The following is a 1,153,433-nucleotide window of genomic DNA, read 5'->3' as shown; positions in this document are numbered from 1 at the left end:
CAAGGTCCCGGTGAAACTTCTTCACATTTTAGATATAGTTGGTATCAGACTTTTATATTTAAAGGCTCTGGATTCTGTGCATTTCTTTTGTTGATGTCAGGCTGATGTGGAGCATCCTCTAGTTTCAGCATATCATTAAATGCAGAGCGATCTGCCCTGTATGCAGACTGTTGCTGAGTCGCCTGGGTGTTGGGAGTACTCTTTGGAGTAAGTCAATGCCAAAACAGTGGTAGGTCTTCTCTGGTAGAGGCTTGGATCCTGGGAATGTTAAAGACAATTGTGGTTGTTTCCATAGTTCAGGTGTGTGTGGGCGATGCCCATTCTTCTGAGGCCTGAGCCAAATCATTATGCCAATGTTCAGGGTAAAAGGCCTAATGCATGATACCGGAATCAGCTTCAGCATAACCCCTAGTTCAAGGACAATATAGGGTTCTGTAATGTCGCAAAACATGTCTCAGACTCAACTATCACTTGTCTTCAAAACATAAAAGGGTCACATGTATCTCTTTTGTATATCTCAGATGTATTCCCTTAACATCTATAACTCTTTTCAAATATCCTCATTTGTGACAATTTTGCCCACTAGTTAGTTATTTGATTGTTTGATTCTCCCCCTGTGAGATCTGTTTTATAAGCAATACTGGTAGAAGAGTAACTCTGTATAGATTTCACGTTTATACCAAGTTATGGGAAATGTTGGACTTCATTCGTTGGCCCCCAGATGCACCAACAATATCTTGTGGCATTGCTTCTCTTTTGCATAGGCACATTAAAATGGGAAAATAATACATATGCAAACAAGTTCTTATCTATTAGAGATGGGAACACAAATCTGAAAGTAGTTTCTTAAAAGTAAAAACACTGATTTCAAGGATCAAACTTTAAATCCAATGTAAAGAAAAAATACGCTAATACTGTAATTTTTTTTTAGACCACAGACATATGTGGATCACATGGATGGATCTTACTCACTTTCTGCCTTGCCCTTTAGTCAGATGAGTGAGCTTCTGACTAGAGCTGAGGAAAGGGTCTTAGTCAGACCACATGAACCACCTCCCCCTCCACCAATGCATGGAGCAGGAGATGCAAAACCCATTCCCACCTGTATCAGGTATGTCAGAATAAGAATTTGATGTTTTATCTTAACAGTTAGTAAATGCTTCCTTTAAAGCTCCAAATAAGCATTTTAGGCCATGAGTATCTAGCTTCTGTCATTGTTGAATGACGCAGCATTAACTACACATAAACCATTGAATATGTTTCTCTTTCAATAAAACTTCATTTACAGAGCCAAGGAGTAAGTTACATTTGAACTATGGGTCAAAATTTACCACTCTGTTAAGAACTGACATTCTCATAGAACAATCTAATAAGAATTTAAAGATTAAAATATGTTTAATTGTGTTAGAGTTTTATCAAATACATGATAAGTAGTATATTAATAAGTAGTAGGAATTTTAAATGGATTAAAATCTAAGTTGATATGAAGGGAAATACTCTTAAGAATTTAAGAGATTGGCTGGGGCCTGTGAGGTGGCACTAGAGGTAAGGTGTCTGCCTTGCAAGTACTAGCCAAGGAGGGACCATGGTTCGATCCCCCGGCGTCCCATATGGTCCCCCCAAGCCAGGGGCAATTTCTGAGCGCTTAGCCAGGAGTAACCCCTGAGCATCAAACGGGTGTGGCCCCCAAAAAAAAAAACCAACAAAAGATTTTAAGAGATGGCAGTTTCAAGTTTGCCAAGTAAAAGCTTACTTTGAAATTTAAATTTTTTGTTACTATTGTACATATTTTAATAGAGATTAGCTTTACATTTTTTGTTTCAAAAATCTACCTTATGTCACTAACTCATTTATTGTTTTTCTTCTCAGTAAAGAGGTTATAAAGTCATTTTGTGGTTTGTAATTTGCTGCCGTTGATTAAACTGAAATCTTAAAAGCCTCAATGAAACTACATCATTGCTTTGGTCACAGATTTTGCTGCAAATATTATAACATGATAAATGTTGAGCATTACAAATAGTCATCACAGTGTAGAATTAGAATTTTAGTTATCAAAGTAAGCATAGTATGTTTGCATGAATATGTTACACAAGAGGATAAGACTTTTGAATAGAATATTAGAAACAAAAGTACCTCCTATTCATTTTCTTTAAGTTCTCATTTTTTTCTCAATATCAGTGAATAATTTTTGTTTATAGGACGATGTTAGTGAATCTATCATGATAACCGTTACTGATAGTCATTTGTATTTTGAGTAGCTACTGTTTTCTCCTTTTAGTAACTTGCTAGAATCTCTTTCTCATTTCAGTTCTACTACAGGTTTGATAGAAAATCGCCCTCAGTCACCAGCTACAGGCAGGACACCTGTGTTTGTGAGCCCTACCCCTCCACCTCCTCCACCACCTCTTCCATCTGCCTTGTCAACTTCTTCCTTAAGAGCATCGATGACTTCAACTCCTCCCCCACCGGTACCACCCCCACCTCCACCTCCAGCCACTGCTTTGCAAGCTCCAGCAGTACCACCACCTCCAGCTCCTCTTCAGATTGCCCCTGGAGTTCTTCATCCAGCTCCTCCTCCAATTGCACCTCCGCTAGTGCAGCCCTCTCCACCAGTAGCTAGAGCTGCCCCAGTATGTGAGACTGTACCAGTTCATCCAATCCCACAGGGAGAAATGCAGGGGCTACCTCCACCCCCACCACCACCTCCTCTGCCTCCACCTGGCATTCGACCATCATCACCTGTCACAGTTGCAGCTCTTGCTCATCCTCCCTCTGGGCTACATCCAGCTCCATCTACTGCCCCTGGCCCCCATGTTCCATTAATGCCACCATCTCCTCCATCACAAGTTATTCCTGTATCTGAGCCAAAGCGTCATCCATCAACCCTACCTGTAATCAGTGATGCCAGGAGTGTACTTCTGGAAGCAATACGAAAAGGTAATTTTTTCAGGACTATTAAAAGCATTGTTGTTGTAACTTTAGAAGAATATTCAATGTTTAGGACAGTGAAGTTTTCCTTATTTATAAAATTTCAGATGATCATGTTTTATAGAAATAGTATTTGGAAAATAAAACTGTTTAACATAATATTTTAAATTATTTTCAAGGGCCTGAGAGCTAGCACAGCTGATAAGGCACTTGTCTTACACACAGCTGACTTAATTTTCAGTTCCCTGAGCCCTGCCAGATGTGATCTCTGAGCAGAGTCAAGAATGAACCCTGCCTGAGCACTGTTTTGGGTGTGGCCAAAATAAAAAATTACATATATTATTTTGAAAAAGTCATATCACAATAATTTTATTTTCATATTTAAGGAATTATTAAAATATTTATTAAATGAATGAAATATTTGAAGTATGGGATTTAAGTTTAAACTCCTTTATGTTTACTTTTTGGTTTTTGGGTCACACCCAGCAGTGCTCAGGGGTTACTCCTGGCTGTCTGCTCAGAAATAACTCCTGGCAGGCATGGTGACCATATGGGACACCGGGATTCGAACCAGCCGCCTTTGGTCCTGGATTGGCTGCTTGCAAGGCAAACGCCGCTGTGCTATCACTCCGTATGTTGACTTTTTTAAGGCCAGAGAGTTATTTCAGCAGGCTGAGCACATGCTTTGTATGCAGGATACTATGTTCTATCCCCAGTACTTCGTGATCCCCTTAGCACATCTGGCAATTGTCAAAATGCTACCAGGTGTGACCCCAAAGCCACAAAAAAAATCTTTGTTTAAATTTTAAAGCTATTTTCTTCAGTGTTAATATTACTTAAATGTTTCACTGACTTTTTCCTTTACTAGATTACTTTAAAAGATTGAGATTCCTCTCTTTAAAAGCGAAGTTTGCAAAGAAAAAAGCTGTCATATTGAACAAACATTAATTTATTTAGCCAACATTATTTTTTTTTTTTTTTTTTTTTGGTTTTTGGGTCACACCTGGCAGTGCTCAGGGGTTATTCCTGGCTCCAGGCTCAGAAATTGCTCCTGGCAGGCACGGGGGACCATATGGGGCGCGGGGATTCGAACCGATGACCTCCTGCATGAAAGGCAAACGCCTTACCTCCATGCTATCTCTCCGGCCCCTAGCCAACATTATTTAAGCACCCACTCTATCTCTAGATTTTAACAATGTAGAATGAATAATACTCCCTATACCTCAACTTTGGGGGAAAATAAAACCACAAAAATATATTCAATTATGTTAATTCGTTTAGTTGTTATAGGTAACAAGAATTATTATCACCTCGTTAACACCTTAGGACAGTGGACAACAGTTTAGGACAGTGGACGACAACCTGCGGCTCTCCGAGCCACATGTGGCTCTTTACACACTCTTCTGTGTGCCGGGCAGCCAGCAGCTCTAAGAGTCAGGACTCTGCTCGAGCCTTTGTCTGTGCGCACCCTGTGTGGCTCTCAAAATAAATTTCAATCGTGGTTTTGGCAAGATTTGGCTCAGTAGAAAAAAAAGGTTGCCGACCACTGCTTTAGGAGGTAAGGAGAGTAATGAGAAGCCAATAGATCAGTGACTAAATTATGTATTCGTAGGAATATCTGCTAAATTTCACCAAGTAATAGCACAAATGATATCACAATGAAAGAATGAAATATTAGAACACAACCTAACTTTTTTTCTAATTCTTTTTAATGTATCTTATCTTGATTTTTATTTTCATATATATGGCTTTTCATGTGTACTTGATTTTATTCCAGAAAGATTGATAATGTGTAGTATATGTAGTACTTAGTATTTTGGTTTACAATGAATGGTTTGGATTTACTATATCAGGTATTCAGCTACGCAAAGTAGAAGAGCAGCGTGAACAGGAAGCTAAACATGAACGCATTGAAAATGATGTTGCCACCATCCTGTCTCGTCGTATTGCTGTGGAATATAGTGATTCAGAAGATGACTCAGAATTTGATGAAGTAGATTGGTTGGAGTAAGGAAAAATGTCGCGTTCATAATTACTACAAAACTGAATGCAGATGTCCTTTGTGGTGCTTGTTCTTTGAAAATGTTTGGTCATTCCAAGTGTTTGGCTTTCTTTTTTCACACAATAAATAATCTTTTCTTCCATAATTTTTGATTTTTAGGAAAAAGATTAGCATACATTTCAAACTAAATGTTTTACAGTGACTTTATCTTTATTTTTTTCCTAAAAGATATAATTTGTTCAAATAAACCACTAAGTATTAAGCATGGACAGCTATTAGAATAGCAGATTCCGTTTTTTGCTATATCTTAATTGTGCACTTTGTGAATTTTAATTTAAAGAAAGCAACTAAGATTGAAATCTTGAGGGCAGCTGTGTCTATTAATGAGCCTTATTCCACTTTTTGATGTTTCAATAGAAGAAACACTGCCTCAGTTATATGAATATGCCCAGGAAGTACATTTAGCTTGTAGTTTTGGATTCTCTAAAGGAATGCTTGAATTTTTTTAATTATTGTTTTATTGGTTTAAATACTTGTCTTATTTGAATGTTTAGCAGTATTCCCTCCCCACTTATATATTGTGTGGTACAATTTTGCTTGCCTATAAGAGTTAAAGAAATAATTCCCACGTTAAATACTATGACATAAACATACATGTAACTTACAAAACTGTTAAGAGTAACAGTCTGATTTAATAAATGGTTCATTTAAAGGTTTGTGGGTGTTGTTCTTTGAACAAAACTTTCTGATAATTTATAATAGGAAATAGTCTTCGAATGACATTGATAATAATGTAACTTTAAATTTTAAAACCATATTTCAAAACCATGTATGTCATTTCCTCAACTCCTAAGATTTATATTACATAGGATATAAGGTAGCTTTTGCAGCATTTTCCCCGTAAGGTTATATATTCAGTATTTTTAAATTGTTACACTCTTGCATTAAAAGTCTATTTGCTTTCTGATTTCAGCACACCTTAATAACAGTTAATGGCATTCTTAAAATTATATTTTGAAAAAATAAAATGAGTTGGGCTTGTTCTTTAAGCCCATGTTCTTTCTTGAACACTTAATTCACTTTCTTGTTTCTATGTCTCTTTGCCTGTTTATTCCACTCTGGGAGAAGCCCTTATAAACACATACTTTCTCTCTTTTTCTCCTCTCACATCTTTCTTAAACAAGTTTCATTCAATAAAAACTTTTTTCTGTATTAAAAATAAATAAAATGAGTTGTCATTTTTAACACAATTCAAATTGGACAGTGGAAGTAACATTAGTATCAAATTACTTGAGTTGAATGTGAAATATGTAGTGATTGTAGTTTGAAAAGTGACAGCAGTTTCATCTTTACCTCTTGTTACCGCTTTTGCAGTGCAATTTCTGCCTCTTTCCATGATGAGATAGCCTCTACTCCCATCTCCTTGCATCTGAAACATTTTTTGGTCAAATTGCATGTAAGCTCTGGCTGCTAACCTGCTGAAAAATAGAAACCTCAAGCAGAGAGCTACCCAAGTGAGGGCATCTTAGACCAGCCAAAGACAGAAAAACACACTGCTGGCAAACTTTAGACAGATGAACAAACCTAGCTAAGACTGACACAGTCGAGAACTGCCTACCTTACCTATAAATTTATGATCAAAGAATAAACGTGTATCTTATTATACCTAAATTTTAAGGTAGCTTCTTTTCATACAGTATTAATGTAGGCAAGGGCAACTGATAAATGAAGTCACTGGTAACTTAATAATTTTGGAATTGTCAGATGCAAATGATAAATCTTTATAGTCTATAGTGAAGTAATAGTTTTATTTTAGCAAAACAGTTGACATAATATATATAAAATCTTGTTCATCCTGACTGAAACAAGCTTTCTTTGTTTCACCTTAACAAGAAGTAGAGTATTAAATTTAACTTAAGAAAATATACATTGGACCAGAGAGATAGTACAGAGATCAAGATGCTTGCTTTGTTGTAGTCAATCCAGGTTCAGTCCCTGGCCTCCGGATATTAGGTACACTCTGAGTGTCATGAGGGTGACCTCAGGGGAATCTGAGCCAGGAGTAAGCCTTGAGCACATCTGGCTATTCCAGCCCTCCCCCACCAAAGTAATAATAAAAGTGAATCAATTGTAAAGATTAGCGGTGTGTTTCCTAAATATTTTATGATGAATATTTTGTTGTCATTTTTCAGAACATTTCTGGATAAGAAAGTGCTCATGGAAAATATAAATAACCTCTTAGTGTAAGCATTAAATTTAACTTTCTGAGTGGTCAATTTTAATGCCTTTATGAATAGAGTCAAAGTTGTGGGATAGTGCCCGTCTTCCTATTAAATGATGTATCTGTTCCACAAGTTATTCATGAATATAGAATCAGAAAAAGGATTGTGGAGCCGGAGCAGTGGTGCAACGGTAGGGTGTTACCTTGCAACCGGCTGACCTAGGATGGACTGTGGTTCGATCCTCAGTGTCCCATATTGTTCCTCAAGTCAGGAGTGATTTCTGAGCACTGAGCCAGAAGTAACCCCTCAGCATCACCGGATGTGGCCAAAAAAACAAAAAAAAAAAAGAATAAAGGATTGTATATCACAATTGTTTTCTAGTTTTGATTTGACGTCTCCGTTTTTTCTCCATATTTCCAAACTCGGTTTATACTTTTTAGTCTTTAATTCATTACATTTTGTGTCTATTATGCTGCCTTGAATCTATCAATCCCTCTGGCAGTGTTTGTGATGCTGTTTTTCCTTTCCCTGTATGATGAAAGAAAGGGAATTAAATATCTAGGTGGAGTTTGTGAGAAATTTCAGTCATCATTGGAGGGGAAGTAGAATATTCATTGCAGAATTATAAACATTTTAAGCTATAATCACTTTCACAACTTGTTTGGCAAATGAGATGACATCTGAAGCATTTTTTTATATTATACATAATAAAAAGTGTTCACTTGGGTTATGCTCTACAAATTTTGAGAAATGCCTTCTATTATTTCCACTTTCAAGAAGCCCTACCCTTTCTTCCCACAACTATTTCATATCCAAGTATTCATAAAGTCTCTTAGTACCACACTGGGGTTTTTATAAAACATTTTCAGTTTTTCTAATTTTTATTTAATGCTATTTGAGTTTTACCATTTCGTGTATGAACAAGTAACTGAGCATGCCAGGTTAATAAGCAATCACAACTTATTAATAGTCTTATAATTGCCCCTTTTTTCTCTGTCCTCTAGGATCTATAAATCTTTTATTGTTCCTGCTTTTTAGGGAGTTTGCCTTGCATATGGCCAATCCAGAACGGACTCGCATTCGATTCCTGGAATCCCATATGGTTTTGAGTGCAGAATCAGGAGTAACTCCTGAGCACTGCTGGATGTGGCCCCGAAACAAACAAACCAAAATGAGATATAGCTCAGTGCTGGGGTCTTGTACACACACACACACACACACACACAAATTTTCCTTACTAATCTCAGTAATATACAGTTGACCTGCAACTAGTTGTGACTTCATGAAAACTATATGTTAAGAAAAATAATAGGATTGACTCCTGTAACCAAAAATAGAAGTCACTGATACTTTAAAGTAACATTTTTTTATTTTATTTATTTATTTATTTATTTACTTATTTATTTATTTATTTATTTATTTTGGTTTTTGGGTCACACCCTGCAGTGCTCAGGGGTTACTCCTGGCTCTATGCTCAGAAATCGCTCCTGGCAGGCTCGGGGACCATATGGGAAGCTGGGATTCAAACCACCGTCTTGCATGCAAGGCAAATAAATGCCTTGCCTCCATGCTATCTCTCCGGCCCCAGTCATTTCTTTTTTAATTTTTTTTTATTTGGGTCACAACAGGAAGTACTCAGGAGTTCCTCTTGGCTGTGCGCTCAGAAATTGCTTCTGGCAGGCATGGGGGACCATATGGAATGCTGGGATTCCAACTACCATCCATTCAAATCAGCTGCATACAAGGCAAACACCCTACTGCTCTGCTATCTCTCTGGCCCCTACAGTAATTTTTTTAATAATATCTTTATTTAAACACCTTGATTACAAACATGATTGTGATTGGGTTTCAGTCATGTAAAGAACACCCCCCTTTACCAGTGCAAGATTCCCATCACCAATGTCCCAAATCTCCCTCCTCCCTACCCCACCCCCTACAGTAATTTTTTACGACATAGAGCAAAATGGATAACATTTTAGTTTAAGGAACATTCTTCTTTTTTTCCCTAATTTAATAATTTTATATATTTTATTTAAACAGCTTGATTGCATACATGATTGTGTTTGGGTTTCACTCATGTAAAGAACACTACCCATCACTAGTGCAACATTCCCATCACCAATGTCCCAAATCTCCCTCCTCCCCACCCGACCCCCGCCTGTACTCTAGACAGGCTTTCTATAACCCTCATACGTTCTCATTAGAATAGTTCAAAATGTAGTTATTTCTCTAACTAAACTCATCCCTGTTTATGGTGAGCTTCATGAGGTGAGCCGTAACTTCCAGCTCTTTTCTCTTTTGTGTCTGAAAATTATTATTGCAAGAATGTCTTTCATTTTTCTTAAAACCCATAGATGAGTGAGACCATTCTGCGTTTCTCTCTCTCTCTCTCTCTCTCTCTCTCTCTCTCTCTCTCTCTCTCTGACTTATTTCATTCAGCATAATAGATTCCAGGTACATCCATGTATAGGAAAATTTCATGACTTCATCTCTCCTGACAGCTGCATAATATTCCATTGTGTATATGTACCACAGTTTCTTTAGCCATTTGTCTGTTGAAGGGCATCTTGGTTGTTTCCAGAGTCTTGCTATGGTAAATAGTGCTGCAATGACTATAGGTGTAAGGAAGAGATTTTTGTACTGTACTTTTGTGTTCCTAGGGTATATTCCTAGGAGTGGTATAGCTGGGTCGTATGGGAGCTCGATTTCCAGTTTTTGGAGGAATCTCCATATCGCTTTCCATAAAGGTTGAACTAAACGGCATTCCCACCAGCAGTGGATAAGAGTTCCTTTCTCTCCACATCCCCGCCAACACTGTTGGTTCTCATTCTTTGTGATGTGTGCCAGTCTCTGTGGTGTGAAGTGGTACCTCATAGTTGTTTTTATTTGCATCTCCCTGATGATTAGTGATGTGGAGCATTTTTTCATGTGTCTTTTGGCCATTTGTATTTCTTCTTTGTCAAAGTGTCTGTCCATTTCTTCTCCCCATTTTTTGATGGGATTAGATATATTTTTCTTGTAAAGTTCTGTCAATGCCTTGTATATTTTGGAGATTAGCCCCTTATCTGATGGTTATTGGGTTAAGGAACATTCTTATTTTCAAAATCATTGAAGCACACTGTTGAATGTTTTTGTTTTCAGTAGGCTATATTCACTTTGACCCCAGATAAAATATTTAAAACACCTAAGTTGCTCAAGAAGTTACTTTTCTAGTTTATTATGATCTGCATTATCTTCTTAATTAAAAATGCAAATCAACTAATGCAAGATACTAGTCATGTAGAATCATGACTTAAAGCTTCATTGAACTAATGAAAGTGAAATACCAAATTATGATTTTCTAAGTAGTATCATAATTGTAATTAACAGAAAGCAGCATGCTTGAGCTAAACAAAATACATAACTAGCTCCCTTGTAGTATGAAGAATGTGTCTTTTACTCCTTTTATTTACAGCTATACTAAGATCACATTTATGTTCTTCATGATGGACATAGAATGCATCAGCAATTTCTATTGCTTTTCATGCTTCTTAACAGGCTTTGAATAAAGAATGAATACCAGCCTTGAATGAACATTTCAGGCACTTTTTTTTTTTTAACAAACTAGTTATCAATACCTTTTCTAAGTATTGAAAGGCCAGCTGCTCTGATGTTTTCTTTAGAAAAGGGTATTTCTTTTTTAAATTAACTGAGCATTACTGAAGTCATCTTTATACTTATAGAGAATATTTATAGTTATTTGTAGAAACTAGATATAGTTTCTCTGTCCTAAACATTTAGTGACAATGATTTTGAATATTTTAAAGTATCTACTAACAGACCTTTGTTTAAATTTCTCATCTATCCATCCTAATACTGTTCTTGATACTCGTCTCCAAGAGTAATAAAAATTTACTCCCCACTTACTGGACCAGAGAAAATAACACAACAGATAGAAGATACATTGAAACACAGTATGTCTTCTATTTCATAAGCTTGTAATACCTATTTCATCTTCTGACAATAACCATGAAGTGTCCCACTCATAGCTTTAGAGAAAATTTATAGGAAAGATTTATCAAAATGATTCCAGGGAGCATGTCCCTTATTATCAGTTTATTTTTATTTTTAAATATTCCTTTTATTGAATATAAAATAACTGCCTGTCGAGTTAATTCTGCTGGGTATTGGGACCACAACAGTGAATTGACAGAGCCCTACTCTCTGAGCATGCAAATAAATTAACAAAGAACAAGGAATGTTGTGTGAGGGAGCTCAGAGAGGAGAAACTAAACGTAGCTTGTATAGGAAGTCAGAAAAGCTTCCAGAAGGAAATGGCATTTATTATTTGAGGTGGAATCAGACAGATAAATGTTGAAATAAGGGTGGACAGGCTCCCAGGCAAAGGAAATGGATGTGTGGGTGTTTGTAAATGCTTATTGTAGGTAGTGGAGTAATTATAAATAATTAGGAAAACAGGAACATTATGAGAGGGTTTTAGGAGCACATTAAGGAATTTGTATTTGTTTTATGGGTATTAAAATGAAGACAGCATTTTGGAAAGAATTGGTGAGCTGCAAAAAATGAAACTCAATTAGCATCTGAAGCTTGGTGGACAAGATATCAGGCTGCTGCTTACAGGAGGTGACAGGTTATTAGGGATGGTGGTAATAGGAAATTAATGAGAAAATATTTAGGATGTGGGGCACTGTGGACTTGATAATTAGAGAGGAAAGAGTCAAAAGTAAGGACCTATGGAAATTGGAGAAGAGGGGGGGATGTGGTCACCTAAGGCAGGGACAGGGTTTTCTGCAGAGTTGAAGAGAGGAATGTGGAAGGAGAAAAGGATGGATGTGTAAGCAGTTAAATTTGTAGGTGTGCCCAGAATTGTATGACATTCCTTTTTAGGGTATAAAGGCATCATTTCTCATCAAAGTGGATTACAGCAGTGATTAGGGAACAGGAGGTGTACCAGTGATTTTAAAGAAAGTAGAAGTTTGAAGGAACTATTGTGAAAAATGAAAGCAGTTTCCAAGAAAATAGAAATTTTTTCTTGGAAAAACTGTATAGTGATTCTAGGCTGCAGCCCATGATTCCTAGCCAGAAGACTGTTTCCACAGGGATGGTTGTGATAGCTTCCGCATCCCATACAGATGTAGAAAGACAATCTGTAGGAAAGATAAACCTATCTCCTAAATACCTTCAGACTTATTAAGCTCCCATTTTGAAGTTCTTATGTGCTTTGCCATGATGCTGGTGTGGTCTCATTTTGTGCATACTTTGGTCCTTGTGGATTGTGGTGAAGTCTTCCTTTGTTATGAAGGTCTTTTGTGCTCTGTTATGCATACCTTATTCTCTTAGCAGGCTCTGCTACGTTTTATTCTGGTATCTTTCTAATCTAGAGATCACATCTGAAGATTCATTCTGTCAAGGATAACTGCCATGAAATTTATGCAATTCAAAACAAAAAGCCAGCAGTGGCTCTTTGGAACATGACTTTTATTTTTTTCACGTGTGAGTTAGCTCACCTTTATTTACTTGGTCTGGAAAAATCCATTTTCTTTTGAAGACACCTCCCTTATTTCAAAAAAAAAACATAATATGCTTTATTAATTTTCCTTTTGAAAGTATATAAATATGTCACAATGGAACATTTTGGGGCCTTTGTCACAATTAAATGATAGTATGATTGTGGATCTAATCTTCCTCATAAGTTAATTTATGTAAAGACCAAGTATTATATAGTTGTTCCTAACATATTTATCCAAGATCAATCCTTCCACCAATTTAAAATTCCCTCCACAATTGTCTCCACATTCCCACTTATTCTCAAGCTCATGGCAGGCACAAAATAATACATTTTATATTGCTTCTTTATAGGTAAGTGGAAATGAAATTATTTTATCAAGTCAGTAATAGAATTTGTCAAAATTAATTTATCTTACAATGAAGTCATCAAATTGTCAGGTTTGCTAAGTGACTTGTTTTTAGTTGATTTTCTGTTGTTTTGTTTCTGAATATTAGGTGGCTTTGAATCTACATGGATGCCTATATTAGTGTGTTAGTATGGGTGGGGTAATGGAGTTGTGTAGCTTGTATTCCAAGCACTGTGGTTGATGTTGCTGCTTCTGTGCGGTATGGTTTCAGCTGCCTGGGCTTCTGGAAGTACAAGAAGTTGAGATGGTAATGGGAGGAGCAGGCAAGTTCTGGGGATGTTAGCCCAAATACTAGCATAACTGGATTTCTGGTCTGTATGGCGTCTGCAGAGCTCTATGGTTGAGTGATGAAGCTGGGCCATTGTTGAAGAGGTGGTTGTGGATATTTGGTGACACTGGCAAGACTTCAGCAAGATATGGACTTGACTCACCTTCTTTTCCTGAGATTGCTATTTTTCAGCTGCATGGCTGTGTATTCATGGTTTTTCATGGATTGGTATTCAAGAATAGAGTGAGTCTGTGGAGTTGACCAAATGCAGACATGTGACTGTGTTTGCCTTGTGAATCTATTTCTGAATCTATTTCTTAATAGACTATCCTCTAGTAGTACCATAGAGTTTGAGATACTGGTGAGTTAGCTATTTTAAAACTTACATTAGTACTTACTTATGATTAGATATTCTATGCCCTTTATATTCTGAGAATATTCTTGTCAGTTGGATGTTAATTTTGTTTTCTAGGAGCCTTGACTGGAATTCTGTAGAATCTGCAGTCAGTTTGGATGAGAATTGACCTAATAACACTATCATCTTTTCTATGAAGCGTCACTATCTAAATCATCTTCAGTTCTTAGCAGGGTTTTGTAGTTTTCAGTGTAGTATGTTTTAAGTTTCCTTTTGAATTTATTCTGAAGTATTTTATATTTTGACCATATTCAACATTTTTACTTCACCATCCATTTTTTTTGCTTTGTATACAGAATTCCAATCTTTTACGTACTCTTTGTGTCTTTCAAACTTTCTCACGTCACCTCACTCATTCTAACAGTTATTCTTGAATCCATAAACGTTATTAGATAAGCAGACTTCTGTGGGTTTAAAGATTTTTTGTTTGTTTGTTTTGTTTTTGGGCCACACCAGGCAGTGCTCAGGGATTACTCCTGGCTGTCTGCTCAGAAATAGCTCCTGGCAGGCACAGGGGAGCATATGGGACACCGGGATTCGAACCAACCACCTTTGGTCCTGGATTGGCTGCTTGCAAGGCAAACGCCGCTGTGCTATCTCTCCGGGCCCGGGTTTAAAGATTTTTGACTTGTATGATTTTCATTTCTTTTTTTTTTTTTTTTTTTTTGGTTTTTGGGCCACGCCCATTTGACACTCGGGTTACTTCTGGCTATGCGCTCAGAAATCGCCCCTGGCTTGGGGGACCATATGGGACGCCGGGGGATTGAACCTACGCTAGCACTTGCAAGGCAGACACCTTACCTCTAGTGCCACCTTCCCGGCCTTCATTTCTTTTTCTTATTTCACTTCACTGTCTAGAACTTTCAGTGAAGTGGTAAGAGCAGATATCCTGGCTTTGGTGTTACCTTCAGAAGGAAAGTATTCATTAGCTTGTGCTACCCTTAAGTATGAGATTGACTACATTTTGTAAATGCCTTTATCTTTTAAACTGATAGGATTTTTCTTCACTCTTCTATTTATTTGATAAATTTTATTTTCAAACTTTAAATCAATTCTGCTAGACTAAGTATTTAATTATGACCTTTTAAAAATACATTGCTGGATTTGATTAATGTTTTTTGTTAAACAATTGTTATTACTGTTCAGAAGATTTAATACTTTAAAAATATTGTATTGAGTACCATGATTTGGGCACTGGAGTTTGTAAACTGTTATTAGTAAGAACTATTCCAGCACCATCCCCTACACCCAGGTATCTGCTTCCCTCCATAATTGTTCCAGAGACCTTGATATACCCTTCCCACTCCCATACCACTCCCAGATAATCTTCCTGCTGAAGACAAGTTCTCAGTTTCTGTTTCCTTTGGGCATTTGCTATTTCTATTTTGTTTTTTTATGTGCTGCATATGGTAGAGATTCTGTATCTCTCCTCCTAACTTCACTCAGTATGATACTCTTCAGATCAATCCACAAAGCAGCAAATTGCATGATTTGTGTTTTTTAATAGTTGAATTGCGGGGCCACAGGGATAGCATGGAGGTAGGGCATTTGCCCTGCATACTGAAGGACAGTGGTTCAAATCCTGATGTCCCATATGGCCCCCCGAGCCTGCCAGCAGTGATTTCTGAGCATAGAGCTAAGAGTAACCCCTGAGCGCTGCCGGGTGTGACCCAAAAACAAAACAAAACAAAAAGTTAATAGTTGAATTGCATTTCATCGTGTATATGTACCAGTTTTTTTATCCAGTCATTTATTCTTAGACACTTGGGTTACTTTCAGATTTTGAGTATTGTGCTGCAATGAAAATAAAAGTGCAAATGTCTTTTCTAAATTGATTTTGTGGACCCTTGGGGTAGATGCCCAGAATTGGCATTGCTCGGTCATATGGAAACTTAATTCCTAGTTGTTGTTTTTTTTAAAAGGTTGAACTAGTTGACATTTTCACCAATAATCAGTGAGGTTTCCTTTTACCAAAATACATGCCATACTATTTGTTTTTGTTCTTTGTGATATGTGCCAGTCTTTGTGGTGTGTGATGCTATCTCATTGTTGTTTTTATTTGCATTTCCCTGATAACTGATAGAGAATTTTTTTCATATACTTTCTAGCCATCTGTATATCTTCTTTAAGTAAGTTTATATCTTTGCCCTGTTTTATTATTATGTGTGTGTGTGTATTTAGAGTTTAAAACTAGTACTTTAAATATTATGGATATTAACCCTATTAACCCTTTATTTGAAGACTGGTGGGCAAATAAACTCTCAGTGGAGTTTCCTTTTTTCTGGCTATCACTTCCTTTGTAATGCAGCAGCCTTTTAGTTTTATTTAGTCTCATTTGTCTATCCTTGTTTTTGTTTACATGATCAGTGGGTTCAAATCTTCAAATTGAAGATACCTCTAAGTCCAGTGCCATGAAGTATCCTGCCTCTGTTTTCCTTGATGTAATTTTTGGATTCAAATCTTTAATCTGTTTTTATTTAACTTTGTGCATGGTGTTATAATGGAATCTGAGGTGGGTTTTTTGTTTTGGCATGTGTCTGACTAGTTTTCCCAGCAGTGTTTCAGATTATTTTTTACTTGTTTCACTTTATATTTGTTTATTCCTTTATCAAAGATTAACTGTCTATATGCCTGCAGTTCTATCTCTGGGCTTTTAATTTTATTTCACTGATCTGAAAGTCTATCTTTATTTCATTACCACATTATTTTAATTATTAGTTTTTTATTACAGTTTAAAATTGAGGAAGGAGAGGCCCTTTCCATTCTCTTCTGCCTCTTGTCATAATTTCTTTTACTTAGTCACTGAAATAACAAAGCAAGTCATGATGGGTTTGGGGCATACAATGTATCACCAAGAATCCCTTCACCAGTGTCCACTTTCCTTCATCAAGTCCCTCACCTTCCCCCATTTGCCTTCTACCCACCAGTCTGCTTAAACAAGAGGTGCTTTCTTTTTTTCTGCAGTTTATGCACTGTAGTTTACAGTACTGTTGTTGATAGGGTTTCATACATAATGATTTACCATCTTTCAGCAGTTCCGCCTCCAAGTTGAATGTGCTTTTCTTCACCTCCTTAGTCATTGCCTCTCCCTGTCCTATCCCTTCCTGAGCCCCTTCAAGTAGCATGTTTCCTACTGAATACCAGTTCTTACGTGCCTTGTTTTCATTGTCTTTGTTTTAACCAATATTTTTATGTCTTTACCATAATTTTTATGGTTTTTATCTCCTTGAAATTAGTCAGGATAATTGCTTTATAATCTGTATATGAAGTTTCTCTATCTTGATGAATCAAATGTTTCTGTTTCTAATGTCTGTTATTTCTGTTGGTTTTCTTTTCTTAGAAATGTTATTTCTGCTGTGCTCTTTCCTTAGGGGGAAAATTATTTTTTTAAATGAGCCTAGAAGTAATTTGAAGCTTAGCTTTCTTTTTTATTACATTTTCCTGGGAGGATTTACTTTAACTATTTCCGGGTCTCACAACCAATATAAGATTCTCTCAATTCAGTATGAGGAGTTTGGTATATCCAAGCTAAATTGCAGTCCTTGTAGATTTATCTTAAGGTGGTCCAGGAGTGCTGTTCTTTACAGCTCTAATCTAAATGGGGGAGGGGCTCTCATCTGCCTTTCCTTAGTGACCAGTTCCAGGCTCCCACCTATTCTGCTCCCTGGAGCTGTCAGAACTGCTCAGGCAGACCTCCAGAAATCATTAGACATAGCCAAGAGAAAAGCAATTAGGTTTCAAACTCCTCCACTTCAATGATTAGTTTTTATCAGACGGTTTCAAAAGTAAATCTTTAGTATTTTGTCCAGCTTTCACATCATCCTTTGGAGGTAGAGCCAGATGGCCTCCTCTATCCTTACCAGAGAAGATGTGTCAGCCCAGAAGCAGCAGCATTCTAGCAACAAAGCAGAATCTAATATTAAGTCTACTTGTGTTTCATATGGTCAGTTCAACTAATAAAGCAGTCCTTTTCTATCTTGGACCTATGTAACACAAAATGCATACACTCCACATTTTAAGGGAATTTTTAAACTTAAAATGTTTCTGTGAAACTGCATGCAGTTGCATTTAAAGATATAGAACCAAAAAAAAGTGGGGGTGGGGGTGGTGAACAATCCCAGCTATTTTTAAATAACAAAGGAAAGTGCTCTAAAGTACAGATACAGAAGCTTACATAAGTAGAGTGGAGCATCCTAGAGTTTTTTGAAGAATAAAAAAAAATAAGTTATAGACTTGTAGACTTGTCAAATGGCTCCCATTTTCCTTCTTGGCGGATTTACAGAATGCTGTTTGAAGTTGTATAACTTGTTAAAAAATAAAAAGGCTTAATCATAAATCAGAAGTCCTTCCTAGCTCTTTTCCTTTGAAGTATTCTTGCCTAAGGGAGGGCAAGTCCATCTGAAGCCTTTATTTATACCTCAAGTCTTGTACTTCCATCTCACTTCATGGTGACTGCCTGTTCTTGGTTTGATGATCAGGGACACCCTAACAGTTATTATCCTCTGCTAAAGAAAAGAGACTGTCTCTTATCTTTCTACTCCAAATTCATGATCTAATGTATGTTTATTAAAATATTTAGAATCTCTGAAAAAATTATAGATAAATCTGTCCAGATAATTGAGCGTTAAAATTAACATGAAGGATTACTGTTAATGTCATTAGAAGACATTTCTTGTTAAGAAATTTCTAACACATTTCTTATTAGAAGTATTTCTTGTTAAGCAAATAGTGTTCTCTTTTTTGGGGGGGGTTCTGGAGTACACCCAATAGAATGATGCTGGGGTTACTCCTTGCTCTGTGCTTAGAAATCACTTCTAGCAGACTCTGAGAACTATATAGAATGCTGGGGATTGAACCCTTGTCGACTGCATGCAAGGCAAATGCCCTACCCTCTGTTCTATTGCTCTGGCCGCACAATTGGCATTCTTAACTCAATTTAGCAATGTGATGAGAGAAGAATTGTTATATCCCTGTTTTGAAGGCTAAGGATGTTTTTGGAGCTAAGGATCAGTGCTCTGGGATGGCCTTATCTTTATTTATTATAGATCATATTGAAACCTTCATTTCAGAGCTTAAGTCCTTCATCATGATTACTGAAAGGTAACTATGAATTTTTCTACTATTTAAAAAATACTCTGGTGGTGACAGGGATAGACAGTTAGTACAGGGGTTAAGGCACTTACCTTGTTTGTAGCCCACCACAGTTTGGTCCCCAGCACCACATACATTCTTCTAAAATGCTGCACCATCAAATATAGATAAAAAACTGAAGTAATAATAATAATAATAATAATATAAAATTACGTGGCTATCTGTTGTATTAATTATTAAGAGTCCTAGTAGTATGAATGGATGGATGGATGGATGGATGGATGGATGGATGGATGGAGAGGCTTTTTGGCACCTTCAGCCCACAGATCTGTAGGTTCAGGATAAAGGCGAAGAAATATTCCACAGCAGTCAGATGAAGTTCCAGGAGAAATCCAGCTTGATTACAAGGCCCTAACTGCCATGTGCATATTCCTCACATGGCCTCTAAGCTAAGCAGCCTCTCTGCATCCCTCCTATCTGCCCTCTCTCCTTGCTGTGTCTGCCCTGTCCCCTCGCTGCATCTGCTTCTCCCACTTCCCCCCAGGCCACTCTTAATTACCAACCACAGACCCCTCCCAGCTGTGAGAGGGTCTCACCATGCAGGTAAGATTAGCTTTTGGCTTTGGGGAGGGGTATTTTAAAGAATAAAATATAAGTAATTTTTATAAGTAATTTTTCTATCCTAAAATTAGACTCTTGAGAATCATGAAAACTATATCCAGTTCATTTTTTGTCCCCAGCTCTTAGTCTAGGGCCAACCTCCAAAAACAGATTCTATAAAATGTTGGTTAAATGAAGGAAGGGGGCAGTAGTACAGTTGGTAGGACATTTGTGCTGCACACAACTAATCCAGGTTTTATTCTTGGAATCCTATATGATCCTCTAATCCCTACCAATGGTGATCCCTCAGCATAGAGCCAGGAGTAAGCTCTGAGCACTGCTAAGTGTGGCACTAAAACCAGAAGGAAGGGAGGGAAGGAGGAAGGAAGAAACACATGAATTTTTGGCATTATGATGAGTATGCTCCTTTGAGGTGCTAAAAAAAAAAGGCAGACGCAGGTATCGATGGAGAGTCTGGAAAATGAAGTGAGCTTTGCATCCTTTGAGAATTACAGTGTTTTCCTTTTGTTTATTTTTTTCATTCAACTAATATTTACTCATGGTTATTTATGCTGGACACCTATGACTAACATGAACTTCTCATAAAGCAATGGGACTAGTGTTAATGGTCTCTCTTTTAGAAAATGTAAGATGGTTTGCTTTTCCCCCAGCAAAATTTATTTGAAATCCGAGACTGAAATATCTTTCCACAGAGAATTTTCTGGCTCTAAATAAAATCATCTTCCTTCCTGTTCTATTATGTTGGCTTGTCAGCATGATTGATGCCTCATTAACACAGTAAATAAGCTTCCATCCATTCTTCCTGTTCATTTGTATTGTTTATAGAATGAGGAAGGATTGCCTGTCGTTTAGGCAGCGATTACTGAGCTTGTTTGGTCATTAGGATTGTCTATGGAAATTTCACTATTCCATCAAATACTTCTTGTTTTTCTTTTATAGTTCTTTTTTTTTTCTCTTCTAGAATTCTAAGTGAATTACTTTTACTTTTGTTGTTGTTGTTATCCTAGAGCTCTTTCATGAGTTTTTCTTTCATGAGCTCTTCTGTTGAGTTGTTTTGTGGGGCTTTTTTTTTTTTGGTTTTTGGCCCACACCCGGTGACACTCAGGGGTTACTCCTGGCTATGAATAGCTCAGAAATCACTCCTGGCTTGGGGGACCATATGGGATGCCAGGGGCTTGAACTGCAGTCTGTGCTAGGCTAGTTCGGGCAAGGCAGCCGCCTTACCTCTTGCACCACTGCTCCAGCCCCTTGTGGGGCCTTTTTGAGGGGAATTACATTGGCCACATTCAGCAGCATTTAGGGGCTACCTTTGGTGGTGCTCAGGGTGCTGCAGAATTGAACCAGGGTTGATCATATACAAGTCAAGTGCCTTTCCTCCTGTACTATTTGGTCCTCTCTTTTGTTTAGTTTTTTAACCTGGCTCACATTTTTTTTTTTTCATTCTGTTTCAGTTTTGGTAATTTTTTTACTCCATCTTTGAAGTTCATTTGTTTTTTTATTTTGGCCACACCAATCTACTAATATTAAAATGTTTTATAATTCTGTTTTCAGACTTTTTATTTCTAGCATATTCACTTTGTTCTTTCTTACCATATCATCACTTTGCTGATATTCCTCTGCTTATGCATGTTGCCTACCTTTTTCACAGAGCTTTTTTAAAAATTTTATTTATTTATTGGACATACTTCACGGTACTTAAGGATTACTCCTAGCTCTGCACTCAGGGATTCCTTCCTGGTAGGGCTCGGGGTCCAATGACGTGACAATATTCTAACCTGGGTTGGCTGTGTGCAAGGCAAATTTCTATTTTTTGTACTCCATGTTTATATAGAAGTTTTATATTTAATGTATAACCTAATTTGTTATTCTTTTATAGTTTTAATTTTGTGTTTGGTTAATGACATCTTTCTGCATCCCAGCTAATAAAGGTATTTTCATTTAAGTTATTTAAAAGTTTAAAAGGTTGCTTTTTCACATTAGGGTTTTAGCCACTTGGAATTTATATTTGTTGTGCTATGAGATGTAGAATATGATATAATTTGTGAATTAAAGAAAAGCACTCACCACTGACATGTTATGTTTCCATTCTCATCTATCAGAGTTCTGTATGTGAATGTTTCTCTCAAACAAGTCACTTCCCTAATTACTGTAGATTTCTAATTCTAGTTTTGTTTAGGGAAAATTTCTTTCTATTATTCTTCAGTAAAATAAGAGTTTTATAAGATTTTTATTGAAATCCATATATTACTCTTTATTTATAGCCTGCAGAGATAGAATATGAGTCAAATTTCCAGGGAATGGACTCTCTTTCGATATTCAACCATGGTGAAGGTTAGTCTACATTTTGCAATTCAGTCAGCAAAATAAACACAGTTCTAATATTGCCATTTTGTCAAATTGTCTGGGACTTGCATGCAACTGGAATTGAATTATTCCTTTTCTGCAGTCAGCCTCTGCGTTATTCTAGTAATATTATAGATTTGGCATATTTTAGGAACCTACCTTCAATACAAAGATGTAAAACCAAAGCCAGAAAGGAACCCTTTCTTCCCTTAAAACATGGCCATTGAAATCGTTTTTTTCTCTGATTAGCAAAGATGAGAGCCAGTATCAGAAATGGAACTTAGAGCTGGAGTGGTAGCACAGCGGGTAGGGCATTTGTTAGCCCTGCAAGTGGCCAACCTGGGTTTGATTTCTGGCATCCTATATGGTCCCACAAGTCTGCCAGGAGTGATTTCTGAGTGCAGAGCCAGGAGTAACCTCTGAATGCTGCTTGGTGTGGCCCAAAAACAAACACAAAAAATGTAATGGAATTTATTATGGACTCTAGACTTAAGGGGAGTTCTGTCTACTTGACTGGGACCATAATCTCTGCCCCTGCTTTCCTCCTTCCCTTCTCATCCCTCAATCCCCAAATAGATCATTAATATTTTAAAATGTGGAAATACAATTTTATAGAAAAATACAAGAATAAAAACAGGATTTTTAAAACGCTAACTCACCCATTTTAATATTTTCCAATTTTCCTTTATTTTTCCCTACTCTTTTTCTCTCTCTTTACATCTCTCGGTGTGTATTTCTTCCTTCTTAATGAACCATCTGAAAGAAATTTCCATATATTCAGGCTATTTGTTTTCATCTAAAAGTTTACACTTAAGAGCCACCTTTCCCCAAATTCCATTCCATTGTAAATAATGTTTAGATGAAGTTCTGAGTTGCAGTACTCAGAATACTTTTATTATCCTGAGAATTTAATAAGGAACTTGATGGTTCAAGTAATTCTCCGATAAAATTACTATTTTCACTCTTCAGAAATACTGTATTTTATATCTTAATTTCACATATATATAATACTATGTTATTATCTTCAAAGCGTGTTCTTTACAGCTACCCACTAAATATTTTTTTTATCAATTCCTTATGACAAATTAATGGTCCCTGGTTTCTACAGCTATTTGTAATGCATGATTTTAAACTTTTTACCTAATAATGTTCTCAAAGACTATATGTATTGGCAATATGACTTGTACTAGCATTGTACAACCAAGGAATTTTGAGGATCTCATTTAAAACTATTCAAAATTCTATACAAATATCAACTAATACATGCAATGACTCCATTAGCCTTATGTAAAAGAAGTGACTTAAACACTGTAGAAGTGACAGTTTATTTGTTTTTTGGGTTTGGGGTCACACCTAGCAGCGCTCAGGGGTTACTCCTGGCTCTATGCTCAGAAATCACTCCTGGCAGGCTCAGGGGACCATGTGGGATGCTGGGATTCGAACCACCGTCCTGTATGCAAGGCAAACACCTTACCTCCATGCAAGAATTGACAGTTTTATTGAGAATTCTGTGCATATATATACTTTGCCAAGTATGGAGGCAAAGACATCTGAATAGTTAATGAAAATTGGATAAATTCAGCAATAATATTAATAGTAAAAATGATAGCTATCCTTATTAAAATATTCTTTTATAATTGAGCTACACTGATTTAGAACACTGAAACCTGAAAAGAAATGAGCAGTAATCAGCCAATTTGCTCATCCCAATTTGGAGCTGGTGCCAACTCCATATTAATTCCACAGTTAATTTTTGGAAAGACAGGATCTAGTTTTAATTAGGATTGAAGTTTCCTACTGTGATTTGAGCTTAAAACATGAGAAAAAATGTCACATTAACTTAAGATGACATTGGAGCTATCTTTCCAAGAAAAGAACCTGCAACTTCTTACTAGAATTTACCTGCGGAAAGGCAAATAATATATTATGCTAGCAAAATGTCAGCTAACATTAGTCAAATAGCTGAGTTATCTTGTTGCTCTAAAGGCTATAAGCCATTTTCTTTTTATTTGTAATGCAATAAAAATTTATAAGACATGTAATGAACTCTCCTATATCATCTGTTCATCTTCAGAAACATACACTAAACAATACTTATTTCCTCCTACACATTGTAACTATGGACATGAATTTAGTGTTTTTTATGTGTTATATTTATCTTACATATATTTATACTTGTATTTCTTAGATATTTATCTGGGAAGGTATATACTCAGTAATTCTGAATATAATACCCAAATGTATATGTAAATTCCAAAAAATATATACCATTATGCATAGCTTTAAAACATGATATCAATGGTATACTATACACATTCTTCAACTTGCTTTATTAAACTGCAACAATGTCTGTGTGATTCATCTTCGATGATATATGGGACTCTGGCTTCTTCATTCTATTGTCAGTGATGTTCCAAGGTAAAAACAGATTAAAACTGGTTTATTTATTCTTCTGTTGATGACATTTGTTAGGTTGAACCATATGAGATGTCTGCTTACCTAGGAAAAGATGATTATTTTTCTAACATGCAAATTAATCTGTGAACAGTGTGTTCATGAAAAATGACCTTCCTGGATATGATTTAGGTATTTCAAGGCCAGGGACAAAGTATGGAGAAACAAGGAGGATTTTTAGAGAAGATCCAGGTAGAGATAAGCTCTCCTAGGCACTGGAGTATGGTCATTCTGAATAGCCTCAGCTCACTAATACCAGAACCCTATATAGCTAGAAAACATTTAAATACTGGTACTTTTAATAGGCATACTCCTATTTAGGCAAATATAAACACATAGAACACTAGAGGAAAGTTGTCAAAGACAATTCTAGATCATAAGATTATAATTTCTCTAATAGGTAGTCTCTAAAAGGTTTTGAAATATTTTTAAATTTAGAATCTTATTTTTTTTTTTTTGGTTTTTGGGTCACACCTGGCAGTGCTCAGGGGTTACTCCTGGCTCCACACTCAGAAATCCTTCCTGGCAGGCACGGGGGACCATATGGGATGCCAGGATTCGAACCAATAACCTCCTGCATGAAAGGCAAACACCCCACCTCCATGCTATCTCTCCGGCCCCTAAATTTAGAATCTTAATATCTACAGCAATTCATTCAAAAAATGTTGTGTTAGCATCACAAGCTAGGACCAGTCGGGTAGGAGAGATGGAAAGCTACAGGCACACGGGCGCACATGCGTGTGTACCTGCATTTGCAATTATTTGCTTTTAGTGCCTCCATTCTCCTTCCAGAATAAATTTCCCACTTTACTTACAAGTTCTCTTTCCTCCCTTTCATCTCATCCCACATTTATATTCTCTTCCCGACAACTGTGTTCAAGGGCTGCTCCTGACTGTTTGAGGACATCACTCCTGATGTGATGCTCAGGGATATAAGAGTCTGGGAATCACATCTGGACTTCCTATATGCAGACATGAGCTCAACCCTTTAAGCCTCATGAATGCCTTTCAAAAAACACCTGAGCCCTGACTAGCTGAATGTGTGGCCCATGGTGTCTTGATTATTTTGAGAGTTTGATACTGAGTGAGTTATCAAATGCAGCTTTAGATAAGGAACACTGCACTGCATTGAGCCAGGGCCAGCGGAACTCTCCTGGTACTTGACCTTCAACTTTCTTTGGTAAAACTTGCATTATCCTCGTTGTGGCCTTTTTGAGTTCTTTGGATGAATTGAATTGAATTGTGTCAAGTATCCTGCTCTCCAGAATGAAATCTAGTCTTTCTAGAAATAGGACAGGGAATAAAAAGTTAGATAGTATAAGAATAGAATAATGGGGGCCAGATAAATGCCTTACAGTAGGTAAGGCATTTACTGACCTGGATTCAATTTTCAGTACCACATATGGTCCACAAACCTGTCAAGAGTGATCTCTGAGAGAGTGAAGTAAAATGCCTGCCCCAGAGGCAGGTGGGGGATAGTGAGTTGTTGGGAAGAGGGCATCAGGGGTCATTGGTGGTGGGAAATGCACACTGGTGAAAGTTGTACATGTATGACTAACTCAATTATGAACAACTTTATCTGTAAAACTATATTATGAACAACTTTGTAGCTACGGTGCTTAAAAAGAATTTAAAAAAATAGTGATGTCTGAGCATAGAGCCAGAAGTGAAACCTAATCACTGCCAGTGTGGCCAAAAATCAATAAAAATAAAAGTACCATTGGGGGGGGGACACATCTGGTGACGCTCCTGGCTATGCACTCAGAAGTCGTTCGTGGCTTGGGGGACCATATGGGACGCCAGGGGATCGAACCACAGTCTGTCCTAGACTAGCACACACAAGGCAGACATCTTACACCTTGCGCTTCTGCTCCAGCCCCCAAAAGTACCATTTATAATCAATAATGCATTTTTATTGAGCTAATAAAACAAATACAATTTGTTGTCAAGCAATAAATTGGCAAACAAACATGACTGTAAGAATCACATTGAAAAGTACCATTTTAAAAGAGAATTGGTTAAAGAAAGCTGAGGCACTTGCCTTGCACGCACTTAATCCCCATTTAATTCCCTGCACTGCATAGTCCTCCAAGCACCTTTTTAAGCAATTCCCAAGCACAGCACCAGGAGTAGACTCCAAGAATTGTCTGTTTTGGTCCCCCCACTGGAAAACAAAGATAAAATGAATATGGAATAGAGCTATATCTCTAGTGGTTTAAAATATTTTATTCTGTTTCCTGGACAGCTGATTGAAGGAAGAAAGTATGCATTATGTATGAATGTAAATTTATTTAATATATTCTAGTATGAACTACCTTTTAGACATTCTACAAGCTTCTGTAATTCATCAAGATATATTATTCTAATAATGATGGTATTTGATTCAGCTTTATATTTTTAGCAAGAAATGACTTCTTTTTTGTAAACTTTATTTCTTTATTAATTGATTGCTTTTGGGGCCACACTCAACAGCACTAGGGGTTACTCCTGGCTCTGCAGAAATCGCCCCCGCAGGCTGGGGGACTATATGGGATGATGGGAATCAAACCAGGCCCCTCCCAGGTAGGCCGTGTGCAAGGCAAATGCCCTACTGCTGTGCTATCTCTCCAGCCTCATGATTTGTCTTCTTAAAGAAAATGTGCAATTTCTCAAATATGCTCCATTTTCATACCTAAAAGTAATGCTACCTAAGTAATTTTTTATTTGGGGCCATACCCAGTAATGATCAGGAGCTTCTTCTGAGGTCACTCCTGGCAGTGTTCAAGGTGCATTTGCAGTGCCAGTGACCAACCTCTGCTTCCAGCATACAAAGCATATGCTCAGCCTTGAGCCATGTCCCCCAATATGACTTTTTATGGCTTTAAGTTGGTATTTGTTAGCTAAGCTAGAAAGTTAACTTTTTTTTTCGTTTAAAGCAAGCATTTATTTAAGAATGCTAAAATAAAAGACATTCCCCCACACAAATGCAGGTAGTGGACTATCCACTGGGGAAAAAAAAAAGTCTTATTATTTTTTCCATTTGTGATATAAGGGATCAGAGCCAGGGCCTCCCACATGCATAGCAAGCTGTCTATAATTGAGTTACATACTGACAATAGAGGTAAAAGTGGTTTTGGGGGGTGACTTGTTTTCTGGACCACTCTGCACTCAGAAATCACTTATGGTTAACTCTGAGGACCATATGGGATATCAGAGGATCAAGTCTGAATTTAGGCACATGGTAGACAAGGACCCTACCTGCTGTACTATTGCTACAGCCCAAAAGGTAAAAGTGTTTAACTCACTATTGTTTCTCTACTGGAAATCCACTGAACCCTACAAAAATAGAAATTCTTAAAAACAAGATGAAATAGAAACGTTTTCCCTTTATGGTATTTCAAAAAATACTATCTTAGTTAAATGTCAAATTTCAGAGATATAGTTAAGTAAATGGTAATGCTTTAAAATTAAGCATTATCTATAACTGAATGTAAATGCTTGATAATACTTTTTGTTTGTTTTGGTTTTTGGGTCACACCCAGCAGCACTCGAGTTACTCCTGGTTCTACGCTCAGAAATTGCTCCTGGCAGGCTCGGGGGACCATATGGGATGCTGGGATTCGAACCACCGTCCATCTGCAGGCAAGGCAAATGCCTTACCTCCATGCTGTCTCTCTGGCCCCCTTAAGATTACTTTTAACTGAGCCATAAACATGAATTAACAATTATGTGATAGGCACTTTCTATCCAGGAATAGCACTTAAATAAATATTCAATACATATTTGGTTAGTTCACAGTGCAACAGCAACTGGAACATTGAGACCAAAAATAAAAAAAAATAAAAAAATAAAAAAGAAGACCCATTCATTCGCTGTCTCAAATGTTACCTAAGTCCCTTAAGGTGTTGGTTTTCTCTAAAACCAGACCTATCACAGATCTTCCTTTTCTGAAGGAATTTTTAGCTGAAACTTGCATTTCCTTTAACTGAGGAAACTAGTTTTAGGATGCCATTGCTTTATAATCTCACCCTAGCAAATACATTTTTGGGGTGGTGGTGGCTGTGGTTTGGAACATACTGGTGGTACTCTGGGACTACTCCTGGCTCTGTATTTGGATGGTGATCAGAGTACAATACAATGCTGGAGACCAAATCAGGGTTGGCCTAGATACAAGGCAAATGCCTTAACCCTTAAATTCGCACTCTGGGCCAATCACTATTTTAAAAGACATAAATAATGTTTTGTCCCAGGATGATTTAGTGACAAAAGCACCTGCTTATATGACTGTCCACAGGTGCCAAGTGCTGTCCCAGCAGCTCTGCTGTTTGGGTGGTGTCAGCACTACCATCGACTGTGATCTGATAGCACTTCCTGGTGTGTGTGAGAACCACAACTATGTGTACCCAGGAAGTGCCACTACCAAGCTGTATGTATCCTCAGTCAGCGCAACAGCAGTGAAGGGAAGGGACTGGGGGAAAGGTTCAAATGGGGAATTTTATTTGTTGTGCTAATTTAAATATACTGGGGTCTACTCTTTACTCTGCTGTGAGGGACATATGCTGGGATCAGCTGCTTACAAACCAAGAATTTTAACCTTTGTACTGTCTTTTAACTGCCTGCATTTAATGTCAGTGGTGCAGGCTGGAAAATTAAGTGAGGCTGGGTAAGTTGAATAAAATCAGAATGGCTTGTCAGGAGATATTTATAAGGATATAGTAGTAACTCAAAATGGACCCATGTCATTGCTGCCACTTTGTAGGTAGCGCATATTCTTTGCTATATTCTGGGACAAAAGAGAACCTAGAAGTGCAAGGCGAATGAGAAAAAGCAGTGGTGAACAGATAGGTTGGAAGTGTGGTTCAGCAGTAAAGCACTTGCTTTGTATATATGAGACTCTAGTTTGATCCTCAGCATTTCAGAAAAAAAAAAAGGAAGTGAAAAATAAAGCCTAGATACTGCATTTTAATAAGCAAAAACAAGTTGCAAAACTGCCTGCCAAACCTGTAGTATGAAATGTGTCACCTGCAAAACCTGTAGTATGAAATGTGTCATTTGTTAGATAAAATTATGAACTGCAAAAACATGGCATTAACGTTGAGCCACACATAGTTCTAAGTGCTGGGCATACAGTGAGTCATTTCATCTTTACAACTCCCAGTAGAGTTGGAATTCATGTAGGTATTTCACAAACTCCAGGGCACTGCAGGTCAAATAAATATCCTGATTTCACTTAAGTAGAGAAGGGCATTTGAACCCAAATAGCCTGGCTACTGGTTCCTCTTTCCATTCCATGCTTCTACAGTGTGAGCATTTCCCATGTGTGATGTTTGCAGCTGGAGGAAGAGAACATCAATGTCAGTCAGCGTCCTCCTGCAAAGCAGCTGCATCAGGCTGTTACACACACACATCACTGAGTCCCTGGCGCTGGTCCCCTGTGCATGGCCTTGATACATATACCAGCTATTTTGATGGTATTTCTCAGAGACTCTTTAGATGTACTCTGTGTCCTTCAAGTTTTGGGTGTAGTGATGAAGTGGACTCTTCTTCAACATATGAAATGATAGAGTCCCAGTGAGGGAAACACTACCCTGGGTAAAGAAAATTCTACCAGAACAGATTATCAGGAAGTATAGGAAAAACTTATTCAACCCTTGTTGTCATTTAAAATAAATAAATGGATGGCTTGAAAGTCACTTTGTACCCCCTACAAGTAAGTAATGGCTCTAATGCCCCATCAGCAGGCATCTGTTTGTTAAGGCAGTAAAGCTCTGAAATTAGTGGTTGTTATAGAAAGGAATTAACCTTGTGATTAGCCAGTGTTATCAGAGAACTGCCAGCTCATCTGAAAAAAAAATTAACACTAGAACCTATTAATGCTTTTCTAGATGTGTTCTTTGTTCTTTGTGAATATCCTCTAAAACTGTAGCTACCCAGGCTCCATTTCTGACCTTTATCAGCTAGCACATGAGACTGTTCCTCACTTCAGTAGGGCTGGGATGACAGGCTCCAAATGGAAGAACAGCTTCTGGCATTGGGCAGAACAGTGAGGCAGAGCAGAGTCAAAGATAAAGTCTATTGCTTCATGGATTTTCCCATACTGGGTCTGCTTCTGAAATTTGATGAGTACAGTATTTAACAAAGGGGGGAAAACGAGGCTTTGAAAGCCTTTTACAATGAAGGTCTTGTTTAACCCACCATTTTTCTTGCTGCTTGAACTTAAAAATCTTAGAGTCTAAAGCCTAGGAATTGTTCACTCCCTTCTCTGCTTTCCCCCCAACCCAGTTTATTATCAAGTCATATCACATTTCTCTTTGCACTGCTTCTTCTATTCATGTCTTCCTTTGAATTACAACTTTGACCATCAGTGCTCAGCCTGTGCCACTCGCTGAAACTACAAAGTAAAGGTTGCTCAAGGTGGCCATGGGAGATCAATACCTCTGGGATGTCCAATTTCTACATGAGGTATAAAAGTCTTGAGTTGGCCAGAGAGATAGTGCTGAGGTAAAGATGCTTCTCCTGGATGCAGCCAACCCAAGGTCAATCTCCAATGCCCCATATGGTCCCCAGAGCATCCTAGGAGTTCCCAGTAAGCACAGAGCTGAGAGTAATCCCTGAGCCATCTAGGAGTGGCCTAAAAACCAGTGAAAAGACAAATGAAGTTCTGGAGTGCCACAGTGTTTTCACCTGAAGTGTCAATTCAAAAGTGCTTCTAGTGGGAAGCACTTTCATGAAGGAATGATGGCAATGGGGAGGTTGCTGAGTGGGTTAATCGACAGTAGAGGTAGCAAGCAGTTAGATTTGAGGAGTTTCACCCTCCGATCTAGAAGAGAAGTATAGAGAACAGGAAAGTACTGAGCTAATAACCACAAAGCTTGATTCTGTGAAGATTTAAGCTTGTGATTCTTCCTTTGGAAGCCTTGTATTGCCCTTTTCATTCACCTTTTTATAAAAGTAAATTTATTTAAAGAAAATGAATGATAGTTCACTTAACTAATCATAATACATTTGTTTCAGTATGACAGAAAGCAGTTATCAAAAAATATAAAAGCTAAAATAAAAGAATTGGAAAAAAGAAAAGGAGACTTCATTAGCAGTTATATTCATAAAAATTATTGTATCACCAATAAAGTCATCAATACAATAGCAGAAGCTTTAGTATGCTTTTTTTTAAGATAGTAGATGCACTAAAAAAAAGAAAGGTGTTTGTGTGTGTGTGTGTGTGTGTGTGTGTGTGTGTGTGTGTGTGTGTGTGTGGCAATTGTTGTTTGCATAGGTGCAGAAAAATATGGGAGAAATTGGAAGCAAAAATCTTTGGCCTAAAAACAGGGAGACCTCACCTCTTAAGTATTTTGTCATAAGACCAACTCCAGGCTCAAGGCCTTCTAGGTTGTCCAACCCTTTAAACATTCTCTGTGGTCCCAGAAACAGCTCATCACCATCACAATTGTTGCTGTCGGGTTTCTGTAGTTATAGATCCTGGTTTCTGTACAGGTCTGATGTCAAAGGCCGGGAGGTATATAGCATCTTCTGGTTTCGTCTCACCATTAGGTAGCATTGTAGAGAATCCTGCCCTAAAAGCAGACTATTGCTGTTCCTAGGTTGTCAGGGTTTCATGAGAACCATGTTTGGAGTAAGTCAGTGCCATGGCTGTAGTGAGAGCCTCAAGAAGTGTCTGTGGCTAGAGAGATCTACAACTTGTAAGGCACTTGCCTTGTATACAGCCAACCAGTTCAATTCCTGGCATCCCATATGGTCCTACAGCACTGTCAGGAATGATTCCTGAACTCAGAGCCAGGAATAACTCTGGAGTATCATTGGGTACAGCAGAAAAACAAACACATTTTTAAAAATGTGCCTTTATTTTAAAACAATAAAAAGTAGGGCAGAGCAAGTTATTGAACATATTTATCAGGTTTTCATAGGAGGTACATTCATGGGCATAATATTAGCTTGTATGTGCATAAGTTATCTCTGTAAAGACATCTTTAGAACTGAAAGTAAGTGGCCAGAGGGTAAACAGCCTGAGAGAAGGTAATACGGGGGAATTCATTATTGCACTGTATTGTATGTGCCTATTGAGTGTTGTCACATGAATAAAATGTTTTTCCAAAATGAAGAGTATAGTAGGGAGAAAGCAGTATAAAGATATTCCTCCACAAAAATGGGTCCCATGATTCAGGATCAAACCTTAACTTCCAGAACAGGAGGCTTATACATTTGAAGACCTGAATAACTTCAGGGGCCGGAGCCATTTGCTTGGAACACCCCCATTTGATCATTGGCACCACATGCATTTCCAGAACTTCATCAAGAGTGATCCTTGAGGGGCCGGAGAGATAGCATGGAGGTAAGGCGTTTGCCTTTCATGCAGGAGGTCATCGGTTCGAATCCCGGCGTCCCATATGGTCCCCCGTGCCTGCCAGGAACAATTTCTGAGCCTGGAGCCAGGAATAATCTCTGAGCACTGCCGGGTGTGACCCAAAAAAACCACAAAAAAAAAAAAAAAAAAAAAAAAAGAGTGATCCCTGAGAACAGTTCCTGGGAGTAAGCCTTGAGAAGATCAAGCCATCAAAAGAAAACAAAAATAAATGCTATGAAACTTTATTAAGGTATATAGCAACCCAGTCAACATGTCTAAAATGTACCTTGCTCTAAGTTCCTCTGACAAGCCTAATGTATATTAGAGTCACCCAAACCTAGCAGTAGTCACAAAGTCAAAGATCTGTGGATGATGTGAAGGAGAGCATGGATGGGTTTAAGGACTTAGCACCTGAGAGAAGATACAGGCACTTCAGGTTCAATGCATCTCTGCCAGCCACAGACCATCTTCTGTGTGATTTGTGGAGAATATATCTGCATAGAATGCCACATTGACCAATATCTGTGTGAAACTAGAGTTGAAATACACATTCCAAATCAAAGTTTACTTTCAAATAAATCAACAAACAGAGCCAGGCTTATATTTATTGTGAAAAATGAATAGATCGAATACAAGGGATATGCACATAAACTGCAGAAACCAAGCCAAGAAATTTCACTTGTAATTTGTATGTGAAGGGAAGGCAGCACAAAGCTATGCATTAAATCTGGAGCTTTAAAAGATCCTGCTGTTTGTGTCAGAATGTGAAAAGGATGGATTGCTTGCCCTGTACACGGTCTAGCTAACCAAGATTTCGTTTCTGGCATCCCATATGTATCCTAGAACCCATCCGGAGTGATTGCTGAGTTGCAGAGCCAGGAATAACCCCTGAGCACCACTGAGTGTGGCCCCCAAACAACAAATTCATAATAATAATAAATTAAAATGTCGTGCTGGCATTGCATCATTACAATCAATAGCTAAGTGGAATCACCTAGAAATTCAACAGATGAGTATATTATGAAGAAATACTATATATGTATCCAATGAATACCACAAAGCTCTAATGCAATCATGCATTTGCTGCAACCTAGATTAGAGCTGGAAGATATCATGTTTAAAGACTTAAGCCAGAGGAAAGATAAACACAGAATGGCATCACTTATATATGATATTTAGAATAATTGCATGAGGGAATGCAATGGTTTAAATGAGGATGTCTAGATCACCCTAAGTTCCAGAGTAGAGTGATAAGAATAGAAATAGAGTAGAAGTGGAGAAAGACATGTGAATGTGAAATAGTGAGGGATACGGGTCAAAGGGATTCAGGAACATCAGTGGTATTAAGGAAGGACAGAACTAAATACCCCCACTACGGAGTCAATAATGAAATCAGAGACCAAAACTTTAACAACCAAACTTAAAAACGGTGCCTGTCCAAGATGGCAAGCTGGGAGAGAATGATGATGAGCAAAAGCTGAGAAGCCTGGGAGCCATTGGCACAGTGCAGGAGAGAAAGGACAGTTGTTGGGGCCCAGATTGAGTGAACCTATCGATAGTGTATAGGCGAGCCAACTCTCAGCTAAGGAAAGCTGCAGCAAGCTTCATGTCTGATGCATGCCAAGTACCCATGTGAACAGAGTCCTGAGTCCAAGAGATGCAGAGATACATAAAAGGGTCACCAGTATGCACATTAGAATCTTGGTTAAGTAGAATCACACATGGAATAAGGCTTAAGAGTATCTCAGGCCTTGGTCACAGAGTTGAGGAAGACAGGGAAGGTATTAGAAATGAAGACAGCAGGAGTGGCCGAGGTCTGAGAAAAATAGGAGTTCCAGTTTTCTGGAAGTGAAGTGGAGGAAATAGTTCAGGCCCAGAGCAGCAATCCACTATGTTAAACTCCATGGTGAGGGCTAAATTGAGCCTGGGTAACAGGCAGCGCCTCTGTCTGCTCAATTCAGTTCAAGGGATATGCCTCTCGCCCACTCCCGGAGGTTTCTTTACTAAGGATTACTGGGGTGCCCTGCTGGAGAAGCCTTGGTCTAATCATACTTGAAAAAGTATTCCTTTTTCTCCCGCCTCTAGGGTTCCTACAAAAAATTCCTACAAAGTATTGGATGAGGAAAAAAAATGAGATCGCTTATGAACGAACTATAGTTGACGAAAGGCTAGCTGAACAATAATGAAAAAAATGTATTCCTGCTGCATCACCAAAAATCTAACATATGGTGGTCTTCTAATTAACACTGGTCCTCCTTTCTCCACAAGATGATAGAAAACACACTGGCTTTTTCCTGTGTCCTGCTCATGGTCTCAGTCCCATTTCCTGAAACCAGCAATCCAGGGTCCCCTGCCAGTTTTCAATAGAAGGATCATCTCTGGCATCTTGAATTCTGTACAAAAGATGCTCTTGTTGTTTGCAAGAGAGCAAAAACCACAGAGCAGGTTGACCTTTCATACACTGAAATGTCAACTCACCCTTGTCCTGAATTTGCCCCTTCATGGTCTAACAGGGTCAGAAGCTTCAGGAGGTAGCTTGCTCTTTTGCATGGCCAGCCCGCTGCTTCTTCTGAATGGCTTCTCTCTCCCTGTGGTGCCACACCAGGAGGGCTGAGAGGGCCCACCTGCTTTTTGGCAGGGAGAGAGCAACTTCTAAAGCCAGTTGCTATAGTTACCAAGTCCTCCCCAGGCTGATCAGGCACTGACTCCACACTACTTTTTTGTGTTCCTCTATCCAACATTCTTGGGCACAGCAGCACAGGGGGCGGTTGTTTCATCATTTCATGCCCACTTATGCGTGGGCTCCACAGAGTGAGGAGCACAGCGACTCTATTATGGGGAGCACACATAAACCCACACAGCGTGCATGAATATTCCAAGTTTGCCATGCCATAAATTACAGAGGTTTTTCAATTAGGCTCTTGAATCCTATATCTATTTCCAAAGGTCCTCCTCGGTGATAACAGATTGTCTCTGAAATCATTTCTGCGAGTTCCTGAGAAATGTTTGTTTCTGTTTCTGAACACAAATTAGACGTGCAGAAAACTTCCCCTAATTCTTTTTCTTGGCAATTATCTATTTTCTATCTCCAGGAAGGAAAAAATAAATACAATAGTAGTTGATTGTCGACGAAATGGTTCCTTTATGCACATTTTAGAAAGTTAATTTTCAAATCGGATCCATTGTGGAGTTTCTTTTCATTGTGTGCGCCTATGGGAATTACTAGAAAATCTGAAATGGAGCCTAGAGGAGCTCCTCACTTCTCTGACAGGCATGGATATTCTCAGGAATAGTTCAGAAAACGAAGAGTGACTGATAAACATTCCCTTGCCTTTCTCCTCACCTAGCTGCCAGGGAAAACACTCGGAGGCCCAGGGCTGAGTTGGAACTGGTTCAACAGCACAACAGCGTGGCTACAGAGTACATTCTTCTCTCCATCCCAGGGCCTCAGCTCACCCCTCTCTGCTCCTGCCCAGCACAGGCATTGCTGTGAGGAAATGAGCCTGTAGCCTATTCTTGGAGATGACTTTCTGGGTGGGGATGTTTCACCTTATTTCATAACATATGCACACACACACTCATGCTCACATACATTCATACACCCACATACACCTGTGACATTGTTGCCATGGGGCTATTAAGGCAACCCTACCTCATTGGTTCCCTTGATGCTGTCTAGGGTCACTCTTTTTTGAGGAGAGAGTGTTTAGGCTAAATCTCGTGGTGCTCAGGGCTTACTCCTGGTCCATGATCAGGAATCACTCCTGGAAATACCCAGGGGTCCAATATGTGGTACCACGAATTGGCTAGGGTTGGCTGAATGCACGACAAATATATTACTCACACATAAGCCTATCTCTCCAGCATTTCTTTGGGCAGCTCAACGGGGGGAACTTCTGTTGTAGGGAGGTATTGATTCCATGAAAGAACTGAAGCCTGAGGCCAGAGAGATACTTAACTACAGCAGTTGAAGTGCTTATCTTGCATGTGATGACTCCAATTTGATCCTAGGCACTATATATGGTGCCCAGAAAAGTACCAGGAGTGAACCCTCAGTGTAGAGCTGAGAATAAGCCCTGGAAAGCAACCATCTCTGGATGGGGCCCAAACTACCTTACTCAGCCCTCCCACCCCCACAAACAAGCAAACAAACAAAAGAGACTGAGAAATGAAGCTAGAGAAAGGAAATGAGTCTTTGTCTGTGCCTTCCTCTGAAATTGGCCAGGCTGAGCCACCCCAAGGAAGGTCAGCAAGGGGGCCGCTGACTAGGTGGAAGTGACTTGGAGGCTAAAATTTCCCTAGAATTGTCAGCAGACTCTCCCACTGATCTGGTCTTCTGTCAGCGGTTTTCTCATGGAAACATCTTGAGCACAGATGTGACACTGAGTTTCCAGATGAGCTTCTCCAAAGCTAGCCCAGAAGAGAGTGATCCTGGGGGGTGGCTTTGAAAAACCACAGGACAGGATCTGCTTCTCACCCAGCTACTCCCCACCTGGAGAGACCAACCCTATCTTCTAGAATCTTCCAGCAGAACCAGATGCTTCCTCATGATCTTCACCTGCTCCCCGAGTTCTTGTATCAAGTTCCAGACTCTTCCATGGGCCTCTGGCCTCTATCTCCACAAAAAAGCCCAGCGTGAGAGTTGGGTCTCAAAGCACTTCAGGCAAAAGAGGGGGGAGTGACTAATGGACTCTTCCCATTCTCAGGCCTAGAAAGACTATGATGCTTTTTCTCTGCATGGCCATTCCAGCAGGTAGGTTTGCCCCAGGCACAACTCATCTCACTCTTACACTCCTCTCAGGCTCTCAGGATCACTATCTCTAACTGATTGCTCTTCCATATCTAAAAACAAATTTTAGTTTCTTTGATTGTTTTTTCCACATGAGCTTGTGCTCAGAGGTCACCCCCGGTAGGATTCAGGTGATCACAGGGGTGCCTGGGATGAATTTGGGCTGACCAAATGCAAAGCCTGCTGTACTTTCTCCCCAGTAAAAGAAGTAAATAGAAAAGAAAATTGATTATCAAAAAATGGTGGGGCCGGAGAGATAGTATGGAGGTAAGGCGTTTGCCTTTCATGCAGGAGGTCATCGGTTCGAATCCCGGCATCCCATATGGTCTCCCATGCCTGCCAGGAGCAATTTCTGAGCCTGGAGCCAGGAATAACCCCTGAGCACTGCTAGGTGTGACCCAAAAACCACACAAAAAAATAGTTCTTTAATATGCATCTTAGAAAGTTAATTTTCTGTCCAGACCCCTGAAAACCATTTTTTTTAACTTTATTTAAACACTGTGGCTTACCAAGTTGTTCATAATACAATGGTTTCTGGTATTCAGTGTTCCAACTTCAATCCCATCACCAGTGTAATATTCCCTCCACCATTGTCCCTGGTTTCCCACCTATCCCTGCCTCCTTGGCAGGCACACAATTATTTATTTTACATTGCTTGTTATATCTAAATGATAATGGAATTATAGAAAAAGCGTTAGTATAAAACATTTGTGAAAATTGTTATTTCTCACAATGGAGTCATAAGTCTAAGCTTTTTACTGTTACTTGAGCATTCTGTGTTGTAACTTTTATTTGTTGATTTTGCTTTTATGTTACTTTTCCATCTAACTTGTTCTCCTACTGGGGTGTCAGTATGAGGAATTTAGAGTTGATGTGTATGTGATTACATACCCCAAGAACTCCAGAATCTGTGTAGCTGGGCTGATGACTTTCCATGGTGACAGACTTGTGGCTGCTGGGGCTTTTGGCAACATGGGGTTGGGGCTATGGGAGGAGGCTATATGAGGGGTGGCTGCTTGTCTCCATCCCAAGAGGACTCCAGAATTTTCAGCTTTCAAACCAGTGTACCAGGGTTGATGTCTGCAGAGATTAGTCGTGCACTTGAGCTTTTTTCAGGACTGTGACGGTGGGTTGTGGATGTAGGGGCTGGACTTCAGCAGGGTGGAAACTTTACCTGAGGGCACTCCAGAGTTGAGTTTTTCAGTTATATACAAATCTTGTCTGCTTGAGTAGATATTTAGAGAAATTGTATTGTGGAGATGGGTTTCGTCTGGTTCCTGTCATTCCATGGTGAGTAGGAACCATGACCTTTTGGGAAGTGTAGTCTTTGATGTGAGATTTTTGGTCAAATGTTCTCCACTCTTGTCTTCAGATCTCCAGACAGTGATCCTGGTCTACTGGGCAGGCTCTTCTCCCACTGTGGACTGATGGGGTTCTTCCACCCTCTTCTTTGCCCCTTCCTTTCTACTCCATCCCCAAAACCCTTGTCTTGCCCTGAGCTCTGGTAATCTGTGACCCTTCACATCCCATCTCCAGCTGAGTGTTTGTCACAGAGAGCTGGCTGCCTTCCATTGCACAGCTTAAATGTCTCAAAGTACCTCAGCACTCTATTTAGAATTGGCCCCTTCTCACTAGATGATCAGTTAAGAAGTCAGAGCCACATGTCTTCTCAAATACCTTCCTCTTCTGATCCCCAAGGCAAAAAAACTCCTCCCAGTCTTGCAGTTTGAGTCCCAATTTTGTATACTCTTGCCGTTTTGTAGAATCTTCTTCAAAAAGAAGGGACTGAAGAATTAGTACAGGGGTTAGGGCGCTTGTCTTGCAAGAGCCTGATCCTGAATAAATCACTGACACTTCATATGGCCCCCTGAAAACCGCCAGGAGTAAGTTCTGAGCATATCTAGGGAAAATAAGGAAGGAAGGAAGGAAGGAAGGAAGGAAGGAAGGAAGGAAGGAAGGAAGGAAGGAAGGAAGGAAGGAAGGAAGGAAGGAAGGAGGGATGGAGGGAGGAAAGAGAAGAGAGAAAAGAAGAGAGGAAGGGTAGACAGGAGGGAGGGAGGAAGAAAGAGAGAGGAAGGAAGGAGGAAGGAAGGAAGAAAGGAAGGAAGGAAGAAGAAAGAAAGGAAAGAAGGAAGGAAAGAAGGAAGGAAGGAAGGAAGGCTGTCCTTTGGAGCAGCCAAGATCTATTGATTGCAATTTGACATATAGATTTTTTTTTAATTTCCTGGGACAGCCTTAACTACCCTAAAGATTTTTTCACTGTTTTGCCCCTAGACCTTTTGCAGCCACAGCTCATGGCACATCCTTCTTAGTAGGCATCTCCCTACCCCTCTGGATTCTTTCAGTCCTCATGTTCTGGCCTGCATAGTCACTGCCTTCTCCTGTGCTGCTCCTCTGGCAGACACCACTTCTTTAGGGAATTGGTTCAAGTCACAGAACCTGTCTGATTTCTCCAACTCTGTATTCGGTGGTTAAGAAGTCCTGGGATGGGTTTTTCAATGATTATTGCCCCAGCTCTGATGGAGGACTTGGCTCAAGCTTGGAACTCAAAGGAACACTGGAGAGCCAAACTATGAATGGGGGCAGGGGGAAGGATTGGTGACTACAGCAGCTGGAAGAGGTCTTTAGAGCTGGGCATAGAGGAGAGTGAAGGAATCGTAGCTGTTACACCAAGAAGAGGCAACATAAACCAAGGTCATCATCCTGGTCATCATACCTACCAGGGTATCATCCTGGAGATGATACCCCCAATATCATCAAACCATGACCTTGAATGATGCTTGGAGGATGTATGATTCTGAGGATTGAACCTAGTCGGGAACATGCAAGATATAAACCCAAGGGGCTGGAGTGACAGTGCTGTAGTAGGTTGTTTGCTTTGCATGAGGCTGACCCAGGACGGACCTTGGTTTGATTCCCAGTGTCCTATATGGCCTCCCAAGCCAGAAGTGATTTCTGAGTGCATAACCAGGAATAACCCTCTGAGTGTCACTGGGTGTAGCCCCAAACCAAAAACAAACATATAAACCCTAATTCCTGTGTTATCTCCTAATATTTTTTTTATGGTGACCACTCTTGATTTTTTTTTTACTTCTAAGATATATATTGGCTTTGGGGTCACCCCTAGTAAGTTTGGGGAACCATGCAGTGCCAGAGATTGAACTTGGGACTGCAAAATGAGTTTCAGTCCTATAACTATTTCCCTAATTTCTTAATAAAACTTCCCTACAAATAAGCAGGACAACTTACAGAGCAAAAGAGGCTGCAGCACTAAGCTGGGACACATGCATGGCATGTAGAACAGAAGGCTGTGTCACCATATTGGACCCTGAGCCTCTGTCCAGCAACTTAATCGATCCAGATCCTTTGGCTACGTGTCCCTTGGGAGCAATAGAAGTCTCTTGCATACCACGTGTGCACCTGGGCCTTCATCAGTAGGACACTTCCTGGTAGGGGATCCTGGTAGGATCTACACCAGATCTGGGAAACTTGGAGTATTTTGTTTCCCCAATGAAATGAGCGACATACGTATGTGTGGATGAAGACCTTTCTAGACAAGGAGCTGGCAGGCCTCTCTAATTTGCCTCATTTCAGCAACATGGCACCAAAGCCTGGCTGTGCATATGTGACCCCAGATATCAGTGTACCCTTCTGATGAAAGCCAGGCCCGGGACAGGGGAGGGTCCTGCTGTAGTATGTATAGAATAATCTTTCAATGGGCTTGACCAGAAACTACCATGCAGGCTCTTTAGGTATAGTGGTGGGTTATATTGAGAGTCAGCTGGTTGTGGTGGGGGTGAGTTTGCAGGAAGTCCAATGGGGGAAATCATTTAATTCAAAAGGAACTGGCACTGCTCTGAAGAGAAATCAGTAATGCTGGCGATCTTTTGCGGGAGGTGGGATACAGATGGCAAGTGCCTTCTGGAAATGATTCCTGGAGTTCCCCCCACGCACACACACAGAAGTTCAGCAGAGGAATATAAAAAGTGTTCTGAAGCCCATGTCAAAGCATCTGAAGCCATCATAAGGGTGTCCAGCCTGAAGCATCTAGACCTCAGAGAATTATTTATTTTTATTTATTTATTTATTTATTTATTTATTTATTTATTTATTTAGGTATCAGGGTGAAGGCGAAGAAATGATCCACAACAGTCAGATGAAGTTTCAGGAGTCATCCAGCTTTCTTACAAGGCTCTAAGAGCCTTGTACATATTCCTCTCACATGGCCTCTAAACTAACTAGCCTCTCTAGCCTCTCTGCACCCAACCTGTGTCTTTTCTCTACTTGCTGTATCTTCCTTACAGCTGCTTCTCTCTTACCCCTCCCCCAGGCCACTCTAATTACCAATCACAGACCCCTCCCAGCAGTGGGAGGGTCTCCCCTTAGGTGAGATTGGAAGAAAGTTGGGGGAGAGGCTTTGGGACCTGAGATCCGGGCCTCAGAGGGCCACCAGGGACAAAGGGAGAAAGAGCTCGGATGTGCACAAAGCAAAGAAGAAATGATGTCACTGCCCTCCTTTATTGTCTTCACAGTTGTAACCTCAAGCACCTCAAGAAGTGAAACAGCTCTAAGGCTTTTTTTTAATAATATTTTTTTATTTAAAAACAGAAACAAAAACAAAAACAAACCTTCACCAGTACAACATTCCCATCACCAATGTCCCAAGTGTCCCTCCTCCCTACCCCACCCCAGAGAATTCTTGACATAGTGATCCAAATACTTTGTGTCTGTGTATCTTTGTCTCTTTACCTTTGTGTATCTGGGTGTGTGCCTCTGTGTTTGTGTGTGAGTATGTGTATCAATGTGCAACTGTATGTGTGTGTTTCTGTGCATATCTGTGCATGATTGCATGTATCTGTGCATATCTATATGTAATGCAGCTGTTGGTTTGGGGCACAAAAACCTGGGAGTGAGTGTTATTCCTCTATAGTCCTGTGGCAGAGGCTTCCAGACTGAAAAGATAGCTGGAAGCTCTGCAGACTTTGAGTTAAGCTTCCCACTTGACTAAGGAATTGTACTCCCAGAGATTTTCTTTTTTTTATTGTTAAATTATCTTTATTTAAACACCGTGATTACAAATACGATTGTAGTTGTATGATTACAATCATGTAAAGAACACCCCCCCTTCACCAGTGCAAGATTCCCACCACCAATTTCCCAGATCTCCCTCCTCCCCCCAGCACCCACACCTGTACTTGAGACAGGCTTTCTACTTCCCTTATTCATTCACATTGTTATGATAGTTCTCAGTGTATTTATCTAACTACACTCATCACTCTATGTGGTGAGCTTCATGTCATGAATGATTCATGTCAGAATGATTCAGGATCGGGCCCGGAGAGATAGCACAGCGGCGTTTGCCTTGCAAGCAGCCAATCCAGGACCAAAGTGGTTGGTTCGAATCCCGGTGTCCCATATGGTCCCCCGTGCCTGCCAGGAGCTATTTCTGAGCAGACAGCCAGGAGTGACCCCTGAACACCGCCGGGTGTGGCCCAAAAACAACAACAACAACAACAAAAGAATGATTCAGGATCATTCTGCACAATGTCCCTTTCCCAACCCCAGGCCTTACTAGAGGGCTACTTTCTTTTGAGCCTGTCTTCCCACACACATTTAAAGGTAAAAACTTGAGCAGGGGGTTGCCTGCTGGATGGGTAATGGCCTGCGGGATCTGCTGTGATCTCATGGTCCCTGCATTCTTTCTTCCTTTAACTTTAAACACTGCACTGGTTTAGTCTAGGATCTTTGACCTTTCTCCTACGTGTTTGACAGAGTTCAATAGGAGAACTCCTTCCAAATAAACTGATATAAGAGACCCAAATCTCATAGGATAAAAAAATAACTAAACACAGTCACTGAAAATATACACACATACACACATGTATAAATATATACAAGCATACATATATGTAAATTGTACAATATGTGTGAAGTATTTCAGCAGATTTATCAAAAAGTTAAGATATGGGTTGTTAGTGGTAGGGCGCTGAACAGTAGGAGCTGCAGCAAAAGGCAGCGGTAGCTGAAAGTCAGGCAAACAGTTTCTCCTGCAATCAGGCAGTGACCCTCCAGCAGGAACAGTCTGGCAGAGCAGCAGCAGCAGCAGCGTCTCCTAGTCCCCCCAACCCCTTCAGCCAGCCCAGGGCTCTATATACACACAATCTTCCCCTACCCAACTGTTATCCTCGGGCATTTATCAGGGGCTTGCTTCTGCTAACTGATATCTTCATTCTTAAAAGGACAGTAACACTCTTTTGGCTGACCAGGGGCCCAAAGTGTCTCTATTTCCTTATAATGGTTCACAAATACACCTAAGGAATACATGAAGATATTAATAAAAAATACAAAAGCCAACAAGAACCAAGTAAAAACATTTGGGAATGAACAATGTAGCGGCAGAGAACTGAGCACAGGGAATAAGTAGTAGAATTGCTAAAGAGCAGTCGAAATAAAAAGTTTTCTCAAATATTTTTAAGGAAAACGATAGAGTGAGAAAAACCAGTTATTTAAAAAAATTAAGCAGAGAAACAAAAGATAGTCTGTCTACATGCACAGTGTTCAAAAAAAGATAAAAACCAAGAAAAGGTAATACAATCATATAATTATATTGTGAAGCAAATAGTTTTTATTGAGGGAACCTTTCTTAGAAATAAAGAGTGAGGGTAGAGAAGGAGAGGAAGTACATGTTTAAGAGAGAACACAGGCTTTTCAAGAGTGGAAAAGAATGAGCAAAGGTACATAGAGGTAAGCAAGGATGATAGGTGTTTAAGGGGGAACATGGACTTGAAACAAAAAGCTGAGAAGATAATATTTGAGGAAACAGGAGAAATAAATTTCTTGATAAAAAGAACACTAGTAATCTGTTAACCCAATTTAAGAGCATAATAAAAATAATTTATAGCACAGAAAGTTTGCAAAGTGGTCTACATGAAATTACTTTCAGAAGTTGCATTTAAATAATCAGAAAAATGGGAGCCAAGAGATAATAAGTAGGTAATGTGCTTGCCTTTCATGCAGCCAACTAGAGTTTGATCTCCATATGGTCACCAGAGTACTCTAGGAGTGATTCCTGAGTGCAGAGACAGAAGTAAGCCCTGAGCATTGCCAGATGTGGTCTCAAAACAAAACCAAACAAAATGGAAGTAAATAACCAGAAAAATAAATCTATACAAAGAAAGAAGGAATGGAAAAGTGGGAGAAAATATTTTCAAAGACTTAACTAGCTCTAGGATTAAAATATAGGCTATGTGAGAACCTTCTACAAATAAAAAATAAACACTGAAGCCCAATAGAAAAATGGGCAAAAGGTGAAGACGGGCAATTTTTTACCATTTCAGAAGGGAATTCAACAACACAATGTTATACTTGTGAAGCAATGCTTAAAATAATCAGCAATCAGACAATGTGAATTAAAACAACCTCGAGATATTAATTTACACTAATTAGCCTGGCAAAAACATGAAATTAGATAATGCTAAGTGGTTAGACACATTCTGGAATCTTTAATGCACATTTTAGAGAAAAGAGTGAACTGGAAAGAGCAGAAAGAATTTGTGATTGTAGAAAAATGTCATCTCTGTACTTTCTATGGCCCATCTCATAGGACTCTCCTGTGGAAAAAAAAATGCTGACCAGATCCGTAGGTGATTGTACACTGTGGTTTTGTTCATATGGCAGAATTGGAAAAGATCTTGGCATCTCTCATAGGAGAAAAGGAGTAAATGGGGCAGGCAGAGATGAGCATTTTATAGCTGTTGTACCCATCTAAGCTGCTAGCAACACCAACTGGCTGGGTACTGGAAGCAGCAGAGTGGAAGGAGAACAGTCAGAGTGATCAAGCTACAGAACACAGCCCCATTCATATGTTTAACACTTGAGTATATCAACATCAGTCTTTTGTTTTTAAAATAATTTTTATTGAGACCCAATACCACCAGTGTTGACCTCCCTTTGCCCCTGTTCCCAGCATGCATCCATACTCCCCGCCCCCTTTACCCCTAGGACTGCTATTGTAATAGTCCCCTTTGTATATAACTTGTAGGTCTTGATTCTGTTGTCTTTGACTTTGGGTTTGGTATTTAGGCCTTGATCATTATTTATTTTCACTTAATGTTAATGTGACTGTTTGCTCCTTGTACCACCCCCCCCCCCTTAATTTAAGTGGCAGAACAAAATGATTCAAGTTCTGTGGTTTTGTTGGGAAAAAAAAATAGAAAAAAAAAGAAGCTGGGAGGAATCCATCTAGGAGCTATCAATATCAATTTAAAAGAAGAAAAAGGGGGAATAAAAGAGAAAAAAATGAAGAAGCAACGACTAAATACTGAAAATAGCCACAATAAACAACGATTAAACAACAACCCCCCAAAAAAGAGAGAGAGAAAGTAAAAAAAGAGGGCTGGTGTGGTGAGGTTTTGTGCTCTTTAACATCAGTCTTACAGGAACACAGACAAGGAAAATACCCACCAGACATTTCCAGTTAGGGCATGAGGGTAAAAGATTGTGAGGTAAGAGGATAAAAGAATCAATTTTTATTTGTTTTTGTTTTGGGGGGTTGGGGTCAAGCCTGGCTGTGCTCAGTTCTGGTGGGACTTGGGGAACTAACTACACAGGGTACGAGGGCTCAAACCTGAATTATTGCATGTAAGGCAAGGGTCCTTCTACCTGTTGTATTGTCTAGTTCAAAGAATCAGCTTTTAGATGTGAATGAGCAAACAAACAAAGAGAAAGGTTATTTTCTTTTACATCTGTATGTCTGTGTGAATCGCAAGCAGTGCTCCGGGGGCTTGGGTTCCTCTTAAGGATTCTCTGGCAACTGGGCCAGTCATTTTAATGTGAGGTTGACAATACGGTGCTGCTCAGGTTCTATAGTGTCCTAATATTAGGGGACCTCTAGCACCACACCTAGAGGTGCTTGAGGGCCAGGTGATACTTGAGAAACCATGAAGTACTGGGGATTAAACTTGGGTCAGTCTACCTAAAGCACACTTCACCCCTATGTTCTCTAGAAAAGTCATTTTTAAAATGTTGGGAACAGAGCAATAACGGTAGGATATTTGCCTTGCACATGGCCAACACAGGTTTGATCCCCAGGTTTGATTTCCAGAATCCTATATGATCCTTTGAGCCTGCCAGGAGAGATTTCTGAGTGCAGAGACAGGAGTAAACCTGAGCACCATTGGTGCCGCCCCAAACCCCTTCCCCACAAAGTGCATGTTGAGAGAGAGGGGGGGGGAGGGAGGGAGGGAGAGAGGAGGGAGGGAGAGTGGGAGGGAGAGATGAGGGAGGGAGAGAGATGCAGAGATAGAGGCAGAGACAAAGAGAGGGAAGGCAGTGAATTGAGCATGCTCTGCATGAGGAAAGACTGGATATGGTTCTATACTGTTACTAAGTGAGATACTCTCACTTAGATTATCGTGTCAAGCTGGGGCCTCCAGGGCCGCAGCACAAACCACTGGCTCCCACCTGCCTTCCTGGACTGCTGATCTCTGCCAGGCTTTTCTGTCCCTGCAGCTCCATTACTAACATGCAGATCACCTGCTGCGGGGGATTCTGCCCAGAAGCAGAGTGGGCAATACTCCAGGCTGAAAGAATAGTGGGGAAGGCAGCCAGCAGCTGAAAAATGCAGGGAGGCAGCAGGAGCTGCAGAGTACACACAGAGCAGTGAAACCTGTGTTCTCACCCTGGTCCTTTCTGAGATCTGTTGCCTCCCGCTGAGGGATAACATCCGAGTGTGAAGATTTTTGTGAGTGACCACTTGCTCGGGTCATTTGAGTAAATGAAGCTCATCTTTTCTTGATTCTTTCTCAGGTTCTCCAAGGTGGATTTCCGTGCCCTGGCGACTGACAGATCACATTAAGGATTCTATACAATCTTCTCTGCACTTATTTACTCCCTGGTCTTCCTTCCCAGCCTTTTCCCCTCTCACTTTTCCTCTCTCACTTTCGATGCTCACCTTTTCATTTTATTTTGAGACTAGGTGACTCCCCTGCCAGGAATGATCCCTGAACACAGAGCCAGGAATAAGCCTAAAGACAGCCAACGGTGGCCTCAAAACCAAAATAAAAATAAAAAGGGGACTCCCCTTTTTCCTATGCTATCGATTGTGGGATGATAGAGATTCTCCCTAGGAATTCTCAGATGTGTGTGTATCTTGATATCATTTTTTTTGCAAATTATTTAAAAGTTTCATATTCTATTCAAACATTGTTATATTCTGCATTTACAACTATAGCAGAAATAGGTGCGCCTCTCAGATTTCACCATTTTGAGGACTGGACAGATAGTTCAAAGGTTCAAAGGTCGGAGCCTTTGCTTGCAAACCCAGGGCTGAAAATTTGATTCCTGCACGGCTTCTCTACCTTCTCTCCAGCACTACCAGGTAGTCCTGTGACTGCAGCACTGCTGGGAAGCCCCGCAACAAACAAAATCCAGAATCCATCCGTTTTAAATGTGAATTAGTTTTGCAGAGATCTGCTGGGACTGGCATTTGCCAGAAGTGAGCTTCTCTTCCAAACTGTGGTCATCACAGCAATTTGGGTTGGCTGAGGCTTGAGTATTTTCACCAGGGACATTTACATCAAACAATGGCCATACAGCAGGGCCTCCTGTCCACCAGAGGGCGCCGTTTCAAGGGAGTCAGAGTCCATTGCTTTGAGAACTGCAGGAACTAAAAGGGACTTGTGAAAACAAAGCAAATATTATAGAAAAGATACCATATTCTTTGAAAATATATCTTGAATTTTCAAGTCACAGGACAGCATATCTTTGCTGGGTAAAGATATTTGCTATGGGCAAGGGTGGCTGACAAAGCAGAGTCAGCAGTGAGCAGTGTTCTAATTTTTAGAGTACATTTGAGAATGAGTTAGGTAAGTGAGAAAACACATTTAAAAATAACTGGTGTGGGGCCAGAGATATAGTACAAGGTGTTTGCTTTGCATGCATTTGGCCGTATTCCCAGCACTGCATATGGTCTCCAAACATCACCAGGAGTAATCCCCTGAACACAGTGCCTGAACACTGCCAAAACAAACACAACACTTAATATTTAATGATAATAGTCATCTTTAACATTTAAATATTGGGAATTTACAATAGATACTACTGAAACTTTTTACAATGAACTTGTAACATTTTTATTTGTGTGTGTGTGTGCGTGTGTGTGTGCGCGTATGTATGTATGTGCACACGCTTGTGTGATGGGAATACACAGTAGTGCTCAGAGCTTACTCCTGGCTCTTTGCTCACAGATCATTCCTGGCAGTACCCCAAGGATGCCATAAAGCATGCCAGAGACAGAACTAGGATTAACTGCATACAAGGCAAGCATCTTACCCACTGTTCTGTCTCTCAAAACAATATTTTATGTTATTCTTAGTCAAATAATTCACTCCTACTGTCTTGCCATTCTCTGCTTTTAAGTACCAGATCTATAGAGCACATGGCAGTCTCTTCTTCCCTATCTATCAAAGGGCCTGTAAGATGACTACAAATAACCACAGCTAGTTAGTGATCATGAAAGGTATGAGTCTACACTTTCAGGCTACAAATTCAAGACTTCATTGTTCTTTTGACCCCCCACTTGGCTTTCACCTCTACATGTACCTTGGCCCTGGCTTTTTCAGAGATGACTTTGGGAATAAAAAAACCACAATGTTTTATAAGAAATAATTTAAGTATAGTTCCTAGATATATGAATTAAATGGACACATTGGATGAAAATAAGGTATATTAAAATTTCTATACACCCAGCATAAAAAAGAAGAGGCTGGATTCGTTTGTAAGATGTGTAGGAGAACTAAGTGTGGTTTCAACTAGGCAAGCATGTTGTCTGGTCAACAGGTGGCGCTGTTACCCTGCCTTCTGGATTCTTGCTCACTAGGGGAGAGGTGCCATTCCCAGGAGGGTAACAGGCCTCTGGGTAAAACTCACTAAAACACTTTTTTTGTGTGTGTGGCTACAACTAGGAGTGTTCAGGGATTTCTCCTAATTCTATACTCAGAAATCACTCCTGATGTTGCTTTAAGGCACTAGACGGGATGCTAGGGATAGAACTTGGGTTTACTCTGTGCAAGGCAAGCGCCACCTCTCTGGTCCCATTTAGTTATACTCTTAATATAAAACTGTAACACATTCTATATAGTATTGTTTAATAAAAACAAGAGTAACTGGGTTTGCTCTCTCCTTTTATTGCACTACCTGGATGGTCAGTTCTCACTTGAGGGGTGGGAGGGTCCCTTTTTCTCTCCCACAGAAACTGTCAGTGCTATTACCAATTCAATTTAAGGAAAGTGGCTTTGTGGCATGTCTTGCACCTTCGAGTTGCATGCCTTGCAACTGTGAGACTCTGGTTTTGAGTTATGACACCACAAATAAAACAAAACATACACAAAAACAAATAAAAGAAAGATACTAATTTCTGGGGTAGTATTTCTTACGGAGGGACCTTTTTTGGAAATCTGAGATGAATTTGTGTCCAGTGTGTCACTGTTCTTCACATTTATTCTTCTTGGTCCATTAAGCAGGACACAAACTTATCTTCTCTCCCCACTGGCCATGATTAGGGGATCTATAGGATGTGGGCGATGGGAATCAAACCCTGGTTGGCTGCTTGCAAGACCGAATGCTAGTCTTGCCTGCTGTACTATCACTCTGGTCCCCAAGACACTATTTTTGGGTGGGGAGGTGTCGGAGTGGGGCCACCTCTGGATATGCTTAGGACTTATTACTGATTGTGATTATATGGGGCTGGAAGCACCATATGTGGTACTAGGCTGCCTGTCTACAAGGCAAATGCTTTATCTGCAGTACTATTTGTCTGGCCTCCTAGGACCTATCTATTTGTTTAAAAAGAAAAGAGAGATCCTGTTAGGCTGAGCAGATGATCTAGTGTGTCCCTGTACCCTCTGGCCTCCTGACCCTGTTGCTACCCCCAAGAGAGGGTTATTTTCCTCCAGAAAGACCTACCTTCATCTCTCAGAGGAAGAACTGAGAATCAAGAAAAGCAGCATTGACCAGGCTGGGATGAATGGAATCCCTTTGGGTTTAATTGAGGAAATTCTTTGATGTATTTATTTTTTTTCTTTGTGTTTCATGGGAAGAACATAGTCGGCATGCAGGAGATTTGAGGAGGCAATCCCTATGGAACTGGTGGCAGGGGTGGGCCTGACTAGGGTCCAGAATGGAGTCTGCTGTGTGACCTAGAAGCAAGACGAAGCACAGTTGTATCCGGCTACACTAACAGCTGTAGCAGTCCATGTTTATTGTGACCTTTCCATGTGCCAGTTGTTGTGAATTTTTCACTCTTCTGTTGCCTCAGTTTTTGTGTTTTATTTATTTATTTATTTTTAAGATGGGAGAGACACTCACTGGGTAGATTCAGGGCTTACTCCTGGCTTTGTCTTCAGGATTACTCCTGGAGGAGCTCAGGAGACCATATGTGATGCTGGGATCAAACCAGGACCAGCCGTTTACAAGATAAATGCCTTTTTCCTGTTTGTGGATTGATGGTGTCCATTTGATAGTTGAGGAAGTACAGCTCCAGAGAGGAAAGCCTGCCCCCTATCTGCTAGTGGAGCTAGAATGGGAACCTAGGACACTGTTTATCTTTTGCTGGTGCTACTGTCTCCAGCAGGGGGACTTTTGGCCTGTGGAATAGACTCTGGAAAAGATACTGCTGGCCCCAAACATTTAAAAATATACCGGGGGTGATAAGGATGGGGATGAAATATCTGGCTTTCATATTAGAGGCCTTGGATTCTATTCCTGGCACCATCAATTTAAATAAATGATATAGAAAATACTTATCACTTTGGGTTTTCAAGGCCTTGCTAAAACCTCAGTCCAGTCCAGTGCCAGCATGCACTAGGGCCACCCTCTCAATCCGTAGGCTGTGTGGCTAATGACTTGATTTCTTGATTTCCATGCCATCAACTAACTTGCAAAGAGAGTAGGAGACTTGAGACCTGGAAATATAGGCTGTCAGCAGGTGACTATATGTTCAGCAGAATGGGAGAATGGAGTGTAAGAGGAGAATCTTCTCTGCCTTTGATGGAGGTCAGCCTCTGTTTATTCTTTCTAGATCATCTTAGAGACTAGTCATAAGTCCCTACTTTTCTCCTATTATCCCACCTCAACTCACCAGCTCACCTGATGCAGAACTACAGGCAAAAAATTTTTGACTTTGGTTTCTCACTTGTCCTTTAAGGTCTTGATTCACAACTCACACAGCCTCTGTGCGCAGATTAACATGTGTCCTCTGTCTGAAGGGAGAAAACATCATTTAGGAACCCACAGTGCTCAGCTCAGCTGCCTCTTATAGGTAATCGTTGTTTGGGCTGTAGCAGGCAGATCCATCTTTTCTGTCATTACATGGTCGACTTCTTTCTGATGGGTTTATATTATTGCTGTAGTGACTTCCTACTAGGGCTGTCTGCAGGTTCTTGGGAGCCTGACGTTTGCATAATTTAGGGGGATGTTGGGTCATTCCTGGCAGAGCTCTGAGCTTATTCCTGGCTCTATTCAAGACTCATATTTCATGGTGCTCAGGAAACCATATATGGTTTTGGGGGTGCAACTAGGGTTTGCTGCTTGAAAGGCAAGCACTCTACATGCTGTGATATTTATGTGGCCCCAAGTTTGCATAGTTTTTTAAAATCTTCTTCAAAATAAAAGCACACATTACAAAATTAGATTTAAAAGTCAAATTTGTTTAGAATTTTAAAGGTTCAAAGTCAGAACAATACAACCGAAATAAAAACAACTCTTTCCATTAACTATGTAACACTCCTATAACACTTTCTTCCCATTTTTTGTTAGCATATATACTTTATTTAAAATTTTTTATTATGAGGGAAAAGTTTGGCTACATCAGGCAGTGTTTAAGGGCAATTCCTGACTCTTCTCAGGAATCACTTCTGGTGGTACTTTGTGGTATCAGAATCAAACTGAAGTAGTCTACATGCAAGGCAAATCCTTAATCTTATATCATCTCTCATATATGTCATATATTATCTTGCATATATGTGTTAACAAAGTTTTTTCTAGCTTCACAATGGTTATGCCATAGAAATGTTCATGTGAAGTTTCTAATATTTATAAACTTACCAGGTTTTTTTCTATAAGGATTGTAGAAACTAGATGACTTGTCTCCAGACATGCTTCTGGCTACCTACCTTCCCTATCAAGATATACCTTCAGTACCCCATTTTCCCTCTTGCCCATGCCTGGTTTCCCCAAAGTACCAGAACTTGAGCACATTGTGTCAATAGGGATGAAGGAAAGCATCCAGAAGGTATCAGGTGGCGGAAGAGGACCTGGAGGCCATTCCTCAAGAGGTCTTGAACTGATTTAACCACACACAGAAAGAACTGCAGACCACATGAAAAAAGGGGAAGCATCATTGAGGTTAAGTGGTTAAAAGGTCTTACAGCTTAAAAACAGAACCAAAACAAAACTCTATTGCAATGATTTTTAGAACAAACACAGCCAGAGATGGCATAGCAGGCTTCTGTCTTAGTGGCAGAAAAATTGTGTTTGTTTGTTTTGTTTTGGGCCACACTCGGTGATGCTCAGGGGTTATTCATGGCTATGAGCTCAGAAATCTCTCCTGGCTTGGAGGACCATATGGAACGCTGGGGATCGAACTGAGGTTCGTCCTGGGTCAGCCGCATGCAAGGCAAACGTCATATAGCTGAGCTATCACTCCAGCCCCAGTGGCAGAAAAATTGTAAGCAAACCTGATGTGAATGTGAGTGCAAAAAACCAAAATTCCAATGCCTTGCCGTATTCCTAAGGAATAACTGAAGATGAAATAAGATTTCTTTCACCAACAAGTTTATAAAAGCATGTGACATGTGGACACATTCCAGGCCTTCCCAGCACCTAGAGGGAAGTTCCTGGTCTGAAATCCACTGTCAATCCCCTCTGCACTCAGGGACTTGAAGCAGGGCCTCTACTTGCCTTGGTTTCCTGGTTGCTACCAGGCAGGAAACTCACCTACAGCAGGGTCAGGCCTCCACCTGGCTCACTATGAGCCCAAACAATCTTATTTTTATTTTTAAGTCTTAGGTCCCAGAACCGTGAAGACCTTTTATTCCTGTTCTTTTGCTGCTGATTTCTAACTATAAAAACAACTCCGTGATCCAGAAAGATTGCTCAGTGACTTGAGCATGTAGAAAAGTGACCTCCAAACACTGAGCTGGGAGTAGTGTTACTCCCTCACCCTCCCCTCAACCCCAGTACTTCAAGGTATTGGCCCCAAACCAAAGCACGAAACTAAAAGCAACTTTGAAAGCTGCTCATTCTGGTGGTGTCAGCCCCAAGCCAAGCTCCTCTTCTGATGATCTGAGGGAGTGGGGGTGGGCATTTCAGGGAAAAAGCAGAGAGTGTCCTGGTGGGATAGGCAGGGTCCACCAGGGCCCCAGTCAGAAGGCTCTGGCTTTGTGGAAAACCCTGTGTCAAGAAATGACTTTTTGTCAAGTTGGAGTTGATCACTTCCCTGGCATAGTACCAGGGAACCAAGTAAACAATAAGATTTGTGTGTGTGTGTGTGTGTGTGTGTGTGTGTGTGTGTGTGTGTGTGTGTTGGGGGTGGGGAACTACTGCCAGCTACTACTGCTCAGGAGCTATTCTAGGTTCTGTCCTTAGGAGTGACCCCTGGCAGGCTAGGGAATTATATCACATACAAGGTAAGTGCCTTCTCTCCTGTCTATCTTTTCCTGTCCCAAAAGCAATGAGATGAACAAATAATTTCTTCCTTTGTTTCTGCCAAGCCAAAAATATAGGTCAAAATAAGTACAAGGCTTGTTTTATAGGGAATTTACAGTAATAGCAAAGTGCCATTCTGGCTAGGGCTTTGCTTATTTTTTAAATGTGCTTGTAGGTTACAAATCTGTCATTGGAGTTGAGTTGGTCTCTCTGGAAGGTCCTATCTAGTACTGACTTTCCCTAGTTCAGGCCTTTTAAAGTCCAGCCCTTGGAGGACAAAGTCCTCTGGGAGGTTCACAGACCATACAACTGTATTTATTTACACAACATCAGTGAATCCTGTAGACCAAATGTCTGAGATGATTCAGAAGATCAACCTTGGAAACTATTAAGGGAAGCATCAGGAAAACAGCCCCAAACGCTGCTATGAATGAGGCCCCGAGTTCAACCCTCAGTACCACACAGCTCCTTGAGCCCTACTAGGGTGTAGCTCCATGACAAGAGAGAGGGGAAATAGTGTGCAGGAGCTCTGAGTTCCTATGCAGCCTGTGAACAACAAGAGGGTCTGGCATGAAACATGCCAAGACCAAGACCAAGGAGTCTAAACATGCATGGGTGAAGGAAAGTTATTGAGGGGAAATCTCAGTGCTTCAATGGCCTGTCTAGAATGGCCTGGACTCTGCAATAACAGGGTGGCTGCAGCTCTTACAAAGCATATTGAAGGACAGATGTGGTCCCAAAAACTGTTGCCACAAGAGCCAGAATGACAGTAGTGTGGAATGTGTTTGCATTGCATACTCATCGAATCCAGAATTGATCCCTGGTATCCCCAGAGCACCACTAGGAATGCTTCCTGTATGTAGAGCCAGGAATAACCCCTGAGTTATTTCTAGGTGTGTTAAAAATAAAAATAAAAACAAACAAAAAAGCAAACAAATCAGCCCCTAAATTAAAAAAAAATAAGAAAAGAGGCAATGTTAAAAGCTGGTACCACAAAAAGTGACTTTGCACTCTGCACTCACAGATCTAGTCCCTTTGTAGCACTCAACATTGGGACTCTCCGTGCTTCAGAAATGGCATTAAAAACTATCATGTCGATGGTAATGAGTGAGAGAACTATAATGCCTATGTCGAATACAGGCAGGGGTGGGGGAGGAGAGAGATGGGAGTCATTAGTGGTGGGAATGCTACACTAGTAAAGGGGGTGTTCTTTTTATGATTGAATCACAAATGTTGTATTAATTATTAATTATATTGTTCTTGTAGTGGATGGTGGAGTTGGATGGATGGTGCCTTTCTCGGCTCGTCGCCTGCAATCCCTTTTAGTCTGGCGGGTCTGTAGGTATCAGGGTAATGGTGAGGAAATGACCCACAGGCAGTCAGTAGAAGTCAGGAGACATATAGCTTTATTTAGGCCCTAATCTCCATGTACATATCTCACATGGCTTCTAAGCTAAACAGCCTCTGCATCCATGCTGTCTCTGATCTCTCTCTCTCTCTCTCTCTCTCTCTCTCTCTCTCTCTCTCTCTCTCTCTCTCTCTCATTTCCTGCTCTTTCTGTCTTTTTCCTCTCCTCCAGGCCTTAATTACAACATCAGGTAAGATTACCATTTTGCCCTAGGGAGGGGTAACACCTAACTACAAACATGTTCGTAATCATGGTGCTTAAATAAAGATATTATTAAAAAGAACAACTCCCATCTCTCTTTTATCCTCCCTCCCTCCATCCTATTTTCTTCTAGGTACCACTAAATTTTTATGGGAAAAAAATCATGAGGCTCACAGACCGATCACTCTCTAGCATGTTCCATACCATACTAGATGTGGGTTTTGTACCTATAGCATCTCTGCACATCAATCTTCTTAGTCTTATTTCCCAACAAGAAGATCAGATGCAAAGCAGTGTTCGCAAGCTGACAATTGTTCTGTAGACTGATGGGAATGAACAAGCCAGCTAGTGAATGCAAGACATAAAGGCAATAAAGATTTAAGGATTCCAAAGTAGAGTTTAGAAAAAGAAAAAAGATTTAAGGACTGAATCCCAGACTGCACTGTTCATCAGTGCTGGACTGTCCCTGCTATGTGGGATGGAAGTTACTTATCTTGATTCTGGAACAAACACAGAAGTTTCTCTCTGCTGAGCTGACTGATGGTTTTTGGCTTATGCTGTTGCTTCTGTTTTCTTCTTTTCTTTCCTTTGGTCAGTGGGAGATGGGGTTAGGCTAAACCCTGCAAACTCAGGGACCATTCCAGGCTATTGTGAGACAATGTAACCCCCCACCCCCAATCTAGAATAAAGTCAGAACTCCTGGCCGGGAGCCAAAATTGGAGACACCTGAACCTAAGTTGGACATGATATATGTCACAAGTCTTTAGGATATCCCACTGCCATGCATTGCTTACTTCGTGTGTTCAGGAGCAGCATAACTAGGTCCAGTGAAAAGTTTAGAGAGGGGGAGCAGGATATGGTAACAAAGAATAGCCTCAAATGGACACTTCCCAATGGGCTGTAAAGGAAGATAAAAAAAAAATAAAACTTCAGGAGCAATTACTACAAGAACAGAAGGGAGAATGGGCTCTCCCACAAGACTAATAGCCCTCTGGAGCATGAGAATAGGGGAGGAAAAACTCATAAACTGGGTAAGTGTCAAAAAGCTCACCAGGATGTCTCTCACCAGGTACACTAACCTCGTTTTCTTTTTCTGTAACCCCACCTTCCATCAATGAGGTCCTTATCTTCTTCTTTGTGCTTTTGTGTAAGAAAAGTATAAAATGTGTGGTAAAAGACTACTTAGGGCTCATGGTGTCTCTGGCCCGGGAGTCCTCAGCACTGAGCTGTATTAAACTCTATTTTTTTTAAATAATTTTTATTTTGACTAAAGTGAATTACAAATCTTTCACAGTAATATTTTAGGCACATAGTGACATTGAATCAGGGGCATTCCCACCACCAGTGTTGTCCTTCCTCAATCCCTGTTCCCAACATTCATCCTCTATCCCCCTCTTTCCCCCCCACCCACTCCCGACTGTTAGAATAAGTGGCCCCCTCTGTGTCTAGCTTGTTGTAGATTGGGTATTGATTCTGTTGTCATTGGCTTTGGATTTGGTGTTTAAGTCTGGTAATTTTTTAATTTTTACTCAATGTTCATATGCCTGTTTGGTCTTGGTACCATCCATTATTCCCCCTCAATTTATGAGGCAGAACAAGATGATTTAAGTTATGTGGTTCTGTTTGAATGAAAGAAAAAAAGGGGGGGGCAAAAATCCAACAAACAAAAAAACTAAATACAAAAATAAAAAAAAAGTCCAGACAAACAAGAAAACAAAGCGGACAGGGAAAAAACAGACAAAAACCCAGCAACGGGGCCGGCGAGGTGGCGCTAGAGGTAAGGTGTCTGCCTTGCAAACACTAGCCAAGGAAGGACGGCAGTTCGATCTCCGTGCATCCCATATGGTGTCCCCCAAGCCAGGGGCAATTTCTGAGCGCTTAGCCAGGAGTAACCCCTGAGCATCAAATGGGTGTGGTCTCAAAAACCAAAAAAAAAAAAAAAAAAAAAAAAAACAAACCAAACAAAAAACCAAACAAACAAAAAAAAAACAACACAAAAAACCCCAGCAACAACAAAACATGAAAAAAATTGAACAAAAAAACCCCCAAAAAGCATCACAGCTATAAAGACAACAACCAAACAATAACCACAATCTGAATAAAAATAAAATTGAAAAAAATAACAAAAACAAAAACAAAACAAAACTCTATTCTTTATCTATCTCTGGTGTCTTTGTGGGTCCAGCCTAATAGCTATGTGCAGCTATGTTGAGTTCAGTGGCTTCCTGCAGCAGCCCCCAATCTTATTGACTTTGGTCCCTTTCCTCTGTACAGCTATGTTGAGTTCAGTGGCTTCAGATTCATGTGGCCTGGACCTTGGATGCTCTGTGCCTTAAACACTGGACACTTTTGGGGGGTGGTTTAAGGGCACACTCAGTTGTGTTTAGAGTTTACTTCTGGCACTGTTCTAAAGATCACTCCTGGCAGTGCTCAGAGGACCAACAGTGCCAGGGATCAAATGAGGGATCAAACTTGTACACTGAGCCATGTACAAGCCAAGTGCCTTTTAGACACTAAACTCTGGAATGTGTCCTGAATCACTACCAACTGACTTGCTTCTTTTATCCCCACAGCCAACTATGACTGAAAACCCTTTAAAAAGCAGTAACACACTATTGTGTGTTTCTCTTAGCTAACTTTTATGTTCATTTTTTTTTTGGTCACGGGCCACACCCAGCAGTGTTTAGGCATTACTCCTGGATCTGCACAGAAATTATTCCTAACAAGCACAGGGGACCATATGGGATGCCAGGGTCAGGTCCTGGTCTGCCATATTCAAGGCAAAGGCCCTACCTACTGTGCTATCTCTACAACTCAACTTTCCCATTTTTACATCAAAGTGTATGGAGGAATATGGTTTACTATCTGCCCTTCCCTGTTCTCCATGAATAAGGCCACCTGCAAAGGGACTAAAGTTACAGAGTGTCTGCTCTCCTGTCTTAAGTCCTCCATCTCCTTCAGTTGGTTCTCCAAACGCTGTACCCTTTGGAGGCTTCAAGGCTATCATTTGCTGGAGTCCAGTGAAGATTAAGTAAACAAAACATATATAATAGAGAAAAGTATGGGGTTAGGGAGTTCCCAGCATCCTCGTGGACTGAAAGCCCTGACTGCCTTTCATCTATAATATTTATTGCCTATGAACAATAAACATGGGAGCCTGCAATCAAGCTAATCAAGCCTAAGTGGGTCATCTTTACATTTCAAAGAAAGAGGAAGCTATGGTAAAATATCTGAAGATTGTCTTCCTCTTGAAGACAGTTAAAAAGCTGAATACAGGACTCCACTCACCCTGCAGGCGCAGGTAATTGAGAAATTAAGAGCTTTCAGGTCTTTTCCTGCCCCTCTCCTCAGACTATCTACTCTCTAGCTAAACTTTGTTTATTTTTTGGAAGTCTTCATATCCATTGGTAACTAGGGAACAAAAGCCATTGGTAACAAGGGAACAGGTTGTGAGAAAGCTTCAGAATGCCTTTTATTTAATCACTGAACCAGAACTTACTAAATGTAATTGGGCATGGATGAAGAAAACTATCAGGCATTAGAATTCAGGTGCTAAGGCACTGGTTAAGTGCTGCCTCTTTCAGACAGCCTACTAGTCTAACAGTGTTATTCGTCCTCTCTCCAATCTGCTCTCAGAATGTTTTTCCTGCTCCCTTATGCTAGTACTTACCAGGAATCTGTTATAGCCTGTCTTTGTAAGACTCTTAAAAGTGAGGTCTTTGGACAGAAGTGTACAATAGTGGGAGACTGAGTTTTGCTAAAATTGAATTAATTTAAAATTCCAGGGCCAGAGATGGTACAGGGGCTAGTCCAGGGGCTATATTACCATCCATTTAGTGCCTCCAGGATTGATCCTTGAACACAAGGCTAGTAAGCCCTGAAAACCTAAAGGAATTTCCCGCAGATGTTTATCATTTCAGACACTCTTCCCATTTGCTTCTTAGTTGTGTCTGTACTAGGTTCCAAATGGCTCAGGTTAAGGGTGGAGAAGACCTGTGCAGTTAGTACGAAGGAGTAGATGCTGATATGTCGGCATATGTGAGGGGGATTTGGCTGGCCTCTGGGTCTTCATTTCTTTTTATTGTTTGTTTTTGGGCCACACCCAGTGATGCTCAGGGGTTACTCTTGGTTATGCGCTCAAAAATCGCTCCTGGCTTGGGGGACCATATGGGACACCGGGGGATAGAACCATGGTCCGTCCGAGGTTAGTGCATGCAAGGCAAACACCCTACTGCTTGCGCCACTGCTCTGGCCCTTGAGTCTTCATTTCTTAGAGGCCATCTAGAGCACTCTGGTCCAGGTCTCTGGTGTCCCTGGGAACTCGTTCTCATTTTTCTCTCCTCCAGCTCTTGTTGAGACCAGTGTTTTTAGTTCTTGTCCTTTCCAGCTGCTGCCACGTGCCCTTGAGGGATGTGGCCTCACAGGTTCTGTTTTTAGAATTTGCACTTCACGTGTGCTCAGGGGACTTAATAATCTCCCTGTAGGGGCAGCTTTCTTGAGACTGTTGCTAAGGGCCAGTTAGCGTGTTGTGATGGAAACGTGATGAGATGCTGATCCCTGCTCAGCAGAACTGCCGAGTGTCTGCATGGAGTGGCCTCTTCTGTGGGACCCACAAGACCTGCACAAGACTGTGCTGCCTATGGTGTCAGCAGACAGACAGAGGATGACCAGAAGTTGGGAGGTTGGTTATGGGGGAGACTTATTAGTTCTTATAATTGTGAGCCCATGTCTACTGCAGCCTTATAGCCTAAAGAGCCTACAGGGGAAGGCATCAAAGAAGCAGGACCCATGAGGCCCCTGACCTCCCAGAGCATGAGAGTGCTTGGGGAAGTACATGGGTGGAAGAATTCGTGGCCCAGCCTAAGTGCATGTCAGAGGATCCAAACGAACATGAGACTCTGTGTGTGTGTGTGTGTGTATGTGTGTGTGTGCACTCATATGCTTGGCCAGTTTCTGTGGGCTGCAGTGCTCAGGAAAACAAGGGTGCTTGATTGTGGGGCTCCATCATATCAGGAAGAAGGAGCAGGAATCAAGGCTGGAGCAGGAGGGAAGCTCCCAGCCAGCCAGGTGTGGTAATGATCATTGTCTCTTGCCAATCTCTTTAGTGCTTTCTCTTTCTAGCCTCTCAACTCTCCCATAAAATTCATGCTATTTTTCTGAATTTTCACTGTGACAGAGAGATTCTATCTACTGTCCACTATTACACAGCTGGTCTTGGTCTCATCAGCTTAAGTGATTAATTTCAGGATGTTTATATTCTAAAATACCTGCCAGGGGCTATAGAGATAGTACAGGGGTTTAGATGCTTGCCTTTCTTGTGGCCAATCTTAATTTTAATTTGTAGCACTACTTATGATTGTTCTGGTTTACTCCTAAGCAGAGAGCTAGAAATAGCCCCTGAGCAACTCTTGGTGTGGACCTAAATAAAAAGCAGATCAGCCAAGCAAACAGCTAAGGCACATGCTTGACTGGAAGGAAGGGTGGGTGAATTCATGGGCAAAGGGAGAGTTCTGGGCTGGGGAAAGAAGGTAGCTAGTCTCAGGGCAAAGAATCCAGCATATGCAAGACAGGACAGATCCTTAGGGCCTTGGGTTGTGGGGGTGAATATCTGGAAGGGAGTGACATGACTCATGAACCACACACAGGACCCTTGTGGATAACACCAGAGTGTATTTACATTTGTACCATGTAATACTGTGCCAGTACTGTGCATTATATAATTCACAGAGTACCAAAAGTATAGTGTGTTAAAGAATGAAATAAGATACAACACTCTCGTGTGTGTTCATAGACAACTCCTTACAGTGGAATTATTTTTTATGTTATAACTTTATTGAGGAAAGATGATGAAATTACAAAGTGTAAATTGCTTATGTATTTTGAAAACTCAATGTTACCCAACACCATGGTGCCAGTAAACCTCCACCATGGTCATTAGATTTTTCTTATGGTGGATACTTAAGGTAGCCATGTTACTTTGTTTATATGATATATAAAATAATTCATTTATGTATATGATAGTTCACACATTATATACTGTGGGTACATGGCCATAAAAGGGAGACACAGCAACAGTGGGAAGAAGGAAGTTCTCCAAGAGACAGATCAGAAGGCTATGTCAATACACTTCTGCTGGAGCCCTCATAACCACAGCCCCCAAGCCTGTTTTGTGCTTTCTACCTTATATGATTTACCAGACACACACTGTACCAAATGCCCCCTTTTGTTCTATAGTCTGCTTTTCTAAGGTGCTCTCTTTAATCTAAGACATATTTACCTAAGAATGAACTCATTCCCTCCTCTGCAGTGCATAGCTTTTTTTCCTCACTAGTATAAGAGAAACTTGCTTCCCAATAAAGATTTGTCAGTTTCATGATAGACAACTGTCCATGTCCTTTTTTCAGAGGGTTGCTTCTAGATCTCAGGAGATAACTCCCACATATACTGTATGGATATTAGAAATATATTCATCTACATGCATCATATATCTTCTTATATATACCATATGAAGTAAAATATTAGAAATATATATGGTGTGAACAAGTATATACTAATGAGTTGGACAAGCTATTAAAAAGAACAACTTTTTAGAACATAAATCATTCCAGGACTATATCAGGATAAAATATGAAACATGAACAGACCCATCAGGACTAATGAAAAAAAGCTGAAACTCAATGGCTTCACTAATAAATCCTCCAAATTGTTCAAAAAAGGAATAGGTATTTTCCAAATATATCTGTTGGAGTTGACATAGCCTTGATTCTAAAACCAGACAAAGACATCACACAAAATAGAAAACAATAGGGATATTTTACAGGTCAGGGCCCATATTTTTCATGTCCCTCCTTGACTTGGGTTCTATTTCTAGCACCACATGGATCCTTGAACATCACCAGATGCAGCCTGGGAGATGCTGATCAACATCCAGGTGGGTCAGTGATCCTTGGCACCAAAGGACTCAAACAGCACAACAGACTGGAACTGCTGGACAAGTTGTATAAGCATTACTTATGGAGCCCTGGGTCTCCTTAGGAACCTCTCCACCCCCAAAGTAAAATACAGACCAAATACTGATGAATAAAGATTCAAAAAACTCAACACTATACTATCACATCAAATTCAACAATATATTAAGATATACCATTATCAAATAGTATTTATTCTAGGTATGCAAGAATGATTCAATGGGAGCCAGAGCAATAGTACAGTTGGTAAGATTCTTGCTTTGCATGCAGATGACTTGGGTTCCATCTCTAGCACTTCATTTGGTTCCCTAAGCCTGCCAGAAGTGATGACTGAGCACAAAGCCAGGAGTAACCCCTGAGCACCACTGGGTGTGGCCTAAAACAAAAAGATAAAAGGACAAAAGAGTTAAATACATGCTTTTTCAAAGAGGTTACACAGAGACCAATGAAAACATTTTCACCATCTTCTTAGGTAAATGCAAATCAAAAAATGAAAAGGCATATCACATATGTGAGAAAAGATAAGAAACAACCAGTGTTGGAGAGCATGAGCATGTGGAGAGTGGGGAAACTTTGTATACTGTTGGGAATTATATTGATGAAAATCATGAAAATCTACAGGAGATTCTTCAAAATAAGAAAAAGAAATTCCACACCATCCAATTCTCCCATTTCTGGGTATTTACCCTCAAATACAAAATCACTACTCTCTCTCTCTCTCTCTCTCTCTCTCTCTCTCTCTCTCTCTCTGTGTGTGTGTGTGTGTGTGTGTGTGTGTGTGTGTGTACCATACTTGGCAGTTATCCAGGACTATTCCTGCCTCTATGCTCAGGAGTGCACCCTGAACTGGAGGGGAATTCTATGTGACTGAACAGGGACTGAGGCTGTTTACAAAAAGTGCTACATGTACTCTACTTCTTGTAGTCTCTCCCACTGGTCTACAAAATTTCATTAATTTAAAGATGTATATATATTTCATATATGAAATTTTCCTATACATGGATGTACACGGAATCTATTATGCTGAGTGAAATAAGTCAGAGAGAGAGAGAAAAACGCAGAATGGTCTCACACATTTATGGGTTTTAAGAAAAATGAAAGACATTCTTGCAATAATAACTTTCAGACACAAAAGAGAAAAGAGCTGGAAGTTCCAGCTCACCTCAGGAAGCTCATCACAAAGAGTGATGAGTTTAGTTGGATAAATAACTACATTTTGAACTGTCCTAATAATGAGAATGTATGAGGGAAATTGAGAACCTGTTTAGAGTACAGGCGGGGGTCGGGTGGGGAGGAGGGAGACTTGAGACATTGGTGATGGGAATATTGCACTGGTGATGGGTGGTGTTAAAAAAAAAAAAGAAAAAGTATAAAAGATGCACTACAATTTAGGATTAACTGGAAAAAAAAAGAAATTAAAAAAAAAGATGTATATATATTTCAATGTTTATTTCAGTCTTTTGTATAATAGCCAGCAACTGGAAACAACCTAAACACTCATTAACTGGGTAAAGATGATGTGGTCTACATATACAACGAAATGCCACTCAGCTATAAATCCTGTCATCTTTAGCCACGTGGACAGACCTAGAGACTATTCTATTTGGTAAAATATGTTAGCCAAAGAAAAAAGCTTGTATTGTCATTTTTATTGATATAAAAAGAAAAATATTAATTAATTAAAAAACAATAAACTTATGGAAAAGTATGTAATAGAAAAGAAGTATTCTATTTCATTCTTTTTATTTTTAAAATTTTATTGAGACCATTGTGAATTACATTTCTTTTATTTATTTATTTAAATATCTTCATTTAAACACCTCAATTACAAAAATGATTGTGGTTGATTTTCAGTCATGTAAAGAACACCCCCCTTCACCAGTGCAACATTCCCATCACCAATGCCCCTAATCTCCCTCCTCCCCACCCCTGCTTGTACTCTGGACAGACTTTCTACTTCCCTCATTCATTCATATTGTTATGATAGTTCTCAATGTAGTTATTTCTCTCACTGCACTCACCACTCTTTGTGGTGAGCTTCATGTAGTGGGCTGGAACTTCTAGCCCTCCTCTCTTTTGTCTCTAAAAATTATTGCAAGAACGTCTTTTATTTTTCTTAAAACCCATAGATGAGTGAGACTATTCTGCATCTATCTCTCTCCCTCTGACTTATTTTAGTCAGCATAATAGATTCCATGTACATCCATGTAGAGAAAAATTTCATGACTTCATCTCTCCTGACGGCTGCATAATATTCCATTGTGTATATGTACCACAGTTTCTTTAGCCATTCATCTGTTGAAGGGCATCTTGGTTGTTTCCAGAATCTGGCTATTGTAAATAGTGCTACAATGAATATAGGTGTGAGGAAGAGATTTTTGAATTGTATTTTTGTGTTCCTTGAGTATATCCCTAGGAATGGTATAGCTGGATTGTATGGGAGTTCAATTTCCAGTTTTTGGAGGAATCTCCATATCACTTTCCATAAAGGTTGGACTAGGCTGCATTCCCACCAGCAGTGAATAAGAGTTTCTTTCTCTCCACACCCCAGCCAGCACTGATTGTTCTCATTCTTTGTGATGTGCGCCAATCTCTGTGGCGTGAGATGGTGCCTCATAATTGTTTTGATTTGCATCTCCCTGATGATTAGTGATGTGGAGTATTTTTTCATGTGCCTTTGGGCATTTGTATTTCTTCTTTGTCCAAGTGTCTTCATTTCTTCTCCCCATTTTTTGATGCGATTAGATGTATTTTTCTGGGGCCGGAGAGATAGCATGGGGGTAAAGCGTTTGCCTTTCATGCAGGAGGTCATCGGTTCGAATCCCGGCGTCCCATATGGTCCCCCGTGCCTGCCAGGAGCAATTTCTGAGCCTGGAGCCAGGAATAACCCCTGAGCACTGCCGGGTGTGACCCAAAAAAAAACCACACACACAAAAAAAAGATGTATTTTTCTTATAAAGTTCTGTCAGTGCCTTGTATATTTTAGATATTAGCCCCTTATCTGATGGGTATTGGGTGAATAGTTTCTCCCAGTCAGTGGGTAGCTCTTGTATCCCGGGCACTGTTTCCTTTGAAGTGAAGAAGCTTCTGAGCTTGATATATTTCCATCTGTTGCAATAAACGTTTTTTTGTTTTTGTTTTGTTTTGGTTTTTGGTTTTTGGGCCACACCTGGCAGTGCTCAGGGGTTACTCCTGGCTGTCTGCTCAGAAATAGCTCCTGGCAGGCACGGGGGACCATATGGGACACCAGGATTCAAACCAACCATCTTTGATCCTGGATCTGCTGCTTGCAAGGCAAATGCAGCTGTGCTATCTCTCCGGGCCCCAATAAACATTTTTAAATGCTCAAAATTATTGTTTATCTAGGAAATGCAAGTTAGCACCACATATATAAAACCATAAATGCACCAAAATTGCTAATACTGAAATGTTAACAGGTATTTGAGACTGCTGGTACTTTTAACATTGCTGAAGGGAATGCAAAATGGCATAGCCCCCTTAGAGAACAGGTTGGAAGCTTCTCTTTTGCTTTTGTGGGGACACATCTAACTGTGCACAGGGGTAACTCCTGGATATGCACTCAGGAATTACTCCAAGAAGTCTCAGGAATGGAATACTGTAGATCTAACCTGGTCTAGTCATTTGCAAGGCAAATGCCCTACTCTCTGTGCTATCACTCTGGCCCAAGATTGGCAGTTTATTATTAAATTAATATATCCTTGCCATGTGACCCAGGTATTTTAGTCTTGAATATTTTCTGAGTTTAATGGAAAAATTATTCTGATGAAAAAATTTATTTATTCTTATAGTAACTTGATTTATAAGAGCCCAAATGTAGAAATAGTCCAATTACATGTCAGAAGATCAATAAATAAACATGATATGGAGTATCCATATAATCATCAAGGAAAAAACGAAACTACTGACACATGCAACACTGAGGAATCTTAAAAATACTAATTTTAAACCAAAGATTTCAGCACAGACTAAGTATATTTTAAGAAGCTATTTGTGCGAAACTCCACAAGAGGAAACATGTGAGTTTATGGAGATTGGAAATATGTGGTGATTGGGGATTGGGTTTGGATAAATAAAGCACAAAGAAACTTTGGTAGTGTAGAAAACTGCACCACCACTGTTGGGGTGATTGATACATTTGCCAAAACTTACAAGTCTAAATCTAAAGCTAGTACAAAAAGTTGGGTCTTTAAAGTGTTAATTCCACTTTCTAAAAAAAAAGACTAAAAAAAATTAGTAACTTTGCATGGGAACAATTTTAGAGTTCAAATAAGAGATGATTTTGAAATTGAATTTTGTAGAACACTTCTTTCCAGGGTGCATATGCAGAGGGAATGGCAGATCTAAGAGGAGCAGAGTTAAGAACTCTGGAAATAGGTATCATTCAATACTTGCCCTAATCTGTATACTTGCTCCTTCCCAAAATAGATTGGGATCAGCTTATACACCATAACAGGATGAAAGATAAATAGTTGAGAAAAGAGAAACAAAGTAAAAGTGATAAAGGAAAAGATGATATACTTGAGGTGAAAAGAAAATGTTGAGATAACTATCAACCATGAAGTCCTATGTAACAGCAAAACAACAACAACAACAACAACAACAACAAAACCCAAAACCAAAATGCTGCAAAATGAACTTTGAGCTTCCTGGCAACCAAAGCAAAAAAAAAAAAAAAAAAAAGACATGATCACATACATGTTAATCACAGTGACCATAAAATAAATAAATAAGCCTATAGGTTAAAATGGAAGATTTATTGCATCAACTCCGATGAGAAGACTCATCGGACAGAAAGGAGACTCTTAGGAAATCAAATGATATTACTGTTACTGATTTTGGCTTTGCCTCTGTCCTTGCCTGGTGTGAACTGGAAATTCCATGACTACTGAATATTCCTGTCCTTTCAGCTCATGACCAAACTGAAAATCATAAATGTTCCAGTGAATATTGTATCCAGCCTATATTCTCTTTTTCCTTTGTAGTCATTTTTTTATTGATGATTACTTTTATACTTTGGCAACTTTTTTACTTCGTTAAGCCACCACAATTATGATAATGATTTAGTTTTGATTTTGCTGTGCTTTGTAAAAAATGTTTAGATCTTTAACATACATAGAGATTTATTTTCAGTGTAAGGTATGAAGGGTTAATGTATTTTTCCCGAAATGGTTGAACCATTACCTCAAGAATATTTGTGATAGTTTCTTTATTGCATGCTAAATTGTCACTTTAGAATTTTTTGCATTTTTTATTCTCTAATTAAATATATACCTTTTGGTTAGTAGCATGTTACTTTTATCCCTTATTTTAAATCATACTTAAATATCTTCTAGAGGGGGCTGGAGAGATAGTACACAAGGTAAGGAATCAGTTCAGCAGATAAGGCATTTGTCTTGCATGGGGCCAACCTGGGTTCAATCCCTGGCATTCCATCCTCTGAGCACTCACTGAGTGCAGAGCCAGGAGTAACCCCAGAACACGGTGGCTCCCAAATAAAACAAATATCTAATAGAACTCATTTGATGGTGTACACCCACCTATCAAATGCAATGCTAAAATTTCCTTTTATGCCATTCTATTTCATTTTTGTCCCAAGTCCCATAAAGTAGAATATTGTAATCCATAATGAGAGAACAATTGGAGTTTTAGTCATTATTTATGTCTTTCCAGAATGTAATTTTATATTAAAGGGTCTTCTTCAGGAAGCATTTTTGATGCCTTGTGAGGTGTAAGATGTGAAATGTGAAATTGATTGCTAAGCACATTCTCTTGTTTCTATTGTCAGGGGAGTTCTTCCTGTGGTGACCACATCACAGTGTTTCTTTGATTATGAGCACCCTGTATGTTAAAATGTGCCAAAATAAGTCAGGCTTATGGCAGGGTCAGGATCTGCATCTTTATAACTCATACTTTTTTTACAGCCAGGACACACTTTTTTTTGTATTGACATAGATATGAACACAGATTATGCTCCTTCCCCAAGATCTCATCTTAATAGAAAAGCAGGTTTTCAGGCCAGCCTGACTACAAAAATGGGAGGGACATGGCTGTGGTGTGGGAGAGAGAAGATTTCTCACCATTCATACATGCCCACATAGACCTCCTGTTTAAGCAAAGAAAACAGAATGAGGGAGTGCTGGGTGTGTTTTGTGCACTTTTCCCCTTGCTGGTGTTAGGTTTCTACAGAAAGAATTATGTTAGCAACATTTATCCATCTCCCCATTCTGGAATCCTTTGGAACCACAACACAAGAGCAGGTACTGCTCTTCCTCCAAAGGAATGGAAGCCAGTGAGACTCCTTTGCTTTCTCTCTCAAAGTACAGAATGAATCTTAATGAAGCACAAACAGCTCTTTAAAGAATTTCCAAGAAGTCTCTTCAAATAATGAGTACTTTTGAAATAAAGTAACATAAGTGCTGGAGGTATAAGAATTTAAGCATATTCTCAGCTTATAAAACTCATAAAAATCATTATATTTTTACACTGATATTGAATAATGCTACTTAAAATGACATCAGATCACTCTGGACAAAAAAGAAGAATGGTTCCGGGACCACCACCGCCAACAACAAACAATCTCTAGCCTAGCTAGAAGACTCTATCCCAGGCTCCATCCTAGGAGCAGCATAATGACCAAGACCATCAACTACAGAAGATGGATTAAAACGACACTGAAGAAGCAGAACTGCTAGAACCACAAAGAAAGACTTCATCATAAGCTCCATTCCTTGAGCTGTACAGACACCAAGATCTCTAGATACAGAGGCCTGATTTTACCATCCATGATGAAGCAGTAGTCTTCCATACATCACAAAAGCACCGAGGGGAGAGTAAATGATGGTGCAAGGAGTCTATAGTTAATCCCATGACAGTATACTTCAGGGGTGGAGAAACCCTGTATCTCCTAGGCCAAGAGAATTCCCTCTATAATATCCCCAATAGTTACACTGACTATGCAGGGAGAAAAAAAGGCACAAAATAATCATTTTATCCACATATATATGTATATATTTATTGATGGATTTTTTGACTTCTTTATTTTGATGTAGATATTGAAGTTGATGTCTCCAATTTTATTTTATTTTATCTTTTTCTTTTTTGCACTCCGGCATGGCTTGATTTCAGGACCAAGACTATTGGTGGTGTTTGTCTTTATTACTGTAGTGCTCACTGGATATTTAATTTGATATTTCTTTCTGTATTGTTGTGGTGTTTCAATTACCTTTTTCATGTCCTCTCTCAAACTGCAGTTGAAAGCTTCTAGAAGGACTCTGCCCATTTTCAGCTTATTCTATTTATTTATTTATTTATTTATTTATTTATTTATTTATTGCCCCATTCTATTGCTTTTCTTTCCTTCAAACAAAACCATATAATTCTAATTATCTAGCTCCGCCTCTCAAATAGAGGGGGGAAAACAAGGGAGCGTACCAGGACCAAACAGATATATGATCACTAATAGTAAGCTAGACAAAGAGGGGACCACCTACTCTAGCAGCCCGAGGGGTGATGGTGGGGGATATAGGTTGCAGGAAGGGAGTGGGGATGGGGGGAGGACAAATTTGGTGATGGGTATTCCCCTGATTTAATGTTAATATGTACCTAAAATACTACTGTGAAAGATATGTAAGCCAATATGATCAAAATAAAAATTAAAAAAAAGAATGGTAAGGAAGTAAAGTGATATGCATGATACCCCTTCAGTAACATTATTGCAAACCACAGTGCCTAAAAAGAAAAGGAAGTGGGATGAGAGAAAGAAAGAAAGAAAGAAAGAAAGAAAGAAAGAAAGAAAGAAAGAAAGAAAGAAAGAAAGAAAGAAAGAGAGAGAGAGAGAGAGAGAAAGAAAGAAAGAAAGAAAGAAAGAAAGAAAGAAAGAAAAAAGAGAGAAAGAGAAAGAGAGAAAGAAAAGAAAGAAAAACGGCAAGAAAGAAAGAAGGACGACAAAGAAAGACGGAAAGAAAGAAGAAAGAAACAGAGAAACAAGAGAGAGAAAGGAAGAAGAAAAAATGTCTGCCACAGAGACTGGCTGGGTGTGTGGGTGTGGGGTAGGAGGGAAATTGGAGAAATTGGTGATGGGAAATAAAAGCTGGTGAAAGGACATGTTTTGGAACATTGACTGAAACAACTATCACTCTATATATCTAACTATATTTCATGGTAATTTAACTAAAACTGGCATCAATGTATAAAATACTTAGGGATAAATTTAGCAAAATCTGTGCATTATCTGTGCAATAGAAATGATAAAATATTACTTGTAAAATATTAAAGCAGACTAAAGTAAATGGAGATATATTCCATAATTTTTGATGGAATGATTGTTTTTAAGTGACCACTTTCCCTAAAATAAGCTATATGTTCAATGCATTTCCAATAAAAATTCTGAGAATATTTTAGAAAATGGCAAGATGATTATAAAATAATAGAGAAATAAGAGAACAGACAAAAATTCTGAATAAATAATTAATTTGAATTAGTTACATCAAAATTGGGGTTCAGTACATGACATTACTTTGTACAGAGCTGGCAGAACAGTGCAAACAAACATACTGACAACTTACTGTGTAGTTCTGACCACTTGGATACTCAGTATGCAAAAGAAAGGAAACCTGTGGAGGCTGAAGCAGAGAAATCTTCATGGATACAAAAGGATAGGAAATCATAGGAAACTCATTTTATATTTGCACTTTATATATAAATATAAATATGGTTTGGAGGCTAAAAAAATTCTAAAACCTTCAGTGGACAAGTTGAAGAGAGATAATATTAAAGTTCTAGTCTGAATTTGAATATCAAGAATCATAAGTTTTAGTTCACGGCTGAGTTTGGAGGCATGAGGAAAACTGATGTCTCAGTTCAAAGACAATTAAGCAGGGTCTAAAGAGCAAATGGTTTCTTTGTTTGGCCTTTTCTGTTTTGTTCAACTCCTCAATAGACTAAATGAGTCCCAACATAGGGGAGAATGGGATATGCTTATTACTCACTATGCATCAATATTCAAATATTAATTCCATTCAGAAGTTCTCTACATGCACCACAGTATACTGTTTAATCAGACAACTAGTTGCATAAAATGAATCATCGTGGGAAGCTTTGGTTCCACCTTGAAAGATTCGGATTCTTTGGGTCTGTAATGGGTTCAAAGAACTATATTTTTAATCAATTTAAAAAGTGATTGTGATATGCAACTCTGGTTATTAAGCAGGGTGTTTGAGGATGATGAGAAGTCAGTGCTGTGAGGAAAGGTTCAGACACCTCAGGGAGCTAGTGAGTTCCCACTGATCAAAGTATTCCCTTGGAGAGCTGGGAAGAGGAAATGAGAAATGCAGGGAGGGATGTCAGATGTGTTTGTTAATCATGTTTGCTTTCTGTATTTTGAAATGATGCTCTTACATCTTGAAACCTTGTTAATTCTGAAGAACTCTCCCTTCCAGAGCCAGTGAATTCCTAGAAATAGTCAACAACTTGTAATGAGTACATCTTTCATTAACAAACCAACCAAACCAAACCAAACCAAACCAAGGTAAAACACCAAAATAACAAAGTACAGTCCAACTACAGCAAAGAGATGTCCCCCAACCTTCTCTTTCACCTAAGTCCCACCATGCCCATATTACCCAGTCCTAAATCATCCCAGAAAAGGCATCCAAGAATCTGCTGAAAGTGTTCACTAACCAGTACTAAAATGATCTACTTTGCCTTGCCCATTCCTTTCTGAGAAGACCAGAAAAAAGGTTTTATGTCTGTTTTCCCTCACTCCTGTGTCTCTGCACACCCCTGATGGGCATGATCCTAGGTAGCACTTCAGATCAGTGAGTAAAAATTCCTTTTGTAAGCAATTTCCTTGGTGGATATCTTTTCAGGTCTGATTCAATCACAAGAGTACTATTTGTTTTGGGGTCACACCTGGTGATGCTCAGGGGTCACTCCTAACTCTGCACCTAGGAATCACTCCTGGTGGGCTCAGAAACCATATGGATGCCGGTGATTTAAGCATATCAGCTGCTTGCCAGGCAAGTAAGTGTCTTGCCTGTTGTACCGGAGAAGGTATCTTTAAAGCAGAAAGACAGTGGAGATCTTTGGTGGTGGTGAAGGTGCAGTTACTTTGTACATCCAAATCACAGATGTTCACTCTATGGTAACCAGGTTACCTACACAACAATAAAAATAGAAAACAGACAAAGCAAAAGAAAGACTTACACAAGAAGAGGGATGGGGCTTACTGTGAACTTGTCCATTTGATTTTGGTAGATAAAGAAGGAATACTTCCAATAGAGTGGCCAGGATCTCAGAACTAGCCTTGGAGCAGGTACATCAGAAAAAACCATGGCTTTGATGTCAGTGTGTGTTGTCTTGCTGGATCCTGCACATATCTCCCCAGACAGGTCCCTTGTTAGCTTTGTTAATGTTATAATGTAGGCTCTAAATCTGGGATTGGGTTTGAGAGAAGCAGTGCACAGTTCTATAAGCATTGCAGGGGTTTGTGACTGCCCTGAATGACCAGAGATAGATGCTTCCGTAACAAGAGCTAAAGATAGAAGGAAAATATAGTCCTGGAGCCAGTCTCATTAAGTGGCCAATTTAGGAAAATATGTAGTATTATTTCGGTGCTTTTGTGATAATGAGTGAATTAGGCTTAGAGGTGTTGCTTCAGAAACAATTATTTCTGAAGTCTGAAGAGGAAGGTGGAGGGATTGTTTGTATGTAGGGAAAACACTTACATGTTCTAGATGGGATATTGTTCAGGATCACAAAGATGATGATTTTTTCCCCATCTCTTTTCTCCTGTTTTATTTTAAAAACACTTTGAATTGATATTAAGTAAATTTAATGTGTATCTATCTATATTTTGTTTTTATAGCTTAATTATTTTGAAAAGCCAATTGCATTTGTTCTTTCCAGTCTGTTTGGGTTGTGTGTATAAGTCATTGCAACTTGTATGAGAAATGTTTCCTTATAGGCAAAGAGCTCTAAAAATACACAATGCTTGGAAGTGAGCAATGTGTAGATTGGGGGTAGATGGAGAAATTTAGGTGGAAGCTGTAGATAGTGAATTGAAAGTTTTCCTAAGTTCCAAGACAAATAGTCATTTAAGAAGGTCTAAAAGATATGCAATATTTTTTATCGGGATTAATAATCACATCCCAATCTTTGTTTCCAGAAAACACACACATAACACACACAATGTTATTTATTAGCTTGATTCACTTCAAGCTTCATATTTTGTAACTTTCCTTGCTGCTGAGTTCCACTTGCTAGCATTGATTTACCTCCTTCCAAACTCAGATCTTTATATTATTTATTTAATGTTTTTCATTATATATATATATATATATATATATATATATATATATATATATATATATACATATTGTTTTTGGCCACAGCCAATAGTGCTCAGGGGTTATACATGGCTCTGCACTCAGAAATCACTCCTGGAAGACTCCTGGGATCATATGGAATGCCAGGGATTGAATGCAGGTCAGCAAATGCTGACCTACCCATTGTGTTATCACGTCAGCCCCTATTTTTTCATATTCTTTTTTAAAAATATAAATTACTTTGCTTAGAGATCATGCATTACATAGTTGACATAGCTTATCATAATACATTTGTTTCTAGGTAAGCAGGAGTGGAATTATTAGAAAGTAAAGTGAAAAAGAAAAAGAGTACAGCAACAAGAAAATTTGTAAAAATTATTGTATCTGGCAATGAGGTGATTAGGTCATTGTCAGAAGGTTTAGGAAGCTCTTGTTGTTAGTTGATCTTTCTATTACTTCTTTTGTTTATGACCATTGGTGGCTTCAGTTGCACATTGGTGTCTAAATTGGTGTGTTCCTACAGGAATGATAGTATTAAAAAAATTGGAGTTGTGGTATGAATCAGGAATTCCAAACAAAATTGTTGACACTGCAGATTTTATAGGGTGTGTTTTCAGCTTTCAGGGCTTCCTAAAGTAAGAGAAGGAGGGAAAGGGCGCCTCCACTCACTCCAATAAAGTCCTGGTGATGTCAGTCCAAATACTGGCATACCTAGAATTTTTGTAAGGTTAGTGTCTCTGCAAAGAGCCATAGATGAGAGATGAAGCAGGGCCATTAGCAAAGCAGTAATTGTGGGTGATGGGTGCAACAGGCATGGCTTCATCATGGCAGAGATTTGGTGTGCCCTCTCCTACTGAGATTTCCAGCTATCAGCTAGATGGCCAGTGTACCCATAATTTTTCACAACTTGGTTTATATCTCTTTTAAGGACAGAATGAGTCTGTGAAGCTAGCCAAATGCAGAAATGGCTAGTGCATTTTCATTTTCCTTCCTTCCTTCCTTCCTTCCTTCCTTCCTTCCTTCCTTCCTTCCTTTCTTCCTTCCTTCCTTCCTTCCTTCCTTCCTTCCTTCCTTCCTTCCTTCCTTCCTTCCTTCCTTCCTTCCTTCCTTCATTTTTTGCTTCATTTCTTTGTTTGAGCATACCTGGTGGTGTTTAGGGATTGGTTACTCCTGGCTCTATGCTCAGGAATCACTCTTGGCATACTCAGAGAGCCATATGGAATGTTGAGAGTTGAACCCAGGTTAGACACATACAAAGCATGCACTCTACCTGATGTACTATGGCTCTGGCCTCCAGTTCTTAATTTGAATGTCTTCATTTGAATATACATATTTAATAGTAATTCTCTAATTTGGAGTAACTAAGGGAACTAATGACTACCAAAGACATTTTTGGGGCAAAAGTTGGGGTCTTGCTCCAGGAAGGACTCGGGGAAAGACAAAATTTGGCCTTTGACTAAGCTCAGAACATTATAGTCTTCTTGGTCCTATAAATAAGGAAACACCAGTAATACCATCCAGATAGGAACTCAGGGATTCAGTGAGAAGGCTGATTGACTTGCGAAGATATAAAAAGTGGGGAGGGGCTAGAAGGACTGGCTTACTATATGAAGCTCATCACAAAGAGTGGTGAGTGCAGTCAGAAAAAAACTACACTGACAAGTATGGTGACAATGTCAATGAGTGAGAGAAGTAGAATGCCTGTTTTGAATACAGGTGGTGTGTATGTGTGTGGGAGATTGGGGACATTGATGATGGGAATGTTGCACTGGTGAAAGGGGGTGTTCTTTCTATGACTTGAAAACTCAACTACAATCATATTTGTATTCAAGGTGCTTAAATAAAGATAATATTAAAAAGAGAGAGAAAAAAGAAAAAAAAGAAACACCATGGTTACAAGGTTAATAAAAAAAAGGATCAGACTCACAGATTTTATAAAAACAGAAATGGGCTGAAGGTAAGTGACTCCAGAGACAGGGTGGTGCTTCATATCTAGAGAGCTAGGCATAGAGAAGGCTGGCACTGTGATTCTTTGGAGGCAGCAGATAGTAACTGTGTTTCAGATAAACTCCACAGTACTAAATATCAGGTGTGGGATAGAAAAGGGTATAGGGTCTCATTGCCCCAAATGCAATTCACAGAATGCACTTATGTGAGGTAGGCCTGCAGTAAAAACTTTTTTAAATCAAATACACTTTAAGGGAAATAGGCAAATAAAGTTCAATAGATTTCTTTTTTTTGGAAGGGTGGGGAGTGGAGTTGAATTTTTGACTCACAATCTCAGGAACTATTTCTGGTTCTGTGGCAGTGCTCAAACTATATATGGTGATAGGGACCCAGATATTCAAACTAGTGTTTGCTACATGCAAGAAAAATGTACTATCTTTTTGACCCTAAATAAATTTCTTTATTGGGGGGATGGGTGGTTTGAGGCTATGCCTGGCAGTACTAACAGTTTTCTTCTGTGTTTATGCTCAAGGAACACTAATAGTGAGGTTCAGGGGACTATACAGGATGCTTGGGATCAAACCTGGTTTTGCTACATAAGACAAGCATCTTACTGCTGTACAATTTCTCCAGTTCCTCAATAATTTCTTGATTGCGAGTATTCACAGCTCTTTTTTTCCAATTAATTATATACATTGGAAAGGAGGAGCAATAAACAGTGTTTTTCAGGCACCACAGTTCTGTAGTCAAAATAACAATCTCCCTCTTTCTCTTAAAAGGCTATATGCAATGCTTGGAGTATATAAAAACTCTGTCCACTATCTAGATTTTGAGTGTAGAATCTGCTTCCATAATATTAAACAAAATCAAGACAGTGACCCAAATAAAGAACTGTGTGACGTATGTAGTGGAGTGCTTGAAGCCGAATGGCCCAAGGCTGGGAGCAAGTGTTATTCAGCACACATGCAGCCAGGATGTTTGATGAGCAGAAGGCTCTCCTCTGAGGTCTGGTAAGAGATTCTGGAAGGACTCAGTAAATAACACAGAAATCTAGAGGATAAGTTTTCATTTTTCAGGCTACCAAGTCTCCAGTAACTTTCAGTAACTTTGAGTCAGTGATGCAACTTTTTAGGACTTTTTCCTAGAAAGATAAAGAAATTCTTTAGATTTGAGAGAGCAGTGTATAGTCTCTGTCTCACTCCCTCAAAGCTGGGAAGTCTTCAGCAGTCTCTGGAGGGAGAGCAGTCATCTGTTCTTTATGAAGACCTGTTGTGCAACAAGGCCGGTGCCTGCATCCTTGTATGAATGTTATCACTTTAATCCATTTGGATTTTACCTTCGTACATGATGTTAATTGGGGGTCTAAGTTCAATTTTTTGCAAGTGGCTAGCCAGTTGTGCCAACACCACTTGTTGAAGAGGCTTTCTTTGCTTCATTTAGGATTTCTTGCTCCTTTATCAAAAATTAGGTGATTGTATGTCTGGGGAACATTCTCTGAGTATTTGAGCCTATTCCACTGATCTGAGGGCCTGTCTTTATTCCAATACCATGCTTTTGATAACTATTGCTTTGTGGTAAAGTTTAAAGTTGGGGAAACTAATGCCTCCCATATTCTTTTTCTCAATGATTGCTTTAGCTATTCTAGGGTCCAAAAGCACCATTTCAGCTCAGGAAGACAGCAAGTAACCAGTCCGTGGAGGGTAGCATGCAGGGGGAGATGCAGAGGAGGGCTGGCAAGCTTCTGGGTTAAAGTCTTTGAATCTCTCTTTGTGTGTCACTCACTAGAGAAGATCACTGGATGTCCTCACAGGAGAAAATAGGGCTCAGAGATACTCAGACAGCTTTCTGTCCTTGGTATATGCAACCTTTTTCCAGACATAATTCAGTCAACCTCCAAGTCCACATTACCAGATAAGGCTGCAGGACTCGGTTACGAGGTGCACTATCTGGAGTACTGTAGCAGGGTGAGATGTAGTTTTGCAACTTGAGTAAATCTTCAGAAGTCATCACTGGGCCCCAGCATAAAGTGTGAATTTAGCAGAAATGTGTGGTTCTAATTGATTCCCAGCCAATACTGATTCTTTGCTCCATGACAAGACTTAGAGAATCACCGCCTTGGCCTGAAAGATCTATAATTTCCAGAAGTCCGTACTTCTCAAGCTAAAGATTCAGGCTTTCTGCATGTCCTTGTTCCTTTCCTGAAACCTCCAGAAACCTTGTTTCTTTTTTTTTTTTTTTATGCTTATTTGAGTTGTTTATTTTAAAAGATTATTTAGTTTTTCTAAGATATCTAATGTCTTTTTTCTTTAATAATATCTTTATTTAAACACCTTGATTACAAACATGATTGTGGTTAGGTTTCAGTCATGTAAAGAACACCACCCTTCACCAGTGCAACATTCCCACCACCAATGTCCCAGATCTCCCTCCTCCCCGACCCAACCCCCGCCTGTGCTCTAGACAGGCTTTCTAATTCCCTCATTCATTCACATTGTTAGGATTGTTCTCAATGTAGTTATTTCTCTAACTGCACTCACCACTCTTTGTGGTGAGCTTCAGGAAGTAAGCAGGAAGTTCCAGCCCTCCTCTCTTTGTCTCTGAAGATTGTTGCAAAAATGTCTTTTATTTTTCTTAAAACCCATAGATGAGGGAGACTATTCTGCATCTATCTCTCTCCCTCTGACTTATTTCACTCAGCATGATAGATTCCATGTACATCCATGTATAGGAAAATTTCATGACTTCATCTTTCCTGAAGGCTGCATAATATTCCATTGTGTATATATTCCACAGTTTCTTTAGCCATTCATCTGTTGAAGGGCATCTTGGTTGTGAGACCTTGTTTGTAATGGGTACTTGGATCTGCACAATGCCTTTAGTGGGGTTAGAGAAAATTCTAGTGGCCAGTAGATCCCAAATCCCTTGTCTGATGATATATCTACTTTCTAGCATTTTCCTTGAAGAGTCAAAGGTTGATGATGAATTAAAAGATAGGAGCACATGTTCTGCATGCGAGGTCTCTCCTTGGCACTACAGCACTTCCTTCTCATACAACCAGCACAGTTAGATATGCCCGCCTCTGAAGTTAAAACTTTAAACATTTTATTATTATTGTTATTGTTATTGTTTTTTGTTTGGGTGCCACATCTGGCAGTGCCCAGGGCTTATTACTGGCTCTGTGTTCAGAGATCACTCTTGGTAGTGCTCAGGGAACCATCTCTGGTGCTGGGGATTGAACTAGGATCAGTGGCATGCAAGGCAATGCCTTACTCACACTTCTATTTCTCTAGATTCTCAAGAGGTTTTTTTTTTTTCCTTGAAGGATGCATGCAACTATTTTATAGTTCGGAACATTAGTCAAGGTCTATCTCCAGGTGCTGCACTTTTGGGCTTGGTTGATTGGGATCTTGCATCTGTGGGCTGAGCAACTTTCCTTGTTCTGTGTGCTAACGTGTCTTAAAGGTCCTTCGGCCAGCAGATGGCCTGTGCATGTGAATCTAGTAATGGTTTCTTGTTTCCTCTTCCAAGCTGCCCAGGTTCCTCTCAGCAAAGTGTCAAGTTCCCTGTCAATGTTTGCTTTCTCCTCAATACAGCTGTCCTAGCCACTTCACCAGCTCTAGGGACCAGGCCATTGCCAGATACCTTGTTTTCATATTTCATATCGCTTGAATGCCAAGCCAGCAACCAGGTTGCTTCTCATGTTAACATCTCCTTCCCTCATTTCTTGACTTTTCTGGACACTTGTATTCTTCAGTATGGATTGTATCCTGGTTTGTGGCAGTTACATTTGTATTAAATAATAATTGTTTTGGGGGCCATACCTGGGGATGCTCAGGGCTTACTTCTGGCTCTAAGCTCAGGGATCACTCATGGAGGGCTCAGAAGAACCAAAAGGGGTGTTGGGGATTGAACCTGGGTCAGCCATGTACATTGTAAATGCCCTAACACTATACAATCATTATATGTCCTAAAATAATAATAAAATAATAATAATAATAATCTGTCTAATAAAGGTGTTCTTGGTCTAACACCATAGAAATTTTTTACATTGAAAATGTAGCAACTTAGGTTTATGTATTTTCATTGATTTTTTCTAAGACACCTTGATCAATGTATAATTCACTTACCACACAATTCATTTAGTGGGTTCTACTGTTTTCAGATAGCAGTAAAATCTCCACAAGAGTCAACTAGTCTTTACCTCAAAAAGGTGATGAACGGTCCTGTCTTCAGATCTCATCTCCTTGTCTTCACCTCTAGTACTATTTTTAGTTCTATTTCTTTCCAGGTTTGCTTGTTCTGGGAATGTAACTATACAATAGTTTATTTCACAAATTTAATGTGTTTAAGATTTATTAACATGTAGTAGATTTTCTATTATTTTGAAAAGTTTTGGGAGGCATAACCAGTGGTCACAGGGGCAATTCCTGGCTCTGTGCTTAAGGCTCACTTTTTTTTTTTAAATTGTAAGGCTCACTTTTGACAGTGACTTTATGTGGTACTGGAGATGGAGACAGCATTGGCTGCATGCGAAGTATCTCTCTGGTCAGAAACTTTATTTCTTTCAGAGTCAATAACCTTTCATTATGTGGACAGGAAATATTTGTTTATCTACTCAGCAATGGATAGACATTTGGGCTGTTTTTACCTTGGCTTTTAAATTTGTATGGATTTTAGGAAGCTGAGACTAAACTGGAAATTTGAGACTGGTACTCTCAGCTCATTTGTTAATAGAGGCTCTGAGATATAACTCATCCATATTTATTGGCACAATGCCATGACAATATAAATAGAACCTAAATGTTTGCTTCCAGATATGATTATGCATGTGTGTGTGTGTGTGTGTGTGTGTGTGTGTGTGTGTGTAAAATCCATGTGATTTTCTTTTGTCATTTTGTAGGAACAAACCTATTAGAGTAATTGGAAAAAATTTTTTAGGACTTTCCAAAGCAACTTTGCCTTCATAACTGTTTTAGGTCCCCCACACCTTATAATAGTCATCAGGAACTGCTGCAAGCCAGGAAGAAGAACTATCTCAGCAGTCAAGTTTTGCCATGCATATCTAAGACCTAGAATTCTATTCCTTGCCATGCTAAAAAGTACCCTCACAAGAAATATAAAATTTAAGTGGTCATAAGCAGTTAGAATTTGTTTGTTTGCTTGTTTGTTTTGTTTGTCACCCAGTGACACTCAGGGGTTACTCCTGGCTATGCGTTCAGAAATTGCTCCTGGCTTGGGGGACCATATGGGACACTGGGATAGAACCGAGGTCTGTTCTAGATCGGCTGTGTGCAAGGCAAGTGCCCTAGTGCTATGCTATCGCTCCAGCCCCCAGCAATTAGAACTTTTGATAGGTATTATTTATTGACATTGTAATTTGTTACATTAATATAGCAAGCATCTGTGCAGTAACTTAAGGTTCTGTGAGAAATAGAATTAGTGTTGTGGAGAGACCTTTTATTAGCATGCAAGTTTCTTCATTTCTTTGCATTACTTTAAGAATGTATGGAAATGGTTTATAGAAACAGATGATGTCTACAATAGTCAGTTCACTGCCTGGTTCTACAGATCCCATGTCTGTCTCTCTCATTTGGGCTTTTTAGGATCTTTTTCCACCTGCTGTGGTCTATACTATTTGCTTCTCTTTTTTTTTAATTATAAATATTTTATTTAAACACCTTGATTACAAACATGATTGTGTTTGGGTTTCAGTCATATAAAGAACACCGCCCATTACCAGTGCAACATTCCCATCACCAGTGTCCCAAATCTCCCTCCTCCCCAACCCACCCCTGCCTGTACTCTAGACAGGCTTTCTATTTCCCTCATACATTCTCATTATTAGGATAGTTCACAATGTCATTATTTTTCTAAACTCCTCACTCTTTATGGTGAGCTTCATGAGGTGAGCTGTAACTTCCAGCCCTCCTCTCTTTTGTCTCTGAAAATTATTATTGCAACAATGTCTTTCATTTTTCTTAAAACCCATAGATGAGTGAGACCATTCTGCATTTTTCTCTCTCTCTTTGACTTATTTAACTTAGCATAATAGATTTCATATACATCTATAGGATGTATATGAAAGTTTATATAGGAAAATTTCTTGACTTCATATCTCCTGACAGCTGCATAATATTCCATTGTGTATATGTACCACAGTTTCTTTAGCCATTCATCTGTTGAAGGGCATCTTGGTTGTTTCCAGAGTCTTGCTATGGTAAATAGTGTTGCAATGAATATAGGCGTAAGAAAGGGATTTTTGTATTGTATTTTTGTGTTTCTAGGGTATATTCCTAGGAGTGGTATAGCTGGATTGTATGGGAGCTTGATTTCCAGTTTTTGGAGGAATCTCCATATAGCTTTCCATAAAGGTTGAACTAGATGGCATTCCCACCAGCAGTGGATGAGTTCCTTTCTCTCCACATCCCCGCCAACACTGCTTGTTCTCATTCTTTGTGATGTGTGGTGTGAAGTGGTACCTCATAGTTGTTTTGATTTGCATTTCCCTGATGATTAGTGATGTGGAGCATTTTTTTCATGTGCCTTTTGGCCATTTGTATTTCTTCTTTGTCAAAGTGTCTGTCCATTTCTTCTCCCCATTTTTTGATGGGATTAGATGTTTTTTTCTTGTAAAGTTCTGTCAGTGCCTTATATATTTTGGAGATTAGTCCCTTATCTGATGGGTATTGGGTGAATAGTTTCTCCCACTTAGTGGGTGGCTCCTGTATCCTGGGCACTGATTCCTTTGAGGTGCAGAAGCTTAACTCATGACATTCCTGATCCCTCCAGGACAGCTCAAGGATTTAGAGGTAGAAGAGTTCCTTTTCTCTCACAGAGGGTCAGGAAGTATGACTTTAACAGTAATATTTTCCACAAGGAAGGAACAATTAATTAAAGATGAGAAGCAAGCTGTTTGTTGAGGGGAAATTGCACTAGTAATTTTCCTCTTTTTTCTCCTAGCTTTGAGAAAGTCAGAGCAGTGAGACACAAAATTGACCCAGATTATACTGAGGACTGAAGGACACCAGGTCAGGGAGCCCCCACCAACCTGTCATTGTGAAATTTTGTGGTTTCAGGAACAAGAGCCATTCACACAGTGACCCCAAAATGACTAGAAAGAAATTGAAAGTTATCAGTAGTATTTTTATGTGAGGGAAAGAGTGATAATGGAATCAGACTTTTGCAAGCGCTGGGGAAGCTCTTTATTTCAACAAGCTCTGTGCAGTCATCCTTCTATGCTTTTATTTCAAAGGGATCTTATCAGGGTTTGTGAGATAGCACAGGGATAAGGTGTTTTGTCTTGCACACAGCTGACTTGGGTTCAATTCCTAATATCGCATATGGTCCCCCTAACTCTGCCAATAGAGATCTCTGAGCATAGCTGGATATGGTTCTCAACCCCCCCCAACAGGAACAAAAACAAATCAAAGTGGTTGCATTGCATGTGAAGCAATTTTCAAAGATCTGTTGTGAGAATGTTCATAGCAGAATCACCACCAATTAGAATAATGTAATCATCTCTGCTTGAATTTACCCTTTGGATAAAGAGGCTGTTTGGATAATACTAGCAAAAAAGATCAAAGAGGAGAAATACAGAGTATAGTGCTGTTGTCTCACTCAGTCCTCTCAGGCTGTCAGCACCTGCATTGCCATGGCAATCTGGGAACCAGGAGTTGCACCTATTGATTCATCTCTATTCTTATTTCCTCCAGCCTTTTCCTCTCAACATGGAAAGTGGGAATTGAACAAGGATAGTGGTAAGAGGAGAAGACATCTTTTGTTTTTTACTTCTAGTTCAGTGGATGCTTCCTTTCTCTAACCAAATACACTAGGAAAGAATGCATTGAAAGAATTTGCTCAGGGAAGATTCAGAAGTCTCAGTTTTTAGTTAAATCTTATGACAAGGAAAAGGAAACAGGAGAACCCATAAAATGAATATTTTCCTCTTTTGGTCCAAGAGATCTTAAGAATATGAGTTTACAGCAGTGTTTTTGGTATAGTCCTCTTAGAGAGGGGTTTCTTTTATTTGGAAGGGTTGGGGTTTGTTTTGGGGAACCATATATACAGGGATTATGCTTAGATATATGCTTAAGATCACTCCTGATAGTGCTTGGGGAGTCATATGCAGTGTCAGAAATTGATACAGAGTGGCTTTCTTACAAGATAAGCCCTTTAGACACTGTATTATCTCTCCACTCCCATCCTTTTTTTTTTTTTTTTTTTGGTTTTTGGGCCACACCTGGCGGTGCGCAGGGCTAACTCCTGGCTCTCTGCTCAGAAATAGCTCCTGGCAGGCTCGGGGAACCATATGGGATGCTGGGATTCGAACCAACCACCTTAGGTCCTGGGTCGGCTGTTTGCAAGGCGAACACCTCTGTGCTATCTCTCTGGCCCCACCCCATCCTTTTTTTTTCTTTAATTTAAAACTTTATGGAAAGAATGCTAAAGCCTCCAATTGATGTATATTCTTGTCTGAAAGAGACAACTCTCCAAGAAAACTTTGATTTGAGGGTTCCTAGGGTTCACTGTCTCAGTTTTCCCCCCTCTCAGTTGCTGCAAGCAAGCATGAGCATTCACCTTTGCAGAAAGCTGAGGCGGGGGAGGCTTTGTTGGGGATGCAGCTGTCACATCCTATTAGTGCATGGGTGGGTCTCTCTGGGTACAGGAGGTATGTCATTTATAGACAGAAATTGTATAATTAGTTCTGATAGAATTTTGACGCTTTCTTGGCAGGGTAATTTGTTCATCAAGTGAAAAACCTTAGGAAATGGGTCACATGGAATCTGAAACTCCAGAGTTCAAGACCATATGTTCTGGCTTTAGTTTCTTCCTATTTATTTTCATTAAAATGTGTGTGTGTGTGTGTGTGTGTGTGTGTGTGTGTGTGTGTGTGTGTGTAATAATGCCCAGAGACAATAGAGATGAGGGTCAGAAGGACTGGCTCACAATATGAAACTCACCACAAAGAGTAGTGACTGCAAGTAGGAAAATAACTACACTAACAATATCATGACTATCTTAATGAGTGAGAAAAATAGAATGCCTGTTTTCAAATACAGGCAAGGGTTGGGAAGGAGGGTGGCGGGCATTGGTGGTGGGAATGTTGTACTGGTGAAAGGGGATGTTCTTTTAATGACTGAAACTGAACTATAATCATGCTTGTAAACATGGTGATTAAATAAAAGTTTTTTATAAAAAATAAAGTGTGTGTACACATTTAATTCTCACATAGAAAAAGTGCACTGTGTGTAAAATACATGGTCCAGGAAAGAACTGCCAAGGAACACCCGTGTATCTACCATTGGTCCAGACATTTGAGCTTTCTTTTTTGGCTTCTTTTATGTTTGTTTATTTGTTTGTGTGCCACACCTGAGGTGTTCAAAGCTTACTTCTGGCTCTGCAATCAGTAATCACTGCTGGCAGGGCTTTAGGGACCATGTGGGAAGTCAGGGATTGAATCCTTCTCAGCTGCATGCAAGGCAAATGCTCTATCCAATGTGCTATTACTTTGACCTCTCTGAACCTCCTTTCATAAGAGAACTCAAGTTAAGATAAAATTTTTACTACTCCTAGGGATATACCGTAGGAACACAAAAATACAATACAAAAATCCCTTCATCACACCTATATTCATTGCAGCATTATTTACAATAGCCAGACTCTGGAAACAACCAAGATTTCCTTCAACAGATGAATGGCTAAAGAAACTGTGGTACATATACACAGTGGAATATCATGCAGCCATCAGAAAAGATGAAGTCATGAAATTTTTCTATACATGGATGTACATGGAATCTATTATGCTGAGTAAAGTAAGTCAGAGGAGAGAGATAGATGCAGAATTGTCTCACTCATCTATGGGTTTTAAGAAAAATAAAAGATGTTCTTGCAATAATTTTCAGAGACAGACGAAAGGAGAGCTAGAAGTTCCAGCTCACTACATGAAGCTCATCACAAAGAGTGGTGAGTGCAGTTAGAGAAATAACTACATTGAGAACTGTCATAACAATGTGAATGAATGAGGAAAGAAGAAAGCCTGTCTAGAGTACAGGTGGGGGTGAGGTGGGGAGGAGGGAGGTTTGGGATATTGGTGATGGGAATGCTGCTTTGGTGAAGGGGGGGTGTTCATTACATGACTGAAACCCAACCACAATCATGTTTGTAATCAAGGTGTTTAAATAAAGATATTAATAAAAAATTTTGTGTGTGTTTGGGTGCCAGAAAGGTGGCACTAGAGGTAAGGCGTCTGCCTTGCTGGAACTAGCCTAAGATGGACCGCAGTTTTATACCCAGGCGTCCATATGGTCCCCCAAGCCAGGAGCGATTTCTGTGCGCATAGCCAGGAGTAACCCCTAAGCGTCACTGGGTGTGGCCCAAAAAACAAAACAAAATAAAACCCCAAAACAAAACAAAATAAAAAACAACAATTTTTTTTGTGTGTCTGGTCTCTTTTATCCCACACTAGGTGAAATTCCTCTCAGTTGTTGTCTGAAGCAACTTTTCGGTTTCACTTTTTTGTTGTCTGTAGTAACTTTCTGGTTATATAAAATTTTATTGTAATCTCAACTTACCCTTTTTTCTACTGGGAGTCTTGATGGATGCTTTCACTTAGGAAATAAAGTGTGAGGGTTGTCATACCTGATGGTGCTTAGGATATAATTTAAGGCTCTGCTTAAAGACCAAGTTTCTGGTGTTCAGGAAACCATATGCAGTGATGGTGATTGAAGCAGCTACATGTAAGGCAATCACCTAAGCACAATAGATCTCTGGCCCTGTTTTTACATTTTTGATAATTTTAGGTACTGCTGCTGTGAACCTTCTTACATGTGTCTACATATCTGCCACAATCCCCAATACCTGAGATTCATCTTTTTTTAATATATTTTATTTAAACACCTTGATTACATACATGATTGTGTTTGGGTTTCAGTCATGTAAAGAACACCGCCCATCACCAGTGCAACATTCCCATCACCAATGTCCCAAATCTCCCTCCTCCCCAACCCACCCCTGCCTGTACTCTAGACAGGCTTTCTATTTCCCTCATACATTCTCATTGTTAGGATAGTTCACAATGTCGTTATTTCTCTAAACTCCTCACTCTTTATGGTGAGCTTCATGAGGTGAGTTGTAACTTCCAGCCCTCCTCTCTTTTGTCTCTGAAAATTATTATTGCATTTTTCTTAAAACCCAGAGATGAGTGAGACTATTCTGTGTTTTTCTCACTCTCTGACTTATTTCACTCAGCATAATAGATTCCATGTACATCCATGTATAGGAAAATTTCTTGACTTCATCTCTCCTGACAGCTGCATAATATTCTATTGTGTATATGTACCACAGTTTCTTTAGCCATTCGTCTATTGAAGGGCATCTTGGTTGTTTCCAGAGTCTTGCTATGGTAAATAGTGCTGCAATGAATATAGGTGTAAGGAAGAGATTTTTGTATTGTATTTTTGTGTTCCTAGGGCAGATTCCTAGAAGTGGTCTGAGATTCATCTTGGAAGATTTTAGTTCTTTAAATATAGAAATGGTTGAGGAACAGAAGATTTATGACCATTATGACCAATCTGATGCAAAACTGTTTTCCAAAGGAATTTTAATAATGAATCATTATTTTAAGTAGTATATTAAGCTCCTGATGCATTTTATTGCAAGGCATGTTCTCCACTACTCATGACACCTAATAATCTTTCTCAAAGTTTTTTTGGAGAACAACAGACCCAGGATAGAAAAGGCATACATTTCTGGAAACCTGGTATTCTGTAAACACACGATGGGACATTCCACTGGACCTTTTTATTTCTTTTTATTTGATTAACTTTTGATTAACACCATGCTTTCCAAGTTGCTATTAATGCAGTTGGTTTTAGATATTAAATATTCCAGCACCAATTCCACCACCAGTGTGACCTTCCTTTTATCACTAACCCTAGTTTCTCACCACCACCCTAGACTGGCCCCTTGCAGGCACAACATTTTTACTTTATTTTGTTTGTGACAAAATAAAGATAAATGGGATAATAAAAATTTAGATCCAAAAAGGATCAAATCATTGACAACAATTTATCATCAAATTGAAATAATTGTTATATTTTCCCACTGTGTTACTAAAGTTACTAAGGATTTACTGGGCTGTGATTATTGCTAGTTGCTAGTCTTACTGTTTGTGCTCACTGAGCTTGGAGGTCTTATTTGTAAGTTTCCCATTAGATTTGCCGTGATCTTACTGGACTAATACTACTATGAAATTCTGGAGTGTCATACAGCCACAGCTGGCTATGCGATCCAGGATCTCTAGATCTAAAACGAATTTGGTGACTTGGCAGTTTGACAAATTTGAGTCGTGGAGCTGGGCCATTTCTGTCTGAGAGTGTCCAGTGTGGCTGTGAGCTGCTGTGTTTTCAAGCAGAAAGGGGAATCTGCCTGCACTCATTCTAAGAAGGCCCCAGAGTTTTCCACCCAGATGAGACTTTCTGGGAAGAATCAGCACCCAACACTTTGTATTGAAATTTAGTAGAGGAACTGGGCTGTTTCTTTGCTGGAGATGGGTGTGTGTGGTAGGAGTCTTGGGCCCTTTCATTTTATTCATTCACTCATTCATTTGGAGGCTTCTCAAGCAGTGCTCAGGAGTTCAAGTAACTCTCAGCCAATAAACTGTCAGTTCAGTGCCAGGATCTAAGGATAAGATGCTTCCAGAAACTTGCCGAGTCACCTTGGCCAGAAGGCTGCATTTGCTGATGCTTGGAAAACTGGTATTGGGAATCCAAATCAAGTTGGACACATGCTAGGCATGTGCTTATCTACTCTCTGTATCTCATCCTCAGTGGATCCTTTTAGACATTTTTCTGTACAATTTATCAGAACGGTTTTTATGATAAAGACCATAGAGCTGAGCAAACCTGGCTTCTGGGTGGTCTGTCACTGGTGTAGGGAAACAAAGGCAGGGGCTCTAGTCTCCCTTGGCTACTTGCCTAACACCAGATGTTGATATTGGCCTGGATAGACTTATTCACCATTCTGTGCAGTGACTGGAAGATTCACCCTTCTTTGCAGATACACTGCAAAGCCACTGATCATTCTGGTTATTGCATACTGGCGCCAAAAATCCCACAAAAATCAAAACCACTTCTGAGTATTCATGGAAATGGTGGACATATTTGCCTCTGTAGCATTTGTGGTGAGAAAGATTCAGGAGGTGCTGCTTGGGCTCTTGGCCTGCTGCCAGTGATTTCTCAGTTAGAAGCATTTCCTACATGCACGTGAGCTCTGGGCACGTGTCTGTGTGTGCCAGTCTTCCAGCTGGCATCTTAATTTGAGACTTTATTTCAGCCAATGTTGGGAAGAAATCCAATCCAACAGGCAGCTGATGGAGAATGAGGAGAAAGTGGAGAATTAGAATAGGGGTATATGAATTTTCAGCAAAACTCCTCTGTTCCCTCAGAGCTGTGTGAGATGTCAGTGGGAACTGGGCCTGTGCTGGGAACCTGGGAGGTGATTAGGGGTTAAAAACCTCCTCATGTTTGCATCAACCATACTATTGTAGTTAATTGAACTCCCAAATTCTCAAAGAAAGCTAATAGAATTAGCTTGCCAAGCTAAAGAATGCCTTTCCAGTATTTAAATTTTGCAAACTCTGTTTGTGTTCTGATGGTGAGAAATGTAATCAAATGTTCGTGCCCGGTATCAGCCTCAAGACAGCAACCACTGGTCTGGACAATGCAGTAAACAATCTCATTCCTCTCCCCTAGCTTGCCTGGCTTACAGTGCTTAATGACTTTCAGTATTGGTTTCCTGAATGATAGTCTGATTTATAGGTTTGTTGTGGGGTTAAAGGGATAAAATAAGGTTATTGCCCATGTTTGCTTAATTAAGATCAATTGTAAATAGCTTATATGAGTACCAGGACACAGTTCCACTCAGGAGGAATTGACCATTATCTGGACCCATGTTAATATGGAACGACTAAACTCTGATGACTGTTACACTACCAATGACAGAGAGAGAGAGAGAGAGAGAGAGAGAGAGAGAGAGAGAGAGAGAAGAGAGAGAGAAAGATAGTATGGGTTTCTGGTATATTATTAAGATACCCCCAAATAAATGCCCAGAAGTTCCCAGGTTTATTTTCATGTGATAGGGAACCACTGAAATATAGTCTACATTTCTGCCCACATATTGAGTGAGCCACTGATCCGGCCTATTTTTCTAGGAACCTATTAATGTTCTCTTCATCCCTTCCAATTGGCATCTCTTTAAGTGCTCAGATTTCACATCGTCCCTTTTGCTTTACTATGGTTCGTTACTTATTCAATAACTTCAAAATGTGTGTTGGTGGGTTGAGGATGTCCTGCATGTATTAGGGCCCTGGTTGGCTCTCAGGTAATGTCAGCATCAGCAGAAGTGATTCACAATGCAAAAAGTGTGGACAACAGCTATTGTCCAAATCCAATAATATGTATTGAGAAGATCTGAGTGGACTTAGCATTTTTATAAAGGACACCAATAAGCTAGTAGACAAATAAATAAAATATTAATCAATGGTAAGAGGCATCAGTAAAAGTGCTGGAGAGATAGTAAAGTAGGCTATTTGCCATGCACATGTCCAACCTGGTTTAGATTCCTGGCAATCCATATGGTCTTCTGAGTTTACCAGGAGTAACCTCTGAATACTGATCTAGGAGTAAGACCTGTAAACCACTGGGTATGGCTCAAGAAACAAAAACAAAACAAAACAAAACAATAAAAACATAAAAGAAACATCAGCCAATAAAGGAAGCCAGCAAGTGGAGGAGGAGAGGGCGAAGGCAATGGGGTTATGGTAACAGAAGAGAGAAAGGAGGGGAGGGGTGCTAATTCAGACTAGATGATCACTAAAAACCCTTTCAGAAAAGGAGCTGGTGCCCAGCTACCTGCAACAGAGACAAAAAAAATCTGTGAGAAGTAGGTCTGGGGGTGGGGGAGAACCCTCCAAGCATAGAGGTTCCAGGAGAAGTCCCTGAAGTGGGAACAAGATTGGAACAGAGGAAGAGAGACCAGACAGCATGGGGAATGTGGTTGTAAAAGTGGAACCTCTGTGGGTCCTCAGAACCCTATAAAGCAGAGACACCTGGTGCCTGAGAGGTAACAGGGAGAAACATACTTGCCTTGCATGGGACTGCAGACTCAAGTCCTCTGAACATCCCTAATAGTCACTCTTGAACACAGTGCCAGGAAAAACCTGTGAGTACTTCCAGGGTCAAAATCCTTTAAAAAAGAGAAGAGGGGATACATCTATTATTCCTTTTTTCCTTTGTTTTGTTGTTTTTTTTTGGGGGGGTTACACCTGGCCACACTCAGGGATTACTCCTGGCTCTGCTCTCAAAAATCACTCCTGGCAGGAACGGGGTGTGTGTGGGGGCATATGGGATGCCAAGTTTTGAACCACTGTCAGTCCTGAATCAGCTTCATGCAAGGCAAACTCCCTATTACTGTGCTATCTCTCTGGCCCCGATACATCTATTTTTTTGTGCAGTTAGCCTTCTGGCGGAAACATTTGCTATTCTCTTCATATATCCTGAGTTTCAATTCCCAACTAAAATGGAGCCGGTCACCCAGCCTCTTGCCATAGATGGTTCTGACACTGTACTGAATATGGTATAGTTTTCAAGAGTTTGGACCTAATACAAGGATGCTTAAACTTCTTCCACTTACAAAGTCTTTTCACTAAAGAACCCACTTCTGATGCAAAAAACCATCTTAGATTCATGATGTGGCTGATTGTGAATTAATTTTTGATCATTGCAGCTTTGAAAAATGTTTATTGTTATAATTATATTTGCTGCCCCACATTCAATTATATGTTCCATTGTGAGTTTCTGGTCCACTGTATATGAATTAAAGAAATAGTAAAGCGGATAAAACACTTGCATGCAGCTAAAATCCCCAACACCACATATATTCCCCTGAGTGCTTCCAGGAGTGATTGCTGAGTAAAGCAGAAGTAAGCCCTGAGCTCTGCTGGGTATGGCCCTTACTCCCCCCAAAAAAAACTAATGTCTAGATTAAAGAGTGAATTAGATCAAAAACACAGAAAATGAGAGTTGGAAATGTTCTTTGCGAATAATCCATTTTTGCATTTGATTTTATCCCTGGAAAATTCTTTTTCCTAAAGGCAAATACTGGATCTTGTCTAGTGCAGCGGTGAACTCCTGAGAGAGCTTGTGCAGATTAAATTCTATCTCACACAGAATAGCAGTCCAGATATAGAAGAAACATAACTTTGATTCACTTTCTGTAATAGATGCCTATTATGAAATGTGAGTAATGAGTCTTCCTTCTGTTCAGGTACAATTTTGTATTTTTTGCTCACGATCAATGCATGACCTGGGCCCATTGCCCTTGGCTTCCCTGGGGCCCCATTGCTTGCTAATATCCTTCCCTGTTGGTGGCCCTCAGTGACTGGGAATAGGAGGAAATTGCTTCTCTAATAGCAAAACACTGGTAGTGAGAAGTGAGTTTTATCATTGTGGGGAAAGACAATTAGGTGTTTGCACTTTTTTTTGGTAGGTAAAGGGGGTTTGAGTTTCACCCAGCAATGCTCAAGGATCTATGCTCCTGGCAGTGTTTGGGGGTTGATATGTGTTTCTGGAGAATGAACCCTAGTGGGTCTTATGTAAGGCAAGCAGTTTTCTTATGGTTTATCTCTCTGACCCAGGGCAGCTAGGTTTTCAAAATTTTTGTATAAGTCACAGTCCATTTTTTAGAGCCCCAGTCTCCACAATAGGCACAGGGCCTATTGTGCTAGAAAATGCTGGACATTGGCACATTTCCTGTGGGGTGTGTTTCCTCGAATTCAGAGTATAGCACCACTTGACAAAACCAGCTTCATCCTGACATTACATCTTGACATTACAGCACCTTGTAATAGGCACAATGCTTAGACCCAGAGGCAGTCTTGCTATTTGTCCCCCACCAGAAGTGCCATGCTCTTGCCTATTCTGTTGTCACAATACCACTGATGACTTAGGGTCATCACTGATGACTTGTGTCTCATGAAAGAAAGTGATAACACCAACTCCAGGGTTACAAGTTCAGTGGTCATCAAGAGACAGTAGAAATATAGAGTCACCAGGTGTTAGTAGAGCCAATGGCCTGATAACATGTAATGTTGATTCCAGAGGACTTACCTACAGCTGGGATGCACTTTTCTGGAGTTACGCTTTGATGTGCTATGTCTAAAAGCTGCTCCTTTTTCTGCTACAGGATCAATGCTGGACATTTGGAGTCCATGGTGCCAGTAGAAATTGGTTCCTGTTTGGGAGCTGAGGAAATAGAAAGAGTCCAAGAAGTGCATTACCAGGACTGGTTACACTCAGTCTGAAACCAAGAAGGTTCTAGTTGCTGTGGGCCAGACTTAGAGTGGCCCCTTGTCTATTAGGGAAGGACCTTGCTGAAGCTACATATGATAGCTCCAGTCCACAGTAGCAACCAGAAATATTCTCATAAAGAGACCAGCTGTAATCACACCCAAAAATACAGTTGCTGTGATAGAACCAGGCCAGCTCCATAGACTCAATAGTAATTCAAATGAAATGTAAACTGAGCCATGAAATATTATGGCTACACTGACTCATACTGCACAGAATGTCTATCTCTGGAAGAGTAGGTGGGGGACTAAAGTCACTTGATGCCTTCATCACTCAGAAACACTGTTTCCCTGATGGCCCACCTCATCACTGACTGTCTAAAATTTCCTGCGGGGACACTGATCTGACCATACTTCAAGTATGTCAGTTGTTGGGCTGATATAACCAGGGCTTTTTTTTGGAGTGAGTGTGGGCACTCTTCCCCATATCTTCCTTCTTCCAGAAAACCTGGCAGCTGCAACAACACTCACAAATGCAGTTGCCATGTTCAAACTGGGCCTTCTTCCAGGAGGCCATGCAGCTGAGTTTATGCCCCTAAAGTTCATAGTATCATAGATTTAAATTTATGGGCAATTTCATTTGTTTTATACAGTCATCCCTAAAGAAACAATCCAGTTTAACAGAATGGACATATAACAAGAGCTTATTAAGCCTTTTGCTATTGTATTAATGGTGATGCAATAATTTTCACAAATTAGTTTGCTACTATACTTTTTCTATATTTTCTTTTCTTTTCTCATATGTTCCATTTATTTTTATTTTTTCTTTCCATTTTTCAATAACTTTGCTTTTACTTATCTGGAAACAAATGTATTATGCTCAACTATGTCAACATTTTCTTTAAATAAAACACATAAAATTTGGGAGAAAAGGTCTCCCTTACAGTGCTCAGGTAGCTCTATAGGTCCTCCAGCAATCTTTATCCAATCAGACCAGTGGTTTGGCTTGAGTGCCTCATAATGTAGTGCTACTCATTCCCTGTGGGACCCACATCTCTCATACTGCTGCTGATCACATTTTAAATGTTAAAAAATTTTGTGGTTTGCAATATTGTTAATGAAGGTATGCCATGCATGTTCCTTTTATAGTGGAAACTTTACTACTCTAACTGCACTCCTGTTCTTTGTGGCAGGCAAGTTCTCCTAATCCTCATCTGTATTGTATTTGGTAATCATTCTCACAGTGTCTTTTATTTATATCCCACAATTGAGGGAGATTATTCTATGTTTATCCTCTCCATCTGACTCATTTAACTCAGCATAATATTCTCTAAGTCCATCATGTATAAGCAAATTTCATGACTTAATTTTTTCCTAAAAGTCACATAGTGTTCTATTATGCAGACATACCACAGTTTTATGAGACACTCATCTGTCTTTTATAACCTTTTTATTTTTTATTGTTTAGCATTATATATATTTAAAAAACCCTTCACTAGTGCAATATTCCCATCACCAATATCCCAAGTGTCCCTCCTCCCCAGCCCATCCCAGCCTGTACTCTAGACAGACTTTCAACTTCCCTCATTCAGTCACATTTTGTTATGATGGTTCTCAGTGTAATTATTTCTGTGACTGTGCCCATCACTCTCTGTGATGAGCTTCATGTCATGAGCTGGACCTTCCAGTCCTCCTCTATTTTGTCTCTGAGAAACATTACACAATTGTCTTTTATTTTTCTCAAAACCCATAGATGAGTGAGACCATTTTGTGTTTATCTCTCTCCCTCTGACTTATTTCACTCAGCATAATAGATTCCATATGCATACATGTATAGGAAAATTTCATGACTTCATTTCTTTAACATCTCTTTAACACTTATTTAAATGTTAAATATTAATACTGTTCCCAAGACATATGAACATTTATTTGAACTAATTAACCATACATTTAGCTTACAAAATTTGAAAAATTTATTTATAATAATATAATTGATTTATTCAAAATATCATTAAAATTATTTTACTAGATAATAAGCACATCACTGAAGATAATGCAACATATTTTATTATATTAATTTATTTGAGGTGATGTGTGTTAATTTTATCATTCCAAGGGGACATGTGCCCTCTAAAAAATATACTCCCATACTAATGTAGAATAAAAATATTAAATTTATTTCCAAAGACAAAATTATACATAGATCTCAGATCACAAGACATTAATATTAGAAGTGAACTACAAAGGGTAACAGATGAAAACTTTAACACCTGGGAATTAAACAGCACACTGCTGAACAACCAGTGGGTGAGAGATGAAATCAAAGAGGAAATCAAAACATTTCTGGAAACAAATGACAATGAAGACACAAACTATCAGAATTTATGGGACACAGCAAAAGCAGTACTAGAGAAAAATTCATAACTTTACAAGCACACATCAGAAAGGAAGAAGGGGCCTACACAAATAGCTTAATGACACAACTTTTAAAATTATAAAATGACCAACAAATGGAGCCAAAAATAGGTATGCAGAAGGAAATAAAGCTTGGAGCAGAAATCAATGAAATGGAAATAAAAAAAATTAAAAAGATCAATGAAAGCAAAAGTTGGTTCTTTGAAAAAATAAACCAGATTGATAAACCACTAGCAAAACTCACAAAGATACGGAGAGAGAGAAACTTAAAAAAAAAAGGATTAGAAATGAAAAGGGTGAGATCACTACAGATACTGCAGAGATTTGAAAGGTAATCAGACTAGGTTGAGAAACTATGCCACGAAACACGAAAACCTGAAAGAAATGGATAAATTTTGAACACCTACAGCCTTCCATGGTTAAACCAGGATGATCTAGCATATCTAAATAGACCCAATACTAATGAGAAAATTAAAATAGTAATCAAAATTCTTCTAAAAACAAAAGCCCAGGCCCAGATGGATTCACTAATGAATTATTTCAAATCTTTCTAGATGAGCTACTACCAACTCTTTTCAGGCTTTTTAATGATATTGAAGAATCAGGAACACATCCAAATAGTTTTTACAAAGTTAACATCGTCCTGATACCAAAACCAGAGATGTTGCAAGAAAAAAAAAAACTACAGACCAGTATCTCTGATGAACACAGATGCAAAGGTCCTCAACAAAATTTTGGCAAATAGGATCCAATGCCTCATCAAGAAAGTCACCCATCAGGATCAATTAGAATTCATTCCAGGATTGCAAGGATGGTTTAATGCAAGGATGATCACATATGTAAATAAATCAACATAATAAACCATATCAACAAAAAGAAAAATAAAAACCATCTGATCATATCAATAGGTGCAGATAAAGCATTCTATAAGGTTAAATACCCATTCTTTTTAAAATTAATATCTTTATTTAAACACATTGATTACAAACATTCAACACCCATTCTTGATAAAAAAAACTTTCTCAATATAGTCAAGGCCATTTACCACAAGCCAATGGCAAATATTATTCTTTTTTTTTTTTTTTTTTTGGTGGTTTTTGGGTCACACCCGGCAAATGCTCAGGGGTTACTCCTGGCTCCATGCTCAGAAATTGCTCCTGGCAGGCACGAGGGACCATATGGGAGGCCGGGATTCGAACCGATGACCTTCTGCATGAAAGGCAAATGCCTTACCTCCATGCTATGTCTCTGGCCCCCAAATATTATTCTTAATGGATATAAACTAAAAGTCTTTCCTCTAAAATCAGGTATAAGACAAGGCTGCCCTCTCTCACAACTCCTATTCAACATAGTGCTGGAAATTCTCACCATAGAGATTAGGGAAGAAAAAGATATCAAGGGTATCCAGATAGGAAAGGAAGAAGTCAAGCTCCCACCATTTGCAGATGACTTGATAATGTATCTAAAAAACCCTAAAGACTCTACCAAAAAGCTTCTAGAAACAATAGACTTATATAGCAAAGTGGCAGGCTACAAAATTAGCAGAAATCAATGACCTTCTTGTACACTAATAATGATAGAGAAGAAATGGACATTAAGAAAACAACTCTGGGGCTGGAGAGATAGCATGGAGGTAAGGCATTTACCTTGCATGTAGAAGGTCGGTGGTTTGAATCCCAGCGTCCCATATGGTCCCCTGAGCCTGCCAGGAGCAATTTCTGAGTGTGGAGTCAGGAGTGACCCCTGAGTGCTGCCGGGTGTGACCCCAAAAAACAAACAAACAAAAAAGAAAACAACTCCATTCACATTAGTATCACACAAACTTAAATATCTTGGAGTCAACTAAAGACGTGAAGGACCTATACAAAGAAAACTACAAAACCCTGTTTTTAGAAATAAGAGAGGACACAAGGAAATGGAGACACATGCCCTGCCCATGAATTGGCAAGATTAACATCATTAAAATGGCAACATGCCCCAAAGCATTGTTGAGATTTAATGCAATCCCTCTAAGGATACCAATGACATTCTTGAAAAAAATGGATCAAACACTCCTGAAATTCCTTTGGAACAATAGACACCTACGAATAGCTAGAACAAACCTTGGGAAAAGGAGCATGGGAGGTATCACCTTCCCCAACTTTCAATTGTATTACAAAGCTATAGTCATTAAAACAGCATGGTATTGGAATAAAGACAGAGCCTCAGATCAGTGGAATAGACTTGAGTATTCAGAAAATGTTCCCCAGGCATACACTCAATTAATCTTTGATACAGGGGCAAGAAATGCAAAATGTAGCAAGGAAAGACTCATCAACAAGTGGTATTGGGGCAATTGGACACCTGCTTGTGGAAAAGTGAACTCAGACCTCCATCTAACACCATACACAAAGGTCAAATCCAAATGGATTAAGTAGCTGAATATCAGACCTGAAACCATAAGCTATATTGAACAACACATAGGGAAATATTCCATGACATTGAGACTAAAGGCAACTTTAAGGTGGAAACAGCACTCTCCATACAAGTGGAAACAGATGAACAGATGGGACTATACTAAGCTATGAAACTTCTGCACCTCATAGGAAATAGTGCCTAGGATATAAAATCCACCCACAGAATGGGAGAAACTATTCACCCAATACCCATCAGACAAGGGGATAATATCTATAATAATATAATATTCTATATATTATATAATATATAAGTTACTGACAGAACTTAACAAGAAAAAAATCAAATCTCATCAAAAAATGGGGAGAAGAAATGAACAATTTCTCAAAAAAATACAAATGGCCAAAATGCACATGAAAAAATGTTCCACATCACTAATTATCAGGGAGATGCAAATCAAAACAAAAATGAGGTACCATCTCACATCACAAAGACCAAGAACAATAAGTGCTGATGAGGATGTGGGGAGAAAAAAACTCTTATTCACTGCTGGTGGTAATGATATCTAGTCCAGCTCTTATGGAAAACAGTATGGAGATTCCTCAAAAAACTGGAAATTGAACTCCCATATGATCCAACTATACCATTCCTAGGGATATACCCTAGCAACACAAAAATCCAATAAAAAGCCTTTCTCACACCTATATTCATTGCAACACTATTTACAATAGCCAGACTCTGGAAACAACCAGATGCCCTTCAACAGATGAATGGCTAAAGAAACTGTGGTACTTATACACAATGGAACATTATGCAGCAGTCAGGGGAGATGAAGTCATGAAATTTTCCCATATATGGATAGACATGAAAACTATTATGCTGAGTGAAATAAGCCAGAGGGAGAGAGAGGCACACACAGAATAGTCTCCCCTATCTATAGGTTTTAAAAAAAAATTAAAGACATTGTTGTGATAATGCCCAGAGATGAGGGCCGGAAGGAATGGCTCACAATATGTAATTCACCTCACAGAGGGGTGAGTGCAGTTGGAGAATACACCAAAAATTCTCATGGCAATGTTAATGAATGTTAGAGGTAGAATGCCTGTCTCAAATACAGGCAGGGGATGTGGGAAGAGGGAAATGAGGGGCATTGGTGATGGAAATGTTGCACTGGTGAAGGGGGGGGGTGTTCTTTTGGTGACTGAAGCCCAGCTATAGATCTGTTTGTAATTATTGTGTTTAAATAAAATTTAAAAAGAGAAAAAATAAAGTCATCACTTAAAGAAAAAAAAACAAAATTACACAAAGAAAAATATGATATGGTATTTATTGAATTGTATCCTGTATACCATATCACTTAAGTATGAAGAGGCAGTCACTGCAAAAACAAGAATTAAAATGAGTCTTTGCTACTATGCAATAGTTGTCAGTTTGTTTCTTTAAATTTTTAACTTTAATTATTTAGATGTTAGTTTATTTTTTTTAAAAAAGGGGGCCTTAGTGGCTGAAGCGATAGCACAACAGCAGGGCTTTTTCCTTGCATGTGGCCAACCCGGGACGAGCCCAGATTCTGATCTCAGCATCCCATATGGAATCCTTAGTCTGCTAGGAGCTATTTCTGAGCACATAGCCAGAATAAGTTTATACTAATTTGCATATGGAAATTAAACTTTTTTCTTCATAATAAAAAAAGCAAGTGTGCACTTCTCTCTCCTTAGTGGTGCCCTGATGACCTGGAGTGGAGAGGAGAACCTGAGGTTGCTAAGGGAAGTGCACTTCCAGTGGCCAGTGGCCAGACTGGCCTGCAGCCCACAAGTTCATGTATATTCAGCTCGTCAGATCTGCTGAACTGAAGTTTTCTGAGGCTCTCCTTAGCCTTTCATGAAAAGGGGAACTCGCCCAGACTCCAGGCCTCTGCCTACCTCATGAATTGGTGAGTAGTGTTTGTATTCACCAATTCCATGGCTCTTTCCAGCCCACAGTCAATAGACAACAATTTAAAAGGATAAATGTTTACTGTGGACCTACACACATGAAAATAAATAAATCGATATTGTCGACTTTTTTTTTCTTTTACTATTTATCAGTGAAGGAAAAGATATTCAGGTTAATCTATAAGCCAATGGTCACTTGGACATCTTGCACTCAGTTTCTTCTTCTTCTTCTTTTTAACCCCACCCCGCACTCAGTTTCTAATGTTCAGGTTAGCTTCTGGTTGAGAGCTTTCATAGGTAGGCACCATGTCTATGAGCATGCTGGTCTGAGATAGTCTTGTCTCACTTTTAGTATTTTGGTACAAGCATGGGCACACAATACTTAGAGTATTTCTTTTTAATTTTTATTGTGACCAATGTGAATTACAAGTCTTTCACAATTATATTTAAGGTACATAGTGACAGTGAATTAGGGCCATTCCCACCACCAGTGTTGTCCAGCCTCAGCCCCTGTTCCCAGCATGCATCCCATACCTCCCTCCTTTTCCCCTGGACTGCTAGTGTAACAGATCCCCTTTGTATATAACTTGTTGTATCTTGATTCTGTTGTCGTTGACTTTGTGTTTGGTGTTTAGGCATGATCATTTTTTAATTTTACTCAAAGTTTATGTGACTGTTTGCTCCTGGTACCATCCACTTTTGTTTCCCCCTCAACTTATGAGACAGAACAAGATGATTCAAGTTCTGTGATTCCTTTGGGGAAGAAAGAGAGAGAGAAAAAAAGGAAAGCTGGAAGGAGTCCATCTAGGAGCTATCAATATCAATTTAAAAGAAGAAAGGGGGAGAAAAGCAACAACAAAACACATAACAGCCACAAGAAACAACTACTAAACAACAACAACAACAAGAAAGAAAAAAGATGAGGGCCAGAGAGATAGCATGGAAGTAAGGCATTTGCCTTTTATGCAGGATGGTGGTTCGAATCCTGGCAACCCATATGGTCTCCCATGCCTGCCAGGGGCAATTTCTGAGCATAGTGCCAGGAGTAGCCCCTGAATGCTGCCGGTTGTGACCCCCCCTAAAAAATAAGAAAGAAAAAAGAAGCAACAAAAAAGAAAGGAGGACTGGTGTGGCAAGATTTTGAGGGTTTTGTTTTTGTTTTTGTTTTGTTTTGCATAGGCATAGTAATTATTAGGGAAATTAGAAAGGAAATTCCCTTGGACTAAGAGATTCAGGGTTTTTCCACCCTTGAAGCATACTGTTGTGGGAACAAAAACAGGCTCTGGACATGCTCATTATTGCGCCCCAAGGTCTTTTTATGGTGCCAAGAAATGTTCTGCACAGTTGTGGTTGACAAAATCAGTCCTCTGTAATTAGAGATCTTGGTATTTGCACAGGTCATAGGACGAAGTCTAGGATAGAATCTTTCTTTATGGTTCTACGAGTTCTGCTCCATCACGATTGTTGTAGTTAGTTTTTTGTAATTAGTGATCTTGGTTTTTTGCACAGATCAGACAGTGGTCACCTTCTAATCTTATTTTCTTCCTGTGCCCCCCTCAGTCTACAAGTTTACCCCTCATATTGTGCCATGGCTCCCCATGGACACAATTTTCCTTGATGGCCACCTTGAAATATTCAGGAAGCACATGGGCGTACCTTATGGCTCCAGTTTGAGAAGCACTGGAATGGGAAGGTTGGATCTAACAAAGCACCTCATTGCCTGCTGCCTGGCCCCGGCCTGCCTTGCTCAAATCAATTTTCCTGGAATGTAGACCACTTTTTGAGAATTTGTACCTCTAAATACTTTCTAGGGAGAATAGAATTTTTCTTTCATGGAAATTATCTTTGTTTCTCAGGATGAATTTTTCTTCTAGGGAAATAGTACCTACCCATTATACCCTAACTGTATGTCTGGAGATGCCATTAGCCCACTGTCAGTGACAGCACAAGGGTGTCATCATAGCCAAAAGGGAGTATGTCATAGCCCAATGATGAAAATGTCTGGACTCCTCTGTTTGATGAAAAATTGCTTTCCCAGGCTCTCTTCATTGGCATCCTGCCTCCAGCTGTCAGGCTGGTAAAAACATGTCATTGAATTATGGTACATAAGATTCATCAGACATGCTTTCCTTAAATAATGAATAAAAGTTCTGGTACCACATTAGTTTGTGAATCAGATCAACTTAGTTTAAGGGACTAGCAGTAAATAATATTTTGTCTAAGTGTATTTTTTCCTTGAGAAAATAAGCATGGAATCACCCATTCTGTGAGAATACTTTAAATATTACATATGATTGCATATCTGAAGTATAGACTTTTCATTTGGGGTGCATATGGTAAATATCATGGGTTTTTTTTGAAAATGTCTAAAGATAGCCTTACATAAAGCTGACCCCTATTCAACCCCTGGTACCACATACAATCTCTTGAGTATTTCCAGGAGTGACCCCTGAAGACAGAGTCATGAATAAGCCCTGAATATGGCTGGTTTTGTTTCAAACCCTCCTCCTCATTGCCTCTCAAAGAAAAATATGAATCCTTGATAACCCATCCTATAAAAGCTAATTTAATTGATTGTGAGGTGTGGGAAATGTCTCAAGGAGCTTGGATGCTTGCTTTGCATGCCAAAGCCCTGAGTTTGACTTCTGGCACCACATGGTCCTCTGAACACTGCTAGGTGTCCTTTCCTCAAAACATTGATGAGTCTTGACTTGAGCATTTGGAGTTTTAAGAGATCTCTAGGGGCAGATGAGAACCAGACACATCTGGTTAGTACCTGATCTATTAAGTAAACAATACAGAAAGGTCTTAAGGATGGACTTGGGAGGCAGATTAATTTTCAATTTTCTACAAATAATGTGGAAAATTACCTCTGATTTGCCTGCTTAAAGCCAATGTTCTAGCCTGTTCCAAAGGACTCTTAGGGGCTCTTTGTTCTTTTACAAACCTTTCATGCTCCTTGTTGGTCAATCAATTAAATGTCCCGTAGCTTCTGTAATGATAAATGACTTTAGCAATAAGACATATGTCAGGTCTCAGGAGCAGAGTAAAGGTGAAGACCAGGATATAGACATCCTTGAATTTTTAACACAATGTCAAGTACTGTGGGGAAATGTGATTAAAATTCTCTGCTCCAGATTCCCTTGGTTAGAAATGGTCCTCCCTGATTCACATTTCTAGGTGCCTTGGGCTGGAGTGGCTGTGCTGGAGATTGCTCTACTCCTTTACTCAGGCAGGTCAAGCTCCAATTACCTGCAAACTATCAGGAGAGTTTCAGCCTGGTGGGATTCAGTCTACTCCCTGATTCTAAGTGGGGTAATAGCCCTGCTTAAGCTATTTGAGCAAAACATTTTCCACCCAGTTTTTTTTAGCCTTTGAACAGTCAAAGTAATCTTTGCAGATTTTGTTCCATTAGCTCTACTTCAGCAAGGAAATTGTTTCCTACTTTTTCATTCTGAGGCTTACCCTCCTTCTCATGTCTTGTGTGGTTGAAATAATGGTGGGTTGGCAGAGGTGGGGGTGGGCAGCATGTTCACTTAGTTGTGGTGCTCTTACACTCCTAGTAGCAGTGCTCGCCATTTATGGTACATGCACACATCTGACTCTGTGCTAGAGACCACATGTTCTGTAGTGTTTCTGGGAGTTCAGATAGCCAAATGCTCTGTCTGTACTGTGTGTGTGGCCGAGGAAAGGCTAGGGGGGCAATAATACTAAGGGATCAATTTCATGGCTTCATGTTTGCAAGGCAGCATGATTCATGCTTAAGCTATCCTTAATCTTTGAGGTTCCCAATTTGGAGAGACTTTAGTTTTGGGGAATTACCTGGCTGTGCTTAAAGGTTGTTCCTAGTTTCATGCTTAGGGGATACTTCTAGTGCTTGGGATCTGGGAACAACAAACCTGGTCCTCTTGCATGCAAAGCATATACTGTCTCCTCAGTTCTTCCTGATTCTGAAACTTTTGTTGATGATGGGTGATAAGATGATAGAGCAGAATGGAGTATAAGCTGCAGCAGAAAACATTTTTTATACAAGAGACATTAGCACTTTTTGAGGTACGGACCTCTATTTCCATAACCGAAGCAATCTGAAGAAGCATGAATTGAAAATTTGAAGTAGATGTCACTGAGGAAAACCACCATTCTTAGCAGGGTAAACTTTTCTGATCTTCATCACACTTTAATCACAAGGAAATCTAATGCTCTGCATATAAATGAGAAAGTTTCCTATCAAGAGCTTGAGTGATGTGAGCAAATGGAACAATAATGTCTCATGACAAGGTGTTTGCCTTTTTTATGCAAATATAAGATAAATATTCATGGAGCTATATTTTAGTGAGAGGCATTTTAAATGGCAAAACTAATTTAAATTTTATTTTACATGTGCACAAATCCCTTTGGGAACAAGGGAAGTGTCTAATGATAGATTTTTAAATGTTCAAGTGTAGATGTGCATGTACATTTTCAGTGTCCATGCATACATTCATTTTCAGTGAGAAGCAGGTTATTAAATCATGCTCATGTTCAACCAAGGAGGAGCCAGATAACTTGAAAAAAATCACAAAATTATTATTATACAGAAATATCAGAGTGGTCTCCTAGGAATTCTTTAGGTCTAATTACTTCCATCTTCGATTATCTTGGCATGGCCTGGTAGCTATAGGAACAAAGATCACCAATGTTCTGTAGATGGATTACCCAGGCTAGCCCATTCTGTTCTGAATTGGACTGACTAAACCATGTGTATGTATCTAGAAGTGTAGACAGTGAAGTTGTCATTAGAAAAAGAGGTTATTTGACCACAATGTAGCCTCGGATTTTCTTTCTCGATGCTAATAGAGTTATGAGTTTTGATCCCCCCCCACTGTTTTTAACATAAATATTGTGTGTGTAAAATATCAATATAAAACAAATAAAAGCAAGAGTATGGCAAGTGCCTTACCATACTTATTACCTCCCCCATTCAGTGATATCAACTTATGACCCATCATTTTCATCCACAACAATATATTTCCACTCCTGGATGAATACAAAGAGAATGCCAGATACAATAATGCATGTAGGTTTTGTTTTTAAAAAACCAACCTTCAAATAACCATTGACATTATAAGCATTAAGGATTATTTAGCTACATACTGTGAATTATTCAAATCCCATTGTTGAGATAAAACAAAATAACTGACAGTTTAATTTCTTTATCCTGAATTGTGTAGCCTGATACACTACTGCATATAAATTCTTCCAAATAAAATGCAATATCCTAAATCAGCTATGAATTAGGTAGGATCTGTTCTGTTCTAGCGCTGCCTTTCTAAGTGCTCCTCTGAGGCTTCAATCTGCATCTCTGTGATCTGTGAGCATCTCCAGGCCTTAGGTTATCTTATGAAAAGCATACAAATTTCTCCCATATTTATGTTATGCTTTTTTTTTTTACCACAGTGATTGTGATTTACAGAGTAGGAACATTGTTTCCCAGTATTTCAAAATAAGAATAAGGGAGAAACATTGGTAAATATTTGTGAAGCTTTTGTAAATGTCGTGGGAGTTGATATGCAATATTGAAGTGCATTTCCCCATGTAAAATGGTTTTGATTCTTTCAAATTAATAAAGAAAGTTGTAAATGCAATTTATTTATTTTAATCATAAACAACGACTATGTTTAAAAAAGCATTTTTATTGTACTTAACTTTCAAATTATTTGCTCACGTGGATTTAATCATAATATATAATTCACAAGAGAAAAGAAGAAAAATTCTCATGAACTTGGACAAACTATGGCCAACAATCTGAATTTTAAATATATTGAAAGAAAGGTAATTTTCGGGGTCAGAGACAAAGTGCAGCAGTAAGTGCACGGCATGATTTCCAGTGATCACTGGGAGTGAAGCCCTAAGCACAGAACTTGGACTGTTGGTACTGTTTGGAATGCAATCCTCCCCCAAAGTAGAGAAATGAAACTTTAAAACCTACAGTAACAAAACTGAAGGTGATCTCCAGATATTTTCCCTTTAATAGCAATGGACAGAAAAGACACCTTTGAACTATTGCTATGTGCACAAAAACATTTCAATTTTTGCATAAATAGACTAAACATGCTTCTTTAAAGTTTTCTTTATGTTACTAATTTGATTGAAAATCTTTCTTTGTAGAGTATTGAGAGGAACATTTTTGTCACTTCAGGTGGAAACATTATCAAAATTTCTGAGGGAGTAGAACACAAATTAACCAAAAAATGGATTTAAACAATTTTATCACTTTCTGGACACCAGAGAGTAATCATTTAGGGAGCCTAGTTTTCTGTGTAAGTTGAAGTTTTCAAATAAATTCAGGATGGTTGTGCAGGTGGTGGGAGATCTTAATTTTAACTATTTTTTCCCCTAAAATAACCAATAAACTCCATGCTTCTGAATGAGAGCTGACGCTAGAAATAGCCTATGACTTTTTTTTTGTTTTGTTTTGTTTTGTTTTTGGGCCACACCTGGCGATGCTCAGAGGTTACTCCTGGCTGTCTGCTCAGAAATAGCTCCTGGCAGGCATGGGGACCATATGGGACACCGGGATTCGAACCAACCACCTTTGGTCCTGGATCAGCTGCTTGCAAGGCAAAGGCCGCTGTGCTATCTCTCCTGGCCCGACTTTTTTTTTTTTTTTTTTTTTTTTTTTTTGTTTTTGGGCCACACCCGGCGATGCTCAGAGGTTACTCCTGGCTGTCTGCTCAGAAATAGCTCCTGGCAGGTACGGGGGACCATATGGGACACCGGGATTCGATCCAACCACCTCTGGTCCTGGATCAGCTGCTTGCAAGGCAAAGGCCGCTGTGCTATCTCTCCTGGCCCGACTTTTTTTTTTTTTTTTTTTTTTTTTTTTTGAGTGATTCAGACCTCAGTCTGTGAACCACAGCTGTTTGTTGATATTCTGAGTACTTGGCTTGTTCTTTATCTGTTGGGCCAAATCTCCAGAAGCTCCTCAGGGGTCCTGCTCCCAAGGACCCTCTCTGATGCTGGGGTCATGGTGACCATCTAGCAAAATGCTCCACGTCACGTGCTCCACCTTCCTTTTAGATCCTTCTGAAACGTTCATGAGCTGCCTTGGGAAACCTGTTATCGCAAGGAGTAGAAAGCCATTTGCTAGAAGAGCAGTGTGGTTCCTAAGAGGGGATAGGGCTGGCCTGTAAATGGCAGGCAAGATGCCTGGCGGTGGTGATGTCTCCAGTTTAGATGGCTCAGGGATATCTTCTGCTCACCTTTGTTCTTAATTTGGTCCTAGGAGGAAAGCACAAAGGCTGCAGGACTTAAAGCCCCAGAGGGATTCTTGTTTTTTGTTTGTTTGTTTTGTTTGAGAGTCACACCCTGAAGTGCTCAGGGATTACTCCTGGCTCTGTGCTCAGAAATTACTCCTGGCAGTCTTGGGGAACCATATGGGATGCCAGGGATCAAGGTCGATCAGATCGATCAGGTCGGCCATGCATAATGCAAAAGCCCTATCAGCTGTGCTATCGCTCTACACCCCATCCCCACCCCAGGTTTTCCTGCGTGTGCCATTTTGCAATTCCTCTTCAGATGAACAGAAAGGATTCCAGTTAGTAGCTTTCCAATAAACCACAAGTAGGATAGCAAAGCTGGAGAAGGATGAAGAGATAGTATCCTCTGAATAAAATTAGGGGGGCAACCAGTAGGATTATGGGGGTAGCACAAGAAGGAAACAATGTTGGAAGGGACCACAGTCGGAAAAACAATAGAAAATCATTGTCTGCTATTCCAGGAGAGACTTTTTTTTTTTTTTTTTTTGGTTTTTGGGCCACACCCAGTAACGCTCAGGGGTTACTCCTGGCTATGTGCTCAGAAGTTGCTCCTGGCTTGGGGGACCATATGGGACACGGGGGGATCGAACCGCGGTCCGTCCAAGGTTAGCGCAGGCAAGGCAGGCACCTTACCTTTAGCGCCACCGCCCGGCCCCCAGGAGAGACTTTTTAAGTGAAAGGTGATTGGATGATCTGATTAACCCCATCTAATCATAAGAACTCTGAAGAGGGAGCAGAGGATTGGAGTCAGACAAAGTCATGCCATGAGATAAGCAGAGAGAGAAAGAGGATGTGTTGGAGTTGAGGAGTGAGGACAACAAAGCAAAAGACCAGAAAGACAAAGATTGGATTCTTCCCTGGGCCTCAGGAGGCCCTTAACTTTAGGAAATGCAAAAGAAGCCATTTGGGCTGTTTTAAAAAGCACCAGGTGGAACTGGATTGATAGTACAGCGGAGAGGGTGCTTGATTGGGACATGGCCAACTTGGGTTCAATCACTGGCATCCCATATGGACTCCTGATCACTGCCAGGATTAATTTCTGAGTGCAGAGTGAGGAATAACCCCTGAGTGTGTCTGGATGTGACACCAAAACAAAGCAAGTGAACAACAACAACAACAACAACAACAACAACTCTCTAGATTTGTATTGACTTGTTAGAGTATCATAAGAAAGTTATCTACACAAAAAACTCCCCAAAGACCTCCTATTTGGGAATAAATCATTTACTGGACACTAGAATTATGTACTTTGTTTTTTTTCTCCTTCACTCTGTTTATTCCTAAACAGACTGGCAAGCCCAAGTTTTCTTACCATTTTTCAGTTCCCAAATGAATTCTTAAATTAGAATTAATTAACCTAGAATAAAATGTTCTTAAGCCTTTTAAATCCTCTCGAGATAACAGCTAGTCTTTCCCTTCCCAGGACCCCATGTACTATTTTCCCTATTTCCCTATTTTCTGGTATGACTTTCTGTGAAACTGCCAGCAAGTATATTTTTGAATGATTCATCCTTAGTTCTAAAATGTGTTGCCAAGTGGTTTTTCTTACCGAGAGATGATTGCTGCGAGCCCACGCCATTCTAACTCTCACTATGATGATTAAGAGTTGATTAAGACTTGACCTTGCTACTGTGTTTAGAGCATCCAGGCAGGAAATTGAACAAGAAATTTGGAACAAGAAGTCAGGTCAAACATGTGTAACTTTTGTAAGAAGGTTACAATGCCATATTATCTTTAATGCTAATTACTATATCTCTCAATTTATATTACATTGTTTAGGGCTTAATTTTCTGTCATTAAAATTACATGCCATATCATAACAAATTTAGAGAATAGAGAAAATAAAAAGAACACAAATATTCTGTTTTAAAATAACCACTTGACATTTAGTGCATTTTATTTTTTATTTATTTGAAGAAAAATTCTTTAGCCATAACAAGCAGGAGTCCAAAGACTCCTGGTGATGTAAATATGATGGGACCATATATGTTGCTGGGAATTGAAATGGAGTTGGCTGTATGCAAGACAAGCATCTTACCTTGTAAAACACAAACATCTTATCCTTTGCTTTTTGGCCCTTAATTTTTTACTTAAAATTTTACTCTCTGAAAAAAAATGACTGTTTTTCTTTAACTCAAATACTATCCATGTACCTACAATCTTGCACCTTTAGTTTTTAGAAGTAGGGGCCACATTAGTAATGATAGTAGAGGGGGCTGGATCTACTTTTCTTTATAGACACAATTCTATACCATATATATGAAATAGTGATAACTTTAAATTTAAAATATATTCAAATATGTATCTGAAGATATTTTAAGACTCTTTAATGGCTAACAACACAACATCATGCTTTGTAGAGGTACTAAAAAGCTCACATAAGGAACAAGAAAATAGATGCAGGAGAGATTAACCAGGGATCTGAGTACAGAGGCAGTAGAAAGTACTCTGCCTTTCCTTTTCAACACTTTCCCTGGAGAAACGCGATTTGTTTTTTATCCTAAGGCCCTGTACTCAAGTCAGCTCTTGAGAAAGAGAATCTGGTAGAGTCAGTGTGGATCCATTTGCCTGATTCTTGGGCTATGGACATCAAGAGGCCATGAGAATAGAGAATGGGAGCTAGTGGCCACACAAAAGAATGACCAGGTCAGAGAATAGCTATGCAGAGGGAAGATGCACTTCACTGTTCTCCATGGTCAAATCAGTTGACCATAGAATCTGTATGGAATACAGACCCTCTTGAGTAATTGAGTTCTGCTATTTAATAAAAGGAATATTTAAAAATGACCACTATTTTGGAATAGGTAGTTTGCCTTGTTTTCTTTCAGGAAATTTTATTTTATTTTATTTTGTTATTATTTTCTATATAAGGAAACTTCTGACCACACTAAAGAAAAAAATATCCAATTATTCTAGTTTTAGTAGCTTCTTCTAAAAATGAAGGGACTTGGTTGCCATGTTTACTTATATAAACATTGTAAATGTGTAAATAGTGTAAATGAACACTTTGACTAGTTCTAGGAGTATCTATTGTACATGAAAATTAGAAGAATCTGGAGCAATAAAAAAACTTTTCCAGACTTCTCAGCTTCTCAGTCCTCTTAGTTGCTCTTTACCTTGACTACTTCAATCTCTCCAAGAAAATGTGATTCTTTATGCCCATGGTATAACATTAGAGGATGCAGTAGGGTCAGGAAGACAAAAGCTTCCAATTCTGAGCCCATTGAAAATGAACTTTGACTTTGAAAATTAACTTTAATTAATGGACAAGAAATTATAGAAAAATGTGTTGACTGTTTCTTTTGGTTAAAAATGAATTATCTTTATTTTGGATTTCTAACTTGCCATTTGATCATCTGAGCCATATTTGTTCTGTATAGGTATCAGACATTCATATTCTAACAGAACCTCTAGTCACTTCTGCAGTCCTCAATCTACAAAGCAGCTCTCTATCACTCAGTTCAGCTTCTAAAATTCCTTAATTTGGGTTTGAAGCTAATTGTCAGGACAATGCCAAAGAAGAAGGGACTTTATCATCAGGAAGAATTACAATATTTGTTCTTTGTCCTCATACACACTTATTTGTGCTTAGAAAGATTTTTATATGCATGGTTTCTAACAAAACTTGAAATATGGTGGTGACCGGAGGCCGGAGGAGTGGCGCAGTGGTAGGGCATTTGCCTTGCATGCAGCTGACCTAGGACAGACTACAGTTTGATCCCCTGGCATCCATATGGTCCCCCAAGCCAGGAGAGATTTCTGAGTGCATAGCCAGGAGTAACCACTGAGCATCACCTGGTGTGGCCCAAAAAACCAAAAACCAAAAAAAAAAAAAAAAAAAGAAAAAGAAAAGAAGTAGAAAGCCTGGCTAGAGCACATGCGGGGGTGGGGTGGGGAGGCGGAAGATTTGGGACATTGGGGATGGGAATGTTTCACTGGTGAAGGGGGGTGTTCTTTACATGACTGAAACCCAACCACAATCATGTTTGTAATCAAGGTGTTTAAAGATATTTTTAATATAATTTTTATTTTGATCATAGTGGCTTACATATTGTTGACAATAATATTTTAGGTAAATATTTACATAAAATCAGGGGGGATTCCCATCACCAAATTGTCCTCCCTACACCTCCGGTTTTGTACTACCTCCCATATCCTCTTCCCTCACCCCCAGGGCTGCTAGAATATGTGGTCCCCTATGTACCTATCCTACTACATAGTAGTCTTGCACCTGTTTGGTCTTGGTGCCTCCCTTATTTCCCCCTCTAATTGGGAGGCAGGATTAGCTAGTTCAAGTTGCGTGGTTTTGTTTGAAGAAGAGAAAAGTAATAAACTGGGGTAAAAGTCTAATACTCCGAAAATGGGCGGAATCCTTCTAGAGGCTCTCATCATTGATTTGAGAGACGAAGGAGAAAAAGAAGATGAAACACTCCACCAGTACAAAAAGAAGTGTCAAATATCCAGTGAGAACTCCAACAATAACGATAAGCACCACAAAAACAAAAACGCCATGGTCTTGAGATAAGAAACATGGGATAGAACATAAAGAAAGAAAAGAAAAGAAGAGAAAAAAAATAGGTATAACTGGGGACAACAGCTTCAAAACCACACCCAAACAGAGAAATCAACCAAAAATAGATAGGTAAATAAAAATAATAATAATAATAATAAATGAAGATAAAAATAATATATAAATATAAACAATGTTTCGTGCTGTTTGCTTTTTTGTTTTTTCCCTCCTGCCCTGGCACAGTAAATATTGGGGTCATTCGAAAGGAATTCACTTGGCCTAAGAGATATGGGATTTCTCCGTCCTTAGAGTATATTGTCATGGGATTAACTATAGACTCTGTTCAGGTTCATTTACTCTCCCCTATATGGTAGGGACAAATAGACAGACAGGGTTCCTTGTACCTAAAAGTCTAACAAGGTAAGTCAATTTGGATAAAAAATTTCCAGAAAGAACAGAAAAAAAAAAAAAAAAGAACAGAGAATAATAAGCAGGGGAGAACAATTCCCCTGAATAACACACTTCGAAACCCTAGCTGGGCTCAGATGGTGGGGCAATGACTTCTACATTCAAGCATCTCTCCAATGAACTTCCCATGCAAGTAGCAACCATATTTCAACCAAAATTTTCATTGTCTTTACCAAATTCTTGGTAGAAAATATCTTATTAACTCTGACTGTCCTAGATGTCTACTCTTGTTCAATTAACTGTAGCTGGGAAGGACATAGTTAATGAGTAAAACCAAGGATACCAGAAAGTAAATGTGTGGGGATAAGACTTAAAAATGAGAATCACTATGTATTTGTTTTGCTCTATAAGAAATTCTAAAAAAAATTTCCCTACACATCACTCTGAAATATCTTATCACTCTGTGTATCACTCTGACAATCAATCCAGAGATGAAGCACTTTTTTTTTCAATAATATGCTACTTATTAAGTCAAATTCAGCAATTTTTGACTCAGGATTTCTGGTTCAATTGATATGGACATTCTGTTTCTTTGTATATATGTAGTTCAGAGAACTTATCAGACTGGTCAATAAAGGCCTATCTTTGGGAATAATAATTTTCATACTCAGTATGGTTTTAGAGAGCTGGAGACATTTTGGTATTATTGGGGAATTGGAATGTGAGGGAAAGGCAGTGATTTACAGTCTACATGACTGCAAGGAGTGTTTGAAAGTGTGGTGTTGATAGAAAATTTTAAAGCATAAGGTGGTCTCACACAGCACACCACCACTAATGTCCACTTAAAAGATGTGTGTAGTGGAGCTTGCACACCACTGGCCCAGGACGAACCGTGGTTCCATCCTCCTGGCATCCCATATGGTCCCCTAAGCCAGGGGAAATTTCTGAGCACATAACCAGGAGTAACCCTGAGCGTCACCTGGGGTGGCCCAAAATAAAAAAAAAAATGTGTGTAGACAACACATTTGCAGAAAGATACAAAAGAGACTCAAAAACATATTGTGTACTTCTGTGATGATCTAGCTTATAACAAACCAGTATTCCCACTAAAAACAATTATAAATGCTAAATAACAAATATGAGTAAATGTAATTTGATTTAGAAAAAAGTGTTAGAATGTGATTGAATTTAGAAAAATGCCACAAAGGATTTGAGTCTATGAGATCATCCTGGATGATCAGGGTAGTCCCTAAATGCAGTGTTAAAGTACTGTTATGAAAAGGACACAGAGAGGAGAAAGGCATGTAACATTGAAGGCAGTATGAGGGGCAGGATAACCGCCAATGTAGGGAGATCTGGAACCACTGGCAGCTGGAAAGGTGAGAAAAGATTCCCCCATAGAACCTTCAGAGGGTGTGGCTCTGCTATAATATGGATTTCAGTCTTTGGCCCTCTAGAACTGTGAGTCATGAGTATTATTGTTTCAAACCATTTTCAGTGTTTGTCATAGTAGCTCCTGTTAATTGATAGAACACTGTTACTATTTCTCAAATAATTCAGATTTCATTAATTTCCCCACCAATATATTTTTAAAAATTATTTTAATTATTTATTTGTTTTGCTTTTGGGGTCACTCCCGGTGATACTCAGGGGTTACTCCTGGCTAAGCACTCAGAAATTGCTCCTGTCTTGGGGAACCATATGGAAAGCCGGAGAATTGAACCTCGGTTCGTCCTAGATTAGCACGAGCAAGGCAAACACCTTACTGCTTGTGCCACCGCTCTGGCCCCTATTTTTAACTTATGAATATTCATTTGTAGTCCACACTATGATTTATAGTGTTACATTTTACTTCTACATATAATTCGAGTCCAATATACTATTATTTTTTCTTTTATTTAATTCAATTACTGATGCTTTCACTTAACACACATGACTTCACTTAACACACATTGATGAAAGAGCATCCTATTTTAATTCTATTTTCATTCATGTACCTCACATAATATAATTAAATACTTAATTTAAAAAATCAAAAAGTATTTACCTTCCTTTGTAAAATGCCTTTTATATGTGGGTCAAATTTTCTTTTTTTTTTTTTTTAGTATTTTGAATAATTTGTAAAAATATTCTACATGTTTTAGAGAACATTACTATATATATTTTTATTTTCTATTTTATTTTAAAAGTTTTCCTTTTATTTAAACACCATAATTACAAAGTTGTTTATGATTGTTTATGATTTAGTCTTGCAATGTACAACACCATTCATCAATGTGCATTTTCTGCCAGCTATGTCCCAAGCTTTCCTCCCGTCCTCCCTCCTGACTGCTCCTGGGCAAACATTTTACTTTTCTCTCTCTCTCTCTCTCTCTCTCTCTCTCTCTCTCTCTCTCTCTCTCTCTCTCTCTCTTATTTTTTTCCTTTTAGAAACTGTAGTTTGCACTATGGTTAATGAACGGGTACTATGTATATCAGTTTACCTCTATTTAGTCAAAGGTCTTATCCAGAGTGATCAATTCCAACTATCATTGTCATAGTGGTCTCTTCCTTACCCTAAGAGCATTACTTCACAATTTGTGGCAGGCGTCCTATCATGGACTGGTCCTCATCTCTATTATTTCTGGCTAGTATTACCATATTATCTTTTTTATTTTGTCCAACAAATGAGTGAAATTATTTTTGTCTATCCCTCTCCCTCTGACTCATTTTACTCAGCATAATATTCTCCATATTCATTCATGTATAAGCAAATTTCATGGCTTTATTTTCCTTATCAGCTGTGCAATAGTTTATTGCGTAGATGTACCACAGTTTCTTTAGCCACTCATCTGTTGTCAGACACTTGGGTTGTTACCAGATTCTAACTATTATAAACAGTGCTGTGATGAACATACAAGTGCAGAGTGCTTTTCTGTATTGTGTTTTTGCATTCCTAGGGTATGTCACTAGTAGTGATATTTCTGGGATATGGAAGATCAAATTCTAGTTTTTCGAGAAATAACAGTGTTTTTCAAAAAGGCTGGACCAGTCTGCATTCCCACCAGCAGTGAATGAGACTCCCTTTCTCCCCACATTCATGCCAGCACTGGTTGTTCTTATCCTTAGTGATGTGTACCAGTCTGTGTGGTATGAGATGATATATCATAGTTGCTTGATTTGTATATCCCTGATAATTAGCAATGTGGAGCATTTTTTATGTGTCTCATGGTCATTTGTATTTTTTCTTTGAGAAAATATCTGTTCATTTTTTTCTCCCCATTTTTTGATGGGGTTAGATTTTTTTTTTGCTAAGTTCTATAAGTGCCTTGTATATCTTATATATTAATCCCTTATCAGATGGGTATTTGTTGAATTGTTTCTCCCATTTGTGGGTAGTCTTTGTATCTTAGTCACTGCTTCCTTTAAGGTGCAAAAGCTGCTCAGTTTAATGTAGTTCCATTTTTCATTTTTGCTTCCAATTGATTGAAAAATGCTGTTTTTTCTTTGTAGATGCCTTTAGATTCAATGTCATAGAGTGTTCTGCATATATTTTATATGTACCTTATATTTTTCAAGTCTGATATAATCATCTTTAATCCTTTTGATTTAACCTTTGTGCACAGCAATAGAGGCCTGAGTTCACTTATTTTTGCATGTAGCTGAACAGTTTTCCCAGCATCACTTGTTGAAGAGGCTTTCTTTGCTACAAAGCTTATTTTTGTGCCTTTACTAAAAATTAAGTGATTGTATACCTATGGGTCAGTCTCAGAATATTCAAGTCTATTTCACTGGTCTAAGGGTCTGTCAGTATTCCAGTGCCATGCTGTTTTAGTGACTACTGATTTGTAGTACAGTTTAAAGTTGGCAAAAGTAATGCCTCTCATCTTCTTTTCCCCAAAGATTGTGTTAGCTATTCATGGACATTTATTGTGCTCTATGAATTTCTATAGTATTTGATCCACTTCTTTGGAAAACTGTCATGGTGTGTAGGGATGGCATTAAATCTATACAAGCTTTGGGAATTGTTGCCATTTTAATGATGTTAATCCTCCCAATACATGAGCATGGTATATGTGTCCATATCCTTATGTCCTCTTTTATTTCTTGAAGCAGTGTTTTGTAGTTTTCTTGGTATAGAACCTCTTTAGTTAGGTTGACTCCAAGGTACTTTGATTTTCTGAGGTACAATTATTAATAGGATTTTTTAAAGTGTCTCTTTCTTCTCTTTCATTATTTGTATATAAAAAAGCCATGGACTTTATGCATTAATTATGTAACCTACCACTTTACTATACAAATTTTTTGTCTTTAGAAGCATTTTTGTGGAGTCTTTAGGACTTTTTAAATATAACATCATGTCATTGCAAACAGTGGGAGCTTGAATGATTTATTTTCCGACTGGATGCTGTTGATATCTTTTTTTTTTTTTTTTTGCCTAATTGCTATAGCAGATTCTTCCAAGTATATTCAAAAGAAATGATGACAGGGGGCAAACTTGTCTTGTGCCAGATCTTACAGGACTGTCCTCCTAGACTCTGATTTTGAGTCTTTGTTTTCTCTGAATATTCAGATATGTTTCTTACAGGCAGCAAAATGTTGAATTCATTTGTTTGATCCATTTTACTAATCTGTCTTTTAATTAGTGCATTTCATCTGTTGATATAGAGATAGATTATTGGCATAGGATTTTATGCCATCTTTTTTTGTAGAAGTTTAGTGTGTTTGTGGGTCTTTCTTGCCATAAAGAAGACTTCTTCTTCTTCTTCTTCTTCTTCTTCTTCTTCTTCTTCTTCTTCTTCTTCTTCTTCTTCTTCTTCTTCTTCTTCTTCTTCTTCTTCTTCTTCTTCTTCTTCTTCTTCTTCTTCCTCCTCTTCCTCTTCCTCCTCCTTCTTCTTCCTTCTTCTTCTTCTTCCTCTTCTTCTTCTTCCTCCTCCTCCTTCTTCTTCTGCTTCTTCCTCCTCCTCATTCTTCTTCACCTTTTTCTTCCTCTTCTTCTTCTTCCTCCTCTTTCTTCTTTCTCCTCCTCCTTTTTTTGTAGAAGTTTAGTGTGTTTGTGGGTCTTTCTTTTTTTTGTAGAAGTTTAGTGTGTTTGTGGGTCTTTCTTGCCATAAAGAAGACTTCTTCTTCTTCTTCTTCTTCTTCTTCTTCTTCTTCTTCTTCTTCTTCTTCTTCTTCTTCTTCTTCTTCTTCTTCTTCCTCTTCCTCTTCCTCCTCCTCCTTCTTCCTTCTTCTTCTTTTTCTTCTTCCTCCTCTTCTTCTTCCTCCTCCTTCTTCTGATTCTTCCTCCTCCTTCTTCTTCACCTTTTTCTTCCTCTTCTTCTTCTTCCTCCTCCTTCTTCTTTCTCCTCCTCCTTCTTTTTTTGTAGAAGTTTAGTGTGTTTGTGGGTCTTTTTTTTGTAGAAATTTAGTGTGTTTGTGGGTCTTTCTTGCCATAAAGAAGACTTCTTCTTCTTCTTCTTCCTCCTCCTCTTCCTCCTCCTCCTCCTTCTTCTTCCTTCTTCTTCTTCTTCCTCTTCTTCTTCTTCCTCCTCCTCCTTCTTCTTCTGCTTCTTCCTCCTCCTCATTCTTCTTCACCTTTTTCTTCCTCTTCTTCTTCTTCCTCCTCTTTCTTCTTTCTCCTCCTCCTTTTTTTGTAGAAGTTTAGTGTGTTTGTGGGTCTTTCTTTTTTTTTGTAGAAGTTTAGTGTGTTTGTGGGTCTTTCTTGCCATAAAGACTACTTCTTCTTCTTCTTCTTCTTCTTCTTCTTCTTCTTCTTCTTCTTCTTCTTCTTCTTCTTCTTCTTCTTCTTCTTCTTCTTCTTCTTCTTCTCCTTCCTCCTCCTCCTCCTCCTTCTCCTTCTTCCTCTTCCTCCTCCTCCTTCTCCTTTTTCTTCCTCCTCTTCTTCTTCCTCCTCCTCCTTCTTCCTTCTTCCTCCTCCTCCTCTTTCTTCTCCTTCTCCTCCTTCTTCTTTCTCTTCTTCTTCCTCCTCCTCCTTCTCCTTCTGCTTCCTCTTCTTCCTCCTCCTTCTTCCTTCTTCTTCTTCTTCTTCTCTTTCTCCTTCTTCCTTCTCTTCTTCTTCTTCCTCCTCCTCCTTCTTCCTTCTTTCTTCTTCTTCCTCCTCCTCCTTCTTCTCCTTCTCTTTTTTCTTCTCCTTCTTCCTCCTCCTCTTCTTCTTCCTTCCCTTCTTCTTCCTTCTTCTTTCTCCTCCTTCTTCCTTCTTCTTCTTCCTCCTCCTTCTACCTCCTCTTCCTCCTCTTCCTCCTTCCTTCTTCTGCTTCTTCTTCCTCCTCCTTCCCTCTTCTGCTTCTTCTTCCTCCTCCTCTTCCTCCTCCTTCCTTCTTCCTTCTCCTCCTCCACCTTCTTCCTCTTCTTCTTCTTCCTCCTCCTCCTCCTCCTTTTTCGTTTTTGGGCCACACTCGGCAGTGCTCAGGTGTTAGTCCTGGGTCTTTGCTCAGAAATCACTCCTGTTAGACTCGGGGGCCATATGGGATGCTGGTGATAGAATCTGGGTCCATCCAGGTTCATAGCATGCAAGGCAAATGTCCTACCACTCTGTTATAGCTCCAGCTCCAAGACTCTTGTTCTTTTAAGGTTGGTTTTGAGTCTAAAGTTCCTGAGCTATTGTTTATACATGAAACTGTGTTTTCTTCCTTCAATCCTGAATGAAAATCTTGCTAGGTGAAGTATTCATTTCAAGGTATTCATTTTGTCGAGTTTTGTCACTATATTCCACCACTACATCCAGTATTGGAGAGCTGCTTGTGATAAATCTGATCTAAATCTTAAGAATACTCTTTTATATGTAATTTTAATTTTTTTATCTTACTACTTTCACTATGTCTCTATATCTGGTTTTCATCTTTGTGACTAGTACAGTCCTTGGGGTGCTTTTATTTAGGTCTCTTATTACTCATTCTTCTGTGCATTGATGATGTGGCTGCATGCACTTTTCATCTGTGGCAACTTCTTAGCAATGATGTCCCCGACTTTTGTTTCTTCATAGATGTTTTCTTCCTGTCTCTCTATGGCTCCAATAATTCTAATATTGTTTCTGTTGAATTTATCCCAAAGGTCTGTTGTCATCTGTTCATTTATTTTGAGCCTGTCTTGAAGATACGCAGGGGAGAGGGATGAGGGAAATGGTGGTCATCAGTAGTGGGAAAGTTTCACCAGTGAAGGGGAGGGCCAGCATTTTATGGCTGAAACCCAATTAGGAATATGTTTGTAGCCATGGTGGTTAAAATAAAGAAATTATTTAAAACATGTAATGAAACAAATGTTTGCCTGTTTTATTGCCATTATTTTCATAAGCTCTTTTGTGCAAAATATTTGTAGGATATGAACTTAACATGTTTCTATCAAAAGTAAAAGTAATGTTTCTTGCTCGTTTACTGTATGTTTACATAATAATGGTAATAAAAACACCAAGGAAGCAATTATCTTCTTTTATGTACAAGACTCATTTTATGGCTCTAGAAATACTCAGACACTGTCATTGTTTCTGGATTTGATTATATTATAACTTAACTTGCTGCACACCAAGAAACATCCAGGAAGAGTGTCACTTGCTCACTGTAACACAAGGACCCATTCCCCCCCCCCCCCCCCAGTCAGTGTGCCTGGACTGATGATTAATACTCAGAGAAATCTCACAGTAACTTTCCATTTCCCCCTACCCTCTAGTCCTCTTTCTATTTTTATGTCTGTATTAAATGTGTTATTCTAGCTAGTACTCTGGAATGGAATATTAACTCTGAATATCAAAACCTCTGTAGCTGACCCCAGCAATTACTTCTTATGTCTGTGTTTTTTAATACATTTTTCAGAGGATTTTTGAATACTGCTATTTACATGCAATGGTGTATTGTGTTAAAGAGAACAAGAATGTTTGTGTATGTGTGTGCTTGCTGGTTTATTTCTTATTCTTTGGCAATGTTGACAATAGAGTTAGTGTTATTCCAATTTTAAAGATCAATATTTAATATAAAATTTAAAACTCAATTTAAGTTTTTCAGGGATGAAAGGGTATGGATAGAAAAACTGATTTAAATGCTGTTCTGGGTATAAACCTTAATTATTATCAAAAATGTTAGAGTAATACCAGGGAGATAGTATAGTGAGTAATGCATTCAGCTGATCCCTTTTGATCCCCAGCATTAAATATGACCCTCAGAGCACTGCCAGATGTGGCCCCAGCCCTATCCCCCCCCAAAAGAAATAAATGAAGACAACTCATACAAAAAATGTCATAATAATATGTATTGTATCTCTATTATTTTTAGTAACAGTAACAAATACTGAAAAGGCAATTTTTGAGATTACTGGGAAAGGTAATATATAAAAACTGCTTTATGAGAACAATAAAAAAAAAAACTTGAAAAAGCAAAGTGCACCTAAGCTGCAATCTTGCTTATGTAAAATTTAACATTCATAATGCTATCTTAACAATAGCAGCAGAAGTAGTGAAACTAGTTAAAGTATCTATGTCACTATGTACCAAGCACTATTAACATTATATCTATAATTTATATTATCATAATAAGATCCCTCAGAGATAATGACCGCTGTTATTCCCATTGTACCAATGAGTTGTAGGGCAAAGTTCTTTACAGCTAGTTAGGAGGCCAGAGGACTGCACAATGGAAGAGTCTCTCTGTTTCTGTCAGTGCCTCTCTTTTTTTCTCCATCTTTCTCATCACTCCACCTTGAAATGGCAGAGAACTGATAAGTGGTCCTTATTCTCATTACAACTATAAGTAGTGTAAGGAACAGAACTGCTTGAAGCCTGGATGCTGAACATCTCCGCTGGGATCTCTTTCAAGAAGTAGGAAAAACTGACCATTGGACATCTCTCCCCACTGTCTTTCTTATCTCTTCCTATTTCTTTCTAATTCTGCTCTCAAGGTCTGGAAGTTTAATACTGTGCTGTTTTGTAACTACTAATAGCAAGATCTAAGAGTTAAATTTGAGAGTTGAGAACTAAATTGGGCATTACAAATCAAGCTTAGGACAAAAGCTTTTTATATCTGTTTATCTAAAAAAAAATACAGTTTTTGTCACTTATCTTTGCTTCCAAAAATGCTCTGTTTTTAGATTATATATGCTAAAGCCACAGCTCCTAGTCCAAGAGAACTCCCTCTCACCATCTCCTCCTTCAAAAACTATGAATTTTACTTGATTTGTCTTTCCCAGTTATACCAAAAGACTTGGTAAGATTAGAATGGAATTCAGATAGTTCTGGATCCTCTGATCAACCACTTAGAAATCTTTATGTAATATGCATATCACAAAATCTCAACAAATACAATTAACATTCTTCCTGCTGTGCGACCAAGGCAAAGTTTGGCTGACGTTAGAGACTGGGTTCCTCTTTGAAACATCACTTCCTTTATGCTCACCTTAAGATTAAGTATTTTTGTACTGTGTTCTACTAAATTTGAGGTGAGAAAACTCTATTCTGAAGAGGGACATTTGGATAGTTATAGCATAATTTGTGAGCCACACAATATAAGCAGATAAGTCACAGGCAGCCAAAATGTCCTGTCATTGACAAAGCCAGACCATGTGTTTATAAAACCTCCAGGTGTTTTATAAAAGAACCACACCATTATGACTTAAATTCTATTTAAATGCATGAGTTTGAATCTTAAAAATATTTTATCTACAACTGGAGGTTAAATTTGGATTGGTAAAAACAATAAATTTATTCTCAAAGTCATAACTGGTAATATTTTCTTGAATTTATTCATCTGATTCATTTTCCATTTGTTTAACTCAAGACTGTTACATTTTAAACCCTTTTGCAGTATGGTAGGACTCTGTGATCATTCTTGTTGCAAGGCTGGTATAAGTGTCACTTGTTGGTGGCTGGAGAGATTGTATAGCAGGTCATGTGCTGAGCCTGCCTGGAATGATTTTTGAGTGCAGAACTAGGATTAAGTTCAGAACACAGCTAATGTGGAAGAAGAAAGAAGAAGAATAAGGAGGAGGAGGAAGAGGAGTAGGAGGAGAAGAAGAAAGAAGAAAAATAAGAAGAATGAGAAGAAGAAGGACAAGGAGAAGGAGAAGAAAAGGAGAAAAAGGAGGAGAAGAAGAAGAAAGAGGAGGAGGAGGAGAAGAAGGAGGAGGAGGAGAAGAAGAAAAAGAAATAAGAGGAAGAAGAAAGAAGAGGAATAAGAAGAGGAAGAACAAACAAAAAGAAGATAAAGAGGAGGAGTAAGAAGAGATGGACGTGGAAGAGGAATGAAGAATAAAGACGTCATTTGTGACAATTATCTTATTGCTGGTCTGAGACCTTCATGCTCCTTCCCCTTTCCCAGAGACTCTATTGAATGCCTCTTGTTGACAGGAGGATATTGATATGAAGGAGCTAGTCGAAAGAAACAAGCCTGCTTCACCGCATGTATAGAGTATTGACTTGGCAGTGCAGTTAGTGTTCAAGTAAGGAATCTTCACTGTTTTTATCCTCTTTGATTTGGGAGTCAACTAACTCTAAGATGGCTTGCTAAAGAAGCTTTTCTTATTTCCATATAGTATAATTTATAATTATATGTTATTTTGCTGAAAATCTTTCTCTAATTCTTAAGTTATTGTTACATATTGAGATATTATTCGCCATTAATATTTAAACATAACTTTTGAGTTTATATATATGTATATTATGATCACATTTAAAATAATAAATTTATCCTTCATCTCAAATGTTTCTCTGTGCTTCTTGCAATACCTGCCTTTTTTCTCTTTCCCATCTTTATCTCCTAGTCTCAACCATTGATCTGGTTTTGGTAACTATACATTTTCAAGATCTTTCCATAAACAAACTCTTAGCTGTACTCTTGTTTTGGCTGACTTGTTTCACTCATTAATTATTTGAGATTCATTCATGTTGTACATATAACAGTAGTACATTTCTTTAATTTAGTAGTATTATTCTAATACATAAACATACTATAATTTGTTTACTTAGTTATCTATTGATGAAAAATTTTTTTTAACTTTTGGGCTAGACCCACAGGGTCTAGGCTCAGAGTTCAGGGATCATCCCTAGTAGGCTCAGGGAGCCACAAAGGATGTAAGGGATTGAGTCCAAGTCATCTACATGCAAGGCAAGCTCCTTACCTGCCCCATTGATGAAGATTTTAGTTGGTCCCAATATTAGGTGATTACAAATAAATTTGGTATGAATAGTCATGTAAAAGTCTTTAAAAAAACATTTTCCTTAATTTCTCTGAGTTAAGTTAGAACTTGGATGTCAGTGCTATAATGAAGGGGTATATTTCCTTCTTGAGAAATGACCAGGTTCCCCCAAATTTTACCATTTTATACCCCTATGACCAGTATATAAAAATTGCAATTGCTCCATATTTTTCCAATGCATTGTCTGACTTTTGACTTTGAATATATTATTCCAAGTTCGTGGCTTTGTTCCCAATATTGCTAACTTAAGGTTCTGGATATATCTTGCAAGTCTCTTAATTGACACTCCTCCCTCACAAAAAAGTTGAGGCTGTTAAATAGGAACTCTGTGAACTTCCTCCCACTGCCTATAAACTTAGCTTGCTCAGCTCCATTCTTCCCACCCTTCTGTCAGCACAGACAATGTCTCCTCCTCCTTGGACTCCTCTCCCGCAACCAACACTATGCCCTGGACTCCAAATGAAGCCTTACTCAAAAAAGCGGTTTTTTTCCTTGTTATCTTCAGCTTTCTCAATAATGCGCTATTTGGCCCAGTTTTATAATATAGTAAATCCATCTTTAGAAAAACCAATCCTCCCCCAAAGCCAAGTAAAGATAATCTAGTGACTTTATATGACCTTCTATCTACCACTTTTTTATTCAGTTCAATTTCTTGGTAAAAATGGCTTTTTCCTCCTCTTCCCACTGTGGTCTAACTTTCATCCATGCTCCTCTGAAGTGGCCCTCACCAAGGACACCAGTGTACTCTGAATTGTTAAATCTAACACTTTCTAAAAATCTCACAGAAACTTTTACACACGTTGTCACTTTCTTCTTAAAACTTTTTTCCTTAGGGCCGGAGAGATAGCATGGAGGTAAGGTATTTTTTGCCTTGCATGCAGAAGGTCTGTGGTTCAAATCCCGGCATACCATATGGTCCTCTGAGCCTGCCAGCAGCGATTTTTGAGCATAGAGCCAGGAGTAAACCCTGAGCGCTGCCGGGTGTGACTCCAAAAAAAACAAACCAAAAAATCCCCACTTTTTTTCCTCTTGGATATCTTAAGACCTTCTTTGATGCTCCTCCTCACCCTCCTTTCCTCTGATCCCTTTCATTATGCACTATATGATATTGTGTATTATTAAATACAGATGACCATCTTGACCTCTTTTTAATACCTCCCTTGACTTCAGTTTCATCTTAAAAAGAAATGGCTACCCAAACAATGTCTCCCTCTTCATTTCAGTCAACTGTGTAGATTTAAAGGCAACAGGCTCTGCTATCTTCACTGGAATGGCACACAGATCCTGGAATATGATACATAGAAAAATTGATTCACTTCCTACTTCCTCAAATTAGCCCCTCTCGGCCGGAGCAATAGCAAATGGCAGATCCAGGCAGATCCAAGACAGAACTGGTTCGATCCCCAGCGTCCCATATGGTCCCTCTAGCCTGGAGCGATTTCTGAGCGCATAGCCAGGAGTAACCCCTGAGCGTCACCGGTGTGCCCCCCCAAAAAAACAAAAACAAAAACAAATTTGCTCCTCTCCCCATATTTTCATCCTAATGAACTCTCCAGTTGAAAGGTCTTGACTCTTAAACTGTTTCTCAACCTCTGTAACTATTCACTTAATCAGACTTACTTTACTTATAAAGGTCTCTTTCCTCTCTTTTCTGACCTCATCTAATTGTCAGAGCTGAGCCTGCCATCACCTCTCAGTTGTATTGCTACAACCAGTCTCCCAGATGGTCCTTTTATTTTCAGTATTTCCACTTGCCTTCCATTTATTCCCAACACTGATCTTTATGATCCAACGCCTGCCTACCTCTCCAGGCTCACCTATTGCTGATTACTCTGTAGGCTCTAAATCTAACACACTCCTGTCACTGAATGTCTTGCATTTCTTGGACTGTACCATGCTTTTGTGCTTTGTGTTATTTGCTTGGTCTGAAATATCGACACTCAATGCTCCTTTGCCCTACTAACTTATTTTCTTCTTCTAAATGCAACTCAATGTTGTGTCCATATTGGGGGTATTCATAGAAATTCCCGTTCTTCCTATGGGATCCTTACCACTGTGTGTAACTTTATTGCTATGATTCTAATAAGCGCTCTGTACTCTTGCTTTATATGGAAAAAGTGACTTTGTAGATGAAGTTAAATGAAGAACCTTGTGATGGGAAGGTTATCACGCTTTATCTAGACAGTTTCTGAATAAAACTTAAATATTTTTATACAAGGGAAGCAGAGAGATTTAACTACAGGAGAATGAGGCAATGTGATCATTAGATTTTAAAGTTAGAGAGAGGAAACATAAGCTGAGAACTACTCTAAAAGCTGGAAAAGACCAGGAAACAACATTTTCCCTCACATAACCTCTGGAGGTAGTACAACATTGCTCCATCTCAATTTAACACAGTTCAACTTCTGAACCCCAGAGGCTGGAGAAACAGTACAGCATACAGGGCACTTGCCTTGCATCCAGTGTACCCTGGGTTTGATCCCAGCAACACCAACAGTCCGCTAAACCATGTCAGGAGTGATCTCTGAGCACAGAGCCAGAAATAAGGCCTGAAAACAGATGGATGTGCCCCCCCAAACAAAAATAGACTTCTGAGACTCATAATATAAAAAAATAAATATGTGATTTTAGGTTACCAAGTTTGTGACCATTTGTTACAAAAGTAATAGAAATTTTAATACTTGAGTCAAATGGAGCCTTGCATTAGACCTCATACTTTAAAGGCCCCTGCTCTCAACATCTCCAGTTGTACGTATTCTCTTGAGTTTATGTCCTCATTTGTTTATTTGTTTATTTTTGTTTCATTTGGTTTGGTTTTCAGGTGACACTGGCAGTACTCAAAGTTTTTCCTGGCTCTTTATTCAGGAGTGACCCCTGGCGGTGCTCAGGGGCTGCATATTTTCACTTCAAGCCCACATATCAGGTCTATAATTTTTTAATTTCTATTTCCAGGACCTGAATACTCCTTTGCTAAGTCTGTCCTTTTCAGAGAAATTGATCTGCAGATAGGTTTATGCTTGTATCTGAGGGATATACAAAGGAGTCGCTGTTTATGGGACTGAACCATTATATAAACAATAGACTGAAGAGACCAAAAATTGAAGCCAGAATAGCAAAGAGAATGCCACTAATGTAATTCAGAAAAGAGATGATGATAGTAGGGGAAATGGTGAGAAGTTGTTAAACTCTGTTTATCTTATGAAAGCAAAAATAAGCTTAAATGACACATTGGCTTGACTGTGAAAAGAAGAAGGAAGGAAGGCAAGAAAGAAAGAAAGAAAGAAAGAAAGAAAGAAAGAAAGAAAGAAAGAAAGAAAGAAAGAAAGAAAGAAAGAAAGAAAGAAAGAAAGAAAGTAAGAAAGAAAGAAAGAAAGAAAGAAAGAAAGAAAGAAAGAAAGAAGAAAAAAAGAAAGAGAAAAAAGAAAAAAGAAAGAGAAAAAGAGAAAGAAAGAAAGAAAGAAGAAGAAAGGAAGAAAGAAGAAAGAAAGAAAGAAAGAAAGAAAGAAAGAGAGAGAAAAAAGAAAGAGAAAAAAGAAAAAAGAAAGAGAAAGAAAAAAGAAAGAAAGAAAGAAAGAAAGAAAGGAGGAAGGAAGGAAAAAAGAAAAAGAAAGAAAGGAAGAAAGGAATGAAGAAAGAAAGAAAAAGGGAAGACAAATAGAAAGAAAGGGAAGACAAAGGAGGGAAGGAAGAAAGGAAGGAGGGAAGGAAGGAGGAAAGGAGGAAAGGGAGGAAAGGAACGAGGGAGGGAAGTAGGGAAGGAAGAAGGAAAGGAAGGAAGAAGTAAATATGATTCCAAGTTTTCTGGCTAAATTTTTTTTAATGATGACACGGCCATTTTCATAAATGATAAAGAAGGAAGAAACTACATTTTTAAGTGTTCTAGTTTAAAATGCATCACTGAGGGTGTTTATTAGACAGTTAAGTGGGTAGATGGTTCTTGGTTTGAATAAATCTCTCATTTTTCAGATTTTATTCTTCTGCAGTTAACAGAGGGTCTTGCATCAAGTGATTCTTACTATTTCATCAGCTAAATGAATACATGATATTCATCCATAGAAATGTTTCAGGTTTTACCCAAGATTCTAACTTGCATCTTCAGATTGGTCAATAATAAACCTATTGATATTATAGATTGGTCATCTTCATAAGCCATGATATTAACAAGCTGTTTATTTTATATTTTCTTGTTCTCATGACCATTTTGATTAGGACTTGAACTGATAATGAATATTAATACCAAATTAATTAAGCTTATATCCATGAGTTGTCTTATTATTCTAATGTTGAACTTTCTTTACTTGCAAAAAGTATTTCTTAGTAATTATAAAATGTATAATAACATTGACATTTTTGTTCCATCTTTGAAATTATACTGTTTTCCTCCACTACATATCTAGAAAACTTACAATTAAAATTCTTGTTGTTGATTTTTTTAATGTCTTTCAGATACAAAAAAGACCAGAAAGAATATCTCTCTTTACTGATGTTGGTGGCTTATATAGGTTAGTTCTATAGAAAAGGATGATTTGATTAATGGGCAGTATTAATATTCTCGCTTTTTAATTTATAGACACTAAAACTATGTGTCTATTAAACTCAGTGTGGAGAGCTTGGGGGTTAAATTGTTCATGCATTTTCTCTTGTACTTTCTTTGTTAGAATTTGCCTTTTCCTTCATCCCTTGCTCACTCTTCTAAACTTTCTCTCATCATGTTTACCAACATTTACACTGTGAAATCTATAACCATTGGTTTTAACTCTCATCTTTTTGGGGGGTTGGGCCATATCCGGTGACACTCAGGGGTTACTCCTGGCTATGCACTCAGAAATCTCTCCTGGCTTAGGAAATCATATGGGATGCCAGGGGATCGAATTTTGATTCATTCTAGGTTAGCGTGTGCAAGGCAAATGCCCTTTTGCTTTCGCCACTACTCTGGCCTCTTTAACCCTCATCTTAATTATTCTCCCAGCAAAGTTTGAGACCCTGTTTAAACACTTGTCACCTTTACATTGATCATGATGCTATCTTGGTGTAGTGGTTAATTCATATGTCAAATCAACTGGATCAAAGGGTGCTCAGGCATTTGGTCAAGTATTATTCTGGGTGTGCACAAGAGAGTGCTCCGGGATGAGATGAACATTGATTTTTTAGACTAAGTCAAGAAGCTAGTCCTCATTACTGTAGGTCAGCTTCATTCAACCAGTGAAAGAGCACATCAGAACAAAGGAACTTGGACAAAACTACTTGAATGACTTTAACTTGAACATCAATCATTTCCAGCCTATGTTCTAGAATTGAAACTTCAGCTTTTATTGAATCTTGAGCCTGTGGTTTTCAGATTTTTGGACTAACTCAAACTAAAATTGCACCATAAGTTTCTTGGGTGTCTAGTTTGCCAAGCATAGATTTTGGGACTTTACCTACTTAAATGCATAGAGTCTTTGTAAATAAATCTTTCTACATATATTTATTTACTTGTCTTCTAGCTTCTTCACTCAAATGTAGCACTATGAACACAGAGGTAATATTTTTAATTTCTATATTTATAGTTCTGCAATTGTGGTTAGCAGAAACTAGTTATTTAATAAATACCATAAACTTGGGTGCCCCATGATGGATAAATAAATCATGAAGATATGGTATACATACATAATGGAATACTGTGCAGCTGTAAGGAATTTCTTGCAACATGAATGGAATTGGAATAAATGTTAATTGGAGTAAATCAGAAGAAAGACAAACATAGAATAATTTCAATTATAAGTGGTATATAGAAAAATTGGATTGGAAAATGCATGTTTGAAAGGGGGTATGTTTAAATCACCCTTGTCCCCAGATAATAGAAGGAAAGAAATCAGGAGGTGGGGAGAACTAGATAAAAAGTAATGGGGAGAGCAGGTCAAGGGGGTCTGGGAAAACTGATGGTATAGCTAAACCCAAATCACAGAATAGATAACTCTGAAAACAAGAGACCCAGACTTCAACAGCCAAACACATTCTTAAATGTGCCTGTCAAGTGTCCAGAGTCAGTATAGGAGGGAGAAAGTGCTCTGCATGTAGCCAACCTGGGTTCAGCATCCCATATGATGGTACCTTGAGCTCCACCAGGAGTAATTCCTGAATTCAGAGCCAGGAATAATTCCTGAGCATCTCTGGGTGTGACTGAAACCACTTCCCCAAAAGTTGTCTGTCAAAGTGGCAAGCTGTAGATGAGGCTATGGGTGGAATGGAATCTGAGAACCCTGGTAAAGGGAAGAAGCTATCAGTGGTGTGACTGGTGCTGGAACATAGCATATTTAAAACCCAAATATAGATTACTTTGTAAATCATTGTGCTTAATAAAACTAAAAATAAAATAAAGTAAGTAAATAAATAACTTATGGGATTTATGAAGAAATCTACTTCTGTGTATTTCCAAAAAATATAACCAATAACGATTTGTGCTTGTGTGTGTATTTCCTTGAAGCATTTGGGTCACATTGTTAACTTATTTCTTATTACATCATCCTATAGGAAAGGAAAGGGGAAGCTATATAACTGACTCACTCACTGAAGAAATGTGAATAATTAATTGCCGAGGATCTCAAGGCTCTGGCAATATTTTTTAAATGAGTTTCTGTAACTTACAGTATGTTACAGCACTGTCCATAATTTCAACACCACACTCTTCACTATACCCCTCTGTGCCAATCTTCTACTGCCAAGGACCCCATGCCCTTTCCTTTCAGACACATCCCTCCAATAAACTCAGGTGTGTAGATCAGTTCTGCAATGCTGCCTTTGGCCTTTTGTTGTTATCTTACTGTGTATCTATGTCTTATATATAAGAGAGGTTTCTGTATATGTCCCTTTCCTTCTAAATGACTTAACTGAGCATGACATTCTAAAGGATATTAATCCATCCATCCATCCATCCATCCACCCATCCATTCATCCATGTTGTGACAAATTGCATGATTATATTTTTTATTAGATAAATGCTCTATGCTTTTAAACAATAAGTCAAGAAGGCCGCTGGCATTGTTCTTTTACCTCATGAGCACAAAATACCTTAGAATCTTGTGTAATAGAATGTATTACTTTTATAAGACTGTACATTTTCTAAAAGACCCAGCAGCTGTATACTCACTCAATATAATTTATCAACATTTAGAATCCTTTCCAGACTGAACAAACCACTACTAAAAGCTGTAGCTTTAGGGTTCAGAAGTGCACGTGTGCAATGTACTCACTTATCCTCTGTGGCTTGCCTTCCAAATAGTAATCCAATGTGAGAGTAGTTTTCTCTGATAATAGTAATAGCTCTAGTGTTCAGTAAAAACTGTTATATGAATATATTATTCTCTTTTCCCTTATAGTCATGGCTGAATTAGGTATTTCACATTCATTTAAGAACAATATGCAGGGGCTGGAGGGATAGCATAGTGGGTAGTGTTTGCCTTGCATGGGCTGACTTGGTTATATCCCTGGCATCCCATATGGTCCCCCAAGCCTACCAGGTGTGATTTCTTAGTGCAAGGACAAAAATGACCATTGACCACCACTGGGTGGGAACAACAACAACAACAACAAAATAGCAATATGCTGGGGATGAGTGATAAAACATTGTATCATTATATTACTGAAACTCAAGATCAGCAATCCTTGAACTGCATCATATGGCGATTTAATACAAAATTTTAAAATAGGAATAATGTTCATATATTGAAGAACTAGTACAGCAGGCAACGCACTTGCCTTTCATGCACCTGAGCCTGGTTTGACCCCCAGCACTGCATATGGTCCCCGAGACCTGCCAGGAATTGTCTGTGAGTGTAGACAGGAGCAAGCTTAGGTTATGGTTGAGTATGGCCAAAACTCCATATAACAAACAGAAAATCCAATGTGCAAATGCACGATCCTTTTCTACTAAGATTTTCACAGGTGGAAACTGATCAATACAGAACACACCTTTAAGTAAATATACTAATAATTTAGCTCTTAAATAGTATCTCTGTAATAAGTCCCACACTCCAACTTACATTTTAGAATGTTTATTTGCATACAAAATATGTTGAATTTACTGATGCATATGCAGCAAAATAGTCTATCACATACAACAAAAATACACATTTGTTCCCTCTCCCCTGCCCTTTAAAATGGCAACACTGTTTTGGCAATTCAGCAGCTAAAAATAAAGTGCTATAATTAAGCCATATTGGAACGTCTTCACTTGACAAATGTGATGTATGATTGAGTTTACAACCACATCTTTATTGTTTTTATTTCCCCAAAAACAGGAACTTCCAAATCTTGAACACCTCCAGAAAATACAAATATTTGTATATATATATGTACACGTGTATACACTGTATATGTAATGTACCAACAAGCTTCATTGTCCTTATGAGTTTGTTGCTTTCTATTTCTTCTTTCTTTCCAATATCACAATCACATGGCTGGGATCTCACAGTTCGTCAGCAGGCACTGAGAGGCTCACCAAAGGCTGGCTTGTTGGGGGTGTGGGTGTGGGTGGGCGTGGTGAGAGAGGGTTGAGCCTTCAGACCTCACTGGGGGACCTAGAGCGAAAGGGCACTTTGGACTGGAAACAGCCACAGAACAGAAGCCACAAGGCCCGCTGGATCTCCTGGTTGCGGAATGCATAGATGATAGGATTTATCATGGAGTTGTAAGTGGCAGGCAGCAAGGTGGCATAGGTGTAGACTGCCGGGTCCTCGGGACTGCCCACCACGCAGTAGATGGCAAAGGGCAGCCAGCTGGCGCCAAAGGTGCCCAGCACTACTGCCAGCGTGCCCACCCCTTTGCGAGTGGCAGCGAGGTGCGGCGGCGCCAGGCAGTGCTGTTGCAGCGCGATCTGGTGCGCGTGGCGCCAAACCACCTGGCAGATGCGTACACACAGGTGCAGCATGGTGCCGAAGACCACAAAGAAGGCGGCGGAGAGCAGCGCCATGTGGCTGCGTGCCAGTGGGCGCACCACGCTGCAGGAGGCGCGCTCGGACAGGCAGTTCCAGCCCAGCACGGGCAACAGCCCGAGGCCCAGGGACAGGGTCCAGGTGGTGGCGAGGAGGAGATGCACGCCCTGCAGGGTCCGGCGCGAATAGTAGGTGAGCGCGTGGTAGAGCGACAGGTAGCGGTCCACCGTGATGGCCAGTAAGCTGCCGACCGAGGCCGCGAAGGAGGCCACGAGGAAACCCACCGTGAGCAGACTCAGCGTCTCGGAGGGCACCACGTACCGGAACACGAAGTGCAGGATGAGCCCGCAGCCCGCCAGCAGGTCCGCCGTGGCCAGACTGCCCACCAGCACGAACATGGGCGTGCGCAGCGCCGGCGTGGAAGCGATGAGCGCCACGACCAGCGCGTTCTCGCCGGCGATCACGGTCCCGGACACGCACAGGAGCACGTCCCACGGATTCACCGCCGACAGCAGCAGCCCCGGAGCCCCGACGGGCAGCTGCGAGGACAGCTCTAGGGAAGCGTTAGTCCCGCCGCCGCCGCCCCCCAGCGCCGCCGTGGCAGGGGACCCCCATTCGCCGGTGTCCTGCGCGCCACCCGCGGTCGCTGCTCGCTCGGCCGCCGCGGCCACTACCTGGGACTCGTTGAGCGGGGAGGCGCTCGCGTTCATCGCGGCCCGACGCTGCTGCACCTTGCGGGGGGGGGGGGGGGAAGAGAGAGAGAGAGAGAGGAAAGATCAGGTGTGTGCGGGTGAAGGCGCCCGGGGAAAACTTGTCCCCGCGCACTGGCACCACTCGTAGGGGTCACCCCACTCTGCTCCCACTCTGCTGCGACCCAGAGCGGAGCGACCCAGTCTAGGAAGAAATGAGAGTCCCCCAAAGAGATAAAAACCTGTTGAGTGAGCTAGTTGGTGAGGGAAATGCACCCCGATGCGCTCCGGAAAGCGGCTATGTTGTGTGTGTGTGTGTGTGTGTGTGTGTGTGTGTGTGTGTGTGTGTGTGTGTGTGTGTGCACAGATGCACTATATGGATAGCAAGCACTTGTGTGCACGACCCACAGCCCCCCAAGTCTGCACCAGTGTACACCCAGCAAACAGTAGAGGGGTGCATGCCCCAGGAAGGGACGGTCCCAGCTAGATCGCCATGGGCCCGCTGTCCGCGGTGCTGAAAAGAAGCGTATGCGCTCTTGCTCCCTAGGGAGCCCTAGAGATCACAGAGCACCCCAAAAATGAGAGGAGAGATGAAGCCAAGGTGTGTGTGTGTGTGTAAGTAGGAGGGTATAGGGTCGCGCTGGGTTCCCTTCCTCCCGCTCCGGTTTGGAGAAGAACTTCTCTCCTTAGTGTCCTTCCCCAGTCCCCCTTCGCACACCCCCCTGAAAACCCCTCTGCTCACCTGCCGAGTCAGGGCTTCCGAAAACGACTGCTCATGAATACTGTGGCGGGCGCGCCGGGCTGCGCTTCCCGCTGCGCGCCGGAGGCCGAGGGAGAGAGAGTGCGGGGCGCCCGTCGCGGTGCAGGCGCCGCAAGTGTGAGCCGCACGGACCGTGGCGTCTGCGAAGGCGGCTCGGAGCAGCGCGCGAGCCGGCAGCGACAGGCGGGGCACGCTGACGTCAGGCTCCCCGCAGCAAGTGGCTTGCCGGGTGCCCGAGCTTCACTCCCGCAGATCTCCACCATGCTCCAACCCCGCCAGCCCCTCCAACTTCCCTACCCACTTCCCTACCCCAAAGGCCATCTCAGAGGGTTGGGGAGGTAGGAGAGGCCATCGGAGAGGCAGTCCTCTGTCCAGATCCTCCTAAGAGCTGGATTAGGAAAAGATCGAGGAGAGGAAGTAGGGGATGCCCCCCAACACCGGGATCAGGCAGTTGTGGGGGCTAAGGGTCGCTGAGGGAGACAGGGCAGGAGAAGAGGACTAGAAAAGACAGGAGGGCTGACTGAGAGATGGGGCAGAGAAAAACTTGCCTTGTTGGAAGCTGGTGCAGCGATGAAGTTTCAAATTCCTGCTACCACATACGTATCCCCGAGCACAGATCCAGGTGTGGTCCTGGGCACTGCTGAGTCCCTGGCACCTGATTAAAAAAAATTGTGAGTACTGCTTGAGAAATAGGGAAGAACAACACAGGAGAATGCACTTCTGTGAAAGGGTATTAGGGGAGTGAAGAGAAAGACAGTGTACAGAGGTTAAGGTGCATCTGTATACAGCCACTCTAGTTAATTAATGAATCAACTAATTAAAATATGTTTGAGATACAAGATAGTAAAGCCAGGGGAGAAGTTCTGTTGTAGGAAATAGACAGCTAAAGGCTTCCTTGAAAATGATGGCTCCTTAAAAAATTACCTGTACAGTTTCTCTTCCACCCTCTCTCCTTTCCTTCCTTTTTCTCGCATTGTTTTGCATTGACCTCTACAACAGGATTCACCATGGCACTTCCCAGCCAAATGCGGCCCAATTTCAGTAGCTGCTAGTGCTCTTGAAACTTGCTCCTTAATTAAAGGCCAGGTCTGTATCTTGTTAGGAAAGAAAACAGCAAAATGTGATTTACTTTCCTGGCAACAGACTTTGCCTTGTTAATTAGTACCCTATAAAACAAATTACAGGTTGAAAATAGTGATAACTCAGCTGGCCCAGACTCCAGTAGGCAGAAGTTTTATTTTCAGCCCTGATAAATCATCTTTTTGATTCAAAGGTGTTTTGTTTGTTAGTTAAATACAAGAATTTCTTCTATTTTTTAATCAGTCATAATCTCTAATAACCATACTTCAGTAAAAGCTAACAGTTGACGCCATCTAGGACTCTAAAATTTAAGGTTGTACATGATGATATTAAATTCAGACCACTTTCATGATTTCCACAACTTGCTCTGGGCAATTTGAAAACAGGTAGTATTTATTATTGGTGCTTTCCATGCTCCCCATGCTCCCCCTTCCTCTTCTTGATTTGAATCAGCCCTATTTCTAGGGGCCTGTATACAGGCAGGCTTAGGGATACACTGAGCCCTGGCTTTAAAATATGGCCTCTAAGTACAGGTTACTTTTGCCAACATCCTCCATTGCAGTTGAACTTAACTAGTGGAAAGACGAAAAACTCCAGGAGTGCTCAATTTTCTGCAATAGCCAGTGTTGAATCATAAAACCCATAACTTACATATGTGAGTTTATAAAGTTCTCATACCACTATTCCCATCAGCCTTAAACTGATTGAAGTTCTTTTTTTTTTTGTTTTGTTTTGAAGTTCTTAATAATGAAAGAGTCATTTTGAGTTTTAGTAAAAGTCAGCCCTTAAATAACCAAAATGTTTTTCAAGAGAACTGCCAAACCAATTAGAACATGTTAATCACAAGCTTTCTAAATGATCAGATAAAGGAGAATCCTTTTTTTTTTTTTTTGGTTTTTGGGTCACACCCGGCAGTGCTCAGGGGTTACTCCTGGCTGTTTGCTCAGAAATAGCTCCTGGCAGGCACGGGGGATCATATGGGACACCAGGATTCCAACCAACCACCTTTGGTCCTGGATCGGCTGCTTGCAAGGCAAACACCGCTGTGCTATCTCTCCGGGCCCAGGAGAATCCTTCTTAATGCCTAATTGCACTACATTTTTTTTTTTTGCAATGACTAATGCTTCAGAAAGTATAGAATTAAATAGATATCCTGTATTTGGGATATCCGTAGTCTCTGCCATTACTAAGAATGAACTTCCAGTGAATTCCGGAGGAAGGAAAAAAAGAAGTATCATGCTCTGAGTTAAATGCTTGTTGAAAGTTTGTAGTCTGTATTTGTATTGTATCATGCCAGTTTATCACAACTTCTTTCAGATGCTAGATTGGATCCTAGAAGCATAATAGAAGCATAAAGGGCCAATAAATCAGCTCCTTCATATCATCTCCTGCTCACCCAGCTCCTGGGAAGTGAGAGATGGAAAAGAAGAAAAGTGATACATTGGTTATGTATAGGCAGTAGAGGTAACTTCATTACCCCATATACTATTTTGTCAATGGTGTCTCATAATTACCATCCCTTCCTATGGTGTCTTAGAATGTTCAATCCATGAATCATATGGCATTTCTCTAGCCTAGCTATTTGGAGGAGAACCTACCCCAGGACTAGACCAAAACAGGCACCTTTTGTGGCTCTGGTGACCAGATTCCCTTTTCTAAAAATCTGAACTAAGATATATAATAGGTATGGTCAAAGTTGGATTCTAGAACTGAAAAAAAATCCTGGTAAGTTAGTGAGAAACATTTATATTGAGCCTTGTCTGAAATAAGTGATGGGCCAGAGAGATAGTAATTGGCTTAAGGCACTTGCTTTGTATGCGACCCAACCTGATTCAAATCTCAAGCACTCATAGGATCCACCAGTCATTAACAGGAGTCACTCTGAGCACTGATCCTGGGGTAACCTCTGAGCACTACTGAGTGTGGCCTGACATTTATTTAAATGAGCAATAAGAATAAGCCAATTACAATGGAAAAATTAAACAGAAATGCAGAGTGAAGAGAGATAAAGGCAAATGAGGGCAATAATCTCAGGTTCTGAATGTCTGGATGTCTAGATCCCTGGATACTTTGAAATTGTCTCTGATCTTTACCACTTTTCTTCCTAACTTACCTTGAGTGGGTTTCTATTCTTTTAATATATGAGCATAGAATTAAATCAATCTGCCAGCATGTTTGGTATAGTTGGAGCTTTAAGAGGTAAGCTTCTAGCTTGTAATCATAGGTTAAACTCACTGTTATCAATCTGATCACATACACAACATATTCTTTTTTTTCTTTTACTTTTTTTTAAGAACACCACCCATCACCAGTGCAACATTCCCATCACCAATGTCCCAAGTCTCCCTCCTCCCCACCCAACCCCCGCCTGTACTCTAGACAGGCTTTCCATTTCCCTCATACATTCTCATTATTAGGACAGTTCAAAATGTAGTTATTTCTCTAACTAAACTCATCACTCTTTGTGGTGAGCTTCCTGAGGTGAGCTGGAACTTCCAGCTCTTTTATCTTTTGTGTCTGAAAATTATTATTGCAAGAATGTCTTTCATTTTTCTTAAAACCCATAGATGAGTGAGACCATTCTGCATTTTTCTCTCTCTCTCTGACTTATTTCACTCAGCATAATAGATTCTTTGTACATCCATGTATAGGAAAATTTCATGACTTCATCTCTCCTGACAGCTGCATAATATTCCATTGTGTATATGTACCTAGTTTCTTTAGCCATTCATCTCTTGAAGGGCATCTTGGTTGTTTCCAGAGTCTTGCTTTGGTAAATAGTGCTGCAATGAATATAGGTGTAAGGAAGGGGTTTTTGTATTGTATTTTTGTGTTCCTAGGGTATATTCCTAGGAGTGGTATAGCTGGATCGTATGGGAGCTCGATTTCCAGTTTTTGGAGGAATCTCCATATTGCTTTCCATAAGGTTGAACTAGACGGCATTCCCACCAGCAGTGGATAAGAGTTCCTTTCTCTCCACATCCCCGCCAACACTGCTTGTTCTCATTCTTTGTGATGTGTGCCAATCTCTGTGGTGTGAGGTGGTACCTCATTGTTGTTTTGATTTGCATCTCCCTGATGATTAGCGATGTGGAGCATTTTTTCATGTGTCTTTTGGCCATATGTATTTCTTCTTTGTCAAAGTGTCTGTCCATTTCTTCTCCCCATTTTTCTGATGGGATTAGATGTTTTTTTCTTGTAAAGTTCTGTCAGTGCCTTGTATATTTTGGAGATTAGCCCCTTATCTGATGGGTATTGGGTGAATAGTTTCTCCCACTCAGTGGGTGGCTCTTGACATACACAACATAGTCTAAGGTACCTTTTATATTCCAGGAAATACAAGTATCATGTTTCCTTGTCTGACATTATGTTCAGGAATCAAACCCTCTCAATTGCAGTCTTTTCTCTGGTTTCCATTCTGCACTGCATTAGAATTACCTAGAATATGTATGGGTTCTTTTATTCTTTACTGAATCTTTTATCCAGTGATTGACTAATTTAGTCTGAGTGAGAACCAGGCATTAGACCTTCTATAGATTTTCAACGAAAAGGCAGGATTGAGAATACTCATTGAAAAATAAACTCTTCTTGTTAGTTTAGCATACTGCAAACTCTTAAACTGTAAATTGGAGTTTGCAATCATTGCAATAAAGGAATTTTACTAATAATTTAACTTTAGTCACATACTGTAATTTCATATTCACTAATAAGACTTGCTCTTTAACATTCTATATTTCTTTAACACTCTATATTCATGACTCATGAGGAATTCATGAATCCCTCTTGTCCCTGATTAACTTAATGATTGCTTAACAAAGCTCTAAACTCTATACCCCTAATTTTACTGCAGATTTTGGGATACCTTTGCTTCTGTGCCCTTGCTGTTCTGGGCACCCAGGCTTTTCCCAGGTGTGTCCTCTCCTGAACAAATCAATTCTGTTTTTACCTAATCAGAGCTACAGCCAGCCAAGTTGTCTAGATTTTATTTATTTATTTATTTATTTATTTATTTATTTTTAAAATTGCATAGACAAATACTGGCAATTCTTGCCTGTCTGGGCATCAGCAATCTATCTCTTTCTCCACCCCTCCCCTCTCCTTCTACTCTTCTTCCTTCACCCCTTTTTGTTCTCCTTTCTCTTTTCCCTCTCCCTTTATTCACTCATTAGCTTCATTTTCCCCTCTTCCTCTCTCAGCACATGCCCTGGGCTTGAGAACAATACCAAGTGTTTATTTTCCTTGCATTTTTATTTCTTTTCTTTTTGCAGTTTATTTTATTCATTCTACATTTGTTTAAGTTTATGTATAGTGTTCCTTGTAGCTCTCATTATTCACAGTTGCTGGTAACCTTTTCTTTCTTTCTTTCTTTCTTTCTTTCTTTCTTTCTTTCTTTCTTTCTTTCTTTCTTTCTTTCTTTCTTTCTTTCTTTCTTTCTTTCTTTCTTTCCTTCTTTCTTTCTTTCTTTCTTTCTTCTTTCCTTCCTTCCTTCCTCTTTCTTTCTTTCTTTCTTTCTTTCTTTCTTTCTTTCTTTCTTTCTTTCTTTCTTTCTTTCTTTCTTTCTTTCTTTCTTTCTTTCTTTCTTTCTTTCTTTCTTTCTTTCTTTCTTTCTTTCTTTCTTTCTTTCTTTCTTTCTTTCTTCTTTTTCTTTTCTTCTTCCTCCTGCCCAAGGTACCCAAGAGCAGTTGATAGGGGAAGATTTTTTCTATGCTTTTATAAAGACTGATAAAAATGTGCTCAGATGTTAGAGTAATATAAACTAAGTATATGTAAGCAAACTAAAATTTCAAAACAGATTCCAATGGAGTCAGAGCTATTTGTGCTCAGTCGTGCTCAGGGGACTGTATGCTGTACCAGGGATTGAGCCTACTAGCTGCATTTTCTTCAGTTTACATCTTCTTCTAGATTAGATAACAGTGGCAGCATTAATTTATTTCAGGTGAACTAGAGAATGAATTCCAAAAAATCTGTAAAGGATCAAAGATTTCACTATAGAAATGTATTATTTCAATATAGTGGGATTCATATTAGAGGCTGAACTGTAGATATGAAATGCTATTGTACTAGTACTATGTTGGAAAGTAGCCACTTTCCAACAAAAAGACAGTGACAGAAAATTAGGAGAACAGAGGGTTGGGGAAATATTACAGAGGATGGAATGAGAGTCTTGAAAGAAAAAATTCTAGCCTAATTTAAGGATATTCAGCCACCAGGAGAATTTTTATTATGCCATTGTATCAAGAGCTAAGCAGACACAGATTTGAAAATTAGAGCTCAGAGAATGCTTTGTTTGTGAGAAGTGTGTAGAACAAAGTGCTATGTAACATGCAGGAAATTTGGGGGTATGCATGAAATAGAACTGCATTTGGAAGCAAAATATAAGGAGGAAGCTAAATCCATGGTCAGCATTGTTTTAAACCAGAGGCCTGGGCATGGGTTAGGGTTAGTATAAGATTAAGTGCAGATAGCATTAGAATTTGGGTTAGGGGAGCTGGAGAGGTGGCGCAAGGGGTAAGGCATCTACCTTGCACATGCTAACCTAGGAAGGACTGCGGTTCAATCCCCTGGCATCCCATATGGTTCCCCAAGCCAGGAGCATTTTCTGAGTGCATAGCCAGGAGTAACCCCTAAGCATTACCAGGTGTGGCCCATAAAACCAAAAAAAAAAATTTTGGGTTAGAATTACATATGTCTTGGATTTACATGTAAGTTTGCCCATGATCAAAAGTAAAAATAAATTCATAATATGGGTATTTTTTTAAATTTAAGCTAATTATTTGCTTTTGGAAGTGGCTGTGGTCAGGCTTTATTCAAAGAAATGCCTGATTCTTTAAAAGATTTCAGAAGTGGCAAAAAAAAAATCTAAAGGGAAAAATGTATCAGGCTTATAATGACTACAATAGATCATTTAGTCGAAACTCTAAGAGTTCAGGCAGAAAATAGTGAAGATCAGCAACTTGGAAGTGAAGCTTTACATTTTGGTTCTTAAGCACAGATTTCTACTTGGAAATTTAAATCTATTCAATGGTTCACAGACACTTCTGTTAGACACAAATTTCTACTAGGAAATTTAAGCCTATTTGGTGGTTTATAGATACTTCTGCTGATATCTCAGGAGAAAGCAGATGCTTCGTGAGAGACATTAAGCTGCTATTAAGAAAGATTGTTGCTGAAAGAGGCATAATCACAAAAGGATACTGAACACTCTATTGTTTGTCCAGACCCAGGATGTAAGATGAAGTATAATCTTTTGGAGTATTCATGCTGAGGTACCTAAATGATATTAAGCTTATCTCTTTTATTTTCTGTTTTCACTTATCCCCAGCCCACTTCTATTCCCCAGCATTGGTTTATGTCATTATATCCAAGAAACCTACTTTTATCCAAATTCATCAAGGTTGTTCCTACTTCATGCTTGTGAACAGTATTTACCTCAGAGGAATGTTAGCCAAGGAGACTAGTATTACCTGATATTCCCAGTGAATTCAGGAAAACAGCAGATCATTTTTATCACTAGTGCTTGTCCACAAGATGCAGAATGCTGTGAAATTGAAAGGTTTATTTACTTATTCATTTAATTTCACTGGTGTGTAACAATTTTGGCATAAGAAACAAATAAGAATAAATCATGAACTTTTAGAACAAAAGCCATTTTCAATAAAGAGAAACACTGATTTTGTGTTTCATAAAGAAATAAAGTAATGTACAGTCTCACCATTTAGGTAATTAACTTCCTGACCATGAGAATGAGAAAGTTGGTCCTTTTGCTCTATTTGAGAAGTAATCAAATAGAGTCAAAACACTCTTCTAATCTGCCATGCCCTACATTTTCAGAGTGCTTGGATGTTTACTTGGTGGGTTCATTCTCATTATCTCATTTGGTTTTCTCAAACAGTTTCATGGAGTTTGGAATTATTTTCTCTGCAGTAGTAGGAGTCATTGAAGTTCAGAAAGGTGAAGTGGGTTTTCTGGAAGCACACAGGGGCATACAGGACATGAGCAAGAGACCCGAGCCTCTTTTTCTTCAGGGCTATATTTCTGGAGGGTCTTTGTGTTCTGGTCAGTGACAGGTCTTGAGGTGGAGTAGAAGGATCGGATGAGTCTCTTCCCTCTCCACCCTGTCTTCATCCCAGTGGCCATCGGTTGCAGGTTCTCTCCTCTCTTTTTTGCTTTGGTGTGAAATTACCTACCATTGGGAGGTGCCCTCTTATTACCTCTTCTGGGCATTTTGCTGGATGGGGAGTGTTCTTGAGGGGGTCAAATGATTCCCTTTTCACAGTTTTTCTTTCTCAGTTGCCTCAAAGAGCAAGTAAATCAAAAGATTAGGGATGAGTGATTCAAAACATCTTTTTCCCTGCAACCAGTATAAGCCCTCTCGAGTGCCTCTTACCACCATGTTTCTACTTTGTCTGAGAAGAAAGTTGTCCTTTATTTATATATTTTTTAAAAATTTTATTGAAACCATTGTGATTTACAAAGTCATTCAGAGTTGGGTTTTAGACATAAAATGAATCAGAGCCAATCCTACCAACAATGTCCACCTCCATCCACCAATGTTCCTCAAGTGCATCTATCCCCTACCACTCCCCTTCTCTCCCAGCCTGCCAATAGAATAGGCCAATTTTAAGTTTAAATTGTTAAAGTTTGATTCTCTTGATTCCATTGTTGTTGCCTTTGGATTGGATATTTAGTTCTGTCTTTTTTTAAACACTAACAATGCACCCGAGATTGCTTGGCTCCTGGCCCCCATCCTTTCATATTTGTGTTTCTCCTCTTCCACTCAGTTTCTTTCTTTCTCCTCACCATACTCTGGGGCCAAGGGTGTTTGAGACAACTCCCATTTAGATCAGTGCATTTATTCATGCAGTTATTCTAAATACCACATATAAATGATATCAATTTGTTTTTATCCTTCTTCTCTAGCTTACTTCATTTAGCATTATATCTTCCAGTTCCATCCATGTTGCTTTAGATTGCATGAGTGCATCATTGCTTAAATCTATGTAGTATTCCATTGCATATATATATCACGTCTTCATGATCCACTCATATGTTGTTGGACATCTAGGTTGATTCAAAGTCTTGACTATTGTACCGGGTGCTGTAATAAATAGTGGTGTGCACACATCCTTTTGGGTGAATGTTTTTCTGTCCTGTGAATAGATATCCAAAAAGAAGAATTGATGGGTATATGGCAGCTCAATTTTGAGTTTATTGAGAAAATCCATACTGTTTTCCATAAGGGTTGGACCAGGCAGCATTCTTACCAGAACTGACTGAGAGTTAAAAAAAAAAACCCTTTCCTTTATACTAGATGGTAAAATGAGAACACTCTGGAATATCTATCTCTTGTTCAGTTGGAGAACCTCTTCTTGCCCAAGAATTTGTCAATCTCCAAGCAAATGCTTCCATATATAAAAATCTTAGTAGATCTAAATTCTTAGAGGCATTATTTTAGATAGGAGTATCCAAATTGCTGTGAGAACAATTGATAGGTTACCCATTTTCTGCTTTGTAAACGGTTTTGGGACTTCTGAGAGAGCACAGGACTCTCTAAGAAGTTTGGTTTTGGAGGAAGGAGTTTCATTTTGGAGGAATAGGGTACTTGCTTGGTAAAAGGTATAGCTTCTAGAATGCTTTTTCTTAAAAGTTGATGAAATTTGAAGGGAAATGACTGAGAGGCCAAAGCTGATTTTGTAGTGTTTATCTTAAGAGCTGTGATGGTGGGGAACAGAAAGAGAGAAGACAAATAAGATGAATCTGAAAATAGGACAGAGGCAAGAGATTTCGGAGAACAATTGCTACCATACATGGGATATTTAAGAGGGGACAGGAAAGCAATAGGTTAGAAAATATAACTACTGGTGAAATTTGGGAAGAAAGATATCAACTGATAGTGAGATGGAAACAGAAGATTCTTTATAGTTAACATTTTGGTGGCAAAACAATATTATATTGAGGGCATAAAGCGATGTCTAATCATCATTTTTTTCTACTATTATACATTTGGGTTGTTTGTATGTTTGCTATTATAGGGAAGCCCACAAAGATTACTTTCATGTACATACTTATTTTAATTTTGTAAAATTATCTTGACATGAAAATTCTCTTGGAAGAAATTTTCATAGCTATTGATATTCACTGCCAAATTGCTTTCCAAATAACACTATATTGCTTTACAATGGAATAGCACTCTGAGAATATCCTGGATGCTCTGCAACATTTTTATAACATTGGGTTTTAGCATTTATTTATTTTTTTGGTGGTTTTTGGGTCACACCCGGCAGTGCTCAGGGGTTATTCCTGGCTCCAGGCTCAGAAATTGCTCCTGGCAGGCACGGGGGACCATATGGGGCGCCGGGATTTGAACCGATGACCTCCTGCATGAAAGGCAAACGCCTTACCTCCATGCTATCTCTCCGGCCCCTTAGCATTTATTTTAATATGCTCTTTTTAATATGTTCTTTCAACTTAGAGGGCATCAGTAGTACTTCATTAACACTTAATTATTTTATTTGGATATTATTTACTAGCCTCATTTAGATTGAGTGATCTTTCTGTTTTTAGAAACATGCTAAGGACTAGAGAGATAGATAGGGGTTCAGATGAAGGCCTTGCATGTGTCCAAGCTCTGTTTGATTCCCAGCATAACATTGTACTTCAAATATACTACATATAGTTTTGTAGGGCCCTGAACACTGATAGGTGTAACACTGGTGGAGCTGTCCAAGCACCATGGCTTTCAAGTAGCACCATAATCTTAGTCTAGTTGACCAAAAACCTATGGAAGTAGCCTGAGTCCACCGAACACTTCTTGGAATTTCTCTCCACCAAATATAAACTTTATTTTATTGAAATTAGCCATTTGTAACATCTATCTGCCATGACTTAATGCTGCCTTTATGTAGCTAGTGAGTGCTACACCAGTAGATTTTTTTTAAATATATTTATTTAAACACCTTGATTACAAATACGATTGTAGTTGGGTTTCAGTCATGTAAAGAACACCCCCCTTCACCAGTGCAACATTTCCATCACCAATGTCCCAATTCTCCCTTCTCTCCACCCCACCCCCACCTGTACTTGAGACAGGCTTTCTACTTTCCTCATTAATTTGTATTGTTAGGATAGTTCTCATTGTAGTTATTTCTCTAACTGTACTCATCACTCTTTTTGGTGAGCTTCGTGTTGTGAGCTGGACCTTCCAGCCCTCCTCACTTTTGTCTCTGGGAATTGTTGTAAAAATGTCTTTTATTTTTCTTAAAACCCATAGATGAGGGAGACTATTCTGCATCTATCTCTCTCTCTCTGACTTATTTCACTCAGCATAATAGATTCCATATACATTCATGTATAAGAAAATTTCATGACTTCATCTCCCCGGACAGCTGCATAATATTCCATTAGATTTTAATCCTTTGCCTGTCAAACTTGAAGTAAAAATTTCCATTTCCTTTTAAAACTTGAGTTTGATGACTTAGAAATACTGTATTTTTATAAAGTTAGATCTGAAGAATACTGTGCCCTCAGATATCTGGGATAGGAAGCTCTCAAGCATGATTTTTGAAGACAAGTTTTCTGTTGTTTGTCGGGAATGAGAGGGCAGATCTGAGCAGAAAAAGTTCCAGCAGAGGCTATACCTTGAGATGTACTGGAGACATTATCTCTGAGATTGAAAAGGCTGGCTGATTCTCAGTGCAGGGCTTGAACCCATAGTATATTAGCACGTGAGGCCAATAAAGGTGCAATTTCTCAGTTCTAATACTTGGGAAATCAGCATTTAGGACTTTGGCTGCAAGACGGGTCAGATGGCTCCCTGCCATGCAACCAGCCAGCCCCTGGTGAGCCAAGTACACATAAGTTCAAAAAAAAAAAAGTATAGAGCTAGGGGCCAGAGAGATAGCGCAGTGGTAGGGTGTCTGCCTTTCACGCGGCTGATCCAGTACAAACCTCGGTTCAATCCCCGGCGTCCATAGGGTTCCCCCAAGCCAGGAGCAATTTCTGAGCGCAGAGCCAGGAGTAACCTCTGAGCGTCACCCGATGTGGCCACCAAAACCAGCAAAACAAAACAAGACAACAAAACCATAGAGAGCTAGAACAGAGCCTACTGCAAACTCTGATTCACGTAGTCCTTCACCGATGGCACAATTCAAAAATCTTTGTCCACAAATCTCATTTACCCACCCCTAACTTATGGGGGTCCATTTTTATTTTTGTCATTTAATTTGCACAAAAACAGAAATTCAAAGGAGTTTCAAAATTTTCTAGTGCACAGCTTTTAAGAGATAGAGGTCATTTGGTTCTCAAAGACTCACTTCTTTTATTTGTCATCTTTAAAAATAAACAATTTAATTGAATCACTATCACAAAGTTGTTCATGACTGAGTTTCAGTCATACAATACACTTATCTTTACACCAGTGCACATTTCCTGCCACTTATGTCCTCAGTTTTTCTTCCTCCCTTCCCCTGTTCTCTTCCCTGCCTGCCTTTGTGGCAGACATTTCTCCATTTCTCTCTCTTTCTCTCCCTTTTTTTCTATTTTAGATGCTGTGGTTTGCAATATTGTTACTTAAGGGGTATCCTGCATAACACTTTACCTCCTTTCAGCACCCAGTTCTTGTCCAGAGTGATCATTTCCAGCTATCATTGACATAGTGGTCTCTTCTCTGCCCTTACTACATTCTCTTACTATTTGTGGCAAGCTTCCTACCATGGATTGGTCCTCTTCTTCTCTATTACCTCTGTCTCTTCTCTATTTCCTCTGTATATTAATACCATACTATCTTTTTTTTTTATAAATACCACAAATGGAGACTCAATTTCTTGAAAACAAATTCAGAGCTCTGGAGAGGAGTGAGTTTTCTGTGTGTGATTAGAGAGATTAGGCAGTGTGTGGGAACAGAGAGCAGATTGATGTTGCTCTATGTCAATTAGAGGAATTTGGATTAGATACAAGATGAAACAGGGACCCCCTGCAGAATGGGAGGTTGGTTCTAAGTAGAGTTGGCTTGCATCCATACTTAAGAAGAGAGCAGAGAGTGGAGGGCAGAAGTAGGCTGATTCTCTGTGATAAACTCTGTGGGCACCAGGCAAATAAAGAAGGTCTACTAAATGAGGGCAAGTGTGAACTGATAGTGCTGAACTGCTGTAAAGATACCGCACCACTCTGGAAGCTTATCTGAAATATAATCCTCTCATTTTCTGAGAAGGGCTCTAAGGGCCTAGAAAGAAGTTACTAAGGGAATAAAGCTTTAAGTATCATAAACAACCAAATCCAAAAAATAATTTCTCAAAATATCATGAGCTTAATTACCCAGCCAACAGCATTTGAGAATCTCGTTGGAGTTGAGTCAGGATCAATCTCTCACCTCTCTCCAGAATTCCTTCCTATGTTCAGAGATAAACCCCCACCCAGTCCTTCCTTTTTATTTTAATTGCACTCTGATATATCTATATGTCTCCTACCTGCTTCTTCAGCCAGGTGCATACTCAAATCCTCCCAGTTTTGTGTGTTTGTGTGTGGGAGGGAGAGAGTACAACTCCAGTAGTGCTTGGGAGCCACTCCTAGCTCTGTGCTTGAAGTTCACTTCTGGAAGTGCTGAAGAAAGGGCATGCCATGCTCTAGATTAATCCTGGGAATCCTTAAAGCAGAATGTGCTTTCAGCTCTTTAAGCCATTCCTTGAGTTAGATCTTTATAAAATTTACCTAATACACATTTACCTCCACACTCTCTCAAAATAAATGTTTCATGCAAGAATATTTATTTCAGTGAATTGTGTTGCCTACTGATTTTATTAGGTAAACATAAATTCAGTAATTATTTTGAATTATTGAATGAATAATGAATAACGAATTATAATGAATCAATGAGAGGATAAGCAGGGGTGCCTGATGATATGGAGTAACCACTTCAGTCTTAAACACTCTATTTATATAGAAAATTTTTTCCTCTTCTGTCTTTTTAAAACTACTATTTTAAAATTTCTTTCACTTGAAAATTGAACCAAATCTTACATAAAACATTTCTCTGTATTTCAAAGTCATGAAATGCTTAACAATATGCTGAAAATTCAAGTTGAAAATCTGTACATGAGTTTTGAGCAGAATTTTTTTATTGTGGGGCTGGTTAAATAACACAAAAGGCTGGAGCACATGTCTTGCTTGAGACTCTGAGTTTGATTTCTGGCTCTTTATGGATCCAGAATACCAGAGGGCATAACCATGGTTATCCCCAAAACCACTGGGCCCAAACATCACCAAGCATTAAACATATTCAGTCTAGCTGTTTGGTTAACATGACAGACAACTCTGAAACCCCTAAGCACTGGTTGGAACATTCCTCCAAATTTTTATTGAAATCTCTTGTCCCAAATTTTGTTTGTATCTTAGCTAATATTCTCTTCAAATAAATAGCATCTATTTGGCACTTAACACTATTCTTTATTTTCTTTAATAGAAAAGATATAGGTAGTCCAAATCTAGTTTGTGTAAGACTTGATCTTGATTAAAAAAAACTTGACAATATTTTTCCTAGGAATAAGGTCTTCATATTTCTCCATCTAAATAGTTTGGGGAATAGTTATAGTATTTGAGATTCACAGTTAAGGTGGCTTGGGCAGCCCTAGAAACCTGCTTTTATCAGCAAGACTGAAGTCTGTGAAGGTCAAAAAGAAGGTGAAGAATGTGCTTGTGTGCACGTGTGTGTGTATGAAAAATATAGAGAGATTCTTGTCTTCCAAGAACATATGGTGTTTGAGTGCTCTCTGGTATTGATGTGGGAGTGATTCACTCATGGTTTGTGCACACTTTGTGCACTCTTGTGGATTTGGGGACCTGTGTTTGTTGGGCCTATGTATTGTGTAGGGGTTGTATGTGGGGAGGCATTTTGTTGATATGTGCAGTAAAGGTGTGTGTGCAGTTATATATTGTTTAAGTATGTTACAAATTTTTGGTGTGTGCATGTTAGTACACTCCCAGGGGTTGTTACAGAAAAAAACTACCAAAACAAAAACAAAAACAAAAAACAAACAAACAAACAAAAAACCTTGTATAGATAATAAGGTTATACCCTGAGAAGGTTGCAGTTGATTTAAAAACTAGAATCATTTATGTGCAAAACTTTCCCCTATCAGGTTTTCCTCAGCTATTTTTATTTCTTAGGCATCTCCATTTTTATTCCTAATAATAATGAAATGCTTATATTATCTTTGGTTATTGAAACTGTGGTGAGAACCCAAAATTCAATTTTTAGTTGGCTTCAGTTCAGTTGGTATTTTTGCATTTGCTGCTCCAAATGACTAATATTCCATTATTATTTTGTTTGTTTGTTTTTGGACCACACCCAGTGATGCTCAGGGATTACTCCTGGCTATGCGCCCAGAAATCACTCCTGGTTTGGGGACCATATGGGATGCCAGGGGATAGAACCATGGTCCATCGTAGGCAGACGCCTTACCACTTGTGCTACCAATCTAGCCCCTCATTTTTAAGTTCTTATTACCCCCAAGCATTTGCTTTTACTGTGGAGGAAAAATTATCCTGAAACAAACTAGTTTTCAATGAAATTTAATGTTGGCATCTCAGCAACTCTCAAACATTTGGTGTAGAAAATACTTTTTTGATATCCCTCACACTTTCTCCACAGACTAGATATTCTGGATTATGTTTCTCTAACTATGGGATCTGTCATGCCTGAGTTCACAAGAACCCTCTATAATAGAAAGAACATTCCTGTATGGAGACTAACAGATAACATCTCTACATGTGTGGAGGTTCTCTCCTCCACAACATCCTCATATTTTTCCTTCCTAAAAGAAGAGACACTTGACTTACCATCCAGAAAAAAAATACTCCAGAACTGCCTTTTTCTTTTGGTGCTATTATTGAGAGGTGAACTTGCTAAAACTGGTGGTAAGAAAGAAGTGGGAACCACAGCGTTTGGAGTTTTTTAGACCTGATGTTCCTTCTGTCTAGTTTTGGGCTCATCCAAGAATGTACTTACCTGTGAGTAATGGGATTGTGTTTTTGTTTATGCTTTAGTTTTTTATTTGTTTTGGGGCCACACCCAGTGATGCTCAGGGGTTACTCCTGGCTATGCACTCAGAAATCACTCTTGGTTTGCGGGACCATATGGGGATCCCCAAAAGGGGATTGAACCCAGGTCTGTCCTGGGCAACTGCATGCAAGGAAAATGCTCTACCACTGTACTAGCACTCCAGCCCCTAATGGGATCATTAATATGGTCATAATGCATGGAATCCTATGAGGCACAGACTATTATTCATATTATTTATTTCATTTGCTTAGTTTGGTTTTGGGTCCACAACTGATAGTGCTCAGGAATTACTCCTGGCTCTGCATTCAGGGCTCACTACTGGCAATGCTCAGGACCAAGGATGCCAAGGATCTAACCCAGGTTGACTATGTGCAAGACAAGTGCCCTTTCACATTGCACCCTGTAATTACTAATTTTAAATAGAGATTAAAAGTATCTTATTCAAGGTTATACATGTGACTTTGTATTTGTGCTAGAATTTGAACCCAAGTAGTTTTGTTCCAGAGTCCTGCTCTTACCTACTGTTTCCTTTTAAACCCTGGCAACAAAGAACACGCAGAAGCAAGGGATGGGCATGTTGTGCCATCTTGGTGTAATACTATTGTTTCCCTTATTGAGAATAATCTGTTGGAGTGAAGATAAATCTCATTTTCTGGAAAGCATATGCATATATTGTTCATGAGATAGAGAGAGAAGCAAGATTCGTTAGAGAGAATTCTCTCTTCTCTCACAGTCAGTAGAAGACTTTATCTGGACTTCTTTTGGGCTTTACTTCCCAAAGAGAAGCAGAAACTGACCACTACACATATCTACTCCTCTCTACTCACTACTCATTTGACAATCCTTCAGCACTCTTGTTTTGTCTGGACACTGCAGTCAGAAAGGAGCAACAGGAAGTGAAAAGCTTTTGTGCTTTCTCTGCACCAAAGTCTCAGAGACCCTCAAGCAGGTTCTGAATGGTTTGCCCTCCCATGTGTTCCACTCTGAATGTTTCCCAGTTCCCACGCTCCACTCCAGTGCCCAAGGACTTGTTTTTGTCCAACTCTCCAGACATACTCCACACAGAAAGCCTTTGCACTGGCTTCTCCTCTGTCCAGAGAGTACTTTCCAGATACACAATGACCAAGTTCCTCCCTTCCTTTAAGCCACTTTTCTCAAAGTTACTTCTATTGCAAATTGCACCCACCTCTAACTTTCTGCTTTTCTTTTCCTCATAGATTTTACTAGCATTTCACATAAAACACAATTTATTGTTCCACTGTTATGGTTTATTTATTTATTTATTTATTTATTTATTTATTTATTTATTTATTTATTGGGTTTTGGGACCACACCCAAACCATACCCAGCAGTGGTCAGAGATTACTCTTAGTTCTACTTTCAAAAATCGCCCGGGCAGGTTTGAGAGGCCATATAGGATTCTGGGAATCGAACCGACTCCGTCCCTGGTCGGCACGTGCAAGGCAAACACCCTAATGCTGTGCTATCACTCTGACCCCTTTACTTTTCATTGTTTATGGTCTCCCCCTTCCCTGCACTTGTTTGTACAAATGCAAGAATCAAGCTCCTTAAGGTCATGGATCCCTGTGATGCTCTGCTGGATTCTAAGTGCTCAGTATAGTACCTGATTGGCTACAGCTGAGCAGATGTTTATTGGGTGGATCAGAAGAAAGTCTGAAGCTTGCACACATCCTCTTCTATGAAGATTTCTGGAAGTCTGGCAAGATTTAGAGGACTGTCTACTTTCAGAACTTTGATGAGGAATTGAGGGAGTTCTATGTGCTCCATGGAGAGGGCAAGATCTGGCTGTATCCTCCTCTCATCTATGCAGAAGCAAAGGGCCTTATTCTAGCCCCACATTACATATGGGCATGTTTTGAAATCAGTGTTGTATGAACAAGCTACTATTAGCAAAAAACTTTTTGTTTTATTTATGCAAACTGCTTAAGATAAAGCAATATAGGTTAAATGTATAGCATCTTGCTTTGCATTTTATTCCATAAAGACCAGTTATTTTTGGATATATAACTAAAGCAAGACTGTAAACTGCTATGATATTTTTTGATTTTAGATGTCCCAAAGCAGCTTATCTTCAAAAACTATGCTTGGGCTCAACTCTCAAGGGCTGTCTAGGACACCTGGAAGTCTATATACATCAAAGAACATTTATATCTGTCAAAGGAGACACTTGTGGCTATCAGACAAACCTAGTAAAGACCACCATCTCTTCCTGAACCTAAGTAAATTCACATCAGTGAAAAGAACACTCAATAACTTTCTAACAAACCAAGGGACCTAAGAAAAATCAGGGGCATTTCTTTAGCAATAATAAATCCCACTATTCAAAAATATCTCTTACTTTATGCCATCTGTATATGTATTAGACCAAATGTTCCTCCTTGAACTTTTCTCCATTGTCTGCTTCGCACAGGTTCATCTTGGGATACCAGAAATAGAATATTCTATTTCCATAATGTTTTCTGTTTATAGCATTGAAGGAGCAATTTAAATAACATAAACTTATTACCCTGTCCTTCATTAGGTCAGAAGTCCCACAGTGATCTTACTAAGCTACAGCCAAAGCATTGGCATGGCCATGATCTATTTTAGAGGTGCTAGGGAATAATTCATTACCATGCCTATTTCACTTAAGAGGATTTCTCTGGTTTCTCCATCAAGAAGGAGAAAAAAAAAACAAGAGAAAGTTGAATTCGTTAATCATTGTGATACTCCAAGCACAAAATAAGTATCTACATTAGGATAATAGCTGTGAACCCAGAGACCCAAAATATATAGTTGGAAAAAATGCCAAGAGAATTGTATGTAGAAGACTAAAGATTTGCAAGTCTGGAAGGTAGATACACCTTTAGGAGTAATCATTCTGTAGAAAATAAAGGCCTAGAACCACTCAAGACCATTAATAGGTGAGTGGATATAGAGAGAATGAGTACAGGCCTGATGGTTGCAGCTCTCTTGTAGTAAAAGATGAAGATAAGCAAGAGAGACAGAGAAAAAGAGAGAAAAGTGGAAGCTTGCTATGGAATTAAAGTCAAACAAATGTTTCATGGGGAAACATATAACTATACAAACTGTTGATGAGTTATCTAAGACATAGACTGAGACATGACTGCCAAGAGTTCACCTGATCCTGGAAACAGGTCTCCAAGGTGTAACCAGAGGAGTAGAGGTCAGATCCAGTGACAAAGACCATATGCAGTTTCAGTGACAGCAATTACATTACACTCCATGTGTTAATCAGCAGCTGTTCATATAGGGCTTCAGAACTACATTTTGTTAAACAACAGCTCTAAGCAAACACTTTATATGTTCAAACTCCTCTAATGTGTGTGGGACATTCCAATACAGAGAGGTGGGTTTTGTCTACAAACAAGTCTGCATTAAACCTCATACAAATGAAGATGCTGGCACAGTTCTAATTGGTGGAAAGTTTATCAAGAGGTGATTGGTCAAATTTCAGTTCTGGACAGTCTTTGACTCTTCAACACGGATTCAATGTCTTTCTTCTCTAGGACTCTCAACTGTATCTTGACTTGGTTTAGTTCTTAACCTAGTCTGGGAATGGCTCCATTTTTGTTTTTAATTTTCTGTCATTTATCATTGGGTTGCAGGTAACCTTTAGTTCTCTGTACCCCTCATGGGCTAATCATTCTCTACTTCTTGAGAAAGGGTAGCCACTAACCTCTGCTTCTAGCGCCCTCTGTTGAGATCTGTACTTTTCACCAGGTTGCCAGGAAGATAGCTTACAACCAAGCTCTTTAAATTGTGGTCAGAATACACTAAAAGTATTGCAAACATGTGCTGCATTTGAAGTCTCTCATTGAAACACAAAATTAAATCTCAATTAAAGAATCTCAAGTCTAATAATGTTTATTCTCGTGAAAATTATACTGCTCAAATATTTCTGAATTATAAAATATATTTTAAGGTTTATTTGTGGTTTAAACAAAAAGTTTGTATTTTTAAAATGTAACCACTAGAAAATTTAGAATGGTTCTTGTGACTTGAGTTGCATTTTAATAGATAGATGGTTGCATTTTTAATAGATAGACTACTTTCCACACAACTCTTTAAAGAACAAATGGAATATGCCACTGCCATGCTGATCACTGTCAATAACTTTACTTCAAAGATTAAGAGTTTTTTTTTTTTAGCAAAGCAAGGGAAGTTCAGCCACATCTGGATCCAGAATCTGTGCCCAGGAGTCACTGTTGATGGTAGTTAGGGGTCTCTTTGAGGTCACAGGAATCTATTTTGAACTGACCACATGCAAGTCATGCACCTTAATCCCTATGCTATCTCTCCCACTTTAAATAAAATAAATCCCTATGAACATTGAGGGCTTAGGTTTGCTCTGGCCTCCCTGCAGACCCTCATTTGAACCAGGCCTCTAGAGGCTCTGGGCCACAGTACTTCTTCAGGGTGTCTTGCTCACACAGTTCTCTTGTTAGAGCCCTCTTCTGGTTCTATATATTGGCAACACCCCCAATATCTTCCAGGATCCACCTAAGTGTCACTTTCTAAAAAAATCTTTTCTTGGACCCTGTATTGATCAATATCTCCCCACTCAAATGTTCAGATAATCTTTTCCCAAGATGTCTATAGTTGGTTTTATCTGATACATGTTACCTTGCTTTAGGTTTGCAGCAAAATTAAAATGAAAGACAGGTATTTCATACAATCAACATCCTGAATCAGAGAGAAGCATTAGTCAAGATTAGAGAGTCTATAAGCACTCATCAATGATATACTCATCAACATGTCATGATCAGTTAATTGGAGACCCAATATTAAAGTCTATGAGCATTCATCATTCTCATCAAAGTGCAATGAACAATGGATTGGATACCCAAGACTGGAAAATCTATGAGCATTCATCAGGGATCACACTAATCAAAGTGAAAATTTTACATTTAAGTTAACTCTTGGTAGTGTATGTTTCTTGGATTAGGACAGTTATATTAAGGCATATATTCATCAGTTTAGTCTCAGACAAACTATTCTTACTGCCCTAAAAGTTTCCTGAGTTCAATTAACCACCTCTCCCTCTCTAATCTCTTGGCAACTGCTGATCATTTTTCTGTTTCCATAATTTTACCTTTGTATAATGTTACATATTTGAAATTATATAGAAATTTTGTACCTTTTCCAAAATTTTCCCTTAGCAATGTGTTTGAAATGTTTAAGACTTTTTGCAACTTCATAGCTCATTTTCTTTTAGCACTGAATGATATTCCCTTGAACCCATGAACGACAATTTATTTATCTATCTACTTATGGAAGGACTTTTGGTTACTCTCAAGTTTTTGCATTTATAAATAAAGTTTCTGTGAGTATCTGTGTATAGGTTTTCATGCGGGCATCTATTTTATAAATCCTTTTGGGTAAATTGAAAAACTATTAAGTTGGAAAGAATTGCTTGTTGGTTTGCTTTGTTTTGGGTTTCCCTAAAAAAGATTTTGAAGAAGTTCTTTTTAGAAACCAAACATTTAAAACACCAAAGTAAAGTTTACAAGAGGAAAGTGTTATTAAAGTTATTAAGAGTTGTCTTTTGATAAATTATCACTGGAGATTTCTATTATCCCTAGGAAAGTTCTTTCAGCCCCAATTATAACCAGTTCCTTACCTCAAATACAACCCATGTTTCCACCACAGTTTCTTTTTTTTTCCTTTTTTCCAAACTCCACCACAGTTTCTATGACCATGAATTATACCTTTATAAACACATTTATAAACATCTTATAAATAGAATTTATATGTTCAGTTTGTACTTTGATGTTTCTGGCTTCTCTCAGGAGACTTTTCATTGAAATTCATTAACATATCTGCTTGAATCACTAGCATATATCTTTATATTTAGTTGTATACTTGACTGGAGAGATTACAATTTTTCTGTTTACTACTTCATAGACTTTTGGAGGGCCTATAGCAGTGCCCAGAAGGTTAAGGAGCCACTTTTAGTGATACTTGACCAGACTGTGACATTCTGGTGGTTCAACACTTGGTCCCAAAATATGAAGCTGCTCAGACCCAACAGTGCTGGAGGATAGCTGAGTCATATCCAATAGTTCTTGGGGGTCCATATGGTGCTAAAAATGGAACATGGCTTTATGTAGGCCAAACATGTGCTCTAGCTCTTTAAGGCACCTCTCCAGCTCACTTCATTGAAGTTGGTTATGTGAAGTTTGGAATAAGTTTGCATTCTGTGGTAAGCCCTATGTATATGTGAATAATATTCTGTGTAGGTCAGACAGAGCTTTTTTTTTTTTTTTTTTGGTTTTTGGGCCACACCCGGCAGTGCTCAGAGGTCACTCCTGGCTGTCTGCTCAGAAATAGCTTCTGGCAGGCACGGGGGACCATATGGGACACCGGGATTCAAACCAACCACCTTTGGTCCTGGATCGGCTGCTTGCAAGGCAAACGCCGCTGTGCTAACTCTCCGGGCCCAGGCAGAGCTTTTCTAAGCATGGGGTTCAGGTTTCCTTTGGAAATGAGCCTAGAGATTTCCAATCTTTCTGCTGTTCTATTCTCATAGGGAGCACTGTGGGAAGCTGAATGGGTGTCATCTTTTACATCCTTCCTCAGGTTTCTAGACTTCTTTATATGGGCTCTGTTTCTGCCCCTTGGCTCTGCGGTGGAATTTAACGTATCTTCACCAGAGAGTATAATTCTACACACCACCTCTCTCCAAAATTTTCTTCTCTCCAAGAAGAATCAGCGCTTGCTCCCGAAGGGCTTTATCTTCCAATGTTACCATTTCATTATCAACTTTTCTTTCCTGTTGTTACTGCTTTTGTGAAAGCTAGGGTTCACATACGCTCAGTTACTGAGTGCTCACTCTTGGTTGTGGAGCTCATTGGAAGTGATGTATTTTAGCGGTGGTGTTTGCATATGTGCTCACCTAGAATAGTCCTGATTAACTCATGATGCTAGTCTGAATTCTGGTCTCAGTGCTTGTGGAAGAGACACTCCTGGCTGCCATGCTGCACATGTGTGTAGTTAGGAATGACTCTGTATCAGGAGGTCATGGTTTCTGCACCCTTTTTGTTTATTAAAATTTTTCTACTAAGGCACCATATTTTACAAGTTATTTATAGTTGAATTTCAGACATAAGTTTATTCAACATCAGTTATACAACCAGTCAACATCCTTCCAATGTCCTCAGTTTCCTTTCCACTCCCATAACCCCAGCCTGCCTCCCTGACAGAGTTTGTAGTAGTTCTTATCTCATATTTATTTTGTTTGTAGTAGTTTTTATCTCATAATTTTTTGTTAGTTTTTGATTCAAGAATATAGATATATCACACCTCTATATTGCCAATGTATCTAAAGTCCCTGCCTTCTATCCTTATTACCTTCCACCTGACTCTCCTTACTACCCACCCCAATGAAGTTTCTTTCCTTCCTTATCCTCAGATCTATAATCTAGGGACCAGAGTAATCTAGGTAATTCCTTTCTGATACTTTGCATTTTCTTGCACTGTTGCTCTATATACCATAGATAAGTAAGATCATCCAATATTTGTCTTTCTTATTCTGACTTAATTAGCTTAACATGATATTCGCCAGTTCTATCTAAATTGCTTTATCTGTTAGACACTATGTTGATTCCATATTCTATTTATTGTCTTCACCCTCTTTGGATATGTCTCCATATCCATGGTTAAGTAAAATAAAGACTTGTTCATTTGGTTTTAACAAGAATAAGTATTTTTAAGCTCCCTCAAATCTTTTTTTCTTAGTTTACTTTTTTCTACCCCTTTATATGCTTTTGGATGGTATGTAGGGCTCCAACTTCTAATAACCTTAACACATATTTAGCACTGCTTTCCTTCCTCTTACTAATGTGCCACTTGGCAGTTTTATTTCTAACACTCCAACTAGAGAAACTGGGAAGGTAAAAGAACAACCTGTTTCCCTCCCTTCCAGAGAAGAAATGCAGTATTGATTGTGTGTGGAAGGTAATACATATTGTACAGCATTGATTGGGGAGGTCCTCAGGTCTATAGTCAAAGATGAATAGGTTAAAGAATTAAGAAGCAATTTTTTTTTGCTTATGGCTCATCCATAGAGCATATGTTTCATGTGAAGTTTTTGCTTCCATCCAGTACCAAAAAAATTAGTAAAACAAAATATAAACTGCACCCCAGTCTTTCCACCCTTCATACAAAGGAGGTATGACAACTCTTTTCCCTTCAGATAGAGCCTTCAGGGACTACTCAGGGCTCAAACACTCTCCATTAGTTAATTTTTCTCAGTGATCTCTGTCCCTCTAGATTCCAATCTTGAGCTCTGATGAAACTCATAGTGATACAACTTTAAAAAAATATCAATCAACTCAGAAGTTGTTTTAAAGCAACGTTTTGGAAACAACTGGAAGATCTTTAGTGCTTATGCATCTTTTCTGGCTGAGTTTCATCTGATGCTGCTCCCCAACTTGATGCTATCCCCGAAGAATAACATCCTGAAATTCCTGCCATCCCTCTTCTCTCCCTGACAGGGGAATTCTCTCCCTTTGTATTCTTTGTCTTCTTCTGAAAGACCTGTCCTCTAGGCCAGAGCGGTGGTGCAAGTGGTAAGGCATTTGCCTTGCAGGCGCTAGCCTAGGACTGACCAGCGTTCCATATGGTCCCCCAAGCCAAGAGCAATTTCTGAGCACATAGCCAGGAGTAACCCCTGAGCGTTACCAGGTGTGCTCCCCTCCCCCTCAAAAAGACCTGTCCTGATGGTCTAAAGAGTGGAGAGACAAGGAGAAAAGATCTAGTACTTATGAACTAGATCCTTGTGGAGCTCCTGCTGGAGCACTAGGCTGAGACTTCCTTGGATCTTTGCATGAAATATTTACAATAATTCTAAAACTAAAATTCTGTTTTAGAAACGAGGAAGCTAAAGGAGATGAAGATATTTGATCCCCATTATACAGCTGGCAACCACCCTTACACCCCTCCATTGACTTTCCTGTTCTCAGCTAATTCTCTGCACAAAGAGTAACATCCGAAGAAACACAGGACCCGGCTAATCCTCACAGCCACTGATGACAATCTCCGTGACTGGAAACCAAAAGAAATTGTAAGTGATGGGTGGGACTTCAAGTCCAGGTGCTAACACCTGCAGTGAGCTGGCAAACAAATCAGAACTCACCAGGTATCCCAGAATAAATTGGAGGCTAAAGAGGAACAAGTAGATTTGCAGTCTCCTCTGCATCTTGGATTTGAGGTGGGAAGGTAAGTGGCATTTGGCGATAAATTTAAAAATGCAGCCTTACCTGGCCAGTCAGGAGGAGGCTGGCTATGTTTTCTGAACTGGCTGATCTGAAAGATAAGTGGAGGTTAAAGGACACTAAATATAATCATTTTCCTTTACAAGGAGACCCAAAATCTAGAGGGAGAACTTCCCTGCTGCATTTGGTAGAACAGTAGACTTGAACTGTCACCTCTTTGTTGCTATAGGAACCATACACAGTTCACAAAGCATACAAACCTAAGGATGTGCTTTCATTATCAGTGCAGATATTTCTACTAGTTCAGTAGGAAAAAGGAAGGCCAGGTGATCCCCTATCAAAGACAGAACTTACTTACAAATACATGGCCCATCCCATTTCTAATCTAAGGGGGAATCTACAGATTGTGTCCTATGGTGCCTTTGTATTTTTCCTTTGGCTTGTTTCCCAGATGAAGGATGTACAGGTGGCTCAGTTCAAGGAATATACCTGGTGCCTCTGATGCATCCTCTGAGCCTGGTTCATACAAGTGCAAAGGAATGAAGAGGAGGAAGAGGAGAGGTGGATAGAAAAAAGTGCCTATACACTCATTCCTCTACATATACACACAACCCCCAATTTGTTTCTTGTTGCATTCTTCTACAATACCTTCTTGGAACTCATGTTGCATATGCTTAGCCAAAATCCCTGAGCAAGAAAATGGGTTGGGGTGGCCTTCTCTCTCCTTTAAGACCTACCATACACATACCATTATTTTATTGTTGTTTAACTTACTTTATTTAAACACCATGGTAACAAGGTTGTTAATAAATAGTTGTTTATTTTTTTAGTTACAAAGTTGTTCATGATTGAGTTTCAGTCATACAATGTACAACACCATTAACAAATGCATATTTCTCACCACCAATGCCCCCAGTTTCCCTCTCATCCACTCCCTGTTTATTTGTTTTTTGGGGAGGCATATACATAATGATGCTCAAAGGTTACTCCTTGCTGTGCTCAGGGGACCATAGAGGATTCTGGGGAGTGAACATAGGTGGGCCATGTGCAAAGCAAGAATCTTACCCACTGTACTGTCATTATTTTGGATTAATATACCAAACTTTGAATGTTTTATTTCAAGGTAGAATTCTTCATGCAGATTTAGTAAATGGGAAGGAAACAAAAGCACACTCAGCAGATTTACTATCTTTTGGCAAGGAGACTTGGAGTTAAATTATCTGTTTAAGTGGATAACGTTTTCCCCTTCTAGAGAAAAATGGATTAGGCCTCTGAAAAAGCTTGGTTGATCCCAAAAGTGAATTGACTAATAGCGTGACTTCTTTTAAGCAGTGCTACCAGGTTCATGATTGATGGTAACTTTATTCTGGAAATGAAGTCTGAAGTTATTACTGAGTTATTACTGTATCAGAATTATTTCTGAAGCACTATTGTATTCATAAAGCCACAACTAGGTAATTACTCTGGATAAAACAAAGAAGCATACTACTGGATTCTGGGATGAAGCCCATTACCAGGTGGGTGGGTGTGAACCATCTCTCTGGCCAAAAAAAACAATCCACCGTCTCAACTTGAGACTCCCTGTATGAAAGTTACCTCCTAATGAGTTTCTATAAGAATTCCATTGATCTCTCTCTGGACTCAAATTACTTGCTCAGCTTGAGGAAATATATTTGTTTCTTCAGTAATACAAATAGTTATCCAGGACTTGGAGAATTGAAAATATGAGCCTAAATTTGAATATATCTAGAAGTGATGTGTATGGAAAAGTACTTTGAAGATTAGGGGGTGCTCTTGGAGCAAATTCCAATAAATCATGTGTACAGAAGACATGGAGAGCTTTTTACCAATTCCACATACCTGAACCTCAGCCCATGACCAATAGAGCCTAACTCTTTGGGAGTTTGAAAAAGTCCTTCATAAAGCCTGCATTAAGAGCCAACATTTTTCACTCACCTTACTTATTGTGTTATTATTGTTAGCATTATTTCCATAGCCTACTCCCAAGCATATTGTGTCCATTAACCCTTTTCACAGATATCTTTTGAACATTTCTGTGGGAGGGCTGTTTATGCTCTGATCACCAGATACACCAATCATGTTCAGTGTCCTTACTGAGAAATCTCACATAAAAGCATGCTTTTGCTTTGTCCAAATACCCTCAGGTCTCTGGAATTAATAATGAAGAGTTTATAATAATGCTATCAATGGAGACTGATTTACACAAATCATGGGTTTCTGTGGGCTTTGAAGAGAAAATGGGCAGGTAACAAAAAAGCCCAATGTGTTCTCCCCAGGGTCTTGTGACTCAGTTGAGGGCTTGCTCATTATTCTCCTTTTCATCCTTCCGTCCTGGTCAGTTCTTTTGTTTTACAGTTCTTTTATTTCAATGACTATGGTTTCAGTGAGAAGAGGTGACTAGGTGGGCATGAGGAAAAATTCTTTTTAAATTTTCCCAAGAACAGATGAGTGTATAAAGAAACTATAGTATATTTATGCAATAGAGTACTATGCAGCTTTTAGGAAAAAACGTAGTCATGAAATTTGCTTCTACATGGATGGATATGAAGACTGTTTATGCTGAGTGAAATGAGCCAGAGGGAGAGAGATAGACATAGAATGATCTCACTCATTTGTGAAATATAAAGAAAAAGATAGTAGGACAGTTGGAGCAATGACACAGTGAGTAGGGTATTTACCTATCAATGTGGTTGACCTGGGTTTGTTTCCCTGAGCCTCCAGGAGTAAGTTCTGAGCATATAGCCAAGAGTAACCCCCAAGTGCCACCGGGTGTAGCCCCCCCAAAAAAAACAAAAAATAAGTTTTCATAAGGGCTTTTTTGATTTAAAATTAAGATTTTTAAAAGTAATTAATAAATATCTGACAACTACTTCTTCGGTGGCTGCTGAGATTCTGAGGAAATTATTATGAAAACATTATTATGTTGATTACCTCACCAATAGTCAAATGGTCTTCTTCTCACAGTCACACACCTGGATATTGTTCAGAAGGACTGTCACGGGAGTTTGCTCTGCTGTGATATCTTTATTAATGAGCAAGAAACAGAGGTAAATATTGTGCTAATTAAATCTACTGTGGATACTAATTTAGAAGGCACCTGCTAGCTTGGGGGAAGCACAGATGCCACACTAATTAATTCTGAGATTTTTAGGACATGAAATGAAAATTAAAAGAGTTTTAACAAGAGATATGAGGGGAAAACATCCTAGATGTGCAGATTATTGTAAAGAGAATAAGAAGAAAATACCAATCATTACTATTTCAATTAACTAAGAGAACTAAAGTTGAGTTACCCTATCAATAAAACAATTTCTGCAGGATACTAGAATAGTACAAAAATTCATTTTCAAGGATAGAAAAAAAATAGACCAGGTGGTTTGAGATCATGTTCAGAGACTAGGAGAGGCTAAGGTCTAGTTGGGTAGCTTTTACTATAGGTGGAGGTTAGTTGAAATAGCCAATTTTAGTGTGTAAAGTGTGGAGGGAATCAAAGGAAAAGAGTTGATGGAGAGTTGATGGAATTCTTTCATCTGGGCTTCTGAGGACAGTTGGTCATGAGAATGCTGTTGGTCAGGGTTAAGTCATATACTATGATTATGCCCAAGAATGAATGGGCAGATGTACCATCTTTGTGACATAGGCTACTTGCAATCTTTTCCTCTTATTCCCAAGCTCATGCTCTCTTGAGTATTATTTTCCTCTTCTTAGAATCTTTGGCATGACCTCAATAATGAATGCAAAGAAAAGTTACAGAATTCTTAAAAAATGAACCTCTTGGGGCCGGGCGGTGGCGCTGGAGGTAAGGTGCCTGCCTTACCTGCGCTAGCCTAGGAGACGGACCGCGGTTCGATCCCCCGGCGTCCCATATGGTCCTCCAAGCCAGGAGCGACTTCTGAGCGCATAGCCAGGAGTAACCCCTGAGCGTCACCGGGTGTGGCCCAAAAACAAAAAAAAAAAAAAATGAACCTCTTACAAATTAACAGCATATCCTAGTCCAAGGAGAGAGACAGGTAGAGATTTTGTGGGAAATGTGAGCTACAGTTCTGACATGGATCACTGCATCCAACTCCTTTTATTAGAACATCTGCCTAGCAATGGGGCCTATAGCCCAAAGACTCCACAACTCCAGGAAAGGATCCATTCATACACCCAGAGTGATTATCCTCAGTTTCAGGGCAGCTACTATGACTAGGGTCAGGTGAATGACATAAGGTAGCATAAAGGTAGCATAAGAAATATATACCTTTATAAACTCTGTCAACAAGGGAATTATGGATCATAAACTCATTCTGACCATGAAACAGGAGAGGAAGAAATGAGTATCTCATCTAGGCTGAGGACATAGAAGCTTTGAATGATGTACTTCAGAACTGATTCTTTCCTGGGAAAAACTCAGAGCATTGTACTGTGAGCATAGAATCAAAAGTCCAAGCTAGATTGGATCTTGGAGCATGCAAAAAAAAAAAAAAGCCTACATGTTTTTGAATTGCATAAAAATGCAAATAAATTAATAAATTTCAGGAATGTTAATTTAAGAGATTTGAGGAGTTATTTATTTCTACAATGTATGTTTTTTTTCTGGGGGTAGGGGCACACCTGATTATGTTCTGGGAATTACTCCTGGCAGTGCTCAGGGGACCATATGAGGTGCTAGGGATGGAATCCAAATCAACCAAATGTAAAGTCTTAATGCCTGTACTATCTACCTGACCACACGTCACTTCTAGGTGCCTACTTCAAATATCCCTGAGAAAAACACTAAATGATGTGTGTTTTAATTATTAACTCAGGGGCCAGAGAGATAGCATGGAGGTAGGGCGTTTGCCTTGCATGTGAAAGGATAGTGGTTCGAATCCCGACATCCCATATGATCCCCTGAGCCTGCCAGGAGCGATTTCTGAGCATAGAGCCAGGAGAAACTCCTTAGTGTTGCCGGATGTGACCCAAAAACCAAAAAAAAAATTATTAACTCAGTACAACATGAAATATAAAAACACTGGAGAAAAACCAAATGTCTAAAATAAATTGGTTGACTAGTCAATGGTAATTTGAGACACTACGAAGCTGTAAAAGAGAATGAAAAGATGTCCATAAACTGCTATGAAGTCACATTCAGAATATAGATCTTACACACATATGTACATGTATACACAAATATGTAAATATATGACTATATATAGACATATTACTTTAGAAAAAAGAAATAAAAAAAACAGAAGAAAAAAGACCTCTCTGAATGCACTATTTAATTTTGTAATTAGTAAAAATTTTATTTTGATTAAATAAAAGAATTTCATCTATAAACAGACAACAAATGAAACAAAAACCAAACACCTAGTTGAATATATAGTTGGCATGCCCACCTAGAGCAGGCTTATTTCTTTTTTTATTTATTTTGGGGGGTCACACCTGGTGATATTCAGGGGTTACTCCTGACTCTGCGCTCAGAAATCGCTCTTGGCAGGCTTGGGGGACCATATAAGATGTGGAGATTGAAACTGGGTCCCTCCCAATTCAGCTGCATGCAAGGCAAATGCATTACTGCTCTGCTATCATTCTAGCCCCCCCCAAGCAGACTTATTTCTAATAACCATAACTTAAAGCAATTTCACTCCACACAGCCAGCAGGATTTATCCCAGGCATAAAAGGGAAGCACAAAAATGCCAAGAATCCTTATTCTGCTCCCAGTAGTCTTGTGAGAGGTGGTAACATTTACACTGGTCACATAAAATTAAATTAAACAAATATATTTGTTCTAAACTTACTTGGAAGGAATGAATATTTTTCAGTATAAGGAGATAAAACATATAAATAATAATCAGAATACTTAGAAAATCCTGTAATTCTCCTAATTGAAAATCTTAGCATTAACTCTGAACATTTTTTTCTCTAAAGGTCTGATATGCCCTAGTGTGTCAACTGAAAATATTTAGAAGAAATGACAACTCAATAGCAACAACACCCTTAGGTCCCAGATTAGAGTCTATCTATGGATGCCATTTCCTGCTCAAAGGAACAAGTGCTCTTTGAACTGGAACATCTTGTCATGCCTGAGAGCAAGGCAACTATCAAAGATTAATATAATCACAGCAAATTACATAGAAGCCAACTTGGAGAGGCTCCAAAGACAAGATAATTTGAACATTAAAAAATAAGGTGAACGAGAAAATATGTAAAAGTCTTTGGACTAACAATGATACTCCTTACCTACCCCCCACACACACACACTAACTACTCCACACACACATAACTATTATTGTCACAAAAGATAAGACCTCCTAAATCATCTTTGGAAGGTGACAAAGTACCAACTTGTTCTGAACTTTGGCAAATAGTGGAAAAGATTCAAGCAGTTTAACTGCCTTTTCTAAATATACCTCATGTTACCTAATATTGCTATGGGGAGAAATTCTTTATGAAAGATACACAATAAATTAGTACAGTAAAATGATTTAACAATTTGGGGACTTGGTAATTTTTAAATCCTTACAAATTATTGGCCACTAATGGTTACTAAAGCTATTAGACTAAAGGATTAGAGGACCCTATAATGTATAAAACCAATTGACATCATCTAAAACCAAAGATCAAGGTGAAATGAACCAGGGTTTGTGTACATTCTAATGCAGTGCAACAGGAAATGTGTAACTCACTTACGAAGCATTATTATTCTCCTTCTGCTTCACCCTCTCTTCCTCCTCCTCCTCCTCCTCCCACAAACAAAGACCTATATATAATCAAACTCTGGATCTAACCCATGGTTCTCAGGAAATATGGGACACAGAGGAAAGCATCAAATGATACTATTTAGCAATTCAGAGAGAAATATTAAGTATGTAAGAAATTCTTCAGGTTAAATGCCTTAGTTTTATCGAGGAAAAAAAGACATATGAAAAAGTGAACTATAACAGTGCTAGAAAAAGATTCTGAGATTGTTTTTATTCATTCTGCCTTGCCTTCACTCTGCTGATGTTGTGATGACTGGGGTTCTCACACAGGCTTGCCTATGGTGCTCCTGGAGAGTGCACTCAGATTGGGGATGTTTATACATTGCGACACAGTGATCATCAGAGGCCAAATTCCTTTCATGGTGGTTTTGCATCTAGCTCTTGAGGATCATGCTTTTGATCTTTGAGCTATCATATCTTTTCAATTGTGGGGTGTTCTGCTTGAATCATAGCATTCCCACAATCCTGGATGTGGAGTATTCAGAAGATATTTGGTGATCCCCAGAGTTCAGAAGAAGCAAAATATGTGTCTGTTTGCCAGGAACAAAAATATTGGGTTGTCAGGGGCCAAAACAATAGCACAGCAGGGAGGGCTTTTTTTCTTGCATGCAGCCAACCAGGGTTTAATCCCCAGCATCCTATATGGTCCTCTAGCACTGCCAGGGAAGATTGCTGTACACAAAGCCAGAAGTAAACCCTGATCATTGCCAAGTGTGGACCATAAATAGAAAAACCTGGGATGTGAATTAGAAATGAAAAGGAGGAGGTTACTACAGATATTGCAGAAATTTAAAGGATAATCAGAGCCTTCTTTGAAAAACGTTATGTCACAAAACAATAGAACCTGGAAGAAATTGATAAATTATTTGACTCTTCTAACTTCCCAAGGTTGAACCAAGATGATCTGGCATATCTATTACTAGAGGAAAATTGAAATGGAATCAAAAGGCTTCCCCCAAACAAAAGCCCAGGTCCAGATGGATTCACTAGTGAATTCTTTCAAACCTTTAAAGAGGACCTACTGACAATTTTTTCTTTTTTTAAAAAAAATTTTATTTAAACACCTTGGTTATAAACATAATTGTGGTTGGGTTTCAGTCATATAAAAGGACACCCCTCCCCATCACCAGTGCAACATTCCCATCACCAATGTCCCAAATATCCCTCCTCCCCAGTACTCTAGACAGGCTTTCTATTTCCCTCATATATTCTTATTGTTAGGATAGTTTGCAATGTAGTTATTTCTATAACTAAACTCATCACTCTTTGTGGTGAGGTTCATGAAGTGGGCTATAACTTCCAGCCCTCCTCTCTTTTGTCTAAAAATTATTGCAAGAATGTCCCAAACTTAGTCTTAATACTTGTTCAGAAAATGAACAAAATGTGGTGAAGAAACAGGTTTTAATTCATACCTTTCTAGAGCCTTTCATAGCTCAGCACCAATACCCTGGACTCAAGTTTAGAGACTGGACTATGGAGTCAAACATTCCATATTTTAAAGAATTATTGGGGGCTGGAGAGATAGCACAGCGGTTGGGCATTTGCCCTGCATGTGGCCAGGAGAGGGACCTGGTTTCCGGTTCGATTCCTGGCATCCCATATGGTCCCCTAGCCTGCCAGGGGAGATTTCTGAGTGCAGAGCCAGGAATAATCCCTGAGCAGCTCCAGGTGTGGTCCAAAACCAATCAATATATCAATAAAGTTAAAAAAATGGAAAAAATATAAAGAATGATTGATTTCAGTTCTCAGCTTATCCTTGTATAAGTATTTACTTTCTTTGAATTTCTGATTACTTATCTGAATATATATAATAATGAGATATAACTCATGAGGTTGTTGTGAAGATTAATAAGATATTACATTTAAAGGGCTTAGCCTAGCACCTGTTTTTGATAATGATAAGCAAATTCTGCACAATCAGGAGCTGTTTTTTTGCTATCTTTCTTGCCTTTCCAAATTTTTTTAAACACCTTGATTACAAACATAATTGTGGTTGGGTTTCTGTCATGGAAAAAACACCCCCCATCACCATTGCAGCATTCCCATCCTCAATATCCCAATTCTGCCTCCTCTTCACTCCACCCCTGCCTATACTCTACACAGGCTTTCTATTTCTCTCATACATTCTCATTATTAGGATAGTTCTCAATGTAGTTATTTCTCTAACTAAGCTCATCACTATTTATGGTGAGCTTCATAAGGTGAGCTGGAACTTCCAGCCCTCCTCTCTTTAGTACTGACAGTTTTTTTACCAGACCTTCCAGGAAACTGAAGAAACAAAAACACTTCCAAATAATTTATCTGAAGCTAACATCATCCTAATACCAAAAAACAGAGATACTACAAAAAAGAGAACTAAAGGCCAATATCTTTGATAAACACAGATGCAAAGGTCCTCAACAAAATTCTAGCAAATAGGATCCACCAGCTCATCAAGAAGGTCATGCACCATGATCAAGTAGGATTCATTCCAGAGAGGCAAGGATGATTTAACATCTGTAGGTCAATCAACATAATATACCATACAAACAAAAGGAAAAATAAAAACCACATGATCATATTAACATATGAGAGAAAACATTTGACAAAGTCCAACACTCATTTATGATAAAAAAAAAACCTCTTACAAGATGGGAATGGAAGAAACTTTTCTCAATATAGTCAAGATCATTTACCAAATCCCATTTACTATAAGCCATTTATTAAAAAAATGATTGATTGATTGATTGATTGTTTTAGGGCCACACCCAGTGGTGCTCAGGGGTTACTCCTGGCTCAGCACTCATAAATTGCCCCTGGTTGGCTGGGGGACCATATGGGATGCTGGTAATCTAACCAAGTCCGTCTCGGGTTGGCTGCATGCAAGGCAAATGCCCTACCACTGTGCTATCTCTTAAGCTCCTACTACAAGCCATTTACCACATGGCAAACATTATGATCAATGGGAAAAACAAAAACCCTTTCCTCTCAGATCTAGCACAAGAGAAGAAGCCTTGTTTCACGGCTTCTATTCATCATAGTGTTTGAAGTACTTGCCTTAATAATAAAGCAAGAAAAGATATAAAGGGCATCCAGATAGAAAATAAGTCAAGCTCTCACTTTTTGTAGAAGACATGATACTATATTTAGAAAATCCTAAATACTTTATAAAAAACCTTCTAGAAACAATTGATTTGTATAGTAAAGTGGCAGGCTACAACATTAACACTCAAAAATTTATGGCTTTTAAATATACAAATAATGAAAGCGACATTAAAAAACCCATTCACAATTGTGCCTCAGAAAATAAAGTATCTTGGAGTCAACTTAACTAAGGAGGTGAAAGACCTATATCAAAAAACCTCAAAACACTGAAATAGAAGAGGACACAAGAAGTATACCCATATACCTAGCTCATAGATTGGGAGGATTAACATAATTAAAATGGCAATACTTCCCAAAGCATTGTACAGATTAAATGAAATCTCTCTAAGAATACCCATGATGTTCTCCAAAGAAGTGGATCAAACACTCCTGAAATTCATTTGGAACAATAAATGTTCATGAATAGCTAAAGCAATCCTTAAAAAAAAGAAGATGGGAGGCATCACTTTCCCCAACTTTAAATTGTACTACAAAGCAATAGTCATTAAAACAGCATGGTATTGGATGGGGGCCAGAGAGATAGCGTGGAGGTAGGGCATTTGTCTTGCATGCATAAGAATGGTGGATCGAATCCTGGCATTCCATATGGTCTTCCAAGCCTATCAGGGGCATTCTGAGCATAGAGCCAGGAGTAACCCCTGAGTGCTGCCGGGTGTGACCCCAAAACAAACAAACAAGAAACCAGTATGGTAGTGGAATAAAGACAGATCCTGAGAGCAATGGAATCAACTTGAATATTCTGAAACTGATTTTCAGATATACAACCAGATATACAAATATATTTATATACAGATATTTATCTTTGATAAAGGGGCAACAAATACAACATGGAGCAAGGAACCTTTTCAATAAGTGGTGTTGGGACATCTGGTCAGCCACATGCAAAAGAGTGAACTCAGACCTCCCTTAACACCATGCACAAAAGTCAAATCAAAATGAATTAAAGACCTTTATATCAGACTTGAAACTATAAGGTGCATAGAGGAAAACATAGGCAGATCATGACATTGAAACTAAAGGTATCTTCAAAGAGGAAACAACATTGTCCAAGCAACTGGAAGCAGAGGTAAATAAATGAGACTACAACTTAGAAGCTTCTGCACTTCAAGGGAAACAGTGATTCTGATACAAAGGCTACCCATGGAATGGGAGAACTATTCACCCAATACCCATCTGATATAAGATTAATATCTAAGATATCTGGTAAAACTTAAGCAAAAACCATCTAACCCCATCAAAAATGGGGAAAAGAAATAAACGGACATTTCCTCAAAGAAGATACAGATGGCCAAATGGCACATGAAAAAATGCTCTACATTGCTAGTCATCAGGAGATGCAAATATAAACAATAATAAAGTATCTCACACCACAAAGAATAGCACACATCACAAAGAACAAAGAGGAATCAGCACTGGCATGGATGTGGGGAAAAGGAATTCTCATTCACTGATAGTGAAAATGCTGTTTAGTCCAGCCTTTCTGGAAAACAATATGGATATTCCTTAAAAAAACTATAAATTGATCTTCCTTATGATTTAGCAAAAATTTTCCTAGGGATATACCCTAAGGATACAATACAAAGTATCCTCTGTCCCATGTTCATTGTAGTACTATTTACAATAACCAGAATCTTGAAATAATCCAGGTGTCTGATAGCAGATGAAAGTGATATATCTACACAATGGAATACTATGCAGCTATTAGAAAAATGGGGTCATAAAATTTGCTTATACACAGATGAACATCATTGTGCTGAATAAAATGAGTCAGAGTGAGAGGCATAAACATAGAATAATCTCACTTACCTGTGAGTTATAAGGGAAATAAAAGATATTATGGGGATGATATCCAGAGATAATAGAAATCAGTATTAGGAGGACCAGTCCATGATAGGAAGCTTGTCACAAAGAGCAGAGAGTGTAGTTAGAGAAGGGTCTACTATAAAAGGAACATGCCTGGCACCCTTATATTAACAGCAGTCTACACTGTAATGTCAAGAAAGAAAAGAGAAAGAGAGAGGGTTAAGTAAAATGCCTGCCCCAGAGGAAGGTGGGGAAGGATGGAAGGGAAAGAAGAGGGCATTAGGTAGGGTGAGAGGGAAACTGTTGACACTGGTGGTGAGAAACACACACTGATAAAGGTTGTTATACATTGTATTACTGTATATCAATAATGAAAAAATTTATCTGTAAAAAAACTTTTATGAACAATCTTGTAAGCATGATGTTTAAATTTAAAAAGAAAAAGAAGAACTATAATGCTAAGGAAAAATTGGGTTCTTATGATACACTTTGTGCATGTGATGGCACCAGGGCTGGAGCTCAGTGTCTTACAGCTACAGAACCATCCCATGATGGTTCTGCCCCCGAACCATCTTCCCCCCCCCCCCCCATTTTAATGCATTTTGAAATTTCTATAGGTTTGTAGTCCTTTCAGCTTTTAAAAAGAACCGAGACTTCTAATACAGAGGTCTGATTTTATCACCCAGGACAGAGCAGAAGCCTTCATACACCACAAAAGCACCAAGGGGAGAGTAAATGAACCTAAAAGGAGTCTATAGTTAATCCCCATGACAATATACTTCAAAGGTGGAGAAACCCTGTATTTCTTAGGCAAAGGAAATTCCTTTTCAAATGACCCCAATATTTACTGTGCATCTGCAGGAGGGGGAAAAAAAGCACAAAACTATTTTACTATTATTATTATTATTATTATTATTATTATTATTATTATTTAGTTATCTATTTTTTGTTGATTTCATTGTTGTGGTTTGACTATTGAAGTGAATGTCTCCATTTATATTTATTTATTTATTTTCTTCTTTTCATATGTGCTCTGCCACATTTTTTTTATCTCAATACCATGGCCTTTATATGGTGCATACCCCCCTTTTTTTTGGAATGCTCACTGGATATTTTATCTGACAGTTTTTTTATGTACTATTGTGGTGTTTCACCTTCTTTTTCCCCTTCGTCTCTCAAACCAAGGATGAAAGCCTCTAGAAGGACTCCACCCATTTCCATCCTTTTTTTCTTTTTTTTCCTCCAGGTTATTATTTTTCTCTTCTTCAAACAAAACCACATAACTTGAACTATCTAGTCCTGCCTCCCAATTGGGGTGGGAATAAGAGAGGTACCAAGATCAAACAGGAGTAAGACCACTAAGTAGTAAGCTAGGCACAGAGGGGACCACTTACTCTAACAGCCCCGGGGGGGAGGGAAGTGGATATGGGAAGTAGAACGGGAACGGAGGTGGAGGGAGGACGATTCGGTGATGGGAATTCCCCTAATTTTGTGTTAATATGTACCTAAAGTATTATTGTCAACGATATGTAAGGCATTATGATTAAAATAAAAATTATATTAAAGAAATAAAGTAACCGAAGGCAACAGAATAAAGAAAGCTTTGGAAGAAAAAAAAAAGAATCAAAACAAATACAAGTCCTCATTGTCAAATGATAATGTCTGGCTCTCATTTCAATGTTGATTAGAACAAGCTGATTTAAAAAGTAATATGTGAGTCATTTCAAGGACATAGAAAAATACTACTAAAGTTTATACAGAATCACAAACACTACTGAATAGCCAAAAAATGAATAAAAAGATTATAGGAGGCATTGCATTCCCAATTTAAATCATACTATAAAGTTATAGTAGTAAAACTAAAACACACACACTGAGGAATCTAGAAATAAAGGCAGACTCTCAGAGCAATGTAACAGAGTGGAGATACCATAGATAAATGTTGAGTAGTTAATTTATAATGAAGGAGGCAAGAACATAAAAGGAAGGGAAGAAAGTCTACCTATTAAGTAGTGCTGGGAAAACTGAGTAGTCACATAAATAAGATTAAAATTGGACCACTATTTCACACCATGCACAACAGTTAATTAAAAATAGATTAAAGATTTAGATGTTAGACCTGAATTAAAAAATACATTGAAGGAGATGTAGACAAAACACTACATGTTAGCTTCAATGGCATCTTCACTGATTCAATTGCAGTGGAAAGAAAGACAAAACAAAAACAGGAAAAAATAGGATTACATCAATCTAAAAAGCTTCTTCAGTATAAAAGAAACTAACACTAAAACAAAAAGTTATCTTAATGGATTAAAATATAGCATATCATGCTTTGGACAGACGACTAATATCTATGGCATATGAAGTATCTACAAAACTCAATGTCAACTGCATTTTTAATGGGGAGAAAGATAAACAGACACTTATTCAATGAAGACATACATATAACCAACAAATTTGTAAAAAAAAAAAAACCCACTCATCATCATTGCTTATCAGGGAAATGCAAATCCAAATAGCAGCAAGATATCACTTCATATTGAGAATGACCTATATTAAAAAGAACAGAATTAACAAGTGTTGGCTGGGACGTAGAGAAAAATGAATCCCAATTCACTGCTGAATGGATTGTCATTTGGCTCAGCTTCTACAAAAGAAAGCATGGAGATATTTTTAAAAATATAAAACTACTATGATTTTCAACTTTTGGGTATCTTTCCAAGAACACAAAACACTTATTTGGGTGCCGGAGCAATAGCACAGCGGCAGGGTGTTCGCCTTGCACCGAAGGTGGTTCGAATCCCAGCATTCCATATGGTCCCCAAAGCCACAAGTGGTTTCTGAGCACATAGGCAGGAGTAAACCCTGAGCATCACTGGGTGTGGCCCCCCAAAACCAACCAACCAACCAACCAAACAAACAAACCAAAAAACCAAATTAAAAAACAAACCCATTTACTTGGTAAGATTTCTGTATTTCTTTTTTTTTTTTTGGTTTTTGGGCCACACCCTGTGCCGCTCAGGGGTTACTCCTGGCTATGCGCTCAGAAGTTGCTCCTGGCTTCTTGGGGGACCATATGGGACACCGGGGGATCGAACCGCGGTCCGTCCTAGGCTAGCGCAGGCAAGGCAGGCACCTTACCTCCAGCGCCACCGCCCGGCCCCAGATTTCTGTATTTCTGTGTTCACTACAGAACTTTTCACAATAGCCAAGATCTGGAAACAGGTCAAGTGCTCAAAAATAGATACATGCATAAAGTGTGTTTTATACACACATACACATATATTATATATATATATATAAGCAATGAAACAATTGTTTTACATACAAGAAAAATGTGAACTCTTATTTTTGCTGCTACATGGATGGAGCCAGAGGGTGTCATACTAAGTAAAATAAGTCAGAAGGAGAAAGACAAATACCAGATTATCTTATTTGACAATAGACTGAAGCTATCTAAAGAAACAAAAAAGTGAGAACAGACACTGTCCAATGAAAATTAAATTTTAGACTTTGACAACAGAACTGAAGGTATCTAAGGAGGTGGAAGTAGAAGGATTTTATAAATGCAACATAGAATCATGACACTTAGGTGTTGGGTTTAGTATGATAATACTCTACTAAAACATAGAAACATATGCACTCTTGGAACAATTAATATATTAATAATGAAATAATTAAAATTAACTCAGTAGAAGAAATATTAAAGACAACCAGAAATGGAGCATGTGCTTATTTTTAATTATTATTACTTAACTGATGTGATAATTAAATTTTGGTTATATTTAAAAAGTCATTATATACTGAAATATACAATTGAATAGTAATAAAGTCATGTGAAAATGAGATGATAAAATCATATCAACAAAATAAGGCCATAAGTTTCCAGAAAAAGAATACACTGAAAGTTCTAGAAATGTTGCAATGTTCTAGAGCTAGGATTGGCACTCAAACCCTTGTCTCTTTATAGCTAACTCTTTATAGTTCTATTTGGGGGGTGGAGGGTGGCAACACCTGGTGATGCTCAGGGCTTACTCTTGACTCTTCTTTCAGAGATCACACCTGGCGGTGCTTGGGGGACGAATGTGGTCAAACTAATGCCTGTAACATGCAAGGTAAGTGCCCTATTTAAGTGCCTATTTGCTTTGTCCACAAAATATACTTTCTTAACTTCATTTCCTATAAAACACCATCTACCTTTCAGATTATGCAAATGAAATGAAATAATGTCTAGGATCATGTCTATCACATAGATAATATTCAGCATCCCTTTTTAAAATGAATCACATTTAACCAATGTCAGTATACTACCTGTCAGCGACAATTCATAAATTGAAATGTTTTTTCCTCAGCTTAGGAACGATGACTTGGCTCTTAATTCACAGATACTATTCTGCTCTTATTTGGGCACAAGCCATTTTGAGTTTCTTTTTGTTTTGTTTTGTTTTGTTTTGCGGCCACACCTAGCAGCAGCACTCAGGGCTACACCTGGCTGTACTCTCAGAAATCGCTCCCAGCAAGTTCGGGGGACCATATGTGCTCTCTCTCCAGGCCCTCTTTCTTCTTTCTATAGTACAGCAGGAAAGCCACTTGCCTTGCATGCAGCTAATTCAGGTTCTTTTTTTTTTTTTTAGCATTTTGAGTATGTTTATATTTAGGCATAGACTGTTGACATTCATGGAAACTTTAGACATTATCAAAAACTTTAGAGAAAGAAATGTACTTATATGTGCATTGGTAGATGCCCAATTGACAAATAAATAGATATTAATAACAGGTATTATGAGAGGACTAGCCATAGAAAATGACAAGGAGGGTCTAAGACCATCCGGCAATTCATATCCCTGCTGAAAAGAAAAACATTTACTTATTTGTTGAATAAAATATGTTAGCCCAGAATGTTTATAAAATACAAAATATTGGTTGTATAAAATCTCTAACATTTAAAATTTTAATTAAACAATTAAAATGAGAAATAATGGATCAAGGAAGGGAACTGGACAATGAATCTTTGTACATAATGAAAATATAATGAGTTAAGAATATTAGGAACAAAGATAATTTGGTAATCACCATTGAATTAACCTATGGAGGGCAACAATTTCAAATTCCTTCTCTGTGCAATATCTTGTTAGATGATTAAAAGACAATCAAACAAAGAAAATTATAGTGCATCTTTTCAATGTCAAGGCATAAAATTTATGTTACACATATTAGAAATAAACTTGCTACATTAACAATGACCCTGGATTTTATAGTATATGTTGTGATGTCTGCCTTTTCATTTCTTTTTTTTTATTTTTTTTTTTTATTTAAACACCTTGATTACATACATGATTGTGTTTGGGTTTCAGTCATGTAAAGAACACCACCCATCACCAGTGCAACATTCCCATCACCAATGTCCCAAGTCTCCCTCCTCCCCGCCTGACCCCCGCCTATACTCTAAACAGGCTCTCCATTTCCCTCATACATTCTCATTATTAGGACAGTTCAAAATGTAGTTATTTCTCTAACTAAACTCATCACTCTTTGTGGTGAGCTTCCTGAGGTGAGCTGGAACTTCCAGCTCTTTTCTCTTTTGTGTCTGAAAATTATTATTGCAAGAATGTCTTTCATTTTTCTTAAAACTCATAGATGAGTGAGACAATTCTGCGTTTTTCTCTCTCTCTCTCTGACTTATTTCACTCAGCATAATAGATTCCGTGTACATCCATGTATAGGAAAATTTCATGACTTCATCTCTCCTGACAGCTGCATAATATTCCTGGAAATCGAGCTCCCATACGATCCAGCTATACCACTCCTAGGAATATACCCTAGGAACACAAAAATACAATACAAAAACCCCTTCCTTACACCTATATTCATTGCAGCACTATTTACCATAGCAAGACTCTGGAAACAACCAAGATGCCCTTCAACAGACGAATGGCTAATTCAGGTTCTATCCTCAGAACTCCTTATGTTTTCCTGAGCCTCATTAGGAGTGATTTCTAAGTGCATAGCCAAAAGTGAGCACTAAACACTGCCAGATATGCACTCCCCTCCCCACAAAACGTAACTTAAAGAATATGAGAAAAGGAGCAGGAGGAGCATATATAAAAGAGGGATGGCTGAAGAGCAAGATTCTTTGAGCATCTGAATCCTCTTTGAAAGGTCTGTTTTCCTGCTTGTATTCTCCAAGCTGGATCTCTCCCTGGTGGCTACTCTCTGGCTGGGGGTAGTTAGGATTTTTAGAAAGGGTGTCTTTACAAAAGATTAGACTCTTTTCTCATGGATTACTAGTAGCAGTTCTTGACCACTCCTATTTCTGCCCTCCTACCACACACCTCTCTACACTTAACATTGGAAGAGTTAGAGGACAACTTTATCCTACAAGTTTGGGGAGTGCTTCTGGGCCACGCATAGGTTTTTCATGCTTCATACCCCAGTCATTCCATAGCAAAGCTTTTGTTTCATAACCAGTGTCATCTAGGCTGTGATGTTCTGGGGAGCCTTCGTGTTCTCTGTGCAGACTGCCCAGTAAACAGAGCAGGCACAGTAGGGTATAACCATTGTTCAGGAAGTACCGAGAGAAAAAAATGTGGGCGTTTGCACCTCTTTTCCTTTTTGAAGGACAATAGGTAATCAGGTGTCTTGTAGGGTTCTTTGCTTGGTAAAAACTTTTTTCCAAGCCCTGTTCCCTTAGCAATTGTTTGTTTAAGATGATTTCTTCAGAATTGCCTGTTTATGCCTCTGGAAAACAGTGCTTTGTGTTTTCTGTACAAGGTGTCCTCTTCAGGAGACAGGAAGGAACCACTGCTCATCAGGACACTGCACATCTTGTTGTTCTAATCACAATGTGTGTGTGTGCATGAGAGAGAGAGAGAGAGAGAGAGAGAGAGAGAGAGAGAGAGAGAGAGAGAGAGAGAGAGAGAGAGAGAGAGAGAGAGAGAGAGAGAGAGAGAGAGAGAGAGAAAAGAAAGCACTCTGAATCAGGGCATTTTAGTCTTGATTAGTTAGGGAATAGTAGCCATGTAAGCAGTAATGATTGTGCCTTTTAAATTCTGACTATGTCTGTCTATTGTATCTGAGGAAAATTGAAGGGAGGGACTACAGGCTACAGACAGGCCCCCTCATCCACCTTCTTTCATACAGAAAGGAGGCATGGTCACTCAGCATGGCCAGAAACAGGGCACATTAAACTGAAAGTGGTGCCCCTTTCTCTTTCTGGGAGTTTTTAAAATCTAGTTCTAGTAAAGTCCTTTAAAAATAAAAGCATGATTTCAACAGAGAGTCTTTAAGATGTTCATAATTAGTGATGTATTTCAACAGTCCTGTGTGCCCCAGTACTGGAATAGGAGTCAAAGCAACAAAATGGTGCATAAACAGAAACTGAATCTCAGGTTTATTTGGGTTCCTGAGGAGAGAACACAGCTCCAATATTTTGGAACCCTGCATCTTTAATTGTTTAATTTCACTGTTTTAACTTCCATTGAATCACCTTGCTCTTAAGACATTAACTGGGCATTTGTGTAATCTTTTATCAAAAAATATGTGGAGGAAGAAACAAAGCATGAAGTCAGTTCAGGACCATGTGGATGACTAAGGTAGGGGTGGGATATATAGGGATAGTCACTTTCCCCCTTAAGAGACACACATTGATGTAGAGGTCTCAGAAAGCTGCTGATAAGGCAGACAAGAATCCAAATAGCACTGATGGTGTTCCTCAGTCATTGCCAAGTGCCCTTCCACCAGCATCTGAGAATGGCCCTGGGCAGGCTTGCAGTGAACATCTAGTATTTATTTGATCTAGTGACAGGGAGCCATTAGAACTATTGACACAGCATGTTTATATGCCTGTAGGCAGAGGTCGAGGGAAGGTGGCACTATCCAGGCACCCAGGCACCAAGCATTTGGGTATTGAAAGGGCTGAGCAGGAAGAACTGGGAAGAAGCGTTCTGGTTAACTTTATGGCAAAAAGGATATTTTTCAAGAGCATTGGCAGAGAAAGGTGGTGAAAAGAGAAAGAGCTTCCTGGTCACATATCCTTGTGTGTAGTTCAGAGGAGCATGGGAAGTTTCCTAAGCAGGCATGGGAGGCCTGATGATGACTATCTTGGGGAACAAGATAGTTCTAGATGGTAACAGAGATGGCCAAAGTACTCTCCATTCCTACTTCTTTTTTTCTTTTTGATATAATTTTTATTTTGACCAAAGTGGCTTACATATCTTTCACAGTAATATTTTAGGTACATATTAACAATGTGTCAGGGGAATTCCCATCACCAAAGTTGTCCTCCCTCAACCCCCGTTCCCATCTTGTATCCCATATTCCTCACCCTCACCCCCTGAGCTGCTAGTATAAGTGGTCCTCTCTGTGTCTAGCTTACTACTTAGTGATCATACAACTGTTTGGTCTTGATACCCTCCATTCTTTCCCCTTCTATTTGAGAGGCAGTAGTAGATAGTTCAAGTTATGTGGTTTTGTTTGAAGAAAAGAAGAGCAATAAAAAGGGGTAAAAATCAAATAAGCTGAAAATGGGCGGAGTGCTTTTAGAGGCTCTTGACCTTATTTGAGAGAGAAAAGGGAAAAAGGAAGTGAAACATCACGATCTCACATAAAAAAATTCAGTGAGCACTACAGCAATAAAGACAAGCACCACGTAATAACCACGGTCCTGAAATGACATAACAGCGCCAAAAGGAAAAAGGGAGATGGCCAAAGTACTCTCACCCACGAAGTGCTGTTATCTCTGTTTGAAGTCCGGATCTGCTGCAAATTGAATATGTCTTGCAAATTGTAAAGGGCAGTGTAGCTGTTCTGAGCTAAGTTTAAGTTATTTGTTTTCTTTAGAAGCCACCAAAGAACAGGGCCAGTCATTTCTTTATACCACTAAATTAAGGAAACTTTGTTCCAGTCTATCTTCTACTTCACCCTTGGAGCCAGGAATGAAATTTACTAAAACGAATAAGTTTGCTCCCTACCCCTGCAAAACCTTTAAATATTTTAATACATTTCCCCAAAATGATACCAAAGGATAGATTCTATAAACTTCATATGAACTTGTGTCTATTTCTAAAACTATTTCTGCGGCTTGTTAGGCAGGAGGTGCACTGCCTTTCTCTAAACACTGTGATCAGGTAGGGATTCAAGTGGGAGTTAAAACAAATAACAGTCAGGCCCAGGGAGATATAGTTCAGAGGCTTGAAGTGTGTGCGAGGTGTGCACAAGTTTCTGAGCTCAATTCCTGGCCAACAAGCACCATGGTGGCCCTCAACAATGCTTGACCCAAACACTGAATTGCCTAGTTGTATTGGCTGAGTATTACTGAGTGGCCTTTGCACACCAGAAACATGGCCTGGGAATTGTTCCTAAAATATATGACCACCCTATTGGCATAGTGGAGAAACTTCTCTTCACCTCTCCATATAAAAATTGTGATAAAAATGCCCACCTAAAAGAGTTGTGTAAATTAAATCAGTGAATGCATATAGAAATCAGAAGAATTGGTAGCAAAAATAAGTGACCTGAATATAGGAGTTATTACTAAACCAGTCTTAGGAGAAGGAGGCAAGGTGCCTATTCAAGCCACCAATCTGGAATCAGAATAGAGTCCTGATCCATTTAACAAGGTAATAGCATACATGCTAATGCTTTTTAAAGCATGTTATAAAAGTTTCATTACATAATGAATTCAACTTTGGGGGAAATGTCAGCCTCTTACACAAAGAGAAGTCATACTTTTGCCAAATTCATACTTTGACATCCTAACCCACAGATACTCTTATATAATTATATTTGGAGGTAAGTTCTGTAGAGAAATATTAAGTTGATGTGTGTTATTTAGGATAGTCCCCACGTCAGTATGACTGGAAGAGGAAATTGGACACAGATATGCACCACTTGGAGGAATGTACCCTCACTACTAGAGAACCCAGAGAACAGATGAAACACGGAAAACGTTTAAAAAGAAGTCAAACCTGTCCAGACATATTAAAGGTCCTGCACCACATATCGTGAGCCTCTCCTTGCTGATGCAACCCTCCCATGTGAGGTTAATCTTTGAATGACACAATTGACCCTACTCCAAACAGGAGGCAGACCCTTCCCTTCTGCACTCAATTTCTGCTGTATTAATGAGCCAACACCATAGCTCCTGATGTGTGCAGCAGCAACCTTGATCTACTATTAGTAGTAAATTTTATCTATTCAGAAAATTTCACACTGTTCACTTTTATACTTCCTGTAACTGTGAAAACAGGCAGAGAAGGGAAAGAGCAACCTCCAGTCTAATATTTCAGAATCTCCCAGAAGGTCTGACTACAAGGACTCACTCTCAGCACAACAGAAACACTAGAAACCTACTGGGAAAAAACACATAGAAGCCCACCAAATATATGAAAAAAAAAACCAAATAACTCAGAAGTTACAATATAGATGACCAACTTTGTAAATACTCAGGAAATTACTTTAATGATACCATAATGAAGACATTTAATGAGTCCAAAGAAATGTCACAGTCAGAAAAGCATAATAAAATATGAGAGCTGAAATGAGAAAAGTTCATGGAAAAATTAAGAGTATGGTAGGTGATATAAAAACACTCATCAGAATCTCTTAACAGATGTATAAGAGCAGTTAAGGAAAAGAAGTTCCAAGATGAGATGGAGGAAATCTCTAGAAAACAACAGAGGATGGAAAAAAAGTCTTAAAAAGTGAACAGCACACCAGAGAACTATGGGAGGAGCTCAAGAGGTATAACATAAGAATCATTGGTGTCCCAGAAGACAAAGAAGGTGAATTTGATAAAATATGCATAGTGAAATAAATTGTTAAGATTTCCCCTAATTGAGAAATATAGACAACATAATATAATATACTCAAAATTCCCAGTGAAAATAGAATCAACTAGGAAAACTCCAGGATACATTGTGCTTAGAATGACAAAAACTAAGACAGAGACAAAAATATTAAAAGGTGTACAATAAATAAAGGACTTTACATAGGAAAGAATATTCATAATATTCACAGCAGATCAAATGAGATTCTGTGAGTTAGAAGAGAATGGATAGATATAACTTAATGAAATGAACATATCAACTATATCCAGCCAGATTGTCATTCAATCTGAAGGAACAATATAGAGCTTCATAGTCAAGCAACTGTTTAGAAAATTTATAACTTAACACCCAGTTTTGCAAGAAGCATTAGAGAACATGCTTCTTTAGAAGGCAGGACAAACTTCCCAGCATGTGGCACTTGAGTATGACATGAAGTCATAGAGTTTATGTTTTTCCTCCACTAGATTAAGAAAGGTATGTTTAGGTGGGATTGAGATGCAGTGGACCAAAAAACAGATTTTTAAACCAGATCGCGTGTAAATGGCCCCTTCTTCAACCTGTCTCCAGCTGCCGTGGGTCAGAAGCCCCCTTCCTTCTGGCAAAGCTATGTTACTATTATATCATAATGCCTTTCCTTTCAGGAAAGGAACCTTGATGCACAAGATATGGTGGATGATACTACATAGGGTAGACTCCTCTTACAGTGCTCACTACCATATTGCTTAGTACTCTAGATGTGAACATTATGTTTATTCTAAAATGCTCCATGCACATCCTAACCCCAAAAGCTTCATTTAGCCAAGTTCACCTCTGCTATTGACAATGTGCCTAGAAATTGGAAAACCTTTCCCTCTGATGTACTGGCCCAATTTATTTATTTTTCTGTATTATTTTTCACTTCTTTTTTAAAATTTATTTATTTTTTCTTAATTCAACTATTTATTATTTTTTCACTTTTTAAAATTTATTTATTTTTTCTTAATTCAACTATTTATTAAGCACTCTGATCCATCCCATAAGGGTCAGACCTCCAACTACAATCTATGAATAGATCTCTAATGTCTGTCTATAAGTGGGTGTAAATTTGTATGCAGTGCACTACTCTATGTTTGCCTAATCTATATTGTAAACAATCCATGACTATATTGTATATAGTCTCTCTTACATATTATCTCTCTTCCCCTCCATTCAGAACTGCTTCTATCCTCTCACCCCCTCAATCCTGATCCATTATCTCTCCCTATTTAATCCTCTTTACTTTCAGTTCTTAACTCATTAGGAACCGAGACCAACCCTCTGCCCCAATAAGCTGCCACCCTGCTCCCAAAGCCCCAAAGTGAAAGGATACCGTCTCAGCCCCACATCTCTCACTGCGGCAGGAAGCTGCAACCACTACTCCTGATCATACATTTCTATGAGGCCCTTTTTCTTACACACACCTTCAATGTAGACTGTAGATTCCCTTACCATTTCTCAGACTCAATAAGATCACAGTATGAGATGAAAATGTATCTTGAATCTCATCTCCCCCCACCCCCAAAGACTCTCTCAGAAGACTTGACGGGGATATCTGTATTTTCTTTGTATGTTTAATTCCTTAATATTTATGCCTCATAGTGTGTTTATTTCCAAATGTAAAGATAACCTCCTCCATCCCTCCCTCTTTTGCTTATATTTTGCTTGTTTTTTTTGTTGGTATTTGTTGTTTTTTGTTGTTGTTTTTTGTTGTTGTTATGCTTAGTATGAAATTCTAGTAGAAAAGTCTTGCTTGGTCAAAACCAGGGCACAGAGGTTGTATAGCCTGTCATTTTTACCCACAAATGCACCAACAATATAATATGGCATCATTCTTTTTTAGTGCATAGGCACACTAAAATGGGGAAATCTTATGTATAGAAACAAGTTCTTATCTACTAGGGATAAGAACCCATAAAGTTTATAATACAGGTGCACATCCAGCCCTGAACATTTGTCATGACCTCATGTTATCAGACATCAACATTCCAACCCTCGAACCCTGGATCCCAACCTTAGAACTGACACAATTCCCTTCAACAACACCAGGAATTAACTCCCCCCCTCCCAGGAGTCCCTAATAACGCTCTGGCACTAACTTGCCCAGAGCAGGTTCATAGACATCCTGATGATGAGGAAACAGCAACAACTTGATCTAAGGGCAGGTTACCCTACCTCATCACTTAACGGTGAGATTAAATAAAATGATACTCCATCCTTTAATCTGTGCAAAACCCAAGATCACTAATTATAGAAGACTGACTACAACAACCATGACTAAGCAGAACTTCTGGAACCATAAAGAAAGACTCTGTCCTAGACTTCATCCTAGGATCTATGCAAAATCTGAAATCTCTAATTACAGAGGACTGACTTTGACAACCACAACTGAGCAGAACATTTCCTGGTACTGTAAAAGGCCCAAGAATAAACAATGAACATGTCTGGAGCCTATAGTTGCTCCCACGGCAGTATGCTTCAAGGGTAGAGAAACCCTGTATCTCTTAGGCTAAGGGAATTTCTTTTCTAATTCCCCGAATACTTACTGTGCCTATACAAAAACAAAACAAAGAAACAACCAAAAAATAATCTTGCCACATCAGTCCCCTCCCTTCTTTTTTTCCTCTTTTGCTTTTTTGTTCTTTTTTTGTTTTTTAAAATTTATATTTATAACTTCTTGACAGGGTTTCCCACCTGCTTTCCTTTTTTTTAACAGAGCCATAGAACATTAATCATCTTGTTCTGTCTCATATTTCTATGTCTTCCTACACATTGAGAAAATAAAAGTGGATGGTACCAGGGGCAAGCAGAATCATGAGTACTTTTTTCCTAACTTTGTTGTATTTTCAGTATATATGTGTTGCGTTAAATAATTAACGATGGTGGTGGATGGTGAAGGATGGAGGCCTTTGTCCTTAAACCCCAACCACGTGGCTTCATCCCCCATCAACTGTCGGGTCTGGGGTCCAGGAAAGCGACGGGTATTGAACTCACTCACAGGCAGGCATCAGGAAGCATCAGCTTTATTCATGCCCTATTCACCACATGTGTGTGGCCTATCTCATAACCTTTCAAGCACAGCCATTCTTAGCCCTGCATCTTAACTCCTTTCAGCCATCTTCCCTTTTAGCTCCATGCCAGCCAAAAGTGAGAGAGCCCAGCAGGGCAGAAGGGCCCTAATCCCCTGGGTCAAAGGCCTTATCTACCTTTTCCAAGACCCCTCCCAGGAATGGGCGGGGTCTTGCAGGTAAGGTCAAGTTACCTAGGAAATATGGGTGGGGGATGAGGCTTCATATATGGATCATTCTCCATGATTGACTACATGCTGGGCTACAAAGAAAACTTATGTAAAATTGAGAAAATAGAAATGGGATCAAGTACCCTCTCATCACAATATTTTAATTATGGAAATGAACCACAAACCGAAACCGGGAAAAGCTTAAACACTTAAAACTTAATAATACATTATTAAGCAACCACTGGGTCAAAGAGGAAAGCAAAAGAGAAATTAAAAAATTTCAGGATAGAAATAAAAATGAAAAATAAAAGCAAGCTACCAGAACCTATAGAAATAATAAATATGGTACTTAGAAGGATGTTCATTGTACTAGAGGCTTTCATTAGAAAAAAATAGCAGGTACAAATAAATGACCTTACCTCAAATATCAAGAAACTATCAAAAGAACAATTGATGCCCAAAGTAAGTTGATGAAGGGAAATAATATAAATCACTATGCTAAAGATGAATGAAACCAAGAGTTTGATTTTTGAGAGAATCAACAAGATTAAAATGTCCCTAACTAAACTCAGGAAGGAATAAAAAGTAAAACTGATAAAAAAAAAATCAGAAATGGAAAGAAAGAAATTACAATTAAACCCATGGAATAAAAAAGAAAATACAAGATTACTACAAATACCTCTATGACACTAAATTGGAAATTGGAAGAAATGGATCAATTTAAATCATCCCCAAGAACAAAAGCCAGGGGCCAGATGAGTTCAACAGTAAGTTTTGACTCATAAATACTCACAAGAAAATGACAACCAACCATTGGAGGAGGGGGAGAGATAAACAAAACTTTCACAAAAATTACTTACAGATATGTATTTCAAGAGTACATGAAAAAAAAATGAAAAAAAATTTGTATCACTTAACACTAGGGAAATGTTAATCAAGACAACAAGGTGACACCACCTCACACCAGAGTCTAGACACATCAAAAAGAATCAGTGTTGGCATGGATGTGGGGGGAAAGAAACCCTCATGCAAAAAACTAAAATTGAGCTTTTATATGAGCCAGCACTGTCACTTCCTGGCATTTATTCCAAGAGCCCAAAAACTCTATTCAGTAAAGACATTTGCTCCCCTGTGTTCAATGCAACCCTATTCACAATATCCAACATCTGTCTGAGACTAGATAACTGGATAAAGAAACTATGCATAAAGAAAGTATTTTTGTCATTTTTATAATTATATAAAATTATAGATTCTTACAGTTTTATATCATTTATATAATTATAAAAATGACAAAATAATTCAATTTGGTTCTACATAAGTGGAATTGTAGGGCATACGAGTAGTTCAAGCATTTGCACATGTTCTTAGAGAAACAGTAATACTACAATCTTGGAGAAAATCATAGCTACAGGACATTATTTTTTCCTCTACTACTTTAGACTAACAAGACTCCATGAATCTTTTGCTCTGAAACTATCCCCACATTTTAGTGGCTATCTGGGAAAATATTCAGCACTGCTATAGAGACAAGAAGTGGCTCTTATAAGAATGTTTGGTTTCTATTGCATACCAAGAGCATCACTTCTGTGATGCACTCTAACCCAAAACAGCCTGCTCCTAGAAGGCAGCATTGGCAACTCTGACTTCTCCTGGAAACTTGGTGTCTTGGTGTTTTCCCCTTTTTTATGTGCAAGAGACAAATTAGTACTGTATTGCCTAGTTCTTTTTCCCCTAGTATCATTGGTATCAGGCAGAAGGGCTGTAATTGTGTTTTGTCACTTAGGAGAGAGCTTGGGTAAATGAGGACTCTAAGTGGACATGTGAATCAATGACTTCCCAAGAAATTAAGACTGAGCTTTGGAGAGGAACTGGAGGGCAATGTAGTTGTGTAATCCATATGAGATGCGTAGGTTTTGAGTTTCCAACCCCAAGTACAGCTTACTCCCCAGGCATCCAGGTTAGCTAGTCAACTTGTAGTGTCAAACCTCAGGTAAGAACAAACAGAAGGAGACATGAACTTTTCCCCTGAAACACAGCAAACTTTTCTCAACCTCAAAGACTAATTTTTAAAGAGTCTGAGCAGATTGATTCTTCTCCTACCTCCACATTTTTAGTTAATTAGTACTAGATGCAGAAGTAGAACTACTGTTTAATGCCTTTTCTCCTATTCTCCTGTATTTTTGTGTTTAATAGCTTTATATTCATTAGTTGAATTTTTTGCTAAGAAGAGAACCTTAGAAGAGAATCAAGAAAGTTGATTCTATCTGATTGAAACTGATAAGCAGACCAGAGTATGAATGTAGCCTTCTGAGAATCATGTGCACACCTTAACCAATGAGATATTTCTATGTCAGGGTCTATACTTAGCATTAAAAAAATGGAATATGAAAAATTAACTCTACCCTCAAGACATTCAAAGCCAATGAGAAGAAAACTAAAGAAGTGACCTCAGTTATCATTTTTCAATACTTTACTTTTATTTCTATGAAATTCTATTTTTTGGATTTTTAGATTGAGTTTTCTTTATTTGAAGCCATTAGATGGATGGGGCATTATAGAGGGCCAATTAATAATTGCATGGGAGATATGTTACATGGCAGAGAGAAAAAAGAGTCCCTTTCATTTGGGAATGAACCAAGGAATTGGCAGCCTTGTGGAGTGGGGCATGGGTGTGTGTGTGTGTGTGTGTGTGTGTGTGTGTGTGTGTGTGTGTGAGTGATATTCCTTAGGGAAGCTAACATCCAGGGGTGCGTGCTACTGATAATCAGAAGTTATATGTGGAGCAAGGTTAAACATTCTGTGTGTGAGAGAGAGTTCAGAGACATCTTTGCAATTAAGCTTCTCAAGTCTCCAAAGTTTTCAAATTTGTGATAAAAGGAAGTCAAGAACCAACAATTTTAAGATATAAAACCAGAAATGTTTTAAACATTGATGAAGCAGATGAAAATGTGAATTTATTCTTTATATTGGGAAAATCTCTAAAAAGTTAAGTTTTGCCTTTCTGTTATTTGCTGAAACAACCAGGAAGGAAGAAGTGAAGATTATTTTCTTCCTAAGCAAATATTAATGATATAATGCATATTACCACTAATAAATATATGCAAATGTTATTCATAGTTACTTTTAAAATTTTTATTTAAAGCATTCTGATTTACTAAATTATTCATAGTTGAGTTTTAGACATACAGTGTTTCAGCACCAATCCTACCATCTCCCTTCACCAATTTCCCAGAATCCATCCCAAACCTCCCCACACTCCCAGCCCTGCCATCTTAATAGACACCTTTTAAAGTTTGGGTCTCTTAATTTCAGTAATGTTGACTCTGTGGTTTGGATATTTAGTTCTGTCTTTCCTTATCACCACCAAAGTAGCATGACCCCTGTCCCCATTCTTTCATATCTGTCTTTCATAGTCTCTTTATATCAGATACTCTCTTTATTATTTTATTTAATAAGAGTTGCAAATAAAATTTGCAAATAAGGTTAATAAATAAATAAGACCTTCACTCCTCATCCAAATTTTATATAAGGTGTTAAAGTTCTAAATATTGACTTCTGTAGGATATTTTAGTAATTGTGAAAAGTGATGAAAAATTGAGAGGCTGCACAAACTCATGTTTCTGTGCTCAGGAATGACCCCTGGCAGGGCTCAGGGACCATACATGATACCTGCATTTCAAACTAGAGTTAGCTGTATGCAAGGAAAGCGCCTTGCATCCTGTACAATCTGTCTGGCTTTTGGAGAGAATCTTCATTGATTTGTGGATCATACCTGGCAGTGCTTGGTGCTAGTCCTGGTAGTGGGCAGGGAACCAAACTTGGTACCAGGGATTCAATCCAAGTGTCGGCCACATATAAGGCAAGTACTATTTCTCCAACCTTTGGAGAAAGCGTTATGTTTATTACCAGTGGAAAACAAAAGTCAAGACCATGTTATCCTGAGGACTCCAAGAATATCATCTCAAGGAACTGATTTTTTAAATGTGATATTAAAAATGAGAAAATTGGGAGATGATCATGCTAAGTAGAACAAGTCAGGAAGAGAAGGAAAATTACTCAGTGGTTTCATGTACATAAAACTTAAATAACTAAGCAAGATTATATTAAAACTATGGTGATTACTGTTAGAAAGTTTGAAGGGAAGTGGTTCAGGGTTTTTGGGGGAGTGGAACAGCACTGAAACTCTAATGGTTAGTGCTGTGAATCTTCTACATGTAGAGAGGTATAAAGTTATACCTTTAAAAATTTTATAGTATTGTTAGCCTGTGATAAATTATGACCAAAAAAGATGAAATGACATTAGCTAGGTGATTAAAAGGAGACATCCTGGCTCTTTGTATACCAGGTCCTTCTCATGATCTCAGAAGGCCCTTCTGCCTTTATCTATCTTTATAATTTAAGTGAGCTAGATAGGAAGGTTAAAGACTAGCACTTCATTTATATAACCTCATTTGAATGAATTAAATTTTTAAAAGCTGAGTTTACATGTGGAGTAATTGAGGCCCTAAGAAGCTAAACAAATTGCCTAAGATTATGAAAGTAGTAAATTCTAGGGCCAAGATATCTCCCAGATTTTCTAATGTACAAGCACATATCCTGTCAATGTTTTTAAGGCATAGCTTACAGATAGACTCAATAATGACGAAATGATTCAAAATATAATACTGGGAACTATTTTAAAATGGAAAAGTTTAATTTTTGAAATCTTAAAAATATATTTTGACGTAAATGATTCCAATAAATGACAGCAAACAAGGCAAATAAGGAGAAACAGGGCCAATGTCAGCATTAGACATTGCGGGTAATAATAGTTGAACCAACTTTTGCCAACCAGCAAGGAAAAGTAAAGAAAGCATAAGAAATCAATAACATAATTTTAGTGTTAGCTGCATTTAAGTGAGACAGCTCTGACTCATTCAACATGTGATGTCAGGCCAAGCAGCTTATAAGGGGCAATAATGTATCTTGGGGACAAAATGGAAAAGGAATGATAAATGTGATTATGTCACATCTTGCTGATATTTCTCTGTGGGTGAGGATAAAAACCATCAAAAGGTATCATCTTATAACCCTAAAGAATCTTTCTTAAACCTTTGAACAGGACTGAGCATGCATTATCCTATCAAAGAGGTCAAGGCAAATTAATGATAGCTAACAGGAGGTAAATTCTGGGCATCAAGAAATGGGAAAAACTTAGGGACTAAAACAATAAGAGTAATCTACAACTATATAAAGAAAGAAGGAAGTAACTAATTGCCAAGAAACAAAGAGATTCTCTAATGGTTTTAGACTTCTGCTCATATTGTAATATTTAGAAAGGGCCTTCTGTTGTATCAGTTTAATCCTGTGTTGTATGCTCTCTCTATCTCTGTTTGTATATACACATATATACACCTATTCTGATCTTGGGTTCATTCTTTTTTTTTATTTCATTCTTAAACTTCTTGATCTAATATCTATGCAAGACTTGTTTGGCGCTGCTATTGGGAGAGAAGACCAAGTGTTTATTTGGTCACATAATTGACCTTGCTAGTCTCCAAAAGACAAAGTTTGACCCAACTGTCCCCAAACCATGCAATAAAAATTGGATAGAATTTTTTTTTTACTATCTTCTTGCATTTGTCATTATCTTTATTGAAAAGCCTGCTTCCTCCAACACTACTGAGTGCTTTCCCTATAGGATAAAATTTCTGTTATTTCCATTACTTTTCTGACTACCAATTCTCTCTGCAGAATTGCACAAAACTTGGATAAGAGAAAAGGCATCTTATGAAACTGGCCATTTAAGCACCTTCTCTGTCTGGGTAACAACATGGGTTCTTGGCCCTGAGAATTCAAGTTCTTAAGGCATCTGGGCTGAGAGACCAGAACAGAAGGGAGCTGTTACTATGGCCCAACTCCTTATTGTCTAAGTCTCTTAGACTTCTTCCTTCTCCCGTCCTCTTCTCAAGTAAATGGGGCCATAGAGGCTTATTAAATAAACAATTTTCTTTGAAAATTTAGTCTTTTTACCATGAATGGGGTAAACTCATCTACACTTACAGCTCAAACTCTCAGGAGACTGGGAGCACTTCATTTCTACTGAAAGATTAAGTATGTTACAGGATATAAAATAATATTATTCAACAAGAAAGCCCCTAGATGATTGATTCTCTTTTGCTTTATTGAATTATTTTAATAGCAAAGTTATTCATGCTTGTTATTATAAATAAGAATGAGCCTTTGAGAAGCTTTTATTGGTCTCCAACTCCTCAGTACACCCATTCATTGCCACTAGAAAAGTCCATCCCAGTGTGGCATGTGTCCTTTTAAGCCTTTCTAGTGTACCTAGATATTTTAGCAAAAGTTAAATTTTATTTATTTAATATAGCTTTATATACTTCATAATATATATTTGTATATGTTTTGGCAAAGGTCCACTTCCAAGCTCTTGAAGTGAGTGGCGTAGGTTGAAGAGGAATCCCCAACCTCTCCAATTTGAAATAAAGATTTTAGTATTCCCTTCATCCTATGCATTTCCTGGGATCAGTGTTTCTCACATTACCCTGGCCATCTGCTGCAGAAACAAGATGAGAAGAGCAGAGAAGACATAGTTTGGGAATAGGTTCCCTAGAACCTCTCTGTTTCCTGCTTCATGCTCTCTGCTTCCCAAGAAGTCAAAGATCAAGTCAGTGGCATCCTTGAATCCCTCTTTGGTCTGAGCTTGTTGAAGACATGAGGATAGATTTAAAAAGACAACTGTGTGAACACTGATTTAAAGCAGAACCTGGATATTTCTAACCAAGCAGAAGAAGCTGCGGAGAAGATTGTTCTCCTTTGACAGTTGGTTCTGGAATATTCTACAACTGATGACTGAGCATGAGTGGATTATTCAGGACTCTTATTCTCCTCTACCTCCTGCTGAGGACAGTGTCAGGGCTCATTAGCACCTCCACTAGAGGCCAGCCCTTGCTGTGAGCAGAGGTGAGAGCAGTCAATTTTGCAACTCATTAGCAACTCTGGGCAGAGAGTGGTGGGAAGATTGAACCTATTGGTAAAAAGTGAGACTGCTTCTCCAGGGACTCATTTCTCAGTGTTAGTGCTTTTGCCATCAGTCACCCAGAGTTATCTGCTGGTCTCACAGAGCACTGGGAGAGAAGCTAATTTTAATTCTTTTAAAAATATTTTTTATTTGTGAGCCAGAGCACAGTGAGTCGGGTGCTTGCCTTGCATGCAACCTATGAGAGTTAGGCCCCCCCCCACCAAATCCTATATGGTCCCCAGAGCCCATCAGGAGTGATTTCTGAGTGCAGAGCCAGGAGTAACCTCTGTGCTCTGCTGGGTGTGGCCCAAAAAACAAAACCAAAAAAAAGTTTTACTTGCAGCACTGGGATTTGTTGTTAATGGTTGGGTTTCATGCATGCCCAGTTCCAGTACTATACTCTCCAAAATAGTGTTTGTATCTTTTACCTTGTCTCAGGGACTCCTCTACCCCTACTCCAGTCACTGCCCCTGGCCTTGGAAAGCTCAGATTTATAGACCAGTTCTCTTGTTCTGTTGTCTTTGACCAGTTGTTCCCATACTATGCTTCTTCATATTCCACATATGAGGGAGATTATTTGTATCTGTCTCCTTCTTCCTCCTGACTAACTTCACTCAGCATGATGCCCTCCAGCTTCATGCATATGCAGCAAATTGCAAATTGTGTTATTTCATCATTTCTTTTGGCTCAGTAGTATGAAGGAGGAAGCAGCAAAAGCCCGAGAGAGAGGGGCAGCAGAAAACTTAGCAGAAAAGCACATGTGAGGAAAAATACTCATGGTGGAGAAAAGCCATAAGGGAATAAAGCAAGCTGACCCTGATGAAACTTTAACTGACTACTTGTGAATTATTTCTCCGCCATTATCTTGCATCTTCAGACCTGTTCACCTGAGGAGTTAGAAACATGGTGCCTGGGGCAGCCTCACCCAACATCTGGACTTAATACATTATATTTTTTCTATATATTTCATTATATTTATTAATACATTATATTTTATAAATTAAATCAACACTGTGACTCTACTACAGCCTCTTTGCAGAATTCTTAAGTACATGTCCATACCCACAAAATTTTCAGGACAAGTGTCTATCTCCATCTCACCAGCCACAGAGTCACAGATGTTAATTGTGTTGCCCAAAGTCACGTCAAGACCACTACTCTTTCCCTGACTCTCATGGTAAATGGGAACACAGGAAGCTTACAGAACAGGGAGGAAAAGGGTCTCTCTTACCTAGTGTGGAATTAAGGAGATAAGAAGGACATCAAAATGTAGCTCCGAATGCTACAGATGAGTGCCAATCCTTCTAAAAGGAGGCACCAATGCATGGAGACAGCAGCCAATAGCAAAGTTAGGTAGAAAGGATTTTTTTCACATGCCTACTCACCTTTAGGATAGTAATTTGTCTTTATAATATGTGGCTCCTTTGCTACTATGGCATGGAAGACACTGTGACATAAACCAGACTCAGAGCACAGAAGGTTGTCTGATATCCCTTTCAGGAAGGATCTGAAACAGATAATTAGAGGTAAATTGGAAGGAGAACAGAGCTCACCAAAAGAAGGGAATGGAATGGGTTAAGAGGGAGGATAGAGTTTCAGTCAGGAACAATGAGAAAGTTCTAAATGTAGACAGCAAGGGGATATTCTCAAAAAATTGCTGTTCAAAAATAAATAAAATACATTTTTGTTTGGTTAAATCAATGATCTCATAGGGATTTTCTGAAACAGGGTACATGATAATAAATACTTGAGGAAAAATACAGGTGCCACATCTTTGAGGTGATGTTGTCAACTTTTTTACTCTTCAGTTCCTGTATTTGATAATTTACAAAACCAGTATTTCAAGCCAGACTGTACACTTATTTTACTAGAAAATTCTCCTGGGGCAAAGCAGCAGCAAAGACTGTTTGGAATTAGTGGAATGTGTTGGAAACTTTTCTGGGGGTGAATTGCGATAACTATGCACATCAAATGCATAAGCACTAACACTATAGTAATTAAGTAATCCAAACTATAATTTTTTTCCCTGTGAGTTTTACCAAGGGGGTGAGTTGGAAGGTAAGAGGGGATCTTGAGACATTGGTAAAAGGACACTGATAGTATGTGTGGAACTGGAAAACTGTTTGCCTTGAACTGTTATTAACAATATTGTGGGGGGTTTTTTTGTTTTGTTTTTGTTTTGTTTTTGGGCCACCCCCGGCGTTGCTCAGGGGTTACTCCTGGCTGTCTGCTCAGAAATAGCTCCTGGCAGGCACGGGGGACCATATGGGACACGGGGATTTGAACCAACCACCTTAGGTCCTGGATTGGCTACTTGCAAGGCAAACACCGCTGTGCTATTTCTCCGGGCCCGTTTTTTTTTTTTTAATAACTGGATCATATGGGAGATCAATTTCTAGTTTGAGAAATTTTTTTATTATTTAACAAATTTTTATTTAAACCCCATGATTACAAACATAATTGTAGTTGGGTTTCAGTTATAACAAGAACATCCCCCTTCACCTGTGCAACCTTTCCATCACCAATGACCCCTCTTTTTCCTCCCCCACCCCCATCTGCATTTGAGACAGGCTTTCTACAAACAATATTGTTAATCGTGGTACCTAAATAAAAAATTGAGGTAGGGAAGACTGTCATAAAATTTTTCATAGATTTGAACATTAACAAAATAGACAATTGGTGTTACATATGTACTATCTAATGAGCCCTGTAACTCTCAAAGACCAAGCAATTTCACAATCTAGTTGAAGCAAAATTAAAAAATACTGATAGAATGGGAAATAATTCATACCCATAGACATACAAATGACTTTTATCCAATAGACCTATAACAGTTATCTGCCAAATGGAAAGACACCAATAAGCATGTATTTTAAGAAATTAGTTTTGCACTCATTAGGAATTTAATTTCTGGGGATGGAGAAATAGCATTTGCCTTGCATGCAGCTGACCCAGAACGAACCCAGGATCAATTCCCGGCATCTCATATGGTCCATAGAGCCTGCCAGGAGAGATTTCTGAGCACAGTGTCAGGAGTTACCCCTAAGCGAAGCCTGGTGTGGCCCAAAACAAAAAACAAACATACAAAAATCCCACAAAAATAAAAGAAATTTATTTCAGCATTCTTCATCACATATATGACACACAAGAAACACACAAGATTGTTTCTCAAATTCTTCTTTGAGACAATTTTAACATTGTACTAATTCTCAACCAATGAGTCAAAATTCATCAAATAAAATGTTGTGTTAATTTTATATTTACATGAGAGTATAATGTTCTATTTTAAATGTTTTATTATTCTTATAATTAGTTTTTGTTTGGGGCCTTACTGGCAGTGCTCAAGGGTTACTTCTAGCTTTGCACTCAGAAATTACTTCTGAATTACTTCTGGAATTACTTCCCGGCAGTACTCCATGAACCACATGGGATACTGGGGATTGGAGGTTGGCCATATGCAGGGCAAGACCTTTACCTACTGTCCTATCTCTATAGCTCTGATAATGTTCTTTTTGAAGGTTATTCCTTAGGAAGTTAAATTGAGAAGATGAACAGACTTCACACCTCATACATAGTGAGTCTTCCCTTCTCTAGCCATTCTGACATCCGAGCTCATCCAAAACCAGTAAATAAAAAAATAGGATACCCAGGAACGCTTAAATTTCAGATAACTAGTAAATACATGCTAAGTTTAAGAATGTCTCACACAACATTGTGTAAACACTAAAAGTGTATTAACTAACTATAATTCAACTATAAATGAATATCCTATAATTTTATTTGACAATTCTACTCTCACAGTCTCAAGGAGATAGACATAATATAAAAATAAACAAACAAAAAAGATCAAATATATATTGTGTATCAGGTATTTTGGTTAGCACTTTTATTACTCAACTACCCTATGTAAAGTAGATACCACTATACATATATTTTTTTGTTTGTTTGTTTGGAGACTATACCATATACCAAGCAATACTAAGGAATTAATTCCAGCTCAGTGCTCAGGATCACTCCAGGCATGCTCAGGGAATAATGGAGTCCTTGAAAGGAATCTCGGTCTCTAATATGCAAAGCATGCACACTAGGCCTTTGAGCTATCTCTCTCATGCCATGATAAGCATTTTTCAGTAAGCAAATGAGGTTCACAGAAACCAAGTAATATGGCCAATATATCCCAGTCAGTTAATAATAGAAGTCTGGTTCCAGAGTGTGGCTTTTTATTACAATATTGCATTGTCGCTAACTGTTCTACACATACTGAAGTGGTAGAAAAATGACTGTTCATAAAGTAGTTACAGGGATGGGCAAAGAGATGACTAAAGTCACAGTCAATGAACTTTTGTACCATGCAGATAAACTCTTGTATTCTTGCATTCTATATTTTCTGCAATTTCCTTGCTTTCTAGGATCACAGTTCTATCTTTAATTTTTGTTTATAGAACCTCTCAGAGCCTGTTCAATATATTTAAATAAAAATATCCTGATTCTTAAAGGTGTAAAAGAAAGTTTGTGTTTTGTAAAAAAGAAACATAGGTAAAGTAATTAGGAAACAGTGAAACTAATTATCTGTGAAAGTGGGTGGGAAGGTGAAGAAAAGTGTAGAAAGGAGTAACATTTCTCTGAACATATCATTTGATCTACTTTTGATTTTGGAAATACGCTAATGTTTTTGTTTATTTATACATATAACTAAACCAGCAAGGATGGGGACTAAAAGAATTGAATTTAAACTGAAACAAATGGTTACTTTCAAATGAATACTACAATCACAGAGAAGAGAAAATAAGAAACTAATTCAATTAGTTTTTTAATACAGTACTTTAATGATATGCTTCAGTCAAAAGACAAAAAGATCTACCAACATCTTTAATTCTGACTTAGGTTTGCCATTTCTAGAGGTGTGATGTAGCAGTTCTGAAATCCTTTCTGTGTAGCTAATCATCTTAAGCGTATATCCTGTTTTAACACCCAGAACACACACTCTGCATTCCCTAAAACCCTTACCTTGTGTTTGTTCCCTAAGCATAGAAGCACACACCCTGTCATATCTTACCTGATTGGCTGACAGAATCCGCACTCTATTCTCCCCTAATATAAATATCCATTTCCCACCTACAAAAACTGAGTCACTCTCCTGAGGTAGCTGGTAGATGCTTCTTTGTGAGTATTCTACTTGCCTGAAATCCAACCTCACCAGTGACTCTGACCTCACTAGTAACTTCTACATGTTGGGATTTGACTCTACTGGCTACATTTATATTTTTGTATGTATAATAAAACTGATAAAGAAAATAAATAGTTTTATTTGGAAGGAGGCTTTGGGATTCTTACTATAGTATGCAAGAATGAATATGAATCCAAAAAAAAAAAAAAAGCGAAGTGGTTATTTTGGACTCTAACCAAAAGTGTAGGGTATCCTCAATAATAAAAGAATAGATCTTGAATTTTATTTACTTGTAGGCCACACCTAGTAATTCTCAGGGCTTACTTGTGACTTTGTGCTCTGTGGGGCTCAGGATAACTTGTGGTGGGGTTCACAAGCCAGTATATGGTGCTGGGGATTAAATGTGGATTGTCTTCATGCAAGGCAAGAACCCTACTCGCTGTACTATTGTTTCAGTCCACAGATCTTGATTTCTTTTTTTTTTTCTTTTCTTTTTTTTTTGGGGGGGGAGTCACACCCGGCAGCGCACAGGGGCTACTCCTGGCTCTACGCCCACAAATCGCCCCCGGCAGGCTCGGGGGACCATGTGGGATGCCGGCATTTGAACCACCGTCCTTCTGCATGCAAGGCAAACACCTTACCTCCATGCTATCTCTCTGGCCCAGATCTTGATTTCTAATGACCATTTCACTACTAAAGCTTCCAGGACTTTTGTTTTGTTTTGGGGTCACACCTGGTCGCACTCAGGGGTTACTCCTAGCTATGCACTCAAAAATCACTCTTAGCAGGCTCAGGACCATACAGAATGCCAGAAATCAAATCCAGGTCAACTGCATGCAAGGCAAATGCCTACCAGCTCTGTTATCGCTCTGCCCCCAGAAGTTGCCAGGACATTTTAAAGAAACTGCTGATTCCATGATTAAGTATATAGTTTCTGAAAGTAAGAATTAGGAAATGATGGATTCAAGTTTTGAGTCTCACATTAGGTATTTCTATTATGAAAAGTTTGAGTATCAAGACCAATAAGAAAAGTGATCATAAGGATAGTGATAAATCATGAATATGTCACCAATTTTTTGTGAACTAAATAAGTGAGGAAGAGATGAAAGTTCTTTAGAATAGGAAGCTAGCTATAAAATGTAGGTTAGGATATAGCATTTGAAAAGCAACATATTATAGAATCATACTTCTCACTAGCTAGGCAAGAATCATCAATGAATGCTAAACTTCTGGATCAATGTCTCATTCTTCCCCCAAAGATGACTTATTTGGGAAAATAGTAACATTATAGGAGAAACACTTTCCTGACACTGCCGTAGCCAAGAGATCAAAGTTAACATCAGCAATAATGGAATAAATCTATTCCAGTGTGGTTTCTATTTGATTCCTGAGAAGGATACTAGATTGCTTAGATGTCTGATAATCTGGCTGAAAACATAACTAAATATAGTCATACAAAAACATCAGACAAATCCAAATCAGAGACATTCTACAAAACAACAGGCCTATATTCTGTTCCTCAGAAATCATATATATTATGAAAGACAAAGACAAAATAATGCTGAATAATTCCCAGATTAAATTAAGTAAAAGACATGACAAGCACAGATTTGGAAGAGACAGAAAAATATCTCTTGGATAGGAGAGAAAATTTTTATAAGAGACATTATTTAGATAATTGATTAAATTTAAATATAAATTATATTTATTTATTATATAATATTACATTAATGTTAACGTTCCTGTGGTTCTGAAGAAAATGTCTTTATTTCGAGGGCATATATACTTGAATATATAAGAGGAAAGGGTAATTCCATGTGCCATTTTCTTTTGTATATTATCATTCATTACAGAGAGAGAATCATTGATTCACTTCATTGAACCATATGCAATGTCACTGCACAATTTTTGCAGCCTTTTCAAAAGTTTGAACTTTACAGTTTCTTATAGTAAGTTTGTGGAAGCTTTACTTTACTTCCTTAGAGTAGTGGAATGAACACCAGAAATGCTGTGAACTGTGGCAGTAGGCTAGGCAGAGTACAGAGACCCTTTCCCAGTAGAGTGCTTTGGCCCTGGCCAAGCAGCTATGCTGAGCTGAGCCCCTCACATAATCAGTGACATCTCAGAAAGGTACTGCCCATTCAGTGGCTATGCTAAAAATCGGGGTGGCACTTGATCTAATGTCTTATCCACTTGAGCAATAATTGATGCCTCTTGGAGCTCCAGTTTCAGTCTGTCAGCTCTTGTGTACACATTCTGCCTGGGTCCTAACTTCCTTTCCACATTTCTCTATTTCTTCCTAAGCAGTCTACAAACATTGGGGTTGGAGTTTGGGGCTCTAGTCACTTTTCCTTCCTGAGACAGATGCATAGTGTGGGCATGACTCTGGCAAGGCCACAAGGGGCACTACCCAACATGTGGATCTCAGGACACTTGCCTGTCTTACCGACTCTACTTGCTGCCACTACCCTTGGAGTGGCCCCCCACCCCTCAGGCTCTGTTCCAAGAATTCCCAACCATGTTTGGTTTCTCAAACACCTAATGTGACTCTCTAGGAAAACAGTTTTCCTACCCCAACAGACAATCCCTCTTCTTTACTGTTCAAGATAAATTGGAAAACAAAAATTTTAAATAAAAAAAAATGCCTGGTCCTTTCTTGACACAGGCCTCAGAAGAATGGGCATCCTCCATTTACCCCTGAACCAGGGAAGCTATCTATGAAACATCCAAGGTTTTTTATAACAACACCTGGAAGCAATCTTCTACCAGGGAAGACCCTACCATAGCTCTGACATCGACCTGCTCAAAAGAGACTTCCCTTAACACTAAGAAGACTTGACAACAACAACAACCTGCTTACAGGACAGTGTTCTCTGCATTGCCCTTTAATTGTGAGGTGAAACGAGAGGATGCTCTGCACCATCCTGACTGCAATATAGGAGATGCATATTCCAGGATCTTTAATACAGAAACATGATACCAACAACAGAGACTGTGTGAAAATAAAAGTGTATTGGTACTACAGACAATGACCTGGATTGGACAAACTAGTTTGCCTGGAGCCTAGAGTTGGTCTTATGCCAGGAAACTTCAGGGGTAGGATCTCATTGTATTTGGGCCAAGGCTTTTCCTTTCCATATCCCTCATATTTTGGTGGGCCTATGCAAACAATAATTGCCACTCTAACACTGTTTTTACTGTGTTCCTTTGACTCTAATTCTTAAGAAAAACAACCCACTTAAACTTTTGATGTTAACTTAAACTAATATGCATGTGCATAGAAATGTTAAAAAAGTACTATGCCTTCAATGTTTAAGGAGTTACATAAGTTTTATGTCTTTAGATTGCTTTGTGTGCTGCTAAGAAATATTATGTACTACAATGTGGGGACTTGAGGGACAAAGTAATTGTGCATGGGTTCTGTTTTATTTTTCTTAATGTTCTTTGGCTGAAAGTTCAAAGTTAAGATATCAGCAATGGGACTACTGAGAATTCTGTTTATGGGTGATTGTCCTTCCACTGTAACTTTACCTTGTCCTCTTTCTTTGCATCTTTGTTCTTATAATTAAAAATAAAAATTAATAAAAAAAAGAAAAAAAGAAAAGCGAGAAGAAAAAGTTCAGCAACAAGAAAATTTATAAAATTTATTATATCTCACAGGGACGTTATTAAGTCATTGTCAGGAGGTTGTTGTTAGTTGATCATTATGTTACATTTTTTTGTTTCTGAATATTAGATGGCTTCAAAAACACACTGGTGTCTGAATTAGTGTGTTTCTAAGGGGAGGACAGCATTAAAAAATTTGGGGTTGCTGTGCTTCTCTGTCTTTTCTGAATTCCTGAAGCTCTCCTCAGAGCCCTGGGAAGCAAACCCAAAAAAAACTGCATCCTGAAGCTGCCCAGTGAGTGAGTGAGTGAGTGAGTGAGTGAGTGAGTAAGAAATGGCTGGCTCAAAATACTCTTCAATAGATGAATGGCTAAAGAAACTGTGGTACATATACACAATGGAGCCGTCAGAATTATGCAGCCGTCAGAAGAGATGAAGTCATGAAATCTTCCTATACATGATGTACATGGAATCTATTATGCTGAGTAAAATAAGTCAGAGAGAGAGAGAACGTCACAGAATGCTCTCACTCATCTATGGGTTTTAAGAAAAATGAAAGACATTCTTGCAATAATAACCCTCAGACACAAAAGAGAAAAGAGCTGGAAGTTACAGCTCACTAATGAAGCTCACCACAAACAGGGAGGAGTTTAGTTAGAGAAATAACTATGTTTTGAACTATCCTAATAATGAGAATGTACGAGGGAAATAGAAAGCCTGTCTAGAGTACAGGCAGGGTTGGGTGGGGAGGAGGGAGATTTGGGACATTGGTGATGGGAATGTTGCACTGGTGATGGGTGGTGTTCTTTACATGACTGAAACCCAAACACAATCATGTATGTAATAAAGTTGTTTAAATTAAAAAAAAAAAAGAAACATTTTGGAGGCCAAAAAAGAAAGAAATGGCTGGCTGTGGGGGTTGCCAGGTGGAGTGCTGATTGCTCTCCTGCGGAGTTTCTGCCCTGCTGTGCTTTTTCTGAGGAAACTGAGGACCTGAAGGGAGCCCTGTCCTGTGCTTCTCTGTCTTTCCTGAGTTCTTGAAGCTCTCCTCGGAGCCCTGGGAAGTGAACCACCAAAAACTGTCACCTAGAGGTCCCAGAAGAGCATGACCACTTCGCTTCGCTTCGTGGCCGTGCACTCTTTCTAACCAAAAACCCCACTACAACACACAGGAAAAACCACACTACTAGTGTGACAATGGGGAAAAGCCACAGGCAAACACCATGCACAGAGAATGAAAACAATAGCTTGGATGACCTAAAAAATTCCAACCATCTGATTAACCTCTCAGATAAGGACCTTAAAATAGAAATAAAAATATGGAAGATGTTTGTAGAACTCAAAGAAAGCATAGTTCGATCTGAACAGAACAAAAAGACAGAAATCAGAAAACTCCAAACTGAAATAGCAGATCTGAAAAACATGGTAGCTCAACTGAAAACCTCGGTGGATGACCTCGACAGCAGGGTAACAGCAGCTGAGGACAGATGGAGTACAGGAAGATGAGATGCAGAAAAACTGAACACAGCAAAAGAAACTGGAAAAGAACCTTAGGACAAACGATCCGGCAATGGAAAAAGTACTCAAGGAATGCGAACAGATGAAAATGGAAGCCTTTGATAAACTCAACAGAAACAACATAAGAATCATCAGAGTCCCAGAGGCCCAGGTAGGAGATCTCCAGGAAGAATCTGTCAAAGACATCATCATAAAGATACTCCCAGAGTTAAAGACTAAATGCAATCAAATCCTGCATGCCCGAAAAGTACCAGCTAAAAGAGACCCAAAGTAAAACAACCCAAGACACATCCTCGTTACAATGACAAATCCCACAGATAGAGATAGAATACTGAAAGCAGCAAGATCAAAAAGGGAAATTACATTCAAAGGAGCATCCCTAAGACTTACCGCAGACATATCACAAGAAACTCTCAAGGCCAGAAGACCGTGGTGGGATATTATGACAAGACTGAATAAAATGAATGCCTCACCGAGAATACTGCACCCAGCCTGACTCACGTTCAGGTTTTGAGGAAGGATACATAGCTTCATAGATAAACAGCAGCTTATAAACTTCACAGATGAAAAAACCAGCCTTACAGGAAAAATCAAAAAGTCTACTTTAAGACAAGACAGATCAAAAAACACAGCAAACTTATCTACAAAGATGACATTAAATCCTATGACAATCATCTCCCTCAATGTCAATGGACTAAATTCACCAACTAAAAGACACAGAGTGGCAAAATGGGTCAAAAAGATGAATCCAACCTTCTGCTGCCTACAAGAAACACACCTGAATAGTCAAAACAAACATAGACTCAAAATCGAAGGCTGGAGGAAAATCATTCAAGCAAACAACACCCTTAAAAAAGCTGGGGTGGCCATATTAATATCTGATGACACCAACTTTATACTCAGAAAAGTGGTAAGGGACAAAGATGGACACTATGTACTAATCAAGGGATATGTGCAACAGGAAGAAATCAGACTATTAAACATATATGCACCCAATGAGAGACCAGCAAATTATCTAATACAGTTACTGACAACTCTGAAATAAGACATCAATAACAACACAATAATTGTGGGAGACCTCAACACGGCCCTAACAACACTTGATAGGTCAACCAGACTGAAGCCCAACAAAAATATATTAGCCCTGAAAAGAGTAATGGAAGAAAGAGGACTAGTATACATACACATATATATATATATTTATATATATACACACATACACTATATATATACACTTGGATATATCCAAGTTTTTTGGGATGAAGTGTGTATATATATATACAAATATATATCCAAAAAACTTGGATACACATTCTTCTCCAATATACATGGGATAGACTACATGCTGACACATAAAACATACATTCATAAAATCAAGAGGATAGATATCTTGCAGGCTACCTTTGCTGACCACAAGGCTCTGAAATTAGATGTGAACTACAAAGCTACACAAAAGAAACACTTTAACAATTGGAAAATAAACACCCTGCTACTGAACAACCAGTGGGCACGAGATGAAATCGAAGAGGAAATCAAAACTTTCCTGGAAACAAATGACAATGAAGACACAAATTGCCAGAATCTATGGGACACAGCAAAAGCAGTTCTGAGAGGAAAATTTATAGCTCTACAAGCACACTTCAGGAAGGAAGAAGGGGCATACCTGAATAACTTAATGACGCAGCACATAAAATTAGAAAATGACCAACAAAAGGAAGCAAAAATAGGGAGACAGAAGGAAATAACAAAGCTGAAAGCAGAAATCAATGAAGTGGAAAACCATAAAACAATCCGAAAGATCAACGAAAGCAGAAGTTGGTTCTTTGAAAAAATAAACAAGATTGATAGACCATTGGCAAAACTTACAAAGAAAGAGAGAGAAAGAAACCTGATAACCCATATTAGAAATGAAAAAGAAGAGATCATGACAGGTATTGCAGAGATCCAAAGGATAGTCAGAGACTACTTTGAGAAACTTTCTGCTACTAAACATGAGAATCTAGAAAAATGGAAAAATTCTTGGACACTTATAACCCTCCACAGTTAAGTAAGGAGGATGTAGCATATCTAAACACCCCCATCACTACTGAGGAAATTGAAACTGTAATCAAACATTTGCCCAAAAAGAAAAGCCCAGGCCCAAATGGATTTCCTAATGAATTCTTTCAAATCTTTCACGAGGAGATACTACCAATCGTTGCCAAGCACTTCCATGAAATTGAAAAAACAGGAACACTCCCAAACAGCTTTTATGAAGCCAACATCACCTTGATACCAAAACCAGACAGAGATGCTGACAAAAAAGAAAATTACAGACCAATATACCTGATGAATGCATATGCAAAGATCTTCAACAAAATCCTGGCAAAAAGGATCCAATGAATCATCAAGAAGATCATACACTACGACCAAGTAGGTTTCATCCCAGGAATGCAAGGATAGTTTAACATCCTTAAATCTATCAACATCATACCCAACATCAACAACAAGAAAAATAAAAATCACATGATCATATCAATAAATGCAGAGAAAGCATTTGATAAGGTCCAACACCCATTCTTGATCAAAACTCTCAGCAAGATGGGAATGGAAAGAACATTTCTCAATCTAGTTAAAGTCATTTACCACAAGCCAATGGCAAATATTATCCTCAATGGAGAAAAACTAAAAGCTTTTCCTCTAAATTCTGGTACAAGACAGGGCTGTCCGCTCTCACCACTCCTCTTCAACATAGTATTGGAAGTGCTTGCTATAGTGATCAGGAAAGAAAAAGATATCAAAAGAATCCAGATAGGAAAGGAAGAAGTCAAGCTCTCATTGCTTGCAGATGACATGATACTCTACTTAGAAAACCCTAAAGACTCTACAAAAAGCTTCTAGAAACAATAGACCCATATAGCAAGGTGGCAGGCCTCAAATTAACACACAGAAATCAATGGACTTTATATACACCAATAATGGTAGGGAAGAGATGGACGTCAATAAGGCAATCCCATTCACATTAGTGCCACACAAACTCAAATACCTTGGATTCAACTTGACCAAAGACGTGAAGGGCCTATACAAAGAAAACTATAAAGCCCTGCTCCAAGAAATAAGAGAGGATACATAGAAATGGAAACACATACCCTGCTCATGGATTGGCAGGATTAACATTATTAAAATGTCAATACTCCCCAAAGCATTATACAGATTTAATGCGATCCCCTTAAAAATACCCATGACATTCTTCAAAGAAGTGGATCAAACACTTATGAAATTCATCTGGAACAATAAACACCCTCGAATAGCTAAAGCACTTCTAGGGAAAAAGAAAATGGGAGGCATTACTTTCCCCAACTTTAAACTGTACTACAAAGCAATAGTTATCGAAACAGCATGGTATTGGAATAAAGACAGACCCTTAGATCAGTGGAATAGGCTTGAGTTCTCAGACAATGTTCCCCAGACATACAGTCATCTAATTTTTGACAAAGGAGCAAGAAATCCTAAGTGGAGCAGGCAAAACCAATTCAACAAGTGGTGCTGGCAGAACTGGTTAGCCACTTGCAAAAAAGTGAACATAGACCCCCAATTAACATCATGTACAAAGGTAAAATCCAAATGGATTAAAGACCTTGATATCAGACCTGATACCATAAGGTATATAGAACAACACATCAGTAAAACACTCCATGACACTGAGAGTAAAGGCATCTTCAAGGAGGAAACTGCACTTTCCAAACAAGTGGAAGCAGAGATCAACAGATGGAAATACATTAAGCTGAGAAGCTTCTGCACCTCAAAAGAAATAGAGCCCAGGATACAAGAGCCACCCATCATGTGGGAGAAACTATTCACCCAACACCCATCAGATAAGGGGCTAATATCCAAAATATACAGGGCACTGACAGAACTTTACAATTCTGGCACAAGACAAGGCTGTCCTCTCTCACCACTCCTATTCAACATAGCACTGGAAGTACTCGCTATAGCGATTAGGCAAGAAAAGGATATCAAGGGAATCCAGATAGGAAAGGAAGAAGTCAAGCTCTCACTGTTTGCAGATGACATGATACTCTACATAGAAAACCCCAAAGACTCTACCAAAAAGCTTCTAGAAACAATAGACTCATATAGCAAGGTGGCAGGCTACAAAATTAACACACAAAAATCAATGGCCTTTCTATACACCAATACTAATAAGGAAGAAATGGACATTAAGAAAACAACTCCATTCACTATAGTGTCACACAAACTCAAATATCTTGGAATCAACTTGACTAAAAATGTGAAGGACCTATACAAGGAAAACTATAAAACTCTGCTCCAAGAAATAAGAGAGGACACGCGGAAATGGAAGCACATACCCTGCTCATGGATTGGCAGGATTAACATCATTAAAATGGCAATACTCCCCAAAGCACTGTACAGATTTAATGCGATCCCCCTAAAGATACCCATGACATTCTTCAAAGAAGTGGACCAGGCACTTTTGAAATTTATTTGGAACAATAAACACCCTCGAATAGCTAAAGCAATCATTGGGAAAAAGAATATGGGAGGAATTACTTTCCCCAACTTTAAACTTTACTACAAAGCAATAGTTATCAAAACAGCATGGTATTGGAATAAGGACAGGCCCTCAGATCAGTGGAATAAGCTTGAATACTCAGAGAATGTTCCCCAGACATACAATCACCTAATTTTTGATAAAGGAGCAAAAAATCCTAAATGGAACAAAGAAAGCCTCTTCAACAAGTGGTGTTGGCAAAACTGGGTAGCCACTTGCAAAAAATTGAACTTAGACCCCCAGCTAACATCATGTACGAAGGTAAAATCCAAATGGATTAAAGACCTCGATATCAGCCCCAAAACCATAAGATATATAGAACAATACGTAGGTAAAACCCTCCAGGACATTGATGCTAAAGGCATCTTCAAGGAAGAAACTGCACTCTCCAAGCAAGTGAAAGCAGAAATTAACAGATGGGAATATATTAAGCTGAGAAGCTTCTGCACCTCAAAGGAAATAGTGCCCAAGATACAAGAGCCACCCACTGAGTGGGAGAAACTATTCACCCAATACCCATCAGATAAGGGGCTAATCTCCAAAATATACAAGGCACTGACAGAACTTTACAAGAAAAAAAACATCTAATCCCATCAAAAAATGGGGAGAAGAAATGAACAGACACTTTGACAAAGAAGAAATACAGATGGCCAAAAGACACATGAAAAAGTGCTCCACATCACTAATCATCAGGGAGATGCAAATCAAAACAACGATGAGATACCACCTCACACCACAGAGAATGGCACACATCACAAAGAATGAGAATAAACAGTGTTGGCGGGGATGTGGGGAGAAAGGAACTCTTATCCACTGCTGGTGGGAATGCCGTCTAGTTCAACCTTTATGGAAAGCGATATGGAGATTCCTCCAAAAACTGGAAATCGAGCTCCCATACGATCCAGCTATACCACTCCTAGGAATATACCCTAGGAACACAAAAATACAATACAAAAACCCCTTCCTTACACCTATATTCATTGCAGCTCTATTTACCATAGCAAGACTCTGGAAACAACCAAGATGCCCTTCAACAGACGAATGGCTAAAGAAACTGTGGTACATATACACAATGGAATATTATGCAGCTGTCAGGAGAGATGAAGTCATGAAATTTTCCTATACATGGATGTACACGGAATCTATTATGCTGAGTGAAATAAGTCAGAGAGAGAGAGAAAAACGCAGAATGGTCTCACACATTTATGGGTTTTAAGAAAAATGAAAGACATTCTTGCAATAATAACTTTCAGACACAAAAGAGAAAAGAGCTGGAAGTTCCAGCTCACCTCAGGAAGCTCATCACAAAGAGTGATGAGTTTAGTTGGATAAATAACTACATTTTGAACTGTCCTAATAATGAGAATGTATGAGGGAAATTGAGAACCTGTTTAGAGTACAGGCGGGGGTCGGGTGTGGAGGAGGGAGACTTGGGACATTGGTGATGGGAATGTTGCACTGGTGATGGGTGGTGTTAAGAAAAAATAAAAAAAAAAAAAAAAAAGAGACTGAACTTCGCTGGATCTCAGATGCCAGCACCCTTCTGCCTCTCTACTCTGCTGTCCTGCATTTTTGGCCTGATTTCACCCTTGGTGCGGCTCATCAGACAGCCTGCCTTCCTGTGAACTTTCCGGGGAGTCTGCCTTCCCGTGAGCCTTCCGTGGAGGTGAGTCGACATGCCCAGAAAGGGAGGAGCCACTGAACTTCGCTGGATCTCAGATGCCAGCACCCTTCTGCCTCTTTACTCTGCTGTCCTGCATTTTCGGCCTGATTTCACCCTTGGTGCGGCTCATCAGCCAGCCTGCCTTCCTGTGAACTTTCCGGGGAGTCTGCCTTCCCGTGAGCCTTCCGTGGAGGTGAGTCGACACGCCCAGAAAGGGAGGAGCCACTGAACTTCGCTGGATCTCAGATGCCAGCACCGTTCTGCCTCTCTACTCTGCTGTCCTGCATTTTTGGCCTAATTTCATCCTGGGTGCGGCCCATCTGCCAGCCTGCCTTCCTGTGAGCCTTCCGTGGAGGTGAGTCGACACGCCCAGAAAGGGAGAAGCCAGAGGAGCACGGTTGTTCCACTCCCCTTCGCGACGGTGCACAGCATTTAGCCAATGAATACAATCACAACACGTAGAAAAACACGCAGTACTAGTGTGACAATGGGGAAACAACATGGGCCAGTGCCAGACATAGAGAATGAAGATGGCAACTCTGATGACTTGAACATGATCAACCACCTAGTCAGTCTCTCAGATAAGGAGTTTAGAGTTGCAATATGGAACATGTTCAAAGAACTCAAACAAAGTATAGAAGAGAAAACTAAAAAGAATCAGGAGAATATGAAGATAGAAATGAGAAAACTCCAAATGGAAATTCCAGATCGAATAACAGGTCTGAGAAACTCAGTAGATGAATTGAAGAAAAACATGTTTGAGATTTCCCACAGGTTAACAGCAGCTGAGGATAGAATCAGTACACTGGAAGATGAGATACATAACAATTACATACAGCAGAAGAAATTGGAAAAAAGCCTCAAAGCAAATGATCAAACAATGAAAAAATTACTCAAAGAATGGGAACAGATGAAAATAGAAGTCTATGATAAGCTCAACAGAAACAACTTAAGAATCATTGGAGTCCCAGAGACTCAGGAAGAAAATCTCCGGGAAGAATCAACAGTCAAGAACATCATTAAAGAGAAACTACCAGAGATAATGAATACATGTGATCAAATCCTGCATGCCCGAAGAGTGCCAACTAAAAGAGACCCCAGAAAAAACACCCCAAGACACATCCTAGTCACAATGACGAATCCCATAGATAGAGACAGAATTCTGAAAGCAGCAAGATCGAAAAGAGAAATTACATTTAAGGGAACATCCTTGAGATTTACTGCAGACCTGTCACCAGAAACACTCAAGGCCAGAAGGCAGTGGTGGGACATAGTGACAAAACTCAATGAAATAAATGCTTCGCCTAGAATACTGCACCCAGCAAAACTCACTTTCAGGTTTGAAGGAACAATACATAGTTTCACAGACAAACAACAGCTCAAAAACTTCACAGACTCAAAACCATTCTTAAAAGAAAAACTGAATGGCATACTTTAAGACAAGGCTTACCAACAGACACACCAAACTTTAATATAAAGATGGCACTAACTCCCAGGACAATTCTTTCTCTCAATGTCAATGGACTAAATGCACCAGTTAAGAGACACAGAGTGGCTAAATGGATCAAAAAACTCAATCCAACTTTCTGCTGCCTACAAGAAACGCACCTGAATAGTCAGAACAAACATAGACTCAAAATCGAAGGCTGGAGGAAAATCATCCAAGCAAACAACACCCAAAAAAAAGCAGGAGTGGCCATATTAATATCAGATGATGCAAACTTTATACTTAGGAAAGTTGTAAGGGACAAAGATGGACATTTTGTATTAATCAAGGGATATGTACAGCAGGAAGAAATCACCCTCCTAAACATATATGCACCGAATGAGGGGCCAGCAAAATATTTAATACAACTGTTGACAAATCTGAAAAATAATATCAATAACAACACAATAATTGTGGGAGACCTCAACACGGCATTGTCAACACTAGACAGGTCAACCAGACTGAAACCCAACAAGAATATACTAGACCTGAGGAGAGAAATGGAAGTAAGAGGCCTAGTAGATATATACAGGACACTCCACCCCCAGAAGCCTGGATACACATTTTTCTCTAATGTACATGGGACATTCTCTAGGATAGACTACATGTTAGCACACAAAACATATCTCCATAATATCAAGAGGATAGAAATTTTGCAGGCTGCCTTTGCTGACCACAAAGCCCTGAAATTATATATAAACTACAAAGGGACACAGAAGAAAAATTTTAACACCTGGAAGTTAAATAGCCTCATACTGAATAATCAGTGGGTCCGAGATGAAATCAAAGAGGAAATCAAAACCTTCCTGAAAACAAATGACAATGGAGACACAAATTATCAGAACCTATGGGACACAGCAAAAGCAGTACTGAGAGGAAAATTTATAGCTTTGCAAGCACACATCAGGAAAGAAGAAGGGGCATACCTGAATAGCTTAATGACGCAGCTCATAGAATTAGAAAGTGCTCAACAAAAGGATCCAAAAATAGGGAGGCAGAAGGAAATAACAAAGCTGAGAGCAGAAATCAATGAAGTGGAAACCAGAAAAACCATCCAAAAGATCAACGAAAGCAGAAGTTGGTTCCTTGAAAAAATAAACAAGATTGATAGACCACTGGCAAAACTAACAAAGAAAGAAAGAGAGAGAAACTTGATAACTCGTATTAGGAATGAAAAAGGAGAGATCACTACTGATATGGTAGAGATTCAAAGGGTAATCAGAAACTACTTTGAGAAACTCTATGCCACTAAAAATGAAAACCTGGAAGAAATGGATAAATTTTTGGAATCTTATAATGTTCCACGATTGAATGAAGAGGATGTAGCATATCTAAACACACCCATTACTATTGAGGAAATTAAGAAAGTAATCAAATGTCTGCACAAAAACAAAAGCCCAGGCCCAGATGGATTTACTAATGAATTCTTTCAAACCTTTCAAGAGGAACTACTACCAATCCTGGCAAGACTCTTTCATGAAATTGAAAAAACAGGAAAACTTCCAAATAGCTTTTATGAAGCCAAAATTACCTTGATACCTAAACCAGACAGAGATGCTACGAAAAAAGAAAATTACAGACCAATATCGCTGATGAATGCAGATGCAAAGATCTTCAACAAAATCCTGGCAAATAGGATTCAATGCCTCATTAAGAAGATCATCCACTACGATCAAGTAGGTTTCATTCCAGGAATGCAAGTCTGGTTTAACATCCGTAAATCTATCAACATAATACACAACATCAACAGCAAGAAAAATAAAAATCACATGATCATATCAATCGACGCAGAGAAAGCATTTGACAAGGTCCAACACCCATTCTTGATCAAAACTCTCAGCAAGATGGGAATGGAGGGAACCTTTCTCAATATAGTTAAGGCCATCTACCACAAGCCAGAGGCAAATATTGTGCTCAATGGAGAAAAACTGAAAGCCTTTCCTCTAAATTCTGGCACAAGACAAGGCTGTCCTCTCTCACCACTCCTATTCAACATAGCACTGGAAGTACTCGCTATAGCGATTAGGCAAGAAAAGGATATCAAGGGAATCCAGATAGGAAAGGAAGAAGTCAAGCTCTCACTGTTTGCAGATGACATGATACTCTACTTAGAAAACCCCAAAGACTCTATCAAAAAGCTTCTAGAAACAATAGACTCATATAGCAAGGTGGCAGGCTACAAAATTAACACACAAAAATCAATGGCCTTTCTATACACCAATACTAATAAGGAAGAAATGGACATTAAGAAAACAACTCCATTCACTATAGTGTCACACAAACTCAAATATCTTGGAATCAACTTGACTAAAAATGTGAAGGACCTATACAAGGAAAACTATAAAACTCTGCTCCAAGAAATAAGAGAGGACACGCGGAAATGGAAGCATATACCCTGCTCATGGATTGGCAGGATTAACATCATTAAAATGGCAATACTCCCCAAAGCACTGTACAGATTTAATGCGATCCCCCTAAAGATACCCATGACATTCTTCAAAGAAGTGGACCAGGCACTTTTGAAATTTATTTGGAACAATAAACACCCTCGAATAGCTAAAGCAATCATTGGGAAAAAGAATATGGGAGGAATTACTTTCCCCAACTTTAAACTTTACTACAAAGCAATAGTTATCAAAACAGCATGGTATTGGAATAAAGACAGGCCCTCAGATCAGTGGAATAAGCTTGAATACTCAGAGAATGTTCCCCAGACATACAATCATCTAATTTTTGATAAAGGAGCAAAAAATCCTAAATGGAACAAAGAAAGCCTCTTCAACAAGTGGTGTTGGCAAAACTGGGTAGCCACTTGCAAAAAATTGAACTTAGACCCCCAGCTAACATCATGTACGAAGGTAAAATCCAAATGGATTAAAGACCTCGATATCAGCCCCAAAACCATAAGATATATAGAACAATACGTAGGTAAAACACTCCAGGACATTGAGGCTAAAGGCATCTTCAAGGAAGAAACTGCACTCTCCAAGCAAGTGAAAGCAGAAATTAACAGATGGGAATATATTAAGCTGAGAAGCTTCTGCACCTCAAAGGAAATAGTGCCCAAGATACAAGAGCCACCCACTGAGTGGGAGAAATTATTCACCCAATACCCATCAGATAAGGGGCTAATCTCCAAAATATACAAGGCACTGACAGAACTTTACAAGAAAAAAACATCTAATCCCATCAAAAAATGGGGAGAAGAAATGAACAGACACTTTGACAAAGAAGAAATACAGATGGCCAAAAGACACATGAAAAAGTGCTCCACATCACTAATCATCAGGGAGATGCAAATCAAAACAACGATGAGATACCACCTCACACCACAGAGAATGGCACACATCACAAAGAATGAGAATAAACAGTGTTGGCGGGGATGTGGGGAGAAAGGAACTCTTATCCACTGCTGGTGGGAATGCCGTCTAGTTCAACCTTTATGGAAAGCGATATGGAGATTCCTCCAAAAACTGGAAATCGAGCTCCCATACGATCCAGCTATACCACTCCTAGGAATATACCCTAGGAACACAAAAATACAATACAAAAACCCCTTCCTTACACCTATATTTATTGCAGCACTATTTACCATAGCAAGACTCTGGAAACAACCAAGATGCCCTTCAACAGACGAATGGCTAAAGAAACTGTGGTACATATACACAATGGAATATTATGCAGCTGTCAGGAGAGATGAAGTCATGAAATTTTCCTATACATGGATGTACACGGAATCTATTATGCTGAGTGAAATAAGTCAGAGAGAGAGAGAAAAACGCAGAATGGTCTCACACATTTATGGGTTTTAAGAAAAATGAAAGACATTCTTGCAATAATAACTTTCAGACACAAAAGAGAAAAGAGCTGGAAGTTCCAGCTCACCTCAGGAAGCTCATCACAAAGAGTGATGAGTTTAGTTGGATAAATAACTACATTTTGAACTGTCCTAATAATGAGAATGTATGAGGGAAATTGAGAACCTGTTTAGAGTACAGGCGGGGGTCGGGTGTGGAGGAGGGAGACTTGGGACATTGGTGATGGGAATGTTGCACTGGTGATGGGTGGTGTTAAAAAAAAAAAAAGAAAAAGTATAAAAAAAAATCTACTATGAGACACATTTATCCCCATTAGAAAAGATCATACCAGTAACCTACAGATACTGTGGCCACTATGACAAATATGTAAAATCACAGCATTCTACATTTCGGGATGGGATAGAGACCTTAAATCCATGAACCCTCCATGGACAGAATTGAGTTGACACTAAAATCTCAGTTTCTAAGATTAAACGGGCAAATGAATGGAGTGTTTATTTATGCAACTTCAAAAGGCTAGAGCTCTCATTCACCAGAAAAATAGAAAAATGCTTTCCAAAAAAAAGAAAAAATAAAAAAAAAGAAAGGAAAAAAAAAAGCTCTAACAGACAAGTTGTAATGTGTATCTGAAAGTTTTTGTATTTGTGCAAGGATAAAATAATGCTTATCCTATTTGAACTCTTAATATGTCAAGGAGTTACATACTGACTTGTTATGCTATGTTCTAAGGAGAGAGCATTTTAAACTCCTATCTTGTCAGATGACAAATTCCATGACCATGATAAATGTATGTACATGCACTTTGGAGTCACAAGGAATGGAGATACTGCTTCAGCTTTGCCACCCACATATCTTTGAGATCTTATTTTACTTGCACTCTGAGCTGTGTGTCTCTTCTCTAATGTGGCACTAATAATATATACTTTGTTATGTTGTAAAACATCTAGCCTTATACTTAGAATCTTGGAAGTGCAAATATATTATTATTACCCTTTTCCAATTAAAAAGGAGAAAAAAAAGAACTTTACAAGAAAAAAAATCTAATCCCATCAAAAAATGGGGAGAAGAAATGAATAAACACTTTGATAAAAAAGAAATACAAATGGCCAAAAGGCGCATGAAAAAAAATGTTCCTCGTCACTGATCATCAGGGAGATGCAAATCAAAACAATGATGAGATACCATCTCACACCACAGAGATTGGCATACATCACAAAGAATGAGAACAATCTGTGCTGGTGGGGACGTGGAGAGAAAGGTACTCTTATCCACTGCTGGTGGGAATGCCATCTAGTCCAACCTCTATGGAAAGTGATATGGAGATTCCTCCAAAATCTGAAAATTGAGCTCCCATTCAACCCAGCTATTCCACTCCTAGGGATATTCCCTAAGAACACAAGAATACAACACAAAAACCCCTTCCTCACACCTATATTTATTGCAGCACTATTCACAACAGCCAGGCTCTTGAAACAACCAAGGTGCCCTTCAATAGACAAATGACTAAAGGAACTGTGGAACATATACACAATGGAATATTATGCAGCTGTCAGGAGAGATGAAGTCATGAAATTTTCCTATACATGGATTACATGGAATCAATCATGCTGAGTAAAATAAGTCAGAGGGAGAGAGAGAGAGAGAGAGAGAGACAGAGAGAGAGACAGAGAGAGAGACAGAGAGAGAGAGACAGAGAGAGAGAGACAGAGAGAGAGAGAGACGCAGAAGAGTCTCACTCATCTATGGGTTTTAAGAAAAATAAAAGTCATTTTTGTAACAATCCTTAGAGACAATGAGAGGAGGGCTGGAACACCAGCTCACTCCATGAAGCTCACCACAAAGAGTGGTGAGTACAGCTATGGAAATAACTACACAGAGAACTACCATAATCATGTGAATGAATGAGGGACTGGAAAGCCTGTCTAGAGTACAAGTGGGGGTGGGGTGCGATGGAGGGAGATTTGGGACATTGGTGGTGGGAATGTTGCACTGGTGAAAGGGGGTGTTCTTTACATGACTGAAACCTAATCACAATCATATTTGTAATCAAGATGTTTAAATAAAGAGAAAAAGTTTTTAAAAATTTGGTGTTATGCAGCCCAGGAATTCCAAAAAAAAAAGCCTGGTCCTTTGGGTAGTGTTGAAAATAACTTTGTACTGCAGAGATATTAACACCATTAAGTGATTATGACCCCCTGGTTCTGCAGTGTGAACACCTCACCCACATGCATAACTCCATTCCATTGCAATGACAAGACAAAGAAAGGGAAAAATCACATAAAATCATATAAAACATACATTTGAAATTTAGGACATTAAAAAAAAGAAGAATCTTGATGAAGAACATTTTAAAGTTTAAAGCTAAAATAGCAGGCGCCTTTTCATGTCATGCCTTGTTTATAGTACACATAGGTTTTCTCAGGCTCTTTCAGAGAAGCGCTTACTTTACTTAGAAGTAATTACTTTTCAAAGACTGGCAATTATCATTACCAGGTGAGTGAATCTAATAAGACAGGTCTCTAGGTCAAGCTGGAAAAGCAATGGAACAAATTGTATAGTGGGGCCCTGGCCCATCAGTCCTTGGAACAGATCCTGCACTGCTATTGTGGAGAGAAAACACTCCTAATCTCAGTTGCATTTTCCATTGTGCACACAGAAAACAGGACATGTCAGGGTAGCAAGGCCTCTGCACTCAGGGTAAGAGCCATGCTACAGATATGTAGCCTTTGCCTCTTTTAGAGATAAAATGGGGCATCATTTTTGCTCTGGGATCAGGGTAACACTTGAAAGGGCCTGCCTTCCTTTCTTGTGGTGTCATTACTAATGACCACAAATTTGGTGCTTTCTTTTTTTTTTTGGTTTTTGGGCCACACCCGGCAGTGCTCAGGGATTACTCCTGGCTGTCTGCTCAGAAATAGCTCCTGGCAGGCACGGGGGACCATATGGGACACCGGGATTCGAACCAACCACCTTTGGTCCTGGATCGGCTGCTTGCAAGGCAAACGCCACTGTGCTATCTCTCCGGGCCCAAATTTGGTGCTTTAAATGGCTGCCTTTTATTTTCTTATGGTATAGGAGGCCAGAAATTCAAAAATCACAGTGTGATCACAGTGTGAGCAGAGCTAGACCTTTCCTGAGGATCTGAAAGAGATTCAACCCAGCTTCCATAGCAGCTGGTAATCCCCTGCCCTCTTAACTGGTGGCTGTAACTCCTGTATCTGCCTCTATCCTTTGTTTTTTTTTTGGGGGGGGGGGGTTTGGGCCACACCCGGCGATGCTCAGAGGTTACTCCTGGCTGTCTGCTCAGAAATAGCTCCTGGCAGGCACGGGGGACCCTATGGGACACTGGGATTCGAACCAACCACCTTTGGTCCTGGATCAGCTGCTTGCAAGGCAAACGCCACTGTGCTATCTCTCCGGGCCCTGCCTCTATCCTTTGTGGCCTTCATCTTACAGTGTGTTTCTAAATGATCCCCTCTGCATAGGGACACCAGTTATTGTTTGTAGGGTGCATACTGATCCACTATGACCTCATCATTAAGATATTAAATCAAAGAGAGATATTACTCCATTATATCTTAATATCAAAGAGATATACTCCATACTCCAAGAGAGTATGGAGGTTCTGGGTTCGCATCAATGTTTTAGAGTCACTGTTCTATTTGGTTTATTTAAAAGACCTTTTCTTAATACTCTAATACTTCCAGTTATTATTTCAAAGACTTCACTTATAATGAAATACTTGTAGAAAATTGATGTAGAAGTGGGCATAGGACACAAGTGGAAAAGATACCTGGGCAATGGGCTTTCAGAGGAAGAACCCAGTCTCTTTGGGCAAGATTTCTTTTCTTTTTACTTTTCTATTGTGATGCTGGAGACCAAACCCAGGTCTCATGATGGCAGGACACAAGCTTCATTTGGATCTAAGTTGCCGGCAGAAGCAGGATTTTCTGTTATACCTTGCTATCATTCTGGATTTTTACTTCTGCTCCCCAGCACCATGAATTTATGGAAGCTTGAGCTTCTCAAGAATTGCTCAAAAAGTCCAGGGGCCACTGCCAGCAATTCTGTGCTGCCCAATAATTCAGTTCTTGCTTAGGGATGCAGTGCTGCTCAGAACCAGTGGCATAGGAGTCCTGGCTTATAGCCAGTAGTACTCTGAGGGCCTGCAGGACTACCAGTAGGGGTTCTTTGTGGGGCATGTAGAGCCAGGAATTGAGGGCCTTGTGTAGACCAAGTCTGTGCTACAGACACTGAGGTATCTCCTAAGCCCAAGCCTCCTGGATATACACCAGGCTCTTTAGTCTCTTCCTCAATCTCCTGCAGATGAGCTACCTTACTGGCACTTTGAAGTTCTGTATGACAGTAGATTCAATATGCTATGATTTTGCTGAGATTTTCTTGCTGAGAATCCAGTGCCAGCACATGCAGATTTCTTCTAACACAGTAGAGTGAGCTACAGCCCTTAGACTCTAAGAGCTTTGGGTCAGGAAATTGGCAAAGCCACAGCAGAAATGGAGTGTCATAGGTTTCAGCTATAAAGCTATAATGGTGATGTCTCAAACATCTGGGGGCATTTCAGACACCTGGAAGCTTCTTCATTCTTGTGGCTGGTGCCTAGCAGGGATGATTTGATGATACTTGGAATAGAGCACAAACCTGTGACCCTAACTGGCCATGGAATTCTCCCCCATGTAGATGAACTCCCATAAGCAGCATGCCCAGAGGACATGGGGTAGCAACTGTCTGACCATTTATTGTTGTATACTTGGATATAAATGGCGCCTTTTCTGCTATATTCTCTTTGTTGTAATTAATAAAAATATGCCCATCTTCAAGGGAGGAATCATGAACCCCAGCTATTGATAGTAGTATTCAAATGTCACAGACAAAATTATTAACATTTTTTAAAAGGACAACAAAATCACCCTACCAATGAACAGTGGCTGCAACTAAAATATGTGTGAGCCTTGCAGCAAGAGCCAGAGCACATGTGAGCTAGTAAGTAGTCCTGTTAAATTCTACAACTAGAATGTGCACCGACACACTGAAGGGGCACCTTCTCCCACCCCACATAAGCACATATACAATTAAAAGGAGTGTGAACTCTAGCAGAACTAGTATAGTGTATAAGTACAATACCATCATTATAATCTATAGGAAGAGATAAGAGCTCTTGGGGTCAAGGGAGAAGTAAACTGTCATGTCCTCTCTGGTGTACTCTCCTAGAATATTAATATGTTCACCCACACAAAAGCTGCCTTAGCTCAGTTTTAATCAAAATTGTATTATCTGGACACAATAGATTAAAGAATTGGCTATTGGCAATTGAATTTGGTCTCTGGACCCTTTCTAAGCCACAGAAGATTAGGAAATGAGAGGAAACCTACTCCACATGATTAGGATTTTTAATTACCCCCTCCCTTCTCATTAGCAAACAAAAGACATTCTTTCTCCCTCAGGTAATATTCTTTATCTCAGGGGTATCAGAAACTCTGCACCTAGAACTAAAGACAAAAATCAAATATGTCTATCTATCTCCATAAACATATACACATAATTGTTTTATTAATATGCAGAGCATGTACTGAGTGCTAGAAATATAAAGAGGAGACACTTATTCCTATATCAAAGGAGTTTTGAGCCCCTCAAAGGAGAAAACAAATGTCTGCAAACACTATGAAACATGTACCTATGGGAACTCAGAGGAAGAGTGACTATTTGAAATCAAGTGCTTGTAGAAATGTTATTCTATGAAGAAGACAGTATGCCTCATATTCATCATATGCCTCATATGTCTCATAAGACAGCCAGAAAGTTTATCATCAGGACTTTGTTCATAAAGAGACTTTTTGCAGAGGGATTCTAGAGTGTGTCCAAGACAGGAGATAGAATATCCGATAGAGTTGCATAGAAACTAGCTGCACTGTGCACTGAAGAAGGTTCCTCCTCTGCATAGCTAATTCTTGAGAAGTTATGTGTCAAGCTTGTGAATGCTGAAAATGTATGGCCTGACTTTCAGTGTTAACAATCAAACCTTCCCTACAAGAAGAGCCAGTGCCCATGTGGGTATCAGAGTTAGTGGAGCCTAGGGCTCCTAGATGAGGATCTGGTGAGACACTGGCCTAGAAGCAAACATCTCCACAGGAAATAATCCACACAGTGAAGAGATACAAGAACAGGTTCAGAAAATTCAACCCTCAATCAAGGAATTCAGCCACCCAAGCTTTCTGCTTCTAAGATGGAACGCAGCTCAGGGGAAAACCAAAGAATGAGCCTCTGCCTTCCTCAGACCCCTGCTTTTATTGACAAGTATCAGGCCCACCCTAAGGGGGGACAGAAATACCAAGTAGGTATTAATAATCCAATATCCCATCATCAGATCACACCCTAGGATGGAGTACAAATATTGATTAGGGTAGGATCAGTAACCCAACATGTCAGGACTGTGCCTTCATGTGGCCATCAGCCAGGATGCACCTGGAACTCCTGCTCTTCTTGCTGTCCACTGTGAGCTCCATCTCCTATACAAACAGATGATGCAGCCTCCATAAGACCCTTCCCTGACAACAACATTATGTCCCATTTATATCTCAAAGAGTCAAGAGACAGTATTTGTGTTTGTAACTCAAATTTATAGCACCTTCCAGGCATGGGAAGGGTACTATTCTGGTGAATTAATAAATAAATCAGTGAGCTGAGCATGAGCCCACAGGCTGCTAGAAGGAACATTCCAATCAGGAATGCTGCCCCAGTACTCCCTTTGGAAATGTTCTAAGGCCATTCTGATGCTTAAATGTGGGTCCTGGGAGAGCAAAGGAAAGAACAGGAGAAACAGAATTATACTTAACTCATCTCTTCATGTAAGGAAAGGACCCCCAATTAGTATACTCACAGCAAAACCAACTAGGCAAGACAGAATTTGTTTGATTTTTGTTTTGGAGCCATACCTGGCTCTACTCGGGGCTTATCACAAGCTCTGTGAGCAGGGATCACTCCTGATAGTTCCCCTGGGGACCATATTTGGTGCTGGAAATTGAACAAGAGTCAGCCATGTTCAAAGCAAGCACCTTACCTGCTGAACTACCTCTCTGGCCTTTTTTGTTGGTTGGTTGGTTTTAAAGATAGAATTTGACCCCACTGTTCTGGCTTGGAGCAGTAGGAGAGGAGGCAAAAGGCTGCAGGAGTCAGAGTCTATTAAATAGTTTCTCAAGCAATTTGGCAGAGAACCTCCAGCAGGAGCAATCTAGCAGGGGTAGTGGTAGAGTACCCTGTCCTGCCCTACAACTCACCCTACACCCCACCCTCAGCACTTCATCTCAGGCTTTATATACCCCAAGGCCAACTGCCCAATAGAGCAGTCACAAGGGGCCAGTGCCTGGTAACTGACACTATTCACCCTTAAGGGGACAATAACCCACTTATGGCTGGCCAGGGACCATAAAAGTGTACGTTTCCTTACTTTTTTTTTTTTTTTTTGGTTTCTGGGCCATTCCCGGAGGCTCTCAGGGATTACTCCTGACTCAGTGCTGAGAAATCACTCCTGGATGGCACGGGGGGACTATATGGGATGCTGGGATTCAACCCAGTGCCAGTCCTGGGTTGGCCACTTGCAAGGCAAACACCCAACAGCTGTACTATCTCTCCGCCCCAGGAGTGTATGTTTCCTTATACCCACTGTGGTTTGCTCCCATCCTTGTGCTTCTTCCTGGGAGAGGTAACTAGGGAGGGCCCTTTGAACATGGAAGACATACTTTCTGTCTCTTGAGACTTCCTGACCTTCAAGTATGTGCACATCTCACTTTCTATGTTTGAGATTTAGTGGCCATACAGAAGGAACAACAATTTCTTTTCCCAATTTTTCAAACAGGTGAGCAGGGGTCATGCTAGCCATGAGTTTGGGGAAGTAATAAACTAAGGTAGAATATAAAGAAAAGAAATGACTATGTCAACTGCCCTTTTGCCAACCACACCATTACTATCATCTCCAGAACTTGATGACCTGATGGAGCAAGCTGTGGAGCCCGAGAATGTCAGCCTTCAGCCCTGTTCTTGAGTCTTTCTCTCTGCCTTTTCCCTTTCTCGTCCATTATACCTACAAGCTCTAATTGTATGTCCTATTTTCTCCCACTCCCATGTTGGGAGATCTGGATTGACTGACCTTTTCTGGAAACACTATGAAGTTTCTACAACACAGAGGTGGAAATTCTGAAGAAAAGCAAAGGAAAAGTAGTTCAGTAACCAAGTGTTACTGCATCACCCACCACACTCATTGATTCACTGCATCTCATTGAAAAACATGAAAACACATCATCTTGCCCAGAATGAGGCTCTAGACTTTAATTATAACAACCAGGAAAAGAAATGACATTTAAGTTGGAATAATTTTTTTCCTGGAGGACTCTTACCTCATTTGATCCAATGCTATAAAATAACGTTTGAATTTTGTTTCACAGTAAACCTGAGTTGGAGGTTGTTGCAAAGAATCTGGTACACTCAAGGAACAATTTGAAATTAACACCAACTATTTTATTGATGCCTGGTCCAGTTGTTTCCTTTTGTTTTCTTTCAGATTGATCCAAATAAAAAGTTCTTCCTGGTGTTGTCCCAATCAGAACTATAACACTTTACCAAGTTCACCCCTAAATGATTATATTCTCTCCAAACCCAGGATTTCTCAGTATCAAGCCCTCAGCTTCCCACAGGAGTTTTTAGGAGGAAATTGTCTCAAAATATTCCAAGATATCAAAGGGGTAGGGACATGGACTTTTTCCTTCCCCCAAAAATGGAACTTTGCTGATTGAGCTGCTTGATAAAATACAAAATGCTTAAACTGATCTAAAATGCATTTATGTTTAATTAATGTTTAATTTATAAATGCGAAACTACAGAAAAATAGGTAGAAACATCTGAATTCACCTTTTATTCCTTTGACCCAAAGCAGGAATAAATGTGATTTTCAAATAAAGATTTCTGGCTCTTGTTTAGAGAGAGAGTGGGTAAGGCACTTTGCCTTGCATACAGCAGTGTTTATAGTCTTTCATTTACCTTCTTTTACACAAAAGGGGCTAGCTTTCTAGAAGACTCATACCCATTAATCTGGTATGGATAACAGTTCTCATAGCACCTGGACTGACAAAACAGTTACAACTTTGAGAGGAAAGGAGCCAGGAATAAGCTTCTCAGATGTTTGCTTTGATGTAGGAGAAACATATATGTTAAGGTGGTGAAAACATAAGACTTCATTTGGAATTAAGACAGTTTCCTGGGCCACTATCTGTTCAGGGACACAGTGGCTAGTGTTTAGAAAGGTTTCCAAGCTTGGTCTAATATGCTGCTTTCACTGTCTTAAAATTTTAATATATTTGGACAAGACTCTCTGCATTTTAATTTCGCCTTTAGCTAATTATGTAGCTGATCCTGTTCTGGAGCCTAAGCAAACTGGATTGAGCCCTAATCTACATGCATTAGTGTAAACTACTACACTTTCATGGTACAACTATAGCTACTATGACTTATCATTTATGAACATAGAGGTAGATGTGCTAGATACTTTCTAGGTATTAATTTTTTAACAATATGAATCTTTGGACCAACCTGATAGTGCTCAAGGATTACACTAGCAATGCTCAGGAAACTAACTATGCAGTGCTAGAGATCAAAGAAGGGGTCAGTCACATGCAAGGCAAGCAAGCTTATCTCCTGTACCATCTCTCCAGCTAACATAACTGGTTTTAATCCTTACCATAACATAAATGCTAATTACTTTTCATTTCTTCATTTAACAAATGACAAAGTGAAGGCACACACCAAAAAGAAACATTCTATATTTGCAAAAAGATACAGTTCATTTCTAACCTTGTTTAATCATAAACACTTCACTAATTTTACCAGGATAGAGGCAGAGGGAAGAAAAGTCTCATTACTCCTTGGCCCTCCGTTCTTCTCTAGCTGGTCAAATAATCAGACTAGTACCACAGGGCTAACAGAACTAGTATCAGAGGGTTAGCAGAAGAAAAACACTAATTTAACCTTACAGAAAAATCTACGTAGACCACTATTATTTCATTTTGAGTCTGAGAAAAGGGGGCTTTTGTCTAATATTAAAGTATGCTGGTAATCAAAAAGATTGGAGTAGGCATTGTGATTATTCTAGAACAGTTTTTTTTCCAGTGGGATTTTTCTTTTTTATATATCTTTATTTAAACACCTCGATTACAAACATAATTGTAGTTGGGTTTCAGTCATGCAAAGAACATCCCCCTTCACTGATGCAACATACCCATCACCAATGTCCCAAATCTCCCTTTCCCAGCCCCACCCCCCACCCCTGCCTGTACTCTAGACAGGCTTTCTACTCCCCTCATTCATTCACATTGTTAGGATAGTTCTCAATGTAGTTATTTCTCTAACTGCACTCATCACTCTTTGTGGTGAGCTTCATGTCGTGAGCTGGACCTTCCAGCCCTCCTCTTTTTTGTCTCTGAGAATTATTGCAAAAATGACTTTTATTTTTCTTAAAACCCATAAAAAAGTGAGACTATTCTGTATCTATCTCTTTCCCTCTGACTTATTTCACTCAGTATAAGAGATTTCATGTACATCCATGTATAGAAAAATTTCATGATGGCTGCATAATATTCTATTGTGTATGTGTACCATAGTTTCTTTAGCCATTCATCTGTTGAAGGGCATCTTGGTTATTTCCAGAGTTTGGCTATTGTAAATAGTGCAGCAATGAATATAGGTGTGAGGAAGGGACTTTTGTATTCAATTTTTGTGTTCCTATGGTATATCCCTAGGAATAGTATAGCTGGATCATATGGGAGCTCAATTTCCAGGTTTTGAAGGATTCTCCATATTGCTTTCCATAAAAGTTGGACTAGACGGCATTCCCACTATCAGAGAATAAGAGTTCCTTTCTCTCTACATCGCCACCAGCACAGCTTGTTCTCATTCTTTGTGATGTGCACCAATCTCTGTGGTGTGAGATGGTACCTCATAGTTGTTCTGATTTGCAGCTCCCTGAGTCCTAGGGATGTGGAGCATATTTTCATGTGCCTTTTGGCCATTTGTATTTCTTCTTTGACAAAGCATGTGTTCATTTCTTCTCCCCACTTTATGATGGGATTAGATTTTTTTTCTTGTAAAGTTCTGTCAGTACCTTGTATATTTTGGATAGTAGCCCCTTTTCTGTTGGGTATTGGGTGATAGTTTCTCCCACTCAGTGGGGGTGGCTCTTGTATCCTGGGCGCTATTTCCTTTGTGGTGCAGAAGCTTTCTCAGCTTAATATATTCCCATCTGTTTATCTCTGCTTCCATTTGTTTGGAAAGTGCAGTTTCCTCCTTAAAGATGCCTTTAGTGTCAATGTCATGGAGTGTTTTACTTACGTATTATACCTTATGGTTATATGTCTGATATCAAGGTATTTAATTCATTTGGATTTTACCTTGGTACATGTTACCTTGGTACATGGGGGTCGCATTTTTGCAAGTGGCTAACTAGTTGTGCCAACATTACTTGTTGAAGAGGCTTTCCTTGCTTCAGTTAGGATTTCTTGCTCCTTTATCAAAAACTAGGTGCTTGTGTGTCTGGGGAACATTCTCTGAGTAATCAAGCCTATTCCACTGATCTGAGGGTCTATCTTTATTTCAATACCATGCTGGTTTGATAACTATTACTTTGTAATACAGTTTAAAGTTGAGGGAAAGTAATGCCTCCCACATTTCTTTTCCCAAGGATTGCTTTAGCTATTCGAGGTGTTTATTGTTCCAAATAAATTTCAGAATTGTTTGATCACTTCTTTGAAGAATGTCATGGGTATCTTTAGAGCAGTACTTCTCAAATAGTGAGGTGCACCCCCCTCAAATGCACAAGGCTCTGTAAAGGGGGGCACATTTGACCTCGGCAAACACTGTCATAAGAAGCTAAGCCCCGTGTTTATGTCTCTGTAGCTCTAGAGCTGAGAGTTGCTGTGTCCTGCTTCAAATCCCGCTTTGAAAAGCTATGTATTGCAAAATGTGCTCATTGTAGCCATTAATCCAGACACATAACCTTTGGTTAAAAAGTCAGTTCAAATTACTTTATATATTTTTGTTTTGTAGGTTAAAGTTTTTTTTAATAAAGATACTGTTTACAGATGTGGGGAGCATGCGAATGTTTTCTTTTTTCTAGGGGGGCATGACAGAAAATAATTGAATAGCACTGCTTTAGAGGGATTGCATAAAATCTGTACAATGCTTTGGGGAGTACTGCCATTTTAATTATGTTAATCCTGCCAATCTATGAGCAGGGTATATGTTTACATTTTTGCATGTCCTCTCTTATTTCTTAGAGCAGGGTTTTATAGTTTTCTTTGTATAGGTCCTTCAAGTCTTTAGTCAAGTTGACACCAAGATATTTGAGTTTGTGTGACACTAATGAATGGGGTTGTTTTCTTTCTTAAATATTAATATCTTTATTTAAACACCTTGATTACAAATATGATTGAAGTTGGGTTTTGGTCATGTAAAGAACACACCCCTTCACCAGGGCAATATTCCCGTTACCAATGTCCTAAATCTTCCTCCTCCGCACCCCACCCCGACCTGTACTCTAGACAGGCTTTCCGCTTCCCTCATTTATTCACATTGTTATGATAGTTCTCAGTGTAGTTATTTCTCTAACTGCACTCACCACTCTTTGTGGTGAGCTTCATGTCATGAGCCAAACCTTTCGGCCCTCCTCTGTGGGTGACCGAGCACCCCACATAATCAAAGGAACTCTGAATGAATTTTCCACCGCCTGCCTGATTCAAGCCACAAAAGTTTGCATAGCCCCGAGCCAACAGGAAACTCTGCAAATAAATTTAGTTCAGCACACAGAATCTGGCTTAACCAGATTCCTTAACCTTTCCATGGAATCTGTTTTTGTATCTGCTCTCAAGCATATAGTTATAGATATGTTTTTATAAAGTTTAAATTATGATCCTTATTGCTTGCACAAAAGAAAGATTTAAATGGAAAATAGGCTAAACAAAAAATTGTATTTGCGTAAATATCATTTAGCTATTTGTTTAAAAATTTGCTTCCCCTCCCCTCATCCTGCCAGGTTCCTTCTTATCCTTCCCGCCATCAAAATGTGCTCCCATTGGTTAAAATTGTTGTACTTGTACAAATCTGATTGGTTTATGTTTCTTTTCTTTTTTCATTGCATTAAAATTTTCTTTTTTTTTTATTTAAACACCTTGATTACATACATGATTGTGTTTGGGTTTCAGTCATGTAAAGAACGCCACCCATCACCAGTGCAACATTCCCACCACCAATGTCCCAAGTCTCCCTCCTCCCCACCTAACCCCTGCCTGTACTCTAAACAGGCTCTCCATTTCCCTCATACATTCTCATTATTAGGAAAGTTCAGAATGTAGTTATTTCTCTAGTTAAACTCATCACTCTTTGTGGTGAGCTTCCTGTGGTGAGCTGGAACTTCCAGCTCTTTTCTCTTTTGTGTCTGAAAATTATTATTGCAAGAATGTCTTTCATTTTTCTTAAAACCCATAGATGAGTGAGACCATTCTGTGTTTTTCTCTCTCTCTCTCTGGCTTATTTCACTCAGCATAATAGATTCCATGTATATCCATGTATAGGAAAATTTCCTATGTACATGTATACATGTACACCTATAGGTGTACATCCATGTATAGGAAAATTTCATGACTTCATCTCTCCTGACAGCTGCATAATATTCCATTGTGTATATGTACCACAGTTTCTTTAGCCATTCGTCTGTTGAAGGGCATCTTGGTTGTTTCCAGAGTCTTGCTATGGTAAATAGTGCTGCAATGAATATGGGTGTAAGGAAGGGGTTTTTGTACTGTATTTTTGTGTTCTTAGGGTATATTCCTAGGAGTGGTATAGCTGGATCATATGGGAGCTCGATTTCAAGTTTTTGGAGGAATCTCCATATCGCTTTCCATAAAGGTTGAACTAGACGGCATTCCCACCAGCAGTGGATAAGAGATCCTTTCTCCCCAAATCCCCGCCAACACTGTTTATTCTCATTCTTTGTGATGTGTGCCATTCTCTGTGGTGTGAGGTGGTATCTCATCGTTGTTTTGATTTGCATCTCCCTGATGATTAGTGATGTGGAGCACTTTTTCATGTGTCTTTTGGCCATTTGTATTTCTTTTTTGTCAAAGTGTCTGTTCATTTCTTCTCCCCATTTTTTGATGGGATTAGATGTTTTTTTCTTGTAAAGTTCTGTCAGTGCCTTGTATATTTTGGAGATTAGCCCCTTATCTGATGGGTATTGGGTGAATAGTTTCTCCCACTCAGTGGGTGGCTCTTGTATCCTGGGCACTATTTCCTTTGAGGTGCAGAAGCTTCTCAGCTTAATATATTCCCATCTGTTAATCTCTGCTTTCACTTGCTTGGAGAGTGCAGTTTCCTCCTTGAAGATGCCTGTAATGTCCTGGAGTGTCTTGCCTGTGTGCTGTTCTATATATCTTATGGTTTGGGGGCTGATATCGAGGTCTTTAATCCATTTGGATTTTACCTTTGTACATGATGATAGCTGGGGGTCTAAGTTCAATTTTTTGCAAGCAGCTATCCAATTGTGCCAACACCACTTGTTGAAGAGGCTTTCCCTGCTCCATTTAGGGTTTCCTGCTCCTTTATCAAAAATTAGTTGATTGTATGTCTGGGGAAAATTTTCTGAGTATTCAAGCCTATTCCACTGATCTGAGGGCCTGTCCTTATTCCAATACCATGCTGTTTTGATAACTATTGCTTTGTAGTACAGTTTAAAGTTGGGGAAAGTAATTCCTCCCATATTCTTTTTCCCAATGATTGCTTTGGCTATTTGAGGGTGTTTATTCTTCCAAATGAATTTCAAAAGTGTCTGATCCACTTCTTTGAAGAATGTCATGGGTATCTTTAGAGGGATAGCATTAAATCTGTATAATGCCTTGGGGAGTATTGCCATTTTGATGATGTTAATCCTGCCAATCCACGAGCAAGGTATGCATTTCCATTTCCGCGTGTCCTCTCTTATTTCTTGGAGCAGAGTTTTATAGTTTTCTCTGTATAGGTCCTTCCCATTTTTAGTCAAGTTGATTCCAAGATATTTGAGTTTGTGTGGCACTATTGTGAATGGGGTTGTTTTCTTAATGTCCATTTCTTCCTTATTACTGTTGGTGTATAGAAAGGCCATTGATTTTTGTGTGTTAATTTTGTAGCCTGCCACCTTGCTATATGAGTCTATTGTTTCTAGAAGCTTTTTGGTAGAGTCTTTAGGGTTTTCTAAGTAGAGTATCATGTCATCTGCAAACAGTGAGAGCTTGACTTCTTCCTTTCCTATCTGGATTCCCTTGATATCTTTTTCTTGCCTAATCGCTATAGCAAGTACTTCCAGTGCTATGTTGAATAGGAGTGGTGAGAGAGGACAGCCTTGTCTTGTACCAGAATTTAGAGGGAAGGCTTTTAGTTTTTCTCCATTGAGGATATTTGCCACTGGCTTGTGGTAGATGGCTTCAACTATATTGAGAAAGGTTCCTTCCATTCCCATCTTGCTGAGAGTTTTGATCAAGAATGGGTGTTGGACCTTATCAAATGCTTTCTCTGCATCTATTGATATGATCATGTGGGTTTTTTTTTTCTTGTTATTGATGTTGTGTATGATGTTGATAGATTTACGGATGTTAAACCAGCCTTTCATTCCTGGGATGAAACCTACTTGATCATAGTGGATGATCTTAATGAGGCATTGAATCCTATTTGCCAGGATTTTGTTGAGGATCTTTGCATCTGCATTCATCAGCAATATTGGTCTGTAATTTTCTTTTTTTGTAGCATCTCTGTCTGGTTTAGGTATCAAGGTGATGTTGGCTTCATAAAAGCTATTTGGAAATGTTTCCGTTTGTTCAATTTCATGAAAGAGTCTTGCCAGGATTGGTAGTAGTTCCTCTTGGAAAGTTTGAAAGAATTCATTAGTGAATCCATCTGGGCCTGGGCTTTTGTTTTTCGGCAGACCTTTGATTACCATTCTAATTTCATCTATGGTGATGGGGGTGTTTAGATATGCTACATCCTCTTCCTTCAACCGTGGAAGATTATAAGAGTCCAAGAATTTATCCATTTCTTCCAGGTTCTCATTTTTAGTGGCGTAGAGTTTCTCAAAGTAGTTTCTGATTACCCTTTGAATCTCTCATATCAGTAGTGATCTCTCCTTTTTCATTCCTAATACGAGTTATCAAGTTTCTCTCTCTCTTTCTTTGTTAGGTTTGCCAGTGGTCTATCAATCTTGTTTATTTTTTCAAAGAACCAACTTCTGCTTTCGTTGATCTTTCGGATTGTTTTTTGGGTTTCCACTTCATTGATTTCTGCTCTCAGCTTTGTTATTTCCTTCTGTCTTCCTATTTTTGGGTCCTTTTGTTGAGCATTTTCTAGTTCTATTAGCTGTGTCATTAGGCTACTCAGGTAAGCTCCTTCTTCCTTCCTGATGTGTGCTTGCAAAGCTATGAATTTTTCTCTCAGTACTGCTTTTGCTGTGTCCCATAAGTTCTGATAGTTTGTGTCTTGATTGTCATTTGTTTCTAGGAACCTTTTGATTTCCTCCTTGATTTCATCTCGGACCCACTGGTTATTGAGTATGAGGCTGTTTAACTTCCAGGTGTTAAGGTTTTTCTTCTGAGTCCCTTTGGAGTTCACAAATAATTTCAGAGCCTTGTGGTCAGCAAAGGCAGTCTGCAAAATTTCTATCTTCTTGATCTTATGGAGGTATGTTTTATGTGCCAGCATGTAGTCTATCCTGGAGAATGTCCCATGTACATTGGAGAAGAATGTGTATCCAGGTTTCTGGGGGTGGAGTGTCCTATATATATCCACTAAGCCTCTTTCTTCCATTTCTCTCCTCAGGTCTAGTATATTCTTGTTGGGTTTCAGTCGGATTGACCTATCCAGTGTTGACAAAGCCGTGTTAAGGTCCCCCACAATTATTGTGTTGTTATTTATATTATTTTTCAGATTTGTCAACAGTTGTATTAAATATTTTGCTGGCCCCTCATTTGGTGCATATATGTTTAGGAGAGTTATTTCTTCCTGCTCTACATACCCCTTGATTAATATAAAATGTCCATCTTTGTCCCTTACAACCTTCCTGAGTATAAAGTTTGCATTATCTGATATTAGTATGGCCACTCCAGCTTTTTTATGGGTGTTGTTTGCTTGGATAATTTTTCTCTAGCCTTTTATTTTGAGTCTATGTTTGTTCTGACTATTCAGGTGCGTTTCTTGTAGGCAGCAGAAGGTTGGATTGAGTTTTTTGATCCATTTAGCCACTCTGTGTCTTTTAACTGGTGCATTTAGTCCATTGACGTTGAGAGAAAGAATTGTCCTGGGATTTAACGCCATCTTTATTTCAAAATTTGGTGTGTCTTTTGGGTAGTCTTGTCTTTCAGTTTTTCTCTTAAGACTGGTTTTGTGTCTGTGAAGTTTCTGAGCTGTTTTTTGTCTGTGAAACCATGTATTCTTCCGTCAAACCGGCAAGTGAGTTTTACTGGGTATAGTATTCTGGGTGAAGCATTCATTTCATTCAGTCTTGTCACAATATCCCACCACTGCTTTCTGGCATTGAGTGTTTCTGGTGACAGGTCTGCTGTAAATCTCAGGGAAGCTTGCTTGAACGTAATTTCCCCTTTTGATCTTGCTGTTTTCAGAATTCTGTCTCTATCTGTGGGATTTGTCATTGTGACTAGGATGTGTCTTGGGGTGTTTTTTCTGGGGTCTCTTTTGGTTGGTACTCTTCGAGCATGTAGGATTTGATCACCTATATTCTTTAGCTCTGGAAGTTTCTCTTTAATGATGTTCTTGACCATTGATTCTTCCTGGGAATTTTCTTCCTGGGTCTCTGGGACTCCAATGATTCTTAAGTTGTTTCTGTTGATCTTATCATAGACTTCTATTTTCATCTGTTCCCATTCTTTGACTAATTTTTCCGTTGTCTGCTCATTTGCTTTAAGTTTTTTGTCCAATCTCTCCTGCTGTATGGAATTGTTATGTATCTCATCTTCCACAGCACCAAGTCTATTCTCAGCTTCTGATACCCTGTCCCAGAGCTTATCCATTTTGTCATTCACTTCGTTTACTGACTTTTTCAGGCTTGTTAATTGATATGTTATTTCAGTTTGGAGTTTTGTGATTTCTGTCTTCATATTTTCTTGGTTCTTATTAGTGTTCTGTTCAACTCGATCCATGTTTTCTTTGAGTTCTTTGAGCATCTTCCATATTGCTAGTCTAAAGTCCTTATCTGAGAGGTTGATTAGTTGGTTGGCCATTATCTGGTCATCAGAATTGTCCTCTTCATTCTCTATGTCTGATGCTGGCCTGCATTGTTTCCCCATTGTCACACTTGTATTTTGGGTTTTTCTACGTGTTGTGGTGGTATTCATTGGCTATATGATGTAGGCAGCACACTTCTCTGGCTCCGCCCTTTCTGGATGGGCTGACTTGTCTCTAAGGGAGGGGAGTCCTCTGTGGGTGAAGCCTCACACTGGATCAAATCTTAGGCCCAAGCATTCAACGGAGAAGACAGTTCGAAGAGGAATGCTTGCTTCTGTGTTATAGCTCAGTTCTTAGTGTAATTTTTTCTTCTTGTTACGATGGTGTTCTTTTCTTAGAAAGAGTGCACGCCGTGTAGCGAAGCGGAGCGGCTGTGCTCTGCTGAAGCCTCTTTTGCCCCACTCCCAAGAGTTTCACGCAAGAGGACAGTAGAGAAACATTTACAAGGAGCACTCACAGTTAGGCTCCACTGGGCGGGCGCAGATTCGTGGCTTTTCCCTGCCTGATGTCCCAAACAGGGCAGCTGGCTTCTGCGAAAGCCCGCCGGTTTTCATGTTCTGGAGACCCGCCCTGGAAATGGCGTCTGGGAGAGCAGATTTCTGGAGCCTCTTTTGCCCCACTCTCAAGAGTTTCACGCAAGAGGACAGTAGAGAAACATTTACAAGGAGCACTCACAGTTAGGCTCCACTGGGCGGGCGCAGATTCGTGGCTTTTCCCTGCCTGATGTCCCAAACAGGGCAGCTGGCTTCTGCGAAAGCCCGCCGGTTTTCACGTTCTGGAGACCCGCCCTCGATTTATGTTTCAATCCTATGTTACTACTCCTCCCACTGGAGCAGGGCATAAAAACCCTGCTTTCCCCTCATTAAAGCCTCTCGACTGGCAACGTCACCCTGAGCCCTTCACTAACTTCTGCAGCTTAATTTTTTAGGTGTTCACAAAAGAGCTTAACACTCGCGAATTATTTGTAGTTGCCTTCTGCCTTCTGTCCTGGTTGAGAGAAAGCTGCTGGCCGGAATTCTCTCCCAGTAAAGGACAGGAGCAGAGGCAATTGCACTCCTCTCTTTGTCTCTGAGGATTATTGCAAAAATGTCTTATTTTTCTTAAAAGCCATAGATGTGTGAAACTATTCTGTGTCTATCTCTCTCCCTCTGACTTATTTCACTCAGCGTAATAGATTTCATGTACTTCCATGTATAGGAAAATTTCATGACTTCATCTCTCCTGATGGCTGCATAATATTTCATTATGTATGCGTTACCACAGTTTCTTTAGCCATTCATCTGTTGAAGAGCATCTTGGTTATTTCCAGAGTCTGGCTATTTATTGTAAATAGTTCAGCAATAAATATAGGTGTGAGGAAGGGATTTTTGTATTGTGTTTTTGTGTTCCTAGGGTATATCCCTAGGAGTGGTATAGCTGGATTGTATGGGAGCTCATCTTCCAGCTTTTGGAGGAATCTTCATATCACTTTCCATAAAGGTTGGACTAGACGGCATTCCCACCATCAGGGAATAAGAGTTTTTTTTTCTCTCCAAATCCCTGCAAACACTGCTTGTTTTTGTTCTTTGTGATGTGTGCCAATCTCTGTGGCATGAGATGGTACCTCATATTGTTTTGATTTGCGTCTCTCTGAGTGTGTGTGAGAGAAACAGAAAGAGTACACATTGTGCTTCTCACATTGGGTATAGGTTCAATAGAGGGCTGGTTGAGAAACTGCAACAGAAAAAAATTTGAGATAGAGGGATCAGGGAATTCCATTCTCAAAACAATCTGGCTTTGATAAATTAATAAATTAATTAATGATTAGCAAGTTAATAGATTAATAAATGACTTAATTAATCCTGTGTATGGGGAGGTGGTTTTTTTCCTTGTAAAACTTTAAGATAAACATATTAATACATTAATTTTGGTGTGTGCAACTGGTGGTTCACAAGTGGATGTGCCTTAATCAATACACACTGCAGCACCAGAATCAATATTTTATTAAATGACTTCCATCTATGGGGACTGCATGATAACCTTTGGGAATATATCCAGAAGGGAGTTTTCTCTCCCCGTTTCTAACCATAGCTAGATCTAGTTTATTAAACATAAAATGCATGAAAACATCTTTTAGGATTGGGATATAGAAGAAAGGGCAAGTGGGTATAAAAGGTTTTAGGAAATATAAATGTATAGAACAAGATGAAGTGTCAAAAGCTTTCTCACTTATAATACCCCACTAGTTTCTTCTGCATTGAAAAAGATTATTTGAACCCTCTCTTTCAAATTCCTAGCTTTTCTAATTCCACCAATCCTAGAATTTTGCATCATGGTGTGTGTGTATGTGTGTGTGTGTGTGTGTGTGTGTGTGTGTGTGTGTGTGTGTGTGTGTGTGTGCGCTTTATTCCACAATGTTCTGCCCAGTGGTAGAAGTCTGACACTTGGATACTCAGCATTGGGTCACCAGTGCTATATGGTATAGAAGGTATTTGGGAGAAGGGGCCACTGAAGCACAACCAGCTTGGTTGTATGGGACATATAAGTGCTAGGGATTGAACTTGGTTTCATGTATGCCAGGAAAGTACTACTCTACCATTTGAGCCATCTCCTCAGACCTAAGTCATGATTCTTGTCCAATTCTAATCACTTTTCCATGTATAAAACAAGCCTAAAACAAAAATTTTAATGCTCAAGCAATATGACCTCATGGTTCTCACTCTGAGACATGGCCATAATACAGTTAATGTTCCATTTAAAGAATTGATGGATAAATTCAGTCTTCTCTTTTTTATGGTTGGCAGAAAACAAGGCAGGTTCTTTCTGCCCACCATACTATAACTCTGTCCTACAACTCAGCCTATTCTTGCACTGCAATTGGTTGGAAAAAACTAGAGATCCTGATTTTGACAGCTAATACAAATATTTGATCTCTCTACTTTCATTTCTTTTTTAAAGACAATGAAAGACTTTAATAAAATATTTTTCACAAGTTTTCTACAATAGCACTTACATTTTCTGAACATTCATATGGCAAGTATACAAACATCTTTTCAAACATACAGTTTATTCTGAAGGCCATAGAAATTATATGCAGAACAGAACTTCATGAAACAAATTTTAACCATCTGGAAAATGAGAAAAAATGTAACTCAGATTCTGACATGGTGAGTGTCTAATGAATCACATAAGATTACTTATTAAATAATTGTGCTTGTAAATTTAATAGACACTGTTCAAGACAAATTAGTTTGGAGGGAGAAATAAATAGCAAAGGTTATAATTCTATACATTTTATGTACACTTCCTAGAAAATAGGAAATAGTGATATTAGCATTAGCACATCAAAATACATTGCTGCATACAATTTTTTAAATAATATTTTACTTAAACACCTTGATTACAAACATGATTGTGGTTGGATTTCAGTCATATAAGAGGACACCCCCATCACCAGTGCAACATTCCCACCACCAATGTCCCAAATATCTCTCCTCCCCACCCAACCCCCACCTGTACTCTAGATAGGCTTTCTATTTCCCTCATACATTCTCATTGTTAGGATAGTTTGCAATGTAGTTATTTCTCTAACTAAACTAATCACTTTTGTGGTGAGGTTCATGAAGTGGGCTGTAACTTCCAGCCCTGCTGCATACAATTTTTTTAATATCTTTATTTAAGCACCATTATTACAAACATATTTGTAGTTAGGTTTCAGCTACAAAAAAGAACAACCACCTTCAACAGTGCAACCTTACCACCACCAATACCCCAAACTCCCTCTTCCCCTACCTCCAGCTTGTATTCAAGACAGGCATTCTATTACTCTCATTCACTACCATTGTCATGAGAATTGTTAGTGTAGTCATTTCTCTAACTGCACTCACCACTCTTTGTGGTAAGCTTCATATCATCACCGGTCCTTCCACTGTGCTCATCTCCATTGTCTCTGGGTATTAATACAATAATGTATTTTATTTTTCTTAAATCCTATAGATGAGTGACACTATTTTGTGTCTATCTCCTCCCTCTGACTTATTTTATTCAACGTAATTTTCATGTCCATCCATGTATAGGAAAATTTCATTACTTCATTTTTACTGACAGCTTCAGAGTATTCCATTGTATATATGTACCACAGTTTCTTTAGACACTCATCTGTTGTTGGGCATCTGGGCTGTTTCTAGATTCTGGCCATTGTTAATAGTGCTACAAAGAATATAGATGCACAGAAGGCATTTTTATATTGCGTTTTTGTTTTCTAGGGTATATCCCTAGGAGTAGTATAGCTGGATCATATGGAAGTTCAATTTCCAGTTTTTTGAGGAATCTCCATATTTTTTTTTTCAAGAAAGCCTGGTCTAGGCAGCATTCCCACCAGCAGAGAATGAGAATTCCTTTCTCCCCACTTCCCCAACAATACTGATCCCCACCAACACTCATTCTTCTTTTTTGTGATGTGTGCCAGTCTTTGTGGTGTGAGATGGTACCTCATTGTTGTTTTGATTTGTATCTTCCTGATGATAAGCAAGGTGGAGCATGTTTTCACCTGTCTTATGAACACTTGTATTTCTTCTTTGAGGAAGTGTCTGTTCATTTCTTCTTTCATTTTTTTTTTGATGAGGTTAGATGGGTGTTAGATGGAGATTTGAATTCATGTTTTTTCTGTGGCTGACCAGTTGTCCCAGCACCACATGTAAAAGAGGATTTCCTTGCTCCATTTTGTGTTTCTTGCATCTTTAGCAAAGATTAATTGATCATATGTCTGGGAAATATTCTCTGAATACTCGTCTATTAGATTGATCTGAGAGTTTGTCTTTATTCCAATACCAATCTGTTTTAATAACTTTTGCTTTGTAGTACAATTTAACATTGGGGAAAGTGATGCCTCATCTTCTTTTTCTTAAGGGTTGTTCTAGTTATTCATGAGTTTTTATTGTTCCAAATGAATTTCAGGAGCGTATGATTCACTTCTTTGAAGAATGTCATGGGTATCTTTAGAGGAATTTCATTAAATCTGTAAAATGCTTCGGGAAGTATTGCCATTTTAATTATGTTAATTCTCCCAATCCATGAACATTTCTTTATGTCCTCTTTCTATTTCTTGAAGCAGTGTTTTGTTGTTTTCTTTGTATAGTTCCTTCACCTCTTTAGCTTCATAAAAACTATTTGGGAGTGTTTCTGTTTCTTCAATTTCCTGAACCTGAAAATATTTGTAGTATTTCTTCTTGAAAGGTTCAAAAGAATTTGTTATTGAATCCATCTGGGCCTGGGCTTTTGTTTTTGGGAAGACTATTATTGCCATTTTAATATCCTTAATAGTTATGGTCTGTTTATATAGGCTAGATCATCCTAATTCAACTGTGGAAAAATATGAGTTCTAGAATTTATTTCTTCCAGGTTCTTATATTTTGAGGCATAGAGTTTCTCAAAGTAGTCTCTGATTAACCAATGAATTTCTGTAGTATTTGTAGTGATCTCTCCCTTTTTCATTTCTGGATGGTTTACTAAGTTTCTCTCTCTCCCTTTCTTGTGAGCTTCACTAGTGGTTTATCAATCTAGTTTATTTTTTCAAAGAACCAACTTTTGCTTTTGTTGATATTTTAGATTGTCTTTAGGATTTCTACTTCATTGATTTCTGCTCTAAACTTTGTTATTTCCTTCTGCCTAGCTATTTTTTGTTCCTTTTGTTGATAATTTTCTAATTTTATAAGCTGTGTTAATAAGCTTTTTATGTAGGTCCCTTCTTCCTTCCTGATATGTGCTTGTAAAGCTATAAATTTTCCTCTTTGAACCACTTTGCTGTGACCCATAAGTTCTGATAATTGTGCCTTCATTTGCATGTTTCCAGGAGTCTTTTATTTCCTTGATGATTTTATCTCTGACCCACTGATTGTCCAGCAGTGAGCCATTTAATTCTAGGTGTTAAAATCTTTTCTTCTGTGTCCCTTTATAGTTCACTACTAATTGAAATATGCGAAGGTAGACTGTACAATTTCTACCCTCTTGATTTTATGGCAGTGTGTTTTATGGGCCAGCAGGTGATCTATCCTGAAGAATGACCCATTTGAATTGGTGAAAAATGTGTATCTAGTTTTCTGAGGATGGAATGCCCTATATATAATTACTAGTCCATGTTCTTTCATTTCTCCTTTCAGAGTCTGTATATTCTTGTTGGGTTTCAGCCTGGTTGACCTATCAAAGGGTGACAGAACAGTGCTGAGGTCTCCTACTATTTTTGTGTTCTTATTGATGTCTTCTTTCAGATTTGTCAACAATTGTGTTAAATATTTTGCTGGCCCCTCCTTGGGTGCATATATGTTTAGGAGTGTGATTTCTTCCTCTTGTACATATCCCTTCATTATTACAAAATATCCATCTTTGTCCATTATAACCTTCCTAAAGGCTAAAGTTTGTGTCATCTGATATTAATGTTGTAACTTCAGCTTTTTTAAGGGAGTTGTTTGCTTGGATGATTGTCCTCTAACCTTTGATTTTGAGTCTATGTTTGTTCTGACTTTTCAGGTGTGTTTCTTGTAGGCAGCAGAATGTTGGATTCAGCTTTTTGATCAATTTGCCAATCTGTGTCTCTTACCTGGTGCATTTAGTTCATTGACATTGAGAGAAATAATTGTCATCGGATTTAGTGTCATCTTTATGTAGGACTTTGGTGTGTCTCTTGTTCTGTCTTGTCTTAAAATAGACCCTTCAGTTTTTCTTTTAAGGCTCATTTTCCGTCTTTAAAGTTTCTGAGCTGTTGTTTTTCTGGGAAGCTAAATAAACTTCTTTCAAAATTCAACATGGTCTGGGTGAGTGCAGTATTCTATATGAGGCATGCATTTCATTGAATTTTGTCACTATATCCCACCACTGCCTTCTGGCCTTGGGGGTTTCTTGTGACAGGTTTGCTGTAAATCTCAAAGATTGTACATAATTTCTCTTTTTGATCTTGCTGCTTTCAGTATTCTATCCCTATTTGCAGGAATTGTCATTGTGACAAAGATGTGTCTTGTGGTGCTTTTCTTTGGTTCTCTTTTAGCTGGCATTTTCAAGCATGCAGGATTTGAGTGCATGCAGTCTTTAGCTCTGGGAATTTCTCTGCAATTATGTCCTTGACTGTTGATTCTTCCTGGGGATTTTCATCCTGGATCTCTGGAACTCCAATGATTTTATGTTGTTTCTGTTGAGTTTATCAAACAGTTCTATTTTCATCTGTCTCCATTACTTGAGGATATTTTTCTCTTGTCTGATCATTTGCTTTTCCAATGTCTTTTGTTGGATGAAGTTGTTCTGCATCTCATCTTCCAGCTCACTGATTTGGTCCTCAGTGGCTGTTACTCTGTTGGAGAGGCTTTTTAGTGAGTTTTTTTTTCTTTTCTTACCAAGTTTTTCTGTCCCTTTATTTCAGTTTGTAGTTTTGTGCTTTCTATTTTCATATTCTCTTGGTTCTTATTAGTGGTTAGTTCAGCTCGATCTTTTTTTCTATGAGTTATATGAATATAATCCATATTTTTCTTTTCTATACTCCTTATCTGAGAGGCTAAATAAGTGGTTGGCACTTTTTGGGTCATCAGAACTACCATATTTATTCTTTATGCATGGTGCTGGCCTGATTTTTTACCCATTGTCATGCTTGTAGTATAGTGTTTCCTAGTATTGTGGTGAAGTTCACTGGCTAGGAGATGTGCGGGAAGCTGTTCTTGGTGGCAGCTTCACGAGTAAAGCAGAGCAGAGGCAAACATTTATAATGTCTCCCATGTGCCAAAACACATGGCAGGAATCAGGTTCCACTCTTTTTGGGCAAAAATAGCCTACGTCTGATGATGTGTCCTCAGGAGATGTTTTCTGCTGTGTGCCATTTAGAGCTGTTCTGAGTGGGATTTTTCACAGTAGCTTCACAGAGCAGAGCAGAGGCAAAAGTTTAAAATGTCTCGCATGTGCTAAAGCACAGGATAGGAATCAGTCTACCTTCATTTCTATTTATATGCCCCCAGGTCTGTAGATAATGGAGGGTTACATTCTGAGTGTAGGAGAGATAAAACCTCATACATAAGAAATGAAAATATAAAGCAGAGAGTCCTGTCAACTTATTCTTCTTTTTTTTTTTTTTTTGGTTTTTGGGCCACACCCGGCATTGCTCAGGGGTTACTCCTGGCTGTCTGCTCAAAAATAGCTCCTGGCAGGCACAGGGTCCATATGGGACACCAGGATTCAAACCAACCACCTTTGGTTCTGGATCGGCTGCTTGCAAGGCAAACACCGCTGTGCTATCTCTCCGGGCCCCTGTCAACTTCTTTTAACAAAGAATGATAAAGTGTGACAAGATGAAGGGAAGGGATTTATGCTGGGACAGTAAATTTGGGGATGATAGGGAACACGAGTAAACATGAGTGTGAGTGGCAGATGGGATTATGGCAGCATTTATTTGTCTCGGTGTCAATTTTCTGTGCCCAGAATTAAGAATGTTCTTCTCTTCCTGGAACAGGGAAGGCATCTTTTTAATGGAAAATCTGTATTCAACTTTTAGATACAGAGAGAAAGAGGCGGGAGCAGTTCCTGCCTCTGCTATTTCTGAATTGCCTTCAGCTTAAAATCATCCATACAACATATTGTGCCTTCAAATGGTCAATTTCCTTAGACTTAGGGACTCTACAGATCTGGAATTTGCTTGCTCTGTTCTGAGAACTACATCTTTGGAAATAGTTGACTAGACAGACAGAAGTTAGACTCTTTTTCCATGTGTAGGGAGAGGATGTGTGGTGGAGACTGCAATTGCCATGGCCCTGTAGGGCTGTTGGCCCGTTGCCTTCAAGACCCCTAAAGGCCTGCTTCCTCATGGCATGGCCACACAGGGCTCCCCCAATCCATGCTGCTGCTCCTAGAAGATCTGTTTTGTTTTGTAAGAGAAACTTGCAGAACTTGCCTAATGCTATATAACCATAGTTGCCAGCCTATTCTGTACTCAAGAGGAGAGAACACAGGACAAGTGTCAGCTTTCTTTGTGAAGACTGTCACATAAGGAGAGTATGGAGAATGGGAAAAATTATTTAGATAAACATATTTGGCAAATTATAACCAACTGCACTCCTCTCTCCAGGCTCCTTCAAGTCTGTTCTTAGCTTTTGTTATTATCTATTCCCACTATTGTGTGTGTAGGCATGAGTATGCATGAGCATGTTCTTGCACATATGTGTTGGATAATTGAAAAGAGATTTTTCCTTTATATTTTCAAGGTTGACAATATCAAACCTTTCCTTTCTCTCAACATAGAAATGACCCCCCCCATTCCCTTTGCAATGACTTTCCAAATGGCCAGGCTCTGAGGCAGTGGTCCTCAAACTATGGCCCACGGGCCACATATTGTATTTGTATCTGTTTTGTTTCTTCATTGCAAAATAAGATATATGCAGTGTGCATAAGAATTTGTTCATAAGTTTTGTTTTTACTATAGTCAGACCCTCCATGGTCTGAGGGACAGTGAACTGGCCCCCTGTTTAAAAAGTTTGAGGATCCCTGCAGGGAGAGGAAATAACTATGGCGGTGGTTGAGTGAGAAAGTATCATGCCTCAAAAATTCTTCCACCAGAACAAAAGAAGTCTCTCACAAACTTCTAAGATTTGAAGTAAGAATTCAGAGAGCTGTGAGATGGCTCAGAGGGTCACATGCTCCCCTCTAAGAATGAGACACTGAATTCTATCTGATGCTGCCATATGTGCTACACACATCTGGCATCACAGCACACAATTTCCAGCTGTACCACAGCCAAATGTGCATGAGTATCACACACACAATTCCTGTGGAGCACAATTCAAAAAAGCAAAAAAACAAAAACCATTTGTGAGGTGTTTTCCCCTGAGAGCAATCCCTGGTGAGCAGGTACAACTTCCGCTACTGGTAATATGCTCAGCACCACAACTTATAAAGTTTGAGCCTGGGAAACATATGTGAAAACAGCACAGGTGTTTGAGGAGTGTGAGCCCCAGCAAGCATTTGTAGCTTATTCAAAAGGCTCATGAGTTATTGGGGGTTCTCTAGAGTTATTGAATTCCCAACCCTTTATAGTGGGGTTCTCATCTGCTAGTTAAGAATATCTTGGCTTGGGGATACTTTCTTGGAATACAGGATGCTGGCTCTACTGGGTGGGGGGAGTGCTGTCCGAAAGAGGCCGAAAAGTGATAAGCAAAGAGGAAGTGTTGGCATTTAGGGCTATTGTTAGTGGAAGAACAGAGAGACTAAGAGAAGTGAGAGGGTGGGAATGAATGCCTTCCATAAGGCCAAAAGAGAAACCCTCTCCAAAGATCGGGAATATGCTCTTTAGAAGGGTGCCAGTAGCACTGGGAAGTCTGATAAGACTCCTCTGGCAGGCCAGGGAACAGGTGAACAAATGTGTTGGGCTTATAGAACCACAGTGGGAAAAGGTTCAATTGGCTGTAGAGTCAAGCCATAATTATCATATTGCCCAGCAATGCAAGACAAGCTTAGGGGATCTAGACTTAAAATTGAATAGTTATATCATGGGGAGACCTTGCAGAATCAGGCACTTCCCACCCTCTCTTCTTAGAGAGAACAAAAGAGTACCTAATAGCCAGGAAAGAAGGAACAGGCAGGAAGTCAAGGACACCCCCATTTAAATACACACACACACACACACACACACACACACACACACACACACACACACACACACACATTCAATTCCAAGACTTTCAAATCTTATACCTACAAACAGAGAAAGCAATTGCATTATTAGAAAGGAAGGGCTAGCAGCAACCACACTACTGTCTCTAGTTTTACTGGGGAATGGGGCTGGATCTTCTGCAGTTAATGGGAAATGGCATTAGTTTTACCCATAACTTACCAAGCACCTACACGCCTCTCAAGCAAGTACTCTTAGATGCAAGTCTCTACTGAGAGTGAGATATACAGATCTTCATGATCCCCTGTTAGAATTATGGTTCTTTGTGTTTGAGTAATAAATGGAGTCCAGACTATGGTCAAGTACATTCCATACCTACAGGGTCCATCGAAGCCTCTTCCCAGATCTGAGTGGGTAATTAGTCATGATATTCTTGTCTGTGTAGTCTCGAGGCCACACTGGACACTTGAACTATGGGAAGAGTTTTGGGATAGGATAGCCAAGTGGACCCCCTTTCACTAGGCCAAAACGGCTCACTATAGGGTATAAGGTAAAAATCAATGAAACTTTCAGATGCTAATTTTGGATCTGAAGGATAACACAGCAGTAGATTGATTCCTGGCATCCAATATGATCCCCTTAGCCTGCCAGGAGTGATTTCTAAGCAAAGAATCTAAGCAAAGAAGTAATGTCTAAGCATAACAGGATGTGGTCCAAAAACCAAAACCAAACCAACAAAACAAAACAAGACAAAAAAATGAAATGCTAATTTTATCTAGCTTTGGATCAGTCAGTCTCCTGTAGAACATTTAGTCCCTTGGTAAGGGTTGGTATAGGACACTACTGTTCATGGGCAATACTGATCCTAGTCCAGTGTGTGGCTGCCCAATTCTACAAGTTCATTTTTTTAAAACACAATATCAATGACAAAACAAACAAACAAACAAACACCTTGGCCAAGTACACAGTGCAAAATGTAATTTTGAATTTCCTGAACAGAATTATTTTTTCTTAATGAAGAATGCTCTCAGAAGGTTTATAAGGATAACGAAATGTATTTTCTCCTAAATTTCATGAAGTAAAAATAAAATATTTTTCACACACTTAATTGACCTGAAGTGATTTTTAGAAAGGTCATATACTTCCACTTATGAAATGTTATTTTGTGTGTGTGTGGTGAACAAGTTGACCTGTAACTTTCTGTTTCTGAAGACACAAAATTAAATGTTTTATGGAACTGAATTAAAGATGACATTGTAATGACGTAAAAAGATTCATAAAGGCTTTTTATCACATGTGACTTGCCAACACGTGGTATCTCTCCTCAGAAAGGTTTTTCCAGAGGAAAAGCCAAAATTAACACAAAGATCATTTTTTACTTGAAAGAACTGTCAGACAAACTATAGTTATTAAAATTTAGATATTTAGCATTCTGATTTTTTTTTATTTTGCAAATGACAAAATGAACTTGCTGCCTTTGCTGGGGAAATTGAAAGTATTTGTTGCTAAGGGTAATATCTGAGCTTTCAAGCTTAGAGCTTTGAAAACCTTTCATCCATCTCTATAAGCATGTAGTTTCCCAAAACCTGAAAGCTTTTCTGAAGGGTTAGTTGGAGATAATCAAAGGTGTGACCTGCTCCTAAAATGCCCAACATATGATGCTACAAATTCAAGCCTGGTTAGAGCCATTTTCAGTGCAATGCGAAATAGTAGATTGTCAAGTCACCTACAGAAAAGTTCATTCATAATGTCTCAGATTTCACAATGTAACTGACCCTTGAGAAACTGCACTTGAGTTGTGGTGTAGAAAAAAAATATAATTAATTATTGAAAAGAACTCAGGGCCGGAGAGATAGCATGGAGGTTAAGGCATTTTTGCCTTGCATGCGGGACAGTGGTTTATCTCAGTATCTCATATGGTCCCTGAGCTTGCCAAGAGCGATTTCTGAGAGTAGAGTCAGGAGTGACCCCTGAGAGCTGCTGGGTGTGACCCAAAAATTAAAAAAATAATGAACTCATAAATAATTCTCTCTTTTCCAACTTTCTATGTGTAAAGATCATTTTCCCCATAGGTTTTAATCAAAATAACAGCAAAATAAAAAGAAAATAAATAAAATAAATTAGAAAAATGTAAACCAATGTCAGTCCTTATTACTTTTTTCTAAAAAGTTAATTCTCACAATTTTATTTAAAAAATTAAAATGCTAAGGGATATTTTTGAAGGACTGAGAAGGTATCATTTTAACGTACTATTTTTCTTAATTCTCTGCTCCTAGAAAAGGACACAACTTATATGAAATCTTTCTACCTGCTTCTTCCCAACAATTCCACATACTCTGAATACCAAGCCTCCATGATCCTTTCTGGTTATTTATTTATTTATTTATTTATTTATTTTGGTTTTTGGGCCACACCCGGCGGTGCTCAGGGGTTACTCCTGGTTGTCTGCTCAGAAATAGCTCCTGGCAGGCACGGGGGACCATATGGGACACTGGGATTTGAACCAACCACCTTTGGTCCTGTATTGGCTGCTTGCAAGGCAAATGCCGCTGTGCTATCTCTCCGGGCCCCCTTTCTGCTTATTTTAAGTAGAAAAATATAGAATACAAAGTCCAATAGAAAAAGGGTGCTGCAGACTCATAAACTTTGGCTTTTGTAAAGGTCAAAGATTCTGTTCACTACTTGTTCTCATTGTCAGCTCTTCCCACTAAAGTTAGCCTTTCAGGGTGCTACCAACATTTTACAAGGTATAATTGACTTATTAGTAACTACTGGGTTCTCAGGGACTACCAGAGCCACACCCAGTAGTGGTGAGGGGTATGTAGGTTAGGGATCAAACTTAGGATACTCTGAATCACACTTCTGGCCCATGAAAAGTATTTGAAGAATTAATCTGTGTAGGTACCTTTCATTTCATAAAATAACTTCATGAAATAATGACCACATAGTTTCAAAATGATTATTATCCTAATACTTGTTACCATAAACATTTTTAAGTTGAAAATTGCTCTATATTTTTATGGATTGATTTCAAACTACACCTAACATAATGTATTTCTTGTTAGTTTCTATTTTTTATTTATAATGTTTTTAGTTTTTTAAGTATGGGCCACACTCAACTATTCAATGGGATTAGGACCACTTCTGGCAGTGCTAGATGCATGTGGTTCCAGGGATGGAATTTAGTACATCACACACAGGTATTCTACAACTGAGTTATCGCCTTAACTCCTCTACAAAGACTGTTTTGTATCTAGCATTTATTCTTCTACCTATGACTTATTTTATTTAAAATAAGATTTTGGGCCACCAGGTGTGGCCCAAAAACCAAAACCAAAACCAAAACAAACCAAACCAAACCAAAAAAAACCCACAAAAACCAAAAAAAAAAAAAAAAAAAAAAAGAAAGAAAGCTATGCCTATGCTGTTAGAGATACCTGATCAAGTAGGTAACTGCAGAACAGGAGTAGTTTCCAAGGAGGAGATTAATTCTCAGTAAGGAATGAAATAGCTTATTCCTTCAAACCAGGACTCATCTAGTCTCAATGAACATCACTTAGCTAGATTGTTTATCCTACAGAAGAGATTCTAAGTCTGAGAAATGGCACTTAGCTTAGGGCTAGAGAGAGCACAGCAGGTAAAGCACTTGGCTTGCCTTGCACTTGGCCAACCCAGGTTGGATCTCCAACATCCTATATGGTCCCCAAACCCAAGAATGATTCCTAGTAAGGACAAAGAAAAAAGAATAAATAAGTCCTGGGTGTCACCAAGTATGGCTTAAAACAAAAACAAAAACTCAAATGGTTCAGGGGACAAAAAAGGTGAATGACCTTTAAATGAATTATTAAAAGGGGCTGGAGAGATAGCATGGAGGTAAGGTGTTTGCCTTGCATGTAGAAGGTCGGTGGTTCGAATCCTGGTATCCCATGTGGTCTCCTGAGCCTGCCAGGAGTGATTTCTGAGCATAGAGCCAGGAGTAGCTCCTGAGCGCTGCCAGGAGTGACCCGCCCCCCAAAATGAATTATTAAAAGAGCAAAATGTAGTTTCAGTTTGGAACTGCAGGCCAGTCTCATTCTCTCTGGACAGTCTAAGCAATTTTATTGTGCTCAGACAACTCTAAAAGCCTGGATGAGAAAACTATGAAGTGCATTTGTTTTTCAAAATGAGAAAGCCCTTTGACTCAGCAGCTGGTGAATTCTAGGAAGAAGAAAACTCCCCAAGTGGTTGGGGGTGAAGCTGTCAGGTGAAACATACTATTACATGAAACAGGATGATTTTTGAACTTACAGTAACACAACTAAAGAACCCCAAGTGTCAGCTAATTTATTCTTATATTAATGAAGAGCAAGGTCTATCTGAATTCTGAGAGAAATCATTTCGAAACCAATTCCCCCCAATTAGAGCCAGATTCAAAATTAAATACAAAAGAAAAACAGCAATTTCTATGGGCAGAAGTTCAGTTGCCTTTCCTTGTCCTCACATCCATCTACAAGTCTGTTAAGGACTGTTTGACACCTTATTTATTCACTAACCAGTATTTAGGTTAGCAGATAAAACTAAGCATAGTGGACGTGTATTGCCCAAGGGAAACAGATAGAGAGTCATGGGTGTGTGTGTGTGTGTGTGTGTGTGTGTGTGTGTGTGTGTGTGTGTGTGTGTGTGTGTGTTGCAGGTGAAGGCCAGTTTGCAGGAGTGGAAAAATTCACCTCCCAGTATAAACAGTGTTTTACTCAATCGTGCTAACTGCCCTGGTTAGGCCACTGTTTATTCTTGTAATGCTCTTAATAGGTCCTTGTATAATTAATTTTCTCACTCACTTTATTCAGGCATACATAGTTGCAGTTAAGGTGCTTATGCTAAGGTCCTAGTATGTGCCCATAAGCAGGGACTGGGACAAGTAACCTCAAAGAGAGTAAAGGATTTGACTCAGGTTCATAAGAAGGTCTATAAAAAGGGAATGTGGGACTGTAGGTTCTGAACAAGGATGGATGCTATTTTGTAAAGAGCCAAATGTTATAAACCTTTTAGGCTTCTCCTTCTCAAGCCTAAGTTTCCATTAACATCTTCCTGAGCTACCCGGCAATACCAGGTGCTGGAAAGGACATGAGGGAGAGGTGGGAAGTTTCCCTAGACAACAGTCAGTCATCTTAAAGATCATCAGAAACTAAAATCTTCTCATCCTCCCTTTATAAACTGTCTTGTGACCTTTGCGAAAGTTGTCTCCTGTGAAAGAAAGCCTGGCTGGCCAGTTTGGGACTTGAGACTGATGGAAATAAAGTCTTGCTTTGCTTTATTCCAATGGTGTGGTCTCATTCTGTGACTCCAGACCCTAACATCTTTTCTTTATTTTTAAAATTATTTATTTATTTTTGGGTTTTGAGCCACACCTGGAGGCAGTGCTCCGGGGTTATTCCTGGCTCTTTGCTCAGAAATTGCTCCTGGCAGACTCAGGGAACTATATGGGATACCAGGGATCAAACCCAGGTCTGTTCTGGGTCTGCTGCATGCAAGGCAAATGCCCTACTGCTGTACTATCACTCTGACCCCATTAAATGTATTTAAAAAATAAATATTACTTTATTTAAATACCATAGTTTAGAAGGTTGTTCATAATACAGTTCTTTTTTCAAAGTTACAAAGTTGTTCATATTTGAGTTTTCAGTCAGTGTGGTTTTTTGGGCCACACCCATTTGATGCTCAGGGGTTACTCCTGGCTAAGCGCTCAAAAATTGCCCCTGGCTTGGCCATATGGGACACCGGGGGATTGAACCGCGGTCCTTCCTTGGATAGTGCTTGCAAGGCAGACACCTTACCTCTATTGCCACCTCGCCGGCCCCGGCATTATCATTCTTGATTAAAACAAAAATCTTGTTTTTCTGCCATTCTCTAATTCTTATTTTTTTTGGTGGAGGTATTTCTTTTCTTTCTTTTTTCTTTCTTTTTTGATTTTTTAAAATTTATTTAAAGGAAATATATCACATAGTTGACACAATTGATCATAATACATTTGCTTCAGGAAGAACAAAGGCAAAGTTATTTAAAAAATTAAAAAAACTAATGAGATGGAAGAGAAAGAAAAGGTTCAGTAGCTATTATATTTTTAAAAATCATTGAATCACCAATTAACTCATTAAAGGCCTAGCAGAAGGGTTAATAAGCTTTTCTTTTTCTTTTCTTTTTTTTAAGGATAAGAGTTAAAGAAGTACACCAATAATAGTGTTGGGGTGGCAATTGTTGTTTGCATAGGCACAGCAAAATATGGGGGACATGGAAAGGAAAAGCCTTGGTCTAAATACAAGGAGACCTTACCCCTAAAGTTTTCTGGCATAAGACCATTTATAGGCTCCAGGCATACTAGTTTGTCCAATCCAAGTCATTGTTTGTAGTGCCAAAAACCTTTCCTTCCCCAGTCGCTGTTGTTGTTATCAGGTTTCTGTAGTTAAAGATCCTGGAATCTGTACATATCCTACATCGAAGTCAGGATGATGTGGAGCATCCTCTAGTTTCACCTCACAATTAAAGGGCAATGCGGGTAGCCCTGCCCTGAAAGCAGGTTATTGTTGTTGTATATCTTCTCGGTGTTAAGGGACCTCTCTTTGGAGTAGTTGGATGACGGGGCATTGGTAGGGTCTTCTGTGGTAGAGGATTGCTCCCAGGTGATGTTATAAACAACCGTGTTTGTTTTGTAGATGGCATCCCGGTTCAGGGGTGAATGGACTATGCCCGTTGTTCAGAGGCAAGGCAAATTGTCATTATGACAATGTTCAGGGTGTAAGGTCCCGCTGCATTACAAGAGTTGTGTGTTCCTATCTCTATTAGATCAGAACTTGCCTGTATGTATAGTATTTTCTCATTTTAATATGCCTATGCAAAAGCAGAACAATGCCTCATGGCATTATTGGAGCATATGGGGACCCCTGGAACAAGTCCAACAATCCCCGTAACTTGGTTCTAACATAAGTTCTAAATCTAGGAACTCTTCTACCAGAATTCCTTATTGAACAGATCATAAAGAGAAGAATAGACAAAACAGTGGGGAAAATCATTGGTGGGGTATTTCTGTTATAAAATATGTTTTTTAGGGACTTAGCTATTATCTGCAATTTAGGAATTTCCATTAAATTCTAGAATCTCAGGGCTATGATATCTTCTCTCTCTTTCTCTCTCTCTTTATCTCCCTTTCTCTGTGGGGGGCCATACTCGGTTCTGAGCTCAGAAATTGCTCCTGGCAGGCTTGGGGGACTATGTGGGATGCTAGGAATTGAACCCAGGTCCGTCCCAGGTTGGCCGCATGCAAGGCAAATACCGTACTACCTACCCCTTTGTTATCACTCTGGCCCAGCCCCCTGGGCTATGATATCTTTTTTTATTGTTTGAAAATTATTTAATTTAAATATAAACTTTCCTTTTCAACAAAGTATTAATTTTTTTTTACTAATGGCCCAGTTTTATTGTTTTTTTTTTTTTTTTTGAGTCGTACCCAGGAGCCCTCAGGGTTTACTCCTGGCTCTATGCTCAGAAATCACTCCTGGCAGACTCGGGAGACCATATGGGATGCCAGATTCGAACCACCATCCTTCTGCATGTAAGGCAAACACCCTATCTCCATGATATCTCTCTTGCCCTTGTTTTTTCTTTTTTTTTTTTAAATTAAATTTATTTCAATAAAATGCACCACATAGTTGACATAATACATTTGTTTCAAGATAACCAAAAACAAAATTATTAAAATATAGAAAATAGAAAAACTAAAGAAATGGAAGAGAAAGGAAAGAAGAAAAGGGTCAGAGCAGTGGTGCAGAGTGGTAGGGTGTCTGCCTTGTGCACGCTAGCCTAGGACAGACAGTGGTTTAATCTCCCGGCATCCCGGATGGTCCCCCAGGCCAAGAGCAATTTCTGAGAACATAGCCAGGAGTAATCCCTGAGCATCACCAGGTGTGGCCCCTAAAAACAACAACAACAACAACAACAAAACAAAACAAAAGGGAAAGAAGAAAAGTTTAGTAGCAAATATATTTGTGAAAATTATTGTATCACCAATGAAATCATTAAAGCAATAGCAAAAGGTTTAGTAAGCTCTTTTTTTTTTAAGGACAAGAGCTGAAGAAATACAGTAAAGACAGCATGAGAGTGGCAATTGTTATTTGCATAGGCCCAGCAAAATATGGGGGAAATAGAAAGAAAAAGCCTTGGCCTAAATATAAGGAGACCTTACCCCTGAAGTATTCTGGCATAAGACCCACTCTGGGCTCCAGGCATACTAGGTTGTCTTACCCCTGAGTCACTCTCTGTGGTCCCAGTAAAAAGTTTTTGCACAATTACTACAGAAATTGCAGGTTTCTATAGTTAGAGATACTGGCTTCTGTGCATATCTTACATGGAAGTCAGTTTGATGTAGAGCATCCTCTAGTTTCACCTCACCAGCAATGTGGAAAGCCCTAAAAGTAGGTTGTTGCTTACAAGAACCCTCTTTGGAGTAAGTCTATGCCAGGGCAGCAGTAGAGTCTTCCGTGGTAGAGGTTTGCTTTCTGGTGATGTTATAGACAACCATGGTCATTTCTGTAGATCAGGGGTCCTCAAACTTTTTAAACAGGGAGCCAGTTGACTGTCCCTCAGACCATTGGAGGGTCTGACTATAGTAAAAACAAAACTTATGAACGAATTCTTATGCACACTGCATATATCTTATTTTGCAATGAAGAAACAAAACAAATACAAATACAATATGTGGCCCACGGGCTATAGCCGGTATCCGTGGTTCAGGGGTGAATAGAAAATGCCCGTTCTTCTGAGGCCTAAGCCAAGTCATTATGACAGTGTTCAGTGTGTAAGGCCACACTGCATTACAAAATTTGTGTGTTCCTCTCTCTATTAGATCAAAACTTGTTTGCATATATAATATTTTCCCATTTTAATGTGCCTATGCAAAAAAGGAACAATGTCACAAGGTATTATTGGTGCATATGAGGGCCAAGGGAACAAGTCCAACAATTCCCGTAACTTGGTTCTAACATAAATTCTAAACAGAGAGACTTTTCTACCAGAATTCCTTAATGAACAGATCACAAAAACAAAGCAAGCAAACAAACAAACAAACAAGAAAACAATGGAGGAAATTCTTGCTATATAAGAGGAATACATCTAAGATACTCAAGAAAAATAGACATGTCCCTTTAAAATCTTTAACGATAGTTGGGGGTGGGGATAAAATCCATAGCACCACTTTGATCTGTGATTTGACCTTGTGGAGGCTGAAAAAAAACAAAAACAAAAACAAAAAAAAAAAAACAAAAAAAAAAAAACAAAAAACGGCTCTCAGCAGTCCCATGTAAGAAAATCCTTAAGTGGGGACTTCTCCAAAATGGAGTCTAGTAGCAAGCAAAGGTCCACAGTGAAGGGAGGTGGAGGAAAGGAGGCCGCTGAGAGCAGATCAATAGCTAAAGAATATTGGTTTCTTCTCAGCCTAAGAGTCTATCTTTTCACTTTGGGAGCTGGTTGGCAGCTGGCTTGAGTGGAGATAATGATCTGCTTCGTGAGGAGCCAAGGAGTAAAAAGGGTTAAATGTGGGATATTAGCAGGTGAAGGTGAGGGAGTAAAGGACTAGAAATGAGCTTGTAAGGTGGTGAGCAAAGGCGGGAAGGACAGTATACAACATAGACATTCTGTATATTCTGTATATTGCTAACATACATTAAACAGACATTAGGTACTGCGGACTTGTATGTTTATGCACATAGATCATCAGACACTAAGGATCAACCCATGGGTTACAGTTAAAAAGCTGACCCTGGGCTATATCTTTTGTTGTTGTTCTTGTTTTTGTTTTTTGTTTTTGTTTCTGGCCACACCCAGTGATGCTGATGCTCAGGGGTTACTCCTGGCTATGCGCTCAGAAATCACTCCTGGCTTGGAGTGATATGGAATGTCGGGGGATCAAACCGCGGTCTGCCCTTGGTCAGCCGCTTGCAAGATAAATGCACTACCGTTTGCGCCATTGTTCTGGCCCTGGCTATGATATCTTAAAGATAGTTTTCCTTTTCAAATTAGATGGTTTGATTTTTTTCCTCCATTATTTTAAGAGGAGGGGAATGACACAACTTGTAGAAAAAAATCAAAGATACTGAGCTCAACTAATGTGCCTGACTGTCAAAAATACAGAAATCTGTCCATTTGTATGTCTAGACCTAATACAAAGAGAATACGATACATAAATGTATCTGATAAGTCAACTCTAGATAACAGTGACAAATTATGTAGTACACTATAGTACAGACTGATAAATGCTTAATGTTTGGTTTAATATATGATTTAATATTTATAGAGAATTATAAGAGTTCAAAGGCCTCCTGTATTTTCTTTCCCAGCTTTGCTGATTATTCATACTTTGCTCCATTTGCTTTATCAGGTTTTCCTTTTTTCTCTGAGCATTTGGCTTATATCTTGCCCTTTTGTCTATAAATATTTCAATGCTTAATTTCCTAAAACCAAGGATTCTTAAAGTAATAAATCTTTGATCAAGACATAAAGTTAGCATAAAACAAACAAGAGAATATATGCTTTTAAATGTTAATTATTTAAAAATAATTATTGTACACTAGAGGGATTACTTGACCTGTCTTACTTATTAGTATATTCCTGAACCATATCCTAGTATCTGAAATATAATAGGTGCTCAATAAAGATTTCTTAATATTGATCTAGGATATACCACTGGTGGATCAAACTTGTCATGGCTCGATTAATATGAACTGCAGAGTTGGTAGCAGAATCAATAAGCTATCTTCTTTTTATTTGGTTTTAAACAACACCCAGCTATGATCAGAGCTTACTATTAGCCTGCATTCAGGGATTATGCTTGGCAGGACTTGTGAGACTATATATAGTGCTAGAATCAAACCTGGGTTGACAGTATACAAGGCACATGCCCTGACTACTGTACTATCCACTCCAGTTCCAGCATGTTAATTTCACAACATGATGATGACATTATAGTAACCATCACTTCTCAACAAAGAATTTATGGAAAGAAGCAAATGCAATGACAGCAAACTATCCAAGCATTTATTACCCATAACTTGGATATCAGCATTTCCAAAAAGAGGAAAGTCCTGCCTCCATAACAGGTTGTGCTGGGCCCTTAGCTTTTGAAGATGACGATGGCAGTGGATGGGGCTTGTTTGTGTAGCTTGGCCTTCTTGTTCAGAGGTAGCGGTTCCTGATGTACTCTCGGTACATGATGCTGTCTTCCTTCCCAAGAGGCTGCATGGCACCATGACCAGCTTGAATATGGGCCAAGAATATTTCTGTAGACCTCCTATCTACTCTGGGAGGCTGTACTTCATAGATGTTATCTTGTGAGAAAGTGGAGATGGGTGTTCTGTTACAAAACAAGAAGAGACAGGAAAACAGTGAAAATAAGTAATGGGTAGTGGGTGCTGTGGTCTCCAAGCATTAGAACTGCTGATGGGCTAGTAGTACTTAGCTGGCATTCTTCTCTGCCAGGAACTCAGAATGGGAATAGCACTTGCCTAGGGTGGGAGTGGGGTCTTTTTCCTGATGTGTGGTGAGTGGGTAGACAACTCCCCTTTGGGAAAAATCCACCCATACATCAGTATCTCCATAACTAAGACTTATAACCATCCAGACTCTTGACTCCTTTCCCTTGGCACATGGCAGACACTCAATAGTTTTTTCTTTTCTTTTCAACAACACATTCATTTACTTTTCCCATTTCCTCTTCCTTTCCCTTTTGTTATTGTCATGATGACCAGAATTGGCACAGTGAGGTGTGGTTGTGGGGAGCCACTTGTGGTGCCAGAGACACCAAAGGCAGTGCCACAAGGATTACAGTTGGCATGTGTGTTTGATGCTAGGATTAGACTCATAGGTGCTCTGACTCACCACCACATCTCTGAAACCTGACAATTATTTTCTAAGGTAAGCTTCAGCAGGACTCAGAAAAGTAGACCAATGTTTCCCAACCTTCACAAATGAGGCCCCTTTCTGACTTCTACCTGTTCCACCATTTGGCTCCCTAACCTTGTGCTGTGGCATTCACTTTCCTCCACATGCCCCATTTATACAATTTTCATCTGTGGTCATCTTAGAACCTTCTCAGGTATCAAATGGCCCCAGGTTGAGAAACAATGGAGTTGGGATATTAATAATTCCTACCTTATGTGTCAACTCCTTTCTTACATGTTGAGTTAATATTTGTTCAATGGGCAATTAGCATAGTGGCTGGAACCTGTAGGTGTTACATATATTAGCAGCAAATGTGAACTGCTCATAATTACAGTTACTGCTAATAATTCTGGGATCCTAAGAGCTTTAATAATTGCACATGACTCTGGTGGTAAGGTAGGACCAAAATGAAACTCATTTTGATGGTATGTCCTCACTAGAACTGACCAGACTCATCCTACTGGATGTGATGAATGCATATCTCTATCAGACATGCTCTCAGAGCCTACTGGGAATTCTTTTATAAGATATATCTAACATCTTTCTACAGTAACACCCAAAATATCTGAATTCTGAAACACATCTGGCCTCAGATTTTGGATAAGGCATTGTAGATCTGTAATAAGCACATTCTTCCTTTATGGAGTGATTTTAAAAGCATCTAAATTTTTTTTCTTTTTTGGACCATACCCCGTGATGCTCAGGGGTTACTCCTGGCTATGTGTTCAGAAATCACTCCTGACTTGGGGGACCATATAGGACACTAGGGGATCAAACTGCGGTCTGTCCTAGGTTAAGGACATGCAAGGCAAACACCCTATCACTTGCGCCACTGCTCCGGTCCCTAAAAGCATCTAGATTTTTTTTTTTTATAGAAGAGTACCATATCCTGTCTAGTCCAAAGAAGTGAATTGTCACAATTGATTATGTTCACAGGCTAAATTCCCTTAGCTTTTTGTTGTTGTTGTTTTGTTTTTTGTTTTCAGGCCACAGCTGGTAGTGCTTAGGGTTTACTCCTAACTCTACACTCAGAAATCACTATTGGTAGAGCTTTGGGGACCGTATGAGATGCCAGGCATCAAATCCAGGTGGTCTGTGTACCAGGCAAGTGCCTTACAAGGTAAACTCCTTTAGAAGGCATCTGTTTCTGGATGAAAAGTCAAGTTCTGAAATCCAAAAGGACATGGAAACTGGGAAGCCACTTTCTTTCATTCATTCCAGTAGAGATAACTGGTCTCTAACTGCATTTTTCATGGTGGAAAAATATGATTTTGTTTTTTTCCTGGTCCTAAAGAGAGGAGATGGCTTTTATTCTTTTTCAGCTTTTCCTTATAATCTCATAAGGAAGAATTATTTTTCTTAACTTAAAGTTACTAGTATGTTTGGTATCTTTCAAATTTGCAGGTTCTTTTCTTTTTATCTACAAAACCTAGTGCCTTCTTCCAGAAGAGCTCTAAATTTTCCCTCCAGAAACGTTCCAGTTTTATTTAAATCAGATTTATGGGCTGTTGCTTGGGGTACTCAAGAACTGAGAATGGACAACACAGACTTAGCTATAGTTGCATCCACTCAGGTCACTCAGAGGAGACACTCAGGCATAAACTAATTAGACATACTTGTTGCCCTTTTATGCTCTTCAAGATTTGGTTATACTATGACGAAGTCTGATGATAACCATATCTTACACTTCGATGCAGAACTAATGCTTCAATCCCACTTAAATTCCTGTTGAGATTTTTGTTTTGTTTTGTTTTACCCTCTGATTTAACACACAAGGAGTACCTGGGGTACAAACATATGCTGGTTTGACAAGAAACAATTTAATTTATTAAAATGAAATACTTTGCAAAGTTGGTCATGTTATAGTGATTTGCTGTTGGTGACGAAAATGCTAGCCTGCTAAATGACTTTTGAATATTTTCAGAAATATTTCATATGCTCAACCATTCATGTTTTTTCTTTGATTAGCACCATGAAGTAAGCATACTTCAAATTCATATGCCCTCTCAGAAAATTTAGTCCATGATTTTAACAACTGATGCATTTCCCTTCCTTGTGCAAACTTAAAAAATATTAACTTTATTTCTTTTGACAGATGTATAGTTATAAGATTAGCTTAGGTGCACAACAGAATGGTTTGATGTTTGAACACATTGCAAAAAGGTCACAGCAGAAAGATTAATAATTAACATGACTCACCAAATATAGTTGTAACATATTTTCCCTGTGATGTGAACCTTTGGGATCTACTCTTTCAGAAATTTTCAATTATACAGCACAGTATTATTAACTATTCTATTTCATACGTTATAGTCCTAGGATGTATTATACAACAAGAAGTTTGTATCTTTTGATTCCCTTTAGCCATGTCTCCCATTCTCAGCCTGTTCTTCTATTATGGCAGTTTTTCTCCAAGGACTCAAGGACTTTGTTTTCACATCACATTCTCTATTGGTCATGAGCGCACTGCAGGATACAAAGCACCTTACTGACCACCACAGCCCATCTTCTTATTTGGACATGATGGACATGAGTAAGTCATTTGTCTTATTATTTCCTGTACTTACTAGGAGAGAACAATAATTAGGGCAAGGACAAAATGGATCAGAGTCCACTCTTAGCAGTTCGAGTGTGTGTGTGTGTGTGTGTGTGTGTGTGTGTGTACGCGCGCGTGTGACAGATAGAGAAGTGAGAGTGTGACAAAGAGAGAGATATCTTTACTGCTTCTCCCGAGTCCCCTTATTAGGTTATTTGTATCTTTCCAACAAGGTACTCATGTACCAAGGCCTAGTCATGAATCTACTTAGGTACAGTAAGAATGTGTTTGATTATTTTTGTTAATAACCAAGAAAACTGGAGGCAAGGCATTTGCCTTACATGCAGAAGGACGGTGGTTTGAATCCCGACATTCCATATGGTCCCCTGAGTCTGCCAGGAGTAACCCCTGAGTGCTGCTAGGTGTGACCCCAAAACCAAAAAAAAAAACTCAACCCCCCCACAAAAAAAAGAAAACTATGTTAATTGCTCAAACAACTAAATCTAAAAATATCAATTAAACTGCTTATCTAATATAGCAGTCAATAACTTTATTATATCACTTTATTTAAGCATTGTGATTACAAAATTGTTCATGACTGTGTTTCAGTCAAACAATGTACACCACCGTCAGTACAGGTTTCCCATCACCAATGGACCCAATTTGCCCTCCCCCACCTCCTACCCCAGCCTGCCTCTGTGCAGACATTTTACTTCTCATTCTCTCTCTTCCTTCCCCCCTTTTTGACATGGTTTGCACTATTGTTAATGGGGTACCATGTATATCACTTTATCCTCTTTCAGCACCCCATTTTTGTGCAGAGTTATCAGTTCTAACTATCACTGTCATAGTGAACCCTTCTCTACCTTAACTCCAATCCTGATTCTTTGTCGCAAGCTTCCTGCCATGGACTGGTCCTCCTGGCCCTTACCTCTATTGCCTCTGGGTATTATAGGTCTTTCACCTCTTTAATCGACTCTGACGTATTTTATTTTCTGAGGAACAATTGTGGAAGAGATTTTTTTTAATGTCAATTTTTCTCTTTCATTATTTGCATATAGAAAAACCCTGGATTTCTGTGCATTAACTTTGTAGCCACTTTACAAATCTATTATTGCTTTTAAGTCTTTAAGATTTTCTAAATATAGTATCATGTCAGCTACAAACAGTGAGAACTTGACTTCTTCCTTTCCGATCTGGATGACCTGAATCTTTTTCTTGCCGAATTGATAGACCATTAACATTTTTAGACAAATTAAACTTATATACAATTTAAAATTAGTTTCTCAGTAACACTAGCCACATTTTACATACTTGATAAGACAGCTCTACATGTACTGTTTTGGGAAAGTACAGGTACAGAATATTCCATCATTATAGTAGTTCCACTAAACAGACCATGCTTTCCTTTTTTTAAAAAAAGAAAAAAAAATCTCTCAGCAAGTCTGTATTATTCTTAAGCTTAAGTCTCTGAGTAGCATTTATCACTATTGATCTTTTTTGTGTTTAATAGCTGCTATGATGTCTGTACTAGCTCTTTCCTCCTAATGCCCAGAAGAGCACCTCATATACTATAACTTCATAGTAAATATTAATTGAATGAGTGGCATATTGAGAGTTCATTCTGGTTTTTAAGTTAGAACCTGAATTCAGTGTGCTGTGTACTATTCTAGAAGAGAACCTCAGTGTGATCTTCCATCGGAAACTGAACTCCAAGTTCTTCTCTTATTTAACCTCTAATGTGGGCAGGAGATTGGGTGTAAGAAGACTGTACCTTTTGGCAGTGGGTGGTGGTAGGCAGGAAAATGGAGGAGTATAATTCTAAGGACAGTGTGAGGAAGGTGGAACATATTCTTGTCCACCTTTGGAGTGAGACAACAATCATTCAGACATAACTAACTTATGAAATAAATTGAAAGCAAGAGAAGTATGTTAACCATCAAACTGTTTCTAATAAAACAAAATTCTTTACCCTGGTATCCTAGAAATCCTATTCTATCTAGGTTCACTTTAATATATTCCATCACTTCCATTTCTTTATTTCTTTTTTTTTGGGGGGGGCACATCTAGTGATACTCAAGAGTTACACCTGGCTCTGCACTCAGAAATGAATCCTCTTGGGGCTCTGGGGGGGCCAAGTGGGATGTAGGGAGCAAACCTGAGTTGGCTGCATGAAAGCCACTATCACCTCAATTCTTATGAGGAAAATGTGGGTAAACATTCAGGATTATTTGATACATAACTCCTGTTGGCACTTTTGATAAATATGGTGTTCACAGAGTAAAGAATGTAGGCTGGTGAAAAAGCACTTACCCATGTACTGAAAAATGAAACCATGTCATTTCTGCTGCTGATATTATAAACATCATTAAGAATAAATTAATTTCATTTTAATTCCTGCTAAGAGTTTAAAGCTGGAAAGGCAGTATAGGCTTTACATGTAGCCAACCCATATTCAATTTCAAGTAGCATATAGTTTCCTGAACACCACTGCAGTGGCTCATCAGGTTGGCCTATAATCACCAACATTATCACCAAATCACCAAAGGCCTCCATAGCACTGCTTGGGATACCAACAATGAATAAAAAATGTATTCGTACATATGAAATTTTATATCCTAACATAATCCTCAACAAAGTCCAATGATTTTAGTCTTACTAGGTCATTGAAAGTTAAAGGACAATGCAGAATAGTGAATAAAACCTACTTTCTACACACCCAAAGGTTTCTACATGTTTTTTTAGACTTGCTATTACAGCAAAGTGATTAAACTGGCCTATAGCAGAGGTACTTCAAGGAAGATTATAGGTGGATTACAATGTGATAAAGCAAAGATGCCAATAATGTCTCTGGACAATCAATGGTCTGGAGGTGTGAAGGAGTGAGGCAGAGAAATGAAGAACAGAATCTTTGCTGGTGGAATCCATTAGTGCAATGCCATGGATGGCTAGCAGGTTGCAGTAAAGACCCTGCAAAAGTGAGAAATTTCAGCTTGTCAGTGAGCAGCCTGCCTAAAAGGCACTACTGAAGTTGTGACATTACTACTTAAGCCACATCAGTAGCACAGAAAAATATTTACGGATAGAGTGAAGTGCAAAATGATCTTGATATATCTTTCCAAGAAATGATTCATCCACAGTGACTAAGGTGACTAAACTCTCTCTTTGGACTTATCTGCCTTTGGATCCACTAGATCAATGTTTCAGAAAGTAGGAGAATACTTTGATTTCTCTTCAGATTGCATAAATCTTTTGCCGACTTATCAAAAGTGGGAGATACCATTAATCCCAACTTCCTGGGGGTGTTGCAAAGATGGTAAGGAGCTTTGGGTGAAATTGGAAGGGGGCACTTTCTGTTTGCTTGCTTAAATAAGGCAGATTTCCAGGACCTGAGAGACAGTGTAGGGTTAAGGCATTTGCCTCACATGCAACCAACAATGGTTTGATTATACCTAGCAACAAATATGCTTCATAGGGCACCGCCAGGAGTCACACTTAAGAAAAGCCAAGAGTAGGCCCGAAGCACAGCAAATACAGATCACCAAAGGTAAATTTTCTTTTTTTTTTTTTTTTTTTTTTTTTTTTTTTTTTGGTTTTTGGGCCACACCCGTTTGACGCTCAGGGGTTACTCCTGGCTATGTGCTCAGAAATCGCCCCTGGCTTGGGGGGACCATATGGGACGCCGGGGGATCGAACCGCGGTCCGTTCCTTGGCTAGCGCTTGTAAGGCAGACACCTTAGCTCTAGCGCCACCTTCCCGGCCCCAAAGGTAAATTTTCTTAGGTGCTAAAAAATTTATTTTGTAAAGGGGGTTGTTATAAAACAAATACGTTTGATAACCCTCTTTCTTAGATGAAAAATAATACATCTCTATATACCCATACATGCTATGCATGTATACTAGTATACTAGGCACACTGATACTTATGTATGCCCATATAAATTTTTTTCATTTGTTTTTGGACCACAACTAAGGGTGCTCAGGGGTTAGTCTTGGCTTTGCACTCAAAGATCACTCCTGGCAGTACTCAGGGGACAATGTAGGTTGCTGTAGATAGAACCTGGGTCAGCCATGTGCAAAGCAAGCATCCTATCTGCTGTACTGTCACCCTGACCCTACATATGTATTCTTTAAATCAATGTGAAGAAAGGGCTCAACATTTGCTGACCATCTCCCTGTAGTGATATACTTCAAATGTGTCTATGGGGCATCAAGTTTTACAATATTCATTCTATTGTATGTATACAAATGTATGGCTGATGAGCATGTTGGATAATGAAACCAACACATTTGAATAACAGGTTGTTGTATTTACTATTTTATAGGGTAGAAACACCAGTATCTTAAAAAAGATACCGTTTGGAAGGTTTGAGAGATATCTCAAAGTAGGCCCAGAATTCTACTCCCATACATACTTTGCCCATATGGCCCTGATGGCATATAAGCATTGCTGACCCAAGTGAACCAGCATGACCGTGTCAGAGCATGGGACCATCAGGCCTGCACCTCAGACTGGCTGCATGTCATCAGGAGCAGTCTTGGGTCCCAAAGACCTCTGGGAAGACCCTTACCACCCCCAAATTAAAACAAAATCTGACTGCTTTGTAGTCTTACTTTAAAAGGTTCCATCCTAGGATCAGCGCAAAGACCAAGACCACCAACCACAGAAGACAGATTAAAATGACACTGAGGGAACAAAACTTCTAGAACCACAAAGGAAGATTTCATCATAAGTTCCACTCCTGCTGATACTGAGATCTCTAGATACAGAGGTCTGATTTTATTACCCAGGATGGAGCAGAAGTCTTCCAAACACCACGAAAGCACCAAGGGGAGAGTAAATGAACCTGAACGGAATCTATAGTTAATCCCATGACAATATACTCCAAGGGTGGAGAAACCCCGTATCTCTTAGGCCAAGAGAATTCCTTTTTGAATGACCCCAATATTTACTGTGCCTGTGCAGGAGGGAAAAAAAAGGCAAAAAGCACAAAACATTTTATTTATTTATTTACCTATCTACTTTTTGTCGATTTCTTTGTTTTAGTGTGGTTATTGAAGTTGTTGTCTCCATTTATATATTTTTTTCTTCTTTTCTTTTCTTTCTTTATGTGCTCTGCCATGTTTTTTTATCTCAAGACCATGGTTTTTTTTTGTGGTGCTTATCTTTATTGTTGGAGTGCTCACTAGATATTTTATTTGACACTTCTTTTTGTACTGTTGGGGTGCTTCATCTTCTTTTTCTCCTTCATCTCTCAAACTGATGATCCTTCTAGGTCTAGAAGAATTCCGCCCATTTTCGGCATATTTGATTTTTACCCCAGTTTATTACTTTTCTCTTCTTCAAACAAAACCACATAACTTGAACTATCTAGTCCTGCCTCCCAGTTAGAGGGGGAAATAAGGGACGTACCAAGACCAAACAGGTGTAACACTACTAAGTAGTAATCTAGGTACAGAGGGGACCACATATTCTAGCAGCCCGGGGATGAAAGAGGATATGGGAGGTAGGACGAGAACAGAGGTGTAGGGAGAACAAATCGGTGATGGGAATCCCCCTGATTTTATGTAAATATGTACCTAAAATATTATTGTGAACAATATGTAAGCCACTATGATCAAAATAAAAATTATATTAAAAAATCAATGCAATATAGGAGACTCAGAGGTTGTTACATAATTGTCAGAGTAGTTTTGAATGAAAAGGTCTTAGTATCATTGTCAGACACCTATGCCAATTAAGGATAAAATATTATTTTATACTTAATTATATTAAATATAAAATATTGGCCAATATCTATCATTCAAAAATGACTGAACTTTAGATCTAGCAATGCTATTTTACTTTTAAAATCACTCACACAGTAAAACACAGAATGGTTGTAAGATGTGAATACTATGATCAAGAACTAGAAATTCTGGCAACAGAATTTGCCAGTTTCTACAGTTTTCTACAGAAAGTTTCTATAGGTTCCTACCCATCAATACAAATTGTACATCAAAACATTGTACATATACAATTACTTCCTTGTAATCTTAAAAAAAGCTGCATTTACATATGCATCTCTGAAATTTTTCAAAAGCATGATATGCCTTTAAACCTGAGTCTCCTCTCTCTCTCACTGCTCTTATAATTTATGTGTTTAAGAATTTCTATTAGCCTGGGTTTTACTAACTGCACATTTATGGAGTAGTTCAAAATATTCTTATAGTTTAAATTTTCACCAAGTTAAAAATATGGAGAAGCTGGGTGGACTTTTGTTTCCTTTACTTGGGCAGGACCATAAGTGGCACTTTGCTACTGTGCTATTTCATGGAAAGCCACTTTGACCACTCCATATATACATACGTGTGTGTGTGTGTGTGTGTGTGTGTGTGTGTTTGGGTCACACCCAGCAGCACTAAGGGATTACTCCTGGATCTATGCTCAGATATCACTCCTGGCAGACTCGTGGGACCATATGGGATGCTGGGATTCGAACCACTGTCCTGCATGCAAGGCAAACACCCTACCTCCACGCTATCTCTCCAACCCCCACTCCATATTTTTTGATGTCCACAGTCCTTGATGCCCAATGAATGCTCCATGAACTTTCTGGGCATTGCAAATGATAATGATACTTTTTTCTTTTGTATTGATTAGTCATTGCACTTTTTTGGGGGGAGGGAGTATTTTCCTTTATCTCTTCTATTTGGTCTCCCAGTAATACAATTCTTATAATTCAAGAATTCTGTGCTTGATTTCTTTTCTTTATTATTTATCACCAGATAATAAGAATACTTTCCATTGTTCTTCTAAAATCATTCAATTTTTAGCAATTCACTACAAACACAATCATTTGAACATACTTGATGAGCTATATTCCTATTATTCACATTAAATCTTTGCTTCTTGTCAACATTTGACACTTTTCCTACATCTTTTTAAATTTTCTTTGCTTCTTTTTGAAAGTATTATATTTTAAGTTCATTTTGAAATCAAGTGCTTCTATGTTGGCCTCTTTTATTGACATCTCTCTGGCAAACTTTCATCGTAGGGATGCTATTCTGCTCTGTGCTCTTTTATGTTCTAACAACTTCATGGGAAATTGAACCGTATTTCTTTTCATTTGCTCATTACACAAAATTAACTTTAATGATTGTTTGAAAGCCAATGTAGTTCATAAATAAATCTTGGGTAAACTGACCAAATTGCCTCTCTGGTTGCTTTCTTGGTGCTCAAAACAGTCCCTTGCTTTTTGATATTTCATGTATCTTGTCCTCCATTCCCATAACCAATTCTGCCTTAATTTTCTTTTTTCCTTCATGTCTGCTCCAGTTGTCATGATCAATTCTGAATATGCTGTTAACAATATCCCCTCAGATGGGTTCACTGTCCTAGAAGAAATTCCAACAGTTGATGTTTTAGACTTTATATAGTACAATGGGCCTTAGCTCTTTTAAAACTCACCAGAAAGTCCTGGTACTCACTTAGGATTAAACTGGGTAAGGGTAAACATTCCCCAAAACTCAGGTCCAGCTGCTGGTATCCAAACTGGCTTGAGTCCTCTCTCAAGCCCATGATATGGCCCTACCTTACACCCTTCTCACTTCATCATTTTGATAAATGCTGAACACATGGTCTTTGTCAAGATGTGGGCCTCCACCATGTTTATTGTGGGTGAATGAAGGTATCTCATCATTTTGCTTAGAGGTCATTTTGTCTATAGGTACTTAGTTTTGCTATATAGCTTTTTTCCATGTGAGAACTCTTTTTTAAAATTTAATTTTGAGACCACACACAGTAGTCTTCAAGACTTATTCCTTGTTTTTTGTTAAAAGATTACTCCTGGTGGTACTCAAGCTTGATCATGCTCATGATTCTTGAGGAATTGAGCCTATGTACAAGGCAAGTGCCTTAATCCATGTGCTATCTCTCTAGCCTCAAGATTTCAGGGATTTTAAAACAGTCTCACCATATTTTTCTTCTCTGAACCAGCTAAGCATATTTATGCTTTTAGCATATTTATGCTTTTGACTATTTTTGGCATTTAGTTTAGTAAACAAGCCATGCCAGGGGGTTAGCCAGAGTCACACCCTTCAAAGTATGAGTAGTTAGGATAATGGAAAAAACTGGGATAACTTCGCAAAGTAACTTGAAGATGGTTATTACACCAATTAGGCTTGGATTCTAGAACTTAATGAGCAAAGAAGCCCTTCCAAATAGCTCCCCAAGATCCTTACTTAATCATGCAGAGTACCAGGCTGGCATTGACCATTATCCCCTTCTATCCCCTTATCTTCTCTCTTCTCCCCTCCCTTCCCCTCTCCTCCCTTTCCCTCCTTTTTCTCCTCTCTTTTCTCCTCCTCTCCCCCCCTCTCCTCCTCCCTCCTCTCCCTCTCCTTCCCTTTGTTCACTTCCCTCTCCTCTTCTGTCCTGTCTTTTCCTTTCTTCTTCCCTTCCTTCCCTCCCCTCTCCTCTTCTGTCTTGTCTTTTCCTTTCTTCTTTTCTTCTTTCCTTTCCTTTCCCCTCCCCTCCCCTCCCCTCCCCTCCCCTTCCCTTCCCTTCCTTTCCTTCTCCTCCCCTTCCCCTTCCCTTCTCCCTTCCTCTTCCCTTCCCCTTCCCTTCCCCTTTCCCTTTTCCTTCTCCTTCCTTTCTCCTTTTCCTTCCCCTTTCCCCTCCCCTCCCCTTCCCTTCACTTCCTTTCAGATTTCTATGTCACACCAGAATGTGCAGAAACTATCTGCACTTCAGTGCATGGGATCAGTTCCTAGTGGTGCTTGGTAACATGTAAAGTTGAGGATTGAACCCAGACCTCCAACATGCAAAATACACACTGCAATCTGCTGAGCTATCTCCCCACCCTGAATCCTTCACTCTCTTATAAAGGAGAGTTGGTATATTTTGTGGTTTGGGGGCGACACCTGTTGATGCTCAGGGGTTACTCCTGGCTCTATGCTCAGGAATTATTCTTGGCAAAGTGTGTGTGTGTGTGTGTGTGTGTGTATGTGTGTGAGAGAGAGAGAGAGAGAGAGAGAGAGCGAGAGAGAGAGAGATTGAACCTGAGTCAGCCACATACAAGGCAAGTACCCTACCTGCTATACTATCTTCAGCCCAAATAAAGTATTTTATTTGTTTGTTTGTTTACTTGAACTTTGCCAATATTGCATATCAGAGGCAGACCATCTATCTCTTTTTAGGTAATTAGAAATTATAAAGTTTTCTTGTGTTTTGTTTTATGGACATCACAGTGCTCAGGGGTTACTTCTAACTCTGTGCTCAGGGATAACTCTAGTGAGCTTGGGGGACCATATGGGATCAAGCCTGGATTGGCTATGCACAAAGCAGGCAACCTATGTACTGTCTTATTGTTCCAGCCTGAAAACAAGAAGTTATATCCAGACTTGATGAAGAGGTTTGCAGTAAAATCCAAGGTCTCTGGATTTTGAGTAGACACAACTGGATAGGCTGGGTGGGGAAGCACTTTACTTAAAACAGAAAGAGTAGGCAGAGATGACTGAGGTAGTTAAACGGGTGTGCGAGACAGGTATCACAGACTAGATTCCTCAATATGTACCTCAATCGACATCTCATCTGCAGGAATGAAGCAACCAAGGGAATTCCTTTTCTAATCTCCCCAATATTTACTGTGCCTATGCAGAAAAAAAAGAAGCAACACAAAATAAATTTTTTTTGGTTTTGTTATTGCTGTTGCTGTTTTTAGATTTTTGTGCTTTGTTTTGTTTTTATTTTAGGACTGTGGTTATTGTGTGGTGGTTGTCTTTATTGCTGTGGTGCTTTTTGGGTTTTTTTGTTTGATTTTTCTTTTTGTATTGTTATGTTTCTCTTCCTTTTTCCCTTCTCTCAAATTGATATTTATAGCCTCTAAGGAGTCCACCCATTTTTTGCTTGTTTGATTTTTGCCCCATTTTATTTTTTCCTTTTCTTCAAACAGAATCACATCTTGAACCATCTTGTTCCGCCTCTCATATTGAGGGGGAAATAATGGAGGGTACCAAGACCAAACAGCTGTATGATCACTAAGTAGTAATAAAAAATGATCGTACTTAAACACCAAATCCAAAGCCAATGACAACAGAATCAATACCCAATCTACAACAAGTTAGACACAAAGGGGACCACTTATACTAGCAGCCCGGGGGGTAAGGGAGAGGGAAAGGGGATGCATGATGGGAACGGGGGTGGATGGAGGACAACTTTGGTAGTGAAAATTCCCCTGATTCAATGTCAATATGTCCCTAAAATATTACTGTGAAAGATTTGTAATCCACTTTAGTCAAAATAAAAATTATTATTATAATAAAAAAAAGAAAAGAAAAGAAAAGAAAAAGTAACATCCTAGACTGCAATTCTGGCTGCAAACGTGACTGAGGTTTTTTTCTACTACATACGCCTACTGGAGGCTTTACTTTGGGAAGAAGGTATCTGGAAAAAAAAAAGTCAGATGGAGGGTTTTTGTTTCATAGATTCCAGATACGTGTTCTCGATTGGCCATTGCAGGGTAGCCTCCTGACTACCACTGACGGACTTTGTAGCAGCAGCTGTTGGGACAGCTTGTGATGAAGGCAGAGGTAGGAGCCTTGCAGGTGGTCAAACTCCAGATTTGGGAGGTCATTCCTGGAAGTTGAGTTTATAGCCTGTATTTAGCCCTCTAGACTGAAAACCCTAAAACAATCATTTCGCGTCAACACATCAACAGTAGGTATTGTTTTCCACAACTGAACTCTGACCAACACAGCCGGTCATTGAGCAAAGCCCATGCTGCTCTCGCCTGCTCGTTTATCCAAGAGCACACACTCAGGCCACCCAGAGAGCCCAATTCCTAACAGTGGGAGCAAGAAAGGAATAATTCGAACACTTGGGCACCTGCACATTTGCTGCCCAAGAGACAGGCGTTCCAGTCTACCACATGCCTGTGGGAAAACAGGAATGGTGGCACTGTCTTTCTCTTGGCCACAGCCACTCATATTTTTATTGGTCTAGACAAGGAAGGATTATACTTCTTTTCTTTTCATTTAAAAAAAAAACATTTTTTGAGAACTGTGAAATGAAAATGTCATTTATGTTTCTAAAAGAAGTGGGTTTTAAAGAAATGAAGCAAGATGGGATTTTGGCCCTGAACCAGGTAAAATGTTTCCAATTTCAGAGGCAATTTATAACCTGTAGGGCTTCTCTCCTGTGGAGGGCCTATTATCTATCTGGGGATGAAAAGCAGTGCAGCTGGGCTTACTATTACAAACACCAGGGGAGCTGCCAACCTTGTTTGGCTGCATTGTTTTGTGGGCTCTGAATTGAACCTTTCAGCTGCTGTTTGATGAGTGCACAGCTGGCTCAGGGCCCCAGGCAGCAGCCTATTGGTTATCCTGCTCAGCACTGCACCTCTGCCTGCCCAGCATAGAGCAGGCTGCTTACAGCAAACACCCCTCCTGCACCTCCCACAGCCCTGCTTCCCCTTCAGGCCAACAGGTCAAATCTTTCTTTACACAGGGACTTGTAGGAGCCTGGTGTCCCTCCTATCCTTAGATTTTCTGGCACAGCATCAGCAATATCCAGTCACTCCTGGAAACGAAGATCAGTGAGTTTCAGTAATGGCCTAAGTCTTCTCTCCAATACAGAGGTGTTGACACCCTTTTTATCACTCACACCTGTTGGGGGAGACTTTCACCTTTTCCTGCAACTTACTGCTTTTATTTTCTAGTAAATACCACTTTAGAATGGCTCTAAGATTTACAGAATGATTGTGATAAGGGGCCCCACAACCAAAGTCCCCAAGTATGAACCTTAGTCATTAATATAAGTACCCTGTTGCAATGAAACCACTGACAAAGACCCATCACTTTTTATTTGGCCTTGGAGTCACACTCAGCAGTGCTCAGGGCTTTCTCCTAGCTGTACTCAGGGATCACTCCTGGGACCATGTGGGATGCATATAGAAGCAGAGAGGGATCATTTGGGGGGGGGGGGATGATATGGGATGCCAGGGATCTAAACCAAGTCAGCTACACAGCTATAAGGCCCTACCCATTGTACTGTTACTCAGGCCCCAAGACCCATGGCTATTAACCAAAGCCTTAACTTAGTTTCATGCTTTATTTTCTCTTCCAAGATCCTATCCAGGATACAGAACATTTATTCAACATGTCTCCTGAAGTTCCCCTTGCTGGTGACAGAAGACTCCCCGGATTTTGATGGGCTGGCATCACCTGGCATCACCTCACCCTGCATAGTTTCCCATTTTACTTCACTAACAAATAAGAGAAGGATGTGGCTCGTCATGTGATGGGCCTTAGGTTTGAGCCCCTGCACTAAAAAAAGAACACAGGAGAGAAAACTGTCTTTCAAAAGGAGGGACCAGTGTGATCATGATTCTTCCAAATAAAATGTCTCGAGTTTTCAGTCTCCTTGGGCTTCATCTGTTCACGAGTGCTGGGGTGCTGCCCACGAGTGTAGGTTGCTGTTAGGAGCAGGATGAAGGAAGGCCAGTAGAGGATTTGAAACGGGGCTCTGTCAACCTGGCTTCTCATTTTATACAAATGGAAAACTTTACAATGCTCAGAGTCCCAGGACTTAGTCCCAGTGAACTAGGTCAGAACTTCGACAATGGCACTTTAAATTCTACCTTTAAATCCCATTTTAAGATTTTATTTATTTATTTTTGAGTTTGGGGCCACACCTGGTGATACTCAGGGGTTACTCATAGTTCTGTGCTCATGAATTACTCTTGATGGTGCTTGGGGACCATATGAGATTCTGATGATATGCATGTAAGGCAAATGCCCTACTGTACTATTGCTTCAGTTTGGGAATCCCTTTTAGTTTATTTATTTATTGGCTTTTGGGCCACACTCAGTGATGCTCAGGGGTTACTCCTGGCTATGCGCTCAGAAATCGCTCCTGGCTTGGGAAACCATATGAACATCGGGGGATTGAACCGCGGTCCATCCTAGGCTAGCGTGCACAAAGCAGACACCTTGTACCCTGCGCCACTGCTCCGGCTCCAGGAATCTCTTTTTAAAATAGCAACAATATGTTTTTTCCAATAAAATTTTAGTTGGTTCATCTCAGATTAAACTAATTGCTTATTTATTTTTGGCCACACCCAACAGTGAATGCTCAGGTCTTACTCCTGGCTCTGTGCTAGGGGACTATATGGAGTAATTAAACTTGGGTCAGTCATGTCCAAACTTTAACAGTCATATTATATAATTCTGGTCCTTTACAATTCATTTAAATTTATTTGTATATTTTTAGTTTGGGGGCTACACCAAGTGATGCTTAGTGGCTATTCCTGGTCCTGTGCTAAGGACTGATTCCTGGCATTGTTCAGGGGAACTATATGTGGTGCCAAGGATAGAACCAGAGTCAAGTGAAGCAGCCACATATAAGGAAAGTGCTTTACATTCTAGACAACCTCTATGGTGCCTTTAATTATACTTTAACACAAACATTACAAAGAAAACAGACCCATCATCTATTAGTGTTCTTAAAATAAAAATTTAAATGTAGAAAATATAAGGAATGAATAAATTGAGGCTGAGTGTCTTCCAACAATTTAACCATTTTCTAAGGATATTCAACTTGTCCCTCGTTTTTATGGTTATCATTCTTTTGCTTGCTTTGGGCTTTGAATTTCAATAATATATATTCCCACTGTATATGGGTGAATCCACTCCAATAGAAACCATTCAAAATTCAACTGTAAGGGGACCAGAGAGATAGCATGGAGGTAGGGTGTTTGCCTTGCATGCAGAAGGACAGGGGTTTGAATTCCTGCATCCTATATGGTCTCCCGAGACTGCCAGGAGTGACTTCTGAGCGTAGAGCCAGAGTAACCCATGAGTGTGACTCAAAAACAAAAACAAAAAACAAACAACAACAACAAAAACAAAAAACAAAAAAAATTCAACTGTAAGATTGAATTAAGCAGAAGCATCCTTTTTTAATGCTGACACCCACCTTAGAGTGTTCAAGGTTTAATCTCCTCTCACCCTCTAAACAGGTTAGCTCTTATGCTATGAGATGGTGCAGAGTGAAGAAAGACATTGTACATATTGGAGGCATCAGATTCCAAAGAGGATGAGGAAAAAATCGCTCAGTGGCTAGCTCTGGTGTGACAACAAGCTTGGTTGTGACATGGGCATCATGTGGAGGGGACAGGCAAGGTGTTATGTTGAAACCCGAGTGGGTGTCCCTGTGGAGAGTCCTTGGGATGTGCCACCAGAGCCTGAATGGATTTCTTGTGTGGATAGACATGGTATAATTAATCAAATAAGTCTAAGAAGAGCAGTAGGTAGGTCACATTGATACTGGTTGATAAGGTGATAAGGATGTTACTCATCAGAAAGGAAGAGCAGATACTGAATCTGAATACCCCGTAATTAGAGCTATGGCAATGAACTCATGGACTTAAATTTGTTTGGGTTTTACCTATTTGTATTTATAAATATATTTTTCTCATAAAATATATATACACATACAGGGCATGCACATTTACATTTGTGCATTTATTTGCATATATATGTCCTTTGAATGGGCCTGGGGATAGAGATGCCCTAATGGCAATAGGTAAGTCTAATGCCAAGACCTTGGCTTTAAAGACATTTTCTACTTAAAAGAACTAAGAGTACTCAGAGAAATGACTGGCTTTAGGGCTGGGTCAAGTAAAGAATATCATGGACTTAGAATATCTTACACCAGAAATCAAGAAAGTAATCAAAGAATGATGGGGACATGTCCACAGGAACCAAATTAAAGGTATTCTGGGAAGATTTGGATCAACTGGAACATCATAAATAACAACAGTAACTGATGAGATCATACTGAACAAAACAGGAAACAAACCTCACATTTTGAGGAAAAAAAACAGTGGAAAAAGGGAAAGTTTAAAGAAAAGAATATTTATTGTTTAACAGTGTCTCCCACGAAACATTCATTTATTACAAGAATAGAATAATTTCACAGTGAGGATATATTTGATCAAGGGACTGAAATATCATCCATAGTAAGAGAGACGGAAATGACCAGAATGCAATGAGAAGAACCCATCATCACTTCTGTGGCAGTCTTGTAATATTTATCATATACTTTAACAAATGCTTATTGAGTCACAGTGTCTAGGGATTAAGAACTGGGGAATAACTTTATTGGAAGAATCTAGCTCAATGTGTCAGAAATGGTGAATTCAAGGTTTAATTAGGTCTGAGCTCCCATTTCTAAGTTAAACTCATATAATTGGAAGGTTTAAGTTTCTAACTGGCCACTGGCCAGATAATTCACTTCCCTCTTATCAGGATCCATCCACTGAGCTGCTCATATCAGTTAGTTTCCCCAGAGCAAGTGATTCAATAGATCACTTTGATAACCCAATCTCATTTACTCTATGCTCTCAGTCACTGCAAGTGTGTGCAACTATGAGGAGGCTCTTTTTTTATCACATTGCTGAAGTTTCATAACCTAAAGACAATAGCAAAAGACCCCACTTGATGACCCTTCTTTAAAGTAATTCTCAGTAATAGGCAAGATAGCTCATCGATGTCATCAACAAGATGACCACAGAGACAAACAAAAACAAAAATAAGCAAATGATATTATATAAATTAAAAAACTTCTTCACTGTAAAAGACAATCTAAAATAAAAAATATTTTCTCACAATTAGATAAAGGACTAATTAATATCCAAGATCTATAAAGCCTCACAAAGCTCAACAACAAATCTAACAACCCCATCCATCCAAAAATGGGTGAGAGATGAAAAGATACTTCCCCAAAAGACAAATAGATGGCCAATATGCATATGAAAAGGTGCTCATCATAACTTATGATAAGTGCAAATCAAAACAATATCAAGGTATCATCTCACAACAGCGAGAATGGCATATATCAAGAAGCCCACAAACAGCAGTGTTGGGGTTGGGATGAGAAAGGTACCCTCAAACAGCACTGGTAGAAATGTCATCTGATTCAACATTCATGAAAAGCAATAGGAGATCATTTTAAAATGCCAGAATAGAACTCCCATAATGCCCAGCAACAGCACTTTTTGGCATCTATCTCCTAAACACTAAAATAATAATTCAAAAGAATATGTGCACACCTATATTTATTGCACCTATATTTATTTAATATATATATTTATATTTATATAGCTTAGTACAATACTCAAGATATGAAAACAAGTGAAATGCCCAACTATGAATGAATGGATCAAGATGTTGTGATGTATACATAGAATAGAATACTATGTAGCTGTAAGGAAGGACAAAAATCATGCAATCTGCTATGACATGCATGGAATTGAAGAATGTCATGCTTAGTGAAGTTAATAAGAAGGAAAGAAATAGAAACAGAATGATCTCTTTTCTACGTTAGATTTAAAGACACACAGTAAGGTAGCAACAATGGGTTAGAGATAAGAGTTGGTTCACGGAACTGAGTGTGAAGGTGGAGGGAGGGTGAGAATGGAAAGAGAGAGACCTTTTGGATCTTGGTGGAGAAAAGTAGATGCTTTGGTGAGGGGTGTAGTGCTGGAATAATGTATGCATGAAACGAAACATCATTAACAGTATTATAAATCACAGTATTTCAATAAAGATAAAAATATTTTAAAAATAAAACAAGGTATGAATCTAAGTATTTAAACACCCAAGAATTATACTATCAATTATCACATATAGCATTTTATATCTAACATAGTTAACAATAGAATCATAGCTCTTATAAAGCGCTTAAAATGGAAAACCCCATATTAAAAGAATTTGTGTTCTATTCATTGTCAGGATTAACACTGAAACTCCTGAAATTCTAGGGCATTTAAGACCCTCTGAAATATTTCAGGGGAGTCATTAATTTGTATTCTCTCTTCCTAAGCTATGATTTCCTTCTTTACTACTGAAAGTTGGTGCAAAATAAGAAGATACATACAGCTATGTGTGCGGTTTTCCCATGTGATTTTATTTTTCTAGTACAAAAAAAGTCCCAATTTGCCAAACCTTTGAAATTGGTTAAATTTACCACACATTGTTATTTTTGGTTGTGCTCCTTATTTTTCTAATGAGTTGACTAGTGCAATAGAACACTTGCAGAGCTATTCTGTATAATGAATGTGTTTATTTAACACTAATCCGAGACAGGATCTTTCTTTTTCTGTGACAAGCATAATTCCTTATTCTCCCATTAGCCAGGTGCTCCTCAACATTGCATTTCCCACAAAAAAAAAAGAGAGAGAAAGAAAAAAGGAAAGTGTTAAGATATGAAAGTCAAAGAAGACTGGGAAACTACTCAAAAATTAAGGTGATTAAAAGAGGCATGATCACTATATACAATTGAGATGTTACAATGTTTGTAACATTGTTTGCAATGAAAAAAATTGTAGGGACAAGTGGCACTATTTGGAATGAGGTTGGAGAGTCAGCTGGTAGCAATGAAGCAATGTTAATTTCTGTTTTACTAAATTTATTATGATTGTGTAAAAATATTATTTTAAGAAATACTCATTCAAATGTTTTGAAGAGATAGGACACTGGGTTCACTAATTACTCTAATGGTTTATGGGACTAGATACCCTTTGGTCTTAATTTCAACATTTTTATAAACTTGAGATTATTTCTTAATTAAAGGGTATTGGGACCAGTGAGATTGCAGAGTGAGTTGGGTGCTTCCCTGGCATGTATGCAGCTGACCAAGGTTGGGTTCAGTCCCAAGCACCCCATAACATCTCTCAAGCACTTCCAGGAATAATTCCTGAACACAGAACCAGGAGTAAGCCCTGAACACTGCCGTATATGCCACCTAACCACCCACCTACCCAATATACATATAAATTATAAAGACCTATGAGGAAAATTTAAGTTACTCAGTTAAGGGAGAAACCCTAATTTGGGGAGATGGGATTATGTCAGTGGTAGAGTATGTGTTTTGTAAATTTGAGGCCCTGACTTTCATCCCCAGAGCTTTTTGGAAGGAAGGAAGGAAGGAAGGAAGGAAGGAAGGAAGGAAGGAAGGAAGGAAGGAAGGAAGGAAGGAAGGAAGGAAGGAAGGAAGGAAGGAAGGAAGGAAGGAAGGAAGGAAGGAAGGAAGGAAGGAAGGAAGGAAGGAAGGAAGGAAGGAAGGAAGGAAGAAGGAAGGAGGGAAGGAAGGAAGGAAGGAGGGAAAGAGGGAAGGAGGGAAGGAGGGAGGGAGGGAAGGAGGGAGGGAGGGAGGGAAGGAAAGTCATAATAGGTTGAATGAAATGATATTACTACTTTTTAGCAAATGTGCAAATGTTAATAACTTTAGATCAGCTCAGTACGGGAACATCCCAACAAACCAATTAGCTCACAAAGATAATGAAAATTGAATTCTAATAAAAATGCAGAACAACAGAATAGTGCACTTTTGAATATCTCTTTGTTATCACCTTCTTTGTCCAGCACAAGGGGATCCCTTCCAGCCTCAATCAGGGAAGTTGCTATGTAACCTGTATCTGAGACTTCATATCCTCCTTCAGATCCTGTCCGATTTCTTTCTACCCTTTACAGTAACATTGTTTAAGGAATAGTTTATACTCCCATGTTCTCTTGTTCTCTCTCTTCCCATTTCCCTCCTAAATTCATTCCAAGTAGGTTTGCTAATCCAAAAACTTAAATATTCACTCATCAAGGCCATCATTGACTTCCCTCTTATCTGAAGAAACAATGATTTTCATATACTAACACTGCTGTTTCATCTTTCCTCCTTGAAACACTTTCTCCCTTGGCTTCTGTGGCTTTTGTGTTCTCACTGATTTCCCTTTTTGCTTACATCCTTCGCCCTGACAATTTATCTTCCAAAGAGCACCTATTGTCACCTTTTAGAAATGTGTATCAGAGGGCCCAGAGAGATAGCACAGTGGTGTTTGCCTTGCAAGCAACCGATACAGGACCAAAGGTGGTTGGTTCGAATCCCAGTGTCCCATATGGTCCCCCGTGCCTGCCAGGAGCTATTTCTGAGCAGACAGCCAAGAGTAACCCCTGAGCACCGCTGGGTGTGGCCCAAAAACAAACAAACAAATGAAAAGGAAATGTGAATCAGAAACGTTGTATTTAATGTACCAGTTGCTTCTCACTGGACAGTTTCAGAATAATGGCTGAGTTCTTATGAGAGTTCTTATGATGTGGCCTTTGTTAACGCTTACTCCAGTCTTCATGGTCTTTGACTAAGTCTTCTATTGGCTTCTCAAATAAGTTACTTTTTCTTTCTGCCTGGTCTTTGGTCTTTTTCAACCACTCTTCTCCAGTCATAATAGAGCAAATTACTTTTCACTGCTTAGCTCAAACTCCTCTAAGAGACATTCTTTCTAAACCTAATTGCTCCCAATGCTAAACTGCTTTGAGGCCTCTTAATCATCATCTGTTCTGAATTCCTCGGAGTATTTATCTCATATGAAATTTTATCTGCCAATCCTAGAATAAAAATTTCTTGAGAGAGCCTGCCAGTCTTTTTCTTTACTGAAGCTCCTGTTAGTCCATAATGGTATCTGACACATACATATCTGATGAATGTATAAGTTTCTTACTTTCTATTTCAAATGAATAATCTTAGTCACCAGATGTCTCATGACTTTGGTAATGATACTCTTAGAGATGACCCTCCCTCCTAGCCATTCTTGTTCAATTTCGGATTAGCTGAACAGACTTTCAACACATAGCTGGTTGGCTAGCCAGTGTCTACTCTAGCTCCACTCTTAGTAACTGGAGAACTCAGAACATTTAATAATAAAATGTTTACATGCCACTGTTGATAATGTCATGGTTGAAAATATGATCCTAAAATTTCCTTCTTATGATAGGTTTAAGTTATTGGTCCCCAAAAGAAACATTTAAAAATCTCCCTGTTTCCTTTGACAGTGATTGGAATCATACTTAAGGAAATAAGATCTGTAAATCTCTTGTTCTAGATAAATACCACTGGCTCTCTCAACCCTTCAAGTGATAAAATTAATCAATACTGACATGAGAAAGGTCTATAACATTTTAGAAGTTTGGTTTTGAAAGTTAAAACCTTTCTTCGAAGCATCTTATTTGAAGAAGAGAGTGTCAAAGTGTCTTTGGGGATCCAGAGAGCACAGTTTTATGCTTCACGGCTATCTTCTGTTCTCTCAACAGCCCACATCTTTATCTTTACTCTCTCTAATGCCAAGGGAACTATAATGTCATAAACAGTCAGACCATAAATATCTTTCCTGGGATTTATCTTTTTCAGAGCACACTTGTTCTATTTTATCAGTTATAAAAAGTTTTTTAGTAAGATAGGATCTAGTATGCTATAATTCTTTATGATGATTTTTGTGTCAAGGGTTCTTTGTAAAGGACATTAAATAAGTTGCAGGTGAAAAAATAGACTATTTTGATCATCACATTCTCTTTTGGGCTTTCAATGTCTATGCAGTTTAGAGAAAACATCTGTTGAGGTATAGACAAGCATCATTTAAGTGCCTATTTGTATTCTACACTGTGATTTCCATGACTGAGTTAGCATTCTATAAATATTTCTGAGTGCAGGAGTGACTGAATAAAGGAGACCAAAGAACCAGGTATCTAGTTTAAGCACATGGCAGGTTCAACAATACCAGATGTGGGACAGTCTCTGAGGGTTTCAATTCTCGGACTTGTGACTCTTTTATTTATTTTGGTGACTTTTGGGGGGAGGGGCATAGTCTGTGGTATTCAGATCTCTCGTTCTATGCTCTGTAGTGACCTCTGGCATTGTATGGTAGACTTCTGATGTATAGCAGTTGAACTTGGATGTGTCCCTTGGGTACCCCCCCCCACTGTAATGAAAGTTGTACCTGGACTTGCCCCACTGGAATGTCCATGGACACCCCCTTGTTATGCCTTGTATAAAAGGAATAACTTGGACTTTTGGGGGACAGGATAGTGACTAGAGCAGTGCTAGCTCGCTCTTTGGGGGGATGGCAGAGATAAAGCAGCTTCAAGATATTGCTTGCTTTGTCTTTCTTTCTTTCTTGTATCCAGCCACATTTCACCAGTGAATTTCTCTATCTCCCTCTCTCAGGAACTCCCATCCCCAGGCAGCAGCAAACATCAGACTCTAGGAGGAATAAAAAGTATATTTGGCTTGCAATCTCCTCCCCCATTAGTACTGGGCAGGCTGTTGCTACATTTTGTCACCCCTAGGTGGGCATGAGGTCCTCCTGGCAGTTGGGCCACATGGGCCCCTGCACGACTTACAGCACAGGGACCTGGCAGCTTTGGGCCTAGGCAATGTGCAGCCCTGGCAGCCTGGGGCTTTTGCAATGGACTATGCCAGGGCTAGGGCCAGGGTTAGAAGCATGTAAGACAAGTGCTTTACACACTACCCCTCCATTTCAGACTTGGATTTTTTGCATAGATTCATGCCGCTTTGTTGTTGTTGAAAAGCTCTAGTACAAATAAACGTCCAGCGTACTAGAGAATGTGAAAAACATTTTTAGTTTTGGAGAACTAAGTCATTGTGGTTGGCTTCTACACATTCAGGTCTCCTACCCTCTTATATTTAGCCAATCACTGTAAAGTACATTGCCTTTGGCAGAAACAGGATTAGGGAGTAGCATATGACTGATCCTGGCCACTGAGGCATGCGGAAAAGTCTGTGGAGGTTCTGGGATTCCCTTCTTCTGAGGGGAGAGAATGGAAAATAATCATATATTCCTTTAGTCATTTCTGTATCTGCTAGTGGTAACTGCTACCTGACCCTGTTGATGCAATTTTGATACACTCTGAAGACAATACAAAGAATGAAAGCACAGAGAGGTGGAAAGAAACTGGTTCTTAATGATCTCATGAAGCTCTTGAGTTAGTCTACCCAAGAGTCCCGATTGAATGCACTTAGTACTGTTTTTGCTGTGTCCCACAAATTCTGATAATTTGAATCTTCATTTGCATTTGTTTCTAGGAATCTTCTGATTTCCTCTTTGATTTCATCTGACCCTCTGATTGTTCAGTAGTGATCTATTTAATTTCCAGGTGTTAAAGTTGTTCTCCTGTGTTCCTTTGTAATTCACTTCTAATATCCGTGCATTGTGATCTAAGAAAGTAGGCTGTACAATTTATACCCTCTTAATTTCATGGAGGTATGTTTTATGGGCCATCATGTGGTCTATCCTGGAGAATGACCCATGTGCTTTGGAGAAGAATGTGTATCCAGTTTTCTGGGAATAGAGTGCCCTACATATATTTACTAGTCCACTTTTTTTCCATTTCTCCTTTCAGAGCTAGTATATTCTTCTTGGGAATTAGCCTGGTTGACCTATAAAGGAATGACAGGGAGGTATTGAGGTCTTCCACTATTATTGTGCTTTTATTAATGACTTCTTTTAGATTTGTCAACGATTGTTTAAAATATATTGCTGGTCTCTCTTTGGGTCAATATATGTTTAGGAGTGTGATTTTTTCCCCCTTTGTACGTATCTCTTGATTGTTATGAAATGTCCATCCTTGTCCCTTATAACTTCTCTAAAGTCATTTCCCACCCTGAAAATATGTCATGTGGAACCAACTTAGACCCCAGGGAATTAGGCACCGACCGTCTAGCCTTGACTCCTGAATCCCAGTCATAGAAACGACAGAGTTCTCCATAACAGCTCCAGGAACCAAATCCCCTCCAGGGCATCTATAATGCTGCTCTGACACCAACATGCACCAGTATGACAACGAGAAGATGGGAACAACTTGATCTAAGAGCAAGTTGTCCTTCCTCACCAGCCAACAATAAGACAAAATAAGAAGACATGTCATCCTTTGATCTGTGTAAAAGCCAAGATCGCTATCTACAGATGACTGGTTGTTACAATCAGGACTGAACAGTACGCATCCCAGGACCAACAACAACAAAAAGCTCTAGCCCAGCTTTTGATCTATGATCTGTTCAACAAACAAGATCTCCAATCCCAGAGGTCTGACTGAGACAATCACAACTGAACGGGTCTTCCGAAAACATAACAGAAAACTCCCAGGCTCCATCCTAGGAGCAGTATAATGACCAAGACCACCAACTACAGAAGATGGATTAAAACGACACTGAAGGAGCAGAACTGCTAGAACTACAAAGAAAGACTTCATCATAAGCTCCATTTCTTGACCTGTACAGACACCAAGATCTCTAGATACAGAGGTCTGATCTTACCATACATGACGAAGCAGAAGTCTTCCATACACCACAAAAGCACAGAGGGGATAGTAAATGATCATGCAAGGAGTCTAGAGTTAATCCCATGACAGTATACTTCAGGGTAGAGAAACCCTGAATCTCCTAGGCCAAGGGAATTCCCTCTAGAATATTCCCAATAGTTACTGTGCCTATGCAGGGGGACGGGAAGAAAAAAAAGCACAAAATAATCATTTTATCCATATATATATATATATATATTTGACTTCTTTATTTTGGTGTAGATATTGAAGTTGTTGTCTTCAATTTTATTTTATCTTATCTTTCTCTTTCTTTTTGCACTCCGGCATGGTTTGACTTCAGGACCGAGACTATTGTGTGGTGCTTGTCTTTATTGGTGTAGTGCTCACTGGATATTTAATTTGTTATTTCTTTCTGTATTGTTGTGGTTTTCAATTACCTTTTTCATGTCCTCTCTCAAACTGAGATTTCAAGCCTCTAGAAGGACTCTGCCCATTTTCAGCTTATTTGATTTTTCTTTTATTTATTTTTTTAAATTTTTTATTTATTGTTTTCTACCCCATTCTATTGCTTTTCTTTCCTTCAAACAAAACCACATAACTCGAATTATCTAGCTCCGCCTCTCAAATAGAGGGGGAAACAAGGGAGGGTACCAGGACCAAACAGATATATGATCACTATTAGTAAGCTAGACAAAAGAGGGGACCATCTACACTAGCAGCCCGGGGGGTGATGGTGGGGTATATGGGTTGCATAAAGGAAACTGGGGTGGGGGAGGACAAATTTGGTGATGGGTATTCCCCTGATTCAATGTTGATATGTATCTAAAATACTACTGTGAAAGATATGTAAGCCAATATGATCAAAATAAAAATTAAAAAAAAAAAGGACCTGTTTTTCTGCAATTTGGGGGCTGGGCCCAGGTGGAAGTCTCTGTAGGCTAGCAGTGAAGGTAAAAACTTAGAAACTGAAACCAGAAAAGCAGGTTTTGCAAATTAGCTGGTTGACTTGCTTTTCAGATGTAAATTTTTGGCCAGAGGGAAAACTTTTCTTAGTAATCTTTGTTGCTGGCATTTCTCTGAGCAAAAGAGTCTGAGGCCATATTTCTGCCTGTGATTTTATAAGGTAGAGATGTGCCATATAATATGAAAGAAATGTAATGTCAGTACCATGGCATAAATTTCAGATTTTTGCCAGTAATCCATGTAGAGGGTATAACTGATGTCCACAAACGGATCTGCTGGACAAATATTTCTTGAGGAATTATCAGCTCCCTGCTCCAGGAAAATCCGTAGATACATCTGGTGGGTCTGCTGAATTCCCCTTAAATGGAAGTGTCTTATGCATGGTGTGGCAGATGCTCCTTTGTACATAATTTCCCTTTTTGTTCTTGCTGCTTCAGTATTCTATCCCTATCAATGGGAATTGTCATTATGTCTAGTATGTGTCTTGGGGTGCTTTTCTTTGGGTCTCTAGCTGGTACTCTTTGGCATGCAGGATTTGGTTGCATGTAGGTTTTAGCTCTGGGCATTTCTCTGTAAATGATGTCCTTTATTGTTGATTCTTCCTGGGGACTTTCTTCCTGGGTCTCTGGGATTCCAATGATTATTATGTTGTTTCTGTTGAGTTTATCAAACAGTTCTATTTTCGTCTGTTCCCAACTTTTGAGGATTTTTCTGTTGTCTGATTGTTTGCTTTAAGTCTCTTTTCCAATCTCCTCTGTTGGAGGGAGTTGCGCTGCCTCTTATCTTCCAGCTCACTGATTCAGTCCTCAGCTCCTGTTACTCTTAAGGGAGAGGCTTTCCAGTGAGGTTTTCATTTTGCCTACAAAGTTTTTCAGTTTTTTTATTTCAATTTGAAGTTTTCTGATTTCTATTTTCATAACCTCTTGGTTATGATTTGTGGTTTGTTCAGCTCAATCTATGATTTGAGTTCTATGCAGATCTTCCATATTTCTTCTCTACTCTCCTTAGCTGAGAGGCTATAAAGGTCATTGGCACTTTTTGGGTCATCAGAGATCCCATCTTCATTCTCTATGGTGTTGGTCTGCATTGTTTCCCCATTGTCACACTTGTAGGTTTTTTTTCCTACATGTTCTCATGGGGTTCAATGGCTAGTAGATGTGTGTGTGGCCACAAAGCCAAGTGGAGTGGCCGTGTTCCTCTGGCTCTGCTCTTCATTGGTGGAGAAAGCATATCTCTGATGATATGCCCTCAGGAGATGTTTTCTGCTATATGCAATCTTGAGCTGTTCTGGATGAGATGTTTCATGGCAGCTTCACAGAACAGAGCAGAGGCTATAGTTCAAAATATTTGCACATGGCAGGAATCAGGGTACCCCTTTATGAAATGAGACAGCCTACCTCACTGATGTGCCTCAGGATGTTTTAGCTGGAGTGTTTCATGGTCGATTCACGGAGCCAAGGAGGGAGCAGATTAGAAGCCATTTAAAATGTCTCCTGTTTGCCAAAGCACATGGCAGAAATCAGGTTCTACCCTTCACGGGTAAAGACAGCCTACCTCACTAATATGCCCTCAGGAGATTATTTGGGGTGTTTCATGGCTGCCCCACAGAACAGAACAGAACAAAGGACTTTTAAAATGTCTCCTGTGTGCCAAAGCACATGGCAGGAATCAGGCTCCACCCTTTGTGGGGAGATACAGCCTACCTCACTGACATGCCCTCAGGAGATGTTTTTCTGGGGTGTTTCATGGCTGCCTGATGAAGCAGAGCAGGGAGCAGAGCAGAGCCATTTAAAATGTCTCCTGTGTGCCAAAGCACATGGCAAAAATCTGAATGACATTTTTCAAATAAAAAGATCAAACACTTCTGAAATTAATATGGAATAATAGGCCTCCATGAATAGCTTAAGCAATTCTTTGGAAATAGATGGTGGGGGTGCATCACCTTTCCCAATATCAAACTGTACTACAAAGTGGTAATAATTAAAATGGCTTGGTGTTGGAATAAAGATTGGATAGACTCTCAGATGACTGGAATACATTTTAATATCCTAAGACAAATCCCCAGGTATATGATAAGTTAGTTTTTGATAGAAGAGCAAAAAATGTGAAGTGTAATAAAAGCCTCTTCAATAAGGGGTGCTAAGAATACTGGTCACCTATGTTCAAGAAACTGAATTCAGACTTCTTTCTAATTCCGTGCAGAAAAGGTAGAATCAAAAAGGCTTAATTATCTTGATATAAGACCTGAAACCGTAAGGTATATAGAGAAAAGTGCAGGTAACTCTTCATGGCATTGAAACTAAAGTATCTTCAAGGTTGAAACACCACTGGCCAAGCAAGTGGAAGCAAAAATAAACAAATAGGACTACACTAAATTAAGAAGTTTCTGCACCTTAAAGGAAATGATGACTATGATACAAGATCACCCATGGAATGAGAGAAATTATTCACACAATACTAACCCAGATAATTTCCCCATAAGTCTATTTGGAAATATTGAGATTATAAATTCAGAGACAAAAGTAAAACAACTGGCATATAATAATCAACAACAAATTCAATCCATCTACATGATCTATAGAGAAACCAATAGCTGCTTCTGTTATTGTATAAGAAAATTCAGGTAAAATTGTTCAATGTAAATAAAAGCAAAATTTTGAGGGCAGTAAAAATAATATTAAGTAGAAAATAGTAGGAAAAAAGTTACTTATCTAGGGAGTTTTAAATATAATTTTAGGATTGACAAGAAGCTATAAAAATATTACATTTTTGTTATTTTTCAATGTACTAAATCTGTGATAATTTGAGTATGTATTCTAGCTCTTATTATTATTTAAGTAAAGGTATCTGAACATGCTAACTTTATTTACTCTATTTGTTTTCTTATTTTCTAACTACATGATAGAGCAGCTAGGTGCTATGAATTTAGCTATTCTTCATTTGGAATAAGTCTAAAAGAGCTTGCTTTTCAGAGGAATATTCCTTTGATGTACAATACTTAAGGATTAATTGACTGTATTTTGACAGTAAGTAATGAACTACTAATATAGTTATAAATAGTATAACAAAATGGTAAAGGAAGTCAAGATAGTCTTAATCCTTTTTTTCTCTTCTGAATAAGGACAGGATACATTTTACACTAACATTTTGAGGACTAATTACTGTTTTGTTTGACATTACACATATGAAATAGAAATCATAACCCTGCAAACCATCTAATAGTAATTCTGCAAGCTAATAGAATATGAGCTTAAGAGAGAAAATATATCAAATACATAAAACTGTACATTTTTTGTAATGAATTGACATATTTTAAATGCTAAGATACGAAGAGTAAACTGAGAAACACAAGGCAAAACTTTTATTAGAGATTCATGTACCTGAAAAGAACAGACAAAGGTAAATCAAGAAACTATGGTTCTATTCAAACATTGTTAAGCAAGGGATTCTAAGGTACAGGGATTTAATGGGGATTCTAAAGTTACATATGGAAGAAATTCTTTTGAAGATTTTTGGTAATTTGGCAGCAACAGGGAACTGAAAATCAGGAACTGTGGCTCAGTTGCTGACATAGGCCATTTCCAACTTCAGTGCCTTTTACAAGAAAAGCAATAACTATCCATAGATAAGTAAAAAATCTGCAGAGACCAAAGAGGACAGACATCATTGGAAGGGTAAAAGCAAAAGGACACTGCTTTGCCCCTCCCTAAAATAGCACCATGATACACTGAAAAGATCCTCTGGGCTTAAAGCATCTAACAGTGGGGAGAAGAGTTCAAGATAGATATCCAGTTCTACCATGTTGAGGACAATTTTATAGCAAGCCACATAGATCTTGGCTACTGAGAATCAGGTAGAAAGTGAGAAGGGAACTTGAATAAAAAGCACCCACCTGGGCCAGACCACATCCACTCTGAGGCTGTGCCTGACTACATCTCTAGCCAGTAGCTATGTCCATCTGATGAGACATCTGCCTGGCCACGAAGTTCAATTGGTAGTGAAAATATAAGGATTCTAATTAACATCACAAATACAAAAATAGTCAGAGAGGCAGAGCCTACTGATGAAGTTAAATGGTTATCAAAAGTCTTCCCTCCACCAAAAAAAAAAAAAAAAACAAAACAAAAAACTCAGGCCCAGAATTTTTTTAACCTTTAAAGAGTACCTACTGCCATTCCTTTTCAAGGCATTCCAGGAAAAGAAGAAATAGAAACACTCCCAAAAAGTTTTTATGAATCTAGCATCATGCTGATACCAAAAGTAGACAGATGCCACAAAAAAGAGAACTACAGACCAATATCCCTGATGAACACAGATGTAAAGATGCTCAACATAATGCTAGCAAATAGGATACAATGCTTCATCAAGAAAGTCATACACAATGACCAAGTAGGATTCTTCCAGAGATAAAAATATGATTTAGTATATACAATTCAGGGCTGGAGAGACAGCACGAAGGTAGGGTATTTGCCTTGTATGCAGAAGGATGGTGGTTTGAATTCCAGCATCCCATATAATCCCCCAAATTTGCCAGGAGCGATTTCTGAGCATAGAGCCAGGAGTAACCCCTGAGCGCTGCTGGGTGTGACCCAAAAACAAAAACAAAAACAAAAAAAAACAAAAAAACAAAGACATATATAATTCAGTCAACATAATATAAAACATCAACAAAAGAAAAAATAAAAGCTACAGAGTCATATCAATAAATGCAGAAAAGGCATTTGATAAGTTCCAACACCCATTCATGATAAAAGCTCTCAAGAAGATGGGAATGAAAGAACTTTCTCAATGTAGTCAAGACTCTTTACCACATACCCATGACAAATATTATACTCAATAGAGAAAAACTGAAAGCCTTTCCTCTAAAATTTGGCAGAAGATGATTTTGATACTGTCTTCTCTCTCCACTCCTATTCAACACAGTACTGGAAGTACTTGCCATAAGTACTTATGTTATGTACATATGTACTTATGTACCATAAGTACATAACAATTAGGCAAGAAAAAGATAACGGCATCCATATAGGGAAGGAAGATGTTAAGATCTCACTGTTTGCAAATGACATGACATTATATTTAGAAAATCCTAAAGACTCTACCAAAAAGCTCCTAGAAACAATAGATTTGTGAGGCAAAGTGGCAGGCTACAAAATTAGCACACAAAAGTCAATGGTCTTCTTATATACAAATAATGATAGAAAATAAATAGATATTAAAAGACAATTCCATTTACAATAGCACCACAGAAATTCAAATAACTTGGAGTCAACTTAACTAAAGAGGTGAAAGACCTATAAAAGGAAACTATAAAACATTGCTTCAAGAAATAAAAGAGCACACAAGGAAATGGAGACATTAACCTGTTCATGGATTTGGAGGATTAGCATAATTAAAATGACAACACTCCTCCAAGACTTATGCAGATTTAATGGAATCCCTCAATGGATATCCATGACATTCTTAAAAAAAAAGTGGATCAAAACTCCTGAAATTCATTTGGAACAATAAAGCCCATAAATAGCTGATGCAACCCTTAGGAAAAAAAGATGGGAGGATATCACTTTCCATAACTTTAAATTGTAACGCAAAGCAATAGGCATTAAAATAGCATGATATTGGAAAAAAGACAGACCCTTAAATCAATGAAATAGACTTGAGTATTCAGAGAATGACCCCAGACATACAATCAATTAATCTTTGCTAATAAGGCAAGACATGCAAAATAGAGCTAGGAAAGTCTCTTCAATAAGTGGTGTTGGGACAACTGATTAGTCAAATGTAAAAAAAAAAAAAAAAAAAAGAATTCTGACCTGTATTTAACACTATGCACAAATGTCAAATCCAAATGGATTAATGACCTTTGATATCAGACCTGAAACTGTAAGATATATAGAAGAAACATAGGCAAAACACTCCATGGCATTGAACCTAAAGGCATCTTCAAGGAGAAAACATCACTAACCAAAAAATTAAAAGCAGGGACTGCATTAAACAGAGAAGCTTCTGCACTTCAAAGAAAATAGTAACTAGAGTACAAAGGTTTTCCACAGAATCAGAGAAACTATTCACTAAATACCCTTGAGATAAGGGGCTAATATTTAATATATACAAGATACTGACAGACCTTAACAAAAAAAAAATCTAACTCCATCAAAAAATCAGGAGAAGAAATGAACGGACATTTACTCAAAGAAGAAATAAAGATGTCCAGGAGACACATAAAAATGTTCCACATCACAAATAATCAGGTTCAATTTCCGGCTTCCCATATGGTCCCCCCCATACAAGGAGTAATTTCTGAGTGCAAATCCAGGAGTAACCCCTAAGAGCAGATGAGTGTGGCCCCAAAACAAACAAACAAAAAGTAAAATGATCACTCACCAAGATCAAATTGGACTGAACTCTGGATAAAAGAATGATTCAATGTAATTAAATGAAAGATAAAAAAAAATCACATGATCATCTAAAAATTTGAAAAATTAAGAAACAAAATTAAATATCTGCAAAAACTCACATTATTTTGTATATAGAAGTATTGTACCTCAATTAATAAAGCAAATATATGAAAATTCTACTACTATGATAATTCAATGGTCTAAATGGTTGTAAAATTTTTCTCTAAATTAGTAACAAGTTAAGGCTTACTCATCACTTCTATCAAATAGTATTAAAGTCTTAGAACAAACCAAGAGTATATAATAAATCATAGGACTCTACATTATGAAGGATTAAGTAAAATGATCTGTTTATAGATGAAATTATTACACATAGAGCAAACTATAAAGAGCGCACCAAAACATTGTTAGCAAGTAGATTATCAGATTAATAATAAAATTTAATATAGTGTCATATATATAATAAACAGATAAATTGTTGCACTTCTATACACTAATAAATTATATGTGGAAGAAATAAAGAAAGCAATCCCACTTCAATATAAGAATCAAAATCATTCAAATTCTTGGGAATAAATTTAACCAATGAAATGAAAGGTCTATTAAATATGGAGGATCTAAAATGAAAACTCTAAAATATCAATGAAAGAAATTCAAAAAGATACAAGTAAGTGGAAAGATATCTCATGTTCATGAATAATAAGTATTGTTTAAAAATTACCCTGTGGCCCAAGGAAATATATTGAGCTGATGCAACTTCAATGGCACTATTTAATGATACTTTTTAGAGAAGCAGAACAAATAATTCTAAAATATGGAACCATAAAAAAGAAAAAATTTCTCAAAGCCAAATCAATGAGGCAGTCCCATAAAATAACAAAGCTGAAGAAATTACATTTCTTGAACACTATTATAAAACTAAAGTAGTCTAAACAGTATGATAATAACATTAAAACATATATCAACAGAGTGGAAGTTTTATCTTATATTTCAGCTGAAATATGTACCCTAAATGGAAAAACTTCTCAGATGTGCTCAAAAGGCGAGTGTAATGAGCACAATGCACCAAACCAGCCTGACCATCTTTCAGGTTCAAGGAATGGCTTTCAAGAGCCACAGTGACCTAGCAGAGGCTCAGTGATTACTGCATCTGTCTAAACAATCCCACTCATCTTCTGTATACAAAATAGAGAATAATTTGATAAACTAACAAAATAACAAAAGGTTAAACAGCTACAGAATGTAACACTTATACACTCCGGAGTTAAGAAAACCAATGAGTAATATCAGTAATCCAAATCTGTTCCCCAGGATTAATCTACTCACTTAAAAAAAAAAAAACTCTTCTATGGGCTAAAAGTAAATAAAACATAATAAAGTATTCTTATAATAACTGAAGACTTTTTAAACCTTTAATCTAACAATGGTGCCCAAAAATTTTATATAAAATATTTTATAATAAAATATTAAAATAGTTTTAACTTAGACCCATTTAGAGAAAGTTAAGGCATTTGACTTGCTTTATAAGTCAAGAATTGGGGTTGGGGTAGTGATTGACTCTCTACAATCTAAAACTATGTGATATCAATCATCTGGGGTTTACAATTATAGCCAAAAATGAACCACCTTTTCATCCAATTTCCATCTATCATAGATTTCTGGTGCCAGCTAGCTCTCCACCAGCACATCTACACAAACAAGCAATATGATGCCTGCCTATGCTCTTCATCGCCAAGATTTAGGTTCTAGTACACCTTTACAAGATATCCCCCTCACAGTGCCAGAATAATAGTATAGCAGTTAAAGTGCTTTCCTTGGATGCAGCTGACCTGGGTTTGACCCCTGAGCATGAGAAGTGATTCCTGAGTGCAAGGCCAGGGTCAAGCTCTGAGCACTACTGGATGATCCCCAAAACAAAACAAACACTACCTTCCCACCCAGGGCTAGGAGACAGTACAGTACAGTTACTAAGATACATGGTCCTATTTGGATTCAATTCTTTACACCTTTGAGCTCAGCCCTAAAAATCGCAGAATTCCAGCATCCTTATAATGAAGGTCATGGTAGGCTAAAGTCCCATGATAGAGATCCCTAACCTCCTGAGCTATATCTGGGAGATCCAACAAAAAGGAAAAATCACCCCATCTCTTTTTTTACAACTGCCAATAGCAGAATGCAATCACTTTCTTGTTCAAATTTTTCCAAAAGTTAAATTGTTTATCTTTTTGCTATTTTCAGAGTAGCCTTTCTAAGATGCAAATATAGGCCAATTACTCCCTGATGAAAACAGACTTCTCAGAGAAGGATCACTGTCTTAACATCTCTTTCTCTTTCTGATCTTGTTTCTACCTGTCTGTGGCTCTTTCCTCTCCTCTGATGAGGCCCTCTATGAGACACACAGAACTGCATATGGATCTCCAAAAGTGATGTTTATGCTGGAGATTCTTTCCAATGTTCTCTTTGCCTTCTTCAGCCTGATAACTCCATTTTTCAATTAGGATTTAGCCCAAGTGCTAGGCCTGTTCAGTAATCTCTGTCTCATTTGGATTCTTCTCTATACTCCACAGGTTCCTCAGCTAGTACTTTCTGAACATCTCCACAGTCCAGCCAGTGTGAATCTGCAGAAGCGGGGAATTTATTTATTTAATGGTATTATTGTAAGCACTTAATCTGGAACAGTGAGCATTTAATGAATATGACATTTAATGTCTTTAATGTCTTACCTGTCTTACCTTACAGAACAGCTAAGCTCCTAACCCAGAGGGGGATATACAGTGAGATATTAAAAATAGTCATGTTAAGGAGGTGTTTAATGCCTCATATTATAGGCTGGAAATATAGCACAGGAGTTAAGCAACTTGCTTTACATAGAGCCAACTCCAGTTGGATCCCTGGTAGCCTAGATGATCCCTCAAACACCACCAGGGGTGATCCTGAGCATAGAGCCAGATGTGACCCACCTCATTTTCCTTTCCTTCCTAAAAAAAAAAAAAAAACCCTCATGTGAACCTGAAGAAGTGTTCATAAGTTATAAATATTGTGGCCTCTAACATAAAAAACAAATAATATGGGGCCGGGTGGTGGTGCTAAAGGTAAGGTGCCTGCCTTGCCTGCACTAGCCTTGGACAGATCTCGGTTCGATCCCCCGGTGTCCCATATGGTCCCCCAAGCCAGGAGCAACTTCTGAGCACATAGCCAGGAGTAACCCCTGAACGTTACCGGGTGTGGCCCAAAACCCAAAAAAACAAAACAAAACAAAACAAAAAAAACAAATAATATACTACATCCAAAAAATATCAGAGTCCCTTTAGATACCTTAAATTAATAGCACAAATATCTACAATTAATTTACATGTACTAATCCTCTTTTGCTAGAAACCTTTCAACATAAGCCTTCTTGAAAGTTTCAATAAATTCATCCTGTTTCATTATACTCATCTCGCTTAAGAGTAAGCAGATGCTATTGTAGATAATGGTCAAAGAGGCTTTTACTTTATCTATGAATAACCTTTCCACTGAAACTTTCAACTGCAGCTTCCTGATGCTGTATGCAGCTCTTGTATGCTCATCCTGGTTCTCTATCTGAAACAAGAGAATATTTTCCAAGGCTGTCATTATTTTACCTTCTTGAACATAGTACAGAAGCCAATGACAGCTGTTCCTTACCCTACCCCCAACTTCTCTTTTGAATTTTCAATTAGCCTCAGTAGAAATCAGTTGCACATAGCTTCACCCAGTCAACAAATATGTACAAGTGCTGAGAAATAGGCATGGAGAAAATTTTTTTTATTCTCATGGGTTCAGAAAGGACATATGGATATGACTCCATTCTGTGATTATCTCCATGCCTGTCACTTTACGTGCAACTGATATACACAAATCTTACTCGTGAAACACAATTTCGGAAATCAAATGGAAGCACATTGTGCTCCTTCCTGTGGTATTTTATTTTGTTACCTAGCGTTTGATGGCGGAGATGCTGATTACATTTATTTCATGCCCCACTGATGAGTCTAGAAATTCGTCTGAAAAGCAATGTCTTAGAATAAAGGGAGGATAGTCGCATTTTGGAAAGCTTACTGAATTTTTCTGAACAAATAAAATTACCCATGGCCCTGGGATATAGAAAGAATGGTGAAGGAAGAAAGAGGGAAGAAGAAAGGATGGTAAAAGTGGAAGGAATAAGGGAAAGGGAAACAGGAGAAGACCATTAGAAAAGGCAGACAAGAAAACATCTAAGAGGGTTTAATTAAAGATCAGGTTAGGTATAAGTCAGCAGGAGAAAGGATGGCTGACCATTGGGAAGGTGACAGTCTGGCTTCTTGGCACAGAGAAGTGGTTCTCACTGACTATCACCCTCTTGTGGAGGAAACTCACAAACTCACTGCTGAAAACTGCTCATTCTTACCCAAAAAGACTACTTCAGATGCTTGAGGAAGATAACAAGAAGGACTGCCCAGGAAGGACAGGATCCTTGTTTAGCCTGCAGCACAGAGACCCGAACACTTGAGAGAACTGGATGCAATTGCTGGAGGCAGAGACCACCACAGAGAGCACTTCATTGAGAAGTATCAACATAAAGCAAAGCACTTTGTTTTAATCAAGGCCACTAGGTCTGGCTCATGTCCTCGACATTGCAATTTGTGTCTGACACCTGACCTCACACAGAATCCCTGACCCAGGGACACTCACCCGAAGGTCATTAACTGCTAATTATAAGGTGCATTTGGAGAGTGAGTTTAACTTTAGGGTTCTAGCACAGGAAATGAACTTATTCATCTTATATCACCTGTCAGCTTTTCTAGAGGGGAAGAATCTTGGTTAGACAGAATTTATCCAAACTCTACATGTTAGTTTTTGAATCATTTCTTAGAGGCAATTTGTCAACAAGTGAAACAAATTCCTGGAATAAGTGAGCCACCAAATGGTAGGCACTAACACTCTGTGTGCCTCATGTTCTTTTTAACTTTCACTGATTGGCATTTGTGGTTCGGTGAAGAGCTCCTAGGGAGCAGGTGGGAGCATAACTAAAGATGGGCAGCTCTTGTCTGAATACCATGAATCATTGCTAGGCCATGTGGCATTTATAGCCAGGCACAGTCAGGCTTTGCCCTCTGCTTCTACTCACTTCGCATTTGGTACAAGTGGGAGCACATTGAAAATAAACCTTGAAAACTTTTTATTCCTACCAATAAGTGGAAAATAGAAGCAAACACATTATCATCCTGGCAAGTGCAGAGGGCTTCTAAGTAGAAGACTGAAGGAAAAGCTTATAAAGTGTTCGTGGGATGGAGGAAAATGGGTCACTAGGATATCTGAAAGCCAAAGAGATAGTGGGTAAGATGGTTTCTAGGGTGCTCAGATGGCCTCATACAGAAGGAATGTAATGTGGGGAGCACATTCCAACAAATATTAACTGAACATGGAACTTAATACTATGAATTTAGCATTGCTAAATTAATGTGGATCAAATAAAATGCACAAGTGTAAGTTTCTCCTTAGAAATATAGACTAAGCATGGAATATTGTTCAGAGATGGAGCACATGCTTTTTACGTGTCGGTTCAAAACCCCTGGCACTAAAATATAAATAAAGACTCTTCAATAGCAATGGAAACTCTAAGAGCAGCAGCAGCAGTAGCCACTCCACAGTGGTTAAATAAATTACATCGTGTGACAAGTGCAGTACATGTGCTTAAGATATAGATTTGCATTAGGAACAACAGGTAGAGGTGTGAGAAAAGAATAAAAGCATAGTATTCCTCCCCTCCCCTGAAAGTAGTTCCAAGGAGGCCTGGAGGCAACCTACTGGTTTTTCTTGGTCAACAGAGTTGGTTTGCCAATTCAAAGACCAGAGGACAAGATGATCCTCAGGCCCTGTAGTTCTGGGGATTGCCTGCTCCACTGGGGTAAAATGTAGGGATCTCATGGAGTGTTTTACCATGAGATCCCTACATTTTACCCCAGTGGCGCAGGCAATCCCCAGTACAATAAGTCAGAAGGAGAGAGAGAGACGCAGAATAGTCTCACTCATCTATGGGTTTTAAGAAAAATAAAAGTCATTTTTGTAACAATCCTCAGAGACAATGAGAGGAGGGCTGGAACACCAGCTCACTCCATGAAGTTCACCACAAAGAGTGGTGAGCACAGTTAGAAATAACTACACTGAGAACTACCATAATCAAGAATGAATGAGGGAACTGGAAAGCCTGTCTGGAGTACAGGTGGGGGTGGGGTGGGATGGAGGGAGATTTAGGACATTGGTGGAGGGAATGTTGCACTGGTGAAGAGGGGTGTTCTTTTTATATGACTGAAACCTTATCACATTTATGTAATCAAGATATTCAAATAAAGAGAAAAAAATTTAAAAAAATGTAGGGATCTCCAAATGGTGATATGGGGGACTTAAAGGGTTGTACCCAGTGATACTCAGGGGATATGTGGTGCCAGAGGTCGAAGGGGTCAAATCTTAGCTAACTACAAAGATTTGGGCAGATAGTCAGACATGGACCAGTGTGGGCTTTCACAACTACTTCTAAGAAATGGTCTGCAAGACCATTTGGGGTGAGAAATAGGGGCGATTGGGGCTGGGCATGCTTTGCATGAGGGAAGACCATGTTTGATCCCCAGCACCACATGGTCCTTGAATCATTAATCGAAGCTATTAAAAGAGCAGAGGCATTGGAACCATAATGTACAGCTTCCCAATCTGCATCTCAGAGCACCTGCTGTGCTGGCTCTTTGCCACCTATTTACCCTCAATATTTTTACATTTGGCATTGAGTATAGATCCTACTGAAAATAAAAAACCCTGGCTTGTCCTCAAAAAAATCGATAAGTTATGAATTATCCAGAAAGGACTAGCTATATACATATAAATGAATTACCATTCAGAAATATACTTGGAACCTAAACTATAACAAAATTTCAAGACTCATAGAATTCTAATTTCTCTTGGTTTTGGTGTTGCTTTCAGCAACCTAAAAACGAATAGCGAACATTTTAAGAACCTAGTTACAGAGCTGCAATTTAAAGCTTGTGCAGACACCGGGTGCACACACATGCACGCGCTGACACTACTCTTGGGTAGTTGCCATGACAACAGAATGCAGAGCCTACTGAGCTCTTTGTTACTGCGCTTGAAGATGCCGTGCCAAAACACAGTTCTGTTAGATTCTTTACTAATTAAGTGGGAAAGGTTAAAAGATTTTCTAGATCCACATGGTTTCCATTTGTGATGGGACTCAGAAAAGCAAATACTAAATATTTTAAGAAAAACAATTTAAAAGTAATCACGACAAGACCAGTTACAGACTAAAGGAGACGCAATATTGGAAAAAAAAATTGCTTGCTCTGTTCATTTCAGCATCTACTCTGCTTAGTTATGCCATAGTACCTTAACGAAATAATCAATTTGTATGATTTGTATGTTTTGGCAAACAGAGTCTCTTATTTTACAATCCATTTAAATACTTGCTTTCCATGGCTCTCTCTCTCAGTTCATAGGGGAACCTATTCATACCATATGCTAACTATGCAGAAAAAACAAAAGTTTTCTTTATGTTAGTAGAAAATCTTGTGTTTTGAGGAAAAAAAGAGAAAAATTGTGACAGGGCTAGAGAAAAATGACTAGATCCTTTTGAAGGCTGTGATCAAGCTCTGCCTCTTTTACTCTTCCCTTCTCTAATCAGCCTCCTGTATCCCCACAGGCTTCTCTCTACCTGTTTCAGACATAAGACACAAACCCATTCCAGACTTGGCTGTCTACCTTTTCTCATTCCATGCACTTTTTGGTGCGTGTGTGGGAAGACACACCCAGTGGTGCTCAGGGATCACTCATGGTAGGTTTGGAGATCTGATAGAGTGTCAGGGATCAAATGGTCGGAAGCATGCAAAGCAAATACTTTACCTTCAGTATTATCTTTCTGGTCCCTCACTCCATGTTTTTATTTTCCCAGGTGAGTTCATCCTTGGTCAGTATCTTTTTGTTTTGTTTTGTGTTATTTTTTGGGGGGGGGGTCACATCCAGTGGTGCTCAGGGATTACTCCTGACTCTGTACTCAGGAATTACTCCTGGAGGGCTCAGTGAACTAACATGGAATGCTGGTGATCAAACCAGGACATGACCCGTGTGCAAGGCAAGTGCCTTACCTCCAGCAAATCTCTTTAAATATCTCCCATTTACTTTTACATCCCTGGCAAGTATTCTTTTGAGTTCCTGATCAGGTGATTCAAATACTTCTACTCTAATGCAATATAGGCAAGCTAGGTTCTCTTGGGACTCTCCTTTCTCAGTAAATGGCAGATTGAATGAATTACCACAGGGGTACTCAATACCTAGCTGTTTAATGAATGAATCATAGTCAATCAAGAATACTCCCAAAACACATCCTTGATAAAGTCCTTTTTCTCTCCCTTCTCATGGGTCATTCTACAAATACTGCTCATTCCCCCCTAAGTAACCCCTCAGATCCAAACATTTTCAAAATTCTCCCAGTCACTATTATCTAGATAGCAGACTTTGCCAGAATTATTATAACAAGAGGATTATAAAAATATAATTATTATAACAATAGTGCTTTTAAACCATTTTACTGAATTATAGGACTTATAGAACTGTTGATAATATTTTTCATATTTACACCATTCTAACACCAGACACATCACTAGAGAACCTGCTTCTAGTCACCAGCATCTCAAGAAAACCTCCCAGCCACTCACCCTCTCACGAAACCTCAGTTAAATTATCAGGAAAATTCATACATACACAGAGAAGTTGGGCAAGCAACACCTATCAAATAAAGTAATGAACAAACTGATAAATTTGATCAAAGGAAAGGGAAGAGAACATTTACCAAATGTTGACTGTAAGCTCAGAACAGAATCAGACATCCCAACCCCTCTTAGTGCCACAGTGACCCAGGTTATTAAGAAAATCAACTGAGTATATCAATCAAGCAGCCACTCCTGATCCCAACCTTTAATTTGTTTTGTCCCAACAAGAAAATAGCAACATCTATAAACAAGAAGATGAAGAAAGTAGCAATGATCACAGCTTACTTGAGACACTGTGCTTGGCATTTGTGTGCATTATTTCACTTCAGTTGCATCAGCAATATGGCGGAGGGGTAGGTGCTGTAATTATCCCATCTTGCAGATGAAGACAGTCACATAGGACTTGGGTTACTAGCTTAAGGTGGTAAACCCACTTGCTACAGAGATGTAGTTTTGCCTTTGTTATTGAGGCATTTACTCACACTTTTCACCCATTATGCCATGTTGTGGGATATATAGACAGAAGACACAAACCCATCCTTGTGGTTTGTATGGAACCTGAATAGCCTGCATCTTGAGCCACCCCTCTGCAAAGTGGAGAGCACAGTCTATAAGGGAAGTCTCTCGAATCTTAAGCCTACCTCCTGAACCACACATTTCCAGGCTGCCAGACACTTCCCAATAAGGTACCAGGAGGAGATGCTCTAGTGTTTGTGCTAATTTGATTAAAAGAATGACAGTCTTACAATAGCTCTTTTTAAAAAGTATCAAAAATGACATAAATACAAAAAAATCATTAGAGTTTCAATCCAATACTTACAGTTTTATAACTCCATCTGGGCACCGAGCACAGACCTGTTGGTTGCTTCTATCTTGATGTTGACTCTGCCCCAGCTGAACAAATCTATAGGACACAATTCATAAGAAGTCAACTAATGTTAGTACTACTTCCAATAAATACACTTCATACAAAATGGCACATGTTCTCAAATGATAGCATTGGCCTATTTCAGAAACACCTGTACTAACAACCAACAACTAACTAACCAATAAAACAACATACTTCACTGATACATAATTACCTGATTTGAAAGTTTATTTGTGAGGAAGAAAGGAGTTTTGTGATTTCCTTTGAATGGAAAAAAAAAAAAAAAAGAAAACCAGTGCTCAAAGAGACAGCATGGAACACACGCTTCACATACAGAAAACCTAGCTCAATCCTCTACAGTGCAGTTCCCAGAGTACCACAGAGGTGACCCATTAACAATGTTGGATGTGGCCACATAATGAAAATAAAAACTATTTTCTTAAAAAGGAAGTCATTATGGTGTCTATATATTGAAACAAACACATACCTCACTGTGTTTCCATTTACTTAAACTTTGTACAGAACGTGAACCAAAACATTCTGAAGTCAGAAAGCATGTGGTAAAGCCTCCCAGTGTTTATAGTGACTACACCAGGAATAGTGGGGTTTTGGGGTGTCTACAGTAGGAAAACCAGGAAAGGGGGTGCTTAGTTCCATCTTCTGAACCTGGGGCATTCCCTCCATAGAGGAAGCTAGAATATACTCACCCTACTTGATGCTAAAAGACAAAGAGAGTGCGTCTGGGACCTCCGCACCCATACCTAGCAGCAGGTGGGCCTCTCATGAAGTCAGTGCTACTTCTCAAGTATGCTTTTTTTTTTTTTTTTGCCCCATGAAGTTTCCCTTCATTCAGGTGAACAAAATCCTGTACAATGGGTCCCTGGAGGACTGATACTTTACATTTTTTGGATTCTTTTCTTTTCTGAATTTCTCTTAAAAATGTTCTTTGTCCCTTTTTATTGAAGTGACATTACATTATAATATATGTTTCAGACGGAACATTAAAGCAATCTTTGGAACCAGGGAAGAACAGAATAGCTCCTTGGAGATATCACTGAATAGTCTATGTATAGTCTATGTGTGTTCTTATCCTATAAATAGTGATATCTTTTCAATCTATTGTATAGTACATTAAAAACAACAACAAAGAAACTCGGTGCAGAGGTTGCACTGTTCTTCTAAATACCAAACTCAGCATCTGGGCACAGAACATGAGTTCCTCCCTCCACTGTTTCATTCATCCCATTTCTCCAGTCCCCTTACATCCTTCTTATGATGATTTCCAAGGGCAAAGTGGCTATATTTGGTTCCACCACAGTCCCAAGAGAGAGTTGCAAGTGGACCTCAGAAAACCCTCTAATTAACAAGACTAAGTGAAAGTCCTGCTGAAAGCCAGGGATCCTTAGCTTTATTTATTTATTTATTTTGCTTCATTAACCTGAGCCAATGTTTGTGTCCTTGCCAAGGACAACAATGCTCTCTGCAATCAGCAGTGAGATTATCCTAACACCAATGCCAGGTTATTTGTTCTTCCAGATCATGCTGTTTACAGAAGCCCAGTTCAACTACTAAAGACTTTAACTACAGAGAGGGGCAGCTTTGAAGAGTAAGTAGCTGTTTGTTGGTCTCTAGAACAAGGAGAGGGTGGCTGAGTTCTCAAAGACTACAACTGACTTCAGGGTAAGGCAGTGAGGCATAGGCATAGCAGTACTTTTGCAGCCAAGAAGAGCTGTCTGTAATTTTATAATTTATTTCTATATTACATTTTTAGGTTGGAAACTTTAAATCTACCTTACATATCATATATTAATAGTCCAATGGATTCTGCAATTTGCCCCATTGGAGAGAAAGGAAGATTAGTGTTCATTTCTTTTTATTTTTTTTTTTTTTGGTTTGGGGGCCATTCCCTGCAGTGCACAGGGATTACTACTAGTTTTGCACTTAGAAATCACTCCTGGCAGGTTGGGGATGGGGGAGAGATGATATGGGATGCTGGAGATTGAACCCAGTGGGCCACACACGCAAATATTCTATCTGCTGTGTTATTGTTGTGGCCCCACTTGCTCATTTCTTTTATAGGGTTTACATAAGTCAATCTGATGTGAATGGAGGACAGGGTTCCCCTGAAGAATGTCTTCTCAACATCTATTTTAGGTTGAAGGGTGCTTATAATGGTCCTATCAGAATTCTGAAAATTTCACAGGTGAGAATTTTCTTTTAGAATTGACTAACTCTACATCCTCTCAAACACACACACACACACACACACACACACTTCTGTATATGATTTGAGGAATTTCCTTTGGTGGACCCATCTTTTTAGCTAGCCTGTCTAACAAAAGGCTTTCTACACCTGCACACTGATATTTGAAAAACACTTGATAGAACACTCTGAGTCAAGAACCTCTGATCACAATTTCCTTTCTCCTCCTCAGTGTCACTCCCACCAGCAGTTCTGAGCTTAAAGCAAATGCCAAAGTTCTTGGCTGTCATTAACACAAGATTGTTCGAGAAGTGGCTGATCTCCAACACTTGTGAATGTTGCAATGTATCTGAGCTTTACTTTCTATCAAAACAGTAAAAAAATATTTGTGCATAAAAATACCTACATTTTATCACTGATGAGCAAAGGAAGGCTAAGGGAGCAGGCCCTTTATAAGTCAATGTCTCAGTGTTTGACCTCTGAAAGTGAATTTCAAATAGAATTCACTACCTTGGGGCCGGAGAGACAGCACAGCGGTAGGATGTTTGCCTTGCACATGCTGACTTAGGATGGACCTGGGGTCAATTCCTGGCATTCCATATGGTCCTCCGAGTCTGCCAGGAATGATTTCTGAGCATAGAGCCAGGAGGAACCTCTGAGTGAGGCCGGGTGTGGCCCAACCCCTTCCTTTGTATGGTTGACCATTTTGATTTTTAGTATTAACTTTTTAGATATGGGGCAATACTTTTTAGTATCATCTTTTAGATATACCTGTCTTTTTAGATACCCACAGTATTGTGCAGGGGTAATTCCTGTCTCAGTCCTCAGGGGTCACTCCTAACAGTGGGGTCACTCCAACAGTGTGCTGGGGATCATACTAGGACTACTGCTGACAACACATGTGCTCCAGACTGTTGAGTTCTCTCTCTCATCATGATAATCATTATTCTTTTTTGTTTGCTTTGGTTTGGGACCATACCCAGCTGTGCTCAGTGCTTACTCCTGGCTCTTCACTCAGGGATCACTCCTGGTGGGATCAGGGGACCATATGGGTTTGGGTTGGTACATGCAAGGCAAACACCCTACATGCTGTACTCTTTCTCTGTCTCCTGACCATCTGTGTTTTCAGAAAGTTATGCAAGACATAGATTTTGTAATAATACATTTTCATTTTACCCTTCACACCTACATGGAGAAAATTTACCTTGAATAAATGGATAGATCGTTATCTGAGAGGCCATCTGAGAGGTTAATGCCATACACTTCTTTCATGGGCTGGACCATGTTCTGGGTTAAAACATAAAAACAAAAAAAAGTAAAATTTGTACATATTTAGCATATTAATAATTTCCAAAGATGAAAAAGTGAATCTGTGAATCTTTCTACAAAAGCAAGTAACCATCAATTCATGGTCTCATATATATGTATGTATGTATCACTTATACACTGCAGGAGTTGGCAGATTTTTTACATCAGAAAGCTGATAATAAGTATTTCAGGTTTGAGGAAGTGGGTTCATATCAGCTGTTCATATCACAGCTACTCAATTATATTATTTCACAAAAGTAGCCACAGACAAACAGGCCAACAGGTGTGGCTAAGTTGCAATAAAATTTCATTTACAAAAGCAAGCAAAATGTGGATCTGACCAAACAATTGTAGCTTGTTAATTCTTTTTTTGTTTGTTTCTTGGGGGAGCCACACCCAATGATGCTCAGGGGTTACTCCTGGCTATGCACTCAAAAATCGCACCTGGCTTGGGGGCCATATAGGACGCTGGGGGATCAAACTGAAATCCATCCTAGGCTAGCGCTAGCAAGGTAGATGCCTTACTGCTTGTGCCACTGCTCTGCCCCCACTTTTTTGATTTAGCTTAATTCTTGAACTTACAGACCCAGTTATTAAATTCTCACATTTTATTTTCTATATATACTTCTTAAAATATTTGAGGCACCATAATTTTCAAATGTATTCATAGTTGAGTTTCACATACCACCTGTCAACTTCCTGCACTAATGTCCCCAAATTTCCTTTCATCTCTTGGCCTGCCTTCTTGACAGGAACAATCTAAAATTTGGTTGTTAAAGTTTGGATCTCATGCTTTAGTGTTGAGGACTCTTCTGAGTCCTTCTGGTTTGGATAGATAGATCTGCCACCCCTTATACCACCAATGTGGCTGTGGCCTCTGTTACCTTCTATTACCTTCTTAATTTTGTTGTTTTATGTTTTTCTTTCCCTGGTCTTATTTCTATAGTCTAAGGTCAAGGGTAATCTAGTTATTCTTTCCTTTTGATCCTTTGCATTTCCCTGTCCTATTATTCTTCATAATATAAATAAGTGGACTTATCTGGTATTAGTCTTGCTTCCGACTCACTTAATTTAACTTATCCTGCAGTTCCATCCAAGATGCAGCAAATTGAATTATTTTATCCCTCATTGTAGCTGCATAGTATTCCACTGTGTATAAACATCACACCTTCGTTGTCCACACGTCCATTCTTGGGTTGATTGAATCAACCTTGGTTGATTCCAGATTCTAGATACTTTACTAGGTGCTGAATCATTTCATTAAGTAATATGCATGCAATATCTACTTCTAAAAGTGTTGGATTAACTGAATTACTCAAAAACTGGAGTTGTTTCTTTTATTTTTTGGACATATTGGTCACATTGAATTGTAACAAAGGCATTTCCCCTGGAGCTTTGGAAAGGTTCTCCGGCTCAGATCCAAACCCTGCATTCCAACAACATGCTGAGCAAGGAAATAAATGGACCACAAAGCCACCAATTTATTTTGTTTGTATGTTTATTTGTTTTGTGTCACAACCAGCAGTGCTCAGGGCTTACTCCTGGTACTCTGGACTCACTTTTGGCAAACTCAGATGGCCATATGGGGTGCAAAGGATCAAACTGAGGTCACTGTATGCAAAGCAAGTGCTCTACCCACTGCACTATTTCTAAAGCCCCCACAAAGTCACTAATTTTATGAAACTAAAAATAAATTCCAATTCAACAAGACCTTAGCAGATTGTTCTTCTCTGCAATGGGTCAGACACTACAATATATGAGTGTGAAGTAACAGAAACTTCTCATCTCAGCCTTTCTGCTGTCAATACAAATGTTCCAGAACCCCATGTTAGTAGACCCCACTTCTCCTGCCCACACCTCAGTCACTTTGGTACTGTCTCCAGTGTCAGTCATCTTCACAGGAGTGGACCGCTGGGACACAGAGCCTTCATCTTCTCGGTCAGTTCCAGAGTCATCCTCAGAGCTGCTGGACACAGCTTCCTCACTGGGGGGTGGTGGGGCACTGGCTGCTGTCTTCCGCTGCAACACAGTTTCTTCCCTATTGCTTTTGTTCCTTGAAAAAGGTAAGGTGGGGTGGAAAGCATATTAAACTGAACCCTCAACCCTCACTGTGCGTCACTAGGTGCCCCAGCCTTAACCCAGTGAAGCAGAAGAGAATGACTATGATGAAAAAAGAAAAAAGCCTTTGAATTCATCTTGTGCTGAGTGGAAAAACCATAATATTTTACATACACACAGACCTTGTATAAAAGTCTAAGACCTATTATAAATTCAGAAAATGAAGCAGCATATACACAAAGATGCAGCAAAATCTTTTCAAAATGTTATCAGGCTGAAATCACTTTTTTCAAAATATGTAATGTATTAATAAGACATGTTTAAAGTATTAGTAATATTACTTCTAACTTTTAGAAGCTTTAAGACTAGCTCAAAAGGGGGCCGGAGCGATAGCACAGTAGTAAGGCATTTGCCTTGCACTCGGCTGACACAGGACAGATCTGGGTTCAATCCCCGGTGTCCCATATGGTCCCTTGAGCCAGGAGTGAGTTTTGAGTACATAGGCAGGAGTAACCCCTGAGCATGTGGCCCAAAAACCAAAAAAAAAAAAAAAAAGACTAGCTCAAAAGGGGTCAAAGCACTGACAGAACAGGTAAGGCAGATGCCTTGCATGCAATTTGACCTGTGTATACCTGGTATCCAGTATGGTCCCAAGCCCACCAGGAATAATCCTAAGTGCAGAGTCTGAAGTAAGCCCTGAGAATCAGGTATGACCCAACCTCCAAAAAAAGAATAGATCAAAAACCAGATCTATGTACATTTCCCTTTCTCCTATGAGTTTTATCAATTGCAATCTAAACTGCTTATCTACATCAAAGGAACAAGCCACTATGAATCATAAACTAAAATTTATTGTATTTAGTAAATATATATATATATAAATTTCACTTTTAGTAGTAGTATATAATAAATGAGAAGAGGAGAAGAGGGGGATAAAAATTCCACACTTAGAAATTTAGTGGGTACTAAATTCAAGAGTAATTAAGAATACTTATGAATTCAGATAATATTTTCTATTTTCTAGTAAAATTTTTTGCTTTTATAAAAAATGTTAATATTTACTCTTAATTTTTTTTTGGTTTTTGGGTCACACCTGGCAGTGCTTTGGGGTTACTCCTGGCTCCACGCTCAGAAATTGCTCCTGGCAGGCACAGGGAACCATATGGGATGCCAGGATTTGAACCAATGACCTTCTGCATGAAAGGCAAACGCCTTACCTCCATGCTATCTCTCTAGCCCCATTACTCTTAATTTTTAAAATTGTACATAAGAGAATTACAATAATATTCTGAAAAGCTCTAGGGAAAATATGAAATCAACTTTTAACCATAGATTAGATTTTATAGAAAATAAATTAGTTTCTGACTTCCTTCAATTAGAATGGAAAGTCAGTAGCATTTCTATACTATATACTAATATGGCTTGTCCTTGATATACCTGTCCCAGGAATTCCTTTGATTTTAAATTTAGAATTTAGAATTCTAGATTTAGAATTTAATCTGGGGGCCAGAGTAATAGCACTGCAGTAGTAAATTTGCCTTGCATGCAGACAATCAGGGATGGACCCAGATTCAATCCCCAGCATTCCAAATGGTCCCCTGAGCCTGCCAGGAGCTATTTCTGAGTGCAGAGTTAGGAGTAACCCCTGAGTGCCACCAGGTGTGGCCCAAAAGCAAAAAAAAAATATATATATATATATATATAAGTATTTGACCCAGAGCTTAACCTTCAGTTATTGGAAAAAAGAATTATCCCACTGTATAAATAGTATGTAGTTAGAATCCACTTAGGAACCCATATATAGAACTGAATTTGTGCATGAAAGAACACCTGGCATTGCCAGGGGATATTCCTCAATTTTTTTCTCAAGTTACCTAATTACCTGGTCTGGGATCAACAGGGATCAGCTGAATGCAAAGCATGTACCTTATCCCTGTATCAACTTTCCCACCCCATAAAATTTGGATTGTATACTTACAGTCTGTCCAGGGTTTCTTATCTTGATTTAGCTTCTTCATACTATTGGATGTATTGTCTTCCCCAAACAATGTAAAACTAATACTCAATAAATTGATAAATTCTCTGAGCTAATAGTGTTAATGTTTCATCAGAAACAAAAACAAATATATAAATAACAAAACAAATACATAAAACAAAAGACAAATACATAAATAACAATACAAAAATAAATACCATAAATTTTCATCTAAGTCTTTGTGCTATGGGAAAGAGAGCACGTGATTTATTACAGGACACAAGACATAGTGTCTCCATCTTGCCTTTTTGCTATCTGTAATGTTCCTCATTAAAAATAACAAATTAGAGCATATAGCTGAAGTTCCCATAAATTCCATGTTCAATGTTGCCAATTTTACTGATGCCGGTGCTGTATAGTCAAACTACCTGTAGAGAGGTGATATAAATGGATTGTGCTCCAAACCTTGTGACTTGAAGTTATTAGTTTTTGGTGAAAATCATATTCCAAGACTATATTATTTTGCATGACTCTTTAAAGTTTCCCTCTAAATGCAAATCTTACCCCAATACTGATTTTCCAGTTTCATCTGGTTTCCGCACAGTAAATGGGCTTGGATCAATGCCAATGGTCTTAGGCATAAAGTCACTGAAGAAGAGAAAGAAAAATTTTACTTGAATCATGATTGATCAAGATGATACTGACTTACCTCCATTTCACATTCTTATACTTGTCCTTCCTTGCCCTAAGTGCCATATATAATGCTAAAGGAATATATGCTCTGCGTCATCCAACTGCACAAACTCACATAATGTTACCAGTCTTCTCTGTGAATGTTCTTCGTGATTGTGAGACTCCAAATTTTTGAATTTAGATTTTATTTACTTGTATACACTGATAGCTACTATCACTGCTAAGGCTTATACTCTTTATTAGGTATCCTTAGTGGTTTTCAGGTTAAAATGAAAAACTCATAAAATCAGTACCAAATCAGTAAGCCATGTAGTTTTATAGGCAATGTGTTTATTATACTGTCCCATCTAGGAAGGTACAGATAATGACAAAAACACAGTGGCCTGAGACCTCATTTGCCTGGGTAATTACTTAAAACATGGTTGGAATACTTCAAATACAAACTTTTACCACTTACTGAGACAAATTAATATAATATCCTCACTATAAAAAAGTCACTCTTACTGTTATTGCTAAAGCTCTAACAGATTCCTTAATGAAGGCCAAAATGGGGAACAGTTTGAAAGACTTACGTTAAGACTTTCATTCTAGCAAGGAGACTACTCCAAATGTGTGATTACTCCAAATGTGTGATTCAATATTTTATTTTGACAGAAAAAAAAGTAGTATTGAACCTAATTATGCAAATTCTTTTTTGTTTGTTTGTTTATTTTTGGGCCACACTGGTGGTGCTCAGGGGTTACTCCTGGCTCTGCGTTTAGAAATCACTCCTGGGGCCGGAGAGGTGGCGCTAGAGGTAAGGTGTCTACCTTGCAAGCACTAGCCAAGGAAGGACCACGACCCCGGTTGGATCCCCCGGTGTCCCCATATATGGGCCCCCCAAGCCAGGGGCAATTTCTGAGTGCTTAGCCAGGAGTACCCCTGAGCATCAAACAGGTGTGGCCCAGAAAACAAAACAAAAACAAACAAAAAAAGAAATCATTCCTGGCAGGTTTGGGTGACCATAAGGGATACTGGGGATTAAACCTGGCTTGGCCACAAGCAAAATAACTGCCCTAACCACTGTGCTATTGCTCTGGCCCTAAATGCACATTCTTACTTACTATAATTTATTACAAATAAATAAGTATAATAAGTAACAATATTTATCCCTAAATTAACCCAGATTTTTTTAGGATTATTTATAGACATGTACATGCCTGAAGGGGTTAAAAAACCAACAACAGAGGAATTAGAGAAACTTAATGTTTACGTTCCCAGCTGAACATAGTGACCTCAGCTGTATCTTATATATACTATATCTTTATATATACTTTATCTCCATACTGTATGGGGATACATATAAGTATGCTTTTCACAGGATACACAGTATCAGGTTTTTCATATCTTTGGAGTCATCCCACTAGACAGGGCTAAAACTGTCTAGGCATCTAAGATAGGCAATGCCATATATATTATAGAGAAAATATGCCTATTAGACCTCCTTCAGACATGCATGGCAGTGTTGTGGACAGTAAATTCAATGTTAATGAATCAACCATTTATATTATGTAAAGTATCATTCATAGAAGAGATATAAAGAAGGCTTTATATATGTATATATGTGCATATCTATGCTGTTTCCAGAGACTGCAGGTATTTTGGTCCAGAAGTAATGGGTCTATGCTAATCTAGTGCTTATAGAAACTATTTCATAGACCATAGTTACTTTTTACAGATAAAGACAAGATACATCATATACATATGTTATAAATTTATATGTATAACATTATTTATTTGTTCAGTTAAAATTTTCTTTTCTTTCTTTCTTTTTTTTTTTTTTTTGGCCATACCCAGTGATTCTTGGGGGTTTCTCCTGGCTATGCACTCAGAAATTGCTCCTGATTTGGGGGACCATCTGGGATGCCGGGGATCGAACCAAGATCCATCCAGGATCGGCTGCATGCTATCGTTCTAGCCCCAGAGTTAAAAATTTCTTGGAATGATTATAACTTTACAGTTAAAACCACTACAAATCTAGCTGAAATCAAGTTAAAAGTTCTAAACTATTACTGTATCTGAAACAGATGCAAATGAAGACTGGGTGGGGGTGGGGTGGGAGGGTACACAGAAAGTTTCCTCATGGACACTTTAAGTTTGGAAACATATATTTCACATATGAAGAACGTATAAGCTACCAAAATGTTCACTGTATTAGAAAACATAATAACATAAATTAAAGCACTTGCCTTACATGTAGTCACACACCCCCCCCCAAGAAGTGTCAGGAAGGATCCCTGAGCACAGAATCATAAGTAAGCCTTAAGCAGAGTAGGATGTGGACCCCAAAGCAAAAAAAAAAATTCGAAAATGATATTCTTTGCCTAATTTTCTTAGTCCAGTCATATCATTTTTCTAAAAAAGCACTTCCAAATTCAAGAGACAGAAAAAAGAAGTAAGGTCAAAGGTGACAAATCAGAAAGGAGAGAATCTGTAAACATCTTTTTAATATGAGTTGTGATAAGAGATTCAGAAAGATGAAGGCAGCTTTCTCAAATATCTAAAGCGCTATTGCAGAGAAGAGGAATGAAATGCATTTTGCCTTAATCCAAGGCAACATCATGACAGCCACAGATGGCTAGTGCCCACCTGTATCAGGTGTTCCAATAGGCACTCGGGTGTGATGTTGAAGGAGAGGGACACATATCCTCAGCTCATAAAATGGGGAAACTCAAAGAAGTGAGATCACTGTCCAAAAGTCACAAATGTAAGCTGTGACTGGCCTAGGAGTCACATCACAGCTTTTCTAGGATTCAAGACTATGTCACACTTGTTTTCTACTTCTTTATGTTGTTATGTCACTCTTGTTTTCTACTTCTTTATGTTATGTTACTATTGTTTTCTACTTCTTTATGTTGTATCTCAATGCCTATGTTCTGTTTCAAAGACGGAATTTATTCCAAGTGACAAATTATCATCAGTGGCAGGAAAATTTCAACTTCTCAGAGTGAGAGGTTAACTTTAGTCCTCTGACAACAGAGGAAGCTTCCTCCTGCAGTCTTGAGCTCCCTAGCCAAGGGGCACCCCAGCGAAGGGTAAGTACATAAATATAAGTATATGTATATAAGTATATATATTAACCCAATGTGAACAGGTTTGCAGAACCAATTTTTGGTCAAGCGACATATTCATAAACGAACAATCAAAACTAGAGTTTACTGTACTTAGTAGCATACCGTGCAGAACTCGTCATGGCCAAGCAAAAAGTGTCATCAAAACAACTCAATTCATACGGTCTAAAGAACTCATTGTGGATATCAATCTCTTCTTCATATTTATGGAATTTCTTCACCACCAATCTCTTTAAGTTTGCAGCACAGATAACTACGAGAGAGAATGCATGTTATACTTTCAATCCTTCAAGAAAATTTAGCAAACAGCTGCATCTTTTCAACACTTCACAGAGAGCACAGTGGCATGGTTCATACCTTACTCTGGGAAGCTGCATACTTAGAAAAGATATGGACACACAATGGTGACAAGCTCAAAGGAAACTGGGGTGTCTTTGAAAAGTTGGGGGTAGCTGCATGGGTCACATTAGCACTTTACTGTTTTCTTTACTCTCTTGCTCTAAAATAAATACTATGCATCTTTGATTAAAAAAAAAAACAACACCCGGCCATGTGACTAAATTTCCTTTTTATTTCAGATTCCATTAATTAAACAAATAAAGTCATTCCTTTTTTCCCTGAACAAGCAGACCTTCTTAACAAATTGAACTTCAAGGTTACAAATACTTTCCTAAGTTGAATTCATCACTTACTATACTAACAATCATTTGCAATCTTCCAAAGGGATAGTTAACCACAGCCAGCTCTCACCTGATGGAGTTCAGACTAGCAATAGATCTCATTAAGCACCCTTTTCCAAAGTAAAACATTGGGTGGTTCAATGCCAGCAAGATCAATAATGGAGTTGGAACCAAACTAAAATACAAGGTGATACAGGAGCAAAAGAGATAGTACAATTCATTCTTGTCATGTGATTTGGTATTCGAGAGACATTGTGAACTGCCTCTGCTCTGCTGTGTGCTGGTTGGTACTGAACCACCTCACCCAGAACATTCCCTGAGGTCATGTTATCATAGGTAAACTGCACCCTGCCCACAAAGAAAGGAGCCTGTGAACTGCCTCTGCTCTGCTGTGTGCTGGCCTTGAACCGCCCCACCCAAATCATTCCCTGAAGACAAGTCATCATAGGTGAGCTGTCCCTACCCACAAAGGGCAGGGTCAGAGGAATGCAGTCATTCTGCTTCACTGCAATGCACATCTAGTCAATAAACCCCAGCACAACATGAAGAAAAAAAAACAGATTACAAGCATGACAAAAGGGAAACAACTTAGGCCAACATCATGCATAGAGAATGATGGCAACTCTGAAGATCCAAAAACTGCCAACCACTTATTTAGCCTCTCAGAAAAGGAGTTTAGAGAAGAAATATGGAGGATGGACTGTGGAGTCAGTAGACAACAGGGCTGTGGAGTCAGTAAATATGTGCTCCAACTCCAACTCTGACTCCTCAGTTTTTTTATACTTCCGACTCCAACTCCAACTTCAGGTACCCAAAGTTTCCTCCAATTTCGACTCCTCGACTCTTGACTCCGTAGTTCTATAATAGAACTCAAAGAAAGCATGGATCGAGCTGAACAAACTACAAATATGAGTCAAGAAGATAGAAAAATATAAATAAAAAACTATAAGCTGAAATAACAAGACTAAAAAACTTATTAGGCAAAATAAAAACGTCACTGGAAAGTAACTCCAACAGAATAATAGCAGCTGAAGACTGAATCAGTGAGATGAATAATGAAATGCATAACAACTCCATCCAACAGAAGATGATTGTAAATGAGCCATAAAGCAAACGACCAAACAATGGAAAAAATAAAGTAATGAAAATACATCAAATTTCGGGGCTGGCGAGGTGGTGCTAGAGGTATGGTGTCTGCTTTGCAAGCGTTAACCAAGGAAAGGACCACAGTTCGATCTGCCGGCATCCCATATGGTCCCCCCAAGCCAGGGGCAATTTCTGTGCGCTTAGCCAGGAGTAACCCCTGAGCATCAAACGGATGCTCAAAAAAGAAAATACAAAAATTGAAGTGTTTGATAAACTCAACAGAAACAACATAAGGATCATTGGAGTCCCAGAGACCAAGGAAGAAAATCCCCAAGAATCAAGAGTCAAGGACATCATTGCAGAGAAACTTCCAGAAGCTAAAGCTGAAGCTAAAGTCTGCATGTAACCAAATCCTTCATGCCGGAAGAATACCAGATAAAAGAAACCTAAAAGAAAAGCACCACAAAACACATCACAATGACAAATCCCTCTGAAAGGGATAGGATATTGAAAGCAGCAAGATCGAAAAGGGAAATTACATTCAAAGGAGCATACTTAAGATTTACAGCAGACCTGTCACAAGAAACCCTCAAGTCCAAAAAGCATTAGTAGGAGATAGTGACAACTCAATTAAATAAATGCTTTGCCTAGAATACTGTACCTAGCCAGACTCATGTTCAGGTTTGAAGGAAGTATAAATAGCTTTATGGATAACAACAGATCAGAAACTTTACAGATTCAAAACCAGCCTTGAAAGAAAAACTTAAAGTCTACTTTTAGATGAGAAAGACTAACAGACACACCAAAGTCCTACATAAAGATGACACTAAATCCCATGACAATTATCTCTCTCACATAAATGGACTAAATGCACCAGATAAGAGACACAGAATGGCAAAATGGAACAAAGGAGGGAGATATGGGATGCATGCTGGGAACAAAGGTGAAGGGAGGACAACACTGGAGGTAGGAATGCCCCTGATTCAATGTCACTATGTACCTAAATATTACTGTGAAAGATCTGTAATCCACTTTGGTCAAAATAAAAATTATTTAAAAACCAAAAAACCAAAAAAACAATCCTATTTAGGGGCCTGAGAGATAGCACAGTAGTAGGGTGTTTGCCTTAGACGCAAAAGGACATTGATTCAAACCCCAGCACCCCATATGGTACCCCGAGCATGCCAGGAGTGATTTCTGAGAGTAAAGCCAGGAGTAACCCCTGAGCACTGCTGGGTGTGACCCAAAAAACAAAAAACAAAAAAAACAATCCCATTCAAATTAGTGCCACACATATTAAATACCTTGGAGTCAACTTAACTAAAGAGGTGAAGGACCTGTACAAAGACAACTACAAAATTTTGCTTCAAGAAATAAAAAAGGACACAAGGAAATGGAGACACATACCCTGCTCATGAATTGGAAGGATTAACATCATTAAAATGGCAATACTTCCCAAAGCATCATACAGATTTAATGCAATTTTCTAAGGATACCCATGACATTCTTGAAAGTAATGAATCAAACACTTCTGAAATTCATTTGGAACAATAAACCCTCAAATAGCTAAAGCAACCCTTAGGAAACAGAAGATGGGAGCATCACTTTCCCCAACTTTAAATTGCACTATAAAGCAATAGTCATTAAAACATCATGGTATTGGAATAAAGGTTGACCCTCAGATCAATGGGATAGACTCAAGTATTCAGAGAGTGTTATCCAGATATATAATCAAGTAACTTTTGATAAAGCAGCAATAAGTGCAAAATAAAATAAGCAGAGCCTCTTTAACAAGTGGTGCTGGGACAACTGGTCAGCCATATGCAAAAAAGGGAACTTGGACTTCCATATAACACCATGCACAAAGGTCAAATCCAAATGCATTAAGACTTTTATATCAGATCCAAAACCATAAGGTATATAGAACAATATGTAAGTAAAACACTCCTTGACACTGAGACTAAAGGCATCTTTAAGGAGGAAATTTCACTTTCCATCAAGTGGAAGCAGAGATAAATAAATGGGACTATATTAAGCTGAGAAGCCTCCTCACTTCAAAGGAATAGTGACTAGGATACAAAGGCTACCCTCATAATGGGAGGGACTATTCACCCAATACACATCAGATAAGGGGGTAGGTAATATCTAAGATATACAAGGTACTGACAGAACTTAACAAAAAAAAATCTAGTCCCATCAAAATAAGGAGGAAAAGAAATGAACAGACACTTCCTCAAAGAATGGCAAAAAACCTAAAAAATAATGCTCCAAGTCGTTAATCATCAGGGAGATGCAAATCAAAACAACATTGAGGTATCATATCATTCCACAGAGATTGGCACACATTACAAAGAACAAGAACAATCAGTGCTGGTGGGGATGTGGGGAGAAAGGAACTCTCATTCACTGCTGATGGGAATGCTGTCTAGTCCAGCCTTTATGGAAAATATTATGGAGATTCCTAAAAAAACTGAAGATTGAGCTCCCATATGATACAGCTATACTACTCATAGGGATATACCCTAGAAATATAAAAACACAAAAAATTCCTTCTGCACACCTATATTCATTGCAGCTCTATTTAAAATAGCAAGAATCTGCAAACAACCCAGATGCCTGACAACAGATGAGTGGCTAAAGAAACTGTGGTACAGATACACAATGGAATACTATGCATCCATCAGGAAAAATAAAGTCATGAAATTTTCCTATCCATGTATGGACATGGAAACTATTATGCAGAGTGAGAGACAGACACAGAATAGTTTCACTCATCTATGGAATTTAAGAAAATAAAAGACATTATTGTAATAATACCCAGAGACAATAGAGATGAGGGCTGGAAATACCAGCCCATGATATGAAGCTTGCCACAAAGAGTGGTATGTATAGTTAGAGAAATAACTATACTAACAACTATCATGACAATGGTAATGAGTGAGAGAAATAGAATGCCTGTCTCAAATACAGTGAGGGGTTGGTGGAGGTGAGTAATGGGGGTCATTGGTGGTGGTAAAGGGGGGGTGTTCTTTTCTATAATGAAACCCAACAACAAACATGTTTGTAATAATGTTCCTTAAATAAAGATATAGAAAATAAAGAGAAAAAAAAGAAAAGATATATAAAAATATAATATAATATAAATATAATGTATTATACATGACATAATATATATAATATATTATATAATATATAATATAAATATTAAAATATATAAAATATATAAAAAATAAAGGAGTTGAGGCATCTTGTTCTATAAGGCACCATATACCATCCCTTAAAATCAGACAGGAGTGATCTCTGAATACAAAGCCAGGATTAAGCACTGAATGCTGCCAGGTTGGGCCCCACATCAAAACACAAACAGATAAAATTGGATAGCTGAAACTTAAAAACATCATTTCAATATAGTGCACACTGGAGAGGAATTTTAAATTTCTATTTCCATTCTCTGTCGATGCTGTAATGCCCATGCTCGGTTGTGGTGCTCAAATATTTCATAATGGTATTTCTTGGGGCTCACACATTGGGCTGAGCTCATACCTCACCAAACTATAGTGCACACACATTCTGGCTGTAGTACTGGTCAGGAGTCATTGTGCTTCTTTTTTTTTTTTTCTTTTTTTTTCTCTTTATTTGAATATCTTGATTACATAAATGATTGTGATAAGGTTTCAATCATATAAAGAACACCCCTCTTCACCAGTGCAACATTCCCGCCACCAAAGTCCCAAATCTCCCTCCATCCCACCCCACCCCCACCTGTATTCCAGACAGGCTTTCCAGTTCCCTCATTCATTCACTTGATTATGGTAGTTCTCAGTGTAGTTATTTCTATAACTGTGCTCACCACTCTTTGTGGTGAGCTTCATGGAGTGAGCTGGTGTTCCAGCTCTCCTCTAATTGTCTCTGAGGATTGTTACAAAAATGACTTTTATTTTTCTTAAAACCCATAGATGAGTGAGACTATTCTGCGTCTCTCTCTCTCTCCCTCTGACTTATTTCACTGAGCATGATAGATTCCATGTACATCCATGTATAGGAAAGTTTCATGACTTCATCTCTCCTGACGGCTGCATAATATTCCATTGTGTATATGTACCACAGTTTCTTTAGCCATTCGTCTGTTGAAGGGCATCTTGGTTGTTTCCAGAGCCTGGCTATTGTGAATAGTGTGCAATAAATATAGGTGTGAGGAAGGGGTTTTTGTATTGTATTCTTGTGTTCCTAGGGTATATCCCTAGGGGTGGAATAGGTGGGTCGAATGGGAGCTCAATTTCCAGATTTTGAAGGAACTTCCATATCGCTTTCCATAGAGGCTGTACTAGACAGCATTCCCACCAGCAGTGGATAAGAGTTCCTTTCTCTCCACATCCCCGTGATGTGTGCCAATCTCTGCGGTGTTAGGTGGTATCTCATCATTGTTTTGATTTACATCTCTCTGATGATTAGTGATGTGGAGCATTTTTTCATGTGTCTTTTGGCCATTTGTATTTCTTTTTTATCAAAGTGTCTGTTCATTTCTTCTCCCCATTTTTTGATGGGATTAGTTGTTTTTTTTTTGTAAAGTTCTGTCAGTGCCCTGTATATTTTGGATATTAGCCCCTTCTCTGAAGAATGTTGGGTGAATAGTTTCTCCCACTCAGTGGTGACTCTTGTATCCTGGGCACTATTTCTTTTGAGGTGCAGAAGCTTCTCAGTTTAATGTATTCCCATCTGTTAATCTCTGCTTCCACTTGTTTGGAAAGTGCAGTTTCCTCCTTGAAGATACCTTTAGTCTCAATGTCATGGAGTGTTTTACCGACGTGTTGTTCTATATACCTTATGGTATCTGGTCTGATATCAAGGTCTTTAATCCATTTGGATTTTACCTTCGTACATGATGTTAACTGGGGGTCTATGTTCGCTTTTTTGCAAGTGGCTAACCAGTTCTGCCAGCACCACTTGTTGAAGAGATTTTCCCTGCTCCACTTAGGATTTCTTGCTCCTTTGTCAAGAATTAGGTAATTGTATGCCTGGGGAATGTTCTCTGAGAACTCAAGCCTATTCCACTGATCTGAGGGTCTGTCTTTATTCCAATACCATGCTGTTTTAATAACTATTGCTTTGTAGTACAGTTTAAAGTTGGGGAAAGTAATGCCTCCCATTTTCCTTTTCCCTAGGAGTGCTTTAGCTATTCGAGGATGTTTATTGTTCCAGATGAACTTCATAAGTGTTTGATCCACTTCTTTGAAGAATGTCATGGGTATTTTTAAGGGGATCGCATTAAATCTGTATAATGCTTTGGGGAGTATTGCCATTTTAATGATGTTAATCCTGCCAAGCCATGAGCAGGGTAAGTGTTTCCATTTCCGTGTGTCCTCTCTTATTTCTTGGAGCAGGGCTTTATAGTTTTCTTTGTATAGGTCCTTCACGTCTTTGGTTAAATTGACTCCAAGATATTTGAGTTTGTGTGGCACTATTGTGAATGGGATTGTCTTCCTGACTTCCATCTCTTCCCTATTATTATTGGTGTATAAAAAGGCCATTGATTTCTGTAGGTTGATTTTGTAGCCTGCCACCTTGCTATATGAATCTATTGTTTCTAGAAGCTTTTTGGTGAGTCTTTAGGGTTTTCTAAGTAGAGTATCATGTCATCTGCAAACAATGAGAGCTTGACTTCTTCCTTTCCTATCTGAATTCCCTTGATATCTTTGTCTTGCCTGATCGCTATAGCAAGCATCTTTGGTTTGGGGGTCATACCTAGTAATACAAAAAGGCTACTCCCAGCACTGTTCTTGGAGTTTGTTCTGACAATGTTCAAGGGACGATGGAATTAAACCCAGGGTTGGCTGCATGCAAAGCAAACACCTAAACCACAGAACTCACTCTGGTCCTGTACAGCTCTCTTTAGTTTGCTGTCAGGCTCACTAACACCTGACTGACTGCTGGGGATGACAGACAGCAAAGTGGCCAAGTATCTTAATCATATGGTGGCACTGTGGGCACATTCATAAATCCCACTGCCAGGAAAGGCACTTTACCTATCTCCCAGCACCTGAGAGGGAATTTTAATGTAAAATCTCTTTTTACATTCTTGTTTTTTTGTTTGTTTGTTTTTTAGGCCATACCCGTTTGATGCTCAAGGGTTACTCCTGGCTAAGCGCTCAGAAATTGCCCCTGGCTTGGGGGACCCATATGGGACGCCGGGGGATCAAACCGTGGTCGCGGTCCTTCCTTGGCTAGCGCTTGCAAGGCAGACACCTTACCTCTAGCGCCACCTCACTGGCTCCTCTTTTTACATTCTTACTGATAAAATTAAATTTTAGTGACTAAAATACACTTTGCTCCTGTAACTTTCCGTCACTAGTGCTTAGATAAAGATTTTATTTGTTGTGAATGATATCTGAGCAGAGTCAGAAGTAATCCCTGAGCATTGCTGGTATGGCACCAAAACAACAACAACAAAAACTAAGATATCACAATCCTCTGTCTAATATAGCAGCAATGTAACATTGCATTTAAAAAATTTTAAAAAAATTATATGAAAAATATATAATGCTTTAAATTCATACAATTCCAGAGTATAACAAAATGCAAGGTGAAAACACATTATGCTTACCTTCATCATAAGGCAGTGGTAAATATTTTATTACTTCTGGTGTCCACCAGTGAGTGTAACTGTAAAATAAAATTAAAATTATATGTAAATGCTGGTTTTCTGTAGGTCACTATATAAAACAGGTTATATGTGATATAGTTTTAAGATGCTGCCTCACCTTCAATGATAATTGTTCTTCCTCTTTTAAACATGCTTGTGGAGCTCTGGGCACAGCATGTGATTAGCCTAATTCCCTTTCCAACCCCTCCTTGTTTCTACAAAATGCCATGAATACATCTGAGAGTCAAGATGTTTTTGATGTTATTTTCTTTCAGTTAAAAAAAAAGCTGAGAGCACCACACCAGAGTCCAAGCTTCAGTTTCCTTTTTATCCAGGGACTCCCACCTGATGAACAGCAGGACTTAAAACAAATCCCATCGTCAGTTTTTTTTGCATGAGGTTGCCATTTGTGTTTTTCCTTTCCTATTTTTTCTTCTCTGCTCTATGTGTGTGTCATTAAATTGAGTAAGCAAAAATCATTAAAACATAAATTGAACAGTCCTAAAGGTAAGATCCCTTAGAAAACAGTGTGGGATTTTATCACCTCTGACCTTAATATTCATAATCCATATGGAGGACCACCAGAGATTTTGAGTATCTAAATTCTCCCTAGAAGATCCAAAGCAGAGAATCCAAAAGAACCCTAAATTGTTTTCTTCCTAAAAACTGAATTAACTCTAAATGAAATTCTGAGGAAATGGATATGTAGGGAAAAAAATTATTGACATAAAAGCAAAGGAGGAGAACATGTTGAGATGGAATATCCAAAATGTTTCTAAAGAAAATTTTTCAAAGGTTCATTTAAAAAAAAAGCTTAGGCTGAAAATGCTGAAAAGAATTTTACTTTTGTACTTTTGTTTTTTTGACTCATACCTGGATATCTGGGTTGAAGAGAATTTAAATAAATAAAAGACTCTATAAAATAAAATGTTGAGTTGGTAAAGATAGTACAGTGGGTAGGGCTCTTGCTTTACATTTGGCTAACCTGGGTTCAATCCTAGCACCTGATAGGTTCCCTAAACACTGCCAGGAGTGATTTCTGAGTACAGAGTCAGGAATCACCCCTGAACAGTGCTAGATGTGGCTATCCCTCTAAAATGTTTTATTTTATTTTATTTTTTGGTTTTTGGGCCACACCCGGTGGTGCTCAGGGGTTACTCCTGGCTGTCTGCTCAGAAATAGCTCCTGGCAGGCATGGGGGACCCTATGGGACACTGGGATTCGAACCAACCACCTTTGGTCCTGGATTGGCTGCTTGCAAGGCAAAGGCCGCTGTACTATCTCTCCGGGCCCAAATGTTTTATTTATTTATTTAAATCTTTTTGGTTTTTTTGGGTCACACCCAGCAGCGCTCAGGGGTTACTCCTGGCTCTACGGTCAGAAATCGCTGCTGGCAGGCTCAGGGGACCATATGGGATGCCAGGATTCGAACCACTGACCTTCTGCATGCAAGGCAAACGCTTTACCTCCATGCTACCTCTCCAGCCCCTAAAATGTTTTAATTATGAAAATAATTTAATGAGTTAAACTAAATAATAAATTAAATTATGAAAATAATTTAATCAACTAAAATTGAAAATAAAATGCTGACATTACAATATTGAAAATATCCTAATATGAAGAAAAAGGAGATCTAAACGAAAGGGGCAACACAGTGTATTCTACTTATCAACTCTCCTAAGTAAGAAATCACAATCCAGAAAGAACAACAGGAAGATGAAGTTTAAGTGCTAGGCTAACAGCAAAGGCTCTTGAAGTTTGGTTGGAGGTTGAACTTGTGTTTCAGAATAGTGCTTTCCAAAGGGAATGCGTATGTGCTTGGTGATCTTGCTGAAAGACAGACTGATTCAGTGATAGAGCCTGAAAGTCTGTATTTAGGGCAAGATCCTAAATGATGCCAAAAAGGATAATCCTCAGATTATTATGGATCGTAAAGGTCTAGTATGAAAAAAAAAAGAATAAAAGAGAAGCCTGCTTCTGATATAGAATTAATTCAGTTTTTTTAAACATATTAACACCTGCTGTGTCAGATGTTACTCTTTGTAGTAGATATGTCACATAGGAAAGACAGACAAATAGTGTTACTTAATTTCAGTATTGTTTCTTTCTTTTTTGGTTTCGATTTTGTGTTTTGGGGCCACACCTGGTGGCACTTGAGCATAACTCCTGTCTCTGTAATTATAAATCACTCCTGGCAGACCCGGTGGACCAAATGGGATGCCAGGGATCAAACTAGGTCGGCCTCATGCAAGGAAATGCCCTACCTGCTGTGCTATCACGACAGTCCCTAATGTTTCTATTTTTACCAATCATGACACCTCTGCATTCTACCCTATTGGAGCCATCAGTTTTAATCAATGAGCAGGTGATAACATCTAAAGAAGCTATAAACTACAGAGAATAATTCCTATAGGGGATACATATATTTAACTACCTGCTTTGGATGCCAGCAAAATATGTATGAACTTGACAAGAGTGTTCCAGGAAGAATGACAAAAATGGTACTGATAAGACATGAGGAGTTCAAATGGACAGACAAGAAGCTTAAGAGTTAACATTATGATGGCCACACTGGAAACAGCTAATGCAGTCTTATACCTAATAATAAAAATAATATGGAGGATAAGAGGAATGTCCCCAAGGTCTCTCATTAATTGGCACAATTTGCATTGAACTTTATTACTGGGTCTCTAGCAATCCAAATATCCGTTGAAGAAGTTGACTCCCAACTATTTTATTGCACTGTAATCCTACAAAACTCATTATAATCTAATTAAAAAATTAGGGGTCACCCATTTCTCAACTTTGAGTATGTAATTTCATAATTCCTTTTTATAACTTTACTGAGGAACCTTTGATTTTCTCTCCTCTAAAGAAGTCTGCATTCTCGAATTATTGAATGATTGAATCTTCTCTCTCCTGCCTCATATTATCTTACTAAAATAATATGGGTCCAAATAATGATATAATGGACATTGGCATTGTTTAGAAGGCTTACAGGAATATTGTGAATGTAAGAGATGTGAAACCACAATGATTAAAAGGAACAGAGGAAGAAGGTAGGGCTACTTAAGATGTGAGGAGAGGGACTGGGAAGGTGGCGCTAGAGGTAAGGTGTCTGCCTTGCAAGCGCCTGCGTAGGATGGACCGCAGTTCGATCCCCCGGCGTCCCATATGGTCCCCCCAAGCCAGGAGCAACTTCTGAGTGCATAGCCAGGAGTAACCCCTGAGCATCAAATGGGTGTGGCCCCAACCCCCCCCCAAAAAAAAGATGTGAGGAGAGATTTTTTTTGAATGCGTAACTTCATATTTAAATATTAAAAAATATTTATGCCCAAAGGATGTAAACTTTACTGAGAAAGGTAATACTAATGTCTTTTAGACTTTGTATTTGCTCATCATTGATATGATCTCATCTGGGTTTTATAAAAACTACCAAGTTACATACTAGAATTAACCCCATTTGACTGCTGCAGATAGTAACAATGTTCCATCTGTTAAATGGCTTGTTATGAATATGCAAGTGCTAAGTGAAGGTTGTCAGTCTCTCCAAAGTTGGCTGCTTCATTCTGGGTCAGCCTTAGTACTAAGACTTTCCCATATATTTTCTCATTAAGTCCTCAAAATAACTCTCTGAGATTTGCATAGTTACCTTCATCTTAGAGGTGAGAAAACTAGATATCTAGAAGGCAAGTAATTGGGGCTAAGGTCGCAAACTTGCAGATTCCTATTTGGCTCTACTAAATTCTAGAGGACTAAGGCAGTACCCTAGTACTGCTTCTGGTTAAACAGTTCAGTTCTTCCTTGAATAACATTGATTTGCCTTTTAAGAAAATAACTAGCATAGGAGAATGGTACTGGAAAGATCAAAACAATACAATGGCATTTAGTTAAAAGCCTGTATAAGTACTAATTATGAGCAACATCAATGTATCATACAATGTATCATACTATGAAACCATTTTTGGAATTTTGATATTCTGGAAGGAAAATAAAAACCCAAACTAGAAGATTAAATCAACTGAACAGGCCATCTTATCTTTTATATTAAATCACTATGCTATTTTCAGAGACAGGCTTGTAGCCTGTCTATTTATCATTAATTTAAATTAATTAATTCTTAATTTAATTAGTTGAATACTCTCAATCAATAGATATTATCTATTATTATTTTCTTTTTTGAAAAACAAAGAGAATATAAGAGCAGTTTTCTTTATTTCTACATATAAACTACCAAACCTTAGTATTGTTTGCTTCAGTTGTATAACTTAAGGTTAAGAAAAGATTTAACTTAAGAGTTGTCCAATACCAGTTCACTTTTGCAATAAGAGAATGTTATTTATTGTTCCCAAGTGATACCTTAATAACCTAATTCTTTAAAGTGATATAAAATCTCATAAAATCAATCCCACTTACCTATAGCAAATATACTTCCCAAAGAAATCTCTTCTCAAATAAATATAACTAGCTCACATTATTTTGCTGCTCAGTGAAAATTACAAAAGTAACCACTTATTTATATTACATTTAATATAAAAGATAGCAGTAAATAGTAAATTTACAGGTAAAGTAAGCTCAAGTACTAAGTTGATCATTCCAATAAGATGAACTTTTAAGAACAAACCTGAGAAACTTATGAACTCTGATACATTTTAAGTATTCCCAAAGTAACAAAAGATCTAGTGACAGCTCTAACATCAGCCCTTGTTAATCTGTCTTTGTTCGTGATCTTAACAAGAAAATAGCACAGACTAGCCATAATAATGGCAGTGCTTGAGAAGCATATGTCCACAAAATTAGGACTCTATTCAACTGAGGCTACAAGAGAAGGGCAGAGTGGGAAAACTTGACCTTTAAATGAAGCAGGCTTGGAACATCATTATGGAGGAAATTTTACTTCTATGACAATATTGATCATATTAGCACATGACTTCTTAATTAAAAACACTAAAGAGGGCCAGAGAAATAATAGGGTACTTATCTTCAATTTGGCTGACCCAAGTTGGATCATCAATATCCATTTGGTCCCACACACCCTACTAGGAGCAGTGCTGCCTCAGCCCAGAGCCAGGAATAAGTGAGCACACCAGGTATGGACCTCAAACTAAAACCAACCAAATAAACAAACAAACAAAAACACTAATGAGAGGGGTGGAGAGATAGCTCAAGGGGCTAGAGTACATATTTGACATGCACAGGATGATATATACATCACCGGATTTAGCCCTGATAGCCCCTAACACTGCTGGGAGAGCTTCTCGCAGAAAAATAAACAAAAACATTAAGACGCTTTTTCCTTATATCCTCACAATGACTGTGAATTGTGCTCTTTAGACAGAGCAAATGAGGCTTAGAGAGAATAAATAATGAGTATAATAAAACCCCAGAGATTCCAATTCATATCAACCTTGAGGTTCCCATTTTAGAAACTCCTGTTTAAACACCTCAAATGAACAATCCACTTCTTGGAAATCCAATTTAAGACTATAAAAATGAACTGTTTTAGTGACAGACTCTAGAAAGATATTGAGAGTGGGTGAGGAAATACTATGGTATCTGCCACTAGGGTCGTTGTGCCTGTTTCCTTCTTTATCAGTTTCCCTGGGAATTGGTTGTGCTCCTGGAGAAAGAAAACTGTAATTCCAAAGTCATTCTGCATCGATGCCTCCTTGAAAAACAAGAATTCACTTCTTAAGCCTTTTCTTAGGAACTGTGGGATGATTCCCAACAAGGGTGCTTAGGAGGTCAGGTGACTCCACTAATGATTCTTGGCTAACTGGGCCAGCAGTTCAATGCAAAGGCCAGAAAATGTGGCTCTGATTAGGCTGTGCAGACTGGAGACACCAGACCCATTTCAGCAATACTCAGGAAACTGTGTGGTGTCAGGCCTCGGGCTAGAAACTCACTCTAATTACTGTAATCTCTTCTGATCCCATCCCCTTAAATCTTGCTGAAGTTGGTAGGAAGCCTTTAAAAATGGTTCCTAGAAATATGGTGATGGGATGGTAAAAAGTTGTGATGTGTTGTTTTAGTGAAGTTACAAATAACCTTCCATGATGAAATTCTGAAACTTTATACAAAACATGTGCTAACAACAGTGTTCCTGAACAACTAACACATCAAACTTTCTCAATTCTTCACAATGAACTTTTTAGTTAAGACGAACTACATCAGTCTATGTGGTTATTTAGAGTTTTTTTTTCCCAAGTGCATTTCAAAATAATATCAAATCTAACATAAACTGAAAAAAAATATACCTCCTTCTTGTTGTGAGAAGCCTCATAGTATTTTTATGATGTAAATAAAAGTCAGTTGGGAGTTCCCAGAGATGAGGTTTTCCTTCGGTGGGATGGAATACTCCTAGGAAGAGATTGATGGAGTCTTGTCTGTCAGCATCTAAAATCCAAAACATGCATGTTATGAAATTAATTGTTGATATATACAATGGGGGAGAATGCTTTCTCAGGAGGATACAACTAATTTCACAGGATGCATCTTGAAAATATTAGCATATATATACATGCACAAAACCAAAAGCAGTAACCAAGAGTTTGAGTTAGATAAAAATCTTGCTTCAAAATATTTCCTTTTGGGGCCAGAAAAATAGTACATCAGGTAGGGTACTTGCCTTGCAAGCAACAGACCTGGGTTCAATCCTTGGTATCCCATATGGTCCTTGAGCACTAACAAGAGTAATTCCTCAGCACAGAGTCAAGAATAACTCTAATGCCTGAGCATCATTGGTTGTGTACCCCTCAAAAAAAAAAAAAAGAAAAAGAAAAAGAAAAAGAAAAGAAAAATGTACTTGCCCTATGTCTCTCATATTCAAAAGGGAAGTAAATATAACACTGCTTCTTAAAATATATTTTTGAGTATATTGGCTCTAAAATCAGGTATCAGTCCTGGCAGTGCTCAAAGTAGCCAGGGATTAAATGCCAGGGATTAAACTTCAGGCAGCCACATGCATAAGGAGAGTCTTGCCCAGAGTACTATCTCTGAAACCCCTGCTTCTTAAATTTTGAGATGCATAAAACTACTTTAAAATTGTCATGATAATTGGAATTAATTTTGGGTATAATACACATCCTTATCAGTTCAACTGAAACAAACACATTTTTATTTTACTGCAAATGCAAGCACAAACAACAGAGACAAATAAAACAACCAATTTTCATATACACATGTAGTTTCCACTTTTCATTCTATCAAGACACTGTTCATTTCTTTGACAAGGCAATGATTGCAATGGGCTCTATGGTCCTCAGCATGGGCCTGGTCCATTCCCTTTTGTGTTTGATCATGAAGACAGAGTGGGCTCAGGGCTAGTAACCTCTTTCTCATCATCCAATCACACAGAAATTGCCTTTTGAAAATATACTGCAAGCTAACAAAGCTGACTATGTTGCATTTTCTCTTCCTTGTCCTAATTACAGTTAGGGAGAAATAATGATAAACCCTGAAATGTATTCCCAAATCATTCTTTTCATTTTTTGTTCTCTCTTTGTTCACAGTTTTCATTCTTCCCTCTCACTAATTCCTTTCCATTCTTGCCTGTAAGTCCTGTGTGTTCAAGTTTGTGGTGGGCATCTCACTCCCAATAATAAGCACCTTTTGTCAATGAGCATTGAGCTAAAAATGATAGCACCATAAAATGACTGGTTTTGAGATGAAATAATATTATCAAATCATTATCTTCCAACTGTTACCATGAATACAAACATACCTGAAATCAGTGGCATTGCTCTCATTGGGCTATGTGGTCATTTCAGCAAAAGCAATAAATGAATTCCAGTTATGAGTAGTTTGGCAGGAAACATTCCATTTAAATAGCTCCTACCTTTCAGGCTAAATGTAATATATATAAAGGACATAACTATTCAGGGAACTTTTGCCTTTTGTTGATGAAATCATTAAGCATCAAATGATACAGGAATTACCTCCCTAGTATGCACTCTCTCTACAATACAAAAGTAAACATACTACTCTTATTGTAATTACATTATGCTTCCTGAATAGCCTTAATAGCACTTAATAATTCATACCATTCAGTATCTCGAAATATCCTAATATTATGTGGAGAAGCTTTCTACTTTCAATCATGCTTGTAAAGGAGTTATTTCATCATTTAAACCTAATAGCTGCTTCCTTCAATTTTCAGTAAGTATTATAAAGAATGATCTCATAAGATGTAAGAAAAACACATAAAGGATATTCTGGGACTAGTAGAGTGGAAGGGTGCTTGCCTTGTACACAGTTGACCCAGGCTCAATACCTGGCATCCCATACGGTATAACCTGAGCCATTAAGAGTGAACACTAGCCAGTAGTTAAGTCCTGAGCACCATTGGTGTGTGCTTCTCCCCTCAAAAAGAATATTCACTCAAAGGGCCCTAGCAAAGGTTTCTTGGATGTACTGCTATTGTTATAATTTGAAATATATTTGATATTTGCAATTATATAGTAAACTCAGACTATAAAGTGAGCCCTAAGTAATCTTAGTCAGAGATGCAGTTTTATAATTAATATATATATATATATATATAGCTCTCTATCCCCCCAAAACTGGATACACATTCTTCTCCAATGCACATGGGTCATCCTCTAAAATAAATCAATTGCTAAAGCATAAAATATACCTCCATAAAATAAAAAGGATATAAATTGTACAAACCATTGTCTCAAATCTAAAGGCGCTGAAATTAGAAGTGAATAATAAACACAGAGAGGAAAAATTATAACACCTTGAAACTAAACAACTCACTACTGAACAACCAGTGGGTCAGAGATGAAATCAAAGAGAAAACCAAAAGATCCTGGAAACAAATGAGAAGACATAAATTATCAGAATTTGTAGGACGCATCTAAAAAGGAAAATTTATAGCTTTGCAAGCACTCATCAGGAGGGAAAAGGGGCAACATAAAACTTTAATGGCACAACTTCTAAAATTGGTAATTGATCAATAAAATGAACCAAAAATAGGTAGAATGAAGGATATAATAAAGTTTAAAGCAGAAATGAAAAAATTTCAAATCCAAAAAAAGTCTAGGAGAACAATGTAAGCAAGAGTTGGTTCTTTGAAATAATAAACAAGATCAATAAACCACTAGCCAAACTCACAAAGAAAGGTAGAGAAACTAATAAACTGAATTAGAAATCAAAAGGGATGATTACTAGAGATACTAAGACATTTCAAAGGATAATCAGAGACTACTTTGAGAAACTCTATGCCACAAAACAAGAGAACCTGGAAGAAATTGATACATTTTGGACTTTTAAATTTTCTAAATGTGGAACTAAGATGATTTAGCATATTTTAACAGATCCATCACTACTGAGGAAATAAAAATGGTAATAAAGTCTTCCAAAAAAACAAAATCCAGGCCCATTTGTGAGAGTGGTGAGCACAGTTAGAGAAACATCTCCGTTAACAACTACAATGACCATGCAAAAATTCAATGTTACTATCAAACACATGTAAATTAAAGACAGATACTATTTTCTACCTATTAAACTGAGAATAGATCCTCCTGAGAGATACAAGGTATAAGACAAAATGGCTCTTACAGGTCTACAACCACAGTCTAAAAATAGACATCCATGAAAACAAACAATTACATAGAACCTTCAAAGATGTAGGTCTTTCCCAAACTGTAACAAGCTAAACACAAAATGAACTTGTTATACTAGTAGACCGGGGGGCTAAAGGTGAAGGTATGGGATAAATGAGGAGAACTATGGTCGAGGGGGTCAAGATGGGTAGTGGGAATGGCCCTAGTTCACTGTCACTATCTGCCTGAAATACAACTATGAAAGACTTGTAATTCACAATGATCTCAATAAAAATAAAAAAATATGTAAGTCTTTGAGGAACACAGAACACAGTAGTAGGAGACTGGTGACAGAGTTGAGAGATACTCAGATTAGGGATTTAGAAGAGGTAGAAGCAAAATTATGTGAGGAAGGCACGTTTTGAACTGTAGAGATGAAGAGGGTTATATTCAAGCAGGACAAAAAAAGCAGACTCCAGAATGAGGAATAGAAAGGTGGCCTGGGAAGACAGTGGCAGAGGAGAGGGCAGAGAATAGTATTTAAGTCAAATGGGGTTGCACCACACAGGGTCTTATTAACCATGATGAGATGTCTTATTTTAACTGGGAGATGTTAAAGAAGGGAGAGATGTGATCTTATTTAAACTTTGAAAAGATAACTCTGGCTACTGGGGAAAACAAGAAGGGAAGCAGGAAGATGTATCAGGAGATTCTGCAGTGCTTCAGATAAGAGGCAACTGTCATCAATATTGGAGTAGAAACAGCAGGATTTGAGTCATACTTAGAGTCAAAAGATTTGCTATCACAGAGCATTGGGAGAGAGGAGGAGGAAAATAAAATCTGGAGGATAAGTCCTTGGTTTCTAAATTGAAATTAAGAGTGCTGAGGTAGGAGAGGGAAAAAAAACAGGGAGAGAAATAGCTAAAGACATAGTTAAGAGTTTCTCTTTAGAAGAGAAGAAAATTATATACAGTGTATATATGTGTATATATGTATATGTATATATACACACAGTAATTGCATGCCCACATTCTGACAATGGAAATGGTGAAATGAGAGAAGAATGCAGTGTTGATCCACTTTGCAGCAGCTTCTTTTAGCATCTATTGAAAACTACCATCACCACTCAGGAGGCAGCAGATTTGAGGGCACAAGTCTAATGTCTAAGTTAGAGAGATATAAATTTGAGTGTCAAATGCATGATATTTAAAAGCCACCTCAAAGGTAATTTTTTAAAGCAGTATCTAGAAGAGGGTTGAGAAACAATACAGATGAAGTCAATAAGTTGAATTTCAGGAGAGTGTAGGCAAACTTTCTGGAAGGGTAAGAAACTTAGAAGGCAAAAAAGTGACCCTTGGATTGGATAATGTGGGGTTTTGACCAACAGGTTCATGATATAATCTAACAAATATTTGGTGAGAGAAGATACATTGGTAAGAATACCTGGACAGCAGAGGACATGGGAAGAAAACAGATATGGGATAATTGGGTGGGCTGGCTGGTGTAGATGAATACAGGAATAGTGCAATAATAGGAAAGAGGAATGAGATTAAGGACAGAAGGAAAGGTAAGAAAAAAAGGTGTGGCTTTGTGTTGATAGAATGATGCTGTGGAAAGAGAGGAAAAAATGGTCATGAATAGAAAGAACATCTAGTTAGACTAGAAAGTAGGCCAAGTGGTATCCAGAGCACAGAGAGGGGACTGTTGGAGAGGGGGTCAGGACAGTCCAAACACTGTTACAGGAAATGAGATGAAACTATAGTGCAGACAAGGGAAGGCCCTGCACTGGATGAAAGAAAACAAGGGCATCACTCTCAGGGACTTGCTTTGTCCATGAAGTGGAACGCAAGAGCATCAGCCAAGATGGAGCTCTTGATGAAAGAAGACACTATGAAGTGTGATTTAGAAGAGTTGCAGAATTGGAATACCAGATCATGCATTGTTCACTGTTTGAGTATACTTTAGAGAACTGCAATCAGTTTAAGCTGAGAGTTATCATTTTCTCTAGCCACTTTGGTTTTAGAGCAGATTGAGTTTTCAATAAGTAGTGTTATTTTAAGTGCTATAAGAATAAAACCATTTTTTCAACGGTCTTTTTTCTGCTTTAGCTAACTAGCTTATTCACTGGTTTAAAGCTCCCAGTTAGAACGATGGTCTTTGGAAGTCACTTGCATTATTTTGGAGAGTTCAGGCACCTATCACTTACCTGTTGACATTCTTCAGCTGCATCGTAAATAGTCTGTTAGAAAACCCAACTGTAGCTCTTAGACTTTAGAGTATGCTAATGGATGAGATTTCAAGATGGTTCGTGGGGTAGGGCATTTGACTTCCAGTGCAGTTGACCTTGGTTCTATCCCTGGCACCCCATATGGTCCTCAAACCCACTTGGAGCCATCCTCCAAAACAGAGATGGAGTAATCTCTGACATCAGGGGTAGCCCAAAAACAAAACAAAGGACAGTTTAATGAAAGATAAGAAAATATCAATCTCTCTATAAAAACCAACACTATAATTTCCATTATCTTCCTGATTACTCCAAAGGCATTAACTAGAGAAGAACATTCTAGAGTTATCTTGTGAACTTTTATGAAATGGAGAGTTTTAAAAAAATAATCATTATGTAATATCCATTGTAATTTAAAAATAAGTTTTATACCCAGTAGACTATGTTTCTCAAATATTCTGTTTTAGGCTCATCATTCATAAAGAGATTCTTGCCTGAGAGTTCCTCTGCTAGCTGTAGCTGTGTGCATGGCTGTGCTTTGTCTTCCTATTATGAGCATTCAGTTTTCTGAATACCATCTCCCATCTCCTAGGAATATGCCTTTCTTTAATCGGGTTCAGCTACACTCTCATTTTCTGTGGTCTGAAACACATTACTCAGGCCTTAAATCTTAATAGCAACTTGCTTCACTGGGCCAAAGACAAAAAGGACAAGAGTGAATGCCCTTGGCCAGAAGGGGAATTTAAAAACTGTTCCATAGCAATACACCCAGTAGATACATACTCTAACATATGGCCTAAATATTTGTTAAAGGATAAATTGTATCATTGCCTCACCACCACCAAACAAAAGGTATTGAAATTTAAATTCCTGATACCTATTACTATGACCATATTTGGAAATAGAGACTTGGCAGGTATAATCAAACTAAGGTGGACCATAAACCCAATCTGAGTAGTGTGCTTATCAGCAAAGAGAAATACACAGGAGTGTCACAATGATACAGACATGGGAAGGCCATGCTACATCAAAGGAAGATACATAAAGGCAGTAGCAGCAAGTCAAGGATCACAAGTGAAACATGAAGCTAAGACAACTGCTATGTTATTGGTATGTTCATGTTCATTCTTCAACTCCTTGCCCTGTGGGCATCTGGACCTTGGATTTTCATCTCTAGGCCAGTGAGAACACAAATATGCTGTGTCTTTTTCAGATGCACAGGAAATTTGGTGTTTTAAATATTTCTTTTATTTAATAACACATCTTTAATTAAATTACCATGATTTACAGTTACAAAGTTATGCTGTTTAAACTAACTAGTGATATTTTGTTATAGAAGCTCTTGGCTTCTTCTTTACCAAAGAAACACAGCCAGAGAGAATGCTTTTAGAAATAAATGTTCTACATTTGTCATGGAGACTCAACTTAGACCTCATGTGATCAGACATCGACCATCCAACCCTGAACCCTGGATTTCAATCTTAGAACTGACACAGTTCCCTGCACCAGTACCAGGAACCAAAGTTCCCACTGGGGGAGGCCCTAATACCACTCTGGCACTAACTTGAACCAGGGTAGGTTCATATAACACCCAGATGACAAAGAAACAGCAACAATCTTGATCTAAGGGCAGATTGCCCTACCTTATCACCTGATGGTGAAATGAAATCAGAAGACCCTCTGTCATTTGGTCTGTGCAAAAATCAAGATCACTAATTACAAAGTACTGACTGACAGCCGTGACTGAGATGAATGTTTGTTGGCACCATAAATAAAGCAGATTCAATGCTTGCTGATGAGAGAGAAGATTCCTTGAGTCCTAGAACCACAAGGAACTCCAAGGAATTGAATTCCAGTAACAATACAGGAGAAGGAAACCTCATTGGGCATCCAGATGAGCCCGTACTCTGGATGACATCTTGACTGCAGCTTTATTGGACAAATTCCAAAAGCTCAGCTATGTTGTGCATGGGCTTCTGATTACAGAAATCATGAGCTAATAAGTTCTTTGAGCTCTAAAATTTTTTGTAGCTTGTTACACAGCATAGAAAACTAATGCACTTGAACAGTAGCAATGCAAGCTGGCTTTGCATTTTCTCTGGGGTGGGAAAATACTGAAAATAGATGCTTTTTGACATCCATTCTCATCTGCTTGCATCTTTTCTCATCAAGAAATTTCTTGCAACTTCCTCAGGAATTCCAATGGTCACCTTCTGGTTTCTACTGCCAAACTCCCTCTGCTAAGTCCCAGAACTTAGATCAACACTATGCCAGAACCCTCTTACATGAAGCCTATAATTAGTCAACCAATCATGCTCACATCACATGAAGAAGGTAGACATTCCTAGAATAGCAAAACCTTTACTCCCTCTAGTTCACCTTTGCTGCACAGCATCTAAAGCCTAAACCCAGGATGCTTCCAATATCAGGACATAAGAACAAGCTCAAAGTGCTATTAATGTTTAAAACAGGAATTACCAGGTAAGTAACACTTCACTTAAATGAATTTCTTACCTATATTTCTTCTCCATATAATATAAATTTCTTTACCCCTTCATCTAGTTCCAATGTTTAAAATTCATTGAACTGATTACTAAGCACTTTCTTTGTAAATCTATGCATGAGAATTTGTCTCTATCATTCTAGTCTGTGCTATCTACTACATTGGAAAATTTCATTGGAAAAGAGGCAAGAAAAGTGCCATTTAAACAATCTGTTACTTTTCATATTTGCAAATCACAACAGAGGAAAAGAGCATAATTTACTATTACTGTTTAGTTCTAGCTGGTATTTTTTTTTAAAAAAAAACAATGATATTTACAAAATAACCCAATGATATTTACATTTTTTAGTCAATTATCAGGCCTACTGAGGCCCACTTTAAAAATGATTTAACATTCTCAAACAAATGCATTTGTGTATTCCAAACAAAAATACAGACACAGGAGTCAAGGAATCAAAATAGTTCACATTATATAAAAGTTTTAATTATGGGTAACAAAACATGCCCCCATTTAAAATACAAAAAGTTCATTCACCCACTAACTAAATAAATATTTACTGAGTACTTTCTATGTGATAGAGCATTTAATTTAAAATTTTCTTTTGGGGCCAGAGAGATAGTATGGAGGGTAAGGCGTTTGCCTTTCATGCAGAAGGTCATCAGTTCGAATCCCAGAGTCCCATATGGTCCCCGAGCCTACCAGGAGCGATTTCTGACCATAGAGCCAGGAGGAACCCCTGAATGATGCTGGGTGTGACAAAAATAAAAAAATAAAAATAAATAAAATTTCTTTTAATATTTTATCTCTATTTTACTTTGCCACATTGCTTAAAAGAGAAGATGAATGAGAAGGAAATATATACATCAGATTGAGCCCAGGCAGCCTATTATTATCCCATAATTACCTGAAAAAGCATTGCTATAATATCTTGAGAGTGTCTGCATAATGTCTTTTGAGTGTTGAGTCCAAGGTGCTATCTTTCTGTAAGTTTTCACACGATGAACAAGTTGAGAACCACCATATTGAAGAGAAAGAGTGTCCCCATGATCTTCATAAAGTTCCTCAAATAATCTAAGCAAAAAGAAAAAGAAAGAAAGAAAATCTTAAAATCAGTCCAAAGAAACAAAGAGCTGAATTCAATATTAGAAACCAGAAAACGTGCCTGAAAAGTAAGGTTGAAAATGCTGGACTGTCCTCTTTACCTGGTCCCACAGGAAAGGAGGATGGAAACCTTAAGCAGACCTCTATAGATAGCAATACCAGATGCGTGCCTCTGAAGGTTAGCCCCAACTTAATTTCTTGATGTCCCTGGTACCAGTCTGGGGCCTACTCTTCCTGCACACATGCTTCCCTGTTGTTTTTCTTTTTCTGTACAACTGCTACCATGACTGTGCAGAGAAAATGGCTGCTTTTTGGCCATAAGTCTGCCATTTTCCAATGTGCTGGCTGTCACTGTGTCTCTTTGACTGGCCCCTGAGAGGCAGTGGAATTAAATCTTTGCAGTTAAAACCTCACATTATAAAGTACTAGTAAATACTTTTGATAAAACCATATATATATTTATTATTTATCCTAAATTTATTAGTATAAATTTGCTTATAATTTGAATTACTGATTCAAATCCAGACTTTCTCTGCAAGAATTCCTCTGAGAGTACAGAAATCATGCAGGGGTTAAGGAGCATTCCATGCATATTACCAATCCCTTGCATCCTGTATCTTGCATTCCAAGTATCATAGAGTGCCAGATCTGGAAGTTCTAGAGCACCTCTGAGCATGGCCCTGGGTCATTCCCTATTCTGGTACTAAAGGGTGGCATGGATAATTTCTAGCATCACAAAGCCCAAGCAGCACACAACCTTGGGTCTCTGCATTGAACCACATCTGGTTGACCAAGTATTTTCTTTAAATACTTGAGGATAAATGCTAATGTATTATATTTTATATAATTAAATCATAGAAGACACTTTTTAGTGTTTGAAGGCACCAAAAATCAAACCCAGCAATGACAAAACAAGTTGGTTTTCTAACCATATTAAAAGACTCCAACTTTCTGTATCTTACCAGATCAATTTGCTTCCAAAAAAGAATTTATATTTGCTTTGAACGACCATGACAAACTCTTATTATAGTCAGATAGACCATATCCTTTATTAGAAATATGTTCAGCTTTGGGGATAGAGAGATAAGAGAGAGGGTAAGGAATTTGCCTTGTACACAGATGACCTAGATCCTGTCCCCAGCACCACAGCCCATCAAGAGCAAAGCCAATAAAGCACCACTGGAAGTGGCTCCAAAAAAATAAAAGTAAAAAGAAAAAGAAAATAAATATGCACAATTTTGAAATCTGTGTATCCTCAGGTGCTTTGCAGAGACTTGATGTGCAGCTGTATCTCTGGATCGTCTGACCATCAGTAAATTGAAGACTTACATGTGTCAAATGAGAAATAACACAATAAACAATAGAATTATATTTTCAAAAAATAGTATTTCGATGCCTCATAGATCTAATGAACAGAGAGGAAACACTACTCTCTAAAAATGAACCATTATTTCAAGTCTAAACTTTTTTGTTGGAAATGTATGAAAGTGTATTATTTTATTTTATTTTATATTTTGCTTTTGGATGACACCTGGTAAGGCTCAGGGCTCTGTAGTCTAGGATCACTCCTATAAGGGCTCTAGAGCCACATGGAATGCAAGGAATTTAACCTAGGCCAGCTGCATGCAAGGCAAGCATCCTATCTTCTGTACAATCACTCTAATCCTGAAAATACACTTTTTTCATGTAGTATAGATTTAGTGGGGTTTGTTTGTTTTGGAGGGGACACATCCAGTGATGATCAGGGGTAACTCTTGGCTTTATACTCAGAAATTACTTCTAGCAGTGCTTGGGGAACCATATGGGATGCTGAAAATTGAACCTGGATCAGCCATGTGAAGGCAAACACCCTACCCTCCATACTATATTTCCAACCCCCTTTTTTAAATCCAGTTTAAGTACTTTAGATTTATCTAAACAACACAGTTTTTTATTAATAAGTCAAACAAAAAAATAAATGAAAATAATACAAACAACACAATGTAATATAAGGAAACAAAATATAAAATATGGAAATCTTTCACAAAAATGTTTTTTACAAAATATTTTAATATCTCTTAGCAACACTATATTGAAAGGACAAAAATGCAAAAACCTTCATAAAGGTCATTTTTGAGAACGTTTATTTTCTACTAGTAGTATGTAAAAGGTAGAAAAGAAGGCTCACCTGACTGCATCTGTATCAAACTGAAGATTCGGTTTATCAATCAACCCCAAGGAATACAGTTGATAAGCCAGAGCACATTTTCCCACCATAAACTGTGCTGTATTGGTGCGATCCAAACAGTCCACACAGTTGGTTCGAAGAACTCCAGTCTAGAGATAAAATCATTAAATTTCAACATTAACCAGTCACCACAAAAATTCCATATTACTTCATATTTCTTCTTCAAAAGAAAGGGAGGAAGAGAAGAGGTATAAGGGGAAAAGGACAAGAAAGGCTGTAGACTGGGTATTAGTCTTGAACATAGATATATTTTTTAAATTCTATAAAGTGATTTTGTGCTCATTTAATATCACTACTACAACATTGAAAATTCTACTACCATTTAACAAGAAAAAACAAACACCATTTGCAAATGTGTGTTTTTCCCCCTTTAGTTTAAAAAACAAATATTCTGTAGTTGTGGCCATATCATTTATTGAGCATCACCTATATATATAGTGACTATATCTAGATATTTTCCTAAATCATGCTAACTTAGACTTTTCACAGTTCTGTTTATGGTTCTACTTCCACTAATCAAAGTTAATATAAAAGAAAAAAATCAACAATGAATTGTTATTATTTCAGTTGCATGTTTTTTATGAGTTAAATATCTGCAGTATGGCTTTAAAATGATTAAATTATTGATAGTTTTGGATTAAAACTTACTTTACTTTTACTCTCACCTTACTGTATAGTTGCTTTCAAACAATTCATATAGACACTATGAAAACAAATCTTGTAAAACATTAAAATCCATGTTTATACCTGCAGCCGGCCAGTGGGAATCATATATCCGCCAAGTTCATTCCACCTGTGTTGAAAAATTTACTCTTTTAAAGAGAAAAACTTATAAATAGCATAACCTACATTTTTTTTTACCAGTTTGATTAAGACTGACAGAATAAAAGCAACAGGGAGTTGAATATACATGAAAAATTGGTTGATTCAGCTTACTTCTATTCTTTTAGGTAATAAAAAGAAGAACCAAGGTAGAAAACGTCCATGCTTTCCTCAAAAGGAGTCCAGAAAAGAAGACCTAAATCTGACCCAATATTCCACTCTCTATCACTTTATCTCATACTTCAACCAAAACATCTTGCTTTAACTTCTTGTTTAGTCACAAGGCATACAATTAATAATTGTAAAGCATCTCTCCAATAGAATCTTCCATAGCAATTGTTCCCCACTTAAAGTCAGCATTCATTGCCTTCTCCAGCTTTGATTCATGGAATTTTACTACATTGATTTTGTTGGGTTTTTTGTTTGTTTTATTTTTTTATTTTTATTTTTTATTTTTTTGGCTTTAGGGTCACACCTGGCAGCACTCAGGGGTTACTCCTGGATCTACACTCAGAAATCGCCCCTGGCAGGCATAGGGGACCATATGGGATGCTGGGATACAAACCACCGTCCTTCTGCACACAAGGCAAGTACCCTACCTCCATGCTATCTCTCGGGCCTCAGCTTTTGCTGTTTTTGCAGGTTTTCTTAAGAGTGCTCCATGTGGGGCCAGACTGATAGCACAGAAGCCAGACAGCACATGGACAACGTGGGTTAGATCCCCAACATCCCATATGATCCTCCGAGTCTGCAAGGAGTAATTTCTGAGTGCGTGCAAAGTCAAGAGTAACCCCCGAGCACCGCCAGATGTGACTCAAAAATGAAACAAACAAGAGTATTTCATGCTATAAACTCTCTCATGCAAAGAAATGCATGAGGATATTTGTATAATGATATTAATGTTTTATATTAATTATTTAAAATACTTTACTTATTTTAAAAAGGTAAATACAAAAAGAATTCAGCACAGTAGGCCTGATTACTGATCTTAGTAAGATTGTTTGCAAAGCTGTCTGTTGGATATTTGCTTTTTGTGTTTTGTTTTCTTTTTTAACCACACCTGGTAGTGTTCAGGAGTTATTCCTAACTTTTTGCTCAGTGATCATCTGTGACACTGCAGAATGAACCAAGATCAACCAAGGTCTTGCATGTAAGGCAAGAGTTTTGTAACCCCAATACTATATTTCTGGCCCTTGACTGGTATTCAGAACTTGGCATCCATCACTCCCAGAACAGATTAGAGAGGCTTCACTGAGCCTAAACTGTTTGTAAAACAAGATGATTTTGTTGAATATGTTCTTCCCTCTAGGGAAACTAGAATTTGGGCATGTGCCTGGCAGAAGTGAGTTACAATGATCAGCCTCCAATAAAAAATCCTGGTGTTGAGATTCTAAAATGCTCTCTGCTTGGCAAAATTTCATACATACTGTCACTATGACAGATTGGAGAATTTTGCATGATTTCGTTGGGCTCATCTGGGAGAGAACTCTAGAAACTTGCACCTAATTTTCTCCTGACTTTGCCCCTTATGCCTTTCCTCTTTTCTAATTCTGCTTTAATTGAAGCTGAGAGCACAGCAAATGCTTTGTTCTTAGAGGAATCTTAGTAAATCCCTGAGCTGTGAGAAGTTACCTGGAGATATTCATAGATATTCTAAAATTCATACTCTATCAAATACAAACAATAACAAAAGGATTACTTCCAAACACACACACACACACACACACACACACACACACTAATACTTGGTTAGTAATTACTCATTGTATGTTTGTTCACAATTATAGTGAATCATGCTAAGAGATAATAAAATGCTGGTAATATGTAATATTGTCTTTCAACAAGGTAAATAATGCATGAATCTTTAATTTGAATAAGAAATAAAGTACCAATAAAGAAAGATCATTAGTGAGCAAACAGCTATAATACAATAATTATTACTTTCATAAAAATGTTAGTCTATGTTCAGCCTATGTGAAAAAATATGTCTATGTCTCTTTAAAGTGGAAAAATAAAATCCAGTGCAATTTTTCTTTATATCACTATTTTAGATGCTTATTCCATGTAATAAGAGATAAAGATGCCACAGCTTTCCTGAAGGTCCATAACCACCTGAGACTCCTATGGCCACCGTAAACCACTGTCATTACCTGAGCAGTTTACATTCCCAAAGGAACAAGTCTGTCTTTGCTATAATGAGTACAAACTAGTTACTCATATTTAGAATATTTTCATCCACAAGTGGTAAGCTGTTGCTTGAAGTTCTTTTTTTTTTTTTTTTTTTTTTTTTTTTTTGGTTTTTGGGCCACACCCTGTGACGCTCAGGGGTTACTCCTGGCTATGCGCTCAGAAGTTGCTCCTGGCTTCTTGGGGGACCATATGGGACGCCGGGGGATCGAACCGCGGTCTGTCCTAGGTTAGCGCAGGCAAGGCAGGCACCTTACCTCCAGCGCCACCGCCCGGCCCCTGCTTGAAGTTCTTAAACTTCATACATACTTTTCATCTGGTCGCAAAATGCTGCAGTAGGCATCAGGGCGGTTTACAAAGAAACCTGTTTTCTTCACCACACTTTCAGCAATCACATTTAGTCGATCAAGAACATTGCACAGCTTGCTAAGGAGAGGAAGAAAAATGAGAAGCATAAGAAGAACCCAAATTTTAATACATATTTAAGCTTATAATTAGGCAAAAAAAAAAGTCTAGACAATAGGGTCTTAATTTTTTAAACTCTAGGTCTGGACCTGGTAACTAACAAGATTCAGTCTAAACAAACATGAATAACCTGTAATTTATTATCAACCACTGGCAAGTCCTAATTTGGGAATATACATTACATCCTGGTAAGAGATTTTCATACAACCTCTTACCTCTCAATTGTTAAGTCAGTCAAGTAAATATGAATTCATAAAATGACTATGAAAAGAACACAGTGCACAGTATTAATGGCAGGAAAAAAACACAGGAAAATAAACTAATGTGAAAGGTAGTACTATCTGAAATCAGTCCTACCCTAGGGGAAATAGTACATCTATGGAGTGCATTTGTATGTTTGTGTACTAGCTCAGTAGTTTCTAACCTTTTCATACCTGAGGATTAATACTGGTAAAGTTATTAATAACTTATAACTAACTAATAACTGTTAGATCAATGATTAAGATGCCTACATTTCATGCCTGCAGACCAGTAGTTGAAAACCACCAAGTTAGGGTTGAAGAGATAATACAGTGGGTACGGCATATGCTTTATAGTCTCCCAAGATGCACCAGGACTGTTCCCTAAGCACAGAGCCATGAATAGGCCCAGAGCACTGCTAGGTGTGGAAAGAAAAAAATAAGGAAGAATGAGAGGGGTGAGGAGGAGAAAAGAGGAGAGAGAGGAGGAAGGGAGAAGCATAAGTAATCAAGTTAGTTACCTAAAATGAAGTACAAAACAAAATAGTAACTTTTTATTTAAAAAAAATAAAGTGAGACTTTAAAATAAAATTGTGCAAAGCATAGTGAATAAACAAAATGACAATGCACATTTTATGAAAGAAAGTTCCTTGGATAAATAAGCTCTGAATATGATCCTGAAATGTAAATGAGAAGTGGAAAAGAATCAAGTAAGAAGCTCCAGAATGAGACCTTAGCTGCAATGCTGGGGGAAACTAACTTTGGAATAAAGAAAAAGGTGTTACATTGTGGAACCAACTAGCAAGAAATGGGCCCCTGGCAGTTCATTAAAGGATACTGGCTTTATTGTGCATAGTCAGGAATTCCTGCAGGCTTGTTTAGAGACTATTTAAACGTACTGTCTACCAAAGTGATTAAATAGGAGATTGAATAAAGGTGAAGAAAAAGAAAAGCTAAGGAAAAGTAGTAGAGAAGTTCTAAAATAATTAGACAAATGACTGAAATCTATGACTGTATAAAGAGGGCAAAAAAGAGTCTGGTCATTTAACTTCAGTACTCAAAATATGTCCTCCCTCTGTCCTAGCATCAAATAGCCCTGTAAAAGCAGCATATAATTTACCAGAGAATCAACTTCCACATTTCACATTATAAGCAAAGGAGAATCTTGAAACCAGACATGTAACTATTACCTTTTAGTGTACTTGGCCATATCCCACGGAATATAAACAATAGTGTGCTCGGGAGGCAAAAACTGATTGAGATAGGTCACAGCAGCTACAAGCTCTTCACTCAGAATTCTCTCATGCTTTCTTTTCTCTCGCTCCTTAAGCAAAAAGAGAGCGAGAGAGAGAGAGAGAGAGAGAGAGAGAGAGAGAGAGAGAGAGAGAGAGAGAGAGAGAGATTTGAAGTGTTATAATCATCTTAAGTTTGAGGAACAGATTTTAATATGGTAACATTTGACCTTAAGAAAGGACTAATCCCAGGGGCTGGAGAGATAGCATGGAGGTAAGGCGTTTGCCTTTCATGCAAGAGGTCATCGGTTCGAATCCCAGCGTCCCATATGGTCCCCCGTGCCTGCCAGGAGCAATTTCTGAGCATGGAGCCAGGAGTAACCCCTGAGCACTGCCGGGTGTGACCCAAAAACCACAAAAAAAAAAAAAAGAAAAGAAAGGACTAATCCCTTCTTAAATTGAAAAAAATGAAAAGAATACAAATTCAAAAAATATGTCCTTGAAAAACTAAATCAGGAAATAATGAGCTTTGTAAAGAGATCAGACTTCTTCCTGCTACTCTCTACTCAACCTTTACATCTTTCCTACTCTAGAAAAAGGGTACCCTACTCCAGCCAGTCGAAGGATACACTGGAATCAACTGGTCCTGGATTGGAAAAATCCCCAAACTACCCTAATAAAGAGCATTTTCATAGTTCTCATGTGGTAGTCAAAGCAGGCACTTTTCCTTCCACACTAGGACTGAAAGAACAAATTGAAGTTAAAAGGCATCATGAGAGGCTGGAGTGATAGTGCAGCGGTAGGGCGTTTGCCTTGCACGTGGCTGACCCTGGATGCACATGGCTACCCAGGACGGACCTCGGTTTGATCCCCGGCGTCCCATATGGTCCCCCAAGCCAGGAGCGATTTCTGAGCGCATATCCAAGAGTAACCCCTGAGCATCACCGGTTGTGCCCTCTCTCCCCCCCAAATAAAGGCATCATGATCTGAACTCTGACTCTCTGTCAACTGATCTTTAGATATTACATTCTTTTTGTTTTGTTTTGGGGCCATACCCAGCGACACTCAGGGTTCACTCCTAGTTTGCACTCAGAAATCGCTCCTGGGATGACAGGAATCAAACCCAGGTTCGTCCTGGGTTGGACGTGTGCAAAGCAAATGCCCTACTGCTGTGCTATCTCGCTGTCCTCATATATAGTCTCTTATTTAAGAGTGGCTACTGCATTACTGCACAACTGCGCAGCTACAGTGCTGACTCACTGGCCTCATGGAAAGGTTCTGGATTTCACCTAGGCCTTCATTTCTTCATCTATGAAGTGAGTGGCTGTGTCTCCCCTATAGCATGAATGTAAGGTCTGAATATGACCATTTCTAATGACAGCATCTGACACACAAATACATTAAGTATTTTTAACACTTATATATCTTTATTATTATATTAATTAAGACTTCACATATATACAAAACAGTTAATTCAGCAATCATGATAGTGTCATGTTTTGAGGCATTATTGCCTGTATCAAAATAATGTCTAAGCTGTTTCCAATCATGATGATTACTCCCAATTTCAATGAATTTAATTAAATAACCATTGTAGTAATCAAACAAAAACAAAAAGATATCTATTTTACACAGATGAGTAAATGAGATGAACAAACTAGATAAGAATTAATTAAGAGCAGCATTAAATCAGTTGGGAATGAAAATTTATTTAGCCTAAATTTTTCACCAGATATAGTAGTTATCAAATTAACCAGGGAAACAAAAATGCTTTTAAATATTTATGTTTAAATATGATATTGTCTGAGATAGAAAGGTAATTCAGTCAACTTATTGGACTGTCTCCATGTAAAGAATCTATTATACATCTGTCTAAAGTGTATGTGTTAGGATTTTTTGCCTGTGTTTCTTTGATTTTTTAAATCATTCTTTTTTAGATAATAAATCATATCTTTTAAGCATCGTGTTATAAAAATGTTCATAGTTGTGTTTCAGTTATCAAAATAACACCACCCTTCACCAGTGTAACTTTTTCCCACCATCAATGTTTTCCATTTCCCTCCCCCCAACCCCTACCTGTCTTCAGGACAGCAATTTTATCTCTCTCTCTCTCTCTCTCTCTCTCTCTCTCTCTCTCTCATTGTCATGGTATTTGCTGGTAAAGTTATTTCTCTAACTGCACTCACCACTCTTTGTGGTAAGCTTCATATATTGGGCTGGTCCTTTTGGCCCTCTTCTCTATTTTCTCTGGGTATTCTTACCATACTATCTTTTATTTTTCATAAATCCCACAGATAAGTGGGACTATTTTGTGCCTGTCTCTCTCCCTCTGAATCATTTCACTCAGCATGAAATCTCTATGCCTATCCATATGGAGGTTAATTTTATGATTTCATTTTTTTCTGACAGCTGCATAGTATTCCATCGAATAGATGTACTACTTTCCTTAGGCATTCATCTGCTGTCGGACACCTGGATTGTTTTCAGATGGCTATTGTAAATAGCATTGCAATGAACCTAAGCAAGCAGAGGACATTTTGTATTGTGTTTTTGTGTTTCTAAGATATATCTCTAGTAGTGGTATTGCTGGATCAAATGGGAGCTCAATTTCCAGTTTTTTTGAGGAATATCCATATTGTGTTCCAGAAAGGTTGGACTAGACAGAATTCCTACCAACAGTGAATGAAAGTTCCTTTTGCTTATTTAACTCATTCAGAATTTGAGAAAAATTTTAACAACCAAATGAAAATTTTATGACACTGTAGATCATTTCAAAGGGTAGAGATGCACTGATGGCCATCCATAGTCTACAGCAGGGGTCTCAAACTCAATTTACCTGGGGGCCACAGGAGGCAAAGTTGGGGTGAGGCAGGGCCACATAAAGGATTTCACAAAAAAAAAAAAAAAAGGAACAGCGGGCAGGAGCAGTGGAAATGACGTCTGCGCTAGGCGCAAAGTATTCAAGATTATTCGCTTACCGAATATTCGCAATAAAAAATCGCATTAGTAAGCAAAAAATCGCATTAAACATTTGCCTACCCTGAACAGAACTGCTCGGGGTATGCGAATGTTTAATGCGTTTTTTTTCTTACTAATGCAATTTTTATTGCGATTTTATTGCGATTGTACTGTGATATTTGAAGGCCAGCGGGCCACAAATGTTGTACGGAGGGCCGCAAACGGCCCGCGAGCCGTGAATTTGAGACCCCTGGTCTACAGATTAAAACCCTCTACTAAGTAAATATGCCTTATTCCAATCTATTTCCATAGTAGCAATACTGATGGCATGTGGCATGCTGCCAGTGTTTGTCAAGGAAAGCCTCAAACTGCTGGACTGGAGTAATAGTATAGCAGATAGAGTGTTTGCCTTGGATTCGGCCAACCCAGATTTGGTCCCTGACTACACACACCAGGAGTGATCTCTAAGTGCAGAGCCAGGAGTAAGCTCTGAGCATCCTTGGATGTGGAAAAAAAGAAAAAAAAAGAAAAGAAAAAGGCAAAACAAAAAAAATAAATAAAACCTCAAATTTCTACAGCTATTTTGGGGTAGAAGAAGCATACAATACAGGATAAAGGACAAAGATATTTTAAAGGATGATTTCACTTTAGAAATTTATATGGAGGTAGAATAATAAAGGGAATACACCTTACAATCATTCTGTGCACCCATACATTCTAGGACTCTTTCATCATCAAGTAATAAAATCTTTCTCCAACTGAACAAATTCTTTTATCTTCTAAACAAAATAAGGTCAAACCTTTGAAAATGTTTTCCAATTCATAAAACTACGACTTAATATCCAAGTGATTCTCTTGGTAATCTCCAGTTATTACTAGGATTCTTATGACAACATAAGAATAAACAAGTATAATTTATAAAAGTTACTGGCAGGTATTCAAAACTAAACGCACATTTGAGAACTCTTAGCAAGAGCACTTTACAATCACGCAGGTGTATTAAATGTTATTTCAATCTACATATTTAAATACAGAATGATTTCCTATAATTCTCTATCACTGTAGAAAATTGCAGTTGGTACTCCATTTAACCACATCTTGCAAACTCACCATGAAAAATCTATAAAAGAAGAGAATATTCACTACTTTAGATCAATATTTTTATTATAATGATAAACTGCAATTTAGTACTTTAGCAACAAATTATTTCTATGTTAGTATGTCTGTTTTCTTAAACATGTACCAGAAATGTGTTCAAGAGGTTTTCACTTAGAGCTTTTTAATTTTAATTTTTAGTGAGGTATATATCACAGCTACTGTATGATACAAGTTGATGTTATGTATAACCTTATTATATAATAATATATTGTATTTTATATTATATATTGTTTTTATTTATTTGTTTATTTATTTTGTTTTTGGGCCACACCCATGGCACTCAGGGGTTACTTCTGGCTCTACACTCAGAAATCACTCCTGGCAGGCTCAGGGGACCATACAGAATGCCCGGAATTGAACCCGGGACGGTCCCGGGTTGGCCGTGTGCAAGGTGAATGCCCTACTGCTGTACCATCACTCCAGGATAATGCCTTACTATAATTTTTTTAATTGAACTTGTTTACAAAGTCAACCCCTGATAGAATCCACTAATCACAAAAACCAAAGAACAGGGGCAAGCGTGGTGGCACTAGAGGTAAGGTGTCTGCCTTGCCAGCGCTAGCCTAGGATGAACCGTGGTTCAATCCCCTGGTGTCCCATATGGTCCCCCAAGCCAGGAGCGACTTCTGAGTGCATAGCCAGGAGTAACCCCTGAGCGTCACCGGGTGTGGCCCAAAAACCAAAAACAAACAAACAAAAAAAACAAAGAACAGCAAAAGAAAGCTGACTGACTCACTGCACATGATTTTCCCTCCTCATTACCCTTTTGCCAAGATGTAACTTTCAGGCTCTGATTAAATCATTCATATGCATGCACACACAAAAACTGCTTCTTTGAACCCATGCATGAAACTATACCATTCTCTCCCAGCAACTGATTCCCCACCCCCAAATTGTACCTCTACTGTTAACAATATATAGTACAACCTTCTCTTACAAACTCACTATTCCCATCTTTCTATCTTAGATTAAACCAGCCTTTATGGAAAACAATATGAAAATTCTTAAAAAAAAAAACTGGAAATTAAGCTCCCATATGATCCAGCTATACCACTCCTAGAGATATACCCTAAGAACACAAAAATACAATACAAAAATGTCTTATGCACACCTATATTCATTGCAGTGCTATTTACAATCGCCAGAATCTGAAAACAATCCAGATGCCTGACAACAGATGAGTGACTAAAGAAACTGTGGTATATATTCACAATGGAATACTATGCAGTAGACATAAAATAAAGTCATGAAATTTCCTAGACATGATAGTCAATGGAAACTATTATTCTGAGTGAAATAAGTTAGAGGGAAAGAGATAGATACAAAATAATCTCACTCACCTGTGGGAATTAAGTAAAATAAAAGACAGTAGGGTAATAATACTCAGAGACAATAGAGATAAGGGCTGAAGGACCAGCCCACAATATGAAGCTCACAATAAGCGTGGTAAGTGCAATTAGAGAAATAACTACACTAACAACTATCATGACAATGGTAGTGAGTGAGAGAAAATAGAATGCCTGTTTCAAATACAGGGGGTAGGAATGAGGGAGATAGGGAGGGGCACTGGTAGTGGGAAGGTTACTCTGGTAAAAGAGGGGCATTCTTTTTTATAATGAAACACAACTACAAACATACTTGTAATCATGGTTCCTAATATATATATATATATATTTTAAATAATCAGCATCACTTTGTTTTCTGTCTTTGACACATCTTTTATTATTTTCTTACCTGTTCTTTTAGATTATTTTTTAATTTACCATGAATTGCCAAATTATTCATGATTGCATTTCAGGAATACAATTCTTCAACACCAATCCCTTCACCAGTATCTACTTCCCTCCACCAATTTTTCTATTTTTATAGGGCTGTGGCCAGCAGTGCAATAGGTGAGAGTAGAGAATGGCCAGGGACTCTTACAGAGATGCTTGAGCCTGCAAATGAACTTCTAAGTGCTGTTTGCAAGAGAGTATCATGGTCACATCTGTCAATAGTCAGGAAGCATCTCTGGGCCTGAGCATATTACTAGCATTTCTCTGCCACTGAGTTGTCTTCTGGGTCCTTTCCATTTCTTACCCAAAGCTTCTAATTTGTATTCAGATTGTTTTAAATACCCACCTCAGTTCACTAATACACTATTAGCATATCCAAAAGTTCTTTGTCTTAATTTTGTATTGTACCTATATCTCTCACAAAACAAACTAAACTCAGACATTGGAGAAAATACCTCTTCTTCTTGAGTTGAGATTACCCAATACATCAACTCACTACCTCTACTTGCTTACTTTTAACCCAATTCCTTGAGTATTTCTTCCAATGAGCACTTCTTCTGTTGTCATCTTAGCAGATTTGCTTCTTTCATTCAGTTACTTCCTTTATTATGAAATATAAGCTTTCCCTTAATTAAGTAAATGCATCTTAATTGGCCCAGGAGGTTTTCTGGTGATACCAGGAATTCTGTAACTATTTACTTTCCATACTTCTTCTCAATGCTGTCTGAAAATAAGGCAGAATTTTAACAGGCTCTACCTACTTCGCACATGAAAATCAGGATCCTGGAATGCTACATTCCCCCTTCCTTGTCTTACAAATATGCCATTAATTTTCAAACATTCCCCATGGAGGAAGCCACATGGAATCTGGGCCAAAGGACAGAGGATCAGACAATTCAGGTAGGGATCTGCCACAGCACAATGATCTGCGAGTCTCCTTTGGGGAGAGGGAGAGGAGACTTGCTGAGTTCTTGCTCAGGAAAGAGCTGACTCAGGTGACTGAGTTCCAGGGTTAAAGTGATGAGCATACCTTCACTAAATTCAAGATGATGATAGGTGAGCCAAACCTCTGAAGCATCTGGTCAAAGTGGAGGGCAGCCACATGCGCAAATGGATCAGCCTGATCCACTGAGGAAAAAAGAAATGTGAATGAACACTAAGACAAATTCCACACACGGAAATAAACACAGAGGTGTTTGTTTTGCTTTTTAATTTGAAAAAATACAATTCAAATAATCTCCCAGTCATTTCACTTCCTAGAGTTCCCTTAAGGAGCTTCTCGGACATTCATTCTCTGTATTTACTGAAGTTGGAATGATTCTTATATTACTGAAATGAAATCTAAAAGTATTTACTAACAGTCAAAAATACAGAAAAATATAGTCATCGAACAAAAATCAAGACATTCCTCTTTTAAGTTCTCTATTTACCTGCACTTCAATTTCGTTAAGACCTAAGCATTTATGAGAATTCTGGGACAAGAGATTATTATCTCTAAATGTGCATAAATAAGAGCTAGCATTAAAAAGATCAGATTTTTGCACGCACATGTAATAGGTGGTTTAGGCATCATAGTTGAAATGTCCTGAGACCAATATAAAGGAACTGATCCTCTAACTTGTACATAAGAAGAGTAACTTCCTGCAGTAAAAGACATGACTGAAGCATCGCAGAGTATTTGTTCAGTTTCCACTTCATTTGCAACATCACCCTGCAACATAAAGTACATTTAAAGATATTTCACATTCCTAGAAATTTTAATGAAAAATTTTCAGGTACAATGAAATTTTTTTTTTTTTTTTTTTTTTTTTGTGGTTTTTGGGTCACACCCGGCAGTGCTCAGGGGTTACTCCTGGCTCCATGCTCAGAAATTGCTCCTGGCAGGCACAGGGGACCATATGGGGTGCTGGGATTCGAACCGATGACCTCTTGCATGAAAGGCAAACGCTTTACCTCCATGCTATCTCTCCAGCCCCACAATGAAATTTTAATTGCATTTTAAAAGAAGTTGGTGCTAATCATAATGTGCATGCACTGATGCAAAGGAATCCATTAAAATGCAATAAAGCCAATTAAAAATTGCAATTAAGATAGTAAAGAACAGAAAAAAAAACACAAAATTAAATAGCTAATAATACAAGCAGCATAGAACAGCTTGAAAGGCATAATGGGAGAAAGAAAAGAAAAAGAAATAAAAGGCAACTATGTAAAATTGTATAGGAGATTAGGAAGAGCAAGAGAAATACGAATTGACTTTGATTATCAAGGAAGAATAAAAGGGCAAAAGAGAGAGTCAAATAAGGTCTGATGGGCAGGTGGGAAAGGGGGTTTAGGGAAGTTTTACTTTCACAGTACATCATAAGGATAAAATAAAAATAAGTATAGCTACATTAATCATCTGTATAATTATCCTCAGAACATTCAAAAGTAAATAACATAATTATAAAAATTTTTCTCAAAGCATCAATTATAGCTCTTCATTCATTATTAATTTAATTTTAAGAAGAATGGTGCTGTGTTAAATCAGATCAAAAACCCAACGTCTCACTCAATATGCCTGACCCATCACATATCAGCTTACTATGTAAACAGAGCACTTGAAGAGAATTTCAAAAACTGCTGTTTCTTATGGGTGAACAAGAATGAAACTTGTGCCTTAGCACACACGTACATAGAGGGATAGGGTGAGAAGTTTTTCATGCCTGGCTCGATTTATTCTTCTGCTCAAAGGTCAAAATCCAATGAGTGCTCCTCTCTGTTTACTTAGTCTTAGGCTATGGGTAAAGGTGCTTTTCTATTTTAGTCTCTGCATTAAATATGCACTACAGATTTTCATGTATTATAAAAGTGGCAAATCCTTCAAGACATTAAACATTTTATAACTCCCAATTGTATTGTATAACTCATATGAGAGCCTTTTTTTTTTAGAAGTACATACATTTCTGAAATCTTACTCTAATTTTATTCAGAAGTTTTAGATACTCAGAATAATTAAGTATTCTCTTCATGACATTCCAAATTTAAAAAAATCAACTTTCTAAAATTGCTTCATCAATCATAAAGGTCAATATACAAGGTGAAAATGCTTGCTGCTTTTCAAGCTTACCTCACAGTTTGCACCTCTCTTGAGAAAACGCGTTCCAGCAAACTTACTGGATCTCCTGGCTATGAGAGTGACATACACTGGTCGTCCATAGATCAAGAGTTCTTAGAAATCAAGTTAAAGCTGTTCAGCATTCATGACTGTTATACCAAAGTAACAAAATCATTCTATTTAAATATACACTCATGTACATTGTATCCACTGTGTTAGAGATCATCAGTAAGTTATACCTAAGAATGCAAAAGCATAAGACATATGGCAACTGGCTGTAGGGTGAATGGCTAAGAGAAGAATTGGTCTCTGTCATTATAAACAAGCACAAGGAGTACTGCCTTGTCTTTAGAGATGATACAGCTAGCATACAGGCACAAGCCATTGATAGGGTATTTAGATAATGAGATCTGCAGGCTGAGAGAATGGAATTAATACTGTAAAACCATCCAAATAAAATATATAACTGCAAAAATAAAAACTGTAAATTAATAATGAAACATTGCAGACTAGTTAACATACAGCTGATTGGTTTTATTCTGTAATTAACCTTGAGTTTCACCTTCATCTTCTGTAAATTGGTATCATACTAATAAAGTAATGTTAGGTTGTATGGAGAAGGAATCTCTAATGTGCATAAAACTAGTGCCTGTCTTGTAGCAAATGTTTAATAAATAGTAATCACTTTTATCATTATAGAGACTTCCAGAACTTATTAAAGGTTTGATAATGAAAGGTTCATTATTTAAACTAATGAGTCTTAAAACTATCATCCAGGGAAGCTATTCATGATTTTTAAAGCCAAAAATATTTATTGTGCTTATTATGTGCTAGGCCATGAGTTAGCTGTCCAGTACACTACACTATTTTAAAGTAGTTTTAAGAAATTTCTTTCAGAATTTGTAACACACTCTTGGAGTCCATGGTGGTGAAAACATTGTGTTCTTTCTGGACAGACTTTACTTACAGGAACAGAAAAAGTAATTCAGGGCAAAATCTCATTATTTCAGTGAGTGATCAAGAAGATAATAACTATAACTACTCATGGAATGAACATATCATAAAGCAATGTGCCATTTTTTAAGTGCAGTACATAAATCTGACTATTCATTTCAAATTCCCATGTCTTTATCTAATCTCTCCTATCTCTCCCTTGGCATACAAAAAGCAGAACTGGGAGCTGTTCAGGGTAAATCTCTGAAGCTGTACCCCTTAGCCCTAGTCTTCCCAAATCCCCTGGAGCAACGAGGCATGATAATGTTAGCTATAACTCCATCCACTTATGAGCTCAAAACAACCTCTCTTTTAGAACTTTTAACATATGTTTAAAAGTATAAGAAAAGGAAGAATGCCAACTAGAAAAATTTTGTATATATAAATGCCCTACATGGTCTCAAAAAGAGGTAGGAATTGGTAAAAGAAATTTTTTCTTTCTTTTAACACTGAGTAATCTAATACTTCTTCAAAGGTTTCAACATAGAAGTCAAATTATAAATTAAATGATGAATGTGAAAAAAAACCAAAAGAATGCATTTATAAAATAAACTCAACTTAATGCAATGATCAACCTACTCCTCTTTAATAGGCCTTCCTTTCTTCCAGACCTTCATTATATTAGGATAACCTACAGTTATCTTTTCCTAGCTTATGCCCTTGGCTCCAGTTTCATTTGACTTAATCCATATTGGAAACAGTGGTCAATGCAAGTTTCCTACTTTGTATTACGTGTCATCTTGGGAAGAGAAATACAAAAATTTCTCTTGGCATGCCAACACAAATCCTAAATCCTCAGTTTCACCATCAAAATTTACCAGTGTAACTTCTTTCTCCCTAATACCATACCTTCATAGGCTTTACACACAGTGAAAGAACACTCTTTTTTTTACTATGCTTTTCTCTTTAATGAATACATATATTTCCATTTTGATGTTGTTACATATATAATTCATAAACATATATATGTATAACACAATAACAAAAGTATATATATATATATATATATTTACACATTAGTTCTGTGCCATGTCTAACATTGCTCAGGAGTGACTTTCAGAATAGCAATTCAGTGCCCAAGAGACCATGGACTTCCAGAAACAAAACCCAACTCTCTGGCATATAAAGCATATTCAAGATATGACCTCAGCACTCAAAATGAATCCTTTAAATTCATGACTTGTTTAAAACAATAGGAGGGATGAATTTTCAGTTGAGCTCTGGACCTCCAGATCAACTTCAATTGAATGAACACTCTTATGTACTTTTCTTCCTTTACAATCATGGTGCTTTTAGAACTCAAACCTCACCACCCTTTACTTGCCAGTAAGGCCTGATTTTTGTTTAGCGCCCATGGCAAGTGCTAATTTTGCAGAACCCTGTTCCATCCTTCACCAATTAATCTACTTCTTCTCTCAGATAATCATGCTCATTCTTACTGAGCACACTGCATTTTCTTCCTGGCTATTATTTATATTCTTTATACATAACAAACCAATTCAATTGTGGTATTCAATATTCTGTATTTCTGCTCCAGAGCACTTATTTACTGTTAGGTACATATAGTGAAAATTTTATTTACTTATATTTTGTTTTGTTTTTCCTTTGATTATCCCCAGGGATGCTCAGGGCTTACTTCTGGCTCTGTGCTCAGGAATCACTCCTGGCAGGCTTGGGGACCATACTAAGTGCCAGGGTCAAATCCAGATTAGCTGCATGCAAGGCAAAAACACCCTCCCCCCAACTATACTATTGCTCTGGTCCAAAGAATGATAATTATAATCTTATAATTCATATATAGTTTTCTCCAAATTAGTATAACCTAAGTTTTATATTGTATCTCAATGTATTTTACTGAAAAGGATACTTGACTGGCCACAGAATCCATGAATAATATACAATAGCCAGTCACGGTGTACAGTATTTTTAATTATATCCAGGAGGTCACCATTCCACACATACTTCATGTAAGGTTCACTACTGATTCCAAACACACCTGAAAAAAGAAAAGCTAGTATCAGAAAGATAGCAAAATTGCTTAACATCCATCTCTTTTTGTTTGTTTGTTTGTTTTTGAACCACACCCGGTCATGTACAGGGGTTACTCCTGTGCTCAGAAATTGCTACTGGGATGCTGGGAATCGAACCGAGGTCTGTCCTGGATCAGCCACGTGCAAGGCAAATGCCCTACTGCTGCAATATCGCTCTGGCCCCTAACATCCAACTCATTTTTAAGTTCTTAAACATGTTTTTAATTGTAAGAGAGCAGGTTCATAGCTTGTCAACTTTCAGGTATATAATTAACACCATCACCCACTACAGAGTGTTAATGATTTTGAACGAAGTCAAAGAATAAACACACTTTTTGACTTTTGAGAGTTTATAACCTATAAGATAAGAAAACAACAGAGAAACAAAGAACATAAACAAGGTAGAGAAATAGCATAGAGCATCTGCTAAGAGCACCTCTTTAAATTCACCAAAAATCTTGAGTTGAATGTGTCTCATGAAAATCTGTCAGCATATTATTTCTGTTGAGCCCACACATGAAATCACATGCTGATTAATAACCTCTATAAAAATGAATTGCACATCTCATCTATCTGAAACAATTTTATGTAAAGACAAGGACCGAATAGGGTTGAAAAATAGAAGGATGACAATAATGTGAATGAAAATAATGTGATGCCACAATGACATACATTAGATCAGCTGAAAACCACTTACCGCTTCCACCCTGTGTAATTAATCCTTCATCTTCAAAGATGTCAAAACTCTCCTGGCGAGTCTGTGTGGTTTCAGACTTTAACATTTCCAGGGGCATTCGTAAGATAGTTAAATTATATTGCAGTGAGTGGGATAAATCATAGCTGTAACTAAAAACATGCCTGAAAGTTAGTAACAATTACAAAAGCAAAACATTTTCATAGTCTTAAGATTCCATAAGGTACTAAAATTAAAATATATTTAACTAAATTACTTAGCACCAGTTACTTTCATTGGAACAGTCTTGCTCAAATACGTTCTGTAAATTATATATAAAAATCTCATCATTGCATTAAGTACTCTTATAATTAGAAATATGCATTACTATGTGAGTAAGCTATACTGATTGATTTGTAACATACATGCTTTGCTTCACACTGAAATCAATAAAAATTACACACCCTGCTGCAAAGAATTATGTATCTGAAAAAATGTGGATTTCCTATAGAAATCCACAATATTCACTGCAACAATGTATTATCTACCTTCTAGGTCACCTATGAAAAAAAATTCTATAAATTATTCATATTGATAGCAGACAAACCTCATAATGAAATAAGAACATAAGCAAATAATACAAGCCATTACAATGAAACATGTTTTAGAAGAATAAGGATCACCCAAAATATTAAAATAGGCTGTGAGAAAAAAATTTAGTCTTTTGGCCAAATAAGCCCTTTCAAAATTCTCATTTCAGTTATTGGGGCCAGAATGATAGTACAGTGGGGAGGGCAATTGCCTAGCATGTGGCCGATAAAAGTTCCCCAGCATCCCATATGGTCACCTGAGCCTACCAGGAGTGAATTCTGAGCTCAGAGCTGGAAATATGCCTAAGTGCTGCCAGGTGTGGCCCAAACCAAAATTCTCATTTCAAATGACCAATTTTCTAGATATTGGTAACTATAGAGTTTTAGCCCATTACTTTAAAGTACCTAGAATTATTTAATTTTTATATAAATTATAAAGTATTTTAGCACTCCTAGTTTAAGGTTAGAATTCTATTTGAAGACACTGTTTCCATATTATTTATGATTTATTTACATAATATGAAGTTTGTTTCATCTGTGAAATTCAATGTTATAATATTGCATGGAGTTATTAATTTTACCAGCATCTAGTCTCAATGATAAAAGTCATTAAAGCAAATAACTTCCTCTAGCTTCAAATCATGGAAGGTATAACCCATTCTTGACAGTGGATGCTTTTCTGTATTTCATAGGTAAGTAGTTAAGTATATTAATAATTTTAAAAGCTCTAAAAATCTGCTACATGAAAGATATCTAAAGGAAGTAAAAACTAATTCAGAGCTATTCAAACCCTCATGTTCATATGAACATTATTTATGATAGTTAGGGCACAAAAACCTAAATGTCCATCAATAGATGAATAGTAGTGAAGTCATCGAAGAGGCAGACAGTAAAGGGGTTAGGTGCTTGCCTATATTGCTGCTGACTCCAGCTCAATGCCCAGCACTGAATAATCACTCAAGAACCACAGGGAGCAGATTTTAAGCACAAGTAGATCCCAAACACCACTGGGTGTCGTCCAAAACCCCTCAATTTCCACAAAAAAAGAAAGCTGCAGGATCCAGAGAGCTACTACAGTGCTTATGTTACTTTCTTTCTATGCCAGTTAAACACTGGCACCACAAAGGGTTACCAGTGCACCACAACAAGTAAGCCCTGGTCATAGAGCCAAGAGTAAATCCTGTGCACAAAGTCAGGAGGAAATCCTGAGCACAGAGCCAGAATTTATACCTGAGTACTAACCAAGTGTGACTACCATACTCCCCATTAAAAAAAAAAAGAAATTGTAAAAAATAAATGTAATGAAGTAATATTCAAACATAAAAAATTTGGAACTCCTACCATTTGGAAGAAAATAGATAGACCTTAAGATATATGTCACATGTCTTCTTTCTCAATTGTTTCCAGAAATATTTTTATTTTTTCTCTGATTTTATCCTTGACAAACTGGTTGATCAGCAGTGAGTTGTTTAATTTTCAGGTGTTAAAGTTTTTCTGTGTCTGTTTTCTATTTTTGGTATATCATGATCTAAGAAGATAGTTGATACAGTTTCTATCCTCTTGATTTTATGAAGGTATGTTTTATGGCCAAACTTGTGGTCTATCTTAGAGAATATCCCATGTGCATTGAAGAAGAATATGTATTCAGCTTTCTGGGGATGAAAAGCCCCAGATGATGTGAAATATTGAAGAGACCTATCACTATTGAGAAAATTTAAAAGGGTAATTAAAAGGCCTCCCTAAAACAAAAGTTCAGACCCAGATGTATTTAGTAATTAATTATTTCAAACCTTTAAAGAGGACCAACTGCCAATTCTTTTCAGGCTCTTCCAGGAAATTGAAGAAACAGACACTCCAACATAGTTTCTATGAAGCTAACATCAGCCTAATACCAAAAAGCAGACCGAGAAATCTCTCTCTCTCTCTCTCTCTCTCTCTCTCTCTCTCTCTCTCTCTCTCTCTCTCTCTCTCTCTCTCTCTCTCTCTCTCTCTCTTTCTCTCTCTCTCTCTCTCTCAATAATATTGTTTGAAAAGTCTAAAACAAAGATGGGTTTTAATTTTTTTTATTTTGTTTTGTTTTGGGTTTGTTTTTTGAGCAATACCTGGAAGTGTTTAGAATTTACTCCTGCTTCTGCATCCAGGGATCACTTTTGGCAGGCTTAGAGAACAATTTGAGGTGCCAGGAACTGAAGGCAGGTCAGTCAGATGCAAGACAAGCTTCCTACTAACTAACTATGCTATCTCTCCAGCACTAAAAATAATTTCTTCATAGTATGATATTACCTTTCATCTTATCTGATCAAACTTTAATCATGTCTTTAAAATAATACTATTACTTTTAGGCACAGTGAATTGCTAAACTGTTAATGATAGAGTTTCATTCACACAACATTCGAAACCACAGCCTCCACTATTGGACACTTCTTTCCAATACTGTTGCAATATCCATTCCATACCCACGATAGCTTCCTTCCGTAGACAGGTTCTGTTGCCTCTGGGCATTTAAATTTCCTTACTATGTTTCTTTTTATCCCACATAGAATTATCATATTTTTAAAAGGAGAACATATTGGTATTTTTATATTAAAATTGTAGCTATAAACTAAAGAAGTGGAAGAAATACTATTATATCCTTTAATTCTATCTAATTTAATTCTATGTCTGGAAAACACAAACATTCAACTGACTTATTAGGTATAAAAATCAATCTATCAATCTTACCTGAAGTAGAAATTACTAGATAGGTCTACATTTTGAAATATCCGTAGATATCTAAAAAATGAAATCAACATATTACATTCATAAAATACTATACTTTTTCATAATTTAACATATACTTGCATATACATTTATATTTATAATGATACTCATTTAAAATAAGAACTGCAATCTGTGCTAGGAATAAAGATTTCATCTGAAGTCATTTCTAATTCCATTGACTGTCCCTTTAAAGATTCTTTTTTTTTTCTTTGAAATAGAAAGGTTGATTGGAAAGAAAAAGGAAAAGAAATTCCCCATCCAGGGAGCAACTCAACAGACTAAATACCCTTCAGAGATTCTTAACTTTAATTTTATAAAGCTTGACTATTTCCTCATGATTAAATATGCCATAAAGAAAGAGTCATACACTAACACGTGATGTGTGAGGTACTTAAGAACTTAGGCAAAACAGAAGTATATATTCTTCTGGGTTTTACAATGTGCATTGAAGATGCTTTGAGAGGAAAAAAGAGAATAAAAAAAATAAGCAAAATTATTTTGGGTGATCATCATAATTTTAAGATGGAAACCTTTTAAATGGAAGAAAGAGTAAAGTAAATTATCCACATATCCACCACTTGTTGCTTTTATTATCTTTTCTTGGGTCTGTTATAAGTTTCTATATAAATTTTAGTTCTTTATTTGGTGTATATATATATATATATATATATATATATATATATATATATATATATATATATATATATTTGGTTTTGGGGTCACACCCGGCATTGCTCAGGAGTTACTCCTGGCTGTCTGCTCAGAAATAGCTCCTGGCAGGCACGGGGGATCATATGGGACACCGGGATTCGAACCAACCACCTTTGGTCCTGGATCGGCCGTTTGCAAGGCAAACGCCGCTGTGCTATCTCTCTGGGCCCTGGTGTATATATTTTGATGAATGCAAATTCTTTTTGATGTGCTTATTTTTTGATAATTAATAATGCCCATTCCTGTTCTATGTTGTCTACTATTAAGTATGGCCAGTCTGGCATTTTTTAAAGTAACCATTTGCTGTAAGATTGCTTTCAGCCTTTAATTCTGAGCCCATGTTTATAATGACTGTTCAAGAGTGTCTGATAAAAGCAGCATAAATTGTGTTTAGCTTTCTGATTTATCCAGACATTCTGTCTTTTCTGATGAATGAGTTAAGGTTGCTGATTTAAGCAAGATTTCTGAGATGAGGGAACTTATTGCCATCATTTTCTAGGTAATATGACTGTTTGTTCAGCTTGTCTTGCTTTTAAAAAAAATATTATTTAGTGCTCCTTGCAAAACTAGTTCAATAGCTGTGAACTTCTTTAGTTATTGCTTGTCCATAAAGATTTGTTATTCCACTGAATTCTTCCTGGATTGATTATTCCATCTTACTTGTTTCCTATAGCCAACTATTCTCTTCTGGCTTGAAGAGTTTCATCTGATACTTATGTTGTGAATCTTATGGGAAAGGGAGTCCTCTATTTGTAAGTTCCTCCTTTCTTCTTGCTTCTTCTGGATCCTATTTCTAATGTTGGCTTTTACCATTTAAAATAAATTGTCATGTGTACATCACCAGGACTTCTTTTGAAGTATTGTGGGCACCCTCGAGCCTCCCCCCACATTCTCGTGCTTTCAGAATCCCTGGTAGTAGAAACCATGCCCACAAATGCAGTTGTCACGTCTGCATCCAGCCAGTTCCATAGACTAATTATGTTCTTGAAAGAGATGCAAACCAAGCTGTAAAAAATTATCCGTACACCAGCGATGCACCTGGAAGCTGGAAATATCAGGAGGAGAAGATGGGCTGAGTCCCCACCCTAACAAAGCCATGCCTGTAGCATCCATCATGCATAATCATTGCTTTGTCAATAGCCCTACTTCACCACTCCTCTACAGCTTTCTGCAGAAAAACCAATCAAAACAAACTCCAGGTATACAGTATTTGGGCTGACATCGCCAGGATGTTTTTGGAGTAAGTTCAGGTACCCTCTTCCTGCCTCCTTATACTTCAGGAAGCCCTAGCAGCTGAAAGCATGCCCCACTAAAAAGCTACAGCATCAGCAATAGTGCTTGGAATTCATCAGTTTGACCCAATAGTTTTGGAGGGCCTCTGCTTCTTCATTAAATCACTATACAGTGCGAGTTAGGATTGAAGATCTAGTTTTGTGCAGGCTTGAGGAGTAACCCAAGATTTGCATTCATCAGTTTCAATCAAAATCACCTGAGCTACTACTAATAGGTTGAATCTGGCTACTGCTGAGATTTTGCTCTACAAATCATTGCAGGTTCCCTGCACTCCCCATTTTGGGGCCTAGCCCAGACCCTATTGCTTCAGTCCTCGGATTTGGGCATAATAGGCATAACAGTATCAGCCTCCCTTCTTTCTCTCAAGTAAGATCATTCTGAAACCAGGTAGTTGCTAGTCCTGAGAAGTGCTCTGATAGAAGATGCAGATTTTTTCTTCTGGCATCACCTATGGTTTTTTTTGTTTGTGTCATATCCGGCGGTTCTCAGGGATTACTCCTGGCTCTGCACTCAGAAATCGCTCCTGGCAAGCTCAGGGGACCATATAGGATGCCGGGATTCGAACCACTGTCCATCCTAGGTCGGCTGCATGCAAGGCAAATGCCCTACCGCTGTGCTATGTCTCCAGCTATGCAGGTTGCTTACATTTTTGTTGTTGTTGCTCTTCATGCAAAAACTTTCCAGAGAGTTTGGAGAGATATTATTGTGGTTATATACTATACATGCTGGATATGCTAATGGATACGTTATTAGATAATTGGATATGCTACTCACTCCCCAGTACTTCATATTGTACGTTGCTTACCATCAGGAGTGATCTCTGAGGACAGAATCAGGAGTAAGCTTTAAGCACCACCCAGATGTGGCCCAAAAGCAAACAAAAAACCTTAAGAGATACTTGCTGATGATTGTGCATACTTCCTCTAGGGGGCAACTCATAATCCTTGACCACATTTATGTTTTGATGCATTTTTGACTTAACACAATTAATGAGGCACCCTTCTTCACTTCCTTAAACTTGCCTCTCCCAACATTGGAATTTAAAAAATATTTCAAATCAGCAGAAAAAGTTGGAAGTAGGGGGAGAAAGAGATGGAAAATATTATAACAGACACCTGTATGTCATTCATCTAAATTCATTTTTCAAACTTATTCCTTAGACACAAATACAAAATCCTACCCATTTAAACACCCATGTTTATTTTTTCCAAACTCTAAGTAGTAACAAGATGACATCCAACCCATCAACATTATATATTATAAATATATAGAGATATAAGTATAGATAGAGATAGATACATATTTGTGAATAAAGATTATCCTAAATAATTACATTATATATCAAGTTTAATTTTTGTTCAATATAATATGGAAGATAAACCAACATACAAACTATCCCAATAAAATCCTTTATATGTAGCATGCTAGAGACCTAGGTTCAATCCTGAACATTGCCTGGTCCTCAGAGCATTGCCATAAGTAGCCCTGAACACCTCCAGGTATGGTCCAAAAACTAAACTAAAATCTAAAACAATCCTGTCTTTTTTTTGTGTTTGATAACATTTTTAAATGTCCATTTTGTTTTACAAGTAAAATATATGTATCACGAAAATTTCACATATGTCCTTCCCACTGTTTCACATTATAAAGAAAATAATGCCAGTGTTGTCTTTTATAAGTGGTGCTTCTTTTGGTCATTTGGTTAAGAAAGTCTGTCATTTTCTGGCTCTCTGTATATAACAGAATTTTTTGCAGTATAACTTGTTGAGACTAATGACTACTCTGCTCCTCAATAATGGACTCTCACCCTCACGCTTTTAGCAGCTATTGTTTATCTATGCCTGAATCAACAGTTACAATGAAGATATGTAACAGTCCTTGAACAAAAGTTATAGAATTCAGAGCCAGTATTTTACGTTTTTAATATAACACACATAGTATCTTGACGATATTTGGCTTAAGATAGATGTAATTTACCTACTGTAAGTAAATTATAGTTCTCACCAGTACATACCTAGCTTCATCAGGATGAGTAATTCGTATAGAATCATTGGGTATATAGATCATATTTGTGTCTTCAATCTTATATATTGCATGACCTCCAATATCTGCCATCTTCCTCCTTTTTGTTATTAACACAATATAATAGCCTTCTAAAAACCTCACAAAACCTACATAATAACAACAAAAGACAAATAAAGCATTTTCCAAAATTTATAATGCTTTCAAATATCTATTTTAAGGACAAAGACTTATATTTTCTGTCATGGTACTAGGAACCCAAACCAGGGCCCCACACATGGAAGCATATGCTTTATCACCAAGCCGCATCCCAGTCCAAAGACTTTCAGCACATTTTCACTTTACTCTCTGACTCTGAATTATAGCCATGCAGATTTTCAGTTGTTTTAGTTGTTTTAGAGTAATTCTCTGGAAAAATCTAGAATACCATTTATCTTTTCTTAAAACATTACTTTAATCTTATTTTATTTATTCTTTGGTCACATTCCAGGTAGGACTGCAATGCCTTAAGTAAAAATATATGCAAAATTGAGGGACAGTTCTAGAGTGAACTCTCACATAAAGGAAAATATTGAAGGAAGGAACAGACACCTCAGGAGACTTCTCCACCAGTGTCAAGGATGCATTTCTTCTGGCTATTCTTATGTCAAACCAGAATTCAACACATGTCATTCTCTGCAAGCAAAAAGGAGGCAATGGACACGGTTGATGATTGGTCTAATTTCATGTGGCAATAAAATATAGATCTCTAAGGCAATGTTTCTGCCAAAGGTATTCTTCACAAAATCCCAGTTAATAGATCCAGGGAGAAAGAAGTGGTATGAGCCAATAAATGAGAAAAATGTTGCACAAAAGAGACTCTTCAGCCAGCACAAACGCCCTCAGCTTATTATAAATTAGATTATTATAACCTTCTTTTTTGGTACCAATTGGAAATGTCACTCTTTCTTAAAAGGTTCCTATTAAACATAGCCAAATACTAAAAGACTCTAGTATGTCACATATCTCTGCCAAGAGCCAGTCTATTCAGCCTTTAACAAACTGAAAGTATTTTTCATCTTCATTCTATGTACTTCTTGTCCCTCACCGATTTCATTGAGTACTTTTCAGAAGACCAGATGATAGTCACTAAGCAAAAGAGATTTCCTCCCTCTCCAACTAAAGAAGTCTAGGTCATTAGAGTTGACATTAAAATAATATAATAATAATAATAATAATATAGGCCAGAGATAGTACAGTGGGTAAAGCCCTTGCCATGCACATGGTTTCCACAGGTTTAATCTCCAGCACCACATATAATCCTCTGTTTACTTATTACATTATTGTAACCATTTCCTGGGTCATTCCTTAGGATGTTTTTGTTTTGGGTCACACCGGGCCATGCTCAGGGATTACTCATGGCTCTGAGCTCAGGAATAATTCCTAGAAGTACTGGGGACCATATGAAACACCAGGGATCCAACCCCATGCTAACCGTGTTCAAGACAAGCACTCTGCTATACTTTCTCTCTGGCCCTATGAGGTCATTCTTTCAATGATTTAACCATCCAAGCAATCTGAAACCTAAGAGAGCTCATGATGCAAATCAATCTGGAGATACCCTTTGTCTTCAGCTATAGTTTACAACTTAATTCTTGTGTACAAAATAACTATCTGATTGTAAACCTGGTTATCAACTGATGAAAATAAATCTTTTGGTATTTTAAGCTTACTTATTGAGAACTTTTATAATGAGATATAAAAGAGTGCCAAAATCAAGATCAATGAAGTATAATAAAAGACCCATAAAAAAAACAGTATGGCAAGCTAGTAGAAATTTAATATAAAGGAATACTGCTTGATATAATTTGAGAATACCCAAGGGCAGCTATTTTTAAGCACAGTTCAATAACTGCTCCTCATTTTATTCTACTTCATCATCAAGAAAGGTTCAATTATGAGTAATAAGCCCTGACTAATGAAGCATACAACATTACATACCTTAGGAAATTTCCATTAAAAATTACAGTTAAGTGTCACAGACTATAAGCACCCACACTTACTCATTAAGCATGTACTCTCTAAAGATCTGTTAAGACTGAGCAGAAGTAATAGCAAGAGAAACTGGTCATTGACCACTGTTGGTTTTCCCTTGCAGCCACTTAAAACACAAAATGAACCTAATGAAATGACATATGAGCTGTGAGAGTATAGTGATAAATTTCACATGGATTATAATTATAACTATGATTACATATATGATTGATTATAATCAAAGTGTCAACAAATAGTCACAAAACAGAAAATGTGAGGCCAGAGTGGTAGCACAGAGGTAGAGCATTTGCCTTGCATGTGGCTGACCCCGGATGGGCGTGAGTTCGAACCCCAGCATCCCATATGATCCCCCGAGCCAGGAGCAATTTCTGAGAGCAGAGCCAGGAGTAACCCCTGAGCACCACCAGGTGTGGCCCCCAAACAAACAAAAAGCAGAAAATGCATAATAAGAAACTTAATATAAGTATTTGAAATCATATAATAAATTATGAACTACGTGGATTATGTTAACATCTAGGATATGGATAGTTCAGTCAAAAATACAGTCTGGATGTTTTAAGAAAAACAGATATTTAAGTGGCAAAATAAATAAATGAATGAAGCATAAGGCTTTGCTGGGGCTACTTGTGCCTCCTACCGGCACCCAAAGCTAGGAGAGATGAGGGTCTCAATCCAGCATGCTCTGTGGCTTACAGCACCCACATGCTTTGGGTTTGTGACTTTGCTTCACCCCTATAGGAGTTTCTCTTCCCACATCCACCCAAATCTTTTTCTTTCATGTGGCAGAGTTGTAATGTAGAGCACGTTCAACAGATAATTGATTTATACCATCTGAGATCAAAAGAGAATAGAGGCTACTCTATTTTGTTTAAATGTATTCATACTAATGATAAAGGCATTATCTCTTGGCCATCTATATTATAACAAAGCAAGGCTTACAGTGTGGTTTGTTTGCTTGAACCAAGTCTAGCTTTCCAAGGTCATGTAAGGATCCTGTAACATGGTCTCTTAACTGAGCAGGTGGGGAGAATATCTACCTTTTCTAATTTTGAAAAACAAACATGTAACGGAAAGAAGTCATTTTTCACCTCAGAAATGTTTTAAAATGCAAGTAAAAATGTAAAAAAAATCCTCTGTAATTTTGTGCCTCAGAGACCAGAGTAGTCATAAGCATACAAATATTGTGTTTAATTTTTTTTAAAACTGAAGTCAGTAGAGCCAGAGAGATAGCAAGTCCTGATCTCTATTGGATATGACCCAAAACAAACAAAAGTTCATATGACAAATAGCTTGGTTTTTCCAGTTAGCAGCAATTCAAGGGCAGCTTATTATTTAAAGGAATTCCATAGAGTCTTATGGATGATCCATCATTTATTACTATTATTATTATTATTAATTATTCAAAATCCAACTGCTTCCATTTTACCTAGTCAAATCTAGTAGGACATGATGTAATTCTGTACATATGTTCAGCCACATTTCTGCTGCCTTTGTACAGAAACAGTGGTCAAGTTCACCCAAATCTTGTTCCTTGGCCTAGAAAGTTTTTCTGGCTATTCCAGACTGAAGTCATTTAAACTTTTATGTCATCTCCAATAACACTTTTACTATTCTGCTTAGCTCTTCTTTTTTTTTTCTTTAAGTGTTGCTCTAAATGTTCTACTTTTTTAAAAGCAATTTTTATTTTTATTTAGGCACAATGATTTGCAAAGTTGTTGATAACAGAACTTTAGGCACACAATGTTAGCAGCTCCAATTCCCCCACCAGTGTCTGCATTCCTCAGCCACTGTCTCCAGATTCCCTCCCATCCCCCAACCTGTCTCCTTGACAGAAACGGTTTAAAATTTAATTGGTGTAGTCTGAGTTCCATTCGTACAATACTGTTGGCTCTAGTTTAGATATATACAGACATCCTCTGTAACACAGGATATGCTCCTAGGATGAGAGACTGGTCTAGGATGAGAGATAAAACCAACACACATGGACCATCTCTGATGGCTTGGCTCTTAATTGCAGTCTTGGAGTTGTCCCTTGTATATTGGTTTTTATCCCTCATCCAAGTTCAATCAACCTAACTCTAAAGAGAAACACATCTCTCTACATCAAAGACAGGCTGACTGGCCTGCTGTGACAGGGACCATGACATGCCGTAGAACTCTGGGGCCTCTCACATAGGCCTCAGAGGCCATGTGGCAAATGCCCTAGAGTCACTACCATGTTTGTGAGTGAAAGAAAAATACTAAGGAACTTATTAAGGGTTGGAGGGGAAAAGGTAGTATTTCAGTAAAATTTTAACGAGGCTGAAGTATTAAAAATGATAAAAATCAAGTCTAGACTGAGAAGTAGACTTGGAGCTGCCATCTCCATGAAAAAGATAAGGTTAGCATAGCAACAGACTGTGTCCTAAGAAACTGATGCTTTTCTATGTTAAAGTGGATAAGGTATGTCCAGGCCAGAAGGGAATATTATCTTACTGATAATGATTTCAAACAGCAAAGGTTCTGACAGACTGTGGTTATAGAGAGCAAAGTTTGTCCATGATCAAGAAAGCAAGAAGCATTCAAAGAAAAAATTATGACACTTTTCAGCTACGTACATCCTTGTGAAAAATCCTTGTTACTCTTTAAAACTGATTTTTTTTTAATCAGTACCTCTTTGGTCACTCGCTAAATGGCAGGGACTATGCATACAGCCCAAGTTAAGCTTTACTTTTCATTGCTTAACAATGCAACAGCAGATGCCTTAAAGGCCAAAATAAATTTCACTTTTGTTTGTAAAATGCTATGAAAATGAGCACAGTTTAAGTACTACCTAAAGACAGTCTCATATCTGAATGGTAGTGAAGTTTTAAACAAACAAACAAACAAACAAAAAAGCTACCACTGATGGATCATAAATATAAAACTAAATAACTTTGCAAGCTCCCATTAAGTAGCACAAAGGATGGGAAAGAAACAGAACATGGAGGCATTTTTCTTACCTACAATACCAAAAGCAGAAACTGCTCGAAATAATCCAGAAGAACCTTTCTGCCCTGTCTTTGTTCTATTTCCTAGATCCAAGCGGCCAAGAAGCTCTCTCACTTCTTGCTGAGTGTACTCATGCTGAAAATAAGCAAATTTAATCAGTCAGCTTGTGGTCTTGCTTTTGATTATTTTTTTTCACTTACTGCTACAAATTAAAAGTTGCCTATAAGCACTATTAGCTTTTTATATAAATTTCTGAAATAGGAATATAAATTTCTGGAATAACTGATGACTCAGTTATCATTTTTAATGCCAAAAAAGTCCCTAGTATTTAAAAATGGTTATAAATCTATTTAAAACAAATCTCAATATAGAGCATGTTTATATTCAAAGAGTTAATATCAACTGTTTAACACCACCATATAGCATCTCACTCTTAAGATTTTTTCTTCTATTTTTATGTTTTTGGAGCCACAAGCAGCATTGCTCAGGGCTTTGTGCTCAAGGATCATCCCCGGAGTGGCTGGGGGACCATGTGACAGGTCCAGGATTGAAACCAGATCAGCTATTTGCAAGACAAGCACCTACCTACCTGCTGTATTATCTCTCAGGCACTCATTTCACTTTTAAAGAAGGACAATCTCATATTTTTATGGCACCTGAATAAGTTCTCTGTATTTATTGACTTCAGATACTATAACATCTTATTAGAACATTTAACATTTCTATAGATTAGAGCAAGTCATTTGAAGATCACCTAGAGATTTCTTTTCAAAGTATATTAAATGTTTGCAGTATATAACTCCTCTGTGACTTGAAGTAGCACAGATTAAAAGTATAGTAATTTAAACAGAAAATTCTATGGTAGATGTACTATAAGTAGTTTTCTGAATGCTTAAAAAGTTAATTTTTTTATTTTTTTATTTAAACAAATTTATTACATACATGATTGTGTTTGGGTTTCAGTCATGTAAAGAACACCACCCATCACCAGTGCAACATTCCCATCACCAATGTCCCAAATCTCCCTCCTCCCCACCCAACCCCCACCTGTACTCTAGACAGGCTTTCTATTTCCCGTGTACATTCTCATTATTAGGATAGTTCGAAACTTAGTTATTTCTCTAACTAAACTCATCCCTGTTTGTGGTGAGCTTCATGAGGTGAGCTGTAACTTCCAGCTCTTTTCTCTTTTGTGTCTGAAAGTTATTATTGCAAGAATGTCTTTCATTTTTCTTAAAACCCATAGATGAGTGAGACCATTCTGCGTCTTTCTCTCTCTCTCTGACTTATTTCACTCAGCATAATAGATTCCGTGTACATCCATGTATAGGAAAATTTCATGACTTTATCTCTCCTGACAGCTGCATAATATTCCATTGTGTATATGTACCACAGTTTCTTTAGCCATTCGTCTGTTGAAGGGCATCTTGGTTGTTTCCAGAGTCAAAAGTTAATAACTTTAAAGATTCAAAATATATATTCATTATCTGACCTCAAAAGCTTACTTTTAAAATAAATCAAAATGGGGAAAAAAGTAAACTGTGGCATAATTCCTAACATAGATGATTTCTAGAAACCAGATTGAACATTCAAATGGGAGTCAGAGTAATAATACAGGGGGTAGACCACTTACCTTGTACAGGGCCCACCCGGATTCAATTGCCATATCCCATGTGGTTCCCTGAGTCTGCTAGGCATGATCATTAGTGCAGAGCTAAGAGTAAGCCCTGAACACAGTCAGATATGGCCCAAAATAATTTTTTAGATTTAAATGGTAATAAGTCAAAAATATTTGCACTTTTTGGATGTATGATTAAATGTTATTTAACTAAAAGGCCATAAGGATAGCTCATATCTTTAAAAATATAAAATATAGTTCATAAGTTTCTACTTTGTAGTCAGCTTTACAATATACTTACTCTATCATCAATGATGACCAAATCTTTTGGTTCAGTTCGATCAATTTTCAAAACGCGATACTTTGTTTCTGCATGATTGCTCCCAACTAGAAAGTATCTCTACAAAGGAAAAGTTATGACATACATCAATTTTTCAAGACACACACTTTAGAACCACTTTCAGTTTTGAGATTAAACACATTAATAAAAGTCAGATTACTTTAAAAAAAAATCCTGTTCAATATAACTGGTAAATTTAAGGAAAGACTGATTTCCAGAGGTCAGTTTTAAAATGGAATAGTCTTCATGGTGTTATGATAAGCATCAATCTGACATCTGAAATGTGCTCAGAAACCAGGTCAGGTGAATTTAATTATGTTGTACACAGGCTGGAGACCGATGTTTAAACTTTTACAGGAAGAAGCAATTCTGTTAAGAATCAGAAAACTCAACATATAATTAGATAAGTATAGCTACTAAAATATTGATATTTATCAAATATATCTTTATAAAATTTCTAGAGAAGACTAAAAATGACTTTAAGATAGTAGCTATTAAAATCGACTGCAAAGTCCTATAAAAGATTAAGATGAGTGTACATTCTCAAAAGCTTTTTATAGATAAGCTACAGGAAATAATTAATATTCTGTCTTTCCTGAAATACTTCCTTGGAGCATTTTACTTAAACACATTAGTCTTCTTAAAAGAACATGGAGGGTAAAATGAATAGTGAAACTGTAAAAAAGAATAATCTTATGGTTAAATAAAAATCCTTTTAGGAAAAGCAAAGTTAGATGAATATTTTCAATTACATTTAAGAAAATAAAGTTCCACTAGCAAAAATAAATTAAGACAAATTAATTCAAAATTGTCCTTTCTAAAGTGGCAATTTTGGACATTCCAAAAATTAAAAGACATTGCCGCAGTCAACTGGCATCTTATCATTCATTGATTAGATTAGACACAGACATATAATCAAGTAATGAGGTTCTCAAGATTAAAGGTCAAATTGAAGTTATGTTGACTAAAGCAGAAATTCTAAGCAGAAAAGATGAATGTGAATTAATACAGAGGCAGAAAATGTCAATAAAGTCAAGATTTGAATTAAATCTTAAAAATAGGCGGTCAGTGGTTCAAATCCCGGCATTCCATATGGTCCCCGGAGCCTGCCAGGAGAGATTTCTGAGCATAAAGCTCAGAGTAACCCCTGATCGCTGCTGAGTGTGACCCAAAAACCAAACCCCCCCCAAAAAGGTACACTCTTCAAGGTAAGATTTTACATATGTCAGAATAGGATCATTCAGTTATATTGTTTTAACATTAAATTTGCAAAAATAGAGGTCTTATTATTAAGTGTATTTGTATATAAAGGTCTGATCTAAACTTCTAGATTATAAATAAGATTATTAGGAAATAAAAGTCTTCAAAGGAAGACTAGTCAGACTAACAAAGGTCTAGTCTGTAGAACATAATCTGTTCTAATGTGGAAATAAAAGAGTAACAATAAAAAGTCCATAAATTGGTCTGAAGAGATAGTACAGGGGTTGGAGCACTTGCTCCCAATACAGCCAATCCTGATTCTATCCCCGATACCAGATAGCCCCCAGGTACCACTTGGAGTGATCCCTAAATATAGAGCCAGGAGTATGGGCCCAAAACTAAAATGATGAATGAATAAATAAATGAAAAAATTGTAAGCTAATTTGATGTCCTGGGTAACAGCTCAGAAATCAGGGACAGAAAAAGGGAGGAAGTTGTAGATGGAGTCTGGTCTCAACTAACTGCCTTCCTGAGACCCAATCTACAACTGAGAGGAGAGGGAATCAGTCTAAGAAAAGTAGCTTGAATAGTTAGTTGTGTGTGTGTGTGTGTGTGTGTGTGTGTGTGTGTGTGTGTGTGTGTGTGTGTGTGTGTGTCCCCATCCTCAAAAACCATTTTGAGTTCTTGAGAAAAACCAGCTCCAAGAGAGAAAAAGGCAAGTATACAGATCTGAAAGAAGATATTTGGTGTGTTTGTTGAAGAACTAGATTAAGAGATAAAGTGCTTAAAAACTATAAAACAGTGAATAATACTCAACAAGAAGGTAGCCAATGAATGGTAACATTCTTCTCTCTAATATTTAGGACATTAACAAGGATATTCTTGTTTGGAAAAAAACTCCTACACCCAAATAAATCCAGAAAAAATATCCCAAGGGCAGAAACACATGTGCAGGGCTAGAATAGAACTTAACTAGGAACATGCAAAAATTTATTTTAATCACTCACTTTCTTTAGAAAAGAAAACGCAAATTACAACTACAAACAGATACCATAATGCAATAACAGCAGAGAAGAGACACTTGACTTAGCTGCTGAGGGTCAGAACATGCTGTTCAGAGAGGATATCACAGTGCTAAGTCTGACCTTCAAGAATCTACACAGAACTCAATGTACCCAGTACAGAAATTATACCCACCATCTCTTTTTGCAATAAACATCTCATAGCTCTCTCCATCCATCTCTGCGTTTATATAAAAATTGAGCGCTTACTTCTAGTAACCTAATTATAAGTAACTCAGGAAGCAGGAATTCACCTCCCTGTACTCAGTGCTTTCTGATTAATTCCCCTGTCTAAAGGCACTCTGGTTCCACAGGCATTAGGTTAAACACTAGGTGAAAGAACCACAACTAACCACCTTAATAATACCATATACTTTTTCCAACATTTACACTAATCCATCATATTTTGAATATGTTCATAGGAAAAACTTTTAATTCAATCATTCAGTAAGAGGCACATCACATGTCAGTGAACAGGGATTACTCCTGACTCATTTCTGGCAGAGCTCAGGGGACCATATGAGGTGCTGGTATCAAACTCAGGTAGGAAGCATGCAAGGCAAACACCCAGCTCGTTGTATTTTCTCTCCGGCTTGATCCCAGTAAATATCGATTGCAGTAGGATTATTAATTAGCTGTTGACACTAAGTAAGACAGACCTACGTCTTGCTTGCTAAACCTAGATGCTACTAAGTAGATACATTCTTGGCCCTGTAGCATAGCCATAAAAGGGCAGAAAATTTACCCTTTCTAATGCTATACCCTTCCAAAGACTCCAGGAAGCCAAGAGTTAAAATCCACCTAATTAAAAGGCTGCTCTGAGCAAGGAGAAAGATAAGGGGAGCAGTATAAGGAGCCACACTAAAGCACTCTTGTGATTAGGAATACTAAAAGATCTTTCCTGCAGGAACTAGCGACCTCATGTGGAGCCAGTTTAGAGGAAAGAGAAGCTCAGTTCCCAGGCTGCGCCCAGAAACATTCTCCTGCACTGCCCTCTGCTGGCCATCCACGCTCACAACAATTTTTTTATTTTTTATTTTTATTGTTAATGTAGGTTTCTCTTGAAGATTTTATTGAAACCATTGTGATTTACAAAGTCCTTCATAACTGGTTTTCAGACATACGTTGAATAAGTATTAGTCCCACAAGTGTCCACCTCCCTCCATCAATATTCCCCAAGTACATCCCATACCACCACCATCCCAACCCCCACGCTGACAAATATAACAGGCCCATTTTTAAGTTTAGATAGTTAAAGTTTGGATTTCTTAATTCCATTGTTGCTGACGTTGGCTTGGATATTTAGTTCTATCATTTTTCAGCACTACTCATGTATAATCGGAGCCCCAGACTCCAAAACGGGGATCTGGTGAGGCATAAGACTGCAAGCAAACGTTGACGCAGGAAATAATCCACACAGTGAAAAGGTACAATGAAGGGTTTAGGACAGGGGTCTCAAACTCAATTTACCTGGGGGCCTCAGGAAGCAAAGTCGGGGTGAGGCAGTTCCGCATAAGGGATTTCGCTTACCGAATATTCGCAATAAAAAAAATCGCATTAGTAAGAAAAAAAAATCGCAAAAAATCGCATTAAACATTTGCATACCCCAAATGGAACTGCTTGGGGTATGCGAATGTTTAATGCGATTTTTTTTTCTTACTAATACGATTTTTATTGCGATTATTTGGTAAGCGAATAATCGCGAATACTGCGATATTTGAAGGCCGGCCGCGGGCCACAAAATGTTGTACGGAGGGCTGCAAAAGGCCCGCGGGCCGCGAGTTTGAGAACCCTGGTTTAGGAGATCTAGCACTCAAGCAAGGAATCACATCACACAAGCTTTCTGCTCCTAAGAAGGAAAACAGTTTAGTGGAGAAAGACCTAAGAATGAATGCCTGTCTTCCTCAGACCCCTGCTTTTATTGGTGAGAACCAGGCCATACCCTAGGGTAGGAGAAGAATACGAAGTAGGGAATAATCCAATAATCCTAGCCCCAGATCACACACTAGGGTGAAGTATAAATATTGACTGGAGTGGGACCAGTAAGCCAACACCAATGTATCTGAGACCACTTGGCCCCTGGCCCCCATCCTTTCATATTTGTGTTTCTCCTCTTATACTCAGTTTCATTCCTTCTCCTCACTATACTTTGGGGTCAAGGGTGTTTAAGACAACTCCCATTTAGAACATTGCGTTTCTCCATGCAGTTATTCTAAATACCACATATAAGTTATATCATTATTTATACATCTTCTTCTGGCTTACTTTTTTAACATAATGTCTTCCAGTTCTACCCATGTTGCTGCAGATTGCATGATTGCAACATTCCTTGCAACTATTTAGTATTCCATTGTATATATGTAGATCTTTATGATCCACTCTTCTGTTGTTGGACATCTAGATAGATTCCAAGTCTTGGCTATTATACTGAGTGCTGCAATGAATAGTGGTGTGCATACATCTTTTTTGGGTGAATGTTTATCTCCCCTAGGGACAGATACCTAAAGGAGAGAATGCTGGATCATATCAATTTTGAGTTTACTGAGACCCCTCCATACTGTTTTCCATAGGGGTAGGACCAGGCATCATTCCTATCATCTGTGGATTAGAGTTCCTTTTTCACCACATCTCCACCAACAGAGATTGTTCCCATTATTTTTGTATGTGCCATCCTCACTGGTGTAAGATGGTATCTCATTGTTGTCTTAATTTGGATTTCCCTCATAAGTTATAATGAGCATTTTACATGTGTCTATTGGCCATCTGTTGGTCTTCCTCAGAGAAGTGTCTGTTTATTTTCTCTCTCCATTTTTTGATAGGGTTTTTAGGTTTTATGGTGTTAACCTTTGTGACTACTCTGCATATCCTATATTGAGTGCAAAAATTTTCTCTCATTCAGCTAGATATCTTCTACTTTTAGCCCACATTTCTTTGCCATATAGGAACTTTTTAGTTTGATGTAGTCTCATTTATTCAGATTTGATGCTATAGTCCTTGCCAGTGGCATCGAATCATCTAAAACTTCTTTGAGGTCTAAGTCTTAGAGTGTTCTGCTTATATTTTTCTCAATTAATTTTATGGATTTGGGTCTAATCTCAGTGTCTTTCATCTACTTTAAATTGACTTTTGTGTAAATTCACATCAACTTTTTCAAAGAAATTCAGAGATGCTTGATTCTATTATGTTTATTCCCATTAAACACGTACCATTTCTGTAACTATATGTATGTGTAGGCTTTGTTGCATTTAGTATAATACTTCAAAATGTATGCCTGTTTAATTTTGTCTAAAAAATATTTTGCTGAAATTCTTCTCCACTATACAAGTAATCTTTATTACACTGAAATATTTCCAAGTCTACAGAAAGCTTAATAGAACCATGAAAAATAATGGAGTAGTATAATTGTATTCATATGATCTTCTCCTAGAGTTATTGATAGCTAATACTTTGCTATATTTGCTTTCTTTCTTCTCCTGTTCTCAGAAAAGCTTTCTTTTTACTTCTAACCCTTTTAAAATAAATTGCAGTATCATAACCCATCGCCTAAAATTTCAATGTATATCTCCACTTAAAATGAGGATATTATCCCACACAATGGTAAGTCCACAAACATAATAGTATATATGTGCATATATGTCATACATATATATCACTCCATATACAACTTTCCTGTGTCCCTTTAATACCCACTCTACCTGACTTTTTAAAACCTGAATCCTGTCAGGATTATGTGCAGAATTTGGTCCCAGTGTATTTTCAACATCTTTTAATCTAGAAATAGTAACCCTACTTTCTGTCTTTTCTAACTTTAATATTTTAAGGAGTTCATTTTATTTTTACAATTACCTAGTTTTCTATTGATTTTATTCATTTGATAATCTAATAGCTAATGTCTCAATATGTTTAAGACAGAGCTAGGCATCTAAGAGAAAATATATGCATTGGAGATACAATTTATTAATGGCTTTGATTAAAAATGAAAGTAACTAATCTAATTATATTTTTGGTTAACTAGCCAAAAGGTGGCCCCAGTTACTAATAGGAATAATTGGAAAAGAAGCAGTTATGAGGGAGTTAAAAAAAAAAAGGGAGTTCTGTTTACAACATGCCCAAGCAGATCAAACTACAAGTATGCAGAGAATCGCAGTAGCTATTATCACCACATAAAAGGGGCTGTGTTAAAAATACTAGGGATGAAGATAGAAACTAAGTCCCCCCAAATCCAAAATTAGTCAGAGACACTCAAAAAATTATTCAGGATGGATAGGGAGAAAGAACTAGCTTAGAAGACAAAGAGAAAGAGCCAGTGATTGGTAGTTATCAAAACAATGTGGAATTGTAGCTGGAGAGACAGAACAGAGGCACTTGCTTTACACAGGGCCAACTTGAGATTGACCCTGGCACCCCATTTGGTCCCCCAAGCCCTTCCAAAGTGGTTCTTAATGAAAAGTTAGGAATAATCCAGAGCACTGTTGAGTATGGCCCCCAAATCCAAAGAGATAGGAGTGGAGTCCTCAAAGCAAGTGGAAAAGAATATTTGGAAATGATCAGAGCAGTCACATTTACATCAAATCAGACTTGAAATCAAGTAAGATGAAGATGGCAAAGAACCCAGAGAGTTTGACTATAAGAGTTTGTAAGTGACATAGGCAGTCTTAATGATGAGGTAGGAACAAATAAATAGCATAGAAAAATGGAGGAAGAGGTCAGTTCTTCTGCAGAAAATACAAAAGATTGAAATTTCCATTCCTCCCAAACATCTTAGAATATTCTTAGAAAGTTGAATCCTAGGAGGGCGGAGGGAATACAAAACAGAACTCATATGACATTGGGCAGGAAATGTCTGTTATGAATAGAACCTCTGTAAGTAAAGAAATTTTATGCTTTTCTTATCTCTGGAGACAGAAATGTAAGATTCATTAAAGCCTTTCTCATGAACCAACTGGTAAAAAGCCACAGAATGATGAAAAGAGGTCTCAGGATGGCCATCAGACTGCAAATAGGAGGGTGGAGCAACTAGTCTAACGTTGAGCCACTGTGCCAAGAAAGTAAGACTGAAAAGAGAACCTAACATAGGAAATATGTACATAGCTGAGGTTATATTTATGATAAGTTCCAATGAGAAACTGTAGGAGACAGAAAGGTTATCTCAAGAACAGGCAGTATGAAATCAGTTAGAGTGACTAAGGAGGTAAATAAAACACTTAAAAGAATGAGGGAAGTCAGTAGTGTGGTAATTACAGCCTTGAAGATTTCCATAAATCAGGCATGCATCAGCTGGGACTGTGTAAATGCATACATACATGGAGGTGCACATAAATCAATCCACTGGGAAAAACATTTGTAGACATGTTTATAGATATGTTTGAAGGGATGGGGAGAGCAGGATTTTGGATGAATTATATGGAATAATTACTATACCAAAAAAACCTGTTAAATGGACACTAAAATGAAAGATAATCAACCTGGCTCTCTTCTGAGTTATTCATCACTATCCATGAAAATGCTTGATTCTGCACAGTGAGAGAAACTTGCAACAAAACAAAAAAGAAGCCGCAGTGATTGGGAAGATAATTGCACACACATATTCAACAAGGATTCAATATATACAGAGAACACCTCAAACACAGCAATAACAAAACACACAACTTTATTTCTGGTAAAATAATGGAAGAGATGTTGGCAAGCAACCCCATAAAAGTATAAGAAATTATATATCACAGGAAAATAAAAAACATTATCAGCCCAGGACCTGGTTTTCCTAAAAGACATGTGAATCTATCTTAAAATAGGTTACCTTAAGATGGAATATATAGGTAAGGGATAGGACTCTGAAACAGACTGATGTGCACCAGCCACTAGTAACTGTTGGAAGAACCAACCTATCATTGGCAAGACCAATAGTGGAAAAAACAGTAAACCTTCCAGACAAAGATAGTTTCATTCATCTGTATCAAAGAGGAAAAAAAGAAAATAGACAGTATAAAAAAATCCCTTGGTCTTCAATGACAAAACTCAGATAATCAAGCAGTAAAGGGTAGGAGAGAGAGTAAGAAGAAATGGATAAGCATCAATGGAAGGTTTTGTACTCTTTGGTGGAGGGGAAATACAACCACCATGTTGCGCACAAAAAAAAAACAATAAATATTAACACTGTTGTAAATATGTTACCTATACTACAATAATAAACTTAAAACGGATCAAAGATTTGGATGTTAGATGCATAAAATACTTAAAAGAAATCAAGAGACCTGAGATATCAACATCAGAGATATATATTTATAAACCCAATTTCAGAGTTAAAGAAAATATAATAAAAAATAAACAAATGGTAGTGCATCAAAGTAAAATGCTTTTGTGAGTAACAGAGATAGTAAAGGAACAGTGTGTGGCTTCCAGCCAAACTATACCACATACAGAGGCCAGGGTGGTGGCACAAGCGATAGGGCATTTGCCTTGCAAAACGGTCTAGGACAGATTGTGGTTTGAGCCCCCAACATCCCATATGGTCCCCCAAGTCAGGACCGATTTCTGAGCACATAGCCAGGAGTAACCCCTGGGTGTCACCAGGTGTAGCCCCAAAACCAAGACCAAAACAACAACAACAACAACAACAACGAAAAACAAAAATGTTATCAGGGGCCGGAGAGATATCACAGAGGTAATGTGGCCAACTCAGGATGGAGCTGGGTTCGATTTCCAGCATCCTATATGGTCCCCTGAACCTGCCAGGAGCGCTTTCTGAGCACAGAGCCAGGAGTAACCTTTGAGTGATGCCAGAAATGGCCCCAAAACAAAAGCAAGCAAACAAACAAACCAGTTCTCCAAACATCACCAGGAGTGGCTCCTAAATACTGCCAGGTTAAAACCCTCCAAAGCAAAAAAACCCTCCAAAGGAAAAGTACAAACCATAAAAATAAAAAAGCAACCTAGAAATTGGGAAAGGATATTCACATTGCATATATCTGACAGGAGTTAATGCATATATACATACATATATAAAATATATAAAAATATATATAGATTTCTAACTCTCAACTCAGTCAAAAGGTCAAGCAATCCAATTCTTAATGGACAAAATACAAGAACAGACATTTCTCCAAAGAAGACAGATAGCCTATATATATATATATATATATATATATATATATATATATACACATATATATATACATATATATACATATGAAAAGAGCTCAAAATCACTATTAGTGAAATGTGAAATGTATAACAAAATCACTTTGCTATCACCTCAGCCATAAGAATGGCAAATAACTAAAAAAACTGGGAACAAATGAAGGTAAGAACAAACAAAAAGAGTAATTCTGGTACACTGTACATCAGAATGAAAATTAGTGAAGACTCTTAAAAATGGTATGAAGTGGTATGAAGCCGGAGAGATAGCACAGCGGCGTTTGCCTTGCAAAAGTAGATAAAGTGCTTGCCTTGCATGCAGTCAACCCAGGTCCTATTCTCAGCATCCTATATGGCACCTAAACCCGTCAAGAGTGATTCCTGAGGGCAGAGGCAGGAGTAACCCAAGCCAGTTATGACCCAAAAACAAACAATAAATAAATCCCATATTATATTATCCAGCAATACATTTATAGGTATTAAATAGGATGTCAAAAGACTAACTCAAAAAGATATTCACACTCCTATGTTCACTAGAGTATTGATCACAATAGCTAACATATTGACTCAATTTAATAAGCATTGATAGATGAATTAACGAAATGCCACTGAAAAATAAAACCATGCCTTTTGAACAAAATGAATGATCTTAAGATGACTATGCTAAGTAAAATACATTAAGAATTTGAGCACAATGATATGTATCACTCACATGTAGAATATGAGTAATTCCAACATACTGGCAAACAACATAACTTGAATTGGAGCAAATGCTTTGCTTCCAGGTTTTATATTAGTATTACATGGTCCCACAAATAACAAATGTTATCAGAAGCAATATTTGAGTACTGAACTGAGATTAGCCCTTTACCACTGTCCGGTGTAGCCCAAAAGCAAAAAAATAAATAAATATAAAACAAAATTCTATAGGGCCAGAGAGATAGCACAGCAGTAGGACGTTTGCCTTGCTCACAACTGATTCAGGACAGAGGATGGTTCAAATTCCAGCATGCCATATGGTCCCTGTGCCTGCCAGGTGTAATTTCTGAGTGCTGCCAAGAGTTACCCAAACAAAACAAAAACAAACAAAAAAGAAAAAAACAAAAAACAAGACTCTACACTTGGAGTAAATTATGGTGGTGACAAAGTAGAAGGGGATGGGAAGAGACGAAAGGAGAATAGGGAGTTTTTTGGGAGGGGGTAAAATACCATAGAATATCAATGGTGTGGGTGTAAATATATACATGCAGAGATGTAATGTTAAATCCCTGAAATTCCATAGTATCTATTCCATAATTTTTTTTAAAATTAAAATCAAATAAAATTTAAACATTTTAATCTTTATTTAAAAATAGGCTAATTTAGGAAATGGAACCATGGAACAGTAGGTAAGATACTTTCCAACCTGGGTTTGATCCTCAGCATCCCATATGGTCCTCTGCACACTACCAAAAGTGATACCTAAGCACAGACACAGGAGTAAGCACTGAGCAATGCTGAGAGTTGCCTCAAAACTAACTACATAAATAAAATAAAGTAAAATAAAATAAATAAGCTGATTTAGAATGCAACAAAGTCCTCACAGGTTTGTAGAGGATTGAATCTTCACCATTAGTAAAGTATAGAAATTATAAGCTTGTTTTCAAGATTAAACTCAGAGAACTTCCTGTTGACTATTTAGAGCCTTGTTATTCTTTCTTGGCTCCCTGATATACATGGCTGGAATGAGCAAATGAGGCCGACTTGTAATACAGTTAGACTGTGAGAAATAACTTTCAGTTGATCTTTAAAAAGAGCACCTTTAATGCAAAGGTTCAAGTGAAGTTTAACACTAATTGAAGCTGTCAGACAACTTAAAATTTCTTCTCTTTTCAAAAAAAGCTCATCTTCCTTCAGATAAAAAGTGAGTGATTGATTAGTCTGTCATTTTAAAAGAAGATGGTAATGTTAGTAGATACTGAATTTCCTGATAAATGGAACCTATTGTGTTCCACTTGGAGTTCATGCATGTATGTAAGAAAAGCAGTCATTTTTATACTAAATCACCACAAGTCAACTATTTTAGTTTTAAGCATTTTCCTTCTAAAAATTATTTTAAGTACTATTGTTTTATATAGCACTGTATAGGTTTTATATACATTATAAATTAGTTTTGTCCTGACATTTGTGCCCCCTCCCATCCACTTTCTTCCTAATTCTTCCCCTTTCCCTTTACTAAAACTTTAATCATTGGTCTTTTAATTAAAAAGAACTTGTATTACTTAGTTTATCTTTTGTCTATTTACCTCTCCCTATACATAGCCTGTATTTCTTGGGGGGGGCGGAGGAAGTGTTGGTTACTTGATTATTGTTATTAGCCTGAAATTTCCTCTAAAATGCAACTCCTCCAGGAACTGTTTAGACACATATAGATAAAACCACTTCAGAAGAGTGAAAAGTAAGTTTGTAAAAGTTTCATTTGAGTGCTTTTATAGCTATAGAAAATGTGCACAGTAAAACAAAAAAGACCATCTATACTTATTAACTGCTAACATTTGCAAAAAGGCTCATTTTATTTCTTGAGCTTTATACATATACATATATATAAACATTCGAATTAGATACATATGTATATGCTCTACATATGTACACTTATTTCTGCTGATCTATATAGGTCAGCTGTAGGCATTACATATTATGTTTTTCTCCTTCAGACATCCTACAAATACAGAATCATTAAAATCTTACAATGTTAACTAATATACATCAATATTCAAACTTTCCCATATATCTGTTTTATTTTATTTTATTTTATTTTAGGGACATGTCTGGCAGGGCTTACCCCTTGGGGTGACACTGCACTCCCCTGAGTACACACCTGGTAGTGTACCTTATGTCATGCTAGAGAACAAACCCAGGTTAGCTGCTTGCAAGGCCCGGTACTGTCACTCAAACTCCCTACCATCTATTTTAATTATTTTTTTATTGTCATTCTACTTTTTTTGCTCAGGAGCCAGTCAAAAATTATGGATTATATTTGGTTGCCATGATCCTTTCCTTGAGAAGATGTGTCTCCCTAATTTATCTTTCATGACTGTGACAAACAGTTCAGTTGTTTTGCAGAAAATCCCTAATTCAGATTTGTCAAATCATATCTTCATAGTTTAGATCCTGATTAAAATTTTTATTGTTTTAGGAACTGGAACTATAGTATAGAGGGTAGGGCAGTTGCCTTGCACACAGCCAGCCCAGGTTTAATTCCCAGCATCCCATGTGTTTCCCTGAGCACCACCAGAGGTGAATCCTGAATAAAGAGCCAGAAGTAACCAGTGAGCACCATTGAGTGTGACCCATAAAAAACATAAAAATTATTGTTTTGAAGCACGACACTTGAATGATGCTGTGGATGCCTTTTCATAGTAATGCCTATACTTCAGAAGTTTTGGGCCAACGAATATATCCCAGACCCCCAACCTCCAAAGCAGGAAACTAGGGAGGCCCAGGGAAAAAACAGATAAAAGCCAAAGCTTCAGTCTTTGCACTCGTGGCTAGCACTAGCTGCCCGCCATGGAGCACTCCTGCAGGGATACCAGGATCAAAGTGAGAACTCCTTCTCCTCCTTCAGTAACCAATGGTCAGCACACACTTTGATAATTCGACTACTATGGCCAGCAATGTCTGTGGATGTTGTGAAAAAGTTGAGGAGTGTCAAGGGGGGGTGGAAGAAGACATCTCGGAAACTCTCCACTCACTTGCACTGCTCCTTCTCGCTGGGGCGGGTGAGAACACATCTCCACTCAGGGGTGACCACGGTGAACCCAGCTTTCCATCAGTTCCCCCAAGACACCCTTGGGCAGGTACTTGTGCATTTTGTACCCCTGGGTCATTGCTCCCCAAGAATATCTTGCCTACTCAAAGGCATCCAGTGAATGCTTATAATAGACCAGCCTGCTCTCCTTGGAATCCAAGGAAAACTCCTTTTTTAAAAAAGGTTCTCTCTGCTTTGGGCCAGTCTTTTCCATGAAGCCTTGTTTGAGGTAGTTTCAGGTGATGAAGGAAACGAACTCAGACTCAGGGAGCTCAGGAAAGGCCTCCTTCAGGTACTGCAGCCAAGCTGCATGGAGGGAGTTGAATCAGTCCACTATCTTCTTGTCTCTTTCATGGTATACAAACAGGTTCCAGAAGTGACCTTCTATAGGTGATCTGCAGCCCGTGGGAAGTCCCAACCTTCTCTGTCTGGAAGGTGGCATTCAAATCCTAGTGCTGGTGACAGCTTTGGGTCCATTCCCCTCCTCTTCAGTGTAGTACTTCAGGAGACTCTCTCTGGCCAGGCAGACAAACCTCCTGCTCAGGAACTGTTTGTTGTCTCTTCCTCACTTCCACATGAGCTCTTCTCTGCTCCATTGAGGCAAAAGAGTTTTCCTATCAGCCATAGACTCTTGTTTCTCATCCTTAGTCAAATCCATTATTCCTTTAAGACCAGGTAGACACTGGTGAAGGAGGGTGTACTTGTTATCACCGAAACCCAACCACATACTGTTTGTAACCATGGTGCTTAAATGAAGATATATAATAATATATATAATATCTCAGATAGATAGATGATAGATAGATAGATAGATAATAGATAGATAGATAGATAGATAGATAGATAGATAGATAGATAGATAGATAGATAGATAGATAGATATTTTAAAAAAGAAAGACCAGGCAGTCGCTGGCCTGGGGGACATAGTAGAAATCAGGGACTCTGGCTTCGTACTCAGCTTTCACACACAGGTTCCCATTGTGGGTAATAAACTCCATAATATTGTCATTCCAGACATCAAGTTTCATGGATTTAACTCTGCTGATGTCAGGAAAGTTGTGATGGACCCCAGGGCAGTTCAAATGAAGACACCCAACTTGTAAGAGGACCAGTCAGGATTCACCAGCCCACAGACAGCACGAGTGCCATGACCGCTACCTGCAGAGGCTCTAGCAGCCGCTTCTATTTGCACTTGTGGTCACCCATGTCCCCCCGGAGTCTCAATGGGGCCAGCGCCACCACCCCCTGCCCGCAGCTGCCCATTCACAGCCTTTATATCTATACAGATGAGTGAAATGTGATTATCCTTCTCTGTCTAGCATATTTCACTTATAGATGGATAAGTGATACATGGATATATCCATGTTGTAAATGACAAGATTTCATCATTATATGTGTATATATATTTAATATATTTTGTTTAAAAGCATATCAAGAATCTTCAAATTTTTCACTCAATTTCACAATATAGAATAAAGTAAGAACTACAGGCACATATGCTACTTGGATCTATATACATGGTGCCTGCATACACATGTGGCCTGCAACTCTTCCCTCTTGAAATGTAGACTTTCCTTTTTTAATGCTGGGTTGTGTACCAGGGTGTTTATGTAATGACAGTTGGACTTGGACACACCCCTTGGATACCCCCACCATAATGACAGTTGAACCTGAACATGCCCTTTGGACACGCTCCCTGCCATGTTGGATATAAAAAGAAAAACTTGGATCATAGAGAGGGGTCCAGGATAGTGAACAGAGCAGCTGCTGGCCCACAGGAGGCCAGAGATAAAGCATTGATGAGATGCTGCCTGCTTTGTATCTCTCTCTCTCTTTCCTTCTCTCTCTTTCTCCTCCAGGCCTCCCCTTTCTTTCCCTCTCTCTGAACCCCACCCCCCCCATAGCAGCAGCAGGCATTAGACTCCAGGAAGAATAAGAAAGGATACTCTCTCTCCCTCTTCCCTCTGTCCCAAGGGGGCAGTCACTACAAGTTGGTCCTTGGGTGGGCTCTTGGCCTCCCAGCAGCTAGGCCCCACACAATCCTTACAGCTTTGCCGCACCTCAGGGTCTTTCAGCATTCAACCTACAGCCCTGGCAGTCTTGGACCTCTGCAGCCTTACAGCAGCTGAGCAGCAGGCAGATTTGCAGCTTATTGCAGTAACATGCAGAAGCCTAGCAACCTTGTAGATAACTGCAGTAACCCATCTGTGGGAAACTGTAGTGAAAGATTCTTTGCCTACATCTCTCCTCTCTTGAGACGTAGACTTTCCTGTCTTCATGTTGGGTTGTGTACCAAGGCTTTATTGTTGAAGAAGCTCATGTTCTTTCTTGAGTGTATTACCCTCTACCTTTCTTATCCTCTCCTTCCTCTCCCTCTCCTTCCTCAATACCTTTGATAAAGCAAGCTTTTACTTAAAAAAAAAAAAAAGTTGTATTACAAGGAATGCAGACTCACTTTGTGTAACTAGGAAATGAGAAGAATAGTATAAAATTCTTTTGGCTAAGGGATTTAAGCAGAAAACCACAGGATATAGTGTGGGAGTGAAAATAGTGTCTAGGAAGTATATATTCATACTTCTATCCAAATTCTATGGTTTATATTTGCACATTTCAACTTAAAAAAAGCATGATGATTACTTTAGTGGCATTTTTTCAAATATTCCAAACTATTGGCTGTTACCAATAAAACTTTCCAACATATAAAAAGTTTTATTAAATATTTTTAATTTTGAAAATAACATTATAAATAAAAAACGAGTAGGAGTGGAATGACTTTTAGGTAATCAAGGCCAAGATTGCTATTAGTTTTTGGAGGTAGGTAATAAGTAATTGCTTACTTTGTAAATAGTTAAAATTTCTATAATAAAATGCTAAAAGTAAAAAGGCAAGGACATACAAATTTAATGTTCTAAATTATCTGACTTCTCAGAAATATAATTAAATTGCCAAAGTGTTATAAATATTTCTCCTTACACCCACTCAATTTTGACAGTTATATTGTCATAGACCAGTTACAAACTGTGTCTGGCTCCATTATCCAGATGACTTTTAGTAGCATTGTCGTGCAGCTCTCCTGCCTTAAATCCTTCCTCACTGAACAACAGCAATAGTAGTAAAGGTAGTAGTATCAGCATTTACCAATTAAAATGTTCATAAGCATTAATAACAATATATACATGACAAATTCCTGATACAGAAATGTTCCATATATAACAATTAAAATTTGTATAAGTATTAAATAATAAAATATACATAGTGCTATTACCAGTTTCTAACAAAAATGTTTCATACTATTATTATGAAACGTAAGTTTTATGAATTTTTTTCATAAGTGTTTCATAATAATAGTATGAAATAATAAGAGATATTATTACTTAATATCTAATATTACTCTAACAGCTAGAGTTTATTACCTACTAGTAGTTTGTTTTAATAATAATATTACATTCTAAGAGTTTTGGTTGTTTTTTTCTTTTAATTCTAGGATCTGCTTAGTTGCTAGCAATGTTATGCTTTTTTCTATGTTATTTACGTACCCTAAACCAGACTTTTTTGCCAGAATTCTGCTAAAATCTTCAATTTTATTAATGGCATTTTGAGGTTCAGGTATTATTTTTGTATTAATATTTTTATTTAGGCATCATGATTATAAACAAACATGTTTGTAGTTGGGTTTCAGTCATTAAAAAAAAGAACACCCCTTCATCAATGCAACTTTCTCACCACCAATGCTCCTATCTCTCTCCTTCCCCACTCCCTGCCTATATTGGAGATGGGCATTCTATTTCTCTCACTACTACCACTGTCATGATAGTTGTCAGTGTACTTATTTTTCTAACTAAACTCACCACTCTTTGTGAAGTTCAGGTACTAAATGCCACAGATAATTCTCATGGAGAGTACCCTAATCTGAACTTTCCCTAAAATACAGAAATAATTCCATAGGCAAATTACTCCAGGCCTTCTTGATCACAGTAATATATCTACTCAGGGACAGATTCTGAATAACGTCTGAGTCCATCACCCATCTCCTTGCACCTGTGCTAGGTCCTTGATAGTTCACTGAGAGGGTTCCCAAACCCTATTATTCATGCCTTCCCATATAGCTTTGGGAGTTGCATTCCACCAGGGATTTATTTTGCAGCCACCCTTCTAGTATCCTTCTGAAAAATTCTTTTATCTCCACTCTGGCCAAAGTTAGTTTCCATAACTCAGACCAATGCTTCTTAAACTTTTTTCACTCTAGAAATCGGTCAGAAGGAAAAAGACAGATGCAGAACAATCTCATATATGGGATGTAAAGATACATAATGAGGTAGCAACTAAAGTACAAGAAATCGCTTCTCCTGGGCATGCATCAGGCCGAGTTTGCAATCTTGACATCATGGAATGTCATTTTAAGTGCAGACCCTAGTATATACTGACAAATTAAAAATGTTTAAAGCCATTTTTATTTGCCAGCCACACTATGGACAGAGTATGTACTTCTGTAAACTCAATTCCCTAAATTTTAGAGAACTAGTTAATACAAAAAAATTGATCTACTAATTCGACTGATAACTATGTTGCATGGCTATCCAATTTTTTTAATGTGTTGAAAAAATGTCAAACAGTATGCCTGCATGTAATTCAACATCAGGCAAGAAATGGTAAGAACTGAAAAAGAGAAAACGTTACTGAATAGTTTACCCCACACACACATATTACTGTTTGTATAGTAGCAAACTGTAGAACTCGAATATAAAAAGTGGAAACAATGCAGTAAACTCATGGATACTTTCTCAAATGCCAACACCTGTTCTAAGTGTATTCCAAATGCGACTTTTCAATGGAAACACAACAAAACCAGCAGTGCCAGGGTGCCCATAACTGGGCCAAGACACTCCCCTCCCCCAAAACACACCAACAATGCAGTGCCTGGACAGGACTGGGATACAGGACAGGGCATCCTGTTCTAGTCCTAAAGTCCCCGAGCACTTGGTCGCCTTCCTCCCTCCCGCGCCCGCAGGGCTGAGTACTTACAGCTCTGGTCTCGTACAGAACCAACTTCTGGACCGAGCTGATAAGGGGGGCGGCAGCGGAGAGCATGGCCAGAGCAAATAGGGTACCCAGAAACAGGGCACCAGGCCGCAGCCCAGATTGTGCAGCCACCCCCACGTGGTTGGCAGAAATGTCACCTCAGACCCTGGACCACAGATGCACCCAGGATCAAATGCACCACTAGGCACTCAGAAGACCCACAACCTAGTGGTTTCCGGATTCTTGGGCTCCACCTCCAAACAAGCCCCGCCCTAGAAGCCGGGAGGGCAGGAGGCTGTGCCCTAGAAGGGGCGTAGACAGGTGCCTTGCGCCTGCGCACTTCTCAGAAAGGAAGCCACAGTTGCCATCATTGTTTAGGGCAGAGAAAAAGTGGGTGGAGAAAAGATTGCTAGAGCAAAGCTGTCACTGGATTCTCGGAGCCACTGAGTTACTTCCTTCCCTTGGAGCGGATCTCCCATGATATCATACTCATCCAGCCCCAAATGTGAGGGGTTTCCTTCACCTACGTTTCCCTTACTTTCAGGGAAACTTATTCATGGTCCTAAACCGAGTTCAGGTGTTTTTTCCCTCACGTCTCTATTGTGAGAATCAAACATCTCCATTTTATTCGGAGTTATTCAAGTCATTCCAGAAATGACTTCTAAATCACTGAAATCGAAGTCTTTATTTTGCCAGATATTGGTATCTAAAGTTAAACACTAATAAATTCTAACAATGTGCAGTCGAGTGTAATATTTGTGTATTGTACATATGTAGTGAAGCTACTTATAAATATACTTCACCATATATAAGTAGTATTAGAATATGTAATATATTATATATTATGTATATAAGATGTATATATGTAGCTTCACTATATGTGTAATATATATATACATATACATATAAACTTTCGGTTTGGGCAATTTAGGGTTTAAAATACAGATCTGTAAGTTCCTCTCTCTTATCTTCACCTTAAATTGTTGTTGTTTCCTCTTTTATCGTCACCTTATGTATTTGTGAAAATGGGTCTATTTAAAGTTGGGAGATACAACGATGAGTATTTTAACGTGAGAAAAAAATCTGTCACTCACGAAGCCCCGCCCCGACCTGCCCAGCGTCCAGGGTTCCCTAGGCAACTGCCAACAGCTCCTGCAGTCTGGGAGCTGTAGCGAAATAGACTAGGATTAGCAGCAGCCAGGTAAGCAGGCGCCAAATCCCCCACCCCAAGGCATTTGGCTAAGTGTTGAATGGAACCCCACTTCATGCTGGACCTCAGAGCCAGTTCCTTTTATTGCAAAACTACACTTTGGGATCTCTTGAGTAAATTATGGATTTTTAAAACCGCTACGAGTCTTTATTCTATAATTACTAAACTCCTTTAAAAGTGACTGCTAACCTAGCTTGTACAGAAGCGTTTGGATTTTCAGGAGGTGCAACACCTATGAATCTCAAAACCTACCTCTAGAAGGGTTCTCAACTGCTAATAATTTAAGGGGGAAGAATATGTGTTGAATTATAGTACAAATACATACCATGTTGTAATATTTGATATTATGTTTAATTCGAGCAGCATTTTAAATATATATCTTTAAAAAAGGCATGCAGGTGATGTGTTCTTGGTAATGAATTTTAAGAATTTTTTTTTAAATCAGCACTGGCATTTCTCTAGTTTGAACTTTGCCTACACACCTGTCTGAACTGCTAAGTAACTGTTTCCCTTTACTTTATGGGACATACCATATCTGCATACTCAGGGTGTTCCATTTTTCTTAAAATTTATGGGGTGCTCTTCCTACTTGTGAGTCACCTGCAACCCAGCTTGGGGTATATATAATTCCCTTGATTAACGGCACTTTTTTTTTCCACTGTGGACAACCCTTTGTTTACCCTGGAGCGTGTTCCCCTTTCTCTAACTCTCCTTCCTCATATTTCCTAAGTAAAATGCCAGTTGCTTTATTATTTGTCTTCTGAAATTTTTTTCTGCAAGAGCAGGCAACAGGCCTGTGGAGATTCTGACTTTCATTTCCACGCGGGGCTGGTGCTTCTGCAATTTTTGTGCGTTCTGACCTCCCCAGAACAACATTGGTGAGGCTGGCTTCCAGCAGGAGGGTAAAGGGAGCACATGTTCTTCTAGTAACTATGTCACCTCCTTTGTCACTCACTAACCACTCACCAGAAAGCTTATTTCTAATTTCCTTTCATATTCCTTTTAGTGAGAGCTCAGAAATGAGGATGCCTTTTTAGTATTTGCATTAACTGAGATCTTTTAACTGGGGAATTAATTATTTCTGTTTCATAATAGAGACCAACTTCTGAGTATTTCCTACATTTTCAGTTAAAACAGCTCTTAAAATACGTATTGTGGCTTCTAAATTCTACAATGAAGTCATTTCATTTGGTCTTATCTGTTGTATTTATCCAGAGCCAGATACTGAGACAAAAAATTGAGGGCTGGAAGCAGTGGTGCAAGCAGTAGGGTAGTTGCCTTGCACGCGCTAACCTAGGACGGACCTCGGTTCAATCCCCCAGCGCCCCATATGATCCCCCAAGCTAGGAGCGATTTCTGAGCGCATAGCCAGGAGTAACCCATGAGCATCACCAAGCGTGGCCCCCAAAACAAACAAAAACAAAAACAAAATTGAAGGCCAGTAGTTTCTGTGAGAAGTGATAAAAGGAAACTTCAGTGAGAAAGAGAAGGAAACTAGTAATAGGAATATTATCAAGCAAACTTCTCTATAAACTGGTTCTCACCAGGTCTGACACAGTCAGCATTTTGGATTAACTAAACCAGTAGTCTTCAAGCACTGATGCATAGTGCAGAAAGTTTGAAAACACTGGTCCACCTCCTTAGTTTTTTGCTACTGCCTCCTGTCTGGTATGTGAGATAAGTACCAGAGAACGATGTGTGTTAAAGGGTTATGCTAAATTAAACTTCACAATATGGCATTTGTTTCAAAGAGCAAGAGAACCCCAAATTAAGATTGATATTCTATTGCTAACTATTCTGAGTAAATAAAAACTATATTTAGCCCCCTTTTCTGGTGGGAAAAGTAGCACATCACCAGATGGCACCTACAGAGAACTGCCAGATGAAATGCTAGGCTAGTAAAGATCTCATCAGTACAGCATTTGCAATGGCAGTTACTTGGTTAAGTTCACTGTGTCTTTTTTTTTAACTTATTTATTTTATGTAAAGAAAATACATCACATAGTTGACATAATTGACTAATACATTTTTCAGATAAGTTATTTTTTTTAAAGAATAGAAAAGGGGAAAAGGAAGAGAAGAAATTAAAAAAAAGTATAGTGGCAAGCAAATTTGTGAAAACTATTGTTTCTCTAATGAGATCATTAAGGCATTGGCAGAGGTTAAGTACTCTCTTGTTATTTCATTTGTTTCCAAACATTAAGTAACCTCAGCTATACATTGGCATATAAACTGGTGTGTTTCTATGGGGATGACAGCATCAAACAAATGAAGTAGTTCAGGAATTCAAAACACTGTTACTGATACCGCAGTTTTTGTGGAACATGTTCTCAGCTGCCAGGTATCCCAGAGTAGTAGATGTGTGTGTGTGTGTGTGTGTGTGTGTGCGTGTGTGTGCGTGCGCGCGCGCGCGTGTGTGTGTGTGTGTGTGTGTGTGAGAGAGAGAGAGTGGGGGGGGGGTTAAAGGTACCTGTAGTCACTCCAAAAAGTCTTGTTGATATCAGCCCAAATACCAGCATACCTAGAGTCTGGTCAGATTGGCATGTCTGCAGAGAATCATAGAGGAATTGTGAAGAAGGACTATAAGCAAAGTGGCGATTATGGGTGATAGATGCAGCAGGTGTGACTTCAGCAGAGTAAGGGCTTTTGGCCTGACCCTCTCCTGCTGAAATTGCCAGATTTCAGCTGTGTCACCAGTATATACCCATGATTTTTTATAGCTTGGTTTACATCTATTTCAAGAAAATAGTAAGTCTATGGACCTGTCTGGGTGTGAACATGGCAACTACATTTGTGAAAGTTCACTGTGTCTTGGTTGTTCTGTCATTTTTATAAATGTAATTTAATCATCACTTCTGTTGACTGATCATTTGTCTCACCCTGAGTAACTCTTCTCTTTGTCTTTGTCTCTCTCTTTCTTCCTTTCTGTCTCCCTCTCTCTGTCTCTGTCTTTGTCTGGCTGGTTAGCTGTCCCCTCAACTCTCATCACAGATTTCTGTGTGACCTGCTAGATATGCTGTCCATTTTATTAATGGCTTTCTTTTTTTGTTTCTGATTGTTAAGTACTGCCCAACCTCTGCTCTCCCAACTCCTGGCATTTTCCATCAAGACACATAGGAACTCCATGTCATAGCAACCTTCCATTCCACTTGGCTCACAAAGCATGGTGTCCCCTTCTAAGTTTATTCCTCACATTATTCATGAGGAAAGTGTCTTCTGGCCATGCCAGAGTGTTTCCTGATGTGTTCCCTGGCCTCATAAAATAAACCCAATGAACTTGTTTCCTGTGAGCCTTTGATAACCTCCTCTTGATTCTTTCAAAGCAGTTCCTGCCCTTCTGTCTTGTTTTCTGTAGCAAGCTACTCTTTGCCAAGCTTCAAAAAAGTTTTATAACAACAAATGAGGATGAGTTATTCTAGCCTGATGTTGAACCACTAAACCACATGTTAATAAAATCCTGCATTATCATATTCCCTTGCCTGGCAAGAACTTCTCCTGGGGGTGTCCTCCTGGTTTCTGTTGATAATCCTAGCAATTATTTGGGCACTATAGGTATTCTTTGCCATCCTAGTGTAGCTCTAGGGAAACTTTTTAAGCAAACATGACAAAAAGCAAAAGGTTGATGAATTACTATTACTTATATAGAAGAATTTTTAAGCACTTTCAGGTCCTCCAAATAATCTACTAAGTCATAAAACCTAAAATACCAGGGGGCGGAGAGATAGCACAGTGGTAGGGAGTTTGCTTTGCATGCGGCCAACTTGGGAGGTACCCGTTTCGATTTCTAGCATCCCATTTGGTCCCCCAGCCTGCAAAGGGCGATTTCTGAGTGCAGAGCCAGGAGTAACACCTGAGCACTTTAGGGTGTGGCCCAACAACTAATCAATTAATCAACCAATAAATAGTTTTAAAAAACTTAACTAAAATATCACTCCTAAAGGAAAAGCTGGAAAGCCTGATAAATACACCATCACCATAAATCATTTCTGAAGAATGAACTTAATGACTGCAGCTCATGATGTTCTTTCTGCAAAACAAAGACTGATGCTCGTTTCACTCTTTACCTTAGTATCACAAAACAGAAATGCTTCTTGGATTTCTTTTGCCGTTGGTTCATATTTTTGTTTTTGTTTTTGTTTTGGGGCCACAGCCAATATGCTTAGAGGTAAATACTGGTGCTGCATTTAGGAATTATTCCTGGAAGGTACTGGAGAGGACTATATGGGATACAAGGTATCTAACCAAGGTAGACTATTACAATGTAAACACCCTACCTGCTGTACCAATACTCTGGTACTAATACTTTGGTCCTGCTCCTTGGATTTCTTTTGGTAACTGAAAATAGGTACTTAGGAAAGCTATTTGTCAGAACAGAAATGTTCTAAATTTGAAAGATGTGTATCTTCTATTACAATTTTCCCATTTGCATTACTTTTTTAAATATTAAAACTTGCCATTCCAGCTTATGTTTCATGAAATTTTTCATTAAAATATTTTAAGCAGCTAATGATGGCTCTTATTGTGTATTTTTCTATAATATTAAAATAATGTTGTCAAGTTAAATCCACAGAAATATTACTAAATCACACAGAGACATATGATCATATTCCATTTACTCAGGCACACTTTTTGTTGTTTCAATAATTATGTACTAGTCTACAGGATTCAATTTATTCTTTTTTTGTTTTTGGTTTTTTGGGGGCCACACCCATTTGATGCTCAGGGGTTACTCCTGGCTAAGCGCTCAGAAATTGCCCTTGGCTTGGAGGGACCATATGGGAACCCAGAGGATCAAACCGCGGTCCTTCCTTGGCTAGCGCTTGCAAGGCAGACACCTTACTTCTAGCGCCACCTCTCCGGCCCCGGATTCAATTTATTCTAATTTTGAAGTCTACTCATAGAGTGTCTTCATAAAGTTTTGTAATATTTTCATAAAAAACTTCTTTATCACTTGCTATATTGAATCCTGGTTACTTCATGATTTTGCTGCTAATGAGTCATAGTTAACTTCAGTTTACATTTCCTTGATGCATAGTTCTACACACATAGAATCAATGTAATATATTATTTTATGTATAAAATATAATATAAAATACTATTTCAGTATAAATGAATCTGAACCTCACCATGTACACAACTAAGTGTGACAGTAAGAGTCATTTTACCACATTAAAATGGAAAATATATACATGCAAATAAGTTCTTATCTAATAGAGATAGGAACACACAAATCCTGTGGTGCAATGGGACCTTACACCCTGAACATTGACATGATGACCTGGCACAAACCTCAGAGGTTTGGGCATTCTCCATTCACCCCTGAATCAGGGAAGCCATCTATGAAACATCAAAAGTTGTCTATGACATCACCTGGAAGCAATCCTCTACCAGGGAAGACTCTACTGCTGCTCTGACACCGATTTACTTAAAAGAGTCTTCCCTTAACATTGAGATTTAAACAACAACAAAAATGACCTGCGTACTGGACAGGGCTTTCTGCATTGCCCTAATTGTGAGTTGAAATTAGATGACGCTACGCAACATCCTGACTTCAAAGTAGGGTATACAGATTCCAGGATCTTCAATACAGAAACATCATACCAACAACAGAGACTGTGTGAAAAATAAAACTGTATGGGCACTACAGACAATGACCTGGATTGGACAAACTAGTTTGCCTGGAGCCTAGAATTGGACTTATGTCAGGAAACTTCAGGGGTAAGGTCTCCTTGTATTTAGGCCAATGTTTTTCCTTTCCATGTCCCCCATACTTTGGTGGGCTATGCAAACGATAATTGCCACTCTAACACTGTTTTTACAGTGCTCCTTTGACTCTAAACCTTTAAGAAACCACTTGTAAAACCATCTGGAACTGAACTTTTGTTTTTGTTTAGTTTCAATTTCCATTCTTGAATATGTCTGTTGGTGTTTTTTTGCTATTTGTTCCATTAAGTCTTGAATGGCTGTGAGATTCTAAAACTACGTTTATTTCCTCTGGATGATTCAATTTAGTTATATAAAATTGTGCATACTAATCTAAAAAAAGATTGCTCAAGGAAAAATAGCAAACAGCCTGTCTCCTACTTCACCAGTTGTTTTCCATTCCTGTTTTTCAGATGGGTCTTCTGCAGTCCAGAGGGGAAGGTAGTACTGTATTTCTGTTCTGTAGTGATGAGGCTGAAGTCTAGGAAGTGGTTTCCTCATAAAAGTTAGTCCAGACATTCTGAATAGGGGGAGAGGGAGAAGAGGAAAGGAGAGAGAGTAGGGGAGTGCAGGAGAGGAGAGAAAAGAAAAAAATGTATGTCCCAGAGACAGGCAGGGAAGAAGGCATAAAGGAGGATGGGAAGGAAATTGGAGACATCAGTGGTGGGAAATGTGCACTGGTAAAGGGTTTTGTATATTGAATGACTTTAACTGTGGAAAAAACAACAAATGTATTATGAACAATATTATAGCCATGGTGTTTAAATAAAGTATAAAAAAGAAACTACATAAGGATAAAAATAAAATAAAATAAAATTGGAGACATCAGCTTCAATATCTACACCAAAATAGAGAAGTCAAAAAAATAGATAAATAAATAAATAGATAAAAAATAAAAAAGAAAAGTTCATTGTATATGCAAACTTGAAGATAGTTGATATTGTTTCAAATTTAAAATTTTTAAAATATATTGTGTTTCTTTATTTGGGTCTCTCTACTAACCATCAGTAAAATGTTGTAGCTAGTATATATGCATTTATTATTAGTGTTACAGTGATGGTTTAAATAAAATTATTTTAAGTAGTTAATCATAGTTTGCCTTGCCTCTTTAGTTCTAAACAAAAACATCATTATTTTCTCTATTTTTCAGTTTGCTTTTAAGCCACATCCATTAGTGCTTATGAGTTACTCCTGGATCTGCACTCAGTAATTACTTCCTGGGTGTGCTTAGAGACCATATAAAATGCTGGGAATACAACCTGGGATGGCCATCTGCAAAAGCAAACATCCTACCCACTGTATTATTACTCCACCCTCAATTTTTCTGTATTTTTAATGAATGATTAGGAAGATTTATTAGAATACAGTTTTGACTTTAATAATTAGAAATTTCAGGGCCAGAGTGATAGCACAAGGCAAAGGGTGTTTGCTTTGTACACGACTGAATTAGGTTCCATCCCTAGCATCCTCTATGGTTCCCCCAGCGTACCAGGAGTGATTTCTGAGCACAGAGATAAAGTAACCCCTGAGTGCCACCAGGGTGTGGCCCCAAACAAAACAGAATTAGATCTTTAGTTCCCCAAGCACAGAAATCCCTAAGCAGTGTCAGGAGTAAGCCCTCAGTATCAATGGGTGTGGCCCCGAAAAAGAAAAACAAAAGAAAAAAGAATTAGTACCATATTTTTCGCCATATAAAATGACTGGGCATATAAGATGACCCCCTACTTTTCCTGTTAAAATATAGGTTTGGGGCTGTCTCCTGCCATAATAGACTATGTCTCTTTTAACACATACCAAATGGAAATTAAAAAAACATAAGAGAAAAAGAGTATAACCCTCAAAGGTTAACAGTATATGTTTAATGAAGCTAGACTTTGGAGTGCCAACAATCATTTTACATTTGTCATTTGTAGTGAGTGACTGATTTTTTTTTCTCATTGTGATCTACATTGAGAGCAGGGAGAGGGGGCTCCTCCAAGTGCAGCTGGCTGGGGTGCAGTGATTAATAGGACAGCTAGAAGGAGACAAAGCACCTCCTCTGTGTTCCATGAAAGCTGAACAGAGGGATGCAGAGGTAAGAGGGGGGCGGATCACTCATCCCTGAAGCTGGAGTAAGTTTCAGCATGCTGTATACCAGCATATAAGATGACCCCAACTTTTAAGAAGTTTTTCATGAGTTAAAAAGTCATCTTATATGCTGGACTTTAAATTCTTTTTTTATTATTTTATTGTGATCAGAAATATGCCAGATGCTATTTTTTCTTTTTACATATAGAAATATTTTGAATATATGTAAATATTTACTATAAAATTAGTCCACAATTTTTTGAAAACAAAATATGGTCTTTATGTAAAAAACAGACTCCCAAATGACCTGAATTCTTTCTGAATTATAAACTCAGAAAAAGAGATTTCAAGTTTTAAACATAGTTTGCATAGTTTTTTGGGTTTTTTGTTTTCTTCTTTTATTTCTCTTTTTTCTTCCTTCCTTCTTTCCTTCCTTCCTCACTTCTTCCCACCTACCCTCCCTCCTTTCTTTTTTTCAACTACATCCAGCCACCTATACTGGGCTTACTGCTGGCCCTGGACTTAGGGATCATTCCTGGCAGTGCTGGGGATGGATCCATGATGGTCATAATATTAAGGCAAGCACTTTACCGCTCCAACACAGGACATAATCTTTAAAATAGTAGTTTTATCCTTAGAAATTTATTTAATGAGGTCAGAGAGATAGCATAGTAGGTAAGTTGTTTGCCTTGCATTCAGCCAAACTTGGTTTGATCCCTGACATCCAATATGGTCCCCTAAGCCTTGCCAGGAGTAATTTTTGAGCAAAAAGCCAGGAGTAACCCCTAGGCACTACCTGGTGTGACCCTAAAATAAAAACAAAAAAAATAAAGATATTTAGTTAATGACCAAAATAACAGACTCTAAATATAATTCTTAAGTGAATCCTGCTTACAGTTATTTATTTTTTAAATTTATAGAAGTAAAAATTGTGAAAACTACATTACATTTGGAGAGTTCTCTCCCAAGAATCAACTAGAACTTCCTAAATACAAAACTATAAGTGATTATATCTAAAATTACTTTTTATGACTGAACGTTGTTTTATATTGCTTCAGATTAAAATATAAACATACAATCATATCCATATATATGGGTATTTATATATGGGTAATCATATATATATATATACACCACATCTAATTTGGTCCTTAGTGAAAAATTAAGAAGTATATGCTTTTTATATGTGTATTTTCTCCAATTGTCTTCTTTAGCGAATTTGTTTTAGTATTGTATGTATACTGTAAATCTCTTGAATTTGTTTTTTGTTTGAAATTAACAGTCTTTACAAGTGTAATAGATGGTTTTAATTTGAGATTTTGGTGTATTTGAGTTATTAAAAATCAATGCATCTGGTAGCATGGATTATTTTCTAGACTTCATACAATAGTCTAGTTTTCCAATTCTGCCCATTGTGTTCCAACTAAAATGGGTGCTTTAATATTCTGACTCTTTCTTCTTATAGTGCTTTGTATGACGGCCATACACAAGATGAAAGAGGAGCACCCTTTCGTAGATATATTTAATGAAGATGATGCTGAGAAAAACTTTATGTTGTCGAAACCTGTTTGTTTTGCTGTATTTGGAAAACCAGTAAGTTATCTATAATAGTCATTATATAATCTTTTTATTTTAAAAGTCAGAATCTTATATTGTCATACAAGAAAGAAAATCAGTATATACTATTTTTGTGTCTGTTGTTTTTACTTTTTTCCTTTTATTTAAACACCATGATCACAATGTTGTTCATAATTGAGTTTCAGTCTTACAGTGTACACCACCCTTCACCCATGAACATTTCCCACCACCAATGTTCCATTTCCCTCCCCCCTTCCCCTGCCAGCCTCTGAGGTAGGCATTTAGTTCTCTCTCTCTTTCTTTCTTTCTTTCTTTCTTTCTTTCTTTCTTTCTTTCTTTCTTTCTTTCTTTCTTTCTTTCTTTCTTTCTTTCTTTCTTTCTTTCTTTCTTTCTTTCTTTCTTTCTTTCTCTCTCTTTCTCTCTCTCTTTCTTTTCTTTCTTTTTCTTTCTTTCTTTCTTTCTTTCTTTCTTTCTTTCTTTCTTTCTTTCTTTCTTTCTTTCTTTCTTTCTTTCTTTCTTTCTTTCTTTCTTTCTTTCTTTCTTTCTTTTTCTTTCTTTCTTTCTCTCTCTCTTCCTCCCCATTCTCCCTTCTCCCTTTTCCCCCCCTCTACTTTTAGTTTTTTCTCTTTAGACACCGTTGTTTTCACTATTATTAATGGAGGGATACCATGCATATCACCTTATCTCCATCAAATACCCAGTTATAGTCCAGAGTGATCAGTTTCAGCTATTATTGTGCTAATAATACCCATATACAATAAAGAGGAGGGTCAGGAGGACCAGTCCATTGTAGGAAACTTGTCACAAATAGTGGAGCAGTGCTGTTAGGACAGAGAAGAGACTACTATGATGTTGTTCCTTTCTTTATATTTCTTAAAATATGAAATCTTATTAGTTGTAAGTTGATAACGTTCTCTCTCTTTTCACACTGTTAATGAAAAGAAGCCTCAATTGTACTTATCTTTACATTATTTTTGTTTTTGTTTGTTTTTTGTTTTGGGGTCACACCTGGCAGCGCTCAGGGGTTACTCCTGCCTCTATGCTCAGATATCGCTCCTGGCAGGCTCAGGGGACCATATAGGATGCTGGAATTTGAACCACCAACCTTCTGCATGCAAGGCAAATGCCTTACCTCCATGCTATCTCTCCATCCCTACCTTTAAATTTTTGTATCATAAGAAATTACCTCCAGAGCACTACATCATGTCCATCAATAGTATACATAACTCGTGATTTTTTTCCAGACACATTTGTGGCTTGAGAAGTATTTATCAAATTTGTTATGAGGCTCTCTGGGTATGTGAAGATTGGGCATCCATAATAGAGATAAACTAGTAGGTCCCTCTATGAAAATTTAAAGCCACAGAGAAGAAACTTGTCTCACCCAGTGTGATAGTGAACCTATGTAGAATCTCTCCTAGCAGGAAGAAACCAAATGTGGCTTTTGAAAGATCACTTGCCTTCCTATTCTCCACTAGTACAAACCTCTGAGATATTTTTAGTTACTGAGTTAGCTGGTTGTTATTAGTAGGTAACACGAACAAGTAGCTAAGACCTTCTCTAGGATGCAGAGGCTAAGAACTAAAATCCTTATTTGATTTAATTTAATATGGACCTTGGTACAGGTATAAGGAAATAGTTTCACTAACTTTTATTAATTTTCATTATTTTTCTGTGAAAAGTTGTGGTGTTTTAAAAATCAACAGTGAGAGAGGCTGAAGCAATAGAACAGTGATCAGGACATTTGCCATGCATGTGGCCCACCCACATGATCCTTGGCACCACAGATGGTCTCCCACACCTGGCATGAAAGATCCTTGAACACAGATCCAGGAGTAAACCCTGAGCACTGCTCAATGTGGCCCAAAGCATTAAGATAGAAATGGTACTTTGTTAAAGGAATATTTTATCTTTGCAATGTTCTGTTCAAAGATTCAAAGTAATGGAAAGTTTTGCTCTTGAAAGTTGCTAAATATAAATATAAATATGTCAAAGCATTCATGATTTTAAACTTTATGAAGGAAATAAAATCACAAATGTCAACATAACCACATAACCACAATAATTTGAGTTTGAAATTCAAAACTTGACAATCAAAAGAGAATGATACTTAGAATGTCATTGTGGAGAAACTTTCTGCTTAATCTCAAGGTAAAAGGAAACATTTCTTATTTAAATAACCTCATAAAATGTGGCAAATGTGACAGTTTGTAGAGTAAAATGAAGCTATGAATATATAGGTTCTACTCTTTATTTATTTTTTGAAAAATACTTGATAATATGTCTGTAATAATGATATGCAATACTCTTTTAAAATAAAATTATCCCTTTCACTAGTAAATAGTAGTTCTACTGAGTTTTAAATATCATCTTTCTTTTTAAGGGTGTTGGGAAGACAACATTGGCCCATCATATATCACATACATGGAAATGTATTCCTGTTGAAGGTAAATTTCACCTTTTCTCCCAAATATTTCATTATGAATTCTGCCAAATTTGCATGAAGTTGCAAAGAATTATATAGTAAATACCATCAAGATTCTATGATTTTTTTTGTATTTTTCTTTATCATGTCTCACTAACACAATATATATCATATAAAGCAACAAAAATGTTTTGCTCATCCATTAATCATAGTTTTGTTCACAGAATTTTGGATATCTATATAAAAAAGGCCTTTGATTACATTTTATTGTTTACATTCTCAAATTTCACAATTTAAGACTCTTCTGTATATGTGTATGTTCAATGTTTCCCTATAAAAGATAAGAGTGAACTTTCACAGCTGCCCATGACAGTATTTTTCAAGAACACAATTATCTTTAATTATAAACTTTATCCTTGTACTATCTATACATTGCTTTGTATTCTTTGCAGTGCATAAGGGTTGCTATATATAATGCGGTAATATCATTTATGCCCTAATAGAAAGGTAAGTAAAGAAATGAATTTGGGGGTGGGTGGGGCACAACTGATGCGCTCAGGGCACTCAGAAAGCATTCCTAGCAGGCATGGGGGACTATATGGGATACCAGGGATCGAACTGAATCAGTCTCGGGTTGGCTGCATTCAAAGCAAACAACCTACCTGCTGTGCTATCATTCCATCTCAGAAAGGAAAATATCTTGAGGGGGTATGTGGTTTGGGTCAGATCTTGCGGCGCTAAGTCCTTGCTCCTGGCGCTGAGCTCAGAAATCACTCCTTCTAGGCTTGAAGGACCATATGGGATGCAGGAAATCGAACGGGGGTCCCTCAGGGGTTGGACGCGTCCAAGGCAAATGCCCTACCGCTGTGCTATCTCTCTGGACCCCCAGAAATTAATTTTTAACAATGAAGATAAACAAATATAAAAATAACCTCATCAGTATTCAAAGAAATATATCTAAATTAATAATGATCTATATTTACATATCAAATTGAAAACAAAATCTAAAGTTTCTACAATCATTGTCAGTGACTGTTCAATGTTATATTAGTAAAACTATTATCTAATACAATTTTGGGAAGAATAATTTGGTAACATATAGAAAACACACAAATTATAATTATCTTTATCTGATAAAATTTTTACTTGTAGCACGCAATTAGGAATACAAGCTTTCTATATATTACTAGCTGCTAGAGATATAATTTGGCTTCTGGGCCATCCCCTATGTTGTGTGCTGTCATTTCTATCCCATGATATCTTCTAGCAAGGGATAAAATTTTCTTATTGGGGGCGGGGGAGTTAGGGAGGAGTTGGATGATACTGCGGTGCTCGGGATTGAACCTAGGTCAGCTGCATATAAGACAAGACAAGCACCGTAAACTCTGTTCCCAAATTTTTTCTCTTAGAAAGGAAAGAGGAACTCTAGAGAAAGCTCGAAGAGCTAGAATGAATGCTTTGCTTGCCAGAGAATTGAATTCACTACATGGTTTCCTAGTATTACTAGTGAGTAGTGAGTAGTGAGTAGGGTCATGGTCCCTAAGCATTGCCCTATGGTTCCCAAAACAAGCAACTAAAAAAAAAATCACTAGAATTTCACCTGGAGACCCAACTTTTTAAATGTTTATCTATGAATGTTGTACTTCATTACAATCTATAAAAAATGTATTAGCTCTGAGCATATTTCATGGTTATAAAAGGGACTATTCTATCCTCCCAGTCTTGCATAGGACATTTAGGAAACAGGCATTTAGAACATTAGCTTCCCGAAGAAGCTATGGAGTACCTTTTGCTACTGATTAGATTTAAATCAAGTATCTAAGTGTCCTTATTAACACAATATGTGTCCTCATTAACACAAAACACAAAAAATTCTTAATTTGGCAATTCTTATACCTGTTTGAACTAATATTTTGAATTCATATTCTAGTTTTAACAGTTTTGGAAGAAGCAATTGCATCTGATACTCCATCGGGAAACTTGGTAAATAAATCTATGTTTGATATACTTTTAAAAAGGCTCTGCTGTGCCATAGCTAAACAATGCAATCATAGACACTGTCTTTGCTTGTTCCCAGTTGCAAGCCATGTTAAACAGTGGACTCAGCATTCCAGATGAACTCATCATTAAGCTTCTGTTAGAGAAGCTCAACTCCCAGCAAGTGTCACACTTTGGTATGTTTATTTTTGTTTTAACATCAGCGACTCACTAAGCATCCTTAAAATTCATGCTTTACCAGATACATAAATAACTTGTGGGTTTTCTTTTTTAAAAAAAAAACCCTAGTATAGTATTCCAGTAGTCTTCATTTCCTTGAGTTGTTCAGATAATTTACTTCTTATTCTATTGAGTTATCCTTATTTTATAATAATATTATAATCTTACTGCACTATACTTCAGTGGCAATTTCCTCCAGACTGGTCCCTAGATTTTGTTTTATCCTAAACTTTTATGCCCCAATCTTGCTTGGCAGACTCAGTTTCAATGCCAGTATCTCAGGGTTTACTTCCATTGGCCATAGCCTATTCCCTTGTTTTGTTTATTGAAACTTTAAATATATGTAAGATCATTCAGTATTAACCTTTTCTTTCTGACTCAATATGCTTAATATGATAACTTCAAGTTTCATCAAAGCTATAGCAAATGCAGCTTTCATCTTTTCTTATAACTAAGTAGTACCTTATTGTGTGTATGTATACATGCATATATATCATAATTTCTTTATATAGTCATCTCTTTTTAGGCATTCAGTTATTCCCAGATCTTAGCTAATGTAAATTGCACTATAACACCATGAGTATACATGCATCATTTTAAATTAATGTTTTTCTGTTTTTAAGATAGATGCCAAGGAGCATTTTGGTATACTGCAATAAGATTGTAATATTATTATTAATAATATTTTTAAATAAGATTTGTTCTATTTGCATTTCCCTGATAGCCAATGAGACTGAACACTTTTTTCCATATGTCTTCATTGAGGACATGTCTGTTCAGTGCCTCTCCACATTTTTCAATGGTTTTTTTTGTTTTCTTTATTATTTACTTTTGTTCAGATAGACTTGTTTGTCTGTTTTTGCTTTTTGTTTCACACCTGGCAGTGTTCATGGTTTACTCCTGGTAAAAAATTAGAAGTGCATAGTGTACCATATGGGATGACAGGGATCAGACCAAGGTCAGCTGTAAGTACCCTCTCCTCTGTACAATTGCTCTGGTCCCTATTCCAGTAGTTTTACTTGCTTGTTTACTTGTTTTTGTTTGTTTGGGTTTTTTTTGCCAAATATAGTGGATATGCCCACTTTGTTCAGAGGTTAATCCTGGCTCTGTGGTCAGGAGTGACTCCTGATGGTACATGACAGTGATATGACTGACAGTGATAGTTGGAAATAATCACTCTGGATAAGAGTGATTATCCTAAGTGGGTGGTCTAAGAAAGTAAAATGATATACATGATGCTCACTTAATTGCAGTATTTCAAACCACAGTGCCTAAAAGGAGAAAGTGGGAAAAGAGAGAACAAGTGAAGAAAAATTTCTACCCTACAGAGACATTACCCATTTAGTAACAGTATCACAAACCACCGTGCCTAAAAGGAAAAAGAGTGAAAGAGTAAAGAAAAATGTCTGGCACAGAGGCAGGCAGGGGAGAGAACAGTGATGTGTGGGGAGGGAACTGGAGACATTGATGGTAGGAAGTGTGCATTGGTGAATGGATGGGTGAGAACATTGTATGACTAACATTCAATCATGAACAACATTATCTCACAGATATTCAGTTTAAAAAATAGAGACAAGAATGGCACAGAGGCAGGCAGAGGAGAAAGCAAGGAAGGAAGACAGGAGGGAAACTGGGGACATCAGTGGTGGGAATTGTGCATTGCTGATGTTAGAACATTGTGCGACTAAAACTCAATCATGAATAACTTTGTAACTGTGTATAATGTTGGTTTAATTAAATAACTTATTTATAAATAAAAATTTTAATAGAGTAATGTGGTTCTATCATAGAAATAATTCAACAGGACTAGTAATCATACAACCTGAAATGTGCAGCTGAAAATTTGTTTTTATTTATTTATTTATTTATTTTGAGAAAATGAAAACTATTTTTTTTAGCATTTAACTGAGAGCTACATGATCCTCTGGGGCACCCAGTATAATTCAAAGGGCCACAGGTGATAATTATTTAATGGAGGCCATGGCATGAGACCAAGAGGCCAGCATTGGGAAGGGAAAGAATATTTGAATAAGGCTAAAAAAGTGGTTTAGATGCTAAAGCTGAAGGTAGCCTAGGCTTGCATCTTTACTAGAAAGAGTTTTGGGTATAAAACCCCTTAGCAGCTGAGAATTTGTGTGAGTGGTCATAGAAACAGGCCTGAAGTGTCCATTATCCTACAATTAATTTAGGAGAAAGTTCTGGATTAAAAAACAATTGCGCCCGGAGAGATAGCACAGCGGCGTTTGCCTTGCAAGCAGCCGATCCAGGACCAAAGGTGGTCGGTTCGAATCCCGGTGTCCCATATGGTCCCCCGTGCCTGCCAGGAGCTATTTCTGAGCAGACAGCCAGGAGTAACCCCTGGGCACCGCCGGGTGTGGCCCAAAAACAAAAAACAAAAACAAAAAAATAAATAAAAAACAATTGCACTAACACTTTTCTTTGTTTGCTATTTCAAAGGGAAAGGTAGTTTTGTACAAAACTACAGCATTTAACAATGTAGGGGTGTTCATTTTTGAATTCTAGTACCACCTAGAGGAGAAATGAAATAACTGTCATCCACTGTTAACTAGCAGGAATCTTCCTATTTTTTAGTTTTCAAAGCACTTTTATTTCAGTATTGTGTTTAGAAATCATGTCCTTGTCAGTGAGAAAGAAATTTCTACCTTCATTATGTCGATAAAAATTTTCGGGGCCCGGAGAGATAGCACAGTGGCGTTTGCCTTGCAAGCAGCCGATCCAGGACCAAAGGTGGTTGGTTCAAATCCCGGTGTCCCATATGGTCCCCCGTGCCTGCCAGGAGCTATTTCTGAGCAGACAGCCAGGAATAACCCCTGAGCACTGCCGGGTGTGGCCCAAAAACCAAAAAAAAAAAAAAAAAAAAAAAAAAAATTTTCTCGTCTCAGCAGTTTTATTGTGCTAATAATTTGACCAATTTTGAGTAAAATGATATCCGTAAATCCAATCTTTTTTGACAAACTTTGTACAGATCTAACATATAAAGTAAAATTGTTATTTTAAATATGCAATTCAATAATTGAAGTACACTGCTGAGTTTCACAGACATCACTGTGATGCAATTTTAGAATGTCACTTTGCAGTCATTTTCAATTTTAGAGCTAGGCAGTCATCAATTAGTTTTCTATCTCATAGATTTGACTTTTCTAGACATTCCATAAAATAGAATATTAAATTTGTCTTTTTTGCATATGTCTTTTTTCATTTAATATAATTTTTATATTTTTTATTTTTTAAAATTACTTTATTTAAACACCATGGTTTAGAGGTTGTTCATAATAGAAGGTAATTTCTATTAAACTTATTTAGAAAGTTGTGAAAGGAGAAAGGGAGAAGTGTATATTCAAAAGAGAAAGCAGGCCTCTCCAGAATGGAAGTAGGCAAGCAAAGACATATAGAAAGAAGCAAGTGAGATATGTGCCCAACAAGAACATGGGCTTAAATAGCAAGCCACTGATTCATATCATATAGTTCACCTGTAAATGTATTTCAAGAAGATGCAAATTATTTTAAGTGAATTATCTCATTACCTTTTTCACAGCTGGAAAAAATATAAAAGAATATCCATCCACTAGTTTCCCTATGGTTAGAGTTTACTGTTTGCCTCAAAAACATTTTTTTTTTACTAGTTTTTGCTTTTTGACAAAAGATCCAGTGTGCAGAACACACCAAAATGAGTGTCATGCAAATAAAGGTCTGGGATAAGTTGGTTCCAAGCATGCATGTTTCAATGCATGTTCAAGTATATTGGATTTATTTAAAGAGCGTCCAACAGGATAAATGTCTTAGGTTATCACAACTATTCTACACGTTTCAAAGACAACTGTAAAAGCAAGCCATTAAGCTAAGTTGTAAGCTAGGGATTATAGCAAGGCAAGAGTCATGAATTTAGCTCGGATAAACCAAAAACCAAGATCCCAGAGATCCTTGTCTTTTGAAGGTAAGTACTTAGGACTGATTATGGAGGGTGTCCAGCACAGGATTAGCAGAAATTAAGTGTCAGCAAAAGCTTAGGAGAATTGTATATGTACCTGAGAAAGCTAATACGATTTTGGTCTCTTTTGAGACTGGCTGATCTAGTTAAAAATAAAAAAATAAAACATTGTGATCAGAACACTCTTAAGTAAAGATTTTAAGGTAAGGTCAGTGAGATAATTAAAGAACTTGAGCACATTCCTGGCATTCTCACAGCCCAACATCAATCCCCAGCATTGCATGGTCCCCTTCCTTAAAAAAAATTACAGAAACCATGTTGAAGGGTTTTTTTTTTGTCTTTAATGGACAAATAATAACCACCTTTTGTTATAGTTATTCTTTTTTTAAAAAACTTTATATTTTATTGATTGATTGGTTGGTTGGTGGGTTGATTGGTTTCTTGGCCACATCCAGCAGTGCTCAGAGGTTCCTCCTGGCTCTGCACTCAGAAATAGGCCCTGGCAGGCTAGTGGCCCATATGGGATGCCAGGAATTGAACGGGGTACCTCCTGGGTCAGCTGCATGTAATGCAAATGCCCTACCGATGTGCTATCTCTCTGCCTCTTGATATAGTTATTCTCTGAATTATATGGAAACACAATTTCCAAACTTTTAAATCCTCTTGCACTTGTAAGAATTATTTGAGATTTCAAGAGTTTTTCTCACATGGATTACAATGGAATACTATGCAACCGTCAGGAGAGATGAAGTTATAAAATTTTCCTATACATGGATGATCATGGGAACTATTATGCTGAGTGAAATAAGTCAGAGGGACAGAAACACAGAATAGTCTCACTCATTTGTGTAATTTAAGAAAATAAGATATTGGGGTCAAAGAGATAGCACAGCAGAAGGGCATTTGTGTTACATGGAGCCAGTCCAATACAGATGGTGGTTCAAATCCCAACATCCCATATGGTCCCCTGAGCCTATCAGGAGCAACTTCTAAGCAAAGAGCCAGGAAGAACACCGCCAGGTATGACCTAAAATAAAATAATAATAATAATAATAATAATATTGTACATGCTTATATGTTTTGAGAGTACAATGTTACCACATCACATCAAATATCAGAAGTGCCAATATCTCTCTTCAATAGTCCACCAAAACCTTAGGATCTCTCCCCGCAAGTAATTTCAATTTAGTGGTTAGTCTACAGATCTATTTTCATTGGACATTGATTGTTCCCTTGCTTTGTTTCTTTATACTCCACATAAGAATGAGATTATTTAATATTTGTCTTTCTCCTTTTGACTTATTTTACCTCATATGAACTCCTCAAATTCCACTGATGAAGCAGCAACTATAACACAGTGGTAGGGCATTTGCCTTGTACATGGCCGACCCAGGAAAGATCTGGGTTTGATCCCCGGCATCCCATGTGGTCCCCCAAGCAAGGAGCAATTTCTGAGTGCATATCCAGGAGTAACCCCTGAGTGTCACTGGGTGTGGCCCCCCAAAAGATTTAATCTTTTTATATACATGAATTGTATTCCATTGTTTATATATGCATCTGTTATTGCATTAGGCTTTTTCCTCCCCAGATCATAGTTATTATAAATAGTGTTATAATGAAGTAAATGTGTGTATATCTTTATTTGGGGGGCACACCCAGTGACGGTCAGGGGTTACTCCTGGTTATGCACACAGAAATCTCTCCTGGCTTAGGGGACCATATGGGACGCTGGGATCGAACCGCGGTCCATCCTAGGCTAGTGCTTGCAAGGCAGACACCTTACCACTTCACACCACCACTCTGGCTCTGGCCCCATCTTTTTAAATTTGTATTTCTGTGTTCTTTAGATGGTAGATAGATGTAAAATTGATGAATCATACAGTAGTCCTAGTTTGAGTCTTTTTTCAAAAGTTCTTCTTATGATTTTCTTTTATTTATGGCCCAATGATGGCAGTGCTGTCTGGTCGCAGAAATGCTGGGGTCGTCAGGGCTACTACACCTGCTGGCACAGAGAGAATGGGATCATGCATTGTCAGGGACTGAAACCAGGACATATAGATGTCAGGCATACACTCCAACCCTCTGACCTATCTCCATGGGCCCAGATAATCTTTTGTTACATGAGACTAAACAATTATTAGCATGGATATTTTTTTGGAAAACGTATTATTCATAGTCATATTTCATGTTGTAGTAACAACTATTAAAATATTTGATCTGATTATAAGCCCTATATTAGTATTCATCAAAAGCTAGACTTGTCTTTTGGTTTTGGGTTTGGGTCCACACCCTGTGACACTCAGGGGTTACTCCTGGCTATGTGCTCAGAAATTGCTCCTGGCTTGGGGGGGGGGGGCATATGGGATGTAGGTGGATCGAACTGTGGTTCGTTCCAGACTAGCCCGGGCAAGCCAGATGCCCTATTGCTTGCGCCACTGCTCTGGCCCCAACAACTAGACATATTAAAAGTAATAATAAAGCCTTGCTCACATATTTGAAAAGCTTCTATATTTTACACTACAGGTTATATAATAACTGACATACCATCACCTTCAGAGGATACCTTAACTATTTCACAGCAGATAGACTTCATTAAAAACTTAAAATTGAAACCTGATATTATAATTAATATTAAGGTAAGATTATTGTTTTTTGTATAGTTACTTGTATATTATTTTTGATAATATTTAAAAATTTTAAATTGAAAATAATATTGAATATAATAATGAATAATATAATATATTATTATATTATTTTATTTTATTATATTATTATAATATATAATAATATACAATTGAAAAGAATAATGTATGCATAGTGTTAGAGACTAAATCATACTTTTCCAAGTCTTTGTATTTTTGTACTAATTGTTCCAGACATAATTCCTTCTTGCCTCTTCACCAAGATTAATCATAATCACACTTCAAAGGTAAGTTCAGAGATTGAGAAATTAGCTCAAAGGACTTGAGTACATACTTTGTATAGGAGAGGCTTGGGTTTGACACCCAGCACTGCATTTTGTCTTATCTTCCCCTCCTACTCTTCTTTCATCCCTCCTCCCTCCCCTCTCATCCCTGTTCCTTCGCTCCTGTTTCTTGTCTTCCCTTTTCCTCTCCACTTTTTTCCTCTCCCCTCCCCTCCTCTCTGGCCTCTCTTTGTTTTTTGTTGTTGTTGTTGTTTTTTTCTGTCACATCTCACTATACTATACTTATCCATTTCAACTTAGACCCTGGCCTTATTTGAATGAAGTACCATGTCTTGCTTATATAAACTTCAAGTAGAACAATATATGGCACTTTGCAGCTACATGATAAGGTTCTCCCTTAAAGAAAAAAAAAGTGAATGAAGGAACATAAAAATGTTAACAAATACTACTAGATTAAGAGTGAAAGCCATGGGGCAGGAGAGATAGCATGGAGGTAAGACATTTGCCTTTCATGCAGAAGGTCATTGGTTTAAATCCCGGCATCCCTTATGGTCCTTGTGCCTGCCAGGAGCGATTTCTGAGCATGGAGCCAGAAGTAACCCCTGAGCACTGCTGGGTGTGACCCAAAAAACAAAACAAACAAACAACAAAAAAAAGCCAGTTATTTCTGCATCACCATTTTAACAATTTAGACTTTATAAATCACATTTAGCAACCTTGATTTCCTTTTTTCAAAGAGGATAATAAATAGGTGCCTCTTGGGATGTAATAAGAACTCAGTTAAGGTGATACTATTATTTGGATCCAAATAAATGATAAGTTCCCCTGAGCATAGCATATATGTATGTATACTATATATATAAAAAATATAAATATATATGTGTGTATACAATATATATGTGTATGTGTATACTATATATATATATCTTAAGATCTTGCCTGATTCCCCAAAGAGTTTGAGAGCTGTCAGGAATCATGATGTCAGAATTCAATTAAAATACCTCTGAGGATGTGTTTATGCATAATGATGAAAAGATCTCAAACAACTGAGCCCAAATCTACAGTCTAAGCCATGGAAAAATAGAGATTGTACAGGAATTTAAGTCCTAGTGGAACAAGAACAAAAAGCTACAATCATGGGATCCCAAGTGCTTACTAAATTCAGAGCATAAATTTTGCTCTACATTTGATAAATTAAAATAGAAAGAAAATTGGGCTGAAGAGTGTAACACAGAGTTTAAGTTGCTTGTTAAAATTTCCTGTATCACATATGGTCTCTTAAATACTGCTACACATCACAGAGCCAGAGCACAGAGCCAGGAGTAAGCCCTGAACACAACTGGTATGCCCCAAAGTCTAAATATATGGATGACCATTTGTGTAAAATTTATATTGGTCATGAAAAGACAAAGTATTTCTCAGGAAAAACAAAATTCCCACTAACAATGTGAGAAATTTTTAGCATGTATCTTAATATAATGTAAAAAATGAAATCTAACATTTTCATGTAGAAAACTTCACATGGAAAATGAGGTCCTGAATCCCACTGGTACTACATGTGATAGTGGATGTCCACAGTGGTTTATATGAACAGAATGTAACCAGAGAGCAGAATGTGAGACAGAACACAGTATGAAATTTATTCTCAGAAGGTTTAATATTATTGAAAAAATGAAGCCTGAAATTTTTAGAGCAGAAGTTCTTAGTCTGATCCCATTAATCCTTAAGTCTCCATGAATCTCCTGAATCATTTGCAAATTTTTATGCATAAGCTAATTTTCTGAAATTAGCATAAGCTAATTTTCTGAAACAAATGTGTATTGTTTAAGTCATATCCTAAAGTGATCTTTATCCTTAAGTTATGGTTAAGGAAGAGTCAGTGGTCTACTACAGCAGTGGTTCAGAGCACTGTCTGAGAGTCAAGTGCATCAGCAGCATTCAGAAACTTGTTGGAATCACACATTCTCAGGCCCTACCACAGAAATACTAGTCAAACTATTAGTCAACATAGATAGCTTCAAAATTCTGTCTACGTTGAAAACGCTTATGTCTCTGATGCCCACTGATATTTAAATACTACTGATCTGAAGCATGTTTTCAACCCCACCCTCACTTTTTATCTTCTACAAGTAAAAACAAAATACAACTGAAAGCAATTGTCTTTATAGGGGAACCCAGAATAGGTATTCTGAGTGGCTAAGATAAAAAATCTATGCTTTCAAAATTACCAGAATGGCTGAAACCTTTTCCTGTGAAAAATGAGGTCACTAAAATAAAAATATTATCTCAATAAATAATCATACCATACCATCTCAACATAGAAGGTGGTCTTAATAAATCAGAAAATACTTGGGTGGTGTGGGGACCTATCCCCATATATGGTTCTCTGAACCCTACGAGGGTACACTTAGAGAGAAGGGAAGGGAAGAAAAAGGAAAGGAAGGGGAAAGGGGAGAAGAGGAGTAAAAAGAGAAGGAGAGGAATGGAAAGGGAAAAGGAGGGGAAGAGAATGGATAAGGGAAAGACAAAGGGGGAGAAAGAAGTTCTAAAAAGCTTCCTGCTTTATTTCTCTTAAATGTGGTATATGATCTGTCAGCATCAAAATCTGAGAATGACGCTAACAGCTATCATAAGGATACAAAGGCAAGCAATGATCTCTCTGTCTGGTTCACTAAACATATGACATCCTTATACTTTGGGGAATCACTACCATAGAATACCAGTAACAGATTTTTGTTCCCTGAAATATATTCAGAGCATGAGGCACACACATTCCTGAATCCTAATTGTCATTAATACTGTGCCCCAAATGTGGGCTGTGCATCCACAGGCCAAGTTCCAAGTTTGCATGCTTGCTCATAAGAGAGTCAGATGAGAACATATTATCATATTGGTTTCTTTTAAGTCAGCTTATTTCTCTTCCAGAATCAGTTTAAGATTTTATTGAAAGATGTCACATGTGAAAGCATTATGAAACAAAATTACTACAAGCTTTGGTTTGGCTTTTTTTTTAACTTTATACTCTGCTTTTTCTACTACAACATGAAAAGTTTACACTGCTATTTTGTGATACCTGTCCCTCAACCCCAATTGCTATGATAGTGAAAACTATGTATGATTTTTCTGTATTGAAAATACCGTATTTTCCGGCATATAAGATGACTGGGCGTATAAGACGACCCCCTAATTTTGCAGTTGAAACAGGTTTAGGCCTATATTCGCTGTATCAGACAGAAAGTTCCTGTGCTGCAACTGTACCACAGTGAGCCAATCACAACAAGCAAAGGTTCAAAGGTTATTCTGTAATAGACTTCCTCTCTGACTCTGGCCAATCCGAGCAGGCCTTTTACAGTGTAGATGCGGGTCCAGAACATTGTCTAATTTGCATGCATCAAAAGGCTGCTAGGATTGACTGAGTTAGAGAGGCGTTTCAAGCAGCCTTGCAGTGATTGGTGCAGGATCGAGTTGGAAAATTCATTTTGTGGCAATATTCAGACAATTTTCCTTTAGCGGCATATTGAAACATTTTTTGGGATATGCTCCACGTTTAAGATGACCCCCGATTTTCGGTTGACTTTTTTTTTGTTTCAAAAGTCGTCTTATACGCCGGAAAATATGGTAGGTTTCAATTCATTCATTACTTTCTATTTAGGCTTTTGAAATTAGCCTTTCAGAATTTTCTTGTGTACCTGTGGAGATTATTTGTTGTTGTCCTCTTTAGTTCTTTCATCCCTCTGTTATTATCACCAAACTTCTGAGATTTTCTCATCAATATGTAGTTCAAATTGAGAAAAGCTTTGGCCTAGCATGGAAATAATGTCTCAAGCTTGTGAAAGCTTATGATAAAAACTCACATAATATGTTGCTTTAATGTTGCATTTAAAATATTAGTTTTAGGAATGTTTTGTTCGTGTACAACACAATGTATTAATATATAAAGCATAAATGAAAACATTCAGAATGTTTTAAGTGACAGCTAATGTTGTCCCTTAGTGTTCTGACCATGATCTATGTGAAAGGGTTTCCGGACAAAGGCAGCACAGTCTTACAGGACACCTCTACACAAGAGAGCAGTGGGACCTTGACATTATTGGAAAGTTCAGGAAAAAGAAGAAAGAAAGCCTGAAAGAAACTAAAGGGGAAGAAGAAGGGGAAGGGGAAGAGGAAGAAGAGCAAGAAGAAGAGGAGGTAATATCCTAATATCACATAGTGTATGTTATCTATTTTAATTTTTGTTAAATTATCTTTTTGGTTTATTTTGGTTTGGGGGCCACATCCAGTTGTGCTCAGGGCTTACTCCTCTCTTCAGGGATCACTCCTGAAGTGCTTAGGGGGCCAGATGGGATACCAGGAAATTGAACCTGGGTATGAACCTGGGTCCGCCATATGCAAGGCAAGTGTCCTACCTGCTGTTCTATCACTCTGGACTCATTTTTTTAAAATAAAAACAGATTTTATTTGAAGGTACTGAGGAAGAGGAGGAAGAGGATAAGAAAGAGAGGGAGTAATAACTAATTCTTTCAAGAGAGAGAATGGGCTTCTACAAAGGTGAGGGGAACCTTGGTAACAGCCACTATAAAATTAGGAAAGTTCACATCTCGGGAGGGGAGATACAGGCAGCATATGATCTGGTACCATGTACCCAGGCAACACATGTGCCTCATTTATCTTATTTTTTAATACAATAAAAGATCTTAATATATCAAGGTAGTGGGTTTAGAGGAATACCTAAACAAGTATTATATCAGTACTGGAGTATTGATGACGGTTTACATCTTGATCTGGATGTTGGTTTTATATATGCTCAAATTTGGACATATATCACAGTTACACTATTTTTCATCTGTATACATTTTATAAGTAAACCAAAACAAGTATATTGAAGAGAAAAACAGTTTAGTTTGTGTGCGACTAGGAGTTCACTTTGAATAGGTAATGATTGAAGTTCAAGATTAAATCAGAGAAAGTGGTGAAAGGGAGCTGGAAGGCAGGGCTTTTAGGGATTTATTTTAGAAGAGGTGGAATAGGTGAGATCTGCCAGTTCATGGAAATTTTGTGCTGGAGCCTGGGAAAGGTATTGGAGTGCAAAACAAGGAGGGAGATTTCTACACCCTGTCAATAGCTTCCACCCAGTAGTGTGTTCCGGAAACAGGTGGCTCGAGGGTAAGGCTACCCTTTGTGGAGTGCTGGGAGCCACTCCACCAAGTGACTTGCCCAAGGTTTGGGGTCACACCCCTGCTCTCAGTAAGGCAGCCACTCATCTGTGTGGTTGTTGAGCATTTGAAATGTAGCCACGTTAGCACTTGCCTAGCACTCAGCTGCATATGAGGTGCCCTGATTATATCCTAAGTGGTATGTGAGCCATATAAATCTTCCCTAATTTCCTTGTGCATTTTAAATTAGTTTATGATTAAAATTAAAAGTTCATTGGCGGGCCCGGAGAGATAGCACAGCGGCATTTGCCTTGCAAGCAGCCGATCCAGGACGAAAGGTGGTTGGTTCGAATCCCGGTGTCCCATATGGTCCCCCGTGCCTGCCAGGAGCTATTTCTGAGCAGATAGCCAGGAGTAACCCCTGAGCACCGCCGTGTGTGGCCCAAAAATCAAAAAAAAAAAAAAAAAGTTCATTGGCATGACAGATAGCATAGGATAAGGCACTTGCCTCTCACATGGTTATTCCTAGTTTAATCCCTGGCACCTCAAAGATTCTTCCAAGTGATCCCTGAATACCACTGGTCATACCTGAAAACTAAATTAATGCATTAAGTTCCTATCATAAGAAAAAAAAGGTAATTTTGGTAATACAGTTTCACTAGACTTATCTGTGATAATCACTGTACAAAATACAGAATGCAAATACAGAATACTAACATTACATATTTTATGATATTGTATTCCACATTGTACTCCTAAAGCCAATGCAATGTTTATATTAATTAATGTGAGTTGTTTTTATAACAGGAACACAAATATAAAACTATAAAATAATTTTCTCTTTAGAAGCCATAGCCAGTATCAATAGCAATGAAATTTTTTTGGTAATCATTTTAGTTTGAATCAAACATACCATTTAAAGAAAAGACCATGAGACAGAAGAGTCACAACTCATCTGGTTGCAAGACCATGGTTATGTCAATTTATGGTGTCAGTCAGAAATTTATTTGTGCAGAGTGTGGACTAAGGTAGCCTTGGACCAGCACTATCTAATATGATAGTCACTAGACCCATAGGCTACTTAAAGTAAAATTAATTGAAGTCAATAAAATTAAAATTTTAGTTCCTCGGTAATACTAGTAAAACAAAGTGTTCACCAACCAAATATGTCTGTTTTTCCAAACTGAAAGCAAAGGAATCATCAGAGAACAATGGCCTCTTAGCTCCATCCTAGCCAGCTTCTGCCTCATGAGAATGCCTACCCATTTTTCTTGGGCACTCTAGTTTTCCAACAAAAGCCACGATCAGCTATTTTAAGTAAATTAAATTGAGCCATTTTATTTCCAACATTTTAAAGAACAGTGTAGGTCGAAGTTATGGAAAATAAATGTTGTCTTTGGATTGAAGTCAACCAAAGTGGCCCTGTTTACTATGACTTCTGCTGAGGGGCACAGTTGCATTAGAACAAGCAAAACAGCCACCAGCCAATAATTACAGGAGAGTGCTCACTTTGGAATGTCACAAACTCAAAGGTTTTCTTGACTCCACTTTTTTCCATCCTCTTATCTCCTACTTCATAGAAGCCACAGTCATTTAAAAACGGAGATGAGGAAGACACCTAGTAACAAGTTGCTGAAAGTCACACTTTTTTCACAGCTGACTAGATTTCAGCCTCTCTGAGCTCAATCTCAGCCAGTCTTTCCTGCCTATTCTCTGTATTCAGCCATGTTGGCCTTGTGGTTAGTACCTCAGTTGTGTTGCTTTCAAAGGCACCCCCAAAAGCTATTCTATAATCTAATTCTCCTCCTCTTTCTCTCTGCCTACAGTTCTGCACTTGCACACCTAGGGCTGCCAAGGAAGCCACTCTCTAGCTCAGCCTGCCTAAGAGAAATAGATTCTAGCCAGATGTATCTTAAATGTGCTTATTGTTGGGGCCTGAGAAGTACATAGCAGGCAGGTAGCTATAGAATAGCAACCTTATAAGTGGCTGACCCATGTTCCATCCTTGGCATCCCATATGGTCTCCTGAGCACTTCCAGGAGTGATTCCTAGTGGAGAGCCAGGAGTAATCCCTAAGCACTACTGGGTATGGTTCTAAAAGCAAAAGCAAAAAGAGAAAATAGTGCTGGTAACTATGAGTGCTGGTCCAAAAGTAGACGTAAGTGGTAATGATCTTACAATAGAGTTTATTAAATCTAACATATGCAAAATATTTCCTTACAGGTAAACAATAAAACAATTAATGATTCCTTTTTCAGAGTAAATTTCTGAAACCTGTATGTAGTTTGCATTTGCAACATGTTCCAATTTTCACTGAAGGACAGCAGGAGACTAACCTCTGGTTTATTTTCCTCTCAGTACTTATCACTTTCTGAAATTGCACTTTGTTTACTTCCTTATTATAGTCTCCCACTGAATGTGAGCTCTCTCTGTAGCAAGGACTATTTCCTCCATTCTTATATCAGAGTCTTCATGTGCTATTGGTGCTTCAGAAGAACATGTGTAGCAACAAAACAAAGAGCCTAGTAAAACCTTTGAATAAAGTGAAAAAACAAACAAACAAAAACACCCCTTAACCCTCATCCTCAAAAATGAAGGAATCTAAGATAAGGTAGGACAGACATTTAGAATGGTTGCAGAGACATAGTTTTTCAATTAAATAATTATTAAATTAAACATATTTTAAAATCTTTTTCTTTTCCTTTTAGGCATTTATTGCTGGAATTCAGGTGGTGGCTGAAATTCTTCAACATTTAGTTCAGAGGCCTGAGGATTACATGGAAAATATTATGTGGGCTGTCAAGCTTTTTAGGGAAACAACTCTTCCTAGTTTAGAGGTAAAGCAAGATGTAGTATTGAAAGTGGGTACATTGATTGATGCTTGTGGTACTTGTATTTATCACCAATTAAATAGCATTCATAATTTTTAATCCCCATATATATTATAGGCCTGATTTTCCTCCTTTTCAATTTATAGAATGCTGTTAGAATAAGGCTTCTAACTTACAGGCTATTTCACAGAAATTTATTATACAAAGCAGTAGTATTGTTACAAAGTTACTATAGCATTTTTCAAAAATTCCTAGGGGAGTTTATTTATGTATACTTAAGGTAATTTTTTATTCTAATTTTTTATTCTAAAAGGAATTGATAGGGGCCAGAGAGATAGCATAGCGGCAGGGCATTTGCCTTGCATGCAGCTGATCCAAGACAGACAATGGTTCAAATCCTGGCATCCCATGTGGTCCCCCATGCCTATGAGGAACTATTTCTGAGTGCAGAGTCAGGAGTAACTCTTGAGCACCACTAGGTATAACCCAAAAAAAAAAAAACAAAAAAATCAAGCCAACAAAAACTAAAAGGAATTGATAATTTAATCACATTGCAATCTGGATAAGAGTTATCCCTAGATTGGCTTTTATAGGAGCTATTCAAAGTTGGTCTATGTAAGAATGTCTAATATGACTAAGATGTCACTTCACTTGGGAGGCCAAAGCCACTAAAATTCAATGTAACTATAAAAGACTTCAGGAAAACAAATAAGAACAAACGAATCCCTCTTATTTTCTAATTTATAAACCACTTTAGGAATAAGCCAAGATCAGGTGATCTTTCTTTTCTGTTTTGGGTCACTCCTCATTCTTGCAAATCTTCACTACTGGTCTGACCTGGTGCATATATTTAACTCTAAGACTATTTATTCACTCTTTAAAATCTAGTTTAAGGATGGGCTGAGGTTAAGGCACTTGTCTTTTATTGAACCAACCCTCTGGCACCATATATGGTATCCTGAGAAGAATGTTAGGGGAAAAAAAGCAAAAAAGCAAAAAAGAATGTTAGAAAAAACAATCCTTGGGGCCCAGAGAGATAGCACAGCGGCGTTTGCCTTGCAAGCAGCCAATCCAGGACCTAAGGTGGTTGGTTCGAATCCCGGTGTCCCATATGGTCCCCCATGCTTGCCAGGAGCTATTTCTGAGCAGACAGCCAGGAGTAACCCCTGAGTACAGCCGGGTGTGGCCCAAAAACCAAAAAAAAAAAAAAAAAAGAAAGAAAGAAAGAAAGAAAGAAAGAAAGAAAGAAAGAAAGAAAGAAAGAAAGAAAGAAAGAAAGAAAGAAAGAAAGAAAGAAAGAAAGAAAGAAAGAAAGAAAGAAAGAAAGAAAGAAAGAAGAAAAAGAAAGAAAAAGAAAGAAAGAAAGAATCATTTAGAAAAGATTCACAAAAGTTATGATTGGATTTCTAAAAATTAGCTATGGCTCCTACAATTCATCCATAGCCAGGGGAATAAAAACTGAGATAAATCAATCACATTTTTAACTATTACTCAGTGAATATATGTATAAAAGAAATATAGCCCAAAAAATTTTTTGTTGAAAATGAATCAATAGTGTATAGCAATTTTTTTTACTTGAAAATAAAACTTGGAAAGAAGAAAAAGAAAAGTAAAGAAACTTCATAAAAATAATAATAAAAAAATCCCAGGACTTCAAGCCCATATTTTCCCTTGACCATGTACCTACACGTCTTGTCTCTATATTTCTTTGCACACACACACACACACACACAAAATAAAATAATGATACATTAAAATTCTAATCTTGCTTTAAGTTTTTCTAACAGAAACTGGATTATAAGATTTCTTTGTCTTCTTTTCTTCAGGAAGTAATGGCTGGACATAATTCTCAGTATCTAATTGAACTAGATGGAAACAGGCCCCCAGAGGAACTCTTCATGGTCAGTGCAATGTTAAATGAGAATGCTTCACAGTGTAGAAAGCTGAAGAATTGTTGATTGGACTTACATTAATAACTTCAGGAAAAATGTATATGTTTATTTATGTATTAGTCTGACACCATTTTGTTGTTGTGTTTATTCATCTTTATATATTTGGGTGGCACACCTGGTAGAGTTCAGAACTTACTTCTGTCTCTGTGCTCAGATATAGGACAGATGTTCTGGTATATCTTGTTGAAAGTTACCTGTGTACCAGCAAACAAGTCCTCAGTGGGCATGACATATTGCTATGTCTGCCCTACCCATTAGGCAAAGCCAAAGGCATAATGAAATGTACTACATCCAAAATGAAGTAACAAGGGAAGGGGGAAGAATGAATTGTGAACAAATTATATAGACTATTGCAGATATCCACCCACCATCAGTACTTTGTCCATCTCTCATCTCAGATATTGTGTGTGATTCAGATTCTTTCAGGCAGTATCCATATTCATTTCTTAATCTTGCTGTTACAAAGTATAGTCTTGTGTTGCTTCACAATAACAAAAGCTTGTTCTCTGACTTGTTGTATTTGTAAAAGAAAAAAAAACTCTAACTTGTTTTATTTATTTAAAAAATGTGCCCCATAAATTCTTAGAGTAAACTTACACAAATATATCAAGTACAGCCTACGACACACTCATAATGTCTATTGGGGCCTCAGTTGTGTGAAATATTACTGATTGTAAGGCTATTATGATACTGCAAAGTGGTTGAAATGGAGAATCTATTTTTCATAGTTATTAAGGCTAAATGTCAAATTTCGAAGTATATGCAGGGTGGTGCTCCCTACAAAATTTATATGGAGGTTCTGCTTTTGTGTTTTCCAACTTCTGGTGCCTCAGACAGCCCTTGGCTTGAAATAGCAGAATAGTCCATGAATATATATTCTGAAATATACCCACTTCTCTCCAGCTAAAAGAAATCGCTTATAGTCACTCCTCTAAGAATGAAAGTTTCTGGGAACCAAAGGGCAACCTTTATTAATTGCATTGTGATGTTCCAAAATACAAGTTAATGCCATAACCTCCATAATCTCTAAATGTGACCCTTTTTGTAAATAGAAATTTTTCCATTGTAATCAGTTGAGCTGATAAGGGTGGTTATCTGTTCTGATATTGTTGGTGTCCTTCAAAAAGAAGAAACTCAGACAGCCATGGTGAAGCCATGTGGCAATAGAGGTATAAATAGAATTACTCATATGAAATGTAAGCCTCATGCCCTAATCCAGGGCATTGGAGAGAGATGTGGGTCTGGAAGCAAAAACCAATGCAGGAAATAATCCACACACCATTAAGGGAATAAAACAAGTTCAGGAACTCCCACATGCAAGCCTTCAGCTCTTAAAAAGTAAACAGCTCAGAGGTGGAAAACTGAAACCGCCAGCGTTTTTCCCTGACACCCAGGTCTTTATTAGTAAGAGCCAGACCACACCCTGGATTGTAGAAAAGGTGGTCTAAGGCACCAATCCAAAGGATACTTCCATCCAAAAGTACTTCCAACCAAAGAGGAGCAAGCATATCCTGAATAGGATGGAACCTGATTAATCCAACACTCATATACATCTTAAGAAATACCAAGGATTGCCAGCAAGCTTCCAGAAGCTCGAAAGTGTCAGAAGTTTATGTTATCATTACAAAATTTTAGAATTTAACGAAAAGCCATTAAATTCAAGCCATTGAGGTTAAAGAAACTGTGGTACATATACACAATGGAAATGCTGCCATCAGGAGAGATGAAGTCATGAAATTTTCCTATACATGGATGTACATGGAATTTATTATGTTGAGTGAAATAAGCCAGAGGGAGAGAGACACATAATAGTCTCACTAATCTATGGATTTAAGAAAAATTAAGAACATGATTGTAATAATACCCAGAGACAATAGAGATGAGGGCCAGAAGGACCGGCTCACTATATGAAGCAGAATATGAAGCTCACAATATGAGTGAAGTTAGGGAAATAACTACACAAACAACTATCATGACAATCTTAATGAGTGAGAGAAGTAGAATGCCTGTCTCGAATACAGAGAGGGGTTAGGAAGAAGGGAGGGGGGACATTGGTGGTGGGAATGTTGCACTGGTGAAGAACTAGTGTTTTGTTTATGACTGAATCATGCTTGTACTCATGCTGCTTAAATAAAGATTTTATATTTAAAAAACCTTATAAAAAAGACAAAATGCTGCTCAAAAAATTTTAAGCCATTGAAAAGCCATTGAATTTAAGTTATTGTTCTTTAACTTTAGACAGTTATGGATCGACTTAAATATCTGAACCTAAGAAGAGCAGGTATTATATCCAAACTTCAGAGTTCAGAGGAAGAAATAAATTACGCATTGGAAAACGTAAGTTTGCATTTAACTATTTAAAAGCCTATCATAGGATACCCTCAAGTTTTAAAGATCTTTAAAGATATATTTGAAAGGAAGATTTGAGTACTATGAAGAAGTTGTTGTGTTATTAGCACAATATTCATATGAATACTAAACCCAGGCAAAATAAACATTTTAAAACCAAGAAATACATTTAGCCAAAACAACTAACCATAGGGACAACAACAAAAAAGAAATAAACCTAGGATAAGTTAAAATATTTATCAGCACTAAGGAAAACAAATGCACTGGAATCCTCAAATCTAGAAGCACTCCCTCAGTTCTTTCTATCAGTCTACCATTTTCAGTAATTATTTTGCCCCCAATAGCCATGAACCATGGATGTGTTGGTGAGCAAGTAGAACTGCTGAAAATAAAAAGTGCCACTTGGGGGGCCAGAGTGGTGGCACAGGGTTAAGGTGCTTGCCTTGCACGTGGCTGACCTAGGACAGACCGCAGTTTGATACCTTGGCGTCCCATATGGTCTCCCAAGCCAGGAGCAATTTCTGAGCTCATAGCCAGGAGTAACCCCTGAGCGTCACAGAGTGTGCCCCCCCCCAAATAGTGCCACAAATGCTTTCATTTTGTTTCATTTGGGGGCCTTCCAAGCAATACTAGGTACCCAGTGACAATTACAGTTGATGCTCAGCCAACTGAGACAGCAGTTGTTTGCTAGAGCCTGGGGATGTGGTGCTGCCCAAGCCCTGTGATGCAGAGGACAACCAGGGTCACCATGGTACTATTCAAGGACCTCTAAGGCCATACTCAGCAATAAGTTTGGATGCCATGGTGTGTAAAGGATCGAATCTAGGGTGCTGTGTATCCACTCTACTGTACTATCCCCCCTGCCCCAGAATGACTTCTAAATGGAAGTTTAGGACTATTCTAGAAAATTTCACTTCATCTAGATGAGGAGAATTTCAAACAAGTTCTGATTCAAAACCAGCATCATGTATAAATAGAAGTTCAATAAAATAACCTGTAAAGAAATAGTTTACTTTGTGATTCTGTGCTATTAGCCCACAGATCTCAATGAATGAGGATGGCTAAATTTAGTACTTGGACTTCAGTAACAGAAGCTGGTGCTTGAGGAATAGGCAGAATTCATGATCAGCACAGAAGCTGATCCCTTCAAAGTCTGCAATGCTGGAAATGTTTAAAGTGTTCATAATCCCCAGGGATGAGGGGTTCCACAAGAAAAAAAATTGTCCTTCAAAACTATTGCATGCATAGGCATAAGTCTCAGATTCACAAAATGTGATAGCTCTTTTATCCTTAGAGACCTATATTAAAACTTCAGATGATACTGAACCCTTACATAAACTCTCTCTTATACCTATATGTAACATATGCACAGATGCATATAGTAAATTTTAGTTCATACATTAGAAAACAAGAATTGATAACAACAACTGGACTAAGAAGATTGACTCAGAGAGCTGGATAGGATGTTTTACCTTCCAGATGTCCAGATTCAGTTTCCAGTGCCACAAGTCCCTTTGAGCATTACTGGGATTGATCCTACCAAGTACTACTAGGTATGGCTCAACAAACCAAAACCAGGGGCTAGAGTGGTGGCGCAAGTGATAGGACATTTGCCTTGCATGTGCTAACCTAGGATGAACCACAGTTCTATCCTCCAGCGTCCCATATGTCCCCCCAAACCAGGAGCAATTTCTGAGCGCATAGCCAGGAATAACCCCTGAGCATCACTGGGTATGACCCAAAAATAAAAAAACAAAAACAAACAAACAAACAATCCCAATACCCAAACTATGACTAATATAAACTAATGACTTCATACTCTAAGAAAAGACATGTTAAAGTCACTCTCCTTTTCAATTTTTATGGAAATATTTCAAGGTTCATTCTTAGTAAGGCCCCACAATTATTTCAGTGATCTATATTAGAAGCAAAAAGTACATAAGGATGAATCAGCTAAGCAAATTCATAAAGAAAGCAGGATGTAACAGATAACAGATAATTTTACTATTTTTTAAAGTTAGCTAAGTTGAATTTAATGCATTTTCAAACATTTTCAATTAAAATTTTTCTAAACTCCTTCTGAAACAGATAATAGAAAACATTCCACCTGTTTTACACTTATTTGACCTTAAAATAAAAACACTGAATAGAGGCTGAAGAGATAGCACAGTGGTAGGGCATTTGCCTTAGATGCAGAAGGACGATGGTTTAAATCCCAACATCCCATATGGCCCCCCGAGTATGTCAGGAGCAATTATTGAGTGTAGAGCCAGGAGTGACCCCTGAGCGCTGCCAGGTGTGACCCAAAAAACAAACCAAAACAAAACAAAACACTGAATAAAGATTAGCAATATTTTTTAACATTATCACTTCAGCAAAACATATGGTCAGATTCTTACCTAACATAGCATTTGTTTTTTTATCAGGAAGAACTTCTCCGTACTCTTGCAGCTTATAAACTTATGGCACCAAGATATCGATGGCATAGAAGCAAATGGGGCGTACTTGTCCAGTGTCCTTAAAAGCGGGTAACTCACTGTTTTTATTAAGTAATAGAAAGATTGGTCTTAATTTTAAAGCATATATACTTCTTTTAAAAGTTGTTTTATTTCAGTTGTTTATGATTGTTGCTTATTTTAAGTTTTCTAGGTAAAATGTATTGCCTTTCATCAGAAGAAGCACTAAAGAATTTTTTATTGAACCCACGTCCCTATCTTCTTCCACCTATGCCAAGGCCACCCCTTAAAATTTTTATATTTGGACCTCCATCTTCAGGAAAAACAACACTTAGCTATTTACTAGCAAAACATTACAACAGACAGGTAAGCATCTTACTACCTAAGGTAGTTCTCTCTATCTCCACATACTGATCAAAATTGATAGGATTTGTGTGTTTTGTGCTTGGTTTTCTTTATTTGACACTGTCAACTGAGTTATTGTTCTACTAGGAATGGATTGAAAAGCATCTTTATTGGTGTTCATTGCACTTTCTCTAGCATTCCCTGCCTCCCAACAACTCCATGTGTGCATGCTGTGCTACCCCGGACTTTTGGTTTCACTCACCAACTCTTTCCTGCATTATATTTCTTTTGGATAATTATAACTCCTGGTACACTTGATACTTGAGTGTTACAGTTTTTTTGTGAATTGAGTATCTACAGAAATCACCCTCTAGAATCCTGACTCGTTGGTTTATTGGCCTTTCCCTCAACCCTGCCACTCTCCAGTTATCTTATTCTCTACCTTTAGTAAATGAAAAGAGATTGTTTTGAGCTGAATCTAGAATGTTGGTGGTAGAAGCAAGATGGGTTGGGGAGATAGTTTAGAGGGCTAGAGTAATGGTGTTACATGTGGGAACCTGGGATTAGATCCACAACACCACAGAGCACTTCAAGCTCTGAGGCTTGGAATCCTACCTGTGTCCCACCAGGTGTTATCCCAAAACAAAATAACAACACGATTTTTAAAGAAGCATGGAATTTTAGGATATAACTTGAAGACAGAATTGTATGATTTACAGGGGATTTTTATGTAGAACTACATACAAGCCAATGTGGCTAGAATATAGCATGTGGTAGAACATAGGATGAAGAAGGTTGGCAAGGTTATGAGACCAGCACTGACCCCAGGAAGGAGTTGAATTTTTTCTAAGTGTCCTGGGATTCTTTGAAGAACAGAGTAACATCTATTTGATTTTAACTTTATTATAAAAAATAAAGTCAGACATACAGAAAAATTAATCTCACCAAATATGATTACAAAACCAATGCTCCCTATAACTAACCATTTCTTCAGTCAAATATGAACTTTGCCAGAAATTCCAAAGAAGTCCTACAACTTCCTTTCTGCCTCTTCCTAATACTGATCACCCTACTCTTTTCAAAAGATAACCATTTCCCATAACATTTATGGGTTTTTCTTTTATAGTTTACCATGTAAATATATAGCCCAGTACCATATAGTAGTTATTCATAAAAAAAATCTTGTCCATATCTAACACCATAGAATATTACACAAAAGTAGATGTCTCACTCAACAACAGAAGATGTAAAAGTCTTAAAATAAATCAACAACTAGCTGATAAGAGAACTTTGGAATGAATTCAAGAGGAATAACATAGGAATCATTGGTGTACCAGAGGAAATCAACCCCTGTGAAGAAACAATAGTCAAAGATATCATTGCTGGCAGCCATGGCAAGCTTGCTGAAGAAGATACTAAGAATTCTGTACACAAAGATAATTGATGTTCTTGAGCAAATGCCTAAAAATGCAGCCTATAGGAAGTACCGTACACAAAACAGATTACAAATGAGAAGCTGGGAATGGTGAAAGCGGAACCAGATGTTAAAAAATTAGAAGAGCAACTTCAGGGTGGTCAAATAGAAGAATTGATCCTGCAGGCTGAAAATGAACTAAGTCTGGCAAGAAAAATGATGCAGTGGAGCGCCATGGGAGCCTTTAGTAAAGGAACCTTCTGCCAACCAATGGAAATGACCAATATAATCATCATTAAATATTTACTGTGTTGATGGGAAACTTATGTAATTAAATGTTCTATTATAATTTAAAAAATTATTGCTGAGAAGTTTCCAGAATGGGAGAATGTATGTACTCACACCCTGGATTCCCAAAAGGCACCAGATCTCAAAAAATACTACATGACATATCCTACTCAAAATGATAAAAAAAAATCATAGATATAGAATACTGAATGAAGCAAGATTGAAAAATGAAATCACATACAAAAGAGCATCCTTAAGATTCATAGTGGATTTCACTTAGAAATATAGTCTCCATGTTAAAACCAGGCCAGCTACATAGACTCACTCTTTTCTTAAATGAGATGTAAAATCAAGAAAGATTAAGACTATGCATGTCCACGTAGCTCAAAGCTGGCCATCTCAAGAGGAGAGGGTGGGCCAAGCCTCTACTCTGCTGAAGACTTGCTTGCTGCCTACATTACCGACAATCAACATTTCACTGATGGCTTGCCTCTTCAATGACCCTCTACAATTCTCTTCAGGGATGCCAATCTGAACACACTTCAGATACACCGGGTTGATATCACCAGGGTTTTTTTTTTTTTTTTTTTGGACAAATGTGGGCACTCTCTCCCTATCTCCCTTCTTCTAGGAAATCCTGAAACTCTAACCAGGCCTACAAACACAGCCACCATGTTTGACTGGGCCTTTTTCCAGGATGCCCTACAGCTAAGTATTAGCCCCCTAAAATTAATAATATCATAGCTTTGAATTTCTAAACAACTTCAATTGTTTGATGCTGTCATCACTAAAGGAACACCCATTTTAAAAGACTGGACATGTAACAACAAGAGCTTATTATATTTTCTGCCATTGAATTAATGACTTCATTGGTGATACGATAATTTTCACAAATGGGTGTTCTACCGTATTTTTCTTTCTACCTTTCTTTCTCTTTTTTCTTTTATCTCATTCATTTTATTTTTTCAGTTCATTTTTTTCAATAATGTTGCCTTCACTTATCTGGAAACAATGTATTATGATTAACTATGTCAACTATGTGATGCACTTTTTAAAATTTTTATTGAAGTACCAGCATTTACAATATTGTTAATTACATTTTTCAAGCATGCACCATTTTAATATGGCACCATCACCACTTCCTATCCCCAGTGTCCTAACTGCTCACCCCAGTTCACATAAGCTCAGTTTAAAAGACAAAATCTTCAGTTTTGATGAATGACCATTCGTTGTTCTCTTACTTTGATTCTATTTCATCATATGGGTGATCTCTTTTTCTTTCTTTCTCTCTCTCTCTTCCTCTCTTTGAGGAAGTGGTAACACCTACACACATATAGATGAATAGATATAATCTTCTGAAATTTTCACAAAATTGTAAATAAAAATTCTTCTTCAAAAACAAATTCTAGAGGTACACAAATTTAAAGACTATTATGATATTTCTGTGTTAATACATTTTAGAGTTAAGTGAAGTGGGTAAATTTTACAAATGTCAAATTTAACAAGAGTAAAGAGAATTAAGAAATTTTAAAAGGAAATTGGAATAGGTCTTTAGTAGAACACATAAGATTTTTCTTTTTCTTTTTATAATATCATTATTTAAGCACCATGATTACAAACATGATTGTAGTTGGGTTTCAATCATAGAAAGAACACCCCCCTTCACCAGTGCAGCATTCCCACCACCAATTCTTCCCATTTCCCTCCCCCTCCCGCCTGTATTCCAGACAGGCATTCTACTTCTCTCACTCATTAACATTTTTATAGTGGATTTACTTAAGGCAATAAACCTTCCAGGCACAAAGGTAGTGGTGGGATACAGTGAAGAAACTCAAAGAAATGACTGCCTCATGAAGAATACATTACACAGCCAGAAATTCACTCATATTTTAAGGAACTATACACAGCTTCTTTTTTTTTTTTTTTTTTTGTCTCCCAATTCACAATACAGACCAGGCAAAGGGCCTGGGTTGAGGTGTATATGGGCTGCATTTACTGTACCTCCTCTTTCTATACAGTCAGTGTAAAGAACACAGCCTGTGGTAAGAATTGGAAGGCCTTATCTTTTTTTTTTATTTTTTAATATATATAAATATACACTTCACCAGTGCAACATTCCCATGACCAATATCCCAAGTGTCCTTCCTCCCCACCCCACACAGGCCTGGCCTATACTCTAGACAGGCTTTCTACTTTCTTCATTCAATCACATTCTGTTATGATAGTTCTCAGTGTAATTATTTCTGTGACTGCACTAAAGGATCCCTGTGGTGAACTTCATGTCAGGAGCTGGACCCTCCAGTCCTCCTCTATTTTATCTTTGAGAATCATTACACAAATGTTTTTCATTTTTCTCAAAACCCATAGATGAGTGAGACCATTCTCTGTTTATCTCTTTCCCTCTGACTTATTTCACTCAGCATAATAGATTCCATATACATCCATGTGTAGGAAAATTTCATGACTTCATCTGTTCTGATGGCTGTATAATATTCCAGTGTCTATATGTACCATAGTTTCTTTAACCATTCATCTTTTGAGGGGCATCTAGGCTGTTTCCAGAGTCTGGCTTTTGTAAATATGCTGCTATGAATATAGGTGTGAGAAAGGGAGTTTTTTATTGTATTTTTGTGTTTCTAGGGTATATCCCTAGGAGTAGTATAGCTGGATCGTATGGGAGCTCAACTTTCAGTTTTTGGAGAAATCTCCATATCGCTTTCCACAAGGTTGGACCAGATGGCATTCCCACCAGCAGTGAATAAGAGTTCCTTTCTCGGGCCTGGAGAGATAACACAGCGGCGTTTGCCTTGCAAGCAGCCGATCCAGGACCAAAGGTGGTTGGTTTGAATCCTGGTGTCCCATATGGTCCCCCGTGCCTGCCAGGAGCTATTTCTGAGCAGACAGCCAGGAGTGACCCCTGAGCACTGCCGGGTGTGGCCCAAAAACCAAAAAAAAAAAAAAAAGAAGAGTTCCTTTCTCTCCACATCCCCTCTAGCACTACTTGTTCTTATTCTTTCTGATGTGTGCCAATCTCTGTGGTGTGAGATGGTACCTCATAGTTGTTGTGATTTGCATCTCCCTTATGATTAGTGATGTGGAGCATTTTTATGTGCCTTTTAGCCATTTGTATTTCTTTTTTGTCAAAGTGTCTGTTCATTTATTCTCCCCATTTTTTGATGGGGTTAGATATTTTTTTCTTGTAAAGTTTGTCAGTGCCTTGTATATTTTGGATATTAACCCCTTATCAGAAGTGTATTGGGTGAATAGTTTCTCCCACTCAGTGGATGGCTCTTGTATGCTGGGCACTATTTCCTTTGAGGTGCAGAAGCTTCTCAGCTTAATATATTCCCATATGTTTATCTCTGCTTTCACTTGTTTGGAGAGTACTGTTTCCTCTTTAAAGATACCTTTAGTCTCAATGTCATGGAATGTTTGACCTACATGTTGTTCTATATACTTTATGGTTTCAGGTCTGATTTCAAGGTCTTTAATCCATTTGGATTTTACCTTTGTACATGATGTTAACTGGAGGTCTAAATTCACTTTTTTTTTACAAGTGGCTAGCCAGTTGTGCCAACACCATTTATTGAAGATGCCTTCCCTGTTCCATTTAGGATTTCTTGCACCTTTATCAAAAATTAGGTTATTGTATATCTGGGGAACATTCTATGAGTACTCAAGCCTGTTCCACTGCTCTGAGGGTCTGTCTTTATTCCAAATACCATGCTTTTTTGATAACTATTGCTTTGTAATACAGTTTAAAGTTGGGGTAAGTAATACCTCCCATATTTCATTTTCCCAGTATTGCTTTTAGCTGTCCGTGGGTGTTTATTGTTCTAAATGAATTTAAGAAGTGTTTGATCCACTTCTTTGAAAAATGTCATCGGTATCTTTAGAGGTATCACATTAAATCTGTACAAAGCTTTGGAGATTATTAACATTTTAATGATATTAATCCTGCCAATCCAAGAGCAGGGTATGGATTTCCATTTGATAAGGTTCAACACCCATTCTTGATAAAAACTCTCAGCAAGATGGGAATGAAAGGGACCTTTCTCAGTCTAGTCAAGGCCATCTATCACAAATCAATGGCAAATATTATCCTCAATGGAGAGAAACTGAAAGCCTTCCCTCTAAACTCCGGTATAAGACAAGGTTGCCCCCTCTCATTACTCCTATTTAACATAGTACTGGAAGTACTTGCTATAGCGATTAGGCAAGAAAAAATATTAAGGGAATCCAGATAGGAAAGGAAGAAGTCAAGCTCTCTCTGTTCGCAGATGACATAATACTATACTTAGAAAACCCTAAAGGTTCTATCAAAAAACTTTTAGAAACAATAGATCCATATAGCAACGTAGCAGGCTATAAAATTAACACATAGAAATCAATGACCTTTTTATACACCAATAATGATAAGGAGGAAATGGATATTAAGAAAACAACCCCATTCACATTAGTCTCACATACACTCAAATACCTTGGAGTCTACTTGACTAAAGATGTGAAGGACCTATACAAAGAAAACTATACACAGCTTCAAGGATAAACCAAAGCCAAGGAATTTTATAGAGTAAAAATCAACTTTAAAAGAACTAAAGGGAGAGCAGGGGTGGTGGTGCAAGTGGTAAGGCGTCTGCCTTGCCAGTGCTAGTCTAGGAGAGACCATGGTTCAATCCCCAGCATTCCATATGGTCCCCCAAGCCAGGAGCAATTTCTGAGCGCATTTGGCCCCCCCAAAACCAAAATAAATAACCAAAAAGAACTGAAGGGGGATACTTAAAGACAGATTGAATCCACAAACACACCAAACTTTTACAAAAGAATAACACAAAATTCCATGACAATAATCTTTTTCAAAGTCAATGGACTAAATACAACAACTAAGAGACACAGAGTGGCAAAATATATTATAAAATGGAAGCTGACATTCTGCTCACTGCAAGAAATACATTTGAATAGTCAGAGCAAACACAGACTCAAAGTCAAGGGTTGGAAGACAAATAAGCAACTCTATCAATAAGGCTGTGCTGGTCATACTGATATCAAATGACATAACTTTGGGCTCAAAAAAGTTTATGATATAGTGAAGGTCATTTATCAGTGACAAGAAGCAAATACACCACAAATAACTCACAGTCAATGAGAGGTCAGTAAAATACTTAAAATAATTGCCAATAGACTTGAAGGATATTAATAGTAACACAATAGTAGTTAGAGACTTCAACACCTTTCTGTCACCTCTTGATAGATCAACCAGGCTAAAACTCAACAGGTTGATAAAAGAAATGGAAGAGAGGGAGTTAGTAGCTATATACAGGAGTTTTCATCCTCCAAAAGTTGAATACAATTTCTTTTCCAGTACACATAGCACTTTTTCCAAGATAAACATGCTAGGCCACAAAACATACCTCCAGAAAAATCAAGAGAATAGAAATTATATCAACTATCTTCTCAGACTATAATGGACTAAAATAGAAGTGAATTACATACACATACACACACATAAAACAGAAATAACTAAAGTCTGGAAGTTAAATAGCTCACTACTGAGCAACCAGTGGGTCAGAAATATCAAAATATTGCTAGAAACAAACAAGAATAATAACATGAGCTATCAGAATTTTGGGGATACAGCAAAAGTCATAGTAAGAGGAAATTTTATACTTTTAAAGCATTTATCAAGAATAAAGGACCCACATAAATAATTTAATTGCACATCTTAAAAAATTGGAAAATGATCAAGAAAATATGCTGAAAGTCAGGAAGAAAAAATGATAAAACTAAGAGCAGAAATGAACTATAACACCCCCCCCAAAGTAATTCAAATGATCAGTATAATCAAGAGGTGGTTATTTAAAAAAATGAACAAGATTGATGAACCATATTAGCAAGATTCACAAACACAGAGAAACCTAATAAACCTAATCAGAAATAAAAGGGGGAAATCACACAGATACTACAGAAATTCAAAGAATAATCAGAAATTACTTTGAGAATCTTTATTACATGAAATGAGAGAATCTAGAATAATTGGGTAAATTCTTGAATTACTCTAGCCTCCAAGGTTGAACAAAGATGACTTGGAATAACTGAACAGAACTATAACTATGAGGAAATTGAAATGGTAATCAAAAATTTTGCTAAAAATAAAAGCCAAAATCTCAGGAGAGAGTGGACCGAGCCCTCATCTGCAGAGCTATGCCTGCTTCATCCATCACCCAGAATTACTGGTTAGCCTCTGGCCCTGCCTTGGCATACCTATGGAATGGAGTAGAATATTCTTAGATAGACCCTCATGTATATTAGCAATTTTAACCTTTGATAAAGTAGCAGATGTATGAAATGTGAAAAGGAAAGCCTTTTAATAAGTGATGCTGGGAAAACTGGCCATATGCATGCAAAAAAAATAGTGAACCCAAACATGTCTTTAATGCTGTGCTCAAAAGGCATATGAAAATGAATTAAAGACCTTGATATCAGACCTGAAACCATAAAGTTTATAGAGGAAATTATAAGTAGAGCACTCCATGGACATTGAAGCTAAAAGCATCTTCAAGAATGAAACACCACCATTGATCAAGCAAGCAAAAACAAAGATAAACAAATGGAACTGCATTAAACTAAGAAGCTTCTGCACCTCAAAGGAAATGGTGGCTAAGGTAAAAGACTTCCCACAGATGGGAGAAACTACTCACCTAATATTCATCTGATGTTAATATCTAAGGTATATAAGGTGTTAATATCTAAGGTATATAAGGCAGATGTAGTGCTTAACAATCTAACCCCATCCAAAAATAGAAAGAAGGGATGAAGTCATTTTAGATGAAGTCTGAAAAAATACTCCACATCACTTATCATCAGGAAGATGCAAATCAAAACAACAATGAGATATCTCACACCACAGAGACTTGTACACTTCATAAAGAACAACAACAGCCACTGCTAGCTTGAATGTGGGGAGAAAGAGGATCTCATTCATTGTTGGTGGAATGTAGACTGGTCCAGCCTTTTGGGAAAATAATATGGACATTCCTCAAAAAACTAGAAGTTGAGTTTCTGTATGATCCAGCAATGCTACCCCTGGGAATATACTCTCGAAACATAAAATACACGATATAGAAAAGCCCTCTGCACTCCTATGTTATTTCATTGGCATTTTAATTTATTATTTAAGAAATAAGAAAGTAAATTTTGACTTTTTCTTTTTCTTTTTTTTTTATTCTTTGGAGGGGTGGGTAACATCTAGGCTAAAAGCCTCATAAAAAATACTATAGTCTGGCCTTGGTGCATGGAAGGACAGACTTGGGTGCTTCTAATTAGAGCTGCCTGCTGCCATCAATTGGCACTTTGCAGGAAGAAATCTGCACTCTGAGGTTAAAGCAAGTCAGAAGAAGTGAGGATATGGCTCTGTGGCAGAGCATGCATATATGAGCAAGGCTCTAGGTTCAATCCCAAGAACTTCAAAATAAAAGATATAAAGCAAATCACTACATCTTTCCTATATTGAAGGGGAAGAGAATCATTCCCTCCTTTTGAAATAAGGCATATTAAAGGATTTGTGGACATTTTTTCAAACCATTTTGATTGGTTCCAGGCCAAGGAGTTATATTTTTAAAAATAGAGAATTATTTCAAAACAGTATGCAGATGAAACCCTTCTAGCAAATAGTCAGTTCATGATTAATTAATATAAATAATCATTAAGTGAAATGAGACATCACCTCTTTAATATATATAGAAATGACTGTCCCAAATAATTGTGTCATGTCAGTTTTACTTTTAGAATTGAGACATTGGAGGCCCAGATGGATTCACTAATGAATTCTTTCAAACTTTCCAAGAGAAACTACTACCAATCCTGGCAAGACTCTTTAATGAAATTGAACAAACGGAAACACTTCCAAATAGCTTTTATGAAGCCAACATCACCTTGATACCTAAACCAGACAGAGATACTATGAAAAAAGAAAATTACAGACCAATATCGCTGATGATTACAGATGCAAAGATCCTCAACAAAATCCTGGCAAATAGGATTCAATGCCTCATTAAGAAGATCATCCACTACGATCAAGTAGGTTTCATCCCAGGAATGCAAGGATGTTTTAACATCCGTAAATCTACCAACATCATACACAACATCAATAACAAGAAAAATAAAAAACACATGATCATATCAATAGATGAAGAGAAAGCATTTGATAAGGTTCAACATCCATTCTTGATCAAAACTCTCAGCAAGATGGGAATGGAAGGAACCTTTCTCTATACAGTTAAATCCATCTACCACAAGCCAGTGGCAAATATTATGCTCAATGGAGAAAAAATAAAAGCCTTCCCTCTAAATTCTGGCACAAGACAAGGCTGTCCTCTCTCACCACTCCTATTCAACATAGCACTGGAAGTACTCGCTATAGCGATTAGGCAAGAAAAACATATCAAGGGAATCCAGATAGGAAAGGAAGCAGTCAAGCTCTCACTGTTTGCAGATGACATTATACTCTACTTAGAAAACCCTAAAGACTCTACCAAAAAGCTTCTAGAAACAATAGACTCATATAGCAAGGTGGCAGGCTACAAAATTAACACACAAAAATCAATGGCCTTTCTATACACCAATAGTAATAAGGAAAAAATGGACATTAAGAAAACAACCCCATTCACAATAGAGCCACACAAACTCAAATATCTTGGGATCAACTTGACTAAAAATGTGAAGGACCTATACAAAGAAAACTATAAAACTCTGCTGCAAGAAATAAGAGAGGACACGCGGAAATGGAAACACATACCCTGCTCATGGATTGGCAGGATTAACATTATCAAAATGGCAATACTCCCCAAGGCATTATACAGATTTAATGCTATCCCTCTAAAGATACCCATGACATTCTTCAAAGAAGTGGATCAGGCACTTTTGAAATTCATTTGGAACAATAAACACCCTCGAATAGCTAAAGCAATCATTGGGAAAAAGAATATGGGAGGAATTACTTTCCCCAACTTTAAACTTTACTACAAAGCAACAGTTATCAAAACAGCATGGTATTGGAATAAGGACAGGCCCTCAGATCAGTGGAATAGGTTTGAATACTCAGAAAAGGTTCCCCAGACATACAATCACCTAATGTTTGATAAAGGAGCAAGAAATCCTAAATGGAGCAGGGAAAGCCTCTTCAACAAGTGGTGTTGGCACAACTGGATAGCCACTTGCAAAAAGTTGAACTTAGACCCCCAGCTAACATCATGTATGAAGGTAAAATCCAAATGGATTAAAGACCTCGATATCAGCCCCAAAGCCATAAGATATATAGAACAACACATAGGCAAAACATTCCAGGACATTGAGACTACAGGCATCTTCAAGGAGGAAACTGCACTCTCCAAGCAAGTGAAAGTAGAGATTAACAAATGGGAATATATTAAGCTGAGAAGCTTCTGCACCTCAAATGAAATAGCGCCCAGGATACAAGAGCCGCCCACTGAGTGGGAGAAACTATTCACCCAATACCTATCAAATAAGGGGCTAATCTCCAAAATATACAAGGCACTGACAGAACTTTACAAGAAAAAAAACATCTAATCCCATCAAAAAATGGGGAGAAGAAATGGACAGACACTTTGACAAAGAAGAAATACAAATGGCCAAAAGACACATGAAAAAATGCTCCACATCACTAGTCATCAGGGATATGCAAATCAAAACAACGATGAGATACCACCTCACACCCAGCAGAGAATGGCATACATCACAAAGAATGAGAATAAACAGTGTTGGCGGGGATGTGGAGAGAAAGGAACTCTTATGCACTGTTGGTAGGAATGCCGTCTAATTCAACCTTTATGGAAAGCGATATGGAGATTCCTCCAAAAACTGGAAATCGAGCTCCCATACGATCCAGCTATACCACTCCTAGAAATATACCCTAGGAACACAAAAATACAATACAAAAACCCCTTCCTTACACCTATATTCATTGCAGCACTATTTACCATAGCAAGACTCTGGAAACAACCAAGATGCCCTTCAACAGACGAATGGCTAAAGAAACTGTGGTACATATACACAATGGAATATTATGCAGCTGTCAGGAGAGATGAAGTCATGAAATTTTCCTATACATGGATGTACATGGAATCTATTATGCTGAGTGAAATATGTCAGAGAGAGGGAGAAAGATGCAGAATGGTCTCACTCATCTATGGGTTTTAAGAAAAATGAAAGACATTCTTGCAATAATAATTTTCAAACACAAAAGAGAAAAGAGCTGGAAGTTCCAGCTCACCTCAGGAAGCTCACCACAAATAGTGATGAGTTTAGTTAGAGAAATAACTACATTTTGTACTGCCCTAATAATGAGAATGTATGAGGGAAATGGAAAGCCTGTGTAGAGTACAGGCGGGGGTCGGGTGGGGAGGAGGGATATTTGGGACATTGGTGTTGGGAATGTTGCACTGGTGATGGGTGGTGTTCTTTACATGACTGAAACCCAAACACAATCATGTATGTAATCAAGGTGTTTAAATAAAATATATATATATATAAAAAAGAGGAACTTCTGCTATCATATGGATATATATGGATCTAAAGGGAACCATGCTTAAAATAACTCAGGTGGATAAAGAAAACATTGTATGATTTTATTTGTATGTGGTGCATAAATAAAAAATAAAGCTAAAATAAAAAAAAAGAATTGAGACATTGGGCCAGAGAAATAGCACAGTGGTAGGGCATTTGCCGTGCAAGTGGCCAACCCAGGATTAACATTTGTTCAAATCCCGGCATCCCATATGGTGGTTCCCCATGCCTGCCAGGAGCAACTTCTGAGCAGAGAGCCAGGAGTAACCCCTGCGCACCGCCAGGTGTGGGCCAAAAAAAAAAAAAAAAAAAAAAAGAATTGAGACATTATCATTAACATTTTAACATGTGACTAGGATGGAGGAAAATGCATTCTCAAATATTGCTGCTCAGAGTAGAAGTGTTAGGACAACTGAAAACAAGAGCTTAAAATATACATCTCATTTTAATTGTAGTTTGTGAATTAAAAAATTGAATTTTGTTTAGTGGGCTACACCAGTACTCAGAGCTTCTCAGGGGCTATTAACAACTCATTGGTAAGGGTTCACTCCAAGTGGTAAAAAGCATGAAATTCAGCCCTCTCTGGCCCCATTTTATGAAAGTTTGCAAATTATCTATATAATTATATTTATAGCCTAGTTTGCAATATCAAAAGAATATATGCCTTAATAAATATTATAAGTATTTTCTTAAATAAATAATAATATATTCAACTAATATAATACTGTGCAACTAGGTTGGAAATATATTACAGAGGATAGGGTGTTTGCCTTCTATGTGGCAGACCCAGGTTCAATTTTTAGCTCAGGTAATGATACCTGAGCTCAGAGCCAAGAGTAAGTCCTGGCCACCACCAGGAATAGTCCAAAGACAAACAAAAAAATGATACCTAGTATTTATGGTAACTCATGTTTTCTCAAATATTCCTTACAGGTAGTTGACTACAACCAACTTGTTCAACCATGTTTTGATAAAGCCCGGGAAATGTTAATAAACCAGGCAATAAATGAAATCACAGAAAAAGCTATTGCTGATGTGAAAGAAAGGCTTACTGAGCAACTAGAAGACAAAAAAGGTAAACTATCTTTTTATGTAGATTTTGTTGTTAAGTTCACAATAAAGCTTGACTACCTGAAGACAAGGTAGTTTGCTCATCTCAATATATCTGAACCCCCTCACATTTTGAAGAAATAAATATGTGTAAGCCTGGTTAATAGAGAGGAGTTCAATTGAATATATCTAAGAAGTAACCTACAAATGTGTATTACTTCTCAGTGTCCACTTGATGGCAAACACTAAGCAAAATATATGCTTTTTTTCCTTTTGGATTTTAGACCACAGCCAGTTGTGTTCAAGGCTTTCTCCTGGTTCTGTACTCTGAGATCACTCCTGGCTGAACCCTGAGCACCATATATAGTGCCAGGGGATTGAACCTGGATCCTCAAATGTGCACTACCCACTGTAGTATCACTTTGGCCCCAGATTTTGTGCTTTTGTCTCTATTCCTGATGGTTTCAGTGCTGGCTCTTTTGATGTTCTTGTCATTCTCTTAGGTTTCTATATAAATTGTAAATGAAATATTTCTATTGATAAATATTGATTTTAAATTCAAAAGATTACAAGGCAGTGAAAAGTGGAAGAAACATTAATGATCATTTAACACAGTTCTCTAACTTGACAGGTGAGAAACTGGATACACAGAAGGTTTGAGGTTCTCTGGACATCTATTTAACTGGCCTTACTTGAGGTTTGAATATCATTTACAAAGTCACAGTATTATTTTTTCTGATGGTTCACTTATCATACTGTTTTAAGATAGACACAAGTGTATGCGAGTGGGGGTTGGAGGTGGGTTTTTCTCTCTTCTTTTCAGGATGAAATAAAGTTATCAATTCATGGCTATATTCTCAAATTTGATAATAAGTGTTTGACTATGACTGGCACCTTTTTAACCAACAATATTAAAAATATAAAAGTAATTTAATTTAAACATACTTTGTTAATGAAATATGCTCAGTGCTGTACTTACTATGCACTACATGAAATTTTTCTAAAAGTGGACCCAATATTTGAAATTAACAACAATGATTTTAACCTAGCTTCAGTTACCACTATTTGGATTTCCTCAAATTTGTGGTAGTGTACTGTCTCTCAACAGAGCCATAATTGCCTCAATGGAAATGTTCTTTTCCAAATCAATTTTTTCTCATTACAAAAGTTATAACAGATTATATATGTTGAGCATTGATCATGTGTTGTCTTGGTGTTCTGATAAATATATTGCATACGTTATCATAAGTGATGTTCATGGTCGGTCTGAGAAAAAAATTTGTTTCACTTTTGGTAGATAAAGAAAATAAGGAAGCAATAGAGATAGCACGGGGTCTAAGGCACTTGCTTTGCTGCCTGATTCAAATCCTTGGCATAACATATGGTTTTCCAAACAATGAATAACCCCTAATCCTACTAGATGTGACACCCCCCCAACCAAAACAAAACAAAACAAAAAGGCTAGAAGGGATGCCTGTCCACAATTTTCTACCAGCAAGTGATTTTATTCAAACTGATGTCTGTAGTATGGTTCACTGTGTCTCTCAAGGGATCACAGAAAACTGCAAAAGGCAGATAGAACAAAGATTGAGTCATACTTAGTCCGAGAAATATACACTGTGAAGTATTTGATGAATTCATAGAATGAGGGAATAGTACAGTGAGTAAAGCACTTGCTTTGCACATGGCCAGCTGGTTCAATTATAGTACTCCATATGTTCTCCCAAGCCCAGACAAGAGTTACCATATTTTCCGACGTATAAGACGACTCTTGAAACAAACAAAAAAAATCAACCGAAAATCGGGGGTCGTCTTATATGCCGAGTATATCCCGAAAAATGTTTCAATATGCAGCTAAACGAAAATTGTCTGAATATTGCCACAAAACAAATTTTCCAACTCGATCCTGCACCAGTCACTGCAAGGCTGCTGGGACCGCCTATCTAACTCAGCCAATCCAAGCAGGCTTTTTATGCATGCAAATTAGACAATGTTCTGGACCCAAATCTACACTGTAAAAAACCTGCTCAGATTGGCCAGAGTCAGAGAGGAAGTCTATGACAGTAGAACCTTTGGACCTTTGCTTGTTGTGATTGGCTCACTGTGATACACGAGCACAGGAACACATGCAGCACAGGAACGTTCTGTCTGATACAGCGAACATAGGCCTAAACCTATGTTTTAACTGCAAAATTAGGGGGTCGTCTTATACGCTGGCAAATACGATATATCTAAGCACAAAACCAGAAGTAATTTTAGACATCCCTACCAAAAAAGTTAATAATATATAATATATATTTTATTATTTTTTAGTTTGTTGGATGCCTTATATGTTGGATAATAGCACTCTTTCTTCCTATGTGATGTGTTCATTTTAGCCATATTTTCTTATGCAGTATAGAAAGATTTTATTCCATTTGTATTGTATTCCCATTTGTTTAAATTGCTAATAGGATCAGATCATTGAAAACACCATTAAAGTCAATGTCATGGAAAATTTTTCACGTATGATTTCATATAGTTTCTGGATTTGGGTTTAATCATTGTGGTCCTTAATCTCTTTTAAATTAACTTTATATATGGTGTGAGATATGGGTCTAATTTTATTTTTTAAATGTGGATATCCAGTTTTCTCAACACTATTGATTTGAAGAGGTTTGTCTTGTCCCACTCAATGTATCTAGCTTTTTGTTGTAAGTTAACGGTTACCTGAGAGGTTATTTCTGGTCTATCACTTATTTTCCATTACTCTAAAAGTCTGTTTTTTCAAAAGCCAGTGAGATAGTACAGTAGGTAATGTGCTTACCTTATCAAGTTGTATCCCCAGCATTCTATATGGTCATCCGAGCAAAACCAGGAGTTATCCCTATGTACAAAGCCAGGAGTAATCTCCGAGTATCTCCTGCTATGACCCTCAAACAAAACAAAACAAAAAACAAATAAAATTTTATTTTTTATATTTGATTTAATGGTTTGATTGCTTTAAAGTTTAATTTGAAATCAGATACTTCAAACCCTTCCATCTTCTTTATTTTTCCTCATAACTGCCTTCACTATTTGGTAATCTATATAATTCCATGCATACCTAAATAATTAAACTTTGATAAGTATTGCATTTAATCTATATAATGCTATGAGTACATAATTTTAACCTTACTAACTCTTCTAATCCATGAACATAGAACTTGCATCATCTTCTATTTCTTTTAATAGGACTTATAGTTTTCATTGTAGAAATAAATTATTAGATTTATTTCTAAGTACTTGATATTTTAGAGCACAGTTGTAAATGCTTTTTATTTTTTCATTGTTTGCATATAAAATTACAACAGATATATATGTGTTGATTTTGTAGCTTATGACTTATCTGTATTTATTGCTTCCTTGTCAGTGGAATCTTTAGGGATTTCTATGCATATTATAATTTAATCTACAAACAGAGATAATTTAACTTCTTTTACAATTTGATTCTTTTAATTTTACCTTATGTCTAATTACTATTGCTGGACTTCCAATGCTACATGGTAAAAGTCAATATATTCAACTTCTGCCTGATCTTAGAGGGAAGGCTTTCAGATTTTCACCTTTGAAAATGATGATAGCTCTGGGTTTGCGATAATCAGCTTTTCTATATTCCTTCAATCCTTGTTTGGTTGAAATATTTTATTATCATTAATGGTTGTTGAATCATATATGAAGAATTCTGTGCATCTATTGACAAGATCATCTGGTTTTATCTTTCTTTTTCAACTATCAGCTTTGTTGATAGCTATTCATTATCAGTTTTCATATACTGATGCATCTTGTATCCTTGAAATAGATACCACTTGATAGTGGTGTATGATTGTTTGATGTGTTCTTGAATTTGCTTCACTAAGATTATGTTGAGGATCTTTGCATTTATTTTATAAGGAATATTGGTCTATATTTTTATAAATGGTGAGCAACTGTACCAATAACATTTACTAAGTTAACTATTATTTTACTGAATATTTGAAGTGGCATGTTTATTTTCAAATTCTTCTGATAGTTTCACATTGATTCATTGGTGTATATATGTCAACCTCTGATCTTTGTAATATATTGATCTATTAAAATTATATTACAGCATTTAATACAAAAATGTAGGTAGATTTTTTTTCTTTTGTTCTGTTTTGTTATTTTATCTGTCTCTCTGTTTAACTGATACCCTAAAATAAATGGTACCCAGGAGGCCCAATGGCCTTATTGGTGAGTCTCCACCAACCAGTCTAGAAGATGAATGTAAAGTCCCAAAGATGTAATGCTGCTTTGGTTCTTCTATACTTGTGATTATTTGAACTAGGCAGTGCTTATAAGGAAAATCTGTGGTCCCAGGAACCAAACCCAGATGCTAGACATGCACCCTAATTCTTCTTATGTCCCCAAATGTTTTATTACACACCTTTGTGATTCAAGTTATTCCTCAGAATTTTTGTTTTAAAATTTTTTTTAATTATTCATCTACTTACTTCTGAAATAAGTGTTTACTGTTTGCCAGACACTGTGCTATGTTTTAAGGAACTTGTAGCACTTTTATCAGGTTTTATATCACATCCTAATGGGAGGATTGTATTAACATATAATAGTTTATGAAGAATTTATATTTTTACTTTTAAATCTCATTAAGAAAACTAATATTCACTCAGTGAATCTATTTTTTTAACATTTTGTAGCTTTTATCATATACTTTCTAACAACCAACCCCTATTCTTTTTATTTATTTATTTACTAAACTTTATTCAGTCTTATTGTACTATTCTTTTTTTTTTTTTTTTTTTTTGGTTTTTTGGGCTACACCTGTTTGATGCTCAGGCATTACCCCTGGCTTGGGGGAACCACATGGGATGCCGGGGGATCGAACCAAGGTAGCATTTGCAAGGCAGACACCTTACCTCTAGCGCCACCTCACCGGCCCTATTGTACTATTCTTACCATGTGTTTTCCCTGTTGATTATTTGTATAGGATTTTTTTCGTACCAAAAGTGTGTGATTATTTTATTATATTATTTCTTGCTTTATTTGACAGGTCTTTTATCACAGGTCTTTCTATTCACATTATATATAAATTGGGAGACTTTCCATCATGTGTCTGCTATATTTTGAGGGGAGGGGCATACTCAGAGATACGTGGGACTTTCTTCTAGCCCTGTACTCAGAGATCATTCCTGGCAGGAGACCATATGAGATACCAGGGATTGAACATGGGTCAGCAATTTGCAAGGCAATTGCTCTACCTGCTGTACTCAGTCCCATGTCCTTGCTATTTTAATGGTGAGGAAATTAACAGTTTTTACTTAGGCAGGTGTCCCAGCTAATCTCCACATCTCAGCACTAAAGCAGAAAAGCATCCTCAGCCCCTTGCTGAACCTCTGGCCAGACTGAGACTCACTTGAAAGGGTCCCCATAGATCCCCTGCCATATATACCAAAAACATTTTCAAATTTTACATATTTATGTATGTATTTAAATGTGTGTTTACATATTTGTGTGTCTACATATTTATGTAAACACATATGCGCACATATGATAACTCTTGGATTACTCCTGGCAGGCTCCAGGGACCTTATATAGTGCCTAGGATCAAACTTGGGTTCACTACAGGCAAGGTAAGCTCCTAACACACTGATTACTATCTCTCCAACGCCATACAATATTTTTTAAGAAAATATTTTTGTAGAGTATTCTTTTATTTTTACTAGAGAAAATTATATAATACAGAGGCTAGCAAATAACATGAAGTAGACTGCCTATGTATCATAACTTTCCAACTAGTGTTGACATTTATCTCTCTTAATCCTTGCCACAATGCTTTGTTTTGATAATCATTATTTGTGCCTAGTAGAAATTAAAACAGGTCAATATAATAACTTACTGAAATAACAGGCTGACTGACTAAATCTCATAAGCACAAGATTGAATCCCTATACCTGTTTTCCTATTCTCAACTGCTTTTTCTAACAGCCAATTATTGTTTTTCATCCCTAGCAGTTGCTAAAAAAGAATCTGAAATGAAAATGAACGTCCTAGATTTCCCAGCCAGAAGCGGAGAAGAATTACAAACTTCACTTAGCAACGGTAATAAAATAAATTGTCAATGTTTTTTTCCAGATATTATCTTATGTAAATATATTAGCATTTAAAGCAAATATTGTTCTTTTATTGCAGTTTTAAATGATCCATCCCAAAATGATGCAGTGGTGAATGAAGACAAAATATCAGAAACTGACTTTGATGAAGCTGGTAAAAATTTTCAATGTTAACAACATGAACTGATAAACATGTGCTTGTTTTATTTTTATATTTTTATTCATTTTATATTTCTTCATACTTATTTTGTTCCTTAGAATGCAAAAAGGGAGGGCGATTTCAGGAGAAAATAATGTTGCTTCTCTCTTTCATATTTAAGTTTAACAGCTACAGAACAAAATAGACTTACTGAATAAAATAAAACAAACATAGAGACCTGTGCATCTAAAATAATTAGAATCTCCATATCCATTTTAGGGAGTAAGTTTCCAAACATAATAGCCAAACTTCTTTCAGAGTATAAAGCAAGATATTTAGAATAAATATTGTCATTTACCCTTATAAATTTTTCCATTTAAAGTTTCAGAATATAAAGTATAAATGGATTTTACCTTTTATTCATAATGTGACTTCTTTGACAGTCATCTTAAAATATTATAAAATTTCTCTATTTAAGGTGATATTTTAACTCATTTATTCTGTTTTTTTTTCAAGTGCTGCTTATTTATCTATTGATGTTATCAAATTATTTTGAGACTATATTAGGGATTAAACTCTACCACAAGTGCATAACCCTGGCCCAATCAAATTGTTTTTTGAGTTATTTTTTTAAGTTACTCTGCTTTATAATTTTACAATAATGTTAATTGTTGGGTTTCTGTAAACAGCATTGCAAGACCACACTCTTTAACAAAGTATCTATTTCCTTCTACTATTGTCCAGACTCCCATCTCAGCCCCCAACGCCTTGTTTGCACACACCTCCCATGTTTCAATACCATGATTACTTTCATTCTGTAAATCAGTTTTTAGTTTCTGTGATTTTGATCATCTGTTATTCCCTTACTGTGTTTCATTATATCCCACATATGAGAGAGATAATTCTGCATCTTTCTAACTGACTCAATTTGGCATGATACTCTCTAAGTACAGTCACATAGCATAAATTGTATGATTTTTTTTTACTTTTTTTATAGCTGAGTAATATTCCATTGTGTATATGTAACCAGTTTCTTTATCCACTCATCTTACATTTAGTTGTTTTATTTTTCTTCAGATTATGGATGTTGTGAATAGTGCTGCAATAAGCATAGATAAGAATGCAAATATTCTTTCTGAATAGAGAGATGTTGGGCCCTTGGAGTAGATGCCCAGAGTTGGATTTCTGAGTCATATGAAAACTCAAGTCTTTGTTTTTAGAGAAGTGTTTATAGAGTTTTCTAAAAAGGTTGAACCCATCAACATTCTCACCAGCAGTGGATGAATGTTCCTTTTTCTCCACAGCCACACCAACAAAGGCTAATCTCACTAGTATGAATAGTAGTCTCATCTGTATACTTTTTGTCTTATTTTAGTTTGGTTCCTGGGCCACATGTAGCATTACTCAGGACTTGCTCCTGATTCTGTACTGAGGTATCACTCTTGTTAGGCTTAGGAGATCATATTAGCATGCCAGTCATTAAACTCACTGTACTATGACTCTGGACCCATGTATGCCTATTTTAAAATATGTTTCTGTTTACTCTTCTTCCCATTTCTATGGGTTAATTTTTTTTTTAATTTTACCACCGCCTTTATGTGTCTGGATAGCTTTACATATCTGGATAACTTTAACAAATCTTGTTAACAGTTCATCAAATACGAGTTAGGTAAATATTTTCCCCAATCTGTAAATTGGCTTTCTACATGGAGTGATCATTTCTTTTATAGTGAAAGAGCTTCTGAAACTGATGTCTCTTCTGTTTATCTTTGTTTCCATTTGACCAATATTGAATCATTGAAGACAACGCTAGATTCAATGTCATAGAATCTCTGCCTATTATTTCATCAATATATTTTATGGATTTAGGTCTGATATTGAGACCTTTAATCTATTTGTAATTGTTTTGTGTGTGTGATATAATATTATGGTTTGGGATAATTCTTTTACATGTGATTTACCAGTTTTCTCAACACCATATTTTGAAGAGCATTTCCTTGCTTCATTTCATTCACTTAGTTCCTTTGTCAAAGAGTAACAGTCCCTAGTGTTTCTAGTTCTATTCTGTTGATCTGAGAGTTTTTTCTTTATTCCAGTACCACATTGTCTTCTTTATTATAGTTTTATAATATAGCTTAATGTTGAAAAAATAAAAGCCTCCCATCTATTTTCCTATAATCATTTTGGCAATTAGTAGGTTTATTACTTAATCTAAATTTAAACAGCATTTAACTTATGGAGTTTTTTTTAATATCATGTGTATTTTATAGAGACTGTTGAATCTGTAGTTTTTTTTGTTAGGATTTTTATTTTGTCTATGTTAATCTACTCAATCCATGAACAGGTATGTGTTACCATTTTCTGTGCCTTATTTCTTTTACTAGTTAGTTATAGTTTTCTTTGTATATGTTTTTTCACCTCTTTTGTTAAGATGGTTTCCAAATAATTTATATTTTAGAGGAAACTATGAATGGGATTAAAAAAAATTCTTTCTCGGGGCCGGAGAGATAGCATGGAGGTAAGGCATTTGCTTTGCATGCAGAAGGTCGATGAATCCTGGCATCCCATATGGTCCCCTGAGCCTGCCAGGAGCAATTTCTGAGCATAGAGCCAGGAGTAACCCCTGAGCGCTGCCGGGGTGACCCAAAAACAAAAACAAAATTCTTTCTCTTTTACTACATATTTTGTGTATAGGAATGCCCCAACAAACATGTTTGTAATCATGTTGCTCAAAGATATCATTATGAAAGTGAAAAAAAGGTATGCTATACATTTATGCATGTTGATTTTGTAGCCTGCTACATTACTGTATTATTTTTATTGTTTGTAAGACTTTTACAGTAGAGTTTTAGAATTTTTGAGTATAGTATAATATCATCTACAATAAATAATTTGATTTTTTCTTTTTCTAAATTAGATGCCCTTAATATATTTTTAAATATTTAATACTTTTTGTTGATACAATGTATTATATTAATTTATTTTTATATGTTGACCATCTTTCATTCCCGTAAAAAATTTCACTTGAATATAGAATAATATCCTTTTACTACATGGTTTTACATGGTCTATGATCTCTTACATGTTTTACTGGATATATACTTAAAATACTTCTATAGGTTATTTTGTTATATAATATGTAGCTAATTTTTTGTTTCTTCTGATTTAGAGACATATGTATTCTCTAATTAAATCTAGTAGAAATTAAACTGAACATTGTCAAAAACTTATATATGACATCCCTTTTCCCTCAACACACAAACACACACACACACACACACACACATACTTCACAGGAGGACTCTGTCCTTCAGATATTTAAATTGGAACTCTTGGTGTTAGAGTAGGGATGTGGCTCAGTGGCAAAACACAACCTATATATATCAAGTTGTGTGTTTAGTCCTTAAACAGTTTTTAAAATGGCCATTAAGTAGTATCTGGAAGTCCCATCTCTGTTCCTTCAGATCTTTCAAATCATCTATTCCCTCTTGAGAAAGGCAGTCCAAGATAGAGGCAAGAGTATCTCTTTCACTTTGGAGCAATATCAACCCTGCCAGTTTGACCAGGTGCAAAGGATCCAGGTCTTAAGATAAAACCATCTTTACCTCTTGGATTTAGAAAAAGAAAAAGATTTTTTTAATTTAGTTTTTCTGCCATTGTGTAAAATTGACATTTCACTTGGTTAATTATAGGGCAAGTCATTTTTACTGCTTATAAATGTGTTTTGTTATTAGGGTTGTTACTTTATTTATTTATTTTTTTTTTTTTACTGGTGGCATGAATCCTGAATCCCTGAGCTTATATAATTATCTTCTTTGAAAATTGCCTAAAATTTTACATACTGTGGACACCTAGGTGTTAACAATGTTTTATTAAAAGATAAAAGGAGACAAAACCCTGCAGGGAGGGAGGGAGGCTGGCTAGAGAGAAGAGAGGAAGAAAGAGCCCTGCATAGCTAGAGCTGCTCGCTGAGGGGACTGGCACAAGAGGGAGGACGGGGCTGGCTGGAACCGCTGCAGGGAGGCGCTGAGCACAAAGTTGACTGAGGGAAAGTCTGAGTGAGGGAAAATCTGAGGGAGCATCTGAGGGAAGGTCTGAGGGAAGATATTGAGGGGAAGGTCTGAGGAGAAGGTCTGAGGGAAGATCTGAGGCTGGAAGGGCTGAGGGAAGATCTGAAGGAAGAAGGTCTGAGAGAAAATTTGAGGGAAGGTCTGAGGAGAAGGTCTGACTGAGGGAAGAGGAGACTGAGGAGAATTTCTGAGGGAAGGTCTGAGGGAAGATCTGAGGCTTGAAGGTTTGAGATTTCTGACTGAGGAGAAGGTCTGAGGGGAGGTCTGACTGAGGGAAAATCTGATGGAAGATCTGAGGTTTGAAGGTCTGACTGAGGGAAGAAGGTCTGAGGAAAATTTTTGAGGGAAGATCTGAGACTTGAAGGTCTGAGGAAAGAAGGAGAAGAAGAAGAGAAGGAGAAGGAGGAAGATGAAGAAGAGGAGGAGAGGAGGAGGAGGAAGAAGAGAAGAAGAAGAAGAAGAAAAAGAAGAAGAAGAAGAAGAAGAGGAGGAGGAGGAGGAGGAGGAGAAGAGGAGGAGGAGCTGCATGCATCTCGCCTCATGCAGGTCTTGAAGGATGGCCAAGAGGTTGCGCAGTGAGGATGAGGATGATGATCTTCAATATGCTGATCATGATTATGAAGTACCACAGCAAAAAAGAATTGAAAAAAAAACTCTGGAACAGAGTAAAATGGACAAGAGATGAGGATGATAAATTAAAGAAATTGGTTGAACAACATGGAACTGATGATTGGACTCTACTTGTTAGTCATCTTCAAAATTGTTCTGATTTTCAGTGCCATTGATGGCAGAAAGTTTTAAACCCAGAATTGACAAAGGGTGCCTGGACTAAAGAAGATCTGAGGGTTATTGAATTAGTTCAAAAACATGGGCCAAAAAGATAGTCTTTAATTGCAAAGCACTTAAAAGGAAGAATAGGCAAGCAGTGTAGAGAAAGATGGCATAATCACCTGAATCCTGAAGTAAAGAAGTCCTCTTGGACAGAAGAAGAGGACAGGATTATCTATGAAGCACATAAGCAGTTGGGAAATGGTTGGGCAGAAATTGCCAAACTACTTCCTGGAAGGACTGATAATTCAATCAAAAATCACTGGAATTCTACTAAAAGTGGAACAGGAAGGTTACTTACAAGATGGAATAAAATCAGAACGATCTTCAGCTAAACTTCAACACAAACCTTGTGCAACTATGGACCATTTGCAAACCCAGAATTAGTTTTACATACCTGTTCATGGAAATACATGACAATAGGTGCAACTTGACTCCAGAAAAACATGATATAAATTCAACCAGCAAAACAAATACATATTTAATAAAAAGAAACCAAACCCAAACACTTCCAAAGTTGTCACATTGGAAAAGACTTTTCAGTCGAATTGTGAATGGGAAACAGTAGTTTATGGGAAGACAGAAGACCAGCTTATCATGACTGAACAAGCAAGAAGATACTTGAGTACTTACACAGCTTCCAACAGCACTTCAAGAGCTCTAATATTATAACTTATTAAAACTGGTGAAATGCCCCTACTCCCTTAGTATATATTTAATGCCAAATTAGGTTGCAATGAAATATTTGTGAATTAATTATTTTTAAAGTTTTAATACAACCCTGAAATAGTTTGTGTCTTTTTCACTCTGGGCATTTGAAACAGACACTTAAGTAAGGGATAGGCAAGTTCATAGCTTATCTTTTAAGATATAAAAATTTTTAAAAATAGATTTTAAAGAACAGGATGATAAAATCATTAGAATTTTATGGTATTCTAAAAGTAAATTTTCATGCTTTCTTTAGAAGATATTTATGTTGCTACAGTCTGTTGCTACAGTTTTATTGATAGCTTTATCAGTATACATGATTTCTGAAATTAGTCTACGTATGTGAAAGCCACACATGGTTTTATGAAGTACATTTGCCTACATGCTGATTCACTTAGGCTACATTTACCAAGAAACATATTTTAAAGTAAGGGTGGAAGTTGCACTACTAATTTTTGGTATTTTTCAAAAACATTAAAAGTAACTACAGTGTTAAATGTATTTATTTAAGCATAGTACTAAAAATAAAGTGAAAAAGATTTTTTTTATTAGAAAAAGAGTCAGTATTTTTATAAGTCTCAGAAGAGCTGAGAGTTTTGTTGAATGTATTGTACAGTATTTAGGAACAGGAAAGCTTTATAAATTGGAAAGAAGTCTGTTTTTATAATTTATTTTCATTTTTAAATCTTAATTATAGATATTTATACCTAGACAGGGTTTCTAGAAGCCAATGTGTCCTGTTATTACAACTAACATAGTATAGAGCAATTTTGACTTTTAAGTATGAAACAATAGTAAGTTATAGCTGCAATGAATACAGAAATCTATACTGTATGTCACATACTTCTACCTAAATATTGCACTATACCCTTTAAATCATGTTGGTTAAAAAAAAAGGAAAAAAAAGATAAAAAAATAAAAGGAAACCAAAAAAACAGATTTTATTTTCAAATGTAACAAGGCCTTAATTATTCTTGTTTTGTAAGTTTGCTTAATATTTTGCCATTTTAACACATTTGTTAATAAATGGCATAATAAGGTGAAAGCTATGGTAGCATACCAAATTTTATTTTTATTTTAAAAACTATATTGAGGATTTTAACCAAATGTCATTGTAAGGGGCTGCAGCCTGACCATTGGCAGTGGCTTTTGAATCTCCAAGTCCACCCAAACGCCTGAATCTTACAGATGAGGACTTAAATAAAAAGTTAATGGTTTAGCAATGGAAATCAAGGAGTCACTAGCCTCTGAAATTACGTAACTATAGATGAAAAATTCAACCAACTTAAAGAACTCTTTCAGACTATATGATAATCCATACAAATGGACTGAAGGAACTAAAAAGCATGTTAGCAAGCCAGAATAGTAGAATTACACAGGTGGAGAATCACATAGATGAACTTGGAGACAAATTACAAATCAGCAGGAATAAAGAAGTCAAAAAAGAAAGGAGAGACAAAACCCTGGAAGAAAATATAAGGTACTTAGTGATCAAAGACAGGAGAAATAATCTCTGAATTATAGGGATTCCTTAAGGGGAAGAAAATGGGAAAGGAGAAGAAAAAGTAGTGAAGGAAATAATAGCAGAGAACTTCTCCACCCTTGGGAAAGAGGTTTTTCTACAAATCCAAGAAGCAAAAAGTGCCAAACAAAAGAGACCATAACAGAACAACATCAAGACATTTAGTAATCCAAATGAAAAAAACAAAGAGTGAGATCGACTCTTTAAAGAAGTAATGGAGAAAAAAAAACCTCAAATAAAAAGGAAACAATATAAGAATCAAACCAGATCTTCCATTTGAAACAATCCAGGCAAGAAAATAGTGGAATGACATATTCAAACTACTGAATAAAAGAAATCTTCAACTTAGATTCCACTATCCAGCAAAACTCTCATTTACATGGTAGGGAGGTTAAAAACATTCTCAGACCAAAAAAAAAAAAAAAAAAAAGAAGAAGAAAGAAAGAAAGAAAACCACCTCACAATATTTGTGCCAACCAAACCAACCCTAAATGAGCTACTCAAAGAGCAATTACACAAACCAAATCCCTAATTGTAACAACAACTTTACAAAATATAATGGCACAACAGCCCTTTCTGTCAATAGTTTCTTTAAATGTCAATTGATTAAACTTTCCCATCAATAATGAAACAGCTGCTTAATTTGAGTATGTGTCCAATCAACTGATCTTTATAGATAGCTATAATAATGTTCTAATCTTTTATCCACAGAAATGGGTGTAGAATATGTTTGAAAGCCATGGACTCCCATACAGTGCATGCTAGAAGTAGTTTTATTTTATTTTATTTTATTTGGGGGGGGGGTCACATCCGGCAGCACTCAGGGGTTACTCTTGGCTCTATGCTCAGAAATCGCTCCAGGAAGGCTCAGGGGGCCATATGGGATGCTGGGATTTGAATCACTGTCCTTCTGGATGCAAGGCAAACGCCCTCCCTCCATGCTATCTCTCCAGCCCTCTATAAGTAGTTTTAATGACTTAATTTTACTATGGTTACAATAACTCCTTGATTTTTTTGTCCACAGTGGTACTTGTATATATAAATTGGTCACCCCAATTCCACATTGCAATGCTATACTATATTTGACTGAGAAGATAGGACTCATTATGATACTGTCATGACAAAAATTCTAATCTATTCATTTTCTACTTGGTGATGCCTGCTAATATAATTTAATGTTTATGTCCACAGATAGCAATGGAATATGCAACTCTATGCCATGAACTCCTGTTACAGAGCTCATTCATTGAATATGTTATTGTAATCTGTTTCCAATTGTAGGTAATTTACCATTATACAATAATGCTCATAATTTTAGATTGCTTTTAAGAAAGGATAATGGATGCTCAAGACCCACTAAACAATATTTGATGGTATAGACTCCTCTTAGTGCTCATTACCATATCACTTAGTTTTCTAGACTTGAAAATTATGATTGTTTTTAAGAATGCTTTATATACAATCTAACCCACAAAGCATTTCTTCAGTAAAGTTTACCCTCACAATCATGATTGGCCTAAAAAATGGAAAACCTTTCCATCTGACTTGCCAGCTTTATATTTTTTAAGCATTCTGTCCCATTTCACCTGGGTCAGCTTTTCAACTGTAACCCATGGATTGATCCTCAGTGTCTGTCTATGTGGATGCATGAGTGTATGTGTTGGCCATCTCAGTGTCTGTCTAATGTCCACCTGTAATATAAATAATGTCTCTGTTGTATATTGTTCTTCCCCTGTCATATATAAACCCTTTCCCCCCTTTGCTTACCACCTTAATAATTCTTTTCTAGCCTCTTCACTTTCTCACCCTATTATGTCCCCTCATGTAATCCTTTCACCCTCAGTTCTTAACTCTTCATGAAGCAAAACATTCTCCTGAACCCAGCCAGCTGGCAAATAGCACCCAAAGTGAAAAGATAGACTCTCAGCCTGAGAAGAAGCTGATACTTTGCTGCTACTGATTTGCTCTTGGTGATCCCTTTTTCCCCACCTCACTGTGGACTTTTGCTTGCTACCAGGTTCGGTTTCTGTGAAGCCCCGGGCTCGAGGACATTTCCTGACATGTAATTGTTGAGAGCCATTTTTAGACTTCATAAGACCAAAAATCAGGTTGAATCTATGCTTCAGATTCCCCTCCCCCAAGACTATTTTAAAAGACTTAAAGGGGATATATATATGTATATATATATATACACGTATATATACATATATATGTATCCTTTAAATATTTCTTTAGATATATTTTCTTAATAGGTATAACCCTATGAATATCTTCTTATGTAGCGGCAATTTTCCCATTTTATAAAATTCTGTTTAGTAGGAAATTCTAGTAGATACGTTTCTTTAGTGTTTAGAGTTTATGTTAGAAATAGGTTATGGGGCTTGTTGGGCTTGTTACCTCTGCTCCCATATGTAAAAGTAATACCTTGTAGCATTGTTCCTTTTTGCATAGGCACATTAAAATGGGGAGATCTTATGTTTGCAAATAAGTTCTTACTTAATAGAGATAGGAACACATAAATTTTATACTGCAGTGGGGCATTACCTCCTGAACACTTGTAATAGTTACTTGGCTTAGGCTTCAAAAGATCAGACATTGACCATTCACTCCTGAACCTTGGATAGTGTCTATGAAAGACAGTGGTTCTAATCTTGGCTCACATGATCCCCCAAGCCTGCCAGAAGCAATTTCTGAGTGCAGAGCCACGAGTAACCCCAAAGTGCCATCAGGTGTGACCCAAAAACAAACGAAAAGAAGATTTAAAAAAATCCAATTCACATTAGTGTCACACAAACTCAGATACCTTGGAGTCAACTTAACTAAAGCGGTGAAAACATAGAAAACTACAAGAGGGGCCCAAACCCGACAGCCAAAAAGATGCCATCAAACATTATCTCCAGGGCTCAAACCTGACAGTCAAGAAGATGCCATCCAACATAATCTTCAGGGCCCAAACCTGGTGGACTGGTCCCACCCAATAAGGTGGTACTGATCTCTGCTGTGTTTTGAGGCACAAGAGAGCCATTATAAAGGACTGCTGAAAAAAAAAAAAAGAAAGAAAACTACAAGGGGCCAGATCAGTGGTGCAAACAATAGGGAGTTTGCCTTTCATGCACTAACTTAGGAAGGACAGCGGTTTGATACCTCAGTGTCCTATATAGTCCCCCAAGCCAGGAGCAATATCTGAGCTAGAAGTAACCCCTGAGCATCACTGGGTGTGCCCCCCAAAATAAAATAAAAAAGAAGACTACAAAACTCTGCTTCAGGAAATAAAAGAGGACACAAGTAAATGGAGACACATATCCTGCTCATGGATTGGGAGGATTAACATTATTAAAATGGCAATACTCCCCAAAGCATTGTATAGATTTAATCAATCCCACTAAAGACAACCCATAACATTCTTTAAAGAAATGGAACACTCCTGAAATTCATTTAGAACAAAAAATACTCATGAATAGCTAAAGCAACCCTTAGGAAAAGGAATATGGGAGGTATCACTTTCCCCAACTTTAAGTTGTATTACAAAGTAATAGTCATTAAAACAGCATGGTATTGGAATAGACAGACCCTCACATCAACGGAATAGACTTGAGTATTGCAAGAATGTTCCCCAGACATACAATCAATTAATCTTTGTTGAAGGGGAAAAAAACTGCAAAATGGAGCAAGGAAAGCCTCTTCAACAAGTGTTGTTGGACAACTGGTCAGCCACATGCAAAAAAGTGAAATCAGACCTCCATCTGATTTCAAACACCATGCACAAAGGTCAAATCCAAATGGATCAAAGACCTTGATATCAGACCCAAAGCCATAATATATCTAGAAGAACATGTAGGTAAAACTCTCCATGACATTGAGACTAAAAGCATCTTCAAGACGGAAACAACACTCTCCAATCAATTGGAAGTGGAGATAAACAGATGGGACTATTTTAAGCTGAGAAGCATCTGTACCTCAAAAATAATAGTGACTAGGATTCAAAAGCCACACACAGAATTGGAGAAACTATTACCCAATACTCATCAGAATAGGGGCAAATATCTAAGATATACAAGGTACTGACAAAAATTGACAAGAAAATACCATCTAACTCCATCCAAAAATGCAGAAAAGAAATGAACAGACACTTCCTCAAAGAAGAAATACAAATGGCCAAAAGACAAAAAACTGCTCCACATCACTAGTCATCAGGGTGGTGCAAATCAAAACAACAAGATACCATCTCACACCACAGAGACTGGCACACATCACAAAGAACAAGAACAATCAGTGCTGGCAAGGATGTGGAGTAAAAGGAACTCTCAGTCACTGCTAGTGGGAAGGCCACCTAGTTCAGCCTTTATGGAAAACAAAATGGAGATTCCTCAAAAAACTGGAAATATTGAGCTCATATAATCCAGCTATACCACTCCTAGGGACACATACCCTAGGAACACAAAAATACAATACAAAATACCCTTCTGCACTCCTATATTCATTGCAGTGCTGTTTACAATAGCCAGAAACTGAAAACACCCCAGATGCCCAACAACAGATGAATCCCTAAAGAAACTGTGGTATATAAACACAATGAAATACTATGCAGTTGTCAGAAGAGGTGAAGTCTGAAATTTTCCTACACATGGATGGACATGGAAACTATTATGCTGAGTGCAACAATTCAGAGAGAGAGAGACAGATACAAAATAGTCTCATTCATCTATGGGTTTTAAGAAAAATAAAAGACATTATTGTAATAATGCCCAGAGACAATAGAGATGAGAGCTCAAAGGATTGGCTCATGATAAGAAGCTCACAACAAAGAGTGGTGAATGCAGTTAGATAAATAACTACACTAACAAATATCATGACTTGTTAATGAGTGAGGAAACTAGAATGCTATCTCGAATACAGGCAGGGGGTTGGGGAGAAGAGAGATTGGGGCATTGGTGATGGGAATGTTGCACTGGTGGAGGGGTGTGTTCTTTTTATAACTGAAACCCAACTACAAACGTGTTTCTAATCATGGTACTTAAAGATATTATTTTTAAAAATGATATTAAATTTATTATTATGTAAATAAGTTGCCATTGCCAATTGCCATGTCAACTATTTTTAAATAAATTATTTAATTTAATCACCAAGAGATACACAGTTACAAAGTTGTTCATGATTGAGTTTCAGATATACAATGTACATCACCTTTTACCAGTACATCACCTTTCCCACCACCAATATTCCCAGTTGCTCTCCTGCCCTCCCACTTCCTGCTTTTGTGGCAGACTTTCTCTATTTATCATCTATCTATCATCTCTCACACACATATTGACCACAACAAAATTGGAATTTTGTAACTAGAGAATAGAAAAATTGGGGCCGGTGAGGTGGCGCTAGAGGTAAGGTGCCTGCCTTGCAAGCGCTAGCCAAGGAAGGACCACGGTTCGATCCCCTGGTGTCCCATATGGTCCCCCCAAGCCAGGGGCAATTTCTGAGAACTTAGCCAGGAGTAACCCCTGAGCATCAAACGAGTGTGGCCGAAAAACCAAAAAGAGAAAGAGAGAGAGAGAGAGAGAGAGAGAGAGAGAGAGAGAGAGAGAGAGAGAATAGAAAAATTGACAATTGAGCAAACAGGTAACAGCACATTTAACGCCATTTTCTAGCTATTGCTACCTCACCACTCACCATAACCCATAACACCATAACTACAGGGATATCACATGAATTCTTACCTCTTCTACTCTGGATTTCCAGGAATTACTACCTCTTCATCTCTGAGAGGAGATTTTCACTTCTGTTAAAGGAAGGGTAATAAACTGTTGTTCTTGGAAAGGGTATTTGGAGGACTTTCTGAGCTGAAGATCATGTGGGTTCTGCTAGAAGGCCATGATGGATGGAGCCTGGTCCATTACAGTAAACACAACTGGAAAATCAAAGGTTGAGTCAAGTGGAACTTGCGTGTGTTGCACTAACACAAAGACAGTATTTTCCTGGGTCAACTATCAACAGGCATGCAAATAGTATTGTCCAATAAATATATTAACATTTGCTTGTTATTTTATTTTAGAATTAATTCAAAACTCAATAGAAGTAACTGCAGACCACCCAGAAGTTGTCTCTATGATAGAGGAGTCTATAGAAATAGCACGGAATATAAATTTTGAACAACCAAATGAAAAATGTGCTGAAATCTTAGCAGAAATCATCAAAGAAGTAAGAACTACAGGATGTTTTTTTATCATTAAATTGTAAGGGGGGAATGTAGTAAATGTATCATTATTTTAAAGTTTTATTTGGAGGTTTTTAAAACAGTTTATAGATTTGCATACATATTTTGTTTGGTTTAGGTTTGTGTCATATTTGACAGTTCTGAGGGGTTATTCCTGGCCGTGTACTTAGGAATGATCCTGGTCCTGGAAGTGTTCAGAAGAATATACATTTGTGCCTTGTATTCTCACAAGAATCATGACCACCATAGCCAAAAGCAAGCAAAGTGTCCTCCCTCTAGTTCTATATCTGCACCTCATTCATGTACATTTTTGTTTGTTTGGGAACCAAGCCTGGTGATGCTTGGGGGTTACTCTGGTTTCCACTCTCAGGTATCACTCCTGGCAGTGCTCACCGTACCATATGGGATGCTGGGATTGAACCTGGAAGAGCTGCATACAAGGCAAAACACTCTATTCATTGTATTATCATCACTTTGGCCTCTCATGTATAGTCAATAATGCTATGTGTGATATATCTCAATGAAAAATAGCTTATGTTCTTTACAATTATTTTCTTATCTATAATTATCCAAGATAGTATAATGGTTTAAACTTTAACCATTGAATTCTTTATTTTAACGCTCATTATTCTTAATTGCTTAAAATGGTGTTTATAGTCAGTTCCACAGTATTTCACCTATGAACTTGTTGCACAGTTAATTAAGTTCATCCAATGGCCTTAAAGTATATTTATAGAAGAATATTGTTGAGTTTTTAAATGACTTTTTAATCTAAGGAGAAAATAAAATCTCATAAGAATATCTCACTTATAAGCTATTTATATGAACCTATTTTGTAAACAAATTTTTGGTGAACAATTGGAGAAAAAATCAAAGGGAACAAATAAACTTTCAACTTATTTTCTATTTTTTATAATTTAAATTTATTATCATAAATGACAATATAAAAAGGAAAAATTATTCTGTGTGAGTGTAAAACCATTCTTTAACACATTGAATTGTCCCCTTGAGTCCTTGGCTATACCAAAATGAGTTATTATCATGAGTTTCCTATGGATATCTTTCAACTTCTGCATGTCTTCAGGTTCTTACATTATTAGTAACTTCTTTTAGAAAAGTTCTAATCCCTTTGCTTCTATGGGGCCTAGGAATAAGAAGACAAAGTAAACAATTATTTCCTTTAAGGAAATATCAGTCAACTGAATAAATCCTGATATTTAATCCATTAGTTGAATTACCAAGTGGTAAATAGTTTGTACAAGTTGCAGAAATTTCCCAAAGGATGGGGCTATTTTCTTTGTCTGGAACATAAAAGTTTTCTGGAAGAGGAGGCAAGAGGAAGAGGATGTCTTCATCACTGCAAATCCTGTCTTTTTCTTCCTGTGAACATTTTCTCTAATTTTCTCAAGGAGATTTATAATTTAAATGTACAATATACAATACAATTAGAAGCTGCCTAGATTTGAACTTAACTTCTTTTAGTACATATTTCTGTGTTCTTTTATAATACTACATGCTTTACTATAATGTTAATGATAGGATCACATACATGCAATGTTCCAACACATACCTTCCCCCAGGGTATCTGCTTTCCTCCATCATTGTCCCTGGGTCCCTCCCACCCCACCTTGGTAAGCTAGTTCTGTAGATCAGTTTTCATTTTTGTTATCTTTGACTATTTATTATTCCTCTATTATTTTTCTCTATATCCTACAAAAGACAGGGTATTTTAGTTTCTGTATCTCTCCTTCTAAATAATTTCACTCAGCATAATACCCTTTCTTTCATCTACATAGTGGAAATTTTATTGTTTCAATTTTTTATAGAAGAATAGATATTCTACCATGTACATATTATTAATGGCATCTCACATTGTGAGAATAGCACAAATAAAAAGAACAAAGCCAACCATTATTGGTGTGGATGTGGGGAAAAGGAATTTTCATCTACTACCATGGGAATAAATGTCTGGTTCAATTTCTTTGGAAAACAGTATGAACAGTTCTCAACAGAATTAAATTTTGAGTCATTTCACTTCTTGGCATCTAAACCAGGGTCCAAAATCAATATTTCAAAAAGACATTTGTGCTTCTATGTTCATTGTCCAGTATTCACAATAGCCAAGATGTGGAAACAAGCCAAATATCTAAGAGCAATAACTGGATAAGAGAAATTGTGATATACACACAGATATAGAATATATATTGGATATATATCAAATAAATTTAATTTTTATTAATTGCTTTATTTAAGCATCGTGGTTATAAAAATGAACTTATTTTTATTTTTAATATCTTTATTTAAACACCTTGATTACAAACATGATTGTGGTTGGGTTTCAGTCATGTAAAGAACACCCCCCTTCACCAATGCAACATTCCCATCACCAATGTCCCAAATCTCCCTCCTTCCCACTCCACCCCCGCCTGTACTCTAGACAGGCTTTCTACTTCCCTCATTCATTCACATTGTAAGGATAGTTCTCAATGTAGTTATTTCTCTAACAGCACTCATCACTTTTTATGGTGAGCTTCATGTCATGAGCTGGACCTTCCAGCCCTCCTCTCTTTGTCTCTGAGGATTATTGCAAAACTATCTTTCATTTTTCTTAAAACCCATAGATGAGTAAGACTATTCTGTGTCTTTCTCTCTCCCTATGACTTATTTCACTCAGCATAATAGATTCCATGTACATTCATGTATAGGAAAATTTCATGACTTCATCTCTCCTGACGGCTGCATAATACTCTATTGTGTATATGTACCACTGTTTCTTTAGCCATTCATCTGTTGAAGGGCGTCTTGGTTGTTTCCAGAGTCTGATTATGGTAAATAGTGCTGCAATGAATATAAGTGTAAATAAAGGGTTTTTGTATTGTATTTTTGTGTTCCTAGGGAATATCCCTAGGAGTGGTATAGCTGGATCATAAGAGAGCTCAATTTCCAGTTTTTGGAGGAATCTCCATATCGCTTTCCATAAAGACTGGACTAGATGGCATTCCCACCAGCAGTGGATAAAAATTCCTTTCTCTCCACATCCCCACCAACACTGCTTGTTCTCATTCTTTGTGATGTGTGCCAATCTCTGTGGTGTGAGGTGGTACCTCATAGTTGTTTTGATTTGCATCTCCCTGATGATTAGTGATGTGGAGCATTTTTTCATGTGCCTTTTGGCCATTTGTAATTTTTTTTGTCAAATTGTCCATTTCTTCTCCCCATTTTTTTGATGGGATTAGATGTTTTATTGTTTGTTTGTTTTGTTTTGTTTTTGTAAAATTCTGTCAGTGCCTTGTATATTTTGGATATTAGTCCCTTATCTGATGGGTACTGGGTGAATAGTTTCTCCCACTCAGTGGGTGGCTCTTGTATCCTGGGCACTATTTCCTTAGACGTGCCAAAGCTTCTCAGCTTAATATATTCCCATATGTTAATCTCTGTTTCACTTGTTTGGAGAGTGCCGTTTTCTCCTCGAAGATGCCTGTAGTCTCAATATAATGGAGTGTTTTACCTACGTATTGTTCTATATACCTTATGGTATCAGGTCTGATATCCATTTGGATTTTACCTTTGTACATGATGTTAGCTGAGGGTCTAAGTTCAATTCTTGCAAGTGGCTAGCCAGTTGTGCCAACACCACTTGTTGAAGAGGTTTTCCTTGCTCCATTTAGGATTTCTTGCTCCTTAATAAAAATTAGGTGATTGTATGTCTGGGGAACATTCTCTGAGTACTCAAGCGTATTCCACTGAACTGAGGGTCTGTCTTTATTCCAATGCCATGCTGTTTTGATAACTATTGCTTTGTATTACAGTTTAAAGTTGGGGAAAGTAATGTGTCCCATATTCCTTTTCCTAAGGATTGCTTTAGCTATTCGATGGTGTTTATTGTTCCAAATGAATTTCAAAAGTGTTTGATACACTTCTTTGAAGAATGTCATGGGTATTTTTAGAGGGATCACATTAAACCTGTATAATGCTTTGGGGAGTATTGCCTTTTATTTTGTTTTGTTTTGGTTTGGTTTTTGATTTTTGGGTCACATCCGACAACGCTCAGGAGTTACTTCTAGCTCTACGCTCAGGAATCGCTCCTGGCAGGCTCAGGAGACCATATGAAATGTCGGGATTCCCAACCACCGACCTTTTGCATGCAAGGCAAATGCCTTATCTCCATGCTATCTCTCTAGCCTCGAGTATTGGCATTTTAATGATGTTAATCATGTCAATCCATGAGCAGGGTATTTGTTTTCATTTCCATTATCTTCTCATATTTCTTGGAGCAAGGTTTTAGTTTTTCTCCATTGACAATAATATTTGTCATTGGCTTATGGTAGATGGCCTTAACTAGATTGCAAAAGGTTCTGTTCATTCCCGTCTTGCTGAGTGTTTTTTTTTTTTATCAAGAATGGGTGTTGGGGCTGGCGAGGTGGCGCTAGAGGTAAGGTATCTATCTGCCTTGCAAGCGCTAGCCAAGGAAGGACCGCGGTTTGATCCCCAGGTGTCCCATATGGTCCCCAAGCCAGGGGCAATTTCTGAGTGCTTAGCCAGGAGTAACCCCTGAGCATCAAATGGGTGTGGCCCGAAACCCCCCCCCCAAAAAAAGAACAAAGAATGGATGTTGACCATGTGAATGAATGAGGGAACTGGAAAGCCTGTCTAAAGTACAGATGGTGGATAGGGTGGGGTGGAGAAAGATTTGGGACATTGGTGGTGGGAACGTTGCACTAGTGAAGGGGGGTCTTCTTTACATGACTGAAACCTAATCACAATTATGTTTGTAATCAAGGTGTTTAAATAAAGATATAAAAAATTAGAATGGGTGTTGGATCTTATCAAATGTTTTCTCTGTGTCTATTGATATGATCAATGTGATTTTTATTTTTCTTCTTATTTATATTGTGTGTTATGTTGATGGATTTTCGAATGTTAAACCATCCTTGCATTCCTGGGATGAAACCTACTTGATCATAGTGAATGATCTTCTTGATGAAGCATTGGATCCTATTTGCCAGGATTTTGTTGAGGATCTTTGCATCTGTGTTCATCAGGGATATTGGTCTGTAATTTTCTTTTTTGGCAGCATCTCTGTCTGGTTCTGGTATCAAGGTGATATTGGCTTCATAAAACTGTTTGGAAGTGTTCCCGTTTTTTTAATTTTATGAAAGAGCCTGGCTAGGATTGGTGGTAATTCCTCTTGAAAGGTTTGAAATAATTCATTAGTAAATCTATCTGGTCCTGGGATTTTCTTTTTGGGCAGGCATTTGATTACCTTTGTAATTTCGTCAATAGTGATGGGGGTGTTTAGATATGCTACATCCTACTTACTCAACCGTGGAAGGTTATAAGAGTTCAAAAATTTATCCATTTCTTTCAGGTTCTCATGTTTAGTGGCATAGAATTTCTCAAAGTAGTTTCTGATTACACTTTGAATCTGCAATATCTGTAGTGATCTCCCCCTTTTCATTTTTAGTATGCGTTATCAAGTTTCTCTCTCTGTCTTTGTGAGTTTTGCCAATCTTCTATCAATCTTGTATTTTTTCAAAGAATCAAGTTCTACTTGTAGGTTGATCTTTTGGATTGTTTTTTGGGTTTCCATTTCATTTATTTCTGCTCTCAGCTTTGCTATTTCCTTCTGTCTCCCTATTTTGGTTCCTTTTGTTGATCATTTTCTAATTGATAAGCTGTGTCATTAAGCTGTTTGATATGCCCATTCTTCCTGATGTGTGTTTGCAAAGCTATAAAGTTTCCTCTCAGTACCACTTTTGCTGTGTCCCATAGATCTGATAGTTTGTGTCTTCATTGTCATTTGTCTCCAGGGAAGTTTTGATTTCCTCTTTGATTTTATCTCGGACCCACTGGTTGTTCAGTAGCAGGCTGTTTAATTTCCAGTTGTTAAAGTATTTTCTTCTGTGTCCCTTTGTAGTTCACATCTAATTTCAGAGCCCTGTGGTCAGCAAAGGTAGCCTGCAAAATTTCTATCCTCTTAATTTTATGGAGGTATGTTTTATGTGCTAGCATGTGGTCTACCCTAGAGAATAACCTATGTACAGTGGAGAGGAATGTGTACCCAGGTTTCTGGGGATGGAGTGTCCTTTATATATCTACTAGGCCTCTCTCTTCCATTTCTCTTTTCAGGGCTAGTATATTTTTGTTGAGTTTCAGTCTGGTTGATCTATCAAGTGTTGACAGGGCCGTGTTGAATTCTCCCACAATTGTTGTGTTACTATTGATGTCTTTCAAATTTGTCAATATTTGTTTTAGATAATTTCCTGGTCTCTCATTGTGTGTGTGTGTGTGTGTGTGTGTGTGTATGTATTTGGTTTTTGGGTCACACCCGGCAGTGCTCAAGGGTTACTCCTGGCTATCAGCTCAGAAATAGCTCCTGGCAGGCACGGGGGGCCATATGGGACACTGGGATTCGAAACAACCACCTTTGGTCCTGGATCGGCTGTTTGTAAGGCAAATGCCGCTGTGCTGTCTCTCCGGGCCCAGGTGTGTATATATTTAATAGTCTGATTTTTTCTTGTTGCACATATCTCTTGATTAGTATGAAGTGTCCATCTTTGTCCCTTACAACTTTTCTGAGTCTAAAGTTGGTGTCATCAGATATTAATATGGCCACCCCAGCTTTTTAAGGGTGTTGTTTGTTTGGATGATTTTCCTTCAGCCTTTGATTTTGAGTCTATGTTTTTTTTTTTAAACTATTCTGGTGTGTTTCTTGAAGGCAGCAGACAATTGGGTTCATCTTTTTGATCCATTTCGCCACTCTGTGTCTCTTAATTATTTCATTTAGTTCATTCACATTGAGAGAGATGATTGTCATAGGATTTAATGTCATCTTTGTGTATAAGTTTGGTGTGTTTGTTGGTCTGTCTTGTCTTAAAGTAGATCTTTCAATTTTTCCTTTAAGGCTGGTTTTGCATCTCTGAAGTTTTTGAGTTGTTGCTTATCTGTGAAGCTATGTATCCTTCCTTCAAACCTAAACATGACTCAAGCTGGGTGCAGTGTTCCATTTGAAACCTCCATTTCATTCAGTCTTGTCACAATATCCCACCACTGTCTTCTGGCCTTGAGAGTTTTTTGTGACATGTCTGCTGTAAATCTTATGGATGTTCCTTTGAATGTAATTTCCCTTTTAGATCTTTTTTTTTTGGGGGTGGGGGGCACACCTGGCGGTGCTCAGGGGTTACTTCTGGCTGTCTGCTCAGAAATAGCTCCTGGCAGGCACAGGGGACCATATGGGACACCGGGATTCGAACCAACCACCTTTGGTCCTGGATCGGCTGCTTGCAAGGCAAACGCCGCTGTGCTATCTCTCCGGGCCCATTCCCTTTTAGATCTTGCTGCTTTCAGTAGTCTATCTCTATCTGTAGGATTCATCATTGTGACTAGGATGTGTCTTGGGGTGTTTTTCTTTGGGCTCTTTTAGCTGGTACTCTTTGAGCATGCAGGATTTGAGTGCATGCAGTCTTTAGCCCTGGGAGTTTCTCTGTGATGATGTCTTTGACTGTTGATTCTTCCCATGGATCCCCTTCCTGGGCCTCTGGGATTCCAATGATTCTTACGTTGTTTATGTTAAGTTTATCCAAGATTTCTATTTTCATCTATTCACATTCTTTGAGTACTTTTTACATTGTATGATAGTTTGCCTTAAGGTTCTTTTCCAGTCTCTTCTGTATTGAATTGTTCTGCATTTGATCTTCCAGTTCACTGATTCTGTCCCCAGCTGTTGTTACCCTGCTGGAGAGGCTGTCTATTGAGATTTTCAGTTCAGCTACCATGTTTTTCAGATCTGTTATTTCAGTTTAGAATTTTCTAATTTCTGTCTTTGTGTTCTGTAACCTAGAGCTATATTTTATTGATTTCCATGAGGATCCTCCATGTTTCTATTCTAAACTCCTTATCTGAGAAGTTAATCAGATGGTTTGTGTTTTTTTGTGTCATCAGAGCTATCATCTTTATTCTCTGTGCATGGTGTTTGCCTGTGAGTTTTCCCCATTGTCACACTTGTAGTGTGATTTTTTTCTGTGTGTTATGGTGGAGTTCATTTGTTAGAAAGAGCACACAGCCACAAAGCGAAGTGGATCTGTTCTTCTAGAGCTTCTAGGAGAGCGATTTTGCTGGGCCCTTCTCGATCCACTCAGGAGAGGTTCATGACACAGAACAGTAAAAAATAAAAAATAAAAAAAATAACATGCAAGGCAACACTCACAGTCTCTCCCAGTGGGTAATCACTCATAAGGGGCTAACTTTTAAAGATATACTTCGAATTACGTATTTCTCCTAAAGTTACTTGCCCATTTGGGAAGAATTTGTAGTTTTTATGTGTCCTTTTTATGTAAATATGTAACTATTGTTAGAAATATTGCCATGATCTTTACAATATCTTCTATCTTGAATAAAATGAGTCCATTTTTAACAAATACAAATTGCTTTTAAGGACTAGGAGAAAATCTAATAACCATGCCTATATCTTAATTTCTTTTGGATAGTTTTAGAATTATAGTTTAATAGTATTTTAAAGTCTTATGGAATATGACTATCATTATTGCAAAGGGAAAAAGAGTTGTTCTCTTTGCATTAAACAATGCCCCAAAATAATTTAATGCCCCAAAATGTTTTAATTATTTTACTTGATTTAAACATAATGGTTTGTAAAGTTATTCATAATATAGTTGTTTTGACATTTCATGTTCCAACACCAATCCCACCACTAGTATAACATTCCCTCCACCATTGTCTCCAGTTTCCTATTAATCTCCAAGTTTGCCTCCTTGGCAGGCATAAAATAATTTACTTTATATTGCTTGTTAACTAAATGGTATTGGAATTATTGGGGAAAAACTTTAGTAAAGGAAAAATTATGACAATTGTTATATTTCACAATAGGGACATTAAGTCATTGTCAGAAGGGAAGGTTTACTGAGTTGTTTTGCTCCTTAATTCAGTACCCAATTGTTGATTTTGTTTGTTGACCTTGGTTGTCTTCTGTGATATTTTGGCATCTAATTTGGTGCATTACGGCTGGGGTGTCAATATTGAACATTTTGGAGGTGTTGTGTGACCACATACCAGGAATTCCAGGATCTGTGGAGCTGAGCCATTGAGATGATATAGCAGCAGCTGTAGGATGTGTCTGTGGCTGCCATGTTTTCAGAAGCAATTTCAGAGGGCAAGGGGAGAATGCTCACCTTCAGACTAAGAAGACCCTTGAAGAATGTTATAATTTTGAAAGTGATTGCATTGAAGCTATTTGGTAGTATCTATTTGGATAGTATAGTCATTTTTCATCAGTATTTGAACATTGGCCTCTACTTTTACTCTTTTACTCTTTTAGAGGCCAGAGTGATAGTAGAGCAGGGAGGGTATTTGACTTGCATACTCCCTAATCAGGTTCTATTCTTGTTATCCCATATGATATCCAAAGTCCCACCAGGAAAATGCTGAGTGCAAACTAGGAGTAACCCCTGAGCATCTTTGGATATGGCTCCCAAACAAACAAATTTTTTTTCTTTTTCTTTCAAATTTTTAAATGACCTTAAGATACAGGGTAAAATGTTAAAATGTTGATAGTTGAGTTTCAGTCATACAAGGTTCTTAACTCATCCCTTCACCAGTGTTCATTTCCTTTGTCTAATTTCAACAGTTACCCTCCTGGCCTTTACTTTCCCTCCGATTCCCAGCCTGCCTCTATGGAAGACACTTTTTTTCTCTCTTTCTCTGACTCACTTCTCAGTTTTTTCCTGAATGTTACTGAATGAATATCATACTTTACATCCTTTCGGTACCTTCTTGTCTAGAGTGATTATTTCCAACTATCATTGTCATAGTGATCTCTTTTCTCCCCTAATTGCACTCCCTGCTTTTTATGGCAAGATTTCTTCCTAGTGTTGGCCAGACCTTCATCTCTATTGTCTTTGGGTATCATTACTAGATTGTTGTTTCTCTAAATATCTCACAAATGAGTGCAATCATTCTGTCTATTGCTCTCCCTCTAACTTATTCCATTCAGCATAATACTCTCCATATTCATCAATGTATATGCATGTTTTATTATTTTATTTTCCTTAATAACTGCACAGTATTTCATTTTGTAGATGTGCCATAATTTCTTTAACTACTCATCTGTTCTCAGGCACTTGGGTTGTTTTCTTATTCTAGTTATTGTGAATAGTGGTGTAAGGAGCATAGGAGTTCAAATGTCCTTTCTGTATTCTGTTTTTGGGACCCTAAGGTATATTTACAGGAGTAATATTGCTGGGTTATATGGAAGATTAATTTCTAGTTTTCTGAGAAATATATATTTTGTTGTCCAAAAAGACTGGACAAGTCAATTTTCCCACCAACAAGAGAGTCCTTTTCTCCCCACATCTGAGTCAGCACTGCTTGTTCTTGTTGGGTTTTTTGTTTGTTTGTTTTTTGGTGAACCACACCCGGTGGTGCTCAGGGGTTACTCCTGGGTCTGAGCTCAGAAAGCACTCCTGGCAAGCTTGAGGATGCTGGGAATCAAACCTGGGTCCACCTTGGGTCAGCCGCATGTAAGAAAAATGCCTTACTGCTGTGCTATCACTCCAGCCCCAAGCTTTTTCTTGTTGTTCTTTTTTGTTTGGTTTTGGTTTTTGGGTCACACCTGGCAGCACTCGGGTTATTCCTGGCTCCATGCTCAGAAATCGCCCCTGGCAGGTACAGGGGACCATATGGGATGCCAGGATTTAAACTACCATCCTTCTGCATCCAAGGCAAATGCCTTACCTCCATGCTATCTCTCCAGCCCCTTCTTGTTTTTGATGAGGGTCAATCTCTGTAAATTAAGATGATCCTCATTAGAGCTTTGATTTGTATCTCCCTGATGATCAGCAGTGCAGAGCATTTTTTTATGTGTCTTTTAGCCATTTGTATTTCTTCTTTAAAAAAGTTTCTATTCATCTTTTCTCCCCTTTTTTGAATGGCATTGGAAACTTTTTTCTTGTAAAGTTCAACAATTGTCTTGTATATCTTTGATACTGCCCTTTTATCAGATGAGTGTGGAGTAAATAAATTCTCCCAAATGTTGGTCATTCTTTGTGCCCTGGTCATCATTTCCTTTCAGGTTCATAAGCTTCTTAATTCATTCTCATTCATTTATTTTTGCTTCCACTTGTATGCCATGATGTTTTATTTTTAAAGATACTTTTAGCTTCAATGTTACGCAGAATTTTTCTATGTTTTCCTCTAAGTATCTTATGGATTCAAGTCTGCTATCAAGGTATTTAATTCATTTTGATTGGACTTTTGTGCATGACATTAAGAAGAGGTCTGAGCTCTTTTTTATTTTTATTTTTTTGCATGTAGTAGACCAGTTTTCTCAACACTTGTTGAAGAGGATATTCTTGTTCCTCTCCCTATTTCTTGTGCTTTTATAAAGATTACATGGTCATATACATGAGAATCTGTCTAAAGGTATAAAAGTCTGTGGCTTAGGCTTCAGAAGATTGGATATTGGCCATTCACCCTTGAACCCTATTTCCCATTTATAAAATCAGCACGATTTTCTGCACCAGTACCAACTATCAGACTTCTACTGAGGAAAGGCCCTAATGCTGCCCTAGCACCAACTTGCTCCAGAGTGGGTACATATGACATACTGATGACTTGGTAACTGCAACAACTTGCTTTCAGGACAGGGTTCCCTGCACTGCCATCTAAATATGAGATGAAACCAGAAGACACTCCATGACACCCGGACTTTGACATAGAAACTGTGCAAAAACCAGGCTCTCTAACTGCAGAAACCTGACTGAGACAACCGTGACTAAGAACAACTTTTATTGGGAACACAAAGAAAGACTTTGTGGTTAGACAACTTAGTATACCAAGAACCTGTAGTTGATATTATAGCAGGGTACTTCATAAGTAGGGTCTCCCTGTTTTTAGGCCAAAAGTTTTTCCTTTATATTTTTCCCATCATTTGCTGTGCCTATGAAAAAATAATTGCCACACACACACACTTCTCTTTTTCTTTTATTTATTTCTTATCTTTTAAATAAGGGCTCCTGGCTTTTTCATAGAACCTTTGATTGGGACATGGATTACTTTGTTTTAACACATATTTTTTCATTTTTCTATAAAACTATGAAGAACAGAAAAAAAAGGATGAGGGTCAGGGGCCAATTGGTCTCAGATGCATTGGTGAGAAAAAATTAAGGAAAGAACTAAATATTCAAGCCAACGTCAACAACAATAGAATCAAAAGATCTAAACTTTAACAATCTAAAATTAAATGGGCCTGTTATACTGGCAGGCCAGGGAGTAAAGGGTGGTGGTATAGGATGCACTCTGGATTCATTGGTGGAGGGAATTTGACACTGGTGGTGAGAATGGCCCTAACTCACTGTATATTTGAAATTCAACTCTGAAGGACTTTATAGAGCACAATGGTTTCAATAAAATAAAAATTAAAACAAAGATATTCAAGTCTATCCCATTGATCTGAGGGTCTATTTTGTATTGAATATCATGCTATTTAATCATTACTGCTCTTGTAGTACAGCTAAAGTTTAGGGAAATTGATGCCTCCATCTTTCTTTTCCCAAGAATTGCTTTCACTATTCATGAGGGAGAGGATTTGGGGAGTAGATATTGTTTCAAATAGAGTTCAAAAGTGTTTGATCTATTCCTTTGAAAAATGTCATATTATTGGAGCCGGAGTGATGGTGCAGCATTAGGGCATTTGCCTTGCATGCGGCTGACCCAGGATGGACCACAGTTTGATCCCTCAGTGTTCCATATGGTCCCACAAGCCAGGAATTATTTCTGAGCAGATAGCCAGGAGTAACAACTGAGCATCACTGAGTGTGGCCCAAAAAAAAAAAAAAAAAAAAGAAACGAAAAGAAAAGAAAAAGAAAAATGCTATATTCTTATTGGGACTTAATTAAGCATGTATTATGCTTTGGAGAGTATTATCATTTTATCATTTTATGATATGAGGTTGATCATATGATCAATGATGTTAGTCATTCTAATACATGAGCAGTGAATGTGTTTCCATTTACTCATGTTCTCTTTTATTTAAGTAGTGTTTTGTAGTTTTATTTGTATGAATATTTCACCTCTTTAGTTAGACAGATACTTAGATACTTGATTTTCTGAGACACAATTGTGAATGGGATTGTTTTTTTAATACCTGTTTCTTTTTTCTTTATTTGTATGCAGGAAAGCCATATGCTTTTGGAGATGCAAAATAATTTTATGCACTAATTTTGTAGCCTGCCACTTTAGAATATTGACCTATTGTTTCTAGAGTCTCTAAAGAGTTTATAATGTATATTATTATGTAATCTGAAAACAGTGATAGTCTCTTTTTTTTACCTTTGGTTTTTGGCTCACATCCAGCTGTGCTCAGAGGTTATTCCTGGCTCTGAGCTCAGAAATCACTTCTGACAGGCTCAGGGGATCACACAGGATGCCAGAGATCAAGCCCACCTTGGCTGCATGCAAGGCAAATGCCCTACTCCCTGTGATATTGCTGTGGTCCTAAACCTGTGATAGTCTTGCTTATTATCTAATTTGGTTTTCTTTTATTTATTTCTCTTACCTGATTGCTCTGACTAGGACTTCTAGCATTATATTATATAGCAATTGTCAAAAGTAGGCAAGTTTGTCTTGCATCAGATCTTGAATCAATCCTTTTTCATTGAGTCAGATATTAATCTGTAGTTTTATTTGATATATCCTTATCTGTTTTGGTTATAACCATAATGCTGACCTCATAAAATGTATGTAGAATAATATCATCTTCAATTTCTTTGATAGAATTTGGAAGTGATTATTTATCTTAAAATAGGAAATATACTTACATTCTATATAAGCCAGAGGATTTTACTTGTCTTCTTAATCTCTTCTGTTTGATCTCTCACAATCTATGATTACCTGATAATACATGAACTTGTTTAAAACCCTGAAAATAAATGTATTCACAGACCCACATTAAAAAAATTGTTATTGTGGTAGGACATTTGTCTTGCACAGTGCCAACCTGGGACAGACCCAGGTTCGATTCCCAGCATCCCTCATGGTCCCCTAAGCCTGCCAGGAGTAAATTCTGAGCACAAAACTAGGAGTAATCCCTGAGCTCCACCAACTGTGGACAATAATCCAAAATAAACAAATAAATAAAATAAAAAATTAATATTGTTATTAAACAATGGTTTACAAAGATGTTCTTAATAGAGTGATTTCGGGCATATACTGTTCCAATACCAATCTCACCCTCAATGTCCTCTTCCCTCTATCAATGTCCTTATGTTCTCTCCTTCCCCCAACCTGACAATTTAAGGCATATAACAAATTTTTTTCTTATTACTTGCTGCAACAAAATTTAAAGGAATAACAAATAGAATTTTTATAAAACAAATCAATATTTTAGCGCAACCATAGCACCATTAGTGAGTGCCATGCAATGCTACATTGGACGTTTCTCCTGTCCTTTAAAGTTGTTTGTTTGTTTAGGGTCATATCAATTATTGTAGGTTTGTTTCTGACTCAGTTCAGGGATCACTCCTGGCAGTGCCAGGATACCTTAGAGGCACTGGACATCAACCAGGTAGGTTTTGTATAAAGCAAGCACCCTACCTGCTATACTATCATTCAAAAAAAAAAAATAGCTTTTTTAACTCATCTTTCAAAACTGGCTTTTAAGGTTATAACTTTCCTAATCTGTCACCTGTCTATTATACTCTGTATTATTTATTCAAATCTGAATGATAATATGGATGGATAGGTTATTTTTGGTGTAGTGTTCATTTCATTGAGTTTTTGTGCTATTTCTTTCTATACTTTTCTGGCTCATTGTGTCTCATTGGCTAGATCTGCTATGTAAGTTCATTTTCTGATCTTTCCACTTTTAATTTTTTTGTCTCTATCTTTAGATTTTGTCATTTTGAGTGTGTCTTGAGGTTTTTTTAAGTTGGACACAGACCCACATTTCTAATGTACACATGTGTGCCAGAGATTGCTATTGAGAGTTTGACAGAACTGGACCATGTTAGAGATGCAAACATAAAGCCCTGATCCTGACTTGTGAATTAGCACCTGAATTATGCAATGATGTTTTTAATTTTTATTTATATTTATTATTATGCAATAAATAACAGAAACTTGTATTTATTTAATAAATGTATTTTACTTCCAAGTACTAATTTTTAATTTATATGTATTGTATTAAAATTGTTTTTCTCATGAGTAACTGGCTTTTATTTTCTCATAAGAGTCAGACTAAAGGTTTAAAAAATTGATACATTATAGTAGTAATATATAGCAGACTTGTGAAGCTTTGGTGATAATACCAGTATAAAATTTTTCACAGGCAGAAAAAGAAAACAAGAACAAGAATTCTGATGCTTCTAAATATGGGGGCTGGATCCTGGATAATTGTCCCATTATAAAAGAACTGTGGTTTGAATTCATTGATAGAGGAATTATACCTGATTTGGTTATAGTTTTATCAAATGTGGAAAACAACGGTAACTATTATTTAAATTTTCAAGTGAAGTATTTGTTGCTGATACTATTTTTAGTTAAAATTAAAAAATAGAAAGCTCTCCACCATCTCCAGGTGCTATTTATCACCCCAGTTACACATAGCACCACCACAATTTAGGCTTACATCAAGCAAGACTTCCATTCACGGGGAAGTAGTCAGGAAGAGTGTTCTGGAAGATCCTTAAAACCATTCATGGAAGCTGAGAATTTAACATTTCCCTCCAAATCAGCACTATCATTTCCATAACTAAAATGTAATATTGGAGTAAAGTCCTTTTTTACCTCAAATGGAAGATAATTGGTATAAAGATTATAATTTTCATTATTCTGTCACTTAGTAAAGCTATATAATAGTAATTAAAATAGTAAGATACTAACATAAAAAGATACATAATAAAGAGCCCAGAAATAAACGTTAAGAAATACTGTTAATTATTCTTTGATGATGGCACCAATAATATTCTGTCATTTTTTCCTCTTAAGAAATATATTTAAAAGAAGTTTCTAGGGAGAGACTATAATTCTACCTCCTTCATACTTTAATTATTTATAGCCTGCCAATATGTACCTTTTTAAAAAATATTTAAGATTATGTTAATATTTTAATGACTACACAAAAGAAAAACATCACTAAAAGAAAAACATAAAGAAAAAGCTTAAAGAAAAACAAATATATGGGCCTGGAGAGATAGCACAGCGGTGTTTGCCTTGCAAGCAGCCGATCCAGGACCAAAGGTGGTTGGTTCGAATCCCGGTGTCCCATATGGTCCCCCGTGCGTGCCAGGAGCTATTTCTGAGCAGACAGCCAGGAGTAACCCCTGAGCAACGCCGGGCGTGGCCCAAAAACTAAAAAAAAAAAACCAAAACCATAAATATTTGATATATGTCCAATTACATTGCTAATTTCCAAATATATTCCATTAAATATTATACACCTCAAAATTAATATTATTCTCTTTATTTCTATTTCAGGACAATATTTATTAAATAGATTATATATTCAGAATAAATCTAAAATTGACTCCAATATTATTGAAAGATTAACAGAAGAAATACAAATGAAGAAAAAGGAAGAAGAAGAAGCAAAGTAAAAATTCTGTCTTGCATAATAAAACTTACAATGTATTTTTGTAGTTATATAAAACAAAATTTTATTTTGGTTTTTGGGGTACTCCTGGCTTTTTCAATATGTACTCCTGACTCTTCACTCAGGGATCACTCCCGTAAGTGCGTGGGGGACCATATGTAATGCCAGGGATAGAACTAGGATTGGTCATGAACAGGGAATATGCCATACTCACTGCTCTATATATTCATCCTCCTAAAATAAATATTTGATTTCATTTTTACTAAATGTCTAATATGAAAATCATGGTCTGTTTACTAGTCAATTCTAATCAATGCACATACAAGCTATAATTTCACAAGTACAGAATCTCTAATGTATTGTTGTTTTTTAGAAGCTTTTGGGGGATTGAGGCCACATCCAGTAATACTCAGGAGTTATACCTGATTCAAAAATCATTCCTGGCAGGCTCAGGGACCATATGGGATGCCAGGAATTGAACTCAGGTCAGTCCCAGATTCACCCTCGGCCAGTCCTGATCAGCCTAATGCAAGGCATAAAACCTTAACACTGTGTTACTGCTCCTGTCCCTCTACGATTGTAGATGTTTTCATGTACCTCAATGAAATGTATTCTAAATTAAATTACTAGTCTCAAAATTCTCCCTTAAAATACGTAAGCACACAGTAAACTACAACAAAATCTGAACTATATAGGGCTATTCAATAAATCCTGAAGTAAATGTCACCTTAAAGTTTTGTTTTGTTTTTTTAAGTGAACACAGACAGTTAAGATTTTAAATGGGGGAGGGACCTGACAAGAGCCTGAGCAATAGCACAGTGGTAGGGCGTTTGTCTTGAACATGGCCAACTCGAAATAGACCTGGATTCAATCCCCAACTTCATATATGGTCCCCCAAGCCTACCAGAGACAATTTCTGAGCTCAGAGCCAGGAATAAACCCTGAGCACAACCGGGTGTGAAACCCAAACACACACACACACACAACACAGATGTCTCACAAATAATTTCAACCAGTTCCCACAAAATAAAGAAGTAATGTCTTCATGTAAACTAAAATATTCTTGTACAATGAGTCTAAAAGCCAGGAGTCAGAGAGTACAGGGAATAAGGTAATTGCTTTGCATTCAGTTAACCCTGGCTCTATCCGCAGAACAATATATTATCTTCTAATCATTAGGAATCATGCCTGATCACTGTAAAGTGTGGTCACCCCACTCTAAAAGACAAAAATTCACAGACCGGAGCTATATAACAGTGATAGGGCATTTGTCTTGCATGTGGCTGACCCAAGACAAACTTTGGTTCGATCCCCGGGCATCCCATATGGTCCTCCAAGCCAGGAGTGATTTCTGAGCACATAGCTAGAAGTAACCCCTGAGTGTCACAGGGTATAGTCCAAAAAGCAGGGGGGAAAAGACAAAAAATCCAAACCCTGGCTAAGTTCTTAGTAAGAAAATATCAAGATTAGTTATATTTAACGGAAATGTATCATTAAAGAATTTATCTGATTTGGGTATAATGAAGAATTCTTAAAAATATGAACATACTTCTCTGGCTGGGATGAAAATAAAACTTTATTAAATCATCAAATATATTAGATTAGATAATTAAATTTACTAATAACCAATATATTGATAACTATTAACTGAAACAACAATTGAAACATTTTAATTTTTAATATGGTCCCTATTTAATTATTTTCAATTTTTTAAAATAATATCTTTATTTAAGCACCATGATTATGAACATGTTTGTAATTGGGTTTCAGTTATAAAAAAGAACACATCCCCTTCACCAGTGCAAACTTCCCACTACCAATTCCCCCCATGACCCTCCTCCCCCACTCCCTGCCTCTTTTCGAGAGAGGCATTCTTTTTCTCTCACTCACCAACACTGTCATTGTAGTTGTCAGAGTAGGTATTTCTCTAACTAAACTCACTACTCTTTGTGGTAAGCTTTTTATCATGGGCTGGTTCTTCCAATCCTCATCTCTATTATCTTTGGGCATTATTACAATAATGTCTTTTATTTTTCCTAAAACCCATAGAGGAGTGAGACTATTCTGTATCTGTCTCTTTCCCTAGACTTGTTGCACTCAGCATAATAGTTTCCATGTCCATCCATGTGTAGGAAAATTTCATGACTTCATCTCTTCTGACAGCTGCATAGTATTCCATTGTGTATATATGCCACAGTTAGGGATTCATCTGTTCAGGCATCTGGGGTATTTTCAGATTCTGGCTATTGTGAATAGCACCTAAAAGAATATAGGTGTGCAGAAAGCATTTTTGTGTTGTGTTTTTGTGTTTGTAGGGTATATTCCTAGTAGTATAGCTGGATCATTTGGGAGTGTAATTTCCAGTTTTTTGAGGAATCTCCATTTTGTTTTCAATAAAGGCTGACTAGGTAGCATTCCCACCAGCAGTGAATGAGAGTTACTTTCTTCCCAAATTCCTGCCAGCATTGACTATTCTTGGGTTTGGGGGAGTTGTATGTGTGTGTGTGTGTGTGTGTGTGTGTGTGTGTGTGTGTGTGTGTGTGATGTGTGCCAGTTTCTGTGACATAAGATGGTAACTAATTGTTGTTTTGATTTGCATCTCTATGATGATTAGTGATGTGGAGCATTTTTTCATGTGCCCTTTGGCCATTTATATTCTTTTTTGAAGACATGACTGTTCATTTCTTCTCCCCGTTTTTTTGATGGGGTTAGATGGTATTTTCCTATTAATTTCTGTCAGTTGCTTGTATATCTTAGATATTATACCCTATTCTGATGGGTGTTGGATGAGTAGTTTCTCCAATTTTGTGGGTGGCCTTTGGATCCTATCACTATTTCCTTTAAGGTGCTGAAGTTTCTCAACTTAATATAGTCCCATCTGTTTATTTTCGTTTCCAATTGATTGGAGAGTAATGTTTCCTCCTTGAAGATGCCTTTAGTCTCAATGACATGAAGTAATTTACCTACGTGTTCTTCTATATACCTTATAGTAGCGGTTCTGATAACAAGGTCTTTAATCCATTTGGATTTGACCTCTGTGCATAGTGTTAAATGGAGGTCTGAGTTTGCTTTTTTGCATGTGACTGACCGGTTGTTGAAAAAACTTTCCTTGCTCTATTTTGCATTATTTAACATTTTATCAAAGATCATGGGGCCGGAGCAGTGGTGCAAGGGGTTAGGCACCTGCCTTGCCTACACTAGCCTAGAACGAACCGTGGTTTGATCCCCTGGTATCCATTCTGGTCCCCCAAGCCAGGAGCGATTTTTGAGTGCATAGCAAGGAGTAACCTCTGAGCGTCACTGGGTGTGGCTGAAAAAAACAAAAACAAAAGACCAATTGCTTATTTGTCAGGGGAACATTCTCTGAATACTCAAGTCTAATCCAATGATCTGAGGGTATGTTTTTATTCCAATACCATGCTGTTTTAATGACTATTGTCTTGTAATACAATTTAAAGCTGGGTAAAGTAATGTATCCAATATTCTTTTTTCTAAGGATTGTTCTAACTATTTGTGAGTGTTTTTTATTCTAAATGAATGCTAAGAGTGCTTGATACACTACTTAGAAGAATGTTAGGGCTATCCGTAGAGGAATTGCATTAAATCTATACAATGCTTTGAGTAGTATTGCCATTTAGTTACATTAATCCTCCCAATACATGAGCAGTTATGTATCTTCATTTCCTTGTGTCCTCTTTTATTTCATAAAGCAGGGTTTTGTCATTTTTTGTATAGGTTTTTTACCTCTTTAGTTAAATTAGCTCCAAGGTTTTTGAGTTTCTGTAGCACTAATGTGAATGAAATTGTTTTATTATATTCTTTATTTAAAGAATGTGAATACAAACATGATTGTAGTTGGGTTTCAGTCATCCAAAGAACACCCCCTTCACCAGTGCAATATTCTAACAACAAATGCCCCCAATCTCCATCCTTCCCAACCAATACCTATATTAAAGACAGGCATTCTAATTCTCTCACTCATTAATATTGTCATGGTGGTTGTTAGTTTCGTTATTTTTCTAACTGCACTCGCCACTCTTTGTGGTGAGCTTGATATCGTGAGCCAGTCCTTCTGGCTTCACCTCTGGGCATTATTACAACAGTGTATTTTATTTTTCTGAAAACCCATAAAGCAGTGAGATTATTCTTTGTCTCTATCCCTCTGGCTAATTTCACTCAGCATAAAAAATTCCATGTACATCAACATATAGGGAATTTTCATTATGTCATCTTTCCTGATGGATGAATAATACTCCATTATGTATATGTACCACAGTTTCTTAGCTATTCATATTTGAAGGGCATTTTGGTTGTTTCCAGTCTTGCTATTGTAAATAGTGCTGCAATGAATATAGGTGTGAGGAAGGGATTCTTGAATTGAATTTTTGTGCTCCCAGGGTATATCCCTTGGAGTGATATAGCTGGATTATATGGGAGCTCAATTTTCAGGGTTTTTTTTTTTTTTTTGAGGCAGCTCCATTTTGTTTTCCATTAAGGCTGGACTAGATGGCATTTCCCACCAGCAGTTAATGAGAGTTTCTTTCCACATCACCACCAACATTGATTGTTCTTGTTGCTATGTATGTCAGTCTCTGAGATGTGAGATGATACTCATTGTTGTTTTGATTTGCATCTCCCTGATGACTAATGATGTGGAACATTTTTTTCATGTGTCTTTTGGCCATTTGTATTTCTTCTTTGAGGAAGTGTGTTCATTTCTTCTACCAATTTCTTGATGGGTTTAGATGGTATTTTCTTGCTAAGTTCTGTCAGTACCTTGTATATTTTCAATATTAGCCCATTATCTGGTGGGTATTGGATGAATAGTATCTCCCATTTGTGGGTGGCTTTTGTATCCTAGGCACTATTTCCTTTGAGGTGTAGAAGGTTCTCAGCCTAATATATTCCCATATGTTTATCTCTAATTCCTCTTGTTTGAAGAGTGCTGATTTCTTCTTGAAGATACCTTTAGTCTCAATGTCATGGAGTGTTTTACCTATGTGTTCTACATGCATTATGGTTTCAGGCCTGATATCAAGGTCTTTAATTCATTTGGATTTGACCTTTGTGCATAATGTTAGATGGAGGTCTGAGTGCACTTTTTTGCAAGTGGCTAACCAGTTGTGCTAACACCACTTGTTGAAGAGGCATTTCTTGCTCTATTCTGGATTTCTTGCCCCTTTATCAAAGATTAATTGATTGCATGCCTGGGAACATTCTTTGAATACTCAGGTCTATTCCACTGTTCTGAGGATCTCTTTATTCCAATACCATGCTGGTTTAATATCTATTGCTTTGTAATGCAATTTAAAATTAGGGAAAGTAATGCCTTCTATATTCCTTTCTCAATGATTGCTTTAGCTATTCGTGGGTTTTATTGTTCCAAATAAATTTCAGGATTATTTAATCCAATTCTTTGAAGAATATCATGGGTATCTTTAGAGGTATTGCATTAAATCTATACAATGCTTTGGGGAGTATTGCCATTTTAATTATATTAATCCTGCCAATCCATGAACAGGCTATGTGTCTCCATTTCCTGTGTCGTCTCTTATTTCTTGAAATAGGATTTTGTAGTTTACTTTGTATAAATCCTTCATCTCTTTAGTTGACTCCAAGATATTTGAGTTTGTGGGGCACTAATGTGAATGGGATTGTTTTTTAATGTCCATTTCTTCTCTATTATTATTACTGTATAAGAAGGCCAGTGAATTTTGCATGTTAATTTTGTAGCCTGCCACTTTGACATATTAATCTATTGTTTCTAGAAGCTTTTTGGTAGATTCTTTCAGGTTTTCTAAATGTGCATATCAACTGCAAACAGTGAAAGCTTGACTTCACCCTTTTGTATCTGGATGCCCTTGGTATCTTTTTCTTACCTAATCTCTAAGTGCTATGTCAAATAGGAGTGGTGAGAGAGGGCAGCCTTGTCTTGTACCAGATTTTAGAGAAAAGGCTTTTAGTTTATCTTCATTGATTTATAGTAGATGGCCTTGACTATATTGAGAAAGTTTCTTTCATTGCCATCTTGATGAGAGTTTTTATCAAGAATGGGTGTTTGACCTAATCGAATGCTTTCTCTGCATCATTAATATCATATGATGATATGATTTTTATTTATGTTGATATGGTGTATTATGTTGATTGATTTATAGATGTTAAACCATCCTGGCGTTACTGAGATGAAACTAACTTGGTCGTGGTGAATGACCTTCTCAATGAGGCATTGGATCCTATTTCTTAGAATTTTGTTGAGGATCTTTGCATCTGTGTTCATCAGGAATATCAGTCTGTAATTTTCTTTTTTGGCAGCATCTCTGTCTGATTTTGATATCAAGTTGATGTTATCTTCATAAAAACTATTTGGAAGTGTTCCTGTTTCTTTAATTTTATGAAAGAGCCTGAAAGATTTGGTAGTAGTTCCTCTTGAAAGGTTTGAAATAATTTATTAGTAAAACCATGAGTCTGGGCTTTTGTTTTGGGAAGATTTTTGATTACCATTTCATTTCCTCAATTGTGATGGGTCTGTTAAAATATGCTACATCAACTGTTCTATCATGAAAGGTTATGAGTTCAAGAATTTATCCATTTCTTCCAGATTCTCATGTTTCGTTACATAGAGTTTCTCAAAGTAGTCTCTGATTATACTTTGAATCTCTGCAGCATTTGTAGTGATCTCCCCCTTTTTATTTCTAATCAGGTTTATCAAATTTCTCTTGCTCCCATTCTTTGTGAGCTTTGTCAGTGGTTTATCAATCTTGTTTATTTTTTTCAAAGAACCAACCTTTGCTTTCGTTGATCTTTTGGACTATTTTTTGGATTTCCACTTCATTGATTTCTGTTCTTAGCTTTATTATTTTCTTTTGCCTACCTATTTTTGGTTTCTTTTGCTAATTATTTTTTAATTTTATAAGATCTGTCATTAACTATTCATGTAATTTCCTTCTTTCTTCCCGATGTATGCTGGCAAAGCTATAGATTTTCCTCTCAGTACTGCTTTTGCTGTGTCGCATAAATTCTGATAATTTGTGTCTTCATTGTCATTTGTTTCCAGGAATGTTTTGATTTCCTCTTTAATTTTATCTCTTAGTGTATATATACCATATATACTCTATACAATATATAATATATGCATATATATTGGTTTTGGATCCACACCAAGTGATGCTCAGGGGTTACTCCTGGCTATGCACTCAGAAATTGCTCCTGGCATGAAGGACCATATGGGATGCCGAGGATCAAACCTTGGTCCATCCTGAGTCAGTTGCATGCAATGCAAATGATCTACTACTGAGCTATCACTCTGGTCCCAGAGCTAGTATATTTTTGTTGGGTTTCATTCTAATTGACCTATCAAGGGGTGACAGGGCAACGTTGAGGTCTCCCACAATTATTGTGCTGTTATTGATATATTTTTTCAGATTTGTCAACAATTGTATTAAATATTTTACTGGCCCCTCATTGGGTGCATATATGTTTAGGAGTGTGATATCTTCCTGTTGTACATATCTCTTGATTAGTACGAAATGTCCATCTTTGTTCCTTACAATATTTCTGAGTCTAATGTTTGTGTCATCTGATATTAATATGGCCACTCCAGCTTTTTTAAGGGTGTTGTTTGCTTGTGTGATTTTCCTCAAACCTTTAATCTTGAGTCTATATTTGTTCTGTCTATTCAGGTATGTTTCTTGTAGACAGCAGTAGGTTGTACTCAGGTTTTTGATCTATTTAGCCACTCTATGTCTCTTAACTGGTGCATTTAGCCTATTGATATTGAGAGAAATAATTGTCATGGGATTTAGTGCCATCTTTGTGTGGAAGTTTGGTATGTCTGTTGTTGGTCTTGTCTTAAGATAAAACCTTCAGATTTTCTTTTAAGGCTGTTTTTGAGTCTGCAAATTTTCTGAGCTGTTGTTTGTCCATGAAGCTATGTATGCTTCCTTCAATCCTGAAAGTGAGTCTTACTGGTCCTCAAACTATGGGCCATGGGCCACATATTATATTTGTATCTGTTTTGTTTCTTCATTGCAAAATAAGAGATATGCAATGTGCATAAGAATTAGTTAATAAGTTTTGTTTTTACTAAAGTCAGACCCTCCAATGATCTGAGGGACAGTGAACTGGCCCCCTGTTGAAAAAGTTTGAGGACCCTGGCTGGTTTCAGTATTCTAGGTGAAGCATTCACTTTATTGAGTTTTGTCACTATGTCCCACCACTGCCTTTTTTAACTTGCTACTTTCAGTATTCTATCCCTATCTGTGGGATTCATCATTGTGACTAGGATGTGTATCGGAGTGCTTTTCTTCAGGTCTCTTTTAGTTGGTACTCTTTGGGCATGCAGGATTGTTTGCATGCAGTCTTTATCTCTGGGAGTTTCTCTGTAATGATTACCTGACTGCTGATTCTTCCTGGGGCTTTTCTTGCTGGGTCTCTGGTACTCCAATGATTCTTAAGTTGATAAGTATTAAACTTATCAAAGACTTCTATTTTCATATTTTCATCTGTTCACATTCTTTGAGTAATTTTTCCATTGTCTGATCATTTGCTTTAAGGCTTTTGTCTGATCTCTTCTGCTACATAGAGTTGTTATGCATCTCATCTTCCAGTTCACTGATTCTGTCCTCAGCTGCTGTTACCCTGTTGGAGAAGCTTTCCATTGAGGTTTTCATTTCGTCTGCTGAGTTTTTCAGTCCTTTTATTTCATTTTGAAGTTTTATGATTCTTCTTCATATTCTCTTGATTCTTATTTGTGTTCCGTTCAACTCTATTTATGCTTTCTTTGAGTTCTATAAACATCCTCCATATTTCTTCTCTAAACTCCTACCTGAGAGACTAACTAGGTGGTTGGCAGTTTTGGGGTCATCAGAGTTGCCATTTTCATTCTCTATGCCTGGTGTTGGCCTGCTCTGTTTCCCCATTGTCATAGTGTAGATTTTTATACATGTTATGGTGGTGTTCATTGGCTAGAAGATATGCATGGCCACGAAGCAGAGCTGTCATGCTCCTCTAGCTCCACCCTTTGTGGGTGGGACTGCTCACCTCCAATGAAGAAGAGTGTTCAAGGAACAATCACGGAGAGTATCAAAATCTCAGCTGCAGGACAGCAGGGAGAATGCCCAAGATGTCTGCTGTGTTTCAGGTCAAACAGGAGAAAGCAGCTTTACTGTCTGTAGGTGGGACTGCTCACCCCTGAAGAAGAGCCCTCAAGGAACAATGACAGAGTGGACCAAAATCCCAGGCCATTGGTCAGCAGATAGAAAAGACTCAAGATGTTTGCCTTATTTCAGGTCAAACAGCAGAAAACCAGCTTTACTGCCTATCGAAAGGACTGCTCACCTCTGAAGAAGATCTCTCATGGAACAATGGAAGAATATCAAAATCCCAGACCACAGGACACCTGGGAGAAGCCCCATGATGTCTGCCGTGCTTCAGATCAAACAGCAGAAACCAATAATCATTATTTTAAATGCATCTGATATTTTATACATATTACTTTCTGCAGTGATATGTTGACTTCCAATGTCTAAGTTCTTAGACATGGGATTTCTATATAAAAGATCAAATGTATATGCATTTGAATATTTTTAATTCATTTTATTTACTTTTCTTATACTTCTCTTATACTTCTCTTATAATTTTCTTATACTTCTCTTATATTCTTATAAGAAGTATACTTCTTATATTTCACTATAGATGAGTCAGCACTTCAACACTAATGAAAAATATATTCTCACCAGATATTTGTTTTCAGATTTAAGGTCTCCTTAAATATTATCATTACTATCTTGGGAAGGCAATAAACAAAAATCATTCTCCTGATTAAAAAGATACATTTAAAATATTCTATTTAATATAAAAATTGAAAGCAAATGTTAAATAAAATGTAAACCTTAGGCTGGAGCAATTCAGATTTAAGGTCTCCTTAAATATTATCATTACTATCTTGGGAAGGCAGTAAACAATCATTCTCCTGATTAACAAGATACATTTAAAATATTTTATTTAATATAAAAATTGAAAGCAAATGTTAAATAAACTGTAAACTTTAGGCTGGAGCAATAGCACATTGGTAGGGCATTTGCCTTGCACTTGGCCAATCTAGGACCAACAATTCAATTCCAAGAATCCCATATGGTCCCCAGAGTCTGGCAGAAGTGATTTCTGAGTGCAGAGACAGGAGGAACCCCTGAACACTGCTAAGTGTGATCCAAAAGCCACAAAAAAGGAAAATTCTCATGATGTTGTCATGCATAGGTCTGATTAGTTTGATTCTAGTCTTAATCATTTATATATTAAAATATAAATTATATTAAATCTGGTTTTTGTTTTTGTTTTTACAGGCCACACCCATTTGATGTTCAGGGGTTACTCCTGACTAAGCGCTCAGAAATTGCCCCTGGCTTGGGGGGACCATATGGGACACCAGGGGATCGAACCGTGGTCACGATCTTTCCTTGACTAGCGCTTGCAAGGCAAACACCTTACCTCTAGCGCCACCTCGCCGGCCCCTATATTAAATCTTTTTATGTTTCTTTCACTTAGCATTCTATTAAAAACATTTTTCATTTAGTCAGAAGGAAAATAAGATCATTTATACCATTTATCTTACTAACTTAAACAATATTTTATCAATTTTGACAGAGTTTCTTCAAAATTTCCCCCACCTCTCATTGGTGCCAGCACTGGTTATTCATACATAATCTTAGTGATGTTTACCAGTCTCTGCAGTGAGAGCCTTACTGCTGTGCTATTACTCCAACCCCTACTCTCTCCATTTTTAGATGGGGTTAGATATTTTTTGTTAACTTATGCCAGTAACTTATTTACCTTAGATATTAGTATTTTTTATATCTTAAATATTAACCTCTTTTCAGACGGGTATTGGGTGAATAGTTTTTCCCATTCCATGGGTGACCTTCAAAACCTAGTTTCCTTTGAAGCACAGATGCTTCTCAGTTTAATGTAGCCCCATTTGTTTGCCTCTGCTTCCCCTTGCTTGGACAGTGGTGGTTTCCTCTTTGAAGATACCTTAAATTTCAAAGTCATGGAGTGTTTTGCTTGCTTTCTTCAATGTACTTTATAGTTTCAGGACTGATATCAAGTACTATGATCCATTTTTATCTTATCTTTGTACCCGGTGTTCTGAGTTCACTTTTTTGCATGTAGTTGACCAATTATCCCAACACCACTTGTTGAAGAGGCTTTTCTTGCTCCACTTTGTATTTCTTGCCCCTTTATCAAAGATTAGTTGGTTCTATACCTAGGGGTTAGTCTCAGAATACTTAGGGTCTGTCTTTTTTCCAATATCATGCTGGGATTTTTGTTTGTTTGTTTGGTTGGTTGGTTTTTGGGCCACATACAGTGGTGCTCAGGGGTTACTCCTGGCTCTGCACTCAGAAATTCTCCTGGCTCGGGGACCATATGGAATGCTGGTGATCGAACCCACCACTGTCCTGGATCAGCCACATGCAAGGCAAATGCCCTACCACTGTGCTACCACTACAGCCCCAATATCATACTGTTTTAATTAATATAGTTTTATAGTACAATTTAAAGTTGAGGAAAATGATGCCTCCTATTTTCTTTTTCCCAAGGATTGCTTTAGCGAATAATTTAGTATTTTATTGTGACAAGTGAATTTCAGGAGTATTTGATCAACTTCTTTGAAAAATATCATGGGTATCCTTAGAGGGATTGCAATAAATCTGTGCAATGCTTTGTGAAGGATTGCCTTTTTTTTTTTTTTTTTTTTTTTGGTTTTTGGGCCACCCTGGCGTTGCTCAGGGGTTACTCCTGGCTGTCTGCTCAGAAATAGCTCCTGGCAGGCACGGGGGACCATATGGGACACCAGGATTTGAACCAACCACCTTTGGTCCTGGATCGGCTGCTTGCAAGGCAAACGCCGTTGTACTATCTCTCCGGGCCCGAAGAATTGCCATTTTAATGATGCTAATCCTCCCAATCCATGAGTAGGGTATCTATTTCTATTTTCTTGTGTCCTCATTTCTTGGAATAGTGTTTTGTGGTTTTCTTTGTCTAGGTCTTTTGCCTCTTTAAATTGACTCCAGGTGATTTTCTGAGACACAATTGTAAATGGGATTGTTTTTGTAATGTCTCTTCTCTTTTATTATTTGTGTATAAAAACTCCATGGATGTTGTGTGTAAATTTGGTCAGTTTATTACACAAATCTATTGTTTTTAGAAGCGTTTTGGTAGAGTCTTTAGTGTTTTCTAAATATAGTATCATGTCAAGTGCAAACAGAAAGAGTTTGACTTCTTCCTTTCCGATCTGTGTACCTTGATACCTTTTACTTGCCTGATTGCTAAGGCAAGTACTTCAAGTACTATGTTGAATAGAAGTGGTGAGAGGGGGCAATCTTGTGTTGTGCCAGATCTTAAAGGAATGGGTTTTAATTTTTCCACATCGAGTATAATATTTGCCATGGGCTTGTGGTAAATGGCCTTGACTATACTGAGAAAAATTCCTTTCATTCCCATTTGTTGAGAATTTTATCATAAATGGTGTTGGAATTTGTCAAATGTTTTCTCTGCATTTATTAATATGATCCTTTTGTTGATGTGGTGTATCAAATTGATTGACTTACCTATATTAAACTATCCTTGCAACTCTAGAATGAACACTACTAGGTCACAATGTATGACCTTCTTGATGAACTGTTGGATCCTATTTGCTAGAATTTTGTTGAGAATCTTTGCGCTGTGTTCAACAAGGTTATTGGCCTGTAATTTTCTTTTTTTTTTTTTTTTTTTTTTTTTTTGGCATTCTGTCTGCTTTTGGTGTCAGGTGATGTTAGTTTCAGAGAAACTATTTGGAAGTATTTTTATTTCTTCAGTTTCATGGAAAAACCCTGAAAAGGATTGGCAATGTGTCCTCTTTTAAGATTTGAAAGAATTTGTTAATGAATCATCTAGGCCTGGGCTTTTGTTTTGGGGAAGCTTTCTTATTACCATTTCAATTTCTCCAATAGTGATAGGTTTGTTCAGATATTCCAGATCATTTTGGTTAGACTTTGTAGGTTATAAGAGTCCAGGAATTCATCCATTTCTTCCAGTTCCTCAGTTTCTCTTGTTTTGTGCATAGAGTTTTCTGATTACAGATTAGAGATTAGAGATCTGCAGTATCTGTAGTAACCTCCTCCTCTTCCTTTCTAATTTGGTTTATTCAGTTTTTCTTTATTTCTTTGTGAGTCTTGCTAGTGGTTTATTGATCTTGTTTATTTTTTCAAAGAACCAACTCTTTCATTGATCTTTTGGGTTTTTTATTTTTGGTTTCTGCTCAGAGCTTTTTTTTAATTATTTTTCATCTGCCTATTTGGGACAAGCAAATAGGTTTTTGATCTTTTGTCAATTTGTAAGCTGTACTATTTAGTCACTTTTTTAGGCTCTTCCTTCCTTCCTAGTGGATTCTTGCAAAGATATAAATTTTCCTCTCAATAGCATTTTCTCTGTGTCCCACACATTTTGATAATTTGTTTCTTCATTCTCACTTGTTTCCAGGAATCTTATGATTTTCATTTTGATTTTGTCTTTGACCCACTGGTTGTTCAGCAGTGAGCTGTTAAATTTTCAGGTATTAAAATTTATTCTTGTGTCTGTTTGTAATTAACCTCTAATTTCAGTCCATGATAATCTAAGAAGGTAGTTGATAAAATTTTTATTCTCTTGATTTTATGGAGGTATGTTTTGTGGCTTAGCAAATGGTCTATCTTGGAGAATGTCCCATGCACATTGGAGAAGAATGTGTTTTCAGCTTTCTAGGAATGTGTTTTTCAGGCTTCTATGTATGAAAAGCCATATATCTTTTTCATACATATATATGAAAAATACACATGTATACATGATATATAATATATATGCACACAACAAGCCACTCTTTCCATTTCTTCCTTCAGGGCCAGTTATATCCTTATTAAGTTTTAGCTTGGTTGACCTATCTAGGGTTGATAGGACATTGTCAAAGTCTCCCACTACTGCTGTGTTGTTATTGATGTCTTTCTTCAAATCTATCATCAAATGTTTTAATTTTTTACACATATATAATCATTTTCTTCCATTTCTTCCTTCAAAGTCAGTATGTCATAGTAAAATTTTAGTGTAGTTGATTTATCAAGAGGTCTCAGGGTGGTGTTGAAGATTGCCTCTACTTCTGTGTTGCCACTGATATATTTTATTTATTATTTATTTAGCAGTTGTTTTAAGTATTTTCCTAACCCCTCATTGAGTGCATATATGTTTAAGAGTATGATGTCTTCTTAATGTACACATCCCTTGATTTTCAAGAAATGCCCATCTCCGTCTTTTATAACCTATTTAAGCCTAAAATATGTGTCTTCTGATATTAGTATGGCCACCTCAGCCTTTCAAGGAAGTCATTTACCAAAGGATTGTCCTCCAACCTTTGATTTTGAATTTGTGTTTGCTCTGGCTATTCAGATGTGTTTCTTGCAGGCAGAAAATAATTGAATTGATTTTCCAATCCATTTTGCCACTCTGTGACACTTAACTGCTGCATTTAGTCTGATAATATTGAGACTATTGTCATGGGATTTTGTGTCATCTTTTTGTAAAAGTTTGGTGTTTTTGTGGGGTTTGCCTTGACTTAAATTAAATCCTTCAATTCTTCTTTTAAGGTTTGTTTTGAGTCTGTAAATTTCTGAGCTGTTTTTCATCTATGAAGCTGTGTATTATTCCTTCAAATCTGAATGAAATCTAGCTAGGTGAAGAATAATTGGTGAAATATTTATTTAATTGATTTTTTTTTTCACTTATTCCACCACTGCCTTTGACCGTTAGGAGTTGCTTGTGATAAATCTGCTGTAACTCTAAAGGATGCTTCTTTGTATATGATTGTACTTCTTGATTTTGCTACACTCAGCATTCTAGCTCTGTGACTTTATCATTGTAACTATTATTGCCTTGGAATGCTTTCATTTGGGTTTGTTTTAGCAAGTACTTTTCTAGCATCCAGTATGCAGGTACATGCACTCTTCAGTTCTGTTAACTTCTTAGCATTATGTCTTTGACTATTGATTCTTCATGGAGGTTTTCTTCTGGGTCTCTGGAACTCAAATTATAGTTATTGTTTCTATTGAACTTATCCCTGAGTTTTATTATCTTCTCGCTTATTTTTAGGATTTTTCCCATCTTCTGTTCATTTATTTTAAGGCTCTTTCCAACCTTTTTGTTGTATGTTGTATCTGTGTTATGCCGCTCATCTTTCAGCTCACTTACTCTGCTTTTTCCAACTATTACTTTGCTGAGAAGACCTCCCAGTGAGTTTTTTTATTTTATCTATCAAGTTTTTCAGACCTGTTATTTCTGTTTGAAATTTTCTCATTTCTACTCTCATATCTTCAGTCTTATTGGCTATTCATTTGGTTTGTTTCATGGTTTCTTTAACATCTTTGAACATCCTCATCATTTCCTTTCTAAAATCCTTATTATAGTGGCTCTATGGGTGGCTGGTACTAATTGTGTCTTCAAAACTACCATCTTTACTCATTAAGCTTTGTGTGGTTCTGCATCATTTTCTCATTGTGACCTTTACAGTGTGATGGTGTTTTTTAATATGTTGTATTAGGGCTCATTGACAAGAAGAAATGTGCTGCTGTAGGGTGTAGAGTGCCCTTGCTTCTCTCATAATGCACTGGTCCCACCTATTCCATGTTCCAACTTGGCCCCTGATTACCTCTTATTGAGCTCCTCTCATGGCATTATGGTTCTGCCTTTTTTTCTGTACTTTCTAAAAATAATTTTATTACCATTTACCTTTCAATAAGGAATATAAAATGTATTATTTAATGTCGGCCAAGGGGGCTTGAAAATGGACATAATTCAAAGATAATGGTGGGTGGAAATTTACACTTGTTGTTGGATTGATGTTGGAGTATGGAATGACAAAAACAAATGTATTATGAACATCTATGGTCTTTAAATAAAGTATTTTATAATAAAAATGATTTTGAGTAGTATAAGCAATTTACTCCTTACTTTTTATCACTGTAAGTCTTCAATTTAATAATAATATGAGATGTATAAATGTACAAAGATAATTAAAATTTGGACCTTTCTATTTCAGAAAGTTAGAGGAGTTACTGAAAATAGAAGAAAAGAATAAAAGTTTTGAATTAATGAAGAAATCAAGAAGTAAAAATATTGGTATGATTAATGGTTTGTCATTTTAATTTGTGTTATTACTGAAATTGGAATAATATCTAAATTTTTATTTTATTCTAATTTAAATAATATGGTTACAATAGCATTCATATTCATCATATTGATATATAAAATTACTGCAAATACCCACTATTAAAATGTCCACAATTTCACCACTGTTCTTATATAATTGTAGTTGGGTTTTTTTATGTACAGTGATTTACAGTATTATTAATGTTCCAAACCCACACCCTTCATCAGATTGCCCCTTCCCTCCTCCTTTATCTTAGCAACTATAGTTCTTAATGTCAGTTATTGACAAGATGAGCCTATTTCCCAGTTGGTCCATGAAAGACCAGATTTTTATCTTTGGCCCTGAAGTATTTGATACCCTTTCATTCTCAATGTGTTCCAACTTTAATAATAAATTATATGGTTGTTGGAGCAATGAGTTTATAGGAGAAAGGCTTATGGCATAAAACCCTACTCAAAAAACCTACTGAGATGAGTGGGACAGTGTAGTTCAATTGGTTGTCCTTATCATGGATGCCACTAAACTGTTGAATTACTTCATTTAGCAGGATCCTACATGAGTTAAGATAATAGCAAAAATAGGGCAGGCAAGATAGCATGGAGATAAGGCATTTGCCTTCCATGCAGAAGGATGGTGGTTCGAATCCCAGCATCCCATATGGTCACCTGTGCCTGCCAGGGGTGACCTCCGAACATAGAACTAGGAGTAAACCCTGAGTGCTGCCGGGTGTGACCCAAAAAACAACAACAAAAAAAATCAAAACTCCATTGTGCCCTTTTTATTGTCACTTAACCTATCACCTCCAATACAGAAGACCTTACTCTGAAATTTATTTTGAAGCCATAGTTGTTAACCCGTGGTCTTTGAAGTGAATAGAAAAGATCTGGAAAGAGAAAATTTCACTACAACATTATTTTGAATTATCTTTAACTAAAAACATAGTATTTTCCTCAACAAAGTGATAAGCCACAATAGTATTGGCATACCTTCATTCTAGCACTAGTAGAAATTAATATATTTTATATCATATTCTAACTTTATAGTCTACGTATGCATATCATTATTTTCTGAATAAACTAGCTGCTATTTCAAGTTGTATAATACTTTAGTAACAATTCACAAATTTCCTGTGTTACAAAAAATGCTTTGATATATTAATAATTTATCACAGTGTATTATAATTGATTTTTGTATACTTTTGTGTGTTTTATGGACCTCTAAATGTCCATATGGAGTCAGAGAGACAGTACATGGGTTAAGACACTTGTCTTACAGGTGACTGGCACCATTTCAAAGCCATATACCACATGTGATCCTCTGAGCACGTCCAGGTGTGATCCCTGAGCACAGATAAGACATGAGTAAGCCTAAGTACTGTTGAGCGTGGCAAAAATAAATAAATAAAAATAACAAATAAAAATAAATTAAGGTCCATAAATCATATAGACTGTCACAAAAGTGTCTAAGTTTATCACTATATTATAAACCACAGCCAAAGTGTGAAATAACCACCACATTATATAAAGTACCTAACCTAGGTACAATTAAGACCTATTTATAACAACATAAATACATATTTCAGAAATAGAACCCTTTTTTAGCCATAAGAGTTATCAGATTAAAGACATATTGAGTTTCTATTGTAGACTATATAACTTCATTCCAAACCCTAATAGTATTGGCAAATGCTAATGCTGTTTGGATATCTCACCATAAAATCCTCCATATAACACTAAATTCAGACAATCCAGATTATTTCATTGGAAGCCAAATGCTCTGCACTTCTGGTTGGGCCTCAGGAGTAAGGACACTCTAAAATGCTTTTCTCTAAATATTGAATCATCCATATTTAAATTAAAATTCTAAGGCCTGAACTATTGCACACCCCTAGAATCAGTTTCAAGATAGGTGTTTACTGGGAGAAGATATTCCCATAATATTTCCTGAAGTCACTATTTACCCATTTTCCTGAAAGATTTCTATGCATATTTTATGGTTCAATTATGCAACATAAACTTCGATTTAAAATTATTTAACTTATATATATATATATATATATATTGACAAGTCTATGGTTCCTTTTTTATTTTTCGTTTGTTTTTGGGTTTTGGCCACACCTGGTGACGCTCAGAGGTTACTCCATGGTTCTGTGTTCAGAAATTGCTCCTGGTTTGGGGGACCATATGGGACTCTGGGGATAGAACCCTGGTTCATCCTGGGTCAGCCATGTGCAAGGCAAATGCTCTACTGCTGTGCTATTGCTCCAGCCCAGGGTGCATTGCTTTTAAGTAGCTTCAAGAAAACACATGAGGGGCCAATGCAACAGCACAACAAGTAGGGCATTTGCCTTGCATGATGCCAACCCAGTTTTGATCCCTGGCATACTCTGGTCCTCTGAACATGGTCAGATTACATATGGTCAGAGTGCATAATCAGGAGTAATCCCTGAGCATGATAATATATATTAAGCTGTCTAGTGCTGCTCAATAGACGCATAATGAAATATTAAAAGGGAGTCACACAAAAATTTATAAGTGATAGGTGGAATTAACTATATTTTATTTACTATATGATATCTGAAACATTATTTTAGCATGTGTTTACCAACATTGATAGTGTTTATGTTCCATGTTTCATGCCAAGTTTTTGAAGTCTAGTGTGTATTTTTATATCTGTACTAGCCACATTCAAGGACCCAAGAACTTCATGGCTCATGATCATGTGTCAGATAATGCAAGTTTTTACCATTTTCTTACTGAATGAACATTTGGTCTGTTTCCATTTTTTCACTATTCTAATATTTTGGATTCAGTAAGATATTTCTTTCTGAGTGACCCATTATTCTGGTGCTCCCCCAGAACTCTGAGCACATGGTTATTATTCTTGGCAGCTGTATTTTAAAGGGCTACATTGCATGTTTTGGTTTTTGGGTTTTGGGGGTGTTGGAGACATACCTGGAAGAGCTTATTTCTGATCATTCCTACTGGTTCTCAGGGGACCAAATAGGGTGCCAGGAATCAAACCTGGGTCATCAGTGTGCAAGACATTTACTACATATTTACTCAATTTACTACATATTTACTCAACTTGCTTGTCAGCAAGTATTTTAATGTGTAAAATGTATAAGTAACATATCTGTATCCCTCATTAACATCAATATTTATGCCTTGCATACACAATTTAGGTTTGATCCCTGACACCACACAACCTCCAGGCATTGTAGGTATGACTTTATAGGTCCTAAAGTACTAAAGTACCACATACCTTAGCAGCACTTCCATCTTTTGGCAGGCAAAAGTTGGCAAAGTTGACAAAGTATCACTGGGAGTAATCCCTGGAACACCCATGAGTACTATTTGGGAAGCCCAAAAATAAATGTATATTTGTTGACCTGAATGAACTTAAGTTTATTTCTTCTCATCTTTTTCCTAGACATAGAAGAAGCAGAGGTTGAGACTGAAGGAGATGCTGAAAATGAGTTTGATCAGAAATTATCTAAAACCCAGGTGACAGATCAGGAGGCTAAGGAAACAATACCAGAAGAGTCTGAACTGACTGAGACCCCTGAAATGACCTTTGAATCAGGTTAGACTTTATTAAATATATATATACTGAACTCCACCCTATTTCATTGGTGAAAAATATGCATCTATATCTCTATGTGTGGACATGTTAATAGATGGAAGTATTAAAAGCTGTGAGATGGTACCTCCAAGTCACAGGACAGCTACTCAAAACCACCTAGAGTATTTATAGGCCTGTATTGTTAGGAAACTAGGAGGAAAGAACACTAACATTACTAAAGCAAGTTCTCTCTCTCTTTTCTTTTGGTTTTTGGGCCACACCCAGTGACACTCAGGGGTTACTCCTGGATATGTGCTCAGAAGTCTCCCCTGGCTTGGGGGACCATATGGGACGCCAGGGGATCAAACTGCGGTTTGTCCGAAGCTAACAACAACCCCTCAAGTTCTCTCTTTTGATAGATAATCTCTAAATTTGTCATGTATTTTTTTATTATTTAGTACCAATCTAAGTATAGATGATATATGTTTTAACTTACTAATATGAATTTTATTGTACATTTTATGCTTACCAGTGTCATCTTTCAGATATAATATATAATTCTTATACAATTAAATTTATACAATCAATATTTTTCAGATTACATATGCAACAGAATATTGTCTTTTGCATATATTAATATAACTTAGTTCTTTATTTTCTTTTTTAATTTAAACATTTATTACAAACATGTTTGTACTTGGGTTTCAGTCAAATAAAGACCACCCCGTCACCAGTGCAATATTCCCACAACCAATGCCCACATCTCCCTCTTCCCTCACTATATACATCTACAGGTACCTAATGAAGGGAGTTAGAGGATAGGAGTATTATTGGATAGGAGTATTATTATATTGGAGGATAGGATTACATTGATAATGGATTGATAGGAACAGTGTTTTGGTTTCTTCTCAGGCAGAGAGTCAATTTTTTTTCATTTTGGGAGCTGGCTGGCAGTTAGCTTGAGAGAGAATAATAACCTGCTGCATTAGGAGCAAAGAACTGAGGGTAAAAATGATTACATGTGGGGTAATAGACAGTGGGGGTGAGAGTAAAGGACTAGAAATGAGCCTGTAAGGTGGTGGGCCAATGGGGGAAGGGAATAATACAACATAGATATTCTGTATATTGTAAACATAGATAAACACCTCTGATGTCCTATTTATCTATCTGTACTGTATAACGCAAAGTGGATTAAACTTATGATATCCTATAAATCTATATAAATTTTGAGAATGGGTATTGAGAGAAGGCTGCAGGGGAAAGCTGGAGGCCACATCTTCCCCTAAGAATGGACAAAAAGCCTACAGCATGGAGCCATGTATTCCCCGTATTGCCTGCTGAAGCTTCCATTCCCAGAGAGGAGTTTGGATCCTTATTTATGCTGGAAGCCGGAAGTTCACCAGTCCCCTCTCTCCACCCCCAGAATAGGATAGGGGAGGCCTGGGGTCTCCTTTAAACTGCTCGCTGGAACCCACTTGGCTGGCACCCTGAGCATGTGGCCACGGGTAACTCTGGGATCCGGGAAGAAGAAGAGAGAAGGCTGTGGGGGGGCAGCCAGAGGCTGCATCTTCCTCTAAACTTGGCCAAAAAGCCTATGGTATGGAGCCATGCATTCCCCAGGTTGCCTGCTGAAACTTCCGGCTCCCAGAGAGAAGTTTGGATCCTTAATTATGTACTCTAGCATTTTTTAAGAAAGTTGTTTGCTTAAATGATTTTCTTCCAGCTTTGATTTTGAATCTATGTCTGTTCTAACTATTCAGGTGTGTTTCTTATAGGAAGCAGAATGTTGGATCAGCTTTTGATCCATTTTGCCACTCTGTGTCCCTTAATAGTCTATTGACATTAAGAGAGATAATTGTCATTGGATTAATTGTCATCTTTCTGTAAAAGATTGGCGTATCTGTTGTCAGTCTTGTCTTAAAGTAGACCTTTCAATTACTCTTTTAAAGCTGTTTTTGAGTCTTTAAAGTTTCTGAGCTGTTGTTGTTTATCTGTGAAGCTGTGTATACTTTCTTCAAACCTGAAAGTGAGTCTGGCTGGATGCAGTAGACTAGGTGAAGCATTCATTTCATTGCGTTTTGTCACTATATTCCACCACTGCCTTCTTGCTTTGAGGATTTCTTGTGAGAGGTGTGCTGTAAATCTTAGTTATTTAATGTTTATTCTTGCAAAGTATGTTCCTTTGAATGTAATTTCCCTCTGTGGTCTTGCTGCCTCAGCATTCTATTACAATCTGTGGGATTCGTCACTGTTACTAGAAGTCTCTTGGGGTGCTTCTCCTCCTTGGGTCTCTTCTAGCTGATATTTTTCAGTCATGTAGGATTTGGTTGCTTGAGGTCTTTAGCTCTGGAATTTCTCTATAATGATGTCCTTGATTGTTGATTCTTCCTGGGGATTTTCTTCCTGGGTCCCTGGGACTCCAATAATTCTTATGTTGTTTCTGTTGAATTTACCAAAGACTTCTATTTTCATCTGTTTACATTTTTTAAAATATTTTTCTATTGTCTGATCACTTGCTTTAAGATTATTTTCCAATCTCTTTTGCTGTATGGAGTTGTTCTGTATCTCATCTTCCAGCTTACTGATCCTGTCCTCAGCTGCTTTTACTCTGTTGGAGAGGCTTTAAGGTTTTCATTTCATCTACTGAGTTTTTCAGTCCTGTTATTTCAGTTTGGAGGTTTCTGATTTTTATCTTTGTGGTTTGTTCAGCTTGACTTATGCTTTTTTGAGTTCTATGAATATCCTCCATATTTCCTTTCTACACTTCTTATTTGAGATGCTAACTAGGTGGTTGGACTTTTCAGGTCATCAGAGCTGCCATCTTCATTTTCTATGCATGGTGCTGGCCTGCATTGTTTCCCCATTGTCATGCTTGTAGTATGGTTTTTTCCTACATGGTTTTTTTTTTTTTTTTTGGGGGGGGGGGTTCATTGGCTAGAAGATGCATGTGGCCACGAAGTGGAGTGGTTGCACTTCTCTGGTTCCACCCTTTGTGGGAAGGTCATCCCCCAAGAAGCGCCCCCAGGGAACAAAGGGTGGAGAACCACAGAGCAGGACACAGGAGAGTTGAGAAGGGAATCCAGAATGGCTGCCTGCCATGCTTCAGAGCCTATTTCTTTTCTTAAATCACAAGTTCTACCATTACCTTCTGCCTTTAGCTACCTAATGATTGAGAAAAGACTGAAAGGAAGCAGAACCTTGGATTCTTGTTTTCCATTGATTCTATATAATCATTTTCACCATAAGTGTTTATCTAATACAAGGAAAATAATATGAGTAAGAAAGAATATTATGGGGTTATTGGCCATGTATATCACATTTAATGTCATTACCTTCTGTATCAAGTAAAATTCTATTTTCTATTCTACATTTTAAGGGAAAATGTGTTCACTTGAGATGTCATATTGTTCCTTCTGCCCACCAGTCAATCACACACTTTGTAGATTCCCTGGAACATCTGGAATGTTCATAAGATCTAACTGATAAGGAATGGCAAATATATACTGTGCACATATCTTCTTACATGCAAGATCTATTATTCCACCAGAATTCCTTTGGATTTTTCAAACAAAAGATGAGTTAGAGATAAAATTATCAGGGGCTGGAGCAATATCACAGTGGGTAAGGTATTTGCCTTACACTCAGCTGACCCATGTTCAATCCTCGGCATCCCGTGTGGTTCTCCAAGCCTGTCTGGAGTAATTTTTCCCTTATAATAATATATTTCTTTAAGCACCATGATTGCAAACATGTTTGTAATTAGATTTCAGTTATAAAAAAAAAAAACACACCCCTTCACCAGTACAACCTTCTCACCACCAATGCCCCTCATTTCACTCCTCCCCCACCCCGGCCTGTTTTCTAGATAGGCATTCTATTTCTCTCATTCACTACCATTGTCATGATCATTGTTAGTGTAGTTTATTTCTTTAACTGCACTCACCACTCTTTAGGGTAAGCTTTATATAATGGGCTGGTCTTTCTGGTCTTTCTCATTATTATTGTCTCGGGGTTTTATTACAACACTGTCTTTTATTTTTCTTAAATCCCTCCAATGAGTGAAACTGTTTTGTGTCTATCTCTCTCCCTCTGACTTATTTCACTCAACATAATAGTTTTTTTATGTCCATCCAAGTATAAGGAAATTTCATGACTTCATTTTTCAGAAGTAATTTCTTTTTTTTTTTTTTTTTTGGTTTTTGGGCCACACCCTGTGACGCTCAGGGTTACTCCTGGCTATGCACTCAGAAGTTGCTCCTGGCTTCTTGGGGGACCATATGGGATGCCGGGGGATCGAACCGCGGTCCGTCCTAGGCTAGCGCAGGCAAGGCAGGCACCTTACCTCCAGCGCCACCGCCCGGCCCTCAGAAGTAATTTCTGAATGCAGAGCCAGAAGTAATCCCTAAGTTCTGCTGGGTATGGCAAAAAAAAAAAAAAAAAGATAAAATTATCAAAATTGACAACCAGGGATAGAGAGTGAAAAAGAATATAGCTTATGCACTTGCTTGAACACAATCAAGCCTCCATTGAATCCCAGTATTGCAGTTGATCCCTAGACTTTTTGAGCACAAAGCCAAAAATAGCCCCTGTATACCTTGAGGTGATACCCCAAAACAAAAATATGACAATAAAATACTAACCAAGGAGTATTCAAGCATTAAACTATGTGTGAGGCCATTTTGAGTATAAAATTCTTTGCACCTACACAGAACAAATAGCTATCAGGATAGGCCTACCTATAAAGTCTAGTTTGGTGAGGTAGGTAGAGGAAAAAGTAGGATATAGACAAAAGAAATCATCCTAAGTAATATATGCCATATAATAAATACATATATTAATAAGCAGGTGCTAAAGAGATAGTACAACTGCCTTGCATGCAGCCAACCTGGGTTTCATCTCTAACACCCCAGATGTTTCCCTTAAGCACCCTTATGATTTATCCCTGAGCACAGAGTCAGGAGTAGGTCCTAGGTTTATTGGACTGTGATCCCAGAACAAGTATACATTGGAAATTCATTCATTTCTTTATCAAGTTAAATTCCTCTAAGTGCCAAGCAAAGTCACAGACTTTGCTCTAGGTATAAAAGATTCAGAAGTGATTAAAAATAACATCTCTGTCCTCTAGAAGTTGTTCCACTATGAGATGAAAAACAAGAATAAACATTAAATAACTAAGATAATTGTTGATAGCTTTGAGTTCTATGAAGACACTACAGCAATATTTAATTAGTGATTGATGAATGAATGAATAAGCAAGGAAGACATTGCAGAAATAGTTTAGAAGGGGTAAACCAAGCAACAAGCTCAAAGAAAAAACATTCCTGAGGCCTTATATTTGAGGATAAACTGAAGGTTAGAAAAGACCTAGGAAAAGATTACTCTAATATAAAGGTCAAAGGGAAGTATATCTCCATCTGGTACAGGAAAAAACTGAGTATGACTGCGGGGAGTGAGCAGGAATGCAGGGGGGGACGAAGAGCAGGAGTGAAAGACTGGAAGGTCTGGCAAAGATCCACGGCTTAGGGAGTTGGAGTTTCTATCTAAATGTAGGTCTAAGTTCATATATATATTATTATATTTATTATATATAAATCTAAGTTAACAGGGCCTTATTAACACTTCAAATTTTCTCTCAGGGATCTGTAGAAATAGTATAGTTGTCACTTGCCTTCCTCACAGCATAACCAGAATTGATCCCAGTACCCCATCTAATCATCCAGGAGTGATCCCTGGGCACAGAGCCAGTATAGCAAAGCCCCCCATTTTTTATTTTGGCTATTATATAAAAAAAATTACTTATGTCCAGGTTTCATTTGTTAAACCAAGCAGTGACTATTTCCTCAACAATCTTTCTGGGGATGGAAATACTTCATTTAAAGCAACAATCAGAGTCTAGCATAGAAGAGATCCTTGAGTGCCTCATTTTTCTGAGTGAACACTGCGGATTCTACTTACCACCTGGTCCGTGTAATCTTCCTAATTAGACATAGCACACACAATATAAGTAGTTTTTTGAAATTTCCTTTGTTCTTGTAAAAGCTTAATAATGGAATAATGTTTTAAAATACAAAAACTAACTATTTAATTCATGTTTTATTATCTGAACCTACTGAGAACACTATAGTTGAAACAGAAATTCCAAAAGACTCCAAGGAAGACCTGGAAATTGAAGATCAAAACGTTACAGGTTAGATTATAAAATAATAATCATTAATGCATAAAAGTTTTTTTCATATTATCTTGCAAAAAAGCTAATTTCTTGTTCCAGACATAAGAATTTTCTATTTTCTTTCAATATCATATACCAATTGATGCATACTATATTTATTTTACTTATTATATTAAAATTCTACTTAGGGGCTAGAGAGATAGTCTAATGGTTAAGGCACTTACTAGGCACACAGTTAACCTGGGCTCAATCCCTAACCCCACAGATGGACCCCAAGTACTGCAGGAGTGATCCTTGAGTACAGAGCCAGAGTAAGCACTAAACACATCTAGGTGTGATCTAAAAACCTAAAACTAGGGCCTGGAGAGATAGCACAGTGGTGTTTGCCTTACAAGCAGCCGATCTAGGACCAAAGGTGGTTGGTTCAAATCCCGGTGTCCCATATGGTCCCCCGTGCCTGCCAGGAGCTATTTCTGAGCATAGAGCCAGGAGTAACTTCTGAGCACCGCCAGGTGTGACCCAAAAACCAAAAAAAAAAAAAAAAAAAACCCTAAAACTAAAAAATACAGTATATATAGTTAGCATTGAATACTATTATTAATTTTATTTTAGATATTTTTATGAACATCTAAAAATTTCCATCTGAGGACTAGAGAAATAATGCAGTAGGTAGGCCTTTACCTTGCACACAGTTGTCCTGGGATTAGTTCTAGCACCCCATTTGGTCCACAGAGCCCTGCCAGGAGTGATCCCTGAGCATGGTAGGTGTAACTGGAAAAAAAAAAAAAAAAAGTAAAATTTTTCCACGTGAGATGTATATTATTTATCCAAATGAGTTTTATTTTATTGTATTAAAATCATTTGTTCTCAGTATAAAACATAAATAATGAAATAATTAATTCTTATTACTACTTATAACACTATTAATATTACTTATTTGGCAATATGAATAAAGATATATTTGGATCTTCATTTTTTGTTTCTTTAACCTTTACTCAGCAGTTGTGCTACCTGAATTTCCAGAAGATGCTTATCCTGATGTACCTGAAATGGACCCATTTAAGGATAAACTAAAATACTTTAATAATGTCTGGAAACTTATGGAAACGGTGATATTAGAGACGGTTCAACTTTTAAACATAGAAATCGCTAACAAAACTCCAGAGGAACTATTACAAAAAGTTGTTGATACACTAGAAAGTAAGAGTTAAATTATAACAATTATTATAAAGTACTGGTAACATTTATTTTTGGTTCTGGGCCCACAAACCCACCACTGGTGATAAATTTGTCAAATATTTCTGTCATAAAGGCCTATAGATTTACCAGTGAGAAATAAAGAGGGATATCCTTCTTTTTTTCCTGGGCTTAATATACTATCTTAAATAATTCTAGCACTTCAGGGGTCAAGTAACACTGATAAGGAAGAAAAGGATAATAATGCTAAGAGGTTGCACCTGGTTCTGTGCTCAGGAATCACTCCTTGCAGGCTTGGAGGACCATATGGGATGCCAGGGAACCCAGGTCGGCCTTGTAAAGGTGAATGCCCTACCCGCTGTAGGGCTCTGGCCTAATCTGAACCTATGAAGCCCTTCTTGATGGCTTTGAAATAAACATTCACTATATCTAGAGAAAATGTTTCAAGTACTTAACAATTCTTTTTCTTTAATTATAATAATAATTTTTATTTTGACCAAAGTGGATTATATATCTTTCACAGTAATATTTTAGGTACATATTAACATTGAATCAGGAGAATTCCCATTACCAAAGTTGTCCTCCCTCCACCCTTGTTCCCAGCTTGCATCCCATATTCCCCTCCCTTACCCCCTGGGCTGCTAGTATAAGTGGTCCCCTCTGTGTCTAGCTTGTTGTAGGTTGGGTATCGATTCTTTTGTCATTGGCTTTGGGTTTGGTGTTTAAGTCAGCTCATTTTTATTACTACTTAATGATCATACAACTGTTTGGACTTGGTACCCTCTATTATTTCCCCCTCAATTTGAGAGGCAGAACAAGATGGTGTAAGTTATGTGGTTCTGTTTGAAGAAAAGAAAAAAATATAAATGGGGTAAAAATCAAACAAGCAAAAATGGGTGGAGTCTTTCTAGAGGCTATAAATATTAAGTTGGAAGAAGAAAGGGAAAAAGGAAGAGAAACACCACAACAATACAAAAAGAAAAACACGGGAGTCTCTGCCAGCATGGGATTTGGCAGGCCTCCAAGGTCTTCTTAACGAGGCCTGGAGGGGGGGGGGGGTGCGGGACTTGGGTGACCCCAGCACCCTTCTAATGCCTTGCTCCAGCTCTCCAGGGCTTCCACATGAACCACATGCCTGGGCAAGCCAGCAAGGTGGGTCCCTTGGAGGAGCTTGAAGGTTATCCTAGGCTTTCCCCCATTCCCCACCCGGCTCCTTAGGGAGGGTTTGGGTGGGAGTTTGGAACTTCCAGCTTCCCAGCTCTTGAAGGTCTCTTTCCTTCCTGGGAGCCAGGAGTCTCTGCCAGCATGAGGTTCGGCTGGCCTCCACTATGCCAAAGGCCTTCCTAACTAGGCCTAGGGGGGTGCAAGACTTGGGTGACCCCAGCACCCCTCTACCACCTTGCTCCGGATCTCTAGAGCTTGAAGGTTACCCTAGGCTTAACTTGTGGGTGCTGAGAGTTGCTCGGTTGCACTAAAGCAGTCCCTGGTAATTTTCTACCAGTTTATATGTTCAAAACTGCACGAGGGCTAGTGCCCGCACGTGCACAAGATACATTAATAGTACTCCCTATCCTTGAATTATGTTTTTGTGTATGCAGAATGTCCATTTGTACTCTGCCCTTTAGCACACCCCTACAAAAGCTCATTTTTCTCTTTAACTCTCTTACCCCTTACCATCATTACTCCACATATACCCTTTTTAAGTTCAGTACTGCAGGGTCCTAAGTCACAGACCAAAGTGGTGCACTGGAGTTAACACCCCCCCAACTATTTCAAAAGGCATAAAATGGACACGTATGTCTTTTCAACATTTTATGTGTGTTTTCTTTGATAGCTATAGCTCTAACTGAATATTTTCTTATACAGTGACAATTTTCTCCATTTTTTATCTTTTCTTCTCTTTGTGAACTGTTCAATAGGGAATTTGGTGAAAGAGTCCCTCAGTTTAATTTTTATGTTTGAACCAAGTCACAGGTATTGTTGGACGTATTCTTACGCCCCCCCCATATGCACCGATAACGCCACGTGGCTTTATTTCTTGTTTGCATAAGCACATTAAAATGGGAAAATACTATCCATACAAATAAGTTCTTATCTAATAGAGATGGAAACACAAAAATCTTGTACTACAATAGGACCTTACACCCTGAACATTGACATAATGACCTGGCACAGGCCTCAGAAGAATGGGCATTCTCCATTCCCCCCTGGTCTAGGGAAGCCATCTACAAAACATCCAAGGTTCTCTATAACATCACCTGGAAGCAATCCTCTACCAGGGAAGACCCTACCTCTGCTCTGACATCAACCTACTCAAAAGAGACTTCCCTTAACACTGAGAACACTTAACAACAACAACGAGCAGCTTACTGGACAGGGCTTTTTGCATTGCCCTTTAATTGTGAGGTGAAACGAGAGGATGCTCCACACCAGCCTGACTTTAATGTAGGATATGCAGATTCCAGGATCATTAATACAGAAACCTGATGCCAACAATAGAGACTGCATGAAAAATAAAACTGTATTGGCACTACAGTCAATGACTTGGATTGAACTAGTTTGCCTGGAATCTAGAGTTGGTCTTATGCCAGGAAACTTCAGGGGTAGAGTCTCCTTGTATTTAGGCCAAGGCTTTTCCTTTCCATGTCCCCCATATTTTGGTGGGCCTATGCAAACAATATTTGCCACTCTAACACCGTTTTTACTGTGCTCTTTTGACTTTAAACCTTAAAACAAAACACTTAAACTTTTGATGTTAAATTAAACTAAAATGCATGTGCATGAAAATGTAAAAAAAATACTATGCCTTCAATGTTTAAGGAGTCACATAAATTTCATGGCTTTAGATTGCTTTGTGTACTGCTAAGAAATGTCATAATGTACTACAATCTGGGAACTTGTGGACAAAGTAATTGTACATGGGTTCTCTTTTATTTTTCTTAATGTTCTATGACTGTAAGTCCAAAATTTAGGCATCAGCAAGGGGATTTCTTCTGAGAACTCTGTTTATGGGTGATTGTCCTTCCACTGTTAACTTTACCTTGTTCTCTTTCTTTGCATCATTGTTCTTATAATTAAAAATTAAAAATTAAAAAAAAAGAAAAATCAAACAAAAAAATCCAATGAGCACTACAGCAATAAATACAACCACCACATAATAACCACGGTCCTGAAATAAAAACAAAACAGAGTGCAAAAAGAATGAAAACAACAACAATAACAAAACCAAAAAAATAAATAAATATTTTGTGCTGCTTCTTTTTTTTCTGCATAGGCACAGTAAATATTAAGAAACTAGAAAGGGAATTCTCTTGTTCTAAGAGATACAGGGTTTCTCTGCCCTTGAAGTATACTGTCATGTGAATAACTACAGACTCCTTGCTTGTTCATTTACTCTCCCCTAGGCCCTTTTGTGTTGTGTGGAAGACTTCTGCTCCATCATGGGTGATAAAATCAGACCTCTGTATTTAGAGATCTTGATATGATGAAATCTTTCTTTACAGTTCTAGAAGTTCTGTTTCTTCACTGTAGTTTTAATCAGTCTTCTGTAATTGGTAGTCTTGGGCATTGCACTGATCCTAGGATGAAACCTCGGATAGAGTCTGATGTTATGTTTCCAGAAGACCCATTCAGTAGCAGTTGTCTGTTAGACCTCTGGAATTAGAGATCTTGGTCGTTTTACAGATCGTAGGTCAAAACCTAGACTGGAGATTTTTTATTGGTCCCAGAATACGTTCCCTACAGTCATGGTGTCACAGTCAGTCATCTGTAGATAGCGATCTTGGCTTTTGCATAGATCAAAGGTCACAAGTCTTCTGATTTTGTCTTATCGTTAGATGGTGAGGTAAGACAACCTGCTCTTAGATCATCAAGTACTTAACAATTCTTAACAGTATGTAGGGTACTTGCCTTGCACAAGGCTAATCAAATTTTGATTTTCTGAGTCGTGCTAGGAGTGCTCCCTGAGCACAGGGCCAGAAGCAAGCCAGGCATCATAGGTGTGGTCCAAATAAAAAAATAACAACAAAAAACAATTTTTGAAACTTATTTCTTTATTTAAACATCTTGATTACATATATGATTGTGATTAGGTTTCAGTCATGTAAAGAACACCCCATCACCAGTGCAACATTCCCACCACCAATATCCCAAATCTCCCTCCATCCCAACCCACCCCCACCAGTACTCTAGACAAGCTTTCTAGTTCCCCATTCATTGACATGATTATAGTAATTCTCTGTGTAGTTAGTTTTATAACTGCACTCACCACTCTTTGTGGTGAGCTTCATGAAGTGGGCTGAAAGTTCCAGCCCTCCTCTCATTGTCTCTGAGGATTGCTGCAAAAATGACTTTTATTTTTCTTAAAACCTATAGATGAGTGAGACTATTCTGCGTCTCTCTCTCCCTCTGACTTATTTTACTCAGTATGATAAATTCCATGTACATCCATGTATAGGAAAATTTCATGACTTCATCTCTCCTGACAGCTGCATAATATTCCATTGTGTATATGTACCACAGTTTCTTTAGCCATTCCTTTATTGAAGGGCATCTTGGTTGTTTCCAGAGCCTGGCTATTGTGAATAGTGCTGCAATAAATATAGGTGTGAGGAAGGAGTTTTTGTATTGTGTTCTTGTGTTCTTAGGGTATATCCCTAGGAGTGGAATAGCTGGGTCAAATGGGAGCTCAATTTCCAGATTTTGGAGGAATCTCCATATCGCTTTTCATAGAGGTTGGAATAGATGGCATTCTGACCAGCAGTGGATAAGAGTTCCTTTCTCTCCACATCCCGGCCAGCACTGATAGTTCTCATTCTTTGTGATGTGTGCCAATCTCTGGGGTGTGAGCTGGTATCTCATCATTGTTTTGATTTGAATCTCCCTGATGATTAGTGACGAGGAGCATTTTTTCATATGCCTTTTGGCCATTTGTATTTCTTTTTTATCAAAGCATCTGTTCACTTCTCCCCGTCTTTTGATGGGATTAGATGCTTTTTCTTGTAAAGTTCTGTCAGTAACCTGTATATTTTGGATATTAGCCCCTTATATGATGGGTGTTGGGTGAATAGTTTCTCCCACTCGGTGGGTGACTCTTGTATTCTGGGCACTATTTCTTTTGAGGTGCAGAAGCTTCTCAATTTAATGTATTTCCATCTGTTGATCTCTGCTTCCACTTGTTTGGAAAGTGCAGTTTCCTCCTTGAAGATGCCTTTAGTTTCAATGTCATGGAATGTTTTACTGATGTGTTGTTCTCTATACCTTATGGTATCAGGTCTGATATCCAGGTCTTTAATCCATTGGGATTTTACCTTCGTATATGAAGTTAACTGGTGTCTACATTCGCTTTTTTGCAAGTGGCTAACCAGTTCTGCCAGCACCACTTGTTGAAGAGGTTTCCCCTGCTCCACTTAGGATTTCTTCCTCCTTTGTCAAAAATTAGATAATTGTGTGTCTGGGGAACATTGCCTCAAGCCTATTCCACTGATCTGAGGGTCTGTCTTTATTCCAATACCATGCTGTTTTGATAACTATGTTTTGATAGCTTTGTAGTACAGTTTAAAGTTGGGTAAAATAATGCCTCCCATTTTTCTTTTCCCTTGGAAGTGCTATAGTTATTCAAGGGTGCTTATTGTTCCAGATGAACTTCATAAGTGTTTGATCCACTTCTTTGAAGAATGTCCTGGGTATTTTTAAGGGGATTGCATTAAATCTGTATAATGCTTTGGGGAGTATTGCCATTTTAATAATGTTAATCCTGCCAATCCATGAGCAGGGTATATGTTTCCATTTCCGTGTGTCCTCTCTTATTTCTTGGAGCAGGGCTTTATCGTTTTCTTTCTATAGGTCCTTCACGTCTTTGGTCAAGATGACTCCAAGATATTTGAGTTTGTGTGGCACTATTGTGAATGGGATTGCCTTCTTGACTTCCTTCTCTTCCTTATCATTATTGGTTTATAAAAAGGCCAGAGATGTCTGTGTGTTAATTTTGTAGCCTGCCACCTTGCTATATGAGTCTATTGTTACTAAAAGCTATTTGGTAGAGTCTTTAGGGTTTTCTAAGTAGAGTATCATGTTGTCTGCAAACAATGAGAGCTTACTTCTTCCTTTCCTATTTGAATTCCCTTGATATCTTTTTCTTGCCAGAACACTATAGCAAGAACTTCCAGTACTATGTTGAAGAGGAGTGGTGAAAGCGGACAGCCTTGTCTTGTACCAGAATTTGGAGGAAAGGCTTTTAGTTTTTCCCCATTGAGGATATTTGCCATTGGCTTGTAGTAGATGGCTTCAACTAGATTGAGAAAGTTTCCTTCCATTCCCATCTTGTGAGAGTTTTGATCAAGAATGGGTGTTGGACCTTATCAAATGCTTTCTCTGCGTGTATTGATATGATCGTGTAATTTTTATTTTTCTTCTTGATGCTGTGTATGATGTTGAAAGATTTAAAGATGTTAAACCATCCTTGCATTCCTGGGATGAAACCTACTTGGTCGTAGTGTACGATCTTCTTGATTATGCATTGGATCCTATTTGCCAGGATTTTGTTGAAGATCTTTGCATCAGCATTTATCAGGGATATTGGTCTGTAATTTTCTTTTTTTGGCAGCATCTCTGTCTGGTTTTGGTATCAAGGTGATGTTGGCTTCATAAAAGCTGTGTTCCCGTTTTCTCAATTTCATGGAAGAGCCTGGTTAGGATTGGTAGTAGGTCCTCTTGAAAGATTTGAAAAAATTCATTAGGAAATCCATCTGGGCCTGGGCTTTTCTTTTTGGGCAGATGTTTGATTACAGTTCAATTTCCTCAGTAGTGATAGGGATGTTTAGATATGCTACATCCTCCTTACTTCAATGTGGAAAGTTATGTGTCCAAGAATTTTTCCATTTCTTCTAGGTTCTCATGTTTAGTAGCATAAAGTTTCTCAAAGTAGTCTCTGATTACCCTTTGGATCTCTGCAATATCTGTCGTGATCTCCCCCTTTTTATTTCTAATATGGGTTATCAGATTTCTCTCTCTCTTTCTTTGTGAGTTTTGCCAATAGTCTATCAATCTTGTTTATTTTTTCAAAGAACCAACTTCTGATTTCGTTGATCTTTCGGATTGTTTTTTGGTTTTCCACTTCATTGAGTTCTGCTTTCAGCTTTGTTATTTCCTTCTGTCTCCCTATTTTTGGTTCCTTTTGTTGGTCATTTTCTAATTTTATGAGCTGCGTCATTAAGTTATTCAGGTATGCCCTTCTTCCTTCCTGATATGTGCTTGTAGAGCTATAAATTTTCCTCTCAGGACCGCTTTTGCTGTGTCCATAGATTCTGGCAGTTTGTGTTTTCAATATCATTTGTTTCCAGGAAAGTTTTGATTTCCTTTTTGATTTCATCTCAGACCCACTGGTTGTTCAGTAGCAGGCTGCTTAATTTCTAATTGTTAAAGTTTTTCTTCTGTGTGGCTTTGTAGTTCACATCTAATTTCAGAGCCTTGTGGTCAGCAAAGGTAGCCTACAAGATTTCTATCCTCTTGATTTTATGGAGTATGTTTTATGTGTCAGCATGTAGTCTATCCTGGAGAATGACCCAGGTACATGGAGAAGAATGTGTATCCAATTTTTTGGGATGGAGTGTCCTATATATATCTACTAGTCCTCTTTCTTCCATTACACTTTTCAGGGCTAGTATATTTTTGTTGGGTTTCAGTATGGTTGACCTATCAAGTGTTGATAGGGCCATGTTGAGGTCTCCCACAATTATTGTGTTATTATTGATTCTTCTTTCAGATTTGTCAGTAATTGTATTAGATAATTTGCTGGTCTCTCATTGGGTGCATATATGTTTAATAGTCTGATTTCCTGTTGCACTTATCCCTTGATTAGTACATAGTGTCCATCTTTGTCCCTTATCACTTTTCTGAGTATAAAGTTGGTGTCATCAGATATTAATATGGCCACCCCAGCTTTTTTCAGGGTGTTGTTTGCTTGGATGATTTTCCTCCAGCCTTTGATTTTGAGTCTATGTTTGTTCTGACTATTCAGATGTGTTTCTTGTAGGCAGCAGAAGGTTGGATTCATCTTTTTGACCCATTTTGCCATTTTGTGTCTTTTAATAGGTGAATTTAGTCCATTGACATTGAGGGAGATTAGTATCATAGGATTTAATGTCATCTTTGTAGATAAGTTTGCTGTGTTTGTTGGTCTCTCTTGTCTTAGAGTAGACCTGTCAGTTTTTCCTTTAAGGCTGGTTTATCATCCGTGAAGTTTCTGAGCTGTTGTTTATCAATGAAGCTATGTGTCCTTCCTTCAAACCTGAACGTGAGTTGGGCTGGGTGCAGTATTCTCAGTGAGACATTCATTTCATTCAGTCTTGTCACAATATCCCACCACTGTCTTCTGGCCTTGAGAGTTTCTTGTGACATGTCTGCTGCAAGTCTTAGGGATGCTCCTTTGAATATAATTTCCCTTTTTGATCTTGATGCTTTCAGTACTCTATCTCTATCTGTGGGATTTGTCATTGTAACGAGGCTGTGTCTTGGGGTGTTTTTCTTTGGGTCTCTTTTAGCTGGTACTCTTCGAGCATGCAGAATTTGATTGCATGAAGTCTTTAACTCTGGAAGTATCTCTTTGATGAAATCTTTGACAGTTGATTCTTCCTGGAGATCCCTTACCTGGGTCTCTGGGACTCCAATGATTCTTATTTTGTTTCTGTTGAGTTTATCAAAACTTCTATTTTCATCTGTTCACATTCATTGAGTACTTTTTCCATTGCCTGATCGTTTGTCTTAAGGTTCCTTCCCAATTTCTTCTGTTGTGTTGAGTTTTTCTGCATCACATCTTTCAATACTCTGATTCTCTCCTCAGCTGATGATACCCTGCTGGCGAGGCCATCCATTGAGGTTTTCAGTTGAGCTACCGTGTTTTTCAGATCTGTTATTTCAGTTTGGAGTTTTCTGATTTCTGCCTTTGTGTTCTGTTCAGATCGATCTATGCTTTGTTTGAGTTCTTCAAACATCTTCCATATTGCTATTTTAAGTTCCTTATCCGAGAGGTTAATCAGGTGGTTGAAATTTATTAGGTCATCCGAGCTTTCGTCTTCATTTTCTGTGCATGTTGTTTGCCTGTGAGCTTTCCCCATTGTCACGCCTGTAGTGTGGTTTTTCCTGCATGTTGTGTTGGGGTTCATTGGTTAGAAAGAGTGAGTGGCCGCAAAGCGGCTGTGATCTTCTGCTGCCTCTAGTTGACAGTTTTTTGGGGGTGCACTCCCTAGACCTCTGAGGAGACCTTCAGGGATTCAGAAACACAGGCTGACAGGCACAGGCAGGAGAAGTTTCCCTTGAAGTCCTCAGAGTGAACAAAGGCACAGCAGGATGGAGCTCACAGGCCAGAGAGTTCAACTTATTGGAAGGCGACCCCCACAGCCAGAATTTACTCACTGGGCAGCTTCAAAATGCAGTTTTTTGGTGCACTCCCTAGGCATCTGAGGAGACCTTCAGGGATTCAGAAACACAGGCAGACAGGTACAGGCAGGAGAAGTTTCCCTTGAAGTCCCTACTCTGATTTTTTTTTTGTTTTGTTTTTGTTTTTGGGCCACACCCTGTGACGCTCAGGGGTTACTCCTGGCTATGCGCTCAGAAGTTGCTCCTGGCTTCTTAGGGGACCATATGGGACGCCGAGGGATCGAACCGCGGTCCGTCCTAGGCTAGCGCAGGCAAGGCAGGCACCTTACCTCCAGCGCCACTGCCCGGCCCCTCTACTCTGATTTTTTAAATCACCTCATAAGAACAAGATTATGCTCAGTGCCTATTACTGAGCCTATAGGCTCAGTGCCTATATATGAATGTGTCTGGCACATTCATATCAAACATCTACTGAATATATGAATTAAAGAAAACTCAAAGACAAAGACATTCTTTCAGTGGATTCAAGAAGAAACTTGAGTGCAGTTAGAACTGAAGAGGGCAGCATGGGCCAGAGAGACAGCTTCAAAACTAGCCCGGTGCCCTTTGGAAGTGCTTGGATTAACAGTGGCTGAGGGAAAGTTGAAGTTTCTATCCCACCTTCAGGGATTTCTATCACCTTCAGGGATTCAGAAACACAGGCAGGCAGACACAGGAGAAGTTTCCCTTGAAGTCCTCAGTGTCCATGCTAATCTTCTCTATATCGTTCCAATTTTAGTATATGTGCAATCGTTGGCTGAGTCTCTGTTCTAGGCGCCATCTGTGAACGAAACCTCAGGCTCCCAAATTAGGACCTGGAGAGACATGGGTCTAAAAGCAAACACCGATGCAGGAAATAATTCACACAATGAAAGGGGGTAAGAACTGGTTCAGGAATTCCAACACACAAGCCTTCTGCTCCTATGAAGGAAGGCAGCTTAGGGGAGGCAGACAGGAGAATAAATGCCAAAAAACAATTTTTGTAGCAAAGGCACAAATCAACCAAAACAGCCATAGAAAACAAACAGCCCTGGCTATCCTAGATTCTAAGGACCTATCAGTAGTACATTTTAACTAAAATAATCACTACAATTTAGTGTCCTAATCTTTGACTACTTTTAAACTAAAAATATTCTTCCATATGTTTCCTTTTTTTCTCAACAGAACCTTTCCAATATGCTGGATGGGAGTTAACTATGGAAGATTATGATGAAGAAACAGAAGACTATCAGGCTGAAGCAGAAGCTGATGATGACGTAGAAGAAGAGGAGGAAGAAGAGGAAGAAGTATGTATGATTCTTTGATTATGGCTCATTCACATTATCTATGTCATTGAAATGCATAATTTTAGAGTGAGAAGAACATGTTTGGCCTTCAATTTGATAAATATGTTCATGTTTCCTTTCCTTCATGTCAGTATTAATTGACCCTGAAGCACTGTCTATTTAAGATAGTATATTAAGCCCAGAATAAAAGAAAAAGGAAATCCCCATTTATTTCTTATTGGTAAATCTCTAGGCCTTAATGGCAGAAGTATGTGACAAATTTAGCACTAGTGGGTATACTAAAATTAAATAATAACTAAATTTTTGAGAGATTGCTTGTATGGCAACAGTGAGTAGAATTCTCAAATATGAGAATTTGCTGACAGGTACCAATCTATTCTTTTGACACTAGAATTATAAGAACCATTCTCATTGGATGGTTGTTTGGTTGAGGCATCTGTCAATGAAAATCATCTGAAAGCTATTATTTTAACCGGGAGCCGTGCTGATAAAACAAAAAAAAATACATTTAAATTAACATCCAGTTGCAACTAATTTTATAGCTTAATTTTAACCCTAGTATACATGTGTCAAACAAAAAATGTTAGGTAGTTTTCTGATAAATTCTAGCCTTTATCACTAAGGAACTTCCAAGGACTTTAATTAGAATGACTATACGGGTTGAGGATTTGGGGCCAGGAAGAGAACACAAAAGACTAGAAGGTAAAGTTTACAAGCTTGAGGCCCCTGTTTTACTGGCCCTAACTTTTTTTTGGGGGGGCGCCACACCCGGTGACTCTCAGGGAGTACTCCTGGGTATGTGCTCAGAAATCGCTCCTGGCTTGGGGGACCATATGGGACGCCGGGGGGTTGAATCGCGGTCTGTCCTAGGCTAGCGTGGGCAAGGCAGATGCATTACCACTTGCACCACCGCTCCAACCCCTACTGGCCCTAATATTGAGACATTTTAACCAACTAGTTAGTTAATAGTTGTTGTGGACCAAAAGGAAATTGGATTTGTCATCCTGGACCCCTAAGCTCAGAAATTGTAGGTAGTACCTGAGCACTCCTGGTCATGGGTAAAAAGAAAAAGACAAAACAGGATGAAGAATATGAAGAAATTTTCTAGACATTGGCTAAAAGCAGTGAAGCTCAGTTGTGCCAGAAGAATGAGGGCACACTGCAGTTTCCCAGTGCACTAAGGTCGTGTGTTTTGTCAAGGTCATGAAAAGGAAGAGGGACCCAATGAGTCTAACAGACAGTCTTACTTACTGAAGAAGAAAGGACAGGTAATCCCAGGAGTAGTTAGAACCTGGAGTTGATAGAAAGGGCAGCAAAGAAAGACATCATGGGACTGGAGCAGTGGCGTAAGTGGTAGGGTGCTTGCCTTGCATGTGCTAACCTAGGACAGACTGGACCACGGTTCCATCTCCCAGAATCTCAAGCCAGGAGTGATTTCTGAGTGCATAGCCAGGAGTAACCCCTGAGCATCACCGGGTGTGGTCCAAAAACAAAAAATAGAAAAGAAAAAAAAAAAGAAAAGAAATACATGGACATTAAATTTCAGAGTTCTTTAGAGCAATCCCTTCAAAAACACTGACTAGGATTTGCATGCAGAAAAAACACTCCTGACTGGGGAATAAACCCTGAAAAGATTAAATGGATCTTGGATCTCACCCAAGGCTAAAAACAGTACTAATTTAAATCTTCTGAGCTTAAAAACATTTCATAATTCCTAGGGCATTGCAGGAAAGGAGGGAGCATCAAAGAGGATCAAGCCTCAGCAGTGGGGGATAAGGAGAATCATTCATAGCAAAATAATTAATTAAACTATTCAAGAAACATATAAGAAACTTATATACACTGACCGATACAATAATTTAGATGACTCTCAACTTCAGTTGCACTAAAAGAAAAAAGCAGGTTTACATGGTTGATTACACAATTTGATTCCAGTTATATAAAATTTTGTAAAGTGCAATCACTAATCATGGGTGGAAATAGTGGTTTCTGGGGCTGTGACAAATAGGAGGCAATAGGGCCTGGAGGAAGGGATTACAAAACAGATAATACAATTGTGGTTTAGATCAATCTTCAGGGCTTTAATGTGGTGACAGCTTTGCGGATGAATTCCTAGCCCAGATCAAATTGCATACTTTAGCAGTCTGCAATGCATGTGATAAGGTACACCTCCAGACAGTTGTTAAAGATATGATGCTCCCTGATTTTACAAATCATTTTTATTTGAAAAATATTTCTAAGATCTGATTTTTTTTTTTTGTGGTTTTTGGGTCACACCCGGCAGTGCTCAGGGGTTATTCCTGGCTCCAGGCTCAGAAATTGCTCCTGGCAGTCACGGTGGACCATATGGGACTCCGGGGGATTCGAACTGATGACCTCCTGCATGAAAGGCAAACGCCTTGCCTTCATGCTATCTCTCCCGCCCCATTAAGATCTGATTTTTAAGGTTAAAGTTTTTTAAGGTTATTTTACAATGAGAAACACAATAAGAACATTTACCTTTCACAAAATACACAGACATAGTGGTAGAAAATGTTTTCGACTCTAGATGCTCTTGGCTGCAAGCCACTGTCCACGCTATAATTTAACATAAACAGTCAGTAAATAAATACAGTGAGTGTCTGAAAATGACCCATCCTTTCAGAATTTCTTCTTTCAAGAGCCAGCCCCAGCTTCACTTCCCCCCATTTCCACACATACCTCACAACCCATGTCTAAATTATATTTAGGAGACCTGAGAAATAGCATAGAAATTAGGCACTTTCCTTCATGCAGCTAAATCCAGTTTGAACCTGCATCACCACGTCCCCTGAACCTCACCAAGGGTCACTCCTGAGGGCAGAGCCAGAAATAAACTCTGAACTCTACTAGGTGTGGTGCAACTGCCCCACCCATAAAATTTGTTTAGAAATATTTCAAAACAGTTCATTATCAAAAAAAGTTTTCTTTAGTTCCATAAAACTATGCTCCTTATAATTAACTATAAAATAAAATATCTCAGGTGGATCAACATTAAATATTGCTAACAAAAGAAAACAACAAAAGAAAAATGACATTATGCATATCAATAAGAATAAAAGGAGAAATGTCCTTCATCAGCACAAGATGTACTGTGTTTTCAAAGATAAGAAAAGCTAATGAGAGATAAGAATAAACTTTCATTAGTAAGAACTACTGTAATAGGGAAAAGATTCCTTTTTATCTTTATTTAAACACCGTAATTACAAATATGATTGTAGTTGCATGATTTCAGTCATGTAAAGAACACCCCCTTTAACCACTGCAACATTCCCATCACCAGTGTCCCAAATCTCCCTCCTCCTCCCCACCACCACCACCACCTCCACCACCACCCCGCCTGTACTTTCCTCATTCTACTTTCCTCATTCATTCACATTGTTAGGATAGTTCTTAATGTAGTTATTTCTCTAACAGCACTCATCACTCTTTGTGGTGAGCTTCGTGTCATGAGCTGGACCTTCCAGCCCTCCCCTTTTTTGTCTCTGAGAATTATTGTAAAAATTTCTTTCATTTTTCTTAAATGGGAGAAGATTTCAATGTAAACTAAATTTTGATTAAGGTAGATGTAAATGAATGCTTTGAAGGAATAATTAGGTGGGGCTGAAGATAAGTACAGTGACTTAGGTACTTGTGTTGCACAGAACCCAGGTTCAGTCCCCAGCATCCTATATGGTTCCCCAAGTACTGCCAGGAGTGATTTCCTGGCCACAGAACCAGGACTAACCCCTGAGCATCACCAGGGACTCTATAAGTAGAGTCAGAGAAGTAAAAACAAAAATTTTTGTCAGCTAGTCCAACTGTGACTACTAGGTGATAAGCATTAAAGTTAGGGTTCTGTGTTATATTTAAAAAGGGTATTAATATGGGATTGCAAGGAAGTCTGTGAGAGCTTTCACAATGCACTATAATATGTTTTTAATAAATTTAAAACAAATATCTTGTTACAAAACCTGAAACCATAAGGCAAATAGAGGAAAACAGAACTCTCCGTGACATTGATAGTCACTATCAGACAAACATGTAGAAGCAAAGATAAACAAATGGGACTATATTAAACTAAAAAGCTTTTGCACCTCAAAGGAAATGGAGACTAGGACACAAAGACTAACCATAAAATGGGAGAAAACTATTCACCCAATACCTGTCTAATAAAGGGTTAGTATAGTCACTGGTAGAGCTTAGCAAGAAAAAGAAATCTAACCCCTTCCAAAAATGGGAAGAAGTGAAAAGACATTTCCTCAAAGAAGTATAGATGGCCAAAAGGCACATAAAAAATTGCTCCACATCATTAATCATCAGGGAGTTGCAAATTAAACAACAGTGAGATATCACTTCATATCACAGAGACTGGCACATATCACAATACAAAATAAAACAACAATAACAACAGCAGCAAACAAGACAACCAGTTCTGGCATGGTTGCGGGGATAAACTGCTGGTGGGATTGTCGACTGGTCCAGCCTTTGGGGAAATAATATGAATATTTCTCAAAAACCTAGAAATTGAACTCCCATAAGATCCAGCAAACACTAACTATGATTAGGGATATATTATAAGGGCCAAAAAAAACCACAATGTGGACAAGTCCTATAATTTCTATATTGATTGCAGCCCTATCATAATAATCAGAATCTGAAAACAGCCCAAGTGCCTGAGAACAGGTTAGTATATAAAAAAAACTATAGTACTTCTATGCAAGATATCTTCGCTGTTATCTTGGCTGGGTATTTGTGAATCCAAGAACAGTCCCCAGAATGAGAAATTACTTCCCATCCCCTTGTCCCCTTTTGGGGGAAGACCTTGGAAATATTTATCCGCAGCAAATAATAATCCACACAGACCAGAACGATAGGGTTTAAAAGATCGGGCAAGGAGAGCCAAAGAATCCTCCTGCAGCCAGCAGCTTTTCACAGAAGGACTCTTAACTCCTGTCCCTCCAGCTATTTATTCCCAACTCCACAGCGCCCCACCTGGAAGGGTTAGGTGGGGCAAAAGTCACAGAACAATCCTAAGGAAACACTTTTATATACAATTCCAAGAATCATCTTATGGAAACTTTTTCATATGCTACAATTCCCCCTTTTTTTGTAAAGAAACAATAAACAATAATAATGTACAGAAATAAATATTTGTTTTTAATTGTAAAAGGAATAACTAAGCCATTGTAAAAGAGTGGCTGTTTGCATAAGTGCATCACGGGAAAAAGTATAGAAAGAAATTTTTTTTAGCCTAACACAGGGTGTTCAAAACCAGAAACAGATGTAAAGGAATCAACTACAAGCTCCAGAGTAGAATAAAATCTACAGCGTCCAAGATGACCAATTCCGAGTAAGTATTCCCTTGAAAAGCAGAAGTCGAGTAAGAAATTCCAATATTCAGGACCTAATAGGCCATGGGGAGCTCCCGGGGCAATCACAAAGCCCGAAAGTAATTCGGAGACAGAGATCCTTAGATGAGATGCTCACAAGGCTGCGTAGCAGGTGAGAAGACACACATTTTCCATTCCAGTCCAGTTTGAGCAGAAGAAAGCTCATCTTTGGAGGCAGTGAATTAGGCCCCTATTTCGAAGGAAGAGGCACACACACACACACCCGCACAATGGGCGCCAAAGTAAATAAGATCCATATGTACTTGAATTCAATCCAAGATGAGTTCTAGTCCAGTCAGCAGTTCATAATAGGTCCGAAAATGAAGAACCATGTACGGCCGATTATTAGGTGGGAGCTTAAGTTCAAAACCAAAACAAAATGCTTAAGGCAGAGAACCTCCCCGTGTAAATGAAAAAATTGAGGGTCTATCCAAAATGGATAAAACCTCCTTTTGCACCTGCTAATTTTTTCCAATGATGCACCCATGCAAAAGGCCAAAATACCAGCCAGGATTACAATCTAGCAACTTATTTATGACAGTATCTAACCCCTAATCCAAAGCAACAAAAGTACAACCTTAATGAAATACCATATCAATTTTGAGAATTAACAACTAAGATGTAAAAACATTAATTACAGTAATCAACAAAAGTGTAGACTCAAATATAACTTGACAGGATTACAATTATAAAACTACAAGAGCTGAAATTTCTCCCAAGTTCAAAAACTATTAAGAAAAGATAGGGAGTCCAGAACTCCCAAAAGTCCGACCAAAGAAACTTGATGAGTCAGGGAAAGCAGTTGTAATAAGAAGCAGGATACAGCACTGCAACAGTTTACGATGTCTTTCTCAGTCAGAGATCAGGAGGCTTGTCATAGTGGGTGATGATTTGCACACGATGATTTGCAAATGTGGAGGGATTCCTGAAAATAGACTGTTAGGGACTCGGAAGAAAGAGGGAAGGATAAGTAAGAATAAAAAGTCAGGAAAAAAGAACTATATACAAAACATGTAAGACATACAGACACACAAGACATACATAAACATATTTCACACAAACATGGCCATCACTCATTCATACTTACCAAAAAATGTTAGCTGGGAGGATCCCAAATAGAGCGAAAAAAAAAAATTCAGCTGAATCAACAAAAAGCGCTTTAAAATACAATAGCCGGCAAACAGTTTAGATGAAAATCTTCAAGTTCACAGCAACAACAAAAGATATATTTTTAAGGCATAGTCGAGTAACTCTGCAAGAGAATTTCATGCACAATACGACCAAGGAAACCAATAATACAAGTAGAGATAAGTAATTCTATCGTAACCATAGATGATGAGCACTGTAAAAAGAGTCCACCTAAAAGGTACTGTTATGTCAAAATTATGAATTCACCTCCATCTAGAAGCCTAAATTGAGGCAAATAAAACAATGACGTTAGAGTGAAAGAGTGAAAGTTGTTAGATGAGTATATCTCAATATATTGCTATATAATACCTTAGTACGATGAGGAAGCTTTCTCTCGAGTGAGCCTGGATCAATAGTGGTATTAAGACATAAATACATCATACAAGCAACTACAATGGGGATTCATCATAATAAATCCTATTCAGCGGGAGTACCTGTGAAATGAATCATAAAGCATTAATGACAACTAACAAATAAAATAAATAATTATTAAGCATTTATAGTAGATCTCTGAGAAGTATAAAACAGGATGTATGCTGCTGTGGATTTTACCGATGCAGTAGGAATTTTCTTGATTTTCTTGTCATCAAAATTGATCCAGTGTTGTCTTGAGTCAATATTACAGTATGATGTACAGTGTCCAAAATGAAGTTTACCAAAATGGTTAGACACTGATGATAAGATGTATTTTTCAGTTTTTGTAATTTCTTTTTTCTGAGGTGAATTCTGCTAAGTTGAGGTCTTCTAAAGGAAAATCCACATAAGTGAGTAGTTTTTTTAATTTGTTTGCCATCAAAAGCAAAACGTTTCAAATGAATAATTAACTACTGGAGGTAATTTCCACAAGTATGTCCTCTTCAAAAAGTCCCTTTTAGTGTTGCAGCTGTCTACAATGAATTCTATTGTTACCTTTCAATCTTCTTCTTTAAAGAATTCAACGAGGCATCTCTTGTAACGTACATTTATCTGTAGGCTTGATTGCCAGGGACAACTGAACAAATGTCTCATATACCTCAGATTTTTGGTGACATGTGAGACACTGTAGTATAGATTTGAACTGTCCTTGAAAGAGGTCATATATAAGAGATTTGTGAGCTTTTTGGTGTTTAGGCCTAGATTGTTCATGTTCTTTCATTGTCCTATCAGGTGTATAGTTTTATCTGCTATTGAAATTTTCAGTAAGCAATATCCTGATGTGTCCCTCTATAAGGAACATCAATAATTCCGTGAGGATCCTGTTGGTCGTGTCCGGCAAAATTGGCCATTAAAGTAAACCCAATTGTTGCTTTGAAGTGTTCTGGATGAACATTCCTATGTTTCCATCTCCCATGATTTTTATGAGATGACCAAATTGTTCTGCTAATTTACCCTTTATGTCCCACTTGGATTTTCTTTGTTATGTCCTTTTTTTATAATGACCTTGATAAAAATACTGTAGTCAAGTCTGAAATATTATACAGGCATTGTAATATTGAGTTATATAGCATGAGTTACCTAAATTCTCGTAATCCAGTACCTGTAGGTTTCTTTTTCTCTATTGCATTCTGGAATGTAAAGGATTCTTACTCTTGTCTGCTTTATTCGAGGTATTGGGTGAGACCGTTAATCCCTTGTTTACTTTCCCGGAGGCCACAGCAGTGTTACAATTGTCAGTGTTTTGAGCATTTTGTATTTGACGTGGGGGCAGGCTTGTAGTCCCAGCAACCTGATCCTGGTTGTTTGTACTAATTCGATTTCTGATGAGGCGTAAAGGGACCCAAAATTTCTTAGAGGGGTTGTCATTTGTACCAACATATGCATATCCCCTTCCTCTCAGAAGAAGATATCCAGCGATCCATTTTTCATCCCTCTTTGATCCAAACCGGTAAATGTGATGTTTCTTGTCTCTGAATATCTTCTTTAAAATGTCTTTCCCCAGCAGTGTAACTTTTCCCTTGGGGTAAATTTAGATAATTTAGTGTAAGAAGAGTCAAAGATAGCAGCTCAGTAGGTGCTAAACCTCTTTTTCTATTCTTTTGTAATTGAGTTTTTAGCGTCCTGTGGGCTCTTTCCACAATGGCCTGTCCTTGGCAATTATAGGGGATTCCTTTCAGATGTTTTATCTGCCATTCTTTACAAAAGAATTCAAAAGTTTTGCTGATATAGGCGGGTCCATTATCAGTTTTAATGGAATACGGAACACCCATAACTGAAAAGCATTGTAAAAGAAAACTGCAAACTGCCTTAGACTTTTGGGAAGACATAGGGATTGCCCAAATAAATCGAGAATAAGTGTCCACCACCACATGAAGATAAGGTTTCTTTGGAAATAAATCTGTTTGAGTTACATCCATTTGCCACAGTTCATTAGACTGTAAGCCTCTTGGGTTTGCTCCTGCTATATGAGTCTTTTTTGCTAATGGGGCACATATGTCGCACCTTTCTATAATTTCTCTAGCTTGCCTCCAGGGAATCTGGTAATTTACATGTAAGCGGCGAGCATTTGTGTGTAATGCTGTATGTTCTTCTGTAGGTGACTTGAATATAGGCATTGCCAACAAATCTGCAGTTTTATTTCCTTGAGCCATTGGCCCTGGAAGACCTGAGTGGGCTCTAATATGCGTGATGAAGATGGGTTCAGTTCGTTTTTGAATAAGCTGTTGTAATGTTTGTAGTAAATTCTGTATAATTGGGCTATGAGCATTGAGAGAGGCCGTGGCTATCACAGGACATAAATTTACCACATACAAAGAATCAGAGACAACATTCATGGCGTCAGATACATTTTCTAATAGGTAAATTAACGTTGCTAATTCAACTTTCTGTGCTGACTTATACTTGGTATCTATGGTTATTTTCATGTTTTCTCCAGTTATCCCACCCCTACCCCCGCTGGACCCATCTATGTAAAAAATTGGGGATAGGAGAGTCTCGAACGATTGAAGAAATAACAAACTGAGTCTTTTTCAAAAAGTCCCATGTCTTTCCTGGTGGATAATGAGAGGAAATTTCTCCTGTGAAATCTGAAAGGGCCCTTTGTAAAGATTCATTAAGAGGCAATATTGACTCAATTTCCTTTTTTGGTATTGGCAATACTAATATATCAGGGTCAAATCCTAGCAAAGATATAGATCTGAGTCTTGCTTTGATGATGAGTTCTGAAATTAAATCCAAATAAGATATCACAGACCGAGGCTGTTTGTTATGTAAATATACCCATTCCAGCGGACCTGCCTGTTGCATCAATGCCCCCGTAGGGGTTTCTTTTGTAGGGAAGATTAATAAAAAAACCTTCTCTCCCGGGATGAATCTTGAGAGAAATGATTGTTGCAACCTGTTCAAGAAGAAGTCCAATTCATTTTTGGCCTCTATAGTTAAATTTCTCGGGCTGTCTAGGGCAGAATCACCCTCCAACGTTTTAAACAAATTAGACAGTTCTGCATTTGGGATTCCTAGCGCAGGCTGGAGCCAATTCACGTCACCTAAAAGTCTCTGAAAATCATTAAGTGTTTTGAGGTTTTCTTTTTTGATGGAGATTTTTTGTGGACGTATAGACGTTCGGTCCAAAATAAAACCCAAGTATTGATATGGTGGCATAGTCTGTATCTTTTCTAAAGCTATTTTCAGTCCTGCTGTTTGCAAACAGTCAATAACAAAAGAATATACTTCCTGTAGATCTGTTTCATTGTTCATTGTGATAAGAATATCATCAGTATAATGAAAGATCATGGCTTGAGGAAATCTTTCACGAGCAGGGCTCAAAATCTTATCTACAAAAAATTGACACATTGTTGGGGAATTCAGCATGCCCTGGGGGAGGACAGTCCATTGGAACCTCCGGCAGGGATGGGTATTGTTTATAGAAGGAACTGAGAATGCAAACCGGTGTTTATCATCCGGGTGAATAGGAATATGGTAAAAACAGTCTTTCAAGTCAATTATGACTAGTGGCCATTCCTTTGGGATAACTACAGGTGATGGTAAACCTGTTTGCAATTTTCCCATGGGTACCATAGATATGTTTACTGCTCTCAGATCCATCAACGGTCTCCATTTTCCGGACTTCTTTTGTATGGTAAATATAGGCGAATTCATTGAGAAAATGAAGGCTCAATATGCCCTAATTTTAGCTGTTCTTCCACTAATTCTGTTAGCACCTTTAATCTATCAATTTTAAGGGGCCACTGACCTATCCAAATTGGTTCATCAGATTTCCATTTTATTTTTATCGGTGCTGGGTTCTTTCTGTCAGTGGCCCCTACCAAAAATTCTGAGTTTTCATTTTCAGGAGAAGTTCCAGACTCTTCTGGAGCTAATGGGATGTGGAATTCAGCTTTCCACTGCTTATGTAGGTCGCGACCCCACAGAGAAGGTGAGAATGGGCCCACATGAGGTCTAATTATGGCCTTTTGATTTTCTGGGCCATGAACTACCATAGTCCTTTTACTTAACAGACAGGAACTTAAACCTCCCACTCCTTCTAGCGAGTATGGAATTTCTTATAGAGGCCAATTTTCTGGCCATTCCTTATCAGAAATTACTGTTATTTGAGCCCCGGTGTCTATCATTCCATTAAAGGGTCGCCCCTGAAAGTGAAGTTTAATCATCGGATTTTCCTCTTTAAATTTAGTAACCAGAGCGATAATTGGGTTTATGGGCGGCCCCCTGGATCTGTGCTTCCAAAACCTCCAATTCGTGTCTTATCTGAAGTTCCAAATTTGACATATGGCAATATAACTATCTGGGCAATTGCTTCTCCCTTTTTGAATGTCCAAGTATCCGGTACCGTAATCACTACAATAATTTCTCCCTTTGAATCTGAGTCAATGACACCTGTGGTTACTGATATACCCTTTACATTGAGGGAACTTCTGCCGAGAATCAATCCCATTGTATCTGGTGGTGGCGGGCCCACAATGCCAGTCTTTAACATGAAAGGGCATGCTCCTGGGTAAATTGTAATGTCCTCTGGGCAAGTTATGTCGAGCCCAGCGCTCCCCGCAGTCGCATGAATTAATTCGCTAATTGTGAGCAATCTTGGGCTGGGCTCGGAAGAAGTATAGTTTGTGGACTTTGCCCCTGATTTGCACGGGCCTGGGGACTGGCCCAGTAGGCGTTTCCCTGCATTGGAAATGTGTGTCCCTGAGGAGCTTGATTTAACAAAAGACGACAATTTCTTCTGAAAATGGCCCTGTTTTCCACAATGGTAACAGAAGAATTGCCTCCTGGGTGTAGTGTTAAAACCATTCCCTGTGTTATTATTAGGGAGATTTCCAGATCTGCAATCTTTTGCCCAGTGGCGACCTCTCTTGCATTTTGGGCAGAGACCAGGCTTTGGGGAGGCGCTTTTTCCCCCGGGGGTAGAAAGACTTTGTTCCCTTACTAACTGCAAAAGTTTGCACTGGATCCAGGTTTGCTGAAGAATCATAAACATTTCTGCAGGCATATAAAAAATCATTTAAGTCAGCCTTGTCCTGCAAAGGGGCCAATATCAATTTGCAGGCTGAATTCGCATTATGATAAGCCAAACTTTTTTCTAAATATTTTCTAACCTGCTTATCTTTGACTTGTATTTTCAAACCATCTTTGAGTTTAGCTACAAAGTCGATATATGGCTCATGGGGACCTTGGGTAATTCTTAAAAAGGTTCCTGCACCTGTGCTGTTCATATCAAGTTTTTCCCATGCGGATACTGCAATATCTTTAATTATGTTTAAGATTTCCTTAGGTAAAGCAGCTTGTGCCTTGAATATCTGCATATTGATTTTCTGCCACTAATAATTCATACGATAGAGTGACCCCTGCCACTCGTTTTTTTGTTCCATCCGGGCTATATAATTTGGATTTCACACCCTCCGCATAGAACATCTCCCATTCCATTCGCTGTTTAGATGGCAAGCATATTTCAGCTAGTTTTTGAAATTCATGCAGTGTCCAAAGTGATTTTCGACACCAAAGTCTTAGCGTCTCCAGACAGTATGGAGAGGTTGGCCCAAATTCCTTACATGTTTTCTTAAACCGTTCCATGTCTTCTATTTCAAGGGGTTCATAAATGGTTCTATATACTGTTTGTAACGGAACTGAGGCCGGATTAGCAGAAGTACTTTGCACCGGGCTCTGAGCCCTGACATGTGGAGCACTAGCCTGTGATTCGTCATCTGAGCCGGCACTATTTTGTGATTCCATTCTGTGTACAGAATCCGGACTCACTTGTGGACTTAGCACCGGGGGTTGGTCATCAGTGTTAATATTTTGATTTGGGTCCTGAGTTTCTAAATTATGTTTCCGAGTAGATTTTTTGTTGGGAAAAATGCCTATATTTTTGATGGTGGTGCTAGATTCATCAGCCTGCACTTTGGCCTGGAGTTTCATTGGATAGATCTCCTTATTTTCCAGGCTGGTCTTAGCCTCACTTTTCCCACACTTTTTCCTTCCGAAATACCAGCCAATACCTATGCATGCCATAACAATATTAGCAACCACAGAGATTCCACAAACTATGGCTAATGGAGCCAACACAGGCGAGGCAAATATTTGAGTATCAATTGTCATTTGAACTATAGACCACAACCATCCAAAAGCAATGAATTTACCTATCATCCAGCCTATTTGTTTTAAATAGTATGGAAATATCCACTTGACAAACGCCAAACCAAAGAATTTGTAACAAGGTGGCACAATCAACACGGCTGACCATAGAAGCCATCCAAGGATCTCCAGAGGCAATTTCCAATAAAGCGTTTCACTTACAGTTATTGAGGGTCCAGGTCCACCTGTTCCCGGCGCCATTTGCAAGATATCTTCGCTGTTATCTTGGCTGGGTATTTGTGAATCCAAGAACAGTCCCCAGAATGAGAAATTACTTCCCATCCCCTTGTCTCCTTTCGGGGGAAGACCTTGGAAATATTTATCCGCAGCAAATAATAATCCACACAGACCAGAACGATAGGGTTTAAAAGATCGGGCAAGGAGAGCCAAAGAATCCTCCTGCAGCCAGCAGCTTTTCACAGAAGGACTCTTAACTCCTGTCCCTCCAGCTATTTATTCCCAACTCCACAGCGCCCCACCTGGAAGGGTTAGGTGGGGCAAAAGTCACAGAACAATCCTAAGGAAACACTTTTATATACAATTCCAAGAATCATCTTATGGAAACTTTTTCATATGCTACACTTCTACATAACAGAACATTGTGTACATCTACACAATGAAGTTGTTAGGAAATATGAAGTCATTAAATAAGAAGTTATGGATGATTATGAAGAGTACTATGTTGAACTAAATGAGTCAGAAGGAAAGAAATAGACAAAGAATAATCACACTCATTTGTGGGATATAAAAAAAAGATATTATGATAATGATATCCAGAAATGAGGACCAGGTAGGACCATTCCATGGTAGAAAGTTAGCCACACAAAGTAGGGGAGTACAGTTTAGGGCAGAGAAGGGGCCACTATGACAATGATAGTTAGAAATAATCAGTTTGGGCAAGAACTGGATACTGAAAGGATATAGTGAAATGCATAATAACTTTTTGTAAACAATATTGCAACCACAATGTCAAAGGAAAAAAGAAGAAAAAAAGAGTGAAAAGAAAAGAAAGAGAAAAGAAAAGGGACCCGAGCGGTGGCACAGCAGTAGGGCATTTGACTTGCACGCACTGACCTAGAACAGTCCATGGTTTGATTCTTCGGTATCACATATGGTCCCCTGAGCCAAAAGCATTTTCTGACCCCAGAGCCAGGAGTAACCCCTGAAGTGTCACCGGGTGTGCCCCTCCCCAAAAAAGAAAAGAAAGAAGGAAGAAGGAGGAGGAAGATAAGATGAGGAATAAAAAAGAACAAAGAAGGAAAATTTTTAGAAAGAGGAAGAAAAAGGAAGGAAGGAAGGAAGGAAGGAAGGAAGGAAGGAAGGAAGAAGGAAGAAAGGAAGAAAGGAAGGAAGGAAGGAAGGGAGGGAGGGAGGGAGGGAGGGAGGGGAAGAAAGGAAAGAAAAGGAAGGAATGAAAAGGAAGGAAGAAAGGAAAAGGAAGGAAGGAAAAGGAAGAAAGGAAGGAAAAGGAAAGGAAAGGAAGGAAAAGGAAAGGAAAGGGAGGAAAGGAAAGGAAAGGGAAGGGAAGGGAAGGGAGGAAAGGGAGGGAAGAGAGGGAAGGAAGAAAGGAAGGGAAGGGAGGGAAGGGAGAGAAGGGAAGGGAAGGGAGGGAAGGGAAGGAAAGGGAGGGAAGGGAAGGAAGGGAAGGAAGGAAGGAAGGAAGAAAGGAAGGGAAGGAAGGGAAGGAAGCAAGGCAGGCAGGAAGGAAGGAAGAAAGGAAGGAAAAGGAAGGAAGGAAGGAAGAAAAAGGAAGGAAAAGAAAAGGAAAGGAAGGAAAAGGAAAGGAAAGGGAGGGAAGGGAGGGAAGGAAGGAAAGGAAGGGAAGGAAAGGAAGGAAGGGATGGGAGGGAAGGAAGGGAGGGAAGGAAGGGAAGGAAGGAAAGGAAGGGAAGGAAAGGAAGGAAGGGATGGGAGGGAAGGAAGGGAGGGAAGGAAGGGAAGGAAGAAGGAAGGAAGGAAGGAAGGAAGAGAAGGAAGGAAGGAAGAAAAGGAAGGAAGGAAGGAAGGAAGGAAGGAAGGAAGGAAGGAAGGAAGGAAGGAAGGAAGGAAGGAAGAGAAGGAAGGAAGGAAGGAAGGAAGGAAGGAAGGAAGGAAGGAAGGAAGGAAGGAAGGAAGGAAGGGAAGGAAGGAAAGAAGGGAAGGAAGGAAGAGAGAGAGAGAAAGAAAGAAAGAAAAGAAAGAAAGAAAGAAAGAAAGAAAGAAAGAAAGAAAGAAAGAAAGAAGAAAGAAAGAAAGAAAGAAAGAAAGAAGAAGAGAAGAGAGGAAAGAGAGAAAGAAAGAAAGAAAGAAAGAAAGAAAGAAAGAAAGAAAGAAAGAAAGAAAGAAAGAAAGAAAAGAAAAGAAAGAAAGAAGAAAGAAAGAAAGAAAAAGAAAGAAAGAAGAACAAATATACTACAATAACCTTGTGACCACAGTGTTTAAAGTAATTTAGAAATATTTAATATTGTTAAATGGAAAAATAAGTATCTTGAAATAATTTTTTAATTTTATATAGTTTATGTAAGATGATTACAACAGTGTTGTGTTAATGCTTCACAGCCATCATGTACATCATTTTTAATGGCTATGAATAAATTTGTTATATTTTTTAATCTGATTGCATAACATAATATGATGCAAAATAATAAGGCTTGTATAATTAAATGACATGATAGTCAGCTATTATTTTTTATAAACTTTTAAAAAAAATTTATTTAAGCACATGATTATATACATGATTGTAGTTGGGTTTCAGCCATAAAAAGAACAGCCCCCCCCAATCACAAGTGCAACATATCCACCACCAATGCCCCACATCTCCCTCCTTCCCCTACCCCTGCCTGTAGTTGAGACAGGCATTCTACTTTTCTCACTCATTAACATTGTCATGATAGTTAGTGTAATCATCTCTCTACACTCATCACTCTTCACATTGAGAGCCAGTCCTTCCAGCCCTCATCTCTTTTGTCTCTGGGCATTATTACAATAATGTCTTGTTTTTCATAAAGCCCATAGATGAGTGAGACTATTCTGTATCTATCACCCTCCTTCTGACTTATTTCACTCAGCATAGTGGTTTCCATGTTCATCCATGTGTAGGAAATTTTCATGACTTCATCTCTACTGATCAGTGCATAATATTCCATTGTGTGTATATACCATCGTTTCTTTAGCCATTCATCTCTTGAAGGACATCTTGATTGTTTCCAGATTCTGGCTATTGTAAAAAGATGCAATGAATATAAGTGTGAGAAAGGGCATTTTTGTATTTTTTTTTTTATGTTCCTAGGGTATATCCCTTGCAATGGTATATCTAGAACATATGGGAGCTCAATTTCCAGTTTTTTGAGGAATCTCCATATTGTTTTCCATAAAGACTGGACTAGGTGGCATTCCCACCATCAGTTAATGAGTTTCTTTCTCTCCACTTCCCCACAACACTGATTGTTCTTGTTCTTTGCTATGTGTGCCAGTCTCCTTTGCATGAGATGGTACCTCATTGTTGTTTTGATTTGCATTTCCATGATGATTAATGATGTGGAGCATTTTATGTGACTTTTGGCCATTTGGATTTCTTCTTTGAAAAATTGTTCATTTCTTCTCCCCATTTTTGATGGTGTTAGATTTTTTTTCTTGTTAAATTTTGTCAGTACCTTGTATATCTTCGATATTAGCCTCTTACTTGATGGGCATTGGGTGAATAGTTTCTCCCATTCTGTGGATAAATTTTGTACCCTAGTCACTATTTTTTATTGAAGTGCAGAGGTTTCTCACTTAAAATAGTCCTATCTGTTTATCGCCTGCTTCTACTTATTTAGAGGGAGCTGTTTCTTCCTTGAAGATGCCTTTAGTCTCAATGTCATGAAGTGTTTTACCTACATGTTCTTCTATATACCTTATAGTTTCAGGTCTGATATCAATGTATTTAATCCGTTTGGGTTTGTGCTTGGTGTTAGATGAAAGTCTGCATTTGCTTTTTTGCAAGTGGCTAACCACTTGTTCCAACACCACTTGTTGAAAAGACTTTCCTTGCTCTGTTGTATGTATGTATGATTGTATGTCTGGGGAACATTATCTGAATACTCAAGTCTATTCCACTGATCTGAGGGTCTGTCTTTATTCCAATATCATGTTATTTTAATGACTATTGTTTGTAATACAATTTAAAATTGGGGAAAGTGATACCTCCCATATTCCTTATCCTAAGGGTTTCTCTGGCTATTGCAGGTGTTTATTGTTCCAAATGAATTTCAGAAGTGTTTGATCTACTTCTTTGAAGAATGTCATGGGTATTCTTAGAGGAATTGCATTAAATCCATACAATGCTTTAGGGAATATTGACATTTTAATGATGTTAATCCTCCCAATCCATGAGCAGGGTATGTGTCTCCATTTCCTTGTTTCCTCTTCTATTTCTTGAAGCAAGATTGTATAGTTTTCTTTGTATAGGTCTTTCACCTCTTCAGTTAAATTGAATCGAAGGTATTTGAGTTTGTGTAACACTAGTGTGAATGGGATTGTTTTTTTAATGTCCATTTCTTCTCTATCATTATTGGTGTATAAGAAGGCCATTATTTTTTTCATGTTAATTTAGTAGGCTGCCACTTTGCTATATAAATCTGTTGTTTCTAGAAGCTTTTTAGTAGAGTCTTTAGGGTTTTCTATATATATAGTATTATATCATCTGCAAACCATGTACATCATTATTGCATCTTCATCACCACTGCTATTCACCAGTTATCCTTGAGTGCAATTTGAAGTAAGTACTGAGAATTGCCTTGTGTGCCCCCTCAAATAAAAAACAAATATGCAAAAAATAGAACTTAAAACAGCTTTTTTGGTCAAAATTTAAATAATGTTGAGTACTTCCAATTGAATTAAATAAAATATTTTAACATTATTTGCTTTTAATATTCACTTAAGGAATTCACTTAGGAAACAGAGAAACCCCTGAAGTATTCTTCATTTTATTTTCAATGTACCAAAAGTTGTGACCCTCTCTCTTTTACTTCTGAGGAATAATTTTCATTTAGAAATTAACCATACACACAAATACACACACAAACCAATGCATGTTTGGGGTTGTAGGCAGGACTAGAAGCCCCCTCATTTTCCATAATAAAGCAGCTTGAGATGTGAACTTAGAAGGTTGTAGGAAAGTGATTTTAAATAATTAAAATAATATAAAAACTGGTCTTTGAAGTTGAAGATATAAGGATTAGACATTTGCTCAGATGTGGCACCAACTTCAGTTCAACTGCTGGCACTGCATATGGTCCCCTGAGCACTACTAGAAGTAATGCAGTATACAGCCAGGATTAAGCCCTAAGCACAGCCAGGTAAGGCCTAGAAGCCAAAAATATTTTTTAAATATAAAAGAGTAACTTGCCTTTGTGGATTGCTTTAACAGGACATTGTTGTGGGTTACATAATATTGCTCTTGTAACTGCTTAGCTTCACATCAAAATGACTTTTTAAATACTGTTTCCCAAACTTTTAAAAATATTTCCAGAATGAAGAAAAAATTAAAGAGAAGAGAAGACATTTGGGAGATTCAAAGCATTTTTGTCCCGTGGCTCTCAAAGAACACTTTGTTCTACAGCCAGGCAACACAGAGGATGCAGTGAAGTATCGAGAGAAGATCTACTACATGTCAAGTCCTGAAGCAAAAGAAAAGTTTTTGGAACATCCTGAGGAATATGTGGCTCAAAAAGAACCATTAAAGGTAAAAATAATAGTCTTCCTTTCCTAGTGATTGCTTTTGAGTACTTTATTTAGAGATCAATTCAAACTCTTCTGTTTTATTTAATAGTAAAGTTGCAATTAAATAGTACAGTGGTCAAAGCACTCTCTTTGTATGTGGCCAACACTGGTTTGATCCCTGGTATCCCATATTATGCCCCAGATACTACAAAGAATAACCCCTTATTAGAGAGCCAGGAATAAGCCCTGAACATCACCAGATTAATTCCCCTGTTCAGACAGTTCAAGTGGTCAGAAGTTTAAGTTGTGGAAATGCAAGGTATTACTTTAGCAATTTTATCACCGAGGACTCTAAATTGCAATATACAAGAATAGTGTGAGACAGCAGCTACAAAATCTCCTTCTCGTCCTTTTTTATTATTCACTGTTCCATTCTTTTAAGTTATGCATTGATTTGTCTAATGCATGCCCAATTCTTCAACTGATTATGAAATTCATTCCACCAGAAGTACATGGAGAGGTGAAGAGTGGACTCCTGGGAGGAATCCAGACTGAATAACATAAGAGTGAATAAATGATGGAGAATAGAATCAGCAGATATTTGACTGAAGTATATATTTCTAAAATTATATCTGATTATGTTTTTAGATATAACTGATAGTTTGTATTGGCATAGGTTTCTAGCATAAAAATTATTCCCTTTCAGAATATAAAAGGTATTGCTTTATTGTGAGCTGGCATCTTTTGTTGCTATACTGATTTTTATTCCTTGGCTTATCCTGTATGTTTTATTACCTGTTTTTTGTTTTGTTTTGTTTTGGTTTTTTTTTTTTTGGTCACACGTGGCAGTTTTCAGGGTTTACTCCTGGTTTTATGCTCAGAAATCACTCCTGGCAGGCTCAAGGACCATATGGGATGCCAGGATTTGAACCACCATCCTTCTGCATGCAAGGCAAACACCATACCTCCATTGCTATCTCTCCAGTCCCCATTACCTGGTGTTTTTAAGATGTTCTCCTCAGTCTTCCTGTTATTAAATTGTCCAGTATTTTTTGAATATTACACCAGACAGGTAGTACAAAATTACCTAAAATCACATATTTTCACACTAAGATATCTTAGAATTTCACTAACTACTGTGTATTTTACTTTAGCAGTCAGTTCTTTTCTCAGGTACTTCTCTTTTTAGAAACTGTCTTCTTTAATAGAACTGCAACCTTTTTAAACATTTATATTATTTTTAATAAAACATTTCCAAACAATATGGATATTCCTTTAAAAACTGGACATTGACTTCCATACAATCCAATAATATCACTCCTATGGATATACCCCAGGATCACAAAAACACAATACACTAATGTCCTATGCACTCCTATACATAGGATTATAATTTTTTGACAATTTCTGTCTCCAAAGGACAGCCCAATCAATTGAATCTCTGGGTTCTCTGTTTGGGGCTTTCTCTAATACAAGAATTAATAAAAAGGAGTTTAGCATTTCATTATTTATGAGGATCTTGTTTAGTAGAGAAAGTTTTTAAAAAGCATGCTATATGTGGGCCAGAGCAATAGCACAGCAGGAAAGATGTTGCCTTGCACACGACAGACCTGGATTCCATCAACCGCATCCCATTTGGTCTCTTGAGCATGCTGGGACTATTTTCTGAGAGCAGAGCTATAAGCCACCTCTGAGGGCTGCCATGTGGCCCCAAAACAGGGAGGTGAAAAATGTTACATACCTTTCCATTCTTTTTTTTTTTTTTTTTTTGCCTTTTTGGTTCACACTCAATGGTGCTGAGGGATTACTTCTTGGCTCTGCACTCAGGAATCATTCCTGGTGGGCTTGAGGGACTGAATGGGATGCCCAGGATGAACCCGGGTCAGGCACATGTAAGGCCGCTCTTCCCGCTGTACTATGACTCCAGTTCCTCCTTTCTTTTATAATTAAAAATAGAAGTTTTAAGGAGCCAGAGAAATAGTATAAGAGTAGTAGTAATGAGTAGTGCATGCAGCAGTCTCAAATTGAATCCTGAACACCAAGCTCCAAGCACTGCTTAATCCCCTCCCCACTCCACTGTACCACTGGACCCCAAAAAACACCAAAAGCTCAGACCCTTGCATTGAACCAATCAGTGAATTTTCTGTTAATTGCCTTCTGGGGGGTCACTAAGTTCCTGAGCCTGTTAAGGAGCCCCCCTAATTATTTTCTTTAATGAAATTGTCTTTATTAAGTGCCTTTTGGCATATAATATCAAGATAATCTTATGACTAATCAAGATGATCCCTACAAATCATTGTTGTTTGGGGATTTTTTTTATTATTTGTTTTGTTTTGGGATCACACCTGGCAGTGCTCAGGGATTACTCCTGGCTCTATGCTCAGAAATTGCTCCTGGCAGGCTCAGGGGATCATATGGGATGCCAAGATTTGAACCACCAACCTTCTGCATGCAAAGACAAATGCCTTACCTCCATGCTATCTCTCCGGCCCTTGTTTAGGCATTTTATGTTAATTTTTTAAATTTTATTGTGGTCTAAGTGAATTACAATTCTCTCACAGTAATATTTGAGGCACATAATGACATGTTCATTTTTATTAACTGTTTAACATGTAAAATGTCAAAACATCCTTGAATTTACAAAGTTGTAATTCCTACTCAGTCTTAAGGAGGACAGTTACTTTATGACCTTTTATCCTATAGATTACTAAGACTTCTTTTTCTTCACTCTTCCTCTACCCTCTTTTTTCCTTAACCCACCCCTCCATGGCAGGCTCCTCCATTAAGAATATGCCTGCTGGGCCCCCATGGCTCAGGCAAAACTGTCTGTGGAAGAAAAGTGGCAGAAAGATTTGGCATTTTTCACATTCAATTTGAAGAATTTCTTCAAGAAAAAATAATGCTCAAAACTGAAAAAAGAATTGGACCAGAATTTGAGGAAGAGTCTGAGGATGAACAAGCTTCAAAACAAGAAATTGAAGAGCTTTCAGCCCAAGCTCAGATTACAATTAAGGAAAGCAATACAAAGAAGCCAAAGGTACCTGTACAAGTGTTCTCTTTTCAAATAATTGTGCTTATTCTTATCATTTTAGGGAAATAAAATATAAGTAGAATAAAGCTTGATAAAATTGTTGAGTCAACCTTCCCATATATGAGGTACAGATAATACTACCCATCTAGAGTTTAAAATAGTGAGTGCCAGAGCAATAGTACAGAGGGTAAGGCACATGGCTTTCACACTGCCAACCCAAGTTCAATCCCTAGCACTCCATATGTTCTGCCCCCTCTACCTGGAGTGACTCTTGAGCGCAGAGCCAGGAATATGCCCTGAGCACCACCAGGTGTGGCCCAAACACCAAAAAAAGAAAAAACAGAAAATATTTAATTCTACATAAGTTCAATAAAAACTAAGAAAAATATTCCTTAACAAGTTTGTCATGCAGCACTTGTTGGGGATTATGCTATTTAAAGTTTCTGTTCTAGACTATAGTAATTTTTTCGTTGTTGTTTTCTATCAAATGTCACCAAAATATGCCCCAGCTCAGATGAACTCTCAAAATATCCCTTTCTAATGATGCCATGTATGTTTGTATCTTTGAGGTGGTTTCTGCTTAGGATTGTTAAAGAACATTTTTAACTTTAACTCCTTTTTTAAAATCATCTCTGAAAATAATAAGCCCTTTTCTTATTAAATAAGACCCTGTAACTGACCCTAGGAATAAGCTGCCTTCTAGAGCATGGCCTGGCTGGCCCACCCTTTGGCCAGAACCTGGTAGAATCATTTGATGATGGCTGACAGAATTATACTTATATGTATATATGTCCAATATAGAGTGATTGAAAGTTTTTCACAAAATGTGATGACAGATGTCTTGAAGCTGGGTATAAAAATCAATCAAAACTCTTCTTGGCTAGAGGCCAGAGAGATAGCACAGCGGTAGGTTATTTGCCTACCATATTTGTAAATATGGCCAACCCGGGAGGGACACGGCTTAATTCCCAGCATCCTATATGGCCCCCAGCCTTCCAGGGACAATTTAACCCCTAAGCACCATTGGGTGTGGGAAAATAAATAAATAAATAAATAAATAAATAAATAAATAAATAAATAAATAAATAAAGTTTAAAAAAAACTCCTCTTAGCAAAATGGATAAGATTTAATGTTTAGGGGCCAGAGCAATAGTACAATAGGTAGCATGATTGCCTTATGTGCAGCTGACCTGAGTTTAATCACAGGTGCCCCATATAGTTCCTCAAACCCTGCCATGAATGATTTCAAAGCACATGGTAGGAGTAAGTCCTGAGCACAGCCAGGTCCTCCTCCCCACAAAAAAAAAAAAAAAAGAAATTTAATATTTAAAACTATATTTAATATTCTTTCAAAAAATAACTCAATGTTAAAATGTTTACAATTTTTTGATACAAAGAAGAAATAACAATGAAAATTCACAAAAATGTTTACAAACAACAGCATAAAAATGACCCTAGGGAGAATAAAAAACAACATGTCTTATCAAAACCATTTAGTTAATACAGTCTTATTTGTTAACATGGGGTTTTTATTTGGGAGATTATTTTCTGAAGGTTTCCCTTTTTTAGCCAATAAATATACAACTTACTGAAGAAGAAGAAGCAATCAAGGCAAATCTAATGGAAAATGATGCATTGCCTCCTGAGATTCTTGAAAAATTCCTCTCTGAGTGGTGGTTTAAGGAACCAATACGGTATGTTAAAATTATCAATTTGTAATTCCAAAAAATTATCAACTTCTTGATCTATTGTTTGTTGTAATCATAAATATTAAGATGCAATTATGAACAAATTTAAGATTTTAGTCTCTTAACTTAAATGTAAAACAATGATTCTTCGGTGATTCTTACTTGAGTTGCACATTAAAAATCTCTCGGGTAGAGCCAGAGTGGTGGTGCAGTGGTAGGGCATTTGCTTTGCATGCAGCTGACCTAGGACGGACCATGGTTCGGTCCCCCAGCATCCCATATGGTCCCTCAAACCAGGAGCAATTTCTGAGCACATAGCCAGGAGTAACCCCTGAGTGTCACCGGGTGTGGCCCAAAAACAAAACAAAAAAATCTGGTGTATGGGATAATGGTGATCAAATGTGGGTCAGCCTCATGCAAGGCAACTGCCCTATACACTATTCTATCACTGAAGTCAATTCAGTTATTTAAAATAACCTCTACAGGAGGCTGAACTGATAGCATAGCGGTAGGGTGTTTGCCTTGCACAATTGCCAGTCCAAGATGGACCTGGGTTTGATCCCTGGCATCCCATATGGTCCCCTGAGCCTGCCAGGAGCTATTTCTGAGTGCAGAGCCAGTAGTAACCCCTAAGCACTGCTAAGTGTGGCCCAGAAACCAAAAAAAAAAAAAAAAAACTCTACAAAATACACCATATCATATGGAATTATGGTGTATCATATGTAAAAATATCATATATAGAATTTTATTATCACCATAACAAGATAATAAAATTTCCTATTTCTTAAGGTTCGATCCCCACTATCCTATGTGGTACCCAACCACTGCCAGGGGTTCAGAACCAGAAATAATCCCTAAAAACCACAGTGTATAGGCCCCAAATATAATTAATTGACCAATCCTCAGGGCACACTTTCTTACTCAGTCCACGACCTAAATGAATGAGTAGACTTTACTATTTATCACCTTCTATTTATTTTGTTTGTTTGTTTGTTTGTTTGGGGGTCATATCCAGAAGTATTTACTCCTGACTCTGCACTCAGGAATCACTCCAGTCAATGCTCAAAGGAACATATAGAATGTGGGATATCAAACCCAGTTTGGCTGCATGCTTTATCCATGGTACTATCTCTCCAGCCCGTTAACTTCCTGTTTTTTTTTTTAAATATTTTTTACAAAGTTGTTCATGATTGAGTTTCAGTCATATAATGTTCCAGCATCCATCCATCAGCAGTGCACATTTTCTGCCACCAATGTCCAGTTTCCTTCCTGTCCCCACTCACCTGCCTGCCTCTAAGGTAGATACTTTCTTTCTCTCTCCTCCCTCTCTCTCCTCCCTCCCTCCCTCTCTCCCTCTCTCCCTCCTTCTCTCTCTCTCTCTCTCTCTCTCTCTCTCTCTCTCTCTCTCTCTCTCTCTCTCTCTCTCTCTCTCTCTCTCTCTCTCTCTCTCTCTCACATACACACACACTCTGACCTATTTTTCCTTTTAGGTATTGTGGTTTGCAATATTGCTAGGGAATCATGTATATAACTTTTCAACACACAGTTCTAATCCAGAATGTCCATTTCCAACTACCATTGTCATAGTGATCCCTTCTCTGCCCTAACTTTACTTCTCCCCTCTTTGTAACTTCCTATTTTCTAAATTTAGACCTATAGTTGTAGGAAATGCAGGCAATTTACCTAAACTATGTAATTATAAGCTATTCTTCATTAACTTTACTTTCTGACCTTCCAGTTGTGTTCAGGGCTATTCCTAGCTTGTTTCTCAGGAGTCACTCTTGCTCTCAGTATTGTTCAAAGAGGACCATGTGGTGCTGGTTATCAAATTTAGGTCTCCTGCAGACAAAACTTGTGCACAGTCCATTGAGCTCTCCTCCCAAGCTTATATACTAAACGTTTTTAAATGTAGTATACATACCTATGGAATGATATCTCTCATATCTGGGATGTAAAGAAATAAACTGGGACAATAACAAATGCTTAAAGATAACAAAATCTGACAATTTATCTTCAGTATCAGGAGAGGGTTTAGGGAAGAATAGACTGGTAGGGGACTGTGAAACAATGCTGCAGAGAAGCATTACTCTAATGGAGGGTATGGTGTTGGAATGTTTTATTCCTGAATCCCTACCATTAACAGTATTTAAACCGTGTGTCTAAAATTAAAAAAATAATTAAAAATTAAAATCTTTTATAAGTTGAAAGGAATTTTAAGCCCTGTATAAAATAACTGAATACTATACAACTATTAAAACTCATTATAGTGAGGAGTTTGTAATTGTTTGAATAATGTTCTATCATTTTTAATATAAGGAAAATTTTATATCAGGAAAACTTTCCCGTTTCAAAGGAGTACCAATATGGACTCTGAACTAAACAAAGTCATGTTCATAAAAGCTAATTTTTGTACTCCCTAATGATACATTTTAACCTGGACAAATTTGACCATCCTCTCTAAATATAATATATAAAAATATAATCACCTTAAATATAAAAATCAGGATGCATTAATAAGTCATTGCCATTGAATACAAAGAGCCTTATAAAGAATTGTTTCATGACATTAAGCATCATTAGAAGAAATGTTAGTTAAAGATAAAGATTGTCATTAAAGGTGAGCATTCCCAGTTTCTTCCTGAAGAATAGCGCATTTATTTGACTATACACTCCTCCAGGGCAGAGAATTTATTTATTCTTCCCTATGGTCTCAAAACTTTTACCACACTCCTAATAAGAAGGAACTATCTATAGACATATTAACTATAATTTTAAGTCTATACTATTTATACTAAAATATAAGTATAAAAGGTTATTGTAAGGGCCCAAGATACAGTATAGGGGTTGAGGCAATTGCCTTGCATGCAGCTACCCCAACTTATATCCCAGCATTACATATGATCTCTAGAACACCAACAGCAGTGATCCCTGAGCACAAGCCAAGAGTAAGCCCTGAACACCACCTAATATAACCTAACTTTTAAAAGCCATTTTAATAAATGAAATTAAATATTGTAGTCCATTTCAATATGTTTGGAAAAAAATGTTTACTGAAGACATTGAAAAGCAATAGAAAATTCTAAAGTAAACTTTTTAAACTATTTATTACAAATATTTTATAAAGTTGGCATTTATACTTTTGGTAATTATTGATTAATAATATATGCATGATATTTTAAGCAAGTAAAGTAACTTAAGAAATTCCCACTTAGTTCCACAGGTTTTATCTTAGAGGGTTTCCCACGAAATTCTGAGGAAGTCCAGATTCTGGGAGAGCATGGTTTTTACCCAGATGCTGCTGTTTTTTTACAAGTTGAGGACCAAGATATATCTGATCGACTTCTTTCTGAGCAAATCAACAAATGGAAAACGAAACATAAAAAGAAACTAGAAAGGAAAAATCTAATTAAAGAATTGAAAGCAAAAATCAGGGTATGTATCTAATTGTTTTTACGTAAAGGAATACATCTCTGTAGGGCTTGTTCAGTTTATAAACATAAACATATAAATACAAACAGATACTTTACAAGTATGTTGTTTTTAAAGTTGAATACCGCAGTACAATACAAAACTATTTTAATCAAATTTAGAAACTACTTATAATTAAATAATTAAGATTATGTTACATCCTTGTGGTTATTCACATGTTAATACTCTCTCAAGGCAAATAAAATCAAAGTAATAATGGCCCAAAATAGCATTAACCAGACAAAGGAAAAGAGAGCTGAAAGCCATAGATGAAATAGTCTGGCATTGAAACTCTCTAAAGCTTCTTTGTGGGGTTTTTTTTTTAACTTTAATTCTCAAATTGGAACAAATACAAACCCTCCTCTGCAGCATACAAAATACAATATTCATTTTCATGCCCTTATCTAGAAGATTCTTGCACCAACCCAGATTAGCCAGGTGACCAGATGTGAGATAAGTCCTCTGATCTGGTTTATTTGCCTACAGAGTGTGACAAAAAGGTTCCCTTTTAGTTCGTTTTGATCAGAAAATGGAAATATCTGTATAGATTGCAGGTTCAAGACAGTGATGGTATCTGACAAATATACAATAATTAAACTTCACTAGTAACTGCTGAAGGGATGATGAGGCCAGAGCAAAATAGAATCAGCAAATGCACATGTGTCATTGTGTCTCCTTTGCATGAATTTCTTTCATTCAGTGGTTTCGATGATTGTTATAAAAACACAAGGGACTTGTTTAAAGAACCCTACAAGTTGAAGTTCCAATGGTAAAACTCTGGTTTTCAAAAGGCAGATGTGAAGGTATTAAAGATGGGCACAGCATTAACTCTAAATTATAGAAACAAAAATGACATAGAATTAGATCAGAGGAAAGAAGGAAGTAAGAAGAGGAAATTCTGAAAGTAACATAATGAAAGGCAAGGTTCAGGAACATTGGGCTTGTCTGCAGTGTATGTAAGTCAATAAACTCAACAGTCCTAAAAGTATGGAACAAAACTACAGTAATTCAGTTTTAAAATGTATCTGCCAAATATTGAGGTTGAGGGTAAGGAGGGAATCTGGGGTTTTGGTAGAGAGATGATGTCACAGGGCTACGTGATTTGGAGTTAACACATTGTATGCCTAAAATTCTATTAAAACTAACCATATAAATCATGGTGTTTCATACCCTGCTCATGTATTGGCAGGATTAACATCATTAAAATGGCAATACTACTCAAGGCATTGTACAGATTTAATACAATCCCTCTAAAGATACCCATGGCATTCTTCAAAGAAGGGGATCAAACACTCCTAAAATTCATCCGGAACAATAAACACTCACGAACAGCTAGAGCAATTCTTGGGAAAAGAAATAGGGAGGCATCACTTTCCCCAACTTTAAACTGTATTACAAAGCTATACTCATTAAAATAACATGGTATTGGAATGAAGACAGACCCTCAGATCAGTGGAATAGAGTATTCAGAGAATACTCCCCAGATATGCAATAAATCAATCTTTAATAAAGGGGCAAGAAAATCAAAATGGATCAAGGAAAGGCTCTTCAACAAGTGGTGTTGGGACAACTGGTCAGCCACTTGCAGAAAAATGAACTCAGACCTCCATCTAACATCCTGCACAAAGGTCAATGCAAATGGGTTAAAGACCTTGATATCAGACCTCTAACCATAGGTAGATAGAACAACACATAGGTAAAACACTCCAGGACTTTGAAACTAAAAGCATCTTCAAGGAAGAAACAGCACTCTCCAAACAAGTCAAAGCAGAGATACACAAATCGGTCTATATTAAGCTGAGAAGCCTCTACACCTCAATAGAAATAATGCCTAGGATACAAAAGCCACCCACAGAATGGGAGAAGCTATTCACCCAATAGCCATCAGATAAGGGGCTAATATCTAAGATATACAAGTTATTGACAGAACTTAATAAGAAAAAACATCTAACCTCATCAAAAATGAGAAGAAATGAATAGACAATTTCTTAAAGAATAAATACAAATGGCCAAAAGGCACATGAAAAAATTTTCCACATCACTAATCATCTGGAAGATACAAATCAAAACAATAATGATGTATCATCTCACATCACAGAGACTGGCACATATCACAAAGAACAAGAACAACCCATGCTGGTGGAAATGTGGGGAGAAAGGAACTCTTATTCACTGCTGGTAGAATGCTGTCTAGTTCAGCCCTTATGGAAAACAATACGGAGATGCCTCAAAAAACTGGAAATTGAGCTCCCATTTGATTCAGCTATACCACTTCTAGGGATATACCCTAGAAACTCAAAAACACAATACAAAAATCCCTTCCTCACACAAATATTCATTGCAGCACTATTTACAATAGACAGACTTGAAAAAAAACAAAATGCTGTTCAACAGATGAATGATTAAAGAAACTATGGTATAGATACACAATGGAATATTATTCAGCCTTCAGGAGAGATAAAGTCATGAAATTTTTCTATACATGCATGGACATGGAATATAAGATGGTGATGAAATAAGTCAGAAGGAGAGAGATAGACACAGAATAGTCTCACTCATCTATGGATTTTAAGAAAAATAAAAGACATTATGTTAATAATGACCAGAGACAGTAGAGATGAGAGCTGGCAGAACCAGCTCATGATATGAGGCTCACCACAAAGAATGGTGAGTGCAGTTAGATAAATAACTACACTGAGAACTATAATAACAATGTCATTGAGTGAGGGATGTAGAAAGCCTGTCTCAAACACAGGCGGGGGTTGGGGGAAGGAGGAGTTGAGGGCATTAGTGGTGAGAACATTACACTGGTGTAGAGGGTATTCTTTTTATGACTGAAACTCTACTACAATTATGTTTGTGATCAAGGTGTTTAAATAAAGATATTATTTTAAAAATTAAATTAAAAATAAATCATGGTGTCTGAAAATTTTAATTTTTAGATAGAAATGTGAAACCCTATCATTAGCTGTACTGTAAATCATGGTGCTCTGAATTATACACATACACAACATATTAGGTATTGTAAATATGTTAGATATATTGTATATATAACATAAGGGAGATGCTTTTCTTTGGGGGGCACACCCGGTGACGCTCATGCACTCAGAAATTGTTATGCACTCAGAAATTGCTCCTGGCTTGGGGGACCATATGATATGCCAGGGGATCAAACTGTGGTCAGTCCTAGGTCAGATGAGTGCAAGGCCTTGTCACTGCACCACTTCTCCAGCCTAGGGAGATGCTTTTTTAAGTTTAAACTCTCACCCTCTTAAGAGCTACAGAATCACTCTGGGGTCACCTAAAGTAAATGAAATTGCTCCCATTCCATTTTATACGTCTATCTACAAATAGTTCTTGATTGTCAAAAATAAACTATAAAATGCATCTGGCTCTCAATAAACAAAAACAGTAGAAATCCCAGAGCACTCTCTAGTCCCACAATTCTTAAAGGCATTTCTATTTAAAAAGTTGTCAGCTAATAAGCCACAAAGTCAAAGGGTGTCAATGAGCTTTTATGTAAACCTTGGGGACATATCAAAGGATCCATCGCATTTGATTTAGAGACCTCATGAAGGATTAGAAGATATGCAATGTGTTTGTAAGGGTATTTGTAAAAGTTCACATAGTTTCTGCATATGTATGTATGTATGTATGTATGTATGTATGTATGTATGTATGTATGTATATTTCAACTTGTTTAGGCAGTTAGGTTTTAATGGTAAGATAAAAGATTTTCAGGGCCGGAGCAGTGGTACTAGAGGTAAGGCATCAGCCTTGCATTTGCTAGCCTAGGACAGATCAAGGTTCAATTCCCCAGCATCCCATATGGTCCTCCCAAGCCAGGAGCAATTTCTGAGTGCATAGCCAGGGGTAACCCCTGAGCATCAACAGGTGTGGCCCCCCCAAAAAAAGATTATCAAGCACTTTCAATAGATTGCCTGCAAGTATTTTACTGTTTTTGCTTGTATAGAATCAACCTCTTAGCCAGTAGAAAATTAAAAGGTAACACATTTTGTAAGTTTGAAATTCTGAAGATTGTGGAAAGAATGACTGAGGGAAAGAATTTCTCTCTACAGAGAAATGGCTGATAAAAGAGACCCCCAAAGGCACAAAGGATGGAAAGAATGCAATTATGTAATTATTGCCATCGCATACTTTTCTGGAAAGCTCACTAACCTTTCACCCAAATGTTATTCCCACTTCGGGGCAAAAATGCTAATACCTAGAAAGTAATTTTATCACTACTCATGAAAAAAATGTTAAATGTCTCTTTCTTTAACAGAATGATATGATTTCTAAAAGAAGGGCTGAACTTATAGCAGAGAGAGACAAGAAAAGGAAAGAGGAAGTAAGTAAAAATTGTTTTTGCTTAAGTCTGGGGTAACTTCCCACTAGGGAAGCATGAGGCCATTCCCAGCAATATCCAGTTAACTAGACTGTGCAGGTCAGTGATGCAGTAAGGCCAGAAGACAGAAGCTGCTCAGCCCTGTAGAGTCAGGGACTGCCAGGGCTACCTGGGTGCGTGGGGTCCTTCAAGGCTATACCCAAGCCTATACAGCCAAGTGGTGCCATGGTTCAAGCCTGAAACCTGGCAAATATAAAGCATGCATCACTCTGACTGCTGAGCCATCTCCCCAGCCCCCAAATTCATTTGTTTTGTGATGTAGACATCAAACTTAGCACCTCACACGTGCAATGCAAGTGCTGACTCACCAATCCCTAAATAGTTTTATTTTTATATTTCAATGCAGTAACATTGGTTAAAAGCGCTGCGTACATTTTCAATGTATAACATCATCCTTCCACATCTGTAATACTACAGATAGTATATGGTTAGAGGTAACAGATCTAACAGATGTAAACGTATGTTAAGAAATGTAATTGTGTTAGATGGATCAGTTCTAACTGATGTAACAGTAAATACAGTAAGCTAAGTGGGTTAAGTGTTACAGATCTGGCAGATGTAACACAGAGTTAGTGAGTTTTGATCACCACCAAAGCTCTGTTTCCCATCTGTAACCCTGAACTTAACCCATTTCACCTACCCAGGTCCCAGGCCCCTCTGGCAACCTTGAAACTGTTCTCTAGATCTTATTCATTCAGGTTTGGTGTTTTAGTTTGTTTTTCCTTTTTCATTGAAATAACACTATATTATAACTTTATATACACCTCAAGTGTACAACATTAAAAAATCTACATTGGTGTCTACTATACTAATTACAAAAAATTTTATCTTTTTGTTTTGTTTTGGGGCCAAAACTGGTGGCCCTCAGGGGTTACTCCTGGCTCGGGAGATCATATGAGATGCTGGGAATCAAATTCAGGTCTGTCCTAAGTCGGCTGCTTACAAGGCAAGGGCCCTACCACTGTGCTATCTCTCTGGTCCTCAATATATTTTTCTTTAAAAGCAGAGCTCCCATGCCCTTCTTCTGTCTATATATATGTGTGTGTGTGTGTACATATATATATATATGCATAGAAAAACTATTGGAAAAAATAAGTAGTGAGATCATGTCATGTTTTTTATAATAATAATATTTTTATAATAATAACTTTTATTTTGACCAAAGTGGATTACATATCTTTTGCAGTAATATTTTAGGTACATATTGATATTGAATCAGGGGAATTTCCACCACCGAAGTTGTCCTCCCACCACTCTCATTCCCAGTATGCAACCCATATACCCTTCCCTTACCCTCCAGGCTGATAGTATAAGTGGTCCCCTCTGTGTCTAGATTGTTGTAGATTGAGTATCAATTCTGTTGTCATTGGCTTTGGGTTAGGTGTTTAAGTCCGATCATTTTTATTACTACTAGTGATCATACAACTGTTTGGTCTTGGTACCCTCTATTATTTCCCCCTCGATTTGAGAGGTAGAACAAGATGGTTCAAGTTATGTGGTTCTGTTTGAAGAAAAGAAAAAAATAAAATGGGGTAAAAATCAAATAAGCAAAAAAGGGGAGAAAAAATTTGGGTGACAACTACCAAAAAAAGAAAGGAGAGAGAAAAAAAGAAAAAAAATGGACCCGGCAAATAAAAATAAAAATAAATCTCTAAATAATAACCACAAGAGTGAAAAATAATGATAAAAGTGTAAGAAAAAAGAGAAGGAAAATAAAGTCAAAAACTAACAAATCAAAACAAAACAAGAAAAAGTATGGGTGCTGGAGTGGTAAGGTTTGGCGTTCCCCCCACTTTTTTTTTTTTTTTGCATAGGCACAGTAAGCATTGGGGAAGAAAGGGAATTCCCGTGGCCTAAGAGATTCAGGGTTTCTCCATCCTTGAAGCATACCATCATGGGATCAACCCCTGGCTCCATATATACTCATTACCCCATCCCAAAGGCTTTTTTTGTGATGCCAGGAAAGTTTCCTCTCGGTTGTGTGTGAGAAAATCAAGCCACTGTAGCTAGTGATCTTGGTATTTGCGTATATACTTGGTATATAGGTCAGGGTCTAGGATAGAGTCTCTAGGTTCTAGAGGTTCCTATCCATCGTTGTTGTGGTGTTCAGTCTTCTGTAACACTTGCTCCATTTTCGTTCAGTCCCTAAGCCGAAGGCCAGGATATTATGGATCCAAAGGTTCTGCTCAGTCTCTGTTGTCCAAGTTGGACCTCTGCAATAAGACATCTTGTTGTGTTGTTGTTGTTGTTGTTGTTGTTGTTGATGTGTCCTGGACAACAGCCTAGGGTAGGGTTTTCCTTTTTAGTCCCAAGGTAGGCTCTGTTCAGTCACGGTTGTCAAAGTCAGTTTTCTGTTGTTAGTGCTCTTATTTTTCACAGTTCAAAGGACGATATCTCTTCTGATCTCCATTTAGTGTTATGTGATGTGATAGGACAGCCTGGTCTTAGGTCAAGTTTTCCTTTCCTCGTCATATCAAAACTGGCACAAGTTGGTGCCACAGTAGTGCTGCTTTTATTTTCTTTATACCGCTAATAGTACTTAACTGTTTGCAGTGACCTTTTATTATTTTTGCATCAGAAAAAAACATTTTAAAGAAAAAAATAACCATAAAATATGTTTATTTGATCTAATATAAAATACAAAGCTATAACATTTAAATGTTATATCTTTGTAAAATGTTAAATTTTATATCTTTGGCCTTTTACTTTAACTTTTCATCATCCCAGATCACAGGGAGATGGGCTGGAAGCTTAAAATTGAGATAGGGAAAGAAAACTTGTTAGATTGTACTGGAACTAAAATCTCCATTATCATATTTTTGGGGGTGGGATGAGTGTTTAGCTTTTAGTCCCACACCTGGTAATGTTCAGATCTTATTCCTTGATCTGAGCTTAGGGTTCACTCATGGCAGGGCTTGGAGAACTATATTAAATACTAATGATTGAACTCCTATTTGCCACATGCAAGGCATATATCCGATCCACTATATCTCTGGACCCTAAAATCTCAATTATCTTGAGATAAGAGTATAAGGAGACAGAGACAGAGACCCCCTCAATCATACTTGGTAGAGGGTGCTCAGTATAGAACTGCTTCATTTGCTGATTTTTTCCCAAAAAGATAAATCCTAAAGATCATAGATTTTGGCTAAAGAAGAGTCTTTTCCAAGTAGATCCTCTGAACCTAATCAAGCTAGTTCTATAAAAATTCTGAGACTCTTATAATCAACTTCTAAGATACCCTTGTATCCAAGACAAAGATGACTTCCTTGCTTGCTTCCACTTCCACTAGGCAAGGCACCCTTGTAATACTCAATCCCAAGTAACAAGACACCTCATATAGTCCCCTAAGTTCCTCTAGGAGTGATTCCTGGAGGTATCACAAGAGCCAGGAATAAACTCTGAGCACTGACAAGTGTGACCCCAAAAAGGGGGGGGGTCTAATCAACCTTTGCACCAAAATTCACCCTTTTGTGAGGGTGCTGAGAGAAAAAAAAATGGCTCCTACTATGAATTAGTAGCACAGAAAGTTATTTCCTCAGTTTGCTATACAACTATGTGCTGCTTTGGTGATGTCTGGCTTTCTTTTCTGCTTCTGGGTATTGTTTCTAAGCTGTTGACTTCTAAAATTTTTATATCTCACAGTGAGCTTCTAGTTTTTGTCTATGACTCTTTAATATAAAGGTAATAATTTCCTAAAAGTATACCAATGTGAAGAAGAGTGTCATTGATATTGATTTTTCTTTTAGGGTGCAAAGTTAAAACAGTAAAAAAAAAAATACCAGGTATAATTCAAGTTGTAGAGCACATGCCTTGAATGTGTGAGATCCTGGTCTTCTGGTTGAACCCCATTAATACCATCTGGAATGACCCTGGTACCTCCATGGTGCCACCGTGTTTATTCCTCACAGCAGTAGCAACAACATCAAACAAGACTATTTTTAATAAAATAAAAACTATATGTTGATTTTTTTCAACTTGTAATGTTAATTTTTAACAACTTTGTACTGATTTTTTTAAGCTTTTAATTGATTTGTTAAAATCTATCCTCCTGCCTAGGACAAAAACTAAGACAAATTACAGAACCTCTTGGTGTGGTACTGTTATGATCAATGCAGATTATACACTTCTGGCAGGCCAGGGGGCACAAGATAGTGGTATAGGATGCACTCTGGGTTCATTGGTGGAGAAAGGTTGACAATGGTGGTGGAATTGACCCTGAATCACTGCATATCAGAAATTCAACTATAAAGAAATTTGTAGATCACTATGGTTTCTTTTTCGTCACAATGGTTTCAGTAAAATAAAATTTAAAACAAATAAAAAAATAAAAAGATTATATCCTAAATTAAATCCAATCTGACTCCATTTGTACTCCTGAATCAGAAATTTATTTACCTTGTGGGTAAATAAATTGTGGGTTTTTCTGCTGACCCTTAACAAAACTCATTGCCTTTACTATCTGATCTTTTAATATCAAATGAAACTTTTTTAAAGCTTTATAAGTTACTTACATCAGAGCATGGTGATTAATTTCTTTTCAACTTTTAATCTGTTTTTAATTTACTTTATTATTTTCACCAGAAAATGTCACCATCTTGTGAACTTTTATTTCCAAATACCATCGAACACTATTTATTAAACCAACTCCTCCATTTGTTTTTATTAAAAGATTTCTTTATTTAAACACCGTGATTGCAAATATAATTGTAGTTGGGTTTCAGTCATAACAAGAACACCCCTTTCACCATGCAACCGCCCATCACCAATGCCCCATCTATTCCCTGCCTACCCCCTGCCTCTATTTGAGACAGGTTTTCTACATCCCTTACTCAGTGACATTGTTATGATAGTTCTCAGCATAGTTATTCTCTAACTGCATTCTTTTTGGTGAGCTTCCTATCTTGAGCCAGTCCTTCTGGCCCTCATCTCTGGGGATTATTTCAATGTCTTTAATTTTTCTTAAAACCCATAGATGAGTGAGACTATTCTGTATCTATCTCTCTCCCTCTGACTCATTTCACTCAGCATAATAGATTCTATGTACATCCATGTATAGGAAAATTTCATAACTCCATCTCTCCTGACAGCTGCATAATACTTCATTGTGTATATGTATCACAGTTTCTTTAGCCATTCATCTGTTGAAGGGCATCTTGGTTGTTACCAGAGTCTGGCTATTGTAAAAAGTGCTGCAATGAATATAGGTGTAGAAAGAGATTTTTGTATTGGATTTTTGTGTTCCTAGGGTATATCCCTAGGAGTGGTATATCTGGATCAAATGGGAGCTCAATTTCCAGTTTTTTAAGGAATCTCCATATTGTTTTTCATAAGGGTTGGGCTAGACGACATTCACACCAGCAGTTAATGAGAGTTCCTCTCTCTCCACATCCCTGACAGCACTGATTGTTCCTTGTTCTTTGTGATGTGTGATATGATGTTTTCTGTGGTGTGAGATGGTACTTCATTCCAACTCCTCCATTTAATAATATTTACATTCCAGGCCTGAACCAGAATACAGCAGGAAAGGCACTTGATTTTCAAGCTTTTTTTTTTTTTTTCAAGGTTTTGATCTCAGGAGCCACTTATGATCCCCCAAGCATCAGGAGTAATCCTTGAGGGCAGAGCCAGAAGTAGGCCCTGTAGTTGGTACCATTGGGTATAGCCACTCAAAAAAAAAAAAAAAAAAGAATTTTTATCACCTACCTTCCAACTCCCAGAAACCTCACTTCTACTCTTATACCTCATTCCAGGATCTTTGCTCTCTTCCTGCCCACTGGCTCCATCTCTAGTGCCTGCGTCTCTGCCCCAACACAGTGGGTATTACCTATAGGCAGGAAAAAGGGAGTGCAAGCCAGAAGGAGATCCAGAGCAGTCAAAGACAGAACAGACTATTCTCCAAGTTAATCATTTATAGAATAAAAGATTCCAAAGATAGTGTCCAAATGAAGGTGAAAATTGGGTCCAGGCACTAAAATAAACCTTCACCATAATAGTCTAGGGAAGTCAGAGTAGATAAGCCCAGGATCTAAGTAAAAAGGGCACGTTAGGTGAGAACAGCAAGCAAAAATGTACAAGGAGTGCACAGGTTAAGGATTGATATTGAAAACCAAATAGTTTGAAGAGCACCTCAAAATACAAAACCTGGGGCAGCTTTTCTCCCTAGAGCAATAAGGGAATCTAGGATCTCAATAGAATCTGAGAACTCTGACAGGCCTTTTTACCTCTCTATATCCAATTTCACAATTGCCACTCTAATTCCTCCAGAGCTTAGTAAGCATTCTGGCTTTAATCTCCATCACACTCAACACACATAGCCTTCCTACCCAAAGGAGAATTTCCCATACTGGTAGAAAATTAGGACACAGCTTCTCCTAACTCCATTTCTATTTCTCTGAGGCCATGAATTTTTTTTTAATTTGTTTGTCCCGTTTTCTTTCTGCTTTTAAGCCTTCCTTCTGTAATAGTTTGAATATTTGAGTATTGGGCTTAAGAAATTTGCCTTAACATGGCTGACCCAGGTTTAAATCTTCTGTTACCCCAGGTCCCTGCCAATAATGACCCTTGAGCACAGAACCAGAAGTAAGTTTCTGAGTATGATGCAAAAAAACAAAAAGAAAACTATTATTATATTTGAGGAAACGTGGTTACAATACTGTCAGCAATTATGGTCTTCATGAGATTTATATACTTCATGCCACCAGGAGTACTCAGAACCTTCCACCACAGTCCTTATTCTACTTTCAGTCTATCTCTTCACTCTCCTTCACCATTTGCTTCTGCCTCCCATCATGCGAGGTAATCTTAGTTTTTTAATCCTAGAGTTTCCTAAGTTAGTTTTTATGAACTTTTAATGCATCTTTTTAAAATTAAGAAAAAATAATAATGAGATGTATGCTTGAGGAAATGGTACAGATATTAAGGTACTTACCTGTACATGGCCAACCCTGATTTGATCCCAAGTGCCTTATATGGTTCTCTTAAGCACTGCTGGGCACCGAACCAAGAGTAAGTCCTGAGCACCTTCAGGTATGGCCATAAAATCCAAATAATAATTATTATCAATATCATGAGATATGAACAAGGAGATGGCTCAAGTGATAGAGCATACAAATAGCATGTTGAGTCCCCAATGCCACATTTCCCTCATTAGCACCAGATGTAGCTCAAGCAGCTTTCCAGCACTGCATCAAGCATTGCAGGAAGTGGCCCAAGTCACCTAAGTTCTGGTGGGATGGCATGTATAAATAAAATAATATAATAATAGTGATGATGAAATAATATATATGTTATACTATATAAATTAATTTAAATATATTAATAACTTGTTTTAAGGCAAGTTGTAGAAATGCAATGTCCCCATTTCTGTTTAAAATAAGGTATTTGTGTATATGAAAACATCTTAAAAGGTTATTGAGGGCCCGGAGAGATAGCACAGCGGCATTTGCCTTGCAAGCAGCCAATCCAGGACCAAAGGTGGTTGGTTCGAATCCTGGTGTCCCATATTGTCCCCCGTGCCTGCCAGGAGCTATTTCTGAGCAGACAGCCAGGAGTGACCCCTGAGCACTGCCGGGTGTGATCCAAAAACCAAAAAAAGGTTATTGAAACTATTATACAAATATTATTTCACTGATTTTATAGCAGATATAAACTTTCAAGTGTATATTATAAAAGTAATTTTTAATTAACTTATATGCAAGTTGTGAAAGATAATTAGATCCAGAGGTCAGCCTAAAATTATCTGGGACTAAGATGCCTCCAATTTGTAGTATGGACTTATATCACCATACTTCTAGGAGATCCTTAAAAAACCAAATCTCACAATAAAATATTTTCCAAATATTAGGAAAATGGGGTTGGGAAACCATATGGTTTTTAAATATCAAATAAGTTGGAGCCAAAGCTGAGAAATACTACCCTTTAACCAATCTTCTTATAGAGAAGGAGAAGGCTAAATGCATAGCAGAAAGGCTCCTTTTCTCATTTTTTTCACTCACAACCTTATATCCAACCCAGCACCAGGAACCTTTCAAAGGAACAAATCTCAATTACTTAGAAAGATTAGGATAGAAAAGATGTGATGCAAGCAGTGAGAGAGCAAATGATAAAGTGAGACTGTCAAGGTTTGGTGGAAATTCCCCTTCTGGCTGTTACAATAAGTGGGCATCAACCAGATCTGCCTGTGTTCTTGGGGAGGATCTGTAAGTTTAGCATACCATTTTCAGAGATCTTCTCTGTTTGCAGCCCCTTTATTTATTTAACAATTCATGTAGGTATATCTCTGTGGGTTGCAATAGTCACAAAAACAATAATCTCCATGTCCTGGACAGGAACTATTCTCCTCCTGATCACTCTGCTCTCCATTTACCACTCTATTCTCTGTTTCTTTTCTCTTTCCCTTCATCTTCTTCACTTGTTATAATGACCTAGTCACTTTCTCACAGTGATCTGTATCTTCCCCTCCCTTTGTTGTTCCTGCTATCTGATTATGTCCTATGAGGAAATCCAGTTGGAATGATCAATCGGATTATATTGTTATTCAAATAAGTATGCAGTGATTGTGGGGTGACTAATATATATATTACATTATTATTATTATATATTGTGGGGTGACTATAATATCCTAATAAGATTTTATAAGCTGAGCCATCAGAGATCTGACCCCTCCTCATTTCCTCTTTTACATAATCACTGTTAACTCAATGAAAAGCAAGTAGTTCGAGTAAACTCCCAGGTTTCTCACCAAATGGGGGGTTTCAATCATAACAAAGAACATTTTTATGGAAATAGTATAGTCAGTTAGGAATAACAATAATGTAGTTTATTTATTTTTTTTTAAAAAGAGGAATAGATCCACTTTATTTCTAAAATTATAAACCATTGCTCTTTGTAAGACAGCAAAGATAATCAAAACACAGGCCACAAACTGGGAACATATTTTGCACTGAATATATCTTTTTTTTTTATTTAAACACCTTGATTACATACATGATTGTGTTTGGGTTTCAGTCATAAAAGGAACACCACCCATCACCAGTGCAACATTCCCATCACCCAAGTCCCAAATCTCCCTCCTCCCCACCCAACCCCCGCCTGTACCCTAAACAGGCTCTACATTTCCCTCATACATTCTCAATATTAGGACAGTTCAAAATGTAGTTATTTCTCTAACTAAACTCATCACTCTTTGTGGTGAGCTTCCTGAGGTGAGCTGGAACTTCCAGCTCTTTTCTCTTTTGTGTCTGAAATTTATTATTGCAAGAATGTCTTTCATTTTTCTTAAAACCCATAGATGAGTGAGACCATTCTGCGTTTTTCTCTCTCTCTCTGACTTATTTCACTCAGCATAATAGATTCTGTGTACATCCATGTATAGGAAAATTTCATGACTTCATCCCTCCTGACAGCTGCATAATATTCCATTGTGTATATGTACCACAGTTTCTTTAGCCATTCGTCTGTTGAAGGGCATCTTGGTTGTTTCCAGAGTCTTGCTATGGTAAATAGTGCTGCAATGAATATAGGTGTAAGGAAGGGATTTTTGTATTGTATTTTTGTGTTCTTAGGGTATATTCCTAGGAGTGGTATAGCTGGATCGTATGGGAGCTCGATTTCCAGTTTTTGGAGGAATCTCCATATTGCTTTCCATAAAGGTTGAACTAGACGGCATTCCCACCAGCAGTGGATAAGGGTTCCTTTCTCTCCACATCCCCGCCAGCACTGTTTGTTCTCATTCTTTGTGATGTGTGCCATTCTCTGTGGTGTGAGGTGGTATCTCATTGTTGTTTTGATTTGCATCTCTCTGATGATTAGTGATGTGGAGCATTTCTTCATGTGTCTTTTGGCCATTTGTATTTCTTCTTTGTCAAAGTGTCTGTTCATTTCTTCTCCCCATTTTTTGATGGGATTAGATGGTTTTTTCTTGTAAATTTCTGTCAGTGCCTTGTATATTTTGGAGATTAGCCCTTTGTCTGATGGGTATTGGGTGAATAGATTCTCCCACTCAGTGGGTGGCTCTTGAATCCTGGGCACTATTTCCTTTGAGGTGCAGAAGCTTCTCAATATATTCCCATCTGTTAATCTCTGTTTTCATTTGCTTGGAGAGTGCAGTTTCCTCCTTGAAGATGCCTGAAGTCTCAATGTCCTGGAGAGTTTTGCCTATGTGTTGTTCTATATATCTTATGGTTTGGGGTCGGATATCGAGGTCTTTAATCCATTTGGATTTTACCTTCGTACATGATGTTAGCTGGGGGTCTAAGTTCAATTTTTTGCAAGTGGCTAGCCAGTTGTGCCAACACCACTTGTTGAAGAGGCTTTCCTTGCTCCATTTAGGATTTCCTGCTCCTTTATCAAAAATTAGGTGATTGTATGTCTGGGGAACATTTTCTGAGTATTCAAGCCTATTCCACTGATCTGAGGGTCTGTCCTTATTCCAATACCATGCTGTTTTGATAACTATTGCTTTGTAGTAAAGTTTAAAGTTGGGGAAAGTAATTCCTCCCATATTCTTTTTCCCAATGATTGCTTTAGCTATTCTAGGGTGTTTATTGTTCCAAACAAATTTCAAAAGTGCCTGATCCACTTCTTTGAAGAATGTCATAGGTATCTTTAGAGGGATAGCGTTGAATCTGTATAACGCCTTGGGGAGTATTGCCATTTTGATGATGTTAATCCTGCCAATCCATGAGCAGGGTATGTGTTTCCATTTCCGCGTGTCCTCTCTTATTTCTTGGAGCAGAGTTTTATAGTTTTCTTTGTATAGGTCTTTCACATTTTTAGTCAAGTTGATTCCAAGATATTTGAGTTTGTGTGGCACTATTGTGAATGGGATTGTTTTCTTAATGTCTATTTCTTCCTTATTACTATTGGTGTATAGAAAGGCCATTGATTTTTGTGTGTTAATTTTGTAGCCTGCCACCTTGCTATATGAGTCTATTGTTTCTAGAAGCTTTTTTGGTAGAGTCTTTAGGGTTTTCTAAGTAGAGCATCATGTCATCTGCAAACAGTGAGAGCTTGACTTCTTCCTTTCCTATCTGGATTCCCTTGATATCTTTTTCTTGCCTAATCACTATAGCAAGTACTTCCAGTGCTATGTTGAATAGGAGTGGTGAGAGAGGACAGCCTTGTCTTGTGCCAGAATTTAGAGGGAAGGCTTTTAGTTTTTCTCCATTAAGGATAATATTTGCCACTGGCTTGTGGTAGATGGCCTTAACTATATTGAGAAAGGTTCCTTCCATTCCCATCTTGCTGAGAGTTTTGATCAAGAATGGGTGTTGGGGGCCGGGCGGTGGCGCTGGAGGTAAGGTGCCTGCCTTGCCTGCGCTAGCCTAGGACGGACCGCGGTTCGATCCCCCGGCGTCCCATATGGTCCCCCAAGAAGCCAGGAGCAACTTCTGAGCGCATAGCCAGGAGTAACCCCTGAGCGTCAAAGGGTGTGGCCCAAAAAAAAAAAAAAGAATGGGTGTTGGACCTTGTCAAATGCTTTCTCTGCATCTATTGATATAATCATGTGGTTTTTATTTTTCTTGTTGTTGATGTTGTGTATTATGTTGATAGATTTACGGATGTTAAACCATCCTTGCATTCCTGGGATGAAACCTACTTGATCGTAGTGGATGATCTTCTTAATGAGGTATTGAATCCTATTTGCCAGGATTTTGTTGAGGATCTTTGCATCTGCATTCATCAGCGATATTGGTCTGTAATTTTCTTTTTTCGTAGCATCTCTGTCTGGTTTAGGTATCAAGGTGATGTTGGCTTCATAAAAGCTATTTGGGAGTGTTTCCACTTGTTCAATTTCATGAAAGAGTCTTGCCAGGATTGGTAGTAGTTCCTCTTGGAAAGTTTGATAGAATTCATTAGTGAATCCATCTGGGCCTGGGCTTTTGTTTTTGGGCAGACATTTGATTACTGTTTTAATTTCATCAATGGAGATGGGGGTGTTTAGATATGCTACATCCTCTTCTTTCAACCGTGGAAGATTATAAGAGTCCAAGAATTTATCCATTTCTTCCAGGTTCTCATTTTTAGTGGCATAGAGTTTTTCAAAGTAGTTTCTGATTACCCTTTGAATCTCTGTCATATCAGTAGTGATCTCTCCTTTTTCATTCCTAATACGAGTTATCAAGTTTCTCTCTCTCTCTTTCTTTGTTAGGTTTGCCAGTGGTCTATCAATCTTGTTTATTTTTTCGAAGAACCAACTTCTGCTTTCGTTGATCTTTCGGATTGTTTTTTGGGTTTCCACTTCGTTGATTTCTGCTCTCAGCTTTGTTATTTCCTTCTGTCTTCCTATTTTTGGGTCCTTTTGTTGAGTACTTTCTAGTTCTATTAGCTGTGTCATTAAGCTACTCAGGTAAGCTCCTTCTTCCTTCCTGATGTGTGCTTGCAAAGCTATAAATTTTCCTCTCAGTACTGCTTTTGCTGTGTCCCATAAGTTCTGATAGTTTGTGTCTTTATTGTCATTTGTTTCCAGAAACCTTTTGATTTCCTTCTTGATTTTATCTCGGACCCACTGGTTATTGAGTATGAGGCTGTTTAACTTCCAGGTGTTAAAGTTTTTCTTCTGAGTCCCTTTGGAATTCACAAATAATTTCAGAGCCTTGTGGTCAGCGAAGGTAGTCTGCAAAATTTCTATCCTCTTGATCTTATGGAGGTATGTTTTATGTGCCAGCATGTAGTCTATCCTGGAGAATGTCCCATGTACATTGGAGAAGAATGTGTACCCAGGTTTCTGGGGATGGAGTGTCCTATATATATCCACTAGGCCTCTTTCTTCCATTTCTCTCCTCAGGTCTACTATATTCTTGTTGGGTTTCAGTCTGGTTGACCTATCCAGTGTTGACAAAGCAGTGTTGAGGTCCCCCACAATTATTGTGTTGTTATTGATATTGTTTTTCAGATTTGTCAACAGTTGTTTTAAATATTTTGCTGGCCCCTCATTTGGTGCATATATGTTTAGGAGAGTTATTTCTTCTTGCTCTACATACCCCTTGATTAATATAAAATATCCATCTTTGTCCCTTACAACCTTCCTGAGTATAAAGTTTGCATTATCTGATATTAGTATGGCCACTCCAGCTTTTTTATGGGTGTTGTTTGCTTGGATAACTTTTCTCCAGCCTTTTATTTTGAGTCTATGTTTGTTCTGACTATTCAGGTGCGTTTCTTGTAGGCAGCAGAAGGTTGGATTGAGTTTTTTGATCCATTTAGCCACTCTGTGTCTCTTAACTGGTGCATTTAGTCCATTGACGTTGAGAGAAAGAATTGTCCTGGGATTTAATGCCATCTTTATATCGAAATTTGGTGTGTCTTTTGGTCAGTCTTATCTTAGATTAGGTCTTTCAGTTTTTCTCTTAAGACTGGTTTTGAGTCTGTAAAGTTTCTGAGCTGTTTTTTGTCTGTGAAACCATGTATTCTTCCGTCAAACCGGAAAGTGAGTTTTGCTGGGTACAGTATTCTAGGTGAAGCATTCATTTCATTCAGTCTTGTCACAATATCCCACCACTGCTTTCTGGCATTTAGTGTTTCTGGTGACAGGTCTGCTGTAAATCTCAAGGATGCTTGCTTGAATGTAATTTCCCCTTTTGATCTTGCTGTTTTCAGAATTCTGTCTCTATCTGTGGGATTTGTCATTGTGACTAGGATGTGTCTTGGGGTGGTTTTTCTTGGGTCTCTTTTGGTTGGTACTCTTCGAGCATGCAGGATTTGATCACATATATTCTTTAGCTCTGGGAGTTTCTCTTTAATGATGTTCTTGACCGTTGATTCTTCCTGGAAATTTTCTTCCTGGGTCTCTGGGACTCCAATGATTCTTAAGTTGTTTCTGTTGATCTTATCATAGACCTCTATTTTCATCTGTTCCCATTCTTTGACTAATTTTTCCATTGTCTGTTCATTTGTTTTAAGTTTTTTTTCCAATCTCTCCTGTTGTATGGAATTGTTATGTATCTCATCTTCCACAGCACCAAGTCTATTCTCAGCTTCTGATACCCTGTCCCAGAGCTTATCCATTTTGTCATTCACTTTGTTTACTGATTTTTTTCAGGCCTGTTATTTGACATGTTATTTCAGTTTGGAGTTTTGTGATTTCTGTCTTCATATTTTCTTGATTTTTATTAGTGTTCTGTTCTATTCTATTCATGGTTTCTTTGAGTTCTTTGAGTATATTCCATATTGCTACTCTAAAGTCCTTATCTGAGAGATTGATTAGTTGGTTGGTCGTTAACTGGTCATCAGAATTGTCATCTTCATTCTCTATGTCTGATGCTGGCCTGCGTTGTTTCCCCATTGTCACACTTGTATTGTGGGTTTTTCTACGTGTTGTGGTGGTATTCATTGGTTATATGATGCAGGCAACACACTTCTCTGGCTCCGCCCTTTCTGGATGGGCCGACTTGCCTCCAAGGTAGGGGAGTCCTCCGTGGATGAAGCCTCACACAGGATCAAATCTTAGGCCCAAGCACGCAGCAGAGAAGACAGTCTGGATAGAAATTCTTGCTTCTGTGATCCAGTACAGTTCTTAGTGTGGTTTTTTTCTTCTTGTGATGGTGTTCTTTTTTTAGAAAGAGCGCACGGGCTGCGTAGTGAAGTAGAGCTAAGTGCCTTCTGGAGCCTCTTTTCAGCCCACTCTCAGGAGGTTTATGCAACGGGATAGCAGAGAGACACACACAGGCAGCACTCACAGTTTTTCACAGTCGGGCCTCACTGGTCAGGCGTAGTTTTCACTCATTCGCTGGGCAGCTTCAGAATGCTGTATTTTTGGGGTTGACTTCCCAGGAATCTGAGGAGAGTCACTGGCTCGCTGGGTAGCCTCCGAATGTAGTTTCTTTGGGGTTCGCTTCCCAGGGCTCTGAGGAGAGCTTCCAGAGTTCAGGAAAGACAGAGAAGGGTAGGACAGGGCTCCCTTCCGGTGCTCAGTTCCTCAGAAGAAGCACAGCCCGGTGGAGATTCTGCAGGTAGAGCAGTCAGCACTCTGCCTGGAAACCCCCACCTGCAGCCATTTCTCACTCACTCACTGGCTCGCTGGGTAGCTCCCGAATGTAGTTTCTTTGGGGTTCGCTTCCCAGGGCTCTGAGGAGAGCTTCCAGAGTTCAGGAAAGACAGAGAAGGGTAGGACAGGGCTCCCTTCCGGTGCTCAGTTCCTCAGAAGAAGCACAGCCCGGTGGAGATTCTGCAGGTAGAGCAGTCAGCACTCTGCCTGGAAACCCCCACCTGCAGCCATTTCTCACTCACTCCAATGTAGTTTATTTTTATGCAAAGTGAACTATATAATACTTAGGATCTATGTAGGATCATTTAATCACAGTACCTTTCCAGAGTTTTGAATAATCTCTTTGTATTATTTTTCTTTTTTTTTTAAATAATTTTTATTGAGACCAATGTGAATTACAAGTCTTCACAGTTGTATTTAAGGTACATAGTGAGAGTGAATTAAGGCAATTCCTACCACCAGTGTTGACTTCCTTCCACCGATGTTCCCAGCAGGCATCCTATAACTCCACCCTTAGCCCCCTGGACTGCTAGTGTTACAAGTCCCTTTTGTGTATAGCTTGTAGTTTGGGTCTCTTGATTCTATTGTCTGTATTATTATTCTTGTTTATTCAGATGTTTTATGGTCTTCTTAAGTTCCTATACTGTTCTATTAGTATAGACTTTAGGCAGTGATACTAGTAGCTATTATATAATAGCCGTCTAACCAGTGAATATTTTGTGCATGTTTACTTCTTCGAAGAACTTTTCACACATTGACTATTCTCTGCAATCTTGTAAGTAAAATTAGGTAAACTTTATTGATCCTGTTTTACTAATCTTGTTCAAGGTAACACAGCCTAGTGTGTTTTCTACATTTTTATTTGTATAAATTATTGCTATGTAATATTTCTAATATGTAATGCTGAAGACATAATCTGGCAACTATAGACTATCATTTACTATCAATTCACTAACTATTCTCTCTCCAGTATACTTGTTTATGAGCTCATTATAGAAGTATAGTGAGTCTATAAGGTATAGGGAGACTAGACAATATTAAATTTTTGGATAATAGATATTTACTTAAACTATTACTCATTAAGTTTTTATAGGGGTCACATCCAATAGAGCTATTGGGGAGGTCATGATGGGGGCTCACTCTTTAAAATGCTCAGTGCAGTTCTGGGAAAAAAAACTGTGTTTTTGTCTCAGCTGCAATGCTAAATGTCATAAATGCTGGGGGCCACTTGGGTCATATCCAGTGATGTTCAAGGGGTCATGTAGTAATGAGGATCAAACGATAAAGTTATACATTTTTCTTTCTTTTATTTTTTTTTGTTTGTTTGTTTTTGGGTCACACCTGACAGCCCTCAGGGGTTACTCCTGGCTCTACACTCAGAAATCGCTCCTGGCAGGCTCAGGTATCATATGGGATGCTGGGATTCAAACCACCTTCCCTCTGCATGTAAGGCAAATGCCTTACCTCCATGCTATCTTTCTGGCCCATATATTTCTAAATATACCACTGTAAAGCATATATATGTCCCCTCATATAATTTATACCTATTATAATAAATGGAATATTTTTCCTAGCTTGGTAAAGATGATGATGAAACAACTGAGGAAGAGCCAGACAATGAGGAGGATGATATTGAAAATATCCTAGAAGATGAGTTTCCAAAAGATGAGGAAGATTTTAATGAGGAAGAAGAAGAACAGGAATCTGAAGCAATTGAACGCCTGAGAATTGAATTAGGAGAAAAGTTTGAGCTAGATATGAGTAATATGCAAAGCATACAGGTTAGTATTCTGTTTTCTTTTTCAATTATTCAAAAAGTATTATTTAAGAATTATTTTAAAAGACATTATAGTGTATATACCCTAGTTGATTTCTTTAACATCACAAAAGAAATCTCTTTTAGAGACAATCATTTGAGAATATTTTTAAAAGGCATTATAGTGAGGAAAAAAAAAGACATTATAGTGTATATACCCTGGTTGATTTCTTTAATATCACAAAAGAAATCTCTTTTAGAGACAATCATTTGATAATTTTTTTAAAAAGCATTATAGTGTATATCCTGGTTGATCTCTTTATCATTGCAAAAAAAAAACCTCTTTTAGAGATTTATATAAATATATATAAATTTGATAGACATATAGCTCTTTTGTCAGCACAAATTACAACTGTGATAACAAGCTACTAACATGAGGGCAAGCAACATGACAACAGCATAGGAATAAAGGTTTAGGTGCCAGCACATAGCCAGTCAGAGTAAAAAATATTTGTTCTATAGACTGAGGTAGTCTGAGATAGCCAGTCAGCTGTTGTGTGTATATGCTGTAATAGAAAATTACTAGTCTTTTCTCACTTAATTTAATTAGTTTTAACTTTTTAATTGTCAGGATGAATTTGAGAAGCTTATGATACCAGTAATTCATGTTAATGGATCACGAAAAGTCCGCATAGTTGAATACATCTTGAATACAAAACTGAAGCCACTGGTAGAAAATCGGGCAAGCATTTTTGAGAAATGCTATCCAATATCATCACAGCTTGCCCAGAAAATGATCAATTTTACCTACAAGTATATCAGTACATTTGGCTATTGGGACCCTGTGAAGGTAAGATCAGCAAATGTGTCTGATGGTGCTGTTGCTTTTTTAAAAGTACATCAAAGGCTGGAGAGAGAGAGTACAGGTACTTTTTCCTTGCACGTGCTGAAAAACAACAAAAGCACATCAAAGGAGGACCAGAAATAACTCTGTAATAAAATGCCTACCCTGCAGGCATTGAGGATTGACCTTTGGGCCCTGACACTGCTCCAAATGCTGAACATGATCCCTGCAACATTGCAGTTCATGATCCCCAGTACCACTACAAAGAGACAGATTTACTGTATGTGACCACCACAACTAAAGTGTGTAATCTCCAGAAAGCATTACAACTAGTGTGTGCAACCCCCAACAAGCACAAATCTAAAGCCTACAAATGCACAACTTCCAACAAGCACCACTGCCAAGTGCAGGTAACAGTCACTAAAGCAGCAGAAAAAAAAAACCAAACAAACAAACAAACAAAAAAAAAAACAAAGAAAGGATAGGTAGGAGTGGTAAAACTGTATCTAAAAAAAAGACAGAAGATTATTTTAAAACTTGTAAAATTTTATTGTATTGAGGGAAGGTAGAGGAAGGTTGCTGTGTACAGAGGATACTTCCAGTAGTGTGTGGGAGACCATGCACTGCCAGGAATAAAACCTGGGTTTCCTACCTATCTACAAGGCAAGCATCTTAACTTCTACACTTATGCAATATGGGTAAATATATTTAGTCCCATGGGAATATATGGACTTAAAATATTGAATGATTTTTTAACAAATGTAAATCAAGAGCATGCTCATCACTGTTCTAGTCCTGAACTATTGAGTAATCAATGAAATAGATAAGGTATCTTTTGCCATGAAGATTATATTGTACTGTGTTGGGAAAGGATGAAAGTAATCAATCAGCAAAGAAACATAGTATAAAGTACTATAAAGACAATAAAAGAATGCACTATGATAGCAACCTGCTCTCTAAACCAGTGTACCCTCCTGTTTTCATTGGTAATATGAACACCATAGCCTGTGGAGCTAGATTACCTGAATGAAGAATCACCATTTACTAGCCTTGTGACATTGGACAAAATTCTAAACCCCAGTGACATCTTTATAATGGGAATGAGAGTAGTTTATAACCAGTGAGGTAGGGTCTAAGCTCTTAGAAAGTGGTGAAGGTACTTTGTACTCCAAACCATTAACATTCATTCAGACTATTATAACCATGTCATTAAATTATAAAACAAATTTTAAGTAGTCCACCCCCAAACCATAAGTATCAATATTATTGCAAACATATGAACATATGACCTATGCTAACTAAATTATTTTAAAGGATTTAAATTATTTTAAATTATTTTAATTGGCTCACTCTCAGAGTGTTCATAACTTTATGGACAGTGATCCAATAAATTTGTATATCAAAAATAAAAGTGTTCAGACTATTACATTCATGGCACCTAAATTATAATAAAACATAAAATAAATATAAAGTTATTATTACAACAAAAGTTACTTATTACAATAGTTAAATTAGTAAACTACTATAAAATGATTGCAACAGTACTTGTTTATTTTTGAAAGTGCTCAATATATCATTGTTCCTAATTATATAAGTTACTGTTATCGATCATTAATAAAATATAATTTTGGAGAAAGTTTCCAGAAAAAAACCATCTGTACAGTTCTTGTCCTTTTTCTTGGATACTATTGACACAATCAATTGCAATTCTACTTTATCATGCTACCTTCTTCATTTCAACCACAAGTGTTAAGAGAAACAAATATTATCTGAAATATAGAAACATTATGGTAGTTTGTAGAGAATTGAATAGAGCATGTATTAAAATGAATTATACTTATCAATAATTTGGGAATGAAAAATGAGAAAAGAAGAATGGAAAAAATCAGAACTGTGTTATGGAGGGGGGTAAGGGCATATGTTCAACACAATCAGAAATTTACCGGAGCATCAAGTTTTCGAACTGTGGGTTTGTGGGACATATTTTCATCAATTATATCACCTTAGGAATAGACATTTCATGAGGATAAGTTGACACAGAAATACATAGAAACAACTACACATTACTTGGCAGAATCTTTTAGTATACCTCTAAAGACATTGTTAGAGAACCAAAACTATAATGTTTTAAAGTGAAGGGCTTTTAGGAGCTGGAGAAATAGCTCAACAGGCTGAGTGCATGCTTTGCATAAAGAAGGGCAGGGTTTGACTCCTGAGACCACATGGTTTCTTGAATACCATCAGAGGAGACCCCAAAGCACCACTGAAGTGTGCCCCCTTTGTAGAAAGCTGTAAAAATTTCAGGGTTGTTGGATACTTTCACGGTGGTGCTCAAGGCATACACCTGACTCTGCTCAGGGATACACAAGTGGTGTCAGGGATCTAACTGGGGTCAACCTCATGCAAAGGAAATGTTTTAACCCCCTATACTATGTACCAATTTGATATGAAATTGAATATTAACATTATATTATAATTAGTTTCCTATTCCATAAGATTTTCTTATTTTATGAATTGGAAGTTTTTCAAATATTTGGGAGGAAAGTGCAGAACAAATTGAAGCTAACAAATTTAATTGTGTCTGTTATAGCTAAGTGAAGGAGACACAATAAGACCTGTTGAAAATGTAGAGAATCCATTGTATCCTGTAGTCCATCGTCAGTATATTTATTTTTTATCCAACAAGAAAAATAAAGAAAAGTTTATGAAGAATCCAATCAAATATATCTGCCAACCAGAGCCTAAGCCTACTATACCCATTAGAATTGCAATTGTGGGGCCTCCAAAATCTGGTAAAACTACAGGTAAGTATGTATTTACCTTGAGTTGGGGGGACAGGGTTTTAAAGTAGGGTTCCTTGGGAGAGGGAAGTGGATACACTGTTGTTGTGAGTACTGTTGAAATGATGTACATGAGAACCCATCATTAATAGTATTATAAGGCGGGGCCGGAGAGATAACACAGCGGCGTTTGCCTTGCAAGCAGCCGATCCAGGACCAAAGGTGGTTGGTTCGAATCCCGGTGTCCCATATGGTCCCCCCCGTGCCTGCCAGGAGCTATTTCTGAGCAGACAGCCAGGAGTAACCCCTGAGCAATGCCGGGTGTGGCCCAAAAACCAAAAAAAAAAAAAAAATAGTATTATAAGGCACAGAACTTCAACCAATTAAAAATAAAATTTTTATTTAAAGAATTAAAGGTTATAAAAAATAGTAGTTTCGGGGCCGGGCGGTGGCGCTAAAGGTAAGGTGCCTGCCTTACCTGCGCTACCCTAGGACGGACCACGGTTCGATCCCCCGGCGTCCCATATGGTCCCCCAAGCCAGGAGCGACTTCTGAGCGCATAGCCAGGAGTAACCTCTGAGCGTCACCGGGTGTGGCCCAAAAAACAAAACAAAACAAAAAAAAATAGTAGTTTCAAAAATATGTATTTTTCTTTATTAAGCTCTAGCATAAAAATTTCCCTGAAACTAGTGCCACCCCAAGAAGTAACTATCCAAAATGACTGAAAATATAAGACTGGGCCAGAACTGTTGTACAGATGTCATACGATACAAATGTACTTTGTGTATTAGGTTAAACCTAGTGTAACCTAGATCTCATTTCTGACACCACAACTGGTTCCGTGAGCCTCCAGAAGTGATTTCTGAGTGCAAAATGCAGAGTAAGCTTTGACACTACAGGATGTGGCCCAAAAACAAATAAACAAAAAAAGAGGTGGAAAGCCTAAACAGTATAATAACTAAAAAGGAGACATTTAATAATATCAGCTATGTCAAAACACCCCAGAGACAAATGATTTTAGAAGAATATTTTAAAGAATTAAAAGCCTCAACTATTCTTATAATTTTGTAACCTTTTCCAGTGCAAAAGAAAAGGACAGTAAGTTTGCCCAATATATTTTCAATTTTTTTATTTTGGTGGGTTACCCTATATCAAAAGGTGTTCAGGAGCTACTCCTGTCTGGGTGTTCAAGACCAACCCCAAGCCTCCAATTTCATTTTTTATAAACAAATATATTTTATATAATCAAAAATTATAAAACAGGGGCCGGAGTAGTGGTATAAGTGGTAGGGTATTTGCCTTGCATGCGCTAACCTAGGACAGACCGTGGTTTGATCCCCCAGCGTCTCTATGGTCCACCAAGCCAGGAGTGATTTCTTAGTGCATACCAGGAGTAGCCCCTGAGCATTACCGGGTATGGCCCAAAAAGCAAAAAAAAAAAAAAATTATAAACAATAAAATTCTTTTTGATTAGCACAACCTAATAACAAAACTTTTGAAAATGCAGGACACTGCAAATAAGTACCACTTTTAAATGTAACCAAAAGACTATTAAGTTTTTATTGACACAAAATTACATTTCAAACATTTTATAAATACAACCTACTGAGTTATTTGTTAAAAAAAAATACAAACTCACTCTTTTCATCTTTGTTGGGGGAATAAAATGAATGAGTTATATAAAAATTTGGACTTTGGTATTGGTGGTTATTTTAAGCAAACAATCCAACAATGGTTTGGTTGTATTATTTCAACATAATATGATAATAATGTAAATAGACTTCATAGCTATGAAAATAAACCACAACTATATAAGAATAATTATAAGACTCAACGACTGACTGAATAGAAAATAAAAGAAAGATAAGAGGTCAAAGGTTAACTTGCCTCCAAAAATAATAGAGGATATTTTTGTTCCAGCATTTCAGAAGAAAGATTTGTCTTCCCTATTAAAACTTCTGAATATGACCCAAAATTTCCTCAATAGTCACTTTTTTTGTTTGTTTGTTTTTGGGTCACAAACTGCGGCACTCAAGGGTTACTCTTTTTTTTTTTTTTTTTTTTTTTTGGTTTTTGGGCCACACCTGGCGGTGCTCAGGGGTTACTCCTGGCTATCTGCTGCTCAGAAATAGCTCCTGGCAGGCACAGGGGACCATATGGGACACCGGGATTCGAACCAACCACCTTAGGTCCTGGATCGACTGCTTGCAAGGCAAACACCGCTGTGCTATCTCTCCGGGCCCACAAGGGTTACTCTTATCTCTGTGGTCAAAAGTCGCTTCTGGCAGGCTAGGAGGAACATAAGGAATTCTGGGATTCAAACCAGGGTCCATCCTGTGTTGGCCATGTGCAAGGCAAAAGCCTTACTGCTGTGCTATCACTCCGTCCCCCGATAGTCACATTTTATTTATTTGTTTATTTTTGTATTTACTTACTTACATTTTTGGGTCACACCCGGCTGCACTCAGGGGTTACTCCTTGCTCTGAGCTCAGAAATTGCTCCTGGCAGGCTCAGGGGGAACAGACGGGATGCCAGGATTCGAACCACTGTCTGTCCTGCATGGGCTGCTTGCAAGGCAAATGCCCTCCAGCTATGTTATCTCTGGCCCTGGATAGTCACATTTTAAATGTTCACAAAAATGTTTCTCAAAAGATAAGAATAAAAAAAACAGTATTGATTTTTCAACAAAATCCCACCAACATGAGTGAGAAGAGGGTATGAACAAGAACAAGCTCATTTTTGTAATTAGTTTTTCTATATACATAAGTCTACTCTTAAAAATAAATTATTTTATGGCAACAACTTAATCTAAGAGCAGGTGTTCTTACCTCACCATCTAACGATAAGATGAAATCAGAAGACTTGCCATCCTTTGATCAGTGCAAAAGCTAAGGTCGCTATCTACAGAAGTCTGACTGTAACAACCATGACTGGGCAGAACTGGGACCAATAAAAAAGCCCTAGTCTAGGCTTTGGTCTATGATCTGTAGAACAACCACGATCTCTAATTCCAGAGGTCTGACTGAGACAACTGCAACTGAACAGGTCTTCTGGAAACATAATAGGATACTAGGCTTCATTCTAGGATCAGTGCAAAAACCAAGACCACCAACTACAGAAGACTGATTAAAACAACTGTGATGGAACAGAACTACTAGAACTGCAAAGAAAGACTTCATCACAGGCTCCATTCTTTGACCTGTGCAGATATCAAGATCTCTAGATACAGAGGTCTGATTTCATCATCCATGACAGAGCAGAAGTTTTCCATACACTACAAAAGGACCTAGGGGAAAGTAAATGAACAAGCAAGAAGTCTGTAGTTATTCTCATGACAGTATACTTCAAGGGCAGAGAAACTCTGCATTTCTTAGATCAAGGAAATTCTTTTTCTAATTTCCCCAATATTTACTGTGCCTTTGCAGAAAAAAATAAAAGAAGCACAAAGTATTTTTTTTTTGGTTTTGTTACTGTTGTTGCTATTGTTGTTTTAATTTTTGTGCTTTGTTTTGTTTTCATTTTATTGTGTGGTGGTTGTCTTTATTGCTGTGGTGCTTTTTGGATTTCTTGTTTGATTTTTCTTTTTGTATTGTTGTTGTGTTTTTCTTCCTTTTTCCCTTCTTCTCCCAACATAATATTTATAGCCTCTAGTCTAGAAGGACTCTGCCCATTTTTTGCTTGTTTGAGTTTTACCCCATTTTATTTTTTTTTTCTTCAAACAGAACCACATAACTTGAACCATCTTGTTCCGCCTCTCAAATCAAGGGGGAAATAATGGAGGATACCAAGACTAAACATACAACTAAACAGTTGTATGAGCACTAAATAATAATAAAAATGATCAAACTTAAACATCAAACCCAAAGCCAATGACAACAAAACTGATACCCAATCTACAACAAGCTAGACCCAGAGGGGACCACTTTATACTAGCAGCCTGAAGGGTAGGGGAGGGGGGGGGATACGGAATGCATACTAGGAACAGGGCTGGTGGGAGGACAACTTTGGTCGTGGGAATTCCCCTGATTCAATGTTAATATGTGCCTCAAATATTACTGTGAAAGATATGTAATCCACTTTGGTCAAAATAAAAATTATTATTATAAAAAAATGGTGCATTTGTGGTATGCTGCACCAAAAAGACTGTGGTTCAATGTTCACATTGTTCCCTCCAGGCAGTACTAATTTGTTTCCAATGAAAAGAAAGTGGATTGCAAATGACTTTACAGAACAACTTGGTCAAAGGAATAAGGCCTAGCTTATAATGTTGCCTCAGGAGCAGTTCTTTGGCTGCCAGGCATAAAATTAGGCCTCAACTGAGCAGGGTAGCTGTGGCTAAAGAGAAGAGTTTGACTTAATCCGGTGCAATGGAATGTATGGCACTGTTTAAGCTAACTATTTTGTTCCATTTAGGTAGTGTACAGAAGCTTAGAGGTCTTAGTGGAACAGAGAGTTTAATAAACTTGCATTACAATTCAAAAAAATAAATTATTTTAATTAAAATCCACTATAAAAGCAAAAGGCTTGGAAATACAGACAAAACAGTCTGTTGTTTCATTTATTTTTTGAAACAGAAGCCAATTTTTACAAGATGTCAAATTGCAAAAGTGTTCTTTTAAGAGCTTTAAAATAAAAGTCTTAGCTGTGCCTCTATTTATTTTTTAAATATAATTTTTATTTTAATCATAGTGGCCTACATATCATTGACAATAATATTTTAGGTACATATTAACATAAAATTAGGGGAGTTTCCATCACCTAATTGTCCTCCCTCCACCTCCGTTCTGTCCTACCTCCCATATCCTCCTCCCTAACCCCTGGGGCTTCCAGAATAAGTGGTCCCCTCTGCGCCTAGCTAACTACTTAGTGGTCCTACACCTGTTTGGTCTTGGTACCTCCCTTATTTCCCACTCTAGTAGGGAGGCTGGACTAGATAGTTCAACTTATGTGGTTTTGTTTGAAGAAGAAAAAAGTAATAAACTGGGGAAAACATCAAATACACCGAAAATGGGCGGAGTCCTTCTGGGAGCTCTCATCCTAGTTTTGAGAGACGAAAGGAAAAAAGAAGGTGGAATACCACAACAGTACAAAAAGAAATGTCAAATAAAACATCCAGTGAACACTCCAACAATAAAGATAAGCACCACATAAAGGCCATGGTCTTGAGATAAAAAATATGGCACAGCACATAAAGGGAGAAAAGAAAAAAAGAAAAAGAAAACTAAATATGAACGGAGACAACTGCAATAACCACACCAAAACAAATAAATTGGCAAAAACTAGATAAATAAATAAATAAAAATAAATTTGTGCTTTTTGCCTTTTTTTTTTTCTTTTTCCTTCCCTCCTGCACAGGCACAGTAAATATTGGGGTCATTCGAAAAGAAATTCCCTTGGCCTAAGAAAAACAGGGTTTCTTCACCCTTGAAGTATATTGTCATGAGATAAACTATAGACTCCTTTCAGGTTCATTTACTCTCCCCTTGGTGCTTTTGTGGTGTATGGAAGGCTTCTGCTTCGTACTGGGTGATAAAATCAGACCTCGGTATCTAGAGATCTCGGTATCTGCACAGGTCAGGAAGTGGAACTTATGATGAAGTCTTTCTTTGTGGTTCTAGAAGTTCTGTTCCCTCAGTGTCATTTTAATTTGTTTTCTGTGGTTGGTGGCTGTGCCTCTATTTCAAAGCTAAGATCAAGTGCTCTTTTGTTCTGGGAATCTGCTTCTAGAGGGGCAGCCTCACGCTGCTAGGTGACCTGATAGAGTGAGCAGATGCCCTCAATTTGTCTTAGGAGGACTCATCCCAAGCACAGGTGGGCGACCTTTATCAGTTACTGGAAGCCTTGGTGGAAGTCTGGTCTGTCCTCAGACAATGGTATTAACTATTAGTGTCTAGAATGGTCCTCAAGCTACAGCCCGTGGGCCACATATTGTATTTATTCCCATTTTGTTTCTTCACTTCTAAATAAGATATATGCAGTGTGCATAGAAATTTGTTCATAATTTTTGTTTTTACTATAATATGGCCCTCCAACAGTCTGAAGGACAGTGAACTGGTCCCCTGTTTAAAAATTTTGAGGACCCCTGATCCTCTCACTTTAGTGAACTTTAGTTTTTTCACCTAGAAACTAGTATTTCAATATCCACTCTACCTATTTTATGAAATAGTTGAAAATATGAATTAAGATCACAGGAAGAAAATGACCAGAAACACCACGTATTATTACTAAAATATCAGTTATGCTACTATAATTTGTTTTTGTTTAGGGGCCACACGTGATAATGTTCAGGAGTTACTCCTGGCTCTGAGCTCAACAATTATTCCTGGTAGGCTCAGGGGACCATATAGGATCCTGGGGATTAAACCAGGATTCTATGTACAAAGGTAAACTCCCAACCCACTATACTATCACTTCAGCCTGCTATTAAGATTTTTATAAATTATTTCCTGAAAGACTGAGACCTGACTGTATAGGATTAACTATTCTGACTGTAACATGGAATCAGAAATCATGGCTAGATTAGGAAATGGTAGAATCCAGTGACCAAGTAGTGTGAAAAAAAGTGTTGGGGCCAGAGAGATAGCACACTGGTAGTGTGTTTGACTTGCATGAGTGGCCAACCTGAGATGGACCTGGGTTCGATTCCAGGCATCCCATATGTTTCCCTGAACCTTCCAGAAGCGATTTCTGAGCACAGAGATTGGTGTAACCCCCCCAAAAAAAACAAGTACTATTTTGGACACATCATCAACTATTAGCACACATAGTATCAGAACATGTAAGATGCCTTATAAAACTCGTGAAAATCTGGCTCTTTCTGTAGAAAGGAAAAAAAGGTTAACTGTTGGTTTGTTTATTTAAAAATAAAACATAGATTAGTAAGTCCTACATACTTATAGACATGTTCAGCTTTATCCCTGAGAAGTGAATAAATTACCTAAATTAGTTTTAAGGAGGGAATAGGGCGGAGGTATATTCAGTGAGCTAGAGCAAATGTTGACCTTGGCAACCCCAGCACAGAGCTGGGAGTAGTTTCAAAGACCCATCTGCTGTGTTAAAAAAAATGAAACTAAACTTAAAATTAATCAGGGAGAAACAAATGTTTTAAAACCCCACAGACCTGACTAATTAAATCACCAAACCATAACTGAAATATTAATGACACTTTGACAATATTTGTTCTATATACATATATACTCCTTTTAATTTCCAACATTTCTTGCAAGAATGCAAAACACAGATATCATTAACCAGAAGCTGCACCTAAGGTTAACTGATTAATTGATTTAATAGAATATGATTAAATAATATGATTGATGCTTTTCAGTTGCTCGAACTTTTTCAAAGGAATATGGTTTAAAGCGTCTGTCTATGGGAGATGCTTTGCGATATATATTAAACCAACAGTCTGACACAGAGCTGGCACTTGTGATAAAATGGCATTTATATAAAGGAGAGACAGTACCAGATGAATTAGCGATTCAAGCCCTAGAAATATGTCTAATGGAAAGCGTCTGCAACACTGCAGGGTAAGTGTGGTAGGTGGGGTAAGGAGATAATAGAATCTTCAAGACATTTTCTCTGGCATATAAAATACTTTACATTAATAAGAGTTCTTGCAAAGATATGATCTATTTCTCAAACCTTGGACACCTTTATGGTTCTATATTTCAATTTTCTGTCAAGCTAAAATTTTGCTTTAACACTCTTCTGTCAAAATAGAAATCAGAACTCTTCACTTCCTCTAGCAACCCCTTTGCTTCCCCCATTCCAGAACTTCCGCAATCCAGAGCTTGCACAGGCTTCTGCAGTGTATAGTCTCCATCAGGTGACTTCTTAGACTCATAGTATCTCCTGGATACTATCATCACAGGGTGATGAGAAAATGAACCTACTCGTATCTCAGGTGGCACTGATTCCTGGAAAATGGTCTCTATTTAACAGCAGTGCCCCTCCCTTGAAGCTACTTTTGGACACATAAGCCTGAGTTCTCAGGCTTAAACTCAGTTTCTGTTCCTTTCTTCTATTACTCAGGCTTAGTGGGAAAATCCAGTGATGTTTTATTCTAAGGTTTTATTTTCAAGTTCAGGGCACTGACCATGGTCCCCTGCTGACTCCAACTTATTTTTATGCATTTGGTTGGGTGTGTTTATTTGGTTGAGGGCATTGGACCACACCTGGCAGTGTTCAGGGCTTACTCCTGACTCTGTGCTCATGGATCACTCCTGGAAGTGCTCAGGGGACCATTTTTGGTGCAGGGAACCAAACCCAGCTAGATCATATGCAATCCCAATGCTTTATATATTGTACGATCTCTTCAATTCTAGTTTGTCTTACATTTTAGCCTCCTTGCTTTTCCTTGACACTGCTCTTAGACAGTTCTCATTTTAGTTCTGAACAAGCAGATTCTGGGATGTTGCACAATTTTTCCTTAGAAAAGCCATAGAGACTTATAAAACTTTAGTTTCTTCTTCCCTAATGTCCAGTTTGCCAAAACAGGACATTTTGTTTAAGCAATCTTGACAGTGTCACAAAGGTGAAACTTCACCTTCAGGCCAAACTTGGGACTGCCATTCATCCTGAATGCCTTTAGTCCTGATTTCTGAAATGCAAAGAAGTGATTTTATCCTCTAATAGGAAAAAAATGTGGCATTTTCAGTATATGGCTGGGGAATTATTTAGGGAAGGCATCCCAAAGTCTCTCCAAACCAACCTTTGCTAACTAGTCAAGGTCTAGAAATCTATTATATGGGGCAAGCAGGAGTGTTTGGGGTCTGTAAGAATCAGCATACCCAGCTTGTTCCCACTATGGAGTTAAGTTCCTTACCATTATGATTATGCCTCCTATAATTTGTAGAATGCTCCTCCTATTTATCTCCCTCATTTTGACAAGAACACTTACTTAACTTTGTCTGTCAGGTTAATTTAAATTAACCTCTATTCCTAGGGCCAGAGAGATGACTTAGTGGCATAAGCAAGTACTTTTCATGCAAGAAGCCTGGTTGTATACTGGTCCCCTTAAAATACCACAGAGAACAGCTTACCAAAGAGCTGGGAATAGCCTCCAGGTACCTGCGGGTGTGGCTCCAAAACCAACCAATAAATTTCCCATCATTTCTTCTCTGAGACATGATGAGGCTTGATTGAACTGTTTCTATCCAGATAGCATTGAATTCCCCTCAATCACTCTTCTTTCAAAGTCCGAGTCTCCTCAGAGAACTTTTAATTAAATCAAGCATAGAACATAACCTTCTCTCTATGTAATAAATCTTTTCCTTATATTCTATTTATTTTTATCAGAGTCATTTATAACTGTTTTATATACTTAATCTACTATCTTTAGTATTTAAATATCAATTCTCTTGGGCAATAGAGACAGTACAGTTGGTAAGGCACTTCCTTTGCACATGGCCAACCTGGATTAAATCACAAATGTTCTTTTTGAGTATTGCCAGGAATTATCCTTAAATCATGAATAAGCCCTGAGCACAACTAGGTGTGACCCAACTACACACTCCCTACCACCACCAATAAAAATCAAAGGAAGGAACATATAAAACAACTTTGAGTCAATAGGGAACTATGTTCAGTGCCTTGAATTCAAGAACAGGGTCTTATGTGTGGCCCAAAGGCCCAAAACTACCTCCTACCAACACAACAATATCATCAACAACTAATTTTTATATACATATATAATATTTCTTAATTTACTGAAAAATGAAGATTAGAGAAACTTTGAATCAAACTTTGAAATCTAAATCTGTGTGCCTTTGAAAGGAGATAAAATGATATGCATTATACCCCTTCAACAACAATATTGCAAAACAAAATGTCTAAAAGAAAAAAAGGAGAGGGAGGGAAAAAGAAAGGAGAGAGGTGGGGAGAAAGAGAGAGTGTAAAAATGTCTATCTTATAGGCAGCCAGTGGGGAGGACAGGGATGAAGGAATGAGCGGATGAGAATTAGGAGGAAAATTGGGACACTGGTGGCTAAAAATGTGCATTGGTGCCTTAGTGCACTGGTACATACAATTGTACATTGTATGACTGAAACTGAATGATGAACAACTTTGTAACTGCATTTCTCACAATAATTCAAGTAAAGAATATATTAAAAGAAAAAAAAAGAAGCTGCCCTCTGATCAATGCTTTATCCTTAGAAAAAAGAGCAATTGAATGACATAATGCTCAAGACATTATGCTTATTGTGTATTGAGCTCTATGAAACCATAGCTCTATTTTAAAGCTATATATGCAAAACTCTTGCCCTCCTTATGGTTCCTGGGTTGGAGAAGGAGAGGGCTCAAAATACAACAAAATCGGCTAATCGCGTACTTTGCATGTGGGAAGCCTGGATTCAGTACTCAGCACTGCATGTTTACCCAAGCATTTCTCAGAGTGATTCCCAAGCACAAATCTGTGAGTAGCCACTATGTACTCTATGACTTAACACTTCCCCAAAGAATAAAATGTATGTATACATAAATAAATATATTAAATAAAAGGCGGTGAGATGTGAAGATGAGGTAAATATCATTACATAAGAAGGAGCATAGGACTAATCCTAAAGAAATAAGGGGTTGTATGAAAGAAAAGAACCTTGAGTTTTTAATTTGCCCAATTTTCCCCCCGTTAGGGTTGTTATTGATGGATACCCTGTCACTAAATATCAAGTGAATGTCTTGGAAACCAGGTCGATCATCCCCATGATCATCTTTGAGTTAGATGTGCCTTCCAAAGAAATTTTTAAAAGATTGATGCTAGCGAAAAAAAAGGAGCCAAGGTAATGTGTATAATGAAAGTGCTGATAAAATGAATAAACTTTAGAGCAGGTGGGGGAAAGAAGAGGGGAGTCCACATCCAGCAGTGCTCAGGGATGACTCTTGGCTCTATGCTCAAACATTACTCCTTATTGCCAGAGGCAGACGGCAGGGGTGGGGGGAACTAGGGGCATTGGTGGTGGGAAATGTGCACTGGTGAAAAGTGTTGTACATTATCTGACTGAAACTCATATGAATAACTTTGTTATTTATTTTTGTAATGTATATTTTTGTAAAAAATAATTTATGAGGAACATTGTAACCATGGTGTTAAAAAATGCAAAGAAAAGAAATTACTCCTGGCAGACTCAGGGGACTATATGGAATGCAAATGATCAATCCCGAATCTGCACCCTACCCACTATGCTATCGGTCTAGCCTCTAAAGGAATACACTTTAAACCATAGCAGAGGAAGTTACCTGGCTGATCTGATGTATGTCTTTCTCAGGGGTTGGTTGAGGATATGGAGATTCAATGTACTGAAGCAAAGATTCCGTATCAAAATGCCTGGGCCTGTTTGACTACACCCATATTTGCCAAACAGAGCTCATAGTTTAAAAGGAAAAATTGATTCAAACATCTTAGAGTTTACTGAGCATTTCAGGGAAATCTCCTCTTATACCAATTTCTCCCTTTGCATTTGGATTTAAGTTTCTGTAACATGAGGAAGTTGAGCTTTAAAAGAAATGAGTAGGCCAGAGTGGTAGTACAATGGGTAAGTAGGCCACTGGGTTCAGTCTCACTACCCTATATAAATATCTCCCAAGCTCTCCCAGGAATGATTCCCAAGGGCAGAACCATAAATAAGCCCTGAGCACTGCTTGATGTGGCCACAAAATCTTTTTAAAGATTCATCTCAGATAAAACCTGTTTTGAAAGCTTTTTTCATTTTTATATTTTTAGTAATCTACCCTACCCATTGCACAATAGTGCACACATCACAGCTGTCAAGAATACAAAGTATCACAAAATTATTCTTGATATTAAGCAATTTTATCAAGAACAGCACCAGAACTGGCATGTAATTGATGGATTTCACAGTAGATGGTGGATATGGAATGAAGCCACAAAAGTCACTCAAATGATGAATAAATATATACAGACATACCTGGGAAGAATAAAGGAAGGTAAGAATAAAGGCAATTGAAAAAAATTTTGACAGAGGCCAGAGAGATAGCACAGTGATAGGGCATTTGCCTTGCATGCAGCCAACCCAGGTTTGATTTTTAGCATCCCCTAATGTCCCCCAAGCCTACCAGGAGTGATTTCTGAGCGCAGAGCCAGGAGTAACCCCTGAGTGTCACTGGGTGTGCCCTGCCAAAAATAACAGTTAAAATAGAACAAAATATGCACTCTAAGTCTATACATGAATAACACATTACCATAATTTAATTTGACCATCTGTTCCCACAATATTATAAAGTGTTTTCAGATAAAATTATTATGGGATATATATGTATTATAAACACGGCTTCCATTATTCAAGCTAAGATTTATTGAATGCCTGTGTGAACCTAGCACATAAAAATAATGGGAGATCCGAAGCAATAGCACAGCAGTAGGGCATTTGCCTTGCTTGCACACAGCCGACCCAGGACAGCCTTGGCATCCTTGGCATCCAATGGTCCCCTGAGCCTGCCAGGATCAGTTTCTGAGCACAGAGCCAGGAGTAACCCTGAGCACTGCTGGGTGTGTCCCAAAAGCAAAAAAAAACCTAATTAAAATAATAATAATAATAATAATAATAATAATAATAATAAAAATAATAGGTTTTCACTAGTAGAAATTTTATCATGGTTGGAATTCCATAGAGGAGAGCTTTAAATGCTAGTTTCCAGAATAGTATTGTTATTGGAAGGCTGTGGTCTGTGGATGACACTTGGCAAAGTTTTATTTATAAAATAAAAAGAGAGCTAAATAAACAAGTATAAGATAAAAGTTATTTTTGCCATCTATAATTTCTAGAGTGTTTTACAAACATTCAATCTATTAAAAATTTAAGAAAGCATTTCATTGATAGTTGGAATCCATAAAATAAATATATGTTGATATAGTCATATAATGATTTATTTTCTCAAAAAGAAAATTACAAAATAAAAGAAAACTTATTAACATCTGCTATTTCTAAAAAAGAGGTGACTCCAAAGAATTTATCTGTAGGAGTATCATAGGCAATTATTATTATTATTTTGTTTTAACTTCAGAAACCATGAAGAAGATATTATAGTGTATAAGGAGACAATCTAATGAAGAAAAAATGCACCAGGGAAATGGAGCAAGGATTTCGATATTTGCATTGTTTTGCTTCATTAACCTTACTCATGGTTCCTGTTTGCAGATTAGGAATTCATTTTCACCTGAGGATTACAGGAAATATAAGAGTGCAAGAGAAAAGAGTATTACATTTTTAGAAACCTACTCCCAATACGTGTTTGATGGTAAACCCCTAGTAAACCATCCCACAGCAACTTTAAAAGTAAAAATTCTGTCTCCTTTCTGACTTACATGCTGCCCTAACTAGTTTTTCTTGTAAATTGACTCAAAGTATAAACTTGTGCAGAAGCTTCATCAGAAAGCATCCTCAGGTATAGCGTTGATATGGCCAGTGGAAATAAAAGACCCAGTTAAGTTTGAATTTTAGAAAAACTGCATACTTTTAGTATACATATAGCCCAAATATTGCAAGGACTACTTTTATAATAATAGCTTTTCATTATTTATCTTCAGTTTAAATTTAAATAGTCATTCTATCTGACAGCTCTGATGCAGAGATATACATCCTACTGGATAGGATATATTAGAATTAGACAGAAAGAGAATGGCAGTATGGTAAACAGAAATTTCAGAAGGTCCCTTAGGAAAGCACTGGAATGAATCCTAAATGTTCTCAAGTTTATCAGCTTTTATAGTTGATATAACTAGCAACCAACCTAGTGACCAACCACAGGTCACATTGAGAAGTGGTCTAGCCTGTGATGGAGACCAATTCCCTGTTCAATACAGTACATGTTCCCAGATGTTGGGAATGGGTGCCTCAAATCCTAAAGAGGGATACGAATGGGGCCACCACAGTATTCCCATATTTCCCATTTGTATTTATCTCTTCCTGGAACAGTTTAATCCTTGTGGGAGGGAGGTATGTTCCTGGATTTATCATACCGCTAATAACATGCTAATGACGGTTTCGTGTGCATGTAATCCAGTCACTACACTCCTCCCCAGTGTACCCAGCCCTTTTTCTAAGGACCCCAAAGCCCTTCTCTCTCAAATCCCCATTCCCTCTCAGTTATATAGATTAAGCTTCCCATTTGTTGCCTTTCATCCTTTGTTGGTACCTTGCTGTGTATTTTTGTTTGTTTATTTGTTTGCTTTGGAGCCACACCCGGTGGTGCTCAGGGGCTACTCCTGGTTCTACACACAGGAATCATTCCTGGCGGTGATTGGGGACCATTTGTAATGCCAGGAAATCCAACCCCAGGCTGTCTTGTGCAAGGCAAATGCCCTTCCCTCTGTGCTATCACTCCAGCCCACTTGCTATTTATTTTTAAGACCCACATATGAGAAAGAGAACTCTGTGTCTACCCCTATCCTTTCACTAAGCTTGATATCCTCTAGTCCCAACTATGTTGCAGCAAATTGCATGATTTTGTGGAATAGTTTAATGAAAGTCTGTCCTCTTGCTCATCTCTTTCAATTTCCATCTCATGCTCTTTATCAGAAATCACATTCATTCTGACTAATAAAATAGAGCAAGTCTGATCTTGAAGATTAAAGTCTGCCTTCCTCATCAGATCACATTGTGCAATAAAATGTATAGACATTGCCAAATAGAATGAGATATTTAGATATTCTTCAAGAATGTTCTAAGAATTAGGGCCCTGAGTGATAGCACAGCGGCGTTTGCCTTGCAAGCAGCTGATCCAGGACCAAAGGTGGTTGGTTAGAATCCTGGTGTCCCATATGGTCCCGGTGCCTGCCAGGAGCTATTTCTCAGTAGACAGCCAGGAGTATCCCCTGGGCACCGCCGGGTGTGGCCCCCCCCCCCAAAAAAAGAATGTTCTAAGAATTAGAAAAATAAATATTTTCATATATTTTAGAAATTAAAGTCATAATATTTTAGCCTCCTCAACAGGGTTCTTTGGGGGTTTGGGGGGCATTCCCAACTGGGAGTAATTATTAACTAAAATATGAATATATTTATTCTTTTGTTAATATTTTATGGTGATCATTATATAGTATGAACCATAGTCATACTCAACAGTATAAATTGAAAAAGGGCTTGCAGTGCCCTGGTAAAACTAGAATCTCTCACATACAATGCAATTGTTCCACCTTTTGAGTCACATATTTAGTCCTAAATATATTTATACACTTAAAAAGAATTAGATAAGAGCCGGAGAGATAGCATGGAAGTAAGGCATTTGCCTTGCATGCAGAAAAACGGTGGTTCGAATCCCGGCATTCTATATAGTCCTCCGAGCCTGCCAGGAGCGATTTCTGAGTGTAGAACCAGGAGTAACCCCTGAGCGATGCCAGGTGTGATCCAAAAACAAAAACAAAAACAAACAAACAAAAAAAAAGAATTAGGTAAGAAACAGAAAGGGTAGTAAATTAGTTAAGGTGTATGTCTTCTTGCATGTGACCAACCTTAATTCATTCATATAGTCACCCCAAGAACTACCAGGAGGATACAAGAGTCCTCCAAACACTGCCAGGTGACTTTGATGAATTATGTTATCACATGATCCATGAAACACTGCATCTTTATACCCTGCTTTGATTCACTGGCTCATGTGACCAAGAAATATAGGAATATATATAAAGTATATATATTTAAATATAGTTCCCTGGATCTCCTGAGAATTGATTTGGAAACCTTCCCCAAAATAGAATTAAATAAATTTTGTAAACTTACATGGAAAGATATCAAAGGCCATAAATAAATAATAAAAGCAAATTGTAGAATAACAGAGTATAATATAGAGTACTATAGTATATGTAATAGTACAATATAGAATAACAGAGCATAAATATATATGTTCCAAAAATATACATGCGGAAAAGATATCTGAAAAGGATAAATTAACTTAACAGTGATTATATTTCTATGGTATATTTCTATGAATTGAGAAACTAGAGTGAAGAAAAAACTTGATTTTTATTCTATTGAAATAAAATATGCATGTTTTGTATTTGCTTGTATGATTTAAGTTATTTTATATTTTAAATCATTATATACTCTATAAAAAGTATAATAATTAACATTTACTACTATATAGGAAAGGCTGCCCTCATTGACAAGTTATGTATTTCACCTCAAGAACTAATTTCTCGACTGGGTGAATTTGGACAATTCTGCCCTGTCAGTTTGGCTGAATCTGGTGAATTAGTTGACTGCTCTCATACAAACTCACTGGAATTTACAGCAGAATTCAGAGGGCACTATTATAAAATGAGTTCTAAAGAAAATCTGCAAGTAAGTTTGATCCTAACTCCATATTTTTACTAGGGAAAGAGAAAATCTGGATTAGAACTGATTAACCACAGGTGTGGTCTGAGGTTGAAAGCCCAAGAATTAAGACCCAGGAACCATGTGATTGGAACCTTTAATTAGGTGTTTCAGAGACTAAAAAAAAATTACATCTCAGGAATTTTTTAGCTCAAAGCAGAAGTTAAAAGTCAGAGATAAATCATTGGCCTGGCCTACTGTAGCAAGCAAGGAAACCCAGTAGAGAGTCTCAGGGGCTGGAGAGATAGAACAGCAGACAGAATCCTTGCCTTGTACATGGTTGACCTGAGTTTGATCACCAGAATCCCAAATAGTCCTCAACCCCTGCCAGAAATGATTCCCGACCACAGAGCCAGGAGTAAGCCCTGAGCACATACTGTTGGGGGAAAAATTAAAATCCAATATTAAGTCCCAGCAATAGAAGAATGCTGAGGATTCAAACTCAGTTCACAGGGAGAATTAGGACTCACCCCCACAAGTAAGCATCAGCTAAACCCTTGAATAAGCCAGTAGAAATGAAACTTCAGCTTCATTTGCCTCCTGTGCTTTAGAAATGTTTGGTTGAAATTAATAATAAATTAAAACAATTAAATATAGTAAAATAAGCATAAACAGATTGACTTTCAATGAGTCACATTTGAAACTTAATAGTGCTTTAGTGCAATATTACTTCAATCAAATATTAATTAAATAAAAATAAAGTGCTATCACTTGAACTTACTGTGTAATTACTTATAATTCTGCATAATAGAGCACAATATAGAATGATTTGGTATTACATTGTCCATATTTTAATGACATAAAAGGCACATGAATACCTCTGAACATTTTGTTTTTCTGTGAAGAATTATGATTTTATCACTTTATTTAAAAGGTGTTTATTTCTTCTTGTTTATTTAAATAGTAATCAAGAGTTTGAAAATGAAGTGTCATTACAGACTATGTATTAAGCCTACCCTTTTTTTTTACAAAGCATTAACTGAAGATGAAGATACTAATTTTGCATTGTTTGAGGATTATTCCTAGTGAAGGGTTATCACACAGTGCTGAGGATCAAACCTGGACCTCTCACATGACCATACAAATGACTGAACTCCAGTCCTTTGAGCTATATCCCCATTCCTATTGAATTTTAAACTAGAGTTTACAAGCTGGAGTGCTTGGGTTAGAGAGACTTGCGGTGCTAGAGATAAAACTCAGAGCCTCTAACATGCTAAAACATGTGTTCTATATCTTGAACCACATTCTTGACCAAGTACTCAATATGCCCATAGAGGACAGGAATTAACAATGACTGATTTCTCTCTAACATCTGACACGTAGTAGAGCTCAGCTTGCGTTTTTTTGTGTGAATGGGTGAATGCCAAGAGATGTTATCAATGTGATCACTTAATAGTATGTGCACAAGAACCTTCCATCAAGGAGGTGATTGTAGAGAGAGGCTCTCAGATGGTTTTGAGGGTCCAACTATTGTTTCTAAAAATATGGAGAGTTCTAAAATTTTTGATTGTCATGGAATTCCTGTTTTAAGTAATATTACTGTTGTAACCTTGTAAGCTTTTCTTAATAGAAATTTTTGGAGAACCCAGAACTATACATTCCTCCATTAGCTCCTCATCCACTTCCTTCTACTGACATGATCCCCAAGCAGCTGACGCTGTCAGAGCTAAAAAATCGATTTCCAAAGTCTGCTGAACTGCAAGGCTATTGTCCAGTGACTTATCAGGATGGAGAGCAAAGGCAAGTCTTCATTCGACCCCACGAAGCACAGGAAATAAGTAATTTATACAGTAGTCCCTGGCCTTTTGGTCAAAGGGTCACCATTATTGAATTGTAAAATGTTCTATTTCAGATGTATGCATGAAATTACCACTAATGATACTGTAAAAACGATACATCAAAAATGAGGGCTTTTTTTTTTAAGTGAGACAAGATCTCATTCATGTTCAGTGTTAGAATGATTTATCATTATAGCTCCTTTTATGCTGTACTTATTGCTTCTCGAGTATGGCTGTTAATTGGCTTAACATTATTATCTTATTATCACAATATGCAATTTATCTCCATCTTTCATGTTAGAAGACAAAAGTTCACTAAGGTTCAGACATAAGTTCAATGTTGCACAAGTAATGGCTAAATCTAAAAGCAAACCGAGGTCTGCCTGGTTCCAAAGTTTTGCATTTTTTTCTTAGATACCCAGGATAACTCTCTGCTTCTGGAAATACATTACTAAAAGCTTGCTTTATATTCATTTTATTTTTATCTGTATTTTTATAGAAATTGTGAACATTAATTGAAACAGCTTAAAAACATTGATCCAGAAAAATACTTGCTTTAAATTTCTTAACATATATTTGATGGCTCCCAGTTCCCAAAGAAGTTTTGGTCAATCACTGAATCCCCCTGGCCTATTTTTGTGTGTATGTGATTGATATTAAATGAATTGCTTTTCAAAAATTTCTTTTGTATATTATTGTATATCATTTAGAGAACATTTTCCTGGTAATTCAATTGCTTTGTAATGATATTTGCTTGGGAATTTTACTCAGGAAATATTTTTTCTATCAATCCATTAAATAATCATCTTGTTACTATGATCTATTTTTCTTTTCAAGTTTATTCTCTTCAACTAAAGAAAAATATGTGATTTATATATTTAAATCTGTTTCTTCCTTGAATTGCATTAATATAAGAATAAAGTATCGTTTTATTACACATATTTCATATCAACTATACAATTTTATCTTTCAGATATGAAGCCCTGGTACCTGGTAATGTTAACTATGCTGTTGAGTATTGTGATCGTATATATCTTTGTGAAACTAAGGAGAAACTCCAGAAATTTATGAGGTGAGATTATTCACTGTCACATATTTATTAAGTGTTATGTTTGTTAACAAGCCATGCATTTACACATGCACACACACATATGTATGTATGTATGTATGTATGTATAATCCTTACATACAGCTATGGTGATGAACAAGCACTGATTTTTGCAGTCCCAAGAGCCTGAGGCTCTGAAATAAGATTTTTTTAAAGTATCATTTTTGTTGTTATTGTTGTTGTTTTGTTTTGTTTTTGATTTTTGGGCCACACCTGGTGAAGCTCAGGGGTTACTCCTGGCTACACACTTAGAAATCGCTCCTGGTTTAGGGGACCATATGGGACACCGAGGGATCGAACCCGCGGTCCTGTCCTAGGCTAGCGCCAGCAAGGCTGACACCTTACCACTTGTGCCACCGCTCCAGCCCTGGACTAAGACTTTTAAGTTCTTGACAACAGAATAAGATAGGGATAGGATAAGATAGTGCCAGAATTATAGTGAAGTACAGGTACCAATTTGGACCAAATTGTCTATTTCTGTAATTCCTGAGTAAGAAGTAGAAATTGACTAGATGAAGGGAATAAATCTGGACCAGAGGGTCCAAAAGCTGCAAGAATTTTCCCCAAGCTGCAATGTGATTGGGAGATTAGGAAGCAAGAGGTATAGGAGGCTGGAGATGTTAAGTAGGGCCAGAGTGGGGAAGATCATGTAAAATCTTTTCCATTGTTTATTTGGATTTGATCCAACAGGCAGTGTGAAGACAACAAACTGGATCCAATTTGTTTTGGAAAGATATCATCATTTACTAATGAGAATGAACTGAAGGCAGAAATAGCTGTGAAGTAGGACTAATCAAGTCCAAAATGTATAGCAAGTTTGAGGCCCTTCAGGAAAAGTAACAACCTTAAAATGTCCAACATACAAATGTAAATGTTAGAAGAACTTTAAGGGAAAATGAAATGGAGACGAACTAAGAGTCAAGAAAGAGAGAAGAAAGAATGCAAAGATTATATATTGAAGTGCCTAGTCAACAGATTTAAATGTTGCTTGGAAACAGGCAAAACAAAGACGTGAAGAGCATGACAAATTTTTATTAGAATGCTTATTTCAAATACTGGCAGGGGGTGTGGGAGGAGGGAAATGGGGCTCATTGGTGGTGGGAATGTTGCATTAAAAAATAAAATTAAGGGGCCCGGAGAGATAGCTCAGCGGCGTTTGCCTTGCAAGCAGCCGATCCAGGACCAAAGGTGATTGGTTCGAATCCCGGTGTCCCATAAGGTCCCCCGTGCCTGCCAGGAGCTATTTCTGAGCAGACAGCCAGGAGTAACCCCTGAGCAATGCCGGGTGTGGCCCAAAAACCAAAATAAATAAATAAATAAATAAATAAATAAATAAATAAATAAATAAATAAAATTAAGGGGCCGGAGAGATAGCATGGAGGTAAGGAGTTTGCCTTTCATGCAGAAGGTCATCGGTTCGGATCCCGGCGTCCCATATGGTCCCCTGTGCCTGCCAGGAGCAATTTCTGAGCATGGAGCCAAGAGTAACCCCGAGCACTGATGGGTGTGACCCCAAAACCACAAAATTAATTAATTAATTAATTAAATTTTAAAAAAGAATAGGTCATTGGTTATCTTAATAAGAACTGTGTCAAGTAGGGATGAGCAGAAGCCATCTGCAGAGTGCAGAGAGTAGGTGTGAGGCGAGGAGATTAAGATCTTGTTCATAATCTAGAGGTTGTAACAGCTGCAACAGAAACAAGGAAGACCAAGAAGATTAGCAGTGAAAGAAGAGGAAGGGCTTTAAATCTCACTGCACTGAAGAGGGCAGTGGCTACTTACCTATTTCCAGGCTTCTACAAGAAGTTGCAAACCAAATCTCTCTTTAAAAATTCCTATTTTAAATGCCTACGAGTTATTCATTTGTTAAGATATTGTGTGGATTGAGTTATACCTGCAGATGGTTGGTGATTGATAATGAAGCTCATTGTTTGAAGAGATTTAAGAAGAGAAGTGACAGTGGTCACTGGGTAATAGGAGTTAAGGAGTGAAGGTGCTTTTTTTTTTTTCTTTTCCCTTAATGGGGAATGAATGAGCATACTTACATGCTAATGTGGGAAGGAGCCAATAAAGAGAGATAAACCAATGCATGTGTAGGAGTGGAGGGGTGTATTGAAGACCTGGGTTGAATCCTGGCAACCATGGTGCCCAGAGTTTTATGGAAGCAACTTCTGAGCACAAAGCCTGGAACAGCCCCTGATCCCTGCTGGATCAAACTCCAAAATCAAACAAAAACCCCAGACTGAATGGGGGAAGGCAGTGGGAAATAATCCAATGCAAAATTGGTGAGAATAATTTCTAAGCATAATATAGGCCTTTAATATTACATAGAATTTAGAAATACAGTGGTATAGCTTGACATCTATAACAATAGTTTAACATACAAAATATGGCCTCCATCAAAAGTCTATGTCTTTCCACTACCAATTAGCCCTTTTTGCCCAGTTTTCCCACTTCATCTGTGTCCTTTTTGGTAACTACACTTTTGTGTGTATACATGTTGTTTTGTTATTTACTTGGTAAGTTTCTATTTTTTTTGTTTCAGGTGTATAATTTTATATTTCAGTAGCTAAATATATTGCGTCATTTCTATGTTTGACCCTTTTTTATTCCTCTATCCACACAGTTCCTTTGTCCTCATCACTTTTGAGTTTCAACCTAATGAATTTTGTGTTCTTAGGCTGCCTCAGAAATACTGGAATCAAACAGTTCCTAACAAACTCCCCCCTTTAAAGGAACCAATATCACTTACTAGTCTTCCTTTACCTGGATATTTGGAACAGGTTAGTTATGTTATTTTCTATGCATGTGTATGAGAGAAATCTAATCTCTGCAAAACTACTCAATCTAGTTTATTTATGACTGACTGTAAAATAAAAAGGTAGAAGATCATGCTTTCATAGCTAGTTTCCAAATATCTGCACTAAAGTGAAGAGAAAGTTTATTCACTTGATTCTCATTTATTTTATTTAATTTTTATCTTCTAGATAGGGACTTCTGTCTTTTTAATAGAACCTTGTGAAGTGAATTACTTTGTTTTACCTCATATTTTTTCATTTTTCTACAAAATTGAGAAAAGAAAAAAGAGGATGGGGGCTGAGGGCTACGTGGTCTCAGGTGCATTGGTGGAGAAACAAAAAGTACAGAACTAAATATTCAAGCTAAAGTCAACAACAATAGAATCAAAAGACCTAAACTAGGGGCCGGAGAGATAGCATGGAGGTAAGGCGTTTGCCTTTTATGCAGAAGGTCATTGGTTCGAATCCCGGCATCCCATATGGTCCCCCAAGCCTGCCAGGAGTGATTTCTGAACGTAGAGCCAGGAGGAATCCCTGAGCACTGCCGGGTGTGACCCAAAAATCAAAAAAAATAAAAAAAAGACCTAAACTATAACAATCTAAACTTAACATGGGCCTGTTACATTGGCAGGCCAGAGGGCTAAGGGTATAGGATACATGCTAGGAACTTTGGTGGAAGGAGGTCAACACAGGTGGTGAGAATGGCTCTGTATGCCTGAAATACAACTATGAAGTACTTTGTAATTCACAATGGTTTCATAAAAAAATTTTTAAAAAGAATACATTTAAAGAGATGTAAAAAAAATTTCTTAGTGCTGGAGAGATAGTGTAGGGTTTAAGGCATTTGCTTGCATGTAAACTACCCTGGCACTACATATGTTCCCCAATATCACCAGGAATAATTCCTTAAGAGTCAGGAGTAAGCCCTAAGCATAAGCATTCTCTAAAAAGGGCTCACATCTTCATTTTTTCTGAGCTGAAAATGGAACAGTGGTTACTGTAATCTCTGAATTCTGTTTAGAATGTCAACTGGCCACTTCTGAATAATGTAGGTAGAGAAGATAATTCAAAACCCAGCTAAAAGCAGAGAAATGAACCAAAGACAGCCCAATAGACTGAATAAAGGTTTTGCATCCAGGAGGCCTGGGTTTGATTCCCAGCATGGCAAGGCGTGACCTCCAAGCACAGAGACATATAGCCCCTGAATGCTGCTGGATATGGCTGAAATAAATAACAAAAGAAAAAATTCACAGGCTAGATAGTATAGCAGCTAGGGCATTTGTCTTATATACATCTGACCCAAGGTAAGCCCCAAAAGGTACTCCACTGCCTACCAGGATGGACCCTAAGTCCAGAATCAGGAGCAAACCCTGAGCACCACCAGGTGTGGTTCCAAAACCAAAAAAGAAAAAAATTGCAGAAAATTATATAATGAAGTTCATGCATCATTAAGTAAATTTGTAATCTTTTTCATAATCAAATAAATAGTATATCCTTTAATAACAAAAGTTTGAACCACATGGATCCATGTACACACGATTTTTTTTCAACTCTTCCTTCTAAGCCTGTGCATTATAAGAACAACAGGATAAAACCTGTTATGGCAAGCCAGTTTTTTAGTTTCAATTTCTTTTTTCTAGTTACTTTTTTATTAAGAAGATAAAATATAATGTATTCAGCAAACAAAGTATGTGCTAATCCAATTTTTATATTTTCAGTAAGGCTTCTGGTAAAGGGCAGGTTCTTTGCAGTTAAGTTTGAAAGATTCAAAAGCAATGTATAATGACTTTTAGACTAGGGAACCAAACTGAGGATCATGCCCCTTACTTCTACATTATTCAAGAGTCAGTTGCATTTTCTGTTTTGTAATGGAAAAATGGTCATTTAACTCTTATCTTCATAGTTTTATCTATTTGTCACCCAAAAAGAAGTCAAACTCACTTATAACCTATGACTTATATTTTGTCCTAACTACAGGGCACTGCCACTTCTCTAATTAAAGCACTGAATGCAGCAGGATGCTTAAAACCCAAATATCCCTTCTTAAGTGTAAAAAGATCTGTGCTACTATATATAGCATTACATCTAAAAGGTTTGTCTTTTTAATGTTATGTTACTAAGAACTAATTTAAAATTAATACTAGTATGTGTAACCAAGAAAGCTGGACCTCTTGCAATATGTTTGGCAAATATTTTAATGGAATTATAAACACTAGGGGCTGGAACCATACTACAGTGGGTTGGTGGCTTCTCTTGCATGCAACTGAATAGAATTCAATTCCCAGCATCCTATATGGTTCTCCAAACTCTTCCAGGAATGATCCCTGAGTGCAGAATCAAGAATAAGTCCTAAATATTGCTGGTGTTGCCCATAAAGCTAAAAAAAAATGAATACACATATATACTTATATATACACATAAACATTAAATTTCTAGTTTTGAAAGTAGGGACTATAAATAATATATTTCTCAATAATTCATAGAGGAAGGTATATAGAGTAATTGTGATCTAGAATTGAATAAAACTTAGACCAGAGAGATAATATAAGGGTTAAGGAACTTGCCTTGCACACAACCAACCCTAGTCTGATTCCTTGCGCTACATGTTTCCCCCAAGCATCGCCAGGAGTAATCTCTGAACAGAGCCAATAGTAAGCTGAGTATATCCCCGAAACAAAAAATAATAGTAATAAAAGTCATTAAACAGAATAATTCTCAAATTTTACTTGGCCTTAAGTATCTTTTCAGTTACAGTGGTACAATTCAATCACATGTATATTCTCTTAGTCTTTAATTCAGTGATTCACTAACCTTATAGAAAATATTGACACTTCTGTGACATTTTTTCTCTAGCCTTTAATCCTAAAGGTTCAGAATATTCAAGAAAAAGGTATAAAAAGAAGATGGAGCTGTTTGTGGAAAAATGTGAACTCATCACATACCTGAATTCCAAGATGACTAAAAAATACAAGGAACCTGAGTTTAGACCCATTGACTTTGATTATAAGTTAGAGACCTTTATGTCTCTTAGAAAAAGAGACCCTGTAAATGACATAGATTGAGGAGCTGACACTTGAATGACAGAGGGAAATAAATTGAAAGTTGTATGCACTCAATGTATTTCTCCTGAGTGACAGAACGTGGCCAACCACCAGACTTCAGACACCAAACGCTACCATCCATGAAGAAATCTCTTGTATGCCTGAATTTTAATATAATTTTAAAGTTTACTATTCTGAGTTTAGGAGCTTAATAAAAAATTTCCAAGTAAAACTTATTTAGAATATTTATGTAATATATTCAGTAGAACTATGGTTTATTTTCTTTTCCTTTTGGACCACATTCAACTAAAGAAAATAATTCATCAAATGTTAGAAATCTTCAGGAAATAAAGTTGACACTGATATAAATAAGATAGAAATGTTATTATACTTTTTATATACAGAGTTGCTTGCAAACTTCATAAATAAAATCTGTTTTTATCACTTTCCAGGCAAAATAAATGGATTTTGAGATAACAAAAAAGGTTGTCTGTAATTGTTATTTATTATTCAAGAAATCATGGACATTACTTTGGAATTTGAAATTACCTGGAATTTTAAGAATAAAATCTAGAGTATTACATGACATTATGGAAAAGTATATGTTAGAGAAAAAAATTACTAAACCAAATTTGAATGAGCACTTAAAATTACTTATCAATTCTATCAATTATTTCATCAAATTATCAATTTTCATCAGATGAATAAAAATATATAATATATAATTTTATTTTTGTAAAATTAACCTTAGTTTTGTTTGAGGGCCACACCCAGCAGTGTTTAGGGGTTACTCCTAGCTCTGCGCTCAGAAATCTCTCCTGGAAAGTTTGGGGAACTATATTGGGATGCTGGGAATCGAACCCAGGTCTGTCCCTGATCAGGCACATCCAAGGCAAATGCCCTACTATTGCTCTGACCCCGAACTTTTTCGAAAGTAAAAAATGTGAGCATTAACTCTGTTCCCTTAAGTGTCAGAATCCAGGGCTTGGCCTGCTGAAAGCCCAGCAGGCAAGACTCTGGCAAGAAGTGTCTTTAAGCCTTTAGGAATGAGGTAGGGGAGGGGGAGTAGAAAGGGGAGGGGGAGTTGAGTTTGGAACCAGGGTAAGGTCAGATAGAAGGCCAGGAACAGGCAAGAAGAGCAAAAGGATAAAACCATCTGGGAAAATACAGCCGAAGTCTGTTGAAAACCAGCAGCAGCAAGTTCTCCAGTCCACCACTTCACTGCCTCTCCAAGACTCACTCTGGGTGAAATTTTATACCCCCAACCACCTGCCAGCCAATGACAGTTAAGGTCCTGGTTAAGGAGGCAGACCCCTTTCTATGGCTGCTACTGGTGTTTTACAGGGATATTACAGTAATGTAGGCTAAGACCTCCCCTGTTCTTTTGTAGTTAACCTTTTTAGGGTAGATAGTTTCAGGAGGTCAGATCCCAAGGACTGCAGTCTTTAAGCCTCTTTTAATAAGCAGAGAGGGCAGAAAGGCTAGGGGAGAGAAGGAGGGAAGGGAAACTGCTAGCTTACCACAGTCAAGGAGCTTTGGCTGATAACATCAATAGACCTGAACAGGAAAATTAGATTTCAGGATCTCTCTGTAGAAGCTGCTTCAAACTGATTGTACTTAAGTATCACAATCACTACTTGTGTATTACTTGCAACTTAAGTACTTAAATTCTTTTGCTATAAGGGAGCTTTTACGCTGTTTCCAAGAAAGCTGAAATGGAAAGGAAACCTTGTTTAGTAAGAGAAGTTATGGATACCTTTAGTAACTAACTGAATTAATTAATCTAATCAGTTAGATTAGATTAATTAATCTAATTACCTAAAATTAGATTCCTATCTCTGTAATTTGAATGCAGGCATCAGAACATCAGAACAAGCTGAAAAAGAAAAAATATATTTTTAATTGTAATTATTTTTATTTAAAGAGCCATGGTATTCAAAGTTATTGATAGTTGAGTCTTTGTTATATAATATTTCAACAACAGTTCTACTACCAGTATCCACTTCCTTTCAACAATATTCCAATTCTCCTACTCCAGGATAAAAAAATTTTAATTAATATTTTTATTTAAACACCTTAATTACAAACATGATTGTGTTTGGGTTTCAGTCATGGAAAGAACATCTCCCTTCACCAATGCAACATTCCATCACCAATGTCCCAAATCTACCTCCTCCTTACCCCACGCCCAACTGTACTCTAGACAGACTTTCTACTTCCCTCATTCATTCACATTGTTAGGATAGTTCTCAATGTAGTTATTTCTCTAACAGCACTCATCTTTCTTTGTGATGAGCTACATGTAGTAAGCTGGAACTTCCAGCCATCCTCTCTTTTGTTTGAAAATTATTGCAAGAATGTCTTTTGTTTTTCTTAAAACCCATAGATGAGTAAGACTACTCTGTGTATAACTCTCTCTCTCTCTGACTCACTTCACTCAGCATAATAGATTCCATGTAAACGATGTATAGGAAAATTTGATGACTTCATCTCTCCGGATGGCTGCATAATATTCCATTCTGTTTATGTACTACCGTTTCTTTAGCCATTCATCTGTTTAAGGGCATCTTAATTGTTTCCAGCGTCTGGCTATTGTAAATAGTGCTGCGATGAATATAGGTGTATTGTATTTTTGTGTTCCTCAGGAATATCCCTAGGAGTGGTATAGCTGGATCCTATGGGAGCTCAATTTCCAGTTTTTGGAGGAATCTCCATATTGCTTTCCATAAAGGTTGAACTAGATGGCATTCCCACCAGCAGTGGATAAGTGTTCTTTTCTCTCCACATCCCAGCCAGTACTGCTTGTTCTCATTCTTTGTGATGTGCGCCAATCTCTGTGGTGTGAGATGGTACCTCATAGTTGTTTTGATTTGCATCTCCCTGATGATTAGTGATGTGGAACATTTCTTCATGTGCCTTTAGGCCATTTGTATTTCTTTTTTGTCAAATTATACATTTCTTCTCCTCACTTTTGATGGGATTAGATGTTTTTTTTTTCTTGTAAAGTTCTGTCAATGCCTTGTATATTTTGATATTAGCCCCTTATCGGATGGGTATTGGGTGAATAGTTTCTCCCACTCAGTGGGTGTCTCCTGTGTCCTGAGCATTGTTTCCCTTGTGGTGCAGGAGCTTCTCAGCTTATATAGGTCCATCTGTTTATCTTTGCTTCCACTTGTTTGGAGAGTGCTGTTTCCTCTTTGAAGATGCTTTTAGTCTCAATGTCATGGAGTGTTTTATCTATATGTTGTTCTATATGCCTTATGGCATAAGGTCTGATATCAAGGTCTTTAATCCATTTGGATTTTACCTTCATACATGATGTTAGCTGGGGATATAAGTTCACTTTTTTGCAAGTGGCTAACCAGTTGTGCAATACCACTTGTGGAAGAGGCTTTCCCTGCTCCATTCAGGATTTCTTGCTTCTTTATCAAAAATTAAGTGATTGTATGTCTGGGGAACATTCTCTGAGTACTCGAGCCTATTCTACTGATCTGCGGATCTCTCTTTATTCCAATACCATGTTCTTTTGATAACTATTGCTTTGTAATACAGTTTAAAGTTGGGAAAAGTAATGCCTCCCATATTCTTTTTCCCAAGGAGTGCTTTAGTTATTCAAGGGTGTTTATTATTCCTAATGAATTTCATAAGTGTTCGATCCACTTCTTTGAAGAATATCATGGGTATCTATAGAGGAATCGCATTAAATCTGTACAATGCTTTGGGGAGTATTGCCATTTTAATGATGTTAATCCTGCCAATCCATAAGTAGGATATGTGTTTCCATTTCCATGTGTCCTCTCTTATTTCTTGGAGCAGGGTTTCATAGTATTCTTTGTATAGGTCCTTTACATATATGGTCAAATTGACTCAAAGATATTTGAGTTTGTGTGGCGCTAATGAGAATGGGGTTGTTTTCTTAATATCCATTTCTTTCCTATCATTATTGGTGTATAAAAAGGACATTGAGTTTTGTGTGTTAATTTTGTAGCCTGCCACATTGCTATATGAATCTATTGTTTCTGGAAGCTTTTTGGTAGAGTTTTTAGGGTTTTCTAAGTAAAGCATTATGTCATCTGCAAACAGTGAGAGCTTGAATTCTTCCTTTTCTATCTGGATTCCCTTGATATATTTTTCTTGCCTAATTGCTATAGCAAGTACTTCCAGTACTATGTTGAATAGGAGTGGTGAGAGAGGACAGCCTTGTCTTATACCAGAATTTAGAGAAAAGGCTGTTAGTTATTCTCCATTGAGGATAATATTTGCCATTGGCTTGTGGTAAATGGCCTTAAGTCTATTGAGAAATGTTCCTTTCATTCCCATCTTGCTGACAGTTTTTTTTTTATCAAGAATGGGTTTCTGCGTCTATTGATATGATCATGTGATTTTTATTTTTCTTATTGCTGATGTTGTGTACTATTTTGATAGATTTAGGGATGTTACACCATTCTTGCATTCCTGAGATGAAATCTATTTGGTCATAGTGAATGATCTTCTTGATGAGGCATTGGATCCTATTTGTCAGGATTTTGTTAAGGATCTTTGCATCTGTGTTCACAGGGATATTGCTCTGTAAGTTTCTTTTTTGGCAGCATCTCTATCTGGTTTTGGTATCAAGGTGATGTTGGTTTCATAAAAGCTGTTTGGAAGTGTTCCCCTTTTTTTTTCAATTTCATGAAAGAGCCTGGCTAGGATTAGTAGTAGTTCCTCTTGAAAGGTTTGAAAGAATTAATTAGTGATTTCATTTGGGCCTGGGCTTTTCTTCTTGGGCAGACATTTGATTACCATTTTTATTTCCTCAATAGTGATGGAGGTGTTTAGATATGCTACATCCACCTTACTCAACCATGGAAGGTTATAAGAGTTCAAGAATTTATCATTTCTTCGAGGTTCTCAGGTTTGGTGGCATAGTTTCTCAAAGTAGTCTCTGATGTTTCTTTGAATCTCTGCAATATCTGTAGTAATCTCCCACTTTTCATTTCTAATACGAGTTATCAAGTTTCTCTCTCTTTGTGAGTTTTGCCAATGGTCTATCGATCTTGGGTTTTTTGTTTTGTTTTGTTTTGTTTTTGTTTGTTTTTCAAAAAACCAATTTCTACTTTCGTTGATCTTTCAATTGTTTTTTGGGTTTCCACTTCATTGATTTTTGCTCTCAGCTTTTGTTATTTCCTCTGTCTCCTTATTTTTGGTTCCTTTTGTTGATCATTTTCTAATTTTATAAGCTGTGTCATTAAGATGTTCAGATAAGCCCCTTCTTCCTTCCTGATGTGTGCTTTCTCAATATAGTTAAGGCCATCTACCACAAGCCAGAGGCAAATATTGTCCTCAATGGAGAAAAACTAAAAGCCTTTCCTCTAAATTCTGGCACAAGACAAGGCTGTCCTCTCTCACCACTGCTATTCAGCATAGCACTGGAAGTACTTGCTATAGCGATTAGGCAAGAAAAAGATATCAAGGGAATCCAGATAGGAAAGGAAGAAGTCAAGCTCTCGCTGTTTGCAGATGACATGATACTCTACCTAGAAAACCCTAAAGTCTCTACGAAAAAGCTTCTAGAAACAATAGACTCATATAGCAATGTGGCAGGCTACAAAATCGACACACAAAAATCAATGGCCTTTCTATACATCAATAGTAATAAGGAAGAAATAGACATTAAGAAAACAACCCCATTCACAATAGTGCCACACAAACTCAAATATCTTGGAGTCAACTTGACTAAAAATGTGAAGGACCTATACAAAGAAAACTATAAAACTCTGCTCCAAGAAATAAGAGAGGACACACAGAAACATACCCTGCTCATGGATTGGCAGGATTAACATCATCAAAAATGGCAATACTCCCCAAAGCATTGTACAGATTTAATGCGATCCCTCTAAAGATACCCATGACATTCTTCAAAGAAGTGGATCAGGCACTTTTGAAATTCATTTAAAATAATAAACACCCTAGAATAACTAAAGCAATCATTGGGAAAAAGAATATGGGAGGAATTACTATCCCCAACTTTAAACTGTATTACAAAGCAATAGTTTTCAAAACAGCATGGTATTGGAATAAAGACAGGCCCTCAGATCAGTGGAATAGGCTTGAATACTCAGAGAATGTTCCCCAGACATACAATCACCTAATTTTTGATAAAGGAGCAAGAAATCCTAAATCGAGCAAAGAAAGCCTCTTCAACAAGTGGTGTTGGCACAACTGGATAGCCACTTGCAAAAAATTGAACTTGAACCCCCAGCTAACATCATGTACGAAGGTTAAATCCAAATGGATGAAAGACCTCGATATCAGACCCAAAACCATAAGATATTTAGAACAACATGTAGGTAAAACACTCCAGGACATTGAGACTAAAGGCATCTTCAAAGAGGAAACTGCACTCTCAAAGCAAGTTAAAGCAGAGATTAACAGATGGGAATATAGTAAACTAAAAAGCTTCTGCACCTCAAAAGAAATAGCGCCCAGGATACAAGAGCCCCCCACTGAGTGGGAGAAACTATTCACCCAATACCCATCAGACAAGGCGTTAATCTTCAAAATATACAAGGCACTGACAGAAATTTACAAGAAAAAACATCTAATCCCATCAAAAAATGGGGAGAAGAAATGAACAGACACTTTGACAAAGAAGAAATACAAATGGCCAAAAGACACATGAAAAAATGCTCCACATCACTAATCATCAGGAAGATGCAAATCAAAACAACTATGAGGTACCACCTCACACCACAGAGATTGGCATACATCATAAAGAATGAGAATAAACAGTGTTGGCGGGGATGTGGAGAGAAAGAAACTCTTATCCACTGCTGGTGGGAATGCCATCTAGTTCAACCTTTATGGAAAGCAATATGGAGATTCCTCCAAAAACTGGAAATCGAGCTCCCATATGACCCAGCTATACCACTCCTAGGAATATACCCTAGGAACACAAAAATACAATACAAAAATCCCTTCCTTACACCTATATTCATTGCAGCACTATTTGCAATAGCAAGACTCTGGAAACAGCCAAGATACCCTTCAACAGATGAATGGCTAAAGAAACTGTGGTACATATAAACAATGGAATATTATGCAGCTGTCAGGAGAGATGAAGTCATGAAATTTTCCTATACATGGATGTACATGGAATCTATTATGCTGAGTGAAATAAGTCAGAGAGAGAGAAAGATGCAGAATGGTCTCACTCATCTATGGGTTTTAAAAAAAAATGAAAGACATTCTTGTAATAATAACTTTCAGACACAAAAGAGAAAAGAGCTAGAAGTTACAGCTCACCTCATGAAGCTCACCACAAACAGGGATGAGTTTAGTTAGAGAAATAACTACGTTTTGAACTATCCTAATAATGAGAATGTACGAGGGAAATAGAAAGCCTGTCTAGAGTACAGGCGGGGGTTTGGTGGGGAGGAGGGAGATTTGGGACATTGGTGATGTGAATGTTGCACTGGTGATGGGTGGTGTCCTTTACATGACTGAAACCCAAACACAATCATGTATGTAATAAAGTTGTTTAAATAAAAAAGTAAAAAGAAAGAAATGTATTAATATCCTTTTCCTCTGATGATTGTTTCCTGCAACCCAACCTTTGTCAATTTTCACTCAAATAGGTGAATTTATTGCCTTTGGGCTCATAGGTCTTCCTGGAAGTGTTTTTCAGTGGCTGTATATGGTTCTTCTTGTGGCAGACTTAGAAAATTTAGAGAAAACAATGATAAACATATTAAATCAATAGGAGGAATTTCTCTTTTTCTTTCACTAATTGGGTTTTAAGTGTCCTGTGCACTCTTCCAACTATTGCCTGTCCTGTGGATGGTTTGAAGTTCCTATTACATACTTTTCACTTTACAAACAAAAAAATTGGAAAGTTTTGCTGGTGTAGGTTAGTCCATTATCTGTCTTGATTGTATTAGGAATTCCCATAACTGAAAAGTATTGTAAAAAATTAAAAAAAAACTGTATTAGTTCTTTCTGAAGTCATAGGGACTGCACATATAAAACTAAAATAAGTGTACATAACCACATGGTTTTTTTTGGAAAGGAACTAACATGAGTCACATTTGCCATAATTTATTTGACTTCAGACCTTGAGGTTTAGCATCTGTCATATGAGATTTGCAGTGTAGAAGGACACAAAGTGAGCAGCTCTGAACAATATGTCTGGCTTGTCTTAGTGGGATGCATTATTGTACATGAAGATGATGGGTATTTGTAGGTAGAGCATTATGCTTTTCCACTAGTGATGTAAATACTGACATTGCCAAGTAATCAGCTAATTTATTTCCTAAAATCATTGGACCAGGAATACCAGAATGAGATCTTATATGCATGATGAATATAGGTACTAAGAACTTTTGTAACACAGCTTGCAATTGTTGAAGTAAACATTGTACCACAGGATTGTGAACATTTATGGAGGCAGTGAAAATTCCTGGAAAAAGTCCAATGTAATAGGCTCAGTAGCTTACTATATTACATGGCCCTGACACATGTGATAGTAGATAAATTAAGGAGGCAAGTTCTATTTGTGCAGTTGTAATTGATACACACTGTGATGGTCAGAGATGGGCCTGGAATAGGAGAGGTGTAAGTGATGGAAGAAATTATAAAAGAGTCCTTCTGAAAAAGTCCCAATTTTTCCTGCTGGATAGTGTGAAGTAAAGTTCTCCTAAGAGGTCAGCCAAAACCTTTTGCAGAGTGGTAATGTTGAGTCAATTTCTTTTTTAAGTATTGGCAAGACTATGATATCACACTCATCTCCCAATAAAGCATGAGCTCACACCCTCCCTTTGATTAGTAAAGTAGCTATTAATCCCAAGTATGGTATAATAATATAATATTTGTTATGTAGATAAATCTATTCTAATTGTCCTGATAATTGAACAATGGCAGCTGTCAGTGATTGGGGTGTTGCAAAAAGTAATAGCCACACCTTTAGAAAGCCTATTACATCCTCCCTTTCTCTATTGGCCTCAGGATAAATTAACAGTCCGTGTTTGCATTTTCAAATGCCTGCTGTTTAATAAAATGGTCTTGGACTCCCTTTCCGTTCCTTCACCTCCCTCTGTACTGCTTTGTACAGCTTGCCAATGAACTGGTCAAACAGTTCTGTCAATCCCTGATATATTTTAGTGGAACTGCCTTTGAACTCAGAGTCAGTGCCTATCTTCTCCCATGCACCTAATGTTCTCACATAAGTCACCATCATGCAAGATAGAATAGCCTGCTTCTTTGATTTTTCTTATTCTCCTCCCCCCCCCCCAAAGCATGTGTAAAGTTATTCTTATACTGGAAAGCCTCCTGCCTGATATTCCCAAAGTATATAATTTAGCCTTTGCCTCATCACTGAACCACATCCACCATTATATGTATTGTGATGGGCTCAGGCATACCTTGGCCACTATCTAAAAGTCTTGTGGGGTCCAAAGTGTGTTCTTAATCCAGCCTAACAGGTACTTGGTGAAGTATGGAGATGTAGGCCCATAAGCTTCACAGGCTTTCTTGAAGCTACTTAGGAAATTAATGTTTAATCTTTGATAGAAGGCCTATCTCTGGTGGACTCTAATTTTGATCTAATTCATAAGGTATATTCCAATTCAGATTCTGAGTAAGTACTCATTGGCTCATCACCTGAGGTACTAATATTATTGTCATACCTAGGAAATGTGTGTCTCTTGGGACTGTCCCATTTATACTGATTATAGTTTCTGGCCTTGATTTAATTTGAGACTGTGCCCTGGTTTCTACTGGGTAAATTCCTCTCCTTTGTGTTGGCACCATTTCAGTATAATTCTCCTTTCTTGCATCCTCCACTTGGGTTGATTTTTCTGGATACAGGAGGAGGTATTTTTGTTCTGGGTTTTGGTACAGGGCATGCTGAGAAAGTGGCATTAACTACAATTTTTGACCTTACACTTGAGTAAATTTTAATGTCTCTAAGCTTTTGTCTTAAATCTCTAAAATTAATCAATTAGCTTTTTCCAGCTTTATTGAGATAGAATTGATAAATAAAATTACATATTTATGCAATAAATTTAAAAAACCAAAACAACAAAATAATTACCCCAGCTCCCCTATTGCATAATTTAAATTATTGTATAATTAATATTATTGCAAGAAGTTTGTATCCTTTGACTGGATCTCCCCCACCCCTCCAATCCAGACCACAACTCTTCCTACTTCTCTGTTTCTTTTAGTTTGACTTTTTCCCCACATATAGTTGATACTACACAGTTTCTGTCTTTACTTTATTTACCTTCACATTTGGCCTCCAGTTTTATCAATGTTATCTTTATTCCATGTTTCAACAGTGCTAATTAAAAACTAGAAGCCTGTTTATATATTTTTGTCGTTGTTATTTTTATTTAATTAAAGAACCATAATTTACATGATTTTGTATATTTTGTTTATTTTATTATTTTGGGGTTTTTTGGGTCACACCCGGCGGTACTCAGGGGTTACTCTTGGCTCTGTGCTTAGAAGTTGCTCCTGGCAGGCTCAGGGGACCATATGGGATGCCGAGAACCAAACAGGAGTTGGCCACGTGCAAGACAAATGCCTTACTGCTATGCTATACATATACATATATATGTATATATAACATATATTATATATAAAATATATAATAAAATATATTTTATTTTATAATTAATTGGGGGGTGGGAGCCACACCTAACAGTGCTCAGGGCTACTCCTAGATCTGTGCTTCAGTACATAATTTGGGTACAATTCTTTACAAACATAATTGTAGTTTTTGGTAGTGTTCAGGTTCCTGAAATAGAACTAGGTCTCCGGCTCATAAAGTATACATTCAGCCTATCTTTCTGGGCCATTAAAATAAATTTTAACACAAGCTAAAAGCTTATTGTTAAGTTAAAACCTCAAATCCTTTGAACAGTTGCCAATATACATACCTATGTATTTGTAATTATTTCAGGAGTCTAAGAGTTGTCATTAACTACCAGCTTTTGCAAGCAATGTAAGAATACCACCTATTCTTCCTGTACCAGTTCTTAATACCTATAATTTACTATCTTTCTGTGGTAAATGGAAAGTCCTTTTTTAATTTTTTAATATTAAAAAATTTAATAGGGGCAACTCCCAGCAGTGTTCTATCATTTTAGACCCCTAAATTTTATATTCTTAAAATGTTGTTATCATGTCTCCTCATCTTATAGATATAAAGAATTTTCTTAAACAACTAAACCTAAACTTCATTGCTTCGATGCTTACTTTTATGAAGGACCGCCATCCCTAAATAGTACCTCTAAGTATTTTTATGGTGTGTTTCATAGGCTTCAGAGCAAATGTCACCCAGTGGATATTAATCATTTTCCAGGTGATTACATTATCTCCGATGGGTCAGTCATGAGAAATTTACAAAACCAAGGATGACATACTAGCACTGTTTAGAGCTATTGAGATCTACCCAAAAAGTGAGCTCTAAAAGGGGAGAGGTAGTCCCTATCCTGAGTAAGAAGACAAATATCAAGTACCTTTGGTCTCTCTCTCCAGGTCTCTTCCTCTGTGTAAATCTGCATAGTAGAGTAGCCTGCAGCATTGACTGTGGAGTTAGATTTATCATGAAGACTGATGGCATGGACCATCACTGACACATGCAAAAACAGCCAATGCTATCCAGGACACTATTTTCATAGTGAGACAAGGGCTACCACTTCCAGGTGGCTCCCTGTGTGCCTGATTGTATGCTATTATCTTTACTCTATCATATTATTTAATCCCCATCCCATATGTACACACCCTAGAAGAGGTTTCCCTTAAAAGTACTTAAGTAGGGGCCGGCGAGGTGGTGCTAGAGGTAAGGTGTCTGCCTTGCAAGCCCTAGCCAAGGAAGGACCACGGTTTGATCCCCCGGCGTCCCATATGTTCCCCCCAAGCCAGGGGCAATTTCTGAGCGCTTAGCCAGGAGTAACCCCTGAGCATCAAACGGGTGTGGCCCGAAAAAAAAATGTCACTTGTAGGCCCTAATTTGACTAACTGCAGGGTAGGTCATTCATTTGCCACCTATTTGAATCCTTAAAAGCTTTCAGTGAGGAGGAAGAAACAAATTCGGTAAAGAGATCTCTGAGGAGGTGCTTACACAATAAAACCGAAAACCTAAACCTTGCGAAATGACAAGGGGACAAAGCCACTACAGCCTGCCTCCGGTTTCCGCTTCCACACCTCCCAGAAAGAGGCAGGCAGGCCTGGGAGGCCTCTAGGACTCTCAGGCCCCGCCCCTCGGCCGGCTCGGGTGGCTCCGCGCCCACGTGATCTGGCCCCGGCTCCCAGGCAGCGCGCGGCGCCAGCGCTTCCGGGTTGGCGGCGGCAGTGCCGGGATCCAGCCCCTGGCTCGCCGGAACCGCCAGGCCGCCGGCTGCTGCGACTGCAACTCGGACCTCGCAGGGCGCCTTGGAGATACTGAGTTCGCCGCACAGAGGACCGCTCTCCTCTCCGGCCGGCCTGAGCTGCCCCAAGCGGAGGCCGCGTCACCCTCCCACCCCGACAGGCCGGGGAGGAGCCATCGTTAATTGGTATTTGATTCACCGATTCCGCAGATGCAATGGGCACAGAGACCTTTTCTTCGTCCTTTTTTTGCATGTTTGACTTTAAGAAAAAAATTGCTAATGATGTGGGGGCATCATGAGCGCGGGTAATATTTGTGCGTTTCTGGAAAGTTTGTGCTGGGAAGGACTTGAGAGGGGATGAGTCGCATCCTTTTGCAGAGAGGGAAAACAGCCCTCAGAGCCAACTTAGGTGTTGGTGGTTGCTCACCTGCGAGGCATCAGTACCACTGGAGTGAGAGCCCTCAGCTGGGTTTTGAGTTTTAACAATTGAAAATGGTCGCGAGAGGGGCCAGGATTGTTCTCAGCCATGGGACGAACTATCATGACAATGGTAGTGAGTGAGAGAAATAAAATGCCTGACTTGAATACAGGCAGGGGTGGGGGAGGAGGGAGATGAAAGGCAGGGGTGGTGGAAAGGGAGGTGTTCTTTTTTTTTTTTTTTTTTTTATAACTGAAACCCAGCTACAGATATGTTTGTGATCATGGTGCTTAAATAGATATATTATTTAAAAAAGAAAAAAAAAAAAAAAGGAACACAGACTAGCCTGTGTGAAACCTTGAATCTATCCCTCACATGTTCAAAGAAAAAAAAAAAAAGCTTAAAGACAATAAAAATGATAATGATAAAATTCAGTTCGGTGCATTGGAAATTTACTTTCATAGAGTGTGTTTCTAACATTTTTATACATTATTTTCTTATTTCAGGTATAATCCTGGACTTCCAAGAAAAATGGCAGGAACAGCAGAGCCAACTGGGCAGCTTGTTATCCACTCAGACACTCACAGTGACAAGGTCTTAGCTAGTTTTGAAGATCAGAGGAAGAAAGGGTTTCTCTGTGACATCACGTTAATTGTGGAGAACATGCACTTCAGGGCCCATAAAGCCTTACTTGCTGCCAGTAGTGAATACTTCTCAATGATGTTTGCTGAAGATGGGGAGGTTGGCCAGTCCATTTATATGTTGGAAGGCATGGTGGCCGACACCTTCAGTATCCTGTTAGAATTCATTTATACAGGTTGTCTCCAGGCGAGTGAGAAAAGTACAGAACAAATCCTCGCCACTGCTCAGTTCCTAAAAGTCTATGACCTAGTGACAGCCTTTACAGACTTTGAGAATAATCACAGTTCCCCCAAGCCAACAACTTTGAACACTACTGGTGCTCCAGTGGTGGTTATTTCTAATAAGAAGAGCGATCCTCCAAAGCGGAAACGGGGAAGACCAAGAAAAGTCCACAGTTTGCAGGAGAGAAAATCAGATGTGGTGGCCGAGGAAGATATACAGTTGAAAGTGAACAATTCTGTTCAGAATAGACAAAACTATGTGCTAAAAGAGGGAGATGGGGAGCCAGTGAATGATCAGATTCCAGCAAAAGTGTTAGAAGCAGCTGAGGCCACTTGTGAGGCTGGCATAAGGGAAGAACTGCTCACAGAAAAAGATGAGAACTGTGATCCCAAGACACAGGACAAGCAAGACAGCCAGAGTCGATTTGGCAAGCGGAGGGTCCGCAGATCTGTCAAACTAAAAGATTACAAACTTGTTGGAGATAAAGATGACCAAGGCCCAGCCAAGAAGGTCTTTGGAAGGAGAAAGCGCCCCAGTGCCCCCGAGGCCCGTTGTAAAGACTGTGGTAAAGTCTTTAAGTACAATCACTTTTTAGCAATCCACCAGAGGAGCCACACGGGTAATTATGCTTTCCCCATAGATTGGATGTGTTCTAGGGAAAGAACACTTAATGGCTTTCATTTACAGCTTCTATGTGATAGGGATTATAATAAGGCCTTTGGATATGTCACTGCATTTAATTCTCACAGCAGTCTCAAGAGATAAGGAATAATCCCAGTGGACAGAAGTAGAGCTGAAATCTTCAGAAATTAAAGTAATGGTCCTAGGACCTCCATTTTAGGACAGCTGGGATTCCAACCTGGGTAGTCTCATTGCAGAACTTCTGTTTTTATTTGGTGTGAATGGCTTAAGGCTTTTGAGTCTAGGTGGTAAGTGCTAGACAAATCGATTTGGCTTCTTGACCCCTGGCCCTGCCTGAGTGTGACTAAGGCTCTGCTTATGCCCTGTTCTGTCCACATAGCTTTTTCCCTAGGCCATCTGCTTTATTATTATTATTATTATTTTTTTTTGGATGTCGAGTAGGCCATCTGCTTTAAATGGCTTCTTCGGTTTGGTCTCTTTGGCCCCTTCTCCTGTGATGGGAATGTTGTCTCTACATTCTGTGCCTTGTATGGTAACCACAAGTCACATGGATTTTGAGTACTTGACCCTGTGATGAATGTGAGAAAAGGGCTAAAATTACTTTAATGAAGGGACTGCCATTTTGGAGAATACAGACCTATACAGACTATAGTCAGAAATAGCCTTCTTCCTTTCAGTCCTCTACTTTCAGCCTCATACTGAGTACCAAATTTAAATATACTTTGAGTTATTGTTAACCTTAGCATAGGAACTGTGCCTAAGTCTTCTCTCAGCCAATAACCTGGCCAGGGGACCTAGCAGTATCTAGCACTGTAGTTCTCAACCTGGCTCCGTGTTAGCATCTAAAAATGCCTGGTGGAGCCCAACCTTAGCTTCTGATTTGTCTTGAACAGTGGTTCTTTCATATCTCTGGATTGTCTGGGTTACACACCTGGTGATGTCCAAGGCTATTTCTAGCACCATGATCTGGAGCAGCTTCCAGCATGTCCTGAGACCGTCATGTTCAGCAGTAGCTCTCAACATTGCTGATATGGAACTTGGCCTCCATTCAACTATTTCTTTTTTCCTAAGTTCCCCTTTCTTGTTTTTTTAGGTTTCTGTTTCAACCGAAGAGGCCTTGACTAGTAATTTGGTTAGAAGAGCTATCCTGACTTATTTCTACATCTGTGCTTACTTCTAGGGCACTCCTGGCAGTGCTCAGGGAACCTTATAAAGAAACAAGGATTGAATGTGGGTCAGCCATATGCAAGGGAAGTATGTTAGCCACTGTACTCTTCTCCAGCCCCAGGCACTTGCCTTGCATGCAGCTGATCCCTACTTACCCAGTTTGATCCCTGGTATGGCATATGGTCCCCTGAGTACAGACAAGAAGAATCCCTGAACACAGAGCCAGGAGTAAACCTTTAGCACAGCTGGGTGTGACCCCAAAACAAAAATTAAAAATATCAACCATATGCAAGAATGAATAAATCAGGGTTGGAGAGATAGCATGGAGGCAGGGCATTTGCCTTGCATGCAGAAGGACGGTGGTTCGAATCCTGGCATCTCATATGGTCCCCTGAGCCTGCCAGGAGTGATTTCTGAGCCTAGAGCCAGGAGTAACACCTGAGCGCTGCCAGGTGTGACCCCTTCAAAAAAAAAAAAAAAAAAAAGAATAAATCATGCTAGCAGCTTGCAGGTAGGGATAGGACTGTCAAAAGAAGTCTCAGTGGGGGTGGTATGGATGGTGCCTGCTTCTCTTTGAAGCCTGGCATGTCTCAGACGCACCCTCTTTCATCTTTAGAATCTCTGTTCCTGTCTGCAGGGTGGGGAAGCACCTCATGCTCTCCCATGTAGGCTTTGACCTGCCTACCCTGTTGCTCTGTACCTGTGGACCTGCAGCCTGGAGACCCTGATTCCATCAATGTTGTCTTAGCCTCTCCAGTTAACATTTTGCATTTTCTACTGGCCAGAAAATTCTACTTGGAGAATAGGAGTGGAAGTTGTAGGGGTAGTGTGTTTCAGATCTTTTGGTGGCTCTGTCTTAAATATGAACTGTTAGCTCAGAGTGGGTATCAGAGTATCTCTTCCAGCTTGCCATACTGTATTGCTGTTGCCTCTTTCCTAAAATGCCCTTTTGGGTTTGTGCCTTTTTAGAGAAACTGTATATTGTCATTGAAATTTTGGAAGGAGCCAGGAAGATGAGCAGAGTCTTGCTTATATCATGCTTCTGGGACTTTTATTCCAGGGGAGCGACCATTCAAATGCAGTGAATGTGGAAAAGGCTTTGCCCAGAAGCACTCCTTGCAGGTCCACACCCGGATGCACACAGGCGAGCGGCCATATACCTGCACCGTGTGCAACAAAGCTCTCACCACCAAGCACTCACTGCTGGAGCACATGAGCCTCCATTCAGGTAGCAGAGGCTAGCACAAAGTTCTGTGTTGGGGGTGGGGCATTACCATAATCTACATGGCCCTTCCTTAGTCTGGAATCCTTCCCCCAGAGTGTTGGGAGACCACATTATAGTTTCTGACAGAGGGCAGTTTGGAGTTGAGCTCAGCCTCAAGTTTTACATTGAAGTTTATAAACTGGCTGCCAGGAGTTCAGTGTGCAAGAATTATCCACCAGAATTTGAGAGAACTTGAGTTTTCTAATCATACTCCAGTTTCTGCTTATTTTCTCCTGCATTATAGACCTTTGTATATTGTTCAGACAATATTGCCATATTGATAGACACTGAAGGTTTATGCAAGTCATTATCATCTATGAAAGATGGAAAGAGTCCATTCTGCTGTTGCCTTAGTAGTGAGCATTCTAGTTTTTGGTGGAATGTTTTAGTATTTTGTGTTTTATTTGGCAGGACAGAAGTCTTTTACCTGTGATCAGTGTGGGAAATATTTCAGCCAGAAAAGACAACTGAAGAGCCATTACAGAGTTCATACAGGTATCATTAAAGGGAAAGAAATTTTGATGGGTGAGAGAGAAATGCATTTGCAGTATATTTGTGTATTTGTAAAATATTAGTTTTATGTTATAGAAGTTCAAGTGAGTGGGTGAAAGAGTCTTAAAAAGCCACCTAAATAAATATTTATGTGTTATTCTTACTACCACATAATGTATATTGAGTTGGGGTGGAAGGATAGGGCCTGGGAAGTCAAACTCAGTCTTACACATGTAAAGCATGCACTCCTATGTTGAGCTAAGCCCTGGTCTTGTGTTTAATTTTTACATGAGTTTCAGTGCCACCGAGAAACATTCTGGATTTTTCAAAAGTACCTCTTGATGACTAGGAGGGTGCCAGTTGATTGATTATTCGTGGTACCTATTTCACACCTGCCTTAACCATAGTTATTAGACGAGGCCTCTTGCACCTGTCTTTGCGCAGTGTTGTGCTCCCAGCTGTACGCATGAACGGGATTGAGGAGGAGATTCAAAAGCATCATTTGAGATTCCTTTTAGGGTGACTGAAAGAGTTTTACTCTCTTGAGGAAGCAGTAAGCTGAGATACATAGAAAAATAGACTTACGAGGTGGAATATAAAAATTGCTATTGTTTTATTAAAGTACCATATTTAAAGTGATTATTTTTCAGGGAAGTGCTTTAACACAGATCACTGAAGAAATGCAGGGAGAGCATATATGCACTGACACTTTTTTTATTATTGCGACAAGGCCACACATTACCGGAATGCAACCATTGCCATCGCAAATTCATGGATGTGTCTCAGCTAAAGAAACATCTACGAACACACACAGGTAATATATGTCAGCCTTTCTTTCAGAGTTTTTTATGGTTTCGGGTTTACCTTTTAGAGAATTTGACCTCCCAGAATCAAAAAAGTCAAAGGGCTAGAGCAATAGTATAGTGGGTAGCTTACTTGCCCTGCATGCAGTCGACCAGGGTTCAGTCCCCTGAGCTTGCTAAGAGTGCTTCCTGAGTACAGAGACAGGAGTAACCCCCATACATTGGAATGTGGCCCAAAAACCTAAAAAGTTCAAATGTGTATGTTTTAAAACATTTTGTAAAAAATATCTAAAAATAATGTTATTAGATTTTCTAAGAACGTCTATTATAGATAGCTTAATAATTTTGTTAAACTACTAGTTACATCTGATTTGTGTTGCTTTGAACACTTTTTTGGTGGGTGGTGGAATTTAGGAGACCACACCTGGTGGTACTCAGGACAACTGGCTCTATACTGAGGACCCACTCCTGGTGGTGGTCTGGGAATCATGTGATGTATGAGATTGAACCAGAATTGTCTGCGTGTAACACAGGTGCCTTAACCTCTGTGCCATCTCTTTAGCCAACTTGAACCTTTTTGTTCAGTAAGGGGGACTGGGAGTAGGATATGGCTCCATCCTACACCCAGAGTTGCTTGTGGAACCACAGATATTGTCAAGAATCAAATTGGGGTCACACAGTCAATGCAAGTGTCTTTACCCTGTAATAACTTTGGGCCCTTGAGCTCTTTTTAACATATCTTTTACTCTCTAGGATCTTCTACTTCTTTAAAATAAATGTCATGGGATATAATGAATTTTATAAAAAGAAATATATATATATATATATATATATATAATTCTATAGCCATCATTAGATCTGTGAAATTGAATTCATCCATTTAAAATAGTTACTGGATAGCAGGCTCTTTCTAGACTCTGAGGCAATGGCAGACTCACATTCAAATGAGTGATGAAAAACAAGATTGTGCAGCAGGTTAGGAAGAGTGAAAGGAACAGGATATAGGAAGTGGAGCTGCTGTTCTACTCTGAGGGGCGTTGTCTGGATGTGCCCTTGATGAGGTAACCACTCTAATTGTGTTCTGACTGGAAAGCTGTGAGGATTGAGCATTCAGGCCATAATGAGCAAATGGGAGAAATACATCGTAGTCAGGGTACAGGTCCTGAGACAATTCCTAAGATGTAGAATCTGAGACAGGAGAATTTCAGACATTCAAGGGAATTATCAGAAGGAACCTTGGCTGAGATCTGGCACAGGTATTAGGAAGGAGTGGGTAGGTAAACGTCAGGGTTTTCTGGGGTCTGGAATTTGGGGTGTTATCAGCGTAACTGCATACTTGATATACCTGAAATATTCTTTAAAAAAAAATCTTGGTCCCCAAAGATTCTCTTGATATGTCCTGGGACCAAGTACCAGAATTGGGTTTTTGTGCATTTTTGGCTGGGGTGGCTGGGATATTGGGCATGGGCTTGGACCACACCTGACAGTGCTTGGGGACTACTCCTAGCTCTGTGCTTAGGGGTTGTTCCTGACAATGTTAAGAGACCATGAGGTGCTGGGGATCAAGCCTGGTCTTCCTGCCTGCAAAACATATACTCAATTCTTTAAGCTGTCTCTCCAGCCCCTCAGAATTGGCATTTTAAAAGGTTGCCTTGAACATGATTTTACTTTGGGGCCAGAGCATTAGCATAGTCATTTGTCTTGAACTGAGCTGACCTGGGTTTGATCCCCTGCATCCCATATGTTCCCCCACGCATGCCAGGAGTAATGGGTCGAAGGAAGGAGGAAGGAAGGAAGGAAGGAAGGAAGGAAGGAAGGAAGGAAGGAAGGAAGGAAGGAAGGAAGGAAGGAAGGAAGGGAGGGAGGGAGGGAGGGAGGGAGGGAGGGAGGGAGGGAAGAGGGAGGGAGGAAGGAAGGGAGGGAGGGAGGAGGGAAGGAAAGAAGGAAGGAAGGAAGGAAGGAAGGAAGGAAGGAAGGAAGGAAGGAAGGAAGGAAGGGAGGGAGGGAGGGAGGGAGGGAGGGAGGGAGGAGGAATGGAGGGAGGGAGGAGGGAAGGAAGGGAGGGAGGAAGGAAGGAGGGGAGGAAGGAAAAAGGAAAATAAATGATTGTACCTTGCAGTTGGGCTTAAAATTTTTGAAGACCTTAGTCAGGACTTTGAATTTACTCCAGGTAAGATGACTTTCCCATTAAGAGTGAAGTGATATCACTTAGATTTCTAATGGCTCCCTGTACAGTGGGATGAGGTGAGGCATTTATTAGGAGGGTGGTGAGATCATTAGAAGGCTGTTACATGTAGTTTTGAGGGTGTGGTGTCCCTAGGGTTGGTTCCAGGAAGTTCTGGGTAGATGTTGCAGGAATTGATCATGTGATTTGCACAGGAATGGATGTGGAAGATTGAGAGACAAAGAAGAAAAGAACAACTAGTAGAAAAATTGGAGAAATGGCGAGAGAAACAAATTATGAGTCCAGTTCGGACAATATGGACTCTTGAGATGAATATTTGATATTCACGAGCAAATGTGACAGAGGCAGCTAGGTGTTGAATCTGGAGTCCACAGGAGACATGCAGGCAGAGATAGAGATGAGTGTGCCTGCTTATATATATATATGTGTGGAAATGAGCATCTTGACTTCCTGCTGAGGGTGTATAGTTTGAGTCCTCTTGGGAAAGAACTTTGGAAATATGAATCAAAACCTCAGGAGCCCAACTATGAAAAGATATTTGCATAAGAATATTCGCCATAAGCAGGATTGCTTATAATGTCAAATGCTTAAGAATCATCAGGCATCTATCAGTAAGGGTTCATGACCTCATTGATAGGTCAATTTTGAACAGGAGCCCAAGGAGGTTGTTCAAGGAGTAGTGTTCATGCTTTGTTTGCGTCCAGACACATAGTTAGATCTCCAGTACCACATGATCCTCTGAGCAATGCCAGAAGTGACCCCAATACTGAGCCAATAGAAGTTTCTGAGTACTTCTAGGTATGGCCCCCCAAATCAAACCAAACTATAATAAATAAATGTGACTTTTTTTTTTACATTACAAAATGGAGAGTACTGGACAGTTCCATAATGATACATGGTGTATATAATAAAGAGAAGCCAAGATGTTATATTGCAGGGATAACAATCCAAGAGGGGAAATTATCATGGCTTTTACATACTTTGTGCTTTTCCATATTATGTGACTATTTTGCAGTGAACATAAATTTTTTTAATTTAGTCACTATGAAATTACAAAGATTATTTACCATTGGGTTTCAGGCATGTAATGTTTCAACACTAGACCCTTCACCAATGTCTCTTCTCTTCACCAGTGCCCTCCCCCCACACACACACCCATATGCCTCCCATCTACTAACCTCCTTCTCTGAGGGCGCTTTTTTTAAATATATAAGTTGAACATACATCATTTTTAAATGTATTAAATGTCAAGGTATGGCTTGCCCATTGAATACAGATAGGAAAAATTGAAGATGTCTTTTGAATCTTGGATATGCATGGGACAGGAGCAAAATGGTGCTACATTTAACCAAGAAAGTTGTTTATGGCTTGAGTTTATGACAGGGCTTCCCAGCCAGCCAGTCAGTCCTATTTTTAGCTGGGAATCCAGGGTGTGGCGTTTACTGATGAATTACTACTGGCATTTACTACTGAGGGGCCAGAAGAAAACTCGCCTGTATTTTTTGGAATTACTCTCCTTTCTCTGTCATTTCCTCTCATCTTTCTGGTTCCTTCTGGCTCACTGCCACTCAGACCTGTCACCTCTGAGGCCACCTTCTGTGCTCTCTCCTCAGAGTAAGTAAAGGCCACATTTGGTCTTGGCCTCAGCATTTCATATGTGGTAGAGACCATTATAGGGAATCCTTCCTAGTTCTACTCTTCCCACCATTTCCATGCTGCTTTTCATAGTACATTTAGCTTGTCATTCTGCTAAAAGCACACAGAGGTTGTTCCACAGTCTGACTAGAATTCTGGTTTAGTGTCAACTTTCAGCTTCACTACTCAGAGTAGCTCCTTATCCCTCCTTGTCTGCAGTGTACACAGGTCATTTTCTACACAGGCTTTTGGTTTGTTTAATTAAATTTTATTAGCATGATGCCAGCACTGCAATTTGTGTTCATTAGTCCACGTTCAAGTGTGATCCACCATTGGTACATGCCAGCATCAACATGCTAAGTTACTTTTGGTTTTCAGCACTGTGTGAATGTGAGGCGTGCCTTTCCTTCCTCGGTGTATGTGATTTTCACCATAACCCTGCCAAAGGCTCAGTGCCATCATACCATCATGATCAGGATGGTCCTGTCAGCTGTTTCTTTGGACTCTGGACCGTCTGGACCACCTGAGATCCCTTCTGGGAACCACATATAAGTTCAGAATCTATAAAATTATTTTAAATTATAGTTTGCCAGTTTATTTGCTTGGCTATCTATAATCTACAGATGAATGAATTGTTTTATCTTTTACTTTCTGTCTTATTTTCCTAATACTTCAAAGTTGATCCCAAATGTCTCAGAAGACATAATTTCATCTTTCTAATGGTATAGTAATGTTCTTTAATATAAATTACTTTATTAAAAGACCATGTATCAAAAACAGAGGTGCCAGAGCAGTGGCACAGCAGTAAGGCATTTTGCCTTGCATGTGTCTGACCTAGGGCAGACTGCAGTTTGATACCCATATGGTCCCATATGGTCCCCCAAGTCAGGAGCGATTTCTGAGCGCATAGTCAGGAGTAACCCCTGAGTGTCACTGTGTGTGGCCCAAAATAAAAAAAAAAAATACCATGTGTCAAATAGTTGACATAGTGATCATAATACATTTGTTTCCAGGTAAGTGGAAGCAAAATTATCAGAAAAGAAACTTAAAAAAAGAAGAGAGTTCAGCAGCAAGAACATTTGTGAAAATTATTGTATCTCAAACTGAAATCATTAAGTCATTGTCAAAAGATTTAGTAAACTCTTGTTAGTAGTTGATCATTCTTTTACTTTTTGTTTCTCAACATTAGGTGGCTTCAGATATACATTGTTGTCTTAATGTCTTAATGGCCAGGAGTAACCCTTGAGCGTCACCGGTTGTGGCCCAAAAACCAAGTATGACAGCTTTCAGCTGTGTGCCCCATGTACCTATAGTTTTACATCTCTCTTAAAAACAAAGTGAGCCTATACTGCTAGGCAAATGCAGACACAACAACTGTGTGTGTGGGTGTGGATTTGGCTGCTAGGACTTCCGGAATTACAAGAAAGTGGCATAATAATATAAAATATAAATGCCAAATTTTTTACCAGTTTTCTTATCTAATCGTCTATTATGGACATTGATGCTGATTTTCTTTTGGTAGTTTGGCCACACCCAGTGATGCTCAGGGATCACTCCTGGCTATGCGCTCAGAAGTTGCTCCTGGCTTGGGGGACCATATGGGATGCCAGGTGGTCGAACCACAGAGCGTGCAAGGCAGACACCTTACTGCTTGCGCCACCACTCTGGCCCTGATGCTGATTTTTTTCTTTGAATAGATTTCTAAGTGTGGTATCACTGGATCAATTGTAAATTTTTTTAGGAGATTTGCTTTATTTTCGAGCCATACCCATTGATGCTCAGGAGTTATTCCTGGCTTTTCATTCAGGAATGACTCCTGGCAGACTCCATAAGGGGCCTTATGGGATTTCTAGGTTCAAACCCTGGTCAGCTGCATTCAAAGCAAGCACCCTACTCTCAGTATTACAGCACCGGTTCCATTTTCAGTTCTTTTTTTTTTAATCCCCCCCACCCTTCGGGGCCTGCTTTATTTACATCTAGTTTAACACTGTTAGCAGTTCACAGTCAAGACAGCAGGTGAGCATTAAATTAGGAAAACAAACAGTTAAGGGCAAATACTTGACAACACTGGATGTGCCGCCCCTCAGCCCTGCCCAAGGTGCAAGGCCCACCCACCCAGTGGGACCTTTGGTATCAGCATTAGGCTGGTTTCCATGAATCTGAATTGGGACCTGGGACCCAGTTCTGTCTGTAGCTGTGAGATGGCCACTCACTGTAGCTGGGCTTCTTCCACTTAGTCATTACAGGAAAAGTGGGGGCAGCCAGGAGACATGAGGAGCCCACTCTCACCTCACTTTCTCTCTAGTTCCTGAGCCTGAAACCAATTTCTCTCAGAATGTTCCACATCTGGTTCAGAAACATTTGCAGTTTTTTAAAGAAATCTGCACACCATTTCTCAGCAAGGCTATAACCAGTTTTAGCCTATCTTAAGATAGCCTGTCTTCCCACCAACAGTTTTTTTTTTCTCCTTGTCCATGCCAGCTTCTGTTGTTTCTAGTCTTTTCTATAAAGGTCATTCTCACAGGTGTGAGGCCATAATCTCATTGTGGTTTTGATTTGCATCTCCCTAATAAGAAGTGAAGTCATCACAGCTTTTTGATTGTTCTCTTTATCCTAAATCCTGACCAGAATAGTTCCCTTTGATCTTGCTAGGCCTTGTCTCTTCCACATCCATCCTCCTGTACTCATTATAGGCACTGTTGAATGTATAGTCAAATACTACTATTTGTTGCATGATTGCTACATGCATGTTACCAAATAGACCATATCCTTTTTTGGTAATAATACCAATTATTTCTAAGCTCTATACTCTAGAATTCAGTGGTCCTCAAACTTTTTAAGCAGGGGGCCAGTTCATTGGAGGGTTGGACTGTAGTAAAAAAAAATATGAACAAATTCCTATGCACACTGCATATATCTTATTTTGAAGAAACAAAATGGGAACAAATACAATATGTGGTCCGTGGGCCATAGTTTGAGGACCACTGCTCTAGCTGATCTCTTAGTATTTTATTTACTTTGTTTTGGGGGTCATACCCCAGCAGTACATGGGGACCATGTTGTGGGGCTCAAACACAGACCTCTGGCCTGAAAAAGCATTTGTACTAGTTCACAGAACTATTTTTTCCCCTGCCTATCTTTCAGTGCTTTAGAACTAAATAAACTTGAAAAAAGGGGGGGGGGCACTTATAGGAAGGTGTTTGAGCCATATACTTTTATTACCAAAACAAATCAGAAAACAGAGGAATGGTTATTCTACGGAAATTATTACTCTAAAGAAAACTTACTCTAGATTCGCCTTAGAAAAATTTGACTCACAGTCTTCCTGCTGGCTTCCTCCAAAATAACTTCACTTCCAGATGTTCATGGAAAGAATATCTGTTACATTTACCATTATAAAGGCTCCATGAGGTGTGGTAACCTCAGATGGAACTGAAGGATACAGTTAACATTGCCATGATGTGCTGTTTCCCACATAGAACTTCCCACTGGCTACTCACTGTAGATCCGAAAGAAGGAGGAGATAGAATAAGATTAGAATAGGCTCTGCTCTATTCCAGAAAGCTATAGAAAGATAATGACTGTAACCTGGTTTTACTGACAGTAACCTTTGGAGTGGTTAAGAGTTTGTTATCAAAGCAGCCGATCCAGGACCTAAGGTGGTTGGTTCGAATCCCGGTGTCCCATATGGTCCCCCCGTGCCTGCCAGGAGCTATTTCTGAGCAGACAGCCGAGTAACCCCTGAGCATCGCCGGGTGTGGCCCCCCCCCCAAAAAAAAGAGTTTGTTATCAAAGAGGCATACTATCCAGGTATCAGAAGTGTCCTCTACCTGAAAGGGCCTTGACAAAAAGTCTTATTTGAGTTATTTAGTCATTGCTGTGTCAGAGAAATGACCTGACCATCTTTCACTCCCAGCTGCACTTACCTTTTGTTATTGCCTAACTAAATGAGTTTTTTCCCCTGCTTTTAGTCTTTCTTGGGGGCTGGGGGGCTCCCAGTGACACTCAGGAATTACTCCTGGCTCTGCACTCAGAAATTGCTATTGGCAGACTTTGGGGACCATATGCGATGCTGGGAATTGAACAACCATTGGTCCTGGTCAGCCTCGTGCAAGGCAAATGCCCTACCACTGTGCTATCTCTCTGGACCTTTTAGTCTTACATAGTATATAGCTCCCTTGCCAGACTTGACATCACTTAATTTTATTTCTGGACAGCATGACAGGGTTTTTTGGTTTTGTTTTGTGTTTTGTTTTTTTTTTTTGGTTTTGGGGTCACACCGGTGATGCTCAGGGGTCACTCCTGGCTATGTGCTCAGAAATCGCTCCTGGCTTGGGGCACCATATGGGACACCAGGGGATTGAAACCACGGTCCATCCTAGATTACCGTGGAGCATGACAGTTTTAATGTATGTACAGTATATCTGCCAATGGTGAAGAAATATTTGTTGAAGCTTTAGTAACAAGCTTAACTACCCCCAACACCTGCCACCAACACCACCAGTCACAGCCCTATCCCTACTCCATGCGGTTTGTGTTTCTTGCCATTTGATGGCTTCACTGATAGAGCTTTGCTTTGCTAGACTAGAGTATAATATGAAGTATTGCCAACAATGTAACCATTTCTCTTGGTACAGTCTGTTCAATGTGACAAATGAAAGTCACTAGTTGTGATACCTGCCGTTCATTGGGACATCCCAGTTTGAGCCACAAGTGATACATGCTGGTATCAGTGTATTAAGTTGTCCATTTTAATGCTACCCTGTGAAATACATTCATTTGACAGGGACTGACGGTGTGTCAGGCCTTTGTCTAAACACCAGGACACTAGGAGGAGACAGGTTCCCAGGCTTCCCTATATAAGAATGGAGGGGATCCATCACAAATGGCATGTACAGGGGCCAGAGTGATAGCATAACAGTAGGGCGTTTGCCTTGCACGCAGCTGACCCAGGATAGACCTGGGTTCAATCCCTGGCATTCCATTAGGTCCCCCAAGCCAGGATCGATTTCTGAGTGCATAGCCAGGAGTAACCCCTGGGCATCACCAGGTGTTCCCCCTCTCCCCAAAAAAGGCATGTGCATTATGGGAAGTGGGAAGAGCACTGTGGGAAAATAAGCTTGAGAGATGGGACTAAGAAGTGATGAGGAAGGAGGGTGATTTTCACTGGTAATGAAACCTCTTTGGTCAAATGGCCTCTGCACAGACTTAAAGACCAGGACCCATGCCAGCAGTCCCCCAGAAGGGGAGGGAAATGAAGGATCCAAAGCAGTGGGGCTGGCTTGGGTGTGGTGCCTATGATGCTTGAACTGCCTGAGAGGCTAAGTCAGTGGGTGGGAGGATTCAGCTGAGGTCAGGGAGAATTGGGATGAGGGTGAGGGTGTGTTGACACATATGTCATCCCTGTGGGCCAGAGGTTGGGCTTGTGTTTCTGGATGAGGAACCATTAGAGCATTTTCAGCCATGGCTCATCTGCCTTTCTAAAGGGTCGCTGTGGATTACCAAATTGATCATGTGCATGAGGGGGCATGAACACTAGTGGGGGTATATTAAGAGAGATGCTGAAGTTTAGGAGGGCTTTCTAAGGGCAGGGGACATGGTTCAAAAGGCTGAGTACTGCTCTGCATGCAGTAAACTTGGATTCATCCTCAATATCACGTGGTCTTTCAACCATTACCATGAATGACCCCCAAGCACAGAGCTAGGAGTGCACCCCCACCTCACCAGGGGAAAAAAAAAGAGGCTTGGGCTTAGCCACATACAGTGATAGCATACATTGCATTGGGGACCACTCAGCAGTAAATGTGTTCTGCTGTTTGTCTCCCACAAACTATTCTATGTCCTTGTTTCTGGTTCTTAGGAGAGCAGCACTTTGCACTCTGCAGCAGATAGAGTGCTCTTGGTGCTCTGTACAGTCCATACAACTCATAGCTACTTAAAAGTACTTCATTCTTTTATTGTTTATTAAGGATCTAAGTCAAATACAGTATTTTTTTTTTTTTTTGGTTTTTTGGGCCACACCCTTTAACGCTCAGGGGTTACTCCTGGCTATGTGCTCAGAAGTTGCTCTTGGCTTGGGGGACCATATGGGACACCGGGGGATCGAACCACGGTCCGTCCAAGGCTAGCACAGGCAAGGCAGGCATCTTACCTTTAGCGCCACCGCCCGGCCCCAAATACAGTATTTTTTTAAAGCAAGAAAGCATAAATGGTTTCTGCATCTTGTTTTATGTTGCATAGGTTTTTTTCATTTTTGGACTACATTCAGTGATAATCAGAGATTACTGCTGGCTCTACACTCAGGAATCACTCCTAACAGTACTGGGGAGACTCTATGGGATGCAGGGATCAAACTCAGGTTGGCCACATGCAAGGCAAACACCCTACCTTCTGTACTATTGCTCTAGCCTTATATATATATATATTTTTTTTTTTTTTCTAATTTCTAACCTTCCTCCTTTTAGGTGAGAAGCCATTTACTTGTGAAATCTGTGGCAAATCTTTCACAGCCAAGAGTTCCCTTCAGACCCACATCCGAATCCATCGGTAAGGTTCTGAGGTTCTTTTTCTCATACTGGGTCTTCACTGAGCCTGGGTTGTTAGTAGGGAGACAAATGTTCCCAGTGTCATTTTCTTCCCCAAATTAGTACTCTAGTAGAATATTTTTTGCCATTTATTTTTTTTTTCTTCCCTTACCTAAAGGAATTTCACATTTAGGCAACATCAGGAGAGTCCATTCTGATTAGCAAACGTTTATAATATTATTTCATTTTTCAATTTTTTGTTTTGGGCTGGAAGCTCGCTCAAAGCCAAAATCCCCCCAAAGTTTATTGAGGTTTTTATTTGGTGGTGTTGGAGTTGTAAACACTTTGTATAGCAAAATTATAAATATTAGCACTATTAAATAAAAGTAAGAGGAAGGTTTTCTGAATCAATACTTTTGTTAGTATACTTCATTCACCTTCATATTTGATTTAGTAATTATTTTGAAGACATCACAAATAACTAGGGGCTATAGTCATTTGCATATTAAACCATAAAAATCTAAAAATTGGCTCTGAGAAGTAAAACAAAAAATAATATACAAGTACAGATATTTTCTTTCTTATCTGAAATCCATATTCTGAAATCACAATTACGTTTCTTAACTTAAGCTTACCTGTCTCCTTTCCTTTACCCCAGCCCTACCTTTTGATTATAAATCCCGTGAGGCTTTCTTTTCAAATATTTGTATCTGTGGAAGAATCCATGACATATCTTCCAGCACAGTTTATTTTCTTATCTTCCTGACTGCTTCCTAATTAGGAAAGCATAAATAGATCTATCTGTTCTTAAAGTTAAATGTCTCTTCTTGCAGAGGAGAAAAGCCATACTCATGTGGCATATGTGGCAAATCCTTCTCTGACTCCAGTGCCAAAAGGAGACACTGCATCCTTCACACAGGCAAGAAGCCATTCTCTTGCCCTGAATGTAACTTGCAATTTGCTCGTTTAGACAACTTGAAGGCTCACTTGAAAATACACAGCAAAGAGAAACATGCAGCAGATCCCAGCAGTGTTCCTGGCAGTAATACTGAAGAGGTTAGAAATATTCTTCAGTTGCAGCCCTATCAACTCTCTACCTCTGGAGAGCAGGAAATTCAGCTTCTGGTAACCGATTCTGTGCATAACATTAATTTCATGCCAGGTCCCAATCAGGGAATCAGCATTGTCACTGCGGGGAGCTCACAGAATATGACTGCAGACCAGGCTGCCAATCTCACCCTGCTCACACAGCAGCCAGAACAGCTGCAGAACTTAATTCTTTCAGCTCAACAGGAGCCAACAGAGCACATTCAGAGCCTCAGTATGATTGAAGGCCAGATGGAGCCCTCCCAGACAGAACCAGTGCATGTTATCACGCTGTCCAAGGAAACCCTGGAACATCTTCATGCCCATCAAGAGCAGACAAGGGAGCTCCATTTAGCAGCAAGTGCATCCGATCCAGCTCAGCACCTCCAGCTGACACAGGAACCAGCTTCCTCACCTAGCCCTCACAATTTGCCCCAGCCCATACCCCTTACCCCGGAGCAGAGCTGACCTGAAAACATGCCTGACTGTTCTATGGGTCTTTTCAGAAACCAGCTATAATTGGATTGAGTCCTAAAGCAAGACTTTCTGAAACACCTACATATCCTTACTGAAATCTGATAGGTACTGATATCTACATGCTTTCTGTCCAGGAAGCAAGATGTGTATACCAGCTCTTACATACAGTACTGATTTAGATTGGCATTTCAGTGTGGATAAAAGATCTTAAATTGCTTTCAGTATGTTTCTAAAAAAGGTTAAGGCTCTGATTTAGTCTTTTCTGACCTTATGAATTAGATTTTTTTTCCATTTTTTTAGAATAAAGAAAGTCATGTAGTTGAGTTGGATAGAATTTGGTTGCACTTCCGCATACCTCAGAGGCAATACAATTGCCACAATGTCAGTGCTGCATATCATATAATTGGAGAGAATATCCAGTTTATAAGACAGTAATCTCTGTGTAGTGGTCTCATGCCATATTAATAAATTCAAAGATAAATAAGCCAAATATCCATTTTAATCAAAATTTATAAGTGATTTGGGTTTTTTTTTTTGGTTTTTGGGTCACATCCGGCAGTGCTCAGGGGTTACTCCTGGCTCTAGGCTCAGAAATCACTCCTGGCAGGATTGGGGGACCATATGGGATGCCAGGATTCGAACCACCAACCTTCTGCATGCAAGGCAAACATCTCTCCAGCCCCTATAAGTGATTATTTCTTAAAATTATAAAACGTCTGTAAAAATAATGGTTTACAGTGTTCTTCAAAAGCAGTTTCCTGAAAGTATAAAGTTGAAGGTATCAGTTGGATCAAGGCATTCACTCTAAATAAACTTGAATTTTTGTTAACAATGACTTTTGATCTTCATGATAAAGTTAAATCTTAAGTTATCCCAGAATATCGTATGGGAGCTCAATTCTCAGTTTTTGGAGGAATCTCCACATTACTTTCCATAAAGGTTGGACTAGATGGCATTCCCACCAGCAGTGAAAGAGAGTTCCTATCCCTCTACATCCCTGCCAGCACTGCTTGTTCTCATTCTTTGTGATGTGTGCCAGTCTCTATAGCATGAGATGGTACCTCATAGTTGTTTTGATTTGCATCTCCCTGATGATTAGTGATGTGGAGCATCTTTTCATATGCCTTTTGGTCATTTGTATTTCTTTGATAAAGTGTCTGTTCATTTCTTCTCATTTTTTGATGGGATTAGATGTTTTTTTCTTGTAAAGTTCTATCAGTGCCTTGTATATTTTGGATATTAGTCCCTTATCTATGGGTATTGGGTGAATAGTTTCTCCCACTCAGTGGGTGGCTCTTGTATCCTGGGCACTATTTCCTTTGAGGTGCAGAAGCTTCTGATCTTAATATATTCCCATCTGATTATCTCTGCTTCCACTTGTTTGGAGAGTGCTGTTTTCTCCTTAAAGATGCCTTTAGTCTCAATGTCATAGAGTGTTTTCCCTATGTGTTGTTCTATATATCTCAGGGTTTCATATCTGATATAAAGGTCTTTAATCCATTTGGATTTTATTTTGGTACATGGTGTTAGATGGGGGTCTGAGTTTGCTTTTTTGCAAGTGGCTAACCAGTTGTGCCAACACCACTTGTTGAAGAGGCTTTCCCTGCTCCATTCAGGATTTCTTACTCCTTTATCAAAAACTAGATGATTGTATGCCTGGGGAACATTCTATGAGAGTACTCAAGCCTATTCCACTGATGTGAAGGTCTGTCTTTATTCCATACCATGCTGTTTTGATAACTATTGCTTTGTAATACAGTTTAAAATTGGGGAAAGTAATGCCTCCCATATTCCTTTTCCCAAGAGCGCTTTAGCTATATGAGGGTGTTTATTGTTCCAAATGAATTTCATAAGTGTTTGATCCACTTTGAAAAATGTCATGAGCCTGCCAGGGACGATTTCTGAGAGTAGAGCCAGTAGGAACCTCTGAGTGCTGCCGGGTGTGACTTGAAAAATGTCATGGATATATTTAGAAGGATCACATTAAATCTGTACAATGTGTTGGGGAGTATTGCCATTTTAATTATGTTAATCGTGCCAATCCATGAGCAGGATATGTGTTTCCATTTCCGCATGTCTTCTCTTATTTCTTGGAGCGGGGTTTTATAGTTTTCTTTGAATAGGTCTTTTCATGTCTTTAGTCAGCTTGACTCCAAAATATATTTGAGTTTGTGTGACACTAATGTGAATGGGGTTGTTTTCTTAATGTCCATTTCTTCCCTATCATTATTGGTGTATAAAAAGGCCATTGATTTTTGTGTGTTAATTTTGTAGCCTGCCACATTGTTATATGAATCTATTGTTTCTAGAAGCTTTTTGGTAGAGTTTTTAGGGTTTTCTAAGTAAAGCATTATGTCATCTGCAAACAGTGAGAGCTTGACTTCTTCCTTTCCTATCTGGATTCCCTTGATATCTTTTTCTTGCCTAATTGCTATAGCAAGTACTTCCAGTACTTTGTTGAAGAGGAGTGGTGAGAGAGGACAGCCTTGTCTTGTACCAGAATTTAGAGAAAAGGCTTTTAGTTTTTCTCCATTGAGGATAATATTTGTCATTGGCTTGCAGTACATGGCCTTAACTATATTGAGAAAGGTTCCTTTCATTCCCATCTTGCTGAGAGTTTTGATCAAGAATGGGTTTCGGGCCTTATCAAATGCTTTCTCTGTGTCTATTGATTTGACCACGTGGTTTTTAATTTTTTTGTTGTTGATGTTTTATATCATATTGATAGATTTATGGATGTTAAACCATCCTTGCATTCCTGGGATGAATCCTACTTGATCATAGTGAATGATCTTCTTGATGAGGCATTGAATCCTATTTGCCAGGATTTTGTTGAGGATCTTTGCATCTGTGTTCATCAGAGATATTGCTCTGTAATTTTCTTTTTTGGCAGCATCTCTGTCTGGTTTGGCTATCAAGGTTATGTTGGCTTCATAAAAGCTATTTGGAAGTGTCCCGTTTTTTCAATTTCATGAAAGAGCCAGGCCAGGATTGGTAGTAGTTCCTCTTGAAAGGTTTGAAAGAATTCAGTTGCAAATCCATCCAGGCCTGGGTTTTTGTTTTTGGCAGATATTTGGTTACCATTTTAATTTCCTCAATGGTGATGGGGGTGTTTAGATATGCTACATTCTCTTTATTCAACCGTGGAATGTTATAAGAGTTCAAGAATTTATCCATTTGTTCCAGGTTCTCATATTTAGTGGCATAGATTTTCTCAAAGTAGTCTCTCAATGTCCTTTGAATCTCTGCAGTATCCATAGTGATCTCTCCCTTTTCATTTCTGATACAGATTATCAAGTTTCTCTCCCTCTCTTTCTTTTTTTTTTTTTTTTTTTTGCTTTTTCGGGCCACACCCGTTAGATGCTCAGGGGTTACTCCTGGCTACGCGCTCAGAAATTGCCCCTGGCTTGGGGGGACCATATGGGACACTGGGGGATCAAACCGTGGTCCTTTCCTTGGCTAGCACTTGCAAGGCAGACACCTTACCTCTAGCGCCACCTCGCCGGCCCCTCCTCTCTTTCTTTGTGAGTTTTGTCAATGGTCTATCAATCTTGTTTTTTTTTTTCAAAAAAAAAATAACTGCTTTTATTGATCATTGGGGTTGTTTCTTGGGTTTCCACTTCATTGATTTCTGCTCTCAGCTTTGTTATTTCCTTCTGTCTCCCTAGTTTTTGTTCTTTTTATTGATCATTTTCTAGTTCTATAACCTGTGTCATTAAGTTATTCAGGTATGCCCCTTCTTCCTTCCTGATGTGTGCTTGCAAAGCTATAAATTTTCCTCTAAGGATCGCTTTTGCTGTGTCCCAGAGGTTCTGATAGTTTGTGTCTTCATTGTCATTTGTTTCCAGGAAAGTTTTGATTTCCTCTTTGATTTTATCTCGGACCCACTGGTGGTTCAGTAGTAGTCTGTTTAATTTCCAGGTGCTAAAGTTTTTCTTCTGTGTCCCTTTGTAGTTCATATATAATTTCAGAGCCTTATGGTCAGCGAAGGTAGCCTGCAAATATCTATCCTCTTGACTTTATGGAGGTATGTTTTATGTACCAGCATGTGGTCTATTCTGGAGAATGACCCATGTACATTGGAGAAGAATGTGTACCCAGAGTTCTGGTAATGGAGTGTCATATATATATATTTACTAGGGCTCTTTCTTCCATTTCTCTTTTTTGAGGCTAGTATTTTTTTTGTTGGGTTTCAATCTGGTTGACCTATCAAGTGTTGAAAGGACCTGTTGAGGTCTCCCACAATTATTTTGTTATTATTTATATCCTTTTTCAGATTTGTCAACAATTGTACTAAATACTTTGCTGGTCCCTCATTGGGTGCATATATGTTTAGGAGAGTGATTTCTTCCTGCTTACATATCCCTTAATTAGTACAAAATGTCCATCTTTGTCCCTTACAACTTTTCTGAGTATAAAGTTTGTGTCATCTGATATTAGTTTGGCCACTCCAGCTTTTTTAAGGGTATTGTTTGCTTGGATGATTTTCCTCCGGCCTTTGATTTTGAGTCTATGTTTGTTCTGACTATTCAGGTGTGTTTCTTGTAGGCAGCAGAAGGTTGGATTCAGTTTTTATTGATCCATTTAGCCACTCTGTGTCTCTTAATGGGTGCATTTAGTCCATTCACATTGAGAGAGATAATTGTCATGGGATTTAGTGCCTTCTTTGTGTAGAAGTTTGGTGTGTCTGTTGATAAGTCATGTCTTTAAAGTAGATTTTTCAACTTTTCTTTTAAGGCTGGTTTTGAGTCTGTAAAGTTTCTGAGATGTTGTTTATCTGTGAAGCCATGTATTCTTACTTCAAACCTGAAAGTGATTTTTGCTGAGTGCAGTATTCTAGGCCAAGCATTTATTTCATTGAGTTTTGTCACCATATCCCTCCACTGCCTTCTGGCCTTGAGTGTTTTTTGTGACAGATCTGCTGTAAATCTCAAGGATGCTCCATTGAATGTAATTTCCCTTTTTGATCTTGCTGCTTTCGATATTCTGTCTCTATCTGTGGGATTCATCATTGTGACTAGGATGTATCTTGGGATGTTTTTCCTGGGGTCACTTTTAGCTGGTACTCTTCGGCGTGCAGGATTTGGTCACATGTATTCTTAAGCTCTGGTATTTTCTCTGTGATGATGTTCTGGACTGTTGAGTCTTCCTTTAGACTTTCTTCCTGGGTCTCTGGAACTCCAATGATTCTTAAGTTGTTTCTTTTGAGTTCATCAAAGACTTCTATTTTAATCTGTTCACATTCTTTGACTAATTTTTCCATTGTCTGATCTTTTGCTTTTAGGCTTTTATTCCAATCTCTTCTGCTGGAGTTGTTATGCATCTCATCTTCCAGCTCACTAATTCTATTCTTAGCTGCTGTTACCCTTTTGGAGAGGCTTTCCATTGAGTTTTTCAATTTGTCTACTGAGTTTTTCAGACCTATTATTTCAGTTTGGAGTTTTCTGATTTCTGTCTTCATATTCTCTTGATTCTTATTAGTGTTATGTTCAACTCGATCTATGCTTTCTTTGAGTTTTGTGAACATCCTCCATATTTCTTCCCTAATCTTAATATCTGAGAGACTAACTAGGTGGTTTGCCATTTTTGGGACATCAGAGTTGCCATCTTCATTCTCTATATACCTGATGTTGGTCTGCATTTTTTCCACTTTGTCATGCTTGTATTGTGGATTTTTCTGTGAGTTGTAGTAGTATTCATTGGCTAGGTGGAGTGTGTAGCTGCGAAGTAGCTCCACCCCTTTTGGGTGGGATGACTCACCTCAGGAGAAGTGAGGCCTCAGGGGAAGGATGCCAGAGAGGATCAAGATTCCCAGGCCTTGCAGACCAAGCAGAGAGAAGCCTCAAGATCTCTGCCCCGCTTTAAAGAGGCCCAGCAGAGTCAGCTAAATCCACAGTCTCTGGTCAGGGAAGACTTACCTCAGGAGAAGCAAGCCCTCAGGAAAGGATGCCAGAGAGGATCAAAATTCCCAGGCCGGAGCAAGCAGAGCAAAGTCTCAAGAAGTCTGCCGTGCTTTTAAGAGGCCTAGCAGAGTCCCCAAAGTCACTTCTATCTCATGTATTAACCAATTTTTACATTAGCCCTGATAATACAAAGGCCTTTATTGTTTAGTACCCTGAAATTCTATCAATTACTTAATTTAGTCATCACTACTGTTTGTTTCAATCTTATTTTCTCTTTTTTTTTTGTTTTGTTTTTTGGGTCCACACCAGGTGACGCTCAAGGGTTACTCTTAGCTATGTGCTCAGAAATCGCTCCTAGCTTGGGAAACCATATGGGACTTGAGGGATCTAACCCTCAAGGTCCGTCTTGGGTCAGCCGCATGCAAGGCAAATGCTCTACTGCTGAGCTATTGCTCTGTCCCCTCTTTCCTCTTTTTTGATTGTTTTACTTTTTGTTGTTGTTTATGTTTTGGGGCCATACCTAGCACTGTTCAGGTGCTTTTAGGTTCTGCTCAGGGATTAATCTTGGTGGGGGTCAGAGAACCATATGAGTGTCAGGCAATGAATGACCCAGGTCAGCTATGTGCAAGGGAAGCTCCCTACTGGCTGTATTCCAGTCCTTCAACCTTATTCTTAAAATACGAATTTAGGGCCAAAGACATAGCTGGGTACATGCTATGTATGTAGGAAGCTCAGGTTCAATCCCTGTCACATGTTCCCAGGAATGCTCCCCAAACACAACCCAAAAATATCAAGCCTAAAGTAGCCCCTGAACTCTATTTGATATGGGTTCACATCATTATATGGAGAGATAGTATAATGGGTACCATGCTTGCCTTTACTTGTTTGACCCCTGGCATAGCATGTGATGCCCAGTGTGATTCCTGAGTACAGAGCCGGGAGTAATCTTGAGCACTGCTGGGAATGGCCCAAAAACAGAAACCAAAAATGAAAAAAAAAAGCAAATCTTGTACTACCCTTTCAAAGCCCACTGGCCCATGTTTTCCATAAAAGGAACATGGCGATCCAAGTCACTGAGTGCTTTTATTGTTTGTTTGGGAGCTACACCCAGCAGTGCTTAGGCCCTACTCCAGCATCATACTCAAGTGATGCTCTGTCATTCTATTGATGGAACTGGGGCTCCAGTATGCAAAGCCTGCACTCAGCCCTTTGAGCTAGCAAAATGAGTGACTTTTTTTACTTTATTAACTTTATTTAAACACCGTGGTTTACAAAGTTGTTCATAATGTAACTGTTTCTGGCATTCAATGTTCCAATACCAATATCACCACCAATGTAATGTTTCCTATATCATTGTTTCAATTTCTCACCAACCCTTAAACCTGCCCCATTGCCAGGCACAAAATAATTTATTTAATATTACTTGGTACAACTAAATGGTATTGAGATTGTCAAAAAAAAAAAAACTTCAATGAAAGAAAATTTGTAAAAATTGATATACTTGGGACCGGAGAGATAGCACAGCGGTAAGGCATTTGCCTTGCATGCAGAAGGACATTGGTTCGAATCCCAGCATCCCATATGATCCCCCGAGCTTGCTGGGGGCAATTTCTGAGTGTAGAGCCAGGAATAGCCCCTGAGTGCTGCCGGGTTTGACCCAAAAACCAAAAAAAAAAAAAAAAAAATTTATATACTTCAGGGGCTGGAGCAATAGCACAGTGGTAGGTTTGCCTTGCACGTGGCTGATCTAGGATGGACTTTGGTTCTATGCTCTGGCGTCCCATATGGTCCCCCAGCCAAGAATGATTTCTGAGCACATAGCCAGGAGTAACCTCTGAGCATCACAGGGTGTGGCCCAAGAAGGGAAAAAAATAGTCACAATGTGTTCAATGTCTAAAGGTTTTCTAAGCTTTTTGTTGCTAGCTGAGCATTCTATTGGTCTTGTTTGTTGAGTTTAGGTGACTTCTGTGTTACTTTCACATTTAATTTGGTGTTACTAGTCAGTGCATATTTTGTTTGGGGGCCATTCCTAGTGATGCTCAGGGGTTATTCTAGGCTGTGCACTCACTGTGCTACTGGGAAACCATATGAGATGCAGGAGATCAAACTCAGGTTGGCTGCATGCAAGATGAATGCCCTAGCCACTGTACTATCGTTCTAACCCAGTCAGTGAATTTTTAACTACATAGATCTAAGTTAGGTTTAGCTCACATAGATCTAAGTAAGGTTTAGCTCCTGACAGCCAACCTCTGTGTTATTTAAAAGAAATATACTGTGAACCAATATGCAATTTAAAAGTTTAGTTATAACATTATAAACAAAGATATTTATTTTAATGAATAGTTTAATCTAATGTTTACCAAACAGTATTTCAATATGGGATACAAAGATATATTAAGATAGTTTATATTCTTTTAAATACTATCTTCCAAATAAGTCAAATGTATTTAGGAAACAAACTCTCAGTCAAAAGCAGTGAAAAACCTACATGACTTTGTTTTTAATAACTAAAACATCAAAAAAATTTGGGGGGGTAAGACCTGGGCCACAACCCATAGTGCTCAGTGTCTACTCTTGGCCTTTGCTCAGGAATCACTCCTATGAGGCTTGATCAAACTGGGGGTGTCCACATATATGGCAAGTGCTTTCATCATGGTACTCTCTAGCCCTGTATCATTTTTTTAATGTTAGTTAAAATTAATGCCCAGTTCCTCATTTCACTGGTTACACTGCATGTGAGTGCTTTGCTGGGTGCCTGTGGCTTCTGGCATCCTCCTACTTTGAGTCTGTTCTCTGACTTGCTGGTGAAGGGAAATTAAATGATAGCTTTGTAATCCCAGCCTCTCTGCTGTGTCCCTAAAACACATTCTGTCCCTTTGCACAAAATCCAGTTTTAAAGTCAGTGGTTGTTCCATGGAAAATGTCAGAGGCAAAGCTGTCAAGACTGGGAAAGAGCTCAAAGCACTAGTGTACAAGAAAGAGTCCTGAGTTTCCTATCCTACATCACTAGAGGTGACCTTGGAGCTTTAAGCTGGGTGTGGGCAGTGGTAGAGATAGCTCAAAGGGCTGAAGTGCATGCTTTGCATGTACTTCATGATCTGGATTCCTTCACCATATGGTCTCTACAACACCAGGAATGACCCAGAAATGTAAACAGACAGAATGTCTGTCTCTGAAGAAATTGCTGCTGCCATACTTCACAGTTCATTGCAGTTGTTTGATTAAGCACACTCAATTGTTTTAATAAACAGTTTCTTAGGAAATAGTAGAATCGTGTGTATTCAGGTTACAGAAATGTACCTTCTCACTTTCATGGGCAATTCTGGCTTTCTATAAGGGGCTAGCCTTAAGATATTCATTTGCATGCTTACCTATTTCTTGAAAGTTGCTTCTATACTTGATTACTTCTGCCTCAAGTAACATAATAAATCTGAATTTCTTTTTTTTTTTTTTTTTTTTTTTTTTTTTTTTTTTTTTTTATTGGTTTTTGGGCCACACCCTGTGACGCTCAGGGGTTACTCCTGGCTATGCGCTCAGAAGTTGCTCCTGGCTTCTTGGGGGACCATATGGGACGCCGGGGGATCGAACCGCGGTCCGTCCTAGGCTAGTGCAGGCAAGGCAGGCACCTTACCTCCAGCGCCACCGCCCGGCCCAAATCTGAATTTCTTGTAAATGTTATGAGCAATCCAAAAAATACTGCTGAGTAAAATAGTTTCTCCTACATTTAGTTTCATAAATCAGAATAATAAGATCTTCCGCATAGTGAATCTTTACTGTAGGGCAGGGACGAAGCCAAGTGTACTAGGTATGAATCTCATATACATGCTCCTCAAATGTCTTCTAAGTCATGGCACACAGAAAATAGGATCTACATAACACTACATTTAGGGCTCTAATCAACTAATCTAGCCATGACTGGCACTGTAGTCTGCTGAGGGACTGCCAGTACTAATTTGAGACTTGCACTTAATCTGATTCTTAAACAACAAATGTTTTTTCTCACAATTCTGGATGCTAGAAATCCAAAATTAAAGAGTCAGCAGGGTTGGTTCCTTTTAAGGTCCCTCTGTCTGCTCAGTGTCTGTCCTAACCTTTCAAGGATACTAGTCAGGAGCATTAGGGCCGCTTTAATACCACATTTTCACTTACATTTGCAGGGGTGGGGGGAGTAGGCTCACATCCAGGGGTGTTCAGGGGAAGGTGCTCATTAGGTACCAGAGGTTAAACCCAGTGCTACTACATGTGAAGCATGAGCTTTCTCTCTGGTCCCACACTTACCTCTTTTAATTACCTGTCTAGGTACACGCTGAGGCACTGGGAATTAGGTTATCAACCTAATTGGAGCATAGTTCAACCCAGAACATCTGACCATCTGGAATGAAAAGGGAGATAGACTCTGGGACACACCTATAGCCCAAATGAAGCAATAAACTTAACTTTAGTACATTTTCATGACATTTCTATGAGGGAAGTATCATTATGTCTGTTTATTTGACATGAGAACATTGAGGCATAAGCAAATTAAATTCACTGCTCAAGGTCACACATTAAGTGCAGAGCTACAAGTAGAGCACAGGCTTGTTGATTCATGTGTTGGGCTCACTAGTACCAACCCTAGGTTTATCTGTATGTTATCTGCTTATTAATGTAATAGAACTTCTTTTGGGGGAGGAAGCACACCCGTCCTTGCAGGAGCTGGGATCACCATTTCCGTGATCCCATCGAAAGGCATGCACTCCAGCATTTAATGCCTTCTCCCTAGCCCAGGACCTTTTTTGATAAAACTGATAATCTTCCTGAAATTAGCTTTCAAGCAAGTTTTTCACATAAAACAATAGCAAAAGATTTTTTTTTCTTTCACAATAAAACTGAGTATGATAATAGTATTTAACCATCATTGATTTAGAGCTTAATCAAAATTTACTAACTGGATAAAAATTAAGTTAATGTTGGGACCAGAGAGGTGGCACAAATGGTAGGGCGTTTGCCTTGCACGTGGCTAACCTAATATGGACCATAACTCGATCCTCCCAGCGTCCCATATGGTCCCCAAAGCCAGGAGCGATTTCTGGGCACATAGCCAGGAATAACCTCTGAGCATCACCAGGTATGGCCCAAAAAACAAACAACAACAACAACAACAAAATTAAGTTAATGCTTTGGAAAAAATGCCTAAACTGGCATAAACCTTTGGGGGTTTTGATTTTGTTGTTATTTTGGAGCCATACCCAATGATTCTCAGGGCTTGTTCCTGGCGATCTTTGGGGGACCATATGAAGTGCTGGGGATCAAATATCAGCCAGTGGCATAATGACATGCACTCTTAAGTCCCTGGCATGAACCTCTCTGTGCATGACCCTTTTTACCTAATCCTTTCTTTTATTTTTTTTGGTTTTTTTTGGCCACACCCAGTGGTGCTCAGAGGTTACTCCTGGCTATCTGCTCAGAAATAACTCCTGGCAGGCACGGGGGACCATATGGGACGCTGGAATTCGAACTAACCACCCTAGGTCCTGGATCGGCTGCTTACAAAGCAAACACCGCTGTGCTATCTCCCCCCCCCCCTTTTTTTTTTACCTAATTCTTGATAAGATATATTACTTTTGGGGATTGAAGCAATAGAACAGTGTGTAGGTTGTTTGCCTTGAACAGGGCCAACCCACATTTGATCCTGGGCTTCCCATATTGTCCTCAGAACCTGCCAAGAATAATCACTGAGTGCACAGACAGAAGTAATTTAAGCACTGCCAGCTCTGACCCCCCCCAAATAAAAACAAAATTACATTTAGGGCATATTTTGTTTTGCTCCCTTATTTGTAAGAAATAATATTTTATCTTTATTTTTTATATTCCTTAAGAATTGAAAGAAGGGGCCGGCGCGGTGGCTCTAGAGGTAAGGTGTCTGCCTTGCCAGCGCTAGCCTGAGACAGACCGCGGTTCGATCCCCCAGCGTCCCATATGGTCCCCCAAGCCAGGAGTAACTTCTGAGCGCATAGCCAGGAGTAACCCCTGAGCCTCACTGGGTGTGGCCCAAGAACCAAAAAAAGAAAGGAAAGAAAATTCTTTTGTATCAAGCAAGTATGGAGAAATTACACCTGAAACTCCCACTTCCTTCTCTAGATAAATAGCATGTATCTCGAATGGCCTCTAAAGGAGCTAAATGTACTGGGATAGTTTATCTTTTAAATCCTTTAGACATAATTAAGCAGCAAGCATTTTCTGTCTGAGAAAAATACAGACATATTTAAATATAAAAATCTAGAAATACTATATGTAAATAGATATTTAAGATAACAGTAACAAGAAATCATAGTGGTTTATCCCCTATGAATCTGTACTAAACCCTGTGTGCTGTGCAGGAATGTCAAAAACCTGAGCAGGGTCAGGAGAGAGAACTTCCTTGGTTTTAGAACATGTACTCATGATTTAATTCAAGTTATTAGTATTCATAAATTATATCACTTTAGGACCATGCACTCATCCAGTGCTTCTCTAGTGTACCTAATACACTGACCTAGGTGTGAAAATGGTGCTTCTGAGTCACAAAGAGGACCCTACTGCCAATCTGTCTGAGTTTCTTGGAACCTTGTCAATTATATAATTTTATATTAATTTTAAATTAAAATCTAAAGGTTCCCAACATAATAACTTGACTTTTTATTTTAGTTCATTTTTCCCCTCTACAGCCTACCTAGTCACCTGATTCTGAACCTATTTATTATTTGGGTTTTGGTTTTAGGGTCACACCCAAAGGTGCTCAGAGCTTACTCCTAACTCTTTGCTAAGGAATCACTCCTGGCAGTATTTGGGGGGACATATGTGGTTCCAGGGATTGAACTGAAGTTGGCCACAAGCAAGGCATGTGTTTTAATTCCTATCCTATCTCTCTGCTCCCCTATCAATATTTTTAACCTTTGAAGTCCTGATATCAAGATTAAGTCCCTTGTGTCATCTTGAAATCATTTTGCTTGACTTCTAAGAGAAGTAATAAAAGAATAAAAGACAAATAAATAGAGAGCTGGAGAGAAAATACAGCAGGTAAGGTGCTTACCTTGCATGTGCCCAATACAGACCCTGTAAGCACAGCTTGGGACCTACCCCCATCAAAAACAAATCAGCCAGAGACCAGTGATACAACTCAAAGGGCTAGAGAATATGTTTTGCCTGTAGGATCCTGGGTTTGATCCCTTATACCACATGAAGTGGCACCTCCAGACAATAACCCAGGAGCAGGCTCTGAGTATAGCTTAGTATGGCCCAAAAATATCAACTGAAAAACAGTCAAGCCTTGCAATGTCCAGACAGTGACCTAGCAATATGAATTATGAGAATCATTTGGATGAAAAATCTAGTATGAGGCAAGGTTGGACATGAGGATGTTGAGAAAGGCAATTAAGAATGACTCCTAGGATCAGAGAGAGTTCAGTGAGCTCAGTGCATGGTTTGCATACAGAGGTTACTTTTGATCCCTGGTACTTCATGTTCACCTGAGAACATCCAGTTGTCACCCAAAGGTAAAAATAAGAATAAGAAAAAAGATGGACCTTTAGCTCTCCTAAAACTTCTTATTCTGTGTGGCATGGGTGCGGGGGGGGGGGGGTTGTTGCCAGGGACTGAGCCAGGGTAAGACATATGTTGGGCTAACTGCTGTGCCATTTCTGGGACCCACCACCACCACCACCTTTGGCAAATTTTATCTATCTCTCACAACTCCTTTCTCCATAGGAACTTATCTACTAGGTGTAATTTTTCAACTTCTTATTTGATAAATGAGTTCAGTAATAAAAGCTGAAACCCACTAATCAAGTAGAATTCACCACTGGACCATTAGAAGCATCAAAATAAATGTCTGAATAGTCTCATTAAGGAAAACATGGTCATGTCTGCTCTTTGTAAAGTCCTTCTACAGGTTCTACTGCTTCACTCAGGATGGAATAAAAATCATCTTCCTTCGGTAATGTGTTTGCCTTGCCCAACCCATATTAATCTCCAGCATCCCATATGGTCAGTCCCCTGAGTACCACCAGGAGTAATTCCTGAGTTTTAAGTACCAGAAGCAACCCCTAAGCACTACCAGCTGTGGTCCAAGAAGCAAAATTTAAAAAAAAAAAAAATGTATCTTCCTCTGCCTTATTTTCATTTATAGCCACACTGACTTCCTCCTGCCCCAAGCACACTTACTGACTTACTGACTTCCTGCTTTAATGCCTTGCAACAGGCAATTTCTCAGGCTTAAAATGTTTCTGCTCTTACTGACTGGCTGACTAATGTGTTTGTCTGTTAAAATTTAGGGTAAGTGTCGTTTCCTCAATGAGGCCCTCTCTGTCTCAGATAAATTAAGCCACTTCATTTATACATTCCCAGCATACTAGATTGGCAGCTTTGTTGGTAATTATCTTGACTTTAAGAGCTGTATCTTATGGGCCCGGAGAGATAGCACAGCGGCCTTTGCCTTGCAAGCAGCCGATCCAGGACCAAAGGTGGTTGGTTCGAATCCCGGTGTCCCATATGGTCCCCCGAGCCTGCCAGGAGCTATTTCTGAGCAGTCAGCCAGGAGTAACCCCTGAGCACGGCCGGGTGTGGCCCAAAAACAAAACAAAACAAAACAAAAAAAGAGCTGTATCTTATCATATTGCAGCCACTGCTGCCAGGCCAAGACCGTGACACACTGACCTACAGGTGCAACGTGCCTTTTACACATTACCTGCAGTGCTAAGGACCTAGTGTCTGGTCCTAGTATCTTGTCAGGAAATGAATAGTAAGGAAAAGAGCTAAGGATGGAATCACAGGAATCCAACAACTTGGTGCTCAAAGGGCAAACTAACTTTCTCAATGGCCGTTTAACCCAGGACACTGCAGGCGTGACTATTTCCAAAGACAACAGAATGGGACTCTATATAAACAAACTTTGCATGCAACAACCACTCATTTTATCCAAATGGCCAATGAAGTTATGCCAGTATTTTTAGTTCTAGATATACATATAATGAAGGTCATGACTCAAATTTAAGATTCTAAGTAAGGAAAAAACTTGCAGATAAAAAAATTATTTCCTACAAATGGCCAAAAGGCATACGAATAAATGCTCCATATCAATAATCATCAGGAAGGTTCAAATCAAAACAACTATGAGGTGCCATCTCACACCACAGAGACTAGCACACATCACAAAGAACAAGAACAATCAGGGCTGGCGGGGATGTGGGGAGAAAGGAATTATCGTTCACTGCTGGTGGGAATGCCACTTAGTTCAGCCTTTATTGAAAACAATATGGAGATTCCTCAAAAAACTGAAAATTGAGCTCCCATATGATGCATCTATACCACTCCTAGGGATATACCCTAGGAACACAAAAACACAATACAAAAATGCCTTCCTCACACCTATATTCATTGCAGCTCTATTTACAATAGCCAAACACTGGAAACAATCAAGATGTCCTTCAACAGATGAATGGCTCTCTCTCCTGGAGTTTCAGGGGACCATATGGGATGCTGGGATTCAAACTGGGATCTGTCCTGTGTTGGCCTTGTGCAAGGCAAACATTTTACTGCTCTGGCCCTACACAATGGAATAATTATGCAACCTTCAGGAGATATGAAGTCATGAAATTTTCCTATACATGGATAGACATGGAAACTATTATGCTGAGTGAAATAAGCCAGAGAGAGAGACACACACACAGAATAGTCTCACTTATATATGGTCATTAAGCAAAATAAGACATTATTGTAATAATGCCCAGAGATGAGTGCCAGAAGGACCTCATGAAGCTCACCACAGAGTGGTAACAACTACCATGACAATGTTAATGAGTGAGAGAAGTAGAATGCCTGTTTCGAATACAGGCAGGGAGTGTGAGAGGAGGGAGATGGGGGCATTGGTGGTGGGAATGTTGCACTGGGGAAGGGGGGTATTCTTTTTATGACTGAAACCCAACTACAATCATATTTGTGATCACAATATTTAAATAAAGATTATACTAAATAAAAAGAAAATTATTTCAACTTTGGTATAGGATACTTTTTCCTTTGAAGAAACTATCAATTGAATTTGGTTTAGGTATTCTTTTCATTAGAACAGAACATTTATTAGCACATTTATTAGAGCCCCCGATATTGAAATTTAAAATTTATGACATTTTTGTTTTCATTTTAATTTGGGGAATTCATCTGGCAGTGCTCAGTGCTTCCTAGCTCTGTGTTCAGGGCCCCAGTAGTGCCTTTGGGACCATATGTGGTGCCTGTGATTGAATCAGAGCGGCTACACTCACCCCTACTATCTAATTTCTCTGACCCCAGATTTGATAATTGAAATGTGCTGAGAGGTTGAATAATTAATCTGCTAGTATGTAGAGATCTTAGAAGATTGAAGCAAGATGACTAGTGACTTTTCCAAGGTCAATAGAGTGCAAGCTAGAATCAAATCATAGTTTCTAAATTATAGACCACTTGCAGTGTATCTTAATATAAAGCAAAAATCTAAGTAATAAATAAATAAAAATAAATATATATATTAGCAATGAAGTAATCATTGTTCTGTGATCTTTTTAAAGGGCTAATCTTACCGTCTGTTCAGAGAGCCACGTACACTCCAATAGGTTGAAACCCTTGCACGTGAGACATTGCACTAAGGACCAGAACCCACCAGGCCTTTGACAAGCACATCAAAGCAGTCACTACTTACTATCAGCTAATGGAAGGGAAATGGCGATTCTGCTAACACATGTAGAGTGGACTTTTGAACACTTTTATGCCAGCTATTTAAATAGAGGTGTGTCAGCTATTGGACAAACTCATTTCACTCCGCATGGTAAATTACTTTTCAGAACTCAAGTAGTTCCAACTGGAGGCTGCCCTGGATTTCTGAGGGTGACTTGACTCAATTCCCAGCTCTCCCTGAGAGCAGGCCTGTCTTTGTCTTACTGGGTCTTGAAGGATTTCCAGAAGAATGCAAAGTGCAAAGGAAGCAGAGAGGAGAGCCCAACTTGTCCTGGACCCTGATTATCAGGAGAACCCAACCTCTTAGCCCATCTCTGTTTTTGTCAGTACTGCCAGCCTAACTAACAATGGCATCTCTTCAAAACTAGAAATTGAGTCTTTATAATACAGCCTTGTGGAATCACTTAGGAAGCCCCAACAGTGTGGGGAGGGAATCTAGATGGATGTACATCCCAGGCCAGCTCTGTCCCTTATGTTGAACATTATTACGAGTCACAGAGCCTCAGTTTTCCTTTCAGTTAAAAAGGGGGATGGGGGAAGCTGGATAGTGTGTTCATTGAGATGAAGGCAGTTCTCAGAGCAGACAAGAAATGAAATTTCTAGCTAGTTGAATAGCTGAAGGATCTTTTACCTTTTACCTTCCTGTGTTTTCCTTACTAGGAATGAGGAAGTTGATCCCCTCAAAGTTTCTCAAGACGTTTTCAGCAGAGTGAGTTCCTAGAGTCTCTTAAGAGTGATGTAACAGTATCAACACAAACACAGCCTCTTAATTGTGGTATAACAATATCAACACACACACACATACACACACAAAGAGGGTTCCTAGAGTCTCTTAATAGTGGTGTAACAATATAAACAGACACAACACACACACACACAATAGTGGTGTAACAATATAAACAGACACAACACACACACACAATAGTGGTGTAACAATATAAACAAACACAACACACACACACACACACACACACACACACTTCCTTTTATGCAGTCCTTTGACCTTAACCAGATCTATGGGCAGCAGAAAGGGACTCGAACTTGTCTTTGGTGACTCAGACGTCCCGGCGCCACCAATCAACCCGCGGTGCCTCCACGAAGTTCTCGTCGGACCCACAAGGGCCTTCCAGGGGCGGTGTCGGGACCTCCAGGGAGAGGCAGGCTGGGCTGGCGGCGTGGCCATTGGCACCGCGATGGGGCTCCTTCTAGGGACCATTGGGCGGTCCCCCTCCTCGCCACCCCACCCCACCCCCGTCAACCGAGCGGGGCCTCGGGGCGCCACTCCCTCCCTGCGGCACCACCCTTGAGTGGGGCGGGCCTGGGGCTGCCCCGAGCCTGGAAAGGCGCGTGTCCTGAACTGCTAATAAGGCACGAAGAAAGCAAGCGCCGCTCGGCCGCGCGCCCCGCGCCGGGCACACCCCGCTCGCCCGCTCGCTCGCTCGCTCGTGTCCCCGGTGGGCGCTGCCCGCGCGCCGCCCCGTCTGGCCTGCCCGCCCACCCCAGGAAGCCGGCCCGGAAGGAAGCGGCCCTCCCTGACTCCGAGCTGCGGGGTAAGTGGTCCAGCCCCGCACCCGCTGAAGCCCTTCTGCCCGCGGGGACCCGGAGTGATGCGGGCGGGTCGCCGCGCCCGGGAACCCCGCCGGCTCCGCAGCTCCCTTCTGCTCCGCGCCTCCCTGCAAGGCGTCCCGAGAGCCAGCACCCCGCCTCCAGTGGTCCAGCGCCTCCTCTCCATCCACCACGTCCTGTGCCAGGCGTTTGCACTCTAGATCGCCCCTTCCAACAGCCCCCCTTGACTCCCCCTATCCCCTAGGCTGAGGATTTCTTTCTTCCATTCCCCCCACTTACATCCCAAGAGAAATCTTTGCCCTTCCTGACTTTCCATGCGCCCTTGTCCCGTTGACCCGCAGCTGGTGACTTTGGTCAACCCCTCCCGCCTCTGGACAGCCTGTAGGGCTTCAAGTGGGAGCGGTGGGATGGGGGGCGACTCAATGTGGGGGAGAGGGGTTGCTTGGATGGAGGTTTAGCCCCAGGGACCACCCTCAACCTCTGCCATTCACCTCCCCTAACTCCACCATGGGCAACCCCCTCTGACTGATCCTTCCGGGTCTTGGTGTGAGAAAGTCATCCTTGAGTGGGAGGCCCAGCGCGGGAGATGGGGACAAGGGAAGCCTTGTCCAGAGAGATTCCTGGGAGAGCTATTGAAATATGGGGCTGAATGTAGTGAAGAAGGGTGGAGAGACCTGGAGGGGAGACCCTCACCGCTGGTGTCTCCCTCCCCCCACCAGTCTTCAGGGGCCCCCGCGACAGACCAAGTCACAGGGGAAGTGTTTTGACCACAGTGAGTCAGAAATACACTCAGCCCTCCATCATCTCTGTTGGGCTTTTAGTGCAGAGAGCTTGGGTAGTAGGAAGTGGAACCTACCTACCTACTGCTGGAGGTTACTGCCTCCAGCTTACACCAGTGCCTGGAAGGAAACTTTGCCCAGTCAGAAGATAACACCCCACCCAGAATGGCAGAGGCCATCAGAGATGTTTTGTGTGTCCTGCAGCTGAGGTTGCAAGTCTCGGATCTCTTTGTTCACACGTCAGGCAGAGTCTCAGCTGACCACCTCGCTCCCCACTTCTGAGACATTCATGGGCCAGAGAAAGGGTGGGGGTAAATTGTTATCCAGTGTATTAGCCCTGGAGCACAATTTACCATCTGGGGATGACTCAATGGCTTCCCACATGCCCTCTTTACCCAGGCCAATTGAGTTTTCATTTCCAAAATTGGCAAGACTCTCTAGGGTGGGAGCGACAACAGCTGTCTTTGGAGCATATTGAGAGGAGGGTTGGAAGTGGAGGCTGGGAGGCAGAGCCTAGAGCCGATGGGACTGGAGCCTAGCTCCTGGCCAGCAGCCTGCTTTCCTCTCCTCCCCTTCCTTTTCTCCTTTATTTTTGTTCCAGTCCCCTCCCCTTCTCTTTCCTCCCTTGTAGCAGCAACAATCTCTGCCTAGCTTCTCCAGGCTAGCCCTGGGAGCTTCAGGGGAGCCATGGCGCCCCCCACCTCCACCACCCCAGCCCACACTCACTTTGAGAGCTTCCTACAAGCCCAGCTGTGCCAGGATGTGTTGAGCAGCTTCCAAGAACTCTGCAACACTCTGGGAGTGGAGCCTGGCGGAGGGCTGCCCATGTACCACAAGATCAAGGCCCAACTCAACAACTGGAATGCAAAGTCTCTCTGGACTAAGTTAGACAAGCGAGCTAGCCAGCCAGTGTACCAGCAGGGCCAGTCCTGCACCCATACCAAGGTAGGTTCCGGGACCTAGGATGAGACATAGAGAGCAGCAAGATGGGGCAGTGGATGGAAGCACACACAATCCCTCATCTTCTGCTTGCAGTGTCTTGTGGTGGGCGCTGGGCCTTGTGGGCTGCGGGCAGCTGTGGAGCTGGCGCTTCTAGGAGCCCGTGTGGTGCTGGTAGAGAAACGCCGGAAGTTTTCTCGTCACAATGTCCTGCACCTGTGGCCCTTCACTATCCATGACCTTCGGGCCCTTGGTGCCAAGAAGTTCTATGGGCGCTTCTGCACAGGAACCCTGGACCACATCAGTGAGCATCCATGGGCACTCAAAGAGGGGCAGAGGATGGGGGAGCTGGATCCACATGACAGGTGGAGATTGGGGAAGGGGACTACTGGATCAACTAAGAGGCAAGGGGGACTAGAGTTATTTCAGCCTAGTGACCTTCAAGTCTCAAGTCCCAAAGCTGCTAAGTACCTGGACCGGCAGTACCTGCTCCAGATCTGAGCAGGGGCATGTGTGGTTCTGGGATGTGGGTTCCTATTAGCCTTTCCCTTCCAGGCATACGGCAGCTTCAGTTACTTCTGTTGAAGGTGGCATTACTGTTGGGGGTAGAAGTTCACTGGGGCATATCTTTCACTGGCCTCCAGCCTCCTCCCCATAAGGGTAAGTACTTCCTTGCTCCTGCATCTTCCAATGAGATCCTGGTCTGGGGAAGCTGCAAGATGGGGTTTGGAGTCACTTGCATCTCCATGTCCACAAGGGTGGCTTTGTGCTAATCCCTAGAACCTCAATGCAAGAAGCTGCAAGGAAATAGAGAAGAGAGGGAATATTTCTGTTCTTCTTGACTTTCTGTGGCTATGGTGAAATGTCTTGATAGGCATTATATTATTGCTTTTAAATATGATACTGGAGCTGGAGCGATAGCACAGCAGATAGGGTTTTGCCTTGCACGTGACCAACACAGGTTCAATCCCCGAAATTCCATATGGTTCCCCCGAGCCTGCCAGGATCAGTTTCTGAGTGCAAAGCCAGGAGTAACCCCTGAGCACTACTGGATATGGCCCCCAAAAGCAAAATAAATAAACATATATAAATAAATATGATACCAGTGCATATCACTGGTGGGCTCATACTTGAATGTGGTTTAATAAATTGTACCAATAGCATCAATGTGTTAAACTGAAGATCCCCAATAGATGATTTTAACTCTTTCACTGGCTCTTGTGCCTCTCACATTCCTGCTGCAGGGAGTGGATGGCGTGCCCACCTCCAGCCCAGCCCTCCTGCCCAGCTGGCCAACTATGAATTTGACGTCCTTATCTCTGCAGCTGGAGGTAAATTCATCCCTGAAGGTGAGTGATCCCTTTCCTTGAAGAAGTCAGCATCCTAGGCCCCTCCGGTATCTTTCTTCCCTCATCTTCCTCCCCTCCCCTTTACTACTTCACCAGGCTTTGTAGTGAGAGAAATGCGTGGCAAGCTGGCCATTGGTATCACAGCTAACTTTGTGAATGGGCGCACAGTAGAAGAGACTCAGGTGCTGGAGATCAGCGGTGTGGCAAGGATCTACAACCAGAAGTTCTTCCAGAGCCTGCTCAAAGCTACAGGTCAGCAGTACCCTCTTCCCAGGACACTCTCCCCTCACAAACTTGACTTTTGGTCTAGGAATTGTACACTTTTGATCCTATGGGCTTGGCAGCAAAGAGGAAATAATCAGTGTTCCTGGAGACTTGATTGACACTGTTCTCAAATCCTCCCACCCCATGAAGACTCTCAGAAAATGTAGAGTTTTGCTTTGTGATGCTTTATACATGCTTTCATATAAAAAATTTGACCAAGGGCCAGACAGTGAGCAGAATACTTGCTTTGCATGCAGCCAACCTGGGTTTTTATTTTTTATTTTTTTGGTTTTTGGGTCACATCTGGCAGCACTCACGAGTTACTCCTAGCTCTACACTCAGAAATCACTCCTGGCAGGCTTGGGGACCATATGGGATGCTGGGATTCGAACCACTGTCCTTCTGCATGCAAGGACAATGAGATATCTCTATTGAGGTTTTTTGATCCTCAATACCACCGATGGTCCCCTGAATCCCATAAAGTGATCCCTAAGCACAGAGCCAAGAGTAATCTTTGAGTACTGCTGGATGTGACCCCACCACCCCCAATTGAGATCAATTCAAAGTAAAAGTGGAACTTCAAAAAATTTTCTGAGGTGGATTGAGGAAATAGCTCAGTGGACTGAGCACTTATACTGCAAGCGGGACACCTGGCTTCCATACTGGTACTGCACTGAATACAGAGCTGGAAGTAGCCCTTTGGTTCTGCTGGGTGTGGCCCAAAAACAAAAAAGGAAAAAGAAAATATTCTGTACTGACTTTGACTCTACACTACCACACCCTCAGGGTGTGCACACCCCAGTTTGGGATGCCAGCTGTTATCACAAACATGTGGCCATGAAGTAGACAAGTCTATTGGCTGCTCCTCCTGTGTCTTTTGATCCAAGGCTTCAGGCCTCCTGAGCCTGAGGCATTTGAACCACTATGCCCCCAAAACTTCTGGGTCCCTTTGGAGGGACTCCCCACCACAGACTGAGCTGTGATCTCAGCTCTCAGAGGTCAAGTATGGCTGAAAGGTTGGAGAGTGACACCTGAGGAGAGACTGAAGGGAGAGCACATGGCTGAGTACACAGTCCACACTCAGCACTACATGTTCCCCTACAAGCCACCAAGGAATGACCCCGGACAGAGAACTGGGAATGGCTCCTTAGCACCACTGAATATGATCCCCATCCTGGCCAGAAGAGAAGGAGTTATCTTCCAAGCTCTGCTTGTCCCTTCAGGCATTGATCTGGAGAACATCGTGTACTACAAGGATGATACTCACTACTTTGTGATGACCGCCAAGAAGCAGTGCCTGTTACGGCTTGGGGTGCTGCGTCAGGTGAGGCTTGGGTGCTGGAACGGGGAGGGTGAGAGGTGATAGGGCCTGGGAGTTAAAGACTGGGCTAAGATGTAGTCCGAGTGTGGAGAAGATTTCCTCCTTTGTGTTAGCATTTCTTTCAACCCACATGTTCTCCCCTAAGATTTATTTGCATAGCACCTTGCCTAGTGTTCTGAGCTTTATCCCTTTTCCCTGCCCCAGGAATGCAGTGGTGAGCTGCTTATGATGCCTGTCCTGGTGTGTGGGATGTAGCATGCATCCAGCACTAAAGGTGATCTAAAGGAACACTTGCTGCTGGGTACTGTTCTGTGTGCAGTTTTACTCACAAATACTTTGTAAAGTTAGGCAGCTTATGAATGTTGTGGAACATTCCTAAAGAAATTCAGGACTTGTCCAAAGCAAGTGTGTGATAATAGCAGCAGTGCTAGGCTTTGAGACAGAGTGAGGTATAGGATCAGTCCTTCTCTTACCCCCAACATGAAGTTGGGTGCAGAGGAACACAAGGCTGGACATGAAATTCTTCCCACCACTCTGCCTTCTGCTATTGTGCAATCCAGGTTAGCCCTCCCTTTTCACATGTTTCCATACGTCCATGTTACACCCAGGGGTGTAGGGTACTATTACTGCCCCATGTATCCTTGTGGTACTAATCTATTGACCAAACAGGACTGGCCAGAGACAGACCGACTGCTGAGCAGTGACAATGTGGTGCCAGAAGCCCTGCAGCGCTTTGCCCGAGAAGCAGCTGACTTTGCCACGCATGGCAAGCTGGGGAACTTGGAGTTTGCACTGGATGCCCACGGGCGGCCTGATGTCTCAGCATTTGACTTCACAAGCATGATGCGGGCTGAGAGTGCGGCCCGGGTGCAGGAGAGACATGGTGCACGTCTGCTGCTGGGGCTGGTGGGGGACTGCCTGGTGGAGGTGAGGTGCTACCGGATTAGGACAGGGTCAGGGCTTTCTGGTTCTTGGGGAGTCAAGAAGCTGCTCCCTGTAAAGTCGCACCTGGGTTCCATTGCTGAGGGCATAGGCTTGCTTCTGTGAAAAGTGGGGTGGAATGTTTTGTTGATCGTAAGAGAGCCAAAGACAGCTTGGGGAGAGGTGAGAGGCTGCCTGATGTGGTGAGGGTTGTTACCTTGGAGATCCCAGAGCTTAAGGTAGCTTTCTGTAGACTTTCACTGAAGTTCTTCCTGTCCTTTGGTCCCTGCAGCCTTTCTGGCCCCTTGGCACTGGGGTGGCCCGGGGTTTCTTGGCAGCCTTGGATGCCGCCTGGATGGTGAAGCACTGGGCAGAGGGTGCTGAGCCCTTGGAAGTGTTGGCAGAGCGGTGAGGTCTTTGGGGGAAAGGAGGGTTGGGAGTGGCTAGGGCCAGGGAACAAAGGTCAGAAAGGAAGTATGAGTGCTGGGTCAAAAGAAGAACGAGGGCTCAATGAGTAGGGCATTTGCCTTGCATGTAGCTGACCTGGGTTTGACCCCCAGCATCCTATATGGTCCTCTGACCCTGCCAGGAATAACCCCTGAGCACCTTTTGCTATGCCACCCCCCCAAAAAAAATACATATATAAAATAACAGGAGCATAGAGAGACAGAGAAAGGCTTGGTAGTTCTTGAAAGGTCTCTTGATGAGAGTCAGCTGATGAGTCCCCTGGCCCCCTACTCCAGTGAGAGCCTGTACCAGCTCCTGTCACAGACATCCCCGGAAAACATGCATCGAAACGTAGCTCAGTATGGGCTGGACCCAGCCACCCGCTACCCCAACTTGAATCTCCGAGCTGTGACAGTGAACCAGGTCAGATCCCTTGGTGGCCCACACTGGACTTCCCAGGGCAACTTCTCTATCCCTACCTCTCCCTTCCTTCAGCTGGACTCTGCTCCACTGGTATGTGGTCCATATGTCTGAAAACTCACTGAAAATTCACCTCAGGTACTCGACCTATATGATGTAGTTGCCAAGGAGCCTGCAAGGCAACAGAATGACGAGACTGACTCTCAGATGCCAGCTGGTGAGCGAGCCTGGGCAGTGGTTCCAGCACTTGTCACCCTAGTTAGTGGCAGGAACTATCATGAAAATAGGGGCTACCTCAAGACTCCAGGTGCAGGGAATGGAGAATGGAGTACTGGGAAGTGGGCCAGGGGGCCTCATGGGAAGTGGGGACAGGGTGGTGGAGCACACCCTGTTTCTACCACCTCACAGTGATGGATGTGCTCTGCTTGAAGTGTCCTGACTCCCTCATTTGGAGTCCACTGCCCTCTATACAGTGGTGATTGCACTTTATTCCAGGGAGTTTTAGTGAGAAAGAATTGGTGCTTGTTTTTGACAGCATTATATGGGCTTCTCAGAGGGATGGGTCTCAACCTCTACATCCTAGACATGCCCACACCCAGAACAGGGCTCTCTGAATGCTCGAGCTTGGGTACAGTGCTACCTCCTCTCACAGGGCTGGTGGATACCCAGGAGGAGCTGCTTCGCTGGTGCCAGGAGCAAACAGCTGGATACCCAGGGGTCCATGTTACAGACCTGTCTTCTTCCTGGGCTGATGGGAAGGCTCTGTGTGCCCTGGTACACAGTCTGCAGCCCAACCTACTGTGAGTAGAACTTAGGGCCTGGGCAGGCCACTGAGTCACTTCACCTGCCTCAGTTAACTCCGTTAACTCAATTGGAGCAGCTTTGTGGGCATCAGAAGGTGGTGGTGGGGTATAGTGGAGAAAAAGCTTTCATGTTCAGGCCCCAACTTTGCACTCCCCTCACCTCATTCCCCTCTTGAGTGGGATCAGACACGTCCCACTGTCTTCTCTCTTTTTCCTTCTGCTTAGGGAGCCCTCAGAGCTTCAAGATCTGGGGGCACTAGAAGCTACATCTTGGGCAATGAAGATTGCAGAGCATGAGCTGGGCATCACGCAGGTGTTGTCTGCACAGGCCATGGTGACAGGAAGTGATCCACTGGGCCTCATCGCCTACCTCAGTTCCTTCCACAGCGCTTTCAAGAGACTCCTCCAGAAGCCAGGTAACTTGAAGGGAGGCAGGCAAGGAGGGTGGGGTGAGGAGGTGTGAGAAGAGGCTGCTCTGAGCCTGGGGGAGGGTCTTTTGGATTATAGGGCTACAGTTTCTGATCTCCCTGCAGGTCCTGCCAGGAATGCTGCCCTGGGCACACCCAGTGCTGTGCTATTCCTGGGTAAACTGCAGAGGACACTGCAACGCGCCCGTTCTCAGGTGGGAAACTGGTGTGTAGGGTTAAGCAGTGGGTTCTTAGCCAGAGTTCCTGGGCACAGGTAAGGGTATATGTATGTGTTTACTGTGGGTGATGGATGGGAAAGAGTTCAAGGTTTCAGGCCCCAACACTGTATGTGGTCCCCTGAGTACTTCCAGTAGTAACTCCTGAGCACAGTAACCAGGGATCATTCTTGGTCACTACCTGCAGTCATCCCAGAGCATCTTGGTTGTGACCCAACCACAGAACTAATAAAGTAGAGGAGGGGCAGTCTGGGGCCCTGAATCCCCATGCTCAGGGCATTGCTTATTGTAGGAAAACGGTGAGGAAGCTGGCGGCAAGAAGCCTCGTCTAGAGGTAAATGCAGGTTCTGGACAGACCTTTGCCCAACTGTCTCTGTCCCCTTTCCTAATACTATTCCTCTGACTTCCCTCCCCCATCTCAGGAGCTGGAATCCTTCATCTGTTGCCCTTCCTGCATTCCCTATCAGTCCAATTCCCAACAAGTCCTACTCCCTCTACCTCCAACTCCCCAGATCATGGTCCAAGCATGTATCTTCTTAGGTAAAGGCTGAGAGCCCGACTGCTGAGGAGCCTCCAGTGGCAGAGACCACTGTACCCCTCACACCCCCAGCCCAGCCCCAGGAGGTGAGGACCCAGGGCCTCTGTGGAGCAGGCCAGCACAGTAATTTCTAGGCAAAGGCGGGACTCTGCAGCTGACACTGTGATCTGTGGGTTGGTACAGGCTGAGGCTGGGGATGTGTGTGCCCTCTGTGGGGAGCAGCTCTATATCCTGGAACGTCTCTGTGCTGACGGCCATTTCTTCCACCGGAGTTGCTTCCGCTGCCATGTCTGTGAGGCTACGTTGTGGCCAGGTGGCTACCAGCAGCACCTGGAAGATGGTGAGTGAATTGGGAAGCTTTCAGAGGGCCAGGAACTTGAAGGTAGAGGGTTCACAGAGGAATGAGAGGGACAGGCTCAGAATCTTCCAAATGTGCGGGTCTGACAAAGTAGGGGGCTATTGGAAATCCAGATGCAAATGCAGAGCATCATCTCCCCACTCTCCTGGGGGGACATCATGTGAGCCCCCTCTCCACCCTTCCCAGGTCATTTCTACTGCCTCCAGCATCTGCCCCAGCCTGACAATGAAGAGGAAGATGGCCACCGAGGCCCTGAGAGCCAGGTGAAAGTTTTGAGCAGTGGCAGGACAGGAAATGGGGCTTCAGCCCAGCTTGGGATGCCTGCACCTTCCCTAGAAAGCCAGGTCTGAGGGTGTTGGCCTTGTTTCTTAATGATGCACTGCCAGTCTAGAACACTGCCTGCCTGGAGTACTCCTGTAAACTGTGTCAAAGTGTGCAATGCCATTGTGGGGGGCTGGAAGGAGTGTTTGCTGGAACAGTAGAGGGGGAGCAACAGAAGCCTCAGTTCATTTGACAGTAAGCAGTTTGACAAAAGGCAGGTTTCTAGGGGGGTGTTATAACTTTTTCTGAATAGGGTAGACCAGTAAGTCTGGGATCCTCTACTTTAAGTGAAGGAAACTCCAGGCTCCCATATGTCCACGAGGCAGCTTTGCTTCCTCACTAGGCAGGTAAGGTGACTAACCACACTGCCTGATTACTTTCCCAGGAGCTCCCCATGCCAGGTGACAGCAGCCTGCCATCGAGCCCCTCTACCCTAAGGCCCAGTCCTGTCCCAGACCCCAGCCTGCCCATTCGCAGGCCACTGCGCCTTTCCAGCCCAGAGCGCCAACAGCTCTCCTCCCTGCACATTACCCCTGACCCAGAAATGGAAGCTCCGCCCAAGCCTCCTCGAAGCTACAATGAACTAGCCCGTCAGGCCTTGGAGAGCAGTTTTGTGGGCTGGGGAATGCCAGCCCAGGAGACTCAAGGTAACACTCCACGCAGATATTCAGACCCAGGGTGGTGAGAGGGGACAGCAGTAGACTTCCTGAAGGAAGTCTGGGGATTTTATAAGGGGAAATCCTTGGCTACTTCTCTGTTCAGTTGAGGCCATGGAGACTGAGCAAGAAGAGAGTGCCTCCTCCAGTGATGAGGAAGAGGAAATCGCAACTTCAGACTTAGCCTGGGATGTAAGTGGTGGGAACTTGGCCACTTCCTCTGCCCTCCCTATGCCACAATCTCTGGAGAGCTACACTAGACTTCCTGCCCTAGGAATGTTTCCCTACCCAGACTGTCCCTTCTCAGCCTCCATCTTTCCTACCAGAATGTACTCTACTTCCTGCCCCATTAAATTAAATGAGTGCAGGGCCAAGCACTCAGCCTGACTGGCCTGCCCCTGCCTGATATAGGCTCTGCTGGTCATGGCTGAGAATTCTGACAAGAGCAAGTACCCGACATGGCATCGCACTCTGCTGCGCCGCGCCAAGGAAGAGGAAATGAAACGGTTCTGCAAGGCACAGGTTAAGTTTCAGAGATTCCTGGAATTCCCTAGTACTCTGTTCCTGAGCACTCTGAAGACTCTGGAACCGTCTGTCTTGTGCCTCTCAGGCCATTCAGCGGAGACAGGATGAGATTGAAGCTGCTATCAAGGAGCTGGAAGCTGAGGGCATGAAGGTGGAACTGGCCTTAAGGAATCAGAGCAGTGAGTGAAGACAGGGAGATGGGGGAGTATCTTCACACAGCTTCCCTCCTCTGCCTCTAGCACTGTTTAGCCCTCAAATTAGATGTAATTCATTATACTCAGGACTGGAGGCCACCTGATCACTATGTCCCCACTTCTTCCAATAGAATCCCCAGAGAAGCAAAAGAAATTATGGACCGAACAGCTTTTACAGCTTGTTCAAAAGAAGAACAGCCTGTTGAATGAGGAAGCTGAACTCATGATCACGTAAGCAGGTGGGAGTAGTGCTAGGCCCCAGCCAGTTTCTGGGACTCCCTGCATTCGGGAATCTCTTTTCCTGTTCTTTGCAGAATGCGAGAGCTGAATCTGGAAGAGAAACAGAGGCACCTGGACCAGGAGCTCCGTGGCTACATGAACCGGGAAGGTAGGCTATCTGTGGGGAAAAGCAAGCTCAAGGCCTTGTGTCCTGAGCCCCAGATTCCTAAACACTGACCCTGCACTAGGGTTTGATTCTGTGCCCCAGGGCACTTGGCTCTGAGCCCCAAATGATCTTGGTTCCATGTGAACCATTCAATGGACCAAGTGGTTGCTGGGCAACCACTGCTTACTATTGGCCAGATTCATCTGACAGACCAGGGAGCAGAGCTAGATGGTAGGAGTCACATAGGCTGTGTTTTAGCTCATGGCCTGGCTTTCTGGCTACCTTGCTCAGGCCAAGGCTTTATCTCCTCTTTCAGAGTTACTAAAGACAGATGCTGATCGGCAGGAAGAGGCAAAGGTCCTACAGGAACTGCTCAGAGTGGTGAATGAAAGAGATAGCCTCATCCGCTTCCAGGAGGAGCGCAGGCTCAGCGAGCAGACTCATGGCTAGCAGAGGGTGGGAGGCTCCCAGGACAGCACTTGTTATTTTGTGATGTTTATATTATATATTCTATATATAATAAAATGGTTCCACCATGAGTATAGCATGGGCTGCCTGCAGGTGGGAGATATGTGAAGGAGAAACATGATCATCGCTGACCATTACCCAAATCACCATCTCTACAAGGAAAAGGCAGCACCACCTGGTGTTCAACTTTATTGCTCCTCGGCTCCGTCTCCCTCCTGCTGCCCCAGGAACTGAGTTGGCTGAGATGTGTGGCTAAGTTCCTGGGTTTCCCTTGCCCTTCCCAGAAAATACTGGAGCTCTGCCCGGACTCGAGACAAGTTCTTGGTTTCTTGCATGTGGAAGAGATAGACTGCACCAGCCACCATCACCAGCCCAACACTGGGGGTCCAGAGCAATATGGCAACTTCCCTGACACCCCCTCCTGCCACCAGGGCACAGAGCAGTGCCAGGAGCAGCAGCCCTAATCCAATCACGTAGCCAGCGAAGGTAGCCCACCATCGAGCTTGCATCATGCCCAAGTCTAACTCGGTCCAGGCCTCCCTCATCACATTGATCAATAATGGCTGTTCCAGAGATCCTAGAAAGCAAAGCAAGAGAATGGGAGAGACTGGGTCAGAGTAGGGTACTGCCTGGAAGGTTGGGGGGAAGCATCAAGGGTCAGAGTTGAGGGAGCTGACTCACCGGGGGCAGGGCTGGGGTTGTTTTGTGGGGGGCTGTGTCTCACACACAGAGTAGCCATCAGGGCTTCATGGTCAGAGAGGGGCTTGCCGTTGTGAAGGTCCTTGCCTATGGTGGTTTTCAAAGTTTTGCAGGAGATGTAGAACCCAGAAATTGCCTGATAAAGGGCAGTGCAAAGAGAAACTCAGAGATCAGATCTACTTCCCCAACTGCCACATCCTTAAGCCACCTCCATGTCTAGGCTCTAGTGAGTGGATGGATTAGCCCAGACATGCTGGGTACAGCGCCACACTGGAGGCCTGACCTTGAAAAGCACATAGTCAATGCGAATGCCTGAGGGGAATGGCTCCAACTCATGCTGCTTGACATAGCAGTTTTCTGGAATCATAGTACACCCTTCTTCAGAGCCCTAAGGGAAAGGAGAAGTTACGTTAGGATGTGACTGGATGGGTGAGAAGCTGGGGTGCAAATGGGGAAAGAGGCAGGCATGCCCTAACCTTGAAGTCCCGAGTCTCTAGGTAGGCATCCTGCAGACCCGTCCACTCTTTCAGCAAGCGGCAACCCACGTCCTTGGGGTGCAAGTTGAGGTCCCCACACAACAGAACCACGTCAGCCTTCTTGGATGTGTGACTAGGGAAACCAGGCCGATTAGGTAGAAAGTTCCCTAGCCAGCTCCCCAGTAAGTAGGGCCTCCTCCCCACCTCCCCCGCAATGAGCCCAGGCTCACACACTGGATGAACTGGGCCAGTTCCCAAGCTTGGGCCACGCGATGTGCTAAGTAGATGTCCTTCTGTCGATTATACTCTGCATGGAGCTGAGAGAGAGAGGGGACAGGAGAGTACATGAAGCTAAGGGTTCCAGAGGTGCTCCATCAATCTTTGTCTGCCACTTGATTTTTTGGCAAATTTGGTTTGACTTGATTTTTTTTTTTTTGGCACGGTATTTGGCATCTACGAATATATAAGCCTTGCCAACTGACCTCAAGAGATCCTATCCTCCACCCCCTCCAGACTGCCTGAAATTGTTTCCTCTCTTTCTGCCTGTGCCAGCCTTTCACTCACATGGGTCACGTAGGCGTTGAGCACCAGCCCACTCAGGTGGAGCACCAGCAGACCCACTGCCTTCCCGCAGAACCAGTCGCTGTGGTGCACCTACAAGTCGAAAGGAGCACGAGTCGGGACCCGGGACCCTGGTCCCAGTGCCTGGCAGCCTCCTTTTCCTGGTGGGACTCAGACATGGGGAACAAAGGCTGGGGATCGGCCATCTCACCATGTAAGGGTAGCCATTGAGGGTGTACGCGTGCTGGGTGAATTCCTGGATCGGGTGTTTGGAGAAGACACAGAGGCCGCTGCCAATGACGCCACTGCAAGCCAAATCCTGCTTTACTAGCAGAAAAGCAGGAAGAACCCCAAGCCCTTCCTCTCCTCCACAGGAAGCTCAAAGCGACTTGGTGGGACAGGGCAGAAGTAGTCCCTTAAGTACAGGCTCCTCCTGAGGCATCGGGGGTGGGGAGTCAGAGTGTGGGAGGCAGGTGCAAGCCCGGGCAGGGTCCGAAGTGCGGGCCAGGAGGCTGGATGCCCGGGGCTGGCTTTCTCACCTCCTGAAGTAGTGTGCAGCCGGGTAGGTGGGCAGCAGCTTCTGTCTCAGGAACTGAAAATCCTGCTCGCTCCACACCTGCCAAGCCAAGGGGCGCGGATACCGGGGAGGGGGAGAGGGCGCCAGGAACTCCAGTCACCCCCCCACACCCCGGACACTGCTCCCCAATCATGTCCTCTGAATTGTGCAGCTCTCACCTCCTGCAGCAGCACTAGATCGAAACTCTCCATGTTGAGAAAGTCCCCCAGGCGCTTCACGCGGTCTGACCGGTGCTTGCTCAGGTAGGGAATGGCCCTGGGGGCGAGAGGCCGGGCAGGTGGGGTTCGGCCCTTTAGCCTCTTCTTTCATGGCGAGAGCTGATCCTGAACGTCGAAGAGGAGGATCCCCCTCCATCCGCTCCGCAGCTCCCCCTTACTGGGCCGAGGCGGGGCCTGACGGGGAGCAAAACCTCCGGAGGATGCGGAGCGACCCACTCACTCACCAGCAGTTGAGGCTGAAGACCCTCAGTCGCAGCGAGAAGTTGGGCTTCATGGCGCGGGGCGGCGAAGCCTCGGAGGGGACGCCGGCGAGGTCTCGGCTCAGGCCCGGGCGGAGCGTCGGCACAGGTGGCCCTTCCCGTCCCGTCCCGGCCCGGCCCGTCCCTAGCCGCGCAAGGGCCCCCGCCTCCGAGGCCCGGCCTGCCTGGGCGAGCGCTCGCCCGGGCCGACTTCCGTGTTGCCCCGGCAACGGAGGCAGGCTCCAAACTGGCGGCCCAGGAAATGCGAGCGGCGCGCGGCCAAACTAGGCTCGACGGGCGGGCGGGGAAGGCCGCGGCGGGGATGCGGATGGAGGCGGATGGGGATGGATGCGGATGGATGGGGATGGATGGACGGCGAGGCCCCAGAGGAGACCCGAGACGAGCTAGCAGTCACGGAACTCCCCCTCCCTTCGGGCCTGCCAGTGCGCTTCCGGTCGCCTCTGGCCTCGTAGCTCACTCAGCCACAGGTTCAGATTTCCGAAGAGTGAACCTCGGCCCTCGCCACGCCCCTCGGCCCGATTTCCCTCCAGTCTTCCCCCCGCCCACCGCAGCTCGCCACGCCCATTCTCGTTGAGCCCCGCCCACCCCCAGTGGCCACGCCCCTCCCCCTGAGCAGCGGGGCGGGGCGGGGCCTGGGGTTGCCCGGGTGACGCGCGGTGTTTCTTCTCCGGCGGGGCATCCCCGCGCGCTGCCTCCGGACGTGTCGCGCGCGACTAGGGCTCTCTATGGCGGCCCCAGCTTGTACCGAGAAGCCGCCCGAGCAGCCGCTGCGGGTGAAGGTGGTGGGGCTCTTCAAAAGCGCCGGCTTTCAGATAGCCAAGAGCACGGCTGAGGTAAACCCGGCTGAAAGGACCTCGCGCCTGAGGGTGGCCCCGGCGAGGGCGGGGAGGGGCTGGGATTGTGCCCGGACCCACTGTCGGGATGGACCGACCCGTGCCAGCAGGGGCCTACGGAGGGCTGCAAGGGGTGTTCCCTTCGAGAAAGAAGACCTGAAGAGGGGCGCTGGTCCCAGCAAGAGATCAGAACGCTGCTGTTGGTAAAGGGCATGCCTCTATTTGCATAGCCACCTCGATTTTTAAGGTGTTTTATTTTGCACTTATTTCCACATTGATTTATTTTGATCAACTTAGAGTTTTTTTTATTTTTTATCCTTGTGTAAATAAATTGCAAAGTAAGATGAGACTTTGGGTTTACTCATCCTGTCTTTTTTTTTTTAAATAATTTACTTATTTAAACACCGTGATTACAAATGTAATCGTAGTTGGGTTTCAGTCATACAAGAACACCCCCCTTCACCCGTGCAATCACCAATGCCCTTAATTCTTCCCTCCCCACCTCCCCCCTGTATTCCAGACAGGCTTTCCACATCCCTCACTCATTGGCATTGTTAGGATAGTTCTCAGCATAGTTATTTCTCTAACTGCACTCACCACTCTTTGTGGTGAGCTTCATATGTTGAGCCAGTCCTTCCGGCCCTCATCTCTGGGAATTATTTCAGTGTCTTTAATTTTTTCTTAAAGCCCATAGATGAGTGAGACTATTCTATGTAACTTGTATGCGTGTAAGATTATTCTGTGTAAGATTTTTAAATTCGTGAGACAATACTTGGAAGTTGTCTGACCATGCAACTGATTTAAAAAGAAAAACAATACCAAAAACCAAAAGATTTTAAACTATTCATTCGGTAAGATTTTGTTCTTTTAAAATGTTCTATAGCAGCTTTACATTACAGTTCAATCAAGTGCTTAAGGAATTTATTTTATTTTGGGGGAGTGGGGGAGTTTCACCCCTGGAAGTGTACTCTAGGTTGGTAGTTGGTTGTCACTCCTGTTCAGGCTTAGGGGACCACATGTTGCTGCAGATCATGTTGCTACAGCTTTCCTAGCTGAGCTCCAGCGGCTTGAGCATTCTCTCCTGCCCTTAATAAATTACTATAGATGAGTGGATAATCGAACCTTTTGTTCCTAAACGCGCTGACAATACGGGAAAACACTAGCTGGGAGAACTTGGTTAAGTCACTAATTCTGCAGTATGCAACGCATGACCTATTGCTCCAAGGTTATGCCAGTTTCTTGCCTTCAAAATCACTAGAAGAACCAGCATGTGTGTGTTTGCTGGTAGACTATTTGCATACCTGATTGGCTCTGGGTTGAATTCCAGCACCATCCATAAAAATCAGCGTCATTTGTCTCCTAAAGTCCCAATTGGAACTTGACATGAAATGTTTCCAAGTGGAAATTAAATTAAAAAATAAAAAAAAACTTGACTGCTCTAAGCCCACAGTTAAGAGAAAATTTTGTAATTACATCAAATCAATAAAGTGGTAATTTGTGAAACATAAGGAAATCATACATCAAGATTCAGAGGGAAAAAAATCAGAAGTCTGTGAAATTCCTTTTTTTTTTTTTTTGCCACACCCTGTGACACTCAGGGGTTACTCCTGGCTCTGGGGACCATATGGGACACCAGGGGATGGAACCAAGGTCTGTCCTGTATCAGCCGCATACAAGGCAAACAAAACATCCCACCACTGCTTTCACTCTGGACCCTGAAATTCTTATCTGAATTATGAAAAGTGGTAGAAAATAAAAATTGTATTGAGTAATTTTAAAGGATTTTTACCCACTTTGTTTCTCTTAGTTCTTTTTTTTCTGAAAGCACTATTTAGGGCCCACTCCTCATTGTAAAGACATTAGCAATTTTTTTGGAAGGGGAACCACACCCAGTAGTACTCAGGGATGCTTTTGTCTCTGTGCTCACTCCTGATGGAGATCAGAGAACCATATATGGTGCCAAGGGATTGAACCCAGGAAGCCATCACAAAGCAAGTGCCTTATGCACCATACTATCTCTGGCTCTGCTGGGCAATTATTTTTCTGTAAACTCAGATGTAAGTTATCAGGCCTCTGGATCATGGGTTCTCAGTCTGTTCTACAGTGTGAAATCACTCACAGGCAGCTTGCAAACGAATGAAAAGTTACTATGGACCCTGAAATTTGACTTGCATATAATTTCACATGTTATCAAATGAGATCTTTTCTAAACTTTTTCAACTGCTTAAAAACAGGAGCATTTATTTTTGCCTTCATGTTTTAAAAATCAAATTTTATGAGCAGGAGTGACATCTTAATGGACTGAGTAAAGTACAGGTGACATTCAGGAGACTTGGACATTCTGAGTCACATGGTCCTCTGAGTACCAGGATTAGCCTTGAGCACCACCAGGTGTGGCCACCACCACCCCCTCACCCCCCCAAAAAAAAAACTAAAAGAAAAAGGCAAAGAACTGCTTAACCTAGTAGTGAGAAACCATGATCACAAATGTGGTTTTCCCAGGGCAAGGCTTACACATTCCACACTGCAATTTCCCCAAATGTGGGAAATGTGACTGCATCATTTGTGGCAGTGAAGGACTTCATTCGTCCTCTCCCCTTAAGGAAAAAAAAGGTTTCTGGTTCAGATCCACTGAGCGTAGTTCTCCAATCCCAGTTGTAGAATTAAAACAATGCCATTATTGTGTTAAATACTCATTTTATTCAGTAGTGTTGTTTCTATTAAAATGTTAATTTTTTTATTTTATTTCTCTGATTTTAAGTCACACCTGTGGTACTCAGGAACTACTCTGATCTCTGTGCTTGGGGGTCTCTTCTAACAGTGTTTGTGGATTGAACCTAAGCCTCCCACATGCAAACCACACACTAGAGCCTTTTGAGCTCATTTCCTGACCCTAATTTTTCTTTATTATGCTTCTGATAATTACGATTCTATTTGAATTGGAAAGCTTATCTTTATAAATTTAGTTCTAGTTTATTAAATGGAAATATATTTGCATTCTGATCATTTGTAAGCAATCCCAAAAGCCTAATTAATGGCAAGTATGTAGATTTGTGAAGAATAAATATAACATGTCTCCTAATCTGGATGAAGGCCATTCTACAGCAAACACTAACTTACAAAAAAGTGTGATTGTTTGCGTCAATGAAAAACTTTCAGATTTAGATACTAGAAAGGGTACATCTGTTGGTAAGGTATTTGCCTTGCACACAGACAACCCTAGTTTGAGCCCTGGCTACCTCATAGGGTTCCCTGAGCCCTACTAGGCATAAACATTAAGCATCAGAGCCAGGTTTAAGCCCTGAGCACATCTGACTGAACCCCAAACTAAACAAACAAAAAATACCAAAAGAACTTTTAGACATATTAGTTATTCTGGTTGTTCCTCCTGTTAGAAAACAACAGTTATCCAACAATATTGCATCATTTCAGGCACAGCATTGAGAAAAAGGCACAGTATCTGCTGTAGTTACAGAGCTGTAAGAAAGAAGGGACCCTGTAGCCCAGTGCTTCTCAATTATTTTCTGTCATGCCCCCCTAGGAAGGAGAAAACATTTTTCGCGCCCTCCATGTGACTGTAAATAGAATCTTTATTTAAAAAAAAAAACTTTAACCTGCAAAACAAAAATATAAAATAATTTGAGCTGATTTTTTTAATCAGAGGTGATGTCTGGATTAATGGCTCCAATGAGCACGTTTTGCAATGCGTACCTTTTCGAAGCCGGGTTTGAAGCAAGACACTTCTCAGCTCCAGAGACATACAGAGACAAACATGGGGCTTAGCTTGTTATGACAGTGATTGCCGAGGTCATACGCGCCCCCCTTTACAGAGCCTCGCGCCTCCCCCCGGGGGGGCGTGCCCCACTATTTGAGAAGCACTGCTCTAGCCCATGTTCTCTTCTGGTCCCAAGGCACTGTGTCCTGCCTTTCCCTTCCTTACACTCTACAGCCTTAATGAAGTATGCAAGGCCAGTGCCTCTGCATCCCCAACAGAACTTAGCACACATCCTTATAGGAGAAGATACCAGTGGTAAAGCCCATTATCCTTCTCTTTACCAGTCTTATCACTTTTCAGAGGCACACCAAGAAGTGAGACTTAATTCTTGTCTTATGAGGAGGAAAGAGGCAAATGTAAAACAGAAATCAAAACTTATTGTTAGGCTAATGTAGATAGAATGACATATGTTAAACCTAAATATTCTCTTAAGAGGATAGAATAATCACAGTATCCTTTTGATTGTTCTCCACAAAGCAAGTGAATTAAAGCAATGACTATTTATTTTAGTTGAAAGTATGGGGTTGGAAAGATGACTCGATGGGAAGAGCACACATCTTGCATGCTGGAGGCTCAGGTTTAATATTTGATCCCTTATGGTCCTCAAGTACTGCCATGAGTGATATCAGAGCACAGAACTTGGAGTAACTCCTGAGCACTGTGGGGGGCGGGAACCCAGAAGTAAAAACAAAATCAGTATCTGTAAACCCACCAAAAAAAAATTTTTTTTGGATTTTCGGGCCACACCTGTTTGATGCTCAGGGATTATTCCTGGCTAAGTGCTCAGAAATTGCCCCTAGCTTGGGGGGACCATATGGGATGCCGGGGGATCAAACCGTGGTCTTTCCTTGGCTAGCGCTTGCAAGGCAGACACCTTACCTCTAGCGCCACCTCACCAGCCCCAGACCCACCAAAATTTAATAAGAATTTTAATTTATGAAAAACCAGGCTCCAAAGAACATGGATGGTCATAAACATATTTGTTTATTCACTTGCTCTGTGAATGGTGCACATCAGTAATTAGAGATGGAGAGAATATAGAAAGTAAGATGCAGTCTTTGCTTTTAGAGTTTCTACTAAACTGACGAAGGTGAAAGACACGGAGTCCTGCCCTTCAACAAGAACTAGAAGGGTGATTGGGGACTCAGGGGTGGTGATCACAGGTGCCTCTTGGAACTCTAGCAATCTTGAGTGTGCACTACACAAAGCTCACTGTTGAGAAGAGATAGTTCAGTGAACTGAACACATGTTCTACATGTAAGAGGGTCCCATTCCAGGATTAGCCCCTCAACCGAGACAGGAACACAAAGCTAGGAGTAAGCCCTAAACACCACTGGTATGGTACAAACAAACATCGGAAACAACGTACTTACTGTCATCATCCCTATATAATTAGAGGAAATAAGTTCTACTTTAAATGAGAATTTGCACTAAAATGATTATTCTATTTTAATATCTAGACTCTGAAGAATGAATATCCATCCAACTTTGAAGATCCTATAATAGTTCCTCTTCAAGAATTTGCATGGGATCAATATTTACAGGAGAGAAAAAGGGTAAAGGATATTTTGGTTATGAGAGATAACTGAAAAAAAATTTTGTCTGAATTGCTTTTCTGTGGAGTTTTATGGGTGTTGGGGTCACATCTGGCAGAGCTCAGGGGTTACTCCGGGCTTTATACTGAGGAATCACTCCTGGCAGACTCAGCAGACCATCTGGGATGCTGGAGATCAAGCCTGGGTTAGTTGAGTGCAAGGTAAGAGTTTTCTACTTGTTCTACCCCTCGGGCCCTTCCGTGAACTTTTGGGAAACTAGAAGCAAGTATATTTTATTTTTCAAAACAATTACCCTTTTCTAAATTATTTTACTAATCTTACCAGCTCAATATTTTGAAAGGTATGGAATACGGGTACCGTATTTGCCGGCATTTAAGACGACCCTTCAACCCATGAAAATCTTAAATTCTCAGTACAGTAGGTTAAGGCACTTGCCTTTCAGGCAGTGGGTTTCATCTGGGTTTAGTCTTCTGTACCACATATGTTCCCCCAAACTTCAGCAGATGTGATACCTGAGCACAGAGCCATAGTAATCTTTAAGCACTACCAAGTGTGAATATCAAACCAAAACATTTTTAAAAATAAATAAATAAATAAACTATTACTCTATCCCCGCTGGTGGTTATTCTTATTTCCTTGCACTATTACTTACACTTCCTGTGACCACTGCCTGTTCGATCACTGCAGCTGGACATCTCTTAACCCCTCTCTGTCAGGTTTCTATTGTAGGCACTGATGGCACAGGCTTCACTGGTGCTTGTATGCAGCAGTTGTCCAGAAGATCTCAGCCTTGCTCTCTGTGAAATTTCCTTCTTTCCTATTCCTCCCAGTGGCACCCTTATTTAAGTATTACAGATAGGTTTCCTCTAAGGTGCTAACTTTATCTGCAACATGGCATACAAGATTCTAAAGTAACATCCTGACTCAGTGAGATTGGGGAAGAAGCTGGCATGGAATAAACCTCCTGCTTTCTGTCCTGGTTTCAGTCCTATAGGGTCTCAGTTATGGTTTCTCTGCCCCAATTCTCCAGTGGTTGATAAATTTTCATTTCCCTGGACCAGTTTTGATGGCTCTGTGCTTAGTTGCACAAAGTGTCCTGTTACAGTTGGGACAGAGCTCCTTTCTCAGGCCATTTGGCATTGTGCTCAGTCCCACAGAAGATCTTATGTGAATGGAGCACACCAGTTCTTCACTCCCATACCACTTTTCTACCCTACATACCCTACAATGCATATTCACTGGGACTCATAGCAAATAGATGGTGCTTTCTACTCTCATTTTGGTGACATAATATATGTACGTACATGCACATGCATGTAAACACTAATGCTTATAGCACCAGAGATGACCCATGGTTGGTCCTGGTTTGCTTTGGAATGTGGGAATTGGGGTTGCTGAGATTCAGACACTTAAGTGCTTAAGCTAAGACAGTGCTGGGCAAACTGGGTCAGTTGGTCACCCTCCCATAAAACATGTTTTTAATATTGAACATTATACTTAAAATCTCCTGCTATACTTTGTATGGATCACCATAGTCCACTTAAAGATCAGTGTGAATTTCCTCCTGTAGTTTCCAACTCTTGAATCTAGGCCTCTGATTCAAGGGTGGGAAACTGCTGTTTTCTCTCCTGCTTGTCTCACAGGGCCAGAATGAATTTTTCAAGGTGATCCATGCTCCTCCTTTACACCCATTTTTTTTTATTCCTCCTCCACTTTTTATTGTTTCTTCTATCCTTATCTCCTGAATACTTGTTCCTTTCTCCTTTCTTTTCAGGAAAGGCTTGGTCCTTTCTGCACTGTCACATCACATTTCATGCCTTCTGTGATGCTTTACATACTAGGTTAGATTTGATATGCACAAGTAGACCAGTTGGCTGCTTCAGCAAAACTAACCACTGACATACAGTAACTTTGGGAAGGTCTTCTTCCAAAAGGCAACCTCTCACATCATGGTGCTGGAAAGTGCTTGAAATTCAAGTTCAGCTCATCTCGAGGCTGGCAAGGCGGTATGCTCATATAGAAGAGAAGGCATGTATAGTTCATCCTCTGAATAAGTGTACCTTGTATTTCTCCCATCAGGCTACCTGAAATATCTACAGTACAACCTTTTTTTCTCTTTTTCAAGTGTCATGCCCAGAAATGGAGAGATAGCTCACTGACCTGAGTGCCTGCAAATGCATAGCTTTGCAGGTGAGAAATTGTTTGATTCCCAGTATGCATGGGCCCCCTGAGTACTGCTTGCTGACCCCAAACTAAAAAATAATTTTTTTAAGTTTAGGGGGCCAGAGAGATTAGTACAATGGATAGACACTTAACTTGCATGCAGCTAACCTGGTTTGGTCCCACATACAGCCTTCTGAATACCACTAGTCCATGATCCCTGAGCACAGCAGGAGCTTGAGCACTAACCAATATGGCTCCCAAACATAAAAAAGTTTGTGCCCAGTAAGGCACTGATAAATTTGAGCCAGAGGAGGTGTAGTGATGATGTTCAGCATGAAAATATTTAGTCCTCTCCTTCAGAACATGTTTTGATAAGGCCTCAGGAAAGGAGCAAATAATTGGATATTAATTTTGAGAAGGACCTAGGAATGGAATTGTTTCCCAAATAGTATCGTTCCTTATGACATCTGTGCAGTAGCAAAAGCACCCTGGAGAATGTTTTTTGCAATAGAGATTCTCGGGCCCCTTCCGAGATCAGAAACTCCGTGGGGTTTCCTACCATGGACTAGTCCTTCTGGCTAATAGCTTTCTCTATTTGGATATTATTACAATACTATTTTTTTATATCCCACAAAGTTAGTGTCATCATTCTATGTCTTTTCTCTCCCCTGACTCGTTTCACTCAGCAAATCATCAGTACTCTCCATATCATCCACATATAAGCAAATTTTATGAACTAATTTTTCTAACAACTGTATTTCATTGTGTATATATATATCACAGTTCTCTGTTCACTTATCTGTTCTTGGGAACTTGAGTTCCAGATTCTGGCTATTGCGAATAGTGCTGTGATGAATATAGGGATGGCAAAGGCTTTTCTACATAACTTTTTGCTGGGCCATTCTGAAACCTCTGAGAAAAGGCCTCTTTCAAAGCTGTCCATCTGGACTTTGAAAACCAAAATTGACTTCGGTATTTCATGGTTTGCTTTTTTTGGTTTCATTACCAGTGGCCAACTGTATCTAAAAAAAATTTTGTGATGGCCCGGAGAGATAGCACAGCGGTTTTGCCTGGCAAGGCAGCCGATCCAGGACCAAAGGTGATTGGTTCAAATCCGGTGTCGCCATATGGTCCCCCCGTGCCTGCCAGGAACTATTTCTGAGCAGACAGCCAGGAGTAACTCCGAGCACTGCCGGTGTGGGCCCAAAAACCAAAAAAAAAAAAAAAAATTTATTTTTGTGAATAGAGACAAAATTTACTAACTTTTTATTTTAAATGCAGTGCTGGTATTTAAATCTAGGGTCTCATACTCGTGGGACCAGTACTTTCCTGCTGAGCTACATCTCTGACTCACACACACACATATATATTACCCTATGATTATAATCTGTTTTATCACTAGTGTTGTTCTTCATCTCTTTCTGTGTCAAATTTTAAAATGGAACATTATCACAGGTAAACACTTATGTGTAAGAAAAAAATGGTAGTACAGATAACTCTAAACAGTGTGGGTTAGGGGTACACCTTTGTATGGTTGAAAATTCATGTATGTAGAACTTAATACCCCCAGCCAAACTTAACTATGGTTATATGAAATTGGTCTTAAAACCCCTAGACATCAAAACCCTAAATCTGCATATATTTAATTCTTTTATATTTAGTCCATATTCAGGGGTAGAGAAAGATCTGCATCTATGAAGCTGGGTGTTTCAGAGCCAAGCTATTTGAGGATCAGCCCTGTATAGAGAGGATGGTATTATCTGTGGTTTTAGACCTTGCCTGTGGGATTTTTCTAGTAGATTCTCCATGGATAAAGGGTTATAGTGTTACTCAAGACCTCTAACCTGGGCCTGGGACAATAGTATAGCAGGAGCATAGTCAACTTGCATTCCGTCATAGGTATATGGTTTCTCAAGTTACTCCAAGAGTGTGATTCCTTGAAGGCAGAGACGGGGGGAAAAAGTACCAGCAAGTGTGTCCAAAAAAACAAAAAGAAAGCAAACTTTTTAGGTCTTCACACACTAAAACATGCTACAGAAATGAAGCCAGAAAAAAAGAAAAAGAAGCCAGAGACTTTTTTCCAAGCGAATAAATAAGCTATTCACATGGCTCTTTATTACCAGAGTATTATCCATTTTCCGTTATATCAACATTTATTTTAGGCGGTCTTTGATTTCATTGATAACAGATTGTTAATGTTCTTAAAATTTTTAGAGCAAAATTCTGAAAGATATTTCTCCCCCAAAGGTACTTGAAAAGATCCATTCTTTTTTTTTTTTTTTTGGTTTTTGGGCCACACCCAGTAATGTTCAGGGGTTACTCCTGGCTATGAGCTCAGAAGTTGCTCCTGGCTTGGGGGACCATATGGGACGCCGGGGATCGAACCGTGGTCCGTCAAGGCTAGCGCAGGCAAGGCAGGCACCTTACCTCTAGCGCCATCGCCCGGCCCCGAAAAGATCCATTCTTACAGTTTAGAGTTCATGTAGATTCAATGAGGGTTTTGCTTCTATTTTTTTCCTCATTGTGTATGTCTATCTGTCTATATGCATGTCTTTTTCCTTTGTAGGAATTAAAGATGGAGGTCTGGGCATATTACTCCTATGTGATGTGTTTTATTAATGACCAGCTCCTGGGTGATGCGACTGAGCTCCAGAAATGGGCTCACAAGGTGTGGAATATACTAGATTTTAGGCCCCCTGCACTTTATGAAGCGCTTACTGTGGATTTTTCTGCTAAATTCTTAAAAGAAACCAAGGCAAGTTACATTGATTTAAAAATAGTGAGATTTCTATGAATTATATTGATTTAGCATTACTGTAGATATAGTATTAAAGGGAATACAAATGTGTAGATAGATTAGGTTTTTAAGTTCTTACATATAACATATATAAGTTGGTTGCAAAGTCCTATTAAGTCCTATTACAAGATTCAGCTTCATGACAGGTAGAGTAAGTCTCCTTCACAGTAGGCAGATTGCCCAGGAAGCAGAGCACATCTGTTCAAATATTTCTTTTCTCCAGGAGAGATGATAAAAATGGATTAGCTATGAAACAGATATTTGAACAATAAAGGATCCCCAGTTGCTTATCATTCATTTGTCTTTAGTTTGAAATATATTAATGAATATAATTTAATATCTAATTGAGAGCTACTTAGAATGACAAGTTTAATGGAGAAGAAAAGTTGTCAATTTAAATCTTACTGATGATTTCCAAGAGCAGGATTTGAGTAGGTCTGATGTCAGTAAGGTTTCCAGTGGTAGAAGATAGCCATGAAGCTAGAGAGTCAAAGAAATATAGACAGCAGAACAGTTTAAAGGCCAAAAAGATGAAGTGCTTTGTTACCACATGATGAAGAGACCCAAAGGAATTAGGAGTTAAAGTTAAACTCAACATTCAAACTGCCAAACTCTGGAAGCTGGAGCAATAGACAGCACAGTGGGTAGGGCCTTCGTTTTTATACATGGCAAACCTGAGTTCGATCCCCAGCATTCCATGGTCCCCTGAGCACCTTCAGGAGTAATTTCTAAGTGCAGAGCCAGGAGTAATCCCTGAGCACTGCCGGTCATGGCCCCAAAACAAAGCAAACAAAAACTTGCCAAACTGTGTAAGTTATGTCGCCCTTACCTTGTCTTTTTTTTTTTTCCACAAGTATATACAAGAAAAATTTACGGTATGGGCCAATATCTTTATTAGAAGTCTGTCTTTAAATTTACCAGTGCACAGGAAAATATCCCCAGAGGAAGCCACCTACAGGGGAATTTATGGCTTACCCTGGTGCCCACAGCCTAAAACCTGCTCCCTCTAAAGACAGACTATCTTAGCTGTGAGATGTGACTCAGTCATATCTCACACATTCTTGCTTGTGTGAGAACTTAGAATCACCAGTACTATGCAGTTAGAGCCATACAGATGATTCTCTGGGGTAAATTCATCATCTCCCAACCTGTTAGCCTACTGCTAATAAAGCTCTTCTTTGTCATCTTGTCGTCTCATTGAGAAACACCAAGAAAGGGCCCTCATGGTTATAATGGTGCCCTGTAACACACCAGTGCTAGAACTAGAGCCACGTAAGGACCTTGTTTCCTTCATCTCATTTAACATCGCCTCAAAAATAATCTGAAACACAGTAGGTACTCAGTGAATGTCTGACTAAACTTTGTATCTCTAATTTCTAGAAACAAGATAGGAATGGAATATTTATAGTAGCAGTCAATTCCCTGAGGGACAGATATCCCCGGTGTACTACTCTGCAAATAGTAGGGAACACAGAAAGATAGGAATCAAAAGAAAATAAGGCTGGGAAAATGAATAGCAGTCAGAGTTCTTGGTGCCAACAATACCAAATTTCTCCAGTTAACTTTAGGAGGGAAGGTGTGTATTAAAAGTCTAGTGAAAATCTATTTCACAAAAGAAAAGAAGAACTGGCAATGGAAAGCGGGTGGGAACCAAGGAAGGCATATTTAGAAGAAGAAAAAGGACAGTGTCACCCTAGGAATGTGCAGATAGGATGCTGCACTGAATGGCCCCTGGTCCTGAAATGACTGCTTCACTGAAATGACCTCATTATGCTCCTTATATCTCAGGCTGCTCCCTGGAGAGCCTCGTCCCAGACGGATCAGCTGACTAGCAGAGCCCAGACCATACATAGCTCAAGGCCTGTAGGGAGTGATGGGGCTCCCAGGGAACTTCCCAAATAGGAAAGGTGTTGAGATGCTGAAGTGGTGGTAGGGAAAACAAAAGAAAACTTAAACTCACTAAAGAAAGGTTGAACTTACTGTCCATTATGAACCAGGGAGTTAGAGTTAATTCAGAAGAAGAGAATCTAGCTCACATTAATTTTCATGAAAGAGCATACCACTTAGCATATGGATCCCAAGGCAGAAGCAATTTCTTTTTTTTGTTTGTTGGTTTGGTTTGGTTTGCTTTGGGTTTTGGGGCCACACCTGGTGACACTCAGGGGTTACATCTGGCTATGCGCTCAGAAATTGCTCCTGGCTTGGGGGACCATGTGGGACACCGGGGATAGAACCTCGGTCCATCCTTGGTTAGCACGGGTGCAAGGCAATTGCCCTATCGCTTGTGACACCACTTCAGCCCCTGAAGAGCAAATTCTGAGTGCATAAACAGGAGTAACCCCTGAGCATCACTGGGTGTGGCCCCAAAACAAAACAAACATCTTCTATAGAGGCTGAAAGGCACATTAATTATTTTTAGTATAGATATAGTACTTCACTCCTGGATGCCAGGTAGCACAATATTTCAGGTTTTTTATTACAAAATTAAAGATTAAAATAATAAAAATAAAAAAAATAAAAGATTAGAGTAATACGCCCCCAAAAGTGACGATATTCTTAAAAATAGTTTCAAGGTGGTTAGGTAGATAGCACAAAGGTCTAGTGCATATTCTTTTGTGTGTGTGAAGCCTGGGTTCAAACCCTGACAACTACAGTCAGGTTCAATTCCTGACTAATAGTCTCTCCAGCACCAAGAGAACCACAGGGTATGACCTCAAAATCAAATTAATAATATAACAACTCTGATATTTTGTTTTTCTAGATTATCAAGAATAAAGATAGGGCAAGTGCCATACCTTGTGAGGTAGAGTGACATTTGTATATCTGTGAATGGTATTTAAGCTAGGAAATGTATTCTACTTGATGTCTTTGTTTCCCCCAAAATATGCTGTAGTGATGGGCCAGAGTCATAGTATAGTGCGCTTGCCTTCTGTGTGTCTAACTAAGTTTGACCCCTGGCATCCCATATGGTCCCCTGAACCCGCCATGAGTGCTTCCTGAGTGCAGAACCAAGAATGCAGAGCCACTGAGCATCACTGGTTGTCACCAAAACAAACAAACAAAAGAAACTAATGCTGTGGTAATGGTGACCAGTGTTTTCCTTTTGGATGCTCCCTATAAGGGTGGGGCTAGGTCTCACAGGTGCTAGCCTTCTCTACCAGAAAGAATGTCCAAGGCAAGTAAGAGCAGGGGTACCTAGGAATATACATGTTTGAAACAACTCAGCAGCACAGCATCCTCTTCTCCCTAACGGGTACTGCAATTCCTCTGGACAAAGTGGCCTTCTTTTCCTGCTCAGGATGGACTAGGCCTGGCTCTGCTTAACTGATCAGTTCCAGCTCTAAAAATTTAGAGCACTCAATAAACAAATCCACAACTTTTGCCAAACTACCCAAGAAAGAAAGGACTATTCACTATATTGCTTTTCCTAAAGGAAATAACTACTAGTGTTCCTTAGTACAATTAGTTTGTGCTTCTGTGATATTCAGTCTTGTGCAATAGTGTAGTGTTACTCTAAGCTCTCTTTACCAATGGTTTCATTTGTGTGTTCTATAGCTTGTAAAATCTTTATATAATAAAATGAAGCAAATTTAAGTATTTTCATTTTACTGTTACATTATCTTCTATAATACTTATATATAATACTATAATATCTTCTATAATACTGTTTAAATCACTGTAAGTACTATACTGTTATATTTTGGTCATTTCTAAATTTTCAAGACATTGACCTAATATTTAATCATTTTTTTTCTAATTCTAACAGCATAGTTTTGTATTCTTGGATGTTTCTATTGATTTTAATCCAATAGGAAGATTGATTTTTGAGGTAAGAGGTTTTTTTTTTTTTTAAAAGGCTGGGGATTTTCAATCTGTTAACTATTAAAATGTTAAATATTTAATTTTAAAACACTTTATCTTTATTTTGTAGCTGTTCAGTGATGCATGTCCCAAAACATGTACAAATTTTCAGTTCTTGTGCTCAGGAACAGCAGGTTTTTCTGCTAGTGGCATCAGGCTACATTATGTAGGTACCATTTTTCATCGAGTAGTACCAAATGGTTGGATACAAGGAGGAGGTAAGTCAAAGTCTTAAATACAACCTAATTGCAATATCAGTCCAGCATGCCAAAATATGACTTCTATACCTTTGTGAAAAGCAGATAGAATTAAGTGTGCTTAATTTAACATTAGGTGTTGAATATACTTAATTTCAATAAGATATATTTTACAGGATTGAATGATGAAGTAATAATCAAACTCTTTAAAAAATTTTCTACTTACTAAAATAACTATGTCAAGAATATTAAAAATTGGGGCTGGGCGGTGGCGCTAGAGGTAAGGTGCCTGCCTTGCCTGCGCTAGCCTAGGATGGACCGTGGTTCGATCCCCCGGTGTCCCATATGGTCCCCCAAGCCAGGAGCGACTTCTGAGTGCATAGCCAGGAGTAACCCCTGAGCGTCACTGGGTGTGGCCCAAAAACCAAAAAAAAAAAAAAAAGAATATTAAAAATTTAAATATAATGTTAGGAGCTAAGAAGATAGTTTTTCCTCTCTCTTTCCCTCCCTCCCTTTCTTCCTTTTTTTTCCTTTCTTCCTCTTTTGGTTTCCCAAGTGGCTTCACTGCAGGATCCAAAGGATGTACTGCTAGTACCTATGTTCAGGTACTGAACTGAGATCAATCACATGTGAGGCAAGTTCCTTAGTCCCTTTATTAGTGCTCTTGTTCCATTTTTGCTTTATTTTCTGGTCAGGTCTTAAACCTTACACAGACTAGATAAATGATTAAAATTTGTATGCATTTCCCCCCCCCATAAGAATATCTCAAGAGACTTAATAGGGAAGCTTATATTTTCTTTATATGTTTAATACCTCTATAATAATACCTCTTTTTTAATTACTTTTTAATTTTTATTTTTATTTATTTCATATGTATAAATATATACATATATATTTTGGGGGTTTGGGCCACACCCAGTGACACTCAGGGCTTATTCCTGGCTCTGCACTCATAAATCACTCCTGGCTTGGGGGACCATATAGGACACCAGAGGATCAAACCTCAGTCCATCCTAAGTCAGCCGAGTGCAAGGCAAATACCCTACTGCTATGCCACTGCTCCGGCTCCATATATATATATATATATATATATATATATATATATATATATATATATATATATATATATATATATATATATATATATAAAATAGATGAAGTTAAATATATATATAAATATATATTAAATAGATGAAGATGAAGTTAAAATATAGAATGATGAAGTTAAAATAGCTGAAGTTAAAATATATATAAATATATATATTTATATATATTTTAACTTCAGCTATTTTAGTTCTTCTTGGTACAAAAACCTAAAAGAAAAAGTCTTGCCTCAGATAAAAGCTCAGGTCAAAACCAGGGCACAGAGATTGTGTAGCCTGTCATTCTTACCCCCAAATGCACCAGCACTATAACCTGACAACATTCACTTTTGCAAAGGCATACTAAAAAAGGGAAAATTTTATGTATAGAAACAAGCTCTTATCTACTAAGGATAAGAACCCCTACATTTATAAATACAGGGGTGCCTCCCACCCTGAACATGTGTCATGTGAACCCAACTTAGATTCTATGTGATTAGACAGCAACCGTTCAACCCAAAACCAAGATCCCAGACAGAGAACTGACACAGTTCCCTGCAACAGCACCAAGAACCAAACTCCCCTGGGAAATTTCTAATACTGCTCTGGCACCACCTTGCTCCAGTTTTGATATGACATCATGACAACGACTTGATCTAAGAGCAGGTTGTCCTTTCTCATCACCTAAGATGGAATCACGATAAGATGGAATCTGAAGACATGTGTATCCTTTGATCTATGCAAAAACCAAGATCGCTATCTACAGAAGACTGACTTTGACAATCATTACTAGGCAGAAGTTATCCTGGGACCAATAAGAAAGATCCTAGCCTAGCCTTTGGCCTAGGATTTGTACAATAACTAAGATCTCTAATTTCAAAGGTCTGACTTTGACAACTGCGACTGAGCAGAACTTCTAGAACTATAATGAAAGATTCTATCCTAGGCTTCATCCTAGAATCTGTGCAAAACCCAAGTCCACTAATTACAGAAGACTGATTACAACAACTGTGATGGAACAGAACTTCTAGAACCATAAAGAAAGACTCTATCCTAGACTTTATCCTATGACCTGTGCAAATACCAAGATCTCTAGTTACAGAGGCCTGATTTTATTATCCACAACTAAGCAGAAACTTTCCTGGCACCATAAAAAGGCCTGGTGATGTGAAAATGAGCATGAATGGAGCCTGTAGTTCCCATGACAGTATGCTTCAAGGGCAGAGAAATCCTGTATCTCTTAGGCCTAGCAAATTCCTTTTCTAATTTCCCCAAAACTTACTGTACCTTAGGGGAAAAAAGGAGGAGGAAGAGGAAGAAGGAATAAGAAGAAAGAGAGAAAGACCACAATAAAAATTAAAAAGAAAGAAAGAAAGGAAAGAAAGAAAAAGAAAGAGAGAAGAGAAAGAGAAAGAAGAAAGAAAGAAAGAAAGAAAGAAAGAAAGAAAGAAAGAAAGAAAGAAGAAAGAAAAGAAAGAAAGAAAGAAAGAAAGAAGAAAGAAAGAAAGAAAGAAGAAAGAAAGAAAGAAAGAAAGAAAGAAAGAAAGAAAGAAAGAAAGAAGAAAGAAATAAGGAAGAAAAGAAAACACTGCCACACCAGACCTTTTTTTTTTTAATTTTTTTTTCATTCTCATGGCTATTATTTGGGTTTGGTTTTGTTTTGGTTTGTTTGTGTGTTTGTTTTTTGCTGTTTTGCTGTTTTTAATTTTTTGCTTTTTCTTTGTTTTCTTTTTTCCCATCTTCTTCTCCTCCTCTTCCTCCTCCTCCTCCTCCTCCTCCTCCCTCTTCTTCTTCTCTTCTTCTATTTTTTTTTGTTTTTGTTTTGGTTTTTTGTTTTTAGTTTTTGGGTCACACCTGGCAGCACTGGGTTACTCCTGGCTCTATGCTCAGAAATAGCCCTGGCAGGCATGGGGCACCATATGGGATGCCGGGATTTGAACCACCATCCTTCTGCCTGAAGGCAAATGCCTTACCTCCATGCTATCTCTCTGGCCCTTGTTTTTGTTGTTTTTTTGTTTTTTTTGGGGGGGGGCACACCTGAAGATGCTCAAGGGTTACTCCTGGCTATGCATTCAGAAATTGCTCCTGGCTTGGGGGACCATATGGATTGCCAGAGTTCGAACCAAAGTCTATCCTGGATCGGCTGGTACAAGGCAAACACCTACTGCTGTGCTATTACTTTGGACCTTTCCCTCTTCTTTTAAATTGATATTTATAATCCCTTGATGGACTCCTTATGTTTTTGGTTTAGTTTTTTCTTTTTTCTTTTCTATTTTTTCCAATGGAACCACATATCTTGAATCATCTTGTTCTGCCTCAAAAATTGAGAGGTGGGGGAATGGATGGTATCATGACCAAACTGAGCTTCCATATGACACTGCAATATCACTCATAGGAATATATACTAGGGGACTGAAAACACAATGCAGAGAAGTTCTCCGCATTCCAATGTGTTCACTGCAGCTCTATTCACAATAGCCAGGATTGGAAATAATCCAAGTGCCCAAGAACAGATGAGCAGATAAAGAAACTATGGTACATAGTTCAGGTTCATTTACTCTCCCCTTGGTGCTTTTTGTGGTGTTTAGAAGACGTCTGCTCCTTCCTGGGTGATGAAATCAGACCTCTGTATCTAGAGATCTCAGTATCTGCACAGGTCCAGGAGTGGGACTTATGATGAAGTCTTTCTTTGTGATTCTAGAAGTTCTGTTCCCTCAGTGTCATTTTAATCCATCTTCCGTGGTTGGTGGTGCTGCGGACTGTTTTATCCTGATGAGATAAAAAGTTCCTAAGCATAACCTTAGTGAGTTCATTTTCCCACTGGAAGTCAAGCGGGAGCACGAAGAGACGAATATGGAATAATGAATTATGAAATATGAAATGAATGAGACCACACAGAATGAATGGGGACTTGCGTCTAGAAAGACGAAGACAAATTTATTTTTTGAGCTGGTAGCTTTTAAGGGTTGAGGTTTGGAGTGCAGGGTGTAATTTTGGACATCAAAGAAAGTGGGAGATGATTAGGGAAACAGAATGAAAGACCATGGCAAAAAATCTACATATTAAAAAACCGATACTGAAGGTGAAAGGAAGTTTTGTTTTGGGTTAGCTTTATTTTGGGTAAGTAGGAGAAACCAGGTAATTTTCAGGGAAGTGGGAAGAGAGAGAAATATTTTAGAGTTTTGGGGGAAAACTGAAAATTGCTTTACTATGAGCTAAGTTTTTGGGAAAAAAACATGATCTTGGTGCCAAAGTAGCAAAGATCACAAGAGCTGGTCAGTGGGAGACTTTTGGCAGGATTTGTACTGTTCTCCTTTGTTAGAAAGAATTACTAAGGTCTGATTTCTAAGATTGGTCAAAAAATAAAGAGAGATAGTTACAGCCACATATTTGAATTATGGCCAAACAATCCACGCAAAGGGTCAACTGATTTTGACTGCTCTAAGCGGGCCTTTTTGGCAAATAATTCTTTTTTAGGAGTGCAACACTTTTTTGATGTGTGCCCTTCCTGAGTGGGGTGTAACATGGTGGTCTTGGTCTTTGCACTGATCCTAGGATGGAACCTAGGATAGCGTCTTTCATTGTGTTTCCAGAAGCCCCATTCCATTGCAATTGTCTTAGCCAGACCTTTGGAACTGGGGATCATGGTTGTTGTGCAGGTCGTAATTCAAACCCTAGACTAGTTTAGTCCCAAGATATATATAGTCCAGTCATGGTTCTAGTAGCCAGTCAACTGTAAATCGCAATCTTGGCTTTTGGACCGACCAAAGGGTGACAAATCTTCTGATTTTGTCTTATCGTTAGCTGGTGAGGTAGGATAACCTGCTCTTAGGTCAAGTTGTTCCCATTTTCCTCGTTGTCAGGGTATCATATTAGAGCTGGCACTTGTTGGTGGCCCGGCAGTATTAAGGATGTCCTTGATGGGATTTGTTTCCCGTATCTGTTGTGAAGAACTTTGTTGTTTCTATATGTCTGGGATCCAGGGTTCAAGGCTGGACGGATGGTGTCTAATCACCTGGGGGTCTAAGTTGGGTCCACATGACATATTTTCAAGGTGGGAGATATCCCTGTATTGTAAACAAGTATGAGTTCTTATCCCTAGTAGATAGGAGCTCGTTTTTATATGTAGGATTTCCCCTTTTATTAGTGTGCCTTTGCAGGGAGAAATGGTGCTACATTATATTGTCGGTGCATTTGGGGGTGGACATAGAAGAAAACAGAAACAGGTCACACACCCAAAAAAGATAAAAATAGGAATAAAAATATATGTGCTCACCTATGTATATGTAGAACAAACATTTTTAAAAAATGCATTAACAAAGTAATTAAAGGAACAAAGTGATGCAAGAGACTACTTTACTTTTGGGGAAAAGCAGGTAAGGAGGTGGTGTAATACAGGTCTTATACTTATGTTGGCAGTTTAGATTTCCCCATTGTCTTTTGGGATTTTCTTGTGGTGTGTGGGTTTCCAGGCACCTTTCCATCACAGCCCCTGACCTTCTTGAGATTGGTAAAAGATTTGCGGCAGGGAGGTCTTGGATGAGCTCTTGCATTGGGGGATACTTTTAGAGCTAAGTCCGGTTTCAAGTAACAGTCCACGTGAGGGGGAGTTGGTAGGGAGGGCCACGCAGCACGAGTCTGCAGAGGAGTTGGTTGCCTTTTCTTGCAGGGGACGAGGTGTGGGTTTGACTGGGTGACCCTTCGCTTGGGTGCTTGGTACTGGTTCGTTGGGGCAGGAAGTCAATCTTGATGCCTAATGGATTAAGAACTGAGGGTGAAGAGTTTTAATATGGTGGGAGGTCTTGTTGTGAGCCAATTCTGTTGCAAGACGCCAGCGCCTGCAAACAGATTCTTCGTGGAGGTCGGGAATCCTTCACGGGGAGAGAGTGGGTACACGAAATGGCGAAAAGATGGAACATTATTGTAGAAATGAATGAGACCACACAGAATGCATGGGAACTTGCGTCTAGAAAGACGAAGACAAATTTTTTTTTGAGCTGGGTGACTTTTAAAGGTTGAGGTTTGGAATGCAGGGTGTAAATTTTTGACATCAAAGAAAATGGAAAAAGAATGAAGGACCCAAAAAAAAAAAAAAAAAAAAAAAAAAAGAATGAAGGACCCTGGTTAAAATTAGCGTATTAAAGAGCCGATACTGAAGGTGAAAAGGCAGTTTTGTTTTGGGTAAGCAAGGGGAAACAGGTAATTTTCAGGGAAGTGGGAAGAGAGAGAAATGTTTTAGAGTTTTGGGGGAAAACTGAAAATTACTTTGTTTTGAGTAAGCAGGGGAAAACTGAAAATTGTTTTACTATGAGCTAAGTTTTTGGAAAAACCTGATCTTGGTGCCAAAGTAGCAAAATTACAGGGAGCTGTTAAGTGGGAGACTTTTGGCGGGATTTGTACTGTCCTCCTTTGTTAGAAAGAATTTACTAAGGCCTGATTTTTAATATTGGTTAAAAATAAAGAAAGAGATAGTTACAGCCACATATTAGAATTATGGCCAAACAATCCACGCAAAGGGTCAAGTGATTTTGACTGCTCTAAGCGGGCCTTTTTGGCAAATAATTCCTTTTCAGGAGAGCACTACACCTTCTGGTGTGTGCCCCTCCTGAGTGGGATGTGACAAGGTCTGGATGGGATTGAGGGGGGAAGGGATGGTTGGATTTCCAAAGGAGGGAAAGGGGAAAGTATATGGAAGGGTTAGGAAGGAAGAAAAGAGAAAATACATTAGAAAGGGAGAAGAGGAAAGAAAAAAGGAAAAGAGAAGAAAAGAAAAAAATAAAAAAGAAAGTAGTGAGAAGAGAGGAGAAAATAGCAAGGGAATACTAATTTGCTTGAATGTGTTTGATGAGTAGGGCCTGTAGTATCAGTCTGTACGTCACAGTTGCTGCTTCGGTAGTCTGACTGGTCATGTGCTTCAAATCCTAAAAGAAGGTATAACCTAGAGATAAAGTGTATGTTAAAGTGTTTTCTCGTAACATTCTCGAAGTGCAAGCTGGGTATGGTATCTTGTGTGACTGAGCCCTGAGATGCCATCTTAGTTTGTCCACCCTTTGTATCCAAGAACGCCTGTGGATAGAAAAGCTGAAAGGTTATTTTAAATATAGTAAGATTAAGGCATTAAAACATAGTGTTATGAGATGTTTCCATTGGAGTCAGTGATTTCCCGTGGTATTCTTTACCTGTGATCCTGTATAAGATCCCTAAGGGATTATTATGGGCCTTTGTAGTAGAAGGCTGATTACATACCTGTTCTCTCAATGCTGCTGTTTCTGCTGTTGCTGGTTTCTTTGTGGTATAATGTATAGTCAAGAGTTTATGTTGCTCCTTTTTCATGTATTTTGGACACTGCTCCCGAGTATATGTTGACTATTACAGTGTTTGGAGTTTCTACCCTGTTAAACCCTGTTATTTCATTGTTGAGTATTAATTGTCTATAAGGTGTATGTTCTAGGTGCTTCAGAATAGTGCTATAATTCTGTGTTTATCTTTCGTCTTCTGACTTACTTCATTTAACATAATATGTTCTAGGTCCATCCACGTTGCTGCAAAGTCTGTGATTGTATCATTTCTGACTGCCATGTAGTAATCCATTGTGTATAGATACCACATCTTAATGATCCATTCATCTGTTGTTGGACATCGAGGTTGGTTCCAGGACTTGGCTATTATACTGAGTGCTGCGATAAATAGTGGGATGCACACATACTTTGGAATGAATGTCCTTCCAACTTGGGGGTAGATACCTAGGAGAGCAATTGCTGGGTCAAATGACAGCTCAATTTTGAGTTCTTTGAGCACTCTCCAGACTGTTCTCCATAGGTGTTGGACTAGGGGGCATTCCCACCAGCAGTGGATGAGAGTGCCTTTCATACCACATCCCTGCCAACACAGATTGTTCCCATTATTTTTGATGTGAGCCATTCTCACTGGTGTAAGGTGGTACCTCATTGTTGTCTTGATTTGGATCTCCCTGATGAGTGAAGGTGAGCACGTTTTCATGTGTTTGTTGGCCATCCTTCTGTCTTCATCAGAGAAGTGTCTAATCATTTTATCTCCCCATTTTTATGGCTTTATTTGGTTTTGGGGGGCTCAGCTTTCTGAGTGCTTTGTATGTTCTAGATATCAGCACTTTGTCTGATATGTCGAGTGAAAAGATTTTTTCCCATTCTGTTAACTGTCTTTTTGTGTTAAGTAAGGTTTCTTTCACCATGCAGAAGCCTTTTAGTTTGCTGTAGTCCCATTTGTTTATGTTTGATGCTAAAGTTCTTGCCATTGGTGCTCCATCCTCAAAGACCTTTTTGATATATAGGTCTTCGAGTGTTCTGCCTATTTTATTCTCGATAAACTTTATAGATTTGGGTCTGATTTCAAGGACTTTGACCCATTTTGAGTTGACTTTTGTATAAGGAGTGAGGTATGGGTCAATTTTCACTTTCATACATGTCGTTTTCCAGTTGTACCAAAACCATTTGTTGAATAGACTTTCTTTGTTCCATTTCAAGTTCTTGCACTCTTTTATCAATATATTAGTATGGCTTGTCATATATGGGGTTTATGTCAGGGAATTCTGTTCTGACCCACTGGTCTAAGGTCCTGTCTCTGTTCCAGTACCCCATGCTGTTTTGATCACTATGGCATTATAGATATAATTTCATGTTAGGTAAAGGAGATGCCACCCAGCTTCTTGTTTTTCAGTATGTGTTTTTGACTATCCTGGGTCTTTTGTGGTTCCATATGAATTTTGTGATTGATTGTTCTAATTCTTTTTTTTTTTTGTTTTTTTGTTTTATGGGCCACAACCCTGTGACGCTCAGGGGGTTACTCTGGCTATGCGCTCAGAAGTTGCTCCTGGCTTCTTGGGGGACCATATGGGACGCCGGGGGATCGAACCCTGCGGCCCCGTCCTAGGCTAGCGCAGGCAAGGCAGGCACCTTACCTCCAGCGCCACCGCCGGCCCCGATTGTTCTAATTCTTTATAAGAATGATATCTGAATGTAAATAGGGATTGCATTAAATCTATATAGTAGTTGTGTAGGATAGTCATTTTGACTATGTTAATTCTACCTATTCATGAGCATCGGGATGTTCTTCCATTTCTTTAGATCCTCTTCAATTTCTTTCTGGGTGTTTTAAAGTTTCCCCTGGTATAGGTCTTTCACTTCCTTGTAAGGTTGATTCCTAGGTACCTGATATTTTTTGATACTTATTTTAAATGGAATTGTATTTTTAATCTCTCTCTCCTTGACTCTTCGTTGTTTGTATATAGAAATGCTACTGTCTTTTGTGTATTGACTTTGTATCCAGCCAACTTTGCTGTATTGGTTAATTGTTTCTAAGGAGTTTTACTGTGGACTCTCTTTAGGGTTTTCAATGTATATCATCATATTGTCTGCAAAATAAGAGATAGTTTGAGTTCCTCTTTCCCCAAATTTGGATTCCTTTGATTCCCCTTCCTCTTGTCGAATTGCTATTGCTAGGACTTCTAAAAGGTTATATTGAATAAGAGTGGAGAGAGTGGACAGCTTGCCTAGTTCCTGACCTTAGAGGGGAATACTTCTAGTTTCTCGCCATTTTAGTATAAATGTAGGCTGTAGGCTTTTCATATGTTAGCCTGTAATTATCTTGAGGAGGTTCCTTCTATCCCTGTTTTGCTGAGTGTCTTTAACAGGAAAGGGTGTTGGATTTTGTCAAACTACCTTCTGATGCAATCGATTGATATGATCATGTGGTTTTCTGTCTTTCTTGTTATTGATATGATTGTATAATGTTGATTGATTTGCGTATGTTGAACCTACCTTGCATTCCTGGTATAAACCCACTTTGGTCATGATGTATGATCTTTTTGATTGAAGTGCTGGAGTCAGTTTGCTAAGATTTTGTTGAGTATCTTTGCATCTATGTTCAAGTGAGGGTTGGTCTATAGTTTTCTTTCTTGGTGGTGTCTTTGCCATCTTTGGGGATGAGTGTGATATTGCCTCATAAAAGGAGTTTGAGGGAGGAGTCCTGTTTTTTCGATGGTTTGGAAGAGCCTATGGAAAAGTGGTAGTAAGTCTTCTCGGAATGTTTGATAGAATTCACCTGTAAATCCATCTGGGCCTGGACTTTTGTTCTTAGGGAGTTCTTAATTACATCTTCAATTTCCTCTGAAGTGATTGGGTCTGTTTAGGCTTTCTAGTTCTTCCTTTTTCAGTCTCGGAAGATGGTATTTTTCCAAGAATCTGTCGATTTCTACTGGGTTCTCTAGCATAGCTGAGTATAGTTGTTCATAATATGATCTCATGATATGTTTATTTCTTGGGGTTCTGTTGTAATCTCTCCCCTTTCATTGTGATCCTACTGATCTGGTGTTTTCCCTCTTTTTTTGGTGAGTTTTGTCAGTGGTTTGTCTATCTTGTTTATTTTTCGAAAAACCAACTCCTGGTTTCATTGATTTTTTTGTATTGTTTTCTTAGTTTCTATGTTGTTTATTTCTGCTCTGGAATTTATTATTTCTTGCCTTCTGGTTGTGGTTGGATTTCTTTGCTGCTGGTTGTTCCAATTCCTTGAGGTGATCCTTTAAATGTTGATTTGTCATTTTCCTGTTTCTTGATCCAGGCCTGTATTGCTGAGTTTCCCCCTAATTACTGCTTTTGCTGTGTCCCACAAATTTTGACAAGTATGTCTCTTCATTATCATTTGTCTCAAGGAAATCTTTTTATTTCTTCCTTGAGTTGCTCTTTGATCCAGCTGTTGTTGAGGCAGCTTGTTGTTTAATCTCCAGGTATTAGTTTTTCTCCCTTTGCTTCTTCTTGAAGTCAATTTTGACCTCTGTTGCATAGGTGATCTGATTGGTGCTTCTAATGATCCTTACATTTGTGGTCTTATATAGGTTGGCTTTGTATCCTACGACATGGTCTATTCTGGAGAAGGTTCCATGTGGGCTTGAGAAGAATGTGTATTCTGCTTTCTGGGGATGGAGGGCCCTATATAAGTCTATTAGCCCTATATCTTCTAATTTTTCTCATTTAGAGCTCTTTTTCTTTGCTATTTATTCTATTTGGTGGATCTGTCCAGTGGTGATAGTGGAATATTGAGATCCTCTACTATTATCACATTTCCCTTCATGTGGTTTTCTCCAGGTTTGCGAGCAGTTGCCCTCACATATTTTTGATGGCTGTACAATAGGTGCATAGATATTGACCAGGGTTAGTACTTCTTGATCTAATGTTCCTCCTAATCAGTAAGTAGTGACCCCTCTTTGTCTCTGATCACTTTCTTGAGGTTGAATGCAATTTGGTCTGATATAAGAATGGCTGTTCCTGCTCTTTTTTGTTTTCCATTGGCCTGAATAATTACTTTCCATCCTTTTATTCTAACGCCTGTGGTTTATCCTGTAGTTGTAGGTGTGTTTTCTTGCAGACAGCAGAAGTCCGGTTTATTTTTTCTTAATCCAGTTCTCTACTAATGTGTCTTTTAATTGGAGAGTTTAGTCCGTTAACATTTAGGGAGATTATTGACAGAGATGACTGTTGTGCAGTTGTGTTGTGTAGGGTGATTTTTGTTACAATCGGGGGTTTGGATTGTGTAATTCATCTCTGAGTAGGTCATTTAGGATCGGCTTTGTTTGCACAAATAGTTCAAGTTTGTTTTTGTTTGAGAATGTTTTTAGTCTGCCCTCCCATATGAATGATAGTTTTTTGTTTTGTTTTTGTTTTTTTTTGGTTTTGTTTTTTTTTTTTTTTTGGTTTTTGGGTCACACCCGGTGGTGCTCAGGGGTTACTCCTGGCTGTCTGCTCAGAAATAGCTCCTGGCAGGCACAGGGGACCATATGGGACACCGGGATTCAAACCAACCACCTTTGTTCCTGGATCGGCTGCTTGCAAGGCAAACACCGCTGTGCTATCTCTCTGGGCCCATGAATGATAGTTTTGCTGGGTGTTGAACCCTAGGTTGGAAATTTCTTTCATTCAGTCATTTAAATATGTCATTCCACTGTCTTCTTGTTTGAATTATTTCAAATGGGAGATCCGGTTTGATTCTTATGTCCCTTCCTTTGTACTTGAGGTTTTTTTTCTCCTTTATTGCTTTACGGAGTTCATCTTTCTCTTTTTTTTGCCATTTGGATTACTATATGTAATTTGTCTATTTTATTAGGGACTCTCTTCACTTCCTGGATCTCATCTTTTGACCTGTCTGCTCCTGCTTACTGCAGCACACTCACCAGCGCCTCCTTGATTGTCTTTAAGCATATCAAGCATATATGTGTCTTGAGGTCTTTTGCTGTTTATTTTGCCTGACACATACCTCCACCCAGTATTTTTTGTTTTTAGGAGAAAAGCAGTTTTATTATATGACTCTAACCACTATGAGTGGCTTCTAAGCTAACCAGCCTCTCTGTACCCAACCTGACTCTCATCTCTCACTGCTGCATCTTCCTGCTGAGGCTTCTCCACCCAGTTTTTTTTTCCTTTTCTTTTTTTTATTCCATAAACACCTAGTTACAACTTACACAAACGGAAAAAAAAAAAAGGATGGTGGGGAGACTTCTGTGTTTTGAGTGATAAGGGAAGTAGGGAACAGTCTTCTCCTTCACACAGCCCTGGAGGAGGGAGCTGAGGAGGAGGCAGGCAGAAATCCAGGGCAGCCGAGGGCGGGAGGCAGCCCAACACCCCAAGCTTGCCCCAGATCTCTGCCAATGCGGGGGCAGAGGTTAGCCTGGGCAAGGTCAGGCATTGGACAGAGGGAGCAGCAAAACGAAAAAACTCGTTAGTAAGATCCAGGAGAAGTGGAGTTGTCATGACGAATATGGAGTTTTGAGGAGAGAGTGGGGTGAGGGGGTGGTGAAAGGATGCCCTGATATCGATCCCCAGGGAGGTTGGGGGCCAGCTTGCCTGTTAATTTACTGTTAAATTGGGGATGGGGAGGAAAAAGTAATTTCAGGGGATAATTTCTCAGCCTCCTCAGCCTATTCAGAGAGGTTGAGGGCTCAGGGCCCTCAATCCACCCAGTATTTTTTAACAGCCCCTTCACATCCTAATCGATTTTTTTTCACATCATAATCTATTTTATGATACAAGTACATTTTAGTATTTTACTTAAAACTGCTACCTTTGACCCAGAGAGATAGTTCAAGGGTTTATGGTACTTTTTTCGCATGCAATTAAGCCTGGTTTTTCCTGGTACTTCCTATGGGCCCTCTAACACCACCAGGAGTGATCACCTGGTAGTGAACCAGGAGTAAGCCCTTGAGTACAGCTGGGTATACTACAAACCCAAACACTCAGTCCCCCTAAAAACAAACCACAAATACTGTTATGCTTTGAGTTTGGGGGGCCCTTATATTGTCAGTTATATATGTATATTGTTTGTTAATTTTCAAATAAAAATATGACTAATTCACTGTTGTAGCCGTTGTACATGGTCCTGGTAGAATAAAGTTATGGGTTGTAGATTTATGCCACAGCAGTGGTGCTTAGATCTTGTGCTCAGGAGTGATATCTGGTTGTCAATACATAAAAAATATTTGTTAAGGATTTCACCCTTGGTGCAGCTCATCAGCCAGCGTGCCTTCCTGTGAACTTTCTGGGGAGTCTGCCTTCCCGTGAGCCTTCCGTGGAGGTGAGTCGACACGCCCAGAAAGGGAGGAGCCACTGAACTTCGCTGGATCTCAGATGCCAGCACCCTTCCTGCCTCTCTACTCTGCTGTCCTGCATTTTCGGCCTAATTTTCACCCTTGGTGCGGCTCATCAGCCAGCCTGCCTTCCTGTGAACTTTCCGGGGAGTCTGCCTTCCTGTGAGCCTTCCGTGGAGGTGAGTCGACACGCCCAGAAAGGGAGGAGCCACTGAACTTCGCTGGATCTCAGATGCCAGCACCCTTCTGCCTCTCTACTCTGCTGTCCTGCATTTTTGGGCCTGATTTCATCCTGGGTGTGGCCCATCTGCCAGCCTGCCTTCCTGTGAGCCTTCCGTGGAGGTGAGTCGACACGCCCAGAAAGGGAGAAGCCAGAGGAGCACGGTTGCTCTGCTCCCCTTCGCGACGGTGCACAGCATTTAGCCGATGAATACAATCACAACACGTAGAAAAACACGCAGTACTAGTGTGACAATGGGGAAACAACACGGGCCAGTGCCAGACATAGAGAATGAAGATGGCAACTCTGATGACTTGAACATGACCAACCACCTAGTCAGTCTCTCAGATAAGGAGTTTAGAGTTGCAATATGGAACATGTTCAAAGAACTCAAACAAAGTATAGAAGAGAAAACTAAAAAGAATCAGGAGAATATGAAGATAGAAATGAGAAAACTAGGGGCCGGGCGGTGGCGCTAAAGGTAAGGTGCCTGCCTTGCCTGCGCTAGCTTTGGACGGACCGCGGTTCGATCCCCCCGGTGTCCCATATGGTCCCCCAAGCCAGGAGCAACTTCTGAGCGCATAGCCAGGAGTAACCCCTGAGCGTTACTGGGTGTGGCCCAAAAAGCCAAAAAAAAAAAAGAAATGAGAAAACTCCAAACAGAAATTTCAGATCAAATAACAGGTCTGAGAAACTCAGTAGATGAATTGAAGAAAAACATGTTTGAGATTTCCCACAGGTTAACAGCAGCTGAGGATAGAATCAGTACACTGGAAGATGAGATACATAACAATTACATACAGCAGAAGAAATTGGAAAAAAGCCTCAAAGCAAATGATCAAACAATGGAAAAATTACTCAAAGAATGGGAACAGATGAAAATAGAAGTCTATGATAAGCTCAACAGAAACAACTTAAGAATCATTGGAGTCCCAGAGACTCAGGAAGAAAATCTCCAGGAAGAATCAACAGTCAAGAACAACATTAAAGAGAAACTACCAGAGATAATGAATACATGTGATCAAATCCTGCATGCCCGAAGAGTGTCAACTAAAAGAGACCCCAGAAAAAAATACCCCCAAGACACATCCTAGTCACTATGACGAATCCCATAGATAGAGACAGAATTCTGAAAGCAGCAAGATCGAAAAGAGAAATTACATTCAAGGGAACATCCTTGAGATTTACTGCAGACCTGTCACCAGAAACACTCAAGGCCAGAAGGCAGTGGTGGGACATAGTGACAAAACTCAATGAAATAAATGCTTCGCCTAGAATACTGCACCCAGCAAAACTCACTTTCAGGTTTCAAGGAACAATACATAGTTTCACAGGCAAACAACAGCTCAAAAACTTCACAGACTCAAAACCATTCTTAAAAGAAAAACTGAACGGCATACTTTAAGACAAGGCTTACCAACAGACACACCAAACTTTAATATAAAGATGGCACTAACTCCCAGGACAATTCTTTCTCTCAATGTCAATGGACTAAATGCACCAGTTAAGAGACACAGAGTGGCTAAATGGATCAAAAAACTCAATCCAACCTTCTGCTGCCTACAAGAAACGCACCTGAATAGTCAGAACAAACATAGACTCAAAATAAAAGGCTGGAGGAAAATCATCCAAGCAAACAACACCCAAAAAAAAGCAGGAGTGGCCATATTAATATCAGATGATGCAAACTTTATACTTAGGAAAGTTGTAAGGGACAAAGATGGACATTTTGTATTAATCAAGGGATATGTAGAGCAGGAAGAAATCACCCTCCTAAACATATATGCACCGAATGAGGGGCCAGCAAAATATTTAATACAACTGTTGACAAATCTGAAAAATAATATCAATAACAACACAATAATTGTGGGAGACCTCAACACGGCATTGTCAACACTAGACAGGTCAACCAGACTGAAACCCAACAAGAATATACTAGACCTGAGGAGAGAAATGGAAGAAAGAGGCCTAGTAGATATATACAGGACACTCCACCCCCAGAAGCCTGGATACACATTTTTCTCTAATGTACATGGGACATTCTCTAGGATAGACTACATGTTAGCACACAAAACATACCTCCATAATATCAAGAGGATAGAAATTTTGCAGGCTGCCTTTGCTGACCACAAAGCCCTGAAATTATATATAAACTACAAAGGGACACAGAAGAAAAATTTTAACACCTGGAAGTTAAATAGCCTCATACTGAATAATCAGTGGGTCCGAGATGAAATCAAAGAGGAAATCAAAACCTTCCTGAAAACAAATGACAATGGAGACACAAATTATCAGAACCTATGGGACAGAGCAAAAGCAGTACTGAGAGGAAAATTTATAGCTTTGCAAGCACACATCAGGAAAGAAGAAGGGGCATACCTGAATAGCTTAATGACGCAGCTCATAGAATTAGAAAGTGCTCAACAAAAGGATCCAAAAATAGGGAGGCAGAAGGAAATAACAAAGCTGAGAGCAGAAATCAATGAAGTGGAAACCAGAAAAACCTTCCAAAAGATCAACGAAAGCAGAAGTTGGTTCCTTGAAAAAATAAACAAGATTGATAGACCACTGGCAAAACTAACAAAGAAAGAAAGAGAGAGAAACTTGATAACTCGTATTAGGAATGAAAAAGGAGAGATCACTACTGATATGGTAGAGATTCAAAGGGTAATCAGAAACTACTTTGAGAAACTCTATGCCACTAAAAATGAAAACCTGGAAGAAATGGATAAATTTTTGGAATCTTATAATCTTCCACGATTGAATGAAGAGGATGTAGCATATCTAAACACACCCATTACTATTGAGGAAATTAAGAAAGTAATCAAATGTCTGCCCAAAAACAAAAGCCCAGGCCCAGATGGATTTTCTAATGAATTCTTTCAAACCTTTCAAGAGGAACTACTACCAATCCTGGCAAGACTCTTTCATGAAATTGAAAAAACAGGAAAACTTCCAAATAGCTTTTATGAAGCCAACATTACCTTGATACCTAAACCAGACAGAGATGCTACGAAAAAAGAAAATTACAGACCAATATCGCTGATGAATGCAGAAGCAAAGATCTTCAACAAAATCCTGGCAAATAGGATTCAATGCCTCATTAAGAAGATCATCCACTACGATCAAGTAGGTTTCATTCCAGGAATGCAAGGCTGGTTTAACATCCGTAAATCTATCAACATAATACACAACATCAACAGCAAGAAAAATAAAAATCACATGATCATATCAATCGACGCAGAGAAAGCATTTGACAAGGTCCAACACCCATTCTTGATCAAAACTCTCAGCAAGATGGGAATGGAAGGAACCTTTCTCAATATAGTTAAGGCCATCTACCACAAGCCAGAGGCAAATATTGTCCTCAATGGAGAAAAACTAAAAGCCTTCCCTCTAAATTCTGGCACAAGACAAGGCTGTCCTCTCTCACCACTCCTATTCAACATAGCACTGGAAGTATTCGCTATAGCGATTAGGCAAGAAAAGGATATCAAGGGAATCCAGATAGGAAAGGAAGAAGTCAAGCTCTCACTGTTTGCAGATGACATGATACTCTACTTAGAAAACCCCAAAGACTCTATCAAAAAGCTTCTAGAAACAATAGACTCATATAGCAAGGTGGCAGGCTACAAAATTAACACACAAAAATCAATGGCCTTTCTATACACCAATACTAATAAGGAAGAAATGGACATTAAGAAAACAACTCCATTCACTATAGTGTCACACAAACTCAAATATCTTGGAATCAACTTGACTAAAAATGTGAAGGACCTATACAAGGAAAACTATAAAACTCTGCTCCAAGAAATAAGAGAGGACACGCGGAAATGGAAGCACATACCCTGCTCATGGATTGGCAGGATTAACATCATTAAAATGGCAATACTCCCCAAAGCGCTGTACAGATTTAATGCGATCCCCCTAAAGATACCCATGACATTCTTCAAAGAAGTGGACCAGGCACTTTTGAAATTTATTTGGAACAATAAACACCCTCGAATAGCCAAAGCAATCATTGGGAAAAAGAATATGGGAGGAATTACTTTCCCCAACTTTAAACTTTACTACAAAGCAATAGTTATCAAAACAGCATGGTATTGGAATAAGGACAGGCCCTCAGATCAGTGGAATAAGCTTGAATACTCAGAGAATGTTCCCCAGACATACAATCACCTAATTTTTGATAAAGGAGCAAAAAATCCTAAATGGAACAAAGAAAGTCTCTTCAACAAGTGGTGTTGGCACAACTGGGTAGCCACTTGCAAAAAATTGAACTTAGACCCCCAGCTAACATCATGTACGAAGGTAAAATCCAAATGGATTAAAGACCTCGATATCAGCCCCAAAACCATAAGATATATAGAACAATACGTAGGTAAAACACTCCAGGACATTGAGGCTAAAGGCATCTTCAAGGAAGAAACTGCACTCTCCAAGCAAGTGAAAGCAGAAATTAACAGATGGGAATATATTAAGCTGAGAAGCTTCTGCACCTCAAAGGAAATAGTGCCCAAGATACAAGAGCCACCCACTGAGTGGGAGAAACTATTCACCCAATACCCATCAGATAAGGGGCTAATCTCCAAAATATACAAGGCACTGACAGAACTTTACAAGAAAAAAAAACATCTAATCCCATCAAAAAATGGGGAGAAGAAATGAACAGACACTTTGACAAAGAAGAAATACAGATGGCCAAAAGACACATGAAAAAGTGCTCCACATCACTAATCATCAGGGAGATGCAAATCAAAACAACGATGAGATACCACCCTCACACCACAGAGAATGGCACACATCACAAAGAATGAGAATAAACAGTGTTGGCGGGGATGTGGGGAGAAAGGAACTCTTATCCACTGCTGGTGGGAATGCCGTCTAGTTCAACCTTATGGAAAGCGATATGGAGATTCCTCCAAAAACTGGAAATCGAGCTCCCATATGATCCAGCTATACCACTCCTAGGAATATACCCTAGGAACACAAAAATACAATACAAAAACCCCTTCCTTACACCTATATTCATTGCAGCACTATTTACCATAGCAAGACTCTGGAAACAACCAAGATGCCCTTCAACAGACGAATGGCTAAAGAAACTGTGGTACATATACACAATGGAATATTATGCAGCTGTCAGGAGAGATGAAGTCATGAAATTTTCCTATACATGGATGTACACGGAATCTATTATGCTGAGTGAAATAAGTCAGAGAGAGAGAGAGAAAAACGCAGAATGGTCTCACACATTTATGGGTTTTAAGAAAAATGAAAGACATTCTTGCAATAATAACTTTCAGACACAAAAGAGAAAAGAGCTGGAAGTTCCAGCTCACCTCAGGAAGCTCATCACAAAGAGTGATGAGTTTAGTTGGATAAATAACTACATTTTGAACTGTCCTAATAATGAGAATGTATGAGGGAAATTGAGAACCTGTTTAGAGTACAGGCGGGGGTCGGGTGGGGAGGAGGGAGACTTGGGACATTGGTGATGGGAATGTTGCACTGGTGATGGGTGGTGTTAAAAAAAATTGTATACGATTAAAAAAATATTTGTTAAACAATATTTAAATGAGAACCAGGTAAATGGCTCAAAATGCTAGAGCATATACTTTGCATGCAAAAGCTTTGGATTTGAGCTCTGGACAACATGATCCTTTGAGCATCCTTAAGAATGCCCTTCAAGCACTGCCTAAGTAACTCCTAAATAATATCAGGTGTGGTTCCCACTCCATCCATACTTTTTCTTTTTTCCCATTTGAAACTTTTCTTTTAGTACTATGACTTACAAAGTTATTTGTAATACAACTATTTCAGGAATTCAGTATTCCAACACCAATTCCACTGCTAATGTGACCTTCCCTCCACAAATGTTCCATGTTACCTACCCTCCAAACCTACACCTTAAGCAGGCACAAAATTATTTACTTCATATTGTTATTTACAACATATATCTCATAATGGTGATACTAAAGTTATTGTCCAAGGATTTGCTGACCTGTTAGGTTCTAGTTGAGCCTTCTGTGCTATTGTGAGTGTTTCGTGCTATTGTGAGTGTTTCTGTGCTATTGTGATATTTTCACTCACTAAGCTTAGTGGGATTCTGTGCACTAACTTTCCCTTCCAATTTACTGTGTTCCTGCTGGGCAGTTACTACTGCGAATACCACCATGAACTCCAGCAGCTATGTCACTAGGATGATTCAGCAGCATGGCATTTTGGGCATACCAGATTCACCCATCTCAATCCCTAATAAGATAAGACAAAGTTTATTTCTAGCCTCTATTCTGCACTGTCTTATCAGAAGTACAGATAAAGTACTGCATATAAATATACAAGGGTGGATTCAAGATGTGTTTTGACTAGGAAAATTGCTGATTGAATTGTTGCCAATGGAAAATAGGGCATCTAAGCAGAAGCACAGTAAAGAAGGCAAAGGAGTGGCATTTGCGTTTAGGCAGGTTGATGGAGTGGGATAGGAGAACCCACCTAGAAAGATTTGCCAGAGCAAAGCCAACTCTAGGACTGAAGAAACTGATGCTAGGGGCCCTTCAATTTCCATCTTCCTGAGCCTTCAGCCTTTGTAGTTCTCTTCTGAATGCCACCAAGGGCTGTGGGTGTGTGTGTGTGAAGTATGGATGGAGAATCTGGAGAAACAGGAATGGAGGCTTAGATGAAATTATACATGAACTTTTGAACTAGCTTTCTGAGTAGTCGGAATTAAATGTTGCATATCCTGTCCTGGATGCATTATCTCCATACGAATGACATTGTACTAGATTTCTTTTAAAATGGCACATTTTCATTGTAAATTCATGGTTCTGCCTGCATTGCAGTGGCACAGCCTTCCATGGTGGAATGCAGTGTCTACAGAAGGTGCATGGTTGAGGGATCCAGAGAAGAACCAGATCAAAGTCAGGCTCCAAGGCAGGCCTGAGACCTCTGTTTTCTTTAGCATTAACTTGTCTCCCTTTTAGCTGTGGATAGACTAAAATAAGAGAGGATTTTTATAGTTTGAGCAAGGCGTGTCAGAATATACATATAACATCAAATACTTTGTATAAATTCCCTTTTGAAAAAAACCTTACATTGGGGCCGGCAAGATGGCGCTAGAGGTAAGGTGTCTGCTTTGCAAGCGCTAGCCAAGGAAAGATCACAAACACAGTTCGATCCCCAGGCGTCCCATATGGTCCCCCCAAGCCAGGGGCAGTTTCTGAGCACTTAGCCAGGAGTAACCCCTAAGCATCAAATGGGTGTGGCCCGAAAAACCAAAAGAAAAAAAAAAAAACAAAACCTTACATTTTCATCACAAGAAAAACATGTTAACTATATACTGTTGACCATACCACAGTAGTCAAATAATTATATTGTAACACCTAAAACCAATATAATGTCAATCAGAACTAAATGTTAAAAAATACTAATTATGGGGCCGGAGAGATAGCATGGAGGTAAGGCATTTGCCTTGCATGCAGAAGGACAATGGTTTGAATCCTGGCATCCTATATGGTCCCCGAGCGATTTCTGAGCATAGAACCAAGAGTAACCCCTGAGTGCTGCCGGGTGTGACCCAAAAACCAAAAATAAATAAACAAAATAAATGAGTTATCACTAGAGTTCCAAGGAATGAAACATTTTTAAACTGTGATCATAATTATAATTTAATACTTTATTATTTATCATTTTTTCATTTTCATGAATGAGAATAACTGGGAAAATGATATCAAAAATGTAAAAGTACTTACAAAAACATAAAGAAATAATGATAGTATTATTTTCATATTACTGATAGTATATCAGAATTCTAATTTTTCTTTATTGCTACTTCTCAGACATAGTAGCTGGAAAAGGAGATGGGGGAGAGTCCATTTATGGGCCAACATTTGAAGGTACATATCTTTATATTTTTTCTTTTATATATTAGTTGATTATTTAAATTTAATATTAGTGCACAATTTCTAAACTGTGAATAGGATAGTGTTTGAGGTAATGTACAAGGAATATCCACATACTGAAAGTGGGAGTTAAAACAGCACTGGCGAAGGATTCACAGTCCTACCTCAGATCAGGGCTTTGTCAGCCTGTTTTTTTTTCCCTGACTGACTTGTTATGCTATCTAATTGAGGTAAATTCTTAGTATTATATGGTCACAGTGAATGAGTATTTTTCAGCCTTAGAACTTTATCACACTTAGAATTGGTATATTGATCATCTTTTTGAGATGTGTCTTGTTAGTGATCCTAAAATGGTGATAATAGCAGTGGCATAGTAAGTCCTAGTATAAGATACAAAAAATTTAGGTAGAAAAATGGAAAATCTCTGGGTAACATTGATCCCAAAGCAAGCTCAATAAGTATTACAAAGAATACCAAAACACAACAGGTAAGAACCATCTAGCAGTAGCACATTCTGCTTGGCTCCACATCTGGTGTGGGCCGAGAAAGTCACATCCTGGCTGGGGAGATGGCTCAAGGACTGAGTGCAAGAAGACTGTGGGTTTTTTGTGTTGACTTTGACTTCTGTGCTACACCCAGTGGTGCTCAGGGATTACTCCTGGCTCTGAGCTCAGGAGCTCTGGTGGGTTCAGGGGACTATATTGGATGCTGGGAATTGAACCTAGTACTCTATCCGCTGGGCTATCTATGGAACTAGCTGAGTGCAGACATCTAAATTTAAGAACAAAAATGAAAACAAAACAAAAAATATCTTTCCAGTGATTTGTTTAAAAAATTAAGATAACATGAGGATGGAGCAGTGGCGCAAGTGGTAAGGTATCTGCCTTGCTGGCGCTAGCCTAGGATGGACTGAAATTTGATCCCCTGGCATCCCATATGATCCCCCAAGCCAGGAGCGATTTCTGAGCACAAGGCAGGAGTAATCCCTGAGCATCACCAGGTGTGGCCCAAAATCAAAAAAAAAAAAAAAAAAGATAACACATGCCAGAAAGATAGTACAGGAGGTAAGGCACATCTTGCATGCAGCTTTGGCAGCCACAGTCCTGATTTTAAATCCCAGGCATCACAACCTGAGTACTGCCATGAGTCATCTGAGCATGGAACTAGGAATAGCCCTTGAGCACTGCCCCTGACCACTTGAGCACTGCCCCTTGAGCACTGACTGACCTAATGAAAAAGTAACTATTTTATATCCATCACATGATTACAATGTTACAGTTCATCATGAAAAATTTATGTTGTCTGTGGAGGTGGCATGGGAAGGATTGTGGTTTATGAGTGATGATTTTGGGTGGTGGAAAGTGGAAGTCATGTCTGGAGTAGGAGGGAGGCAAGTTGTAACACCTGGTATAGGCAGACAGGGCTCATAACAGGCAGCTAGTTGTCTATAGTGTGTATTCCCATGCAGTGCCCTTGTTTGTCTGGGGAAGTTGCAGGTATTTCTTCCCAAGAAGCTGCACCGAGGTGGGTATAACTGCTTACATTCAAGTTCTTCTCTAATTAGCTAAGCCAGTTGTAACATTTCAGAGTCCTACAAGATAGCTTAAAGGATGGAATGTATGTCATGCATGTTCAAGTCCCAAGTTTGATCCCTCATGCTGCATGTCCTGCAAAAGAAGATGGATTAGAGTTCTGTTAACCCCTCACTATTATGAGGCCAAAATAGCACAGCATTGCCAACCTGAGCACAAATCTTCAGGTCCATACTGCTATGCTAGAGTTTCTCCAGGAGTAGCCTCCTGGGCTCCCAAGCACCTCTGGATTGACATATGTATATATATGTACATATATATATTATATATACACATATATAATAAACGGGAGCTATTTACAGTGGGTAAGTTATTTGCCTTGAATGTGGCTAATCCATATTTGATTCTGAGCACCCTCTTTGTTTTTCTGAGCTTAATCCCAGGAGTAAGCAGTAAACACTGCCAGGTGTTTACAAAAATAAAATAAAGATTTGAAGACATAATACAGCAAGTAGGATGTTTATCTTTCACATGGCCAACTCACATTTGAATTCTAGTACTACCTATGGTCCCCCAAATCCTGCCAAGGATGACTCTTGAACAAAAAGCCAGAAGTATATCCTGAGCACAGCCAGTTGTGGCCCCCAAACCAAACTAGTAGTAGTAGTAGTAGTAGTAGTAGTAGTAATAATAGTAACAACAATAATAATAATAATAGGGGCCAGAGAGATAAGGTGTTTGCCTTTCATGCAGAAGGTCATCGGTTAGGGCCCGGAGAGATAGCACAGTGGCGTTTGCCTTGCAAGCAGCCGATCCAGGACCAAAGGTGGTTGGTTCGAATCCCAGTGTCCCATATGGTCCCCCGTGACTGCCAGGAGCTATTTCTGAGCAGACAGCCAGGAGTAACAAAGAAGGTCATCATCGGTTAGAATCCCGGCATCCCATATGATCCCCTGAGGCTGCCAGGAGCGATTTCTGAGCATGGAGCCAGGAGTAACCCCTGAGCACTGCCAGGTGTGACCCCAAAACCAAAATAAATAAATAAATAATAATAATAATATGTAAAATTTGAGCTACAGTGCCATTAAAGCACAATTAAAAATGCTGGTATGAGATCAGAGATAACTCAATGGTCTGTGAGAATTGCTTTTTTGTGTGTGTTTTTTTTTTTTGGGGGGGGGGCATACCTGGTGATGCTCCAGGGTTACTCCTGGCTCTTCACTCAAAAATTGCTCCTGGCAGACTCAGGGGACCATGTGGGATGCTGGGAATCAAATGCCAGTCAGTCCTGGTCGGCCTTGTACAAGGAAAATGCCCTACTGCTGTACTATTGGTCTAGCCTGGGATCTGCTTTTAATACCTAAGGCGCAGGTTTAATCTCCAACATGACATGGTTACCCGAAGGACAGAGCCAGGAGTAGCCTTACACATTGCTGAATGTGGCCCAAATCAAAATAAAAAAACCAAATCAAAATAAAAAAATGTAAATGCCAAATAAAAGCTAGAGCTGTAGCATGCCTACTTTGCATGCAAGAGACCCTTAGTTTGATCTCAGCACCACCAATTGCTCGGTAGCTGTTAATATATTTGTTTGTTTTTGGTTTTTTTGGTTATACCCTGGAGGTACTCAAGGACACGCCTGCTCAGGGCTCACTCTAGCTAGCACTGCTCAGGGAATCATCCACCAAAAGGAATTCAAAACATTCCTTCTGTATGAAAAGCAGGCATTCTAGCCTGCTGAGCTCTCTCCCTAGTCCCTGTAATTTATATATGATAGTTACCAGTAGAGCAATAGATTTAGCAAATTATTCTGGATTTAGGCTAGATTTATGTCCACAGAAATGTTGCATTTAGTTGACATTCATATGTCTCAATTATAAAGGTTTTTTTTTTTTTGTTTTGTTTTTGGGCCACACCCTGCAGTGCTCAGGGGTTACTCCTGGCTGTCTGTTCAGAAATAGCTCCTGGCAGGCACGGGGGACCATATGGGACACCGGGATTCGAACCAAACACCTTTGGTCCTGGATCGGCTGCTTGCAAGGCAAACGCCGCTGTGCTATCTCTCCGGGCCCTAAAGTTGGTTTTTTTAACTTTATTTATTGATGGATTCATTGATTGATTGATTGGTTTCTGGGCCACACCCATCGAAGCTCAGGAGTCTTCCTGGCTCTGCACTGAGGAAATCACCTCCAGTGGGGACCATTTGGGATGCTGGTAATCGAACCGGGTCTCTCCCTCCGGGGTCAGCCACATGCAAAGCAAACACCCTACCACTGCACTATCTCGCTGGCCCCTTTATGAAGTTTTTGAATAAAAACTTTCACTAGATTTCACCCCCCCAAACTTTCTTATGTGTTTTTTAATTTGGAGATACTTTGTACTTCATGCTGAAACGTAACTCCCAACAGCCACCATGCAGTTCTTTTTTCACTTGTAACTTTCATATATATTAGGACATCTTCCAGGAGATCTTGGTCAATCCATATAAAGGTTGATATTAACATTTTTTTTAGATTTATTTACTAAAATGAGTGTAAATTAAGTTTCCTTTCATTATGAACATTTAAGTATTTTAGAATGGAAGGCAAGTTTAGAATTAAACTTGTGCTGTTTCAGACAGGCTTAAATTGCAAAGGCCAGGGATTAGGCTCAGAAAGATAGCCAGTTCCAGAAACTTCAAGAGCAGGTACCAAGACAGTTAGAAAAACTAAAGAATCTAATCACTCGCACCTGGGGACCTGTCTGTATTCAAATGGAATTCAGGCGATAAATCTTATTCAGCTGCACCTGAAGATCTGCTCGCCCCTGAGTTCTGCCTTAACTACACCAGCCAGTTTAAAAAACCTAGCTGATATTACGTGTACCAAGAACCTATCGTTTTACCCGTAGCTTGAAGCCCCAGCAACCCTATAAAAGAGCTTGCAAATCCCTTTTGCATTCGCCTCTTGCGAGAGGTGCAGCCCCAGCATGCTGGTAACTTAATAAATTTCCTTGCTTTTGCATTATTGTCTGTCTCCTTGGGGACTTTGTGGGTTGGAGTTTGGAGCTAATAATCAACATTTAAGTATTTAATTTTCTTGGGGCCAAAGAGATAGCACAGAGGTTAAGACACTTGCCTTGCATGCAGGTTAGAATCCTGCCAGGAGTTACTTCTAAGCATATAATTATGAGAATATTATATTATTATATTATAGTATATATAATATAAAATATATCATGTTATAGTATATGATTATTCTGTAATATTGAAATATATAAGTATATGTTATACTAATTATATTACTATAATGTAGCACATTATAACTATGAGTATTATAATTATAAGTATGAGTATGGCTCAACTCTTCCAATTAGTTTTCTTAGCATAATTATTTTTAGCCACGATAACAAAAAACTAAAGATATGCGCCCAAATATTTTAAATAATATTTTATTGCCTATCTTTTTGTTGTTAGTTTCTTCAACAGTTTTTGTTTTGATCTGGGTGGGTGTTGCAAGAGATTGCTTTAGTTTTTAGATTGCTTTAGTTTCCCTTAACTTTGTGGTAAGCTCTGAGCACCACAGGGTGTGGCGCCAAATCTCTCCAAAAGTAGTTGGAAATATTTACAATGTGGAATGAATTGCAAAATACTGTTGAAAGCATTCTATTTGTGCTTTATGTATTACAAGTCAATTAAAATAATACTAATATTTTCATACCTACTGATTGTCGTCTTTTTCAGATGAAAACTTTTCAATTCCTCATAATAAAAGGGGAATTATTGGAATGGTTAACAAAGGACGTCACACTAATGGGTCACAATTCTACATCACCTTACAACCAACTCCCTATCTAGATAAAAAATATGTGGCTTTTGGGTAGGTACATTGTAAGTTTGTCTATAGAAAATTGATATGTGTAAAATGTGGTCAAAAATATTTTGAGGGGCTGGAATGATCAGCCCAGCGGATAGACAGGGATACCTGTCTTGCATGCAGCAGACCTGGGTTCAATCCCCAGCATCCCAGATGGTCCCCAAGGCCACCAGGGGTGATTCCTGAGCACAGAGCTATGAGTAACCCCCGAACACTGATGAATGTGGCCCCGTATATATATACATATATATAAGTATATGTATATATACATATATACATAGATATATGTCTACATATATATATTTGAGGGACAGAGCAATAATGCAGTGGGTAAGGTGATTATCTTGCATGTAGCCAACCCAGTTCAATCCTTGGTATTCTATATGGTCCACCAAGGCCACCAAGTGTATTCCTGATTGAATAATGAGGAGTAACCCTTGAGTGTCACTGGGTATGGTCCTAAAATAAAACAGACAAAAAATTTTGGAATGGCTGACTGAGAGACACATCAATGAACTGCTGTGCACAAGTTCATCACATAGGAGGACAGAATTTAAGCCCGGGCCCCACATTGTCCCCTGAGAAATCCTGAGAAGAACCCCCAGGCACAGAGCCAGAAGTTGCACAAAAGCACCACTGGGTGTTGCCCTTACATCTCCAAATACTCACAAAAATGTGGGTAAATATTGTATATAGTTACTGGTTAAATGTAGGGTTTAAAAGCAAAACTGACATTAACATAGGCTAATGTTTGGAAATAATTTTTAGATATGAATTATTTAGAAACATTTTAGGTACAACATGTACATTATTCACTCTATCCATCTTCATTCAACAGTCCATCCTTTTATCTTTAGCCTCAGTATAGTAGCAACCCTTAAGAATTATTAATAGGGGCCAGAGAGAGATAGCATGGAGGTAAGGCGTTTGTTTGCCTTTCATGCAGAAGGACAGTGGTTTGAATCGCAGGCATCCCATATAGTCCTCTGTGCCTGCCAGGGACGATTTCTGAGCATAGAGCCAGGAGTAACCCCTGAGCGCTGCCGGGTGTGGCCCAAAAACCAAAAAAAGAAAAAAAGAATTATTAGTATTATTACAATACTTAATAATATAGATATAAACTTGAAAAGGTAAAGCCATTTAAGTAATGTCTATGATGATTGTAAAGAAATGAAATAAACTGTCCAAATTATAAGTAACATTTATTAATGTTAATCATACCATACAGGTATATTGGTAATATATATTTATTATGAAATATTATTATCAATATACTTAAAAGTTTTCTTTTTTTTTTTTTTTTTTTTGGTTTTTCGGGCCACACCCATTTGATGCTCAGGGGTTACTCCTGGTAAGCGCTCAGAAATTGCCCCTGGCTTGGGGGGACCATATGGGATGCCGGGGGATCAAACTGAGGTTGCGATCTTTCCTTGGCTAGTGCTTGCAAGGCAGACACCTTACCTCTAGCGCCACCTCGCCAGCCCTAAGATATTTAAAAGTTTTATAGACCCAAAATGGACAGTGTGTATACCTTTCCATCAGTATTACTCTGTGTTTCATGTCTCTAATTATTTTTTAAAGTAATTTTTTTAAATTTATTTAAAGAAAATATATCACGTAGTTGAGATAATTGGTCATAATACATTTGTTTCAGGAAGAACAAAGGCAAAGTTATTTAAAAAAACAATCTGAAAGATCAACAAAAGCTGAAGTTGGTTCTTTGAAAAAATAAACAAGATTGATAGACTATTGGCAAAACTCACAAAGAAAGAGAGAGAAATCTGATAACCCGTATTAGAAATGAAAAGGGGGAGATCACGACAGATATTGCAGAGATACAAAGGGTAATCAGAGACTACTTTGAGAAACTTTATGCTACTAAACATGAGAACCTAGAAGAAATGGGAAAATTCTTGGACACGTATAACCTTCCACAATTAAGTAAGGAGGATATAGCATATCTAAACACCCCCATCACTACTGAGGAAATTGAAACTGTAATCAAACATCTGCCCAAAAAGAAAAGCCCAGGCCCAGATGGATTTCCTAATGAATTTTTTCAAATCTTTCAAGAGGAGCTACTACCAATCCTAGCCAGGCTCTTCCATGAAATTGAAAAAAAAAAAACGGGAACACTCCCAAACAGCTTTTATGAAGCCAACATCACCTTGATACCAAAACCAGATAGAAATGCTGCCAAAAAAGAAAATTACAGACCAATATCGCTGATGAATGCAGAAGCAAAGATCTTCAACAAAATCCTGGCAAATAGGATTCAATGCCTCATTAAGAAGATCATACACTACGACCAAGTAGGTTTCATCCAGGAATGCAAGGATGGTTTGACATCCGTAAATCTATCAACATCATACACATCAACAACAAGAAAAATAAAAATCACATGATCATATCAATAGACGCAGAGAAAGCATTTGATAAGGTCCAACACCCATTCTTGATCAAAACTCTCAGCAAGATGGGAATGGAAGGAACCTTTCTCAATCTAGTTGAAGCCATCTACCACAAGCCAACAGCAAATATTATCCTCAATGGAGAAAAACTAAAAGCCTTTCCTCTACATTCTGGTACAAGACAAGGCTGTCCTCTCTCACCTCTCCTCTTCAACATAGTACTGGAAGTTCTTGCTATAGCGTTCAGGCAAGAAAAAGATATCAAGGGAATCCACGTCAGCAAAACACTCCAGGACATTGAGACTAAAGGCATCTTCAAGGAGGAAACTGCACTTTCCAAACAAGTGAAAGCAGAGATCAACAGATGGAAATACATTAAACTGAGAAGCTTCTGCACCTCAAAAGAAATAGTGCCCAGGATACAAGAGTCATCCACCGAGTGGGAGAAACTATTCACCCAACACCCATCAGATAAGGGGCTAATATCCAAAATATACAGGGCACTGACAGAACTTTCCAAGGAAAAAAACATCTAATCCCATCAAAAAATGAGAAGAAATGATCAAACACTTTGATAAAAAAAAAAAGAACTACAAATGGCCAAAAGGCACATGAAAAAATGCTCCTCATCACTAATCATCAGGGAGATGCAAATCGAAACAACGATGAGATACCTCTTCACACCACAGAGATTGGCGCACATCACAAAGAATGAGAACAATCAGTGCTGGCAGGGATGTGGAGAGAAAGGAACTCTTATCCACTGCTGGTGAGAATGCCATCTAGTCCAACCTCTATGGAAAGCGACATGGAGATTCCTCCAAAATCTGGAAATTGAGCTCCCATTCAACCCAGCTATTCCACTCCTAGGGACATAGCCTAAGAACACAAGAATACAATACAAAAACGCCTTCCTCATACCTATATTTATTGCAGCACTATTCACAATAGCCAGGCTCTGGAAACAACCAAGATGCCCTTCAACAGACAAATGGCTAAAGAAATTGTGGTACATATACACAATGGAATATTATGCAGCCATCAGGAGAGATGAAGTCATGAAATTTTCCTATACATATGTACATGGAATCTATCATGCTGAGTGAAATAAGTCAGAGGGAGAGAGAGACACACAGAATAGTCTCACTCATCTATGGGTTTTAAGAAAAATGAAAGTCATTTTTGCAACAATCCTCAGAGACAATGAGAGGAGGACTGGAATTTCCAGCTCACTTCATGAAGCTCACCACAAAGAGTGGTGAGTGCAGTTATAGAAATAACTACACAGAGAACTACCATAATCATGTGAATGAATGAGGGAACTGGAAAGCCTATCTGGAGTACAGGTGGGGGTGGGGTGGGATGGAGGGAGATTTGGGGCATTGGTGGTGGGAATGTTGCACTGGTGAAGGGGGGTGTTCTTTACATGACTGAAACCTAATCACAATCATATATGTAATCAAGATGTTTAATAAAGAAAAAAAGAAAAAATCATAGTCATACAAATGCACAAAAACGTGAACACTGATCACTCCTAAAAAAGGAAGGACTTGACATAAGTATAGTGGTCTTGAAAACTTTCTAAGGGAGTGAGGACTGACATAAGTTTTGAAGGAAGGCCCAAAGGTGACCAGACAAAGCAGGGTAGAGTATAAGGCAAGAGCAAAGGAGATAGCCATGGCAGAGAGGATGCATAAGACTGGAGGAAAGCTGGTCTATCTGGAGTATATAAGGGTGGAGGTAGGGTTGTAAAATCTACCTGGAGGGGAATAGGCCGTAGTAGATTTTGTGGGGAGCACACCCAATGCTACTCAGGGTTTACTACTAGCTCTGCACTCAGGGATCACTCTTGAAAGGGCTCAATGGACCAAATGTAGTGCCTAGGATTATACCCAAGTCAGCCATATGCTAGGCAAGCACTCTATTGCTCCAGATTCATTGTAATATTTTGTAATATACTGATGTAGCATACCATCCACCAGTGGCTTACATTTGAATGAGATTTAATCAACACAAAATGTAGTGCTGGTCTTAATGTGTTAATCTCTTAAAATGTCTTAATCTTTTTTTGTTTGTTCGTTATTTTTATCCACTTACATACTTTTTCCTTTCCCTTTGTTGTTTACTATTGTAATGCTTGCACATTTGGTTGTGGTCCTCACGGGCAAGATGGGGTGGAGCGAGCACACTGGCTGTGGTCCTTACACAGCATGTTAATTGTGATGAACTTTTAGTTGTCACAATCGCCCAACTGGATACATTGAGTACACATGCTTTAACAGGGGCCACCAAAATAGAACCTGCATGTGGGTGGCACCAGGGTTGAACCCAGCTTCTCCTTGCGCAGGGGCCATGCTAATCTTCTCTGTATCGTTCCAATTTTAGTATATGTGCTGCTGAAGCGAGCACTGAACCCAGCTTCTCAAGCCTGCCACACAGGTGCTATTTCCCTAGGCTCATCATGGTAGACATTTTGGGTCTTTTTCTAAGTATAATGGAAAAGTGTTTCGAGCAAGGAGGTATGTCAGATTTGCACTTTATAAAAGGATGCTAAAGTGGCAATAATTGACTCTAAGGTGAGAATAATAGAGTAATAATAATATTAGGAAATCATGGCAAAGTGAACACAAGCAGAGCTATTGAGGACTGATGTTTATTAAGCCATGCAACACTCAATTTAGGTTTGATTTGGGAGGGGTGCTCAGAGGACAATGGGGTGCTGGGGATTAAACCCAAGACTCCCACATAAAAAGCATGTGTTATAATTCTTTGTGCCATGTCCCTGTTCCAGGACTCATTTCAGGAGTATATGTTGAATATGAAAGATTATGGACAACTAAAAATTTTGTTTTCTCCTCTATAGGCAATTAATTGAAGGAACAGAAATTCTTCAACGATTAGAATTGGTTCCAACAGAGAATGAAAGACCAATACAACAATGCATAATCATTGACAGTGGAGTTCTTTATGCTTGATGCTCATATTAATACTTTCTGATTATGTATAAATATATACCTGAAAAACAGTTTCTAGAATTAAATGCGTGTTCACTGTATCCAGCACACATGCTGTACCAGGGGCCACCACGATAGCAGCCTGCATGTGGGTGGCATCAGTTACTTAACCCCATGGGTTTGGGACTCATAGTTAAGAAGTTAAGTTTAGCTCAAACATCATCCAAATCCCTTCCATTTTCCTTTCTGCTTCTGTAAGACAATAAAGGTAAAATACTCAATTTTCCAGTAGTGACCACAGGTTATGTTCTGGCCAGTGAGAAAAGCATAGGACATAGAATTGTATGGGTCCCATCTCTTACCTTTCTTGATGAAGAGCACAAGAATCACGAAGAAAACAAAAGTTAAGAAAATTATAGTGATGTCAGTTCCCATGTCTTGAGCATCCAGAACCCCATGTCTACTGCTGCCTTTCTATGGATTTCATACCCCATGAAAGATGGCCTCTGCTTGTATTACTGTTGGTTGAGGACTTTGTTACTTGTAGCCAAAACCTTGTTTTAAGGCCAGCACACAAGTGGTGCTGTGGGGTGGAGTGGATAATCCTAGCTCAGTTCTTAGGAGTCACTCCTGGTGGGGCATGAGGGACCATGTAGTTTTAGGGATCAAATTTGTAGTTCCTACATGCAAAAAATGTGCTTCAACTTACTGAGTCATCTCTCCAGCTTCCCTAAAATTCATAATTCAGCAGCAGTGCCTAATAGTCTTGATCCTAAGGCATGTGTAGCAATATTACTTGGTTAGACACTGAAGCTGAGTCAGGGCCTGCTGCCCATTCTATATCAGAAGTGGACCTCTATTACAAGAATGAAAGGCTTTTGTTTTGTAGTCTTGTGGCCACACTTGGCAATGTGCAGGGGTTATTCATGGCTCTGAACTCAGAAATAACTCCTGATAGGCTTGGGGGACTATATGAGATGCTGGGGATCAAACCTGAGATAGTTGTGTGCAAGGCAAGGGCCCTACCCTCTGTACTATGGCTTTAGCCCCAAGAAAGGCTTTTCTTGTAGTCAGGGTAGCAAAGAAGGCAGTAGTGATGGTAAAAATTTTACTTCCTGCCTCTTTGTCTCAAAGAATGTTTTATTTACAGGCTTTTATTTGTGTATGGTGCACATTTGGTGATTCTCAGGAGCTACTTTGGCTCAGTGCTTCCAGGGGTCACTCCTGGTAGTGATTGGGGTAATACATAGTGCTGAGGATTGAACTCTAGTCTATCAGTCAACAGGAGGAATGTTTCATAAGTAGAAGGGAGGGCCTAACACTTCTATCATGTCTATTTCATAATAGGGCTGCCTTTGAGAATAAACAGATAGGAGAAAAAAAAAAAAAAAAAACAAGAAATCTCCAGATAAGCTGTAGGCTGTGTTTTCTGTGGAATTTCTCCTAAAGGAGGATTCTGAGATTTTTTTAGGTTGTCTTGAAAGCAAAAAGTAAACAGGAATATAAGGGTCTATGTTTTAAGTTTCTGCTGCTTTTTCCTGTAGAACAGCTGTGAAAGGATAGATAATCTGGGCCAGGGTGAGATAGCTCCGAGGCCTAATGTATCCAGGAAGTCAGCATTTTATCTCTGGCAACACAGGGTCACTGAGCACCATCAGGAGTGACTCAGAGTCCAGAGCCAGGAGTAGCACTGTAGGGTAATATTCCTAAAGAGAATATCAGGATATTAAACCTCACCCAGATCGCTGTGTTAGGCTATCCTATTCATTTAAGGCAAAGTAACCCCATCCACTTGAGATCACCACTTCATAATTACATTTCTGTCTGGAAAACCTTAGTAACCAGTCAGAAGAGTACATGAGATAAAAGCAGTTCACAGTGATGCTCATTGTTTATACATACATTCAGGAAAGCCTAAGAAGAATACCTGTTGGGAGCCATTATAACCCTGTGGTAATCAAGGGTTTGAGTGATAGTTCCAGGGGTAGAAGTGAGTTTCTGAGAGGATGAGAGGAGATCTGAGGGGCCGGGCGGTGGCGCTGGAGGTAAGGTGCCTGCCTTGCCTGCTAGCCTAGGATGGACTGCGGTTCGATCCCCCGGCGTCCCAGCTAGCCTAGGACGGACCGCGGTTCGATCCCCCGGCGTCCCATATGGTCCCCCAAGAAGCCAGGAGCAACTTCTGAGCGCATAGCCAGGAGTAACCCCTGAGCGTCACAGGGTGTGGCCCAAAAACCAAAAAAAAAAAAAAAAAAGAGAGGAGATCTGAGGTTCCTGGGGGAGACCATATATGCAGTGCTGTCGGTGGCTGTTAGGCAAGTACCCTACTCTGCTGTACTATCTCTCTGGCCCCAGGATCCTATTTATCTTTAATCTCCCACGTCACCCGAGGGACTTTTGAAACCCAGACTGCTAGCCCTATCATGAGTGAGGAAACTGATTCTCCAGGTATGGGTCAAGGTTCACATGTCTTCTCTTAGATTTGAACCAGAAGCTCTTACCTAACCAGCAGAACCCTAATCACTTGGTACTGGTTGTGGCCCCCTTGATGGAACTGAACTCATGCTAAACTCTGCTCATGCTGGACAAAACTCAGTAATTATCCACCTCCCCTTGTGACTCTTCTAGCAGCTCTGAAGTTCTCCTGCTCTAAGAAAGATCTGGAATCTGCTCTCTCTGAGTCTGTGTACTTGACAAAGAAAACACTGCTTTATTATACTATATTATAGACTTACAAGAAATGGCAAAAAGTAGTATTGAATAGTCCTGTGTAGCAATTTCCCAATTTCCACAATGTTTTTGTTTGTTTGTTTTTAGTTTTTTGGGCCACACCCGGTGATGCTCAGGGATTACTCCTGGCTATGCTCTCAGAAATTGCTCCTGGCTTGGGGGACCATATGAGACACCGGGTGGGGGGGGGGGGTCGAACTAGAGTCTGTCCTTGGCTAGCAGCAGCAAGGCAGACACCTTACTGCTCTGTGCCACTGCTCTGGCTCCTCCACAATGGTTATTTCTGCATACAGTCACCAGATGACATCAAAACCAGACTGGCACATGATGTGTATGTGTAATATTTTATCACATACTGTTCCTGTGGACATCTGAAGTAATACTTCTTTTTAGTACATTAAACTCACCTTAAGCTCCCCTTTATTGAGTCACATTTATTCCCCTGCTCCCCCTCCCTAAATCGTAATAGCCAAAGTATGCTTTTTCCTCATTTTTTAAAGTAATGCATTTATTTTTTAGGTTTATTAATATTTTCTTTTTTAATAATTTTTATTGTGACCAAAGTGAATTACGAATTTCTTTCACAGTAATATTTAAAGTACATAGTGACATTGAATCAGGGGCATTTCCACCACCAGTGTTGTTCTCCCACCTCCCCTGTTCCCAGCATGCTTCCTATACTTACCTCCTTTGCCCCCAGATTGCTAGTATAACTGGTCCCCTCTGTGTTTAGCTTGTTGTAAATTGGGCATTGATTTTGTTGTCATTGACTTTGGGTTTGGTGTTTAAGTCTGATCATTTTTTATTTCTATTCAACATTCTGTTTGTCCATTTTCTGCCCTCAATTTATGAGGCAGAACAAGATGATTCAATTTATGTTGTTCTGGTTGAAAAAGAAAGGAAAGAAAAAGAAACCATGAGGAGTCTGTCTAGAGGTTATAAATATCAATTTAAAAAAAAGAAAGGGAAAAAGGAAGAAAAACATAACAAAGAAAAACAAAAAAGGAAAAACGAAACAAAACAAAACCCACAAAAATCAAACTAAAAACAAAACCAGCAACTACAAAAAAAAAGAATCACAGTAACAAAGACAACAACCAAACAATAACCACAAGAACGGACAAAAAAAAAAGAATTAAAAAAAAAAGGTTGCTTGTTTCTTTATGGTATAATGGATAAATAATCAAGATTTTGTGTTGCCCCTCTTCCACTTGATTTGAACACTTCTCGCTAAATGCTGACAACTATGGTGTTGGAAGTTTCTATCCTTTTAGACCTTGGTATTTGTTAATGGAGTATTATATGTATATATGGTATATATTTTAAATACCTTAGAGAAGTGCTATCATTCTGTATCCTTCTTCTGGCTTACTTCATTTAACATATTTTCTAGATCCATCCATGTTGCTGCAATATCCATGATTGTATCTTTTTTTAATATGTTTATTTAAACATCTTGATTACAAACATGATTATGGTTGGGTTTCAGTCATGTAAAGAACACCCCCCTTCACCAGTGCAACATTCCCATTCCCAATGTCCCAAATCTCCCCACCTCCACCCCATTGTTTCATTTCTAACTGCTATGCAGTATTCCATTGTGTATAAGTACCACATCTTCAGATCCATTCATCTGTTTTTGGGCATCAAGGTTGGTTTCAAATCTTGGCTATTGTACTGAGTGCTGAGATAAATAGTGGAGTGAATACATATTTTGGGATTAATGTGCTATCACTCTGGCCCGGGATGAATGTCTATCTGTGTTGGGGATAGATACCCCAGGAGTACAATTGCTGGGTCATATGGCAGCTCAATTCTGACTTTACTGAGCACTCTCCATACTGTTTTCCATAGAGTTGGACCAGGCAGCATTCCCACCAGCAATGGATGAGAGTTCCTTTCTTACCTCTGTTGGTGGGGACCAATAGAGATTGGTCCCTTTATTTTTAATGTGTGCCATCCTCACTGGTGTAAGGTAGTACTTCATTGTTGTCTTAATTTGGATTTCCCTAATAATGAGTGATAGTGAGCATGTTTTCATGTGTCTATTGGCCATCTTTTGTTCTTCCTCAGAGAAGTGTCTATTCATTTCTTCTCCCCCTTTTTCTATGGCTTTATTAGATTTATTAGAGCTCACCTTTCTGAGTGCTTTGTATATCCTAGATATCAGTCCTTTATCTGATGTGTTGAGTGCAAAATTTTTTCCCATTCCATTAACTGTCTTCTAGTTTTAACCAGGGTTTCTTTTGCCATGCAGAAACTTTTTAGTTTGATGTAGTCCCATTTATTTATATTTGATGCTAAAGTTCTTGCCATTGGCATTCTATCATCTAAGACTTTTTTGATATATAGGTCCTGAAGTGTTCTGCCTATTTTTCCTAAATGAATTTTATAGATTTGAGTCTAATTTCAAGGTCTTTAATCTACTTGGAGTTGACTTTTGTGTGAGGTGTGAGGTATAAATCAATCTTTAATTTCTTACAGGTGGTTATCCAGTTGTTCCAACACCATTTGTTGAAGAGACTGTCTTTGTTCCATTTTAAGTTCTTGGCTTTTTTGTCAAATATTAATTGACCATATATTTGGGGGTATATCCCTGGATATTCTATTATAACCCACTGGTCTGATTCTCTGTGTTCCAGTACCATGCTGTTTTGATCACTATGGCTTTATAGTAAAGCTTCAGGTTAGGTAAAGAGATGCCGCCAAGCTTCTTGTTTTTCAGTGTGTATTTGGCTAGCCTGGGTCTTTTGTGGTTCCATATGAATTTTATAATTGATTGTTCTAAGTCCTTAAAAATAATACCTGAATTTTGGTATGGATTGCATTGAGTCTATATAGAAGTTTAGGTAAGATAGTCATTTTGATGATGTTGATTCTACCTACCCATGAGCATGGGATGTTCTTCTATTTCCTTAAGTCCTCTTCAATTTCTTTTTGAAGTGTTTTGAAGTGTTCATGGTATAGGTCCTTCACTTCCCTTGTAAGGTTGATCCCTAGGTACTTGATATTTTTGGATACTATTTTAAATGTGATGGACTCCTTAATCTCTTTCTCCTCTACTTCATTATTTGTATAGAGGAATGCTACTGGCTTTTGTGTATTGACTTTGTAGCCAGCCACTTTACTGTATTGGCTAATTGTTTCTAGGAGTTTTACTGTGGACTCTTTAGGGTTTTTGATGTATATCATCATATCATCTGCAAAAAAGAGATAGTTTGACTTCCTCTTTTCCTATTTGGATTCCTTTGATTCCCCTCTCTTGTTTAATTGCTATTACTAGGACTTCTAAAACTATGTTGAGTAAGAGCAGAGACAGTGGACAGCCTTGCCTAGTTCCTGACCTTAGTGGAAATGCTTTTCAGTTTTTCACCATTAAGGATAATGCTGGCTGTGGGCTTTTTATAAATAGCTGTAACTATCTTGAGGAAGGTTCCTTCCAGCCCTATTTTGCTGAGTGTTTTCATCATGAATGGGTGTTGAATTTTGTCGAACGCCTCTCTGCATCAATTGATATAATCATGTGATTTTTGTCTTTCTTGTTGTTGATGTGGTATATGATGTTGACTGATTTGCATATGTTGAACTAAGTAATGCATTTATTGCTGTTTGGCATGTATTTTATACTAACATCTAAGACCTAAGGTAGAAAGAGTGAAAACTACCACCCTTGTCACATTCTCAAAAGACCTTGATGCAGCCTAGTGTGAAGGGTCAGAGACACAGCTCCTGGGTTTAGCTCCACTGGGCCACACCAACGCTGCTGGATGTAGTCCTGATGGCTCCAAACATTCTGAAAATTCTCCATCATTCCAAAAAATATAAAATCATATTAAATACTAATTTTTTAGATTTTGGAGACAGAGCAATAGGCAAGCGGGTGTTTGCCTTGCACATAGCCGACCTAGGTTCAATCCCCTGAATACCTTGAGCCTGCCAGGAATAATTTCTGAGCACAGAGCCCGGAGAAATCCAAGCATGCCAGGTGTGGTCCCCAAAACAAACAAACAAAAAAAACCTTAAAAAGTATATATGGGAGCAGAGAGCTAGTATTGTAGATAAGGTAGTTGCCTTATACATGGGCTAGATGATTTCAATCCTTGGCGCTCTTTATGGTCCTCCAAGTCCTGCAAGAGATGGTTCCTGAGCATAGAGCCAGGAATAACTACTGAGCATAGAGCAAGAGCCATAACTCCCCCAAATAAAAACATCCCCAAGGAAAAAAAATCCCCAAATAAAAAGGAATATGTTTTTAGGGCTTCTCAGTCTGAATTAGAAGGGTTAGAATTATGATTCTGTCATTCTCTAACTGCATATCAGGCAAGGATTTCTCTGTGCTATGATTTTCTATTGCAAAAACAGTGTACCAGATCAGGAAAATGATCCATCTTGCATTGTTAGATACCAAATTCAATCCCCAACACCCTATATTCCCCCAGCTCTGGTAGCCACTGAACACCACCCAGGTTAACCCCTATTCAAAACTAAAACCAAAACCAGTGGTATCTAACACAGTTGTGAAGGACCCAAGACTGAATAAGTACATAGGCTATCTCTTCCACTAAGTGTTAATGAAGTGTTAATGTTATTTTTTTAATTTTGTACAAAAATAAACTTTGTATATAGGATCCTTTAAGCTCAATAAATTTGTGTTCAATAAATAACTGATATATATGTGTATGTATATATGTATATATGTATATATATATAATCTTTAGGATGTTATCTAGAAGGTTTTCTGTTTTTGTTTTGGAGGCAGGGGTTTGGGCCACACATATGTAGGGGGTAGTGTGGGGATATTCCCAGTCTTTTGCTCAGAGGCTGCTCCCAATTATGCTCAGGTGCCATGTAGTGCTAGAGACAGAACCTAGGATCTTGCATGCAAAGCATATGTACCAATCCCATGAGTCATCTCCCTGGCCCAGAACTTGTATTTTTAAAAACCTCTGGTATTGTCAAAGTGACTCAAAACAAAAACAATCTCATCAGCCTGACTGGGAAACATGTTGAATGGTAGCCATCTTACAAAGTCTGACAAGGGGTTGCCATCAAAATTACAAAAAGAAAAATATAAAGAACAGCTTTGTAACAACAAAACACTTAAAACTATGGGCAAAGACTGAAATAGACACTTCTCCAAAGAAAGAATATAGTTGACCAACAAATATGAAAAAAATGCTCAATATAGTTTATTAGGTATGTAAATCAAGACCACTGTATGCTCTGGATTCTAGATCTGACCCCAGAAACAAAAGAAGACATTCATCAACAAAGAGAATAGGAGTTTAGTGAGATATCAGTGGTGTTCAGTGGTTACTCCTGGTTCTGCGCTCAGAAATTGCTCCTGGCAGAGGCTGAAGCCACAGCATGGTAGATAGAGCATTTGCCTTGCACACTGCCGACCAGGGACCAACCTGGGTTCGATTCCCAGCATTCCATGTGATTCCATGCAATTACTGAGCACCTGGAGTAACCCCTGAGTGCCACCAAGTGTGGCCCCCCCAAAAAAAAACAAAAAAGAAATTTGCTCCTGGCAGGCTCAGGGGATCATATGGGATGCTGGGGATAGAAGCCTGGTCCATCCAGGGTGTCCATCAAGGGTCAGCCGAGTGTAAGGCAAACGCCCTACCACTGTGCTGTGCTATTACTCCAGCCCCCTGGGTAGTTGACCTTTAAATCTAAATATCCCTTCACGAACTGCATCAACCAGACACGAGCTGATTGGCTGAATATCAGAGGAGGAAGACAGGTTACTCTAAGTCCCCATGTGTGATTAGATGAATTTCTCTGTTTCTGTGTTTCTTGGTCTCTTATTGGTTATTTGGCCATTGCAATATTTCCCAGGACGTAACCTATGTGCACCAGGGTCTGTTGTTTTTCTGTGCCTAGTTATTTCCCTGTCAGGCTGAGCCAGTCATGGCAAAACCCTTGTCCTTATAGTAAAGCAAGGTTACAGAATCGAAACAGCAATAAGCACTAAATAAGCAAACAAATATCTGTTAGCTGTCAGTTTTCACCCCATTTACAATTCCCCCTTTTCCAGTTTACATATGGTCAGTCATGACCACCATATTTATAGGTTTGCCTCACCTAAAGGTTGGTACTGCTGTCTAAGTACCATAAACAACTGGAAAGTGTTTAGCCTGTCCTTCACAACAGTTACCAGTCTGTTCAATACTCGGGGTCCAAGGGTTAAGATTAAGTTAAGTATGAGTAAGGGTCCTATCAATGAAGAGTCCTATCAAAGGAGATTTGTTAGCCATAAGGAAGCATTGAACCAAGACTCAAGTGATGATTCCTGCTGCTCTCCTGCCAATCCCTCCCTAATCTTTGCCATGGACTCTCTGACCACCCCTGAGTGGTCAGAATAGAAACAGCATTTCTCACCCAAGGCTTTACAGAGTACCCCATTTTAGAAAGACGAGGTCCAATCCCCTTCTGTCTAGGGGGACTACCTTAGAGATCAAGGTGAGTGACTCTTGAAGGTGGCTAATAGAGGAGTCCAGTCTTTCTATACCCATGTCAATGGCACCTCGGAGGCTAGTAATGTTGATTCTGCTGTGTCAAAGCTGTAATAGCTGTGCTGGCACCTGCTATCCCCTGTCCAAAAAGGGAGGCTAGGGTGATGGTTGTGAATACTGTATTTTTCTTACCAGAAGATGCACTTTTTTCTCTTCAAAAGATGGGGGGGGGGGGGATGTCTGTGCATCTTATGAAGTAGATGCTGCCTGGAGCTAAAGCTAGAGTATTCTAAAAATGTTTAATTTTTTGATGTTAAAAAAAAGGTAAATGTGCTTAACCAGCTGTGAACTGGCATATGTTGTATATGAAAATATTTCCATAAGATTATTCTTTGCCTGTTTTCCACCTTGACCTTCCAGGTGGGGGCGCTGTTGAGAGCCGAATAAATAGTTTGGGATCGAGGTTTTCAGGGTCTTTTGCCAGAGTTGACTGGCTGGCTTAAGGTGTGTTTTTGGAGCTCTAGCAGCAGGCTGACAAAGGACTCACTTCGCCCAACCTTTTACCCCTTCCCCCCCCCCTTTTACCCCTTAACCCTCCTGTCTGTGCGGATTATTTGCGCGGATAAATATTACCAAGATCTCTCCCAAAAGGGGACAAGAGGATGGGAATCAATTTCTCATTCTGGGAGCTCTTTGTGGATACTCAATCAGCAAAGGAGTAAACGGGACCCAACAAATGGGGCAACAGCATATTGTAAATATATTTTGGCCTTGCAGGCTGGTTTTTCCCAGCTGCCTTTTCCTGACAGCATCTTGCATTGCACCATTTGCTTTAGAATATTTTATTTTCTTGTTTTCCTTGTCTTAAGTCTATCTGCCTCTATGGTCTGGTGCGTCGTATAGAGTAAAAAATATGGTATTTCTCTTTTTGCCTGGGATGGTCCTCCTGGAGTCGGTCATACACCTCCTCCTCCCAATGATATAACATTTTGGGAAAAGTGAACTAAGGACACAGAATTCCTGAGATGCGTTAGTTACCCAGTCATGGAGGCAGGGGTAAACCCAGAAGAGAAGCAAGCCCACCATCCATTCTCTGGAGGTAAATAGTATCCTTCTTGGTACGGTATAGATATGCTGTTGCATAAATGTTTATGGGAGGTTGGGACTATCCCCACACATGTCCCCCAGCCTGTCACCACCAGAATTGTAAGCTTTGCCTGCTGGTGGTGTTGCCACAGCACAGGGTAACCTCAGCGATGACACTGTAATTGCCTTCATAGGCAATGGCCTCATAATAAAGTGGTTGTGTCTAATAGCAAAGCCAGCAAGCTCAGGCTACACTAGGTTTAGTAGCATTTAAAACTTGATAAGCAAGAGTAAACAGTCCTCTCAGTGGGTCTCCTCCCTTTTCTTCCCCTATCAGTGGTCGGCAACCTTTTTTTTTCAACTGAGCCAAATCTCGCCAAAACCATGATTGAAATTTATTTTGAGAGCCACATTTTTGTTTGTTTGTTTGTTTGTTTTTGGAGTGCTCAGGGGTTACTCCTGGCTCTATGCTCAGAAATCACTCCTAGCAGGTCATATGGGATGCCAGGATTCGAACCACCAACCTCCTGCATGAGAGGCAAACGCCTTATCTCCATGCTATCTCTCTGGCCCCGAGAGCCACATTTTTAAAATCAAAAATACATAGGATGGTACACTGTTTTTCGTTTCAATAAGTTTTTATTGAGAATATTCTGCATGCAAGTATCCACGTAGGTTGGGAGGATATAAATAACACAACTAATAAAACAAACACTATAGAATGATATTATTTATCGATAACGTTAAATTCCATAAAATTTGCCTTACAATGTAGAGAAAATTACATCCGACAATGACTGACAAAGTCACAAACACTAATGTGAACATTGGCCTTGCATTTCCTTGGATAGTTTGAGTAAGGTTTGTATGTTGTTGTTTTTAATTTTTGGCACGATTCCAGGTTCTCGTCGATGAGACTATTTCTCAATTTACTCTTGATAAGACTCATGTTTGAAAATGATTGCATAAATATGTAGACCTGAACAAGGAAAGAACAGCAAATGCTAGCTTTTTTAGTTGATTATATGAGTCAGGAATACTATTCCAAGTGTTAAAAATCAACATATCTTCCTTGTCCAAGTCTTTCAAAGCAGACTACTTGTGCTATGAACTAAGTGCACATTTGTGTTTCTCCAATCTTTCTAAATTAGCACAAAGATGTTCAAATTTCGAGATCCACAGTTCTTTGTTTTTAAATCCAGCAATTGCATTTCAAAGTTGCCAATTCAATATTAAAGGGAGAAAAATTTAGTTCCGTTACAGTGGCATCCAGAGGTGTTTTTTTTTTTTTTAAACAAAGGCCAATGTCACTTTGCTGTTTCTGAAATCCTGAAACCTCTTGAGAAAAGTTTCCCTTTTATTTAAGAGTGCTGTTTTAAAATAGGTAATGTCAATATCAGAATTATTTTCTTGGTAATGTTTCAACAGGCTTGGAAGGTGAATCAAAGTTTCTCTGTTAAAATCTTGAGCAAAAACAGATAATTTGTTTTCAAATGAAATAACTTCTAACATCGAAAAAATTGTTTTTCCTTTCCCCTGTAGTTTATGATTGAGCTGACTTAGATGTGAAGTAACATCCACCATAAAATACAGTTTTTGAATCCACTGATTGTTTGTTAATTCTGGATAGTGAACACCCTTTTCGAGGAAAAATGCTTTGATTTCTGATAATAATAATAAGTAATAATAATAATAATAAGTAAGCAAAACGTTTCCTCTTGATAACCAAAATGTGCTGAAAAATTGAAACCCTACAATATAGAGATGAAACAGATAAAAGGGAAAAACCCTTTAACAATCTTTAAAAACAAAGACAGTGTTTCAGAGAAAAGTAGTGATTTCACTGAAAGGAAAAAATATCTATTGACACTTTAGTGTGTGCTGCAAGAAACCAAACTAAAATACACACAAAAACAAAAAATAGCACTTTGTTAAAGGCATCTGATATATCATAAAGGAATCATGAAAGAGTGCCTGAAACATTTTAAAAATAATGTTTTTATTTAAGCATATTTGTTACAAAATTATTCATACTTGAGTTTCTTTCTTTTTTTTTTTTTTTTGGTTTTTGGGCCATACCCGGTGACGCTCAGGGGTTACTCCTGGCTATGCGCTCAGAAGTCGCTCCTGGCTTGGGGGACCATATGGGACGCCGGGGGATCGAACCGCGGTCCGTCTCCTAGGCTAGCGCAGGTAAGGCAGGCACCTTACCTCGAGTGCCACCGCCCGGCCCCTCATACTTGAGTTTCAATCATAGAAAGTACACCACCCTTCACCAGTGCACTTTCCCCACCACCAATGTCCCTTGTTTCCTTCCCCTTCACCCTCCTCTGCCTATGTCAGGGGCAGGCATTTTGCTTTTTTCTCTCTATCTCTCTTTTCCTTTATGATACTGAGGTTTGAAAAATTTCCTTTATGACACCATGGTTTGCAATATTGTTAATTAAAGGGTACCATGCATGTCACTTATCCACTTTCAGCATCCAGTTCTTGTCCAGAGTGATAAGTTCCAACTATCAATGTCATAATGTACCTTTCTCTATTCTAACTGAGCTCACCACTTTTTGTGGCAAGCTTCCTATCATGGACTAGTCCTCCTGTCCCTCATCCCTATTTTCTCTAGATATTATTACCATATTTTCATTTATTATCCTTATATGCCACAAATGATTATTCTGTGTCTACACTTCTCCTTCTGACTCATTTCACTCAGAATAATAATCTGATGTGTTGATGTATGTACAGATGATGCACTGTGCATGGCTCAGTGTTTTTGTATAGAAAACACTGTAAGAAACAGAAGTTGCACACCGTACATTGTATCCACTCATTGTATGATAGACTGGATTCCAAAAAACTCCCTGCTGAACTAAACTCTGTGACAGATGACACAGTAAAGATAATTTGTGAAATTCACAATTGTGATCAAATCCAGGCTATTCACCACCCTGGGTGAGAGTATGGATGCCCACTACTAGCATCTTCTCCATGAAGTGAAGTGGCTGTTCAGGGAGGGGGACTCTCTCACCTTGTTGGCAAGAGGGAAGAAGTAGTGCAGTTCCTGTGAGAGCAGAATTCTGACTTTGTACAGCCCCAGTTGGACAAGGAATGGGTAGCTAAGCTTATGTATTTGGCAGATATTGTTCATTTGTTCTATGAATTTAATATTTCTCTGCAGGGGAGTTACACAAGTAGTTTTTACAGTGAGACATAAGATGCGTGTGTTCAAAAGAGAATCTGATTCTGGGAAGCTGTGTCTGAGAAGGAGATATTGAAATGTTTCCATTCTTGCAAAAAATTTCTGAATGGCACTTATATTATGCAGAAAGTCATAATCAATATGAAAAACAGCATTTAAGGGCATTAGCTCACAACTTAAATCATGAGTACTCTGAACATGAGAATCCATGGAAAAGAAAACTCTGGGTTGAGAATCCCTTCATGGAAGATGCCCACTCTTGTGCAAAATAAAATATGTGTTTTAAGATCACTCCAGGCACTGTATTTCTAAACCCCACCCAACCTGGTCTGAAGAAGCAGGGTAACAGGAAAGAAATAATAAAGCCAGGAAAGGATGGTCATGGAGTCCATGGCCTTTTACCTTGTACTCTCTGCCTTGAGCCCAAAAAGCTAAAACACCTCTTCCTTTATTAAAACCAATTCCCAATACCAGGAGGTTTCGGGTCAAGAGAGAGAGAGAGAGAGAGAGAGACAAAAGTACATATTCAGTGGACTTTTACAAAGGAAGAGGTTTAAGAAAGGATGACGTTGGGGGAACACTTTTGTTTAGGGTTGATACTGGGTATCATCTTACACTCTTGGAGCCGGCCGCCAGGGCTGCACACAGGGCGCGCACTGACAGAGGCTAGGAGTAGAGTCCTGACTCCTGGAGCGGCCGCCGGGCACACAGAAGAGCCAAATTAAAAGTGTAAAGAGCCACATGTGGCTCGCGAGCCACAGGTTGCCGACCACTGCCCTACATCTCTCTGAATTTCAGGATCTTGAGGAATCTCTGTCCCAGGTGTGGTGGGCCCAGCTTGTGAAGTTGTCCTGTCCTGTCCTGCTGGGCCTAGCTTGTAAAGTTGGCAAGAGTGCCATTGGGTGCCACAGTGGTGAAGTTGGGAGAGGAGCTTTGCTGGGCCCAAGGGACTGCTTGAATATAGAAGGTCATTTTTTTTTTTTTTTTTTGGTTTTTTGGTCACACACCTTGCTCTGTGTTCAGAAATTACCCCTGGCAGGCTTAGGGGACCAAGAATCGAACCGGGGCCCATCCTGTGTTGGCCGCATGCAAGGCAAAGGCTGTGCTATATCTCTGGTCCAGGAGGTCAGCTCTTAATTGGACGAACAAGACTCTGGGGTCCTTTCTGATGGCATACAAACGAAGGCCCCAGGTAAGTCCCCTTTACCATTTTTCTTTCTTTTATTTCCATTTATCTGTGAACTTGATCTTCACGGGGTTGCTTTTCTGTGCACATCTTTTCCAAGTGACCTTTCCCATCCCCGGGTAATCTAAATCAGGTCAATTTCCTGGGGGCATCCCAATATATATATCCTATAGATACACAACTCCAGTCCTCACAGTAATAGTCTCTAGGCTCTCCACATGCTTGGCCCCTTTTGTTTCCTGGGAAGACTTAAAGTAGTGCTTTTGGATTCCTGCTTTGGGGTCTGCTCCTGAGCATCCATAAAGCCAGGACAGAGGGGCCCTGTCTAGATTGTTCCATGATTTTTTCATGAGATCACATATCTTAGGAGTGAGTTGGGGACCCCAAGTCCCATGGGGTCTTGTGCTGGAGTTTGAACAAACTACCTGTCCATCCCTCTGACTGAATATCTGCCAAGCCAAATTACAGGTTCATGAGGATTGCTATATGCCATGATGGGACAGAACCAATAGGGATTCATATCTATGATTAAGAACATCAGAGGGGTGTTCTGTTTATGAATAAAATCCAACTACAATCATGCTTGTAATTATGGTGCTTAAATAAAGATTCTATATAAAATAAAAAAAGAACATCAGAGTCCCCAAGCCATTAAAAATATCAGCTTTCAGACCTTGTGGTTTGACAATGAACAAGTCTGGAGCCTGTAGTTGGTCTCGTGACAGCATGCTTCAAGGGTGGAGAAACCCTGTATCTCTTAGGCCAAGGGAATTTCCTTTCTAACTTCCCCAATACTTACTGTGCCTATGCAAAGCAAACAAACAAAAAACCTTGCCACACCAGCCCCCCTTTCTTTTTTTTTTTCTTTTTCTTATTTTCTTCTTTTAAATTTATATTTATAGCTTCTAGACAGGGGCTGTGCCACTTTTTTTTTTTTTTTTGGTTTTTGGGCCACACCCGGCGGTGCTCAGGGGTTACTCCTGGCTGTCTGCTCAGAAATAGCTCCTGGCAGGCACGGGGGACCATATGGGACACCGGGATTCAAACCAACCACCTTTGGTGGTTGCAAGGCAAACGCCACTGTGCTATCTCTCCGGGCCCCACTTTTTTTCTTTTTTTTAACAGAACCTTACAACATGAATCATCTTGTTCTGCCTCATATTTCTATGTCTTCCTACAAATTGAGAAAAAAAAAAATGGATGGTACTAGGGGCAAAGCAATCTCATGAGTATTGAGTGGAAATAAAAAATGATCAGACCTATATACCCAACCCAAAGTCAATGACAATAGAATCAAGAGACCCAAACTACAAACTATACACAAAAGGGACCTGTTATGCAAGCAGTCCAGGGGTCTAAGGGTGGAGTTAATGTATGCATGCTGGGAACAGTGGCAGAGGGAGGTCAACACTGGTGGTGGGAATTGCCCTAATTCACTGTCACTGTGTACCTTAAGCATAACTGTGAAAGACTTGTAAGTCACATTGGTCTCAATACAAATTATGAGGGAAAAGAGGGGCAGAGAGAGAACATAGTGGCGAGGTGTTTGCCTTGCATGCAGCCAACCTGGGATGGACCTGGGTATGATTCTCAGCATCCTATCATCCCATATGGTCTCCTGAGCCTGCCAGGAATAATTTTTTTTTTTTTTTTTTTTGCTTTTTGGGTCACAACCTGTGATGCTCAGGGGTTATTCCTGGCTATGCGCTCAGAAATCGCTCCTGGCTCGGGGGACCATAAGGTCCATCCTAGATTAGCCATGTGCAAGGCAAATGCCCTACTGCTATTCTATCTCTCCAGCCCCCCCTCACCCCAGGGATGGTTTCTGAGCACAGACCCTGGAGTAGCCCCTGAGCGCTGCCAGGTATGGCCCCCAAACCAAAAATAAATAAATAAATAAGTGTTCCGTTTCTAAGCTGGTCCCAAAGCTCCCATCACCCTGCCTGGTATTCTGCAGGTTGTACACTGGCTGTCCTTTGAAATCACACCCTCAATGGGTTGTCCCATCTGTGGTCACCTTCATCAAAGTAGGTTGACTCGATTGACTCCTAGGACATGACTATGATGGACACAGGAAGAAATCCCATCCGCTTTAAAATCTGTATGGGGTGACAAGGATTACTTGGTAGAGCCATCTAGCCTCCAACGTTTTGACCTGATGTCTTTTAGCCCACACCCAGCAGTCTGGTTCAAACAGTGAGGTTCCTGGGGAGTCTTCCCAAAGAGCCAGTCAAAACTGGGTGTGGGGAGCCAGAGAGATAGCATGGAGGTAAGGCGTTTGCCTTGCATGCAGAAGGTCGTGGTTCGAATCCCGGCATTATATGGTCCTCTGAGCCTGCCAGGAGCGAATTCTGAGATTAGAGCCAGGAGGAATCCCTGAGCGCTGCCAGGTGTGACCCCCAAAAAACAAAACAAAACAAAATTGGATGTGGACCTGTTGAATGACCCATAGGGCTGTGGCCAGTTCATCTGAGCCCCAAGAGCCTTTTCTTACCTTGTAGGTCTGGATACAGTGGCATGGCAGGGGTGATCTGCCAAATACAATTTCATAGTCAGGTTTAGAGTATAGGGGGTGTTCCACACTCAGAACAATGTGAAGGGTAGTGTTAGCTCCGGACTTAAGATCTAACACACAAGACCACAAGAAGATTCAGGAATGCAAAGTCAAGGAATTTATTCCAAGGCGCTGGGACCACACCTTGCACAAGGCGGCAACCCTCAAGTGGGCTCGCAAGCCCTTTTTATAGGGTTGCTGGGGTTTCAAGCTATGAGTAGCTGACCTTTAAAACTATAGATTATAGTTTATACAATAAGTACATATTGCATCAGACAAACAACTAGGATTGGCCATAGGTTCAGTAAGAGGAAATCCTGTGAATCCAGATCCAGGGTGCAGTTGTCAGTTCTTGCATTCTTTCTTTACCTCACTTGGGCCATCTGACCGTTGCTGTATTTCCTGGTATGTACCCCTATGGTTCCAGAAACTGGTTGTTTTTCTGGGCCTAGTTTGGTTCCTTACAGCGTGAGCCTGTCATGGCTGTACTTGTGTCTAAGCAAAGCTAGGTTACAGAAGCAAAATAGCAGTTAAAGCATTTTTAACTAGGCAAGTTTCTCACGCCGACAGCAAAGCAGAAAGCGGGATCACAGAAGCCAAACAGCAATAGGCAGGTAAAAGTTTGTTTTTCACAGGAGGGTCACCCAGTCACTGCAAGTTTATATTGCCAACTTTGTCAAACTCTCCTTGATAGTCCTATTCATCCTCTCAAGCTCTGTGGGTTATATGCACAATGTAACTTCCACTTGGTCCCCAGAGCCTGGGCCAGGCATTGTATTATTCCAGTCCATTATCACTTGGGAAGTCCTTAGCTGGGCATTATTTCTTCTAAGATTTTCTTTGCTACCACCCTCGCTGTCTTGTGTTTGGTCGGGAATGCCTCAGCCCACCCCAGAAGGTGTCTACAAAGACAAGGAGCCCAATCTTACCTCCATCAAGTCCACTCCCCATGCCTCTCCCGCTGGCTCCCCCTGGCCCTCATTCCTTCTCGAGTCCGTCCTTTCTGGGCTTCATGAGCGGCCAGGCCCAGCAGGCGTCCACAATCCTCTCCACCTCTCCTCTGGTCGCTGGAAATTTCACTTTGGTAGTTTTGAAGAGTAGTTCACCTCTGACACTCTCAAGTGAGACTGTCTATGGAGCTCTCCCCATAGAGGGCACCCAAGGGCCCCTGGTAGTAGCAGCTTCCCGTTCTGACCTTTCCACCAAATTCCTTGAGGTTCCGCCCCGGCTGGTCTAGTTCCTCTCCCGATCCTCTTCCCAGTACTCTGGTTCCGGCGGCTACTTCGTGCTGAGCTCAGGCAGCTTTACTACCTACCATCATTTCTTCCCACATTCTCCATTCTCTCTCAATACTGCCCTTCGGGCTGCTTCGTCTGCCGCACGGTTCCCTCTCTGCCGGGGAATCCGTCTTTTGATGCCCGGGCAGTGCACTAAGATTCCCGTCTTAGGTCTTTTCAGGGCCTCCAGCAGCGCCACCGAGGTTTCCTTGTTCTTAATTTCCTTCCTCTTTCTAAGTCCTCTTTCTAAATCTATTGGCCTGTGGATATGTGTTCACTGTCAACCTTTCCCCCTTTTCGGCGCAAGTGAGAGAGGACTACCGGCTCCCTTTTTTGTACAGAGGTTCCCCGTGGTAAAGATGACTCTACCATCCGCGCTGCGGCTCCGGTGTAGCGTTTCTCTTCCTTCTCGAAGCTGCTCGCTATTGATCATCAATGGTTCACCGCGAAGATCCTTGCACACCGCTTACACCTGAGCCAGGATTTCAGCGCAGTCCTGCAGCGGGTCGGGTCCCGTAACAGAGTGGCCGGGTTCAGGGTACGAGAGGAAGTAAATCTTATCTTGGGGGTGTCCAAAAAGAGCCCTTGATGAGGGGTCAGTCGTGCATTACTGATCCATTTCACTGGGGGCTGTCTCAATGGCTGTGGAAGGTGTCTTCAAAAGAACAGTCTTGTTCATAGAGGTGGAACTGTGCCTTGTGGGACAAAAAGTATGGAATTTGGTGTGGTTATGTGAAGTGAAACATGGATGTAAAAATAAAAACAAGAAACTAATGATTTCACTCATAGGTAGAGTAAACACGTTAAATAATGTGGGAACACCAGTAAAACTAACTCTTAGACTGTGAAGACTGGTGGTTACCAGAGAAGAAGGCCTAGAGGTGTGGGAAGAATGAATAGGATCGATTTAGTGGTAGGAAGCTCTAGACCTTTAATGTTGAAGCTGGTGATAATTTCAAAGAGGTATGAAGCTAAATTTCTGAAATTCCATCATATTGTAAATTTATGATGATGGAAAAATAATCCTTAGAAAGATAATTATACAGTGATGCTTTTGTGTTAGAATAGTTTGTGTTACAAAGAATTGTAAAGTTTGTCTAGCTTCCAAGTAAAAGACTGATTTAATGAGATTAAAAGATTTTATTTGATTAAAAAAGATTCTAGATTTTTTCTAACTTACTATTGTAAGAATCAAGGCATTCTGGTGATATATATATATATATATATATATATATATATATATGTATATACATAAACTGTAAGTTATGTGACTTTTCCCTTAATTGCTAGCTGATATGGTAAAGGCACATACATATGTTATCTCTTGAACTAAGTCATGTTAATAAGGAAGTATAGTATCTGAAAGTTTTGTCCTTTGGGAAAACTGAGTAAACATTTAAAATTCTAAGGAATTTGTTTGCCCTCTGTGTAAAAGTGCAACTTATTTGTTTATTAATGAAGAGGCTGACACACTCAGGATTCCAGACCCTGGGATTGTAAACATTATTAAATATATTTTAATATTAATTTAACATATTATTAAACATTTTAAATTAAGTGTGCTTTAGTTCCAATTGTGTATCAGTATACCAATCAAATCACGTAAACTTACACCTTCATCACTGTTTTATTAAAAAAAAAAATGACAGCGTAAAGATGGTATTAGCTCTTTGGATCCAGCTCTAAAACTTTTGGTGATTGTATAATATTCTAAAATATGAAATCAATATGAAACCTTCAGTCTTGCATACCAATTTATTTTCTCCCTTCAGTATCCTTTTTTCCTCCCTTAATTTTTATTTGATTTTTATTGTGATATGACACTCAAATTTTGTTTTAACTGTAAATACAAATGTGTATAAGTACAAGTATATCCAGATCATTCACAGTAAAGAAAATGTTGCTGCTTGAAATGATTTCACTAAGTACCCTTTGGTACGAAGATACTTTTCATTATGTTCAACACATGGCAGCTAATCAATAAAATGAACTTCCCTTTTGGAATGTTAGTATGCAAACACCGGAGGTGTTCAGATTAGGTCTCCCCAAGACATGCCACTTTGCCATACAGATTAGTGGAGTCAAGGTTAATCAAGGCCCAGTAGGTGTAGAAGAAACTAGTACTTCCCTTAATTACCAAGAGGAATGAACACTGAAGTTGTTATTAGATTAACAATTAATTCTAGAATAATTTTCTTTTCTGCCACATCCCACAGTGCTTAGGGACCACCTCCAGCTCTGCTTTAGGAGTGGGGGGTCTGTTCTATTGGTGCTCAAGAGACCATGTGGTATTGGAACTGGGGCTTCTTGTATGCAAAGGAATACTCTCAACCCATTGGGTATCTCTTCAGCCTAGAAATAACATAAGAAAAAATGGTCTGATAAAGTAAACAGTGATTACAGAAGCTTCTGTCCTCACACCTTAAAAAGTCAAGTTCTAATTCTTTTTTTTTTTTTTTTTTTGGTTTTTGGGCCACACCCTGTGACGCTCAGGGGTTACTCCTGGCTATGTGCTCAGAAGTTGCTCCTGGCTTCTTGGGGGACCATATGGGACGCTGGGGGATCGAACCGCGGTTCGTCCTAGGCTAGCGCAGGCAAGGCAGGCACCTTACCTCCAGCGCCACCACCCGGCCCTAAGTTCTAATTCTTAACTCAGGGTGTTTATTTATTTAGGTTTGGGGATTTTGAACAGCTGTGCTCAGGGTTTACTCCTGGTGCTCCACTCAGTGATCACTATTTAAATCTGGGTCAGCCACATGCAAGGCAAGTGCCTTATCCTTTGTACTATTTCTCTGACCATTAACTCAGGATTCATACACTATAATCGGTTTATCCTTAGTGTAAATTAAAAGAAAAAAGTGATTAAATTGTTTTCTTCCCTGATGCTGTTTATGTTACTCAACTAGTCTGAAAACAGCATAATTATCAACATCATTCTAAAACTTTTTTTTTGTTTGTTTGTTTTTGGGCCACACCCAGTGACGCTCAGGGATTTCTCCCGGCTATGCGCTCAGAAATCGCTCCTGGCTTGGGGGGGGACCATATCGGATGCGGGGGGGGGGGGGGGGGATAGAACCGAGGTCCTTCCTAGGTCAGCCACATGCAAGGCAAACCTACAGCTGTGCCACTGCTCCGGCTCCCATTCTGAAACTCTAAAGTCCTTTATACACAGTATTACCTATTCTAACATCTTTTCAATCACGATAAGTCCTCATTTAATCTTGATTTTACCTAGTTATAATCTCTTCAGGGAATGATTTTTTAAAAAAACTGTCTTGGTGTCAGAGTAATAGCACAGTGGGGCATTTGCCTTAAACAAGGCCAACTCTAGTTCGATCCCTATCATCCTATATGGTCCCCAAGCTACCAGGAGTAATTTCTGTGCTCAGCCAGGAGTAACACCTGAGCTCCTCTCATAATGGCCCAAAGAAACTGAACAAAACAAAACAAAACAACACCTTCCCAACCTCTCCATTCCTTACTTTTATCAAAATGGAATTATAAGCTGAGATTTCAAATTAATCCTTATAAATATTTTTAATTCACTACACAGAATATAATAAAATCAGTAACAAAATATCTAAGAAATGACAGAGTTGGCATTGATTTGTGGCTTTGTAAATGTTATCAATGTTAGGTTCTTTTTAGCAGGATGAGTCTAGCAAACAAATCCCTGGTCCTGATTCAAGAGAACTGGAGTGATCCCAGAGAATTTACATTTTCAACACATTCCAGGTGATACTGGATACAGGTTGCTGGTGGGTTAGAGACTAGAGTCTGATTATTTGTTTGAGAACCAGTGGCCTTCATTAAATATAGATCTGGAAGCAACTGTTCCTGCACAGACTTATGGAAGAAAGGAAAATGTGTCATGCTTCATTCTGAGTCTCTAGCATTCCAGTTTAGCATGCATCACTTATTATCATTTACTTTATGGTACTCTTGCCTCTCATTTCCATTACCTTGCCTATGGCTGACCTAGGTTCAATCCCCAGCATCCTCTATGGTTCCTTGAGCCCTTCTAGAGGTGATTGTGTTTAGAGCCCATAGTAAGTTCTGAATGTTGCAGAATATGGTGAAATATAATCTAATAAAATAAAACAAAAAGTAAATTAAAATCTGTAAATCAGACAACATAGACGAGGAAACTTTTGACCAGAAACTAGGATTTTATTAAGCCAGCAGGGAGGTATAGACCGAAGCATTAGTCCACAGAAGGACACCGGTGTCTAGCTTCCTGGTACTCTGGAACTTCTAGCTGGGCCTGTGAGCCTCTGGGCACAGTGGTAGCAGGGCAGCCTGGGATTTTTAAGGGAGGCTGTGGGACATGTGGGCTCCTCAGTGAAGTGCTCTTTACCAGGCAACACAGAATCACTTGAAGATTTGGAGGATGCTTTTAAGCCATTCTCAGGAGGTTCAAGGGCCTCCATCTACTATTCTAAAGAGCCAATTCCACACAGCAGTACTCAAAACTGCATCCCACAATACTGAGGAACCATATGATTGGTGACAGGAGTAGAACCATGTAAGGGCATGCTAGGCAAAACTGTCCATCTTGAGTTTGTTGAAAATCTCATTTCCACAACAGGATTGGGAGGAGCACAATAGCTGTCAGGCAGGCACCTGGAGTATGTGAGAGTTGCCTGGGTGAGGTAGGCTGGAACCTATGTACAGTAAGGAATGAGTCAAAAAATTTAAAAATGTTCCCTTCTGTTTTCTGAAGTTTGAGATATAGATCAAGAATGAGAAAAGTTCTAACACACCTAAGTATTAGACAGAAAATTGCCTTAGGTGCTAGCCCTATTTGCAGGCTACACTCATGACTTCTGTATACCCATGAGTTCAGTGTTATTTCATCGAATTTCTAAAGCCTAAATGCTAATTCTTGTTGTCATTTTGTAGCCTGACTCATCAAGAGTTATGGCAATTTAGGAAGGTAGTATATTTTTCCAGATGTTCTAGTAGCAATTAATCTCCTCACACTCTCATTGGTGTACTTATGTATCATTTAGACCTCTTAAAATGCAGATTGTGGGCGTTGGGTGGGTGCTAGCTTTGCATGTGGCCTACCAGGGTTCTTCCTGTCCTCCCCCTTTGCACTTGGTCTACTGGGGTTCACTCTGTTCTTTCCCATCTCTCAGCCTACTAGGAGTGATCCCTGAGCACAAAATGCCCTGTGTTTTCCCCAAACAAAACAAAAATTCAGATAAGTATTCCAGGGAGATTGGAGGGGAGGCATGAGATATTTCACACTTTTAATAAACCATCAAGTGGTATGGATGATATTGGCTCATGATCTTCATTTGAAAAACAAGAGTAAAGCAGTTCTTCAACCTATATTGCAGATTAGAAACACATTGGAAGCATGTTTACAAATTCTGATGTTCAGGCATTACTTTCAGCCTCTTTTCAGTATTTTCTAATTGCCCTTAATGGTTCTAATGTGCAACGAAGGTAGAGAGCAATGCTAAAGGGTAGTGCTTCCCTCTGAAAGCCTGGAATAGTCATTGTAAAGCTAGCCAGAAATCCTAGTGGAAAAGCACTTTGACAGTACCTCGAGTATTTTCACATCTAACTATAGTATTCATAGGAGTATTAGAAAACTCATGATTAGTCTTTGAGTTATTAGAATCCCCCTCAGCTTAAAATATTAAAAATATTACATGAAGTTTACTACATGTTGTTAAACTGTATTATAGATGCCAGTCTTTTCTGGAATGGTGGAAATATTGGAAGTTTTCTTTGACTTAAAAAAAGACATGTAAAATAAATTAGGAAAAGTGACACGTAAGGGGAGGGGGCTGCTTGCTTTGCTCAGGGGTTACTCCTGTCTCTCTAGGGTCTCTGCAGCAGCATGAAAGGTAGGTACTAATCTCCTGTACATCTCTCCCACCCCAATAAGTCAGCTGTTCATAAAACTTCACATGACTGATGGATAAGATTGGGATTTTATTCCCCACCCCACATGACTCTCCCATCCACAAAATGGTCCCCGATTCGGACTATTGCTGCAAGCAGCATCATAGGCCAGGATGGCCTGCAGTTAGGCTACGAATCATCAAGAGCACCCTCCAATCCCTTGAGCGCTGTTTGGGAACAACCTGTCAACAAAAAAGTAAAAATTATAAAATCTCCCCTTATAAACGACTAACAAAAAGTCTAAGGCCTAGAGTTGCAACTCCCCTCCTCTATATAACAATATAGTATCAGGAGTGAGGTGTGTATATCTTAGGATTTGTAGACAAGATAACTTCCCCATTGGAGAATGGGGGAAAAACAGAGTTTTGATGACATTTTGACTTAAAGTAGTCTGGTTCCTTTATTTGGGCCGTGTGTCAGATGGTCACAGAATGTGGTTTCTGAGGTGTCCTGAAAGACAAGACTTTTAAATGCTGATGAAGATAATTTCACTGAGTTATATATGAAGTACTCGCTGTTGATTAGCTATTTATATTTTACAACAGCAAATAAAGCTTCAACTGCGTCAACAGAACAAACGTTCACAATGATGAGAATATAAAGCAGGACCCTACTGCTTAAGATTCCAGGGAGAATAAAAATTTGCTTGTTTTGGGGCAGGGGACAGGAACATCAAAGTTCTTTATGCAATCATGTTTTGGGGAGTGTTTTCATAGTCAAAGCAGACTTCACAGGACCGCGTGTTAGTATTGCATTACTAAGCTAACTGTGGAAAACGAAGACTGCAGGACAAATACAAATTTGCTGACAAGGATGGCATTAAACACAGCTTTTACAATCTTACTATTTGATGACAAGCAAGGCTGAGCTGGTCAGTGTGTGCGATTAGACGTCAGGTGGCGCTCACCCTTCCGCCCAGCCGGAGCAGTGACGGGCGTCGCGCTTTCCGAAGCCCAGTTCTAATCATGGCTGGGTGTAGCGGACAGGCCACTTTGCTGAGTTTCGGTTTCCTTTGGCATCCAGCTTGGGGTGGAGGAAGATCGGGTGGCGTTCCAGCCCTCGTCGCTCATCGCCCTGACTCCTGATGACACTGGCTGCTGCAGAGGGCTGAAATCGCACGTAATTAGTAAGGGTGAGGCGTGGAAAGAAAGGGTGACTCCGATAGACTCAAATAGAAATCGACTCTCGAGGGCGTTTCTCAATACGTGGCCGCCGGTGGATCGGAGACCCAATGACCACGTGGTGTTTCCATTTCTGGGGGGGGGGGGGGGGGGGAAGTCCCATCCGAGAGGTCTTTCCAGCAAAAACGATTTAAAAAAATAATAATCAGGTTTATTATTACCTAAAAATAAAAAAAGCAAAGCATTTGACTGTTTTTAAGATAAAAAAGGTCTGAAGCCTATATTTATGTGCCAAATGAAGTTGATTGATTTTGTGATAATTTTATTTAAAATATATATTAATATAGTTTAATGAATTTATGTAATAAATAGAACACTATTTAAAATATAATTTTATATATAATTGTAAAAATATAATCTTATTTCGATTAAATAATTTAAGTTAAATTTTTATTTAAAGCAGAAGTTAAAACTTAAAAAAAGAAAACAATTAAACGTAGGATGCGTAGGAAGCATCCTCTCTTGAGGACCACTCAGTTCCTTAGCTACTTTCTACGTGCAGAGTTCGGGAGCAACTTCCGCCCCCTGCTCCGACTCCAAGTCCCGGGGGCGCAGCCCGAGGTCACGTGGGCGGCGGAATTCCGGCCTCTGGGCGCTTCAGGGGCCGCCGGTGCGCGTCACTTGGGTCGTTCCATTTAGGAAAGGGGTGTAAGCCCCCGCAGTTCCGGCCCCAAACAAAACTTCCTGCGTCCTCAATTGCAGACGGACGGCTAATTAATTATTAGAGAACCTAAACAGTTTGTTCCCTAAGTCAAACCTCTTGGCGAGGCCTCCCTTCTCAGTTTCCTTCCTATAACTCTAATACTCCCCCCCGCAGAATTTGCGTTGGTGTCGCCCTGACCCCGCCTCCCCCGGAGCGCGCGCGTGCGCGCGCAGCCTCAAGCGCGCTCCCGAGGGGGCGGGAAGCGGAGTCCGGGAGGCGGCACCTCGGGCGTGTGAGGCACCGGCGCGAGCTCCGGGAGCGCCGCAGCTTCGCCCGCACTCCGAGCCGCGAGGACGTACGCGATGTGGGCCGTCTCCCGCCGGCTGCTCTGGGCGGCCGCCTGCCTGGCCGTGCTCTGCGTGCTGGCCGTGGAGCCGCAGACGAGCCCCGCGGCTCCACGCGACGGGGACGACCCGCTCGGGAATGTCTCCACGACGGCTCCGGCGCCGACGACCACCCCGCCGCAGCCCGCCCCGACCAACCACTCGACGCAGCCCCCCACCACCGTAGCGCCAGGTAGGCTCGGGTGCCGGGCTGCCCCCCGCACACGCACAGACACCCGCGAGCCTCCGCAGCCCGCCGAGCGCCGACTCCCCGGGGCCCAGGCTCGGCCGCGTCCGGGCAACATGGCGGCCCGGCCCGGGCGAGGAGCCCGGAAGTCCGGTCCCGAGGCCCAGCCGGGCCCCGCGGTCTTTGGGCTTGTGCCCCAGGGGCCCCGCGCTCGGGCTCCACTGGGCCTGGGAGGCGCCTCTGTCCCTCGCTCTCCGCTTCCGGAAGTGGGTGGAAGAGCCCATTGGGCGCCGCCGTGGGGGGGTGGGTCGGGGTCGGGGGTCCGTTTGCTCCGAAGCGGGGACGTGGTGGGTCCCGCCCCGCGCCCCTGGGGCGTCTCGTCTCGTCCTGCTGGAGCGACTGACTCGGCTTAGACGGGGAAGAGGCCGATCTCTAGCTGGAAGGTTCCCGATGAAGCCCAGCCTAGGCTGCGTGGACCTGGTGGAAGCCGCCCAAGGGGCGTGCGGTCTCTTTTCGGGGTCCTATCGGGGGTGTCCCCGGAGCTCTATGGGTCGGGGCAGAGAGCGCTGGGGAAGCGAGGAGAGGAGAAGGAAATGCGGATGGTGACTTGCGTGCGGAAAAAGTCTCTTTATTGAAAATCTTACTAAGATTCGGTTGTTTTTACTTTTTTTTTTTTTTTTAAACTGGAGAGGCTTTTGTGCGGAGAATTGCTGAAATGCACTTTTTTTTTTTTTTTTTTTTGGCCTCGACTCCATGGTGGCGTGCCTTTTCCGGCTTGGTCATCCCGCTCTACCAAGTTGTATGTCTTCCTCGTTGGTTGTACAAAAACTCGGTGTTAACCCGGAGTAACACGTATATGGTAAAGTTAGCTTTTGGGGAGGTGCACATGCGAGCTTTGTCGAATACAGTCACCAAAAGGATCAAGTTTTAAGTGACGGAACTTGATGGCCACAAACAAGTTGGCAATTTTAAAAGACTGTATTTAAGGTGATAGCCTGCATTTATGTTCACTTCTTCCCAGAATTGTAGGGTTTCTTTTTTTTTTTTTTAAGAGAAGCGTGTTAAATAAGAAAGTTAATTGGCCCTTGCACTCGTGTGTAAAAGATGACTTGTTTTCTGTAAATAGTTGGGTAAGCCGACTTCTGAAAAGGGAAGTTTAATTCATTGTAGAATTAAACTATGAAATCCCCAGTCACACGTCATTGAACAACGCAGATTTTGGACAGCAGTTTTTCATCCGTCGGAGATGATCTGATCTGCAGAGCTTCTATTTTGTTAGCAGTTCTTCCATCGCCGTGTAAATACTAGTGGTTTGACAAGGTAGCAGAGAATTGTTTTTTTTTTTTTTTTTTAGAGGGGGCCAGGAGTTTCATTTGGCAGTGCTTGAGGATTACTCCTGACTCAGCATTTAGGAATCATCTTGGTAGTGCTGCAGGGACGCCTGGGATCGAACTTAGGTTGGCCACAGGCAAAGTGTACTCTCCAGCCCAGTGCTTTCTTGAGCATTACGGGATAGAGCTCAGCTCAGTTTTATATAGTCTTTGGACTATTTGCTTAAATTGCTGCCTTGACTTGTTTAGTTATACTTACGTAGCCATGGCCCCTTTGATGTGTATTCTCCGAACTAACTGGTCATCTGGTCTCAAGAGTGTGTGTTTGAGACTTGGGTCTAACAGGATAACTCTTTACCATTGTTAAAAATAAACCCAGGATCTCTTCTGATGTTTTTAGTCCTCTTCCTAAGACTATCTGTGCTATCTCTCCGGCCCCTCTTTATCCTTTTTAAGAGGTACTTTTAAGATGTAATGTAGTCTGTAGCTGATCAGTATTCCGGACACCGAACCAGTTTGTTTGTTTTTTCATTTAAGTTACCTGTCCCTCTGCACTTAGGCTGATTCTGTGTTTGGTCATTGTGAACAATTCTAAGAATATATGGGTGCAACTATTTATCCCAGTTTATGTTGATTAAAAACTTAAGTATAAAAGCCTTACCTGTAAATTTGTAATTCTGAATAATGTTGATCAGTATTTTAGTGCGTGGGCTGTAGTTGTAAAAAAGGTTGACAATCAGTGTTATATATGCGTAATGTTTTTAAAACGGGCAGTACAGACTTGTTCCAACAATAATGATCTTGTATATTTTAATCCCCAGATATCTGTGAAAGTCACAACAGCTGCATTTCCTGTTTTACTCCTAAAAGTGATAATATCACCTGCTTTTGGATTAAATGTCAAGGTAAGAAACTTCGGGTTTGTTTTGTTTTGAGACTACAGACAATTGTTTGCTACACAACTTTGAAATATATTTTAGAATAATGTTGAGCATTTTAAAATCTGTTGGGCACTTAGGTAGTTACGTCTACTGTTAATTTTGCATGTCAAATTCTCTTTATCTCTATGACTGATTCTTTAGATGTGATAAGTAAGACTAGTTTTATTTTTGTGGAGATTTTACTCAGCTTTGCTAGACTTTGTTAGCTTTATCTCCCTTGGTCTAGCTTTGTTAGACTAGCTTTATTTTCATGGGGATCATAGTTGGCTTTATTAGGGCCATTCCTGGCAGTACTTGGTGGCCTGCAATGACTGGGATTGAGTTCAGAGCCCCTGATATGCTAGACTTTTCTCTACTAATAATATTTTCAGCTTCTCTATAACTAGTTATGGAGCCACATCTGTGGTGCTTGGGCTTCTCGAAGCATTCAGGGGACATTGTGGTTCTGGGAATCAAACTCAGATTTTTCTGCATGCCAAGCATTTTCTTAGCTTATTGATTTGTATTTCCAGCCCTCTGGAGCATGTTTATTAATGAGAGGTCGTGTGCATTTTTTTCTAACAACAGAAACAGCTTTTAAAAATCATTAGGTTTTGTTTGAGGTTCTAGCTGCTGTGCTCAGGGCTGATTTCTGCCTCTCAGGGACTGAGACTTGGGACCATGTTTGGTGCCTGTGATTGAATCTGAGGCAGATGCATGCAGGGCAAGTACCTCAAACCCTCCAGAGTCTAGACTAAAAGATTTCTACTTTTTTTTTTTGTTAGAATCTTTTTTTATTAAAAATATGGAACGCTTCACGAATTTGCGTGTCATCCTTGTGCAGGGGCCATGTTAATCTTCTCTGTAGCGTTCCAATTTTAGTATATGTGCTGCCGAAGTGAGCACAGATTTCTACTTTTTGATACCAGGTCTACACACAGGGTCTTATAAGATATCACCAATTCCGGGGCAGAGAGATAGCACGCTGTAGGGCATTTTTGCCTTACAAGTAGTGGACCCAGGACCAACAGTGGGTCGAATCCAGGCATCCCATATGGTCCCCTGTGCTTGCCAGGAGGGATTTCTGAGCACAGAGTCCAGAGTAACCCCTGGCAACAGCTGGGTGTGGCCCAAAAACAAACAAAAAAAGATATTGCCAGTTCCACTCCATCTTACACAAAGAGAAAACATGAACTATCAAATACTTCTTCAGTGAAAAATTTAAGAGTTCTGGAAATAATATCTGTACAGGATGAATTAAAAACTTCTAAAATTAAAGTTAAAATGGAATTTAAGATTGTACCTCTAGAGAGCTCTATGTGTAGCTCAGTGGTAGAACATGCTTTGCATGTACCAAGGTCCAGGTTTCACATCAGGTTTGAAAAACCAAAGTTGCATTCTTCACTTTGGTTGTTTTTTAAATTTTTTGGGCCACAACCAGCGGCGCTCAGGGAACCATATGGGATGCCAGGGATGGAATCTGGGTCTGGGTTCGCTGCATGCAAGGCATAGACCCTACCTGCTGTGCAATCGCTCCGGCCCCCCAAAATTCACCCTGGTCCATCTTACACAAAGAGAAAACATGAACTATCAAATACTTCTTCAGTGAAAAATTTAAGAGTTCTGGAAATAATATCTGTACAGGATGAATTAAAAACTTCTAAAATTAAAGTTAAAATGGAATTTAAGATTGTACCTCTAGAGAGCTCTATGTGTAGCTCAGTGGTAGAACATGCTTTGCATGTACCAAGGTCCAGGTTTCACATCAGGTTTGAAAAACCAAAGTTGCATTCTTCACTTTGGTTGTTTTTTAAATTTTTTGGGCCACAACCAGCGGCGCTCAGGGAACCATATGGGATGCCAGGGATGGAATCTGGGTCTGGGTTGGCTGCATGCAAGGCATAGACCCTACCTGCTGTGCAATCGCTCCGGCCCCCCAAAATTCACCCTGGTATTCTGTGATAAAGCATGCAAATGGTCACTTTTTCACCCTGGAATTTTGTGGTAAAGCATACATATGGACTTTTTGTCAATTGAATTTTCTAGCATATGTTGGTACGTTTGCTTACAAGTCTGCCCATCCAGGAAAAATAATCAGAATGGTTTAGAATAGGGGCTCCCAAACTTCTTTAGCCTGAATACCTCAGGGGAAAAAAAATCAATTTTCTGTAAATTTACCTTAATAGCGATGGTATAGTTGATAGGGCACTTGCCTTTCTTTTTTTGGGTGGGGGGGGTCACACCCGGCAGTGCTCAGGGGTTATTCCTGGTTCTAGGCTAAGAAATTGCCCCTTGCAGACATGGGACCATATGGGATGCCGGGATTCAAACCACCGAACCACCATCCTCCTGCATGAAAGGCAAACGCCCCACCTTCATGCTCTCTCTCCAGCCCAGGCACTTGCCTTTCATGTGGCCAACCTTGGTTTGATTCCATAGCATCCTGTATGGTCACCCAAGTGATTTCTATGTGCAGAGCCAAGAGTAAGACCTGAGCATCTCTTGGTGTAACCCATTGCACCTAAGGCTCTGTGGCTTTGTTGGATATTTCTAGCACTCTTTTTTTTTGTTTTGTTTTGTTTTGGGGGGGTGCAAAACTAACTGGTTAGTTACTCCTGGCTATGGATTCAGAAATCGCTCCTGGCTTGGACCATATGGGATGCTGGGGATCAAAGTGGCTGGGGGATCGAACTGCGATCCGTCCTAGGTCAGCCACGTGCAAGGCTAATGCCCTATCACTGTGCCACTGCTCTGGCCCCTATTTCTAGTACTCTTAAGGATTCTTGCCATCCATTGTCAGAAACACTGCTTCAGTTGGATCTGTTCTCTAAACATTTGACCACTTCTCCCTCTTCTGTGTATCTTGGTCTTCTTGATTGCACAGTTGTCCTACCCATAATTCTTAGATCTAAGTGCTTCAAATGCAGATTTCAGTTATGTTTATAAGGATTTTTAAATAGTATTTGAGGAGGTCCTGTGTGATTCCAAATTGGTGGGGAAAATAACAGTATTTTGTAGGTCTGTATTTTTTTTTTATTTGGCTGATAACAGTCAGAGATAATAGAGGTGAGTGGTGGTGTCAATTGTTTTCCTTTTTTCCCTAACAGGTGATAATAGTAGCTACTGTTCAAGTAATTCAACAGCTGGTGATTGCCAATTAGTGAATAACACAGAATCCTGTTCTGGTAAGTGTTCAACATCGACTGCTAGAAAAAGTAGCTAGAGGTGAGGATTGCCTTAGGAAGCCTCATTTTACTGTTGGTTTGAACCATTTGTATTAAATCTTGTTAGGAAAAAATAATCTGATTAGCATATTCAGACAAAATTAAATTTTATTTGTTCTCTGGCTACACCCAGTGACTTTGAGGCATTACTCCTGACAAGCTCAGTGAACCCTGTGGGATGCCAGGAATTGAACCTGGGTCAGCTGTGTACATGGCAAATGCCCTATCTGCTGTGCTATCATTCTAGCCCCAAAATTAAATTTATTGATCTGTTTATACTGTGGAATAGTACATATTAGTATAGATGTTTCATGTGTATGTTGTGAGAGTGGAGGCATTCCCCCCCCTCCCCCCAGGCATGCTCTTGGCTTCTAGGAGCCACTCCAGCAGTACTAGTGGCCCCTGGGACAATGTCTGCAGCTCTGGGAGTTAGGAAAGAATGCAGTATTAGGGATCTAATTCACGGCCTTATTCATGCCGGGTGAATACTCCTTAATTTGAGGAACTTGATTTCCTTTTAATCTTAAACTAAGGTGTATTTAAATTTTTAGATAAAAGTTGATTGTCTTCAATGTAGCTCAAGGTTAGATTCCTTACCTTTTGATATGAAATTAGTTTTCCCGAGATGAATATAAATTGACAGAGAAGTCAAATGTCAAATTAATTGGGTGCATAAGATAATAATAAGTAGCAAAAGTTTTCTTTTACCTGTTTTATCTGTTATCTTACAAGACTATCTGACTAAGTTTGGTAGGGGCTTCCCTCATTTCATTCTTACCCCAAGTTAATTGTGTAAATGAATTTTATTAGATCAGTTATAGTAACAGGGTGCTTAGTGTAGGTGATAATGAACATTTTAAAATAGAAATATGTGAGAAAAAAGTTAGACCTATCAGAAACTGATTTGTTTGCTTAAAAACTAAGATTCAGTAAAACACTTCAAATAGTACTGATTTAAAGGAAAAATGGAAATCCTTTTCAATAATAATGAATTACAGGAATTGAGGTTATGGAGGCATAAGACCTCAAGTTATAATTGATGCAATAGACAAATTTGCTTTGCTCTAATAAAATGTGGGTTCTGAGTATTGCTGCTAGAGGACAAAGAACCATTGGGACTCCAGGATCCTAGGTGTTTAGTGGGGTTTTTTGTTGTTTTGGGACCACATTGCAGTGCTTGTGTGCTAGGCTCTTCCTGACACTGCCTAGGAGTGACCTGAGAGTGATTTGGCAATGCTTGGGGGGGTGGGGTTCATGTTGCAGTGCTAGATAATATATTGAATTAGGGCAGGCTATGCAAGGCGCAAGCAATTTTATTTCTCCAGCTTTTGTAGCCATTCTTCAAAATTACTTGCAGCTTATCTATCACCATATATGCTCGTAGAGTAGCCATCATGGTTATTTTCTTGCTAGTAGGAGAAAGGGGTGGAAGGAGAGTGGCCAGAAATTGGTGAGGGAAGAATCACTAATAATTGGTGCTTGGAATTCTTTTTTTGGTGTGTGTGTGGGGTGGGGGTCCAGGGATTTTTTTTTGACTATACCCAGGAAGTGTTCAGAGCTTTTTCTGGGCTCTGTGCCTTACTACTCGGAACATGTACTCAAGGGACAAGGAGGTGCTTCAGTTTCTAAATAAGAGAAGAAACAGAACCAGAACATGATTGAGAGCAACTGTCAAACTTTTAATTAAAATTTTAAAATGGTCACTTTAAATGAGTAAGTTGAAAAATGTTTGGCTTAAACATTGTTGTCTTTTCGTGTTTTCTCTTTTTTAAATAGTGCCTACCACCTCTCCATCACCAACTAATTCCACAGGTAATGAAAGCTTTTCCTGTTTCGGTTAACTTAATTAAGTAACTTAATACATAAAGATTGTTAGTATAATTTTAAAAATTGTGGACTTTTTAAAAAAGTTTTGGTCCGGGGCCGGGTGGTGGCGCTAAAGGTAAGGTGCCTGCCTTGTCTGCGCTAGCCTTGGACGGACTGCAGTTTGATCCCCCGGTGTCCCATATGGTCCCCCAAGCCAGGAGCAACTTCTGAGCACATAGCCAGGAGTAACCCCTGAGCATTACTGGGTGTGGCCCAAAAACCAAAAAAAAAAAAAGTTTTGGTCCATAATAATACATACATTAATATATACTGGGGTTTTTTGTTTTTTTGTTTGTTTGTTTTTAGTTTTTTTGGGCCACACCCGGCGGTGCTCAGGGGTTACTCCTGGCTGTCTGCTCAGAAATAGCTCCTGGCAGGCACGGGGGACCATATGGGACACCGGGATTCGAACCAACCACCTTTGGTCCTGGATCGGCTGCTTGCAAGGCAAACAAACACCGCTGTGCTATCTCTCCGGGCCCAATATATATACTGTTTTGACAGTGATCCCCAACTTCATTTTTTTATTCATTGAATCTAAGCTGTTTTGCAATAGGTTTGTACATTGTCTGCAATAGTTTTAGAAATTTTGTTGAAATCTTGACATCATAGAAAACTATACTGTTCTGAGAGATAGCATGGAAGTAAGGCATTTGCCTTGCATGTAGAAGGTCATTGGTTCGAATCCTGGCATCTCATATGGTCCCCTGAGCCTGCTAGGTCTGACACCCTCCCCCCCAAAACAAAAAACTATAGTTCTTGGGGCTAGAGAGATAGCATAGCAGTAGGGCATTTGCTTTGCACACAGCCAATCCAGGTGATTTGAATCCTGGCACCTCATATGGTCCCTGTGCCTACTAGGATTGATTTCTGAGCCCAGAGCCTGGAGTAACCCGAGTGCCACCAGGTGTGTGACCCAAAAACAACAACAAAAAAAACTATACAGTTCTCATTTAGAAATGTAGTAAAATGCTTTTATGTTCATATTCATTGTTCTTATGAGTCTTTCTTCAGAGGTATCACATTAGATAATTATTTACATTGAGGTGGTACAGTAGATAAGAATTTATTTATTTATTTTTGGTTTTTGGAGCCACACCCGTTTGATGCTCAGGGGTTACTCCTGGCTAAGCACTCAGAAATTGCCCCTGGCTTGGGGGGACCATATGGGACGCTGGAAGATTGAACTTCTGTCCTTCCTTGGCTAGCGCTTGCAAGGCAGACACCTTACATCTAGCACCACCTCTCTGGCCCCGAGTAGACAAGAATTTACCCTTTTGTTATAATTTAGTTTTAAGAACTGTGCCAAAAAAAAAAAAAAACTGTGGCTTGCTCTTAGAAATAAAATTTTATTAGTACCATCTCTATTCATTTGTATTATTGACTGTTTTTTGCTTTTGTATCATGCATAAAGCCTGAAACATCCTGCCCTTCAAGAAAAGTTTTAAAGAAGAAATCTTGATATCTACTTTAAAAACTGATAGACCGTTTTAATTTACATATGCATAAAACTATAGCACTTGTACTTTTTTTTTGTTTTGTTTTGTTTTCATTTTTGGGTCACACTGGACAACTGTGCTTCAGCACTTGGCTCTGCACTCAGGGTTCACTCCTAGTTAACCATATAGGATGCCAGGGATTGAATCCCAGGTTGGCTGTGCAAGGCGAGTTCTCTACTATCTGTGCTATCTATCACTCAGGCCCCCAAACTATAGCTCTTTTTTTGTTTTTGTTTTTGTTCTTGGGCCACAACCGCCGGCGCTCAGGTTACTCCTGGCAGGCACGAGGGACCATATGGGATGCTGGAACTTGAACCAACATCTGGCTGCATGCAAGTCAAATGCCCTACTGCCTATTGCTGTGCTACAGCTTTTTAAATGAATGATTTTAGTCTTAAAATCTTAAAGAACAATCCCTCACCTAAAATTCTTTTATCCTTCAGTATGTCTTTTTGTTGGCTTCTTTTAGATGTACACATAAATTTTATAGCAAGATATACGTAGACTTCAGCATAAGTATGATTTTTTTTATTATTATTTACTTTTTAAATATTTTTGGAAGATAGTATTTTGGTATCTTAGTGATTCATCCCCTAAGATAACTAAAAGCATGTCGGAAGCTGATAGCATTTTAAGAAGGTAGATGCTAGATACCTGGAAAGTTTAGAAATTTAAATTTTATATACATTTATATTTCAGCTAAACCGACAACTCCACCTTCTTCTCCGACTTCTGCCACAGCTACTACTTCTGCCACAGCTACTGCTACATCAGGTAATGTTCTAGGTTTCTTGGTTTTTTTTTTGGGGGGGGGTTGTTTTTTATTTTATTTTTTCTGGTATTTGGGTTACACCTGGCACGCTCAGGGGTTATTCCTGGCTCTATGCTCAGAAATCACCCCTGGCAGGCACGGGGGGCGGGAGGGGGGGGCAACGGACGACCGTATCGGATACCGGGATTTGAACCACTGTCCTTCTGCATGGAAGGCAAACGCCTTACCTCCATGCTATCTCGCCAGCCCCTGGTTTCTTGGTTTTTGAAGTACTGTGTGTGCCTTTTACTGTGCCTATCATTCTAGTTTTTTTCATGAATGGTTATAAACTAGAAATTATTCCTTGAAGGACTAATTACTTAATAATGATAGGTTTGCCAAGAATCCTCAGTTGTTTCTTAGTGTGCAATGGCATTTGACACGTTGTCTTAGAAAAGCGAGATTTGGGGCCGGAGAGATAACATGGAGGTAAGGCATTTGCCTTGCATGCAGAAGGGCGGTGGTTCGAATTACGGCATCCCATATGATCCCCCGAGCCTGCTGGGAGCGATTTCTGAGCATAGAGCCAGGAGTAACCCCTGAGCGCTACCAGTGTGACACCCCCCCCCCCCCAAAGAAAGAAGTGAAATTTTTTTTTAAACCTTTTAAGTACAACATAGGAAAAGTTGAATTGCTGTGTCTTAAAGTAATACTGAACAATTAATGGGTATTTGTTGCTGTTTGTTTTAGAACCACATCCAGTGGTGCTCAGGGCATATGGCTCTGAGTATGTCCCTGATTGAACCAGATATGGAGGATCACAAGGCAAGAGCCTTATTCCTAATCTCTCAGGCTCCTGATTATTGTTTTTGAGCATTGTGATTCAGTCATGTTTTTTTTTTGTTTGTTTGTTTGTTTGTTTTTGGGCCACCCCCACCCCACCCCCCTGGTGACACTTAGGGCTTACTCCTGACTGCTTCAGAAATTGCTCCTGGCTTGGGGAACCATATGGGAGACTAGGGGATCGAACTCCCATCCGTTCTAGGCTAGCACAGGCAAGGCAGACGCCTTACCACTTGCGCCACTGCCCTGGCCCTGATTCTATCATTCTTGGGTGTACACCTTAGCCATATTTCTATTTCTGGGGCACTGGGATTGGGGCCCACACCCAGCAGACTTCAGCATCTTCCTCATTCTGTGTGTGGGGAGAAGGGGTACCAATCCTAGTGGTAATGAGAGGTTTAGGAGGACAGTTGGACACCACACCATAGGGCCCTGCCAAAAGTGATCCCCTGAGCATAGAGCCCAGGAGTTTGAAGATAGAACCTGGTCTAACGCCTTCTTAGCTATCTGTCTCTTGGCTTTCAACCTTATTTAGTGAAGTGAATCAAGATCATTTTTTTACTTCTCTTTAGAAATACGTGAGGGAGGAGAGAGAAGTGTATAAGAGAACACAGCTTCTTTAGAGTGGAAATGAATGAGCAAAGAAATAGGAAAAAGAAAGTGAGATTGTCAAGAGACACAGATTTGAAGAGCAAATTTCAGCCTTTTTTGGTGGGGGTTTGGGGCCACACCAGGCTCTGTGCTTAGAAATATCTCCTGGCAGGCTCAGGGAACCACATGGAATGTCAGGAATTGAACCCAGGTCAGCCGAATGCCCTACCGCTATGCTTTTTTTCTCTCAACCTTAATCTTTTACCATTATTTTTAATTTTGGGACCATTCTAAGTAGTGCTTGGGGAACCAGGCAGAACTAGGAATCTGAGTCCAGGCTTCTGCATATGATTCATGTACTTTCCACTCTTTAAGCCATCTCTTCTTAACTCTATTGTTTCTGAACCTCTTGCCTAACACTGAAGTGCTTCAATCTGAGTACCTGACGATGGGATGCTACTTGGGCCTAGCAGTGCTAGGGGTTACCTGGGCCCACTCCCATTGTGCTTGGAGGTCTTCATCCCCAAGAGCTGCACTATGGATCAAACTCAGGCCAGACACACACATCATGCTCCTCAACCCCTGTACTCTGTAACCCCCTTTATTTTTTAAATTAATCCTTTTCAAAAAGTAAAACCCAACACTTCTTTCTCCCTTTTAAAATCTCTTAATTTGCCTCAATTTTGTTAATATTCACTGGTTTTACTTGCTTTTTATTTTGGGGCTATACCTGGCTGTGCTCAAGACTTACTCCTAAGACTCTATACTCAGATCGTACTCTTGAAGTGTTCAGGGTCTCTGTGTAGTACTGGAAATCAAACAGGGTGGCAGTGTGCAAGGCAAGCACTTTTATACATCTACCGGTTTATTTTTGTTTTGTTCATTCATTTTCTTTGACTTGCATACATAAGTAAAATCAGGTGATACTTCTTATTTTTCTTAATTTGCTTGGCATAGTTTCCCTGTTTTTCCCATTGACAATTTGGGAATATTTTATTGTGTATGTCTGCCACACCTGAATATTACATGTCAGTGTCATTTTGGTCATGCCCGTATTTGAAAACTACATAATGTTGCAGTAAAAATTTAGAGTGGGGAGAACTTTGAGATAGATATTTAATATTCTCATACACAGAGGTAGAATTGTTAAATCATATGATAGCCCTACTGTGGACTTTTTGAGGAAGCTTGTTTTTCAAAATGGTTGCACTGAGGCAAGAGCAGTAGTACACCAAGTAGGGTGTTTGCCTTTATATGACTGACTCGGGTGCAATACCTAGCATCCCATATGGTCCTCCAAGCACCACCAATAGTAGTTCTTAAGTGCAGAACCAGAGTTTGAAACCCTTGAGCAGTGTAACCCCCACCAGAAAAATTTTTGTTTTTATACCCTTATCTTAAGTGTTTGGTGATATTTAATCATAATGTAAGCTTTACAGAGGAAGACAAAATATGACAACGTCTTTGCTTGTAGAATTGAAGATACAGTACTCAACATTATTTCATGGCTTGAGGATTTGGCTCAAATGATGGAGCACATGTCTTGCATATGTGGCACCTGGTTCCATCTCTGGCACAACCAACTTCAAATATTTTCATGTGGTCCCCCAGCACCTCCAACAGCAATAATAACAATAAAAAGATACTCAAAACTTGAAGTTTGGGAGTCAAAAAAATTTCCCCTAAGTAATAAGTAAAATTCAAAAGTTGTATTGACTTTTTTTAAATTTCAGTATTTATTTTAGTAAAAATATATAATTGAACAAATTATGAACTTTAAGTTCTTAGTATGTTTGTAGGATATATTTATGTAGCAGAATATTTTTCTGACACTTGGGGGGTGGATTGGGATTTGGGGCCACATCCAATCTAGCAATACTAGGGCTTACTCCTTCCTCTGCCCAGAGATCACTATCAACAGGATTTGGGACCATCTGTGGTGCCGGGAATTGAACCCCAGATGGCCCACATGGAAGGTAAATGACTTAAACCTTGAATTATCTCTACAAGCCTCATTTTTATATTTTAGTTGTATAACATGTTAATGATTTGATAAGCCAAATGGAGTGAAGAATAAGGTGATTTGATGTATTGCCCAGTTATGGGTCAGTTTTGGCTATAAAGATGTGATTCAGATGAAATATTTTATAGAATTTAACACTTGGTAAAAGTTTTATAGGGACACCTTGAAATTATGGTAGAGGATAACAAAATTTTTAATACTTTTATTTTAACAGGTACAACTAATACCACTTTAACTCCAACTTCACAACCCGTCCGGAAGTCTACCTTTGATGCTGCCAGTTTTATTGGAGGAATTGTCCTTGTGTTGGGCCTGCAGGCTGTAATTTTCTTTCTCTATAAATTCTGCAAATCTAAAGAACGAAACTACCATACTCTGTAAACATCTGTTAAAGTAACAAAGACTGGTGTGTAACCCACTGAAACCAAAATGTTTTATTTCTCATTATCCCACATGGAAGACATTATTCCAGGATCTTTAGATTTACAAAGATACATAGAGGATATTTGGAGCATCATCCTTGAAGAAAAATAATTTAAAACCTTTATCTCAACTGGAATAATTAAGATATTCTGCATGAGTCCTTGTGGTTGTCTTCTTCATTTTAAATGGCTGCTGTTGTGGGATTATGTTTTCTTCTCAACATGCCAAGCGTAACTTTCAGTAAATGATGGCAGATGTTATGACTCTTTTTTGGCAGTTTTAAGTTTAGTCAATTTAATTAAGCCTGAAAGCTGCATTATTTTCATCCTAACTCAGGCTGTAGTTTAGTGATCAGAATTAAAAAAGACTGTGCCAAGTGAGCATCAGTCAAGTAGATTTGGGCTGATTAAATTTATAGATTTAGTGTCCTTAGCATAAACTATATCCTTAAACTAAAATTTTGTGCTTGATAACATTTTTCTACATTAGAAATAAGATGACATACAGGGAGTTACATTCCAGGTTTAAAAAAATAAAAGGATATGTAAAAGTTTAGCAGATAATTGTTCATAATTGTAAAGCACCTTATAACATGGAGAAAATAAAGAACTGTGCCTTAAAAGACAGAATGAAAGGTAGGCTATAATTTAAAATGTTTGTGATTTGCTCTTTTACTTACCTTAGGAGGGCCAGGATTGAATGTGTAACTAGTTAATGAGCAGTAGAAAACTGCTTTTAGATATCATACTGTTAGTAATTAAAAGTTACCTAATATCTCAGACTTGAGGAATTTAAGCTAAAGGATATTCTACAAAACTAAAAAGCCTTTACCTGCTGAGCCTCCCATATTTTTCTTACGGATGTTAAAAATATATAGAGATAAAAAGTGATTTAACTATATATTTTTTGTGCTTCATAGTATTGTAATTTGAAGGGATTTTCACCAAGCTTTTTTTTTGAAAAGTAGCTCTTTTGTGAGGTTAGAAGGAAATAAGGTGTTATAGACACTCAAGACAATCATTTTAAATTTTGAAGCAGCAGATATCACCAGTGTAATTTCAGAAAATCTTAAGGGTTTTACTTGATCAAAACATAATAGATTTTCTGTTGATTGCCTCAAATAAATAAATTGTGCTTTTTTTTCTTTCTCATTTACTATCTTCCTCCCATTTCCATAGTATAAATAAGCATGCATACTTAGAGGGATACTTCTCCCTTGCCTCTGACACATTGGATTATTCAGAGGCTTAAAATTTGTATTTGCTTTTCTAGATTATGAAAGAATTTTTGGTTAGTTTCTTTAGCCTATAGTGACTGAATGTAGCAAGCACTTGGTTCTTTTTTTTTTCTTAATGGTAGGAATACAATTTGCTTTGGTCCACTTCGTATACTGAAATTCCTTTTAGATGATTGTTTTAAAGGTTCTCAAAATGAAGATTTTCTTTTTCTTCGTTACTTGCTGGTACAGCTGAAGTTTTACTTGCACATTTGTACATAAACCTAATGTTTTCAAGTGCCTTAATTGTTTAGAACTCTGGCTTCAAAGGTTTTGGGGAAAGGGTAGGTTTACCTCACATTTTGTGTTTTCATTAGTAGTAATACTTTAGGTACCTCACCAAAAAAATGTATTTGGTGCCATTGACTGTTAGTTTTTAGTATGTGCTATAAGATTGGAGATTTATTTGAAAATATAAAGAATTTAAATTTCTCCCAAAGTGGCAGAATTAGAATACTGGCATAGTTGTTAATTAGCTTAGATGTGAATATCTTGCCACAAATAATGACAACACATATAGCACTTTTCATGAGCGGAAGTAGCCTCTTCTATAAGTTTAAATACTGCTCTTAACAGAATCATAATATGCAATTAGATTTTGCAAGTCTATACAAGAACCCTTACAACAGAACTCCTAGCCTTTCCCCCCTTCCTTTATAATTTAGTATCTTGAGCCATTAATAATTTTTGGGTTTTTTAAATCCAGAAGGTATATAGAAACCTTTTCAGATTTTTCATCTGATTTATTCGTGCAAATCTAGTTCTATCAAAGTTCCTTATTTTACCTTACAGATATTTGTTGCACAGGCAGACACTGCTGTATTTAGACTTTTCTATTTTTGCTTCATGTAATAATGGCAAAACCAATCTGTATCATGATGTACCAAACTGATTTAAAATAAATCTACATGTTTATTGAACCCATCTATTTGTTTTTATTAACTAAAGTTTATGCATTCAGACGTATGAAATTTATAGTAAATTTGCTTTACCAATCTATTTGGGAATGGTTGTCTATTTAGTTATATTTTTGCTCTTGGAGACCATGAGAATAGAACCTTAGAAATGATAGAAAATACACGATGCTGCCTTTCATTTGTCCTCTTAAAATTCCAGCACAAAAAAGAGATGTATGTAAGGAGGAATCCCTTTGTGGGTTCCATAAAATCTGTGATCTGCTCTTTTCATGTGAAGTGGGAATTTGACACATCAGTCTGAACTCTTACTGTAGTATGGAAGTAAGAGAAGTTGTTAGGCCAGTATCATACCATGAAACAAAGTCAAGTCCCTAGTGATGATTAAAGGAAATTATTTGTATGCATAGACTTTCATTCTGAGTGGCATATTCTGTTAATATGATTAATCTCTTTAACCACCTACCTTTTCAATTATTGAAATATATCAAATAAAGAAATGATAGAGAACTTGATATATGCTTTGTGAGTAATATCATTCCAAAAATTAATAGAAGTAACCTACTTAGTTAACAGTTTCCTTAATAAAGAACCTACCCGAAAGTTTGTGACTTTCTGCATATAGAAAGCATGTCAAGTTAAATTGGGCTCCTTGTTCACAGTACTTGATGTAATTAGTACCAAACCATATACTGCTGATATTGCAATCTTTTGGTCTATGCTGTGGACTGAATTTGTTGGTTTTGGTACATGGGGTGGTGCTTGGGAACTGTTCTGTTTGGAGGTTGCCCAGTTATGCATGAACAGTGTAGTTTCAAAGATCAGTTTTGCTCTTCCGTGCATGAAAGTTAAGCATATACACTCTGGGCCAGAGAGATAGCATAGCGGTAGAGAGTTTGCCTTGCACGCAGCCAACCCAGGACGGACAGTGGTTCAAACCCCAGCATCCCATATGGTCCCCCGAGCCTTCTGTGAGCGATTTCTGAGCACAGATTCAGGAATAACACTTCAGTGCTGTGTAGTGTGACCACCCCCCCCCCAAAAAAAAGCATATTTGCACTCAGTCCGTTGACCTATGCTATAAATCTTTGGTCTCTTAGAATTGTATTCTATTAATGAGCTTGGAACAAAAAAGAATGAACTTAGAAATCATGAGCTTTTTGCTCCATATTAGCCTTATGTATTGTCAAATTTGATACATAAACTGACAATTTTGCCCTCACCCATGTTGCTTAGGGCCTATTTCTGGCTAATTGTGAAATTCTAGTGATTAGGTGGGTGGGTGAGTTACCTCTCAAACCCTCAAATTAGTGTTTTAAAATGATTTTTGGAGTACTATATCCAGCAGTGCTAAGGGTTTACTTGCAGTTCGGTCTTCAGAGTTGCTTCCAGTATTGCTTAGGAAGCCAGGGAAGGCTGGAGACTGAATCTGGGCCTCCTACATGCAACACATACACCCACCCTGTGTCTCTCTAATCTTTAAATTTGTTTTAAAAAACCATTTCTCACCCATGTATCCATTCTGTTGTATAGATAACTAGCTGCTGGTATTTAAATTCTCAATAATTTCAAGGATTTTTTTTTTGTTTAATTTCTCTTAGGACACAAGTGTTGCTGTTAGGAGTTGACCGGTACACCACTCTTCTATGTCCTATGTACTATGTTTCTTTTTTTAAATTGTTTTCCTGTCAAATTTTTACTGTCTCAAATTTACCAATATTTTCTTCTGTCTGATCTGTTTATTTAATTCCAGTGTGTCTCTTTAGATGTCTTCATTTATAGATGTTCAGATTTTCTCTCATGTCTATATAATCAGTATTTTCTTGTATTGTAATTTATTTTTTCTCCCCCCCCCTTAGTATAATTTTTATGTGCTTCTAACATCTACTTTTATCTACATGCTAACTTTTTTGTTTATTGCAAATGCTTTTTATTTTATTTTGTTGACTCCCAGTTGTAAATTTGGGGTTGTTGGGTGCTGGTTAATTATTTTGGGATGTAGTTATAACTTGAAAACAGTTTTGTTTTTTTGTTTTTTTCCTTTAAAGGACAGGTCCTATTTTAACATTTGTTAGGAGAGCAGTGCAACATTTGTTTTAGGCTCATTGTAACCCTGTACTGAGGCAAGACTCTTGAAAGCACTTAGTGTTCCTGAATAATGAGGACTTCTGGACTGGCTCTGTCACACCTTCTGGAGGCTCCAGCTACCTTTTCTTCTTAGCCATTCACTAGCTTTGCAATGGAGTTACTCTGCAGTTGCAGTCTCTGCCTTTGGCCTAGCAATTCTCTGCCTTCACCTCTCAATTTCTAGCTCCCTCTCAAAATGAGGATATAAATAATGAGCATCGGATCATGTCCATCCCTGAAACACATTGATAGAGTTGGCAGGAGCATTAATGATAGGAAGATAGGATGTCCACTTATTTTGGTGGAGCTGACTGTCCCCTTTATGATAGAGGTGCTATTTTATCAAGATGCCACTAAACAGGTGGCTGTTAGCAATGGACTGGAGCCCTACAATGCTTCGTTTTTGGTATCAGTTTTTTTCAGATTAAGCATTTGCCAATTAATCATTCCCACCCAATTAATAAGAACACCCCCTCTGACGGTCTTCTGTTGGACTTTGACATGACACTGCAATGGGTACTCTTTCCCAGAGATGTTCAGGGCTTACTCTTGGCTCTGCACTCAGGAATCATTTCTTGAGGTACTCGGGAAGGCCACATGGGATGGCAGAGACTTGGTTTGTTTTGGTTTTTGGGTCACACCCGGCAGCGCTCAGAAATCGCTCCTGGCAGGCTCGGGACCATATAGGATGCCGGGATTCGAACCACCGTCCTGCATGCAAGGCAAATTACCTTACCTCCATGCTATCCGACCCCAGGATGGCAGGGATTTGAAACTGGATCAGCTGCAAGCAAGGCAAACACCTTAACTGCTCTGCTTTATCTCCAGCCCCCAAACCTGGGGGGGGGGGGTCTTTTAATTGGGCAGTTACTACAAAGTGGTTCCCAATCTCAATTTCAAAACCTAAATGTTGGTGGTATGGCAGAGATATACTTGATCCCAGCAACTATTTTCTATTTTTTCTTAGTACCAGAGCTCCCTATTTTATGCCACATAGTATCTTGGAAGAGAAACTATCTTCCCTGTCTCCTTTGTAGTTAATGAGTAATCCTACAGGTGTGTTTGCCAATCAGATATCTGTAGAAAATACTTATAGGAAGTGTCTCAGGAAAGATGGTCATTTTCTGTTGTGTTCTTCCTTCCAATTGGCTACCAAGGTCAAGTTCCATCTTGGACCATGAGGTGGAAGTCAAAATTTGAGTGTGCAAATTGTGAGTAAAACATGATAAAATCCTGGATTCCTGATAATGTTTCCCATTATGCTACCATGGTAACCCTGGACTGCTATTAACCCTGGACTTTATTAAGAATTTCATTTTTAAGCTACAATAATTTAAAAAAAATCAATATTGACTGAAGAATGAATTAAAATGTAAGTGGAGTGGATAGGCAGTGGTAAAGTGGACACTAGTGAAGGAATTGGTGTTGGAACATTGCTTCAGCATTGGTTGCCTGAAACTTAATGAAGAACAACTAATTTCACAGTGACTAAATAAAGCATTTTTAAAAAATGAAATCTAAGTGAATTAAGACAACATGCAACTATTTCAAAAGATTTGACTATAAAGGTAAAGAAGTATATGATCTGGCTATAACTGTAGAGATCTGACAAAGATGATACTCAGGTCCTCCCTCCCATCTAATGAGTCTGCATGTAGGCTGCCCTTATGGAACCTCCTGTCAGAGATGGAGACTAGGGCCTGGTAGTGTGGTGTCTTCTATTTCTTGTTTCCTAACCACATCCTCCATCCTGGGAATAAAGTTCCATCCACCTGCCTCATACATTGTATAGGACATCTGTCTTCCAAGTGAACTAAAGCAGAAAGTTCAGATTGTATTAGAAGTTTGTGCATTCAATATTCATGAAGGAGCAACCTACTCAATAACCATTGGGCTATTTACTATCACAAGTTCCTCTTTCAGTTCAGACAGTGGGACAAAGGGGCTTGCTCTAGTCACAGGATGGCGGGGAAGGGGGGATTCTTACCTCCAGGTGGTTGCATCTGGATGGATGACTCGGCATCCTTAAGCTGACTAGCTTTTCTACACGCTGGAAAGCATCCAGCTTCATGCTGTGCTGAGCAAGTTAGCTTCTTGTCTAAGGGATAGAGTTCTTGGGAAGTAGAGATGCTTTCTGGGCCATGCTCGAGTTCCCCCGATTCTAGGAATAGTGGGAGGCCCAGCTCCTCAAGAAAATAATTCTTAACAAAGTCTTGGTCAAGTTTGATATCCTGAGTTCAGCCTTCTGAAATTCAAGAGGTTCAGGAAGGGCAAGAGCTTTTCAGAACAATCCTTGGTAACCTATCTTACCTTCAGTAGTTGCCCCTCTAAAACTCATTTCACCAAAGATGGTGGGAGAGTATATGCATGTATGTGTGCAGATGTGTGTGTGTGTTAGAGTATGCACATTTTCTTGCTTCTTTGACCAAAGATTTAGTTTAGCATTTCTCAACTGAAGCCATATGGCTTGCTGTGAGTCTCCAGGATATTCTAAAGAGACTACTGGTGAATATGATGTCAATGGGAGGCCAAAGCACAAGACAGAGGAACCAACCAGTAGGATAGCTCAGAAAGGGGTCACAGTGGAAAAAGATTGAAAAACACTGTTCTAGACCAAATCATGCTCTTACAGCAAGGACCCACAGCAGCCCTTAGATAGTGTCAAGCACAGGAAATACATGTTCTCCTCCAAATCTCTGCTCAGCTGCTCACCTGGGGATTGGGGGGATGCTTCAAACACATTTCCAGGCCTGATCTAGGCTTTCCCCTCTCTGCTTTCCCTTGATTCGCTGATGCACTGCTCCCTGGCCAGAAGCCGTGATGCCTAGTAATTCATCTACATAGACCACCACACTTTATTTCCTTCAGCCATTATTTGATCACCTCATTTTTTCTATGTAAAAGTGGTAGCAGTGATAGGACAGTGGGTTGAATAGAGTTCCCCTAAAGTCATGTCATCTCACCTCAACATATGAACTTAAATAAGTCAGAGGGAGAGAGATAGACACAGAATAGTCTCACTCATCTATGGGTTTTAAGAAAAATTAAAGACATTACTGTAATAAAGCCCAGAGACAATAGAGTTAAGGGCTGGAAGGGCCAGAAGGATCGGCTCACAATTTGAAGCTCACCACAAAGAGTGGTGAGCGCTGTTAGGGAAATAACTACACTAACAACTAGCATGACAATTTTAAAGAATGAGAGAAGTAGAATGCCTGTCACGAATACAGACAGGGATGGGGGAAGACAGGGGTATTGGTGGTGGGAATGTGAAGGGGTGGATATTCTGTTTATGACTGAAACTCAACTACAAACAAGTTTGTAATCATGGTGCTGAAATAAAGATTTATTTAAAAAAATATAAAGATGTGGGGCATGGGGTTTGGGGAGACCCCATGTCGAAGGCCTTCTCCCTAACTTGGGTGTGCTGGGAGCCTCTCTTTATGAGCTGCTCAATAAGGAATTTTGGTGAAAGAGTCCCCCAGTTTAATGCTTTTGATTGAATCATGTCATGGGGATTGTTGGACTTGTTCTTATGACCCCCATATATGCCAATAACGCCACGTGGCATTGTTCCTTGTTTGCATAGGCACATTAAAATGGGAAAATACTATACATACAAATAAGATTTATCTAATAGAGATTGGAACACACAAATCTTGTAGCACAATGGTACCTTACACCCTGAACATTGACATAACGACCTGGCATAGGCCTCAGAAGAATGGGCATTTTCCATTCACCCCTAAACCAGGGAAGACATCCAAGAAACATCCAAGTTTGTCTATAATATCACCTGGAAGCAGTCCTCTACCAGGGAAGACCCTACTGCTGCTCAGACATCGACCTGCTCAAAAGAGACTTCCCTTAACACTGAGAAGACAACAACAACAACAACAACCTGCTTACAGGACCGAGCTCTCTGCATTGCCCTTTAATTATGAGGTGAAACTAGAGGACGCTCCACATCCTGACTTCAATGTTGGATATGCAGATTCCAGGATCTTTAATACAGAAACATGATACCAACAACAGAGACTGTGTGAAAAATAAAAGTGTGTTGGCACTACAGACAATGTCTTGGATTGGACAAACTAGCTTGCCTGGATCCTAGAGTTGGTCTTATGCCAGGAAACTTCAGGGGTTGGGTCTCTTTGTATTTAGGCCAAGGTTATTCCTTTCCATGTCCCTCATATTTTGGTGGGCCTATGCAAACAATAATTGCCACTCTAACACTGTTTTTACTGTGCTCCTTTGACTCTAATCCTTAAAAAAAAACCACTTAAACTTTTGAGGTTAACTTAAATTAATATGCATGTGCATCGAAATGTAAAAAATATACTATGCCTCTAATGTTTAAGGAGTTACATAAGTTTTATGGCTTTAGATTGCTTTGTGTGCTGCTAAGAAATATTATAATGTATTACAATCTGGGGACTTGAGGGACAAAGTAATTGTACATAGGTTCTGTTTTATTTATCTTAATGTTCTTTGGCTGAAAGTTCAAAGTTGAGATATCAGCAAGGGGACTTCTGAGAATTATGTTATGGGTGATTGTCCTTCCACTGTAACCTTGTCCTCTTTCTTTGCATCTTTGTTCTCATGATTAAAAATAAAAAATTTTTAAAAAATGGAGAAAGGGAAGAGAGTTCATTAGCAGTTATATTTGTGAAAATTATTGTATCACCAATAAAGTCGAAAATACAAGAGCCAAAAAAAAATAAAATAAAGATGTGAATTTAGTTGGGACTACAGATTTTCTAAGTGTAAGATAAAATGGGTTAAGGGCTAGCTAGAAACCCAATGACTGATAAATTTAGAAGAAAAGAGAGAACAACACACAGGGATATAGAGGGAGAAGGCCTTGCACTTAAAGACACAAGCATGGGGGAAGGGTAGAGTAACAAGCCAAACAAACCAAAAAGAGAAAAAAAACCCATGCTTTAGGGCACAGGAGAGAACTCTGGATATGAGCTCCAGTACCACATGGTCCCTAGAGCACCACGAAGGATAGTCCAAGTCCCATCATTCCCACACACACAAAAACACAAAAAACAAAACAAAACAAAAAATTAAGAGGACCTGCACTAGAAGACCTCCTCAGGAACAGGAGGTAAGCAGGGACACTCAGCACCCTACAGGCAAGTGGGGAAAATCCACTCATGGAGTTGGAAGCTTGCGATGGATCTGGGAAACCTGTATTGGCTGTAGGGCACTTTCTGTCAGCTGTCTGGAAGGAGAGTGCTATTTATAAGCTCTCAGAAGAATTGGAGTGTTAGTTCAGACTAAGCAGATGAGTACCGAAGAAATAGAACAGGTTGTAAGGCATTTGCCATGCACACCCACCACGGTCAATCCCCAGCATCCCATTTGGTCCTCTGAGCCCAGCCAGGAGAGATCTCCCTGAGTGCAGAGTAAGCCCTGAACATTGCCAGGTGTAGCCCCAAAACAAAAGCAACAAAAATTTTAATTGCTATTAGAATTTCTGTGATTAACCAAAAATTAGCTATAAATTAAAGATCATTTTAAGAAAATAATCTATAAAATTTCTTTTTATGGTGACTTTTAGAGAAACCATAAGAAGGACAAATATAGACAACTAGTTTTTTCTTAGGTCATATTTTAGAGTTCTTTTTTTTTTTTGTCTACAGAAATAAATAAATTTTCTACCCATGTTATTATTTTATTTGTATGTATCATCTGTTTTTTGAGAATTCTCCTTTGAATTTTCTCCCTGAGCACTTAAAATATTTGCTCAGTTTAACTTATGTTTCAAGTTTTGTTAACTAACCTCTCTGGGGCAGTAAGTGATGCTTTTACTCAGAGAATGCGGAGTCCACTCTGGAAGTATCTTTCCTTTCTGTGCTGAATCCTGTTCTTGGTCTCTTTGTTGGAACTTGCACCAGTCTTTATCTCTATTGTATTGCCTCCTCTTTTTCGTGTGTGTGTGTGTGTGTGTGTGTGTGTGTGTGTGTGTGTGTGTGTGTGTGTGTGTGTGTGTGTGAGAGAGAGAGAGAGAGAGAGAGAGAGAGAGAGAGAGAGAGAGAGAGACTCGGTTATATTTAACTAAAATATATTGTGTGTAGAAGCTATGTTAGCATTTCATTTTTGTCTCTGTGGTATCAGACAGATGATGAATAAAATTCTTTAGTACTAGCTTCCAGAATACTTGAATCTTTGCAGGATTAGCAAGAGAACTCAAAGGCCTAGAGCACAAGCTTGCACGCATGAATCCTGGATTCCATCCCTGACACTACATAATACCTGGAATACTGAGCTGAGAATAAGTGCTTCTCCGCTCTGTTGCTCAGTTTGGCACCAAAACAAACTAAAAATTTTGCTACTTTTCTTTTCTTTTTTTTTTCTTTTTTCTTTTTTTTTTTTTTTCTTTTTTTGGTTTTTGGGCCACACCCTGTGATGCTCAGGGGTTACTCCTGACTATGCACTCAGAAATCACTCCTGAATTTGGGGACCATATGAGATGCCGGGGGATCGAACTGTGGTCTGTCCTAGTCTAGTGCATGCAAGGCAGATGCTTTACTGCTTGCACCACCGCTCCAACCCCCAAATTTGCTACTTTTCTAGATTATTGTTGGAATTTTTGAGAATACCTAGTTCTAAGATTCTTTTTTTTTGGTTTTTGGTTTTTGGGCACACCCAGTGACACTCGGGTTACTCCTGGCTCTGCACTCAGAAATCACTCCTAGCTGGGGGACCATATGGGACGCCTGGGGAAAGAACTGCGATCTGTCCTGGGTCAGCTGCATGCAAGCAAATGCATTATCGCTCTGGCCCCTAGTTCAAAGATTCTTTTGTCTAATCTTTGAACTAGTAATTCTGATCTTTGAACTAGGTGGGAACATGTTTTTCCACTGTGTTACGATTTGGCCATGATTCATAGCCTAGGGACAACCAAGCTAAATCAGCTATGGTTTCTATCATTAGCAGCCCAATCAGCCCAACCATGCCCTAGCTATGATCCCATCCATCAGCCCACCTATGGCCCTACTTATGAACCCAATTATCAGCTCAGTTATGAACCCACCTATCAGTCCAGCTTTACTCCAGCCATGATCCCAGCTATAACTCCAGTTATCAGCCTAGCAGGGTCTAAGTGGCTGTCTCTTGTGGAAGCTACCTGCCGAAGTTTCTCAGGATTTTCTTCTGCTGGAGCTGGCCCAGTTTAGAAGCCCTCTTGGCCTCCTTAGTTAGCAACTGCAGGCACTGTTTCTTGTACTCTAAGTCTCCAAGAGCTCCATGCTGGAGGTTTTAATTAAATTCATTTGCTGTCAGTGGAGTGTTTCCTGGGTTACTCTGTATTCTAACTTTTTTAGTAATTGCACCTGTGGCAAGAAATGGCATATAAAAAATGGTAGGAAAAGACATGGTTTTTTTTCTCTCAAAAGAAGCTAGGGAATGGAAAGTTAGCTCTCCTGATTGGTTACTCTCTCCTTTTAGGGGCTCAGGGGCTGGACTTGGTAGGGTGATCTAGGGCTCATGCCATTGCTGTCCAGTGTTCTATGCCAGCCAACAGTAAGACCACTGAGATCAATTGGGCTGACATTTACTGTTTTGGGGAGGAGAGTCCAACATGGTGATACTCAGTGGCTAGTCATGACTCTGCAGTCAGGGATTATTCCTGGCAGGCTTGGGGAACATATACGATGCTAGAGATTGAACCCTGCTTGGCTGCATGCAAGGCAAATGCCTTCCCTGCTGTTCTATTGCTTTAGCCCCTGGCTTTTTTGTTTGTTTGTTTGTTTGTTTTGGGGCCACACCCTGCAGTGCTCAGGGATTACTCCTGGCTGTCTGCTCCAAAATAGCTCCTGGCAGGCACGGGGGACCATATGGGACACCGGGATTCGAACCAACCACCTTTGGTCCTGGATCGGCTGCTTGCAAGGCAAACACTACTGTGCTATCTCTCCGGGCCCTAGCCCCTGGCTTTTACTCTTTAAGTTCAGAGGCAATAGCAAGGACAACATCAAAAAGCCAGAGAGGGATTACATGGATTTAGGATCATCTCCAGAAATTTCTGAGTTTTTGTGAGAGGCAGAGGATAGATGAGGCAGTATTGAGGCTATACCTCACTCTGTGTTCATGGACCACTTCTGTTGTTGCTCAGGGGAGCACATGAAGTGCCACTATTTAATTCAGATGGAGCCTACCACCTCATGCTAGTCAAGGACTTAACCTTTGCACTATCTTTTTGGTTCTTTTGGAAATTGCTACATTAAAAACAATCAAAGAGGGGCTGAAGCGATAGCACAGCGGTAGGGCATTTGCCTTGCATGCAGCTGACCCAGGATAAACTTGGGTTCAAGCCCCGGTGTCCCAATGGTTCCCCAAACCAGGAGCAATTTCTGAGCGAATAGCCAGGAGTAACCCCTGAGTGTCACCTGATGTGGCCCCAAAAGCCAAAACAAAACAAAGCAAAACAAAAAATCAAAGAAACCTTTTCTATGAGTCTGAGAGTATCATGTTTTGGTCATACCAAGTAGTGCTCAAGGTTATTCCTGACACAGTGCTGACAGGGTCTTCATTTCAGGTGCTATTTAGGGAATCATGTGGTGTTAGGGGTGGCGCTCAGGGCTCCCGCATTCAAAGCTTCCTTTTGATCCATTTCCTTCGTTCAAGAGAAACCTATTTTAATGCAGAACACACATCCCTTCCTGGTCACATGGTATATGCACCCTCCCAACCTCTGGGCATCTTTTAGCTACCCAATTGCATTTACTCTAGGACTTATTATTATGAAAAGTCTCCATCCATATGTAATTTGAGTCTGATCTTCATACTCATCTGCCTAATGTTAATTTGCTGAATCAGCCTGATAAGAATCCAAAGAGAGAGAGGGTTTCCCTTGGCACCCCAGACAGGCAAATGAAAATGACACTTTATAGCAAGATCAATTGATTTGATTTTTTAAAAAAAACAAATGATGCTAATATCCATATTAGCATATGAACCAAATAGCTGCAGATATACATATTCCTTGTTCCTGAAGCCTTTTTCCTGCTGTGGTATGGAAGGGCCCAGCCTGAGAAGACAGGGAGATGAAATGAAGAGGGAGGGACGTTCTATTTTTGTCTCTACCTCACCTGCCAAAATATACTTGAGGAAGGCATATTTCACATGATTAAAAAGAGAAAAGAGGGCTGGAGAGATATCACAGGGGGTAAGGTGTTTGCCTTGAATATGACTGACCATGGTTCAATTCTTGGCTTGGTCCCATGTGGTTCCCTAAGAATTGCCAGAAGTGACCCATGAGCACAGAGCCAGGAGTAAGCCCTGAACAGTGCTGGGTGTGGATTCCAGTCCCTCCTTCTTCCCCAAATAAAAGATCCTCAGAAAAACATACATGCACATGCAAGCACACGCACGCACGCACACACACACACACACACACACACACACCCTCGCACACACTCAATCTTGATTGTGTTTAATAATTTACTGTCTTAACTAAATTCTTTTGGCTACGCACTTGGTTTCTGGGTTGAACAGGAGGGAGGAAAAGGGAAGACAAGGGCCAGTAGCTTTTCCTGGCTGTGTCATCTGCTTGACTTTACATTGGAAATTCTGGTGACAATTATGAACAGCAGATGCAGCTTCCAGACGCCCCTTTCGGGCTTTGCAAAGCTTCTGAGAGGAGAAGGAAGAAAATAAGTTGTGAGGTTGCTACCTGATCCTCCTGTTGCTTAGAGTTCTCATGTTCTCAGCCTGAGCCCTGGCCAGGGCGTGCCTCAGAGCTAGAGATCACTCTAGTAACAACAGTACTGTCTCCTACTCTGCCATTAACTTCACACTCAAACACTCCTTTCTGCTTTCAACAGCTTCCTATGATAGGGAAGGGAAGTGAACATGCAAAGATCAAAGTGAGTTCCCTTTCCAAACAATCTCTACACTGGTGGGTTGGTTATTTTAAACCCTAGTACCATGTAGAAGGGGGAACTCACACTCAGCTGTGCTTAGGGTTTACTCTTGGCTATGTTTGGGGGACCATATGTGGTGCTGAGAATTGAACCTGGATCAGCTGGGCAAGTACCTTTCCCACTGTACCATCTCTACACTGGTTTTAAACCAGTGGATTTAAACCTTTTACACCCCTAATCTAAACCAGGGCTTTCTGTGATGGGTGTGTGGTGGTGGTGGGCCTTATCTGGCAGTGCTCAGGATTTTCCCCTAGCTCTGCTCCAGGTTTACTCCTGGCATGCTTGGGGGACCATATGGGGTTCCAGATCAAATCAGGGTCAGCTGTATGCAAAGTAAATGCCTTACCCACTGTACTTTTGCTTTAGTCCCTAAACCAGGGTTTCTTGGACTTTTTCCACTCATAACTCCTTTACTTTTCAAAAAAAATTTTTTTAACCTTAAGCACAGTAATTTACAATACTGCTCAATGTAAGTTTTGTTTTAAAATTTTTATGAAGATATTATTATTTATTTTAGGCATACAATATTCCAACATCAGTCCCATCAACAATATTAATTTTCCTCTACCAGTGTGCCCAATTTCTCTCTAACACCATATTCTGCCTTCTTGACAGCCATTTTTAAGTTTAGTTGTTATAGTTTGGATCTCATGCTTTCAGTTTTGTTGGTTCTGTGTTCAGACATATAGATACCATAACTCTACATCACTAATGTGCTGAGGCACCTGCCTCCTGCTGCTGTTATCTCCAGTTCACTTCTTTCCTCAATTTCTTTCCTTCCCTGAAAGGGTTTTATTCATATTATGACCATCACCACAGCCTCCACTAGAGTGTTTATTTTTCTCCTCCATTCTTCTAACTCCTTATCATTTAAGAAATGTGTATGTGACCCAGTGTATAAAATAGGTATGCAAACCCAAGCATTCACTGATAACAAATCATACAAATTTTTTTAAATGTATAACTTTATTTTTTTTATTTATTAGGGGGAGGGGTTGGGTACACCCAGCAGCACTCAGTGGCTCTGAGCCACTCCTGACTCTGCATTCAGAAATCACTTCTAGCAGGCTCAGGGGACAATATGGGATGCCAGGAATTGAAAACATGCAAGGTAAATGCCTTATCCACTGTGCTATCGCTCTGGCCTCTCACACAAAATTTTTTTTAAATTGAAAAATGTTTAAGCCATACCATCAGTGTTCTGGGCATTCTTCTGGTGTTTTTTGTTTGCTTGGACCATATGGGGTACTAGGGATCTAACCCTACTACCATGTGCATAGCAAGCATCCAACCCACTGTGTCATCTCTAGTCCCCTAGTATAAACCTTTTAAAAAAGTTATTATAGCTAAGGTAACTTGTTTACAGTGGTGCTGACATTGATGGTCTTGTTGTATGGTAACCTCATCTCAAAGCCACCAAAGAGTCCAAGACATCCTCATGCCACCTGATATCTCCAATTCATTCACTAAAAGATTTAAACAACAACAACAACAACAACAAGACTTTAAGCAATTTACATGGCTCCATGTGGGAATTTAAGAAGCTAGAATCTAAACCATCACCAACTTGCTGTGGGTGTCCCGAACACTTTAGATACTAGCAGGTAGGTGATTGGAAGATAGGCTTTCAGACTTTCTGAACCAGTAAGTGAAAGTTTTCTAGCAGTCTTGGTTTAAGGTTGGTTCTCTTCTAGCAGATTTTACAAATGCTGGTTTGAAACTTCGTTTTGGTCCATCATGTTTGAAGACCAAAGATCTGCAGTGTTTTGGCAAAGCTGCCTCCAGCCCTGGGTGAATTTATCACCTTTCCCCCTTAACTCATTTTAAGCTCTGTATCTACTCTCACTGTTGCAGCTTTGCCATTGGATGTATGGTGGCTCTTTCTTTTCTTTCCAAGGATGCACAGACATGGAAAAGCCTCAACTGTTGGATGCTTGTGATCATAGTTCCTGCCATCTGCCATGGTCAGGAGCAGAAGCTGCAGCTGGAAGGACAGCTTCCTCAGCCCCTCCCAACCTCCATTCCCCAGGCTCACCTTCTGTGCCCTGCTCAACTGGCCCTGGAAGTGTGCCTGCTGCACAGCCAGCTGCCAGCCAATCAGACTCCTCCTCTTGCTCACCATGTCTGCCAGGAAACTGTCATCTTGCTCTGCTGTCCACAGCTAAGACTCACTTGATAGTGAGTGGCCCAGTCCTTTTCCGGACATCTGAAACAAGCCTTGCAGATGATCCCATTGAACCCCAGAATCCTTTTTCTTTTTCTTTTGGGGGAGCAAAATTTAGGGGTCTCACTTGGCAGTGCTACAGAGACTATTTGTATTTCAAGGGATTAAACTGGGATTGGCCACATGCAAGTCAAGAGCCATCCGTCTACCCCCTTCCATATTAATTCTTCATCCAAACCTTCCCAGCCCATTTTTAATGCCCAATGTAATACTTTCTTAGGGAAGATGGACTGAATGCCAACAGAGTGGGTGATGGGGTGAGGAACGCTGGCAGCCCACTACTAATGGCAGTCACATTCTTTGACTGAGTTTTCTTTTGTTGCTTCATCAGGCCTGGTAGAGCCCCATTTCTCCTTGAGACCCTTCAGATGGTCAGTCCCTATTGTTTTCACTTCACAAATACGCTCACATACTTTCTGGATCAAATGCAGCTGATTCTCATCCAGCTTTCCTGCACATTGTAGACTCAAGTTCAGGAAGGGCGGTGGGGGAAGTCTTTTTGGCTTTCTAAACCCAACTTTTAGAAATGATCTCATATCACAGCAGCATCCATTCCATAGCAATCCCATCCCACATGATGAGGAAGTCTCAGGGAGTGTGGGGCAATGATGTTATTTTAGTCCTCAGGGACTCATCCTTCATGCGGACACTGCTCAGGGCAGCCAGGGCTGAAAGACATCAAAGTGGCTGAGTGGGAGGTGAAGCACAGAGAATACAGTTGTGTCCCTTTTCCTTTTTCCAAAGTGTTATAAGGGAATTGAAACTAGGGCTTTGGGCTGTTGGGTTGAATCAGCAGAATCTGAGCAGATAAAACACTGCATGAGTCACTAATAAGGAACTCCATTAAAAATAGATGGGGAGAGGAAAGATTTCTGCAGGCCATGTTCCTATTGGGGAATCTGCAGAAGTCTCAGTAAGAACCAGCCAGTTCTGAATGGCTTATCAATCTAAAGGTTTAGGGTGAAATAGTTTGATCATTTCTATCCACTGCAACTGGATACCCAGCAACCTTGGAGGGAGGAGGAGGGAAAATAATTCACTTTCCTGGAAAAGTAAGCAGAATTGGGCTGACCAGGCAGTTTTTAACTTCTAGAGTTGAGATTCCCTGTTCTGGGGTTAAATTCAACTGGAATAATAGAGCCTCCACTTTTTCTCTCAGAATCTAAAAAGCTAAAAAGAACTGAGAAAAATGTGAAGTTTCACACCTAAGGGATAGCTTCATAAATTCCAGCCATCACTCTTTGCCCACCTTTCTCTCCTAGCATCAGCCTCAACACATTTTAGTTTTCGTCTTTATTACTGAACACTTTAATATTTGTCTACTTTGTGAACTTTTTACAAGTAAGGAGGCTTGCCTTGCAAGCATGAGTTCAAATTTCTGGTGTCCACATGTGGTAAGCACATCCTGACAGCTCTTCAGTTTATGATCTCTGGTGCCATAAGTAACTTATGTGCACCACAGTGATGTGTGTGTGAGTATCACAGAGGGGTTCAACCTCCTAGCAAGTATCTCAAGTAAAAAGAAGTGCCAGCCACTTTGAACAGGAAGTGAGAACCCTGCTAAGCACATCTCTGTAACCTCTGAGCTAAATAAAATCAAACCTTCAAGACTCCTGCATCTGACTGTGCGGGCACTATGACCTGCTATAAGCACCACAGCCAGGCAGCTGTGTGTGTGTGCGTGTGCGTGTGCGTGTGTGTGTGTGTGTGTGTGTGTGCGCGCGTGTGTGTGTGTGTGTGTGTGTGTGTGTGTGTGTGTGTGTGTGTGTGTGAGAGAGAGAGAGAGAGAGAGAGAGAGAGAGAGAGAGAGAGAGAGAGAGAGAGAGAGAGGAGAAATCCTGGATTATCACAATAACATCAACAACAGTCATGAAGGGAAGGATGAAAGAATCAAAACAAAGTCACTACAAAAAGAAAAACCAGTGGGAAGAGAGAGACAGGGGGAGGGAGAGAGATGGGAAGAATGAAGGAATCTAAACAAAAAGAAAAAGCCGGTAGGAAGAGAGACACAGAGACAGACAGAGAGATGGAAAGTGAGAGTGCTCAGTGAGTTGAAGGCAACTTGATATGTAGGAGGCTTGATTTCAAGCCTCAGCACCACGGGGGTGGCCCCAAGAGAAACAAATAAACAAAAAAATAAAGCAAAAAAGGAAAGCACCCCCATCCACTCTTCTCTATAAGCAACAGTCCAGAATCTATACTGGATTCTTTCCTCACAGGACCCAAACCTGGGAGAAAGAGAAGGACCCAGAGGAGCTGGCTGGGAGGCATCTAACAAAGATAAAGCACAGTCAGGACTTGGTTGGTGGTAGTTTTGTACCAAAATTCATGCTTGTGGGGCCATTAGACTGGCTCCTTGAGGTTCATTTCAAGCTTGAGGAATCCATCTTTCTCTTTCTCTTTCTCTTTCTCTTTACTTTTGCTTGTTTTTGAGGCAGACCTGGCCGAGTTTAAGCTTAGCCTATGGCTCAATGCTCAGTAGTCATTGAATCTGAACCTCCTACATGCAAAGCATGTGCTCAGCCCATTGAGCTCTCTTTCTGTCTGACCCTGTAGTTTCTTTCATGACAGGGCTCTCCCCACGGCTGTGAACACCCTGTTTTTACTCCTGGATGAGCTTTCACTGATGGCCAGCAGTCTTTGGCAGCCATATCTCTGCACTCTCTTTCCTGGATGGAAGGATGCATTCATCAGACAGAATAGCAGCAGAAGTGGTTAAGCAGAGGCCCCCTTCTCTCAGCAGCCATCAAATGCCAATCATGATTATTCCCCGGAGAGTGAAACAGCCCCCCGGAGAGTGAAACAGCCTTAAGCCAATGATCCCAAATCAAGATGTATGGTAAAATCAAGAGGATTCAGGACAGTCTGCAACTTTCTGCAGTGGAAGCTGAACACTTCATGTTCTTGGGCCCAAGGATCTTATTCTCGCAAAGTACAACCACTTGGTCAGCTATGCTTTGGAGTTTCTCCAACCCAAGGCACTTATTTTTATGTGCAAACATGTCATGAACAAAGCATGGACTAGTCTTCTGTATTCTTCTTGGACATCTTTCCTAATTTGCATTTTGGGATTCAGATTCTCCTCTTCCAAATCTGTGAGGCAGGCTCTCAGAGTAGTGATTTCCATGATCATACTATGACTGAGCTCTGTAACCTAGATATAAATATTTAATCACGATATTTAACATACACATAAAAATAATTACATATAAGTACCTATTAAAATAATTAGAGATAAACATATTTAGTTAAATAATAGTTAATATAATGCTTTATATATATATATATATTTATACACACATATTGCTTACCCATACCACCCAGTGTTTGAGAGTTGCTCCTTGTGGTGCTCAGGGGATCATATGGTACTGGGATTTAAGTGAGGGTTCCCACATAAAAATATGTGCTCTAGCCCTTTGAGACATCATCCCAGTTCAGAAATGTACTTTTTGTTTGTTTGGCCACATCTAGTGGTGCCCAGAGGCTGGCTAGTCCTAACTCTGTGCTCAGGGATTACTCTTGGTGATCCTTGGGGACCATATGGTGTGCTGGGCTAGTTGCATGCAAGGCAAGCATCTTAACTGCTCTCCTATATCTCTGGTCCCAAAATACATTTTGGGTTTTTTTTTTTGGGGGGGGGTCTCACTCCATGGCACTCAGAAGTTACTCCTGGCTCTGTGCTCAGAAATTGTTCCTGGCAGGTGAGGGGGACCATATGGGGTGCCAGGACTCGAACCATCGTCCATCCTGGTACGGCTGCTTGCAAGGCATAAATGCCCTACTGCTGTACTCTCTTCCTGGCCCCCAAAATACATTTTTTAATGGAAAAAAATATTCAGGAATTCCAAGCATTTGAATGCCAAACCTACAAAATACTCTTTGTCAGTATTGAAGTGAACTTTTATTTCTACTCTACTGAAGAAATTGTATATTCGGTAGAAAAAATGGTGTGAGAGAATCTAAAGAGTCTCAAAGATGCAAGGATTATACCAGACATGAACTAGGTACCCAGTAAAGGGTTTAATGACCCCAAGAGACATTGGGCCCAAGACTCCCTCACATAGTAGTATCGTTTTCATTTGAAGGGAGTACCCTTGTTCACCATCCCATCCTTCATCCCCCCACAAACATACCTCAGTTAAGATCTGTCTTCTCTGAGTTGTACTTTCACTGTGCTCACAGAAAACAAACTAAAAAATAATAACAACAACAAACACAAGGAACAGTAGCTACCCCAAAACTAAAAAAAAAAACAAAAACAAAACATTTAAAACAATACCCTCGGGCCCGGAGAGATAGCACAGTGGTGTTTGCCTTGCAAGCAACCGATCCAGTACCAAAGGTGGTTGGTTCGAATCCCGGTGTCCCATATGGTCCCCCGTGCCTGCCAGGAGCTATTTCTGAACAGACAGCCAGGAGTGACCCCTGAACACTGCCGGGTGTGGCCCAAAAACCAAAAACCAACCAACCAAACAAACAAACAAACAAAAAACCAATACCCTCATAGCTTCAATAAAGGAGAATTGGAGAGTGTTCTAGAGGGAACCCTGGAACGGAACAGAAAAAAATGGGACCCCCAAAATCTAATGTCTTGGGACCAGAAACAGAGCTCAATAAATTGGAGCATGCAGGAGGCAGGGATTTGATCCCTGGCCCCACAGGGCACCCTCTGCACTACAAGGACTAAACATGGCCTAGGCATGTATCTTCTGGCAGGAGTGTGGCAAGTTTAATTTTTTCTAAACAGGGGGTTTTCTAGGGGTAAGCCAGTCACAGGTGCAGAGAAGGATGTTTACAATCACAAAGCAAAGTTAATTCTGAGTTGCAAAAGAAAAGGTCACACTCAGGACAGCTTTAACAACCAACCTCAAATGCAAAATAAAGGAAACTAAGAAGTAGAAAAAAATCTAGGAACTTGGTCCCAACCGAGGTGAATGCTTTTATTTTAGAGCTCAAGGAAGGGCCAAATCCCCTAAAGTGCAGCTCCCATTTTCTGAGAAGGGTCAATAGTCCAGGATCTGCATTCTGACTATGCCCTTGTTTACCAGACACTGAGGCTGCAAGGACATAAGAGAAACATATTCTTTTGATTTTAGTGCTAAATATTATCCAGAAAAGGGTTCTCTTAATAATCTTCGGTGCTGGGATTTCTGAAAATAATTTGATTGAGGCCATATTTTTGCTTGAGAATTTACAATGGAGAGATAGCCAAATAATGACAGAAAATGTAATACCAATACAGATGCCTAGTGTTGGCTTAGAGGGAGGGTACTGAGTCAAGCCTCTGCCCACCAAGCAAGCCTCTCTCACATTTTCCACTAGACACCAGGCAAGCCCACTTCTACCTTGGCACTTGAGGTTGCCAGTGCCCTGAACAGTTAGCCACAGAATAAGAAGGGGAAGAAGACCCCTCACCCCAGCCCCTGTCTGGGAACCCCTCTCCTTGTCCTCTTCTCCTCTGCAGAGGCCTCCTGCACCCTCTGCATTGCATTTCCATATCAGTTTTGATCACTCTGGGCATATACATGCTCCTTGAGCCAGAGCTGCTGCCAGGCATGCTCCAGAACATGCTCATAGCACATGGAGTAGGTCTCAAAGTTGCTGTGTTCTTTTGTCATCATTTCACCTTCTAGAGAGAGGAGGCAGGCCTCAAGGTGATCTTTCCTGAAAGAGATCTGGAAAAGAAGGGAACACAGTTCTCTGCAGCTATCCTTGGTGACCCCTCCATGATGAGTCTACAGTTTCAGCTCTCAGACCTGCTTCCCCTACTATTCAGAAAACCACCGGTTTCAAAATCCCTAACTTCTCTCTTGGGTCTGCTTTGAAGAGTGCCAGGATCAGGGATGAGAGTATGACTGGACATGTAGAATAAGAGACATAAAGAATGCCTGTCTTTATGTCCTAAATACGAAAAAGGAGTATAAATCAATGCCACGGGAATAGAGAGACAAGACAAGGATGAAGTTACTTGTCTTGCATGTGGCCTTCCCTGGTTCCATTTCCACACCACGTATTGTCCCCTGAGCACCTCTAGGACTGACCCCTAAACATAGAGTCAAGAGTTGTCTCTTGAGCCGGAGAGATAGCACAGTGGTAGGGAGTTTGCCTTGAATGCAGCGGATCCAGGGTGGACAGTGGTCAAATCCCGGCATCCAGTGCCTGCTAGGAGCGATTTCTGAGTGCAGAGCCAGGAGTAACCACTGAGCACTACCAGGTGTGACCCCCCCCCCCCAAAAAAAAAAGAGAGAGAGAGAGTTGTCTCTGAGCAATATTGGGTGTAACCTTCAAAACTATACATAAACAAATCAGACAAAAAATTTATTAACATGATGGGGCCAGAGCAGTGCCGGCTCAAGCCTAGGATGGACCGCAGTTCAATCCCTCGGCATCCCATATGGTTCCCCAAGCCAGGAGCAATTTCTGAGTGAATAGCCAGGAGTAACCCCTGAGCATCACCGTTGGGACCCCAAAAAACAAACAAACAAAAAATTTGTTAACATGAAAATATCTAGTTGGATATATAACTCAATAGTAGAGTATGTTTCTTGTATGAGGGAAGCCCCAGGTTTCATATATAGTACCATAAAAAAAAATACTCCCTAAAGTAAAAATGTTTAAACTTAGTCCTATACCAAGTTCCTCCTCCCTGGCTGGTAAGTTTCTTTTCCTTTTCCTTTACTTTTCAATAAATCTTTCTACTTAAAAGAAGTTTAATTATTTTACCATGAAGAAAAGACCCTCAAAATGGCTTTAAGAATGAGAGGCAATATAATTTAAGGATATATATAGAGAAAGAGAGAGAGAGAGAGAGAGAGAGAGAGAGAGAGAGGGAAAGAGAGGGAGGGAGAGGGAAAGAGTGAGAGAAGAGAGACAGAGAAACAGAGACAGAGAGAGAAAGAGAGAGAGAGAGAGAAAGAGAGAGAGAGAGAGAGAGAGAGAGAGAGAGAGAGAGAGAGAGAGAGAGAGAGAGAGAGAGAGAGAGAGAGAGAGAGAGAGCTTGGAGTCTGAGTGCATGCCAGAGTAGGCCTTAAGCACTACTGGGTGTGGTTCCCAAACCAAAAACAAACAGATTTCTTGGAAGCCTAGGTCTGAACTGGCTATTCTTGGATATGCTTGCGGTCATGTGGCAATGTGGTAACTTGGGAGAACTAGTTCCTACCACATTGTTTACGATGGGGTGCACTCCTTCCCTTCCAAGTCTGGTCTCATCTTGCATGTGGTGATTGTGAGGCTGATGTGCCCAAAGGTCATCCACACTGGCCCAGGCCCCTGGGCCAGGCTGTGCACACTGGTGACCAGGGCAGTACAGCTCAGAAGAATGAGGTGGGAAGAAAGTATTGATAGGTGTTTGCTCAGAGCAACCCCTGTCCAGGTCCCTGTGGCATGATCTAGAAGGAAAGCCAAGGTCACAAGTCTAAAATGGGCAGTGTCCCCCACCCCAATTGTGGGGATTTCTATGCTAAGAAAGGGTAGGCTGAGGAAGGGCCAGAGGGATGCCTCTCGAACATTTGGAAGAGCCCGTCTTTCAAGACCATTCAGCTCCCTAAACCAACCCCTCTCAGCTCAGGGTCTTTACTACCTCATGTGGATTCCCAGGGAATCAGGGGTGAAAATGGCATAAATGAGGCATACAGCATAAAATTAGAAGCTGAACAAGTAGGAGGGGGGCACCCACAGCAAGGAAACAAGGTTGGAAGGGCACATAGTTGGGAAGGGATTGAGAAACACTGTGGCAGGCCTATCCTTTCCCTCTGTCACCAGACTGGGTAGACTTTCTGGGGAGATGGCATTAAGGACCAAAGTCAATGTCTGGTTTAGATTTCAGCTCTGGACAGGAAGGACTGTGTGCAGAGGGAGCACAGGTAGGTGAGGGTGTCTGTGGATATGGAGTTTAGGAGGCCCGATGAAGATGCAGCTGCTTATCTAGGTGAGCTTTCCATGAGTCACTAGTGGGCTGCAGGCTCCAGATTCACTCTGTCTGCGGTGGGAACAGGCTGCCCTTCCAGCTATGAGGCCTTTATCCTGGGGGAGAAGAATACTGTCCTATAATGTCATTATGGATCTCCATAAAAAGCCGATGACAGGCTTGGCTAGGCAAATTCCTGAGGCAACTAGCAGAGATAATGAAAGAAGAAATCCTGGGACTGGAAGAATGAGGGGCTGGCATCAGTCCTGTGATAGAGAGAAAGTAGCAGGATATTTTGGAGGCTAATAGATCTAGGTAAAGGTTTTAAGATGTAGGGGTCTGAGAGAGAAACAGAGAGAGAGAGAGAGAGAGAGAGAGAGAGAGAGAGAGAGAGAGAGAGAGAGAGAGAGAGAGAGAGAGAGAGAGAGAGAGAGAGAAAGAAGAGACAGAAACAGAGATAGAGTATCAGGGGCAGAGCACTTGCCTTGAAAGCAGCTACAAGTCTAGTTCAAAACTAGGGCTAGTCCTGAGCACTACCTGGATCCTTCTCCTCCCTCAAACAAAAAATATCCAAAGGATTATGAACTGTTCTTGCCTTTGTACCCAGCAATTCTTCTAATAATTTGTACTTTAGGAAAAGAAATAGAAGCTATTCACACAAAATAGTAGCTTTCTTAATAAAGATAGAAACAATCAAAAGTGCCCCCAAAAGACAAAAAAAAAAAAAAAAAAAGGATTCATCTAGTTAATCTCAAACAAGGAATCTTGAACAGGGACATAAATATATCCTGGATATATGCTCATTAAGAAAGCTATACCCTAGAACAAAAGATTATAGCAAAAATACTTTATTTTGATGATAAAAAGTGCATGTACCTAAAATTTACATAATGATCAATGCAGTGTTATTTCAATTTTAAAAGTTTTAAAAATTCAATAGAACAAAAGCTATAAATGAGACTTGGAAGGAAATATGACAAAATAATAATAACGATTGATGAGCCTAATATGAAGAATGTATTTTCTTTATTTTTGTTTGTTTTTTGGGGGGGAGGCCCACACCCGGTGATGCTCAGGGGTTACTCCTGGATATGCACTCAGAAATAGTTCTGGCTTAGGGATGCGGGGGGGATCAAACTGTGGTCTGTCTTAGGCTAGCTTGGGAAAGGCAGATATACCCTATCACTTATATCACTGCTCCAGCCCCTGAAGAATGTATTCTCTAATTCATCTTGTTTCTGTTTTCTAATGCAACCTAATCATACAATATGATTAGACATAAATGTACATATAAGGAAAGTGCATATACTGACTGAAAGAAGTTAGAGTCTGGAAAGGTCCTCAAACAGAGTAGCCTGGTAGCATTGTGCTGCAAAAGCAGTGAATAGAGACCTGTGTTCTGTCGGGGTGGGGGAGTGGGGGCACTAAGAGAAGGGGCTTCATTTCCTGCACACTCCCTGCTAAGGGCATACAGGGGAACCTAGAGGGTCCTAGAGGGTGGGACGAGGATAGCTATCTAGTCCTGTTAAGTGAGCAGTAGGAAGGTCCAAGTGAATGCTGACTGAGAAAAAGGGAAGACTCTACCTCATTTCCTGACCTGGGCTTATGCCCCAAAGGTAATGTAGGGGGCCCGGAGAGATAGCACAGCGGCATTTGCCTTGCAAGCAGCCGATCCAGGACCAAAGGTGGTTGGTTCGAATCCCGGTGTCCCATATGGTCCCCCGTGCCTGCCAGGAGCTATTTCTGAGCAGATAGCCAGGAGTAGCCCCTGAGCACTGCCAGGTGTGGCCCAAAAACTAAAAAAAAAAAAAAAAAAAAAAAGGTAATGTAGGCCTTCGTGAATATAGAGCAGGCCCAGAATCACTTGCTGTGATAGCCTGAAGCCCCCAGCATTCACACTGGAGCCTGCTCTGAAAGGCCACACTGAATGCTGCTGCTGGTGACCTCACCCAGGTGGGAACTGGGGAGCAGAGCATGCCAAGGGTCCACACCCCTTCCCAGCTGGACAGCTGTGTCCAGACATAGGCAAGTGTGTTCCCAGGGCTTCAGCAGCTCTTTATTGATTCATTTTGTGTGTGTGTGGGGGGGCACACTTGGTGTTGCTGGAACTACTCCTAATTTAGTGGTGGAATGAGGTGTGCTGTGGGCAATACTTTGGAGACTAAGCAGTTCTGGGGTTTCATCTCAGGCTTCCTGCATGCAGAGCCTCTTAGATTATCTCTTCAAACCTCTACCAGCATGTTAGAGGCGCAGAAGTGTCTTAGACCATGGCCACTGAAAAAACGTGACCTCGCTGGGCTAGGGATATAGACTCAACAGAACAGCGGGTGGGCACCATTCGCATACCTCAACACAATATTTAACCAAGCAAGGGGTTGTGTTCTGCCAGAGAGGTGAAGGGCCACGATACCCTACAAGGCTGATTAGAGGTCAGAAAACTGAGTTTTATTTCCTTTTCATTGCGATCTGCCTGCTGGAAGGGCCAGCAGAGCATCACAGGTAGGCTGGCAGTGGGGAGAGGATAAGAGTGGCACCATATCCCGCAGAGCCTCCCGGGCTCCTTTGCTGCCTCTCCCCAGGTGGGCTTTGTTTCTCAGGTTTCGGAAGTAGCAAATATTTCAAGTCACTCTGAGCTGCCAGTATGTTGTGTGCGGGTGACAGTCCGTCCACACCACTTCATTTGACGCCATCCTTCCCTCAGCTCGCAGAGAAAGCTGTTTTTTCAAGTTCTTCAGGGGGTGGGGGTGTCCCGCCCTGCAGAGATTATCCAAAGGGCTAAGTGCATGCTCTGTGTGCCAGATCGCCAGATTGTCTTCCTGGCATCACATGGACCTCAGAGCACCAGGAGCACCACCCCACCCACCCCCTTTCTGCTACCTCCCTCATCCGGAAACCTGAAACCCTTTCCAAGCACAAATATGAGAATAGCCCCCTGAGCTCTGCAGAAAGTAACCCCAAACTAAATGAAAAAAAAAAAAAAACAAAAAAACTTCCACTTTGACTTTGCAAGGCAAACGCTGCTGTGCTATCTCTCCGGGCCCTACGATACTTATTTTTACAGATTTATTATTAATCCTAAAAGCTCTATGATGGCAAATATCCATATTATATTTATATATTATATTATAGCCATTTTATCTTGCCTTTTAGCTATTTCTTTGGTTTAGAAAGGCACTTCCTGTCAAGATCAAATGTGGTTCGAAATGCTAAAGGCCGTAAGTTGTCCACTAAATATATGTACACTTAATATGCATTAAGTACATTATTTAAGTGCAAAATAGTTTATATAAAACATAAAGACTCAAATAAGTATATACCCAAATTGTGAAAACTGGTATCTTTTAGATGTGGAATAGGGTGAAAGAGGGAGGTGAGAAGGTTACCTTATCTGAGCGTATAGTTTTTTGGTCATATTTTTCTTCTTATTTATTCTTTGTGTCCTGGATTGAGCTTAGGACTTCAGACATGAGGAGTGTTTTACCACTGAGCTGCTCTCCAATCCTCATATTCTACTTCTCTCTATTTTTATTATAGTTTAGGTAACATTATTATAATCATATTAGCGTGTATGGTTTTAAAGCTTTATATTTTTCCTTTCTCAGTGCTTAATTTTGGCTTTGCACTCAAGGATCACTTCTGATGGGAATGACCATATGGGAAAGTAGGGGTTGAACTTGGGTCAAACCTTGGTGTGTAAGACAAGTGCCCTACCCTCTGTGCTATTGCTATTACCTTGACCCCCGAATATGGTTTTGACATTCATAGTTACCACTACCAAAATGTCACTTCTAATCCCCCACCTCTTTTCCCCACTCAGCCCACTCTCCCTACTTTTTGGTAACCTCAGCTTTGTCATCAAAGACCAAGGCTTGACATTCAATATGTCTGTTTCCTTCCCTTTATTTCTCTATATTTATTTATTTTTTAATATAATTTTTATTTTGATCATAGTGTCTTACATATTGTTGACAATAACATTTTAGGTACATATTTACATAAAATCAGGGGGGATGCCCATCACCAAATTGTCCTCCCTACACCTCCGTTTTTGTCCTACCTCCCATTTCCTCTTCCCTCACCCCCAGGGCGGCTAGAATATGTGGTCCCCTCTGTATCCAACCCACTACTTAGTAGTCTTGCACCTGTTTGGTCTTGATGCCTCCCTTATCTCCCCCTCTAACTGTAGGCAGGACTAGCTATTTCAAGTTGCATGGTTTTGCTGGAAAAAGAGAAGATATATAAACTGGGGTAAGAGTCTAATACTCCAAAAATGGGTGGAATCCTTCTAGAGGCTCTCATCATCGATTTGGGAGATGAAGGAGAAAAAGAAGGTGAAACACTCTAGAACCACAAAGACTGACTTCATCATAAGTCCCACCTCAGGATCTGTGCAGATACTGAGACCTCTAAACACAGAGCTCTGATTGTATCACCCTGGACAGAGCAGTAGTCTTCCACACACCAAAAAAACACCACCGGGAGAATAAATGATCCTGAGCAAAGTCTAGAGCTGATCCCATGACAGTATACTCCAAGGACGGAGATGAAGGAGAAAAAGAAGGTGAAACACTCCACCAGTACCAAAAAAAAAAAATGTCAATTATCCAGTGAGGACTCCAGCTATATCGATAAGCACCACAAAAAATAGACGAAAAACAAAACAAAACAAAAGAAACAAACAAAAACAAACAAACAAACCAAAAACATGCCATGGTCTTGAAATAAGAAACATGGCATAGCACATAACGAAAAAAGAGAAAAGAAGAGAAAAAAAATAAGTATAATTGGGGACAACGATTTCAATGATCACACCCAAACAGAGAAATCGACCAAAATAGATAGGTAAATAAAAATAATAATAACAATAATAAATGAAGGTAAATATATATATAAAATAACCAAGGTTTTGTGCTTTTTGTATTTTTGTTTTTTCCCCTCCTGCCCTGGCACAGTAAATATTGCGGTCATTCGAAAAAGGAATTCACTTGGCCTAAGAAATATGGGGTTTCTCCGTCCTTGGAGTATACTGTCATGGGATCAGCTCTAGACTTTGCTCAGGATCTTTATTTCTCTATATATCACAGATGAGTAAGATTATCCAGTATTTGTCCTCCCCTCTTACTTATCTCACCTAATACGATGCCCTTCAGATCCATTCTAGTTGCAGCAACTAAGTTATTTCATATTTCTTTTTTTCTTGGCTTGTGGACTACACCTGCTTGTTTTCATGGCTTACTTCTGGTTCTGATGTATTCAGGAACCATCTGGGATGCCAGCAGTTAACCAGGATGGGTATAGTAAGTGCCCTACCTGTTGGACTAGCTTTGTGAGCCATATTTCATATATTCTTATGCTATATACTACTCCATTGTGTATATGTGCCGCAACTTACTTTATTCACATATACCATTGGACATTTGGGTTATTTTCAAATAATAATAATATTCTTATTATTCTAAGTGCTGCAATGAATAGTGCACATATTTTCAAAATATTAAAATATTTCAAAAATATTAAATTAAAAATATGAACTTATGTAGGAATTCATATCATACTCCTCTAAAATTTGTAAACTAAACAAAACTTTGGTGTTGAAAATTGAACAAAGACATACAAGAAACATCTTGTACTGTTGAGCCTTACTCCTGGCCTCATATTATGGATTTTCAGATGTGATAGTGATGGGGTAGACTGTAGAGAGTGGGCATTTGCCTTGCATGGAAATGCCCTGGATTTGATCTTTGGCATCCCATATGTTGATGATTAAACCTAGGTTGGCAATGTGCAAGGCCTACCCTCTGTACTATTGTTATGGCACAGAATGACTAATTTTGGGGCCATAGCAAGGGTGCTCAGGAGCTATTCCTGGCTCTGTGCTCAGGAGTGATCCCTGGAGGTGTTCGAGGTGTTAAAAATGTTAACCAGGATAAAACCACCACAGCCACAAATAAAGTACCTTACCTACTGTACTTTCTCTTTGGCTCTAGAAGGACCAATTTATTTTTTTTTTTGATTTTGTGGGCCACACCCAGTGACACTCAGGAGTGACTCCTGGCTGTGCAGTCAGAAATTGCTCCTGGCTTGTGGCGGTGTGTGTGTGTGTGTGTGTGTGTGTGTGTGTGTGTGTGTGTGTGTGTGTGTGTGACACACACCATATAGGATGCCGAGGGATAGAACTGCGTGTGTAAGGTAAAAATGCCTTACCGCTTTGCGCCACCGCTCTGGCTCCTAGAAAGATCAATTTTTAAATACATACCTTAACCACCATTCTGGTAATTCTCCATTAATTTCTGGATAAACTTTTCAACTATTTGTGGTCTCATGACTGAAAAGTGACTGTCATGACTTGGTGTTTCCAAAGATCTAGGGGAAGAAGGATACTAATATGAGTATCATGAATTATTGGCAGCCATAGCAGCCATGAAATGTATGATTTTTTGAGGTATATATATATATATATATATATATATATATATAAAAATTAAATTTAACAAATTAAAAATAGTGAGATCTGTAGACTGTGAACATCAGTTCCCAGATTGAAAATCAATATGGTATAATCTGTGTGAAATGAGGCATACATACAGCTATTCAGAGTTACATCTCTTACAGCATCACAATCCTAGCAAATAATACAAATTCTGTAGTGTATACTTCCAAATAGTATACATCTAAGAAAATGAGAATTTCTCCATGACTTATTATGATAAGGATCATAAATAAATGAATATTTTAGGTGCAGAATTGTGGACAAGAACCCTATCAATGAAATACAGAATGATTATCTAGAAGGAATATATTCCGTCAAGTCTACTCAAGATTATAATTCCAGAAACTTCTTTTAATTTCACAACCTCTTTTCTTTTGAATCATAATAGATAACATTGTTTCTTCCACAGCATAGGATTTTTTTTCTTCAGACCCCTTCTTTGTTAGCTGCAGCCTCCTGTCCATGGTTCTTTTTGTATCAAAACTCAGAAGATGTCTATAAATATATATACATATACATATATATACATATACATATATATATATATATATATATATATATATATATTGGTTTTTGGGTCACACCCGGCAGTGCTCAGGGGTTACTCCTGGCTCCATGCTCAGAAATCGCCCCTGGCAGGCACAGGGGACCATATGGGATGCTGGGATTTGAACCAACGACCTTCTGCATGAAAGGCAAATGCCTTACCTCCATGCTATCTCTCCAGTCTAAGATGTCTATATTCTCTACCTCCTTTCTGGCTCCTTTAAAAATTTTTGCTCACCCAGATTTCATGTCACCACTCCACTGACAAGAACTTTGTCTCTATGCATGCATGCAGCATGGCTAAAGCCAGTAATTTTATTTTTTAAATTTATTTTCTATTTTTAAGTTATTATTTTGCTTTTTGGGCCATACATATTAATACTCAGGGGTTAATCCTGGTTCTTCACTCAAGAATCACCCCTGGTAGTGCTCAAGGGACCTTATGGGGTGCCAGACATCAAAACTAGATTGGCTGCATGCAAGACAGGTGCCCTACTTGCTTTACTATCACTCCAGCCCCCATAGTTTTATTTAATGACTAGTACTCTCTTTTAGTTTGTCTTTCAGTTCTTCCTGCTCAAGAAACTTCCAGCACTAGATGTTAGAACTCCACCACATCTGAGTCACTGTTTGTTCCTTGTTTCTCTTTATGCTTCTAGTGTCCTCCCACACCAACTCTTAGGCTATCCTATGAGTCAGCTCTTAGGCCACCTCCTTTATTCCATTGACAGCCTTGGTTATTTCATTTTATTTAATGACTAAAAACCATCCAAATGCTGGCCAAAACCACAATTTTAGTAACATCCCCATGTGGCATCTCTTCTTAGCTGTCTAAGGGACATTTCAAACATCACTGGTGTACAATGAAATTCTTGATTGTTTCTTCCTAATTTTCTTTAACTATGGTCCTCTCCATTTTAGCTGAGGATAATTCTATTTTCTCAATTGCACAGAACAAAAATCTTGGGCTCAGGGCTGGAGAGATTATATAGGAGGTAAAGTACTTGCTTAGATGAAGCCATGTAGGCAGTGAACCCAGTTTAAACCATCTGGTTCCCTGAGCACTGCCCAGGGTCACTCTTGAACATGGAACCCCTAAGTACCACTAGCATAACACCCTCAAAAAGAAATAAATCATTTTAAAAAGAATTTTAAAAAGAAAGAAATATTGGATGCATTAAGTAAATTAATTGGATGCATTAAGAAATCTTGGATGCATCTCTCTCTTTCACACCCAATATCTAATCTATTAGAGACTACTTAAAAAAATATGCCCACATTCTGACCCCTTAATCTCCTCCTCTTGTTTGAGACATTTTTTCTTCGGATTACAGTATTAACCTTCAAACTATTCTTTCCCTTCTTCTGCCCTTGATTCCTTTATAGTTTCTTCTCAACACAGCAGCTAGAGAAATTTTATTAAGACCAATGTCAGATAATGCCATTTAGAATGTAGGCTAGGCTCTCATTCTATTCCAAATAGGCACTAACATCCTTGCCAGGCCTTATACAATATGTGCCCCTTTCCCTCATCCTCTCTGATGCTATCTCCTGGGACTCTCCCTTGAGACTCATGTAAATATATCAGTCTTTAACTACTATGGGTAGAGTGGGTACACTCTGCACAGAGCTATTGTATGGGCTGGCTTCTGTCTGGAATATTCTTTCTCCAGATACTCACATCACTAGCTTCCTCACTGTCTCTAAAGGAATTATTTTTTTGGACACCCTGTTCAACACCATCTTCTGCTTTTTACTCTATTGTTTTCTAGTTTATGCATATTTCTGTCTACCCCTTCTAAATGGTAAACTACATAAGAACAGGTATTGTTTTGCTCCCTGAAAAGCACGGATGATTCCTGAAACAGTGCTTAGAATTTTATCCCTAAAACAGTGATTGACATTACAAGAAGTGATTGCTGAACACAGAGCCAGAACTAAGCTAGGAGTAAGACATGAACACTACTGGGCGTTGCCAAAACAAATAAACATCCTTAAAACCATATTCAGAAGTAAAAAATATTGGGATCAGGGAGCACATCAGGGAGGGCACTTCCTTGTACATGGCTGACCCAAGTTTGATTCACAGCATCTCATATGGTTCCCCAGAGCCCATCAGGAGTGATTCTTAAGTACAGAGCCAGGAATAACTAGGTTTGATAACTAGTTTAGTAGTTAGCCACTAGGTTAGGCAAACAAAAAACAAACAAACAAACAAAGAAAAAAGTATTGCATAAACTGTAAGTCAGTATATGTATAAAGAAGCACTGAAAGGATAAATATATATTTTAAAAGTAGTTGGATAGATATTGGAAAGTATGCTGAGCAAAATGAGTCAGAGAAACAGTAGACATACAATGATTGTACTCATTTGTGAGCTATTTCAAAACAAAAGGTAATACAGTGATGACACACAAAGATAATAGAGACAAGGGCCAGGAGAACAGTCCATGGTAGGAAGCTTGCCACAAATAGAAGGGGAATGTAGTAGGGTAGAGAAGGTACCACTATGACAATGATAGTTGGAAATGATCACTCTGGACAAGAATTGGTTGCTGAAAGGAGGTAAAGTAATATGCATGATGCCCTTCATAACAATATTGCAAACTACAGTGCCTAAAAGGGATGGAGGAAGGAAAGAGAGAGTGAAAGAGAGAGAGAAAGTGAGTGAGTGAGAGAGATGTCTACTATAGAGGCAAGTGTGGGTATGGGGAGGACAGAAGGGAAATAGGATATTGGTGGTGGGAAATGTGTACTGGTGAAGGGTATTGAAACAATGTATGACTGAAATTCAATCATGAATGACTTTGTAACTGTATATCATGGAGATTCAATTAAAAATTAATTAATTAATTCTTTTGTAAAGGGCAATTGTATAGACTGGCATATGTACACACAAAAGAAAGTGTTATGTTGGGATGGCAAAATAGGGTGTAAGGATATATATATATATATACATATATATATAAAATTTCGAGTTTTGAACCACATGAATGCATTGTTTAAAAACTGTAAGGTGAGATATTAAAAAAAAAAACTGTAAGGTGAGGAAGATGGCTCCAAGAACTGGAGGACACTTTGCATACAAGAGTTCAGGGTTCAATCTCTGCACTACATGGTCCTCTGCACATTGCTGAGTGTGGTCCAAAAAAGAAAAATAAAGTTTTGGGGAGTTAATGAGAGTTAGGACAATGGAAGTGTGTTAGCCTTTTTTAGATGCATCAGGAAGAGGGAAGGCTTAGGAGGAAGTTAATTAACAGAGTAGGGGTGGCTTCCCACTTTACTTGTAGGACTACAAGGGAGTTTTTAAGCAAAGACTCTCTAAGTAAGAGCCAAGCCCTCTTCCACTCCTTTTTCTACTGTGGCCATGCAATCTCTGCCCTTTTCGTAGGAGGCTGGATCTCTTGCAGGGCCTCTCCAGTCCCCAGCTGTTGAATTTTTGATGCATATTTCTACTCAGCTTGCTTGGAGACTCCAAGCATATGGGCCTACACACGTACACACCAATGGTTCTGATTTTCATTGAGAACACTACTCATGGGTTGGGAGTATTTGTGCAAATGGGATTCCACACTCCTGCAATTGCCTACAATTAATTAATCATAAATAGAACCATCTGTTTGATGCACCAGCTGAGACACAAAAGTCATGAATTTGCTCTTCCTTTAGGATAGCTAAGGAAAGCCAGGTCTCCTCTGTCCCCGCACAACTAAAGAAGAAATTTCAATTTGAGAACATGTTGAGAATTCACATTTCTAGAAGTGTTAAGAGACATTTTAAAGTCTCAGCTTTGATAAGACAGAGCTCATGCATGCTTGAGGAATTTTTCAGACAAGAAATTGGATGTCTTCTAGGGTAATTCTGTGATGAGTCCCTGCTCACAGGTCATTTTGGGGAGGTGAATAGCCATATCTAACTACCACATGCTTCTGTTTTGGGAACCACCACCTGACATGTTCCTGCAGAGCTGGTTTGGGTTCAGCTTTGGGTGTCATTGAAGGGAAATAATTTTCTTTATGAGCTGGGATGATTTTCCAGCATGCTCCCACCTCATGGTTTCCTGTGCAGACAAGCACCTGCATGTGTAGGCAGGAGTCCAAGGAAGCAAGATTCATCCAAGAAGAATCATTTCCTGCTAAATGGAACTGGTGGTCTCCAAAGATGCCTCATTTACAGTACACATGGTCAAAACTTCTGAATGTTTCCCATACACCTCCCTGGTGTGAGGGATCCAAGCAAGGGTTTTATACATGCAAAGCAAGTGTTTTGGGACTCAGCTACATTTCCAGAATTCATGAACAAGAAAAATTTGATCTCCTGGAGGCCAGACCACTTACCTGAATTCCACTTACCCTCAATACTTTCTTTTTTTTTAATTAAATATAATTTTTATTTTAATCATAGTGGATTACATATCATTGACAAAAATATTTTAGGTACATATTAACATAAAATCAGGGGAATTCCCATCACCGAATTGTCCTCACTCCACCTCCGTTCCCATCCTTCTTCCCATAACCTCTTCCCTTACCCTCAATACTTTCTTCCAGGAAAAGCTTTGAGGTGGGTAGTTTGGATTTCTATAATGCCTAACCTCACCCTCTGCACCTGAGTAACTAGGTCCTCGCCAAAGCAGAATGGAAGCTTAAAGATGCAAAACTGATAATTATTGTGTACTGGATTTCTTTTGGTCATTCAAGTGGCCCCCCATAGGGTTGAATTGAAAGCATTACTGATTTAAGCATATGCATATATTCTTTATTTCTTTCTTCAGCTGCTTTCCAGAAAACTAATTGATGATGTTCCCACAGAGAGGAAACTGATCTGTGGTCAAATAAATTTAAAGAACATTATAAACTTCCTTTCCCCACTCCTGAATATTTTCAATGCACAGCAGAATAGAAAAAGTTCTGAGAAGGTTTGACATGGAGGAACCTTTTGTCAAATTATTTACCCGAAGTTTTCTAAACGTTTGAAAACAAACAAACAAAAAAACAAACAGGGACTAGAGAGATGGCTCACAGGGTCGAGTATAAAAGCAGGGGTTCAATACTGGCACCTCATAGTCCCCTAAGTATTATAAAGAACTATGCTAGAGCACAGAGTTGTGAGTACTCACTGGGCAGGGCCCCAAAACAAAATGAAAGCAAACATAAAAAGTCTTTTTTCCTGAACCTTAAAACATAGACAAGAAATCCTACCCAAATGAAATCAAGACTTAAGAAGGATTGATTAATTAAAAGTAGTCTATTACTGGGGCCGGGCGGTGGCGCAAGAGGTAAGGTGCCTGCCTTGCCTGCCCTAGCCTTGGACGGACCACAGTTCGATCTCCCGGCGTCCCATATGGTCCCCAAGCCAGGAGCAACTTCTGAGCGCATAGCCACAGGAGTAACCCCTGAGCGTTACCGGGTGTGGCCCAAAAACCAAAAAAAAAAAAAAAAAGTAGTCTATTACTGAGCTTCTTGAGGTATGGGGTGGTGGACAGAAGGAATTTTGGGGACATTGGAGGAGGGAAGCAGATACTTTTATTTTTTAATATAATTTTTATTTTGATCGTAGTGGCTTACATATTGTTGACAATAATATTATAGGTACATATTTACATAAAATCAGGGGGGTTCCCCTCACCGATTTGTCCTCCCTACACTTCCGTGTTCGTCCTACCTCCCATATCCTCCTCCCTCACCCCCGGGGGCTGCGAGAATATGTGGTCCCCTCTGTACCTAGCTTACTACTTAGTAGTCTTGGTCTTGGTGCCTCCCTTATTTCCCCCTCTAACTGGGAGGAAGGACTACATAGTTCAAGTTAGGTGGTTTTATTTGAAGAAGAGAAAAGTAATAAACTGGGGTAAAAGTCTAATACGCCGAAAATGGGCAGAATCCTTCTAGAGGCTCTCATCGTCAGTTTGAGAGACGAAGGAGAAAAAGTAGGTGAAACACCCCAACAGTACAAAAAGAAGTGTCAAATATCCAGTGAGCACTCCAGTGATAACGATAGGCACCACAAAAAAAAAAAAAAAAAAAAAAAAAAAAAAAAAAAAAAAAAAAGCCATGGTCTTGAGTTAAAAAACATGGCAGAGCACCTAAAGAAAGAAAAGAAAAGAAGAAAAAAACCAATATAAATATAAATGGGGACAACAACTTCAATAACCACACCAAAACAAAGAAATCGACAAAAAGTAGACAGGTAAATAAAAATAAAAATAATAATAAATGAAGAAAAAAATATAATATATAAAAAATAAAAAATTGTTTTGTGCTTTTTGCCTTTTTTTTCCCCTTCTGCACTGGCAAAGTTAATATTGGGGTCATTCAAAAAGGAATTCACTTGGCCTTAGCGCTATGAGGTTTCTCCACCCTTGGGGTATATTGTCACGGATTAACTATAGACTCCATTCAGGTTCATTTTCTCTACCGGTGGTGCTTTCGTGGTGTTTGGAAAAGTTTGGAAGCAGATACTTTTGCGATGGGTGTGGTGTTGGAAATATACATGGGTGAAACTGTCATTAAAAATATTGTAAATCGGGGCCGGAGCAGTGATGCAAGAGGTAGGGCGTTTGCCTTGCACATGCTAACCTAAGATGGACCTTGGTTTGTTCCCCTGGCGTCCCATAAGATCCCCCAAGCCAGGAGCGATTACTGAGCGCATAGTCAGGAGTAACCCCTGAGCGTCACTGGGTGTGGCCCCCAAATTAAATATATATAGTAAATCACAGTACCTTAATAAAAATTAAATAATAAAACTCAAAATCTATAAGAACAGAGAATAATTTACAATGGCATAATTGTCTTATTTGGGGGGAGAAGGAATGTATCTAGCAGTGCTTAGAGGCCACCCCAGGCAGTGCTCAGAGGACAATAAAGTGCTGGAGGTTGAAAATGACCTTCCCAGATCAAACACTTCTGAAATTCATTTGGAACAATAAACATCCTCAAATAACTAAAACACTCCTTGGGAAAAGGAATATGGGAGTAATTACTTTCCCCAATTTTAAGCTGCAATACAAAGCAATGGTTATCAAAACAGCATGGTATTTGGAATAAAGACCAACCCTTAGATCAGTGAAATAGACTTGAGTATTCAGAGAATGTTCCTCAGACATACAACCACCTAGTTTTTGATAAAGGACCAAGAAATCCTAAATGGAGCAAAGAAAGCCTCTTCAACAAGTGGTGTTGGCACAACTGGTTAGCCACTTGCCAAAAAGTGAACTCAGACCCCCAGCTAACACCATGTACGAAGATAAAATCCAAATGGATTAAAGACCTTGATATCATATCTGAAACATAAGGTATATAAAACAACCTGTAGATAAAATACTCCATGACATTGAGACTAAAGGCATCTTTAAGGGGAAACAGCACTCTCCAAACAAGTGGAAGCAGGGATAAACAGATGGGACTATATTAAGCTGAGAAGCTTTTGCACCTCAAAGGAGATAGTGCCCAGAATACAAAAACCACCCACTGAGTGGGAGAAATTATTCACACAATACCCATCAGATAAAGGACCAATATCTAAAATATACAAGGTACTGACAATACTTTACAAGAAAAAAACATCTAACCCCATCAAAAAATGGGGAGAAGAAATGAACAGACACTTTGTAAAAGAAGAAATGCAAATGGCCAAAAGGCACATGAAAAGATGCGCCACATCACTAATAGTCAGGGAAATGCAAATCAAAACAACTGTGAGGTACCATCTCATGCCACTAATATTGGCACACATCACAAAGAAGGAAAACAAGCAGTGCTGGCGGGGATGTGGAAAGAAAGGAACTCTTTTTCACTGCTGATGGGAATGCCAACTAGTCCAACCTTTATGGAAAACGATATGGAAATTCCTCCAAAAAATGGAAATTGAGCTCCCATACAATCCAGCTGTACCACTCCTAAAGATATACCCTAGGAACACAAACATACAATACAAAAATCCCTTCCTCACACCTATATTCATTGCAGCACTATTTACAATAGCCAGACTCTGGAAACAACCAAGATGCCCATCAGCAGATGAATGGCTAAAGAAACTGTGGTACATATACACAATGGTATATTATGCAGCCATCAGGAGAGATGAAGTCATGAAATTTTCCTATACATGGATGTACATGGAATCTATTATGCTTAGTAAAATAAGTCAGAGGAAAAGAGATAGACGCAGAATAGTCTCACTCATCTATAAGTTTTAAGATAATTGAAAGACATTTTTGCAATAATTATAAGAGACAAAAGAGATGAGGACTGGAAGGTGAAGCTCACGACATGAAGCTCACCACAAAGAGTGATGAGGGCTGTTAGAGAAATAACTACATTGAGAACTATCCTAACAGTGTGAATGAATGAGGGAAATAGTAAGTCTGTCTCGAGTACAAGCATGGGAGGGGTGGGGAGGAGGAAGATTTAGGGACATTGGTGGTGGGAATGTTCCACTGGTGAAGGACTGAAATCATACAACTATAATCATGTTTGTAATCACGGTGTTTAAATAAAGATGAAAAAAAAGAAAAAAATGACCTTCCCTTATGCAAAACATTCATTCCCGTCCTCTGAGCTATCTTCCTGGCCTGACATCACTCTCTTAAGTATTTCACTTAATTAAAATATACAAATGAGCATGAGCAATATCACAGTGGGTTTGCCTTGCCACCCAGGGACTAGAGAGATGGCTCACAGGGCCAAATATAAAGGCATGGTTCAATCCTGGCACTTCATATGGTCCCCTGATCCTGCCATGAATAATAAATGAATACAGAAACAGTAGTACCCTTTGAGTGCACTGGGCATGATCCAAAATACAAACAAACAAATATACAAGTGGACTTCTTTCTTCGGGAGGCAGCTCAGTGACACCAAAGATCATAATCTCTCCAAGACCCACACCCGGTAAGATGTCCCCACCCAACTAATGTGGGGCCAAATCCTGCCGTGTGATTGGGCATAAATAAATAAAGAACTGCTGCTCTACTCTTTGGCTTCTTTCTGTGGGAGGCAGCTCAGAGACACCAAGGATCATAATCTCTCCAGGACCCACACCTTCGCTCTGCAGCCGTGCTTATCTTTTAACCTCTGAACCCCACTTCTCCACATTGTAGAAAGCAATCTACAGCCTTAACAATGGGGAAATTTTGCAGTACAACCCCATGTTTAAAGAATCAAGTTGTCTGCTCTGATAATCCGAAAAGTACCAAACGGTTAGGTATCCTCTCAAATAAGATGTTTAGAGTAGAATTATGGAAGATGTTCAGGGAGCTCAAAAAAAGCATTGATAGACTTGAATGGAAAACAAATAAGCATCAAGAGGATTTGACAATTGAAATTAGAAACTTTCACACTGAAATAACAGGATTGAAAAACTCGGTTTATGAATTGAAAACCTCAATGGAAAACCTCTCCACTGGAGTAACGGCAGCTGCAAATGGGGTAGTGAGCTAGAGGATGAAATGCAGAACAACTCCATACAACAAAAGAGACTGGAAGAAAACTTTAAAGCAAATGATCAGACAATGTCTAAACTACTCAAAGAATGTGAACCGTTGAAAATGGAAGTCTTTGAGAAACTCAACAGAAACAACATAGCAATCAATAAAGTCCCAGAAACCCAGAACAAGAATAATAACAGAAGTTGGAGTAAGAGTGAGAACAGGAAGAGGAGGAAGAAGAATTTTAAGAATAAGGCGAAGAAGAGTAAGAATAAGGTGAAGAGGAGTAAGAATAATATTGTGAAAAATAGTAAGAAGAAGAAAGGGAAGATGAAAAGGATTTATCCTTTTATTCTGAAAAACAAAAGGAGGAAGTAGAGTAAGAAGAGGGCAAAGAATAGTAAGAAAAGAAGAAAAAGAAGAGGAAGAAGAGGAGAAAGGGGAAAAGGAAAAGAAGAAAAAGACAAGAAAAAAGGAAGAAGGAAAGAAGAAGAGGAAGAAGAAAATGAAGAGGAGGAGGAGAAAGAAAAACAAGAGGAGGAAGAAAAGAAAGAAGATGAGGAGGAAGAAGAAAAAGAAGAGGAGAAAGAGGAAGAAGAGTCTCTAGCCATACCACCCTGAATGCGCCCAATCTCGTCTGATCTCAGAAAGAGGAAAAAGAAAAAGAAGAGGAAAAAAGAGAAGAAAACGGATTGAAGATTTATTTTTAATTTCTTCTCTTATAATAGTGTCTTTGTCTAAGCACCTTGATTATAACATGTTATAGTTGGGTTTCAGTTAAAAAATTTTTTTAAAATAAAATAAAATAAAAAATCCTGAATTAAAAAAGAAAAGAACTAAAATTTAACGAACTATCCAGATGGCTCATTAGTCATTATTATTTGAAATGGACTGTCTCAAATCATGCCTTAGCAACATTTATTCTAGTATGTTTGGTTATACATCAGAAATGTACAATATAGGTAGGGATTTTCCTTACCACTTCATATATCTTAAGAAACAACAGTACTTAGTTAGAAAACTAGTCTTTAAAAACTACAATGGCATAAAGGAGATATTCATATATTTTTGTTTGTTTTTGGTTTGGGGCCACATCCAGCAGCTGTCAGGAGTTACTCCTAGCTCTGTGCTTAGAAATTACTACTGGAAGGCTTGGGGAACCATTTAGGATGCCGGGAATCAAATGCAGGTTGGCCACTTACAAGGTATAAGGCCACATTTACAAGGTTAACGTCCACTGTGCTATTGCTCTAGCCCCAATACTCACATATTTTTAAATAAATAACTAAAATTAATTAAAACCTTCAATTCCTCAAGTCCAATTTAAAATAAAATTTTAGTTTTAAGAATTAAAAGCTCCCATGTCTTTAATTTCCACTCAAGGCAAAACTCCTTGAAATAATTTCTCTATCTGGCTAGTTCCAATTCCTCTTCCCATTCTTTCCTAAACTCACTCCAATTGGCTTTAGTTCTACCATTTCACCAAGACTATTCTTGTAATAGTAACTAATATTCCCCATGTGATTTATAGTCCAGTGATGAGGACTGGAGAGATAGAACTGGAGAGAGAGGAGCTTGCCTTGCACAGGGCTGACACTCATTCAGTCGTTGGCACTACAGGTGGTTCTGAGCATAACTAGGAGTAATCCCCAATCATAGTGAGGAGGTAAGCTCTGAGCACCATGGAGTATGGCCTTAAAGACAAAAGAAAATCCAATAATGTTCTTATCTGACAATTAACCATATATTTCTTGAAAAGTCTTCAAGTTTGATCTCCACAGTACTAGTTACTACTCAATGTCCTCTACTTCAATTCTACTGTTTTACTGACTCATAAATAAGAGATATTCAAAAATTTAGTCCTCTGACCTTTTCTCTATATTCACACACAAATAAAGTTCCAATGACTACCAGGGCTGGAGAGAGAGCAGAACATGGTTATGGACTTGCCTGCACAAGGATTATCTGGCATAAAATACCCAGCACTATATCTAGTCCTGTGAGCACCAGTAGGAATAATCCCTGAATGCAAAGCTAGAAGTAAGTCCTGAGAACTCGAGTATGATTCAAAATATAAACAAACAAAAAATTAAAATCCCAGTGACTACCAAATTTATATACTTGTCCTCATTTCTCTTCCTTTAGTGCCCACATTTGGATATCAAATGATGTCAAATAAATTGATAGCTATGTCCACTCCAAACTTATTCTACACATTATTCTTGTTTGAAACCAAAACAGTTTACATCATCCTTGATTCCTCTATCTGTCAGAACAGATTTTTGATCCATCAGCATATATCATAACTAGATCTATCTTGAAAATACATACAGAATCTCTTCCTTTGAGATCTATTCTTAAATTTCACTAACTACCTTACACATAATGACAAGCTAGCATTTTTTTTTTTTTTTTGGTTTTTGGGCCACACCCGGCAGTGCTCAGGGGTTACTCCTGACTGTCTGCTCAGAAATAGCTCCTGGCAGGCACGGGGGACCATATGGGACACCGGGATTCGAACCAACCTTAGGTCCTGGATTGGCTGCTTGCAAGGCAAACACCACTGTGCTATCTCTCCGGGTCCGACAAGCTAGCATTTTAATAACTCTTTCCCTGCTCACTTATTTTTGTCTTCATTTCTTTCTTCACAAGTTAACTCTATCTTTTATTTACTTGCCATATGCCGAGCTAGAACAAAGCATCTTGCTATAGAAGGTACTTAATAAAATATTTTTATTTATTTATTAATTGATTAGTTTTTGGGACCACACCTGGCCATGCTCAGGGATTACTCCTGACTCTGTGCTCAGAAATCACTCTTGGCAAGCTCGGAGGACCATATGGGATGCTAGGAATTGAACCAGATCCATCCCGGGTTAGCTACATGCAAGGCCAAAACCTTACTGCTGTGCTATCTCTTGGGTCCCAATAAAAATATTTTTAAAAAGTAAATTTTTTATTTAAAAAAATATATATATGCAAGTGGAGCTCATAGAGAAAGCTCAACAGCCCAGAACACATGCTTTGTATGGAGGAGCACAGCATTTTTGTTTGCTTGTTTGGGGGCCACCCTGGGTGGTACTCAGGTTAAACAATACATATTATTCTTTATTCTTTATTTTATTTTATTTTGGTTTTTGGGTCACACAGGTGCCAGTCAGGGGTTACTCCTGGTTCTACGCTCAGAAATCACTCCTGGCAGACTCCAGGACCATATGGGATGCCGGGATTCGAACCACCATCCTTCTGCATGCAAGGCAAACGCCTTGCCTCCATGCTATCTCTCGGGCCCCTACATATTATTCTTAATTTTGTTAGAGAAGTCTTAGATTCAGAGTCATACTAAGCAGAGTATATAGAGTATATATATATACTCTATATGTATATATGTAGGTATATATATATGTAATATATATTCAAACCCAGTGTTCATCTGTCCTCAACCTGCTACTATTAATACCTCACACTAGAGTCCTTAGCTGTTACAAACAATGACTTAATACTGATCCATCATATTACCAAAGACTTCAGTTCAGAGTCGGGCATGCTCTGGCTGTGATGCCTTTATGGGGTTTGAGAAGCCTATAGTGACATGCTCATATATCCATCAGATAGTTTCACTGTTTTTAGCACCTATACTCTGCCTACTCATTCTTCTCTCTAACCTCCATTATACACTATCCTCATTACATTCATAATTCATGCCTCTTAATAGTTGGGCTCCTGAGATGCAGCCTTTTCATGGCTTGATGCCTCATTTCTTGTTAGTGCTGAATAAAATTCCAAGGGGGTGAAAGTACCACAGCTTATTCTTTGCAATTTGGTTTTTATAAACCAGATAGCTAATACTCCCGTTGCAATTGGCTTACAGAAAACCTAAATGACCTAAATACAATGACCTAAGCACAATTGGCAAAAAACAGGTTTGAGGCAAATAATGATCCACACACCTAGGTAAATATTTGCAGCCTGAAGTCAATGCATAGTGAGGTTTGAGTTATCTAGAAAACAGGAGTGTCTGATAGTGAGTGAATGCTGAGTCTATAAAGAGAAGGGAGGTGGGGATCGAGAAGCAGAAGGATCACGTGAACATTACAAAGAACATTATAAAGAACCTGTGTTCTAGGGTCCATTCCTGTGACTGCTCCCCAGGACAAGATTTTCCTGTGCTCTGAGTGTGTTTCCCTCCAGGAAACACCCTCCAGGAAACACAATCTGCCTACTGACCTTTAACAAACACGTGTTCATGCATTTATTAACTACTTTCAGCACTTCCACTAATATGAATATTTTAAAGCAGCTGACTGGAGGGTGAGCTTTATCAGCAGTGAAAGATGTCAGCCCATAGACTCCTGGTTTCTTTGCCTTTTTTATTTTGTGGTATAATTTCTTATCACATGTGATTAAGCCATGCTTTTGAGGGTAGTGGCAGGTTGTGGTGTGTGCTTAGGAGGCCAAGGAGTTTCCTTCTGGTGATTCTGTACTGACTAGGTAGGTATGTTGATTTTCACTTTATTACGTTGTTGCATGAAAATATTAACCTGCCTTTGGCTAAAGGTGGAGTCAAGGGCCTGGAGAGATAGCACAGTGGCGTTTGCCTTGCAAGCAGCCAATCCAAGACCAAAGGTGGTTGGTTCGAATCCCGGTGTCCCATATGGTCCCCTGTGCCTGCCAGGAGCTATTTCTGAGCAGACAGCCAGGAGTACCCCTGAGCACCGCCCGGTGTGAACCAAAAATAAATAAATAAATAAATAAATAAATAAATAAATAAATAAAGGTGGAGTCAGGATTACAAAAGGTTCTTTTATATTTTAGAGAAGGGGGAGATGAAGCCTCATCCCCCCATTCTTCCTAGGTAACTTGACCTTACCTGCAAAATCCCGCCCATTTCCTGGGATTAGGCCCTTTTGGTCTTTTGCCAGCATGGAAGTCAAAGGGAAGATGGATAAAAGGAGTTAAGATGCAGGGCTAGCTAAGAATGGCTGAATGCTTAAAAGGTTATGATATAGGCCACATATGTGATGGATAGGGTATGAATAAAGTTGATGCTTCCTAAAGCCTGCCTGTGAGTGAGTTCAATACCCGTCGCCTTCCTGGACCCCAGACCCGCTGGTTGATGGGGGATGAAGCCACGTGGCCATGGCCTAAGAATAAAGGCCTCCATCCTTCTCCATCCAGCACCATCGCTAATTATTTAATTCTACAACTGGCACAGGGATGCAGCGCTGAGTAGGTTCTTCTAATGTGTCCTTTGTAACCACAGAAGTTGACCATACGTTGACATGTTAGGTCATTGCTGCTTTCCTGCCATTCATTTCACCTCCTGTCTCATTTCAGGGCACCTCTATGTAGAGAGGGTCAATCTTTTATAGTCTTAATCTGACAGAAAATCCAATCCTTTTCCCCAGACTCTTGAGCTGCCAGCATTCTACTTTAGAGACTGCTAACCTTAGACCTCCCTAGAGATTTAATCAATCATATTCAACTTCAGTGGGGCCTGAGAGATATTTCAAAAAGTTGAGTGTATGCTTTGCATCAGGGAAGCCTAGGTTCGATCCCCAGCAATGTATAGTCCCTGACTACTGCCAGGAGTAACCCAGATCATAGAGCTAAGAGAAGGCCTTGTGTATCACTGAGTGTAGTCATAATACAAACAAAACAAAAACAAAACAAAACAAAACAACAACAAAACCTCAAAAATTCACCTAATGTCAAAGATGGGTGTGGACTAAATCTTCTCTAATTAGGAAAGACATGCAGTAAATGGGAATAACTGGATCCACTTATCAAAGGACTCAGGGGATTCTCAAGAACTAGCAAGGAAGCTGGGTGTGGCCACCATGTTTTCAAGATATTCCTTGACAACTAGATATTCAGAAGTTGTGGATAAGAAGAAATTGAGGAGGTAAAGTGTCCAGGATTCTTTTTTCTGTAGGCATGAATGGAGACTCTGGGAGTTGGCCACAGGGAGAAGAGACCTCAAGGAAAAAAACAAGAGTCTCCATACTCTGTGAGAGGCCCCATTTCCCAGACAACTAAAAATCTTTACTTTGAATGATGGTATTGGGATTAAAAACAGCCCTATCTAGTGTGGCTGTTGAAATAAAGTTTTGGGGTGGGATTTCAAATTCTGTCCCCTTCTTCACAGTACCCAGTCCCACCGAGGTCTCAGGTAGACCAAAATGTTTTAAATTTTTGAGAGGGAGTCACATCTGGAGGCCCTTTATGATCACTTCTGGCAGGACTCAAGGGGCCTTATGTGGTGCCAAAGATCAAACATGGGTTGGACACACAGAAGCCAAGTGTCCTACCTGCTGTCCTATCTCCTCCCCTGGAAGATTAAGTTGAAGAATCACACTGAAAGACATTTGGGAACACATAAGGCTCTATCACTTGTGCTGAGGGACCTTAATCTAGCATAAGATCTAGCCGCCAACTGAATCATCCCAAAGGGCAAGCACAGGACAGAGATAGCTCTAAAGACTGAAACTCAGGTATTGATTGGGTGACTTAGATTTATTCTCTGACACTGCATGATCCTTCCAGCAACACCACATCAAAGGTGACCTCACACAGAGCTAGGAGTACCTCAGAACCACTGAGTGTGATCCCCAATTTCTCCCCTCTCCATAAAGGGCAAAAACTTTGCAAACCACAGTACACCCTTACTGTAAGAATTTAGTTTAAAAGGCTTTAATGAGCAGAATCTGAACAGGAACTTGTAATTGGCCAGTGAAATCTAGCCAAAGTAGTTTTGGTAATGTCAACTTAATCACCATAGAAAATAATTCTTCTCCCTCTTCTGCACTTCCTCTTCTGCATTCCTACCAGCCCCTGGACCAAAGGCCTTTAGCTAAGCTTCCATTCTTGGCAGTTCATAGCACAGTTTATACTTGCCCTCAGCCTGGAGCAAGGGCATGAGAACAACAGCCCAGACAAACATCAGAGAGTCACATCCAATGGTCACACCTGTCATACGCTGGTGGATTTGCTCCAAGAACTAGAAGTAGGCTGCCAGGAGGCAGCAAACACAGCATGAATAACAGGTTTTTTGTTTCTTGAAATGTTCTGTAACTGAAGCTCAAACACACTCCATGTTCTAGTGACTCTGGGTAATGCACTGTGGGGCTCCATGTCCTCTGCTCACATAGCCTTCTCCCCAAGGCCTGCACTGCATCTACTAACAGGGATGTAACCTAAAGCAACAATGTTTTAAATGAAACCAGAGGTTACATGCTAACATTATAATGTCTGTGCAACACCCCTACTCCCCGTGCAAAGGGGTCAGAATTTATTTTGTTAGTAAACTTGTTTGTAGCTCAAAAGTTGTGAATCCTTATATAGAATTACTAGGAGTATGGGGCTGGAGCAGTGGCATATAACTTGGGCATTTGCCCTACAAGCAGCTGACCTAGGACAGAACACGGTTCGATCCCCTGGTGTCCCATATGGTCCTCCAAGCCAGGAGCAATTTCTGAATGCATAGCCACGAGTAACCCCTGAGTGTCATCGGGTGTGGCCCAAAAACCAATATATATATATACACACATTACTAGGAGTAAGGAGCAGAATCTTAGTACAGAAGGAGCCAGTTACATATAATCTATGGGATCCTACAAAAAATGTGGGAGAGGGCAGGAGATATAGTATGGCAGGAAAGGTATTTATTTGCTATGCACATGGTAAACCCAGGTTTGATTCCCAGTACTTCAGATGATCCCTTGAGCACAGATCTGGATTTGGCCTGAAACACTGCTGACTGTAACCTCAATAAACAGCAACCAAATAAAAAGCCAGGAAAATACTTCTGCTACAAGTGGTCAAATTTAAAAAAAAAAGGAAAGAAAGAAAGCCTTTAGCCTTTTTCTTTTTTCTAAAGGATCTCTTAGGTTATTATGGTGTTTTTGGTTGTTGTTTTGTTTTGTTTGTTTTGGGCCACACCAAAGGTTATTCAGAGGTTATTCCTGGCTCTGTACTCAGAAATCACTCCTGGCAGGCTCAGTGGACATTATGGAATGCTGGGAATCAAACCTGGGTCCATCTGGGTTGACTACGTGCAAGGCAAATGCCCTACCACTGTGCTATCTCTCTGTCTCCCCCCATTTTCTTTTTTTTTTTTAATCATGGTGTTTTATTTTGAAATTTAATTCAATTTTGGCTTTTGAACCATGCCCAGTGATGCTCACAAGCTACTCTTGCTCTGAACTCAAAAGTTACCCCAGGTGGTACTTGGGAGAACCTATGGGATGCTGAAGATCAAGCTGCGTGGTGTCCTACCCACTGTACTATCTCTCCAGCCCGTCACAATGTTTTAACAAGTTATGTTTTTGGACAAAACTTGGAGATTCTCAGGGGTTATTTCTGAATCTACACTCAAGACTTACTTCTGGTGGGTTCTGGGGTGCTGGGGATCTGACTAGGGTTAGCAACATACAAAGTAAATACTCTACATTTTGTATTGTTGTTCTGATTCATTTTAACTTTTCAAAAAAAATGCTATACTCTTGATACTGGGGATACTCACAGAATAAGTCTGAATGTCATGCATGGGACCCACAAACTACCAGATCGACACTGAGTTATGCCCTAGTCATGGACAAAAAGTTGAACCAGGAATGCCCCTTTCCCACAATTCTAGTGTCCCAACCTTTGTGGAGGAGCAACCTGCATTAGGTAATGTAAGTTTAGAATTAACTGCTGCTGTTTCACTTCTGTAACCGTGTTTTGCTTTAGACATAAGGACTGCCATGACAGGCCTCAGATATGTGGCAGAAGGGACTAGGCCAGAACAGCCAGTTCCAGGAACTTCCAGGGCACTACCAGGACAGTTAGATAAACTAGTAACACCCCAGGGGCCTGCAGGCAATAAACCTTATGTAGCTGCATGCCAAGGTCGTGGGCATCCTGTGGGCCCCCAAGCTCCTCCTCTACTTCTTCAGCCAATCTGTTTAAACCTGGCTGATGCAAGATATACTAGGAACCAATAGTTTTACCCCTATCTTGAAGCTCCAGCAGTCCTATAAAAGGGCTTATCTCCTGGTAGTTTTTGTGGATTGGATCTTGAGTCTAAAGCTAACACCTGAAGAATATTGCAACCTGTGATAGTTCAAGTTCCTGGGAACAGGCAATAGTTTCACCTCAATAAGTCACCATATTGCTGCTAGTATCGCATCTTCATAAGCAACAAGGTATATAAGTGCCTTCCGAAGCCCTTCCCACCATATAGGGTGACAGTGTTGTCTGGTGAGGAAGATGTTGGGGTGCATGGGTACCAGAGAATAGGAGAGGAGATAACTAAGGATCCTTAGCAAGATGTAATGGCAGCAAGAACTGAAGTAGTGCTGAACCTTCTACCTTCATTCACTTAACTCCACTACCTAACTAATCCAAAGTGAACAAAGAGTTTTAAAATGGTACCCACAGAGTGTGAAACCCCATGTATCTTCCTCTCTAGGTCCCTTTGGTGCTTGGTCACATGTTCATGGAGCATCCCAGAGTTTAAACCTTCAATGAAATAATTCCATCACCTTCCCATTCTGAATATATGTATGTGAAAGGTTTGGCATATATGTGTCATATATATGCAGTATATATTTTTGTATAATACAAGTAAGGAAGTTTTCACATGTCTTACCTAGTTCCACTTTATTTCAGTTATTAGTTAATCATCCCTATTGAGGCTAAAGTTAACCATTTTCAGTTGGAAAGCCCTTTATTTAAGAGTAAGAAAATATACCAAAGTGCTAATTATTTGCCTCTCTGAACTTAGGTACAAAAGGTAATTTTTTTTTTTTTTTTGGTTTTTGGGTCACACCCGGCGGTGCTCAGGGGTTACTCCTGGCTGTCTGCTCAGAAATAGCTCCTGGCAGGCATGGGGGACCGTATGGGACACCGGGATTCGAACCAACCACCTTAGGTCCTAGATCGGCTGCTTGCAAGGCAAACGCCGCTGTGCTATCTCTCCGGGCCCTACAAAAGGTAATTTTAGGGGCCAGAGTGATAACATATACAGTAGGGCAATTGACTGCATGCAGCCAACCCAGGTTTGGTTCCTGGCATCCCTCAGGTCCCCTGAGCCTTCTAGGAGTGAATTCTGAGTGCAGAGCCAGGAGTAATCCCTGAGCACTGTCGAGTGTGGCCCCCAAACAAAACAAAACAAAAGAAATTTTGATAACTTTGGGCTTCAATCCATGAGTATAGATATACTGATTGTGTTTAAAATTAAAAATAAAAGCTCCAGTACAAATCATTTGTGAAGTAATAAAATAATCATGTGTTACCTGAAAGGAGAGTATCCTCTGTGGACTTTTCTGAGATAAGCAAGGTTATCTCTCCGTTAACTTTTCTTAATACTTCCTGAACATATGGATTTCAAGATTTTCCAACAGTTTCTAAAGCTAGAATAAGGACAATTTGAGTCATGTTCCATATTCAGCCTATGCTCCTAAGTCAAATTCCTGCAAAGGACCCAGGTCCTGACCTTCAGCTGTCATCTGGGGAGTATGGATGGTCTCCCCACTGTTTCTAGGGATACAAGAGCCTTCTATCCCATCATAACCAATAAAATAACTTCCAGACTATGTTCTGCTATATTGTAAAAAGTACACTGCCAGGAATTTTATGAACTCACAGTTTCAGAGAAGCCTTTAGGTGTGACACTTGGTTTAGATACAAGGGAAAGTTTCCCCGAGAGCCTTAAAATACCATAGACAACCAAAAGAGAACTCATCTCCAATAAACTTGATACACTCCCCGCATTATGCTCAAAGACTCCATGATTATCTCTGACAGATGCTACTTGGGCACTGGAAAATGACCATTTTTTAAAGTATAATTACTTTATTTAAGCACTGTGGCTACAAAATTGTTCATGGCTGAACTTCAGTCATAGAATATATACCACTCTTTACCAGTGTTCATTTCCCACCACCAGGCATTTATATTAGAAATTAAAGGCCAAAACCTTCCTGTGAAGGCTTGTAATGGGGTTGTGCAGGCATCAATTCCTGATGATGTTCAGAGACTATCCACAGTCAACTAGAGAGGCTTCTGGACACTGAGCACAGCCAATGTGAGCTTGTATTCTGAATCCAGGTGTACACTAGGATGACAACCATCTCTTTCCACAGTATGCAGATGGACTAATAAGTGACATCAAATGCACTGTCTCATCCTCAGAAAAAGTCACAAGGAACTGTTTCAAAAGTCTTATGTCCATGTGGGAGGGATTGACTGGCAATGCTAGGAATTATACGTCCTATTATTGTCTTTCTGTTTTCTTTAATTTAAGGAAAACAACAAGATGATCATCTAGATTTAGTAAACAAAGACACGACATGCTTGACCAAAGCTCTAAATGATTTTAATGTCTTAGCTCCCCCTGAATGCTTTCAATTTACACCCAACCTCTTAAGAAAAGATAAGAAATAAACCTTTGTGGCATCTCTGTAGGTTTACACGCTAATAATGCCACAAAGCAAAATTTCAGATTCAAATTCAAAATAGCTTCTGCATACCTGCTGGGTTTTAATTTCAATTTCTGAAGCTTCCTGTGGGGGAAGAACAGACTAGCTACTCATAATAGGTCCTTCAAATTCATCTTCTTTTCCCATTTGCCTCACTAAGGCTTTCATCTAGGATAAAGAATGTTCATCCTATTAAAGAGAGACAAGGTCAGTAAATATCCCCTCACCCATCAAATTCTTTGGCAATTTGTGTTCTCTTTTCTGTTGAGTACAAACACCCCACTCACCACAGATCACAGTTCTGCTGTTATTGTCAGTGTTCACTCTGGAGGGCTTTATCCATGAGCACATTTACATTTTTTGCTTTCCTTACCCCAAATAGTGACGTCTCATTTCTTAGCTCTCAGGAAAGTGAACCCTAATAGATTCCTGGGACAGAAAAACAATAAGAACTAGGAACTCAGTGAACACCTGAGGGCTGGATGGTGTTGAGAGAAAGCTTGTTTGGTAACAATGGCAACAGCTTTTCTGCCTACTAGGTTTGACCCAGACAGGGCTTGGAGCTGAAAACCACTCTAACCTCCCACCCTGCAGACTTCAGATTTCTTGTTGCATATATCACACTCAGGCTATAAAGCATAAAACTCTCAGAAATGCTGCACTGGGATTCTACTGAGGAGGGAGTGGGGTTTGCATACCCACCACTCCCCTCAGTTGTCTCTGGATCTTCACTAAAAATCTTGGTGGTAGCACCAGGGGCAATGGCAGTTTCAGTAGTTGATGACCAGTGTTGTCATGTCAGAACTCCACACTGCCAGACAAAAGCCCTGAGAAAAGGAGGCTGCCCCAATTTTTCCAGGTTCAGTGAGGTTCGGGTGTACTTGAAATTATGGACAATTTTTTTCCTGGCACTGATTTCCATCTCTGCAACTCACCTGTAGAGCTCTGAGAAATGCTTGTGGACAGAGACTATGTGGATGTCTCTGCCTCTCAACTTCAGTCGGCCCCAGGATTCCTTCAGCACCTCCAGCTGCTTCATAGTACCAGAAAGGATTTTTGCACTGTTAAGGGACATCACTGCATCGCAAGGACACCTCAGCAGATCCAGGATCTTTGCGATGCTTTGAAACTGGCTTCCTGGAAGTTCAGTTAAGTTTGGCTGAAAGCATTATGGAGATTCCCCTTACTGATGTTGAAGCAATCCAAGAGGACCTGTGACATGCAGCCCCATACAACATGGTCTCCAGAAACAGACTCTGCTCCCACTGGGAGAGTACTTGCAGATCTGCAGCCTGGGGAAAGCTGAGTGTCCAGGCAAACATCTTTTCAGTAGCTCACAGATAGAGGAGGGGAAAGTCCATTCTGCAGGTGTTTCTAGAGACTGGAACTCCTCATCTGAAAACAAATCCTGGGCTGCAGGAGAAGGCAGCATATTCTTTATCCACAGGAAGCCCAGGCTCAAGCTCCAGTGTAGCAGGGTCCCTCCCCTTACCAATGTTGGGTCACCCCTAGCCCTGAGCTGGGAGTAGCTCCTAACTCTCCCAGCACTACGTTGTGGCCACAAACCCAAAGTCAAACAAACAAAATGCAAGACCCCAAACCACCTTTGCTTGGGTGCTAATATTTATCTGCTTTTGAAAAGTGGAACTTTCCAAGTCTTATCTTGACTTTCAGGAAAATGTTCCTAAATGCACTCAGATTTAAGTCCCCATCTTGTTACATCCAGGGGTCTCAAACTCAATTTACCTGGGGGCTGCAGGAGGCAAAGTCGGGGTGATCCTTGAGTGCAAAGTCAAGTAGTAAGCCTTGAACATTGGGGGGTATGACCCAAACAACTAAAACAAAACAAAACAAAAAAAAGATTCCTCTAGGGCAGGGCCACAAAATGTTGTACGGAGGGCCATTAGCGGCCCGGGGGCCGCGAGTTTGAGACCCCTAATAGAAACTAAAGTTTCTTACCTGTTTCTTCTTCCACTTTTTGGAGGTGGGGCTCTTAACTTATTCTCAGGGGCGATCCTCTCAGAGATTCTCAGCCAACCAAGGACAGTGGTGCTTGTGGGAATCATGTTGTGATAAGGGTTGAGCTGGGGTCAGTCACATGCAACACATTTGTCTGAACCTCAGTATTAATCCCTTACATCTGCATACTTTTTAAAAGTTAAAGCATGAGGGGGGTGTTCTGGTTATGACTGTAACCCAAATATGATCATGTTACTTAAATAAAAAATATATTTAAAAAAAGTTAAAGCATGTCTCTCAGTTTGAATTATTATTATTTAATTATTATAATTTATTATTATTATTAATTATTATTATTTAATGGGCTGTTTGCATAACAGTTATGATTTGTTCATTCATTCTCTTACTGAACCCAAGACAGGTTGCTTACTATTTGAACACCAGCATTCAAATGATAGAAGTAGGTTTATTTGGAAGGTTACCAAATCAAGATGGCAATCTTATTTTTCCCAAAACCATCTTGCCTGAATGGTCACAAGAAGTAATTTTTATGGGAAAATACAAAGAACAGGAAAGCACATGTTTGGGAAGGGTTGGGTACAGGCTGACAGGCACTACCCATGGTCAATGAATTTCTTCCTAGACTGGTGCCTGGAGTTGCACTTCCAGTGTAACTACAATAAAGGTTTTTGATGGTTTCGCCCTCTTATCCTGTAAGACAAGATTGGAGGTAGGTATTCTTAAATTTTTAAGTGATCCCTAACCTGAAAGGGTTTCTAGCTTCTAATGCTGAATTTAGCCCTTCACATCTTTGGTCCAGCTTTAATTCATTGGTGCTTCCTGAAATAGGTGTTTGCTGAGGGCCACTGTGAGGCCTGGAAGATATGGACAGGCAAGTGTTTCCAGACCCTGTTCTCTGGCATCAGCATGACTCCTTGCAGGGGGTGGGGGTGGGGGTGGGGGTGGGGGTGGGGGAGAGAGAGAGAGAGAGAGAGAGAGAGAGAGAGAGAGAGAGAGAGAGAGAGAGAGAGAGAGAGAGAGAGAGAGAGAGAGAGAGAGAGAGAGAGAGAGACTGGAGACCTAATATCTCAGTCTCAGGGAAAGCTCTTATGCTTGGATAGTGGCAAATCTTGTTGGAGATGCCGCAACAAGAAAGGCTCACAGGACATTCAGTTAACAGCATCTTAGGCAGGCCAATTTTCTGTTGGGAAACAGAAAGAACTGCCACCTGATGTAATCTGATCAAACTAGTGTAGGTAAACTATCTCCAGAGGGTGTGGCTGCCAGGAAGAGGGTTGGGCAGAGGAAGAAAGAATTGGCTGGCAAGACTGGGGAGGGAGCCAGCTTCTAAGACAGTTTGCAGCCTCTTTCTTAGGTTTAATAATCTCTAATCCATGCATACATTTCCAGATTTGTTTTATCCTCAGGAACCTATCATCAAATGAAATCTTATCTAGTGGCTGTAATTTCTCAACAGACCAAAGCAAAGTGTTGGTAATGTGGGGAAGGCTACAGGCCATGTACTCTGCTCAAAAAGACTCAAGATGCCTCCTAGGAGTTTCCAGTTCCTAGGACACAATTTTCAAAGCCTGGAGCTAATTAATCATCTTTACTTTGGAGGAGGTTTGCTTGTTTGTGGTGGTTGTTTTTTTTTTTGGGGGGGAGTGGGGTGCACACCATACCTGGCTGTCATACGCAGTGCCAGGATTTGAACCATTGTTGTGGCCAAAGCTAAAAGCTAGGCAAGTGCCTTAATCTCTTTATTGTCTCTCAGATCCTGGAGTTTTAGAGATAGAGGTCTAAAAGTTCAGAGAATAGGTAGTACAGCTGGACCAGATGAAGCTCATCCTTACCTACAGGTAGTACAAATGCCAGTACTGCCCAATGCCTATGGATATTTGCTCAACAGTGCTGTGTTGCTGGGACCTGATAGTACCGGTGGTCATCAGGGCCACATCTGGGATCAGACTTGGGAATCAAGTGACCCAACTGGAGGCCATGATCATAGCTCAGACAATGACCTCCACTAGAGTTGGAGAAAAGTAGGTAAGCTTGAGAAATAATAAAATAGTAGGATAGTAAACCTTGCTTTCTGGTTGTGGGATAAGATAAAGATGGTGCATAACTTTATTTGGTTTGTGTTACTGGGCAGCTGTTGTTTAGGGATTATGGGAGGAAAAGCAAATGTAAAGGGATTACAGTGAGCTTAGTTGGGGTCAGTGGTTTCTGAACAAGTCTGTAGAGTCTATAGGACTCTGATAAAGAACTGAGATTTGCACCAGAGGTGCTGATTTTGTAGCCATTGTACCAAATGGCACCAACATTAATAAGAGATGTCTTCAGCCTGAAGTGATTGTAACAAGGAGTAACATTTTTGCATTACTTAGGAGAATAAAGTTTCCTTTTTTGGTTTGGGGGTCACATCTGGTGGCACTCAGGGGTTGTACCTGGCTCTGCACTCAAAAATTACTCCTGGCAGGCTTGGAGGATCAGATGGGATGCCAGAAATTAAACCCAGGTTGGCTGTGTGCAAGGCAAATATCCTACTTGCTGTGCTATCACTCTGGCCTCAGACATATGCTTTTAAAAAAAGAAAAAAGATTAAATTAATAAATTAATTTAATTACTTTATTTTGGTTTGAGGAAATTACACCTGGTGCTTGAGGGCTACTTCTGGCTCATTCCCAGTAGTGCTCAGGGAACAGCTGCTAGAGTATTGAACCCAGGGTTATCCCATGCAAAGAGTGCACCCCAACCTGCTAAATAGCTTCTTCCCTTTGGTTTATTTTTAAATCAAGGGGTGAGAGAGGACAAAAAAAATTTAGGTTAAATAAACCTTCATCCCATCACCTTCCAGCCCCATTAAGGGCTGAATTGCAACAGTAGATTATTCTTCTATTTGTATTGTTTTGTTTTGGGGTCATACCTGGTGTCCAGGACTTACTTACTCCCGACTCTGTACTCAGGAATCACTCCTGGTAGGCTAATGGAACCATATGGGATGCTGAGGTTTGAGCCTGAGTCAGAGGCCTGGAAGGCAAATGCCCTATCCACTATACTATTGCTCCATTCCTGGATAAAGTGGTTTATCTTTTGTTTTGTTTTGTTTTTGTGGTTTTTGGGTCACACCTGGCAGTGCTCAGGGGTTATTCCTGGCTCCAGGCTCAGAAATTGCTCCTGGCAGGCATGGGGGACCATATGGGACACCGGAATTCTAACCCTAACCAATGACCTCCTACATAAAAGGCAAACACCTTACCTCCATGCTATCTCTCCGGCCCCAAGTGGTTTACCTTTTATATTAAAGTAATTTTCTTTATTTGAATTCAGTGGTAAATATAATATTTTTAAATGGAGGAGGGAAGAGTTCCCAGAGGCACAAAGTGTCAGAGTTAGAGAAGTAAAAACCACAGCCCAGAACTGAACCTAGAAGGATAACACATTTAGGGAATTGGCAGGGGTGCCTATAAAGGTGAAGGAGAAGAGATGGAAGCATCAAGGCTGCCAAAGGACCAGCTTGGAAGAGATCAGGAAAGTACTGAGGGGTTTCAGCAGCAAGGGCCATGGTCCCTGGGATGATGTGGGCTCTATGATGAGTCAGGGAGACAATCTCAGAGGTAGAGGTGTCTGTCACAAGTAGTAGGAAAATTTACTCTGCAAAGGAGGCTCTTTAATAAAGAATCAGTCAGTGTTTTTGTGCATAGACCTCTGCCTGCTTCCCAGATGCATGCAGATGAATTTCAGACTGTGATCATAGACTTGGTATGAATGACTTTGAGATCTCAGAGATCTTTAATAGCTTCAGAGGCAAAAGTGCTGGCTTCTGCACCTTTCTAGGAGAGTGCTGAAACCCAGAGACCACGCAGGAGTCCCCCAGGGGGGTTCTATCCTACCCTGTGCCCTGCCCCCCTTCAGTCCTAAATGTGTGACTCAAAGGAAAGGCAGCCAGTTGGAGTATTGGTTTCACTGAGTTTCAATGAGCTTCATAGCCTTTGTTCTATTTTTAAAATACGAAGAAATGGATATAGCAAGAATGGGCTTTACCACAAAAGAAAATCCTTGGCGGTGGCTTTCATGGCAGTTTTTATGACTGCTGCTCCCTGTGGCAGTTGTGTCCCACCACTCCCTAGGCTGTGGACAGGTGTGGCTCTCAGCCAGCTTCTAGACAGGCACTTCCTGGCACTGCCCTCATAGGGACTGCATCCAAGAATACCTGTGTATTTTTTTCCAGTGTGCCCTGCTGTTCTTGGGAGCTCTCTATGGTCAGATGATGACTGTTCAGGACAATTTCCATTAACAGCTGCATGTCCACTAGCTTTCCAGGGGCCACCTTGAGGTTTAAGCCTACAGAGGCATAACTAAAACAAATAAAGCCTTCCCATTCATGGAGAATCCTTAAGAATAATTTCAGGGGGCCAGGCGGTGGCGCTGGAGGTAAGGTGCCTGCCTTGCCTGCGCTAGCCTAGGACGGACCGCGGTTCGATCCCCCGGCGTCCCATATGGTCCCCCAAGAAGCCAGGAGCAACTTCTGAGCGCATAGCCAGGAGTAACCCCTGAGCGTCACAGGGTGTGGCCCAAAACCCAAAAAAAAAAAAAAGAAAAAAAAAGAATAATTTCAGGGAAGAAGATAAAAATATGTTTTAAAAAATCTGTCCTGTCAACAGTCCATAAAAATCAGAGTATCATTTCTGGTTCCAACTCCTCCTTGAACATTTTAAGCTTTTTTGCATGTTTGTTTTGGAACTAAAGCTAGTGGTCCTGGGGCTACTCCAGGGTGCCTGGGAGTCATTCACAGTAGTTCTCTGGAGACCATGTGGTGTTGGGGATCAAAATCAGGTTTCCCAAATGCAAAGCATATACTCAGCCTGTTGAGCTGTCTCTTGACAATTGATGTTATTTGGGGGAGAGGCAGGGGAAGGGCACATCTTGCTATGCTCAGGGCTTACTCCTGGCTCTGTGCTTAGTGCTTACTCTTGGTGGGGCTTGGAGAGCAACATAGAAATCTGAGGATTGAACCTGGTTTGGAATCATAAAAGGCAACATCTTCACACCTGTGCCCTTGGTTAATTTTTTTAAACCATTCTTGTTTGCTGCTTTATTTTTAGAAACCTTACAACATGAGAGTTTGGGACCCATACAAAAGCAAACAAGATAGCTCTCACAATGAACCCCAAGAACTGTCAATCTCCCTCCCCAGCACATCACTCAGCAGCACTGTGCTGCCCCCTCCCCAGCACATCACCTCCAAATTATTTTGAATTAAATTTATAACTGATCTTCATGTTCTTAATATTTGTTTATATTCCCAGAGCCAGAGAAATAATAGTACAGTAGTTAGGGTTCTTCTTGCCTTGCATAGGGCTGATCTAGGTTCTTCTATTCCTGGCTTTGACCCCTGGCACCATTTATGATCTCTGAGTTTGCTCAGAGTGATTCCTGAGCACAGAGCCAGGAATAAGTACTGGGCACCTCAGGTGTAGCCCTCCCCTTAAACATTTTTTAATAAAGAGAAAAATTATTAGTCTGTATTCCCTATTAAAAATGAAAATGAAGGGAATGGAGCGATAGCACAATAGGCAGGGCATTTGCCTAGCACATGGCCAACTGAGGTTTGACCCCTGGCATCCCATATGCTCAATTTCAATTGCTCCTGAGTCTGCTAGGATGAATTTCTGAGTGCCATCGTGTGTGGCCCCAATTGTCTCCCAAAAGAAAATAGTAAAATTGCATACATAATAAGGGCAAGAAAATAATTAGAATAAATTGTCCCACTGGAAGAATTCTATTCCAGGCACAGATACTCAAAATGTCAAGGGTCACACTCCTGGGGCCTGTCAAGTAGGCAGATTGGCTGAAAGGAGTGGAGAGGGAAGGCAGATCTCCCAGGACACAGCTGGTCATGAGAGCTTCAGCTGAGTTTACAGCCAAGGCAGAAACCATTTGAGACCATCATTCTCTGTTGTAAATAGACAACTCAACTCACATGTGACACCAAATGCTCCACTTACCTTACAAATGACTCATCTCTGGATATTCAGAATCTGACCTATGGACTCAATAACATTGTCTTTTACAGTTTGCTTTCAGTTTTCTCTGCAGCAAATGGGGGTAACTATCTTACCTGAATATTAAATTCTACAGTGTCAGGGCTGTTACTCATAACTAGAAATGATTGTCCATCTTCCAGAAATGTTCTCCAGGGGAACAGCACAAATGCCAAAATAAAAACTAAGCAACAAACATAACAATGCTGTACTGTTTCCACATATACAATAGACTTCTACACAGGATAAAGATAGTTGTCTATAACCGCAAACACTGTTGAGTGGATTATTTGTGTAGGAGATACATCTTGATTTATAACCTTGAAGATTAAATGTAATCATCTTATTTGGGGCCAAAGATTTACCTCCCAAGTAGTGCTCAGAAAGCCTGGGGCCATTCTTGATGGTACTCTGACAACCAAAAAACAGGGCTCAATGCTAAGGTCTCACAGTATCATATCAACAGGGACCACTAAGCCCTCACTCAGTCAGGTTCAGGGACCTCTGAGAGATATTTCTGGCAATATTTGAAATTGGGATGGGACATACAGTGCCAGAAATCAGGCTCCTAAAGCTCTCCAGCTCTTCTTTTCCTGCCAACCTAAGTATCTACAAATGAAGGGTACTTAAGATTTCATTGTACGGTAAGCAGTTTCAAAAGATTATAACACCAATGGTGTTTTTTATTTGTAATAAAAAAGTAAACTTACTCAAATGTTCTCAAGAAGAGAAACCTTAAAATTTTGTCCTTTATCACATCATTGTGTTTCAATTTTTCATAACTACTTAAAACCAATATTACAACTCTGCATGTCAGTTTTCACATACTCCAATCACTCTCAAGACGTACTGCTTCCTCTATGTTATGGCACTACATTCACATTGGGTACAGTGGCCTGTCCATCAGATGCTGAGTTTATTCTTCCAGGACCTGTACTGGCCTTAAACAGTCCCTAGAGTTGAAATGGATTCAGTCAGTAGGGGAACTTGTACCTGAAACTAGATCTAGTAGTTACAGATATTCCTTGTCTTTTGAGTCTATGGGAATCAAAATATGGGCCAAGAATGACTGTCTTATAGCTAAGGAAGATAGAAATGTAAAATATTCGTGGAAGTGACTCTGGCATTACTTGATTTAGCTTTGTAATATAAAAGCATTTCATTGGAAGTTTTGAAGTCTAAATATCCAGACTTGGGGCTGGGGTGATAGTAGAGCAGTAGGGCCTTTGCCTTACATATGGCTGACCTGGGTTCAATCTCTAGCACTCTATATGATGGCCCCCCAAGCCCACCAGAAGTGTTCCCTGAGTGCAAAGCCAGAAGTAAGCCCTGTGTACTTGGGTGCGTAGTTCTCTTCGCCCCAAAAGATGCTGGCTTGCTTCTAAGGTGGTTTTTATAGGTACATTGACAAATTCCTCTCTTGAGTGTGAGTTGGATTCACTCTAATGACTAGATTACTACAGACATGATAACTGGCACTTCTCTGATTTTAGGTTATAAAAAGACTAGGTCTTTCACCTTGGGTTCTTCCTCTTTTTGCTTCCTGATTGTTTTCTCTGGGGAGGACTGTCAGCCATATTGGGAAAAACCCTGAGAAAGAAATCATGAAGAAGTTTGAATTACCAAATAAATAATAATCACAAATGGCATATTAGAACCTGTACTATTAATACATCTACTGAAGTGCAGAAAGAAACTTGTAAAGCATCAAACATATAGACTTAATAAGATGCTATCAACTAATTTATGGGTCAATAGAAAATAAAAGAATAAATTTTTAAAAATTTGGAGATTCCCTTTTTTTTTTTTTTGGTTTTTGGGCCACACCCTGTGATGCTCAGGGGTTACTCCTGGCTATGCGCTCAGAAGTTGCTCCTGGCTTCTTAGGGGACCATATGGGATGCCGGGGGATCGAACCGTGGTCCGTCCTAGGCTAGCGCAGGCAAGGCTTACCTTACCTCCAGCGCCACCGCCCGGCCCCATGGAGATTCCCTTTTTAAAGATTAAGCCACAACTACCTAGCTGAGCTATTCCTAGGCTTCTGATCATCAGAACATATAGTAAACAGAATGTTGCTTATTTTTTAATTCTGCAGTGTCATATAACTAATATAATAACCCTGGCTCTTAGACCCTGCATAACTATAATCTCTGGTTTCCTGGACCAGCTCTTCAGTTGCAAAAGGCAGGTCATTTGTTTGGTGTTAGGAATCAGAATTGCCAGGATTCAGTTCAACTCTATGATATATATTGAAACCAGAGACAAAGCTCAGTAGCTAATCCCATCTAGCAATTAGTTGGCCATTGTGATGATTTATAAGATTGTAGAGACCAAGTATTGTTTCTCTCTAACAGCTGTAAGCAGAGAAGCTGTTACCCCAATCAGCCTGCTGAGTAATTAATTAGAAGCTGTGTGAATGATGTGAATGTGAGTAGCCAACCAAGATTATATGCCTTAAAACTCTGAGGATCACTGCAGATTTTAAATCAAACAGAGACTAGATGACATGACCCCCTCTTTACCTCCCAAGATACACACATCATATGCAGGTATACAAATGTCTCTAGATACACCTGGGGGTTCTATGGATCAAGTGGCTGTGACTGGTTGAGCTGTGAAGCAAAAATGCTGAGAGAGTTTCCCAGAGGAGCAACCCATGGTACATGCCATCCATGACAGACTGGCAGGCAACAGCATTTCCAACTATCAGAAACGTTGTCCTGCCAACATATGGGAGGAGAAAGGGGAGATATCCTATTAAAAGCAGATGCTTCTGAGGCTAAATTCAATCCTTTCTTCAGAGTGATTGCAGCAACAGAACATTTATAGGTCTCAACAGATTCTTGCTCATCCCCCTTGGCCCTCACCCCCTTTCTTTAATTGGTGTCCTGTGATTTCATGAGTCAATAGCTTTGGGGGAAAGGGAGCACACAAGACTGGCATCATTCCATAGAATGTTCTACGATATGTAAAAGTTTTATGGTTCACCGTCTAATGGAGGAACCAGCATTCATGACCCCATTGAGCACAATTGAACCACTATGATTGAATAACTGAATTTTTGATCTCTTGGAAAAAGTAGCCCATTCCTAGACCTGTGTTGAGAGGTCCTAACTGATGGTGCTCAAGGAACCATTGAGAGTGCTAGAGATCAAACCAGGGTTGTGATTTCATCACAATCCTAAACATAAGCAAGTACATTAACCTTTGTACTGTGTCTCTAGCTCTTTCTTTTCTTTATTTGGATAGAGGCACACCCAACAATGCTCAGGACTTATTCTTAGTTATGCATTTAGGAATCACTCCTATCAGGCTCAAGGAACCTTATGGGATGGTCTATATAGATTATATGAGGTTGAATACAGGTTGGTTACATGCAAGGCAAATGACCTTTCTGCTGTAGGTTCTGGCTCTGGTTCCTAGGACGCTGAATTTTCTATCTTTGTGTGTGTGTGTGTGTGTGTGTGTGTGTGTGTGTGTGTGTATGTTTTGGGTCACACCCGGCAGTGCTCAGGGGTTAGTCCTGGCTCCATGCTCAGAAATTGCTCCTGGCAGGCACGGGGGACCATATGGGACGCTGGGATTCGAACCGATGACCTTTCGCATGAAAGGCAAACACCTTACCTCCAATGCTATCTCTCCAGCCCCTGAATTTTCTATCTTAATTCGTCTTTATCAAATGAATGTAAACTCAGATGAAATGAAATAGTCACATGAGGTTACCATATTAGATAATCCAACACTAGTTTTATTTAATTTTTGACTTTCCCTCTCGATTTTTACTAAGCCTCCAAACTCTGCAATACTGTATATGCAATAATATATATCATATACATATGATAGTTTCATGTATATGGTATTCTTTTTTTTTTTTTTTTTTTTTTTTTTTGGTTTTTGGGTCACACCTGGCAGTGCTCAGGGGTTATTCCTGGCTCCAGGCTCAGAAATTGCTCCTGGCAGGCACAGGGGACCATATGGGGCGCCAGGATTCGAACCGATGACCTCCTGCATGAAAGGCAAATGCCTTACCTCCATGCTATCTCTCCGGCCCCTTGTATATGGTATTCTAATACCACCAATGTCTCAAGGTCATTTCCCACTAACCGTGTTCTCTAGGTAAACTGATTCTTTTTTTTTATTACATACTGTTAAATTTTTTTTTATTTTAATTATGACAACAAAGATGCAAAGAAAGAGGACAGGGTAAAGTTACAGTGGAAGCACAATCACCCATAAATAAATTCTCGGTAGTCCCATCGATGATATCCAGTGATTCTTAAGGCAACCTCTCAGATGATGTTGTCTTTGACCATTTGTTATCTCCTTACTATATTTCTTTATATGCTACAAGGGAGGTTATTCTGTATTTGCCCTTCTTCTATTGACTTCATTTAGTATGAGTCCTCTGGCTCCATCCAAAGGTATTGACTATTGATTTGTTGGGTTTTTTTTTAAAACTATTCTTATTTATATTTTGTGCTATGGATAACCCAAGGTATCATATATACAAGGTATGTGCTGTACAACTAGGTTAAATCTCAGGTCCAGAACTGGTTAAGACCAATAGGTAGGGTCACAATGTATGTATCTTGATACATAACTTTTATTTAAAACTTTTTGCTTGTTTTCAGGTCATTACTGGCTATCAGGGCTCACTCTTGACTCTGCACTCAATTATCACTCTGGTGGTACTCAGTGCACCATATAGAAATTGAACCTTGTTGGCGATGTGCAAACCAGATGCTCTTCCTACTGTACTCTCTCCAACCTCTGAAGCCAGTATTTTTAATTACTTTTTAAGATTTATACACTGTGGTTACAAGGTTATTTATAACAGTTTTATTCACAGATAAAATTGTTCATGATTAAGTTACAGTCATACAATGTACAACATTCACTAGTGCACTTTTCTAGCCATCAATGTCCCCATTTTCTCTCTCACTCTCCCCAATTCCCTCTCACATTCCTGTCGCTAGGACATACATTTTCTTTTCTCTCTCTTATTTTTTCCCTTTTAGACACTTTGATTTGCAGGATAGTGCACATTTCTCACAACCAATGTCCCCAGTTTCCCTCCTACCCACCCTGCCCTACCTTCCTCTGGGCAGGCATTTTACTTCTCTTTGTCTCTCTTTTCTTTTTTGAAACTCAGGTTTGCACTATTGTTAATGCAGAGATGTCATGCATATCACTTTATCCCCATTAAACACCCAGTTTTTGTCCAGCATGATCAGTTCCAACTTTTGTCATCTAGACTCTTTTCTACTCTAACTCCACTATCTGCTCTTTGTCCTACCATGGACTGGTCCTTCTGAACCTCATTTCTCTTTTCTCTGGATATTATTACCATACTGTCTTTTATTTTCTTATATACCACAAATGAATGAGATTATTCTATGTTTATCCCTCTTTCTCTAATTTCACTCAGCATAATACTCTCCATATCCATCCATGTATAAGTGAATTTCATGACTTCATTTTTTCTAATACTGCATTATATTCCATAATATAGAACTGCCATGGTTTCTTTACCTGCTCATCTGTTGACGAGCATCTGGGTTCCTTCCAGATACTGGCTATTCTAAATAATGCTGTGATGAACATAGGAGTGCAGAGGGCATTTTTGTATTGTGTTTTGTGTTTGTCGGGTATATCTTTAGGAGTCATATTGCTGAATCATATGGAAGCTTAATTTCTAGTTTTTTTTTGAAGAATATACATATTGTTTTCCAGAAATACTGTACTATATGGCATCTTTACTTGCATCCATGCCAGCACTGGTTGTTCTTGTTATTTGTGATATGTGCCAATTTCTGTGGTGTGAGATAAAACCTCATTGTTGTTTTGATTTGAGTCTCTGAAGATTAGAGATGTGGAACATTTTTTCATGTGCTTTTTTGTATTTCTTCTTTAAGGAAATGTTTGTTCATTTCTTCTCCACATTTTTGATGGGTTAGATGCTTTGCTTTCTTGTTACTAAATTCTCTTAGTGTCTTGTATGTTAACCCCTTATCTGATTGGTATTAGGTCAATAGTTTCTCCTATTCCATGAGTAGTCTTTGTATCCTAGTCACTTTTTCCTTTGAAGTGAAGAATTCTCATTTTAATGTAAATTCATTTGTTTATCTTTTCTTCTACTTGCTTGGACAGTGGTGTTTTCTCCTTGAAGATGCCTTTAGCTTCATTGCCATGAAGTTTTTTTCCTACATTTTCCTCTATGTACCTTATAGATTCAGATCTAATATTAAGGTCTTTAATCCATTTTGATTTGACCTTTATGCATGGTTTTAAAGAGAGGTCTGAGTTCACTTTTTTTTTTAACTCAACACCACTTGTTGAAGAGGCTCCACTTTGTTTTGTTTTTGTTTGTTTGTTTGTTTGTTTTTGTGGTTTTTGGGTCACACCTGGAAGTGCTCAGGGGTTATTTATGGCTCCAGGCTCAGAAATTGCTCCTGGCAGGCATAAGGGAACCATATGGGATGCCGGGATTCGAACCAATGATCTCCTGCATGAAAGGCAAATGCCTTACCTCCATGCTATCTCTCCGGCCCCAAAGAGGCTCCACTTTGTATTTATTGACCCTTAATCAACAATTAATTAATTGTATATCTGGAGGTCAGTCTCTGAATACTCAAGTCTATTCCATTGATATGAGGTTTGTCTTTATTCTAATACCATGCTATTTTAATGACCATTACGTTAGAGTACAATTTAAAGTTGGGAAATTAATCCCCCCTACCTTCTTTTTCCTAAGGATTTCTTTAGTTATCTGTGGGCATTTATTGTTCCAAAGGAATTTCAGAGTGTTTGACCCACTTCTTTGAAAAAATATTATGGGTTTCCTTAAAGAGATTGAATTAAAGTTGCACAATATTTTGTGAAGTATTGCCATTTTAATGATGTTATTCCTCCCAATTCATGAGCATGGTATAAGTCTCCATTTATTTGTGTCCTTTTTTACTTCTTAAAGCAGTGTTTTTTAGTTTTCTTTGTTTATGTTTTTTTTTATCTTCTTAGTTAAGTTGACTCCAAGGTACTTGATTTTCTGAGGCACAATTGTGAATGGGATTGTTTTATAATGTTTCTTCTTTTTTATTATTTGTACATAAAAACACATGGAATCTGTATGTTAGTTTTGTAGTCTGCCTTTACTATACAAATATATTGTTTTTAGAAGCTTTTTATAGTCTTTAATATTTTCTAAATATAGTATCATGTCATCTGTAAACGGTGAGACCTTGACTTTTTTCTTTCCTACCTAGATGCCATTGATATCTTTTTCTTGCCTGATTGCTGTGACAAATACTTCCAGTACTGTGTTGAATAGAAGTGGTAAGAGGGAGCAACCTTTTCTTGCGCCAGATATTAGAGGAAAGGCTTTTTTTTTTCCCCATTGAGTATAATGACTGCTATGATCTTGTGGTAAATGGTCTTGACTATATTAAGAAAAGTTCCTTCCATTCCCATCTTGTTGAGAGTTTTAATCATGAACATGTGTTGAACTTTGTGAAATGCTTTCTCTGTACCTATTGACATGATCATATGATTTTTATTTTTTGTTGATATAATGTATTACATTGACTTGTTTATGTTAAACCATCCTTGCATCTCTGGAATGAATCCTACTTGGTTGTGGTGTATGACCTTTTTGATGAGACATTGGGTCTTATTTGTCTAAAGTCAATTTTCAAATTGAATAATGAGGAATTGTAATTTAAAATAGAAAGGATTTAGTTTTGTTTTGAAAAACATCTGGCTTTGCATATCAAGAGCCAAAACTCCTGAAGACTAGAGTATAAAACTTATCTTATAAGTCTTAGAGAAGGAAATATATATGGTAAATTATAACTATATTCTTGCCCCAAAGGAGTATTAGAGCTTAGCAAGCAAGGCAATAATGATTAAAGAATTCAGATTTAATGGATATCTAAGAAATACATTGACAAGAGCAGGAGAGCCCCACAGCAAAGCACATGTTTTGCATGTGAGCTATCTGATTTCAATTCTCAGTACTTTATGGTCCCTTAACTACTGGCTGTATCTCCTGACGTGGAGCAGGGAATAGCCCTTGAGCACCACTGAGTATGAAGAGGAGAGGAAGAGATTTAAAGGGAGGTAAGGGGAGGTGAAGGAAAGTGATAGGAAGGAAGGGGAGGAGTTCAGAGGAGAGAGGAGAGGAGAGAGAAAAAAAAGAGAAAGTTCCAGACAGTAAGTTTGGGGGGCTATCTCAAAAAAATGCCTATTGCCTTGCTCTTTCATTGTTGTGGCTCAGCTCTGGAATAAATCATACAGCACAAAAAAGGTGAGTAAAATTCAAGGCAATGTCAGTACTGCTGCTCACAAGGCCTCCAAATATGGATAAGCAGACAGTTCTAGTTGGGCGGGGGTAGGTGGGTGGGGGGGAAGGACCTGGGTGTGTGAGCATGACAAGGGAGCATCAGCATGGTTCCAGGGAGCAATGAGAACTGGGGCTGAACTAGATAACCCACAATGGAGACAAAAGAGACTCATGCTCCCTGACTATAGGACAACATATAAGCACCCCAAGAACGAAGATCAACTGTGACAGAAATGAAGATACATGTCAGGCTTCAAATCAAGGTCTTATGTTTTTACATTGAAAGCTGATGAAATCCAGGACTTAAATGGTCCACACTAAGTCTCCCCATCTGCTCCCATAGTTCTTTGTCTTCTAGTCCTGTCTTGATCAAAGGGACCAAGTGAACCACCAGCTTATCCCCAAATAGTTGCTTTAGATCTTTGGAAGGTCACAAAAGTATTCAAGGGAATCAACTACATCTTCCTGTGGGGATAGGAAACACTGAACCTATGTGATATTACAAAAACTGCCTCCCAGCCTGCAGTAGTTCACTTTGTTCCCCAGCACAGCTCCTCTGTAACTGGATGTGTGGGTTGTGTTCTGCCCTGGGATCTGGACCTGGGTGTGTGTGACTCACGCATTGCCTTTGATGTCATCTGTTGAGTGTTTCATTGTCACATGTTTTAACATTCTCCAAATCCTCAGGTGGATGTCCTTCCTCCCCCAGAGGATGCAAAGGAGAAAATAAAAACAAAAGAAGGATAGCGCTGAATGTATGCAATGTAAGGCACTAAATTAAACAAAAACAGGACACGCACAAAAAAACAAGGCATAACCTTAAATTCACTGATCTAAATCGCAAAGTGATACTTCAACAGTCTTGTTTTTCATTTATTTTAGTTTGTTTCTGTTTGGGGCTGCACTTGGTGATTCAGTGCTTGGAAATAGCTCCTACAGGTGACAGAGATTGAACATGGGCCTTCTGTCTGCAAAGGATGCACTCAGCCCATGGCTCTCTTTTGGGCCCCACCTATACCTCTTCTATGCACTCTGAGGGTGTACTATCATCTTAAAGCAATGGTATCAAAGAGCAGAATATTCTAATTCTGCATTTCACTTCAGTCCAGACCACGAGCACAGAAGCACTGTGCTTCCTATATATATATTCAAGCTTCACACTTTTCCTCTCATTTTCTTCCTCTCACTCCAACTCATGATGTTTTTCACTCAGCTTCTGGACCCTGCTCTGTTCATAGGTGACTTGTTCAATCCTTAATAGTATTACTTACATTAAAACAGTGATTTATAGCCATGAAAGTGAAAGTTAGCAATCTTGGGAGAGAGGGTAGGTCAAGTCCTAGCCTTTATGAAGCCATACCTACGGCAACTATTATCCATAATTAGCCTGCTTTGCCAGTGGCCCTGTTTCACCAAAATCCTCAAAGTCTCTTTGGAGAGATAGCAATCTGACCAAAACTTCAGACATCCTACTATTTGGGCTGACATCACCAGGACTAATCCTTACCTTATCCTGCTCTGGAAGCCCTGCTAGACAAAAACACACCCCACAAAAAGCCACATTATCAGCAATAGTGTTTTATATTTTTAGAGCATGAGGCTGCATTTGTGGTCGTACGACAACTATATGTATCTTTAATACGGTCATCCCCATAGTAGCACACCAATTTAGACACCGATGTGCTTCTGAAACCACCTAATGTTTCGAAACAAAAGAATTAACAGAAGAATTAACTAGCAACAATAGTTTACTAAACCATCTGACAATGACTTAATGACTTTATTGTGAAATACAATAATTCTCACAAATTTTCTTGTTGCTATACTATTGGGGGGGGTTGGGTCATACCTGGTGTTGCTCAGGGGTTACTCCTGGCTCTGCGCTCAGAAATTGTTCCTGGCAGGCACAGGGATATGGGATGCCAGGATTTGTCAGGCCATGCATAGGCATCTTCATTAAAGGGACGATTCAGTAGGCCAGTCAGATGAATTTTATTCCTGAAGCGAATAGCTCGTTCATCCCAATAAATGTTTGATCAGGAAGCCCACTGAAGATGCTTTGCCCCTATGTGGATCAATGGCAATATTTCTGAGATTCATGTTATGGTACTGACATTATTCCCTTCATATTATTTGGCTTATTTCTCCCTTGTAAATTTATAGGCTGAAATATGGCCTCAATCAAATTCTTTTGTTCAGAGAATTCTCAGCACCAAAAATGAAACTAAGACAAGTTTCTTTTCTCTCTGTCAGCCCTATTTACACCTTAACGCTAAATCAGGAACGCAGTTCTGAGTCTCTGAAGCTCCTAGACAGGCACAAATTTTACATTTCTTTGACCTAGCTCTCTGCTAACTCAAAATAACTAACAAACAGCTTTTCCCTGCTAGCCTGTAGAGCAGGGGTCTCAAACTTAATTTACCTGGGGGCCGAAGGAGGCAAAGTCGGGGTGAGGCAGGGCCGCATAAGGGATTTCACTTACCGAGTATTCATAATAAAAAATCGCATTAGTAAGAAAAAAATCGCAAAAAATCACATTAAACATTTGCATACCCTGAACGGAACTGCTCGGGTTTTGCGAATGTTTGATGCGATTTTTTCTTACTAATGCGATTTTTATTGCGATTATTCGGTAAGCGAATAATCGCGAATACTGTGATATTTGAAGGGCGGCCGCGGGCCACAAATTGTTGTACGTAGGGCCGCAAACGGCCCGCAGGTCGAGAGTTTGAGACCCCTGCTGGAGAGCCTGCTATCCGGGGACAGCTCTCTAATAGCAGCCACCTTTTCTTTTACTATTCTCCTTTCTAACACAGGACTTTCTAGATAAGATCCTTTCCACCTGATCCTAGCCAGTCATAATTGTTATGCAAATACTAACAGGCCTACTGTTAATATTTCTGTTTTCCCTATACTTCTGCCTTTTGTCAATGCAGAAATTCCTTTCATGCCTAAAACTGTGGTTTTGCCCTATATATACTCCCAGTATGGAGATTAAATTTTGTCACATGTTTGCCAGTACGTGTGTCCCCATACATCGTGAAGTCTCATCATTTCTTCAATGTTATTTCCACCGGTCAGTTCATGTTTTTATCCACTCCCCTGAAGTTGGATTCATTGAAGTCCAGCTGGCATTGCCAACTGAAGCTGCCGGCAACAGGGCTTCGAACCAGGATCTGTCTTGGGTTTGCCGCGTGCAAGGCAAACACTTTACACTGTGCTATCTCTCCTGCCCCTTGCTATACTATTTTTTCTTCTTTTCTTTTTATAATATAATTTTGCTCCCACTTACCTGGAACAAATGTATTATAACCACTTATGTCAACTGTTGATACATGGCTTTTAAATGAATCACAATAAAAATAGTGTGTTTGGGTTGGAGAGATAAGACTGCCTTGCATGCAGCCAAGCTGGGTTCCATCACTGGCATCCCAGGTGGTCCCCTGAACACCTCCAGGAGTAATTCCTGAGTGCAGAGCCTAGAGTAAACCCTGAGCATCACCAAAACAAAACAAAACAAATAAACAAAAAAACTGAAAATAAAATTTGTGTTCTGTTTACAGGGCAGCACTGTGGAATCAAACTATCTAAATAGAAGTTTTGCTGCAATCATTGTCTTACCCTGGGAATGTTACATAGCTTGTCTGAACATATAATCCCTCATCTGTAAAAATGGTAAAAAATTATTCCTAGTCCATGGAGTTAACAAATGGGAAGAACTCAACCAAAGCAAATTCCCTCCTTTTCTCACTTTTTTTTTTTTTTTTTGGTTTTGGGGTCATTCCCGGTGGCTTTTAGGAGTTTCTGCTCTCATAAATCGCCCCTGGCAGGTTCGGGGGACGATATAAATTTTAGACCCATCCTAGATCAGCAGCATGCAAAACAAATACCCTACTGCTGTGTTTTCGCTCCAGTCCTATCACTCAGTTCTTATTATTCTAGTTTTTGAAAAAGAATGGTTGGGGGAGGTTGATGAGACTTGACCTTTTATTTTTCTCAAAGTGTTGGGGTACAACTGTCTTTTTCATCAAGCTTTTTGAAATACGAAATAAAAAGAGTCATGAGACCTGGTGTTCCCCCAGTAGGACCCTCTTGTTGGTAAACCCTGGCCCATACCTTCTTCAGAGCTGGGTCTCAGCAGACTAGCTTGCTATCTGCACGCCAAATACAGGAGACTTGTTATCTTCTGACTAAACAGAGAGGTTGATTAGCGTTATAGTACCACCCAACTATTTACCTAAATGCAAATGAATAATTAACCTACTATGACACATTAACTTTATTCCACAAATCTCTTGACCTAGCTAATAAATAACAGAAACTGGCAAATAAATAGCGGGGGAACTGTACAAAAAGCTCTTTTTCCTCCTGCCTCAGGTCCGTGAAGAGTTTCAGAGTTCCCTTTTATTTCTCCACACCATTGCCTGGCACTCAGCCTGAGGTCTGAGTCAAACATACCTAGGTTCTCCTTCTGCTCTGCTGTGGACTAGCTAAAAAATCCCAACACAAAACCCTAAAGAACTTTTTAAGTAGGAGATGGGGGGGGGGGGGCTGAAGAAACAGCACAGTGAACTAAGAGAGACAAGCTGGACACCTGGGTTTGATTCCCCAGCACTCCATGTGGTCCCCAGAGCCCCACCAGGAATGATTCCTGAGCACAGAGAGCCAAGAGTAAGCTTTGAGCATTACCAGGTGTGCTCCCCCCAAAAAGTAAGGAGGCCAGAAATAATTCAGGGGATGAATGACCGTGCACATGCTGCTTCCTGCAGCACTCTGTGCTTTCCTCTGAGTTCATTTGCAAATGCAATAGTAGCATTTCACACCTGCATATGTGTGTGTGCATGCCATGACAAGGAAAGCCCCGGGGAAAGGGAAAGGAGCCCTTAGAAGAACAGCAAGATGAGTATTGTAGGTGGATTCCAGAAATGACTTCTGGGGCCTGGGAGAGAGCCCTGGGTTTGATGCCTGGTACTATTTATTCCCCTGCTCATTGTAGTATGAGATCTTCCACCCCCTGCAAGTAGTGAGTGAGAGAAACTTAGGAGCCCAAACTGTGACCTGAAAACCAAGAACCACAGGGCTAAAGGGACTTCTGGAAGAGAGCTCTGCTCCTCCCTCCCTACCTCCCTTCCTCTTTCCTTCTCTCTCTGTTTCTTCTTTCCTTCTCTCTGTTTCTTCTTTCTTTCTTTCTTTCTTTCTTTCTTTCTTTCTTTCTTTCTTTCTTTCTTTCTTTCTTTCTTTCTTTCTTTCTTTCTTTCTTTCTTTCTTTCTTTCTTTCTTTCTTTCTTTCTTTCTTTCTTTCTTTCTTTCTTTCTTTTCTTTCTTTCTTTCTTTCTTTCTTTCTTTCTTTCTTTCTTTCTTTCTTTCTTTCTTTCTTTCTTTCTTTCTTTCTTTCTTTCTTTCTTCATCTTCTTCCTTCCTTTCTTTTCCCTCTTTCTTTTCCTTTTTTTAAAATAAATAATTTCATTGGATCACCATGAGATTACAAGTATAAAGTTGTTCATAATTGAGTTTCAGTCATAAAATGTATAACATCCTTCACCAGTGCACATTTCCTGCCACTACTTTCCCCAATTTGCCTCCCATTATTCCCTGCTCTTTCTACTGCCTGCTTCTGTTACACACAGTTTTCTTTCCTCTCTTCCATATTTCTTTTCTTTATAGATACTCTGGTTTGCAATATTATTACTGAAGGGGTATTATGCATATCATTTTATCTCCTCTCATCACTCAGTTCTTGCTCAGGGTAATTCTGTTTCCTAGCCTATGCAAATTCCAAATATGGTCTCACCTCTGGCTTCAGAGTCCAGAAGGCTAAGGAGTTGCTCTTGTGAAGATTAATTAGTTAGACCTTTCACATCCTGTAAGTCACAGTTCTGGAATTCTGTTTGTCAAGAAAATGAAAACATTTTAGTCTGCTGATAGCCCTGTTGAATTACATTATAAATCCAGAGTCTCTCTTAGGGGGTCCTCAGGCTTCCCTCCTCCCTCCATACTCCAGGGGGGAGGTACATGGGGAGGAGGCCAGGCAGATATCTGGCTTCTGGTTTCCTCTTTGATTCTGGAGGCCAGCTCTTGCCAGGTATAGGGTTTGGGGAGGCCCCATGCTGAAGGCCTTCTCTCTAGTCTGGGGAGTGCTGGGAGGCTTGGCTGGCCCCCAGCCATCCCCCTCTTTCTCCCCTGGACTCCAGGTCTTGCCTGGGTGCTGGCCCAGATGGCCAGAAGTGGGTTCAGGTGGACTCTTAGGGGTCCTCAGGCTTCCCCCTCCCTCTGTACTCCAGGGCAGAGGTGCACGGAAAGGATGGTGGGCAGATATCTGACTTCTGGTTTCCTCTTTGATTCTGGAGGCCAGCTCTTTCAAGGTATGGGGTTTGGGGAGGCCCCATGACAGAGACCTTCTCCCTAGCCTGGGGAGTGCTGGGAAGCTGGCAGGCCCCCAGCCTTCCCCTTCTTTCTACCCTGGACTCCAGGCCTTCCCTGGGTGCAGGCCCTGATGGCCAGAAGTGGGTTCAGGTAGACTCTTAAGGGTCCTCAGGCTTCCCCCCACCCTCCGTACTCCAGGGGGGAGGTGCATGGGGAGGAGGGCGGGCAGATATGTGGCTCCCAGTTTCCTCTTTGATTCTGGAGGCCAGCTCTTTCAAGGTATGGGGTTTGGGAAGGCCCCATGCCAGAGGCCTTCTCCCTAGCCTGGGGAGTGCTGGGAAGCTTGGCAGGCCCTCAGCCGTCCCCCTCTTTCTCCCCTGGGTTCAGGCCTTCCCTGGGTGCCGGCTCAGATGGCCAGAAGTGGGTTCAGGTGGACTCTTAGGGGTCCTCAGGCTTCCCCCCACCCTCCGTACTCCAGGGGGGAGGTGTATGGGGAGGAGGGTGGGCAGATATCTGGCTTCCAGTTTCCCCTTTGATTCTGGAGGTCAGCTCTTGACAGGTATGGGGTTTGGGGAGGTCCCATGCCGGAGGCCTTCTCCCTAGCCTGGGGAGTGCTGGGAGGCTTGGCAGACCCCCAGCCATCCCCCTCTTTTTCCCCTGGATTCCAGGCCTTCCCTGAGCACCGGTCCAGGTGGACACTATAGGGGTTATCAGGCTTTCCCCCTACCTCTCCCTACACTAATGGGAGGAGGGTGGGCTTTATGGTTTATGTTGGGACAGTCACTGGAAATTTTAAGAAAAAAATAAAATAAATCTAGAGTCTCCTGTTTCTCTAGAGAAGAAAATGTGAGGGAAGAATGCATGCTACACACACACACACACACACACACACACACACACACACACACACACACAAATAGGAACTTCACTAATATTGACAATTTGGGGTAAGCAGAGACCCTCAGTCTGGCCTATTCTTTTCCCATAAAAAAGTTAATTACCCTAGAATAATTGTCTTGTAATTCAAATTAAGTTTTGCATCGGCTATGAAGAATTGATCCAATAAGCATGTCTTATATAGAGAATTTTTAATTTCTATAAGCCAGAGAGAAGTGTGCTTATTTATAAACTTAACTCAGCCAATTCCATTGATTCAGAAAATTCTCCTCATTTGAAAGGCACATAAATCTCTTAGGGATCCAAGACAGTCCAGGGGTTAAGGCTCTTTCCTCGAACTTGCTAACTCCAGTCATATCCTAGGCCACCAAAAGTGTCCCCATGATCCTCGCCAACAGTGATCCATGAACTCAAAGCCAGGAGTAAGCTCTGGCTGAGCACAGCCTGGTAGGTCCAAAAACAACAAACAAAACGAAAGAATCTCTTAGAAAATCATGTGAGAAAGTGTAACTAACAACGATTCCCCTTAAACCCGGGGTAACACTGAAAGCAGTGATTATTATGCACAGCAATCAGTAACAGGATTAAATCATATTCAGTACCAGTGAGAATGTTCTCTGGCAATTAGGCATCCACACTCGATGGCAGGACGTGGAGAGTGATCGGATCAGGTTGCCCTGACTATTTTAAGTTCTAGTCTTGTCAAGAACGGCCTCCTTTGGTCCCTCTGAGACCCTGCAGAAGGGAACACACTGACCCGACAGGCGCTTCAGCCTTACCAGAGGCAATGCCTAAATGCAGCATCAAACTGCAAAAGCAGGATCTGGACCACCGCAGTGGAATCCCGGGGGTGGGGTGGGGGTGGGGGGCCTGCAGGCTGTCAATTATTTTCTGTAGCTCTTGAAGCTCAGCCCCTTCAAGGAAAGAGAAGATTTGGGGGGTGGGGGTGGTCAGATGTCATGAAATAAAGGCTATTAAGGAACTCGTAGAACCAACATTTCACCTCCAAAGTGAACCTTTGACCTAGATGGGGTCCCCATCTTAAGTGTAGAAACTGATGATATATTCTGCAAGACCAGCAAAACCTTTTGCTCTGGAACTGAAGATTTGATTTAACTTTCCTTTCTCCTCCCTCACTAAGGGAGACAAAAACTTACTTTTCAGAAGAAAAAAAATGCTTCTGAGAAAGAGAAAAACAGAGGCAGAGAGAGTAAGAGAGAGAGAGGAGAGAGAGAGAGAGAGAGAGAGAGAGAGAGAGAGAGAGAAGCTTGATCTCCAAATAAAACGAAAAAGATAAACGATAAGGCTCTAGTTAATTTTTTAAGGCTTTGAAATGGTTGATTACAAACCAGAGATCATTTCTCATAGTTTCTGACACCTAAATCAAGGCCATCACTAACCCATCCTTATCTCTAGCTTATGGATTAAAGAACATAATAAGCGAAAAAAAAAAAAAAGAACAAAAATACACACACAAGCAAAAAAAGAAAACCACACACACCAAAAAACACAAACAAAAATAGAATTAAAAAATCTATTTACTGAATAAAATATATACCTAAATGAATAAAAATAATCTACATAAAATCTATTTTATTATTATTATGTTTTTAAGTATGGAATGCTTCACGAATTTGTGTGTCATCCTTGTGCAGGGGCCATGCTAATTTTCTCTGTATCATTCCAATTTTAGTATATGTGCTGCCAAAGCAAGCACTCCATCAAATCTACTTTAAAATATCTATTTTGGGGGGCCAGAGAGATAGTACAGTGGGTAGAGTGTTTGCCTTGCACTTAGTCAATCTGAGCTGGATCCCTGGCATCCTATATTATCCCTGAACCTGCCAGTAGTAATTTCTGAGCACAGAGCTAGGAGTAACCCCTGAACAACACCAGGATTAAATAAAAACTACCTAAATTAAAAATATCCACATACCTGTATCTCTCTAGAAGATTTTATTTGTGGGATTTGGGTGTGTGTGTATGTTAGTACTTTGTTGTGTTTAGGGTTTATTTCTGGCTCTATTCTCAAGGATCACTTCTTGTGGTCTTGGGGCACCATCCAAGGTGGGGTTCTGAAATAGACCTGGATTGACTATGAGCAAAGCAAATGCCTTACCAGTTCTATCTTTCAACCTAAAACATAGCTCTGATGGTCATTAAGACCAAAAGAAACTTCTACCAATGAGGAGTTAGCTGCACCATAGCTCATGGTGCTGGGTGGCAGGTAGTTCATGCAGATCTTACTCTGTCAGTCAATGGGCAATGCACTTTGTCTAAGCAGCAGTGAGGGATGAAGAAAGGGCCATGATCCTCTACAAAGACAAGCAGGGAAAAAGGCATCTTCAGTGGTGCAGGCCCTGTGAGTGACAAACTGTCACAAGCATGAGGACTAGCCAGGAGTCATGTGAAGACAGAGATTCTGCTTGTAAGAATGTTGTGTTATTAGAAACTTGGCTCCTATATTCCTTTGTTTGTCATAGATGCTGTCATCCTATCCAGCCACAGGATGGATGGTCACAGGATCACAGAGTGGCTTTCTGGAAGATATCTCTGTGCTGAGGTGGCAGGGAGGGGCAGCTTCCATTTTTTCTGTCATCTAGGGTTTTATAATCCTTCTAATTTCCTTTCCTTTGTGGAATCATCTGTATGGTGAGATGAAAGACTGGATGATGGGTGGGTAGGGAGGGTGGACTGCACCAGGAAACTGGAAAAGAGACTTTTCTAGAACCTTTCTAGAAGGAGAGAGAGGGAAGGAAGGGGCAGAGGGGAGCTAGGTAGAGGAGAAAAGAAACAAGGAAAAATAAAAGGAGTAAGGGAGGGGAAAGAAAAAGAAAGAGGGGAAGGGAGAGAAAAAAGAGAGGAGAAAGCAAGGAGAGAGGGGAGAAAGTAAGGATAAAAAAGGAAAGAGAATCAGAGTGAGAAAGAGTGAAGGAGAGGGGACCAGAAAGGGAAAAAAGGAGAGGGAGAGAAGGGGAGAAAAAAATGGGGAGCAGAGGGGGAGGCATAGGATCACAATATCTGTCTTGGAGTGAACTCTCAGAACTAGTCCATTACACTCTTAACTGGTTTTGGGAGTTCTGGAAACTGTTAGTTGCAGTAAATGGGTGTTCACTGGCCTCCTAATCTTTTACAAGGAAACCACAGTGCAAGATGCTGGGCTACATCTTCTACTTCTTTCAGTTTAGAGCAGAGGTCTCAAACTCAATTTACCTGGGGGCCGCAGGAGGCAAAGTCGGGGTGAGGCAGGGCTGCATAAGGGATTTCGCTTACCGGATATTCGCAATAAAAAATCGCATTAGTGGGGCCGGAGAGATAGCATGGAGGTAAGGCGTTTACCTTTCATGCAGAAGGTCATCAGTTCGAATCCTGGCGTCCCATATGGTCCGCTGTGCCTGCCAGGAGCAATTTCTGAGCACGGAGCCAGAAAAAATCCCTGAGCACTGCTGGTGTGACCCAAAAACCACAAAAAAAAAAAAAAAAAAAAAAAAAAAAAAAAAGATTAAAAAAAATCGCATTAGTAAGAAAAAAAACGCAAAAAAATCACATTAAACATTTGCATACTCCGAACGGAACTGCTCGGGGTATGCGAACGTTTAATGCGATTTTTTCTTACTAATGCAATTTTTATTGCGATTATTCGGTAAGCGAATAATCGTGAATACTGCGATATCTGAAGGCCGGCCGCGGGCCACAAAATGTTGTACGGAGGGCCGCAAACGGCCACGGGCCCCGAATTTGAGACCCCTGGTTTAGAGGAACTTTCATGGAAAGAGAATTCAGCTGTATTAGAAGAACTGCTTGTTCAAGTATAAGTTCTTAACCCTGAAATCTGGACTTTAACTTTGAGAGAAATATTTGAGAGAGCGCCAGGGAGAGGGCATACGTGCTTCACACACAGGAGGCCAGGGTTCAATCTCTGACCCCATTTAGTCCCCAGAGCACTGTCAGGAGCTACTCCAGGACAGAGCAGGATGAAACACCCCTGAGTGTATCAGGGTGTGACACGCAATCCTATTTTAGAGCATGTAAAGCCACTAAAGTAAGTCTCTTTTTCTGCCTCCACCAGCTCTGAGCAGGCTGGAAGAGAGGGCTGGACCTGAAAACCAACACTGGTACCTACTTTCACCTTCTTTCCTTTCTCTCCTATGGGAAGTACCAGGCACACTACAGCTTTAACCTTAAAAACAAAACAAAACAAAAAGCAAAAAACAAATACCCAGAGTAGGATTAATTTCTTCTTTGAGTTCTTTATGTTCAGCAAAGCGAGCCCAGCAAACTCTCCCTAGGGCACCAATGCTGTCCTTGGCAGCAGGACAGAATTGCACCTCAGTAGCCTGTGTCCTGCCTTTTGTGGTGGTGGTTTCGGGTTAGAAGCTTAGTGATAGTAAGGAACTAGTTTCCTTCCTCCTGAATTTGAAGTCCTCAGACTGTGGCCTTGCCTCATAATGTTGTCAGGGTGATGGTGGCAGGCACCCTTTTTCCTGGACAGGCATATGCAGGCCCATGGTAGCCCCTGTTTATGTCATTTATTTTTATTTTTATTTTTTTTATTTATTTTTTTTAATATATATATTTTATTTAATCACCTTGATTACATACATGTGTTTGGGTTTCAGTCATGTAAAGAACACCCCCCATCACCAGTGCAACATTCCCATGTCTCCCTCCTCCCCACCCGACCCCTGCCTGTACTCTAAACAGGCTCTCCATTTCCCTCATACATTCTCATTACTAGGACAGTTCAAAATGTAGTTATTTCTCTAACTAAACTCATCACTATTTGTGGTGAGCTTCCTGAGGTGAGCTGGAACTTCCAGCTCTTTTCTCTTTTGTGTCTGAAAATTATTATTGCAAGAATGTCTCTCATTTTTCTTAAAATCCATAGATGAGTGAGACCATTCTGCGTTTTTCTCTCTCTCTCTGACTTATTTCACTCAGCATAATAGATTCCATGTACATCCATGTATAGGAAAATTTCATGACTTCATCTCTCCTGACAGCTGCATAATATTCCATTGTGTATATGTACCACAGTTTCTTTAGCCATTCTTCTGTTGAGGGGCATCTTGGTTGTTTCCAGAGTCTTGCTATGGTAAATAGTGCTGCAATGAATATAGGTGTAAGGAAGGGGTTTTTGTATTGTATTTTTGTGTTCCTAGGGTATATTCCTAGGAGTGGTATAGCTGGATCGTATGGGAGCTCGATTTCCAGTTTTTGGAGGAATCTCCATATTGCTTTCCATAAAGGTTGAACTAGACGGCATTCCCACCAGCAGTGGATAAGAGTTCCTTTCTCTCCACATCCCCCGCCAACACTGTTGATTCTCATTCTTTGTGATGTGTGCCATTCTCTGTGGTGTGAGGTGGTATCTCATCATTGTTTTGATTTGCATCTCCCTGATGATTAGTGATGTGGAGCATTTTTTCATGTGGTCTTTTGGCCATTTGTATTTCTTCTTTGTCAAAGTGGTCTGTTCATTTCTTCTCCCCATTTTTTGATGGATTAGATGTTTTTTTCTTGTAAAGTTCTGTCAGTGCCTTGTATATTTTGGAGATTAGCCCCTTATCTGATGAGTATTGGGTGAATAGTTTCTCCCACTCAGTGGGTGGCTCTTGTATCCTGGGCACTATTTCCTTTGAGGTACAGAAGCTTCTCAGCTTAATATATTTCCCATCTGTTAATCTCTGCTTTCACTTGCTTGGAGAGTGCAGTTTCCTCCGTGAAGATGCCTGTAGTCCTCAATGTCTTGGAGTGTTTTGCCTATGTGTTGTTTTAATATATCTTATGGTTTTGGGTCTGATATCAAGGTCTTTAATCCATTTGGATTTTACCTTCATACATGATGTTAGCTGAGGGTCTAAGTTCAATTTTTTTGCAAGTGGCTATCCAGTTGTGCCAACACCACTTGTTGAAGAGGCTTTCCCTGCCCCATTTAGGATTTCCTGCTCCTTTATCAAAAATTAGGTGATTGTATGTCTGGGGAACATTTTCTGAGTATTCAAGCCTATTCCACTGATCTGAGGGCCTGTCCTTATTCCAATACCATGCTGTTTTGATGACTATTGCTTTGTAGTACAGTTTAAAGTTGGGAAAGTAATTCCTCCCATATTCTTTTTCCCAATGATTGCTTTAGCTATTCTAGGGTGTATATTGTTCCAAACGAATTTCAAAAGTGCACTGATCCACTTCTTTGAAGAATGTCATGGGTATCTTTAGAGGGATGGCATTAAATCTGTATAATGCTTGGGGAGTATTGCCATTTTGATGATGTTAATCCTGCCAATCCATGAGCAGGGTAAGCGTTTCCATTTACCGCGTGTCCTCTCTTATTTCTTGGAGCAGAGTTTTATAATTTTCTTTGTATAGGTCCTTTACATTTTTAGTCAAGTTGATTCCAAGATATTTGAGTTTGTGGTGGCACTATTGTGAATAGGGTTGTGTTCTTAATGTCCATTTCTCCTTATTGCTATTTGTGTATAGAAAGGACATTGATTTTTGTGTGTTAATTTTGTAGCCTGCCACCTTGCTATATGAGTCTATTGTTTCTAGAAGCTTTTTGGTAGAGTCTTTAGGGTTTTCTAAGTAGAGTATCATGTCATCTGCAAACAGTGAGAACTTAACTTCTTCCTTTCCTATCTGGATTCCCTTGATATCTTTTTCTTCCCTAATGGCTATAGCAAGTACTTCCAGTGCTATGTTGAATAGGAGTGGTGAGAGGAGGACAGCCTTGTCTTGTGCCAGAGGTTTAGAGGGAAGGCTTTTAGTTTTTCTCCATTGAGGATAATGTTTGCCACTGGCTTTATGGTAGATGGCCTTAACTATATTGAGACAGGTTCCTTCCATTCCCATCTTGCTGAGAGTTTTGATCAAGAATGGGTGTTGGACCTTATCAAATGCTTTCTCTGCATCTATTCATATGATCATGTGGTTTTTATTTTTCTTGTTGTTTATGTTGTGTATTATATTGATAGATTTATGGATGTTAAACCATCCTTGCATTCCTGGATGAAACCTACTTGATCATAGTGGATGATCTTCTTAATGAGGCATTGAATCCTATTTCCAGGATTTTGTTGAGGATCTTTGCATCTGCATTCATCAGCGATAATGGTCTGTAATTTTCTTTTTTCGTGGCATCTCTGTCTGGTTTAGGTATCAAGGTGATGTTTGGCTTCATAAAAGCTATTTGGAAGTGTCTCTGTTTGTTCAATTTCATGAAAGAGTCTTGCCAGGATTGGTAGTAGTTCCTCTTGGAAAGTTTGAAAGAATTCATTAGTGAATCCATCTGGGCCTGGGCTTTTGTTTTTGGGCAGACATTTGATTACTGTTTTAATTTCATCAATGGAGATGGGGGTGATTAGATATGCTACATCCTCTTCCTTCAACCGTGTAAGATTATAAGAGTCCAAGAATTTATCCATTTCTTCCAGGTTCTCATTTTTAGTGGCATAGAGTTTCTCAAAGTAGTTTCTGATTACCCTTTGAATCTCTGTCATATCAGTAGTGATCTCTCCTTTTTCATTCCTAATACGAGTTATCAAGTTTCTCTCTCTCTCTTTCTTTGTTAGGTTTGCCAGTGGTCTATCAATCTTGTTAATTTTTTCGAAGGACCCAACTTCTGCTTTCGTTGATCTTTCGGGTTGCTTTTTGGGTTTCCACTTTGTTGATTTCTGCTCTCAGCTTTGTTATTTCCTTCTGTCTCCCTATTTTTGGGTCCTTTTGTTGAGCACTTTCTGTTCTATTAGCTGTGTCATTAAGCTACTCAGGTAAGCTCCTTCTTCCTTCCTGATGTGCGCTTGCAAAGCTATAAAATTTCCTCTCAGTACTGCTTTTGCTGTGTCCCATAAGTTCTGATAGTTTTTGTCTTTATTGTCATTTGTTTCCAGGAACCTTTTTATTTCCTCCTTGATTTCATCTCGGACCCACTGGTTATTGAGTATGAGGCTGTTTAACTTCAGGTGTTAAAGTTTTTCTTCTGAGTCCCTTTGGAATTCACAAATAATTTCAGAGCCTTGTGGTCTGCGAAGGTAGTCTGCAAAATTTCTATTCTCTTGATATTATGAAGGTATGTTTTATGTGCCAGCAGGTAGTCTATCCTGGAGAATGTCCCATGTACATTGGAGAAGAATGTGTACCCCAGGTTTTCTGGGGATGGAGTGTCCCTATATATATCCACTAGGCCTCTTTCTTCCATTTCTCTCCTCAAGTCTAGTATATTCTTGTTGGGTTCAGTCTGGTTGACCTATCCAGTGTTGACAAAGCCATGTTGAGGTCCCCCACAATTATTGTGTTGTTATTGATATTGTTTTTTCAGATTTGTCAACAATTGTATTAAATATTTTGCTGGCCCCTCATTCGGTGCATATATGTTTAGGAGAGTTATTTCTTCCTGCTCTACATACCCCTTGATTAATATAAAATGTCCACCCTTGTCCCTTACAACCTTCCTGAGTATAAAGTTTGCATTATCTGATATTAGTATGGCCACTCCAGCTTTTTTATGGGTGTTGTTTGCTTGGATTAATTTTTCTCCAGCCTTTTATTTTGAGTCTATGTTTGTTCTGACTATTCAGGTGCGTTTCTGTAGGCAGCAGAAGGTTGGATTGAGTTTTTTGATCCATTTAGCCACTCTGTGACTCTTGACTGGTGCATTTAGTCATTGACGTTGAGAGAAAGAATTGTCCTGGATTTAACGCCATCTTTATATCAAAATTTGGTGTGTCTTTTCGGGTATGTCTTGTATCTAAATTAGGTCTTTCAGTTTTTCTCTTAAGACTGGCTTTGAGTCTGTAAAGTTTCTGAGCTGTTTTTTTGTCTGTGAAACCATGTATTCTTCCGTCAAACCGGAAAAGTGAGTTTTGCGGGGGTACAGTATATTTCTAGGTGAAGCATTCATTTCATTCAGTCTTGTCACAATGTTCCCAACACTGCTTTCTGGCATTGAGTGTTTCTGGTGACAGGTCTGCTGTAAATCTCAAGGATGCTTGCTTGAATGTAATTTCCCCTTTTGATCTGCTGTTTCAGAATTCTGTCTCTATCTGTGGGATTTGTCATTGTGACTAGGATGTGTCTTGGGGTGTTTTTTCTGGGGTCTCTTTTGGTTGGTACTCTTCGGGCATGCAGGATTTGATCACATATATTCTTTAGCTCTGGAAGTTTCTCTTTAATGATGTTCTTGACCGTTGATTCTTCCTGGAAATTTTCTTCCTGGGTCTCTGGGACTCCAATGATTCTTAGTTGTTTCTGTTGATCTTATCATAGACTTCTATCTTCATCTGTTCCCATTCTTTGACTAATTTTTTTATTGTCTGTTCATTTGCTTTAAGTTTTTTTTCCAACCTCTCCTGCTGTATGGAATTGTTATGTATCTCATCTTCCACAGCACCAAGTCTATTCTCAGCTTCTGATACCCTGTCCCCAGAGCTTATCCATTTTGTCATTCAACTTCGTTTACTGACTTTTTCAGACCTGTTAGTTGACATGTTATTTCAGTTTGGAGTTTTGTGATTTCTGTCTTCATATTTTCTTGGTTCTTATTAGTGTTCTGTTCAACTCAATCATGGTTTCTTTGAGTTCTTTGAGCATCTTCCATATTGCTAGTCTAAAAGTCTTTATCTGAGAGGTTGATTAGTTGATTGGTCATTATCTGGGTCCTCAGAATTGTCATCTTCATTCTCTATGTCTGATGCTGGCCTGCGTTGTTTTCCCCATTGTCACACTTGTATTGTGGGTTTTTCTACGTGTTGTGGTGGTATTCATTGTCTATATGATGCAGGCAGCACACTCCTCTGGCTCCTCCCTTTCTGGATGGGCCGACTTGCCTCTAAGCGGGGGGAGTCTTCCGTGGATGAAGCCTCACACAGGATCAAATCTTAGGCATGAGCATGCAGTAGAGACGACAGTCCGGAGAGAAATGCTTGCTTCTGTGATCCAACACGGTTTTTAGTGTGATTTTTTCTTCTTGTTGCAATGGTGTTCTTTTCTTAGAAAGAGCGCAGTTTGCTCTTCGCTCAATTGCAGTTCGCTCAATTGCTCCCTGGGTAGCTTCAGAATGCAGTTTTTCTGGGGGGTTCACTTCCCAGGGCTCTGCAGAGGGCTGCTCGCTGGGTAGTTTCAGAATGCAGTTTTTGGGAGTTCGCTTCCCAGGGCTCCACTAGCTGGGTAGCTTCAGAATGCAGTTTTTGGGGGTTCGCTTCCCAGGGCTCTGAGGAGAGCTTCCAGAGTTCAGAAAAGACAGAGAAGAACAGGGCAGGGCTCCCTTCAGGTCCTCAGTTTCCTCAGAAGGAAGCACCGCCAGGTGGGGATTCCGCAAGTGAGTCAGTCAGCACTTCACCTGGCAGTTCCCCCCCAGTCAGCCATTTCTTACTCACTCACCGGCTCGCTGGGCAAGCTCCAGAATGCAGTTTTTGGGGGTTCGCTTCCCAGGGCTCTGAGGAGAGCCCAGCAAGAGCATTGACATTTCCTCTCGCGACTTATCTGGCGCCACCGGAAAAGTTTTATGTCATTTCTTAGCTTGCCAGGACTGTCCTGTCTGTCTTTCTTTCTTTCTTTCTTTCTCTCTCTCTCTCTCTCTCTCTCTCTCTCTCTCTCTCTCTTTCTTTCTTTCTTTCTTTCTTTCTTTCTTTCTTCTTTCTTTCTTTCTTTCTTTCTTTCTTTCTTTCTTTCTTTCTTTTCTTTCTTTCTTCTTTCTTTCTTTTTTAGCTTGCTGACTGGGACTGTCCCTTCTGCTTTCTACTATGACCTGGACCTAGTTTCTCTCAGGGTGTCCAGAGCCCAATCTGACTTCCCCCTTTTAGCTTGCCCCTTTTAGCTTCCACAGAAACTCCATTTGGTAAAATACAAAAACAAAAAAACAATAAACTTCTCTTCTTCTACATCGTCTCTACAGATCACCTCTCTTTAAAGAGCAAAAAACAACATTTTCCCCTAGCCTTAATCTGAATCCCAGTACCCAAATCAAGCTGCTCTTTCTCCACACCTCCCCATAGAAGCCACCTCCAACTGAGTAATGGGAACACTCATAGCAACTTCTTGGGGTGCTGGAAATGATCTTGAAATCTCATGGTCTCCCCTCCATCTCTGAGCTTTCTTCCCCTTGGACAGGGGTTCAAACTTCAATTTACCTGGGGGCCGCAGGAGGCAAAATCAGGGTGAGGCAGGGCCACGTAAGGATTTCGGCTTACCGAACATTCTCAATAAAAATCGCATTAGTAAGAAAAAAATCGCAAAAAATCACATTAAACATTTGCATACCCCAAACGGAATTGCTCGGAGTATGCGAATGTTTAATGCGAATTTTTTTCTTACTAATGCAGATTTTTATTGCGATTTTTCAGTAAGCGAATAAATCACGAATACTGTGATATTTGACAGGGGCGGGACGCTGGGCCACAAAATGTACAGAGGGCCGCAAACGCACGCAGGCCGCGAGTTTGAGACTCCTGCCCCTAGGAGAATCTTAATTTTTTTTTCTTTGCACGAAGCCCACCAGTAAGAGACCTTGGATTAGTCAAAAGAGAAAACTCAGAGGTGCTTTAGGATTTAGTTGATCTCTTGATGCTTATGTTGCAGACTTGCTAGTCGCTTTGAGAACACTCTGCAACAGCTCTGAATCTTCTACTGAGGCAGAACCAACCCAGTGCCCCTTCCTGCTGCCTCTACTCAGAAACAGCTACCAGACTTCCTCTGCCCTTCAAATTCCCACATCTTTCATTGTGTCTCCTTCTGATCCATAAACTCCTATGGTGTTTGGAGCCTAGTACAAAATCTCCTGGCAAACAGGCAAGGTCTCCCATAGTATATTTCCTCTCTGCACCTGCTAGAGAGGAAGAGATTACAAACAGATCATATTTAAAACAGCAGGTGGACACTGACATATTGCCTCATGTCCTTGGCTCCTTTTATCATTTAAAATCTTAGTGGACAGGAGCCAGAAGGTAATACAGTGGTTTGGGTTTATGTAGCATGGTTCCTTGAGTTAGTCAGGAACAGCCTGGAGGCCCTCAAGGATTGCCTTATGTGGCCCTAGTGCTATTCGGCACACTGAAGCCCTGAGAAGCATCCTAGGTTTCACTTTAAATCACTTTGAACACAGTTAGCCAGGTATCACTAGGATGAGCCCCAGGTCTCTAGAGCACAAACAAAGTGGGGTCCTTCTAAATAAACAAATAAATAAAACTTAGGGATACAAAGAATGAAACAAATTCAAAGGCAGTCTATTCGGGAGTCAACCACATCTAAGCGTAGAATATGTAATTTTTCGTATTTACTTTGTGGGACTCTCTTTCTCAACTCCTCTCTTGTGTGAGCTAAATAAAACTGCTTCACCTGAAAAAAAAAATCCTTGGCTACTGTATTATAATATATTATTAGTTGCTTGATATTTATAAGTAGTCAATATTTATACAGTAAGTAGATGATTAAAACAGCAAGATCTGGGGCCGGGCGGTGGCGCTGGAGGTAAGGTGCCTGCCTTGCCTGCGCTAGCCTAGGACGGACCGCGGTTCGATCCCCCGGCGTCCCATATGGTCCCCCAAGCCAGGAGCGACTTCTGAGCCAATAGCCAGGAGTAACCCCTGAGCGTCACCAGGTGTGGCCCAAAAAAAAAAAAAAAAACAGCAAGATCTGGGGCTGGAGCAGTAGCACAGTGGTATGGCACTTGCCTTGCATGTGGCTGACCCAGGATGGATCCCCCAAGCCAGGAGCTATTTCTGAGGGCATAGTCAGGAGTAACCCTGAACATCACTGGGTGTGACACAAAGAAAACCAAAGACAGTAAAATCTATGTCCCTGTTTCTGAATAACAGTTTAATAACTTACTGGAGCCTTGAAGTTACCTGGTGCATCTATTCTAGAGTCTAATGCTGAGCTAGAGCCCACAGTAAAGTTCCTGGTACAAAGCATGAGGCTGCAGTATTCTCACCACAAGGCTACTAGGTAATTCCAGGCAGCCTGTCATCTTCCTGAACATAAGTGCTTAGCTCTGCAAAGGTGAGGGAAGAAAAAGAAAAAAAAAGGAATATTTAGTGGGGTTTGTACAATCTACTAGAAATTTGTACAGATTTTGGTCCACATAGCATCTATTTAAAACAGGTATGGGGGACAGAGAGATGACTCACTGGGATGTGTGAAGACTCTAAATGCAGGAAGCCCAGGTATGATCCCTTTCATTGCATGGTCCTCTGCATATCATTAATAGTGACCCCTGAATAACTTGCTGGGAGAAGCCCCTCATCACTGTTGCATATTAAAATAAAACAAGTATGGGCCGGAAAGATAGCGCAGCAGTAGAGCATTTGCCTTGCAAGCAGCGAACCCAGGACCAACAGTGGTTAAAATCCCTGCATCCCATATGGTCTCCCATGCCCACCAGGAGCGATTTCTGAGCAGAGAGCCAGGAGTAACCCCTGAGTGCCTCTGGATTTAGCCCCAAAATCTAAATAAATAAATAATCATCATTCATTTTATAAATGAACAGAGACCCAGAGAGTGAACCACTTGTTTATATTAAGCAAGACCCCCACATCTTACCATCTTCCTAATTTTTTTTTAAAAAATCTTTTTTTTTCTGGATTTTGGGTCACACCCGGCAGTGCTCAGGGGTTACTCCTGGCTCTATGCTCAGAAATCACCCCTGGCAGGCTCAGGAGATCATATGGGATGCTGGGATTCGAACCATCGTCCTTCTGCATGAAAGGCAAACGCCTTACCTCCATGCTATCTCTCCAGCCCTAAAAAAAAACTTTTATTTAAACAACATAGTTACAAGGTTGTTCATAATACAGGTTTTTTTTTATATACCTCATCTTTGTCTCTCAAACTTTCTCACTCTCTCATACTCATACAGACACACACATACTCTTGGATACTTTATGATTTAACCTGCCAATGTAGAATCAGTCCATTTGGAGACAGTACATAATTTTCCTTTGTTTTTCTTATTGCTGGCATCTATGAGAACATATTTTGCTTTCTCTTTCCAAGTATTAAGAACCTCATAGTAGATAATTATAAGGAGAATTCTCTCACAAATCATCTCATGTACATTTTAAACAGCTTACAATTAATGACACTTATCACATCATTAATCACCTACCAATGCCACCAGATCCTCCCCAGTCACCTCTCAAAGGGCTAGAACTTAGAAGAAATTCAAAAACATGCTGGACTATTTCCAAGTTTAGCAAAACTGAGAAGGTAAGCCACAATGTCATGGAGAAAGGCTGTCAGCTGCAGAGTCAGCTTGAGGTCTCGAAAAGCTGTCTGAGGAGAAAATTAATTTACAGATGAGTTTTAGGAAGCTTCTAAGAGGTATATAAATATATATGTATTGATTTGAAACAATTCTTCAAACAGGAATACTTAAACGTTTTCACAAAATAAGAATTATAATTAGAGTATAATGTCAGAAAAAGATAACAATATCACTTCTTCAGTGACCAAGGTTCTATGCCTTTGAATACGTTTTTTTTGTGGATATGGATTGGGAAGTGTGGTGTACCCTAAGACCCACCCATTTCTGGGAGGGGTCTTAACCGGATAATAGGTGTGACCCTACCTGCAAGACCTCCCATTCCTGGGAGGGGTCGGGAAAAAGTTAGATAAGCCTGGGACGAAAGGGATTCGGCGCCCTTTTGTCTTTTGCCGTTTCTCTTTTGGCCCGGCTTGGTTTCCTGGTTTTTGGATCTTTGGGCCGCATGGAGCCCAAAGGGAAGATGGCTAACAGGAGATAAGATGCAGGGCTAGCATAATATAGCTGAATGCTTAAAAGGTTGACATAGGCCACACACCTGTGGTGGTTAGGGCATGAATAAAGATGATTCTTCCTGAAGCCTGCGTGTGAGTGATTTCACCTGGGCCTGGAACTCGCCGGCTGCATGGAGGTTGCAGAGCCATGTGGGCTGGATGGTATCCTCCACCATCCAGCCTCATCGTTAATTATTTCATGCTACAAATGGCGCTCCGAACTTTGACCTGAATCCTGAACCCAACAAAACAGCGAAAATGGTGAGATTTCTGCTCTTCTGTTTCATTTTGGCTCTTTTCGGGTGCACTGAGCCCAAAACACTGGGCCACGTGCAGCCATGTTCAAACATGGCCGTGACCCCTTCTAGGGAAACAGGGCAATTAAAACAAAAGAGGTGGAAGCTTGCATCACCTCCAGCCCAGGCTCAGGCCCAGAACTAAAACTTTGTTACAAGAAACAAAAACCTGGGCCTCTTCAAAGACTTATTAAAAGTCTAAATTGGAAAAGGAGGAGAAAAAAGACTATTGAAAATGGACTGATTTTCTGAAAATGACCTTTGGATTAAATTTGGATTTCGACTTTGGAATTTCGAACCTGAACTTTTAGTTTAAATCACTTGGAACTCTGAACATCCAAATAAGTGCTCCCAGAGGGGAAAAAAGGCAGCGGTGAAGCCCCTGCGGCAAAAAGCTCCAAGCGGCAAGCTCCAAGCAGCCTCGGCTCGGCTGGGATCTCGGCTGGAATCGGCTTGGCTGGGCTCCAGCTTTGCCCCGGAAAAGCGAAAAAAACCTGAAATCCTCGCTCCAGATCACAAAACCGGCAGCGGAGCCTGGAACTACGGAAGAAAGCCAACGTGGGTAAGATCAGCGTGGAACAAAACATCTGAACTTTAAAAGTTTAAAGAAGCCACGTGGTGAGATCAACGTGGGACAAATTAATCATCTGAACTATGGTTTTAGGTGTAGAAAATTACGTGGGTAGTAATATTTTACTCATAGTGGTGATGGGATAGTTTTACTTAGTACTTAAAAAATAAAAATAAAAGGGACGTCCTTCAGTTTAGCTCATTTAAACATCTAATTTCTAACCACCTGCATTCTTTGTCTTTAAGTCATTTTCTTTATAATTTAAAATGTGTTTTGTTGTCTTTCAGAGTTAATATTTTCAACTTGCAAAATGTTTATACTGTGTAGTTTAATGTACTTAGCCTGTTTTTAAAAATGTATGTTATGCATGTATGCTGAAGTACTTGTGTATAGGAAAAATATAGGAACAGTGAAGTTCCCCCAATATAGTTTAAAAATATAGGAACATGAATGTTCCGAAATAGTGCATTGGTAAAAAGCATTAATAGAATTTTAGGTTACAGGTGTAAAGATATTTTGCAAATGATATGTTTTTGAAAAGGGCTGGTATATTAATTTTCACTTTATTACGTTGGCCGCATGAAAATATTTAAAAAAGGGGGGAAATGTGGTTGTACCCTAAGACCACCCCATTTCTGGGAGGGGTCTTAACCGGAAAATAGGTGTGACCCTACCCTGCGCAAGACCTCCCATTCCTGGGATGGGGTCGGGAAAAAAGTTAGATAAGCCTGGGACGAAAGGGATACGGCGCCCTTTTGTCTTTTGCCGTTTCTCTTTTGGCCCGGCTTGGTTTCCTGGTTTTTGGATCTTTGGGCCGCATGGAGCCCCAAAGGGAAGATGGCTAACAGGAGATAAGATGCCGGGCCTAGCATAATATAGCTGAATGCTTAAAAGGTTGACATAGGCCACACACCTGTGGTGGTTAGGGCATGAACTAAAGATGATTCTTCCTGAAGCCTGCGTGTGAGTGATTTCACCTGGGCCTGGAACTCGCCCGGCTGCATGGAGGTTGCAGAGCCATGTGGGGCTGGATGGTATCCTCCACCATCCAGCCTCATCGTTAATTATTTCATGCTACAGGGAAGGTTTTGCAACATGTTTCTATTTATTGAAAAGATATGAGGGCAATTAGCCCATTGGAAATGTATTTATATGACAATCAATGAATTTCAAGGGTTACAGATGAAATCCTGCAATGACCCATATTCAGACATCATTGCTCTGAGGCAAGTATATGATTATCTGTCAAATATAGATATTTATTGACATAGATCAAACATTCTACTGAAAATCAAACACTAAATGTTTTACTATAACATTCAAGGGAAATATGTGATTTGAGAAAGGTAGTATTTTGTATATTGAATTTTTTAAATTCACTTTTTATTCTACTTATTTATTTATTTATTTATTTATTTATTTATTTATTTATTTATTTATTTATTTGATTCAGAGTCACACCAGGCGGTACTCAGTTGCTTACTCTTTGGCTTTGCACTCAGTGATCATTCTTTGGAGAGAATTCAGGGACCTATGGGACCACCTGTATGAATATACCTGTTTCTCTAGCCTCTTTACATAACTTTAGTTTTTTTTGGTTTTTTGGGTCACACCCGGCAGCGCTCAGCGGTTACTCTTGGCTCTATGCTCAGAAATTGCTCCTGGCAGGCTCAAAGGACCATATGGGATGCCGAGTTTCGAACCACAGTCCTTCTGCATGCAAGGGCAAAACTCACTTCCTCCATGCTATTTATCCCGGCCCCCCCTTTACATATTTTAAAAAGACATTTTAAAATTCTTCAATGAGGGCCCAGAGAGATAGCACACAGCGGCGTTTGCCTTGCAAGCACGCCGTCCAGGACCAAAGGTGGTTGGTTCGAATCCCGTGTCCCATATGGTCCCCCCCGTGCGCTTGCTAGGAGCTATTTCTGAGCAGACAGCCAGGAGTAACCCCTGAGCAACGCTGGGTGTGGCCCAAAACCAAAAAAAAAAAAAACTTCAATGAAAGAAAGAATTTTTCTTTTTGTTTTCCTTAAAGGTGGCTACCAATTTACATTCCTGTCCTCAGATTCTTCTTGGCCTAGTAGAGCAAACAAATTAGTACCATGAGAAGTAGGAGGACCAAATCAAATTTAACTACATACATATGGAGAATTTGTAAAACCTTGAGTAAATGATTTACTCCTTTATCAGAGTTAAGGAATGGGGACAGAACTTGGTGGGGTATCATAAGTAAGAGAGGGTTCTCACATGACAAGAGAGTGACTTGATATGATAATTTTTGGACAGGTGGAAAAGGACAATTTCTTTTCATAATCAGGGAAAAATGGATAAAACAAGAGCCCACAGTATAAATTCAATGCAAGATAGAGAGGAGAGTAGCACCACCACTGACCTTGGGACTCCAAGTATAAAGGTGGTGGGGATGACCTTTCAGTGGGGTCAGGGGCCTTTAGGTCACCATACTGTCAAGTCTGGAATAAGAAGAGGGCAGATGGTTCTGCCACTATGCTAGGGCAGGAGAAGACAAACTTTCTTCTGCCAAGAGCCATTTAGATATTTATGACATCATTTATATGCCATACAATACAGAAGATTGGGCCATAGGAAGTTAACAAGAAACAAGCAATATTTTTGTGTCCCCTCATTTCCAGGACCAGACACATGATTTCACAATCTTTATATAGCTTATGACCAAACATTCCTTATCCCTGCTCTAAATGCCCTGCCTACAACCAAGACCTGGTTGATAGACTTAACTAGAAAAGGTTAACTGATCATTTTTAATTTGGGGATTAAGAAAGAGAGGTTCCGGGCCGGCGAAGGTGGAGCTAGAGATAAGGTGTCTGCCTTGTAAGCGCTAGCCAAGGAAAGACCGCAAGTTCGATCCCCGGCGACCCTTATGGTCCCCCCAAGCCAGGGGCAATTTCTGAGCGCTTAGCCAGAGTAACCCCTGAGCATCAAACGGGGTGTGGCCCGAAAAATCAAAAAAAAAAAAAAGAAAGAAAGAGAGGTTCAAGTTTTTTCTTTTGTGCCTACAAACTATCATATGATTTATATGTTATACATGGGGTATAAATCAGAGATTACCTGCATTTCAATGTTCACTGTGGCTCTATTCGAAATAGTGAAGACAGGTAAACTAAGTATCTAGTGCATTAATGAAATAAAAAAAAAATCACACTTGGGATGGAGGGAGGCAAGAGCCCAGAAAGGACCTGGGGTGTGTGTCTGTAGGACAGAGGTTTGGATCAGCAATTTTTATAAACTCCATCTGGCTTCCCATGTTGGGAGGCTGAGTGAGATCTTTTTGTAATGTTTGTAATGTTGATTAAATGCTATACAATTTTAAAAAAATTAACTTTTTGGGGGGTTTGTGGTGGAGAAGAACTTGAGCCATACCTGACTCTACTCAGGGGATTACTCCTAGTCCTGTGCTCCAGGATTTACTCCTAACAATGTTTATGAGACCTTATGCAGTGCTGGGATTGAAATGCAAGTACTGAGGATCAAATCCATATCAGTTGCATGCAAAGCAAGAACCCAGTACTGTACTATCACTCTGGCCCAAAAATCCTCCTTTTTATTGAATCAAATTAAATTATCTATGTATTAATAGTTTCTTAAGTGAGAAGGAAGATATATATCTATGCCCTTGCTGCTTCACTTTTTAAAAAAAAATGATTGTCAATATTATTATTTATCAATAAATCAGGTATTTTGGAATCACCATAAAAAAAGTCCACCAGTTGATTCATTTTTATTCATTAGCCTCTGGGCTTCAGAGTAGGCATGTCTTGAAGGGGGTTGAAAAGGAAAGAGAATTAATAAGGGAATGCCAGAAACTCAAATTAGTGTTCAGTAATAACCATAGAGAAACAGAACTCAAGATACTCAAGAGAAATGCTAAAATGTAGGCAAAACTATGACTAGCTGCTGTGAGATTTTAGGATAGAGTTCCTAGAAAAAAGAAAAATAACCAAAACTCCAAGCCCAGCCTGCCTTCCATTCTGGCACACATCAAACATGACAAACTTTTTCCAGCAAAGGTTTGAACATAAATAGCACTTCAGAAGGATGGGGTATCAACCATAAATTGAGGGGAAATGTTCCCGTCAGACGAAAAGCAAAGTTCGTGGTCGGGGCAGAAAACTCCCTACAAATGAGAAGACAGCCTGTGTAGTACAGTTTTCCTTTCCAAAACAGGAGGTAGGGGAGCAGGGAACTATGTATACCTCCACCCTCAAGCCACAACCAGGAGCCCAGACCGGATCCTGGTGACCCACAGGCCTATGTCCCCACCTGGGCAACAGGCCTGCTTAGGTGGCTCAAAGGTGGCTACTGTTATAAATATCAGCATTGGGGACAGGCCGGCCTGCCTGGGTTCACTTCAGCTGTGGGAAAACCAAGACATGGGCACTCTGAGGAGGGAAGGTGTGGAGAAAAAGGGCAGAAAATGAATGACCTCAACATTCTGAATGTCACACCATTTACTCACTTCACTCCTACAGGCAACCTGAGAAGTGTGCCTACTTTATTTATGTTTCAACAGAAGAGGAAAAATCAGGGCCCTGTGAAGTTAGATGTAGACCCTAAGTCTCTAAGTCTCTCCAGTTCTAGAATCCATAGTCTAGAGACCTGTGTTCTGAGGCCTCTTCCTCTGCACCTCACTTCTTGCTGTGGGCTTCATACTTTGGTCTACTATTATTTTCTTCATTTCCCCTCAAATGGGGATCATTTGAGGATTTGGGGACTTGGAGGGATCTTTCTGTTTTGTTTTGTTTTTAAAACCTTTCGCACAAATGGAAGTTCATGGTCTTTCAATTATCCACTCTGGGGAAAGTTTATATCGAAACATTTTCATGCTGTCAAGTCCAATAAAGTGTGCTCTTCTGCTGTGGGAAAAATGATGTGTTAACAAGTGTGGCATTCGGCATTATTGAACCTAATTCTAACACTCACCAGCTACTGTTCTGTGACCTCAAACTATGATCTTTGAGTCTTTTATCCATTAAGTTGGAATGAAGTTTACTCAAATGATTGGTGTATAAAATGATGTAAGAAAAAGGAATTAAGGATTTTAAAGGGTTTTGTAGACGAGTTCTAAAGTTTGTTATTACCGTAACTGTGTGAGTCTGGCAAAGAGGTGACGGAAGCTGAGGATTTGTGTAGCCCCAAAGGGAGGCATGTATAAAGCCTTGGTTAGAAGTGGGGATCAGGTGTATGTAAATGAGGGGATATACTAGAATTGAGGATCTAAGCAAAGAATAGAGTCCACAGCTACCTCAGCTGGACCAAGCAGCAGAAGGAAATGTAATGATTTGTTGACTCACTCTCTCATGAACTTGACCAATAGAGGTTGGGCTTCACCCAAGCCTTTGCTGTGCTCTTTTTGCTCTCCACTGGTTCTGGGAGATTTCAGCCATTTTTATTTAAATTTTATTTTATTTTATTAAAACCATTGTGATTTACAAAGTCCTTTATAGTTGGGTTTCAGACATACAATAAATTAGGGCCAATTCCTCCTCCCTCCACCAATGTTTCCAGATACCCACAACCCTTTGGTCCTTAGCCTGCCAATATAATAGGCCCGTTTTAAGTTTAGATTTGTTAATGTTTTGAGTCTCTTGATTCCATTGTTGTTGACTTAGGCTTGAATATTCATTTCCATACTTCTTTTTTATCTTCACCAGGGCTGTGGCAGAGAGAGCTGACATTGTGGAGAATACCCAACTTATCTTTGTCCTATAGAATAAGAAGTCAGAAAACCTCTATCAGAAGTCTCTGCAGAAGTGACACCAGAAGTGTCTCCAGATTCAGCCCAGGAGGGAAGTTATTGATCAGTCCTGTCATCCACCAGTCATAACCCAACCCTTCCTGGGACATGTGCTTCTTGTTCTTTCTCCTCCTATAAAACTGCTCTTGTGACCTGAGAGACAAGGTGGTTTTGGGGGAGGACATGAGTCTTCTATCTTCCAATATACCAATAAAGCTTCTTTATCCATCACTGTCACTTGGTTGACTTGTGTGTGTGATTGAACATTAATAGGAAGGTGATTGAAAACTAATAGGCAGAAAGAAGATTATTTAGAAAGTGGAATGAAGTCAGAGAAGGAAGTATGGGAGCAATTCTGCTCTAATCACTGCATATGCTGTAACCTTTCTGTTCTTTCTCTATGAGACAAATACAGGACATTGATTCATATTAGGTGCTAAAGTACCATTCTCAACCCTCCCCAACTATTTCTTTTATTCCACAGAATAAATGATCTGAAGCCAGAATAGCTCAATATCAATATTTGTTTGCTTGGGGGTGGTGTAGTGTTATGGCTTGTACTGAAGGGCATGATTGATACAAATCTTTGTGTTCTCAGGTAAACAAGTCTCCATAGATTGAAAGAGTTATCCGGCAGCCATAAACAAAGAACACCTTTTGGGCACAAGTACAAAGGTACTCTTATTCTGGGAGTGTTCACTTTTCCTTTTGTTCTTTTGGACCAAAAGGAGTTCAAGGTTAAATGCAGTATCTGGAGCAAAATTTTCATCCCCATGATTTCTCTCCTGGGATGGGGTGATGCAAGGGAAGGCAACTAACAAGGAAGTTTACCTGAGATTAGCCTCCAGTCCCTCCTTGGAGGTCCCTCAATGTTCTTTTCTTTTGTGATTGCACCCATCATGAAAAAGGTTGCCTCTGACAGTGGGGAAATCATCCAGGGTCTCAGGCTGTGTTGCCCGTATGGCCAGGATCTGAAAAATGTGGTGGGTTACATCTGCAGAGTCAGAGATGAGAAACCCTAGTAGAAAACTCCAAACTGTTTGTTCCATCTCTTAAAAAATTTCCCCATCTACCTCTCAGGGAAAACTTCAAAAATAAATACATAGCCAGGGGAGCAAGCAGAAAGGGCTAGTGCAAAGTTTTGCATGCAAGAAGGCCCAGGTTTGATTCCTAAAATCACTGTGGTCCTTTGAGCCACTGTCAGTGCTCCTAGAACACCAAGCTAGGAATAGCTCTGAAACACATCTAAGTAGGGTCCCCAACAACAAATACTCACATAAAAGGAAGGAAGGAAGGACAGGAAGGAAGGGAAGGAAGGAAGGAGAAGGAAGGAAGGAAGGTAGGAAAGGGAGAGGAAGGAAAGGAAGGAAGGAAGGAAGGAAGCGAAGGAGGAAGGTAAAGAAGAAAGAAAGAAAAGAAAAGAAAGAAAGAAAGAAAAGAAAGAAAGAAAGGAAAAGAAAAGAGAAGAAGAAAAGAAAGAAGAAAGAAAGAAAGAAAGAAAGAAAAGAAAGAAAGAAAGAGAAAGGAAAGAAAGAGAAGAAAAGAAAAAGAAAAAAAGAAATACAGTGACCTAGAGGACTAGGCACATGTTTCAAATCTTCAGTGTCCGGCATGCACCAAGAATGAATCCAGGTATGGGGTCCCAAGCTTTCCCCGCCCTTCCCCCAGCTCTAGGGGTGGGAAGGGCACAGGGGTGTAGGACGGGCAGATCCTGGCTTCTGGCTCTCTATCCATCCTCTCTTGAGCTGGAGGCTAGCTCTAGCCGCATGGGGTTTGGGGAGACCCCTATGTGGAAGGTCTTCTCTTAACTTGGGTGTGCTGGGAGCCTTGACAGGCCCCCAGCCTTCCCCTCTTCTGCCCCCAGGCCTCCAGGCCTTATGGTGTCCAGCCCAGGAGGCCAGAAATGGTGGGTCTTAACTTGGGGGTGTGCTGAGATTTGCTCAGTTGTGCTGTTTGTCACTGGCAATTTCTGACTAGTCCACATATGAAAAACCGCGTGAGGGCTAGGGCCCCCGAGCAGCACTGCATGTATTAAGAGTATCCCTTATCTTATGTGTGGTTTTGCATATCCAGAATGTCCATTTTGTATTCTTCCCTTTCCCACACCCCTACAAAGCTCATTTTTAGTCCTTAACTCTCTCACCCCCCCCAAACATCACTAACCCACATTACTCTTTTTAACTTTAGTACTGCACAATCCTATTCACAGACCAAAGCCTGTGCATTGTGTGTGACAACCCCAAAACTGTTTCAAAGACATAAAATGGACACATATTTCTTTAGAATATTTTTTTTCTCTGACAGCTATAAGTCTTACTAAATATTCTCTTATACAGTGATGATTCTAACCACTTTTTATCTTCTCTTTATGAGCTGTTCAACAAGGAATTTTGTTGAAAGAGTCCCCAATTTAATGCTTATGATTGAATCATGTGATGGGGATTGTTGGACTTGTTCTTATGGCCCCCAATATGTGTCAATAACGCCACGTGGCATTGCTCCTTTTTGCATAGGCACATTAAAATGGGAAAATACACTACATACAAATAAGATCCTATCGAATAGAGATTGGAACACACAATCTTGTATTGCAAGGGACCTTACACCCCAGAACATTGACATAACGACCTAGGCACAGGCCTCAGAAGAAAGGGCATTTTCCATTCACCCCTGAACAGGGAAGCCATCCACGAAACATCCAGATTTGTCTATAACATCACCTGGAAGCAATCCTCTACCACGGAAGACCCTACCACTGCTCAGACATTGACCCTGGTCAAAAGAGACTTCCCTTAACACTGAGAAGACTTAACAACAACAACCTGCTTACAGGACAGGGCTCTCTGCATTGCCCTTTAATGGTGAGGTGAAACAAGAGGACGCTCCACATCCTGACTTCAATGTAGAATATGCAGATTCCAGGATATTTAATACAGAAAACCTGATACCAACAACAGAGACTGTGTAAAAAAAAAAAAAGTGTGTTGGCACTACAGGACAATGTCTTGGATTGGACGATCTAGCTAGCCTGGAGCCCTAGAGTTGGTCTTATGCCAGGAAACTTCAGGGGTTGGGTCTCTTTGTATTTAGGCAAGGTTATTCCTTTCCATGTCCCTCATATTTTGGTGGGCCTATGCAAACAACAATTGCCACTCTAACACCATTTTTAACTGTGCTCCTTTGACTCTAATCCTTAAAAAAAAAAAAAACCACTTAAAATTTGAGGTTAACTTAAGCTAATATGCATGTACATGGAAATGTAAAAAATACTATGCCTCTAATGTTTAAGGAGTTACGTAAGTTTTATGGCTTTAGATTACCTTGTGTGCTGCTAAGGAAATATTATAATGTGTTACAATCTGGGGACCTTGAGGGACAAAGTAATTGTACATGGATTCTGTTTTATTTATCTTAATGTTCTTTGGCTGAAAGTTCAAAGTTTAAGATATCAGCAAGGGGACTTCTTCTGAGAAATTATGTTATGGGTGATTGTCCTTCCTCTTTCTTTGCATCTTTGTTTTCATAATTAAAAATAAAAAGAAACTTAAAAAAAAGAATGATCCAGGTTACTCTGTTGTTAGAGCTGTGATCCCTGGTACTGCAGGTGATTTCCAATCACACCATTTCCAGGAGTGTCTAAGCACAAAAAGGTGTGAGCCCCAATGGACACCTCAACTAAAATGATGTGTGAGTGACACAGTTAGAAATTAAGGCCACTAGCAAGCAAGTGTGTAAACAATGCAGCAGTCCTCACTAAGCTGAACAACCATAACTGTATTTTTTTTAATTTTTAAATAAAACCATTGTGATTTACAACATTATACATAATTGGGTTTTAGAAATACAATGTTTCAGGGCCAGAGAGATAGCATGGAGGTAAGGTGTTTGCCTTGCATGCAGAAGGTCATTGGTTGGAATCCCGGCATCCCAATGGTCCCCTGAGCCTGCCAGGAGCGATTTCTGAGCATAGAGCCAGGAGTAACCCCTGAGCACTGCTGGGTGTGACTCCCCCCCCCCCCCCAAAAAAAGAAAAGAAATACAATATTTCAGTATCAATCCTACTAACAATGTCAACCTCCCTCTACCAATGTTCCCAGAGTGCATTCCCTCACCACCACCACCATTACCCACCCAGCTTGCCAGCATAACATTTTGCTATTTATGGCTAAGACCTATTAAATTAATATCTTTATTTAAGCGCCATAATTAAAAACATGTTTGTAGTTGGGTTTAACACAGATCAGCAAGTGTGCAAGCACAACAACTAAAGGAAAGCAAACCTTGACGAATGTCACAGCTGAGTGTACAAGGATCGCATCCTCTATATACCACCCTCATGAGCATTACAACTAAATCTGTGTAAGGAGCACAGCTGGGCACATGTATTATCCCAATCACTGCAACAACAATATCAACAATAGAAGAAGGTAGGGAAGATAAAAATAATTAATATAATAAAATAAACCCACAAAAATAATAAAGATAACTAAAAGAAGGGATATAGGGCAAGGAATAAACATCTTGCATATGGTCCGCACTAATTGGATCCTCATCAGCCAATATGGGCCCCTCATCACTATCAAGAGGAACCCTGAGCACAGAGTCAGGAGTAATCCCTAACGCAGCTGGATGTGGCCCACAAATGCCTGATCTTTGCTTCTGTTGCTTCTCTGTGAATTAGACCTAGCCAATAGGTCTTAGCCATTAAGACAGGTTACTAGGTCTTAGTCAATAGAACTGTGACTTGTTTAAACATATTATCCCTGGGACATTAGATTTCTATATATTTTTAGATATAATTTGTTATTGAATTCAGGGCCAAGGAAAAAAGTATGGTGTACAGATCAAATACACTTTACTTACTTCTGACAATAATCAATGATCACGTCTCTCTTGGCTTTCCCAATTTCATCCTGTAGTAAAAGAGAATAATGGATGGCAAGCAGAACTTTCTTCCTGTTGCTCATAATTTGGAGTCAAGCATTGTTGATTTCTCTTTCCTGAAGTTCAAGGAGTTGTTGGGAGTTCAAGTCTGAAGGTTTCTCCCTGTGCCTAAAACAGCCTCCTGTGCAGACCAAGAATTCAGAATGTGGACCACTCTGCAAATGGGCTTTTTGGGGTGCATATTTGCAAAAAACACTCCTGAGGGGTCAGGTACTCTCTCCATCCAGGAAAAGGACAGTCCCTGTTCTACAAGTGGTGAAGTCCCCTGCTGCATGTTACTAACCCCAACAAGGGATCCTTCATGATGCCCCTGACAGGAGAGCAGCAAACCCACTCAGCCTCTAAGTAATCAGGCTTAATCCTGAGCCTGGATTCTTGGCTATGCTGCTGCTGTCAGCCAGAGAACAGTGACCTATCTGACTCATGAGCTAATAAGTAGGTAAAAATTCCAGGCCTTGACAACACTGATAATATTACCTCTTTTCTAATAGATGTAGAATGTTCCTGGAGGCAGTTAAACAGTAGTTACATTTTTGATGGGGTCCATGTTTTATTTTTGTTTTTTTTTGTTTGTTTGTTTGTTTTGAGAATTACTTACCAAGAGGGATCCTTTGCTTCCATCATTTACTCAGCAATAATCTAGAAAGTCTGGCCTCCCTAGTAACCCATTTGATAGAAACTGACTTAGGTACATGTATGTCTACTTTTCAAGTACAGGTAAGGATAAAACTTAAAGAGATGAAAAATATTAACAGTTTTTTCTCAATAAACTTAGTGAATTTTCTTATAAAATTTTTTGATGAAAAATGGGGCCTGAATACAGTAGAAAAGTCTTGCATGTGGCTGATACAGGTTTGATCGCTTAGCAATTTAAATGGTCCTCTAAGTACTTTCAAGAGTGAAGAGTAAGGAGTAAGCCCTGAGTACAGCCCAGTATGGCCTAAAAGCAAAAACAAAAACAACCCAAACAAACAAACACAAAAGCAACAAACAACAGAAAAACAAAATTAATACTATTAAGCTATATTTTTTACTGATAAAAGAATGAGGTTTTATAATAGTTTTCAAAAATTAGGCTGGTTAAACTCCTAAAGAAATGAGAAAGTGATTTATTTTTTGTTTGTATGCCTTAGCCCACACCCTGCAGTATTTACTTAAGCTTACCTAGTCTTATGCTTAGTGATTACTCCAGATGGGGTGGGGGGTTGTATTTAGTGTCAGGTTGGTGATTAAACTATGTCAGTTGCATGGAAGACAAGTGTTTTAACAGGTGATTTTGACTCTAGGAAACAATGCCTAATGAAAACATTGCCTAATACTCTTGAACCTTGAATTCCAAAAACAGGTGCCAAAACCAGTTTGCTGTAGAAAATGGCCAAAACAAAGCAAGGGCTAGAGAGTAAAGTGAGTATTAATTAGGGTGCTTGCCTTGTAGCTTGCCAGGGGCTCAATCTCTGACACCACTTTGGTCTTCAAGTCCACACAGTCAGGAGGAGTAAGTCCTAAGTACCCCAGGGTGTGGCCCAAAACAACAACATAAAAAGGACATGACAAAACAAAATGTTAGCCTTAAGAGAGAGAGAGAGAAAGAAAAAAAGAGAAAGAGAGAGAGAAAGTGTATGTATATATGTGTGTATGTGTGTGTGTGGGGCTTGAACCCAAGGAGCACCTGATGGTAATAACCTCCAAAGGGGCCTCTAAACAAGTGATGTTGGATTAGCCTCTGTCCACACATGAGGAGTGTGAACGTTAGAACACTAAGTTCTCACCACTAGTCACATGAATGGCCTCTATGAGCAGTAGAGTAGCTTTTCTTGTGAGTTATTTTTACTCCCTTTCTAAATGTACAAAGAATTAAATGAGAATACTGTGGGGAGGCTTCAATAAAATATTCAGAGAAAACTTGTTAGTACGGAATACAAACATTCCTCTTTTTCTGCTAAGTAAAGGGGGAGAAAGAACCTCATGGGGCTCTCCTAATGGACAGACACAGTTCTGCAGAGGTCAAGCCTTGCCAACAAGGCAGCCATCTAGAATTCCAAAATTGTCACTCTAAAAATCCTTGACAAGGGAAGGGCGTCATTCTAGGCTCTTCCATTTAAGGTAGACATAAATATTTTAGAGAGCCTTCATCTTATTTATTGTATACTATCTTCTTTTTTGAGTTTGAAAAACACAGAAAGATAGAAGAAAAGAAGGAAGGGAGGAGAGAGAAAAAAAGAAGGGGAAGAGGCTCATATTAGGAACTGTTGGTTGGCTCCGCTTTGTAGAATGGAATATACTGGAAGTGTTGAGCTTTCTTAGACTTCATACAAGGTAATTATAGATGGTTTTAAAAAGTTAAGCAACTGCTAGTCCCTAGGAATTTATGCATCCTTAATTCCCTAAATCTGTTATGATCTGACTTTTGGAGATACTTGTTTCTGAAGTCTTCCCTTCCACATGTAGTTACCTTTTGACAGCCTTGAATCTCTGTACGATAAGGAAGGCTGTCAGAGGCTTTGAGGATTGAGATTAGCAGCAGGTTCTCTCTGCTACTCACAATCCTGAAATTTCTTCTGGTTGGGTCCATTCCACCATGATTTCTCAGATCTGAGAAATACCTTAAACCAAATTGAATTCACTTGATCAGATTTTTAAGTCCTATTTTTTGGATATAAAATGGACTCAAAGTCTGTGATCCCCACGCAAACATATCCCTACAGAAGGGGTGTTTGAGGAATAGGAGGGCAAGAAGAGAAAGAAAGAGGAAGAGAGACACTCCATTGCTCAATAAGGGACAGGGTATTAAGTGTGGTTTACTTCTGAGTTTGGGTGCAGTTGTCTAGCCCAGTGCGTCTCTACCTTTTGCTGATTGTAGCCCCTTTCCTGTAATGCTTTCTGTCCTACGAGTTCATTTCCTAATCTCATGATGTGACTCTCCTCTCCATTAACATGATCTTCATCGGTGGCTGCTTTGGAATATGCTGGTGTGCCTGTTTGAGAAATGCATTTATTTTTTTTTTTTTTTTTTTTTTTTGTGGGTTTTTTTTTTTGGGTCACACCCGGCAGTGCTCAGGGGCCACTCCTGGCTCCATGCTCAGAAATTGCTCCCGGCAGGCACGGGGGGATCATATGGGACGCCGGGATTTGAACCGATGACCTTCTGCATGAAAGGCAAACGCCCTACCTCCATGCTATCTCTCCGGCCCCGAGAGAAATGCAATTCTCAAGGAACTCTGATAATGTGTCTAGTTGGAAAGCTGCTACAGCATGGCCTCCACAAAAATAATGTTGATGGATTTCTAACTATAAGCTCTGAAAGCCTGCCCATATGTGTCCTATGGTTAGACCCAGAGCCTGTTCCCATGTGACCTTGTGGACAAGTATAGTCTAAGCAGAGGGTAGGGTCTCTGTGCATTCAGGTGCACAGAAGGTCCACTCCAGTGGAAAAGAGAAGACTACAGGGACTCTATCTGAAAAAGGAATCAGGACACTCCAAGTGTTTCTTCTAGGTATGGTGATACAGGGCACAATGAACAGAATATTTTCACTCTCTTTCTAAAATTTGAACTAAAGCAAATTTCCCAACGCATGATTAGTCCGAAGTAATAAGTTCTTCAACTCACAGGACATAAAGGTTGTATAGAAAGTGAGAGTAAAGAGAAGACAAAAATCTGGTTAAAAAGTCTATAGTTTCCTTTTTTGAGGTGAGGAGGGACAGTATCTTGAAAAATATTAGAAATTTTTTGCTCTGCAGTGTGAGAAGGCTGTGTCCAAGGTAAGAAGAAGAAAATCACTGCCTTCAGGTGGTAGAACAGATGCTTAGCGGGGCACCTGGCTCAGCTCCTGACCCTTCAGAACATATTTCCTCACCTCACAAAGGATGATGCTTTGTATCTCATAAGACCATTGATTTTTTCTGGAACACACCTGGCAGTACTCAGGAGTCTATAATACCAGGAATTGAGCCTAGGTCTTTATGTGCAAAGCATGTGTCCCGACCTGCTGAGTGTCTCTCTGGCCCTTCTGGAGGCAATTGGGAGGACTCTAGGAACCCATCTATGCCTTCACTTAGCTCACTGTCTGTCTGGAGTATAGCTTTTGAATTAAGCTATAATTCCCTTATCCATGTAAGATGCCAGTCACATTAATCTTTCACGCTACCCTCCATAGTTGTCCTACTAATGTATTCCAGCCTGTCCTACCATTGTATTTCTGTTTTAGTCTTTTATTGCTCTGACCCTCAAACTTTCACCTTATTTATAATCAAATGTTTTGTGGCAGTTGTTGGGGCAATAGGGGGATGAGGGGATGATGTTTCTTTTTTCTTTTCTTTTCTTTATTTATTTTTTTTTTTGATTTTGGGCCACACCCAGCGTTGCTCAGGGGTTACTCCTGGCTGTCTGCTCAGAAATAGCTCCTGGCAGGCACGGGGGGACCATATGGACACTGGGATTCGAACCAACCACCTTAGGTCCTGGATCGGCGCTGTGCTATCTCTTTGGGCCTGGGGATGATGTTTCTAAGCAGTACCCAGAGAATGCCTCTGGGAGATTCTTGGAAGAATATGGTGCTGCTTGGTGCTGGACATTGCCTTGGTAGAGCATGAGGCCCTCTAGGGTTGCAGCCAGAAAAATTTTGGGGACCTGAGTTTTTTGGGTTTTGTGGGGTTTTTTGAGGGGTTTTTGGGCCACACTTAGGGGGTTACTCCTGGTGGGACCTGAGATTTAATCTGTACTATTGACAGCTTTAACCCCCTGTTTTTCTCTCTCTCCAGTCCCTAATCAAACGTCTTAAAAAGTTATTATGCAATAATAGATATTTGTATCCCAAATTTGTAGTGAGTAATTTGGGAGCTGGGTCAATAAAGAGAAATAAAGTTAGACAAGGTCCATGAGAGGGGCCCTGACCTGAGAGGCTCGTGCCCTTAGAAGAGAAGGGACAAAGGAGCTTAATCCTCCCATTCTCATAGAGTACTATGGTGAGAATAGGCCACATCACTTAAGGGAGAGAGTGTCCAGATTCTCGAATGGCACTTTGATCTTGTAGCCTCCACAACCCTGAGAAATGGGTTTTTATTATTTAAACCAAGCACAGGATATTTTTGGTGTGGCAATCTGAGCCAACTCACAGTCCAGTGTTGTTTTAATATAAAATATAAAGTCCTAGTGTTGGGTAAGGCCTTTCTCAGCACGGTGCCTCTAGGCCCTTCAGGGCAGCAGGTCTGAAGATGCAGGATAACGGCAAGAGAAATAATTACAAGCAGTCAGTTAAATCTTCATCAGAGACAACTTGGTTTATTCTATATGTGCATTTCCTCACATGGCTTCTATGTGAAGCCTTTTCCAAGCAGTTTTCTCTTGCTGCTTCTTCTCTGGCTCTCAGCCTCTTTCTCCTTCCTCCCACCCCCTACCCCCCGCCAGCCAGACCCTTTTCTTTATTCTCTAGATTCCCATCCACAGGGGTGGTGGGGGGGTAGGGGGGAAGGGAGGGTGTGGCCCTGTAATCCAGGTCTGATTTCTTAGGGCGTTGGGGGCGGGATAATTTACAGCCCAGTAGTAGATACACACTACCTTGCTTCAATCATCTCATTGCTCTACTTGGATGGTCTGGCTTTCAGCCCCAGCTCATGAGCATAACTGTGATCTCAGAATGAGGCCATCAAACGTCTCTCTACCTACCCTATCATCTTTAAAATTTTCTGTTTTAATTCTCCTTTGAAAACCAATTCACTTGAGGGACTGGAGAGAAAGCTCTATGGCTGAGTGCAAGCCTTGTATGGAGGACACCCAGGTTCTAGCACTGGAATTGCTCTAGTACTGCTTGGAGCAACCCCAGAAACACCAAGCCATAGTAGCTCCTGATCACTGTTTAGGTATGACCCCAAGCAAAACCAAAAGAAGAAAAAAAATTTTTTTAAAAGAGAGGGAAAAAATTGTTTTCTTTAGGTTAAAGTTGACATGCAAAAAAGCAGCATCTATGTAAAGTGTACATTCAAGTAAGTTTTTTTTGAATTTTTTTATTTTTAATTATGAGAACAATGATGCAAAGAAAGAGAACAAGGTAAAGTTACAGTGGAAGGACAATCACCCATAAAACAGAGTTCTCAGAAGAAATCCCCTTGCTGACGCCTAAATTTTGGACTTACAGTCAAAGAACATTAAGAAAAATAAAACAGAACCCATGTACAATTACTTTGTCCACAAGTCCCAAGATTGTAGTACAATATGACATTTCTTAGCATTACACAAAGTAATCTAAAGCCATGAAATTTATGTGACTCCTAAACATTAAGGCATAGTATTTTTTTTTCATTTTCATGCACATGCATATTAGTTTAAGTTAACATCAAAAGTGTAAGTGTGTTTTTTTTTAAGGTTTAGAGTCAAAGGAGCACAGTAAAAACGGTGTTAAAGTGGCAAATATTATTTGCATAGGCCCACCAAAATATGGGGGACATGGCCCTAAATACAAGGAAACTCTACCCACTGAAGTTTCCTGGCATAAGACCAACTCTAGGTTCCAAGCAAACTAGTTTGTTCAATCCAAGGCATTGTCCTGTAGTGCCTATACAGTTTTAATGATCCTGGAATCTGCATATCCTACATTAAAGTCAAGCTGGTGTGGAGCATCCTCTCATTTCACCTCACAATTAAAGGGCAATGGAGAAAAGCCCTGTCCAGTAAGCAGGTCGTTGTTGTTGTTAAGTGTTCTCAGTGTTATGGGAAGTCTCTTTTGAGTAGGTCGATGTCAGAGCAGAGGTAGGGTCTTCCCTGATAGAGGATTGCTTCCAGGTGATGTTATAGACAACCTTGGATGTTTCGTAGATGGCTTCCCTAGATCAGGGTGTGAATGGAGGAATGCCCATTCTTCTGAGGCCTATGCCAGGTCGTTATGTCAATGATCAGGGTGTAAGGGTCCCATTGCACTACAAGATTTGTGTGTTCCCATCTCTATTAGATAAGAACTTATTTGTATGAATAGTATTTTCCTGTTTTAATGTGCCTATGCAAACAAGAAATAAAACCACTTGGCGTTATCAGACGCATATGGGGGCATAAGAACACGTCCAAACAATACCCGTGACTTGGTTCAAACATAAGAATTAAACTGAGGGACTCTCTCACCAAATTCCCTATTGAACAGTTCACAAAGAGAAGATAAAAAAAAAAAAAAAAAACGGGGGAAAATCGTCACTGTATAAGAAAATATTCAGCAAGAGCTATAGCCGTCAAAGAAAACACACATAAAATGTTTAAAAAGACATACGTGTCCATTTTATGCCTTTTGAAATAGTTGGGGGGGGGGGTGTTAACTCCAGTGCACCACTTTGGTCTGTGACATAAGACTCTGCAGTACTTAAGTTAAAAAAGGGTAAATGTGGAGTAATGATGGTAGGGGTGAGAGAGTTAAAGAGAAAAATGAGCTTTTGTAGGGGTGTGAGAAAGGGCAGAGTACAAAATGGACATTCTGTATACACAAAAAACATAATTCAAGGATCGGGAGTACTATTAATGTATCATGTGTGCCCTGGAGATCCAAAGCAAGGCTGGTGGGGTAGAGGGGTGCTGGGGTCACCCAAGTCCCGCACCCCCCCCCCCCCCCCCCCCCCCCCGGACTGGTTAAGAAGGCCTTTGGCATGGCGGAGGCCTGCCGAACCCCATTGCTGGCAGAGACTCCCGGCTCCAGGAAGGAAAGAGACCTTCAAGAGCTGGGAAGCTGGAAGTTCCAAGCCCCCATCCAAACCCTCCCTAAGGAGCCGGGTGGGGAATGGGGGAAAGCCTAGGGTAACCTTCAACCATGATATGTAGCTGTGAATCTCTCGCCACACTGACCACAGCCATCTTTTCACTACACCCGCTTCCTTAAAATAGCCATTGCCCTGTTTTCTGCAACTCAGGTTGAATGCATTGGCACAGATGTTTGCTAAATAGAGTTATGCTGTCTATACTCTTTTGACCTGTTGTCATTACCAGTGATTCATTTTTGTGAATTGCTGAGCCTCATCCATTGTATGGATATGCCACCCTTAGTTCATCTATTCATTTGATAATGGATATTTTGAGTTATTTCCCTTTCTTGGGCCATCTTAAACTAAAATATCTACAAACACTCGAGTGCAAAATCTTTGAATGGACATGTACTGTCCATTTATCTTGGATAAATACAGAGGGCTGCAATTCTTTTCAAGGTGAATATACCATCATTCAGTTATGAGAGTTCCAAAACCCTCCTCATCCTTGCCAACACCCACAATGTTGTCTTTAAATTTTTAATCATTTTAATGGATGTGAAGTGGCTTCATGCTAAGTTTTTATTTGTATTTCTCTAATAACTAGTGACACTATATATTTTTATCTGTTTATTTTTCATCTGCTTATCTTCTCTGGTGGACTCATTTCTTCTTGAAACTCTCCTCTCCTCCCTCCTCACTTCTCTCCTTTCCTCTTTCTTCACTTCCTGTCACCATCTTAAATCCTCCTTAAGTCATTAGTGTCCTCCTGTCTCACAGTTGTAGGAGAGTTCTCTCCCTCCCTCCCTTTCTCCCTCCCTCTCTCCTTTTCCTCTCTCTCTTCCTCCTCTCTCTCTCTCTCTGTCTCTCTCACAACACACCACACACACACAACCACACACACACAACCCAACACACACACTCTCATGCATACCCTAATACCTGCCTACCCCTTGTCTTTATAGAAATATTTCTTGAATGCCTTTTCCATCCTTCTCATCTCTAATTCGTAAAGAAAATGCTTAAAGTCAATTGCTCACCACCCACCCTACCACCACCCTATCACCACCACCACCACCCACCACCACCACCACCACCACACCACCACCACCACCACCACCACCAAACCACCACCCCACCAACCACCCCACCACCGCCCACCACCACCACCACCACACACCACCAAACCACCACACCACCACCACACCCATCACCACCAAACCACCACCACACCACCACCACACCACCACCACTCCACACACCACCACCCACCATCACCACACCAAACCAAAAAAAAAAGAAAAAAAAGTCATTTCTTGATTGACCTCTAGGATAGACCTCAAAAGCCTTCCTACTACATTTCAGCTCAAATAGGTTAACTTGTTCTGTCTCTAGATGGACAATCTCCTAGATGACCTGTTTCTATCCTCTATATGAAACAATGGGGAGGGTTAGGCTTGGGTCCTCATTTTGAGCTTCTAAAGAGTTTTCCGTTTTCACTGTAATGAGCTTCTAGTTGCCATGGGCAAGATTCTTATCCTCCGGGTTTCCCTAATGCCCCCAACCCTGTTGTCCCAATCCCTATTGTATTAGGGCTGACTCCCTCTTTTCACCTTACTCCTTTTACATGTTCCTCTTTCCCAGTTTCCTTTGAAGTGGTAAACTTGAGCCACCTTTCTGTGAGGGCGGGTCATTCTAAGTGGTACTCAGAAGGTCTGGGGATCCAATAGTTCTTGACCAACCTGACTTGAGGATATGTGTTGCTCATGCCTGCAGTGTCAGGGACACCCAGGTCTACCACAGTGCTGCTGGGGCTGGTCTCCAGGGTTGCACCCAGAGATGGTTGGTAGACCATATGATGGCAAGAACCAAACCTGGCCAGGTATATGTCAGTCAGGAGCCCTAACTGCTATAGTATCTTCTATCCCCTTGTGCTACTTTTGGGCCTGCTTTCCTAAAGCGAACTATCCTATATGATCCTCAAGATCATTAATGCACCTCTTATCATCTAGAGAGCCTAGGTTACAGCAGGGTACGGAATTAATATTTTTGAAGTATAATTAAAAAATCAACTTACCCTCTCCCTATTTTTTATTCAGTGTTTGATTTCAATGAATTACAGTGGAAATAGAGATGGGATATTCTTGTTATACTTATATATTTGAAATATTCCTATTAGTGTGAAGAGTATAAGGACATAAAATAGTAGTAGTATGTACAATGAGCTTAAAGGATGTTTAAAAATAATTGGAAAAATTATTTTCTAACACATTAAATTTGACAATTTATACATTCACCAATACTCAAGACATAACTTCTTAAAAAAATCTTGTCTATGAAATATCCTTAATGGCAGTATTTATAATAACCAAAAAGTAAAAACAACCTCTGTTTGCCAACCAATGAATGATACAGATGTGGCAGAGCTCTGTAATGGAATATTACTAATCAGTGAAAAGAAATGAAGCCCTGAGCCAGGACATAACTCATGTGGTAGAATACTTGCAAGCATGCCTAAGGCCTCAAACTTTAGTCCTCATCTAGTGCATGATTCAGTGGCACCAGCACCAATCCAGTATAGTTTGGGGAAACTTCCAAACTTTCCAAGTCAGACTCTTTAGGTTTATAATAACAAGGTTACCCTACTCCCACGGCTGCATATGGCCCTATTTTAAAACACAGGAAAGAAATACTAATAAGTCTAGTACTTGAATGAAAATTTAAAAACATACTAAATAAAAATGTCCAGAGAGGCCTTATGTTCTATGATTTTCATTGATATAAAATGTTCAACATAAACAAATCTATAAACCAGAAAGTAGATTCTTAGTTCTGAGTTCTGAGGGGAGAGGAAATTGGGGAATGACCACTAATTGCTACAGGAATTTTTTTTGGTTGTTTGCACATCTGTTTATCATCATTGGTTTGTAAACAGAGGGTTGTTTTTTTACTTTTTGGTTATTATAAATACTGCCACTAAGGATATTTCATAGATAAGATTTTGGTTTTTTTTTAAGTTATCTTTGAGTATTAGTGAATTTATAAAATGTCAAGTTTAATCTGTTTAGAAAAAATCAACTTTCCAATTATCTTTAAACAGTGTTACAGAACCTAAAGAGCAGGGGTCACCTTTCGGCAGTGGTAAGAGAACCATAAGGTGCTGGGATTGAATCTAGACCTCCAGTATGTAAGGCATATGGTCAGCCCATTGAGTTTTCTCTCTAGCTCAGCACAAAGACTTCATTGGGGAGTAATGAAAATGTTCCAGAATGAGAAGTCACAAGGGTTACAAGATTTTGAGTTATACACTTGAAAAGGGTGAAATATATATATATACATAAATTTATATACATGTTTTATTTTATATTTATATTTTATATTTTATATATTTTATATTTATATAAATATTTATATTTATATGTAGTGTATGTTAAATTTGGGGGAGTGATCCTTGGGCCACACCTGGGTTACTCCCGGCTTTGCATTCAGGAATCACTCCCTGAATGGACGTGATTGAATGGAGGACTGAGGATCAAACCTGGGTTGGCCCTATGCAAGGCAATATGCCTACCTGCTGTGCTATCGCTCCGGCCTCAGTGTGCATTGATTTTTATAAAAAATAGAAAGGACAAATGTACTGTTTATTTTTTACAAAATTTAATACAGGATTGGATACAACAGAACAGCAACAGAATAATCTATCTACAAAAAAGGTTGTGGTGGGAAACAGGATATTTTCTGCTATATGACTTCAGCTTGTAGAATCATGTACAAAGGAAACATTACTTGTAACCCTTTAACAATTAAGAGACAAGTAAGGTGTTTACTGATCTTGGGAAAGAAAAGAGGGAAGTAAAATGGGAGAGAAGCAGAGAAGAAAGAAAATGGAGAAAGAGAAGGAAGGAAAAGGAAAAGAGGGGTGAGGAAACACGGAAACGGGTAATGCTAACGGCTGCCTGGTATAGTGGCAGCAGCCTCAGGCTTTCTAGCTACAGGTTGACCTTGACATCCCCCTTAGGGCCTGTGGGTAAAAGGACAGATGCCTGCTGTAGGGCCACCATCAAAGCTTCTTCTGAGCAACTTGGCATACAAGGGTCACTTGCATATTTTCCACTCCTGATTGGGAATAAGAGCTAAAGAAAGAAAATATGAATGATGCTAGGAATTTCTCTCAGCAACAAAGGAGGTCAGTTGAGGGCTGAGATTGATACTTGTTTGAATGGACAACACACCCTCTGCAGGGCACGATGAGCCCTGCCTCCCTACTTAGTCAGGGCTGGAATCACACGGAACCTCTCCTGGTGCAGCTGTCAGTTTAAGAAGGCAGCCTCCAGCCTTGCATTTGCTCTGCAGCTGACACCATCTGGCTTCCCCACTAGCCAGACAAGGTTTGCTAAGCTCCAGTAAATTGGCAGACATATTGTCAGATGCTGTGCTCTTGTAAAACTGCCAGTATCAGATTTATGGTTTAACACATGCAATACAAATGTATACATGCACAATAAGAAAAAACGAATTTAAGTGATGGAGGAAAAAAATAACATCTGTTAAGCTAATCAGAGAAGAGCTTGGAAAGATAGCACAGTGGTAGGGCATTTGTCTTCCATGCAGCTGGACCAGGATGGACCTGGATTTGATCCCACTGTCTTAAAGGTCCTAGAGCCAGGAGCGATTTTCTGAACACATAGCCAGGAGTAATCCCCTGAAGCATCACCCGGGTGTGGTGCAAAAACAAAAAAACAAAGCAAAACAGATAATAAGAGTAAAGCTCCAGAGGCAAGCATATCTTTGGATTGAAGTGGGGGAGGGCACAGTGGTTCACACCCATTGGTGCTTAGGAATTAGTTCTGGTACTCTTTCTCCGACCTGACAAGTGCATCTTTTAAAGCCTTGATGCAAAGATTATTTCCTGACTGCACTTTTTAATATCTAATAGAGATATTTTGAGAGGTGTTAGTTTGCACATCAATAAGGCAAAGTCATCATCTTTACGAGGCTGGAAGCTTTTATTATACACAGCAGCCAAAGTAATAAAGATAAAATGTGATGAGTTTGTGGGCTGGAGCGGTAGCACAGCTGTAGAGCAATTGCCTTGTATGTGGCTGACGTTAGGGTTCAATCCCCGGTATCTCATATAGTCCCCCGAGCCTGGACCAATGCAGGGTCAGGGAGTAATCTCTGTGCGTTGCTGTGTATGGCCCCCCCAAAACAAACAAAAAAATGTGATGAGTTTGTAAGGAACACATGAGCACATTGCTGAATGTTGCTATGTGTTCTTTTTCCTTCTTTTTGTTTATTTGGAGATCACACCTGGAGGTACTCAGGGATATACTTAAGGGATTAGTCAGTGCTGGGATTCAACCTCTCCCCCACACAAAAAAAAGAGTTTGAGTCAGAATGAGAGATTACCTTAAGAATGGTTTCTTTTGTATAGAAACTAAATTTGACAACTTGTTTATCATCTACCTCAGAGATGGCTGAGAGGAGAGTTGATGGAGCATATCTGTAAAAAAAACCTCAAACAAACCTCAAAAATGTGTTGATGGAGTGTGCAAATTAGTCAAGAGGCATAATCTATTTCTTGTTTTTGTTTTGGGGTCACACCCAGCTTTGCTCAGGGGCTACTCCTGACTCAGTGCTCCTAAATTGCTTTGGGAACTATGTGATGCTGGGGATCAAACCTGGGTCAGCCACATGCCAGGTAAATACCCTTCCCACTGTGCTATGGCTTGAGACATCCATTTTAATGGAACAGAATGACAACAAGAACTGAGCTAGTAAGACATCAAACAGTCAGAGAAAATACAGATTTATAAAGATACCATGTTTCTACCCAATGGCTAAAGAGTTCTGAGAACTTTTCAGTCCCTGGTACTTGACATGCTTGGAAATGGTTATGATGACTATCTGCTCTAGAGTGTCTGAAATTATTTTCTTTTTTTTTTATTTTTTATTTTTAATTATGAGAACAATGATGTGAAGAGGAACAAGGTAAAGTTACAGTGAAAGGAACAATCGCCCATAAACAGAGTTCTCAGAAGAATCCCCTTGCTGATGCCTAAATATATTGAACTTACAGTCAAAAAAAACATTAAGAAAAATAAGGCAGAACCCATGTACACTTTGTCCACAAGTCCCCAGATTGTAGTACATTATAACATTTCTTAGCAGTACACAAAGCAACCTAAAAGCCCATGAGATTTATGTGAGTCCTTAACTTTGAAGGCATAGATTTTTATATATTTATGCACATACATATTAGTTTAAGTTAACAATCAAAGTTTAAGAGGTTTTTTTTAAGGGTTAGGTCAAAAGGCACAGTAAAAAACGTGTGTTAAGAGTGGCAAATATTGTTTGCATAGGCCCACCAAAATATGGGGGTCATAGAAAAGAATAGCCTTGGTCTAAATACAAGGAAACCACTACCCCTGAAGTTTCCTGGCATAAGACCAACTCTAGGCTCCAGGCAAACTAGTTTATTCAATCCAAGTCATTGTCTGTAGTGCCAATACAGTTTTATTTTTCACGCAGTCCTATTGTTGGCATCAGGTTTCTGTATTAAAGATTCTGGAATCTGCACATCCTACATTGAAATCAGGCTGGTGTGGAATATCCTCTAGTTTCACCTCACAATTAAGGGGCAATACAGCAAACCCTGTCCAGTAAGCAGGTCATTGTTCTTGTTAAGTCTTCTCAGTGTTAAGAGAAGTCTCTTTTGAGTAGGTCGATGTCAGAGCAGCTTTAGGGTCTTCCCTGGTAGAGGATTGCCTCCAGGTGATGTTATAGACAACCTTGAATGTTTTGTAGATGTCTTCTCTAGATCAGGGGTGAATGGAGAATGCCCAGTCTTTGAGGCCTGTGCCAGGTCTTTATGTCAGTGTTCAGGGTGTAAGGTCCCATTGCACTACAAGATTTGTGTGTTCTCATCTCTATTAGATAAGAACTTATTTGTATGTATAGTATTTTCCCGTTTTAGTGTGCCTAAGCAAACAAGAAATAAAGCCATGTGGCGTTATCAGAGTATCTGGGGGCGTAAGAACACGTCCAACAATATACATGACTTAGTTCAAACATAAGCATTAAACTGAGGGATTCTTTCACATCAAATTCCATATTGAGCAATTCACAAAGAGAAGATAAAAAAAGGGGGGGGATTGTCACTGTATAAGAAAATATTCAGCAAAAGTTATAGCTTGAAGGTACCCTAGGCTTTTCCCCATTATCCATTCGGCTCCTTAGGGAGGGTCTGGGTAGGGCTCCGAACTTCTGGCCTCCCAGCTTCTTGAAGGATCTCTCTTCTTCCTGGGAGCCAGGAGTCTAGCAGCATGGGTTCGGCAGGCCTACGCCATGCCGGAGGCCTTCTTAACCAGGCTGGGGGGTGGGTGGGTGAGTGGTGCGGGACTTGGGTAACCCCAGCACCCCTCTACCGCCTTGCTCCAGATCTCCAGGGCTTCCCCAGGCCACATGCCTGGGCAAACCGGTAAGTTGGGCCCCTTGGCGGAGTTTGAAGGTACCCTAGGCTTTCCCCCATTATCCATTTGGCTCCTTAGGAGGGTCTGGGTGGGGCTCTGAACTTCTGGCCTTCCAGCTTCTTGAAGTCACTGGTAATATCTTTCCAGTCTATATATTCAAAAGATACATTCAAGATATATATTCAAAAGATACAAGATACATTAATAGTACTCACTATCATTGAATTATGTTTTTATGTATGCAGAATGTCCATTTTGTACTCTGCCCTTTTGCACACCCCTACAAAAGATCATTTTTCTCTTTAACTTCCTTAATCCCTATCATCATTACTCCTCATTTACCCTTACTAACTTAAGTACTGTAGAGTCCTAAGTCCAAAGTGGTGCCCTGGAGTTAACACCCACCCAACTATTCCAAAAGGCATAAAAAGGACACGTATGTCTTTTCAACATTTTATGGGTGTTTTCTTTGAAATTATTTTCTTTTCTTATCACATCACTGTTCTACTATTTTCCTTTTAACTTCTTGACCTTACCTGTGCTGACCACTTCCCAGCTTACTACCCCAGATTTACTTCTAAAATGTCCTGTTTTTTGTCTTACCTGATCCTAACTATCATCTGAATGTTCCTGATAGCCACATTTCTGCCTTGAGCTGCAGTCCTCTGTCCATAATTCACAGATGTATAAGTAACATATTATCTTGGTTTCTTCATTTGTAAATGGGCATGTCCTTTATAGAATAATGTATTCGACTCTGCCTTTAAAGTGTAATTAACTCTACACATGTTTGATTTGTGTTGTTATTATATATTTTATCATATATATGTGTGATATGTTATTATTATAATGGTAGTCCAGAGGGGCAACTTTAAGGAATGAACAGATATCAAACAATTGTAAAAGACATAATATCACTGAATATGTAATTCAGTGGGCCTCCCAGATCTTGCTGAATCTCTGGGTTATTATTTGGAAGACCAGCCACAGAGACAGAGCATTGGGGCTGCTTATGCTGACTGGTTGTTCAAATCCATTGACTAAGTGATTACAATCTCATTTTTTTAAACCTCATTAAAATATACATTAAAAAGGCATCATGATGATAAACCATGAGGCAGAAAATTTCTAATGTAATAGGATCTGTGTAGCCAGTGGTGAGGGAAATTATTTTGTATCGCATTTGTTTTTACTGTTACATTTTTATTTTAGATCCTCTCAAGGCTTACCTGTCCACATTGTCACTGTTCTCCAGTGCAGAAGTTATAAAGATAGGCAGTGTACAGTCTTGTTTTGTCCTTGAGTGATGCAAATTCAAAATGAATAGGTCTCAGATACAAATGGAACTCTTCAAACCTCATCTCCTGTGCCAATTCCTTATAGAGACTAAAAATGGGGAAAAAGCCAAGAACATTTGCTACTATTTCTCCTAAAAGGAAAGTCAGTGGTAAGAAAACCAAAACATCTGAATAAGCACTAAAGCAAAAGTCAAAACAAGAGTAAAGCCAAGTCCTGTAGGTAGTTGCTGAGTCATTGCAAAATCTTCTATCTGCTCTATGTAAGGGCTGTTAAAGATAGTAGTTAGAGTAGGAGGAGATGCTTCAGTACTTCCTGGACTCCCACTTCCTGCAGGCTGGATCCTATTCTCTGGACCATACAGGATACAGGAAATTGTGGTCTTAAAGGGGCATGACAACCTAGAGTTATTTCTCCCAAAGTGGGTGAAATTGTGTGTGTGTGTGTGTGTGTATGTGTGTGCTCTGTGTGTTTGTGTGTACTATCCAAAAGTTGATAATAACTTAGGGTGTAATGGTGGGAACAACTTTTGTTTGTTTACAACAAAAAACAGTAGTTTCCAAAGGAGCACTGAATAATTATTTTTTCTTGTATAGGAGTAGTAGGTTTAAGTATGTTTGAGAACTTGTGTCCTAAAGAGTCAGGGATCCCTGACATTGAGAAATTAGGTTAGTAAAAGCAAACACACCTCATCCGAACACTTTTACAGAAACTGCTCTTCAGAAGCAACAGCTACTTTGTAGGAAGACTTAACAAGCAAAAACTCAGACCACTTGTTACTTCCTTACCTCCATTTATTCTTGACTTTTACATTCAAAGTAGCCAGAAGAGTAAGCCTTGTACAAGTTCTTTTTAGGAGGAAACACTAAAAAACACATAATTAACACCAATCTTCCTGTTTTTCTTAGAATCCTTAAGGCCCTCATTGTTCTGAAACCCCACTTCCTAATTTCAAGAAAACAATATAGAAGCTGCAGGCATCTCTTACCTGTATGTTATTTCCTGAAACAAAGGGACCATTGTTTCAAATTATCTGAAAGGAGGTAGATTGAACATTATTCCCTCTTTTGCAAAGGAACTGTATACATGGCAGTAAAGCTGTTCCCTTCTTACAAAAGCCTGCAGGGTGTCTTTGGATTTTTCAAACACAAAGTATTGACATTTGATTTCAGCACCAAAGTGCCCTCCATTCAAGTGCACAATCATCTTCTCCCAGACCCTTCCCAGTTGGGCACCTTACCTTCATTGAGGAACCCTGTCCTCCTGAATCCTGGGTTCCCATACTTCAACCACATGACTACTCTCTCAGTTCGCCTCTCATTGCAATTCCTGGTGTGTCCTGGGGTTCCAAACATGGTCCTCTACCTAGTTTCTTTGAATCTTTCTTGGAAACCGGGGCATTCAATACTTTACTATAATACTCCCTTTCCTTATGCTTTTGGAAGAATCTGCTACCCCACCATCTCAACTCTGAGCTCTATTTTTACATTTCCACAGCTTTCCATGAGGCTCCATTCATATGTGTGAGGGCTGAAATACTCCCATTTCCTTACAACTGACTTCTCCCTTTTAAGTAGTTGTCACAGCAAGTGGTTTAGAATGATGCTGCCACTGTTTGCTGACTGCTGTACCCTACATTGTGTGGTTTAAGCAACAGGACTTAGCCATAGCTATGGAGAATGTAGTGTTGGCAGGGCTAATTTCTTCTGAGGGTTGAAAGGGAAGGATGTGCTCCAACACTCATTGGCTTAGAGATGTCATATTCTCCTGTAATATCATTTTCTCTGCCCTCTGGCTGCATCCAGCTTTTGTCTGACAAGTACACTAGTCATAAATTGGGTTAGAGGCCACACTAATAACTTGATTTTAACTTTATTATCTCTACAAAGGTCTTGTATGCAAACAAGGTCACATTCTGAAGTACTGGAGTTCAGGACTTGAATATATGAGTTTTTAGGGGATACAGTCTATAATATAAAAACCCTCTTTCCTGAAAATATCCATGTTTTAGGCTGTTATAGCGTTTAGTTCATGTGATTAATATGGAGTTAACTTTAACCTTGTGAGAGCTCTGAGGGAAGTAGTCAGAAATTATGAGGGATGGAGGGAAGGCCAGAGAGAGGCAGGGGAGGTCAGCATGGAAGGCACTTGCCTTGCATCCCACCAACTCCAGTTCAAATCCCCTGCACCACATATTGTCCCTGATTACTGTGAGGGGCCATTTCTGAACACAGAGTCAGGAATAGTCCATGAATATTTCTAGGGATGGGCCAAAACCACCACCTCCACAAAAAAGAAAAATTATGGGCAAGTCACATCAAAGAAGTTTACACTATGTAGACTCCTAGCTTGAATTTTGAGTCTACAACTCTTAAGTTATAGACTTGAGGTAAATAACTGATCTGACCTTCTACATCCTTGTTTACAATGAAGAAAGCTATTTCATAAGATTGTTTAGAGAATTAAATGAGTTAATGCACAAGAAGTCCTAAGGACAGACTTAGCCACAGCAAGTCTCCATCATGTTGGGTGGTGGGGAAAGTAGGATTATTCACCTCCAGGGACTCACTGGTTAGGTTAGGGTTAGGGTGGAGTTGTAAAGCAAATAAACACTCCTGGGAGTTTTCCACATACACACTGGTATCATGTTTTCTGATATATACCTTAGCATCATCTCAGGATCACACTAGATTCTGATCTTTTTTCCTCCATCTATTAAAACTTCCTCTCCCTGGTCTGGTCTAGATGCCATCACTGGCTCGACCATCTTCTTTCCCTGGCTCCCAGCTTTGTCAAATGTGGATACTATCCCCTCAAATGGTCCTGACACTGAAGTGGGGAAGCACAGGAAATTTTGGCAACAGTACCAGGCTTCAGAGTGTGCAATTGCAAAAATTAATTCAAAATCAACTGCCTATGGGGCCAGAGTGATAGCACAGTGGTATGGCATTTGAGGCTGATCCAGGATAGACCTGGGTTCCATCCCCAGCATCCCAAGCTATCCCCAAGCCAGGAGCAATTTTTGAGTGCATAGCCAGGAGTAACCCCTGAGCATCTCTGGGTGTGGTCCAAAAACCAAACCAACCAAACAAACAAACAAAAAACCCAACTGCCTGTGTTGCTATTCTATGTTTTAAAAGAACAATATAAAACATTTTTATAGTCCAAGGTGTAAAAAAGTTGGAACCTTGAAGGTTACTAGGTTACAACATGCTCTTTGCTTTACTATCTACTCTTTTATAATAGGTATAGAGATTAATAAGAATATTCTGGTGGCTGAACCAAAGAGATAACTCAACAAGCTGAGCTCTTGGTTTGTACTCAGGAGGCCTGGGTTTATCCTCAGCAACAAAGGTGCACCCCTGAGAACTCCTGGGAGGGACTTCTGAACATAGAATGATAAGCAACAACTAAGCACTGCCAGGTGACTTTCCCTCAAGAAGACTCCATGAACTGGAAATATGACTCAAAGGGCCAGAGCTTTGTATACTGAGCCCTGAATTGAATTCTCAGTACCACATGAGCCCCCAAGCACCATCAGGTTTGACTCCTGAGCACTGTTAGTGGTACACTTCCCATCTCCAAAGAAAAAGACTCTAAAACTGTATACAGCAACTTTATATTGAAAGATGGGATGCTGGGATATGGGATGCTGAGATTCGAACCACCAACCTTCTGCATGCAAGGCAAATGCCCTACCCCATGTTATCTCCTGCCCCAAATAAACTATTTTTACTGAAAATATCACAGTAATTCTTTGCTTGACAATTCAAATAGAATGGGAAATCTACCAAACTTTTGAAACTACTTAGAGGTGGTGAGATGGTACAGGAATCAAGATGCTTATTCTGATCCCTAACACTACATATGGTCCTCTAAGCTCCCTGAGGAATGATCCCTAAGAACAGAGCCAGGAGCAAGCCCTAAGCACTGCCTGGTGTTCCTCCAAACACACACACAAACCTCCCAAAAATGCTGCCCATGTTGCCACAGAAAACTCTGATTTCAGACCACATTCAAGGGAAAACACAATTTTCATTTCTCCTTTCTTTGCACGAGGAATATTGTTTGTGTGGATTATTTTTCACGCAAGTCCTGTTGGAAAGCCCAGCTGAGCTCACCTGCTGGTTGAGGATGCTCTGCACCAGAAGGAGCAGTTGTAGGCAGGTGTGCTCATCCTGGTAGGCCTTGATGAAGTACAGATGGCAGAAATCGAGCCTGGGGCACATGGGCATGACAGTAATGATCACCTGTGCTAAGGCAGACCTCTCTTCTGGATCCAGCACATACTGATAGTATCAAGTAACTGTTGAGAAGCTGCAAACAAAGCAGAATCAGGGGATCAGGAGTGACAAAGGCAGCTCTGGGCCCAAAAGAGAGCTGAGGTTCCCATTAATCTGGGACGGCCCTGGGTGTCAGCTAGAAAGACTCCAGAGAGCCTCACTGCCCATCCTGAGGTGAGTGGTGGTAGCCCAACCCAGTCCTAACACCAATAGCATGAAGAAGAGTTAGATACAGTGCAGAAGTACACAAGAACACTTGTTTTACTTTGGTTTTCACTTCCCTGCTTACTATCAAAATATAGTGGTTTACATAATAAAGGTGCTTGGGATGTGGCTCAGCGGTATAGCAATTGCTTTGCATGTATAAGAATCCTGACACCTGGGGTGGGGGCTGAAAAGATAGTACAGGGGCTAAGGCATTTGTCTCTTATACAACCAACCTGGTTCTATTCCTGGCACTCCATATAGTTTCAAATACCGCCAGGAATGATTCCTGAGTTCAGAGCCAGGAATAAGGCCCAATCACTGTTGTGTATCTCCAGTAAAAACAAGGATAGAATATATATTTGATTATAATCTAATAATGATGAACTAAATGACACACCCAATGACACATCATGGAAAGTATTTATATCCAACATCCACAGACTTCTTGCTTCTCTCTCTAACTCCAATCTGGTGGGCAGCACCTATCTCTTCCACATGGTCAGTATTCGGTTTTAACTTTGCTCTATAATAGTTTGCCCAAACTTTATCCCTGCAGAAATGATGTGATGGGTTAATAGGCAGGGGTTGAAATAGGACTCACTATATTCTGCCCAAAGGCATTTCTCCTAGACCAGATACCACAAAACAGGGTCTGGGGAAGATGTTCTCAAAGTATCATAGGAGTTTCTTGTTTAGTGGAGTTTAAAATCTAAAAACTGCCCAGCACTGACAATTGACAATGTGGAAATTCATTCATTTCATTTGCTGATGAGTTCAGAAATTTCTGTGGGCTGTGTGTATTTAGTTGAAGTACTAAGGGGAAAAAGTTTGCTGTACTGGAATCCTCATTGGGATCTAGAGGACAAGAATTCAGTAGTTCAGAACAATGCAATTACTAGTTTTAGGTTTGAAACTCTTCACATGCCTATGACACTTTTAGAAGCCTTGTTATACATTGTACCAAAGATATAATCACATTTCAGTCAAATATAAGAATGTTAAATGTTAAAATGTATAAGAATGTTAAAAAGGGTCAGAGAGATATCATGGAGGGAAGGCATTTGCCTTGCATGCAGAAGAATGTGGTTCAAATCCTGGCATCCCATATGGTACCTTGAGCCTACCAGGAGTGATTTCTGAGCATTGAACCAGGAGTAACCCCTGAGCACTGCCGGGTTGTGATCCAAAAACCAAAATAATAATAATAATGTTAAAATATTTATATAGTTTTGCTTTTTGCATAATTTTGCTATAAACAACACTTAATGAATGACTCGTTATGAATTTGGGGCAGTTTATATGTGGGAGCTTTTATGATGCCAGTAATTTGAATACCTTGTTTTTGGTTTTGGTTTTGATTTTTTGTCCATACCTGGTGATGCTCAGGGGTTACTTCTGGCTATGTGCTCAGAAATTGCTCCTGGCTTGGGGGATTATATGGGCTGCGGGAGGTGGGGAGGGATCAAACCACAGTCCACCCTAGACTAGTGCGGGCAAGAAAGATGCCTTACCTCTTGTGCCACTGCTCTGGCTCCAGCTCCAGATACCTTGCTTTTTAAGTGCAATAAAATGCTTGTAAATGCTTTGGTAAAACAAAGTTATTACATTCTTAAATATTTTTATTACTTTATTTAAACACAATGGTTTACAAAATTGCTCATAATACAGTTATTTCTGCCATTCCATGTGCCAACACCAACCTCATCATCAGTGTAACATTCTTTCCACCATTATCCCAGATTCCTATACACCTCCAAGCATGCCCCCTTGTCAGGTACAAAATAATTTAATTATATTGCTTATTTACAATCAAGTGCTAATGTAATAATTGAAAATAGAAAACTTCAGCAAAAGAAAATTAGTAGTTGTTATATCTCACAATGGGCTCAACAAATCATTATCTAAAGGTTTACTAAGCTATTTGTTTATAGTTGATCGTTCTGTTATTTTTGTTAAGGTTAAATGACTTAATGCTACTTTGACATCTAATTTTGTAGATTCCTACTGTGGTGTAAGCATTAAAAAATTTGGAGGTATCGCACAGCTGGGCAGCTCTGTCCAGAATCCCAAGTTCTCTGGTTAACATGGAAGTGATTATGGAATATATCTGTGACTGCTAGGACGTTTGTAAGTACAGAAAGGCAGTGTGAGGTTGCCCACATTCACTCCAAGATGATCCTAGCACTCTCATCCCAAATAGCAGCATATCTGAAGTTTTGACCAATAAGGTGTCTCTGCAGAGATCAATGGTAAAGCAATTAAGTTGGGCCATTGGTGTATCTGTGATTGTGGGTTGTGGATGCAGCTGCTGAGGCTTCAATATAGCTGTTAATTGGCCCACACCTCCTCCTGACACTGGCTCAGTTTTTAGCTGTGAGAGGGGTATACCCATGATTTTTAGCAGCTAGATTTACATCTCTTTTGATAAAAAATGAGTCTATGGAGGTGGCCAATGAGCTGACATTACATCTTATAAACACATAATTAGGCATTTGTTGATAGCTAATTTGTTGTTGTTTTTTTCCATTTTGAGTAACACATTGTTTTTCTATGGCACATGAAATGTTCTTGTTTCCTTCCTAAACACTGATGGATAAACTGACTTTGGTAGATTGTTATTTTACTTCTGGTTGTGGGGCCACACTTTGCAGTGCTTAGGGCTGCTCTTGGTTCCTGTGCCAGGGCTTGCTCCTGGAGACTCAGGGAACCATTCAGTACTGGGGATGGAACCCAGGTCACCTCAGGCAAGGCAGATGTTCAAACTGCTGAGCTATTTTTCTGACCCTAAACTGCTTCTGATTGGAAATTTGTGAAAATTTTGGTCATCCACTCTCTTAGTACAAATTTATTTCCCTTCTTTTTCTACTTACCTAATCCAACACACTCTCCACATGAATTTCCACCTGAATGAGGATATCGCTCCCCTGACAACTTCCTTCCATTGCCTTTATCCTGGGAGTTTCATTTCCACTTAAATGGACAAAAAACATAGGCAGTCACTATTCCAGGGTGTGACTGCGTTAACTGCATTGTAAGTAAGAAGTGAATTGTTGATATTTACATACCTGCTAATGCTTGGAAGTGCATTGGAGATCGAATTTTATGAGATGGGGTTTTATGAGATGGAGTGCTCAGTAGTGAGCACTTGCCTTGTGTGTATGAGGACTAGGGTTTTATTTACTGGAGCGAAGGTCTCTTGATGTCCTAAGACATCAGCTCTTTCCTTCACAAGTTCTGGAATTTCTTTTTTTAATATATTTTATTATTATTATTATAAAAATTCATTTAAGCACCATGGTTACAAACATGTTCATAGTTGGGTTTCAGTCATTGAATGTACACCATCCTTTAGTGTAACCAACATTCCCCATTTCCATCATCCCCCACCTCCTGCCAGTTTTTGAGACAAGCATTCTATTTCTCTCTCTCTCACTATCATTATCATGGTAATTGTTGGTGTAGTTATTTCTCTAACTGCACTCACCATGCTTTGTGGTAAGCTTCATATCATGGGCTGGTACTGCTGGCCCTCGCTATTGTCTCTGGATATTTCTCCCATACTATCTTTTATTTTTCTTAAATCCAAAGATGAGTGAGATTATTCTGTCGCTATCTCTCTCCCTCTGACTTATTTTATTCAAAAAAGAATGTCATGGAAATCCATTGAAGGATTGCATTAAATCTGTACAATGATTTGTGAAATATTGCCATTTTAATTATGTTAATCCTCCCAATACAGGAACAGGGTATATGTCTCTATTTCCTTGTGTCCTCTTTTATTTCTTGAAGCACTGTTTTATAATTTTCTTTGTATAGGTCCTTAACCTCTTTAGTTAAATTGACTCCAAGGTATTTGAGTTTTTGTGGTATTATTGTGAATGAGATTACTTTTTTAATGTCTATTTCTTCTCTATTATTATTTGTGTATAAGAAGGCCATTGATTTTTGCATGCTAATTTTGTAGTCTGCCACTTTGTTATATGAATCTATTGTTCCTAGAAGCTTTTTGGTAGAGTCTTTAGGGTTTTATAAATATAGTAGCGAACAGTGAGAGCTTGACTTCTTCCTTTCCTGTCTGAATGCCCTTAATAACTTTTTCTTGCCTAATTGCTATGGCAAGAACTTCCAGTACTATGTTGAATAAGAGTAGTGAGAGGGGGCAGCCTTGTGTCAGATTTTAGAGGAAAGGCTTTTAGTTTATTGCCATTGAGAATAATAATTACCATTGGCTTGTGTTAAATGGCCTTGACTATATTGAGAAAAGTTTCTTCCATTCTCATCTTGTTAAAATTTTTTTTATCATGAATAGGTATTGGACCTTATCAAATGCTTTCTCTGCATCTATTGACATGATCATATAATTTTTATTTTTCCTTTTGTTGATATTACATTAATTGATTTGCATATATTAAATCACCCTTGCATCTCTGGAATGAAACCTATTTGGTCCTTCATCAACAAGATATGGCCTTCTTGGTGAGGCATTGGATCCTATTTGCTAGGATTTTGTTGAAGATATTTCTATCAATGTTCATCAGGGATATTGGTCTGTAGTTCTCTATTTTTGGTGGCATCTCAGTCTGCTTTTGGTACTAGGGTGATGTTAGCTTCGTAAAAACTATTTGGGAGTGTTTTTGTTAAATATCCTAATCATTTCCACTCTGAATTCCTTTTCAGAGAGATTACTTAGAGATTATTATTTGTTAAATCCTCAAAATCTTCATCCACTTCCTATGGTGGCTATTTGCACTGCTATATCATGGTTCATTTTGTAGGGGGTGGGGTGCATCTATTCCACTTCACTGATTAATCCATGTAACAGAACTTTATTCTTTATTTTGTTTTTGGGCCACACCTGGCAGTGCTCAGGGGTTACTGCTGGCTCTGCACTCAGAAATCGCTCTTGGCAGGCTCAGAGGACCATATGAGATTTTGAGAATTGAACCTGACTCCATTCCTGGTTGGCCATGTACAAGGCAAACAACCTACCAACTGTGCTATTTTACATATATCTTCAATGCTTCAAATACTGAAGTATTTCAGTATACAGTAGTCCATTTTCCATGTCATATTGCTCTTTACTAGACTTCACTTTATTTGATTGACTACTTTTTCCATAATGCCTTTTATCTGTTTCAGAATCTCTTCTTGGATACTGCATTATATTTGCTGAGTCTCTTCGGCTTCCAATAGTCAGTCATTCAGTTTCTCTCATTTGATTCACTGACCTTGACAGTTTTCAGGAGTACTGGTTAGATTTCGTTTGTTCTGGAACCACACTCAGTGTGCTCAGGGCTTACTTTTGGCTCAATGTTCAGGGGTTATTCCTAAAAAGGATCAAGGTTTCTATGTAGTATTCAGAATCAAAGCTGGATTGGCCACATGCAAAGCAAATGCAAACCTTACCTGCTGTACTATATTTCTCTGGTCCTCATTAGTTATATTGTGATATGCTTTTCAAATCTTGCCTTGTGATATTGAAAAGTTCGAAAGTCCTAATTTAGTTACCCGGCGCAGAGAAATGAAGAGGCTTATGAGTTCCAGCAGATGCTTTGAAAAAGTGCTTTAATACTGACCAGTCAAATGGCCAGGGTCAAAGTTCCCCCAGAATAGAAAGGGGACCAAAGACCTCGTGGGTCCCTCGTCACCCCCTTATATAGGATGGGAAGTGGGAGGGGAAGAAGAGTCCTTGAGGGCTGGACTTCCGCTACGATAACACCAATGATTCGTGAGGTAGGGGTAGAGGTGGGGCCGAGGCAGTGACGACTTCCTTAAGGGTGGGGCCAAAGCCGTGACAACTTCCCTAAAGGGCGGGGCACCCACCAAGGTTGGTGGGGGGGGGGCTGATTTCCCTTTTCAATCCCCACTTCTTGTACTGGAGGCTTCTAATCCTAGAAGCCAATGTGATTTTGGGGCCTTTACTTTCTGATATTACTGGTCATAATTATTTGCATGAGCTAACCCTGCATGGGCCAATGGCTACCAGAAGTAAAAAGGCTTAGGAGGGGCCCCAGTAGGAGTATTAGATAGGGGAGAATTCCATGCCATAAAGACCATAAGGGGCCATTTAATAGCTTTGTATCTTGGCCAGCTACTCTTGATGGTGCTTGATTTTGTTTTACACATTTGAAATTAACTTTTGTGAGAGTTTGTTATTTCTGTTTAGCCCTGCTAGTTTTGCTTTTCCAGTTACCAATTTTCCTGCAACTTCTGAGCCCTACCAGTAGAGTGCTCAGACCTAGGAGTGCCTAAGAAATGTATGCTAGGCAGAGGGATGGGCTCTGTTCCTGGGATGATGTTAATGTTGGGGAGCACTAATGCTGGGATGCATAAGCCAAATTTTTACCACATATTTATACCCGTTTCGGAGGTAAATACCCTGGGCTAGAGGGAGCAGGCAGGACTTTTGAGCACTGAGTACCTTCTACCTGACCCAGGTTTACAGATTTGGTGCTGTTATGAATAGCAAACAGAAGATTTAAAGCTAAACGGGATTACCTTTTGACATAAGTACAGCTAGAAGAAGCAAAGGTTAGATTACCTAGTGAGACAGGGACAGCCAGAGGCCAATTTTCCCCACCCCCAAGAGGGAGTTAAAGGCTGAGGTTTTGCTTTACACACCCATTCCGGCTCCCCCAAACACACACATGGGAAGTAGAGGACCGGAGGTAAGCAGTTCGAGCCCTTCCTTAGCAAGTGCCAGGGAGAGCATTTTCAGAGTTAGTGAGTGCATTAGGGCTGAAGTGTGCCCGCCAGACCCGTATCTTGAGAGGATCCTCAGTGTGCTTCACTTTTCAGGTTTTAGATGGAAGGCGTGAACCCAGGAAGCATGCAGTTCACCTTGACAGCAGTTCTTTTCACATAGGCTGTGAATTCCACAACGAAAATAAGGAGGTTTCTGCTTTCTTTTCTTCATTTCTGCAACTTAAACAGCTGTTGGGGTAGAGAGCCCTAAACTTCAGTTGCCTTTCCTGCACTGGGTTAGACAGAGATGAAGAAATTTTATTTTTATTAATGACTGTTTTACTTTTAACATTACCAAGAGAAGCATAATTTTTGCTACCTGCTTTAACCTCTGGGATAGATAGGCATAATGTTATTCTTAGTAGTTAACTTGGCTTATTAATTTCTGTGGCCTTTCTTTTCCCCTTATTTCCCTTATAGCTTTTTCTGATGACCATTTTGCTTTAGAGATTTCATTACCCTAGAAGTTATTAGAGGGAACGTGGTCGAAGATCAATCTTCTGTAGCTACTTCAGGCTGACAGGGGACTGCAGTTTCAATCTCTAGATAGGGTGAAATCTCATATTTCCCTAAAGGAGCAGTTAACTGGTTTACTTTTACAGTTTTAACACCTGAAAAGGATTAGATTAATTATACAGGGGAATATTACTTAACCCACTCAGGCCTTGGAGCAGTAAATAGCACAACTTGAATGGCACAGCTGTTCTTATTGTCTGTAATGATAGCACAAATTAATCAACAGAAAACAAAGCATTATAGCATCATGAATAAACACAGTTTTGAGTTACTTCAGTTAGACTAACATTTGCATTTACAATTTATGATCTGGTTTAATACAACTAGTAAGAGCATTTTTTACATAAGTTACTTCAAAGAAGTGGGTTTAAGTTAGGCCCACTAGAATTTTAATTAGCTACCAAAAATGGTTTTTCTCTCCACCTTTACCTTGTACCTTACCCGGTATTTGAATAACTTGGCTTTTTTCTTTGCACATATACAGCACTGTTGGAGAAATCTCCATCTGGGGGCACCCCCATTACTTACAGAGCTTTTCTGAGGATAGGTTGTGGACATTGCAGGTTTTTCACAGTCACTCAGGTTTGGCTGATGAGTTGGTCGGTTCAGCATGAGGTTCTTCTGGCTGGGCATCTCACCCTCTGCAGGAATTTTTAGAGGTGACTTGTCTGTTCCACTCCTCTCCAGGTTTGGAAGAGACTGACCTCGAATTCTTTTTTCCTGAGATAGAGGGGGAGAGCAGGGCCCACAGGCTGTGATGATCTTCTAGGAAAATCTTCAATTTCCTTACTCAGGCCATTTATTTCAGTTTTTCGCCGGTGCCTGCTTGTCACACCGCCTCAACTCCAATTATTCCTCTAAAAGAGGTTTTTGGGGTTCCCTCACTAATTTTTTGATTTTCTGTCTGCATGAGGACTACTCCTCATGCAGAGAGAAAAGCCATTTGCTTGTATTCTGTGCAAAGCAACATGATGCCATGACATAAATAGTACTAAAAGGTTCTGGGAGAAGAGAAAAAGCAAATATTACTTAAATTACTTAGATAATTCTAGAAAATTTTTTCTGCAACGAAACATTTTATACATTTTTAAATAAAACCATGACCAATTTTATAAAACCTCCTGTGATACAAATATTAATGTTCTTGGTAACATATAATGAAAAATTGCAAAATAATATTTTAATTATGCTTAATTCTAAATATAGAAATTCACTTAGTTTTCTAAACAGAAAACACCAGGAATTTACGTTACACAAATTAATGTTGAAAACCAGAAAGAATGAATACTTACTTTTTGGTAGAACATGCTTAAAAACATTTACATTTTTTTTTAACCTAGAGACATATTAATAATTATTTAGATTGATTATACACATTTTTTATTACACATTTTTAATTTCTTTTACACCACTTTCCTTTTTGCATGCAAGGCAAACGCCCTACCATTCGGCTTCTTCTCTTTTTCCTTCCTTTTTTTTTTTTTTTTAAGCTTCGCCACTCATTCTTTTGCAGTGGTTCCGCTGCTAAAAATTTTCACGTGCACCGAAAAACAAACAAAAATAACAACAGTAATTTGCAACATTTTCTTATTAATTTTTTTAAGAAACCTTTAAGTTAGAAATTTAAATGCTTAAAAAAAATTTTTTTTTTGACTTTCAAACCATTTGCTAGATTTTTCTTTGATATGTAAATGACCTACATTCCTCAGCCAGGTGAGGCTAGGAGGACAATAGTTTGCCCTGGGGCGTGGTGAATTTCTTCACCACGTGGTGAGTTAAAAAGCATTTTTTTTTTTTTCGGCTAGAAAAAAACGGCCAGTTGCTCTTTTTGGCCTGAACGCATGGCAGGATAGTTGGGGAATTGCAAAGTTCAGAAATTCTCCAGGAAAATTTATTCCCGATGGCCATTTGAGAAATCTGGGATTTGCAATTTCCAACACCCCCCCCCCCCCCCCCGCCAAGTCCCTAGCGTGGACCTTGTATGCGCCAGCTTCCTGGTTGGGTGGGGAGCGGGTTAGGCGGGTTTCGGGCGCCCTCTCGCCGCGCCGCGGGCGGTGGGGGTTGCGCGTTTCGCTGCTGGGACGACTGACGGGCGAGGGAGACGCGGGCTCACCGGCGGTCGGCCCCTTTCCCCAGGGGTCGGCCCTTGAGAGGGGGTCGGGCTTGCGTCCCGTGGTCAGACCAAAAAAAAAAAACATAGAACACACAGACAAGAAACAGACAGACAAACAGACAGCGTGGCGCCACAAATAACCAAGCAAAATGCGTTCAAGTAATCTCTGCATTCCACAATAAATCCTAGACAGACAACTATGCCAATGACCAAGTTCTTGAGCTCCAAAAATCACAGACAGACAACCTCTTCAGCAGCTCGGAACGTCTTCCAGCTGCTCTTACTAAACCCCTGGGGTACCACCAGGGTCGTGACCTAAGCAGCCAAAGTTCGTCAACCTCTTGCCCATCTGGTATACGCATCAGATGGGGAACCACACACACCTGGAAACGCATCAGGTGGAAGATTCCTTAGTCACCCGGGGGGACTCTAACCCCCCTATGAAACAAAGTCTGCTTCTACTCGGTTTCCACATCGAGCAAAGAGCTCATAACATTTGCCAAACCACCACAAAGTCAGCTTCCCGCTGGTCACAGACACGGAGCAAAGCGCGCGCTCTCACACACACACATACACATCAGAACTCACCAGACACCTGTTCATAACTCCATGCCGGGAATGAGGACTCCTGGTGGCTCGCCAAAATGAAAAGTTCGAAAGTCCTAATTTAGTTACCCGGCGCAGAGAAATGAAGAGGCTTATGAGTTCCAGCAGATGCTTTGAAAAAGTGCTTTAATACTGACCAGTCAAATGGCCAGGGTCAAAGTTCCCCAGAATAGAAAGGGGACCAAAGACCTCGTGGGTCCCTCGTCACCCCCTTATATAGGATGGGAAGTGGGAGGGGAAGAAGAGTCCTTGAGGGCTGGACTTCAGCTACGATAACACCAATGATTCGTGAGGTAGGGGTAGAGGTGGGGCCGAGGCAGTGACGACTTCCTTAAGGGTGGGGCCAAAGCCGTGACAACTTCCCTAAAGGGCGGGGCACCCACCAAGGTTGGTGGGGGGGGGGCTGATTTCCCTTTTCAGCAGTAAGCAAAAGATAATTTCAACAAATGGTACAGAAACAATTGTAGTGGAACAACATGCAAAATAACCAAAATCATCTCCTTGACATCTGCAGTGCTAGGGCTGTGGGAGGCCAGCCCTCACCATGCCCCTCTCTTTAGAAATGGTCCTAATGTCCCAGATGCAAAAGTAGATGCAGCTTTGCCTCCAGTCTTTGTGACAGTCTCCCCAGGATTTAAACAATCCAGTGACTCTCAGCCAATTCCAGAGACTCTCAGGGTTCTTGGGGCTCAATAAGTACTTGCACACTACCCCTCCAGGTCACACTGTACACTTGCCAGAGTAGGCATGACAAAGAGTTTTCCCAGTACCCAGTATCTGATGTGATTAGGAGGGCATCATGCCCACACCGTCTCAGGCTACCTACTGGAGACAAGCCAGGAAAAACTGCTGTCTTGTGTGGGTCACCTGTGCCACTTTGCAGTGCAAGAGTCCACACCACACTATTAAGGGGGTCATGGGCATTAGGAAGCTTGAAGGGAAGAAACCTAGCACCAAGTCACTGCTGAGATGTGAACTGGTCTTCCTCAAAAATCAAAAAGGGTCCAGAGCATTAGTACAGCTGGTAGGGTATTTGCCTTGCGTGCAGCCAACCTTGGTTCTATCCCCAGCATCTCATATTGTACCCTAAATCTGCCAGAAGTAATTTCTCAGCACAGAACAGTAATAATTCCTGAGCACCACTGGGTGTGGCCTGAAAACTGGAAAAAAGAAAATCAAAGAAGGGGCAGATAGTACAGTGGCTAAGGCAATTGCTTTGTGTACAGTTGACCTGGGTGATCCTTGACACCAATAGCATCCAAGTGCCTGCAAGGAATGACCCCAGAGTGCAGGGCCAGAAATAAGCCTTGAGCACCACAAGGTGTGGCCCCAAAACAAAACAAACAAAATAATCAGGAAAAAAAGGAAATTATCTGCATCTAGACCTAAAAACATAAGTGGTTTTCGGGAAGGAGGTCAGAGGCTGGAGCGGAGGAGAGGCAGGAAATCACAGGTACAGTGATGAATGCGTTCAACAGGACCTTGAAGAGCTCAGATTGCTTCAAACTTCTGTTTTGTTGTGTCCTACCTATGGGGCTCAGGGACTACTCCTGGTGGTGCTGAGGGTGCTCAGGTTCAGACTTGTGCAACACAAGTACCTTTCCTTACCTGCTGTACTATTTCTCCAGCCCATCTTTAAGCTATTTGAACCTTATCTTGAGGATAATGGAGAGTCATTAAAGCTGGGACTGGAGTGGTAGAACACTTGACTTGCATGTGGTTGATCCAGGTTCAATCCTAGGCATTCCATATAATCCTCCAAGCAAGGAATAATCCCTGAGTGCAGAAACAGAAGTAATTCCTGAGCATCAACTGGGTGTGATAAAAATAAAATAAAATAAATGATAAAGTAAAGGTTTTCAATAAGTAATAAGGTATTTAATCTGTGTAGTCTCCCTTCCCCCAAATTCATAACCCAAATCAAATCATGGAATAATATATTGAAAAGGGAAATCAGCCCCCCCCCACCAACCTTGGTGGGTGCCCCGCCCTTTAGGGAAGTTGTCACGGCTTTGGCCCCACCCTTAAGGAAGTCGTCACTGCCTCGGCCCCACCTCTACCCCTACCTCACGAATCATTGGTGTTATCGTAGCGGAAGTCCAGCCCTCAAGGACTCTTCTTCCCCTCCCACTTCCCATCCTATATAAGGGGGTGACGAGGGACCCACGAGGTCTTTGGTCCCCTTTCTATTCTGGGGAACTTTGACCCTGGCCATTTGACTGGTCAGTATTAAAGCACTTTTTCAAAGCATCTGCTGGAACTCATAAGCCTCTTCATTTCTCTGCGCCGGGTAACTAAATTAGGACTTTCGAACTTTTCACTGCTTTTGTTAAATATCAGTTAGCTGCACATATTTATATATATGTCTGAATTTTAAAATGTTTTTTATTTGATTTAATAAAAATTAAGGAAATTAAAAACAACTATTTGGGAGTTTTTCTGTTTCTTCAAATCCTGGAGGAGCCTGAAAAAGGATTGGCACTAGATTCTCTTGAAAGGTTTGAAAGAATTCTTTAGTGAATCCATCTGGGCCTGGGCTTTTGTTTTTGATTATCATTTTGATTTCCGCAATAGTGACAGGTCTGTTTAGATATGCCAGATCATTTTGATATTTGGGAGATTATAGGAGTCCAATAATTTACCCATTTGTTTCAGGTTCTCTTGTTTTGTGGCATAGTCTTCTACTGTAGTCTATGACTACCCTTTGAATTTCTGTAGTATCTGTAGTAATCTCCTCCTTTTCATTTCTAATTTAGTTTATTAAGTTTCTTTCTTTGTGAGTTTTGCTAGTGGTTTATCAATCTTGTTTATTTTTTCAAAGAACCAACTCTTGATTTCATTGATCATTTGAAATTTTTTTCATTTCCAATTCATTACTTTCTGTGTAAGTTTTATTATTTCATTCTGTCTGCCTATTTTGGTTCATTTTGTTGATAACTTTTTAATTTTATAAGCTATGCCAAGTTATTTATGTAGGCCCCTTCTTCCTTCCTGATGAGTGCTTTCAATGCTATACATTTTTCTCTTAGTACCATTTTGCTGTGTCCCACAAATTATTTTTTGTTTGTTTTTTGGGCCACACCCAGTGACGCTCAGGGGTTACTCCTGCTGTGCACTCAGAAATCGCTCCTGACTCGGGGGCCATATAGGACACTGGGGATTGAATAGCAGTCTGTCTTAGGTTAGCGCATGAAAGGCAGACGCCCTACCACTTATGCCACTACTCGGGCCCCTCAGTTCATCTTTTTTTCTTTTCTTTTCTTTTCTTTTCTTTTTCTTTTTCTTTTCTTTTTTTTTTTTTTTTTTTTTTGTCACACCTTGTTGACACTCAGGGGTTACCCTGGCTATGCGCTCAGAAATCACTCCTGGCTTGAGGGACCATATGAAATGTTGGGAGATCGAACCACGCGGTCTGTCCTAGGCTAGTGCCAGCAAGACATACACCTTACTGCTCTGCACCACCGCTTTGGCCCCAACCTCAGTACATCTTTTAAGGCTTATTTTGAGACTTTAAAGTTTCTGAGCTGTTGTTTATCTGTGAAGCTGTGTATCCTTCCTTCAAACCTGAATGTAAGTCTGACTGGGTAAAGTACTCTTGGTGTACCATTCATTTCATTGAGTTTTGTCACTATATTCCACGACTGCCTTCAGGCCTAGAGGGTGGCTTGTGACAAATCTGCTGTAAATCTTAAGGATGCTCCTTCCTTTGTTATTTCCTTTTTAGATCTTACTGCCTTCAGTATTCTATACCATCTGTGGTGTTTGTCATTGTGACTAGGAAGTGCCTTTGGGTGCTTTTCTTTGGATCTTTTTTAGCATACAGTATTTGTTTGCATGCATCTTTAGCTCTGGAAGTTTCTCTGCTATGTGATCCTTGACTGTTGATGCTTCCTGGGTCTCTAACCATTTCTTTTAAGGTTCTTTCCAACTTCTTTTGTTGTATGGAGATGTTATGCATCTCATCTTCCAGCTCATTTATTCTGTCCTTAGTCATTGTTACTCTGCTGGAGAGACTTTCCAGTTAGGTTTTCATTTCACCTACTAAGTTTTTCAATCCCATTATTTTAGTTTGAATTTTTCTCTTTTATACTTTCATATCCCTTTGCTTCTTATTTGTGATTCATTCCGTTTATTTCATGGTTTCTTTGAGTTCTTTGAACATTCTCCAGATTTTCTCTCTAAAATATTTTTTTGGGGGGGAGACACACCCAGAGGCATTCAGGGATTATTCCTGGCTCTGTGCTCAGAAATCGCTCCTGGCAGACTTGAGGGACCATAAGAATGCTGGGAACACTTGAGTGACCATAAGAATGCTGGGAACCAAACCTAGGTACTTCCTGGGTCAGTGGAGTGCAAGGAAAACTCCCTGCCATGTGCTATCGCTAAAGTCTTTATTGGAGGGGGCAGGAGGGGAAAAATAAAGTCTTTATTGGAGAGACTTTATAGGTTGTCAGCACTTGATGAGTCTTCAGAGCTACCACAATCATTCTCTAAGCATGGTGGTGTTTTGTGTTTCCCCATTGTGTCCTTTGCAGTGTGGTGTTTTCTATGTGTTGTGCTGGGATTCATTAACTAGAGGCTATGTAGCTGCAGAGCTGGTGTGGAGGGATTTCATCATACCTCAGGTCAGCCCTCTTGTTGGCTCTCTTCAGGGCCAGGGAGGCCAGGGGTGCAAGTTGTTTGCTCTCTCCTAGTTGTTGGGGGAACTCATCACACTGCTGGTCCTCCTGTTGATTCTTTTCACTGGCTCAGGGATTTCTTAAGAGTGTATGTAGACCCATCCTTCCTTTGGAATGTATTGTTATGAGTACAAAATTAGAATGAACTGAGAAGGTGTAAAACTTCGTAGTGATTTGAAGAGAGGCAGGAGGAGAGGGATCATGGAACAGGAAAAGCCCAGTGTCTGAATTTTTCCCATAACTTTTTCTGAGGTCTTTTCAGAGCAAAATCTGGAGAATCAGCACCCATCTAGGTACCAAACACTGCTTTATTACTGCATATGCAGTTTTCCAGAGTCCATAAAAAGGTAGTCTAGGACATGTAGCATCTAGTTCTGCAGGATTCCCGCTGAAAAACATGCCCTAAAGGGACCTTGGGTCAACTTTACATATGTGAAGGATAACACCAAAGGGGCTAAAGGCACAGGACACAGAAAGTGCATGACAGGTAAAAACGCACCCCACTTTATGTGTATGTGAGACCAAGGATGGTGACAATCTTGCCTTTAAATGAATCCAAGAGAAAATGATCCAGATGGCAAGCAAAGTTAGTGGCTTACATCTGTAGATCAATAGTGGAAAACCAAAAACTGAATTAACTTGCTTTACCTACAGAGCTATGCTCTAGAATAACATTCAATGATTAAGTAATAGACAAATTAAAAGAAAAAAAAACCCTAAGTGGTGACTAGGAGTAGAAAAATGATGTCACTCAAATGCCATAAGGCATTTGAGGCAAAAAATTATTTTTATAATTCAGTCCGGACTAATATGAATGTTTTTGGTTCGATCAGGCCAATCCCAGAGCTGGATTATATAACTATATTGCCATGAGCTGTATCTTCACAGAGTCCTATTGTTTGGTTATTTGGCAGGGAAGATTCTCAGGGAGGACTCCTGCTGCTGAGTACAATCTGACAGTCCTGGGTGGCTGCAGTGGGTGTGAAATGGTCACACTTATTTTGTGATTAGAGTTAGAGTTAGAGTAAACAAATAGACAGGTTGTGCTAAATTTTCATTTCTGGTCAACAGTGAATAATTTTTAGTAGAAGTATGTCTTATACATTGTTCTATTTTAGCTAGCTGTTGAGAGAAAAAATATGATTTTTATTTCTTAACTAGACAAGTGCTTTTCAAACTTTGCCCTCAACCTAAGGAGCAGTTCTTTCATAGGACCATGATCTTTCCACCTTTTGAGTTCTTTTTATTATCTGTTTGCTAACTGGCCCATTTACATTTGTATTCTGGGCTGGTATTTGTGTCAGAGGTCTTTGCAGCCTGTCAAATGTGACCTGTGTGTCAAGAGCCAGTTCTCTGAGCAAATAATATTTGGTACACACAGGTATTTGACAAGTGTTGGAGCAATGAGGAAAAAAAAATTAACCTTACCTTGTTTATAGTCATTTTGCCACAAACCTTTTAATTTTGAAACTTAAAAAAATTTAATTTTGAAGGCTGAAGAAAAATCTGGACTGACCCCTTAAAACAAAGCCAGGAATAAACATCAGAGTTTGTGCATGGATCCAAAACAAACAAACAGAAGTCCATTTTGAAATGTCTTCATTTAAGGTCAAATGAAAGTGTAAGCTATACCTTGTCACAGAAGCTAGGACAACTGTTCAACTTCCTTTTCTTTTAAAGAATGACATAAAAATCTCATATTCAAGTGTCCCTGAGTGTATAGGTAACAAGAGAAGCCAGTTAGTACAAGTGTCACTTAGGAGTCAACACTTTGTTTTCTCTGAGAGTCCTAGAATCTTTCGGATTCATTTAAATGTTGGATCACTTTAAATTTCTTTAAATTTTTCTATTAGTAAGTGTTAATTTGCACACTGATTTATATTTTAGTATATTTTAATATTTTTCAATAGATCTGGGATTACACAAAAATTTCTTAGATGATGAAACCGGAGCAGTGGGGCAAGTGGTAAGGTGTTTGCCTTGCACGCATTGACCTAGGTCCGACTATGGTTTGATCCCATGGCATCCCATATGGTCCCCCACGCCAGAAGTGATTTCTGAGCGAGCAGCCAAGAGTAACTCCTGAGTGACACTGGGTGTGGCCCCAAAACAAACAAACAAAAATTTCTTAGATGAAAGGTTCATCAGTGAAAAAGGGTTTTTTGTGGGGAAGGCATGCCAGTCAGTGCTCAGGGGTTACTCCTGGCAGTATTCCAGGGACCATATGAGATGCTTAGTATAGAACTTGGGTGAATTGTATGCAAGGCAAACAACCTAACTGCTGTACTATTGCTCTTGCCCCTCGTAAGTGTAAAAGTTTAAAAGACTCGGTTGTAATTCATCCTAAATTTATCCCAGCTCTAAATTACAGGTATTCATGATATATATAATTGGGATATTATGGGACTTAGAGATAACATGTTTCTTTTATTGAGGAGTATACTTAGAGGTCACACACAAGTGTTCTCAAAAGCTGCTCCTGGCTTGGCATTCAAGAATTGCATCCAGTGATATTTGGGGGACCATGTAGTGTTGGGATTGAATACATCCTCCTGAATGCAAAGCATACTTTAAGCTATCACCCTGATGCCAAGATAATCTGATTTTTATTCTAAATCTCTAATATATTTAATAATTAAAAACAGCTGAGATTGTTGGCAATCAAATCAATATTAAGCATTTATTGTAGTCCAGTAGTTAAAAATTCTGATTTGTCTATGAACTGAGCTTACATAGGGGAAGTCAGTTGGGGTCTTTGGACACTGGTGAAGAGAGGCAGGCACTATATGTGATATGGAATAATGTATGCATGAAGAATATAATTAAATATATTATAAATCTCAATGTCTCAATAAAACGGCTTAAGAAATGTTAGTTCTAATGTGATGGTGGCATTAGTTATAGAACCCACATCTATTTTTCCTAATTGCATTCAAAAGCATGAAAAGTGCAATATCAAAAAAATCTTTATTTTATAATAACTTCTTAAAAACATACAATTTGATTTATCCATTGAAGTAGGTAGAGGAGATAGCTCAAAGGACAGTATTGTGTGTTTTGCATCACTATTACCTCGTGGTTCCCAAATTCAGTCAGCAGTAGCCCCCAAGCACCATTGGATGTAACCAAAACTAAGAAAATTAAAAACAGATTTTAAGATTCTTTCTGAATCAGAAGACCACACTTTATGGCTTTTGTCAATGCATTCTCAAGATAGAAAGAAGTAAGGTATTTTTAAGTGATTTTTTTTTTTTGTATTTAGGCCACACCTGGTGACACTCAGGGGTTACTCCTGACTATGCGCTCAAAAATCGCTCCTGGCTTGGGGGACCAAATGGGACACTGGGGGATCGAACCGCACTCCGTCCTAGGCTAGTGTGGGCAAAGCAGATGCTTTACCAATTGCGCCACCGCTCTGGCCCCTAAGTGATCTATTGACCATAGAAGAAACCATTGGTCAATTCTGCCAGCTTAGCATAGAATGAAGTGTGGAAAAATTGGTTTTCTTTTCCAGTTCTCTCCTGCCTTCTAGTCTTGATGACACTAAGGTCTTACCTAGGGACCCCAAGGGTGTGGGGTCTGAAAACACTGGGAGGGAAGAGGGCAGATAGAGACCAGAAAAGGGGGAGCTGCTGATGCTCCATTTGGGCCAATAAATAGCTGAAAGTAGAAATTTTGTCTCCTTTACATTTTAAAGGGTCTTTTCTAGTTCTCTCCCTATAAGTCTTGACACTCCCATTTACCGGATGATCAGAGTCAGGCTGCAGAGGGCAGTTATTTTGGGACAATGAATTGCCTTCCAAGTCCAAAGTTTTCACCTTTAAGCTCTGCCTATTGTTTTCAAACTTGGGGTAATTTACCATGAGTAACAGACAGGACAGTAGATGAAATGGTAAACCATCTATTCTCCTTGAAAAACAATTCAAAGAAAGCATTTCTTCTCCTTACCCCATCACGGACACTGAGACTTCCACTCCTGAGTCTGAGTGGATCATGTAAAGATGCTACTAACCTGACCAGGCCTGGCCAAGGTCCCTAGGGCTCTCCTTCACTGAAGCCATGCCCCTACGTGATGTTTTGTGAGGCTCACTTTAGCTCAGCACTCTCCCTTCCTTTTGTCTCTAATCTCTAGCTAGTCCTTGCTCCTCTCATGGATTTGTTGTTGTTCTGTTTTGGACCATATCCAGTGGTACTTGAGGGTTATTTCTATTTCAGTGCTCAGGGATTTCTGGGAATTAAACCTGCTTCTCTAGTATACAAATATGTACTCAGCGTTTTGAGCTGTCTCTTATGGATTCTTCTTCCATCTTCTCTCCTTAAGTAGGTTAGAGGGCTGTGTTTAAGGTATCTCATTGTTATTGTGATTTTCATCTGTAGTTTCATATCTTCACTCATGCTCAGGAGCAGTCCAGAGCTCCAACTCTACCTCTCTCACAAATTACTTGCATCCATCTTTTTGCACTCTCCTCTCTCTCTCTCTCTCTCTCCTCTCTTTCCTCTCTCTCTTTCCTCTCTTTCCTCTCTCTCTTTCTCTCTCTTTCTCTCTCTCCTCTCTTTCCTCTCTTTCTCCTCTCTTTCCTCTCTCTCTCCTCTTTCTTCTCTTTCTTTCCTCTCTCTCTCTCTCTCTCTCTCTCTCTCTCTCTCTCTCTCTCTCTCTCTCCTCTCTCTCTCTTTTTTTGGTTTTTGGTTCACACCCGGCAGCGCTCAGGGATTACTCCTGGCTCTATGCTCAGAAATCGCCCCTGGCAGTCTTGGGGGACCATATGGGATGCCGGGATTCAGACCACCGTCCTTGTGCATGCAAGGCAAACGCACTACTTCAATGCTATCTCTCCAGTTCCGCAAACTCTTTAAAATGCTATGTGTCCTAGAACCAAAGTTCTCTTTTCCTCCCTCTACCTTAACCTCCCAGGCCCTGTATAAATCACTGGACTCAACTGAAATCTAACTACAAACATGTTTGTAATCATGGTACTTAAAGATATTAATTAAAAATAAAATATATAAAATTATTAATTTGCAAAAAAATATTTGGACTCCCACCCTCATTCTCTGAGTCCAACAATCTTCAAATCCCATCATTTCCCATTCTGTAGAGTGTCCTCCATTCTGCCCACCCTCTCTATTCTCCTTCTCTGCCTTCCTTTATGTGAGTCCCTTCCTAACCTTTTGATCATTTGGTAACAAAGGCACCTCTTTAATCTAGGAGCTTTTAGTGCCAATTTGATCTCCACACTGATGTCCAAACAGCTGTTGAAAATAAAGCCTGGATCATATTTCTCTCCCTTATCCCACCAATGTTGCTTTTTTCATATGATTAGCTTTAAAACATAGGCAGGCCCTTCACAAGCTGCATTAGACTATGTGTTCAATTTCTTTTCCAAATTCCTTTCTGGCTCAGTCCCAACAGATTACTTGCTGTTCCCAAGTTGTCATTTTCATTTGTATCTTCCTTATAGTTCTGTTTCCTCTGATTAAGAACCTTCCATTTGCTTCCAGACAATACCTTGATCATCTTGAGTAAAGATGTAATATCTGTTTCTTTGGGAATACGTACAACCATTTCCTTTACTCTTATGGTACTTACAAAGGCAAATCCTTTCTTCTACAGGGGTCCCCATGAATCATGTATATGTCTCATTTGTAAACTATTGTGCTATCATTTTTATTTAGAAAGTACATCAAATTTTATAGACTTAAAATTTCTTAATGTCTGAGCTCATCTTCTCTCATTTATGTGTCCTTCATGACACAATTCTCAGGAAAGAGCAAATACTTCATTATACATAAATCAACTCTCAGTGGTTGATGATCACCAGAAAGGGGAAACATCCAGGCTATGTACACAAATGAAAAATAGAGCATCTACTCTGTTCTACTCATTACTAAAGAGGAATCATTAAGGTGGTAGAGCTGGTAAAATAGTATAGGGCACTTGCCTCACATGCAGTCGACCCCAGGTTTATTTCTGGCACCATTATATTTTTGCAGAGCCCCACCAAGAGTAACTCCTGAGCTCCAGAGTAAGGAGCATCTCCTATTTCTTTCTAGGTATGGGCCAAACCCACCTCCTCAGTAAAATACACTGGTGCTTTAGTAATGTGCTGTCTAACTGCTTTAAACTTACAGTGTATCTTGTACTGAGAAATTTCCCAATTGTTTTTACTCACCCCAAGGTCACAGTAGGGTCAGGCCACTTGTCTTGCTTTCACGAAGCGAGACCCATCCTTTACTGGACTATAACTGTGAATGGGACCAACATTCGTTCTTTAAAAGCATATTTGTTATCGCCAAGATCATACAGCCTCTGACAAAGTAGGCCTTTTAGAGAAAAGAGCATCCATTAAATAGTGTGTGGCAGACAAGATTAGGAAATTTATTATTCACATCCTTGCAAATAGCTAAGGTTAATTAAATGAGATAATTCTTTACTTCGTTGGGAGCTGCTCAGTAAGACCCACTGGGTTTAAGAATCAACAACAAGGCCAAAAAGATAGTGCAAAGGTTAAGGTGCCTAGAATCAAATATATATGACTTAAATTCCAGCATCATCTATGGTCCTGAGCACTGCCAGGAGTGGGTCTTGATCACAGGATCAAGAGTGTTCCCAAACTACTACCAGGAATAGTCCAAAAGCTAAAGAAGAACAACGGACTTTGTAAGAACATTTAACAGATGCTTTATTTTCTCTGTAAAAATAAATACCTGGATGGGGCCGGAGAGATAGCATGGAGGTAAGGCGTTTGCCTTTCATGCAGAAGGACGGTAGTTCGAATCCTGGTATCCCATATGGTCCCCTGAGCCTGCCAGGAGCGATTTCTGAGCATAGAGCCAGGAGTAATCCCTGAGTGCTGCCAGGTGTGATTCCCCCCCAAATAAATAAATACCTGGGACATGGGATTGAAGAGCTTAGTACAGCCAGTAGGTTGTTTGCCTTGCAGGCAATTGACCCAGGTTCAAACTTCAGCATCTCACATGGCCTCCTGAACACTACCAGGAGTGATTTGAGCACAGAGCCAGGTGCTTAGCTGGTCCCCTGAGCATGACCAGGTGTGGTTCAAAACCAAAGGAAATAAATACCTTCTACTTGTTTTCTAGAGGAGTTGCTTCCCATGTCTACAGGTTGTTCAGCATAGCAAACCTGTCCACTGTTATATGTGCCCAAGCCCCAATAGCATCAGACTCATGGTCTCCTTTGTGACTTAAAAGAACAGGAAAGGGATGTCAGAGGGAGTCCACTCCAAGTTGTTTCCAGGAGAAAGATGATATTTTCAGCTCCGTCTCAGAATCAGTCATTAGGACTCGAGAATCATATAATGAGCCAGAAAGTCTGATGCTCAGAACCAATGTTGACTCTTAAGTCAACGAGGACTTATTTTCTTCTTTTTTAATTTAAGCTTTAAAGATGAACTTTAAGAGAATGATAGCACAGCAGATAGGGTGTTTGCCTTACAGGTAGGTGACCAACCTGAGTTAGATTCCTGGCATCCAATATGGTCCCTCGATCACCAGGAATAACCCCTGAGCAGAGAACCAAGAGTAATCCCAGAGCACCTTCACGTGTGTCCCCAAAACAAAACAAAAAGATAGATTTTATGGATATAACTAAAATTCAGCTAATCTTCACCAAAATGTCATTAAGCCCATTATTTAAATGTAAAACACCATTCCCCTTCTCTAAACAGCATAAAACCCTAGGGGTTCCATGAAAAAGTCAATTTAACTTGATATTTCAATTGATAATAGCCACCGTAAACAATTACAAAGATGTTTCAAAGATATTCCTTAATTATGGTTATTACTAATTTAAGCAGTACAAGTAATCATGGTTGTTCAACTTAACTATTTTCTTACTATATTAATGCTGATTTTCACCATCAGCATTATTATTGCTTTAAATTCACACCTTACTTCAGAAGAGAATATTAAAAAGAGATTTTCAGCTAGAAAACTCATGTGGTAGAGCACAATTCTATCACTTCCATGGCCTGATCCCTGCCTTGTGGTCCTAAAGGCCCCAAGAACTACAAGGAAGATCACCATCAGTGAGCACCTCTTAAAGTGGGTTTTATTTTAAGAAAAGACAAGGCCACATAGATGGTAAAAGAATTAAAGAATAAAGAATAAAAATAAAAAGAATCTGGAGGCAGGAGCAGTGGTGAAGCGGTAGGGCATTTGCCTTGCACGGGGCTGATCTAGAATAGACCATGGTTAGATCACCCAGCATCCCATATTGTCCCCTGAGCCAAGAGCAATTTCTGAGCGCATAGCCAGAAATAACCTCTGAGCATCACCGGGTGTGGCCCAAAAAGCAAAAAAAAAAAAAAAAAAAAAAAAAAAAAAAGGATCCACTCTGGTTTGATCTCTGGCACTATTTGATCTTTTGATCCCCTGAGTTCCAATGGGTGTGGCCCCAAAATATCTCCTCCCCAAAGTAAGATTTTTCTAGGTACTAAAATTTGAGTTTAATAATGATCATGTGTGTGTGATAGAAACAGAACAAGAGAAAACTTTTGATCAGAAGCCCTTCTATTCTCAGTTGGAAAATCATTTCATAGCAAAATGAATTCTCATTCAGTGGGAAGATGAATATGTGGGAAATGGTTAAGTGATCATTAAGTAGGTGTTCCAATCAAATGGAGTTCTTTGCTGCTGGAAATAGTAGGATAGTGATATAAATTAATCTTTTAAAAATGAGGTGAAAGTGGTTTGCCTGGGTTCTATCTGTGGCACCCCATATGGTATGCCTGGAGTGATTTTTTTATTTTTTTATTTTTTGGTTTTTGGGCCACACCTGGCGGTGCTCAGGGGTTACTCCTGCTATCTGCCAGAAAAAGCTCCTGGCGGGCATGGGGGACCATATGGGACACCGAGATTCGAACCAACCACCTTTGGTCCTGGATCGGCTGCTTGCAAGGCCAACACCGCTGTGCTATCTCTCTGGCCCCCAAGGAGTGATTCTTAAATAAAGAGCCAGGAGTAAGCCAGGAGCACCACTGGGTATGGCTAAAAAAATTTTTTTTAAAGTGAAAAGCTAAAAAAAAAAAAAAAAAAAAAAAAAGTGAAAAGCTGTAGTGAAATGGGATTGTGAGATCCTGATTGTGGGACTTGGATTCTGGATGTCACTACAGTGTATGCCTATGCATAAGGCAGAGTTTCATCTGAGAAGAAATGAATTTTGTGACTCAAGAGGCTAATTGTTACTGCTCTGGCACCAACATGTGCCAGTTCTAAAATGATATCCTGACAACGAGGAAATGAGAACAACTTGATCTAAGAGCAGGTTGTTCTACCTCACCAGCTAACGATAAGTCAAAATGAGAAGACTTGTCACCCTTTGATCTGTGCAGAAGCCAAGATCACTATCTACAGATGATGGGCTGTTACAACCATGATTGGGCAGTATGTATCCTGGGACCAATAAAAAAGCCCTAATCTAGGTTTTGATCTACGACCTGTACAACAACCATGATCTCTAATTCCAGAGGTCTGACTGAGACAATTGCACTGAACGGGTCTTCTGGAAACATAATGAAAGACTCTATCCCAGGCTCCATCCAGAAGTAGCACAGTGACCAAGACTACCAACTACAGAAGACGAATTTAAATGACACTGAAGGAAAAGAACTTCTAGAACCACAAAGAAAAACTTCATCATAAGCTCCACTCCTTGACCTGTGCAGATACCAAGATCTCTAGATACAGAGGTCTGATTTTATCACCCATGACGGAGCAGAAGTCTTCCATACACCACAAAAGCACCGAGAGAAGAGTAAATAAATATGCAGAGGGTCTACAGTTAATCCCATGACAGTATACTTCAAGGGTGGAGAAACCCTATATCTCTTAGGCCAAGGAAATTCCCTGTCTAATGTCCCCAGTATTTACCGTGCCTATGCAGGAAAAAAAAAAAGCACAAAATAATCTTTTTATTTATTTATCCATTTTTTTACTTCTTTGTTTTGGTGTGGATATTGAAGTTGTTGTCTCCAATTTTGTTTTTTTTTTCTTCTTCCTTTTTGTGTTCTGTCATGTTTTTTATTTCAAAACCATGGCTATTATGTGGTGCTTATGTTTATTGCTGTAGTGCTCACTGGATAGTTTATTTGATATTTCTATTTGTATTGTTCCACTTTCTTTTTCCCTTTCATCTCTCAAACTGAGGATGAGGGCCTCTTGAAGAATTCTGCCCATTTTCGGCTTGTTTGATTTTTACCCCATTTTGTTGCTTTTCTTCAAACAAAACCACATAACTGGAACTATCTGGTTCCACCTCTCAAATAGAGGGGGATGTGATGTAGGGTACTAGACACAGAGGGGACCACTCATTCTAGCAGCCTGGGGGGTGAGGGGGAGGATATGGGAAACAAGATGGAAAGGGGGTGATGGTGGAGAGAGGACAACTTTGGTGATGGGAATTCCCCAGGTTCAATGTTAATATGGACCTAAAATATGGACCTAAAATGTGAAAGATATGTAAACCACAATGATTAAAATAAAAATCATATTAAAAAAGAGGTAATTGTTGAGCATTCTCTGAAGAATGTTAATAACATAACACTATAAAAATTACTTATTTTGAATTAGTCTCTATTATTAGCACAAACCCTCCCCCATTGTATTTTGAAGTGTTGCCATGTAACTAGAAACTCTTAAGCTTTCAACAAAACTAGGAAGCCTTATCCTATTCCTAGATAAAAATCCTGCAGTCTTTCCTCAACTATTTAAAAACTGAATAAGTTTGGATAATGACAAAAGGGAAAGAGATGACACAGGATGGGTGTTTGGATCATGCTGAGTAATTATTTCTCCCGTTGGGACTCAATTACTTTCTGGTCAGATGCTGCATATCCTGATAATTTTCTACTAGGGATTCAAGTACGGCTCTGCTTCTAAATGTGGTTTCCCAAGGTCAATAACTTTTTTTGTCACTTAGGAAAAAAATGACTCATGTCACTTGCTTACTTTGCTTCCTTGTGGGAGCTTGACCATACTCAGAAAAGCCACTGGGCAACCAGCCTAAGCAATAAAAACAGCAAAGAAGGCTGGAATAGCAGACACAGTGTCCAAGAGCAGACAGATGCCTTGGAAACCACATCTCTAAAGTGAATGTGTTGAAGGTGCTTATTAAATTTCCTGATGCTGTTGACAATGTATTTATATTTGGGGGTGGGGAGTGCTAAAGAAAGCTCTTGTGCTTTAGTCTACTTTCTTATTTATTCTTTATTTTGCTAGGTGGCACAACCAGCAGTGCTGGAGGGAGGCTATTTCTGGGAGGTGCTGGGAAGATCATGTAGTGCTGGGGGTTATACCTGCACCTCCTATGTGCAAAGCATGTGCTTCAACCACTAAGCTATCTCCCCAGCCCTTTACTGTTTTGTTTTTTTTTACCTCCCCCAACTAATACCTGACCTTATTCTTTCTTGATGTAATGGCTAGCCACAAACAACAGCTCCATCTCCAGCTCATGAAGATCCCTCAAAGCCTCATCGTACATGACATGCTGACCTTGTGAGGCCTGGCTGTAGTTGCAACCCGCCTCTACACTAACATTCATCCTAGTTCTCTGTTTCAAAGAATTCTATGAAATGAGCACTGTGAACCTGAGTAAAGAAAATCAAGGGCAGAAATTACCAGAATAGGCAGAGCTATATTCACAGCCCAAATAAACCAAACAGTAGGCTTCTGTTTCCCACAGCAACCATGGGACTGCAGAAATTCTAAAACAAAAATCCTGTGTAGAGTAAAAGATATTACAATAAATATTGGTGTGGAGACTACATTGTTTTATTTTTATATTTTGCTGTTTGGCTTTCATCCCAGGCACTTGTAGGGTGAAGGGACTGCTGCTGGCTCTATGTTGGAGCTTGCTGCCAGCAGTGCTGGGGGAAACAGGGGGTGCTGGAGACTAAACTGAACCTCCTACATACTAAGCATTTATTCAACCCTTGAACCATTTCCCCAGCCAGGAAGAGTAGGGGTGGTTTTTCTTAGTATATTTATTTTTTATTGCTTTATTTAAGCACTGTGTTTACAGAATTGTTCAGAGTTAGGTTTCAGTCATAGACTGTACACCACCCTTCATCAGTGCACATTTCCTGCCACCAATATTAAGCATTTCCCTCCCACCGCCACCACCCCTTTCCTGAGGCAGGCATTTTGCTTCTCTTTCTCTCTCTTTTTGAGACTTATGGTTTTCACTATTGTTAATAAGAGGGTACCAAAAAAAAAAAGAGAGGGTACCAAATATGTCACTTTATCCTCTTTCAACACCCAGTTATTTTCTAGAGTGATCAGTTTCAACTATTATTCCAACTTCTCTACTCTAACTGTATTTGCTGCTCTTTGTGGCAAGCTTCCTATCATGGACTGGTCCTCCTGATCCTCATTTCTATTGTCTCTGGATATCATTACCATATTCTCTTTAATTTTCTTATATCCCACAAATGAGTGAGACTATATGGCTCTCTTCTCCCTTTGACTCAATTCACTCAGCATAATAATCTCTATGTTTATCCATGTATAGGCAAATTTTGTGACTTCATTTTTCCTAATGGCTGCAAAGTATACCATTGTGTAGTTTCTTTAGGCACTCATCTGTTGTCGGGCATCTGGGTTGTTTCTAGATTCTGGCTATTGTAAATAGTGATCAGTTAATATGAGTGCAGAGAGCATTTTTGTATTGTGTATTTGTGTTCCTAGGGTATGTTCCTAGTAATGGTATTGATGGATCATATGAGAGCTGTGTCCAGTTTTTTGAAAAATATCCATATTGTTTTCCAGAAAGGCTAGACTAGATGGCATTCCCACCAGCAGTGAATAAGAGTTCCTTTCTCCCTACATCCACACTAGCACTGGTTGTTGTTCTTGTTCTTTGTGAACAAAGATCTTTTATCTTTGTGTAGAAGATGGTACCTCATGGTTGTTTAGATTTGCATCTTTTGAGGATTAATGCTGTGGAGTATTTTTTCATGTGCCTTTTGGCCATCTGTAGTTCTTCTTTGAAGAAGTATTTGTTCATTTCTCCCCATTTTTAAATGGGGTTAAACTTTTATTCTTGCAAAGTTCAATCTTAGATAATAATCCCTTATAGGATAGATGTTGTTGAATAGTTTCTCCCATTCTGTGGGTAGCCTTTGTATCCTAGTTAGTGTTATGAAGAGTAGTTTTGAGGAAGAAAACAAGCTGATCAAGTGCTGTTAACCTGGTTATTACAGGTTAACAAAGATTGCCTGGTTGAAAATAAACAGTACTACCAAGTAATAATGGGTCTCTTAAGGCAGAGAGCTTGCTATCAGATCTTGGCCACCAGGTGCACACTGTGGAAAAGTCCTTTGGCCACTGTTGGCCTTTACTCAGATGTACTGTAGGGCCTATGGCAGGGGTGTCACAGATTTGTTATGTCAGTGGGGATGTCACAAAATTATGAAGTCCAGTGACAATATACCTGAGGGGCACTTAAACTCTCTACATCTTGACAACTGTAGATATTTTATTTTAAATGTGTTTCTAAAAAAAACATGACACAATCTGGTTTCTTTTTTTTTAATTTTTAATTTTTAATTATGAGAACAAAGATGCAAAGAAAGAGGACAAGGTAAAGTTACAGTGGAAGGACAATCACCCATAAACAGAATTCTCAGAAGTCCCCTTGCTGATATCTTAACTTTGAACTTTCAGCCAAAGAACATTAAGATAAATAAAACAGAACCCATGTACAATTACTTTGTCCCTCAAACAATCTGGTTTCTTAGTAATATACAGGGTCAGAAAATGCCCACCCCAAATTTATGCTCAGCTGTGGGAAATGTGACTTAGTTGTAGATAGTCTTCATAGATGTGATCAGGTGAAAATGAGGTGCTACTCAGGGCCGGAGAGATAGCATGGAGGTAAGGTGTTTGCCTTTCATGCAGAAGGTCATCGGTTCGAATCCCGGTGTCCCATATGGTCCCCCGTGCCTGCCAGGAGCAATTTCTGAGCCTGGAGCCAGGAATAACCCCTGAGCACTACCGGGTGCCACCCAAAAACCACACACACAAAAAAATAAGTTGATATTAGAGAGGTGGCAGGAATCCCATAACTTAAATTTCTTTAAATAGGAAATTAAGGGTATTCAGGTAGCTAAGTGCGAATGTCCTGGTTCTGCAAGGTCCCCCAAGCACTGCAGGGAGTGACCCTTGAGCACAGAGCTAAGAGTAGTCCCTGAACACTGTCAGGTAAGAACTCCAAATAATACAAAATAGAAGAAATCTTGGGGCCTAGAAGATAGGTCAAAGGATTAAGGTGTATATTCTAGAACAAGAACCCAGGTTTGATTCTTGGAGCCACAGGACCTTTTGAATCTTGTTTGGATAGTCCTGAAGGTTTTCAATAGCACAAGAATAACACAACCATTAAGAAAATAAAACAAAGAACAAACAAAAACTGGAAAAAGGCAGAGACAGAAATGTAGGGAAGAGGACCATTTGGTAAAAGACAGAATTGGAGTGTCAGGTCTCCAAACCAAGCAGTGTAGGGATTTCTGGCAGCATACTGCAATTGGCTGAGACAGAAAGATCATCCTGACACTGTCTTGATAGTATGTGACTATGCGTGGCTCTTGACATTGTAAGAGCCTCCAGACATCTTTGGGGCCAAATGCCCTTCTTAGATATAAGGGTCATTCACTCTGCAGTTAACCCTAGGGCTATGCAGAAATAAAATCAAGTTTTTCAGGATTTTACTCATAATCATTTGGAGGTGGAGGTTGATTTTGGGTCACACCTGTGCTCAGGGATCACTCCTGGCAGGGTTTAAAGAAACATGAGTTACAAGATTGAACCCGGGTTGGCTGCTTGTAAGGCAAGTGTCCTACTCAGTATATTATAGGTCTGGCCCAATAAATTTAATTTTTAGAGAGGAGAATTATTTTCTAATTTAAAATTTTTAGATGGGAAGGGAACCAAGGACAGGAAAAGTGCACTGGTGAAGGGGGGGTGTACATTCTATGACTGAAACTTACGTATGAACAATGTTGCTAGTACAGTGCTTAAATAATTTATCAAAAATTAAATACATCAATTAAAATTTCAAAAATGTCTACACTCTTGGAGCTAGAGCAATAGTACAATAGGTAGAGCATTTGCCTTGCTTGCAACTGACCTGGATTTAATTTCTAGCATCCCAAATAGTTCCAAAGCCCTACCAGGAGTAATTCTTGAGTGCAGAGCTAGGAGTAACCCCTGAGCATTGCCAAGTGTAGCCCCAAAACAAAATAAAACAAAATTTTACCATCCTTCTCAAACTTCTGAACTAATCCTAACCCTTCTCATTACATCACAGCCTTGCACTTCACCCCTCACACATACAAGCCCCCACACTAATGTCCTCTCTCCTGCTTGTTCCTCCTGTGCCAAACTCTCTGTGCTGGATCCCCTGGCCCACCTAGGAAGCACTCCCCTCTGCAATGTTGACTCCTTTCTGTCACATTGTCCTAATGGATGCTAAAACAGTCTCACATCCCTCTTCTGCTAATACATTCTAAAGTTGTTCTCCAGATTCCACCTCTGTTTTCTCCTGCTCCTAAGATGGTATCAGCACAGGCTGCTTCCAATTCCCAATGAGCCCCCATTCTCAACACACCCTCCAGGCCACATCCACAAATCCCACAATGTACAATAAACTCTTCTCCATTTGCACTCTCCTGAGCAGTCTCCCAGAATCCCTAGTAGAGGGGCGCTGCCCTTGACTCAGCCCTGCCTTCAGGCATGCCACTGTATGCTCTCACCAACTTTTCTGCCCTGCCCTGCCTTGCCTGGTCTAAGTGCTATGCTCTTGTGCTGTCCTACACCTCCGTTAGAATCCAGTACAGTCTTACCACTGAGTTAACCAACTTTAGATTCTTGGACCCCCATTTCTTCTCTCCTTGAGCGCCAGGTTTGCATATGCCACTGGTTACCTGGCACCTGAAAGGCCTATCAGTTTTAACAAGATAAATCTTATGGCCTGCTCCCACAAATCTGGGTATTGTCCAGCCTGCCCATTTCAGACAGTAATCTAGTACTGTCCATTCCTCCAATGGAAGTAATTCGAGGTGTCTTCTCTGCCTTGCCCAATGTGTCCATTTTGTTTTCTTGACTGGCTGATATCATTTCCTTTCTCTACTCATCCTTGCCTCTGTACCTTCTCCCCTGAACCACACTCTTTGGAGATGCTATTATATTTTATCTAGGACCTCTAAAATGGGTCAAAACTCTGAACTGATTTAGCCACAATTCCTTTAGTCTGGGTTTCCCCTCCACTCATTTTATTCATTGCTGGCAGAGGATCTTTTAGAAATGAAATCTTTTAGAAATGTGTGCTTCTATTGTTGAGGGAAGGGAGGGTTGAGTAGTAGTGTTCAAGGGATATACTGGCTCTGTGCTCAGGAGTGACCCCTGGCCTTGCTGAGGGAATTTATGTAGTACAGGGAGTTTAATAGGAACAGCTGAGTACAAGGCATGCATCTTATCCAACATACTGTCTCTTTGGCTCAATATTAACATAATTTATATGAAAACCTGATCAGTCGAGGTAACTAGAGGTCATATCCTTCTGATGAGAATAAGAAAACATCTAACTCTGCTATTGCTGACTCTGTGCCCAGGAGTGACCTGTGATGAGGAAAATAGAGCCCTGCCCACATTTTAAACAGGCTAACACCAAAGAGTAGGAGTTGCCAAGGAGTTATCATGCCAGTCTCCATTCTTAATCTTTTTTAAGTCTAGAGCACAGATAAACAGTGCACCTATAGAGATATAGGGCTTATATCTGGTATTAACATTTCTTAGGAGGAGGTGAGACAATTCTCGAAAAAATTCTGAGAACAGTCTTGAATGTGATTTTCTGCTACGAGGATGGAACTGGAAAGTAAAACAATGAGTGAAACTAGTCAGGATGAAAGACACAGACAGATAGAATGATCTGTCTCATGTATGGAATATAAAGAAAGATAATAAGGGAACAACAAAAGGCAAAAGAAAATGAGAAATTGTCTACAGAATTGAACTTACCAGGCAGGGGCCGTGGTCTGGGATAAACACTGGGAAATGGTGGAGTGAAGAGTAGGGTGTGATATTGAACATTGTATGCATAAAAGATTATCATTAACAGTATTCTAAACCAGAATCTTCAAATAAAATTTTTTAAATAAAAATGATGTGTGTGTGTGTGTGTGTGTGTGTGTGTGTGTGTGTGTGTGGTTGGAAGAGAGGTTGTTCACATATCCAGCTGTGCTTGACTTAGGGATCACTCCTAGAAGCACTCAATGAAACATATGTGATATTGGGGATAGAACTAGGGTTGGCCATATGCAGGGCAAGTGCCTTACAATTGGGACTGTCACCTTAGTCCCTAAAAAGTGTTTTTGCAGAGAAAACAATATCTAAAAATGCTTAGCAATATTGATCTATTTTTATTATACACATACAATAGTATACTATGTATTATATTATTTGGGGGGAGGGGCACACCCAACTGTGCTCAGGGCTTACTATTAGTTCTTTGCTCAGGGAAGTCTCTGGGGAGCATATGGGACGCTGGGGATTAAACCTGGGCCAACTGTGTGGAAGGTAAGTACCTTACCCATTATATTATCTCTCGACCCTCCATATATCACATTTTTGAGGGGGTCACACAAGTGGTGCTCAGGGACTAGCTCTGGTTCTGCACTCAAAAATTACTCCTGGTGGGCTCAGGAGAACATATGGGATACCAGTTTCAAATCCGGCCCTACTGTGTGCAAGGCAAATATACCTACCTATTGTACTGTTGCCACAGCCCAATGACACATTTTAATGGTTAAATAACATCCTATATATGATCAGTTATTTTATGTGTACAATTCAATAGCATTAGTCATTTTCATACTTGCATGAACATCACTACTGTCTAGTTTCCCGTCTTAAAAAGATTGGTGTTCTTGGGGCCAGAGCGATGGTGCAGCAGTACGGTGTTTGCCTTGCACATGGCTGACCCCTACTGCAGTTGGATCCCCTGGCGTTCCATATGGTCCCCAAGCCAGGAGCGATTTCTGAGCGCATAGCCAGGAGTAGCTCCTGAGCACCACCGGCTGTGGCCCAAAAAAAAAAAAAAAAAAAAAAAAAAAAAGCTTGGTGTTCTTTCCACAAAAATTCCCCTTTTCCTGCTCTTCCTTGACCCTGACAACCTCTGTTCTTCTTATCTCAATGATGTGACTACCAGATCCCTAGCTGACATGAACCCAAACAGTACTGGTCCTTTTGCAATTAGCAAAAGGTCCCACAATTAGCATACTGCTGTCAAGATAAATCTTTGTGATAGCTTGCACAAGGTAGTGTGCATGTACTATATTTGTTCATCCAGTTCATTGGGTTGCTCTCATGTTTTGGCAACTGGGAATAATGTAAAGAATTAAAGTAAAGAATTACTTGAAGAGATAGTACAGGGATTAAGGCACTTGCCTTGCATGAGGCTCATCTGGATTCAATATCCAATACTGAATATAATTAAGCACTATCAGGAGTGAGGACAGAGCCAGGTGCTCAAAAAGTAAACTACTTGATAGAATTCACTTATTCTATTTAAACAGCCACAATATCCTGGCCCTCAGCTGACCTATCAGTCGTGTGTATGTAGCATTCCCTTCTAGTAACATCACACACAGAGCAATGATCATCTTCAGTGGTTAGCCTGGCAATATCAGAATATCTGTAGGGGTTAACAATATGAGATTTTAAGCCAACCTGGAACTAAGGGCTTACTCCTGGCTTTGAGTTCAGGGATAAGTCCTTGCATCCTTGGGGGATTATATGAAGTGCAGGGGATTGAACCCTAGATGGCCACATGTAAGACAAATTATCTGCTATAGTATTGTTCCTGTCTTCAATGTCTAAAAAGAGACATTCCATATCTTACCTGCCTGGAAATCACACCGCTGGCATGGCTAAATATAGGAAATAAAGCTTGCCCACATATCCCATGAAAGACTTTGTCAGAGATAGAAAGAGAACACTCAGAAACATACATAGACCCCCAACCACAATTTTGCCATTACAAGGCCCTGTTCCCAGTGGCCTTTGTGTGTGTGTGTGTGTGTGTGTGTGTGTGTGTGTGTGTGTGTAGATATAAAATAAACCCCCTAAACAAAACTTCCTTCCTGGAGTATCTCACATGAAAGCAGCAGTTTCCAGTAACCTGTAAGAGGGCTGCCACTTGTATTATTTCTGAGAGCATGAGATTGGAATATTGTATTCCCTCATTCTCCTCTTCCTATAATCAACAGGGCAGGATGAGATTTTTCTCTCTTCTCCTCCCTTTTTGGGAGTTTTGGAGCCACATCCAGTGATATTCAGGGCTTACTGTTCATTTTATACTCAAGGATCACTCCTGGCTACACTCATAGACCCTTTGGAGTATTAGGGATAGAACCAGAGTCTACAATGTGCAAGGCAAGTACCTCACCTGCTGTACTATCTCTCTGTCCCCATTTCATTTTTACTTATGCCTGTATTACAGAACAAATGAAATGAGAAAGGGCTCATTGATAAGAGGCTTTTACAAATGTATTAGCAAATAGCATACCAAAGACATAGTATGAGGCAGACTCATTATTAGCAAGAGCAAGAAATGTTTTTCTAGGTGTGTTTTTTTCCAGTGTGTGTGAGTGTGTGTTTTAATTTTTGGCTTAGAGGCCATATCCAATAGTGCTCAGGGCTTATTTCTGATTATATGCTCAGGAATCATGCCTGGCAAAGCTTGAGGAACCACATGGGGTGCAAGAAATGGAACTACAGTCAGTCAGTTATGTGCCCAGAAAATTCTCTATCTGCTGTACTATCTCTCTGTGTTCTTTAAATTAATGTTTAATCCCTAAAACAACTCTTGCAATTTTGAACCCATGAATGGATAAAACTTTGAGGCCAAAACTTACATTTTTGTTGTATTTGAAGCCAATACTTTGACAAATTATACAAGTAAGCTGGCCAAGGTGATTTTAAGCAGCAACAGTAATTCTGCCAGTGTCAGGAGGTTTTAACTGCCAAGAAGCAAAGCTTATCAGGAAGAAAGAGCATGAGAAGTGTCAGAGAAGCTATAGATTATAACACATCTGTTAACATTACCAGGTGCAGTGATGGCAAAGCTCACTGCTGCAAACAAGACATGTTAGAGACGATATGCATGTGCACAGGCAAAAACATCAAGGACTCTGTACTTAACTGAATAGCAAGCCATTTTAGTTTCTGTTCTGTGGAAATTATAAAGCATTTTAACAAAGGATCTTAGTGTAGTTTTTGTGCTCAGGCTATTGTTTGATAAATATAATAATCTGATCATAATGCTGAATGATCATTAGAAACAATCCTTAGGAAAGGTTCCCTTTATAAAGCGGGATGCTATCCAACACCACTAGCTTAACCTGGATATCTTATGTAACATTCCCCCCACCAGTCTCATAATTACTCTAGCTGAGAGACTAGCTAGAGACAGTCAAGTACATATTAAAGAAGAGAAGCTAGTAGAGCAAGTCACAGACCCACAAAAAAATGGTCTCAAGAGACTGGTAACAGCAGGAGGACTGGGGAAACAGCCTCGAGTATGAAGAGAACATTCTGGTAAACTAGATAATTTCAATTAAAGTACAGTATTATGCAGCTGTCATTTTATGCACCTGTCAGGAGAGATGAAATAATGAAATTTTCCTATACATGGATGTACATGGAAACTATTATGTTGAGTGAAATAAGTCAGATGGAAAGAAATAGACACAAAATAGCCTCACTCATCTATGGATTTTAAGAACAATGAAAGACATTAGTGTAATAATGCCCAGAGACAATAGAGATGAGGGCTGGAAAGACCAGCTCACAATATGAAGCTCACCACAAAGAGTGGTGAGTTCATTTAGAGAAACAACTACACTAACAACTATCATGACAATGTTAATGAGTGAGAGAGGTTGGATGTCTCAAATACAGGCAGGGGGTGGGGTGGGGAGGAGAGAGAGAAAGAAAGAAAGAAAGAAAGAGAAAGAAAGAAAGAAAGTATGAAAGAAAGAAAGAAGAAAGAAAGAAAGAAAGAAAGAAAGAAAGAAAGAAAGAAAGAAAGAAAAAAAGAAAGAAAGAAAGAAAGAAAGAAAGAAAGAAAGAAAGAAAGAAAGAAAGAAAGAAAGAAAGAAAGAAAGAAAGAGAGAGAGAGAGAGAGAGAGAGAGAGAGAGAAAGAAAGAAAGAAGAAAGAAGAAAGAAAGAAAGAAAGAAAGAAAGAAAGAAAGAAAGAAAGAAAGAAAGAAAGAAAAAAGAAAGAAAGAAAGAAAGAAAGAAAGAAAGAAAGAAAGAAGAAAGAAAGAAAGAAAGAGAGAAAGAAAGAAAGAAAAGAAAAGAAAAAAGGACACAAGGAAATGGAGACACATATGCTGCTCATGAACTGAAAGGATTAACATAATTAAAATGACAATACTCCTCAAAGCATTGTACAGATTTAATACAATCTCTCTAAGGATACCCATGACATTCTTCAAAGAAGTGCATCAAACACTCCTGAAATTCATTTGGAACAATAAACACCTAGAGCAGGGGTGGCAAACAAGTTCGACACAAAGAGCCAAAATTTTAAACTGTGAGAGTCAGAGAGCCACACCACGCAGTGACCTGCCAAAACAGACGAACACTCACACAAAAGCATCTAATTTTAACAATAATATATTAAACACATATTGCATTTTGCCATTTTGAGTGAGGGTAAAAAATCCTGCAGTGATGGTGAGGTTGTGCTGCGTCCTCCACACTAAGAACTCACGGCCAGATGTGACACGAGTGACACATGGTTCTCGCCCCTCCCTCTTTATCCCCCCCCCCCCGCCCCAATTGCTGACTCTTGCAGTTGTTTCCGAGGGATGGGAGCCTGGATGATGCAGCCTGGGGGCGGGATTTCTCCTCAGAGGTCCCTCCTCAGAAGCAGCAGAACAAAATCCAAACTTGGCAAAGAGCCACAGTAGACCAAATAATGATAAGAGGCAAAGAGCCATGTTCATTTTGGCTGGGAGCTGCGTATTCACCACCCCTGACCAAGAGCAACCCTTGGAAAAAGGAATTTGGGATACATCAATTTACCCAACTTTAAATTGTATTATAGAGCAATAGTCATTAAAACTGCATGATATTCAGTTTATCACTTTTCTCCTCTTCAAACAAAACCACATAACTTGAACTACCTTCTCCTGCCTCCTAACTAGAGGGGGAAAAAAAGGAGGCATCAGGACCAAACAGGTGTAAGACTACGAAGTAATAGGATAGGTACAGAGGGGACCACATATTCTAGCAGCCCTAGGGGTGAGGGAAGAGGATATGGGTAGTAGGACAAAAAGGGAGGAGTAGGGAAGACAAACCGGTGATGGGAATCCCCTTTGATCTTATGTAAATATGTAACTAAGATATTATTGTCAACAATATGTAAGCCACTATGATCAAAATAAAAATTATGTTAAAAAATAAAATTACATACTGTCAGTTTAATTTCTTTTCATTTTGTATTTCATTATTTGCCCATTTATTTTATTTTTGTCGAAGTGAATGTTCAAATTTGTGACATCCTTTTAAAAATAAATGTCAGCATTTTATTAAAAAAAAACTGCATGGTATTGAAATAAAGACAGAATCTCAAATCAGTGAAATAGACTTGAGTATGCAGAGGATATTCTCCAGACATACAATCAATTAATCTTTGATAAAGGGGCAGGGGAAAGCCTCTTCAACAAGTGGTATTGGGACAACTGGTTAGGCATATACAAAAAAGTGAACTCAGACCTCTATCTAACACCAGGCACAAAGGTCAAATTCAAATTGACTAATGACCTTTATATCAGACCTAAAACCATAGGCATATAGAACAATACATAGATAAAACACTACATTACATTGAGACTAAAGGCATCTTCAAGGAGGAAACTTCGCTCTCCAAATAAATTGAAGCATAGATAGAGATGGGACTATATTAAACTGAGAAGCTTCTGCACCTCAAAGAAATAGTGACTATGATACAAAAGCCACACACAGAATGGGAGAAATTATTCGCCCAATACCCAACAGATAAGAGGCTAATATCTAATATACAAGATTTGACTGAACTTAACAAGAAAAAAAACACCTAACCCCATCAAAAAAATGGGGGGAAAATTAACAATTTCTCAAAGAAGAAATGCAAATGGCCAAAAGGCACATGAAAAAATGCTCTACATCACTAATCATTAGAGACACACAAATCAAAACAACAATGAGGTACCATCTCATGTCACAGACACTGCACACATCACTAAGAACAAGAACAATAAGTGCTGGTGGGGATGTGGGGAGAAAGGAACTCTCATTCACTGCTGGTGGAAATGTCATTTAGTCCAGCCTTTATGGAAAACAATATGGAGATTCCTCAAAAAAAAAAAAGGAAATTGAGATCCCATATGATTCAGCTATACCACTCCTAGGAATATAGGAACACAAAAACACAATACATAAATGCCTTCACATACTTAGATTCATTGCAGCACTATTTACAATAAGCAGAATCTGGAAATAACCAAGAAGCCTCTCAACAGATGAATGGCTAACAAAACTGCGGTACATATACACAATGGAATATTATGCAGCTGTTAGGAGAGATGAAGTCATGAAATTTTCCTATATGGAAGGACATGGAAACTATTATGCTGAGTGAAATCAGTCAGAGGGAGAGAGATAGACACAGAATAGTCTCACTCATCTATGGGTTTTAAGAAAAATAAAAGACATTATTGTAATAATGCCTAGAAACAATAAAGATGAGGGCTGGAAGGACTGGTTCACAGTATGAAGCTCACTACAAAGAGTGGTGAGTACAGTTAGAGAAATAACCACATTTAGAGCTATCATGACAATGTTAATGAGTGAGAGAAGTAGAATGCCTATCTTGAATACAGGCAGGAGAGGGAAGGAAGGAGACAGGGGCCATTGATGGTGAGAATATTGCACTGGTGAATGGGGGTTTTCTTTTTATGACAAAAATCCAACTGCAATCATGTTTGTAATCATGGTGCTTAAATAAAGATTTTTTTTTTGTCTTTGGGTCACACCCAGCAGCACTCAGGGGTTACTCCTGGCTCCACGCTCAGAAATTGCTCCTGGCCAACTCAGGGGACCATATGGGATGTCGGGATTCAAACCACCGTCCTTCTCCATGTAAGGCAAACGTCCTACCTCTAGCTATTTCTTCCGCCCAAATAAAGATATTTTTAAAAATAAAAAAATAAAATAAAAAGTTGTGTTGTTACTATTTCTGAATAATCTGCTTGTCTTTACAAGTTGCATTTGTTACTTGTTCTGAATAATATGTTCTGAAGACTGGAACTATTTGTAATACATTGTTGCATGTGAATTTTGAGCTGAACCCAAAAGAAGAAGTAAACTTTGGCAATGCAGTCAAATTTTTTGGCCACCTGCTAAACTAGGTTATGATAGAGGTTGATAAATGTTGCTTCCAGCAACCTCACTAGGAAATTGCTAGAGAGAAGAATTTGCGTGCTAGGACCCATAATATTCCCAGATACCCAGATACCTCAGCCACTTCATGCCCATCTCACTGTTAGACTGAGACTAGCAGCTGCTTTCTCTGGTCTCCTGCTATTGGGATGCCTAAAGTGTTCTTCAAAGCCAGCCAGGCTTCCCGAGCCTGGGTATTACCGTGGGTACACAGACCACTGAGGGCTTTGAGTTCTTCGCTAATCAGTGAACTTCTTGAGGGCACAGACTATAAACACAGACTATGTAACAATGTGGTCACACTTGGCATCTCAGAGAACTTACACTGAGAGTAGAATCAATGGGCACATTTTAAATCCCATGTATTTTGTTGAACAATCACAGAATCGATCACTGTTCTGCCATACACTAGATTATCAATGAAGGTTTCTGGAATGAATTAATAATTCTCAGCACTGAAACATTCCAGTGAATGTTGGCATTCTTGAACTGTGCTGCCACTTGTGAGCCACAACACATTTAGATATAAGTTGAGTGAAAAAAATTTAGGGTGCAGAGACTTGAGGTACTAACCACATTTCAAGCATTCAAATGGGAAGCATCTGGGGTCTCAGATACAGATTGAGATTTGGTCCTGCAGTGCCTAAATTACCATAAGTAGAGCTGGGAATAAACTTCTGAGAGGGCCAGAAAGTATTTGAGTATTTGCAGACCACTTAGTCTTTGCCCCTCCTACTCTACTCTACAATGGTTGTGTAAAAGCAGCCACAGACAAGAGCAATGAATGGCATGGTGATAGTCCAGTTAAATTCTATGTTTTTAAAAGTGGTAGCATAGAGATGGGTCATATGTTTTCATATCACATAGATTATTCTATAATAAGATAGGAGCTTTTTAAATTCTTTCTCATGTTTGTAGGGGTGGGGATGAGAGTTTGGGTCACATTGGTGGTGCTCAGAGCCTATTCCTGGCTAATGCTCAGAAGTGACCTCTGGTGGTGTTCAGGAGATTGAATGTGGTGCCCAGAATTTAAAGTAGAGTATGTAGGATTCAAGGCAGCATCTTAAGTTCTGTATAGTCTTTCTGATTTCCTTTTATTTTTAATAGCTTCATAATAACCCATTATGTGATTATATCATAGTTTATTCAACCATTCCCTGTTGTTAAGTATTTGAATTGTTTGTAGTATTTTTTGTAATAAATGTTTTAATAACAAAAAATATTCACCAAAAACTTTTAATGGACCAGGAAATTTAACAAATATTTTTCCAAATTAAAACAAGTCCCAAAGTACATGAAAAGATGCTTGGCATAAATATCAGGAAACTGTAAATTAAAACACAAACATAAATACAAAGGTGGTGGGCCATAGTTCATTGACCCTGCCCTAGATAGAAGAAAACCAGAACAAGCACATCCCAAGGGAAAAACTCTTCCTTCAGAAACAGCACACTGCAGTGGCTGCTTTGGGAAGCATAGTTAGTAGAGCAGATACTATTGGTTTGATTAGTTATAGTGGAAACTGCTCTAGGATACAAGTATTTTTGTGGTATTTATTTGTTTAGTTGGTTTTAGGGCCACACCTAGCAGCTCTCAGGGATTACTCCTGGCTCTGCAATCAGAAATCGCTCCTGGCAGGCTCAGAGGACCATCTAGTATGCTGGGGATTAAAGCCCAGTCTGTCCTGGGTAGGCCGTTTGCAAGGCAAATGCCCTACCGCTGTACTATTGCTCCAGCCCCTTACAAGTGTTTTTTTGAAACCAGAATATTTTGTAGGAATGCCCAGAGAGCCTCAGAGTATTGTTATCTTTGATGAGACTACTATGATATAATTTCCTTTTATTTCATTTGACCTTGTTGTTGTTTTGTTTTTTTTTGTTTTGTTTTGTTTTGTTTTTTGGCTACACCTGGTGACGCTCAGGGGTTACTCCTGGATATGCACTCAGAAATCACTCTGGCTTGAGGGACCATATGGGGATGCCTAGAGGGGATCGAACTATGGTCCGTTCTAGGCTAGCCCTCGCAAGGCAGACGCCTTATGCCCTCATTTGGCAAGGCAGATGCTCCAGCTCTCATTTGGCTCTTCTTAAATGTCACCGTATTCCAATTATTTTTTATCTTTTATTTTATTCATCCTATTGGTGAAAATGAGGGAAGTGGAGAATCTTCCACTAGAGATCTCTGCTGAAAAGGAGCATTGCAGGGAATATAAAAGGTAAAAGCTAAACATTGTCACCTGAAAAGATACCAGCAGACACCTCACATAAACACAAATTACTCCAAGGACCTTCAAGTCTCTGTGCTGCTACAAATTGAAATCATTCTGGTAGGTAGAAAAATGCAGGAAAATGAACATATATGGACAAGTTCAGGACTGAGGCATGGGGTAATGAAGGAAACAGCAACTACTTCTCATCCAGCTAAATAAAAGCACTCAGGTTTAATTTTTGCTTGTATGACTCTTTCTTTCCCTTTATTATCTTCTCACAAAGATTATACAGCAGAACAAGACTATCTTCATTGTAGAAACTGCTGAAAACTTCATGTAGTAAATCTGATGTTCTCTACCCATAATTATATTTTTCAGTTTAAAACAAAATTTAATATAACAAAAAATAATAATGAAAAAACCAGAGAGATAGTATAGAAGATTTGGCACTTGATTTGCATGTAGTTGACCCTTATTTGAATCCCTGGCACCATATATGGTCCTTTGAGTATTCCGAGGGGCCATACCTGAGCACAAAGCCACTACAGCACAAAAGCAGTTCTGGGTGTAGCACAACTCCCTTGACCCTCAAAAAATTATCATAAATTTTTTTTTTAGAAATGCAATTACACGTAGCAGCAGAGCACTGTGTGGTTTTAGATATTACAGCAACAATATATACTCTATATACTCTATAAAAAGTGTCTTGAGATTACAATTATGCCATTGTAACAATCTCCAAATCAAATGGCTTTATACACTTGCCAAGCCCATCGTCCAAATAGTCCAACTCAGTGACAATTCAGTGCCATTTTCATCATTTAGAAGATGTCAGTGTTTGGGGGGAAAGAACCTCAAATCCAACCCTTTTCTAAATTTCGCAGAAAACATATCTTACAATCCCCTCTGTGTTGGCTATTCTAGAGTCCCATTACCATTACAGAGAAGGGTTTCAGCCACTAATCTTACTGATTGCTATTATATATGTTTTCACCATAAAAATAAAAAAATAAATGCATATTTGCTTCATTCAAATGTGAATGGTATATTCAGCTATATTTTAATGCTATGATGTTCATTTGACTTATCCAAAATAATCTGAGATAGATTTTTCCTATTGGTGCTGTTCTTCAAATTTAATTTAGTCTTTCTATTCTAATTCTATGCTAAGTATTAATTATTGATTTTGCTGTTCAGTATTACACAAAAAAGATCACTCAACTAGCCCACTGTAAGTATCTGTATATGCTTAGGTGGAAGAGGTTTTGCCAGTACAGTAAGATCATGGAGCAACTCTATCCTGCTTATAAAGTAGAAAATCTATGAACAGAAAATGTGGATATTAATTAATAAACCTTTAGACTATGATTTAATGACCCCATTGTGAGATGTAACAATCCTTAAAAAATGGCTCCTTATTGTAGTTTTGATTTGTATCTGCCTGATGATTAGTGAAGTGGAGCATTTTTTTATGTGTCTTTTGGCCATTTTGTATTTCTTCTTTGAGGAATTGTCTATTCATTTCTTCTCCCCATTTTTATGGGGTTATATGCTTTTTTCTTATTAAGTTCTGTCAGCACCTCATATATTTTTGATGTTAGTCCCTTGTATATTGTGTATTGGGTAAACAGTTTCTCCCATTCTGTGAATGGCTTTTGTATCTTAGGTACTATTTCCTTTGAGGTGCAGAAGCTTCACAGCTTAATATAGTCACACCTGTTAATCTCTGCTTCCACTTGTTTGGAGGGTGCTGTTTCCTCCTTGAAGATGCCTTTAGTCTCAATGCCATATAGTGTTTTACCTACGTGTTGTTCTATATACCTTATGGTTTCAGGCCTTATATCAAGGTCCTTAATCCATTTGGATTTGATCTTTGTGCATGGTGTTAGATAGGGGTCTGAGTTCGCTTTTTTGCAAATGGCTAACCAGTCATGCCAACACCACTTGTTGAAGAGACTTTCCTTGCTGGCACACATCACACAAAAACAAGAACAATCAGTGCTGGCAGGGATGTGGAGAGAAAGGAACTCTTATTCACTGCTGGTAGGAATGCTGTCTAGTCCAGCCTTTGTGGAAACCAATATAGAGATTCCTCAAAAGACTGGAAATTGAGCTCCCATTTGATCCAAAAATTCTACTCCTAGGGTTGTACCCTAGGAACACAAAAATACAATACAAAAATCCCTTCCTCACACCTATATTCATTGCAGCACTATTTACAATAATCAGGTTCTGGAAACAACCAAGATGCCCCTCAACAGATGAATGGCTAAAGAAACTGTGGTACATATACACAATAAAATATTATGCAGACATCAGGAGAGATGATGTCATAAAATTTTCCTATACATGGATGTACATGGAATCTATTATGCTGAGTGAAATAAGTCAGGGAGAGAGAGATAGAAGCAGAATAGTCTCACTCATCTATGGATTTTAAGAAAAATTAAGGACATTACTGTAATAAGGCTCAGAGGCAATAGAGTTAAGGGCTGGAAGAGCCTAAAGGACTGGCTCTCAATTTGAAGCTCACTACAAAGAGTGGTGAACGCTGTTAGGGAAATAACTACACTAACAACTAGCATGACAATGTTAAAGAATGAGAGAAGTAGAATGCCTGTTAGGATAGGCAGGGGTGGGGAAGGGGGACATTGGTGGTGGGAATTCACCAGTTGCACTGGCGAAGGGGGGTATTCTGTTTATGACTGAAACCCAACTACGAACATGCTTGTAATTATGGTGCTTAAATATTTATATTAAAAGAAAACAACAGGGGCCGGGCGGTGGCGCTAGAGGTAAGGTGCCTGCATTGCCTGCGCTAGCCTAGGACGGACCGTGGTTCGATCCCCCGGTGTCCCATATGGTCCCCCAAGCCAGGAGCGACTTCTGAGCGCATAGCCAGGAGTAACCCCTGAGCGTCACTGGGTGTGGCCCAAAAAACCAAAAAAAAAAAAAAAAAGAAAACAACAAACAAAAAATTCTTAAAAAATTTTTTCCTAAAGTTTTTATACATAATTTCATTAGCACTTAGTTATAAAAAAGGAATATAAAATAAATTATCTTGACCTGCCAAGGGGGTGGGCTTGGGGATAGGAAGTAATCAGGATGCAATAGTGGAGGGAATGTTACACTGGAGGTGGGATTGGTGTTGGAATATGGAATAACAGAAACAAATATATTGTGAGCAACTATGAAAACTATGGTAAGTAAAGTAATAAAAATGTAAAAACAATAAGTCAGCCCAGAGGCATGAAGGCCTTCAAAATATAACATCCCTCTGAGGAATTCCTTGAAGATTTAGAATTCCAGACCCAGAACAAGGCTGAATGCCCTAGAAGGAGAATCTCCAACCAGAAGTAAAGGCCACACTAAGAATGGTAGAAAACAATAAACAGTTCCAAGCTATCCTCTGTAAGATGACAGCCAGCTATTAGCCCAAAACAAAGACATTCTCCCAATTTCCTCTTTCCTTTTTACCTAGCCCTTTTCTATGTAAAAATCCACCTGTATCTTATTCCACCCTGCCCTGCCTGATTGAATTTTGTACTGGGCTTAATAAAGAAAGCAGTTCTTGCTTTTGGTGCTGAGAGATACCACTATACACAGACTGACTCTATGACTCTGTCCTGACTGGCTTGGTTTATTAATTCTTCACTGCTACTCTGCTTCTTCAGACACGTTTGGCTGGGGGTAGAGATACGGTGCCTGGAATGGTTTCACAACTCGCGAGATTTATTTTACAATCCTCCTTGACAATATTTCAGCACAGATTTAGGGGATAATGTCAAAATTGGGGAAACTATATAAAATTAATTTTTCAGGGACAGAAGCATACATTTTTCTATTGTGGTGGCAGCCCACATCTCTGTCTGAAATGTGTACTCTCTTTCTTTTACTTCATGGCATGCTTTCTTTGTCTTGAGAACCTCCCACACATAAGCTTGAGATGTGTAATTGGCTCTATGTACTTTGAAGAAGTCCACATTTTCTCTTGAGCACAAAACTCTTATTTTTCAAAAGATTTATTTTATTTCACTAAGCATCTCCTTCCTGAAATTATTTTCTACAAGGGTAGGTGATGAACCAAACAGGAAAAATCTCAGCAGAGTTTAGCACTGATTTTCCTTTTTCCGCTCAGAGGAATTATTCATTCCTACCCTGATACCAGAGCTCCCTGAGAAATTCTTGGACAGTAAAGATAAATTTCTGTGCTATGAAGATTAAGTTGGACTCAAGAGCAATTTGACAACTGTCAAGTGGAGCTGCTGAGATGCAAGGTCTCATATACCTGCAGCATATGTGCCTTAGCAAAATTTATCAGCCCTAACCTTCACCTCTAGCCACTTCCCAGGTGACTGGGGTGGATAAAGAGAAAGACCATAGATTTCCCTCCCCAGGCTGCCACCTCTCTTTCTCCCACTTCATATAAATTCACATTACTGCAACAATTGTACTCAGTACTACTTTTAAAAGCAAACTAACTAGACATGCAAAGAAGTGACCTACAAAGTAAAAGAGAAATTAATGAAGAAAAACAAACCCAGAAAATGCCACTAAGAAATGAAATTAGCAAATAAGGACATCAAAAGAGCTATGATGATGATGACTGGCATATTCAAAAACTGGAAGGAGAATGTGAACATAGAGTAATTTTAAAATATCAAATAAAAGAAAGACTAATCCAACAGAACTACTAAAAATGAAAATACAATATAGAAATGGGCACATTCATTGGATACTGTCAACCATTGGTTGGACCACTAGAGAGGAAGAAATTAATAAACAACAGCTATAAGGAGGCCAGATTGAAGACTTAGAGATGAGGGATACATATACAGGACCCAGATTCAATCCCTGTGCAGCCCCAAACACTACCATATAGAGTCCTAGTAGTATCCAACCACTGCTGGGTTGGCTTAGTGATCCCTGGTACTGTGGACTTGAGTAGCACTACAGAACTGGGTCCAAGCACTGATCCATCCAACGTTGTTGGCATAATATGACTGTGTAACGATGGGTACCTAAGTACTGCTTGAAAGGCTAGAAAAGTCCAAACAGAAAGTAAAAAACAATAGTCATAGAAACTATGAAAAATGGAGAATGCACAGGAAAAAAAACTAAAAAAAAATAGCCTCTTTGACAGTCTAATATGATGTGATTTCATATATGTATAATGAAATGCTGGAATGAGTGAGGATGGAAAACATATTTGTAAAGTCAATTGTTAAAAAAAAAAAAAAGGCTCAAATGAACATGACAAAACCACAGTTCAATTCCAAGCAAGAGAAACAAGGGAAAAGATTCATCAAAGGCTGTCATTATGAGACAGCTTAAAGCCATTAAGAAGAAATCTTAAAAGCAACCAGTGAATAAAAGGTTACATTGTAGGGAAAATGGAATTGCAAGCCAAAAGATAATGGAATGTCTTTTAGCATGATGAAAGAGAAAAACTAATAACAAAATTCTATAGTGAACAAAAACATCTTTCAGTAACACTTTCAAAACAAATCATAAAGATTGAGAATATTTATCCCTGCAGAGCTGTACTATGAAAAATATCAGTTAGCTTATTTAGGCAGATGACAAATAATATATGAAAATATAAATTATACCTATAGTTTTCAACCTAAAAACTCAACATTTGAAAGCAGATAATGGGGGGGGGGCAAATTTGTGCACTGTAGGATATTTAGTAGTGTCCCTGACCTCTACTCACTAGATGTCAATAGCAGTCTACCCACTCCCCAAATTGTAACAAATATCTAGATGAAAATAATGACAATAATTTGGCTTGTAAATAGAATCTCAACACCTTTTGCTTCTTTGGGATGCATTTATTAGTTAATTGCCAACAAGTTGCAAATGAGCTAATTTGTGTGCATAGGAAAATATAGTTCATAATCTAAGATTCAAAGAACAAAGAATTTGAGAAATAAAAGCAATTATGCTTATTGTAGAAAATATTGACAACATGGGCTGAAAAGACAGTACAACAGGGGATAGGTGATTGCCTAGCATGCAGCTGACTCAGGTTTTATTCCCTGCAATATATATGGTTCCCCAAGCACTGGTAAGGTGACTGGCACTGTCACTTCTGAGCACAGAGCAGATAATAGCCCCTGAATCCAGTATCTGTTCACCTCTAAAAAAAGAAAAAAAAAGAAAAAGAAAAAACGATTCTGAAAACAGATCAAAATAAAAAAGCAGAAATCCATGATCAGGTCTCCAAAGAATTATATGACCATTATTTTGATAGTGTTTTGCATGTACCACAATTCTTTTCTTAACACTTTCCTATTGCTATTTTTCACAACAGGAGGCTTTTCATTCATTTTTCACAATTTTCACAACCACAACAGTGCAATAACAATCTTTATGCATGATTTTCCTACCCTCAATGTTTTGCATTATTTTCTTTCTTTTAAAATTCTTTGGAATTTTGGGCCACACCCGGTGGTGTTTAGGGGTTACTGCTGGCTCTGCACTCAGGAATCACTCCTGGCAAGCTAAGGAAACCATTGATGGTGAGGGAGATTGAACCAGGATAGGCTGCATACAAGGTAAGTACCTACCTACTGCACTACTGCTCCAGTCTAACATTGTTTTCTTAAGAGAGATTTATTAAGAGAAATATCTTTCCTCTGGAGGGGCAACAGTTTTTGGAATGCTGTGACTTAGTCAATGCTGTATTGCTTCATCAACACTAATCCAATAGCAATTAGTAGAAACAGTTACTGTGGCTGTAACTGAACAGAACTAACCTGCAGCTACAAGAACTCCTTCATACAAGTCAAGTTCTGGAAATTACATGCTTAATTTGTAGGCATTCTATGGCCAGAGAATACACAAGACAGCCAGTTGCGTTCATATTTGTCTACAGGTTCCAGATCTACTCTGCAGACTTGCAAGAGTCTCCTTACCTGCAACAGAAACAATGGTAGATTTTCAGGAGTGAACTCTCTTCTTAGGCAGCTCTCGAGCTCTCTCTGTAGGGCATCTGCTTGAATGACAGGGGCTTTGACTGTGACCTGAACCCAGACAATATAAAGAATCAGTGTTAATGTAAATAAGGAAGCAAAACTAGGGAATGGAAGGTAGTGTAAACTCTTTGTCTTGGATTTCAGAAATTACAATGTCAAGAGGGAGTTGAGGGGGAAGGGATGATTATATATTATTATTATTATTATTATTATTATATATATGTGTGTGTGTGTGGTTCAGTCTTGGACACTGGTGAGGTAGAGGTAACTGTGTACATCAAAACTATAAGAGTCTATTGAAGCATGTGATCCAAGCTATAATAATTAATGTTTAAAATGAGTTTGCTACATTGGCTGCAGACTAGTGTGCACAATGTTAACTCCTGCGATGCTATAGCAACTCTATGAAACAAGTCCTCCTATCTCTGTTTTTCTGATGAGAAAATTGAGGGAAGAGGAAATAAAAACTAAATTAAAATTACACAACTGATTCATTGCAGATGCAGTATTTGAACTCAGATAGTCTGAGTCTAGATCTTCACCCCTATGTGTGTCCAGTTATCAGGCAGTTTCTGGGGACTGGATGATGTCAGAGTTGGCCATAGAAATCTAAGGAGTACCTCCCCAGCAGCAGTAGGGCAGAAAAGTAAATAAATAAATGAATGAATGAATGAATAAATAAATAAATAAATAAATAAAATGAGTTTGCTAAGGAGGCAGTGTGGTGGTAGAAGATCTTGCTTGGGACACAGATGGAAGGATGCTCAGTGGTAAGTTTGGAGCTCGAATATTCTATATCTGAAACTTTATTAATAATTTTGTTAATCGTGTTACATAAGTAAAAATTGGAAAAATTAAAGAAATAAATAATTAGGAGCCGGAGAGATAGCATGGAGGTAAAGTGTTTGCCTCGCATGCAGAAAGATGGTTCGAATCCCTGCATCCCATATGGTCCCCGGAGCCTGCCAGGAGCAATTTCTGAGCATAGAACCAGGAGTAACCCCTGAGCGCTGCTGGGTGTGACCCAAAAACAAACAAACAAACAAAAAAAAAGAAAGAGAATTATTTATGGCAGGACAGAACAACAATGACAACTTTCTACGTTGTTATGCCAAAATTCCAAGGAACATGTTAACGTCACAAACATAAAAAATATCTGTGAAATTAAGATATTACAAAAATCAGCTAAGTTAAGGAAGTTGTGACTGGTTCAGCTCCAGCCAGCAAGCTTAATATTGGACGGTTTTGTTCTTATAACCATTACATGTGTGTGTGCAAAGATAAACATTTTCCTGCTAAAAGCTTTCAAAACAGCAAAATCTACCTTATTATGGTATGAGCATAGCCCACGCTCTGACTCAGCTTTCTTGAGTACCAGTTCCCTTTCTCTCCTGAAGGAGGAAACGGCCTTTGCCATTCAAACCCAGCTGCAGGAAGTTTGTGTAGTAGAAGGCAGTGATTATAGAAGTTGTACTGGACCAGATGACAGCCAGGGCCTCGTGAAGGCTGGCTTCTCAGTAAGACTGTACTATAGTGGGTAATTTTAGGCAGGAAGGACACAGGCTTGGTCAGCATCTCTGATGTGTACCTCATGTTTGCTAATCCTTTACCTGAGTTGCCTTTCCTCTCCTTTTCCTCAGCAACCATCATCTCACCATCTACCTCAGAGTGATCTCTCTATTCTGATTCCAGAGCAGAAGGAGATGCAGAACGATGAAAGTTTTGATCCCCTTTTTTCCACTATTCAATATTTCTTCCAGAATCTTCAACTTCTGTGTTTATCAGACTTGTATGTGAACCTTGTTGACATGAAACCAGTGCCCTTTTTCCTTTTCACATATGCAAAGCTGTGCACTCTATTGAAGCACATCCCCAGAAGCAGTCCACACAACCAGGGTCTGAATAAAATGCTTTTGATTTTTAATTTTTTATTCTTGGGAAGTGAAAATGAGCCTGGAGTATCCAACATGATAAACTTTGAGGAAATGTGTAGTTGAAGTTCCTGCTTCAGAAAACACCATTTCTTTCCAGGAGAGACAGAACACAGTGCCTGTTCCACCTGCCTGGTCAGAGTGAGATTTATCCTGTGGAATGACACCAGGAAGCTCAGAAATGCTGTCTGGAGCCTGGTGAAATGGTAGACCCTGGGTCAGGAAGAGAAGCCTCTCCCTTTTTGTTGTCCTCAAAACTTGAAAACTTGAGGAACATCCAGATTGGAAACAATGGGACAAATAATAGCTTTCTTAAGGTGGAGCTTTGCACCCAAGAGCCAGGAAGCCACCAAAGGTACTTCTGGAACAGATGTAAAAAAATACTAGCAATGTCAGAGCTTCTATAAGCAGTGAAATTCAGGTTAATGGTCATCTGATCCTATACATCTCCATGGATAAGGTTTATTTATATTTTTTAATTTTGGTTTGGTTTTAGGGCCACACCCCTCTATGCTCAGGTCTATCTACTCCTGCTCTATACTCAGGGAGCATTCCTGGTGGTACTCAGGGAATAATGCCAGAAATAGAACCTGGATCAGTAGTGTACACATTTCTGACTTGCTATGCTATCACTCTGCACCTTGCAAGAGTTCTCAGTGGGTGCACTGCTAGGAGCCTTTGGAGACAGGTCTAGTAAAAAGGGCAGCAGGTTGGTAGTCAGAAGGCCTCACAAGTACAGGGTCTTAAAAGCAACCAATTTAGCCATTTGCATAAACCTCCACCTATGGTTGAAGCTAATGTCTCCCTAATCTCAGATCATCCCTCTGCTATTTCGATCATTTGATGGACAAAAATTAGGAAGCCCTACAAGCACATTGGAAGTAAAAACATTCATGAATCAAAGATTTGACTTCTGTGATTACAGTCCATCTGAGTCCTGGAAGTGTAAAACCCATGAACAACTAAAAATGGGGACCCACCACTTAACAAGCAGTCGGGGAAACAAAAGCACCACAACCCTTTTCTGCTTGGGAGATTGGCAGGGAGGAGGGGCTGGAGTTAGCTGTCCCAAGCCTCTGACTTAGATCATAGCTTTCCTCTTAGGAACCTCAAGTGTACTTTAAACAGCCTGAAGGAGACTGATGAATGTATTTATGCAAAAAAAAAAATAAAACAAAGCAAAACACAGAATGCTCCCACTGTTTATCAAGCATTATTTATTTAACATTCATTCATTCAGCAAGTATCTATAAAATATTTAGCCATCTCCAAGACCTGGACTTATGGGAGTAAGTTGAATGAGTGAGTGAATAAGAGAGAGAGAGATGAGGGAAGGAGTGAGGAGAGGGGTGGCAAAAACAGGGAGAAACAAAGACAGTAAGAACAAAATTACCCTCTAGTTTTCAGTGGATTTTGTCTGGAGGAAATGAGACTGTTAAAGTGATGATCAGGAGTTAACATTTCCAGTTCTTTGCTTTCCCAAACCCAGCAAACCCAAGCTACACTACAAGTATTTGCTGGCTTAATAGTCATATTCTTGCAGGGGCAGTGTCTAGGGGTTAGGGAGTTAGAGAAATAGAGGTAGATCCCATTACTCTATCCTGAAAAGACTTCAGGGAGCCTTTCTCAGGTCTATACCTGCCATTTGAGTGGCTACAGTATCAGTACTTGATCTGAACAAGCTGTTCTCTGATTTTCAGCATGTTTTAACATATTTGATTTCACTTGTGCTTAAGGAGATAGGCATGATACATATCTAAATCTGGTATTTCAAATAAAGGAACCAACATGAAGAGCAAATATGGTTTGTAGGGTTCCATAACCTTTCTGTATCATCATATAATCCTTGATCATCTTCATGCATGCAAGGGCTATACAAAATCAACCACAAAAAAACACTAAATTCTTTGAAAATATGCTTGGAATGTGATGCAAATGTATCTGTTTCTGTTCTTCCCTCCTCAGCCCTCATCACCCACATTGTATTTTCCTTAATCTAACAGGATCTTCACAATTCTCCTCTTTATCAATTGTGGAGTAACAATACATGAAGATAGGAAAGTCCTAGTATGTGCTACTCAGGGTTGATTTGCTTCCCAGTTTGTCTTAAAAAATGGTATCAGGACAGGAGAGACAGCACAGTGGTACAGCATTTGCCTTGCATGTGGCCAACCCTGTGGATGGTGATTTGAATCCCAGCATCCCATATGGTTCCCTGAGCCTGCCAGGAGCTATTTTTGAGTGCAGAGCCAGGAGTAACCCCTGAGCACCTCCAAAAAAAAAAAAAACCACAACAGTAACAACAACAACAACAAAAAAAACCACCACCACCAACGATAAAGGATCACTATCTTATTGAAAGCATTTATCTACAAAGCATGTCCCAACAAAAATAATTTCCAAATTCCATAATTTGTTTGAGAATTTCTAAACAACCCCACGGTCACAGCTGGAAAGATAGGCTGAGTACTTGGTTTGCACACTGAAGTTTCAGGTTCAGTCCCTGGGCACAACATAATGGCCTCCACCTACCCCTATTCCCCATTTCCTAAAGCACCTCTGGAGTGACCCCTTAGCACAGAGCCAGAAATAACCTCTTAGTACTGCTGAAAGTGGCCTCCAAACAAACAAAAATAAACCTTCTCAAATCAAGGTCAAATTCAATTAGAGTAACAAAAAGATTTCTTACTGTGTCAAGGTTGGTAGCATGTAGAATGCTGAGACAATCATTTCTAAAATATAGGAGCACTTACATACCTTTTTTTTTTTTACATATCATGTAAAAATATAAATCAAAAGAAATTGGGGTGCTGATGGTGATTGTGATACATGTGTAAACTGCAGCCCTTGTGCTTACCTTTTGCTACAAATCACTTGTAAGTGGTCTGAGTCATTCCCTGGAGGTTCTCTTGCACTTTTTTTTTTTTTGGACCACACCCAATGACACTCAGGGGTTACTCCTGGCTGTGAGCTCAGAAATTGTGCCTGGTTTGGGGAGACCATATGGATGCTGGGGATCGAACCCATGTCTGTCCTAGGTCAGCAGCATGCAAGGCAAACGCCCTACTGCTGTGCTATCACTCTGCTCCTCTCCTGCACTTCTATCTCTCTTTAGTTCACTTAGTTGCACAGCCAATTTCTCCTCCAGCATTTGGACCTTTTCTGTGGAAGTAATCCTGTAAATGTCATTCATGCTTTGTGCACTATTTCTCAGTAGTCTGGAAAAGAAAAATGCAAAGGTAGAAGCCAACTTCCTGGTGGCCATTGCCTTTTCTTTTGTCTATCCTTATCCAAGATGTCATGTTGACATATTTGCTTTAGCAATTTGAAGAAACAGCCAGATGAGATGATTATTGTATGCGATTTAATAACCACCCTCTATGCAAGAAGGAAAATATGGTTAGACTCTGCGTTGATTGGGTCTTTGCACAGCTCAAGCACCTTCATATACATTAAATACACCCTCTGCTGCAGTTTCCTTTTTTTTTGTTTTGTTTTGGTTTGGGGCCACACCCAGCAGCACTCTGGCATTATTCCTGGCTCTGTGCTCAGAAATTAGTCCTGGCAGGCTCAGGGGATCATATAGGATGCTGGGGCTCAAACCCCAGTCAGTCAGATGCAAGGCAAACGCCCTACCACTGTAGTATTGCTCCAGCCCCCTCTGTTTCAGTTTCAAATGTGAGCTTTTCAAAAAGGAGAATCTATCCTTTTTATTCAACCTCTGCATCTTTATAAAGCCTTATAGGGATCATACATGGCAAAATGGGACATTTACATAGAGACAGTGGGATGCAATCCTTTTCTGCTCTGGCTCCAGGACCTGTCCCCTCAAGGCCAAGACTTAATCATCCTGTCATGAGAAACTGAACCAGTCCCAGGTCCCACAAAATCTTTCTTCAATAATTCAGTTACCCAGCCTAGCCCAAGAAAACTTCACTTCATAAACTCATTAAAGCCTGTCACATCAGGAAACTGTGTGACTAAATATATCCTGGCTTAAAAAATTAACCATAATAGCAGCTCAGTGCCCTTGCAAGGTAAGATTTGGTAAAAAAAAAAAAATCCAATTCCTTCACAAACTGTGGGTCTGATAAAGTAGAGAAGTAGTCTGACTCTTAAAGATATTTCTGTTCTTTGGGAATTACAGATTCGGACCATGTTGGATAAATAATAGTTCTTGTTTCTGTGCCCACAGTTTTGACGTAAAAAAAGAGGTGAAAATATAGCTAAAATTTTATTACTTCCTCATGTTATGCCTAGCAAATACGAGTGCAACAGGGAAGGGGCTTCAGAAGTACAAGTCCTGCTGTTTCTGCTAATCTGTTAAAAACTTTCACTGCTAAGCTTAAAAAATAAAATCCAGTGTTAACCAATGTTAATCCAATGATAAAATCCAATGTTTGAAATTCAGGTCATAAAGTTTGAAGAAATGTTTGACTCTGGCGCTGAAGCTTCTATGATTGCTTTAAAACACTGGTCCCATAATGGGGCTTTGTAGGATATACCTTATAGCCTGGAAGGAATAAGTAGTGTTTTTACCCAAACACCTGTTTGCCAGAGCACTATGTTTTTGAGGTGCTTAGGACTGGAAAATCAACAGGCTGTTTTTCTACCACATGTAGCTCCAGTTTCCATGAACCTCTGGGGCATGATTTGCATAAGCAATGGAGGGCAGAATATCATATCCCTCACCCAACCCCCTCTCATTTAATCAGCTCAGATGTTTCACCTTGTTGCCTAATCCTCTTCTAGCCAATAAGCTCAGAGGTTTTGCCTTTTTAACTGGGGCCACTGAGTTAAAATGTCTGGCACCCATTAACTGGGGCCACTGAGTTAAAATGTCTGGCACCCATCCTGATTGAATGGAAATCTAATGTTTCAATCTGAATTCCCCAACGGCCCATGAATAGCACAAAACTAGAGGCATGGAGAAACTTAGTTGACAAGCAGCTAAGACTGAGTGAGATACATTGAAACTCCTTTTCTGAATAGAGTTATCTTTTCTTTGTTATGCAAAAAGGGTCAGGTAGATGAAGACTTTTGTCTAATTTAAGAGCTGTCAACACATCCATGGTTCCTTTGGGGAAACTACAGAAGAGCTTACCTTCACCAGTAGTCATTCCAAAAGACTGGCTTTTGATACTAATTGTCTTAAAAGACTGTTTTTATAATATTTTCATTCACCAAAAAAACATAAAGTGCTTTGTTTTCCAGTATCCTATCTCAATTCCAACGATTTCAATAGATAGTTTTTACCTCAGGGCATAGCAAACTCCCTCACCATGTGTCAATATTTTGTTGATGTGGTCTTACATCCAGCTCACAAAATGTTTCTCCAGGCATATTTGGTCCACGATATGATGATATTATCATGGACTGCTCTGCAAAGAATTACAATGTTTATATGTATATGTCATCAGTTGCTTGCATGTTGCTAATTTAACAATAGCCACAGGAAAAAAATTAGACTTTGCCATTATTTCAATACTTGGGCTTCATATTGGAGCATACTTCAGTGCATCCCTAAAATGTTTCTATTTATCAGAAAAATCTAAGAACTCTTAATGATTTTTAAAATCTCTTAGGTGATATAAATTGATATAAATCTCTTCCTTAGGATTCCAAAATGTGAACTCAGCAAATTATTCAGCACACTGGAGGGAGATTCAGACTTAAATAGTCACAGGTATTTAACTCAAAAGGCTCAAAAGAAACTGGATTTTTTTCATGGCCAAGCTCCAAAAGTCATATTTTTTCCAGGTTCATACCTGAAGAGAAAATGTGGCTCTTAATTTTTGCAACTCTGTATTCTCCTATGGGTATTATTCCTCTGCTGGCTAGATCTCTAAAATGGGTTTATTTATACAACAAGCAACCTCTCACATATGTACCCTATTTGGAATTAATCGCTACTCTTATCATCACAGCAAGACTCAGAGCAATTTCTTTGTTAGGGTTTGATCCTAAAACAATTGTCCTTCCAATTCCACAAAAGGAAGTAGAATGCATAGTGCCTCTCAATGAGCCTCTTCAACAAGCCCTATCAGATGTTTCAGGAGACATTTTTCTCCCATTATCCAGTTGGGAAGGCCTGGGATTTCTTCAAAATTACACATTCTGTAATCTTTTCTGTTATCTATTCCTCTCCTATACCTAACGCCCCCTTGATTTACATTGAAGGGTCATTATAAGGAAAAAGTGGACAAAATACAAGTCTGCTCAACAAGTGAAACTTGCTACTTTAAATTACTTACTATCACATGTTTCAGAGTCATGTAAGCAATTCAGTTTATGTGATAGGATTGTTCCCAGGCATAGTACCACATCTTTATTTTTTTTAAATTTTTTCTTTATTTAAGCACCTTGATTACATACATGATTTTAATTGGGTTTCAGTCATAAAAAGAACACCCCCTTCACTAGTGCAACATTCCTACCACCAATGCCCCCCACTCTCTCCTTCCCCACCCCCTGTTAAGTTCTGTTAGAACTTGTAAATTTTCAATATTAGCCCCTTATCTGATGAAGTATTGGGTGAATAGTTTCTCCCATTCTGAGTACCACCTCTTTAAATGCTCATAACAAGGTTATTTAAGACTTTCTTCAGCAATTACAAACCCTTTTGCAAAAATGTTCTCAGCCAATTTTCATCACTCACATAAGAGCCCATACTGACCTCACAGGACTCAAGGAAATCAAACTTCTGACCATGTAGCCATGCTAATATTTATGTCACCTGCGAGAGGAATATGCAGCACTACAAACAATGCCTGCCACCTATATGTGAACTATCATATTACATGGAGATAAGCCAGACAGACTGTTGATAAGTGTACCATTTGTGTGCCTTTGAACAAAAGAATATATGTAGCTGTACCCAACCTCCAAGGTTTTCAACAAATGAATCATGGCAAATGTATATTACACATGTAGAGTTCTTTTCAAAGAAATCCTCTATCTCCATGTGGTTATCGAGACATATTTACACTTTATCTGGGGAACACCAATGACTTCTAAAAGAGCTGAAGGGTTTTCACTTTCATGATACATTGTTTTTCCATCATGGGCATCCCCCAATCCATAAAAATGGACAATGGCCCCACTTACACCAGTAAAACTATTCAATCATTTCCCAAAGAATGGCAAATTAAACATGTCACTAGAATCCCCTAAATACACAGGGACAAGCCATAGTTGGAAGATCTCACAAAACCTTCAAAACTCAATTATTAAAATAAAGGAAAAGAGACATGCCACTGACGGACATTTTATCTTTAATATTATTTTCACTAAACTCCCTGAATTTACCTCAAGGAAAGCCCTACAGTTGCAGAAAGACACTTTAAAGAGGATGCTCAGGTTCAAAAGCAATTTACCTATTTGGATAAAAATTGATAATAAATTGCTGATAATTTCCTTATTAGAGGAAAAAGATATGCTTATGTTTCTACATATGGAAACCCTGCCAAGAAACTCTGAGTCAAACTAAGCCTTGTCAGAAGCAGCATTCTTACATATAAAGAAACTCAGACACCGGTGTATTTAAGACTATAAGCAGTCCTTAGACCCAACTTAGGTTACTCAAAAGAGCAAGAGAGGGGCCTGAGAGATAGCATGGAGGTAAGGCATTTGCCTTGCATGCAGAAGGTAGGTTTTTTTGAATCCCGGCATCGCATATGGCCCCCCAAGTTTGCCAGGAACGATTTCTGAGGGTAGAGCCAGGAGTAGCCCCTGAGTGCTGCTGGGTGTGCCCCCTCCCCCAAAAAAAAGGGCAAGAGAAGGAAACAAACTGCAACTTCAACAGATAACCGCTTCAATGAGCTGAAACCATACACCCAGGAAGAGATTATCGTGAGTGGAAATGACCAGTCCCAGGACCTTGGTTCTGTAGAGGAGGGAATTAGTTCTGCTCTCATAGAAATTCATAATTTAGGAAATACTTATCCCAATATTACAATGCCTGTATAGTATTCCAAGTTTGATTACTTTTACTAGAACCATTACAAGAAGGCCAATTTTAATAATATATCAGAACCAAGATTTAGTGGAAAAATCATATTATCTTTTGCTTTTGGGCCACACATGGTAATGCTAATCCCTCAACATTATAGACTATTAGAACGGTCATTTCGCTACAGTGAAATGTTCTCTTTAGGTACAGCTTTAATTACAGCTGAATAGAGTTCCAGGAAATCTCAGTAAGAGTTTCACTATTTACTCTTCACCAACAATGGCAACTGGTGCATTTGTGGCCAGTGAGCTGCCTTCTTCTTCCACTGTGGATGACTGGCCAGCCTTTTCCCTGTAGTTTGATTTCTCACAACATGTGTCAAAATTTAGTTTAATTTTTTGATGTCTTATCATGGACTATTTCTTTACTTTAGTTAAAACTGTAGGGGCCGGACAGATAGCATGGAGGTAAGGCATTTGCCTTGTGTCCAGAAGGACGGTGGTTCGAATCCCGGCATCCCATATGGTCTCCCGTGCTTGCCAGGGGCGATTCCTGAGCGTAGAGCCAGGAGTGACCCCTGAGCCCTGCCGGTTGTGACCCAAAAATAAAAAATAAAAAAAAACCTGTATTTGGGCCAGAGAGATAGCACAGCGGATAAGGCACCTGCTTAGCATAAAGCTGATCTGGGTTCCATTGCTGGCACCACATATTGTTCTCTGAGCATTACCTACAGTGATTCCTGAGCAAAGAGCCACGAGTTAAGCCCTGAGCACCATCAGTTATGTCCAAAAACTAACCAAGCCATCCCACACACATGTTTTCAAAGAAAAGACCACAAAGATATCTATAATAAAATTACAAGTACATCATCAACTAGCATTGCCTTCTGGTCCTTTAATTTTGGCAAAAGCATAATAAAAATGATTGTATTGTCAATAACTCACAAAAATATAGCTAATTTACTATTACAAATCATTTCCATAGTTAGAATAATCACAATACCTAAAGCTTCCAGCACTCCAGTTTTCTAGTTTCACCAAAGTTGACACCTACTTAGCTAGAAAGTCCCTCTTTCTTGATATTTGACTAAAAAAAAAAAGGCAATCTATTTCTCACTTAAGTGAACAAAATCAATGATATACTGAGTTTCTGCTTGGCAGCACAAAGCTGTGGGTTGCTGCAGCAACTCTTAAACACTGACCACAGATGGCCTGTTTAGGAAGGGAATAGTATGCCCCACCCCCTGAGAAGTCAAAGGCTTGGAGACCTGCAATCTGTAAACATTTTTTAGTTGAGTAACTGATGGAGCAATAAGAGACCTTTATTATCTCACCATAGTAAATGTCACTTCAACAACCAAAATCCACCTCATTATGTAGGATCAGATTAAACATTTATTGAGTCTATTTAGTGCCAGTCTCTCACTGGGGGCTTTGACAAGTTATTTTCTTTACTCCTCACAATCCTGTGAGGTGAGTGGTACTATAAAGTAGCTCTAAAGTTATTTGACTGTAAAGCTACTATATAGCAGTCAGAATCTGAATGTAAAGTCTTATTTTTTCTAATAAACTGACTTTATAAGTTTTCAATTTGGGGGGTATTTGGGAAATATAGAGGACAGTCTCAGTGATACTCAGCTAATAAGACCACCCAGAATTGTTTGGGAGCCATTGGATATGATGACTGAACTGGGATATCTGTACATGCATGGTATTTACTCCTGACCTATGAGTTATCTCCTGACCTGCCAATCTTCAAATTCTTTTTCTTTTGTTTGCTTGTTTGAGGGCCACACCTAGTGGTGCTAAATGCCTACTCCTGTTTCTGTGCTCAGGGATCACTATTGGCAGTGCTCAGGGTACCATATGTGGTGCTAGGATCAAACCTGGATCAGCTATATGTAAAGCAAACAACTATCTGCTTGTACTATTATTCCAGCCCATTTTTTCTCCCTCCCTCCCTTCTCCCTCCCCCTCTCCCTCCATCCCCTCCCCCTCCATCCCCTTCCCTCCCTCCCTCTTCCCTCCATCCCCTCCCCTCCCTCCCTCTCCCTCCCTCCGTCTCTCTCCCTCCCTCCCCTCCCTCCCTCCCCTCTCCCTTCCTTCCTTCCTCCCTTCCTTTTCCTTCCTTCTCCTTCCTTCCTTCCTTCCTTCCTTCCTTCCTTCCTTCCTTCCTTCCTTCCTCCTTCCTTCCTTCCTTCCTTCCTTCCTTCCTTCCTTCCTTCCTTCCTTCCTTCCTTCCTTCCTTCCTTCCTTCCTTCCTTCTTCCTTCCTTCCTTCCTTCCCGCAAAACTAAAAAGGAAAAAACAAAGTAGAGTAATAGTAGATGGAAAAACTGACTTTGGATACTCTATGGAATATGTCTGGGGCTGAAAAAGTAGATAGAGGGAAAGGGATTCAAAGTAGGTCAATATGTTGGTTTACAATTTACAATTTACAATCATCCCTGATTTCTTTTGTATCTATTTGTTCACAATTTGGTTTTTCCCCAAACAGAGATTTTCCTACTTTTATGTATCTCAAGTAACCTGGGTGGGACTGGCTCACGATAGACCTCTGTCCTTACTCCCCTCCAGGAGTGGTCTCTGTATTCAATAAAAACTGTAGGTCTGGCAGGCAGCTCTCTTTCTCCTCTTCTCTCTCCTCTCTCCTCTCTCTCTCTCTCCTCTCTCTCTCTCTCTCTCTCTCTCTCTCTCTCTCTCTCTCCCCCCTCTCTCCCCCTCTCACTTTCTCTCCCCCCCCCCCGCCCTCTCTTTCCCTCTCCCCCCACCCTCTCTTTCCCTCCCCCCCTCTCTTTCCCTCCCCCCCCCTCCTTCCCCCCAACTCTGCTTGATGAGACAGATTGCTACTCAGTTATGTGTATTTTACTCTCAGTTTTGTTTCTTTGTTTGGATTATTTCCTGCGGCAACCCTTGCTCCAGACCTGGCTTCCCTGGGTGGAATTACAGCATTTGGGGCCATTACATCTGGCATCTGAACAGGGATCTGAGAAGACTCCAACAATAATGGCAGCCCCACTAAGAAAATCTGGGTTCCATTACTCCTCATCAGAAGCAGAATTCTTAGAAATGATGAAACCAAGCCACAAATTCCTGTTGTGTAGGATAAGGAATCCTCCAAGCCAAAGCATTCCTTCTTCCCAGATCCAACACAGACTACTCAAGAGAAAGAAAAAAGAAAACCAGTAAAAATTCCAAAGGTAATCAGGACAACAAGCCAACATATAACACTAATGCAGAGATCACAGGGACTAGGAGTAATCAGATTCAAACTTTTGGTTATCTTTTGGGGGGAACTGGTCCTGCTCTCACTGGGTTTTGTAATTTAGGAAACACTTGTTACAAGAACTCAATTTATTACAGAACCCGTGTAATGCTCCATGTTTGTCTTGATTATTTCAACTGAAACATTATCAGGATAATACTAACAAGCCAAAACCGTTGGTGCATAAAGGTAAAGTGGTAGATGAATTTATTCTAATTATGAAAGCCCTGTGGGCAGGGCAGTGCAGTCATAGTTCAAAGACTTTAAGATAATCATTGGGAAGATCAATGATCAGTTTGCAGGGTACAGCCAATAATATTCACCTGAACTACTTCTATTTCTGATGAATGGTCTCCATGAAGATCTAAATAAAGCTGTTAGGCAGAAAAGACACAGAGGGAAAAAAATCAGCATTTCAATTACTTGAAAGTTGTAGAGCATTCTTAGCAGAGACACAAGCAGCTCAACGAGTCTATTATTGTTAGTTTTTCAAGTTCAGTTCAAATCCACAGTCCAGTGTCTCACCTGTCACAAAAAGTCTTGAACACTTGAGACTTTCATGTATCTACCTTTGCCGCTAGCATCCACAATCAAATAAATGTACACTTCAGAATTGCCTCAAGTTTTTTTTTCAAAGATGAAAAAACTGGCAGACAACAACAGTATTGCAGTCACTGCAGAGCTCAGTGGGATTCTCTAAAAAAGATAGAAATTTGGAAATTACCATCTGTGCTTTTAATACATCTGAAACACTTTTCCTACAAGCACAGGCAGAAGCAAAAATTACAGACTTATGTGGACTTTCTCTTAGAAAACCTTGACTTGGCACAGTATGTCATTGACTCTAAGAACAACTTGAAAAATACAACTTTTTTTCTATTTCAAATATTATGGTGAAATAGACCCAGGTCATAACATTGCCTATTGTAAAACTGCAGTGAGACAACACTGGTTTAAGTTTGATGATCATGAAGTTTTGGATCTCCTCACCTCTTCTGTGAAATCTTCAGCAGCTTATATCCTATTTTATACTTCAGTGGGATTTATAGCAATGGATACAGCTGCATAAATTAAAGCAGGTGATCAGCTAGTTGCCTTTTAAAAGATGTCTGCAATAATGTTTTAATGTTTTTGTTCACAGAAATCTCTGGAGAAGGAATTTGGATGCCAGGGATTTCCATTAGAATACTCATTATATAAGAAGGTTTTAGTAACTTATTTTCAAACTAGTATGTCTGTAATAATATTCTAATGTTTTTTGTTCATAGAAGTCTATGGAGAAAAAGTTGGATGCCCTGGACGTGCATTATAGTATAAGAATATTTTAACAATCCATTTTCAATTTAAATACATCTGCTAAAATGTTCTAATTTTTTTTTTAACAGAAGACTATGGGAAAAGAACTGAATACTCTGGATTTGAACTACAGTGTTCAATGCTCTTAACTTTATTTCAGTGCTTATTATAGGATGTTTAGCAATTTATGAAAAAGATTTTTGTGATATACTTAAGAAAGGATATGGAAAAGCTGATTGGTTTGTTTTTGTTTTGGGGTCACATCCGGCAGCACTCAAGGGTTACTCCTGGCTCTATGATCGGAAATCACTCCAGGCAGGCTCAGGGGACCATACAGGATGCTGGGATTTGAACCACCATCCTTCTGCATGCAAGGCAAATGCCTTACCTCATGCTATCTCTCCGGCCCAGCTGATTGGTTTAAGTATGATGTATGTATGGATAATATAATTCATGATGCTTCTATAGCCAAGTCTAAATTTTTCTCACTATCTTACTTGCTGGCTTATATTTATGAAGCAATTTGGCCCATTCCCATTTAGTTCTATTTTCTCCCTCCCTTGCCTGTCACTCTGCAAAACCTTTTCTTTTGTTTTCTCCATGCTCACTTATCTCGGATTTGTTGCTCTCCCTATTAAGGTCCTTTACCCCTACATATCAATACCCCTTGTGTTCTGGAAAACCACTCCACTCCTAAAGACTGGGTCCCCTCACACACTCTTTCAACTTCTTGTCACCATGGACTGCTGTTCATACCAGAACTGGCTTCTTGAGTTCTGAGACTGATTTTCACCTGTAACTCTACCTGTAACTCTACTCCATCATCTCCTTTACTGCCATTAACCCACAGTTCACCTTGTTAGCGGAAGCATTATTACAGACTCACGCATCTTGAACTTATTCAACAGACTAGGGAATATGTGTCTTTATGTGTAATTATTTCCTTGGGCATTTCTTTATTGAGGAACAATATTGCTCCTCTGGACTTGTTCAGAAAATAGGTGATTTGTGTATTGCCTTATATATTTCTTGGGGAAAGTGTTGTTGCCTATTATTTACCTACGTATCAGGATTATAGGGTATGGCATCAATAAATGGTATCAATAAATACCTACAATAGATCAATAGATACTACATAGTCATAGTCCCTAGGGCCCTATAGTACTTTTTTAGCATTATTCATTTTTCTTTTTTTGCAGACCCAGTAAAATGGGGAAAGCTTATGTAAGAGAGTTCTTGCCTATTAGGGTTAGAGACTCCAAAATTTATATGCTGTAGGTGGACCTTTTACCCTGAACATTTGTCATACATACTTAAGCTTCATTTGCTCTGAGATTGGTCTCACACTCCCAAACTTTGGGTCCCATCACCAGAACCAAGGACAAATTTTGTGCCACCCTGACAAGGAATCCAGAGACAGGCTTCAAGGCACCCTGGCAATGATTTGCAAACCCGGGCATCCTTTATGACGCCTTGGCAACGACTTGCAAACCTGGGCATATTTTGTGATGCTCTGGCAATCAGCTTGAGAGAGCCCATGTGTTGGTTTGCAACTTTCAACTTGGTTTCACCCAAAACAAAGATCATTGCTAGTTTCCTTATAGCTGTTTGTTCACAACATGTTTGTACCCAAAACAGAGATTTTCTTACTTTTAGGTGTCTCAAGCAAACCTGGGCAAAACTGGCTCAGGATAGGCTTTCTGTCCTCCCTCGTCCAGGGGTGGTTACTGTACTCAGTAAAAACTGCAGTTCTGGCAGGTCTTGGTCTCTCTCTCACACACATATTTATAATTTCAGCTTTGTTTGGATTATTTCCTGTGTCAACCCTTGCTCCAGATATGCCTTTCCTAGGTGGAAATACAGCATTTGGGGCCATTCCATAAAGGGAATGTTCTTTTTAAATCGGAAAGACAACTTTCTCTCTGCCTTGTTTTACTATCAAGGGTGATTCCCTGGTATAGGCCTTCCCATTTTCATCCTTTTCCATTTTACTTATGTGATGGTCTCCTAACATGGAACTTTTCTCAATGAAAAACATAGTTATTTTCCTCCCCAGGTGGTCTAAAGTTAAACCCTACTGCTTTGCCTGCAAACACTTTAGGGGAATCTAGAAGAAAAAAACTCACCCAAAATTTTTTTGAGGGGGCTCATAAGTGTTAAATGCTGGAGGTCCAGGTTTGAGGCCAAATTCAATCCTGTATGATTCTATGTATGATGATCTAAGCACAACAAGGAGTGACTCCTAAGCATGTAGCTGAGTATTGCTGGAGTATGTGCCAAGATTGCTTTATTCTTTTCTCCTAGCTTCCCAAAATCCTACCCTAAAAATTCTTTCAGACGTACATCTTGAACATTCTCCTAGTGGTCTCAGGGAATTCAATATGGATATAGGAATCAAAGAAAGGTGTTCTATAATTCCAGATAAAAACAAACTGAAACATAGTCAACAGAATTGGGAACTGAGATTAAAGGTGAGCGTGAGGGTGGGTAGAGAAGGAACAGTGGGATTAAAGTAGAAGGAAGGATTTTAAAAACACTAATGAAGGAACTGGTGTCTTATCTCTGAAACTATAAAAAATTGATTTCAAAAACCAAAAAATGGTCAGGTAGCCAGGTCCAGACTGATACCTTGTGGCACTCTCAGAAAGGAGGTTGTGAGGGAAGGGAGGGAGCTGACTCCTTTCTGCATGATCTACAACATCCCATCACAACACCCTACACCAGTGTTTTTCAACCTTTTTGTGTAAAGGCACTTTTTCATGAAAAAAAAAAAAATCACGAGGCACATCACCATTAGAAAATGTTAAAAAAATTTAACTCTCTGCCTATATTGACTACACATAAAGTAATTCTCTTGAATAGGAATCAAATAAACACAAAAAAATTATTTTTATAATTACTTTATTATGAAAAATAAAGTATTTTATAATTGTTCATATTTCTGTTTACTTACTCAGTGAGAAACCTGGGCCTGTTTGGCTGAACACAAAGCTGATATTCTGGCAGGAATCGAAGAAAGACACACACACGTAGCTCTTCATCAACAGCTCTCAGTCTGTCTTTAGTTTTTAAACATCACACGCTCTTTGGCTCACAAATAGACTAATCATGCCGAAGCTGCATGTTATGGATGAAATTGGAATTTTCTCCATGGTACACCAGACCACATCTCATCGCACACTAGTGTGCCATGGCACAACGGTTGAAAAACACTGCCCTACACCCTCCAACAGAAAAGGCCCAGCCCTTTGACTTAACCTAATAAACCTGCCAAGCTACCAAATTTATTTTAGATCTATAACTCCTGGACGATTTTGGCTGCTTGTGGCCATGCAACACTTCAAAATTTTATAGTAATGTTAGCCCAGTAATATCACAATAAATATGATGGGAAAGTTAATATAGTAATCTACCAAGCACAATGAGCCTAAAAAGTAACACAGAAGGCTCAACTAGCACCAGTCACAGTTTAGTTACATCCTTAGATACTGAATTTAACCCCAATATAACAATCATTTCAAATAGAAACTTGTTGATCAAAGTTTTGATAATTACATTTACCTTTGTGTTGTAAAAACAATATGAAGTAATTTTGTTTGTGGGTGGATAGGAGATTGGGGACACTGGTGAAGGGAAGGTCACACAGGTGGTGGGATTGGTGTATGAAATTTTTAATGGCCAAAACAATTGTACTATGAACCATTATTTGAACTTTTCTGAACTTGGTAAATACTGGTACGATAATAAAAATTAGGAAAAAAACCCACAATGACTTTTATTAAACTATTGTAACTATGATATCTCAAATTTTAAAAAAGCAGGTGGGGCTGGAGAGATAGCACAGTAGCAGAGCGTTTGCCTTGCAAGTAGTCAATCCAGGACAGATGGTGGTTTGAATCCTGGCATCCCATATGGTCCCCCCGTGCCTGCCAGGAGAGATTTCTGAGTGCAGAGCCAGGAGTAATTCCTGAGCACTGCTGGGTGTGATCCAAAAACCAAAACAAATAAAATAAAATAAAGTAAAATAAAATAAAATAAAGGCAGGAGATTGCAGTAATGGTATAGTGGATAAGATTCTTACCTTGTCTATACTCTTGATCCCAATAGTGTATATGGTCTCCTGAACAATGCCCAGATTGGCCAGAGCATGGGTGTGAACCCCCCTCCCCCCCAAAATAAACTGGTTATGCTCTCCACAGTTTAAATTTCGGGGACTTCCCCACTGATGATGAAGGGCCACCAGAGCCATATCCAGTCATACTTTTGGTGGAGCAATGATTAAACTCAAGGCCTTGTATATGCTGGGGCTAGATCCCTGGCCTTATACAGTGGTTCTTTTTGTTTGGCTCATACCAGGCTGTGCTCAGGGCTTACTCTCTCTCTCTATTTTTTTTGGTCCTCCAATTCACAATAAAGACCAGGAAAAGGGCCTGGGGTGAGGTGCATTTGGGGTGTATTTACTGTACCTCCTCTTTCTATACAGTCAGTGTAAAGAACACAGCCTGTGATAAGAATTCCCAATTCAGGGCTTACTCTGAGCTTAATATTCCTGGCAATGCTAGGGACCATGTGTGGTGCCAGGGATCAAACCTGAATGTACAATGCAAATGTCTTGCCCACTATACTATCTCTCAAGCCCCTATACATTAGTTGTTGTTTTTTTTTTTTTTTTTTCCTTTTTGGGACATACTTGGCAATGCTTGAGGTATTAGGGATCAAACCAAGGTCAGCTGTGTACAAGCAAACTCCCTAACTGCTGTCCTATCTCTCCAGGTGTTCCCTCCCACTCAATTCTTTAGTTCTAAAAATTACATGCCTGATAAATAAAACATGTTGAATGGTACTTGAATCTCTAACTTTACTCAATTTTTAATATTATTTATCTAGTATACTACATATACAATTATTATACTATATAAAATTTGTAATTTTAGTTTAAGATATCTGAAAATTGAACAATGATTCTAAAATATGACGTTAGTCATTTTTTTGTCAATAAGAACAAAATTATAATCATTTATTATTGGAACTCTATGGTGATTAGGCATTAATTTTAAAATATTTTAACTTGACACTTTATAGAGGCTAAAACATAATTCAAAATTTCACAAAGGTATATTAAATGAAAACCAGTTAAGTCAAAGTATCAAAAGAGAGAAAGAATTTCAACATTGGCAGCTGTAAGGTGACAGATTTGTGAATATTTTTACTATTCCCACACGATATCATCTTTTCTTAATTTCATTTGAAGATTTTGGACTCGTAATGGATGAGAGTTCTTCTGAACAGAGTTAGTTAATGAGCATTTTCTGGGGCTAATTTTAATGTTTCTTGATCCTTTAGGGCTACTATCTTCTTGATGAAGATCCGAAGATGCAATCATCATTGAATTTTGAACTTTTTGCTGCAGTTTCTGGACCTGAAAAAGGAGAAAAATAAGTAAGATTTTTGTTTAAAAAAGTACACTAAAATGTAGCCTAAATTACATATATATTGGATCAATGGTTTATTTATTTGTTTTGTTTTGGGGACACATCTAGCCATGCTTAGAGTCTACTCCTGGCTCTACACACAGGAATCATTCCTGGAGATGCTCAGGAGATCATATGAGGACCCAGGGATTGAACTCAGGCCATTTGTGTATAAGAAAATTGCCTTACCTGCTGTACTATTGCTCTGACCTCTCAATTGATCCTTTTAAAACAGGAAAAACACAACACAAATACATAAACAAATGTTTATATGACTTAGTAAGAAAATTAAGCAGTTTGAAATAATTTACTATGTACAAAACAATTTGTTGTGATTCTTTTAAAAAATTAGTCATCTATAATCGTAATGTTGCTAATTATTACTTTTTCTTTTCCTCTCTGGACAAGCAAAAGAATGAAGAACTAATCAAGTGTTTTCATGTAAAAATTGTATTAGTTGAAATATTTATTTGCATTAAATGAAAGCCTGTCCAAAGCACAGTTTAAACAACTCAATAAATGATTGTATTACTAGGAAAAAAAATTACAATGCTTAATTTGTTAAATTTTACTTACTCAATACTTTTAAAGGCTAACACTACATTTGTGAGGTAGAAATATAATGAATAAAAAAAAACTTGCAAGTGAAGAAACTTATTAGCAAAATAAAAGCATTTATGTAACAATTAGAGAGTAAGTCAGGCCAGGATAACTTCTCAAATATGTACTTGAGAAGGTCAAAGTAGGGCATAGTCACTGTGAATTAAAGAAGAAAAGTAGATATGAAAAAGTAAAATTGGGGAGCAGGGACTGTAGTAATAGTACAGTGGATAGGGGCACCTGCCTTACACATAGTAGACCCAGGTTCTATTCCTGGCACCCTCTATGGTCCTCTGAGGCCATCAGGAATGCCCCCTGAGCACCACTGAGTATGGTGCCAAAACAAAACCAAACAAAACCAAAAAAGTTGGGAAGAGAAAAAGGATCTTTTAGCCAATATTTTCTATCTACGTACGTACACACACACACACACACACACACACACACACACACACACACACACACACACACACACACACATTCATGAGAATAACTATTTTATTGAGGAATGTCTGGTAATAGTTGGAAAAGCAGAAATTAAGTTATAATAAACATTAAGAAATAAATAAACATTAGTAATGTACCTGTAGTCTATTTTTTAAAGTTTTTCTTATTTAATTTGTAACAATAAAATGCTTGAATATCTAACTAGTATAACTACTGTAGAATATAAATATATCCTCCAAAATAATTTACAGACTAAGTATTTTTTTTTTTGTTTTGTTTTGGGGCCACATCTGGTAGTGTTCAGGGGTTTCTCCTGGCTCTGTGCTTAGAAATCGCTCCTGACAGGCTTGGGGGACTATATGGGATACCAGGATTTGAACCTTGGTCTGTCCTGGGCCAGCAGTATGCAAGGCAAAGGCCCTGCCACTGTGCTATTGCTCTGACCCCCATACTATCTAAGTTTTAAAAATATGACTCCACATCAATATTTTCCAAATTTTCCTAGAAAATCCTAAGAAACTGTTTAAGAATATATAGTCTTCTCCCTAACAAAGTCATATCAGAAAATTTACTCTGTTCTTAAAAGTCAATAAAATGAAAATGTATCTGGGGTGAGAGAGGTTCCTGAGCACCACCAGGATCCCTGAGCACCACCATGATTCCTGAGTGCAGAGCCAGGAATAAACCCTAAGTATAGCCATGTGGGTCCCAAAACAAATCTCCCCACAAAAAATTTGCTTTAAATTTTTTGTAGTTTTTTCTTTTTCTTTTTTTTTTTTTTTGGTTTTTGGGCCACACCCGGTAACGCTCAAGGGTTACTCCTGGCTATGCGCTCAGAAGTCGCTCCTGGCTTGGGGGACCATATGGGACGCAGGGGGATAGGCTAGCGCTGGCAAGGCAGATACCTTACCTCTAGCGCCACCATGCCGGCCCTATTTTTCTTATTTGACATGGTAAAGGCTGTAAAATATCACACCCTTTATAAATTTCCTATGAAAGTAGCACAGGTTTAATTGTGAGGTTATGATATCACCCACATAGCAATGTAGCAATGGAAGGCTAATTTTTCCCTAGGCAGAAAGCTCTATGATTTGATTTAAGGATTCCAGGAAAGACTTTCTTTGCTTTTTGCTCCCAGAGTTGCAAAGCTGATATTAATTCACCCTTGAGAATATTTCAAGATAGTCATTATCTTGGATTAAAATATTACTACATTACTCCATAATGTACATTACTACATATACATTTCTACATATTACTACACGTATTACTACATAAACTAGTGTGAAAATATTAATAAAACTGTTAATCCGGGCCCGGAGAGATAGCACAGTGGTGTTTGCCTTGCAAGCAGCCGATCCAGAACCTAAGGTGGTTGGTTCGAATCCCAGTGTCCCATATGGTCCCCCGTGCCTGCCAGGAGCTATTTCTGAGCTGACAGCCAGGAGTAATCCCTGAGCACCGCCGGGTGTCATCCAAAAACCAAAAAACAAAACAAAACAAAACAAAACTGTTAATCCTGTTTTTGTTATCAATAACTCATATATAAAAGTAGAATTCTCTTCCCACCCTACTATATAGCTAGCTGAACTCAGGGTTCCAAGGAATAGAGCACAGCATGGCTTGTTTTGGGAAAGTAATAATAATGGTTTTAGGAGTGGGTAGTGCTTGAGCAGTCAGATTTACATATGTATGGATATTATGAGAGGCCTGTGATATAAAGAACATCATCAAGGCATTAGATAAAAAGAGAAAAAAATACTAAAAAAGCAACCTGGAGGTTGCAAATTTAGCAAATTTCTATTTTACAAAATCATTTCTGGGAAAGTTAGTTCATATATTACTAACTTTCTTGTTCCCTTTTAAAAATATATTGGAGAGTTATGTAGAAGATGTTGTGCTATTCAAAAGGCTTCAATATATAATGAGATTAAGGGACTATTATCTATAAACTTGACTAAACTAAACAGACTTCAAACTTGAAATGTAACATTAAATCCAGTTAACATTTTGAAAAAAACATTCTTACACTCTTTTGATGATCTTTCAATTTGGAAATTTGTTCTCTTTTAATTTCCATTTTCTTAATCAAATATTCCAGTTTACTTTCTATGTCTTCACATACTGAAGGGCTTTTAGTTTCCTTCATTTGTTTCCATAGTTCTTGTTGCTCCCTGTGGGGAAAAAAAAACTTATGGTCTATCTCTTTGCAACAATTAAGAAATACTGTGTTCAAACATAAGTCTTAGCTAGAGTTAAGTAATAATCTTCAAGGGTATCATCCTTATCGAGGGTCATCTAATTAGACTTATGGTAGTTATTAAGAGGTTCTTATGATTTGAGATTAATACATCTAGAAGTACTTTAGATTCTTACAAATTTAACAAAATCATAATTCTGGATGCTCTTTGCTAAATGTAGTTAAATATTTCAGTGTCCTTAGCTAGAATTCGAAATGGATGCTCTTAAATTCTAACTTTAAAATTTTTGACATAGTCTCTTTGGAAATTTTCCAGTTATACAAATATAAATATTTGCCAAAGATATCTATGGATTTGGTGACAGCAACCCAGCTATTAATGAAACTAGTCATCTCCTCCATAGAGATGCTAGTTTAAACAGCTGGGCAACCAAATCACATTATTTTCTGTTGAATGTCTGTTTTAACTTGGGGCATAAAATATGTATCCCATAAAGAATCTTGTATAGAATCTTTAAAATCTGAATTGCAGTCTAGCCAAAATAAGCACCTCAAATAAGCTATTGTATTACTACTTGTCTAACAAAATAATTTATTTAAAAGACAAAAGTAAATTACAAAAAGAAAATAAATTTTCTTGTAACTTTTGGTGAATTTTAATCTATGTGATCAGTCCATATTGGAATGACAGTAATATTTTATCAGTCATATCGAGGAATACATAATTTCTTAGACTTAGAAAGCAATAATTACACATAGTGGAAAATGTACAGAGTACCAATAAACTCAATTAAAATTATGAAAAATATGTAGAGGAAAGCAAGTCTAGGGATAAGAGAGATAATTCGAGTAGAAGTGCATGCTTTGCATGCAGGGGGCCTAGGTTTGATCCATTTCCTAAGCACTGAGCTTGGAATAGTCCTTAAATATGATCATTTTTGGCTTTTGGACTTCCCTCATAAAAAGAAAAGAAAAGAAATCTAATGTCTAAGTAATAACTTAAAGAACTGATAAGGGCAAAAAAAAAAAATAGGAGATACTTTGCTTGCCTTGCATACAGCTGACCTGGGTTTAAATTCCCAGCGCTTGAACTCTGCTAGGGGTTATTCCTGAACACTATAAGGTGTGGCTCCAAAACAAAAATTAAACAAAGAACTTATCAGTGACATTAATCTTCAGACTAGAGAATAAAAAAGTCTAAATTTTTTGCTATTCACTATGATTAAAAAATAAAAATACTCACATACTCATTTGGTTCAGCTCATCTTGCATTGCCATCAAAAGTTCAAACAGGTTGTCATAAATGGAAGTAAACTTTTCTGAGTCACAAGACATAGATGTACATTGGGAAGCTGTTCTGGTTGGTTTGGAGAGATTTTTGGCCTCAGTCACGTTTGTGGGTGCAGGAAGGCTATTTGTACGTGGGCGATAATGTTGCATGTTCTGCAGGAGGTTTTGTATTCTTGCATTCATAGAGTGTAGGTTTCCACAGGCATACTTTAGGGGAAAAGAAATATCTGAGAATACTTTTAAATAACAGGTGACATTTAATAAAACTTACAATAAAGTAGGAGTTATTAGAAACAAGTATTTTCAATATTTTTTTTTACCTTTTCAGACACAAAAGGTTGTGGTTCAAACCTGGAATAAATTTGCTGCATTGGCTCTCTCCTTAAACATTTAGTTTTCTAAATATTTGCAAAGGAAAAGAAGAATAAAAACTATTTAAATATATGTATCATATAAAGTCATCTCAAAACTCACCTATAAACAAATGATTCAATTAGAAAACAGGCAAAACAAGGACAGAGACTTTACAGATGGCAAGGAAACACATGAATGCATATCTGATATCAGATTTTATGAAAATACAAATTATAATGGAATATCATTAAAAACCTATCTGTAAATAGCAAAAGAAAAATAATTAGTGACAGCACCAAATGCTAGCAAGAAAATCAGAAGCTGGACCACTATTTATTTAGACACTGTTGAAAGAAAATAGAACAGCCATTTCTGGAAAAAAGTTGGGCAGTTTCTTGGAAAACTAAACACATATTTATCTATACATAAGTGTTTTTTTTAATAATTTTATTTGCAGCAGATCCAAACTTAAAACCTATATCTCCCTTCAGAAGGTAAACTGTTAAACTGATATATTCATGACATGGAATACTACACAGAAATTTAAAAATGTGTTAATACTGCATCAAGTTGGATAGATCTTTTTCTTTCTTTTTTATTTAAACATCTTGATTACAAATATGATTGTGATTAGGTTTCAGTCATGTAAAGAACACCTCCCTTCACCAGTGCAACATTCCCACCATCAATGTCCCAAATCTACCTCCACCCCACCCCACCCCCACCTGTACTCCAGACAGGCTTTCCAGTTCTCTCATTCATTCACATGATTATGGTAGTTCTCTGTGTAGTTATTTCTATAACTGCATTCACCACTCTTTGTGGTGAGCTTCATGAAGTGAGCTGGAAGTTCCAGCCCTCCTCTCATTGCCTCTGAGGATTGTTGCAAAAATGACCTTTTATTTTCCTTAAAACCCATAGATGAGTGAGACTATTCTGCGTCTCTCTCTCTCTCCCTCTGACTTATTTCACTCAGCATGATAGATTCCATGTACATGCATGTATAGGAAAATTTCATGACTTCATCTCTCCTGACGGCTGCATAATATTCCATTGTATATATGTACCACAATTTCTTTAGCCATTCGTCTGTTGAAGGGCATCTTGGTTGTTTCCAGAGCCTGGCTATTGTGAATAGTGCTGCAATAAATATAGGTGTGAGGAAGGGGTTTTTGTGTTGTATTCTTGTGGTCTTAGGGTATATCCCTAGGAATGGAATAGCTGGGTCGAATGGGAGTGCAATTTCCAGATTTGGGAGGAATCTCCATATTGCTTTCCATAGAAGTTGGACTAGACAGAATTCATATCAGCAATGGATAAGAGTTCTTTTCTCTCCACATCCCCACCAGCACTGATTGTTCTTATTCTTTGTAATGCATGCCAATCTCTGTGGTGTGAGATGGTATCTCATCGTTGTTTTGATTTGCATCTCCCTGATGATCAATGATGAGGAGCATATTTTCATGTGCCTTTTGGCCATTTGTATTTCTTTTTTATCAAAGTGTCTGTTCATTTCTTCTCCCCATTTTTTGATGGGATTAGATGTTTTTTTCTTGTAAAGTTCTGTCAATGACTTGTATATTTTGGATATTAGCCCCTGATGGGCATTGGGTGAATAGTTTCTCCCACTCGGTGGTTGACTCTTGTATCCTGGGCACTATTTCTTTTGAGGTGCAGAAGCTTCTCAGTTTAATGTATTCCCATCTGTTGATCTCTGCTTTCACTTGTTTGGAAAGATCAGTTTCCTCTTTGAAGATGCCTTTAGTCTCAATGTCATGGAGTGTTTTACCGACGTGTTGTTCTATACACCTTATGGTATCAGGTCTGATATCAAGGTCTTTAATCCATTTGGATTTTACCTTCGTACATGATGTTAACTGGGGGTCTATGTTCGCTTTTTTGCAAGTGGCTAAACAATTCTGCCAGCATCACTTGTTGAAGAGATTTTTCCTGCTCCACTTAGGATTTCTTGCTTCTTTGTCAAAAATTAGGTGATTGTATGTCTGGGGAACATTGTCTGAGAACTCAAGCCTATTCCACTGATCTGAGGGTCTGTCTTTATTCCAATACCATGCTGTTTTGATAACTATTGCTTTGTAGTACAGTTTAAAATTGGGGAAAGTAATGCCTCCCATTTTCTTTTTCCCTAGGAGTGCTTTAGCTATTCGAGAGTGTTTATTGTGCAGGATGAATTTCATAAGTGTTTGATCTACTTCTTTGAAGAATGTCATGGGTATTTTTAAGGGGATCGCATTAAATCTGTATAATGCTTTGGGGAGTATTGCCATTTTAATGATGTTAATCCTGCCAAGTCATGATCAGGGTATATGATTCCATTTCCGTGTGTCCTCTCTTATTTCTTGGAGCAGGGTATTATAGTTTTCTTTGTATAGGTCCTTCACATCTTTGGTCAAGTTGACTCCAAGGTATTTGAGTTTGTGTGGCACTAATGTGAATGGGATTGCCTTCTTGACGACCATCTCTTCCCTATCATTATTGGTGTATAAAAAGGCCTTTGATTTCTGTGTGTTAATTTTGTAGCCTGCCACCTTACTATATGAGTCTATTGTTTCTAGAAGCTTTTTGGTAAAGACTTTAGGGTTTTCTAAGTAGAGTATCATGTCATCTGCAAAAATGAGACCTTGACTTCTTCCTTTTCTATCTGAATTCCCTTGATATCTTTTTCTTGCCTGATCGCTATAGCCAGCACTTCTAGTACTATGTTGAGGAGGAGTGGTGAGAGTGGACAGCCTTGTGTTGTACCAGAATTTAGAGGAAAGGCTTTTAGTTTTTCTCCATTGAAGATAATATTTGTCATTGGCTTGTGGTAGATGGCTTCAACTAGATTGAGAAAGGTTCCTTCCATTCCCATCTTGCTGAGAGTTTTGATCAAGAATGGGTGTTGGACCTTATCAAATGCTTTTTCTGCGTCTACTGATATAATCATGTGATTTTTATTTTTCTTGTTGTTGATGTTGTGTATGATGTTGATAGATGTACAGATGTTAAATCATCCTTGCATTCCTGGGATGAAACCTACTTGGTTGTAGTGTATGATCTTCTTGATGATGGATTGGATCCAGGATTTTGCCAGGATTTTGTTTAAGATCTTTGCATCAGCATTCATCAGGGATATTGGTCTGTAATTTTCTTTTTTGGCAGCATCTCTGTCTGGTTTTGGTATCAAGGTGATGTTGGCTTCATAAAAGCTGTTTGGGAGTGTTCCCGTTTTTTTTCAATTTCATGGAAGAGCCTGGCTAAGATTGGTAGTAGCTCCTCTTAAAAGATTTGAAAGAATTCATTAGAAAATCCATCTTGGCCTGGGCTTTTCTTTTTGGGCAGATGTTTGATTACAGTTTCAATTTCCTCAGTAGTGATGGGGGTGTTTAGATATGCTACATCCTCCTTACTTAACTGCGGAAGGTTATAAGTGTCCAAGAATTTTCCCATTTCTTCTAGGTTCTCATGTTTAGTAGCATAAAGTTTCTCAAAGTAGTCTCTGATTACCCTTTGGATCTCTGCAATATCTGTCGTGAGCTCCCCTTTTTCATTTCTAATACGGGTTATCAGGTTTCTCTCTCTTTCTTTGTGAGTTTTGCCAATGGTCTATCAATCTTGTTTATTTTTTCAAAGAACCAACTTCTGCTTTCGTTGATCTTTTGTATTGTTTTTTGGTTTTTCACTTCATTGAGTTCTGCTTTCAGCTTTGTTATTTCCTTCTGTCTCCCTATTTTTGGTTCCTAATTTTATGAGCTGCATCATTAAGTTATTCAGGTATGCCCCTTCTTCCTTCCTGATGTGTGCTTGTAGAGCTATAAATTTTCCTCTCAGGACCACTTTTGCTGTGTCCCATAGATTCTGGCAGTTTGTGTCTTCATTGTTATTTGTTTCCAGGAAAGTTTTGATTTCCTTTTTGAATTCATCTCTGATCCACTGGTTGTTCAGCAGCAGGGTGTTTAATTTCAAATTGTTAAAGTTTTTCTTTTGTGTGTCTTTGTAGTTCACATCTAATTTCAGAGCCTTGTGGTCAGCAAAGGTAGCCTGCAAGATTTCTATCCTCTTGATTTTATGGAGATATGTTTTATGTGTCAGAATGTAGTCTATCCTGGAGAATGACCCATGTACATTGGAGAAGAATTTGTATCCAGGTTTTTTGGGATGGAGTGTCCTATATATATCTACTAGTCCTCTTTCTTCCATTACTCTTTTCAGGGCTGGTATGTTTTTGTAGGGTTTCAGTCTGGTTGACCTATCAAGCGTTGATAGGGCCGTGTTGAGGTCTCCCACAATTATTGTGTTATTATTTGATTTGTCAGTAACTGTATTAGATAATTTGCTGGTCTCTCATTGGGTGCATATATGTTTAATAGTCTGATTTCTTCCTTTTGCACATATCCCTTGATTAGTACATAGTGTCCATCTTTGTTCCTTACCACTTTCCTGAGTATAAAGTTGGTGTCATCAGATATTAATATGGCCACCCCAGCTTTTTTGAGGGTGTTTTTTGCTTGGATGATTTTCCTCCAGCCTTTGATTTTGAGTCTATGTTTGTTCTGACTATTCAGGTGTGTTTCTTGTAGGCAGCAGAAGGTTGGATTCATCTTTTGATCCATTTTGCCACTCTGTGTCTTTTAATTGGTAAATTTAGTCCAATGACATTGAGGGAGATGATTATCAAAAGATTTAATGTTATCTTTATAGATAAGTTTGCTGTGTTTGTTGATCTCTTGTCTTAAAGTAGACCTTTCAGTTTTTCCTTTAAGGCTGGTTTTTCATCTGTAAAGTTTCTGAGCTGTTGTTTATCCATGAAGCTATGTATCCTTCCTTCAAACCTGAACGTGAATCTGGCTGGGTGTAGTATTCTCGGTGAGGCATTCATTTCATTCAGTCTTGTCACAATATCCCACCACTGTCTTGTAGCCTTGAGAGTTTCTTGTGACATGTCTGCTGTAAGTCTTAGGGATGCTCCTTTGAATGTAATTTCCCTTTTTTTTTTTTTTTGGTTTTTGGGCCACACCCGGTGACGCTCAGGGGTTACTCCTGGCTATGCGCTCAGAAGTCGCTCCTGGCTTGGGGGACCATATGGGACGCCGGGGGATCGAACTGCGGTCCGTCTCCTAGGCTAGCGCAGGTAAGGCAGGCACCTTACCTCGAGCGCCACCGCCCGGCCCCGTAATTTCCCTTTTTGATCTTGCTGCTTTCAGTATTCTATCTCTATCTGTGGAATTTGTCATTGTAACGAGGATGTGTCTTGGGGTGTTTTTCTTTGGGTCTCTTTTAGCTGGTACTCTTCGGGCATGCAGGATTTGATTGCATGTAGTCTTTAACTCTGGGAGTATCTCTTTGATGATGTCTTTGACAGTTGATTCTTCCTGGAGATCTCCTACCTGGGACTCCAATGATTCTTATGTTGTTTCTGTTGAGTTTATCAAAGACTTCTATTTTCATCTGTTCGCATTCCTTGAGTACTTTTTCCATTGCCTGATCGTTTGTCCTAAGGTTCTTTTCCAATTTCTTCTGCTGCGTTGAGTTTTTCTGCATCTCATCTTCCAGTACTCCAATTCTGTCCTCAGCTGCTGTTAGCCTGCTGTCGAGGCCATCCACTGAGGTTTTCAGTTGAGCTACAGTGCTTTTCAGATCTGTTATTTCAGTTTGGAGTTTTCTGATTTTTGTCTTTGTGTTCTGTTCAGGTTGATCTATGCTTTCTTTGAGTTCTACAAACATCTTCCATATTTCTATTTTAAGTTCCTTATCTAAGAGGTTAATCAGATGGTTGGAATTTTTTAGGTCATCCAAGCTATCATATTCATTCTCTGTGCATGATGTTTGCCTGTGAGTGTTCCCCATTGTCATGCTAATGGTTTTTCCTGCGTGCTGTGGTGGGGTTTATTGGTTAGAAAGAGTGCGCGGCTGCGAAGCAGAGTGGCCACGCTCTTCTGGGGTCTCTACGTGACAGTTTTTGGGGGTTCACTTCCCAGGTCTCTGAGGAGAGCTTCAAGAATTCAGGAAAGACCGAGAAGCACAGGACAGAGCTCCCTTCAGGTCCTAGTTTCCTCTTGGATAGATCTTAAGAAAAGCTAGCTAGATGAAAAGATATAGTTGCTTTTAAATCAGGGGTCTCAAACTCAATTTATCTGGGGGCAGCAGGAGGCAAAGTCGGGGTGATCCTTGAGTGCGAAGTCAGTAGTAAGCCTTGAACACTGGGGGTTGTGACCCAAACAACTTAAACAAAACAAAACAAAAAAGGATTCCTCTAGGTCAGGGCCACAAAATGTTGTATGGAGGGCTGTTTGTGGCCTGCAGGCCGTGAGTTTGAGAACCCTGTTTTAAATAATTATATATTATATGATTTAATTCATAGAATATTTTTGGTTCAACAAAGCGAATGCATGTTTTACATACAGAGACTCTATTTTAATCCCAGGTACCATATGATTTTCCTCAAGCACTGCCAGGAGCCGTTTTCAAGCATTGAGTCAGTAGACCCGGAGCACTATTAAGTGTAGCTAAAAAACCAACCCCCCCCCCACATGAATATAAAGCTTATTGAATCTAAATAAACTCTGTGCTATAATATTGTAAAAATAGTTCTTTATAAATATATATATATATATATATTTATATATATATAAATGCATTGAATGTTGGGCATTGAAGCCCAACATTGCTGGGATCATATATGGTCACCTGAACACCACCAGGGATGATCCCTTAGCACTTAACTAAGACTAAACCCTGAGTACTGATCAGTGTCCCAAAACTATATATATATATATATATATATATATATATATATATATATATATAAAACTATATATATATATAGTTACCTTTGGGGGAATTTTTGAAGAATCATAGAACCTTCCTATATATTTTCTTAATCTCCTGTGAATCTATACTTATTTCAAAATATTAAGTGAAAAAAAGCCAAAATATGATGGTTATACTAAATATATAAAATATTAGTAACTGCTAGTTGGAACATAAGCGATTAGAGATTATCTTATAAAGTTAAGAATGCATGACTATAATCCAAAATATTATAAAAAGCCCTTTATATTTGCATGGGACATAAAACAAGAATGATGTTTACAACAGCAAAAACTGAGAAGCTCAATGTTCAGTGAAATGATAAAGAATAAACAGTGTGGCACATCAATTCAGAAGAAATCTATACCATTAAGAGGTAATGAATCACAGATACATGCATCAACTGGAGAAACTCATGAACTTAAAATGTTGAGTAGAAAAAAAATGTAATTTGTGGTTTAGGGATGGGAAGTTTTGCCAATATAATAAATGTATGAGGATGCTCAACTGTTCTCCCCACATTTTCAACTAAACAATTAAATTAACTATGTGAAATTTAAGTTCTGACAAGGCCTGATGGCTGAAGAAGCAAGGCTCCTCCTTCTAAGGAGGAGGTGGCAGACTTTTGAGAGGACCAGAACAACTATAAATATGATCCCCAAGGTGCCTCTGGGCCATTGTGCTTCACAAAAATATTTGCTGGGATATGGCAGTTTTAACTAGGCTCAAGAGGGGTTTTCCTCTGCAGTAAGGTGATACTGAAAAAAACACTCCATGTTTTTTTTTTTTTTTGGTTTTTTGGACCACACCTGTTTGATGCTCAGGGGTTACTCCTGGCTACACGCTCAGAAATTGCCCCTGGCTTGGGGGGACCATATGGGACACCGGGGGATCGAACCATGGTCCTTTCCTTGGTTAGCGCTTGCAAGGCAGACACCTTACCTCTAGCGCCACTTCGCTGGCCCCTAACACTCCATGCTGAAGTAGAAGCTGATCAGCAAAAATGCTGGAAATGCTGGAATTGCCAGCAAGGAAACTGCATAGGAGCCAGGTCTCATTGAGGAGAAACCCTGCACCCCACTGCTTAGGGTTAGGGAGCTGAGGCCATTTATGCTTTCAGCCCCGCTTTATAGAATCGTTGCAGGTCTTTTTCTATAAATATCTTGAAATTCTTTTTGAGCATGGTTAGGTTTAAACACTAAAAAGTAAGTATTAGTTAATTAGAGTAAAATACTGACATACTTTTGAAGATTTCCTCTTTCCACTGGCTCTCTTTGGATTTGATGCAGAAGACATTAAAATTCTGTTGACTTCAAGTCCAGTTTGAAGCTATAACCATAAAAAAAAAAAAAAAGCACAACAAACTTTCCTTAGGGTTGGAGATAGAACAGCAGGCAAAGTGCATGCATTGAAGCCCAACATTGCTGGGATCATATATGGTCACCTGAACACCACCAGGGATGATCCCTTAGCACTTAACTAAGACTAAACCCTGAGTCCCAAAAACAAAAATAAATATGAAGGACCAGTGTGATAGCATAGAGAGGTAGGACATTTGCCTTGGAAGCAGCAGATCTGGGTTCGATCCCTGGCATCCAATATGGTCCTCTGAGGCTACTAGGAAAGATTTCTGAGTGAAGGGCCCAAAGTAACCCCTGAGCTCCACTGGGTGTTGTCCAAAAAAAACAAAACAAAAACAAAAACAAAAAAAAAAACAAGTACCTTGTATATCTTAGATATTAGCCCCTTATCTGATGTGTTTTGGGTGAATAGTTTCTCCCATGCTGTGGGTGGCTTTTGTATTCTAGTCACTATTTTCTTTGAGATACAAAAGCTTTTCTGCTTAATATAGTCCCATATTTTATGTCCGCTTTGACTTGTTTGGAGAGTAAAGTTTCCTCCTTGAAGATGCCTTTAGTCTCAATGTCATGGAGTGTTTTACCTACATGTTGTTCTATATATCTTATGGTTTTGGGTTTGATATCAAGGTCTTTAATCCATTTGGATTTGACCTTTGTGCATAGTGTTAGATGGAGGTCTGAGTTTGCTTTTTTGCATGTTGTCCCAACACCACTTGTTGAAAAGTTTTCCTTGTCCATTTTGCATTTCTTGCCCCTTTATCAAATATTAATTGATTGTATGTCTGGGGAAGATTCTCTAAATACTCAAATTTATTCCACAGATCTGAGGTTCTACCTTTATTTCAATATCATGCTGTTTTAATGACCGTTGCTTTGTAATACAATTTAAAGGTGGGGACAGAAGGGGCTAATATCTAAGATATACAAGGTACTGACAAAAATTAACAACAACAAAAAATCCAACTCATAAAAAAATAGGGAGAAGAAATGAACAGACACTTCCTCAAAGAAGAAATACAAATGGCAGCCAAAAGGCACATGAAAAAAGGTTCCACATCACTAATCATCAGGGAGATGCAAATCAAAACAACAATGAGGAAAAATCTCATACCACAGAGACTTACACATATCACAAAGAACAAGAACAAGCAGTACTAACACGAATGTGGAGAGAAAGGAACTCTCATTCACTGCTGGTCAAAATGCCGCCTAGACCAACCTTTATGGAAAACAATATGGAGATTCCTCAAAAAATGGAAATTGAGCTCCCATATGATCCAGTTATACCACTCTTAGGGATATATTCTAGGAACACGAAAGCGCATTACAAAAATGCCTTTTGCACACCTATATTCACTGCAGTGCTTTTAGGCACTTTTTTTTTTTAGGCACAGTGCTTTTAGTGCAATAGGCAGAATCTGAAAACAACCAAGATGCTTTCAACAGATGAATGGCTAAAGAAACTGTGGTACATATAGACAATGGAATACTATGCAGCCATTAGGAAAAATGGAGTCATGCAATTTTCTTATACATGGGTGTACATGGAATCTATTATGCTGAGTGAAATAAGCCAGAGGGAGAGAGACAGATGCAAAATAGTCTCGCACATCTATGGGATTTAAGAGAAATAAGGCATTACTGTAGTAATACCTAGAGACAATAGAAATGAGGGCTGGAAGAACTGGCTCATGATATGAAGCTCACCACAGTGAGTGCAGTTGAAGAAATAACTACACTAACAACTATCATGACAGTACTAATGAGTGAGGGAGGTAGAATGCCTGTCTCAAATATGGGCAGGGGTGGGGGAGGAGGGAGCTGGGGGTCATGGGTGGTGGGAATATTACACTGGTGAAGGGGGGTGTTCTTTTTATTATTGAAATCCAACTACAAACATGTTTGTAATCATGCTGCTTAAATAAATATATTATTAAAACAGTTATAATAACATTAATAACCTCAGAACAACTAATATTTTGATCTAAGAAGTAGTATATATATTCTGATATAAATAGAACTACTTCCTATCCTTCCCATAAAGAATTTCTTTTTTTTTTTTTGTTTTTTTTTTTGTTTTTGGGCCACACGCATTGATGCTCATGGGTTACTCCTGGTTATACACTCAGAAATCGCTCCTGGCTTGGGGGGACCATATAGGATGCCAGGGGATCAAACCGTGGTCCGTCCTAGGTTAGTGCTTACAAGGCAGACGCCTTATCATTAGTGCCATAGCTCTGGCCCCCATAAAGAATTTCTAATGGTGAAGTTGATCAAAGAAATAGCTGAAGAATAGTTAAGCATAGGCTCCTAAAATTTAGCTGTAAAAATGGCTTTTAAGCCATTTAAAAATTATTTTATCTCTTAAAAACAAAACAAAAGAAACAAAAAATAAAAAAGGGAAAACAACTTCCTCAAATAAATAAATAAATAAATAATATCTATTATAACAAGAGATCAGACCTCAGCTTACAAGATAAAAATGATATTTGAATAATTACTCTATGTGTATAAAATCCACTAAGTCAATTATATAGTTATACATATAGTCAATTATATAATTAGAGTTATAATCATTTTATGTTCAGAAGAGAATAATTATACACACATAAACACCACTAAGCCAAAAATCTATTTAAGGAGATCAGATGCTCAGGGGATACTCCTGGCTTTGTACTTAGGAATTATTTCTGGCAGTGTTCGGGGACCCACATAGGATACTGTGGATTGAATCAAGGAAAATGTCCTACCTACTGTACTATTACCCTGGCCTAATATAATTTTTAATTTTATATTATTTAAAGAACATGTATTACATAGTTGACATAGTTGATCATAATATATTTGTTTCTATAGAAGTGAGAACAAAATTATTTTTAAAAATAATTAACAATAATTTAATAATAATAATTCCTGGCAAGAAATACAACCAACACCCCGACTGACTCATGCAGTGTGGCCCTCCAAATCACCTCTCCCTATTGTGGACTGTGGCTTAATACCGGATTAGCTCCAAAAGGACTTCCATTGCAAGAACTCTACCCAAGACCTTCCTGCTTGGAGCCTACACCTCAGGAGGAAATCTCAAAAGACAATGGGGAAGCCTATACTATCAGCATAAGTATAGACCTATGTAACACTACCTCTTATACTGTTTCTCCCCAAATATAAAGTAGTCTCCTGTATCACACTCTCCCTTTTTCTTTGTTTTTTTTTTTTTTTCTCTTTTTCCCCCCTTGTTCGTATTTTCTTTTGCTTGTTTGTTTGTTTTTTGTTTTTTTTTTTTGTTCTACTTTTTGTTATTTGATTTGATTTGTTTTGTGCTTCTTTTGGGTCACAGCTGGCGGCACTCGGAGGGTGCTCCTGGCTCTATGCTCGGAAGTTGCCCCTGGTGGGGCATGGGGGACCATGTGGGATGCCGGGATGTGAGCCACTGTCCTCGCAGGAAGGACAGACGTCTTGCCTCCATCCTATACCTCCCGGCCCCACTTTATTCCTTAAATTATGTCTTTTATTTAATCCTTTTTTTTCTTTTTTCTTTTTTTTTTTTTTTTTTTGGTTTTTGGGCCACACCCGTTTGACGCTCAGGGGTTACTCCTGGCTATGAGCTCAGAAATCGCCCCTGGCTTGGGGAGACCATATGGGACGCCGGGGCATCGAACCGTGGTCCGTCCTACGCTAGCGCTTGTAAGGCAGACACCTTACCTCTAGCGCCACCTTCCCGGCCCCCCTTTTTTTTCTTTTAAGAAACTCTTTTTTTCTTTAGATATGTATATAAAATATATATATATATATATATATTTAGTTTTTGTCATGGGTCTGTTTTCTTTTCTCTTCACCTCTAAATCCACCAGCAATATAATGTAGCACCACTTCTTCCTGCAAAGGCATATTAAAAATAGGGGAAATTTTACGTGTAAAAATAAGCTCTTATCTACTAGGGATAAGAACTTATATTTTTTTACAACACAGGGATATCTCCCTCCCTGAATGTATGTCATGGGGAACCAACCTAGACTCCAGGGAAATAGGCACCGACCGTCCAGCCTTGACTCCTGAATCCCAGACACAGAAACGACAGAGTTCTCCACAACAGCTCCAGGAACCAAGTCCCCTCCAGGGCATTCATAATACTGCTCTGAAGCCAACATACACCAGTTCTAAATTGATAACCCGACAACGAGGAAATGGGAACAACTACATCTAAGAGCAAGTTATCCTTTCTCACCAGCCAACGATAAGACAAAATCAGAAGACATGTCACCCTTTGATCTGTGCAAAAACCAAGATTGCTATATACAGATGACTGGTTGTTACCACCAGGACTAGACAGTACGCATCCCGGGACCAACAACAACAACAACAACAACAACAACAACAACAACAACAAGCTCTAATCTAGCTTTTGGTCTACAATCTGTTCAACAAGCAAGATCTCCAATTCCAGAGGTCTGACTGAGACAACCGCAAGTGAATGGGTCTTCCAGAAACATAACAAAAGTCTCTGTCCCAGGCTCCATCCTAGGAGCAACGTAAAAACCAAGAACACCAACTACAGAAGATGAATTAAAACGACACTGAAGAAGCAGAACTGCTAGAACCACAAAGAAAGCCTTCATCATAAACTCCATTCCTTGAGCTGCACAGTCACCAAGATCTCTAGATACAGAAGACTGATTTTTACCGTCCATGACGAAGCAGAAGTCTTCCATACACCACAAAAGCACCGAGGGGAGAGTAAATGATCATGCAAGGAGTCTATAGTTAATCCCATGACAGTATACTTCAGGGATGGAGAAACCCTGTATCTCCTAGGCCAAGGGAATTCCCTCTACAATACCCCCAATAATTACTGTGCCTATGCAGGGGGAAAAAGAGAAAAAAAAAAAAGCACAAAATAATCATTTTTTCACATATATATTTATTGATTGATTTTTTTTGACGTCTTTATTTTGGTATAGATATTGAAGTTGATGTCTCCTTTTTTATTTTATATTATTTTATCTTATCTTTCTCTTTCTTTTTGCACTCTGGCATGATTTGAATTCAGAACTGAGACTATTGTGTGGTGCTTCTCTTTATTGCTCTAGGGCTCACTGGATATTTAATTTGACATTTATTTTTGTATTGTTATGGTGTTTCAATTACCTTTTTCATGTCCTCTCTCAAACTGAGGCTGATAGCCACTAGGACTCTGCCCATTTTCAGCATATTTTTATTAATTAAAAATTTTTTTTGCATAATCTTTACCCCATTCTATTGCCTTTCTTTCCCTCAAACAAAACCACATAACTCGATTTATCTAGGTTAGCCTCTCAAATAGAGGGAGAAACAAGGGAGGACACCAGGACCAAACAGATGTATGATCACTGATAATAAGCTAGACAAAGAGGGGACCTCCTACCCTAGCAGCCTGGGGGGTGATGGTGGGGGATATAGGTTGCAGAAAGGGAACAGGGAAGGGGGGAGGACACATTTGGTGGTGGGTAGTCCCCTGATTCAATGTTAATATGTACCTAAAATACTAATGTGAAAGATATGTAAGCCACTATGATCAAAATAAAAATAAATAAAAAAATGGGAAAAATGAGAAAAAAAAGGGAAGGAGTACAGTGACAAGCAAATTTGTGAAAATTATTGTATTTCCAATGAGGTCATTAACTCATTGTTTCAAGGCCTGCCATCTCAAGGCAAGCTCTTGTTGCTAGCTGATCATTGTTATTTCATTTTCATTTGTTTCTTACCATTAAGTGACTTCAACTACACATTGGCATCTAAATTGGTGTGTTATATGGGGATGATGGTATTAAACAAAAATGAAGTTGTACATAGCTGTGAATTTGAAGTACTATTAGTGATACTGCTGCTTTCGTGGAATGATTTTCATCTACCAGGTCTTCCAGAAGTATGAGAAGGCAGGGAGAAAGGGTACCCACACTCACTTCAAACACTCCTGGTGATGTCAGCCCAAATACTGTTATACCTGGAGTTTGGTTAAGACCGGTGTCTCTGCAGAGAGTCATAGACGAGTGGTGAAGCAAGGCCATTGGCAAAGCAGTGATTATAGGTGATGGATACAGTTAAGTGTGGCTTCGACAATGTGGGGGCTTGGCTTGCCTTTTTCTCTGGAGATTGCCAGCTTTCTGCTGCACAACTGGTGTACTCATGATTTTTCCATGGCTTCATTTATATCTCTTTCAAGACCAGAATGAGTTACAGAGCTGGCCAGGTGCAAATATTGTGACTGTTTTTATGGATGTAGTTACAGATGCTAGGTCTTCAGAGTAAAAAAAGGTGAAGGGGGGGGGGGAAGGAGGGTGCCTACACTCACTCGAAAAGATTTCTAGTGATATTAGCTCAAATGCCAGCATTCCCAGAGGCTGGTCATACTGGCGTCTCAGAGAGCCGTAGAGGAATGGTGAAGAAAGGCCATGGGCAAGTCAGTGTTTATTGGTGATGGAAGCAGCAGGCATGGCTTTGGCAGGGCGGGGCTTGGCCTTTCATAAGGAGGTCTTTTAACTAAGTATATACAAATGTGTGTGTGTGTGTGTGTGTGTTAAGAGGGAGAGAAAGAATTTCACAAGACTTCTTGTTGACACAGCTAAGTCTAGGAATATGCTAGCTGACTTATATTATATTGTATTATACATTACATGCCAATATTATAGCAGAGAAGAAACAAAATTAATGAAAATATACTGTGATAGACAATAGTGCTTTATTTACCTCAGCAGCTTTGTCTTGAATTAGCTTACGCTGGTGTCCTTCTTCTGTAAGTTTTTCCTCTAAATATCTAATCTTGTCCTCCAAAAGAATTTAAAATAAAGGATTACATTAAAAACTAGATATTTTATTCTTTTTCCAAACAGAGTCCTTAGGCATTGTTTTTTTTTTTTTGAGCCACATCTAGTGGTGTTCAGGAGTTACTCTTGACTCTGCTTTCAAGAATTTAGATAATTTAGATCAACAAAGAGAGGGGACTGTAGGACAGGATCTAGAAGAGGCTTATCTGAAATGCAAGACTTTCAGTATTCTTTAGGTAAGCTATCTGACAAATGAAAATATTCTGCCATCTCAAAAGAAGCCAAAACTACAATCTCACACCCAAAGGCAGCTCCTACATGCCATAACAAGATATATTAACTTTCCATCTCTTTAGGCAAGAAAATCTGCCTTACTAAAAGTTCAAAATGAAGTTTTATAAATCTGAGATTTACTGTACACTCACATACAGTGCCAATTGTGCTAACACTAAAGATTTATTCTTGGCATTGCACTTCAAAGAAAAAACTATCTGCATACCTCTGCAGTTTTCTGAGTAGTTGTAAGTTTAAAGCATTCTTTTTCTAAGATATCCAGCTTTTCAAGTTTTGCTTGTAGCTTCAATTGATCTTGTTCTTTTTCCCTTTGAAGCTGGGCCTAGATAGGATAAAAATAAAACTTGAATTTAGCAAATGAGTCAATGGATTCAAGAGTAATATAGGTTCTAAGAATTCAAAATACAATCAAATTCTTTCATGGAAAACATGTATATATACATGTGCATCCTAGTGGTTTACAAAAAAAGATAAAAAATTCTTAAAAAAAGCATATAAAATAAACAAAAATGCATATATAATGTGCAAAAATGAGACTATATTGTCATTATTGAAACTCTTCTATGAATCTTGGTATAACATTTTTATTAAGAAAACATCACCAGGGCCGGAGAGATAGCATGGAGGTAAGGCGTTTGCCTCTCATGCAGGAGGTCATCGGTTCGAATCCCGGCGTCCCATATATGGTCCTCCCGTGCCTGCCAGGAGCAATTTCTGAGCCTGGAGCCAGGAATAACCCCTGAGCACTGCCGGGTGTGACCCAAAAACCACAAAAAAAAAAAAAAAAAAAAAGAAAACATCACCAGGGGCCGGCGAGGTGGCGCTAGAGGTAAGGTGTCTGCCTTGCAAGCGCTAGCCAAGGAAGGACCGCAGTTCGATCCCCTGAAGTCAGGGGCAATTTCTGAGCGCTTAGCCAGGAGTGACCCCAGAGCATCAAACGGGTGTGGCCCGAAAACCAAAAAAAAAGAAAGAAAACATCACCAACAGAAACTCTATGACCAATTTTACTTATAAATATTTATCTTTTATATTTACTAAGAAGCAGCTATTGAGAATGGTGTGTATAGAGAAACATTGAAAAGACAAGTTATGTATAGCTAAATATATATTTTTATATCCTACTTTATAAAGGTATTTATTGACATACTAATGCAAGATAATAAAAGGAGCAACTGAAAGGGGGTAGAAGGTATGTAAAAATTCTCTATATGCTCTCTATATGTTTAATTTCCCTCCCCTTTTGCATCTCTTCACTGTTGTTGTGATGACCAGGAGTCACACATGTTTGGCTTTGGCCATAGCTTATTTTTCAGTTGTGTTCACCAGAGGTCGTTTCATTCATATGTGGAACTTGCATTAAGTCCATAAATTTCTTATAAATTTCCCTAAAGATGTATATGACTTCTCAATATAAACTATTAATCATAACTAAGAGAAAGTAAAGATGACTGAACTGAATAGAGAAATATTATACTCATAGATTAAAAGTTTCAGTATTTTCAGGATATCAATATTTCCCTAAATATTGCTACAACAATATTCCAATAAAACCTCAACAAAGGGAATGAAGAAATATTACTTGCCTTGAATGATGCAAACCTAGGTTTGATCCCTGGCACCACATATGGTGCCTTGAGCACAGCCAGGAGTGACCCATATGCACAAGCAAGGAGTTTCCCTAAGCATAGTTTTATGTGTACAAAATAAAAATAAAGAACAATAACAAACCCTCAGCAGATTGATTTGTAACAAGTGCCAGGATGATAACAAATTTATACAGAAATATAAAAAATATATATATCCATGACCAGCACAGTACACTTCAAAAATAACAGTGTTGAAAGACTAGGACATCACTGGACAGCATGAAACCAACAGAGGTTAAAGGGATAGTACAAGATTAAGTGCTAACCTGCTGACCTTCTACACAACTGATCCTGGTTCTACCCCTGGAACTGCATATAGTCCCTAGAGTACTACAAAGAGTGAATCCTGAGCAAAGAACCAGGAGTAATCCCTTAGTACCTCTGCAAGATATGACTCCAAAATGAAATGGAAGACCACTAGATAATAAAAAGTGCTAGAAATATATCTTACCTATATAGTCAAATGATTATTGACAAAAGTGTCAAAAATATTGTAAGAAAGAAAATCTTTTAAAACAAGTGTTATTGGAACAACTGGACATCCACATGGATAAAACAATTTTTTTTTTTTTTTTTTTTTTGTTTTTTTGGGCCACACCCGGTAACGCTCAGGGGTTACTCCTGGCTATGCGCTCAGAAGTCGCTCCTGGCTTGGGGGACCATATGGGACGCCGGGGGATCGAACCGCGGTCCGTCTCCTAGGCTAGCGCAGGTAAGGCAGGCACCTTACCTCCAGCGCCACCACCCGGCCCCGGATAAAACAATTTTTGATAGGAGGAACCATATCTGGCAGTGCGTGGTAGGCCTTGTGATGCCAGGTCAAAGGCCTTGAACAAAGGTCTTCTACATGCAAAACATGCACTTAGCACATTAAGCTATTTCGCTAACCCTCAAAATCTTAATCCTTAACTTTTTGTTTCATCAACCATAATTAAATGAAAAAGAGTTAAATGGAAAAATGAAAACCAAAATATTTTAGAAAAAAGTATTTTGGAAACCTTTTTGTAGTCTTCTGAAAATTAAAATTACATCTGTCAGTTTCTTGGAAATTCTACTTATCCACACACATAAAACCTGACAAGAATATACATAGAAACTATTAACAGTAAACTCCTTTCAAAACTAGAAGCATAGCAAATTTTCATCAATAGGAAAACAAATAAACTGAGTCTAATCTATACAATGAAATTTTTATACTATATAAAGAAAAAACTGGACCAGAGGGATATTACATAGGTTAAGGCATTTGTTTTGGTCATAGTCAACCTAAGTCAATCCTGAGCACTGCTCATAGTCCCTTGAACCCTGCTAGGAGTGAGTGAACCTTAAGTGCAGGTACAAGACCTGAGTACAACTGGAGCAACAAACCACACACACATACACACACACACACACACACACCAGGAGCAATAAACTATACACACACAAACATACACATACCAGGATGGATAGGTTGAAGAATCTCAAAAACTTCAAGATGAAGAAATATATATATAAAGAGTATATTTTCTATGATCTAATTTATGACATTCTCTTGTAAGGAGCTAGGGAGAATGAAAAAAAAAAAAGAAAATGGAAGAGATATGAGAGAATTTCTGACTATATAAATTATTTAATAGGGTTGTGATTCACACAAGTATATAAACTTTATAACTCAAATGTACACTTAATATTTATATATTTCAGTTGTATAAAGATGTCAGGTATTTCATATTCCACTTATTTAAATACCTATAAATAAGGCTCCAGTTTATGGTCCCTGAGCTAAATTGTTTGGGAGACATATATCATCATTGATCAATGATGACATCTTTGAAGAAGTAAAGAAATACAAATGTTGATCTCCATTTACAAACTAAAGCCACACCAACTTTCTGACATTTGTGAGAGCAGAACTGGTTTGAACATTATGTCTTCTACTTTTGATTATACCTTAATTTCTTAGTTGTGAGGAACCTCTTACTACTTTTCTTTTAATTTCTTTATATAAGCACCATATTTATAAAATTGTTTATGTTGGATTTCTGTCATAAAATGTACATCAATTTGACTCTCTTCTCTCTCTCTCTCTCCTCTCTCCACCTCTCTCCTCTCTCTCTCTCTCTTCCCCCCCCTCCTCTCTCTCTCTCCCCCCTCCCCCCTCTTTGACACTGTGGCTTGCACTACTATTAATGGAGGGCTGCCCTGAATGCCACTTTTACCCCTTCTAACACCATCACTTGTCCACAGTGATCTGTTCCAACTATCATTTTTCTGGTAGACCCTTCTCTACTCTAACTATACTCACTGCTCTTTGTGGAGAGCTTTCTACTCTAGGTCTGGATCTCCTGATCCTTATTATCTACTGTCTCTGGATATTACTATCATACTATATCTTGTTTTTTGTATATCCCACAAATAAGTGATATTATTTTATATCTATCATTTCCCTTACGACTCATTTCACTCAGCATAATAATTCCATGTTCATCAGGTATATGCAAATTTCATGACTTCATTTTTCCTAACAGCTGCATAGAATTCCATTGTATAGATGTATCAGTTTCTTTAGCCACTCATTTGTTGTCAGACATCCGGGTTATTTCCAGATTCTGGCTATTATAAATAGTGCTGTGCTGAACATAGGAGTGCAGAGGGCAATTTTGTATTGTGTTTTTATGTTCCTGGAGTGGTACTGCTGGATCATATACAAACTCAATATTTAGCTTTTTGAGGAATGTCTATGTTTTCTAAAAATGGCTGGACCGTGGGGCCCAGAGAGATAGCACAGCGGTGTTTGCCTTGCAAGCAGTCAATCCAGAACCAATGGTGGTTGGTTCAAATCCCGGTGTCCCATATGGTCCCCCGTGCCTGCCAGGAGCTATTTCTGAGCAGACAGCCAGGAGTAACCCCTGAGCACCACCAGGTGTGACCCAAAAACAAAAAAACAAAACAAAAGGCTGGACCAGTCTGCATTCCCACCAGTAGTGGATGAAAGCCCTTTCTCAGATGAATCACTTTCCCTAAACTGTATTATAAAGCAGCAGTCATTAAAACAGCATGGTACTGGAATAAAGACAGACCCTTAGATCAATGGAAAAGTCTTGAATATCTGGAGATAAATCCACAGGTTTACAAACAATTATTGATAAAGTAGTAAGAAATACAAAGTGGAGCAAGGAAAGCCTCTTTAACAAATGGGGCTAGGAAAACTGGTCAACTATGTGCAAAAAAATGAACTCAGACCTCTCCTTAACATTATGCACATAGGTCAAATTAAAATGGATTAAAGACCTTGATATCAAAACTGAAATCATAAGATACATAGAAAACAGGCAGAATATTCTGTGATATTGAAGCTAAAGGCGTCTTCAAGGATAAAACACCACTGTCCAAACAAGTGGAAGCAAAGATAAACAAATGGGACTACATTAAACAGAAATGTCTGCACTCCAAAGCAAACAGTGACTAGAATACAAAAGCTGCCCATGAAATGTAAGAAACTATTCACTTGATACTCATCGGAAAAGGGGTTGATATCTAAGATACACAAGGCAATGACTGAACTTTACAAGAAAAATAATAATCTAACCCATTTATTCAAAGAAGAAATACAGATGGCCAAAAGGCACACGAAAAAGTGTTCCACATGACTAATCATCAAGGAGATGCAAATCAAAACAACTAAGAGATATCATTTCAAACCACATAGAATATGTCATTTTGATCATTTCCTTTCTTCAGAGGAAAATAGGAAAGTCTGGACAAAATATGAGAGCAACAGAGAAATAAAGAAAGAATGAAGGGGAAAAAAGAAAAAGGAAAAGCATATACTTGAAAATTAACACAATACTCATAAAAATTTCTATCTTGTCTTTTATATCTTTGAGTATAGAAAAATAATTGTTTTAAATTCTGTTTTTGTTAGAACCAATACTACTGACAGTGATTACAGTAGGAAAAATGCTTTTTCTTGAATGCAGCTGGCCTGGGTTTGATCTCCAGCATCCCTTATTGTCCCTTCAGCACTGCCAGGTGTGATCCCTGAGAGCAGAGCCAGGAGAAAGCCCTGAGCACTGCTGAATGTGGTTCCAAAGAAGAAAAATTGCTATATTCCTTATAGTACATATGCTCACCTGTTGTTCCAGGATCATGTTTTTTTCTCGTTCAACATTGAGAACCATTCTCTTTGTATATTCTAGTTGCTTCTCTAGAAGAATACAACGAGACTGGGCAGAGCTTAATTGTACACTTATATCTATGAGAAAAGGAAAATAACAAGTCAATTCATTGATTACCATATGCATCAATTGATTATCAGAAGAAATACATTATATAAATTCAATCAAGAGGCAAAAGTTCGTTTCCTAAGTTTTCTAAGTATTGACTGTATATATGAATATACATTTTATGCATAGTAACTATATATAATATACAAGTTATATATAAATTATATATTAATATCATTAATTGTATGTAAATGGTTTAATGCTGTTTCTCCTAAAGTCTTAAGATCTGATGGGGAAGATGCTAATAACTTGTAGAATGACACAAGTTCTGGCAGGGCCAATAATGTGGCCCAATAATGTTAAAGCATTTGCCCTGCTTGTGTTAGATCCTATTCAACAAACAAAAGAATAAAAGTCCTGAATGGAGGGGCCGGGCGGTGGCGCTGGAGGTAAGGTGCCTGCCTTGCCTGCGCTAGCCTAGGACGGACCGCGGTTCGATCCCCCGGCGTCCCATATGGTCCCCCAAGAAGCCAGGAGCAACTTCTGAGCGCATAGCCAGGAGTAACCCCTGAGCATCACAGGGTGTGGCCCAAAAACCAAAAAAAAAAAAAAAAAAAGTCCTGAATGGTCCTGAGAAATGAATGACATTATTTATAAATGAAAGATCTGAAGTTTCTTTCCTATAGGATGTACAAATCCCAACAACGAGACATCATTTCATACCACTGAGAATGGCCTCTATTAAACGGAAGGGAAACAACTGGTGTTGAAGGCCATGTGGTAAAATGGTAGTCTCTTTCATGGTTAGCAGGAATGTCACATGATTTACCCTCTATGTAAAACAGTATGGAGACTTCTTAACAAAGCTTCTATATGACTCAGTGATTCCACTTTTTGGTGTACCGCATTTATTCGGGTATAATGCGCAGAAATTTCTACCAAAAAAAGAAATCAAAGTTTGGGTGCGCATTATAAATGAGAGTTGGGGTGGGGTGGCAGTGGCGGCGGGTCCAATGGGAGCAGGCGAATTCTGAGTTCACACTGTTCCTTTTCCGGGCTGCAGCCGCGCACTGTACGCGATCTCAAGAAACCTGGCCTATCTCTCGTGACATCCTGGGTTCAAACATCATAGGAAGACATACCAAAAGAAAGGTTCATCAAGTGGTTTTTGAAGAGAAGCATCAGCAATGAAATGGATGGCACAGAAGACTACCTGCTGTGGAATTTAGACTCAGAAGAAAGCGAAGAAACTGGAGAAACAGATGTTCCTGCCAACTGGGACACTGATGAAAAATTAACTCAAGAAGAATGGGAACAACTCCTTAGTGTATCTGATGATGAATCTGACTTGGAAGCATTTTAAATAGATATTGTTACCGGTAATTTTATTTCGGTATTGTGTTTATACAAGTTTATGTTGTTAATAATGATTTTTATCATGGCCGCACGTGTTCAACAATGTTTTTTTTTGTCAATTACAATGCTTGGTGTGAAACAAAATTTTATACTGATTTTTAATCGAAAATTAGGGGTGCGTGTTATACATAGGTGCACATTATACTCAAATACGGAACCTCAAGACCACAAAAACACTAATTTGAAAATATATATGTACACCTATGTTCACTGCAGCTCTAAGAACAATAGGCGGGATATGAAAAGCACTCAAATATCTAACCATAAATGAATGGGTAAAGAAGTTGTGGAATATAAACACAATGAACTATCAGATAGATATAAAAATAAAATTTTGCAGTTTATAAACCTGAACAAAACTGGAAGGCACCATCTTAGGTGAAATAAGTCAGTGAAAAGAAAAAATATTAGAATTAGCTTATTCATTTGTGGTATATAGAAAAACAAGACAAAGAAATAGAACAGAATGGTGCTAAACCCTTGGCACTTGATAGGAGAACTGAGATTATCAAGCAGTGCGGTTGAGTGGGGGATGGAAGAGATAAACTAGGAATGACATAAGGAAAGTGGTGGAAGGACTTGACTGAGTGCTTTTTAAGTGGTAATGGTGAAGTTCCTTTGTACTATACATATTAATGCTATTGTAAACCATATAACCTAAATTACAATTTGTTTTAATAATGTCTTTCCTATCAATGTATATTTTTTTTCTATTTTAGAAAACTCAAGTATCAGGGTTGGAGAGATAGCACAGTGGTTAGGCATTTGCCTTGCACGTGGCAGACTCAGACAGACCTGGGTTCGATTCCCGCATCCCATATGGTCCCCCAAGCCTGCCAGGAGAGATTTCTGAGTGCAGAGCCAGGAGTAACACTTGAGCACCGCTGGGTGTGGCCCAAAAACCAAAAGAAAAAAGAAAAGAAAGAAAGAAAAAAACTCAAGTATCAATATCTATTTTACCATTTCCTTTTTCCTATTCTTAACTACTGACAGACAGCACAGCTAACTATGTAAACGGTAAAGAATCTCATTCTAATCCTGCACATTTTTATTTCCCTGAGTCCTTTCTTTACTTTTGCCCATTTAACTCAAGAGAATTTTCTCCCACTTCTTCATTCTTTTAATACGCAGAGGGGCTAGAGCAATAGTACAACAGGTAGGGTGACTGCCTTACATCAGGAGACCTGGGTTTGATCCCCAGCACCATAGATGATCCCCCAAGTCCTGACAGAAGTGATCTGTGAGCACAGAGGAGAAATAAGTCCTGACTACTACCACATTTGGCCTCAAACAACAACAACAAAAAGGTATTAGTTATTCTATTTATAAGTTAAAACACACACTGGAATCATGTTCTTAAGGGTGAATTTAGTGATAAAACAAGAAAGTCATATGCACTGAAGTGAAATTATGTAAAAAAAAAAACGTTCTAAATCTCTAAAACTTGGGTCAAAACTTGCACAGAAACCTATACCTTCTTAATTATTTTCTCTAATCAACTCTCAAGTTAAATTATAGTTTGTATTTTTAAATTACTAGTGTTATCTTATATTTTCAAATATTAACTGGAAAACTTAACTAAAAACAAAGTACTTCAATTAGTTACTGGTTAAATAGAATGTTTTGTGTTCTGAAAATATTCTAATTTCTAAATATAAATTATCTAAAAATTCAATTTAAAAATCTCAATAATCTGTTTTGGAATTAAAATAGAAGTGTGACAGAAGGAAAACAGAGAGAGAGGAGAAAGAAGAGAGAGAGGAAGAGGAGGAAAGAAAAAGAGGGAAAGAGAGAAAAAGAGGGAGAGAGTGAGAAAGGGAGGGTGGAGAGAAAGAGAGAACACAAACTTCTCTAAAAGAAAAATAGCCAGCCTCAGAAATTTCTGAACTGAAATAACAGACATAATAGAGGAAAGTTCGATTTTATTTCTGAACATATTAAAATATCTAAAAATAGGCTTCAAGGTTTGTATGTAAAAAGATATTTTAGTAAATCTGCTTGGCCCAAGCTAGTTGATTTTAAATACAAACTTTAGTAACAACCATATTTCTGTTAAGTATTGAATTTTCTTACTTTTTTTCTGCTTTATCAGTTCCTGGTATGCCAGATTTCTCTCATTTGTTTCATTCTCCAAGGCCTTTTTATACTGTGCTGCTTCTCTGGAAAGAATGTTCAAGTTATCTTCAGCTTGTGTTCTTTCTAACTCTAAACGATGAATTTTTTCCTGAAGACTTTTTAAGGCTAAGATAAGAGCTGTTGGAAAAAAAATTAGCCTGATATTTAAAAATTTTTGAATTACAATCACTATAAATACAAAAGTCAAAAAAAAGTACATGTAATATTTTTCATAAAAATAAAAAATGTGGGCTGGAGTGATAGTACAGTGGGCAAGGCACTTGCCTTGCATACAGCCAATCTGGTTTTGAACCCAGGCATCCCAAATGGCCCCCTGGGCCTGCCAGGAGTGATTCTTGAGTGTAGAGCAAGGAAGAACCCCTGAGGACTGCTTAGAGCGGACCCAAAACAAAAACAAACAAAAATGACTGAAACTCTAGAGGAACACTTTTTTTTTCTAACATCTTATTAAAACAATATGTTTATGATTCCATTTGTTTATTTTCTAGATTGAAAGCAAAAAATTTAAGATGATGTAGAGAGTCTGGCAAGCATAGAAATTTGAGTATGGATTAAGAAAATTAAAATAGGGGGGAAGGGGAAAAAAAAGAAAATTAAAATAGGGGCCGTCGAGGTGGCGATAGAGGTAAGGTGTGTGTCTGCCTTGCAAGCACTAGCCAAGGAAAGATTCCTGGCGTCCCATATGGTCCCCCCAAGCCTGGGGCAATTTCTGAGGGAGCATCAAATGGGTATGGCCCGTAAAACCAAAACCAAAAAAAAAAAAAATTAAAATAAAAGACTAGAGAAAGCACTTGGTATCTAGAACACTTGCATGTAAAGTCACAAATTTAATCTCTGGTTTCCCATACACTCAGAGAGAATGCTCACAGCCCTGGCAGCCATGACTCCCAATTCCACAAGTGATTTCCCACCACACACAGACCACAACAAAGGAGTGTGATCCTTACTGAACACTACAACTAAAAAGATATGTGAGAACCAGAGCCAGGAAGTGTGACTCCTGAACAAGTATTGCAATGATCCCCAAAGAGCAATATAGCCACAATGTGTGTGACCATCACAACTAAAAGTGTGCATGTTTTAGTGAACAGGTATACAACCAACACAAGTAAAGGTGTAACTTCAGCAAGTAGCACAGTCTGGTGTTAAGCAATAAAGGTGTGTAACTCTCAGCAAGTAGCACAGTCTGGTGTTAAGCAACACATGTGACCCAGGTCACTACAACAGCAGGTAAAGGTAAAGAAGGGAATAAAAGTATAAAAATTAAAAAACTGAAATTTAGTATTCACTAACTAGTGTATACACTAGTTAGTTAAAAGTTTATCTTTGTTCTTAATATGCTTGGTTTTAATCAAACAATAAATGACAGCTACTGTATTTGTCCAAGATAATTAGGACATAAAAGGCAGAATATAGTTCTTGCCATTGGAAAAAAAATTATAACCTAGTGCAGTGATGGGCAACCTTTTTCTTTTTCAACTGAGCCAAATCTCACCAAAACCACGATTAAAATTTATTTTGAGAGCCACATTTTTCAAACTGAAAATACATAGGATGGTACATAGGATGTTTTTAGTTTCAATAAAAAAAAAACAACTTTAGAATGATATTATTTATCGATAACGTTAAATTCTGTAAAATTTGCCTTACAATGTAGAGAAAATTACATCCTGACAAGACTGACAAAGTCACAAACACTAATGTGAACACTGGCCTTGGTTCTGATCAGAGCTGTGTGGAGCAGGCCGCAGGGGCTGCACACAGGGCGCACACTGACAGAGGCTACACAGAAGAGCAGCATTAAAAACTGTAAAGAGGGGCTGGAGAAATAGCACAGTGGTGTTTGCCTTGCAAGCAGCTGATCCAGGACCTAAGGTGGTTGGTTCGAATCTGGGCGTCCCATATGGTCTCTCGTGCCGGCTAGGAGCTATTTCTGGGCAGATAGCCAGGAGTAACCCCTGTTTTTGGGTATGGCCCCAAAACCACAAAAAACAAAAAAAGTGTAAAGAGGTGCATGTGGCTCGCTAGCCACGGCTTGCTGACCACTGACCTAGTGATTTACTTGATGGTTAAAAGATTAAAAGTGGGCCCGGAGAGAGAGCACAGAGACAGCCAGGAGTAATCCCTGAGCAATGCCGGGTGTGGCCCAAAAACCAAAAAAAAAAAAAAAAAAAAAAAGATTAAAAGTTGTAGATTTGTGTTATTTTGATTCTTAAGTCCTCTAAATATATTATCTTATGCTTTTTATTCAGTTAAAAATTCAAACTATAAAACTTGAGAGAAATAAAACATACAGTAGGTTAATTTTTACTGTTCACATCCAATTAAAAGGATGTAATATTTATTAGTGATGCTCATTGATTTTTTTACAAATAAAATAAATTAGGCTGGCTCTGCTCTCTAATTTGGATTATTTTTTGTGGTTGCTTTAATCCATAATGCAATCATTTATTATACAATATTTAATAAAAGGGGGACAGCCACAATAGTATGGTGGATAAAAATCATGTCTTAAAAGTGGCAGACCCTGGGGTTCAATGTCCAGGACCACATGGGGTTCTCCAAGCACCACAGCCAGGAATAAGTCCTGAGTACTACTGGGTGTGGCCATACAACAAAATAAAAAGTGAACTCTTTTTTGTTTGTTTTTTTGAGCCACACCCAGCAACAATACTCAGGGGTTACTCCTGATTCTGAGCTCAGATGTCATTCCTTGCAGTGCTTGGGAAGCCTATGAGATGCGGGGTATCGATCAAATCTGGATCAGCCCCAAGAGAACATTTTTTTTTTTTAAAAAGGGATGACTAGTATCTTGGAGAGTAATTTGAATAGTAAAAGGTAAACTAAATCTTAAGATTCCCCTAAGTTTGTATATTAAAAGTTGTAATACATTTTGCAGTTGCTACAAATATATCAGTATGTTAGGGGTAGTGATTTTGGACAGAAATTTAAATTTCTGAATTTAAATCTTAAATACACAATTCTACTCAATTTACTAACATTTTAATCATCTTTAAAAAAAAAAGACTGTGGAGGCCAGAACAATTGCCTTGCACACAGCCAACCCAGATTTGCAACCTAGCATCCCATATGGTCCCCAGAGCCTGCCAGGAGTGGTTTGTGTGTGAAGAGCCAGGAGTAACCCGAGTGCCACCGGGTGTCACCCCAAAACAAAAATAAATTGCAGAATTGCAAATCTGATCTATTCTTTGCAACATTTTTCTGCTTTATCATGAGGTTTTTTTTTTTGGTGGGGAAAGGCACACTACCACACCCAGTGGGCCTCTAGGCTTTCACATTGTTTGTATTTAGGACTCGCTCTAGGAAATGCTAGGGATATTTAATACTGGGGATCCAACTGGGTCATTTTCATGTAAGGCAAATGACTTTATTACCTCTATACTCTCTATCCTGCCCTCTAATATTTTATGATAAACCTGTGATATATGTCAATCTGGTTATGCTAATAATTATCTTATACTTTTAGAAGATAATGCTTTAATGTTAAATAATCTGTCTAAGTTTATAGAAACCTTTACCAACATCATCAAAATGAATAGTCTTATTAAGATTAGTTCAATATGTGCTCACTTCGGCAGCACATATATTAAAATTGGAACGATACAGAGAAGATTATCATGGCCCCTGTGCAAGGATGACATACAAATTCGTGAAGCATTCCATATTTTTGTTAAAAAAAGATTAGTTCAATATATTCAATTTCTACATAAAATGAAATATTTTATAATATATTCCATATAATTCTTCAAATTAAGTAAAATTTTATGTTAGCATTACCTTGTCTATTTGGGCTATGAAGTATTTTAGGAGAGTTTAGTTCTAAGTTCACCGAGTGGTCTGTCTGAAATGATTCATTATTCTGGATAAAGGATGAAACAAACACTCTTTCTGGTGGTTTAAGATAGCTTCCCAATATACTGTGCATTAAGTCAGAGTCCATTATCTGTAGAGAATAAAGAAATGATATTAATAGCATCATTATTGAATGACAAAACAGACATGAACTCAGGTGAAACTTTAACATAAACATATATTGTTGGATTATTGCTATGACTCTAGTTATCAGAAATTTAATTATAAGCTCAACAATAAAATAAATATAATTACTTAGTATATTAACTGCATGAATAATTTCCCCTGGTTTTTCAGTAAGTATATGCCCTGGAGTGGGTATTACATGGGTGATCTAAACTTGCTCAGCTGACAGTAAATTCACAGACCTCTCACCTTCTGAGTACTTCTCCAACAGAGTTACTCCAGATGCAAAGAAAAGCATATATTCTAAAAGGGATGACTACCTTTAATATTTCAGCGTCTTAAAAGATAGGGGCCTTAGAGAAAGCACAGTGATAGGGCATTTGCCTTGCATGTGGCCAACCAGGGAGAGACCCAATTCAATTCCTGGCATCCCATATGGTCCCCCGAGCCTGCCAAGATTGATTTCTGAGTACAGAGCCATGGAGTAATCCCTAAGCGCCACTGGATGTGACTCAAAAACCATACCCTAGGAACATAAAAATACAATACAAAAACCCCTTCCTTACACCTATATTCATTGCAGCACTATTTACCATAGCAAGACTATGGAAACAACCAAGATGCCCTTCAACAGACGAATGGCTAAAGAAACTGTGGTACATATACACAATGGAATATTATGCAGCTGTCAGGAGAGATGAAGTCATGAAATTTTCCTATACATGGATGTACACGGAATCTATTATGCTGAGTGAAATAAGTCAGAGAGAGAGAGAAAATGCAGAATGGTCTCACTCATCTATGGGTTTTAAGAAAAATGAAAGACATTCTTGCAATAATAATTTTCAGACACAAAAGAGAAAAGAGCTGGAAGTTCCAGCTCACCTCAGGAAGCTCACCACAAATAGTGATGAGTTTAGTTAGAAAAATAACTACATTTTGAACTGTCCTAATAATGAGAATGTATGAGGGAAATGGAGAACCTGTTTAGAGTACAGGCGGGGGTTGGGTGGGGAGGAGGGAAACTTGGGACATTGGTGATGGGAACGTTGCACTGGTGATGGGGGGTGTTCTTTACATGACTGAAACCCAAACACAATCATGTATGTAATCAAGGTGTTTAAATAAAAAAAATGATCATTAAAAAATCAATCAATCAATCAATTTTTAAAAATATGATAATGACATTTCTGGATTTTACAATTCAAAAGTATCAAAATCAGGGTATTCAAAAGGTATTTGTAGATTCATATCTAAAACAGAAATATTCAAAATAGCAAAAAGACAGTAATAATCCAAATGTCCATCATTGAACAGAAAAACATAATGAGGTAAAAAAAACATTAAAAGTGCATTTTCTTTTCTTGCTTTTTCTTCCTCTTCCTTCTTTTCTTCTTGGGGTATATACTCAGCAGTGTGCAAAACTTGCTCCTGATAGTGCTAAGGAATCATGCAGTAGTACCAGGGCTTAAACTCAGGGCTCCTAAATGCAAAACATGTACTCCAAGTTCTATGTGCCATCTTCATGACCCAAGATAAACATATAAGTGAAATATTGATATTGAAAAAGAACATTCTGACAAATGTCACAACATAGATGAAAGTTGTCAAAATTATGTTAAATAAAATAAATCACTTAAATGAAAGAAAAAAACATGTAAAGTTGGACTGGAGTGATAGCACAGCGGTAGGGTGTTTGCCTTGTATGCAGCCATCCTAGGATGGACCTAGGTTTAACTCCGGCATCCCATATGGTCCCCTGAGCCTGCCAGGAGCGATTTATGAGCACAGAGCCAGCACAGTACCTGAGCACTGTTGGGTGTGACCCAAAAACAAACAAACATACAATCCTGTATAATTGTAATGTGAGGGCTAAGACGGGGATTAGTTTCAGTTTTCCAGAGAAAAAAATTCAGAATACTGGCTGCAAAACAATGTGGTAGAGTTAAAAACAAAACAAAACAATTTTAAAAGGAAGTATGGATTCAACAAGAACAGATCTATAATCAAAACATAAAATACCATCATGGAGAAGGCAAAAGAGAGGTTAGAGGTTGTCTTCTTTACTTGACTGATGGATAAACCAGAAAAGCCATAAATGATCTAGGATTAAAAATGACGTTCAAAGAGGAATTTAGATAAATATGGCAGAGTGAACATATGCATTGACTTTTGCTCCTTCTTGGAAACTCACCAACATATGAAACTGATTTTTGTAAACTGGGAAAATAGCCAAATAGTTAACAGATTTAGCAAATGTAGAAAGGCAACCTATACTTACCCAAACTACACAAATGAATTTAAATTTTATCTTGTAGAACCTCCAAAAGACTCAGAAACTACCAATACTTCTTTAAAAAGTAGTTAAGATATTATAAAAAACTATAGAACAAAATGTTTTAAAAGTAAATTATATTCCTGAATCCCCTTCACCTTTCCACACAGCCAGCAGACTGCTTTAATTTTATCTGAGAAGAGGACTGGAAGTTTGTTTTTTCTGCAAAGACAATTAGAGTCATTTCTGGGCCAGGGACACTTGGCACAGTTAACAGTGGGGTATAGACTGAAAGCTGAAAGCAGGAAGATCCAGTTCTACCAGCAGGAAGATGGTAGTCTATATATCCCAGTGGAAGTAGGGTGATCTTTATCAAAATAATATGACTAGCCTAAATTACAATAAAATGAAAAATAATAGTGAACAAAGGATATAGATTTGGCATTTCCACATTATTTTTAGTGTCCCTCACTTTAAAACATGGCTAATTAAATAAAAATCATTTAAAAATAAAATTTTAGGGGCTGGAGAGATAGCCTGGAGGTAAGACATTTGACTTGCGTCCAGAAGGATGGTGGTTTGAATCCCGGCATCCCATATGGTCTCCTGTGCCTGCCAGGGACGATTTCTGAACGAAGAGCCAGGAGTGACCCCTGAGCACTGCTGGGTGTGATCAAAAAACCAAAAAAATAAAATAAAATAAAATAAAATTTTAAATGTGCTTAATCAGGGCCTACTGAACATCAAGAAAAAAAGATGAAAAAAGGGCCGAAATAACACAGGGTTTAACATGAATAGAAAATATAAAAATACATAATTACTGGAGATAGAAGGGGACATACCTTGTGCTGTTCAGGGATTACTCCTGACTGCACTCAGAAATTACTCCTGAAAGTGCTCAGGAGACCAGATGGGACACCAGGTATGGGGGCCTTCAACTCGCTGGCTTCCTGGGGGCAATGGCTGCAGACTACTTCCAGCCATCTGTAGTTCGTGGTATTTGCCATGTTCATGCCCACCCTGGGACAGATGGGTTGGCAGCAAGGGGTGTCGCACAAGAAAGAAATAGACTGAGTCATGAGAGAAGGTGCAAAAACGTCCAGAGGGTTGAGCAGCCTCTAGGATCTAACTGTCTTCATCTAGCTTGCTGTTCTATTCTCTCTGCTTCTCCCCCTCAGCTGTTTTTATTAGCCAGAACTTATCATAAATCATCCAAGGGGCAGAGATGACATAAAAAAGAGTACCTGTGCAATTAACTCAGAAAATGTTAAAATTAAAAGTAATTTTACAGAAGACAACATGGGGCATCAAACCTGGGTCAGCTGCATGCAAAACAAATGCCCTGCCTGTTGTACTATTTCTCTAGCCCCAGATCTTCATGATTATTAATGATACTCATTAGTGAATTTGGTGATACATAGTTATGATCAGCTTTGCATATTCTGATGTCTCTAAGTAGTCTGATTGGAGGGGGAAGAAATCATAGAGGGACAAATTGGGGAGTTATTTAATTAAGATAAAAACATGAGCCTGATGTAAGACTGAAATGGATGTGATAAACATAAAAAACACAATATCTCTTTGAAAGAATCCAGAGGAGCCAAGGAGATAGTACAGTGGAAAGGATGCTTGCTTTGCATATAGCTGTCAAGGATTTGATCCCTGGGTACACTGAAAGGTCTATAGACCCCATCAGGAGATATCCTTGAATACAGAGCCAAGAGTAAACCCTAAGCACTATCCATTTGGCCTCCAAATAAACAAACAAAAAAAGAAAGAACCTGTAAACCAGGTAGGTAAGTGAAACAAGGAAAAGGAGAGAATCAAAAAGAGTCAAAAATAGCAGCACGAGGGATATATAGCACAATGGAATGGAATAAACATGACTTCCATGTAGGAAGCCCAGGTTTGAACCTCTGCACTACAAGGTCCTCCAGTCATGGTGAGGAGTGACTTGTGAACTCTAAGCAGAGTAGCTCCCAAGCACTAGTAGCTGTGGCTTCAAAACAAAAAAGTAACATCAATTTTTTTAAAGAAACCCTAATATTTTAAAAGTAATAAATATACTTTTACTGATAGTTTAATTAATCTGTTAAGATAGGGAAGCTTGAAACAAGAAATATTTCCTGGAGTTTTTTTTTGGGGTGGTGCGTACACAGTTGGCATTGTTTGGGCTTATTCCTGGCTCACTGCTCAGAGGTGACTCCTGGCCATCTTCAGGAAACCTTATGTGAAACCAGTGACTGAACCTAAACCTGGAATCACTGAACTATCCATCCAAACCCCAGACTCCCTGGATTTTTAAACAACTGGAGAAATGGTAGTGGTGCTAATGTAAATAAGGACTAAAAAGTAAGGGCATAAAAATATGATGGAAAATAACTATTTTAGATATAGCAAACAGCTGAAATAAAGATGAATCTAGAGATAAAAATCTGTTTTTTTTAAATCATGAATAAAGTGCAAAGATTTAATTAGGCCAGTCTAAATATGGAAAGGGGGATCTGAGATTCATGCCTTTTTCTTTTAGAGAGATTCACATCTATCCACTGTAGTGCCCCTAAACAAGTTGAGACAAAATTTTATATTAAGAATGACAGACATACTTTGATCCCCACCCAGAATCCAGAGACATGACAGAGAGATAGGAAAAGAGTATTTAAATATAAAGGATAGAATTCAGATTGTTGAAAACCACAAATATTTAGAAGGTCAATGAAGGAAGGAAAAAACCTTCTCTCATTGAGCTAAGTTAAAGGAAGTAATCACAGAAGGAAGGGGGAAAATGTGAGAAAATGGCAACAAAGCAGGCAGAGTGTGAACAAGTAGTTATTTAATATCTATGGTCTAATATGTAGAAATATGAGACAGGGCATCACTTTTTCTATCAAGTAGTTTGTGATCTCACTTTTGAAAAAAAGGCCAAGACAAAATATTGAAGATAGATGAAAGAACACTGGTGACAGATGTGTCAGCATTATATCCAATAAAATTGGCTTGCTTATATAGTAAGTATTACTGTTTTCTTGAGTATTTTCAAGCTTGTTATTCTAAGATAGATATATGATATAAATATACACACACATATGAGAACAACAGCTTAAAATAAAATCATCAGGCCAAAGCGAGAGCACAGTGGGAGGCCATTTACCTTGCACGTAGCTTACCCAGGAGCAACCAGGGTTTGATCCCCGGCATCCCATATGGTCCCCTGGCCTGCCAAGAAAGATTTCTCAGCATACAGCCAGGAGTAACTCCTGAGCACTGCCAGGTGTGGCCCCCAAACAAAAATAAACAAATAAAGCATCAAGTAATTCCAATGTTTAGAAATATTTTATTTTTATAATATACCACCTGTTATATGTTATTAGTCTGACTCAATGTCATTATGTAAAATCTAATTTCTAAGCCAATTTATTGATTACAGAATTAAAAATGGAGCACTATAGAATTTTTTATATTGAACTTGAATCCATTAAGTTTAAAACTTAATGAGGATGAAATAATTAAATAATTAGACTTTGAGTCATCTTTATAGTATGTCTTAAATATTCAGTTTATGAGAAAATACTATCAGCACCCTCAGATCAGTGGAATAGACTTGAGTATTCAGAGAATGTTCCCCAGACATACAATCAATTAATCTTTGATAAAGGGACAAGAAATGCAAAATGGAGCAAGGAAAGCATTTTCAACAAGTGGTGTTATGATCAGCCACATACAAAAATTGAACTCAGGGGGCCGGCGAGGTGGCACTAAAGGTAAGGTGTCTGCCTTGCAAGCGCTAGCCAAGGAAGGACCAGGGTTCGATCCCCCGGCGTCCCATATGGTCCCCCCAAGCCAGGCGCAATTTCTGAATGCTTAGCCAGGAGTAACCCCTGAGCATCAAACGGGTGTGGCCTGAAAAACCAAAAAAAAAAAAAAAAAATGAACTCAGACTTCCATCTAACACCATGCACAAAGGTCAAATCTAAATGGATTAAAGACCTTGATATCAGACCCCAAACCATAAGGTATATAGAATAACACGTACATAAGACACTCCATGATATTGAGACTAAAGGCATCTTCAGTGAGAAAACATCACTCTCCAAACAAGTGAAAGCAGAGATAAACAGCTGGGACTAAATTAAGCTAAGCAGCTTCTGCACCTCAAAGAAAATAATACCTAAGATACAAAAGCCATCCACAGAATGGGAGAAACTATTCACCCAATAACCATCAAATAAGGGGCTAATATCTAAGATATAGAAGTTATTGACAGAACTTACAAAAAACATCTAACCCCATCAAAAAATGGGGAGAAGAAATACCAAGCCAGAAAAGAATGGAGGGATATTACACAAAATAGCAATAAAATTTATGGTGAGCACATCATCATAAGTACTCTATCCAGTTAGATTTTAGGGAATTATAAAGAGCTTCATTCACAAGCAACAGCTTAAATACTCTATCCAGTTAGATTAAACTTTAGATTTATGGGAATTATACAAAGCTTCATTCGAAGCAACAGCTTAGGCAATTCATAGCCTTGACACTAGTTTTGTAAGAAGTGTTAAAGGACAAGGTAAACTTCTTTAAATGACAGGACAAACTTTCTAGCACTAGGGCATTCATTCATGGTGCATTCAGTTGTCCTTTACTAGATTAAGAAAGGTATATTTACTCCTAGTTTGCTAAGAAATATTTTACATTTTCAATGCTGAATTAAAATTTCATTTATTTTTTTAATTTTAATTTTTTAATTAAACATCATGGCTACAAGGTTGTTTGTAATAGTTTTCTTTTCCCACAGATAAATATGTACACAATTGCATTAGTCATACAACGCACAACATCCTGTACATTTCCAGCCACCAATGTCCCATTTCCCTCTCATTCCTAATGCCCTCTTCCCTTCTTGTCTGAAGCGTACGTTTCTCTGTCTCTCCCCCTCTCCTTTTTTAGACACATTGGTTTGCAGTACAGTGCTAATTATGACCCTAGTTTCCCTCCAATCCACCCACCTCCTCTGGGGACAGGTATTTTACTACTCTCTTTTGATATTGTGGTATGCTCTATTACTGATTGCAAGGTACCACGTGTATTACTTTATCCCCTCTCAGCACCCAGTTCAGGAGTGATAAGTTCCAACCATCACTGTTACCATGGACCATTCACTACCCTAACTGTATTCACCACTCTTTGTGGTAAACCTCTTACCATGGTCTGGTCCTCTTGATCCTTCTCTTTATAGTCTCTGAGTACTATTACCATATTTTTTTATACCCCACAAATGAGTGAGATTATTCTATGTCTATCTCTCTTCCTCTGACTCATTTCACTTAGCATACTAATCTTCATATCCAACCATGTATAAGCAAATTTTGACTTCATTTTTCCTAACAGCTGTGTAGTATTCCATTGGGTAGATTTCCCAGTTTCTTTAGCCACTCATCTGTTCTCGGGCACTTGGGTTGTTTCCAAATTCTATATTGGAAATAGTGCTGTAATGAACATAGAAATGGAGAGGGCTTTTCTACATGGCGTTTTTGGGTCCCTTGAATATATTCTTAGTAGTATTGCTAGATCACATGGTAGTTCAATTGCTAGCTTTCTAAAGAATATCCATATTGTTATCCAAAAAGCTTTCTAAAGAATATCCATATTGTTATCCAAAAAGGCTGGATCACCAACAGTGAATGAGTTCCTTTCTTCCCACATCCATGCCAGCACTGGTTGTACCTGTTTTCTGTAATGTGTGCCAATCTCTGTGGTGTGAGATAGTACCTTATTATTATTACTTTGTTTTGTTTTTATTTTTTTGGGGGGGGAGTCACATCCAGTGGCACTCAGGGGTTACTCCTGGCTCTGCACTCAGAAATTGCTCCTGGCTCTGGGGATCAAACCTGTGTCCGTCCATCCTGGGTTAGCTGCGTGCAAGGCAAACAACTTACTGCTGTGCTACCACTCCAGCCTTGGTACCTCATTTTTGTTTTGATTTGCATCCTCCTGATAATTAGTGATATGGAACACTTTTTGGTGTGCCTCTTGACCCTCTGTATTTCTTTTTTGAAGAAATGTCTGTTCATTTCTTCTCCCCATTTTTAGATGGGGTTAGATATTTTCTTCTTGTTAAGTTCTGTCAGTCTCTTTTATATATTAGATATTAGCTCCTTATCTGATGGGTATTGGGTAAATAGTTTCTCCCATTCGATACCAGACCTTTGTGTCTTAGTCATTATGTCCTTTGAAGTGTAGAAGTTTCTCAGTTTAATGTAGTCCCATTTGTTTATCTTTGCTTCCACTTGTTTGGACATGGTATTTCATCCTTGAAGATGCCTTTAGCTTCAATGTCAGGGAGTGTTCTGCCTATGTTTTCCTCTATGTACCATATGATTTTAGGTCTAATATCAAGGTCTTTAATCCATTCTTATTTGACCTTCATACATGGTGTTAGAGAGGTCTAAGTTCACATTTGTAAACATAGTTGACCAGTTTTTTCCCACACCACTTAAAGAAGCTTTCCTTGTTCCACTTTGTGTTTCTTGCTCCTTTATCAAAGATTAATTGGTCATATACCTATAGATCAGTCTCAATATTCAAGTTTATTACTCTGATCTGAGGGTCTGTCTTTATTCCAATACCATGCTGTTTTAATGACTGCTGTTTTATAGTACAAGTTAAGGCCATGGAAAGTGATGCTTCCCATCTTCTTTCCCCAAGGGAATGCTTTAGTTATTTGTGGATTTTAATGTTCCAAATGAATTTCAATAATGTTTAATCTACTTGTCTGAAGAATGTCATGGGTATCCTTAGAAGGCTTGCATTAAATCTGTACAATGCTTTTGGAAATATTGTCATTTTAATGATATTATTTCTCTCAAAACATGAGCAGGGTATATGTCTCCATTTCCTTGTATCCTCTTTTATTTCTTTAAGCTGTATTTTGTAGTTTTCTTTGTACAGGTCTTTCATCTCCTTTTTTAAATTGACTCTAAGGACTTGATTTTCTGCAGTACAACTGTGAATGGGATTTTTTAATGCCTTTTTCTTCTATTTAATTATTTGTATAAAGAGAAGCCATTGATTTTTGTTTATCAATTTTGTAGCCTGCCACTTTGCTATAAAAATGTATTGTTTTTAGATGCTGTGGTAAAGTTTTTAGAATTTTCTAAGTATAGTATCATATCATCTGAAAACAGTGAGAACTTGCCTTCTTCCATTCCTGTAGTGATGCTCTTGAATCTTTTACTTGCCTGATTGCTATGGCCAGTACTTCCAGTATTATACTGAATATAAGTGGTTAAAGGGGAAAATCTTGTCTCATGGCAGATCTTAGAAGAAAGGCTTTTAGTTTTTCCTTGCTGAGTATAATGCTTGCAATTGGCTTGTGGTTAATTGCCTTGACTATACTTAGAAAAGTTCCTTCAATTCCCATCTGGTTGAGTTTTTTTTTTTTTTTTTAATCTACCATGAATGGGTGTTGGACCTTGTCAAATGCTTGGTATGCATCTACTACAATGATCATATGGTTTTTATTTTTCCTTTTATTAATATGGTGTATTATATCTATAATGACTTGCATATATTAAAACATTGCATCTCTGGGATGAATCTTACTTGGTCATGGTGTATAACCTAGATGAGTTGTTGGATTCTATGTGCTAGTATTTTATTGAGGATCTCTGTATCTATGTTCAGTAAAATGTGGTATTTATGTCTGATTTTGGTATCAGGGTAATGTTAGCTCATAGAAACTATATGGAAGCATAGGTGCTAGGGCAGTGTTTAAGTCTTCCACTATTATTGTGTTGCTATTGACATATTTCTTTAAATCTATTAGCATATATATTTAGGTATGATTTTCTCCTGGTGTACACATCTCTTGATGATTAAGAAATTCCCATCTATCTCTTAATAACCTTTTAAAGCCTAAATCTGTATTATCTGATATTTAGTATGGCCACCCCAGCCTTTTTAAAGGAGTTGTTTGCTTGAAGGATTGTCCTACAACCTTTGACTTTAAGTCTGTGTTTCCTGTGACTACTTAGATGCATTTCTTACAGGAAGCAAAATGTTGAATTCAATTTTTGGATCCATTCTGCCACTGTGTCTCTTAATTGGTGTCACTGACATTGAGAGATTTGTGATAAATCTACTCTAAATCTTAGGGCCAGAGCAGTGGTGCAAGTGGTAGGACGTTTGCATTGCACATGCTAACCTAGAACAAACCACAGTTCGATTCCCCAGCGTCCCATGTGGTCCCCCAAGCCAGGAGCGATTTCTGAGTGCACAGCCAGGAATACCCCCTGAGCATCACCGGGTGTGGCCCTAAAAGCAAAAAATAAATAAATAAATAAAAATCTTGTTTGTTTCTTTGTATGCAATTACCCCTCCCATTTTAAGTTTTTGGGCCACACCTGGCAGTGCTCAAGGTACTATTCCTTGTTATGCACATAGAAATTATTCCTGGCATACTCAAAGGACCATATGAGATGCTGCAAATTTAACCCATATTGGCAACGTGCAAAGAAAAAACCCTACCTATTATACTATCACTTTGGTCCTGTAATTTTCCTTTCTGATTTTCCTGCTTTCAGTATTCTATCTATGGCTTTTATCATTGTGACTAAGATGTGTCTTGGAGTGCTTTATTTGGATTTCTTTTAGTTGGTGCCCAGGGTGTGGGTGCAAGCATTCTTCAGCTCTGCAAATTTCTCAGCAATGATGTCTTGATTATTGCTTCTTCATAGGGGTTTCCTTCTTGGCCCTCTGGAAACCCAATGATTCTTACATTGTTCCTGTTAAATTTATCCCAAATATCTATTGTTGTCACTTCATTTAATTTGAGGTTGTTTTTCATGTTCTGTTCATTTATCATAAAACACTTTTAGCAGTTTCTTCTGCTGAATGAAAGTATTATACCTTCAAAGATATAACATTTTACAACTAACTGATTCTGTCCTCAGCAATTGTTAACTCTGCTGATAAGCCTTGCCAGGGAGGTTTTCATTTCAACTACCATGGTTTTCAGCCCTGATATTGTTTGAAATTTTATCATTTCTGCTTAGTTATTCCCGACTGTGAGTGTTGCCTGTGTGTGTTTTTCCACTGTCCTGTCTCTGAAACCTATTGGGAGTGGGCCAAAAAGGGCCCAGAAAAATAGTTCTCCCAGAGAGCACTCTTTCTAACTAATGAACCCAACCACAACACGCAGAAAAAATCACACTACAAGCGTAACAATGGGGAAACCTCGCAGGCAAACACCATGCACAGAGAAAGAAGACAATAGCTCGGATGACCTAAAAAAATCCCAACCATCTGATTAACCTCTCGGATAAGGAGTTTAGAATAGCAATATGGAAGATGTTTGTAGAACTCAAAGAAAGCATACATCGATCTGAACATAACACAAAGACAGAAATCAGAAAACTCCAAACTGAAATAACAGATCTGAAAAACATGATAGCTCAAATGAAAAACTCAGAGGATGGCCTCGCCAGCCGGGTAACAGCAGGTGAGGACAGAATCAGTGTGCTGGAAGATGAGATGCAGAAAAACTCAACACAGCAGAAGAAATTGGAAAAGAACTTTAGGACAAACAATCAGGCAATGGAAAAAGTACTCAAGGAATGTGAACAGATGAAAATAGAAGTCTTTGATAAACTCAACAGAAACAACATAAGAATCATCGAAGTCCCAGAGGTCCAGGTAGGAGATCTCCAAGAAGAATCAACTGTCAAAGACATTATCAAAGAGATACTCCCAGAGTTAAAGACTACATGCAATCAAATCCCGCAGCCCAAAGAGTACCAGCTAAAAGAGACCCAAAGAAAAGCACCCCAAGACACATTCTCGTTACAATGACAAATCCCACAGATAGAGATAGAATACTGAAAGCAGCAAGATCAAAAAGGGAAATTACATTCAAAGGAGCATCCCTAAGACTTACAGCAGACATGTCACAAGAAATTCTCAAGGCTACAAGACAGTGGTGGAATATTGTGACAAGACAGAAGGAAATGAATGTCTCACCAAGAATACTGCACCCAGCCCGACTCACGTTCAGGTGTGAAGGAAGGATACATAGCTTCATGGATAAACAACAGCTCAGAAACTTTACAGATGAAAAACCAGCCTTAAAGGAAAAACTGAAAGGTCTATTTTAAGACAAGAGAGACCAACAAACACAGCAAACTTATCTACAAAGATGACATTAAATCCTATGATACTCATCTACCTCAATGTCAATGGACTAAATTCACCAATTAAAAGACACAGAGTGGCAAAATGGGTCAAAAAGATGAATCCAACCTTCTGCTGCCTACAAGAAACACACCTGAATAGTCAGAACAAACATAGACTCAAAATCAAAGGCTGGAGGAAAATCATCCAATCAAACAACACATTTAAAAAAGCTGGGGTGGCCATATTAATATCTGATGACACCAACTTTATATTCAAAAGAGTTGTAAGGGACAAAGATGGACACAATGTACTAATCAAGGGATATGTGCAACAGGAAGAAATCAGACTATTAAACATATATGCAACCAATGAGAGACCAGCAAATTATCTAATACAATTACTGACAAATCTGAAAGACATCAATAATAACACAATAATTGTGGGAGACCTCAACACGGCCCTGTCAACACTTGATAGGTCAACCAGACTGAATCCCAACAAAAACATCTAATCCCATTAAAAAATGGGGAGAAGAAATGACAGACACTTTGATAAAGAAATACAAATGGCCAAAAGGCACATGAAAAAATGCTCCTCATCACTGATCATTAGGGAGATGCAAATCAAAACAACGATGAGATACCATCTCACACCACAGCGATTGGCACACATCACAAAGAATGAGAACAATCGGTGTTGGCCGGGATATGGAGAAAAAGGAACTGTTATCCACTGCTGGTGGGAATGCTGTCTAGTCCAACCTCTATGGAAAGCGACATGGAGATTCCTCCAAAAACTGGAAATTGGGCTCCCTTTCGACCCAGCTATTCCACTCCTAGGGATATACCCTAAGACCACAAGAATACAACACAAAAACCCCTTCCTCACACCTATATTTATTGCAGCACTATTCACAATAGCCAGACTCTGGAAACAACCAAGATGCCCTTCAACAGATGAATGGCTAAAGAAACTGTGGTACATATACACAATGGAATATTATGCAGCCATCAGGAGAGATGAAGTCATGAAATTTTCCTATACATGGATGTACATGGAGTCTATCATGCTGAGTGAAATAAGTCAGAGGGTGAGAGAGAGACTCAGAATAGTCTCACTCATCTATGAGTTTTAAGAAAAATAAAAGTCAATTTTGCAACCATCCTCAGAGGCAATGAGAGGAGGGCTGGAACTTCCAGCTCACTCCATGAAGCTCACCACAAAGAGTGGTGAGTGCAGTTATAGAAATAACTACACTGAGAACTACCATAATCATGTGAATGAATGAGAGACCCGGAAAGCCTGTCTAGAATACAGGTGGGGGTGGGGTGGGATGGAGGGAGATTTGGGACATTGGTGGTGGGAATGTTTCACTGGTGAAGGAAGGTGTTCTTTACATGACTGAAACCTAATCACAATCATATTTGTAATCAAGATGTTTAAATAAAGAACAAAAATGCAAAAAAAAAAAAAGAAATTTTATCATTTCTACTGTCATCTACTCTTGAATCTTATGGGCTGTCTTTCCCATGACTTCTTTGAATTCTTTGAATAGCCTGAACATTTCCTCTTTAATGTCCTGAACAGAGAGGTTATGTAAGTGGCTGATATTAGTTGGGTCTGCAGAACTAGCATCTTCAGGTACAAGGTGGTGGGGTTCTGCATTGTTTTCCCATTGTGATCTTTGAAGTGATCTTTTTTATGTGTTCTGTTAAGGCTCCTTGGCTAGAAGAAATCCACGGAGAGTAGCCGAGCAACTGCACTCTTGTCTGGGCTGACGCATCTCAGTACAATTCAAAATCGTGATTTTTGGGTTCAAACTCTGCCCACAGCTGCTTTGATATCACACACCTCAATTCAATCAAAAATGGCATTTTCTAGTTCAGACTTTGCCCACAGCTGCTCTTGCTGGGCTCACGCACCTCAGTTTAATTTAAAATGGTACATTTTTTAGTATAAACTATGCCCATATCCCAGAGCTACTCCTCTTGGCTCATACCCATCAGTTCAATTCAAAATGGCACTTTAATATTTCATTTAAATAAATGTTTTGTCTAATAAGGTAGGGTTTCTTTTTATGTCCCTAAAAACTTGTTAATATAGGCACATAAGTAGTTCCTGTTTTATTTTCTAATATAAAGCCAACAGTTCTTTCTTAGGATAAAACACATACTTAAATCCTTATAAGCTTATTCAGATTTTTCCCTTATTGTGATTTTTTTTATTATTTTCTCCCTTAAAATCTTCTTAAGTTTCTTCACTTTTACTAAAGTTTATATTTGTAGGTTTATCTATTTCATGTAAGTATTAAAATGAATAGCATATAATAATCCATATTAAGTTTTAAGTTTATGTATATCTAAAAATAATTTAAAAAATTACTTTATCAACTTGTAAATAATTTGTAATTTTTTAGAATTTCAGGAGATTAGCACTATTCATCTATATGTTGAATGGTTAGTTTATGGTTCTTAAATGAACTCCATCTATATAATAAAGGTATTGAATATAGATATTGAGTGATTTTTTAAAAGAACTATATAACAAAGATGTATTTAAAAGAATATTAAGTTCTTTCCCTTCCCAACATATTCAACCATTTTAATAATTTATAACTTATAATTTAAAATAATTGGGCTGGAGAGATAGCACAGTGGTAGGGCATTTGCCTTGCATGAGGTCAACTGGGGAGGGACCCAGTTAGATTCCCAGCATCTTATATGGTCCCCCAGCCTGCTAGGAGCGATTGCAGAGCCAGGAGTAACCCCTGAGCATTGCTGGCTGTGGCCCAACAACCAACCAATTAATAAAGTTTGCAAAAATAAAATAATTAAATGTTACATTTAAAATATAAAGTCTCATCCATAACAAATACCAACCAAAATCACCTACCATGATCAGTCATAGTACAGTGGGTAGGGTGTTTGCATTGCATGTCAGCCAACCTGGGCTTGATCCTCGGCACTCCAAGTTGTCCCCTGAGCAATGCTGGGTATGGCCCAAACCTTAATAAAACCAGTGAAGACATACCCACTAATCTAGAGTGCTACAGCACTGAGTACTAGATGGCTTAGTCCCTCCAGGGTCAAGGAACTGTGCAGATCCCTTGGGAGAGAAAAATGCTTCTGCTGATGATAAAGATTTACAGTTACAGCCCAATGCTTGATATTCCTTTCATTTGTGGGTCACAAACACTTACAAGTATGTGTATACAATTACACATTTACATGTACTTTATTAGGAGGCCTATATCCAGTGGTGTTGAGTACTTACTCATGGCTCTGAGATCAGGGATCACTCCAGGCAAGGTTCGGGGAACAAACTGTAGTGGTATTTGAATTTTGAACCACAAGTTGATCACTTGCAAGGTGCTCTGGCTCCTTATATTCATTATATCCAGAGTATCCTAGTCCTAATCCATCTGAACACAACCATAAAAATTTTCTTTAGTATTCTTATATTTTTAATAGTTTTATAAGAAAAATAATGTATTTCAAGTTCAAGCAAGCATTTCCCAAATTTTCCAAAAGTAGTATAAAAATTGCACAAATGATATATCATAGTTGCTCTGGATCTAGGATCCTTAAAACCACTGAAAAGTATAATTTAAATGTGTAATTTACAAACCAGTGCCTTATACTACCAACACTGCAAGCTTCTTATGTTAGTGGGTGAAAGATCCTTAAAGACCCTCTCATAGCACTCAGTCTAATATACTACAACTAACAATACAATTTCTAATCCGATTCCTACTCTTGCTATTAGAGCACTACTAGAGTACTCTTTCACTCAGAAAAAGCTGTTCCCTACCCCAGGAGCAAATGATTATATGTATATATATGACTAAGTATAAATGCTATGTTTTAAGTGGTGAAGCTGTAGGGATTTCTAAAGATGCACAAAGCAATATTCCCACAATCCTAATTATAGTTCAATATTTACCTTTATTAAGGAATCAAGGTGATAGTAGGTATCACTGTTAAAGTAACTTTGACATTAAAAATATTTCTAGGACTAGAGATAGTCAGGGGTTAATACACACTAGCAGTTGTGATCCAAAACTCAAAAATTTTTTGTTTTTTATGTTTATCTGAGGAAAATCAGTGGTAAATACAAGTATAAATCAACTAATTCTTAGAGTAAAATCTGTAAGTACAGTTTGTGCACTTAATTAGTGTATTATTTAATTAAAACACCTCTAAGGTGACCCTTAATTCTATTATACAAACCCTTTTTTTGGGCTGCAAAAAGAGTATAGGGTTTAATGATCAAGTCTTGAATGTGCCAAACCTTAGATGGATCCATGACACCATATACAGTCTGGAATTAATGACAGGAATGATTCTTTTTTATTTGTGTTTGCTTTCCGTTTTTGGGCCACATTCAGTAATGCACAGAGGTTACTCCTGGCTTTGCACTCAGAAATCGCTCCTGGCTTGGAGGGACCATATGAGACACCAGGGGATTGAAACACGGTCTGTCCTAAGTTAGTGCTTGCAAGGCAAACGCCCTACCACTTGTGCCACTGCTCTGGCCCCAGAAGTGATCCTTAATACAGAGCCAGGAATACATCCTGAGCATGGCTGAGTATGAGCAAAACCAACCTTAAAAAAAAAAAAAAAAAAAAAAAAAGCTTCGTTCCAGGCGCTTGGCCGAGCAGGAAGCTGACAGAGCCTCGAGGCTGCCGAAGGGACCGTCGCCAGGGATGGCAGAGCGCGAGGATGGAGCCGGTGTCCGGGCTGTTCTCCTGGACGCTGAGCAGAGTCCTGCGGCTCTTGGGCCTCTCTGAGCGGGGAACAGCTCGGCCTCCCCGGATCATAGAAGAAAAGGCGCTAGAGGTTTATGATTTGATTCGTACTATTCGAGACCCAGAGAAGCCCAATACTTTAGAAGAATTGGAAGTGGTAACGGAAAGTTGTGTGGAGGTTCAGGAGATCAAAGAAAAAGATTATCTGGTTATTATAAGGTTCACGCCAACAGTACCTCATTGCTCTTTGGCGACTCTTATTGGACTGTGCTTAAGAGTAAAACTTCAGCGTTGTTTACCATTTAAACATAAGTTAGAAATCTTCATTTCTGAAGGAACTCACTCAACAGAGGAAGATATCAACAAACAAATGACAAAGAACGAGTGGCAGCTGCAATGGAGAACCCCAATTTAAGGGAAATCGTGGAACAGTGTATCCTTGAACCTGACTAATAGCTGTTTTAAGACCTACAAAACTGTTATTTGATTTGTTCTTTGTAAAATGTAAAAGACATGTTTAATACACAGGTGGTTTATACCTCAAAGCATTTTTTTTTAAAAAGACTGTTTGAAAACAAGAATTAAAAGTATTACCTACTTTATTCCATGTATAACATTCTCAGGATTTGTAACACTTAAATGATCAGAGAAAAATATTTTCTAGTTATTATGTGTAAGATTAGTTGCTATTTTTCTGATGCCCATTCTGATGCAAATACTTTTCATGTTAAATATTTACCATACCCCAGTATATTCAATTTAAATCATTGCTTTGGAAAATAAAGCAAAGTTGATTCTTATAAAAAAAAAAAACAAACCAAAAAACCTAAAAAACCTTTATTAACATGTTTTTTAAAGTAACAGATATACAGAGAATACAATGAAGCAACAAACACACACACACACACACAAAACACAACACAAATTTTTTTCTACTTCTAGATTACTCAGTCTTATTTCACTTTCTACTGTCTTTCCTTCTCTGAAAACACACATAATGGTTTATTGAGATCAAAAAGAAAAATGAGTACTCATATTAGGGTTATATGTAAGTACTTTCCTTTGGTGACTGTCCAGTCAGTATTATCAACTGGCAGGCAATATGAAGAAATAATCAGATCCCAGAAATAGAAAAATCTTTTAGTTCCAGTACCACTTACTCCTTATCATTATATTCCTTTTGAATTGGTACTGTTCTCTTGGATTTAGTGACGATTTAGTAATTAATGCCTTTTTTGGGCATTTTCCTTTCTTGCCAATTTACAGGCAGAATTGAATCTGCATGGTTCTAGTATGGAATAATGAATTGAGCTGGATGACTTGAAATCTTACCAATTTCTTGTGCTTGTAATGTTAGTTAAATCATCCATCTCCCCAGATTTGAAAAATATAAAAATTATAAAAATATACAGTGGTAGAGGTAGCAAGTGACAATAAACTTTATGATCTTATTTAGGAGTTTGTTTCCTTACCAACTTAATCTTTATAAAAATTGATCTCTGACATAAACTCTTCTCTCTTTAATAATATTTCCCCCCAATTCTTCTCTCTTATTAGGTTTCCATTCTTCCTATAATGTAATTTCTCTTTAATGACTTTTTGTTTTTATAAACCTTGTATTTCTAGATATATAGCTTACAAGGAACTTTTGTTCATATAAAGCTGCAATCTCATGTTTCTATTCCTAGTGAATAGAAGTATCCGTAACATAGTTTTGACAAAGCAATATAATGTAGTAAAGGGATATGTTATACACTGCTCTGTCACCCAGAACTTTGTAATCATAAACCTTACTACAAGTAGCAAGCTGCTGTATCTCAACCAAACTGGCATTGGACCAATATAAAGTGAACAACTGTTTTAAAGGGCTAAAGTAACTCTATTGACCAGAGTTGTTGGAGGCAGATCTGTGAAGAGACACCATGACTTTTTTCAAAATAAGACTGTTCATCCAACTGGCCTTTTTTGGGTTTGTTGTAAATTAAAAACAATTTTATTGATGAAAGAACTGTGGTTTACCCAAATGTTAGTTCTTAACATGAGAAAATAGAATAAGCTATGTAACAGCACAGAGAACAAAAGTATAAAACCTACTTTTCTTTTCCAAATGACTACAGAACCTTAAGATAATCCAAATGCAATTTAGTTTAAAAACAAATACCATAAAAATTATATACACTACTCTAAAAGTTCCAGTTCTTCATCAGTTTCAAATGCTCCAATTTATATCTATTTGTGCCAAAAACTCAAAGTGTGAGGGATTTCCAATGTTCCCATAGCAGCCAAAATACAAGAGGCACAGAGAAGACTCCCTAATGGTCAAACATAAAAGATCTTTATTGCTTCTAAGAACTTCCCTTGCATCCAAACAGAGTGCTCGTGATTTTATCTGCATGGGTTGCCTTTGTAATATTGAACTGGCATTTCAGTAAAGCTAGTAACATTAGAAATCAAATGTTTTTCCGTTTTCATTCTTATATATTTTATGCTTGAATGCTAACATGGTGAACAAACTCTGCACTAAAAGTTGGAGGCAGAGGTCAATCTTTGGGAAGTAAGTATAAAATGACTAACCAAACTGGAGCTTTGAACTTGCTATAAATTAGAACAAATGTAATACCTAAAAAAAAACGTATTTGGCCCTGCAATAGTGTTTTCAATATTGTAGTTGGCCAAATTTGCCAATCTAGCCCAAACCAGCCCCTAAGACAGTTCGTCCTTTTAATCTGACCAGCTTTGATCCTTCAATTAAAAACAACCTATTATAGGGCCAGAGCCATAGTACATTAGGTAGGGTACTTGCCTTGCATTTGGCTGATCCAAGTTCAAACCCTGGCATCCAATATGGTTATCAAACTCACCAGAAGTGATTCCCGAGTACATTGCTAGGAGTAAGCCCTACAGCAACAATCGGGTATGGACCCAAAACAAAACAAATTCCCTATCAGCTATAAATCACAGTACATTAAAAATGGAGTTTCAGATTAGCAAAGCCAAAAGGTATTGCCAAAGGCAGTTGAGAGAATATTATTGTGTAAGTGGATACTGTTTACTACTTTTCATACTTATATCTAAATTCATGGCATTTTACTATGCTGAGACTAATATTAGTATCTGGAAAGAGGGTTTATTAAAGAAAAGGACCACAGATTTTGCTTTACTTTGTTAATTTCTATAGTAATATATGCTCATTGGAAATTACAAAAGAGATTAAAAATGTTAAGTAAATTCTGTAAGCCTAAAATTTAAATGTTGCTAATATTTTTTGTATATTAAAAATTTTTATTTAGCCAAAGTTAGAACTGACATGTTTGTCTAAATTATATTTCTAGGATTGAATAAAGTAAAATGAATAAGATGCTTCTTTGCACCCAAGTTCTAACCCTGCACCACATATGATGCCCTGAACTCCACTAGGAATAATCCTTGAGCATAAATCAGGAATAGTGTGATCATCATTAGATATGGTCCCAAACAAAAGAATAACATGACCTGCCTTTCAACCTTTAGGTATCTGATAAACAGTCTCTTGTATCAGTAAATATACCTTTCATCTTGCTTTGATATTATCTAGATAAAGGCAGTTTTATGTATCTGATATCATCTTACATTAAGGCATCACTGCAGCTCTACTTAGACTTAAAATTAAAAATACTCAAGATCTTAATACTCTTCATAGTTTGATTACTTCTTCAGTCTATAATATTCTACACAAAATTTTACTTTGTTAACCCCTATTTAAAGTTCTATGACAAAGTTTTATAAGAATCACCCAGGAAAAAACAGAAACTAAACATATAAAAAATGTATAGCAAATGCAAAACTATTATAGCTAATAAAAATTCCCTCTAAAATGTTTAACTGGGGAAAGAATGAGATTCTAAAAAAAAAAAATCTGAAAAAATTCATATGACTGGACTGGAGACAACTCAGCTGGAAGAATGCTTTACATGCATAAAGATGTTTTCACCAAGCCTACATAGTCCTGAGTTGGATGTGGCCCCGAAACACATAAAATCCATACTCCATTAAAAAAAAATCTAAAGTTCATATACATATAAAACTGAAAAACCCAATTCTTCAAAATGTGTGGTCTTTTTTTTTTCTTGTTATTGGGTCATACCCAATGGTGCTCAGGGCTCAGGTGATCATTTTAGCAGTGTTTGGTGAACCCAGCATTCCCACATGTGCTCTGGTCAACCAAGCTCTTTGATACCAAATTTATGTAATCATAAATATATGTATATATTATCTATTCTGAATCTAAAAATCAAGTAAAACTTGAAGTGTCACAATTTACAAAGTTTATCAAAATTAGTTTTACCTTAAAAAGTGGCAGTATTTAAATCAATGCCACAATGAGATATCATTTTACATGTGAGAATACCCTACATCAACATTTCTCAAAGTTGCATTATCAATTACCCAAGAGAGGGAGTATGGAACAACCAAGGGAAGCAAAAGTAGCTTTGGGTACAACTTGGGGTGTTTTCTGTTTGCTCACAAAGGAGATTTCATAGTAAAGAGAGTAAGGGTTAAAGCCTAACCTTACATACAGCTTAACTAAATTCTAGACCCAGTATCACCTATGACATCCCTGAGCACCACTGGCTGGATACAGCCAAAACCCAAAAAAGGGAATTTTCCGGTGATTTTTTTCCCTGAAAATGGGATGGTAAATCAAATCAAGTAAGTTTAGGAACCTCTGGCTTAAATCTAAAAGACTAAAACAACTATTGGAGAAAAAGGAACTCTGGTACACTGTCGGTAAACAGAAAAACCTCTTGGCTTTTGTAATAGCATGTATTAGAATATTAATGTGGGAATGGTAACCATTATACAATGATAAATGTTCATGAAAGGAATTCCTTTAAATTCCATACAAATGCAAACCAGTAAGTCTGTGAAAAAGTTTTAATAAAAGAGGGATGAGTCTTTTTGGTTGTTAAAATAGGAAGTATTAGAGTCACATGTGGTGGAGAAACTACACCTTGAGCTGAGTATCAGTTGCACCAGAATAAACAGATTAGCAAATAGATAAGTCTATGACTTGTCAATAAAAACTGACAAAATCAAAATATCAAAAATTAAACTCAGGTCCCAGACTAAATGTGTTTATTTCTAAATGGCTTCATATAGATCACAAATACTCCAATATTAACAAATACTTCAAATAGTCCCTATAAAAATAACAATAAATGGATAATATGGTGGTTGAGATGCTTGCTTTGCACACAGCACTCTGGTTGGATCAGAGGCACATTATGGTTCCCCTGAGCACTGCAAGGAGTGATCTCTAAGCTTAGCTGGAAGCCGTGAGTACCACTGGAAGTGGGCTCCCCCCAAAAAAACTAAAAATATATATACGAGTATACTTTTTGGAAGGTGCAATACCAAGCAGTACTTGGAAGCTATTTCTGGTATGATGTATAGTGCTCTGGGCATTGTCAGTAGGCCAAATTTAGGACAGGGGCATAGTTCAATTGGCTGCATTACATGCAGGAAACCTGAGTTAGATCTCTGCACAGTACTGACCACCTCTAAGAATAGGCTCTGATCACGGCCAAAAATATTTAAAGAAAAAAAAGTCTAAAGATTTAAATTTCTGAAGACTTTTATCTGTATAACACATGTACAAAATACTTGATAAGATATTTTCCAACAAGTCAAAATATAAAGACAAGTTAGCACTTGGAGGCAAACCAGCTTATGCCAGTAACTACCAAACAATAACTGGGATAATTTCCTTAAACATCCCCTCCCCCACTGATGAATTCAATATTTTACAGTAAAAGATGAAACTATTGGGAAGCCGTAAGAGGATTTTTGAAAATCTATAATAACTAGGCAAAAAGAGTAGAAATGGCAATGTAGACAATTAATCAAATATTTCAAGAGAAAAAATTTCTAACTGTATGAAGTAAGTCTTCTTAACTAACAACTTGCAATGGTATAGCACTTGGCTAATTGCACATGCTAGCAACAGATAACAGGAAAGCAAAGATGTTGGTACTCTCTTGGAAGCGGTCCAGAAATGTTCTCCCTGGCTGTCATCTTTAGGGTGACTTGAAGAAACACTTTTAAAAATTATATTATATAGTCATAGATTATGCATATTAATTTTGAAAGCTTTTTTACCTTGCAATGTTAGATAAAAATAATTTAAGATCATCAAATTCTTTTAACCTAGGCAAAAAAACTAGTTTTCACAAAAAATGTAATTAAAAATGGATCATGATCTTAATAGTCACATGATCATGACTATTAAGTTTCTAAATGTTGGTGTAGGAGAAAATCTAGGGACTTGGGATTAGCACTGACTTTTAAAATATAACAGCAGCAAACCCACAATCCATTAAGAAAAATTAGTAAGTTGTGAAGAGAATTAAAAGACATTCTACATGCTGGAAGAAAATAACTATACAATGTTATATGATAAAGTTGTGTCCAAAACATACAAAGAACTCATAAAAATAAGAAAATCAACCACACCACCTAATTTTAAAATGGGAAATGATCTGTACAGGCACCTCAGCAATTTAGGTGTGGCAAATAAACATATGAAAACAAATTATGTCATCAATAAAATTCAAATTAAAGTGAGATGCCACAGTTTAGCTACTAGAATGGCTAAAAATCCGTCCATGTATAGCAACTATAGCTCTCATTCATTGCTGGTAGGCATGTCAAATAGTTACAGCCATCTTGGAAAACAGCTAATAATGTAATACAAAGCCAAACCTAAGTCCCATAAAATCTAGTAATCATGGTACTATGTCTTAATCTAACTGAAGTGAAAACTTAGACACATTAAAAAAACACACAAATGAATACATTTATAACAGCTTTATTCATAATTGGCCAAAGCTGGTAGCAACCAAGAGGCAAATGGATAAACTGTGATACATTTGTACAATTAAAAATAAAAATGAGCAATAAAAAGAAATATTGTAAATCACAGTACCTAAAAACTAATAAAACAAAAAGATCATGTTCAACATAAAAATAAAATCAGATCCCAAAAATAGATAAAAAGAAATGAACATTAAAAAGGTATGGAAACTCTTAAATGCCTATTTTGCTACATGAATGTTGCAGTCTACAGAGAGTATATCCTTTTTGATTCTAACCATATGACATTAGAGAAAAGGTAAAACTACAAAAAGAGCACATAGATCAGTATGCTGGGGTCAGGGAAAGAAGGGGAGACATGAATAGTGGGCGTTGAGAGGATTATTGAGGTGTGTGTGTGAAATTATAACTCTGTAATGATAAAACACTTTCTGGTTTAAAATTAAAAAGAAAAATTAAGTAGAGAATCTTTCAATTTACTGATGAAGATTAAGACCCAGAAAGATCAATAGATGTGCAAAAGGGATATTTATAGAAAAATAGACTTTCAAGAGTAAGGGCCTGTGAGGTCTTAAATTTGATCCTGGGAACCACACCAAATATACCTGTACAATCTCAAAGGCTTTGCTGTTTGGGATCTCCAGGCCCACAACCAAAAATATGAGAAAAACCCTGCTCTCCACTCCCACCTCAGCAAGCTTATCAAGAGTGCAACTTCTGGAGAGCATCCCAACAGGAGGATGCACAACAACCAAAAGTGTGAGACTGGTCATTATATAAATAAATAGGGCCTGAGTGAAAATTCAATGGGCTGAGAATGTTTTGCATACAGGCAGGCTGAATCTAACCTCTGGCCCTGCCAGAACTTAATCCTAAGCAGAGATCCCAAACACCACTGCGTATGACCCAGAAACAAAAACAGTAACAACAATCTAAAAGGGGTGGAGAAATGTGAAAAAAAAAAAAAAATAAAGTTTTCTATATACATACCCCAGACACCTGTTGCTCAAGCCATAGATATACTATTATTTTGAATAGCAAATAGTTAAATAACAGGGAAGTGTGGTTCAAACTTCTCTTCACACCACCACATACCAAGAATTCAGAAGTAAATTTAATTTCTTCTGCCTTTCTAATCCTTCTTAGTTGTGTTTTGGGGCAAATCATTTAAACTCTCTGGGCTTAGTCTCCTTATCCGTAAATATAAACATAGTAATATCTAATTCACAGGGCTATTCTGAGGCACCATGAACATTAACTATTAATGATAAATTAACTATTGTTTTTAGTGTACTAAACATATCAAAAACTTTTTGAAAGGAAGTAGAAAAATTCAGAAAATTAGATTGATTTTATATTACATAACTTAACTGAATCTTAACAAACATATGAAGTAGAGTATAGCCGAGTCCAAAAAGCGGGCATGATCTTAAGCACCATAACTTCAAAAAAAGATGTGAAAATGTCATGGCCAGGACCTATAACTTCTGATGAGTACTTCAACAACCTCCTCCAGTTAGCACAACTTGCTTAGCTGATTCTATCAATGAGATGTAACTCCTCCAGCAATTTAACATATAGATTATTTCTTCAGCTGTTTCTTGTGGCATGCAGTGAGTTGTGCTGGGTTCCTCCGTATGGCAGAGAGGTCTGATTTTGAGGAAGTTCGGTATCCCACATCCTCAGCTTTTATAGGCTTAATGATGTGACCTGGCTTAGTAATGACCTTGGGAGTAATCAGTTTTTGGAAGGCACTTTGAGTGTTCCATGTGGATCCAATAGGGACCTGCATGGTTCTTTCAAATTGTTGATGGTGGGTGAATGAATATGGAAGTATCTGTACCTGATGAGCTGATAGATGAATGTTTCGCTTCTCACTAATAATCACATTTGGCAAGTTCTTGTCTTTCCTTAGAGGGCTTTCAAGGGCTTTAATATAAAACCGACGTCTCTTCTTTAAACTGGGCTTTAGGCCTGCACCACCCCACTCACCCCAGCCAGGCAAAGTCAGATCCAGGTTCTTTGGTTTACTTGCCTCCACAGCTTCTCTTTTCTCTTTCAGGAAGTCTCTGATGACATCATCTCCAGCAAAAGCTTCCTTTATCATCTGCTTTTGAGCTCTCTTTTCTTCATCTTCCGATTCCTCTATTGTTGTGGGAATTGCCAAAGACTTCACAGAAGGAGATACTGTAGTTAGCAAGTTTTGCAGATCAATCATTTGTTCTTTACTTTTCACTGTAGGGGCACAAAAATGACTTCTTGGCTTTTTCTCCAAATGCAGCCCTTTTGATACCAATATGGGAAGCTTCTTACTTTGAATGCATCCCTCGTTGGCCAGTTTTTCTAGCTCTTCCAGAGTCTGTGCTTTATCCAAACTCTGCAGCAATAGTGGCTCCTTTTCTTCCTTGGTAAGTGACTCACTCTGGGCCAGTATAGTTGTCTTTAAACTTGTATTTTGTTTTCTGGAATGAAGATTTTCCATGCTGAGTTTCTGAGACTGTGCTCTCAACTCAGACAATACTTCATAGCAGGTAAAATCTTTTGCTTCTTGAATATACACTGGTTCATTGTCCTGGAAAGGCCTCGTCTTTTGCCAGAGCAATTGTTTTTCCTCAAATTTTTGCAATGATATTTCTTCCTTTGACAATGGTCTTTTTTCTTTTTCTCTAATAGAGGCCTTTGAAAGTTGTTCAAGTTTCTTCTGGTTTTCTTTGTCATTTGCATCACCCACGTGTCTCCTGAGCATCCAGAGGTTCTGGTACATACCATTCATCAGTACCTTATTCACCGCACCAGAAACAAACTCACCTATTTCCTGCACATTGCCCTCTTTTACTTCCTCACTCACCAAGGCTGGCTGGAATTTTTGCATCAATTTTTTGTTCTTGGCCAACTGCTCCTGCATAGCCTGGCGAACACCCACATCAAATTTGGCCATAATTGCCTTTGACTTTGCCCATGTCCCTTTACTCTGATGCTTAAGATTCATTCGCTCCATCATTCTGGCCCTTTTGATTTTTTCCAGTTCTTCCAATTCTGCAGCAGGATTGATTTCCTGTAGCATTTCAAACTCTTTCAGGATTTTCCTGACCTTTTTCTTCAGCATTTTATGTTGCTTTTTGCTTTTGACTTTTTTTTCTCTTCGAGCCCTGGCCTCATAATAGGATTGCAAAGCCCGGGCCCTCTGAAGCTCTGCTCTGTGTACTTTAGCTTCTTCCAGGCTCATAAGAGAGGCCTTTTCCTGGGGAGTTAGTAAAGGGTCTGTCACAGGGTACTTGTTCTTATGTAAGAGACTAAAAACTTCTTGCTCCAGGGGCGTTTTTGCCTTCCAGCCACAGAGTACATGTTCAATGGGAGCAAAGGTTGATTGCTCCTCATTTACAGGAAAAACAAGCTGTTCTGCTTGCCGGTTCTTCAGAATAACGGGATCCCATTTGGAGAGGGCTTGTGAGGTTTTATTGAACGCCACTTCTCTGTGTATCCGATCAAGTTCTTCTTTGTTAAGAGGTAATTCCACAATCTTCCTAGATTTGACTCTGTTCAGTTGCTTTTTAATAGTAGCCAATGAGGACGGGAGTTTATTGGGGCCAAGTAGATCTGAAATGACCAGTTTTTCTCCTGATCCTTTAGTGCTGATATTGAACTCTGACACTTTCAGACTAGCCTCGGATCTCTTGACCAAATTCTGCCTTGTTTTTCCATCAAGGGATCTGATTGCTTTTAGAAGCTTCTGGTGTTTTCTTTCTTCATCACTGTCCCCCTCATCTTCACTGGTACTCAAGTGGTCCTCTTTTGGCAGGTCATTTAGTTCATTCTGTTGACTTAAAGCCAGAAAGTTGGCGGCCTGGTTCAAATTCATTTCAGCAGCTTGTCTCTTGGGTTGGCTTTGTTTCTTAGGGACAGTTTACGTGCTGATGAATACTTGGTATTATGTGATTTGTCCATAGCAGGTTTTCAGTAAATAATGAACAAATGAATGTAAATATCTGGCTTCCATCCCTCCATTCCCCTGCAAGTGCAATGAAAAAGTCACTGGTGAACTTCTGATGGGAAAACTGCATTGTCATCTTTAATAAATAAAGCCCAGTCCTCTATGTTCTACCTATAAAAAATGTTTACATGTAAAAAAGCAAATTCAAATTTTCTCTAATTCTAATTTTCTAATTTTCTCCTTAAAGATCTCTTTATCACTGTCCCTATTCACTAGTTTTAATAGATAAAAGTACTATTCCCATTAAAATGCTCTTGTCATGCCCCACATATACAATCAATTAATCTTTGATAAAGGGGCAAGAAATGCAAAATGGAGCAAGGAAAGCCTCTTCAATATGTGGTGTTGGAGCAACTGGTCAGCCGCTTGCAAAAAAGCAAGCTCAGATCTCCATCTAACACCATGTACAAAGGTCAAACCCAAATGGATTAAAGACCTGGATATCAGACCTGAATATCAGTGTTAGGCAAAATACTTCATGACATTGAAACTAAAGGCATCTTCAAAGGCAGAAACACCACTCTCCATACAAGTGGAAACAGAGATAAACAGATGGGACTATATTAAGCTATGAAGCTCCTGCACCTCAAAGGAAATAGTGCCTAGGATACAAAAGCCACCCATAGATTGGGAGAAACTATTCACCCAATACCCATCAGATGAGGGGCTAATATCTAAGACATACAAGCTACTGACAGAACTTAACAAGAAAAAAACATCTAACACCATCAACAAATGGGGAGAAGAAATGAACAATTTCTCAAAGAAGAAATACAAATGGCCAAAAGGCACATGAAAAAATGCTCCACATCACTAATTATCAGGGAGATGCAAATCAAACCAACAATGAGGTACCATCTCACGCCACAAAGACTGGCACACATCACAAAGGTCAAAGAACAGTAAGTGCTGGCAGAGATGTGGGAAGAAAGGAACTCTCATTCACTGCTGGTGGGAATGCCGCCTAGTCCAGCCCTTATGGAAAACAATATGGAGATTCCTCAAAAAACTGAAAATTGAGCTCCCATATGATCTAGCTATACCACTCCTAGGGATATGCCCTAGAAATACAAAAATAAAATACAAAAATCCCTTCCTCACACCTATATTCATCGCATCACTATTTACAATAGCCAGACTCTGGAAACAACCAAGATGCCCTCCAACAGATGAATGGCTAAAGAAACTGCAGTACATATACACAATGGAATATTATGCAGCCGTCAGAAGAGATGAAGTTATGAAATTTTCCAATATATGGACGGATATGAAAACTATTTTGCTGAGTGAAATAAGTCAGAGGGAAAGAGAGACACACAGAATAGCTCATTTATCTATGGGTTTTTGTTTTTGGGACAGACTGGCAGCACTCAGGGGTTATTCCTGGCTCTATGCTCAGAAATCGCTCCTGGCAGGCTGGGGGGACCTAATGGGGAGCCAAGATTTGAACCAACGTCCTTCTACATGTAAGGCAAACACCCCACTTCCATGCTATCTTTCCGGCCCCATTATCTATGGATTTTAAGAAAAATAAAAGACATTATTATAATAATGCCCATAGATGAGGGCTGGAAGGACCAGCTCAAGATATGAAGCTCACCTCAAGGAGGGAAGAGTGCAGTTAGAACACTAACAACTACCATGACAATGTTAATGAGTGAGAGAAGTAGAATGCCTCTCTACTGAATACAGGCAGGGATTGTGGGTGGAGGGGTATGGGGAGCATTGGTGGTGAAAATGTTGCACTGGGGAAGGGGGGAGATGTTCTTTTTGTGACTAAAACCCAAGTATAGTCATGTTTGTAATCATGGTGTTTAAATAAAGATTAAAAAAATAAAATGCTCTTGTCTAATTACATCTGTTATTATAACTCTTTCCCTTATATGCATTAGTTCAATAAAGGTAAAGTATTGATACTATTTAAGACTTTATATCCAAGTTAGGGGACAATAAGAATTGAAATCAGATAACAAAAGGAACCCAGGCAGTATAGTTCAGAAGCTAGTATTTTTTTCTGATGTTTGTAGACCTGAGTTAATAGTTCCTGACCACCTTCACTTGTGAGCACTAGTTACCAACTACTAGTTATCACTGAGGTACAGTTGATAGAATTCTATAAACTAGTCACTCCTTTCAGTTAAAAACTTAAAATTTTTTTGGTTGCCATCTCTTGGATATTCTTTTCCTCCTCTGGTTAGTTTGTAACTACCCTGACACTTTCTTACTCTGTACCCTTTCCATAAGCTAACTGAATTTGCATCATGAATATAATGTAATATACATGTTATGATTAAAAATAAGTTTTGGATTAATTTTACATTTTATTTATATGAAAATTAATATAAATTAATATAAAGCATTTTATGAATATCCATAATAGTTTTTGAGAACTAAACTATAGGTAAGTACATAAAATATGCAAAGTCAATTTGTAGAGGCAAAATAGCTCCAAGATCAGAGACTAAATTTAGACTAAGTGTCCTAAAATATTTAAATAAAAGGACATTTCATTTAAAATAAAACAAAACCCAGCACTGATCAGGAATGGAAAAGAAAAAGCAATTACGAAAGGCAAAACTCGGAGGCAAGGAAAGTTCTACTATGGAGGTTCTGATGGTTTTATGCTATTGACTACATTATAAAACTAATTTCCTTTGCTTTTTTTATTCTAAGCTCTGCTACCTGCTGTTTTCTGTTTTCTTATAAAGAAAACTGTGATTAGAGATCTAAGGTTTACTACTTGGCAAATATCACAAAGCATACTGTGAAGTTAATTTCTTGTGTCATGTATAAACAAAAACACACACACACATATGTATTCCAAGTCTTACAAACTGGTGTGTGAGCAAGACTGAGTTTCTAAGTCCATAAGACTTAAAAATACATTTGTCAGTAAATTTCATAATGAAGGCCTCTTGGAGACAAACCATCAATATTTTTCCTGACATGAACACAATTAATTTACAACAACTCCACCCCTGTAAACACACATATCACCCCCACACAATCGCACATTTGTTTGCTACATACATTCTACTATCTTTGAACAGGATGAAATATGCAGAATGTTGTAAAAATATTAGTAAATCGTACTTTATGGAGGTAAGTACTACAATTTAGTAACACTGAATGTTTTATCTTTTTATTAGGAAGGTTGAGGTGGGTTAGAACCACACCCATCTATGTTCAGGGCTTACTTCTGGTTTTATATTCAGGAGTCACTCTTGGCATGTTAAGTGCACCATATGCAGTGCCGAGGATTGAACAGGGTCAGCTGTGTGCAAGGCGAGCACTTAAACCCGTCTCCAATTCTATTTTGTTTCCTTTAAGACTAATTTTCTAAAATGTTTTAATCATAAAGTACTTTTCCTCATCCAGTTATCATCTTGTGTTTCTGCAAACAATAAGCAATAACTTTGAAATTCAATTACTTTTTCCTTCTCATTCATTCCTTTATTAACTTGACAAATTTTATTGAATTCATAATACCAGGTAGAGCATTGAGCAAAATCAGCACATTGGCTGTTCTTGAGTAGTTAAAAGATTAGAAGTTGACCCACAAATCAAATTAACATGTAGAAAATTGTAAAACTACATTTGTAGTTATTAACAAGTAATTCTGTGGGGGCCGGAGAGATAGCATGGAGGTAAGGCATTTGCTCTGGTTTTATACCTTTACTCTAGCTAAGCTAATTTCAAAATACCCTCTATGTTGCTTAAAGTGGCAGTCAGGGCTAGAGAGATAAGATAGCTAGTAGGGCACTTGCTTTGCAAGCTGCTAACTTGGGTTCGATCCCAGGTATCCTATATGGTTCCTCAAATACTCCCAGGAGTGATTCCTGAGTGTAGTCCAGAATAAACCGAGAATTGCTGGATGTGGCCCAAAACTAAAAATTTTTTAAGTAAAAGTAGTGGCAATTACAAATCTTCATCCTAGAATGGAAATGAATATAATTTAACACTCAATCCTCTTCAGCCACTTTGCTCTTGGTTTCTAGAATGCCTTATTATCCAGTTTCCTTTGTAGAGAACTCCAAATCAACCCAAACCTTGGGGTGCTTTTTGTTATGATATCAAGTATTTTCAGGCTTTAACTCAGTTGTGTTATCAAAACACAACTTGAATTCTATAATTCTATCTAGAGTCCTATCTTTTCCTCAAATTCAGACTCTCCCAATCAACTGGTCCTATCTTTCCTTCTGCAAAGATTCGTTTAATCAACCATCAACTTTACATCTCTACCTAAATATTTTACACAAACTTAACACAGTCAAAATGAATGTCTAATCTCCCTCATTCAATATATAAACCTGATGGTGTTCTCATGGCAAATAAATCGCAATTCCTTCCTTTTAGTGGTTCAGGCTGAACTTTTATATTTTTGAATCTTACAATGTACTATTATAATAAAGACTGTTTTCTTCCATTGCCTCCACTGTTATAACTCTAGTTAATGTCAACCCTATTATCTTACCTTAATTATTACTTAGTTTACTACCTAGTATCTCCACTTATACTCTTGCACTCCCTTGATCTATGTTTAACATAATTTATTTTCATTTTGAGGATCAAACTAAGAACCGCATACATGCAATGCATGTGCTCTGTCAAAGATACAGTCCCAGCATCAACACAATTCTAAAAAACTATTTTTAAATACCAGATCATCTGTATAAAATCCTTCAGTACTTTTCTACGTCAATAAACAATCTTTTCCATCATTATATAACTTTGTTACTCTATTCTGCACTCAGTGTGCTCCAGTCAATTACTTCTAAAAGTAGTGCTTACAGGTGTTCATTCTTAATTACAGTTTTGTACTGCATATTCTCTTTACAGAAATGGTCTTTCTCCAAAGTACTCTTATTATTTTAGATCTACTCAAATCTCCTTTTCAGTGGATCTACTTTAAGTAATTTGGATGAAGATGAACTTCAGCTCCCTAGCTCCCTACAACCTGGCACTTAAATGACTTTTCAAATTGCTTCCTTTCCCCAACTGTCATTGTCTTCACTTACTACATACACTATGTTTTTTTATAATCCATCTTTGCTGAATAGAATACAAGTTAATGGAGAGTAGGGACTTTTGGATACTCTGCTGTGATGTGCTTAATATTCCTGGTATATACTTAATATAGTACTAGATAGCAATCAACAGGTACTTGAACAAATGGATAGATGAAAATAGAACAAGTGGGCACAATTAAAAAAATGATATGTATAGTTAAAGTAGAACTAGATGAGACCAGTAAATTCTAAGGCTGGGGAAAAAGCCTAGATGACATCAGGCTTTAGAATGAAATTTTATCCTTAAGAGTAGCAGGACAGACTTTGTTTTAAGAGAAAATCTGGATATGTACTGGAAAAGATGATTTGAATTGCTATATATAGAGAAGTAATGAATAAAAGTCAGAGTAAATATCATTACTGCTAGGGTCTTGACAAGAGACTATGAAAGTTAGAATAACTGCTATGAAGATAAAAGAATGAATCTGAGTTATCTAGAAAAGAAGATTAGCAAGATTTGGTGATAATGTGGCTGTAGCACTATGAATGACATGAAATCACAAAAAATGCTCAGCCTTCGGATTTTCACAGTAGATATATGATAACATCTGAACAGAGATTGTAAATACTGGAAAATAATCATCTTCCTATAAGATAACCATAAATTTTTGTTTCACTGAGTTTGATAAATTTAAGAAACCATATAAAAGCTTTTAATTTTTAAAAGCTCAAAGGTGATTTTAGAGGAGTGTTTCTATTTAAAAATCACAAATACTAGTAAAACCAAAAGTAGAAAAGATCGTATCACCTACACAATAAAAATGGACCTAGATTTAAGAAATCACCCTAATCTTTGTACAGAGGATGAGCTCAGAAAAATGACAAAAGATATGTTTTAAAAATAATAAACCTACACAAAGGAAATTATTTTCACCTCTAAGATTCTAACTTAAGCCAGAAGCATTAGAATAGAGCAAGGTTTAGCAAATTAGCTAAATTTACTGAAACTATAAGCCTCTTCAAGAACAGGCTGCTCTCAGAAACCATCTGAGAAATTCTCGATACCTGACCCTCTGTAGCTTTAAAGTATAAAATAACCCTCCTAAAATAAGTATTTAATACTGTAGCCTGAAAATACTTCTTTCTGAGGAAAGGAAGGAAAAAAAAAAAACCCTCAATATGCTCTTCACTTAATCTGGAATACAATTATCCCAAGATTAGGCTAAATGAACACAAAGTGCTGTATCCATAGCTTAACTGTTAAATATTTCTAATCCGACTGCCTTTTCCACTGTTGCGTACTCTACCTAACAAGACTGGATCTCTAAGACCACATCTACGCGACAATTTAAGAAACAAATCGAATCTACATACCATATTTCACTCCCTGCCTCTCAAACTGGACTTTTGCAAAAGAAATTACTTGATGAGAATGATAACTTGCAAACAAATGAATGCATATTTCCAGTCTATAAAATCTTGGGCCTCCCTCCTTGCACAGCATCCTCAAAGCTTGCAAAAATTCGTGTCTAGAATACTGGGACTTAGTCTCACGTAAAAAAGGGTTTGCCAAGTATCCTCCAGCCTGACTGAGCGACCAGAGCACTGAATTACCTCCAAGAAATGGCAATCAATGGGGCAACTGCACAAGAATTCCCGCGCGAATCACCAGTAACCCCAGAAGCTGCAGCTGCAGAGCGTAACACCCATTTTCCACAGAATTCCTAAAGCCTAAAAACCTGAACTCTTAACGGCCCTCAAAGTCCTAGTTCTCAGGACGCAAGCAGGTTTTGGACTGCGGTGGGGGGGACTTGCTGGAGGTAGGAAGGAGTCCTTACACAAGAAGAGGCATCCCTAAACGGTGTGAGCTGCAAAATCTCAGAGGAAACGAGGAAGGGCAGATCGTGCAAAATGAAAAAGTGAGCAACATGCCCACAGAGCTCACCACCTGGAGGACCCCTCTACCTCCGCGTCCGCCAACCGTCGCAGCCCGAGCCGTAGTGGGCGACGTTGCAGTGACTCCTGGGAGCTGTAGTTCTGTCGCACAAACAATGCGATCAGAGGTAGAAAACTACATTTCCCAGAAGGTGGCGCCTCCTTTCTTAAATCTAGGATTTGACGGGATCAAGAGACCACTTCTGTTTTTTAGGGTAATCTTAAATTTAGATTCAATTTCTACAGGAGTGCTTCATCACCCAGTCGAAACGATAAGGTTTCGGTATGCTTTACCTCGTATTTTAATAAGATACTTCAAACATGAAGGCACCGTAGACTCCGCCTTCCCGCCCGGGCTAAACTGAAAATATCTCCTCCAGGCGCATGCGTGCGGCTCCCTGTCACGCATGCGCAACAGCCGGCGGCGGGTAGCAACCCCGCTAGATCTAGGGGTCCTGAGGTAGGTAGTTAGAGAGAGAGGATGGAGGGGCGGGGCTTTTCCCACTGGTTTTGCACCTTAGACCCCGCCTTCCCGCCCGGGCTAATTTAAATACCTCCTCCAGACGCATGCGCAGCAGCCGGCGGCGGGTAGCTGGGTCTAGGGATCCTGAGGTAGTGATGGAGGGGCGGGGCTTTTCCTTAGTCTTTCACAGTAGACCCCGCCTTCCCGACCGGGCTAATTTAAATACCTCCTCCAGGCGCCTGCGCGCGCGTGTGCGACTCCCTGTCACGCATGCGCAGCAGCCGGCGGCGGGTAGCAACCCCGCTAGATCTTGGGGTCCTGAGGTAGTTAGTTGGTGGAGGGGCGGGGCTTCCCCCAATGGCTTTGCCTCCGCGGGTCGCTTCTGCCTGGGCGGGGAAGAAGGCGCCGGGGCGAGGGCGGCTCCCGGTGAAGTCTGGGGCGGGCGGAGAAAGGGGTGGGACTGCGGGAGTGAGGACCCCATCTCCCCTTTCTGCTCCCGCCCTCTGGGCCGAGCCCCAAACGATGGGGCTGGGCGAAGGGCGGGCTCAACTGGGGCCCAGCCGCTCCGCCACCCCCGCGGGTCCTGCGTGCGGGGCCTTCCGTCCGCTGCCAGCGCCGGCCAGGTGAGGGAACGTGGGGGCCGAAGCAGCAGCAGCATGAGCAGCAGCATTTGCATCTGCCTGGAAGTCCGGGATCGGCGTGCCGTCGAGAAGGCCGAGGCTGCCGCCCTCTGGGAGCACGCCTGACTGTCCGTCTGGCAGCGGCGGCCCGGGAGCCGGGGGCCCCGGAGCCTCGTGGGTTGGCCCGGGGAGGGCGGGGCCTGGCGCGGGCGGAGCTTCTGGGCGGGGAGGCCCCCGCGAACGCGGTGTTTGCACGGACAAAAAAGCCCCCGGCCGGCTGGAGCGGCGGGCACGGATTTGACAGCTCCCGGACGCGAGGATATCCGCTGACCGCGCGGGGCCTCCGAGGAGCCCCATTTCTTACCCCCCCCACCCACCCCGAGATCGCCTCGTCCGACAAAGCCCAGGGCTCGGAGGCTTCGAGTCTGCAACTTTTTATTTCACACCCTGGCTGCTTTTGGGGCTAGGAGAGAGAGAGGAGGAATGTCTCCCTCCGGTAGGTGGGTGCAAAGCCCTCCATCCTAAAAAAAAAGCAAAACGCAAAAAAAGGCACTTCTGGTTCTCCCTGTAAGCCTGCCGTGCCTTTTTCGTGACATTTGCCATTCGCGACGCTTTTATTAATCTCTCTCGTTCGGAAAGTGCTACTAAGTGCCTTGGGGGAACATGCTGAAGGGAATGTGAAAACCACGACAGGCGAGAAACTTGAAAACAACAAAACCAACTCCAGTTGTCATGGCTGAAGGAGAGAATGAAGTGAGATGGGATGGACTCTGCAGTAGGGATTCAACGGCTAGAGAGACAGCTCTGGAAAACATTAGGCAAATCGTTTTGAGGAAAACCGAGTGTCTCCGTTCGTCGAAAGAGGCGCCTTATCGTCCATCCGACAGGCTTTCAAATACGATGGCTTTGGATGGGTTGAATAAGCTGCTTGCTCATCTGCTTATGCTTTCTAAGAGGTGTCCCTTTAAAGATGTAAGAGAGAAAAGTGAGTTTATTCTGCAGAGCGTCCAGGTAAGGAAGAGCTTTCTAAGCACACTGTGAAGCACAGTGAAAATTGACTTGTTTTCAATTCCACTTTGTGTTTGATTCTGATAGGTTCTTAATAATAATTTGTTGAATTCACTCTATGTCCCAAGTTTAGAGAGTTCTGTGAAATAATGAATTTGGAACTGAAATTGGACAAGGTGGACTAAAATAAAACTTATTTTCAAATGTAAGAAAATGGGTTTGGGGGACAGAAACTACATTCCTTTAAGGAAAAAAATGTTAAAAGTTAACTAACTGCAAGTAAACGCTTATTTTTTCCTTATATTAATTTTTATATGCTGTTGGAAAGTGTGACCAGTATACTTCACATGTTATTAAATAAGTGTTCTCTGTACAGTTTAAGATATCTTAAATGCTTCTTAGCCTCTTTTTAAAAGTTTTCCTTTTAATTTTCAAAACAGAAGTATGCTGTATTTCCTAAATGCAACCAATATTTTTAAAATTATGTAGGATAATAAAAATAGGTTATAAAGGAACTGCCCAGTTTCCAAAGTTGTATCAAAGCAACTAAGGTAGAAAGAATTTTATACTCAATTACTCAATCCCTTTCTCTACTTTTGCCGGTGTTTATTTTCCACATACTTAGCTATTAAAGCTGTGAATGCAAAGATACAAAATATAGTTTGTACATAATCAAGTTACCTTGCTTTTTAGGTTAACTAGGTTTTTGTATGGAAAAGTTAGCTTTTAAATATTAAGTCAACAGTGCTTTTTATGCTTGCCAAATCTGTATTATTAAATTCACTAATTGTTTAAAGTCATATTAATGAGGTAGTTTTTGTTTGGTGATTTTTTAAGGGTATATTTTTTAATTTTGGCTTAGATGTAGTTTAAAGCAACAGAAAAATAATCATACCCATAGAATGGATGGGTATGATTTTTCAGTTCTTGGGGTATTTTTTTCACACTTTGGCAGCCAATCATTAGAATTCATTTATCCAGAATATTAAAGTGGAAATAATTTTATAGATACATGGAATTTATGTTTTATGCATCAAATTATTTCTCTATCTTAAATTGTAGTGACTATAACATTTTTTCTATAATAGGATCAAGTGCTATTATATGGCTGAGTGTAGGATTATATGATCCAAGTTTTAAAATTTTTGATCAATTCCATTTTTAGTGGTTTTTGTTTTGTTTTTGGGATCATACCCGGTGATGCTTATTGCTTATTCATAACTCTGCACTCAGGAATCACTCCTGGAAGTCTCTGGGGACCCTATGTGATGATGGGAGTCAAATCTGGGTTACCTTCGTGCAAGGCAAGCAAACAGCCTACCCTGTCTCTCCAGCCAATTCAAGCTTAGCTTTTCCTGTTCCATGTTGTCAGTACTTCACTTTAGTCTTTTCCTGAACCTCTTGTTTTGCAGCTTTTTTATTTAGAAGGTAACACTAGATAGTTTATATTGTTGAGTTATATTGAAAATACAATAATTGAGCCCCAGGGAGTACAGGGTCAACAGGACTATGGTACACTGGTAAGTAAATGACTATTGAACTCAGGTAAACTTGGGCCCGAATTCTGTTTCTTTATGTACTTCAAAACCTGAACAAGCCAGGTTATGTGTTCTGTCTCAGCTTGAATTTCCACATCCATAAAATGGTATTAATAAGATTGACCTATTGTGAGAATTTAGTAATATGTAAAATGCCCTGATATGTATAGCAGATGTGCCTTTTCCCTTTCATTAGTGATATACATTGATGGTGATATATTTCAGTACTCATTCATCTTGCAAAATACTTCAAGAACCTTCTCTGTATGAAGGGCTCTGTAGTTATATGCTTTTTAATCTATACATCTTTTGTACTTTCTTTTTGCCAATTATGATAACACTTTACTTATATTGTGCTACAATTGTATGTTTATGTGTCTGTCTCTCTAGGAAAACTGAGTTTTTTAACAGTATTGGCTGAGATATGTAAGCTACTAATAAATTTCCAGTGGATGAAACATTTATATTTGGCTCCTTTATTCTTATCGATATGAATAGATGAAGCTAGTAGATTTGGAAGTTTTCAGTTCCACATGATCTATGCCTTCATTTGCTAAATGTTTCCCTGGTTAAAAACAAAACAAAACAAAAAAACATTTAAGATCAAAGAACCAGTGGTGAACAGCTTTCACATTTTACTAAAGGAGCTGAACCATAAACAAGTAAAAACAGACAATGTAATTTTAGATACTAAGGGAAGTCTTCCAGTATGTGATAACATTTAAGGAGAGATTAGATGAAAGAATAAATATCCATGCAAAATGAACTTTTTGAAGGGGACATTTTAGATATAGGTACAGTATTTGTGAAGGCCTTGTGGTAAGAAAGAACAACTGGGTTTGTGGATCTAAAAGTAATGTAATGTGATTAGGTAAGCTCTGGAGGCAGATATGGGCCAATAATTTACTAGCTCTATGTCCTTAGATAAATTACTTGTTCTTTCTTTGTCTCAGTTTTCCTCATCTCTGAAATGAGGATGATGCTTATGGTCTGCCGCATACTCAGAATTAGAGGAAACAATGCCTGCAAAGCATAGTCCAGTGCCCAGCACCTAAGAAACACTCCATAATGATGTTTAGAAATTGGTATTATTTTTAAGCAGGTGCCAGATATCAGATGATCTTCTAAGCCCGTGATGTCGAACCTATGGCACGCATGCCAGCGGTGGCACGCCAAGGCCTTGCAGCTGGCATGCGAGAAGGTCTGCAAGTAAGATATGCGGCGTGTGCCACATAGTTTTTAGATACTAAAATCTTGTTATTAAGGTTTAATTGACGTGCTGGCACTTTTGAGGAAATTATTTGGTTTTGTGCGGCAGTTTGGGCACTTGGGCTCAAAAAGGTTAGCCATCACTTTTCTAAGCCATGTGAAAGTTGTGAACTTTATCCTAGAAACTATAGGAAGCCACTGATGACTTTTGGACTAGAAAATGACATGATAGATTAGAAGGAGCACTTTTGGAGCAGAGTGGAGATTTCTTGTGTCAAGAGTGGATGGGCAGTATCAATTAGAAAGTTCTTCTTTTGGGATAAAGCAAAAAGTAATGAGTATAGTGGAGAAAACAAGAGAAAGTAAATGAGTTTTGAAGACACTGTGGCCATAGAAACCATTAGGTGGGGAAAGGTAACTGGAATGATTCTTGGGGGAGGAAAATAGAAGACTGAAATTGAGGGGGCAGGGTGTGATCTTTTATTTGCTTTTAAAAATGATGGATTTCCAGGGGGCCATCAGTTTTTCTTCTTTTTCTAAAAAGAGAACCAGGGGCCAGAGTGATAGCACGGCAGGAAGGGGTTTCCCATGCATGCTGCCAAACCAGGTTGGATCCCCAGCATCCCACATGATCCTTCGAGCAAGGCCAGAAGGGATTTCTGAGCTCAGAGCAAGGAGTTGCTCCTGGGCACTACCGATGATAGGTAGGTAGGTAGGTAGGTAGGTAGGTAGGTAGGTAGGTAGGTAGGTAGGTAGGTAGATAGATAGATAGATAGATAGATAGATAGATAGATAGATAAAAGGAGTAGCAGATCAAATAGGGTTGAGAACCACTTCTTTTAAAATTGATACCTTAAACACTGGGAAATAGCTCATTTTCTAAGATATACAGTGGTACAGAGGAGTGGTATAGACAGTTAAATGGTCTTTTATACATTTGATTAGCGATAGCTTCTTAAAGGGTCATCTGCTTCCACCTTCTACTTCCCCAGTTTAATAGTTGTTCCTTCTCATCTCTTCAGATACAACCCATCCTCCACCTTTATATTCATCCTCCCCATAAATGCAGAAGCATTGATCTCAAAGGAATATCTGACCATCTGACCATATTACTCTCCTGCTTAGAAGTCTTTAGAATTTAAACTTTTTTTTAAAATATCACAGTATGACACTGTACCCTAAAAAACTGCAACCAAAACACTCACATAGTGCCCTGCATTATCTAGACCCCATTCCTTTCATGAGCATCAGCTGCACATGGCAAACCAAAGAATTTCAATGTAGTGTACCATAAGGCTTTGTAATTCATTAGTAAAGTCTCAAAAGCATGGCAGCTTCTGAAGACCCTAATGGCTAGAAGTTAATCCAGAGAATTGTAGTCAGAGAAAGATGGTAAAACAGAATATAACTCATGAAATTCAAAAGGGCTTAACTTATTTCTTTTAAGGTACATTCAGAGATAGCTTTCTGTTTTGATTCCTGCTTTCAAGTTATTGACCTCACATCTGTTCACTATATTTTGAGAAATATTCTGTGCCACACACTGTTTTCTGGGATATTAGTAAGACTGGTCCTCCTATTGAGTAATGCCTCTGTTCTCATGCTTTGTTTGTTTGTTTTGTTTTGGGGTCATAAACAATGATGCTCCTGGCTTTGGACTCAGGAATTACTCTGGTAGGCTCAGAGGGCCATATGGGATGCTGAGGATCGGATCCATGTCAGCCACATGTAAGGCAAACGCACTATATGTTTTATTATTTCTCTGGACTTCATGTTTTTGTGTTTTTTTTTAAAGGCCATTAATACCTTTTTGGTATCTTTGATTTCCCTAACAAAAGAATAGGAGTATAATGAAACTGATTGTTTTACCCAACATATTAATCTGCCCTACTTTAAAAATAATTTTAATTTTAACTTCAACATGAAATACACAGTAACAAAGTTGTTCATGATATACAACTTTATATATCGGAATACATACAGTATTCCAACATCCATTCCTTTACCAATGTATATTTCCCACCACTGATGTCCCATTTCCTTCCCACCCTCCTCCCTGTCTGCATCTATGATAGACATTCCCCCCCCCTTATTCTCTCTCCCCCCCATTTCTTTTTCCTTTTAGGCACTGCTTTGAAATATTACTAAAGGGATATTATGTTCATCACTTTATCTCCTTTGAACACCCATTTCTTGTCCAGTGTGATCATTTCCAACTATTATTGTCATAGTGATCCCTTCTCTCTCTTAACTGCACTCCCTTCCTCTTTGTAGCAAGCTACCTACCATGGACTAGTCCTCCTGGCCCTCATCTCTATTGTCTTTGGGAATAATTACCATACATATACCATAAATGAGTGTAGTCATTCTCTGTCTATTCCTCTCTCTCTCTGACTCATTTCACTCAGCCTAATAATCTCTATATCCATCCCACGTATAAGCAAATTTCATGACTTTATTTTTCCTAACATCAGCATTGTATTCCACTGTATAGATATACCACATTTTCTGGGCTAGAGAGAGTATAGTAGGGTGTTTGTCTTGTATGTGATTGATCTGGGTTTGATCTCCAGTTTCCCATTGGACTTCTGAGCCCTATCACAAGTAATTTTTTTTTTGGCGGGGAGGGTTGGGCCACACCTGGTGATGCTCAGAGGTTCCTCCTGGCTATGCACTCAGAAATTGCTCCTGGCTTAGGGGGCTATATGGGACGCCAGGGATCTAACCAGGTTCATCCTGGGTCAGATACATGCAAGGCAAACTCCCTACCACTGCGCTATCGCTCTGGCCCTAATAGAAGTAATTCTTGAGTGCAGAGCCAGGAGTAAAGTAACCCCTGGGCAAAAAATAAAGTACCATCATTTCCTTATCCACTCATCTGTTCTCAGGAATTTGGGTTGTTTCCAGATTCTCACTATTATGAATTGTGCTACAATGAACATGGAGTGCAGATATAATACAGCTGGCTTTTATGGTACATGTAATTAAGAGGGAAAATGTGAATAGGTATAGATCACAAAGATTGAGGAATTTATGGAATAGTTAGTTTTTTAGGAATGATAATTTATTATTTTTGTTTCTGTACAATAAAAATGGGAAAACTTAACAGTTTCTCATAAGTTGGCTAACATACTGCCGGAAAGTAATATTAAAGTAGACAATATAGATCAAGTAAAGTAGAAATTATTAAAGTATATAAAGTATAAGGAATTTGTCTTGTTTCAGTGGGGGTAGAGACGTCTTATTTTAGTGAAGTGAGAAATGAAACTTGAAATTGGATTGGTATTCATTTATAGTTTTTTAGAATTGCAATTTAAGTATCCAGTTTATCCATTTGGATGATATACAGTATTTGAATTTAACAATACAAGGTTTGTTCTTTTTCATAAATCTGGAGGTGAGATATTTTTCAAGCTGGACATCATTATCTTTTTGCTTTATATCTTTTTGTCCTGTTTTTAACAAAGAGTATTATTTCCACACATGCTTACAATAATACCCCACCAGTTCCATAATTTTCTTGCAGGAAAGTTCTTAAACTTTCCTTTACCTAATTTAGGAAGATAAACATTGCTAAGAAACCCTTCAACACACTTCCTCTCAGTTTCAATTTGTTTTTTTGGTTTTTGGTTTTTTTGAGGGGAGGAAGGTGAGCCACATGGGGATGTGCTCAGGGCTTACTCTTGGCTCTGAACTCAATCACTCCTGGCATTCTAGAGATGCTATATTTGATACCTGTTCAATCCCTTGTGCAAGGCAAACACCCTACCCATTGTGCTATCTCTCCAGCCCCTCAGTTTCATTGACTGATTGGATGGCATTTCCTTTCCTAAGCCAATCAATCATTGGCAAGGAAATTAGGTTTAAATTTGTCGCACTCAACCTGTAGGAGTCAGATCTATCTATTACTTGTTTCTGTCATGACAATTTCTGTTGATGCGGAAGAAGTAAAATGGAAAGCAGTCAGTTCTTGTCAGAGACTGCCTTTAATACTGCTCTGATATCTACCTTATATTTCTGTGGTTTAGTTAAAATTTAGATTCTACTAGATTAGAATTTTTATTTAATAATTTATAATGATGAAATTATTCATAAATAAAATTTTAATTTTATACATTTATAATGATGAAATTGATAAACTTTATTTATAAATTTACAATGATGTATAAAATATAAATATAAAAGACAATCTAGAACCAGATTGACTCATTAAGATGATAGTTTTATTTTATTTCTTTTTATTGCCTGTCTAGTCAAAAGTAAACATTTATAGCAGTGGATCTCAACATTCACTGCTCTTAGGCATCAAAGCCAAATATGAACATCCTCTTTCAGTATTTACACTAAACTTCTTTATATTCACTGTGTTGTGGCCTTCTTATTTTATTGAAACACTCAGAATCAGTCCCTCTCCTTCAGAAATCCTTCTTGTTTCTCTTTTGAATGCTCCTTTCATTCCCTTCTTTGGCCACTTATTTTGCTTTTGAGCTCAGAGAAAGTCTTACTCCCAGGTTATTCAACTTCATTTAGATAGAAAATCTGAAGAACTGTCATGCAAATCTTTTTATTTTGAAGGTTAAGTAATGTGTCTATCATTTTTTATGTTCACTGACTTAACAAAATGAATCCTTTGTATCTGTATTGTCTATTCTCAGTATCCTCTTTGAAATATATAAATGCTATCCTCTGCCTTTGTTCTGACTTTTCAGGAAAAAGAAAGAAATTCACAGGGATACTCAACAGTATACTTAGTTATAACTTATATTTAAAATCACCCTAAAAGTTCCAAAGCTTTAAAATGTTACTAAAAGAAAATAAAATAGTGTTTGTTTTGTGAATTATTTTTACCTAAATCAACTCTTAGATATGTACATATTCATTTACTGGTACACATATTCACTGAAAAGAGTATATTTAGTTTTAATTAAAAATAACATAAATAAAAATATTGCCTTAAAATTAGTTAAGATAATTCAAAAATTCTATGTGTGATTAGAATTTTTAGTAAAGTATAATTAGAATTTTTAGTTTACCCTACTAAAAATGAGCATATTCTGTTTTGATACCTCAGTATTTGACAAGCATTGCACATCTTTAAATTTTACATGATTTCATTTGCTAGCAAGTTGGCAGGTGTTAGCTGTCTATAATTATAGCTGAGTAATTTTTCAAATGCTATTCATAGCATAAACACAGCAAGAAATTCTTCCAATCATGTGATAAAGACCAAGCCTTGCAAAATATGGTGGGATGATATGTTCAGTGGTATTGAAAGATATTTAAGAGTAGTGTCTCAGAAGTATAAAGTGGTTTAAAATGAGAGACAGGGTTTCTCACAAAAGAAAAATCCCCAAAATGATTGATATTAATTATATGTCAGTAAGTTAAAGTGTATGTACTTTGTCATCTAAATAGTAGTATATACATTGACAGACATACTATTTTTGCAACATTTAGTTTAGCTTTGTTGATGATGGGGATTTGGAGTATAAGAAATAATAAAATTTTATTGAAAATTTATTAGGAGATTTTATCATTAAACCTAATGAATTAGGATTGAGAAGATAATTCAGTGGGCTGGAGCAAATGCTTTACATATTGGAGCTCTAGGTTCAATTCCCAATACCACATGGTTTCTTAGAAACTACTAGAAGTAACCTCTGAGCACCAAGCCAGGCATAGTTCCTGAGCAACATGGTTGTGACCCAGAAATAAAATGAGAGTCTTGTTTGTTTGTTTGTTTTGTTTCTTTTTGGGACCACACTCAGCAGTGCTCGAGTTACTCCTGGCTCTGCACTCAGAAATCACCCTGGTAGGCTCGGACTATATGGGATGCCAGGAATCGAATCCCGGTTGGCCACGTGCAAGGCAAATGCTCTACTCGCAATGCTATTGCTCCAGCCCCAGAAGAGAGTTTATTGATAAAACATTTTGTAAATTGCTACATGCTGTTTAAATTTAGTTATGAATAAGTTCTTTGAGTCTGTATCATCATCAATATGAGATATCAATTAGATAGTTTTGAGAATTAAATGAATATGTAAAGTAGATAAGAAAGATATAACATATAGACATAGACAGATATAGTAAGAAAATGATGAGGATAGTGAGAATGTGTTGGTGGGGATGACAGAAGGAGGAAGATGATGAAGAAGGTGTATTAAACTACAAACTAGCATTATTCTAGGATTTTTATGTTACTTTAGAGTATACCATTTACATCTGACTGGCTTTCCTGTTTCCCACACTTGTTAACTGTATGTAATTAATATCCTGAATTGAGCCAGAGTGATAGCACAGTGGTAGGGTGTTTGCCTTGGATGCAGCCGACCCAGGACCGACAGAGTTTGATCTTCAGCATCCCATATGGTCCCCCGAGCCTGCCAGTAGTGATTTCTGAGCGCAGAACTAGGAATGACCCCCAAACACCGCCGGATGTGGCCCCAAAACAAAACAAAACAAAATTAACATCCTTAATTGACTCGATAGACACATTTTTGTGTTTGTTTTTTGAGCCACACCTATCAGCATTTAGGCCTTATTTCGGCTCTGAATTTAGGTATCATTACTGGCAGGATCCAGGGACTGTATGTGGCACTGGGGATTGAAGGATTGAGCCTAGGTCAGCCATATGCAAGGCTAGTATCCTATTTGCTGTACTATCTCTCTGGTCCAGAGCATTAATTATATATTAGCTGATTGATGTGGGTATCAACTACTGCTCTTGTTAAGTGCTAGTTTATTCAGAGATTTGACCCAACAGTGTTGGCACACATATAGCATTTATCCCCTCTTCGAAAACAAGCATCATTTGATTTGTCTGAAATCATCTCAGCTCCAATGTAATCTCAGTGATCAGGTGCACATGATTCGTGGCCAAGGCCTGTCTATCAACGCTTGAGCAGTATTGAGGATAATAGTAAAGACCCAGGCTTGGGCTAGAGCGATAGCATAGTGGAGAGGGTGTTCACCTTGCACATGACTGACCTGGGTTCAATTTCCATCATCCCATATGGTCTCCTAAGTGATTTCTGAGCACAGAACCAAGAGTAGCCCCTGAGTACTGCCAAAGCCAAAAAAACAAATAACAAAACACACACACAGTAAAAAGACCACAGGCTTTGGAGATTGTCACATTGGTCTTTAAGTCTTGTTATGTCAAACTCTGTGACCAGTGATGAGTCATATCTCTTCTGCATGTATGTGCAGTGATTACCAGGACCCTCTAAGGACTAGTGTATGTTAACTGTTAAAATTTGTTCTATAAAGTGGGCTAGGGATGTGAGAAGGTGATAGAAAAGTTGTCCCCCAAGGCTTTGGGCTGAACTTTCCTCTTTTTTACAGATTCCTTAACCCTTAGGCTAAAGCACATCTAGGAACCAAATAATTGTTTAAGTTTTCAGGGAACTGAAATGTTTCTCTTCATCTGTGATGTTACCCTATTTTTCCTCTAAATCTTTTACTTTCCAATATATCTTACTGGGTACTTTAAGCAATGATAGTTTGTATACCACGATTGTTTGCAAACATCTCAGTCTCTGCTTGGACAGATTCTCATTTAATACTTGAGGCATATTATCCACTGCCTGCTTTTGAGGTCTCTGGAGGTGGTTTTAGTGCAGTCCTACTCAGCATCCTCCAGGCAGAACCTGACTTACTGAGCAGAAAGCGCCCAAAACGTTCTTTCAGTTTTGCTGGATAATTGGCCAGCCTACACTGCCTAAGAGAATTAGGAACAAAGTAACTGGAATTAGAGATATAACACAGGGGTTAAGGCACTTGTCTTGCATGTGGTTGACCCTGGTTCAATTTCTAATACCACATAAGGTCTTGTAAGCCCCACTAGGAAGGTCCCTGAGCACAGCTAGGTGTGGCCCCAGCCTAAAACAAGCAAAAAAAAGAAAAAAATAATAAAAAAGAAGTAACTAAGCAAAAATTACATTGCCTGTAAGGACAGGACTTGAAGAGATTTTTGTATCATATTTGATTTCTTAAATTTGCTTGATTGCATGTAACAAGTATCTCTTTAAGTTCCACATGCCTACTGACCCATTATCTTCTATGACTTAGGAGCATGAGATGGGTAGAAGGGGGATTGGAAGAAAAGTGGGGAGGACAGCATCTCACCTGTCTTTTTAGAATGAGATCTGACACTGAAAGGAAGCATGACATGTTAAATAATCTGCAGCAGTATATTAATTGCTATGTTTGTAGAATACATACACAAGAATAGGTGCTTTATGCAGAGCCTACATCTTTGCCCTCATTTATCTAATGATTTGCTTGGTCTTCACAACAGTAGGTATTAACCCCATTTTGTGCACCAGGAAAAGCAAATCAAAACTGAAAACAATTATTTTGCCCAACGTATCATAGCTGATAAGCTAATGAGAGGAGGAGAAGGTTTCAAATCCAAATTCTACCCATAGTATACCATAATACTGCACTGTTAACAAAACTAGATTGCAGGGATCCTAGAAATAAAAATATATTGCTTTTCTTTTCAAATTATTTTTCCTTCAGCATGAAATTTAAAACTTTGGTGTTTCTAGGGGAAACCACATTCTCAAATGTTCTTTAGATTGCATATCAAATTCTTATTTAAATCTTGAACTTTCTTGAAATTACATTTGAAACTGCCTAATTTTCACTGTTCAATATGGTTATTTTCATTATGTTATTGTCATAAATTTTAGCTGATTACAATGGGGCCGTGGACTGATCCTGAAACTCTGCTGTATAAAAGGCTTATCTTTATATAAGAGATTCTAAAATGAGATACTTTCTTTAGTGAACTGCCTGCAAAATTTTGGTATCTTTCCATGAGTAATAGATTCAAGCTTAGCTTTGAATGTTAAAAGAGCATTCTCCTAACTAGTTCATTGTTGCCATGACAGTGCTGGCAGGGTGAGTGTTGTAGTAACTCCTTGCAATGATCTTATTTTAGACCCTAACTTTAGTTTGCAGAGCCGAACATCCCCTTCCCTGCCCCGCAAGTAACTCTAGTGGAAAAGTACTGGTTTTATAACCGGCTTCTGGCTTTATATCTGAAAGACTGCTCTATTGTTGGCTTTAAAAATAGTGTAGGAGTTTTGAGTATTTTCCTTTGAATTTTGAACATTTGAAATCTCCCAAAGTATGGTATTGCATTACATGTCATAAAGTAACAATTTGTTTACAGCTTAAAGAGAAAAGGGGCCTTCAACTGTCTTTGTAGCAATCGAGCTCAGATTGTATAATCACATTGAATTCATACAGAAATAATTTTCCCACATGTATGCCTCCCATGCATACTCCACAGTCTTTGGATTCTTTTATTTAGTAATTATAGAAAATTGCTTAGAGTCATAAAAATTGTGTTTAATTAGTATAGAAAAATATTAGAAGGCCCTTTCCATATTTTAATGTTTATCATATCAACTGGGAACATCTTGATCTTAATTTGTTAAATTGTAAACTGACTTAAATTATATAGTAATTTTTAAGAGATTATCCAACTTGAACCTAGGTACTTGAATGCTTAGATATTTTTTAATAAATAATATTTTTTGAACATCATGTTTACAAACATGATTGTAGTTGGGTTTCAGTTCTAAAAGAACACTAGATATTTTTAACATTGTTGCCTATTTCAGACTCATAATGGTGCGATTTTTCACATTCTTTTGCATAGCATTTGTAGGTCAGAGTTTCACTATTTATAGCCTATGCACTAAAAACCTAGTATGGCTTGGTCAAACAAAGTGATTTTGGTAACTAACCTTGTTAAAGGAGATAAACAATTTAAATATTTATGTCATCAGTGTCAATTACTAACAAATTCTGATTACATTTGCTTTTTTCCCCCAAATGAATTGAACAAAATTTAATTCATTTTCCCTAGATGTTAAGTATTTTAATACTTCTTACACAATTGGGTATGTACTGAGGATTCAGTAATGGATGTCAGACAAGTTCTAGTCTTTTTTCAGTTTGTATACAAAATAATTTTGTAAACTAGCTTTGACCCTAGGTTAGAATTTGTTTTTTCAGCCAGCCCCACCAAGCAATGTGTATTTCAATCTTGATTTTATTAATATTTTTTAGTTTATTCACATTGAGGTATCTGGTTTCATTATACAATAATTGTTGATGATTCCTTTGAATTTGGAACTGAATGTGTAGTGAAATGTGACATCAAACCTTGAAATAAATATTTTGTCATTTTAGTCCAACATGTTTATATTAAATGTTTTTTTATTGGTTAGAATGAAACTAAATTATGGTTAGTTGTCTTTCCTTTCTTAAAATACTTAATGACAGGGTTGTTGTTTTTTCCTGAATTTCACAGTACCTCTAGCTGACCTTCCTCTCTAGTTAAGACAGAAATGAATATACTTTTTAAAAGTTAAAAATTCATTATATTTTTTGTGTCTGCCACAGCCCTGCCTCTATAGGGGATATTAAAAGAAGTAGAAGTTAAACATTTCACTAAAGAATTTTGCCATGATTTAAGGGGGAAAATATAAAAACAAATCAAGTCTGACTTAGTAAGCTCAATTTTATGGTTTTATGTTGAACAAGTAATGCAGCTGTTGGTAGGAAAATATATAGACAATAATTCCATTTTAAGTGTTTAAACGCATGATCTATGATAATAAGTACTCTAATGCATGTATGATACAAATATATAATGAGACTAAATTATGATAAATCTGACTGTAAAGGATCATTTATGCAGTTATCGAAAACTGTTAAAAGGTCTAATTAAGGGGCTGGTGAGGTGGCGCTAGAGGTAAGGTGTCTGCCTTGCAAGCGCTAGCCAAGGAAGGACTGCGGTTCGATTCTCTCGGCGTCCTATATGGCCCCCCCCCCCACAAGTCAGGGGCAATTTCTGAGCGCTTAGCAAGGAGTAACCCCTGAGCATCAAACTGGTGTGGCCCAAAAAAAAAACAAAACAAACAAAAAAAAAAAAAGTCTTATTAAGGGAATGGAAAGATCACAGTGATTAAGGCACTTACATTGCATCCCTCCAATCCTGGTTTGAATCCCTGATACCAACATACCTCAGAACCCCTGAGCATTGCCAGAATTTACTCATGAATACAGAATAAGGAATAGTACCCGAGTACTGCTGAATGTGGCCCAAACCTCTCTAAAACAATGATTTTGTTTGTTTGTTTGGTTTTTGGGACACCCTGTCAGCTCTCGGGTTACTCCTGGCTCTGCATTCAGAAATCACTCCTGACAGGTTCAAGGGATGCTGGGGATTGAACCTGGGTTTGTCCTGGGTTGTTCACATGCAAGGCAAACACCCTACCGCTGTTCTATCGCTCCAGCACAAAAATATATATGATTTTAAAATAAAACATTTAAGTGTAAGAACTGCTTTTAAAATAGTATGCCCAAAATATATGTGGGGATGTGAAGGAGGTAGAAAGTCAGGAACTACATGCAGCAAAATTTTAGTTAAAATTATTAAGTGTAGTTTTATTTTGGTAGGATTTATAGGTGAATAAAAGTTTACTTTTATAAGTATAGTCATGAATAAATTATTTTATTGAATGTTCTCCTTATGCCAAACATTATCCTAATTTGAAAATTTGAAAAATTTCAGGAAAAATTTGAATACAAAATTATGAATATCCCTCTTCCCTGTAAGATTAGATTAAGTCTAGCTTATTTTAACAAATCAATAGGACCTTCTTAGAAGTTAGCATTTCTCATTAAGAAGAAACATTTACAGCCTGTTTTCCTTGACTCCCAGAACTCTCACAATAGGGGACAGCTGTAAACTGGGTCCTCTCACACCTGTGACACTTGACTTTGTAATAATATTGCCTTCTGAAAATATTTATAATGAACATTTTGCTTTCTTTGAAGACCTATTTACTGTTAGTGTCTCACTTTCTACCTATAACTCTTCTAAACAATTCTAAAGAAAATATTTTTTTTCTGCAGTGAGCATGCATTATTTTTGTTAGAAACAATGTGAAATAAATGTAGAAAGGTGATATGGTATAGAGAATGTTAAGGTTGTAAAGAGCAAGGAAAGATCAGTGCATTAGGAAATAAAAACAGCTTACTTGAACTGATTAATGTAATAACTTTTCTTCTTAATTTATTTGTTAACCATGAGTATACACTGCTTCTGGCCCCAGCAGGCCCAAATCAAATTTCTGATGCCTGTCTGAAAGTAATTAATGCTCAGTTGTACTTTCCCAAAGACTAATTTTTGTTTCCTTTATGTGGCTCATCATTATCTTTTTTCTTTCACCATCTGTCAGTGCATATATGAACATGTAGATATAACTTTTGTCAAAACTTCAGACTATTGTGTGAGCATTATAAATAAATTTCTAGTTTGTTAATTTCCAGGTGGTATTACCATCTAACTTAAAGCTGGAGATAACTAAAATAAAAAAACTACATTTATAATTTCTCATTCCTGTGAATGAGAAATGGGATCTCGATACTTGGCTGATAAATTAACCTTATAGCATATAAGAGAGCTGGTATGCAGCCTTTGTCCATTGGCACAACAATACTTTTTAAAATAATGAAGTATGATCCATAGAGAGTATAAGGAGTAAGGCCTTACATGTAAATCCCCAACACCATATATGATCTTCCAAACCCCACCAGGAGTGATTCCTGAGCATTTATCCAGAAGCCCTGAACACCGCCAGGTGTGGCTCCCAAACCAAAAAACAGTTTGGTGAAGTATACAATGGGTAGGGAGCTTGCCTCACACACAGCTGACCCAGGCTTGATTCCCAGCATCCCATATCATCCTCCAAGCCTGCCAGCAGTAATTCCTGAGTGCAGAGCCAGGAATTACTCCTGAATATTGGGTGTGAAAATGAAAATAAAAATAAAACAAACCCAAACAAACAAAACACCCCAAACCAAAAAAAGAAAAACTAATATGTTAGTTTGTAGACAAATATTTGTCTACAAATTTGTCTACAAGTTGGTAGATAGTACTGGAAATTTCAGTAAAATGACAACTACCTACTTAGGATGGCTGGATAATCTTTAGAAATGACATGAAGTGGGGCCAGAGAGATAGCACAGCGGTGGAGCATTTGCCTTGCACGCAGCCAAACCAGGACAGATGGTTTGAATCTCGCCATCTCATATGGTACCCCAAGCCTCCCAAGGGTGATTTCTGACTGCACAGCCAGGAGTGACCCCTGAGCACCGCTAGGTGTGACTCAAAAACCAAAAACAAAGAAAATGACATGAAGCAAAAAAGTTAGTGCAGATATCCTGTTACTTGTTTCACATGTTTAATATGCCACAGCTCTTGGATGGGACTGAAGAATCAAACTGGTAAAGAGAATCTGTAAATCTGCAAAAGAGGTGTCTGTCTCTACCAAAGGAAGAAATAGACTACAGATTTGGGTGGTGATGGAGAGGTTTCATAGCCAGGGGCAAAAATTCTTGATGTGGTATCTTTGATTAACCTGAGGAATTTCTGTTTAACAGAGTTGGTAATTCATTACTTCATAACAATTCCTTGCTGGCATAAAAACAATATGCATTATCTCACAATTTCTGTGTGCCAGGAATCTGGCAGCAGTTTAACCTAGGGCAGTGCCTGCAGTATCTCCCATGAGGCTGTAGTTAAAGTGTGCAAAAAAATTGGTCTCAACAGCTGCAGGCTAAAATAGGAGAAGCTTTGGGACTTGGAAAGATAGTACAGGAGCAGGTTGCTTGCTTGGAACACTCCCAACCCAGGTTTAATACTCGGCACTGTATACCGTCACCAAGAATGAACCTGAACACAGAGTGAGGAGTAGACTCCCCGAGGTTCCAAATCTAAAAGAGGGAGGCTATGTATCAGAGGGAGAACTAATAGATGTGGGCAAGTTCAGATCCCAGAACAGTATGGAATAAGAATTGAGGTCCTTGGTGGCAATTGATTGGAGATTTCCCATTACTTCTTATTGCTCCCTGAGGAAGATCCAGCAAGAGTTACCAATCAGCATGTCATAAGCCTGTTAGAGTGTGCCTATGCTTCTCACTTGTAGGGAGAGCACTTTGTTTAAATTTTTCCCATTTCAGGATTAATGACCAAATTAAAATATTTTCTCATGAATATTTTAAATCTCATAATTATCCCCTCTAGAAGTGGTTTGGGTGTTTCTACATTTCCAAACATTTTTATTGTCAGTGATTCTTCTAACATAACACACATAATTAAAAATAAAAAAGCATAATACACTTTTCTGCTCATAACAGAATGATCATGATGGTAATTAGAACCTCAGTTATATTTTCTGAAATAAGTTTAACATGGCAAGTACTTATTTTCAAAGCTTTAAATATTTAATTTTGTTTGAATTTTATTTTCTAAGACTTTGACAGCAGATTTTCCCTACACACACACACACAATGATTTTGCACGAGTTAGTGTGTGTGTTCACCTCATTAGAATTCACTCTAAATTCTCAGCATGTTATGACTTCTTTTTAGCACTAGATGGCACTCATGCTCAACTAAAATCTTGTTTATCATAATTCAGTGCTAAGGGCCTTAGAAGATTGGGGTGTGCAATTTAAGAATGCTTATGCATTCTTTTTGTTTTAAAGGGAGGGAGGTTGGGGAAAAGAAAAAAGTTCCACATTTAAATAGCTGAGCTTAACTAATTTTGCTTTTCCAGCAACCTAGAAAATCACCCTATTAATAATGACATTAGTCATTCATTCCACTGATTCTACTGAGCACTAATCCTTAGAAACTGCTTGCTCTAGGTGTTTACATCAGCTAAAAATCATTACCCTTGTAAAACTTACATGTTGGGGCTGGATTTTTTTTCTCAGATAGCATTCTAAACGATGCATTCATGATTTACTTGTTAACTTCCCAAGAAGCTGAGATTCTCTTATTTGTCCCTGTCCACCTTGCTAATATAGGGTGCAGAACTGAGGTGCAAACTTGCCTGTTTGGTCCCTCTGCATTTGTGCTACACTGCCTCTCAAAACTAACATCTTATTTCTGTTGAATGCAAATAACATCAATTTATATACGACTGTTCCTAGCTAGACCTATTCAAATAGTATTGCCATTGTATTGAAAGGATATGTTGATTAAATCAAATGTTTATGTTCTATGTACTCAACATCTTAACTTTCCTCCTACACACACACACACACCAGGAGGCACTCCTGGGTTACTCCTGGCTCTGCACTCAGGAATCACTCCTGGTGGGTTGGGCCACCATATGGGATGCCAGAGACTGAACCTGGGTTCTCTGCCTTCGAGGCAAACACCCTATCTGCTGTACTATTGCTCCAGTCCCTGTCTTGGCTCTCTTTTAAGGAGGTAATGTAGATCATTGTTTCAGAAGGTGCAGGTGCTAGAGAAATAGTATTGACCTCAGATGCAATAGGGGGCATGAGGCTCTTTCTATTCACTTTAAAAAATAGATGTCAAGGTGAAGAGGATCCGGAGTAATTGTTTTTCTGAGAAGAGGTAGTCCATAAATATTTGGTAACTTCTGATACAGATCTTTAATCATCCTTAGAAACCTATCTATTTCAGACAATTTACATTTTCCTCTAATAATTAGGATATATTGGTTTGGGGATAGAGGTTATAGTAGCTGTGCACATGCCTGGATATGTAAGGCTCTGAGTTCAATCTCTGGCATCACAAAAAAGGAAGGAATGGAAGAAAGAAGAAAGGAAGGAAGGAATTATTGATATTAATTGAAGTGCTCCAGATTATGATTCAAGTTGTATAATGCATATAGAGTGTCCAATATCAAAAGTTACCATGTCACTTACCTGCTTCTTCACTTTGCCCTTTACATTTAATTAATATTCAAAAATTTAGCTTTAGCAATAACACTGGAATGGAAAAAGTAACAGCACCTTCAACCATTTCTTAGTCTAAAATGTATATTGTGATTTGGTGAGGGAGGGGACAAATTTTTTTTAGAAAAAAAATTACATGTATAATAGACAATTTATAGTTTTACAGAGGGACCATAGTTGTATTCAAACAACAGACTTAAAAGCACTGAGTAGAGAAGAAAAATTAAGATGAAAGTTTTGATGTCTGATTTATGCACAAGTAAGTAAAGCTTACCTCAAGAGAAGTTGAAACAAGTAGTTCTTACCAATTGGCTGCACCCTTGTTCTTGTACCCTGCAGAACTGATTGGGATAACTAAACTATGTTTTTTACGTGCTACTCATTAGAGTGAGTTCTTTTAATTAAATGAAGTAATTAAAGAAAAGCACTGTTTTCACCAGGGAGTAGTAAGGCAGAGGTTTGTTTTGGTGGAGGCTTTAATGTGGAGCTCCGTGGAGGATATAGCTTCTCCATGCTGTAGACCTCAAACTGCAGGCTAAGTAGCATAGACCCACGAGTATTTTTCATGGGAGAGAACCAAGTTTTGTGATATTGCCAAAAAGATTATAGCCTTAGAAGATCAAGAGCCACTGTAAAAACTATGGTGACCAACTACATATTTCATCGTATCTTCAAGATAGAAAAGTTTAGGGAAAGTTTAAATGATTAAAATATGGGAGTGTTCAATAAATGAGGGAAACTTTTGATGATGTAATGTGAGCAGATCCATCCTGGTTTGTGGATGCTCTTGTGGTGTGTCTAGTGCTATCAGTGTTGAAGTTTCTTATAATGATGCATGTCATTAGCTGGCCAGCCCTCTTTGGGCAGCTTAGAGGTTAAAAGTTCATGTCTTGACTGAAGAATGTTAAGACTCAGGGAGCCCAGCTGAGCACAGCAGAGCTCAGCCCTCATGTAACCTGAGCAAGGAATATTTGCAATCCACTGAGATTTGGAGATTATGTTTTTTTTCTTAGCAAAAGCTAAGAAATACAGAAAGCAGTAATATCCAGATTGCTTGAGTTCATATCCTGGCAATGTCTATCCCGTGTTTTTCCATGTGGTCTGTTTTAGGCAAGTTACTAGACATTTCCAAGTCAATTTTTATCTCTGTAAAATGAGATAATAGCACTTCCTCTTTTAAGGTACATAGTGCTTACTTTAGTACTTAGTGTAACAAACAAGAAAATAAATCCCTGAGGGAGCCAGAGAGGTAGTACAGAGGCTAAGGCACTTGCCTTGCATGTAGCCTACCTTGCCTTGCATGTAGCTTACCTGGATTTGAGCCCCTGCACCCCATATGGCCCCCTAAGCACCACCAGATGTTAGCCTTGCTAGTGTGACTTTCCAAAAAAAAAAAAACCAAAAGATTTTCAAAATTAAATAATAACCTCTCCTGAAATACATATTTTTGTTTGTTTGTTTTTGTTTTGGGGCCATACACAGCAATGTTCAAGAATCACTCCTGGCAGGTGAGGGAGGAGGAACCACATGGGATGCCGGGGATCGAACTCAGTTGAGCTACACACAAGCCAAATACCCTCTCCACTATGCTATTGCTTTGACCCCCTGAAATATATCTTTCTATTTGCGCAATGGTCTTAAATAGGATCTCTTTTTTTACTTTCTAGTTCATCTTATTTTAGTTCCACATAATACTCAATGTTGTTATCTATAGTTGTTTCTCTGTCTTCTTGTAGACTTCAAGATGGAGAAATTTCTCGAAAATGGAGAAATTTTCTTGCCCATTGCTGGTCCCGCTAGGCCAGTGCTGGCACACACAAAACAGATGGCCAATAAATATTTGTTAAATGAGTGAATAAATGTTAGCTGCTATTATTACTTGGCAATTTCTATCCATCCTCCTTCCCATCTGCTGGATTAGCTGTAACTTCTTTTTGAAATGAGGTGGGTAGGCCAGGGGAAAAGTCTGTCCCTCACTGGAAGAAGTGAATCAACGGTTTCAAAAGGAACAGGAGTCTCTTACAAACTTATTTCCTCAGAATGTTCCCTATAGCCTAACATCATCTCTGTCACCTAGGAACTTGTGAGTGAGTCTGGTCTCACTCCAGTCCTTTTGAATCAAACTTGAAGCCCCAGACAACATTAATACATACTAGAGTCTGAGAAGCCCTGGGTTGACCCTTTTACAGATTTTTAACTTTGTTCTGGTGGAAATAGATATTTCAGTTTGGGAATTAGATTATCATGTTTAATGATCATTCTGCAGTTATGAACAGTGATTCTTGAAAAGGAGACTTTTCAATCTAGTAACAGAGATGGGACAAGAGATTCTCACTTGATTTTCACCAAGACTTTTCATTATCTATATAATCACAGCCTCACTTTGATATAGTGGGTCTTGGCCAGCAGGTAGCCTGTACACCCTTTCTTCCCACTCCAACCCCACTCGGGCCTGTGCCATAAAGGTTAGATACTGTGCTCATACCCACCTATTCTAGCACTGGCTTGGGTACATGTCCTCAATCCTGTGTACTACTCCTCAGGTCTAGAGAGATACAGCTGGAGAAAGAGTTGGTGCTAAGGTCCCTTCTGTCAGGATTTTAGGAAGGAACAAAGAAAACAACAAGAAACAAAAGGGCCAGAGAAATAGCACATTGGTAGGGCATTTACCTTGCACACAGCCAACCCCGACAGACAGACCTCGGTTCAATTCCCAGCAACCTGTTTGGTCCCCCAAACCTGCCATGGGCAATTTCTGAGCACTGCCTATTGTGACCCAAAAACCAAAACTAAACAAACAAACAAAAAAGGATTTTAAGAAGGAAGTGGCTTTCTGAAATTTTATTTTCAGATATTAAAGATACTGCTAACAAGAGGAATAAAACAACATTATAAAATACAGTCATGTTGGCTCCTGTGTGGGGAATGGATGAATACGATGGAAGCTCAAAGACATTTGAAAGACCTTTGAAGAACCTCTCAAAGACCCAAAAAGCTTTCATAGCATTTTAGCCAAAACCAGTTCTTGGACTGGCTTGATAGGTATAAAGCTGAAGTGTCCATTTGTTTTTCACTTAGATATTTCACTACTATATTGTTTTCAGCTTTAATAGTGACATTTTCTCCCCCATGAAGGAGTTTGTGGGAATTAATCTTGAGTATTTAAAAAAGTTTTTAGTTTGCACTTGGGTTTCATTATATTCACTAGAATTCTAAGTTAAAATGATTTTCTCTTGTAATTATGAAAATATTTTATTCAGTATTATAAAAATAAATCTATTTTTGTTTAATTTTTATTAGAACACCATGATTTACCTAGTTGTTCATAATACAGTTGTTTCAAGCTTTAAATGTTCCAATAACAATATCACTACCAGAATGATCTCCCCTCCACCAATATCTCCAGGCTCCCACCCACTACTCCAGCCCACCACCTTGCAGGCACAAACAAATTCAGTTCACATTGTTACAACACAAAGGCAAATTGAATGATCAAAACTTAGATTAATATGAGTCAATTTGTGATAATGTTATATCTCACATTGTGTTACCAAAGCCATTGAAAATCAGGATTTACTGGGCAGGTTGGTGTTAGTACAGCCTTGAGCTTGGTGGTCTTTTATGCAACTTTTCCATCAGATTTTCTGTGGTTCTACTGGGCTAACTATGAAATTTGGGGGTATGATGGTCACACATTCCAGAGGCTATATAGAACTGGACTTTTGGTGGCTTGGCAGTTTGATGAGGTTCATTTGTAGAGCTGGACACTTTCTATTTTGAAGGGCATTGGGTGTGGGCATAACTGCAGGCTGCTGCGCATTTAGTCAGAAAAGGGAATCTACCTGTTCCCATTCTGAGAAGGCCTATTTGTGTGATCTGAGTCCTTTTTAGTGTTTTCTTTTCCAGGGGCCACACCCAGCTGTGGTCAGGGGCTACTCCTGTGTCTTTGGTCAGGAATGACTGACCACTAGTGGTTATGTTAGGGGAACCATGTATGGTGTGTGTCAGAAATTGAACCAGGGTCAGATGCATGAAATAAGCTCTTTCTGGCCTTGCACTCTCAGACTTTGAGTCTCCTTTATAATGAAAACTTTTTGTTGTTTTCTTTTTTCAACTTTCATTTGTTAAAAACCTGTTGAACAGTGCAAAATACAATACAGGAAGTACCACATAACTTTACCCAGATTCACATTTTTCCTCACTAGCTCTCTTTAATTTTTTTCTACTTCATTTGTTGGGTGGAGTCATATCCAGCAATGTTCAGGGGTTACTTCTGGGTCTGCACTCAGGAATGCACTCCTGTGGTGCTTGGAGGACCATATGGGATGCCAGGGATCAAACCTGGGCCAGATGCCTGCGAGGCAAGCAAGCCCCTTATCCATTGTACTAATATCTTATTTCTCTACTTTTGATGAACTTCATAAACATTATAAATACTTCACGTCTATATATTTTACCATATATCTCTTAAGAAAAAGGAACTTCTGGGAACTTAAACTGTTTTATTTATCCCAAGACTTTGGAAATTTATATTAGAGTGTGTTTCATCCTACCTGCCTTTTATAAATTCTGTATAATTGTGACCTTTCAATGCAGATATTTGAATTTCAATATTTTATTTTTTCACCTATTATATTTAGATTGATTGTCCTTTTTATTTAACTTACATAGAGATTGATTTAGATAATTTAGATTTAGATTGTCCTTTTTATTTAACTTATGTAGAGATCGATATTTGACCTTTATCTTAATTTTTTTGTTGTTTTTTTTGTTTTGGGGCCACACCCAGCAGTGCTCAGGGGTCACTCCTGGCTCTTTGCTCAGAAATCATTCCTAGCAGGCTTGGGGGACCATATGTAATGCCAGGGGTCAAACCCAGGTCAGCCGCATGCAAAGCAAGCTCCCTACCTGCTGTTCTACCTCTTCAGCCCTCCATCTTAATTATTTATATTTATATAATATAAATAGATGTATGTTTTTCCTTTTTTTATTTAGTGGAGGGAGTGGGGAACAACACCCAAGCAGTGCTCAGAATTTCTGATTCTATGCTCAAAAGTGACCCCTCGTGGTGCTCAAGGGACCATATGTGTTGTTGCAAATTCAAACCACATCATAGCAGCAGCCTTATCTCTCCAACTATCTCTCTGGCTCCCTTTTTTTGTCTTTTTATTCTAGGTCTTGAATAGTTTCCTGAAATTTATCTTTCAAATCATAAATTTCTTCTTTAGTCTGATTCTTTTCTTTTTGGCATGTTTTAGCTGTTTTGTTTGTAATGTTCAAGAACTCTCTATTCTCTGATTGTTTCTTTCTTAGAGCAATCAATTCATTTTTGTTTTGTTTTGTTTTTTGTTTTTGGGTCACATCCAGCAGCGCTCAGGGGTTACTCCTGGCTCTACACTCAGAAATCGCTCCTGGCAGGCTCAGGCGACCATATGGGATGCTGGGATTCAAACCACTGACCACAAAGTTCAGTGCAACAGCCGCAACACTAGAAGGGATTTTTCAAAGAAAACATATTTATGGAAACATCATTGCTTTATTTCCCTCAGTTTAGGTTTTAAAAAGCAGACATAATGATACTTTTTAGGTGGACTTTCTTCACAGTGCTTCTCGCCTATGATTGACTATCATAGAGTTACTGTTATACAATAACTTTGTGTATATACTGTTATACACTTATAGTAGAGTTTTCCATGTTTGTATTATGCATGAAATTCTCTTTCAAATCTGCTCTGCTCTGCCATTAAAAAAATTTTTTTTGAATTTGAAATGATTCATCTAAACAGTTGCCAGCTATTACATTTTAAAGCGCTTTTAGTTGATTCAACTGAATTCTTTTTTCTTTTGCTCTATTTTGGATCCTTTCCAACAAATATTTTTTGGTCTGAGTTAGTGTTATGGCCCATATTTTTTGTGAAGTCTGTATGTATATGTCTTGTTCAGTGTCTGTCTATTTTGCATATTTTGTATATAGTTCCCCTTTTCCTAATTTTATCTTCCCCAATTTAGTCTTCCTTATCCTTCCTTCTCTCTTCTTAGTACTTAACATTTAATTTTCAGGATTTCCTTCACATGTGAAAATCAGGTCAGAGCCAGGAATAGGCCTTAAGCACCACTTGAGAACCAACAGCTTGAGCTTGTCACTCCTGGCAGGCTCGGGGAACCATATGGGATGTCAGGATTCGAACCACCGACCTTCTGCATGCAAGGCAAATGCCTTACCTCCATGCTATCTCTCCGGCCCCAGCAATCAATTCTTATGTGTATTTTATCCTTTTCTGTAACCTTACTTAGGATATCAATGTAGTTTTGAATTAGTTTCTTTTCCTTTCTACTGGATAAGCCAGGATATTAGCAGTAAATGGAGAAGAAATAGAGGCACACTCAGATAGGGTGCCCGAAGAGAGGTAAATTATGTGGGTTAGTTAAGGGAAACTATCAAAGGATGACCGATGGTTGGAATGTATAAGAACTATATATCTGGGGCCGGAGAGATAGCATGGAGGTAAAGCGTTTGCCTTTCATGCAGGAGGTCATCGGTTCGAATCCCGGCGTCCCATATGGTCCCCCGTGCCTGCCAGGAGCAATTTCTGAGCCTGGAGCCAGGAATAACCCCTGAGCACTGCCTGGTGTGACCCAAAAACCAAAAAAAAAAAAAAAAAAAAAAAAAGAACTATATATCTGAAGGGCAAGATTTGGGAGTAATTCTTGGGACCCAGTGATAGTCACAGCTGTAAGAGAAGGCTGCTGACTAACAGGAACTTTAGACTTCAGTTGAAGAATGGATGGACCCTTGCTAAGTCTGACAGAATGGCGCTTGAGGAATAAATACACAACAGACCACTTTCCTCCTTCCCTTTAATCTACTAGTACCTCCCACTAGAAGAACTTAATCATAGCATTTATAGAGATAAACAGCTTAAAACAACAACAAAAAAGATAAAGAATGTAAGCCATTAGGAGAGGCTAATAGAGACCATTTAGGATACCTGTGTCATATTTTCATTTAGTGAAGAAAGACATCGTGATGGGCGGCTTACACCCTGAAAAGAGGGGCACTTTGGATTTACTTGGCAGTCATCAGCATCAAAAATAACTTGCCAATAGTCAAGAGAGCAACAAGGGAGAGGAATTTTGCAAGATATCCTTGGAGGACTGAGATACAAGGGAGATGGTGAGAACTGTAAAGTGGACACACTCTGCAAACGCGCAATAAACTAGGTGTGCAAGCAACTAAATATGTGTCACCCTTATAGAGGGCCACATCAAATGGGCAAGTACTACAGCCAAGTTTTTAAGACCTTTGGTCTTTGAAAGGAACAATAACAACAAAAACAGGGAGAAAGATAAAAGAAAAATCTGGGGTGAGAAGGCAGTAAGATAGGAATGAAAATCTACCAATGAATTGAATAAAACAAACAAAGCAAGCAAACAAAAAAAAATCAATGAAGACCTGGCATGTGTTCTTATTTTCTTCAATTTGGAGAGCAATCATATTCAGCATAGAGTTTTAGATAATTTTTTTCTATCCCCACATTATAACTCTTTTACCTTCAAAAATGTTCATATAAGATTTCTACCTTACATAGCTACATATTAGCAAAGTTTGGGGAATAACATTAAAGTAGGATTTTGGGCCACAGCCAGTGACACTCAGGGGTTACTCCTGGTTTTGCTCTCCGAAATCACTCCTGGCTTGGGGGTCCCATATGGGACGTCAGGGGATCGAACTGAGGTCCGTCCTGGATCAGCTGCATGCAAGGCAAACATCCTACTGCTGCGCTATTGCTCTGGCCCCCCTTCTAAAACTTTTCAATTGAGCTCTTTCTCATTCCTGGGATGGGCCCCTTTGGGAGAAGTCATTATTTAGTGTGTGTGTGTGTGTGTGTGTGTGTGTGTGTGTGTGTGTGTGTGTGTGTGTGTGTGTGTGTGTGTGTGTGTAGCAGCATGGTACACCTGGTTGCTTCTCGGGGTATGGTACACCTGGTTACTTCTCGGCTGTCTCTGTACTCATGAATTACTTGGTGGACTAAGAGGCCTGACCATATAGGATGACAGGAATTGAACCCAGGTTTGTTGTCTACAAAGCAAGTGTACCTGCTGTGCTATAGCTAAAGCGCAGCATTATTTCTTTGTTAAAAAAATCTTTTATTTAATCATCGTGTTTATAAAAATTTTCATACTGAGGTTTCAGTCATAGAATGTACATCACCCTTCATTATGTGATTTTCCCACCACCAAATTCCCCCCATTTCCCTCAACCCCAAACCCCTGCCTGTCTCTCAGATAGGCATTCTGCCTCTCTCCCTCACTATCATTGTTATGGTAGTTGTCATTGTGGTTAATGTTCTAGTTACATTCACCACTCTTTGCAGCGGCTTTATGTTATGACCTGATCCTCTCGTGTTCAGGTCTATTGTCTCTGAATATTATTGCCATTCCTTCTTTTATTTTTTCTTATATCCTGCAGATGAGTGAGACTATTCCATGCCTCTACCTCTCTTTCTGGCTCATTTCACTCAGCATAATAGTCTCCATGTCCATCCATGTATAGGCAAATTTTATGACTTCATTTTTTCTAATAGCTGCATAGATTTCCATAGTTTTTTTAGCCACTTATTTGTTTCTAGATTCTAGCTATTGTAAATAGTGCTGCTGTGAACATAGAGGTGCCGAAGGCATTTATTTGTGTTCCTAGGTTATGTTCCTCAGAGTGGTATTGCTATTTCATATAAGAAATCAATTTCCACTTTTTAAGAAATATTCATATTTCCAGAAAGACTGAACTAGACAGTATTCCCACCAAAAGTGAATGAGAGTTCCTTTCTCCCCACATCCATGAGAGCACTGGTTGTTCTTATTCTTTGTGATGTGTGCCAGTCTCTGTGGCATGAGGTGATACCTCATTGTTGTTAGATTTACATCTCCCTGGTGATTAGTGACATGGAACCTTTTTTCTTGTGCCTTTTGGCCATCTACATTTCTTCTTTGAGAAATTTTTTCTTCTTTTCTTCTCCCCATTTTTTGATGGAGTTAGATGATTTTTTTCTTCTTCTTTTTTTTTTTTTTGGTTTTTGGTTTTTGGTTTTTGGGCCACACCCGGCATTGCTCAGGGGTTATTCCTGGCTGTCTGCTCAGAAATAGCTCCTGGCAGGCATGGGGGACCAAATGGGACACCAGGATTCGAACCAACCACCTTTGGTCCTGGATCGGCTGCTTGCAAGGTAAACGCCGCTGTGCTATCTCTCCGGGCCTGATTTTCTTCTTCTTAAGTTCTATTAGTATCTAGTATACCTTGATATTAGCCTCTTATCTGATGGGTTTTGGGTGAATAATTTCTCCTTTTCCCTGGGTAGCCTTTGTATCCTACACTATTTCCTTTAAGGTGCAGAAGCTTCTCAATTTACTGTAGTCCAATTTGTTTATCTCTGCTTCCACTTGTTTGAACAGTGGAGTTTCCTCCTTGAAGATGCTTTTATTCTCAATGTCATGGAGTGTTTTACCTTTCTATTCTTCTCTATACCTATGGTTTTGGATCTGATATCAAGATCTTTAATCCATTTGGATTTGACCTTTGTGCATGGTGTTAGATGGAGGTCTGAGTTCACTTTTTTGCATGTGGCTTGTTGTTTTAATATATAAATTAATGAGTCCTAGAGTTGGTGTGGGGATGGTGAAGCCTTTTTCAGCTAGGCCCAGCTCCCACAGCCACTATGGCGGGTCTGAAGGTTGCAAGGTGAGGGCAGAGAGATTCATAAAGCAGTCAGTTGAAGTTCCAGGAGTCAGCCAGCTTTATTTCACAGTCCCTATTGCCATGCACACCTCCTCACATGGCCTCTTATACTAAGCCTTTTCCTAGCAGCTACTACTCTACTCCTGGCTCTCTTGGCCTCTGTCTCCCTTTCAGCTGCTTTTTCCAGGCTTTCTAACTGGCTTCCAGGCTAACTAACTTCCTTTGGTGATGCTACTGATACTGCTTCTTTGATGCTACTCAATTGCTAATGCTGAATCTGATGCTGAATCTCTCATTATGATGCCTCTCATACACTTCTCTCTCTAACTCTCCTATCCCTGCTCCCTCCCCATGCAAGACTCCTCTACCCGCCCATTCCAGGTGTAGGCAGTTCTGATCACTCAGGTGGGATAAAGAAGTTGGGGAAGGGGATACCCACAGTGGCTGACCAGTGTCCCAACACCACTTGTTGAAGATATTGTCAATGCTTCATTTTGGGTTTTTTTGCCCCTTTATCAAAGATTAATTTATTGTATGTCTGACATTCATTTTCTGAATACTCAAGCCTATTCCATTGATCTGAGAGACTCTTTATTCCAATATCATGCTGTTTTGATGACTATTTTATTTGTAATACAATCTAAAGTTGGGGAAAGTGATTGTCTGACATCTTATTTTCCTAAGGGTTGCTTTAGCAATTTGTGGGCATTTGTTATTCCAAATGAATTTCAGGAATGTTTGATCCACTTCTTTGAAGAATGTCATAGGTATCCTTAAAGAGATTGCATTAAACCTGTACAATGCTACAAATCCATGAGCAGGATATACGCCTCCATTTCCTTGTGTCCTCTTTTATTTCTTGAAGCAGTGCTTTGTGGTTTTCTTGGTATAGGTCCTTTACCTCTCTAGTTAACACCAAGGTATTTGAGTTTCTGTTGTACTATTGTGAATGAGATTTTTTAAAGTCTTTTTATTCTCTATTATTATTTGTATATAAGAATACTATTGATTTTTGTGTGTTAATTTTGTAGCCTGCCACTTTGCTATCCAAGTCTATTGTTTCTAGAAGCTTTTTTAGAGTCTTTAGGGTTTTCGTTGACTTTAAAGAATATTTTAATGCAATTTTAATGGTATATTTTTATTATATATATAATTTTTTTCTTTCTTTTTTCTTTTTTTTTTTTTTTCTTTTTTTGGTTTTTGGGTCACACCCGGTGGTGCTCAGGGGTCAGGGGTTACTCCTGGCTGTCTGCTCAGAAATAGCTCCTGGCAGACACGGGGGACCATATGGGACACCGGGATTCGAACCAACCACCTTTGGTCCTGGATTGGCTGTTTGCAAGGCAAATGCCGCTGTGCTATCTCTCCGGGCCCATATATATAATTTTTATTTTGATCATATTGGCGTACATATCTTTCACAGTAGTATTTTAAGTACATATTAACATTGAATCAGGGGAATTTCCATCACCAAATTTTGCCCTCCCTCCACCCCCGTTCCCCTCCTGCATCCCATATCCCCCACCCTCACCCCCTGGGCTGCCAGAATAAGTGGTCCCCTCTGTGTCTAGCTTACTACTTAGTGATCATATATCTGGTTGGTCCTCGTACTCTCCCTTATTTCCCCCTCTGGTTTGAGAGGTGGAACTAGATAGTTCAAGTTATGTGGTTTTGTTTGAAGAAAGAAAAAGCAATAAAGTGGGGTAAAAATCAAATAAGCTGAAAATGAGTGTAGTCCTTCTAGAGGCTCTCAATCTCAGTTTGAGAGAGAACTGGAAAAAAGAAATTGAAATACCACAACAATACAAAAAGAAACATCGAATAAAATATCCAGTGAGCACTACAGCACTAAAGGCAAGCACCACTTAATAGTCTCAGTTCTGAAATAAAATTATGCCAGAGCACAAAAAGAAAGAAAAAGATAAAATAACATAAAATAAGATTGGGGACATCAACTTCAATATCAACATTAAAACAAAAAAGTCAAGAAAGAAAAAAATAAAAAAATAAAAAAATGGATAGAGAAAATCATTTGCAAACAGTAAGAGCTTGACTTCTTCCTTTCATATATGGGTTCCTCTGTTATCTTTTTCTTACCTAATTGCTATGGCAAGTACTTCTAGTACTATGTTGAATAGGAGTAGCAAGGGAGGACAGCCTTGTATCAGATTTTAGAGGGAAGCCTTTTAATTTTTCCCTATTAAGTATATTTGCCAGGTGCTTGAGGTACATGGCCTTGACTATATTGAGAAAAGTTCCTTCCATTTCCATCTTGTTGAGAGTTTATACCATGAATGAGTGTTGGACCTTATCAAATGCTTTCTCTGCATCTATTGATATGATCATATGGTTTTTATTTTTCCTTTTGTTGATATATGCATTACATTGATTGACTTGCATATGTTAAACTATACTTGTATCTCTGAGATAAATCCTACTTGGTTATGGTGTATGACTTTCTTTCTTTTTTTTTTTTTTTTTGTGTGTGTGGTTTTTGGGTCACACCCGGCAGTGCTCAGGGGTTATTCCTGGCTCCAGGCTCAGAAATTGCTCCTGGCAGGCACGGGGGACCATATGGGGCGCCGGGATTCGAACCGATGACCTCCTGCATGAAAGGCAAACGCCTTACCTCCATGCTATCTCTCCGGCCCCAGTGTATGACTTTCTTGATGAGACATTGGATCTTGTTTATTAGGGTTTTGTTGAGGAATTTTGCATGTTTGTTCTTCAAGGATATTGATCTGTAGCTCTCTTTTTTTATGACACCTCTATCTAGTTTCAGTATCAGAGTGATGTTAGCTTCATAAAAACTATTTGGGAGTGTTTCTATTTCTGTAATTTCCTAGAAGATCCTGAAAAGGATTGGCAGTAGGTCCTCTTGAAAGGCTTGACAGAATTCACTAATAAATCCATCTGAGCCTGGGCTTTTGTTTTGGAGAAGACTTTTGATTACCATTTTGATTTTCTCAATAGTGATAGGTTTGTTTAGATATGCCAGATCATCTTGGTTTAAACTTGGGAGATTATAAGAGTCCAAGAATTTATCCATTTCTCTGGGGCCAAAGCGATAGTGCAGCGGTAGGGCATTTGTCTTTCATGCAGCTGATCCAGAATGGACCTCAGTTCGATCCCAGCATCCCACATGGTCCCCCAAGCCAGGAGCAATTTTTGAGCACATAGCCAGGAATAAACCCTGAGTGTCACTGGATGTGCCCCAAAAACTAAAAAAAAAAAAAAATATTCATTTCTTCCAGATTCTCATGTTTTGTGACATAGAGTTTTTTCAAAGTAATCTTTGATTACCCTTGAATTTCTGTAGAGTCTATAATGCCTTTTCTTTCCTATTTGGTTAAAAAAGTCTCTCTCTCTCTCCCTTTCTTTTCGAGTTTTGCTAATGGTTTGTTGATCTTGTTTATTTTTTCAAAGAAGCAACTCTTGCTTTCATTGATTTTCTTTTTTTTTTTATTTCTTGGTCATTAATTTCTGCTCTAAACTTTATTATTTCCTTCCATCTGCTTATTTTTGATTCATTTTGCTGGCCTTTTTACAACTTTTTAAGCTGTATCATTAAATTATTTCTAGGTCCCTTCTTCATGATGAATGCTTGTAAAGCTATATAAATTTTCTTCTTAATACCACTTTTTTTGTGTCCCACAAATTCTGATATGTTATGTCTTCATTTTTGCTTGTTTCAAGGAATTGGTTTATTTCCTCTTTGATTACCAGTAAATTTCTGACCCACTGGTTGTTCAGTACTAAGCTATTTAATTTCCAGTTGTTAAAGTTTTTTCTCTGTATTTGTGATTCACCTATAATTTCAGCACATGATGATTGGTAGTTATTACAATTTCTATCCTCTTGATTTTATGGAATTAATTTTATGGTCCAGCAGTTGCCTTATTGGTCCATCTGGGAGAAGCACAGATAGCTGAGGTCTCCAAAGTCTGACTGAAGGTAGGGGTGGATCTGTCCACTGTTCCTTGACCCCTGTCTGCTTTGGCGCCAGCAGCATGTTGCCTTATTGAAGAATGACCCATGCACATTGGAGAAAAATGTTTATTCAGTTTTGTGGGATGGAGAGCCATATATATGCATATGTCTATATATATGTGTGTATATATGTATATACAAATATGCATATATATACTTACAACAAACCATTCTCTCCCCTTTCTTACTTTGGAGTTAGTATATTCTTGCTGTTTTTTTAAAATATGGAGTACTTCACGAATTTGCTTGTCATCCTTGTGCAAAGGCCATACTAATATTCTCTGTATCATTTCAAGTTTAGTATATGTGCTGCCAAAATGAGCACTATTCTTGTTGGGATTTAGCCTGGTAGACCTCATCAAAACATGACAAGGCAGTTTTGAAGTTCCCAGTATTATTGTGTTGCTATCGATGTCTTTCTTCAGATCTGTCAGCAATTGTTTTAAATAATTTGCTGGTCCCTCATAAGGAGCTTATATGTTTATGAGTCTGATTTCTTCCTCAAGCACATATTCCTTGTTTATCAAGAAGTGTCCATCTCTGTACCTTATCGCCTTTTTGTTTTGCTTTTTTTTTAATCGCCTTTTTAAGTCTCAGGTCTGTGTCATCTGATATAAGTATGGCCACTCTTGCCTTTTTAAGGGTGTTGTTTTCTTGGATTATCGTTCTGCAACTTTTGACTTTAAGTTTATATTTGCTCTGACTATTCAAATGTGTTTCTTGAAGGTAGCAAAACATTGGACTAAACATTTTCATCCATCTTGTCACTCTGTGTCTCTTAACTAGTGTTTTAATTCATTGACATTGAGAGAGATGATTGTCATGGGGTTTAAGGTCATCTTTGTGTTATAATTTGGTGTGTTTGTTGGGTCTGCCTTGCTTTAATAGTAGACATTTCAGTTCTTTTAAGGTCGGTTTTAAGTGTGTAAAGTTCCTCGGCTCTTATCTATTTGTGAAGCTTTGTATCTTTCCTTCAAACCTGAATGTAAGTCTGGCTGAGTGAAGTTTTCTTGGTGAAGCATTCATTTTGTTGAGTTTTGTCTCTATATATATCACTACTGCCTATGGACCTTGAGAGTTACTTTTGAAAAATCTTGCTGTAAACCATCCCTATCTGTGAGATTTGTCATTGTCTCTAGGATATGCCTTGGAATTTTTTTTTAATCTCTTTTAGCTAATACTCTTTGTGCATGTTTTGGTTGCATGCACTCTTTAGTTCTGGAATTTTTTCTGCAATACTATCCTTGATTGTTGATTTTTTTTTTTTTATGGAGACTTTCTTTCTTGATCTCTGGAACTCCAATGATTCTTAAATTGTTTCTATTGAGTTTATCACAGACCTCTATTTTTATCTGTTCACATTCTTTGAAGATGTTTTCCAGCGTCTGATTATTTATTTTAATGCTCTTTTCTAGCCTCTTCTGTTGTATGGAGTTGTTAAGCATCTCGTGTTCCAGCTCACTGATTCTATCCTCAACAGTTTTTAATCTGTTGGTGATGCTTTCCAGTGAGGTTTTCATTTCAGCTACCAAGTTTTTTATTCTTATATTTCAGTTTGAAGTTTTCTTATTTCTACTTCCATGTCCCCTTGATTCTTATTTGTGGTTTGTTTTGTTCATTTTATGGATTTTTTGAGTTCCTTGAACATCCTTCAAATTTCCTCTCTAAAGTCTTTCTCAATAAGGCTATGTAGGTGGCTGGTACTTGTTGGGTCTTCATGTCCATCATTTTCATTCTCTAAACCTGATGGTGTTCTGCAATACTTTCCTATAGTGTCCTTTGCAGTGTGTTTTTTCTATGTGTTGTGCTGGTATACATTGATTAGGGGATAAGCGCAGCCAAGGAGCAAAGCGGAGCAGCTATGCTGCTCTGCTTTTGTCATATTATTTCATTTAATTTTAAAAATAATGTTCATTTATATCTTTTGTTTATGCAAGTGTTTATAGCAATGGTTTTTAACCACCAATCAGTTCAGTTTTTGGGTCACACCCAGTGGTGCTCAGGATTTACTCCTGGCTCTGCGCTCAGAAATTGATCCTGGCAGGCTCAGGGGGCCATATGGGATGTCGGGATTCAAACCAATGACCTTCTGCTTGCAAGGCAAATGCCATGCCTCCATGCTATCTCTCATGGACATTTTTATAATTATTGTATTAAATCTATATAATGCTTTGAGAAGTATAGCATTTTACCTTATTTCATTTAAAGAAAATGTATCACAGATTTAATATAGTTGATCATAATATATTTGTTTCCAATAAGTGAAAACAAAGTTAGTTTTTTTTTTAATTTTTTTATTTTGAATTATGAGAACAAAAGATGCAAAGAAAGAGGACAAGGTATAGTTACAGTGGAAGGACAATCAGCCATAACATAATTCTCAGAAGAAGTCCCCTTGCTGATATCTTAACTTTGAACTTTCAGCCAAAGAACGTTAAGATAAATAAAACAGAATCCATGTACAATTACTTTGTCCCTCAAGTCCCCAGATTGTAGCACATTATAATATTTCTTAACAGCACACAAGGCAATCTAAAGCCATAAAACTTATGTAACTCCTTAAACATTAGAGGCATAGTACTTTTTACATTTCCATGTACATGCATATTAGCTTAAGTTAACCTCAAATTTTAAGTGGGTGCATTTAACCTCAAATTTTAAGTGGGTGCATTTTAAGGATTAGAGTCAAAGGAGCACAGTAAAAACGGTGTTAGAGTGGCAATTGTTGTTTGCATAGGCCCACCAAAATATGAGAGGCATGGAAAGGAATAACCTTGGCCTAAATACAAAGAGATCCTACCCCTGAAGTTTCCTGGCATAAGACCAACTCTAGGCTTCAGGCAAGTTATCGTCCGATCCAAGACATTGTCCGTAGTGCCAACACACTTTTCACACAGACTCTGTTGTTGGTATCATGTTTCTGTATTAAAGATTCTGGAATCTGCATATCCTAAATTGAAGTCATGATGTGGAGTGTCTTCTCGTTTCACCTCACCATGAAAGGGCAATGCAGGAAGCCCTGTCCTGTAAGCAGGTCGTTGGTAAGTCTTCTCATTGTTAAGGGAAGTCTCTTTTCAGCAGGACAATGTCTGAGCAGTGGTAGGGTCTTCCGTGGTAGAGGATTGCTTCCAGGTGATGTTATAGACAAACCTCACAATTAAGGGGCAATACAGCAAGCCCTGTCCAGTAAGCAGGTTATTGTTTTTGTTAAGTCTTCTTAGTGTTAAGGGAAGTCTTTTTTGAGTAGATTGATGTCAGAGCAGCTGTAGGGTCTTCCCTGGTAGAGGAATGCCTCCAGGTGATGTTATATACAACCTTGGATGTTTTGTAGATGTCTTCTCTAGATCAGGGGTGAATGGAGAATGCCCATTCTTCTGAGGCCTGTACCAGGTCTTTATGTCAATGTTCAGGGTGTAAGGTCTCATTGCACTACAAGATTTGTGTGTTCCCATCTCTATTAGATAAGAACTTATTGGTATGTATAGTATTTTCCCATTTTAGTGTGCCTAAGCAAACAAGAAATAAAGCCACGTGGTGCTATCAGATATATGGGGGCATAAGAACATTTCCAACAATACCCATGACTTGGTTCAAACATAAGCATTAAACTGAAGGATTCTTTCACACCAAATTTCATATTGAGCAGTTCACAAAGAGAAGATAAAAAACATGGGATGGGGGCAATCATCACTGTATAAGAAAATATTCAGCAAAAGTTATAGCCATCAAAGAAAACACCCATAAAATGTTGAAGAGACATAAGTGTCCTTTTTATGCCTTTTAAAATAGTTGGGTGGGTGTTAACTCCAGGGCACCACTTTGATCTGTGACTTAGGACTCTACAGTACTTAAGTTAGAAAGGGTAAATGAGGAGTAATGATGATAGGAGTTAAGGAAGTTAAAGAGAAATATGATCTTATGAAGGGGTATGCAAAAGGGCAGAGTACAAAATGGACATTCTGCATATATAAAAACATAATTCAATGAGAGTGAGTACTATTAATGTTTCTTGAAAATATAGACTGAACAGAGATTACCAGTGACTTCAAGAAGCTGGGAGGCCAGAAGTTCAGGGCCCCACCCAGACCCTCCCTAAGGAGCTGAATGGATACTGGGGGAAAGCCTAGGGTACCTTCGAGCTCCACCAAGGGGCCCAACTCACCGGCTTGCCCAGGCATGTGGCCCGGGGAAGCCCTAGAGATCTGGAGCAAGGTGGTAGAGGGGTGCTGGGGTTACCCAAGTCCCGCACCCCCACTAGGCATGATTAGGAAGGCCTCCGGCATGGCGGGAGCCTGCCAAACCCCCTCCTACGAGACTCCCGGCTCCCAAGAAGGAGAGATCCCAAAAACAAAGTTAGTTTTAAAAATAGAAAGAAAAATTAATAAAATGGAAGAAAAGAAATTAAAAACAAGAAAGAAAAAAGAGTAACGGAAGAGATAGAACAGCAGTAGGTCATTTGCCTTGCACACAGTCAACCCAAGACAGATGGTGATTCAACTCCTGACATCCCATATGGTCCCCGAACCTGCTAGGAGTGATTTCTGAGCACAGAGCCAGGAGTAACACCTGAGCATTGATAGGTATGATCTAAAAACAAAAACAAAAAAGAAAAGAAAATGTACAGTAGCAAGCACATTTGTGAAAATTATTGGATTTCCAACAAAATCATTAATACAGTGGCAGAAAGTTTAGTAATCTCTTGTTGTTAGCTGTCCATTCTGTTAAATTGATGTGTTGCTATAGGAATGACAGCATCAAACATAAGTTGTTCAGAAATTCAAAGCTCTATTACTGCTACTTTTAGGGGTGTGTACTCAGCTAACAAATTCCAGGTCTACTGGAAGAAGGAAAATATGGGGGAAGGATGTCTGTAGTCACTTCAAAAAACCTTCATATTAGCCCCCAAAATGGTGTAGCTGAAGATTGAAGTTTGGTCCCATCAGAGTCCCCAAAGGGAATCATAGAGGTTCAGTGATGAGGCAGGGCCACCAGGTAGTGATGATTGTGTGATAGAGCAACATGTGTGGCTTTGGCGGAGTGGGAGCTTTCCTTTCCTCTTTTCCTAAGATGCTCAGCTTTTTGCTGAGTGGTCAGTGTACCCATGATCTTTCATAGCTTGGTTTACATTTCGTTCAAGAAAATAGTGATTATATGGAGCTGGCCTGATTGGAACGTTGTAACTGTGTTTGTGGACATAATTACCTGGAAAAGAATTTGTTTTGTTTTGGGGCCACACCCGTTTGATGCTCAGTGGTTACTCCTGGCTAAGCTCAGAAATTGCCCCTGGCTTGGGGGGACTATATGGGACGCCGGGGGATCGAACCACGGTCCTTCCTTGGCTAGCGCTTGCAAGGCTTACCTCTAGCGCCACCTCATCGGCCGCCCTGGAAAAGAATTTTAAAAGAGTTAATGAGCTTTGCAATTTGAGGGTGAAAGGAGAGAGAGAGATAGATGGAAAGGAGTGTAATACTTTAAATTTGGTATATTAGAAGATTGGCTCATTAGTAGGATAAATGGTCGTGACTAATATTAAAATAAATAGCTACCCCAATTACCTTACCTGTCTTGTTTGAATGGTGCTAGGTGGTGAATTTCTCCCATGCAGTACTTATGGGACCCCAAAGTCCCTATTCAAAGCCAAGTGAGACAGGAATTGGGGGTTTACCACTTTCTGCTGGCTTAACTCCTAATCTTGTCTAAGAACTTAACTCCTAATCTTGCCCTTTTTTCTGTATTTTCTTCCATTTTCCACCCTTCCCACACACTCTCATACTCTAAACACACACACACACACACACACACACACTTTCCATTATATTTTAGCTAAGAATAAACTTTTTTACATGGCCTCATGTAATTTTTATCCAAGCTGGGATGTTGTGAGGAAAAAGATTATACCAGTTGACTGGAGTAAGGCAAGATATTAGACAGGCTTCCTATAAAGCCCTACGTGATTGAGCTATCTACCTATGCACTATGTATCTACTCTCTTATTCCTGATGGCCCAGACTCAATTTGTTTTATAGTTTTGGATTGGGGGCAGGGGGTTGGTTTGTTGGTTTGTTGTTGGGTGTGTGTGTGTGTGTGTGTGTGTGTGTGTGTGTGTGTGTGTGTGTGTGTGTGTGTGTGTGTGTGTGTGTGTGTGTGTGTGTGTTTTGAGCCACACCAGATGGTGCTCAGAGGTTACTCCTAACTGCACTCAGGGATCATTTCTGGGCGGCTCAGGGGACCATATAGCATTTCTGGTATTGAATGGGGTTGGCCACATTATACTATGGCTCTGGCCCTTATAATTCCATTTTTAAATGCACTGTGTTTCTGAGTGCAGTTCTTGCCAGAAAGTTCTTCCTTATACATATATTCCCTATTGCTGCCCAGGGCTTCCTCTCTCTTTTACCTAGTAAGTTCCTCCTACACATCTTTTAAGTATTTTTCTGTTATGATTTACTAAAGGAAGCCTCTGACTTTCCTTGTTGAATCCATTCTCAGCTATCTTAAGAGCCCCATTTTTTATCATATTTACATAGTTCTTTCATCAATAGAATTTTTTTGTACTGCATTGAAGTTTCAGTGGGAACTAGCCAGGTTGATTCCACCATTTATTTATCTGTCACTCAGAAAACATATATTAGATGCTAAATAAATATCTGTTAGATTAATTTTTTTCTTTCGAGTTTTATTTAGGTACTGTTAGGGTAATGTAGAATACTTTTAAGTATAGAATTTTAGGCATACACTGTTCCAACATCACACACACCTCCAGATATCAGTTTCTCCCACCAATGCCCGAAAATCCTTTACCCCATTTGCACACCTTGTTGTGTTGTGTGTGCTGACTCTCAGGGTTTGTTACCATTGGTTATTTGTAATATTCTTACTATTTTTTGTTACTTTAATTGAAAAGAGAAAGATGAAGAACAAGTTTACTGTATAACCCAAAATATTTAGGTGAAATTAATTCTAAATATATTTAATTATTAAATAAATGATATTTTACATTTATAATGAAAATAAATTTTGTCTTTTTTGTTGTTTTTTTTTTTGGGGGGGGGGCAAATCCAGTTGCACTTGGGTTAGGGCTCAGGGGACAATATGGAATGCCGGGATTTGAACCTGAACCCGGGTGGGTAGCGTGCAAGGAAAGCTCCCTACCCGCTGTGCTATTGCTCTGGCCCCACAAAGTTCATCTTTATGCTTGCTATTTATGAACAAAATAAGTGTTCCAGTACCTACTTATCTACATGGGAAAAGTATGTACTGGTTGAGACTTTTTATTTATTTATTTATTTATTTATTTATTTATTTATTTATTTATTTATTTTGGCTTTTGGGCCACACCCGGCAGCACTCAGGGATTGCTCCTAGCTCTTTGCTCAGAAATTGCTCTTGGAAGGCTCAGGGGACCATATAGGATGCCAGTAATAGAACCCAGGTTCGTCCTGTACAAGACATCTAATACAAGAGTACAAGACAAATGCTCTACCACTGTGCTAACTCTCTGGCCCCAGGTTGAAAGTTTTTAAACAATTATTAAATATGTGTATATTTATATATGTATACTAATGTATGTGTATACATATTATATATGTTATATATATATAATATCTTTGGGTTTTGAACCAAACCCGGTAGCACTCAGGGATTACTCCTGGCTCTGCACCTCTGCTCTCAGAAATCAGTCCTGATGGGCTTGGGGGACCATATGGAATGGCTTGCAAGGCTACCTGGAATGCCAGAGATTGAACCCAGGTTGGCCTCATGCAAGGCAAACACTCTACCCCCTGTACTATTGTTCCAGTCCCCAAGACTATGGGTTTATTTTTTTCAACTACATAGTATTTTTTTATTATTGTGTTGAATCTGTAGAATTAGACGTATTTATATGAGTTGGCTTATTATTCTATTCTCCTAAAGAAAATATTAGGAGAGATATATTGCTGCTTTAATTAGGGATTATGCATTTAGTCAAATCAGATGCATATCTAAGTTGTGAATAATGTAGTATTTCTAACAGTTGAACGCATTTAATGAAAATGTTAAATTTTATAGTAATAATTTAATTACAAGTGAAATCAAAGCTCTTTAAAACTTATTTTAGTTCATATTTTTTCTCTTTTTCTTTTTTCCTTTTTGGGTGAGCCACACCCGATGACACTCAGGGGTGACTCCTGCTATGCGCTCAGAAATCGCTCCTGGTTTAGGGGGCCATATGGGACATGGGATTGAACCCAGGTCTGTCCTGGGTCAGCACAAGACAAATGCTCTACTGCTGTGCTCCAGCCCCAATTTTAGTTAATTATTTAAAAATAATTTTTAATTTATTTAATTCAAAGTTTGTGTCTTCAGATATTGAGGATAGAGAGTAATGTATACTGTCCCTTTGAGATATTGAAAGGTGTCTGGCATCAATTTAACAAAGAGGGAAAGTAGAGAATGGGATTATTTTTGATTCTCTTGGGGGAAAATTGCTTTCTTTTTGGTTTTTGGGCCACACCTGGCGGTGCTCAGGGGTTACTCCTGGCTGTCTGCTCAGAAATAGCTCCTGGCAGGCACGGGGGACCATATGGGACACCGGGATTCGAACCAACCACCTTTGGTCCTGGATTGGCTGCTTGCAAGGCAAACACCGCTGTGCTATCTCTCCGGGCCCGAAAATTGCTTTCTTTAAGTAACGTTTCTGCTGCTTGCTAGTGATTTCATGACATAGTCAATGTCTTTTTCATTTAATCATAAATGAGATTAAATTGTTTTATGTAGTTAAAGTCAAACAGAATATTATATAGATGCTCTACTAATTATAGTCATTAACGGCCTACTTTTTGTGACCTAAAAAAGTAAATGAGAGAGGGAATTGTCTTTACCTTTGAGGGATTTTCCTTCTAAAAGAGATTAGTTCACTGACATTCCTATTTATTTTCACATGACAATTTTCTAGCAGCTTTATAAACTCCACACTGTAAAACTAATCCATAGAAAAGGCAGAATCCTTCTTTCCCATAGGAAAGTAGGTTTGGTCACGTCAGTCCAGACAGGCCAGCCAGATCTCTTTCACTCTAATTAAAAATGGAAAAGTTACATAAAGAGATTCTTTCATAAAAAGGTGGGGAGAAAAAAAATCTATGGATTAGAAATTCATTCATTTCTGCTAAAAGTTATTAAGAAATGATTATAATTTTCTTATGATAAATTTCTTAAAAGTCTCCTTTTAATAATCTTATAATCTAGGGAGTGGAGAGATAGTACAGGATGTTTTGTATCCTACTGGCCCCATTCGAATCCCTGGTACCACATCTGGTCCCCTGCGTACCACAAGGGTCACTCCTGGGCACAGAGCCAGGACTATACCTTATGCACCTTCCACCTAACACCCCTCCCCCAATCTTGGAATCTATTCCAGGAAAAACAAAACCATATCAATAACTTATCCTTTGTTACTGTGTTTTTTCTTTCTTTCTACAGTTAAGATGATTTTAATCCTTAATATTAAATGTCTATATATGTAGGGCTATTATTATTGTGCCTCTCAGAGTTCTAGCATTTGTGCTTTTAAGCTGAAATCCTAAAATTTGTAGAAAACCCAAGTAGGTCAAGAGTACCTTGTGTGGCAAAGGGGAAGTCTCTGAGTTTACTTATATTGTCTTGCCTGTGGGGGAGTTCACTTTCATTGTTACAGCTGAAGCTTGTCTTCCTATGAATGGAAGAAATACTCTGAAGAGAGGTCTCAGGAATAAGAAGAATTTTGAATTGTACTGTCAGTTATTGGGAGGCTTAGCAAGAGAAGCAAAGAAGAGAACTGAGTTTAATTTTAAATTACTTCTATAGCTCAACAGCAAAAATATGCTATTAGAAACAAGTCATACATTCCAGCTAGTGTCCAGGATCCTGGATCTTTTGACATGTTAATGTTAAAATGAAGTTTTTTGTTTCATTTTGTTTTGTTTTCAGGGAAATACCCTCTTTATTTCGCTCCATAGATGCCAGGTTGGGGTTCAGGCCTGGACAGCCTGCAGGGGAGTTTTCTGGCCAGGTCGTCATAGTCTGACATGGGGGTTGCCCAGGTAGAAAAAGACTTGAGAGATTCAGAGCCATCCCTGCAGGACACAAGGGCATTGGTCCAGACATGCCTCCCAATCAGATGGGCTCAGGGCCCTCCCAGGCCTGGTTTCCAGTTTCCTGAGTCTGAGCCTCTTCCAAACCTGGTGGGGGATAGGGGTGGCGGTGCACTGTGGCTCAGCCTGGCAGGGATGGTGGCTTAACCTCAGCAACCTATCACTGTGGGGTCCTAGCCTGAGCGCTTGGAGATGTGCTTGGAGAGGAAGTTTTTTTTAATCAAATTTTAATAAATAGCTTTCTTGGATTGATGAAATGTTAATATTGCTATATATTATATGCATGTTTCTAATGTATGAATGTATATATAACCTATATATTACATCAATCTTGGAAGACTATTCAGTCTGAGGTGTTTCCTCAGATGTGATATGCTTGGTATCTTGAATCATGTTATCTCTTAGAGCAGATAGTTTGTTTTTGACTAAATTTTCTTTCTTAGTTTCTTTCCTCTCACTTTTTTTTAAGGGCAGGAGATGTAAGAGAAGACTAAAGCCTTTTAGAGTTCACAGTTGCTGAAGTTATTTTTTATTCTGCTATTTGCCAAGAATTACTGAAAACTTAAAAGTTATCATACAAGTGAATACCAGTTGACTAGGTTGTTTGATGATTTTGGACAAGTATGGGTCAGGATTTCCTGTAATTTTTCTTCCTCATCTTGGGGTGTGTTGCCTCTATCTCTAAATGATTGTACCCTTGAAATGCAAAAACAAAGCAAGGTCATTGGATCTAGATTACTTTGACTTCTGTGCCAAATGAAATTTTCCTTCTATTCTGTGCTTGGGCATTTTTTAGCATCTGGAGAGAGATTTTCAGTGGGGGTGGATAATGTGAGACTCTGAGAAGAGTTTTGTTTTTGTTTGTATTTTTTGTTTCTTGACCTAAAGCTTTCCATTTTTCAGTATTTTCTCAGGAACTGAATTGGACAACCTGTTCCTGTTCATCACTAAAATATTTTTCTGGACTCCATCTTCATATTATAGCTTCATATAAAGAGAAGCACATTTTCTTCTGGATTATATAATCTTACAGTTTAGAATCCATTCTTGAACTCCCTGTGTTTGGGGATAGAGAGAGATGAATAAAATTTTTAAAGGATACATCAACAGAAGACACTTTAAGATGCATTCTGCTCAAAGAATTTGTAATTGCTTGCTGAATGAAGGGGAGAACAATAAATAACTGGAGTACTTGTAGGACAACCTGTGTGTTGATGTTATATTTTTTCCTGGATCAGAAAAGAGAACAGCTGGGTTCCAGAAGATAAGAGAGGTATGAACTTCTCTCAGAAACAGATCTTTGAGTTAAAGGAAACTTTCTTAGGAGTTGTAATTGGGTTGGGGAGCTGTGAGGTGTGTCGGTTTGGAATGTTTTTCTGCAAATAGTAGAAAACTACGGGGGATCTTAAACAGGTAGAAGTTATCTTCAATAAGAAACCCTAGTCCAGCAGGGAGGGGTAAAAAAAAAAAAGAAAAGAAACCCTAGTCCAGGGGCCAGAGGGACAGTATTGAGGATAAAGTGCTTGCTTACACATAGTAGATACATCACTCGGGTGGTCCTCGAGCACCAGCAGGAGTGTTACTGGACACAGAACCAAGAAAGAACTTTAAGCACCACAGGCTGCTCCATTCATCCTGAAATCCTAATCTAGGTAGTTGATATTGATGTTCAACTTTGTGAATCATGCTCCTCTGTTGTCATTAGAATGTGGTTGTTGTCCTAGTCCAGTGGCTAGCAAATTTTTAGACATTACTATTGCTGCATCTCTGTTACTCCAAACAAATTACCTTAAGAATGGTTACTTAAAACATCTAAAGTTTGGGGCTTGAGCAATGGCACAGTTTGGAAGGCATTTGCCTTGCAAGTGGCCTACCTGGGTTCGATCTCCAGCATCCCTTATAGACTCCTGAGCCTGCCAGGATTCCTAAATGATTCCTAAACTTGGTGCCAGGAGTAACCCCTGAACTCCACCTGTATGAGTGTGCCCCCAAAACAAAGACAAGACAACAAAAGCTTATTATCACACCATACTCAAGGGGATAGAGTTTGCACTGGCCTAATGGTTGTCTGCCGCTATTAATTTTTCTATATGTCTATTTTTAAAGTTAACAATTAGCTTTCTAGAGATTTGTTTTTCAGTTTTTGATGTTGAGTTTTGGGTTTTGAGCCGTACCAGGCAGTGCTCAGAGGTTACTTCTGGCTCTGAGCTCAAGAATCACAACTGGCAGTGCGTGGGGGACTATATTGGGTGCCAGGCATTGAGCCAAAGTCAGCCATGTAGAAGTACAGCTGTCAGCTGTACTTTCTCTCCAGTCCCTCTAGGAAGAGATTTAAACAATGAAAATCTTGGGCAAGAAGAAATCTGGAAATATTTTAAGGCACTGATTCCTCTAGTTAGTACATAAATAAAACTCTCAATGATGGCTACCTACCAAAATTATCAGACTTTAACTTAATTATAAATCATCATGCAGTTTCTTATAAGGAAATTTTAGTTTACTTTCTCTGGATTCTTTCCCATTTCTTTGCACAAAATATTCTGATAGTAAAAATTCTAAAATTGAATTAGAATATATACCAGTGCTTTTATTTTTCATACAAAATATCTTGATTTCCTACAACATTTCTTTATTTCATTTTTATTAATATCTTTATTTAAACACCTTGATTACAAATATGCTTGTAGTTTCAGTCATGTAAAGAACACCGCCCTTTACCAGTGCAACATTCCCATCACCAATGTCCCGAATCTCCCTCCTCCCCACCCCACCCCCGCTTGTACTCTAGGCAGGCTTTCTACTTCCCTCATTATTCAATTTGTTACGATAGTTCTCAATGAAGTTATTTCTCCAACTTCACTCATCACTCTGTGGTGAGTGAGCTTCATGTCGTGAGCTGGACCTTCCAGCCCTCCTCACTTTTGTCTCTGAGAATTATTGCAAAAATGTCTTTTAGTTTCCTTAAAACCCATAGATGAGTGAGACTATTTTGCATCTATCTCTCTCCCTCTGACTTATTTAACTCAGCATAATAGATTCCATGTACATCCATGTATAGGAAAATTTCATGACTTCATCTCTCCTGACAGCTGCATAATATTCCATTGTGTATATGTACCACAGATTCTTTAGCCATTCATCTGTTAAAGGACATCTTGGTTGTTTCCAGAGTCTGGCTATTGTAAATAGTGCTGCAATGAATATAGGTGTGAGGATGGGATTTTTGTATTGTATTTTTGTGTTCCTAGGGTATATCCCTAGGAGTGCTATAGCTGGATCCTATGGGAGCTCAATTTCCAGTTTTTGGAGGAATCTTCATATTGCTTTCCATAAAGGTTGGACTAGACGGCATTCCTACCAGCAGTGAAAAAGAGTTCCTTTCTCTCCACATCCCCACCAGAACTGTTTGTTCTGATTCTTTGTGATGTGCGCCATTCTCTGTGGCATGAGATGGTACCTCATAGTTGTTTTGATTTGCATCGCCCTGATGATTAGTGATGTGGAGCATTTTTTATGTGCTTTGGCCATTTGTATTTCTTCTTTGAAAAAGTGTTCATTTCTTCTCCCCATTTTTTGATGGGATTAGATTTTTTTCTTGTAAAATTCCATTAGTGCCTTGTATATTTTGGATATTAGCCCCTTATCTGATGGGAATTGTGTGAATAGTTTCTCCCACTCAGTGGGTGAATCTTGTATCCTGGGCACTATTTCCTTTGAGGTGCAGAAGCTTCTCAGCTTAATATATTCCCATCTATTTATCTCTGCTCCCACCTGTTTGGAGAGTGCAGTTTCCTTCTTGAAGATGCTTTAGTCTCTATGTCAAGGAGTGTTTTACCTACGTGTTGTTTTATATACCTTATGGTTTCAGGTCTGATATCAAGGTATTTAATCCATTTGGATTTTACCTTTGTCATGATGTTAGCTAGGGGTCTGATTTAACTTTTGTGCAAGTGGCTAGCCAATTGTGCCAACACCACTTGTTGAAGAGGCTTTCTTTGCTCCATTTGGGATTTCTTGCTCCTTTATCAAAAATTAGGTGATTGTATGTCCGGGGAACATTCTCTGAGTATTCAAGCCTATTCCACTGATCTGAGAGTCTGTCTTTATTCCAATACCATGCTGTTTTAATAACTATTGCTTTGTAATACAGTTTAAAGTTCGGGAAAGTAATGCCTCCCATATTCCTTTTCCCAAGGAGTGCTTTAGCTATTCGAGGATATTTCTTGTTCCAAATGATTTCAGAAGTGTTTGATCCACTTCTTAGAAGAATGTCATGGGTATCTTTAAATGTATCACATTAAATCTGTACAATGCTTTGGGGAGTATTGCCATTTTAATGATGTTAATACTGCCAATCCATGAGCAGGGTATGTGATTCCATTTCCATATGTCCTCTCTTATTTCTTGGAGCAGGGTATTATAGTTTTCTTTGTATAGGTCCTTTATGTCTTTGGTCAAGTTGACTCCAAGATATTGGAGTTTATGTGACACTAATGTGATTGAGGTTGTTTTCTTAATGTCCATTTCTTCCCTATCATTATTGGTGTATAAAAAGGCCACTATTTTTGTGTGTTAATTTTGTAGTCTGCCACATTGCTATATGAATCTATTGTTTCTAGAAGCTTTTGGTAGAGTCTTTAGAGTTTTCTAAGTAGAGTATCATGTCATCTGCAAACAGTGAGAGCTTGACTTCTTCCTCTCCTATCTGGATTCCCTTGATATTTTTTTCTTGCCTAATCGATATATCAAGGACTTCCAGTACTATGTTGAATAGGAGTAGTGAGAGAGGACAGCCTTGTCTTGTGCCAGAATTTAGAGGGAAGGCTTTTTAGTTTTTCTCCATTGAGGATAATATTTGCCATTGGCTTGTGGTTGATGGCCTTAACTATTTTGAGAAAGGTTTCTTTCATTCCCATCTTGCTGACAGTTTTGATCAAGAATGGGTGTTGGACCTTATCAAATGCTTTCTCTGCGTCTATAGATATGATCATGTGATTTATATTTTTCTTGTTGCTGATGTTGTTTATTATGTTGGTAGATTTACAGATGTTAAACTGTTCTTGCATTCCTGGAATGAAACCTACTTGATCATAGTGAATGATCTTCTTGATGAGGCATTTGATTCTATTTACCAGGATTTTGTTGAGGATCTTTGCATCTGTGTTCATCAGGGATATTGGTCTGTAATTTTCTTTTCTGGCAGCATCTCTGTCTGGTTTTGGTATCAAGGTGATGATGGCTTCATAAAAGCTATTTGGAAGTTTTTTCAATTTCATGAAAGAGCCTGGCTTTGATTGGTAGTAGTTCCTCTTGAAAGGTTTGAAAGAATTTATTAGTGAATCCATCCGGGCCTGGGCGTTTGTTTTTGGGCAGACATTTGATTACCATTTTAATTTTCTCAATAGTAATGGGGGTCTTTAGATGTGCTACTTCCTCCTATTAAACCATGGAATGTTATAAGAGTCCAAGAATTTATCCATTTCTTCCAGGTCTCATGCTTAGTGGCATAGAGTTTCTTAAAATAGTCTTTGATTACCCTTTGAATTTCTGCAATATCTGTAGTGATCTCCCTTTTCATTTCTAATACAGGTTATCAAGTTTCTCTCTTTGTGAGTTTTGCCAATGGTCTATCAATCTTGTTTATTTTTTCAAATAACCAACTTCTGCTTTTTTTGATCTTTCAGATTATTTTTTTGGGTTTCCACTTCATTGATTTCTGCTCTAAGCTTTGTTATTTCCTTCTGTCTCCCTACTTTTTGTTCCTTTTGTTGATCATTTTCTAATTTTATAAGCTGCGTCATTAGGCTATTGAGGTATGCCCCTTCTTTCTTCCTGATGTGTGCTTGCAAAGCTATAAATTTTCCTCTCAGTATCGCTTTTGATGTGTCCCATAGATTCTGATAGTTTGTGTCTTCATTGTCATTTCTTTCCAGGAAATTTTGATTTCCTCTTTGATTTCATCTCAGACCCACTGGTTATTTACAGTAGAGAGTTTACAATGGCAGAACTTGAAATGGGTTACATTTTATATTAATAGGGAACTTGTAATTGATAACATTTTAAATTTATATGTATAAAAATCTGTAAGGTGAGTGAAAGCATTGTAAAATTTATGGAAAATTTTTATAACAATGATTTCAGGAAACAAATCAGACAACTGACTATAGCATTCAGTTGCTTTATAAAATATATTGTATGGTGAAGGTTGTATATTATGTGACTGTAATTCAATCATGAACAACTCTATCTATAAAAAATCAACTGTATTATGAACACCCTTGTAATCATTGTGTTTAAATTTAAAAACAAAAATATAAATGGATAGAAAAGAAATTAATGGTTGCTGATATTTTTCAGGTAGTCTGATTTGGGCTGACAACTCTGTGGCATTCTCAGAAAGTAGGGGGCATATTTCCCTTTCTTCATAAACTACAGTGGTGTAATGCCACCCTCAACACCCTCTAACAGAAAGGGTCCATCTAGTCAACTGAAGTCATATAATATGAGCAGCTAAATTCTCTAAGGTGCGATCGGACTAACAGGAATGAAATATCTGATCATTGCCTTCTGAAATGGGGTGAGTAGAGTACTCCTGCACCCACCCCTCTACTGGAAATCCAGGCAGCCTCTTCCCACCACCTCCATCTTCCCTGCAGAAAAATGGCCCAGCTCTGCCATCATGTTCCACAAGCATGATATACTTTACAGGAAGTCTAATCTGGGCTGATACCTTTGTGGCATTCTTAAAAAGGAGTGGGGAGAAATTTATCTTTCTGCATGCACTCCAACAGTTCAATGCCACAGTCAACACCCTTCAGAGAAAGGGCATTATTACTTAACTATATCAAACTAATAAGCAAACTAATTTGTTTTATCTCTACAAATCCTTGATTGTGTGGCTACATTACATCTCAATGTCGTTTTGTTTTGTTTTGTTTTTTTGGTTTTTGGTTTTTGGGTCATACCCCACAGTGCTCAGGGTTGACTCCTGGCTCTATGCTCAGAAAATCGCCCTGGCAGGCACGGGGGACCATATAGGATGCCGGGATTCAAACCACCGTTCTTCTGCATGAAAGGCAAATGCCTTACCTCCATGCTACTCTCCGGCCCCACATCTCAATATCTTATAGTAGTGTCAGCCACGTAGTATCACAGGAAATCTGATGAGAAAGTTACATAGTAATCTACTCACTTCAGTAAGCCTAACCAGTAGCATAGAAGGCTCAGCTAGCATGAAACCAGAGCTATGTAAATCCTTAGACTTTAGTAATAACATGGAGAGACGTAACAATCATTTCAAATTGACCTTTGTTGATCTCCTTCCCTGCTCTCAGAAGCTTTCTCTCTCTCTCTCTCTCTCTCTCTCTCTCTCTCTCTCTCTCTCTCTCTCTCTCTCTCTCTCTCTCTCTCTCTCTCTCTCTCTCTCTCTCTCTCTCCCCCTCTTTCTCTGCCCCCCCCCCCTGGGGAGGACTGCAGCTGAGGTCATAGGGCTCCACATAGCCTCCAGGGAGGCGAATCACTGGCAGGCATGGGATCCTGAGCCCAAGATGCCAGAAGGCCTGAACCCAGAGCAGGCCTGGGCCTAGGTAATGGACATCTTCCCAGCTCTGTGCCACAGCTCTGGAGAGCTTCCACAGCATGGAGTTGAAGAAAGATCTAGTGCTCCTTATGCTGAGAACAAGACTGGGACTCGGCACTTCTTTCCAGGGACCAGGGAGGCCAAGCCCTGGCAGGCAAGGGGTCCAGAGCCCCAGATGCCAAAGGGCCTGAATCGAGAGCAGGCCTGGGCTTGGCCATTGACAACTTCCCAGAGCTGTGCAATCATTTTTGCCAGAGTTCCTAGGATTGAACCCCTGGCTGCCTTTGCTCCTCACTTTGCCTGACGGGGTACAGGAGTAAGCCCCGAGCACCACCTGATCTGGTCCCAATACAAAAACAAACAAACAAACAAACAAAGAAATCAAATTGACCTTTGTTGATCTAAGATTTGATCATTCTAGTTGCCTTTGTATTATAACAAACAATATGAAGTAAATTTGTGCCTGCGTGGAGACAGGCTATGATGGGGGTTGATACTGTAAAGGAATGGTCACACTGATAATGGGATTGGTGTTTGACCTTTTAATGTCTGAAATGACACTATTATGGACAATTTGGTAAATAAGTTCTTATAATAAAGATTAGGAAGAAAAATATATAAACAGTTTTCCTAAAAATAAAGTACATTGGAAGTACAGATGTCACACTTCACAAGATAAAAAAGAAAGCACTTTTGAGGGGGGTAAGAGAAAACACTTTCTATATGAAATTTATTATTGGTATAAACATGTACAAGTAATATGAATTCAAAACTTCCTGAACTTAGGGGATTCAAAGCACTTCATAAATGAATATAGCAGTTGATCTACTTGTTAACAAATGGCTTATTATCCAAGTATCAACTGGTTTTGATACTTGTTTAAATGGTTTTTTTTTTTATCCAAGTATCAAATCTACTGAAAGTAATATAGTTTCTGGACCCAGAAAATGGTTCATCAGGCTGGAACATGGTTTACATTTGGGAAGCCCTGTAGTTCCATGCACTACATGTTCTATCAAGCACTGCACTGGAGATAATCTCCAACAACAATAAAAGAACTTTAGTCACTATGTAACATAGAGTCTTATTAAAGTTGTATCAGATGGGGCCAAGAAAGTAGCAGATACGGTGCTTGCCCAGTATGTAGCTGACCTGGGTTCAATCTTTGGCATCTGATATGATCTCCTAGGCACTGCCAGGAGTAATTCCTGAATGCAGAGCCAGGAATAAGCCCTGAGCATCACCAGGTGTTACCCATAATCTAAAAAAATTTAAAAAAAATTGTATCAGCTAGGGATAGTTTAAGACTGTAACTTGAAAACGCAGTTACTATGTCTGCATTCAGCCAGCTACATAGACTCACTCTTTTCTTGAAAGAGATGTATACCGAAGCATGAAAAATCATGGGTACACTAGCCATATAGCTGGAAACAATACTTTTGGGAGGAGAGGGTGGGTCATCTCCAACCCAGCCTAAGTCAGGCCAGCTGCATCTACCACCCACAATGGCTCACCTTCACCATGCTTCTGTGGCTTTCTCCAGAGATACCAGACTGATTAAACTTCTAGGTATGCAGGTATTTAGGCTGACATCACCAGAACTTTTTTGAAGTGAGTCCAGGCATCCTCCCATCACCTTCTTGTACTTCTGGAAGGCCTGGCAGCTAAAAACATGCCCCACAAAAGCTCAGTATCAGCTTGGAATTCCTGGAGTGCTTAACAGCTCTAATTCCTTTAATTCTGTCATCCCAATAGGAACATACCAGTTTAGATGCCAATGTGTAGCTGAAGCCACTTAATGTTCAGAAATAAAAGAAGTAACAAATGAATTTGTTACTAAAATTTCTGACTTAATGACCTTATTGTGAGATACAATAATTTTCACAAATTTTCTTTTTGCTATACTATTTTATTTTTTTTCTTCTTTAGGAATAATTCCTGAGTGCAGCCTGACCACTTCAGGGTGTGGCCCCCAAACAAAAACAAACAAAAAATTTGCTACTTAACATCATGCAAACTGTCTAGACAATATTTTCATCTTTGAATACAGTTAACTAAAAGGCACATGAAAAAAATGCTCCTAAAAAATTGCTCCTCCTCATTAATCATCAGGGAGATATAAACCAAAACAATGAGCTATCATCTCACACTACAAAGGCTAGCACAAGTCACAAAAAAGAAGAACAACCAATTTTGGTGTAGATGAAGAGAAAAAGGGACTCTGATTCACTAATGGTGGAAATTCAGGCTGGTCCAGGTTTTTGGAAAACAATATGGACATTCCTCTAAAAGTTGGAAATTGAGTTTCCTTATGACCCAGCAATACTACTCCTAGGGATATATCCCAGGAACACAAAAACAATACAGAAATGTCCTCACCCCTATGTTCAGCACAGCATTATTTACAATACCCAGAATCTGGAAACAACCCAGGTGCCTGATAACAGATGAGTGTCTAAAGAAACCGTGGTATATCTACACAATGGAATACTATGTAGCCATTAGGAAAAATGAAGTCATAAAATTTTCCTATACATGGATAGACATGGAGACTATTATGTTGAGTGAAATGAGTGAGAGGGAGAGGGACAGACATAGAATAATCTCACTTGTTTGTGTGTATAAGAAAAGTAAGATAATATTGTAATATCAAGAAACAATAGAGACAAAGATCAGGACCTCAGGATAGAAAGTTCACCATAAAGAGTTCTGAGTATAGCTGGAATAGAAAAGAGTCTACTAGAATAATGATAGATGGAACAAATTTCTCTGAACAAGAACTCAGCGCTGAAAGGGGGAGAAACTAACAGGCAAGGCACCCCTCCATTAACAATAGTGTAAACAACAGAGTAAAAAAGGAAAGTAGGGGAGGGAGAGAATGTGTGTGAGAGAAACAGTTTGCTTGCCCTAAAGCAAGGTAGGTGTAGGGGGTAGGGGGTGGGAAGGAAACAAGAGACATTGATGATAGTGACAAGAAGGGTACACTGGTGAAGGACAGTGTATATTATGTGACCTAAATCCAACAATGAACAAATTTGTAACCACAGTGCTTAAGTAAAGAAAATCTTTGGGGACTGGAGCGATAGCACAGCGATAGGGCATTTGCCTTGCACATGGCCAATCCAGAACAGACCTTGGTTCGATCCCTGGCGTCCCATATGGTCCCCTGAGCCAGGAACAATTTCTGAGTGCATATCCAGGAGTAACCCTTGAGCGTCACAGGGTGTGCCCCCCTCCAAAAAAAAAAAAAGGCCCCAAAATGTCTTTTTTGGATCATCATGGGGTGATACTGATTAAATATGATCATTATTCAAATTATGTATGAAATTCCTTGTTGTTTGGTAAGAAATTTTTTCTCATTGTTTTACAGCTTTACTACATTTCAGCTAACATAACTGACAATGAGAGTGATTAAATTTGACTAAACTCTTACTAAATATGAAAAAAAAAAAGACTGTATCTTGGAGATGCCTTTTCTTTTTTTTGTTGTTGTTTTTTTTTTTTTTTTTTTGGGGGGGGTCACACCCGGCAGTGCTCAGGGGTTATTCCTGGCTCCAGGCTCAGAAATTGCTCCTGGCAGGCACGGGGGACCATATGGGACGCCGGGATTCAAACCGATGACCTCCTGCATGAAAGGCAAACGCTTTACCTCCATGCTATCTCTCCGGCCCTGGAGATGCCTTTTCTATCAATTTCTTTTACCCTAATCTCCTTGTTTAATAAATGGCCCAAATTTTCCCAGTTTTTCTCAATATATTTTTATTATTTATATTTTCATAACTCTCTGATACTGCCAATCCTAAACAAATATGTATTTGACTTCATTCTCCTTTCCCTACTTCTTGCTCAGTCTTGGGACCTCCACATGCCCCTTTGTCATCATCCTTAGACAGGTCCACACCTTCTCATCCTAGGCCCAATCATTTCCAGTGATTTCCAGTGATTAGTAAAGTCTTCTGATTTTGTACATCAGACCCAGAAGAGGTGGGAGAAGTATGTTTTTGAATTTATATGTATTTGAACTCTTAAAAACGTTATTTAAAAGCCAGTACTTTTTTATTTTTATTTAAACAACTTTATTACATACATGATTGTGTTTGGGTTTCAGTCATGTAAAGAACACCACCCATCACCAGTGCAACATTCCCATTACCAATGTCCCAAATCTCCCTCCGCCCCACCCAACCCCCACCTGTACTCTAGACAGGCTTTCTATTTCCCTCATACATTCTCATTATTAGGATAGTTCAAAACGTAGTTATTTCTCTAACTAAACTCATCCCTGTTTGTGGTGAGCTTCATGAGGTGAGCTGTAACTTCCAGCTCTTTTCTCTTTTGTGTCTGAAAGTTATTATTGCAAGAATGTCTTTCATTTTTCTTAAAACCCATAGATGAGTGAGACCATTCTGCGTCTTTCTCTCTCTCTCTCTGATTTATTTCACTCAGCATAATAGATTCCATGTACATCCATGTATAGGAAAATTTCATGACTTCATCTCTCCTGACGACTGCATAATATTCCATTGTGTATATGTACCATAGTTTCTTTAGCCATTCATCTGTTGAAGGGTATCTTGGCTGTTTCCAGAGTCTTGCTATGGTAAATAGTGCTGCAATGAATTTAGGTGTAAGGAAGGGATTTTTGTATTTTTGTGTTCCTAGGGTATATTCCTAGGAGTGGTATAGCTGGGTCGTATGGGAGCTCGATTTCCAGTTTTTGGAGGAATCTCCATATTGCTTTCCATAAAGAAAAACCAGTACTTTTTATCATGAAAATTCAGACTTAGTTTTACAGATAAGATAGGTCCAGAAAATATTTTTTAAAGTGCACAAATATTCACCATTTCATTCCTTACTTCATTTAGCCTAGCCTTTCTAAAATTTTTCCTTCTACAAGCTGAGTTTCAGATAAAAGCTGTGAAAGCATCTTTTCCTTCCCATTGCATTTAGAATTGAAGCTGACATCCTTAAATGTGGACTATCAGGGCTCTCCCTTCCTGGGCCCAGCCCGCTCTTTCCTCTCATGTTCCTGTTTCCCCTGCTTTTGTTTGTTTTTTTTCCATAGACTTTTTTATTGCTGCTCTGAGATATGGTTCCTCCTATCTCAAAGCTTTTTCTCTTGCCTGACTGCCTGGAATGTTCCACCCTTTCTCCCTCCCAATGTTCTACTGATCCCTAAAATCCTTTATAGCTCAGCATAAATGGTAATTATTGCTGGCAAGGGGGGTATGTAGCCTAGAACTGCAGGCTTTGCTTGCTTATTGTCTATTTTCTCCTCCCAGCCAGTTATTAAACTGCTTATATAATTTTTTGGTTTTGTTTTTAGGTCACAACTGACAATGCTCAGGGGTTACACCTGGCTCTGCATTCAGGACTCATTCCTGGCAGTGCTTGGAAATATGTGGATGCCAGGGATCAAGCCCAAGTCGACCACATGTTAAGCAAATGCCCTACCTGCTGTCCTATCAGTCTAGCCCAGATTATATAATCTTAAGAAACTTTTTTGGCTTCTTTCTGAGCCTCAATTTCTTTATCTAAAAAATATGGGAAGAATTATTTTAATCTGCCAATTCATTAATCACTGAGAAAATGAGATAAACCATTTAGTGCTAAATAGCCAGACTGCAGTAAATGAAATACTCAATGAATGTTGAATATTAACCCACTGACCACCCCTTTTCTCTTCTTTGGAGACACACATGCTACAACTCCCACCAGCACTTCTAATTGCCTAAGACTTTTTTTTTTTTTTTTTGGTTCTTTGGGCCACACCCGGTGGTGCTCAGGGGTTACTCCTGGCTATCTGCTCAGAAATAGCTCCTGGCAGGCACGGGGGACCATATGGGACACCGGGATTTGAACCAACCACCTTTGGTCCTGGATCGGCTGCTTGCAAGGCAAACACCGCTGTGCTATCTCTCTGGGCCCTAAGACATTATATTTTAAGTGACTTATTATCATATCCCTTGTTTCTAACATTTATAACTAATAAACTATGATTTTAACTAGTTTGTTAAATGGTCAATATTTCTCTCTCTTAATTATAAGCCCTATGAGGATCTAGGAACTTGTAGTTTTATTTACTATATCCAAAATACATTCTCACAGTAAGTTAATTGATACATGTTTGTTGAGTAAATGAAAAAAATAAATTAACTAAAGATATATCCTGTGTCATTTCAAAACAGAAGGCTTGCAGCTATTCATCGTTTCTATAAGATACATTACCTTAAAACTAATATTGTGAGGGGCCGGAGAGATAGCACAGTGGTGTTTGCCTTGCAAGCAGCTGACCCAGGACCTAAGGTAGTTGGTTCGAATCCCAGCATTCCATACAATCTCCAGTGCCTGCCAGGAGCTATTTCTGAGCAGATAGCCAGGAGTAGCCCCTGAGCACCGCCGGGTGTGGCCCAGAAACCAAAAAAACAAACAAACAAACAAAAACTAATATTGTGATAAACCACACATTCAATATCAATCTAGTGCCTTACAGAAAATGTGTCACTAAAGTTAATTTTCATCTCTTTTAAATGATTGGATATAACATTATAAAGTATTAAAGGAGATTCTTATTTCCAGTAACATTGGAAAAGACTGTAAAACTTAAATTTAGTTACAGGGATGACTTTTCCCCCCCTTTCTTCTTTCTTTCCTTCTTTTTCTCCTGTCTTCCTCCCTCCCTTTTTCCCTCTCTCCCTTCTTTCCTCCCTCCATTCTTCCCTTCCTCCCTCCCTTCCTTTTCTTCCCATCCCTTCTTTCCCTCCTTCCCTCCCTCCCTTCCTTCATCCCCTTCCCTTCTTCCTTCCCTTCCTCTCTTCCTCCTTCCCTCCCTCCCTCTCTTCCTCTTTCCCTTCTTCTCTTCTTACCTCCCTAACTTTCTCCTTTTCTCCCACCCTTTCTTCCTTCTTCCCTCCCTTCCTACTTCCCTCCCTTCTTCCCTTCCCCTTTCTATTTCTTCCTTCTTCCCTCCCTCCATTCCACCTTCCCTCCCTCCCTTATTTCCTTCCCACTCTGTACTCAGGGTCTATTCTGCTTCTTGCTCAGTTCTCAGAATTCATTCAGAGTGATAAACAGAGGATCAAATTTAGATCTCTTGCTTGCATAGCCTGCATTCCTGCACTCCATTGAACTACCTCTCTAGTCCTAGATAAACTATTTTAAGTACCAATTATGAAAAAGAACTAGAATTAAATATAAAAATATGTTAACAATAATTTTTGAGAGGTAGATTTGTGATTATTTTCAAACTAGGGGCAAGATAATAGAACATATAGGGTGCTTTCCTTGCATTTGGGCAACCTGCTTCCAATCCTTAGCACTTCATATGATCCCCCAAACCTCATCAGGAATGGCCCTTAAGCACAGAGCCATGAGTAAACCCTGAACACTGCCAGTTGTAGCCCCCAAAAAAGCCATATGATATTAATATATTTATTATAATTATGTATCATATCACTTTCATATAACAAGCAGTTTTATATTACCAAAATTATCCTAAAACATATTTTTCTGAAATTTATAGGGAGTTACTTTTCATTTATTTATTTAGTAAGTATTTACAGAGCAACTGCTAAGTGCCAACCATTGTTCTTGGTCATGGAAATGAGACAGAAATAATATAACCATAAAATTCTATATAGAATTACCATTCTTAAATATTTGCAGCTATATATGTAACTTCACTTTGATTTATCATTTTCATCTTGTCCTCACTTACTGATTAAAAAAGAAAACCAGTAACCACTCTAAAGGTTTTCATTAGCCTACATTCCATCTTTGATAAAAAAAAATAGTTTGGTATAAAAGTAAGAAGGATCCATTATTAACATTTCTTAAAGGGTCACATTTTCTCCTACAAAGAGCCTATTCAAATACTATTATTCAGCATTATTCAACATTAAATGCTGTCCAACAGCATTTAATGTTAAAAACAATCAACTAATTTGTTACATTATCACAAAAGCAGTCTATTGTGGTCTCTGACTCAGTTCAAATGGTCAGTAAATAAAAAAAACTCTAATAAAAGATTCTGAGTCTCTTTGAAACTTTATGGAATCTAACTATTTTTGAATATCATCATGCACACAAATGATCTAAAAGAATTTTTAAACCCATTATGAAACTGATTCCTAAAATGAGTCGCTTTCTTTTTTTTTTTTTTTTTGTTTTGTTTTTGGGTCACACCCAGCGGTGCTCAGGGGTTACTCCTGGCTGTCTGCTCAGAAATAGCTCCTGGCAGGCACAGGGGACCATATGGGACACCGGGATTTGAACCAACCACCTTTGGTCCTGGATTGGCTGCTTGCAAGGCAAACGCCCCTGTGCTATCTCTCCGGGCCCGAGTTGCTTTCTTTCTAAGCAAGTTTTCCATTTGTTCCAGAATTAAGTTTCTATTCAGTACTTAGCTTATTTCTCTGTGATCAAGCATTATTACTACTTGGTTGTTAACTCAAGGATTGGCATTCCTTCCTCCCTGCAAAAAACCATTATATTCAACTCCCCAAAGCATTATACAAATTTAATGTAATCCCTCTAAGGATACTCATGACATTTTTCAAAGAAGTGGATCAAAAACTCCTGAAATTCATTTGGAACAATAAATGCCCAAGAATAGCTAAAGCAACCCTTAGGGAGAAAAAAGGAGGGAAGGCATCACTTTTTTCAACTTTAAATTGTACTAAGAAGCAATAATCATTAAAACAGCATGGTATTGGAATAAAGACAGACCCTCAGATCAATGGAATAGACTTGAATATTTAGAAAATGAACCCCATACATACAATAAATTAATCTTTGACAAAGGAGCAAGAAATGTAAAATGGATCAAGGAAAGCCTCTTCAACAAGTGGTACTGGGATAGCTGGTCAGCCACATGCAAAAAAGCAAACTCAAATCTCCATTTAACACCTTGCACAAGGGTCATATACAAATGGATTAGAGACCTTGAAATCAAACCCGAAATTATAAAAAGAAAATGTAAGCAAAACATTCTATAACATTGAGACTAAAGGCATCTTCAAGGAGGAAACACTTGTTTCCAAACAAGTGGAAACAGAGATAAACAAATGGGATTATATCAAACTGAAAAGTTTTTGCACTTCAAATGAAACAGCAACTAGGGTGAAACAGTCAACCATGGAATGGGAGGAACTGTTCATCCAATACCCATTAGATAAGGGGCTAATATCTAAGATAGCAAGGTACTGACAGCATTTAACAAGAAAAAAATATCTAATCCCATCGAAAAATGAGGAGAAGAAATGAACAGACATTTTCTCAAAGAAAAAATACAGATGGCCAAAAGGCACATGAAAAAATGTTCCACATTACTAATCACCAGGGAGATGCAAATCAAAACTACAATGAGATATCTTCTCACATCACAGAAACTGGTACACATCACAAAGAAAAAGAACCACTACTGGCATAAATGTGGGGGGAAAGGAATTCTCATTCATTGCTGGTGGAAATGCTGTCCAGTTCAGCCTTTATGGAAAACAATATGGAGATTCATTAAAAAACTGGACTGGACATTGAGCTCCCATATGATCCAACAATACCACTACTGGGGATATACCCTAGGACAGGGTTCTCAAACTCGCGGCCATTTGCGGCCCTCCATACAACATTTTGTGGCCTGCGGCCGACCTTCAAATATCGCAGTATTCGTGATTATTCGTTTACCGAATAATCACAATAAAAATCTCATTAGTAAGAAAAAATCACATTAAATATTCGCATACCCTGAGTTGTTCTGTTCGGGGTATGCAAATATTTAATGCGATTTTTTGCGATTTTTTCTTACTAATGAGATTCTTTATTGCAAATATTCGGTAAGTGAATAATCGCGAATACTTTGCGCCTAGCGCAGAAGTCATTTCCACTGCTCCTGCCCGCTGTCCCTTGCATTATTAGAGGCCTAAGGGAGAGAAGGGAGAGAAGTTTATTACAGAATTAGATTTTGTCATACCTTCATCATGACTTCATCAAAACCTGCAGTGAAGAGAAAGATTGATGACGAGCACAGACATTTTCAGGAAAAGTGGGAGACACAGTATTTCTTTGTTGAGCACAGGGGCATCCCCACATGTCTTATTTGCTCAGAGAAAGTTGCAGTGCACAAGGAATACAACTTGAAAACCATTATTCAACTAAACATGCTGAGGAATGTGCAAAATATCAAGGAAATGAGAGAGCCAAGCGGGTTGCCAGTCTTAAAGCATGTCTAATGAGGCAACAAGATTTCTTCAAGAAAGCAACCAAAGAGAATGTTGCATCAGTTGAAGCTAGTTACCTGGTTAGTGAGATGATTGCTAAGGCAGGGAAACCATTCACAGAAGGATAGTTTGTTAAAAAATGCATGTTATAGGCTGCAAGTATTATCTGTCTGGAAAAGAAAGGTCAGTTTAGCAAAATCAGCCTTTCTGCCAACACTGTGGCAGAGTGCATTTCTGACATGTCAAGGGACATTTATCATCAACTGTGTGAGAAAGCCAAATGTTTTGATGCATACTCAGTTGCTCTTGACAAGGGCACAGATATAACAGACACTGCGCAGCTCACAATTTATGTCCGCGTTGTTGATTGCAATTTTGAATTGACAGAGGAGCTATTCACAAGAATTTCAATGCGTGGCCAGACCACCACTAATGAGATATTTCAGCATCTGTGTGATGCCATTGAGAATGCAGGTTTGCCATGGAAGAGGTTTGTTGGAATAATAACTGATGGAGCGCCATCGATGACAGGGAGGAAAAATTGTCTGGTGGCACTTGTTCAAAAAAAACTTGAAGAGGAGGTGTAGAGAAGGCCATTGCTCTTCACTGCATTATCCATCAGCAAGCCCTTTGCAGTAAATGCCTGCTATGTGACAATGTGATATCTGTTGTTGTGAAGTGCATCAACCAAATCAGATCCAGGGCCTTAAAGCACAGGAGGTTCCATGCTTTTTTTAGAGGAAATGGAGTCAGAATATGGAAATGTGCTCTATTTCACCGAGGTATGTTGGCTCAGCAGGGGAAATGTCCTGAAAAGATTTTTTGAGTTGAGAGAAGTGAAAGCCTTCATGGAGAAGGATGGGAATGCTGTTTCTAAGTTGAGTGATCACAAATGGCTCATGGACTTAGCTTTTCTTGTTGACATCACACATAAGCTGAATGTACTAAACAAGATGTTACAAGGCCCAGGGCAGCTTATCAGTGCTGCCTATGACAACGTGAGAGTGTTCTCCACAAAACTTGTGTTATGGAAATCCCAGCTCTCTCAGACAAACCTTTGCCATTTCCCAGCATGCAAGGAACTTGCGGATGCAGGCATACCATTCAGTGATGAGAAATATGTTGATGCTATTTTTAAGCTAGAGAAGGAATTTGATCACAGATTTGCAGACTTCAAAAAGCACAAAGCCACTTTCCAAATTTTTGTGAACCCCTTTTCCTTTGATGTGCAAGATGCCCCTCCTGTGATTCAAATGGAGCTCATTGACCTGCAATGCAACTCTGATCTCAAAGTCAAGTTCAGGGAGATTAGTGGAAAAGCAGACATGCATGGGCAATTTTTGAGAGAATTGCTCCCCAGCTTCCCTGAACTTTCCTGAATGTTCAAGAGCACCATGTGCCTTTTTGGGAGCACATATTTGTGTGAAGTTATTCTCCACATTGAACTTCAATAAGTCGAAGTACAGGTCTAGACTTCAAGCCATACTGAGGGTCTCAACTGCTTCCTCTCTAAAGCCAAATGTGGTTAGACTTGTGAGAAGTGCTGTCAAGTCTCTGACAGCAAGGAATAGGCAAAAGATGCCATGTTCAGAAAAACTGTTCATGATCTTCACTCAATGTTCTATCATGTTCAGAAGAAATAATTAAAACTTAATAATGACATTTGAGGACTTTTTTTTGTGAAATCCCTTATGCGGCCTTGCCTCATCTCGACTTTGCCTCCTGCGGCCCCCAGGTAAATTGAGTTTGAGACCCCTGCCCTAGGAACACAAAAACACAATACAAAACTGCCCTCTGCACTCCTCTGTTCACAGCAGCACTCTTTACAATAGCTAAAATCTGGAAACAACCCAAATGCCTAACAACAGATTAGTGACTAAAGAAACTGTGGTACATCTACAGATGTACACAAAATTTACCTATACATGGATGGATGTGGAGACTATTATGTTGAATGTAATAAGTCAGAGGGAGATATAAAAACACAGGATAGTCTCACTCATCTATAGTATTTAAGAAAAATAAAAAAAGTATAGTAATAATACCCAGAGTTGAGGGTCGGAAGGACCAGCCCATGATATGAAGCTTACCACAAAGTGCAGTTAGAGAAATAACTACACTAACAAGTACCATGACAGTGATAGAGAGAGATACAATGCCTGTCTCAAAGACAGGCAGGGGTTGGAGGAGGAGGGACATTGGTAATGGGAAAGCTGTGCTGGTGAATGGGGGTGTGCATTTTATGGTTGAAACCCAATTCCAAACATATTTGTAACGATGGTTCTTAAATAACTTTTTAAAAACAGTATTTAGTTCACATTTACTGAAAATTTATGCCAATTTATAATAATAAATAATAACAAGTTATTACTCATAATATTATTCCTACAGAAATGTATATTGTGAGGATCTATCATGTCAGTAAATATGTTTTGTCATTTTACTTCTTGATGTCCCATTTTGTGTTGGGATCCAGAAACTGTAAAAGAAAATGGAAGGAAAGGTTATAATTCTTGTGTGTTTGCTTTGTAGCTATACCTGGAGTTGCTCAGGGCTTACTCTTTGTTTTGTGATCAGAAATCACTTCTGGCGGTGCTCAGGAGACCATCTGGGTATTGGGGATTGAACCTGGGTTGGTCCTGTGCAAAGCAAATACTTTACCTGCTGTACTATCTCTCTGGCCCTGGGAGACTATGATTTTGTTGGCACTAAGTTATTTTATTAATTATGCATGCTCACCACAAAAAGCATGTTCTCTTGCAAAGTTGTTCTTCCTATGGTCAGAATGGCAATGAACATTTCTCCTAAGCTCAGAGATCCTGGCAAAATATTGTGTTACAATCAAAATTTCCTTCCTCCCATTAAATGTCTCTCTTGTGTGATTAGAGCAAGGTTGTGACATGCCACAAAACCTGTTGAAATAGAAAACATAGTAAAGTAAGATGCCTGACATCCCATTTGGCCTTTGCACATAATTTGACAATGTTTTTTTTTCTTCATATATACAATACTCAAAAATTGTTGCTACACTTACTACTTTTTTCTTTACTATTTCTGCTTGTTGTGTTTTACAAAATATTTATGAATCTTTTAAAATCTTTAAAGCTCGTATAGATTTCAATTCAAATCAGATGTGTAGTTTTATTTTTTCTTTTCTCAGTATTTTTGTTTTGACATTTAATTCCTATGATGTAATTTTCTTGTTGAGAAATTGTGTGTGCTCTATCACTGATATAACCAAGTTTTAAGCCTGACCTTCTTGTTGATCATTTTTAAATGATTGTAGTGAGAGAGGTTGGGGTTAACCTCCTGATAATTCTCAGCTGAAAATTCCCAGTGAGCTCCCCCTGTTACTGTTCTGGACCTGCAGTACCTGGGATCACCCAGACTGCCCTAGTGGTACTCAGAGGCTTCAAGACAACACCTTAGGGTGTTTACTGGGGTTGGGGGTGGGACTGAGGTTGGGGGAAGACCACATGATTCCAGGAATCAAACTGGGGTTGCAGCTGCAAAACAAATGCATTCACTTCTATAGTTGTCTCTCTGACCCAATTTTTAATTGGTGATTTTTTTTTTTTTTTTACCACACACAGCAGTACTCAGAGTTTACTCCTGGCTCTTGATCACTCCTGGCAGTACTTGAGGGACTATTTGGGGAGCTAGGGATTGAACCTGGGTTGACTTGCTATACTACCTCTTTGCCTTCTGGCCTGGTTTTTAAAGTTCTCTGTAAATTAACTTTCAGTTGTCTTATTAAATGGTATAATGTATAATTAACTTTGGTATTATATATCAGTAAATAATATATGAATAATACACATCCACTTTTTCCCTTTTTGTAACCAGCTTTAATTATGCCAAGGTGTTTCCAACTCTTGCAAAGATTATGGCTAGAACTTATTCATCTTTCATTCATTGATGCATTTGGGAGATGTTTGTTATAAGCCAGCTCTGTGCAAAATAGATGGCTAAACATAAAGGAATGTAAATACTCTTTTCCAGGCTATGTTTTCAAGAGACATATTATTTAGAGGAAAAATGGAAGTAAACTCTTAAAATAGTTAAAAGTATGCAGTGCTTTGTATATCGAATCTATAAGTGGGAGGTGCCCAGCAGAGAGATAGTACAAAGGTTAAGGTTCTTGCTTTGCACATTGTTGACCCCCATTTGATCCTTGACACCTCACTTGATCCTCTGATTCCTTGGTCCTCTTAGTATTCTTGGTTTTCTGTACCAACTATACAGAGCCAGGAGTAAGCCCTGAGCACTGCTGGCTATGGTCCCCAAACTAAAACAAAATCAAGCCCATAACTGTTAACACAATTATAAGCATACTACTTAAGATAAATTAAAAGGTAAAAAGTTAAATCAAAATAAAATATTTTAAGTATTCATACACTCATTTTTATAGCTTTAAAATTCACAAGTTAGAATATACTTAAAGCTTGGTATCTATGACTATATGCCAGGATAGTGTAAAACAATATTTGCAAAAGGTGGGATTTAAAATGAAATAAATGGTATGGGAAAGGGAGAGAATAAATCTGAAGAAGAGGGAGGTAATTTAAATGGGTAAGTTATATATATATATAAATATATATATAAATCATATATATATATATGATTTTATGTTAGAACTAAGTTACAAAATTTGACAAAAATTTGTGCTATAGTGGCTTTGGGCAGACCACCTATATCACTTTAGGAAGGTGAAATTCTTTCCCCTCAGGCTAGAAAAATTTTGAGAGGTCCTTCCTATCTGATTTTACAAACTCATTCCTGTTAGAGAGAGAAACTTAGTTCTTTGACAGTTGCTGTGACTTACAAGTTCTTGAGAATTTTTGTCGACTAAACCCTGTGGAACAAAACTAATGGTGCCAATCTTAACTCCAATAGTCAATTAGAAGAATAGTTCAGAAAGCTGGATTCTAGAGTAGTTTATCTGTGCCAAACTGCCTAAACCTACTATCAGCAAGACTAGCTAGCGGGCTACTGAATGTTTTTTAGCTCTTTATATTTGGGAAAGACACGAGATTGGGATGGAGTGCATTTATGAAGGCCATTCTAGTCATTGTTTCGGTGAATGTTGAAGGCAAACATATTTTTAATAAATCCTTTTTTGGGGGGAAATGTGTCATGTTCAACACCCCCCCCTTATCTTTATTTTCATCTTCCTAAATTCTGTCTTGCACTGGGGAGGGGAGGTCTTCTAGAGGCAGTAAAGTTTTAGCAATAGCTGTATGCTAAGGGCTTATTTCTGGCTCTTTGTTTAAGGGTTACTCCTGGCAGGACTCAAGGTCAGAAGGTCATATACAGTTGTCGGGCACTGAACTGGGGGTCAGCTATGTGCAAGACAAGCACCTAAATGTGCTGTAATCTCTCTCCAACATGCAGTTAAAAATAGTATGTTTCCACAGTGTGTGAATTACTGAATGTTGATGCATTCATTTTCTTTTTAGAGAAAAGTGTGAGATATAATTCCTATTCAAGTTGTTCTCATTTTTTATCAGAGTTCTTCTAAACCATATTTATGTGAGTGTACTTGTTTAGGAAATAGTTGCTGAGTACCTACTCAATTGATGGTCTATGCCAGGCACTAGGGAAGCGGGTTAGTCAGCAAGTGAGAGAGACAGTAAACAGGACATTGAGAAGACTGTAGTGTAACTGCTCTGTGAAGCAGAGAACATTGGGCTGGCTGAGAGGAGACAAGATATGGAGAGAGAGTGGTCAGAGACGCCTCTGGAGGGCAGTGCTATCTCAGTTGACTCTGGCTTACACTGCCTGTGATGTTAAAAATCTGTCCCAACCCTATCTCAATCATAAAACTCAAGCAGCTAATTTCACACAAAAAAGAGCATTGTACAAAGCTCTACTAAGATGAAAGAGGAGTTGAATTGCTCCACAATAAAAGCGTACTTGAGAGATTAGCCAAATAATAACCTCCTGCTTCAAAATAAATACATGAAGAAAATTTAATAAACAACATTGATCAAACATGTTGATTTAATAAATGACAAAAAAGAATTAGAAAGCTCACAAGTGAAGTGAAGTAAGTTTGCAAACAAATCATGTCAATGGAAAACATTTCAAGAAATGGGTTAAACTACAAGGAGTTTAAACTCTAAGGAGCTCTGTGGCTCTGTGGAGAATACTCAAAGCACTGGAATAAATGCCTCTTCTAATCTTAAGGCCTTGGAGTCAATCCATTGAATGCCTCACCCCATCTTGATCCTCTTACATGATATAATAATGTTCTTCATATCCAGCAATTTTCTTTGTTCTGAACTTGATATCTGATACTATGTATTTATACCTGCCTTTTTAAAAAGTGGGAAAAGACATAAAATTTACCACTGTAATTATTAGAAAGTATATAGTCTGTGGCATTAATTACATTCAAAGTATTGTGCTGATACCACCACTCTCCATTCCCAGAAGTTTCTGCTTATTTTTTTTATTAATACTTACATGCTATATCATTTTCTTTTACTTTCAACCTATATGCATTTTCTTTTAAATGAGTGTCTCATAGGCAGCTTAATGTTAGGTTGTGTTTTCATTTACTTATTGGGAGAAAGGAGTATTGGACTAGTGATCAGGGCTTACTCTGGACTCAATTATCACTCCTGGCAGGGTACAGGGGAGCATATGTTTTTCTGGGGATCAAACCGGAGTTAGCCATGTGCTAGGGAAGTCCTTTAACCCCTATACTACATCTCTGGACCCAGAATCATCTCTCAATTCGCAAGCATTTAACTAGACTATTTGCAATGAATATTATATATGTTATATATCATATTATTACATATAATGTATTTTTTCCTGGTGATTGCCTTGATTAATTTCCATTTTACTGACTATGTGGGTTAATTGCACTTTCTGAGGATTTTGCTTGGATTTATTTACATTTTTTATAAGTGAATTTATATATACAACATTTTCTCCAAGTTTTGCATTATATATTGTAGCGTGTCACAATCTACTAGCATCATTTCACCAGAAAGAAAGGAATGTAAAAGTTTATCTACTTTTATATCCTTTTGACTCTCTCATGTAATTGTCTTAAGTATTTGTTCTATATCTATTTAATATCACATCAGTATTAGAATCTTTGCTTCAGCTATCATATATAATTTAGAAATTTTGAAAAAAGAAAGGAAGTCTATTACTTGGCTCATATTTTTGTTTATTGTATTATTTCTTCCTGATATTACAGGGTACTTTATTTTATAGTTATTTTTCACTCAAGCTTTCTTTCAACATTTCTCTAGGGTCGGTTTGCTATAGCCAAATTATCTTTATTGCTCTTTATCTGGCAATGTCTTGGTTTCTCCCTTCATTTGAATGGATATTTCCACTGGATATAGAATTTTGGCTTCTTTAATTTTCAGCAGAAATAATGTTTTACAACTTCTCTCTGGCCTCCATGTTTTGTGGTGATAAATATGCTGTCAAGTTGTTTGTTCCTGTATGAAATGTATCATTTTTCTTTTATGGTTTTAAAGATTGTGTGTGTGCACATTTATTTTCCAGAAGTTACTCTGATGTGTCTTGGCATTGGATTTATCCTATTTGTGGTTTGCCAAAATTTTTATTTTGTCAGCTTATGTTTGTTTTGATTTTTTCCAATTTGGGAAATTCGTATTTTATTCAAGCACTTTTATTTTATTTTTATTTTATTATTTTTTAATTTAAAAAAATTTAAAAAGTACTTTTATTCAAGTATTTTTTTCAGTCTTGCTATCCCAATTCTTTTCTTTAGAAGCATATTGAAGTAAGGTTTTAGTTATAGTCTCATGAGTCTAGTGGTTTTTTGTTTGCTTGTTTGTTTGTTTTTTGGTTTTTGGGAAACATCCGATGATGCTCAGGGGATACTCCTGGCTGTCTGCTCAGAAATAGCTCCTGGCAGGCACAGGGGACCATATGGGACACCGGAATTCGAACCAACCACCTTAGGTCCTGGATCGGCTGCTTGCAAGGCAAACACCACTGTGCTATCTCTCCGGGCCCTTTTTTTTGTTTTGTTTTGTTTTGTTTTAATTTAATATTTTATTTCAAGTCTATTTGTTTTTTATTTATTTTTTGTTTGGTTTGGTTTTGAGACCACATCTTTCCATGCTGAGGGCTTACTCCTAATTCAGTACTTAAGGATCACTCCTAATAGGGATTTCGAGAGTGAAAGAAATGTGGTGTAACATGCCAGGAATCAAACTCAAGTCAGCTTTGTGCAAGGCAAGCATCTTACCCACTACACTAAATCTCTCTGGCTCCTGCTTTCTCTTTGTTATTCAGCCTGGGCAATTACTTGTTCAAACTTTTAGTAATGATTAATTTTTTAGCCTGCCCATTTTACTTTGCCTTTGAAGTCTACCCATTGGTTTGTATTTCAGTTATATTCCTTAGATATAAAGTTTACATTCTATTTTTATTTATAACCTCTCTTTGCTGAGTTTATATTGTTTTCATTTGTCTCAAACATGTTGCTATTGCTTCTTGGAAAATGCTTTTGTATATGCTGCTTTAAGAACAGTTCTAATTGTTTCATCCATACAGATAATACAGGAGGTAAGGTGCTTGCTTTGCACCTTCTTAGCACCACATATGGTTCTCAAGCACAACCAGGATTGACCCCTGAGCAATGCCAGGTGTGACCCCAAACCTGGCTCCTCAGTATTAAAGCAACGTTTTTGTGTTGTTTTTGTTTTCTTTGGGGTCACATTTGTTGGTATTCAGGTGCTATTTCTGGCTCTGTGCCTAGGGATCACTGCCAGTATTTGGTAACCATTCAGTGTTGGGATCCTAACCCAGAACTCCTGTATACAAAGCATGTGTTCAGCCTTTTGCATTATCTTCGGGACCCTTCCACTGGTTCTTTAGCCATACAAAACTAGAAATATTTATATATTTGCCCAAGCATTTATATTTTTATCACCAGTATTTTTAAAGGGTTTGGGGGTCACACCTGGTGGTGCTCAGGGTTATTCCTGGATCTGCGCTCAGAAATTGCTCCTGGTTGGCTTGGAGGACCATATGGGATGCCAGGAATAGACCCTGGTCCGTCCTGGATCAGTCGCATTCAAGGCAAACACTCTAGTGCTGTGCTACTAGCCCTTTCATGAGTATTCTAAATGGTTTGCATTAAGATACTTAGAAAGGGGCTGGAGTGGTAGTACAGCGATAGGGAATTTGCCTTGCATGCAGCTGACCCAGGATGACCTGGGTTTAATTCCCGGCATCCCATATGATCCCCAAGCTGCCAGGAGCGATTTCTGAGTGCAGAGCCAGGTGTAACCCCTGAGGGTCACTGGGTGTGACCGCCCTCCCCAAAAATTAGCAAAAAAAATGATACTTAAAAAATTATCTGTAAGGGTATACTAATTTCATTGATTTATATCCCTAGTTTAAGACCATTTTCTCCCTACTGTTACTTTAAAAAATAAGTTAACAATACTATATTTGACTATTTATTATGAAGTTTAAAAATATTTTAGGACATATGGGCCTAGGATTTGTACAAAAACCAAGATCTCTAATTCCAGAGGCCTGACTTTGACAACCATGACTGAATTTCTGGATCCATAAGGAAAGATTCTATCCTAGGCTTCATTCTAGGATCTGTGAAAAAACCAAGAGTACTAATTACAGAAGATTGACTACAACAACTATGATGGAGCAGTGTGACTCCACCCCAAATTTACGTGTAACTACCTACAAGACCCGCCCATTCCTAGGAGGGGTCTTGGGAAGGTTAGATAAGGCCTTTGATCGAAGGGATTGAGGACTTTGCCAGCATGGAGAGGTAACAGGAGGAGACATGGCTGGAAAAGCTAAGATGCAGGACAAGCTAAGGGTAGCATGCATAAATGGTTAAGATTGACCACACATGTGGTGGATAGGGCATGAATAAAGCTGATACTTCCTGAAGCCTGCTTGTGAGTGAGATTTCTACCCGCTTCTTTCCTGAACCCAGATACCCGCCGGCTGAAGGGGGTTGCAGAGCCACGTGGCCTGGGATGGCAGAGAAAGGCACCTTCATGTGTCTATCATCTTCCAAGCCCATCCTAAGGGCTGTAACTCTACAGAGCAGAACTTCTAGAACCATAAAGAAAGACTCTGTTCTAGACTTTATCCTAGGATATGCGCAAATAACAAGATCTCTAATGACTGAAGACTGATTTAGTCAATCACAACTGAGCAGAACATTTTCTGGCACCATAAAAAGACCTTGGGGTTCAATAATGAGCATATCCAGAGCCTGTAGTTGTTACCATGACAGGATGCTTCAGGAGTAGAGAAACCTGAATCTCTTAGGGCCTAAGACTTAGGCCAAGGGACTTTACTTTATAATATCCCCAGTATTTACTATGCCTATGCGAAAGAAAAACAAAACTTTGTCACACTAGTCCTCCTCCTGTAATTTTTTTTATTTTTTCCCTTTTTCTTTCTTATTGTTGTTGTTTTTTTTCTTGTTGCTGGTGTGGTTTTTGCCATTGCTGGTTGTTTATTTGTTTTGTTTTCCAACAGAACCACAGAACCTGAACCAGTTTGTTCTGCCTCATAAATTGAGGGGGGAGGGAGTGGATGATAACAGGAGCAAACAGTTACTTGAAATTTGAGTGGAAATAAAAAATGGTCAGGCCTAAACACCAAACCCAAAGTCAACGACAACAGAATCAAAACCCACAAGCTACAACAAGCTATACACAAAGGGGACCTGTTACAGTAACAATCCTGGGGACACAAGGAGGAGGTATCAGATGAATACTGGGAACAGGGGTGGAGGGAGGACAACACCGCTGGTGAGAATGGCCCTGATTCACTATCACTATGTACCTTAAACATAATGTGAAAGATGTGTAATTCACATTGTTCACAATAAAAATTAGAAAAACAAATTAGAACATTTTACGTGGTTTAAAAGAGGATAGTACCCAAGATTCACAGCCACGGTTGTGGTGTTGTATGTGGCCTAATTATCTTCCCATAACCTGAGGAATTTCTGTGATTAAACTTGATTATTTGTTTTCTAGAAACCTCTACCACTTGTCATTGCCTTCAAAATATCTTTTTTTTTTTTTTCACAATACTTTCAGAAGTATTGTGAAAAACAACTCAGGTGAACACTGAGTTGTTCTTGAAGATAAGAAATGGTAAAGATATGCTTTTTGCATGGGACAGGGGGAGCCTTGCTGGCTATACTCAGGCTTCCTCTTAGCTCTGTTCAGAAATTGTTCCTGTTAGGGTGTGGGGAACCATATATACTGACAGGGATTCAAGCCATCTCACTATGTGCAAGGCAATTGCCTTACTTCTGTATAGTCACTACAGCCCATGTTTGTTAATTTTATGTGTCAATTTTACCTGATAAATATGCTGCAAACTAAGATATGTTATTCAAATTTTTATAATATTTGACATATAAAATGTAAAAATTTTATATGTAATTAAAATATTTTATATGTAAAGTTTTTACTTTTATTTATCAAAAACAAAATCTTTGGGGCCGGAGTGATAGCACAGTAGTAGGGCATTTGCCTTGCATTCAGCTGACCCAGGACAGATGTGGGTTTGATCCTCAGCACTCCATGTGTTCCCCTGAGCCAGCCAGGAGCAATTTCTGAGTGCAGAGCCAGGAGTAACCCCTGAGTGCCACCGGGTGTGGCCCAAAAATAGCTAAAGGAAAAAAATGTGAAAGACCCCTATTTTAATTTAATCATTGTAGCAAAACACCTCATATAATTTGTTGGCATTAACCAAAAGCCCTTGGACAAATGTTTAAACAGAGGATGAGAGTGATATAACTGTTTGATGCTCAGGGGTTACTCCTGGCTAAGCACTCAGATATTGCCCCTGGCTTGGGGGGACCCTATGGGATGCCGGGGGATCGAACTGCTGTCCTTCCTTGGCTAGCGCTTGTAAGGCAGACACCTTACCTGTAGTGCCACCTCGCCAGCCCCTAGTTCTAAGGAGATTTTCAAGAACAGTTTTTCCTCTGCTTTTTATTATACTTGCCAATGTAAAATGTGGACCTTTATATAACAATGAGTTTCCAGGTGCCAGAAAGATAATATAGCAGTAGGCTGACTGGATTTGTTCCTTAGCATCCCATATGGTTCCCTGATCCCACCAGGAGTGATCTGTGGGTACAAATCCAGGTGTGATTCCTGAGCACTACTGGTTTGACCTCCCAAGTTCCCCCAAAACAAAACCAACTATGAGTCTCTTTTCACTTGCATTTTGACAGAAAGTAATGGATATAAATTGCTTATGGAAGTATAGCTATTATTAAATCTCATCTATATTCTTATACAACTAGTAGTATAAAAGAAAGATAAGGAGGTATCATTTTTACATTCTCATCTGAGAAGAAATTGAATGAGAAGTTTATATATGTATATACAATAGTACTTATAAAATTGCAGATTTATTCCATTATAAGCAGCAATTTATTCTGTTAAATCCTAAGGCTAGCCCTGACTTTATCACAGATGTTCAAGTTTCTTAGAGGTACAATATGATAAATACATTTATCTATAGAAAAAGAATATTGATAAATACTCTCTGAAATTCTGTTCTGTCTCCACTCAAATAATACAAAATATTTTGGTTCTCAAAATATCTTTCTCCATGTAGTTATTTTTTCTCTATTTAGAATTTCTGTGAACTGTACACTAGCTGTGAACTCTGCTGAGTTTACCCAAATGGCTTGTTCTGGGACTTTAGTATATTCCCAGATTTCTACACTATTCCCTTGAATGAAGGGTATGAAGAAAAATACTGATTTATAGAGATTTATAGTTTCTATGATCTAGTGATAAAGTAGTCTTTTTCTCTGTGCCTAAATCCAATTGAAAAGAATAAGAAAACATTTTTAAAAATTTTTTACTGGAACATTTGATTGAAAGAATATATTTTTATCAAAAAGAGTAGTATACACACTATTGTTGCATCAGAAATTCTTAAATTGCATGGTTTATTAAGGGGATAAACTTGTTTCTCCGGATTTATGGCCCATGGGGGAGATAATGAATGCCTTTACTATTTAGAAATGTGTTCATGCTTTTTACATGCTGCATCGGGAAGAACTACATTTTGGCTATGTGTTATGGGCAGGTCACTATAACAGAAGACAAGGGGCCTTTCTCAGTTAAATTTCCTAACTCTGGTGCTAAGCAAGTCAAAGCACGTTTTTAAGCCTCTTGTAAGCCTCATTTCAAAGACTGATGGAGCAGTGTTTTTCCCTTCTAGTCTCAGGTTTGTAATTGTTGGGTGATTTTACTGTAATCCTTTTAAGAACATTTTTCATAGGTAGAAGGAAAACTGTACTTTAATAATGGAGGGAAAATGAGAAAAATATCGCTCACTGGAAATCAGAGCTAAAATTCTGGTAGCATTTCCTCAAGGTGTGTAGCTCAAGCTTAAGCAGTTGTCTGAAAGTTAACAGGAAAAGAAACTGCATGTGAAGCATCAAAATCACAGTCTTAGAGGAAAAAATTCATAATGTCATGTTGTGTAACAAAGCCTAGTGTCCGTCCCATTCAAATGCACTTTCCCTTCTCTGTGATAAAAAGAACATCAAAAAGTATCAAGTCCCAACAAGTAGCTGAGTTTTTGTTTTGTTGTTTTCATTTTTCTGGAGCTGTGCCTCTGATATTAGTGCCATCTTTAAATTTAGGCAAACAAGTTTTAGATTGTATTTGGCTGGCTAAGAGACTACAATCCAAAGTTAAAATAGATATTAATTATTTGAAACTATAAACTTACTTTCTCATCCTGGAAAAATTTAGATACCCTTAAAAGCTATTATTAACCATATGTGTGAGCTCTTAAGTTAGTTGCAGAAGTAATGTTTACCTTCTACTTTAGAAATATTTCTATGAAAAAATTAAGCCAAAATGTAAATGGGGGATATTCAACAATTTCTCCCTTCTAATGAGTTACATCTTCCTACCAGCTATATTAGAGCTTCCATTGACAGGCAGGAAGGGGTCAAAGTTCCATTAGGGGGCTAAAATTGGGGAAAAAATAATGGGAGACTTCAAAGGTTTCTGAAGGTTTTTGCTTTTAGTAATGCAAAAAGAAGATATAACATTGAGGACAGTTGCTATATTCTAGAAGTTCCAGAATAATAAGCTTGTCCTTTTTCATCATTAATATGAGAGAGAGGTTGTGAGGATATCTAAAGTTCTATAGAATATAATGAATTTATATTTATTATATATATTAATTCCTTTCTCTTTTTCTCCTTCCTTTGCTATATCCTCAAAGTCCCCTCCATATCTCTATAATGTTTTTACATTCACATATCTTCACTTTGATCTAATCAGAAAAATGTTTGTGTATATTACAAAATATTACAATAGATTCAGTTAATATTCATTATTAGTGTGACATTTCTTCTCTTGTGATAAGGATTTCTTTTGTCTTTTTTCTTTTCCTTTTTATTTGAGGGGGGCTGCACCTACCATTACTCAGGAGTTACTCCTGGCTCTGTATTCAGGAATTACTCCAAGCTGTGCTAGGGGGACCATATGAGTTGCCAGGTATTGAATCTTGGTTGGCCGTGTGCAAGTCACACACTCTACCTGCTGTTTTATCACTCCAGCCTCATGTGGGAATTTCTAAGATTTGTGCTCAGTGAACTTCATGTATATCATGTTGTATTAACTATAGTTAACTTGTGTGTTATATCCCAGGGGCAAATTTGTTTTGTAACTGGAAGTTTGTGCATATTCTGTCCACTCTTTGTGCCCTGCCTCTCTCTTGTAGCTACTAATCTCTTGTCTATGGGTTGCGTTTTGGCTTTGTTTTTTCTTGTCTTTAGATTCTTGATATTAATAAGATCATAGATATATGACTTAAGCCCACAGTGTCATCTTACAAGTGGCAAGATTTCATTTTTTAATAGCTAAATACTATGTGTGCACTTTAATCATACAATGAAGGGCACATATTTCTTTCATATCTTAGCTATTAAAAATAATGTTACAGGGGCTAGAGAGATAGCATGGAGGTATGGAGCCTTTCATGCAGAAGGCTGGTATTCGAATCCCGGCATCTCCTATGGGTCCCTGTGCCTGCCAGGGGCGATTTCTGAGTATAGAGTCAGAAGTAACCTCTGAGCGCTGCTGGGTATGACCCAAAAACCAAAAAATTAACAATAACAATAATAATAATAATAATGCTATAGTACTAGTTGATAGTTTAATGGACTGAATGCATAGGTGTGGCCCCAAAACCAAAAGGAAAAGAATGTAACAGTGAATGCAAGGATAAACCTTTGTGTATGTGTGTACGTGCGTGTCTCTTAAAGTAAGTAGGTTTTTGTTGAATGAAACTGACTTAAAAAGACATGGGGGGGGGGAGTTGGTGGCGCAAGCGGTCAGGCATTTGCCTTGCAAGTGCTGACCTAGAACAGACGCGGTTTGACCCCCTGGTATTTCATATAGTCCCCCAAGCCATGAGCGATTTCTCAGTGCATAGCCGCATAGCCAGGAGTAACCCCTGAGCATCACTAAGTAGGTGTGGCCCCCCAAAAAAAATGTGAGGGGGGGAGAGAAGGAAAGAACATGCAAATTCGTGAAGCATTCCATATTATTAAAAAAAAATACATGTTAAAGAACACAAGCTTGAAAAAAGCAAGCTAATATGCATCTCTTATAGTCTTTTATTTCCTATTGTTATATGCCCAGAAAGGTTTATATATAGTTCTATTTCAGGTCTTTTGAGGATCCTTCATATTGTTTTCTATAGTGGATTGTACCAATTTACATTCTCACCAACGGGGCACAGAGGTTTTCTTTTTTCTTTTCTCCTTATCCTTGCTAACACTCATTATGTCTTGTCTTTTTGATAATAGCCATTTGAACTGGCTCACTGTGCCTCTGATTTGCATTTATCTTGATGATCAGTGACATTGAGCACATTTTTTGTAGTGATTTTTTTTTGTCAGATATGGAAAAAAAAAGTCTTTTCCAATCCCCTATTGCAGTGGTAGGCAACCTTTTTTTTCAACTGAGCCAAATCTCGCCAAAACCACGATTGAAATTTATTTTGAGAGCCACACAGGGCGCGCACTGACTGAGGGTAGGAGCAGAGTCCTGACTCCTGGAGCGGCCGCCTGGCACACAGAAGAGCCAAATTAAAAGTGTAAAGACAGCGGCGTTTGCCTTGCAAGCAGCCGATCCAGGACCAAAGGTGGTTGGTTCGAATCCCGGTGTCCCATATGGTCCCCCGTGCCTACCAGGAGCTATTTCTGAGCAGACAGCCAGGAGTAACCCCTGAACAACGCCGGGTGTGCCCCCCCACCACCAAAAAAAAAATCAGAAACAAAAACAAAGTGTAAAGAGCCACATGTGGCTCGCGAGCTGCAGGTTGCAGACCATAGCCCTATTGAATTGTATGAGTTCTTTCCATAATTGGAATAATATTGTTTTATTTGTTTATTTCCCCCCCCCCTTCCTTCCCTCTGTTGCAATTCTTGCGTTGTCTAAGGACCTACTCACTTGGTGGTGATGCTCACACATTTAGCTGATGTTTTCTGGGGATCACATTCTTTGTTTACTTTCTTCTGGCACATTCTGGTTGTCATTCTCCCTGGAGGTTGCTGTTATATTCAGACACATGATCTGCAGTGCTGGCCACCAAAGCTGCACACATTTTTATTTGTATATTTTTAGTTGCAGCACTCACACACACCTCGCTGGGCACTGAAAATGGCACACTCTGTTTGTGTACCAGGGATACTAGGACTCATAGCCACTAGGACCACACTCTATGTATGTGAGTAGCATCAGAGATGGAACTTCTGGTCTTGTGTGTAAGGCAGACACTTGCACCATGAGCCTTCCCCATGCTCCCTGTTTTAGATATTAAGCTCTCCTCAGATATGTAATTTCTAACTCATGGTTGTTTTACTTTTTATATATTTCTTCTGCTAATTTGCTTTGAGCTCAGTGCTATACATCAAACCTATGTTAAACATGTGCTCTACCATTGAGCTATATCCCCAGCATCTACTTTTAAAAAGATTGCCTGCCTTTATCTTTCTAGAGTCAGGATAGGTACTTATGACTTCTTATAACATATTGCAATAAGAATTATAAAATGCTAAAATAAACACTAAATTTATTTATTTAGTATTTAGCACATTGACACATAACAATTTTTATCTTAAATTTGTTTGAACCCAAAACACCAAAAGCAAGAGTAAAATTAAATTTCAAACTATGTTCTGCTAAAGATGTGTTTTTTATAAGCTCCAGGCTGGACAGGTTGGGCATTTACATCTGAACTGATGTTTCTTAACCATTTATAATTACAGTCACTTCCCATTATTTCAGGTAGTCCTGTGGTTCTTCAAGATCTCAGTATTGTAATACCTGTTATATAGTTAAGGAACTTGAAGCTAAGAGAGATTTAATTCATCCTTGGAACCCATGATTTGGGGGGCCTAATGCCAGTCTTTTTAGTCATTATACTTTGTAGTTGCTATCTTACATAAATGTTTAATTGTGGAGTTAATCTGAGAACACAATTGTAATTTAGAGAAAGCATAACAGAATGCTATTTCTGATTGTTACGAAATTCTCCTTTTCAGATGGGTATCTGCCATGGAAAAGCTCTGCCAATATAGTAACTTACCCCAAGCAGTTCTCACAGTATCTCATTTTGTTCTTATAGCAACCCAATAAAGTAGGCAATTTCCATTTTACAAATGAAAAATCTAGCACATGAAAATATAAAAGAATAGATTAGGAGTGGAATTCATATTTTCTAATTTTAAGTAAAGAATCTGCTCACTGGAACATGAGAAATATAGTATAGTGAGTAGATTTCTTGCCTTGCACACAGTCAACTCCCGTTCCATCCCCAAAATCCCCATAGCCCCTTGAGCCTGCTTGGAATGATTTCTGAGTGCAGAGCCGGAAGTAACCCCTAAGCACTGCTGGGTGTGTCTCACGCCCCCCCCCCCAAAAAAACCAAAATAAAACAATCTGTTCACAAAAATATGCTTCATTAATTCTAAAGATAATTGAAAGGATATTATGTAATTAAAACATCTGTCCACAATTAAGCAGTTTAAAATAAAACAATCTCCATATTCTATCTACGAGTTTCTTCATCAAAATTATTTTTGATGAGTACTAGAGAGATAGTATTTGCCTTTCATAAAGACCACATAGGTTCTATTCTGGGCACCAAGCACCTTTGGAAGGGATCCCTGAATGCAGAGCTAGGAGAAAACCCTGAGCACTATAAAGTGTGTGCCCCCCAAAAAAGAGAAACAAGAACCATCTTATTTTATTTTTTAACTAGTTGTTACTCTTGTATTTGGATATATCACAATAATATTTTTTATATTCCAGAAATGAGTGAAATCATTCTATATGTATCCCTCATCCTCTGACTCATTTCACTTAGCTTGGTACTCTCCCTGTACCATTTCATAACCATTTCATGACTCATTTCTTCTAACAGCTGCATAGTATTCCATTGTGTAGATGTAGTATAGTTTCTTTATCCATTCATCTGTTCTTGCACACTTGGATTGCTTCCAGATTTTGGTTATTGTGAATAATGCTGTAATAAACTCAGGCCTATTTTTAAAACCATGCACATAAGTTAAATAAAGCTGGGTTAAAGACCTTGATATCCTCTCTGAATCCATAGAGAGGAAAATGTAGGCAGAAATCTTCATGATGTTGAAACTAAAGGCATTTTCAAGAATGAAACACCACTGACCAAGCAAGTGGAAGCAAAGGTTAACAAATGGGATTACATTAAACTAAGAAGCTTTGCAAGTCAAAGAAAATGCTGACCAGGATACAAAAACTGCCCACAGATATTATTTACTTACTCATCTGATAAAGAGTAATTAACATCAAAGATATATAAGGCACTGGTAAAGTTTAACAAGAAAAACACATCCAACTCTATCAAAATTGGGAGAAAGATGACTAGAAACTTCATCAAAGAAGAAATATAAATGGTCAAAGTTACATGAAAAAATATTCTATGTCATTAATCATCAGAGAGATGCAAATCAAAACAACAATGAGGTATCATCTCATACCACAGAGTGTAGCACACATAAAAAAAAAAAAAAAAAGGACAACCTAGCGCTGGCACAGATATAGGGAGAAAGAGATTCTCATTCACTTTTGGTGGGAGGGAATGTAGACCAGTCCAGCCATTTTGGAAAACAATATGGATATTTCTCAAAACCCTAAAAATTGAACATCTGTACAGCCAGCAATCTCATTCCTGGAAATATACACACTAGAGTCCTCAAAACAAAGCAGAATAGGGCTGGAGATAGCACAGTGGTAGGGCATCTGCCTTAGACACAGAAGGATGGTGGATGGTGGTTCAAATTCCGGCATTCCATATGATCCCCCGAGCCTGCCAGGAACAATTTCTGAGCATAGAGCCAGGAGTAACCCCTGAGCGCCGCTGGGTGTGATCCAAAAACAAAAAAATAAAAACAAAAACAAAAAAAGGAGCATCTACAATTCTGTTTTCACAAAAAAATCATGTTTGACAAGACCACCTTTAAATATGAAGAAATATAAGACATTGGGAAATCAATTATTTTCTATTAATAATAAATTGACTCTGCTGCCTTAAACTTATTGAATATGTTCTCTCCATCTCATTTCTATCACTATCACTCTTGCTTATATCCTGATTAGTTTTTGTGGGGAGTGGGCCATACCCATTTACTTCTGGCTCTGCGCTCAAGAAATCCTCCTGGCAGTCCTTGGGGAATGCTGAGGCTTAAACCTGAACCAACCACATGCAAGGCAAATTCTCTACCCACTGTACTATTGCTTCAGTCCCTATCCTGGTTACCTTTTTTAGGAGGAGAGAAGAGTCAGATCTACTGCTACCAGGGTTTGGGGATCAGTCCTTGCCATATTCAGGGAGCCTTGCTGTGCTGGGGTTAGAACCAGGGACTCCTGCATGCAAAGAATCTGGTCCAGCCATTAGTCCAGCTCATAAAATGGTTACTTCCTAAGTAGACTTTTATACTATCTTAAATTTAAATTTAAAACCACCTGCCTTTATTTCCTCCCAGTCACCCTGGATATTTCCCCTACTAGTCAAAAACCAAAAATCATCTCATTTCCCTGACTAAATTATTTTTGCCTTCCTTAATATCTTGTCCCCATTTGAGTTCGTAGCATTGCTTGTTCTCTAATATAATTATTTTCTTTGTTTTGGGCCACACTCAACAGTGCTCAGGGGTTACTCCTGGCTCTGCACTGAAGAATTTGCCTGGCAGGCTTGAAGACTATATTGGATTCTGGGATCAAACCTGGGTCAATCCTGTGGAAAAGCCCTACCTGCTCCAGCTCCATAATGTATCATGCTTATCACTTTACCTCTCAGCACCATAACTTGTTCAGTGTGATCATTTCTAACTATCACAGTGTTCCCTTCTCTGCCCTAAATGCTCTCCCCTGCTCATGTATCAATCCTGCTATCCCTTATCTCTATTGTCTTTGGGTATTATTACCATTCTACTTTTTTTTTTTTTTTTTGGTTTTTGGGTCACACCCAGCAGCGCTCAGGGGTTACATCCTGGCTCTACACTGAGAAATTGCTCCTGGCAGAGTTGAGGGACCATGTGGGATGCCAGGATTTGAACCACTGTCCTCCTGCATGCAAGGCAAATGCCATATCTCCATGCTATCTCTCTGGCCCCATTCTATCTTTTTTATATAGCCCCAAAATGAGTGTGATCATTTTATCTTTCTCCCTCTGACTCATTTTATTCAGTATAATACTATTCATATTCATCCATGTATAAGCAAGTTTCATGACTTCATCTTTTCTAACAACTGCATATTATTCCATTGTGTAGATATATCATAGTTTCTTTATCCATTCATCTGTTCTCTGACACTTGGGTTGTTTCCAGATTCTGGCTATTGGGAATAATGCTACAATAAGATTTTTTTTCCCATCTTCTGTTGTTGTCTGGAGATTTTCTGTACTTCATCTTTGAGCTCACTCTTTCAGTACTCAGCAACTGTTACTATGCTGGTAAGACCTTCCAGTGAATATTTTTGTACTTAACCAGTTTTTCAGTTCTGACATTTCTGTTTTTATGTTTTTCTATGTTTTATTGGCAGTACAGTCTATTGTTTCTTTGAGCTCATTGAGCATCCTAAGCATTTCACTGTGAGAGGGATTATATAGGGAATTATTACTGATTGGGTCTGCAGGATTTCAGTTTTTACCCACACGTGTGGCATTTTTTGCGCTGCCTTACCATGATTTCTTTTGAAGTCTCAAGGTACTTCTTTCCTATGTCTCTGTCAGTCTTCACTGCCAGGGGAGTCTCAAGGGAGTTTATGTGGATGAAAAATTATTTTGCATCCAGCCACATAAGCAGACACTTTCTTGGGAGCCCACACTCCTGGGCATGGCCTCTATCTGGGTGGGTGGGCCCACTGTGCACTGCTGCATCATGCCAGTCATGCTTAGGCAAACCCCTTTAACATAATTCTATAGTCCATGGTTCTTTATTGAATTATAATGGTCCCTAAAGCTGGGACTGCATTATTTCATTTTTTTGTACTCTAAAGTACCTTGTATAGGTTCTTACATAAATGCTGTGCTCTCTGGAGATAGTTATTAAAGAAAGAGCTGGTCTCAGTGCCTCTGAGTTATGCACAGGTTGCCTAGTCCACATATCTGTATAAGCTACAGCTTTCACCACTTTGTGCTGCTGCTACTCAGAAGTCTTTGGGTGTCCTTAAGATCACTTCCTACACTGTCCTGCCTCCTCCTCTCTGGCTTTCTTATCCCCCCCCCCCGAAACTGACCGTAACCCATTGCCATCTGTGTATTTGTTTTGAGTCTTTAATAATTAGCTTGATTGTAAGCTTCCTGAGGGCCACTTCTGAAATATTGTTTCAGCTATTGGGTCATGGGAAGAAAAGGGCACTGGATCTGAAGACAGACCTGCACTTGACACATAGCTCTGCCACTTATCAGTTGCACAGCAGGTTTCTTCTTGGGCAACATGGAAATAACAAGTTCTATCTCACAAGGTGGCTGTGAGAAATTACACAAGCCGCTCTGTGAAAATTGTGGGCTGCAAAACTCTGTGTACTTTTTACATCTTGTTGTACACATGTAACTGGTGTTCACTATACAGTGTGAGATTTGATAGTTCTAAGGCCTTAGGTTTTGAGAAATTCAGAGCTGAATTAGAAGTTTTACTTTGTGTGTGTATGTAGAACTGCAGGTTGAGCTCAGTACCTCAAACATGTAAGGTAAACCACATCATTGGCAATATCTGAACTGTATTTCAGGGGCTAGAGAGATAGTACAGCAAATAAGAAATTTGTGTAACTGACTCTGGTCCAATCTCTGGTACCACATATAATCCTTTGAAAAACATTAGGAATGATCCCTGAGCACAGACCAGGTGTAAACCCTGAGAACTTCTGGGTACAGCTTTCAAGACCCTCCAAACAAAACAACAGTGAACTATTGTTTTCAGATACATTTTTCCTTTGTGACATATCTTCTTTGAATCCAGGTTGTGTGTGTGTATGTGTGTTGGGTTATTTGTGTTTTGGTAGTTTCTGGGATCAAACCCAAGTCTCATGAATACAAGGCCTGTGCTCTGTCAGTGAGCTACATCTTAAGCCTGGGGCCTGGTCATTTGTACTTATCCTCAATGTGTTATCTGCTCCTGTACTTAAATGTATGGATGAAGTCAGATTAGGTGGCTGGGAAAAAAGAACATTCTGAGATATGAGAAAGTCCTGTTGCCTAACCTGTTGATACTCTAGCTAAACATCCCACTCCCTTTTCCCTCTGATGTACATACACAACCCCCACCCCCACTATTTGCATAGTTACCACTACACCTTTCCATGAATACTCTGGACACACCTTGGTGGACAGTCAGAGTCCCTTCATCTCTTGATAACCTTGCTTCTCCAGAGGCCATCTGCCATTGGATGTTCATACCTCTCTATAGACCCAATTCTCTAGGACTCTAGCAATGACTTGTCAGGTACTGACACTCAGATTCTGAGTTTTCTTTAGTAGAGCTATGGATCTTGTTCCTGCAAATGCAGGACTGGAGAATGGAAAATTACTGGCAGTAGACACATTTCCAGATGGCACTTAGGGGCTATTTCTGGCTTTGTGCTCAGGAGTGAACTTCAGTGGCACTCAAGGGACTACATGCAAGTGGTACCATAGACTAAAACAGGGGTCAGTGTGATACAAAACAACTGTAACTGCTATCCTATCTCTCTGGCCTCTAACTGAAACAATTTCTTAATTTTCATCTGTCCTTTGTAGGAGCACAGTGGGGGGAAGTTTAACAGACTTTATTTTGCATTAAAAAAATGTATTGCTACTAATTGCAAAGTTACAAAGATACTGACGATTGAGTTTCAGGCATACATTGTTCCAGCACTATCACCTGTGTCCACTACCCTCCACCAATGCCCCCAGTTTCCCGTCTGACCCTCAGCCTGCTTCTGTGACACTTATTTTTCTCCCACATTGTCTTAGTGTTCTCTTTCCTAATTTATCTCCTTCTACCCCTACCCCAGTAGGAAGCTTCAGACAGAAGACCAGTTTTCCTGCTCCTCATTTCTATTGCGCATTTGATGATCCTCTATGCAGTCTTTTTTATACACTACATATTAGAGAGATCATTCTGAGTCTGTTCTCCCTCTGATTTCACTCAACATGATACTCTCCAGATCTATCCAAGTTACAGAAAATTGCATGACTTTATCTTTCTTAAGTCTGAGTAGTATTCCATTGTTTATGTATACCAGTATTTTTATATAGTTGTCTGTTCGTGGACATTCAGGTTCTTTCCATATTTTGGTTACTGTACGTAGATCTGCTGTGAACATGGGAGTGCAGATGTTTGGGCCTTTAGGGTATATTCTCAGGAGTGGAATTGCTGAGTCATCTGGAAGCTCAATTCCTAGTTTTTCTTGAAGGTTGTCCATGTTGTTTTCCAAAATGCTGGACCAGTTGACATTCCCACTAGCAGTAAATGAGGATCCCTTTTTCCACACATTCTCACCAACATAGGTTGCTGTTCTTTTTGATGATTACCAGTTTCTGTGATATGATTTACTATCTTTTTTGTTTGTTTGGTTTTTTGGGGCCACACCCAGTGACACTCAGGGGTTACTCCTGGCTATGTGCTCAGAAATAGCTCCTGGATTGGGGGACCATATGGGTCGCAGGGGGATCAAACCATGGTCCTAGGCTAGACACCTTACCGCTCTGTGCCACCTCTCCTGCCCGGATATTTTATTATTGTTTTGATTTGCATTTTCCTGATAATTAGTGACAGAACATTTTTCATATGCTTATTTCTTCTTGAGGAAGTTTCTATTCATCTCTTCTCCACATTTTTTGGGTGTTTTGGGGGCCACACCCATTTGATGCTCAGGGATTACTCCTGGCTATGCACTCAGAAATCACCCCTGGCTTGGGGGGGACCATATGGGATGCCAAGGGATGGAACCGTGGTCCATCCTAGGCTAGTGCTTGCAAGGCAGATGCCTTACCTCTAGAGCCACCTCTCACCTCTCTGGCCCTTCTTCTCCCCATGTTTTTTTTGTGTTTTTTTTTTTTTTTTTTTTTTTGGTTTTTGGTCCACACCCAGTAACGCTCAGGGGTTACTCCTGGCTTTGTGCCCAGAAGTTGCTCCTGGCTTGGGGGACCATATGGGACACCGGGGGATCGAACCGCGGTCCGTCCAAGGCTAGCGCTGGCAAGGTAGGCACCTTACCTTTAGCGCCACCGCCCGGCCCCTTCTCCCCATGTTTTGATAGGGTTGGATGTTCATTATCTTGTAGTTTTACCAGTGCTTTATATATTTTGACTATTAAACCTTCGTTGGAAGAGTGGTGAGCAAAAAATTTCTTCCAGTCTGTGGGCTGTCTTTGTATTCTGGTGATCAGTTCTTTTGAGGTGCAGAAGCTTCTTATTTTAATTTGGTATTATTAGTTTCTACTTACTTGGTCAGTGGCATGTTGGCTTTAAAGTTGTCTCTAACTTCAATGTCACAGAAAGTTTTACCTATATTTTTCCTTTATGGAAAATTTATGGATTCAGATTTGATATCCAGGTCTTTAATCCATTTTGCTTTGACTTTTGTGCTTGGTATTAGAAAGAGGTCTGTGTTCAGTTTTTTTTTTTTTTTTGTGGCTGACCAGCTTTCTAAACATCTCTTGTTGAAGAAGCTTTCCTTGCTCCATGTCATATTTCTTGCTTCTTAGTTGAAGATTAACTGACCAATTAACATATGGTTCTGTCTCTGATTTTTCTATTATATTCTGTGATCTAACGATCTGTCCTTATTCCCATTCTAATTACTGCTGCATTATACTATAGTTTGAAATTGGGAAACATGATGCCTGCCATCTTCTTTTTTTCCCCCAAAGATTGCTTTAGCTATTTCATGGGGTTGGGAAAGTCGATGAGTAATTATACCATATAAATTTCGAGAGTGTTTGATTTATTTCTTTGAAAAATTCCATGGGCAATCTTATAAGGACTGCATTTAAATCATTGTAATGCTTTGAATATTGCCATTTTAATTATGTTAATTCTCCCAATCCATGAGCAGGGGCTGTGTTTCCATTCCTTGCATTCCTTTTTATTTAAGTAGTGTTTTGTAGTTTTCTTTGGATAGATATTTCACTTCCTTAGTCTAATTCCTGGGTGTTGCATCAAAGCGTTTTGGATAGGCTTGGATGGTGGTGGATGGTGGTTGATGGTGATGGAGGGATGAGAGGCCTTTCTCCTCCAGCCCAGGCCACGTGTTTCCAACCCCCTGCAGCCGGCAGTCTGCAATTTCAGGTAGCAGCAGGTAGAAAACTCACAGGCAGACTTCAGGGTATATCATCTTTATTCAGCCCTGGCCAACAGGTGTGCCCTATCATAACCATTTATGCTGGATCCTTATTCAGCCCTGCATTCTAACTTGTCTTTCAGCCATCTCTCCTGCTTTCTTCTCCATCCTCCATCCATGCAAATCCCCTTTTGCCCCTCAGGCCAAACCTTTTTGTTACTTACCAAAGACCCCCACCCAAAAATGGACAGGTCTTTCTTGTAGGTAATGTTACACAGGAAGAATGGGAGAATGGGGTTACACCTGGGTACTTGATCTTTTGAAACACAATTGTGAATGGGTTTTTTTTTCAGTTTTTAAATGACAAATAATCTAAAATATATCTCTCCTATTGAATTATTTGCATATAGAAAAACCATGTTAATTGTATAGGCTGCTACTTTACTATACAAGTCTATTGTTTCTAGGAACATTTTTGTGATGTCTTTAGGGTTTTCTATATATAGTATCATGTCACAGAATACAGTGACAGTTTAGTGTCTATCTTTCCTATATGAATGCTCTTAATACCTTTTCCTTGTCTAATTGCTATAGCAAGTACTTACAATACTGTGTTGAATAAAAAGTGAGAGAGAGCAATCGTGTCTTATGCCTGATCTTCAGAGAAAGGATTTTAGTTTTTCCCCATTGAACTTAATATTTCCTATGGGTTTGTGGTAAATGGTTTTGACTATGTTGAGGAATGTTCCTTTAATTCCCATTTTATTGAGAATTTTTATAATGGATGTGTATAAGAGCTTGTCAAATGCTTCCTATGCATCTATTGACATGATCATATGGTTTTTATTTTCTTGTATTGCTATTATATAGTACATTGGCTTGTGTATGTTAAAATATCCTTGCAAGTCTGGTAGAATTCCACTTGGTCCTGGTTTATGATCTTTGTGATGAGTTGTCAGATTCTATATGCTAATATTTTATTGAAGATTTTTGCAGTTATGTTCATCAGATATATTTATCTGTAATTATCATTATTTATGTTATAAAAACAGCACTGTTTTTAGTATCAGGATGATGTTTGCTATATAGAAACTGCTTGGGAGAGTTTCTGTTAATTCAGTTTCCTGGAAGAGCCTGAAAAGCATTGATGTTAGGTCTTCTTTAAAGGTTTGGAAGAACTCACTAGTGAATTCTTCTAGATTTGGGCTATTGTCTCTTGTTCGCTAATTTAATTTCCTCAATAGTGATCAGCCTGTTTGGGTATTCTGAATCATCTTGGTTCAGCTCTGGGAAACTATAAGAGTTCAAGAATGTATCCATTTCTTCCAGGTCCTCTCATTTCATGACATAAAGTTTCTCAAAGTAACTCTGATGTTATTTTAATTTCTGTGGTATCTATTTAATGCCCTTTCTTTCATTTCTGATATGGTTATAACTCTCTTTCTTTGTGACTCTCTTGAATGGTTTGTCAATCTTGTTTATTTCTTTTCAAAGAACCAGCTCTTTGTTTTATAAGCTTTTGGATTGTTTGGGCTTTTTTGGATTCTAATTCATTAATTTTTGATCCAAATTTTATAATTTATTTCCTCTCCTGCCTGCTTTCAGCTTCTTCTGTTGATTATTTTTCAGTTTCTTGAGTTGTGCTGTTATTTATCTCAGCCCTTTCTTCCTTTATAATAAATACTTGTCTAGCTATAAATGTCCTTCTTTTTTATATATAAAATTTTTATTTAAGCACCATGATTACAAACATGATTGTAGTTAGGTTTCAGTCGTAAACAGAATAGCCCCACTTCACCAGTGCAACATTCCCACCACCAATGTCCTCCCTTCCTCCCCCACACCTGCCTATATTCGAGAAAGGCATTCTACTTCTCTCATTCTTTAACATTGTCATTCTAGTTGTTAGTGTGGTTATTTCCTTAACAGCATTCCTTTTAATACTACTTTTGATGTGCCCATAAGTTAAGGTAGCTCATGTTCTCATTCTCATTTATTTCCAGGAATCTTTATTTCCTCTCTGATTCATTGGTTGTTCAATAGTGAACTGCTTAATTCCCAGTTGTTACTTCTCTTTTTCTATAGATGGTAAATTTCCTATTAATTTGAATATTTCCTATTTTCAGAGCATAGTGGTCTAGCAGTTAATTGGTGTAATTTCTATCCTTTTAACCTTATTAGAGGTATTTATTATGGCCCAGTATGTGGTCTATCATGAAGAATGTTTTGAATGCATTGAAGAAGAATGTGTATTCAGCTTTTTGAGGATTAAAAGAATTGTGTATATGTATATAAGCCCTTCTCTTCCATTTTTCTTTAAAATATAGTATTTCTTTGCTGAGTTTTAGTCTACTTAATCTGGTGGTGATAGAGTGGTGATAAATTTTTAACTATTATTATGTTGTTATTGGTGTCTTTCTTCAAGTCTAGTAAGCAGTTATTTTAAGTATTTTTCTGGTTCTTGACTATGTGCATATTTGTTTAGGAGTGTGAGTTCTTCCCGATGTACATATTCACTAGTAATTAAGAAATGACCATCTCTGTCTCTTATATTCTTTTTCTTATTTTTTTCTTTTCTTTTTTTTTTATAAAAAAAAGAATACTAGACATGCTGTGTCTGGTTTGTTTTTACTATGGCATATGCACACAAATGCTGTTATCTTAATCTATTGTATTTAGTAGGCACATAACTCAAAGACTAACAGACCCTCTCTATTGTCATCTTTTTTTGGGGGGGAGGGGGCACACCCAGTGATGCTCAGGGGTTACTCCTGGCTGTCTGCTCAGAAATAGCTCCTGGCAGGCACGGGGGACCGTATGGGACACCAGGATTTGAACCAACCACCTTAGGTCCTGGATTGGCTGCTTGCAAGGCAAACACCGCTGTGCTATCTCTCCGGGCCCTTTATTGTCATCTATACCATACTGATTGCAAAAGTTCAACCACTATATGCACACTCCACTATTTTATGGAATCTTGGCTTTCTTAATGCTTCAGTGATATTCTTTTAAATCCTGTATTTAATGTTGTCTGATCCCAGTATGGCCACCTTGCCTTTTGTAGGGGTTGTTTGTTTGAAATATGATCTTCCACCCTTTGATTTTGAGTCTCTGTTCACCCATACTATTTAAATATTCTTGTTAGCAACAGAAAACTGGATTCAATTTTCTAATTCATCCTGAAAGTCTCTTAATCAGTTCATTTAGGTTGTTGACATTGAGTGAGATTATTATGGAGTTTTATTCCATCTTTCTGTGGAAGTTTGGTGTGCTTATAAGATTTTTCTTATTTTAAAGTAGCTCCTTTAGGGGCCGGGCGGTGGCGCTAAAGGTAAGGTGCCTGCGTTGCCTGCGCTAGCCTAGGACGGACCGCGGTTCGATCCCCCGGTGTCCCATATGGTCCCCCAAGCCAGGAGCAACTTCTGAGCACATAGCCAGGAGTAACCCCTGAGCGTTACCGGGTGTGGCCCAAAAACCAAAAAAAAAAAAAAAAAAAAAAAAGTAGCTCCTTTAGTTATATAGAGATGGTATTGAGATTTCTGAGCTGTTGTTTATTTATGAAGTTGTGTATTGTTCCTTCATATCTGAATGAGAGAGTCTGGATAGGCAAAGCATTGAGTTTTGTCACTATATCCCACCACTGTCTTCGGGCCTGGAGATTTGTTTGGTAAATCTGCTATAAATCTTAAAGATACTCCCTTGTATATGATTTCCTTCTTTGATTCTATCTCTATCTTTTATTTTTGTCATAATAATTAGGATGTGTCTTGAGTATTTTTATTTGGATCTCTTTTAGTTGATACCCTGTGGGTCTTCTGGATATATGTGTTCTTCAGCTCTGGGAACTTCTCATGAATGATATATTTGTTATTTCTTCATAGGGGTTGCCTTTCTGGCCCTCTGACACCCCAATGATTCTTATATTGTCTCTTTTGATAATATCTGAATTTTCTTGTCTGCTATTTATTTTTATTTTTTCCATCTTCTGTTGGTATCTGAAGGTTTTCTGCAACTCATCCTAGAGCACACTGACTTTGTCTTCAGCTATTATTACTCTGCTACTAAGGTTTTCCATGAGTTTTTTTTCATGTCACCTACCAAAATCTTTAGTTCTGTCATTACTGATTGTAGTTTTCTCATTTCTGGTCTCATATCCTTTTGTGTTTTATTGAATGTCATCCCATTGTTTATTTGATTCCCTTAAATATTCTCAACAGTTCTCCTCTAAAGTCCTTATCAGATAGGTCATATAAGTGATTATTACTGATCAAGTCTTCCAGGCTTCCATGTTTATTCACTAAGTGTGATGGGGTACAGTGTTTCTTTCCTACTGAGACTTTTTTTACCCAAGAGGTATTCTTGTGTGTGCTGATATGTGATATAGAATATCAGTGTATTTATCCTGTGAGAATGATGAAGTGAAGAGAGGCCACATACTTCAGGGGAGTGCTAACCTTGGAGAAAAATGGCATGTTTCTGAATGTAGCTTCCTATCTTTGAGTTTGAGGGACTGGAGATGGGGCCTTCTCAACATTCAGAGTGTTGTTACTTTGATATCTGACAGCTGAGGGTTACATGCCAAACCTTTGGGGTTTTTTGTTTGTTTTGTTGATTTAAAAAAAATTAGGGTCAAACCAGGCAATGTTTAGAAATTACTTCTAGCTCTACACTCAGATATCACTCCTAAGTGATTGGGGGACCACATGGGGTGCCAGGGATTAAATCTGGGCCAGCCAGGTGCTAGGCAAGTGCCCTATTTATTGTACTATTGCTCTGGTCATTGCTAATTCTTTGGGTATGGCCAAGAACCTTGCTGAAGGCTAAAGGAGCTCAGCAACTATTCCAAATGAATAAAAAATATATTTAAAAAAATGATAGCTTTTCCCCCTTATTTAGTAAATCAGAGTAGACATATCTTTTGTTAGGAAGGATTGTGGGTCAGAGATAGCTATATTTTTGTTTCATTTTGGGCCATATCCTGTTGTGCTCAGGGTTTAGTCCTAACACTATGCTCAGAAATTAGTCCAGGTAGTATTGGGGGACCATATAGGGTGCCAGGAATCAAATCAAATTTGTTTATGAACAAAAGAAGTACCCAACCTGCTGTATTATCATTCTGTCCCTGGTAGTTAGCAGCATTTTAAATTCAGTATTTTAGGGACTTTATGTGGTCCTGGAGATTGAACCTGGACAACCAAGGCAAGTGTTCTACATGCTGAATTATAACTTCAGTTCAACTCCTGCTACTCTTAAGGATTTCTCTGAATAGACAAATTGCTGAAAAATCAAGTGCATTTAGTCTAGAGCTTACCCTTTTGGTATAAATATTGTTTGAAACCATGGTTTCTATTGTTCCTAAGTGGCTTTTGTCATCAATGACCTGGAAAAGTCTTTTGGAAACAAAGCTCAATAATCCTCAGAAGTATCTCTGAAATTTTGTGTAGGACCAGTTAGGATTATTCCTGCTACTTGAGTTCCCTTTTACTGCTTGTATTATTGAAAATGTTCTATAGTAAGTAATTGTTTTCAGGAGAACATACTCTGTCATCATCATCTCCAGACATTCAGAGATAAATGATCAAGTCTATGTTTCAGAGCAGGCTTGAAACTGTGACTTTATATTATCACTAAGTGAGTAATTTGTATTCTAAATGTGTATGAAACGTTGTATTTTTTTCCAAGGTATTCTTCTAAGATTGAAATATTGAACTCAAAGATTCAGAAAACCTTCATACCACTGGTATGTGGTACTGTAGAAAACTGTTTCCTTTTCCCTGCCCTCTGTTTCTCCAGTGGCAGATTTCTTGGAATGTTTTTGAGGTGGTGGTTTTCTTATATATACAGGAATGGTTAAGGACAGAGGCTTCGGGGCCGGAGAGATAGCATGAAGGTAAGGCGTTTGCCTTTCATGCAGGAGGTCATCGGTTCGAATCCCGGCGCCCCATATGGTCCCCCGTGCCTGCCAGGAGCAATTTCTGAGCTTGGAGCCAGGAATAACCCCTGAGCACTGCCGGGTGTGACCCAAAAAAAAAAAAAAAAAAAAAAACCAAAAAAAAAGGACAGAGGCTTCGAAATTTACTTGGCTTACTGCTCCATTTTTATAAAAGTAATCATCCAGCACTCCCCTGGAAATTTACCATTTTGTATTGTTTTGCTTTTAGGCCATGCCTCACATTGCTCAGGTATTATTTTTGACTCTATGCTCAGGGATCACACCTTGTGGTGCCATGGATAGCTGCATGCAATGCAGGCAACTTAACCTCTGTACTATCTCTCTGGCCCCAACACATGTCTACCTTCTTTAATCAAACAAACTGAAAGCCCCTCCCCATTGCACCAAAGGCTATTCTAGTCTCACATCATTTTTAATTTTGGCAATAAAAATGTTAGATTATAATACATATATATTAAAGTGAGTATAATTTACCTACATTCCATTCCCTAGAAAAAATACTTTTAACAATTTTGTTTTCATATGTAATAAAAGTTATGTGATTTATTAAATGGCAGCATGTCAATTTATGTTTCTAAAAGAAAACAGTAGAACTAATTTGAGGGGCTGGAGAGATAGTGTAATAGGGAAGAGACTTGCCTTGAAATTTAGTGTGGTGACCATGGATCCAGATTAAAATCCCACATATCATTCCCTGAGTACCACCAGGGGCACACCTGAGTCCAGAATCAGAATAGCTTTTGAGCACTACTGGATGTGAACACACCCCCCCCCACACACACACACACATATACACAAAAGCAACTTTGTGGAGCCAAAAAGTAGCTTTAGGAATCATAGACCACTTAGTGGTTCTGAGTGCCAAGCTAGGACCTGAGGACCAATAGGTGCAGCCCCCAAAACTAAATAAATAAAACATAGTGATGTAAGGATAAATTGGAAAATGATTTTTAGACTATATAAGCATAAAACTGATAAATTGGCCATTCAAATTTAAAACTCTGACTCTTGGGACCTTCAAAAGAATATTAGAAAAATAATAGTCTTAATTATTAGACTAAGTCTTTATTATAATCATTAGTATTTCAAGCAATAAATTGTAAGAACATATTCATAAAACATAATTGACAAAACACTTTTATTTTGAGAGCCAATAAAACTTATGAGGAAAATTTTCAATTCAGTAATAAGAAAAGCAAACTGATTTTTTATAAAAGGACTAAACAAGAGACTAGGAAATAGTACAGTGGTTAGGGCAAAGCCTGGCCTGTATCAGACCCTGGCTCCATTTCTGGGACCACATGGCCCACTCCAGGTGCAATCCTGGAAGCCCCCAGACCCCACTTGATATGGCCCTAGCAGGGGTCCCAAACTTGCGGCCCACAAGCCGCAAACAGCCCTCCGTACAACATTTTGTGGCCCTGTCCTAGAGGAATCTTTTTTGTTTTGTTTTGTTTTGTTTTAGTTGTTTGGGTCACACCCCCCAATGTTCAAGGCTTACTACTGACTTTGCACTCAAGGATCACCCCGACTTTGCCTCCTGCGGCCAGCAGGTAAATTGAGTTTGAGACCCCTGCATGGCCTAGAGGTTACCAGCACTGTTGGGGTATCCTGAGTATTCCCAGAACCACAGAGGCTGAGCATCACTGCATCCTCAGGATCTTGCACTGAACCAACAGCTCAACAGCTCATTCCTGATTGTAACCCTTCCCCAAGTAAATAGTTTTGGAAGGACTAAGCTATGAAGTGATACTTCAGAAAGGAAGATATAGATAGATAAATGATCAAGAATGAAGGTGTTTATTACCAATAATTATCCAAGATAGGCTAATAAAATCATAATAAGATGCTAGCATGGATGGCTTTTAACCCATATTGATATTAGGACATGATGATGACTTTGTCGTGAGTGCAACCCTGTGCATTTGTGAGATGATCTAGCAGCAGTGCACCCATTCAATTGACTATAATCAAAACTGTTATCCATTCTGGTGAAGATAGGGAGCCACTGAAACTCCCACATAGCTGATAGTGATGTGAAAATGCTACAACCACTATGTAAGACAATTGGAACATTACTTAAACATTGAGGGCCAAAGTGATAATGCACTGGTTAAGGCTCTTGTCTTTCACATGGTTATCCTAAGTTCGATCCTCAGCACCACATAGGTCCACTGAACATCACCAGGAGTGATCCCTCAACACAGAGCTAGGAGTAAACCATGAGCACTTCCACCATGTGTGCCCCCCCCCAAAAAAAAAGTTTAACTGGAGCTGGAGAGATAGTTTAGAGGTACTTGTCTTGCATACAGCTTGCCTTGTGACACAGAACTGACCTAGGTTTGATCCCTGGTACCATACATGTTCCCCTGAGAACTACCAGGGGTATTCCTGAGCAAAAGGTTTAACCAAAAGTTAAACCTATCCCTCATATCTCACTTAAACATATACTTAAAGCCATGTTGACACAAAGCTGTGCAGAATCCTTGAGAAATATGCTCCTCAACATAGGTGAGAATTTTATCCTCTGAAAATTTCGTACTGAAAATCTTCAGTACACAGCTTATTCTCAATTGACTTCATTTTTAAAGGTACTTCTGATATAATTTTGCTTTTTTCTGAATGTAAGCTTTTGTAGTGAGTATTTCTTGGTAATAGACTCTTCTTTCTATTAACATATTTATATTTACTTTCTTTGGTTCTGAGTAATAGAATAATAAGGATGGCATTTGTATTGTGGCCAACCTAGGTTTGATCCCTGGCATCCCATATGGTCCCTGAGACTGCTAGGAGTAATTTCTGAGCACAGAGCCAAGAGTAACACATGAGTGCTACCAGAGTAGACCAAAAACAGCAACAAAAAATTTTTGTACTTAGTCTTGTACACTCAAAAATGGCCATTTTCTTTTGGTTATTGCAAGATACTATTTCCATATCGTTAGTGTTCCCTTGTTTAAAAAACTAGGCTGCCATTTGTTTTCCTTTGTAGGTAATCTGACTATTCTAGATAACCTTTATGTTTCTCCCTTCTCGGAATTAAAGGTCAAAATATGAATTTCCTTTCAGGTATTCTAAATGAGATTAATGGTGCTTCTTGAAAAATAATTAGCATTGGTGTCTTTAATAAGTTCTAGAAATTATCTCATTAACTCTTAAAATATTGCCTTGCTACTAGAATTCTGCAAGATACATAACAAATTTTTTTATTTTATCCTAAGTCCTATATTTTTCTTTAATATTTTCCATCTCTGTTCTATGTGCCAATCTGGATTATTTCTTTAGATTTGGTTTCTAGTTTACTAATGAATCTCTTTACCTATAAATAAGGCCATTTTAAAATAGTCATTACTATTAAAAGACAGATTTGAGTCATTTGCAACTCTGTATGTTATTTTGGCTTATTTTTGTTGTTGTTCCTCACCCACACTTTCAGTTTCCTTTAAAAATTAAAATAGCAGTTGAACTGGTATTCTGTACCTCTGTAATTCCAACAGCTGAAGTCTACTAAACCAGATCAAGTGATTATTTTTGCTTCTGAACCCTACTAATGGTGCCTTTCTTTCCTAGTATGTTTACTACTAAAGCTCATGTTTGTTGGAACTTTTCTCCAGAGGGTTTGTTTCTTTCTTTCCTTTATGTGTTCTTTCTTTTTTTTTACTTCTTTCTCTTTATTCTGTTCCTCCTTTTCTTTGTTTCTTTCTATCTTTCTTTCTTTTCTTTTCCTTCCTACTTTCCTTCCTTCTCTGTTTTACTTTTCTATGAGATCCTTACCTCACCTTTTTTCTTCTGTCCTCTGTTACTACTGATATGTTACTACAGATAGCTATACTATGTCAAATTAAGAAAAAAAGATCATTTCAATTTACCTTGGGTTTCAGTTATAAAAAAAAAATATGCCTTTCACCAGTGCAACTTTCCCACCACCAATGCCTTACCTTACTCCTCCCCCGAACTGTGCCTGTATTTGAGACAGGCATTCTATTACTCTCACTCACTACCATTTTCATGATAGTTGTTAGTGTAGTTATTTCTCTAATTGCACTCACCACTCTTTATGGTAAGCTTTATATCATTGGCCAGTCCCCTTCCAGCCCTCATCTCTATCGTCTCTGGGTATTATTATAATTGTGTCTTTTAGTTTTCATAAATTCCATAGATGAGTGAGACTATTCTGTATCTATCTCTCTCCCTCTGACTTATTTCACTCATCATAATAGTTTCTATGTCCACCCATGTGTATGAAAATTTCATGACTTTATTTTCCTGATGGCTGCATATTTCATTGTGTAAATGTACCACACTTTCTTTAACCTCTCAACTGTTGTCAGTCATCTAGGTTGTACCATTGTAAGTAGCATTGTAAATATTGTAAATAGCAATGAATATAGGTATGCTGAAGGCATATTTGTATTGTGTTTTTGTGTTCTTAGGATATATCCCTTGGAGTGGTACAGCTGGATTATATGGTAGCTTAATTTCCAGTTTTTTGAGGAATCTCCATAATGTTTTCCATAAAGGCTAGACAGCATTACCACCAGCAGTGAATGAGAGTTCCGTTCTCCCCACATCTTCACCAACACTAATTGTTCTTGTTCTTTATGATATATGCTAGCCTGTGTGTCATGAGACAGTACCTCATTGTTGTTGTGATTTGCATCTCCCTGATTATTAGTGATGTGGAGCATTTTTCATGTGTCTTTTGGCCATTTGTATTTCTTCTTTGAGGAAGTGTCTATTCATTTCTTCTCCCGATTTTTTAAGGAGTTAGATGCTTTTTTCTTATTAAGTTCTGTCAGTACCTTATATATCTTAGGTATTAGCCTCTTATCTGATGAGTACTGGGTGAAAAGTTTCTCCCATTCTGTAGGTGGCCTATGTATCCTAGTCACTATTTCCTTTGAGGTGCAGAAACTTCTCAACTTAATACAGTCCCAAATCTTTTCTCTGCTTCCACTTATTTTGGACATTAGTCTCAATGTCATGGAGTGTTTTACCTATGTGTTCGTCTATATATCTTTTGTTTTGGGTCTGATATCAGGATATTTAATCTACTTGGATTTGACCTTTGTGTATGGTGTTAGATGGAAGTCTGAGTTCACTTTTTGTATGTGGCTAACCAGTTGTGCCAACACCACTTGTTGAAGAGGATTTCCTTGCTCCATTTTGCATTTCTTCCCCTTTATCAAAGATCAATTGATTGCAGGTCTGGAGAACGTTCTCTGAATATTGAATAAGAAAAAGAGAGTTTTTATCAAGAATGGGTATTGGATCTTATTAAATGCTCTCTCTGTATCTATTGATATGATCATATGCTTTTTGTTTTTCTTGTTCATGTGGTGTATTATGTTGATTGATTTACAAATGTTAAACCATCCTTGCATTCCTAGGATGAAACCTACTTGATTGTGGTGAATAACCTCTTGATGGGTCATTCAATCCTATTTGCCAGAATTTTGTTGAGGATCTTTGCATCTGTGTTCATCATGGATATTGGTCTGTAATTTTCTCTTGTGGCAGCATCTCTGTCTAGTTTTGGTATCAAGGTGATGTTGGCTTCATAAAAGCTATTTGGAAGTTTTTTCAATTTCATGAAAGAGCCTACCAGGATTGGTAGTAGTTCCTTTTGAAAGGTTTGAAAGAATTCATTAGTGAATCCATCTAGGCCTGGGATTTTGTTTTGGGGAAGACATTTGATTACCATTTTCATTTCCTCAGTAGTGATGGGGCTGTTTAGATATGCTACCTCATCCTTATCAACCATGGAAAGTTATAAGATTTCAAGAACTTATCTATTTATTGCAGGTTCTCATGTTTCATGGAATAGTTTCTCAAATTAGTCTCTGATTACTCTTTGAACCTGCAATATCTGTAGTGATCTCCCCCTTTTCGTTTATAATCCAGTTTATCAAGGTTCTTTCTCTTTGTGAGTTTTGCTAGTGGTTTATCAATCACGTTTACTTTTTCAAAGAACCTACTGTTGTTTTCGTTGACCTTTCGGATTGTGTTTTGGATTCCCACTTCATTGATTTCTTCTCTAAGCTTTTTTTATTTCCTTCTGTCTACCTATTTTTGGTTCCTTTCGTTGATAGTTTTCTATTTTTATAAGCTGTGTCTTATGCTATTCAAGTAGGCCCCTCCTCTTCCTGATGTGTGCTTGCAAAACTATAAATTTTCCTTTCAGTACTGCTTTTGCTGTGTTCCATATATTCTGATAATTCTGATAAACAAATTCTGCCATTTGTTTCCCAGACTCTTTGATTCCCTCTTTGATTGCATCTCTTACCTACTGTTTTTTCAGTAGTAGGCTGTTTAATTTCCAGGAGTTAAAGTTTTTCTTCTGTGTCCCTTTGTAGTTCACTTCTAATTTCAGAGCCTTGTGATCAGCAAAGCTAGTCTGCACAATTTCTATCCTCTTGATTTTATGGAGGTATGTTTTATAGGACAGCATGTGGTCTATCCTGGAGAACGACCCATGTGCATTGGAATAGAATGTATATCCAGGTTTATGGGGATGGAGTGCCCTATATATATCTACTAGGGCACTTTCACTTCTCTTTTCAGAGCTAGTATATTTTTGTTGGGTTTCAGTATGATTAACCTATCAAGTGGTGACAGGGCAGTGTTGAGGTCTCCCACAATTGTGTTACTATTGATATATTCTTTCAAATTTGTCAACAATTGTATTAAATATTTTGCTTGTCTCTCATTGGGTGTGTATATGTTAGTAGTGTGATTTCTTCCTGTTATACATGTCCCTTGATAGTAGGAAATGTTTATCTTTATCCCTTACAATTTTTCTGAGTCTACAGTTTGTGTCATCTGATATTAATATGGCCACTCAGCTTTTTTAAGGGTGTTGTTTGCTTGGATGATTTTCCTCCAGCCTTTGATGTTGAGTCTATGTTTGTTCTGACTATTCAGGTGTGTTTCTTGTAGGTAGCAGAAGGTTGGATTCATCTTTTTCATTCATTTAGCCACCCTATGTCTCTTAACAGGTGCTGGTGCATTAAGTCCATTGATGTTGAGACAAATAATTGTCATGGAATTTAGACCTGCATGCGGTCTATCCTTGAGAATGACCCAGGAGCTTTGGAGAAGAATGTATATCCAGCTTTCTGGGGATGGAGTGCCAATATATATCTATATCTATATCTATATCTATATCTATATATATATGCCTTTTTCTTCCATTTTTTCTTTCAGAACTAGTATATTCTTGTTGGGTTTCAGCCTGGTTGACCTATCAAGGGGTAATAGGTCAGTGTTGAGTTCTCCAACTATTATTGTGTTGCTATTGATGTCGTCTTTCATATATATCAACAATTGTATTACATATTTTACTGGTCTCTCATTGGGTGCATGTGTGTTCAGGAGTGTGATTACTTTCTGTTGTACATATCCCTTGATTATTATGAAATGTTAATCTTTGTACATTATCACTTTTCTGAGTCTAAAGTTTGTGTCACCTGATATTAATATGGCCACTCCAGCTTTTTTGAGAGAGGTTTTTGCTTGGATAATTTTCCTCCAACCTTTAATTTTAGAATCTATGTTTGTTCTGACTATTCAGGTGTTTCTTAGTTTCTTCACTATTCAGACTCTTCATTGTTTCTTGTAGGCAGCAGAATGTTGGTCAGCTTTTTAATCCATTTTACCACTCAGTGTCTCTTAACTGATACATTTAGTCCATTGTTGTTGAGATAATTGTTATGGGATTTAATGTCACCTTTATGTAGGATTTTGATGTGTCTCTTGGTCTTTCTTGTCTTAAAGTAAACATTTCAGATTTTCTTTTAAGGCTGGTTTTGAGTCTTTAAAGTTTCTTAGCTGCATTTTATCCATGAATCTGTGTATGCTTCCTTCAAACCTGAATGTGAGTTTGGCTGGGTGCAGTATTCTAGGTGAAGTATTCATTTCATTGAGCATTGTCACTATATCCCACCCCTGCTTTCTGGTCTTGGGGTTTCTTGTGACAAGTCTGCTGTAAATCTTTTTTATTTTTTCTTTATTTAAACATCTTGATTACAAATATGATTGTGATTAAGTTTCAGACATATAAAGAACACCCCCCTTCACCAGTGCAACATTCTCACCACCAATGTCCCAAATCTCTCTCCATCCCACCCCACCCCCACCTGTACTCCAGACAGGCTTTCCAGTTCCCTCATTCATTCACATGATTATGGTAGTTCTCTGTGTAGTTATTTCTATAACTACACTCACCACTCTTTGTGCTGACTTCATGAAGTGATCTGGAAGTTCCAGACCTCCTCTCATTGTCTCTGAGGATTGTTGCAAAAATGACTTTTATTTTTCTTAAAACCCATAGATGAGTGAGACTATTCTGCGTCTCTCTCTCTCCCTCTGACTTATTTCACTCAGCATGATAGATTCCATGTACATTCATGTATAGGAAAATTTCATGACTTCATCTCTCCTGACGGCTGCATAATATTCCATTGTGTATATATACATTGTGTATAATATTCCATTGTGTATATGTACCACAGTTCCTTTAGCCATTTATCTGTTGAAGGGCATCTTGGTTGTTTCCAGAGCCTGGCTATTGTGAATAGTGCTGCAATAAATATGGGTGTGAGGAAGGGGTTTTTGTAGTATATTCTTCTGTTCTTAGGGTATAATCCTAGGAGTGGAATAGCTGGGTGGAATGGGAGCTCAATTTCCAATTTTTGGAGGAATCTTCATATCGCTTTCCATAGAAGTTGGACTAGATGGCATTCCCACCAGCAGTAGATAAGAGTTCCTCTCTCCACATCCCCACCAGCACTGATTGTGATGTATGCCAATCTCTGTGGTGTGAGATAATATCTCATCATTGTTTTGATTTGCATCTCCTTGGTGGTTAGTGATGAGGAGCATTTTTATGTGCCTTTTGGCCATTTGTACTTCTTTTTTATAAAAGTTTCCATTAATTTCTTCTCCCCATTTTTTTTGATGGTAGTAGATGTTTTTTTCTTGTAAAGTTCTGTCAGTGCCCTGTATATTTTATATATTAGCCCCTTATCTGATGGGTATTGAATGAATAGTTTCTCCCACATGAGTGGCTCTTATATACTGGGCACTATTTCTTTTGAGGTGCAGAAGCTTCTCAGCTTAATGTATTCCCATCTGTTTATCTCTGCTTCCACTTGTTTGGAAAGTACAGTTTCCTCATTGAAGATGCCTTTAGAATCAATGTCATGAAGTGTTTTACCGGCGTGTTGTTCTATATACCTTATGGTATTAGGTCTGATATCAAGGTTCTTTAATCCATTTGGATTTTAGCTTTGTACAAGGTGTTAACTGGTTCGCTGTTTTGCAAGTGGCTAACCAGTTCGGCCAGCACCACTAGTTGAAGAGGTTTTCCCTGCTCCACTTAGGATTTCTTGCTTCTTTGTCAGAAATTAGGTGGTTGTATGCCTGGGGAACATTGTCTGAGAACTCAAGTCTATTCCACTGATCTGAGTGTCTGTCTTTATACCAATACCATACTGTTTTGATAACATTTGCTTTGTAGTACAGTTTAAAGTTGGGGAAAGTAATGCCTCCCATTTTCCTTTTCCCTAGGAGTGCTTTAGCTATTCAAGGGTGTTTACTGTTCCAGATGAACTTCAGAAGTGTTTGATCCACTTCTGTGAAGAATGTCATGGGTATTTTTAAGGGGATTGCATTAAATCTGTAAAATGCTTTGAGGAGTATTGCCATTTTAATGATGTTAATCCTGCCAAGTCATGAGCAAGGTATTTCTGTGTGTCCTCTCTTATTTCTTGGAGCAGGGCTTTATAGTTTTCTTTTTGTTTCTTTGTTTGTTTGTTTGTTTTTGTTTTTTGGGGGGGTCACACCCGGCAGTGCTCAGGGGTTACTCCTGGCTGTCTGCTCAGAAATAGCTCCTGGCAGGCACGGGGAACCATATGGATTCGAACCGACCACCTATGGTCCTGGATTGGCTGCTTGCAAGGCAAACCACTGTGCTATCTCTCCGGACCCTATAGTTTTCTTTTTATAGGTCCTTCACATCTTTGGTCAAGTTGACTCCATGGTATTTGAGTTTGTGTGGCACTAATGTGAATTGGGATTGCCTTCTTGACATCCATCTCTTCCCTATCTTTATTGGTGTATAAAAAAGGCCATTGATATCTGTGTGTTAATTTTGTAGCCTGCCACCTTGCTATATGAGTCTATTGTTTCTAGAAGCTTTTTGGTAGAGTCTTTAGGGTTTTCTAAGTAGAATATCATGTCATCTGCAAACACTGAGAGCTTGACTTCTTCCTTTCCTATCTGGATTCTCTTGATATCTTTTTCTTGCTTGATCGCTATAGCAAGCACTTCCAGTACTATGTTGAAGAGGAATGGTGAGAGTGGACAGCCTTGTGTTGTACCAGAATTTAGAGGAAAGTCTTTTAGTTTTTCTCCATTGAGGATAATATTTGCCATTGGCTTGTGGTAGATGGCTTCAACTAGATTGAGAAAGGTTCCTTTCATTCCCATCTTGCTGAGAGTTTTGACCAAGAATGGGTGTTGGACCTTATCAAATGCTTTCACTGCGTCTATTGATATGATCATGTGATTTTTATTTTTCTTGTTGTTAATGTTGTGTATGATGTTGATAGATTTACGGATGTTAAACCATCCTTGAATTCCTGGGATGAAACCTACTTGGTCGTAGTGCATGATCTTCTTGATGATACATTGGATCCTATTTGCCAGGATTTTGTAGAAGATCTTTGCATCTGCATTCATCAGGGATATTGGTCTGTAATTTTCTTTTTTGGCAGCATCTCTGTCTGGTTTTGGTATCAAGGTGATATTGGCTTCATAAAAGCTGTTTGGGAGTGTTCCCGTTTTTTCAATTTCATGGAGGAGCCCTGCTAGGATTGGTACTAGCTCCTCTTGAAAGATTTGAAAGAATTCATTAGGAAATCCATTGTGGCCTGGGCTTTTCTTTTTGGGCAGATGTTTGATTATAGTTTCAATTTCCTCAGTAGTGATGGGGGTGTTTAGATATGCTACATCCTTCTTAATTAAATGTGGAAGGTTATAAGTGTCCAAGAATTTTTCCATTTTTCTAGGTTCTCATGTTTAGTAGCATAAAGTTTCTCAAAGTAGTCTCTGATTACCCTCGGATCTCTGCAATATCTGCCGTGACCTCTCCCTTTTCATTTCTAATACGGGTTATCAGGTTCTCTCTCTCTCTCTCTCTCTCTCTCTCTCTCTCTCTCTCTCTCTCTCTCTCTCTCTCTCTTTCTCTCTCTCTCTCTCTCTCTCTCTGTGAGTTTTGCCAATGGTCTATCAATCTTGTTTAATTTTTCAAAGAACCTACTTCTCCTTTCGTTGATCTTTCAGATTGTTTTTTGGTTTTCCACTTCATTGATTTCTGCTTTCAGCTTTGTTATTTCCTTCTGTCTCCCTATTTTTGGTTCCTTTTGTTGGTCATTTTCTAATTTTATGAGCTGTGTCATTAAGTTATTCAGGTATGCCCCTTCTTCCTTCCTGATGTGTGCTTGTAGAGCTATAAATTTTCCTCTCAAGACCGCTTTTGCTGTATCCCATAGATTCTGGCAGTTTGTGTCTTCATTGTCATTTGTTTCCAGGGAATTTTTGATTTCTTCTTTGATTTCATCTTGGACCCACTGGTTGTTCAGTAGCAGGGTGTTTAATTTCCGATTGTTAAAGTTTTTCTTTTGTGTGCTTTTATAGTTCACATCTAATTTCAGAGCCTTGTGGTCAGTAAAGGTAGCCTGCAAGATTTCTATCTTCTTGATTTTATGAAGTTATGTTTTCTGTGTCAGCATGTAGTCTATTCTGGAGAATGAGCCATGTGCATTGGAGAAGAATGTGTATCCAGGTTTTTTGGGATGGAGTGTCCTCTACATATCTACTTGTCCTCTTTCTTCCATTACTCTTTTCAGGGCTAGTATGTTTTTGTTGGGTTTCAGTCTGGTTGACCTATCAAGTGTTGACAGGGCTGTGTTGAGGTCTCCCACAATTACTGTGTTATTATTGATGTCTTCTTTCAGATATGTCAGTACTTGTATTAGATAATTTGCTGGTCTCTCATTGGGTGCATATATATTTTATAGTCTGATTTCTTCCTGTTGCAGATATCCCTTTATTAGTACATAGTGTCCATCTTTGTCTCTTATCACTTTTCTGAGTATAAAGTTGGTGTAATCAGATATATAATGTGGCCACCCCAGCTTTTTTAAGGGTTTTGTTTGCTTGGATGATTTTCCTCCAGCCTTTGAGTTTGAGTCTATGTTTGTTCTGACTATTCAGGTGTGTTTCTTGTAGGCAGCAGAAGGCTGGATTCATCTTTTTGACATTTTGCCACTTTGTGTCTTTTAATTGGTGAATGTATTCCATTGACATTGAGGGAGATGATTGTCATAGGATTTAATGTCATCTTTGTAGATAATTTTGCTGTGTTTGTTGGTCTCTCTTGTCTTAGAGTAGACCTGTCAGTTTTTCCTTTAAGGCTGGTTTTTCATCTGTGAAATTTCTGATCTGTTGTTTATCCATGAAGCTATGTATCCTTCCTTCAAACCTGAACGTGAGTCGGGCTGGGTGCAGTATTCTTGGTGAGGCATTCATTTCATTCAGTCTTGTCACAATATCCCACCACTGTCTTCTGGCTTTGGGAGTTTCTTGTGACATGTCTGCGGTAAGTCTTAGGGATGCTCCTTTGAATGTAATTTCCCTTTTTGATCTTGCTGCTTTCAGTATTCTATCTCTATCTGTGGAATTTGTCATTGTAACGAGGATGTGTCTTGGGGTATTTTTCTTCTGGTCTCTTTTAGCTGATATTCTTTGGGCATTCAAGATTTGATTGCATGTAGTCTTTAACTCTGGGAGTATCTCTTTGATGATGTCTTTGACAGTTGATTCTTCCTGGAGATCTCCTACCTGGGTCTCTGGGACTTTAACGATTCTTATGTTGTTTCTGTTGAGTTTATCAAAGACTTCTATTTTCATCTGTTCGCATTCCTTGAGTACTTTTCCCATTGCCTGATAGTTTGTCCTAAGGTTCTTTTCCAATTTCTTCTGCTGTGTTGAGTTTTTCTGCATCTCATCTTCCAGTACTCCGATTCTCTCCTTAGGTGCTGTGACCCTGCTGTCGAGGCCATCCACTGAGGTTTTCAGTTGAGCTATAGTGTTTTTCAGATCTGTTATTTCAGTTTGGAGTTTTCTGATTTCTGTCTTTGTGTTTTGTTCAGATAGATCTATGCTTTTTTTGAGTTCTACAAACATCTTCCATACTTCTTCAGGGGCTGACTTGCAACATTATGGCTCCTGAACTGGCTGAACCTGCACCGTCAATAACCTTTAATATCTATCTATCTATATACCTGGTGCTGCTCAGGGGTTACTCCTGGCTCTCTGCTCAGAAATCACTCCTGGCAGGCACGGGGGACCATATGGAATGCCGGTATTCAAACCACCATTGGTCCTGGGTCAGCGCTTGCAAGGCAAACGTGCTACTGCTGTGCTCTCTCCAGCCCCTTATTTCCCCCTTTGTTGCACTTGTAGTGTGATGTTTTTTGCATGTTGTGCTGGGGTTCATTGGCTAGAAGATGTGCTTTACTGGTAAGTGAAGCAGATTGGCTATACTCCTCAGGCTCTGCCTTTCAGAGACGAGGTTGCCTACCTCTGATGATGTGCCCTCAGAAGATATTTTCTGCTTTGGTGTCTTCTGGAGCTGTTCTGGGTGGGGTGCAACTTTGTAGAGCAGAGGCAAAAGTTTAAACTGCGAGCTAATTTTTAAAATTAGCTTCCTCTAATTTTGAAATGCAGAGGCTGAAAAACAGTATCATTTATATATGGCACTTGCCTTATATCCCACTGCCCCCTTTTCAAGTCCATGGTATGGCATATGATTCACATGGCACTGCCAGGGATTACTCCCATAAACAGGAGTAACAGGAATAAAAGAGTAACAGAGTAACAAAAACAGGAATGACCCCAGAATACCAAATATGAGCAAGAGAAAATTAAACATTGGGAAAATTATAAATATATATATTCATATATGGCAAGAGAGGTACATACCCAGCAGTGCCCAGGGTTAACTCCTGGCTCTGCAAGACTTAGAGATCATTCCTGATGATGTTTTTAGGTACTTTATGCAGTGCCAGGAATTTATCTTGGGTCATCTACTTGGAAGGTAAGCATCCTACTCACTGCATTTCCTACCAACCCCATATATATGATTTGACTATCTATTAAAAGTAAGCTTATAGGTCTATAGTGCATGGTGAGTACAAGAGATAATTGATAATATGTCAAGATATTTTAAATATTTATTTAAAATAATTATTTTTTAGAGGACTGAAGTACAATGGTTCATACAGTTATGTGAAGGAGAAGGGGGATTTTTTTGAATATTTTTGGAGAAAGCTTTAGAAATAGTTCTAGAGTATTTTGTATTTTGTACAGTTGGCAAGCCAAAAGCAACGTGAAGAAAACTATTGACTACAATTTTCAGTGTTGTGTCTCTTTTGCCAAGTAACTGTCAAAGTTGAATAAATGCTGGTTTACAGTAAATATTGCAGTGATAAAATCTGTATGTCTTTGAAATTCCTTTCTAGATTCCCAGAAAACTTTCTTCTCTGTTGTGAAAGATATGCACTGAGTGATAGAAATAAAGAGGGAAAATTGCAGATTGTGACATTGGGCAGTTTGTTTATTTCACTTGTTTTAAAGGTTGCATTTATATGTCACTGTTATATAATTTGTATTTTTACACTTGGATCATGCCATGTTATTGTTAACACCCCACTTCACCATAACTTTAACATTTGTCATTGTTAGAGAATTTAGAAATAGAATAATCTTTAATATGTATATTCCTGCCTACTCTTGTTCTCTATTTACAAGCAAGCAAGAACAGCTCCCACAAAAGTCCTTGCTGTCTTACATATACACTAATATTCTACAGGTAATCTTAATGCTTTGCAATGCAAAGAGGGTGAAAAAATTACCCCACATTATTAAATCTTATATGTTTTGTTTAAAGTGGTAGGAGAAAAATAACTTTGTGCCCCTTTTAACACAGAATGGTATATCCCATTTTATCACATGTTTTGCTCTGCTATGACTTTATCATTTTGAGGGGAAAACAACACTGAAGATTGGAGCTCATTGGTATCTGGAGCAGTTTCACTCCTTATCTGTTTGTCAGCTTGTGATTGAAAGCTGTTGCTAAGCTGGTTTCTTTGTACTGGAAAGTTAAAAGTTGTGCTAGGGGCCGGAGAGATAGCATGGAAATAAGGTGTTTGCCTTTCATGCAGAACGTTGGTGGTTCGAATCCCAGCATCCCATATGGTTCCCTGAGCCTTCCAGGAGCAATTTCTGAGCATAGAGCAAGGAGTAACCCCTGAGCACTACAGGGTGTGACCCAAAAACAAAAAAGAAAAAAACAAACAAAAAAAAGTTGTGCTTAAACTATTTGAACTGCATCCTACTGCTTTTGATCCACATAATTCCTTCTGATATCTTTTGAAGCTTGATATTGTTACGCCCCCCCCACATTGAAAAATTTAGTGTGCAGCATCAGTAGGTTTTTAAATTTTAATTGTACATATATAATGCACAAATTAAAGTACTGTAGTTTGATTTTTTTTTAGTTTAATTGAGAGCTGAGGTTTGTAACACAGTTGGTAGAATACAAGTTTTGAATATATGAAGCTTTTATTTCAATTCCTGGCATGAAAATAATAATGATCATGATAATATAATAACGACTGTCATGTGTATCATTGAAGGGTAAGATTAACTTTATGTTTTATAAAGAAGGAATATGTGATATTGGACATCTAACCTGGAATAGCTTCATGCAGGACAACCATCTTAACTACTCTATTTCTCTGGTTCATTTAAGTATTTCTTTCACTGTACCCTTCAGCCCCACCAGCAGTGATCCCTGATCACAAAGCCTGAAGTAATATCTGAACACCACTGGGTATCACCCAAAAATAAAACAAAATAATTATAAATAAAGAAGAAATATAATTTGAAAACCACTAGAGTAATGTTTAAAGAATGCTATTGCAGAGTTCTAGTTAGTTTAAAGTATATAACTTGATAAAATCAGGAATTCCTATTATCAGAACTTAAGAACTGTTATAAGGTTTAAGAGTTCATGAAGTTCAACTGTCCTTCATTTTCAATCTGAGGGAACTAAAACTAGCAGTCTTTTAAAGGGATTTCCAGCCTGGGATTTTTGTTATGTTTTGTTTTAACGGAACTTAGTAATAAGCTAAATAACTCCCCATGTAATGCTCCTCAGCAGTATCCCAAACTATCTATCCACCTATAGACTCCTATGAGAAGTTAAGTCTAAATAAGAGATATCCAATCTCAAATCGAAACTTATTCATAGGATTTAAATGATTATTAGAATTCAGTAAAATTTATAAATAATAAAGGATTAAGGCAAAGTGATTTATACAAATAATACAAAGGTTTCTATTAATTGGTAAAATAACAGCATTGGCATTCATATAAACTTAGGCAAAATATGTTAGTTATAATAAATGTAGAAAAAAATAAATGAATAAAGAACATAATAAATTTGTAGTATCTAAATGAAATCTTATCTCATTGAATTGTATTTGCCAAAAATTTGGAAAATTAGGCTATTAGTACAAATGAAATAATCTCGAATTCTGTTCAAACTTTTTAAAAAATCTTTCTCTGTTTTAATATTTTCAGCAGGTAGTTGTGATGAACAAAAATAAGCATTTGTTTACTCTTTGGACAGAAAAGAAAATGGAGCCTAGAAATGCAGTTGGGTTTAGAGGACAGAAGAACAGAATGGAACAAGAGCAGATGAAAAGCATTTAATTTTGTTTTTGTTTTTTGGTTTTTGGTTTTTGGGTCACACCCGGCAGTGCTCAGGGGTTACTCCTGGCTCTATGCTCAGAAATCACTCCTGGCAGGCACAGGGGACCATATGGGATGCCGGGATTTGAACCACAGACCTTCTGCATGAAAGGCAAATGCCTTACCTCCATGCTATTTCTCCGGCCCCAGCATTTAATTTTGAAGAAATATAAAAACATGCAAGAAATCTCTAAATGTGGCCTTGTACTTTGTGCCCAGGTTCAGAATCTACAACTCAATGCCCTCTTGGAAAACAAAAGATCTCAGTAGGAGACAAATAACGAAGGTTACTTAAAGAATTAAAGGATCAACAACTGAAGATTATCACAATGGAAAGGAGTGGGATACTTAGAGCTGTGTAAGAAAAGCATGTATAATAGAACTCTGTTCTCTTCTTGGTAGTAATAACCCTGCCAAAGCATGGCTAAAGAGAGGCCAGAATAGCTATTTAGAAATAAAAAGAGTATATGATTAAAAGATTTTAGAGGATTTCCATTGAATTCCATGTCTTTGAGTCAAAAGTATCTTTAGCCTGGAAAAAATCATCCAGAATTCAGACATGATTAAACTACAGCTCTATTAGTAAACATTAGCCTGAGCACTAACATAGGTATTTCAGTTTTATGAAGTAAAAAAGTGCATGCTAGTTGAGTTTCATCAAGTGTGTGCTTTCCAGATAAATTGAAGATACTGGGTTTGATATTTTTTAACTTATTTTAAAAATTAATTACTTTATTTAAATGCCATGGTTACAAGGTTATTTATAAAACAGTTGAGTTGGATTATTTTTCACAGTTGCAAAATTGTTCATGATAAAGTTTCAGTCATACAATGCACAGCACCCTTCACAGTGCATTTCTCACCGCCAATGTCACCAGTTTCCTTCCCACCCACCCCCACCTGCCTGTGGTACAGAAATTTTTCTTTTCTCTCTCTCTCTCTCTCCTTTTTTAAAAAAATTTTAGACTCTGTGGTTTGCAATATTGTTGCTGAAGTGGTATCATGTTTATCACTTTATCTCCTTTCAGCACCCAGTTCTTATCCAAAACGACCATTCCAACTATTATTATCATATTGGTTCCTTCTCTGCCTAACTATACTCCCCAAACTCTTTGTGGCAAGATACTTACTAGGTTTGATTTTAGTTTAAAATCACCTTTTAAGTGAATATCACCTTTGTAAAGGGGATATTTTAGATAATCCAGATTGATATAGTCCTTGGATTTAAAATTATAGGTTGCATATTTAAAACAAGTCTTGCCTTATTCTTATAAACAGAAGAAATTTGAGAACTTAAAAAATATTTTCACATGTTGTTTAGGACATATAAAATTCAGTCTCTAAAAATTCTATTGAAATTATACAGTAACAGGACTGGAGAGATAGCACAGTGGTAGGGCGTTTGCCTTACACGCAGCTGATCCAAGACAGATGGTGGTTCGAATCCCGGCATCCCATATGGTCTCCCAAGCCAGGAGCAATTTCTGAATGCAGAGCCAGGAGTAACCCCTAGGCGCCATGGGGTGTAATCCAAAAACCAAAAAAAATAAAAATAAAAATTATACAGTAACATTACATATGTATTGTCAGAGAAATATTTCCCATATAGCTCATATTTTATTATTTTCATTTACCTTTTAGAAACTATCAACTCTATGTTTTTCTTTAAAACCTTCAATAGTTCCTTAAAACTCATGGGAATCTTCACTCTCAATTTTCCACTATTCTCATTTTCCTCAAACCTCATCCTAATCCAGATTAACTTCATTCCTTCTGTTTAACTCAATAATGCTGAAAAGTGATTAATTCTTCTTGGAAACTTGCAATTTAATTTTCCCAATTTATTTTTATATTTCCAGAACCACTTTTCTTTTCTGTCTTTTTACCTGAGATTGATCTGAAGATGTTTTAAAGCAAACATGATTACTAAACGTTCCACAAATCTTATCAAACAGTATGTATATAGGCAGTTTCTGACTTGTAAATCTGCCTGACTTAGCACGGAGCCATAGTTACATATACCATTGCCTGAATGCACATAGCCACAATCTCCATAGTGCAGAAGAATAATCATAAATCAGCCAAAAATGATTGCAAGGTTCTGTGAGCATTCAAGGAAAATATGGGTTGAGAACAAGAAAAATAGAAGTTGCTTAGCAGAGATGAATGAATCTAAGTACAGACTGATTCCCAAATAGAATCTACCTATATAGATTGCCTGACCCCTAAACACTAAAAGATATTTGTGTAAATGACCCAACTCTTTTATAAACAAAAATTCATTTTAAAACTTCAACTGAGGATCCCTGGTGACAAAGAAGAACACAGCAAAATCAGCTCTCAAGCACCTAACCTCAGGTAGGAGTGACTCGGTTCACAAGGACAGGGGCTAATTCCTGCCTGGCTTTGGTCTACAGGGGACTCTTTTAAAAGCAACACCTGGGGATACTTCCTGATCCCTGGTGACAATCAAAGAAGAACACAGCAAAATCAGCTCTCAAGAGCCAAACCTCAGGTAAGAGTGCCTCCACCCACAAGGAAGGGGGCTAATTCCTGCCTGGCTTTGGGCTACAGAGGACTCTTTTAAAATGACACCTGGGGCTACTTCCTGATCCCTGGTGACAATCAAGAACACAGAAGAAAAAAAAAAAGATCACAGCACTCCACTTTGCTCCAAGGTTGCTCACTTCTTATAGAACACGAACCTCATCACAACATGAAGTAAGAATCACACTTAAGTGTGGCAATGAGGAAACAACACAGGACAACAGCATGTATAGAGAATGAAGATGGTAGTTCTGACGACCAAAAACTGCCAATCACTTAATTAACCTCTCAGATAAGGAGTTTAGAACAGAAATATGGAGGATGTTCATAGAACTCAAAGAATGCGTAGATCAATTGAACAGACCACAAATATAGAAATCAGAAAACTCCAAACTGAAATAACGGGACTGAAAAATGCAGTAGAGGAAATGAAAAACTCTATGGAAAGCCTCTCCAGTAGAGTAACAGCAGTTGAAGACAGAATTAGTTAGCTGGAAGATGAGATGCATAATAACTCCATAAAGCAGAAGAGATTGGAAAAGATCCTCAAAGCAAATGATCAAACAATGGAAAAAAATGCTCTAAGATTTTGAACAGATGAAAATAAAAATGTTTGATAAATTCAACAGAAACAACAAAAATCATTGGAGTCCTAGAAACCCAGGAAGAAAATCCCCAAGAAGAATCAACAGTCAAGAACATCATTACAGAGAAACTTCCAAAGATAAAGACTGTATTCGACCAAATCTTGCATGCCAGAAGAGTATCAGCTAAAAGAGACCCAAAGAAAAGCACCCAAGACACATCCTAGTTACAATGATGAATCCCACAGATAGGGATAAAATACTGAAAGCAGCAAAATCAAAAAGGGAAATGACATTCAAAGGAGCATCCTTAAGATTTACAGCAGATCTATCATAAGAAACCTTCAAGACCGGAAGGTAGTGGTGAGTTATAGTGACAAAACTCAATTAAATGAATGCTTCACCTAGTATACTACAGCACTCCAGACTCACATTCAGGTTTGAAGTATACATGGCTTAACAAATAAATGACAGCTCAGAAACTTTGCAGACTCAAAATCAGCCCTAAAAGAAAAGCTGAAAGGTCAACTTTAAGGAAAGCAAAACCAATAGATTAAAAACTTTTACACAAAGATGACACTAAAGTCTGTGACGATTATCTCTCTCAATGTCAATGGACTAAAAGCACCTGTTAAGAGACACAGAGTGGCAAAATGGATCAGAAAGTTGAATCCAACGTTTTGCTGCCTACAAGAAACATATCTGAATAATCAAAACAAGCATAGACTCAAAATCAAAGGCTGGAGGAAAATCATCCAAGCAAAGAACGCCCTTAAAAAAGCCAAAATGGCCATATTAGTATCAGATGAAACAAATTTTAGATTCAGAAAAGTTATAAGGGACAAGATGGTCAATTTGTACTGTACAACAAGAAGAAATCACACACCTAAACATATACACACTCAATAATGGACCTGCAAAATATTTAATACAACTCTTGACAAACCTGAAAGAAGATATCAATACCAGCACAATAATAGTGGAAGATCTCAACACTACCCTGACTCCTCTTGATAAGTCAATCAGGTTGAAACCCAAGAATATATTAGCTCTGAAAAGAAAAATGGAAGGAAGTAGACTAGAATACACACACACACACACACACACACACACACACACACACACACACACACGGCACTCCATCCCCAGAAACCTGGATATACATTCTTCTCCAATGCACATGGGGTATTCTCCAGGATAGACCACATGCTGGCCCATAAAACATATCTCCATAAAGTCAAGAGGATAGAAATTGTACAAACTACCTTCACTGACCACAAGGCACTGAAATTAGATGTGAACTACAAAGAAACACAGAAGAAAACTTTAACACCTAGAAACTAAACAGTTCACTACTGAACAACCAGTGGGTCAGAGATGAAATAAAAAAGGAAATCAAAACACTCCTGGAAACAAATGACAATGAAGTCACAAACTGTCAGAATTTATGGGACACAACAAAAACAGTACTAAGAGGGAAATTTATAGCCTTGCAAGCATACATCAGAAAGGAAGAAGGTGCCTATATAAAAAGCTTAATGACACAGCTTTTAGAACTAGAAAATGTCCAACAAAAGGAACCAAATATAGGAACACAGAAGGAAATAACAAAGCTTGGAGCAGAAATCAATGAGATGGATATCCAAAAAACAATTCAAAAGATCAACGAAAGCAAAAGTTGGCTCTTTGAAAAAAATAAACAAGATCGATAAACCACTAGTAAAATTCACAAAGAAACGGAGAGAGAGAAATCTATGTACGCCGAATTAGGAATGAAAGGGAGAGATCACCACAGATACTGCAGAGATTCAGAGGGTAATCAGAGACTACTTTGAGAAACTCTATGCCACGAAACATGAAAACCTGGAGGAAATGGAAAAATTCTTGGCCTCTTATAATCTTCATGGTTAAACCAGGATGACCTTGCATATCTAAACAGACACATCACTAATGAGGAAATTAAAATGGTCATTAAGAGTCTTCCCAAAAACAAAAGCCCAGACCCAGGTGGATTTACTAATGAATTCTTTCAAACCTTTCAAGAGGACCTACTACCAATCCTGGCCAGGCTCTTTCATGAAATCGAAGAATTAGGAACACTCCCAAATAGTTTTTACAAAGCTAACATCACCTTGATACCAAAACCAGACAGAGATGCTGCAAAAAAAATAGAAAAAGAAAAAAGAAAAGAAAGGAAGGAAGGAAGGGAGGGAGGGAGGGAGGGAGGGAGGGAGGAAGGAAGGAAGGAAGGAAGGAAGGAAGGAAGGAAGGAAGGAAGGAAGGAAGGAAGGAAGGAAGGAAGGAAGGAAGGAAGGAAGGAAGGAAGGAAGGAAGGAAGGAAGAGAAGAAAACTACAGACCAATATCTGATGTACACAGATGCAAAGATCCTCAACAAAATTCTGGCAAACAGGATCCAATGCCACATCAAGAAGGTTATTCACCACAACCAAGTAGGTTTCATCTCAGGAATGCAAGAATGGTGTAACATCTGTAAATCAATCAACATAATACACCATATCAACAACAAGGAAAAATAAAAATTGTAAATTGTATTACAAAGCAATAGTCATTAAAACAGCATGGTATTGGAATAAAGACAGACCCTCAGATTAGTAGAATAGACTGAAGTATTCAGAGTATGCTCCCCAGATATACAATCAATTAATCTTTGATAAATGGACAAGAAATGGAGCAAGATAAGCCTTTTCAATAGTGTTGGCACAATTGGTCAGCCACTTGCATAAAAATGAACTCAGACCTCCAGCTAACATCATGCACCAAGGCCAAATGCAAATGGATTAAAGACCTTGATATCAGACCTGATATCAGACCTAAAACCATAAGGTACATAGAACAACACATAAGTAAAACACTCCAGGAGTAAAGGCACCTTCAGGGAGGAAACAGCACTCTCCAAACAAGTCGATACACAAATGGGACTATATTAAGCTGAGAAACTTCTGCACCTCAAAGGAAATAATGCCTAGGATACAAAAGCCATCCACAAAATGGGAGAAGCTATTCACCCAATATCCATCAGATAAGGGGCAAATATCTAAGATATACAAGGTACTGTCAGAACTTAACAAGAAAAAACATATAACTTCATCAAAAAATGGGGAGAAGAAATGAACAGACACTTTCTCAAAGAAGAAATACAAATGACCAAAAGGCATATGAAAAAATGTTCCACATCACTAGTCATCAGGGAGATGCAAATCAAAACAATAATGAGGTACCATTTCACACCACAGAGACTGGCTTACATCACAAAGAACAAGAACAATCTGTGCTGGTGGGGATGTGAGGAGGAAGAAACTCTCTTTCATTGCTGGTGGGAATGCCATCTAGTTCAGCCCTTATGAAAAACAATATGGAGATTCCTTGAAAAAAACCTGGAAATTGAGCTCCCATTTGACCCAGCTGTACCACTCCTAGGGATATACCCTAGGAACACAAAAATTCAATACAAAAATCCCTTCCTCACACTTATATTCATTGTAGCATTTTTTACAAAAGCCAGACTCTGGAAACAGCCAAGATACCCTTCAACAGATGAATGACTAAAGAAAATGTGATACATATACACAGTGGAATATTATGCAGCTGTCAGGAGAGATGAAGTCATGACATTTTCCTATACATTGATGTACATGGAATTATTATGCTGAGTGAAATTAGTCAGAAGAAGAGAGAGAGAGAGAGAGAGAGAGAGAGAGAGAGAGAGAGAGAAAGAATAGTCTCCCTCACTCCCTCACAATGAAAGACATTGAAATAATTCCCAGAGATAAGGTCCAGAAGGACTGGCTCAAGATATGAAGCTCACCACAAAGAGTGGTGAGTACATTTAGAGCAGGGGTCCTCAAACTACGGCCCATGGGCCACATATTGTATTTATTCCCATTTTGTTTCTTCACTTCTAAATAAGATATATGCAGTGTGCATAGAAATTTGTTCATAATTTTTGTTTTTACTATAATCTGGCCCTCCAACAGTCTGAAGGACAGTGAACTGGCCCCTGTTTAAAAAGTTTGAGGACCGCTGATTTAGAGAAATAACTATGCTGAGAACTATCAAAACAATGTCAGTGAGTGAGGGATGTAGAAAGCCTGTCTCAAATACAGGCAGGGGGTGGGGAGGGAAGAGATGGGGCATTGGTGATGGGAAGGTTGCATGGGTAAAGGGGTGTGTTCTTGTTATGACTGAAACCCAACTACAATTATGTTTGTAATCACAGTGTTTAAATAAAGAAATTATTTTAAAAATGCCTAGAATAAAAAAAAAGAAAGGGAAACAGTAGAATGAGAGATATAGGGGAAAAAACTTTAACTGAGTTTTTCCTTTCACAGTATTTAATGTGGGGCTATCTCTGCAGCATTAATTCATTCGATAAAAAACTGTTGATCATTTTTCTGGACACTAAGACATTGAAAACACAACAGCAAAACCAAAACAAAACCCCTACATATTTCTTCATGAGGTCAATTGAAACTGACTAACTAAATACATGATACATCAGTGCCTTATATGTTAAATCCTGTGATTTAACATAATAAACTTGGGACCAGCGAGGTGACGCTAGAGGTGTCTGCCTTGCAAGCGCTAGCCAAGGAAGGACCGAGGTTCGATCCCCCGGCGTCCCATATGGGCCCCCCAAGCCAGGGGCAATTTCTGAGCACTTAGCCAGGAGTAACCCCTGAGCATCAAATGGGTGTGGCCCGAAAACAAAAACAAAAACAAAAAAATAAACTTATCAATTATTATAAGAAGAATTGGGGTGATATGAGGCAGTTAGGAGGTTGGAGAGGCTTTAGTAAGTGGTTTAGTGAAAGAATTTTGGGTTGTATGAGCTTTCCAAAGTCTTGGGAAGAGTTACAGAGCAGAGTAACAGAATAAAGAAATAAAAACCAAGCATCTTATCTCTGATATTTAGGAGAGGGGGTAACACATACCCAAGGTTTCTCAGAACTTACTCCTGGCTCTTCACTTAGGGGTCACTCCTGGTGGAGTTCAGGGAACTATATGGTATGCTGGGGATCAAGCCTGTGTCAGCTCTCTGCAAGGCCTTCTCTATCCCTCTGGCCCCATGACTTCTTTTTAAAGCCATATCGCAACCTGAGTAGAAATAGGAGAGATTAGTTTTTCTTAATCCAGAGTTGAGAACCTATACTAATCAAAAATTTTAAATATTCAGCAATGAATGAGTAAATAAAAATTTATAAATAAATAAATAAATTTTTAAAGAGCTGAGTTCCTGCTGGCTTAGACTAAAACAGATCTATGTTCTAATTCTAGCCTGCATTTTGTACTGCTTTTATAACCTTGGACAAAGTACCCATACTTTGATTTTCTTTTATATAATCTTATAAAATGAAGTACATATACATTTAAAGTGCCTAGTGGCTGTTGTGTAATATTAATAAGTTACTGGTTTTATTAGAAGCCTGAGAATACTGACCACAATTTAACATACATTTTTTTTTTGAGAAAATAATTTTCTACTTTAAAATCAAGAATAGGAACCGGAACAATAGTAAGCAAGTAAGGCCTACTTGCGCCAGACCTGGGTTTAATCTCTAAAACCTTGTGTGGTTCCTTGAGACCTACCAGGAGTAGAGAGCAGGAGTAAGTCCTGAGCACTGCTAGGAGTAACCAAAAAAAAAAAAAAAGAATTAAAAAAAAATAAAACCAGGTACACATTTTGGAGGATTACTTATTTACAATATTGGAATACCAGGTTTCTAACACCTATGTCAAGATTTAAAACAGTAGCTTTCCAAAAGGAGAATAAGAGAATAGGAATTAGTCTACATTTTTGCTTTTTAAAAAATGTAATTCTAAGATTTAAATTGGAGAAGTGAAAAATTGTGAGAGAACAATATATAAAGTTCAGTATTTAAGAGATCACAATGTGCCCAAAACATGATGTTGAAAGGGGAAAAATACTTACGAGACAAGCTATAAATATAAAACAGGAAGATAACAGCTAGAGAGAAAAAAAAATCTTGACAAAATTAGTAAAGCAGAAGTAATTGTATAACCAACATTAATTCTAAATAAAATGTTGTAAATGATAAGAAGACATGTTAAAGGATGCTTAAACCATTTACATCTAAAAAATAATCCCACTCTTCACTCTGCTCTTAGTGGGTTAGTGGCAGAAGTCACTGCTCTGTTTTTATACCATATCCAGTAGTGCTTGGGACCATGTAAAGCTGGTGATCAAACCCTGGCCTTCTCCAAGCAAAACATATGCTCTACCCTTTGAACCATCTCCTTACTTACCGTCTCTACCCTGTTGCTAGAAAATGTGTATTTACTAGCCAATTATTAAGTATAATCCTAACAAAGAGATCAATAGTACTTTAATTTGATTCATTTTAATGGGAAATTCAAGATTTAATGTTTGACTCATTAAGAAAAATTATGCCTATTAATATGGTTAATTTTTTATATATGTAAAATAAGTCTATTCTGGGGACCAGAAAGATACTATAGCTGGTAAGGCATTTGCCTTGCATTCAGTTGACCTGAGTTTGATACCAGTCACCCTGTGTGGAATACTGAGCTTTCCAGGAGTAATCACTGAGCTTAGAGTCAAGAGTAAGTAAACCCTGAGCACCACTGGGTATATCCTTCAAATCAAAATAAATAAATAAGCCTATTTTGGGGACAGAGAAATATTACAGGGGGTAAGGTGCTTGTCTTTTATGCATGGATTGGCCCTGGTTCATTTCCCCAGGTACATATATGGTCATTTGAGCCATGCCAGCAATGATCCCTGAGCCCATCAGAGTCTATAGCACAGATGTTGCCCCCAAACCCAAAACAAACTATGTTCATCTTTTGTTTCCATGAGTTGACTATCATTTTAAAGTCCTGTTCAGTTCAGGGAAGCCATTTGTTAAGGAGAAAAAATCATTTATTTTTTTATTGTTCCCTAAATTTCAAAGTTGAATATGAGACATGATTTGTCAAGTAATGTCTTGTCATGGTGAATAAACAGACTTCACCTTAGTGTCTGTACTTTATTTCATCCCTGTTATTCAGGCCACTCTTGCAGAATTTGACCTTGAGAAATTCCCTTCATAATTTATATCCCCCCACCTCCAGATTTGCCCCTTTCAATATGTTTTTCTAAGCCTTAGTTAATAATGCAAATCTGATAGCATTCATTCATTTAAAATTTGGAATTATGCCATAGCTTAAAAATAATTTTAAATGTGAAATTTAACTCCTTAATAAAGTCTCTTCCTAACTTCTTTCACTAAAATTACTCCATAGGTTAATTTCCATATCTGAGAATAAGCTGCTTAATGATATACACAATGAAGCATCATACAATTGGGAAACATTCACAAGGATAGCCAAGAACCAAAACCAAGTTGTAAACTAACACAGGCCCAATGAGATTCCCTTTCTTCAACCCCCCACTGATCTATGACTTTTACATGCTACACTGCCTTTTGCCTCAGAGCTTTAGTAATTGTTGCTTCCTCTGTTTAGAATTCTATTTCTGCTCCTCCAAATTCTCCCCAGTATTCTTGCCAGCTCATCTCTACTCCTCTTTCAATGCCACAGTTCAGAGGTCTTCTCTCAGAATACTTTGAAACCATCTCTCCATGTCTGGATTCACTCATATTTTCTTTGTTCATAGTGTATCAGCTTTTTCTTGAGAAAACAGAAAACTGAGTTGAAATGCCAGGCGATGACCCCATGGTAGAGGGCCTGTCTTGCAGTTGCAGGCAAGAAGCCAAGGGTTTAATCTAGGTGGCATTGCTCTTTATTATCCTTGGCATCAAAACAAAGGGTACCATCTCTAGCACTCTACAACCAAGTATGTATGAGACTCTAAGTCATCACAACAACAATAAAAGAAAAGTAAAGGGGCAAAGAAGAAAGGGTTGAAATCATGACTACTAATGACAGATACAAAAAAATCTTCCTTTGCTATAACTAAGTTTACTGAAACTTTTTTTTTTTTTTTTTTTTTTTTTGGTTTTTGAGCCACACCTGGCGATGCTCAGAGGTTACTCCTGGCTGTCTGCTCAGAAATAGCTACTGGCAGGCACGGGGGACCATATGGGACACCGGGATTTGAACCAACCACCTTTGGTCCTGGACCAGCTGCTTGCAAGGCAAACGCCACTGTGCTATCTCTCCAGGCCCCTGAAACATTTTTTTTTTTTTATAGTTTTTGGGTCATACCCGGCAGCGCTCAGGGGTTAATCCTGGCTCTACGCTCAGAAATCGCTCCTGGCAGGCTCAGGGGATCATATGGGATGTGAGGATTCAAACCACCGTCCTTCTGCAGACAAGGCAAATGCTTTACCTCCATGCTATCTCTCCGGCGCCTACTGAAACATTTTTGAAAGAAAGGAAATAGTTGAGAAGTACTATTAATGCTTAGATTAGATGAAGTTGGTACTCTTCCTGGAAAAACATAAAATGTTGAAATAGACGAGGTTGTGGATATAGCTGGTTTCTAATGCAAACCTGTGACAAATATCAAAGGCATGATTTCTTCTAATTACTGTTCTGTCTCAGGACATCATCACTGACAGATGTTTAGTGTGTTTCTGTCACATGACTGCACTTTTAGTACAACTGGTCTGCCCAGGAAGAAAGAAATGCAAGCTTTTTATGAAAAGATTTGGAATAAAGCATTTCCTGAAGTAATATCTTTATAGTAGCATTTGAAGGCAAATACATTTATTGGAGGTAACTTTCTTTTAAACCAGAGGTTGACAAACTTATTGGACCCACCACTCCCTGTTCATAAAAAGTAAAATTAGCTCACCTGCTGCTCTGGGAATTTTTCTTCTTTAGGCAAACTAATAGGAAGCACTACCCAGTCATACCCAAGGTTGCTAATGCTTCCCTGGCTGGTTCCGGAACCCCCCAGGCGGTAGCTCTCCTACTCTGGGAGACTCTAATTCACAATGCTGGTAAAGAAAAGCACAGAGATCGCTAGTCTTTGAGGAATTTGAGCCAGTCTTCAAAGACACCATAAATTAAGCTTGACTTTTTACTGGCTTGAAGAGTCTCAGCAAATCACTGAACTGGGATATGTTAAAATATTTCATGCAAAGATCATTAAAATAAGAATTAAACAGTTTTATACAGGAAAAAAAAAAAAAAGAATTGCAATTGGAGCTTCCCAAACAAGTTCAGGATAGTATCTACCACAAATATGTATCGGACACTACAATATATGTATTTGTATTTTAACTTGCATTTATTTTATACCATTCTGGGGTTAGACAAATGAATACATAATTTTACCTTGCCTTTCATAAAATAAAAAAAAGAAGTAACACTCCGTTTTGTAAATGACCTAAATTAATTGTCACAAACTAGGTATACAGTTAAAAAAAAAAAAGCAACCACCATTTATTTCTCCCAGAATCTAAAATCATAGTACAACTCTTCTATTACCAGTCATAATCTAACATATGCCCCTCATAATCAGATTAGCTGTATGCTTCATACCCTCACCCCATCAAGCCCACACATGTTTCTAAGTTAGTCATCTCCATCAGTTAATCTTGGAGAGCACATAATATTGCTATAGATTTACTGGGTTGATTCTTGTCTGTTTGTGGCTCATTGTGGATTTGATTTTAGTTTGTTTTTTCATGGCTTTGCACAGAGGAAAAGAACTTTGAGGTCTCTGCAGCCCTTTAACCTCTGTTCACATTCATTTAAAATCGCCTTTCTTGGCCAGTAAAACAAATAATTGGGGTACATTAACAATGTGCAAAAAGCAGGCCATGATGGGCCAGAGCAGTGGCACAAGTGTAGGGCGTTTGCCTTGCACGCACTAACCTAGGATGGACTGCGGTTCAATCCCTCGGCTTCCTATATGGTCCCCCAAGCCAGGAGCGATTTCTGAGCCCATAGCCTGGAGTAACCCGAGTGTCACCGGTGTGCCCCCTCCCCCAAATGCAGGTCAGGAAAATGTATAGCATTTATTATCTGGCGAGGTTAAACAGTTACCATTTTAAACGTAGTTTAAACACATTCTTGGGCTTAAGAGTTAAAAGTTAGTTTTCTCTAAAACATTGTAACCATACTCCACTAACTGAAACTTTTCCATCTAAGACTCCTAATCACTTGTTTACTTCTGTCTGACTATTACACCCTCCCCATACACACTTACATGGGAGCACATACATTTTGCAAACATCAGGACAGACTTGAATAAAGAAAAAAAAAATCTTGATGAATAAGTCAAATAGTGTTGAGACAAGCCAGACTTGAGAGATCTGCATTCTGGAGCCAACTTTGTCTGTCCATTATTTGTTCTCCTTGACTACCTCAATATTGTCTACTCTCAACTCCAAATTTCAGAGAGAGAAATTTCTTTAGTGCCCAGGATGGTTAGGAAGGAATATGAAACCTAAAAAAAAAAAAAAGTCTTCCAACATACTTGGAAGGAAAAAAAAAAAGACAATTCAGAGATCTGCTAGCAAGTAAGCAAAGCTTACCATCCATGTGGGAAGAGTATAATTTCTATACAGCTAGTGAAAAAAGATTAAAAAAAAAAAAAAAACAATTTGCATTGACTCTAGCTAGGCCAGGGTCTTGCCACAGTTCCTGCCTTCTGCAGCCTATCTATCCAGCATGGGTTGGGCATAAGTGGAAAGGAAGGAGGGACATTTCAGTCTTTTGTAAACTAAAGTTGAAATCGGTCAGCTTAGGTTAGTTGCTCTTTGGCTCCAGGTAAGGAGTGGACGAAAAACTCGAGATTTCCGACATCTGAGGCTGGGAGGCCCAGCACCGAAGGAACCTTCCCACTGAATTCAGCTCCAAGCCCCGCAGAGTCCTTCCTTCCTTCCCTGCAGTAGGGCGAGCTGGCGGGGCCCAGCCGCCCCCCGGAGAGCCGAGGCTGAGCTCCGCCCCCGACCTCGGGCCCTGGAGGTTGTTTTTCTCGGGTGGGCCGAGCACACAGCCCGCCCCTCCGCGTCAGGAGGCGGGCCGCGGTGGCGCTGCGCCTTGGCATTGGTGCGCGCAGCCGTCGGGCTAATGGAGCGACGGCGGGGGCGGGCCCTGCGAGGCTTGTTTGTTCACACCGCCCCCGCTATCCGCACACACCGAGCTGCTGCACCCCCCGGCGCGGTCGGCAAGTCCGTCCGACCGTCCGTCCTGCGCTCGACTCCCCGGAGCCCGTCGCGGCGCCCTCTGCCCCTCGCCGACATGCGCCTGGCCACGGCGGCGAACGAGGCGTACACGGCCTCGCTGGCCGTCTCGGAGCTGCTGAGCTGCAAGCAGTGCGGCGGGGACCGCGGGCGGGACGAGGTACCCGGGCGAAAGGGGCTGGGTCGGTGGGTGGATAGGTGGATGGGGTGCACGGCCCGCCGGGCACCCTAACAGCTTGAGAACGCGCCCCTAGAGCAACCGCCCAGGACGGGCTGGCCTGCGCACCCCGCCACGTGAAAGGGTGGTGGGTGGTAGGCTGGGGAGACGTTTTCCACCGTGCGGCCTCCCCAGGCCAGAAAAAGAAAAATGGGAAGAAAATTAAAAAAAAAAAAAAGTGCTGAGTGCCAACGGGACGGTTGCCCTGGTCATTTAGGTGCAAGTCTGAAAGTCTACAAGCCCCCACAAGTCCGAACCCTAACAAAGCTCATGCATTGGGTTAGGACTGTTTGTGACACCCCCCCCCCACTTCCACCTCCACCACCCCGCTGCGGCTTGTCAAAACCGATTATTCATGACCCTCACACCCCTTTTCCTCCCACTTGACAAAAAAAAAAAAAAAAAAGGAATATAGCCCGGAGTCAGTTAAAAGATGCTGCAGCAGCCCGAGAATAAGTCTGGTCTCGCTGCCCTATGACGTTATGCACAGCACTGAGCCCTGTTGATGAAATCAGCCCTTTGGGGGGTTGGCCTCTGAAAAAGAGCTAGATAATCTTAACCTTTTGTATTTTTCCTAAGAGGTTGCAAATAGGTCACCCTTTGAAAAATCAACCAAGACAATGCATACCTACATTGGGGAGGGCATTTAAAAGCTTTGACCGGAGGAGGAAAGCAGAAAAAAAGAAAAAATAATAAAATTGAAATTAGGATGCTCTAGTGCTTCAGTGCAAGAAATCTAAGTGGAAAGTCATTGCTCTGCAGCATTGCCATTGTTTCGTATTAATTGTTTTTTTGTTTTTTGTATATGGTATTTACATGATAGTCTATATTCATATTAAGTGCAGGCACTTCTGTATGAAGGCTTTAGAGCACAAATACTTTCTGCTAGTTATTAACATCTATATACACGGTATGCTCCTTGTTTACAGATAAAACTACTAGCCAAAAAAATGTGAAAGTGGTGAAATAGCATACATGATAGTATGCAGATCATAAGTCTCATTTTGAGTAATATGAACCCTGATTCATCTTGAATAGTTGGGTTATTTTTAGTGGTGTTTTTGTGCAGAGTCCTGGTTTTTGTTCAGATCTAGAATCCTTAAATACAGTCATGTAAGCTGGAAAATGACAGAGATGGGATTTAGTTTGCACACTGACTTCTACAGGAATGGGATTTTGTTCTGAAACCAGTAAGCTTTGTCTGTTGTATTTTGTTTTTTAATACGATCAACGTGTGTAAAGATGAATTAGGATGTCATTCTTCATAGAAAAACATGCACTTTATTACAGCAGTAATGATATCATTTGAAGTAGCAAGCTTCTATAAATGCTTTTTAACATTTGCAGAAATGGAGATGTGACTAAAGTAAGAACAGGACATACATATGGCCAAATCAGCCTTGCAAAATTGACTTTGAAGTCTGAGTTTTTATTTTTCTAGAATATAGTTAATAGAAGACCACTTACTGGGGGAAGAATTATTTCAACCATATATATATTAGACATATATGTATGTAGACTTATATGTATATATAGTCTTCTTGCTATTAGAGATCAAACCTAGGCCTTATGTATGCAAAGCTTGTGCTTTATCACTGAACTACATCCTCAGCCCCCAAGCTTTCAATATTTTTAACATCCATGGTAGTATTGCTGATAATTTGGAAAGAAGCACTAACATTTTGTTAGAGTGGGAAATATTTCTTTAACATGTCTAGATCTCATTCCTATTTAAAAAAAAAAGTTCAATGTCAGGAGGTTAGCACCTAACTATAGGCAATAAAGGGAGTGTGGGTAGGAACTTTCACTTTTTTACATAATGTCTATCTCTGAAATGTGCTTATAAAAATTGTATTGTAAACAGAGCATAGAACAAATGTAGTATGAGTGTTGTGGTATTAGTATTGAAGCTTTTTTTAAATGCATCACTTTAATAAAATTTTGATTCAAATGATCTAACTAGTTATTACTTTTAACTAGTTATTACAGATCTCACTTAATAAGTACTTTTCAACTAAACTTGCCAATGAGTAGACATCAGAGTCAGCAAATAGTTTTATTAATATATGTGGCAAATGTTCATTCTCTTACTTTGTGGATATTGCTCGATTTTTAAGTGTATTTTTAAGAAAGTTAAAACTTAATTAGAACATTATTTTTAGTACACAAACACTGATTCATACAGTGACACACACAGTCATTCTGTGGTTACTGTCAACATTCACTGAGAAATTTTCTTAATGTGAAAATTGATATGTTAGTTTACCCTCATGAGGAAATATATTATGTCAGAGATTTGTAGCAGTGTGATGATGGACACTGTTGCTGTCTTTTTCAAAGATGCTGATTAGGATTGCTCAGAGGACTGTTAGTTCCCACAGAAGTTTTTTCCAGCCACACCTTCACTGAGAGCCTGTGATATTTAGCTGTGATAAGCAGTTACATCATTCTCAAAAGGCCGTTTGCTATTGGCTCCTTTGCCTGGAGAATGTAAATTGGCTAAAATTTGGTTCAATGTCAGTAATTCAGCTTCTTGCAGCTACAAATTAAGGAATAATTGAAATAACTTTTAGCAGTAGGTAATGCACTTAATTTGGCTAATGACCAGTGCCTTGAGGACCTTCAGCACCATTTTTGACTACCATTTGCTAGAAAATTTGTGTGACTAGAAAATAAAAATGAATTTTCCAGAAAATATGAAACTTTTAACCCTTTAAATCTAGGGCCATGAGTAACTCCATGGATAGATATATACAGGCAAACTGCGTTTGATCAGCAGGCATCCTCTGGTCTCCAGATTACCACACGATGACCTCTGAGCACAAAGCCAACCATGGTCCCAAAGTATTGTTGGGTATGGTCCCAAAACAAAAAAAGCAAAGCAAAACAGCAAGAATAAAAAATCAAGAATACTACTATATAATAAAAATAATATTGGGAAGATATTTAAACTTGCAAATTCTTTTGAGTGGCTTAAAAGAATTCTAATTAAGGACACCCAATCTTGAACTAGATTTTCTAGATTTAACTATTTCCCCTATTCAGTACTAAGGGAACTAGACTGGTGATTTTCAGCTTTGTAGATCTCTAGGCCCATGAAAATAGAAGCATTTCATGAATCACTAAGGCCAAAATGAACATTTTATAATAGTATTTTGTGTATTATTATAGTATTCTTTGAATTAGTTCAAAGGTATATTATTAAATAAAAAAAATTATTCAGGCTTACCGTGTTTGGTGACAGTATCTTTCTACTAGACTTGCAGGAAATTTCTGCCAATCAGCAATGGTCCTAGGACTAGAGCTGGGACATAGGCCAATGGTTGATAGTCAGTGAGCTAAACTATTGAAATTGAAAAGCACATTCTTTCTCCCCTCACACTTCAAAACACTCATCAGAAATGTATAAGCAGTTTCTCCAGCCCCTCCCCAACACAGACTATTATCAAACTCTTTGTTCTTAGGCAATCTATTGGATGAAAGATGATGTCTCAGGGTATTGAAAGTGTAATTTCCTTTAGTCATTTATATTTGTTTTTCCTTGAACTGTCCCATGTTATGTTCATTTTCTGTCAGATTGATGATAGAATATTTATGGAGTTTTTTGTTGTTGTTGTTGGTTTTTGTTTCCTGTTTTGTTTTGAGGCTACATCTAGCAGTGCTCAGGGATTAACCCTGGCTCTGCACTCAGGGGACATTCACTAGGTTTGGGGCCATATGGGATGCCAGGGATCAAACCCTTGCAAGGCAAACACCCTACTCGCTGCGCTATCGCTTTAGTCCCAAGAGTATGTGTTAAATTTAACTTTGTTGTATGAATTGCAAATACACCCAGTTTTGTTTGCTTTTGGCTTTGTATATGTTTATTTGCCCCACAAGACAGTCCTTTTTTGGCCAGGGCTGTGTGTAAGGGTGGTATGGAAGGGAGAATCATCAAATTTGGCAATCTTATATTTTAAGGACTTGTGAGATTTGTGGTGTTGCTTTGGGGTAGGTTGTTTGTTTTTGGCTTTTTGTGCTGTAACCAGCAATGAATGCTCAGGGTACTTCTGCACTCAGGAATTACTCCTGGCAGGGATCAGGGGACCATCTGGGATGCTGGGAATCTAACCTAGGTTGGCTGTGTGCAAGGCAAGCAGCAAACCTACTTTGTCTGTTCCCTTGTTTGTTTTTTGTTTTTGTTTTTAAATACTTAACTAAGGAAGGAATGATAGCATTTGCCTTGCATGCAGCTGACCCAGGTTTGATCCCTGGAGTTCAAATGGTCCCCTGGGTTTGTCAGAAGTAATTGCTGAGCACAGAACCAAGAGTAACCCCTGAGTACCACTGGGGGTGGTCCAAACAACAAAAATAAAATAAATAACTGATTGTGAAGTAAAATGTGAGTTAGGGCTTCAACTTCACTTATCAAATCATTTCAAAATTATTTGTTGATTAATCCATATCTCCCTATTTGAGATTCCCCATTACTTCCCCTTTTATAACAAGGTACCAACGATAAACTCTTGAAATGGATGTTTTTCAAAGGTGTATTTTATTACAGTGAAAACAAAAAATGAGAAGGGGCAAATGTTGATTTAAGCCTTAAAGTTAATAGTCAGTACATTTTATCTGAAATGATATAATTGGGTCAGAAATTCAGCATTTAGGAAGGCTAATAAAGTCATCTCTATATAAATGGTTGCTTTTGAGATGTATTGAATAATAGGAATGCACTATTTTACACACGGGTTATATTAAAATTAGGATACATACATGAGGAGATCATCAAGTGCCTGAATTTGAAAGCATGATTGTTAAAACATGACTAACTTCATTATAAATGTAAACCAACTAGGATAGGAAACCACTGACCTCTAGAGTTTTTGAAATACATATGTGCATATTTATAGATTTATAGGTTTCATGGCTTAAATTCTCATAGTAAAGATTACCTTCAATTTTGTCCTGCTTGCTTAATTTTGAAAAAGGCCCATTCTCAAAAGGTTTTCATTCACTTGGACCAGATTTCTTGAATTGCTGCCACACGTCCTCTGTCCTCCTTTGTCTGCCCCCCTCCCCTTTTCTTTAAAAGGAAAGCATCTGGTTTCTATCTTGAGGGATTTTTTAGAAGCAGTAGGAAAAGGGCATAAATAATACTTATATGTAACTGTCTAAGCAGGGGTTAATTTTTAGTTGTGTAAAGTCTTAAGAAGTTGGGTTGGTTTTATTTGATATTTTCTTTGTTAAGAGATCAAAATGATAAGATTGAATAATCAATAAAAATAAGATTGAATTATATTTTGTTTTTATTTCTATAATCACTCTGCATTGGATAGGTGGAAGATGGAAGTCTTTAGTAGTAGATTGATAGTTTTTATTATACTCACCACCCTCTTCAAAAAACACACATAGATTCAGTATGTAAAAGGCAAAACAAAATTATTTTTCAAGTATATGAACTCGAAAATATAAGAAAGTCTGATGTTAAAAATATATAACTTAAAACCAAATAAAGTTTTCCAAAATTTAAATTGAAATAAGACATTTAATTAAAAGTAACATTTTTAAATAAAAACAATTTATCTCAAATTATTTTCCTTAACCACATAGAAAACATTCTGCAGTACTTTCTCATTTATGAATGTAAATAGATACTTCCCCCCTTTGTTATTTCTATTCTTTTGTAAGGTGTTACTCTAGAGATATAACTAATTACATTTCTTAAGCTTAAGATATCTAGGGGTTACTGAGTTTCATTTCCAGGCAAGATATACAAGGATTGATATTTTGGTTGGTTTTATTTTGGATGTACAAACACATTGGTCTTATTTTGCATCACTGACAATCCACAGGGTTGGCTAGTATGTACTGAACTTTCTGTTCTAGACTTTGTGCCAAGTACTTTATGCAAAACTCTGGTTTTAGCGAAACAGGTTTTATTGTTTTGAGTCAGAGTCATTATTAGCTGCTGTCAGCTATGCAGTGAAAACAGAGGAGTTGGTATGTATATATGACCATGAAAACAAACCACCAAAACAAGCCTGTCTCTGTTCAATTGGTGATTTTTCCCTCCTCGCCTGGAGTCTCAACTCATGTTGTTTACTACTGGAAGCCTGAGATGGTTTAAATTTCTTTTCTAGGAACTGGGAATTAGAATTCCTCGACCACTAGGACACGGACCAAGCAGATTCATCCCAGAAAAGGAGGTATGTTGTTTGTGAAAGTACATGGTGAACTGTCTGCTTTTAAGGAAAAGCTTTTCTGATCTACATCTTGCCTCTGAACAACTGTTGATCAACAGCATGTTTTACACAGATTTGATCTTGCTTTGGCAGTGAATCTCTGGGATTAGAAAGCTGTTGTAGTCCTGTTGATTTCAAATATTTTTTGATGCTTTTCTAACACCCCTACTTAATCAAGGAAAGGCAAGACTTGTTTTTAACTGATACTCCATCTGCTTTTATTTAGATGTTTAAAACTGATATCTTTTGTCTCAGTTACTGTCTCAGTTACAGTGCTAGATTGGATCATTAATTCTAAGTATGTAAAAGCTCCCAGGCTTTGTTTTCTGGAAGAATGTTTAATGTTAGCCTGTTTTGAGTGAGTGGCAGCATTGTTAGAAGGGAAGACTTTACTGTCTGTAAGCTTTGCAAATTTGATAACTAAATCTGCCTCTTATCTGGATTCTTGCGAAGACTGCAAGCAGCCTATCTCTTAACATTTCAACTTTTGTTTATCCTATGCTACGTAATACATAACGTCTTTTTCTTTTTTTTTCTTTTTTTTTTTTTTTTTTGGTTTTTGGGCCACACCCGGCAGTGCTCAGGGGTTACTCCTGGCTGTCTGCTCAGAAATAGCTCCTGGCAGGCACGGGAGACCATATAGGACACCGGGATTCGAACCAACCACCTTTGGTCCTGGATCGGCTGCTTGCGAGGCAAACGCTGCTGTGCTATCTCTCCGGGCCCCATAACGTCTTTTTCTATCTTGCTACCAGTTTTAAGTTTGCAGTTCTAAGTTTATAGCTTACATTAAATTTAATTTGTTTCTAGATAACACTGAGCATGTTGTGCGTGCGTGTTTTCTTTTGCACACAATTTGTGTAACTATAGTGTTCTGCTCTTTTATACAGATTCTCCAGGTGGGGAGTGAGGACGCACAGATGCACACTTTATTTTCAGATTCCTTTGCTGCTTTAGGTCGTTTGGATAACATCACGTTAGTGATGGTTTTTCATCCACAATATTTAGAAAGTTTCTTGAAAACTCAACACTATCTATTGCAAATGGATGGGCCATTACCCCTACATTATCGACACTACATTGGAATAATGGTATGTAAACATTCTTGTGAAACATTTTTTCTGTCTGCTTTATTTATTCATCTTATTTATTTATTTATTCATTTTAAAGAAATAGATAAGTTTAGCTTTATGGGATTACTATGAGCTAGTATCTGTCTTTCCTCTTTCTAAATAAATTTGCTTGAAAATGGGCATTTCAACTATTTTTGTGCTTACGGACTGGCACCAGTTTGTGGAGTAGCAGTTGGAAAACATTGCTCTAAAATTTAACAACAAAAAAGCGTTGTCGTTTGTTGTTATTGACGGATAATTGTGGAACAGATAATAAAATGATATTCTGTCGTGAGTAGTTCACACCAATTTCAATTAGTGTTATTCATGTATAATCTTTAAATAATGGTACTTTATGGTGGGCACTTCTAGCTTTTTTTTAAATAAGGTTTTGAAAGTTAGTATAAAATTTCTCAAGTTCAGAAATTTTATCAGATATTTGAGGTGCTTTATATAATATGAAGTTTTTGTTTGGATTTGTTGTTTTGGGCCCACACCCAACCAACTCTGCTTAGGGATTACTATAGGCAGAACCTAGGGGACCATATACAGTGCTAGGATTCAAGTACCTAAAATGTGTACTATCACTCTGGCCCTATATGAAGTTTTCAATATTTATATGAAAACTTGTTTCCTGTACTTTGTATAAAATTTGAGAACATACTAATCTGAAACTTAATTGGCTGTTTTTTACATTGTAAGGAAAATTTTGTAATTTAAATAGTTCTTCATACTTATATTAAGTATTTTAACATTTATAATTAAAATGTTTACTTTCTCATAAGGCTGCAGCCAGACATCAGTGTTCCTATTTAGTGAATCTCCATGTAAATGATTTTCTTCATGTTGGTGGAGATCCAAAATGGCTTAATGGTCTAGAAAATGCTCCTCAAAAACTACAAAATTTAGGAGAACTTAACAAAGTGTTAGCTCATCGACCTTGGCTTATTACCAAAGAACACATTGAGGTAAGTGTTAAAGTAAAATCTCTAGGGTATCACTTAAGCTTTTAAAAAATACTTTTTGGTTTGGGGCCACAAACCACTGGTTCCACCTGAGGTAGAACCCGGGGCTCCCACATCCAGAGCATCCAGGCCTTTGAGCAATCTCCCAACCCAAGTATATTTGTAAATGATATTTGGGCTATACCCAATAGAGCTTGAGGGGCTGCTCCTGGCTCTCTGTTCTGGCTCCCTACAGAGGCCATGTGAGGGTCAGGAATCGAGCCTGGGTCAGCCTTGTTCAAGACAAGTACTCTAACCACTGTGTGTTCTCTGTCTCTTCTTGTCTCTGTCTCTGTCTTTCTCTCTCCCCCCCCCCTTTTCCTTCTCCCTCTCCTTCCTTTATTATAACAGCTCTAAGTGACAGAAAAATAGCAAAAAACGTACAGAGTTCCCATTTTCAGTTCTCTTATCTGTTCCCTTCCCCAAACCATTTTTCATCACACATACACACACAAGCACATATTGGGGGAGGAGGAGGATGGAAATTGAACCAATGTCTCTTGCAGAGCAACCGCTGTACCACTAAGGTGTGTATCCTAGTGTTCCTGTTACTAATATCTAGCATTGCTATGGTACATATGCTATATATAATTGATGAATCAGAATTGATATATTACTATTTAATAATAGTAAAGTTCCTATTTTATAATAGGGATCATTTTTGTATATCACTGTTTAGTGGGTTTTTTGTTTGTTTTTGTTTAGTGGATTTTGACAAATAAATAATGTCTTGTGTCTACTATTATAATATTATGCAAAGTAGTTTCACTCTTCCAAAGATCCCATGGTGTTCTTCCCATTCATGGTTCTCCACCTAGTCTCTGCAAACTACTTGACTTTTTTTTTTTTTGCTGTCTTTATGATTTGCCTATTTAGTAATGCCATATAGTTGGGATTTCTTGTTGTTGTTGTTGTGTTTGTTTTGCTTTGGGGACACACTCAGTGATGCTCAGAGTTACTCCTGGCTCTAAGTTCAGAAATTGCTCCTGACAGGCTCAGAGGATCATATGGGATGCCAGGGATCAAATTTGGTTGGACGTGTGCAAGGCAAATGGCCTACCACTGTGCTATCACTCTGGTCCATGGAATACCATATAGGTGTAATCATATTGTAGATTTTCAGACTATCTTCTTCACTCATCAATATGAACTTGAGATTCTTTCATGCTTCTTTTTAGTCTGATCACTAATTTTTGTTTTGTTTTTTTGGGGGGCCATACCCGGTGACATTCAGGGGTTATTCCTGGCTCTGTGCTCAGAAATCGCTCCTGGCTTGGGGGACCATATGAGACATTGGGGGATTGAACTGCGGTCAATCCTAGGCTAGCGCTGGCAAGGCAGATACCTTACCACTCCACACTACCACTCTGGCCCCAGATCACTAATTATTGATCAATCATTTAGTATATAAATGTGTTTCAGTATATAAACACACATGCATACTGAAAGGCATTTTGATTACTTTCAGTTTGGGACAATTAGGAATAAGGCTGCTCTAATAAACATTCACATGCAGGTTTTTTGGATAGATGTGTTTCTCTTGGATAAATGAGGAGTGAGTATTGCTGAATCATATGTCTAGCTTTGTAAGAAACTCAAGCTATCTTTCAAAGTGACTATACTAGTTGGCAGTCACACTAGCACTGAAAGAGCATTCATGTTGCTTATATCCTTACCTGAATTTGGTGTTACAATGTAAAGATTCTGGCCAGTTTGGAGTTATAGTTCATGCCTCGCAATGATCAGAGTCTTCTGTGCTTTCAAGGCAGATACCTTAATTTCTACTATCTCTTCAGCCATGTGTATGTGTGCACTTGTGAACGTGTGTGTGTGTGTGAGAAAGAGAGAGAGAGAGAGAGAGAGAGAGAGAGAGGGAGAGAGAGGGAGAGGGAGAGAGAGTAATGACTTTAAGCATGAACTTCATCACTGAGCCATATCCCTTGTCCACCAGTTCCACTTTAAACCAAGGTTACATTTGAGACTCTGAACTAACAACAGAGCTAATGCATTCATAATCCAGCATCTGAAATATGGCATTTGCTTTCAAGAAAAACGCATTCCATTACATGTTTTAAAATGTGAGCCACACCCAAGTTCAGCTTGATACTAAGCCCAGTGGTGCTTGGGGACCACACCCAGCAGAGCTTGGGGGGACAAAATGCTTGATTGAACTTAGTGCCTTACCCATACTGGGCATGTTCTCTACTCCTTGAGCTGTGTCCCTGGCCTCTGTGCTGTATTTAAGCCAGGATTTCACAAAATAATAAAATAAATGTGTTCTTACTAGATTATTTTAAGCTATATGTATAAAAAAACATATAAAAGTTAAAGTAGCAAATTCTGAGTTCTAAATGTAATTTTACATTTAAGTGTTAGGTAGGGACTATTGACTATTCTTGTTTTTGACAGGAAAAATCTAACATAAACTCTATGCTTTGACCAGCGCCATGCCCCAATATAAAATATATTCTCATTTTCTTTCCAAAAGAATCTGTTAAAAGCCGAAGAGCACAGCTGGTCCCTTGCAGAACTGGTACATGCAGTAGTTCTACTCACACACTATCATTCTCTTGCCTCGTTCACATTTGGCTGTGGAATCAGTCCGGAAATTCACTGTGATGGTGGCCACACATTCAGACCTCCTTCTATTAGTAACTACTGCATCTGCGACATTACAAATGGCAATCACAGTGTGGATGAGATGCAGGTCAACTCAGCAGGAAATGTCTCAGTAAGTATTATTAACTACCGGATTATATTAAGTCCAATCATAATTACTCTTATTTTTAATTTGGCTTCTTACTAAAACCTACCATAAATCCATAAAGATGTTAGGACCCCCCCCCTTGCTCACTTCAGCAGTACATATAGTAAAACTAGAACAATACAGAGATTAGCCTGGCCCCTGCACAAGGATGACATGCATATTCGTGAAGCCTTACATGTTTAAAAAAAAAGGTATTAGCCCCAAATATAATTAAACAAATATTTACTGACACCTCCAGATGATAACATTGGTTTTGTGCTAAGGCACAAATACGATTATGGTCCACTTGGAACACCCAACATGTACACTGCAGAATTTTATATTGAGTAGCAACTGTAGTGAGATGAAGTGAGGCTGAGGACAGTGAAGGTGTTGAAAATTTTCTGTTGCTTATTACATCCTTTAATTCCCTTTGACACAAAAGAAACAAACCAGTTTAGAGATTACCCTGATATTTACATTTTCATAGTTTTTTTTAATTATTATTGTCTTAAGTGGTCAGAATGAGTTGAAATTTTTGTTTGTTTTGGGGCAACACCCAGCTGTGCTCAGGGATCACTCCTGGCCTGCTCAAGTTCAATATGTGGTGCTGAGACTGAACTGAACCAGGGTCGGCTAATATTTATGTCAAGTGCTTTAACCCCTATGCTATCTCTTTGTCCCTTGAGTTAAATCTTCAATATATGGGGGCCGGGCGGTGGCGCTAAAGGTAAGGTGCCTGCCTTGCCTGCGCTAGCCTTGGATGGACTGCGGTTCGATCCCCAGGTGTCCCATATGGTCCCCCAAGCCAGGAGCAACTTCTGAGCACATAGCCAGGAGTAACCCCTGAGCGTTACCGGGTGTGGCCCAAAAAAAAACCCCCCCCAAAAAAATCTTCAATATATGAATTTCAGTTTGGTATTTGATTATTTAAATCTTTCTGCATTCTTTTTCTATAAGGGAAATGCAAGGATTTATTTTTTGTTTCCAAAGAGATAACAAAATATTTTAAACATTTTCTCAGTTGTACTATACCATTGCAATAAACTTCAACAGGTTGAACTGTCTTTATTGTCTTTTAACTATGGGTGATTTATCTTAACCCCTCTAGGAATCTGTTCTTTCATATATGAATCAAAGGAGAAATACAAGTTTATTGTAAAGTTTAAATGAAATACCTCTAAAGAGTTAAGTTCAGTATATCACTTGGCTTCTATTAAGTGTCATAAGAGGTAACACTTATATATAATGAGATCAGCACATAAATATCCTGTGCCAGAGAGATAGTATTGGGAGGGGCCAGGTTTCAAGGAGCTTGCCTTGAACACAACTATCCAAGTTCAGTTCTAGATAACACATAAGGTGCATTGTTGGGTGTGGCTCCAGAGCCCTGGAAAACAAAAACATTTTCCCAATGTTGATCATTGTACTGTATTGACAAAGGCTAGAACCAGCAATTAAACTTCTGTTGAATTGCCTAAATTCATATTAAATCTTCAAAAGGTTTGATCCTGTATCAAAGCTTGGACACTATGAGACATGGGAGTCAGTTGCTAGGATGTTTGAGGTTTCATCCCCTGCCCCCATCTTTAATTTAAAACAGACTAAAGAAAAAGTACTTCTTGATTGTTTCTAGTTTTATTGAAAGAGACATTTTTCTTTAGTGGATAAACTCCCTATTCCCAAGTATTGAGTTGGCTAATTTTACCAGATTTTCAGCCCTCATTAATCTGAACATTAAGATCTGAACATTCTTACTACATTTTCTAAGATATACATTTCATAGATTTGATCCTATTTCAACAGTAAAGATACAGGTACAATGGTAAATAGTAGTTGTTTGGCTGTTCAAGACCACTTGACTAGTTTCTTCTTGTTTTGGTTTTGGGGCTACTCCTGGCAGTGCTCTTGGTTTAACCCTTGGCTCTACACTCAGGAATAACTCCTGGCAGGCTTGGGGGATCATATGAGTTGCCAGGGATCTAATCCGATTGAACCTGAGCAAGGCAAGCACCTATCCTCTGTATGATCAATCCAGCCCCTGCCCAGTTTTTTTGTCAGACCTATCACTATGGGGGTGTTAACTGCTGCAGTCATTCCAGTAAGTGACAGTTGCCAGCCCCATTTGCAGAAGTCAGGTCAAAAGTGCTAGTCCTAGAAGGATAAGTTTTGCCCTAAATAGTAGATTATACAAATACTATCACTGAAAAGATGATCAATAAAATGCCCACTATATACAGTTGATATCAGACCACTTATACTTTGTTTATCTTATAAGACTGAGCAAGTAGAAATCAACTTTTGTCCAGTTTGTTTGAAATGAATAGGTAATGATAAATATTAACATTTTATTATTTTAGCCTCGCAAGTGGTGCTCAGAAGGTCTAAAATCTGTGCCTGTTTCTCTCCTCCTCCTCCACCCCCATACTCTCAGTTCTCTGTTCAGCACAAGGGCCTGAGGATGCAATATTGCTTGAGCCCTGTAGGGCCAGGGGCTTCCAATGCCTTACCCAATGGTGCTCTGAGGCCTTTTAGGCTGCACTCTGCTATATTTGGGGGAACCGAGGGACAGGAATCAAACTCAGGTTGAGTACATGCCAGGCATACACTATATATATAATATACATAACATGTATATTACATAATATATACATGCCAGTAAATAATAACTATACTGTATATATATACATACATATATATACAGTATATAATATATATATACATGCCAGTAAACAGTAACTATACTCTCTCCAGACCCCAAATTTTAACACTTATAATCCCCTTAACAATTACAATTTTGTTTTAATATTTGTATAATAAACAACACATTTTAAGGTTATTTATCTCTTTCTAAAATTTATCATATGTATAATAGGCCAGGATAATTGGCTTATTCATTCCTGCACATTAATATTCTAAGGGTTCTAGACTTACTCTTTTAAGATACAAATTATTATGTGGCAGACTAAAGTAGGGACCACCCTGTATCTCATATCTGACATTAGTTTTCACATTGTGTTTTCTTGTCAGGTAAGTGATTCCTTCTTTGAGGTCGAAGCCCTCATGGAAAAGATGAGGCAGTTACAGGAATGTCGGGATGAGGAGGAAGCAAGTCAGGAAGAGATGGCTTCACGTTTTGAAATAGAAAAAAGGGAGAGCATGTTTGTCTTCTCTTCAGGTAAAAGCAGTTATTAACTATATGGTGTTTATATTGCTTACAAAAATGGAGCTCAACATTTTTAAAAATTTGAGTAAACGTCTTCAGATCTCATCATAGGTCTATTCAGCCTGGATATTACTTAAAATAAAGCAGGACATAAAGAAAAGGAAGTTAGAATGAGATGAAGGGAGGACATTTGACTTGGATTAGTTCTAAACTAAACTCACTACTAATAAGCTCTGTGAACTTAATATCTTACATGCTCGCTCCCTTTGTCTTTTTTGTTGTTGTTGTTAATGATGAATTGAGGGTCAGGGACATAGATCAAAGGGCTAGAGAGCAGGCCTGGAATCTGGAGGTCCTGAAATTCAGAACCTTGCACTGGTAGGCCCAAATTGCACTTTGGCCAGGTATTGTCATAAGTGTCCCTCGGGTCCCTAAGCACTGTCTGGGAGACCCTCCCCCGACCCAAAATATAAAATAAATGAAGAAAGAGATTAGTGTGTAGAGCACTTATCTTTTTTATGGCTGACTTGAGCTCTGGTTCTCTGAACACTGCTAGGTATGACCCCAATATAAAATAAAATAAAATAAAATAAAGATGAGTTTATAAGACCCTGATTATTTCTAGCTTTAAAATTGTATTTGTGAAAATGAATCATTTACATTTATATCTATTTATAAATGTTTATATTTATCCAATATAATAATCATGTAAATTCTTTGCTAGCCTGTCTCTGTATATAGGATTTAACAGGAAAAAAAAGCTAATAACGATCCTTAAAATGAACTTTGACATTAAAAGTACCAAAGATAGGGCCCGGAGAGATAGCACAGCGGTGTTTGCCTTGCAAGCAGCCGATCCAGGACCAAAGGTGGTTGGTTCGAATCCCGGTGTCCCATATGGTCCCCCGTGCCTGCCAGGAGCTGTTTCTGAGCAGACAGCCAGGAGTGACCCCTGAGCACCACCGGGTGTGACCCAAAAAAAAAAAAAAAAAGTACCAAAGATAGGTGCTGGAACAATGGCGAAGCCGTAGGGCACTTGCCTTGCACGCAGCTGACCTAGGATGAACCGTGGTTCAATCTCCCGGCATCCATATGGTCCCCCAAGCCAGGAGCAATTTCTGAGCGCATAGCCAGGATAACCCCTGAGTGTTAACCAGGTGTGGCCCAAAAACCAAAAAAAAAACAAAAAACAAAAAACAAAAACAAAAACCAAGTACTAAAGATTTAACCTCAAAGGAAAAATTATGAATAGAGGGTGAATTTTTCTTTGAGGAAAGTGTTGTTCCTATTTTTTAAAACTAATCTCTCAATTCTCAACGTGAATCCAGATAGATATAAAACAAATCAAGAAGCATGTAAAAAATGACATCTATTATTTTGGTTTTAGAATTGTTCCTAGGATGTTTGAAAGATCCTGTTATATGTTGCATGGCATATATAATCAACCAAAAATAGTCCTAGTTTTATAAGTTTAGAGCATTAGCTATTTTTAATAGTTAATTCAGTGTATGTTTCTACATAGAACCTGATAGGTATAATTTAGAATGGAGCCACCAAGGAAAAGGGTCTGTGACACAGAAAAGCATATAAAATTCAATCATAAATATTATTAATAGTAAAATCTACTTTTATTATATTCCATTTTCTGGTAAGTACACTATATCTCTTTAATCATTTTAAGACGTCAGTTCAGTGGTCCTCAAACTATGGCCCGCGGGCCATATATTGTATTTGTATCTGTTTTGTTTCTTCATTGCAAAATAAGATATATGCAGTGTGCATAAGAATTCGTTCATAAGTTTTGTTTTTACTATAGTCAGACCCTCCAATGGTCTGAGGGACAGTGAACTGGCCCCTGTTTAAAAAGTTTGAGGACCCCTGCTTCAGTTCATACTGATTACTCAGTGTCAGAGAAAGGACTACCCTATTTTTAACTTGTTATAGGTAAAGTGAATTTTAATTAGCATCCTCTTTTGGAAAAGCTTTCAATGGCTTTTTAAAAAAATTATTCCAGATGATGAAGAGGTTACACCAGCCAGAGAGATATCTCGTCACTTTGAAGATACTAGTTATGGCTACAAGGATTTCTCTAGGCATGGAATGCATGTTCCAACATTTCGAGTACAGGTAACATTGCAATTTATTGTTTTCACATGATTGAGTATGTAAGTATTTCTGTTTTAACTTAAAATAAGAGCTACTTGAAATGAGAACTATAAACTGTTGAAGAAAGAAGTAGTCTTTTTTTTTTTTTTCTTAATTTGTATTTGGGTCATACCTAGTAGTGCTTGGGAGACAATATCAGGATCTTGTATTTCAGTTGGCCATGTACAAGGCAAACACCATACCCACTGTACTATCACTCCACCCCCAAAAGGAGTAACTTTTCTATGTACAGGCAATTCCCCTAATATATGTATTATGCTATTAAAGTTAATAAATTGTTGCTCAGAATTCAAGACTCATTCACCCAAAACTACAATTAGTGGTTAGATTTCTAGGCAGTGTACCAAAACACGAAGCACAGATAAGTGAAAAATAAATACTGTCTGTATTCATAGCATTGGTTTCTATCTCTCTCTTTCACTAAGCCCTAGTGTTAAAGTGAAGTGATTTCTGTTTGTATATATGTCAGGCCTAAGAGACACACTCTATCTCAAGCATAAAGTTTCATCACTTTGATTCCTGACACTGCACAGTACCTGAATCCGGAGTGCCCAAAATTAGGACTTAGGAGAAAAGTAGATTAAATGTTTCATTTTTAGTTTGGGTGAATTCTTACCAATTCTGTGGGAAACAAAGTATAGTATTGTAGCTCCCTTTAAAATAATGTGAACTAAATATTTTTTAAATCAGAATTTTGGAAGAATTTGTAATTTTTGGTGAGGATTTACATGAGTGCTATTCCAAAAGTACTGATAGAAAATGTATATAATCTAAGCCAAAGTCAACAACAGTAGAATCAACAGACCCAAAATATAACAATCTAAACTTAAAATGGGCCTGTTACACCTTAGCCAGGGGGCTGTGGGTGGTAGTATAAGATGCATGCTGAGAACTTTGGTGGAGGGAGGCCAACACTGGTGGTGGGAATGGCCCTAATTCACTGTTACTATATGTCTGAAATCCAACTATGAAGGACTTAGAATTCACAGTGATTTCAATTAAAAAAATTTTAAGAAGTTTATTTAGCTCCCCAAATGTTAATTTTGAAACATAGACTCTCCTAGTACAATCTGTATATAGAAACTTGGTCCCTCATTCATTTAGACTTATCAGGAGCTGTATCATCTTGCTGAATCATCAGTCACTTAGATGTTTATTCTGTGTTCTAGTTTTGTCAGACTTCTTTAAGTCCTTTAGTAGAAATTATGGTAATTTAAATGTATTTTCTAAATTACCTATTATATACTATTTGGATAGGTTGATATTCAGATGAGTTGATACCACTTTTTTTGTTTTTGTTTTTTGTTTTGGGGTCACACCTGACTACACTCAGGGGTTAAGTTACTTCTGGTGCTTCACTCAGAAATCATCCCTGACAGGCTCAGGTGACCATATGGGATGCCAGGAATCGAACTACCATCAGTCCTGGGTCAGCTGTGTGCAAGGCAAACACCCTACTGCTGTGCTGTCTCTCCGGCCCTGATACCACTTTTCTAATGATTGTTGACAACAAGTATTAGGATTAGAAACTCTTTTTCTAGCAGAATAATTATTTAAAAAAAAAATAGGACTGTAAGGATTTGTTTCCTTGCTAAACTTTTGGCTAAACTTGTTTTGTTTTGGGTACACACCTAGTGATGATCTGGGCTGTTCTTCACTGGGTTCTGGGATTGAACCCATCTAGCCCTCAGCATACAGAACAGGCACATTAGTCCTGTGAACTATCTCCCTTGGCCCATGGCAAAACATTTTAAAGTGATAAAAACAGGGCACAAGGTAGAATGAAAGAGTATTTATGTTAGAGGGAAATTTATCAGGAAATAAAATTGAAGAGATGGTGTGGGCTGGAAATACAGAGATTAAGTTTTGAATGTTCTGAAAGTAGAAGTAGTAAGCATGATGAAGCAATAGCTGAGGGGCAACAGTCAGGGAAAGAAGGTCATTAAAAAAAAACTGGCTGGGGGGCCAGAGCGATAGCACAGCCATAGGACTTTTGCCTTGCATACATCCAACCCCTGACAGACCCCATTTCGATTCCCAGCATCCGGCCCCAGGAGTGATTTCTGAGCACAAAGCCAGGAGTCACCTAAGCACCGCTGGGTGTGGCCCCAAAACAAAACAAAACAAAACAAAAACTGGCTGGAACCTTGATACATAATAATTTAAGAAGAGAAGGCAAGGGGCTGGAGCAGTGGCACAAGTGGTAGGGCATTTGCTTTGCCCATGCTAACCTAGGATGGACCGGACCGCAGTTCCATCCCCAGGTGTCCCATATGGTCCCCCAAGCCAGGAGCGATTTCTGAACTCATAGCCAGGAATAACCCCTGAGTGTCACTGGGTGTGGCCAAAAAATTAAAAAGAGAGAGAGAGAGAGAAGACAAAAGAGAGTATGAGATTAAGGCATGTACCGTGCATGCAACTAACTGAGTTCAATCCCTAGCACTACATATTGTCCTCTGAGCCCTACCTCCTGAATTGAATTTAGATGGAATGCTCAGAGATTTAAGGTAGTCCTGCTCATAGTTGTTAGTGTGAAAATCCATTTAAAATAGTAATTGTATAGGACTTGACCACAATGTTGCTTTATCTTGAGTGATAACCTCTTTGAAGGTGTTTGAGGAAAATTAATATGGAGTAGTATAATATGGGGCTAATTTTGTTTAAAATAAAAAGGAAGCATGTAGAAAAACCAAGTGTCTCAGTTACTGGGAATGAAAGCTAGGAGTATGGGCAGCATGAGAAAAAGAATTGATGAAAATATCAAATTGAAAATTCACAAATGAAAAAGGTTGCCTCTGGAAACGGCTAAAATGGATGGTCTTCATGTAAGGGGAAGAGATTACTTTTTTTAAACTTGGCTCACTTGATTGTAAAATGTTAAGTCTTTGAATGTAGCATCATAGATTGAAAGCAGCGGACTAAGCCACATTTTAATTATTGTACTCTCTCTAAGGACTATTGCTGGGAAGACCATGGTTATTCTTTGGTAAATCGCCTTTATCCAGATGTGGGACAGTTGATTGATGAGAAATTCCACATTGCTTACAATCTTACTTATAATACAATGGCAATGCACAAAGATGTTGATACCTCAATGCTCAGACGTGCTATTTGGAACTATATTCACTGCATGTTTGGAATAAGGTTAGTATTTCCTTTCATCTCTGACACACTTTGTGGCACCCAATATCCTTATTACAGTATCCCTCTAGCTAGGCTCCAGCTACCATGATACTTTACTAAACTGAAAACTGATGCCCTGTTAGGTATTCAATTAGTTTGTTAGATAGAAAATATAGTTCTCTGTAGCACAGTCCATATAGATTCCATCTGCGGTACTTTTTGATAACTTGAAAATGTAGTCAGTAGTAGATAGAATTATTAGCTTTAGTTTCATGAAAGGTGCCTGAACTCTAATTAAATAGGAGAATTTATATTCTTATCTGGAAACCATCAGTTGGACAGACCGTAATACCTTCCCCTGATCACCTTGTAGGTATGTAGATTCCCATCTGTAAATCATCCTTACCTCAAGGGCAGACCCTCCCCACACCTATTTTTTTTCTCTTCTGACTCCAGAAATTCCTGGAAATGTAAGAAAAGCAATTGTTTATTTTAATCATGGAATTCATACCAATAATAAGTACTATCTTATTAGTTTGTTAATTTCAGCAAAATTCATAAACTCTTTCTAAACTTTGACTTTTGGGGGGGACCACACCCAGGGTTACTTAGCCAGGGTTACTCCTGGCTATGCGCTCAATAATCGCTCCTGGCTTGGGAGACCATATAGAATGCCAGGGATTGAACCGTGGTCCGTCCTAGGTCAGCTGTGTGCAAGGCAAACGCCCTACCACTGCACTACCACTCTGTCCCGACTTTGACATTTTCTGTTTATCTCCCTAACTTCTCTTTAAACTCACTTATAAAACCCATTATATACTGTAAAATTTTTTTGACAGGAAGAGCTTCCTATATACAATGAAGGAAAAATATGGAATTTTGCATTTATGTCTATATATTAATGTCCTTTTTAAGAATACTGATTGTACACTAAAAATATAATATTGTCTTTTACAGATATGATGACTATGACTATGGTGAAATTAACCAGCTATTGGATCGTAGCTTTAAAGTTTATATCAAAACTATCGTATGCACTCCTGAAAAGGTTACCAAAAGAATGTATGATAGCTTCTGGAGGCAATTCAAGCACTCTGAGAAGGTCTGTGTCTGTTTTGGCTGTTTACTGTAATTTAGCAATGATTCTCCTTCCCTGTTCCACCTAATGGCACTCAAGCCCTTTGTCAGACTGGAAAACAGCATCCCAACATAGGTGTCTCAGTTGTCCCTGGAAAGGGAACCTCATTTTAATGCTGAAGTCAGTGTTTACTCGAGAGCAGTCTGACTTGTAGGCTTTGTTTTAGGGCCACACCCTGTGGTGCCAGGAATGGAATTCAGCAGGATTCCCATTGCAAAGCATGTGCTCAGACTTTTAACCTGTTCTCTCCAGTCCTGGCTCTGGCTGCTGAAACTGGGGTTATTCTGGGTCAAGACCTCATATGGGATTGTGTAACAATGTGACGATCATAATTTTACCAGCAGTAAAAGCTATTTGAAATACAACAACCAGAAATTAATTCAGACTCAAACATGCCACGAATTCAAGGTGTTTATGAAAAACTGAATACTTTAACCCTGCCTTAATAATATTGTGTTTTATATTCCAGGTTCATGTTAATCTGCTTCTTATAGAAGCTAGAATGCAAGCTGAACTCCTTTATGCTCTGAGAGCCATTACCCGCTACATGACCTGATGTCTCTCCTCCATTAATGATGATGGGATGATCAGCAAATATAATCTACATGGGGAAGGTACTAAGCCCCAGGACCAATGGTAGATTTTTAAAGAAATCCAGAAATTCATTGTGCCATGATTCCTTTAGTTTCTGCTATTTTACTGTGGAACTACCACTGCTTCACGAGCAGTGGATGCTTGGCAGCTTCAAGATTAGAACTGTGAAAAGGGGCTGCCATTCACAGTATTTTGCTTTTTGACAGTACAAAATGCTGTAAACTGTTTTACGACAGCAAATAGTAGCTCTCCAAATCCTGTTGCTTTTATGTTAAATGATAACAAGAATTGGAGATGCAAAGGATGGGACTTGGATAATGATGTAAGCTTTTATACATACAGAATTTTAGGTCTTGGTGCTGCTATTCCTGCTGGTGAAATGACTCGAGTGGCTGTTCCAGTTAAGCTATTAGTAATAAATATTAGTAATAAAAGTGAACACTGCTACTATCTGAGCCTACGTACATAATTTTTGTGGTTTCAAATTAAACCTGCATATGTGTTAATATTTTTGCATCTAAAAATATTGACTTAACCCAGCTCAGCAAAGACCATTTGATGGTAAAGTTCTTTTCTTTCATTGTAGTTGTTTTTTAAAAATCAGTTATTGGAAACATTAAGTTACAGTGGCATTCTTACCAACCTTGTTCAGAAAAAAGGGATTTTAAATGAAAGTGAATACGTGAAAAAAAATCTATATAATGTTAAAGGCTATCTTATCTTTTGATGTGTTGTTTCCCAAGATTCTCTGACACTGGAGGGCAACTGTCTTAGGCAGTATTTTTCAGAACCAAAATAGAGGGCAGTGTCTCCGAAGACACTTGTATGTTCTGCCCCCCCCCCTTTGGTCCTTACTTAAAGGTTGTGCAGCTCCATAAATAATAAAGCTGGAAAAAATTTAGTCAGGTTATCAGATGTGATTTACAAAAAAAGTGCTTTGAAATGCAAACAAGTTTGAAAAAAATGTATTAAGTACTTTGTATTCTGGAAGAGTGAATTGCTTCTGAAGTCTGTCAGTATTATTGGTATTTTTCAATAAAGAATAATAATTTTTCTCCAGTTTTGATTTTCTGTGTCAATTCCTTAAAAGTCATGACTCCACAGTCAGTAAATGGTTCTGAGTTTCTCTTTACTTTCATTAACCAAGAAAATTAACTTAATAATGCATCAGTGAACAACTATTAAGTGGCAAAATTCTCAAAGTCCATTTGAAGAACACAAAGAGAGGATCTTTGAGATAAACTCTCACACCATCTTTACCTGACAGTAACCCCCAGAGGCACCATACCTTGTCCCTTTTGTACTGAGATGCTTTAGAGTTCAAATATACTGTTTAAATATTAGAAAGCAATTATAGAAGAAAAATATGATGCTGCCAACTAGAAATAGCTCTAAATCTAGTCAGAGCTGTTACTCGTCAAAACACTGAGCTCATTCTAGTGGCTACAAATTTATATTAGATGAATGGGGGTGGGACTGAACAAACAGAGAAATGATCTGCTTTTAAGATCTTCCCAGGGCTCTAGGGATGTGACTTGGCAATAAAGTACATACATGAGACCTGAATTTGATTACCTGTGTCAGACACACACAGAATTATATATACATGCAAGATTACCTTAGAAAGAAATTTATTCTCCTTAGTATCCTTAAGTGTAGAAGTTTGTTTCTAGTTTACTGTATAACTCGGCCCTCCACATTGAATTAGACTTGTCTTTTTGCCCTATTGTGTGTCAAACTGAATCATCTCACCACAGCAATTACTTGAACCCACAAATTAGGCTGCATTAGACTCTGTTCTACTTTTCCAATGTATAATCTTCCTCTTTAATATATTTCTAACAGAAGTTCTCACCAGTAATAGAATCACAAGACAAGATTAACTGAATGCATTATCTTAGTCCTTATTAAAACTTATTGTAACATTTTCATGAGTAAAACAGACTATTGGTCTACTGTAATAGAAGAGTGCATGTGATAAAGTTTCAGTGCCACCCATATAACAGATGATTCCTGCCACTCAGAATGTTTTCTTTCTCAAAACCAAACACAGGATTTCTAATAGGACTATCGGTACCTTTGAAACAGTTTCCAAACTAATTGGAGAAAGTGAAACAATATGGGATATCAAAATTCTCCCATGAAAGAACATTTCTTTTTTTTTTTTTTTTTTTTTTTTTTTTGGTTTTTGGGCCACACCCGGCGGTGCTCAGGGGTGACTCCTGGCTGTCTGCTCAGAAATAGCTCCTGGCAGGCACGGGGGACCATATGGGACACCAGGATTCGAACCAACCACCTTTGGTCCTGGACGGCTGCTTGCAAGGCAAACGCCGCTGTGCTATCTCTCCAGGCCCAAGAATATTTCTTAACCATAAAAATATTTCTGCTTGAGATTTCTAAGATTCATTTCATTTTGCAAAACTGAATTTTTGAATGAGGGTTTTGTTAAAATTTAGAGAACTGGACATTATATTTTAACAAGTTCTTTCTAATTGAGACTAACTTCCAAACACTTCTGTATTTACTACAACTGTAGATTTCAGCTTCTTATAAATGATGGTGGTATTTTTAACAGTTCTTTTAAAGCAGAGATTTTTATTCTAATGTTTCAGAAAGTGTTACACTAACACTAAACCTTGTACCTCTCAGTCTTTGGATTAGCTATTTGAAACTAATTTTATCAACAAGCCACAGATAAGCTTATTTGTAAACAACATTTACTGGATACGTGTATTTTCCATCATTTAAGATACTTTGCAAGTTGAACATATCTGTGTTAATGGCCAACACGGGATTACAAAAGAAAGGTAGATATAGGAGAGGCTGCTTTCACCAAAATGGATAGTGAAGCTCATTTCCCCATAGAGTTCCTAAATTACTATCAATAGAAAGATCAAACTGCCTCTGAGAATTCTTAATAGCAGCTGGGACGCTAAAGAATCCAGGCAAATACAGAGCCAGGATGATACTGCGTAAAAAGAGAATGAGAAAGTTTGTGGCATTTTGCTTATGTTAGCCCTTCTCATGACTAGCACAAAACTGGCACAGTTGAAATTCTCAGCACCTCCCTCAAAACAGAAAGAAACAAAAGTAGGACTTGTGTCTAACGTTCTGACTTGTCTGCAAATTTTCCTGAAGGGCTAAATTGTCTCCTCTGGATTAGAGCCAGTCTTCAAGGGATTGAGAAAGGTTGAGTGCTGCAGGCGGTCACAGAAAACAAAAGCCTGAGCACAGCAGGCAGCCAACTGGTACCCCAGACAGATGTGGGGGTACAGAATAGTAGCTCAGGAAGAGTACAATAGAAAGCAAAATAGAAGTTCCTAAGAAGAAAAGGGCAGATCTGTTAGATCTGTTAGAAAAATTAAGACAGAAGATGTGCTGAAAAGTCATACACACAATGGGCTGGAGCAATAGCACAGTGGGTAGGGAGTTTGTTTTTACAAGCAGCCAATCTAGGTTCAATTTCTGGCATCCTATATAGTCCCCCAAGTCTATCATAAGTGATTGACCCCAAATACAGAGCCTGAAAATACATTGTCGGGTGTGACCAAAAACCAAACAAATTAAGAAATTAAGTCTCCACAAAAGGTTTGAGAGGTCGAGAAACAGTAGCTTAATTGATTAGGGAATCTAGAGACTAGCAGAGGTGGCTCTTTATTAAGTATCCATATCAATCAAACTTCACAGCTATATATAAAGAAATGGTAACACAGTCCAATCTAAGAAACAATCTCCAGAAACTGACCCTAAATAAACAGATTTCTGAATGGTTTGACAAAGAATTTAAAACATGTCTCAAAGATGCTTAAAAAATTGATAAAGAAAATGGGTATCAGGAAAATGTAAGTGAACAACATGAGAATTTCAAGAGATATAAAATCATTTTAAAATACATGAAAACAAGCTCTAGAAGAATACAATAATTGATTTGAAAAATTCAGTGTGGTGGTTTTAGTGAGATACCAGATCAGAGAAAAAGCTAGTGAAAGTGGAGTCAAGTTGTTATAAAGTAGGACAAAAAGAAGAACAAAGGACACTATAAAAGATTTAAGGGACCCTGAAATAAGCCATTGTACACATATTATTGTAGGATAGGAAGAGAAAGAGACAAGGAACTTAAAGAAATAGCATTTCAGGAAAATATGTGATTCCAGAAACTCAACAAATTGAAGTCTAATAAACCCAAAGTGGCATGTGATTGGGAATATTATCATCAAACATGAAAGGCAAAGAAAAATAATCCTGGGCCCGGAGAGATAGCACAGTGGCGTTTGCCTTGCAAGCAGCTGATCCAGGACCAAAGGTGGTTGGTTCGAATCCTGGTGTCCCATATGGTCCCCCGTGCCTGCCAGGAGCTATTTCTGAGCAGACAGCCAGGAGTAACCCCTGAGCACCGCCAGGTGTGACCCAAAAACCAAAACCAAAAAAAAAAAAAAGAAAAAAGAAAAATAATCCTGAGAGCAGTGTGCCAGGTACAAGAGTCTATAAGACTCTTGGAGTATTTTTTTGTTCAACACAAACAATTTAGGCCAGAGGGCAATAGAAAGATTTAACATGCTTAAAGAAAAAGTGAGAAAAAATTATAACCCAAGAAAATGATAATCACCAAAACTGTTCTTTTAAAACAAATGAACAATAAAGAGATTCCCAGATAAAACTAAGAGAGCTTTATACCATATTAAAGTGACTTGTAAGAAGTTTTCAGTACAAATAGCCAAAAGGCACATGAAAAATGCTCCACATCATTAATCATCAGGGAGATGCAAATCAAAACCACAATAAGGTACCATCTCACGCCACAGAGACTGGCACACATCACAAAAACAAAACAAACAAACAAACAAAAAAACAGGGCTGGCAAGTATGTGGGGAGGAAGGAACTCTCATATACTGCTGGTGGGAATGCTGGTCCAGCCTATATGGAAAACAACATGGATATTCCTCAAAAAACTGAACACTGAGCTCCCATATAATCCTGTTATACCACTCCTAGAGATATACTGCTAGGAACACAAAACCACAATACAAAAATACCTTCTGTACACCTATATTCATTGCAGTGCTATTTACAATAGCCAGAATCTGGAAACAACCAAGATGCCCTTCAATAGATGAGTGGCTAAAGAAATTGTGTTACATATACACAATGGAATACTATGCAGCTGTCAGGAAAAATGAAGTCATATATGTAGGAAAAAATTTCATATATATAGCGTGGACATGGATACTATTGTGCTGAGTGAAATAAGTCAGAGGGAGATAGACACAGAATAGTCTCAGTCATCTATGGAATTTAAGAAAAATAAAAATCGGGCCGGTGTGGTGGCGCTAGAGGTAAGGTGTCTGCCTTGCCAGCGCTAGCCTAGGACGGATGTGGTTCAGTCCCCCGGCGTCCCATATGGTCCCCCAAGCCAGGAGCGACTTCTGAGCACATAGCCAGGAGTAACCCCTGAGTGTTACCGGGTGTGGCCCAAAAACCAAAAAAAAATAAATAAATAAATAAATAAAATAAAAGACATTATTATAATTATAACACCCAGAGACAATAGAGAGGAGGGTTGGAAGGACCAGTCACAATATGAAACACCACAAAAAGTGGTGAGTTCAGTTAGAGAAATAACTACATTAACAACTTTCATGGTAGTGAGTGAAAGAAGTAGGGGGAGGAGCGAGGTGAGGGGCATTGGTGGTGGTGCACTGATAAAGAGGGAATGTTCTTTTTTTTTTTTTGGTTTTGGGGTCACAGCCAGCAGCACTCAGGGGTTACTCATGGCTCTACACTCAGAAATCGCTCCTGGCAGGCTCGGGGGATCATATGGGATGCCGAGATTTGAACCACCATCCTTCTGCATGTGAGGCAAACGCCTTATATCTATGCTATCTATCCGGCCCCAAGGGGGTATTCTTTTTTTTATAACTGAAACCCAACTACAAACATGTTTGTAATTGTGTTACCTAAAGATATTATTAAAAATATAAAGTGTCTAAAATACATAAATTTTATTAAAAAGCAAAACAAAAGAGACGATGTACCAAACAGTACTTGAACAATGTTATAGACCAGTTGAACCTATCAGACATCTATAGCAGATTCCATCAACAGAATACACACTTGGGCAGAGGGCATACTTGACAGTGCTCCTAGTTGGACTTGGAGAACCATCCAGGGATTGAACCTGGAACCTTCTGCAATGCAGAATACATGCTTCAGCCCTTGAACTCTCTCTTGGCTCAGAATACATATTATTAAGTGTATATACACAAAAATTGACCTCATCTTGTGTACATAGTCTTAATATTTTAATCATCATATAAAGTATCTTTTCTGATCAAACATATAAGGTATCTTTTGTGATCAAATAAAATTCAACCAGAAGGCAATAAAAAATAATGAGAAAATACTTAAGTATTCTGGAATAAAATGATGTTTATTTGAGGGGAAGGGGGAATCATACCTGGTGGGCTCTTGGGCTCCTCCCAGCTCTATGCTTCTTGTCTTATAATCATAGAGTGACAAGGGCATCATTTGTCACTCCCTATGTCCTGATGATCCTGACCATGTGGTACAAAAAAACATGTGCTCAGCCCTTTAAATATCTCTTTGGCCCTAAATAATTTATTTTAAAGTAATGCAACATAGAAGAGTATGAGAAAGGAAATTAGAAAATACCTTGAGCCAAATTAAAATGGAAGTACAATATAGTAAACAATTATGGCTGGAGAGGATGATCTTCTCCTGAGGTTATACAGATAGGCCTGTGGAGTCTGACTCTACACACTAGTTGTTGATCTTCTGATGCCACATATCCATTTCCATATCGTGCCCATACATGAGACTAATAGAATCTTTCCTAAAGTTTAGTGTAATATCTGTGAGATCAAGGACTTACTGAACTTTGACAAGCTAATAACTAAATTAACTAAGGAAACAAATACTTTACAATTAAAACTAGAAATGAAAAGGAAAGAATTATAAATATTAAATAAAAAAGAATAAAAATTATTAACAATTTTACACCAAAGCTAGGGAAATAGATCAGTGGGCTAGAGCACATGCTTTGCACACAAGATTTCTGGATTTTATCCCTAGTACTGGGTGTGCCTCCCCCGAAAACAAAACCCAAAAGAAAACATATGCCAACAAATTAGATGACTTTAATTAAACTAATGTAAAAATCTTTCCCAAAATACTAGCAAGGATAATTTGACAGCATGTGAAAAGGATTAAGTGTAGTTTATTCCTAGAATATAAGGAAGTTTCAACATATAAACATTGATGAATGTGTGCTGGAGTGCACTTGCATGCAGCTAACCCAGGGGGCACTCCTATGGTCCTCTGAGCCCATTGAAAGTTTTTCCTAAGTATAGAACCAAGAGTAACCCCTTAGCATCTTGGGGTGTGGCCCAAAAGCAAAAACAAAATAGAGCATTAATGTAAAACAAAACAAGAAAAGAATGAAATGGGCAGAGAGAAAAATCTATGACCATCTCAACTGATGTAGAAATATTTGAAGAGAAAATTGAGCTCTCATAATTAAAAACAGTAATAAAATATAAAGAAACTACTTTTAGTCTAATAAAGGCCATGTATGACAAGTTCATAGCTAATGTATTTAATGAAAGACTGAAAGTTTCTTTTAAGTTCAGTAATAAAACAATGCCTACTCTCCACTTCTTATAATTGTCCAGGTGACCAGGTCTTGGTGTGAGAGATCCCTGGGACTCCTAATCACCATTTGGACACTTCCTTAAAAAGAAAAGAATCCCACTAACAGTAATAAAAAAAAATGCTAAGAAATAAAGAAGGCAGCAGACTTGTACAGAAAACTAGAGAACACTGTAAGAAATTAAAGTCAATACACATAAATGGAGAGACTTATTTGTATTCATGGACTGGATAACTTGCTATTAGTTAAGATGTGAAAATTGCCTAATGTGGTACCAGCACCTCAAGGGAAAAACTGTGTCTCCCCTATGTGCACACACACACACACATAAATAAAAACTTCTGCAGCTAAGGTATACAAGCTCCACAGCCAAGTGTGCAAGTACCACAACCAAGTGTGTGTCATGTCAACAACAACAAAGGGAAGGAAGGAAATAAAAAATAAATAACTCTTCAACTTAAGAATAATGACACTGGGCCCGGAGAGATAGCACAGCGGCGTTTGCCTTGCAAGTAGCCGATCCAGGACCAAAGGTGGTTGGTTCGAATCCCGGTGTCCCATATGGTCCCCCGTGCCTGCCAGGAGCGATTTCTGAGCAGACAGCCAGGAGTAACCCCTGAGCACCGCCGGGTGTGACCCAAAAAGAAAAAAAAAAAAAAAGAAGAATGACACCAAATAGCCCAATTAAAAAAAAGGTAAAGGACAAGGTTTTCTCTAGTAACATTCATGAAAAGATACTTAACATCACTAATTAGTAGAGAAATACCAGTCAATACTATAATGAATGCAATTAGGCAAGCTACTCTCAAAATAAAATAAAAGAGAACAAAGTGTAAGTAAAGATGTGAAGAAATTGTGTAATTGTTTGGTGATAATAAGAAATAGGGTATAGTCTCTATGAAAAATAGGGATTCTTCAAAAAAAATTAAACATTGTGAACCTGGGGATAACTCATTGGTAGACCACCTGGCCTACAGGACCTTGGACCATGCTGAGTGGATCCCTGGTACCACAATATGTGTAAGCCCCAGCAAGCAGCACACCAAAAATGTGTGCAAGTACCACAACTAAGTGTTAGATCCTAGTGGTTGCAATAACAAAAAGAAGGAAAGTGGGAAAGAACATGAAAGACATGTCAAAATGTGCTAAGATTTTGAACACAAAATTACTGTATGATTTAATTCCACTTCATGTTGTAGTGAAGAACTGAAACTGAAATTTCAGATATATTTGACAAACTTATATTCCTAGCACTATGTTTTGCTGAGACAACAGTTGCATGCCAATTAATGAAAAGACCAACAAAGTGTGGTTTTACATACAAGGAGATCATTGCTATTAAAACTTGCCATTGTTAAACTAATAGGCAAGGGGCTAAAGAGATAGTACAGAGGTCCCACTGATTATAGGTTCTTTTTTGGAGGATCACACCAGCAGCGCTCAGGGGTTACTCCTGGCTCTATGCTCAGAAATCGCTCCTGGCAGGCTCGGGGGACCATATGGGATGCCGGGATTCGAACCACCGTCCTTCTTCATGCACCATCCTTACCTCCATGCTATCTCTCTGGCCCTGATTATAGGTTCTTAAGCATTGCTAGGAGTGACCCCTGATGCAATGCTGGGTATGGCCCAAACACCCCCCAATAATATAATAATATTATATATTATATATAATATATAAAACAGTCTCTCATCTTGCTATTCTGAAGAATGGACTATGAAACATTCAAAATCACCTTTCCTCCAAGTGGATCAGTATGGTTACTTTCATTTATAAATCTTAATGTGTTAAGGGTAGCAACAGTAATCTCAATTTCACATTTATTCAAACACCAAACTTAACTATAAAGATTAACAAACAAATAAACTAGTAATCATTATACTACCAGAGTACCTATTATAACATCAGATAATAGATTTGGAAATATTTTTCTTCTTTAAAATTATACTATTAACAAAAGACAACAAAATAAATAAATAAATAAAATTATACTATTATAAAAATTATTCCCATTTTATAGATAAAGTTAGAGAAATGTAAGTTACTTAAGAGTTGCACCTAAGCCTTTTCTCTCTGAGGTACATTATAGCATCTCCCTAATGGTCACAGTTGTACCATCATATTTTAAATGAAAGCAAAGAGGTAAGACAGTCCCTTATTTGGGGGCTATTTTTCTCATGTAATAAAAAGTAGATGGCCCACACAGTCTTTTTTCCAGTGTTCTGGGATTTTTGTTTTTGTTTTTGTTTTTGTTTTGGTATTTGGGCCACACCCAATGACACTCAGAAGTTACTTCTGACAGGCTCAGAGGACCATATGGGATGTCGGGGATCAAACCCAGCTCGGCTGTGTGCAAGGTAAACAACTTACCCGCTTTGCTATATCACTCTGTCCCTGATATCCTGAGTTTTTCAGGTAATAGAGAACAAGAAAAAATATTATAACCCAATTAGAAAATAAGATTAGATGTAGGAGAGAATCAGGCAAGATGCTTCTATAGTGAAGTATTCCCAGTAGCGTTGGCCATCAACCTTTCTCCAGTTCTCATTGCA

At 38.9% G+C, this 1,153,433-nt stretch overlaps 13 protein-coding genes, 7 non-coding genes and 4 pseudogenes across 26 annotated transcripts in view; 11 read left to right on the top strand and 13 right to left on the bottom strand.

Annotated features, from left to right (window-relative positions):
• WASF1 (WASP family member 1) overlaps window positions 1–5,644 on the top strand; it is a 75,346-nt gene extending 69,702 nt beyond the window's left edge. For all 3 annotated transcript variants that reach the window (XM_049771181.1, XM_049771182.1, XM_049771180.1), the window contains exons 7-9: window positions 932–1,111; window positions 2,309–2,937; window positions 4,782–5,644. In XM_049771181.1, coding sequence (XP_049627138.1) covers window positions 932–1,111; window positions 2,309–2,937; window positions 4,782–4,939 — 967 coding nt within the window. In that variant the 3' untranslated portion in view covers window positions 4,940–5,644. The remainder of the gene's footprint in view (window positions 1–931; window positions 1,112–2,308; window positions 2,938–4,781) is intronic.
• A 126,292-nt stretch (window positions 5,645–131,936) lies between these two features.
• Window positions 131,937–133,041, bottom strand: GPR6 (G protein-coupled receptor 6). The gene has a single exon (XM_049771203.1). The coding sequence runs from the start codon at window positions 133,039–133,041 to the stop codon at window positions 131,959–131,961; it is 1,083 nt and encodes a 360-aa protein (XP_049627160.1). The 3' UTR covers window positions 131,937–131,958.
• Window positions 133,042–253,739: 120,698 nt separating this feature from the next.
• Window positions 253,740–385,056, bottom strand: FIG4 (FIG4 phosphoinositide 5-phosphatase). The gene is made up of 23 exons (XM_049771169.1): window positions 384,865–385,056; window positions 366,622–366,720; window positions 364,714–364,837; window positions 359,691–359,847; window positions 355,634–355,684; window positions 352,347–352,495; window positions 351,487–351,615; window positions 348,639–348,739; window positions 347,081–347,243; window positions 346,563–346,660; window positions 339,600–339,733; window positions 338,015–338,131; window positions 335,444–335,489; window positions 334,637–334,785; window positions 332,273–332,439; window positions 323,350–323,488; window positions 317,054–317,112; window positions 308,792–308,939; window positions 305,448–305,531; window positions 302,708–302,903; window positions 300,747–300,829; window positions 297,292–297,375; window positions 253,740–254,071 (listed from the first exon to the last, which is right to left on the bottom strand). Exons 1-23 carry the CDS (start codon window positions 384,928–384,930, stop codon window positions 253,894–253,896), a joined length of 2,721 nt encoding a protein of 906 aa, XP_049627126.1. The 5' UTR covers window positions 384,931–385,056; the 3' UTR covers window positions 253,740–253,893.
• On the bottom strand, window positions 379,630–381,048 carry LOC126006147 (arf-GAP with dual PH domain-containing protein 2-like; annotated as a pseudogene).
• A 10,258-nt stretch (window positions 385,057–395,314) lies between the features above and the next one.
• AK9 (adenylate kinase 9) lies at window positions 395,315–586,244 on the top strand. Its single transcript, XM_049772605.1, is given in 40 exon segments — window positions 395,315–395,434; window positions 397,803–397,866; window positions 399,775–399,827; window positions 399,922–400,018; window positions 406,534–406,646; window positions 410,930–411,124; window positions 414,798–414,926; window positions 416,747–416,825; window positions 419,115–419,209; window positions 421,648–421,720; window positions 421,723–421,759; window positions 421,836–422,043; window positions 435,239–435,380; window positions 441,362–441,451; window positions 441,542–441,616; window positions 454,776–454,921; window positions 470,276–470,432; window positions 471,424–471,538; window positions 487,638–487,717; window positions 491,181–491,333; window positions 497,410–497,499; window positions 498,484–498,681; window positions 509,257–509,378; window positions 528,015–528,227; window positions 530,979–531,242; window positions 532,806–532,930; window positions 536,137–536,356; window positions 540,678–540,743; window positions 557,364–557,570; window positions 558,177–558,395; window positions 560,980–561,193; window positions 568,498–568,699; window positions 571,805–571,951; window positions 572,893–573,116; window positions 577,269–577,465; window positions 579,069–579,238; window positions 580,250–580,348; window positions 583,065–583,167; window positions 585,160–585,274; window positions 586,036–586,244. Coding segments are annotated over 40 exon segments (5,625 nt in total).
• LOC126005906 (NADH dehydrogenase [ubiquinone] 1 alpha subcomplex subunit 5-like) lies at window positions 423,414–423,794 on the top strand (annotated as a pseudogene).
• LOC126007789 (small nucleolar RNA SNORA51) lies at window positions 425,651–425,783 on the bottom strand. Its single transcript, XR_007495272.1, has one exon. It is a non-coding gene; the product is annotated as a small nucleolar RNA SNORA51 (small nucleolar RNA).
• Window positions 549,160–1,144,272, top strand: SESN1 (sestrin 1). 3 transcript variants are annotated; one of them, XM_049771185.1, is made up of 11 exons: window positions 549,160–549,163; window positions 1,121,775–1,121,883; window positions 1,128,063–1,128,128; window positions 1,129,055–1,129,255; window positions 1,130,062–1,130,244; window positions 1,132,769–1,133,011; window positions 1,136,057–1,136,204; window positions 1,138,207–1,138,319; window positions 1,141,312–1,141,502; window positions 1,142,439–1,142,583; window positions 1,143,089–1,144,272. In XM_049771185.1, exons 2-11 carry the CDS (start codon window positions 1,121,782–1,121,784, stop codon window positions 1,143,173–1,143,175), a joined length of 1,479 nt encoding a protein of 492 aa, XP_049627142.1. In that variant the 5' UTR covers window positions 549,160–549,163; window positions 1,121,775–1,121,781; the 3' UTR covers window positions 1,143,176–1,144,272. The 3 variants fall into 3 exon arrangements, with proteins under 3 accessions (XP_049627142.1, XP_049627140.1, XP_049627141.1); XM_049771183.1 differs by lacking the exons at window positions 549,160–549,163; window positions 1,121,775–1,121,883 and adding an exon at window positions 998,273–998,579; XM_049771184.1 differs by lacking the exon at window positions 549,160–549,163 and having other exon boundaries at window positions 1,121,700–1,121,883.
• Window positions 599,526–616,268, top strand: ZBTB24 (zinc finger and BTB domain containing 24). The gene is made up of 6 exons (XM_049771176.1): window positions 599,526–600,477; window positions 602,728–602,895; window positions 603,343–603,426; window positions 604,154–604,237; window positions 614,511–614,592; window positions 615,404–616,268. The coding sequence occupies exons 1-6, from the start codon at window positions 599,526–599,528 to the stop codon at window positions 616,122–616,124; spliced, it is 2,091 nt and encodes a 696-aa protein (XP_049627133.1). The 3' UTR covers window positions 616,125–616,268.
• MICAL1 (microtubule associated monooxygenase, calponin and LIM domain containing 1) lies at window positions 635,710–645,641 on the top strand. Its single transcript, XM_049771232.1, has 24 exons — window positions 635,710–636,048; window positions 636,139–636,346; window positions 636,598–636,702; window positions 637,287–637,391; window positions 637,488–637,643; window positions 638,879–638,979; window positions 639,646–639,903; window positions 640,190–640,305; window positions 640,641–640,767; window positions 640,903–640,981; window positions 641,399–641,564; window positions 641,793–641,983; window positions 642,101–642,189; window positions 642,503–642,544; window positions 642,751–642,834; window positions 642,932–643,088; window positions 643,293–643,369; window positions 643,813–644,074; window positions 644,190–644,275; window positions 644,495–644,605; window positions 644,694–644,787; window positions 644,934–645,033; window positions 645,117–645,190; window positions 645,504–645,641. The coding sequence occupies exons 1-24, from the start codon at window positions 635,791–635,793 to the stop codon at window positions 645,635–645,637; spliced, it is 3,180 nt and encodes a 1,059-aa protein (XP_049627189.1). The 5' UTR covers window positions 635,710–635,790; the 3' UTR covers window positions 645,638–645,641.
• SMPD2 (sphingomyelin phosphodiesterase 2) lies at window positions 645,830–648,472 on the bottom strand. Its single transcript, XM_049771200.1, has 10 exons — window positions 648,411–648,472; window positions 648,127–648,223; window positions 647,931–648,007; window positions 647,603–647,696; window positions 647,395–647,484; window positions 647,065–647,147; window positions 646,831–646,963; window positions 646,638–646,742; window positions 646,337–646,490; window positions 645,830–646,232 (listed from the first exon to the last, which is right to left on the bottom strand). Exons 1-10 carry the CDS (start codon window positions 648,458–648,460, stop codon window positions 645,844–645,846), a joined length of 1,272 nt encoding a protein of 423 aa, XP_049627157.1. The 5' UTR covers window positions 648,461–648,472; the 3' UTR covers window positions 645,830–645,843.
• Window positions 649,086–696,263, top strand: PPIL6 (peptidylprolyl isomerase like 6). Its single transcript, XM_049771219.1, has 8 exons — window positions 649,086–649,279; window positions 654,515–654,610; window positions 659,340–659,528; window positions 663,337–663,399; window positions 663,502–663,649; window positions 685,379–685,435; window positions 690,695–690,830; window positions 696,102–696,263. The coding sequence occupies exons 1-8, from the start codon at window positions 649,172–649,174 to the stop codon at window positions 696,211–696,213; spliced, it is 909 nt and encodes a 302-aa protein (XP_049627176.1). The 5' UTR covers window positions 649,086–649,171; the 3' UTR covers window positions 696,214–696,263.
• Window positions 695,575–695,647, bottom strand: LOC126007549 (uncharacterized; annotated as a pseudogene).
• Window positions 722,751–738,062, top strand: CD164 (CD164 molecule). The gene is made up of 6 exons (XM_049772604.1): window positions 722,751–723,298; window positions 725,148–725,225; window positions 728,354–728,431; window positions 730,247–730,282; window positions 732,535–732,609; window positions 736,258–738,062. The coding sequence occupies exons 1-6, from the start codon at window positions 722,788–722,790 to the stop codon at window positions 736,422–736,424; spliced, it is 945 nt and encodes a 314-aa protein (XP_049628561.1). The 5' UTR covers window positions 722,751–722,787; the 3' UTR covers window positions 736,425–738,062.
• LOC126008347 (U6 spliceosomal RNA) lies at window positions 726,046–726,152 on the bottom strand. Its single transcript, XR_007495681.1, has one exon. It is a non-coding gene; the product is annotated as a U6 spliceosomal RNA (small nuclear RNA).
• On the bottom strand, window positions 747,918–798,353 carry LOC126007117 (coiled-coil domain-containing protein 162-like; annotated as a pseudogene).
• Window positions 813,985–814,091, bottom strand: LOC126008451 (U6 spliceosomal RNA). Its single transcript, XR_007495781.1, has one exon. It is a non-coding gene; the product is annotated as a U6 spliceosomal RNA (small nuclear RNA).
• LOC126007987 (small nucleolar RNA SNORA51) lies at window positions 926,863–926,988 on the bottom strand. Its single transcript, XR_007495441.1, has one exon. It is a non-coding gene; the product is annotated as a small nucleolar RNA SNORA51 (small nucleolar RNA).
• CEP57L1 (centrosomal protein 57 like 1) lies at window positions 927,607–996,541 on the bottom strand. Of its 3 annotated transcripts, none has more exons than XM_049771196.1 (11): window positions 996,496–996,541; window positions 961,306–961,471; window positions 957,445–957,624; window positions 953,863–953,984; window positions 948,307–948,423; window positions 947,731–947,808; window positions 940,886–940,972; window positions 932,800–932,877; window positions 932,433–932,686; window positions 931,019–931,163; window positions 927,607–927,890 (listed from the first exon to the last, which is right to left on the bottom strand). In XM_049771196.1, the coding sequence occupies exons 2-11, from the start codon at window positions 961,466–961,468 to the stop codon at window positions 927,681–927,683; spliced, it is 1,434 nt and encodes a 477-aa protein (XP_049627153.1). In that variant the 5' UTR covers window positions 961,469–961,471; window positions 996,496–996,541; the 3' UTR covers window positions 927,607–927,680. The 3 variants fall into 3 exon arrangements, with proteins under 3 accessions (XP_049627153.1, XP_049627154.1, XP_049627155.1); XM_049771197.1 differs by lacking the exon at window positions 996,496–996,541 and adding an exon at window positions 996,366–996,484; XM_049771198.1 differs by lacking the exon at window positions 996,496–996,541 and having other exon boundaries at window positions 927,609–927,890; window positions 957,445–957,530; window positions 961,306–961,409.
• On the top strand, window positions 961,091–961,197 carry LOC126008381 (U6 spliceosomal RNA). The gene has a single exon (XR_007495717.1). It is a non-coding gene; the product is annotated as a U6 spliceosomal RNA (small nuclear RNA).
• Window positions 978,615–979,258, top strand: LOC126005904 (cytosolic iron-sulfur assembly component 2A-like). The gene has a single exon (XM_049771226.1). It carries the CDS (start codon window positions 978,673–978,675, stop codon window positions 979,111–979,113), a length of 441 nt encoding a protein of 146 aa, XP_049627183.1. The 5' UTR covers window positions 978,615–978,672; the 3' UTR covers window positions 979,114–979,258.
• On the bottom strand, window positions 987,030–996,508 carry LOC126005865 (U3 small nucleolar RNA-associated protein 14 homolog A-like). Its single transcript, XM_049771174.1, has 2 exons — window positions 996,496–996,508; window positions 987,030–989,559 (listed from the first exon to the last, which is right to left on the bottom strand). Exon 2 carries the CDS (start codon window positions 989,407–989,409, stop codon window positions 987,133–987,135), a length of 2,277 nt encoding a protein of 758 aa, XP_049627131.1. The 5' UTR covers window positions 989,410–989,559; window positions 996,496–996,508; the 3' UTR covers window positions 987,030–987,132.
• On the bottom strand, window positions 1,031,068–1,031,174 carry LOC126007388 (U6 spliceosomal RNA). The gene has a single exon (XR_007494964.1). It is a non-coding gene; the product is annotated as a U6 spliceosomal RNA (small nuclear RNA).
• LOC126007553 (U6 spliceosomal RNA) lies at window positions 1,133,127–1,133,230 on the top strand. The gene has a single exon (XR_007495104.1). It is a non-coding gene; the product is annotated as a U6 spliceosomal RNA (small nuclear RNA).
• Window positions 1,144,273–1,153,433: the final 9,161 nt, after the last annotated feature.

The sequence above is a fragment of the Suncus etruscus genome, chromosome 4 (genome assembly GCF_024139225.1).
Source record: "Suncus etruscus isolate mSunEtr1 chromosome 4, mSunEtr1.pri.cur, whole genome shotgun sequence".
Classification (NCBI taxonomy): domain Eukaryota; kingdom Metazoa; phylum Chordata; class Mammalia; order Eulipotyphla; family Soricidae; genus Suncus; species Suncus etruscus.
Note: the sequence above shows the minus strand (reverse complement) of the source record. Positions and strands in the feature narration are given on the sequence as shown.

What these genes read in the sequence shown, in the direction of transcription:
- GPR6 (XM_049771203.1), bottom strand. Translation starts at nt 133,041, where the DNA reads ATGAACGCGAGCGCCTCCCCGCTCAACGAGTCCCAGGTAGTGGCCGCG.
- FIG4 (XM_049771169.1), bottom strand. Translation starts at nt 384,930, where the DNA reads ATGCTCTCCGCTGCCGCCCCCCTTATCAGCTCGGTCCAGAAGTTGGTT. An exon ending in GCCATGACGAGTTCTGCACG is followed by an intron (nt 305,532 to 308,791) that starts GTATGCTACTAA and finishes TCTCTTCTTCAG; the next exon opens with TGACTTTATGCCTAAGACCA. An exon ending in GATCTATCCATTTATTCAAG is followed by an intron (nt 297,376 to 300,746) that starts GTAAATTTTCTC and finishes TGTGTCCTATAG; the next exon opens with ATTTGTTCAGCTGGGGCAGA.
- ZBTB24 (XM_049771176.1), top strand. Translation starts at nt 599,526, where the DNA reads ATGGCAGGAACAGCAGAGCCAACTGGGCAGCTTGTTATCCACTCAGAC. An exon ending in GCACATGAGCCTCCATTCAG is followed by an intron (nt 602,896 to 603,342) that starts GTAGCAGAGGCT and finishes TTTATTTGGCAG; the next exon opens with GACAGAAGTCTTTTACCTGT. An exon ending in ACATCTACGAACACACACAG is followed by an intron (nt 604,238 to 614,510) that starts GTAATATATGTC and finishes TCCTCCTTTTAG; the next exon opens with GTGAGAAGCCATTTACTTGT.
- MICAL1 (XM_049771232.1), top strand. Translation starts at nt 635,791, where the DNA reads ATGGCGCCCCCCACCTCCACCACCCCAGCCCACACTCACTTTGAGAGC. An exon ending in AGTCTGCAGCCCAACCTACT is followed by an intron (nt 641,565 to 641,792) that starts GTGAGTAGAACT and finishes CCTTCTGCTTAG; the next exon opens with GGAGCCCTCAGAGCTTCAAG. An exon ending in GCCAGCCCAGGAGACTCAAG is followed by an intron (nt 644,075 to 644,189) that starts GTAACACTCCAC and finishes TTCTCTGTTCAG; the next exon opens with TTGAGGCCATGGAGACTGAG.
- SMPD2 (XM_049771200.1), bottom strand. Translation starts at nt 648,460, where the DNA reads ATGAAGCCCAACTTCTCGCTGCGACTGAGGGTCTTCAGCCTCAACTGC. An exon ending in GTCTTCAGCCTCAACTGCTG is followed by an intron (nt 648,224 to 648,410) that starts GTGAGTGAGTGG and finishes TCTCGCCCCCAG; the next exon opens with GGCCATTCCCTACCTGAGCA. An exon ending in GAACTGGCCCAGTTCATCCA is followed by an intron (nt 646,964 to 647,064) that starts GTGTGTGAGCCT and finishes TGGTTTCCCTAG; the next exon opens with TCACACATCCAAGAAGGCTG.
- PPIL6 (XM_049771219.1), top strand. Translation starts at nt 649,172, where the DNA reads ATGGCGGCCCCAGCTTGTACCGAGAAGCCGCCCGAGCAGCCGCTGCGG. An exon ending in ATTTACAGGAGAGAAAAAGG is followed by an intron (nt 654,611 to 659,339) that starts GTAAAGGATATT and finishes TTTCCTTTGTAG; the next exon opens with GAATTAAAGATGGAGGTCTG. An exon ending in TTATGGGCCAACATTTGAAG is followed by an intron (nt 685,436 to 690,694) that starts GTACATATCTTT and finishes CGTCTTTTTCAG; the next exon opens with ATGAAAACTTTTCAATTCCT.
- CD164 (XM_049772604.1), top strand. Translation starts at nt 722,788, where the DNA reads ATGTGGGCCGTCTCCCGCCGGCTGCTCTGGGCGGCCGCCTGCCTGGCC. An exon ending in TTGGGCGCCGCCGTGGGGGG is followed by an intron (nt 723,299 to 725,147) that starts GTGGGTCGGGGT and finishes TTTAATCCCCAG; the next exon opens with ATATCTGTGAAAGTCACAAC. An exon ending in ATCACCAACTAATTCCACAG is followed by an intron (nt 730,283 to 732,534) that starts GTAATGAAAGCT and finishes TTTATATTTCAG; the next exon opens with CTAAACCGACAACTCCACCT.
- CEP57L1 (XM_049771196.1), bottom strand. Translation starts at nt 961,468, where the DNA reads ATGGACTCTGACTTAATGCACAGTATATTGGGAAGCTATCTTAAACCA. An exon ending in CTACTCAGAAAACTGCAGAG is followed by an intron (nt 947,809 to 948,306) that starts GTATGCAGATAG and finishes ATTCTTTTGGAG; the next exon opens with GACAAGATTAGATATTTAGA. An exon ending in GAGCTGAACCAAATGAGTAT is followed by an intron (nt 931,164 to 932,432) that starts GTGAGTATTTTT and finishes TTTTCCCCACAG; the next exon opens with GGAGCAACAAGAACTATGGA.
- LOC126005904 (XM_049771226.1), top strand. Translation starts at nt 978,673, where the DNA reads ATGGAGCCGGTGTCCGGGCTGTTCTCCTGGACGCTGAGCAGAGTCCTG.
- LOC126005865 (XM_049771174.1), bottom strand. Translation starts at nt 989,409, where the DNA reads ATGAATTTGAACCAGGCCGCCAACTTTCTGGCTTTAAGTCAACAGAAT.
- SESN1 (XM_049771183.1), top strand. Translation starts at nt 998,301, where the DNA reads ATGGCTGAAGGAGAGAATGAAGTGAGATGGGATGGACTCTGCAGTAGG. An exon ending in GATTCATCCCAGAAAAGGAG is followed by an intron (nt 1,128,129 to 1,129,054) that starts GTATGTTGTTTG and finishes TCTTTTATACAG; the next exon opens with ATTCTCCAGGTGGGGAGTGA. An exon ending in ACTCAGCAGGAAATGTCTCA is followed by an intron (nt 1,133,012 to 1,136,056) that starts GTAAGTATTATT and finishes TTTTCTTGTCAG; the next exon opens with GTAAGTGATTCCTTCTTTGA.